Source organism: Podarcis melisellensis (genome assembly GCF_964234715.1).
Source record: "Podarcis melisellensis genome assembly, chromosome: 3".
NCBI lineage: Eukaryota > Metazoa > Chordata > Lepidosauria > Squamata > Lacertidae > Podarcis > Podarcis melisellensis.
The window spans coordinates 55,510,723-56,664,155 of record NC_138530.1 but is presented as its reverse complement, the minus strand read 5'-3'; the positions used below and the strand labels follow the sequence as shown (position 1 = coordinate 56,664,155).

Sequence of the window (1,153,433 nt, the reverse complement as noted above, 5' to 3'; positions counted from 1 at the left end):
CTTTACTTCTCCTTTTAAACATGTAACATTAAGCAACAGTTTGGCTGATAGGTAGGACTGATCTTTTGGGCTAGGCAAGATCATGCTGTCAATTCAGGGTTCAAATTAGGCTTAAATGTGCCTTCTGTACCTTTCTTATGTTGTTTGTTCCATGCTGTTAATTAAGGGATGATTAGGGAAGAGAAATCAAAATGTATGCTACAGATTTATGTAAACAGACAGATTTAAGTGAAAATTTACATGAGCCTCACATGTGAAAATGTTCTGTGGTATCAAAGTGGCTTGCTTAAAATCGTGGTTCAAGCTGATAAGAGTTACAAACTTTTTCTTTCTTTCTTTCTTTCTTTCTTTCTTTCTTTCTTTCTTTCTTTCTTTCTTTCTTTTTCACCAGCCACAGTGTTGATCTGCAGACATTATCAGATTATAATGCTTATCTCCAAACAATGATAATGCTTAACAGGCTGATTTCTACAGATTAAGCTACTATTAAAGGCACAAGAGCCAGTCACTTGATAATACAAATGATCAATAAAGAAGCCACATTTACAAAGTAAATGAATATGATAAAGGTAACTTTTATTACCCTAAACAATGGGTTGTAACTGTTACTTTAATTTCTCATGCTTAAGAAAAAAAAATCAAAAGAGCATTTTTTTCAATGAAAAGTTTCAATGAATAAATTTATCATCAGTTAATTCATTTTTCACCTTGTTGAAGCCAGACAGTTTATCAGTAAACAGATAATAATCTCAAAATCAGATGATTGGACCTTATCTATTTCATTCTGTCACATCCTGAAATCTCAGAGCTGATAACACAACCAATCAATGTATGCCAAGGACTAGTTTGAAATAGAAATTGTCCCGTTGAGAACTCCAAGTGAGAAACTAACTTTGTTATGGTGATCAGACTCAAGAAAGGGTGCAAGCAAGGGTTTGCACATCTGAGAAAGAATATTGTGAATGATTCAGCTGGCCGCCTTTTGCAATGCTACTTTGGTTTCAGACATCAAACCCTTATTTCCAAGGCTCTCCTCCACCTTTGCATGCTGATTAGGCCAGATCTACGCATGCAGCAGAATGAGGTAATAGAGTCCAAAATGGCAGAATGAACACTTCTATACCTCAAAAGTGGGCATACCATTTATTTATTTTTAATTCTCATGTAAGCAGAAACATTCCAGGAAGAGAGATTCTAGCCAAGCCCTCTCCTTGACCCCATGCTCCTAAAAATGGCACGAGAGGCAAAAGTTCAACCAGTGAAACCTTTTGCCTGCAGAAAGATGCAGTGATGGGTAAATTCTAATCCCCCTCAATGTTAAAGCCATAGGAGCCCCACTGGGGAGGTGTACAACTGTGTGTACATTTTGTTTCCATTTTTCTGCAGCTGAAGACAGACAGACAGATTTGAAATCCATCCATCCATCCATCCATCTATCTACTTACCTATTTTTTTTCAGTGTTCAATCCTAAAACAAGTCAGTCCAATCTACCTGAAGGGTACACTATCTATTAATGCAACTCCATTTCCAAAGTCAGATAAAAACCACACACCAAACGAGAGGGTACATTGTACTCAGATGACTTTTCTGGGATCTTGATTATGCTTGTAACAGTCAGCTAGGTTCACATTAACCTGGCAAAGAACTTCACAGCTGCACAAAAACTGCTGGAGAAGCACAAACAAGAAACAAGCACAAATATGAACAGAGTTTCATTCTGCAGAAACATATTCCCTGGTGCTACAGGCAGGCTGCCAGGTCACAACCTAGAAAATGGTTGTGATTCCTTCATAACCCAGGAACCATGGGGAGAGATGCAGGGGTGGCATCCTTCATTCCTAGACCTGTCACCCACCCTCTGTCCTTACCTGCTGTGAGGTAAAATTAAGAGTTCCGATTGCTGCATTGAGGTGCCTGGGGCAGGCCACAAGTGAATAAAAAAAGCTGATCAAGGTTATGTACACATTATCATTTACTCTGTGCTCTCACTGCTACTGATTTAAGCCACAATTCATACACATTGTTACATGCCACCCCAATCTCTGAGCGGTGTGAGATTCCAGTGGTTCCAGGGATGCTTACCAGGCTCTGTGTTTCTTTTTGGACAATGAGGTCCAGTGGAGACTGTGGTGTCTTTATGATATATGGTTTGTTTATACATATATACAACCTGAGCCTGGTGTGGGGGGGTGGGGGTGGGGTGGGGGCTTACAGCTTTAAACTCCAGGAGGGCCTTGTCTCTCCCATGGATTGGTTTGGATTCAAACTTTCAGCCCACATTGTGCTGTGACCCCCTTTTCTCCAACTTGCAAACTGCTTCCCCAAAACGTAACTACCGGTATTTCCGTCTTCCTTACATCAGCCCACTGCAATTCTGAAACTCCCCTTTCCAACTCTGCATTATCTTTGGCTAACTACCAGAGCCCCAGGAGGGGCTCCACCCCTCTGTGTCTGACAGAGAGCCTTTGCCTTGTTGGTGGCTTCCTTGATAGGCCACAGCCCTGTTTTTGTGCCCATCTTTTCAGGCAATTACTTCAACAGGAAACCAGCCCAGTTTATATTTTTAACATGGCTTATATATTAACATGCTGAATTTGATGTCTAGCACCCTGGAATTAAAAGGGGGGACCAGGAACCCCACAAACATATAACATTATGCAGTAGCTTATTGAGAAACACTCCTGCTTGATGTGTTTCCCCTCAAACCAGCTTCCATCCGATTTGAAAATGTACCCTGTGGTTAAGCTGAGGTATGTATATTTCAGCCGTCTCTTGCACATGTGCAGATGGCACCTTCATTGAATAGAAGTTCAGGGGGTGCAGGGGCAGGAAAACAAATCAGGTAATGGTGAATGCAGCAATGTAAAAATGGGACTTGCAATGCAGTGAGAGGAAGTGGTTGTGCTGTGTTTTCAACTCTACAACTCTATGATTCTGTGATTCTATGAATGCTAAATATTTTATTTACAAAGTCTGAATGCTTGTCAAGGATATGACTGAAGTGATGGGATATTAAAGTACATTAGAAGAAGAGACAGAATGTAATGGCAGTAGAGCGTTATGGTGGAGCCTCCCTTCCTAGCCATAGAAAATCCTTCTGGACTTTTCTCAAGATTGGATCAGAAATGGCCACATATATTCCACACCTATTTCCCCTACAAGGCAACAATGAAAACTTAAACGGGAAAAGATCTATTGACTCTCATGACAGCATCTGTATGCATGTCTCTAAACAAGTGTATTTTGTCTCATTTATAAAGATGTGGAAATCTTTTATTTTTATGGGAAGAAGGTGAGAAATCAATAATGCAAAAAGGTTTTAAAAACAGCACAGCCGTGATGGACAATTAAAGTCTCATAGGCTCTGGTAGTATTGATTTTCCTGGTGCCCTTGAGCCCTGCTGTTTTTAAAGAGAAGTGTGTTAACCCTTTGATTTAATGAGCAAATTGGAAGCATCAGTTTTGACACTTGGGCAATGTTTATCACAGGTTTCCTTCCAAGATATTGGGGACTGCCACAACTGCAAGGAGATTAACAGAGCAAATTATATGCGTAATTGCATGGGGAGAAACACTGCCATCATGCCTGTGGTATTTCCACTGAATCCAAAATATTCTCAAACCTGGCAGAATCAAAATGTTTTTTTTTTAAACCACACAAATGACAACCACAGCTCACTGGTCAACAACACCTGCAAGACACTTGGAGCTGTACAGGCAGCCCAACGGGGTCTTGATGATCTGATCACTGCTCCACATACTTCTGTGTCACAACACGCAGAATGATGTCACAGGGAATGTGGCTCTCATACTGCAAAAGGGCCTCCACCTCTGTTTTCTAATATTAAGCTACCATCTAGAAGCCCACTTTCTATCTTCTCCCAGAGCAGGAATACTGTGCTTGCGGCTACTCTGACACATCACCTTGAGACAGAGACAACATGCTTCTTTCTTCAGAAATAAAATTTTTATCCAGATTCTATGCAAATATGCTGATTAAACATATTAATTTAAGTAATTTAGCCAGTTAACATTCATTTGCAGAGCTATTTCTACTCTGCCCACCCCTCCAATTTTGTGGACATGTTAGGAAAAGAGAGGACCCAGCAGAGGGTTATTCACCTTTTTTTGTTTTTGCTGGCCTGCCATTGGAGCATCAGTGGCAGAGGGGAGACAGTGACCGCAGTGAGGTGGTCCATGATCAGACCTCATGCTCCCCCTCACAGATCTGCAAAGCGTTTTCCGAAGGGCCATAACATCACACCCTTAATTGGGCTGCATCCCTATTTTTTGCCATGTTGCTTTTTTTAATACAGTATGTATTCTTTCCACCATCCTTATCTGTTTGTTTAACCTCCCTGAGGACATTTGGTTGCAGTGTGGTGGGATGCATAAGAGGCCTTTGTCTCCATCTTGGCTTAAGAGACAGTTGCTTAGATACAAAATAAAGTGGAGAGGGTTCAGGATCAGAAGCTATGCTGGGGGACCAGATGGGAAACCTCTTTTGACTGACTCGGGCCTGAGGACCCTGGTTGTTGGTCTTCAAAGCCTCTTCCCTGCTGTCTTCCAAATGTGCACTTTGTGGCCACTTCAAAGAAAGAGGGGAAGTGATTTTCCAATCAAGTATTTTTAAAAAACGAGAGTAGCCATGGACAATGCTTAGCAGGAAGAGAATAGAGATGGAGCTGCTGATTTCGAGCCGGAATTGCTTAATCATTTCACAACATATGCTGAAGTGTACCAGAATGTTTATAAAGGCCTCTTATGAGACTTTGGCATCAGCAATGTCACTAGCCAGCAATCATAACTAGGGAATGTTCCCTATTTAAAACAGTACGCTGACATGCATAGGATTGGGCTGTAAGTATTCCAGCTTGTAAGCAGCTGATCAGGACATCCTGTGTTTTTTTTCAGCCAACCACCACCTGTCCTTTGTAAATGGTGGGTTTTACAGTTCTGAGGTGAATAAACATGATGGCTTCTTTTGCTCTGAATGCCTGCCTCTGCTCATCAAAATTAATAGGGAGCTTTAAGCAATCTTATTTCTTAATGCTGCTTCTATATTACTTCTAATTTTCCTAGCAGTATCCTCATTATTAAATGTCATCCTTATTAACAAAGTGTGCTGCTTTATCTGAAACGGTGGTCTTAATGTTTCATCCATTAGAGTCTAATTTTAACAATGACAGAATGATCTCTCTCTCTGTTTCACGGTCTACAACCACAGGCTTTTCATTTTTACCTTGTGGCTGTCTAGTTAGGAGACCAGACTGTCTCGACTCTGTTGTTTCCCTTATGGAATTTTCCATGGACACCAGGCACTTATATCCACTGCAAAGTTGTCCTGAGTCAGCCCCACTGAAATGAATGTGCAGCTCCCATTTGTTTTAGTAGGGCAATTAGAAATGTCTTTTCAGTGGATTCTGCTCTGTGCTAAAAGTACCCATTCAATATCTTGGTAATTCCAAAATGTTACCGGTCCCCATTAACGGCAGAAACAGCCTGTTCAGTGACATAACATCAAAACAGAAGTGTGTGTGTGGTGTGTGCGAGAGAGAGGGCACTTCCTCAGCTAACAGTGATCCCATGGCTAGCACTACAAGGGTGGGAAACTTTTGGGGGGCCAAGAACCACTTCAACCCAAGAAAAATAAGTTCCAATAGTATGTATCTCTCATACTTCCCCCATCCTGATGTGAAAACAAAAGTGAAAGCATAGAATGTTTTGTCAAAAGAATGCTGGAAGTGAGGAGTGGCTGACACAGCAGGGGTCCCAGTTGCTCATTCCGCACCCCCCCCTCTACATTTTATGTGGATCAACCTATTTGAATGAGACATTTACTAGAAAACTCAGTAGAAGGATAATGCTCCCTAGTTACGTTGCTGGTTAATACAAAAGGTGTACTTCGTTTCTTCTCTTTTTAAGTGGGTCTTTTCCTTGTAGGGTATATGTGTTGTATGGTTGTGTTTTTTTCTTAGTTGTTGCCTGCCAAATGCCTTGCTTCATGCCTTGCTCAGGCTGAGGACCACGAGGCCTAGCCTACAGCCCGATGATTAGTAGCTATGATTTTTTATTGATCTCATATGCTAGGGCACTTAGATTTGTTTTGCAACTAGATGGGCTGGATGGAGTTAGGAGTTATGTTATTCACTTTGATTGTTTTGACAATGCTGCTTACTATTTCATAAGCAAATTCTATCCAGTTGCTTTAAATTAAATCATGTAAGTTGCTTTATTTTCAAATATTTTATCTGATTTTGTATTAATTCCTATTAATTCCTTTTTCTCTATAACTTGTATATAAGTTCTATTCCAATTCATAGTTCCAATTCATATCACTTTTTAATAATTTAATATCACCATTGAACTTTGTATATTAATTTTAAAAAGAATGATTTGTTTCAGTCACCATCTGAAGCGATTGTGTTTGTTTTACTGTGTAAGCTTTACTTTCTGTTACATTGTGTTGCTACTGAGGAAGATTATTGGCATGGTGTGGATTGGATCCCCAGATTAACATTTGGTGCTAAAACCTGGGAACTTAATCGGAAGCCAGGAGTTGGAAACCTCAACATGAGTTTAGTTTGTGAGAAAATTTGACTAGTAGCTCTAGCATTTAGAGATATTTGAAGCTGAGCAGCCTCATTATTTCAAAAGTACGTGGACAAACAAAATCCCTTCCCTTTTCATTGGCTTGTTGACGTAATCATATCTAATTTACAGAAATGAGTGTTCCAGGGAAAGGGAAAGCAAAAGAGTGTTGCTGATAAGAGTCAGGGTAGTGTGTTGAGTGACTAATACAATGAAAATTTGTGTACAGTGGTACCTCGGGTTAAGTCCTTAATTCGTTCCAGAGGTCAGTGATGGAGAAGTCAATGGTGTTGCTCATCCTCAAGGTAAAGCTTTGGTAGAATAGATGAACAGTTCCATACTCATACAACTATTTGGTCAGTAGCTGGAGGAACTTCTTCAGATACCTGACCACATGAGCACGCTCTCCTCCTGTGGTTTTTAGCAACGGGTATTCAGGAACATTGGGACGCAGGTGGCGCTGTGGGTTAAAGCCTCAGCGCCTAGGACTTGCCGATCAAAAGGTCGGCGGTTCGAATCCCTGCGGCGGGGTGCGCTCCCGTTGCTCGGTCCCAGCGCCTGCCAACCTAGCAGTTCGAAAGCACCTCCGGGTGCAAGTAGATAAATAGGGACCGCTTACCAGCGGGAAGGTAAACGGCGTTTCCGTGTGCGGCTCTGGCTCGCCAGATGCAGCTTTGTCACACTGGCCACATGACCCGGAAGTGTCTCCGGACAGCGCTGGCCCCTGGCCTCTTAAGTGAGATGGGCGCACAACCCCAGAGTCTGTCAAGACTGGCCCGTACGGGCAGGGGTACCTTTACCTTTACCTTTATTCAGGAACATTACTGCCTCTGACCATGGAGGTGGAGCATAGCTGTTGAAGGTCAGTAGCTATTGACAACTTTCTGCTCCATGAATTTATCCAATACTCCCTTAATGCCTTTTTATATTTTCTGTGGCAGCTCCTAAGCTGTGGAACTCCTTCCGCACAGAGGTTCATCTGATGCCTTCATTGTATAGCTTTCATCATATGCTGAAGACACAGCACTTTCCTCTGGCATTTGACCCCTGAGATCTACTGTATATATGGTAGGGCCCATCTTACTCTTCTAATTGTAAATTGTTTAAACTGATTTTAATCTTGTATTTTTTTATTGTTGAAGGCGGTTAAGAAATCCAATTAATAATAATACACCAGATATCAGTATGACCAGATTCTGGTCATACTTTCTGTTGCATTATCAGTATTTAAAAATAGATTTGACCCTAATCAGATTGGAGATCCAGTTGATCTGACTCTGTCAGCAGTTCAGTACATCTTACTAGAAGCAGTCCAACTAATTTTGCAAGGAATTAGTTGAAAAGAGCTGGAGCTGGTGTTAGAGGACCGGCTCTGTAGCCATAAGGTCTGAGATTCAGTCTCTGCCATCTTCGGTTTATAATATTCTGTCTGAAGGGCTGGGAGATACCTCTTCTTAAGACCTTTGAGAGCTGCTGCCAGTCAGAGTGAATTGCAGTGGGCTAACATGAACCAGCAGGCTGACTCAGTATAAAGCAATGTCATATGTTCAATTAGCTTTTCCCCTTTTCTGCCAAGTGAAAGAATTGGTGGTGTCACCTTTCATTGAAGGCTCTTTCTCCTTTAATAATGCATTATTCACAGGTGTAGTATCATCGTTTACTGTCACTGGGTGCTAAACTCAGAGCAACTGCCGGAAGAAGAAATCACATTTACCCACTCATATTGCAAAGGTTACTACAAATGTATTTGGCAAAAATCTGTCGAGAACACAATAGAGTTCTCAATACTGCAGTTACCAGGGTAAGGGAGATGAGAGACATGGATGAAAAGGTAATGCAGGGTTTGGTTTGGTTTGAGACCCAATTTTATTCCCCAAGTATGTCTCTTAAATGTGTGATAAGAGCACTTTTGAGCATGTGCAGAGTGCTTTCCCCTCATCACAAAGTAACCACATGTCTGGGACTAGTGGGGGCCAAGAATTTCCCAAAAACATGTTTCCAGGTCCAGCCCTGGGATGAATGGAATGGAATATTAATGTCTTTGCACTGTTGTGTTAAAGGAGTGCAGACTGATCGATATTATTAACACCATTTCCAGACATCACCACCACTATTAAGATTGCTATTTATCATTAGTAAAATATTCCCTGTGGCAATTTTCCTGGTATCATGTAGTTGTTTCGTAATTATATTCTACTAAGACATACTAGATTGATCCCTGACTTGAACAGGTCCTCCATTTAGGTTTTGCTGCTAGCTGTTACTTATTGGTGGCAGTTCCTGGAATCTGCTTCAGAAATGGCCATCAAGCCCTGGAATCAATCTCTGTTCCGTATAGATTTATTTATGCACATTTAAGGCCCTCCCCTACAAAAGGCTAAAGCTGTGTGAGAATAAAAAGTGTCATAAAAATCCTCATTAAAACAGGATAAAAGTGTACCAAGCTACAATTACATTTAAAATATAACACCCCCCACTTGTGACCTAACCTTAACCTACAAAATCCAGCTCAAACAGATAGGTCTTACTGGAGATGTTCAGGCTTCGGGCCAGCCAGCACGTTACATTACTATTGTGTTTTATGGCATGTTAGACATGTCTCTTTCTTAACAAAATCTCCTAGAGTGGGATCCTGGTGCTAGGAAGGCTTCTTAAAATACCCTCCTGCCTAATAGAAGCTTTATGGGGTGATTAACTGTAGGGAAAAGGAGGGCATGGAGGGGAGGGCATTTAAATCCCCTCACCCTGTGTCACAATCAGGATTGAGTTTCTGGAGTTGATTTTCGTAAAGGAGATGGCAAACTCACTCTTAAGCACCTTGCACAAAACACACTACAAACATTATTTGTAGCCACTGAGAATGAGTTAGAGGGCCACACACACTGCATATTTTGTCACCACTTTTGTCCAGGGGTGTATATCCTGTGCTCCCAGCAATAGTGGCTATGTACACACCATACATTGAAAGTACACACCCCCACCGCAATCCTGGGAACTGTAGTGAGAGGTCACAGAGCTGCAATTCCCAGAAAACTACAATTCCCTGGTTTCTTTTGGGGGGGGAGGGTATGGGCTTTATTGCGTGTGCAGGACTAGCCAATTGCCCGATGCCATACAGTAAGGTCCAATGTCTCACTATTCCAGTTTAAGCCCAGTGTAACTTCAGTGGTTCCCTATGGTGACTGGTAGTGGCTATCCACATATTAGCCTTCCTAGATTTAGCAATGCAGAGCGTTCTGGTATCCTTAAGCGCTACATCGGATGCAAGTTCCACCAGATGTAGCTTGTGCCATCACTGCTTTTGTTCTCCCAGTATAAATCTCCCTTCCATGTAATTCGTACAGTCCCATTCTACACCTGTTTACTTGAAAACCCCTCTGGGTGTCAGCATTTTAAAGGAATAGGGTGTCTTTGAGAAAGACCCACCTGCATGAACAACTAAACAACTATCTGACTTTTAGAAGACATTTGAAGGCAGCCCTGTTTAGGAAAAATTTTAATGTTTGATGTTTTTATCTTGTTTTTAATATTCTGTTGGGAGCTGCTCAGAAAGCTGGCTGGAGAAACTCAGCCAGATGGGCGGGGTATAAATAATAAAGTATTATTATTATTATGAACAGGTGGGAGGAAATTCAGCAGGCGAACCTTGGGCAAAGCTTCACCTGATGAATTCCAGCCTAGCCACTATGCAGTCACGAAGTGGTAGCCCTAATGAAGCTTGCTTACTTTAAGGCACAAGAGCACTGGCAACGGGGAACGTTGGTAACCCCAAGAAGCGTTCGAGGGGGGCGGTAATCTGCCTGACGTCAGGCGGGCGGCGAGTTGCGCCTTTAAGGCGCTCTCCCCGCCCCGTTTCCAGGCCGCCGGACGCCCCGCCCCTCCTTCCAAGGCTGAACCGGCGGCGAGAGCAGCGCGATTAGAGGCTGCGAGCTGCAGGTGCAGGCAGGGCTGGCAGCGCGCTCTGGCACGGCGGCGTGGCGGGCATAGAGCACCTCGGCGGGCAGCCGTAACAGAGACCCCGGCCAGCCCGAGACCCCCGGAGGATCGGGTCTCCCCGCGCAGCAGGGGCTGAAGCAGACCATGTCGGTGGCGACCGGGGGCAGCGAGCCGGGGCCCGCCGCCACCGGAGGAGGCGGAGGGAACCGCGTTTTCTTCCAGAGCGGCGGCGGCTCATCCCGGGAAGAGTCGGTGGCCCCGTCGGCGGCGGTGGTGCAAGTTCAGCAGCAGCAGCGGCGCCACCAGCAGGGCAAAGTGACGGTCAAATACGATCGCAAGGAGCTGCGGAAAAGGCTCGTGCTGGAGGAGTGGATCGTGGAGCAGCTCGGGCAGCTCTACGGCTGCGAGGTACTCCTGGCTGGGGAACTGATCCCGGGAGGGAAGGAGGGAGCCTTCGGGGTGATCGGGGCCCGGATCCGAAAGGCAGGAGGGAAGGGCGCCCCGTCGAGGCCCCCAGACACACCCCACAGCCCTCCGCGGCTCCCGGCTGGCCGGAGAGCGCCCAGCAAGTAGGAGCCACAAGTACTTTAAATCCGCCCTCCCTGCCTCGGGAAGCGGCATCCTGGCGAGCAGGGAGACGGAGCAACACGCTGCCTCTCCAGCGCCTTCTACAAAACCGCTTTCCTGATTTGATCGCATTTTTTTTTAAATTAACCTGCATGCCATTTTTAATCCTCTCATTTGCATATTGGGGATTCCTTTTCATCACGGTCGTTTTATAAATTGCACCGGAGTGTGAAGATCTCCCTGGCTGAGGAAAACGTCGGGAATGTGTGTGTGAATCTGAATGAAGCCACCTCTAAATGACATTCCCGTGTTCTGTCTCCCCTTCAGCTTCGCCCTCTTAAGGGTGTGGGTGTGAGAGAGAGGGGGGGGGGAAGCTATGCAAGATTCCCATTTCCCACAACCAAATAAAAGGGCACGTTGTTGCCCCTTAAAACAAATCCGTGTCTATTTTGCCATAGGTGTGCTGAGTGGGGGGTTCTGGGGGTTCCTGCATGCGGCGCTTCTCCTCGGGATCATGTGATGCTCATTACCCTCCGCGCTTCTGCCTACAGCGGCTTAGCTCAAATCCTCGGCCGGCAACGCGGAGGAGCGCGCTCACTTCTATGAATGGTTTATTTGCCCCTCTTTCTTGGCTCAAAACCCCACCAGCCCGCCATACCACGTACTGTTGATAATGATATTCATTAGTGTACGCGGAGCTGTCGGTATGCTAACCTCTCAGTGTGATCTCAGATCGCAGGTTTAAAGTGCAAAGAGATGGAAACTGTTTTAATATCTGAGGCCAGCCTTAATTTGTTAGGCTAAGTGGGCTCTCCGCTTTCGGATAATGCGTAAAATGGGGAGGACATCGCAACCAGTGAGTGCTTCTGTCAGGCTTGCATACTAACTAGAGGTCGCATGTTACTAGATGTTTCTGTAACGAGAGGAGCATGGGAGGTGGGGTGGAGTGATTAGATATATTTTTAAATCGTGAGTGTTGCCTACCTTAATCTTGTCTGTAGTCAACTTAGTGCCAGAGAAAAAAAACCAGATCAGTGCCTTTGGGGGTTCATTTCAACGGAGTTGGCAGTCCTTTTCTCCTACAGAGAGTGTTTCATGTTGGAGTTTGGTGGAATGTGTCAAGGCTTGTGCTTGGACATGTTAAATGAGAATGTTGCTTATTCCCTTACTTACATGTTGGGAATTTTCCTGGTGAAAGAACAGTGAGTGACAGTTCAGTATGTATAATGGGGAAAGCAAGAATCAGCTTTCCTGGGGGATGATGAGTTGTCCCTAAGGAAGCCAAGTGCTCATCAGGTTAGCAAATAGTATCTTGCACAATTTATATTTGATTGGAAGAATGAATGCTTGATTTCTAGCAGGACTGAATTGCTTTTGGAATTAGGTTCTTTTGACTTTGCTATGATAGTTAGCTTCTGTTCAAATAGCAAATTGGGGAAAGAGTGGTTGTGTTATTTCCGACTATAAATTTCTTAAAGAATTAAATGAGTAACTATATTACCTTCAGGAGACATCTGAAGGCAGCCCTGTATAGGGAAGCTCTTTAAGGTTTAATGTTTTACTATGTCTTTATATATGCTGGAAGCCACCCAGAGTGGCTGGGGCAACACAGTCATATGGGCGGGGTACAAATAATAAATTATTAGTATTATTACTATAAATAACAGCTGGGAAAGGGGTTATGATTTAGATCAAAACCTTGGTAGTTTGGGAAATGGAGACTTGCAACTCTGCACTATTTTCCCAATGAAAATTATCCCCCACTCTCAAGCTGCTATTTCCCCAGTACCTTGTCAAGGGGGACACAGGTATCATACCTGTAATATTGTCCTATGAAACAAAGAAGCTTGTGGTTGATTGTAATTGGGATTAATGGTTCCAAGGTGGGGCAAAAAAAGCCAAAACTCCTTTCCTCATCCCACCCTGACCCCCATGGTCCAGATTCAATTCTCTTTTCCTCTCCCAAATTTGTGTGCTGTTCAGTTGTTGTTGCTTTCAGCAAGTTCAGAAATTGACTATTTACAGACCTCCCATATCTAGTTCTAGTGATGACCTTGGAAGTCTAGTTGTCATTGAGGTGGCAAACCTGAATCTCTGTTGAAGTATTTCAAACTCAGGGTGAGAGCTCATTGAATGTAACTCCATACAAAAATCCTGTGGAATTAGAAAACTTAAGTTAGGGCAAAGGGTGGTAGCCTAGTCAACTCACTGACATGCTAGTGTTTTCATAGAATCATAGAATCATAGAGTTGGAAGAGACCACAAGAGCCATCGAGTCCAACCCCCTGCCAAGCAGCTTTTGTAGCAGCTTATCTCCCTGCTTCAATGCTCCATGTGCACACACTTAAAGACCCCCCCCCCCATTTTTGTCTCACTGAGGGCCAAAGTGGAGGTAGTCGTGATTGTTCACACATTCAGCATATTAATGGATAAAGGTCTACTTTTGTCACAAAAAGAAGTATGCTGGGAAAGAGACTTGAACTCTTTACACTTTGCCTCGCAATAGTTTCAGGCACTTCCCTGCCTGTTTCACTCTAGTACATGAGGTGCTCTCAAGAATGAGAGCAGTCATTGAATGGGAGAAGGGTAAGACATTGGGGGAGGTTCAGAATTGGACACCTCCCCTCCCTGCTTAATATGTGAATGAATTAAGCAGAAGAGCCTGGTTGGATCAGGCTGAAGGCCCATCTAGTCCAGCATCATGCTCTCACAGAAGCCTGCAGGCAGCACCTGAGGGCAATCCAGTGGTACCTTGGGTTACAGACGCTTCAAGTTACAGACTCCGCTAACCCAGAAATAGTACCTCGGGTTAAGAACTTTGCTTCAGGATGAGAACAGAAATCGTGCAGCAGTGTCAGCAGGAGGCCCCATTAGCTAAAGTGGTGCTTCAGGTTAAGAACACTTTCAGGTTAAGAACAGACCTCCAGAACGAATTAAGTTCTTAACCCAAGGTACCACTTTATTGCTTTGTCTACTTGTTACCCCCCAGCAACCGGCATTCAGAGGCAAGCTGCCTCTAACAGCGGAGGTGGAACATAGCCATTGTGCCCATTGTAACCAATGATGGTCCTCCATTATGGCACTCCACATGTAGCTATTTCTATAGCATCTAGAAATAGGCCAGAAAAAGCATTTGGGATGAATTCTCCTCTGTTTTATGTTCTAATGGCTTCTTGGGCATCTAGCCTAACTGAAAGCTAGTAAAGAATTAAGAACCTGAGGGCAGGCTTCATTAGTTTCTTGCAGCACACATCAAAGGAAAATGTCTAAATATTAATGCAGTGTAGAATATACATCTTCCATTGTTTTAAGTGAAGTGTACTGTCGTAGCTGGAAGAAGCTTTGTCAGTAAATTGTGCCAATTTAGATCTTGTTCTGATGGTTTTGTCTTATTGGGTGGAGCTGCATAGTGCAACACTTGCATAGCTTGTCAGGGGCGTTATTCTATACAGCTATAGTTGAGTTAGGTATGGTGTTCAGTGCTTTGGCAAGACTGGTCAAGGAATCACCTGAAGTCTGCAAGATGTGAACGTGAAATGTTGCCGTGTCGTTGCCTTCTAACTTGAGTGCTTCTGTTCAAAGTGCCAGCCAGCCTCAATGATATGGAAGGTTCAAGTGGGAGAATTCATGTCTTCCTGCCCCACCTTCCACTAAAGACTCTGTGGCTCTTGGGGGAGACATTGAGTGTTGCTCATTCCTCCTTTGATCGTTTTTGGAAAGTGTGTTTAGCCTCTTTAGGTGCATCAAGGCAAGTGGTAATTTTACTGACCGTCCGGGTTATAATAAGAAAAGTAAAATATAAATACAGTGTATAATTAGGGCATAAGCATAATTAATTTCAGAGACAGGAAATGACTTTGGATTCATACATGTGTTAGGTATAATTATTGTAAAATAAATGGTTAATGAAGCTGCAAGTTCTTATGCCTACAGGAAAGCAAATCCTCAGACAGATTGTGATGATTAAATGCTCAAGCCAGAAACTTGTTCTGATTTCTTCTTCTTGCCATTCTCATTGGGGGGGGGGGATTGTAAAAACCTATTCTATTCCAGATAATATTTTCAGCAAGAAAGGTAGCATTAAAGTTGTGCACTTTTAACATGTTGGTGCTTAAATAAGCAAGTTCTTTAATCTGAAAAGTTCATGTGTGTTATTGGCAATAGCACATATTTGAATATTTGGAGCCTCTGAAAGGATGAGGCTAGAAAAGTATGCTAGAAAAACCTTGTTGATACTTGTAAGATCAGCTTGACTAGTCCTCTCATTGTAAAGGTTGCACTTTGATTTCTTGGATCAAAAGTGAATACTATACCAGTGTTTCCCAACCGGTGTTCCGCGGCACACTAGTGTGCCGCGAGACGTTGCCTGGTGTGCCGTGGGAGGGAGGTGGGCGAGTCGGGCGGCGGGAGCGCAAGGCTTGCGGGCGGCAGCCGGCAGCACGGAGCACGGGGCGCCCTTCGGAGGCCACCCCGTGCTCCGCGCTGGTGTTGGCCAGCCTTGCGCACCCGGGGGATCTCCCCCCAGGAGCGCAAGGTTTGCGGGCAGCAGCTGGCAGCGCGGAGCACGGGGCGCCCTTCGGAGGACGCCCCGTGCTCCGCGCTCGTGTTGGCAAGCCTTGCGCACCCGGGGGATCTCCCCCCGAGAGCGCAAGGCTTGCGGGCGGCAGCTGGCAGCGCGGAGCACGGGGCGCCCTTCGGAGGACGCCCCGTGCTCCGCGCTGGTGTCGGCAAGCCTTGCGCACCCGGGGGATCTCCCCCCGAGAGTGCAAGGCTTGCGGGCGGAAGCCGGCAGCACGGAGCACGGGGCGCCCTTTGGAGGACGCCCCGTGCTCCGCGCTGGTGTTGGCCAGCCTTGCGCACCCGGGGGATCTCCCCCCAGGAGCGCAAGGCTTGCGGGCGGCAGCTGGCAGCGCGGAGCACGGGGCGCCCTTCGGAGGACGCCCCGTGCTCCGCGCTCGTGTTGGCAAGCCTTGCGCACCCGGGGGCGCGTGGGGCGCCCTGAAACAGAGGGTTCCCCATGCTGCGGACTGTAGCCTGCCGCCCGACGCGCGGGGCGCCCTGAAGCAGAGCGCCCCTCGCGCCGGGCAGACATGGGCCAGCCCCACAAGCTCGGGGGACAGCGGGGAGGCGCAGCACCGCCATCCCACTGTTCCCCGACCTGGTTTTGGGGGGGGGGGAAATAAAGGGAAAAAAATTTTCCTTTATTTCCCCCCCCCCCCAAAAAAAGTAGGTGCGTCCTATTTCATAATAAAGTAATTATAAAATACTTTCTTTGTGTTTATTTGATGCCTATTAAAGAGAGTTACTTTATATATAGTCAATATAGGCACACAGTTAATTTTTTAAACATTTTCTAATGGTGGTGTGCCTCGAGATTTTTTTCATGAAACAAGTGTGCCTTTGCCCAAAAAAGGTTGGGAAACACTGTACTATACATTTGCTAGAATCTGATCAGCCCCAGGCTTGCATTGCTGGAATTGGTTTGGCCCAGCTCAGCTCCATGCAGGCACTGGCACCCACAGATCATGAGATGGTACATGTGTATAGTCATCTGCACATGGTACACACATGGGAGAATGTGTGAACGGGTGAGCATTCTGGTGTAAGAGTTCGTCACTTTGTCCCAGGTTAAAGGTAAAGGGACCCCTGACCGTTAGGTCCAGTCGTGGCCGACTCTGGGGTTGTGGCGCTCATCTCACTTTATGGGCCGAGGGAGCCGGCGTACATCTTCCGGGTCATGTGGCCAGCATGACTAAGCCACTTCTGGTGAACCAGAGCAGCGCATGGAAACACCGTTTACCTTCCTGCCATGTATTTGCACGTTTGAACTGCTAGCTTGGCAGGAGCAGGGACCGAGCAACGGGAGCTCACCCCGTCGCGGGGATTCGAACCGCCGACCTTCTGATCAGCAAGCCCTAGGCTCTGTGGTTTAACCCACAGCACCACCTGCGTCCCTTTGTCCCAGGTTAAAGGTAAAGGTAAAGGTACCCCTGCCCGTACGGGCCAGTCTTGACAGACTCTGGGGTTGTGCGCCCATCTCACTTAAGAGGCCAGGGGCCAGCGCTGTCCGGAGACACTTCCGGGTCACGTGGCCAGCGTGACATCGCTGCTCTGGCGAGCCAGAGCCGCACACGGAAACGCCGTTTACCTTCCCGCTGGTAAGCGGTCCCTATTTATCTACTTGCACCTGGAGGTGCTTTCGAACTGCTAGGTTGGCAGACGCTGGGACCGAGCAGCGGGAGCGCACCCCGCAGCAGGGATTCAAACCGCCGACCTTTCGATCAGCAAGTCCTAGGCGCTGAGGCTTTAACCCACAGCGCCACCTGTGTCCCTGTCCCAGGTTAGGCAGAACTAAATGTTAAGCTTACAGATCATACCCCATGGTAGCTGGTTTATAACACTGTGAAGGCTTTATTCAGGCATTGGCAAACTCAGCCCTCCAGATGTTTTGGGACTACAACTCCCATCATCCCTAGCTAACAGGACCACAGGTCAGGGATGATGGGAGTTGTACTCCCAAAACATCTGGAGGGCAGAGTTTGCCTATGCCTGGCTTTATCAGATGGAAAATCCATGACGGCCTGTTGTATGATCTGCCTTATCTATACACATCAAAATACTTGTGGTGTTATTTCGGTACTTGAATATCTTTATTGACCTTAAATGCTTTTGGACTTATTTTAGATATAGCTTCCCTGGTATGCCACCTCTCCTAGCTGACTTCAAGGGCAGATGTGGTGGTGGATGCAGATGACTAAGTTTTCATTAGTAACTATGTCCAAAAAAGCCTCAATTGAACTACCTTTTTTGTGGAACTGGACACTTCCACAAAAAAAGAGAAAGCATTATTCAGTGCTGGGAAATTGTATTCAAATCAAAGACCTTTTTGGGCACCAAGGATGCTAGGGTGATGTAGTAAACTGGCTGGACATTATGCAGTGTCTACATTTGGGGGAAGGCTTGTGTGTGCATGAGAGGAGGATAAGGGCTCTTGTGCAAGGATCTAAGCCCACATGGTAGCGATTGTTGAAGACCCTGTGCTGTGCCTCTGCATATTAAGCTTCACTTGCCTATGTTTTTGAGGGACCTCTTCACTTTCTTTCTAGCAACTTCAACAGCATAGAGATGCAGGCCAGTGCTCAACAAGAAGCCAAGTTCACACTGTTCTATAGCTTGTCATAACCCTTGCCTAATGCAGTAGCCTTTGCTCTGATGCGGAGTTGCTGGCTGGATCAGTGGCAGATCTGTGGACTCAGAACAGCAACCTAGGCCCCAACACTGATGGCCAGCCCAATCATTAGTCCAGTGGCACTGGAGGACAACCCAGGTCCCAGCATCATGACCAAGCCTGAGCCCCACAGATCAGGAGCAGTGAAACATGAGACTTCCCACCCCCACAGGTCTGGGGAGTTTGTACTCTCTAAGCATGCATCTCCTGAGGAACCACCCCCCCAAGATCCAGAGGGACCCACATCCCCAAATCACTTTGTCAATTCAGGGAGCACACCTGGATGGACTTCTCAGAAGGGCTCTAAACCAGAGGCAAAGCACTCCTTCTGGTCTCAAGATGCAGACAACAGCTAGTATCTCATAGAAACCACTTGTGGCCACGTTAAAGCAGTTTGCTAGATCAATTGTTCCTGGTGGCCGCATCTGGCCCTATTTGAGAAACGGTGGCTTAGACAAGATAAATGCACTGCATTGCAAAGCAAGGTTGATGACTAATGTTGCGACTGGCTAACTTTGCCCTCCAGAATCTTAAGTGCAGGTCATTCCTCTTAATAGATTGTAGTGGGTCTGTGGATCACTCACGCAACACGGCTCCTAGAAGCTGCAATTTTAATAAGGTTTAGTTTACGACAAAGTAGTTTGCAATAAAGCTTGCAAACAAAGTGATGTTTAAAGCTATAAATATTTTCTGACTTGACTCTTCAGAGAATGGATCATATCTGGAAAGTATTGGGTAAAGACTTTAAAAGCATTCTTTATGGTGCCTGTTACTTTAAAAATCTTGAAACCTGATGTGAGTGAGATGATGATCTATATTTAGAACATAAATAAATCATTATTCAGGGAACCCTTGTCTTTTCTATTTTTAAAGTAATGGATATGGTAAAACAGAAGGAAGTGATTTCAGGATGACTAGTTACTACAGTAAGAATGCAACTTAATTACTACAGGAAAAGGAAAATGTTCAGTTCAGTGTGTATATGCCCCCGTCTGATCAAAAGAATCTTGAAACTTGATGAGGTTCATTTTTAAGCCAAGTCCCAAACACAATAGTGTGTGTGTGTGTGTGTGTGTGTGTGTGTTGAACAGGGTCACAGCAGAATACATATCAGCCTGTTTGTTCCAGGGACTCTAAATGGATTGGCTTGATAGAAAAAAGCAATCTATACTTCATACATTCATCATTGTCTAGCATACTGAGGTGGGATTAATATACAATAAGAGTGTTCATATTGTAGCTAATAAAAGTGGAATATTAAAGCCACTACAGGAGAACTATGTTGCTCAGCCTGCTAGCCAAAGCATCATGGTGAATTATATTTGGGGCACTACTTTGCTGCTCTGGGAGCATTTGGCTCCTTGCTCTGGAGATGATGGTGTGGAAGAAGGGCTCATGGGCAAAGTCTGCCAGTCACTGTTGATAGTATGGAGCTAGAATGGACCAATGATCTGACAGCTATGGCAGCCTCTAAAGGTGCATTTTTACTGCTGCTTTGGAAAGTGACACCACTTGTCACATTTTCCGCTCTGGGCAGCCCATCTCTACCACGATGCCATCCTTTGTGGAACTGTCAAAATGCCACATGAAATATTTCAGGAGAAATATGCTTCTCTGTTTGATTACTCAATTGGGTTGAAATTATGCTTTAATTGCTTTATGTTAAGCTGCTTTTAGGGTGTATTCCTAAGGGCCAAAAAGTGGCACATACAATTTATTTGAAAATAAATAAAAACCTCTTATCCCTGAGGAAATGAACTTGCAGTGGCTGAGAAGATGAGCAGGACACCCACACTTCTATCCAAGATACGTATTATTTTTGTACAGAAGCTCCAATAAGAAGACCTCTGCTGGATCAGACCAGCATTCTGCATTCTCATAGACCAACAAATAATATTGCATGCAGACGTGTATGAAAATAGGAGCTGCTCTGCTCTGGAAAGTGTGCTCATCATCCTGTTAAGTACACAGTCTCCTCTTGAGGAGCAAACTCAGAAGGGCATGTGACAAGTTTTGTCAGTCAGAAGCAGAATTGTTAATTGCAGTATTTATCTCGCCCTTTCTCCAAGGTAGTGTATTCATTTTGTCCTTGCCAAACTGTCCTGTGGGTAAGTTAGGCTGACAGAGCATGACTGTCCCAAGGTTACCTAGTGAGCTTCCTGGCTGACTGGGGATTGCTCAGCAGTCTAACCCCTACCTGCCTGAGCAGTGTGCTGACTGACTGAGCAGCTGGGATATCACAAAGGAATCTCCTACCTCTCTCTGTTGAACAGTCTTGTGGCTTAATTCTAGAAGGGGGGGGGGAGTTGGACACCAGATGATAGTGCAAATAATGCTTTTTGATAAAGGGGAAAAGGCACAGGGGAGAAAGGCAAAACTGACAAGGACATCATCTTTTGGGGTAGAGACAGGCAAGTGTGTCTCTTGAAGCATGAAATAATAATAATAATAATAATAATAATAATAATAATAATAATAATAATAATATATTATTTGTACCCCGCCCATCTGGCTGGGTTTCCCCAGCCACTCTGGGCGGCTTCCAACAAAGACCAAAAATACACTAAAATGTCACACATTAAAAACTTCCCTGAACAGGGCTGCCTTCAGATGTCTTCTGAATGTCAGGTACTGTAGTTGTTTATCTGTTTATTTGGAAGGCGTATTCACAGGGGTAAAAAAAACAAAAACCCACCTGTGTTGACCCCTGTTCTTATGTGCAGTTGTGTATGCTCTACATTTCACACCATGATGTGGGATTTTGGTTTGGCTGGGTGATCTTTGGGATTCTTTCCAACTCCAGAGCTCTGAATTTGTTGATAGTCTTGGTAAAATTGCCCATTTCTTTCCCTTTGTTCGGGAGATTAGCTGATGGCTGTCAATAGCAGGCTTTAGCAGTGACTAAGAAAATAGCCCGGGACTATTTGGAGAAGAGAACCATGTCTGTCTTCCTCCTTTGCCTGGGGGTGTTGTTTTTAACTCTATATGTGAAGACATGGTAGTTTGGGAGAAAGGCAAATGGGAGCTGAGTTGGTTTTGGAAGCGTTTTGAGGTGCTGGTTGTCCCTGATGTGGCGCTGAACATTGGAACATGTGGTAGAGCGTTTTTATCCCATTTATTTGTATATAAGCACAAATATTACACAACACTGCTGGCCTCATTCCACAGTAGACTCAAACTTGAGTAAGAACTACGCTCCTGAAACTTCTCACCACCCAGAAATTGGGGGGCATGTAATAACATGATTAGTTTCTGTTGGATAATTCATTATCTCATGTAGTGCTCTCAAAAATTGTATATCTGTGTTGATGACAATTAACTTGCAGAAATATTGTAAACCCAGTTTACAATAGTGTCTTGGGGCCCCTCCTGATATCCTGTTTAGTGCACATTCATGATGATTTGTGCTTACAGTGCTACTGGAGTCGTTACATGCAGTCCTGCTCTCAGTGCTATTTGCACATGCAAAGGTTTTGGGATAGTCACACTTCTTCGTTTCCATTCTGTGCATATTCTGTAACTTCTACTGAAATCCCATCTCTCTCTATCAGGGCTTTTTTTCCAGCTGGAACTTGCTGGAACTCAGTTCCGGCACCTCTCGGGTGAGCACCATTGCCATTATAAGAGAACAAGGGAGGCCTTCATGGTGAGTCTCGGCACCTCTTTTTCCAGGAAAATAGCAGACCTCTTTATACCACAAATGTTTGCTTTATTTTTATGGCTTCTTTTGTTGCTCTATAGCCCCTCTGAACAGCAGCAATGTGGCTGCACTGTGGAAGTATTGCTGAACAGCTAAAGCAGGATAAATCCAGCACTAATTCTCTGTTATTGTGTCGAGAAAATGTTTCAGGATACACATGTAATAAAACAGGTGGGGAGGGGCCCTTGATTTAAAGACATGATACTGAAGTGGGTAGGGAAATGTTTTGTTCAGGTGTTGGGAATGTTGGGCTCTCCAGGTGTTGCTGAAATACAACTCCCATCAGCTTCAGCAAGCATGACCAATTGCCCGGGTTGATGGGAGTGGGAGTTCAGCAATATTTGGAGGGTCAAAAGTTTCCCACACCTGGTTTTGTTGGGCATGTGCTTCACCCAGCGGCGGAGCAAACCAGTTGGGTGGTGTGGGTGCCCTGCGCCCGGGGGCAGGGCCAGCTGCCTGTGGGGGTGGGGCCAGCCACCTGCAGGGCGGGGCAAGCTGGGCAGGACACTCCGCAGGGCCTCAAGGAGTCTGCCTGCCTCCTCCCACTCAGACACCCTACAGCTGAGGGGGAGGCAGCGGGCGGACTCTTTAGGGCAGCATGGAGCCTGTGGGTGCCAAAGCCACCGCATTACTCCCAGGAGAGACATGTGCAGGAGGCCCCGCGGTGAGTGCTGCCCTGCATTTTGTCACCCCCCCCCACAGTGGTGACACCTGGGGCGGGCCTCCCCCACCACACACCCCTTCCTCTGCCCCTGTCTTCACCCACTACAACGTATTTTCGGAGTCTGTGCCAAAATTGGAGTAATGGGAGGGTCTCCTTGCACCCTCTTGCTAGCAAGAAAAGAATATTTTTTGGTGTACTGTTTCAATACATGAAAAGAGTTTAGTTGCAGAAACTGAAGTGATTCCGAATAGCATATTCTGAGTCAATAGCAGACAAATTGCCATTTGTGCAGATGTGTAGGCTTTTCTTACACCTACATTCAGAATCCAAAAAACTCATGAATTTGACTGGATACTACAGATTCTGTCATTCAACGTTTTGTGCTTGGAGGGCAAAGCTTTTTGTGACCATTCATGTAAGATAAACAAGGAGGCAGCTGTCCAATTCAAAAGTATATGATAGAAAAGTGATTATTGTAAAAAGCATATGAATATTCTTTATCCATTATTTTTGTGTACTTTATCCAATAAGTATTGTATTGAACTGTTCTCAGTTGGCAAGGCAGGGAAGGGGTTAACTAAGCCAACAAACTTAAAGTCCCCTCAGGAGTGGATACTCCTCCCAGTTTCAGGAATTATTTCCTGTCTGCTTCCTCAAAAGTAATGTAAGGACAAGGGAAGCAGTATGAAGGAATGACAGTAATTGTTTTATGGGCTAGTAAGGGTAAAAAAAATGTTATCCATACCTGGTTACCACAGTATGTGAAATGAACAGTTTTTGTTGAGAAACTGTGTCCCATATTAAATCCTATTGACTTGTTTGGAACAAGCGCCTACTCTGAGGATCAAACTGGTTTTTGCAGAACTCCAGGGTTGAGGCTCAGTGGCAGGGCAAGTGCTTTGCATGTAGGTCCCCGATTCAATCCCCAGACTCTGAAAGACTAAAACCCTGGATAGGCACTGGCAGTCAGTGTAGACAATACTGAGCTAGATGGATCAGTGGTCTGCCTCTGTGTAAGGCGGCTTTCTGTCTTCCATCACTTTCTTAGCAGATCATCATGCTGGGTCCTGGGTGTTTTTTTTTGGTGTGCTGCTAAACCAGGAATAGGCAAACTCCAGCCCTCCAGATGTTTGGGACCACAATTCCCATCATCCCTCACCACTGGTCCTGTTAGCTAGGGATGATGGGAGTTGTAGTCCCAAAACAGCTGGAGGGCCGGAGTTTGCCTATGCCTGTGCTAAACTGATGAAAGTCTTCAAGATGACATCTTAATACATATGCTGTGGCAAGATCATGATTAGACAAGCCTTCATTTCCCTGTTCATACAGCATCTGAGGGTGGCTCCAACAGTAAAGCTATGGATACGTATGTAACATCTGGAATTGGTGTCTGCCATGTTAAAAAGCAAGTGAATAGCTCTTTAAGTGAAAACTGCCGAAATCACCTGCAACCAGTCCTTAAGTGGCACTTCATACTGAACAAATTCCTCCAACACTGCTGTTACAGATTGTGGTGAAATCTGCTGAACTAGGTGTAGGTCTACTTCAAGTAGCAAGGTTCTCCAAGTTGACGTCATTCTTCAGACTTGGAAGTGGCTGTCAAAGCTACTTAACCCATGATTAATATTGGATTGAGTTTAAAGCATGTATTTCCTCCTCTGGTATTCGGAGCATGGCATGCAAGAATGAGGCTATGCAAACAGTATAAATGAATGGCTGCAGTTGTTCCCTAGATCAGAGGAGTATTTCAGGCTTGATCAGTCTCTAATGAAATTATAGTATATTGTATATTTTCCATGTTGGGAAAGCTCCTTCATAACACATCATCTTCTTCAGAATACTTGCCCCAGGCTGCAATCCACTCATTCCATTCTTCTCTTCTCTTCTCTTCTCTTCTCTTCTCTTCTCTTCTCTTCTCTTCTCTTCTCTTCTCTTCATGATGACCCTTCACCTGTCAATTGGGGTTACAGTCCAAGTTTGGGGAAATTAAACCTTGGTGGATTATCTTTATTTATGCAAGGCCCATCTTGTACCGGGGTAGAAAATATACATATACTATCCATAGCTAGTCTCATCGGGCTCCTTCTATATATCCATATATCTATATAACTATATCTAAAATTTATTTTTCTGTTTTAAAAAATGTACACACCTAAATAATAAAACATTACATGACTGACAAAAAAAAGGGTCACTAGGAGGGTAAAATACTAAACATATTATTTTACAGTACATAATAATGAGGTGATGACAGTAAACCAGTCCATTGAATTCTTCCATAAATCAACTTGGAAAACACAGAATGATATGCAAGAGGCTACTTTCTGTATGTATAAGAGTAGAGAAGAGGAAAACTTCATGATTACATTCTTGTACTCTCCAGCGATGGGAATCCTCCTCACTGCACAATTGTCGTCCTCGTGGCATAATTTAGCCAGCAGAAGTCCTAAAGCGATTGATAGAAATTACATACAATATATCATCAAATAATGATTAAAACAATTTAATGGAGAACAAATATTCTGCAGTTTGTATTGCAGTTTCATCTTCAGTATTTGGTATGTAATGAACCTGAACCACAAAAATGTGATAATACAGACATTAAGAAATCTAAACATGCAAATACACTCTTTTGGGGAACATGTACACTAAAGTTATTCTCTAACAAGATGCAGTTACCCAGGGTTCTTTTTTCCTTCAGAATGTGGTACAGCGGAGACCGTAGTGTCTTTAGGATATATGGTTTATTTTCACATATATACAACCTGAACATACAACATCAACATCAACAGCCCAAGAGGATCTTGTTCTCCCAAAGCCCCAGCCTTGGATTCAAGCAGAAATCATACATCCCTCTGGCTTTCTCTGACTTCCCAGTCTGCAGCTCCCCCCCCCCCCAGCTTCTAGTGCACATTACTCAACTCTCAGCTCTCAACTCTGCCTTTGTTCTTCTAGCTACCCATGAGTTGAATGAGGGGCCCCTTCCCATTTGTCTTCTCATGCATAGCCCCTTCCTTTGTTCACTTAATGGCCCATTACCTGGCCTATCACCTCACCAGGCATCTATAGGATGAATGAGAAGGGGAGCCAGGCATTCTGCCTACTACTCCCCTGAACTCAAGACAATGTCTTGCTTGCTACTTCTTATAACAAACTAAGGTGTTTTGGTATTACAAATGCTGTGTTAGCATATCTTGAGAGCAAATTTCATTGAAGCTAAAGAGGCTTTCAAGTAAAGGCTTCATGTGATACTGTGAAATGAACATTTTCCTTTCAAGTGTTGTGTCTTCACAGGTTTAATAGTGAATCAACATAGGCTGTATGGCTAGATGTTAATGGCACCCAAGTGTGTGTAAACTCATTTTGTGACCTACTTTAAATCTGGCTTGTAGTGTTTTTCCATCTCCTGGAATTTCATTCATGTTAGCCAATGACTGATGTATTAATATTTATATTTGTCTGCACCTACTTCAGTGAATGCTTCTCACCTGACTTATCTGCTGTGCACTTCAGAATTGAGCTGGTTGCTATGGTTACCTACAGTCCTGGTTCAGAGGCTGCATAAACAGTATGTCGCAGGATTTTTGCAGCATTTAGGGTGGGTTCTCATGTACTAAAATCCTCCCTGAATTTGCAAAATCTAAGTAATTACTGGCCAATGGCCAATACCTGGACATGGTTCTTGAGCAGGTGGTCACAGACCAGATCCAGGCGCTCTTGGAGGAAATTGATTTTCTAGATCCATTTCAGTTGGGGTTTAGGCCCAGTTTTAGCACAGAAAGTGCTTTGATTTCTCAGTAGGATGACCTCTGTTGAGAGAGAGAGAGAGAGAGAGAGAGAGAGAGAGAGAGAGAGAGAGAGAGAGAGACGGGAGAAATGTGTCCCTCTTAATTCTCCTTGACCTCTCAGCAGCTTTCATACCATCAACCATGGTATCCATCTAGAGTTGCTGTCTGACTTAGGGGTGGGTAGAACTGCTTGGCAATGGTTGTGGCCCTACTTTGGATGGTCATTTCCAGAGGGTGATGATTGGGAAGTGCTGTTCAGCTCCATTGAGCCTTCAGTGTGGGGTTTCTCAGGGTTTGATTTTACCCCCCCCCCCCCGTGCTGTTTCACATCTACATGAAAGCACTGAGTGGGGTAATCCAGAGTTTTGGAGTACATGGTCAGCAATATGGTGATGACACACAGCTCTGCTTCTCCTTTACATTGGCAGGTGTGGCCGTGGATGTGCTAGACCTTTGTCTTGCCTCAATAATGGATGGGACGAGAGCCAACAAACTGAGGCTCAGTCAAGATAAGACTAAGGCACTATTTGTGGATGGTCAGACTGGGTGGATGGGAGGTGGCCTGCTCTTGATGGGGTTAAAACCATTGGAATGCTTTGTTACATATATTTAGGCACCAGGCAAAACATTTCTCTTCTCCCAGGCTTTTGACTAATTAAACAATCTACGGCCTTTTAAACCGGAGAGGTATTGTTTTTGTTTGTTCCTGGGTTATGTATCTTGGTGTTTTTATCTTGTATAAAAATTAAATAAATGTACTGAGAAATGCCCAATCTACTGGCTTTTCTTTGTGGTATTTGATAATATACATTGTGTCTGTCATGTAGTGTTGGCAGCAGATCAACGCTGTGTGACAGTATGTAATATTTTGCAACGGTTATCCATGCCTAGCATATTTGGTGATACCACTGATAACAGCAAACAACATTTAGAACTCATTAGCTACTAGATCAATTTCAAGTAAAGCTGTAAATGTTAGTTAGTGTATTGTTTTCAGTTTGTCCTATTGACTTCCATTCTGCTGTAAGAGAACTGCTTGAACTCCCTATTTCTGTTGCAAATATGGGTTTTGATGAAATATTAGTGGTCTAGTAGGAGGCGTTAAGGTCACCTTTGACTTTAAGAAAAATCTGTTACACTTATACAATGTTCTTGTTTTTGTGTGATTCTATAAGGTAGGGTGTGGTAGCCCTTCCCATTGGCTATTTAGACAAAGGCATTTGTAAACATTGCACTCATGGTTAGGCATTTGCAATCAGCCTTTGCTTTTGAATAACTGCTCTTAAAAATCCAGCTTTGGTTTTAGTAGGATGAGCATCTTTGTAGGATCTGGACAAGTATAAACTTAGATCTATGTACTGCAGAAAAGTGAAGTGGGGAGCAAAGATGCTAAATGTATTCCGGTCCTAGGTTGGCAACATAACAGCATTTTTACACACACATCCCTGCCTCACAAACACACCATCTTCCTAAAACTCTAGCTAAAGTAGCACATACAGGTAGAACTGTATTCCATGTTCTCTTCATGCTTTCTTACCATTAGCCTGGTGCTGAGTCTTCTCTGTGCTTGTTCCCTATTTGTGGGAATTCCCTCTCTAGTGAGATGCATTTGTCTCTCTCATTGTTGATTTTCAGAACGAATTTTAAAAACATTCCTGCCTACCTGGGCATTTGAGACTTGAAAGTTGCTGTTCCTGGCAGTGCTGAAAGAATTGGCTGAGAGAATGTGATTGTTTTTAACGATACTAATGTGTTTGCCACCCTGGGCTCCTTTTGGAGAAGGACTGGGAAATAAATTGAATAAATAGTAATATGACATTTAAGGTATTTTACAATGCTCCCCTAACATGCCAAACGAGTCTCATCTGCAATCTGAAGTGAAAATAAAATATGAAAAGGCACAAGCATCTCTGGTGGTGGAACATGGAATAGAACCGCTGTCTTATTTTACCTTACTGGTTTTTTTTTTAAAAAAGATTTTCATAGCACTCTTCATCATATCGAATTTCATGCTGGTGTAGAGTGCAAAACAAATTTTGAACAAAGTCCACATACTTTGATACCTCCATAGATCTCTGGGTCATAGCCAGGGAAGGATACATGCCTGGGGAAGGCTGTGCAAGGTAGTAATTTTTAACCTTTTCAGACTTAGGACCTACCTGTAACCCAAAACATGCATTTGGGAACCCACTTCTTCTTCCTTACTTTTTAAACCCTATATTATGTATGATGTTGGTAATGTTGCTGTTGTTGCTACCGACCTTAGATCAGTCCATGACTCAATCATGAGTCTCAACCCAATACTTGAAAAGCAGTGGTCCAGGGAATATTCAAGTCCATCAAAGTTCAGCTGTGCATTTTAAAATTAAAATTTAAAAAAATGTATGATTAGCAGTGGCATGCAGTGAATTTTTTCACAGGGGAACAGGGAGGGCCACAGGTCGCAGCTTGCGAGGATGATTGTGGGGCGGGGGCAATGATGTCATGCACATGAGCAGCACATGTCCCTAAGCCAGGCAGAAGATTTGTGGGCTTTGGGAAAGAGGTGCCATACCTCTGACAGGATCCTGGAGCCCTCCTGCCTCCTTCCCAAAGGCAGGCAGGCAGGCTTTGGGAAGGTGGTAGGAGGGCTTTTGGACCCTTTAAAGTATCACACCTTCCTCCCAAAGCTTGGGCAGAAGCTTCCTGGACTTTGGGAAGGAGGTGCCAGGGGAACAGTTAGGGGACTAGCTTAGTCCACTGACTGCAGGCCACTGATGGCTAGCATTCTTTCAGGCAGAGAAATCAGGCATCCAGAAAAAGTGCAACCCAATTCCTCTTATGTAAACCTGATTCTAGTGATAGTCAACAAGCGTGAAAGCAGTGTGATGCTTGATGAGCACGCTTGTATTCATTCATTCATTCATTTTTATTACATTGTTTTAACATCTTAATTTTGCTTCATATACTTAGATTTTTGTTTTTGTTTCCCAGCCCCCTTCCCAAACTGGCTATGACATGCGCATTCGCATGCACACGCACACCCCCAATCGCATGTTTGGCAGTTGAGGATTGAAAAAGCACCATGCTCTGAAACATCTTACAAAAGCATGTTTTAACTATATGCAAAGTGCTTGTGAACTGTGTCAGATGTTCCTCCTTTGGAGCCCACCCACCAGGCCCATCGCTTTCTAGGTTGCTTGAAACTCCTCTTTCTTTTTGTGCTAACAACACATACCTGAAACAAAAATAACCTGGTTAAAGCAGACATTTTTTGTACGTAACGATTTCCTGTGTTTCAGAAATAGGCACAGTTACTAGGGAAAGCTGCACAACTACTCAGCCAATTGCAGAGTAGGTCAGGCCAGTTTCTCAATACTGTAGAAAGTTACTTAGAAATTGATATAACTTAGTTTACCTCCAAGGACACATGGACAAAGGCTAACATTTATGAACAACTGACTTTGTTTTCATGCTTCTCAGTGAGAAAGCAAATATGTACAAAAATGGAAAACGAAAAGACGGGAGGAGGCGCCACATAACTCGAAAGGGTGGGGTGCCTCAAAGATGTTCCAGTGATGGCTCAATGATGGTCAAAACTCTTGGGACACTTGGACAACCGATTTAATCCATTCAAAGGAAAGCCAAACTTTTCTTCTACAAAAGTAATTGCCGGGAGATCATTTTGAGTCTAGGAACCTCTCAGAAATTGGATTAGTCCTGCAATGTAAGCAGCTTGTCCCTGAAGGTAAATAACCTACCCATTGGTCCATGAGAAAAAGTAATTCATTTGTTTCTCAAACGATTAGCAAGGATCATTTCCTACTGTTGACCAAATGTTACTAGTCTGAGTAGATATTACTGGGCTAAATGGACTAATAATATGACTTGTTATAGAGCATAGAGAAGGCTCTGTCCTGAGTTGCCACCTCATGGGTCATACACATTGGCACTGTTCATGGCTTTAGTACACCAGTATCAAAACCTTGAATGGTGTGGTAGCTTACAGGGAGTGCAGTGCTTTCAGGGCCAGTGATGTATGCTCCCACCTAGCTACCCCACTCAATAATCTGCAGCTACATTCTTCAGTGGTTGCAGCTTCTGGACTATCTTCAAGGGTAGCTCCATGTTGAGTGCATTGCAGTAGTCCAGTCATGAATTAGAACCTGCTTGAGCTACATTCTTTCATTTGCTCAAATTTGCTCCCTTTGTCAGTAGGAACACTGTAATGTTAAATAGGGTGATGTGTTGAGAGACTAATAACAGCAGTTTTCCATTCTTCTACTGCCTATGTCAGGGGTCAACAAACATTTTCAGCAGGGGGCCGGTCAACTGTCCCTCAGACCTTGTGGGGGGCCAGACTATATTTTGATGGGGGGGGGGAGAACGATTTCCTATGCCCCACAAATAACCCAGAGATGCATTTTAAATAAAAAGGACACATTCTATTCATGTAAAAACATGCTGATTCCTGGACTGTCTGCGGGCTGGATTTAGAAGGCGATTGGGCCGGATCCAGCCCCCGGGCCTTGGTTTGCCTACCCATGGCCTATGCCTACCAAAGGCTAGCCTCCAGAACAGGTGTGAGGAACTGTTGGCCTTCCAGGTGTTGGTGAACTACAACTCCCATCATCCCTGGCCACTGGCCATGCTTGTGGGGACTGATGGGAGTTGTAGCTCAGTAACATTTGGAGGGCCAAATGTTCCCCACATCCACTCTAGAAATTAGACCTGGCTTTCTCTAACCTCATCTGCATTTCAGGGGGTTGGACTAGATGACCCTTGGGTCCCTTCCAACTCTTAAGATTCTGTGATTCTAATTTAATTCAGCTAGGTTCTCATAGCTTCTGCTTTGCAACATAATGTTGCCAGTCCTTCCAGGGAAACAATACGTCTCTAACAGTCGACTTGTTCATTGAGCAATGTACATTTGGAAGATTTAACATTTAAATTGAATTTCCTACGGCACTGCAATACACCACATAGCTTGGTTAAATGTTGACTGGGCACTTAAATTAGTTGGAGTAGAACAGGCAGAAGGTTCCTTGGAGATCAGTTAGCCTCCCATTCATAAGTCTGATGAACATATTAGGAGCATTATGAAGGCTGAAGGTCATACCATTGATCTTATTATAAGCCTTGTCTGTTTTCCCTTTATCTTTTGCATGCATCACTAGCTGCTAATCACCTTGGGTCTGGAGAATGGGCAAGAGATTCTGAGAATTCAGGGTAAAAGATTCAGGGTATTATTCTTCTCGGGGACACAGGTGGCGCTGTGGGTTAAAGCCTCAGCGCCTAGGACTTGCTGATTGAAAGGTCGGCGGTTCGAATCCCTGCTGCGGGGTGCGCTCCTGCTGCTCGGTCCCAGCGCCTGCCAACCTAGCAGTTCGAAAGCACCTCCGGGTGCAAGTAGATAAATAGGGACCGCTTACCAGCGGGAAGGTAAACGGCGTTTCCGTGTGCAGCTCTGGCTCGCCAGAGCAGCGATGTCACACTGGCCATGTGACCCGGAAGTGTCTCCGGACAGCGCTGGCCCCTGGCCTCTTAAGTGAGATGGGCGCACAACCCCAGAGTCTGTCAAGACTGGCCCGTATGGGCAGGGGTACCTTTACCTTTACCTTATTATTCTTCTCAGCTGCATCCTTGAATTGCTAGTAATCAACACAAGTGGATGCAACCACCATTCTCCCCCCCCCACCTTAAGTAAGATGGATCTTTCCATGCTGCAGTTTATGATCAAGTAAACACACAGTCCCCAAAGACCTGAGTGGATTGCTAATGGGAGGATTTTGAATTTTAGCATTGTGCTCAGGACTTTACAGAATGACAGCACAATCAGTGCCTCCTAGTGAAAATCCTCTTATCAGGCTGTCTCAACAGGATTACTCTGCGGTAACTATAAGCTTTGCTTTTGACTTAAATGTTAATAGGGTAATTGTAGTTCTATAATAGAAAAAATGGATTCAATCTCCTTTGTGGTGTAAACCTATTTCTACCTATGCTTCAAATGACAGGCTTAATTACAAGCTGTTAGGCCCTGTCCCTTTCTTCATAGACACATACTAGTAGAAGGCATGGGTCTGTGCATTGCGGCATGTGTGAATCAGGACAGTGTTGTGCTCCACACTTGTTTGTGGTAGGGCCAAATTAGCTTGTCCTGGCTTCTCCCTCTTCTTCCCACCGCCCCCAGTGTGTGTGTGCAAACTACTGAAGAGTTTACACCAATGTTGGAACTGGCATCATTGCTGGCTGTTTTCGACTTTTGCCCTTTTAAAATGGAAGCCAACAATGTAAAAAAACAGCTAAAACCTTAAGACAAAACATGATATTAATGTTCTTCTCTGCAATGTGCAAGAGAGAAATGTATAACATGCTTACATTTTGAATTTAGCTCCTAGCAGCATCTGCTGTTTACTTCCCAGGCAAAGTAATTAATAATGATCAGGCAAGATTTCATGCTGTTGAAAAGCTTGATTTCGTTCAAGAGCCAAACATATTATCTTCTGTGGGTCTTGATAAGCAAGAATTCTGAATCATGTCTAGAAACTTCTTTTTGAATAGTTGGTTAGAACTTAGTGCAATTTTAATAATTACACTTAAGGTTTCAATAGAACAGCTTGAAATGTAAAACTAGTCAAGCGGCTATGTAGCCCATGAAGCTGAATCAGCTTCCTGTTGCCTCTGAGCAGGTGATTTCCTAAATTACATAGAAGGGCAGACTTCTACAGAGCTCAGTTGGTTAGAGTGTGTTGCTGATAATGCCAAGGTTGCAGGTTGGATCCTTGTATGGGACAGCTGCATATCTGGGTTGGACTGGATGAGCCTCAAAGTACCAATGATTTTAATCCTTTGCAAAAAAAAGAGAGTTGTCTCAAAGGTACCGTACAGCCTCTCTGCTTGCAATGTGCTGACTAGCAGCTGAGCCTTGCTTGAGCATCTGTTTGCTGCGAGGGGTTACTCAGCAGAAGCAATTACTGGAGGCAAGCTGTGAGTTCTGTATTTGAGGAAGTTCAGCCTACTCCTATACCAACTATCTGCTATTACCATATGTACATCTTTACAGTCAGCCACATGGTTTTAATTAAGGTCAGGGCACGGAGACCTGTCACTGTGAGTGATTTGGTTTTGCTAGTAGAGAGATGGAGCCCTGGATCTCTAGATAGTTTGGTAACCCATGGAAAAGGAAATTTGTTAGTGAGAGTGGGTGGAGTCACTTAATAACTGCTCTGCCAGGATTCTAGATGGTCCATGTGGTGCCTACTTAGAACATTAGCTGGGGCAGATTCTTAGCTCTGTTTTCATTTGGAAATATGCAGCCAAATTCAGTATGAAGCAAGTCAGCACCTGCATTTCTTCCAGCATTCCAGCCAGAGACTATAAGCTCCTGTTTTGATTGTTGCCTCTTCATTGGTACATGATTGACTGCACTTTGTAAACTGATTAGAATGGGATCTCTAAACATCCTGAGTTAAAAGGAATGTTTCCTCATAGATGAAAATTGGTTCTCAGAAACTACGTTGTTTCTCTATAAGCACATAGCTGTTATGCATTTAGTATCTATGGTATGCTACAGCCATTTCTATATATTCAGGTCTACTCCTTTGCGTGTTGAAACGACTGCCGGTCAACAGATATCAGCAAGGAGTGTACAGGAAGAGGAGTCTGTCCCTAACACATTTTCAGACTGTGCAGAGTGGCCCTGAATGTGTGAAAATGGCTTGCGGATCTGGGTTACGAGACTTAAGAGGCAGGTTAAGGATAAGGTAGACAAGTTAGGCTTTTAGACTTCAGAAATTTAAAGATGCTATTTGTTTGTTGTTAACTTGAAGCGCCAGGTTAATTTCAGTTTAGTCTCGGATTTCGTAACTGGTAATATGGAGGCAGAAATATCCATGTATCCTTTGCCGCTCAAAGCCTTAAATTAGAGGAGGGGCTTTCTGTGCCATACAGGTGAGATCCTTTGTGAATGAGAAGAGGTTGTTGACTTGTGTTCACAAAAATCTGGTCCCTGGGGCTTGGTGCCTTTGTGCCATTGTGAACGGGGACATTTTCTCTCTGCTGTGAATTATTGTATCCTGTGCCTCAGCCTGTTTGCATTGGCCCCAAAATGGTGGTGGGCTGCTCGAGGTGACCTGAGGTGAGATAGTAGGCAGCTACTTGGCTGAGAAGAAGAGGCTCACTTTCCACTTGGGGCTTGCTTAATAAAGCCAGGTCAGCCTATTTGCTAATTGATTCCCGGGGGAGGGGCCATTCCTGACATCAGAACTGCAAGTGCAGCTTATTCTTTTGCCAACCCTTCTGTCATACGGTAACTACTTGCTGAAGTATAAGAAAATGAGACATGCTTAGCTCATTCTTCCATCTTTGATGGAGGCCAGCCAGCTCAGAGGCAACAGGTGCTGTCTGTAATCTGGACAGGCCCCGCGCCTCTTTAAAATTGGAGCCTAACTGAGTTCCCCACAGCAGCACTGGGGCTTCTGGGTCATGCTCTCACTTGAGGTGATAGGCTGGGCAGCCATGTTGGTGTGCATAGTAGCCTGGCTCATTGTCTCATTCTTCCTCCACAGAAAAAGCTAGATTGCCCTCCCTTCCGTCCTGAGAGCCCCCTCATTTCTTGCTAGATTGTTAACGCCACAGAAACTGGTCCCTCTATAGAAGGTGAGGCTCATGGCCTCTCGTTGCGCAATCATGAAGTACCGTATTTTTCGCTCTATAGGACGCACTTTTTCCCCTCCAAAAATGAAGGGGAAATGTGTGTGCATCCTATGGAGCAAATACAGGCTTTCGCTGAAGCTCCCGTCGGGTTCCCAAGGCTTGCGGATAGATGCCCGAAACCCAGGGAGCGCAGCGCCGCACACCCCGGGCTTCGGGCATCTATGGGCAAGCCTTGGGAGCCCAGCGGGAGCTCCCACCGGGCTCCCAAGGCTTGTAGACAGCAGCCTGCAGCCCGAAACCCGGGGAGCGCAGCGCCGCGCACCCCGGGCTTCGGGCATCTATCCGCAAGCCTTGGGAGCCCAGTGGGAGCTCCCGCCAGGCTCCCAAGGCTTGCGGACAGCAGCCTGCAGCCTGAAACCCAGTGAGCGCAACGCCACGCACCCCGGGCTTCGGGCATCTATCTGTAAGCCTTGGGAGCCTGGCGGGAGCTCCCGCCGGGCTCCCAAGGCTTGCGGACAGCAGCCTGCAGCCTGAAACCCGGGGAGCACAGCGCCATGCAGCCCGGGCTTCTGGCATCTATGCACAAGCCTTGGGAACCCGGCGCAAGCCTTGGGAACCTGGTGTATTCTGTTTCCAATGACTGATCTGATTTTTCAGATTCCAGATCAAGGGATGACCTGTGGCCCTCCAGTTGTTGTTGGACTTCAACTTCAGCCAGCATGGCCAATAGTTAGGGACGATGGAAGTCATAGTTTATCAACATCTGGAGGGCTACTGGTTCCCCACCGCTGCATTAGAGTGCTCTCTGCTTTTCAGGGCCAAGTTCATGGTCTCCTATGCCTTCAAGACATTGGAAAATCCTTTTCGCATATTCTGAGTACCGGTATTTGTTACATGTTCTAGTGCACACCACTCATTAGCTTGTCTGATTCACTTTGATAGGCAACTGTTAGAGGCACAGGAGACTTAACACACAAATTTTAGCAAGTGAAGTTTTCCTTATAACCTCACTGTGGAGAATTACTGTAAGACAATTGTTCAAGGCACAGGAGCTATGCCATAAAGAGAGAGGGCAACTCAAGGTCTCTTGTTATGTCTTTCTGTCTGAGAACAATACTACAAATTTGAAAGAAAGGGGCTTTCACTCAGGAAATGAACTGAGGCGATAGGAACTTAAGACTCAGAACTTGATATTTTTTAGATAATGATGTGGATTACTTTAAAATGTTATAAGCTAGCCCTGCTGTGCTTATGGGGTGGGGTCTTGCTGACTTTTTGCCCCAAAGTTCTGTCCTGAAGGCACCACTGTCATCAGTAAGACTCAGTGAACTCAAGCACTCAAGGGCCATTATTTCCTAGGGAATCACTCTGGTGGTAAGGCTTCTTTCTGCCCCTTCTCACTTCACTTCCAATGTTTCATATGCATATTCTGGTTCCCATTGGCATGGGCAAATTCCTTAAGTGCATAGTCCACAGAAAAGAATTTGACCAGGGGGCTGAAGCTGAAAAGCCTTTGTAATATGGTGGGCAACCTGCATTTGGGGAGCTGGAGCACAGCAACCCTAGAGGTGGGCATAACAACGTCATTCTGAATCCTGTTGAGAACTAACAATAGGCATCTTTGTATTGTTGTATATCTTCAGAAGCAGGTTAAATAGGCTTTCATAAAATAGGAAAGGAAATGACAGTCTTTAGACCCACACCTTAGAAATTCATGGTATTTGGCTTAAGGTTTCGTGACACTGGGTTTTCATTTAATACAAGCAAGATCTAATTTAGATAAAAATGGTGTATGTTTGACTCTTGTGTCTCAGCAATAGGATGGAATGTAATCATATTCTGCTGTGTGTTTTTCACTTAGGAGAAAATACCATGTTTTGTAATCAAATGATGGTACTCCAGCTAGTGTCCTTTGGCTCAATACTGAGATTAGTGCCAGTGATATCTGAAACTATTAAATGTGCAGTTTTTCTGTGCATTTTGTTGTAATTAAAGGTAAAGTTGAAGATAAAGCTATATTGATTCATTTTCCATTCAAAGGTTTTTTTTTTTTTAACATTTGAGTTTTCGTTTTAAAACAAAAACAATTCCTCAACACAAAATTTATTCTTTGTAGCTTAGGCAGAAACCTAGCACTATGTTATGACAAACTATGTGTTTTGCACACCTAATGATCTGTGTGGTATTTTGCACAGAAGTGTTTTCCATGTGCAAATTTTGTAACCAGCCACTTCAGTATCCAGAAGCGGTGACCTGGGACTACTACAAAGTTGTTTTCCGCCATGCTGCACCCAATTTCAAAACTGTTTGCTTATGCCATTTGTAAGATCATGCTGAGAATGTTTTGGCAGTGGGCTTATTAGAATAAAAGAGAGGTTTAAGGCAAGATGCAGCTGGGGAAAGCTTTTTAAAAAATCTCTTAATACTTTATTAAAATGAGTTGTGAAGAAGCAGGACTTTCAATCACTTCGGGTTGGATTGTTGTTTGTAAAACTTGGGTTGTAAAATGGTTGCTTTTTGCTTTAAAGGCACTTGAGCATAGGAAAGTCATAAGTTCTTAGGAAGGTTAAAAGCACAATAGGTTGTTTTGCTTAGAAAGGTTTTCACAGGAAGGTCTAGCGTTCATCCCAAGGATGGAATCCATCATAGCACTTACGCAGTTGTGCTGTGAGAGCAAGGATTTCTGCTTGTGAAACAGAACGTTCTCCCCCTGCACATCCCCCAAATCTATTCTAGAAGTTCCCCCAACCCTCTGAAACAGATTTGTGGAGGGTGTGGTAGAAGCAGAAGAGGGGGAAGTCCCACTATGCAAGCGGAAATATTTGCACTTATAGGGCCCATTAGCTGAATGTTGTCCCTTTCAATTAAGGGGAAATGGAAACCGTATTTTTCGGTCCATAAGACACACTTTTTTCCTCTTAAAATCTAAGGGGAAGTGTCTGTGTGTCTTATGGAGCGAATGTGTGGTCCCTGGGGCTGGGGGGGAGGATCCGGGCTTCCCCTGCCAGCCCCGACCTGCTCTTTGGGGCTGGGGAAAACCCGGGCTTCCCCCAGCCCCAACAAGCTCCTGAGCAGCTCTGGGGTAGCCTGCGAAGCCTCCGCTGGGCAGCGGGGAGCCTTCATCCCGCTGCCCTGGGGAGGCTTCGCGCGGCTATCCCTGGCTTTTGCGGGAGGTGGGGGAAGGGACAGAGTGAAGCCTTATGGAGCGAAAAATACGGTAACTAAGACTCCTCTCACCTCATGATTGACTAATGGGATGGGAGAGGAATTTATTTTTTAAATCTGCCCTTATGTGTAGCTACTCAAACTATTCAACTAAATTGTCCTGTTGGTTCCTTGTGCAACTATACTAGTACAGATACAAAAAGTGACTAGATATATTGCTTGGTTGTGATAGAAAAGCCCCAAACATCCCTCAACTTCTTGTGAAGCTTAACTAGTTCAGAGCAGAAAGGTCACTCTTCTGTCAATCACATTCAAAAGCTCTTCATTTCAGTGGCTTTTCTCAGTATTCTGATCCATCTCCCTAGCTTTGTTGGGCACCATAGCGTAAATCCAGCCCTGCACCCCATGCTGCTTTTATTTACTCTCAAGTTGCCATTGATCTATACAAAAGTCTGGTAGGCTCTACAAACAGCCTTCTTTTACACACGCAGGTTGTCATGTTGAATAATCTACCCTGTCACAACTTTATTAGAGCCCTTGTAGCTGTTGGCTCCGCAGGTGAGCAAGCTCTTCAGTGCGTTTCAGCTGTCCTTTGTTATGACTTTGATAGAAGTGGAGGACTGATATTGGTTTGACACTGTCAGGCAGAGAGGTTGAATGAATCATGGAAAAGAGTCAGAGCTCAATGTTAAGTTTAAAGAAACGGGAAGGAAAATGGAAGAGAGATAATCCGGAAGCAAAAAGGGAATGGAAAGGGCCATACTTTCCCCTGCTCCTGACAACCTACCTATCTCATGGCACACATCTCCAAGAGCCATTATGGGCTGAAGCAGGCCAATTCTTCGCCATTTTCCTAAAACAACAACAACCCTACTCTGTCAGTGGGACTGTTTTGCTTCCAAACTGGGGCCATCAAATTGAGCCATCAAAAGGAAAAATTGCTATGAATGCTGAGCCCTATGTGGTACTTGAGCTTTTCATAATTTGTGTTCTATGTGTGTATTTGTGAACAAAGGAACTATTATAAAGTTGTCATGAATCTGCAGAGGTAGCCAACATGGTGTTCTCCAAATAATCTTGAAGTCACAACTCCCATTGCTTCCAGCCAGCATAGCCAATGGTCAGAGATGATGGGGGCTGCAGTTCAGAATATCTAGAAGGCATAGCGTTGGTGACCTCTATGTGGCTTAATATTTAAAGCAAGCCAAATCAGGTAGTGCTGTCCTTGAATGTCTCACTATTTGAGGAAATGAAGAATGAACCACAGAATAGAACCACAAAAGACCATATCTTCTCCAGATGTAAATTATTATTATTATTGAAGTCTATTTTTAACTTGATAGTTTTAGCTTCAGGTTGAAAGTGTAAATGCTCCATTAGGCTTAGGGGAAATAGGCAGATTGAAAGATAGCTATTTCTTGTTCTTCTACTACTTCTTCTTCTTAGTCTCAGACATTCAGAACTTAGTGTTAGTTGATAGACTTTAACATTAGAACCTTAAAAAACATTGCTACTGTCTTTTTGTGATTGATTCTGGACAACTATTTATGGAGCAGTAAAAGATTTGTTTCCTTTCATATTTCTGAGCTCAAATTTCAGATCTGGGTATGTGTAGTCTTAAGTGGCTGGTCTTGGCAGTTTAGTAGAGCTTATTAGCCATCTGTTCTGTCTAGTTCACCACATGGTGAACTTGAACTGAGCCAAAACATGACAGAACAAAATGTAGAAAAGCAACTTGCTCAGGTAATGTGTTTTATTCTGAATTAGATACTCATTTTATATATATATATACCCCCCCCTTCACACCAGTACTTCAGAAGTACTTGAGTGTTGCTGGAAACTTTGCAAGATGTAAAGGACAGTGCAGTGCACTGGGGGAACCAAAATTTCTATATATAGTCAGTGTGGACACCTCTAGTCTGCTTGCCGGCACTAACCCTCTTCTCAATGGGTGGGCACCAGAGCCAATTACAGCCTCTTGACTAGACTTCTCACTGCTGCTGCACCCTGCTGACTTATTAGGGTACTAAGAGCATTACCAGCTGTCCTTGAATTTGTACATTTTCTGTGTGCAAGAACCAACAAATACAAAACTGATGTCACCCACCCCTAAAGGAAGAGACCATATTTTCCCTCCAGGGTTCAGAATTCCTGAAACCCAGTACCTCCAGTCAGAAGGTATTGCCCCCTGAAGTTCCAGAAGTGTTTTTGCTCAGTAAAATTTGAAGTGTATCTGTAAGGTAAAAAGCAGGATGCTTCAGGCTATTTAGAAGTCTCAAATATTGCAAGCAGGCAGCAGTTAAGTGGGCAGTTCATGAGATTGGAGTCACTGAAGACTTCCTAACACATCTGTAGGAGGCAGGCTAAGGAGAAACTGCCCACCCACATCTTCCTAGCAGATCTGGGCCCTTGCTGGAGCTTGTGATTTTTAACTCCTCTCTGGTCCATCTTGTTCTGTACATGTTTCCAAGTCTCTGTTGCAAAGTCTGACAATTCCAGGGGCTTTTGAGGTTGAGAACACTTTTTGATGTGCTCAGATTGATTGATAAAAACTTAATCAAAGAGCTTTCTCAGGGTGGTGCACATAATAAAACACAACTAAAATCCATGAAACTGTTAAACAAGTGTGCATAAAATAATTATCATTAAAACACAGATAAAAGCAGCAAAGCTTTCTAAAGGAATATAAGTAACTGAATGATGTCTGGGTAGTCTTGCTGAAATAAAGTCTCAGCAGGAGTCTAAAACAATGTAGTGATCTCTTGATATTTATAGTGGCGTAGGCAAGCTAGCCTTGGAGCTTCCCAGCCAAAGGCTGCTGCTCTCCCTGGAAACTAACACACAAAATGTTAATAAAGCTTACAGGCTCTGAATCCAGCCTGCCAGCCCACTCCAAGAGAAGTAGCATTCAGAATCACAGGGAGCAGTAGCTAGATGAATTCTGTAAGCTCATAGGCAGGTTAGAATAGGGACTGGTAGGGAAGTAAAAATGAATGACGGTAGCAACAGGGTGGCTTTGAAATCTGTTTAGATTTAGATTCTGGGCTTTATATAGCAGTAGCTAGGAAATTGGGTCACATGAACTGCAAACTCTGAGAAGCTGGAATAACAGAAGCTCGGGAGTCCCAAGTATCGGCAGCTTGGAGAAGTGGGCAACCATTGCATGGTGAGCAGGTGACTTATTGTTTTGACTGTGCAGACTTGAAGATGATCAGCTAAGAAGCAAGCGAAGCATGGCTGTTAAGGCATGATTAGCACACACTGTGACGCACAGACAGCTATTGCGGCTTGGAGTAGATTCACATGTCCACATGTGTACAGTGGATACTCGGGTTGTGAATGTGATCCATGCAGGAAGCACGTTCGCAACCCACAGTGCTGTGTCTGTGCACACACGGGTTGTGATGTGGCGTTTCTGCGCATGCGCAAGGTGCAATTTAGCACTTCTGTGCATGTGCAAGCGCCGAAACCCGGAAGTTCCAGTACTTCCGGGTTTGGCGCGGTGCGCAACCTGAAATTACGCAACCTGAAGTGTCTGTAACCCAAGGTATGACTGTAATCATACCAGGGAGGCACTTCTGCAAGGGGAGGTTAATATGAAAGCAGGCAGAATGTAGTCAGAATTCAATGAGAGCAGCAAGTGTCATGAGCTCCCATTGGCCTCTGGAGTTGATACAGGTTTGTAATTGGTCCTTGCCTGCCTCTAGTTTTCATTACCATAGTTGGCTGTGCAGGTCCATTGGACTGATTTCCCTCTGTAGCCCAAACAAGGCCTTAAAAGTGGTTTGTATAATTAGGGCTGCTTATATAAATAGGAAATGCACCAATGGGACAAATGGCAGTCACTCCATGTACTTTCTTATTCTCTCCACCTGCCCCCCCCCATGGTGCTGAAGCAGAACACTGGCAGTAGAATATCTGATTTCTGATGGAGATGTAGCTTCCCCTGTGAAATGCTTGTTGATTGCATTGTGATGCAAAGAATTTGAAGTTGTGTCGTCGTCCCCCCCATTCATTTTGAGATGGTGACACTGCTGCTATGATACAGCTGGTGTAATTCAAGATGAAGCTGTCACCTTTGTGCCAGAGGCAGAACATCATGGCATGGGGCATGGCAGGCTTTCTGGTGTATGCAGTGCTGTAAGCAAATGAGTGACTTGAGACCTTATTGTGTGTGTATATGTGTGCACATTTTCCTCTATCTGGACCTATTAGATGTTATCTGGAACTTTGCGTATTTGTCTCCATTTACAAGGGTTGCAAATGTATCCTGTTCCATGGAGTCTCCACCAAGCCACAGCATTCAATTATTTCCCCCAAACAATCCAGAACTCAAGTTTTATCCTGCATAATATGTGCAATTGTGGAAGGGGATGTCCTCACTGATAGCTGACTACTGTAAAGGTGCAGATTCTTTAATCTCAAGAGTTTTAAGAGAAGGGAAAAAGTATGCCCTGAATTGCACACTCAACAAATGTATGGAAAACTACTTGGAAGACTTAGAAGATCAGAGTAATAGGATCTGGAAACAAGATCAAATGAGCAAAGAAGCAGACAGTGGGACAATAGTCACCTTTTCAGCTAATTTTTCTTGAGATGGAGAGGGCAGGAGATGGAATAGGCCCAGTGGTTTTCAACCAGTGTTGTGGCACCCTGGGGTGCCTTGAATGATGCTCTGGGGTGCTGCGGGTAGTACCGGCCTCTGTCCCTCTTTCCCTCTCTCCCTCCTCTGATGCTCTCTCGCATCTCTGCCTCCCAAAGACTTGCACAGCTGTTTGTTTCAGCATCTCTGGCTACACGCTCCCCAGGTGAATGATTCCTCTGGGACTGGTCAGGGGGAGCTGGTTGGCAGGAGCTGAGGTGGCCTTGGAATAAGCAAGCAAGCGGGCAAGGGAGCCCAGCTAACCAGTCCGCCAGCCCTTGCTGTTGGGAATGGACAGACTAGAAGAAGAAGAAGAAGAGAAGAAGAGTTTGGATTTGATATCCCGCCTTTCACTCCCCTTCAGGAGTCTCAAAGCGGCTAACATTCTCCTTTCCTTTCCTCCCCCACAACAAACACTCTGTGAGGTGAGTGGGGCTGAGAGACTTCAGAGAAGTGTTGACTGGCCCAAGGTCACCCAGCAGCTGGATGTGGAGGAGCGGGGAAGCAAACCCGGTTCACCAGATTACGAGACTACCGCTCTTAACCACTACACCACAATGGCTCTAGTGGGAGGTCGGGCAGGCAGGCAGGCAGGTACCGCAATAGCTTTTCTTGTGCTAGCTGTGTACAAGGCCTGCCTGGGAGCTGAGTGCCCAGTGTTGCCACACAGGCCCGGCAGTGCCTGCTGCTGCCACTGCTGCCTCCCAATGTAACATGCTGGTCTCACATTCACCTTTGGCCAGTCTCCATTGGGCCACTAAGGCTGGGGGTATCCTCATCCCAGGCCCCTATGGGGAAATGTGAGGAGGCACCTCTTTTGGGGCCAGGAGGGGCAGCTCAGACACCAGGGACAGCAGCACCGGCTGCCCAGAGGACTCCCAAGGAGAAGGGAAAGGAGAGGAGGCTGAGGGAACACTCCACAAGGGTGTTCAGAAAAGGGTGACAAGCTGCCAGCACTGCAGGCAATGGGTGACATAACTGGTCTCCTGAGTCCCACAGGGAAGCTGCAGAAAGAATGTAGTTGGTCAAGGGAGTCATGAACTCAAAAAGTTTGAAAACCTCTAGAGTAGGCAGTGAATGGCGGGAGCAGGAGGGAGAAGCTGCAGTGGCCTGTCTTGATACACGTTTGCTCTCCCTTTATAGCATTTTAAGAGAATCCACTGTAGAAGTCTTGCCCAAGGGCTCCTGGACCTGGAACAAGCACAAATAGCACCAATGGTACACTTTGGGTTACCTACCTCTGTAATTTATGTTGAAGTGTGTACTTGACATCAGTTACTAACACATTTAACTACCATGTCCTACTCTATGTGAAATGGAGGGCTTCTGCCACAGGATATGGAATTTGACAAGTGTATAGTTAAAACACATTGGTTTATATCCAATACTTTTAATGAGTAAATTCATTAAAATTAATAGACATGACTGATTTAGGCTTATATATGTCCATGGTGTAAACCACTGAGCCTAGGGCTTTCCAATCGGAAGGTCAGCAGTTCGAATCCCTGCAATGGGGTGAGCTCCCGTTGCTCAGTTCCAGCTCCTGCTAACCTAGCAGTTCGAAAGCACATCACGTGCAAGTAGATAAATAGGTACCACTCCGGTGGGAAGGTAAACGGTGTTTCCATGCACTGCACTGGTTTCGCCAGAAGCGGCTTAGTCATTCTGGCCATATGGACTGGAAAAACTGTCTGCGGACAAACATCGGTTCCCTTGGCCAGTAAAGCGAGATGAGCGCCACAACCCCAGAGTCATTCACGACTGGACTTAACTGTCAGGGGGCTTTTACCTTTACCTTTAAGCCTATTCTAAGTAGGACTAGCATTGGATGAAAGGGACTGTGTCACTCTGGCTTTAAATGATGATAATGATGATCTTCATCTTCCAAGACGATTTCCCACTATTTAGAGAATTGTGTGTTTCACGTGCTATGTATAAAGAAGTATTTAAGCTTGAAAGAAAGACAGACTAGACTTGTACTGCATGAAGTACAATTTGCCAGCCTTCGCAATCCATGGATAAAAGTATTTTCACATAGGGAAACAGATCTTGCTTTAATGGGTTTGTAATGCAAATGTAAAACCTACAGTGGCCAGAATGTTCACCTGTTTGTGAAATCCAAGTTTGTTGGTTAGCAAAGATTAAATGTTCGCACAGCAGTGGGCAAAGGTGACTGTTTGAAAATGCTCAAAGACTTCAATAATCTACTTGTGTTTTGGCCTGTTGATGCCTATATAAAGCTGCATTGATTGGGGGCAGGTGGTTTTTTTTTTGCATCGTTTTTCTTTTATAGCCTTCAACAGAAGGGGGAAATGCAAAGGTGCAGTGATATCAAAAGGCAACTGTTGCATGTTGGGTGAGGCAAGCACCCTTAATTTGGCCACGAGGAATGCCTTCAGTGATGCAGAAAGGGATAGAAATCTTTGTTTCATTTTGAGGAAATCCTTTGTGCAGGAGGGAGGCTTCCGTAAAAATTGCCCACAGCTGTTCTAGCTCCCTCCTTTCAGCAAATGCATGGGGTCATGTTTTTGCTAGTGTTCCATGGATACAGCTTTTCCCTTCCCTTCTGACTTGCCCTCAGTTGCCCCTTGATGGGGAGATGCCCTAACCCACCAAGGGTTTCTGAGGATAAAATGGGGGGGGGGGCTGTTGTATGCTTCCTCAAGATCCTCAAAGGAAAGATGAGATAGAAATACAATAAATAAACATTGGAGAGTAGCCATTAAGGGTTATTTCGGCAGAAATAGGGCCTTGTTGGTTGACAATACTGTTGGAATTCTGGCCCGTCTTGAGGTATGTGCCTATCTGTTCAGGCACCGGCTGAATTCTTTAGACCTCCCTCCGGCGACTCCCGGCAGGATAAAACATACGCGAGGTCCGTTCCGGCGATTTTCCTCAGGCTGTGAGGAAAACACACCAACTGCTTCTTCTCCTCCCTGCTCCCTGCATGTCCCCAGGGAGGGGAATCAGACACAGACAGTAAACGTATCTACATGTCTTTATTTGTGTCTTTAGCAGTCATACAGTAAACATGTCTGCTCTCTTCAACAGACAGAGAGAAAACTCCAGCTCCACCCATGTACATCCTGTACAGGTCATGTGACAAACCCACTGAGCTAACATCCGGTGCTCAGTACAGAATGGACTGCCCCTTTGTGTCCATGGCAACAGTCACAAACTTCCTGTTTGGCTTTCCAGCCACAAGCAGCAGACTTGGCTGCTATAGCCTTTGCTTGCTGCCGCATTGCTGCTTTAGAATAACATACTCCCCCTAAAGTATCAATGCGTGCAGCGAGCAAAGCGTCATCCAGAGAAGAAAACAAACAGTTGTTATACTTATAACATTCCCCTGTTGTTTCAGTTCCACCCTTGGAACTACCCGCCACTGGTTTTACCAATGTACCTCTCTGGTTGTGTGACTTCCAAGGAATGAGTGCTTCTGCATTACCTTGGTTAGCAACTCTCTGTTGTGCCTTTGTCTCTGACTCAGACACAGCTTCAATCTGACCTTGGTCGTTTACAACAGCAACACATAAGTTAGCAAACTCTTGTGAATACCACTTGGGTGGTACACCCTTCATTGCTCTCTCAGACCTACGTAAGAGGTGCTGCTCTTCTTTGATTTCTGGTTCAGTCTCTGAACTCTCTGGAGAACCAGTACTAAGCTTAATCAGTGGTTCATCCTCCTCTTCTGAGGGTCTAGTCATTATGTGAGATTTCCTCTCAATGACTGTGACAACTGAGCTGTCTGAGCTATTGCTGTCATCATCAGTACTACTGAACTCAATAAGATCAAACTCATCATCATCATCATCAGAATCATCATCACCTGTGGGAAATGTTGGAACAATCACTCTCTCCTGTTCAGGAGCATTCTCTAGAAATTTTGTGAGAATCACCTGACCAGATTCAGACAAAATTACTCTGTAGAGACCCTTTTCATAACCCACAAAAATGCCTCTGGCATTCTTTACTCCACCTGGAGCTTCTGTTCTCACATGAGACCCAAAAACCTTGAAATGGGCAACAGAAGGTTTTCTGTGGAACAGTTTCTCAAAAGGAGAACATCCCAACTCTTTTGAAAACTTTCTCAACCACGTGTAACAGAATGACATTAGCGACTCAGCCCAGTACTCATGTGGCAGATGTGAACTAAGCAATTGCGCTTCCATTCCCTTTTGCAATTCTTTGTTCACCCTAACACAAACACATTTGTTCCAAGCTTGTTCGGAACTAGCAGTTTTGTGTCTTATCCCTTTCTTCTTCAGGAACCTCTGGAACTCCTGTAAAAGAAAAATTGGCTTCTCATCTGTGCAAAGACAATCTATGTCAGCATCATGCATATTTTTAACCTTGTCACAAAACTCTTTAAACCTTTCTAAGGCTTCTTTCGGTCTCTCCAAAAGATAAAGCCAGACAAAACCTGTGAAAGAATCAACACATATTAGGTAATACTTTGCATTGCCTCTAGAGGGTGCTAAAGGACCAATCACATCAGCATACACCCGCTGAAATGCCTTGTTGACCCTCGAGGTCACCTGCTTGGCGTCCTTTTTGGCTACACCTGCAAAAGAGATCATGTTAGAATCACAAGAATTACATTTCATGTAATCACTTTGATCAAAAGTCAACAAATACAGTCCATCTTTCTCTTTGGCAGAAAGATACAACTCTCCATCTTTGTAGATCTCGCAGTTCTGATCATCATAGGACAGTTTTAGTCCCTTCTTGGCAATCTGCGAAATGCTGAGCAGATTATACTTCAACTCTGGAACCAAATAAACATTGTTTATAGTCAAGTTCAGACTTTTAAGATACACAGTCCCAACTCCGGTCGCTTCCAGCTTTTGACCGTTGGCTAGTTGCACCGCGAAGCTTTGCTTCTTAAACGTAGAAAATAGTTCTCTGTGTCCTGTCATGTGAACCGTCGCGCCCGTGTCTAGGACAAAGAAGTTTCCCACCTCTGGTGTGGCTTTTAGCGACATCAAAGCTTTTGCAGTCTTTGCCTTTGGCTTGGTGTGACCTTTGTCTGACGCCTCAGACTTTGCGGAGCTGGCCTTGGCTCCTCTGTTCTGACGTGGCTTCTTACAGTACCGCTGAAGATGCCCAATCTGGTCACAATTGTAGCATCGGACAACGTTTAAAGCTTCAGCGCTTTCTCCAGTAGCAACAGCAGTAGGGGCGTTAGAACTCCGTTCTTGGCTCCCCTTGTCCTTCACTTCCAGGGCGGCAAGTCTGTCATGTTCACAAAGAACCACGGCAAAGACCCTCTCCGACGTGAGATCAGCTGCTGGGAGAGACCCCAGCTGACTGGCAACTGTTTTGTAAGTCCGATTCAGGCTGTTGATCACCATGAAGCAAAACACTTCCTCCTGCAAACGGAAATTGCGTTCCACCATCTGTTGACGCAGAAATTTCATTTCCGTCAGGTGCGCTTGAACATCTCCATGAGGCGCAAGCCTCAGGTTGGTCAGCTTCTCAAAATACAGCAACGCTGAAGAACCTGCATCTCTCTGATGTGTCCTTCTCAGCGTGTCCCAAACATCTTTCGCGTGCAGTAAATCTTGTACGTGGATCAGCTGCGAATCTGACACGCACAGAATTATAGCAGTTCTGGCCTTCACATCCTGTGACTCCCAAGCACGCGTTGGTGCTGCTGGAATGGGATTTTCAATCACCCCAAACAGTCTCTGATTCTGCAGCAGGGCCTTCATCTTAATAGACCAAGAGGCATAATTGTCACTGGTCAGGAGGTCTGGAGTAGGCAGGCCTCCCCCCCTCTTGGCATCCATTTTGAGTCCTTGCATTGACTCTCAAACACAAGCCTCTAAAATCCAATAGCTGGCTTGTTTACACTCTGTGCACCTGGCAGCTCTCAACGCTGGCTGCGTTGGAATTTTCCAAGAGTTCCTTTGGAAGGGCCTAGTCATAACAAAACCTTGTTTTTGCCTCTCCGAGGCAAAAGCCTGACTTGTCCAGCCCTCTCGTGAAACTGGCCTTCGTTGCTAAGCAACAACATTCCTTTTCCTTGAACAGGAAACCACAGGAATGTTTGGAATGCAGAGCTATTGTCTCTCGGAGCTGTTTTTTCCCAAACGTTTCTCCCTCGAAGCAGAGAGTAAATCAATCTGCATTCACACTTCTAAGCCCGAAAATCTCATACCTGGGCTCCGTTGCTTGGCTTTCAGATGCTTCTGGTCAGCTTCTGGCTGCAGAGAATCAGCCCTCTCACCTCAGGCTTCCATGGAGGCCACTCCTTGATGCAGAGGTCGATGAAAACAGCAACCATCCTCTGCTACCACTGTTGGAATTCTGGCCCGTCTTGAGGTATGTGCCTATCTGTTCAGGCACCGGCTGAATTCTTTAGACCTCCCTCCGGCGACTCCCGGCAGGATAAAACATACGCGAGGTCCGTTCCGGCGATTTTCCTCAGGCTGTGAGGAAAACACACCAACTGCTTCTTCTCCTCCCTGCTCCCTGCATGTCCCCAGGGAGGGGAATCAGACACAGACAGTAAACGTATCTACATGTCTTTATTTGTGTCTTTAGCAGTCATACAGTAAACATGTCTGCTCTCTTCAACAGACAGAGAGAAAACTCCAGCTCCACCCATGTACATCCTGTACAGGTCATGTGACAAACCCACTGAGCTAACATCCGGTGCTCAGTACAGAATGGACTGCCCCTTTGTGTCCATGGCAACAGTCACAAACTTCCTGTTTGGCTTTCCAGCCACAAGCAGCAGACTTGGCTGCTATAGCCTTTGCTTGCTGCCGCATTGCTGCTTTAGAATAACAAATACCTCTCCTTGGTTCCCCCTTCTAAAAATGGTCCATTTTAGAGCCAGTTACCTGTCAATCTCCAGCCAGCCTCACTTAGATTCACTTTTACTGAGCTGTGTTTTCAAGCTATGTCCTCCACCATCCTAGATGGGTACCATATGAAGACAGACTCTCTATATGTGGGCAACCACAGGTGGAAGACATCTTGCACTATTTACTATATTGCCCACTATACATTGGACCCAAGAGGCAATTTCTCACCTTACCGTCCGTACAGGAAATATGTTGCTCCCTGGCAGAGAAGGTTCTGTGACTTCTTGGCTTCAGTGATTCATAATGTCGCCCTTTTTGCTTTGGCGGCCAAAAAAACCCAGAAAGAAGACCCTGGACAATATAGCAGTGAAGTGTAAGGGAGATGCAGAGATCTAAATAGAGACTATTATTTGTGGCACGACTCCCCTTTTGCTTGTATTTATTTTTGATTCAGATTTGTCATGGCCAATGGCTAGTACAATCAAGTTATTTGGATTGGATTGGCTGACAATACAAGTTACTTAAAAGGGGACAAGGTTTTTACCCTTTAAAGGATCCACCATTTCTTGCGCTAAATGTAAGTCAGTAGCACCTACATGCCTGAAAGAAACTAGATCCCTTCCAGATCTATTGAGTTATAGCTTAGCATTGCTTCTTGTTGCTTTTGTGCCCCATTTGGAAATGTTGTCCAAGATCATGCTAGCCAAAATCTCTCTCTCTCTCTCTCTCTCTCTCTCTCTCTCTCTCGGAGGGGGGGCGTGTCTAATACCAGCCTGTTTGGGGTTTTTTGAGCTTTTAACAAGCCATTAAAACAGCAGTCTAGCTGCTTGGGCAGATGGGATGCCCAGCTTGCATCATGTTGTTGGATGTTCACTGGTATGATTTACACCAATAAATCATCAAAGAACACACCTTAGCCTAGTTGAAGCTTGCATGTCAGATTTTGTCGGAGATAGAAAGCAGTTGATCAGAGGCATGCCTTGTTGATGAGGGGTTATTTCTGGAAAAGAAAAATATTTTTACAGGCACCGTTTCCCCAACTTATTAGGGATGCAAAGAACCCCGTGCTTCTAAAAATTAAAGCTACTGCAGAAGTCGTGGTGGTCTTTACTAAAGAAATAATTTAAATGAACATTTTCTAAATATTCCATACTTTCCCACTTACCAGATTTGAATGTCACAGTTCATGGGAAGGGATTAAACTTTGATCAAGAGAACAAAAGCTCTTAATAATTTCACCCCATCCTAAATGGTAATCTTTCACCAACTAATTTTTCATTCTTCAAAATCTTTATAAAGCACCCTTTTAAGTTTGGTACTAGGAAATGGTCTAAAAATAACCCTGGTTGTTAACAGGAAAATACTTAATAGTAAATCCAGACATTCATTCACACAGCGACCTAGCTGTGCTTGCTGGTGCCAGCTTGCCCGTGACAAAGTCTTTGAAAGGAGCACACTAATTTGCAACTCCTGTCATAATTGCAGTCATTCGCTGCAGCAAAGTGAAGTAATTCACTTTTCAGCTGTGCTGATCCTCTGCAGTAGTGGTTCTTGTAGCAGGAAAATGTGCATCGTAGCTGAGGTGAAAGCTCTGATCTTTTTCTTCTAGCAGCCACAGGAGTAGCTTGGGACTGGCTGGGATGAGACAAAAGCCTGGATAGCTCAGTTGGTTAGAGTGCGGTCCTAATAGCGCCAAGGTTGCAGGTTTGAGCCCTGTATGGGATAGCGGCATTGCAGAGGGTTGGACTAGATGATCCTCAGGGTCCCTTCCAACTCCACAATTCTAGGATCCTGAGATCTTCTTAAGGGTAGCCAAATTCTGTGTGATTGCTATAAAACTTAAGGAACAAGCTGTGCTATCATAATGATTAAGGCCTTAAATGATAATTTTAGGTTATATGTTAGTGTCTAAGTTTTAATTTATATATTTTTAAACTGTTGCTATATCTGTATTGTCCCTGTTATACCTAATTGCAAATTCAAATGTATCCCTGTCGTGTTTTATGATTCCTTGACATTGTATGTGGGCTGGAACTGGTCTGTGATTGAAATAATAAAATTCATTCTATGATTCTATGAAAAGCTATCTTTGGACAAAGGAAAACACTTAAGCTCCATCTCTGAGCAGACAGGCATATGTGCTCCTTAACAATCAATCCATTTTTCTGTCTACACAGAAAAAGCAAGGTTTTTCCCCCCCATATCAAGTGGCCAAAAGCAAGGTGTGTTTTATATATTCAAAATGTGTGTGGAGAGTGCAAGTTTTCATCCATAAAGTGGGTGGGACGGTGGGGAGTACAGAAACAAGAGGTAATGTAAATTAGAAAAATAAGTTTTATTTAGGCATGAGCAGAGAATCTGTGGTCCTCCATAGGTTGTTTTACTACAGCTGTCCTTCATCCCCCAGATAGCATTGCTAGTGATAACCTGGAGGGCCACAGGTTGACCACCCTTAAGGCTTGGGTCCAAAGTCTTGGATGAAAAGAAGACCACTTCTGCTGGACAACAGGGAAGTTACTAATTTCAGATTCCCCATTGCTCACTGCATCCCTGTCTGTTGCATCACTTTTAGTTCTGGAGTGTCACCTGACTCTTGAGGAATAGCTTTTTGAGGAGCAGCAATGGTAAGGAGTCCAGGAAAGCCCAGTTGTGTGAATGGAACTCTATCCAGATCCAGATCAGAATAATCTCATGTGGGCAGTGATCAGTGGAAAGGTCAACACTTCCTTTGAAGTAGAGGGAAGTGGTAGTTCTCAAATAATGTGGTTTTGCTTTTGCTGGTATGAGTAGGCTCTCTTAAGACAATGATTGGTGTCAGTTGTGCACACTTTTGGTTTTTTATTTCATGTTTTTAAAAATAGGCTTATGCCAAACATCATATGTTAAACTTTGCCATTAAAAGCCTAATTAAAATTCTATAAATGAATCTCTTCCCCCAAAGTGGTATGGGGAGAGCTAATTGGCTATTGTGAAGAAAGGGTATTTCCTTTCAGTTGGATGAATAATCAAAGTAGAGTGGTAAACAGAAGAGACATTTCTTTGCTAAACAAATGTCTATATTTGTGTCTGGATACCATCAGACTTCTAAAAAAAGATGCATGTAATTTAGAAACTGTGTTGTTATGGGAGACTTGTCAGCATGCTGTAGCAGTTGTGGTATAAGCTGTCATTCTGTAGAACAGTTTACAATTGTAAATGGGCCACAGGCAAGCTACTTTTGTTTCCTTATGAGAAGAAGGAATTGCTTCCTATAGCACAGGTTGAGACGATGAAGAAACTAGATATTAATAGTGCTCGGTGCAAAATAATATTTTGATCAACAATTCCTATTTCAATAAGAATATTACATGACAATTTTAGTATATAATAGATAGCTGGCACTGCATGTGGGTCTCCAAATATCCAAAATGCAAATAAATTATTATCTACTGTGTCCCAGATGATGCTCGTCAACAGCTCTCAACATTCCTGACCATTGACCATGCTGGCTGGGCTGGTGGGAGTTGGAACCAAACAACACCTGGCTCTGGTTTTACTCCATAAAATATAAAGTGCCACACTCCTAAGAGGGACCTTTCCCTTGGCTTGGTGAATTGCCTGGTGGCAACTTGAGCTTCTAAGTAACCAGCTCCTGATTAGATTTAAGTAGCTAGCAACTTGGAATAACTACCGTACTTTTTCAACTGGATGCAACTGACTTTTATTGGGAGATGTTCATAAAACTTGTACATTTTATAAAAGTGCAAATGCGTGAGCAAAGGTGATCCAAAAAACATGGCAACATACAACTCAGATGCATGATTGAAATCTGTTAGGCCCCTTTGGGGAAGACCCCTGATTAGAGCTGAAGCCTTGATCAAAGGGTCAAGATGCAGCATTATTTGGTGCTTTCTCAAATAGTATGGGGACACGGGTGGCTCTGTGGTCTAAACCACTGAGCCTCTTGGGCTTGTCAATCAGAAGGTCAGCGGTTCGAATCCCCGCAACGGGGTGAGCTCCCATTGTTTGGGCCCAGCTCCTGCCCACCTAGCAGTTTGAAAGCACGTCAAAGTGCAAGTAGAGAAATAGGTACCGCTTTGGCGGGAAGATAAACGGCGTTTCTATGCGCTGCTCTGGTTTGCCAGAAGCAGCTTAGTCATACTGGCCACATGACCCAGAAGCTGTCTGTGGACAAACGCCAGCTCCCTTGGCCTATAGAGCGAGATGAGCTCCATTGACATAGTTGCTTACTGAGGATACTTTACAAAACTGAAAAAGTACTGTCTCAACAAATCCTCAGATTTAAGAATCCTCTTAACACAATCTGTCAAGAAGTATGGTTTATGTTCCCTCTCCCTGCTTCTAAACAACTTCTACAAACCCCACCACGTGTTTTTCATGCTTTCCTTATGCCTTTAATTTAAGAGAGTTGTGTTTGAAGTAAATTGCTGAGCACTTCAGAGGGAGCAAATTGTAAATATTTCTGGTGGGCTCCAAAGCCCTTGGTCTCAGAATAATTGCAGCCACCTCTTCAATTGCAGGAGCATTCAAAGTAGCCCAAGTGGGACTGAAGTAAAGGAGCTGATTGCAAAAGGGATGGGTGAACTTATACTAGTCTTGGAAAACAGAGTAGTGCCAAAAAGTCTTTATATATATATATATATATATGTAGGTTTTGGTGTCCTCGGGTGTCTTCCCGTGTAAAAGTTGGGGTGTCTAGGCGACGTTTCGACGAGGTCTCACTCGTCATCTTCAGGCTGGTGCTTTCGGCTTCTTGGTACTATATATATATATATATGCTTTCGTAGATTTTCACGGGTACAGGAATGCAGGTTTTGGTGTCCTCGGGTGTCTTCCCGTGTAAAAGTTGGGGTGTCTAGGCGACGTTTCGACGAGGTCTCACTCGTCATCTTCAGGCTGGTGCTTTCGGCTTCTTGTTACTGGAACAGAGCAGGATCTCAGTGTTTGAGTTCCTATAAATACTGTTGAGGGGGTGTGGTGTATAGCCTCCAATGTTCTGGGCAGAGAGGAAGTTCCCAGGCTAGTGTGCCTTTTCTTCTTTTGTTCCTTAATTACTTGAGGGATATCTTGAGTGATTTCTTGAGTGATATCCTGAGTACCACTTAGGTGGGTCATTAGGTGTGGATTAGTTGCTAAAGTCTTTGTGTCTTGACCTCTTGAACTTTGTGAAGAGTTTTTCTGAGAAGATGGCTGTACTGCACTTAGTTGTGCTCTGGCTTGGCTTCGTGTATAGGGGCGAGCTGTGGTTTTGTGGCCTGTGTCAGCCAGATCTGTGTAGGGATTGCAGGGGGGTGCAGCATCCGGAGGTGCCACCATGGTTTGGCTACTGGATGGTGTCTGTAATTTATCTGTGGAGAGGGTCCGGGTTTGGGTCTGGTGTGGTTGATTGGTGATGGCGTTCTGTGTGCCTCTGGATCTGGTGTCAGTTTTTGTGGGGAGGGCTAATTTCCAGATGTCTGGCAAGCGGGATGTGTCGTCACGCTTGTTCATGTTGTGAGGGTGTTTCTCTATCTCGATGGCTTCCATGATTATTCTCTTGTGGTGATGTTCCATGTTAAAGAGCAATTTGGAATCTGCAAAATTAATTTCGTGTCCTGTTTCTTTCATGTGTTGGAAAAGAGAGGAAGTTTTTTCTTCTTTTTTGACGGCATTCTTGTGTTCTGCGATACGTGCATCCCTACACAGATCTGGCTGACACAGGCCACAAAACCACAGCTCGCCCCTATACACGAAGCCAAGCCAGAGCACAACTAAGTGCAGTACAGCCATCTTCTCAGAAAAACTCTTCACAAAGTTCAAGAGGTCAAGACACAAAGACTTTAGCAACTAATCCACACCTAATGACCCACCTAAGTGGTACTCAGGATATCACTCAAGAAATCACTCAAGATATCCCTCAAGTAATTAAGGAACAAAAGAAGAAAAGGCACACTAGCCTGGGAACTTCCTCTCTGCCCAGAACATTGGAGGCTATACACCACACCCCCTCAACAGTATTTATAGGAACTCAAACACTGAGATCCTGCTCTGTTCCAGTAACAAGAAGCCGAAAGCACCAGCCTGAAGATGACGAGTGAGACCTCGTCGAAACGTCGCCTAGACACCCCAACTTTTACACGGGAAGACACCCGAGGACACCAAAACCTGCATATATATATATATATATATATATAAAAGTCATTACCTCCCCTTCATTGATGCTGAGAGGACTACAACAAGAATTACAGTTAATGTCATCTTCTTACCAAACATTTAAGCAAACTAAACAAACCTCCAAACCACCATCAAACTATTTTTGTTGTTGTAAGAGTACTGACTCCTTTTTATAACCCTTTTTTAATGACAGGGCAGATGTCTTGATAGACTAGCATGCTGTCATCTCTCAGATGTAGTCAGTCTTGACATTTTAATTTTTTTAACTGATGAAAACAGAGCTATTGGGGGGAGGCGTACAGATGACAGTTTGTAAATTAAGGGTCTGGTCCAGCTTCTGTTAATGCCTGTTGGGCATATGTGAAGTTTGTCTCAAGGTTGAGTGAAGTGAAATGCCTTGGTAGCAGCTGGGTTGCACCCAAGAGTGACTTTTAGGCAAATAATGTTATGACTTGTTTTGAATCGGTTTAATGACTTCAAAGTCTTTATATCCTCTTTAAATAATAAAAAGCTGCCCATCTGTTGGTGTAGATGAGCTCACACCGACATAAAGGCTGTTTTAAACCGTCTCTTCTTGTACTAAGGGGCAGACCCTGGGGCACACACAGATGTGAAGAAACATGAAGATTCCTCCAGATGCAAGTGTTTGAAGGCTTGTGGGAAATCTTCAGTCACAAAGACTAGAATTGTAGCCTTTTTCTCCACAGTTTACCTTGACTCAGATGTGTGTGTGCATTTAGTTGGCTTTCTTGGATGGTTTTCTTGTAGTTAGCCCTACAGAACAAATATTTACTAATGATTTCTTTTCTGCCTTGAAGTATTCCACAGATTGTCAGTTGTGAAAAGAATTTGGCCACACAAGAGCTCTATCCTTTTGGTGGCTTCCTGGTGTCTAATGAATTACCACCAGGATGCTTTTTCCTGTTTATAATGGTAGGTAGGAGAGGGGAAAGAAAGGAATTGAGTTTGTACCTCCACCCAGCAAACTAATGGTCACACAGCTGAACAAATCTCTCTTTTAGCCCATGTCCCAATTCTTCAGTGAAACCCAACTCTCCTAAATGCCATGTTTATGGCAACTTCCTTCCCACCATGGTCTCTCGTCATAGGGCTGGTATATGCCATCTTCACAACCACAATGTACTCTGATAGCAACACACTCAGATTAGCATTAACAGGCAACACTAATCCTTTAGCTTCAAAGGTGTAAAATTTAATGTCCTAACCAGCTGTTATGACCTCTAATTAGGCTTAAATGCATCCTTTTAGGATCTGAATTCTTGTTCCCAACATTTGATTTAGGAATTATTGCTGATTTTTATTGCTGATTTGAATGTTTTACATAGCTTAATGTTTTTATTGATAATGTTATTGTTTTATTCTCTTTGTAAATCACTTTGAGGATTTATTTTACAATCAAGTGGTATATAAATTTTATGAAGTTTACTATATATTTTGGAAAGTGGTTTCAAAAAAATTCATGGGCAGCCCTGAACACTTCCAGCTAGTATTAAATAAAATAATAAAAATTATGCCGTAGGAATTATCAGAATGGAAAGAAATACATTTTCTCTAAGTTAAGCTGCTCCCATAATGTAGGTGTGAAAAGTGAGATCTTTTGATGAAGGATGGTATGCAAATCTAATAAATAAAATACGGTAAGTAAAATAAAAAGTCACCTTTTTTCTGGAGCTGAAATGAAGCGGGAAAAGGGACATAACCCTCTTTGAATACTTTGCAGGTCTCTCCTTGTCTGCTTCTCTTTACACCTGCAAAACTGCATTATTTTTACCAGGTAATGGTTACATCTAGCTGTGCTGCTCTTGGTTTCTTAAATGGATAAGCAAGATATTTCAGCCTCTACACATTTCAATGTCTTTCTCAAAAAGCCCACCAAGCAGGTGCTTTCACCTCTTGGTCTGTTTCATGCTCCAGTTCACATGGTGGTGTATTAGGGAAGAATTGGGTCTCTGCATGCCACAAGTCTTATTAGGACCAAACCAGCAGGTGGTAGAATGAGGTGTGAATGTATGTGTGCGAGATTGCCATTCAGCTTTTTAACCTGGCTAAAATGAAATTGAATGATATAGTTCTGAACTTCCTCTTTTTCCCAGGAGGAAGAGATGCCCGATGTAGAAATTGACATTGATGACCTTCTTGATGCTGCTAATGAAGAGGAGAGAGCACTCAAATTACAAGTTAGTTTGATTTTACCAACTTGGGACAGCAATTAAGATACATGGGCAACCTATGGTAATTAGTTCTTCACTGTTTGAATCGCAAACCTAGAAAAATTTTCTGTGCAGAGTTATTGGGGTAGGTGTGGAGGCTACTGCTGCAATGTAGAATAGTCTTTTACCTCAATCCCATTCTAGGTATAACTTGGGAGAAATGAAAGATAAACCCTTAATTGTGGAGTAAAGTAATATGAATCCAGGCATTGATTGCAGTAGGCAGAACTTGTTTACCTATTTCCCCTAGACCATGAAATACTGACATGTCTATTCCCCAGCAAATGTGGTGGTTACTCTGAAAGTGTCCAATCCTTAGATGCAAGAAGGATGAAGGAAGACTGCCCTTATTAAAACAACTGATGCTCTTATTTTGTTTCTAGGAAGCGCTTGTAGATTGCTACAAACCCACAGAGGTAAACCAATCTTATACTGTTTTAAATTTAAGAACATGATGATAGTTTAGTGTGTACAAATCAGCTTGTCTTACCCAAATGAATAAACTTGCACAGATAGCCATAATCTAGATCTATGTTAATGGAGTTATTTGAATACTTTGCCATTATACTTTTGACGAGATAGTTGGTTCTCAAGTTGTGTTAAGCCACACTGCCCAATGATCTGCCTCTCTGGTACTCCTCTGCCACGTTTCAAATCCTTATTAACTCAGGTAGCTTCCCATGTGGCTGTGAGGAGCACTGGTGGTCTTCCTGCAACAAACACATGCTGGGCAGACATTGCACACAGATTTAAAATGTGTGTGGATGCTCATCACTGTAGTTGCATGGGGAAGCTGAATAGATATTCCATAAATGTGTGCAGTGTTGGTCTATGTCGACATGTGTTGAAGATCTACATGTTATTTGTTTGTTAAAAGCAACAGTAGTGGACTACTGATGGTCTTCCTGCAACAATCCTCTGTTGCAGTTTCTAAGTACAAATATTTGCATCCATATCACTTGTCCTTTAATCAATCCCTTGTAAGATTAAAGGGTAAGGGGATAAAGGTATATAGCACATAGAATTTTCCTAGTTGTTCCTTGTTAAAGGCAACTGTAAATTGAGCATGAGCCTTTTGTTGAGTGTTATGAAAACTACCACCTGAAAGATTATGACAAACAGAAGAATCAATGTGGAATGAAAAATTAACTGTTGGGGAAGGGCCATAGCTCAGTCATGAAGCTTGTGTTGTGCATCCTTCAGTTTCAGTCCCTGGCATCTCCAGGTAAGGCTGGAAAAATCTCCTGCCTGAATTCCTGGTGAACTGATCAGCGTAGTCAATATTGAGTTAGATGGGTCAGTGGTCCAAATTATTATATAGCAGCTTCCTGTGTTTAGTAACTTGAAAGTGTGTTGTGCAGCTGCACATAGCATCATGGTGATGTGTTTGGGTGTCTTCTGTGTATTGTAAAATAAGGGCATTTGAGACACCAGCTTTTATACTGTGCTAAACAAGCATACTATATATACTTGTCAGGTTGTTCACTGCTTCCATGATTCCTTTGTTGCTTTCTACAACAGAGGGAGAAAGAGAGTCTCTCTCTCTCTCTCTCTCTCTCTCTCTCTCTCTCTCTCTCTCTCTCTCTCTCTCTCCCTCCCTCCCTCCCTCCCTCCCTCCCTCCCTCCCTCCCTCCCTCCTTCCCTCCCTCCTGTAGTTAGTCATCTGTAAGAAATGAATGACACAATGTTTTGATGTGGCTGTCTTATCTTAAAAGTAAGCTTGTTTAGTGGATGCCAGCAGCTAAAAATACTTTTCTGGGCATGTGGCATCAACCTGGGAAAACACATACTTTGCAAGCAGCAGGGAAAATCTCTGACCTTCTGTGTGTATGTGAGCAGATTCAGTCAGACTGAAACAGCCAATCTTTCAAACTATTGGAGTGTTGCAGTAAACTTTATGAACAACTGTACCAGGCACTTGGTGCTGCTGAGAACTGCGTGTGACTTGAGAACTCCTAATGTGAACCCCAGTCACAGCTTGCCAGTGAAAATTCTGGAGATGTGCAGAAGCTACATAAATCTGTTGCCTAGAAAGAGGCACTCTGGCTTTACAAGCCTCTAGGAAATGTTTGGGTATTGTAAATGACTAATGCCTCTGTACTATTAATACACGCGCTGTCCTTTTCCCAGTAAGCAGGCTAGAAATAGAACTCTCTTGAAACTTCACAGCAAAGCAGAGAGTGTTTAGTGATGCAGGTGCCATTCATGTTTGAGCAGGAGATGTATACAGTAGTTTTTTGATTTATTCAGATGGAACTCCAAATGGGGGACATAAGTTGGCTCCTTTAGAAGTCAGTGCTCATGTTTCAAAATGCATCTCCACAGCAGGAATATAAGGAGATAGCTAGAAACTTAGCGAATGTTCTCTGCTGGCAGGTGGGAGGGAAGTGTGTGTGTGTGAACGGGATCAATTTCCCTCTGCCACCATTGTGATTGAGAGAAAGGGAGTGGGGAGGAGGCATTAGGTCTGGGCAAAGTATGCCCTTTGGTTGCACGTAGGGCCAATGGGGTCACTAGGGGAGACGTTCCCCTCTTCTTCCACTGGGTTCCCGCTTGTATAAACTCTTACCGGCAACTGTGCTCAATCTGGATCACTGGGATTTTGAAGGCAGCCTTTTTATAAAACATGCATTCAGGAGTCCATAGCCTAGTCTTGCTTTGAATGTTGTGTTAGAATGAATGCGTGGGTAGGGGTTGCACTTTCTTGGTGATTTTTCTAATGACACGTTTCCCCCAATTCTTTGTTTTTGTAGGATTTTATCAAAGAACTGCTAACTCGGATAAGAGGGATGAGAAAATTGAGCCCTCCTCAGAAGAAGAGTATATAACTGGAAGCAGAGCCCTCTTGAGAGATGTGGCTGCTAAACTGGGACTTTCGATAGATCAACTTCTAGTTTGGTCTTTATGAGCAATTTATTATTACTTTTTGGTTGAGTTCTGACATTTTAATGAATTTGACGACTTCTGTTTTTAAGGCTTTTTTAAAAGTGTCAGTTGTTTTTTTATCATGGATATCAACATTATGGATGCTGCTCAAAGTAGTTGGGGAAACGCCAAATTTAGAGAGACTTCCGCTGTCCCAGACAGTAATCCTACCTGACGAATTCTGTATAGAACTACTAGGGGGTGCTCTTCCTTTGCGACCAGTTGGGTTGTTTCATTAAGTTGTGCACCAGACTCATGGATGTTAAGGTTCTTGTGCTTATGTACATAAATTATCGAGTGAGTGTTACGTTTTGATTCACATGGTTGGAAGGGAAATGTGGTCTAGTTAACAATTTAAACGAAAGTTGTAGCAGATGTGATGTTGGGGGTGGGGGAGGGAGGCAATTTGTTAAAAGTCAATGCTGCCACTGTTTCTAAATGCATTTAAAGCATTGGGGTGAATAGACTCATTCACAAAGCAACATATGAGCAAGCTAGGGGGTTTCAAGGGCTTAATTTTGTAGACTTTGAACTTATTTTATTGACTTTTGATGCTTAGCCAGATCATCTCCTTTCACCTCATGGTCTGTTAGGATTGTGTTAACCTACTGCCTAAGGGTCTGGTGCAACAGCCAGGGAAGGGTTGATGCCATTTGAAGGTTTCCAGATGAGGAAATGCAAGTGAAACCAAACAAAACCATGTAATCTTGGCCCAGTGCAGTTTCTTCCTGCCCTCCCTTCTTGTGACAAGAATATTAGACTGAGTCTCCAACTTTGGCATCAGACTTGATAGGTTGTGTGGGTGGTACTGGTTCTTAGTTGTGAAAGCCGGAATCCCTAACACTTCAGGAAAACATTCTAAATGTTTCACAAGCTACCATCTGCTGGTAGATGCTAGTCTGGCATTTTATATCAAGGGTGCTCTGAACATAATATTATTTTTTAAAAGAAGAAATACATGTTTGTGGACTTTATGTATACTGGCAAGCTTTTTAAAATGTATTTAATTTTGTAATGTTTTATCAATGACTTTATTTACCAGATATTTACTCAAATAAATGCAACAAATTGGGGCTTTGTTTTACGTGTATTTTAACCATTAGCAGAAGTGAAAGGTGTTCTTACTTTGCCAACCTGTTTTGAGTACAGAAGCAACCTGATAAAGTTGTGTTAACTCAAGTCTCCTTACAGCATTCCATTGAAAGAAACTATTGACCAACTTATTTTAAGGCGAAAGACTCCACTGTGCCCAGGAAAAGTGTGAAGAATAGATCTTAATTGCTTTTTAATGTATAGCGTTGCATTTTGCTTCAGATTTAATTTTGAAGATTTAAAAAAATGGCATATGCCTATCACAAAGGAAATATGCTGGTGCGTTTAGTACATTATAAATAGCTTACATGGTCACAATTGACCCACAGGGCAACAAGATGTCATACATTTTAAAGGAATGATTGCTACCTTATGCTGCATGTATTTCTCTATAGTAGTCCTCTTAAAGTGTGCATTGAGGGCCTGGGGTATATGTGCAGCCCCTTATCTTCCATGTTGAGACACCTACATGGTTATGGCTCCTCCACACATCATTTTATTGTGCCTTCATGATGAGTAGTGCTCATGATGGTGTTGGGCCTGTTCTACACGATCCTAATTTCAATACTGCTTATGCCTGCTGACGATTGAGAGCAGTGGTGCTGCTTTCTTTGCAGTCAGTGGATGTTCCATTGCTTCCTGCTGAAATCCTGCGACTCTTTATACCACAAATATCCTGGTTTTTGTCCCACTGCTGTTGTGCTACAGTCAAATAAAATATTTATTGTTGCTGTCAATGACAAGCACCAAGGAAACAAAATAAAAAGCACATAGAACACAGTCTTAAAATGTGGAATAATAGAGTAAAAGACGATAAAATAAAATAAAAGAATGACGTAAATAAGAAGAATAGCATAGAGTGGAATAAATAGGCATCAACAACTTAAAAGATGTAATCATGTCATGAACTCCAAAGAGGAAGATTACAAAGTGGGATCGGTTCACACTGCGAGTGCTAGATGCATTTTGAACCAAAAGGAGTAGAAGGACATGGAATGCATCTGCTCACCCTGCTAGATTTGATAAGAAAGGTTCAATAAAGATTTAAGTTGGATTATGACAAAAGGAAGAGGACATGGATCACTGACTTGACCTGTGTCAAGTCTCGGGGGCACTTGCCTTCATGATAGGGGTTTGTTAATGTATCTTCCTTCCAGGACTTCTGGGGAGAATGCATTTAAATGTGCCAGCATGAAGCCTTGGCAATGCTTTTGGACTGAGTACAGAAAGATAGTTAGTTGATTTGCTGGACTTGGAGTGCTCTGGCAGAGGAACGAGAGAGCCTAAAGAGAATCTATATAGCTGGAGTTTTTTTTTGAGGAAGGCATGTTTCCATACAGACTGAAAGCCATCCTGAATAGTCAACCCTAACCCTACAGCAATAATGTAATGACACTGGGGTAGTATCACAGAACTAATAAAATGGAAAGATGGTCTAGTATAAATCTACCACAAATGTGCTATTATTGCATGAATGACATGTTGCTGAATACATCTACAAAACAAGGCACCACAGTCTGGAGAGGCCCTTAGACAGTTTATAAAACCTGCAGAGTAAAATGAACCTTTATTTTTCAGCACATATTCATTATCTGAACTTGATAATTTCACTAAATCTTAGAATTGGACCCTGAACTGAATGGGATGGGGATGGGGAATTAAATATGGCATTCTCACGGTCTAAAGGGGTTCTTAAAAGTTAAACATATATGCACACACACTTTCCCATATTGGTTGCTTGCAAGCTGAAATTAAAGGGGTGCTAAACACTAAGTGGGACATGGGTGGCGCTGTGGTCTAAATGGTGGCGCTGTGGTCTAAACCACAGAGCCTAGGGCTTGCCGATTAGAAGGTCAGCGGTTTGAATCCCTGCGATGGGGTGAGCTCCCGTTGCTCGGTCCCTGCTCCTTCCAACCTAGCAGTTCGAAAGCACATCAAAGTGCAAGTAGATAAATAGGTACCGCTGTGGCGGGAAGGTAAACGGTGTTTCTGTGCACTGCTCTGGTTTGCCAGAAGCAGCTTAGTCATGCTGGCTACATGACCCGGAAGCTGTCTGTGGACAAACGCCGGCTCCCATGACCTATAGAGCAAGATGAGCGCCACGACCCCAGAGTCATCTGCGACTGGACCCTAACGGTCAGGGGTACCTTTACCTTTTTAAAGACTAAGTATTTTTATTATTTGCAACTCCTAACATGTATGTAGGAGGAGAATTTATTATTATTACAATTAAATATCTCCTTTCTGGATAAAAGGGACATTAAACTACCTAACAACAACAAGAAGTTGCAGGACCTCTGTAACTGAGAACAGGTTTGGTTGCCTCTTCCTTCTGTTCATGTTCAGAACATTGTAGTTCTTTATCACATGAGAGTAAAAGTAGAAGGGCAAAGTTTGGATTACCACCCCCAGGCTCACTTCCAGTCAACCTGTTTTGAATATTATTATTTTCTTGTAGGGAGGTTGTGTAGTGTTGCATCATTCATTATCCCACACTTTCCAGGGTGTTTTCACATATCTTTCCTCACAGCAAAATACCCACGGGGGGGGGGGGGGGGAGTTGGCTTGTTGTGCAAGAGCACCAAGCCAGCTTTCATTGCGTTTGCATTCAATCTGAAAATAGCACCACACTAGGAGCCCACTAAGTCAGTCTGGACTGGAGATATAATCTTCAAAAAGATTCTTACGACTGAACAATGGGTGGAAAGAGGGAAATCTAGTCTCCCCCAGCCCATAGTGATGGCAGCTAAACAAAGTGTCTTAAGTTGCTTTCCGTTTCATTAAATAATTTGGGTCTTTTAAAAATGGAAGCCAGACAGTTAGGCAACCTACTGTAAGTCATGTTCATCATATGAAAATATGACAAATTTTCTTACATCTGAATAATTTGTTAATAAATGTAAAGGGACCCCTGACCATTAGGTCCAGTTGTGACCGACTCTGGGGTTGTGGCCAGAGTATTATACTTAATACTTGGCAGTAAAACAAAAGAAACATTGACAATTAGATAGGGATCTTTTCTTGTTCTTCAACTCTGAAATCGTCACATAGCACAACATAAAGCTTTACCTAAAATGTATTTTTTTAAAAAACACTCCGCAATTTCCTGGAAGTTAACCAAGTTGGTGCTATATGCTCTGAATTGCACAGCAGAGTGGTTGCTGAAAATGGCATCCTTTAAGAAACTCATTTCAGAAAAGATTCCCACCACCCACCCACTAGAAACATGAGAAGCTCTGAGCTAAAAAGCAGTATCTGTTTGCCTTCAGTCTCATGCGTGAGCATAAAACAGTTAGTGTTGTGGCTTGCACTCCTACAGACTACACATGCTGAAAATTCCTTTGTCCCTTTACAATGTATCTGAGAGCGGAACTGAATTTTAAATCATTTCTTGGCTGGTTTTGCTTCTGGGACTGAAGCGGCTGGATTCTTCCCCCCTGAGTAGCGGTGTAACGTCAGTGATCTAACAGAATTACTTCTGATGTTTTTGTAAGATGAGAATTGGACCCATTGAGTTGAGATCTCATTGTGATTCACCTCTTTTATGCTGTGTGGGTGTTCCTCTAGCAATGGAGTGACATTTCAATAGCACACCATGAACTAAAACAGCAAGAAACCAGATCTCCAGCCTAGGCTCTTTAGGTGGGAAAAGTAGCATGAACAGAGTCGTGTTTGGCCACAGTATAATTTCATTTACCTTCAGAAATTGGGAGTGCCATTAAACCTAATCTTTTCCAGGAATGAACGTGCATGCTCTCAAGCCCATTTCTGGCATTTTCTTTTAAAATAGGACTGAGGGAGAAGAGCCAGCAGGAGGGTTTTGAGTACACATTATTGATCTCCACTTGAGATTTTGGCTTGGATGGGTGGGCTTCAGATTGAGGCCAAAGTGATTCTAGCTTTCATACTTCTTCCACTTCAGTCATTGTTTGTATTACACTCTCAAACCCAGGGGAATTAATCAGTGCACAATATGATCAAAATACGGGTTAACTGAGTGTGGATGAGCCCTTAATTCCAGTGTCCTCCCTGCTGAAGAGGTGGGGACTTGTAAAGCCAATAGGCCACTTATATTTTTAATTTTTTTTTACAATCCACCTCTTTTAAGCAGACCCAGAATTTACAAAATGGGGTGATTATTATGAGAATTTCAGACCAAGAGCTATCAAACTATGCTGTGAACCACACTGAGATCTTTGGATGAAGGGTGGTATACAGATTTAATAAATAATAATAACTATAGCATGGCGTTTCCCAGAAAGGTGCTATACATTTGGGAGGTACGATTTCTATGATACGTAAGTTACTTTCATTCCAACAGCAAAAGTTTAGCATTGCAGTCACAAAATCTCCAGTGGTGGCCATCAAATTCGAAAGGAAGCTAGGAGCACCTGGGAGCTTAGGCCTGCAGCAGCTTTCCTCCCTCCTTCCATGGTGGCTGGCTGGTTTTAGAAGAGGTCATAGAATAGATGCTCTGTCCTTCTTCTAATGTCTTGTTTTGCGATTACCGTCCCAGTTGAGATTATTACATGCCCAGCAGGAAGCTGTGCAAGGAAGAGAAGAGACAGAGGGTTGGGAGGTTTGTAAATGAAGGTTGAGGGTTGGACTGAAGGCTAAATTTGGAAAGGGACTTGAGTTGACATTCAAGACAGTGGCTTGAGTCATCTGTGTCCTGGAGATGGGGGTCCCACGTTGATTCTGGCATGCTATATTCTGGCCCCACCATTGTGAGACCAATTTTAGACTGGCAAATGGCATCAGGTGAAGTGTGCAGCTGCTTGCTTGCTTCCAGTCTCAACATACCAGCCTTTTTCTCCTGTTTGAACACGGAGTTAAAATGGTAGGAAATACTGTTTAGCCTTTTACCATAAATACTGCTGTCTGAATTGCCAGTCTTCAAATTGAGGTCTGATGTGTAGTGGCTACAAACGAAATGAAACACAATGCTGCCCGTAGGAGCAGGCAAAATCTGTAGCAATGTCTAATCTATTACTGTTAGAGGGCCTGGCTTGTGTTAAGTGTAGGATTCCATTAGTCTGTGTCTGATTAGGGAGGAAATGGCATTCTTAAACCTTCCACTTTGTGCACTGGCTGTGAAATCAGGGCTGAGTATACTGTTCTTTAAGCAAGTCAAGCTCCTGTGTTGAAATCGTTCTAATTCTTTGCCAGCAACAGCTGGGTTTTGCTACTGTCTATATTTGTATTAAGCACCAAAGAGTCCTGCCATGTTTAATATGAATTTCAACAAGGACCCATGAACCACTTTTTCACTTAATTAAATAGAAGTTAAATCACGTTCAGAGACTGTAAATAGCCTTGCCATTCTCTTGACTTGTGGACAGAAGAATCAATGGAACTTTTCCTTGCTTGGAAACCCTTAAGAATTGGATGCAGGCCTTGTTGAAAGGCATCTTCCAGTTCCTGGTGCTTACAAACTCTTTAAGAGCTGCTCAAGGCAAGATTTATGCTGTTGCTGATCACTTCCTGTTTGTAACTATGCTGTAGAAGACTGGCTTGAAAGCCCATGGAAAGTTCTGTAAGCTTGCAAGATTCATGTCTTAAAATGACAAAAGACCTTCTCCTGGTTGCCATAACAACCGTTTACTGGACCAGTGAATGTGTATAATGCTGCAGTCCTTAAGATGTCATTTTTTAAATCAAGTGCTCTCTCTTTGTCCTCAGCTGTGCTCCTGGCATGGGCTTGAATCAGTTGTATTGACTTGCTTTTTGGCCTTAGAGTCTGTGCAGAGAGCTTAATCCCAACTCTCTCCTCTTTCAGGCTAGGTCTTCTGTTGTTGGGACAAAGAAAAGTTTATGTTGAGAGCAAGCTGATTTGTCTCTTAGATGCATGGAATACTAGATCTTTGTAGAGGTAGAAGATCAATCTAATGGCTTTAACAGAATGGAGCAACGCAGGGCAGTTGCTTTTCAAAAGTTGCAAGAGGAAGATATGGGGGGACACAGGGGTACACATACCCCTAAACATTTTCTGAATCTAAGTTTGGCCTCATTGAGGGGCAGGAAAATGAGAGTACTCCTAAACATCCCCCCCCAGAAAAAAAGCACTGGATATGAGCATGCAGGTTTTGAATCACCCTAACCACTTTGCTGTGGGACGTGGGTGGCGCTGTTGGGACGAAGGTGGTTCGAATTCCTGCGACGGGATGAGCTCCCGTTGCTTGGTCCCTGCTCCTGCCCACCTAACAGTCTGAAAGCACGTCAAAGTGCAAGTAGATAAATAGGTACTGCTCTGGCGGGAAGGTAAACGATGTTTCTGTGCGCTGCTCTGGTTCGCCAGAAGCGGCTTAGTCATGCTGGCTACATGACCCAGAAAAACTGTCTCTGGACAAACGTTGGCTCCCTCGGCCAGTAAAGCAAGATGAGCGCCGCAACCCCAGAGTTGTTCGTGACTGGACTTAACTGTCGGGGGTCCTTTACCTTTTTAACCACTTTGCTGAATTACTCCTTTGTTCCTGTGTCAAGGCTGCAACTGGCAGCCAATTAAGTAAAGGAATGATTTCACTCTCCTGTGTGAAGTTTTTACCAGGATGTTAGACAATAAGCTCATTTCAGAGTGCAGATTTTCAGATCCTTTGAGCAGCTGGGGAGAAAAAAGAAGTTTACAACCTTTAACAGCTTTGAGGGCTTTTTGGCAACAGAGTTTCAAATGGTTAACCTTTCCCCCCCTTGAGCCACAAAATAAGTGGTTCTGTAATTATCAGGGTTACAGAACACACCCTAATCTACATGTGAGCAGAGTGTTTTTTCCATCCCCCTTCCTTTGCTCCCTAACTTTTTATAGTTCTTTCATGTACCAAAAGCTAACCAACCATGTTCGCATTTAACAATATAAAATCTAGTTAGGTTTTTTTAAAAAATAATAATAATAAAGTGACTAACTGAGGACTGCTGAGGACTTTGTACTGTACAGATATTGGGAATAAATAAATTATGTCTTGGTTTAGCTTTCTTCATTGCGTTTGTGTGCTTGAAGTGATGTGGTTTTTATGCTGAAAATGCTGAATTTCTCACCGGGCTGTTTTGCAAGAAAAACAAAAACAAAGATTGAGTTACCACACTGTCCCCTGAGTTCAGTTTCTACACTAAAATATATGATCCCTGCGAGTGCCTGATCTTATTGGTGTACTGACAGAATCACCTGCTTGCAAAGTTTCAAAGGAAATGCCATCAAGGAATACCTTTTAGTTGGATACAATTGGATGTCGGAGCTGAAGAAAGAAGGCTCTTTTTGCATTCCCCAGCCGATTTTTCTCAATCCAGTATTATACGCCTAATTTCATATTATGTTATTGATTTGGGTGATAGGTAGAGTCTAGAAGGAGCAGTGACCCCCCAGGCGGCTTGAGTAGGATTTCTTTCCTGGTCCCTGTTCTGCTACTGGACTTGAGGAAAATTTTAAGAGTGCATTCCTTAAGGATGAAAAAAAAGGCTTCACCTAGCACTAACAGAAACATACTTGCCATGGGTTCAAACAGGTGTATATCACATTCACATTTTGCTCGGGTGGGTACAAGTAATGGTTGTAAATATGAAAACTGGATAAGTACCATTTAATTACATTTAAAAATGCACTATGAATCGTAGACTAAAATTACTACCACTGTTTATTTAGTATATCCTTGCTCTTGCAATAATATGTACCTGTCCAATATTTATCAATACTTGAATGCTCTGTTCTTTTTCCATGTGAATTAAGTCAATACAATTCATAGCAATATTGTACAACCTAACAGCTCTGATAAATTCTGCTGTTGGCACTGTGTGTGTGTGTGTGTGTGTGTGTGTGTGTGTGTGTGTGAGAGAGAGAGAGAGAGAGAGAGAGAGAGAGGGGGAGAATAGTGTAGTGTAATGCATTTCTGAGTGATAAGTGTAGCAAAGGTCTAGAACTATGTAACATTCAGCTGAATGCTGCTTGAACAAAGGACATATGTGAGAGAGATGTACTTGCTGCTGAGGAACCATGTACACAGCAGATGGAAGCAGAAGTGCAGCTTTCTGTATGAAGTCTAAAGGCCTCAAAGGAACTCTTCATGAGGCAGTGTTTGTTTTGTGAAGACAAAAATTGATGTGAATCTAGATGTTGGGGGGGACCCATTTCATCAAAATGTACTATGTGAAACGGCAACTCTGGAGAGAAGAGACTGAATAAAGATATGTTGGGGAACAAAATTGTAAGTGGGTGCAATAAATTGTTTGTTCCATTGGTGGTGTGCTTTGTTTCCATTGCAGCAGAAGAAAACTGTAATTGTGAAGTGCCGCATAAGATTCAGAACTGGTAAAACAGTACTGGCTTAATCCTATTTCCAGCTGGCTGCTTGCTGGATCCTGTCAGATGATTTTTGTCCAGCTGACTGACTTTATTGAAAGCCACACGGTTGTCAAACTAAACCATTCTCTCTCCACCCTCCTTTTTTCTTTTGCAGATAATTCTTTTTAGTGTAAAAGTCAAAACATAAACCGTAAAAATGCAGTGGTGATTATGTGATCATCACAAACATAGCATGCAAGAGAAACTTTGTTTTTTTTTTGTGTGTGTGTTGCAAGTAGCAAAATCCTTCCTGGTGTGCTGCAAAGAGAGAGGCATTCGTGCTTTTGCAGAAAGACTCCCCCACCCCATGATAAAGTTGCTGTACTCAGTGACCAACCCACATGCCAAACAAAATGCCAGAGCAGCCTCAGGGGAGTCCTGTGTTTTACTATGCATGTTTCACATACTGGTGGCTGCTTATGCTATGCATATCAAAAGGCAATTACTCCTCTATGACTCTTGCATTTGACCTTAATGCGGGAGCTCTGATCTGGAGCTTCTCAGTGGAGTCAATCCCAATGGGGCTCACATTTGGTGCCAACTTTGTTTTTGTTGTTTAGCCATTTAGTTGCGTCCGAGTCTTTGTGACCCCATGGACCAGAGCACGCCAGGCACTCCTGTCTTCCACTGCCTCCCGCAGTTTGGTCAAACTCATGCTGGTAGCTTCGAGAACACTATCCAACCATCTCGTCCTCCGTTGTCCCCTTCTCCTTGTGCCCTCCATCATTCCCAACATCAGGGTCTTTTCCAGGGAGTCTTCTCTTCTCATGAGGTGGCCAAAGTATTGGAGCCTCAGCTTCATGATCTGTCCTTCCAGTGAGCACTCAGGGCTGATTTCCTTCAGAATGGATAGGTTTGATCTTCTTGCAGTCCATGGGACTCTCAAGAGTCTCCTCCAGACCGTAAGTCAAAAGAATCCATTCTTCGGCGATCAGCCTTCTTTATGGTCCAGCTCTCACTTCCATACATCACTACTGGAAAAACCATAGCTTTTACTATACGGACCTGTGTTGGCTAGGTGATGTCTCTACTTTTTAAGATGCTGTCTAGGCTCGTCATTGCTTTTCTCCCAAGAAGCAGGCGTCTTTTAATTTCGTGGCTGCTGTCACCATCTGCAGTGATCATGGAGCCCAAGAAAGTAAAATCTCTCACTGCCTCCATTTCTTCCCCTTCTATTTGCCAGGAGGTGATTAAAAAGTGCTAAATGCAATTCCAACCTGCACAGGAGCAATCTGAAGTGCACTCTAACACTCTTTCTTGTTCCTTTGCAGTCACAGATTTACCTGCTCCACACCTGACTTGGGACAGGTGCCTGGAGCTGAAGAAAGCTGTCTTATGTACCAAATTAGAATGCCTGGTGGGCCTAATTATCTCCTGGGCTGGAGTTCCCCATGGCTAGCAAACAACACCCATGCAAAATGGCAGGCATGTTGGTGATCAAGTCTTTATGGAGATCTTGTGGGAGTTTTAGCATTAAGACTTGTGAAGAATATACAAATTTTCCGTTTTGTTACACTTATACCATTGGTCCCCAAATGTGGTGATTTTATCTGGGCAGAAAAGAATGAACTAGTCATGTGAGTAGCTAACATATTGAGGCTACCTAGAATGAGGCAGCATAAAGTTGGCAATGATCTGGAAAAATGAAACACGGCCTCAGGGAAGTTTTGGTTGATTGGCTGCTTTTTGATACCTTCCCTTTCCCAGCTGTCTGCTGCTATTGAGCTAGAACTTCCCTCCTGGCAATAAAGTATTTTTACAAAGTGAACTTTACTCTAGAAACAGTCCTCCAGCCCTGACCATGTGAGATAACCACCTTGGTTATATAAATTGTATCTCTTTCTCCCTCCCCATCATGAAGAAAATATCCTTGATATTCTTTGAATCTATGGCGTCCATTATCAAGTGTGTGTATCTGTGTTAGGAGACTTTGTAGAAGCCTAGAATTGTAGGGTGTGCATATCAATAACAGTTATACAAAAATAAAAAGCTATATATTATATGCAAGGCTATTCACATTATATATATATATATATATATATATATATATATATATATATATATATATATGGTTTTCAAAAATAAGGAAAGAAAAAAGAAAAACTAAAAAGAAATCAGTTGCATCAAAGTATCATACACATTCACATATCAAGATTGCTCTGAATCTCCCGACTTCCCTCCCCCCATCCCATCCATGGGCCCTCTTACTTCTATTTTCATATGCATAACAATACTTCTCCAAAGTTTTCATCGTCCTAAATTATCTGTAATTTCTATTGCATTACAAGTCTATTTAAAATCCTGCTAATGTTTTAACCTGTTTACAATGATTCTGTATATACAGTATAAACATTTCCCATTCTTTTTTAAATTTCTTGTCTTCTTGGTTCCTGAGCTTCCCAGTTAATCTTGCCATTTCGGCATAGTGCATCAACTTGATCTGCCAATCTTTTTTGGTCAGGGCTGTCTCTTCCTTGCATCTCTTGGCTAGCAGCATCTGGGCGGCTGTTGTAGCATACATAAACAGTTTCTTCTTATCTTTTGGAATCTTGGTACCTATAATTCCTAATAAAAAAGCTTCTTTTTTTAAACAAAAATTAGTTTGAACATTTTTTTATTTCATTACATATCATTTCCCAGAATTTTTTTTATTACATTACAGTTCCACCACATGTGATAAAAGGTACCCAGGCTATTCACATTCTTTGGCTTAAAAATCCAAGTTGTCTACATAAAAATACGAGTGTCATAAAGTAACTATAACTGGAAGTTATACTTTATATACTTTAAATTATACTTTAACTTATAGCACCTTGTACACCTTTCTAAATACTTTATGCTTCCCTGGTCCTGCTGCTCCTGCACTACCCAGGACTAAGCTATTGTTTGGCTTAGAGCTACATCTGAACCTGGGCTTGTGGCTTGTCGCCCCCCAGACAAGCCATAAGCAGTAGAATGAAACTAGCCCATGGTGTGTCTGGAAGAAAAGGAGGCATGCTCCCAGATTTGTAGGTAACAGTAAGCCAAACCATGCCTTAGCCCTGGATAGCAGAGCAGCAGCAGGACCAGGCGAGGAGCACTGGTCATGTTCTTCATTCTGAGAACCCACACATTTGCTTGGTTATGCTCAACCATTGTTTGGCTTAGCATTACACGCATGAATAACATTAACAAAATGCATATACTCAACTTCAAAATTGCTATTTGCCACATGTGGATTTGCTACATGTGGATTTTTTGGGGGGGAGGGAATGAATGCTTAGGGGAGAAGTAAGGATAGTGGAGAGGCTATAATGGGTGGGGGATACATGGACAGTGGAGTAATAGCTGAAGGAACAAGGGACCTCCCAGAAAGTTCAGCACCGATGGCTCTGAGCACTTTCTGTGCTAATCCATATTCAAGCATCTCTGCAGGCACGATAGACATTTCTCTCTTAATCTATCAGATTACTTAATAGTCTATTATGCCTCCATCTTGCAATATTTTTAGACTTGCTGTTGGCCCTTTGCCACCCCTTACTTGCATGCTACTCAGGCCCCTTCCATGACAGCTGCCAGGTTTGTCTACATATGTGAGTGGTACAAAGAGTGTACTTGGCACCGAGGGCTGCAAATAAACACAGAAGCTGGGCAGGCTCTGGAAAACTGAACCAGAGAGGCCTACGATCTAAATATAATGCAAAGACAACAGGAAGAGACTGGGCTTGAACATCTGTAGTTGTCCCTCACTTAGAATGGGAGAGCTGAAGTGGCATTATGTTTGGGAACTGAACTATGAAGTATTGTTAGGAAAAGGCAGGTGGTTTGGCTCCAGCCTTGCCACATTCATAATGCAGATTCTTTTGAAGCCAAATGGAGCTGCAGGTAGGGTGGTTGTTTATATATAACCCCAAAAATAGAACAAGGGAGAATAGATTTGCATAAAATAGGTTTATGCTAATTTATATATATTTAGGAGGGAAAAGATTGTGACCAGGTAATCTATGACAGCATCTTAAAAAGCAGAGACATCACCTTGCCAACAAAGGTCTGTATAGTTAAAGCTATGGTTTTCCCAGTGGAAGTGAGAGCTGGACCATAAAGAAGGCTGATTGCCGAAGAATGGATGCTTTTGAATTATGGTGCTGGAGGAGACTCTTGAGAGTCCCATGGACTGCAAGAAGATCAAACCTATCCATTCTTAAGGAAATCAGCCCTGAGTGCTCACTGGAAGGACAGATCATGAAGCTGAGGCTCCAATACTTTGGCCACCTCATGAGAAGAGAAGACTCCCTGGAAAAGACCCTGATGTTGGGAAAGATGGAGGGCACAAGGAGAAGGGGACGACAGAGGACGAGATGGTTGGACAGTGTTCTCGAAGCTACCAGCATGAGTTTGACCAAACTGCGGGAGGCAGTGGAAGACAGGAGTGCCTGGCATGCTCTGGTCCATGGGGTCACAAAGAGTCGGACACGACCAAATGACTAAACAACAACAACAACCTATGTTTGCTCAGTTTGCTTCCCAGATGTCGATGGGGAACTTCAAGGCTCCACAGGCAGCTCTGTTTGGTTTCTTAATTCTTCAGCCGCATGGGAAGTGGATGTTTGCACAGGGCTCTATTCACCCTGCTTGGCTTGTACCAGTCAGTGTTTAAGGTGGGGCAGCTCCTCACAAGAGATGTAGCAGCACTGCATGCATGATTCTATAATATTTGAAGCTACTGGAAATGCATTTTCTTTTCACTTTCTGTAGTCATTGCAGGTGTTATTTAAGGTCCAAAGTCGGCTATTGAGGATCAATAAAATGATCAATGGGAACAAGTGGAAGAAAAAGCAAACTTTGCTAACTGAAAAAGTGATACTATTCTAGAACAAAGTTTCTCAGTTCTTAATGACATTCTTTGGACCTTTTAGAATCATGCATCCTTTTCCAGTCTAAAAATATGCTGACTCTATTTCATTGCAAGGGTGCTAAAAAAATTATTCTGGGGGGTGGGGAAGCTTATGTGCTGGATGAGTGAAATCAAACTAGTGAATAATTATCAGCAGCTGCATTGTGACATGAGCTGAAGCTAAGCAGGTTTGGATTTGTTCAGTTCATGGACATGATGAAAGAAAAATGCCATATAAATATATATTAAAAAGTGTTTTATTGTTGGGTTTTAAATCATTCATTGCCTATATTATGGTACACAACCCTGGAATCTTATTTGATTGAAAGTGGCATAGAAATGTTAAATTAATAATCAATGTGTTATGAAATGCAATGCAATGTGTGACTTAATGGCACAATCCTATATGTGTCTACTCCTAAGGAATTCAGTGGGACTTTCTCCCTATAAAGAGGGTAAAGGATTTCAACCTACCGGTAATTCTCCATATAGACAACAGCTACTCTCAGTAGAGGCTCCTTCCAGCTCGCTCACTCCCAGTGTTGGGTCCCTGAAACATTTGTCCAGCTGGGACCACTTCTAACCTATGTCCCAGGGATGCCATCTCGCCCTCAGGATTGTGGTTGCCTGCCGCCGCACGCAGACATGCAACATCACATGCTCATGCCTGAACGCAGTGCATGTGATATCACCAGGGCTGGATTTAGGTTTGATGAGGCCCTAAGCTACTGAAGGTAATGGGGCACTTTATATGTCCAACTGTCCTTTGTCAACAACAAATTGTCGCTCTTTTTTGTGTTGAATATATGCTATATGAGGGGCCGATTACTTACATCAGGGGTGGCCAACTCCCAAGAGACTGTGAACTACTCATCATGCAACAATGGAGGGCGGGGCCGGATTCTATTTTACCAACGTTAAGGAAAGGGACCCAGCAATCGACTGCAATCTACCAAGACCTCCTGGGGATCTACCAGTAGATCACAATCGACCTGTTGGACATCCCTGACTTACATCATAGGAGCCTACACAACACAAGACACTGTTGCTGTAGGCCTATGTAAGTTTTATTTTATTTGTTTTTATCTTATATTTTGGAAATGTACATCCAGTTTTTTTCCTTTAAAGTTTTTGGGGCCCCCAAGAGAGTGGGGCCCTAAGCCATAGCTTGTTTAGCCTATACGTAAATCTGGCACTGGATGTCACACAGCCAGTGAGGCATCCTTTTTCGGGGGGAGGAACGTGGACTCAGAGGCAGAGAGACTCTGCCTCCACGCCCAAGCCCTACCCTCTAGAAAAGGATGCCTTGCTCGCTGGCTGTGGAGGACAGAGCTGAACTGCTTCTCTCCTGCTGACTTTTTTTCATTGAATTTGTGGGTATCTGACCCCCACAATTATCTTATTGTGGGTGCCCAAGCACCCACAGCCCCCTGGAGTTGACTCCTACACTATGTCCTATTCCCATTTTAAAAAGCAAATGGCAGTGGGTTCTCAGTCACAAGCCTCATGACCCTGAAAAGCACTATATTTGCAAAGGAATGTTCTAAAAATCTAGCCAGCGGCATACAAGAGCCTGAATGGAATGCCATTCCCACAACTGCGCACCACCTAATGAAAGACACAATAACATTCTGCCTTTTTTTGCCATGTACTAATCCCATTTTGGTTGGAGAGATACTACCACTGAACTGCCCTATGCTATGAACTGGCCTGAGTGAAAGCTGCTTAGACATAGAACAAAAATGAATGAAACCTCTCTCCCCCATATCACAATGGTCTGGGTTATTTTTAACTCTTGCAGGAGTGCTGGGCATATAAGGCTAATGCTAACGACAGGAGATGCTTTACATTTCATCCGCCAGCAAGAGAGTTTGGGTTACTGAGCTAAACCGGAATAACAAGCTACTGTGCTAATCCCGCTGTTTCTATTTTAAGATACTAAGTGTATTTGACGATCACTATTATCCTGACCCTGCCTACTAACACCTACATACAACAGCCAACACTGACCTAAGGGCTTCTTCCCATCTCCAGGCGCCAGCCAATTTAAATACGATCACCCAACCACTTTCCCTTCAAAAACAGAAAACACTTGTTCCGCACTAGTTAATGTCACTTTTAAAAATCCTTTGTCATTCTTAACAACTTGTATCCCATGTGTATTTTTCACTGGCCTGGCATCTTCCCTTCCACACTCCAAATATTATCAAAATTCTACCGTTTATTAATTTATAACATTCACCAACTTTAGCAGTTATGGGTGCCCTTACACACCCAAACTCTGTTACCCCAAATCTGTAACTAAATATCTTCTTTATGCATTTGCTGAATATACGATGGTCTCCTGCATTCATGGAACATGCTTTACACAACTGAACGGGGCTAACATTTCCCTTCGGATTTGAAAAAATGTTCCTATCTCCAACATAATGAACTCTCACTACCATAATTCTGCTTGTGGTTATCTTACCTAGCACATTTTTCTGCCTTCCAGACTACAACTCCCATCAGCCCCAGCCAGCACAAGCCTGTCCACAAACTCAAGTCCAAAGAGATCTAGAGAGCACCATGTTGGAGGAAGCTTCCCTAGTGGAAAATTTATGAGATAATATGGCTGCTGCAAAATGTTATCAAATATATTGATGAAACTTCCCAGTTTGAAACTATGGCATACAGCCTAGGAATTTTCTGTGCTTCCTGTGTCAGTAAGAAAGGCTCTGTGGTGAAGGCTATATTTGCTCATCTGTCCTGGTGAAAGCTTAAAGAATTGGAAGTGTCTTGGTTTCTAACAAACTCTAAGGTAACTACAATATGTGGCGCAATTAAAGTCTGCTTTAATATGGAAGCCTCTTGAATAAATGTTCTGTAAAACGGGTCATCCTTCGCTTTTAATGTGAGTTGCTTTTAATGGCCAATGAGTGTCTCTCCAACGTTACGAGTTTATTATAGAAATTAGCTGCATATGTTTATGGGGACTCAAGTACATCAGCTGGAGACAGGTAGTTATGAGCAACTGTTACAAACATTTTTATTGCCCCAGATGCCTCTCTAAGTATCTGTAGCAATAACCAGCCATTTATTAACACAGCTATTAATACCTTTAATGAGTTTTTTTAAGAAAATAATTATTAATACTAATAAAATGTGGCCCATAAAAATAAACCTGAAGAGACATTTATAGAAAATGCAAGCAGTATCTGCCTTTGTCTGCCTTTTTACTGTCAATAAAAAAATGAGCACTCCTAAATTCAGCCTGCAGTTTTTACTTTTATTTCTTCTTTGATACATAATTAAATTACAAAAGGAGCAAAAAGCCTGGTTTTAAAAATAGTCCTGGATCATTGCTGATAAAGTCTCTGCCCTGTATGAGATCAAGGCCCCTCCTTTGAGCTTGACACTACTGGAGACACTGTGCCTCTGTGTGCCAGGTGCTGTATGCAGGAACAGAGTGCTGCCCTAGCTGGGCCTTTGGTCTGATCCAGCAACGCTGACTCAGCAATGCTCTTCTAGTGCCTATGTGGCTATTTAAACCTCATAAGTCCCTTGAGGTGTGAGTGCAAGGGGTTTTGGCCTCAGCTACAAGCCTGGCAGAACCTGGAGGAGATGACTGGAGACATCTGCGGCTTGTTGAAGACACTCCCACCCCGGGAACTTATAAGCAAGTGCTGCCACAGATCACAGCTGATGTAGCAGGCGTGCATACCCTCCAACATTTCTCTGATGAAAATAAGGATGTCCCATTCCATAATGATAATTTTACTACAGTCATACCTCAGTTTACAGACGCTTCAGGTTGCGAGTTTTCGGGTTATGGATGCGCCCAAAGTTGGAAGTACCAGAATGGGTTACTTCCGGGTTTTGGCACTCGCTCATGTGCATAAGCACTAAATTGCGCTTTGCGCATGTGCAGAAGCGCCAAATCGCAACCTGCGCATGCGCAGACACGGGGCTGTGTGTTGTGGATGTTGCAGGTTGCAAACGTGGCTCCCGCACGGATCACGTTCGCAACCTGAGCTTCCACTGTATTTATACCCCTCAAATCTTACTGGGTTGCCCCAGCCACTCTGGGCAGCTTCCAACATATCTAAAAACATAGTAAAATATTGAACATTAAACAAGTTTCCCTCTACAGGATTGCCTTCAGACAGCTCAGAGGTCGGATAACTCCATACCCTCCAACATTTCTCCAATGAAAACAGGGACATCCTAAGGAAAACAGGAACATTCCAGGATCAAATCAGAAACTGGGACAATTTCTCTAAATCAGGGAGGTCCCTGGAAAATAGGGATATTTGGAGGATCTGGGCATGATCTTAGTACAAGTTAACATACAACTCCATCATTATATGCCTAGACAACAATCTAAGCAGGGGTTTTTTCTGAGAAGGAACTCAGGGGAACTGAGGCCCTTACCTTTTAAAAATTAAATAATAATATTTTATTTAGGGGTGGGGGGCGGGAACAGATATACCCTCAATGCCTGAGCCAAAAATCCATCTATATTTATAATCAATATAGTTGTGGCCATTTTTAATCCAGATCATTGCCTGCTTGACTTTATTAATCACATTTTACCTTTAGCCACACCCTCATGGGGGTCAGGGGCGGCATGGTGGCACTGTGACTGGGCCCACAACAAACAAACATTCGTGGTGAGTTCCCTCACCCTTTTTCCAGAAAAAAAGTGCTGAATTTAAACAGAAATTGATTTGATGCATAGCCTTTACAGGATTTTGTATATTTATTAACTAGGTCCTTCTTGCTCAGCTGACAAAAGTTAAGCGAATACCCTCAAACTAAAAATCTTGGGGGGAAATTATTCATGCTTTCACAATCTATTGGGGTAGGTTTTCTTTTTGCCACCATGCAATTTGCCAGATAAATAAATGAATACATGTTTAAGATTTCCAACTCAGCTATAGGAATTCCACTGCTGTTTCATTCCTACTCCCTGCAGCAACATTCATTCTTTGATGTGACTTAGCTGCGAATTTACTGGCTAGTACACACAGTAGTCTGCTCTCTGCCATACGATTTCAAATTGAAAAATTAAAGATGACTAAATTATCCAGTACTTTAATTTCTGAAGAAAATGTTGATAAGAATCCTTTTAAAGCCTTCTTAATACCCTTTCCCCAAGCGGCTGCATGAATTCCAAATATAACTCTTATGCTTTTCCTTCCTTCCGTCATTATTTTCTAATTCTGAAAAGGCTTCCATTTATACTCTTCCCCACCCATACATCATCTTCTTGTCTTATTCTACCCACCCACCCATAATCTTTCTGGTAACATGACAGCAACTTCTATAGCAAGATCACTTCAAATGCTAGAAATATCTTTATCTAAATTGTGCTTTTCTGCTCTAAAATGAAGTATTTCTGTACCTCATTTTTAGGCAGGAACACATTGTATGGAATACGCCAAATTTTAATAATGGATTCTACAAAATATGCTTAAAATAAAAGGAAAGCGGGGTTCTCTCTCCTCCAAATGAAGTAGTGTGTCTGGTCCAAGGACTGTTCATGACCAAAGCAGATGTGGCATTAAATGCATCTTTGCATTTGATATGCAGTTTTTAAAAATATGCAAATAGCACCAGTACTTGTTCATACAGCGCATAGTTAAACAATGGAGTTTGCTCATTTAAGATGTTGTGGTGGCTGCCAACTTGGATGGCTTTAGAAGAGGATTAGACACATTTGTTGAGGATTTTATATTATTATTATTATTATTATTATTATTATTATTATTATTATTATTATTATTTTGTTTTTAATTATTACTTGTAAACGATACTGCCTTTTTTGAAGTGGGGGGAAGTATGTCCTTTCCTTAGTTATAACTTTCCCACCTTTTCAGCTTCTCCAAACACCTCCTGATTTGGGGTAGTTGTGTTTATGGTTGTGCTGTCAGTGTGGCCCTTTTAAACGACTCCTTGTTCCAATTTTTCAAGCGTTGCTGTCTTTGCAGTGGCCCTTCAACTAATGTGTAAATTAATGAACTGACTTGTTGACCAAGTAGCCTTACAGTTTCCAGCAAGATAATAGTTCTTTTGTTTGGCCATCTTCAACAGGGCCTTGTCTCTATACAATTCATTCCATGAATGGAGCCAGCTGTTTTTGTGTTTGTTTGGTTTTTGCTCACGTGGGAGTTATGTCGGCCGTGCCTCCACAGCTTTTTATTTCAGTTTTTTTGTTCTATGAATTATGTGAGCATGCAGAAATATGGGGAAAGCCACCCAAGGCTGCCGATTATGAGCTTAATGGAAAAACACACAGCCACTGACAGGGAAAGAAGGAAGGGAATGCCCTTTATCCCAGAATGCGTAGCAAACCAACTTGCTTATTGGATGAAATTTGATACTTTACTTTGCCTCCAGCATCAGAATTTGGGTGGACCTGCATGTGACAAGTCAGGGCTGCCAATGTGCAGCCCCTTGTGGGCCACAGAATCTCTTGCCCCTCCTCTCACAGAAATTAGAAAGAAGGCTTGACATAGACATTATACTGCAGCCAATAGAAAATGTTATGGTGTATCCTTATTAGGGTGTGTGTAACCTGTTAAGTTGTGGGTGAACATATCAGATGACACAGCGATTCTTCAAACAGCTCTTGTTTATTCGCAGGCCAGAACAAAACTGAACTGAAGGGTTCAGCCAGCCTGCTTATAAATAGCTCCACTACAGTTCAACTGTAACAATTTTCTGTAACTATCCAATCACTGAACGTCACTTTCAATCCCTTATTTGCATATGTGGACCTGAGTGAAAACTATCTACAGTATCCCCCTGCTGGCCCAGGGTGAGAACCTCAGTATATAACATAACCCATGATAATTTTGTTGGTTTGTAAATGTGCCTACCAGTCCAAAAATGTTGGTTGCCTCTGTTATAAGTAGCTCTGACTGAAAATGGAAGCCCAGTTCCATTCTTCCCCTTGGTCACATGTAGAACAATTTAACCATATCCTGGTGTCCTGTGTTTATCACCTTCCTTTCCTTATCATTGACATCTCTGGTTCCAATTTGTAGAAAGTTTCACAAGTTAAAACCAGCACCTTGAATTGTACCTTGGAACAGATTTGAGATCTTTTGGAACAAGAAAAGCCTGTTGAATCTGGATCATGGCCCATCCGAGTCAACATCCTGTTCTCACAGTGGCCAACCAGATGCATGTGAGTAGTCTGCAAACAGGACATGTGCACAACAGCTAACTGATGCCTTATAACTCCTTCCAGTTGAAATTACTACTCGTCTCTGGGATGTGGCTTCATACACACACTCTGGCCTGAATGTGAATTCTTTTAGGCCTCTGTGGCTTCTTGGCTGGTATGCTCCCTCCTTTATTTGGCAGCTGTTGTGGACCTTGATGCTTCAAAGGAACTGGGCTCAGGGAAAACCACTTGTGGGAGTCTGAGTTCAGGCTCTGCAAGTTCACAGTGGTCAACCACACATTCAGTAACTGGCTGTGTTCTTCACACAGTGATATGGTGGACAAAGCATCGGCCAACTCCTCCTCCATCTCCCAGCTTCAGCGATGCTCAAGAATGGAGCCATGACACAAGGCTAAGCCTTCTGATCAGGGTGAATGGTGAAGCTGCTAGTGGATAAGGAGAGTAAATGAAGAGATGGGAAGGAAGATGGGAAGTTCAGATGACATACTGTATGTTAAATGAATATGAACCATCTTAGGGGTGTCCAAACTTTTTTTCAAAGAGGGCCAGATTTGATGAAGTGAACATGTGTGAGGGCCAACCAAACTTGTTAAGATTTTCTTGGGATTTTTTTGGGATGGAAATTGTTGAATTTAAGGAATTAACCCCAAGAAATATACTGCCACGCAGTACCACCAGCATTTAGGTGGTACTGAAAGCCATGGACACAATGAAGTCTCCCAGGGACATCGTATAGAGAAAGCACAGCAGGCAGCCAAGAACCGAACCCTGAGGCATCCCATCTGTAAGAGTTAAGTAAAAGCTTCCCATGTGGAACTGAGTGATTAAACAGGTAGGAAGAAAATAACAGGACGGACTCACAAGAAGCCCAGGGCAATATATATATAGTCCAGCAAAACAAAGTGATCAACTAAGCAGAGGCTTATGGATTCGGCAGTGAGGCAATTGTTGGTGACTTTGGCAAGGTTAGTTTTAGCAGAGTGCTGAAAGATAGGATGCCAGATTAGAAGGGTTCAAGGATAAAGAAGTAAGTAAAGATGGTGGGAATAAGCAGCACACACTCCAGGAGTTTGGCGATAAGAGGAGAAGGGAATGGTTTGCATTTGTTCATGACCCATCACACATCAGAAAGAACTCTCAAATGCTGTGTTGTTGTTTTTAATGAAGGCAGCCACACCTATTCAGCTATGAATCATCAAGTGTTAATGTAGTCCAAGTGGTGTACATGCATTGTCCATATTAGCCCTTACCAATGGATTATATTTCTTCAGGGCTTGCAAGTTCCATTTTTCTTCCCACTTTCTGCAGATGATCATTGATAGTCTGGGTGACTGCTACAAGTTTTCTTCTGCCCAGGGTCAGTCCCTAATTAGAAAATCACTTAAACCCAGTAGCTGCACAGGAAGCTAATTTGTATTGTACTATAAATATAATAATAATATAATGATAATGATAACGATAATTTATTACTTGTACCCTTCCCATCTGGCTGTGTTGCCCCAGCCACTAAGGGCAGGTGTAGAAATGGCTAGAAATGTTTGTTGATAATATGAAAAGTCTTTAAGATATTTTTATGGTGGTGGGGAAGCACAGTATGCTATCTTTTAATTGCAAGGGAGGAACACACAGATTCTGCAGGGAAAACCACAGAAGATTAAGCTAAATATTAAAAAATAACATTTACTTTTAAATCTCTTTGAAGCTGTGCAGCACAAGATACATTTCTCTAAGGACACACAATCAGTAGCTAGTAAACTCTCAGTAATATGCAGCTGAGAATGAACAGTGTCTCTTTTTCTTTTAATGTGATACTTAACCCCCCAAACTTTCTTTTAAACATGACTATGGTAGGGCCAATCCTACCACTAAGTGGAGCAAGGTAGATGGTTTAGGTAACTGATTTTTGGAGGTGGAGGTCATGGAAAGGCTGCAAATTGTTAATTATTCAAGGTATTCATTGTTGAGTTTTTCCTGCCAGGGAAGGGAAGAGGCATTTGTGCCAAAATAACTGTATGTAGAAGGTTGCTGGTCTAATCCAAGGCATCTCCATCAAAGGGTAATGTAAAACAAACCCTGCCTGAGACCTGGAAGTAGAGGCTTCAGATCAGCCTTTCACAACTCTGGGTCCCCAGCTGTTATTGGACTGCAACTCTCACCATCCCTGATGATGAGTATGATCAGCGGTCAGGGATGATGGGAGTTGCAGCCCAACAACATCTGGGGACCCAGAGTTGAGAAAGGCTGATATAAACAGTACTGGTCTAGAGATAGTATAATTATATAATTACACACACAGAGAGAGACACACACACACACTTCCTGTAATATATATATTGCCGCAAGTAATTTTGTTTTGTAACTGCTCTTGCTTGATAGGAGCAGCTGCTAGCCTAATGATGGAGGAAAAATTCAATCCAGTTCGTATTTAAAGGTAAACATAACTAATTCACACTTTCTGAAGCAATACAAGAACTGAAACACAGTCATCCTTCAAAATTGTCACGTCTCTGAATTTTGCAATGCAGTTGTTTAGCCAAGTCATGTGTGCAAAAATGCATATAATGGGGTAAGATGTCCATAAAAATAATAATAAAATAATGAAAATAACATACACAGTACACTGTTTTATAAACCTCTTTGAGATTATATTACAGTCAAGTGGTACATAAATGTTGTGAACTGAATAAATTTATTTTAGTGGAAATTGCTGTGCAAAAATTTGTATATTGGGCAGAATTGCATACCAGCATGTATGTTATAAGGACTTCAAAAAATAAATAAATCATATACGGAGAACTGAACGGAAGATTGGAGAAAGTGAATGAAACCAAATTTGGCTTTAGAGACTAAAGCAAAAAGGTATCTATCTCTGGGCAAAGGCTAGAAAACAAAATTCAAGACCTATCATCATAGTATAAACCTAAACAAATAATTAGGAGCAGGAGCAGCTCTGATGCCAAGATGAGAGGAGCCAGAGTCAGATGTTTAAAAGAGAGGGGCTGTTAGCAGTCATATGTTAGCAGGGTGACAGCTGGAATTGTTCTTGCTGAAGACAGTGCCAATTGTGATGCAAGGCAACATCTACACACACGAAACCCTCCTATTTTTACATATCCTTTCTGTTTTATATGGGCCACCGGCAAGCCTCAGACTGGTAGCCTTCACCTTCATTGATCGTGACTGGATTTGAACCCATAGTTTCCCTACTGAACAGGCATCACCTTGAAATACAAAAACCCTGATATTGTATATTATATTCTAGCAGCCTTTGTTACTTTTCTGGCAATCATCTTTATTTAATAATCCTGCTTCTGTAAACTAACGAATGCTAGAGAAAAGCCTGACTTTGCCTTTGGTCACTGGACTGCACCACAATGCAACACTCGGGAAAACTCCTGTGGAATGGCTTGTTTCTCATTGAGAAAAGGAGTCAGATAATGGACATCATGTATTCTCTCTTCCTGTGTTCAGTCTTCATGCAGCTGAACACTCTCTTCTGCAACGCTGAGTTGTTGGCAATGGCTGTGAAGATGGTTCCTTCTGAGCAAAACCTTTTTCAGTGCCTCTTATCATCAAGAACAAATAGCAACCAGTGCTGAAGCCAAGGTGATTCTGGAATTAATGAGACTTTTAGGGCTGGAATGCCAATGTAAGAGGAGAAATATGTGTAACGTGAGGTTTTCACTAGAAATGACAGCCCCGTTTCAAATTTTCCCCTCCACCTCTGTAACAACCTATTTTTTAAAAAATCTATATGCCATCCTTCAATAAATAAATAAAAAATCAAGTCAGCTTACAAATAAAATATGAGTTTTCTTTTTAATTACATACAAAAGCATAACAAGACATTACAGGAAAACTAGAGAGTGAAAAGGCTTTGGGGCAGGGGTAAGGTCCTTCCCTGGTGCCTGGTGCCTAAAAAAAAATCTGAGTAGATGTCTTGTTAGCTTCCCCAGAGAAAAAAATGAACAAGTGAGGTACCACCACTGTAAAAGAAGACTCTTTTTCCTGTCAGCACTGCCTCACCTCAGAAGGCAACTCGAGGAGGGCCTCCTAAGATGGTCTCATTATATGTTCAGATTCCTATTGGAGAAGGTGGTCCTTCAGGTATTCAATCCTCAAATGTTCTGAGGCTTTAAGGGCAAGTGGGGCCAGATTAAGACATGCTAAGGCCCCTAAATCATGTCAAATTTAAGAGGTCTCATTGCCCAAATCAGACCTCAGCTGCCCCCAGTACTGTTCTACAGCTAATGGACTCCAGACCTAATGAAATATTGGTCCAGTTATTTCTTCACAGGTTTACCTACACAGTGTGATAAATAGCTGTTCAGCCATTATGTATGTTTTTGTCATATCCAAATGATCTCTGTTTTAGAGTCTATTTTCCCTGACTCCTTCATTTCTTTAGCTACGTAATTATATAAAAGCTTAGCCCCCCCTTTTTGGTATTTACAGGCCTCCCATAAGGGAAGCCCTAAACCGTAGCTTACTTAGCTTTTGTGTAAATCTGGCTCTAAAGGCAAGCAGCATATAGTTCTGCTTATTCTATGTCTTGATGTCATTACCTTGTAAGTATCCTTGTCCCCAGTCCACATCCTTGGCTCCTCTAGGAAAGGACAGGGAAACACACACAGCACAGTAATATAAGGCAATGGCATCAATGGGATGGCTTGCTATTACAGAGGGGAAGTGGAGAAGTTATATGTGTCACCATTTTTGGTGACAGTCCCTGATTTTTGCAGTCCTTAGTGGAAGATGTGCTGGTGCAAGGAGGAAAAAAGGTATAAAAAGAGAATTCCTGGATGTCAGGATCCAGGTTTGGGCAAGTACTCTTTGGTTAAAGAATCCCAGCAGAGATTTAAAATCCCCAAATATGCAGCAAAGTAAAGCATGGAACTATAGGCTGCTAGACCATTAAAATATGCCATTCTAAGTTCCTTCCAAAGTTTCCCATTTCCCCTAGCATAGAAAAAGCCCAAAATTCTGGTAAGTTAAAGATGATTTACTTACAAACTCTCCAAAGGTCAGATTCATGTGCTTTTCTATACAGCATTCAGAAAAAGTTGCACAGGCAGTAAAACGTGGCTTAGTTACAGTGGTGAAAGTTCCTAAGTTACATGTATAAGAATACAAGAATGGCTCATAAAAGCCATGCTACTTGAGCTGCAGCAACCAGCTCAGACCTACTCACACATTTAGCTTCTCTGATTGACTGAGGGCTTGATTACCTAGTCATTCCCAAGGTGAGACAAGCCTGGCAGGACAGCTTACTCTATGGTTTTAACCCCTTTATGCATTAATTATACTTAAGCGTGTTGGTTATTTGAGACTGGTTATCCCACAAGGTGGAGCTGCTTTTTCTGCTGATTTAAAAAACTGCCCACCAACAAATATTCATTGCTTCGGAAGAAGTCTGAAGAAGCTAAAATGGAGACTTTGTTTCCGATAGCTGATTTCACAACATGAAACCCAGCATGTCTGGATTTAGGGAAGCCATCAGTGACCAGATTGCCTTTGTGGGGAGAGTTAAGAGGTATTTAGAAGGAAAAGGAACATAAAGAAGAACAGAGAGGTCAGGCTAATATTGCCAATGACTTGGGCTATTTGGCTCTAGTCAAGTGTGAAATGGGAGCTCTGAAGACAGCAGATGCAGCACACACTAGAAATGTGTTCTCTCTTCAAAGTGAAAGCATCCAGAAACAATGTAGTACCCGATTGGGGAGTGGGGAAGGAGGGACCCCCAAGTAGAATCCACAAGCCCCAACTCTTGACTCTCCCCCAATCAAATCCTGCTCCTTAAACACGTTGCAGGATTCCCCAAAAATAGACCATTATGCTCATTGCCTTCAGTAGCATTAAAGCTCTGCTGGATGAAATATAATTGCCTCTGGTCTATTTTGGGGGGGAATCCTGCATTGTGTTTAAGTTTTTACTCTTCTAACTATATGTTGGAGTTCTGCTCTGGATCAATATTGAGTAGAATTTCATGACACTGTAGCCTTCCAAGGGCCAAACTACATGTAGTGTTAAATGCATTTAAGCATCAAACATGGCTATTTTTCCCCCTTTAAATAATAGCAGCTGAAAGCGGGGAGGCAAGAGGAAATTCAGGTTTGAGACCATGGCACATGGGGATGAGGGCTTAATGCTCCCCTGTGGTTCCAATGAACATACTCTCTCCCCAAATTGCTATTAGCCCTAGGAGGGAAGCAACAGAGTCCATGGAAGCTTCCTTCCTGGGACTATTAGCAGCTTGGGGCAAGGGGTGATGTTAATGTAATGTAATGTAATGTAATGTAATGTAATGAAATGAAATAAATAAATAAATAAATAAATAAATAAATAAATGGGATGATGGCATAAGGCAAGCGTGGCAAAATTGTAACCTTCCATACAACATTGGAGTCCATTTCTATCAGCCCCAGCCAGCATGACCAATGGTCAAATAAGATGGAAGCTGGAGCCCAGTAAAATCTGAAGGGCCATGTGTTCTGTATCCTGGCATTAAGGTTCAATTATTACATCCAAAGTATTTTTTTCTTCAGGACTACTGACTTGGACATTAAACAACAACAAGATATACTGCCGCCAAGTGGTACATGATACCCAGTTTGTTGCTGAAGATGAACATTAAGTATGCCCACAACTCTCAGCATTCCTGTATTGCCCATTCTTAAGTTTTACATTAGACAAATATCAATTTTAAGACTTTCCCAGGAGGAAACGGACCTGGAGTCAACTTTATTTGATGTAGAGCACTGAAGACATTTCAGGGAAAGGAGGGGAAATGACAGGAACAATGTATTAAAAACTTATGAGGTGCTAATAAGGTTAAAATTGAAAAAGTGGCAGCAAGATGGCCTCAACTGGAAAGACTGGGAGATATATTTGCCTGTCTGAGAAGTTCTGCTTTTGGCCGGTTACTTAATTAAGGTGCCTTATATAACTTCCTTTACAGAACCTATAATTCACCAACCAGACTGTGTTCAGTAAAGCTGAAAAATATTGAAGATTGCTGCAGGGAGCGTGAGCAGGCAGGCCCACTGAAGCCTATCATTTGGCACTGTCCTAAAATTAAGTTTTTCAGAGCAATAAAATAAAATAGTTAAACAAAATATAGGAAACAGGCATGGAGGTTAATGCTATAAGGATCCCACAGTCCAGAAGAGAGCCTGTATGGTGTATGCTCATAATATTCTTCAAACTTTGGCCCTCATATGTTGTTGAACTTCACTTCACTGACCACTGGCTAAACTATAATCTGGGATGATGGGAGTTGGAATCAAACAACATCAAACAACTCATGGTAATAATAATAATAATAATTTCCTCACCACTCTGGGTGGCTCCCAACAGAATATTAAAAACACAATAAAACATCAGCATGGCTGAAGAACGCTGGTTATGCAAGACCTATCATGTGTTGTTGTTGTTGTTGTTTAGTCATTTAGTCGTGTCCAGCTCTTCGTGACCCCATGGACCAGAGCACCCCAGACCTAGCATAAGAAACTATAATAGGAAAGTATGGGTTCCAGACCTGGGAGAAGAGAGGATTGAAGAAGATTGGAAGAAATTCAAGATTTACCTGCAGAAATATTGTGACTTAGTGGAATGTTAAGAAGGATGCTTGGTTATAAATAATTGGCCATCATTAAAATAGATTAAGAATTGATGACAAGAGAGATTAAGAGAAATAATTAGTAGGAGAATTATTTCATGGTATTTTAGCAAGTGGTTATAGATTTGGAAATAAGATGATAATTTGCTTGATAAAAATGTATTAAAGATGTAAATGGGAGCGGGAGACGTGAGGAAGTTCAAGGATATTATGAAATTTTGTTAAAACAAGGTAATAATATGTGTTGCTATTGTATTCTTTTTCTAAAAATTCTAATAAATATTTATATATATAAAAAAGGAAAGTATGGGTTCCAACTCCTAGCCAGCCATGTGTATTTTTCTACTTGCTGTGTATTAAGCTGGGTGGGCTTGGGGAAGATGGAGAGAGGCCCATTTTAACACACTAACGGACGTCAGCAATCATTTTTATACAGCAAGTGCAGCTGAAGTAGCAGTCATGTGAATATTCCAAGAAGCTGCAGAAAACAATCCCTTGCTGGGTCACCACTGGGTTTTTGCGCTTGTTGTTTTCCAGGCATGAGCCCCCACCCCATCCCACCCCCCCAGAACCACCTGTAGCAGTCACAATGAGAAAAGTAATGCTGATTGAATTCTTTCTTTCCACTGATGATAAACGAGGACTTCTTGCTGAGGCAGGGCTCACACAGTATGTGCTAGAATTTTGCATCCTTAGACATTTGATCTTTCTGTTAATGGATTTTGTAATGGTGTTAGCTCATGCTAATCTTCTTTCAAGATTTCACCTGGCATTATAAAACACCTGCACTGGACTGGGAGACAGAAGTTAAAAAGCTGTGGTGGTGTGACCTAGTTTGTCTCATACGCATCTGGATAGATTCCTAGCCTCTAGTATTTGGGCTTGGCATCACCTTTGGTTCTGCAAGCCTCTACAATCCCTCACGATGAAGAAAGAGGTTTCCCCGAGGCTGAGTGCATTTAAAGCACTCCCCAAATAATCTTGAGAACTGGAGCTGCAATTCTCCTGCTTCAAAGGGGTGCATGCAACCTTATTTTTCAAGGGGTCTCTAGCTTGTTTTAATACCTGTGAGCCTGCATAATCAGAAGAAAAGGAAACAGCAAGAAAGGTAAAAGAATAATGGCTTGTCTCTGTCCTTTATTGTTCAGCACTGATGCTCAGGGACCGTGTGCGGATTCCAGAGACCCCTGCAGGTATTCCACAGTGTCATTTTTTTTTTACACAACAAATGCACAGAATCTAGGGCCTTCCTCCCAGTTAATCTTCTTGTGAGGATATTTCAGTTTTCTAAGTGCTCAAACTGCCCAGTGTTGTTACTGAGATGGAATCTGTGATTCCTCCCTCAGTGCACACCCATAACTAAACAAGGCAACACTGTTGTCAGAACCTCCTACTCCATTGTGACCTTAAGAGTGACAAGCAGCAGAACTCCTTCCTACCATGACTCGGCCCTCACTGCTGGTTCCTTTAAGAGTCAAGGTAGTGTCTGGAAACGGCACCTCTGTGCCTGTGATATCCAAATGCATGGCTGCACTGCCTGTGCTCCTGTTGTCAGCTTGACCTTCACTGAATCATATAAGCACTCCGCAAATGCATGCGGAATAACTGTGCGGAAGAAGATGGGGAGAATGATACCTGCTTAGTGGTGTAGTCAAGTGACTCTGACCCTGTTCTGCCAACACCTGCTGTTCTTGTCCTGTCAGGTCATCTGAAGGCTAGTATATAATATATGTACACAGGCCCTTCCCACATGATTGGGGGTCCTGCATTTTGCAGAGTCCCTGTTATGCATATAAATCTTATGATGTGCTTACAACTCATATGTCTGTAGGTTCTGTTCCAGTCTTTGAATGGCTGTGGGAGGTTGCAGGCATGAGGGAGGAGGAGCAATCTCCTACTGCTGTCTGAAATTATCCAGTTAAGACCTGCTGTTTGTGAGTATTTTAATAGTCAAGGCCTAGGAGAAGAGGAAAGTCTTTGCCTGCTGCTGAACATGTGTGAATACAAGTAGCAGGCAAATCTCTCGGGAGGAGAAGGCCACAAACAGGATCTCCACTCTATGTTGTCAATGTATTCTGGATTTCTACCAGATGTAGCACACTGAGGAGGACCTCCAGTGTGTCAGGGTCCATGGTAGGCTTATTTGAGAAGAAGTGCTTTTGGAAGTACTGAGGTATTGGGACCCCAAGTTGCATAAAGTGTTATTGGTGAAATCAGCACTTTAAATTGGGCCCTGAATCACATTGGAAGCCAGTGCAGCTAGGACAGAATTGACTTTATTTATCTAGTCCCTGTAAACAATCTGGCCATTAAATTCAGACCAGCTGTAGTTTCTTAGCCATCTTCAAAAGCCAGTCTCATGAATTGCACATTGCAGTAATCTAACCATGAGGTTACCAGAGCATAGGCTACTGAATCCAGATTATTCCCATTCAGATAAGGCTACAGACTGGCCACCAGCTGAAGCTAATAGAAGGCACTTGAGCTCCAAGCAACAGCAGTGGACCCACAAGCACTCCCAAATTGCATACCTCATCCTTCATTTGACATTTAGGAAAACAGATCTGGCCAATCAGACAAAGAGAAGGTTAGAGTGACACATCCATTATCTAGAGAAGGAACTTTTTGGTCTCTTTTCAAGCCTTTCATTTTGTTCTCCCAGGAGAAGAAGGTACTGCTGCTCCATTAGGAGGTAGGGTCAAGAATAAGATATGCAGGATTTTAGAATGAGAGGAATTAAAAGTCTTTCTAACAGGTCTTACCTCATACAAAGAAGGAAAAGTGGTTTCCTTCCTTACCCTCACTTTGTGAATATTTTAAGAAATTAAGATGTGCAGTGGGACCAGAGAAAGAGCTGAGGATTTCCATTCCCACTCTGAATGCCAGGGCTACCCATTTATCCACTAAGAAACAATGGAGGGGTAGACTTGGGTGTATCAGAGGTGAAATCTATCCAGGCCTCACTGCTTCTCAAGTCACCAGATCTTCCAAAATTGTTAGACATATTCTTTGATACTAGTTAGGCATCAATTTTGGTTTGTTTGGAATATTGCTCCCCACCTCAGAAGGAAGGAAGGAAGGAAGGAAGGAAGGAAGGAAGGAAGGAAGGAAGGAAAGAAAACCACTACAGGCACCCTTGCAATCAGACAGCAAAACCAGATGTTGGCAAGGGGGCTGTGTGTGTGTTGTGTACAGGCCTACACTACACTTGTGTTTCTCTACTTTCATGGAACTCCAGCAATATAAATAATCTGAAAGCTACCCTCCTCCATGCATGCCGTTATTACACTATGAGAGAAAACGAGAAATACCTCTTCAGATAATAAAAGGAGCTTTGCCAAGAAAGGAGAGAGATTGATTAAATTTTGAAAGGCATTTTGAAGGGCAGATCCCCAAGTCCCTTGTGTGGTCCACATTGGCTAGCATTGATTTAGGATGCTGTCGAGCGACTCCGGTGATGTTCCACTCCAGGCAGCAACATCTCTGGGAGTGTAATGGCTGCAGACTGAATCCTGATCTGATTACAGGAGGGGGCAACTAGCTCTAATGTTCATATCTCAAAACTTTGCCTCAGCATTTTTGAAGAGGAGGAGGAGGAGGTGGCGGTGCCGGCAGAGGGCTGCTGCTCAGCACGACCAAGGTGACCTGCACCTACCACAACATGCACGCACTAATTCAATGTTTTCTAAGAGTACCATGGAAACGGAGGTGGACATTTGACATGAATTCTGCTTTAGGGAATCACAGCATGCTAGTAACAATACAAATAAGAACCCCTTTCTTCTCCATTTTTGCTCTGCGGTATAATTTATCCCTTGACTAGCATGCTGATTGGCCAGAACACCCGGACAGCCAATTCAGTGGAAAATCATTAAGATTAAGTGCAAGTAGTCCTAGCTAAGCACTATTTCAGGCTGGATTTTTCCCTCTCCTTCCAAGCCTTAAAATAGTTTTTGAAAAATGGCTTTGCAGTTCAGCAGAGAAAATTACTCTGCCCGACTGAATTCTTGACTTTCCAACCTTTAACTGTCAAAAAAGAAAAGAAAAAAAAAGTTTGGAAGAGAAATTGAGTGGGTATGTATTGCTATGAATTTGGGAGAGGTAGGTGACATGCCTGAAACCCTTTCTAATTCCAGGATCCAGCATGGATTCAGTTCCTGGAATAGCCAGCCTATCTTCCTGAGGAGGTAATGGCCCTCTAAGTTTGGGTCATTAAGGTAACAAAGGAAGTGGCTCTGTGCCAGGTGACAAATGGGTGCCCTCCCTCCCTCCACCTGCTGGTAGTTAGAAAGAAAAAGGCCAGAGCAGAGTGTTCTGTGTGTGGAAGCTGGAAGCAAGGCAGCAGGCTGGGAAGGCAGAGAGTCAGAGCCATGCCTGATTTAAGCTGGCATCAAAGGCTGTGGCCATTGGAAAAGCAAGAGCCTCTTGAGGTGTTAATGCTGTGCACCCTCCATTGTAGGCTCAGGTTGTATATATGTGCTAATAAACCATATATCCAGGGCTCCCCTGGATATATCCAATGGCTCTCTAAGTTTGGGTCATTAAGGTAACAAAGGAAGTGGCTCTGTGCCAGGTGACAAATGGGTGCCCTCCCTCCCTCCACCTGCTGGTAGTTAGAAAGAAAAAGGCCAGAGCAGAGTGTTCTGTGTGTGGAAGCTGGAAGCAAGGCAGCAGGTTGGGAAGGCAGAGAGTCAGAGCCATGCCTGATTTAAGCTGGCATCAGCCAGCTTAAGCAAGAGCCTCTTGAGGTGTTAATGCTGTGCACCCTCCATTGTAGGCTCAGGTTGTATATATGTGCTAATAAACCATATATCCAGGGCTCCCCCCCCCCCAGCTGGAGCTCACCAGAACTCAGTTCCGGCACCTCTCACGTGGGTGCCATTGCCATTATAAGAGAACAAGGGAGGCGTTCATGGTGAGTTCTAGAATCTATTTTTCTAGAAAAATGGCACTGCATATCATAAAGACACCACAGTCTCTGCTGTACTTCCTTCCAAAGGAAACATGAACCCTTGGTAAGCACTTGGAACCCCCGGAATCTCACACCATTCAGAGACTGGGGTGGCATTATTACTGTATTTTTCGCTCCATAAGACGCACCAGACCACAAGACGCACCTAGTTTTTGGAGGAGGAAAACAAGAAAAAAAATCTGAATCTCAGAAGCCAGAACAGCAAGAGGGATCGCTGCGCAGTGAAAGCAGCGATCCCTCTTGCTGTTCTGGCTTCTGGGATAGCTGCGCAGCCTGCATTCGCTCCATAAGACGCACACACATTTCCCCCTACTTTTTAGGAGGGAAAAAGTGAGTCTTATAGAGCAAAAAATAAGGTAACTGCGGTGAATGCATTTGGCTGTGGTTTTAAGCATCCTTAGGTACTATCCATTTTAGATTCAAGTAGGTAGCTGTATTGATCTGATGTAGTCAATATATATATAAAAATAATTGTCCAGTAGCACCTTAGAGACCATCTAAGGTTGGACTTTAAGGTGCTACTGGACATTTTTTAATTTTTTATATATATTTTGATATGCACATTTTGTAACACAGTAATTCCTAAGATTTCCAAAAAGGAAGAAAAGAATAGAAATAGCACCCATGTAGAAAGCAAAACAGAACAACTAACCAAAAATTGTATACATTACAAAAAAAATTGTTATTGTAGTTATTCAGACCTTAACCTAATACGGTATTTATAAAAATGAATTCCAAATATCATTGAATGAAATACGAAGTGAATTTTAATACACTTCTGTGGGCTACAAAACAGATGCTTTCTCAGGCACACATATGGATCTGGGTACATTTTTTAAAAAATGTGGGAGTCAACTTTCACGTGGATATTAAGTGGCATTTAAGGACTCTATGAGTAGCTTCAAGGTAAACATGTTTTAAGATCCCAGACTAGAACCCTTTCCTGGATGTGTTGGCATATACAATATAAACAGTGAATCTCTGGTCATTTTGAATACTTTTCAGCTGTCAATATAAATTCCCAGAGTGTTCTTGAAGGTTAAAATATCCTTGAGGTTAAAATGGCTGGGAAAAAGTACTCCCAAGTGATATTGTCTTTTAACCATCTTGTAGATTATTCTTAGGTTTTGAATTCCTGCATTGCAAGGGGTTGAACAAGATGACCCTAGGAATCCCTTCCAACACCACAATTCTATGATTCTATGAACAAAATTTTGTAAATCGTTATACTTTCAAGCAAGTGACTGCATTGCCCATCACAAGGAATTGTAGCTGTCCCTTCAGAATTTTGGCCTCAAGTATTTGTTAAATAAACAAAGAATTTTGAGCTTGGACATATTTATGTTACAGTGACAAACAAAACAGATGTGTGTTGTTTTTTTAATAGAGTGACGTTCCATCTTCCACTTACTTCAGCAGCTTTGATGTGGTTTGAAGGATGCTGTAGCTGAGATGCCCCATACATACACACACAATAGTGGTACCTGTGGTTGGGTGGGGCTGTAGAGCAGCCACCCTTCTGACACCCCCAACACTGCTTACCTGGGCAGGTTGGGGGGTAAGGCTGGGGTTGTATGGTTGCACTGAGGGAACCCCAGACTCACTCTAGCATGATGTAATTAGAGAAAGTTTAAAAAGCAACATGGTCAGATCCCAATGTGGCTAATAAAATGGCTTCTCTCTTTTTCCTTTCTCCATTGTTTAGACTTTTGTTAAAGTTTGTGTCCATGTGTATGGTGATTCACATATACATCTATAAACGAAGAGGCTGCAATCCTATGCCCACGTTGCAGGGTGCAGGCCCCACTGAATGTGGTTAGATGTCATTCTGAGTAAACCCACATCGGATTGCACCATGAACAGTATTTCTGTGTTTGTAGATGTTTGCCAGAGGACGTACTTTCAATACATTTGGCAGAAATGTATTACTTGTCAATAATTTGATTTACTTTCAATGCATGTAGCCTGAAGTCATTTGGTAGTTCCACTACCATTTCTCCAGTAAAATATGTAGGTTCAAAACAAATGATTACTCTAATGTAAGTGGCACCATATGCTTGCTGTCATTATCAATTATCTAAAGATAAATATTTAGCTATGATTTTCTCCAAATTGAATTACCCAGAAGTAGATTAGAGTTTGAAATAGCTATATAATTACTGAGCCATTGTTCTTTGCATGGCAGAAAGAAATGAGGAGGTATTTTTAACTTGGAATAAGCAGAAAGCAAAGGGTTAGCTGCAACTCCTGCAAAAACCCATTTCAGAGATCACATTTTCAAGGGGGACAAAACCCCAAACTAACTGCAACACTTCCTTCTGTTTACATGAACAGCCTTATTAAAGCTCGTGCCTTGGTGGGATTGTTAATATGACTTTAGGCAAATAGTACGTTGATCCAGTTTCTAATTAGCTGAAAGAGATTTATATGGTGTCAGATTCATGGCAAGCTATATTTCAGCATTTGGAACAGAATTTGTTTCACCCATGCTAACTTATTTTCTGTTTTGAGTGTGAAATCAAGTTCTTCTTTACACAAAATAAAAAATGACTAAGTAATTTCATGTCCCCTTAGGTACATAATGGTGCATGCCAGAATAGCTTATGTACAATTGCATTTGAATTGCTTGCATAACGGCAGATTCTGGTTTTGCTTTTATTTACCTCATTTCATCTCACACATACTGATTTCTTAAATATATGGCATCATAGAATATAATTCTATGGAGCTGGAAGGACCCTGAGAGCCATCTAGTCCAACCCCCCCCCCCAACGCAGAAATCTCAACACATGGTCCCCCATCCAAATTGAAGCCATACTAGCCTAGCTTAGCTGGGCAAATGTGCTAGCAGTTTTATTGCTGCACCACTAGACAACATGTATATTAGACCATGAATCTGCAAGATGAGCAGCCTCTATATTGTTATCAGCCCTTATGGAAGGTATGCGTAGCCATGTTTAAATGTATCCATATCTAAAAGCTATACAATTATAAGAACTAAGGGCAGCTTCACGTATCATAAAATGCCTAAGTCTGCTTCACACTTTTTCACCAATCATGGGTCCTAAAAGTAGCAAGCCTTTTATTCATGTGCCACCTCCACTGTGTATACCAAGGCCTACGTTAATTTATAAAAATGTTTATATTTTGCTATTCATTTTTAAAAATCACAGTGGTGTACAACAATCATACGTGAAACCATGCAATACGGATCAGATAAAAATGTTAAAATCAGAAATCATGCACCACGATGATAAGGTTATCTGCATAAGCTTGATAGGAAAGAAAAGTTTTCAGCAGGTGTTGAAAAGCTGAATCTCTGTTGGCAGAGTATTCCACAGGGCTGGGCCAGTGACACTAAAGGCTCAGTTTCTTATCGTCAAATGAATCTTGCCAACTTGGGGAATGAATTACCCACTCTTTTTTCATAGTGACTATGGTTGTGTACACACTCCTGATTACTTGCACTCAGTGTGCTCCCACCACTGGTTTGGAAATCTGTGTGGACACAACATTAGCCACTGTCTTGCATCAATCCTGTTGCTTCTTATGGAAGACTGCATTTTGATGCATTCCACACACACTCCAAACCAACTTCAATCCAAACTGAGAAACAGAACAACCTAGCTATGTTTTAAGCCTGTAATGTGTACACATTCCCTAGATCACAAACTAAAAGGCATTCTCATGAAAGTTCTGATTGCAATGGAGATTCTATGCCTACTGTGAGAGGACACAGGTGGGGGTTGCCAAGCTTTGATTTACAACATTCTTGCGCCTGAGCAGAACAGAGCACCCAAGCACTATTGGTGAGATGGATTCTGCTCAAAGGAAATATTGCAACACAGAGTACTGCATGTTCTTGTCTAGTTAGATATCAAGATGCTGAAATTTACATATACATACAATCTTTTACTCTGGATAGACACAGAGTAGTAAGAAATGGTTTTTTGTACCACATAGCTAAGACTGCTTCTCAGGCAGATTTTGGACAGTAAGGACTATTGTGCCCTGAAACGTGGGCCATTATAGGAAAAATGAACTTTTGTAGCCATATTAAGTTATGCATTGTACGGTGGTACCTCAGGTTGCATACACTTCAGGTTACATACGCTTCAGGTTACATACGCTTCAGGTTACAGACTCCGCTAACCCAGAAATAGTACCTCAGGTTAAGAACTTTGCTTCAGGATGAGAACAGAAATTGTGCTCCGGCAGCGTGGTGGCAGCAGGAGGCCCCATTAGCTAAAGTGGTGCTTTAGGTTAAGAACAGTTTCAGGTTAAGAACGGACCTCCGGAACGAATTAAGTACTTAACTGAAGGTACCACTGTACTGAAATGTAAGATATGATTGATGCGCCTGTGTCTTGAAGAAAATCAATGGTTTATAATGTATAGAATCTCTCTCTCTCTCTCTCTCTCTCTCTCTCTGTGTGTGTGTGTGTGTGTGTGTGACTGTGGAGGCCAATTCTGGATCCACACGTCCTTCCACAGTGGGGACATAGGTTTCTGGGCAGGAGTTGATCACAATGAGGATTTGCCAAATGTCCCTTCCTCTTAGCTAGTTTCTCCCTTTCATCCTGAGTTTGTGCTCCTTCAATGTCCATTATGCCTTTGGTAGAGACTATTCACCAACTGGAGCGCTTTCAGGCCAGTGTTTCCCAATTATCCATGCTTCTACTGCATTTTTTTAGATTTGCCTTGAGAGCACCTTCACATCTCTTTTGTTATCCACCAGTATTTCATTTTCCATTCTTAAGTTGGGATAGAGTAGTTGTTTGGAAGATCCTGCTTCCAAGTAAACATGCAATCAATTGTGCTGCAAGGGATGGGTCTGGTCTTGGATGTAACACTGCTTGGAAACTCATTGGCTTGGACTCAAGATGTCTCTCATGACCTCCCACTTCCCCTCTTCCATTGCAATCCTCTCTGCACACTTTCCCAGAGGATCCTCCAACCCACAGGATAAAGTTGCAATCTAGCGTTTGATATGCTTGTATCAAACCATATTTGATGACGCCGTCGTACAACACTAAGCTTAGGAAAAAAATGAATTTGAATTGTTTGCAAGCAAATTTCCCTTCAGTCCCATTATCTATGAATTCCCAAGGCAAACTGATTCTGAAATGCAGTGATAAGCAAATATAAATGATCGTTTTTTTGGGGGGGGGCAGGAATGAGTTAGTTTATCTTGCCAGATGCAGAAGATAATCTTGCATCGATTAACTGTTGCTGGTGGCAGTATTCCAATTGTCAGGCACATTTTGATGGATCACTGCTAGGGGGCAATGGACCGGGATCAGTGCTTGCAATCTTCTGTAAAGATCCAGTGAATACAAGCCCAGGTGATATCTGTGCAATAAGCTGAAACTCTTCCCAGTTGTGACGGCTGAAGGTCCCTACCTTCCCACAATTGCCTAAGCCTTTTCCTTCCCCTGTTCCTTTCCAAGCAATCTTGAGAATACAGTTGGTATTAGTTGTTGTTGCTTTCAGTCTGCAAATGATATGCAGTTTAATGTGTGATGTTTTATTGTGTTTTTAATATTCTGTTGAGAGCCGCCCAGAGTGGCTTGGGAAACCCAAACAAATGGGTGGGGTATAAATAATAAAATCATCATCATCATCATCATCATCATCATCATCATATTACACACACACACCCCATATATGTTGGTAATGTGTAACTGGAAACTGAGATTTCTTCACTTCATCTGAGGATGTTAAATCTTCATGGAAGTGGTATACACGATTGCATTAAATGTTTAGCAGTTTAAGAAAAACATCTAGATAGCTTCATGCTAGCAAGGTAATGCTTTGCTGTGGTACATGGGAAGTACAGCTCTGTGACTTGTGGGGTGAGAGCTCACCATCCCCTTTTTAGGTGAGTGTGTTCGAAGGAAGGTGCAATGTTTTCACACCCTCTAGTGGCTGCCATGAAACATTACAAATGTGTGCTTTTAGGAATTGTGATTAAAAACTGCAGATGTGGAAAGGAGGGGATGCTAAAGAGAGTCAATTTGCTGTACAAGAGATGCTGTTTCACTGTCACGTGGAAAAAGAGACCATCTGCTACTAAGCTAATGAGAACAAAAGCCCTCAGATTACTTCCTTTCTTCACCCTGTTTACTGCTCTGTGATTCTATCATGAAGAATTATCGTGCATTTAACAGGTGAAAATTGGAATGGATAATTGGATTCATAATTTTATGGTTTTTTTGGGAAGGTGGTGGTGGGGAGGCAGAAGATTTTTGGATTCATCATTTGACCCCTCAATTACTTGCCTGCCTTAGCACAGAAATTACTTAACAAAGAAATTCAAGGTTTTCAAAATAACCTGCTAATTTAACTGTGCAATCCATGCTGTCAGGACAAGGTAGGATTGTTACTAAATCCCTTATACTAGCATAGTAAAGGTACCCCTGCCCGTACGGGCCAGTCTTGACAGACTCTAGGGTTGTGCGCCCATCTCACTTAAGAGGCCGAGGGCCAGCGCTGTCCGGAGACACTTCCGGGTCACGTGGCCAGCGTGACAAAGCTGCATCTGGCAAGCCAGCGCAGCACACGGAAACGCCGTTTACCTTCCCACCAGTAAGCCGTCCCTATTTATCTACTTGCACCCGGGGGTGCTTTCAAACTGCTAGGTTTGGCAGGCGCTGGGACCAAGCAACGGGAGCGCACCCCACCGCGGGGATTCAAACCGCTGACCTTTCGATCGGCAAGTCCTAGGCACTGAGGCTTTTACCCACAGTGCCACCCGCGTATACTAGCATAAATCCAGGTTAATGGTGGTGCAGTGGTGTAATGGCCAAAAGCCTTTTTAGTGTAACTTTCCTGAAATATATGGGAAGAAGTGGAAGGGATTGGGGCTCAGTTGGAGTGGATCAGCTGAGCAGCCAGCTAGATTCTGATCATATCTTCCACAATGACAGAAATGTGCCGCCTCTGCCAGTGCACACTTTAAACAGAAAAATAGCCTTTATGACTAATGTGCACCTGTTAAAATTGATGGAAAGGCCCCACCTCCAGCCACAATGGAGGATAGGATGCCAATTAGCTCTGCATCTAAATATGGCACAGCAGCAGCAGCAGCAGCAAATAAGACCCACCCAAGGAACACAGTTCATATATCAAAATACAGAACAGCTGCAGCAGTATGGGCTACCTTATTCCCCTCCTAGATTTAGAAAACAGCACACAAGTAAGACCGTTGTTGAAAGGGCGCATCACACAAATGCAGTGGTCGGATACCCGCAACCTCGTGACTTGGTCCTGTGCATCACTGGCTCTAAGATATTATTACCAGGACCGTCAGTGTCTGAACATGAAGGAGCCTCAGCTTAACAGAAACCTCAGATTGTGTGAACATGGTCTAGGTTTGCTTTTGGGATGCCTAAAAACCTACTTCCCGCCTTGTCTGAAAGGTGCAGTACCTGGCTTGGAAGTGGCATAGGTCTGGGTCAAGGTGTGATAGGACTTCATAACTGGTAGCTCAAAGTGGCCACTTATACCACACACACCCCAAAAAAGGTGGGAGGAAAGGTGAGTCACGTCATCAAAAAAGAGGAGAAAAGAAGACAATAAGATGCATAACATTTGCATATGCTAATTTTTATCTGTTTATGCACATATGCATGCATGTTTAGAGAGAATTACTGCTGCGTTGCTGTCCATGCCCTGCGGCTCTCTGTTGATGGGCAACTTCAAGGCCACTGCTATCCCTCCATTTGGTTCTTCATCTTTAACCTGCACTTGGATATCTTCAAACGGAAGGCTGCTCTCTGAGCCCCTCAAATACAAGAGTGTCTCCGTAAAGCAGAAGACACGGCCACTCCACAGAACAATGAATGAAGCAACCATTCTCTTCTCCTTCTTTCCCCCCTTTAAAAGGAGTAGCAGCAAGCAGGGCTTGAAGAGAGACCTCTGGGAAGCAAGTTTTCTGGGTCTCCTCCTGCTTTTAAGGATTTGAATTTGTTTAATTAACCCAAATGCTCTCTTTGGGAGCAATAAGAAAGACAGAACCTTTGTAAAGCTCCATATATGGCATGTGCTTGCCTCTTAAGGCAAAGCATTATCGAAATCCCTTTGAGTTGGCATTTCTTCATTAACATTAATTTCTGATTCATTCCTAAGGTTAATGTTTAGGGATTAATCATCCAAGGTAAGGCTTTACAAGTGCAAGAACTCACTAGAGCTTAGCAATATGAGTGAAGATTCTCTGAAGAGAGGGGGAGAAAAAGGCAACATACGGTACATGCCCAAATACACACACACACACACACACACGCACACACACACAAACACACAGAGAGAAGAATAGCTGTGGCTTTGAAATGTCGATTCAAATACTGTCTATTGCTGTTCAACCAACCTGTTACAACTGAGTGATTACTCACTTTTCAAGTCTTTTACAAATGCATTCTTAACTGGCTACTTTTATTGTGAAGAAAAAGCAGCCATGGTGCCCTCTTCCAGAAAGTGTTGTTCCTCAACACCAACCCCTCCTTGGCTGCTGTTTGCTGCCCAGATTGCTGTGTGTAGCAACAAGCGCTCTCAAGAGCAAGTCTCTCTCTCTCTCTCTGTGGGGGGTGGGGGGTGGATTTTCAACAAGGACCAGGATCAGCAGCACTTTCTGAATTAGAACCCCATGATTTTTCCCCCTCTTCAAAACAAAAGTGGCCAGTTCAGAATGCTTTTTTAAAAGTATGGAGACAAGGCCACATGCTTTGATGACAGAAAAAGATAAATTGAAGCACACTAAGTAGATAGAGGCAGATACATATTTCTTATGTGGCTGACACATTACATTAAGCCATAGTTAAAATAAGCTGTGGGCCAGTGGGCTGAAATCATAAGCATTTTGCTCCTCCTCTGCTGCTGTGGAAGCAATCCATTGTTTGGCTCATCAAATCATCTAAACCTGGGCTTGCAATTGACTTTCTTCAAACAAACCACAAGGAGAAGCCAAGCATTGTTTTTGATTTACTACTTGTGGTTTGCTTTGAGAAATGTGATATGCGAGCCAGCTCAGTGATGGCACATGCTCCAATCATTGCCTGGAATTTCTAGCAATCCATTAATTTTTGCCTCTGAAACATGAACTACTTCCGCTTCAATTCAATGATCCTCTTCATGGGAAACAGGGGGCTCCTCCAAACAACCTCTTTATTCATACTGATTTGCTTGCACAAAGCTTACTCAGTTCTTGGGATGTACGAATGTGCCTCAGTCTGTTCCAACATTCATTTGCACTTTTATCAGGTATTTTCTGTTCAACCTACAATCCCCAGAGTTCCCTGGGAAGAGGGATTGATTGTTGAAGCACTCTATGAAATGTAGCTTTACCCAACCCAGTACTGGATTTATGTATTTATGAATAAGGTAAACAAGCTATAGCTTAGGGCCCCCTCTCTTGGCGGCCCCCAAAAATTTTTAAGGGAAAAAACTGGATGTACATTTCTAAAATATAAGATAAAAAACAAATAAAATAAATTCTACATACAGCAATGTTTTGTGATGTGTAGGCTCCTATAATGTAAGTAATGGGCCCCGCCTGCTACCCTGCTCCCTAAAATATCACCGGCTTGCTCATTTTTATATATAGGGTGCCTATATTCTGCATGTGCAAATGGCTTTAGATACCTATTAGGTCCATAAATTACCATATAGCATATATTCAACACAAAAAACAGCGACAGTTTGTTGTTGACATATAAAGGGCCCCATTACCTTCTGTAGCTTAGGGCCTCATCAAACCTAAATCCGGCCTTAACCCAACCTCTGTCTTTTTCAGACGAACAATAATTTAGGAACTTTTACCAGTTTGTAACCAAGTAACGCTTTACTGCCTGTGCAACTTTTTCTGCCTGCTGTGTGGAAAAGCATGGAAAAGCATTGCAGGCACAGGTTGTATATATGCGTAAACAAGCCATATATCATGAAGACACCAGTCTCCACTGTGCCTCATTCACAAAAGGAAACCTTGAGGAAGCCCCTAGAACCCCTGCTTGGAGGTTGGGGTGGTGTACAATAATCATCTGCATTTTAAGGGAGATGCTCAGCAATATTTCAAATCATTTGTTTTTGCCTCTTCCTCACTACCAGTCCCCAGAAGGGATCTTTGTTTGAATGTGTGTATGAGAATTTAATTAAACTTAGTCTAGTTTTAATAAATCAGGGCATTGCGGGAGTTTTGTGAGGTTGGAGAGCAATGTAACGCAATCGCTTCAAATAAAGGCTTGGTGTATGCTTTAGTAGAAAATATTAAAGAGTGGGAAAAGACTTACCAAATAAGATTTAATAGGAAAGGGATTTGCAAGCATTATGAGCTGTCTTCACTTTGCTTTGCACTCGAAAATTAAACACCACATTACCTCAGGGAAAGTAACTTTTAAGTTATCTGTGTGAGAAGTACAGTCAGGGACCCTCAACTGACAAAGCCTCTTGGCTCCAGCTGATAAAGCGTCAAGGCGAGTTAAGCAGACGTGCAAATTTGGCAGCAAGGTGAGGAGGCCTGAATGCTCCACTCCAACCCTCATCTCCTTGACACTTAGATCAAGCAGGTTTTTTTGAGAAAACCCAGCTTCTCCATAAAGGAACTTAACCTACAAAACCCCCCAAAAAACAATTATACAGGTAAAATGGCAGCAGGGGAGTGGGAGCTTTCCAGGGTTTTGTACTGTCTCTCGCATAAGTCCCTGAAGGATAGAAGTCATGGCTGTGCCCAAGGTACTGCAGACGGTGGCCATTTTGCACGTGTCCAACTGATGCATGATGGGGCAGGGGCGGGGCATAACAGGAGCACAACAGGGCATAATGGGATGTAACAGGTTTCTGCGCACTCCACCAATGCGTGTGGGAGCCAGGAATGGAACCCACATGCAATATGGTCACCACTTTTATGAGTTCCTGACTATGGGAACAAGTTCATTCCCTTGAGGCCAAGGCAGCAGACCTGGAAAAGCTAAAAAAGGCAGAGAGTTTGGTGGAGAGGTTCCCTTGAAACCTTCAAGGGCATTATAGCTGTGTCCTGTTCCCATGGTGATAGCTCTCCTGTTGTCAGGGAGAATGAGATGAACATGTAAACAGGGACCGTGTGGAAGTAGGCATTGAGAGTGCAAGGACGCAAGATAGCACTTCAGAGAGGCCAGAGCATCACAGGTCAAAACAAGTGCCAAACACACTTGAAGAAAGAGACTGTACACAAGTGTTTATTCACAAATTCTAGAAGCCTCTGAGCCAAGATGGATGAACTTGAGTGCTTGGTCTTAGAATATGACATTGATATACTAGGAAAAACAGAAACCTGGTGGAATGGAGAGAACCATTGAAACATCGCTCTCTCCTTCCCCTGTGCATGGCCTGCACTGTTGCAAATCTGCTCTGGAGCATTGGGGGAAAACCCAGAACAGATTTAGGGTAGGCAGATGTAGGAGATTGGGAGTACATTCCATTGCACACAGAGAAATCCTTGCTCTGATGGAATGTTCTGCTTAGCGCTACATTGAATATAATCCTTTGTGTCTAACTCAATTCAGTTTTTAAATTTCGATATGTCAAAAAGTTGCTGAGCACTCTAACACTGAGTCAATTTTTTTCAGCAAGGTCTAACTAACACTGGGCTAAAATAAATACTTCCAGCCTTTGGAAGGTATCCAGAAACTGCTGAAGGTTGAAGAGCAAGTGATTTGTGTAAACAGTTATGAAAGGTTCCTGGCTGCAGGGAGCCAAGAGAGCTGAACATTGCTCTTTTTCATTCAATGCGCCATTAGTTCCACCCCTTCTGTGCGTTTCAGTCTCGATCTCATCAAATCTCTCACTCTTTTGAAAGGGAAGCATTTGTTGCGTGCGGACTATGGCATTCTCTCCCCTAACTCCCGTCTTTGTAGCAATAATCTGTGTCTTGATTGTAATAATACTGAAAGGAAGCAGGAAGAGCAGCAAAAAAGAGCAGAGCAGAGCCTGCCAGAAGACAGAGTCTCGCCCGTGGGTGGATGAAGACTTAAAAGACAGCACCGATCTGCCTGTGGATGAAGAAGGTATGCAAGAGGAAGAAGGAAAAAGAGAGAATAGTTCAGCATTTGCATGCTGATGTTCCTCTAGTTTGGAAAAAAGAAAGATGTGATTTTTGGTTACTCACAGTTAGGCAATGACAAATCTGCCAGTGTTGATTTCTCTGAGCTTCTCATTTTTCCAGTCTGAAACAGATATGGAAATGTGGATTGTTGAAGTTCCCAGGAAGATTTGTCAGCATTTTTGTGCCCATTCTACTAATATGCTATTTTTGTGTCTGCAGTTTTGCCAAATATATGCATAATTGCAAGCAATTTTCTCTAACATAATGCATTTTTGTTTACTTTCTTCACTAATAGCATGCCTTTGTATGCACAGTCTCCTCTAATAAATGCATTTTTGTACACATTATTTGGCTGGAGAACTGCAACCCACAATTTGGAGAAGTCTGCATTTTGAAGAGCAGCTGCATTTGGGTGCATATATTTATTTCAGGAAGGGTGAATTAGAAAGGTGAAACAAAAATGAATTTGTCCCCCATCCATACCCATGGCTTGGGAGTCACCTGTGGCTCAAGAGCAGTAAAAACACATCTCTTGGGGTGACGGAGAAAATTAGTGAGAGTTCCTAATCGTGTGCATTTCATTTGACATAGTGTTGCCAATGGGGTCCAAGAAAAGGACCCCACAGTGGTAACTGCCGCATCTCTCTCTGTGGGGCCTCCTCTATGGCTGTATAGTGTATGTAGGTATTGATGATTCTGAAAGAGAAAATAAGCAATGGTGATTATATGGGCTGTGAGGAACAAGATTTGTAACAGCAACACTATATGCACCACCAATTGAAAATGATTCTACGTGTCACTGATTAAACCACGTTAAAGAGATTTGCAGGGTTCATGAAAGAGGTTCCAGAGCTAAGTACAGCTTCTGTGTATGTCTAGCCCTGGATGGATTGGGGATTTTCACTTCTTCCTCAACTTAGTGGATAATTTTGCATTAAAGGTAACAGTTCAGTTGCAATCCTATAGTCACTAATCTGGGAGTAAGCCCCACTGAATTCAGCAGGACTTACTTCTGAGCAGCCATGTATAGAATTGCCTTGTAAGTCTGCCTAACATAGACCGTGAGCTTTCTAGATGGAGAGTGTGTCAATTTCATGTGCTATATGGTGTCTGTGACGCTGGTGATCCTAAGTAGATCTTAAATAATTAACAGTGAGTGCCCTAATCCTTTCTAAATAAAAACAAAGGGAAGTGTCCGGTGTGAAATAAGTCTCCATTTTTTATGTCTCACCTAAATCATTCTCTTTTTCTTCCATATCTCCTTTTGCTTTTCACTTCTCAGTCCATGGGCCTAGCCAGGATTTATGTTAGGGGGCAGGCTTTATGTTAAAGGGGGGGAGGCAGAACCTCAGTTAGTTAAGTATTTTTATTGCTTTACTTGATTTAGGGTGGGGCAGCTGCCCCCCTTTGCCCCCCTCCCGGCTATGCCCATGTCTCTGTCTAGGAATTTAAATGATCCAAATAAAAAATGCTGCCCTAAATATCCACCCTCAGATTAGAATACTCTTTATAAGTAGAAGGTAATGGGGAAATCTCCAGTTGTGTGTGCTGTGTAATGAACACACAACTGCAAAACATTCCTGAAGCCCTTTAGCATGGTCTCTCTTCCCACCTCTCTGACACACACACACACACACACACACACACACACACACACACACACACACACACACACACACCACACTCTTTGCTTCTTATCAACAGAACAGTAATTTCTGCTTGAGCTGCACTTGATTAAAGTCCAAGATCGCTGCCAGTCAAGCACCTTTATCTCTAAGGAAATTAAAGCAGCTAAGCTAATACCTCTGTGAGAAAATAGTCTTTTATCCCCATGTTTGCAGTTACAGGGCTCAAAATAACTCAGAACAATACCTTCTGTGCAGTGTTTTTGTGGAGAATAAGGAAAACCATCTTGCTCGGGACAGTTTCTGGTCCTTTTTTGTGCCCACAGCAGGTCCGCCCATGGTGGACAGGTTGTCTGATCTGAGTGCAACAGGGCATCTACACAATATTGTGCTTTAAAGTGGGTTTCATGCCACATGTTAATGTTTCTGACTGAGGACAGAAAGTGGAAGAGAAAGCTTTTTCAAATGAAATGTGTATTTTAGCCAATGAAGGTTTGTAGGAAATCCAAATGTAAAAAATGGGGGGGGGGAGAGAATTAATAACAGATTTGGGTTGGAGGGATGCAAAGTCCAATGTAAGCATTATTTGTAAAAAGAAAAGAAAAATGCTTAACATTTTGCACGTCAACCACGTTAAAAGCTTTGTGGTGGATGAGTCAGACAACCCATATGATGGAAACCTGCAGCCAGCGTAGTCAGAGAAAATAAGCAGCTTCCACAACCAGGATTATGGGATGTATACCATTCATTAGTGACATGGTAGGTTTGTTGTGATTTACTCAAAGTTTTCTATCCGAGCTCTGTAGATTTCTCATAGAGCAGAGGAAGCCTAGGTAGGAACCCAATAAAGGTTACAGCTTAGTATTTTATTTATAAAGTTCCTTTTAAATTAAGCATTAACTCACATTCTGAAAATAGTCCATGTCTGCTTGGAACATACACAAATAAACCTAGTAAAAAGGGGGGGAGGTATAGAAATTATCAATCTATTCATGAGGCTTGATGGCATTCTTCTACAATTATTTTTTAAGAATAATAACAGTAGCAATCTTGATAGTCAATCACCCAGCTTTACAAACACCTTTCTCACTTGATGTCTTACTGGAGATACTGTTGCCAGGACAAAGTCCTCATTGGTGGTTTTGATAGTACAGAGCTGAGGAACCTATGGCTTTCCTGATGTCGCCAACTCCCATAATTAATAATTACTGTCCATCCTGACAGAGGCTGATGGGAGCTGGAGGGAGAGAGCACAAGTTCCCTGTTCCTCCTATGTTGGATCAATGAAGATGTATCATGCGTCTATTGCTGCTTGGAATAACTCAAGATTCAGGAATAGGTTTAAAGCTAGATTAATCCAACACATAGAACTATATACACCATAGTTAACACCAATATATTTCCAGAATGCCCTTAGGATTTGGCTCAGGAGATTCAGGACAATGGAAGGGTGTGTGAGTGAGAGACGTCAGAAACCAATGAAATCGCCTACCTCTAAGCCAGCAGTCCATTATTTTGAGCCCTCTGAACTGCTTGGATGGAGTCTCTAGACTCACTTAATGGAGTGAGGGAAAGGTTAAGAATGCTTCAAAGCAATTTTTGTGATTTTTGACTGCAGCTAAAGAAGACACTCTTTACCACCTTCAGCAGCTCAATGGTTTTTTAAGTGGAAAAGGTGCAGAACATACTGTTTTGGCGTCACAAGTGTCACTGCTGCAGGCCAAATGTTGTTCTCCTGTTTCAAACCTGTGCTCATTTTCTTCTTTTATATTATTATGAGAAAATGCATACTTGAGAGTAAGTAAAGATGAACACAGTGGAACTTTGTACCTGAAGAAGTGTGCATGCACATGAAAGCTTATACCCAGAACAAACTTAGTTGGTCTCTATGGTGCTACTGGACAATTTTTAAATTTTTAAATTTATTTTGACTGCGTCAGACCAACATGGCTACCTACCTGAATGAGTGGGACTTGTTTCCCAAGTAAATATATATAGGACCAAGCTGCACAACTCTGTTTATTGTGGCCATTTCAACTGATAATCACTTTGCAAACCAGAAAATAAGAAATGGAGAGCTTTACACTTCCTTATTGTATCACAACAGGTCCAATTTGAACTTTAGACTAGTCAATATTAGCTACTAGTATTAAATTTGCATTATATGGGACACTCCTTTTCAGAATGGATTTTTAATGTCTTTTAAATAGCTTACACAGTAATGGAGATATCACTCTCATATTTACTGGGTTTGCAAGGGCACTGGAAAGAGTGTTTACAAAGCAGACCAGCTTTCATTGATCTTATAAGGTCGAATTATAACTATCCCACCACAATTTGTGTTATTAGAAAATATAACTCATGGCATGTATTATTAGTAGCATTTTTTATTTGTTCTTCTTCCTGGGACTCCAAAAATCATCACAACTCCCAAGCACTGCTCCTCCCACACAGTGACACAGATTTGTCTCTGCAGAATCTCTACCTAATCTATATTCTTGGTGCAGGGCTACCTGTTACAAAAAAAGATAGAACTGCCAACCAAAATGGCGGGCTCTCTTCTTCTCCTGCTGTAACATGAAGTTAAAGTTGCCTCCATGTCCTTACATCATCATGCTGTGTATTTATACATCTCTGCCATTACTGGTGGGGGCTATGAAATGCACCATTCAATGCCATCAGAATGTGTAGGTTATTTTGCTAGGCATTTTGGAGGTGTAGGGGAGCACTAGAGGCATAGAGGGGCAGGGACTCCATAGAATCATAAGAGTTGGACAGGACCTCATAGGTCATCAAATCTAGTTCTCATCTTGATGCAGTCAACCCAGAGCCAGACGTCCTCAACAGATGGCTTTCCCACCTTCCCCTGCTTGAAGACCTCCTTTTTCATAAGGTGTTCTGCCCAGAGTTCCCTTGCGCTCTTCCAGGGCTGTCTTTGCAATGAGCTGTGCTAGAGATTGTTTTTATCCACAGGAAACGTGTTGACTGACATTACTGGGTTGTTTCTGTTTTTATTATGTATTTTGTGTGTAGTTTTATGCTGTGAACTGCCCTGAGATCTACGGAAATAGGGTGGTATACAAATTTAATCAATCAATCAATCAATAGTGGTTTACATTGATATATATCAGAAAAACATGTTTATTAATTTTCTCGCAGCAAGTTGAGCAAACCTCTTCTGGAAAATAGGTAACCTTCTCCTCTGCTCCCCCCTCCTCTCCCCACTCAGATGATGGTGGTGAATGGCAAGGCTTAGAAGACAACATTGCTCACGTCCCCTTTTCAACTGAGCGATATGCTGAAGAAGACATGGTGAAGAGGTCAAAGGCTTTCTACGAGCTTCTCAATAAGAGACGATCGGTCCGGTTTATAAGTGACGAGCCGGTTCCAAGAGAGGTCATTGACAACGTGATTAAAACAGCAGGTACTATGCTGCCTGAATGGATTCCCAGGGAGTGAGAAAAACGTTGGGCAGACATTCTAGTATCCTATTGGCTTTAATGGTAAATGTGTTCAAGTGATATTATGAAATGATGTCTGCAATAGGAGTCAGCGATGGTAGTGAAGAAGAGGAGGGGGCACCCCTTTGTGTCAAAATTCACAGCTGGCTTCAATATTCCTCCAAGGATCCCCTCCCAGCATTCTAACTGTGTACATGTTTTTTACATTATGCTGGTGTGATGGGAAGCTTTGCATGCCGCCAGGGTAATGTGAGAAACCAAGGACCACACAGGAAGAGACACAGCCCAGAAACACTGGCATTAGATCACTGGCCCTGCAGCTGACCATTGGCTGTGCTGGTTGAGGCACATGGGATCTGGAGTCCAGTAACATCTGAATGGTCACAGGTTCTCCATCCTAGAGTAGATCTAAACATCTCAGGCTGCATTTCAGCACTGGGTTGCAAAGTGTGTTATCAGAATTTGTTTCCTCTCCCCACAGACACCTTCCTTGCTCCCACATTACCCCTCCAATGAAAATCAAATAAATCATGGAATTTGAAGAGCTAGGGTGAGATCTCCTGGGTGTCATAAGGTTTAATTTTCCTTATGTTTTTGTGGCACAGCTTCCTTTAATATGAGCATTTATTTGATTTGATTAAAGGAACATCTCCCAGTGGGGCACACACGGAGCCTTGGACCTTTGTAGTAGTACAAGATGCAGAAATAAAACACAAGATCCGGGAGATCATTGAAGATGAAGAAGAAATAAACTACAAAAAAAGGATGGGGGACAAATGGGTTAATGACCTGAAAAGATTGAGGTACCAATACCAGTGTGATACTGACTGCTCCAGGCAGCTTCTGTGGCTTAAATATGTATTTTATTATGCTTTTTGGAGAAGGCCTGGAATCAAAATGTGTGAGAGACAGGATATTGGACAGGATATTTTAGATATAATTCACTTTTTCATTCACCTGGGGCAAGTGCAGGGGCGAAAGGACATTGATAACCCGGGGTTGCCATACGTCCGGAATTTCCCAGACATAGCCGGGATTAGGCCATCTGTAACAGAAACCTGGTGGAAATCGCTTAAATGTCTGGGAAAATCCAAACATATGGCAACTCATGTCGGAAGTGCAGATTTTGGAGAATTTCCTAATCAAGCAGAGAGTTTTCAAACATGTATCAAGTAACCATATTCCACCCACGTGGATGGCAAGATCCAGAATAAATTCAGATAGAAAGCAGCATGTTGCGGATGAGCATGAATGATTCCAGATTCAGGTAAACTACATTTTGGTGCTACAAATGGGTAAGTGTGCATACATAGCCCTTGTTTCTTAGATAGTGGCATAAAGTCCAAAAGGGTTTGGTATCTTCAGGTGTTCTTCTAAGCTTAGAATATGAGGGAGGGCCAATGGTACAAATGCGCTAGCTGTGCCCCATTGATCATCCATGAGTTGATGAACGGATATCTGATCTGGGGAGCCTCCCTGTACAATGTAGAACCTTCAAAAATCAGAGAGACTCTATTGTGCAGGGAGCCTACATAAGTGAAGTCGACACCCCACTTCAGGCAACATCCATTCAGCTCATAGAGGGTCACAGCAATGGGGCAGGCAGAGGATGCCTGTATCCCACTCACATATGGAATTACTGAATCAGAAAAATACTTGAAGAAGGCTGATGTCAGCATTTGTGAGCCTAAGCCTGATTTCAACAGTGGATTTACTTGCCAGTCACATATATTTTAATGGGACTTATCCATATTTAAGTGGTTATAGGATCACAGCTCCCGTTCAATGTTTTATTTGTATGTGGCTGATTCCTCTTTTATTATTTTCAATAAATAACAGACACTATTGTTTGAAGAACAGCATATATATTTTCTAAAAATTAGTAAGTGCCAGGGATGTTAACTAATCTGAGAGATGGATTTTTAAGAAAAGTTTAGGCTGAAAGTTTCCAGATTAGATTAGGTTTTCAGTAAAGAACTTGGAGAGATTTGCTGCCCTTTAAAAGCAACTCACTTATTTCACTGTTTAAATATGTATTTCTAACACTCCGTTCTTGCTTTCTGAAGCTGAAATAGAAAGCTCAAGGGAACGACTTCTAGCTGGAAAAGGGAACTTTTCTAATTTCATCAGACTTCAGGTTCACTATGTAAATAGCATCAATCCATCACCATGTCTTTATTTTTTATTGAAAATGTTTATATCCCAACTTTCTGTCCATCAAGGCATCCTTGACACCCCCTACGACAGCTAAAAGCAATATGTAACCTGTGGGTGGTCCAGTCCAAGACTCTGACCACACACACATGCTTCTCCATAAATGTCTGGCAGCTTAAACAGATGGAATAAATATATTGTGTGCACCCCAACCCAGCAGTGAGAGACCCCAGAGATTCCAGCACTTACACAGGGTTTGGTTTCTTTGGAATGGATGTCACTGGATATCGTGGTGTATTTAGGATACTGTATATGGTATACTCAGCATACAATCTGAGTATAAGATGGAAGGGCTTGTAGCATTAACACTCCAAAAGATCTTGCTTCCTTGTGACATCCCATTTGTTTTTGTTTTTTGTTTTGCTTTTAATGATATTGATTGTAATAAGGTTACCAGATGTCCCTGTTTCCCAGGGACAGTCCCCAGATTTACAAATCAGTTCCCATACAATATACATTGAAGTTGAAATTGTCCCTGGATTCATTGAAAAAAATCTGGTAAGCTTAGATTAACGCAGGACCTGTATTGCAGATAGAGAAAACTACAACCAACCTACACACATGTTTTAGAAGCAATTAGGACCAAAAATGAGGAGCGACCAGTTGCTAAATATTTTGATTCCGAGAACCACAGACTGCCAGACTTATCAGATTAGAGCAAAGTGTTGTATATAGCCAGGGGAGGAAGGTTAACCAATGCAAATATTTTATGCGGAGCTAAATAACATTTTACAAATATCCTTTTCTAGGACAAACTGGATAAAAGAATACTTGGATGCAGCTCCCTACCTGATTCTTATTTTCAAGCAGGTGTATGGAAGGCTTCCAAATGGGAAAAAGAAAACCCACTACTACAATGAGATCAGTGTGTCTATTGCCTGCGGCATCCTCCTCGCTGCACTCCAGGTATGCTTGCAATTTGGGAAAAAGCAAGAGGTGGATGAAACATAAGAAATGTGCAGCAGGTATTCAAGATAGTAGCCTCTAGGGAAGCCTCTCAGTAACTTGTGTTCTGGGTCACATTGGTTAAGGTGCGGAAGGCAGGGAAGGGCTTAAAAGGAAACAGACCATATTTCCACGTATCCCAGAGCAGGAAAAACACCAGTGGGAGAACCCTAGGGTTATTTCCAGGCCATCTCTCTATTGAGCATTCATCCTGACTTGTTTGCAGAGAGGCTAGATATTGTGGCATCAAGCAATTCCCAATGCTTGTCATTTTCCTGAATGCAAAAGGTCCATGGAGGGGAGTGGCTTTGTTGCACAGGAGCATCAAGTCTAAAGTGTGCAATCTGAATTTGTCAATTTAACAGTCTGGAAGTTCCCTAGGTCTACCACACAGAGAAGCAGATGCTCAGGCACAACCAGTGGCGTAGCGTGGGGGTGCAGGGGGGGCCGGCCGCACCGGGCGCAACATCTGGGGGTTAGGGTTAGGGGGCGCAAATCCACAGGTTAGGGGGCGCAAATCCATGGGTTAGGGGGTGCAAATTATTTGCCTTATCCCGGGTGCTGACAACCCACGCTACGCCACTGGGCACAACTTTTAGGTTAGCATAGGCTGCAGTGAACGTTTGAGCAAAAACACACAGAGAAATACTGTGGTCTGTAACGTAAAGTATACATAAGTATATATTTAGATACAAACCAGAGAAAGCTGAGCATGCCTCAGTCCCACTGGGGCTCCAATGCTAAACATACGTAGGAGCATGGGAAGCTTATGCTGAGTCAGATCCATTTAACTGCACCTAGAACCTCCAACATGCAAAGGACACAACTATCCCTGAGCTACTGTGGCTCTTCTCCATTTATTCCAAAGTAAGTCCTACTAAGCTCTTTGGGCCTGCATTTTGGTAAGCAGGCTTCTTAGAACATCAGCCTCAAGCATTTAACGGTGCTGTTTGTTTCAGTGGGACCCAGCCCCCAGTCTTCAAATAAGGTTATGCACACCATTGCAAATCACATTTGCTTCTCATCCTTCTTTTGTGGAGTTTATAAGAGGGTCACTTCAGCCTTATAACAATCCTTTAAGGTAGACGAGGATCGGAAATAATGACACGGTTGAGGCTGCACAGTAAGCTGAGAGGAATTTAAAAACAACAACACTTAAAAACCCAGCTCTTCTGTGGCTACACCATGTGAGCTCATATGTGGTGAGCTAAAACAGCTGCAAAAGCATGCTGTATGTCCTCACACATAACTTCTGGGTTATGGCTTGATGTTATGAGAGCAGTTTCATGAGCTGCAGAGTTTTACCCCTTACATAAAGGGAAGGGGAACCACCAAAATAACTAATATGTATAGCAAAAAGGAAAAAAGTCTAACAAAATTATTCATTTTTGGGAACATGTAAAGAAGGAAGTTTATAGAGCACAGATAAGGGAGGTGATAGATGCTGTGTTCCTAGAGTGTTCCAGTATTTCCTTTTCTTCTTTAGAATGTGGGTCTGGTGACGGTTACCTCTACACCCCTGAATTGCGGCCCACGCCTAAGGGTGCTGCTTGAGCGTCCAACAAATGAAAAGCTACTCTTGCTGTTACCTGTCGGCTACCCCAGAAAAGATGCTACTGTGCCAGACCTGACACGGAAACCACTGGAAGACATTATGGTGGTTGTATAAGCAAGGAGCACTCAAGGAGACCCTTGAAAATGTGTTGCTGTCGAGAGTTTTCTGCAAATTGTTTGCTTCCTTTGGCCAGTTGCATTGGGCACGTTCAAGCGGGCAGCAGCCTCCTTGACAACTAGCTCGTGTGCATCCAGAATCACATGGAGAATGGGGCACGTGCAAACCTGCTCACATGGAATTCACACAACTGTAAATGGTTGTGTATTTTGCACGTAGCATCCACCACAATCTCAAAAGTGTGGTAAAGTCCAAAGGAATCCACTTCGAGGAGGCAGCAGCATGTCTAAGTCAGTGCATATTCTATACACCTTTTCTGTCTTCTTAGCTATGTTTTATGTCTATCTCTGCAGTTGTTTAGATAGCATCCAAGTTCCAATAATGACAGCAGGTGCACTCGCTAATAACAGTAAGCAATCAGAATTAGTAAAGTGAGTACAGAGTAGTTAATTGATCAGTATTATTGATTACTCCAAGGGCAAATACACAATGGCAGTTCAATGACCTTCATCACTTTAATTTTTACAGTCCCCTGATCTGAATCCCATAATACCTTTTCTTAATATTTTGGTGATTTTGATTTGCATAGAATATGTATGTGTTAGGACAGTCAGCTCCCAGTCTTCAGCAATGCCCTCTGAATATGAATAAGGTTTCTATTGCTCAGTGCATCATCCTCTCTGCTTTTAGCTCTGAAGAGAAAGCTAATATTTACAGAGATAGTTTTCAGTGTCACTCACAGCTTCGTCTGGGAGCATGTGAAATCATCATAGGGAAGGGAGCTTCTGAGCTGAACAGCCATGAAAAAAGCATATATAGCAACATTACCAAATCTGGTGGCCTCCAGATGTTTTGGATTACAACTAACATCAGTCTCAGCCTTTATAGCCAATGGCTAGGGTTGTGGGGGTACTGGTCTAAAACATCTGGAGAGCACCAGGTTGCAGGTGCTTATAGTACATCTAGGATAAGTGAGTTTTAAGTCAGAGCCCAGCAGGTTTATGCAGGATTTAGCTCACCAGCATCTTTCTTTTTGGACAGCTAAATATTGAACATGAATGTATTATTTTGTGCAACCCCACTCCCACTCCCCTTAGTTACAGCACCAGTCATCTGTTTCCTTTTAAGGACAGAATAGCAGTAACGTAAGGCACTTTTCTGCTGCTTGTTGATTAATGAATTAATTAAGCTGGGGTATTGAATCTTTTTAGTGTGAGAGCTACATTCTTTTGTGGGTAACTTTCTGGGACCCAGATGCCAGTGATGGGTTGACCCAAAGCAGGGCACAGGTAGTGCTGTGGTCTAAACCACTGAGCCTCTTGGGCTTGCCAATCAGAAGGTTGGCAGTTCAAACCCAGATGGGCAGGGTATAAATATTATTATTATTATTATTATTATTATTATTATTATTATTATTATTATTATTATTATTATTATTATTCCCTGTGAAGGAGTGAGCTCCTGTTGCTCTATCCCAGCTCCTGCCAACCTAGAAGTGCAAGAACATACCAGTGCAAGTAGATAAATAGATAATGCTGTGGTGGGATGGTAAACAGCGTTTCTATGCGCTCTGGTTTCTGTCATGGTGTTCTGTTGCGCCAGAAGCAGTTTAGTCATGCTGTCCACATCATGCTGTCCACATGACCCAGAAAGCTGTTTCTGGACAAACATCAGCTCCCTTGGTCTGAAGGCGAGATGAGTGCCGCAACCCCATAGTCGCCTTTGACTGGACTTAACCATCCAGGATCCTTTACCTTTTTACCCACCCACCACAGAAATCCACCCACCTACATGATAATAGTAATTAAATACCACTCTTTTCCAATCTGAATGACATCCAAGTAACTATGCATAAGACTGCAACTTTGCAGCCAACTTGTGTTGAAGTCTGACGGTTGCTTGTAGTGTGATGCAACCAGGAGTTTTTCTGAGTGAACAGATGCAATTATATCAACTAATGTTATCAGCTGTGATGGAAATATGTAAATATGCTGGTTGAAGGTATGTTTTTCAGGATTTTGAAGCATAAAACATTTGGAACATTTGGAGCATTTAGAACACATGTGGCTAGATCACAATTGCCATCAAGCCACAGCCTGCAGTGCCAGGTATAAAAATGGAATCACATCTACTTTTAAGGATGGTATGGCAAATGATCCTGTGAACCGCCCTGAATCCTGTGAACCTGCAGGTGTAGGGCAGTATAATAATAATAATAATAATAATAATAATAATAATAATAATAATAATAGTTTCAAAAAAAATATCATAGGTATTTCCTACACCACTGTTGTTTAAAGTTGGCAATACTCAGCCACATGTTATGAATTCAAAGATAGATGTTTTTGCTTTTATACTTCCTCCTAAAATAGTATCTTTGATAAAATGAAACAATCAATATGTAATTATCTTACTTGCGTTAATTAAATCCTTTATGTTGCTTTTCTTTTTTAAAATTATTATTAGGCTGTAACATTAACAACAATAAACAGTTCAAATGTTATGATGGTTGACCATTCTTTGTGTTAGGAAGTAGAGTCTCTCAAATGCTTCAGTTCAGGTTCATCTCTGGGTGTCTGTAATTATAGATCCTCCTGCCAAGCCCCAGAAGTGTTGATGTGATCCACACAACTATAAGGGATAAAGTGCATATACAGTCATATCTCAGGTCACAGGCGCTTCAGGTTGTGTGTTTTCGGGTTGTGCACTGCGCCAAACCCAAAAGTACCGGAACAGGTCACTTCTGGGTTTTGGTGCTCGCGCATGCGCAGAAGCGCTAAATCACGCTTTGCTCATGCGCAGAAGTGCTGAATTGCGACCTGTGTGTGCACAGACATAGCACTGCAGGTTGCGAACGCTGAGGGTTGCGAACGTGCCTCCCGCATGGATCACATCCGCAACCTGAGCGTCCACTGTAATCTTTGGCCAAAAGACAACTATTTTAGGAGGATTTCTGTAAGCAGACTTGAAAAAGAAAATCTCTTCAGACATCACGTTTCTCTGTACAGTGGTACCTCAGGTTAAGTACTTAATTTGTTCCGGAGGTCCGTTCTTAACCTGAAACTGTTCTTAACCTAAAGCACCACTTTAGCTAATGGGGCCTCCTGCTGCCGCTGCGCCACCGGAGTACGATTTCTGTTCTCATCCTGAAGCAAAGTTCTTAACCTGAAGCACTATTTCTGGGTTAGTGGAGTCTGTAACCTGAAGCGTATTTAACCTGAAGTGTATGTAACCTGAGGTACCATTGTAATGGCTTGCTGAACAAGGAAGAATGTGAAAATGCTGCACTAAGGAGAACATTGATTTTAACAACCATCCCAGCACAAATTCTCTAGCCACAATAGCAAGCCCAATGTGAATCCATCGTGATATATAGCAAGATGTAAGTGCCACAGTGATAAATGATTTCCATACCATCAGAGAAATCTCCTGAAGATGCATAAGCCTGTCTGCCATTAAAAATGTAGTCTCTCATTTAAAAAAAAGGAAGAAGCTGCTGTCATGTCAATAATGAAGTATCTGGCACAGTTTAGACACAATGAAATGAGGGCACCAGTAGTTTTGTTAAGGAGAGAGGAGGAATTGCTGCTACCTGCATGTTGTAAACATCTTATATGCATACATATGGTTCCAAAACCAATTTTGAAATCATGACAGGCATAAGGCATAAATAACAGACATCAAATGCTAATTATTTCTGAAGTCTTAATGGAAAAGCTACACTGTTTCTCAGGACTAATCCTAGATATAGTGGCAGACCCTCCAAGGCTCCCTATTTTCCAGGGACAGTCCCGGATTTACAGAAGCCGACCCAGTTTCTGATTAGATCCCGGAATGTCCCTCTTTTCCTTAGGATGTCCCTATTTTCATTGGAGAAACATTGGAGGGTATGGATTCATCCAGCCCCCAAGCCATCTAAGGCAGCCCTGTATGAGGAAGATTGTAATGTTTAATGTTTTATTATGTTTTTCTATATGCCGTTGAAGAGTATGCAGTGGGTGTTTCTGTTTATTTCTTGTGAAAAGTTTATGGAATTTGATGTAACTTTTAAATACTTAAATCACATCGAGACTTATGTGGAAGACAATTTATAAATTTAAACAAGTAAAATAAAATTCGCATCATTTAGTTTATCTTTTTAAATTACAGGCAGGCCATATACTGGACTATAAATGCAACTGTGATGTTATCTCTAGACCACTAGGTGGCACAATTACTCTGCTTGAAATGTGCACTCTTTAACCTAGTTTATGACCTATCAAGTCAAATACAGCCCATCAACTAGGAATTATGACATGCCTGGTGCTTGACAGCCATCCAGGTTTTTTTTTTTTTTTTTTACAATTCCTAGGCAGGCACAAAACAGAAGCTTTATGAAGGTCCTATTGAGGAGGGCACCATAAACAGGTACGCTACTGCTTTCAGCTTGGTAAACCACAAGTTTTACAGGTCTGCTTTAGATAAGCCAAGGCATCGTTTTGCTGTTACTTTTTTTGGACTTTCCTTATTGTTTGGTGGTTTGGCAACAAAGTGAATGTAATTCCAGGAAATCATGCTTAATATTTCCAAGTGAACCACACAGAAATATTTCTATTATAATCCTTTCCTTGTAGTTTATTGTGCAAAAGGAGGGTGTTGACTATCACTTCCTATATGGTTCTTTTATCATTTTGATTGTATGCTATGCTCTCTTGCTTATACTTTTCCATTTGCAAAGTATTCTTATGCTAGAGAATGAGACTTTATATGTGAAGTTGAATCAGCAACCACTTTCACATGGGAGAATTCTTGAACCAGCAGTATTTGTCAGTGGGTGTTACAAATTTACAGTTAGAATGAAATGAGACCTAGACTTTTTACTTCAAATTAAACTCCATTCCTGTAAACCAGACACAGGCAAACTCGGCCCTCCAGATGTTTTGGGACTACAACTCCCATCATCCCTGACCACTGGTCCTGTTAGCTGAGGATGATGGGAGTTGTAGTCCCAAAACATCTGGAGGGCCGAGTTTGCCTATGCCTGCTGTAAACCATGTCTGTCTGAGAAGCAGGCTAACATGAGAAAGACTGATAATAATAATAATAATAATAATAAATTTTATTTATATCCCGCCCTCCCCAGCCGAGGCCGGGCTCAGGGCGGCTAACAACACCAAAATAGTGCGACATTATAAAAACATTATAAAAATTAATTAAAATCAAGATTGATGGCAGCCATAAAGTTTTGTAAAGGTTGCCAGAGGAGGGAGTCAGGCTGCGCCCTAACCAAAGGCCTGGCGGAACAGCTCTGTCTTGCAGGCCCTACGGAAAGATGTCAAGTCCTGCAGGGCCCTTGTCTCTTGTGACAGAGCATTCCACCAGGTTGGAGTCGCAGCCGAAAAGGCCTTGGCTCTAGTTGAGGCCAGCCTAACCTCTCTGTGGCCTGGGACCTTCAAGGTGTTTTTGTTTGAAGACCGTAGGTTCCTCTGTGGGGCATACCAGGAGAGGCGGTCCCGTAGGTACGAGGGTCCTAGGCCGTATAGGGCTTTGAAGGTTAAAACCAGCACCTTAAACCTGATCCTGTACTCCACCGGGAGCCAGTGCAGCTGGTATAGCACCGGATGAATGTGATCTCGCAGCGAAGACCCCGTAAGGAGTCTCGCTGCGGCATTCTGCACCCGCTGGAGTTTTTGGGTCAGTCTCAAGGGCAGCCCCACGTAGAGCGAGTTACAATAATCCAGTCTGGAGGTGACCGTCGCGTGGATCACAGTAGCTAGGTCAGGGCGAGAGAGGTAAGGAGCCAACTGCTTAGCTTGGCGGAGATGAAAAAATGCCGCCTTTGTAATAGCTGCAATCTGCGCCTCCATGGAGAGGGAGGTATCGAAGATTACACCCAAACTCTTAACGGACGGTGCTGGCACTAATTGCACCCCCGCAAGAGATGGGAGCTGCCCCCTCAGTCCCATATCATCCCGTCCCAGCCAGAGGACCTCTGTCTTCGAAGGATTTAACTTCAACCGGCTCCCACGCAACCATCCAGCCACAGCTTCCAAGCATCTGATCAGTGTGTCTGGGGCCGAGTCAGGATGGCCATCCATCAACAGATAGAGTTGGGTGTCATCAGCATACTGATGGCAGCCCAGCCCAAAACTCCTGACAAGCTGGGCGAGGGGGCGCATAAAGATGTTAAAAAGCATCGGGGAGAGAATCGCACCCTGAGGCACTCCACACACCAAGGAGTGGCGCGATGACAATTCCCCCCCAAGCGCCACCCTCTGTCCCCGACCAGAGAGAAACGAGCGCAGCCATTGAAGGACTGTGCCCTGGATCCCCACGTCGGCAAGGCGGTGGTCCAGAAGTTCATGATCGACCATGTCAAAAGCTGCTGACAAATCTAGAAGAATCAGCAGCCCCGACCCGCCTCGATCCAGCTGTCTACGAAGATCATCTGTTAGGGCAACCAGAGCCGTCTCGGTCCCATGGCCAGCGCGGAAGCCGGACTGGAATGGATCCAGAGCCGATGGAATGGATCCAGAGCTGATCTAACTCCCTAATCAGTTTTGAAGTTTGTATTATATTTCTGGCTTGAGCATTTTATCTAACATTTATTTAGGACGAGTTGCATCATTACTGCAAAAGCTGGGCTGCTATTTCAAGGCAGAACTTACTGCTAGAACTCAGCTCCCCCACTTGTTATTAAACATAATTAGCATGCAGGTAACATGAGCTTGGGACACAGGTGGCGCTGTGGGTTAAAGCCTCAGTGCCTAGGACTTGCTGATCGAAAGGTCGGCGGTTCGAATCCCTGCTGCGGGGTGCGCTCCCGCTGCTCGGTCCCAGCGCCTGCCAACCTAGCAGTTCGAAAGCACCTCCGGGTGCAAGTAGATAAATAGGGACCGCTTACCAGCGGGAAGGTAAACGGCGTTTCCGTGTGCAGCTCTGGCTTGCCAGAGCAGCGATGTCACACTGGCCATGTGACCCGGAAGTGTCTCCGGACAGCGCTGGCCCCTGGCCTCTTAAGTGAGATGGGCGCACAACCCCAGAGTCTGTCAAGACTGGCCCGTACGGGCAGGGGTACCTTTACCTTTACCTTAACATGAGCTTTGCAAAGGTGTTAGAACTGAAAAAACAGAGCAGAACAACTGTGAATGCTGGAAAAGGGATTTTACTGAGGGAACCTCTGTCTGATCCAACAGAGCTCTTCTTCTGTTCTTATCCCTCTCCCCAATAAACATATAAAGTGTTCATCATCGGAATATACACACCAATCCCAATCAGACTGCTTTTACAATTGCAGAATATCAATGCATAATTGCTCAGGATACAAGTGAAATTAGCAACACTTAGCAGTCTAGAATGGCAAAGAGAGATTCCAGGTGGTTCCCAAACAGATGTGGAATTCCTGGTCATGTTGTTGACCAACTCCCTGCAGGAAGGAAGTACTTTTTCAAGGTCTGGCCCAGTATTCAATGCCAGCCGCAAGAGAGAAAAAGCAAATGCTAGATGGGTGTTGAAAACAATCAAGTGATGAATTCATTCTTGTATCATTTGCCAGGGCAAGTAATTATGAACAGACCATGTCTAATAAGCACACACTGACAAAACGTATTGCCATAGGTAGAATGATATAAAATGTGGGGTTTTTCCCCAGTTGAGATGAAACAAGAATATGTCCAGGACTGGGTGCTGTTTCCTATGTTACATTTTGTGCACAGAATGCCCTGCAATACCTTTTTGTTCTTACCACCTGGAACAATTGGGTGTCATCAAATTTGGCTACCTCATGGTTCACCCCTGTCATTCACGAGCAAATTTCAAACCACCATTCCTAATAGAGTACCACTCCTTGGGGAAAAACCCCCCAACTTCTTACACCCTTCCATTATGAGAAATGTCCATTTCCCCACCCTCTCTGCTTCTTGTTGTTTAACCAGGTGTTGATCCATAACAGAACCTGTCCTCGTTTCCCATGACTGCTACATTTACTGTGGAGCATTTCCTCTTCTGAAGTAAAATGTGAGGCCACTGAGCTTTATTGTCAATTGTCCACTGGTGTTATCTGTTGAATTGGATTGCAGTGTGGTCCCTGTATCCAAGCGGTGCAACAAGACTTGCATCTTGTAGCAGGTCCAGTACACCACTTAAGATTAAATCTCGTCTGCTCAGTTTAATAACAAATGATACCATCATTTTAAGGATCTAGAAATTTTACAGTGCAGGAATATACACTTAGTCTATGTGAGGGTAATGGACTTACCCATTACTACATTTCCTTCTTTTGATGCCTCCTTGGTTTCATTTTCCATCTCAACACCATCCTGTTATTATATCAGAAGGGCAACAATGCAGCCCCATTACAAAATTACTCTTGGAGTTCAGTGTTGCCATCCGCTGCTGTTTTGTGCAATTTCTATCTTGTTGGACTCTATGTCCTCTTTGATATCCAGAGCAACTTTCTATCGAGTTTGTATCCAGAGACAACCACGTCCAGCAGTTTCCACCAGATTTCCATTCCATTCCACCAGGTTTCCGTTACGCCCACTATAACTATTCTCTTAAACAAAAACAACAAAACCAGAACAAAAACCCAAGCACTTCTGCTTGCTCATCTTGGCTCAGAGACTTCTAGCAACAGCATAAAAAACAAATATACATGTTGTCTCTTCAAAAGTGCCTCTGCAATGCGCATTTTTTTTCCTATGGGGCATTGGCCTCTTTGGATTGTTATCATGTCCCTTTGCATTTTCATTGCCTTATTCTACCTCTTCTGCTTTTGGACAATCATAAGCATTTTCACCCTCATCCATTGGGGATGATTTATCCTGAACAAGACACTCCTCAGCTCCCTTTGGCTTTCACACAGTATGGTGTAGTGAGCCAGTGTGGTGTAGTGGTTAAGAGCAGTGGACTCATAATCTGGTGAACTGGGTTCGCGTCTCCGCTCCTCCACATGCAGCTGCTGGGTGACCTTGGGCTAGTCACACTTCTCTGAAGTCTCTCAGCCCCACTCACCTCACAGAGTGTTTGTTGTGGGGGAGGAAGGGAAAGGAGAATGTTAGCCGCTTTGGGACTCCTTAGGGTAGTGATAAAGCGGGAAATCAAATCCAAACTCTTCTCTTCTTCACCCAGCAGTGAAAGTGGGAGAGAGCCAATGGGAGCAAGGAGGTACGGGGACTGGAGGAGTGAATCATTACCTGCTGCACACCAGGAGTTATCCAGTAGTAAAACCTGCAGGTACAAATACAGAACTGCAGTCACACCAAAACAGCAGTGACTGGTTTTGCCTTTGAAGCACATGCCTTTCCACAGAGAATCCTGGGAAGTGTAGTGTTATCCTTTGCAGAACTACAATTCCCAGCACCCTTAACAAACTACAGCTCCCAGAATCCTATGTGGGAAGCTACTGCAAATCAATGTGCTACTGCAATGTGCTACTGCAAATCAATGATCCTAACAAAAAAACTCTAAAACTGCCCTCAAAATTGTTTGTAGATCTGGATCTTCTTTCTCCATACCTCTAAAACATGGTGTGGAGGAGCTGCCCTCCCAAAATTCCACCCTTGCACACAGTGCTATTTAACTGTAGCAGCCTGAGTTGTCAATATTGTGGCCGTCTGCAGCAGTACATAGTGAGAGGGCTCATTTGAACCCAAACTTTCTAAGTGCAAGCCATCTTACTCAAAGGCTCTACTTCAAATAAATGGTATCTTGTGGACACAGCACAGCTATCAGATCCACAGCTTTCCTGACACCATCCATATGTTTAAGTCACATGGGATCTCAAGGGTGATTCAGAAGCATTTGGATATTTCTTCCAATTGGTGGATTTTATATTATTTGGCATCAGTGAAAAAGGCTGGCGAGGGGAGGTTTTGTGCAATGCCAGCTGCTTGGCAGAGGATGAAACGATGCACAAAATGTTTAATTACTCCCCAGATCCCCAGAGACTGAATGTTCTTGGAGGGTTTTAATCCAAAAGGGGGAGAGGAAAAGTGGAGGGTGGGAGATCAGGGGTGGCCAGAAAACAGCATTTGTTTGGTTTTGGGTTCTTAGGTTTCAGATCAGCCCATTTAATACTGGTAAATTCCTCAACCTTCTGTATGATTTAATGGTTGTCCTTCCTAGTATTTTATGACATCCACCCTCCCCCAAGGAGCCATGCAGTGTGAATAAGGACTATGTCTCCATTTATGCTGATTGGCTGGAAATAGATCCTCTGGGGAAAGGAACGGAGGGGATGCAGATTTATAGAGAACGGAACAAAGAGCAGGTCTGTCTCCTTAACACAAGACACCTCCTGCCTAAGTGTATTTTCCCCACCTCCCAACACACATACCCTTCTCCTGTGTACCATATGGAAAGCTTGTTCTTCATTTCTTACTCCACTACACAGTTTGCCACCCTTATTCTTCCTTATGAGTGGAACCTGTGGGTTGCTGGCTTCCGTCTATTCCAAAGTGCATAAACACAGGGTAAAGTGAAATAAAATAACTGGAGGAATTCAACATCACATTCTGATGATTGTTCCGCCAGCGAAAGCATTTGGGCTTGACACACACACACCCCAGCCAATTCTGGGAATGCAGGGAGCACCATGGGGGAGGTAAGGGAGGAAACCTCCATTGTGCAAGTGGAAGTCATTGTGCAGATCTTCCTCTGAAGGGTTTTATCAGTTGAAGCTTGCCCCTGAAACATTGCTAGTAAAAAACACACACCATGGCTGTCCTCTTCATTGCCTCTGCACAAGCACTGTCCCATGCCATGATTCCAAATGGGTCAAAAATGAACACAGCATCCCAGCACTGGGGGCAAACTTATGTGAAATATACTCGGAGTCCTGTAGTGATTTCATGCTCTTTTTTGCAGCTTGTAAAACGGTGATTGAGTTGCCCTCCAAACCTCAGGCTTTTATATACATTATTTACACAATGAGTCCCATCTGATTGGCTGATTCTGCTTCCCTCCTGGAGCCTGATGGGTCTTTTCCTGCAGGCCAATCAGTTGTTGCATTCTACGATCCTACCAGCCTAATAGGCTGATTAACTTCCTCCTAGAGCCTGGATTGGTCTTTTCCTGCAAGCCAATCAGTTGTTGCATTCTAGGATCCTACTTGCCTATTGTTCTAGGATCTAAGCTTAGTACATAACATTATGCCTGGATTGTTAATAGGAGCCTTTCAGGATAAAGAAAATGGTAACAATTATATTTGTGGTTCGTTTGTTTTTTCCAGACCAGGTAGCTAATTTCTTAGAGCAGTCTTTGCCCCTTTGCTCTGATCTGAGGGGGGGGGGAATAGATTGAGTGGGGGTACTCCTCTGCCTGGCCATGCTGGCCTCCAATGCCCACCACCTGAGCAGAGACAGTAGGATCAGTCCATCAGCAGATACCTTCTACCCTCCAAAGGTGTGGGTTGGTGAGAGTGCCACTGGCAGGATCCTCAAAATGGGGCATTCCAAGGATGGTGAGTGGCTGAGCTGGCTCAGATCCATTGGATCCCAAGTCAACCCCACTGCTGTCAGGTGATGGCATTGAGACAGATATGGGTCCAATGGGAAAAAATAAAATTTATCTTAAAAACCATTGTAAACAGCTAAAATCTGTAGGATTGGAATAACCCCTGTAGTTTAGTGGTGAATTTTGGGCATAATGGAAATGTAAAAGCCTTGGATTATAATACAAGATGCAGGAGGAAATGATTAACAATAGGACCCACAAAGGGGAGGAGGGAAGTCCAAGAGATTCCTTGGAATCTTGTTTTTATGTTGTATGTTCAATATGTGATTGAAAAACTTTAATCTGAAAAAACCAAATAAATAAATAATAAAGATATGGGTCCAAACCGCTGTTCACAGCAGCCCCACCTGATATCAGCTGGTTAGGACTGCTCCCTAAATTCTGTTGTTAAGTTAAAACAAAATGCTTTAAGTACTCAAAACACCTATAAACTAAAAAATCAGATGGAAACATTAATAAAAATCATTTGAGGCATGTTTAATATTTTGCATTACATTTAAGATCAGGGCTTCCCTCACATCGGCAACAGCTTTTCGAAAAATGGATTTAAAACTACAGGCTAAAGAGCAGCCTTTGTATTGCCAAGGCTATGATATCACAATACACTGGTGGCTTTTATGAGTGGGAACCTTAAAAGGGGGACCTGAAAAAGAAAGCGGTGAAGTCATCCAGATACGCGAACTGCTTGCACTTCCACCAATTCAAATCTAGCCAAGTGAAGAACTCTGCAGGTCCTGTTTTAAGAGATGAAAAGAAACAATCTGCTTAACGTTCTGTGTGACTAACGGCATGTTGCCACAACCAATGGGAAGGAAGCTGGTCATTTGGTTCCTGTCAGCTGATTTATGACTAATGTGGAAGTGAGTGACAGCATACATTAAATATAAACAGTTGTACGCCACAGGCGCTGCCAACAGAGACTCTATGGGACAGGAAAAGAGCAGCACACAAAGGCGAACGAGGAACATAGGAAGCTGACTTGTATGGAGCCAGACCAGTGCTGTCCACACACTTGCTGGTAGCAAATCTCCAGGATTACAGCCAGAAGTCTCTCCCAGCCCTATTTAGAGATGCCACAGAACGAAGCTGAGACCTTTTGCATGCAAAGCAGATGGTCTTCCATTGAACTAGGGCCCTTCCTCAATTCAATCTTGTACACGCTTAATTGGGACTAGGTCCCATTGAACTCAATGTCATTCCTTTTGAATAAGCGTGCTTAGATTTGCACTGAAAATAGATATTGCGAGTACATTTTTGTTTGGCTCCTTTCTCCCAGTCAAGTTCCTCTTTCATTGTTGGCTTGGAACATGTATCTAGGTCAGGCTTGCAAACACTTTCCCCTTAGCTGTCTCATCCCTGTAGTGTAGCTCATTGGCAGCGAAGTGGTTAAGACGTATCTGTGGCAACATTAATAATGATACGATGCCAGTATCATGGGACACAGGTGGCACTGTGGTCTAAACCACAGAGCCTAGGGCTTGCCAATCAGAAGGGTGGCGGTTTGAATCCCCGCGACGGGGTGAGCTCCCGTTGCTCGGTCCCAGCTCCTGCCCACCTAGCAGTTTGAAAGCACGTCAAAGTGCAAGGAGATAAATAGCTCCAGTGGGAAGGTAAACAGCGTTTCCGTGCGCTGCTCTGGTTCGCCAGAAGCAGCTTAGTCATGCTGGCTGCATGACCCGGAAGCTGTACGCCAGCTCCCTTGGCCACTAAAGCAAGATGAGCGTCACAACCCCAGAGTCGTCTGCGACTGGACCTAACGGTCAGGGGTCCCTTTACCCTTTACCTTTATGCCAATGTATCAGCCTGTTCTTGACAATGTCATGTCTTCAGGTTTTCACTAATTCATTTCATTCATCTTCACAACAACCCAGTGATTCAGGGGTAGTAAATCACAGTTAAAACAAATGAAATATTAACGTATTTCAGTCAGATGATTTACCCCATCTTGATTTGGAAGTATGACTCTTGTATTTGCTTCTCTGAATGTGCAGGTAAGTAATGAATGAGGAACAGGGTTGACATGAATCCTGCACTCTAGAGGACAGTGTTTGAAGAGTAGCCAGAGAACAGCCCTTTATTTGAAAGGTTGTCTGTTTGGCTTAAAGGGGGGGGGGACCCTGTAAGAATGGATTGCAGATGCCTTGACGTTGCTCATCAACAGCTAGTAGCTGGCCAAAAGACTGGAGAGCACATAGGCAATCTGGTCACAGGCTTCTCCACTATGGTAAAATATATTGAATTTCTATGTAAATTACTGTAATTATTCCTAAATTTCCATATACTGTATACACATAAATCAGCATATGCAAATGCAAATGTGTCTTCTTTTGGGTGTGTATGATTACTTTCATCTTTGGAGTGATGCATAAATGTTTGGATGTCCAGTAGCTATGTGGAATATAACTGAAAATCTTGCATGTTCCGGATCACAATCCATGGTTTAGGTCAGGGGTCAGCAACCTTTTTCAGCCGTGGGCCGGTCCACTGCCCCTCAGACCATGTGGTGGGCCGGACTATATTTTTGAAAAAAAATATGAATGAATTCCTATGCCCCATTAATAACCCAGAAATTCATTTTAAATAAAAGGACACATTCGACTCATGTAAAAACACGCTGATTCCTGGACTGCCCGTGGGCTGGATTGAGGAAGTGATTGGGCACATCTGGCTCCCGGGCCTTAGGTTGCCTACCCCTTGTTTAGGTGATAGCACTTCTGAATTGCTGTTAAGCTGTCTCTTATTACTGCATTGTATATTATAGCAGCCTCTTAGCTGCATCTAAGAACAAAGGCAGTGGATTAAAATTCTCTGACCACTTGCACTGTCAGCTGGTCCCATCCTCATAGGAAAACTTAATAATTAAACTGTGAGTAAAATCACACACAAAAAGTCAAAGTTACTGCTGTACATATAAACTAAGCACATTTGAAGCTATTTTTTCTTGCTGTGAGCATGATATTTCAATGAACAGTAAGCCTTCTAAATGACACCTTAATTTATCTCCAGTTAAAGACACTATTATTTAATTAATAAACTACAGGGAGAACAACCTGGCATTATCTGTTTAAGGGGAGTTTATCTGATGGCTAAAAAAGTTGCTGTCAGAATCAGACAGCTTAACAGGAAGGCGAGTTTGCCTGAACAGAGGATATGGATGACTGGGAGATTTCATCACCTTGTTACTTTATAAAGCCAATGGCCACGTTTAGTGAAGAATGTCATGTCAGGTGCCTGCTTTCCTATTGGCTGTCACAGGACTACAGATAAACCTTTCAGCATGAAGGTAATGAACTAGAAAAGCAAGGACCTCATGCTGTTCCTCCGAATAAAACAGGGCTTGTTAGGTCACAATGGCAGGTCTTCATTTTCAGTCAAGCAATTTGAAATATTTCTTCCTAGAATGCAGTATTATTTCTTAAATTAATGAAGTTTTGAAAACTGCCAAGAAAAGACTGTGTACACACAAACATGGTTGGAAATAGCTGGAATTCTTCACCATCATACGGTATGGCATGCATTTAACATGCAACTTGGATAAAAATGCCAGCAGTCTAAATTTTTCATCTGCTACAGTAGCACTGACCTGGAAATGTAGGGAAATACTATCAAAGTCCTTCTTATGCTTGCAAGTGGCAATTTTCTTGCTTCAGACTATCTGAGACTGCAGTTTTTATAAGCATAACTGATCTCATGAGTACTTACTTCTTACTAATTGCACATAGGACCACACGTGATGGTGATGATGAAGATGATAAGGCACCCTAGTCCATGGTCAGGGAGCCAGACAGCAGCCCATCATAACCTTTGACCTGAATATTCAGCTGCTACCTGGTATTAAGGAAAGGTCGAGGGATGTTGTGGATACTTACTGCCGCTCCACATTGTTCTTTTCTATGAAAGACCTTGTGGCTCCTTCTGCTTCCTACAGCAGTGGGAGGTTTAGAGAAACTCTTCGCTGAAAACAGCTGCTTGGGCCAATTTCACACTTAATCGTGCTTTTATTCAAGCCTGGATGAGCTTGCTGAGGGAGTGGAACGCCTAAGCAGACCCTTTTAAAACCAGCAGTAATATATTTTGCATACTCATTATCCCGGGGATTTCATGAATGTTAGAGAAGCTGAGACTCATTAAGTTCTCTCAGTGGCACAAAAACAGGCCGCAAAGAAGCCATCCAGACAATAAACAACTGAGAGATTCAAGCATATTTTCATAACTCCCAAAGTCGTCTGCCTTTGATACGCATACAACAGATGCTTGAGCAGTCCTGGGCAGCTGATCTGGAAAACAAGAAGCAATTCTCCAGACTGGGCTAGGCAGCTGCTTCAGGCACTTGTCAAGAAGCCACCAATTAAAGATTTTTTTATTTTAATAAAGCATCATTAGCTGGCATTTTAATCTAATGTCCTCCTTGTATTGCAAACTCTAAACGAAGGTGATGTTTTGAACTTCCTAAAGGAAATATATACATTGTTAGATGATTTACAGTTTATTAAACAATTGGTTGAAGGAAATACTATATTTAATATTTTATTTATTATTATTAATAATAATAATAATAATAAATTTTATTTATATCCCGCCCTCCCCAGCCGAAGCCGGGCTCAGGGCGGCTAACAACACTAAAACAGTACAACAAAACAGTATTACAAAACAGAATACTGAATATGTTATTTTGTAGGCCGCCATTCAAGGTTGCCCATCTCAGTATTCCCTATGATGGCAAACACCTTTGAATTAAACAAGCCAATTTTAGTTTGCAGTTGACATTGTAGACTCTTGGAACGCAACCCTGTGCCACAAGGGTCAAGCTACATGTAATGTTGAAAGCACTTTTCGTTACGATGCTTATAACTTGGCCATGGCAAAAGCAGCTGGAGAGAGAAGTGGCCTGGATTGGAGCCATGGCACACAGTAAGGGGAAGTTCCACCTCCCATCAGCTCCAGCCAGCATGGCCAATAGTCAAGAATACAGGGAGCTGTCATTAAACAACATCAGGAGGCTCTCAGGTCCCCCATGTGTGCTCTAGTGCAGTGTTTCCCAACCTTGTGCCTCCAGCTGTTTTTGGACTACAATTCCCATCATCCCTTGCCACTGGTCTTGCTAGTCAGGGATGATGGGAGTTGTAGTTCAAAAACAGCTGGAGGCACAAGGTTGGGAAACACTGCTCTAGTGGGTGTGAGTGGGACTATCTGCTAGGAAAATGTATACCGCGGGAGAGGGAACTCTTTTTTCAGTCTGAGAGCTGCATCGTCTCATGGGAAGCCTTCCAGTGGTGGGTGACATCAGAGGAAAAGGCAAAAGTGCGCACAACAAAGAATGTGACTCTTACACTTCTACAGTCCGCTACATTCCAGCCACTCTCATGCCAGAGGCTTCTGCACTTGTGCATCTTTCCATCCAGGCAAGAAAGAGTTATTAAAGGTACAAGCGCCTTGTCCTCTTTCGTATCTCTCAACCCTATCAAGTAGGTCAGCATTATGACTGCAGATGGAGGGCTGATGATTGACCAAGTCCATTAAGAGATGGGATTTGAAGCAGGGACTTTCTGATTCACAGCTTGGACTCCGAGCCACTCTTCTGTACAGTGGCATAGCAAGGTCAGGTGGTACCCAGTGCAGAAAATTTCTTGTCAACCCCCCATTGATTTTTTTTTCTTTTTGCCTGCAAAAATTGTTTGACTTTATTTCATATTTTTTGGGGGGGAGTTGTTGAGCTTTTTCTGTGGTGATTACGTGCCTTGCGACAAAGAGTCTGCCTGTCGCCCTATGGCTGAGGGGGAGCCAGCGGGTGAGATGTTTTGGCAGCGGGAAGCCTGCGCTCGCCAAAGCCACAGCGTCTCTCACAGACATTGAGTGCCACACAGCATTTTGTCACCCCCCAGGACTGACCGCACCCACTGCACCCACCCTGCTTCTGTACCAACTTTATACAAAATGCGTAAATTTAATCTTGTTGTCAATGTTCTATTCCCTGCCCCCCCCCCGACTTCCTTCTGCTCTTGGCCTTGCATACTTCTGAAAAGATGGATGTGAAATCAGTCAACACTGTATTGGTTCAACATATGTCAAGGATGTGGAAACAGTCAGGGGCTCAAGCAGAGAGAGGGAGGATAGTTGGCAATGCCAGTTGTTAATTGTATTGGGAGCAGTTGGTATACCCTGTTCATATACAATGCAAGTCCTCAAGGCCTCACTCTCTGATTAGTCTCCCCTGCCTTAACCCATTCCGTTCGCAGTAATTTGACTACCAGCGTATTCACTCATTGTGATCAGTTACACAATGGCTTCTCCTTACTTTCTCCCCTCCCTCCATGCTTTTATTCTCCCTTTCTTTCTCCCTTTCTTTCTTTTGAATGGCTGTCACCTTTGTTTGGGGTATCGAGCAGACACAATAGCCGTGAGAGGGCCAGAAAATGGTCTCCTGGTCCAGTTTTGTCTACCGCGACTCTCCAAGCCATTCAGCACTGATATAAATTAGAGGGAGGGGGCAGGACCCAGCAAACACTGTCAGAAGCAGGGAGGAGAGAAAGCATCTGGGCCATCCAATCTGTGCCAAATTCAGAAAAGCAAACCAAGCGTGAATTCAGATGAAAATAATGAATTGTTGGGGGATGGGAAGGAGAGCGGAAGGGAAATGGGATGTCAAAGGTCATTCAACAACTGGGTTGACTGAGGGGTAGGCAGGGTGGAACAACAGTATGGATGATGGAGAGAATTACGTGTTGGGTGTTTTTCTTTTTCTTTTACATAGTTTTGTTGTTAACACCAGTGGTTAAGGGAAGAGAGACTAGGAAACGAGGCTCAAAGACAAATAGTCGAGTATCATTCCATGACTTTTTGAAAGAAAAAGTCAGTAAAAAGATTGAAGGTTCTGAGGAATTTTTTTTGCACATAGCACCAGAAGAACCTTTGTCACTCTCATATGGTTTTGTTGAATGGTGTTGTTTTTGTGCAACCTGATTTTTAAAATCCAATGAACACCGTAACCCATGTAGATTTTACACTCCTACCCACTGCACGTAGGTGGTGGGGAACACTTTCACACCATACATAAAATAGTCTGAATCCTGTGCATGTTCATTTAGAAGTCAGTCACACAATTTTGTGGCTGTCTGGTGAACTTTCATAGCACATATAAACAATCACTTTGGATTTATATTTCACCCAAGTAAGTGTGGCTTCATTTGGTAGAATTCACAAGATACTTATTTTCTGTTGCTTCAACCTTTGGGGTGATGTGCTGCCCCTGTTGCTTTTGTTGGATGTGCCCCTATTTGCCCAGTTCTTGTCCACCATGGTCTTATCACCCTGAACAGCAGTGTGGAGGGAGACGGCAGTGTGGAGGTTTTTGCTGTTGTTACAGCTGTGTTTTGTTTATATCTGCTATATGCTTCCCTTTTGTATTGGTACAGGCATATCAATGTAATATTAAATTAAAATAAGTCAGTCTCACATTAGCATGTGTACGATGACAGCTTATTCCAGCTGGCTTAAACAGTGTTGCACTTTAGATAACCCATATCCAAAATGGACATGACCTATCAGGATAAAGAGTAAAAGAATTGCTGGTCTTACTCCTACCCACCCCACACTTTTGACATGCTTAAAAAGTTCACTTCAAACCAGTCACCACTGATTTCCGGTAATGAACTAACCCAAGCAGATAGGCATCTTGTTGCCTGTCAAGTGTAAATCCCACGTAATGTAGGTCAGGCAAAGAGATCTCCTTGGCCTTAATTAGAGCTGGCAACAAGGAGCCCCTCCATCTGCATTGTTCTCTTCCTCTTTGTTCAGCCATCGAAGGCCTGGGCCAATTGGGAATAGTGTTCCCGCTTGATCACAAAGGTGCCCTGGCTGGAAACTCCGTTCCAATTATTTCATTGCAGTCTGTGTTGTCTCTTGTCTTCATCATTCCAGGGGGCTGAAATCCAATATTCCCAAAGAACACACGGCTTTCATTCTCAACATTTGTGTAAGATTCCATAGCTTAATTCTTGTCTCCAAAGATCATACATGATATGTCTTGGTTAGAGTTGCATAAGAGGAAAAGGGTGAAATATATTTCACAGCAAAGCTCCCGCTTTTCTTCCTCACTTTAATACCTTACATTGCTTCTGGTCCAAATCCTGATGGATTTAACTTGAAACAACCATGTGCTTTGCTCTAATGAGTCCATGGTTAAGAAGTTTGCACACTCTGGTCATGACCCTCTTTCCTGTATGCTTAAGGCCTCTAATACTTCATCTCCTTCAGGGCGCCAAATATTCACCACCTTTCAGCTTTCTCCTAACCCCCTCCCACCAACTTTGGCCACATGTACACCATGTATTTAAAGCTTTTATGGTACCACTTTAAAGAGCCATGGCTTCCTCCAAAGAATTCTGGGAGCTGTAGTTTGTTAAGGGTGCTGAGGCCCCTATTCTCTTCACAGAACTACAGTTTCCAGAGTTCCCTGGGTGGAGGGATTGACTGTTAAGTCACTCTGAGGAATGTAGCTCTGTTAGGGGAATGGAGTCTTCTAACAACTATCAGCATCTTTAACAAACAACAGCTCCCAGAATTCTTTGGGGGAAGCCATGATTGTCCAAAGACATGGTGCTTTAAGTGTATGGTGTGAATGTGCTCTTTGTCTCCACTGTGCTCCTCATTCTCTCCTAGGGATTGCCTTCCAAGCTCTTTCACTCAAGGCACCCAAGTTCACTGTTAGGCCCCTATCAAATTCCTTGGTGTTTTTTGTTGTTGTCATTGCTAACCTTGCGTCTCCCAAGATGCCACAGTTGCCCCACCACCTGCCTTAGCTGTGGCATGCTTTAAGTATTAGATTTACTCAGCCTTGTCACTTCGTTCAGCCTCACTTTTCAGTCTATAAACTAGGAACAACGACCCATTTCACATAGCTATTGTGAGAAGGAAGAGATTAGTATTAAATAAACCCGTGAGCAGATTTTATTTTTAAAAAATTCAAAGCCACAGTCAGCGAGACCATTTCTTAAGTATAACTTATTCTCTGAGGATGTCTGTGGTTTGCATTGCTAACTTTGGAAGCCATGCTGTTATGGAAAAAGGAAAATTGATCTCCACTGGGATTGGCATGGCAGAATTATTCTTAGAGGGCAGTAAGCGACTCTTCCAAGTGTTTGGAATGCAAGCCTTTTACAATCTAGGTTGAACCAAAAATTTTCAGAAAATGATTTTCTGACCATTAAAAAAAATGGCTTCCTGACCTCATCCTCTCCTGAATGATATTTGGTGACATAGCCTCCAGAATTTTGCCACATGAGAATAGGATGGAGAATTTCAGGCAGAACCAGGGTTGGCCCTACAGTGAGGTAGCAGCCCAATGAGGGAAGGCTGTTTTGGAAGACAGAGGTATATGCACCACATAGCCTTTCTGGCTGTGTCCCCTGTGCTGCCCTGCTGCCCTCAGGTGTGATAAAGCACATTGTCCTGACTAGAACTTGGGATACCTCACTCACCCAGAAAGCTCATTGGATGAACCCTTGGGCTATTCACTATCTCTAAGCCTAGGCTGCATTGTAGGGTTGCTGTGAGGATGAAATGGAGGTGGGGAGAATCATGGACACTGCCTTGAGTTCCTTGAAGGAAAGGTGGGATATAAATGTAGAAAATAATAAATACTGTAATGATGAAGTAAGATTCAGCTGACAGTCCAGTTGGCTTTTGTAAATGGAATACGAGGTTGATGTCTTCTTACCCTTCACCTCAGGCAGAAAAAAGATTTGAGTCAGCTTGGTTCACATCTGTGGATTCAGTTTTAATATCATTTAATAATAGTTTTAATATTGTTGAAGGGACAAATGGAGTTGGGTCCTTTTTTAGCCCTCCTTTTTTAGCTCCTTTTTGAGCTGAAATTTTTCAAAAGAGAGGGTTTTTTGGGGGGACCAGTGGTGTAGCATGGGTTGTCAGCACCCGGGGCAAGGCAAGTAATTTGCACCCCATAACCCGTGGATTTGTGCCCCCTAACCCGTGTATTTGTGCCCCTTAACCCGTGGATTTGCGCCCCCTAACCCCCAGATGTTGCGCCCGGTGCGGCTGGCCCCCCCCCGCACTCCCCACGCTACGCCACTGGGGGGGGCGGATGGACTGATGTAGGATCCCACACTCACACTCTAAGGAATATTTGTCACAATACCCCCATTTTGCCACTTCTAATAGTATGGAGAATTTTAGGAGGGCATTTTTGCTCATCTCCAGGACAAACAACCAGCGGCAGAGGAAGCCACTCAGGCGCCTGGGACGGCGTGCCCAGGAGCAGGGTGAGCCGCCCATAGGGACGGGGTGCACTGCGGGGCCTCCGGAGTCTGCCTCCCTCCTCCCACCCAGCCTCGCTACAGCTGGGGGGAGGCAGCGGGTGGACCGTTTGGGCAGTGCAGAGCCTGTGTGAGCCCAAGCCACTGCATCTCTCCCAGGAGAGACATGTGGCTTGGGCACACTGCAGGCCCCGTGATGAGTGCCACCTGGAATTTTGTCACCCCCCTCAGTGGTGGCACCCAGGGCGGCCCACGCCCCCTTCCTCCGCCCCTGCAAACAACTGCTAGTTTGGAGGCTAAAATCCATTGCTTGTCAGAATGTGTACAAAGGAAGTGGAATGACATTTTAAAACTTTTGGGGAACTGAATAGACGATGCAGTGAATCTGGTGCAGCTTGCGTGCTTGCTGTTGGATCCCTATAATATCTGCCCAATATTTACATTTGTACATCAAAGACACTGTACATCTACTGTGACTGAAATTCCTTCTCTAAAGGAAATCTATTCTGTACAAGCTATCCTGGATTTCCCACTGCTTGGGGGAAGAGAGAGCATGAAACTATATGCTCCCTTTTGAAAGGCTATCGGGACTGGGAGAAGTTCCTCTGAAGAGTGAGTTTGCCTTTCCCCTATATTATCCAGAACTGTTCCTGTTTTCCTATTGTTTCCTGAGGCAAAATTAGATTTCTTTTGTCATCCAAATAGATGAAATATTGGGGGAAGATGTGCATTAATGTGGTGCACTTCCTGTCCCACTGCTGCTGCTGTTTTTCTTGCCTCAAAGGCAACCTCAGGATATGCCTTTTCCAGTTCCTCCAGCAATTTCTTCATTCTGATGTCCTTAAACAATTAGTTTGCAGTAGCTGTGAACTCTGCCCCCACCATGCCTGCAACCCACTTGAACAATTGGATTCTGTTTGTTGTTTTCCTTCCTGCAAAGCGTGCAATAAAGCTAATATTAAGGCAAAACCAACTACTAAACAGGTAGACAGTAAAGAAGCAAGGAAAGAGTCCAAGCTATTGAACCAAGTAAAGATTTAGTGTGAGGAATACTGCTAACAGTGATATGCTGTGTGTATATATATATATATATATATATATGCTTTCGTAGATTTTCACGGGTACAGGAATGCAGGTTTTGGTGTCCTCGGGTGTCTTCCCGTGTAAAAGTTGGGGTGTCTAGGCGACGTTTCGACGAGGTCTCACTCGTCATCTTCAGGCTGGTGCTTTCGGCTTCTTGTTACTGGAACAGAGCAGGATCTCAGTGTTTGAGTTCCTATAAATACTGTTGAGGGGGTGTGGTGTATAGCCTCCAATGTTCTGGGCAGAGAGGAAGTTCCCAGGCTAGTGTGCCTTTTCTTCTTTTGTTCCTTAATTACTTGAGGGGTATCTTGAGTGATTTCTTGAGTGATATCCTGAGTACCACTTAGGTGGGTCATTAGGTGTGGATTAGTTGCTAAAGTCTTTGTGTCTTGACCTCTTGAACTTTGTGAAGAGTTTTTCTGAGAAGATGGCTGTACTGCACTTAGTTGTGCTCTGGCTTGGCTTTGTGTATAGGGGCGAGCTGTGGTTTTGTGGCCTGTGTCAGCCAGATCTGTGTAGGGATTGCAGGGGGGTGCAGCATCCGGAGGTGCCACCATGGTTTGGCTACTGGATGGTGTCTGTAATTTATCTGTGGAGAGGGTCTGGGTTTGGGTCTGGTGTGGTTGATTGGTGATGGCGTTCTGTGTGCCTCTGGATCTGGTGTCAGTTTTTGTGGGGAGGGCTAATTTCCAGATGTCTGGCAAGCGGGATGTGTCGTCACGCTTGTTCATGTTGTGAGGGTGTTTCTCTATCTCGATGGCTTCCATGATTATTCTCTTGTGGTGATGTTCCATGTTGAAGAGCAATTTGGAATCTGCAAAATTAATTTCGTGTCCTGTTTCTTTCATGTGTTGGAAAAGAGAGGAAGTTTTTTCTTCTTTTTTGACGGCATTCTTGTGTTCTGCGATACGTGCATTTATTCGTCTGTTTGTTTGTCCAATGTACGTGGCTGGGCAGACTTTGCAGGGTATTTCATAGACCCCTTGGTTTTCCAACTGGATTTTATCCTTGGGGTTTCTGAGGATATTGGCTATTTTTTGGTTGGTGCAAAAGGCTGTTTTGATATTGTGTTTATGGAGGATTTTGCTAATTTTATCTGTAGTGCCCTTGATATAAGGAAGGAGGGCCATGCCATTGTTTTCTTCTGTGTCTTGGTTTTTGGGGGGTGTTTCTTTTTGGATTAGCTTCGTAACCCTGTTTTGCTGGTATCCATTGGCAATTAACACATTTGAGAGATTCTGTAACTCAGTTGTCAAGTGGTCTTTGTCAGCCAGGCGTTTGGTTCTGGAGATGAGAGTCTTGGCTACGGAGTTTATTTGTGCAGGGTGGTGGTGTGATTGTGCATGTAAGTAGCGGTTGGTGTGTGTGTTTTTCCGGTAGATAGTGTGTCCTAGGGAGCCATCAGGTTTTTTGTAGATTAGGACGTCTATGAAATAGACGATTAGGGTCTATGAAATACCCTGCAAAGTCTGCCCAGCCACGTACATTGGACAAACAAACAGACGAATAAATGCACGTATCGCAGAACACAAGAATGCCGTCAAAAAAGAAGAAAAAACTTCCTCTCTTTTCCAACACATGAAAGAAACAGGACACGAAATTAATTTTGCAGATTCCAAATTGCTCTTCAACATGGAACATCACCACAAGAGAATAATCATGGAAGCCATCGAGATAGAGAAACACCCTCACAACATGAACAAGCGTGACGACACATCCCGCTTGCCAGACATCTGGAAATTAGCCCTCCCCACAAAAACTGACACCAGATCCAGAGGCACACAGAACGCCATCACCAATCAACCACACCAGACCCAAACCCAGACCCTCTCCACAGATAAATTACAGACACCATCCAGTAGCCAAACCATGGTGGCACCTCCGGATGCTGCACCCCCCTGCAATCCCTACACAGATCTGGCTGACACAGGCCACAAAACCACAGCTCGCCCCTATACACGAAGCCAAGCCAGAGCACAACTAAGTGCAGTACAGCCATCTTCTCAGAAAAACTCTTCACAAAGTTCAAGAGGTCAAGACACAAAGACTTTAGCAACTAATCCACACCTAATGACCCACCTAAGTGGTACTCAGGATATCACTCAAGAAATCACTCAAGATACCCCTCAAGTAATTAAGGAACAAAAGAAGAAAAGGCACACTAGCCTGGGAACTTCCTCTCTGCCCAGAACATTGGAGGCTATACACCACACCCCCTCAACAGTATTTATAGGAACTCAAACACTGAGATCCTGCTCTGTTCCAGTAACAAGAAGCCGAAAGCACCAGCCTGAAGATGACGAGTGAGACCTCGTCGAAACGTCGCCTAGACACCCCAACTTTTACACGGGAAGACACCCGAGGACACCAAAACCTGCATATATATATATATATATATATATATATATATATATATATATTCTCTAAGTTTTAACAGTCTTTCTAGCTTCTGCAGCAAACCACAGCGGCAGCACATGCATTCGTCTGAAAAATATTATGATTGTCATAGATACTGTACAGCTAATTTATAACATAAGCAAAAATATGTACATCATTGTTCTGGATTGTTCTTGTTTATGTTACTCTTTTTAAAGGGACAAAATTTAAACAATCTGGAGAGGGAGACTACTGCAATGAATTCTATATAGTGCTGTTTCTGAAGAGTGCTCAGAAAATACAGCTAAACCATATGATGGTAGCAAGATTGGCATCTGGCATCAGCCAAATGGGACATGCAGCATCTGCTCTCAGGTAATTGTACCGCTACACCTCTGGGAATAATTTAAAGTGCTGATCTTGACTTTCAAAGCCTTATATCAAAAGGTGCATCTCTTACTCAGTATATCCTCTTGTGCACTGATATCAGCCAGAAAAACTACACAGCATAGTTATCTTGCTGAGGCCATTCTCCATGATGCCACCTCTTCCAGGCAACTTCTTGCATGGAGAGGCCCAACTGGCCAGCATCCTACTTATATTTAGGGCGGATAGTTAGAATAGTGTTGCCTTCTTAGACTACTGCTTAAAACTGTGGTTCAAACTGCTGCATGGGATTGTTTTGGTCCCATGTTGCCATTTAAATTGAGCCTGGAGGTGTAACCGGCTTTTTATTGGTTTTACTGCTATTTTGAATATATTTAGGATAGATACTTTCTTTAGCTCAGAAGTGTGGTAAAAAATAAAGTACGAATAATATTCCATAGCACAATTACGGCAACACTTAACATGTTAATGATCACAAATCACACTGCAATCCAGAAAGCAGAACCCAGATCACAACCCATCTTTTCCCTGTATGCTTTGGCTTAACCCTCATTCTTCAATCCATGAATGAAGATATCATATTTGCTCGCATCCATTCATTATGTTTCTTTGCCTCTAGCTCCTTTGATGGTCTTTTCCCACCTGTTGACTTTTCCATAATGTCTAAATGTAGACTCTAAGCCCCTTGCTTGAGCTTTGCTTCTGTCACTCCATTAGCCTGCCACACACACGGATGGCACCATCTCTGTAAAATTTAAAATGCTTTTAGGTTGGCCCTATCAGATCATTCCGCAAAATTAAACCGTAACCTATCATTTGGCATTGGGAGGATATCTCACAGGAACTGCAGTGCCTGGTTTCCATATTTAGCTCTCGCAGGGCAGTTTTCATAGCAGGAAGCCTAGGTCAGACATATGGCACCTGATCTTAAGGCTTTATCAAATGAGAAGCTAGATGCAGCTGCATTTCCCTACTCAAATTAGAAAAGTTTGAAAGCTCAGCATTTCTCACGGGCTTTGCCTGTTCTATTAATACCATGGCAAGCACAGAACAATAACTATCTATAGTTAGCATCATTAAATTGGAAGTGCTCAGTGGATTGTCTAGTCCATGCTACCATTTGGGCTCGAGTGTTTCTGCTAGAAGGTGAACATGCAGGAGACTAATTATCATTGCAATTTTCATTTTTCAAAGAACATTCCCGTGTACCCCATTCTTTATCATTTCTTTCATTTATATTATGTATGTGTGCATTAAAAATACTAGCCTCTCAAAGTTGTTGGGTGTTTTAAACAGCCAGTGATTCTCCATTTGTTGAATGATCAGAATCTTCATTTCACATTTCCTTACATTTGCTTGCAAGCAGCTAATATATTTTAAAGACTTTATTGTACCTTACCAATTAGGCTCAAAGGGAAGTGAATTGGTTGTGAATGAAGTGTTTTAATAAAGCGATTTTCCATCTTTCTCTCTCTTCGTTGCCCAACCCCCACCTATTGGCCATTAGAAACAGTATTAAGGATCAGAGTTGGACTATTAACTTCTGGGACTAAGGAAAAGTACTACCAGCATTCAAATTGCTCAACAACAGTGAGTCTTCCAGGACTCACAGCCAAGATGGTCTTTCAACCTGATTTAGCAAGGCAATTCTTTCCACTTATTATCTGAAGTATAACATGCTCATATCTAACCACTGCTGTATGCCTGCTATGGTGTTTTTCCCGACAGGCCTTTCTTGCCATGTGGTAGCTGCTTTGGGAGAAGCAGCGCTGAGAAGGCACCTCAAAGTGTCTGCTAAAAACTCAAGTTGCCCATAAGCTATCAAGTCTTCTCCATAGCCAAACCTACCTTGGTTTATGATTTCCAGTTGTATATAATGAGCCAGAGCTTGTTTATATCACAGAAACAATTATCCATGTTATATATTTTTAGTTAAAAAGCCTGCCAGACGAATGGTAAGAAGTATTTCTTAGATAAAGTTTCTTCCTCCCTGCAAATATTTTTAAATGCTGGTTCTACATAAAGGAGTTGACAACACTCCAACTGATAAGTGCATCTGTGTTGTCAAATAGCTTACGATAGGCTTGGCTTGCAAGCTGCTCAGAATTATAGTAATTATGGCTGTGGCGCAGGAGATGCTGTATTCCATCTCTATACCACAGGCTGCATTGTTAATCTGCAACAGTAGGAGAATTACCACTTAATCACAGTACACATAACTGCCTGCTGGCTCAGTCACACAAGTCACAGCATTAACTCCCACCTGTTTTAATCCAATTTCCTTTTTTCTGATTCTTGTTGTATACTGTTGCTCTAGACCAGTGTTTCCCAACCTTGTGCCTCCAGATGTTTTTGGCCTACAACTCCCATCATCCCTAGCTAGCAAGACCAGTGGTCAGGGATGATGGGAATTGTAGTTCAAAAACAGCTGGAGGCACAAGGTTGGGAAACACTGCTCTAGACTGCTAATACACTGAGCACACAAGTAGAAAAAACGTTTGATAAAGTCATCATTAAGAACATAAGAAGAGTCTGCTGGATCAGGCCAATGACCCATCTAGTCCAACATCCTGTTCTCACAGTAGCCTGTTGGAAACCAGCAAGCAGTACTCCTGTTCTTAAACAACCATGAGGTGTAGTCAAGGTTTGTTCTTGGTTTACTGCACATGGTTTGTAAATGGGGAAAACACTTTAGCATTAATTGAAAGTTTGATTTTTTTAAAAAAAATGGTGTCATAAAATGGTGACCACCGCAAGGGTTATAGTGGATGTGCACTGAGCTTCTAATGGCCCCTCCACAGCTATTACATTATGTCCACCAGTATGGACTGAACACAGCAACATGCACACATACAAAATTCCGTATATGCATATTTCATGCTATGTAGTTAGTAATACTTCTGATAGTGTAGAGCATTAATTGCAGTTCCACTTGCGCTTAAAGTGGAAGAGCAACAAGTGAGTCATGCTAGGAGGCACCTGCCTGGAAGGAGCTTGGAAAATATAAAAAGGAAAGAAGGATTTTGTAGTAGTGCCACACATTTATCTTGTGCTAACAGTATGCGAGGAGCAGCAACCTATTTGCAGCAGCTGCAGCTGATCTTTCTCCACAGCTTAACTGTGGAGAGAAGTCGGGGCAGTTGCAGAGTAGAATTTGACACATTTACTTAAGAAATCTGTTATGCACATTGATGTAAGCAGCTGCACACACATTTCTCAAGCCACCTTGTGTAAAATATCCAGTAGGGTTTTTTGGGGTAGTGTGTCAATAGTGTCATGTTAATAGCTAAGAAATAGAGGCATGGATGAGAGGAAACTGTAAAAACCAATCAGATATGGGCAATTTGAACTATTTGATTCAGAAGGAGTGCTTGCATATAATAATTAAGCAGATTTGGTATCATGTTACTTCAGTGAGTGGTTTCAGATTCCACTCAAGTTGCCAGACTATCATTTAGACAGTACACATTTTGGAGAAACTATTTGGAGGGTGGTTTGACTTTATACAAGTAAGCTAATGCAAAACACAATCAACCCAAGTGCTTTCATGTGAGCTCCTGATGAGAGGCCATGACTGCAGAGAACATGTGCCTCCAGCGTGCTGTGGGAGAGGGGGAAAAGGCTCTCTTACTGGAAATTGAGATATTTCCCTGCAGGTTTTGGTTTACTTCGTTGCAGACTGACATGGTGAAAGAATGCTATTTGGCATGGCAGTGCTAAACTATCTCTTTCGGGAAGAGCAATGAAACTTCACTTTGGCTTGATGAAGGCTTACATTAACAATGTAATATTTGCTGTACTATCAGAGCTTAACATTGGCCTTCTTACATTAGGTTGAATAGACGATTTTAAAAACCCACAACAACTTAGGTTATAGAGCCCTTATTTATTCAGTGTGTGTGTGTGCAGGCAATCCTCTTTTTCTGTGGGGGTTACATTCTGGACCCCTGTGCATGTCAGAGTAGTACACATAAGCCCTCCCTGTTCCACACCTTTTCGTGAAATCTTTATGACATTTTGGGGCTACTTCCAGGTTCGGCATCATGTGTGTGCACACAATCATGCAGCATCTGGACATACGTAAATCAGTTGTTGCCTGATAAAGAATTCATATAAACTGGTCATTAGAACAGAACAGAGAGAAGTCACTGTTATCCCATCCATATACTACCTAAAGTCAGCTTTCTTTCTTTCTTTCTTTCTTTCTTTCTTTCTTTCTTTCTTTCTTTCTTTCTTTCTTTCTTTCTTTCTTTCCTTTTTAACAGAAGATGCTCAGACTTCTATGGCAAGTTTTACAGAAAGCATATTCCACAGTGGTGGAGCAGATTTGGGGAACATAGTCTTGAGACGTATTCAATTTAGGAAAACATTCTTAGGTCTATAAATGCAGCAAGAATTTGACTGGGGGTGGGAGTTAGACTTTGCAAGAGTAATTGCAATCATGGCAAACATAACCCCTTAAGCAGGCCCCCCTCAATTGAGCTCCCATCCCACATCCCTCCCACCCTCTGCCTGTTAAACCAGAAACCATGTCCTCTTCTACTACCCTTTATGCATATGTGCCTGTCAAACTAGCAGGGGAGAGAAGGCATAACAAATGTATTTGGGTTTTGTGAGCATACCAGTTATAAAACCCCTCATGGTTTTCTTGGGCACATGAAAGGCATGCTCACTGAGCTTCGATGGATGTGTGGGCCAATCAAGCAGGATAGTGTTTATGCATTACTAATCTGCACCACAGACTTAAAACTGGCTTAATAATCATTCCTTCTTCCTGGGGAACCCTGGGAGTTGTAGCAGTGTGGAAGTGCGGTAGGAGTCTAACATTTGCCACTTATCAATAAGCTACAATCCCTTGGATTCTTTTGCGAGGCCATGATGGTTAAAGTGGTATAAAAACAATGTAAGGTTTATAGCATGAGTATGGCCTTATCTAGGGATGGGAAACCAGTGACCCACCAAATGTTGCTGCACTCCAGCTCCCATCAGCCCCAGCCACTGTAGCCAAAGGTCAGGGATGATAGTAGGAGTCCATCATCATCTGGAGGGCTACAGGTTCTACATCCTTGCTGGCTAGCTTACTTTAAGCTCAAAAGTCAACAGTGTTCTTTCTATTATTTAATAAAAATGCATGCATAAATACAGCAATCTGCTGCTGGCTTCTCTGTCAAGTGATGGCTCTAGTGGCTCTTCTATAATTTCAAACCATTTTCATTATTGGTGGGTGTGCCCTGGAGTCCACTGCAGCAATTATCCTTGATGATTGCACCGACGCCTACTGGTGATGGGAGAGAAGATCTCTTCCAGACATCCTGGCTTACTAAAATGATCCCAGCAAGCCAGTCACGAATCCAACAGATGTTTCAGCTTTCCTCCTTTTTTAGGCCAGAGAAAACTTGATGCATCTTCAAATCCCCATGCCAATTTAACATCCTCTCCTCCTCCTCCTCAAAAAAAAAAATGAAGATTTCCACAACATGTTCATATATGAGAGTAGTCCAGGCTATTAACTGATGCCAATCATGGTGAGGTGATTGCCTCATGCAGCAGAATCCACTGGGGCAGAAGATCCCAATGTCAATCTTTCTCTCCCCCCTCCCTGTTGTTCTTGATGTACATCTTCCCACACCCCTTCTTCCCTGTTCCTATTTTGGGATCTGCCTTGGATGACAAAATGTGTTGGACTAGCTCTGCGTACAGTATTGAAAGCAGAATTGCATGTAACCACCCTGATATCACCATGAGCATGAATAATAATCAATGCCTAATAAAAAGGGATTTGTGTGTGTGGGGGGGTGACCTATAGTTTGGTATCCCTGAGAATCTAGCAGCTCAATTATGCCCACAAAGTCTTGTCCCCGACAACTTTTTGGGCAGAATTAAGCTACTAGATGCAGACAGTTGTCCCTACTAGGCCATATCAAGAAACCCAGCCAAGGCTCAAGGCAGTAGTGGGCAAAGAATGACTGCATTAGAGCAAAGGGAGAAGGAATTCACTCAATCCAGACCAGAGCAGGAAAAATGACAAAGCACCATGCTCCCATCTTCATCCCAGGAAACTGAATATTCTGAATAAGAAAAGCTATGTCCCTGAAGACAAAAACACAACAAAACATTTCTCTCTTATAAAAATAAAAACAAAGTGCAATCCTATGCATATGGGAAGTGGCTATAGTTCAGCAGTAGAGCTCATGCTTTGTATGTAAAAGAAGTGCCAGGTTTTATCCTGGCATCTCCAGATAGGACTGGAGAAAGATTGCTGTATGAAACAGTGGCGAGTCACTGCCAGCCAATGTCAACAATGCTAAACAAAATGAGCCAGCAGTCTGACTTGGTATAAAGCAGCTTTCTGTATTCAGAAGTTGTGTCCACTGGGGCTTACTCTCAGGTAACTGTGCCTAGAAATGCACTGTCAGTGGACAAATGCACTGTCAGATGTTGTTGCCTTCCCCAACTCCCATTGGTTCCAATGGTCAGGGATGACAGGAGCTGTAGTCCAACAAAATGTGGACAGCAATTCATTGGCTACTCTTGGTCTACAACTGAGCCACACAATTATCCAGCCATCTGGCTGCATCTGAGTTCCACTGAACATAATAACCCCATCACGATAGGTGTGGTCTTTGCTCTTTTTTTTGTCAGCATGTTCCTGACCTTTTGGCTTCAGATCTTATTGAAGTCTCAACAGAGAAAGATGAGTAATCCATCTGGATTTTGCATCAAGATTACTTATTTTCATTTGTCTGGAATTCATTCAGAAAAATATCTGAACAATTGTAAACTGGTGTATTTTTGAACCAGCTGAGTGCCAACAGAAATAACCCAGTTGTCCTTTATTTTGAGTTCAGGAAAATATATTTATGGAGATCACATGTTCAATCACATGCATGTACACTTGGCTTCTGAAAGAAAGAGATGGGGGTGTGTTGGTGAGTGTGAGTGTGTTTAAAGACTACATCCTAAATTTAAAAATATGTTGGATGTAAGGAGTGAGCTGCTTTGTAAGTTAAGGAAGTGAAGATATGGAAAACATATTAGATTTCCCTTTCAGAGAGACATATGGCTTTGCAGTTTACTCAGATGTGTGCATCTAATAGCCATTCTTAGTTGGAAGGGAGCGAGCACATGAAGGAAAAGCGGATTGCCAATTACTTTGATGCACAATTTGAATCGTTGTTGCTGCAGTGTCTTAGTTACAAAATAGGTTGTTTGTCTTCTCAGCAAATTGCACTGCGAGTTCCACCTGCTAAAATTCCCTCTTTTGTGCAGTTACTAATGGGAAGTCCTATGTTCTTTTTCATTTGATCAACCCAAGGAAGGCTGAGGAGGAAAGAAAAGGCTGTCCTCTTCTGATTTACGCCCTCCTTAAATGTCCCCAGTCTTGAAAAGCACCACCAAGCTTTTGAACTGGAGCACACCTCTTGGTGTGTGTGCATATGCACATAACAGACACACACACACACACACAGTTTTGTTATAGGTCCCACTTGTTAAATTGTATAAGAAGGGAAAGAGAATAAAATGAAAGCTTCAAGCGTTTGTGCAAAACCTGGAAGCTCAAAAGCCTTTATTTAATTCAAAGCTTCTGTTTAATTCAAACCATATATCATCCAGTTATGGTATAACTGAAAAAAGTATTCCAGGAAAGATTTCTTTCTCTGTCTCATTCCAAGAGACTGTCATAATTTCTGCACACCATGCTGATGAAATATCCCATATATTGTGTACGAATCTGGGTCCTTCATGAAATCTATCCTGAGTGCAAGCTTTGTTCTAAACATGTGGCAGCATGACATTTTTCGCTGGAGTGTAATGTCATAGGGCAAAGGTCCCCTCCGCTGCCAAGCTGCTTTTGGTGTAACTTAGATCATGGGTGGGGAACCTGTGGCCCTCCAGATGTTGCTGAACCACAGTTTCCATCATCACTGGCTGGAGCAGATGAGAATTGAAATCCCACAACATCTGGAGGGCCAGAGATCCTCCTTCACTGTTGTGGGCCACTTTCCTAGTCTTAGCATTTGAAAAGCATTTAAACATAATATGAACAACACAGTGGCCTGATTCACTCTGCACTGTAAGTCGAACTATGGCTTACCAGGACTGTGTGAATGTGCAAGGTGCCAGAAAGAAGCTTGCAGTCAATTTGCTCCTCTCTGTTTAGCTTAGCTTAGCATGGCATGGAAGTAAAAAGGACTGGGAAGGAGCAGAGCATCTACCAGCTCCTCTCTGGGAGCCTGTATGTTTTCATGGTCTTTTTGACTTACTGTGTCATCTGAAGCAGGCTAATATCAAGTGGACCTGTGCTGTGCTACTGCCAAACCACCCCCTTGCTGTTGACTGGACTGACATCAGTGAAATGCAATCGGACACTGACAAAGGCTCACTGTAGAGCCTACCCAGTGGCAGCGAAGGCAGCAAAGAAGGCATATTTGGCTGCCTCCATTGCATCCTCATTGCATCCCCTGCCTCCTTCCAGCAGAGTCTTTCTGGGTAGTGCAGGGCCTTTTTACAGATAGCCAGAAGGAATTGGCAGAACCAGAAGTACACTGTGACCTGTTTGCAAAGCATTTTGAGGATACAAACACTTGCATCCAGTGGGATCTTGACTCCCAGGGTAGGAAAAGGGAATTTCAGCAGGTGTGGCTGGTCACACGAGCTGTACCCACCAAAGTTCCCTTTTCCACACAAAGTAATTAAAAGTGCAGCAGCCTTCTCCTCTTTTGCATCTGACAACCCTAGCACTTGTGTTAATTTCTCATATTGATATATGTACTCAAGTGGCACTTGTCTATATTCTGAAATGTTATATATTTTTAATATCATTTATAACATTATTATATTTTAAGGACAAAAATAGAGAGATCTGGTGGTATGTGCCTGTGAGTTTAGGTGAGTTTAAGACAGAGAGGCAGGAAGGGAGGGTTCTGCACGAGGAAAAAGAGCCATCATAATGGAAGTTTGATGATAAGTTTGTGTTGTTGTTTTTTACTTCCGACTAATAGCAATGCAATATGACTATCTCTCCCTCATCTTCTTTGCGGGACTTTCTGTCTCCTGCATGTTGCCTCAGTAAGAGTCCTTGAGGCAATACTGTGTAAGAACTTTAATTCTAAACTGCAATATGATTACAGAGAGTCAGAGCAAGAATGCTTGGATAAGGAAAATTACAGGTGCCTGCCTTTGCCATGGTGCTTATAAGCAGGTGGTTGAAGAAAAAAATGTGTCAGAACATGTTTGTAGGGGGTGGAGTGAGAAAATGTGGCAGTGTGATGTGGCAGATCTCTGTAATATCCTGGATTAGCTGGGAGTGTGTTGAAACTCCTGTCATTGACCCTGGCATGGCCCCAGGACTGACCTTCTTCCTATTCAAGACATTCCAAACAGCCTCTGCAGTGACTTGGATGAACTCCCTAAAGAGACCCTCTAGTGCAGAGGTCAGCAAACTTTTTCAGCAGGGGGCCAGTCCACTGTCCCTCAGACCTTGTGGGGGCCGGATTATATTTTGAAAAAAATAATGAATGAATTCCTATGCCCCACAAATAACCCAGAGATGCATTTTAAATAAAGATGCATTTTACTCATGTAAAAACATGCTGATTCCCAGAATGTCTGAGGGCCAGATTTAGAAGGCGTTTGGGCCAGATCTGGCCCCCGGGCCTTAGTTTGCCTACCCATGCTCTAGTGTGTAGTCCCTTATTAGTACAAGTCAGAGAGGAACCAAAGAAACACTACTATTGTGTCAGGACCCAGGACCCAAACTTTGAGGCTAATAAGAAGTGTAGGCACCAGAGACACCAAATTCACCAGGGCTCAGGGCAGCTGGAAAAGGCAAAGGTATGGGAAGGGAGTAGTCATAGAGTTGGCAGAAACCAGGTTGTCTAGTCCAGCCACCCACAAATTTGCCTCCTCCCAATTTGGCTGGTGCAATCTAGACCACAGTACTTCAGAAGTACAAAACAATGCAGGAAAGGTATCTCAAAACACCTGTGGCCAACCTGTGGGCCAAGGGCTGCATGTGTCTATTCTCAGTGTGGACTGCAGAACCCAAGGAAGCCATGCTCACTTTCCCCCGCTGCTCAGCTGATCACCCATTAGTTGGGAGGCAGGAAAAAGATTGCTGTTCAGGTAAGCTTCAAACTGAACCAGCAGTACAAGACAGGGCCGGCCCTCCCAAGAGGCAGGGTGAAGCAGCAGCTGCTTCAGGCGGTGGAAGCCAAAGAGGTGGTGCTTCTGCAGGCATCTTGCCAGTCCCTACCACCAGTGGAGAAGTGGCACTGGCAGTGGTGCCAGTTTCCAGCAAGATCTTACAAAAATCTTGCAAGATCTCACCAGAAATCACCACAGCCACTTTGTGAGAATGGTGGCACAACCCAGGTAAGAGATGTGGCACTACGTTGCCACATTCCCATTTCAGCTCAGGTGGAGAACTGGGATGTGCTGCCCCTGTGGTTTCACTGGCGTTGGGTTCACTGGAGTACTGTAGAGATTTGTAACCTGAATTCTCCAGGGATGCCGATGCAGCAGATGCACCATCTCTCATCTTAACCTATGCCATAGGGTTGGTTATATGGATAATAATAATATAATAATAATAATTTATTATTTATACCCTACCCACTCTGGGTGGCTCCCAACAGAATATTAAAAACATGATAAAACAGCAAACATTAAAAAGTTCCCTAAACAGGGTTGCCTTCAGATGTCTTCTAAAAGTCAGATAGTTTTTTATTTCCTTGACATCTGATGGGAGGGCATTCCTCAGTGTGGGCTCCACCACCAAGCAGGCCCTCTGCCTGGTTTCCCGAAACCTCGCTTCTCGCAGTAAGGGAACCGCCAGAAGGCCCTTGGAGTGGAACCTCAGTGTCCGGACTGAATGATGGTGGTGGGGACTCTCCTTCAGGTATGGAGAGGGAGAGAGACATGTAAACCTCTTTGGGCTCCTTGGAGTAAAGGTAGAATATAAAACACAAAAAATAAAATAAAATTGATAGCACCACTGGAATAAGCATAGCAAGGTATCTACAGGGTGGAGTTTGGGGATCTCCCTCTCTGATAAGCCTAGATTTTGGGTCTTTTCAATGAAGGTGAATGTTGGAAGATTAAAGACAGACATTCTTTAATTCTTCTTCACAAGCACATATTTAAACTATGGAACTCACTCCTTCAAGAGGATGCGGTGGCACTGGCCAGCAAGCTGGGTGGCTTCGAAAGAGGAATAGTAGAAAAAATAATGGCGGTTAAGGCTATCAATGTTCTACAATGTCACAACAGCTATGTTCTACATCCACTGTCACAGGAGGTGTGGCACTGAATACCAGTTGCTGGGAACCTCAAGTGGGGAAAGCGCTCTTGCAACCAGGCCCTGCTTGCAGGCTTCCCACAGGAATCTGGTTGGCCACCATGCAAAGAGGGTGCTGGACCAAATTAGGCAAAAGGCCCACCTAGCAGAGCTCTTGTTGTCTTCTTAACCTACTGTCCCAACCCTCAGTAGCAGCTGCTGCAAATCCTCATGTTTCTAGATGTGGCTAAGGAGCAATCCATCCTCAGCCTTGGATGAAAGCTCAGAGACATAGCTAGCAGTCAGAGAGCTATTATGATTTATTTGACACAACTGCACTCATGTGGAAAGCGTTTTATGAGCCTATATCTTATGAGGTAGGTAGGTACCAATTATCCCTGTTTTAAAACATGGTGAATACAGTGGCTTGTCTCAGGCCACCCAGCGAGTCCATGGCCGGGTGGAATGCAAAACCTGGTTTCCTTGGCTCAGCTTCAAGTCTCTGTCAATGCTAAATGACCACATTGCAGTCAGTGCAGTTAGTGGTCTGGACCTTGAGAGACAACTGTAAACTGAGCTGAATTGGGCATCTCTGGGGAAATCTGACCTGTTCCCCTGACATCAAGCTCTAATGTTAAACTAACGGTCCCAGTGTTAGCCGATAAGCTTAGATTATACTGTGATTAGCCTGTTTAGGCTGTAATTTATACTTTCTAAATTGAGCTCAGTAGTGCAGCACGTGCCTTGCATGCAGAGAGGGTCCCAGGTTTAATCACTGGCATTTTCAGTTGGGGGCTGGAAAAGTTGGGGCGTGGATTTGTATCTCTGTGTGTGTGCAGTTACTCTGGAACTGCTGTCAAGTTAGTTCCTCAGGCCATGGAAGGTTCGATCAATTCATTATTCTGCTCTTCCATTCCATGTTTTTCACTGCATCAGTTTCCCTACCTGTGCTTATCTTATTTATTTCATAAAATTTATGCACCACTTGAACAAAACCTCAACAATGAACAGCAACAATTTTAAACAGTAAAAAGGTCGGAATTATCAATAAACTAACAGCAGACTGAAACACACATAACTGTCAGGATAGGCTTCTCTAAACAAAAATTTGTGTTGAGCAGGTGCAGAAAAGAGTACAGGAAAGGCACCTACCTGTTATCAATAGGCAGGGAGTTTCAAAGTGTAGGTGCTGCTACCATGCTAAACGATCAGTATGGAATGGGTATATATGGCACCTGCAAGAGTACCAGTTCCACAGATCGAAACAGTTGAGTGGCCATATATGGAGTAAGGTGATCGAGCAGGTAAACTGGTCCCAAGTTGTTAAGAGCTTCATAGACTTATAGTCACACCTTTAACTTGGCCCAGTAGCAAATTGGCAATCAGTGTCAATCTCTGAGCACAGGTGTTATATGCTGACAAGGTCAGCAATTGTGCTGCAGCATTCTGCACTAACTGCAGCTTCCAGATCAAGCACAAGGGATATTATCAATCTATTAATAAGCAAACTCCTTTAAAGTCCTAATTGGAAATAAAGCTAATGATTGGTTTTTAAATTACTCCAATGTAGCATAAAAATAGAATTTTATTGGTCTTGCATTCCAAAAACATCTAAAAGCTGTTCACAAAGGTGCATTTGTGAAATACTGGGCTCATAACAGAGGAGAGAGCAAAAAAATGCAGAAGTGCCTTGTTGAAATACTGGTCTCATGGTAAATAATAAGAGAGCCCCAATGAACCCCAGTAACCTAATAGGGCTTTTCTTCTCCAAAGGACATAAGAAATCAGTGTTGCAAATTTGCACTACGAGAGTGTTAACTTCTGTGTCAAGAAGATAAAGCCAAACTGGGGCAGATTTAGCCTTAGCATTAGCTCACATTAAATACTTTTTTACAGGTTGGAGGGAAGGAATTCATACTACTGCTTCAACCACTCTGCTTCAAAGCTGGCCCATGAATGTATGAACCGGGGCTACGAAGCAGACTCAGCATAGAAATGAAGGCAGAGTCCTACTAGCCAGTGATAATTTCATAAAGCTGAGTTGTATAAATCTTCCAGTCTCTACTTTTGCTTTCCCCCCACTGCATCCTACATTATTATGAATTAGAAAGTGTTCCATTTTTGTTTTATTGAGTTGTCCAATTAAGGCGTCTGGGGAATATTGCTGGCAATACGTTTACTTCCAGCCTCCCCTGGGAAGTACAATGGGCTACTTTTCTCCTTTCTTAAAATGGTGGAAGCGTACCAGGGCAGCACTTTGAAAATGGTCCTGCTGTAAAAATAGTCGTGCTGAGAGCACAAGAAAAGCTTTGTTTTGCTAATGCACAACAGAGCCAAGAAGCTGATGAGCAACTGAGAAACCACGCAGAGACAGAGATAATTTCTAAAAAAATCTTTACAGCATCTAGCATATGCTTGTGCTTACAACAACATCCATGCATTGCACACATGCAGACACCCATAAACGTTACAAGAGATCATTTAACAGTAAACCCAAAGTCTGGGGAAGACAACTTGCAACTATCCTATGTGTTATTATCAAACAAATCTGCACAGGTTCTTCATAGCAGATCTTTCCAGATTAAGAGAGTTTCCATAATTCCATAATCAGAATCCGTTGTTTTCACACAGAGAACTATTCTGTTTACTGTAGTCCTGACTCTGGCAATGGAGGGCCAGGAATTTGCATCAGTGAAATCAGAGAGTACTTCCAGAAATTCCATTGGTTTTTTGTGTTTAGCACTACTGGATTAAAATATGAGGGCCCTATGCTTTGTCAAACCATATTCTGGGCACCTACAAAACTTCAGGTTGCCAAAGGTCTGCATGATCAAGAAACATGTGAAACTTCCATGGGTGGTGCACTCTGATGGTTGGAACCAACAGCTTGCATCCAGCAATGACAATCTACTGCACACAGGGCAACCTGCACCCTGTGAATCATCTTCACTGTACTACTGGCCATTGTTCTGTATCTAGCAGCCCCAGGAATTGCAGGAGCCAATTGGGGAGAGGGCTTTAGCTCAATGGTGCAGCACATATCCCAAGTTCAGTCCCTGACTACTCCAGGGAAAGAGGGGGAAACTCCAGTCTAAAATCTTGGAGAGCTATTGCAAGTCACTGTAGAGAAGGGAAAGTGAACCTTTGGCCCTCTGTATGTTGTTGGCCATTGTGATGGGACGATGAGCTGCTTGTGCGTAAAATGCAAGTCCCTCAGAGTTTGATCAGGCTTTCAAACCTCTGCCAGTGACGGAGCCCCTCCAGCATGGCTGCGTCAATCACTAGTAGAATCCGAAAGTGGCTGCTTTCGGAAACGTTTCCAACATAAAAGCTCCTTAACGGAAACACGTCGTCTGGCCTCTCGGCGTGACAGTTTCCGTCGAGGTGTGGGTGTCCCTATAGGAGGTCCTGAGACCTCCCCACTGGTTTCGCTTGAAGCGTCTCTGAGCCATCCCTCCGACTCACTTTCCCTTGGAGTTCTTGCTCGCCCTCTACTGGTTCCCTCTTCCGCTGCTACTGCTCTCTCACCCTCAGTGAGCCTTTGCGCCTCCGGCGCTTTAGATGTCAGTTCCCTGACATCCACCTCCCCTCCAGGGCCCCCTTCACCCCCTCCCGTCTCCTCTCCTACTGGCGGTGAGGAGGTAAAACCCTTGAAAGAACCTCCCTCATCTTCCGACGTCGCGAACACTTCCTTCCACTTGTTGCTGTTCCTACTCTCTAGGTACTCTTCGTCATCAGAGTCCACTCCCTCTTCCAACTCCGACTCCGCGAACCCTTCCATTTCCTCTTCCTCATCGGTGGTGCCGAAATACTCCCTCCTAAACCTTGCTATCGGCTGAGGTTTCCTCGGGAACCTTTGATGGAACGTTTCTGTTAAAACCTCGTCATTGACTTCCTGCGCACTTACCCAGGTGTTTTCTGACTCCGGTTCCCCTTCCCACGCCACTAAATACTCCACCTGATTTCCCTTCCACCTGGAATCGAGGATTTCCGCTACATGGTTGCGGCGTTCCCTCTCTTCCAAGGCTGGTCCCCTGACGTGCTCCCCTTCACCTCCTCCCCTGTATGGTGACAGTAACGACCTGTGGAACACTGGGTGCAATTTCATGTGATTGGGTAATCGGAGTTTGAAAGCTACCGGGTTGACCTGCTGAATCACCTCAAAGGGTCCCAATCTTCTGGGCCTCAGTTTCTTACAACCCCCTTTGAACGGCAACCCTTGGGTTGACAACCACACTTGATCCCCCACCCTTATGGTTTCACCTTCCCTTCTGTTCTTGTCTGCCTGCTTCTTATATTGTGCCTTAGCCCTTTCTAAGTTGAGCTGGAGCTGCTGATGGATGGCTTCCATCTCTTCTACAAAATGTTCAGCCGCTGGGACGCTCCATCTCTCCCCTCCTTCCCCTGGAAATGCCCTGGGGTGACACCCGTAATTAGCCAAAAAGGGACTCATCCCTGTGGACACATTCTCCGCATTATTGTAGGCAAATTCTGCCAACGCCAACTTTTCGACCCAATCGTTCTCTCTGTCATTGACATAACACCTAAGATATTGTTGAAGAATGCCATTTGCCCTTTCCGCCTGCCCGTTGGTTTCAGGGTGCCGGGCAGTTGAAAAATTGACTTCCACGTGTAACAAGCTCATGAGCTTCCTCCAGAACCTGGAAGTAAATTGTTTGCCTCGATCTGAGATCACCCTCGAGGGAGCCCCGTGCAACCTAAAGATATGTTCCACAAACAACTTCGCCGTTTCTTCCGCTGTGACTGCATGTGAGCATGCTACAAAGTGGCACATCTTAGTTAACAGGTCTACTACTACCATGATGGCTGTTTTCCCCTTGGACCTTGGCAGATCCGTCATAAAATCTATTGATATCGCTTCCCAAGGCCGTTCTGGTGTGGGTAAAGGTTCTAATAACCCTGCCGGCGCCCTTCTTTCCCCTTTGGCTCGCTGACATTGGTCACACCCTCTTACATACTCCCTTACATCTTCCCTCACCTTAGGCCACCAAAATTCCCTGGTAACCAACCACATGGTCTTGTGTTGCCCAAAATGTCCCGCCGTGGGGCTATCATGCAACTGCTTGAGTACTCTCCCCCTCAATTCACCTTCGGGTATATACAGTGCCCCTTTGTAATACAATGCCCCATTTCTTTCCTCAAAACCTCCGGGGCTCTCGCCCTCCCCCCTGAGACCTCTGAGCTTATCCTGGGCATATTCATCATTTTCCGTTTCCTCCACCAGTTCTCGTTGCCCCACCATCGCCGCCCCACACACCCAGCGGTCCTCCGGGATGACATGTCTCTCTTCGATCACCCCCTCCCCTTCCCAATATTCTGGTTTGCGTGAGAGCGCGTCCGCCCTGACGTTTTCTGGGCCTGGCACATAACAAATCTCAAAGTTAAATTTGGAGAATTCCTGTGCCCATCTCACTTGTCGTTGGTTGAGCACTCGAGCTGTTCTCCAATACTCTAAATTTTTGTGGTCGGTGCACACTTGCACCTTGTGTTGTGCCCCAATTAATAAATGTCTCCACCTCCGGAATGCTTCGTGAATGGCAAGTAGTTCCCTGTCATACACCGTGTAATTCCTCTCGGACTTATTCAGCTTCCGCGAGAAGAAGGCACACGGTCTCCACTCCGACGCACTCCTCCCCGGTTGAAGAAGGACCGCCCCTACCGCCCGGTCGGATGCATCTGTTTCCACTCTCATGGGTTTTCGTAAATCCACATGCAGAAGTTGTTCTTCCGAGGCGAAAGCCCTTTTCAGTTCTTCAAAGGCTCGATCCGCCTCTGCCGTCCAAACAAATTTCTTCTTGCTGCTGAGACAGTCGGTGATGGGCGCCGTCAAGTGGGCAAAGTTCTTGATGAACTTCCGATAAAAGTTCCCAAATCCCAAGAATCTTTGCACGTCCTTCTTGGTCTTCGGTGTCTTCCATTCCAGTACCGCTTGGACCTTGCCTGGATCCATGGCCAATCCCTTGTCTGACAAGCGGTACCCCAGGAATTCCACCTCCTTGGTATGAAACTGGCACTTCTCCAGTTTCACCCACAGCTGGTTGGCTTGCAGCCTGCCCAACACTTCTCGAACGTCCCTCACATGCTGTTCCTCATTTTCCGAATACACCAACACGTCGTCTAAAAAGGCCACACAATTCTTGTAGAGCAAAGGTCCCAGAACGTGGTTTATAAAAGCTTGAAAACACGCGGAGCCCCCTTGTAGACCGAAGGGCATAACGAGGTATTCAAAGGCTCCCAACGGGGTAAACATGGTGGTCTTCCATTCATCTCCCTTCCTTATGCGTATCAGATTGTACGCCCCCCGCAGGTCCAGTTTTGTAAAAATCTTTCCCTTCCTTACTCTGGTCAAAATGTCATCAATTCGGGGCATAGGGAAAGCCAGGGGCTCCGACACTGCATTGAGGGCCCTGAAGTCACACACCAGTCTCGGTTTGTCTGTGTTCTTTTTGTCCACAAAGAACACTGGGCTGCCCCCCACCGCTCGGGACTCTCTGATGAAACCTCGCTTCAAGTTTTTGTCAATGAACTCCCTCAGCTCCTGCATCTCCCTGTCTGACATGGCGTACAGCTTGCCTACTGGGAGTTGGGCCCCTGGGAGTAGGTTGATTTGACAGTCAAAGGGTCTATGCGGTGGCAGTTTGTCTGCTTCCCTTTCGCTGAATACGTTGCTCAGATCTGCGTATTGCGGGGGCACCTTCCCTTTGTCCATCACTTCCATCCCCGCTAGGGTGACTCTGTCTCCTCCCGAAACCTTCCCCTCCTTGCAGTGTTCTAGGCAATGCGCTGACCCAAAGGAGACCACCCTCTGATGCCAGCCCACTAGCGGATCGTGTAGCGCCAGCCAGCTCATCCCCAAAATGATGGGCGCTCCTCCCAGGATGGCCACATTAAACGCTATCTGTTCGGTGTGCCTTGCCACTCTCATTATCATCGGGACAGTCTGTTGGCTAACTTCTCCCCCCAACAGCTCTCTGCCGTCAATCGTAGTCACCTGCAAGGGGTTACTTAAAGGGATAGTCTGTATCTGGTGCTCAGCTGCAAACTCCTTACTCATGAAATTACAGGAGCTGCCTGAATCCAAAAGCGCCTTGACCTTTAGTGGGTGTCCGTTTGGCAGTTCTAGTAACACCTCTATCACTAAAGCGGGTCTGGGGGGTTCTGGCATGGGCACTTTCATTGCTCTTTGGCCTGGCTGCTGTGCCCCAACGGTGGCAGCCAGGCGTTGGCTTTTACTTGCTCCTTGCCTTCCTCTTCCTTTCCCCCAACAGCTCCTGCCATCCCTTGCCATTCCTTTCTTTGTGGGCAAACTCTGGCAAAGTGCCCTGGCTGTTGGCAGAGATAACATCTCTTGGCGCTCTTTCCCTCCTTTTTCCGCCCTTCACTGGGATTTGAAACTGCGCGCGCCCGCGCTGTTCCAACTTCCATCGGCTCTGCCGGCGGGAAAGGTGGCTCTGGAATGTCTGGAATGCGGAACTCCCTCCAACGGTCTCCTTTCCCTTCCCGCTTTTCCATAGCCCTCGCCTCCTGGCGCGCTCCTATGGCCAGCGCAGATTTGGTTAACTGGTCCATAGACTCCGCCCTGGGGCCCCGGGAAAGCTCATCTTTGACGGTTGAAGAAAGCCCCTCTTCGAAAAGCATTTGGATGGGCTCCGCCGATAGGTCCCACCCCAATTTGTGAATCAACATGGTAAATTCAGTCCAGTACTCACGGACAGATCTGCTTCCTTGCTGGCAAGCCATTAACTGCCTTCGCACCACCCCCTGCTCAATATCGCTGGAAAACATCAGGTCCATGGCACGAAAAAACTTCCTCATGTCCTTTAAGATCTCATTATTCGCTGCCATCAGGGGTCTAACCCAATCTTTCGCCCCGGATTCGAGATGGCCAATCACATACGCCACTCGCGATTCCTCATCGGGGAAGTCATCAAACTGCAAGTTTAGAGCGTATTGCATCTCTGTTCTAAAGGCATGATAGTTCCTGGGATCCCCCCCGAATTTCTGCACCAATCCTGGCACCTTTCTGGCGAGCGGGGTGGTTTTCTCCTTTCCCTTTTCTGCATCCTGAGCCCTCCTCTCCTCAAGCCTCGCCGTTTGCAGCGCCAACTGGATCTCCAACGCCCTGTACCTTTCTTCCAGGCTTGGACCTCCTCCAGCTGCTCCTGCTTCCCCGGTTCCGGCTGGATTGCTCATGATGCTTCTCCCTGCACAAGCTGGCTTTCGGAGACTTTCGGATTGCTGTGATGGGACGATGAGCTGCTTGTGCGTAAAATGCAAGTCCCTCAGAGTTTGATCAGGCTTTCAAACCTCTGCCAGTGACGGAGCCCCTCCAGCATGGCTGCGTCAATCACTAGTAGAATCCGAAAGTGGCTGCTTTCGGAAACGTTTCCAACATAAAAGCTCCTTAACGGAAACACGTCGTCTGGCCTCTCGGCGTGACAGTTTCCGTCGAGATGTGGGTGTCCCTATAGGAGGTCCTGAGACCTCCCCACTGGTTTCGCTTGAAGCGTCTCTGAGCCATCCCTCCGACTCACTTTCCCTTGGAGTTCTTGCTCGCCCTCTACTGGTTCCCTCTTCCGCTGCTACTGCTCTCTCACCCTCAGTGAGCCTTTGCGCCTCCGGCGCTTTAGATGTCAGTTCCCTGACAGCCATGCTGGCTGGAGATGATGGCAGGTAGAGTCCAACAACATCTTGAGGGTTCCCCCCATAAATCTGTGACCTCAGTCACCAAAATATGCTTTCCTTTGCCAATGGAAGGCTGGCTCTCTCACACACAGACCTACCTGGTTAGCCCTGTTTATGGACCTCAGGATTTTTCACTGGTGAATTTGAGGGTGCAGTTCTCAAGGTCAGGACTCAGGCCTTCCTTGTGGTCTTATAGTTCCCACCTAGAGTTACCACTCTGTTTAATGGACAGACAGCTAGAAATGTGATGTTGCCTTATCTCTACTAAGTATAGAAGCAAATGTGTTACATAAGATTAGTTTTGAGGATGTGATCAAAGACTCTTTAATTAGAAAAAACAGGAGAAATGTTTTTCAGCTATAAATAAAATGGAAGTATGGAAAAATAAACATTATTTTCCATCACACTGTAGGTTTTGTTCCATTTTGAAAAATAAAACTTTATTTTATGGTTTATTATTGTTCATCTTTTGAATTAGATATATATGGGGGCACCAATATATTTAGGGCCTCTAAATGTCTTAATCTGGCCCTGAGATGCATGCATTTCCCTTTGGAGATTACTTAGGAAATACAAACACAGGATGTATGAAGCAATCATGCTTCTGCTCTACCCGGGGTGCCAACTTGAATAAAATATTGTGGGGTCCCATGTAAGCCCCACTTCGCATAATCGAACACATGATGCGGTGCACACACACCATTTGAATGGCAATGCCCATCAACTTTGGGGTGCCCAACTCTCTCAAACATTTTATGGGGGCAAAGCCCCCACAGCCCCCAAGAGTTGGCTCCTATAGGCTTTACCACTTCTGTAACATCCAAAACTATTAGTACTGGAGACACTTTTGTCTCCCTTCTCATTAGTCCTCTTTTCAAGGGGTGTGGGCTGAAAGCTACTGTGTTTCCAAATTTCTGGATTGGTGTCTTTACACAACAGGACTGTTATCTTTAAATTAATTACAAGGTATAGTTCACCCTTTGCCCTCCAATTCTATTTTCTTGCACTGCCTTGTGACCCCTTGCACTGCCATAGAAGTTCAGCCTAAACTCCTAAATCAATTATATGAAAGGTTTAAAATTCTGCAAAATATAGCATGACGTAATGTAATTTAATATAATGTCTTAGCAAAATATTCATTTAAAAAATGTCCTCGTTATGTGTCTAAGTGTTCATTCAAACACTGCTTTCCAAGACATATGAATGCTAGGCTGGCAAATTTCAATAGTTTCTTATTTCAGTTCTAGTTGGTATATATGATCAATGGCTTGGAGTATAGTCACAGCATCTGTTTTTCCTCTTGTGGTCTGTGCCTCGCTTTACCCTCCGTTGCCACAGACAGAGAGAAATTCAGCTCACATTCACACCTTTTGCCCACCAAGCCCACCCACCTACCTACCGTCCTGAGGAACAGCAACTTTCTGTTCCCCGTGCTGGGAATGCTGTTAATACTTTAAAGATGCAAATCTATGCACACATTGAACTCAATCGGACTTATTTCCAGAAGCATGCCTGAGATTGGATTGTGCCTTTTTCCTACTGCTGGAAACATACCCAGTGTTCCTTTGACGTATGGAAATCTGAGGGAGCCAATAGAAATTAAATCTATGTTCTATATGGAGTATTTCTCTACAGGATAAGAGAAGATTGCCCTCACTGGCAATCTTGTATCTTTCTCAGGTCACTGTGTTTCCCTAGGAAACTGTGAAGTGCACACTCCAGAAATAACAATCCATGTTTTTCTGTGACCACTTATCCTGGACTGAAAAGAAAGTGAATCAAGAGCCCCTGATTATGCCAGGATTTTTACTCCTAACCAACTTTGAATAGAGTTTATGTCAGGTCCTTTTTGTGCAATTTAATCACATTAAAATCTGATATACATAGTAAATAAAGAGTTCTATCCAGCAAATTAATACTCAAGCCGATTTATTTCAGTGGGTCTGCTCTGACTGCAACTAAAGTTGGTCATCACCCAATTTCTATTTTTTAAAGCATTTCACATTAAGGGCATTATTTATATGACCTGCACAGAAATCATAATTTTTACAAAATCTACCTGGCAATGCAATGAAATATAATAGCTGCCAATGGGAGAATATTGCAATTGTATTGTATAAATATTTAGTTTTCAGCAAGTAAAGGAAACGTTTCCTGTTTTTCTTATGCATATCCTGCCATTGCTGTCGTTCCAGAGAGGGTGCAATTCTAAACAGATTGTGGCAGCTCAACTGCTAGCTGGGCCAGGAAGGTACAAACATATATAACGCTGGTCCTGGCCCAATTACTGTGGCTGCCAATTTGTTTCTGGTCCCAGTTTAAAGGTTCAAATTCGGAACTTTAAATCCTTAAATGACTCAGGGACCTCTATAACTAAAGGATTGCCTTTCCCCTTATGAACCAGCTCAGACCCTGAGATCGTCTTCTGAGGCCCTTCTTTGAGTGCCACCTCCTAGGGAATTCCAAAGGATGGGAATGAGGAAGCGGGACCTTTTCTGTAGCAGCTCCCCATCGATGGAATGCTCTCCCAAAGGAGGCTCACTTGTCATCTTTCCACCAAGCAAATATTTTTTTGTTTGTTTCCCAAGCAAATGGGAACCACCAATGATTGGATATTTTTATTCTGATTTTTTTTAAAAAAAAATCTTTAAGTATTTTCAACTGTACTGTATTCTTGTAAATTGTTTCAGAACTGTCTGTTGTGAGAAGTGATTAATAAGTTCAATAAACTAATCAGCCAAGGAAGGTTTGATCTAATCTCTCCCAGTGACCTTCCCCTATCAAGGTCCTCCAGACACCCATGCCCTCTTCCTCTCATTCATTTAACCCTTGTAAGGGGTGTGTGGCATGTCCATGACAGTTTCTCTGCTTTGCAAAAGTAACCTTAGATGCATCCTTATAAATAATAATAATTTATTACTTATACCCCACCCGTCTGGCCGGGCCTCCCCAGTCACTCTGGGAAGCTTCCAACAGGATATTAAAAACACAATAAAACATCAAACATTAAAAACTTCCCTAAACAAGGCTGCCTTCAAATGTCTTCTAAAAGTCAGATAGTTGTTTATTTCCTTGAAATCTGATGGGAGGGCATTCCACAGGGCGGGTGCCACTACTGAGAAGGTCCTCTCCCTGGTTCCCTGTAACCTTGCTTCTCTCAGTGAGGGAACCGCTGGACCTCAGTGTCCTGGCTGAACAATGTGTGTGGAGATGCTCCTTCAGGTATACTGGGCCAAGGCCATTATAAAAAAGCAAATAATATAATTGCTTTAAAATAATGTTATTTTTTCTGGAGCCTCTTGTCTGCAAGTTCCAAAAGGATTACTGTATTTTGCCAAAATAATGTTTGGTTTTTACTGGAGGCTATTACTAAGTTGTCAAGGCAATAGCACACTCCACGAAATTTCTGGTTAAATGATTTTAAAAACATCCCTACCCTTGGCTCATTGAGCAATACACTGGTGTATTGATGAGGGAAGTTCTGCTCCACTTCCTGAGCAATGAAATCCAAAGAGTTCTCCACATGGCTATACATCACCATTTTTTAAATTTAATGGTGAGATACAGCAGGCCCAGAAAAAAGCTTAATTTCACAATCTGAATTGACAAAGAAGCCAATAACCACTTAAATCCACTAGCTGTACGTTAACTGTGCCATCAGTTAACATCAGCTACATAATTTTGTTGAGGTAAATTAGAGTTTATTCAACAAAAACTTTGATCTCCTCTGATGTAGCCAGCCATAGAAAAACAACAGCTTTGCCCCTTCATCATGGTTCATGCCCTGATCATCTCTTGCCTTGACCACTGTAATCTTCTCCTCTCTGAACTATTGTTGCCACACCTTGCTCTCTTCACCTCTATCCACCATTCTGCTGTGAAAACGGCTCACTTCCCTCATCACTCTAATCATGTGACACCCGCTCCTTAGATCTGCACACTAGCTTCCTCCCAGATCCAGCACAACCTCCTTTCCCTTACTTTCAAAGGCCTCAATGGTCTTGCCCATCCTGATACCTCCCTGCCGCTGACCTTCACTCCCCCAGTGCTTAGATATGTGAAGATCTCGTGCTCCCTCAAGTCCTTCTCCTTTTTGCCACTCATGCTTGGAACTGCCTCCCAGACATGAACTCCAGAAGAACCCCTCGTTTTGATTAATGTCTAAAATTATGACACACAGTGGAAGTGACAGGGTCTATATTCTTCCCAGCTGCCATCCACCAGGAGTCACACCAGATTATGATGCAGATCACAATGGTCTTGTGTGACAAAACACTGTGTGTGATTATCATCTGCATGCCCTGGTCCATTAAGAAATGCTGATACAGCCTTGACGAAGGTTCAGAGAATGTAAGCAAAGCACCTGGAAACTGGGAAAGGTCAGGAAGGCAGGTTGTGCATCTCAGAAGTATGATGACTCACCTAGTTTCCCCGCTTGTTCTTTCCACATTCTCAGTTCCTAAGAAGTCTGCAATTTCCTCCTTTCACAGACTTCTTAGAACATCCCTTATAATCACTCTGGGGCACATCAACCAAGCCACCCAAGGGCCTAAATTGTGAAAGGTGTTGAGGGACCAAGTGACATCATCATCAACATTAATAATAAGAATAAGAATAAAAATTAGAATTAAAATTAGAATTTATATACCACCCTATACCTGCAGGTCTCATGGCGGTTCACAGGATAAAATCAGAATATAAAACCACAAAGTACATAACCAAAATAAAAACAACAATCTAGTAACACCCCTCTTGGCTATGATTCAAAACTGCTCCCAGTCTGCAACAATGTTACACACAAAAATTGTCTGGCGACTTCCTTTCTGAAAGACAACAGCATTGTAAATTTATTTTTGTCTTCCACCCATTCAGTATATACCTTGTGCTATGATGCTCTCTAGCAATCCCAATCCCTAGGTTGAGATCAGCAACAAAAAATAGGAGAAATCAGAGACAAAAAGCAGTGTTTGAGATCTTGGGTATTATATCAGATACTACATTACAGCTGGTCAATTTTTTTTTATTCCATGGTTGATTACAGTTGGCATATATTTAAAAGCAATAAAACGTTGTTGTTTTAAAACAACAACAACAACAACGACAACACAAAGATCTCTAGTTTGAGAAGAAAAAATAGAGTATTACTCCTTGGTTCTTGGCTGTTTGAAAATGTGTAACTGTTCAAGAATCTCAAAGCACTGGGTTTAATTTTTTTTAAAACAGCTTCGGGCTATTTCATCTTTAATAGAACAATCCTATAAATGTCTACTAGGAAGAAAGTCTGAATGAAAATGGAACTTAGTCCCAGGCCGCTAGGTATAGGCCTTTAAGGATACTTTCATTCCTAACCAGAAAATTATGCTTGAAAAATCAAGAATACCAAGTCCATGACTGCATGTGTCTCCTGAGAAGTCAGTAAATTGAGGCAAGGGATTGATTCAGTTTATTACTTTTTACTATGGTTATTTCTCATTATGCACATGGTAGTTTAAACCAATTAGGTTAATTATACTGCAACGTTGAAAGGCATAGCTTGCATTACAAAAGCACAATTTCATATTGTTTTCTCTTAATCGTTAAGGCAACCAAGAGAAGACTATAGTTATATACATTCAGGTGTTCCCTTTCAATTACCACATAAACTACCATTAGGATAATTGTCCGAAACCACTATGTGAGTAATCAGTTACCTATGGAGAAAGGTCATTGTGGGGAGCTTGCATTTTTATTCCTTTAAAGTGTACTATTAAACCTGGTCTGTTTCTATGCAAAGTAGTTTTTTAAAGTCCCTCTGGTTTCAGTGAATCAGACTAACCTCAGTACCATCCTGTACATGTCTGCTCAGAGAAGGAAGTCCCATTTTCACTGAAACTTACTTCCACGTAAGTGACTATAGGATTGCAGTCTGAAGTACATCCTTGAAATCTCCTGTTGTAAAGAAGGGGATTTAAAAGCTGCAGTCCCACACATACCTCCTTGGGGGAAAACCCCATTGACTCTGCAAGGCTTACATTCAAGTAAACCTCTGCAGAAAATTGTGCTGAAAAGCAGTTTACTTTGTTTGGGTTGTGCCAGAATTATAGATGAATAACTGGTGGGCAGTTAGTCATTCATGCAAAGGCACTGTTCAAATGTTACATTCAGTGTGTGGCCAAACGTGCAGGCAACTTATCCACATTTATGCAGAAGTTCCGTCTTTTTATCTTTGTTGACAAGGCCTCCTTCCTGACCAAGTTCCCCACTCCTCTTGCCTTCATCACTTTCGGAGCATATAGCTAGTGTTCCTTTCCTACAGAAGGGTTTTGGCTGTGAGGAAACCCTCACTGCTTGGCATGGGACCACGAAGTTTGTCGGAGAGAATATAAGTGTGCACATAGGATTACAGCAGTGATCCTATGTGTGTTTGCTTGAAAACAAGGCCACCTGAATTCAATGAAGCAGGCAATCCTAAAGGATTGTGGCTCTACTTGCACTTCAGGTTCATTAGCTAGTTCCAATTCCTGACACATTTAGCCGGGTGGACACATTTCCAATTTTGGGGAAGGGCAGTAGCTTAGTGGTAGAGAATCTGTTTTGCATGCAGAAGCTCCCAGGTTCAATCCCTGCCATCACCAGGTGGGACCAAGATGAATGTTTCCTATCTGAAAGGAAGAGCCAGTCAGTGTCCAACTCAGTATAAGGCAGCTTCCTATGTTCCCATGGTTGTAGTCAAGCGGGGATTGGGGGGTGGGCAGCTGTCCTCCCTAAATCAAGTAAACCAATAAAATTACTTAACTAACTGAGGTTTTGCCCCCCCACACACATAAATCCTAGCTATGCCATGTCTGTTCCTATTATGTTCACATAGCTGAAGGCTGTACAAATGTGTAACTGATAGTAGGTTGCCCTACACCAGTGTTTCCCAAACTTGGGCCTCCAGCTGTTTTTGGATTACAACTCCCATCATCCCCAGCTGGCAGGACCAGTGGTCATGGATGATGGGAATTATAGTCCATAAGCAAATGGAGACCCAAGTTTGAAAAACACTGCCTTACACTGTTAACTTAAGCATTATTGTTTTAATTTCTATAAAAAGCTCCTTTCTTGGGTTGTGTCTATAATATTCAAGGGGAAAACATTTCTCAACAACAACAAAAAAAACTTGGTTCTGAGGCAGCACATGGCTCAATAACATACGTTAATTTTACTTTTTCTCTCTGGCTCTTATCTGATTCTCCTAATTTTCACTATTTCCCAGCTTCAGAGGGAGAGTTCCCTCATCACTTATGTAGGTGAGGTATGCATATGTATACAACATGCCTACAGGAGGATAACTATGCATGCATATGGCCCTGAAATGGAAAGAGGAAAGGGAAATGAATGGGGAGTGATCGCAGAGGTGAGAAGGCTGGTTTGCAAACTTGCCTTCTCATAGCAGAAGCCCAGTTTGACTATAAAAATTCTTGACTATGTGTGCAACATATTTCCCTGGGGAGGGTATTCGGGGGTATGTGGCCACCCTAGAAAAGGCCCTGTCCCTGGGACTCACCAACCCAACAGATCTTACAGGTATGCAAACCAGAGAAAGGGGCTTCAGAGCAGTGAAGCACTGTTTCCTGGCCCCCGAGTCTCTTCACCCCCCCACTCTCACCCAACCCTTGCTGCAGCCACTATGTCTTCCACCATGTCTTCCACCTTTTCAACATCATAAACCCACTGTGTGTATGTGCCAGAGATATCTGTTTCTAGGACAGTCACTTCAACATAGAAGTATAGCATTTTGTAATAACCTGGGTAGACCAGTAGGATACATTTCAGTGTTTCGCCAAGGTCACCACCTTTATATCCATTGTCATACTGGACAACACAGCAGCTTATAAAAACCCAGCTGTTAGAGTCAGGTAACTTGAATGAAGCACCACTTCAGCAGAGTTGCCTTTTGAGAATAGCTGTGTATTGGAAAAAGTCCGACTTGGCGCTATTGGCCTTGTTATCTAAGGAAAAGGAAACAGGCGGGAGCCTTGACATCTTGCTAGCTGGATCTTGTTTTCTTTCTTACTTACTTACTTACTTGCTTTAAGTATTACCAGCTGGTAATCAAAGATCCTCAGAAGTTTTATAGCAAAAGCCCTCTGCTTTTAAAAATGGAAAACCAATTCTCTGACTCTAGCCAAGCTACATTTACCATGTATAACAAAACCTCCCAAGATAGGCCATGTGGTTCCCTCTAGATGTTGCTGAACTCCAACTCCCTTCAGCCCCAGCCAGCAGGGCCAATGATCGGAGATGCACTCAAACAACATCTGGAGGGCACCAGGTTGGCTATCCTAGTCTAGACAATGTGTTGAACGGCCTCCTTAAAAAGCAATGCATCATTCTTTTCAGAAGTGAACTTTACATCAAAAGGAAAATCAGCCAGCACCAGCTGGATAACAATAGCAGGGATGAGCAGGCAGCTAAGCCTATTACTTAGTTGTCAGGCCTTGATAGTGCAACTGTACTTTTTAAGAAAAGCTTATCCCACCAGTTTAGTTCTACGAATGGAAAGGCTATAGCAGTGATGGGACCTGTAGTACAAAGCACCCAGAGGGCACCAGGTTAGCAAGGGCTGGTGTGATGATTTGTATAAAAAGAAAAGAAAAGATAAAAACCCTACCTGCACTCCAACTGAGTGTACTCATTCAGGAAATTAAATCCCTCCAGCTTATGTGCCGATGGGAATTCAGCCTAAACTGGATCCTGCAGAGCAGAGAAGAAAGCCAGCAGTGGGACAATACTCTTTGCACAAGCAAAGGTGTGGTGATACTGTGGTGGGCATGCCCAGATGTGCCAGGCCTTATTCTGTGTGGGACCTATGTGAGAAGCACATTGCAAAGGTTTAATTTTATCCATTTTCTCTCGCCTCTTTATAAAACTTCAGGTGACAATCTTACACATTAAAAATAATAATACTCGATTCATGTGGTAAGCAACAATTAAGAAAAAACAAAATATCAGGGGGGAAATAATCAGAGCATGAGACCCAACCATAGTATATCTAGCCCAGGGGTTGGGAAACCTGCAATCCTGTCGGGATACAACTTTCATCATCTCCCACCATTGACCACAGGGCCAGCCCATCCATGAAGTAACATGAAGCAACCACTTCAGGTGGCAGGCTCTGCAGGGGCAGCAGGTCCTGATGTAAATTGTTATTCAGGGCCACCCATGAGATGAGGTGACCACCTCAGGTAGCAGGATTCACGAGGCTAGCAGATCCCAATGTTTCCCCCTTGTTCCTCATGTACATCTTCCCTGACCCCTTATGCTCATGGTGGGGAGGGGGTGCATTTTGGGGTCCTCCTCAGCTATCAGAATTGACCACCCTGGCTGGGGTTGATGGGAGTTGTAGCTCATCTGGAAAGCCAAGGTCCCCCATCCCTGCTCTAGTGTCAAAGTTTTTCCCAGATCGGTGAGCTTTATTGTAATATATGCCTCATAACAAGCAATAATAATAATAATTTCAAAACAAACAAATAGGAGAGCACTGCTTTTGTAAGATTAAGAAGGAGGTGCAACACTGGACTTCCTCCAGGAAGTCATTACACAGCCTAAAGCAACATCAAAGAAAGTTCACCTTTGCTCTGGAGCCATTCTAATCTCATGGAACTGGGCCCATTCTTCATGGTTCCAATCTTTTCATCGGCATATTGCTGCCAACCATTCAGTACATGATAGAAACCTGAATACTTGGAGTTATTTCTATTGATAAGGAACTGGGACGCTGCCCTATACTCTTCCATGTAGCTCAACACTGTCTGTGTGGTAGTAGCTCTCAAGTGTTTCAGGCCCACCTATCAATGTGGGGGGTTGAACATGGGATATATGTAAAACACTGAGTTGGAGTCCTCACTCTCCTTGTCTGCTTGTTTGTCCCTAAAGTTCCAGGCACTGTCTTTTTCTTCCCATCCTGCCAGTGGCGTAGCGTGGGTTGTCAGCACCCAGGGCAAGGCAAGTAATTTGCGCCCCCTAACCCGAGTGGGCCAGGTAGGGGCAGAGAGCTGTGAGTGCGAGCGTGCCCCCCCAGATGTTGTGCCTGGTGCGGCCGGCCCCCCCTGCACCCCCACGTTACCCCACTGCATCCTGCTACCTAAATTTAAGTGAAAAGAAACAGGAATGGAACCTGGGTTTTTATGCATGCATGCACTCTACAATTAAGTCCACTCCTCCACTTATTTGGACTATTTGTCCATTAAGCCAAGTTACAGGCAGCAATGTTCTAGTGTAGGGGTCTGCAACCCGCGGCTCCGGAGCCACATGTGGCTCTTTTACACCTTTGCCGTGGCTCCGGGGCAGATACTAGCGAGGGGAGGAGGCGCATTGTGCGCCCCGACATTCCCCACTGTGGCGGGCACTGTACTGGCTGTGACGTCACATGGGGTGGTGTGTGTGTTAGTCACGCACCGTCCCGACGTCACCTTGCCGGTTTTGCGGCTCCCAGTTTTTCCCCCCTTTGGAAACGGGTCCAAGTGGCTCTTTTTGTTTTAAAGGTTGCAGACCCCTGTTCTAGTGTCTATGACAGGTCTTTACATCTAATGGATTGAATCTGGGAACTTCTGCATATAAAGCATGTGTAGGGCCCCTCCCACCTTATTTCTAGAAGCAAAGTACTTTGAGTTTGTCAAGTTGCATGTAAACATAAATTGTAAGCTATGTATACCTGTTTGCCTTCCAAGTTATTATAGCATAAGTACTAAACGCTGTGTATCTAAATCTGTATCTATGTCAATGGTTCAGATATTACCAGTATACAATGAATGAGAACGGTGGCTTCACAAACCTGCTTGACCATCAATCCAACAGAGAAAATAAAGGTACCTCCACATGCCAAGTAGCCAATGTGAGAAATGAAACCATTAGCTCGTGTGCTAGGAACACAGCATGTTGCACAGGTTGATTAGTAATGGTGTTGTCTGTCGGCCAGAGGGTGTTAAAAAAGGACCGAACTTTCTTTCTGTATGCAACAACGGCAGCAAGGATACTCGTAGCTAAGCAATGGAAAACCCAAGATTTACCCACACTGGAAGAATGGCAGATGCAACTGATAGAATATATGGAACTGGCTGAGATGACTGGCAGAATCCGAGACCTGGGAGAGGAGAGGGTTGAAGAAGACTGGAAGAAATTCAAGATTTACCTACAGAAACATTGTAATTTGGTTGAATGTTAAGAAGAATGCTAGATCATAAATAATTTGGCACCATTAAATTAGATGGAGTTATGAAGATAAGCTAGATTTAGGAAAATATAAATTTTTCTTTTTTGGATAACTATCAGATCATATTTAAATTTTCGGGATTTGAACATAGGGTATCTGAAATTAGAGAAGTAACATGAGAAAGTTAGATATGAAGAATGGAAATAAGCTGATAAATTGCTGGAAAAATTTTATTGGGATGAAAGTGGGAGCGGGAGACGTGAGGGAGTCCAAAGGAGCTATGAAACTATGTCAAGATATATGTGATATTGTTTATTTTTGTGCATTGTATTTAAAAAATGTCAATAAATATTTTTTTTAAAAAAAAAAGATTAGTAATGGTGTTGTCTATGCTGCAACTCTGTAAATACAGGGAGGTAGCCTGAATATTCACTGAATAATTCAGCAGACTGAGCAAACCTGCAGAAGAATTTGATGGGTATCATTAAGATTTTGGATAAGTGAATACCTTTTCTGGAGCCAAATTAATGAACTTTTCCATTTAGAGTTAAACCTTCATCGCTACAGCATACGCTGTCCATAAGATTAATAGATGCCAAAGCACACTTAACTGGAAACGGAGTCCACTGAAACTTGTCTTTTTGCCTTAAAAGAGTTAACTAGGAGTATAATAAGCTGCCATGTCCCAAGTCATATCGTTGATCTTTCTAGCTCAGAATTGTTTCTACACTGACCAACACAGGCTGTCCAAGGTTTCAGGCTGGAGACTTTCCTAGGCTTAGCAGGAGATGTATGCAGCACTAATGCTCTAGCACTAATAAGGGCTCTTCCACACTTCTGCTTGTCCTGTATCTAGAAAACACAGGTCCAAGTGGTTTTCTGCTTGACTGGCACTTTCTAGATATGAGTCCCAGTGGTTTTGCCTTTGTCCCACTGCTTTTTCTCTGAAAACCCGCTCTTTAGCGGTAAATCTGAAAAAATGGCAATCTGCGAAAAACTCTATTGACGTTTGGTCCGATTCAGTGCTAAAGATCATGTTACCCCAGGGAAAGGCAGTAGAGCCTACGGTGGTGTGTATCAGCTACAACACATCCCCAACACATACTGCCCTTCCTCATCCTGGAAATAATAGGCTGCACTTGAATACATATGTACCTGGGAGTTAGCCCCATTGAACTCAATGAGACTGACTTATGAGTAGACCTGCAAATTATTGCAGTTCTTCACCACCAACTGATTCAGGCCACTATGCTCCTGGAGCTGAAGCAACATCAAAAATTCACTTTCAGCAGTACTATCAGAAGGGGAGGGGGCATGTGTGGTTATTACCTCCAACCTAAATTAACAATGTAGTTTATATGCTTTAAGAAAAGCATTCAATAAAAAGCTTAGATTAATGGATGTGGCCCAAACATAATGATGGCCTGAGCTCATTAGTGAGCTATTCCATCAGTTTCAATGCTGCTGATTTGTAAACAAGACCTTTGGACAGTGCTTAATTGGTAAAGTTGGCCTGTAAGCCACGTCCTCAAAGGGCTACTTAGTATGTTTTAGTAAAAGGCAGACAATTTCTTTGATGTAGAGTCTGAATCACATTGACGTGGTTAACATGCAGAATGAAAATAACAGATAGAAGATGTCTGATTTCAAACCAAGGAAGCAGAGTATGCAGCCACTGCCGATCAGCTGACTTGCAAATGCAACTCCTGCTTTTGGCAGGAATCAGCTTCACTCAGGACTTGGGAGATCCGAGTGGGACCTCCTGAGCAGAACCATTCCTAGCAGGGCTTGCGTTAACTTACACCTTTAGTTGTCTTCTCACCCAACAATCACCCAACAAGCCACTTCTGTAACTAGTTCCTCACTTCTTCTTTTTAATTATTTTTGAATTGCCGAGTGTTTATTTATTTTTAGTAATATGCACCTCACATTGTTTGTTTTCATCCCTTATTTTCTGCTTGCACTTTTGTGTGTGTGTGTGTGTGTGAGAGAGAGAGAGAGAGAGAGAGAGAGAGTTTGTGCTCCTTTTGTTCACCTCATTTGGATAAGATTTCCATTTTCTAAAGTGCTAATCATGATAATAATAACAATAACAACCACCACCTCAGGAAACATGAGGTATTATAAGTTTTTCATTTCCCCATATATCAAGATTGGTGATACTAGATGCAGGTATTTCTGCTCTTCCTTAGAAGCCTTTAGGTACAGAGAACAGGAGGAAGTAATTTTGCCATCTGAGCACATCTCCAGGGTCACTCCCTCTCCTCCCAATTATCATGTAATCTGCTGAGTCACAAAGGTAGGGAGTTAAGGCTAGAATTAAGGTGATATCACACCCTTGGCACTGAAGGATCTCAATAGTGTATGGAAGCACTTGGTCTCCTTGTCTTTCGGCCATCATCATCAACATAAAAAAACCCCAAAGATCTACAATTTTAAAATCACAAACAGCAGTTGTAACAATCAGACCATGCATGCAGGTCTGTGGAAAATATAGTTCATCCATCCATCAGTTAACCATTCATCATAAGGCAGCCCCTGTATGTCTGTGACTGCAGCAGGACAGCTGAATGCCAGTTAGGAGTCAGTGAATGTAGCATTTTCAATAGTTTTGTTCATATCATTTTTATTGTAAAATTGCTTTGTGGGTATGCCCTTAAGGTCTGGGGCATAAAAAGAAAATACATTTATATATTTGAGCTGTTGTGGTTTCAGAATATATTCATATTTTGCTGTATCAGTAAACATTTAGCTTCAGAGACTTAAGTATGTGAGGTTCCTATGAGTTAGGAAACCTCAGGCCAGGGGCCAAATGAAGCCGACCAGGTCTCTCTCTCTGGACCCCAGGACTCTGCTCAAGTTACATTTCATGCCTAGGCTAGCTCACCCTGATCTGCATCCATCTCAAGTACTTTTGCATGGCTTTGAACAATGAACCTGTGTGGCTCTTTTGCTGTAAGTCTGCCTTTTAGAGGCATGCTTCACCCTACCTCCTCAAGTGGCTTCCATTATAATAAAGTGGAATGCACTCTAGTATTAATGAACCCTCACAACTAAAAGGACAGAGAAATCTTCATACAGTCATGTGAGGGAATCAACCACAAAAACCGACAATGTTCCTATATCTTTATAAGATGTGGAGAGTTGGAATTTGGGCCTCAGCTTATCCTCATGGTTGTTGTTTTTTTAAGCATCTAGGGCTATGTGGCATGTGACCAGTCTAATAAAAATCAAAGCTATAAGGCCACAAGATCTAAGGGGAAAGTCTTTACATTGTGAGCTTAAAAAGCATAAAGGACTTAACACAAGCAGCAAGTATGGTGATTAGCCTTGTGTAATAAGGATTACATAAATAGGCACCCAGTTAAGTCAATGAAACTGAGTGGGCATAAGTGCTTCCAACATGTTTGTAAGTGTTCATGGAGCAAGATTGTACTGTTAGCCAGGAGGAAAAGAACCGTATTTGCTAATGTGAAAAGGCACGATTAATAAATCACAAAAGCTGCCATCAGTAGACAATACCTGCACATACTGAATTAAAACAACTGACAGTCACAGCAGTTCCCCACTAGCTCCAACAGACCAGCTCCGCTGTGACTAACCCTATCCTCAGTCTACACTCAGCCAGCCCCCACTTTCCTACTTGCAACCAGTCTAGAGGGTGGTAGCACTGCCTGTCACTCCCCTTCTTAGGTTCAGTGTTCATAGAACCATGGAATTGTAGAATTAGAAGGGACCCCAAGGGTTATCTAGTCCAACCCCCTGCATTGCAGAACTCTTTTGCCCAACATGGAACTCAAACCTACAACCCTGAGATTAAGAGTCTCATGCTCTACTGACTCAGCAAAGAGAAGGATGGAGACAAAGCTAGAATTATTTGGCTCCACCTATCATTGGCTCTGGGACGCAGGTGGCGCTGTGGGTTAAAGCCTCAGCGCCTAGGGCTTGCCGATCGAAAGGTCGGCGGTTCGAATCCCTGCGGCGGGGTGCGCTCCCGCTGCTCGGTCGCAGCGCCTGCCAACCTAGCAGTTCAAAAGCACCTCCGGGTGCAAGTAGATAAATAGGGACCGCTTACCAGTGGGAAGGTAAACAGTGTTTCCGTGTGCAGCTCTGGCTCGCCAGAGCAGCGATGTCACGCTGGCCACGTGACCCGGAAGTGTCTCCGGACAGCGCTGACCCCTGGCCTCTTAAGTGAGATGGGCGCACAACCCCAGAGTCTATCAAGACTGGCCCGTACGGGCAGGGGTACCTTTACCTTTACCTTTATCATTGGCTCTACTTTTATCTGTTGTTGGATTCCCTGCCTTTGGCCCCACCAATGGGCATCAGCCACCGCTAAATATGCACTCCGTGAAACATGAATGAACTTCAACTAATTCATAGTGGTTGCATGAGATAAACTGATGTTAGTAAAGAATTCAATTTATACTACTAAATGAAGAGATGAATTTGATTAATATACAGTAGATTTAAAATTTGTGCTCATATGTTAACCATATCCTCATCATAAGCTTTTTATTAAAACATCCAAGACTCTAGGCAATTCTGTTTGTATTACAACAGGGTGGTATATATACTTTCATAAATCAAAATAATAAATGAAGGTAAGACTTATATTCATTGCTCTGCCACCACCTGGGATGTGGCCCTCCAGAAAGCTGTCCAGAAGAGAATCTTGCCCTCTGACCAAACTTCCCACCCCTGAAGAAATAGATGGGATAGCAGGATTTTGCCCTTATAAAAAACGATTGGGATTTATCTTTGGGCAGTGCTCTTCAGCATCCGCTTACCAGCCAGAAATTATTCAGCTGGTCTAGTTTCCCCATCCATCTGGCTGGGAAACTACACCTGTTGAATAATTTCTGGCTGTTACACGGAGAAACCCTAATGAGTAAGTGGGGAGGAAAAACTAACAACTTTACTTGAAAAAGAGCTGCTGAGACGGGCAAAGGCTAACAGCGTAATTCCGGAAGCGAGTTACATTGCCTTCAATGGGAGGACTGAAACGCTAGTGTGACTGGGTTGGGGATGGATGTTTAAAGAAAAGAAATGCCTCTGGAAAGAAATATGGAAGCAAAAGTTGTCGGGCTAAATCAAGGGCTCGCTGCGCGTATTAACAGTGGCGGTTTTGTTTTTGTTTTACTTTCTGCGGAGCCTGCGCTTCCCTCTCCTCGTTGGCTTCGCTCCACAGCCAAGTGGTGAACTCCGCGCCCTCCCTCCTCCCTCGAGGGAAACTCCAGCTGCAGCCCCAGGAGAAGCCAGGCCTCCCTCCGCGAGGAGGGGCCGAGCCCTCGAAGGCGAGCGCCGGAGGGACGCCGGAGAGGAGTTTTCCTAGCGGCCTCGCGAGGAACTCCGGCTTGCTTCCTACGCGAGAGAGGGAGGAGGCGGTCGGGGAGGAAAGGAGGCTGAGGCGGCTGCTGCTGCTGCTGCAGTTACTGCCGCCCGCCTCTAAAGCGCGCCCACTCGGGTTCCTCAGCAGTCGCCGGAGCAGCGCACTGAGGTGGGACGAGCCGCTCGGCGCCTCCGAATGAATTAAGGAGCGGGAGCCGCTTTCCCTCCTGCTGCGCCTGGATTTAGCAGCCTCGGCTAGCCGGGCTCCGAAGCGGCAGAGTCGGGGCGACGACCCTCGCGCCTGCTCGGAGCTGCCGCCCGCCACTCCAGTAAGAGCCGCCGCTTTGTTTCACTCCCCTCTCCACGCCCCGGACTTCTCGGAGTGGGCGAGAGAGTCTGGCCAGCTTTCCTTCTTCTTCGGGCTCCCTGCCTCCTTCCCTTTAAATCTCTTTATCGCCGAAACCACCGACCGGCGGGCGGGGGGTAGCAGTGGAAGGTCGCGCGCGGATCTTCGGGCGCCACCTGATTCTCCCTCGTTCGCCCACCCCTCTCTTTTTGGTTAAATGCCCTGCGCGCGAGGTATGCTATATCATGATCGCCCCATTGTTTCCTGACTTGCGGAGACTCTGTATTGTTCCCTCGGCTGCTTTGAAAGGGGAGGAGGGCCTGGAGGGGGGCTCTGTTGGAGAAGGGGGCCGAACATGGATTTACTTGAAGAGTATAGCTGATGGGGGGGCGACTGGGGAAGCCCCTCTTTCTGTATATACCTGAGGTTCCCCCTTCTCTCCTGGGCTTTTCTCTACTGTAGAAGCCTCCGTTCCCTCCACCCTCTTCTCTCTTCTCTTTCCCCCGACAGCAACAGCATCATTCCTTCCTTTAGGTTCCCAGGAACCCTGTGGCTTATCAGCTTGGAAACAGTACATCCCGCTAAAGAGGTGAACGGTAAAAGTCAATCTGCACACGCCCATGTAAAGTGCTCTCAGGTTGCAGGCAGAAACAAAAAGCTGGGGTAGTTCAGAAAGTGCCCATAGTATCCTTATCTGTTGTTACCTGAAAAGACTTGGCAACAGACACTGTACAGCAGCAAAGGAGGAGTGTTTTTAAAGCTCTTGTAACTCTGTGTGTGTGTGTGTGTGTGAGAGAGAGAGAGAGAGAGAGAGAGAGAGAGCGCTGCTCTCCCATTACAGCATACATATTTTCCCTGCATGGAATTGCATTGGCATTGGGCTGTGTGTGTAAATTTATTTTAAACCTGCATCTCTGGCCCTAGAGGTAGCTTGTGTATGCAGTTATGTTCTGAATAATGTGGGGTTTGTTTGGTTTTTGTCCGTCTTGTATCAATCCATTGTGAAGCTTACACTTAGCTACACTGGGTGTCTGAAGTGAGCGTGCATGGCTAAATAGACAGGTGTGCATTCCTGACCTATGACTGCTTACATGGCTGTGCACATCTCACCCAGACACATCTGTATGTTGAATGTTCCATATGAAGTAGCTGTGAAGAGAAAGAACACTGGATGTTTGTAGAGTCAGATCGCTGGGCAAATGTTTTATTTTTGATAACACCTCCCTTTCTCTTTGTTCTTATTGGAACGAGCCTTTTTAAAATATATGGGTATATGCTCAGGTGGCATGGGGGAATAAATACCTGGTGGTTTGCAGCTTTGTTGGATTTCTGACATCTGAGGAGAAAGACTTGCTGCTACTTAAAACAATGCTAGCCCTCTTCTTGAAAGTAACTGCTATTCCAGGTGGCATGTAGACAGATTCTCTGATTTCTTTCTGTTAAGCATGCAGCCAGTGGAAACTTCTCAATAAAAGTGTTTCACTTCTAGTTAAGGGATTTCTCCATACACACTAGAGGATTGTTAGAATAAACTCCACTCAGTTGGTTATTATATCTTCTGATGAACAACACCCATTAATTTGTCTAGACTGCATAAGCTGTTTTCTTCCTCTTGTAACAATTGCTCCTGTTTTTTTCTTTTTCTTAAAAATCTGTTTTATGTGGTATGTGTTCTATACAGAACTCATTTACTTTTTCATAGGACTTGCTATGTGATGTGAGCTATGGACAGTTAATTTGGGAGGGCGCTTTCTTTTGATGACGAAATCACGTAGGAATCCTATTCAGTAGCATATTACAAATACAGTGGTACCTCAGGTTACATACGCTTCAGGTTACGGACTCCGCTAACCCAGAAATAGTGCTTCAGGTTAAGAACTTTGCTTCAGGATGAGAACAGAAATCGTGCTATGGCGGTGCGGCAGGAGGCCCCATTAGCTAAAGTGGTGCTTCAGGTTAAGAACAGTTTCAGGTTAAGAACGGACCTCAGGAACGAATTAAGTACTTAACCTGAGGTACCACTGTAGTCATCTTTGTAACATCTTTGACTCCATAAAAGTGACATCTTGGTTGCGATATTTGTTGTTGCTCTAAAACTGCATCTAAACTTGGTGTTATTGCTCATCTGAAAATGTACGGAAAGTTAATGAAGTGGTTTATCAGTCACTAGTTTATTTAACTAGATCTTCCACCTTCACAACTGGCTCTCTTGGTTCAGTTTGTACTAGGTCATGTGTTCACTAGGATTGCAAACTTTTTAATGAGACAAGCTCTTGAGCTTTTAAACATTAAATGAAGATGCGGAATCGAAATAGCTTTTTTTTTTGTCCTAGAGCTTCACAGATGAGAAAAGCAGATTACGTTGAATTTTTGAGTTTCAAACTGCAGTGGGGATGATATGCTCAGTGGGAGCTAGGAGAGGAGAGGTGTTTTTTAAAAAAGAGAGATTTTGACATGTATCAATGCAGTGCTAAGTAAGCATCCCATCAGTGCAAGGGTAACTTCTTGTGCAACAGGATCCCCCCCCCATCTTCTCCCTCCCTAAATCTGCTCTGGAAGTTAAAGGGGAAGCCCAAAACAGATTTGAAGGGTGCATGGGGGGTGGAGAGGCAAGAAAATCCCCCTGCAGAAGTGGACATCCTTGCACTAATAAGATGCTTACTTTGCATTGCATTGGATCAAAGCCATCGTGTTTTTAGTGAAGTCAATTCTTAGGAAGAGTTATACCAAGAGAGCAAAGTAAGACCATTGGTTCTGTCTTCCCTTGAATTGTGCTGCATTTCAACACTCATAGTTTTATATAGCAGTTCCTGAAACCTGGTACACTTTACAAGTTTTACCTCTCTCATTCTCACAGAACTGTGATACATGTAGATGTCAGTGCTATTCTGTCTCATATAGAGCTACAGGTGGTTTGGGATGCCATGCTGAAGCATGGAAAATGGGAGTCATGAACACACCCACCTTTTGTCCTTCTGGTGAATGCTTATAGGAGGGGTGGTACATGCAAGGCATTGTGTGATACATGGTGCCTACATGCATGACGGCTATGCATCTTAGTGTGGAGATGATGTGCTACTGTGCTGAGCAAGTGCAGTTCAGTATTTAAGTGGGCAAGCAGGAAGGTGGTTGACCTTTGGTACACCTTATGAACTCATTCTGCATCCTTAGACAAACCACTATCTCAGTGTTGGCTCATAATCGTAGTCTAGAAACACCTGGAGGGCTACAGGTTGCCCATACCAAACTGAAAATAAGATACAGCAGCAAAGTACAGCTTGATCTGGGATTCCACTTATTATTTAGAGTTCCACTGAGGTCTGCAGTAACCATAGTTTGCTTGTTTCGGACACAACAGCAAACTATAGTTATGTGAATCAGGAAATGACAGGCAGAATTGGAGTGTACAGGGGAAAGTTGGGAGGAGGAGAGTACACAGGTACAAAGTTTCTTTATGATGAACAATAATGGTTTGGCTTTGATATCTGAACTGGATTAACTTATATGGCTTGTTTTTATCTGAAAAAATTATATTCTGCTAAGTGGTACCTAGAAGATGATGAGCAATTTGGAAAAATGGTATTAATTGTCAAGTGTTCGATATGTCCTTTTAAGTTGCGTTTTTCTAAAAATATTTTTCTGAATCACATAGAACAAAAGTCATTTACCCTTTGGATTATGTCAGAGGCATGACTTGCTTTTTTATCCGGTTTCCTAGCATTAACATTCAAGGCTATTGTGTGACACATGATACTTTTCATGCTATCTCCTACTGAGCTCATAGCAAAGGTGTGATTATAATCTAAGTCTCTCAGGCTACTGACTGTAGCCAATGGATAACATTGTCTCTTCCCACTCACTCCTCATAGCAAAAATGGTATAAATAATTCCTAGTGATGGTCTTGTATACAAACAGCACAATCAGAACGTCTGTTGGATGACAGTTGAGGCACTTAACACAGTCATATAGATACAAATGAGATGACAAAGTATACATACATTTGTAGAAAAAAAAATTAAACTCTAAGCCCTACAGTCAGAAGCTGGAAAGACTAAAGAATTGAGGTGATGATGGAGTGATGCCAACAGATTTCAGTTTAGTTGGCTGAGGTGCTTTTGTTGGAGGCTAAAGCTGTAATTCTAAACTCACTAACCTGGGAGTAAGCCCCATTAAGTTCAATGGAGTTTACTTCCAAATAGGCATGTACAGGATTGCATAGTAAATAATCCTATCTGTGAAGCACAAATTATAAAATGTGGAACTGGAGACCAATAAACCCTCATTCCTGGGTTTCAGCTCATTTTGAATGCAGTGGTACCTCAGGTTACAAACACTTCGGGTTACAGACTCCGCTAACCCGGAAGTAGTACCTTGGGTTAAGAACTTTACCTCAGGATGAGAACAGAAACTGTGTGCCGGCGGCGCAGCGGCAGCAGGAGGCCCCATTAGCTAAGGTGGTACCTCAGGTTAAGAATGGACTACCGAAATGAATTAAGTTTGTAACCAGAGGTGCCAGAGGTATTATTTACAGCATTTCTATTCTGCCATTTAACAAAAAGTATAGTTGAAAGAATGGGAAGAACCAGAGATCTGTTCAAGAAAATTGGAGATATGAAAGGAACATTTTGTTCAAAGATTACCATAATAAAGGACAAAAGTGGTAAGGACCTAACAGAAGCAGAAGACATCAAGAAGAGGTGGCAAGAATACACAGAGGAATTATACCAGAAAGATATGGATGTCTCGTACACCCCAGGTAGTGTGGTTGCTAACCTTGAGCCAGACATCCTGGAGAGAGAAGTCAAATGGGCCTTAGAAAGCACTGCAAATAACAAGGCCAGTGGAAGTGATGGTATTCTAGCTGAACTACTTAAAATTGTAAAAGATGATGCTGTTAAGGTGCTACACTCAATATGCCAGCAAGTTTGGAAAACTCAGCAGTGGCCAGAGGACTGGAGATGATCAGTCTACATCCCAATCCCAAAGAAGGGCAGTGCTAAAGAATGCTCCAACTACTGCACAATTGCGCTCATTTCACATGCTAGCAAAGTTATGCTTAAAATTCTACAAGACAGGCTCAAGCAGTATGTGGACTGAGAACTCCCAGAAGTGCAAGCTGGATTTAGAAGAGGCAGAGGAACCAGAGACCAAATTGCAAACATGTGCTGGATTATGGAGAAAGCTAGAGAGTTCCAGAAAGACATCTACTTCTGCTTCATCGACTATGCAAAAGCCTTTGACTGTGTCGACCACAGCAAACTATGGCAAGCTCTTAAAGAAATGGGAGTGCCTGGTCACCTCATCTGTCTCCTGAGAAATCTCTATGTGGGATAAGAAGCTACAGTTAGAACTGGATATGGAACAACTGATTGGTTCAAAATTGGGAAAGGGGTATGACAAGGCTGTATTTTGTCTCCCTGTTTATTTAACTTATATGCAGAATTCATCATGCGAAAGGCTGGGCTGGATGAATCCCTAGCCGGAATTAAGATTGCTGGAAGAAATATCAACAACCTCAGATATGCAGATGACACAACCTTGATGGCAGAAAGTGAGGAGGAATTAAAGAACCTTTTATTGAGGGTGAAAGAGGAGAGCGCAAAATATGGTCTGAAGCTCAACATCAAAAAATGAAGATCATGGCCACTGGTCCCATCACCTCCTGGCAAATAGAAGGGGAAGAAATGGAGGCAGTGAGAGATTTTACTTTCTTGGGCTTCATGATCACTGCAGATGGTGACAGCAGCCACAAAATTAAGAGACACCTGCTTCTTGGGAGGAAAGCAATGACAAACCTAGACACCATCTTAAAAAGTAGAGACATCACCTTGCCAACAAAGGTCCGTATAGTAAAAGCTATGGTTTTCCCAGTAGTGATGTATGGAAGTGAGAGCTGGACCATAAAGAAGGCTGATCGCTGAAGAATTGATGCTTTTGAATTATGGTGCTGGAGGAGACTCTTGAGAGTCCCATGGACTGCAAGAAGATCAAACCTATCCATTCTTAAGGAAATCAGTCCTGAGTCCTCACTGGAAGGACAGATCCTGAAGCTGAGACTCCAGTACTTTGGCCACCTCATGAGAAGAGAAGACTCCCTGGAAAAGACCCTGATGTTGGGAAAGAAGGAGGGCACAAGGAGAAGGGGACGACAGAGGACGAGATGGTTGGATAGTGTCTTCGAAGCTACAAACATGAGTCTGACCAAACTGTGGGAGGCAGTGGAAGACAGAAGTGCGTGGCGTGCTCTGGTCCATGGGGTCACGAAGAGTCGGACATGACTAAACGACTAAACAACAACAACAAATAGTTGAAACTATAGAGGGTAAAAAGTAGAACTAAGAAATAAAATAAAGCTCAGTTAAAACAGTGTTAGACTAAAACCATCAACAGTGCTATATGAGGATCTGGCCTCAGGTACCAGGCCTGTTGGCAGACCAACTCTTTGTTACAAATATGTCTCCAAATGTGACATGAAGGCTGGCAACATTAACGCCACCAAATGGGGGGGGGGGCAGATGACCTCAGTGCCTAGAGACAGCAGTGACCAGAAGAGGAATGGCCACTGGGAGGAAGCCAGAAAGAAGAAATGCCGTGGTACACCTGCATCAGCACAACCGGACACCTTCATCTGCCTCAGCTGCAACAAAACATGTCTCTCCCATGTTGGACTCGACAGCCAACCACAGGCACTGTGACTCTCCAGCAGTTTGACTTTACCCTCAAATGTGCAGTCCTCCATTGTTTCCTGAGATAGATGGACAGCAGCTCAACTCAATATTTGCAAAGGATTGGAGTGTTAGTTGCTTTCCCATTGACTACTCACAGTTATCCCTCTGCCTGCAGCTTCCATTCCCTTCCCAGCACTGTCCCAATCCCAGGATTATTTTTTGGTGAAAACACAAGGCACTGCAGAGGGGACTTGGAATTGGAAGCAGGAAAGCCCCATTCCTCAGCTATGAACTCTGTTCCATTAGTGGAAGTTAAGATTCAAACGGATGTCTTTCAGTAGCAATAGAGGCCCAGTTGCTCTACTCAGCTTTTCCCGTGAATGCTGTTTTGCTCAGTTTTTATAATAATAATAAACAGAAATATATATTTATAAATGTGATCAAAATAATAATTGAAAAGATAACATTTTAGAATAAAATAGCAGTGTTAGAAGAAGTCTTCATCTAATGCCTTCCTTCCTTTTTCAGAGCGAACAGCCTTTACTGATTAAGGCTTGTGGTTCAAATTTCCACAACTGCTTGTGGTCCTGGCCTCTAGCTAAATTTATAATGGAATCCTGTTTGCTTGTAGTAAAGCTAAATCTGGAAATAGCAGCTATGGGATATATAAGTAATTGTGTTTGGAAAGGCGAAGTATAGGGCTGCCTTTAAACTTTACAATTTACATTTTAATTTTTTTTCCTGACACCCAGTAGTCCTAAATTAATATGGCACCATATGTTCAGTTAGCTTGACTGGTAAAGAAGTACTAGAATATTTTTTACATTGTATGTGTCTTTCTGCGTGTGAATTATATATATTCATATACTATGCCAGCATCTACACATAGCACAAATATTTGTTCTTATGGATGTCTAAACAGATTTTGAAAGCTGGAAGTCTGCATGGAAAATTTAATCTTTGTCTTAGGAGCCAATTCATACAACCACAGTCTGAGTTTATTTTGAGTAACTCCCTTGTTGCCAGCTGAGATTTGAAATGTGAAGGCAGTGAGGCAGCTGTCATGGTGCACTACCTTAAGCATGAATGCCGATTTAACGATAGGATGGCTCCTTTAATCATAATTCACCAAAGAAGCACGATAAGCCAATTATAACCCTAAAACGTGGTTATATGTATTGTCCCTGTGGCCTGATCTTGATACAGTCGGAAAAGGAAAACCGTACTGTAATGGTTATATGGGGTTGCTCGTGCGTAAGTTGCCACCACTCCTGGCTAGGTGGCCTGGTTAAACCTTTCCTGGCTGGATAGCCCCTCACTTTGTGGCTGTTCAGTCGCTGGCAGAATCCGACAGTGGGCGTTTCTTAAACCTTTTCCAACATAAAAGTTGTTTGACGCCCAGTCTCCTCCTACTCTCCCTGCGTGGAAGTCTTCTGCGCTGGGAGGGCGTGGGTAGCGGAGGACCTGTGCTCTCCCTGCTGGTGTCCAGTGAAGAGTCTCTGAGCCTGCTCTCTGCTTCCCCCATTGGCCCCCCTCCATCCCTGGTGTTGCGCTGATTTTCTTCCCCAACAGGAGACCTGCCTCTCTCCCTACTTCGCCCCTCTCCAGCATCGTTGTGGAGCCTCGCCTCCTCCTCTCGTTCCGATGGCAGTTCCCTGACACGTACAGTCCATCTGGAGTGATGCCACATTGGAGTATGATTGGGAATATACGAATGAATATTCCTTGCAAAAGTAGCATACTAGGAAACAAATCTAGTTTACCTTCTTCAGATGTGTTAGTTTACTGTACATTGCTATTTATGTGATGGAATAGTCACGCACAAGTGATTCCACAATTCGGATTTTGGTGGTATAGTCCTTGGAAGGCTATGCCATGCACCTTTTCTGAATGTGTATGCAGTAAGCTAGGGTTGCCATATTTCAAACAGTGAAAACCCAGAGAGAAAAGTTGCATATTCACAAAAAAGAGAGAGGTTTTTGAACTATCGCTAAGAAAATTCACCAAAAATGACATTGGCAGCATGGGTTGTCATATGTCCAGATTTTCCTGGTCATTTTTACAACTTCTGCTTCCAACTGCAGTATTCCAGATATGTCCGGGAAATTATGGACGTATGGCAACCCTAAGTAAGCCCATAACTTATGTGCATTTAACTTGATGTGTGTGGCAATAAAAAAAAAATTAAAAGGGGGGCAGGGTCTCAGGAAAAATGACTTTGGAAATCCCACTCTCCATTGAGCCCAATGGGTTTTGACTGTATACAATTTTGGCTTCAGGTGCCATCCCCAGAACATAACCCTCACATAGGTTGCAGGCCTGCCATATCCATTTGAAGCCTCTGACTTCAGGCAGGAGATTCACTTTGAATCTTCAGGAGAGCCATATAGTATTTTAGAACTATTAAGTTAAAAGTTTAATTCTGATCACTTACCTTTGAAGGCATATGAAAAACGCAGGTTCTGAGATGGATAGGTTGGTTCTCTGTCAATATTGCTAGCATCTTTACACTCATAATTGTATTTTTCTGTTGTGCAGACTGCTTTGAAGTCAACAAGACATATATATAAAGTAATTTAATACATGGCTGTTGCACATGGTTCTGTTTATTTTAATGATGCTTCCAGAGAATCTCAGCCAGACACTGCTGGAAGAAAGTTGGCTTTACTATTTTCTTTCGCTTAGCATGGAGGAACCCTGCTTTTATCTGAGAAGCCCTGACCTGAAAGTTCTAAATAAAACTAAAAATGCATGACATCTCCCTACATGCAGAAGTGGTTTTCAGTATGTGCAACCTGCTAAGTTTTATTGGGCCTTGTGGAGGTTTCCTGAATGCTTTCCAAAAATGGAATTGGGCAAGGGAATTATGGTTTTTGTGGAATCATGACCTATGAAGCTGACTTTTATAGTGAGTCCAAACTCAAGCAGCCACTAGGTCCAATGGAGGACATTTTCTGCCTGGTGCCTAAATATATGTAATGAAGATGCCAGGCAGACCTCCCTTGGGAAAGCCTTCCACAAGTGGAGAACCAGCACAGAAAAGCCTGCTCTCATGTTGCTGCCCTCCAGACCTCTCGTGGAGGAGGCACACGTAGAAGAGTGTTGGATGATGATCACAGGGTCTTGAGGTGGTTCATATGGAGAGTTGTAGTCCTTGGAGTACTACAGCTGTGAGCAGGTTGAGGCTTTATAGATCAAACACAGCACTTTGAATTGGGCCCAGAAACTAATTGGCAGCCAGTGCAATTGGGCCAGGATTGCCACCACATGCTCAAATCATCGCAACCTGGCCACTGAATTCTGCACCAGCTGAAGTTTCTGAACCATCTTAAGAGGCAGCTCCCACATACAGTGCATTGCAGTAATCTAACCTAGAGGTTACCAGAGGATAGACAACAGAAGTTATGCTATCCCTATCCTGATAGGGGCGCAACTGGGCCACCAGCCAAAAGTAATGGAAAGCACTCTGTGCCACCAAGGTGCCACCTGAGCTTCAAGTAACAGCAATGGATCCAGAAGTGCCTTCAAGCTGTGCACCACCCTCTCCTTCAGAGGGAGTGTAACTCCATTAAAGCAGGCAACCTCCCATCCATCTGGTTTAGCGAACTACCCTAAGGTGGAGGATTGAGCTTCAGTTCATTGGCTCTCATCCAGTCCATTACTGAGGCAAGACAATGGTCCAGTACATCCACGTCAACACCTGCATATGTAAAGGAGAAGTAGAGCTGTGTGTCCTCAACAAATTGCTGACCATGGACTCCAAAACTCTGGATGAACTCAGAGGTTTCATGTAGATGTTAAATAACATGAGGAATAAAATCGAATGCTGAGGAACCCCACATTGAAGGTTCCATGGGGCCAAAGAACACTCCCTAAGCATCACCTTCTGGAAATGACCACCCAAGTAAAGTAGAATCACCACAAAGTGCTTCTACCCACCCCTAACCTGGGAAATCCTAGTGTCCCGTTGTAAGCAAAAGCAATATACTTTGCCTTTTGAGCCATGCTTCTCTGGCTTGCTGCAGGGAAAAAGTCATTAATGGAAACCGTTGATAGCTATACCATTAATGGCTGCCATTTTCAAGTAATTCTTATTGCAAATGAATGTAGCTGTATCTTTTGGATATGTCCCTATTTGCCAATTTTAATTCATGACAAAAGCTTCAGTGAATGCATATTTTATTGGTAAACGGGAAGATGATGTTGTACTTCAGAGCTCATTACAGGCTTGCTTCAATTGTTCAATCGAAACCAAATGTTGAAACAGTTTTATATTGGTATACTATAGCCAGAAACTAGATCGGAATGCTGATTTGATATACTGACATCACATCTGTTAGGAGAGGTTTCGGATTCAGGAAGATATTGTAAATTGGCTAGGATTCAGAAAACATATGATGGTTTTTTGGGAGGTCTTGGCTTGATTACTTTTTAGGTCATGAAGGGAGGAAATTATGGCAGTCTGGGATTGAATGACTTCTGATGAAGTTTTTAAAAAATGTACATTCCTTTTGGCAAACATGAAATGTACAGTCCACAGTTTTGGCCCTCATTGCCACAATAGGAGGAGTGCAACATATGCCTTTGATTGAGGATGCGTTAGTGTGAACTCTGTCTTGTGCTTCAACTTGAACTTGCTGTTGGCGTCATGAACACATCCCATTGTTGTAAGCCCCGTTCTTTTCAGTGGGACCTTTAACTCTGGGTCATCTTGGGAACTGGGCTGCTGAACCTTTTGAACACCCTTTTCTTTAGGAAGTAACATGGTTGCTGGCAGCCAAGAAATAAAAGATTTGAATTGCCACATGTTTGACAGTAGAATTTATTTTTTCACATCTCTGGTTCTTTGCGAGTGAAGCATGAGATGCCAAAAGTTCTGCATTGACTACTTGGGACATTACCAGATAACCATTTGCCAACTTATATTTTAAACAGCTCTGTCTCTTGTGTTTAAATTTATTTTTTGTTTATAAGTTCTTTTTTTAAAAAAAGACATCTAGACACTGGTATTGGGCTTCTCTTCCACTTTAAATTCTAGTATTGATCTTCAGCTCCCAGATAATACACACTGCCAGTTCCTGTGATTTCAGATTGACTAATGCCTTTTGGGTAAGTATAGAGCTTACAATTCCAAATTGTAAATGTGAATTATGCTACATGAGTATGCTACATTCTCAGTGGCAGCAAAGCTCATGGAGAAAAGCTGAGGCACAGACGGCCCATTCCATTCAAGGAGGCACCTTGGAGAAGGGAATTTCTAAAGGTCTCAGAAAGTTTTCCTGCTTATTGCAAAAAAGGAAGGAGGACTGTGCATAGATAACTTGCTTGTGTACTTCCCAGAGGCATGGGACCATTGGTGCTGGGTTCACCTTATGCTCTCTTTCTTTCCTGAAGAATTGTCCTTCTTCACTAGATACATGTACAGAGAGTTTTTCCCCCATGTATGAGATTAGAAGTATAAATACTCCAGAAAGTCTTAATAGTGTGTTTCATTGAAATTCTCCCATGGCTTGCTTTTGCTGTAGCGTTGATGGTTTTGGCTAGGTCTTTTTTTTAAAAGAAGTATGAAAGGATGTGTTGTTGCTAGGTGCTGTATAGCTTTCTGGTGAGAGGAAAGAAGAAATACCTAAATACTGTAATTTACTGTTTCCTTCAAAAGAGGAGAATATTTCATGTCATTGGGTGTTTTGAAACCACTTTCCCCCCCACCTTTTTATGGTTTGGGAAGAAGCAAACCATATACAGTGAAAGATCAGTAGAGGCTGTTTATTCTGACAAAGGAATGGCCATGTGGGAATACCTTCCTGGTTTGAAAACCTAGTGATGTGTAGGAAGCCTTTGTAATGTTCCCATCTAGTAAAATGCCTGCAGTATTTTGCCATGCAGGAAATCAATTGCAGCTGGATGCACAAAGTTTCCACTCCAAGTATATGAACACACCTTTTAGTGTTCTACTAAAAACGTTTTTTCTTTATCCAGGGCCTTACCTTGAAAAGTGACTTGGAAGACTGGGGGGGGGGGACACTAGAGTCTTGTTTCTTAAAAGTTGCTGCCTTTGAAAGAAACTATGTTATTTTGGCAATGTGGTATATGGGGTTCAAAATGCATGTGAAGCCTTTCTTTTAAAGGCAGCCCTTTGTGACTAATGAGGACCTCTATATCTACATCTCTCTTGGGATCCTAGTTCAAGTACTGATGCTTCCTGTAGATACTGTGGCCCTAGGAAACAGCTAAATGCAGGAAATAACCATCTCAATGCATTAGGTTGGGCATGTTCAGGCTTTGGGTCTACTTTTTTTTGTACTAGAATCAGTCAGAGCCAAGTGACAAACACTGTGGCTCAGGGACAAATCAAATTCATATTCATATTTACAAGAGTCCCCCTTCTCCTCGGTATTAAATCCCATGAAGCACCACTTTAGCTAATGGGGCCTCCCGCTTCTGCCGCACCGCCACCACACTATTTCTGTTCTCATCCTGAAGCAAAGTTCTTAACCCAAGGTACTATTTCTGGGTTAGCGGAGTCTGTAACCTGAAGCATCTGTAACCTGAAGCGTATGTAACCCGAGGTACCACTGTATAGCAGCATTTCTAGGGAAGCACCTACATTCCATCTTAATCTGTCCTTCATATGACCTTCTTACAGCTATTCCAGTGGAAGACATATGGGCATAAATTGCCTCTTTCCCTCTTATTAGCTGTTCTTACAGTTGGAACCTGTTCTTCAGCAGAAGCTGTAACCAGTGTTAGAAACTGGGACAGAAAAGCTAGGAGCCAAGTGGCTCCTGGGATCTGGATTGTAGGTGCCAAAACAGAATGTCTAGCCACCATTTGTGTGTGCGGGGGGTCATCACTTTTTATTTATTATTTTGATAAGCATGAATTAATATGCAATTTACATTAGAGACACATTTTCCCCCAGAAATTGTTAATACATGTTTAATTTGGTGTTTATAATAAAAATATTGGTATCATACTTCAGTTTTCAAAACACTGTACTCTTTATTGTTAAATTCCTTATCGTATTGTCTATCCTTAACATATACTTCAAGGCTTCAAAGCACATTCATTTCAGTAATTCTTGAGTGTCAGCCAGGTGCAAAAAAATGGCACCTAGACTTTTGGACTTTTCACAAATGGAGAATCTTTAGGTGCAAAATGTGTCTGGCACCCGGCTAATTTCGAACCCTGGCTGTAACTTATTTGCCATTAGGCCTTCTCATGCCTTAAAAATGTGTTGAGAACTAAAATATATGATGGCGTTGCGGGTTCTTTTTAAGTCTGTCATAATGGTTTTAATAATGAAAGTGAGAATTCAACTATGTTTACAGCCTTACTTATAAGCATTTTCATTCCCAGATTTTTGGTGGCGCAGCAGTTAAATTAATGCCTTCCATAACTTACATCTGGTGAGAATTAGTGCAGTCGTACTATCCTTTGGATGAGAAGGATTATCATTGTAATTAATCACACATTTCAAGGAAGTTCTGAAACCTTTTAGCTAGGAGTTCTGCAGAAATAATACACTTAATAATATCCACATCTCTCCAACCACTTTATTTTACTACTGTGTGGTGTAAATTAAATAAATTTACAACTTGTTGTTTTTATGCTAATTATTTGACAGTATTTTACTTTACCATCTAAGGTTGCTGCTGTGTACCTTTAAGCATTATGGGTCCGCAGTTTACATGAGCAAAGTTCAGCTCACAGAAATAATAATAATAATAATAATAATAATAATAATAATAATAATAATAATAATAATTTATTATTTAGGACCCACCCATCTGGCTGGGTCCCCCCAGCCACTCTGGGTGGCTTCCAACAAAACATTAAAATACAATAACCTATTAAACATTAAAAGCTTCCCTAAACAGGGCTGCCTTTAGATGTCTTTTAAAAGTTTGGTAGTTATTTTTCTCTTTGACATCTGGTGGGAGGGTGTTCCACGGAACGGGCGCCACTTCTGAGAAGGCCCTCTGCCTGGTTCCCTGAAACTTGGCTTCTCGCAGTGAGGGAACCGCCAGAAGGCCCTCGGCGCTGGACCTCAGAAAGGGACAAGGAAGTCGTTTTTGCTGATTCCCCTGCAAATCTCTGAAAATCTTCTCCAGAAGATTGAAGGACCCTTTGTAAGAGCATGGGAGGTGGTGCTGGGGACTGCTGGGGAAGAGGGAATTGGTAAAAACTCAGCTTCTTTTCCCCCATACATGAGTAGCAGCTTCTACTGAGTCACAACTTCTTGTAGAAATGAAAGGAGCCCTTCTCTGGATCCAAACCAATATTTGTATTTTGTCAGGAAATGTATTTTAATTACAGCCTGGTTATGGCTGATGGGAACTGTGCTTTCCATATTTATTTATTTACTTTTACTTATAGACTACCCCTTATACAAAACTCCAGAGCAGTAGACATGGGGGAATCCTGAGTTTAACAGCCACACTTTAGAGCTAAATATAATCTTTAAATATAATTCCTGTGCGGAACTTGAAATTAGTAATCTCAGGTTTAACAGACAACTTAGTAGGGAGTCCCATAATGTTTGGGTTGATAGTGTGTGTGTGCGCGCATTGTGCCTTAAGGAGCCTTAGACCACTCCTAACAGATGTGAGTGGACAGTGGAGTTGCACACTTTCACCATATCCAGTACTCCCAGTTTCCTGGTTTAGAGTTTCCTGGTTTCCTGGTCGGGTGCGTCCTATAGAGCGAAAAATATGGTACACACCATAGCTATATTTTTAATAATCCGTTTTCTACTTCTAAACCACTTAGGGAGCCATTTTGGCAAGCAAGTGCTTTACTAATTAGAAGAATAAAATCAGAAAGGCTTAATTAATGACAGTTTCCCATTTCTCTAAACCAGGAAACTATAACCACCAGCTTCAGAACAAACCATGATCTTAAAGCCACAGTTTGAAATTTTAAGATTCTGGTTTGTTTCAAAGTTGGTCACCATAGTCATCTTGTTCAGCAGAAATGGGAAACCACAATTTATTTCTTGTATTATTGAAGCGCATCATGAAGAGAACAGCAAAGTGTTTGGGAGAGTGTTGCTCTCCCGGCTTCAGCAAAAGGAACCCGAAGCCTTCGGAGCACAGTGCGAGTTCGCACTGTGCTCCAAAGGCTTCAGGCAGCTATCCCTGCGAAAGCAACACGAAGCCTCAGCGTGGAGGGAGCGCTCCCTCTGCACTTCAGAGGCTTCACATTGCTATTGCTGAAGCCAAGGACCCTGCCTACGCTCCATAGAACGCACACACATTTCCTCTTAATTTTTGGAGGGGAAAAAGTGCATCCTATAGAGCGAAAAATACGGTATATACAGTGTGTATATTCTGAGAAGGTCAGTATGAATGAGGCCATTGGCTGCACTGGGCCAAAATGGGCCAGAGCTTCATAAGCTGTTGGATTCCTAAACTGAAGTGACCACTGTTGTTGTTGTTTAAAAAAACTATTAGTTCAATATGCTTTTGTAGTAGGGCATAGCTTGACATGCCATAGCCTGACATACTAGTTAAAAAAAAAAGGCAAAATAGACCACACAGGACATGCCAAATATCTGGATTGCAGCCAGCTGCTGAGTACAAACAGAAAGGCCAACACCTTAAGTCTCACTTTATTTCTGTGGGAAATTATTGAAGTTTTGGATAGAGCCGTCCTTCAGAGGTTGGGGAACGGAAAGGAGTCTGACCCAATGGGCTGTCAATTCCAAAGCCCTGCTGGGGCCAGGACAGAATTGGTGTCTATATGTGGCTTTTTCTAGCCCCTTGCCTTTTTGTTGCTGGTTCCTCTTTTAAATGTTGGGTTAATTTTAATTTTTTGTTCCAGTGGCAGGCAAAATAGCCACACCAACTCCAAGGCTGGCATAGCCCCCCATCGCCTATTCCATAAGCATGTTTGGGGGATGAGGGGCCTATGGATTCTGCAGATCCAAAGCGTCCCCTAATCCTCCCTTGTCATTCCCCTGGAACACCCACTTTTTGACCTTAGGACACGAGGCAGATCAGCAACCATGATGGAACTTGAAACCTCTCTAAGGAGGCCTCCAATTATGGTCCACAGCATCCAACAGCTACCTGCTCTTTTGAGGAGTTCAGAATTCCAACCCCTGAGCTGAAATCTATTGCCATGCTCTGAGAACATGCAATGCAGTCACCTTGTTGAAGCTAAGCAGGTCTGGAATCCTGCCATTGTCTGTGTGGGAGACCTTCTGGGAACCCCACGTAGTTGTAGGAAGGCAAGACGGAATTGTACAGCTCCTAACTGTTCTGATCTTACATTTTTGCAGTTAGTATTTTATTGTAGTTGTTCTTCCTTAGTCAGTGTAAAACAGTTTTAAGGGAAAAGATAACTTCGCTAAGACATGGTAGTTGCAGGGAAGCAGATTGCTCTCTTCCTGTGACATTTTCTATTGTCTCCATCTTCTATTTCAAAATGACCAGGGAAATGTGTAAACTTCCTTTTGTATCCAATAGATAGAGATTCTTAATTAGCAACTGCTTGTATTTGCTGACATAAAGGAAATGAATGGACATTTGTGATTATTGCACATCTGTTGTTTTGTGTTAAGTATCCTGTATGTGGGTGAAACTGTCTTCAGTATCCCCCCACCCACACAGCAAAGGTGAAATGGAGGCATATGTTTGCTTTGTTATAACAGTTACAGATATGGCTACAGACATAAATTAATTACTTAACCCCATCCCCATTTCCCTCAAGCTAGTCACAAAATTGTATATTGTATCGTGTGTATCACTGAAAGCATCTTATGAAGTTACAGTTGCATAGTCTGCATTTTTGAGTTGTAGTTCTGCACAGTAATTGTACTCCTCTTTTTTTCAAAAGCCTTTGATGCAGAGTCCTAACAAAGTCTGCTCAGACGTAAATGCTACTTACTCACTGGAAAGTGGGGTAAGGATTACAGCCTAATCCACAACATAAGGGATATTTGTAAATTTGTCGAGATGTGCACTGAGCATGACTTGCTTGCCTTATGTGTAAACTTGCATAAGTTCTTCATTGATTTTTATAATCTTTCTTGCACTTCCTTAACTGAAAATAATCAAATGGAAAGTGGCATCTGTTGGGAAGCATAAAGTTATATCTAAATATTGTTTATGGCGCCAGCCAAACAGTGCAGGTTAAACGAACAAAATTGAGATCTAGCTGGACAAGGGTATCTAACATTCCATTGTGTTCATCTCATCAAGTATACTTTTATTTTTGCTTATTGTGTGTTTATGTTCATGTGCACAAGATAGCTTTCAAAATGAACTTCCTTCAAGTTTTGGATCTTACAAGTTTTCCTGCGCCCTTTGAATGTAGCAGTTTTATGTATGTACAGTGGTACCTCAGGTTAAGTACTTAATTCGTTCCAGATGTCCGTACTTAACCTGAAACTGTTCTTAACCTGAAGCACCACTTTAGCTAATGGGGCTTCCTGCTGCCGCCGCACCACTGGAGCACGATTTCTGTTCTCATCCTGAAGCAAAGTTCTTTTTTTTAAAAAAAAAAAAAGCCAGGCAGCGCCCGCGGATCTCAAACCGCTGGAAGCGATTAGGGGATCTAAGCTAATGCTCTGCTCGATGGGACCGCTGGGCTGAGCTGGCTCCCTGAAGCAAAGTTCTTAACCTGAAGCACTATTTCTGGGTTAGCGGAGTCTAACCTGAAGCGTATGTAACCTGAGGTACCACTGTATAGAAACAGTGTAAACTGCTTTTCGTAGTTTGATTCAGTAACTGCCTGCTCTCTATTAGTAGTAGCAGCATTTTGTGTGCCTTAAGAAGTGAGTTCAATTAAATGTATGAAGCTTTTTAAAAGCAAATTTCTGTAGGACAGGATTAATCTTTTAATAGTGCTTTCTCCTAACTCTCTACCTAATCTAGAGATAGGTTCAGGTAGGTAGCTGAGTTGGTCTGACACAGTAGAAATATATATAAAAAATAAATAAATTGTCCACACACAAAAGCTCATACCAAGAACAAACTTAGTTGGTCTCTAAGGTGCTACTGGACTCATATATGTATATATATATATATGTTATGTGAAACATCTTTCATTTCCATAATGCTGCCTTCCTGCATCTTTGGATATCCACAAATATCCATGGAGTGGTTTGAATTGCCATGCAGATCTGAATATTTCTTGTGCATTCATGTTTTGAGTGTGAGGTCATAGCCACACCAGAGATTTAAAGCACATGGCTTCCCCCAAAGAATCCTGGGAACTGTAGTTTACCTCTCAGAGAGATACAATTCCCAGCATCCTTAACAACAGTTCCCATGATTCTTTGGGGGAAGTCATGTGCTTTAAATCTCTGGTGTGGCTATGACATCACACTCAAAACATGAATGCACAAGAAATATTCAGATCTGCAATTCAAAATGAGTGTGCATTTTTAAATCCTCAAATTGGTGACTGGATCCACAAGTGCTTAAACAAGAACTGATTGACTTTAAAATCATATACTGTTCTGTTCTTGAAGCTCATATAAAAACCATATAGGCTAAGCTTCACTGTGAGATATGGATGTATTGAAAGTGATGTAAATTTTCATTGCATTCCCCACTGAAAAGCATGTGTGTTACAAATTGAAATATAGACTTAGGAGAACCAAGGAGGTGTTCTTTTTTTCTGCAGAAAATGTCTCTTCCTCTTCCCCTTTAAGATCTATCATGTTTCAGTACCCACAAGACCCAGACATTTCATGTTTATCTTCTAGCTCTCTTAATGTTTTTCTGCTGCATTTTCAGGGACACTTTTTCACAAAAACAGGGTATGCACAACTCCAAATCACAGGCAATTATTAGCATCTCTTCCAAACCCTTTGCAGGGTCTTAGATGTGCACCCACAAAGTCCCCCTCACTTCCGATGTCTTTGTTGTTCATTAGAATAGAATAAGCAGAGCTGCTACCTCTACTGAGATGAGTGGGGTAACCTAGAACCTGTACAAGTATAGCAAAGCATATACTGGGCTGCTGATGTAAACAAGTACCAACTAGTACTACTAGAACTACTAGTACTACTAGCTACTGAAATTAATAATGACTTGTTGAGCAGCAGCATTTTATATCTGAATGCCTTAACATCTATGCTTGTACTAGGAAAATGCTTCTTGTCTCTTTTTCTCCTACAAAAGTACATGGAACGATTTCAACATGCATGGAATACTTGGCTTAAATGTTGTGATGTGGATCTTTAAAGTAGAGGAAGTGAAACACGAACCTTTTTAAAAACAGTGACTAAATGTTATTTATCAGCAAAAGTATCGCTTTTGGAGGAGAAGAAACTAAACATCTGGCTTCCCTCTGGAAAAATTATATTTTTCCTTTGACCCTTTGTAAAAATAAATATTTTTCTAATAGTTTTTATTTTGAAGGAGTTGAGCATTCAGCCTAATCAAAGGAATGTCACTATTGCCAAAGCTGTTGTTTGTTTAGGCTTTGTTTTGCTTTTAAGATTGCGGCAGCAACGGCGGAATTTCCACAGAAAAGGCAAACTTCATTTTTTACTTATTTTAATTGTCGGTTTCCAAAACTGCTATTAAATACTGGGCAAAGGAGAGTGTGGCACTATAACACCTGTAAGAATCCTCTAAACATGTATCTCATGGTAAATGATTCACCTCTCTTGCACCTCTGAAGAGTGTGTGTGGAATTTTCTGACCTGTAGAAGGGATGGTTGTTAATCTGACTAGGAATCTCTTTAGCAGAAAGTACTGTACAGTACAAAAGTCAAGAGTGGTTTTATTCCTGAGACATATTACATCTGTTGACCATTTGTGTGGAAAGCTACACCAAAGTGTTCTAGAATAAGGTTACCAGACATCCTCGTTTTCCTGGGGACAGTCCCCGGATTTACAAATCAGTCCCCATACAAAATCCATTGAAGTTGAAAAGTATCCCCGGATTCATTGGAAAAAAATCTGGTAACCTTATAGACATGATTGCAGCAGAGAGCTGTGGTATACCTAACTGGACTTTGAAGATTTGTGACCACAAATTTCTAAGCTGACAGCTGTTGTGAATCAGCTGATGTTCATGCACATAGTAAATACAACAACCATTCACAATTGCATGGAAAATGAGAAATCCCATGGCCAGGATATATGCTCATACCTGTGTTCAGTAGTGGAGAAAGGTGGGGGTGATTGGGGCAGTCTGCCCCGAGTGCCATCCCTGAGGGGGAGTGACATCGCTGCAGGCAGCCCCCCCCCCCGGGACATGCACCGTTGCAGTGCATCCCCTGGGACGCCCGGCGGCGGTGTACCCCCGCAGGCAGCTAGCCCCACCCCTGCGGGCCACTCCGGGTGCTGGAGCAGCTAGCTCTGCCTCTGCCTGCATTGTACCACCTAATGACTTGGGCCATATTTTCTTATACATCTTAGGAGGGTTATAGAATCATTGAATTATAGAGTTGGAAGGGACCATCAGGGTCATCTAGTCCGCCCCCTGCAATGCAGGAATCTTTTGCCCAATGTGGGGCTTGAACCCACGACCCTGAGATTTAGAGTCTCATGCTTTGCATATTCTTATTGGCCCCCTCTGAATTATTTAGTGAATTTCATCAAACTTGATGTGAACTTCAATACAGCATCTTGACTTTGCACTGGGAACTTTGAAAAGCATATGTAGATGCTCCATATGCAAGTTGTGCCTATAAAAATATGCCCCCGAGCTCACTTGTACCACAAGGAGTGCAAAATATTCGTTAAATAACTGAAAGATAGCAAAAACTTTATTTATTTTGCCTTAAAAATGAAAATCTGAAATATTATAATTGTTGCATTTAATGGGTTTGAAATGAGCACGTTCACATTTTTTTGCTTGCCAAGTTTAGGAAATGGATCTTGCTTTTATCTTAGCAGATGATTAAAGACTTCTACATAGGATAAGCTTGGGAAAATGACAGCTTTTGGCTGAATGGCTACCTTCCACATTATAGTTCATCACTGTGGCTCTTAGCAATCTGCAGATTCAGCAGAAAGGCATCCGCAAGCCACAGTTGCAATGGAGACTGAACTCTGTACGTTACGACAGTCTATTTTGCTATCTTCCCTCTAAAGCATGTTGGTATGGATGGAAGCCTGGGCTCTGGCAAAGTCTTGCGGAGTCAACAGAATGTTTTTTTTTTTCTCTCTAGACCTGCAAAGTTATAAAATGTCTGCACAAGTAAAATCATCATCACCATCATAATATAGATAAGACATCGGGAAATGGACAATTACATTATATTCATATTGTGCATGTTGCTAGAAAGTATACTGGGTTCTTTTGCTATTCACTAGTCTGTGAGAAAATTTGAATGAAGTGAGGCCTTTCCTTATTTGTGTTTCCTGGCAACATAATGTGTTCCCACCTCTTGGGTTATAGTGTGTGTGTGTGTGTGTGTGTGTGTGGTGTTCCCCTCACCCAACTGGTTCCTTGGCTCAAGACTGCTGTTCCTGATGACCTAGTTTTAGCTGTACACATGAGTCATCATCTTTAAAGGGGACCTACCCTGAAGTGCGCTGGCAGGAGTACATGGATTGTTTATTAATACAGTATTGCATTACATAATGTGTTCATAGCCCATTGCTTTGTTATATGTAACTTTGTTCAGTTAGACATGGTTAGAAGTATTGCAGTCAAAGAACTTTTATTAGACTACATTTGCCCTGTGTTTTTGTGTAGCACTTGAGGGGAAAAAAATCTCAGACTGCCCATGTGCTGGCAAAGGCCTAAGTACAATATAGGTCCTTTAAAAACGCATCATTTTTTGGTGATGAGGAAGGATTTACAGAATTTGCAGCATGTGGGGCTTTAGAATTTGCTGCTAAAGGGAGACAGGCTAATAGACATAAATGTAACAGTCCATTTCAAATGATTCATGGAAGTGCCTGGTTGCCTTTCCTAACTGTCTGTGGGTGACAAATGTACTTAGTACTGATGAGCTGGCGTCGAACTGGCCGTGTTGATACCAGCCTAAAATTTTTGGGGGCACTTTACTCTTGCTGTGCACATGTCCAACTTCAATTTTTGGGTCACTATTTTTCTTTAACCAGAAACCTGTAGTGTTTCTCCTCTAAGAGAACTGTTTCTTGTAATGATTTGGTTCGAAAGCTGACATGTGCCAGCCAGTGAAGGTGCACAGCAGTCTTCATACTATTTTGAATAAGCTGGTGTAGGGCACTGTGACCTTTCTGGCATCTATCCCCTAAACTCTTTTTGCCCAATAGGCATGACTCATTCTATTCTTTGTATAATGTGGATGCGCACCAGTAACAAAAGTCTGTCTGTCCGTCAGGCCTTGTTTGATTTGCTTTCATTTTATCAGTATCTGTGCAATTATACTGCAGAGAATAGCTGAGGGCATTGTTTCTTGAAATACCTTCTGACTGACACAGGCAGAGCTGGGAATTGTGGTGAGATCAGACTGAACCATTGAGCTTTACCTCCACTTTATTATTTAACAATATGAGGCTGTATCGTGCAGGGTGAGGGGTGTTTTGGGCCTCCAAATGTTTTTGGACTCCAAGTCCCATCTGCTCTAGTCAGCATGGTCAGTGGTTGGGTCAATGATGGAAATTGGGGTCTAAAAACATCTGGAGGGCCTAAGTAACTTACTGGTTTCAGTGTCTGGGTTGTTCACAGCATAATCTTCCAAGATGCATTTCATATTTCTACCTGCAGATCTGCTCCTGGACTGAATGCTATAAGTTCGGCAAACTGAAATTAAACTTTCTGCTTTAGTTCAAAGAAAATAGGTTGTACTGAGTATACATTGTTTGGTAGCACATTAAGTAACCTTGGAAGATTATTAAAAGGCTATTTATGCTGACTTCGTTGGGATAACAAAAGTGTTAACTGCCTTAGGTTGTTAGGTAGAATTAATGAGTCAGCAGCATTGCCACATTGCAATGTTACAATGATTTGCTCGCAAGGTTTAAATAGACTTTTGCTCATGGATAACCATAAGGAATGCCAAGCCAAACATTACCCCATTTCCTCGTTCTCTCCTTGCCAGTACAAATTATAGTTGTAAAATTTTGCCCTTGTGTAAAGTTCAGTTGTTTGTGTGCTGCAGGTCTTAAATTGTCTTCAGAGTGAGTGTTTTTCCGTGTATCAGCATCTCCCAGTAAGCTCCTTTGCATTTAATGTGAGACCTTAAATTGAAACAGCCACTGGAATGGGTCAGGCTGGCTAAACATTCAAATCTTATGCATTTGGACAGCCCACATAATTATTTTTCATGCACTTACATTGGAAACTGTTTTATTCATTACACCCATTATCTGTTGTGGAATATCTTTCCCTCCTATTGATCAGAATGACCCCCTAGGGAAAAGAGTTTAGAACTTTTCCCACTATATTTTGTAGAATCCATTATCTGCTTAGAAAAAAAGAAAAAGCTACCAAAAGTCTACTGTATTGTACTTGTCTGCTACATAATGGTTTGTTTTGCCTTGTCTCTGCAGCCTTTACAGCAGGTGTGACTCACCTGTGGCCCTGCAGATGTTCCTGGGCAAGAACTTCCCTCCCGCCTGACTTTTAGTCATGCTGGTTGATGGGAGTGTGTGTGTGTGTGTGTGTGTGTGTGTGTTCAACAGGCATGTTTTGTTTAAACATTTCTTACGATGAAATCTGTAGAAACATTCAAAAGTGCCTGCAATCTTTTTTTCTGGCAGTTTTCTCATCCTTTCATTCCTTTTGTTTTGCCTTACCGAACATGCTGTGTGATCAGGACTCCCTCTAGTGACAAAGGCTATGTGACTTCATAGGCAGCTTGTCGATAACCGCTCTACAAATCAGCATGTGACGTGATGAACTCAGATTTGATATGGATATTTGTTCGTTTTTGTATATGCATCCATTCTCAATTATCAGTAGACGGGGGACAGGGGGAAGCATATCCTGTGTTACACATAATAGCTATTGTATTTGGTAGTTTAGTCTGAAGAAAATATAGGGATATTAGAGATGTATTTTTAGACAGGGCAGATCCCATTTAGACTGAGAACATAACGAACCATATAACAAAGTACTTTCAGTATAAAATACCAGTGTCTCCATCATTATATGCTAATCATGGTCCCTACTAATTATTTGTGTGTTCATGATAATGGAGGATTCTTTTCTTAACCAGTCAAATCGAGTTAAGAGTTGTTAAGAATATGATGCCTTAACATATGTAATCATGAAAACACAGTTTTGATATTTCTGTGAAGTGCTTGGAATGAAGTAGTTTGGTTTAACAAAGTTCACTGAATTAGTTGAGTGATCTTTGAACTACACCTTGAAGTCCAGGGCCGGTGCATCCCATTTTGACACTTGAGGTGAAATGAGAGGTGCGGCCATGACATGGTGGCGCTCCTGTGCCACGCCGCCTTCACCAAAGCCTCTCTTCCCTAAGTTGTGCAGTAGCGGTACAAAGCAGCTCTAATGGCAGATTCTGACACAGTCTCATGAAATTTTGGCAAGATCTCGCAAAAATTCAGCGGAAATCAGTGCTGATGCCTGCATTACGACTCTAGCTGTGATGGGGCAGGCAGGGTGCTTGCAGTGGTGCCATCTCAGGGAATTCTGCCACCTGCCAGTTTTTTTCAGGGGGTACTCAATGGTATGCAGTACAGGCACCTCTTTTTGTTGTTGTTATACAGTGTGGCACTTACTCTAACAACTTCATGGTGAATACCGGCACCTATTTTTCTAGGAAAAAGCACTGCCTAAGATGTCTGCTTCACTCTGCCTCATGGGTGTGCTGGCCCTGTAGAAGCCATTTCCATAATTGTTGGGTGAACAAAATGCCAATTAAGTCTGTATCAGTGTTGAACTTCTAATAATTTCTCATTCTTCTTCAAGTTCATTCTCTTTCATGTGTGCCCCCCCCCCCCGGTAGACTTTTGGGACCTTAGGCTTAAGGACCACATAAGTTGGGGGAAATAAGCAATTCAAATTCCACTGTTAATGTTTTAATATTTATATTTTCTGCCCTTTAAAATTTAGCACAGCAAAGCAGTATGTCATTCAAAAAGCCACAGTTCAGTTACACAGCCTGCAGTGTAAAAGGAACATTAAAAATCAGGACAGAAGTGCTAGCATTATAACCAGCAAAACTAATGCAACAATGCAGCCCCAAAGTGTGTCTAGCCAATACAATATTAACCAGCACAGCTCATTCTTGTGGTAGCATACAAGCAGGGAAGGTTTTTAAATAAATCACTTCAGTTCTGTTGTGACTGAGTGCTTCTTGTAACATGATGCTTTCATGGCCAAGTAGTGTACTGTTAGCAAAGAAAGATTAATTGAAGTTTGAGCAAATTGCTACTTGACATTGTTTTCACATCTCTCTAAAATTAGGCATGGAAGTTGGCACGGGTGAAGATGATGTTCTAAGGTTTCATGATACTTAATAGGCCACTTAAGTTAAAAAAAACACAAACCCAACGTACTCATTCGGCTTTTCCCATTCTACAGCTAAAAATTCAAAATGATCACTTACCGTACAATGCTATGTGTCTCATTTTGTTCTGTAGGGCTTATTCCCAGAAATGTGTGGAAATAGAAACCTTCCTCTGCGGTTTGGTTGATGAAACAAATAATAATCCATTTTAAGTAATTGAATTTATGAAGTATTTCTGGTTGGTTGGGACTGGGGTGAGGTTTTGTTATTAGCTTGAAGACACCAATTATGTCCTTGTACCAGAGGCAAAACTCTTACTAGTGACTGTCTACTTACAGAAGGAATCTTATCAGTGGAACAGAGAGAAAGGTAATTTTTAATAGTGCAGCACCCTGCTCCCCCCTTAAATTGACTGTGTTTGGGTTCCAGTTGTATGGGCAGTATGAGGACCAGAGAGCTGAAGTTGAATCCCATTAAGTTTGAGACTCAGTGAGCAGGTGGTTCTCTTGTCTCAGGTTTCACTGTCTCTGAGAGAGGAGGTGCATAACTTGGACTTGCTTCAGCTATGCTACTTGAGGACCAGGTGGCCTTGGTGGCTCAGAGTGCCTTTTACCAGCTTCAGGTGGTTCCCAGACAGGGATAGACTGGCCATGGCAGTCCGTGTTCTGAATTGGGTTGTTGCAATGCATTGTAAGTGGGGCCGCCCTTGAAGATGACTCAGAAACAGGGCTGGCCCACACATGAGACAAGGTGAGGTGACCACCTCAGGCAGCAGGATCCACAGGGGCAGCAGATCCTGATATAGATCCAGAAGCTTCAGCTAATGCAGAACGTGGTTGCCAAAATGTTAAGTGGTGTGGCCAGAGAGAATTATGTTAAATTGATCCTGAGGGATATGCACTGACATTTGCTTCTGCTTTATGGTTGTTATCTATGGTCTCATTACTATTTTTGGCCTTATTTTGTACATCACCCTGATATCTGATAAAGCGAGGTTATAATATATTTTCACAGTGAAGCAAATAGTGGGGTAATGGCTGGGATTAAATTATTCTGCTTGGCATTCCTCTGGATGTCTTGAGGTTGATGCTGTGCAAACAAGAACAATTCCTATTGAACTTGGTGGGACTTACTTAGCTGGACAGAGAATGGAGAGGTGTGTGCTTTATTTTTCAAAAATGCTTTTACTGTTTTGACTTGAAGGCCCTAAAGTAGGCATAGGCAAACTCCAGTCCTCCTGATGTTTGGGACTACAATTCCCATCATCCCTAGCCAACAGGACCAGTGGTCAGGGATGATGGGAATTGTAGTCCCAAACATCTGGAGGGCTGGAGTTTGCCTATGCCTGCCCTAAGGGGTTGCCAGATATTTTCATTCATCTTTGATTCACTGGCTAGTGTTCACTAGTAGGACTTCTCTGTTGAATTTTTAAGTTAACTGACCCCCCCAAAGCCCCTTTTTCAATTATATGGGCCTGTGTATTCCTTAAACAAGGATGACTAATCTGTGGAGCTCCTGTTGTTCTTGGGACTCCCACCATTCCCAGCCAGCAGGGCAAGTGGTCAGGCCCTGGGTGGGTGCCCAATGTGGCCAACAGCTGGTGCTGGGACTGGTCAGGGATGATGGGAGTTGTAGTCAGACAATGTCTGGAGGCCTCAGGTTCCCTATTCCTGCTTTAAAGGAAATGTTTCCGCAAACTGCTGGTACTTTACTCAAGCTCAACGACACATGATAGGGTCAGCAAATTCTTTGTGCTCACATATATTAAATTGTTAGCTTTGTTTGCCCTTTTGATGAAGTGTTTTATAGGATGTGTGTGAATTAGCTTGTAACAGTATCCTGAACTTATAGAAAAGTTTTCCCCTGCTGGCTTTGGTATGAGAACAGTTTTCTTTCTTTATGTCCCTCAGGTTTCACTGAATTGGTCTCGGCTGAGATGCCAGATAAAACACCAGAGGGTAAAGAAACCTTATCCAGGAATGAAGGTCGGTATTGTTTTTCTCTTAAGAAAACTTGTTCTTTCATTTTCTCAGAATACATATTGTAGGAAATATAATAGCAATCCTTTTTTGGTGAAACTATCTTCTCAAATGTAGTGTTTCTCTCCTTCCCTGCTTATTTTAAGCATGATTATGTAAAAATGTTTCATTTCTGAAAAGTTAGTTTGTGGTGAGGGAAAGTGAGAGAGATGATTCAAACAATGTTTGTGTGGCTAGGGACATGTTAGGTTCCTGTATGGTGTGTGTTACTTTATGGTGTGTGTGTGTGTGGGTGGGTGGGTGGGTGTGGTATTTGGTGTGTGGGTGTGGGTGGGTGTGGTATTTGGTTTTTATGTGTAATAGCCAATGTTTGGTAAGTACAGTGGTACCTCGGAAGTCAAATGGAATCCATTACGGAAGTCCATTCAACTTCTAAAACGTTCAGAAACCAAGGTGTGGCTTCCGATTGGCTGAAGGAAGCTGCGTAAGCTGTGTCGGATGTTCTGGTTCCAAAGAATGTTCGCAAACCGGAACACTCACTTCTGGGTTTGTGGCATTCGGGAGCCAAAATGTTCAAGGCGCAAGGTGTTCGTCAACCAAGGTACAACTGTGTAAGTCCACTTGCACAGCAAAATTAAACTGACTGCGTAATCTTGTATGTATTGACTTGGAAGTAAGTCCTATTGACTTCTATAGTGGCTACAGGATTGCAGCCTGAACAGTAATAAAGTCACTTGATGCTTCAACATTCACTTCAGATCCATGTTTTGTAAAACTGAACACAATAAATAGCCAAAGCAAAGTAAGGCCTAAGCTCTGCATTTTCCATGTTAATCTGGAGTTTGTTGTTTTGCTTTCTAATTAGGGGGGATGGTAAGATAATTAGAACGTAAGAAGGACCTGCTGGGTCAGGCTAATGGCCCAACTAGTCCTGCCTCCTGTTCTCACAGTGGCCAACCAGAAGCCTATGGGAAACCCACAAGCAGGATCTGAGTAAAGGAACACTCTCTCCTTCTGTGGTTTCCACAACCAGTGTTCAGAAGCATTACTACTGCTAACCATGACTGGTAGTAATGACTTGATCAGCCAGTCCATCTTTTTCCTCAATAAGGCAGTTTGCCTTAGAGTGATATTAACCATTCCCTTGGGTGTTTTATAGCTATTGATGTGCTGTATTGACATTTGTAGGAGCCTGACAAAGTGTTACCCATTAACCTAACTAATTGTTATCTGGTAATGTCAGTCATCTGTTTGGGGTTCTGTGCTGCTATCACTTTTTCTTTTCTGAAGATAGTCAAACAAGGAATTAATTGTGTTTCAGATTTTTATTGGCCCTGCGGACTTTGTCCGTCATGTTAAGTTATAGCTTAGAACTCCGGACAGTGCTTCAGAAATAGAAGAGGATGCTGTTATGATGAGGGAAGAGTCTCTAAAAGCTATTTTTTGTACTCTAGAAAAATGAGCAGTGAAGCTTCATTCTCTTGCAATGCAAGTTGCTTCAATGACATGTGTTGGGATTTAATATTTCAGCACAGAAACTCATCAATATCCAATTAGTTCCCTTGCCTGCTGAATACTGTAAATTCACTAGTTGCTAAGGATTAGCCTGAAAGCAGCCAGTATTTTCCACAGCGTTGGTTTGCTTATCTTGTGTTCTGCTACAGGTTGTAGGATTTAATGAAATTCTTGGTTCGTTTCAGTGTCCCATCAGCCTCAGCCAGCTTCTTCCCACCTAGCTGTGCATAGAAGTGTAGCTCCAATTGTCTTTTAATGTTGTAACTCGCTTTGGGACATTAGGGTGAATTATTATTATTATTATTTAGTGAGGAGAAGACAGTAGCACTTAGCACATGTGTATTGGCACACTTTCCTGAAGTTTAAACAAAGCAAGGTTAAGCATTGCAGCTCTACCATGTCAAAATGCTACCAAAATGTCAAAATGCTACCAGCTGCCACTGCATACACATGTAAACAAACAATAAACAGAAGTGAATGAAAGAAAGTCTTGTGATTACTTTACTAAAAATTGGCAGATAGTTTGTTAATCTTCTCTCCCACCAAGCCCTTTTGGTCAACAAAAATTACCTATAATGTTCTGGTCTACTTTCTTTCACCAAAGCAATGGTGTTTTGTTTTGTTTTGTTTTGTGTGCGCACATGAGGAATATATGGAAACATTATTGAGAGATACAAATACATTAAACAATTTATTTGTGTGTTTCTTAATCACAGCCTTGAAACCCACTCTCTAGTGAACAACTATTATGCTAGTCCATAGTGAAACAGAGAAGTGTGTTAGAACTGCAAGAGTAGATTGTTATGCAGATTGTTAGCCCAGATTGTTCCTAATGTAGTTCCAGTGTTTCTGTTCAGTGATATTTTCCTTTTTAAAATTGTTCGTGACTTTGCGTATGAATGAGAATTGGAGCAATCTGAAATAACTTCTGTTTAAACATGTCACAAGCATCCTGGTTGGCATTAATCCTCATATTAGAAACTTGACCTTCATATATTCAAATCTGTGAGGGCTAGAGCCTTTTTAAAAATGTCCATGAGTTTATCAGCATTTCAACGGAAGCTTGTGGGCTGCATACAAAAACCTTGGGTTTAGGAAGGAATTACTTGCCGCTCAGAAGCTAAAGCTGTATGTTTGCACCTGTAGTGCAAAGGTTATGGAAAATTTGATTACCAAGGTAATTTGGGTAGTCTAAGGTTGGCACAAAATCGAAAATGCTGTGGAATGGAAATCCAATTCTAGGCTGCTACTTATTATCAATTTATGACATAGCTTTTACAAGAAAACCTTTTTGCAGCTTGACCCTCTTTTTAGCTTCTCTTTGAGTAGCAGGCTCTATTACAGCAGGAAATCCTGACCTGCTTTCCTGGTATGGTTTGTCACCAGGCTGTTTCCTTCACAGCTGGCTAGTTTGTGGGATGTAGTAACCTAACAAGGCATTTGTATTCTCCTGGTGAGCCAGATAAGTTTTTCACATTATTTTGAAGACTGCTTCCCCTAGATTTTGTAGGTCATCTGGATAAACCATCATTTTTAGCATCTCTTCCTGGACAGCTGTAGGAGACAAATTTATCCAGACTCTGTATTCCTTTTTTTATCTTCCTTTGTGTGTGTATCCAAATAAAAAGGCTTGGTTCATGATAATTTATAACACAAAGAGATTGCTGCAAATGGAGAATAAAATTCTTGTGTAGATAAAAACTTAAGAGGTCACATTTTAAACTAATAATAATTCAAGTGACAATGCAGAGGATAGTAAATGTGTGTGTTTGGTGATAACTTCTGTCTTCTCTATTGCTTCTGTCGAATTATGTCTATACAGGCTGAGCCAGATGTCTGTACACTGTAAGGAGTAGTAGATTAAGTTGTCACACAGCATCTAACATATTTCCATTTCCCCCCCTGAGTGGGTTGTAATGGGACACTCTGGACCACCGGAGTAGCTAATCTTCCCTGCTCAGCAGGATCCTTTGTCATGAGTAATATTACTACAACCCTCCACACCATCCCCTGAATACAAAAAAAGTCTAAGTCACTCTGGGAGGGGGAGAACACACTGTTAAAAATTGTAGCTCAGGTATGGCTTATATATTCCATTTTGATCTCCTTGGTGCACCAGAGTCCTCTTGTGATACTCCCATAGAAATTCTATCCCACTAGAGTGGCTTACTGTAATTCAGAATCAACAATATCATAAAATATAATAAAAGGCATTGATAAACCATGATTATTTATAGCAGATACTTGAGTAAACGCGTATCTAAATAATAATGTCTTTCCCTACTGCCAAAAGATAGCCTGAGAGGGGACATACAAACTTTATGGAGCAAAATGTCCCACAATATGGATGCAGCCATTAAAACAGCTACATGGCACAAAAAGGACCTCTCCAGATATTAGGGAACAAACAGGGTGGTATAGGTAATCATTCAGCTATCTGAAGGTAATTGCCAAAGTTGTGTCTGGAAGAAATGGCAGTGGGCACAGAGGTTGCAGGTGTCACATGGTCCTATAGATGAGCTTGCTGCTGCATTCTGGATCAAGTGTGTCTTCTAAAGGTTTTTCTAAAGTTGCCCCATTTAGAGCACATAGCACTAATCTGATCTTGATTTAACTCAGGCTCTCTTTCTTCTTAATTGTAGCCAGGTCTGACTCTCTTGGAACTGGCCACTTTTGCCACCAGGTCATCCAGATAGAAAACTGAGTCTAGGAACACTTTCAAACTGCAAACCTGAGTTTTCAAGATGTGTTTATGTGTGTGCATTCTCATTCAAGCCAGGCAGAATTCTTGTTCCAATGCCATCTCCCTCCTGATCAGGAGCATGTGTGTCTTGTGTGGATTCATCTTCAGTTTCTTAGTGCTCATCCAGCTCATTAATTTCTCCAGGTTTCAGTTCAGAACCTCAACAGCTTCCTTTCTATTAGGTTGAAAAGTTTAAAAGTGCTACATGTCACCTGCATATAGATGACAATGAACACCTTGAATTATTCTTCCCGTTCAATGCAGAAGATGTTAAATAACATGGGCCAGAATTTGTCAAGTTTTAAATATGAATGGTGCCGGCAGAGAGACAGACATATTTAACAACTATTCTCTAAATTTGGGCCTCTCTTTCCCTCCAGGTTGTCCAGAGTTGAAGCTCAGAGTTCAAACTTGGGTCTCCAGTTGTCTTTGGACTACAGTTCCCATCATCCATGACCACTGGTCCTGCTGGCTAGGGATGATGGGAGTTGTGCTTCAGAAACAGCTGGAGACCCAAGTTTGGGAAACACTGGTCGAGCATCTTCTAGAGCTGATGTAAAACTTAGTTTTGTTGAAGTGAGTGCATAATGGCCTCTCACTCTTGGAACACTGTCATAACATTTTCAGAGTCCAGATATCAGGGAGAGAGGCCTCCAGAAATTTATTACTATTGTTGCTATTACTTCTAGGGCAGGTAAATGATCAGCTGGGAGGGAACTGGGCAGGGAGAGAGGGTTCCTTCTCTGGATAAATTTACAAACTACACTGAAGAACAACTCATGAGGCAGTCATAAGCATTGCAAGTTGTTATTTTTTTCCAATCTGAAAAGTATTGGCTTTGGTGCTGTTACCCCTCCTTTGGTCTGCTTGTAGAAATTACTCCCACTATACGGTAATTGTAAAGAGGTCATTTTTCAAGCTAATCCATATACATTGCTTAAGAAGAGGCATTTGGGCTGCTATCTTAAAGCCAGTGTTCGAAACTCCCATTGTTCTAGGCGCGTTTTGCGACAAGGAATTTCATTAGCGAGAGCCATTTCTGAGCTCTGGACACAGTACTGCACCTAAGGTTTCAGATTGAAACTGCAGAGTGGAAGAAAAGGAGGACCTTTTTCTGCCTCCCCACTTCCAGCCACTCTCTGAAGACTGGAGAAGAGACCCTCTTTTAAGAATATTAGTGGGGCGGGCAGGGGAAGCATGGCTTTGGCTTTTTTTGCAGTCTTCAGATGAGGACTAGACCATGTGAAAAATGAATATAAGATTTTAGCTGCAGTTCATTCATTTTCTGCTTTGTATCCTTGTTATAAAAAAGTGGGCCTAGACATTCCATTGTTGCGCCCATAACCTATGCTTAAGGTGCCTGTCAGGGAACAGCCATCGGAGCCAGAGGTGGAGGGAAGGCTCCAGAGGGATGCCGGAGAGGGTCCCAGTAGGGAGAGAGGCAGCCCATCTGTTGGGGAAGGAAATCAGCGTAACACCAGTGGTGAAGGGGGGCAGATGGGGGAATCGGAGAGGAGGCTCCAGGACTCTTCACCGGAGACCAGCGGGGAGAGCAGGGGTACTCCGCTGCCCACACCCTCCCTGCGCAGAAGACTTCCACGCAGGGAGAGTAGGAGGAGACTTGGCGTCAAAGAACTTATTTGCTGGAAGAAGTTCACAAAACGCCCACTGACGGATTCTGCCAGCGATTGAGACAGCCACGGGTGAAAGGCTGTCCAGACAGAAAGGGTTCAACCAGGCAACCTAGCCAGGAGTGGCGGCAACTTACGGACGAGCAATCCCTAGAACCATTACAGTGCCATTTAGCTCCTAGCTTTCATATGTCAGTTTCCAACACCGCTTAGAGTATTTGTGAAAGTAAAAAAGACTGTGATAAACAAGTTGAATGTGAAAACCTTGTGGCAGGTATTTTGGGGTTCAGCTGTCTTTGAATGTGCTACAGTTGAAGGAATATCAAAATTATATAGCGTTTAGTGCACCCTACATTAAACCAATTTGTAATTAAAGTATTTATAAATAGAATACAAAACAAATATTTACCTGGGTTTACATCATGAAGTCTTGCTGGTTATGCCCTGGTCAAAACAAAAAAAATTCTTCCAGTAGCACCTTAAAGACCAACTAAGTTAGTTCTTGGTATGAGCTTTCGTGTGCATGCACACTTCTTCAGATACACTGTATCTGAAGATACACCTTAGTGTGCATGCACACGAAAACTCATACCAAGAACTAACTTAGTTGGTCTTTAAGGTGCTACTGGAAGAATTTTTTTTGTTTTGACTATGGCAGACCAACACGGCTACCTATCTGTAACTGGTTATGCCCTGATGCATGAAAGCAAGTGTTGGGCCTTAACCCTTCAAATCTGCTCAAGAAATTGAGTTGGCTGAAAGTAGAAAGTAACACCATCTTCCATAGGTTTGTTGCCAAGTTGGATTACTTGCCATGCATTTGAAGTCCTGAGGAGAATATTAATGACTCTTTTAAAATGGATCTTTAAAAACACAATGGTTACCATGAGTCCCGGTTGGCTGGTGTCCAGCTGGAGTTCAGCATTCCAGTCAGCTGTGATCTAATACTCCTTTTAATTATGCCTGTAAAATTTGAATGGCCTGTGAGTTTTAAGGTGTGTGTGACTTTATAACACACACACACACACACACACACACACACACAAAATGTGTGTGTATTATATGATCTCTGTTGGATGGATGGTGGGACTGAAATATTCAGTGTTCTGAAATATTTATTAGAAATCCCAAACAACATACACCATAAATCATAGTGTGTAATATATAAGCACATTTGGGATCTATAACAAAATGTTGCATTGTGGAGAGGTCTCCTGTAGAAAGTTTCGGTCATCCATGCCTTTTTCCAGGATACTCCTTCCCCTCTTCCCTCCCCCTGGATATCCATTTCGCCTTTCCAGCAGTCTGGCACAGGCAGTATTCCACAGCCGCTAATTGTGCTCAGAAGTTGGGGATGTATTCAGACACAAGCCTATTTGCGTGAGTTTTCCATGAAAGTTAACCCTTCCTTCTTTATCTTGAGCTCAGTTAAAATCCCTCCCTGTGCTAGACTGAAGTGCTTTTGGTGGTTAAGTATTGAGAGAAGTTGCCTGATTTGCTTTATTTTTGGCCTCAAACATAATACGATTTTTTATTTTAAATAGCTGTATGAAAATCCACTCTCTCACCTGCTAAGCAGATCCCTTTGTACTTATTGTAAGAATCAAAGAATTGTAGTGCTGGAATTGACCCTGAGGACCATCTAGTTCTTTGCAATGCAGGAATGTGCAGCTGTCCCACATGGGAATCGAACCTGCGACCTTGGTGTTACTGGCACCATGTTCTAACCAACTGAGCTGTCCAGTATAAATATTAAATAAGGAAAGAGTTTTTAAAGGGGCTTGTTCACAGATACTTACTGCAATCTAGAGTACATTAATATATTTGGAGTTTTATGTACCAGTTGTATTGGGTGCTTGCCTGTTTTTTATAGATGATAATGTTTTTTGGTAGGAGGCATGAATACTTAAATTACTCTGGTGTCACATGCTGATATCAATGCCAGCACACGGGTTTGGCGAATGGATTATTGCTAGTGAAAGGTACTAAATATATGTCAGATGATACATATGTCAAAGTGCAGTGCTAAATACCTTTTTCTAAAAATAGCCATGAATTTACTATGTTGTTTACCCTTCTTAGCAGCAATTTGGATTTGTATATAGGTGGCTAAAAATAGCTGTCACTGATGAAAGCTTCCACGTGTTGTAGATTCTGACTCTCCTCACATGTTTACAGAATTCCTAGGCAGAAGGCACCTCTGAAAAAAATATTGTCTGAGTAGTCTGTAAATGATGTGATAATCTGATTAATACATGTGCTGGTGGCTTGTTTGTTTTTGTTGTGGACATGGGGAGGGAAGCTGTGAGCATCAGTCTGTGAAATACCAACAATAGCATTGTTCTCTTCATTAAACAGCCTTCTAGGAACAAATCTTGTAATGCGCGATGCAGCCCTGAGAGTTTCATTACAGTCAAACCTCGGGTTACAGACTCTTCAGGTTGCGTTTCTTCAGGTTACGGATGTGCTGAAACCTGGAAGTACCGGAACGGGTTACTTCCGGGTTTCGGTGGTCAGGCATGCGCAGAAACACCGAATCGCAACCCACATGTGCACAGACGTGGTGCTGTGGGTTGTGAATGTGCCTCCCGCATGGATCACATTGACAACCTGAGTGTCCACTGTATTGCAGTGAGCTGCCAATTGTTATTCTAAAGATCACCAACTAGATCTGATATTGAACAAATTATTGGAGGCTAAGCATTTTATAGGTTCCCTTAAACAAATCTAAATAACACAGCTCATGTGTTTTCACCTGCTACACATCATGGGTGATTTGGAAATTTGTTATGCAGCTCTGTTGTTTGGAATTCTTTGCTTCAAGTAAGGATTTTTGCTGGATAAAATTGCTACCACATGAAGGTGTTTTTAAAAACAGTTTATTTTGACATCTAGTCAATTCTACCATAGAGAACAATTTTTAAATTGTTGGATGTCCCACTTTCCTCTTTGCCAAGTTTTATATATATACACATGTTTGTAGGGTTTCTTTATTTTCCATTCTGCTTTATTTCTGAGTTGAAAATGTAATGCAAACAAAATGGAAAAGAATTATATAAAAAGGGGTGTTAGCTGCTCAAATAAACACTTGTGTTCATGCAACACAGTACTTTGTTCTCTGATTGTGATTGGCTTATTTTAGGAAGGTTTATCAGAATCTTTTAACCTTTAGCCCAGGGGTATGGAAGCTTCTGCCCTCAGGCCAAAAAGCGCCTTGCTACTGTGTATTCAATTGCATCTCCTTTCTCTGCACAAACTACTAAATTAAAACTAAAGCAGAGATGAAAGTGTCTCGTCAAAGAGGCAGATCTACATTCCTCACATAATGCAAAATAACAATAATAATAATTCTATGCATTTTGCAATTGCATGCAGTTTTTCAGTATGCAATTGCATGTAAATGTTGAAGCTTTAGATAGCTTTAACACAGGACTTGCAATTCATCTTGTGCATTGCTGGTGTTTGCATTCCTTTGCTGAGATTACTGAGTTCATTTTGCGTGGTCAGGACAGATAAAAGTGCTTTTTGTTTTAAAAACATCAGATAAATCAAAAACAGAAGTTGAAACTTCACCGGATTTACTAAGAATTTAATACATTTGTACCTTGGAAGGCCAACAGCTTAGTTCCCGAACGTTTTGGCTCCTGAACATTGCAAACCCTGAAGTGACTGTTCTGGTTTGCAAACTATTTTTGGAAGCCAAACATCCGGCGGGGCTTCCGATTGGCTGCAGGAGCTTCCTGCAGCCAATCAGAAGCCATGCTTTGGTTTTCAAACGTTTTGGAAGTCGAATGGACTTCTGGAACGTATTCTGTTCAACTTCCAAGGTACGACTGTATATGCTTCTGTTTCCCCCTTCCCAACTTTTTTTTCACTGAAAAACGAAAACAAAAAAATGGGGAAATGTTTTCGTATTACCTCATTGAAGCACATCATTGCCTTAAAAAACAACAACTAAGGATTCTTTTAAAATAACAGCAACATTAGCCTTCAGTAGCCTTTTAGTGTCCATATCCTGTAACATGGCGAAATTTAATATTACTGGAAAAAGCCTTTGGTGACTGCCAAAATACTAATTTAGCCCCTTTTTGACAAAGGAAGAAGGAATGTTGTAACATATTTCCTTGTATTAAAAGAAAAACTTTTCAGAAGAAATCTCAAGTGTGTTTTAAATAAATTCTGTCTTTCTCAATTTGAAATCAAGTGGTAACGTTTGAACTTGTTTCATTCCCTTAGCTACACACATGGTAGTTAAATGAATAAATGCCAATTGCTCTGGAAAGAAGACCCCATAAGGCCTGATAAACCCCAAATTTAGAGAGATTACTAGAAGGAAATAGTTGTGTTAAGCTTCACTTTTTTTAATTGGCTCCCTGTGGTTTGAATTAGCTTAAAAGGGGGAGATTGTTGCTTGCTGACAAAGTAGGAAGGCAGCCAGCTTTGATGTTTTATAAGCAATAAAATATTAATAGAAAAGCATATGTTCTTTCTGTGAGATTGGTCAAACAACTAAACTGTTATTTCTTCAGAAAATCAGGCTTGGAGGTATAGTCGCTATTACGTTAACTTTCAAATTGGCAAGCTGATATAGCAAACCATAGAGATGGGAACCTCAGAAAATCTCCATGCTGGATTTCCCCCTCCCCCGCCCAAAAAAAGCTTCAAGGTACATCCAGTGTTTTCTTTAAGTAACTGACAATTGTAAGTCTTAAAATTTACTAGCTTTTTTTTGAAAACCACAACAGCTAATTGTAGTCCTTTTACTTGGGCTTGGGGTTTGTGTGTGTAGGGAATATGTATTCCATTGGTGCAGTTTACTATTGGGATGAGCAGAGTTCTTTTTCTGCCAAACTATATTTGCAGCTCAATTCTCATCCCACTTGGGGGAGAATGAGGAAAATAAAGTAGATGGTGGCATACCTGTAAGACATAGAATCATAGAATAATGCAGACAGATCCTGTACCCATAGTATTAACTACTCATATTCATTTGGAGCTCTCTTTTTTGCAGTAAGGTGTAAACTGGGTCTTACAGCAGAAAAACTGTACAGGAGGTGCTGTATATAGAGAGCACCTAATATTTGTATCCCCCCGCCCGTCCTCTTTTGCACCCATTTGCATGGAGGTACATATAGTTGGTTGCCAATAACATGGCAATAACACGGCAACTTTCCTTGGCATGGCATGGCAACCCATACCCTCCAAGTGCCCCTATTTTCCAGGGAAAGTCCTGGAAGTATGAAAGCCACCCCAGCTTCTGTTCTGATCCCAAAATGTCCCTATTTTCCCCACCGAGCTCAGGGTGGAGAATGAGCTGGTGCTTGTTCTGAGTGATGGCAGCAGTGGCTGTGACACAAACAGGCTCTGAGAAGCAGGCAGAGGGCAGGGACACCCTGGACATGAAGAAAGGAAAAGAGTCTTTACACGCACACACATGCACTTACACACACACACACACACACACACACACTGCTTTCTTTTCTTAAAAAATGTTTAGGCGTACTCTCATTTTCCTACTCATATTGAAATATGAGGCAAAACTTAGATTCACAAAATATTTAGGGGTATGCGTACCCCCAGAAAAAAGTTGTACCTCTCTAAAATTTAGTTATTGGTTTGTTTTTTTCTTTTGGCAAATCTACCAATGAATATAATAAAATTAGGGTTCAGGGGTTTTCAGGATCATGAAGGGTGTTGGTGAAAAGGCCCGTTGGTGTAGTGGTGGTAGAATGCTCTGGCTGAGGGACAAAAAATGAGGGGTCAAGGAGAGACAGTTTGGGAGGGGAGTGAGAAATGTCCCTATTTTCATCTGAGGAATGTTTTGGGGGTATATGATACTGGGCCCAACAATGCATTTAACCTAAACAATGCAGAGGTGTGCCTTAACAGCTGCATACACATAGATCAGGCATAGTCAGCTTCCTGAGACTGGGAGGTGAATGGGATTCTCCCCATGAGACCAGTATTATTGAAGGCTAGATCCCTCAGTCCAGATCCCCTGGACATAACTATGTATCTGTGTTTAAGTTGACATTAACTGCTATGATCCAACTTTTATCTAAAAGTTTGGGACCAGCCCAAGAGGGAAGTAATATTTCAGATTAGGGATAACTGGGAGGCTTCAAGATGGGTCTTCTTTGCTTCTCTTCACGTTATTTCAATATTTGTGACTCAAGGGAAGTATTAGTACGTGTGAACTGGAGGTACTAAATCAAACCTGATAACTGTCCTTTGGAAATCTTCATCTTTTGTTGCTTTTAGTTCCTATGGAGACAGCACAAACAAAAATATTAGCATCTGCTTTCATCTATAACTTGAGGTATAAAGTTCAACTTTTTTTGCTGCATCTTGACTATGCAAGTTGATGCTTATTTTTCAATTGAACTTGCAAATTCTGGCAAGTTTCCTTTATTCTGGAGGCATTTAATTATTGTGTTTGGCGGACTGACTTTGATACATGGAATAAACTAGAATTCCAGTTCAAAGATTCAGAGCTAGAGGTATTTTAGCCATCTGCCAAAAAGCGAAATTATTTGCTGCTTTATATTTCAGCCTTGGGAAATACAATTGTTACAAATATTCATTTAGGGTATTGGTTTCAGTTGTAATAGATATTGCAAGAGTTCTGGCTCCTTTAAAACTCAGACATTGTGCACCGCATCTTGGTTCCTTTGAAATCTTATATCTAAAAGTTAAATGGATATTCTAAAGCCTCAATGAAGAAATTTTACTTAGTCCTATGTAAAACATACCCCCTTTTTTTCTTTCAAGGAGCTCAAAGTGATGAACACAGTTCGCCCCTTCCCCAGTTTTGTCCTCACAACAACCCTGAAGTAGGTACATCTAAGACTCCCTAAGAACATAAGAGCCTGTTGGATTAGGTCAGTGGTCCATCTTGTCCAGCATCCTGTTCTCACAGTGGCCAACCAGTGCACAAGAGCACTCTCCCCTCTCGTGGTTTCCAGAAACTGGCATTCAGAAGCAAACCGCCTCCAGCTGTGCAGGCACAGCATAGCCATCATGCCTAGTACTCATTGATGATCAATGGGCAGCACACAGGGTCAAGAGGTTGTTGTACATCTTATCTGAATGAGCTGAGATATAACTGGCTAAACATGGCCATTCAACAGTCCAGGGATGGGAAACTTGTGGGCCTCCAGATGTTACATACCAGCTCTCATCAGCTTCAGCCAGCATGACCAAGAGTAGGAGCTGGTGGGAGTTGTTGTTCATCAACATCTGGAAAATTACATGCTCCCACCCCTGCAACAAGTAACAGTAAGACTTATCTTTTGATGGTAGTCCTTGTTGGTGATAGTCATGTGTTTAGGCTCCCCAAAGCCTCTTCGTGTTAAGGAAACGGTGCTGTCATCAAGACCAAGCATCTTTTTTGAGGTCACGTCAAGGTTTAAGAAAGGCTCCTGTGACAAGTCATTGAGGAAACCTTGCTGGTAAAGGCTTTTACATCTGATTTATTTTCCTTTTATTCTAATTGCATCTTGCATTCACAAGATTGGACAAAGATTACTCTGAACAGTAAAAGAAAGTACTGTATGAAGGTAGACTATTTGCCTTTGTTGTGTTCTAATACATTTGTCCATCGGTTTAGGTAATGGATTGAAAATTTGAAAGAATAAGTAAACACCAGTTTTAAATCAGCTAAAGTGATAGCTGAATGGCAGTGTGTTGTGTTCTACCTGTTCAGACTAAAGAACCTGAATCTATGGTATGAACCACAATGGGATCAGTCATTTTAATCTCCTAATTGAGTATTTTTAAGAATTGTCTGGTGTCACTCCTCAAACAACAATCCCTCCTGGACTGGATTTGTCATTAATCTTTCATCACAATGTAGCATGTAATGATGCAATATATTTTTATTTGCCAAGGAACTTCCTCCTGTCCTCAGCTTGAAGTTAGTTGATATTTTCAAGTATCATTCCTATTTATTATACCACCCAAATAGCACTGAGTAGAGCTGTTCTGTGTGCTTGCTTTTTACATTTAAGGCCTTGCAAAGTTCAGGTTAAAATAATTACTGAATATATTTGAGAACTGAGGAAAGAAAAATGTGGTGGTCTTAACATTCTAGCACAGGATTGTGCCGGGACATCCACATGATTCTTATCTAAAGTCATCAATTTTTTCTTTCTCAACAAAATAGCCCTGAATGTAATATCCAAACATTTCTCTCTTTTGGTTACTTTTGTAATAATTCTATCAAATATGTTTAGCCTAAACACTGGTGGCTTATTTAGTTTGAATACAGAAATTTTATTTTGTGATTAAAGAAAATAGCATCCCACCCTTCTCTTCCTGGTTTAAGTACACTATTGCGACACTTGCTAAGCTTGGTTAAAACTCAGGTTTGAGGGTATAATTTTAGAGAATCCTATTCCTCTCTATACAGTGGTGCCAACTTGAATAAAATATTGGGGGCCCCAGGTATAATTAATCACAAGATGCAGCACACACACACACGCCATTTGAATGGCAATGCCCATCAACTTAGGGGCGCAGCCCCCTCAAATATTTTATGGAGGGCAATGGGACCTCAGCCCATAGGAGTTGGCTCCTATGGACTAAACCAGGTTGTGAAAATATACTATCTGGTTGTCACAAGTTTTTTTGGCACCCTGGGCAGATTTGGAATTCTGAGATTATGACATAGGCAGCAGTCACCAAACAAAATGTTTTAGACTAAAATTCCCCTCAGCCCCAGTCAATATGGCCAGCAACATTTGGAGATCACCAGGCTGGGCAAGGCTGAGTTAGTCAAACATTTTCTAAAAAGTTACCATTGACTTTGGTTTTTTTGCCACCTATAGGCAACTATTTATCTCCCCACTTTTCCAGCAAATGTAACAAGCAGTTACATTTTATGACCAGTTTACTGAAACTTGGAAACTTTCTTCAAGTCTCAGTGCTGAACTTTAGATTTCATCTATGCACAAGACATTTGTGTTTTACAGGATTTTTTGTTTTTGTTTTTCTTTGACTCGCAAGACATATAGAACATTAAATCACAGCAATTTAATATGTTGGAAACTAACCTAAACTCACATTTCCTAAAACCTTCTACAGAATTCTTTCAGTGTGACAGCAGTTAAGATAAAAGTTAATAGGGAAATTACACAGATAATTTTTCCAAGAAGAATAAAGCTGAGCATCCTAAAATATAGACAGAGCTAAACAATGAAATGCACAACTGTAAAACATATGAAAGGAAAGCTGTTCCACTGTGATTTATATTGTAAAACCATATATTTATTAGGTTTGTGTCTTTCCTTGTTAAGGGAAAGGGGACTTGTTTTATTAGCACAGCATACTTTATTTACATTGTGTATATAAAGGACTGTGGTTAATGTCAGACTGAAACAAGTGGTTGTCCATAAATTGCAATGTATGTAAAATATAAAGATTTCTTTGATGGTTGATGCTGTTGATCTTTGATTATGGAACTTCCCCTTCGTCAGTTCCTGAAACAGGAGAAATGCCTGAGAAAATCTGTTTCTTTAGCTTTATTATCTTCATTCTCTTCCCTTGTTTTACCCATGTTGCTGCTGGCGAGAACATATTTGATATTTGTGTGTGTGTGGTTTTATTTTTAAGAGTAGCCCACATGTTCAAACCTTGCAAGAATACTCAGGTCATAATATTTACTATATTAGAGCTGGGCTAAGTGAATTGTCACATAGACCTCCTTGCATTTCCTTTTTAGAGTTTGCATTGAGTGGAATGCTTTGGAAAGTGGCAGAGGGATATATCAAAGTTTGTCTGGCAGGGCAAAAAGCCCCGAATTAAGTTTAAAATACTAACTGATGCAAAAGAAAGAGGGGGGTTTGCCCTGCCGGACTTAAGGTTATATTATGAGGCAGCAGCCCTCTGCTGGTTGAAAGATTGGATTTTATTAGAGAATACAGATGTCCTAGATCTGGAAGGCTTTAACAATTCGTTAGGATGGCATGCGTATTTGTGGTACGGCAAGGCAAAAACACATGGAATGTTCAAAAACCATATTGTCAGGAAAGCAATCTTTATGGTCTGGATGAAATATAAAGACTTATTGGAAAGTAAAACTCCGAGGTGGTTATCACCAGTGGAGGCCAAGGCGCGGAAAAAACCCAATATGGAGGTCGGCTGGCCGAAATATTGGGAACTAATAGAAAAAATTGATGACAATTGGAGGTTGCGGAGCTTTGAAAATTTAAAAGATAAGGTGCAAGATTGGTTTCATTATGCCCAAATTAACGAGGTTGTTAAGTTAGATAAAAAAACAGGATTCCAGGTGGAAAAATCGAAACTTGAGACAGAGCTGTTAGAATCAAAGACCAAGGTATTATCGAGAATGTATAACTTGCTGCTTAAATGGAACACACAGGATGAGACAGTTAAATCAGCTATGATAAAGTGGGCTCAAGACATTGGTTATAATATCATGTTTGAAGATTGGGAAAGGTTATGGACCACCGGTATGAAATTTACGGCATGTAATGCCTTGAAAGAAAACATCATGAAAATGATATACAGGTGGTACATGACCCCAGTTAAACTTGCTAAGATATACCATTTGTCTGATAACAAGTGTTGGAAGTGTAAGGAAGCTGAAGGAACATTCTTCCACCTTTGGTGGACCTGCCCAAGAGTGAAGGCCTTCTGGGAAATGATCTATAACGAGTTAAAAAAGGTGTTTAAGTACACCTTCTCTAAAAAACCGGAGGCCTTCCTCTTGGGTATTGTGGGCCAAGGGGTGTTAAAGAAGGATAGAACGTTTTTTATGTATGCCACCACGGCAGCAAGAATTTTGATCGCCAAACATTGGAAGACTCAAGATTTGCCCACACTGGAAGAGTGGCAAACGCAACTGATTGACTATATGGAGTTGGCCGAAATGACTGCCAGAATCCGAGATCTGGGAGAAGAAGCAATGGAGGAGGACTGGAAAAAATTTAAGAATTATCTGCAAAAATTTTATAAGCTATATGAACTATAAAATGACACATAATTTGAAATGCTAGCCCCAGCAATGAGTGTGTAACATTTATGAAATTGGATAACATTATTGAAAGAACCCAAGTTTAAATGTTAAAAATGATAATATGTTCTGTTTTTAGAGTAAACGAGCAATAAGGGATTTAAACTTAAACTGCAATTGAAAGTACAAAAGAAATATATGAAACAAGGTTATAATTTGCTGATAAATTTATTGTTAAGAATGCATTGTGCGGGAGATGTGGGGAAGTTCGATAGAAAGTTGAAATAAGTTGTTGAAGGGTTATGAATTTTTTATTTTCTTTTTGTCTATTGCTTGCTTTTTCTTTGCTTCTCTTTTTCTTCTTTTTTCTGTATACGTCTGAAAAAACATAATAAAAATTATTAAAAAAAAAAAAAAAAATAGAGTTTGCATTGAAAGACTGGCGATGGGATGAGGGTTCTTGCTCTTCCTTATTGTAAAGAACGAGAGTGCTGCAGAGCTGCAGGCTTAGAAGAATTTTCCCGGCAGGCTCTTTCCCCCTTTTAAGCTTTCCACTACTTTTTGAGGCCTGCAGTGATGGCTGGATGCCAGCAGTGGTATCAAAAAACTGCAGCTTTAAAAATCAAAACCGGAGGGTGGCTCTTAGCCACTTGTTAATCTTGTGTTGAACATCTTTCAGTGAATAGCCATTTAGGCTGGTTCTTTCGGAGAATTCATTAGCGATCCCGTGGGTGTGCACTGCACTCTCTCTTTCTTTCGTTCTCTCTCTCATCGGCATGTGAATGTGGTGTTGTTTGTTTTTGCCTCACTTTGCAGATGCATTTCTAGGCAGCTGCATCTCTATGTATAAAATGCCCAAGAGCAGCCTTAAGCCAATTTGCAGAATGAACAATTGATTTAATGGAGTGTGGGTAGGCTTACCCATCCAGCCCTGTGAAAAATGAGCTTGTTTGTTGCAGAGGAAGCATCTGTAGGGTAAGCAATTCTTTTCTTGTACTTCCTTTGATTCTTGTTAACTCTCCTCTGTGTCTGTTTTCTCCTCTTATGCATCTTTACACGTACTGTGTTGCGTTTTTATAACTGTGTGTCTTAAGCACGTTTGAAGGGATTTTGCTAAAAAATGAATATAACTGCGTTTTGTGAGCTTCAGCTTTTATGCCTTTTCATAGCCTGCTTTCTTGTGATTGCCAAAAGCCTTCAGTCCTGGGCTTGCTTCCTTGGAAACAAGTCCCATTTAACTTGCATGGATTAGGATGTAAATATATGAAAACAATGTCCTATTGCTTGTAATATTTATAGATTTAAAAAGGTTATAAACACACTGCAGCAGCTTTGTTTTTGCCCTTATTTTGTGTGTGTGTGTGTGTGTGTGTGTGTATGTGTGTGTTATAGAGTCAACAGTCTAAGAAAATAGATAAGGGGTTTGGGGTAACCAAAGCTTAGGAAAGAAACCTGATAATTGTCCAGAAATAAGCATTTCAGTCTTCAGATAATAGCATCTTGGAAGTTTCTTCCAAAGGAGTTAGATATCCTTGGGGATAAATGCAGCCATCTCATAATGACAATTCCTTTTAGTTGAAAACTATGTAAAATATTTTCGGGATGGTATCACTGCTCTTTGGATTGTGCCATTGAATGGAATAGCCCAAGACTACAATCTGATGCAAGGGCAGAGGTGGGGGCTAAACATTCAATTGCTCCCTTTGATCCCACATTTGCTTCTGCACCACCCAGTCTGCAGAAGACAGACGAGTGAGGCTGAATGGCAAGTGACTTGCCCAAGGTTACAAACTTGAGTTCAAGGCATAGCTGTCAATGTTTCCCTTTTTTTAAGGGAAATTCCCTTATTCCAAATAGGATTCCTCGCAAGAAAGGGGAAGAGTTGACAGCAGAGAGAGATCTAAGCTTTCTGAAACTCCCAACCTTCCAAATCAGTTTGCCTTCAACTAACATAGCTGAAAACATTCAAATCTGATTCAGCTCCTCCAACCCCCCTCAGTCAGTTTCAAGAGATGCATGTTCATTCTGCCCATACTTCCAAAAGAGAGAAGCTACCTCTTACCTCCTGCTTAGTGAGGATAGGTGTCCATTTTCCTCTTCCTTTACCTGATGAACTTGGTAAAGAGGAATGAAGGGCAATTGCCCCCCCAAAAAAACTTAGCCTGCCACCATGATACTTTCCTCCACTGTACTTCTCAGTGCAGTTGTCTCAGGACAGACAGAGGTGAACCTTTTTCACACGTTGTTCTGCATCAGCATTAAGGTCTTAGATCCTGACTGTCATCTTGAGGTCAGAATGGCTAATGTCAAAATGATGACTTTGCTTGTTGCCCCCATTTTGGCACACTTAGTGCCCTATAAAAAGGAGATGCCATATGTAAAGGATACAAACCTATGGAAATGCAGGTGTTTATAATTTATATAATTTAAGGTTTTAGGGAAAGCATTTACATTGGTGGTGGCAGTAGTGAGTTTGGTATCACAAAACTACTTATGTTTACAATGTCCCATTAGGGTTAATGTCCTTTACCAATCATATTAAAGGGACATTTGAATTTTTATCAAGCTTTGTATGTATATGGAAAAAATTACTCTGAAATTATCATTTTTAGATGGCAGTACTTATGAATGAAGGTAACAAGAAGCAGATGGAGCACACATTCCATGACAGTTTGTGCTGCTAATAAATTCTGACCAAAGCCAAGGGCTCTGGAATTACAAATTGAGCCATAATCCTTTTGTCTGGTACTTTCCACCATCCTTGCAACTATAATAGGATGCCATTTTTTGCTTCCAGACAAAGCATTCCCCACTAGATGCAAGGTTACAAGAAGATTTTGAATGCTGCATTCCAAACTCTATTGTTAATTAATTAGTGAGTTGTCTCCACTGCTGGTGTGAGTGAAAGGCAGCTTGCAAACCTGATTTTTCCTTTCCTCCCATGTACACCCCCCAATAACACTTTCCAGAGGATATGGGGTCCCTCCTGAACAGGTGGGACTGCAGTGCAAGGCAGAAGGTTCAAAAATTAAGAGAGGGCTCTTGCTTTAGCATAATCTCTGCTACATATATACCTTTTACATACACATCTGGTCAAAATCTCTCTTGCTGTGGATACTCCACACTTTGTGTTTATTTGTTGTGCTGAACAGTTAAAGCAATATACATACAATGTATGTATTCCCTCATTAGTTTGTATAACTAAATGTAACCATTGGATACAGTTACAGGCTTTACTGAACTTGATCTGTGGCTTTGTAGCTGCATTGTCTATATGCAGTCACTGCTTAGCTGGCTTATTTCACTGCCAAAGAGGCAAGCTCTTTTAAAAATAAATGTACAACAGCTAGACTCCTTGTGAACTGCTGCTGGAAATAATGCAAAGCTGAAGTCTGCTGTATAAATGATTCTGTCCTTAATGCACATGTTCATTCTGCTCACTACTCTTGCATTATATTTTTTTTAAAAAAAACCATAATCTTTACCTAGTACCAAAGCAAAAAAGTTGAATTTTGGCAGGTCTGGGACCCAAAGAGACTGTATAAGCAGTTCCAAACATCCAGCTGGCCCTAGATTTGTGTTTCCTAAGCTTAAGTATATGGCATGACAAACTGCTTTAGAAACATAGGGTACTTTAAAGAACAGTTTGTTATATGGCATGAGTTGGGGAGTGGGTGGGCAAAACTATTTCATAGTAAGTAACTCTTTGGATTCTGGCCCAGATATTTTATATATATCATTTGCATAGAGAGAGTTCTAAAAGATAAAAATTTGCATGGAAAACTTGGAGTATGCCAAGCCTAGTCATTCCTTATCCTTTTAAATAAAAAGGAGAATTGAAGCGGGGTGGTAGTGGTTAACAGCTGCTTCCAGAGAAACACTGATTTTCCGCCAAGCATGCCATCTAATAGCTCTTATGAGAGGGTTATGCTTAGTGCAATAATAACCAGTCTAGTGGCCTCCCAGAGACTCGCCATGCTCTGGGGTTCATTCAGTAGTGAATGTGCCGCATTGTTCAGCAATGAAACGTCTGCACAGGCTGAGAGTTACTGGCTTTTTGTTTCCTTTTAAAAGTTGAGAAGTTGCAATTATCTCATTTCTTCAGTGATGTAACCAGAATTAGCATTACTACTTCTAGAAGGAGGCTGATACCAGTGTGAAAACTCTTCGTGCCAGAACGAAGATACGGTATGATACGGTAAATCATCACACAAGACACCACTTCCAGCAGTCTTTGTATGATGATCACAATGTGGCACAACTATACAGTCATACCTCGGGTTACAGACGCTTCAGGTTGCGCGTTTTTGGGTTGTGCATCACGCCGAACCCAGAAGTACCGGAATGGGTTACTTCTGGGTTTCGGCGCAGAAGCGCTAAATAACTCTTTGCGCATGTGCAGAAGCACTGAATTTCCACCCACATGTGCGCAGACGCGGCACTGTGGGTTGCGAACGCTGCAGGTTGTGAACGTGCCTCCCGCATGGATCACGTTCGCAACCCGAGCGCCCACTGTATTTTCTTTAGCTGCTTCAGTTCTATTCTTTCCCGCAAATTGCTCACAATTTATGTTGGTTTCACTGACTACTTTACTCCGTTGATCCTAGTGGCCTAATAATGCAGCATTCTTCGATTGGTAGCAGGCCCTTAGCTTTCATTTGTCCTTTCCAGAGGTGCCACATTCTTGTTCATGTATCCTGGTGCCTGTGCTCTCTGCTATATATTTTTAAAGTCACGGAGTCTTTCTTGTAGGACTTTACTTATAGAAACTGATCAATTAAATGTTCTGCAGTTGGGAGGTAAGTTTAAGAAAAGATTTTGGTGCCTTGCTCTAATCTTAAAGTGAGAGGGTACAGACCCCTCCCTGAGCCTACTACTTCACTCGGGAAGAATAGAAATATTATGAGATCCAATCTGGATATGGTATTTTGCATTTTAAAAAGCAGTTTTATTCTGATTTCATATTACATTGTGCAATGCTAAATCGTAATTGAAAATATTAGGAATGGCCTAGTCCAGGCCTGTCCAACCAGCTGATCGCAGGCTGTCTCTGGTTGATCCTGGTCGATCAACAATTCTGATCTGATCTCTACCTAAGAAAAGCTCAACAACTCTGGTCCCTCCCCTCCCCCTCAAAAAAGCTCTACAACTTTTGTCCTCCCCCCCCCAAAAAAAAGCTCAACAATTCTGGTCAATCAAATGGGTAGATCACTGCCAGTTTATTTATAGTGGGAGTAGAGATCGTAGTCTCTTGGAAGTTGGACACCCCTGGTCTAGTCTACCTCTTGCAGTCAGCTGAAAATGGTAGATTCCTGCTGTGTGTAGCCTGAATTACCCCACTTTGCATCCTGTGTGCAAAGGTAGGGTTTTTCCTGCCCCCTTATTGTCCAGCAAATTATACATTGTTTTTGTACTGTTCATCACACTTAAATTTAGAAGTCTTTACTACAGAACGAACAGTGTTCAACATTCAGTGTCTTTTGCCAAGCAGATAGCCTGGGACACCCCCCTTTTTCTTTTGAAAATGGGTCATTGCATAATTAAAGAGTTGGCCTATATAGGTGACTTGTTTCCATAGCAGCTAAAGGTCAGAAATGTCATTTGGAAGGAGTAACATCAGCATAACACACAGTATGTTATGAATTTAAAAATTCCTCTTTTTTTTGCAAAACTATTTGACATGAAAACTGGTGGGGTATATAAGGTAGCGGAAACCCAAATTTGTGCATAAATGTTGCGTAGTCCTCCCTCATTACAAGCTCCATTTCTGACTTCGCTATCACAGATGACATTTCTGTGCCACCATTAACCCTCTCAGTGTTAAGTTCGAGACAAGAAGGAAAGGCTTTTGAGAACATGCTTGCAATGCAAGATTGAACCTCAGTACTGGTCAGTTTATAAATTAGTTACAAATTGCAATACAGAGGTAAATTTCTGGTTTATTGAGTTAATCCAGGATAGTCCATTACCTCAGATAAGGGAGAAAGAAGCTTTGTGTCTGTTGCTCCTGAATTTAACTCATGCTAATAGATGAATATACCCTGAAAGTTCCTAATTATGCACCCTTCAGTTACAAAATAAAAATAAAAATAGAATCAACAATGTAAAGTGAAAAAGTGTAGTGTTTTATATCTGCGGGGAAATTTCTGATGCCTACCATGCTGTGGCCCTGCTGTGCACACATAATGAGAGCAGCTTGACCTTTCTGTGTGGTCAGTGTTTTGCTGTTACTCATTTGTGTTGGAAACTTTTGTGTGGAAGGCTTTCTTATGCCGACCCATGGGGTAGGGAAAGATCAGGGTGGAATGCAGCAAAGCCCTGTGCCACTTGAATGTATTCATGAACGTTTAGGGCAGTTGCGTTTAAAAATGGCAACTTTGCCAATGCCCCTTAAACTATTTTCGCACAGTTGGCTGCTTTATGCCTAAGACAATAAATACGACAGTTATATTTAAGTCTGTTTGAACTAGACAACTAGTTCATTGTAGATTTTATAGGCATTAGCCTGTTTAACACAGTGCTGTTTGAAACAGCTTGCACTTCTTTAAGCAAGTGGGCAGTCAATGGCAGTGGCGGGGGGGGGGGGACTCCTCTTCCTTACTCCACTGCTGCCAGCCCATTGACTTAAAGGAGAAGTGTGTGCTGCTTCAAACAGCATTTCTGCTAAGGGCTTTAAGCCTCACTTCCCAGCTGATGAGCAAGGAGTAAATCTGGCTGCCTTGGCTGCAGGATCGTTTTCCCTGCTGGAAGCAGTGCCCATCGCCAGTGCAGGATTAAATGCTGCCTTCCCACCTATCAGTTGGCATCACCAGTGACGACTGGCGGGTGTGTTTTTAGGAAATTGCCTTGCGGGTCAATTTTGTCCCATGAGTTGGAGGTTTCTCCACCCCTGATTTAACTAGGAGTCCACCAATTTTCTTGGGAGAAAGCTTTGGGGAGTCAGACTTCGGTTCTTAGTCTCTAGATTCCTAATAATGTAAGAAGCTTGGCTGGACCAGAGCAAAGGTCCATCTAGTTCAGCTTTCCTATCCTGTATTAGCCAACCAGATGCCCGTGGAAAACCCACAAGAAAGACGGAAAGTGCTATAGCAGTCAATCCCAGTGTTCCCTATAGCATGTACCTAGATTATTCTTTCTCTTGCTAGCTTTTGCTCCCCGCTGATGTGAAATATGCTGATATTAGTTATATGGGCAAAGGATAAACTGGAGAGCTAGATTTCTCCAAATCATTCCAAAAAATGTGACGTCTTCATTTTTAGCAGATCAAAAAATCATAGCACAGAGTCCGCCACCTACAAATACCTAGGCTTACCTTACTTTATTTCAAACCTTAGAAAAATAGTATCCTAATATATAAATAATATATTTTACCTGATCAATTAATAAAGCATTGTAAATAACTTATAAACATATATATTATCCAGGAACTTGTCATTCCCAAACATTGTTTGTTGAGACCCGTGTTCTAGAAATTTAATTGTCCAATTTTTTCTGTTTCCTAAGATCCAGCAATGTTACCATATTCCAAATCATTTCATATCTGTGTAGGATTAGGAAAATCTTTACCCTCTGATTATATGCTCTCGTTCTAAGATTTCCTTCTTTCCATATGCTCATCCATCACCTGTGTTAGGACTACCTGGAGGAGCATTTGTAATGTGAGTGGAAGGAGGGTGTATTCTACAAAAACATAACAAGTCGACATCTTTTCCAAATCTTCTCTCAGGGAGTGGGGAATACTTTGGAAATGGAGTTGACCTAAGTGCTAGTGGGTTGAAAAGCTTGTAAGGTAAGGAATTAGGCTGGAGGCAAGGCTTCAAGCCCAACTGTTAATTAAAAGTGCAAACTAATCCAAAGGAGTCAACCAGTTTTGGTTGTCATTGGTAACTGGGCATTACTGGTGGTTGCCACAAACCCTTCACATCCTTTTATTATTCCAAAATGTGCTGAGAAGGGGATTCAGGGAAGGAGTTAGTTTCACTTCATCTGGGTTTTGCTTTGTTTTGAGACAATTCGTTTAGTATTTATCACCATTTTCTGAAAATTCTCAGGGGTGGAAGTTAGCTGTTAAATGCAAGATTCTCCGCCACTTTTGTTCATATGCCTGCAAAACACCCCTGTAGTCATGAATGCCAACTGCACATGTGTTGTACCTTTGCTTTCTAGCTGGAAAGTTGATGCTCAGTTTAACACATACAAACTTATACAGTGGTACCTCGGGTTACATACGCTTCAGGTTACAGACGCTTCGGGTTGCAGACTCCGCTAACCCAGAAATAGTACCCCAGGTTAAAAACTTTGCTTCAGGATGAGAACAGAAATTGTGCTCCGGCGGCACAGCAGTGGTGTGAGGCCCCATTAGCTAAAGTGGTGCTTCAGGTTAAGAGCAGTTTCAGGTTAAGAGCGGACCTCGAGAACAAATTAAGTTCTTAACCTGAGGTGCCACTGTATTAGGGGACGCGGGTGGCACTGTGGGTAAAACCTCAGCGCCTAGGACTTGCCGATCACATGGTCGGCGGTTTGAATCCCCGCGGCGGGGTGCGCTCCCATCGTTCGGTCCCAGCGCCTGCCAACCTAGCAGTTCGAAAGCATCCCCAGGTGCAAGTAGATAAATAGGGACCACTTACTAGCGGGAAGGTAAACGGCGTTTCCGTGTGCTGCGCTGGTGCTGGCTCGCCAGATGCAGCTTTGTCATGCTGGCCACGTGACCCGGAAGTGTCTGCGGACAGCGCTGGCTCCCGGCCTATAGAGTGAGATGAGCGCACAGCCCTAGAGTCTGTCAAGACTGGCCCGTACGGGCAGGGGTACCTTTACCTTTACCTTTTTACCACTGTATTATGAAGTTCGCCAGCATTGCTGCTTAGAAGTAGCAAGGGTCAACCTTGGTGCTTCCAAATGTCTTTAAAGCATTGCACAAGGTGAGTGACTGAGTAGCCAAGAGAGTTCTGTCTACCCTGCCCAGCATGAATAGAACATCCCACACCACCTTTGAATTCACTCTGATGCAAGGATAACTTGTGGGAAGGAAGACATGTCTCTGTGTTGTGAATTCAGGGGCAGGCTAAAGCTGGACTTGAACTGTCATAAAGTTGTGGAGTAATCTTCTTTGGAAGAGGCTAAGTCAGTTGCTTTGTCTTCATGTACAGTTATCTCTGAAGGGCAGTTAATTGAATGGGAAAGTAAGAACAGCAAAGTCTAGGTGACTGGCCATTTAACTGTTTAGCTCATGGATAGGCAAACTAAGGCCCGGGGGCTGGATCCGGCCCAATCGCCTTCTAAATCCAGCCCACGGACGATCCGGCAATCAGCATGTTTTTACATGAGTAGAATGTGTGCTTTTATTTAAAATGCATCTCTGGGTTATTTGTGGGGCATAGGAATTCGTTCATTCCCCCCCCCCCAAAAAAATATAGTCCAGCCCCCCACAAGGTCTGAGGGACAGTGGGCTGGCCATCTGCTGAAAAGGTTTGCTGACCCCTGGTTTAGCTGTTGAAGAGACAAGCTAGTCTTTGGTACAAATTTTAAAATTTAAATAAAAAAGCTTATCTCTTTAGCTACAGAAGTGATAGCTGTGCAGACTTCAAAGAATAGTAGGGTAATAAATGGAACCCAGTGATGGTGGTTTGGGGAAACTGAATTCCACAGAAGGAGGCTTTTGAGCAAGAGGTGAGTGAGGAAGTCTATTGCAGGAAGTCTGGAGGGAGCCCTTCCTCTCTTGCTGTAAGTTGCAGAGGAGGAAAAATCAATTTTGATGAACAGAACCATAATCTAGAGTTTACAAAAATAACAGAAGCATTGTGTAAATAAACCTTTCTAGCATTTCTGTGTTATGATCCTGAGAAAGAAAATAAGGTGACTGACAAACAACAAACTGGAAATAGATCTTATTGGTGGGAATATATTGCACTCCTAGAATTAGCAGTGATGTTGTCAGTCTACTACTAGAAGGATAATGTATTTGCCTCCATAGTGCTTTGGAATATAGTGGAAACATTGCAGATCACAACTGGAATAATTTTGGCTGTAAGGTTGGGTGGGTGGGGGTTTTCAAACAGTGTTCTGTCAAGCATCTTATTAAACTTTTAAGAAAGCATTTTCCGCAAACTGGAATCAATGTATATACAATGTGTATACAAAACTTGGGTTTTTAGCATATCAGCAAGATAAAAGCTTTTGTTTTATATAGAAATCTCTGCAGTATGATGTACAGGTTTAAATAATCATTGCACTGCATTGCAGAGGGTTATTAATACATTGCCCTGCACTTTGGGGAAGAAGTCAGAATGTCCTCTAGAAGATCCTGAGTTGACTGCAGTTCATTTATGGTTTGTTAAGATTCCTGAAGTAGGAAACTTAATGCTTGCAAATCATTAAATTGAGACCACAATATCCCCCTCGGTCATTTATAGTTGATTTGCATTTAGGAAATGTATATGTTTTTGAAAGCATGGTTAATTTTTATGGCAAAGGGGCACTCGGCACCATACATTTCTGAACATTTCAAACAGACAGCTTTTTATTTTTTTTATTTATTATTATTATTATTATTATTATTATTAATATTATTATAGAGACTTGCAGCAATAAACAAAATTGATATCCCATTTGGACAAAATAATATTCTCTTTATAGGATATCCTTTTATAAATGTCCACATCTTCCATTTCTTGCTCTGGCAATTCTATGAATTTTCAGAGGTCGTTACATTGGATAGTAGTAAAAGTAACTTTACTGTAGATTAAAAAGAAAACTTTATTTCGATGTTGCAATAAACCATGTCTATGTGGGAATTCCACATGCTGCCAGTTAAGCTTTTAATGTAAAAACAAAACTACATGAACCGATACTCAGTGCTAAACCTCTGGTCCACAGTGTACCACATGGTAATGGAGATCAGCATAGTGACAGAGTTGCTTGCAGGGTTTAGACCTGCTGAATGAGCACACCTGAGCCCTGACACATACCTTGCAGAAAGATGTCCACAGAACAGTTTGAGACAACGTCCCTTATGTGACCATTGTGCATTGTTTGAAATGTAGTTTTTCAATTTCTCTGAATCATATCTTGTATCAGCTTGAGAGTTTTTAAGGTCAATCGCCTAAACCTGAAGTGATGTCATCAGTCATGAGGCTCTATCAGGATCAGGCATGAATTGGCAGGCTTAGACAGGTGAGGCGGATGAAGGAGAATTGGGGAGGGGTGTTGTAGAAACTGGGGTTGGATGATGGAAGTTATCTTGCGACTGTGGAACAGGAAGCAAGGAATGCTAGCTCTCCCCTATGTCCTTCAGACAGAGAGGAGAGCCTCATAGGAGACTAGAGAACAGTGGCGTAGCGTGGGGGGTGCAGGGGGGGCGGCTGCACCGGGCGCAACATCTGGGGGTAAGGGTTAGGGTGCGCAAATCCACGGGTTAGGGGGCACAAATTACTTGCCTTGCCCCGGGTGCTGACAACCCACGCTACGCCACTGCTAGAGAAGGCCCCAATCAGCTGCTGGCGGGTGGGGGGAATAAAGTAGAAGGCAGCAAAGGTGGATGCAGCCTTGTCACCAAGGGCTGATATAGCTAAGGCAAGATAATAGGGTTTTTAATTTACAAACCAGTATGACATACTCACATTCTCTCAGTACTTAAGGCATAGACAATATGTATGTAGTGCTGTTTGAGTATGCACTTTTGCTTGAAAAACATTTAAAAAACAACAAAAAACATTGCTGGGTCAGACCAAGGTCGAGCATATTATGAAATCTATATGTGATAGTTGGTTTTGTGGGATGGGTTTTAATATATAGGAGAGGCTATATGCAGGTAAAATACTTATATTTACAGTAGAAACAGTCTTAGGCATGTGCCTGAGCTGGAGCAAGCAGAGGGCATGTCTGCCCTCATTGCTGGTCAAAGGAAGGAAGGGGGGAACATGAAATACTTCTTTGTTTCTTCCCACTCCAGAGAGGAGGGGAAATGACTTCATAAAGAGCCCTCTGCCAATTATATTTCTATGGTCTGAGTCTCTGCCTATCCTCAATACACCTCTGTGCTTGTTAGTTCCAAAACTTACTAACTACCGGTAGCAAGAATATGCATTGTTGAATTTGACTGCTATCTCCCATAGGTGTACAGTGGTACCTCAGGTTAAGTACTTAATTCATTCTGGAGGTCCGTTCTTAACCTGAAACTGTTCTTAACCTGAAGACCACTTTAGCTAATGGGGCCTCCCGCTGCTGCCGCACCACTGCTGTGCGATTTCTGTTCTCATCCTGAAGCAAAGTTCTTAACCCGAGGTACTATTTCTGGGTTAGCGGAGTCTGTAACCTGAAGCGTCTGTAACCTGAGGTACCACTGTACCAGAAACCATACAACCCATGATGGTTTGATGAGATCGTTGGAGACCTTTTACATTCAAGATGTGTGCTCCATCTGTGTGCGGTGCAATTATTAGACAGACTAAAATTTGTGAAATTTTGGCCTGGTAGTTTTGATATTACTAACATTTTAGAAGCACCTGATCCAGGTATAACGGGAAGTGCAGAACTGGACTGGACATAATAAGTGCCCTGATACCGTTACTGATACCATTACCTGGCATTGATGTTATTTTGTTGTATGGCTGCATATTATAGTTTGAATTATTTTTTTAAAAAAACAAAACACTAAAAATATTTATAGCGTTTTCTGTTCATGTTTTTATATTCTTTAAAAATTTAAATGCTTCATCGGGTATATGTGTATGCAAACTCCTCTCTGTCCTATATTTTAAAAAAATTTAAGCAAGAATGCATCCTTTTAATTTAAAGGAAATCTTTGATTTCTATTTTTTGCAGTGGTGGCGGAGGGCAGATAAAAAGTTAAAGGCCAAAATATTGCTGTTAAATTTTCAGGGCAGCATCAGCCATTTTTAATATGCCAAAACTGTCTTCACATGTTGGTGCAATTCAGGGGTGTCAATTTACCTATTTCTGTACTTTTAAAACTATTATTCTCCTGCACTAACAGGACATTTGTGATTTTATCTGTCCCAGCTCATATTTTCTTTGCATTTTTCTCAGTGTTGTATAGAGTTAATCACTAGTTGAAGGAAAGCACTCAGAATGTTGGGAGCTGCTCCCTCCCCCACCTAAAGAGACTAGTTAGTGGCGTGTTGCTCAGTGAAGTGTGCATTTAAAGTTACCCACAGTGGTGTCTATTGTCCTGTTCCTGAATTGAATGATGTCATGTTTCATTTAAGGCTCTTAGCCATGCCGACGACTGCATTTGGTGTGGGCAATGAGAAAGTTGTGAATCAGGTTCCTGTGGAGCCTTTTGTGCATTAGGGTTTCGATAGCCGAAAGCTGACTCAGGCAGTATTTCTACCAAAGGAGCTGAATAGGCTAGCGAGACCATCTCATTTTACCTTAGCGCCGGAGCGAGGTGATTTGGGGGAACTGCCGGAGTTGGAGAAAGCATTTATCTTCTATTACACAGGTAGGTTGCAAGTTGTGCGAGGGAGCGTAAGGGAGAGAGAGGGGAGCTTGCCCGTTCACTGCGTAAGGAGCATTGAAGACATTCCACAGTGGTGAGATACCGTCGCAGAGGACTTTCCTTTGGAACAGTGCTTGGGGACTCAAACATGTTGTATGCTATGACAGAAGGCTGTGTGATAGAGCCAGGTAGCTTATTTGAGCTTGGGAAACAAAAGGCAAACTGGTGGGCGACTTTGTAGTTTCCTATGGGCATTTGGGGGCATTTGAAAGGAGCCCATCACTGGCTGCAGGTTTCACAATTCTTGAATGGGCTGTTTAATATTTGTGTAGTGTGCTGAATTTACTTTGTATGCTGTAATGAATACAGTTTTAGTGGCCCTGTTAGAAGACTGTTGAAGATGATTGTGGTTTGTTTGTTTTTTATTACATTGCAGCTAAACTGCCCATGCTGCCTATGCAAAGTGGTGTTTGATGTCATCTATGTTCAGGACAGAGTGCCGTCTCTGTGTGGGAAGTTTCTGTGACAGTAACAGCACCTGTGAGTGTGTGCGCACTGTAAGGTGGACAAGCTCTAGAGCATGCCATCCTTACCTTTCAAATAAAATTTGATTACAACTTTTTACAAGCAACCTTTTTTACTCTTGTGTTGTGCAGCAGCATGACCTTAATTGCTTAAAAGCTCCCTAATTAAATTATTAAGAATGGAAATAGCTCAGATTAACATTTGGAATGAATGATAATTATTTAGTGGTGTAATGCTGATTATGGATAATAATTTTAAAATTAAGTGTTTCAGGGAGGCAACAGCATGAATCGTGTGCTTTAATGTGGGATGCAGATGTTCGCATGTAGTTTCAGCAATTAGTATAAGGAATGCAAATGGGTGTGAAGTCTCAAATGTGGCCCTGTTAGATTTATCAAGCTACATTATTTTGACCTTTGAAATTGTCAGAAATAAGAGCACTTTCAGCAATTGCTGTAAGCATAACCAATGAAAGCATCAGCATCTCCTAAAATGCATAATGAATGGCGAAAACCTGAATATGGCATGCTTGATATCAAAACCTCATGTAAGTTAATATTAGACTATTAACCATGGGAAACTTATTTTTTCATATTTGATCTTGCAACATACAGTTTCTAGTACTAAAGTTACCTGTGAGTGCATTTCCCAGCCTGATATTGTATCACTGTCTCTCTAGTTCACTCTGTGCATTTGTTTGTGTTTAAAGTCTCTTGTTGGCATATCAGCGGTATGTGCCTTCACAGGCAGTAGGCCAGACAGGGTGGGGAGCTTAACTACATTTGTGGAAAGGTATGGGCAAGAAAGGGATCATGTTGCTGAAACACATTTATCTGTGAGTGTTGATAAACATGCAATTAGCCCTCTTTCCATTGCTTAGCTTGCACAAACCAAACCATAGCCCTGTCAGTTGTAGATCTATGAAAGCATATAGAGCTGGCATTCTTCTCCCTGCCCCAGTGCACAATAAAAGGGTGAAAATGGATTTAATGTTTGATAAAAACCTGTTGCCCAAAATGCTGTCGTCTTGTTACCCACCACCACTCCAGTATAATTTTGCCAGATTTACCCCAGTACTTCCTTGCCTCTACAACTGGCAGCCAGTGATATGGAGCAGGGTGGCAGAATTTGGGGAAATGAAATGTTAAGCCTAACCAAATCTTATAAAGTAGGACACTTTGCTTGACACAAACATCCATTTTCTGCAGCAACCACATGTCAAGCACCTTGGGTATTTCCACTGAAGTATGCTTTCTGCAGAGGTACTGTATATACCATAGGATTACAGTGTTTAAAGGGATCTCATAGGTCATAAAATGCAGCATCCCGTTCTTTTGGTCTAACGTTTATTACAATTCTAGATCTCCTTAAAGACCCACATATATTTATAATCGTGACTTTAATCTTTGTAACAAGTGTTGCCTCTATGCATTACCATTCAGCAGCAGACCTGGATATCCACCTGAACTAAAAATTTCAGTGTCACTTACTGCTTTCCTTGGGCCAGGTCTGCCCTACTAAAAGGCCTCTAAGACAGGACAAAAGAAACGGATAATTGCAGTATGCAGAAGGCCCCAGGCTAAATCCCTATCATTTCCAGTTAAATGGTTGGGTTGCAGGTGATGGACTTCTGCCTGTGGCATTGGAAAGATGCTGCCAATCACAACACTGAGCTACTTGACTAAATGGCCTGGGATAAGCAAGTTTCCTTTGCTACTATGACCTTGAGAGTCATCTTATCCAGCCCGCTGCAATGCAGGAATCTCAACTGAATCATGCATGGCCAATAGCCATCCAACCTCTGCTTAAAAACTCCAAGGAAGGAGAGTCATCACCTCTCATTGGAGTCTGTTCGACTGTTGAACATCTCTTACTGTCAGAAAGTTCTTCCTGGTGTTTAGTCGGAATCTCATTTCTTGTAACTTGAATCCATTGGTTCAGGACCTACCCTTCAGAGCTTGCTCCATCCTCTATGTGACAGCACTTTCGATATTTAAAGATGGCTATCAAATTTTCTCCCAGTCTCCTCTTTTCCAGGCTAAACATACCCTATTCCCTCAGCTGTTCCTCATAAGGCTTGGTTTCCAACCTCTTTATCCTCTTGATTCCCATGTTCTGCACACATTCCAGCTTGTCAATATCCTTAAATTGTGGTGCCCAGAACTGGACACAATACTCCAGGTATGGTCTGACCAAGGCAAAATAGAGTGGTACTATTGCTTCCCTTGAGTGGGACACTATATTTCTGTTGTTGCAGCCTAGAATAGCTTTCTCCCACTGCTGCATTACACTGGTGACACATATTAAGCTTTTGGTCTATTAAGACCCCTAGATCCTGTTCACATGTACTACTGGCAAGCCATGTGTCTCCCCCATTATATTTGTGCAGCCTAAGTGTAGAACCTTACATTTGTCCTTATTGAAATTCATTTTGTTAGTTTTGACCCAGTTCTCCAATCTGTTAAGGTCATCTTTAATGCAGCATTGGTTACCCCTCCCAGTTTGGTGTCATCTGCAAGTTCGATGAACATCTCCTCAATACCTGTTAGTCTTAAATTTTTCAGACACAGCTTTGTAATATTCAAATCCCATGAATTTGATTGCAGAGCTTTCATGCTCTTAAACCAGTGATAGGGGACCTGTGACTATCCAGATGTTGCTATATAGTACACCTTCCACCATCCTTGACCATTCGCCATGCCAGCTGATGAGAGCTGGAGTCCAGCAACATCTGCAGGTCTCAGGTTCTCCATTCCTGTCCTAAACCCTGGGTCAAGGTGCTCTAACTTGAAGGTTTTTAAGAGCACAGCAAATTACAACTTAATTAAAGCTAAGTGGTTGTAAAAAACTATCAAGATCTTACATTGCACAATATCTTCCTTTTTGCTTGTATTGCCTTAAATGTGGCCCCTCCTGAGGATTCTTTGCTTCTTTTTCTATAGTTTATATTACTGAACTGTGCGGTGTTGACAAAGTAAACATGACTTACTAGTTCATTCAGGTTATCTGTAAGTGAGACAGCGTATCAATGAAACAGGAAGAAGGACTACAAAGTGATTGAAAGAAACAGGAACTCTTTCTGCCTCAGCTAAGGCAGCTAATCAGGTGTCCTTTGTCACAGATTTTAAGTTATACGTCTTTGTGATAAATTAACGGAAGACTTTCCCAGTTATCTTATTTATCCAGGTTTCAAGCCAGTCTAAATCTGCAGTGTATTTTTATTCTGGTTTTAGGGGTGTTTTTAATGCTGATAACACATATACATATTCTTTATCAGAAACCAAGGAAAATTACTCCTTTTTCAATGAAGCTGCATATACTAATTTTTGTAATAATTTTAGTTCTAATCACAAAAAACATAATATTTTTATTATTTCTTGGGCACAGAGAGAGAGAGAGAGCTGTGCATGAGTGCGATGGTGAGGCTTAATGGAGCATCATATCCACAGCTTCACTGCTAGTACCAGCTAGGGCAGAGTGTGGAGAACAGAGACTGTTCTGCTGTTCCAGCTCCCAGTCTAGTGCAGCAAAGGGACTCAGATCAATTATGTTGCTTGATAGCATATGGGCAGATCCTGTGCTGGCTCATCCCTTCTCTGAAAACACTTCATTTCGGTAGTAGTGTCTTCCCAATTCCTCCAAACCCACTCCAGCATGGTGGATCAGGGTTTTTGCTTACTCGGTTGCAGTAAAAAATGAGAAAGTGTTGCCCGCACCTTAAAGTCTTAACAAATTTATTATTTAAGTACATATATTATTCTTCTTCTCCCTCCCCTTTTAAATTAAAGTATGAAAACCTAATGAATTTGTAATGTCACTGTGAACAGGTTAAGCCATTACTTACACATGTGAAATAGAAGATATGTCCAGTAAATAGTATGCCAAGAGATCTTCAGCTGACTAATTTGAGTGTTCCTTCTTGAAACAAAAGGGGTGGAATATAATCTCATCCACATATATAAAGATAAAACTTGAATCTGAAAGCTCTCCTGTCCGCATACAGTATCAAGAAGGAAAGAGAGAGGAAAAGAGTACAGTGGAAAACATACAAGGAAATTTTACAAACCAGTTTACAATCGTTACTAGCCCACCAAATGTTTCACTAGCTTATTTGCCAACTTATTGAAGCTTCCCTTACCTATAAGGCAGTGGTGTCCAAACTTTTTTCAAAGAGGGCCAGATTTGATAAAATGAAGAGCCCTGAGGGCCAACCAAAGTTCTTGAGGTTTTTAGGATTTTACCCAAGGAAATAAACTGCCACAGGGGCCTGATTAACCGACCAGTGGGCTGCATTCGGCCTGTGAAACGGAATTTGGACATGCCTGCTGTAAGGTATGCTTTCTCAGTACCAGTAATCAGTCAAATGGCTGTTTATATAGGCCTGAAGGAAGTCTCTAGGGAGAGACTGTAGGGAAGCTGGTTTATTATAGCAAATTGGGACTGTGACTGATGATTTCAAACAGCTGTCAAAGGTAAGCAGGTTGGACGTCTCCCATTTTGGGGAGGATACTCAATGATAATGACACTTTATTTAACAAAGGCATTGTTTCTTTTTCCTCCCCTTAAAGATGGCTACCATTTGCCTCTTGCCGTGCCGCCTCCTGTGATGGTAGGCACGACCCCCAAGACACCAGGGGAGAGCCTGCACAGAGAAGACGGACACTTCCACTACTGTGGGATTAAGACCATGGAACTGTCAGACAGTGACCGTCCTGTCAGCTTCAGCTCCACCTCATCTTCTGCATCCTCCAGGGATAGCCACTGTTCCTTTGGCAGCAGAACAACGCTAGTTTCAAACAATCACCTGGGCTTATTCAACCAGGATAAGGAAGCAGGGGCCATAAAGCTAGAGCTGAGCCCGGCCCAGCGATTTTCCAGCAAGGAGCTGAGAAAAAACAACCCTTCAAAGGAGCAGACCTCTGACGGAAGTCTTGGGAGAAGGCCAAGTATGCCACGGAGAGCTGAATCTAAGGAAAGTAGCAGAAACTGTGTCATGTCCTTGATCGCTGAGCCTCCAAGCCCAAAGCTCCTGTACGTTGACAGAGTGGTCCAAGAAATCCTGGAGACAGAGAGGACGTATGTGCAGGATTTAAAAAGTATTATGAAGGTAAGTGGATCACTCTTAAACCCTAATGGGATGGACAATGTGCAAAATAAATCCTCTTGCAAACAATACCAAGAGCATGTGGCATTATTGCAAGTCTTGCACTGAATTGGTATGTTGTGGTGGGCAGCTCAGTCAGCTTTCTGTGGGTGAATAAATGCTCTTGTCAGTTATGATATTGGGGCAGCAGCATAATTCTATTTGTAGAGGTGTCTTCCTGGACAGGCAATATGAATTGCTGGTAGTAGCTCCTGTAGCAGGGTTTTACAAAATCATTCATTGTTTGCTAGATATTTTCTAGCATTGACTGTACCATGTTTTCAAAATCTCTTGAATAGTTTTGCCCTCAACCCATTTCTCTTTGTCATCAGGGTTTATAAACTGCTCCTGTTCATAGAATCTCTCATGAATCTTTACGGTTTCTCTAAAATGGTACTTGGTATTCAGAGCTGTTTTCTTCTACCATCACCCCCAGCAAAGTTGCTGGGATGTGTGCACACACCATGTTTTCCTTATTATGTGGAGCTAGTGAAAGGTGCTCCTACTTTTAGGTGCAGCAGTGGGCCTCCAGCCACAAGGATATCATAAACCTTGAGTGGCCAAGGGAGATGGAATTCCACCAGTGACTGGAAACTTCCTGCCTCTGCTGAGTATTAATACCACACATATCATATCCAGTTCTCTCTATGATCAAACAAATGTGGAATTTGAATGTTCATTTTGGTATAATGTGGAATTCTTGAATGTTTGACCAGCTCTTCCAAATGTTCCCCTATCCATGCTCCTAGGTGAACTATTTTTTATTTATTGCTTTGTCAGTTATGATTCTTTGGCCTCCTGTCCAGTGCAGACACAAATCATAGAGACAAACACATAATCTGGAAATCTTATAATGTGTAGCTTCGGGCAATTCTCTCTGTTAAGTACATCACTAATCCGGAAAAGAAAATACTAGTCTGATGATGACACAAAAAAGCAGACAGCAAGGCAAAAAAGATTATCAAGGTTTGATATACAAAGGCATGTTTTCTTTAAAAAAAATTAATCCCCAGAAACAAGTCTTTTCCTGCACAGTTGCATTAGGTTCTTTAACTGCTGGTTTATAGTAAAAATCAGCTATATGGAAGGCATTTTAAAGGTTCTTAAACAAGAATGAAATAAAACTGCTAAAGCAAGCAATTCTTATGTCCAACATACTTGTCCTGCATAGATCTGACTAGGGTTTAGAAATTTCAATACAGCTGCTAACCCAGTTTTCAAATCTTATTTTCACAATAAAAACAGTGTTTACTAACTTATAGAGCATAAAATAACTGCCAGTTTTTCAGCTGGAAACATGAGCACATGTTAAGAGATAACATTGGTGACCTCCAGTGCTGGATATTGGAGAATTTCTTTTTTAAAAATAATGCTATATTTGGTTTAAGCTGCAATCTTACATTTCCTTCCCGAGTAGCCTTGGGAAGGGGTACAATGCTTCTCTGCCAGTGGAGAGGGAGGCTCACAGGCACTACTATTGCTGGAAGACGCAGCTTTATCCATATTATGGGAAATTCTGCTGGTTGTGATGCCCTTCTGGCAGTGTTGCAGCATGCAGGAGACAAAACATCCTGCAGCAGTTCATCAAGGCTTAGGGCAGCTTAGACATGTTTGAATTACAGGGGGTCTGTATGCTTCAGGGCTCACAATTTGGCTTTGCTCTCTCCTTCCCACTTTAACCTTTCAGTCCCCCTTCTGTCTCTTTTTAAACAGTGGAGAGGCTGCAAAAGGAAAGAGGCACGTGAAGCTTGAATGGGTGACCTTCTGTGTCCTAAACGATATCACCAATTCCTCCCGCAATGTTAGTGCTTCCTGCTAAGATTAATTTATGTGATGGTAGATGCATTTCTTGCTAGCTGCCTACTCAGTAGTGACTCTCAATTCACTCTAAAACTATATTTTCTTGAGATTCTAATGGAAGGTAGGAACATATTTGGCAAAAAGGAAGAGTCATAATTTTAGACCTGGTTTATTACAGATTTCCATGGGAATTAAATACACCTTTTGGTGGTATCCCTTTTCTGCCCCTTCTTATTTTTGAGGAGTAGTTAAGAACTGGAGTAGCAATAAGCATGCTCAGATAGAGACTGAGAAGAACATAGTGTCTCAGGCTTTTGTACATGTGCTGAGATTTTTGAATCGTTCCTCAGTTACTGATGCTGAAGACACCACGTGGCTTTTAAAAGGCCATGTCTGAAAAAACATTGCACTGACTGTTCTTTCTTTCTAGCTGTTAGCTGAGCCCCTGCCGAGGAGTTGTAGTAAATGTGGCATGTGGGTAGTGCCTTACATGGTTGCCAGTATTAACGGCAGTTTCACTACACGATCCCTCTTGTCTTGGGGCTTTCTTCCCTCTGACTTCCTAAAAGAGTACAACTCTGCTCCCCTTTTTTGTATGCTGCCTCATATTTGGGGTCAATTATCGTTCTTAGGAATTTACTTTGTCCATGCAGCATGCTTTATCCCAGAAAGTAGTTTCTAGAGCAAGCAAAAATGCAGGGCAGTGTCTGCCCTGTGGCAATCGGCTTGACTTTGTCAGGAGCAGCTAAAATGTTAGAGGCTTTACCTTTGCTTTGGCCTCCTGGGAAGGCAGTCATGAACATGCTTAGCAGTATGACAAGTGGTATAATCATCTAGTAGCTAATTAGAAGTAAGATGGCATTCTCCGTGGTGTGATTAAAGTATTTCATATCACCTGGAAAAGGAAGGACTGCTATTGTGGCCACGGAATCCTGTCTCCCAGCTCACATTTTCTCTTTGAACGTTTACGCAACTCGAAAGACTAGGTGCACACTTGAATAATTATGCCCTTCGAAGCCACAGGCCCATTACAACATATGCAGAGGTAGGCATTACTGTTTTTCGAGGGCAGTTGAGCCTTAAAAAATATTTGCTGACAAGGTTGTATGAAATCTGTAGGACAGAGAAGCAAACACAGATTGATAGGTATATCCTCTAGCACTGCTAGGCTCAGGTGTTTCATTTGCCCTGTGCTCCATGAATTGTGTGGTGTTGTTTTTAAGACAGCTTAGAAAAATTAAGACGAACCCCATTCATTCTTAACCAAGATTCTGAACTGTTTCAAAACCTGGTTTCAAAATTTGGTGAGCTCATGGCTTAGGGGTGGCTAATCTTATAAGCTTCTGGCAGCTCCCTGTGTTCCTAACCATCCTGGCTGGGGCTGATGGGAGCTGGATCCCAACGACGTTTGGGAGAGCCCCAGGTTAGCAATTTCTCCCATATTCAAGCATTAAAGGGGTGCTATGATGAGGGAGAAAGTGAATGTACTCATTGGCCCCCAGGACACTCTGAGGTGTCTCTGCCACCCAACCAAGCCACCTTCCACATGTTAGAGGGTGAGGGTCTTCAGCAAGGACCCTGCTATACTCATGGGGTACTCCTTTCTCATGCAGGGCTTTAAATACTGTAGGCTCTCCACAGGACACCCTCTGCAATGCAGAGTAGCAGTGACTGAATGGGGCATAACCTGCTAGTGCAAGTCAACCTTGGCCTACCATGTTGTTTCCGCACAGTGATGTCAGCCAATGGGCAGGAGAACAAGGTTTAATCCCACATTGGCTGTATGCCCTTGAAGTGTTAGTGATGATTAACATTGATGACCATATGATTCTTAGACATCATTACAAGTTGTGTTCCAATGAAATGTTACTGCTCAGTCTTCTTCTGTAGCTGTGATTATGTTGGTGTGAATAGGTTGCTGGTCTGGGCATAGGATGCGCTTGGAGTTTTGCTCCAGGTCAAGCACCACTGGGAAGGAGATGGCTGCATCATTCCAGATCTTCTGTGTTTTTTCTGTTTCTGCCTCGGGTGGCAGAAACTCAGCAAAACTGGATCTTTGTCACACACAAACACACCCCGGATGTACACCAATAGTCAAAAGTAACTATGCCAGTTTCTTAATCCTGACCATTGGAGAATATTTCAAAGTTGCCTGTAATAGCTCAAAGCTGATTTCAACAGCTGGGTGGGATGCCACAACACAAATTGGTACGTAATTCTTCAGTAATATAAATGAATGCTCTACAGATCCTCCCTTAATCTTTTTTTATACACCTGCTGAGTGGAAAAGACAGTTTGCTGGCACTCCTAACTGTATTGAGCTATAGAATTGCCCCAGAAGATTAACACTATTGTACTTGCTGCTCTTGTTAGCAATGAATGGATCACTCAACCAAACGGTTGGTTGGCTGACTAGCAAGCACTATTGTGTATGCAAATAAAAATAGATAAAAAGGGTGAGAGTTAATCTGTTTCAGCTTTTGGAAATCTCTGGTTCTTTTATTAGGAAGGAAGGGAAGAGAATGTTAAATGCAATATACAGGACAACTGGTTAGCCGCCCCCCCCCCAAATTATTCCTGTAACAAAATTAAAGGATGCTGCTGCTTTAGAGAAACATAAATAAACAGAGTGTAAGTTTGGTGGCAGTAGTGTTCTAATTATTTTATCTTATTGTAAGCAGGTTGCTGCTTGTATAATTGTCAACTAGCCATTTTGCACGACTGATTTCTTGTTGATAAGCCTGTGCAGGATGTCCCTAGAAGGGTCTCGAATACATCATGGAGACCTGCTTATGAATTACCATTGCAAAATACAAAATCTGACTTCCAACATGTATTGCTCTTGGTTAGTGTAGCTCCCCAGCTTGCCATGGACTGAGCTTCACCCACAGTAGGATACCTTGGCAGGAACGCTTTCCAAAGAGTATCACCATGGGTTAAATTCAAGAGATCTTATCCTTTTCCCCACATATAATTCCTGAGATATGCTATGGTTACGTTATGAGGTATTGTTATGGTTACGTTTTGAACCTTTCAAGTGGATAGGGAAGTGTGGACTGGGTCAAGAAGCATGGTTTTTCTTCTCTGTAGGAAGTACACTATGGCTTAATAGATTTTATAGATGGGATAGCATAGTTTTGCAACATGCAGAGCTATATTTCTTGTTAGAGTAACATGTAATAATGAGGCCAGTGACAAGTGTGACATTAAGGGTTGTTGTGTATTCTAGATGAATTGGTTTTGTGGATTCCCATCACCTCCTTGAATTTACTAAATCACCTTGGAAAGTAGGTGGAAGCGATTCAGTACTGTTCTGTCTTTTTATGATTGAAAGGGTCATCAATACAGTTGTACCTCGTTTTGCGGCTGGGATCCGACTGCAGCCTGGAATAGCATTAAGTTACCAGTAGCTTTTGTTTGCTGCTGCAACACACTGTTGATGCATTTTAAACCTGTGGTCAAATAAGACCCCTAGATCCTTTTCACATGTACAATGGATCCATCCCAGAGCCCGTCCGTAACGTGAAAAGCCCACAACTCAAAGCGCCACATCTGCGCAGGTGTGTGGTGCAATTTGGCGCTTCTGTGCATGAGCGAACGGTGAAACCCAGAAGTAACCCATTCCAGTACTTCTGGGTTGCTGCGGGACGTGAGACGAAAACATGCAACCTGAAGCAGACGCATCATGAGGTACTACTGACAAGCCAGGTGTACCCCATCTTATATTTGTGCAGCTGGTTCTTACTGCCTATGTGTAGAAACTTACATTTGTCCCTATTGAAATTCAATTTGTTAGTTTGGTTATTTCAAGTGTATTTGATTTGAACCCGATTAAGCTGTCCTGATCATGGCTACTGATTTATATTGGTGTGACTGCAGAACCGTTTCAAAAATATCTGTAGTGATAAGCATTATTTTAAGGTTGTTTTTTCTAGCAAAACTAGCCTAGGATAACACTTTATTTGCAAGTATGTGTTGCTTCAGTTCTCTGCCTCCTGACATTAGTATCTCACTAGGAAATGGTCTGCTTTTGGTCTAATAACATGCTTTATTTAAATTTGAAACCGAGGAAAGAGCTAGCTGTATAGAAATAAAGCCTGATCTTTTGTAACCCTGCATATTTTTTCATGGAGCAGGAAAAGGCTTTTAATCTATTGTCTTCCAAAAATGCTTAAACCAAGCCCATTCTTGGACTATTTTATATATGTATAAGTATTGAAAAACAAAGAATTGTTTTTGTTTCTGTTTCTGAGAAAGTGATCAAAATTGCCCATCTATCGCCTCTTGCTAAACCTGTTTCTCAATTCAGGTAAGCACTGTTTATATAGCAAGTGATAAATGTGTTAATAATCTAGTTAATTCCCATATTCTGTTTCTGTGGCTGAAGTGTCTTTGTTGATACAGCTTTGTTGATGTGTGAGACACAGTAATCTTTTAACAGGCTTTCTTCTCAGTGCTATGAATAGTAAATGATCTGATGTCCTCACTATTACATGGCTGAGAAAATAGCATGGGAAAGCCACAGTCCTTTTCTCACATTGATTCTTTTTCTGTATGCCTTATATTATGCTTCCCCACAGTCTATGCCCAAACCTTTCCTACATCTGGGGCTTACACCTATGAACTCAGACATTCCCATGTTTATCATGCTGCTTTGGCTATAGAACAGAGGTCCCTAACCTTTTGATGCCCAGGGAGCATATTTGACAATCTAAGAAACTAAGGAATACCCATTTCAAAACTAGTGATGCTAAGACACTCCCCCTCACACACAGAAAAAAGGGCAAAACACCTATGCTTCCCCCCCAAAATAAATAAAACAAAAAAGATAACATTTCTCCTTTTTCTTCTCCAGAAACAGCAGTGAATGTTTTGCTGTAATTTCAGGGAGACAATAAGACTTGGCTCTGATAGCTTTAATAAAGATTCATAGACCATTCCATTATTACGGTTGCCAGCTATGCGATTAGGGAGTTTCCAGCCTTTTTATTATGGCTTCATATGCTTGCAGCTGCTGTGACATGGTTTGCCGCTGTAGTTTTGGTTGACCTTAAAGGGTCAAAGAATTCTTAAACAGAAAAAAAAACCCAGAATCTTTGTTGCGTAGCTTTGATCATTTTCCTTCAGAGACTCACTGAGAGATCAAGTTTATTTCTAAATGACATTTCTGTTTTCAGGTTGAGTTTGCAGAGCTATTAAATGACCAGGCATAACATGATGCAACGATGCATCTCTGGGGATTAGGTTGTTGTTGTTTTGGTTCCATCTGCTGTATTACACTTAATGATCATGAGAAAGTTGACTTGTTCCTTCTCTTGTCACACTCTTATCACAACTCTCACAACCTACTGCCTGCTAAGAGTTTTCCAACAACTTTTTTTCAGCCCCTGCCAGCTGAAAAAGTGGTTATGACTTGTAGACCCTTCCATGCACATTGCTCACCACCTCTGCATTATATACTCCTTAAGTGCTTTTGCTTGGCTGGAATTTGTCCATGAACTCTGATGAACCGTTTGCTTACTTGGATAGAGAATGGAGAGGGGTGGGTGGGTAGAAACTAGCCTACTGTACGAAGGTAACATTTACATTAAATTCTCTACCTTTTGCCCCTGCCCTGGACCTGCCTACCACTGACATGTGGCCCTCAGCAAATTGTCCAGAAGGGAATGTCATCATCAAACCTTTATTGGCATCACATACAAACATTCAAAATAAATAGGCCAGTGCGATCTTGTCATCATTTCAACAGTACAGTCATTTGCCAAAGGGAAGAAGAGGCGAGCAATCTATTTCACCATTGTGGATCTCCAGCAAGGGCAGGACCCTGTAGCGTACTTCGGCAACAGAAAATCAAATAGAGGAACTTAGCTACTGTCTTGGTGAGCTCCTGGTCTCTCCCCTGTAATAAGAAGCATATAACCTCTGTCTCTGGTTTCCATGTTGGAATACATAGATGGTCTAAAAATTGTTGTCAGAGATCATCATACATTTTACATTTAAGGGCCATGAGTTTCTACCAGGTGGGCATCACATGGGCAGATCCTATTTCCTTCTACCATACCTGCAAACCTACCCCAAAGGAGGTTACAAGGGTTAGAATTGAATCTAGCCAGAGAAAAAGCCCAGAAGGAACTATGGCCCTTGGGCTAAATAAGTTTTCCCTGCCAATAGAGTATAAGTTGCATCTCTCTGCAAAGCACACAGATGTGTGGACCTGTGCACAGGTGTACTATTTAATCCTGTTCCCCAGGCGTACCTGAAAGATGCACAGGGAACCCTTCTAATCAGCTGTTTGGTAGGGAAACATCCAGAGGGCCTCATGAGTAGCTCTGTATCGTGTGATGTGAACTGCAGACTGAGGAAAGGGGATATTGAAGTTCTGTTAGAAGAAATAACACACTCTCCATTAAGCCTTTTGATGCAGTTTTTTTTAATCCATTTCCTGCCCAGTGTTTATTGTGCAATGTAAAGCTTTTATAGTTCTCTGAATATTGTTTTGTAGTGTTATATGGTGACATTATCTTGTGGCTAACAAGATGTCAGAAGTCTGGGGGACAGGAATCAGAATGTAGGTAGACTAGTTCAGTAATTTCACTTACAAATACTTGTCCAAAACTATTGATGGTTGTGCCAAATATCCAACAGATAACTTGACTAGCCTGCTTATAAAGCAATCATCAGGTACTTTGGCAATACAGATATTATGTATTACAATATATTGTTGTTTCATTATGTATCATTGCAATATAGGTATCTGTATTCTCATGATATTTTAGTGTGGTTTAGTCAAAGTAGTGCCCTCCCACTATTGTTGGATTCTAACTCACATTAACATTCACCAGCATCGCCAAGGGACAGACATGATAGGAAAACATCACTTGGATGGACCTCATTCACTACCTCTGCTTTTGTTCTTTTTCACATCAAACATTTGCTCTTACAAAAGCAAATTATGAACCACTTTAAAGTAGTAAGGTTTCTATATACGTTTTTGTCACTTTTTAAAAGCTGGTTACTGTGGGTCTGTAGTTGTTGTTAGGGCAGGCTCAGTTTGTTACATCTCATTCTATTGAACATAAATATGTGTTAGAAATTACAACTGGGAATGAGCTTTTCCTGTTTTGTACTCATTTTTTCCACCCTTTTGACCCAGGTTGCAGAGTGTGTGTGTGTGTGGCGCAATCCTTTCTGCTTCATGAAGCCTCTTAAGTCTCTGCTCCAAGGGAGACTGTGAGTGAAAACAAAAGGTCACACACAGTTTTGGGAAGCCCCCGGGACATTGTTATAATGACTTAATGCACAAACATATTTTAAGAGAACAGATTTAATGATGAGGTCATAAGTTAATGGAGGCTGGGTGGAAAGGAATGTAGAGGTGTAGATCATGTATGCCAGAATGTTTAATGTCATGGAGCTTCCTTGTTGTAAAGCCCCCGGTGTGTAGATATAAAATTGCATTTTGGTTAGGTGATGCTCTTTGGTGCTGGAAGTCAAAACCTGCTTATATGTGGACAGAACTAGTTAAGAACTCATGTTCATCTTTATGTGCTGTTCTTGGTGCTACAATATTTTGTTTTGCTTGTTTGTTTAAACGATCAAATTATTTAGAAAAGTAAACCTATTGTGAACATGCCCAGTGATTTTTCTCAAATACGTTTTCCCTTTGTTTTTATCTGATTCTCTCATGTGGGTTTTGGAATTCAGTTACTATATAACAAGATCCTCATGGTGTAGCTGACATTTCCCAGAATCCCTTGAATTCGGCGCTATGGAATGTTGTGTTGCCATTGGTAAAATGCCATCACACGTTGTCTAAACCCTCAGGCTCAGGATCATGTCAGGGTTTTGTTAACATGGTTCCAGCTGTTCTCACTCTTAGTCTATTGTTTTCCTTTCTCCTGCAGAGTTTCTTTATAAATGTTATGGAAGCACACTAGGCCTTTTGTTGTTGTGTTAAATAGTAGTTTTAATGCTAGTTCACGCAGGTATTTGATTATCATAATATCAGAACGACTTCGAGTTCTAACACCAATGAGAGAGTTTTGGCACTCAAAGTCTCCCGAAGCAGTATTTTTCAATGGAGTCAGTTTCCACACTAAAACCCCACTACCACCATAGATTTAAAACAATATGATGCCACTTTAAACAATCATGGCTTTCCCCAAATAATTATGGGAGCTGTAGTTGGGTATGGGTCCTGAGAGCTGTTAGGAGACTCTTATTCCTCTCTTAGAGCTGTCATTCCCAGAGATCCTCATGAAGAGGAACTGATGGTTAAACCCAGTGCTTCTTTCTGGGGGGACACAGGGGTACTCATACCCCTAAACATTTTGTGAATCTAAGTTTGGTCTCATTGAGGGGCAGTATTTCAATATGAGTAGGAAAATGAGAGTACCCCTAAACATTTTTTTAGGGGGGGGAAAGCATTGGTTAAACCACTCTTGGTACTGCAGTTCTGGAAGGGCCTGTCTGGTAACCTGCAAATCACTGTTTTATAGTAAATCTTCCCCAATTAGTTTATAGCTCTCTTGCTTGTGTGACCTAAAATGTAATCCCCACAACTAAATAGCATGCAGATGAATCTTCTCTGCAATATGTTCCCGAGAACATGCAGTTTCTCATTAGTATACCAGGTGGGGACTGCAGAAGAAGAGAGACCTTGTTCTTTATAAACTGGGAACCAGGACGTTTATATTGCATTGTGTTTGAGAGTTTTAAAAGTGCTTTTTCAATAGCTCTGAAATATGGGAATACTTTTCCAGGTCTCCTCTTATCTCTATGAAGTCCATGTGCTATAGTGATGATACTTTATGTTGTTTTTAAAAGAAACCCTCCTTAATATAGGAAGATGTCATTGACCTTATTGAGTAATTAATGGAGATAATTAAGCTGTCACTGTGGGTGAAATCTGAATATGTTGCAGCTTGAAAAACATGCACAGTCTGAGCAGCAAAGCATTCAGTCTTTGGGTTTATTCCTTTGGTATTGGTGAACAGATAAGTATTGTTATTTTCCATAATGGAAGGACTGTTCAGTGTGGCGCTACTGAAGGGATTAGTGTAATATAAAGTGAAATTGATCTGGAGCAGACTCCTCTTCCACAATTAAAGATAGTTCCATTTACTGAGGAAGAAAAGAGCAGACATGTTTAAGACAACCCTTTTCATTTATTTCATAGGATTACCTTGATTGTATCACTGACCAATCCAAGCTCTCTTTGGGGATGGAGGAACGATCAGCTTTGTTTGGAAACATAAAAGATATCTACCATTTCAACAGGTGAGTAAATATTGGACTTAAATAAAAACATATCTGGGGACCACAAATCCAAGCTTTTGTTCATTCATGCACTCCCCCCAACAGATTAAATATTAAAGTAACACTAAAATAGGGGTGGTTGGTCTTCAGGCCAAAGTCCCCCCAAAGGTATCTGTGCTGTGAAAACAAATGCTAGCACAAGACATGTACGGGACTTGCCAACTGCCATTGGAACAAGTGCCATTGGAATAAGCCCTGCATATGAATGGGTAGGGATTGAGGCATGTTTTTAAAGAGAGGTAGAGCTGGGTATCATCCGCATACTGGTGAACACCCAGCCCAAATCCCCTGAAGATATCTCTCAGTGACTTTGTAGATGTTGAAAAGCGTGAGGGAGAAGATGGAGCCCTGAGGCACCCTACAGGGTCCAGACTCTCATCCTCCAACACCACTTTCTGGACATGGCCTAGGAAGAAGGAGTGGAACCACTGCATAACAGTCCTCTCAGCTTCCAACCCCCGTAAATGAAGGTCAGTCGAAGGCAACCTTCCCTCACTTGGGCAGCAGCCCCAAACAATTTACAGGCAGCAGCCCTGAGCAAGGGAAGACCAATCTGTCAATACCTTCTGGTGAGTTTCTGTACCAGTTCTTTAGGCAGGAAGCTTTTGCTTCAGTCAGAGAGGTCCTCTTCATACTTTTGGGTGTTGTTGGGGTTTTATTTTTATTTATTTATTTGCATTTTCCTGCACTGCTTATTTTCATTGAAGGTAAGAAGAACCCTTCCATTTCTTTTTCTAATTACCTTCTAACTACCTCTAATTAGCTTTTGCAGATGAATGTCGTGGAATCATGGGGATAACAAGCTGAATACCCAGTCATTACTTTATCAGATTTTGTGGTGAAGATAGCATAAAAGTACACATTCCTCCATAGTTGGTTCCCAAAACAGTTCAGTTGTGCACATGCACTTGTTCGCCCACAAATACTACCCTTCTAGTCCAGAGATTAAACATCTGATGATGTAGCTTTGTATTGCAATAGTGCTCCATGTTCATATTTAGCTTATGTAATTAAAGAGCGATGGACTACAGGGTCAAAGATCTAATATGGGCTTTAGTGTAAAGTGCTGCTGGCATAGATAACTGTTATCTTGCATCAAGAGTTGGCAGGCATAGGGTTCTGCCCCTTCTTTTTAAATGTATGCCCCTTTTAAAAACATTTTACGTAGTCATTTCTGCAGACATACAATATTGAACGATTTCTCTACTTTGACCTATTGGCTTCTTGTCAAGAAAAGCCTTTGCTAAGTAGTGCCAGGCAATGCATACAAACATGAAATTTAAATTAAAAGATAAAGACGTGTAAAAGAATGGCCCTCTAAGTGGTTTTGGCTGCTAGACTTTTTACTGCATTTCTCTCTCTTTTTCAGTTTTTGGCAGCCTGACGTTCACTAGGCACGGCACAGACTTGTCAGGGCATTTGAAAAATGACAGTCAGCTTTGGATTATTAATTCTTTGAAGCCACTTGCTATTCTTCATTTGTAAAATTTAACATTCTGCCTGGACCGGGAGAAAATGAGTGATTCCCTCCCTTTACTATTCTGTAATGTCTTGATCCTACAGAGATGCAAGGACCTAATAATATTTTTACAAACAGCCCCCCTCCCCAATACTATGCAACTCTTTCAGGAAAGGGTAATTGTAAGCAGGAACAGGAAGTACAGAGCTGTGGGCACCAAGCACAGGGATTAAATAGGCCATGACTTAAAATAAAGAAATGTGGGAACGAGAACATAGCTAATGAGACAAAGTGTGAAGGGATGCCGGGAACCCACTCAAATGAGATGATCAAGGATAACTAGCCAAGATGCCCCTTGGCACAACTGTACTGACCTTTTAAGCTAATGCCCATTTTCCTCCTCTTGTAAAGAACATACTGTGAGGTAAGTTCCTCACTGGAGTTGCTGGTTGACATTATTTTCACAACCAAAAGCAGCATTCCCCGTCATAAGCTGCTGTGTAGCTGTGTGAATGCTTGCCATTCCCTGTCTCACTGGGATGAATCTGCCATTCATCTCCTAGCCAATATACAGCAACTTTCCCATTGTATGCAACCTGCAACCAATAAGACCTGGGTTGTTTTCACAGTTACCTGGGGAAAAGTTCCCTGAAGTCGGTTGAATGTATTTCTGAGTAACTATGGTTAGGATCACATGCCGAAGGTTAGGCTAAATATGATACACAGAGACTTATGCTTCTTTCTTCCACAGTCAAATCAAAAGAGTTGGGGTGGGGATAAAGCACAACTGTGCGCACTGTGTTAGTCTGTACTAGATGTTGCAAGCCTATGCCTGCTCCGTAGCAACAACCTCACTGATCTCAAAGGGCCTGCTAAGTGAAATGCAAAGAATCAGGTTTGTAACTGTAAGTTCAGTTACTGATGGATGCTTTTGATATTTCCTCCCCAACAGCAGACTAATGAGACTGTGGCAATCCTGATTATCTTTGGTGCCTCTAAATCTGCTGTAAAGCTTATAAACTTACCCTGCTAATTATCCACCCAGTTTTGTTTAAAAATAAGCATGCATCCACTTACAGCAACAATTAATGTCAAAATCTATTTGGCTACCAGCGTGTCAAAAGTTAAAAGAACAGCTCGCACGTGAGAGCCTGCTTATAAACACAACAGGGCAGGGTTGTTTGAGCGTATGGCCTGGTGCAGGAAACCATTTTATACTTTGCTGTCTCTCTTCCACCTTTCCTAAGTAGTGTAAGCAGTGCAATGACTTATGTTTTTTCTCCTCATTGTGATTTGTACATAATTGAGAAGGGAGTAGCAACTGAAGTGGCTAGAGAGAAAATCCTTCCTCAATAGGAGAGAGAGAGATAGGCATGTGGCCCCATAATATACAGCAGCACTATGGGTGCTATGTGCATGGATCACTGTGCTTGTGCATGGAAGGCCTCCCTATTGCTGCTCTTCATGCTCTTCTGCATGTTTGTGTTGCCCCTCCCATTCAAGGTTTTTTTAAGCTACACAATACTCTCTCTGCGTGAAAGAGAGCGACAGAGATGCAGAAAGGTGCATGGTGATGTTTGTAAAAGAGCCACACTATGGAGGTGCAGGGGCGGAGGAAGGGGGTGCGGTGGGTGCGGGTCACCCCGGGTGTCACCACTGAGGGGGGGTGACAAAATGCCAGGCAGCACTCACCATGGGGCCTGCAGTGCGCTCGAGCCACACATCTCTCCTGGGAGAGATGCAGTGGCTTGGGCACCCGCTGGCTCTGTGCTTCCCAAATGGTTGGCCCCAGCTGTAGTGCGGCTGAGTGGGAGGAGGCAGGCAGATTCCGGAGGCCCCGCAGTGTGCCCCACCCTCACCCCACCCCTATGGGTGGCTTGCCCTGCCCCTATGAGCGCGCCGCCTCATGCTCCGCAGCGGCTTCCTCCGCCGCTGCGGAGGTGCGCAAGTTCCATGCTCCCACTTTCTCGTAGTCAGTACAGAAAAGAACTGGCTGTCTTTTAATGAAAGACAGAACTGGTGGTAGAGGCAAGAGTACAAGCAAAATGGTGAAGGCATGTTGGGTAAACGAAGGTAAATGCTGCATAATTTATTGATAGGGTAAGAATAAAGGAAGTGTTAGAATATTAGTAACCCAAATAACTAATGAGGACTTAGCCCTATAGAAAGTCATAATATTAACCAGGCTACTTTATTTCAAATATTATGTCAAGTGCAATGCTTATTTTGATAGCTTGTATATATCAGTGTGTGGTTCTCCATATTTTTATTTTTAAAATGCAATCTTTCTTTCTTTCTTTCTTTCTTTCTTTCTTTCTTTCTTTCTTTCTTTCTTTCTTTCTTTCTTTCTTTCTTTGTCAACTAGTGAACTTCTGCAAGATTTGGAAAACTGTGAAAATGATCCTGTAGCTATAGCAGAATGTTTTGTTTCTAAGGTGAGTAATACTAAGGTGATATTGATCTGAGCTATAGCATATTACAGCCTCTTTGAATATAAAACTCAGGATGATTCAGTCAGTTCCCAAACGTCTGCAACTGAGTTAGCTATGTAGTAAAGTTTTCAAAGTTAAAAGAAATATTTTTTATGGACATTAAAATATATTATTTCCTTCCCTCCCTAAATATTTCTGAACAGATCAAGAACTATGAAAACATTTTGAGACCATTTCCTTTTTCCTCACAGATCACTACCAGGACAGACTTATTGAAATGATTAAGAGCTGTACAATTTTACATCTGTGTCTCAGATCATTACAGCTTTTGCTAAATTCCTGTATATTATTACATTTAAAGGAAGAAAAGCAAATGTGACTCATCTCTTTGGGCTAAAGCTGTATTTATCATCTTTAATATTTTAAATATTTTCCTCTAGAACTGTCATAAAATAGACTGAGAACACATTTGTCAAAAGGATTTTTTTTAAAAAAAAATCCATAGTTGCATGCCGTATTTGTTAGTAATTCAAATTATTGTGGCATGTGACATAATCTCACATTTATTATGAAACTCTGGTATAAGAAACCTTTTTGAGTAAACAGGAAGAAATTAGGTTCCCATATAAAGGACTATCTCTAATGCCCCTCTTCCCCACAACCTTTGAAGTGGTGAGTGGGAATTTCTCTCAAGACATGTGGACTGCTTGTACATTTCTGTTACTGCATATATGGTATCCCATGGTATGAGTAATGAGTTGCCTGAGTGATTTCGTTAACACTTTTTTTTTTTGCAAAGACTGCACGTAATTATCCAGCTCCTATAATTCATATCTGATTATCCAATGTGCCAGCTTTGCAACCTGGCTATGTGGACTGGAAACCACATTCTGCTTCAGAGAATGGTGGATGAAGTCACCAGTATTCTACATGGTGCTATTCTCAGCTGTTTCTTGTATTTGGTGTAGGATTTATTCTTTTACCGTGACTGCTCATGTTTTATATTATGGACGTCGGTGGTGCTGTGGTCTAAACCACTGAGTCTCTTGGGCTTGCCAATCAGAAGGTCCGTGGTTCGAATCCCTGTGATGGAGTGAGCTTCCATTACTCTTTCCCAGCTCCTGCCAACCTAGCAGTTTGAAAGCACACTGCTGCAAGTAGATAATTAGGTACTGTTGTGGTGGGAAGGTAAATGGTGTTTCTGTGCACTTTGGTTTCTGTCACGGTATTCCGTTGTGCCAGAAGCGGTTTAGTCATGCTGGCCACATGATCCAGAAAGCTGTCTGTGGACAAACGCTAGTTCCCTTGGCCTGAAAGTGAGACGAGTACCGCAACCCCATAGTCACCTTTGTCTAGGGTCCTTTAACTTTTATATATATATATATTATGGTAATAGCATTCCATTCCATCTAGGGTGAAATGAGTTCTATGGTTCCTGAACATGCTCCGTAGGTACATAGGGTGATCCTTAGCTGAAGCTGAACAGGTCAAGGTCTGATCAGGACCAAGGTGCAGCTACGTAATTTTAGACCCTGTACTCAATGTCCTTATGGGGTCCTGCTTTACGCTGCCATGTTGCAACATCAGTTGTGAAACACATAGTTAACACTTCTTTTCTTCTTGCCTCCTCCACCTGATTCAGCCATGCCATAGTTTACAAATGCAGCTGGTGATGATGTAGGAGTAGAAAGTAGGAAATGAGGTCAGCAACTCTCAGAGTTTCAGTCTGGCACCTGAGGAAGGTCAGCACGGGTTAGGTTAGAAAGGACAGTCTAGGAACCTTGGAAGTTCTCCTCTCTGTCTGCTTTTCCCCATGCATTCAGTCTTAAATTATACCAAGTTTACTTTCTTGGGTGGTGGTGGGACTTGGCCAGGGCTCTCCTTAAAGGTAAAGGTAAAGGTACCCCTGCCCATACTGGCCAGTCTTGACAGACTCTGGGGTTGTGCGCCCATCTCACTTAAGAGGCCAGGGGCCAGCGCTGTCCGGAGACACTTCCGGGTCACGTGGCCAGCGTGACATCACTGCTCTGGCGAGCCAGAGCCGCACACGGAAACACCGTTTACCTTCTCGCTGGTAAGCGGTCCCTATTTATCTACTTGCACCCGGAGGTGCTTTCGAACTGCTAGGTTGGCAGGCGCTGGGACCGAGCAGCGGGAGCGCACCCCGCCGCAGGGATTCGAACCGCCGACCTTTCGATCGGCAAGTCCTAGGCGCTGAGGCTTTAACCCACAGCGCCACCTGCGTCCCTCTCCTTACTGTGTTGCAAATATACTGACAAATGCCATTTAATTTTGAAACTTGAAGCTCTGCAGCAAAAATGTTTCCAGTTCAGTCTGGATTTTGCTTCAGGTTTCAAGTGACAAATACATTATTGCATTTCAGAAGAATTGTACTTATTTTCTTCAAGTGTGGATATGGTTAGTTTTCTTGGCTTTGTGATTGGAACATCCTTTTTCATTCTTATCAGCTGTGGTTGACTGAGGCATTTGAACTAACAATACTGTGCTTTAAGAGAGGCAGATGTCCAAACTTTTGACTCTGGTACATGGGCTTTATGTCTTTTAGATTCAGAAATAAGAGGACAGTTTTGTCCTTTCAGCTGGTAATCAGAAGGGGAAAGTTTAAGGCAGTTGTGAGCTGACTGCATCTGTTTCACATCTTCCACTCTCCCGTTCACCCCTCTTTTTTATTTTTTTTACAAGAGAGATTTTATTTGTCATGTTAAACTTCACACAGTAGAATCATCTGGAAATATATATGCCTAAAAATAAAATATACACAGATTTCTATGTTTTAAGTACTGCATGATGTTAACACTTTCATGGTCTACAGTATTTATGGCTCTCTGCTGGCCATGTTGCTGAGCTCTTGTTGAACATCAAAGGATCTTGCTACAGATTCAGGAATACATTATCTGTATAGTAATGCAAACTAGAAGTGCAGGTTTGATGGAACTTAGAAGGGTCTCAACATACAGCCTATCCTCCCCCCAACTCATAACATTATGATTTAATAACTATGAAATCTAATCACAGTTATTGTAAGCTAGTCTGCTATTTTCTGCTATTTCATACTTTCTTTTTAAATTCTTATTTACAGTTTGGGTATAATTTTAATATTGAATTCTGCATTTGAGAAGCCATTGGTAGCCCCTGCCCCATTACATGTGATAACTAGAATATGACTGGATTTCACCAGTGAATTACAGACTGTAACGTCTCTGTTGCAGATTGTGGTTTCACTTGATTGCTACTTATTTGTAGGTGAAGGTTTCCGCTATAGCTAGAGTTGTTTTTAAAAGCGTGCGCATGACATAGGCTGTGATGCAAGCTTATTGTGTCTTATGCCAGTGAAGATAGCTGTAAGTCTTCCCATCTTAAATAAAAGATAAAATATCAGCAGAGGCTCAGCTGTAATCTGCCATAATTATTGGGTGGATTGTCACTGGGTTGCATTTTAAGCAGGATAAGGAGTTTTTACTAATCCTAAAAGGAAAAAAGGCAGATAGCTTATGTTTTACCACACACTTATCATGTACCTTATCACAAACTGTGAAACACTACAGAAATCCTTATCACCATCCCCCAATCAAGACAAGACTGAGCAACAGGTGACCATCTTCAAGCATCTGCTGCCCTAAACAAAACAAGGTGTGAACTGGAGGCTCCTGAGTAAAGCAAATAGCATTGATGACAGCCCTTTCCCTTAGCTGTGACGATGACAATGGGCTAGCTGTAACTGCAGTCATCTTATTTGCATGTTACAACTTGCATGTGAATGTATGTTGAAGTTAAAGGTAAAGGTAAAGAACCCCTGACAGTTAAGTTGCGGCGCTCATCTCGCTTTACAGCCCGAGGGAGCTGGTGTTTTTCCGCAGACAGTTTTTCCGGGTCATGTGGCCAACATGACTAAGCCACTTCTGGCAAAATCAGAGCAGCGCACGGAGATGCCGTTTACCTTCCCGCTGGAGCGGTACCTATTTATCTACTTGCAGTTTGATGTGCTTTCGAACTGCTAGGTTGGCAGAAGCAGGGACCAAGCAACGGGAGCTCAACCGGTCGTGGGGATTCAAACCGCCGACCTTCTGATTGGCAAGCCCAAGAGGCTCAGCCCAAGAGGCTCAGTGGTTTAGACCACAGCACCATCCGCACCCCATGTTGGTGCAGAGCAAAATGGTTTGCATGAAATAGATCTTACGAACTGCTGAAATTACAGAATTAGTCTGTTTTTGTTTTGTTCTTTTTGTTTTGTTCTCAAGTCTTCAGGAGCTGCTCCTTGTGTTTGGAACTATGTGAAAAGTGCATTAGGTGCAGAATGGGAAATCCTGTTCCCTATTCCTGAAGATTATACAGGGGGGAAACCCCAAATGGTGGCATTGTATGTACACTTTCAAATAAGCTTCTGTATAGCACCAATACTTGCCTGTAGCAAATAAGAAATGGCTGCAGGGAAACTTGGCACAAGTCAGCTTTGTTGCTTCTTTTTAGATCACACCTTTATTTCATTTAAAAAATAATAAAAGCATCAACAATAAAAACTTACTTAAAAATCAGTTTCCAATCCAATTCACATGCAGACTGGAATAAAGCTAATGAATTACATGCCTATCAATACGGAAGAGTAATTTTTTTCAAAAATTTTTTGTAATATGTTGGGATTTTTTTACTGCTTTCAAATAAGTGTTGGTTTCAGAATTTCTAGGGAGCTGCAATAAAATCAATATACTAAATCAGCTTCCCCCCTTTTCTTTATATTCAGAGTGAAGAGTTCCACATATATACACAGTATTGCACCAATTATCCAAGGTAGGAATACCTTATTTTTGTGTGTGCTCTTTCCCTTTTATCATTTGAAAGGTGGTGAATAGAGAATGTGACCATAATGCTTCAGACTAACATTTAATCCAAACGGTATGCTTTACTGTTTGTGGATTATATTAGTAAGGCAAAGAGGATGAATGCTTCCTTGCCCATTAGAAAATGCAAGCAAGTAATTTTATGCTTATTTTAATTATGTTGCATGGTAATCAGTTATTTTGAAAGCAGGATGCTAAGACTTGTTACTTGTGTGGCATGCATGCACGGCAATCACAAGTTTGTAAACTTCACAGAACACTCCTGTTTATCTTGCACAAGAAATGCATAATGCTTGAAGTTGATCCTAAGCAGGCAGTCACTTGTAGGACCTATCATGCATCCAAAGCTGTGGAATTCTGTATAATATAGGATTAAAATAATAATAATAATAATAATAATAATTCTGAGAGCTTTATTGATTTGTTTTACAGGTCAGTGGCTGTACTTACCGAATGTATGAGGAACAAGTCCCTGGCCAAGTTTTTCAGAGAGAGACAAGAAGCTTTACAACATTCTCTACCTTTAGGATCTTACCTCTTAAAACCTGTTCAGCGGATACTCAAGTATCACCTTCTTTTGCACGTATGTTGTCATTTTAAGTGCCTCCTCTTCAGATAGTCAACAGGAACCTGGCATGGGGTGGCAGTCCAGATCAGCAGTGTGTTTCACACTGGGCCAGCAGCTGCTCTTTATTCAAAAGTAAAGTGCCTAGTTTGAAGGAGGCCTGCTGAAGAGTGCAAATACTATAATGTGTAGCTAGGCTTTTGTGCTGCAGTCAAAAAAACAAGCAAGCACAAACTTTTTGATGAAAGCTCATATGCCAGAAAGAAGTACTGTAACCTAGCCTTCACCCTGACATGCTAGGCTTCTGCAGATGTTGTATTTCCAACCCTTCCTACCCCTGTCTCCATCTTTCTCCCCTCCTGTGCTCATCAAACAGCTTCTTTTCTGATGCTGCAGCTTCTTCAGAAAACATGCAGTACAGACCTATACATATTTTCATAAAAAGAGTGCAGTGCAGTCCTGAAGAGAGCCAGTGTGGTGTAGTGGTTAAGATCGGTAGTCTCGTAATCTGGGGAACCGGGTTCGCGTCTCCGCTCCTCCACATGCAGCTGCTGGGTGACCTTGGGCCAGTCACACTTCTCTGAAGTCTCTCAGCCCCACTCACCTCACAGAGTGTTTGTTGTGGGGGAGGAAGGGAAAGGAGATTGTTAGCCTCTTTGAGACTCCTTAAAGGGAGTGAAAGGCGGGATATCAAATCCAAACTACTACTACTACTACTACTCCTCCTCCTCCTCCTCCTCCTCCTCCTCTTCTTCTGTACATCTTTACATACTGTGCTCATTGGGGCTTTTGCACTAGCTGGTGTGTTTAAAAGTGCAGTTTCAATTCCAGACAAGGGCAGCTGGTGAGGAGGGTGGGCCTGTATGAAGTCATCTAAGCCCAACAAAAAGGTTCCCCCCCCCCTTTTTTGCATGCATGCATGGTGGTAGAGAAAGTACATATCTCTTCCTTTCTTTCCCATGGTTTTAACAATATTTTCAGAAATCTGGTTTCTTTTTAATGGTTATCATGTGCTTTCAATTAGGAGATTATACCCGTAACTACATTTCAGAGTCCAGAAATTTTAATCTGTAGTGTCTGCCTAAGTCTAATGCTCGGATGTAATTATCAAACTGAGGTTCTGTAGCCAAAAGTAGAGGCAAGAAAGCATACTGAATGACTGACTCATTTCTCTTATTGAATGCTAATAAATTCTGCTTTGATAGCTGCTACTATAACACAGCAGAGTAATGCAGTTGCTGTAAGGATGCCTATATTACTTATGGCTCATGAAATCAAACACAGTCCACTAGCCATTTAGGGCAGCCCATCAAAGGCTCAGCAAGCCGCCTATTTTTTGCAGCTTGCTGGAGACTTCAAAAATGGCCAGAATGTCACACACCTGATATGCCACAATACGTATCTGGTGGCCTTGATCAGTCACAAATTGTATGTGCTTGCTGTTAGCAGAGGATATGCCAGTCTCGTCCAACTTTTCTGTCTCCATCCCAGTATAACACAGTGCCTTTACATTATCAGGATCCTGGAATCATGAGGGGTTTGGAAAAAGGGAAAAGAGACATATACAATGGAGGTGGCTATCAGTGGGGAAATGGGGCTGAAGGAAAATCTCTCGAGTGCAGAGTAAGGGGTTCTATGCTGCATATTTTATAGACCAGGGAACTCTGCTGTAGAGACCAAAGAAGTGAACTGCAGTTGGGAGGAGCTAAGTGTCAGATTATTAACTGTAGTTTACCATCAAAACATTTTTGCAGACCTCTAGGAGTTGTAAATAGTTAAATAGTTCCCTCTTCATTGGCTTATTTACTAGGAGATAGAAAACCACCTTGACAAGGACACTGAAGGTTATGATGTGGTTTTAGAAGCCATAGATACGATGCAGAGAGTGGCGTGGCATATTAACGACATGAAGAGGAAACATGAACATGCTGTCAGGCTGCAGGTGGGTTGACAAGTTTTCCATATCAGTAGTTTTTATCTTTCTATCTGGTTTTTGGTTTATATAGATTGGGCACCAGCATTCTAAATGGCTATGGTTTTGCTTTCCTGTGCATGCTAACAATGCTAACATCTTTTCACATATGTGGAATTTGATCTTCCTATATTTTAAAGCATCACACTCAACCATGGCAACTCCCAATTAATATTGTGGGGTGTGTTATCTGTTACCTGTGAAAGTACCTTCAAAGTGTGCTTAAAAGGTTCTTCTGAAATCTGTGTCTGTGGAATGTACAAAAGACACAATTGTGCTTGCAAGCTTTCTTTGGAGAGATCAGAACCCAAATGTAAATCTTCCTTCTCTGTCAGAAGATGAAGTTTTGCTTGTACACCCACCCAGCTTCTTTGCAGTCAGTGATTCATTTGTAGTCTTAAAAACTTGTTCACATGGCTTAAAGGTAAAGGTAAAGGTACCCCTGCCCGTACGGGCCAGTCTTGACAGACTCTGGGGTTGTGCGCCCATCTCACTTAAGAGGCCAGGGGCCAGCGCTGTCCGAAGACACTTCCGGGTCACGTGGCCAGCGTGACGAAGCTGCTCTGGCGAGTCAGCACCAGCGCAGCGCACGGAAACGCCATTTACCTTCCCGCCAGTAAGCGGTCCCTATTTATCTACTTGCACCTGGGGGTGCTTTCGAACTGCTAGGTTGGCAGGCGCTGGGACCGAGCAACGGGAGCGCACCCCGCCGTGGGGATTCGAACCACCGACCTTTCGATTGGCAAGCCCTAGGTGCTGAGGCTTTAACCCACAGTGCCACCCGACTGCCCAAAACATCTCACAAATGCATATTTCCAAGTTGTGGATTGGTTCAGACATCATATTGGACTTCTGCTTATTTGAAGAAATCCTATAGGTGAATCCATTCACATAAGCAATGCAACTCTTAATTTGGGTGATATCTGAGACTCTAATGAATATAATTTAAGTTGCTGTGGTTAACGTTTGTAAGTTTCAGGCATACATCTTGCATTGATAATGTAACTAAAGATACTGCAAGGACTTATGTGAATTCAAAGAGCAACCATATGCAAACTTACAGTAGGTTAACAGGAAGTATACAATTGCAGGCTGGCTGGAAAAGTTGCTAGTACTTTCCACTTCTTGTCTACTTCAGAGACCCTTTGATCACATAAGTTGTTTCTCACATCTTGCACCATTATAAAACACCCTCCCCTTCTTCCTATTCTTTTCCATATAGTGGCCCATCTATCCGTCTAATGTCCAGCCTTATGGCTTGCTAAGAACTCTCTCCTTGTGCCAACCTTCTCTCTTGCATCATCTCTAGGGGACCATGTAAGATAATCAGATAACAGTGCAGTGCAAATTGGCTGCATGTCATAAAATACACATCTGCCAACTCTGACATTTAGAAATAGATTTTTGTTTGCCTATCATATGACAAATGCCTGTATGCTGCAACGTACCGTGAGACAGCTGTAGTATTTCTGTTGATGTAGAACAGGAAAGGCAAACTCTCTGCCTGGGGACCTGATCCACACACATCCATGCAAATGGTCATAAGCTGCATTAGAGTTCTGAAACCACATGGAGGCCTGCTTCCTGGTCTAAGGACCAGTTTTGGTCCACAATTCCTGTGGTGGTCCTGCTGCCATTTCTGCTGCCCTGAGCTCTTCCTGTATGTGTGGTGGTGCAAATATGTGTATGAGGGAGAGCAAATGTGAAATGGTTATGCCCACCTAGGCCACTGCTAGGGTGTGGCCCTTGGAAGGTAGGTCTACAGAGAATGTGGCCCTTGGTTAGTCATCCCTGAGGTAGAAGCAATGCTTTTTCACACTGTTGATTAATAAGAGGAACATGATAGTGGCTTCATTACACAGCACTTGCCATGTGATATTTCCCAACATTGTGTTTTTGATGTGCTTGCTTCATTATCCTACCCTCCTCCCTTTTTTCAGGAGATACAAAGCTTACTCACTAACTGGAAGGGACCGGACCTTGCTAGTTACGGCGAGTTGGTTTTGGAAGGAACATTCCGCATTCAGAGAGCCAAAAATGAGCGCACTCTGTTCCTCTTTGACAAGCTGCTGCTCATTACGAAGAAGAGGGAAGAGACTTTCACCTACAAAGCTCATATCTTGGTAGGTCTGTTTGTACTTGCAGGGGGAGGCTAAGGGAACAAGCAGCCCAAGGGTTGCAAAGGAGAGGAAATGGACTATGTCCAAATGTCCAAAATATAAATACCCATTCTGTGCACAAGATCTTCCTCTGACAAGCCTTTCTCTGTGTTGCAGTGTGGCAATCTCATGCTAGTGGAAGTCATACCAAAGGAGCCTCTGAGCTTTAGTGTCTTCCATTACAAAAATCCCAAGATGCAACATACTGTTCAGGTATTTAAAAGCCATAACATACTGAATGCATTCTGAAACATGTTATTAAGGATATAATTTTCCTGATATGTATCCTGTGTATTGTAACTGAAGTTTGCACCACGTAGATAGTATTCCACTTCCAGGTTTGTGCAGGAAAACCAGGCCCTATTTCCTATGATCTCAATCTATCCAATTGCCGCCTTCCTTTTTGAAGGCAGTAGAATCCCAAATTAATGCGCTCATGCAGTGGGAACATGAACTGCTTTTAATACCCTAAGGGGCAAATTGGACATGCACTTAAAAATGTTGCACCAATGGGGAAATTTTCCTAAGATTGAGAGAGAGAGCAATGGTTTTCATTCTGATCTCTATGGTCTCTCCCCTTCCATCCAGCTGGCTCCATGTTATGATTTGGGCTCCCTGGCCCTGAAGGAAAGAAACAAAAGATGCAACTGCATTCTACCTGTTTAAGTGCATACCTAGTTTGACCCTCAGCTTCTGTTTCATCTTTGCACTTTGAGAATTAGACAAGTAGGGATTTGGAAAATGCATGTGTGCCTGAAACTGATAATAATATTTTGGAAACCCTTTATTTCACTGAATTTTGAACAGTAGGCCTCAATTCTGATCTTAGTTAATTCTTGGAGGAGGAAACCACAGGTCAATTTTAGAAAAGTATAGTGAGGTCAATGAACATTACTGTGACTTGGAAAATAAAATAACTAATGGGATGAGTTTTGTGGGTGAATAGATACAGATATATATAGAAACAGTGCTTGCTTCCCATTCTAGCAGACCTCTTCAGGAACAAGCAACCCAGCCTGCCCTACACCACACAGCATGTTATACTGGTTATGCAGAAGTAATTATTATCCTGCCCAAACCACTAATCTGCACAGGAGCAACATTATAACCTCCTAGAAGGGGAAAGACAAGGAACTAGGGCATGCAGACACACAAGACACTATTACAGCCTGTGGTGTTCAGCTTTGCTGTCTCACCATTTTCATGTTACTTGCCAATTGTGTTAAATAATTAAATTTGGTTTTATAAATTGTTGTCAGCTACCAGACATAGAATAATATTTAGAAATATACTAAAAGCATTTTATTCTGATGGCCATAGAAGGATGTAGTGGAGCCAAGGCATGACTCTCTCAGATGTTGCTGAACTCTTGGGCAGCATGGCTGGAGATGATGGGGATGGCAACAGATTCCCCATCTCTCCCCTATCCCATCCACTGGAAGTCAGAGCCTTCTTCACACTCAACCCTTGACTCTGCTAAATTTATTGTCTGGTGTTACCTACCGTCACTCCTTCATGTCTAGCTATAACTCATTGCATTCTTGCAACTTGTAACAGGCCAAATCACAGCAAGATAAGCGCCTTTGGATTCTTCACTTGAAGAGATTAATTCTTGAAAACCACCCTGCCAAAATCCCAGCTAAGGTAAAATATTAACAACTGCCTTATTTGTTTGTTTGTATTTCGATTGATTGATTGATTGATTGATTGATTGAATTTATATACCACCCTGTATACGGAGGTCTCAGGGCAGTTCACAGAGCAAAATCAAAATACAAAACCACAAAATATATAATCAAAATAGAAACAACAACCCAATAACACCCCCACACATTTTGTTGTTGTTGTTGTTGTTGTTGTTGTTGTTGTTGTTGTTGTTGTTAAAAAGGCATAGGATGTCTAGCAAATCAACCAAAGGCCTGGTTAGAAAAGGAACTTTATTGCTTGGTGCCTTTTTAAGAGTGTGGATATGTTAAAAATAAAATATGTGTATTTTTGTCTTCTGTGATAGATGCATCTGGGTAGCCACATCATGATAACAGCACATGAATTGCATTCCACCAAGTTCACTTGAATCAGGGCAGTTTTGAAACCAATTTTGCCCTTCAGGTTCTAGAAGGTTTGGTGTGGTGGTGCACCAGCCAAGGACCCAGAGTCTGGGGGACTATTGCTGACCTGAGGTGTTAAGCAAGTTTATATAGTTTATGCACAATATTTGTTTTTATTTTTTCAGGCCAAGCAAGCAATTCTTGAAATGGATGCTATCTGTAAGTATATTTGCATATAACTATTCACTTGCATTTTAATTTTTGTTAATTAAAAAACTTGGGAAAATACGTAATAGACAACTGGATGCATTAATCTTAGCTGTCACAATGTTTTCTGGTTCTGGCTCAGAGCTTTTGAATAAGAACGTGGGTGAGACTTTTAGATACTTTCCCTCTTGTACAATTTGTTTCAGTAAGGTAGATACACTAGCCACAAACTCAAACTTCCATGTGTCTAAACTCAAATCTCTAACATGGATCACTGCCTTGTCATGACGAAGGGGCTTGAATAACTCAGTGAAGCTATGAGTTATGCCGTGCAGGGCACCCAAGACAGACAGGTCATAGCCGAGAGTTTAGACTAGATGTGATCCACCTGGAGAAGGAACTGGGAAACCACTCCAGTATTTTGCCAAGAGAACTCCATGGACATAAAAAAGGAGAAACTTTGAGAAGGAAGTGAGAGTTTCCAAGGCATGCTCTGGTTCATGAGGTCACGGAGAGTCGATTATGACTAAGATGACTAAACAACAACTGGTTTTGGCAACAGTGTTGTTCAGTGTGACTCTCTATTTCCCTTAAATAAAAGATTGGCAACCACAAACAGGATCAAAGTTTTCTGCTTATGAAAGTTTTGCCAGCTCATACATCACCTTGTGTTTTGAGATTCTTAATAAGAGCACATTAAATAATTAATGATGAACTATGCTGTCTTTTCAATTCATTTTTAATATCACCCTTCCAAGGGACTGCTATTATGCATGGAGAATGTCTTCTCCAAAATTGTGTGTGGAGTGAAAGACATTTACATAGCTTGTATGTTGCTACCCAAGACATTTCCCAAGCATCCCTCTCAAAGCCATTCACTAATATGAAATAAAGCTGAAAAGTATCCTTGGGAACAATCAGGGGGCATTCTCAAATTGTTCCCAGGTGACTCCAGCCTAGGCATAGGCAAACTCGCCCTCCAGATGTTTTTGGACTACAATTCCCATCACCCCTGACCACTGGTCCTGTTAGCTAGGGGTGATGGGACTTGTAGTCCCAAAACATCTGGAGGGCCGTTTGCCTATGCCTGCTCCAGCCTTTAAAACCAAGCCTGCTTCTCCCTGCATTGTCCTATTCTAGGTTTTGTTTGTGACGAAGCCTTGAGAAATGTAATGCTGCAATCATAAAGTCTTCTCCAAAAGCTCACCTGATGTATGAAGTCATACTTACATATTGTTTCTCTAATTTCTTTATAGATCACCCAGGATTCCATTATAGCCCAGAAGGAGAAATGAAAGCATCGAGTAATTCTAAAGAAGGAATCGCCCCACAGAGGGTGAGAAGGAAGTCAGGTAATAAAATATTTTGTTGTGTGGTTTCCTATAGGAACATTCTTTTACAGTCAAGTCATCCAAAAAGGTCCATATACTTCCTGGTCCGCCACCATCAGAAATGTGGTGAGTTGTGCTGTGCCTTTTCAATAGCAGCACCAAGCCCTGTGGAAGAGGTAGGGAAACTGTGGTCCTCCAGATGTTAGCAAACTACAACACCCATTATTCCTGACCATTGGCCATGCTGGCTGGAGCTGATGGGAGTTGAAGTTCAACAACATCTGGAGGCCACATGTTCTCCATCCCTGGTGTAAGCCCTGTTTTGAGAACTTCTTTGCCTGGACTGACTAACACATATAATTTGGTGTAAAACCGAAGTCCAGGGCAGTCCACTAAGTTTTTCTGGGGTGTTACTGTTTCTCTTTTGGCTGCTGTTGGTTGTAGTTGGGTTTATTTAGGATACTTTTTTATAATATATTTTAAATCAGGAGACAGCATAAACATTTTAAACAAAAGCACATGTGTTCTTCCCGCAGAACCTTCATCCAGAGCCCATAAAATCATAAAGCCAAGTGGTGAGTTACAATGTGTCCTGTATGTGATATTATGCATTAAGTATTACAAATCATATGGCACCTTTAAGTGTTCGATTAAGTCTATGTAAATAAAAAAACAAAACCCTGTTGTCCTGGGAAGGAGTTGTGTTCAGTCTCTTGTCAGGGAAGAAATGTCAGATTTGTTAAATATCTGACACACAAAAATAGCAGCCTTTGAAAACCAGCAGGCAAGGCTTTCAGTTTTGAATGCAGGGGGAGTTTTTCACATGGGATAAATTTATTACAAAAATGTTCAAGCATGCTTGCCTTATCTATTAATAGGACCCATGTTAAACGCAGTACTTTGGTTTATAATTTCCATTTTAATGTCAATAGGTGTTTTAGACTTAAACCTGTTTTTCACAAATGAGGAACATAATTTTTTTACTAAGTGATACTTAGGATTGTTTTGTTTTTTGTTTCCCACTAATAATTTCAGAAATGGACCCAGACACAAAGAAGGTAAGCCATATCATTCTCCCCACCCCCAGTAGCTTGAAAGTGATTTTCGAAAAAGTTAGATTTGAAGTACTGAATACTTCTTATAACTTTAGAACAGTTTGTTTACCCTTTTCCACTTACGATTGTTATCCATGCCTGCCACCTACTGGCTGTCATGGTCTTACCCTTCTTTACCTCCAGTTGTGCACAACTGCAAACAATAAGCTCAGGGTTGGCATACAGCATTTTATACCTGAGGCAGGAAATCTGAATATTCTCCCACCTTTCCAAACCATAACATGCAAACAATCCACCTGGAAGATCTCCTGTTCAGTCGCCATTGAAATGAATAGAGCTATGCAATAACTTGATCAATTATGTGCCATGCGTCAAACATGTCTGTCTCCCGTTTTGCCCCCCTCAATGGTATCCCAGCTCTGTTCCCTGCTGGGTGTCGTGGTAGTGCAGTTTTGAAACATAACAAAGGGTGGGGAAAGAGACCAAAGAGACTAAGTAGTGCTGCCTACCACATACTCTCTTGATTCCTCTAAGCCAGAAATTGGCCACCTATGGTTCTCCAGATGTTCCTGGACTACAGCTCCCAGCATTCTTGACCATTGGCTGTGGCTGATGGGAACAGGAGCCCAACAACATCTGAAAGGCAGCAATATCCCCACTTCTGCACTAAACTCGTGGTCATTTCACTTCCCTTTTAGTGCTCCGTGTTCTGATATTGAGCCACAAACATTTCCTATACATCGGTGTGTCATCTTCAGAAGGATGTGTGTGTCTACTACTGAGAAATAAAAGCTATGTGAGAGATGATTTAAAAAGAGACCAAATACATGATGTAGTAATAATAATTAATAATAATAATTTATTTATATCCCACCCTCCCCAGCCGAAGCTGGGCTCAGAGCGGCTAACAACAGTAAAATAATACAACATTCTAAAATCATTTCATTCTAAAATCAATTCAAATCAAATTAATGGCAACCATTGGGCTAGAGTTCTGTGAGGATTGCCAAAGGAGGGGGGTCAGGCTGTGCCCTGGCCAAAGGCTTGGTGAAACAGCTGTCTTGCAGGCCCTGCAGAAAGATGTCAAGTCCCACAGGGCCCTAGTCTCTTGTGAGAGAGCGTTCCACCAGATTAGAGCCACAGCCGAAAAAGCCCTGGCTCTGGTTGAGGCCAGCCTAACCTCCCTGTGGCCCAGGACCTCCAAGATGTTTTTGTTTGAAGACCATGTGTGGCTTGTGCGTGTGTGCACGTTTATATATGCATTTATTTGCATGTTTATGTAGATGCGTATGTGTATATATATGTGAATGTGCTACACACCCACATCAGAATAGCTGCTGATCTAGCTATAGCTTTAAAATGAGAAGGATGGGACCTGGTGCTTCATATAAATATATATTTTCCTTCCAAGCGGATCAGTATTGAAGGAACCCTGCTATCTCAGGCTGAAGCCCTCCTCAATCCTAGGAAAAAGTTTTCACTGAATCACAAAGGACTGGACTCCAATGAAGTGGCCTATAGTAGCGACCAAGAGGATAACGCCCTCACTGGTGTGATGGATCAGACTGACGCTGACGATGAAGAAGAGACTGAACAGGTAGCCAACTTGCTTTGTGAAATGGAAAGATGAACAGTAGGGTGTGTGTCAGATATGGGTACATAAAGGATGAGAATTACTGGTGCTTGAAGGATTTATTTCTGTTAATTCCAATGTGAACCTACCTGATCCACACTTCCCAGATTGGAAGTGTGTGAATTGGAATGTAATCATTATTTGGATTTTCATTTCCCCAAATTTTGTGATGCAGTTTTCTGTTGTTGTGGTTGTTGTTATTTAAATTGCATTTTTAAATCACGTGTTTAGATAAACACATTTAAAAATGCACACACACACACACACAGAGAGAGAGAGAGAGAGAGAGAGAGAGAGAGAGAGAGAGAGAGAGAGAGAGAGAATTTTCATGCCGGGAGAGAAAAGGGGACATCATCTTCTCTTTGCAGTGCCTTCCTCATACTGAAAAAAAATATTGCATGTGTATATTTATACACAATATACACCACTTGTGTATGTTTGTACAAAATATTTTTACATGATTATTATTTTAAAATAATAATATTATTTTGAAAAATAGTAATAATCCGATACATTTTTTGTGGAAATTTCTAGAGGCCTGTCAGTGCTCAGGCAGCCTTTCTGAGCTTGTAACAAGTCTTGCATATGTTCCTAGCCATTGTACATTTATTTGAGAGGAAAATACCACCACCCAAAACTTCGTGAAATGTAGAATCCTCATGCTTTCAGAGTGATGGCATTACAGCTACCATATCAATCAGAAAGCAATGTCTTCCAGAATACTCTTCCTGGAGCCCACCATCTACCCTGCAACAAGAAAAATATATGACAAAGGTCAAAAACATTTTGTGTTAGCGCACTGCCTTTTGCTGACCTCTGTCAGCTTAGGAGGCCCCACCAGAGAGTCCTTTCCACTGTAATAATGCAGTATCTTGTCGAACATTTGACATTTCTGAGACTTGGCTTTGGCTGAAGGCTTTCTCTGTAAAGGATTATGTGTCATCATACTGTAACCCTTCTGTTTTCTGCAGACCACACAACAAAATTCCCAGCAGAAACCAAAGGGAGGCCGCAAAAGGTTAAACAGTCAAGTTGCTGAAAATTTTGAGAAACGAAGAAGTGTTAATCTCAGTAAATGTGAAATTCAGGTACAGTCTTTATGGAAAAGTGGTTGTATAATTTGTCAGCTTAATGTATTCAGTGGTGTGAAATAAAATGTCTTCTTTTGCAGGCGTTTCAAAGGAGGTTTTAAGGAGGAGCCTTCAAATTTTGCTTTTAAAAAAGCCAGGAAAATAATGCAGTGCACCCCTATCCCTGGTTTCTTGAGAGTAAATCCCGCTGACTGTGTTCAAAGGGACTTACTCATTTGGGCTCCTGGGTCTTCTGAACCATCTGGAGGGGCCTGCAGACAAATGCTTGTGAATGGCTAGGGTACATGAGAGGCAGAATGGATGGTTGATGAATGGAGTATGTGTTTGTGCATGGGGTTTGTGTGAGAGATGAATGGATGATGAAGGGGGGAGAATTAAAGGCAGAAAGAGAAGGAAAAGAGGTGTCCGCACCCACTTTTTGTCTTGGTTCTGTCCAGCACCAATATGTAGCACCCAGCCAGTTTCCCTCAAGGAAATGAGACTCTCAACTTCAGTAAAGGTTGCCCTCCTCGTATATGTGATTACGATTCTGCATGTTTGTTAGATCATAGACTAATAGTGTGCTCTGTTTCAAAACTTCATAGAATGCAAAGGAGCCTGCAAATGAAGCACCTTCCCAGGTCAACGCAAAGCTTTCATTTTCCTGCGGTGGAGGTGGTCATCCATCTCGGCAGTTTGCACCACAAAACAGCTCATTTATGGCGAATATTTTGGGCAGAACAGATGCGGTGAGAAACATCTGGACAGACCACCAGATTCGGCAAGCCCTGTTCCCAAGCAGACGCCCCCCGCAAGAGAACACAGAGGACGAAGATGATTATCAGATGTTTGTACCGTCAGAATCTACATCCAACTTGGTTTCCATTGGCTGTGAAGAGAGAGAGTCTTCAGGCCGCCCTTGCAGCTGGCACGTAGGGCTAGCTCATCAAAGGGACATTTCTAACTCTAACTCTCACAGAATTGTGAGGCGGGCCAGCAGTGCTGGGGAAAGTAAAACTTCTCCTTCTGGTTCAAGATACAGAAAAAATGACCTTGGTCAGAATGCTACTTGGAATGAAATAAAAAGTTCCAGGAGTGACACAGACAATCTGCAGGTGTACCTAGAATCTTCAGAAGAACTGACTATTGATGACATAGATCATGTCTATGACAATATAAGTTTTGAAGATTTGAAACTAATGGGTCTCACTCGTAGGGAAGCGTCTGACCGTGCTCCACAAGGGTCAGCTAGAGACTCGCTTTATGAGGCTCAGGACCAAGACATTGCTTTCAATAAAAGACAGGCACCTCAAAGCAGGACCTCTATTTCTACCAGCAGAAATGAAACTACTCCCAGGAGAGGAACTCCACCTGTAAGCTCTCATGATCTAAGGATCAGTGAGGAAAATATCTATGATACCATAGTCCTCCCAGAGCAATCACTGACAAATTTCAAATGTGATCGCCTTAAGTGTTCCAAAAAGAGGAGTTTTCTGGGTCTGGAAACAGATTTTGCATGCTGTGACCACCTGCGGCAGTTTGTTTCTGAAGAAAGCCTCCATTTCAGTGAAGATGAAAATCCCTATCATTGTGTTCCATTAGATCATGATTATTTGAGCTTAGTGGATAGCTCATCAAACTCTGATTCACATTCTCACAAATCTGCTGCGGACAAGTTATCTGAGGAAGTGGATGAAATATGGAATGACCTGGAGAATTACATCAAGAAGAATGAGGAAAAGACGAGAGACCACGTCCTTGCAGCTTTTCCTGTCTGCAAAGATGACATAGACAACACTCCTACTAGAACTACTTGTGAGTTAAATAAAGATGTGGGATATTCACTCCCCCCTCTCTCACTGCCAGAAACACCTGTTTTCCCAAAAGCTTTGCCCAACAAAGTTGCCAGGTTGAGTGAAGCCAACCTCAAATTCGAGGAGGAAGCATCGCTGTGTAAGGAAACACCATGCAGAGCAAATTCCTTGATGAGTCTCAACAGATCTCCCCTCTCCAATGAGAGAGCTTTTGTCGATAGTCTTTATGAAACTGCCAGTAGTATTCTGTGCAGTGCAAATGCAGAAAGTACTGACAATGAACTGGATGCTGTGGATAAAACAAAGAACCGGGTCTTCACAATGGCAAGACAGTACAGTCAAAAAATTAAGAAGGCAAACCAGCTTTTGAAAGTAAAAAGCCCAGAGCAAGAGCAACTTCTGAGCCGGCAACATAAACCAAGGCACAAGGACTTAGCAGCCATTTTGGAAGAGAAGAAACAAGGAGGCCCAGCCATTGGTATGCTGACAATGTTGTTGTTTTAAACCATTCTTACACTGAATACTTTGAATGCCTTTGGAGGAGGTACACACAGGTAGCTTAGCAGCCCATGCATGTCCCCCTTTACAGAGAAACCCCTAGTTTGTGGATACTGTAGGTGTGGGCCTGGCGGCGGCCAGCATATATAACCCCCCACTCTCCCTCTGTGATCTTAATTGTATAATAGTAAAGGGTAAAGGTAAAGGGGACCCCTGACCATTAGGTCCAGTTGTGGACGACTTTGGGGTTGCAGCGCTCATCTCACTTTATTGGCCAAGGGAGCCAGTGTACAGATTCTATTAGAATCAACAGGACTTATTAAAAAGATGCGTCTTTACTATGCTATAAATGTAATTCTCATGTTGCAGCCTTTTAATAATATGCAATGCAACTTTGTTTTGACCATTGTGTCTTCTGTCACACTTTTCTTTAGGTGCCAGAATTGCTGAATATTCCCAGCTCTACGATCAGATTGTTTTTCGGGAAACCTCACCCCAAAAGACCAGTTCTCAAGACCCATCAAACGTAAGGTATTCTTCACCAGTGTCAACATCTCAGTTAGCTGCGGAATGCTTCAGAGCAGAGGACTGGTTGCACTCAACATACAGTAATGTGGAACTATCAGATTTCTCTCCCTGGTCGGAAGTCTCACACCTGAAGGCCAGAAGCTCCCCTTCGGAAATGAGTGCAAAGCAGAGACAATTGCCAGCGGCCTGTTCAGTGCCTTCCCTTCAGACTCCTCTTCGCCCGCACATTCCTGCACAAAGGTGGAGCGCAATTATAAGTCAGCCTAACAAAGAGAACTTGCACCACAGTCAGGTTTTTAACTCTTTAGGAAGACGCGAAAACAATGCAAAGTCACAGATGTACAGCAGGTCACAATCATCTTCCTCTATTGTGGCCAGCAAGTCTGGGGATTCAATAAATTATCCACATGAAATGGACAAGAAGCAGCTGCATTCAGACAGGAACTTTCTCTCTGAACACTATAAAGAATCTGTGCCAGGCGCCACCCCAGGACTTGCAGCATGTGATGGAGCAAAGCAGAGCCTTGAGAATCGCTCTGAAATGATTCTGCAGGATTCTCAAAAAATTCTTAGAGTTAACAGAAACTTGCTCTCAAATGCACAAATTGCTACCCAGAACTATTTTTCTAACTTCAAAGACACTGATGATGGAGAAGGGGATGATGACGACTATGTTGAAATAAAATCTGAAGATGAGGGCTCCGATTTAGAGAGTTTCTACAACCAAACAAAACTCTCGGATCCAAACATAAATATACATTGCGCCGCTTCAGAAACTTGTAGTGACAAAAATATGCCCCTGGCTCCTGCTAAGGCATCAGACTCTTTCCTGGCCACATGTAGTGATTCAGATAAATTGAATGATTACCTATGGAGGGTACCATCTCCTAATCAGCAGAACATTGTCCAGTCCTTAAGGGAAAAATTTCAGTGTCTTAGCTCAAGCAGCTTTGCTTGATTTTTTTTATTCCTAACATTATGCCTTAATGCTGACAAAGTTATAATAGGGCTGCCTGTACTGGTAGTGTACATTGTAGTGTGTATATTTTAACTATCATATAGTGAGAAATTTAAAGTGACTAGTTTTGCACTGTCAAGTTATTGACTGGCTTTATGTTGCAGGCAGATTTCTGGCTAGCTTTTCCTTGCTTTTCCATTCTTAACAGTGTCCCCTATGCTGAAATCATGGCAATGATTTATGAGAGCCAGTCATGTAGGCCAGAATTCTGATTTTGTTCTAGGAATGGCATTAATGCTGAAAAGCAAGGGGGGGGGGAACTGGCATATTATGTGAAATGTGCAGTGAAATATCAGTGAAAGATAAAGAAAGAGTACTCTCAGGTTTACTTGCTTAAAGGACTGCACATATATTTTCATCAAGTGAGGTATGAAATACTGTGATTGGACTGAAGCTTATTGTTGTATTGTCACTTAACTCCAATAGCGTTAAGATTCCCTCCTTACTTTTCCAAGTAGGTTTGATAAATAAAATGTGCACTTGTTGTACAGACCAAAATGGAATCTGTGGGATCAAGCAGCAAAGCACCTTTCTCCAATTCAAGCCTGCAGGGTAGCTGGAACTCCCTGTTTTGGAAACAATTTCCTGACACTAGTAATTCAAACCTATATATTACTGAACACAAACTAGAGATAGTTCAGGCCCATTTAGCTTAAAGGGATCCCCCTGCCCCATTTGTTTAAGTTGGTATCCTTTTATTTCAATACACTACATTCCTTTTTGTCTCCCTTTTATCACATGAAAGTAGTAAGCAGCCCTAATCAGATGTTTAGTACCCATAAATGCCAAGCATACGAAGGAACACTGAGATAGCACAAGCCGTTATCGCCATCTAAATACCGACACACATGCTGGCCATGTCTTGGCATCCATCTGAATAGGTCCATCTGTATGCAGGTATGGCTCCCTCCACAGAGCTGATTGATAGCTGTTCCTGGGGCAGGAGCTGTTCACTTGCATATCCATGCTCACATAGCCCAACCTTTTAGACTGATGCTTATCACACATGGGCTGGGAGAACATGAAAGGCACCCATGTCTGTACATTCTCAATAATCCCTTCACAGATTTGGTACGAGCAGGTACCAAATACCTGAATAGAGTTGACTCTTACTGTTTATGCTGCTGTGTATTCTGTCGTCTTATTTTTTGCATAGCTTTAGCTTGGAAGCAGTAGTGTTTTTACTTGAAAAAAAAATACGGTGTGCAAACACACAATGTTTAACCAGTTTTCAGATGAAGGACATATAACAGTGATATAAATGAAATTGAAATGCATTTTGCCAAGGATGGGAGTTCTCTCTTTTCCACTTAAAAGCACTCCACTTTGCTCTAGCACAAGGCACAGTAGCCCTCATACATTTTAGAATGTCAACAAGTTGCTTTTACAGGCATTTTTTTGACAAAATCCCACAAGTGATGAGTGTATATTCCATTCTACAAAAATAGATACTGAAAGCTTTGTGGTTTCTGAATTTATCTGAACTTCATGCAACAAATGCTTTTTAATTTTTTAAATACTACTTCAAGAATGTTGGGATTTTATTTCTGGTTTACCACGATCTCAAAATTTCTTATACCAGGCTGTCCCAGTTACATAGAAGAGCTGACTGCAATTCAAGCTATGTCTAGTAAAATAGATTATGACTAATGCAAGTATATATTAAATAAGCAAACTTCAATTTTTATTTAATAAAAATGTAAAATAATGTAAATAACAGTAAAAGAAATTAATTTGAGTGCATTAACAATAGGCACATTTAGGTTCCTTTGTAACGACAGAGAAATTTTGTTAATCTGATAAAATAATGAGATATATGCTCAATGGAACACATAGCTTTGTTAGGAACAAGCAATAATATGTTTGGGGTACTTTCTGCTTTGCTGGCAGAAAAGCAAACAGCTGAATTCACAAGTAGTTGAGCCCTGGAAAATGTTTCCATAAAAACAAGGGCAATACTGGTTTTCAATTCTCAAATGAGCTGCCAACCTTGTATCTAGTTCATGCTTTGTAGGGAGCTTGACTTACGCTGTCTAACATCTTCAGTTGCCATTTCCCCAAAAATACCAGTTAGAAAGAAAAGTACTCCCAACAAAAGAACAGATCTAGATTTTATAAATAACTACAGTTCCTCATGTAAAACTTATGTAGCCAAAATAGCAAAAGAATGCCATTGTTAACCTGGTTTGAACTTGGTAAATGAACAGTTGGAAATACCATGCATCTTTTTTTCCTGAAGACACTAATATATATTCCTTCATATTGTAACACAGAAGGTTAAATTCACTTTGTTGCACAGCCTTCTCAAATGAGCAGAGCAAATTAAATATATAAATTTTCTGCAGCCTCAGGACAATACAAATGTGAATGGAATCAAAAGCAGCTGTTTCTTGGTACACAAAAGGCGAGTTCATTTGAGGGTCTTCTTCAAGACCACCACCCACATTGTAGGTTAGTGGATCCATTTTACCGTCTGAACTCTCCTGAGCACATTACTACATTCATGGCAGTGGGTAGCACAAAAGTGTAATGTGAGGGCACAGTAGGGAAATAGCAGCCATTACTAAAACTGGAACAATAGAGCCAGAGAATTAAGGATGCAGCAGAGGAGTCAATATGACATGTGCTGCAAATTAGATAGGTCATAGCAGACTCATCATATTTTTATTAGTTTAAAGGTGGATTTCTCTTTTCTTTTTAAGAGTCATACCTCTCTTTTGCAACTTTTTGTAAAGAACATTTGAAAGGAGGTTTATAATTTTTAACCATGTAACATTGTTTGTAAAATACTCTGGTTTTAATGTATTTCTGTACTATTTGTTGATAGTGTCAGCATGATTATACTGGACAGGGTTCACAATGAAGTCATTCTGGATGGATTCACACTGCGTATTTCCTAATTTCTGCAAATCATTTGTTAGCATTTTATTCTACTGGTTAGAGACAACCTCTACATTGCACTTTTTTCATGTAAGGAGTCTTTTTTTAAGGAAGATGTAAAAAATGTATGTACATGTAGAATATTCTTCAGTAAAGCTTTTTCTCATTTTGTTATGCTTAAAAGCTGAGTTTAAAGCATGCCAAACCTGAAAATATGTAAGTAATAGCTGCTTGGGGTGGGGGGGGGGAATAAATACTATTTGCAGCAAAATTGAAAAAGAAAATGCAGTCTGTTTTGTTAATTAAATGTTTCACACTGTGCAGTGTACCAAGGGGATTCACCCCTTTGCAACTCTTGCCACTGCCTCCTTTACTTGGCTTTTATCATTTACTGAATCAGCTGGGAAGGGCCAGCATTGGTGAATATATTAATATAAGATACAGATCCAAAACAAAGAGTGTGTTCTAGTATAATGTATTACGGGGGTCACCCAGCTAAAGCCTGTGGGTGCCATGGTGAAGGCCTTCATTGGCACCCTGGGCAGAGGGTCGGGATTTGTGAGCTCTCATTTGGGGGGAAAGGGTAAGTCTTTAGCCCTCCAGGAAGAGGGGTGAAATATGAAGCAAAATATACAGCTATCCTTCTAAGCAATTGCTGTGAAATGAGCCAGCTTAGTAGGTTGCTTCTGCCCCTCGGTATTTTTAGTCAACAAGTGAAGTGAGAGCTGTGATTTGTTGTTCATTTGTTCTGACACCGGGTATTAGCAATCTCTGGGGTCCTGAAGAGCTAGTGTAGAAATATCACTCTGGTTCATAGGCTAGGAGTAGCACAGGTTCTCCCAGAGCAGAAAAATGAACATAGTATCCATGTAGCAGTAGGACACTGAGGAAAGCCTTTCTTCCTACTAATTGGTGCCAAGTGTTGTCCTGGGCCCCCTGTAACCAGTGGTGGGTGGCCACCATTTTAATTTCATTTCCCATAATGCCCCAGAAAAGGCACAACGCAGAGGTACTGTGGGAAAAGCCAGAGTCTGCTGCCAGCTGGGCGAGATGCTCTTCAAATTCAAAGGAGAATTCTGCAAGCAGCAGCAGCAGACGCTGAAGCGGTGGTTGGCAGTTTTAATTACCAAATATTGCTCCTCGTCCCTCTTTTCCCGTTTCCTTTGAAGTAAGGCCAGCTGCTTTCCGTGGGTTTTATTTCCAAGTTAGCAAAGGCTAGCATGCCCCCCCTATGTTCATTATAAGGCCAATGTTTCCAAGTGACGACGTTTGCTCAGGGGAAGCGAGGGCCATGGCACTTGCCCTGGGTCTGCTGAATAGGGCAACCCGCTCGCTCACCACCTGAGGGGAGCTTTGCGGACGAGTCTATGCCCGGAGGTGCAAGCGAGGCGCCGAGGCTTCGCTGGGCCCCCGCCTTTCTCAGGCATTTCTTGGAGCCGGCCACGCTTTGCCCGTCAGGCGCCCCTCCCCGCGCCACGTCCTTTCCCAGAAGCCAACAACTCCGCCTCCCCGCCAGGGAGCCTCGGCAGCAGCAGCAGCAACAGTTTCCCTCGCGTCCTTCCTCTCGCAGCGATGAGGCTCTCTGTCCTCCGTCGCCTGGCGTGGAGACCGGCGACACCGGCTGCAGCCAAGCACGGCGGGAAGAAGGTGGGCTGCGGGGCTCTGCCTCTGCTGCGCCCTGGAAGCGGCTGCCCAGGCGCACTCCTGCTCCCCCGGGGCATCTGCGGCACGTGGGGCCGTCTGGACAAGCAGCGAGGGTCCGGCAGCGGAGGGCTACGGGGCTCGGCGGCCAGGTAAGCGGACGGGTCCCCTTTTGCAGACCGTGGGGGTGGGAAGTGCCTGGTCCCGCCGCCAGCGCTTCTAGTTCGTAGCCGGCACTCGGCCCCTCGCCTCCACGTGGAGAGGAGGGCTCCGCCTCCGGGCTGGCTGTTGTGTCTGATGCAATAACGCAGATGCATTGCGGAGGAGAAGGGGGGGAAGGAGGGAGTGGCGTCTCCGGCAGCCAATCCGCTTCGAAGAAGCGGGAAGCGCGGCTTCTTATTGGCCCCGTGAGGCCTGCTTTCACTCACCCGCTTCCAGAGCTACTAACTCAAATCGGAGTTCATTCAGGTTCATTGGAAGTTGCTTATTTATATCTCTCTCCAGACCCCCACCCACCAATTATATATAGATTCTCTCTCGTGCATCGTCTCTTGAGAAAGACGGATGCCAACAGATGGATAGATAAAAATTAAATAAATCTACATATAAATTGAAATATAATAAATCCCAAAGATGATTTACAACCCAGTGAAAAAGACAATAATAAAATCAAGTGACTGGATCCTGTGAGGGCAGTTGCCGTTTTCAGAGTTGCCACATAGACATGGCTATCCAACCTACTTTGGATTTCTGCCATCGCTGTATGCAGCACTGTCACGGTCTAGGGTTGCAGGGTGGGTGTTAGTGTAAAAGACTCCTTTTCCTTTAAGGCTCACTTAACAGGTAGCAGTTTATCTCTTGGAAGTTTATCTCCATAATTTGTTCTCAGTGGCAGAAGAAGCTTCTTTTGCTAAATGTATATCAGATGATGAAAAAAGTTGGCAGTCCTTGAAATTAAGCCTTTTGTGGAACTTGTGCAGTATAAATGTAAGCATGTTTACTTAGAAGTCAGCCAAACTCGGCTCATTGAAATTTGCTTCCAAGTAATCAAATTAAGACTGGTGGTGTTAAAGGAATAGTGCCTCTCTTGAGTGTGCACTGTGGAATAGCTCTGCAGGGCAGAATCTTCTCAGTTTGCTATGCTAAGGCTGCAGTCCTGTGGTGACTTACTAGGGAGTAAGTTCCACTGAATGCAATGGGACTTTTGAGTAGACAAATACAGGTTTGCACAGAAACACGCTTCTGGCATACAGTGGAACCTCGGGTTGCGAACGTGATCTGTGCGGGAGGCACGTTTGGAACATGTTGCATCTGCGCATGTGCATGACACAATTCAGAGCTTTAGTGCTTCTACGCATGCGCGAGCGCCGAAACCCGGACGTAAGCCATTCTGGTACTTCCGGGTTTCGGCGTGTCCATAACCCGAAAACGCGCAACCCGCAGCGATCACAACCCGAGGTATGACTGTATGTGCAGAAAGAACCTCCTACATTTATCTATAATGTATTGTTAATGAATTTGTGGGTGCCAGAGTTTGTGGGTTGAAGACACCCATAATTCCTGGATTTGATAAATGTTGAAGTTTAATCAATGCTTGGCTGAATTTAGCAGTGTCAAAATACAGGCCAGCCTGATAATGGCTGCTAAGTATGAGTTGTTAACTGAGTACACAGACAGAGAGATAAGCCATCAGCAAAGCGAAGACTATGTGCCAGCCGCAAATGGGTGGAGCCCTGCCCTGAGCTCTGGGAAGTTAGCAGAAGAGAATGCAAGAGCTTTTAGGAGGGAGTTTAGGGATTTCAGTTTGGGATGATGTAATCGGGAGGGGAAAACCTTGTGTCAGTCTGTTAAATGTGGCAAGCAAGGTCAGAGCACAAAGTTTGAATCGGAAGCTGGAGCAATAGAAGAAATGGAGCCGATCTGAAGTTTAATGCTTTAAACCGTTCAAGTTGTATATGTGTGTAAATAAGTCATATATCATAAAAACACCACGGTCTCTGCTGTGCCTCATTGCCAAAGGAAACACAGACCGTGGAGGAGCCCCTGGAGTTCCTGGACTCTCACACTGCTATGAGATTGGGGAAATATGTAACAGTATTGTGTGTATATGTGTATTAGGAGCAGGGCCATGGGTCAATGGTAGAGCATGTGCTTTGCATGCAGAAGGTCCCATATTCAAGCTATGGCTGGGAGAAAAACCTGCTTAAAATCCAAGAGAGCTGCTGCCAGTCAGTATAGACTCTACTGAGCAAGTTGGACCAGTGGTTTGATTGTTCCTAAGAAGGTGCACTTTTGCACATGTGTGTCTCATTCATAAATAACATAGCCTGGGGGTATTTTGTACAGGGAAATCAGTCATTGAAAGCCAACTATACAGTGGTACCTCGGGTTACATACGCTTCAGGTTACATACGCTTTAGGTTACAGACTCCGCTAACCCAGAAATAGTACCTCAGGTTAAGAACTTTGCTTCAGGATGAGAACAGAAATCGTGCTCCGGAGGTGCGGCGGCACCAGGAGGCCCCATCAGCTAAAGTGGTGCTTCAGGTTAAGAACAGACCTCCAGAACAAATTAAGTACGTAACCAGAGGTACCACTGTACAGATATATATTGTATACTAGTGAACCTTGGTATAGAACTAATTACAGGCCAAAACTACAATGGAACCTCGGGTTACATACCATCCTCCTTACAAATGCTTTGGGTAATGACCTCCGCTAACCCGGAAGTAGATGCTCCTGGTAGCAAATTTTGCCCCGGGATGTGAGCAGAAGTCACGCGTCGGCAGTGCAGCAGCCCTATTAGCAAAAGCGCACCTCATGTTATGAACAGTTTTGGGTTAAGAACGGACCTCCAGAATGAATTAAGTTCCTAACCAGAGATACCACTCTAGTGGTCATACAGCTTATCTTTGTAAGCTGCCCTGGTGGCCTTTTTGGCTAAACAGGTAAAAATGTTTTAAATAAATGTTTACTTATAATGTGAATAACATTCAGAAAACAAATACTTTCTGTGTAAATCTGAGGTATCTTCAATGGTACTTACATGGGAGTACGTGTGCTTAGGATTGTAGCCTTTATATCTTAACTGTTGCTGTAGGATTGGAATTTTTTTGGTATTTTGAAGTTTTTAGATATTGCATATTGGCTCACGATATGCTCAAAATGGGCAATTGTCTTTGTGGGTAATCCAGAAAGGTAATCGTGTGCTAGTTGGTGAGATCATGGAAATAAAGTTATATTATATACTAATACAGATCATATTTTTGTTTTTAAAAGTGAAATCATTGAGAGTTCAAGGAAAGCCCTGAATTTACTGCAGAGACAGCATCCTACATTTAAACCAGCACTTGCTGTTGTACAGGTAAAACCCTATAGATGATGATTTCAGAAGTGAAACAACAAACCAGTACTTTATGAAAACAGATCTAGATCTGTGAATAGCCATTTATCTTGCACACCATAACATCTTAACTACAGAACTACTTTAAACCAGATAAATGCATTACTGGGTATATTTGATAGTGTGAGGAACCTTTGGCCTCCAGATGTTGCTAAACTACAAGCCTCATCATTCCCAACATGGCCAGTAGTAGAAGCTGTTGAAACCATATTTCTGCTGGACTTAACTTTTCCATTTCACAGTCTTTAATATTACTTCCCCTAAATAAAAATCGTCTTGTATGATCTTCCTGCTACAGCTTCTGAAAATCTTGGTCACATCCACACCATACATTAGCTCAATTGGTTAGAGTATGGGGCTGATAATGCCAAGGTCGTGGGTTTGATCCCCTTATGGGCTAGCTGCATATTCCTGCATTGCAGGGAGTTAGACTAGATGATCCTCAGGGTCCCTTCTAACTTTGCAATTCTATGAAAGCACTCTTACACTACTTCAGTTATCATGGCTTCCCTGTATTGGATCTTGGGAACTGTAATTTGTTAAGGGTGGTGAGAGTTCTGAGGACAGGGAGGCTCTCTGGCATGCTGAGCTGAAGTTGAGCAGGGAAATTGGTACAAGTGGAATGTCTTATTCTGGGGCTACACTGGATATCAACTCACCCACTCCCAAGTAAGAGGATTGTTCAATATCTAACCTTCAGGTGATATTACCTTTACTTCTCTCAAATATTCATACTTTGCCCTTCCTCAAAGGAGCTCACAGCGGAATACGTGGCCTATCTCATTTTTATCTTTCCAACAACCTGATATGAGATGAATTGGGCTGAGGGTGCAAGAGTAGTCCCAGTTAAAACATTGGTTTCTTACTCAAAGCTGGATTTGATAACTAAATAACTCTTCTGTACAAAGCAACCCACCTATGCAACTTCTTGCAGTAAGGCTGCTGGCATCCTGAAAACATACCAAACACTATAATCCTCTGTACTGCTTCCCAGTACAGTGGTACCTCAGGTTACATATGCTTCAGGTTACATACGCTTCAGGTTGCAGACTCCGCTAACCCAGAAATAGTGCTTCAGGTTAAGAACTTTGCTTCAGGATGAGAACAGAAATCGTGCTCTGGCGGCGTGGCCGCAGCGGGAGGCCCCATTAGCTAAAGTGGTGCTTCAGGTTAAGAACAGTTTCAGGTTAAGAACAGACCTCCAGAACGAATTAAGTACTTAACCCGAGGTACCACTGTACTCTAATTTTCTATGGAGTGCTCTGGGAAGCCAAGCTAGTATGTTTCCATTTGTATCTTGTCAGGGATTGCTTCACTTCTATATGACCACAAGAATGTGCAAGCATCAGGGATAGATGTTTTTAACAACTGGGAATAGGGCTTGCAAAGCCAAGCTACTCAGTGCCAAGAATTTGCCCAAAGGTGCTTGATTGTGCAACATACTCCTGGTAATATTAAGAAACTCAACGTTTCCATTCAGTTCAGTAAATCATATTTCTTACCCAGTTGCAAATTTCTGATCAAGTATTGATTGCAATTTTTTCTTTAGTTGCAAATTGCTTACAGTTTCATTTTCTTTGATACCATTCCTAACTTGTTACAGTTCTCTTTTTCCTTTTCTTTAATCCCTTCAAGGTTGGCAATGATGATTTGGGGCAAGAAATTATCAAAAAAATTGCTGAAGAGGTGAGAGTATGGAAATACTTGTTTCTTCCAAATTAAACTGAGAAATTATTGGGCTTTATAGCAAATATTTTTTCCCATTTTTCTTTTGCAGATTGGCCTGAACATTGTTCATATTTGTCTCCCTCACAACTATACTGAACATGAGGTAATAATTTATGAATTTAGGGCTTCCCCTGATGCAGTAGTGCTGAATGGCTAATTGATTGAATTCAGAAAAAAGCTCATAGAAAAGGGTTGTTGCCTTTCCTACCCCTCCTTTCCCCCAGCAGCTTCCAAAGGCTTTACCTGACGTTTGAGGGTCCTCCTAGATGAGCTGGGCTGGGCTGGACTGTGGTGTGGGAAGGCTTGCTGAAAATTTATGTAGAGGCACCTTCCATGAGAGGATCTCTCACTTTCCTCTTATTCGCTCTGCATCATAGCCCATCACATTCATGAGGCTTAACAAACAACAACAACAACAACAACAACAACAACAATTTATATGTACCCTACCCATCTGACTGGGTTGCTCCAGCCACTTTGGGTAGCTTCCAGCATATATAAAAAAATACCAAAACATTAAGCTTTAAAAAGCTTCCCTATGCAGGCCTGCCTTCAGATATCTTTTAAAGGTTATATAGTTACTCATCATCTTCTTGGGGGTTTGAAGGTCTGACAGGAGAAGAAGGGGCTGCAAAATTCTTCTGCCCACCTCCTTCCAGTGGTGCTTCTTGAAATACAAGCAAAAATATTTATATGTGTGTTTTTCCCCCCAAGCATGCCTATGGTACATGCCTGTAAACTGCCTAATAGTATGATCCAAAGCAAATATCATTGACGTGTCCTGCCTGGGTCTATGCATCTGAGAAATAAGTCCACAAGTTCAGTAGGGTGTAAGTGTGCAGAGGACTACATCCTTGTGAGTAAGTGCACTTAGTTTTGCAACTGAATACCCATAAGAACAGCCCTGCATTTGGGAAGCCTAAAAACAGGACACAATAACAGCAGTCTCTTATTCCTAAGGAATGTTTACTCAGAGGTAACCTAGGAGTAGGGACGCGGGTGGCGCTGTGGGTAAAACCTCAGTGCCTAGGACTTGCCGATCATCAGGTCGGTGGTTCAAATCCCCGTGGCGGGGTGTGCTCCTGTTGCTTAGTCCCAGCGCCTGCCAACCTAGAAGTTCGAAAGCACCCCCGGGTGCAAGTAGATAAATAGGGACCGCTTACTAGCGGGAAGGTAAACGGCGTTTCCTTGTGCTGCGCTGGCTCACCAGATGCAGCTTGTCATGCTGGCCACATGACCCAGAAGTGTCTGCGGACAGCGCTGGCCCCCGGCCTCTTAAGTGAGATGGGCGCACAACCCTAGAGTCGGACACGACTGGCCCGTACGGGCAGGGGGTAACCTAGGAATAAGGCCCATTGTATTCAGTAGAACATATGTCTGAGTAGGCATGAGTTGGAGTCTTGTGGATCACATGTTTAGTCCCGTTGAAGTAGTTAAGGATAGCATGACTCTTTCTAAAAATAACAAAGGAACTCTTCAGTCCTCAGCTCACCCCTGTTAATAATATATTATGTGTTGCATTTGCCTACAGATTTACATTATCTCTGAAAACTTGAGCTGTGTACTGTTGAGGGCTGCCTGCTGTTTGATTGCAGGTTTCTCACCCAGACATTATTTCAATAAGAAATCTGCTATGTTTAGTTACAGTATGTTATATTGCATGGTAAGACCATTGCCAATAGAATATTAATAAGGACGAGCTTTCAATCTGCAGTTATTACAGTATTCCTACCTAAGTAGCTGTCATAAACTACACTTACAATATCAACAGATCTTCTAACAATGGAGAGGAATGTAAAACTTCTACAAAGCTCTTTGAGGCTATCTTGCCTGGTCATCCCACAGTGTCTCATGCTCTGAGAAAGGAGAGACTTTGTGCTGATGGGGGTTTGAGGGTGAGAAGCAGAAGCAGCTAGTGGTGGTTGCAGGAGCTACAAAGAAGGTGGGAGGAGAGGAGGCAGAGTGGGAGGAGGGGAGGTTGCCACCCCTACCAATCCTACCACCTTATCTTGATGTTAGTGTTAGAAACCTACTTCCCCTTCCTAGAGCTGTTCCTAGAGCTGCTTTCATGAGGCACACTGTTCCCACTGACCATGGGGCAAGCTTCTCCTCCATATATTGTTATTAAGTGCAGAAAATTCCACAGAACAAATAGAAGACATTCGCCTTTGTGGTAAAAATAATCTACTTTGTTAAAATTGTATGCCCACATTTTGGAAGTATTACACACCTACATTCTTCCTTGCCATTATGATGTTTTTATATTTGTTGTCTCGTTTTCACTTAATAAATGGCATGTTTCAAAAAATAAATTTGCAGTTGGCCTGTGACCATGTCCTTCCCTTGTGGGTTGTTGCAGGTCCCTTCTAGTTCTGAGAAATACTGTATATCTGTATCTGTGCTGTGATCCCCTACTTGACCAGCTCCCACCCATCTTCAGCCTGTTGTGGTATCTTTAGACTAATATAGTACTGACTCACAACTGTACTGTGGGATGAAGCAGTTAGTATACATTTCATTGATCTGAATGATAGAGCAGGGTTCAAGTGCCCAAAGGTGGACTTTTACAGCAAGACATGATCATAATAGTGAGTGTACTTTTGCTATATTCTTTCAGTTTCTGCAAGCGAAACATCATGTTTGATTCCATTTATCAATGATCCAATTTTCATTATATATTAAAACTCTTAATATTTGAAAATGTCCTTCAAGCTGATGATTTTTAAATCCTGATTTATTAACCTTCTATTGTTTTCTAGGTTATAGATGAAATTGTAAAGCTCAATGAGAATCCTAAAATTCATGGTCTTCTCCTTCGCCTCAGTAAAGAGTCATACACAAGCAAAATACTGAATGCTGTGAAACCAGAGAAAGATGTGAATGGGCAAGTTAAATGCTATTCAGTCTCCAGAAAATGTGGATTCATATGGGCTTGGATTCAGATGTTGCTGCCACCAGTGAAAGGGAAGGGAGAGGACTTGCTGATTCCCCACTCCCCCTGCAGTCAGAAATATTTATTAACTTTGCTTACTTCATTTCATTTTTAATACATTTGTAATAATCTGTATTAAAATGACAAATGACTGAATGTGTGGTTTAAAGTGCATATTTGCATGTCAGTGTATGTCATGGTTAATGGTTTGCAAGTGGGAGCAACAAACCATGATCCTTGGCTTAGCATTACATCCAAACTGGAGATTGTCATTTGTTTTGCACCGAACTACGTTCTGAAGCCAAAGTTAGTTCTTGGCTTGACCATTGTGGTTTGTGGAAGTGAAATAAACCATGATGGCTCAATCCAAATGTAGTGCTAAGCCAAGGATTATGGTTTGCTATGCCTGCTCATTAGCAAGGGGGAGCAAAGTGGGTATAATCTCTGCAGTCATGGTGAACTGTTTATCATTGGGTTACTGTGACATGTGAATGCAGTCAATGAGTATATTTCTCTTAATGTACGAACCAAACCTATATGTTTTCTAGGCCACACCCAGCCCCCTCTGAGGTGCCACCCACCCACCTAGTTTGCAACAGCTGTAAATGCATGCTGACTGTTCTCTTAAAACAAAAGAAAGTGGGTTTTAATTTAATCCTTATCCTAGCCTAGGCATAATTCCCAGTTCCTAATTTTGAAAATAATTTGACAGCAAAATATATACGGCATCCATTAATTTGGCTTTGATAGATAAAGGATTTAATTTAAGTATGTTCCAGTTTGGCCTGACAAATTGTGATCTACTTTCTTGTTTTTAGCCTTTATGGAGTCTAATTGCCTAAGATATTATTCAAAGCTATTATTCATTTCATTTACTTTGAAAAAAATCCAGGAGAACTGACCTGAGTATAAGCAGATATTTAATTTGTAACAGATGAGGAAGTGAGAATTTTATTAACTATTGAGAGGCAAGGGGACAAAGTTTCTGTGGAAGTGATGTTCTGTTTCAAACCAAATTGGTAATGGCAATTCCAAAATATAGTGGAAGCATTTATGCACATTCAGTGGATGCTGCTACAATGCTGCAGAGAGAAAATGGGTTAATAAAGCTATAGTTTTTCATGAGCATGTACTCTAGCTTACACCACCCCATTATAGTTTATGTGTGCTAATGAATGAGCATTTATTTCTATATTTTACATACACATGCTGTCTCTCACATACTCTCTCCCCCCCCCCTATATTTTTAATTGCAGAGTAACAGATTTTAACTTGGCAAGGTTGGTGCATGGAGACATGCATGGATGTGTGATTCCCCCCACTGCTAGTGCTGTGGTCAAGCTTCTGGAAAAACTAGGTACAAGTAATTGTTTGTTATTTAGTATATTCAGCAACAGTGCTTTTTTTTTATCAGCAACAGTGCTTAATATGTTCACATGCTAGTTCAGCCATGCAGTGACTAATCTGGCCAGGTCAGATAATGGTTTCTCCCTCGAAAAACAGTGACTCTGTCATGCAAGGCCATCATAATATGATATGTATATAGACCTACATTAACCTATTAGCAAAGCCTTCTAGTTGCTTTAACTCTGGAAATGCAGAAAAACCATGAAACGTGTAATTAATTGGTCAGAGAATTCAGGTTCCTAAGAATATCTACTTCAGTTGTGGTATTTTAAAGCAGGTTTTGGGGCCTTATGATTGTGAAAATATCCTCACAAGTGTGTGAGCAAAGCCTGGTGAAATTGCAGAAGTAGCACAAGTTGCAGCAAAAGCTTTATAGTGTTCAGTTACTGAGGTGACTGAGATTTCTAGGGATTGCAGTTACTGAAGTGACATTTGCTGGTGTGGTAACACTGCAGTGGGCATTTACTCACATTTTAAAATTTATTTTTTACTTTCTGAATATGGTATGCTAATAACTCATAATGTGTATGCTTATAATAGAAGGTGGAAAGAGAAACTAGGTTTCCTAAAGCCCACCCTCCAGGAAGGAAAGTATTATGTTTTGTCACTGGGATTATGGAATGTTAAAGGAGAGAGTTGATGGAATGACCTCAGATGTCAATTTATGCTGAAAAACTGTGTGAGCGGGAACCAGGAAAAAAGGGCGAGTCCCCGGCCTTGGACTGCTTAAATGGAGCAAGCCACACCCCCTGGTCGACCGGATTGCTCGGCCTAAGGGTGACATGGCCGGGGACTCCCTATGACTCAGGGACTAGCTATGTCCTCCACGCATGGGGCGGGCTCGCAACCAGCCCACAACTTCATTTCCCCAGAAAGGGAAAGGGCTTTGTCGGCTGGGTGTGTAAGCAAAGAAATGTCAGATGCATTTGAGTCTGTGTGGATCTGGATCTAATTAAAACTGGATAGATTAGCAACAGGTGGCGCTGAGGGTTAAACCACAGAGCCTAGGGCTTGCCGATCAGAAGGCCAGCAGTTTGAATCCCCGCGATGGGGAGCGCTCCCATTGTTTGGTCCCAGCTCCTGCCAACCTAGCAGTTTGAAAGCACGAAGTGCAAGTAGATAAATAGGTACCGCTCTGGCATGAAGGTAAACGGCGTTTCCACGCACTTCTGTTTGCCAGAAGCGGCTTAGTCATGCTGGCCACATGACCCGGAAGCTGTACGCCGGCTCCCTCGGCCAGTAAAGCAAGATGAGTGCCGCAATCCCAGAGTTGTCCGCGACTGGACCCAGTGGCGTAGCGTGGGGGGTGCAGGGGGGGCCGGCCACACTGGGCGTAACATCTGGGGGTTAGGGTTAGGGGGCGCAAATCCACGGGTTAGGGGGCTCAAATTACTTGCCTTGCCCCGGGTGCTGACAACCCACGCTACGCCACTGACTCGACCTAATGGTCAGGGGTCCTTTTACCTTTACCTAGATTAGCAACATATGCAAGCTTCTTTAATTTAGCAAGATGCCATCAATGTCTCTGCTACTCAAGCCAAGACTGTCATTCCTTTTATGAATACGTGAAACTTTCTTCTGTCCATTAATCTGTCAGAGTTGATAAAATATCTTTCTGTCCTGCTTACATGATGGTCTTGGTCATCAGAAAAGTTTCTGGAGCATAATGCTGCCCTATTCAAGGTTTTAAAATTGTAACATTTTCCATATGAGAGATTGTTGCGGGGCAGGGGAAGGGGGAAAGCTTCTGTATTAATGTCTGTAGTTCACTTGTTTCCCCAGTGCAGTTTGCTAGCAGTGTAGCTAATTGGAGCAACTGTTATCTTCTTCTATCCAGCACATACTACCCTAGATGGAAAAAAGGTGTTACTTTTGGGAGTTCAAGGACCTTTAGAAGTCTCTTTGCAGTGCCTTCTTCAAAGAAAAGGGGTCATGACTATGAGTTGCATGTGGAAAATGAAGCAGCTTGAGACCATGGTAAATATACCAAATGCTCCATACTCTTTCTCACGTTTACTACTTAGCAAGACCCCAGGTTCATTTATTTTTATATACTCTCTCTCTCTCTCTCTCTCTCTCTCTCTGTGTGTGTGTGTGTGTATGTATATATATATATATATATATATATATTCCAAGAACTTTTGCTCACTAAATAAACTTCACTCATTTAATTTTCTTTGCATTCCTTAGCACAATGACCTGTTTAGTTTCTGTCCTATCCTCTACACATAGTGATATTTAGAACAAGCTTCATGTTCTCTAGCCTTCCCACATACTCTCCTGCCTTTCCTTATAAATATAACTTCTGATCCAGGCAGCACAATAGATTTCTAAGCATGGGCGCTCTCCTCAACCTGCATGTTCAAATTGCTATAAAAGAGGGTTTTTAATATCCAGAGTTAGAGGAGACCCTGTGTTCAGATAAGCATGGGAAAGACAAGTTTGTTGTGTTGCATTCTATTCAGGGTCAGAGGTGGTGGAAGCATGTGAGCCTAAGATCTGCTCTTGATTTCAGTCTGTGTAAAGTCAGGGGAGGAGGGAGGGAGAAATATTGTAACAGGCTTTGGGATAGAAGCACATATTCCCTTTATTCAGAGCCATAGCTACAGGAGCTAGCTGGGATTTTTGCCCCGGGTGAAGCTTCCAGAGGGGTGCCATTGAGGCTTCCGGCCTCTGTTTGTGTGTGTACACAAATGTGTGGGGTGTGTGTGCCAAACTGCGTTGTTGAGCTGGGTGAAATAAAGCCTAATTTTGCCCCTGCTTTATCCTACTGGCAGAATTCTGTTGACCGTGGAACTAATCATAAATGCATAAAAGCCGTTTCTGAAATTTCCCACCATTGCCATGCTCTTTAGAGTGTTTTATATTTAATTTGACTGATTGCTGATGTTTGTTGCTTCGTGTTATTTTGCTGGTATTTCAGTGTGCTCATGTTGAATTATTTATAACTTGACAGCTTGCTCGTCATCTTTATATTCTGTGCTCAAGTTTCCCAAATGTTTCATAGACATTCCCAGAAGGTGGCAGCCAAGTCAAGCCAAGTAAAAAAGTTTTACATGGGAGTTCATCTTTTGGTCTTCGCAGTTCATCTTTTGGATTCAATACTCAAAACGCAAAGTATGTTTTCCCTAAGCAAAGCAGCTGTGATGCTAACACATTTCTCCTTTGGCACAGCACTGTTTTTACAGCTGTTGATGTTACAGCAACATTTTACATGCTTTAAGTGATGGACAGAAGTTAAAAAAGCATAAACTTAATCCACAATGGTAAAACAGCCTCTCTGGCTTTAGACTTTGTCTTATTTTCCCTTACACCATGCAGTTTTATTGATATTTCATTTTTGAATTTTGTGTTCATTTTTGGTGCAACTGCATTAAAAAAAACAGCAATAGTTTGTGCGACTCATATAGAGGAATCCTCATTAATTCAAACTGACCATCCAGGGAATAAATTGCAATCACTCCCATTCTCCTTTATCTTATTATTTTTATTAGGAAAACAACTATTTCTGTCCAAATGCTTTCTCATAATCATAGTAAATTTTCTGAAAAATTCTACAACTTAATTTTGATGAGAAGTCAAAATTCAAGAATCAGGTAGCAGAAAGTCTGTGACTTGCCAATTAATTTTGCAATTTCATCCAGTTTGCTGTTGCCTTAAAATCTACTTGGGAAGTGCACTGCTTGTGTATGTGTTTATATAATATAATCTCTCTCTCTCTCTCTCTCTCTCTCTCTCTCTCTCTCTCTCTCTCTCTCTCACACACACACACACACACACACACACACACACTGTTTCCCCTACAGAATGGAATACTTTTGAATCGGCTCAGTGCCCTCAGATGCTTAAAAACTAGTCAGAATAGATTTCATAAGCCGGAGCTGCATTGTCAAGCAAATAATACCTCCTTGGTTCTTAAAGATAGATTACTTGTTTTCAGGAACAGAGCCATTCTTTTTAAGTACAGTGGTGCCTCCGGTTGCGGACAGGATCCGTGCCGGAGGTCCGGTCGGATCCCGAGGTTTCCGCAACCTGAGGACCGCTTCTGTGCATGCGCGCAGCAAAACCCGATAACAAAGTTCCGGATTTGCCATGTGCACATCCCAAAGTTTACGTAACCATAGGGTTACATAAATGGAGGTACGACTGTATAGTGAAACCTATAGGAGACCCAAAACAATTGGATCACATGAAATCCAAGTACAGTGGTACCTTGGTATTCAAACAGCTTGGCTCCTAGACAAATCGGCTCCTGAATGCCACAAACCCGGAAGTAAGTGTTCCGGTTTCTGAATGTTTTTCAGAAGCTGAACGTTTGATGTGGCTTCCATTTGAGTGCAGGAAGCTCCTGCAGCCAACCAGAAGCCACACCTTGGTTTTCGAAGGGTTTCAGGAGTCGAACAGACTTCCAGAATGGATTAAATTCGAGAACCAAGGTACCACTGTAAACCATTAGAATATAGAAACCATATTGAAGGCAAATGAGAATTATCATCCTATCCTATTAAGAAGTAGTGCTATAAATCTATAAAACAGGTTTTTTTAAAAAAGTATTAGCTACATTGGTCCCACATTGTGAATTGTTCTCCCAAATTGTTCTATAACCTGTGTGAGTTTAGTGCTCTTTAGAATAACAAAGCTTGAGGGCTTACTAGAAGAGTGCCAAGAGTATTTGCGAGCTTCACAAGCTCCAGTACACACACATCGTTCTCAATCCTTTAATAATCGTTCAAGAGTACACTGTCAGATTACAAGCACCATTCCTGTCAGCTGTTTGGTTTTGAAACCAGTTTGCCTCTCAGTCTTCCTTAACAGCAAATATAGTGAGCATTAACCATGACAAACCAGTGCCAAATTTGAGTTGGAAAGCTGTAGTGCTGGAAAAATGGACTGTGTGCTCTTGCAGGGATGAGCAAATGTTAAATCTCTGCTGGCCTCCAAAGATAGAGCATCAGCAAAAAATGCAATGTGAAAATACATATTTGAAAAAGTTTACTTGGCAATTATCCACCTTCAACAAGATTGGATTACCGTGATATCCACCTACCGTGATATCCCCCCACCACAAGGAAAAGCAGCTTTCATTGGGGGGAGTACTTAGGTCAGAGAAACAGTGCAGGAGAAAAGCTTAAAACTCTCCCATTGTTGTGATCAAATTTGGAGGCCCTTGTGACTGCCTTAAAGAAGAAGGGAAACAATGAAAGATTCTATCACAGATCTAATGTGTAATTTGGCCTTGAGATTATTTTGTAGCCATCTATCATTTTATTTTATTTCTCTTCATTTCCTTTGATTTTGGTGGAGTGGACACCCAAGTCATATTTCTTTAACTTACAGATCAACTTGATTTTAGTTATGACCATTTGTCTTGGCACAGCTGCCTTAAGGCTTGCATGGCCTTTAAACAGAGGAGGAGTATTAACCTCCCCCCCCCCCCGAATTCTTACTTGATCAGAGATGGCAAAATACAAAGAGCAACTGTTTATTAAATGCCAATTCATCATAAATGTGTGTTAGATTAAGAAGGGAGACATTTAATAGCAAATGTTTTAGGTGAGATGTGCTTGCCTGTTATCTCTCTTAAAATTTATGTAGAAAACTTGCAGACACTGCACTGTTTGGACAATATTTGCTTTTCAGATACTTCAATCACATAATGCCAGGGAATAGTTATTTTTTTTTTGCTTCCTGAATCAAAAATCAATGATTCATTCAGCTGGCCTTGGGAGGGAGGGGATGATGAACGGGGTTCATGAAGCAAACTGATTTTCAATAATCCTGTTGGTAGAAAAATAACCTTATATGTTTATGAAAAGTATGATGTGATAGCAGGTGATGGCAAAGACTGAGATCCTATAGAGTAGACTCTGCTTTGCTGTTAGATACTGCCTTGTAATAACAATAATTTTCCATGGCATTGAATCATGTGCTCTTACCCTTTTACTAGCAGGGGAAATGCTGTTAATGGCTATTTGACAAACATACATAATGTATTCCTTGTGGAGAGAAAATTAAATTGAAATTATATTCCACCTATAGTCTACATCATTCTTAGCTAACACCTGCCCTTATTGCACCCATTGTTGTGGGCATTCATTTGTCGTCAGAGACAATGGAGTGCACCTTTTGGGGTGAAGTCAAACTATTGCTATAGAAGCACCAAAGTACCCTGCCAAGGCGCAAGCCTGGGCAGTGTGTAAAGAGGTCCTGGGCTGCCCAGACAACATGACCCCCCTCTCGGCTTCGCTGATGTGTTCCAAAAAGGAAAGCAGAGCAATATGTTTGGCACCAGCTGGGCTGCAGGAGTTGCTTGAAGTAAGCATACAAGACTGTTAAAACTCCGAAGCCTGTGAGCACTTTCTGAAGTCCTTTCGCATGCTGCTAGGACCAGTCTCTTCATCTCTTAACTTCTTCAGTGATGCACAACTTAGCACAGTAGTGCAGCTTTTCCTAAGCAACGCTCGAGACTGCTTAGTCAGGACGACGATCAGGAACAAAGATGACGACTAGTAACTTGCTTTGGAGTTTATTATACAGTATACGGCAGTAAACTCACAAGCTATATACAAGTTACTTGTATATACAAGTTACAAGACACAATTTTCATCACTCTCCAAGCACTCCAGAATACTTCTAACTAGCCAAATGATGTCATAGGTCATGCTGCCTTTTTAAGAGACCTCAGCCAATCACCAAGCTGTTACTAGGTCATCTTATCTCCAGGCAAATTTCTCCCGTGCTCTGTCTCCCTAGCCTGTAGTCCAAACACTAATTGCTCACTTGCCAAGCTGCACGTATACTATGAACACCAACATAAATGTGTGTTAGATTAAGAAGGGACTCCACTCCGGATTTGGGTAGGGTTTGCTCCTCAGCCTTTTCTTCTCCTGAAGATATCCTGCAAGGCGGTGGAGGTTTAGGATCAGAGTTTTCCTTCTCCTAGAGGGGCTACCTTTCCAGGTTGATGTGCTCCTTCTGTTCCTCACTTCCCTCTACAGCACATGCGGAAACCACCTTCTTGACCATTGGACTCACTATTGGTCACATCTGCTCAATCCTCCAGAGCCTGTCTTTGTAGGCAGGGGAAGTCCCTAACTCACCAAGAGCTTGAGGCCCATCAGCTACCCTTGCCGGGTTTAGCTGGCCAGTTGGAAGACTTTCCCGGGGTGTGGCCGCTGTCACATGCTGACGGCTTCTAGGAGCCACAGGTGAGTGCAGGGTGGGAGCCAAAAGTGAGGAAACTACCCCAGGAAGAGCACATGTCCCCCACCAGAGGTACTACCCCTCCCCTAACACCCCCTAACACCCCATTAATATCTTAACTATACATTTTTAATTTGATAGTGGGGTGTTCTGGTGTAATTTTGTAGATATTGATTCCAACTCTTCATAAGCAGGGTTTCCAATTGTGTGACATTTGCAGTTACGTTGCATCATTATCATTATATTTTGGCTTAAAGTGCTTGTATTACTGTTATTTTAGGGTTTAGTTTTTTATCTGGGGAATGGGTGGGTCTTCCAAGCCTACATCAATAAAAAATCTAATTGAAATTAGCTTGTGTGCTGCTACAAGCTAAAGTTTCAAAGTATTTGTTGGTGTTAATCTCCCCCAGATTGGGGGAAGAAAATGCCAGCTAGAATGGGTTATGCTTTTGAGAGTGAGTCTTTGGAGATATTCGCCTAAATGATTGTTTCATATGACATTTCTCCATTCTTTGCCGTGTGATTTCAATAATAGTTTCTCAAACCTCATTTTACAACATAACTAGTTAGCCTTGGGAACTATGTGAGCACTTCTCTGCATCTTCAATAGTATTTGGCTGCAATTATAAGTAGCATCTGTTTTGTATTGAGTTCACTGTCTGTTTAGAAACCATATGGTGCATTTGCAAGGAGATGAACTTGATTATTGAATTGGTCTTTCCACCTCCAATTTAGTTTTACATTTAAGTGCACTGGATATACCTTTCTAATTCTTTTAATTTTGAACACATTCACTCTATTTAAATCATACGGGGGAAACAATGTCCCTAGAACAATGACACAATCTGAGTCCCATTGGGACCTTTTCACATCCACTCAAGCATCTGCCAAACAATTTTTTGTCTGGAAGTGGCACATTGCTTGCATTAATTTTGATGAAGGACATACCTTGCCTCAGCACATCTGCAGTGTGGGGAACTGTTGGAGCCATTGCATTGCTACACTGAAAATCTTGCCAGGTGGAAGAGGTGAATAATTTATTCTTGGACTGAACATTTGTTCCCTGTGGAGTGGATTTTGGGAGGCTGTAGGGCCAGGAAGAGGAGGATTCACCTGATCACAATGCTTTAAGCATAGCCTCCACACAGCACGTTAGGTGTCAATCTGACAACACAATCTAGTAAATTTTATTGTTATCTCATGCTTTATTTGTACAACATTTCTCTCCATGCCCATCTCCTAGCTTCATGATGCTGATATGGTGATAGTGGGTAGTGCCAAACCTAAAGAGATTCCAGCTACTTGGATGAAACCTGAGATGACCAGTGTGGATTGTTCACGTGACATTTTATGGGGTGAGTTCCTTTCAAGCTGTGCAGTGTTGAATAGCTAATGTATTTGTGTCCACTCATATTTTTATCCCTTCTTCCACCTTATCCCTATCAGTTTTCAGTTGGTACAGAAAACTTAAATTGTCAGGATCAACTCAGAAATGCAGTCTGTACTGTACCAGTGCAGATTGTGCCTACCAATAACACACATGAATGTTTACCTACATATTTCAGTGTCAGAATGAACATACAGGGGTAAAAAAAGAGGAGTCACAAGATTTTAATAAAAGAAATATGTTTTGTTTACTGCCTGCACAATGTCTGTGTGCCTTGGGGCATATGTTTTTGTAATAGGCTGTCTCCTGGAATAGCCTGGGAAGAACAGCAGAAGCACTCTGCTTATTTATTGTTTTTAAATATATATTTATTGTTTTGGGGGGAAAGTATATGTATTAAATGTGTGCATCTGTATTAAACACATACCTCTGATAGAAAGAATGTGCATAGTTTAATTGCAATGTAGTTATTGATGCACCTATTGCTTTTACCTGACAGAAACCATAGCACCAAAGAATCTGCATGTTTCCTTTCCTTTCCTTTTAATTTTTATATGTATATTAAATTCTTTCTTATTTTATATTTTTAAAAGTTGCCTGGTGTTATTTCATTCTATAAGAATGCCCTGCTTATAGTCTGTAAGACCATAACAGTAAAAATGCTGCTTGGAGTAAAAAGTTACCATTGAACAATTTTGTCATTTCTTTTTGTTGACTCCTGCTTTTTTATTTGATGCTATTTTATATTTTGCTATTTGTTAGTTCCTTGCATGAAAGGTAAGAGCTATAGAAATTATATAGCTGTGATGTGATAAAACCACAGTAACCTCCTTACACTGGTAACTCGTTCACCACATACACCTGAACGTGAACAGTTAATTGTTCCCTTAATTGTCCCCCCCCCCCTTCTATGCAAAGTTGTTAACCCTCCCTGTTGTATTAACTAATTTCATTGTGGCATAAAAGAATTGGACTCACACTGCTCAGAGATTTCTAAAACATTAAGCAGTTTATAAATAGATATATAGATAGAATGACTGACTAAATGATACTGGAAATGATGGTAAAAATATGGAATTATGAATGTTTAGGAGGAAATTAATGGACAGTTCCAGGTCAGCATTATTTGTGCTCAACAAAATGGTTGTCCTGGTGCTTATTCTTTGCTGCTGGGTACCAAGTGGCCATTCCTTTTGGCCGCTGATGCAACTTAGGCATGTATTTTTCCTCTCTGCTTATCTTGGGTTTCAAAAGAGAACTATTTGTCTTTGAATTTCCTTAAGGTTAATTATTGGTTTTGGTATTCAGGTTCACTAATACTGTGCTGTAGTAACTTCATATTCACTGTAGTCACAGTATAATGGAGAAGCTCATTTTCTCAGAGAGCAAGTTATCACAAAGTCAATGTCTTTTTAAAAATCATTTGAAGATTGCAGCATCAGCTGATGCCTGAAAGTGATCTTAATAAAATCAGAATACTGTAGATCATAAATGTAATACATTTGCGCTAGAATGTTGTACAACATCTGGTGTTGTATAGGGGAATATTGACAATGAAAAATGTATTGGAAAAGACTATGAGTTGTTGTTTTTTCATAATGTTTTTCTCAACCTATTGTAAGGGCTTCCAAACATTTTTTGAAACTTTCCATAGCAATGTTGTGTTATGGACCTTCTTTCCTTAGTCAGTGTTAATTTTAGGGATGCACTATGTAAACTCTCTGTCAAACTTCCTAAAAATATTATTAGAAGGAGTGAGGCATATATTACAGCTACTGTGTGCCAGCTGCTTGAGGTAGCTTCATATGCTGGTGATTACTCCTTTTGTTATGTACACATCTTTAGAGACCAAAACCTGGCACGTAGGTACAATTAATTTTGCTTTATATTTGCCATTTGCCTACTTTCAGGATCTTTCGAACTGAAAATACTGAAGGGATTAAAATCCTTACAGTTATTGACAATTTTGCTAATGGTGTCAAGTCATCTTCTCCCTGCATACTTCAAATTGTCTTTCCCGATTAATTTATGTGGTTATTTTCAAAAAAATATTTTGCAGGACAAAATGCGTCTGGCGAACAGTCAGCTAGCAGCAGTGACTCCCCTCTGAGTGAGGATGTAGGTCAGCTGGCAATGGCAATGTGTATGCAGGTTTGTAAGACTATGTACTACCTTTTTGGACCTTGGAGAAAATAAGACAGTCCCACAGGCTCACGAGCAGGAGTTCTTTTTGTACTGTGAATTAATCAATGTGCACATGTGCTAGTAGTATGCATTAGCAATCTATAAGGAAAAATTTGCAAACTGAAAACAGTGGCAAAGTGTGCATGCACAATTACAAAATTAATTTTAGAACCCAGAAGGCAGATGGAGTGTGCCGCGTGGGACACAGGGAACCCATGGAACACAATCCCTAATTAGGCATTTCCCACAACTAAATCACCCTCCTTCATACCTCAAAGTTTATGAAAACAGGAAATGGACTTGAAAAGTGTAAGAAACAGAATATGGGTTTTAAACTGTATATTACAACCTTCCCCCCCCCCTTTCAATTTCGAAAAAGAACTTCGTAAAGATCAGTGAGCAGTGGATACAGACCCAACAGTATAAGAGCTGGAATCTTCGCTGCTTAAAGCTGCAACCCCTTTCGCCCGTTCCCAGGTATGTTTGTATGTATTTAAACTATTTCTATCCCACTTTTCAGCTACATAGACTCATACATTTTGTAGAGATGGAAGGTACCCTGAAGGTCAGCTGGTCCAATTGCCTGCAAATGCAGGAATATTGTAAGCGTGACTTAAGGTATAGATTGAAAATGAATATTAAGTATATGCAATAAAATCACAATAAAATACCCAAGAATTGAAAGTTAAAAATGAAAGCAATGGCAAACTATTTGTAGTGCCTGGGTACAAAGTTAAGAAGCATAAGGCATTGCTTTCAAACAAGCGGTTCAAGTATTAAACTAAGCCCAGTCTTTTCTGACCCCAACGTGGTCAGTTTTGTAAGTTGTTTGCCAACACTATTTATTTATTAAATAGCCAGTGGGTTTTTAAAAATTCATCCCTTCCTCTAAGAAGCTTAGGCTGCCGTTCATCAGGAGTGGCTATGAGGTGGAGTGGAGCTGCCTTCCTGATCCCAGCATCACTAAGGGTGGGATGGAGGCCAAGTCAGAGCTGTGCACACACACCTGTGTGGTGATGGATGAGAGTATTCATAATTTGTCCCACACCTCTAGAGGAGTTGTGCATAAATTGCCTTTATTATTTTTTTGACAAAATAACATTTTAAAGATTTCTCCCTCCCAAAAATTTTAATGTGCCTTAATACTGTGTGTGTGTGTGTGTGTGTGTGTATTTAGGCTGTTTGTTTTGTTTTGTTTAATGTTCTCACAACCAATTTGAGTTCTAGCATTTGAGGCTTCTAACAGAACAGCACGTTTCCAGATGGCAATAGGAAAAAGATTCAATATCTTTAAATTTTCACAGATCCAATAAATGCATTCTCCAGCATGCCAAAACGGGCAGGGAGGAGACAATTTAAAAAAACAAAAACAACCCTTAAATTAGGTCAACGTGTATATTGTGTTATGGGTTAGGTTAAAATACATGTAAACATTTTATAATTTGTAGGATTTCTGTTTGGTTATTGGAACTACATAACTATTTATTTTACACACAAATGAAACATTGGTGGACAGATGGAAGATATAAAGTATGCTCATTCAATAATATGCTGTATTATAGTAAAGCAGATGAGTCATTCATTGAAAAGTGACAAGAAAGCAACATGCAAATTGAAACTGTGAACATCTGTGTTAGGCTCTCTCTGAACTCCGAGTATTAATTAGAGTTATTTCCAAAATATTACTGTAACATCTGCAGGGTTTCCTCCCCAAAATACTCAATAATAAAATTCTTAAAGTAGGTGCAAGCTCTCTGCATATTTGTTGTGCTTCAGTCATGTTCTTGCATGGGGCTCCCATGAGGCACATACCTGCTTGGCTAAACCAACTCTGCAGCATCGGTCCATTTTCACTTCAGTGTATCGGTGCAGAGGATAGTGGGGGCGACTGAATCCTGAAAGAGCACATTGCAGTTATTCTTGAATACATCGACACATTTAACATCTGGTAACACTTGCTGTCTAAAACACTCTGGCAAACATTGCAGACTGCAACAGCTAGGCATAAATACTTGACTTGCAATATATCTACTTCCAAGAGCTTGCCAGTGCATGACGTAACTGCATCTTGCCTCGTGTGAAGAAGTGTGACGGTGACCAAAACAAAGTTACACTGTTGCTGATGCTTTTGTGCTGTCACTCAGTCCTTACCTGGCCCCAGCTGTGCTAAGCAGAAAGCAAGTGGTACCCATGGGGCCTTTCTTCCCATTTTGAATGCCAAGTGTGGAGGCAATTCCAAACCGGGGGGTGGGAGGGAGGGTGCAAAAGCTTAATGCTTCCTTGCCCCCACAATCCCAGTTCAGCTTGCTACAGCTCCTTCTAGCTATGTATATTTTAAAATGAAATATGCCAGGGCTAAATGTATTCATAATATGTTGAGTTTGTCATTGAGGATCCAGGAAGGAAGAGTGCTCAGGGCTTTTCCAACGCACCTTGGCCATCCAGCATTTACCTAGTTTGAGCCCTGCATCAAAGTTGAAGGGATTCAGTGTTGGAAGGTTAACAATTATGATTCCATCTATTGCTACCAGTTCATTGGAATCCTGCTGTTACCAGCACACAGCTTTTTCATGTGAAACATCATATAGCAGTAGCTCATGCTGAGGGCAGGCAGAATGAAAGTGATTGCTGCAAGGGAAGACGGCTTGAGATGATTTTGGAGCAGAGATGGAAAAGCCTCCTAGTGAATCTTTGAAGCTTTTTTCCTCCCAGCAGCATTTACATTTACAGTAGTCCGATGCCTTCTAAAAATGGAAGATTGCCTTGTAATCTTCTGGACAAGCAAAGCTCTTCTTTGTATCCATGTCGAGCACAACTGATACGATTCACATTATCCTGACTACAGTATGCTCTCTATGAAGCTTGACACAGATACAATATCCTTGCCTTGGCTCGTTTTTGCCTTTTGTTGTTCTCCCCACCGCATTTCCCCCTTGTTTGGTTAGGTATCTGCTTTGTATCTGCCCAGTTATACTACCTAATAGGGGAGCAGCAGTTGTGTGTGTGTGTGTGTGTGTGTGTGTGTTAGCATCTCTCTCCCAAGTTCAAATATATGAATCCCTGGGTTTCCCTTTATAAATATCAATCAGCCAAGAGATTTATGCCTAAGGAAATGTGAAAGCATTGTACTGTAGGGGCTTTTCTAAAGAGTAGAATATTATTAAATATATATGTGTGTGTGTGACTCAGTCCCCTTCCTTCCTCAATTCCTTCCTTCCGTCTCTTTCTCTGAGATCTTGTGATGAAGGGCAGTATATAAATTTAATAAATCATTATCATCCTCATCTCTCTCTCTCTCCTCTCTCTCTCTTTTACTCTCTCACACTCTTCCTGTCTCTCTTTCACAGACCCCATAATTGCTACAACTGAATTCTGGCCCTTCATTTACAATTAGTTTTAGCCACCTCTATATATTAAGACATTTCCAAAATAGTAGTATTAATGTTTTATAACTTATTTTACCTCAGGCATATGCACATTTATTTGGAGGAAGCCCCACAGGGCTTACCTTTGAGTAAACATACATGCATAAGATTGCAGTGTAAGTTTGCAGTTAATTAAATCTATATACTGCCCTTCATCGTAGATCTCAGGGTGGTTCACAAAATAAAATGAATGAAAGAGAGGACCATGACATGCCAATAGTAACTCTGTTGTTCTCAGTATTTTTTTGCTGCCATCTGCCTCCTTGCTTATGACCATCTAAGCTGACAGAGATCTCCTGGCTCTAATTTGTTTTCCTTTGCAGTGATATTGAGATTTCCCGAGGACAGAATCCAAAAGCTGTTGATGTCCTTGCTAGGGAGATAGGATTGCTTACAGATGAAATTGAAATCTATGGCCAAACCAAAGCCAAAGTACGTCTGTCCCTGCTGGAAAGGTTAAAAGATCAACCAGATGGAAAATATGTGCTGGTTGCTGGGTAAGAAGTACTTTGTTTCATTTTCTTACTAAACTCTCCCAACTTGCACTTCAACTTATTTAATATGTATTTTCCAGATTTTAAGTCCACAACACTTAAAAATATTCTCCCTCTCTCTCTCCTTGTAGTCCATTTATATTTGCAAAAAAAAAGGGATGGGGATGGGGAACTACTCAAGAAAAAGTATAATTTTTTTTTAGAAGGAATTAAAATAACAATATTTGTTTCCATCTTAAATGCCCTATGTAATTGATAAGCCCTTTGCGAATATACATCAGCACAGGGCTTATTTTATCTCCAATTATTCTGGGGATTAGCAGCAGATGCTATGCAGTTCTGCTTTCAGACTTTCAGTGGAGTATACCAGGTGGTGGTCTTATAAGTTTCACCTTTCTCCATTTTAAGCCATGAATCCACCTATCCTGTCTCACTGCTCTGAATTATGACTGTTCTGCTAAGTAGCTTTAAGTACATTGGGTTCTATCCATTTGAGTCTTGCTTGAAGGCTCTTTCAATCAGTGGAACTTCCATGAACTAAAAATTGGAGTGGAGAAAGAGATGATTTTCACCATTTTTTCCTTCCTCCTATGCTGCGTGAAAAGTACTTTCATTGGTCTGTCCTGAACCTTTCAACATTCAGCTCCAGGTTCCAGTATTATGAGAGAAAAACTTTTACTTATCTTTCTTCTTACCATGTACAGTCTTATATACCACTGTCAAACTGAACAATTTGTAATCATTTGGCTACCTCACTGCTCATCCCTAATTCTAGATAATTTATAAATAAGTTAAAAAGCACAGGCCCCAATACCTATCCTTTGGATCTCCCCTTTTTACAGCCCTCCATCTTCTTCCTGTTCTCTGCTTCCTGTTTTTAAAACAGTTATTCTACCATGTTTATGCTGGCCATTAAAAATACATTTTCCCATAAATATAAATTGATGGTTTCTGATTTTAAATTTTTATGTGTTTCTATTATATATAGATATTACTGTAAACTGCTTTCATGTTTGTTATGTTAAAATGGTAAATAAATAGTTTTATGAATAAAATAAATCTAGGGCAAGTGATTGCAGAATAGGAATAATTTATTTTGCACTGTTTAGTGATGGGGTTAGGAGAGAGATTCTTCTAGGCTTCACTTCTTTAAAAGGTTAAAATATTTTAGGACACTGACTATATGAATTGTAAAAGAAAAACTGCCAAAGGCTAAGTTTAGCTTGCTAGTCCATTTTTAGAAAGGTCCTCTTTCAAATTCAGCCCTTGGCAAATCTGTTTTAAACCAAAGGAAAAGTGAGAGGAATTCAACTTATTTCCATATTCTCCTTTGAAGTGTCCTAATAGATTCAGAATACTATATTAACTACTTTCTAGTCCTCCACTGCCTTACATATCCAGTTTACAAAATGAGAGAATGCCCTTTGAAAGTTTCATTGTTTTTTAATTAAAATATAGTAGAATGTGTGTGTTTTTCCACAGAGAGCAGATGGAGTTTGACAACATTCTATGAGCTCACATTGTCAGATAGCAAAGAATTCAGTAGAAACAATTGTATTTCAGAAAAGGGTTATTTCTTAATAAGTATTCAGGACAGCATGAACTGTGCTCTCACTGTCTGTCTGAAGTAACAGAACATTCAAATAATAGCTCACAAAAAATAGGCTTTCTCATTGACCCTGTTACTCAGTAGGTTACAAGTAGCTCTTGCATACCAGTCAATTTCTCTGTTTGGCCAAATTATGGAATGAGACTACGTGTTCTGCTATGTGGCTACTGATGCAAATAGCCCCATATCTAGCCTCCACTTCTGTCATGTCTCTTAGGACTTACCGTACATTTACACCATGGTGCTTTTTTATATACCTACTCATGTGCCAGTGGAAGGAGAGATTTCTGGACACGTTTCCACAGACATGTGCATTTTAACACTACTTCTGTTTGGGTCCTTGGTGCTGATAGTTCACAAACTGGATCCACAACATCAACAAGCCTCCAGGTTCAAAATCCACGATTGGCTTCTGGCAAACAACATATTTCATGGTACTAGATGGGCTGGAAAAGAAAACTGGTCAGTCCTCTTGGCACCAGTGATCATAGTTAAACGCTTTATGCCTTTGAGAGTTTGTGTTCTGCTGCAGCGTAAGAGAGAATAGACAGAACACATTATTTCATAGCAAATATGGGGGCAAAATACTCAATTATTATTTTTTTGAAAGATGGTAATCTATAAAACAAATATTACAGACTGTATCTCTCACCAGAAGTGATCGTAGCATACAGAGGACAGCTGGACCTTTTGCATAGTTTCGAATGCTGAAGGAAAGATGTTTCTAATTAGAGGTGGATTTCTAGCTAGAGTCTTCAGGAGGTCATGCTATAGGAGTTACCCCTTTTGGCTAGCATATGCATGAATACTTGTATGTCCCTGGGAATGAAAATGTAATCCTTAATGTCACATTCCTTTAATAAACTACTTATTTCACTGCAAGTACTAAAGTATCACAGATTTAAACAGTTAAGTATAGCATATCTTGGCAAGCTTTTCCCTTAGAAACTGAGTGGGAGTGATGTGAATGAAAACGTAATCTTATTTTGTTTTGTTTTTAACTTGAATTTTCTCTGCCTGATGAGAGAGATGCCCCAGATGAATTGTTTGGCCGGTTTTGAAATCTTTCTAGGGTAATTCAAAATCATTAATCATACTTTAACTTTAGGTGTGTGTATATAGGGTGGGTTTTTTTTAAAGACAGAATAGAAATTAACCAAGCATTGATGTATTAGGAGATGGAACAAAATATAGTTTCATATCACCCATATAACTTCATTTTTTATCAGAACTTAGCTGAATTCTCATTCTCGTTAAACCATTGTGATCTCAGTTTACTTTATTGATTCCAGTTGCACCATAATTTCTAGGTATGTTGGTTCAGAATGTGACATACTTACCGTTTCAAGTGTGCATCCCACTATCTTCAAACTGAGCTTGTAGACTTTCAAATTTGAACTCTATCAGAAAAGGATACGATGGTGGTTCTCTTGCCATCAATCTTACTAGAACCATACCTAGTTACATTTTATTTCAATTCATATGGTATTTGTTTAATTGATTCTGTATGATTATCTTTCCCTGTCTGTGATAATTGTTTTAAAAGTTGAAATGTTTTAGGAAAACATACATCTGGATGGTTGTATATCTGATGTTCCTTGATAAAATAGAGCTGCTGTTGAGGGCAAACATGATTAGCAAGTATCTATGTACAACTTGAAATAAGGAATGCAGCTGCACAGCTGTAATTGTAACAATGGGATATAACTACATGGGAGAAATATTCTTTCTACTTTATTGTTGGGAGCAGGGTAGGCCAAATAGTGTTCTTATTCCTTTCTCCTATATAGCATATGAATATACTTCCCCTCTGTTTAAAAACTCCCAAGGGCTCGTGTAGATTTAGGGTTTTGCAAGTATTATTATTTGCACTTTACTAACACGTCTTTATTTATTATTATAACATATTATTCACACTGCTTGTTTTTTGTGGTGGGTTTTTGTACAAAATGTATTCCCCGCCCCCCTTCTCATTCATGCTTGGAGCGGTTAGGAAATAATGGTTCACTTAATAATGGTACACTCGATAAGCCTATTCATTGTATATCCCCTTAAATGTTGAAGAATGAGTTTTCAAGAAAGTTGGAGAGGCTTTGGTCTTGCATGTAAATCTATACCGAATTCAGTGTATGTTCCAGGTATTCAGAACAGTTGCCAAAACAATTTGTTTTCCCCGTTCTTAAGTCAGTTGCTTTAACAGAAGAGGTATTGACATTTGGGTGATATCCAATATCATGCAAGCAGATGCAATAGAACTTCCCCTTCCACTCCTCCCTCCTGTAGCCCTGTGCACCACCCCAAATCTGCTCCAATGGGTTTCCCAACTCTTGAGCAGATTTTGGGAGTACATGAGGGCCCTGGGGGAAGGAAAGGAGGACAAAGTCCCACGGCAGGAGTGGAAGCCTGTTCCACAAGGAGGCTGATACCATGGGATGTCAACCAAAGTTAGTGTAACAGATGTAAATTGCCTGTTTTATAATAGCATCGTTTAGTTGAAATTGATTATACTGTTAATTTTTATTTGGCTTGCATTGGTAGCTTTTCCATACTCATAGTAAAACCGATGTCAGCAGGCCTATTGATTTTATACATTTGATCCTCCCGTGTTGTTAGGATTACACCAACCCCACTTGGAGAAGGAAAGAGCACTGTGACAATTGGCCTCGTTCAGGCTCTGACAGCCCACCTTAAAGTAAATTCCTTTGCCTGTCTGAGGCAGCCTTCTCAAGGACCTACATTTGGTGTTAAAGGTACTCATTCTTTCATATTATACAGTATAATATAGCTACTGGACTGTTTTGGCTAAAGGAAACCTGGTGAAATATTCGTGTGTTTAAGAGTTGTTCTTTTTCTTTGATTTTAAAGGCATGTCCAGAGAGTATGGTGCATAACAATTTTTGTAGACTTTCAAGATATGCACACAGCTTTATCATGTGGGTGATTATCTATTTCATAGATACACAGCTGAGACTGTTTCCACACCGGGGTGTCAATGTGTATGTGGGTAGACTTTTCAGTGTGTACTTTTGTGCATTTTTACCCACACATCCACACTTTCAGTTTGCTGCCTCTGAAATGTATCTCAATATTTCCCATCCATACTTGTGGGCCATGCTTAGTGGAATACTCTTTGTTTTCTGAATCTCATTAGAAACTCAAAATTTTGCATCATTCCATTTCTTCTTTTATGGTTTATTCAAGCCTTCCTTCAGAATAGTTTTACTAATGTAACATAAGCATTTCATTTGCTGCGTAGGTGGAGCAGCAGGGGGCGGATATGCTCAAGTCATCCCAATGGAAGAGGTAAGCTAAAATTTTCTTCACACCATTGAATATGGTCTTTAGCTCCTCTCTTTCTGTTGTCAAAGAGTAAATACATACAGAGACAAATACTCATTTCTTTGAAATCTCTTTAATCAGCAGATTAACTTTCATCCCTTGTGTAATGCCATTAATTTTCTCATACTGTACTTTTTGTCTTGGTTTGAGACACTTTTGCTCAATTGTGTTATGAAATTCATGGGAACATGAGACCAGCCATCCACCCAGCATTCTGTTTCCAATATAAGTTCACACAATCATTTTGAAGTACACAGTATATTATGTCCTTCAGCATTCACATCATAAATAAAAAAGCATGAATATATGAATCAAATTGCAGGTTGCTGCATCCTAGCTAAAACTTATTTTCCAGCTCGTCTTAATTCATCTGTACTTTAGTTGTGTTGGCTATAAACTATCATCCACTGAACTGAGACCCTCTCTCGCCTATTAAATCTCTTCAGCTACAATGATGATGATTTAATCATATTTCCACGACAATTTGAAAGTTGTTCAACTGAACTGTTAATCCCACAAGTGAAAGGGCTTGGATGGGTTTCACCAGCCGGCTCAAAATGAATGTTTTTCTCATTTTTAATTCATCTGTAGTTCAATCTTCACTTAACTGGAGATATTCATGCCATTACTGCAGCAAATAATTTGCTGGCTGCTGCTATAGATGCAAGGATTCTGCATGAAAATACTCAGTCTGATAAGGTAAACCCAACCGTTTTATAATTTCCATCACTAATGTTATCTGATTGTTACTGTGAATACTGCATTTCCTAAAACACAGCAGTTAAAAGCATTTTAAATAATTCATTATTGGCCATTTAATAATTTGTGTATATGTTTTGGTGTAATCCAGTGGATTTAGAGACCTTTTCCACTCAAGGTTCATCTATATACAGAGCCAGCCTTTTTGTCGCAGTTTGGAGCAGAGGTAATTAACATGCTGTCCTCCAGATGTTGCTGGACTCCAACTCCCATCAGCCCTAGCCAGCACGGCCAATGGTTAGAAATGCTGGGAGATGTAGAAATGCAACACCTGGAGGGCAACACACTGGCTACCTCTGTTCTAGACGGACCAAAAACAGCATTTTGGATTCTCAGTGCTGGGCTTTTGAGGTTGCCAGAGAAGAGGTTTAGGTTGCATTCCAAGAGTGTTCCCAAATATATACCCCTTTATATTCTCCTTTATAATGGAAAGGTTGTAATTCACTTCTTGAAGGGAAATGCTGTTCTTGAGGGCATGGCAGTAGTTAAGGGAACTCTCGTCTTCTGTCCCAGAAACTAAGTGTTTAGTCCATACTGATAAGGATCCTAATGAGCAGTGCCATCTGATAATTGCAGAACCTTTGTGGCCTTATGGGAGCCCTTGTTTTTAGATTGTAATATGTATTTACTTCAAAATGTGGTGAGCCAATACTGCCATGCTTGGGGAACCTTGTTGTTCTGCTGAGTGGAGCTCTAAAGTCCTTCCCTAAGGCCAGTAATCCCAAAGGAAGTGCGGCATGGGCTCTGTGTGATGGAATTACTCGCAATATGCAAACCCTCTTTCCTGAGCAGATGAAAGACATTTCGCTGGTTATGATAGTTGTTAATTTTGTATCAATTGCCCTTTAAATGGGAAGAAGAATGTCTCAGAAGCTGTAATGGGTGGAGACCAATTTGGAATAGAATTGGAAAATGCATGCTCAGTTATTAGCAGAATCAGGACTGCACTTTATGATCCTTGATGGGGGACTGGCACTTTGCCTTCTGATTTTCATTATACTGTATGTTCTTTGCAGGCCTTATATAATAGATTGGTTCCATTAGTTCATGGAGAGAGGAAATTTTCAGCCATTCAGCTTGCACGCCTGAAAGTAAGTGGCCTTTTAAACTTTCAGTAATATTTTATGGATTCTTTTAGAAGACCTTGGGTCTCTTAAAAAAATAATGAATTTAAACTGATTTGGCTTATAATAATTAGAGTTTCCTATTTTTTAACTAATAAGGTCAAAAGGTCCCCAAACAAATATAGGTTTAAATGAATCAATCATTTGTCTCCATCTCATAGTGATTTATGTAGTCAGATAGAATTGTGTTGTCTCTGCAGGAAGGCATTATATGATTTCAACTTTATCACATATTCAGTAAGTGAGATTGTCACAGTTTATAGAAAGTGTCTCAGCTTTTAAGTTGCAATCCAGTGTACCTTTATCTGGGGGTAAGGCCTCTTGAACCTAGAGGGGCTTTTCCTGAGTAAACACACATAGGAGTGCACTGCTGGAGTGTGTTGAAAATGTATCCAATTAGACAAACTAGTCAAACTCCCACTAGGCAGCATCTAAGTGACTTTGGTGGTGAGTGAAGCAACCTGGTTGTTTGGAAACTACCTTCTGCCTTCCATCAGCCCCAATGAACTATCTCTGTGCTTTGGAGTCTTTTATGGGTCTGGAGAAACCTGCAAATAGCACTACTTAGGGCGCTTCGAAACTGTGCTTGCAACAGATACCAGTTTCCCCAAAACAGGTGATCATAAGGAAAGTGACCCCAGTCAGTATATGACACCAGTCTGTGTCTCCTGTTATCGCTGGGTGGCAATGGCAATGTAGCCCAATGCTTTTCAAATTCTAAACTGTCATTGACTTTTAAAAAAATGTGTATTTGTACTTTTTTAACTTTCAGTTTCTAAAAATACATGTAACAAACAATCTCCATATAACCCCCACCCCTCAAGAAACATTCCCATGCATGTACAAAGTCAAACATTAAGCAGATTTTATGACACTTTAGAGTTTATTGTAGCAGCTAGGAGTCTTAAAAGTTTGTCCCAGTGTGAGCCATGGTTAGCTGGTTGTAGGGGAATAACATTCACCTTTCCAGTGTGCTGATTAAATATGTAGCATACAGTTTCAAAATATTATTTGGACTTTGCACTCATTAGTGCTCTTCTGGTTGATGCTTTTCTGCTTTTTCCATAAGAGCTATGTTCCATAGTCTATCCCATCATGTCTCTAAAGTTAAAGTTAGTAGCTGTTTTCCAGTATTGTGTTAATGTATTTCTAGTTGCAGACATGAAAAGATTAACAGGTCCTTAAACAGTAAATTCTTATAGCCATCTATAAACAGATTTAATAAACCTAGCCTCAGATCAGGTTGCATACCTGTTCCATAATAAATACCATTTTCCAAAGTAAATGTCCAGGTTTGCATTCCCACCACATATGGAAATATGAACCTAAATGTTGACATCCTCTCCAACAAAAAGGACTTGAATGAGAGCTTAAACTGTGGCATTTTACAGGTGTGTGGTGGCATCTGTGAATTGTTTTAAACTATTTTCTCTCATTTTAGCTGACACTGACTTAAAAGATTTTTCCCTCCAAAGTTTTTGCCAGTCTGCATTATCAATTTCACTGAGTAAATCTGTTTTCCATATAGATTTTAAGGAGATTAGATCCCCTGTCATCACATCACAGATAATCTTGTAGATATTTCAGAGTAAATTTTTGGGTGCGTAGATAGAATTTAAAATTAGTCGTTCAATAGGTTTTAACGCTCTGGTGGCTGGAAACAATATTGTTGGGTTAGAGAGAAATCTATAATTTCGTGTATGAACCATCAATTTGTTTCAAGGTTACCTAATTGTGCTTTTATTTTTACTCCAGTAATAGGTTTTCTTTCCCTACAGAGGTCTCTTATTGTTTGTAGCCCTTTTTGTTTCCAGCTTTTGAATTGTGACTCTCTAGTTCTTACAGAATAAAGGGTAGAAATAGTAAGGCTAATTGGAGATGTTGCTGAGGCCAATAAAGGGTAGAAATAGTAAGGCTAATTGGAGATGTTGCTGAGGCCAATTTTTTGGACCGGAAGGTCTGCTAAAGCAAAGGAATTGAATATATATATTTTAGGATAATAGTTTAAAAGGGTAATGCCTTAGCTCTTTTTTATTAAAAGAGTCCAACTCCAATAATAACAATGAGCCCTGAGATGAGCTTTTCATTATGAAGGAAAAAATTGTATACAAGTAGCATTGTGATATCATAAAAGGTGTCTGAATTCAACTGGAGAGAAATATTCCCTTCAAGCAAACAAGGTCCTGATTGATCAGTATTGGACAGAGAGTAATATCACCTTCAGTTGTATGTGGCTACTTCTGGTCAATAGTTCTTAGGCCTTATGGACAGTTTCACAAGAGAATTAGAAACAAGGTTGCATATAATCTGCTGCACAAAGCTCCTTCACTATGGACTTCAACTAAAAAATATAACTGGATGTCAGCTGGCCTTTGCAGTGATGAGCTGAAACCCAATCTCCATTGAGCTTAGCATTTGTGAGCTGGTCATGTGACCTCTTCAGCACACACCATTGTGGCTTGAATTGGCCACAGCATGTACTGTGGTGGGTTTTAGAACTGAGTAGGTGTTTATGTAGCTTTTTCAAGCAGCAATCTTCCTCATGTATCATTTTTCTTCTTTTTGCTTTCTTTTTCTAGAGGCTGGGAATAACAAAAACGGATCCTGGCTCATTAACAGATGATGAGATTAGCAGATTTGCAAGACTAGACATAGACACATCCACAATAACATGGCAAAGAGGTAGGTGTCAGAATATAAGAGGAGCCTGCTGGATAAAAGCAAAAGTCTATCTAGTGCATATTGTGCCATAGTGGGCCAGATGCTTGTGAAAATATAAACTGAACTAAGTTTTCTTGATAATAGCAGGCACAACTATTATAGGCTATTATTTATGCCCTTGGACTGTTGCCAGAAAAAAACAGATTTCTAAATAAACATGGCCATGATTTTTCTGTATGTTCTTTTTATTTCTAATGTGGAGAATGGAAGAAATATCCCTTGTAGCAAGCTAGAAAATGCCATTGTTTTTTCTTTGGTTTTTCTTTCTTTTAATATCCTGGAATCCCAAAATGTCTTTAAAGCTGTGATTCTAGGAATCCAGATTGTTTGTGCTTTCTGCAAAAGTCCAAAATAAAGGCTGGGGATTTGCCTTCTCCTTGCAGAATACTTGCAGAATAATCTCCTGCAAGAGGCAAAAAGAGCCTAGCCCAAAGGAAGACAAACCACACCCTTTCCTTCCCTGCCATAGGACTTGGTGAAAGGATGGTGTTGGAAGTAGACACCAGCAGCTTGGTAGTCTTTCAGGACCCCCCCCTTGTTGGCTACAACCCACTGCTGTACCTACTGACTATGCCTCCTGGCATCCATACATTCAGCAGGGTAGTGATTCGAAACAATGGAGTTTTAAACAAAATGATTTGGTGATAGTCTGGTTGCAGATAACCTATTTAAACTTTGTTTGTAGGTAGTACCATGCTTTTTTGACCCTTGCCATTGGACATGGACGTTGTCAAATGTATTGTTTTTTAAAAAGTGTCTTCCCTTAAATTTCTACATTTTAAGTAGCAGTAGAAAACCAGCTGCATCTTTTCAACTAGATAAGAATATGCATTTCTTGTAAGCCCCTAACATTTTCCTTTTCATGTTTCTGTTCATACTTTAGTAAGTATGTAGTTGTTTAAATTCTTCAGATTATATACACATTCCCAACATCCCTCATGTCTGTTTTCAAAGCATAATCTGGATTATTCAGATGGTATTTGTCTAATAAACAATATACAGTAAGAGTAATCAGAAGTTGTTTAAATCTTTTGAGATTTTTAAAGCTTTTATATCATGCTCTGAACTGAACATTAATACTTAAAAGTATATTGAACATACTGATTGGGTGTAGAAAATATTATAGACATTCTTGTTTCACATCCTAATTTTCAGTTTTTACAAAGCATCTTTCTGGAAGTATCTTCTGGTCTTACATCCATTTTAGAGTGTTGACAACTTGAAGTAAAGGAGGAGTTTCCTAACAAAAGCCAGAATCGTATTTTGCCAATCAGAAGGAGCAATCTCTGTAGCAGAATGTGTTGTGATAAGGTGACATCACCATTGCTCTAGCCCTACCTGAAAGTTTGCAGCAAACCTGAACCATCATGAGGCTTTCACAATATTCTGCCATGCTGCAGAGCTTCCAGTCTTATAAAGAAGTGTTAGATTTGTTACACAGGAGAAGATGCACACATTTAAAAATAACTGTTTTTATGTATCACATTAACAGGATAAGATGTAGAAATAGTTCCTTCTCTCTTTTTTTCCCCCCTTTCAGTGGTAGATACAAACGATCGATTTCTTAGAAAAATAACAGTTGGACAAGCAAGTACAGAAAAAGGATTTTCTCGTCAGGTAGGTAAAGTTCTGACTGTGTTTGGAGAAGACATTTCTTTTTATCATTAAAAATGTTTCCTTACTAATATATTTTTAATAAATTGTTGAAGAACTGGTTGCTTAATGGTTTTAGATATGAATTAATTTGCAGCTAATCTTGGCTTAGTGTATAGTAGTGATTCTAAAGCAATAGTTTTCATGTAGTTATCAAGTATGGTGATCAACATTGCATTGATGTATGGGGAAAATACATCAATAAATAAATATGTATATTTACTTGCATGTAAGTCCCCCCTGCATCCAAAGGGGATACATGCTAGTAAGTTTCCATAGAAATGTAGTCTAAATCTCATTAAAAAACAGAACAATGTAATATCAATATTTGAGAAGTGTCCTAAAGATTGTAACTCTGCTGATAAGCCAAGTTCATTGTTGTTTTTTCAGGCACACTGTCTTTGTTGTGACATTACTAAACAGTGAGCATTGCATTTGGCAAGCCTACTTCTAAACAGTAGCCATATTTAATATGTTAGATCTAAGCGAAAGTTTACCAGATGGAAAATATAATCTACTTCAAGTATAATGTGGAAGACAGAGGGCAGTTATTCTGGATGAAGTGTCACAAAACAAGCTCAAGTTTTTTTTACGTACACTTCCCTAGAGATCTGAGCAGCTATGGAGGGAGATGACAATGTTGGGTTTAACAGCATGGGCTGAGCCTGAAGAGAACAGCCTTCTCACAGCCTTACAGGATGCCATTTGTCAATCTTTTTAAGAACTTGTCCAGATAAAAGCTGCTTTTGGATAATCAAATTCCAGTTTAATGAGCGGAGGTATGAACAAATCTTGTGAACGTGGATGCAGCTGCTTTGCTCCTCTCTTTGCATGAGCTGGTGGACAAACCAAGAACTCTTCAATTAACTATAACTTTCCAGTCCACCTGAACCAAGTAAATAGTATCAATGGCTTTATTTATTTATTTATTTATTTATTTATTTATTTATTTATAAAAGTATTTATATACCACTAGATCACAAAGCCTATCAGGAAGTGGTTTACAGCATTAAGAAGATTTTTTAAAAACCATACGATAAAAGCATTAAAAGTTTAATACAATTTAAAAGCAGAAAGGTTAAAAATGAAAAACAATAAGCCAGTATTAAGTCTTAACACCCTGTCTTGTTCCAAAGCTGTTAACCTTAGTTTTCAAGTTCACATGAAACTAGTTTGCTGGCTCATGCAAGTGAATGAAGTGGCTATGTGCTCAAGCCACAGAGCTCATCTGTATACAGTCAAACTCGGATGGCGACTATCCATGTTCTTTTATCCATGTTCTGTGCTGATCCTTATCAGCTTTGCCCACTGGTGGTATGCCATCTTCTTTTATTGCTTTCATTTGTAGCCCACCTTTCTTCCGTGGTGGAACTCAAGGTGGCGTTCATCAGATTCCCAGCTATGGATTAGAACTCCAGGTGTCTCTTGTTTCATAAACTTGTACTTTTCTTTTTACAGACTCAGTTTGATATAGCTGTTGCAAGTGAAATCATGGCAATCCTAGCGCTGGCCAGTGGTCTGTCAGATATGAAAGAAAGAATGGGGAAAATTGTCGTTGCTAACGACAAAAAAGGACAACCAGTGACAGCAGAGGATTTGGTATGGATCACCTCAGCATTCTTCTTATTACTTTTGCTTATTGAGACACAATGCAGCTCTTATAAAAATCCACATTCAGGGACAGTGTGTATCTGGGGTGCACCTTATGGCCAGAAGAGTCAAATTTGGTCAAAACTGTGGGTTATTTTCTGTTTCTAACAACTCATCCCACCTATATCGGTGGTTTTCAAAAGGTGGGCAGCAACAGACTGGCAGACGGGCAAAAGTTTTCAGGAAAAGAGAGACTGTTCACCTTCTTCACCTTTGCCAGCAAAATATAGTAGGATTAATTCACTTTAGCAAAGGATTTTTATTAATTCACGTAGAACCAGGGCAGGTTGATAGCTTTCCCACTTGTCCCATCACACCAGCCTGATTCAGGAAGAGCTGCAGCTTTGTTCTAATTATATGTCCCTGTGAGGGGTTAGAGATGTCTTGTTTCGTTCCCCTTTATAATGCTATGTTGGATCAATACTCTAAACTGAGAGAGGAACCTTTTTTCAGCCCCAGAGCCACATTCCCCTCTGGACAATCTTCGGGAGGTCACATTCCAGTAGTGGGAGGGGCCAGAAGCAAAAGTGGACAGAGCAGTTAATTTTTTACAGATGGCTAGTTTATGTATGGGACACGGGTGGCGCTGTGGGTTAAACCACAGAGCCTAGGGCTTGCCGATCAGAAGGTCGGCAGTTCGAATCCTCGTGACAGGGTAAGCTCCCGCTGCTTCTGCCAACCTAGCAGTTTGAAAGCACGTCAAAGTGCAAGTAGATAAGTGCGGGAAGGTAAACGGCGTTTCCGCGCGCTGCTCTGGTTTGCCAGAAGCGGCTCTGTCATACTGGCCCCATGACCTGGATTCTGTACGCCGTCTCCCTCGGCCTATAGCACGAGATGAACGCCGCAACCCCAGAGTTGTCCACGACTGGACCTAATAATCAGGGGTCCCTTTACCTTTAACTTTACCTTTACTAGTTTATGTATATGGTCACACACCACTCTCTGTTCTCCATCAAAGCACGTAAGAGGCAGTGTCAGAGTTCCAGCCAAGCAAAGCAAGACTAGTGAAGGGTGTGGCCTGGAGGAGAGGGTACAGACAGAGATACTTGGAAGGTGAGCATTTGGCCACCCCTGCTGTTAATCACAGACCTTTGCAAAGATAATCAGGTTATATGCATATGACTACATGCCAGCATCTCTGCATGCTCTCCTTGATAAATGGGCTAAGAGAATAGAACAAGTTTAGAAAGTGATGCTTCATGATGCTGTTTCCACTGCTGTTTGTTTTGGGTTTTTTTATTAAGATTGTTTTTAATTTTATCTGTAACCTGCCTTAAGTGTGATTTTATCATAGAAAGGGCAGGATATAAATGTCCAAATAAATAATTATTCAAAAAACATGCCTTACATGCATACATTCCTGAGCCTACAAAAGCAGGTCTGGAGTTTGCAAATTAAACGTTGGGAGTGCAGCTGCAAATAATTTTTTTGTAGAATAGAACAGTGTCCTAAATTTTAGGTTTCAGAAATATTTTAATGTCACTCTGAGTGCCTGCTTCCATTAACACTCAGCGTGGGTTCAAAACGAACCCATTTTTAAAGTTGCTTAACTTTCCCTATATTGAATTGATGTTTTTACAAGTAGCCTTCAATTCATTATTTAATGTTCAACCTAAACTCTAATTCCTCCTCTCTTTCATTTGTTTCATATGTGAATAATGTTTAATATGCCATGCAAATATGCATTTGCTCTTAATTTCAGGGTGCTATACCACATTTTCAGTGTACTGTAATAAAATCTAAAATACACACTAGGAGATGAAAACCAGGTGCTGCAAGGGCTGGAGGTGGGAGGAGGCAGAAAAGAAAAGATAAATTGAATATTTCATAAACTCAGAGGCTCCTTTCACAAGTGTAATGGATTTTTAAAAGCCATCCCCTGTAATTGAACTACAGAATTTGTTGCCAAAATATGGTGCTCATTGAGCAGGGTTCTGAAGACTAGATTGCAATTTGGCTGCGGTATTATCGTAAAATGTTTGATAGACAGATGCCATATCTCCATGGCAAATTAAACTGGCATGCCCAAGATTAGTATTTCAGCAGCCATGAGGAATATTAAATAAATATGTAGCTATTTGTTTAGTAAGGAAGCTTCTCAAATTACTGCATGAGGACTCTTTTTCACATTGAATATACTCATTTTACAAATAGCATACAGGTGAGGATATTGTCTTGGAACCCTAGGCTCCAGTTGTGTTTGTGGTGTCTTTATGTAAGGCATGTTTTAATTCTTTATGGAGTTCTTTCTTTCCTTTTAAAACAACCAGTTCCTAGGAGGTTTTATTTCAAACTTGATCAAGCAAAATATCCAATGAGAGAGTATCTGGATTATCATACCATAAATGTGCATTGAGACAGTTATCAAACAGAATTCAATGTTTAATGGGGGGGCAGTTTCTGAACCTCTGTTCCTCAGTGAAAACAATGTGTTATTAGAGACACTGCATCAACCCCTAAAGAGCAGGAAAATGGGTTAGGAATAGCCACGAGGAAGAAGCTTGGATGTTGACTGCAGCCTTCTTTATCGATAGCAAATTGTCCAGTGCCACCTAATGGAGAACTTGGCTTCCTGGCTGGAACTGTTTGAGTACCTACAGAAAAGGGCATCTACCCTGTGGTTTTAATGTCAGACTCCATCTAGACTATCTCCCTGTTTCCTACAACCAAATGCCTGTGGGAAACCCACAAGCAGAAGGTGATGGCAGTAGCCTTCTCCTGTTCCCCAGCAGCTGGTATTCAGAAGCATACTGAAGACCATACTCTGAACCTGGAGATTGCATTAAACTATGATGACCAGTAGCTATCAGTATCAAGCGGTGTGGCTATGCTGCTCACCTGACATAGCTCTGGCATTACTGCTTACTGGGATGGATTGTCGGAGGGAGGGAGTGGCAAGGTTCGTGCAGTGCAAACACGCCTGATGGATACAATTCAGTGCTCCTTCCAATGCATTTGCACTACACTGACCATGTCTTCTCCTTCTCCTTCTCCTTCTCCTTTCCCATCTCCATCCCAACATACATATGCAGTAGTTCGTCAACCAAATGGAGGTTCAGGTGAGTGGCGCAGCCCCACCACACTTCTCTTTGTGAAAGTGTTGAAAGACTTTTCTTCTGTAAATGTGTCCTCTAAGCAAATGACCACCACCATATATTGTACAATGATCTTGGGGAAGTGGGTGAGGCTAGTAACAATAGTAAGTCATGGCTAGCTAAGAAAGGCAACCTACAATGTGTGAGTCTGTGCCTTAAAACATTTCCATGTTCAGTGTATGTATTACTTTTAAAATTCTGTTGTATTGAATTGTATAACTCAGAAGCTTTGTTACCTCCCATTCAGAATTTATAGTGGTGGAGGTGGCATTTCCAGAACTTTTAGCACCACCCTACATAGAGATAACAATGTTTTTCACAGCTGTGTGTTGGTTTGTGTTTAGCTAAACACTTTGATTTTTAAACCACTTTACTTGAACTTATAAGCTGCAAGTTATAAGCAGTTTTTTCTTCTTTTTTTAGGGAGTAACTGGTGCTTTGGCGGTTTTGATGAAGGATGCAATTAAACCAACACTGATGCAGACATTAGAGGTCAGTCAAATCATCTGTAACCCCAGCCTTTCTCTTCCCTTTTTTAAAAGGACTATATCTAAGTTGCCAAAGTGCTTTTATTTTTTAACATTGAAATTAAACATTTGCTTGTTTATACAGCATGACTCCTCCTTTTCATATTTGATTTGCATGGGCATTTCACAAGGCATGTTGTTAAGAGATGGTTCCCCTCTCCCAAGTCCAAGAACATTTGAATTTCAATTAGCATTACCTGTGCTAGAAATGCAGATCCAAGGAGAGTTCTGCCATTTCTGCTCACCTCCCTTTCAGCACCCCCTTGCCATACCCCACATCGTTTCTGAGATGCTCTCAGGAGCAGCCTGGGAAGAGAGGGGATGGAGGGGAGAGGTAGGAAAGCTCCATTCTGTGATCAGAACTCCACTTACCATTCGTAGGATCCACATGATTGTTAAGAATTGAGGCTGCAATCTATACAAGCTTAAATCCCAGCCCACTCCATGGGAGTTAAGCATACATAAATGCAACAGAGATCACAGCCTCAGCTTTTATAGGAACTGATATGAAGTGTCACCTGTCATAAATAAACAGTAAATAAATGGGATGTCTATTTAAAGAAAACATGGTATCTGTGAAGACATACCCTTTTACCATATTCAAATATATATTCATAGAAAAGATATTGGTGCAACTTCAGAAACAGAAGCATAGGGAATGCTTACTTCTTCTTTTTTTTAATATAATTTTTATTAGGTTTATAATATACAAAATTCAAATTCCAAGTACATGTTTCCATAAATCTAATGGACTCCCCCCATCTTCCGGACACTGCATTCTCTGTAAAACCAAAACCTCAGCAATTTGTTGACTTATTTTAAACATAATAATATATCTTCCATTTTATCGTGATATCTGGTCTCTAAACATTTCAATCCAAATCCATTAATTTTTAGTTTCAACACAATAAAATTATTTCATTACACCACTTCTGTCTTGTTGTGCCTTATTTACCAATTCAAAGATTTACCGATACTGAAGCTATAATTTCCTAGAGAGAAGCATTTTTTAACATTCATACAACTTATAATGCTTTTTCAAATAGTCCTTAAATTTTTCCCAAACTTCCTCCGTTTCTTCTTCTCCCGAGTCTCGAATTCTGCCAGTCATTTCAGCCAGTTCCATATAATCCATCAGCTGCGTCTGCCATTCTTCCAATGTGGGTAGATTTTGTGTCTTCCAGTGCTTTGCCATCAAGATCCTTGCTGCTGTAGTAGCGTACATAAAGAAAGTTCTATCTTTCTTAGCCACCCTCTGGTCTACCATGCCCAGGAGGAAGGCCTCCGGTTTCTTGGGTAAGGTGAGTCTAAGCACCTTTTTTAGTTCATTATGTATCATCTCCCAGAAGGCCTTCACCTTCGGGCAGGTCCACCAGAGGTGTAGAAATGTCCCTTCCTCCTCTTTACATTTCCAACATTTATTGTCAGACAGGTGATATATCTTTGCAAGCTTGACTGGGGTCATGTACCACCGGTATGTCATTTTCATAATATTTTCCTTCAAGGCACTACATGCCGTGAATTTCATTCCGGTGTTCCATAACCTTTCCCAGTCTTCAAACATAATGTTGTGCCCCAAGTCCTGCGCCCGGGAATGCTTACTTCTAAGCATGGCAGTTTTACTTGGAAGCCCCTTGGCTTGCAAAACGACAAGGAAAAAACAGTAGCATTTGTTGGTTTGGATCCAGAGAAACTGTGAGTGCTGCTCTGTTCACAGAAGGAGAGGGATGGCAATTTGGGGTCAATTTCCTGCTTCCTCCTATGACCTTTGAGAATCCAGGAGGAGTGCCAGATTGGCCCCACCAATGCATTTACGCTGCATTGGCCACCCTGCTACATTAGCCTTCCTGGTAAACAACAGTGACCTGCCTACTGGTCACTGTAAACTGCTTTGAGGTTTTTCCTACAATCAAGTGAGGTAAAAAAAAATGGAAAAAATAAATAAATACTGGAAAGCTAGTACAGTGGTGCCCCGCAAGACGAATGCCTCGCAAGACGAAAAACCCGCTAGACGAAAGGGTTTTCCGTTTTTCGATGCGCTTCGCAAGACGAATTTCCCTATGGGCTTGCTTCGCAAGACGAAAACGTCTTGCGAGTCTTGCGATTTTTTTTGCTCCCCCCCCCCTTTTTCTAAGCCGCTAAGCTGCTAATAGCCTTTTAGCCGCTAAGCCGCTAATAGCACTAATCCGCTAAGCCGCTAATAGGGTTGCTTCGCAAGACGAAAAAAACGCTAGATGAAGAGACTCGCGGAACAGATTATTTTCGTCTTGCGAGGCACCACTGCTCATCCCCAACCAGTGAGCCACTTCTGGCTCTGGAAGAGATGGTCTTTGAAGGTGCAGATAGAAGCCTAATAGGAGCCTTATTTGGATTATCAGCCCTTCTACAAATAGAAAGCCACCTTCCATTTGAGAAAGAGCCACTCTGAACCCAAATCATTATATTTTCATTTTGGATCTTTACTTAGAGAGGTTTTGCATAACATATGTGTACTTTAAAACAGAACACATGATTGCCTGGCTGAAAACTTGTTTGAATTATCACATTTCTTGGTTTACAGTTATGTGGTGATTATTATTTTTTACAACCAGTCTTGTCTGAGCCTAATTTTGGTTTGGTTTTATTAGACAACAATTAAGTGGTCAAATAGGATATGTACATGGATGTTTTAACAATATTTCCATAAAAAACTGGGAATCATAGACATCATGATGAAATAGCTGTTAGAAGATATTGCTTAGTAAAGCACTATAACATTATTGTGTTGTTGTACCTCCCTCTTCAGAAAACCCCAACATAATTTATCTGCCTGAGGAAGCCACATCAAATTCTAGCTTGTGTTTGACTATAAACAATTTTTACACTTTGTTATCTTAACAATATTTATATGTTACTGAATAACAAATAAAAAGTACAACTATGAACAATAAAATATGAAGCAGAATTGGTATACAGTGGTACCTCGGGTTACATACGCTTCAGGTTACAGACTCCGCTAACCCAGAAATAGTGCTTTAGGTTAAGAACTTTGCTTCAGGATGAGAAAAGAAATCGTGCTATGGCGGTGCGGCGGCAGCAGGAGGCCCCATTAGCTAAAGTGGTGCTTCAGGTTAAGAACAGTTTCAGGTTAAGAACAGACCTCCAGAACAAATTAAGTACTTAAACTGAGGTACCACTGTAATGGGAGAAGGGGAAATCTCAGTGACACACACACACAAACACAAATCATATGAACTTTAGATTTAACACAAAGTTTAAAGAGCCTGGTAAAATAAAAAGGTCTTCACTTGGTCCTGAAAACACTGAAAAGTAGGCAACAGGTGAATGCATTTTTCATCCCTGGGTGCCCTCACTGAAAAGGCCCTTCCCACCACATCTTACCTGGTGAGAGCATGTGGAGACGGGTCTCTGAGAATGGATAGATAAATGTGGGTGTGTATTATAGCTTTTTAAAAGCTTGAAATGTACCCTTTTCTGTTTCCTGTAAGCCCCTCAGGAAGTATTCAAATACTACTGCTATGCATTTATGGAGCATTGTAAATCTTTCAATGGGTTATAACACTAATCAAATACTGCTCTGCAAGCGAGGACCCAAGCACAGTAATATTCACCATAAGGCTTGGTGTACAAAGCAGCTTGCTGACTGACTGACACCCATAAACTACTGAAATTTATTTCCCTGATAGCAAATGATCAGTGGCAGTTTCTATTAGTTGGAAAAGAATAAATGTATATTGTATTTATTCAGTGATACTGATACTGCCAGGGACTGTTTTTGCTGTTTCTGCCATTGTCCTCCAACTTCAGTTTCAAAGCGCACATAGCAGAATAGCTATCAGATCATTGATACAAAATGCCATCTTTTGGATAACTCCCCCACCCCACCCCGTCTTTATATTACATTCCTTTCCTCACCCCCCTGGCCTCCTAAATTAATGAAAGAAAACTTGTGTTTTCACAGGTGGACTCACCATAGGTTCTCCCTTTCATATGTCTCCTAGAGGAATTTTAGAGCTGTTGAATCAGATAGACATTTATTAGAATCCCATGAATCAAATGCAACTTAAAAAGAGCTACCAGATACACTATTTTTCTTTTAATTACCATGAATACTGAAGTCCTATATGTGTCTACTCAGACACAAGCCCTACTGAGTTCAATAGGGCTTGCTCCTGGGTAAGTGTGGTATAGGATTGCAGCCTCAGTGAAACTGGCCTCAGGAGCCTAAGTTAAAGCAGCTGACTTATGACAATGAATAGTTGGAAGCTGCAGTGCCAGAGCTGACACTTCCCTGTGAAAAGAAGCAATTGGAAAGACGGCATTTTTCAGAGTTCTTTAGTAGGCAGGAATTGCTTCAGCAGCTGGAGTATTACGAGAAAAGGTTTTTAACTAGTAAAGCAGCTACCTGAATGTGGATACCAACTTATTCCCTAAAAGAACCTGGTTCCTGCCATATTTTCTGCATCAGCCCTGGTTAGCATGGCTGCTGGAGGGGCTCTAAAAGCTCTTGGGGCCAAACTAGACATGATGTTTTATCATATAGGTAAATAACAAAAACAGCAATAGCCAGCATTGGGCAGGGAGAAAAGATTAGCTGAATTGGGAGTGTGCCATGGGATGGCATAGGGGATTTAACACTTTGCCTCTGCCACAGTCCCCAGTTGGAATAAGAGGCTTCTATGCCTGCTATAAAGAATGGTTTTGCCTGAGCAAGTAAAGTAGAACTCTAAATATGGATACAAGCTTAATTACTAAAGCCTTATATCTCAGTCTACCTCCTAGAACACCTACTAAACTAAACTATCCTGATAGAAGCAGGATGCACAGCAGCAGAGTTGCTGCTGTGGATACAGTCTTATGGTCCTTGAGGTCTCTCAGAAAGGCTGTTTGTTGTCCTACTGTAGCCCACTTTGTCCTGCTTCACTCCAGACGATAAGCCTCACTGCTCCACAAGAGCAACGTAGACTATAGTACAGTACAATGTAAAAGGTCTTGACTGTTGTTTTCTTCTTGTGCTCTGATTACAGTTCTGCCTTTGCTTTTGATACTTTTAGGGAACCCCAGTTTTTGTGCATGCTGGGCCTTTTGCAAATATTGCTCATGGTAACTCTTCGGTTTTGGCAGACAAAATTGCCCTTAAATTGGTTGGCAAAGAAGGATTTGTAGGTGAGTACAAGCTCTTTTTGTTTTGGAATGTTTACGTGGAGCTGGAGTAGTTTCATTTGAAATTAATGACAAAGTGTTGTTTTAACTCAAGTGATGTGTATCATGTTCATGTAGCATGACTTCAGTGTGTGAGCTCGATACTTTCTTGATCAAAAGGTATTGTTGATTTGGAATTCCATGTTTATACTTGGATCTATTTGCCTGGCTAGATTTCCAGTGAAACCAGAGGCAGGCTAGTGTTCCTGTCTTCTGCCCAGTTTTCACAGTGGGATAATGTTGGTTTTAAAGGGGTGCTTTCAACTCTTTAATAGTGTTCCAAAGCAATGCAGATTGAAAGAGCACTTTTTGTTGAATTCCATTGCTAAAATTATCCTTAGCAGTGAGGATCTCAAAAGTACATTTTTTCTTGAAAAGTGTACCTTTTAGAAGTTTATCAGATTCTAGAAGCAAAATTGGTGATGATCAGAAGCAGTACTGGCTAGGGATGGTGGTGGTGGTGAAATGCAGTCAGAAGGAGCAAGGACCAATGAACCTAAAGTTCTGCAGTGAAATGCCAAAGCAATGTTAAGCCATTACATCTGCACCAGCCCTGGATAGGACCATGATAAAATTTAAATATATGTTAGTTAATATTTAATATCTACAAAGACTAGATAGATAGATAGATAGATAGACAGACAAATATTATGTAAACGGCCAAGTTAAGCAAATGGTTTATAATTAGGTCTGTTTGCAGAATGACATCTTAAACAGAGATACAGCTTGAAATCATTGACTCACGCTATCATCTGAAATAAACAATGATTGTAAGCTGCTGCAAGGAAAAGTGACCAATAAGTTGAATTGAACAACAACAATGTTCATAAGAAGAACAACCTCTACTGAGTGAAGCCATTCATAATAAACAATACAAATAAGTTTTTAAATTCAACTGACACTAATTAGTCAGTCATAAAACGAACAAAAAGTAATATGATTAACAAAGGCAGAGATCAGTCACATGGGAGGAGGGATAGGCCAGTACAGAGAGCTTGTGAATGGTTCTTGTAGCTCAAGAGGGCCACAATATGCAGAAAGAAGTGGCAATTCATGGACTAGCCCACTTCCCTAAAAGGCTCCATTTCAAGACTTTCTGCATGGTCAGTTCTAATACCTCCCCCTTGATTTGAGGCAATTCCCTTCTCCCTCTGCAGCCCTGGATTCAGATAACACATGGTAGGTCCCCCTCCACCCGACCCTCTGGAGAGGCTTTTTAGAGGACACAGGGGACTGTGGAGTGGAAGGAGAAGGGAAAGATATGCTGCCTTCTGATTGTGCAACATTGGATGCAACCTACTTTGTATAACATACACAGTATTCCCAATACACCCTTCCCCCACCCATATAGAAAAATAGGAGTCTTTCTGTGCTTGCACTATCAGATAATGGGAGAAATTTTGGCATGCTTTGTGTGTATTGTAAACCTAAGCAGAAGTAAGCTTTAATAAGTTGTCTGAATAATTTACTTGCTTTATTCTGCAGTGGAAATGCTCATCAGAACAAAACTATTTGCAGTAGCTGCTTAGTGATCTGTGCAGAATGTGCACAGCTGTATTTCAAAAATCCTTGTATATGCTCAAAAGTATTTAAGTTTATATTATATATACTTATCTATGCTCAAAAGTGTATTTATACAAAAGGTTTATAAATCACTGCGTAAAAATAGTGCAGCATATGTGTTTGAAACAAGAAAGAATGATCTGCAATTTTTTTTATAGATTGTAAAATGCTTTGCAGTATTTCTTTGGTGGGAGTTCTTTCTCCAAAAAAGGAAGTAAATGCTTTGCTTTAAACCCCGTTTGGCACCAAAGCACATGTGATGTCTTAATATTTGCATTGTTCAGAGTTCTTTATAGTTGTTTTTGCTTGACTTCATTGAAAAATCACTGTGTGTCGAGTGCTCCAGTGAGTGTTAAATTCAAAAAACCTTGCTATCTTGTGTCATAACATTCGCTCTCTTGCATTTGTAGCTCCATTTCTTTTCATAGTTAAGAAAATGCAGTGCTTACTGAAGCAGTAAAAGTGATCCTTTCCTGTTTTGTGGGTCAAATGTTAAATTAATAATGGTCACGATCCAAAACAAAACAAAAATACACAAAAGCATGCGCGCGCGCGCACACACACACAGAGAAAAGAGATACAAATAAAACTACTGTACTATAAAATCACCAGTAAAATTGTGTAAGCTACAGGGTAAATAACAGCAGCAGATCAGAACTATCCACGGTTGGGAGGGGGTAGATTGTAGTTCCACACAGACAGCTGGGGGGCACCATGGAAAATGTCCTGTCTCATATCACCCTCCTAGCATCCCATTGGGATGAGGCCGCAAGAATGGTCTATCTGTCTGACTTCAAAGGATGTAGTGGACAGTATATTGAAAACCACTATAAAAGTCAAGAGCTTTTGAACTCTTATCTTCTGTTATATAAATACCACTGGTTGTTGTTGTTTTTTAAAAGATATTCAAAGATACACTTTTTACTTTTTAATATTTATTTTCAGTTTACTTTTTAATATTTATGTTCACTTGTGTTTTTAGAAAACTTTGATGTATACTGCTCTGCTGATAATTGAAATATCCTGTTAGACGCCTGCTAACAAACATTGCTCTAGCGCCATCTCTGATTATAATTTATAGACTCCAATATAAGCCATTTCAGCAGATTTTCCCCCACTGTGAAATATAGCTAGCACAGGAAAATTCTTTGTCTCCCACAGGCAAAAAAAATACTAGAGGTCAGTCTCTCTCTCTCTGTTTTTAAGAATTCATAAATCAAATCCAGCAACACTGTCAAAAGTGCTGCTTCTCATAGCTCACTCCTATCAATTCACAAAATAAGGGGGTTCCAATTAGATATGCATGGCAAAAAAGAGTAGTAGCTGTTTCCCCTCCACCTCATTTCTGCAATTTATTTTCTCATAAACAAACCGAACATAAGAAAATCCATGGGTGAATCAACTTATATTATTTGAACAAGGCTAGAATAGCGATACTTTTCAATCGAAAGCCCATGTGGGACAGCTGAGAGGGAGATTTGGAGCTGGAAATGGCAGACTGGGAAAGGAATAGTATCCTTTTCTGCCACTCCTTATGTGCTCCCAAAAAAGTCCCCTCCTAAAGCGGGTTTTCATCTCCCTAAAAGGGCTACTCTTGGGTTACTGTTACACATGTTTGGATGATATCCAATGCTACCAGTCTAGTTGAAGAATGGCATTTGATCTAGTGGGGGCATCCACTAACATTGGATAAGAGGAGGCAATTTTTGCCTCTGCAGCAGCCTGTGTCCCCCTACACCACCTTCCACATTGTTCTGGAGGATTGCTGAACACTCTGGAGCTGGGGGGGGGGGCAGGGGACCGCAATGGGAAGGGGGAATTGGCAAAAGTCACCCCCTCTTCTTTTATGTTAGCTGATGCCTGTGCTAGAGTAAAGGTTTAATTAATATGCACCTCTCTGTATAGCATGTAGTTAGGCCTCCATAATAACTGAGTTTTCATCTCACTCAGAGCTGCCTTTATGGCAGTCGATTGTACTGAATAATTGAGAACCGAAGCCTTTCTATTTGCACCAAGCCTTCTTGGTCAGGCTGTTCATAGTCTTTTTATATGTCAGTGTGATATTAATCTGGGGCTATGTACTGTAATAAAAGTCCTAAGAAATTGCAGTGAACATAATGATCACATTGGGGTGCGGTGGGAGAATAAACAAACACACCATCTCTGCAGAGTGGGCTCTCTCTGTGCAATGGGGGGGGGGGGCGTTCCTGGAACGGGAGGAGAGTCTTCCTCCTCCTTGTTTTATTGTTGGAGAAAAGGCAGGCAGAAAAGGGACACTTTTTACCACTCAGCAGCTTGAAGCTGCCTGCGATTTGAATTAGGGTGCAGCCTTGCGCTGTTGTGATTGATGATTCCGAAACTTGCTGTGTCCTGGATGATTGCACCAAATGATAGAGACATTGATCATTCTGATTCACCACTGCCTTCAGTGGTATGGCATCTGCTGTTATCTCTATGCAGGGCAAGCTGCACTCTCTGAATATACACACCACTTTTCTGTGAGTGAGCAGAGGCTCCTCCTTTAACAACAGTTTGGTACTTGGCAATAGAAGATCTAGGCTTTATGGTGACCCTGGAGTGCAGCCAGCGGAGGGAACTGGATCCAATCAAAAGTGCCCAACACACACTGTGCAGGCCACTGTGCAGGTGGACAGGGCCGTCAAGGTGCTGGGAGTCTGAATGTAGTAGTCAGCACTGAGGAAATGCCTGCCTTTTACGTATGTAAGGCCCATGGTGCTATACCATATGGCATTAGGAAAAGAGAAGAGTCTTTTAGCCACAATGTTTATGTGTTTATCCACAATGATAGGGTGGATTCCATATATGTTCAGAGTCAATCTAGACCTGACATGCAGTCATGGGTATCTTTTCTCAGATTTTTTAAAGGCCAAAAGCAGCTTTAGGAAGATGTACATTGGAGCAGAGAAATGGCTGGCCAGAATGAGCTTAATATTTGCCCATCCTTTCTATTCAAACTCTACCAGCCCCTCTCCAGCTGCTGTTCTCCCCTTGTGTCCTTGAGGAGATTGCTAGCGTATGTTATTCACCTGACAGATAAGTGTACAGAGCTGTCATTTTCTTCTTCTTTGGCAATCACTCGTAGCCAAGTAAGATTGTCTTCCATAAACACGGTTTTAAGAATGAGTCCATAGGTGACTGTGGAGGCCAACTCTGGATCCACACGTCCTTCCACAGTGGGGACATTGGTTTCCGGGTGGGAGTTGATCACGATGTGGATTTGCCAATCGTGCCTTCCTCTTATCACATTTCTCCCTTGCATCCTGAGTTTGAGTGTCTTCAAAGCCCATGACACCTTTGGTAAAGGGTTTTCTCCAACTGGAGCGCTCGCAGGCCAATGTTTCCCAGTTGTCAGTGTTATACTACATTTTTTTAGATTTGCCTTGAGACAGTCTTTAAACCTTTTTTGTTGACCACCAGCATTACACTTTCCATTTTTAAGTTGGGAATAGAGTAGTTGCTTTGGAAGACGATTATCAGGCATCTGCACAACATGACAAGTCCAACAAAGTTGCTGTTGAGGAATCATTGCTTCAACACTGGTGATCTTTGCTTCTTCCAGTTCACTGACATTAGTTTGCCTGTCTTCCCAAGTGATGTGTAAATTTTTTCAGAGACACTGTTGATGGAATCTTTCAAGGAGTTGGCGATGGCGTTTATAAGTGGTCCATGTTTCACAAGCATATAGTAAGGTTGGTAGTATAATAGCTTTGTAAACAAGCATTTTGGTTTCCCTGTGAATGTCCTGGTTCTCAAACACTCTGCACTTCAATCGGGAGAAAGCCGCACTCACAGAGTTCAGGTGATGCTGGATTTTGGCATCAATGTTGGCCCTTGTGGAAAGTTAACTGCCTAGGTAGGAGAAGTGATCAAAATTTTCCAACATTACACCACTGAGTTGGATTTGTGGCGCTGCAGAGGGGTTATTTTGTACTTGTTGGTGCAGCACTTTGGTTTTTTGGATGTTGAGTAATGGGCCAAGCTTTTCGTAAGCTTCTGCAAAGATATTGAGGGTGGTTTGGAGGTCATCCTCTGAGTGTGTGCACACTACGTTGTCATCAGCATACTGAAGCTCTATGACAGAAGTTACAGTAACCTTACTCTTCAACATACTGTGGTTGTGCCTTAGGTGTGTGATATTTGAGTCAGGGAGCCATGGTTCAAATCTCACCTCAGCCACGAACTCACAGAGTAGTCTTTGGTGAGCTCTATCTTTCAACTCTCCCCTCCCCGCCCCCGCACATTTTGAAGATGGAGGTGATAATACCAACAAAATTCACAAGGTTGCTGTAGGAATTACTGGAATGTCAAATGCTTTAAACACTTTAAAAACGTAATATAAAAACTAAATGTTATTTTTATATGGGGCATGTCTTTTTCCTGCTAAACAGACTTGTATTACAATTTTTTTTAAGCCTATAACTGCAGCACCATGAACATCTCACAAATACATAGAAAAAATGAAAGATTTGTGGGATCGTTTGGAATAGTTGGATAGAACTTTGAGCATTACGTTCCGTGAACAGTCATTAAAGGAAGAGATCTTGGGTCACATTGTACAAACAGCCAGTTCATTTACCCTTGCTGTAGTAACATAAATGTGGTGTCCTTTCAGATGAATCATGATATCTCCTGGTTTATTTTGGCAGCTGCTCAGTTTGGTGATTTGCTGCATACAACAAGCACCAGCCAAAATGCCTTGGATCCAGAGGGTTAGAGTTCATGTGCTTCTGTGACTTTGAACTCTTCCTTTCCATGGTTTCCTTGTTGACAGCTGCACCAGGACAAATATGTTTACATCATAGAAGTGGATGGCAGCTAGCAATTCAGAATTTCCATTTCCTTTTGTATTGTTCTGGAATTTGGCCTCCATAATTCCATGTCCTGAAACTTTGCCTAGTGTGCATGTTTCTCTTTAGGGTCTTCCAGTCTATACTCTTTGTTTTGATTTAGATATGTTGATAGTAAATGCTGACTGCAGGAAGGTTACGTTCATTAAAGTTTGCTTCTGTTTACAGGGAATTTTATTGTGGGATAAATTAATTTTCTTGTGACAGTTCCATTTGTAGCCTTGCAAACTGAAACATGTGGTTGCTTTTTGTAGGGCTCCCTGCCATGTCAAAACACTGCTGCATTGAGGGCTAATATGTAGCTGCTTAAATTGCAGTGTAGTGAACATAGTTGCTGCTTTATATTTCTGAAGGCTGAGAAATCCAATCAGCCGTTGACATTCAGGATTCTAAAAAAGAAATAATACATTTCCCAAGAACATTTTGCACTGAGAAAGTGGATGAAATAATCCACAAATGCTGAGTCTCTGGAATGGTTTGAGGTTTTGTTTTTTTTTTATTTCACCAAAATGTAGTATATTCTTTAAAAGTAATAATGGAAAAATTAAAGGCATTTCCCTTAATTTGCCTTTGATTCTTCCTTCTATATATATGTGGCTCAGTCAGGAGGGCATGAGACTCTTAATCTCAGGTTTGTGGGTTCGAACCCCACATTGGGCAAAAGATTCCTGCATGGCAGGGGGCTGGAGTAGATGACCCTCATGGTCCTTACAAACCTATAATACTAGTCTTATAACCATGTTTAATTCTGGACATCTACTTGTTTCCCTAACTTTATTCGTTGAAAAGTTCTCTTCAGATTCAGTAATATTTTAAAAAGAAAAGACAGAACTCTGTTTTGCTGTTAATTCTATTTCCTCACAGCATTTACACTAATAGGATGCCTAAAGTCAGGAGAATAAAATTATTACCTAAAGTGAAAAGACTGAAATATTTAAGTGTTTGGCCAGGGCACAGATTGCATTATTTTAGGACAACTTCATGCTTTACATTTTAAAGTTGTATGCTAGTGGTATTTTAAGTGTATACCTAAAATTTTAAAGTGACAGTGACATACAGGTGCTGAAATGCACATGTACATATACCGTACATATACATACATTCATATACATGATGTATGTATAGACATATATCAGAGAGCTGGGATTGGCCTCTGTTGAGTGTACACTCTTATGAGCAGCTAAAATTGGCTGCTGTGGAATTGCAATGGGTTTCCTTTTCCCCTAGCCTAAGGACTCAGATCAGTTCACAGATACATTCTTTTTTTTAAAAAAATAATTTTTATTAAGGTTTTCCAAATTAAAACAAATAAAATCCAATTCATAAACTTTTTCCAATATCCAGGACTTCCCCTCCCCACCCCCTCTTGTGTTCCAAATCTTCCAAAAAAGCAATAATATTCAACAAATTCTTATTCCCAAAATACACTCATCATCAATAACTCAATTTATCCAAATTTCCATCCCCTAAGGTCGACCTCTTCCCTTCCACGAGTTCCCCCCTTTCAAATATAGTACAGATGAAAATAGAATAAAAACAAACAATAATTTTACAACCTTTGGATTCCAAATTTCCCTCCCCTCTTTCCCTGTTGCGTTCCTCCTATCCCTCCACTTCTAATGTCTTCCTGATGAACCCACATTTCATTAAACCCACATCCCTCTGGTTCTTTACCGGTCTTTTTTTTTAAATTACAGATGTCCAATCATAGAAGGAGTCTATCAAAGGGGGCCCATTTCTTCTATCCAGATTTTTATATCCAGGAGTATAAACTCCAATTTTATATCCATAAGCTTGTCAAATCTGGATATCCCAAATGTTCCCACTCCAGTTCTGTCCAGTTCTTGTTGTTTCCTTGTTCTTGTCAATCACTCTCCTCCTTTTTACTTCCCTGTTCCCTCACAGAAATGTTCTTTTTCCAAAGGCTTCTAGTGTCTCTACAGAGGCTTGTTATTCAGGAGCAAAACATAATCCATTGTTTCCAGTAAAGTATAGGCCTCTGTAGACAAAATAATGTTCCATTTCTGCAGTTTCCCAGGAGATTAAAAGTTCTATCCAACTGTTCAAGTTTCCCGTCGAAAACACATGCAATGTCCCTCAGCTCCTCTAGGTGGATTACAATAACAAAGTTCCCTTCCAGATCACATCCGCCAGTCCAAATAACTTATAAATCCTTATTTGAAACAATTTATCTCCAATTTATAACAAATGTAACCGGCAAAGTCCTCATAACAAAGTCTCAATTTCATTCTTCCGTTTTGACAGCTCTTTGACAGCTGTCAAAACCTCCGTTATTCTTCTCCAGGCATTTTCACGAATCGCTCCAGGGATTCCGGGGGGGTTGCTTTTTAATACGAATTCCACTTTTCTCCTCCAGCTCAATCTTATAAATTTCCCTCGCGAAGTTGCTAGTTCGGCAAGATAAGGTTCCTCTCGATCTTAGTTATCCAGTCCTTTGTTTTGGCTCTTCTACAATTTGGGGGGGGGGCTGACTTCCTTTTTTCCACCTCCCCCGTTCGCTCCAAATTCTAAAAATTTATCCCTCTTTTTAGTCCATATTCCAATTACTCACGGGTTCTTCTTTTGGGTCCAAATTTTCAATAGAAGAAGTCAGCGCTCTCCGCCGGATGGCATGCGGCTGCGCTCGGCAGGGATAGCAGAGGACTCAAAGCACCACGCTCCTCCCCGGCACCCGATCCGTAGCCTTTAAAAAGGCTCCTTCACGAATCGAGAGGGCGCTGACGGTGCCAGCCGAGTCTCCATGTCCACGGCCTCCGTGGCCGTGGTTTTTAAGGGTCCCCGCATCGCCGGTGCGGTAGGACCCAGCCCCTGCCGAGCAGGCTCCCTCCGGAGCTCGGAGGGAGCCCGCCATTCGGCGATGGCGCCGACCCGGAAGTCCCATTCTTTAGCTGACATTGGATATTGTCAGATAAGTCCCTAAGTGTTATGGCTGAGCAAGGATCTGACTCTGGGACTGCTGCTTGTGCCTTCCTGTATGACCTACTGTACAATACTCCCTGGAGTCTTTTGAACTACTGGCTGAATTGCATTAAAGTGTTCTGTGAAAGAAGCTCTAGCAACTGGAGATCTAACCCCTCCTCAATTGCCTGTCCTGCTACTGCTGCCACCTGTTCTAACTCCTGAGAGAAAGCAGCCCAGATAGTCTTGTAGATTGCAAAGAGAAAAATCTAGTGATGAATTCCCATGCTGCCTATCAGGATAAAGTAAATCTGATAACCTCCAGTGGATCTTTGCACAGCATGCAGGTTCTCTTGGCCTAGCTTGTCCCAGTGGCTAATTGTGGGTTTCCAGCAAAATGTATTGCAAATGTATTGTTGTTTGATTCCCATTGGATTAATAGAAGACATATTCATACTTATGTCACTGTTGAACTAGGGATTATCATGACTCTTTCTTGCTCTTTGGCCTCCAGTTGCTCATGTTTTCATTGGCACTCTGATTTACAGGCAGGAAATAATACAAAAGTGATTGTGTTGAATATTTGAGCACAAACAGGTTTCAAAGTCCATGGTTTTGGCACATGGCTTTATCTTCAGAATTACTCTCTGTTTTATTTCCTTTGCAGTTGGTAGCCTTCATCCTAGCAGCTTTTGTACAGCATCCTGCTTCCTTCCTCTCTTGAAAGTTGGAGTGCTGGCACTCCTGGCTTTGTGTTTGTCACACTTGAGTCTTTTAAATAAGAAATTCTATTCACTTCTGAGATAAGCCCTACATCGCCACCACCTCTCCTCCTCTTCCTCCTCTCCTCCCCAAGCCAGATGGGGTCCACAGTATGGTGGCCATGTCCCCAGATACCCCCTTCACATCCACTAGGGTATCTTGTCCCCAGTTTTTAAATGTATTGTTTAAAAATGAGGTTTGGGTGTTGTTACTTGTTTTGGTTTCTTGGTTGCAAAGGGAGTTGCCTCTCCTCTTCCACATGTTCAACTGGGGATTGTCACACACACACCCCGAACCAATGGGGGGCCATGGGGGAAGAGAGTGGTGAAGCCCCGTAATGCAAACAGAAGTCCGTTCACAGATCTTCTGCTGATGGGGCTAGTTAGGTGAATCCTGCCCTTAATTACATATAATTATAGAATTTCCATTAATTATAAGTTTGTTGCAACAGATTGCATGACTATACATTTATTTTAACTCTTTGCCTATCATTTAATTACAGCAATCTCTAAACAGTGTACAGGAGACCTAATACAATGAAACTAAAAATGAAATAAAACTAAAAATCAGAACTCACTTTAAAAGCCTGCTGAAATAAAAGTCTTCAGTAAGCACTGGAAGGTCAACAGGAGGGAGTTCCACAAAATACTGCAATACTGAACATATAACTCCTGGTGGATATGAGATGAGCATCTGAGCCATGGCAGACCACAAACAGTGGCTCAGCTGAAGACCTCAGTGATCAAGTAGAGATCTAAGGGATTAGGAGGCCCTGAGGTCTCCTAGACCCAAATTATAAAAGGGCATTGCAAATTAATAGAAGAACATTTAACTTGACCCAGAAATGTGTGGGCAGGGTAGTGCAAGCTTTTGAGCACCAGAGTTATGTGTTGGCAATAGCCTGTCCCCACCAACAGTCTAGCCTCAGTGTTTTGAACCAGCCGAAAACTCTGAACCAATAGCAGCCCCACATATATGCAAAGCATCTCACCACTCCGAAAAGAGAAGGAAGAAGCCCCTGCACATATGGAGCTCTGTTCGTGTACACTGGGTGTTTAGTGACTGCCAAATTGACTGTCTCATCCCTCTTAACTAACCCCTTTTTCCTAACAGCAACTGAAGCTGGTTTTGGTGCTGATATTGGGATGGAGAAATTCTTCAACATCAAATGCAGAGCTTCTGGCCTGGTTCCCAGTGTGGTTGTGCTTGTTGCTACAGTGCGGGCTTTGAAGATGCATGGAGGTGGGCCAAATGTAAGTTTCTGTACCTATCTCATAAAACAAATGATAAATCTTTAGAACTCCCTAAGCCTGAGAAAGCCCCTTATCATTTGAAATATGTATAAACGCTTTAATTTCAGAATTGCTGGAATAGTTCTCAATGTAAGCTAATTTAACGAAGACTCTCATTTCACTGTCTTTCATCATGTAGATGTGGCATTATCTGTGTTGCTTGTTGGATTAAGATGTATTAAAGAGGATAGCTCTAAAAAGGACTAAAAATTTAGCAAGGAGAATTAGGTCTGTTTGGAATTTTTCTTCTCCCCCACTCTTTCTCTCTCTCTTTTTTTTACACATGAGTACTGGCCTTTGAAATGCCATGGCTAAACTCACAGGGTTACATCCAGATTTACAGCACAGTCCTAACCATGCCTACTAAGAAATAGGTCTTATCAAATTCAGTGGGGCTTACTCCCAGGTAAATGGGGTCACAATTGAGTATTGTCGTGCTTAGAAGCAGACCCAATTAAATCAATGGGCATCCCACTGATTTCACTAAGGTTTCTCTAAGCATGACCAACCACTGTGTCCTCTAGTCTGAACTGCTACCCACTCTGCTCTGTTTCTGCCATTTCTTCAGTCCTGAACTACTAACTAGGGATATCCTCTAGAATCTAGTTACTGTTAAGTACATTTAAGACCAGCTGAATATAATGAAGTGGGGTTACTAAAAATCCCTGGAAATGAAAGTGCTGAGCTTGCCCCCATTTCTTTGTCTTCTTTTGATGCTGATCACAGCAGTACTCAAGGCAGATGTATTACAACCAAATCTCCCTCTCCTGCCTCTCGAGTTCTTGGAGTACTTTCCCTTCCCTTATCCTGTCACCCAAGCATGCAGTCTGGCTTTCATCTACTTTGTCACTTTCCGCCCTCTTTTTCTTAACTTTAATTCCTTGCTAGAGCTGGACTTCCTATCTTTTTCCTGGGCTTTTGCAACCACTTCCCTGCGGGCCATTGCTATTTGTTTGTAAACATTTACTGGTCCCACTTCAACTATCTTAACCTCTGTGCAGAATTTTTGCTTCCAAGATTGTGTGGTTGCTGCTATGATCACATTGTGAGCAATGGCCCACATTCAGCCTGTCCGCAGTTTGCCTTCACATTCACCAGATTCTTGCCTTTGCCTTTCCTGGCTCTTCATCTTCCATGCTCACTCTGGAAGCCTTTGCTCCTAAAGTAGCGGATGCACCATTTCATGTTACACTGAAACTCTCTCACAGAATGCATGTCCTGATTCCACCTTTCAGATTCTTCTGCAAACTACTTTTTCTGCTTAATACTTTGCAAACTCGCTCTCTTACCTACAGCATGAGCCTAACCATGTTTACTCAGAAGTAAAGCCCCATTGATCTCAATGACACCTACTGCTATGTGAGTATGTTTTGGAATACAGTCATAATATTATTTATTAAACTCTTCTCATCATCCAGCTGCAGATACCTGTCAACTGGGTAACAATGACCAGTGCTTTTGCACCCAACCATCCCCAACCCCCAATTGAAGGGGATGTATTTACTTGTCTGAGAACTTAGGTTGAAATAAGACTGCTTCTTTGCAATAGCTGTGTGCAGGCTGAGCACGGCCACTGAAATCTCTAACACTTGTTTCACCTTCTTCGCTTAGCCAAATGAAGCATTCACTGTAAGCAAGGAAAGCACCAAGCCATATAATTCACAAATTAGAATGTAAATAGATTTCCACCCCCTTGAATATTTCTAGCTCACTTCCCTTCCTTAACTTTTCCAGTTGAGGTGTTCTTCATATTTATGCTGGGCTGCTGGTTTTCAGGAACTGGAATCAATTTATTTTGTTAGTGTTGTGCTTTTGGGTTTCCACTCTGAAGAACTGCCAAATTTAGCTTCACAGACTTGAACTTTTAAAATAATTATTTTCAAGCAACAGGGTTGTTCAAGATTTGTCAAGGAATAAGATTTCAAAGTGGGAAGTGGGACAGTGGTTACATTTCCTGACAACTCCTATTCAAGAGGCAAACCCAATAAACCCTGCCCCCAATTGTACCTTTCAGTGAGGTTTTCTAGCAAACCCCTCCCCTCCATAAGCTCCTCCTCTGATTCTCCACTTTCTCACCCTCTCCTTATCATGTTGCCAGCAACATCCAACTCCTCCACCTTTTCTCCCTGGTTATTGCTTCATCCATCCCCCTACTAGAAGCCAACACCAGCTAGCATTCAGGTGGTAGTCTTGGCAAATTAATGGGATAGGATGCTGAGCATTGCCTAAGTCATGTGCTAAAGAGGAGTGTGTAATAATGGTTGTGGTTGTTGGATAGGCTGCAGCTCTCTGCAGCCTTCATCTGGCATTGGGGCATTAGCGGGGAACAATTTCTTATATAGCATGGTAAAAATGACAAGCAATAGGTGGTCCATATTTGTCTCATCATTTTTTTAAAAGAGGTTCACAGTCACCTTAAGTGTCTTAAAATGTGCCTGAAACAGCATGTTATTTGAACATGTTATGGGAGTTTCCAACTGAGATGAATGGTGTGAACACAGGGATGGAGGCTTTTGCAGGGGAAAAGCAGGGGTGCTTAACCCCTACTTGCAGAGTTTCCCCTACAACCTCTCCTCACAGGCCACATTTTCCTCCAGCAGTGGCTGATGCAATGTAACTTCAGTTTCAAAATGGAAGCATGAACATTTTAGTAAAACTTAATGGTTTTATTTTGAGGTCTGCTAAAAATGAACTCGGGGCTCGAATCTGACATTGTTTAGCTAGTGCTGGCTTGAAGAATACTAGATGTTGCCAAATCACACTACAACATCAATAATCTGCTTGTGTAGATACAATAATTAATGAAAGAAGCAATGTGAAATTCTAATATTCCCATTGTTGATACTGTTAAATGCTGACCCTCGCTGCTTTTTAGAAAGGTATCAAAATAAGATTACATGAAGCAACCTCTTTGGACAGGTCTGTTCTATGACCATTGTTTAACTACTTGTTTGTTATCTTAGGTGACAGCTGGTGCCCCTCTTAAGAAAGAATATACAGAGGAGGTAAGATTTAAATCTTTCATTGCCACTTTGTAGGCAGTCAAGGTAACAGAGGAATTAAATTTGACATTTACAAAGACTAGACTCCTGGACGGAGGGGAAGGGTCGTAGCTCAGTGGTAGAGCATCGGCCTTGCAAGCAGAAGGTCCCAGGATCAACCCCCAGCATCTCCAGGCAGAACTGGGGAAGAGTCCCTTCCTGGAATCCCATAGAGTTGCTGCCAATCGGTGTAGACAGTACTGAGAAAGATGGACCAGTGGTATAAGGCAGCTCCCTATATTCCTATTTCTGTTGTTTGTTTGTTTGTTTGTTTAACACTCTTAATTTAGAAAATCCCCAAGTTTTTATATGCCTTTGGCATTTCTGTTGTATTTGTTAGTCACCTAGTTGTGTCTGAACACTCTTGCTGGGCTACGGAAGCGGGATATAAATGATTATAAAAATAGATGTAACCAAATACTTTGCAACAAAAATTCATTTTCCTTCATTATGATAACTGAATGCACAGGACTTCATATATTTTCCATAAGAAAAAGCAAAGTGATTGTCCAGACCTTTCTGTAGCATTAACAAATTGTGCAACAGTGTTTGTGTGTTCCTGTTTCGATGAGCTAATAAATGCACGTTGTTTCTATAACTCTTGCTTAAGAAACAAGGATGCTACAATCTGCAGCTCTTGTGTTTTTATTTGGTTAGTTTCTCCCCCCCAAAACACTTTTTTATTGCTTCATGGTTTTGATGGAAGTAGACTTCCGGCCACAAAGCTCAAAGCTCATGCCACAAATATTCTGACCATAGGTTATGCATATACTGTACTGTAGTTTTACACTGAGTGACTCTGTGACCAGTTTGATAATCCTACACTAACAGCAGGATCTAGAATTCTGGTAGCCCCAAGATCCATCAGGGTTCCCTTAAACAGCAGCACTGGAAGGAGTGTCCCCTGCCTTTGCTGTCTCTCTCGCATATGCACTTCCTAAAGTGTTAACGGTTTCCCACATCCACATTTCAATATCCTCTTTGGCTTCCCTTTCTCAACACATCCTTAAAAAAAATATCTCTTGGTAATCACCTAGTCTTTGTCCTGAAATCCTATGTGCATCTCAAGACTGGAGGGGATGTGTATGTAAAACCTTTTTTGAGGGGTGCTTCCGGAAAAGTTAGAAGCAGCAAGAATCTCATTGTTCTGGTAACATCGTGCACCACCAACAGCCCCATGTGAACTGCAGATGTGGATTCACTCAGCAACCATACCAGTTCTACAAGTAAAGATCTTGAGATCTATGGATTAGCAGTGCCCAAAATTAGTTTCGAATCTCAGACATAATAGGCTTGAAAGATTTTTCAGCAGACTGGATTTCATGATTCTGTCCAGATTTGAGCTTCCTTGAACTAGTCACATGTTGAACAGAGTTTTCTAAGCAGTATGGAATACAGTTAATAAGAACCACAATGCTATGTATTTCTGTTCAGAAGTAGGCGTACTGCATAGGATTGCAACCTTTGGGAGATGAACAGAAATCTCTTTATTTAATCCTGTTTACCATATAAACCCTTTAGGTGGAGCTGTGGGTTAGAACTGGGGAAACTTGGCTGTGGCCTATACAACTTCCAGGAGCTTGTTTTTATTAATCCACAGACATAGTGCATGATAGGCATCATTTTCATGGTTAGTAGGACTGAGTGTCTATTTTTTTGCCATGCTGCTGCCAAATTCCTCTGAGTGTAAGTTGTTTTAACTGATTTTAATACTGCATTATTACATTGTTGCAACCCACCCTGGGGGCTTAGAATGAAGGACAGTTAAGAACTCTTAATATGATGATCTTGAGGAGAAATTCACTGTACCATCTGGCTTTAGTAAAAAAAAAAAAAGCATTGAATGATAAGTGAAAAGTATTTTTATTGCAGTTAAATTTATATCGACTTTTTGTTCTCTGTCCACCAGAATCTCAAGCTGGTATCTGATGGCTGCAGCAACTTACGGAAACAAATTGAAATTGCCCAGCAGTTTGGTGTTCCAGTTGTAGTGGCTCTCAATGTTTTCAGGTAAGACTTGTTTTTTAGAAATCCATGCTGGGTCTTATGGGTCTTTAGAAATCTATTCCCTGGGTCTTCTTTCTTTACCCTTTTTAAAAATGGGGATAACATTTGCCCACCTCCAGACTGTAGGGACCTCACTTGTTCTCCAAGAATTCTCAAAGATTATAGACAGAGGTCCTAAAATTATATCCACAAGCTCCTTTAGTACCCTTGGGCGCAGCAAACCAGGCCCTGGATATTTGAATTCATTTTAAGTTAGCGAGGTATTTCTATGTGTACCTTCCACAGCCTTCCACAGCCACCTCAGTACTTTGTTTTTAGTCTTGCCTGAGTTAAAACTGTGAATAGTGCTAAATTTGTATAGACATTTTGCTTAGATATTTTGTTTAATTCTCTTACCCAGGCACAGGAGAACCTGTGGCCCTACGGATATTGGTGTACTACAACTTCCATCATCCCTGACCATTGGCCATGCTGGCTGTGGCTGATGGGACTTGGAGTCTACCAAAAATATCTATAGGGCTACAGGCTCTCCATCCTGATTCTTATCTGTTGTCCCTAAGTATGGAGAGCCACTTAGTATGGAGAGCCACTTAGCAAATTTGACTGCTAAATAAAGTTGCAAATGAAATGATTGTTTTGTTGGCAGTACGGACTCTCCTGCTGAGATTGATTTAGTCTGTGAGATTGCCAAGCAGTCTGGAGCTTCTGATGCAGTGCCATGCAGTCACTGGTCATATGGGGGCAGAGGAGCTGTGGAATTGGCTCAGGCTGTAAGGAGAGCTACCAATCAGCAGAATAGCTTCAGATATCTCTATGACCTGGAGGTAAGCAAAAGATCCAACCAATTTCTTTGTGGTATGTGCATTTATTTCCACATAGTGGAAGTTGTAGCTGTTCAGTCTGAATCTTCAGGTGTACACATTACTCCTGTTGGGATCATATCTATGTTGGTGGTTTTTGTCAAACTTCTAATTCAAACATGTCCTGTTTCAAGCATTCTTACTCTGCACACTTTGAAAATGATTAGGTTCAAATATATATGATGGAATCCAAATTCTATATGCATTGTTTTGAATTGTGCTCTGTTTTAATATCTAACTCAGGATCTGGCACACATGCAACCCTTTTGATTCATAAGGTAAAAAGGTAAGGTAAAGGACCCCTGGACAGTTAAGTCCGGTCAAAGACAACTCGCTTCAGGCTGAGGGAGCCGGCGTTTGTCCACAGACAGCTTTCTAGGTCATGTGACCAGCATAACTAAACCACTTCTGGTGCAACGGAACACTGTGACAGAAGCCAGAGCACACGGAAACGCCATATACCTTCCTGCTACAGCAGTACCTACTTATCTACTTGCACTGGTATGCTTTCAAACTGTTGGGTTGGCAGAAGCTGGAGCAGAGCAATGGGAGCTCACCCCATCATGCAGATTTGAACCGCCGACCTTCTGATTGGCACACCCAAGAGGCTCAGTGGTTTAGACCACAGTGCCACCCGCGTCCCATTTTAATTCATATGCATCTGCCTAATAGGATATTCCTTAGCTCAAATCTTTAATCTGTCTGGGAGCATCTGATGTTGCAGTATTTGTGAAAGTAAGCTGTCGGGGGTGGGGGGGAGAGAAGGAGAGCTGATGATTGCCTAAGGAGACTAGTGGAAGCCAATCTTTGCTTTTTAAGGAGGAGTGGATATTTAAAATAATAATTAAGAAGTAAGTACATGTTGGACATTTGTTTACTGTTGGATTTCTCCAGATTATTGCCCTTTAAAACAGTCAGTCTTAAATTTAATTCCATTTTATGCAGTTGCTCTCTGTTTCTTCTTCTTCTAAATCCTACCATTTTATACTAGTGAGCGTATAGCACTAGATTTACCAGTGCGTTGTCAGCTGATGTAAGCAAGTTAATTAGCATCAAGATTAGTAATTAAATTTCTGGCATAGTTGGAATGTGGTGTGAAGAAACAAGGGTGCCCTGATTTGAGAGCGTGAGTGAGATGTGAAAAGCCTTACATCGTTTGTCAAGGGGCTGAAATACTAAGAAATAAGGTGAAGCTAAAGATATCCAAATAAATTGTGGGATTGGGAATTACACAAGGGATTTTTGCAAAAATGCAGACAGGCGGCAAGCGGCTTTGAGAAGACCACAGAGAAGTTTGCAATATTAACAGTGTTTGTCTTCACACAAGAACCCATCTAAATGGTTTGACTCTGTGCTGTTTATTATTTCTTTCCCATTGTTAAAGAGAATTGCCCACGAAAGCCATCTGAATTCTGTATGAAGCAATCTGTATTTCACAGGATTTGGGGTTGTTGTTTTTTAGTATCAGCTAGAATACTCCTTGTTCCACCTACTTTTGCCCATGGCCTTGCCCACTACCGCCATGTGGTCGCCCAGAAGGGAACGCTGAAAAAGTTCCCCTACCTTTGCGCTACAAGATTGTAGTGTAAGGTTCCTATTGCTCATAACTTGCGGCCAGCCGAAATCCCATTTGGCTCTCGGAGATTTCTGCTGACTAGAGATGTTTTTGTCAGAACTACATATTTCTCTTCTTAAGAAATCAAAGTACAGAAAACATGACACAAGCCGTCTCTCACCACATCAACTTGGGTGAAGACAGACATAATTAAAAAGAGAGCCTGCAGCATGTCCCTCAGCAATGGAACGAGCCTAGCTTTTTCCTCACTTCACAATTTGATTGACAGATACGCATACCAGTAAATCAAATGCTGGTTCCTCTGTGAGTCTCGCTCTGCCTTCACGCTTCAGGCAGGCACTTTGTTTTTTAAAGGCTGCATGTACATGTATATAGGAACATAGCTGCCTTATATGAAGTCAGATCGTTGGTCTGTCTAGCTCAGTATTGTCCTCATTGACAGGCTGTGGCTCTCCAAAATTTTAGAAAGTGAGCCTTTCCCAGTCCTGTTGACGGTGCCAGACATTGAGCCTGGGACCTTCTGCATACAGAGCAGATGCTCTACCATTGAACTATGGCCCTTCCCCAAATGAGACAGCCTGTTTTTTGCTTTATTAATTTGATAGAAAAAAGTGTAGAACTACTTGGACACCTGCCAATAAGAGTTGTGCACAACCGAGTTCTACAAAGTTGCATAATTATATCCCCCCGTTCAATCCTTGAGAATGTTTATCCTGAACACAGGGAGGCTGCTTCTAAACATGGGTCTCTGCTTCAAAAATATTTCACCTGTTTTATTTATTTCAGTTGATTTAAATTTATATTATTTGAGTTGCTGGAACCTTCCCTAGGACTTTAGGATGAAAGGTGGACAAAAATAATAATAATCTAATACGGTCGTACCTTGAATCTCAAACGCCTTGGATCCCGAACAAATCGGCTCCCGAACAATCGAAACCTGGAAGTGAGTGTTCCAGTTTTTGAACGATTTTCAGTAGCCAAACATCTGGCATGGCTTCCGCAGCTTCTGCAGCCAATCGGAAGCTGCGCCTTGGTTTTCGAATGGTTCCGGGAGTTGAATGGACTCCCAGAACACATTCTGTTCGAGAACCAAGGTACAACTCTAGTAACAAGACTGAAGCAGTTTCAAATACGGTACAGATACAGGGTTTGTAGATCAGGAGCCAAACCCTGATGGACATAAGGATTTCTGACAACCCTGAAATCACTGGGTTGAATGATTTAAACTGCTTTTAGAATGCTTTTTTAAATGTTTGTTGTTATTATTATTCATGAGCCACTTTGCTAATGGAAATGATTCAAGGGGCTTTCCAGACACACTGGAAATACTAAAACCATTTAAATTAAGCACAATCAATAAAAAACAAAAAACACATCTATACAAATAAAAAAAGAGTGGTTTGTAGATGCTGCCCCACTAAATGTGGCCACAAATACTTAAAACCCTTCAAACTTAGGGCCAAAAGCCTGTGGGAAACAGGAAAGTTTTTGCCTGGTCATATTAGTGATATTGGCTCATCCAAGAGAAAGGGTAAGATATAAATTTCATCCATAATCAATAATGGTGTAGATTTGGGAGGAGGACCCCCTTGAACCCTAGAAATTAATAAATGCTAAGATTTTGATCATTTGGGATATGAAGGGAGAATACAAACTGCAGAGGAATTCCTGGGCTAGCCTATGCAAAACAAAGTGGCCAAGCTAGGGCCTTTAAGAAACAACCATCTGTTTTATTTATTTATACACATTTATAGCCCATCCTTCACCACATGGTCCGAGGACTGAATTCTCCTTCCTCTTGCATTGGCTTTGGTACTTGTATTAAGCCATAGTCCCCTGTGACATCCATACCAGGGAATTCTGGCTTGATCTCAGTTAACTAATCATGATATTAAGTCAGCATCTGATGTTGTTGGAATTATAGATACGTGTTTGGCTGTGACCCAAGGATGTCATTTTACGCTTGTGCACTGAGGTTTTGGTCCTTATAGAGCAGGGATAGCCAACATGGTGCTTCCAAATGTTATTGGACTACAACACCTATCACTCCTTGCCATTGGCCATGCTGGTAGAGGCTGATGGGAGTTGTAATCCAACGTCTGGAGGGCACAACATTGGCTACCCCTGTTACAGATGTTGCTCATGCATGGTCACAGTGGGGAGACAAATAAAGCTTCTTTGCTCCTCTTTGCTCCTTCAAATCATATTAATTTGAAGTGTAGGCCACCCTGCTTCTTTCCCCACCCCCTCCAAGGAATCACATCTGTCAGCATGGCACTTGAAAGCATTCATAAATACAGTGAAGTGTACAATACCCCCTAATGTGCGTTTCTTTCAAACAAAATCTGGATGTGCTTTTTGCCTGATCTTTTTTTTTTTAAAAAAGTGATGAGTTTGAAAGCTAGCTTTGTCCCTTTCTTATTCGCACACTCCGCCCATCCCACGTGACAGCATGGCACTTTTAATATTTGTTTTTATTAAATATTTTCCGTTCCTTTCATGTTCTCAAACATGGGGTGGGAAGTGGCTCCATGTTGGGAAGATGAAAACAAATCTCGTATGGCCACAGATGGAGGTGTAGATTCGCATAACAGTTTAAACTTTTAAGTGAACATTTTCTTCCCTACATTAAGCCGCCAATTCTGTCCTACAGCAATCTAGCTAAGGAGGGTGCTTTGAGTTTAGGAATTGCCCTCTGTCATCCACTGAACTTGTGGAATCAAAAGAGAAGGCTGAAATTACAAACAGATTTAGGAAAGGGTAATGGGAACGGAACAAGAAAAAGTAATGAAAGATGAAATGTGCAGAGTCAGCTGCTATTTTAGCACCAAGCCATATTAATCCAAAGCACCTTGAACTATGCATTTTGTCTTGGCTGTATTCCTCACAATAGATTTGAGGAAGATATAGATGGCTTCATTTAGCTGGGGCTTGGTTATTTATTATTTCTCCCAGTCTGTGTAGAAATGAAGAACTGATCCCTAAAGCTCAAGGCTAATATATATATATATATATTTCATTATATATATATATATATATATGCAGGTTTTGGTGTCCTCGGGTGTCTTCCCGTGTAAAAGTTGGGGTGTCTAGGCGACGTTTCGACGAGGTCTCACTCGTCATCTTCAGGCTGGTGCTTTCGGCTTCTTCAGGCTGGTGCTTTCGGCTTCTTGTTACTGGAACAGAGCAGGATCTCAGTGTTTGAGTTCCTATAAATACTGTTGAGGGGGTGTGGTGTATAGCCTCCACACCTAATCCACACCTAATGACCCACCTAAGTGGTACTCAGGATATCACTCAAGAAATCACTCAAGATATCCCTCAAGTAATTAAGGAACAAAAGAAGAAAAGGCACACTAGCCTGGGAACTTCCTCTCTGCCCAGAACATTGGAGGCTATACACCACACCCCCTCAACAGTATTTATAGGAACTCAAACACTGAGATCCTGCTCTGTTCCAGTAACAAGAAGCCGAAAGCACCAGCCTGAAGATGACGAGTGAGACCTCGTCGAAACATCGCCTAGACACCCCAACTTTTACACGGGAAGACACCCGAGGACACCAAAACCTGCATTCCTGTACCCGTGAAAATCTACGAAAGCATATATATATATATATATATATATATATATATATATATATATATATATATATAATGAAAATATTACTAATAACAAATCCAAAGATTTGTTCTCATGATGTTAAAAGATTAAAAACAAAACAGAAGGCTTATTTTAAATCTTTTTAATCACATGACACTGAACACAAGTCGCATTATGAGGTTATTCAGACATTGCTCCCCACACATGCTTCTGCCCACGGTTCCTTGTTTCTGTCTTGCTCCATGGTGTATAAAAGCTGAGACAGAAGATATTTCTGTAGCTGAAAACAATGTCTATTCACTTTGTACACATGGAATGGTATTCAGTTAGGTACTCAGGGTAGACCCACTGATAATAATGGACCTAACTTAGTCATCAATTTCAGTGGGTCTACTCTGAGTAAAAATCGAACACCACCCATGAGAAGAGGAGTGGGAAAGCATGAGTATGTAAAGGAATGTATTTGGGGGGGGGGGACAACATTCAAGCAGCCACTCTGGGTTAACATCTGACAGAGTCTTGTAACATTTGAAAGTGCAAGGTTTCTCTTTCGTACATAATGGGAATAAAAAATATTTCCTCTCTCTTTTTGTGAGTGAAACTGTGAGCAACGCTTTAACTTTAGCTTTGGTATGGCTGAATGTGAGACCAGATAAAATTGCCCCATAGCCCAGGATGAGCTGATCGCCAACTTTCCCTGGGTTTTAGCTAAAGGCGAATTATTAAGGATAAACGTGTCTTCATAGGCACCTCTCCCAGAGTGAATTTTCCCCAAAATAACAAAATTGCAGCTGATATTTTTCAACACGATTTTCATTGTTACTTTACTGATGAATGTGATTTACTGTCACTTTTTGCATCCTAAGTTGTTGCTTAGGATGTAATCAAGGGGTAAATTCTGTACATTGATCCAACAGCTGGCAGTTTTGAATGAGCATATTTCAACACTCTGCATACACATGGGAAGAAACACATGAGTTATACTGTTCTTAAAGTATTAGTCTCAGTCAGGCTACGTGCTTCATAGCAAAACTGGAAGGGATCTGTTGTTCCTCAAAGCAGCACCAGAGCTACTGAGGCATAGGCAAATATGCTTGTAATTTGACCCTCATGGTACCTTGTGTCATGTTCAATATAAGCTTACATTGACAGTTTCGTAGTATAGATTTCACAAAACACTTCCACTGGAAGAAAGGCCCTGGTATTTTGCTACAAATAAATTTATACAACACTTAAAAACCACAGCACAGTTTCCTAAATTAAGGAATTAATAATGAAAAAGTCTGTTATTCTTCTGTCATGTTTCCAACAATACAAAACTTGCATCAAACCACATTGAGATATACTTTTCCGGGACTCTTTAGGCAGCCCTAGTGTATTAAAATATATTCTGTCAGTTTAATTTGTCCAGCTCCTTTGAATGTATACATAGCACTCCTCACATACTGGACATATACTGGCAACTTTATTTTGTCCAATGTAGGGATGAACAGTATAAGTAGTAGCCATTGTGTTACACAGCAAATTCTTATGTAAGCAGCTCTTTGAAACAAGATAGAATACATTCTGCATGGAGAGAATACTATACCTGCGTCCTTTGGGGTGTACAGCTGTTACCTGTCACCATAGTAAATTCTGTATTGCATGTAGATAGCATATTTCTCCTGGGCATCCAGTCTGATAGTATAACACATAATCTGGACCTCACAAAATGTCCCAGGGCAGGGCAGGTACTTTTCTTTTTAGGATACCCATCCACTCACTATAGGATATAAACATCCTGGACTGCAAAGCTTTCATTAATTTCATTCACAACACCATCACCTGTGTAAAGAGTCTGAAAGAGGGAGAACAGGGCACGGCTGGCTGAATCGCTTTCCACCTCTGGGCTGAAGCACACCTGATCCCGATGGTCAGGATACACGTGTTCCATTTTCACCATGAATCTAAAGGGAGCTGTGCCATGTGGTCAATGTCAGATTTAAGCACCACTATACCCAGGTTCAAATTAGGTCGAACTGAACTGAATGCTGCAGGATCCATCAAGAAGTGTCATGTGAAAGACTGACAGTTTTGCATAACATTTTTTGGTTTGTTTTTTTTTTAGTTACCCCAATTGATTTCAGGATACAATGTACTGAATCATAATAAAGGTTTGGTTTTAAAACACACATTTACTATAGCAAAATAGACAGTGGATTTGTCTAGCCATGGAAGTGTCGCAAGACCAGGTCCACCCAACATGAAGTCAATGCTTATTCCAGTTATGAAATATGGCTGCTATATCTTTGTGTTCATCTCTGTGGCTGTTGTGGGCTTGAAAGCTCACAGGGTGATAAAAAGGGGAGCCAAAAAGCAGAGGTGGAGCAAGGTGGGTGCGGACCGCCCCGGGTGTCATCCTGAGGGGGGTGACATTGCCACCGCCCCGGGACGCTCACCGTGGGCAGCGCACACACACACACCCCGGATGCGCATCCCTGGCGCCGCTTGCCACTCCAGGTGCCGGAGCAGTTAGCTCTGCCACTGCTGAAAAGCACTCTTGCCAGCCTGGTTCTGTTTCACTAAAACACTCCTTTTACACTTGCAGAAGAGTCTAAAGCCTTAATCCAGAATTTATAAACTGTTGTAGCTGTACAGCGTCTCACAGTTTTCAGTCACTGGGTACATTCACACATGCTGCTGCTGCTGCTGCCTTTGGGTCAGCTTTGTACAGAAAATGCCTTTTTCTGGTCCACAGCTGCGGTGGGCTTCTGAGGGAAGGCTGAGTATAAAACATTGTAACACGAGTAAATACTGTAAAGGTTCATATTCACAATGGACAGAGAATTCTGTTAGACTGTAATAGAAAGGGTAAGTTTTGTTTTACATTTTTTAGTTGTAAATTGTGCCCAACTGATTACATTTGCTGGAGGTACACATCATAACCTCACTTCCAAATTCTTTGGCTTAAGGCCAAATGAAGAACAGTTTTGTAGCATGTTTCTCTTCAACCAGACCTTTGGTTGGTTAATATTCTATGTCGTTTAAAATGTGTTTGTGTGAGTTGGTGGGGGTGTTATTGGTTTGTTTTGTTCTTGATCTTGTTTTTAAAAAATGTAGTTTGTGTTTTTATTTTGTATTTTTATGTTGTGAGCTGCCTGAGATTTTTGAATGAAGGGCAGTATACAAATTTAATAAAATAATAATAAATAACAATAATGATTCCATGCAGAAATGTCCTGCAGGCCTAACTGAAAGAAACAAGATGTTTGGATGCTTAAATATTTGAATTTAACTCAAAGAGCATGTAAACTTTTTCTTATGGGCAAAGATTGTAAAATATCATAGTCTCCAAGCAGCATAGAGGTAGAGGCATTGTGAAAAGTTTTTGTTGTGTTGGGACTTGATAGTTTATAGTTTTGTTTTAAAACTGGTGGTGCTCACCATCTCTTTAAAAACAAACTGCAAAATGTATTTATGTGGACATTAAATATAAAGCCAATTTTTATCAGCACAGTCTGACTCCAATTACTAGGTCATATGTTCAGTAACATTTTGTTTTGTTTTAAATGAATTGGTCTTGAGTGATGCTAGCAATTTGTACTGATCTGACTGCCTGTTCTGTTCACGTTATTTAATTTGTTGCTCATGCTGTTTACAGTCAGTAGCTGGTGCCACAGAGCTGACTTTTAAGAGTCAGTTCTTTAACTAATCCTTGTTGGACAGGCACTTGTTTAGTTGAGGCTTATAACCTTTCACTGTTTATAAGCTTGGCAAACGTGGCATAATTTGGCCCATTTTTCAGTACAGTGGTACCTCGGGCTGAGAACTTAATTCATTCTGGAGGTCCGTTCTTAACCTGAAACTGTACTTAACCTGAAGCACCACTTTAGCTAACTGGGCCTGGTGCTGCTGGAGCATGATTTCTGTTCTCATCCTGAAGCAAAGCTCTTAACCTGAGGTACTATTTCTGGGTTAGCGGATTCTGTAACCTGAAGCGTATGTAACCTGAAGTGTCTGTAACCTGAGGTAACACTGTAGTGCATACCTGAAGCATGCTAGCATCAGCGACTTGAGCTTTAAGATGTTTTGCACTTCTTCAGTCCTATCTGATTCAGATTTTGCAAGGCTATATAATGGGCTATATAATGTGATTTTGGACCTGTATCTGACCTGTAGCTGAGTTGTCCATCGCCCATTCAGATTTTATTTCTTAACTTGTTCTGCTCTAAATATGTTATCATAGAGATTGGAATCAAATATAATTTAAGCCTAATCACCCTTATGTGACTACTTTTATCAAGAAGATTTTGGCAAATTTCTCATTAAAAAAAAAAAGATTTTGCAGAGTAGACAGTAGAGCAGCAAGGAACTCTGAACTACAAGTAGGAGCTTTCTGAGAAAAGACAGTGGAATGTTTTCTTTCCTTACAACTTTTCGTTCTTGGCTGTATCCAGAGTGCAATCAAAAGTTACATTAATGGGGATGTTTTGCATTTCTTCCCCTTCATTCTCAATGACAGCTGACATGGAGGTATTGTAACAAGAGTCACAATTTTACGATGGCAAACTCTGCCAGCTGGAATACTCTCCTTGGGTCCAGGTTGCCAGGATTTATATCCAAGCTATTCATGAGGTATTATCTCAGACATTCATTATATTGTACTGTACTTGATGGCATCCATGAAAACGCCTGAAATCCAGCATGTGACACCAGCCTATCCAGTTTAACCACAATAAGCACGTAACTTGTGATTCAAAAAATGTCTTGAGGCATGGATTTCATTAAGCACATTTCCTATAGTTACCATGTAAAGAACAAAACTTACAAATGCCAGTTCTAGTTTATTCCCTGAGCTGGTTTTATTTGTGCTACTCATGGCTTGTTGTAGTCTCCACTGACAGATTTTATATTTACAAGTTAGATTTGTAAGGGCTGTCCAGGACCTCCAGACACACTGCCCAGGCGTGGGCACTTTGGTGCTGCTCATGCAGCAAAAACAACACGGGAGGCAGCAGTCACGAGTGACTGGTCTCTGCAGTCACAGCAGGCGCTGTGATTCTCCAGTGGTTTAACTTCATCCCTGGAAGTGCACTCCGTTGTCTTTCAAGAGAGAGATGTGGCAACAACAGATCTGTAAAAGTAGGGGCACTTTTCTGGTGTAGGAAGAAATACAATTATCCCATCTGGGACTGTGCTAAAATACATGGCCTAGAACTGGAGTAAGTAAAGAGCTAGTGGCGGAACAAGGTCAGGTGGTACCCAGTGTGGAAAATTTCTTGTCACCCCCCCATTGATTTTTTTTTTTTTGCCTGCAACAATGGTTTGACTTTATTTCACTTTTTTGGGGAGGGACGAGGAGCCTGCCAGCCACCATACAGCTGAGGGCAAACCATTTCAGCAGCGGGAAGCCGTTGACTGTCACACAGCATTTTGTCGCCCTCCTCGGAGGTGACACCCACCTTGTGATGCCTCTGTAAAGAGCTAATCATTGTAGGAAGGCCCATCTGCCTCCCAGAGGCTGCATGGGGGAAAAGATCCCCCTGGTTGTTGTAGGTACTGTGGCTGGCTGTAGTTTGAGGTTCTAGGCCTCAACTCTATATGGATAGTTGTTTAGTAAGAAGCAATGTGTCCTCTTACTGGGATCCCAAGAACACTTCTGACTCTATTACAACAGTGGTAACAATTACTATATATAGGCTTTTATATGGGGATGCTGGTAAGATCTTTATTGGTAACTGATGAACTAGATTTTGTTGAGCCATATTTGTATCCGGCTATTTAGAAATGCAGGTGATAGTACCTAAAATGACATCAATTGCTTATTTTCAACACAAAAGCAGTGCAATAAGATTATTATCAATAATATATCTTAAGATCTTCAGGTAGACATGGGGTTAAGTATTAGGAGCAGTTTCTTAAACTATATGGATTACAGAGGCTGAGATGAAATAGGGGACACATTTTACAAATATGTTTGTTCAGTAAAATAAGCCTTTTCACTTTTGGTTCCTTCCTGAACCCAATTACCTGCTGCTTCAACATGATTTTGTTTGTTAAAAAAATTGCCCGTGACAGTGTTGTCATTTGACGTGTTAGATTTGACTACTGATTTTTAACTCCTTCGCCCCCAAAGAAACAAACAAAAGTGCTAAAGTGAGAGCTGCCCACAATTAGGGTAGTTAAGCCAGTGTGCAAAAGGTCTGTTTCTGTGAAACATTTTGGGCTTCCCAAAGGTCCCTCTTAGAGCCCAAAGTGTTTACTTCCAAACACTTTGCTCAGCCCTAAAAAAAAATTAGATCAAGTTATTGGATTTAAAAGGGTCAATTTAAAGAATATTCTCAAACCTTGCATCTTTCAGCATACTTGAAAGTAACAACTCTTCCAAGAGACACAATTTCAAGTTCACAAAAGAAAAGGAAAATATTTCTGAGTGAGTTTAATTATCCTCCTCCTCTTAGAGCCAAAAAACATAAGAAGTTAAGTGCATCTTTGCTTCAGAGCAAATTGCATCTGCTAGACTTGTGTGTTCCCTAATGGTATCAGAGCAGGAGTAGAGGAACAATTTAACCCTTTCCCTGCTCTTCTCCTGAGAAAATTCCTCTTCTGAAGCTGGTATTTGGTTTGGGGGAAATTCCTTATTGGCAGCAATGCTGACAATGGTCAATCCATTACCCTCGGCATTGCTGACAGGCCTTGCCAGCGTAGTGACATTCAGCATGTAAAGATAAACGGAGAGGATAGGATGTGAATGAAAAATGAACACAAAGAGGGGGAAATTAAGCAATTTTGTGTTTTTTATTTGAATGCATGTTTGAGGAGGGGGTGGGAATTTCTCTGTTTGTTGAAAGCAATGTGATAATGAGGTTTCTTCTCAAATTGGATAATGATCAGGTTAAGCCCTGTCATTTTACAGGAAAGCAATGAAGCATTATGTTTCTTTGGTACTTTTAATCGAAGGGATCCTGTAAGTGCTTTACAGGCATAAGTGCAGCAATCAAAGCTTGTGCAGCATGAGTTGGTCACAGTTCGATCAATGCACTATTGATTTCAAAGGCATCCTGCTGTAAAATCCCCTCTGCTATGAGGATCAGGCTTTCACTATAGCGTCTCCTTAATCACGAAATGAAATGTAGCTGAGGTAACTGCTGTTACGTGGCCAGGTGGCGGGGAAAGAGGAGCCAAACTTGTGTTAACTCGTAACTGTGTTCAGATTTTTCATTCATCCTTTTATCCTCTTTTCCTGTGTGGGGGGGTATTTATTCTCATTTCTATCCCAGTTCATTTCAAAGTGGTTGACAAACTTGCAATAAAGAGGAAGTACCTATAATAATAAAATACTATATATAGTTAAATATATATGAGTTAAAATTACCTTACACTTGCTTAACCACAGCTGTTGTAAGCCAGTCTAGCTAAGAAGGCCTTACAGGCAGCATTACAAGCAGAGGAGAGTCCTCTCCTTAGAGGGCTGTCCTATCCTAAGTCCATTTTAAAGATGAACCATAAGAAGAAAGACCAGAGGCCTTGAAGTTTTTCACTTGTTCATAAACAATCTGGAGTTAGGGGTGAGTGAGGTGACCAAGTTTGTTGATGGTCCTACATTGTTCAGGGTCATTAAATCAACAAGAGATTGTGAAGAGTTCTAGAAGAACCTCTTCAAACCCAATGAATTGGTAGACAAAATGGCAAATGCAAATCAGTGTAAAGTTATGCATGCCAGGGCAACAAGACTTAAATTCACATATATTCTTAAGGGGTTTGAACTGGTGGAGACTGACCTGGGATGAGACCTTGAGATTGTAGTAGTTAGTTTGATGAAGATGTCACCCCAGTGTGCAGCAGCTTGTGGAAAAAAAGGCAAATTCAGTGCTAGGGATCATTAGAAAACGATTTTCTGGAGTACAGTGGTAACTCTGATTACGAACTTAATTCATTCCGGAGGTCCGTTCTTAACCTGAAACCGTTCTTAACCTGAGGTACCACTTTAGCTAATGGGGCCTCCCGCTGCTGCTGGTGTGCAATTTCTGTCCTCATCCTGAGGTAAAGTTCTTAACCCGAGGTACTACTTCTGGGTTAGTGGGGTCTGTAACCTGAAGTGTTTGTAACCCAAGGTATCACTGTATTAGCATTGAATTATGCACATTTTCTTGGGCAATATAAAATGTTGAAATAATTATCTTGAAATAATTATCAGGAGAGTGTCTTAAGACTCTTGGCAATGTGTGTTAACATTCTGTCATCTTCTTTGTTTCCACAGCTTCCCATTGTTGAAAAAATAAGAATGATAGCACAGAAAATCTATGGAGCAGAGGATATAGAGCTGTCTCCTACAGCACAATCTCAGATAAATCGTTACACTCAGCAGGTAAAAACAATAAAGGTGTATGCTGTGGGATATATTGTAGGGGTCACTCCCCACTGTTTTATAAATTGCGTATACCGTATATTTTTGGGTGATGAATGAGAATTATCCAGTTTGTAGTGAGGGCTTCTAATGTTCTGAGTACAAGAGGTCCAGTTCATACAGTTCACTAGCATGAAAAGCATGTGTGATGCAGCATGTGCATACACATTCACTGGGCCACAAAAAAGTATGCATGGGCCCAAGTTCTTTTTGTACTCCATTAATTTTTACTAGTCATTGAATTTAGCTATATTCATTGAAGAATGTTATTTTGGCACAGGATCTTGGAAGGAGTGTTGTTCCTTCATTACAGTGTACATACAAACTTGGCAGTAATCTGTCCTTTTCATTTGTCATTTGTCAGGGATTTGGAAATCTCCCAATTTGTATGGCAAAAACTCACCTGTCCCTCTCTCACATGCCTGAGAAGAAAGGTGTCCCCACTGGCTTCATCCTGCCGATTAGTGATGTGAGAGCCAGTATTGGAGCTGGTTTCATTTATCCATTGGTGGGAACGGTGAGTAGGGTCCACTTCATTCTCAATCTCTGTCTTAGCTGTTATGTGCTATGAAGATCTTCCTGGGAGCTCTGTGATATAAAGGAGTATAGAAATTCATAAAATATAAATAACAATATGGCACCACCTACCAGAAAGTGCCTTAGCCTGCAAGTTACACCAGTACATTGTAATCTCAACGTATATGGACTAGGATCTAAAGAAGTGTAAAAATTGTTTCACAAACCCAAATGGGCTTTTTGACTTCAAATAGCAGTTACCAGATGCTGCTTTTGAAACTGTATGGAGAGCAATTTCTGATGATGATGATGATGATGATGATGATGATGATGATTTATTCCCGACCCATCTTGCTGGATTTCCCCAGCCACTCTGGGTGGCTTCCAGCGAAATATTAAAATACAATAATTCATCAAAGCTTCCCTAAACAGGGCTGCCTTCAGCTGTCTTCTAAAAAGTCATATAGTTGTTTATTTCTTTGGCATCTAATGGGAGGGCGTTCCACAGGGCGTATAATAATAATTTACCGTATTTCCCAAGGATCAGTTGTAAAGGGAAGAATTCAGCTGGGCCAGCTCACAAGTCTTCCTTGTGGGATCCTGTCCATTTCTTTTAGCTTGAGAAAACTGCTCATGTAAGCTTTTCATCCTTTACAAAACATTTAGCATATATGTTCCCCTTTTAAAGTTTCAGACTGATCTTGTTGCTCTCGTCGATTGATTTATTTTTTATACATTTTAATGATACTGTTCCTTGGCACTGATTATTTCTAATTGGAAGACCTCTTATGTAGCTGTGCTAGAAATGGAACCCAGGCACCAAGCAAAAACGTAAAAAGAGAGTGCTCTGGCGGTGTTATCTCATTATCCCAGAGTACAAGCCGGCTTCCTCACATTAGCAACACATTGGGGAGTGACTGAGAGTATCTGACTTATTGTTCTGCATTACCAGTGAAAGGGAGCAAGGAAGGAAGTGATTCCTGACTAGATGTGTTTTTGGAGTTCAGGAAATTCTGTCATGAGGACTCTCTGGCCTTGGGGGTGTGCTTTCGATGTACACGATCAGGAAACATTCCTTTCACCACAAGCACAGTAAATTGTTAACATTTCCGCAGAGGGAGGTAATCCATAATGTGACTTCAGCCCTTTTGTGCGCTCTTGGGAAATGTGTTCATGTTTCGTGGAATGTTATGAGCAAGTTGAAATGCTGAATTACTACTAAGCCTCACTGAAGTCACAGGGATATGAGCTGGCCAAGTCTAGCCCCTTCCATGCCCATACAATGCACTTTTGGCTGTCAGACCTGCTTTTATAAGCTAGATGTGAGGAGGAACTAATGATATTCTGGTTGGCTGCACATGCATATTCCTGTAATGCATAAATTTAAACCAAGCTATAATCATGGAACTTCCTTTATAATAAACTGTCCTTTATAATAAGCAGTACTTGCTTTACTTCTTCCTGCAGTGGGAATTCCGTGTGCAATGGGGAAGTCCTTTTATGAAAAAAATGTACCAGGCTTTATCAGAGGAAGTAGGCAGTAAAACGGAGGCGAGGTGGCGCTTTAATTAACACTGGCATGACTTTTATCTCTTCTCCCTTTGACCCTGATGGAGGCACTACCATATACTCACAGGTGGACTGTTGAGATCATGGCTTGGCTATAGAGAGAACAGGCAGGAAGCCTTGTTGAGTGTGTTTAGGAAACTGGTGAGGTCATTGGTGAGTTATGTTTGGGTGGAGAATCACTGGATTCTCTAGTGCATGCAAACAGAGTCATCTCCGCCCAAAAGTTATTGCAGCTCTGTATATTCCCACATTTTCTGTTAATCTGCTTTTGTGATGCTGGTGTATTCCATACAGTACTTAAGTATGCAACTTTGGCTTACTCTTGTGACAGCACTCATTAAAAGACAATGCAGGGCTGCATTCTGTATAGGGGCAAGATAAACATTTCACTGTACCAGCTTTTGAAGTCACTCTTATCAAGCCAATTTTACATCTCTAGTTGGGAGAAACCCAGGACAGGTTTTGGGTGTGGAGAGAGAGGGGGAAAGTTCCATTGTGCAAGCCAGAGTGTTTGTGCTAACAGGACAGCTTTGTTGTGTCCAACCCAAATATTTTATCAATAGGGAACCAATAAAATGCATTGCATTAAATTCTTAGTGCAATGAAATATAGCTGCCTAAACTGTACACTGATGTTCCAGCACTTTAATGCTATTCTGGTTTTATAGTGAAAGTACACAAAGCCATAAACTTGTGGGAGCTAAGTAAGTCTGGTCAATGCTTGGATATCTGCCTTTGGTTACCTAATGGAAGAAAGGCAAACTATCAATGTAATTAAAAATTTAAAAATAACTAAATATTAGGAGACTGTTCATTGTACCCTACTTAGTCATGTTTTACTGACAGAAAAGGGGAAGGAATGTTTTTTTTTTAAAAAAAATGGTATTTCAGCTATTTTCTCTTCAAATGTTATCCATTAATGTTTACTGATGCATCAGTTTAGAATAGATTGTTTATTAGCCAAAGTATTAACTATATTTGTTAAAACAGGAGAGCAAATCTGAGCATCTGCTGGTTAAAATGTTTCCTTGTAATAATCTAAGGAACAGAAAAGATTGCACCTTTTTGTTGCAAGTTTACTTAAGGGTTTCTCTGTTAAAAATCTTTCTTTTCAAAGCATGCCACCAAACATCTATATAGTGCAGAATGCAAGGAGGGCCCAGAGGTGACAAAGTCCCTTGCTTACCAGCCATGCAGTTTAAGTGCACGCTCCACTGCCTACACTTTATTGCAAAAGACTGGCTTGGTAGTACACTGTGGATTGAATTCAACATAGCGCTAAGGTGATTGTTCAGTCAGGCAAGCATAATCCAACTGTTCTTGGGGTTCTCCTGACCCTTCACAGCAGATTTGGGAAGTGGGGGGGGGGGGGAAGGGGGGAAGTCCTGCTGTGCTAGGGGGGACTGTTGCGCTGGCTTCTACTAGTGCAATGATTTAGTTGAATATAGCCCTATGTTTTCACTATCGCTTTCTCAGTGTGCAATCTGATCAGATATCTCAACTTGCTTCCATGCTGCTTGGCCCAAAGTTGGTAACTGAGAACACATTGCTATCATGCGTGTATGTGTCATTATTTTCCTCTTGAAAACTCGTCAGCTGAAAAACATGCTCTGAATGACAAGATGTTCGTTTGTGCACTTGATAGAATTGTAAAAATTGAGGGGGAATTCTATAATTGGAGAAGTTGTATAGTTAGTTGTGTTTGGATGTGTGAAAACTTTCTCATAATAACCTTAAGCACTATGGTAAAGTAGGCTTTATTTCAGTATAATTGCATTATAAAGGTCATTTGCACTGAGTCCAATAGGAAAACAGTATTCTCATTTCCTGCTTTACATTCCAGACTACTTTCAGTTGATTCTGACAATTGGTTCTAATTATATAACGTGTTAGGGTAGCATACATGTTTATTATTTAATCGCCATGCGTACTGTACTATTCAGTGCAATATTTTTGCATATGTTGGGCTTTATTATACTGTATTGTTGGAGTAGATGGGAAAAAGTCCCACAGCTAGCTAGCAGCACTTTATAATATAATAACAATGCTTCCCACCCCGTAGCTGTTTTGGCAGCTGGTGGTAGTTTAATTTTGATAAGTTTGACATAAAGAATGGAATGTGTTCATTTTTGGAGGCCAGAAATATCAGAGGGAAAGTTTAAGGGGAAATGAGACAATGACACACTCCAACTTTGGGCATTGAAGTTTTGTTCATTCTCTCCTCCAGAACATTTTAAAATTCTTATTTACTGATATGCAATGTACAACGTCTGTGGCAGCATGGGCTGCTCTGTTACTTGCAGTGCGAAAGCAACTTTGTACCAGAATTGCAGTGGAATTCGTTGACTATCCACAAGAATATGTCTAAATTAGAATGGGAGGAAGCCATCATGAGGAAGTAACAATATAGGCAGGGGAAGCATACTTTTAACATACTTGCCCTTTTAGAAAACCTGGCACCTTCATTATATACCTTTAGGCACTGGGCAAAAACTTCTCCTTTATAACTAGGCCTTTGGCCTTGAACTATCTGTGGCCTTTTAGAAGTGGGTGGGATGATGCTTTTAATGTACCTTTCTTGGTTTTCATGTATCTATGTGAGATTTGGGGGTGGGGGTGGCATTGTTTGCTTGTACGTTGCTTTGGGTTGCCTTGAGCAAGAAAAAACGACTAACAAATGTAGTAGTAGTAATAATAATAATCCGTCCTAATAGACCAGCCTCCACTGGTGTATATACTATTTTGCTATATACTATTTTTCCAGTTACCAATTCTGGCTGAATCATTTCCAAAGCTTCTCATACCCATGAGGTCTGGCTGCTTTATTCTACTGATCATATCTTATTACTTGTTCTCCATTCTCTTACAGCCAGGAAAACTCTCAGCTCACATTCCTTATCTAATCCATTGCTAGAAAGTTTTGGCATGCCTTTGTACTGATGTGAAGGCTTTCCTTTCCTCAGGAGAGTCCCTCTTCTTGCTTTTTTCATTACTAGACAGCCATCTTTGCTCTTATCTAGTTCATTCAGAAAGGAATGCAAGGAGGGAGCATTACAAAGTGGAAAGGGGCTAATTTCCGAGTTTCATGGAACTATCTGAAAAATAAATGCCTGTAGGAAGAAAATAAAATGTTAACCCTGGTTTATCATTTCCCACTTTAATATATAAAAGTGATTCTAATTCTGTTGTGAGGTAAAGTACTAGAACTTGTAGACCGTGGAGCTCCTGCTTCCATGTGGAGGTGCTTTCTGTTTGCACGCCATTGTGCTAGTTGTCTGTCACTATGACTGGACCAGGGCACAAATATACTTGCTTAACTGTTGAACACTTCTCTGTCTTAAGTACCCTAAGCACAACTGCTTTCAGTAGATTAGAGCTTCATCTTTTAGTTTTTTGACTGCTTCTTAAAGAGTGTCAGCAGTTGGGAAAAGTAACCCAGCAGAATGAAGGAAAAAGTATTCTGCTGCGCCTCAAATTTTTTATGAATTCCAGATAAGTTTACAATCATTATGAGATCTCTTCACTTCGTCAGAGTTCACTGATCACCTGGAAACTCTGCTTTCTTACAGTTTGAAGGCAGCTTTTTAGAGGGAAGAAACTGATGACAGAAATGAGGCAACACATAGTCTGATGTATTTTCAAAGATGTTGAGGTGATCTCAGCACACATCTTGGGTAGCTGTTTGAATGAGAATCGGGAAGATCATTTGGTGGCTTTGAAAAGCTGATTGAACTAATGCCATCTTTTGGCTCTGAAACTTGTCCTATTCATCATTTGAACACAAGCGTGATCAAAGCAAAAAGCTCTACTTCAAATCATTTTATATGTAACCATGATCTTCACTTTCATCACAACCAAACCAATTTAGTTCAATAGCAGTTCTTTTGGGGGGAAGTGGAGGGACCCATCTGTTTTAAATATTGATAACTAGATCAGGAATTGAGGGTCAGCACAGTCTATCATCTGCTTACTCCCATAGCTTGGCTCACCAAGTTTAATCTTATGACCATGTTATGACATGCACGGATTACACAACCTCAAAACAATGGGGAGTTTCAGTTTGGTGAAAGAGTAAAACCATTTCTAAATATGTTGGAAGTTGTCAGCACCACTAAGCTTACTCCTTTCCTTTGGATTCCAGACAGGGCATGGAAAGAAGGGAATTGAAGGACAGCAACTTCCTACATTTACCAAACCTACTGTTCACTATTGTTTATCCTATTAGCCACTCCAAGACTACCCATGGCAACAACACTGGTGGCAAATTTGCCACAAGGATAGTGACACGTCTAGATAGGCAGGTTTGAAGCCGCTGCTGCTGTTGATCACTGATCAATCTGTTGTCTTGTGCATTCAGTCTCAACTCATCTCCAGCTGCTGCCTGACAGGTCAGCTCTGCTTCATGTGCAGCGAATGTGTATTTTTGCCAGCTTGCTGCTGTTTCTACTCACTGCCACAATCCTTTTCTCCTTGCTGCAGCCAGACTTACATTTGACCATCCGGCAATGGTTTTTGTAAGACTTTTCACTTCGTTACCCAGAGGGAAAGCGTGAGCAAACAATGCACCACGGAGCAGCCACAGAAGGCTGGCAAAAATCACTGCTGGGTGGATGAATGACAAGTCAATTGAGTCTGTTTGAAGGAAGGAGACTGGGGTGGTGGCAGCTGTTAATACTCTGCTTTGACTAGTCCACTCTCCCCCTCTAGGCAGTAAGAGGGGACGGGGTGTCACATTTTAAGGTTCGCAGAGTGTGTCTTGCTTGAGTGCCCTAGCTTTTCAGGGTTAATTATGACAGTGTATTTGTTGTTTGTCTTTTCCATTTTAATCCCTTAATCTCCAACAAATGACCACTTAATATATATGTGTGTCAGAATGAAAGTTCTAAAGGCTGACACAATCCAGATGACATCCCAATATGGGGTCCGTAAGAATTGTAATGAAGCTGTAGCTGTATTTTACAGTTCTTTCAATGGTGTTTTTTAAAACAAAAAACCCCGCTTACAGTGATTTGGGGGGAGTCTGAAGAGAAGATGTATTTGCAAATGTACTAGAAATGAGGGAGAATGAGTGAGTTGTGCTTATCTTTGCACTGGACGTAGGAAGATGGGCTTCCGAGAAACTCACACTAAAGTACCAGTCATTGCATGCCATTAAATTCAGTGAGTTTCCGTTATTAATACCAGTCTCTTATTCAGCTGATCACATTATTACAGGTATCTGACACAGTTTGTAAAATGTTTTGGGTATCAATCAATCAATCAATCAATCAATCAAACAGATCATTTTATCTATGCTGTGCCTACAGATGTTGGCGTAGAGGCAAACCAGATCACGTTTCCTTCCTTTTTTGAGAGCATAAAGCCAAGAAGGAAGGGAGAGTCTCTGATGTTGGTGAGAGGTAATCAACTGAAAGGCTGGATCTGACCTCAAAAGCAATTTCACCTGGCCCTTTATGACGCTAACATATTTTAATTAATCAATGCTAAAAAGAATCCCCAGTGTTTCACTTGTACAGAAAAGGGAAAGAGCTTTAAGTTGGTGGTAGACCACCGACTTTGCACACAGGTGCCAGAGTCAGTCCACAGCATCTCCAGGTGAGGCAGGGAATATCCCGTCTGATACCCTGAAGAGCTGCTGCCATCAGCGTAGACAATACTAAGTTGGATGGATCCGTGGTTGGACTCAGTATAAGACAGCTTCCTTATATTTCAGTCATACTTTCTTTCCCTACCCTTCAGGGCCTATGCATCTAACCAAATGTTCCTCCACTGCCCGCTTTGCAATCACCATGTGCCTGGGATCCATAAAGAATGTTTTCTGTTGAAGCGTACATTAAACACCCACACAGCTTCCTCACCTTACTGAACAGTAAGTTGGAAACTTAGGTGGCAGGCTAACAGATCCAGGGCGAGAGGCTGGGAGAAGAAGTAGGTCCCCAGCTGGGAGATGGGAGGGTCTAACTCTGCATGCAGATAAATGGCAGGATAAATATGCTATAAATATGGTATATGCCTTATAGGTATCCCCCGCCCCCTTTCTCTCCTTTCTTTTTTCTCTTGTTTTTTATCTTTTGGCTTTTTAATATTCTTGTTCTGTAAACTAGTTTGATTCTTATGTATTTTATGTCAAAAAAAATCAATAAAATTTCATTAAAAATAAAAAGAAACTTAATGGTGTGGCCATTGGAATTTGGTGATTGGAATTTGGAAGCATTTGTTTATCAGGAATATCTCCTTAGAGAAACGAAAGGAAGGAGCTGTAAGTGCATTAGAAATATTTTTTTAAACCCATGCTCTAAAATTATCCAGAATGCAGGAACGCACCTCCTGAAAAGCAAAACAAAGCACAACAGATCAAAGGTGGATTTTAGTTGTGAAAGACTTGAGTCATGAGATACTTGAAGGAGATATAATTGAATGTTTATAACATTTATGTACTAGATCACATTCAGATTTGTCAGTTGATTTTCATTTCCGTGAAATGTCAGATGGTGTTTTTGTGCTCAGTTCTGGTCATGACACTTAAAAAAAAAAAAAGACTAAAGTGGCTTTGGAAGAGAGCAAGGAAAAGGAGGAGGCAATTGGAATGCAAGGCATGCATGCAGATTATGACAACAGGTATGTTTAGGCTAGAAGAAAGAATGTTAAAAGTGAACAACAACCAGAAAACCTAAAATTATGTACAGTGGTGCCTCGCAAGACGAAATTAACCCGTTCCGCGAGTCTCTTCGTCTTGCGGAGCACGGCTATTAGCGGCTTAGCGACTATTAGCGGCTTAGCGGCTATTAATGGCTTAGCGGCTTTAAGAAAAAGGAAACAAACTCACAAGAACTCGCAAGACGTTTCTTCTTGCGAAGCAAGCACATAGGGAAATTCGTCTTGCGGAACGACTCAAAAAACGGAAAACTCTTTCGTCTTACGTGCTTTTCGTCTTGTGAGGCATTCGTCTTGCGAGGTACCACTGTATTAGAAGTACCTAAAGTATTATCTCATTTGGTTCCTTGGTTTGCTCTAAAACCTCTTAATGATGCATTTGTTTGTGTTTGGCCTTTTCAGGATGACTGATGCAGAATGTTAATTCTCTACCGTAATATCATTTTCCTAGCTTGGTAGCCAAATGACCTCCTAACATATTTTAGACTTCCTGCTTTAGCTGTAATTAAGTTTACTTCTCTATCTTTGCGAGTTACTCCTCATGATTTGCTTTTCTGCTTTTTACTGTAGTCAGCAAAGAAAAACAATCAATGTGTCGCATGGCACTGCTAAAGATGTAATCCTTCAGATATAAACAGAATAGAAAAGTAACTCCAGGTAATCTATCTCAGTAACTCAAGTAAGTAGCTAGCTTACATTATACACTGTATAAAACTGATGCCACTACTGCTGCTACTACTAATGATAATAATAAATAGGAGAACAAAAAAATACATATTTAGAAAGAACATGTGTGTGTGTCTTTTAAAAAGTTCAATATATTATTAAATACAGTGTTATTAAAGGAGAAAGAAATGGACAGCTGTACAAATAAATTACATTTTACTAGTTGGCCATTTTAGTCCCTAAATGTTGATTAATCATTTAAATCTGATAAATACCATAAATATGTTTTTTGAAATGCAGCAGGTGCTGCTACAGTAGACTGCCTTTCCGTACACTTTCAGGTATCCAAAGATTGACCTGAGCAATTAATGATCAAGTTGCAGTCTCACATTTTACAAGCTCCCATTGATGCCTTACAGTATCCTCCCTCAAACATACCAATGCGGGATGTGATTTGGAGTGGTTCACAGTGTCAGGGGACTCCTAGTCTTGACTCTGAGATAAGAATAGATATACCATTGATCTGGTACCTGACAGCAGCACCTAGATTCCATGTATGAAATCTAACTTTTGCCATCAAAATTAGTCCTTCTTGATTTGATAGCATTCACTGATTGTCTAGTTTGACAATGTCACTAACTTACGTTTGAATATCTAAATGTTCAGTTCACTAGTACTAGCTGATGCTGTTTTACAATGTGGTTGCCACACCCTATAGTTTTTTGGTTCAGTCTAGTCTGTAAGTCACCAGCGTATTCAGTGTTATGAAAGCAGGTTAGAAGGGACCACAGGGATTATCTATTCCAACTCCCTGCAATTCAGGAATCTTTCACCCACAACCCTGAAATTAAGTCTCATGCTCAACCAACTGAACTATCCCTCAGGTCACAATGTCGCATTAGGATCCTTTTATTCCAACAGGCTTCATGTGTGTGAAGTATTCCAGTAGTACCTGTCAGGGAACTGCCATCAGAGAGAGAGATGGGGGAAAGGCTCCAGGAGAATAGGAGAGACCCTACAGCAGAAGCAGGAACCAGCAGGGGGAGCGCAGGAGTTCCAGCGGAAGGGGAATCGGAGGGAAGGCTCTGGGATACTTCTAGTGAGAATAGTGCAGAGGTATCAAGACCCCCGTTAGCAACTCCCACCCCTCGCCGGAAACTGTCACGCAGAGAGTCATGAAGGCGCATGTCCGTCAAACAGCTTTTATGTTGGAGTAAATTCCGTAGACGCCCACTGTCAGATTCTACCAGCGACTGACGGAGCCATGCTTTGGGGGGTTCCGTTAGTGCCTGGGTTTGGTTGACCAGCCAAACCAGAGAGGGATTAAGCTTTTACGCACAAGCAGCTCATTATCCCATCACAGTACCCTTGGATAAACCCCATTCATTTCTCTCCCATTTACACACTGATGTTGGCTGCCCATGCAATGCAGCCACAAGCAACAATAAGTTGTTTTTACAGCTCAGTTTTCTGTTTTATAAAATCAATATACAGTGGTACCTCGGGTTACATACGTTTCAGGGTACATATGCTTCAGGTTACAGACTCCACTAACCCAAAAGTAGTACCTCGGGTTAAGAACTTTGCTTCAGGATGAGAACAGAAATTGTGCTCCGGCGGCGTGGCAGCAACAGGAGGCCCCATTAGCTAAAGTGGTGCTTCAGGCTAAAAACAGTTTCAGGTTAAGAACGGACCTACAGAACCAGAGGTACCAGTGTACCTCCTCTTCTCTGTTTTGTTAATCTGACATCATTTTTTTAAAGCATAGTTTTGTTCAACCAAGGTTTGGTATTAGCCTGCCTATAGCCTGAGAAATAAACTTGCAGGAGGCAATTTCAACTTTTATTCCTCTCCATGTTAGCATAGCCCCTTTCAGAAGCTGGCTTAATGCTAATAGAGAGAAAGCCATGCCAGTGGATCCTTCCATGTGGCCCAGGTCTCCTGGCTCCCTTGGTGGTGTGAGGAGGTGCCCTGCTACCGCTGTTGCTAAATCACAAAGGTAATGTTGAGAAAGGACTTTAAGTGAGGTCAAAGCAGGAACGCGCGAGAGAATGTGCTTCGTATTTTTTCTACTATACTATTTTCCTCTGATTGAATAAGGTATTCCTTCCATGGGATGCTGCTGTCAAAAGACTAAGTTAGTTAATTTTTATTAGCTTCCATTTAATTGAATTTTGAGAGAGAGCTCTGATTACAAATGCAGTACAGGAAAAACAGAAGAGGAATGCATTACACAGCTATCCAAACAGATATATTAGTTCCAATCTTTCCCCTCCATTGTGCAGGAAATTATAGCTATCTGTTTGGCAAAGGGAGATAAATATACTTATTGGAGCATTAATGTTGACTCAAGGGGGTATGTGAACCGCCCCCCACAAAAGGATGAATATGGATATAGACTTTAGGTTACATGAGTACAAGTTAACCTTTTGTCTTTCAGGAACATGGTAAAAAAGGAAAATAAAAACATACCATTATCTCCATGTTGTTAGCATATAGTAAGAGAAAGTCAAAATGATTTGCTGTTTTACTGTGCTAAGCTGTTTCTGCACAGGTCACACATGTTTGCATTTCAGTAGTGGTTGTTTTAAATATACAGTACCTCAAATGTAAATCAAATTATAGAAAGCTGGATCATGATTATGGGACTGAATCAGCCTTGGTTGCCCTAACGTATGGCCTTTATTGGAATAAGCACAGGGGGGGTGCAACCCTGTTATTGTTCCTTGTTCTCTCACCAGCTTTTGATAATACTGACTGAGCCAACTTAGTGAGATGGGTGTTGGAGACAATTAAGCAGTGGTTCCAATACTATCTTCAGGGTCAGTTTCAGAGAAACTGCCTTTTGCCCGCCTGTCTATGCTGTGAGGTGCCATGATGCCAGGTGTCAGTGGTGGGCTGGATAAGGGCCAGTAAACTGATTCTGAATCCTGGTAAGATGGAGGCACAATGGGTGGGTGCTTCCTGTATCAGGATAATTGGACAACTGCCTGCTTTTGAGGTTTGTAGTCTCTGGGTGCTTCTGGGTCTCCTTTGGCTGATAAGACAGCGACAGCAGTTTCTGGGCCAAGATAGCCTGACCACTGTTGTCCATGTGCTGGCAACCTCTAGGCTGGATTACTACAATGCACTCTAGGTGGGTTGCTGCAGCTGGTGCAAAATGCAGTGACTCAACTGCTCACTGGGGCAGGATATTACCTGCTGTTGAGAAAATTGCATTGACTGACAATTAGCTACTGTTTCTGGTTTATAAAGTCCTTTACAATTTGGGTCCAGGATACCTGAAAGATTGTCTCCCTCCTTTCATACCTACTCAGTCTACTCAGAGGTGTATTCCACACAACGCAGGTATCATAGCTATGGGAATCCCCTGCCCCTGAATATTAGACAGGTACTCTCTCTGTTGTTTCTTCTGTCTACTGAAGTTCTTTTTCTTTCAAAAAAGAAGGCTGAGAACTTTCCCAGTCCGCATGTGTAATGGAATGGTTTTCAAGATATTTTTTAAAAAATATATTTTCATTTTCTAATACACAGAAATAATAATAATTGCCATAAAGGAGAGAGCGTGCACTTCTTACTTGCCACCTTCGGCTCCTCTGGGAGGATAGGATAAAATAGGATAAAAATAATAATTAATAAATGACTAATGTAATGCATTTTTTATTTACTCATTTTGTTGTTGTTGTTGTAGTAGTTGTTGTTGTTATGCCACCCTATACCCGGAGGTCTCAGGGCGGTTCACAGAATTAAATCAAAATATAAAACCACAAAATATATAATCAAAATAAAAACTCAATAACATCCCCCCACACCCACATTTTAAAAGGGCATAGGATGTCAATCAAAACAACCAAAGGCCTGGTTAAAAGGGAACATTTTTGCTTGGCGCTTAAAGGCACCAGGCAAACTTCCCTGGGGAGAGCATTCCACAGACAGGGAGCCACTGAAGAGAAGGTCTGTTCTTGTGTTGCCACCCTCCAGACCTCTTGAGGAGGCGGCACATGAAGAAGGGCCTCAGAAGATGATCTCAGGGTCCAGGTAGGTTCGTATGGAAAGAAGCGGTCCTTGAGGTATTGTGGTCCTGAGCCATTTAAGGCTTTATAGGTCAAAACCAACACTTTGAATTGGGCCCGGAAACTACTTGGTAGCCAGTGCAGTCAGACCAGGATCAGTGTAATATGCTCAAACCATCTTGCTCTGTTGAGCAACCTGGCTGCTGAATTCCACACTAGCTGAAGTTTCCAAACCATCTTCAGAAGCAGCCCTATATATAGTGAATTGTAGTAATCTAACCTTGAGGTTACCAGCAGGGGTGTATAAAGGAGGGGCATCAGGTGCCACCCTGGGGGGGGTGACAAGATGGCCCACTGCCTCCCCCCCCCCAGCTGTAGAGCAGCCGAGGGCACGTGCGCGCCATCCGTACAGGCTGCCGCTCAAGCATCATCCATATGGGCGCCACGTGTGTGCAGCTGGCAATTTGCCCTGCCCCACCGCACCCCGCCCTGGGTGCCAGAGAGGCTTCCTCCACCACTGGTTACCAGAGCATAGATATCAACAGTTCAGCTATCCCTATATAGATAGGGGCGTAGCTGGACCACCAGCTGAAGCTGATGGAAGGCACTCTGGGCCACTGAGGCCACCTAAACAATTCAATGCATAATAAGATGCTCTGTAGCAAATCTCCTTAACAAGAGATTTAGTTTTTAAATGGCTGTTACAGCTGCAAAAGCAGGAAGTGTACAAGGGAAAGGGTTCAGCTTACTCAGTTACTCAACTTACTCAAGCTACTCAGCCTGTGCTGTCCCTTCTATACCGTATGGCTATTTATCAGACTATCTCTTTGGCTCTGCAAAAAGGTGTTGTGCGACAAATCTGTGCAAATCCCAATCTTGACTTTTCCAAGCTGTGCCAATACTACCTTCAACTGTTTTCAGAGCCTGGTTACCTCATGTACAAAACTAACATAAAACACTTTGTGCTAGAAAAAAATACTGGTATATTAAAAATTGTGTATTGTGTTTTAGATCACTGTTACATTTTGCTTTAAATTCGTTTTCTATCTCCTTTAAAACTGGGCTGTTATGCTCTGCCATGCTTCTGGTAACCCCAGAAGACACAGGGGGCAGGGGAAATAAAGGCTTTTAATTATGCTGTAGAGAACCCAGGCACCACTTCAGCTGTGCAGCTGGAACCCTAAACTCTAATAACTAAAGCAGCAAATGTGTGTAACCCAGATGAAAGGAAACCTTGAAATATGTAATTTAGGCTATTATTTACACAGCATGCCGGTTCTGGTATCTTGACCTCACAATAATAGATCACAATTTTTTTCTTGTGCCTTGGAGTACCTGATAAAATGATGGCTCCTACCTTCAGGAGGTATTGCTTTGGCATAGGATTGCAATTACTTTTACTGTCATAATTTATAAACTAATATACAGTCAGTGTTACATTTAGAACTATGGAGTTCTAAATAGGGAGCTTTTCATGGGGAGCTTTCATTAATTTGGAAGGCTCCCCATTTTAGAAGTCGCAAGTTGGAATGTGACCCAAACCGTGGTGGTGTGAAGCTTGTGATTCACCCCTTGAATGTTAAGTCCTTATGACTCACCCCTTGAATGTTAAGTAAACACAATTTCAAAAATCTGAATACCAATTTCAAATGGCACAGAGAAAAGAAGATTGGAGGCAGGAAAATGGCACTCCTCTTGAATCTACCATTTAAAACAACAGCTTCATACTGTTGTGTTCTGATAGATCTGAATATGAACTGAATGTCCTATTTTTATGCTTTGAGTCTCCAGCGAGAATTACCCGGCTTTTATTATTGCTTCATCTGCATATTAGGCTTAGGAATTCAGAGCAACATGTTTGTCTCAAGCAACCCTGTGAGGAAGGCTGAGCTTGGGATACACTATCATGTTCTGCTGGGACTTGGTGCTCACCAGGGAAATGATACAGATTCCCAGAGTCTCTTCCTGTAAAACCAGGCCCTATCAGGACTCTAGCTACTCCCAATGGACTCTTCTGGTTGAGCTTTGTAAGGTGGTGTTTCTGCTGAGAACCAAAGTTATCCGAAGAGTGCCAAGGCTTCCCTTCTAGTGGTTCCACCCTCTTGGGTGAGCTGGGTGCAATCTTTTAAGTAGCTCGTTTTAGTTGCATGCTCCTGCATGGCAGTGGAACAGGAGAAGCTACGGAGGAGTCATCCCCAGAGTGGAGATGCTGGAAGAGCTGTGTCCTCAGGCAAGGATGGGGTAGAAAGGGGTTGCTGCAGGTTCCACCTCCCCACTGAGCAGGGGTTGACTTGTGAGTCATCTGAACCCGAGTATTCCTTCACTATGATGTGGATGCAGGGGACATAACATTAACTGGCTCGTGACCTCACAGGGGTAGTAGGGATTTGAATAATGCCACATTCAAATCCAACATTTTAGCCACCACGCCACACTAACTCTGCTCTTAAATTGACTTTTCCGTTCGAACTGTATTGCAGCATAAGATCTCATGAACTCAGGCCTGCTTCTTCAGATGTGTAAAGTATTATCCTCACTGACTTGATTAGGAGAGGGTTGGAGTATGCAGGGGGTGGGGGATTCTCATACTGACTGACTCGTATTGGCTAGCTGTGGAATAAAATCCATTATATTTGCAACTTTGGAAACTAATAGAGGCTTAAGCTTAAACTTGCTCCTAAGTAACCCCTTCAAGGGCCACATGTTGGAATTCGTAGTCATGTAGCAGGACACTAATTGTAGTAAGGGCATGGATGATCGCTCTTTTAATGATATCTGTGTTTAAGGTAGCAACCATTTCTGCACAGCTATGTTGTACATTTAAGTACAAAAATTTGCAGCAGAAGGTAATGTCAAAATATTATTCTCTCTAATCAAAAGATTGCTCAACATAAGCCACGGCTGGAAATGCTGGCTGGGTTTGAACGTGCATGCTTTGCCAGCAATGTACAAGGAGTTACGTTCTAGGAGAGACTGTGAACTTACTTGGATGCCTTCTGTGGGAAAATACTTTAGTTGGTTGATGGCATCACTTTTCCTTAAATATGCTGAAGAATTTCTTAAACTCTTGAGCTGCTTATTATTTGAGACCCTGTCATGATGGAAAGCTTTAATTTACTTGAGGTCACAGAAGAGGGGGAGTAATAGGAGGCAAGCTGAACTCTAGATGATTCCTGGTTGATTTTGCCTCTGGCTAAACAGTGATGTTGTAGAAAGGTTTCTGTGCCAAAAATGCTTCACCAGAAATTAGCTCCTTTTGATTTAAGAAAAATGGATCCATCATCCTTTGGGTTTGTTTGTTTGAAACCTGAATCAGTTTAACATACATATTTTTAAAAAACAATGTATTAAATATGTTTATTTCGTGGTTCAGTAATACTACCAACCCCAGCTGCGGATGTTTGGGCAAGGTCAGCTAATATGGCACCTTCTCGATGCTGTTGGACTACAGCTACCATTAGCACCAGTCAAGATAGGCAGTGGCCAGGAACAGTGGAAACTGTGGTCCAATATCTGGAAGGTACCATGTTGACTACCTGGTAGTTGGAGAATGAATAAACTAGTATATGACGAGATGTAGCTATAACTGCAAGATGGGTTCTGATAGCTCAGTTGGTAGACTATGAGATTCATAATCTCAGCGCCGTGGGTTCAAGCCCCACGTTGGGTGAAAGATTCCTGCATTGCAGGTGGTTGGACGAGATGATCCTTGTGGTCCCTTCTGTGATTCTAACGTCGTCAGAGCAACGCTGGCTCAGGGGATAGCTTCAGTCACCATGGTATCGAATAGGTAGGGTCAGAGAAAAGCATGTAAGATTGCAGAGTATTGATTTGTTACCCACCCTTCACCTGCAACATTAGAACCAACTTAAAAGCCAGGGTAAAGAGGTACATCTTCAGCATTCATGGGAAACGGCATAATGAAGTTCCCAGACACACCTCTGTGGGGATGGAGTTCTACAACTTAGGGTCTACAGGGAAGGAAGGGCCTTTCAGATATTTTGGGCTGGAGTTCTTTACAGCATGTAAAGAACTTTGCTTCAGGATGAGAACAGAAATCACACGACGGCGGCGCAGCAGCAGCGGGAGGTCCCATTAGCTAAAGTAGTGCTTCAGGTTAAGAACAGTTTCAGGTTAAGAACGGACCTCCGAAATGAATTAAGTACGTAACCAGAGGTACCACTGTATAGCTTATGCCCTACAGGTACATTTAGTGGACTTTTAGAGTTGCAAGCCCAACCTGGTACCAACTGAAATTAGACAAAACGCTACCAAATTGATATTTAGGCAGGTATTGAAGACCTTTTGTTTAAAAAGGCTTTCCCTGGAGTCTGTGTGCCCCAGGGAGGTCACTTCAGTGCTGGTAACACAGTGGTTTCACTTCACCCCCTGAGGCTTACTCCATTGTCTCTCAAGTCAGATGAGTGCCAAAAACTCTTTGGATACCCCTGTAAGAGGAGGGGAGTGCTGTTCCTGTTTAACTGACTGGGGAGCAGAATTTCAGGCATTAACTTGTCTTAGTCACCCAGTAAGTCCACAACTAAGTTGAGATTTCAACAGAGATCTTGGAAGAAGTATGTTCTATACAGTGGCTGGGATTACACAGGCGCTTGTTTCCTCCTTTGGCTGTTCTAGTAAAACAATTTTATTTGGGTGCTTAGCAGAAAACATAGTAAAATAATATTTTATTAGAAAAGCAGTTAGGGGACTAGTGCTAAATATGAACATTTGTATTCAGGAATTGTTACTTCAGGGAACAATTAGTTTGCTTCACATTAACAGGCCTAATAAATGAGTTTTCCTGTCATTAGCGTGTTACTAACAGATGTGCAGTGAAAGATGAAAAGTGTCCCCAACTGTGTTCTAATCCCAGAATTTGGCTCAAAACAGACACTGCTAAATTCTTATACAAACTGCTTAATTTCAAGATGGAGACTCCGATTTCCTACATATAAGCTACTTCTACTTCTTACCCATCCTTCACCATAATGTCCCAGGGCGTGTTATAACAATTTAAAAATATTTTTAAAACATAACAGATTACAATAAAGAGAATAGAGTATATGAAGCATCTCTTAACTTTATTTGGCACAATGTATTTTGTGCTTTTCAAATGTTACTATGCTTGTAAAATTCACCATATTAATGCATAGATGGATTGTGGTGGCTCATGAATCTCACTTGTACCCAGCCTACTACTTGAGAAACATCATAGTAACTATTTATTTAGATATTTACATCTCTTTGTATGAATTTGGTTTTTATAAAGTATCTCTGAACAAATACCTAGATAGGAAGGGTGGGGTTTTGATAGCATCCCCCCCCCCCCCGTATCCATGATTCATGGCTAATCTCGTTCCTGTGCTGATGGTTTTAGTACCTTCTTACCTTTGGCTAAAAAATGTAGTCAAATCCAAGCAGAACTTCAGAAAAGTTCTGCATTATTAATCTCCCCCCACCCCAACTGCTTAAAATTGTGATTAATGGCTTTCATAAACCCATGTATTTGTTTTGAGGTACTAAATGTATACAACGAGATTATGTTTTTAAAGAATTGTTTAGGTATTATCAATTGTTTTGGGAAAGGAATGTTGCCTGAAAGTCTGAAATTATTAGAGTTCTTAAAATCTTGACTCTTTTCCAAGGCAGCCCCATCTTGCCTGCCCCAAGCATCTGTTTTTTCAATCTGAGGTTTTGGGATTTTGTTTTTATATTTTTGTAGGAAAGGGAGCTTTGTGAGGATTGCCTATGACAACCAATTCCATCTTGAATAAAGCTTTAGTATATATGCCCTTTGTTTCTTTGAGCCAAACTATACTACTAAAGCCTAATTAAATTATACCCCTCTCACATAATTTTTCTCCTTTTATTTAAGCATTAACCATTTCCCAGTCGTACTGAGTACAACAAGGAGTGCTGACGTTTATTATGGGAACACGATACCTCAAATCTATTGGGCCATTTTAAGTAACTGATTAAAGTCCCAGGACTATTGGGGGAAAGATGCTTATTTGCAGAGTATGTGTACTGTGCACTTCACTGTGCAGAAGTTGTGGTGCACCTAGTCGTTTGAGAATGTTTCCATTTTTCAAAAGGTAAAATAAAAACCTGCTCTTCTGCTAACTGTGGCTGCAATTTGTTCAATGTAGGTGGGGTTGGCTGAAGCTTCAGAATATCAGGTGGACCTTCTGCGTTCATCAAATTCTTTATTCTTCTCCACAAGTGATTCTGCAACAAAACATTGCAGTGTGTGGAGCTACCCAGGGTTCCAGCTAGCCATATCTTCTTCCAGGATACTTCTTTCTATTCCAGTCATCCTCTCTCCCCTCCCTCCCTCCCATTTCTATGTCTGCCTACAAGTCAGACAGCATCCCATGCCCACTGAGCAACTGTAGTCTCATTGAGCTATTCTTGTGACGCACCCTCCTCCTGTGTTTTCTATTAAAATATTCCCGTACTTTTGCAAAGCTTGGAGTTCTCCCAAGCCTGCTGATACCTTCTTCTTGTGTGTGAATGGTTTCTCCCCTGCACCCCTGTATCAGGAACTACACTTGAAGAATGAGTTTGCTATTGACATACAGGACAGGATTGAGGAACTGGATCCAGCTGACTTCACCAATAATGCCAGGAGCAGTGTTTTCCTTTGCTGGCATGGCTTAATTTTAAACTGCAGGTAAAGGAAGCAAGGTTTGCAACTGCTGGTGGTGACTGGCAGCAACTTCCAACCTGAGACCCTTTGCCTGCACAGTGAGAAATTGAACCATGCTGCTGAAGGAAGCGTTTCCCTGCGGGGGGCTGGCTCTAAGCACCGTTCAACTGACTGGCATTTACAGTCAGCCCTGCTTAGGGAAGATTGGCTGCTCTACAGCGTTCCCGATCTCTATGGGACTGCTGATCAGCGCTAAGAACATGCCTAACTTTGCCAAGGCGCAATCAGCAGAGCACCCTTTAAAGCTTCCAACTATTCCTTTGCAGCCACGTTCTTACCTGTTTTCATTATATGTGTCAACAGGTGTGGAGCAGGTGGCCATGGTTTGTTAGAGAGAGGACTTGGGGGCCAACTAAGGAGCCCTGATACAGGACAATGAATATGTATGAGCAGTGCCTGCAGAAAGCCCTTAACTAGGAACCAAATAAATGGGAGCTCTGCAGTTAAGATTTTTTTAATGATAAATTGCCATTGCTGATTGGAAAGGGGCAACAGTGCTGAGGGAAGGAGGCGATTATTGATCTGTGTAACCCATTTTGCTGAGATGTTGTAAAAGCAAATGTATTGGCTTTGGCTTTGGTTTAGAGATGATTGTGGCACAAAACCTGCACTTTGAAATGCTTTAGACTTTTCATTTAGACACAAAAATCAGAGGGGAAATTTGACAGAATCTTTTATTCTGGAATAACCTAATGAGAAATATTTATTTAACTTCAACTAATAACTAGCAAACAACAAAGTATCATTAGTTTTAACAAAACAATGGCATACTATTAATTTGAGAATTTACTGTAAACATATTAAGCACACTTTTAAGAAAGCATGCTTAAGCTGGCAGCTTCGGTTTTAAGGGAAATTAGCTGCATGGCATCCAAATACAAATTGAAGCACTGCACACATGCTCTAAATGTGTATCTCTGGAGGATCCTAGTGGTGCTCCCACTTTTGCCCAAAAAAGAAATCCTTTATGTTTAGTGAAAGCAGACATTTTATTTTAAGAGATTACGCTTGGCAAGCTGTTCTAAATTGGCAGTGGTTCTCTTTAATTCTGTATTAATCTAGTTTTTAGTAAGGGATTTTGAATTCTGCCAGTGACAGCTTGTGCACTGAGAGAAAGGGTCTTGTTTCCCATCATTATGATCTTAGAATGGAGCTAAAAGACTTTCTTAGCAAATGTATCGTCCCAACCCTATAGGACTGACATAAGGGGAATAAAGGGAAGGAAAACTTGCAGGAAAAATTCGTAAAAAGGAAAGAGAAGTACTTAACCCCCTTAAGCACACATACACACACAGACATAATTTCCTGCAAATGTCTCCCAGGGGACTTGTTTCCTCCAGCTGGGCTACCTTCCTGTTTCAGAGCTTATGGGGATGGGATAAAATGGGGAGGGTATTTGCAGGGGAATCTGGGAAGGGTTAAGCATTCCTCTCATTCAGCATAATTTTAAATGTAGGAACATCTGCAGAATTTGTGTTGAGCCTTCATATAGTTTACTTTTTCTTTTCGCCGACACACAAATTAATCTAAACCATTTTGCACTATCAGGGCCAAAATTAGTTTCAACTAATTATAAAATATTGTACAACATTATTGTTACTTGTGTAATGAGTTAACTTATTATTTATGGAAGGTTATTTCTGTTTACAGAGCAATTGTTTGATGTTGAAAATGCTGTTGTGTGCCTATAACCTCTACGTGTGCATTAAATAACATCTAGGTATTGATAACTCATTTTCAAATGTGTCTTGGCTAGAGGAGCCTAATACAGAATGCAGGCCTCTCCGTTAGTACAGCATTTATCTGAATGTCTTCTTTGTTGTTAACTATCTACATTCCTACTTCCTTTGCCATATTCCTCCTGAAGAATGCACCATTTCCTAAAATTCTGCACCACAGGGTTTCACACAGTATAGCTTTTACTTTGCTTTTCCAAAAGTTCTTGTACACATTTGTAAGCAATCTGAGGCATAAGTGAATCTGTTTAAAGTTTCTGAACCTGATTTAGCAAAAGGGATTGGAGTAACAGATGGCTTGATTCTTTTCATTTCAATGCATGTGAAATTATGAGCCCACGAAGAACAATATGGTCTTTCACTTCATCATGGGTGTATATGCACAGTGTGGTTATCAGCTTACAATTGCAGGACCGTAACTTCTAGTTCATTGTTCCCCTAGATGAGCACAATGCCAGGATTGCCTACAAGGCCTTGCTTCTATGACATTGACCTGGACCCTGAAACGGAACAAGTCAAGGGGTTGTTTTAATAAAAGCACAAAAATAAGGTGAGTGGAAGTTCTTGTTAAGTATGAGTCCCTTTGGTGTTTGACAGTAGTAATGAGCTAAAGAGATTTTTAATGTTTCTTTTCTCACATCTTGTGGCTTTCATCTGTGTCTATTTGGGTATAAATCTTTAATAAGATATATCAAGGCTGTTTCATAGGAAATCACTTATGTTATTTATTTATTTATTTATTTAAATTTGAATGTGATTATGTTTTACTGCTAATAGTTGTATGCTTTGGAACGTCAATCTAAATTCACTAAGTGCTTATCATTTCCTCCAATGCCCCATCAGTTTTGGTACAGTGGATGCTCATGTTGCAAACGTGATCCATGCGGGATGCATGTTCGCAACCCGCAGCGTTCGCAACCCGTGTCTACACATGTGCGGGTTGCAATTTGGCACTTCTGCGCATGCGCAAAGCACAATTTAGCGCTTCTGTGCATGCGTGACCGCCGAAACCCAGAAGTAACTCATTCCGGTACTTCCGGGTTTTGGCAGTTCACAACCTGAAAAAGCGCAGTCTGAAGTGGCTGTAACCCGAGGTATGACTGTAGTTCTCATTTTCACCATGGGGTGGAGGAAGTGGGGAGGAAGAAACAGGATCCAGCGAAGTCCAGCGAACTGCATGACTCTATAAGTTAAGTCTACAGTTGAGAGCAGCTGAGACTTGGTTAGTCAGGGAGGGCCAGAAGAAATCAGCTTGCTGTGTCCCTCACCACATACAGTAAGTATCCCTAGAAGACGGGGAACTAAGGCTGAGGGAGTATGTTCCACCAAGTTAATTTCTGCACTATTGAGATATATATACTGCTCTCTATCCCAACCTTATCTAACCTCTTTGGGGAAGATAGCTCAGTGGTAGAGCTTCGTGTTGTGCTTGAATAAGGCCCAAGGTTTAATATCCCGCATTCCAAGGAGTCAGCTGGGAAGGGGAACCTGGAGAGCCTATCCCATTTCCTGACAGCATCACACAGCTCTTCCTGTCCTTAGTACCTTCACAGATTTCTTTGAGTTAGGCTGATATTCCACTTCATTCACCAGACTTTGAGTTCAGTTTGTGACATCTTGCACATCAGCATTTAAAACATTCTATAATAAGGCAACAATTCAGATACTGGCTAAAGGAAATCTTATAGGTGACATCCAGTTCTTTGTAAACTGGATTTTTTTGTAAACCACTTACAGTTTATGGATGGTTAAGCACCATATAAATGCTGCTAAATAAAAATTAAAAAATAAAACATTATGCTTGGTCCAGCTTCTCTTACAGGAATATCAAAAGCCCTTTTGTGTAACCTTCTGCACCCAGGCTTTATGAAGTGCATTTTGCAATTATACTTTTCGTTCCCATTTCAAGTACAAAAAGTACTGCCTGAATTTTCCAGAGAATAAACAAGTTTATGCCTTCCTTGCAAATGCACCGTGGATTATTTTAAGACTCCAGGGACGTAGTGGCATCCTATTAAAGTCAATTGCAAAACAACCATTGATTTTAACTACTCTGAATTGCACACAAAGTGCTTAAGCGTTTGGAAAGCGGTTAAGATCTCAGCTACTTGGGATCACCCAGTCCTACATTCCTGAAATATGCTTGGACTTTGATGAACACAGGGGGAAAGGAATTCTACAACTATAGAGCCACTGTTCAGACCACATCTCTACAGACATTGTGGTCATAAACTCAGTGTACAGGTAAGCCCTATTCAGACATGATGCTGGCTTATACATGCCTCCATGTGCAAAGGAGCACACACACCCCCAACCCTCATTTTAGACTTGGCCCTCTAACTTGTGGAAGGTGACAGGAAGTGATGCTGGGTGGGAGTGGAGTGTAGTGCACTTGTCCTCACTTATGAGTATGGGTGTATATGCAAGCAGCATACTCAGATAAGACTATAGCAAGCATCAGGTTTAAGAGATGCCAATGGGATGTAAGAGAAGAGGCAGTCGCTCCAACAGCAACTAGGACATGAAGGGTGGATCATAACCAGCACTTTGATCATAAACCCAGAAGGTAATGCTGGAAACATTGGTGCTTTCAGCATTTCTCCTCCCCCCACAAAGTAAAGGATCAGCTTGTGATGATCTGCACCAATGTGAAGCTTGCAGACCATCATAATAGGCACCTCTTCAGAGTGCAGTACTATTTTCAAGCCTTGAAGTTACAAAATGATAGCTAATGCATCTATAGCTGATAAAAGAAACCACTGACACTATGCGCAGAATTGCCAAGGGGGGTGGAAAACACAGTTTTCATGGCCTACAGCTGAAATGAGGAACCTCTGCTTCACGAGTCTCCTAACCCAACCTCTTTCATTTTCCCCAAGCCATATCCCTTCTCCCTCACCTCCTCCTTGCTTGACCTGCAGAGAGCTCACAATGGAGAGAGATGCTCGCTTGGTGATCTCTTCCCTTCTACATTTCTTCGCTGTGCTCCTTTCTCAGAACACAGCAAGGAAGCCAAGCTAGGAAAGGAAACAGTGTGTGTGAATGGGCTTTAGTTTCACCTACTTCAGGCTTTGGCACCACCCACTGCATATGGCCCTCAACCACTTTCCCATGAATGAATACAGTCCTCAGGAGTGAAAAAAAATCTCTACCCTGGCCTGCAGGGTAGTAGCATGTTGGCTGCAGTGAGCTGCTGCATGCCCTTTATTTCTGGCCACACTCACATAACACAACCTCAAATTCCAAGGATCAATGATGTGGAGTATTCCGGTCTCTACAGGAATTTATGGACAGAAAAAATATGTAGAATTGGACCTGGTAATAATGCTTGTAATTATAATTCTCTGTAGCATTGATAATAGTTTAATTAAGTATTCTAATTAAGAAAAAGGCATTCGGAAACTTATTCTGTGTATGAGATTGGAGTAGTTGCACTGACATAAATCTGAAAGATGAGAATAATTTTTTCTTCACTGCTCTAACATACACAGACCTGTAGGATAATACATTAGGGATCTGTCTATATTAGGAGAAAGTACACTACACCATGTAGAACAGTTAAGTGTTTTGCTTTACTTACCCTCCAGGCAAAATAATTCAAGCACAGTAATGTTACAGAGAATTTGCAGTCTGATATCCTTTTTTAAGAGAGAACCAAAAAAAGACATGTTTCTTCAAACAATGAAAAAAGGAATTCTTGAAATACTTAACTTTTTTCCTATTTTCCAGACTTCTGCAGCTTCCATGTTTTCCTGGAGTATGACAAGCATGAATTTGAAGAATGCCTATCATGTATCTCTGCAACAATATTGGAATACACCAAAGCAAATAAATATAATATTTCTTGAAACCCTTCTGTAATAAAAAAACCAAAGCAATTTTTTTTAAAAAAAGCAGTACTAACTAATTTATTGTAAAGTGGCAGTGTTAAGGAATGTTTTTCAAGACATGCTATTGCCTGCATTCTAACTAGTGGGTGTAGGTAGTGGGAAATGATACAGAAATATCTTTTCCACTTTTTAAGATTTTGATTCATTATTTAAGATGCTTTACCTCACTTGGGTCAGCCTAGAAAATCAGCATTAAAAGAATAATGCTGTCTGGTGCAGTTTAATGCATTTTATGGGGTATATATGCAGCTTCTTGAATTCGGCAGCTGTAGCACCAAGCAAAATTATCTGGGAATGTCTGTGCTATCTTTCAGTGTTACCTACTGGGGTTGGGGGGAAGCTAGGGTTTCAAATACAGGATCTCTCTTTTCATAAAATTGCCCAGGAATTTTACAGAAATTGAAAATAAGTGTTGTTGTTTTCCCATGTGGCCAAACAGCTGTGAAATGTTCATAACTTCATGTATCTCACTGTTATTGGTCTTTGCAAATGAGTTCAAGTTTCTGGCTTACTGCTTTGTACTCTCCTCAATATACCAAATGTCAACAAGCTTTCTTTCTTTTTACAGTCAGTAGAAGTAAATCTTTATATGCAGGCCTGCAACTTGCATTTTTTTTAAAAATGTACATAGGTTCAATACAGTATTGGGTTTCTGAAAGAAGCTTTGCCCTTATTTGGATAGTACTTTAACAGAACTGTACTGCATTATAGTGTTAGGTTAACAGGAGGAACCAAAATACTATTGTCTATTGGATGATGTATTTGCTGCTGCTTCTAGTCAGCAGCTGGCACTGTCCGTCAAGTACCCAGTGCTGTGTAAGTAGGGTACCTCTCATTCTCTCTTTCCTACTGGGCCCCCCAAAACCTCTCTTGAGGAACCAGGGACACTTAGGGGGGAAACTGGAAAGTGGAGCAAGGCAGTGCAGTAGAGGGAAGAACTGGAGAATGAGAGCTTGCAAAAGTAGCTTTTGCAAGCTACCTCAGTCAGATTTTAAGCAGTTCTCCCATCCTATTGCAGCACATCCTAGGCCTTTCCTTGGTGATGTGCTTAGGAAGTTGCAGTGAAAAAGAAGGTTTGGGAAGCCTCCTTGCAGGAGCAGACATCTAGCACTGGATTAAATACCACAATACCTTAGTTTGGATGTTACAAATTTGGCGCCCTTTCAGAAATCTAAAATGCATTGACGTGAAGTTTATGCTGACAGACTGTTAATAGAACACACTATTTTGACAGATAATTTGGCCATATTGTTTCTCAAAATCATTTCTCATGACTATTATTGGTGTGAGTGATAGCATGCACAGTATTTCCCTTCCAACATCTATGGCATATTGAAAACAGTTTGATTGCATTAACTCCAGGCAGGCACCGCAGTCTTCCCTTCATTCAGAGGCTTATCAACAATCCATCCCACACAATTGTCTGAAATCTGGCAAACATATGACAAGTGCCCGAAAATAAACTCAATTTTAATCCTCAAAAATTGCATCACTGAGTTTCTGGATACTGGATGTCCATTCATTTTGTCAATTATATGATTTGGTTAGAATAGTGCAATGCTTTTGAAGAAAAATATGGTTCATTTTCTAGACCCCTGTAATACAGAACTGGGTGGAACAGAGAGACTTAATACTAAAAGGTCTAATTGCTTTGCTGGTCATACATTATAAGAAACTGTTTCTACCGTCAGATAAATTTCATGCTGTCAATGATGTGGTAGGCAAATCTACTTGACGATTTGAGGGTATCCTTAGGATGGTGAAAGCATGTTAATAACAGAATGCACAACCCTGTCAAGATAGTCTACTAAATCTTCACCTGTTCCTTCGGAGAACTCTGAGCTTTAAGAGCTACAGAGCAGGATTAAGGGCATCCAAGTTTAAATCTGCTTGAAGAAAATGATAAAACTCCTCCTTCTGTTTACAATGTGGCTGTGTGCAAAGCTTTTGGAAGGAAAGCAACAGAAGTAAAGCACTGTAACAGCAGCTAAGACATAGGACTTGCTCAAAAAGTGCCAATTGGGTTCAAACTGGCACTTTTTGTAGAACTTGTTTCTCCTTTGTCAGTGTGAGATTCTTGAACCTATCAGTCCATATTCCATCCTTTTTCACCTCAATTCCAAGCAATTCCAAGGCTTCTCAGATTGCGTTGCCTAAAGTGTTGAAATCTTAATTTTTTACTTGTGGTTTGAGGAGCATTTTATTATAAGGCAATGTGGTGTGGTGGTGAGAGTTGAATTTCACCCAGGAGACTAGTGCTCAAATCTGCAACTCTCTCTTGAAGCTCACTGGGTATCCTTAGGGCAGTTGCTGTCTCATAACCTAACCAACTTACAGAGTTGTTGTAAAGATAAAATGGTGAGGGGGGGGGAACCATGTACACGACCTTAAGCTCTGAGGAAAAGTGGAATATAAATGTCATAATAAATGCTTTTGCAAACTTGGTGGGAGTTGGTGGATTAAAAGGGGTGAGGCACACCACTTGTTTATCCTAAGAGGCTCTAGAGTTAGGATGTAAGCATCCTACAAAATTAAAATTCTCATGGTTTCATAAACAGAATTCATTAAGAAACCACTTAGAAGTACGAGCACACCATGATGCACTGGTCCAAACACTATCCTTGATTTCCAGATTTTTAATGCAATATCTTTGTTGCCTGGCTGACAGCTATTTCTCCTGGATATGTGTGCTCCACTCCCCACCTTTTAGAAAAATAAGCTGACTTATAGGCAACATAAAGTGGAAAAGCAGACTATCCATTTAGAAACATTTGGTGACAAGAAAATGGCTGTTAGGATGTAGCTGGATAATTGTACATTGTTGGTTTGCAACCAATTTGTTTATGTAACAAATCAGTTACAGTCAAATATTTCTACAAGTGTGGTCAAAATTGCAACTCCCAGATCAGTAATCCAAACTGCAGTGCATTATATATACACATTATTATGTGTGCGAGTTAATGTACATTTGCTGGAGTGTTTTTCATGCAAAAGCTCAAATATTTATTCCCAAAGTAAACCTTTTCATTCAAAAAGTTTAAAGGACATTTGGAAGAAGTTAGCTTGCATAAGCTGTCATACAATAAAGGGCTTGGCAGAAAAAGTAGAATCACTCTGAGAGTTAAAAAGCATGGGGAAAGGGAATCGTGTGCAATATGAGCATAGAACAAAATGTTCATGAATAAAATTTATAGGAACACTCTCTCTCTCTCACTCTATATATATATATATTGCTGTATGCAAACCACAACAATTAGTATTTAATAGTTTCCTTTTGAATTTCGAACTTTTCTACTGCTTTTGCTATGTCTTGCAGACCATTTAAAGTAGACCAAGGGTTCCCAAATTGTGGTCCATGGGAAGCTAGTGGCCCACAAGCTACATTCATGTGGACAATGGCATGTCTGTGAATTTGTGTTTGAAGACAGGAGGTGGTACAGCTGTGCATTAAATATTCATATTGATTTTTAACTGTATTTTTTTGCATTCTATATCTTATATTGTATTTCAGTTTAAATTCTATCCAACTAAGTTCCTCTCAGAGGAACTCTTTGACATGAATGAACTTAGTCATGTCTATCAACTTCATTGGGTCTACTCTGTGTAGGACTAGCACTGGATACGTAAGAAATAAAAGAAGAAGCAATAACATACAAGTTAATAGCCCTACAGCATCTAGCACAGTGTGTTACAATTGCTACAACATGCAGAAAAATCACTGAATGATCCATCAAGATCCTTGGTAATTTTCAAGTGGTTCATGAAGAAAAAGGCTTCGGAACCACTGCAGTAGACCATCTCTGTACAGATCAACTCCCCTAAACAAAAAATCCTAATATAGCAGTTGTTAACTCTGGGATAGGGATCATTAAATCTGAGAGTGAAGTCAAACCGCTGCGCTTCCCGGGGCGCAAGCCTGGGCAATGTGTATGGAGGTCCTGGGCTGCCCAGATGACAAGATGCTCCCCTCTTGGACTCACTGATGTGAAACAAAGGAAAGCAGAGTAATGTGTTTGGCACCAGCTTGGCTACAGGAATTGCTGGAAAGACAAATACAAGGCTCCATCCAACCGCTCAATCCGCCAGAGCCTGTCTATTCCTAACTCACAGAGGAGTACACAGGTGCATAAAATTAGTATAATATAAGGAGGGTGGATACAGGAGTGGTTGCGATCTTTTTCTATATGAAAAGCAGTGTACCAAATGCTTGAATAAAATTAAAAATTGCATAAACGCCCCACCAAAATGGCCAGGCAAGGACACATGAGTTCCCAGAATGTATGACATACTGAGATGGTACAGGAAGAAGCGGGGTGGGGAGTGGAGAGAGAACTGGCCAGCTCAAGCCACTAATATATACAAGCTTTCCACGCATTTTACCTCGTCCTAGTGGAAGATTTTCTGTGGACACAACAGCATGACTGGATCCTACATGTGTGTTACCATGCAAATACCTGTCAAATCTGGTTTTGCAATGAATCAATCTTCAGAATCTTAGAAAGGTGTAAGTCAGACTTCAGAAGCTCAAGATATTCAATTAATCTCTCACTACTTTATTTAAACACCAGTCCAGTTGCATAAATGTACTCCAGCCTCAATTTACAAATGGTTGGCTGCTGATATATATCTCTAAATGTTTCTCTTTCTTCCTGAACCAGACACTGGCATTTGTCAGATACATTTACACATGGGTCATTCTATATGTCTCTGCAGAAACCTTGAAGCTAAGCCAGAACCCTGAAGCTGTCATTAATGCAAAACCAACAAAAATGATAAATTGTTGGTTCACAGATAGCTGTAGCTTAGCAGATGTGGTTATATTTTGCTTAGTAGTTGATTAATATGAAAGAAAGTTAAATTCTTTGTGTGTGTGAATTTGATTTTTTGTTTGCAATTCTTTAGGAAGCACCACAAAGCTAGTAACTTATTTTAAATCACTACAGCTCTTTCGGGAGGAAGAGGGGATTTACTTTTATTGAATAAATAACAAAATTATCCTAAGTATTTATCACACCTCCTAATTCTTTTGTTTAAAAATCTAGATAAACTCATCAGTTACCAGAAAGCCAACCAATTACACACATCTTACCTGAGAAAGGCAGAGAAATCACTGAAAAGTTAACAGCAAATTTTGAAAGCTCACAGGCACATATTCAGTCTTTCTGAAGTTATATTCTATGAAGTACAGTGGTACCTAGGGTTACAGATGCTTAGGGTTACATACACTTCAGGTTACAGACTCTGCTAACCCAGAAATAGTACCTCGGATTAAGAACTTTGCTTCAGGATGAGAACAGAAATCATGCTCCGAAGGCGCAGGGGCTGCGGGAGGCCCCATTAGCTAAAGTGGTGCTTCAGGTTAAGAACAGTTTCAGGTTAAGAACGGACCTCCAGAACCAACTGAGTTATTAACCCAAGGTACCACTGTAGTACTATACATACAAAACAGGTTTGTGCAGATTTATTACCTCAGTGGGGACTAGGTTCTTGAATGCTAGAATATTAGATAAAGCTAAGTGACTTCTGAATGATTTTACTGCAGGAGACCCCTGCCCAAACTGAATTGAATATTCACTCCATTTATACATTTCAACCAGTTGCAGAAATGAAATGCAGTTATAACCCTTGAAGTAGGTGACAGAGGATGCATTCCCCCCCAGTTGTTTTTTACTTTCCTTTTCTAATACACAAAAGGCAATAAAAACAATGAAGAGATCAAAGCAAGAAAGAGAAAGAAGGAAGGATACAAGAAGAGAGCAGTAGTATTCCAAAAACAGCAGCAAAATTCCAGACAGTTGCCCTTCATATTATCCAAGAATGTTTTCCTAAAATAATCTTCTCATAGAAGATTGCCTGCTGCCAATCATGTTCCTTTCTTTACATGTATTCAGTAAACTTTAGAAACGTTGTCCTTCATTTTCAGATTGTGTAGGGTTCTGGTATAGTTTGTGTTTTCCCCCCAATAAAGCAATGGTCTAGATCTGGAGTTACCAATAGTCTTGCTTATCTCCTGAGGCTGACTTGCAGTGTTTGTCACTGGGGCTATGTTCCTAATCCCACTTTACTCAGAAGAAAGCTCTATTGAATTCTATGGGGCTTCCTCCTAAGCGGGATTAGGAACATAGATGGTTAGGCTTTCATTGTCATTTGCTGTGCTCTTAAACAAACATATGTGTCACTACATAAAGTCAATAGTGTCAAAAGGGCTTCCTAACTTTCAAATATGAACACCAAAATTAAGCTCAGCTGGCTGTAGTACAAGTCTGTACATAATGGATAAACATGCCAACATCACCGTGTACCCTATATGTTTACTTAAATGCAGGGATGAATAGCAGGTTTCCCCAAACCACATCATGGTCTATCACTTCAAATGCTGAGTTCTCCCCATTTGAAGCAAACTGTTCTTTTCAGTCTTTCCACCCCTACCTTCTCATTCACTCAGGAATCAGAAAATGCAGGGCACATACTCGTGATACCACACAGCTGATTTATCAAATTGGGAGTCAGACTGGATAAATCTAATTTGGCAACCAAGATTGTTTTCCAGGAAAATCCTATTTTTTGTGCATAAATAAACCCAAGCTTCAGATGATATTATGCAAACAACTGCACTTTGGATCTACTGACCTTTTCTTGCAAGGAATCCTAATCGGAATAAAAGAATTTCCCTTTAAAAAAGGGAAACGTTGACAGCTATGGCCAGGATTTTTGTTGGGGGGCAGGCCTTTTGATGGGGGGGGGCAGAACCTCAGTTTGCTATGTATTTTTTATTGATTGTGGGGGCTGCCCGCCTTGGCAATGCCCATGACATTATTCAAATCATACCATTTTGAAGCAGAAGGCAAAAGCCATGTAATTGCATTCATTAAAAAGGTGCTCTGCCCTCCTGTTCACAAATTTGAGTTTAATTCCTATTTAACTAAAACTTAAGAGAAGCTAAAGATGTGCTTATTGACTGATAGAATATGTAGTAGTTCCACGCAGGTTAGGCAACACGAAGGGCTTGTGAGTAATTATTAACCCTTTCAAAAGGGGGCACATGCAAAACGCTAAGGAAATACATGAAGCTATGAAAGCATACCATAATAAAACAATATGTTGGGTGACGAAAAAATTAGGCAGGTGCCACAATTAAGCAAATCATGTGTATGATTTGTATTAAGGCAGATCTCAATGAGCTCCTGAACAGGTGCCAAGATACGGTGTTGGGACTGATGGCAGAGAAATTGATCCAGTTAAGAGGAGCAACTAGTATTCAGAGTCATACTGTCTCCAGCAAAATCTTCCATGGATTTTTCTTTCAATATGATAGCTACCACTTCATCCAGTAGCAGCTGGTGAGGCTGCATGGGCGCAGAGGCTGTGCTGCATTCTTGCAGTGGCAGACCCAATCCAGTGCTGTGGCCACACCATGTTGAGCTCCCTACTGCTTTGCCCACCCTTTTCCCTCTCTGTAATCAGCACTTAGAACTGTCAGGAGTTCCACTGGTTGCTAGTACTCACTAATGACTGCATCAGGTGGGAACAAATGCCATAGTTTCACAATGTGCTGTGTGAAGAAGTACCTTATTCTGTCTCTCCTGGATCTTCTAACATTCAGCTTCAGTGGACAGCTCTTAGTTCTGCTGTTATGAAAGAGGGAGAAAAACTTTTCGCCATCCTCTTTCTCAACACTGTGCATTTTAAACAACTCTATTGTGTCTCCTCTTACTCACTTTTCCTCAAAACTGAAGAAAACACAAAACCTGGAACCTTTCCTCATAGGAGCGTTGCTCCACTCCCTTGATCATTTTGGTTGCCTTTTTCTGATCATTTTCTCAGCTCTACAATAACTTTTGGAAGTGTGGTGACCAAAACTCTACACAGCATTTCAAAGGTGGCCATACCATGTATAATGACACTATGAAACTGATAGTTTTATTTTCAATCCCTTTCCTAAAGACCCCATATAGCTTGGTACATCATTTTCACAGCTGCCATACACTGCGTCAACTTCTTCAGTGATTCTTTCCTGGTCACTTTCCTGGTCTGTCACTGCCGGTTCAGACATCATGAGTACATATGTGAAATTAGGGTTTTTTGCACCAATATGCATATTTTTCCACTTGCTTACATTGAAATGGGTTTCCCATTTTATTGCCCATTTATTCTTGCTTGCTGCTTCCTATTTCTTAATCAGTAACTGATACATAAGATGACCTTTCTTCTCAAACATTCTAAAAGATAGGACAACATGCAAATCAGCTCTTTTGTTCTCTGTTCTATATATAACTGTAAAGCAGTCTGCCTCCCAGGGTAAAAATGATTTCCTGTATATGAAGAGCTCCTCTGCTAATATAATACTGTGGGCTTTGCATTATTCCTTCAGAGAATCAGCCTTAGACTCAGGTAACAGCGGTGGCAGCAGGAGAGTTCAGATGGCCTGTGCTGATTAATTACAACTGTATACTTAATCTGTAATCAACAGATCAACCAATTAATCACTGACTAATTGATAAATGGCTTCAACTGTAATTTTAACTTAACTCACATTTCCCCACCAATTTGGTAGTAAATAAGAACAAGTCATAACTTTTCCCACAGAACGTTAGATTACTGTATTAATAAATGTAATCCATACATTCTGTTTTCACTCATATATAGAAATCAAAATCAGATGTTTACTTGCTAATAGTTTATAGCTGCAAGATTCTGTGTTGTAGCACTGAGGTTGCAGATGTTTTCCCCGATCCAGCAAGAGGAGTGTGCAACAAATGAAAATTGGACTTGGTTGAATGTTATGGATGCTAGTGTGTATGCAGGTAGGCATTTGAATCACTATCTGAAACCACTATTTGTGCCCAACACAGCTTACTGGAACTGTATTGGTGCCTCTGAGTTTGCATATATTTTATGTATTTGTTTATTACATAAGCACACATTTTTATCCAACCTTAAGGCCTTTATCCAACTTTTATCTTCACAAAAATCTATTTACAATATTTATTGTTTAAGACGGTCACAGTTCCATTAAAAAAAAGTAAAGCTAAAGAATGTTTATTGTAGAATATCTGATGCTGTTAGTTAAAGCTAACTGGATGGCAACCCTGAGTTGAGTTCTGAATACTGAATGCCTAAGTGTTTTCCTGGGAAAAAAGGCCAGGTATTTATGTGGAGAAAATTGGGATAATTATACACACAGTGGTCCCTTGGTTCTCAAACTTAATTCATTCCGGAAGTCCGTTCCAAAACCAAGGCGTACTTTCCCATAGAAAGTAATGCAAAATGGATTAATCTGTTCCAGACTTTAAAAAACAACCCCTAAAACAGCAATTTAAAATGAATTTTACTATCTAACAAGACCATTGATCCACAAAATGAAAGCAATAATCAATGTTCTGCCCTATAAAATAAATAAGACAGTACTGCAGATGATAAAAATGACAATTATTTTTTTTCCTTACCAGCACTGATGATAGTCATTGTTTGGATGGCGGGCTTCTATCCATTTCCGCAATCAATCAATCAATCAATCAATCAAAAAACGAAAACAAGCCACAGACACAAAAATGAAAAAACCACACAAAAACGCAAAAAATAGCAAAAACTAAAGCACTAAATATCACCTCAGAACAGCGCAATCAGAAACAGAAGGCTTTAATTATGATGGGGGCAGGGCTTAAATTTGCTGCTTAAGGGTAAAAGGAAAGGGTGAAAGCCTTCATTACGATGGGGGAGACACTTCAGTTTGCTGCTTAAGGGTAAAAACGGGACAAAGAAAGCCTTATTTATGATGGGGACTTAAATTTGCTGCTTCAGGGTAAAATGAGAGGGGGAAAGCCTTAATTACTATGTGGGGGACTCAAATTTGCTGCGCAACAGTAAAAGCAGCAGCTCAGGAGCACGTTCGGCTTCCGGGGCAAAGTTTGAAAACTGGAACACCTACTTCCGGGTTTGCAGGGTTTGGGTTCCAAGTTCTTTGGGAACTAAGCTGTTGGAAAACTGAGGTACCACTGTAGTAAGCTTCCCTGGACTGACTCAGCCCAATGTAGAAGGTTCTGTTTAGATGTGTCAGATAATTAAAAAACCCCAAATGGTGGATGATTAGCTAAGTCTGCCCTGTGCACATTTATTTGGAAGTAAGTCTCACTAAATTTTTTAATATTTATTAAGACTAGAATCTTAATGTGGTTCATCTTAAGCTTAAACCAAAATTTGATTGAAATCAAAAGAGTAAGATATTTCCATGAGGTCTGGTAACATTCTCCATCAAAGCTTTTTCTTTTAAATTCACATATAGTCACGTATTTAAAAATGCATCTCTCTATGTGAAATGTATTTTTAAACTTGAGAAAAATTCTTTTGAACAGAGGCGTAGTATAAATTATATTTGTCCAGCATAACTGGTTTGTATTCCAGTTGATTAAGCAGTTAAGGAAAACAATTATAGAGATTATAATTTTTTCTAGAAAATATCCTTAATGAACTCCCCTCTGTGCTTTTGTTCAGCAACCTGCAGCATAAAAAATCCAACTCTTAAAGCTAAAAAATAATCAAATATGTGCAGTACGTGACCTGCTTAAACAACAACATTGTTTGAGGAAGCTGAAGGGACACGTCTGTGTTTGCTTTTCCGTTACCACAGTTCAGCAATTTCTTACTAGTCTATCTCCATGTAGAAAAATGCCATATGTGAAGCAACCTATAGTTTTAGAGATCTCCACTCTTCATTTATAAGTAACCAAGAAAGCATGCCCAAACTGAAATAACTGGAAGATCTGAGTATGAAATTAAAAATGAAAGACGTGCATTTCATCATTCATGTATTGAATAGATAAATTTTATGATGCTTTTACTTTAGCTGAGAGAAAAGTATTGTCAAGTAAAAAAATAGCTGCCACCAGGGTTGTGTACTGCCACCTCTAAAAGAGCTTAGGGACAAGGGAGTGTGTTGTGAGCAGCCAAAAAGCCTCCTAAGCGAGGGGAACAGGGAGGGAGATGGCAGGCGTTTCCAGCTCTTTCCCATCTGGGAAATGTGCCCCCCCTTTAACCCCTTCCCTGAATCTCCCCGGAGCAGCTGCAGTGCTAAAACATAATACCGGGATGTATGGGGGTGGGGGAATCCTCAGCGAGCCCCACTGACCACAGGATACACTCCAAAGCAACTACTCTATTCCAAACTTAAAAATGGAAAGCGTAATGCTGGTGGTCAGCAAAAGAGGTTTAAAGACTCTCTCAAGGCAAATCTTTAAAAATGTAGTATAAACAATGGCAATTGGGAAACACTGGCCTGTGAGCTCTCCAGTTGGAAAACAGCCTTTACCAAAGGTGTCCTGGACTTTGAAGATACTCGAACTCAGGATGAAAAGGAGAAGCGAGCTAAGAGGAAAGCATGTTTGGCAAACCCTCACCATGATCAACTCCCGCTCGGAAACCTATGTCCCCACTGTGGAAGGAGGTGTGGATCCAGAATTGGTCTCCACAGTCACTTACAAACTCACTGTTGTGTTCATGGAAGACAATCTTACTTGGCTACAAGTGATTGCCAAAGAAGAAAGAAAGAAGACACTCAAAGAAGGTGTGGAAAGCACAATAAGTGGGGATGTTGCAAGCAGTTGAAGGCAAAGGTGGGGCAGGGGTGAGGGTTGCAAAGAGGGAGGGGGGCCTTAGTCCTCCAGTGGGCAACTGACCTGGGGTTGGGCTCTGCTTCCCAGGGAAGCAGGAAATTGCAATCCAAAGGCAGCGCTGAGGGCATTGCAGAAGTGCCGTGTGGAAATGTGCGTGCAATGGTGCGGCGTTTGTGGGGGAGGGAACCAAAGGAGGATTTGCTTCGGCGAGAGAGTTGAGGGGTAATGAAGGAGAACCCCCCACAGCCCACTTTGCCTCTGTGTGATCTGTGCTGTCTACTTGCACAGTGTGGCCCAAAGTGCTGCAGGATCACCAGTGCAGCACCCCCTTTAAAAACCTCCCATCCCCCCAGTTCAGAACTGAAAGGTGCAGCCTTCTGAGTGGCGTAGGAACATGCAGCCCAGACTGCTCGTGCACACCGTTCTTTTGCACTGTCTACATGTTTAAAGGTAAAGGTACCCCTGACAATTAAGTCCAGTCACAAACAACTCTGGGGTTGTGGCGCTCATCTCGCTTTAAAGGCCGAGGGAGCTGGCGTTTGTCTGCTTCCGCAGACAGTTTTTCCGGGTCATGTGGCGAGCATGACTAAGCCGCTTCTGGCGAAACCGGAGCAGCGCACGGAAACGCCGTTTACCTTCTTGCCGGAGTGGTACCTATTTATCTACTTGCACTGCTTGCTTTCAAACTGCTAGGTTGTCAGGAGCCGGGACCGAGCAACGGGAGCTCACCCCGTCATGGGGATTTGAACCGCCGACCTTTCAATCGGCAAGCCAAAGTGGCACAGTGGTTTAACCCACAGCGCCACCCGCATCCGGCTGTCTACATGTTTAGTAAAATAAAATCACCTGTTACACTTCTGCAGTCACTGCCGATTTGTTGTTGTTGTTGTTGTTTGGGGGGGGGAGTGAGGGTCACTGGTTTGTTAGGTGTGGTGAAGTTTTAGTGGGATGCCAAATGCTGGGGTTCATAGTTAATTATCCTGTGGGAGCGTCTGTATGATCATATTCCTACTTCCATTTGCTCCTCGCCTGAGCACAACATAGCCATTCCCCCGCCGCCAGTGGCTCAAAAGATGGAAGTGTACCTATTTCACTGATGGCTGGAGGTATATGGAATTTCAACAAACCAATTCTGAGGACCTATTCTTTCAAAATCTCAGTGCGTGGGGGATTACTTTGAAGACTGTAATCACAGTACTTAATGTTAGGGCTTCAAACAAAATGTGAGGACTTTTGCACATCAATCCTGCATGCAGCAACAAAAACCCACTTGTGAGGTATAACCCCCACCTGGAAGTGCCCTAGGTGTCTGTAGAATTAATTTACTAATGGCTTCCCTGGTACTCTGTGTCAAGCTTTGAACCAGGTTGCTGCATCTTTTTAGGACATTTTCTGAAAACAACATGCCTGTGTTTTATAATGTGCATGGTCGAGTACAGAGCTATTGGTCAAAAGATCTTCAATTTGTAGTAGCTATCCTGTGCTCTTGGGGGACCTCTTTTTTTTCTTGACCTGCTAGCTTTCAGATCAATAAAGACTGCAAATTCCTTGCCTAAGCAGAGAGTAATATAGGTCTATGCAAGCCTATTGAAGATAAAACAGTTTTTAAGGAGGAACTTTTTTTGATGAGGAATGTTATCTGAAATCAGCTTTTGCTTATCTGCAACAGACAAGTCCAAACAACAATGTTTTTTAAATAGGGGTGAGGGTCAGCCAGGAAAATTTGTTTAGTACCTAGCAGAGAGTAATCTTATGAAGCCTGCACCACAGTTCTTGGAATTCACCTTATTATAGTTTCTACAGATGTGACTTTATCATGCCAGCTTGTGCTCCTCCAATGTTTTGTTTAACGTCTAGGATTATGAAGAATTCTAGCTTGCTTTCTGTTTTGTTACATCTTGGGTGTTCCTGATAAAAAATACTGCTCTGGTGTGTATTTTGCCTTACTTCCTTTGTTACAGCCAAATAATATTTTGACACATATCAGCAGTTCTTAATATGGCTGTGCCAAATTTTCCTCTACAATGGGTTTTTCAAACTTGGGTCTCCAGCTGTTTTTGGACTACAACTCCCATCATCCCTAGCTAGCAGGACCAGTGGCCAGGGATGGTGGGAACTGTAGTCCAAAAACAGTTGGGTACCTGTACAAAAGCGAAACATTGGGAAGTTGAAAAGTATATCCAAAAATACCTCACTTGGCTTTTTTATTCAGAGTTGCTTCCTTCCCTGATCTGCAGCATTGATGTATATTTAAAACAGAAACTTCTTTCTCGGGCAGTCACAACCAAGTAGAGGTCATGTAGCATGGTGATGATGTTACACTGCCATGCAACTATGCAACTAATCAGATTTGGCTGCATCACAATGTCTAAAACCCAATTCAGCTTGTGAGCAGGAAGCACTGCCCTCACTCTGAGTAGACCTCATGATATTGCCAAGTATTCAATCAGATTTGGTTATGTAAGAATGCCACAAAGCCAAACCAGAATGAAGCCCTTCTGAACAAGTGAGCATTTTCACTCTGTGAACAGGTCTTCCCAAATAATCGCTTAAAAGGTCCACTTCACACAGTAATTTTTAAAAATGGAAATCCATTTTTGGTTCAGTTTTAATTTTAACTGGAGATGGGGAAAATTATATATATATATATATATATATATATATATATATATATATATATATATATATAAAAATTGGGATCATATTGTTAAATAACCGTGGCTTATTCTTTACCCTTTGAGTCTGGAGTTGAGTACAGCAGACCTCAGTATTTTCAAACCAGTTACTTCAAGATTCATGCATGAGGACCCATTGGAGTGGGAGTGTACCGTGCCTGTCTTCCTTCTTCAGAAATAAATTTTGAGCAGCTGTTGCTGACTATGAAATAATACCTTTAAGCCTCATAACTTTGGGATGTCCCCCTCAACACTTGAGACAGGAAATTCTACAGAAAGATTCTAAAAACAGTATATTAAAATCTGAAACTATTTTTCATGTATTACAAGTTACAAGGGTGTAATATTCCATGGAAACCATGGAAATGATCCAGGGAAAGTTAAGCAATGTATTTCAATGGCAAAATCAAATGCTCTTCTTTAGAAGTTGGTTCCCAATTTTTATTTGTGCAAAAGTCTGAAACGCATCTCAATCAGAAAACTTAGAAAACAACTAAAGTTTTTTATGTCCCTGAATAAATACCAAAGTAAGCTTTGGTATACCCTGTATCACTAATGACTGGCAGGTTAGGATGGGTGGGGCTCTCCTGACCCCTGTCCCCGGGTCATGCTCCCCACTAACTTGCTCCTTCTTGATAACCAGAGCAACACAGCTCCACCCATTCTACTGCACTGTCTGCTGCTGTTCCATATGATATATCTCCGTGACCAGAGGACTTTCAAATATACAGTGGTACCTCGGGTTACAGATGCTTCAGGTTACAGACTCCGCTAACCCAGAAATAGTACCTTGGGTTAAGAACTTTGCTTCAGGATGAGAACAGAAATCGTGCTCCGGCGGCGTGGCAGCGGGAAGCCCCATTAGCTAAAGTGGTGCTTCAGGTTAAGAACAGTTTCAGGTTAAGAACGGACCTCCAGAACGAATTAAGTTCTTAACCCGAGGTACCACTGTACATTATAATGTTCTCCAGTCACAATCACTGTATCAGATATACAACTGAGGATGCTACTGCTATACGCTGCCTTTAACCCAGAGGGTTGTGCCAAAGTTTACTTTGCAACACTAACTGTGATATGCAGTGTGGTTTCTCTGTCTACCAAAGCGCCTTTCCCTTCGCCTGAAAAAAAGTAAGGATGCAAAAATAAAATGCAGAGAGAGGTCATTATTTTTAATATGTTACTTATTGTTTGCTTTCCTCGCCAGAGTTTTAGCATAAGCCTGAGAAAAGTTTGAATCCTCTCAAAATCTACATCAGTAAACAAGTTTGCAATAATGCTGCTTTTGCATAATACGTTTTACAAATGTGTTCTGCAAAGCCACACAATTTTGTTGTTGTATCCTTTGGTTCCATAGTTATACCACACTGCAGCATGGTAACTTTTCTTTTGCATTCCTTTACTTTAACAGACAAGGCCACAGCAAAAACAAAGGATCAGTGTGTTTACAAAGGGGCAAACAAAATGTCACCTTTTATCCTTGAAGCCTCTTCCCTGCAATAGTTTATCACACTGGTGCTTTCATGTGATTCATTTCTTGACTCACATAGGGCACAATTCACCAGAAGGTTCTCCTGTACAATCCTCAATGAAATGAATGAAAAATGCCTTAAGCAAGCACAGTATATCTCTGTCTTATCCCCAAATTCCCAATAGTCATTCAGCCAAAACATTACATTTCAAGGATCATTCAGCAGTGTTCTACTAGCGGTTGTTGCATTCCTACATCACTGACCCAAGGCCTTCTCACCTTAGTGTTAAATGCTTAGTGTTAAATGTGTCTCCTATACTTTTCTACTTACCAAAGATAAACCTCGACTCTTAACTAAAGAATCAGTTAGTGTGACTGGCTTGTGAGTCTACCATTTGGTTAAAAGGGATTAGTAAAGGTTATCATGATCACTAAATAGTTGCAGACCAAATAATATTATTGTTGATTGCCTGCTTCTAGTAAAAAATAGGATGAGGGAGTCAGAGGTTGTTGCCCATATAGTTACCCTTATTTAAAAAACTGGTAAAACATATAATTTAGTTTAGATGGCTAAGAGCTGTCAATTATTTGATATAGATTCTGTATGAACCTTAGATGCTTGACTTTCTGAAGGTACTTGGAGTCAATCAGTTGTATTTTTACATTGTCACATGCTGTAGGTCCTTATGGTCTATGACGGGTATGATTTTGTTGCTGGTGAAGATTGGGTTATATCCAACCAAGTTCTATTCAGAAGAGACATACTGAAATTTATGGTCATGTCTGTCATTTTCATTGGATCTACTCTGAGTAAGATTAAGATTGGCTACATCATAATAATATTTTTCTTTGTTGATGTGAGGAAGGTCAATTCACTTTAGAACTTAGAAGAGAAGCCCCCAGATGCTTCTGAACCCAACACCCATCAACATCAGCCAACATGGCCAATGGTCAGTGTTAGGGAATTGTAGTTGAGCACCATCTGGAGGATCATGGATTCCCACCCCTCCTTTAGCTGCCCCCTTCCTGTCTACTTAGCATATCATAAATTATTGTCTCAGTTTGGTCTGGGTCTTAGACAAAGTCATACAGCCCAGCTGGTCTGGTGAAGTTATAGAGATAGAGTACAGCTGGAGCAAGTTGTGGTCATGTACTTTCTTCACAGGAAGATGCTCAGTTCACTTTTCCCACGCCACCATTAATATGTTTGGAGCAGATTTACAGTGGCATGAAAAAAGAGGTGCGTGGGTTGCAAGTTGTGTTCCTGGTGAAGTACTCCAGCGACCTTGGAATGCAGCTCAACCTAGCCATTCATCCAAATAGCCCTTTGAATGTTGAGAGTGTGGACTGAGTAACTTACCCTTCCTCTGCTTCTAAACCTCTGTGTGTGTGTGTGTGTGGTTTTGTGATACAATGTTTGCATGAACTATTTTACTTGTTTTACACCTTTTCGTATCCCTTTGTTCACTATATCTGTAACATCCTTTTTTCTTATGAAACAAACACCAAAAAGGCAGTCATTTAATTCTTGGTGCTCATACAAAATTGTAACTTGACCTTTACGTAGCCCATTATGTAAGTTAACACACTGTGGAAGAGGAGTGCAAGAGAAGTTGCTGCCTTTCTCTTCTCCTGACCTGAACCTTAATCCCATACCCTCCAACATTTCTCCTGTGAAAATACGAATGTCCTATTCCATAATAATAATTTTACTATGTATACCCTGCCCTTCGGACTGGGTTGCCCCAACCACTCTGGGAAGCTTCAACATATATAAGAACATAATAAAATATTAAACATCAGGGCTGCCTTCAGATGTCCTGAGGGTTGGATATCTCCAAACCCTCCAATATTTCTCTAATGAAAATAGGGACATCCTAAGGTAAAGCGGGACATTCCAGGATCAAATCAGAAACTGGGATGGCTTCTATAAATCCGGGACTGTCCCTGGAAAATAGGAACCCTTGGAGGGTCTGACATCCTGTATAAAGGTAAAGGTACAAAGGTAAATGACCCCTGGACAGTTAAGTCCAGTCAGAGGTGACTATGGGCTGCAGTGCTCATCTCACTTGAGGCTGAGGGAGCCGGTGTTTGTCCACAGGCAGATTTCTGGGTCATGTGGCCAGCATGATTACAGTAAACTGCTTCTGGCACAACAGAACACCATGATGGAAACCAGAGTGCACAGAAACATTGTTTACCTTTCCGCTGCAGCGGTACCTATTTATTTACTTCACTGGTATGCTTGGGAACTGCTAGGTTGGCAGAAAATACATCCTCTACACCAGTATATTTGGCGGGTGGGAATTAGCTGGTGCTCTGCACCCCCACCCACAGCTGTCAACTTACAGATTTGAAAATAAGGCACCAGCAACCTTGAAAATAAGGCATCAGCAGCCAAAATAAGGGATTTTAGACAACCAACAGCCAAACAAAGCCTCAAGTGGTGGTTCCCACAGCACAGCAACCCAGCAAAGGGGATGCAGCAAGGAAAACCACCGTCACCTCTCCGCTGGGAAGCGCTGAGCAAAGGCAACGCAGCCGATTTGATAGGTACAAAGCATGCAAGCTTCACCCCCCAGTCGTTCTCTCTCCCTCTTTTTTGCCCTTTCCTTTTGGACTTGCCTATATTTGGCGTGCCCGGAAACCGCCTGCCGGGGCTGAATCTCTCTCTCTCTCGCCTCCTGCGTGGCTTTTGTGAGTGACACCAGCTCACATCAAGGAGGGAAAGGCAGGAAGAAAGAGCGTGGGGGGGCGGGCAGCAGGAGCATGAGTGAGCCGCCACGGATTTTCCTCCGTGTGCAAAGAGAGAGGAGAACGAGAGGCCCCCCAGTTCATCCAAACAGGTAATTCAAGAGCAGCTGGCAAGGGGTGGGGAGGGGCGAAGCAAGCCAGCCGTCTTAGACTCCTTATTGGGTGAGCAACACAGCCAAGCAACACACTTGGAGTCGCCCTCCTCCCTGGCTGGCAGGGAGAGGAGCTGATTCCTTTGAAACCTGGGAAATTTAAGGGACATTATCAATCCGGGACAGCAGCGGGAAATGGTGCTGGGATAAGGGAGTTTCCCGCCAAATAAGGGACAGTTGACAGCTATGCCCCCACCCTCCCCAAATGTCCCACCTAACTAAGAAGACTAACTACAGGGCTGAGATTATCCCAAAAAACTATTTCCAGCATCTGGGTTCACCCCTGGAATATGTGCTCTAATAATAAGAGGTGGGTGCATTTAAACATCTGTTGTGTGCCTTTCTGTATCCACTGAGCAGCTATGACCAGCTGTGGAAGTCACAGGGAAGGTTTCCAGCTTAGAGATTTTAATTTCCAGGCACACTTGATACCAGATGTCTTTCATTTTAGTTACATTAAGTGCTGGAAGATACCACAGTATGTAAATGCACAATTTGTGTGAAAGAGATATATCTTTAGGGAGAAGGATCTAGATTGTACAAGGGGGGCAGAGTGCCCCCTCCCAAATCTAGTTCTTATAGTGACTAGAAACAAATGTGTTTTAAGCAATATGAATCTATGCCTTGACTGGTGATCCTCAGTTATCTCAACGGAGGAAACAAATGCAGTTCTACAAAGGACTTTTACGTCAGTGCAGTTTTACCGCATACTTCAGCAGCAGCCAGGAATCTGGAATTTCCCAGAAAAGTTACTTTGGCAGATTGTTTAAAATAAATCCATCCTGGTTTGAAACAGTTTTTGAAAAATGTAATTCAGAAGAATATATTTGATTTGGATAGGTATTTTAATTGCCAGAACAATTTTTCTCATTACACAATAGGAGCCACTGGGTGTTTTACTGACTGAGAAAGCTGTGTTTAATTTAACTTGAAAATCTGAAACTTCAGCTTCTAGTTAGGAATAATGCAGAAAACCACAAGGTCTGATTTTTGTAAACAAATGAACAGAAAGATATCTGTTAACATGCCCACAAAAATAACATACACTAATACTTTGGCCAGAAGTTTGTTTGCTATTATTTTGCAACCCATATCAACTGTTAAGGTTTTGAGCAAAGAAGTTATCTGAATAGGTTTCAGGAAGGATCCTGGGCTAGTGTTGCTAGTATGCCTGCACTCATATGATTTTCCTTTATGTCTCCAGTCTAACATGCTGTCAATCCACACCCAATTTTGATTTAATTCCCTCTATCAAGATTAAGGCACAACATTTCTTTAAAAGCAAACTGTAAAACAGGAAGAATGACAGTAGAGAAAATCAGTACAGTTTTACTGCATACTTCTCTCCTAAGGTGTAGATGCTCCGAAGAGATTTCTGATTACAATTTTTACAGACGAAAACAAAACAGCTGCATGTTTCTTCATTGGATACTTAAGTGTAAGCATATCTTTGAACTCATCTAGTGGCTGATTTTTTAAAGAGTTCATACAGGATTGCTGCATGCCATGTGCAGGTGAGGAGAGAAGTTGACTCCATGCAGAGGATATAATTGCAGCAATAGACCAGTAAAAAATGTAAACAATTTTGCTCCAAGCTGTCAATGCAACAACTTTCAACTAGCTTAAACCTCTGATTCTTCTCTATAGCCTAGATCAGGCTTTTTCAGATTGGTGTCACCCATGGTGGACTACAATTCCTCTCATCCCTGGCTAGCATGACCAATAGTCAGTGCCTATGGATGTTGTAGTCCAAAACATCTGTCCAAAGAAGACTGTTAAATTTTAAGGTTGTTATGTACTAAGCTTGGATCCTAGAACAATAGGCAAGTAGGATCCTAGAATGCAACAGCTGATTGGCTTTCAGGCAAAGACCAATCAGGCTCCAGGAGGAAGTTAATCAGCCTATTAGGCTGGTAGGATCATAGAATGCAACAACTGATTGGCCTGCAGGAAAAGACCCATCAGGCTCCAGGAGGGAAGCAGAATCAGTCAGTCAGACTGGACTCATTGTGTAAATAATGTATATAAAAGCCTGAGGTTTGGGGGGCAGTTCAATCACTGTTTTACAAGCTGCAATAAAGAGCATAAAATCACTACAGGACTCTGGGTATATATCAAAGCTGCTTTAAGGACTCTTGCTTTTTGGTGCAAGAGACCAATTTGCTCCTCTTCTGGAAATCATCTTTTCCTTACCAAAGGCACATGCCAATTAATTAAAGCATTAATTTAAGATTCAAATACGTTTCAATTTCTTCTCTGTAAAGTGCCATGAACGTTTGGTGACCCTAGTTGCATAATCAACACAAAAAGAAAAAAGGACTATAAAGTAATCCTGGAGAATTACTTTGGAGGTCAAACATCAAGCAAAGAACTCCTTTCTCATGCTGTAGCTCTAAATGATTAATATGTTCCTATAGACAGAATGCACTTCCCAATGTATTTTTTTTTTCAAAGTACCAGCATTGAGATGTGGGAAGAATAAGCACTCTTGTGCAAAGTATCAGAAAATCCTTTATTAAAGTAGCCGCATAACTGCTCAGCAGCATGTGTTACCTGGGCATAGTTTACCATATTTGTTGAACAGGAGGGAAGAAGATCGGTATGCACAGCTACATGTTTGATTTCTGAGACTTCTTTGAAATGTATGACTTGGTGAAAAATTACACCAATACAAGTAGGCTCACAAACAGCTAAGGTAGCTGTTTTTACCTGTTTCTTGGAAGTTGCAGAAAAAGACAGTTGTGTTTTGCTTAGCAAAATTCTTCTGTTTGTAAGACCTAATAAAATACCAAAATGTATCTATATTTAGAACAACTGGTGCTTTTCTTTAAGGTTGTATAGCAAATGCTTCTTAAGTACAGTATTGTTGAAATGGAGATCTCAAATTTGGTGGGATTGTCATTTAAATTCAGTTTCCAGGATCCTCATACAGAGTGGCCAGGTTTCTGACTGATTAGGTCAATGCAGATTGGTCTGTCTACTACCTTGAATAATTCCAGCTCACTGTGGGAGAATCTCTTTCCAGACACATCTGCTTTCATAGCTCAGAGATTTGTTGTTAAATGACCCCCATGGAGCCAAAAGCCTTGTGGAGAAGCTGACAAAATGTCTCTCACCTCTTAATCATCTGCATACTCCACAGATTCCTAGCAGAGGACCTGTCTGAAGAATCTTGACTGTTCTTTGTGACAAGATCTGAAACCTTTCAGACCATGGAACTAAAAGACTGCAAGCAGTGGGGCTTCTCTTTAGCTGTTTAGAATCATAGAATTGTAGAGTTGGAAGGAACCACGGGGGTCATATAGTCTAACCCCTCATATGCTACAGATTAGTTTGTTTGTTTGATTTATATCCCCCCCCTCCAAAGAACACAATAGACATATCAATGCAATGATAAAACTTTTTTTTAAAAAATTCTTAAAACAGTTAAGAACATTCTAATCCATTTAAAACATTATCTGAACCACTGATCTCTAGGCTGTCAGGAACAGTGTCTATTAACCATCAAATGCCTGGGTAAACAGGAATGCTTTTAAATTTTCCCATAATGAGGGAGAGCGCACTGCCACTGAAAGGTTCTATCATTGGTCCACCCTCCACACCAGGCAGTATATTTGCACTATTCCCGCCCCTCCACTGTGTTTCCTACATGTCTTAGATGTAAGAGGGAGGAAGGGATTCAATACAGCTATAGCAGGAGCCAGCTTGTGCCGACAGAACAATCTTATTAGCCTAGTGTTGAATTCTATCCAAATGTAATCTTCCTTCCTTCCTTCCACAAAAGCAGGCCTTACCTTAAAAAACAAAAAACCAAGCTATCACTTGTGGAAAACCTGTGTGTCTATCCATTCCGTGGGACAGGGCATTAGGAACACTAGGCTCTGATTTACATAAAATCACACTCTTTGTGCATTTTGCCCAATTCTGTCTACTCTTACTAGCAGAGCATACCCAAGATAATAGGCAGAAATTGCTCTCATCACCTGATCCAGTTCTGGAGAGGCTAGGAACTGAACCTGAGATCCAGCTGCTAAGGATTCTCTTAAAACACAAGACTAGGTACTAGAGTGAATACTGTATGATCTTGAAACCCCCCTAATTAAGCAGAAGGACAAGACAGGAAGCAGTTAGTATTATAAAAAACAGTTTGAGCCATTTATTTAATTTTGTTTGTGAAAACTAATCATGTAATTAATTTGTTAAAACTGCCCTGCAAGTAGGGTTGCCATACATCTGGAATTTATTGGACATATATGGAATACTGTAGCTGCAGGCAGTATCTGGACGGAAATCGGCTATACGTCTGGGAAACTCCGGACATATGGCAGCTTTGAAAAACAACAACCCAGCTTAGGTCAAAGCTAAGAACTTTGCAAAAAAAAAAAAAGCCCTCAAAAACTTTTCTGTCCAGATTTTCACTTTTTGAAATATGGCAACTCTACCTGCCAGTATAATTTCCACTCAAATTTTTAAGGAACTGCTACACACCTCTGCTCTCTCCCAACATTAGCAATATCTTATCTGAAAAAGATGTTTGAACAGAATTTCAGTATAGCAAAGAATGTGAAAATAGCTTCATTGCAAATATGCTTTTGTGGAGACTGCACAATGACTATATTATCACCTATGGTAATAAAATCTAGTTGACCAATGTCAGCAGAACTTCTTTGCAAACGCTGTTGTGTAGCAGGAAACGAACCCTACCCACTTGAAATGAACCCTACCCACTACACAAAGTTTGAGGACACAAAGTTTGCAGAAGGCATAGCAGCAAAGCTAATCTTCCAGGGATTCTTCCTTAAAGAGACAAAGGCATGTCCTTAGGCTGGAATGCTCATAAAGGACCAATTTTGATGTACTGTGCAATCAATTAACAAAATACAGTTGTTGAATTTAGAGAGGGGAAAACAGCAAGCAAATGAAATGTAGATTGAATGGCTGTGTCCCCCCCCCCAACTTAGATTGTGTGTTTGTGTGTGTACATGTCTTTATCTTCTGCAGAAGAACACCTTTAATTTTAACATTGCCTAAGAAAAAAATTAAATTTCTAATGTTTTAAAAACTGTTATAAAATAATTTGCATGGCTGTAGGTTGAAACCAAAGATCTGCCTGTCAAATGAGGTAAACAGAAAATTAATTTCCTACCCTGTTCTCTCCATAGCCTTGCCACAACCCTTTCATGTGCGGGTTTCAGGATCCAATTATAACTTATGTCTTATCAGTTAATATATTTATCTGAAACACAAACTGAACCATAGCCTATGTAGACAAAATACATTATTTAAACAAGTTTCATCCCAGTATTTTTCTGCGTTGTGGATTACCTCTCATGAGATTTATGTGTCATCTTTGTTATCTTCATTATCATTTGTGTGCTGAGGTTCAGAGCCACATATGGTAACTATTTGAGTGTTATTATTGCTTCAGATTACAATTTATAGTGGTCTCACCCAGATGAGAGTTGAATTTAGATTTAAAGGTGCCTGCTTCACAGGGTTGTTGTTTTTGTTTTTACACAATGTCCTCATCCAACATGCACTTTCTCCCCAATTAGTTCAGATATTCCCAATCCGTGGTTAATCCAATGAAGAAAATGGAATACAAAAGTGCATTTTACATAGCTGTGGATGTACTATAGCGCATTGTGGGGGTGACAATTCAATGGGTGCTATCTGTTTCTACCCAGCCTACTTCTATCAGTCCAAAGGAAAGGATGTGGCATGCCGTTCACACTGGTTGTTGGTAAAGGCACTAAAGCAGATGTTTTTTGCTCTTGCACAAAACAGCTGTACTAAAAATAAAATTAATAATATAATTGGCCCTTCAGGAAGAATTGGCAGGAAAAGGAGTGTTTGTTTGCTGGAGCTACATTTGCAGAACATAAATCAACATTTTATAATAGATCAGTTTTGAACTTAACTGCTTTAGCAGAAAACTTCTGTATTATTATTATTTTTTAAAAATACAAACAGGAATCAACAACTAAACATGAATTGAGAGTGAAGGGACATGAGAATGAGAGCATATTAGCAAATCAAAGACCAGTCATTTAATTGCTTTTTATTTTTAAAAGGTTTGCACAGGAGCTACAATAGGAAGTTAAGAGGGATGGGAATGTGGATGAAAGTAGGTGATGAACTAAGCTAAAGACGAGAAGGGAGGGTGCAATTATTTGTCAATTTCACAAGGGGGGAGCTTTTTTGCAGCTTTCCCTAAGGCAAAACAGTTGGGTTACATCATGGGTTATTCAGAAAGCCATCTTCTGCTGAAAGTGGGGAGTGCACCAGGAAACAGAAAGGGGACCTTGACTGGCTTCCAGTTACAGATCCAAGTGTTGTGAAATTAAAAAATATTATTTTTCCCCTGAAAGTTTAAAATATAAGTAAAAATGAAATGTAGGGTTGAATCTTACAACTGAGAGATTTATTATTATTTATTAATTAATATATTTGTTGTAGGATAAAGAAAGGGAAATTCTGAAATGTCTTCCTGATTTAGTGAAAGTAACAGGCATTTCAGGAAAACTGCAATACAGGATAATTTAATAAAGGAAACTTGGGATTCTGAGGCACATCTTCAGAGATTTACGGCGTGGTACGTGCCAGCATCCATGAATAGGAGCCACTGGGAAGCTAATGGGCAATGTATCCTCCTCTTCCTCCTCCTCCTCCTCCTTCTTCGGCGATCACTCGTAGCTTAGTAAGATTGTCTTAAATGAACACGGATTTAACAATGAGTCCGTAAGTGACTGTGGAGGCCAATTCTGGATCCACACGTCCTTCCAGTGGGGACATTGGTTTCCGGGTAGGAATTGATCACGGTGCGGATTTGCCAAGCATGCCTTCCTCTTAGCACATTTCTCCCTTGCGTCCTGAGTTCGAGTGTCTTCAAAGCCCATGACACCTTTGGTAAAGGCTGTTCTCCAACTGGAGCACTCGCAGGCCAGTGTTTCCCAGTTGTCAATGTTTATACTACATTTTTTTTAGATTTGCCTTGAGACAGTCTTTAAACCTCTTTTGTTGACCACTGTGTGTTTGTTCATATGATGTAATGTCCCTAGCCTGGGATGTCATTGTTTGACTGTGTTGCACTTCAGTCTCCTGCCTTGGAAAGCTTTGTTGAATCTCCTTCCTACTGTACTTAAGCAATAAAAAAGTACGTGGCATTGACCTACTTTCACTGTTCCTGAAACCAAGGGGAGTTACAATTTGAAATACTATCTTGTTCAGAACATTAAAGGTAAAGGTAAAGGTACCCCTGCCCGTACGGGCCAGTCTTGACAGACTCTGGGGTTGTGTGCCCATCTCACTTTAGAGGCCAGGGGCCAGCGCTGTCCGGAGACACTTCCGGGTCACGTGGCCAGTGTGACATCGCTGCTCTGGCAAGCCAGAGCTGCACACGGAAATGCCGTTTACCTTCCCGCTAGTAAGCGGTCCCTATTTATCTACTTGCACCCGGGGGTGCTTTCGAACTGCTAGGTTGGCAGGTGCTGGGACTGAGCAACGGGAGCGCACCCCACCGCGGGGATTCGAACCACCGACCTTTCTATCGGCAAGCCCTAGGCGCTGAGGCTTTTACCCACAGCGCCACCTGCGTCCCCGTGTTCAGAACATTATTTTTTAATAAATAAATAAATATACAGTTCATATATGTATATGTTCCGAGTGCATGCACACACTTTAGCATACAACTATTGAAGGGATGGCCCACTCTCAGTGTGGCCCTCAAGTCAAAAAATGTTAGCCACCCATGCTTTATAGGATTGCAGTCTTAGGCTAGCTTTTGTCGCTCAGTACTCTATCTGCAACATGTGATAATAATACTCAGAAAAGTGCTGAGAAGCTTTACTGGGGTACATACATGAAGCATGCTCTAAAATGCTGTATTAGCCTCTATAAATGAAAAATATGATTCTTGTTATTTTTCCTCCTGCTGCCTTTTAACACATGTTCACCCACGTTGCAAGAATCTGATGTCTTTAATTTGATGACCCAGAACAGTCTGGCCTGGGACTAGAAATTTCAGCCATGCAGTAAACAAGCTAAACAGCAGACTAAGTAAAAGCTCTTAAGTTTGCTTATGGCTCAGTTTTGCTAAACAAATTGCTGCATATTAATTGCTGTATACTTGCAAAATTACATATTCTTCCTTGTTTTCATTCCTTGTGCATCAGCTCAGTCTTACCCCTTGTGATGTTCTCTCTGTTACCATTTCCCCCTCATTTATCTCATCTCAGTTGTTCTCTGTTCTTCTTCCCTTTGCTGTTTCGCTCTTTCAAATGCCTATTGTCTTTCTTTGCTGTTCAAGTTCTTGAGTCTTTTAAAATCTATTTCTTCTCAAGTTGATAACTATGCAGATGTCATCTGTCAGCTATGGAATCTTTCACCGAGGTTTTCCTCCTTTTTGTTACACTGGATAAATGCTCTTGCATCCATCAAAATCACTTTCTGCACACTCGTTACTATGAGATAGAGTTTTAAACCACCATTTTCTATTCATAAGCAGGTGATGAAAGAGTAGATTTCTAGAAGTGGGCTTTTAATCCAAGGTAGTGATTACAAGCACAGGACCAACTAGGGAAGGGCAGTGGCTCTTGCATGCAGAAAGTCCCAGGTTCACATTCTGGCATCAGGTTTTATTCATTCATTCATTTATCATATTCTTCTTCTGTCTATCCTGTGATCAAAGCAGCTTACAACAGTGTCTAGAATACTAAAAGTATTGCAGAACATTATGTAGTACGCATGCAGTTCTGCATCAATTATGTCCAATACACCCCCCATCAATTCCTAAAATATTCCTGAAAATAATGTATCTTTAATTTCCTTCTAAGTGCTGCTATGGTTCTGCTGTGATGCATGTTCCATATTATGCTGTTCCACAACCCGGGGCAACCACCAACAAAGCCCTAATTCTTGCTGAGGCTGGTATGGTAAGACTAGAATTTGTACATGTAGGTTTTGGTAATGTTTCATGCCCTGTGGAAATCGCCCTTCTGAACTTTGGCAATTCAGTAAACTTCTTTGTATTTTAGTTTAACCAGACATTTATTCCTAAAGGAACTTTGAGATCTTCATATTGAAGCTCCTATTCAAGAGCAAAATATTGGGTTTTTTTAAATTCCTTGTTCAGTTAGTAGCTTTGTTTCTTTTTTGCAGCTGTTGGATACCTACAGAAAACATGCCTTCCAGCAATCAGTTCTCAACGCATATTAATTGGGCTCAGAGCACAAGGAAATCCGACCCTTCAAAGTACCTGACTGCACATTAGTCTGTTGCTGGGCTTGAAGCCTGGTTTATGGGTAACAAACAATTATAAAAATTAGCATAGAAAAAGAATTCTAGAGATCATGAGAAGATCATATGGTCTTCCACCCTCTGCTTGCAATTAAGACTATTATTGGCTAAGGCTTTTGAATCTGCAGTGTATCTTACAAAACAGAAAAATAAAAGAAGAGTTATTAAAGGAAGATGACCCAATTGTGCAAATCTTAGTGAATATACCATTTGACTTTTGCTTGAAAAACAGATGTATTGTCTGTTTCTGAGAAGTTCAGAAAACACCCCCAGTTCAATAATTTTATCAGACATGAAAGCAGCTCCTAATCAATTTTGATCTTGCTGAGAAATTCAAGTCCAAAAACAGTAAAATAGAAGTTGGCAGGTCAGCCAAGGAAGTATTCTTGCTCATCTACTTTTTCCTGCTTTAACTCTTACCAAGTATCGCTTGACATATGGGCCATTCACTTGGCTTTAAAAATAACAACAGTTGTGAGAGTGCCTTTTAAAACAAAAGTGACTTGTTAAAGAGCACTCACTGGGCTGACCCATTAATGTATTTGCTATTTAAAACTGTTTGTAAAAGGAGTAAGTCTTCTTAGTATTTAAAAGATTAACTCCATGACACTTTTTTATATATATGGAAAAAAAACCTTGATATTTATATAGTGCCACAATGTCGCATAAGCCTTACAGGATTCCAGTGATTACGGTAGTTTGCTCAATGCTAAGTCCTCTCATTCACTGCACTGGCACTTTGAGTGTCCCGTGATATGCCTTTAATTTTGATGTCTCAGATACTACCAATCATCACAACAATCTGGCATACTATTTGTGTACACTGTGGCCTCAGAGAAGTCCAGTTGCCATCAAGTATTCAATTATTTAATAATCAAAAGTATAACATTGATATGCTAAACAACATCTACAAGATATCTGATCTATGATTAATGTTCAGTATCACCATTTTAAATAGTGTGAATATGCAATGTGAGACATCTACTCAGAAGTATGCTCTAGTGATTCCTTGTGTGATTCTCTTGCTATAAAAAAATCTTAGCTTGAATGGGAAGGTCTTGATTTTCTATTAATGACAATAGTTCTAAAAACATGTATACATCTAATTTAAAAAAAAACCCAAACACTTTAAGGATTATTTGTTCACTCCTAATGGAGTGATATATAGTGGGATATATAGTGGTATATAGTGGGACGCGGATGGCGCTGTGGGTTAAACCACAGAGCCTAGGACTTGCCGATCAGAAGGTCGGCGGTTCGAATCCCTGCAATGGGGTGAGCTCCCGTTGCTCGGTCCCAGCTCCTGCCAACCTAGCAGTTCAAAAGCACGTCAAAGTGCAAGTAGATAAATAGGCACCGCTCCAGCGGGAAGGTAAACAGCATTTCCATGCGCTGCTGTGGTTCACCAGAAGCTGATTAGTCCTGCTGGCCACATGACCCGGAAGCTGTATGCCGGCTCCCTCAGCCAATAAAGTGAGATGAGCGCCGCAACCCCAGAGTCTGGACCTAATGGTCAGGGGTCCCTTTACCTTTTTACTAATGGTATACAGTGATCAGAATCAGTTCAATGTTTTTTGTTGCCCTGAGCAGCAAAACTTGCTTCCCTCCTTTCCTTCCATCCACATTTGAATCTTCTTGCTTATTGAGAAGCATTAAATTACCAAGTTTTGCCTATAATCACATTTTTCTTGTTTTTGTTTTAATTTATTTAACAAAACATTCAGGAATCATCTTGAAATCGTTTCGGAGTACAGTAAGCTAAACACATAAAGGTATTAGGATGGCCTTCTGGATGAGACCAAAGACCCATCTAGTCCAACACCCTGAAGCTCACTTTGGCAGCACATATACTATAAACCTATAAAAATACACAGAGGTTAGCATATTTAGCATCCAGCATTCTCCAGCCAGATGCTTTGGGGTATGTAGGACATGAAGGCTTCGTCCCTCCTTCCCTGCTTGTCTCCTAGCCATTTATATTCAAAGACCTACTTCTTCAAATAGACATTTGTACAGAATAGACAGACAGTACGTGGAGAAGCAGACTGCAAAATGCTGAATAAAGGGCAAAAAACTGCATTTCCAGTTGTTTCAATGAGATTGAATGATTGTGCATATAGACTGCTTTTGGTCACACTGTGACCTCAAAGTGGTTTCCAGCATGCAGATAAAATAACATTCCACTTAAAATTCATAAAAGCAGTAAAATACAGCAATGGTTTAATCTGATACTAAGTACAGGCAGCTGAGCAAGGTAAACAAATCTTGTAAAGGCATCTCTCTATGATCAGATCAGAAAGGTAACATTTTCCCAAACCACACCTTCATATCTCTTTATACCCATGAATGGTCCCTAAAGTGTGCAAACAGACAAGAGACAGACAGATGGAGACTGGTTCCAGACTAAATTAGGTACAGTATGTTTTATCCTCATTTAAATCAAAGGGATAAATTGACTAACTTAAGTCACATTGATTTCAGAGGGACTAAAGCATGACTAGTCTGAATCCCTAGTCAGTCTATCTAAACATCTTCCTTGATGTAAACATGTTTTATTATTCTGTCATCAAAGGTTTATTGTTAATACAATCTCGGGTGGCATAGCATAACACTGAGATACAAGGAAGTTGAAAAAGAGAAAGACTACCTTTCCCTCCTACTTCTCTAGCCCACAGAAACCTCTTATTAGATGAGGCAGAAGATCACAATGTGTGGTTAATTTTATCACCCCAAACAGGAAGAAACTTCATTCACAGAAATATCATTATAGCCATGTGATTCTTGGTTGACGGGTAGTATAGAAAACAACAACAACAACAACAACAATGGTGTTAAAGCAGCAAAACTGTGTCTGACAACTAGCCCCCCCCCCCTCCGCCAATGAATTAGTGAGGTAAGGATGATTGTGGCTGACAAACACATAAGTAAAGGTAAAGGGACCACTGACAATTAGGTCCAGTCGTGACTGACTCTAAGGTTGCGGTGCTCATCTCGCTTTATTGGCCGAGGGAGCCGGCGTACAGCTTACGGGTCATGTGGCCAGGATGACTAAGCTGCTTCTGGAGAACCAGAGCAACGCACGGAAACGCTGTTTACCTTCCCGCTGGATCGGTACCTATTTATCTACTTGCACTTTGACGTGCTTTCGAACTGCTAGGTTGGCAGGAGCCGGGACCGAGCAACAGGAGCTCACCCCATCGCGGGGATTCGAACTGCCAACCTTCTGATTAGCAAGTCGTAGGCTCTGTGGTTTAGCCCGCAGTGCCACCCGCGGACAAACACATACCTAGGTGCTAAATGGGGGGTATAGAGGAATTAGAAATATTTCTCTGAATTTGTCTATGGTAAGGGTATTGATTTTACATACCCTGTTATTATTTCTATAGCTATAGGCTCCTCTTAAAAGTGAGCTTCAATTGGACTTTGCCAACATTCTAGTGCATAGTTGTGACAGTTGAAAAACAGCAGTTAAGAATGCAGCAAAACTATCAGTGGGCAGGGGGAAAGAATCTGTTCAAGCAGAGGAGCTTTTATCTTTCCTTGGTGGTATTCCAACAGCTTCACAAGGTTGGGTAAGTGTTTATATATAATGGAGTGTCAACACATTGGTGTTGTATTTCTATTAGGTTTTACCATGTTTCGAAACATTGATCTGGAAGTCTGTTTGGAAGTTTAGTAGCAAGAAACCAACAGCACAAGAATGTATTTGCGTGCTAACGTTTTGGCCATTAGTTTCAGAGCTGCCTTTGGCATTACTTTTTAAGAACAGCAATTGTTGCATAGCATACATTGCATTGGAGTGGGGAACCTGAAACCTTCCAGATGTTACGGTAGTGCAACTCCCATCAGCCCCAGTTATAATGGCCCATGGTCAGGGGCTGATTGGTGCTCTAATCCAGAAATATCAGGAGGGCTACAGGTTCCCCATAGTTACATTTCCTTGGTCTGATCTTAGAAGACAGCAGTGCAGGAAGCCAGTCTGTTAAACACTCTCCCTGTGTCACCGGTTTCTCAGCGGACTAAACCTCAGCAAATGTAATACGTAAGCACCTTTGAACCAGTTGAATATAAAGGCTCCACTACTGTTTAACTGTTGTTATGCCACTTCTCATAGCACATTGGGATGCTTCTTTGTGAGTAGTGCAACTGAACAGTGGTGTAGCCTGGGGGAGTCACAGGGGTGATTGATTGCCCGGGGGGAAATTGTTCGGGGTGCAAAATTTCAACACCCGGTGCTGCCTCAATACAGCTGTGCACTTCCATCACTGTGCTCTGTTAAAAATAGCTTCTCTATTCAAACTGGGAAATGACCTTTCCAGACAACAGAACAACTTTTCTTAATTCTGCAGTTACCATCTTCTGGGTGATGCGGACGCTGTTAGGCAGTTGTGCATGCATACTCCACCCCCCCCCCAGCAGCCCTGGGTGCTGGCAACCCACACTATGCCACTGCAACTGATTGTCACACTGCTTCCCAGCTGTCAGATTGGTTACAACTCTTATCAGCTATTCAGGTACTGTTATGTGTTGGGAACATCACAGGAAAATGAACTCATTTTTAACACATAATTACATTCTTGCAAACACAACTGAAAATAATACATAATCAGGGACTCGAATGCTTTGCGGTTCCTAGCATATGTTTGGAAGGTGCCAGGTTGGTACACAGTCAATTAAGGTAAAGGTAAAGGTACCCCTGCCCGTACGGGCCAGTCTTGACAGACTCTGGGGTTGTGCGCCCATCTCACTCAAGAGGCCAGGGGCCAGCGCTGTCCGAAGACACTTCCGGGTCACGTGGCCAGCGTGACATCGCTGCTCTGGCGAGCCAGAGCTGCACACAGAAATGCCGTTTACCTTCCCGCTGGTAAGCAGTCCCTATTTATCTACTTGCACCCGGAGGTGCTTTCGAACTGCTAGGTTGGCAGGCGCTGGGACCGAGCAGCGGGAGCGCACCCCGCCGCGGGGATTCGAACCGCCGACCTTTTGATCGGCAAGTCCTAGGCGCTGAGGCTTTAACCCACAGCGCATTACTTATGTTATAAATGGTGTTGTTCTCTCACCTTTTGAAAGTCATTATTAGTGCACAAAGAAAATAGGAAGTTAATAAAGAAAGAGACTCAAGGATAAAGTTCTACTAACAGAAATGCATGTAAGGTGGGATAGCCCATGAAAAGAGAAGTCAGTGAATCAAAGATTGGTGAAAACAAAAGTATAGCATACATGAGTACTTAAGGATTAGACATTACAAAGATTTTAAAGAAAACCTTACACATACTCTCCTCCATTAAAAAAAATATATCAATAATTCACTATCCTGTTCTAACTGCCTCAATTATTTAACATGTTGTTTTGAGTAAGACACAGAATAAAAATATTGCCCATTAACCCCTGATTCTAAATACCTTTACTTTGTTTTGCTGGCACGTGCTTCCTAACAGGATTAAGACGGCATATCAGTTATCCAACAAATAACTGTTTTAACACTAAATCATGGCAACCCACCCTGTATCCTCTTCATAATGGTACAATAATAATTTCCTATCCTGAGGAACTGTATTAGCTCTTACAGTGTGAAGAGTGGTGGGAAGCTGATAGTAAAAAATGTATTAGTTGAAATGATTACCTTGGAACAATGAACGTTTGGTCTTACAAACAACTGCAGAAATAAATGTTGAAATGACTCTGTGGTTTAGGAAAAAAGGAATGGGATTAACCCAAAGTAAATAACCATAAGGATTAAAAAACTGTACCATTAATATATAGTTTAAAATGCTTTAAACGTTTATCAGTGAGTCAAGTATTTGTGCTGAAATTTTACTTAAACAGCAATTATGAATTTGTTAGGTACAGTACTTGTATTAAGCCAACTACTGCACCATGGGAAAGGAAGCTGAATTAATTCAGTATCAGGACACACAATCCTATGTTCCTTGTTCTGTTTTGTTCACCACTGTAACTTAACCTGAGCTATTGGAAATAGCATAAAGGACCTGTTTTGCATGAAAAGAAATCTGTATTTATTCTGATGCAGCGTTAGGGGTTGAAGCCTTGCTTTGTTGGCTTCTTTTTTGTCAGCTTTACACTGAACAGAACCTCACTAATCAGATATTAGGAGAACTAACAACACTCTGTAAATACCTTTTGAAATTTGGTGGAAGAAAAATGTGTTGGGGGGGGGGGATTAGATAGGTTCCTCTGCAAAGCTGTAAGTGAAATTGCACCTTTAACTATGGATTTTTACAAATATACCAATGCACATATATTTTACATTTTCACTTAATCATACTCTCAGGATAGTAAACCCCTAATATCAATGGACCTTATTCCATATGTGCTTAGAGTTGCAGGCTCATCTTTGAACAAATACATTCTAGGTTCAGATTCCTTACATAATAAATAACTGTATAACCACTTCCTCAGTCTAGTCTAGTCATGACTATTGCATGGCTTTGAGCAGGTAACTATTAGCATCAGTGCATGTGAATAACACACGGTGTGAGATGCAACCCCACATCTAGCAAAGCATTTCACCTTGGGCTGAGTTTACTACCTCAGACAAAGGAGATGGTGCCCCCCTTTCCATTTTCCTTACGGAAGTTGAGTGAACTTTACTTCAGTAGTACAGCATCTCCCATCACACTGAAGGGGAACAGACTTGCTTAGGGGATCCAGGGACGCTGGGGGTGGCAACACTCAATAGCTCCTGCTTAGGGTGTTATAGGAATTCTAAAGTCTCATATATATATAAATCAGTATTTTCTTACAAGGGGAAGAAAACGAGAGAAGGGCACAGCTTTGTCCTCCAACATTTTGCCACCACTCTCTGTCTCTGGTACCTGCTAACTGAGGTGACCACCTCTCTTTGTCTAATGCTGGGAGTGACCTGTGACTGCAGTCTTTCATTGGAAAACAAAACCCTGACCAAATACATTTTAGTAAAAATGGGTGAGTGGCAGATATTGCTATCACTTTAAGAATATCAAAAGAAAGGTAAGCCGTTCTGTATGCTATGAGAAAATCCAACTATTATGTCCCAGAATCCTGGGAACTGTAGTTTGTTAAGGGTCTTGGGAATTATAGCTCCATGAGAGAGAAACTACAGTTCTCAGTATTCTTTGGGGAAAACTATGTGTGAAATTCTGTACATGTCTACTCAAAACTAGGTCCCACTGAATTCAGTGCATCTTACTCCCATATACACGTGTATTGGATTGCAGGGTATAAAGTGCTAGGACTTTTTAAAATAACTCAAAGTAAACAAAATATCTGTTTTCAATTTTGTTGAAAGACATTTCAGTCATTGCCAATTTAGTATCATCTTATGAAGAAATAAAAAGCCATCAATATTTTATTACATTTCTGCAACGGCACTTTTCTTGTCGATCTCTGGAAAATCTCCAAACATCAAAATACGATACTAGTGATTCAGGTTAGGCCTGTCTCCATGGCTTTGCAATGCTACTGGTTAATGGCAATTATTTTACTGGCAAATCTAGCAGATCTAACGCTATTCCACTTTGCATCCCCCCCAAAAAAAACCCCAGAAGAATAAATTAGACAAGTCACTAACCAGCAGTAGACTATCACATAGATAGCACAGGACAGGGTACCTTCACATCAACCTGAAAACCAGGCTTGTGGGCCTAGATAGGAGTCAGGCCTGAAGGTCTGCCAGTCTCTTCTGTAGTGTTACATTGCCGTTCGAGTTGGCCGCCAATGGCACGGGCCCAGGGACACACAAAAATGATGTCTCTCTACTCTGGCTCGGAGCCCGCCTGCCTGTGTGCCAGGTGAGGCACACAGGCGCCTCAGCTCCCTCCTTAGGTGACCGGCCAAGGGTTCAAGAGACAAGGGCGGCGGCGGCGGCAGCACTGGTACAGCTCCTTGCCAGCAGCACAAAGAAGCCTAGGTACGCCTCTGCACGGAACACTTGCAGAAATAGAAATTGGCCACCTTTGATCTACTCCCATTTTTTCCCTGTGTTTTGCTGCATGGGAAGTGTTGAAATAAGGGACGTTTGGCAATTCTAGTCCCTGGTGATTTATGCTTCGCGTACCACAGTAGGCACGGCCGCCTGCCTTTGCTGGGGTGGGAGGTGGGGAGCACATCAAAAATGCCTCGTCAGCTGAAGGTCACGGAGACGTAATCTGCAGAGCCACTTTCCCTCCAGCTCTCTCGGTAATGGAATTAAGGCCCATTAATCTAGCGCGGTGGCGAGAGCGGGAGGCGACTCTTCCTTAGAAGGGGCACTTAGAAAAGTCCAAGAACTATCTCTGTGGCGGGGAGGGGGCGAAGAAGGCCAGGGGGTGGGCAGCCACCTTGGTCAGAGGTGGCGGGATGTTGTCTCTCTCTCTTTCTCTTCCCCCGCCCCTTCTCGAGTCCAGGTTTGATGCTGCAAGGCGTGTCCGAGGCTCTGCTCATGTGATGGAGCAGGAGGGAGAGGCGGGCGGGAGGACCAGAGAGGAGCTTGTTCTTTCCTCCCCCCAGCTCTCTAAAGGAGTTTGCAGAAAGCTACTGGTTTCCTTCAGTCGCAGCTTGAGCAGAGCGCTGAGCGGCCGAGACTGAGGCGAAGGGCGCAGCTGCCTGGACAGCTTCATTATTGCTCTCCTCTCTTTTATCATTCCTGGGCGGGAAGCGTCGGGTCTGGGCAGCGGAGGTGAGAGACCGGCGTCGCGAAGCAGCCGCTCACCGAAGAGAGCGAAGCCATGGGAGCCGGCAGCTCTGCGGAGCAGCGGAGCCCGCAGGACGGGGCCACTGCAGCAGAGGAGTCCCAGCCCGGCAGCCCTGCGGGAGAAGCGCCCACGGCGGCGGCGGCGGGGGCGGGGGCCGAGCCGGAGCAGCCGGAGGATCCCGCCAAGGTACGAGCCTCGCTGCCATGCTGCGCGCCTGGGAGAGAGCTAGGGGGGCTGGGGTGTGTGTGTTTTGAGGCCGCTCCGCCTCAGTCAACTCAAACTTTAGGGGGGCGCCTAAGCACCTGCGAAGGGGCCGGCGGGCACCTGCCTTCCCTTCGCCCCCCCCCGTCCGCGTCCTCTCCAACCCCCCCCGAAAGGGGTGAAGTTTGGCGGGGTGGGGCGTGGCGGCCGCTCGGCTCGGCTCTCCTGAGGCGGGGAACTGCGCAACCGGCACCTCCGCAGTAATAAACTCCTCTCTTCCCTTTGTCTGTCAGAAGGGCGGCCAAAAAAAGGTACTTGGCGCAGGCGAAGGGCGGATGAGTAGCCGCCGAGGCGCTTCGGGGAGCCCCCAGGCCCCCCAGGAGCGCGGCCTGGCGTCGCCCCCCCCCCGGATCACCTCATGCCCTCTTCCCTGGGCGCTTTGGGGGCGCCCTATTGTATTTGGCTGTTTTGCATCTCGCCTAGTTTAGGCTCCTGTGCGCAAGGTATTGCGGTGAGGGGGGGGGGAGCGAGTTAAGGCAGCCTCCCCTCTTGGTTTCCCTTTTGTGTGTACGTACGGATTGGTGTGAGAAAAGACCCCACCCTATGGCCGGACGGCAGGGAGTGGACTGTGCTGTGCCAGGACTGCAGTCCTGCAGTCAGCCAGGGCTTGGTGGTACCCAGGGCTGCTGCAGTTGTAGCCTCTTTTCTTTCTCAGAGGATGAAAGTGAGAGGTGTGTGTAATCCGAAAGTGAGGGGTGGGAGTAAGAAAACAAACGGGAAACCCAGGACTAGTCCCTTGGTGTTTTCTGCACTGACAAGTGTTTAAAAAACCAGCTCTATCCTGCCCCCTCCTCATATCGATCTGCTTCAAAGTACAGCACGTGTTCAGAATAGACAAGTTATTGAACATTCTTCAGTGTTGCATATTATATGAATAATGTGTATGCATTGGTTGCAGCGAGATACTTGTAAATAAATGCCTGCAGTTTCTAGAACTACAGATATTCCTATAAGTAATAAGCTGTATCCTTAACTAACCAAATAATTTTACTGAATATCCTCATGAAAGTTACACATAGAAATAGCAACAGAGAACTTAGAGAAGCAAAAAAGGCTCTCTTAATAAACATTTTCTGTGCACTTTTTTGAGTTACATTTTGCAATTTTCCAGACAAAATTTCTTGTTTCAGATAAGGATGGTTTCTTGCATTATGCTATTTTCCCACCAGTATTCCAATAAGTATTTTTCTTTACTTTTTAGAAAATAGTCAGGTTTATTAAGCACACTTGATTTAGCTCAATAAAGTTATTTAAAAACAATTTAGATACTTTTTTAAACTCTAGATGGAATATTTCAAGCTTGCTGTTTTCCTAATCTAATGTGTGGGTGTTTCTAAAGCTTGAGAACTGGTTGTGACTTTGTTTTTGTGACCTTGAGTCTCAGATTTTTAACTCCCAGGAAGAATTTTCCATAGCTGCTGTCCTACAGTGTTCACTGTTGAGGGTGGTATTTTCAAAAGTGTTTAAAAAAAGAAGTTAAAATGGAACAAATAGTTTTAATAACTTGAAAGAAATATGTCTTCTGATGACACCTTTCCAAAGTAAAATTTCACAGTGTACGCACAGTTTGTTGCTGTGAGATAATTCAGCTACAGAAATGTAACTGCAGAAATCATGAAATGTGACCAAAGTATCTGACCAAGATGATAAAATAATGCTGGCTTCAAGCTTGAGAAAGAAAAATTCCTGCTAAGAAGGTCAAACCAGCGTCTCTTAAGCTATGTGAAAAAGCATAAATTATTTACTATGTTTCGAATCCTCTTGTACTTTAGGTTCCAGGAAGGGACTTACGCATTTTACCCACGTGATTCCAGTTGTTGGGAGAAAGATAAACCATATGACTATTTTAATATTAGCTGTGCCAGTGTCTAGAAAGAATTAATCAGAAAATGTTTATTCAGAAACATAAATATATTATTTTAAGTAACATCTAGCCAATAATAAAACATTTTAAAATGCAGTTGTTTGCATGACATCTTCTAGACCAGGGATAGGCAACATGGTGCCCTCCAGATATTGTGGACTGTAACTTGCCCTCAGTCCCAGCCAGCATGGCTAGTATGCAGGATGATACGCGTTGTAGTCCAAAACATATCGGGACCATCATTTTGGCTACTCCTGCGCAAGACCACATAAAATCAGTTATACCACACCACCTTAACCTGTTCAAGCACCAAAAAGCATGAGCTGCTAACAAAAGCACTTTATACTGAGTGAAAATAATGGAAAGTTCTGGTTCTTTCTCAAACTCCACTCCCATCCCTTCCATACACTTCTGTCCACTGTTCAGGTCAGTGTCTCCAGCAGAGCTAGGCATGGCCAGGCCTGTTTTCTCAAACCTGTTCTTCTTTCTATTTTTCCAGATGGAGCCTCCAGTAACATTTTCCCACTACCAACCCAGAATAATTGTTTGTGGTTGTTCTGGGGAAAGAGGCTGCACATTTCCTTCTTCACTCCTGGTTATAATACTCATTAGACATTCAGCTGAATCAGACTAAGGGTTCATCTAGATTCCACTGAGTTTTTTTGCAAATGGTAGCTAACCAGATGTTTCTGGGAAGCCCACATGCATAGTACCAAATAAATGGCCCACTCCCATTTTTCTAGTATTGCAGTGGCAAATCAGGCACTCTCTTGATGTCATTGGACTACAGTTCTCATAATCCCTGACCATTGTCCAAGTTGGCCTGAGCTGATGGGAGATGGTATCCCAACAACATCTGAAGGGTCACAGGTTCCTCATCCCTGTTTTTGCAGCTGCTGTTACACAGTCTTTGAACATAACCTTTGATAAACTTATCCTCCATTAATTTGTCTAGCCCTTTTAAAAAGCCATCAAAGCTAGAGGATATCACATCTTGCAGTGATGCATTTCATAAGCTAATTCAATGTTTATGGCTGATTGGAATAATCAGACATACTGCCTATGCTTTCGACATGGGGGACGAAAGGTATTGCTCCCCCCATGGTGACTCTTTTAGTGGTAACCAGGCCACCCAGTGTTGTTGGTGGTTGGAAAACTTTGCCTGCCCTTTAGGGTTGTACCCAAGTGCCACACTTTACCCCTCGCTTTCCAAAGAGAGTGAATGAATGAAAGATAGCCATTAATCTGCATAGAAAAAAAATGCACACATTGGGATAGATAACTGTCCCAAGTCCCTGATTATCATAGTGCCTGTAATGAGAAGCAGGTTTCAATCTAAGCAGTCCCAGTCTGCATTTTTTTTCTTTGTCCAGTAAAGCTCAATGGGAACCTGAGAGGCATAGTAGCAACTAACTACAAAACCCTACCATGGCCTGGATGCTGTTTCTTAGAACATAGGTAAAATTGAGACAAGAGAATTGTCTTTTTGGAACTTCCTTTGGTATATGTGGATTGCAACAAGTATTCTGAGAGTTTGTGATGGCAGTCCCCTGCAGCACACAAAGGAATCATAGAAGTGGTATGCTATGCTTCTACATAACTTTAAGGTACTTAATTAACACCATGTAAGTGATATATACTGGCAGACTACTTTAGAATGTATGCTGGAAATTCCCTATCATACCCCAGGGTATATGCTTCTACCCAATTTTTGATTCATATAAACTTAGCAGGTTGAGTTGCAGTAATTTTGAGCCATTCCTTAGAATGCATATTACATTGCCAGTAGTGAAGGAAATTATTTTGCCTCATGCACTAATGAGAGACCATAACTTTCTAGTGCAGTGGGCCTTGGGCCACTTTTAGGTGACCCTCAGTGCCTCAGGCTGACCGGGGCCTCCCCACTTGCCTACTGTGCCCCATAGCCTTTTAGTTGAACCAATGCCAGCATCAGGAGCGCCTTGCATATTGAGTAAGAGTGCATGGGGTGGAGTGGTATCTGTTGGAGGAGGGGACATCTCTTCTAACAAAGTGTTGGAGGTGTTGAAAACCATTAAAAAGTGAGATTAAAATTTATTCATTATTAATAACCTTAAAGATAAAAATAAATTAGGAATAGAAAGGAAGGGTGTGTGAGAATCTGTTATAGGAGGAAGAATAGAATATAAAATGACCACCAAGGAGGAATGGGAAGATGGCAGGTTATTTTTTTTGGGGGGGGGTATGTGTGAAGGGGATAAGGTAAAAATTGAATGTAAAAGGAAACTGGGCTTCAGTTCTTTCCAGCTATTTCAATATCCTTAAGTGCTGAACTGACTATTCTGGAATAGCTACCTTTCCTGGTTCTAACATAGATTAAAATCCATACTTCATACATTTAAAATTCATATATTACCTACAAGTAGCATTTGGTTAAGGGATAAATATTGTAATTTGTATTAAGTGACTTTAAATATGCATCACGCATTAAATAAAAGGGGATACACATACCCTTTTTCATTTAAAAGTGCACAGAATAAATTCAGGTACTGGACAATAAAAACAGTTTATGTTGGGAGTTGAGCAGGAATTTAGAGAAGTACAGTTGATGACCATTTTGTGCTGGGGGGATCCGTTCTTGGCCCCTGTGTGTTTTAGCGCAGCGTGTATAAGCACGTTCCACTCCACCTTCGTTTCACCCCCTTTTAGTGACTTGTTTAGTGACGTTTCCAGTTTGCTTCCGGGTTTGGCGCCATGCACGATTGTGCATCATTTGGACGCACATTAATCAGTCATTGCCTGCACATGCAGACATACCCCAAATCTACCAGTATTGCTTATCTTTGATTTGTTGAAGTTAGTTTTTTTATAGTGTTATTCTTATTCTGGAAATGTACAGTAAACATTTTATGCTGCAAGCATGTACACATACAGTGATACCTTGGGATGCGAACAGGATCTGTTCCGAAGCCCTATTCTCATCCTGAACAGAACGTAAGACGTGTCTGCGTGCGTGCGGGTCGTGTTTCGCCGCTTCCGCACATGCGCATGACATCATTTTGACCGTCTGTGTGAGCGACAAAACCCGGAAGTAACGCGCTCCGCGGCGACCCAGAAGTAACCAAAAAATACTTATCCTGTGAAGCGTATTTATCCCGAGGTATAACTGTACAGGCAGTTTCCCATTTATGTGGGGCTTATGTTCCGATGCACTGCATGTTTAAATAAAATTGCGTATATTGGGAACACCATTGTGAAAGGCTGCAAACACCCTCTGAACCTCTGGAAACTCTTGAAAAGCCATTCAGAAAACAAAAACTCCACCAAACTCCTCCACAGTTGCTCCCTCCAAACCTCCTTGCTCAAGCTCCAAGTCCCCACAGGCCTCAAAGTTTGGTGCAAAGGCTCCCAGGATTGCATTTGCAAAGGCTCCTGGGATTGCTAGATGTTATTTTCGTGCCATTTTGCCATTTATACGCTCTTTTAGGGCTGTTTTTGCCCCTATTCCTGCCACTTCCTGGTTTGCTATGGTGTGCGCAGTTGTGCATGTCTCAAATGTGCGTAAATGAGGAATTGCTGTAATTAATGACGCATGCATCACTTCTGCTCCTGTACTTCTGTAGCACTGGCAAAAGTTTAATCAGTTCCTCTTTGCAATTACCTACCTCTCCCACCCTGCTAAATCTTTCTCATGTTGTTTAAAACAGTCTAGTTATTGATTTTAAGTATGGTGGGTGATACTCAAAGATCATTGGACTTATTCACTTCAGTGGGACTTCTCTGTGTATGAGTTTGATATCACTCTGAATAGAAATACTTGTATTATCCTGGCTTCAAAATTAAGACCTGCCTTCCAGATTCTTTCACCCTTTTTAATCTAGGAAATGTAGAACTTTTCAGTATAGTAGCACCTCAGATTACGTAACCCCTCTGGTTACGTAAGCTTCAGGATGTGAAAGTGGCAAACCCGGAAGTATTTGACCGGATTTCAGCATGCACAGAAGCGGTTCTCAGGTTGTGGAAACCTCAGGATCTGACCTGACCACTGGGACGGATCCCGTCCACAACCGGAGGTACCACTATACACTGAAACCGTCCTTAATGTGTCTATAGCATCAGTACTTTAGTTACTACAACATAATTTATTGAAAATCCACTAATGTATAAGTTCAAATAGATAGTTCTATGTTTCACTACAAAATATGCAAAGCATTATTTCACAACTTCTGGGAGCATTCTTAGGCCAATGCAAACTAAGAAATAGTTGGCAGGTCAGTTTCAGCATAATACATCACAGTAGTTGAATCTGAATCCCTGGTTCTGTTCCCGTATTTCTCAATCTAAGAGAAGTTTACTTTCAGCTCTTTCTCTTAAAATGATTTATAATGTAAAGCCAGCTGCTTGATGACTTAAGCTCAATAAGCTCATTCACCCATTGATCCTCAAAATACAGCACGTTGAAACAGTGAGCGGTGGTAGAGGACCAGCACATTCTACATTACTGCTGCTGCCTTTCCTGGCCAAAGTTGCAGGAATAAGGTAAAGGGATCCCTGACCGTTAGGTCCAGTCGCGGATGACTCGGGTTGCGGCGCTCATCTCGCTTTAGTGGCCGAGGGAGCTAGCGTACAGCTTCCAGAGCAGCACATGAAAACGCTATTTACCTTCCCACCGGAGTGGTACCTATTTATCTACTTGCACTTTGACCACTTTGATGTGCTTTTGAACTGCTAGGTTGGCAGGAGCAGGGACCGAGCAGCGGGAGCTCATGATTGTATTCAAGGTAGTCACTCCTCGGTAAAACCTATGGTAAATTCTGCACTATTTAGTTACGTGAATCCACCTCACAATAGAGTTCTCTGGAATTTATTCTGACGAAATATATTTACAAGATGCAGTATATCTTTTGAGGGACAGGGTGGATCCTGATATTACTATCAATGATCATGCTATCAACTCTGTCTGAGGAAACTCCACTCCACATATTGAACTTCCCCTGACTTGAGATCTACTGGGAAGGCCCTGCTGGTAGTTCCAGCTTTAAAGGACATCCTGGAGTTTATTACCCACCAAAGGACCTTCACAGAATTAGTATCCTAGTAGTGGTTTGCAGCCACCCTAGGGGCTTGACTGGCACCAGCATGGTTTAGCTTTAGGCACCAACTGAAGATCTGTTGCTTTGCTTTTTAATGTAGAAGGATGTCTGGGTTTCAGGACACTGACAGATTACAGGAAAACAGAACATTGGTGATTTTAATTGTTTTCTTTGTTAATTGCTTTATGTATGAATTGTTACTTGCTCTGGATTTTAGGATGAAGGGTAGGATATAAGGTTTTTAAAAAGAATAAAAATAAAATCTCTTAGTAGATTAAAAGCACAGTCCTATGCATAGAAGTGAGACCTGGTCCTTGTTGATGACTTAAGCTCATTGGGACTTACTTCCAAGTAAGTGTGTATAGTATTGCAGCCTAATACACCAATTGACATGTTTGTCCAGAAGATGACTTTTATATTATATTTTGTGAGACCTTTACATTGTTTTCCAAACTGCAGTAATAATAGGAGAATTAATTATTAATGCTAATGTAACTACTTAGGCTTCCAGGATTCTATTTTTGCGCAGTCAAGTGAACAGCAAGATGGAAGGAAGTAATTTAGCACATTACTTCAGTCTGTCCATTTCCATAGTTTCCATATTTAATCTTCCAATATAGTGTATCAATGTAGCGGAACTAGAGAATAATATCTATATAGTACTTGCAAAGTTTGTGAAACCTGTGACTGTTGGGGTCTAAAAAGTTGCTTTGGCCTGCCAAAGAACTTGGGACTTTTGAAGCGTTGAGGCTTCTTATTTGAACAACAGACTGCAAACCATATCACATTTCCCCTCAGTTTCCCATTGCAGAGATATAACACTTCAATAAGTTTTAAAACAATGGGGAAACCTTTTTTATTGGGTGGGATGGGGAAAAAATAGAGATTGAGTGAGAAATAGCTAATACTTCATTATGAAACTTAAGTTTACTTTGTTACTGAATTTATATGAAGTGTACTATTTGGTGTATTCATGACATCTTGTATGTACGTGTTCTCCAAGCAGTAATTGTAAATATGCCACATGTTATATAGGCGGAGCAGCAAGCTGTTGCATCCTAATGTACCTAACTATAGCTTATTTTTTCTCTTTGGAGAAATAGGTACAAAAAAGGAAATGAAAATAGCAAAAGGAATATTTTATTTTCTATCTTTCTAAATGGTATTTATTTTATTTTATTAAATTTATATACCACCTTTCATCCAATGATCTCAGGGTGGTTCACAATATAAAAATACAGTATAAATACAGGTATATGGAACTCAACATTATCATGCAAAAACAAAAGGGATGTTTTTTATAGAAATACACATTTTTTTCAACCTGGGACCCCACTTCAGAATTTACCTGAAGCAGCACCAGTTAATTTGTTTCACAGGTGAGCATGTGTAGTATGTGCAGTAAACGTGAAGATCTTTGAATGGGGATATTAAGCTTTAGAAGTGTACCATGTACAGGACACGTGAAGAATACATTAGAACAAAGCAGTTCTTCTTCCTGAACCTGGTTGAGAGAATGGGGTAGGAGAATATTATTCCCCAAATACTAAATGGATGAGGGAGGGTCCTCTCACAGGAGGCATTCATTCCATTCATGTCATTATTCTATTCTGTCTGTTTCAGGTTTCTTGTGGTCTCAAAGGGAGCTTACTCCACAGTTTGGGAACCACTGTGTTAGTGAAAGCTTTAGCAAGCACAGGAGCTGAAGTCTTTCATATCAGGACTCTGATTGGTAGATGTTAATGGAAGTTCTTCCTTTTCATTGAGTCATGCAATTTGCAACCTTATCCTAAACATATTATGATTTTCAAGACTACATAGCCAGAGACACAATTGCTCACACAAAGGACTTTTTCTGTTTCCTTTCTAGCAGGTTTATAAATAGTCACCTCTCCTCACAAGGCCAATATATGCCAATAGCCCTGTGAGAAGAAGAGAAAAGGGAAGCAGGCAAAAAACAACATTAGGGTCTACCCTGGCCAGACTGCCCCCCCCCTCAAACTTTACTCTTTATCTTTACCTTGACTGTTTGTCATTTATTGTAATATTTTCAAATTGTAAACCACCTTGCATATTTGGGCAGAATATAAGTACAATAAATAGATAATAAACCTGGGAACCTTAGCAAACAGATTTATTTCCTTAGAAAGCACATATATTTATGCGCACAGCTTGTCAATCATGTTCGCAGAAATTCGCAGAATTTCAGTGCCTTATTTTTCCTCTTGTTCTATATATTGTAAGGGAGATTTAAGCTAAGAACCCAATAAGAGCCCTGCTGAATCAGACTAAAGGCATATCTAGTCCAGCATTCTGTTCCATAGTGCTCAACCAGATTCTCATGCGAAGCCTGCAAGCAGGACATAAGCAGAACAGCGCTGTCCCTATTTTTTATTCAGAAGTATATTGGTGGTAGTACAGTGGTACCTCGGGTTACATACGCTTCAGATTACATACGCTTCAGGTTACAGACTCCGCTAACCCATAAATATTACCTCGGGTTAAGAACTTTGCTTCAGAATGAGAACAGAAATCGTGCTCTGGCAGCGGGAGGCCCCATTAGCTAAAGTGGTGCTTCAGGTTAAGAATAGTTTCAGGTTAGGAACGGACCTCCGGAACAAATTAAGTACTTACCCCAAGGTACCACTGTACACAGCCATCATTACTAGTAAGCTTTATTCGTCAGTAATTTACTTAATTCCGTTTTAAAACTGTCCGAAGTAGTTGCCATCACCACATCTTGTGGGAGTGAATTTCATTGTTCTAACTATGTGCTATGATAGTTGATAATCATTATGTGAATAAATACTTTCCTTTGTCCAGAATCTTCCAGCATTCATGACCTTTTTTTGTGAAAGGGAGAAAAACCTTCAATCTTGCTCACTTCATAATTTTATACATCTCTAACAGATCTCTCTTCCCACCCCAGACTTGTATTTTTTTCTAAGTGGAAAAGCCCCGGTGTTTTCATCACGGGGAAGTTACCCTTGGTTCATTTTGGTTGCTCTTTTCTGCACCTACAGCATATTTTGAGGTTTGGTGACTAGAACTGTACATAGTATTCCAAATATATGTTCACCGTAGATTTGTATAATGGCATTATATTGTCAGTCATTTCACTTTCAGTCTTTTTCGTAATGATCTGTAACGTGGAATTTGTCTTTTTCACAGCTTCAGTAAACTGGATTGACATTTTCATTGAGCCTAGCTACAATGATCTCAAAATCCCCTTCCTGGTCAGTCACTGTCAATTAGGCCATTAAGTGTATATGTGGTTAGGATTCTTTGCTCCTTAGTCAGAGGTTTTCGACTTTGAGTCTACGGATCCCTTGACTAACTGCATTAGTTTTGCAGCACCCCTGTGGGGCTCAGGAGCTCAGTTATGACACCCCTTGCCAGCAAGCTGGCAGCTTCTCACCCTTTTTTGAACACCCTGGTGGAGTATTCCCTCTTCCTCCTCTTCTCTTCTCTCCCCTCTCCTTGAGAGTCTTCTGGGCAGCTGCAGTTGCTGCCCCTGGTCTCTGAGCTGCCTCTCCTGCCCCAAAGAGGGCTGTTGCATCAAACAGCTGTGCAAGCCTTTGGGAGGCAGAGAGGCAAGAGGGCATCAGAGGAGGGAGGGAAGGAAAGAGGGACAGAGGCCAGTGTTGCCCAGGGTGCTACGGCACACTGGTTGAAAACCACTGCCCTAAGTGCATCATTTTACACTTGCTTACATTGACCCACATTTGCAATTTTAATTTCCTTTCACCCAGTTTGCAGAGAAATTTTGGAGTTCTTCTCAATCCATTTTTGTGCTTAACATCCTAAACAATTTGCTGCAGTAAAGAGGGCGAGAAAGCTCCACTGTGCACATGGACAATTGTATATAGGTCACACTGATTCTTCAGAAGATGGTACACTTACAGAAAATCAGGACTAGTTTCATGGACATGAAATGCATAATGTATACCAGCCTCTTTTAAAATAGCAGTGTAAATATTTTCTCTGTAGGACTATAGTGGTTTTTTTTAAAAAAAAATCTGTTGAGTGCGTGTGTTATGTATGTTGGCCAAGTGTAAATTACAGAATTAAAGTGCTTTTATTAACCAACCAGATTTCATTTCAACTGCTGCATAAGCATCAGTGCAGTAAATGGATAGGATTATCTTTGGTTATCAGGAATCCTATTAAGTAGGCTAATGTAATGTAAGCAGGGTTTAGTTAAACCTGAGTTTGTTAATCTATTCTGTGAGTCAGCTTTTGTGTCCTGATTTCTTATGTAGTAAGAAAGGAATGTGTGTGAAATTATAAATATATTTAAAACTCAGTCCCAAGAGCATGGAGTGAATGGACTATTTAAAACAGCGCCCCTGGCATTTCCCTAAAATTCTAGTCAGTCTTCTTTTCCCCCTTTCATTTAAATAGGTAGCAAATCCTGCTTAGAACTATGAACTGAAAAATATTTTTTTAAGATAGTGTATTTGTGACCTGTGCAACAGTTAAGAGTTATACAACTCTTGATTTCTATGTCTATTCAAGTATTGGATATTAAGATAGAGTAAGCAACCTGTGTAACTACTACATCCTTGGCAATGCTTTGGTATGTAGCGTGATGCTGCATAAGAAGTGGGTCTTCCATGCTATCTTCCTCTGTTGCCAGTATGACCTGTCATTACATAAAAAAGGATCTTAATGGTGGAATATACAGTATATTGTACAAGTTGTGGAATCTTCTTGGCCCATCTTCAGAGGTATGAAATATTTAGAAGGCAAATGTTGCCTCCTAGAGATAAGAGACCAAAATGTAGTGTTGCTTATGAAGAGTACCACAGTCCTTTGCAGTCTTTTGTATTTCTACAGGAAAAGGCCTTGCCAAACAAGAACTCTCCTTTTCATTAGGGTGTGCACAGGAATGCAATCCTGAATAATGCAAATTGTGTGAATTGCACTGAAAATATGCAAAATGGTTTTATTTTGATAATGCTGGTGTGTTTTGAATTAATTTTTGAAGCTCCCATTCTGTATGAAGCATTGTGAATATTAAACTCAAGTAGACTATGATATCCATTCCTAAATCTGTTGCCAGTCATCCCTGGACATTTGTAGAACTGCAGCTGATATATAGCCTTTCAGCAATTGAGAAGAATGCTGGGAATGCTTAAACAATCTTGGAAATAGGTCATGGTTTAATAGAACTATACAAAAGTCAATGATGGTTTCTCAAGAAGTTCTTGTGATCCTTGAAGCTTATTATTAATATATACCTGACTAAATTATAACATGAATACAGTGACTGAATCAGTTCATTAAACTTCCACAGACACTGACCATTAATTTGTCAGAAGTTATAGTTATTTCTTAAGGATAGTTTCAAACTATTTTTAATTTTGTATATTAAACCATTTCTTAGCAAAATAAAATTTACCTGGTAGTAAGCCTCGTTAGTACTAAGTCAGACCCCAAAACAGTGTTTCCGTGCACTCTGGCATTCATCGCTGTGTCCCATTGCTCCAGAAGCGGTTTAGTCATGCTGGCCACATGACTCGGAAAGCTGTCTGTGGACAAACACCGGCTTCCTCAGCCTGAAGTGAAATGAGCGCCACACCCCATGGTCGCCTTTGACTGGACTTAATTGTCCAGGGGTCCTTTACCTTTTACCTTTACCAGGTCCCAAATAGCTGGTATGCTAATAATATGAAAGCAATTTGTTGGTTTGCTTTTTCAAAATTGTGAAATAATTAAAGAATCTGGTTTGTAATTGCAGCACACAGAATGCCTGACCATTTTTTTCCTGAGGCATCTCCAGGTAGGACTGGGAGAACCCACTCAGAAATCCAGAAGGGCTTCTGCCAGTCAGAGTAGACAGCACTGATCTAGATGTACGCATGATCTGATTTAATAAAAGGCAGTCCCCATGTTCTTATTTTCTTGCTACAAACCACCTTGTTGCTGTGGTTGCACCTTGGGGGACAAATAGCTGTTTTTGGAAGTTTTTAATAGGGAAATGGATGCAGGTAGGTAGGTTGGGTCCACCTCATAATTCTCATTTACTTCAGTATTTTTCTACATAGGTAAAGGTAAAGGGATCCCTGACCATTAGCTCCAGTCGCGGCTGACTCTGGGGTTGTGGCACTCATCTCGCTTTATTGGCTGAGGGAGCTGACGTACAGCTTCCGGGTCATGTGGCCAGCATGACTAAGCCGCTTTTGGTGAACCAAAGCAGCGCACAAAAACGCCGTTGACCTTCCTGCCAGAGCGGTACCTATTTATCTACTTGCACTTTGGCGTGCTTTCTAACTGCTAGGTTGGCAGGAGCAGGGACCAAGCAACAGGAGCTCACCCCGCCGCGGGGATTTGAACTGCCCACCTGCATCCCTTTTCTACATAAGTACTTAGTGCCAACTGGATCCCAGCTTTCCTTAGCACTCATTTGGATTTCTTGGTTCACTTCAGATCCATTTAGATCAATAGATCCACCAGCAATAGGATTGTTTTAAAGGTTTTCCAGTGCTTACATGGGGGCAGCCATGTATGTATGGGCATTGAAAGTGCATAGTGTCAAGGAGCCCTGTCTGCTAGCTGCTCAGGCTGTGGGTAGCTCATGGCACAATTCTGAAGGGGTTTAAAGTGGGGTGGGGAATTGTAGCACAGAGCAGAGTGACAACACACACAGATGCTTTTCAGTGTAAAGCATTTTTTTAAAAAAGACTTTTAATTAAAAATCTGCTTGTAAATGGGAGAGGATGGCCTTAACGCTGTCCACTTTGAGAACAGGAATGGACCAGACTTTAATGGGTCTGTCCATCCCTAGCTCCAGCCAGCAGGATCAGGAATCAAAAGTCTTAGTCCACAACATGGAGGGCACCAGATTGGCTACCCCTGACATAGTCTCTCTTCCATTTGAAATGTGTAAATCAGAAACAGAGGAAATAAAAGAGTTGTTTGTACCTTGTCCGTGTATATATTTGTATGTGTCTGTGTGTATGTATGCCCAGGATGTTCATTTGTGTGTAGTGGGAAAGATGGCTCATGAAAACCTGTAGCTAGCCTTGGCAGTTGTCTGGTATATAAGCTGCAGATAATGTATGTCGCTGTGGTGTCATTCAGATATAATGCTGGTTCCCAACAAAATAATGGCTTGCAAATGGGGAGGCAACCACATGGATATTGCACTCTCTCTTTCCTTCTTTGGAGAAATTTCTGCGTGGTATCATGGTAAAAGAAGCTAGATTTCTCTGCACCCTATCTTTCTCTTCATATTTTTCTCTTCTCTGGTGTACAGGGAATCCTGGCTTGTATTAAGTCTATGTAACATAAGTCAATGGTGTGGGAGGTGCTACTGCTTTATATTCTTACTCCTTTTGAGGTCATAAAGTAGCAAAAGCGCCTTGCAATCGTATTGTCTGGGAACTAAAAAATCAATACACTATTCAGTCTAGACATTTGTGGACTAAAGGTTAAGTTTCTTCTACTTAGCTAGAAAAGTTATGCAGACTGCAGGCAGTAGGTGCACACCCACCCACACCCACCCACCCGCTGAATTGATGCACACTAACATGACACTGAACTTCTAAAAATACTTGTTTTTATAAAATTAAAAATATAAAAGTACATTGAATAAGGTTAACACTTGAAACTTTATCACTACCATAGCAAAAACAGTGGTTTCTGCTGTGGTTGCTACCCTGTCATTTGTTATTTTAACGCTAGACACAGATGTCCTGGGCTGTCTCATCCCATAAAACATTCTTACTACAGGGAAACCAAGGAATGTGATGCAAGTGTTCTCAGTTCCTAGACCAATAAACGAACGATAGGGTCTTGACTAAGAGGACATCTCTGACTCTGCTCTATCTCTTATCTTGAAAATGGAGGCTTGAATAGCACACCTATGCTGCACGAGGGAAAGGAGATCAGCACTTTTACAGCACACCTAGAGCTTCTCCTGTGCCAGCACTTCAACTAGGGGTCAGATACAGTACATTTTTGGGGATCCTGTGAGAGGGAAAACATATATGACAGCAACAGAATATTTATGTCCATTCTTATGATCTGATGCTTTAGTACCAGGTTTAGTACTAGACTCACATGTTTCATCTTCTAAGATTTCAGTTCTTCGACTATGTATTAGCTACAAACACATTGTTCCGTTTCCTCAGTCCTTCACTATTTACATTACCTATTTAATGACGTTTTTAATGACTTGCCAGAAGCCTCCATGTAATGCACCGATAAATTCTAGGCAGTAGAAATTCTTTGCATTTTTCACTAGCAAGGAAGGAATGCTTCAGGATTAGATTCTCAACAGGTGACGCAAATGCTCAAATTGTCTTGGAACACAGTACCCCACCGCACCTCTCTAGGTTATTGCTAATAGAAGGATTAACTACATTGCATCTGGGTTTTTTTTGGGGGGGGGTGTAGAGTAACTTTTTGTATGTGTCAAATCTATTTAAATATTTTATTTGAGGGGAGTCTAGTCAACAGTGATGGAGTTACTAGTTGCTTCATCTTTTTACTAGTCTTAATAAACAGCAGCAAAATATAAATGTCCAAGATGACTGTAATCTACAGTGTACTTATTGTGAACTGCTTCTCTGTTTATTACGTATGTGCAAATAGCCTGTGCTGATACTCTGTAATACTCCCAAATCATGGTATATTTCCTCTTTGACTCCTGGTAGTGAACAAGTTGCCTGCCTTTACTGTAGAGCTAAGTTGATCAAGGGCTCATGTGTGATCTTTAGTAATGCAAAAGATTCCACCACATGCGCTTCACAAATCACTGAAAGTGGGGGTGAAGAGGGAATGCATGTGCAGAAGTTGCTTTTATCACAGGATTTTGGAGAGCTTCTGTAATAGTCCTCAGTCACATCCCACCCACCCTTGCCAAGGGTACACTTTGATTCTCAAGGTTCTATGTCAAATGAAGTCCAGCTTACCTCAGCAGAACTTTTAATGATAGGACCTATTTGTCTTGTTCAGATTATAAACCAAACCATTGTTCAGATTTCAGTCCCCAGATGTTGCTGGACTACAACTCCCATTGCCATTGACCACTGACTGAGCTGGCTGGAGGTGATGGGAATTCTAGTCCAGCAACATCTGGAGTCTAATGTTGAGGAATGTGTATTGTGAATGATGTGCAGTGAATATTGGTCTTGTATGCTCCCTTTTCTCCTTTGCATGTGATCTTCCACTTTCACTTTTGACTCAGTTTGGCCCTAATGTGTTATAACTAGAATTTGAAAAAATACAATTCCCTAAATGAGGGGAGAAACTTTCATTCTCTTTGTGTACAAAGGATTGGGTGAGCTCATGGTTCACTGTGGCTTGTTCACGATGATCTAAGCCATGGTTTAGATTAGGATCTGAACCAAGTCATTAAGGACTAGAGCGCTTTACAGTAAATATAATTTTGGAAATAAACCAGGAGTGGAAAATGAAATTGTATTTTACTTTAGTAAAGTTGTTCAGATAAAAAGCTGCGGGAATTTGTATTAATTTGGTGACAATTTGTTAAAAATTATTGAAAAGCAATAAAAAATAATTGGTAAAAAAAGAAATTATCTATAGGTTAGGAAGCTTACATTGTGGTCCAAGTAATAAGTGATGATTATTGTGTGCATAGTTAGTTCTTTTTGTTGATGAAGTATAAGATGGGGAAAACTGCAACTGCTGACTATTCAAAAGTTCCATTTTGAATAGGTTGCTTCTCTCTTTTACATTTTGTGTTTCATGCCAGTTGGGATATACACAACTCAAATTCAGTTTACATAATGCTGTATCTTAAAATGGCCCTGCTTAAAGACAATACATTAAGATAGTGGGTGTTCAGTAAATTTATACTTAACACTATGTGCCCTATTAAATCATGGACTTGACTAACATAAGTCTATTTATTTCAATGGGTCTACTCTCAGTATGCAACGCATTGGTTCATTTGAACAGCTCTATTACCAAGACCTATCTTTTCAAAAAATGTAGTTACTTTGGCTGAAAATAGTATAGAAGAGAAGGAAGGAGTACATTTGATAGCAGATCATGGAGTTGGAATTATGAAAGGAGAATTTTATGCTAGCCATTATTCTAACTGCTGGCTGCTGGAAACTTGGGCCTTACCTTCATTTCTGGGTACTCGCTGATAGCAGTGGTTCAGTTTTAGAAGTATTGTGACATACTATAGTTATGCCTTTGAGATCATACATCCTTGAGCACCCTTTGTTCCACTATGCTAACTTAATTGTGTCTATGCTAGTGAGTGAAAATGTTTTTACCGCCTGCCCGCCCCCCCACATATATCCTTGAAATTGTTTCTCATCCACCTTGTTTTAGTCCTACAAAATTGACTATAATAGAAATATGTTTTTCAAAGCTTTTTGAGTCTTTCTCTCTGGAATGCTTATTGGGAATTCTTTGGAAAATAAAGTAACTCAATGATCCAGGATCGTTTTGATGTCTAACGAGAATACTTTACTGTTAAAGAATGTATTGTATTGCCTTTAGGGATTGAATAACTTGACTGTGATTTGCTCTGACATTTGGCAGTTGTATTATGACCACGGCAGTAGTTTCCTTTCTTTCAAATTTTTCCTTAATTGGAAATGGATACACAAGGGAATATTGTGTCTTCTTCCAGCCTTGAACAGTTATGCACTGTAGTAAAGTTCCCAAGGGAAAAACTGTTAATATTGGTTTGAAACTCCCACAGCAGTGTTTTCAGGCAGTACATATGACAGATGATTATACAGTGTTGATAGAAATGTGCTGTTTATCCATATTGATCTCAATTGTGAATAAGGCAACTTCAGTATATGTGCATGTTCTAAAACAAAGTGCTTTGGAAAGTACTTAACTTTTAAAACTGGAATACTTTATTCAGAAATGCTTGCCAAGACTTTACTGAACAAATGATGTCTGTTTTTATCCATGTGTACTGTTGGCACTGAATTCATATGATATGGAACATACTTTTATTTTTAAATATTTATTAAATTTATAGAATACTTCACAGGATAAAGCTGCTGGTGTACAGGGCAAAAAAGGAATAAAAGCAGAAACACAAGCTCTAAAACAGTAAAGCCATCCATATAAACTGAAACCAATGAAACCATTCCATCAGTTACAAAACTGGTATTCCATAAATGACTGGATTACACCTAAGGGAAAGCTTTCCTAAACAAAAATGTTTTTATTAGGCATCTAAACATCATACTAGGTGGCTGTTTGATTTCAGCTGCTAATTAATTTCAGAGAGCTGGAACGGGAACACTAAAAGCGCGAATTCTGGTACAAACGAAAGGCATCTCTGGGGTACATTGTGCATCTGAGGAGGGAGCACTTGCTGGGTATGGATATAGTGGGCAGAGCAGTCCCTTAGATATCCTGGTCCCACATTGTTTAGGACTTTAAAACAGCAGGGCCTTGAACTGTACCTGGTAGCATATTGGCAGCCAGTGCAACTCCTTCAGCAGAGGTGTTATATGGTACTGATGGGAGTACCCCAGTAAATAATCCAGCTGGTGTATTCTGCTCCACCTTTAGTTTTTGAGTTAAGCCCAAGGGAAGCCCTACATAAAGCGCGTCACAGTAATCCAGTCTTGAGGTTACCAATGCCATGATCACAGTGGCCAAGCTATTTTGGTCCAGGTATGACTGTAGCTATCTTACTAACCAAAGCTGCTTTAAAGCATTCCTAGCCACTGAGACCTTATGTGCCTCAGGTGACAAAGATGGATTCAGGAGCCCCCTCCTCCAATTAATATTCCTGTTTCTTCAGAGGGAGTGGAACCCTATTCAAAACAGGTGACTGACTTACGTACCTCCCAAACACAAAAACACTCATTCACTGGGTATATGGATGACACTTTACTTCACATCCCATATTGACTGCTCCTAGTGGCTTCATAATAGATGTTAAATAGCCTTGAGGACAAAATAGTGCCCTGGAACACCCAGTTACATAATTGTCACTCTTTGGAACTGACCCTAAAGGTAACACCGGAACCACCATAAAACAGTGTCCTGGGATGCATCTCACAGAGCTAGTCCAGGACAATACCATGGTTGATGGTATCAAAAGCCATGGAGAGATCAAGCAAAAGAAGCAGTGTTGCACTACCTTTGTCCCTCTCCCAGTAGAGGTCATCCATTGGGGTAGATTGAGTCCTGAAACCAGGTCTCAATAATTCGTTTTGTCCAAGAATGCCAGCAGCTGGTCTGTCACTTAAATCATTTTTGAAACTTATTACCATTAAAAAAATTATCCTCTGTTGATGTCTTATTATATTTCAAAAATATTTTACTAAAATTGGACAAGTAGCAGGTTATTCCCCCCCCCCCCATGTTAAGTGCAACAGGTCCTAAAACAGAATTGGTCAAAGAAAAGTTGTCTTCTTTTTTCAAATATGGAATAATTTATTAACTGGTGGTGATTTTTGACATTAAGGAAATGTATTTGAAGTTTAGGCAATTTTCTTTAAAAAAAATTGTCATGTTTAATCCCCAACCCGTGTACAGGATACATGTGCTTATTGAAGAGACAGTTGAAACATATTCTTGAGACCTTTGTTTCTGTGCAAATGTATATAGAGAAAATATAATGGAAATTTGTTTTTGAAAGAAAGTTGACTTTTTAAAGAGGAATAGGAAGAACTTACAAAAATTGTATACCCCCAATATAATCAAGCAGTATATAAATGTTGTGAAATAGAGAAAAATAAATATATTCAATTCATTCTTTTGAATCTTTTATATGCTGCCTTGTAAATATTTGTTTTCTTAAATACACGGATTGTTTAAAGACATAGTTAAGTCATGGGTTTACAGAACAGCTGAAAATGCTTTCCTTTGTTGAATGTCTAAATACATCCAAATCAATAAACTGTTCCTTGTCTGTGGTTTCTCCTTGTAAGGCTGTTGTCAGTATCCATTTTAGTGGCTTTAGCAGAGGTGAGAATCACAGGGAGCTTGAAGTCAGTTTCCCCTTTGTTTTGTAACTGATGATTAGAATAACACAGATTTAGGACAGGCAAATTATATTTGGAATCTGGTACTGTTATTTACAGTACTTGCAATGAAGCTTTGACCCACACCCTTGCTCTGCAAAGCATTCTCATTTTCTTGTAGACACACAAACATATTTTATAAGGGAACCCCTGCTTTCTGTTTATCTCTCCTCTTTGTATGTGAAGGGTACATGTGGTATTTTTAGCTGACCTTGGAGAAGATGCATAATTAAAAGCCTTCTTAGTAAGCAATTCTGATGTGGCTGAGGCAATGCAGTTCCATTCTTACTGCATTCACATTCTCTGAGGTCCATTCTTGCAGCTAGTCCCCTCCCCATTTTTTTTAGTGCCAAGGTAAACCTAAAAGAAAATAACAGTTGAACAAAACTGGGAAATGTATCTTTTGTTATATTTAGGTGTTATTTAGGAATATTTATTCGTACCTATTAACCAGAATTCTTGAGGTAGCTTGGAAAATATTTAGAACACAATAAATAGATACTAAGGTAGGACAGAGGTGTATATAATCCCCACCCACATGCTTTCCCAGTGTTACCCGAGCACAATGAAAACAGCACTGGAATCCACCCATAGCTATATATTCAGATGTATCAAGGATTATTCTTATGTGGATACATTCTTTAAAGTTATAATTGGATTTATTCTACAAATTCCCATCCATTCCTAAATTAATTCACACACACACAATTTTCATTTTGAGGTTTACAAACAACAAGAAAGAACACATTTAAAATATAAGCATTGAATCCCCTTTGATTTCCCTTCCCCCTTTTGTAGGTCCTTGTGCCGGCATTTTCTCCTGCATTTCCACTATTACTCCAATTTTATCAAGTTTATAAATAATCCATACTTCAGCTTTTAGCTACAAGTGTTATATCAATCCTACTAATTATTTAATCCTACTAAGGATTTTAATTGTTTACAATAGTTTTTTAAGATACAATATATACCGTACTTTCCCCATTTCTTATTAAAATATAAATCTTCCAGGTTCCTAATTCTTCTGGTCAGTTTTGTCATTTCAGCATAACCATCAGTTTTATCTGCCATTCTTCTTTGGTAGGGACTGTCTTTTCTTTCCATCTCTGGGCTAACAAAAGTTCAGGCAGCTTTATATACATTTCCTTAATGTCCAAAATCACCACCAATAATTAAATGATCTCTTCTGGCCACTTGGATTTTCAGCACCGAGAATTCCTAAAAGAAAAGCTTCTGGTTTCTTAGAAAAGGTTATTTTGAACATTTTTTTCAACTCATTATATATCATCTCCTAGAATTCTTTTACTACTTAACATGCTCGCTACATGTGATAAAGGGTGCCCTCTTTTTCTTTACATTTCCAGCATGCATTGATCTTGATTTATACATTTTAGCTAATTTACTGGAGGTTAAATACCAACAGCACACCATTTTCATATTGTTTTCTTTCACAGTATCGCATGCTGTAAACTTTAAATCCTGGTTCTATAACATCTCCCATGCTGCCCATTCTTAAATTAATTCTTTTGCAGAGTTATTTGTTCCAGGCAATAAATTACTTTGTCTGAACATTAGTAAGACTGTCTGCATGCATCTTGATGAAGAAATGTGGCTTTGAGCTCATGCCTATCCCTTGCCCCCCTTGATGTTGATGTCTGGAGGGATTAGGATGGAATATCAGTGTTTCTCTCCTAGCCTCCATGGAAGTTGCAGCTGTGCCTGCAGATCTCCCAAGGGCCCAATCCTTACATCACTCATCTATGCCAGATGGGAGCTGCCATAGCACAAACATGAAAAAACCCACCTCCACCTTGTATCCTGGCCAACACAGCCAGTGGAGTCTAGGGAATGACAGTGTGTCTGCTCCTTCCTGGCCTAACTTTGGATAGCTGTCAGTCATTCTGTTGCTTCCTTTTGCAAAAATGGAGAGATGTCTGAGCATTGCACATGGACTTCTGGTGGCTTTATTGTGTCAACCAGATGCACAAAAAGAGCTTTTAAACTCTGCCTTCCATGTGTTTCAACCATGTGCAGTTTCAACCATCTAGCTTTCAACTACAGTGGTGCCTCGCAAGACGAAAATAATCCGTTCCGCAATTCTCTTCGTCTAGCGGTTTTTTCGTCTTGAGAAGCAAGCCCATTGACAGCTTAGCGGATTAGCGCTACAGCTGTCAAGCGGCTTCCAGCGATCAGCTGTTAAGCGGCTTATCAGCGGAACAGCTGATAAGCGGCTTAGCGGCTTAAGAAAAGGGCAGAAAAAGCGGAAAAAACCCACGGGGAGGGGGATGCAAGTTTTTTTTCGTCTTGCGAAGCAACCCCATAGGGAAATTCGTTTTGCGAAGCGCCTCCAAAACGGAAAACCCTTTCGTCTAGCGGGTTTTTCGTCTTGCAAGGCGTTCGTTTTGCGGGGCACCGCTGTACTTAATGTTGAAATCATACATGTTAAACTCAGGAAAGTTGTGAATTATCTGTAGTGCATAATTTCATTCAGGTTGCAGTTTGTCACAGGTAAAAAGTGGGAGAGACTGCAGAATCATAAATCATATGTTTAGCACTACACACCAATTCTCAAAAACAAGATTAAATAATGTGTTACATTTTAAAATATTTGGCTTATAGAATCATTATTTTTCCTTATGATAAATTAAGTGATGTTTTACCACACCTGTGGTCTAATTACAACAAGGCCTTTCCTAACTAAGAGACATCCTATCAGGAACATTTTGAATGTCAGAAATGAGAATTTAGCATGTTCAGAATACAGCATACCATACAGTAAAACGTTTGCATAGTATTAAGAGTTCATATTTGAGAATATAGTTATAAAAATGAATTATTATGATTATGATTCTTTTATTTGTACCCGGCCATCTGATTGGGTCACCCCAGCCACTCTGGGTGGCTTCCAACATATATAAAAACATAATAAAACATTACACATTAATAAAACTTATAATGGATGGACTATTTCATTTTAAAAGCTATTGAAACAATACTTTTATACCACAGAGTAGGTAGAATTCTGTTGCCCTGCCTGAATCCCAAAGCTGTCATCTATAAATTTACAAAGAAAAGAGAGTGCAATATTATATTGCTTGTTTGACATTAGGTTCACCTGGCAAGTGCTATTCTTTACTAGACAGGAAAGGAAATGTAATATGGGATATTTGAAACATTATAAAAATTGAAGGTAAAACAGTGCTACTCAAGTCCAGCTCTGCAATTCAGTTGGAAATGCATTTTACTAAAAGACAAACTGAAACGATAAAAATATGATTCCTAGTAGATGGGTTGCACATGTGTATGTACTCCTGCTGTTACAGAGGCATTAGCTTGGAAAAAGAAACCAAAACTTGACACCCTCGTTTCCTTGTTCTGCACTAGCTAAACTTGTTAAGAATGTAGAGTGCCAATTTAAAAAGAAAAAATGGGAAAGTTATCAATTCTGGCAGACATGAGTATGAGGTCAACATATCTTTGAACAATGCTAAGAGAAGGGGATTGTATTTTCAGTGCTAAAGCCACCTTGGATTTGTGCTGTGAACAGGAAGGTTGCAGCCGTACTTATTTGTTCCTTTTAAACATAACTCAGGAGTAGAATCAATAGGCAAGAATGAACAACTGAAGAGATCCAGAAAAAAGCATGGCAAGACAAAGGAGTGAGATTCAAGTGTAAGAAACTAGATGACCTGCATTGTTTCCAGTAACTGGCAGGTTCCAACTGAAGCCTGGTACAGTGGTACCTCTGGTTACAAACACCTCGGGTTACAAACACTTCGGGTTACAGACTCCGCTAACCCAGAAGTAGTACCTTGGGTTAAAAACTTTGCTTCAGGATGAGAACAGAAATCGTGCACTGGTGGCTCGGCGGCAGCAGGATGCCCCATTAACTAAAGTGGTACTTCAGGTTAAGAACAGTTTCAGGTTAAGAACGGACCTCTAGAACTAATTAAGTTCGTAACCAGAGGTACAAGTGTATAACATGGTCTCTCAGATCACCTCCAACACCTACTGCAAGTTCTTGAGTCTGCTGTATGAGTCTTTACCCTTGGAGAGGAGTGTTGTTACTTACAAGCAGCTGCTTCCTCAACAGTCACATGATGACATTGGACTCTCAGATGTGCACTCCCATCATCAACCAGCTGCCTGAGCTTGGACTTTCTGGCATTTCTGCTCTCAAGGGTTGGATGTGACTCAACATCTAACTCAGCCAGTGGTTCCTATGCTAGAGGTAAGTCAGGAACCTACCCAGAGGGTCCTTCTAGGGCATTCCTTGGGGGTGGACATTTCAGGGCTAGTGTTGGAGGCTCTGTCACCTGGGTTGAAAATCATGCGAACCAGGTCTTCAGAGGATTTGTTGGCCAATGTTCGGTCAGGGCCTGTCATGATAGGGTTTAACTGCATGCTTGTCCATTTTCAGATGTGGCCAGCCCCAGAGAATTTACTCCAAAGACAATGCAACCATCTGAGTCAAAATGTTTAGCTACCCCTGCTTCCTATGTTTCTAATTGTGCAAGTTTCGTATATTTGTGAATTGGCACTAGATGGCATATAGGAAGTGGTCTCTCCTGATTATTACCATCAAGAGTTTAGGCTATAGTAATAAAGATGGGATAAGGTGCCCTAGTGTTAATTTGTTTCATTATCTTAATACAGAAATGGAATCTGCATATTGCTGTAGAAATATTATTGGGATTATAGATTTATTGCATTTTGTGATATGAAACCTTATTTTTAATACCTTTTTCAAATGATTCCTAGCTTCACTTCCTGCTCACTAGTTCTAAAGTAAACTTTCACATAGTTGCCAGACTCTGAAAAATGCTTCTTAATGCCACAAAAAATAAAGAGTATTTCGAAACACTTATTTTCTTTTCCCCCACCCCAAGCTTCTTTGTGGGTTAACAGTTCTTCAAAAATATTGACAGATTGAAATCTACACATGTACAACTCTGAAATAATGAGTGTCTTGTCCTCCAGCTACTTTGGAGAAAATCCTGATCCCACCAAAATTAAAGTTGTACGTATGTGGATTTCACTCTGTTTTCCTTTCTAAAAGAATCCCTAACAAAGAAGAACTATGCTTTTACCAACGTTCCACAATAATTTTAAAACATTAGATGGTACCAGATTTTCCAATTCTTTGGGATCTATTGAGATCTCTCTCCTTTCTCTTCTCTCTCTCCTCTGATGCTCTCTCATGTCTCTGCCTCCCAAAGGCTTGTGTGGCTGTTGGTGCAGCAGCCCTGGCTACAAGCTCTGCAGGCAAATAGTGCCTCTGGGGCTGGCCAGGGGGTGCTGGTTACCAGGAGCTGATGTGGGCTCAGAGCAAGTAAGTGGACTTAGCCAGCCAGTCCAGGATTCCTTGCTGCTGGGAATGGACGGACAAGTCCCAAGCCCCTGTGGGACAACGTGAGGAGGCACCTCAGGATGGGGCAAGGGGGCAGTTCAGACACCAGGGGCGGCGGCTGCTGCCCAGAGGACTCCCAAGGAGAAGGGAATGGAGAGGAAGCTGAGGGAACACTCCACAAGGGTATTCATAAAAGGGTGGCAAGCTGCCAGCTCTGCAGGCAATGGGTGACATAACTGGGTTCCTGAGTCCCACAGGGGAGCTGCAGAAAGAATGTAGTTGGTCAAGGGAGCTGTAGACCCAAAAGTTTGAAAATCTCTGCCCTAGGTGGTTCCAATGTTTATGAGGACCCCTTTTTAATCTCAAGACCCCCACATGCTGATTGTTTTAATTTTAGGTTCTGTTAATTGACCAAATACATAATCAACATGTATAATGGATACTCCCGCTGCTCCTTTCTTCTTCCCCCAACCTTATTTTTTTTAAAAGCAAGCACCAGCATATGGGGCAAAGGAGATGATTGCCTCTATCTGATAGGCAGCATTTGCCTGAACATGTGGTGATATCTCCACCAGTCCTCCTCACCCATTTTTTCCAGCCTGCAGCTATCCCCAGCACAGGAGGAAGAAAGTGCTTAGTGCTGGCAGACAGAAGCAACCTGAACATGCACCTAAGCGTGCAGGGATAATCCTGCCACAGCTTGCTTTCTTCACCAACTTTCTGTTTAAAAGTAAGCTTCGGTACAGGGCTTCACAGACCTCTTGGGATAATTCTTTGGCCCCCCAGGTTCGGAACCACTACTCTAGATACTAGTTAGAACCAGATCCAAAACTCAGAATCTGATCCAGAGAGAAATCAGCAAATAGCTAAGAGCAAAATGTTGAAACAAAAGCAAGTAAGAGAAATATTGAACTAAAATCAATCATGTCTCTTCGCTTGACTAAATATACTCAGTTCCTCCAGCCTTTCCTCCTAGGACCTGCTTTCCGTAATGTTGACCATACTGTATTCATTGTTCTCTTCTGAACATATTCCAATTTGTTTATATCTTTCTTCAGATGTGGTGTCCGGAACTGGACATGAATACTCTAGATGTGGTTGGACTAGTGCTTAGTTAAGATTAAAGAAAATATACCAGTTTCACTGAGGTTGCTAAATGGGAGGGCAAGCTGGTGGGCCTCTCCCTGTTGCAAGACCAGCTCAATCAGGAAGTAATATGTAGATTTGAGGATCTTAGAATCACTCTTCCAATGCTACTTTGCCTCTACCTGGTTCCTACACACATCCGTGTGTAGGAACCAGATAGAGGCAAAGTAGCATTGGTTTTTATTTGTACATGGGGGTACTTTTATAGCTCTGTTTAGAGTACGTAATGTTTTAATAATATAAATGTTTTAAGTCTTTTTTACCAATTCAGTATATTTTCTTTTAATTGTCAAATAATTCTGTGTACATTGCGGCAGCCTTTGGCTAAGTGCAATAAAACTGACTGACTGACTGACTGACTGACAAATTAGCATTGGAAGAGTAATTTTAAGAGCATGCCCCAATAGTGAAGATTATGTAGAAGTATGTCCCACATTTCTCTTAGGAGGGCTGGAAGAACTAGGCAACATGGAAGGGGGATGCAATTTCAAGTTTGTACTTAACTCTCTTGACTTGCCAAACTGATACACGTTGAGGAATCTTTTTGTGTGCTTTAATATAGTTCTGATAGCACCTCACCTGAAACTTGCATCATCATCATTATTTATACCCCGCCCACCTGGCTGGGTTTCCCCAGCCACTCTGGGTGGCTCCCAACAGAACACTAAAGCAGAATAAAACCTCAAAACATTAAAAACTTCCCTAAACGGCTACATTCAGTTGTCTTCTAAAAGTCAGATAGTTGTTTGTTTCCTTGACATCTGATGCATCATTTTTATTGCTTAACTGCTTAATTTCATTGCTTTTATTTTATGGCAAAATGTTGTTTCACCAGTCTTGGGGGCATCAATTCTATTGCTTTATATCCTACAGAAAAATGGAGACTTCTAGGCAAAGCTGATACTTCAAATCAGTTTACAAGCAAAAGGGTTGGCTGTTCTGGACTTTAAACCATATTAAGGGCATCCCGTGCTCTTTAAAAATATGCTCTGATATATGACAAACTTTTTAAAATTGTATTGGTACTAGATTTTTTTTATTTTGTGGTGACTGAAGCTGCCAAAGAAAAATTAAGACAAAGCATGGGTTTTTTTCCCATGGGGTTAAAACTCTTCCTCGTGTGCTTTATTAGTGCCAGGCATATTAAATGTTACTTTCCCATTGTTTAATTGTGCAAGTTTTGTGGCTGAATCCTAAAAAGATTGAGCATATAACATCCAACATCAACAGCCTTCTGTGTTGAGTGTGATGATTTTATATTTGCAGGACATTCACAAAAGCATGGGTAAGGAACCTTCTGAGATATGTCAGACTAAAAACACCATCCAATAGGCAGATTTTTGCAGATCACCAGGAACTTGGGCCAACAATTTGAGTGCTTGAAAACAATTATCCCCTCTGTAATGAAAACAGTTGCCTGGGTGATCTCACCAGGGTGGTTCAGTGACTGAGCACTCACAAAAGGTAGAGGATGCTCTCTAACTGGTTTTTGGGCCTGCTGATGTGTATATCTGTTGGCTGTATTTAGCTCCTTGAAATCTTTGTAATCTCCACCGGAATAACTATCAATACCCTTGATAACCATACAGTATTTATATATTGTTTCCACTTCTGAGCTAAGGGATTTAGAACTATCTGAAATGCTTGTTAATTTAAAAAAGAAAGAAAATCAGTAACTATTACTGTTTTCATTAACATTGAAAGTTTGTCCACGTAGAACTACAATTGCCTTGTTATTATTTATCAAACTTACTAACCACTTTTTAAGCAAAAGTAAATCAAAGTGACTTACAAGAGGAATCTGAATAGAGACCAATCATTCACATCACTCCTGAACATTTTACTGATGCAGTTGCTCCTAAGAAAGGCAAGGGGAGCTGGATTGTGTCTGTCATATTATTATTATTGTTGTTGTTATATTTATTTATATCTCACCTTTTTCCTGGACCGGGATTCAAGGTGGCTTACACAAATAAAAACAATACACATATAAACATAAAATATAATCATTGATTAAACTGTAATAAAATTTAAACAATATATTAAAACCCAGTAAATAATACCCCCAAACAGTGGATTGGTGTGGTTGCCCTTTTTCTCACTTGAACTATGCACTTGCGCCTGGGTAGCTAATATGGAGATATATTATTCAGGTTGCTCTTTTAGTTCACTATTAAACTAGGATAGTTATTTGGTGTGGATTTAGAATTGGGACTGACCAGCCACCACTGCCAGAGCTTTGAGAGAGCAGGGGGTATTCAACCCTTTCGCCTCTTGCTCTCCCATCTTCTTCTTCCTAATGCCTGCTGCAGCAAGCAAAACTGGCAAGAATGTGAGGAAATGTGTGATTTTGTTTAGATTGGGCTCATTTGATCTTGAAGCACTTCTGTTTTTTTCTTACCAGTAAAATCTTTATAGTGACCGTATGGAGGCTAACTACTTGCTTGCAATGGATTGATTTTTATGGGAAATGGTTGGATTTGATTAGTGTTAGATTTTTTTGGCTCATGCAGAAAGGCTCTCATGTTAGTTTTTTGTTGCTTTTAAAAATAATGTGTGAGTTTGAAGACTCTCACCGTTATTTTGCTCTTTCCATTTCTGCTGAACTGCTTTCAGTCTATAAACTAGGGTGATATAATCAATACTGAAATGGTTACTACAGTGTCACTTAAGGATTTTCAAATCTTACAGGGTATGGTGCAGCTGAGTAATCTATCAACACAGACATTTTAACAGTGTGGAAAAATATTTCAGTATGCCATTTAGTTTAATCAGTTGTTCAGACAGCTGGATCTAGCTTATTTTAGGAATCTGTAGTAGAACTGATGTAGAAGGATTAAGACAAGGAGGCAAAATTAGCACTAATGCATTTGGGCCTGGTATGTGGAATCCTTGGAATGATCCTGGGTCTGGCATGAGGAATGTTGGGAATGATGGTGATTAGAAGTGGAGGAAGACATAGCTATATCTGCCGGATTCTCTGAGAATAATGGGCAAAGCTTGCTACATTCATCAGCATGCTAATACTGAGTTTCTGAATGCTATATTTGAGGAGATGATAAGTTGAGGGGAACAAAGGCGGAATGGAAAGTCAGCAGACATTAGTTTCCCTTCCATTCTTAGAAGGATGCAACCCATTTGAATACAATTCATTGTGTGTTTTAAAGCCAATTGTTTCATCAGTTTTCGCTTTAGAAAATAATAGGGTGGAATCCGCTTGGTGCAAGGTGGAAGATGGCTTTAGGGCCTGCAGGCAGAATAGGCAATAATCCTCTCATCTTCTGTTAACAGATGCCTTCACTACGTTGAAAGCTCTTCTGTGAGCCCAAGAACATCAATTGGGTTCCACCCATAGTTTTTATGTATTGTATGAATATGGAAGGAATAACCCTGGACCTCTGGGCATTTCCAAACTGTTGTTCTTTTGTGGATTACATTCAGTTGCACACTGGCAAACTCAGGTTGTACAATTAAAGTGTATTTGGCAAAAGGAAAAAAAAGAATCAGACTTTTTCCAGTAAAGAAAGTGACAGGAAAACACTTTGGAGAATGTGGGCTAAGTACTTGCATGATGCAGCCTTGTATACCCCCCCCCCCGCATCATGTAACCTGGGATGAATTTTCAAGAAACACGTCATCTGGTAGCAACCTCAAAGCTTTCAGCCATCCTCACCAAAGTCGGTCCCTGTTTTTACTTTTATTTTCTTGTTAAAACAAGTATCCCTATTTTGCCTTTGGGGGATATATCTCATTAGTGTGTGCACATGTACTAGAATTCTTCTCATTCCAGTCCTTGGTCAAGTTTCTAGAACTTGCGTTTTGACTCTAGTGCACATGCATCTAAATGCCAGTGCACTGCTTCCCATAACTGCCTGTCTGGATGGCTGCAAAAAACAGTGTTGAACAGGCTATTGCAGTGTAAACAAACATCAAGCAAAGAACCTTAAGCAATGTGTTCTTTGTGTTGGATGAAAATTTCAGACAGTGATCCTTGGTGTGAAAATAAGTTACCCAAGTACACAAATGTTAAAGAGTACATAGAGGTCAAGTGAGCAGTAAATGAATTGCTGGCTCATGCAGCATGCATTTTTAATGATGTTATGCAAATCCGTGTTTCCCCCATGAAGCTAAGTGAGCGACTTTGGATAAGCCTTTGGTTTTGTTAGGATTAAATATAGTATGACCTCTCCTCAACAAAGGTAGCAGAAAATGTCAATAAATGAATAAATAATATAAAACTGACATAGTGCTATTTCCTGTATTCCTCATTTGCGTGTTCTTAGCTAAGTTTTTGTGCTTCTCAGCCATGTTCCAAAACAATTGCTTTGAATCTGACTGAGTTGAGTCATTCCACATGGAATTGAGTACACTGCTTTAATATAGTTGACATAATTGGATTAAATTGCAGAACAGATCTTTCTGAGAAATGAGGCAGTTAATGTGAGTGCAAAGTAAAATAAGTAGTTGTGAGGTGCTAATGCAGTGGGACAGATTGAATTGACCCACAAAGTTAGTGCTGTGGGAGAATGTACCTTTCCAAAAGAGTCTGTGCATCATTAATCCAAAAATATTTAGAGAAGTAAATATGCTGTCATAACTTTTACTTTGTGATTTTTTTTCCACAGTAAGAAGATAAACAATATATTCTGACAGTTTTTAAAATTTTGCATATAGCTGGCATGTCTATGGTTACAGTTGTATCATTGTAGAGTCGTCATAGATAATGACTTATTGTGTACTTTTGTTTATTTTACCTGGTGCTTTCTTTGAGGAATAGGATCTGTCTTTTTACCTTGTATCATGTAATTCTTTGTATGGCGGTATAGAAGTCAGAGAGACACAAGGAATGTTTATGACACCCATCCCACCATTATCTAAAGCTATCAAGGCCCATATTTGGCCTGGATACCAATAAGGTAAAGAGTATAAATACTAACTGTACATAGTACTTCTCCCAAATTTCATCCTGAGAGTTGACCCCTGATGTTTTATTTTGAGCAAGTTGATCTGTGCTTGATTCTGCTATCCTGTATTTCATACTTTTTAAAGATTTTAGAGATGTCTAGCGTTACAGTTTTGTTAAAAAAATGCAGTTTATGCTGAAATGTGGGTCGACAATATTTTAAAACAGCCTGTAGCACATAATGTATTTTATAAATGATAAAGCACGTTCATCTCTATGAAGAAAATAAGTAATTGTGATTTCCCCCCCCCCCCTCCAGCACAAGGCTTGACTTACAAAAGTTGTTGCTTTCTTTCTTCCTCCAATCTCTCCCTTGGCCTGTGCAGCTTTTACAGAAGAATGGACAGATATCCATTATTAATGGAATTACAGAAGAACAAGTGGAGCTCAGCCTTAAGCCAGAAGAGCTGAAAAAGGAGCAGGGAGAAGCAGTCATAACAGATGGTAAGTAGATGCCTATAATGACATGGAAGATTACCCAGGACTATGGGACACACAAAAGGAAATTGGTACCTTGAGCCCTTTCCTATAGTACAAAACATCACTTTATTAATTTAACACTTTGATCCCAGGTTCCTTAATTGGGGATGCCCTCCCCCAAACAAATGATTGGCATTTCCAGCTTTGATAGTAATGACCACCTGTTGGAGAAGAGCAGGTGCCTGAATAGAGTGGCCCTCACCGCCTGGTCCAATCATAATCAGTAATGTTACAGATTCTTTGTAATAGTAAAGGTTCAATCTAGCTCCACTGCAGGTACTGTACCAACATGCATAGGTTGCCTGTATTGTCCAATATGACTCTGTTTTTCCTGCCTTCACCTAAGTGCTTACATGTGTAGGCTATATAAGGAAAGGAAAGCACATGTGCTCCTCCCATATCCTCATCCAACCTTATTTCTCTGTAAGTAACTGTCAGGAAACTACCATCGGAAGTTCAGGAGGTGGAAGGGCTCACGAAAGGTAGGAGAGACTTAGCAGCAGAAAAGGGAACCAGCAGGGGGAGAGAAGGAGCTCCGAGGGAAAGTGAGTCGGAGGGATGGCTCAGAGACACTTCCAGCGATAACAGTGAGGAGGTTTCAGGACCTCCTATAGGGACACCCACTCCTCACCGTAAACTGTCGCGCCGAGAGTCCAGAAGACGCATGTCCGTTAAGGAGCTTTTATGTTGGAAGAGATTCCGTAAACACCCACTGTCGGATTCTGCCAGCGACTGACGGAGCCATGCTTAAGGGGCTCCGTTATAGACAGAGGTTTGCTGATTTTGCCAAACTCTGAGGGACTAAGTTTTTACGCACAAGCGGCTTATCATCCCATCACAGTAACTAAAAAGGGTTACTTGTGTTCTGGAGCATATACAAGTTGTAGAGCACATGTGCAGAAGTCAAGTTGGGGGCACAATATCCATGCATGGACCTTTCATTTCTTGCAACAGCCCCTGTGTGCAAACCCTTAGAATAAATGGGGCTTTCTGAGCCCGATGGGAATCTTGTGTGTGGTGTTGTATCCAAGGTGAACTGGGTTAAGGCCCAGTGTTTTTGAAATAGTCTATGTTTTCATTCTTCACTCCCTTACTAATAGTTGATATCTCTAGAGAGGCCCCAAACAAACTGTTTGTGTTGCAAAGAAAACATGCAGCAAGTTCATCCTGTTGTTAGAAAGTCCAAATAACTTAAGTTTCTCAATCACTGTGTAAATGTTTTGGTGATTTTATGTTGGTTTAATATACCCAAATTGCTTGCTGAATTTGGAGATACCTCTGAATGTTAGAAACTTTTTCTGCCTGAGCACACCTGCTCCTGCTGCTGAGCCACAGCCTCTTATATGCCTATTTCTAATCTTGTCCATTAATAAAGTCACATTTTTAAAAGGCATATGTCTGCAGTCCTTATAGCTCAGAAATGAAGTTTTATTTATTTTCATTATAGATGGTAGTACAAAATCTCACCAAATTTGTTTCAGCCTCTGTTCTTTATGCCAACCATGTTTGCAACCCATATTATTTATAGTTTTTCCCATCACTACAGTGCCATAACCTGACAATCTTCAGGGTGAAATACTGAAGGGTGAAATACTGAAATACTTGACATACTGATTTTGACTGACCAGCTGCTTTTAAGTGCAGATTTTTAGTTGTTCTAGTGTATTTGACTGATACAAGTACTGATACAAGTTTTCAAAAAGTCACATGAGGATTTAAATAAGTAGTACTAATAGTAGCTTTTGTTTTAATTTATCTGTTTGCTATAAATGGAACAGTATATATGGTTACTGTTGATGTTATAAAGAGCTTTTCATCTTTTCCATTGTTAAGATTGCATTTGTTTTTTCAGAAACCCTTTGATATAGAGGCATAACTTCAAAAACTTTTCATATGCACATTCCCTGCAGTTAAAGCTTATCCAGTTTTGGGCTCATAGGAAATGCTCTGTTACTTCCTTCTTTCTATATACAAAAGCTGCTGTTAAGACAACATATTCACTTTTTACATGTTTGATAATGATTTTGTGTAGACAAAGCTCTCTTAATTCCAGTTGTGAGTCAGGAAGGGGAAATGTACTGGGTAGCCTTATCCACAGTCCAATTAAGCTGATGTTCTTAAAACCAGATTTGTCCTACTGATTAAGACAGCTTTTTAAACAGTTTGATTGGAGAATGTCAGGGATGATGCAGTGTTTATAGTCAAAGTCTGTTATAGTCTGTTTCATGGCCTATTAGAGAGAGAGAGTGCAGTAGGGATAATGGTGGCAATTAGGTTTTTTTTTATTTCATGCAAATTATATACCTTTTGATATTTAAAACATTAAAAAACTAAAACTGAAACAGATTAAAACACATCAGTGTTCTAGATACCCAAATACATTTGTCTAAACACAATTGATTTTAGCAGGCAGCAAGAAAAGTACAGTCATACCTTGGAAGTTGAACGGAATCCGTTCCGGAAGTCCGTTCAACTTTCAAAGCGTTCAAAAACCAAAGTGCAGCTTCTGATTGGCTACAGGAAGCTCCTGCAGCCAATCAGAAGCCCCGTCAGACGTTCGGCTTCCAAAAGAACACTTGAAAACCGGAACAGTCACTTCCAGGTTTTGATTGTTTGGAAGCCAAACCCTTCGAGAACTAGGCTGTTCCAAAACCAAGGTATGACTGTACAGCTATATCAATTGGCAGGGAATTCCAGAGTATTTGCACTGCCGCATTAAAAAAATAAGTTCTTACAAATGTGGAACCGATATTATGTGCCACCTGTAAAAGTGGCAGTTCCGCAGATCAAAGCAATTGAGTGGGCATATATGGGATGAAGTGATCTCACAGGTAAACTGATCCTGAGTTGTTAAGGGCTTTATATAGCAATAGTAACACCTACCTGGCCCAGTAGGCATCTTAGACCTTTTAAGCTTAGGAATTTAGAGTACCATAGACCAGAAGGAATGTTTGGTACCAGAACTCATCAGGTAAGGATTTTAATACCAAAACAAATAAAAGTTGGAGACTACTAATGTTGGTCTTCAGAACAGTAGCATAACTTGCAGTTTTGGGAGCAAAAAACAAGTGCTGAAATATGTGTAAGAGAGTTGAAAATTGAGTATGGACACCAAGCTTGCTGGGTAGCCTTCAACAACAGCATCTTCCTTTGTAAATATGATCGGGGTATAAATGAGGTGAAGACCGTAAAGGGTTGTACACCAAAAAGTCTGTAAGACTTAAAAACTCTTAACAAATCAATATTGTGGATTCAAAAATAATACAGTCTCTTTGATTTAGAGGTGACTGGTTTGTGATGGTGTATGGGGCTGGGCATTTCATTGGAAGGAAAATGTTCACAAGGTAATAGGAGTAGCTGAACTCTTTCTTAAACAAAGCAGGTAAATTCTTCTGCATTCCAGACTAGCTAAATCACTGAAATACAAGAGAGGGCTTACCAATGAGTCAAGGGGCCACTTCTCACATTACTTTTTCCTACAGAAGAACTGGACCTGTTGGTGTGGAAAGTGCAGAAAATGCGTGCCTGCTTTATCTTGAGATTAGCTAGACATATTTCTATTTTACCACTGAGACACATCTGGTTTCCATCAAACATTTGCTTGTCAGATGCTAGTCCTAGCAGAAAATAGGAAGTATTTTTCTGGACATTCTCATATTACAGCCCACATGTTTCTTTTTTGCTCTTTCTGACATACTTTTGACTTCTGGAGGGTCTTGATGAGAATCAGAAATGTCCCTAGTTTACAATCATGGTTTTCAGGGCAAGTGCAAACCATAGTTTCCCAGTTCAGATATAATGTTAAATTGGTTTTCTGTAAACCAAGACATAATTCATTAAGCAGAGCACAGTGGAGAGAGGACTACACAAGCATAATGCTTTCTTCCTTAGTGCATAAATGCTTGAGAGGGGCCCAAAAGATCAAGCTAAAGGCCTATGTAGTCCAGCACTCCATGTCTTCACAGTGAACAACCGGATGCCCACAGGACGTCTGCAAGCAGAACCTGAGCACAACAGCTTTCCCCCGCTCCTGTGATTCTCATCAATGAGTATTCAGTGGCATACTGTCTCCAACCATAGAAAATATAGGGAGAAAGGTAGAAGACATGGAGGTAGAAGGTAGAAAATATAGCCATTGTACCTAGTAGTCATCAATAGCCTTATCTTCCATTAAGTTATCTAATTTTTTAAAAAAGTTATCCAAGTCCGTGGCCATCACTACCACTTGGGAGTTAATTCCATAGTTTTAACTATGTGCTTTGTGAATAAGTACTGTACTTTCTTTTGTCTGTCCTGAGACTTCCAGCCTTCAGCTTCATCCATCTCTCCAAAAGTAGCTGGAAATAGTCAGTGACCACTGAAGGCTTGCTTTTTTTGGAGGGGAATGCCATGGAGAGAGCATAGCTGACTGGCAACCTGAATTTGATCAATCCATGCTGCAATATTTTGTTGCAGCTTCTACTTGTTAATTGTAGTTTTAAATTTGATACATTCACCATGGGAAAAATAGTCATGGCATATGCTGTTGCATCTTGTCAGTCTTGGGTTTGTGTTTTGTTTTTGCTAACGTTAGGGCAAAAGCATGTCACTAGTTTTCAAATTATTCATTGGAATTCTGGGTTAGAGGTTACTGGGATTGTTCAGTGAGAAGAATAGTAATGTTAGATCGTGTCTGAAGGACAACTCATTCGTCATTACTCACCTTCCTCTACAGTGCACACTCTGGGCCAAATGAAATGTAAAACTACCGTAAATGTGTGAGTGTTCATTTTTTTGTCTCCTTATAAATAACAGCCTCTGGAGATAGGTGGGATTGGGATGAAGGTGCAACGGAAGGAGGTTTCAGCCTTTCCCTTCCATTATGGATCCATGTGAGAGAAGCTTTTTTCCTGGGTTTAGTCATCAGGACTATGACTGTGATAGGAATGGCATGGTGAATCCCCTCCGTGCTGACATGATCCTGATATCCCTAAGCTATTTAGGAGAAAACTAGACATGTTAAAGGTATTCACACATTTAACATAATGTTCACACATAATGCTGAACCAAACCATGGTTTATTGCATCCACAGCTATGGATTAAGCAAAACGTTAAACGTGGTTTATTGCATGTGGTTTATTGCATCCACAGCTATGGATTAAGCAAAACGTTAAACGTGTAATTTGCTTGTCTGCAGTCTGACAAATTTCATGCATTTGAACGTTAACGAAAATGTTCCACACTATTTGTATTCCATTGCAATTTGATCCCACTGTGTTCATATCCCCCCATCCTGCACCCCAAATATGTATACGTAATTGCCAATTGAATATAATGTTTCTTGCATCAGATGCAGTGGTTTCCAGTCTATGACATACTATGCCATAATTGCCATAATAATTGCTTTAGCATTTGAGGTGTTACAAGGGAGCCAGTGCTCCTGAAGGTAGGAGTCTATCAATTGATGAAGATGATCATCCAAATGTCATAGACCAAATGGAGCAAACAGCACGCAGACCTAGTGGTGGGAGGAAAAAATCCTTAAATAAGAGACACGGGGGAATGATTAATGGACTTCAATGTCTGTACACTAATGCACAAGGCATGGGAAATAAACAAGATGAGCTTGAGCTCTTGGTACAGCAAACTAAATATGACATAATAGGCATCACTGAAACCTGGTGGGATAAGTCCTGCGATTGGAATGTAATAATGGAGGGATACGATCTATTTCAGAGAAACAGACCAGACAAGAAAGGAGGAGGAGTGGCGTTATATGTCAGGGATGTGTATAACTGTGAAGAGATCCAAGATTTAGAACCTCAAAGCCAAAGTGAGAGCATTTGGGTCAAAATTAAGGGAGAGAAGAATAACAGTGACCTCATTGTGGGAGTTTACTATATATCCCCAAGCCAAACGGAGGACATAGATGATGCCTTCCTGGAACAGATAGCCAAGCATGCAAAAGGAAGGGAGATAGTAGTAATGGGGGACTTCAATTACCCGGATATTTGTTGAATGTCAAACTCAGCCAAGAGCATAAGGTCAAACAGATTCCTCACTGGCCTTGCAGACAACTTCATTGTCCAGAAAGTGGGAGAAGCAACAAGAGGAACAGCCATTTTAGATCTGGTCCTAACCAATGTTGATGACCTGGTTAGTGGGGTAGAAGTGGAAGGATCATTAGGCGCGAGTGATCATGCTCTTCTGAAGTTTACTATACAGCGGAAAGGAGCAGCCAAGCATACTAGGACTCAATTTCTTGACTTTAAGAAAGCCAACTTCATAAAACTTAGGGAAGTGCTGGGTGAGATCCCATGGACAGTAATACTAAAAGGAAAGGGAGTTCATGATGGCTGGGAGTTTGTTAAGAGGGAGATAGTAAAAGCAAAACTTCAGGCAATACCAATGAGACGGAAACATGGAAGGTGCCTAAAGAAGCCAGGGTGGCTATCTAAAGAACTTTTAACTGAGTTAAGATTAAAAAAGGATGTGTACAAAAAATGGAAAAGGGGGGAAACCACCAAAGAGGAATTCAAACAAATAGCCAGCACGTGTAGACACAAAGTCAGAAAAGCTAAAGCACAGAATGAACTCAGGCTTGCTAGAGAGGTTAAAAGCAACAAAAAAGGCTTTTATGGGTATGTTCGTAGCAAAAGGAAGAACAAAGAAACAGTGGGGTCACTCAGAGGAGAAGATGGTGAAATGCAAACAGGGGACACAGAAAGGGCTGAACTCCTCAATGCCTTCTTTGCCTCAGTCTTCTCCGATAAAGAAAACAATGCCCGACCTGAAGAATTTGGAGCAAATGATTCAGCAGAGTTAACACAGCCCAGAATAACTAAGGAGATAGTACAAGAATACTTGGCTAGTTTAGATGTATTCAAGTCTCCAGGGCCAGATGAACTGCATCCAAGAGTATTAAAAGAACTGGCAGATGTGATCTCAGAACCACTGGCAGTCATCTTCGAGAATTCCTGGAGAACAGGCGAAGTCCCGGCAGACTGGAGGAGGGCAAATGTTGTCCCTATTTTCAAAAAGGGGAAAAGAGAGAACCCAAATAATTACCGCCCAGTCAGTCTGACATCAATACCAGGGAAGATTCTGGAGCAGATCATTAAGCAAACAGTCTGTGAGCACCTAGAAAGGAATGCTGTGATCACCAATAGTCAGCATGGATTTCTGAAAAATGAGTCATGTCAGACTAACCTGATCTCGTTTTTTGACAGAATTACAAGCCTGGTAGATGAAGGGAACACAGTGGATGTAGCCTACCTTGATTTCAGCAAAGCATTTGACAAGGTGCGGTGCCCCATGATATTCTTGTAAAGAAGCTGGTAAAATGCGGTCTTGACTATGCTACCACTCAGTGGATTTGTAACTGGCTGACTGACGAAACCCAAAGGGTGCTCATCAATGGTTCCTCTTCATCCTGGCGAAGAGTGACTAGTGGGGTGCCACAGGGTTCTGTCTTGGGCCCGGTCTTATTCAACATCTTTATCAATGACTTGGATGATGGACTCAAGGGCATCCTGATCAAATTTGCAGATGACACCAAACTGGGAGGGGTGGCTAACACCCCAGAGGACAGGATCACACTTCAAAACGACCTTGACAGATTAGAGAACTGGGCCAAAACAAACGATGAATTTTAACAGGGAGAAATGTAAAGTATTGCACTTGGGCAAAAAAAAATGAGAGGCATAAATACAAGATGGGTGACACCTGGCTTGAGAGCAGTGCATGTGAAAAGGATCTAGGAGTCTTGGTTGACCACAAACTTGACATGAGCCAATAGTGTGACGCGGCAGCTAAAAAAGCCAATGCAATTCTGGGCTGCATCAATAGGAGTATAGCATCTAGATCAAGGGAAGTAATAGTGCCACTGTGTTCTGCTCTGTTCAGACCTCACCTGGAGTACTGTGTCCAGTTCTGGGCACCACAGTTCAAGAAGGACACTGACAAACTGGAACGTGTCCAGAGGAGGGCAACCAAAATGGTCAAAGACCTGGAAACGATGCCTTATGAGGAACGGCTAAGGGAGCTGGGCATGTTTAGCCTGGAGAAGAGGAGGTTAAGGGGTGATATGATAGCCATGTTCAAATATATAAAAGGATGTCACATAGAGGGAGAAAGGTTGTTTTCTGCTGCTCCAGAGAAGCAGACACGGAGCAATGGATCCAAACTACAAGAAAGAAGATTCCACCTAAACATTAGGAAGAACTTCCTGACAGTAAGAGCTGTTCGACAGTGGAATTTGCTGCCAAGGAGTGTGGTGGAGTCTCCTTCTTTGGAGGTCTTTAAGCAGAGGCTTGACAACCATATGTCAGGAGTGCTCTGATGGTGTTTCCTGCTTGGCAGGGGGTTGGACTCGATGGCCCTTGTGGTCTCTTCCAACTCTATGATTCTATGAAGGTTGCAAGGTTCTTCACTGAACTTTTAACCATGGCATTGAACTGTATATATGAGATTAAAGTTCCTAGAGGAAAGAGTCTGGTTGCTGGAATATTCTTATTTTGTATATAGAAAGTGGTTCTGGAAATTTTTCTCTTTTCACTTAGTAGGCATGTAGTAAATATGAGAGACAGGTATATTACACACCCTCCTTGATCTAAAGGACTTCCAGTGATCTGCATAAAGCCCTTTGTAACAATAGGGAATGTGGTTTGGTCAGAGGGTGGAGATCTCATTGTTAAATTTAGGAATATAACCTGCCCACTCAGCGAGCAGCTAAGGAGGGGATGGGCCACAGAGAGCTGTCTGTCAAGGACCAGTCTGCTGAAACACAACTTCAGTCTGCCTTTTTCATCAGACACTGAAGGACTGAAACGTGTTTCTGTTAGCTCTGCTTCCCTCCTACCCCCCTCCCTCTGATTGCACTGTGACTTGGAGAAATAAAAACAACGGAGTGTCTTGCTTTGAGGAGAGGAAAATCCAGGTTGCCAAAGGGTAGAGAAAATGCTGGGAACTATCACTCTAACAGGTATGAAATGTTTACATTTTGAATTGTATTGATGGCTCTGTTGACTCTTTGTGATGGTGATTCTATGCAGCAGCACTTTTGTCCAGGACTCAAGTATGTGACACACATATTGGAGCAGTTCTTTATTAAGCCATGTACAGCATAGTCTATACATGTCTACCTGGAAGTAAATCCCATTGAGTTCAGTGGTGCTTATTTCCGGATAAGTGGGCAAAGTATTGCAGCTATAATAACTTTTAAAACTTATAATTTATGTTTAAATAGGAGTGGGAAAGTGTTTTTGGATTAAAATCCTAAAGATGCAGCTCTGTGCACCTAGAAAGCCTGTTGCAGTTACATTTACTGCTGCATAAATATGGTTGAACTCAAGCATCTTTATGTGGTTGAGTTAGGTCAATTTCCCTACATGTTTACGCTTTAAATTAGGAAGTTTAATTTATAGAACAATGTATTTCAAATGCAACAGTATTTCATAGATTACAAAGTACTTTAGGATTAGTGATTTTATATTGGCAGGGGTACTTTATATTCTCTGGTATCTTTTCTACTCACAGAAGCTAAGCTTGCTTGTTTTTGATCTTTCAAATGTCAGAGAATTCTGTACTTATAAGTTTAAAAAAAGTTTCATTTCTCTCCCCCCCCCATTTAGTCTTTAGTCATGTCATTTAATTACCATATTATTTCACTTAATTTACACTGTGAGTTTTCTCTCAGCCATTTGATCCTAGGTTTCATATTTTTTTGCAACCTCCCATGTCTTAAAAGTAAACTTCCTTTTCCTTAATTTCCATTATCCTTGACCCCAGGCACAACCTTTCTACATAAATAATGGAGCAAACATCTGTTTTAACTTCTGAAGTTCAAGTGATCACTGCTCACTTCATCTTATTCATTAAAAAGTGGACTATGTATCTGCTCATAAACATAAAATCATTAAATTGGAGTGAATTAATTAGTGTGCTTGGAGGGAAGCTATAACCCCCTCTGCCCCCAAACTGCTTTACAACTTAATTTTGGAAACAAAGACCTTTGGAAACTCATCAGTATATTGCTGAATGGTTGGGAACAGTTGCTGAAAAACAATACTTAGAAGCGCCAGGGTTTAGACACTTCATTTTATCTTTCCTGGTGAGATGCTTGTTGAAACATTCCATCGTTTATAGAAAAAAAAGAACAGTGATGGTGGACAGTATAGTATATTTATTGCAATATAGGCAATAAATATTTTCAGCTTATGCAAAATGTTTTACTGAGATTTCCCCTCAGTTTTGCCTATTAGTCATTTTTGTTTGATCTTTTCTCATAAACATTAAATAGTACTAGCACCAACAAACAGAACTATGACTTTTTTCTTTTCTTTTACAATATCAGTGCTGTGGAATGTATATGCATCCCATGTGGATAACCGAAAGAAACCAATTCTGTTTTGACTTTACTGTAACTCGTTCAGAATGCTAATGTGTTTATTATGATTCTGGTAGTAAATTGGGACATCTTAAAACTCCATATGTCATATACAGTTATATGCCAAAATGGCTTCTCTTACAGTTGTAAAGTGCTGGTTGAACTGACATCACCACAGAGGTCAGTTCATTTGTTTAATGTAGGTAAAATACATTTTAAAGCTTGCCCTGCATAGCCTTTTCTAATCTCAATGTAACTGTATCCAGCAATTGAATTCCTATAACAAAAAGCCAGCTTATACTTGGAGTGAAGAAGTATGGCAGTTCAAATTCATTCTTAAATTGTTCAGTTGGACCAGCTGTTGTTAGACTCATGACAGTGAGCAATTTTCTTTCCACATTAAATATGTTGTAACACTAGGTACAAAATAGAGCTGTGAATTTTTTAACAGCAGTTGGTTTTAACCAAATATTTCAAGGCAATGATCTGCTCTCAGTTAAACACAATCAGCGACACTGATGGCAGTGGGATTAACTATGAAATAGAGATACTATTCTGGTCTTAGATGTTTAAATATGGAATAAACTTAAGTTTTGTTTTAAAAATTGTTTGGAGACTTTCAGTGGCTAGAGAATTTTGGAACACTAGAGACCCGGGTGTGTATGACATATATCTGATGGATACAGAATGTAGAGAATTCATGGAGAAAATCCAGGGCAGGGCAGCAAATCCCGGGGGGGGGGGGGAGTCAACCAGCTCCAGATGTTGACATGGTTGACTGCAAGCACATGAGGTGTTTCAGATTTAACTATTACAGCCTGAGAAATACTTTCTGTCTTCCAACTACAAGAAATGGTATCTCTCCTTTCTTGTAAGGAGAGAGAGAAGGTGGGGGAAACGGAAAAAGTTTGAAATGTTTGTTAGAAGTAAAATGTATGTGTAACACTTTTTAGGTATTGTGGCAGTAGACACTCACTTGATTCTATTCATGTTGGAATGGATAGTTTATCTTCCTAATCAGGGCATCGCCATAAAACAACTGCTTTAAGGCTCAAGCTAGAGTTTTCCCTAAGAGTAATAAGGAAGTGTTTTCTTTTTACATTGTATGTGAAATGACTGTGAATGTTGGACCTAGATTTCTAACAGCACGTTCTAAGTAAAATAAGCTCTATAGTACCAACCACATCAATATCAACTGTGGGAATAAATGAGTGCCTGTGTATTATACGAAGGGAAGTTGTAGTGAAGAGAGATTGAGTACAAGTACTTGCAACAACTAGTAGCCATAGATGTAATGTGTATTCCCATGACTCATCCAGCCTGTGGAGTGGGGCTGGATGAGTATCATGATTTTGAATGTGCATGTTCTCATTTACACCACCTGCATGCATACCTTGCCAGATCTTCCTGGCTTGATCAGAGGACTAAGAAAAGGGTGCCTTTTACTCTTTGTTCTGCTTCTCATTCAGTGACAGAGAAGGCTTAAATCATTCTAACGCCTCATTAAGGTTTTTTTTAAAAAAGGTAGAGTACAGGAGTGAGAGAATCTCAGCTCCTGGTATTCTGGTTACGTAGAAATCTGAAAAAGTCATGCTGGTGTCTAAAGTATAAATTAAAATTGTGATTACAGTGCTGGAGTTAATCCTTCTTCAAGGTCCTATTTTTCAGATTAAAATCTTCCTCTACCCCAAAGTATTGGGGGCACGGGGGGAGATGAAACTTAACGGAACCTTAAAAAAAAAAGCTAGCTGAAATTTCATTACATGTATACATGTGACATTCAGTTAAGCTGTCTTGTCACTTCTTTTCACACTGCACAATTAAGAACAAAGTCAGTAATGATGACTTCATTGAGTCATTACTGCCATATATAAGTATGAACTGGCATTTCAGAGAAGCAAACCACAAACAGCAGAGTTATACTAAGAGACACTGTTCTCTATGGTTGACAGATAGTTTTGAATGTCTTTAGACCTGAAATCAACATTGTTTACACCATCCCTTTGATGTAACTGCACATAAAGCTATTCTGCAAAGTAATGAGTGCTTTTTACAATAGTGAGCAGCGCTGTTGGGCACTCACAGAATGGAACTATGGAGGAGACTTGATGTAGGACAGGGTGTGGCTAAAGAAGCTTTGGGGTACAATATTTGGATGTTTGGGTGGAGCCACTCCTTGACACACAAAGTAGTTTTCAGCATTTTCAAGTTGATCTGGGGTAAACCTTTCTAGAATTGTAATTAGTACTCTTAAAAGCAGTAATCATACTTTTTCAGTGAATTTTATTTTATTGGCATCATTGCTGTTCATAGGCATCATTGAAAGTTATTTTGTTTTGGCATGCTTTTTCTTATGAATCCATAAGCATAGCATATCTTGAGTTTTAAAAAATACATTGAATGTAGTTATATCCAATCTCGTCTATATTATGCACCTAGTATTTCACATAAACCTTTAGATTTGTATAGTAAAATAGCAATGAAATACTGCCCTCTGCTGTTCATTTTTGTCAACAAATTAATTTTTCTTTTTGAAGATAATTGTTTTGCTTCTGACATGTCAAATGACAATGGAACAATAAGACAGCGCCTGATAAACTTGCAATCATTAATTTCTAAATATTATGGTCTGCTTCACAAGGTACTTTAAATGAGAGTTAAACTAAACTGTGGTTTAAAGCTGCAAACTGTTGTAGTTTTGCTCCTCTGCTGGGAATGTGGCTTGTTTGGAGAAAGCAAGCCACAAACCTTGGTTTGAACATAACACTAAGCCAAACCACGGCTTAGCTCCTAGCAGCATGGTGATAGCTGGAGCAGAGGAGAAGTGAAATGCTTGTCCTTTCAGCAGCATGCACCCACATGCTGTGTGCTAACCTTTAAACCATAGTTGAAAATGGTGTTAGTAGCAAGAGGAATGTGTATCTCAACAGTCAATGCTTTCTGGGACCAATTTGTTTATGTTTAACTTATATTCTGCTTAAATTCATAGAAATTATATCCTTCACTTCCTCCCAAAGGAGTTTAGGGTGGCAAACAACAAGCAATAAAAACACATTAAAAACAATTTGAACACAGATGCAGACTGGGAAAGAACTCGACAAGAAAGGCTTGTAGGAAGAGGAAGGTCTTTAGTAGGCACCAACAAGACAACAGAGATGGGGGGTGGGTCTGTTTAATATTTAAAGAGAATGAATTCAAAAGGGTATGTACCACAGCACTAAAAGCCTAATACCTAAATTGTGCAGAACAGAGCTCAGAATAAAATAGTATTTGCAGGAGGCCTTCTTCACCTGCAGAGTGCAGGGGTCAACTGGATATGTAAGGGGTAAGATGATATTTCGGTATCCTGATTCCAATTTGTATAGGGTTTTATACACTAAAACCAGCACCTTGAACTTAGTCTGGTAGCTAATTTTCCACCATGTAGTCTTCAATGTGGCTTATGATGCGGAATAAAACAACAAAAAATTCAATTAAAAGAACAGCATCAACTAAAACGCATTCCTAATAATAAGATTTTCCAATCCAAATTCTCAAAAGGTCTGGCAGGGTAGATCTTGTCTATACTGAAGTATTAAAAAATTGGTAACAAATTGAAGCTGAACAGTTCTTCAGGTAGAGGGGTGGGGGGTTTTTGGTCTTCAAAGCATTCACCAGAAAGTCTCAAAGTAAAGTTACGGTGCAACTGCATAGATTTCTCACAGAAACATCCTAAATGTGGACACTTTTGTTTTGACAAGCAAACATTCTCAGGCCACTTACTGCAGCTTCATCTCATTGCAATTTTAAGTAAAGCTAAATGCATACAGTGTATCATAGGAACCTAGTGTATGGTTTGAAGGTTGCTAGTGATAGGTGTTTGTGATTAAGCAGGTCCAATTACAGCAGTTCTAGTAGACTTGGATTTCTCCTGCTTTAAAAAGCCTGGGAAACAGGCCCAATACTGTACTTAGCCAAATCTAGTACAATTATATGTAGTCAAGGTTCTTAGGTAACTGGAAATCGTTCAAATTTGAATTGCTTGGCCTGTTGATATGGAAGGTACTGCATTGCAGATAATGACTATAAAATGTTAGTGCTCTCTGAAAGTATGCATACATCTCTTGAGGAATTATTCTGGGGATGGCTGGAGATGGAAGCCATCTGTATGGAAGGGCAAGTTGCCATTGATTATTGCTTTATTATGGTTTGATCATGGTCAGGAAGTGTGCTTAATGTAATGCAAATCAGATCAGATGTGATTTAGTTGTTAGAGGATCTGGAGCATTTTTAATAGAGGGGTACTTTTAAAAGATTCCTTTACAGTAAAAGCAGATAGACAGAATTGTTTTTTCTTTCTTTTGCTATATAATTAACATGTCAGAAAATACTCCTGCTTCTTAATTCAGCAGATGCTTAGGAAGGAGATTCAGGACAGACAAAACTATGGTTCTTCACATACAGTGGTGCCCCGCAAGACGAATGCCTCGCTAAACGAAAAACCCGCAAGACGAAAGGGTTTTCCGATTTTTAGCGGCTTCGCAAGACAGATTTCCCTATGGGCTTGCTTCGCAAGACGAAAGCCCATAGGGAAATCTCCGGGGACAGCGGGGAAGCGCAGCGCGCCTTCTCCTCTGTTCCCAGACCTGTCCTAAGGCTTGCGGTGGGAGGTCCGGGAAAAGAGGACAAGGCGCGAAGGGCTTCTCCTCTGTTCCCGGGGCTTGCGGTGGGAGGAGGGTTTTTCCTCCCCACCGCCAACATTCAGAACAGCATTCTGAATGTTGGCGGTGGGGAGGAAAGCCCTCCTCCCACCGCAAGCCTTCAGGACAGGTCTGGGAACAGAGGGGAAGGTGCGCAGCGCTTCTCCTCTGTTCCCGGACCTGTCTTGAAGACTTGCGGTGGGAGGAAGGTTTTCCTTCCCACCGCCAACATTCAGAAGGCTGTTCTGAAGGCTGGCGGTGGGAAGAAAAGCCCTTCTCCCCCGCCAGCCTTCAGAAGAGTTCCCACCTAGGCTGCGGATAGCAGCCTGCTGCCCGGCGCGAGGGGCGCTCTTAAGCAGAGTGCCCCTCACGCGGGGCAGACATTCGCCGCTTGGGGAGCCCTGCAGAGGGGAGGAATTCTCCGCTGTCCCGGGGCGATTTAAAAGCCCCCGGGAAGGCAGGCAGGGGGGACAAAGACTTTTGCCCCCCGCCAGCCTTCAGAAGAGGTCCTGGACCTCTTCTGAATGCCGGCGGGGGGCAAAGGTCTTTGTCCCCCCTGCCTGCCTTCCCGGGAGAGCGGAGAAACGCAGCGCCGCCAGCATTTTAAGATCGCCCCGGGCAGCGGAGAAGTCTCCGCTGTCCCGGGAAGGCAGGCGGGGGGGAAGCAAAGACTTTCGCCCCCCCCCTCCGCCGGCCTTCAGAAGAGGTCGGGGGACAGACTGTCCCCGGACCTGGTCTGAAGGCGGTTTCCATAGGAACGCATTGATTGATTTTCAATGCATTCCTATGGGAAACCGTGCTTCGCAAGACGAAAAACTCGCAAGACGAAAAGACTTGCGGAACGAATTAATTTACTCTTGCGAGGCACCACTGTAATTCATTTATTTAACATTGTGGCACTTTGCCTGTGGAATTCGCTCCCTCTAGCGATACACCAGATAACTTCATTCATTTTGGGAGTTTTTGTTGACAACTTGGTACATACCTGTTTACCTAGGCATTTGTGCTGTCTTGAGATCAAGTGTTGGGCTTATTTCTGCTGCGCAGTGTATTTTTCATCATCATAATTTTATTTGTATGCTGCCTTTCCATAAATGAAACCATGCTCAAGGTCGCTTACAACATAAAAAGATTTATATAATTACAAACAAAGCAAAAGTAAAACACATCAAAAAGTGCACAACCAAACTGAACAATTTCAACATAAATCATAATGCCTAAAAATAAAGATACAAAAATTAACAGCAATAATAGCAACAAACAAACAAACAAATCCCTAAGCAGTACCTCAGCAGCCTCCTGGAGTCAGTCATTCAGGGCCCCTCCCTCCTAGGCCAGGTGGAAAAAAGGCTTGCAAGGCATGGAGCAGGTCTTCCAGGAATCACAACCAAAATTTATTGTTTGTTTTATAAAATTGATAAACTGCTTGATTGTAAGAAACCTCAATGTGGTTTCTAAAAATATAAAGCAAGAAAAGCCTCTTAACTAATGAAAATAGACTATGGTCTCGGCTGCTGGCTTGACTTAGATGCTATTAAAAATACTATTAAATTTTGGAAGTAGAATGTCAGGTTGGGAACATGGTGTGGCTGCCTTTACATTATCAAAATTCTGAAAGCAAAATATTTGTTTTCTGATGTCCACAATTTATTTAAAATTCTTTTGAAGCCCTAGGTTTTTCCAGTATAAAGCTTCCAACCAAATTTTGAAGTGACTTTATTTCACTTCATTATCTCTCTATATAATTATGTTTTGTTAATTTTATGTATAGATACCCTTAAAATAATGGAATCTATTTTTATCATGCATTTTAAAAGGCATACAGTCATACCTTGGTTCTTGAATGGAATCCATTCTGGAAGTCCATTTGACTTCTGAAAATGTACAAAAACCAAGGCGTAGCTTCTGATTGGCTGCAGGAGCTTCTTGCACTCAATCAGAAGCCGCGTCAGACATTAATAATAATAATAATAATAATAATAATAATAATAATAATAATAATAATAATAATAATTTATTATTTATACCCCGCCCATCTGGCTGGGTTTCCCCAGCCACTCTGGGCGGCTCCCAATCAGTGTTAAAAACAGTACAGCATTACATATTAAAAAATTCCCTGAACAGGGCTGCCTTAAGATGTCTTCTGAATGTCAGGTAATTCTTTATCTCTTTGACATCTGATGGGAGGGCGTTCCATTTGGGTTACAAAAAAGTTTGCAAACCGGAACACTCACTTCTGGGTTTGCGGCGTTCGGGAGCCAAAACTTTTGAGTGGATTATATGGAACTGGATTATATGGATTATATGGAACTGGCCGAAATGACTGGCAGAATCCGAGACCTGGGAGAAGAGGCAGTGGAAGAGGACTGGAAAAAATTTAAGGACTATTTACAAAAACATTATAAGTTATGTGAATGTTGAGAATTTGTTAAGTTTTTAGACAACAAGCTTCAGATTTCAAATTTTTGATATTGCTGAATTTAAGTTCTGATGATGAAATGACTAAAGTCTAGGGTAAAGTTTCTATATTGAGGACTGTTGGAATTGTGAACTAACAATATTTCCCCTAAACCTAATATACAATTGAGGAAAGTACAAAACACAGGAAACAAGGTATTAATTTGCTGTAACTTTATTTTATTGAAAAAGATGCAGGGGATGGAAGATGTGGGGAAGTCCAGTAGATCATGAAAAATTGTTTTGTAAAGTAAGATCTCTTTTTTGCTTATAACCTTTTTCCTTTTCTTTCTGTAAAACTGCCTTTGTTGAATAACTGACGATGTATCTGACCTTGGAAAAAAGCAAATAAAAACATTATTATAAAAAAAAAAACAAAACTTTTGAGTTACAAGGCGTTTGGCAACCAAGGTACGACTGTATATAATGTCCACAATCTTGTACAAAATTGAATATGTTTAAGCTCATTAATTTCAATGCATTTGACTTTTAATAATAGTGCAGTGTATTCCTATATGGGTTTACTTGGAACTAAGTCCCATAGCCTTACTCCCAAGTAAGTGTGCCTGGGATTAGAGGAATAGTGATTATTTCTACTTCTTATGCAATTTAAATAGAATTGTGATAACAGAATGCCTAATTATTTATTGCTTTTAAATGTCTCTTACAGTTGGACAAAGAGAAACTTCAAATGTGATTCTAAAAGAAGAGCCAGCTGAAAATATGGAGACCAGGCCAGCAGAATCACCCGATAAATCTAACATAGATGTGGAACAGAAAGATGCAGAAGATGCTGATCAGCAATTGCCATCAGAAGAAGAAAAAGTGGAAGAGCAGGCAGAACCTAGTGAATCTCCATCAGCAAATGATGTTGGATTTAAAAAAGTTTTTAAGTTCGTTGGATTCAAGTTTACCGTCAGAAAGGAAAAGACTGAAAAAGCAGAACCTGTTCAGTTGCTGAATGTGAAAGCAGATGAGACAGAAGTGCTATCGGAAGGAGCTGGAGATTGTAAAGAAATCAGGCTAGATACAGTGGAGGAGGAAACACAAAGTGAGGTGCCCTACCCTGTAGAAAAGACTGAGCAAGAAACTCAGACTGAGCAGACAAAAGAAGAAATTTCTCCTGAAAAGGTAACAGAAGGTCCTGTTGAAGCAGGAAGCAAGGAGACAGAGATTAAAAGTGATGGTAGCAAGTCTCCAGAGTCTCCAACAAGTCCATTAACTAATGAAACAGCATCACCCCTAAGAAAGTTCTTTACCCAGGGTTGGGCTGGGTTTAGGAAAAGGACAAGTTTCAGGAAACCTAAAGAAGAAGAACAGCAAGCCACTGAGAGAGAAATGCAGGAGCAAGAAAAAGGAGTGATAAAAGAGGAAGCCACTCCTACTGAAGAATCAGAAAAAGAAAAACCCATACCAGAAAAAGAGAAGGCAGAAGTGTCTATAGAAGCCAGTGATGCTATAGTAGAAAGAGAAGAAACAAAAATGATAGATGTCTCAACAGAAACGCATAAGGAGGAAGCTGTTGCTGCCTTTGAACAGCCATCACCACAAATGTCTGCTGAAAGTGTGGACATAGAACCCAGTAAAAGCTTGAATAAAATTGACTTGGAGGAGAACTTGGAACCTGCACAAAAATGTCAAATGGCCCTGGAGCATAGCCCTCTTGCATCATCTGAGAAAAAATCTGAACTAGCAGCTCCTTTGGCAACTGAAGTATTTGAAGAAAAAACAGATCAGTCTGCACCAACTTCTCCAATGCCTATAGAAACACCTGAGGAGCATTTTGAAATAGTTGAAGCCATATCTGAACCGAAGGCTCCTCTGGCAACGGAAAATTTTGATGACAGACCCACAGAGATATGCACTGATGTTAGCACTACTGTGGAGAAGAAAGAACCAAAACCAACTGAAAAATCCAAACTTGTTCTTGAACAGTTCGTTGAAACTGATGTTGAGTTTAAAGGACAAGCCACTGATGAACAGCTAAAAGTCAAAGAAAGCTTGGTTGAGCTAGTAAATGAGCCACTCAAGCAAACTGAACCAAGCAGTGGAGATTCAGCAACAATCAAACCTCTAGAAGTCATTACAAATGAAGTTGAATTACTTTCATCTCAAGAAAGAGCCAAGTTACAAGGCAGCCCCCTAAAAAAGCTTTTTACAAGTTCAAGCTTAAAGAAGTTGTCAGCAAAGAAACATAAAGGAAAAAGAGAAGAAGCTAAGCAAGGGGAAGCAGCAGAACAAGCACAGCAGTTGTCTGATTCTGCAGAAAGTCCAGAAGATCCAAGAGCAGAAAGCTCTGCTTCTTCCCCTGAAGAAACAACAGAATCTGTAGGAAAAGTTACAGATGCAGCACAGACCACTGAAACGGAAGATGGTTCTACTTCAGATATGGAGAGGAAAAGAGACATTGTTACACCTTGGGCATCATTTAAAAAAATGGTGACTCCTAAGAAACGGGTCAGGAGACTTTCTGAAAGTGATAAGGAAGAAGAACTTGAGAAGGCAAAAACTGCTACTCTATCTTCAACTGAAAGTGCACCTTGTGAAGAGCAGGATGATATAAAAGAAAATGTTGAGGAACAGAAATTAGAAAAAAGCATAGATGAGCCCAAGAGAAAGGTTGATACTTCTGTATCATGGGAAGCCTTAATTTGTGTAGGTTCATCTAAGAAAAGAACCAGAAAATCATCAACTTCTGATGAAGAGGTAGGACAAAGACTTGCTCAAGAAGGACAGAAAATAGATGAAAATGGGCCCAATAAAGAAACAGCACCAAGCATGACCATTACTAGCTCACAAGAAAGTGATCAAGGACAAGGAGGTTTTTCACCAGAACAAGCTGGAAGCCCATCTGAAGGTGAGGGAGTTTCAACATGGGAGTCCTTTAAAAGACTAGTAACCCCAAGAAGAAAATCTAAAACAAAAATGGAAGAGAGAAATGAAGAATCTTCCACAGCTCAAAGTTTAGAACATTATACTTCAGATGGAGAGTCTGGAAAAGAAGAATCATGGGTTTCATTTAAAAAACTAATGCCTGGTCGTAGGAAGAAGAAGTCGGATGGAATACCAGAACATGCTCCTGTTCAGGAAGCTGGAGAAGAAATGACTGAAATCCATGAGGACGACTCTGATGTTCCAGCCGTTGTTCCTTTATCAGAGTATGATGCTGCTGAACAAGAGAAGTTTGAAGCTCAAAAGGCAAAACAAGATGATTTAACTAAGAAAACTTCAGACCAGTCAGAAAGTACTTTGATTATTGAGCAGTCCAATGAAGGACTAGTTCATGCAGTTACTGTCACAATGGTAGAAGGAGAGAGAGCAGTTACAAGTATTGAAGAAAGATCACCATCTTGGATATCGGCTGCTGTGACAGAGTCCATTGAACATGCAAAGGAAGATGAAGAGAAACATATTGATCAGATCTCTGAAACTGGAATTGTGGAAGAAATGGTGGTGGTTACTAAAGTCATGCCAGAAATTCAAAAGGAGTTTAGCGGTGACACTCTAACCTCAGAAGCAATCACAGCTAGAGAAGAAACTTCAGGTGTTGAAGAAACAGCTGAAGTATCCTGTGCTGAAGAGACAACGGAAATGGTTTCAGCAGTTTCAAGGCTAACTGAGTCCCCTGATACAACAGAAATAGTAACACCTGTGCAGGAGGTAGAGGAAAGCCAGCAAAACCTAGAAGAACTAAATAAACAAACACAGGAAATTCTGCAAGAAGTTGCTGAAAGAGTTAAATTGTCCAGCGAAGCACAGGAAACAATTCTGCCTGAGAAAATAGAGAAAACAGGGCAAGAAACTACTATCATATTTCAAGAGGCAGAACCACCCTCAAAGGAAGAACCAGAGAAGACAGATATCCAAGTAAGTGAAAGTAGTGAAAGTCAAGATGAAGCTAAAGAAAGTAGTCCGAAGGAAGCGTTGGAGAAGAGTAATGACATTTGTGTAGAGGTGAAGAAAAGCTCGAAAGAAACTGTGAGCTTGGAAAAGACTGATGAGAGTCATGATTCAAAGTTTGAACAAGAAATTGTTCAAGAAATCATTGAAAAACAGACTGCTGAAGAGGAAGGATTTGTCATTATCACAGTAACCCCTGAAGAAGGGCCAGAAGTAAATGTTGTTGGCATGGCAAAGGAAGCCAAAACAAATTTAAAAAATGCAGTTGAAGGTGGGATTACAGATACTGGTCGAGCAGTTGATGAATTGGCAAAAATATCACATGAAGAGAAGCCTCAGTTCTCCCAGAAATTTGAACAAGTGGTGAACACCATACCTGACTTGGAAGCTAAATTAGTAACTGCTGCAGATGAAGTAAAAGCCCCTGTGCAAAAAGAAATAAAAGAAGCTGAGCCTCCCTGTGCTGAAGTTTTTGTGCTTGAGGCACCCATCCAGAGCAAGATAACTGAAGTGCCAGTGCAGAATGCAGTAACTGAAGTCAGTGACTTAGGTATGGCCAAACATGCCACACTTGGAAGCACAGAGAATGTTGTAGTTGAGGCCTGCATCCAGAACAAAGACACAGAGGTTTCTGTGGTAACTGAGACCCACGAACAGAAGGTGGAACCCAAGGGCCAAATGCAGAAATCAGAAACCAATATTTCTATGGTAAATGAGAAACTTGAACCTCTCCATGCTGAGACTGTAGAAAAAGACTTGCCCACAAGAAAGGTGGAAGTGGATGTCCACAAGCAGAATGCAGAGACTGAGACCCATAAGCAGAGTGTAGAAACAGATGGCCATGTCAAAGAGGTGGAAATGAAATTCCTCGAAGAGAGGGTAGAAGCAGAGAAGGCAGAATTAAAGGAGGACTTGGAGCTTCCCACAAAGGCAGAAGCAGTGCCCCCCTCAGAAAAAGAAGTGGAGGAACATATAAAAGAGACAGAAGCACAGATCTCTACAGAAAAGGCACATGCAAAGTTGGAGGCAGATGCCTGCACAGAGAAAGTAGAGGTGAAGGCAGATGTAGAAAAGGTGGAAGTTGAGATTTCCAAAACACAGATGGAAGTGCAGACCTCCACGGACAAGGGGGAATCAGAGGCTCCCTCAGAGATTATGAAAGTGGAGGACCCTATAGAAAAGACAAAAGCTGCAGCAGAAGAATCAAATGCATCTGTTTGTGTGGAGGCCATCACAGTGAAGCCAGATGTGAAGGTGGAAGCAGAGGTGCCTGCAGAGAAGGCAGAAACAGTGGCCTCGTCAGATCAGCCAGATGAAAAGCTAGATATGAAAACTCCTGCAGAGAAGGTGGATATAGGGTCTGCTGTAGAGATTGCCAAGGAAAAGAGTCAAGTGGAGGTTCCTGCAAAGAAGTTGGGTGCAGAGGACTCCGCAAAGAAGGCAAAAGTGGCATCCTCTGTAGAAAAAGCCGAAGGTGAAGAGAAAACAGAAGCCCCCATAGAGAAGGCAGCCATGAAGGCTGGTGTGGAGGTCTTTGCAGAGAAGGAGGATGCAAAAGTGGAAGTGAAATTTCCTTCTGAGAAAGTGCATAAGGAGGTCTTTTCAGAACAGTCAGAAGAAATTATGGAAGCAGAAACCACTGCCACCAAACAGCCAGAAGTAAAAGAGATCCTGAAGAATGTGGAGAATGAGGTCAGTTTCAACTCTGAGGTTGAAGATACTTCAGATTCCCTAGCAACATCCGTTGAGATAATTTATGATAAAGCCCCTGTAATTAGTGACAAGACTGAAGCTCCTGAGCAGAGAGAAACGCAAGATGTTTCCCTTTCCTTAGAATCAAAATGTTTTGATGCAGTTGTTACTGAGGAGCTTTCAAAGAACGAAGTAAAAGATGACTCTCCCCTAGTAAAAACATCAACAGAGCAAGCTGATCAAAATGTAGTGGATGTCATCCAGAAGGATGTAGCTGATGCCAGCCATACCTTGAAATTGGAAGGCACAGAAGGAATTGCGGTTGACGTTCCAGAAAGGAATGAACTGAAGGATGTCACACTTGTAACTACAACTGAAGGATCTGTGCAGAATGAAAAGGAAGATGCACTTACTGTGGAATCAAAGCACACTGAGGCTGAGTTAACAGAGGACAGCACTGTGAAAAGTGAGGCAACTGTGGATTCTTTGAAAAAAGAGGTCGAAAACATAGAGCTAACAACTGAAGCGAAATTCTCAGGAATTGTAGCAACTGAAGCAGTAAAGACCAAAGTTGGAGACACCCTCATCTCGGACTCTGGTGCTTTATCAGATGTCTTCTCAGAAAAGAAAGGAGATAGTTCTGTCACAGAAGGTAGTGAAGCAGGTATAAATGGTGTTTGTGTACAGAGTGAAGTGTGCCCTCGTAAATTGCCCCTGGAAACAGTCCTTCCACTTTCACAATCTGCCACAATTTCAGATAGCTCTGAGAGAAGGCAAGCATTGTCGGAGAAGGTGCTAGTAACAGAAACAGAAAAATCAACAGGGAAAATTGAACTTGCGGATACTGATGCAGTTTGTGCAGCTCCAGTGCAGCAAGAAATGTTCACTGAGCAGCAGGAGGTTATCACCACTGACATTCCTGAAGTACAAAGTCACGGAGTTCATAAATCCTCTGTAACAGTAACAGCTGCAACAGTCGAAGAACAAGTTATTGCAGAGAATGTCACAGTTACGGAAACATTAACTGAAAACCTGCAGTCTCTCCTAGAGGAGCCAAAAGAAACCACATTCAAAACAGTTCAGCAGGTGAGCTTTGTTCAACCAGGACTTGGGGCTCTAGGTCCTGATAAGGATACAGTGTCATGGTCTGGGAAAGCAAATTCAGTGGTAGAGGAGGCAGTTTTAGCAGCAGTAACATGCACCAAAGATGATTTGATCCAGAAGTCTGTATTGAATTCCAGCCCAGAAATGAAGCTTCAGAGATTAGAATCAAGTCAAGAAGGTGAAAAAAAGACACCTCCAGAAAGAAGCCCCTCTTTAACTCATATAGAATTTCAAAAAGATGTGGTTCAATCGGTGACTATAGAGTCACAGAGTACAAAAATTGTGCTGAAAATCATCCAGAATGCTGTTGATACATTGGAGCAAACAGAAGAGTTGCCATCTGTGTCAAAGCAGCAGAGTGAGCCATTTCTACAGGGTGTACATAAATCTGAAATTCAGGAAAGTTTGCAGACTGGTCAGATTCTTCCTGTAAAAGGCAAAGGAGAGAAAAATCTAGAGATCCAACCATCAAATATAATTTTAACTCAGTCCGCAGAGAATCAAGAGGCCTTCACAGTGGCAGAAGAAATGCCTTTTGCTTCTGATAAATCTGAAGATGCTAAAGTGAAACTGATGTTGCAGCCAGATGAACGATCAGGCACTGTGACAACACTAGCACAAGACCCTGAATCTCTGAATGAAATTGTGAAAGAAATTAAGCAAGAGACAGATTTCCAGAAAAAGAATGGTGAACCAAAGCTGCATTCTGCAGGGGATACAGCCACTCCAACAGAGATTCAGAGACCAGCAGTAGAAGATACTGCCTCAGGAGATCTACCCAAAGAGTCACTTGAAGTGGCCCAAGCAAGGCTGACTGATGTAGAAGCTGGGCAGACTGTTCAGATCCAACAGCAGTTTATAGAACAACAAACACCTATGAAAAACAAAGATGACCAGAGCCAATCAACAGGATTCGTGGAGACATACACAGAGAAAGATGTAAATAATCAAGACTACACCATCAGTGAGAGTCCACAGCTAAGCTTAGAGCTCACTGAATCCTGAGGTTTAATGTAAGTACTATTTAAATTCAGAATAATTAACTATTTTCAGTGGCTTTTTAAGCTAGATAATTGAGCTAAATAACTTGCTATCAGAACTACAAATTATGGTCATATATTTCATTGTCAAATGACTTAGAACAGGTTTTCAGTTTCTTGTTTGAGAGACTGTACTTAGTATTTTTTTTAGAAATATCTCTAAGCCGTCTTTTGCATTCAATTGAACTTCAGAATTTAACTTTGTTCCAGCAGTTAACAAGTTTCCCTAATATGCAGGCAAATATGGGACAAAGTTTGACTCCTTGTGCATATGCTTGCCTTCACACGGCCTGGTTAGCGCCTAATGGCACGATGGGAGCTGGGCTGGGAAAGGTGCAAAACAACTGGTTTTCTAAATGTGCACCAGCATGCTGGCTTGCTTGTACTAACCCATTCTTTTTGCCTAGAACTATGTGTGAGCCTGTGAAGATCCATTATTTTGCCATCACTTTCAAAGGATGTTCTTTAAAAGAACAGTGAAACCTAGAGGAGGAGGCCTTCACACAACTTAAAGCCATATACATCTGTGGCTGAATAGGAAATGTTCATTTCTGTAATTACAACAGATGGCTTTATGGCATTGTCCTAGTCTGTTGCCCCCCTGAATGATGCAGCAGGTTAACAGGATATATTCAGAGCAATTTGACTCTCTTACCCCTTTATTAAGGTGGTCTGAAACTCTTCTTACCATAAGGTTCCTGTGAGGCTTAACTGTACCGTTTTAATCGCTACCCAAACTTTTTTTAAATACACTTTTCCCTCTCCCTCTGGATATATCCAGTGACCAGCACCATGTAGTTGCTCCACTCACAATGCTGTTTTAGCTGTCCCCACCTTAAATCTTATCTGCTGTGGCTGGGCTTGTATTTGCTGCTGTGTGTGCTTGCCTCTCCTCCGCCATCCCACCATCCCACACATTGCCTTGTACGCAGGTGGGAGCTGAGTCAGCATCTTCAGGCTGTTCCTGCAGCCAAACCACGTCCTCTCTGGCACAATAATCAGATCCAGTGAGATAGCAGCTAAACCTGTTGGCTGCCTCCCAATAGGTTTCTTAATGTAAAAAGAGGAGTCAACCGCATATTCCTCAGCTGTGCTTAGAGCATACCTATCACAGGCAAACTATCGGACAAATCAAAACACCGATTAAAGCTAATCACTGCTTGCCTGCTTCTTTTGCTTACCGACTACTGCAGGGAAGATGAACCTGTGGTTGTCCAGATGTTATTGGAGTTCAGTTCCTTCAGTTTCAGCCAGCATGGTGAAATACCAAGTAAGGGTTGTACAGTGGTCCGACATTTGGATGGTCACAGGTTCCCCACCGTTGCACCGCTGCATTCTCCTTTTCTTCTGGCAAGGGAAAGTTAACAATTCAGCCTTATACAGGCTTCCTCAAACTCGGCCCTCCAGGTGTTTTTGGCCTACAACTCCCATGATCCCTAGCTAGCAGGACCAGTAGTCAGGGATGATGGGGATTGTAGTCTCAAAACATCTGGAGGGCCGAGTTTGAGGAAGTCTGGCCTTATAGCGGGGTGCTGGAGGCAGGAATAAATTACAGTGGTACCTTGGGTTAAGTACTTAATTCATTCCGGAGGTCCGTTCTTAACCTGAAACTGTTCTTAACCTGAAGCACCACTTTAGCTAATGGGGCCTCCAGCTGCCGCCGCGCTGCCGGAGCACGATTTCTGTTCTCATCCTGAAGCAAAGTTCTTAACCCGAGGTACTATTTCTGGGTTAGCGGAGTCTATAACCTGAAGCGTCTGTAACCCGATGTACCATTGTACGCTGCTTACGTCATGAGATTTTGCTAACTTTTCCAAGCTGAAAAACACACCATTAGCCCCTTTTTAATGCTACCTTAGGTTGGCAAACGGTTAGTCTGTCCTGCCTTTAAGGGCTTATGACTGAGTCATCTCCAGCCTGGGCAGTTTCCCACATAGTGCCACTGTTGCCAGCCGCTGCATAGCAGCATCATGCTTAACTACTGACTGCTTCCATTGATGTGGCATCTAGATTTGGTTCATGATGTGCATAGAAAAAGTCCATTATAATATGATGGTACTGCCATCACTCTGCATAAAAGGCTCGGGCTGCAAGATTTTGTTGATTTTTCTTTACTTTTGTTTCCACAGTTCTGGAAAAGTGTCTTTATATTTGGAGGGACCAGTTCCTGAAGCAGCAGCAGAAGATAATGGATTCTGTTTAATTGGGTTGAAGGTCACTGATTTGGAACAGAGAACAGATGTCTGATGTCATTCTGAGAAATATAGCTGACAATCCTGAGATACCATCAGGAGCTTGAACCGTCATCTTTTACTATTGATTGTCAACACTTGCTCTTCACAATATTCTTTTATATTTTTTTGCTGATGAGTTGGAGTGGGGGGCAGAAAGTGTTAACTTTTGCTGCAATGACATCCATACCTTAACCTGGGAAGGAAGTTGGCATCTTTTAAGCTCCCCATTTTATCAGTGCTTCCAAAACTGGATTGTAATTCTTTGTGTATTTATGTGTATATCTTCAAGCAAAATCCGATTTTAATGTATATTTCCTCCTCTTTATATGTGGAAAGAAAAAGAAAAAGAAAGAAAGAAAGAGAACGAAAGAAAATGATCTCACTTGTCTCACCCGGTAAAGAAACAAAATATGTGACCAATAGGGAAGAATTGTGAGTGAGCTACAGTTGGCCACAGATAGATCAGAATACATTTGCATTGGCTTTCCATGGTGTAGAATGGTGTGAGAACCATGTTCAATGTTGTATTGGGTCTTGATTTGGTACAAGTCATACTCAAAAGGCATAGTTTTGCTTTGGAATAGTTGTGTTACTGGTTTACTAAACAGGACTTTATTTTCCATCACCTTTTATAAGCATAGCACTATGGCATTGTGTATTGAAAATATGTCAGTTACATTCAAATGGAGAGTTAGGTGTACTTAAAAAGAAAGATTTCAGTGTACTTAAGCCTCCCAAAGTCTGCACTGACTTTCACATTTATCGGAGTACAGTTTAATTCTAAGGGAAAGTGGAAAGTCTTTAGAAGCCAGACAAATAAATAGCCCCATCAATGTTTCCTCAGCCTTCCCTTAGTCCATTTAAGAAATTCTCATACCATCATAACTTTAGGCAAATGCTGAACTGGTTTGAAGCTATCAAGAAAAATAAAGATGGTTCAATTTTTAGCATAACATTTAATGCTCTCCTGTTTTTGGAACATCCATGTCATGAAGCAAGACAATTTATTTTCAAAAAGTTTTTGATGAGTAAAGGATTATGTTTGCTCTATATGTGTGTCCCCTCAGTAGGAAAGTATATTTCATTATGCTTGTGTACATTTAGAAAACTCTGATTTCTGAAAAGTGATTTAAACAAAAATTTGGCTTATACTGAGCTTTGTGCTCTTAATTAATAATTTTAAAAGCCCCACAATTTAGGAAACATTGAGCAGGAGTCACTCTTCTGTTTCGTTAATGGAGAATTGCAGAGTTTAGTACTGGTCAGTATAGGTTGTGCATAAAACTGGGCAGGCTTGAAATGCTAAATAATTGAAAGATAATTAAAATATTCAAAGCATCTAGTGTTTGATCTTCTAGACACCAAACATGTCTAGAAAGTCGAGTTATATTGCACTTTGTAGCCTTCGTACCTGTCTCAGCTGTGTCTTGCATGGCTCAGCAGCTTCATTGTCCTACATGTATAGTAATTTATTTGAAAATTATCTAAGTGAGCCAAATAAGACCTTTGGGGAGCTGCACAATGAGTAAAGAAAGAAAAATGTCACTGGTCTAATAGTACCATCTAGTGGTTGCTGTATGCATAATGTAGCTTAGAAATACTTTTAGCTAACAATACTGCCTTTCTTCAAATAGAATATGGAAAGTTGTGAGTTTTTTAAAATTCATCTAACTTACCTGGAACAGCTCTGCTAATAAAATGCAAAATAATAATATGCAATGTTCTCAGTGTATTGGCAAAATTTGCAGTTCTGCGATGAAGTAGCCGATTTATGAAAATTAAAAATGAAACAATGCTTTTTATAAACCCTCTTAAAAGGTATAAAGACAACAGGGTTTCTTTGAACATCAGAAAAGTGAAACACTAATACATCAGTTCGTTTCAAAATATAACTGAAATAATTTTAAATAGCTAGGTGGATAAGAAAGGTGAGTCGCCATTCTTTAAACATGTACGGTATCTACAGCCGTTCTTTCAGTTTCAGTTACTACCTTCGTTGACGAAGATCCACTGGTGTCACAGTGCAAGAAATAACATCATCATTTTGGTATAATCATTGAACCCTTTTGGATTACAGAGTTGCCAAACTGGCAGCCTGGATGATTGTTTAGCTTTCAAATTAGCCCATGAGTTGGGCCAGGAAGTACTGAATAGTAAATTGCGGTGGGTGGGTTCTCCCATCTTTTTACTGGCAGCTATTGAGCAGTGCTGCCAGAACAGATGGCAGCTGCTTGCTAGTAAGCCTCCTCCATCTCTGTCTCTTGATTGCAGCTAGTACACACAGTGTAACAGTGGCAAGGTATTCTCTCTCAACCCACCTCCCTAGGCCCATCAACTGAAGACTCTCCATGTATCTGCTAACTTTTCTCCAAAATGATGGCCTCCCCCCCACCACACAATTATACCACTTTTGTGAGCAGTTTGCTTGTTCAGTTTGGATCAAGTTTGGGATCAATGTGTCTTACATTTGTAAGACATGGTAGGAGAGAATAATCAAAACCAGTAACCCTTTCACTCCTAGTGAGTGCTAGTCCATGAAGCCTCTTTACTAAGCAAAACAGTGAGCTGGTGAATAGCACCGCAGAAATCTGTCTCCCTGAAAAGTAGATGGTGTATGTATGTACACAAGTTAGCACGTGCCTCCTTCTGGACTTAGTGTGATAAAATATGAACTTCTTGATATGAATGAATTTGTAAGAAAGTTTAGTTTATTCAGTGCAAAATGGAAACTTTAAAAAGTATTGAAGGTTAACGCTCAATGGCCTCCAAGAAGAAAAAAAAAGAAATACAGGTAGCCGCTTGTTTGTGGATCAGTTAGATGTATTCCATGTGTGTGTCTACAATGTGTACAAATGTGTAAAACATTCAGTAACATGGTGTGTTCCAAAATTATTTGGGGGAATCTTTGGTTCTCCCCCACCTTAGTGGCAGCTTCCCCAGTTAGAGTATGAATTAGAAAGTTTGTTCTGATTGCCAAATGCTATTTTGATCACTTTCATTGTGTGCTTTACAACAAGTCTGTCAAAGTCATTGTCCCTGAACTTCACATGGCCTACCAGTCATGGGTTTAGTAGATGCTTGATGAACCTTTCATAGCTGAAGGGGACCTTGAAAGAAGTTTATCTCACACCCGGCAGGCCATAAAACAGGGCCTGTGAATTTCACAGCCCTGTTTTACAGTGCTAAGCAAATGGAAAACCCGCTGTGAAATGTAACGTGTGTATGGAAAGCCATTTTGCAGTAGCTGCAACAAGCTAAATAATAATAATAAAACAGTGGCATGGCCTATGTTATCCTGGTTCTAATCTTTATAGCTCTGAGGCTGTTAATAAATATGTAAAGTTATCTAAACATTTAAATAAAACCTAGTAATCACAATGTAAATTACCTGGCTAGAAGTTGGGGAACAAGCGCTTAGTTCTTGCTTGGTTTTTTTAAAAAAAAATACTGATCTAGGGCCTTTCTAAGCAATGCAAAGAACACAAATCACATTACCAATATTTCTGCTTTTAACTGACCCGTCTCCAAAAACCAAAAGCACCAATAGATTTTTCCCATGGTGCAGGGAGCATGTCTCCATACACAGATACTGCTTTGTTACAGTGTATTGCTTTTGGCCTCAGAAATACTCAAGACGAGGCTGCAAACTTTTAGCTTGTGCCACAACTCCAAGCTTTTGCAGTTTCTTCTTAATCCAATGTATTGGATTAACCGATACTTTGATTTTATATGTTGTTTTTAAGGTAGATTTTCATGGACTAAATAAAATACAAACACAATTCATGCTCACTGTGTCCTTTGTCATTCTTATAATTGCTGTTCTTTGTAGTCTCTTTGTCATCATACTGATGGGATTTGTACCTGAGAAGAACAACTTTGAGAACTTCTAGCCAGGAAACTAGCATTCATCTTTCCTGAAAGCTGAGGGGCCCATGAAATAACACCATTACTCCATTGATCCCAAGAAATGGTGGAATGCACCAACTGGGTAAGGGAAAATCAGGCTTTGGCTTGTGACAAGGACCACTTGCAGAAGCATTTTCAGGTGCACATAAAGCTATGGGATTCCCTACTGCTTTAAATGCCAAATTGCAGCCTGGGCATCTCGGAAATACCAAAACCTTTTGGTTTAAGACTAAATTGTGGTTGTAGGGTTTTAGTATCACTTGCTTTTTGCAATCCTAAACAGTTACTCTGAAATTCTCAGTGGAACATGCTTTTATGTACATATATTTAGGGTCAGGTGATTATCTGCATTTTTATTACATAGAAAGAATTCATGATATTGTTGCAAAAACCCTTGCTAAATATACACTGGCAGCAAGCGTTGAAGCAATCCACCATATGATCCACACTAATGCAGCTACAGTAAGATTTTGTGCAGTTGTTTCATTTATGAAAATTGCTACCAATGGAGCATGTTCAGCAATTCTGAAGACTTGCAGAAGAGCATCTGGTGTGTTTGCACTAATTGTGCAATGGTGTAGCAGTTGTAACCCATCCACATTTCTGGACAGTGCAGCAGCTTAGGTTCTTAGAATGTGAACATCTAGAAATGGAAACATTTCTGTTTTGCATTAGTATTGTCTTTATAATATCTGTCCCAATAACATTTGCACTCTATGCAGTTTAGTTCCTCTTTAATTCACTGTCATTCAAATAGCTTGTCGTTCCTAAAGGATTTTGGAGAGCCAAGTCCTTACTGCCTACTAGTACAAAGCAAATATTCAATGAGATTAGATTAATGCAGAATAAATGAAGAATTGGATTTGGCATGCCCATGATATCCTGCCCTTATGCATGCAGACATCTTTTGCAATAGAAACGTATCGCATAACAAACCCTGCTATTTCAACTCAATAGACTTGACGAGATGCTCGGTACAATCTCTGCAAGCTTTATGAACATGCCAAAAGGGCAATTATATTACAATTAGAATAATCATATCACTGAACCTAAAGGTAAACGTACACTGACCCAATCCAGCTAAAATGGTGACTTTAGAGAAAAATTGAGAATGTGGTCAGTCCCTGATCCCAATCCACCCCCCCAAAAGTGTCTCCTCTTAAGTAGCCCATTTGATTTTTAGATCTCACCACCTCCACAAGCTTCACTGTGCCACAAGCTACCCCATTCACCAAGTGCCTTGAACTGCCAACAGGTTTGGGGAGGGAAAAAGGGGGGTTGGGGAAGTCTACAAGTACCTTTCCATGGCTTTTCACTGAATTTAACCCTTAGATAGCAATCATTTGCATCTATCTAGGTGTAAGACCCTTTGAAAGCAGTGGGACTTTGAGGTTTTTTTAAATAGACTTCTAGTCGATCTTTTAGAGTGCATCAAAAAGGGGGGGGGGTTCAAATTAGCCTGTGGAAGGCATTCCAGATATACAGCCGTCATGGTACAAACTTAACTTCTTTCACCAGTGAACCAGAGCAGATTAAAAGGTTAGGTGCCTAGAGGTACAGGTGATCTTTCTAAGTAGCCAGGCCCAAAACTCTTTATAGAGCTGTGAAGGTTAATGCCAGCACTTTATAAGTTAAATGGAGCCTGGAATGTAATAGGCAGCAAGTAATTTGTTCCATTGACTACAGTGAGGCTGTGTGGGTCTGAGTAGATCCTTGCGGTGAACAGCCAACCTGGACCACTTGAAATTGCAGGTGGCAAAACATGTATTTTATTGCGCCACTTTGTAAATTATTTCCTATAAATAGCACAGCAAGGAAGGGGCTCAACTAGCCCCTTATTCCCTGTTGTACCTAAAAGGAGCTTGGTTTAAACATGCAACACATGTCCTTGTAGTCTGAATTGGTATAGCTCACACGTAGGCTAGCTTTGACATTTTCTGGAGTGGGGGTCTGTCAGGAGAGTGAGGCAGTGTGCTTTTTAAATTTCTGGGGTCCAAGCAAATGATAATGGAGTAAAGGGTAGTGGGGACACACTCTGTGTATGGGGCTTCACATGCAGCTTCCTGGACCAGGAATTTTGTTTAAACATGGCGACTACACATTTTTTCTTTGTGGACTCTGAGCTGCAGTCATGAAACCTGATAACTATTTAAGAACATACTTACCTCTAGTCCTTCAACTTTTTAAAGCGAAAGCCTTATAGTTTGATTCTATGCCTTCACACGCTTGATCTGATGCAAGCATAGGCCCATGACAGAACAGTTACATTCTGTGTGTTCCTTTCCAGAGTGGCTGTGCAGTGCAGTAATTTGGGGACATAAGAGGCCCATGATCGCGAATTGCATAGACTTTCCCCTCGCAAACACACACATTTCCCACATCAGTTGTTCCTGCTGCTTTGGCCCCCAACAGCCTCGTGCTGCATGTTGAGTCCATTTCTAAGATCTGCACAGCATATACATATGATCAGCTCACATTCAATCACCTTTGACTTGACAAAAATCAAATTTTATTTTATACCTTTTTTATTCCATAAAATAATGTATAAAAACTTACAAACTGGAAAACATAACTAGACACAAAATAGGATGATACTCAAATAAAACATGTATACAAAAGCAGATTTGTATCTGCCTCTCTCTCCCCCATCAAAACACACACTGCCCCCATTTCTGGTGGAATGCCTGTTTATTGAAACTTTCCCACCAGGACAATTGACCTTTCAATGGACTCCCTCCTCTCAGGTTATTTATACTATTGGAGAATATTATTATATTTATATATTAAAAAGATAAAAATCAGCAACTTGATTTTAAATTTGCATACGGTACTATCCAGAGCAGAAACTTGAATGTACACTGTCCCCTTTGTTTCTTTTTGCACTTTGACTGGTGCCCAAATTGAAGGAACATAAAGAATATATAGCTTTCCACTCAATGTTGCACTGTTACTTAAAAACCAACCATGATACAGTTTCATCATTATACCATTTGCTATGTTACAAGAGGATGCCAGTAGCTAAATATTATTTAAGACCAGATTTCCTTTCCCTTAATTCCTACGTTAATCACATAAACTCAGATTGCTGCTTTGATAAAATAAAAAAGCCACAATGTTTTTCCTTTTTCAGTTACACTATAAAGGCTCAAATCTATTATTCCCACATTTAGCACAGGGCTCACTATGTACAATTCTTCTAATCTCTGATTTCCTTCACGTTTTGGGTGATAGCACTGTTCATCATTATCAATTACTAGTCAGCAGGGTAAAAAAAATGCATACACCCTGTACCAATTCAAATGTAAATATGCTTTTAAAAAGGACCAATTTGTGAGACGTTACAAGCAGTGGCCAGTTTGGAAAGGGTGCATGCACACATTTTACCTGCATTTACCTGAAGTACATACACACACATACATACATTTTTATGCATATAAAACGATTGCCATCACATTATTACTGCTATTTTAGCAAAATCTGGTCCTAAACACATTTATCTGGAAGTTTTAAGTCCCACTGCAGTTAGTGGGGTTGACTACCAAGACACTGAGCTTGGAGTCAAGCCTTAATAATACATTTTTAATGGACATAATGTCAATGAAGTTACCTGGAAACAAACACTTGACAATAATCATGTGGATTAAAATAGTGTTCTTGGTTCATTAAGGGAATTTCCAAGCTTTTGTAAAATGACAACTTTACACAGCTTATAGGTGTGTAACCGTGTGAATTTTGTATCTTCGGTATTCCCTCAAAATGCTATTTGTTGAGAGAAAATATTGTAGTTTAATGAACATGTTTAGTTTCCTTTCTGTCTTCTTCTCACATTGCATCTCACTGCATTCAAGTATATATATATCTAGAAACAGTCTCAGAACTCGCTTAGAGTATGTTACAGATGCATTTTAGCATTATTCACATAGTTAGCTGAGTTACCCTTATACATTTTCTTCTTGGTTAAAATCAATTGTTATAATGTGATACAACACCCTTTATTAATTTTATACTTTTGCTGGAAAAAGGAACAGAGCCAGACTTCCTTCCATGTCAGTGTAGTTATGGTTGTGGGGAGGGGAGGAGGATTGGTTTAGTAAAAATGAGTAAGACAAACTGTTTTCTTAAAAAATAATAATGATATGAGCCTCACAGTCAGTCTAACAACACTGCTTCCTGTTCTTTTTTGATAGAGTCTAAGACCGAATGGTCACTCTCTGTGGTTTCAGCATCCCCACCACCTAGCAAAATGGATCTATCCTCGTCTAGAGTAAAGACAGAGTTCTGACTTTGGCACGAATGTTTGACGACTTCATTAGGCGTGGAGAACGTTTTGTCACACAAGTTGCATTTATAGGGTTTGTTGGTCTGTACCAACATGTTGTCCATTTGGTTGCCTTCCTCAAAAGTACAAAGCTCCAGAGTCTGCTTGTCCACCATGGTGTAGGTGTCCATGCTTTGGTTTAGACATACATGTCGAGCAGCTTGATTGGCCCGGCAGAAGCTTTTGTCACAGGTGCTGCACTTGAAAGGCTTGCCAGTATGAATGTACATGTGCTCCCTCCAGTGGCTTTTCTGAATAAATTTGCGCCCACAAATGGAACACTCGTACTTCCGCCTTTTAACTTCCCTTTCTTGATCTGCTTGCTCCAAGTTGTCTATGTCAGCAATGTCAGAGGGTGGCGGTGTTTCAGCCTGCGGTTGTCCATCAATGATGGGTGAATCCGAGATCTGCTGCAGCTCGCTATCGCTAATCATTCCAGCTTCAGCAACTTCCATAGAATCTTTTTCAGGAGCGTTATTACAAAGAGATAAAGGAACGCTACTTTCCCCGTGCGGGCTTGATGAGAAAGGCACCCCTGTGTGAATCTGGAGATGCTCACGCAAACTACTTCGCAAATTGAATCGCCGACCGCAGAGGTGACAAGCGTAGTATTTGGGGAAGCTTCCGTTCTTTTTCATAATGCTTGGCTTGACGTGCGCAATTGTGAGAGAAGCAGGCTGATCATCTGAGGAGGAGGCTTCCATGTTGTTTTCATCACCTGGAGGAGAAGGATGAGGAGCAGTAGAAACCAGTTCAGGAGACAATGGAGGCTGTAATGGGTCTGAAGTGGACATATTTGTTGGGGGCACTTGAGGCAGCGGTGGTGGTGGTATCTGTGACAGTTGGGTGGCTTCATGCATCTGTTCTTGATTTGCTCTTGATGACTGTGGCCTTGGTCCTCGAACAGGTTTGTCAGTTGTGGCGGCTGCTTTTGTGGAATTTCTTGCCTGGTGATCCGCAATCTGAATACCGTATAATGAAGATGCCAATGGAAAAATCTGCTCCGGGTGTGTAAAGTTTCCTTGACTGGCAAGGCTAGCCTCTTGAATAAGCGGGAACGCATGCAGAAACTTTATTCCTTGCTCCAATCGAACAGGATCTATGAGCTGAGGTGCCATTTTTCCAGTGTACATCAAATGTAAGAGATAGCTGAAAATATCTGGCTGTATGTCAGTTGCCTTCAAACGGACACATTCACTGAAAGAAATTTCAAAACAGTATTAAAGAGGAAGATAAAACGCTTCTGAAGGATTACAATAATCTAAGTATACAACTAAGTGCACAATTTTAAGTATACAAGAATGCAATCCTATACATGTTCATATAAATAAAATAAATCGGTTATCATGGTTTAGGCATTACTTCTACTGCTGCAATATATATGTGTGTGTGTGTGTGTGTGTGTGTGTCTGCAAAATGTGATCTAATTTATTACAGAATATATACCTTCAGGGCAGCAGTTCATGAACTTGATCCACAAACTAGTTAGGAGTGAAATCCACAGGATTAGCACTGTAATCGGGTTAACTGAATTGTGGATGAAGCTGGATGTTTAGTTATTGTGATTTATAAAGCAACTCACATTAGGCTGCCTTAACACTTTCTAATTCCTTCAGACTATTTTACCTTAACTAAATACCATTTTTAAGGTGTATTATTTTATAACTTCTGTACCTGCTTTGATGAACAAACAGCATCTTGAAATAGTTGGAAAAAGAGGCAAGGACAGATTTGTGTGCCTTGAAGTAAACATCACCAATAGCAACTGTACAGTCACACAGGAAACCAAACTCCCGTTGAGCATTGAGCTGCTGCAGAAGAATCAGTCCATGGTTGGCTAAATCCATCTTTTAAATTCTGTAAAGCAAATATACTTGTTTAAAACAATTTCCTCAAACATACTGTTACTGATCTGGGGTAAACAGAATTTGGGAGTAAAAGGGCACCCATAACTGCTAGGGCTAGTGAATTTTAGAAATTAATAAATGGTAAAATTTAGATAATATCTGAAGTATTGAAGGGAACATGCCCAACATTAAGAAATTGCCCTGGGGAAAAGTGCAATCAAGGTGCAATTACCAGACAATGGCCAGTGAGCTCAGGGTATATAGCAGAGTTGGGAGGGGGAGGTTACAGGTGGTGTAATGTCACCTTGCCAACAAAGGTCCATATAGTAAAAGCTATGGTTTTCCCAGTAGTGATGTATGGAAGTGAGAGCTGGACCATCAAGAAGGCTGATCGCCGAAGAATTGATGCTTTTGAATTATGGTGCTGGAGGAGACTCTTGAGAGTCCCATGGACTACAAGATCAAACCTCTCCATTCTTAAGGAAATCAGCCCTGAGTGCTCACTGGAAGGACAGATTGTGAAGCTTTGGCCACCTCATGAGAAGAGAAGACTCCCTGGAAAAGACCCTGATGTTGGGAAAGATGGAGGGCACAAGGAGAAGGGGACGACAGAGGACGAGATGGTTGGATGGTGTTCTCGAAGCTACCAACATGAGTTTGACCAAACTGCGGGAGGCAGTGAAAGACAGTAGTGCCTGGCGTGCTCTGGTTCATGGGGTCACGAAGAGTCGGACACGACTAAACGACTAAACAACAACAATGTCACTAGGGCTGGGCAATATATTGTCCAAAACCAGTTTGAAGTCCATATCATGATACTGGTTTCGTAATTTTTGACCTGACTATGATGTGTGTGTGCGTGTGCAAAAAAAACGATGTGGGGGAAACTGTGAACCCAGCCAGTGCCTCTACAGAGCTCCATCCTTTCATGATGTTAAACGGGTTTATTTACACATACTGTATATACAACCTGGAGCCTACAATGGAGGAAGTTCGCAGCAGCAGCAGCAGCAGCCCAAAACATGTCAGATTATTCCATAGCAGCAACAACAATAAGCTCAGCACCATCTTTTCTCTTCAGCCTATCTTGCACTGCAGGGCACAACATAGCTTGGCAGTTCATTTCTGCTTCCTGATTACATCAGTCCAGCCCTAACCTCATAGCTTCTTTCCTAGCCTCAGCTCTGGTCCCTCCTTTGCTATGCTAAAGCAAATTACCTCAAAGGGACATGGATGGTACTGTGGTCTAAACCACTGAACCTCTTGGGCTTGCTGATCAGAAGGTTGGCACTTCGAATCCCTACAACAGGATGAGCTCCCATTGCTCTGTCGTAGCTCCTACCAACCTAGCAGGTCGAGAACACCAGGGCAAGAAATATATAGATACTGCTGTGGCGGGAAGGTAAACAGTGTTTTCGTGCGCTCTGGTTTCTGGCACAGTGTTCCGTTGAGCCAGAAGCGGTTTGGTCCTGCTGGCCACATGACCCGGAAAGCTGTCCGTTGACAAACACTGGCTCCCTTGGCCTCAACCCTATAGTCGCCTTTGACTGGACTTAACTGCCAAGGGGTCCTTTACTGTTATCTTTTACCTACCTCAAAGGGGATTAACTTTTCACACATCTCTTTTGAGGTTTTGAACTTCAAATGGTCTATGCCCCTCCCCTTCCTTTACCTAAACAAGGAAATTAGTCTTTTCAATCAACACTTGTTGATTGGCTAGCATTACTGACCTGATACACAACTTCAGAAAACTGCCTAATTTAATTAGTGGCTTACCCACAGTAATTATTGATGCTTAGAATAACCACTTCCCACGCACATAATTTGTAACGCAAGCCAAATTAAACACATCAAACCTTAATTAAATGATGGCACTAGCTTGATCTGGATTTTTAGGTTGTCTTGCACCCCAGATTATTAACAATGTCCCGTGGCCAAGTTGCTCACTGGGGCAATGGTTGTAGCTTATTACACCACTCCTTGCCTGACTGTACTGGCTGCCATTTAGTTTCCAGGTCCAATTCAAAGTGCTGATTTTGACCTATAAAGCCATAAATGGCTCAAGACCACAATACCTCAAAGGACTGCCTCTTTCCATATGAACCTACCCGGACCCACAGATTATCTTCTAAGGATCTTCTTCATGTGCCTCCTCCACAAGATGTCCAGAGGGCAGCAACACAAAAGCAGGTCTTTTCTCGCCAGGCAACAACATTCGTCTTCCACCATGCCTTTGGCTATTTAACATCCTATACTCTTTTAAATGTGTTTGTGGAAGGGAAGGGTTTTGTTGTTTTTATGTATGGTTTTTTAAAAATTATATTGTATTTTTATGGTGTGAATCTCAGATCCTTGGATTAAGTGTTATATGCAAATGAGTGCTCACTGGAAAGACAGATCCTGATGCTGAGGCTCCAATACTTTGGCCACCTCGTGAAAAGAGAAGACTCCCTGGAAGACCCTGATGTTGGGAAAGATGGAGGGTACAAGGAGAAGGGGACGACAGAGGACGAGATGGTTGGACAGTGTTCTCGAAGCCACAAACATGAGTCTGACCAAACTGCGGGGGGCAGTGGAAGACAGAAGTGCCTGGCGTGCTCTGGTCCATGGGGTCACGAAGAGTCGGACGCGACTAAACCACTAAACAGCAACAGTGCTACAAAGGAGTCCCAGGGAATCTGGTGATAACTTAAAAGTTAAATATCCCCCTTTAACGGATTTATTTTTCAGTCCAAGATGACCAGGACATTGGGTTTGGGGCACTAAATAAAAAATTGAGGCTCTTGTGGTTGTGCTCCTGGTTCGTCTGCTACTGCGCGCAAACAGAATTTATCGAAATAAAACACTTAAGAGCTTTAAGGCGCCGAATAAAAGTGGCAAATCCCGTCAGCATCCCGGCCAGGAAGGAAGCGGGGGAAAGGAGCATTTTGCAAACTAAGCGGCTGCTCGCTCGGCAAGGAAGCAGACCGTCCGGCTCCTTCTCTAAACAACCCACAAGAGCCAGCGAGACTCCAAGGCGGCGCTCATAGGCGACAGCCGGACGGAGAGAAATCAACAGCAACCAATAGCGGAGGAGCGCCGCAACCTTCCTTTTAGCTCCTCACCCGGCGCTTCCCGCGGTGAATCACCGGGTGCCTGCGCTGACGGCGTTTCCTATTGGCTGCCCGTCGGGGGGCGGGCGGGGGAAAGAGGACAGGCAAAGCCAAGCCGCCGCAGCCATCGCGCGCGCCCCCGGGCTCTCGCAGCCGCAGCTCCGCCTACGCCACGCCCCCTGCCCTCCCTCCCCTCCCCTCGGCGACGCGAGGTCTCCACGTGCGCGTACACGCAGCTCCCGGAGGGGGGCGGGGCGTACGCGAGGACGGACGGCGGCGCGAGGCGACGTAAGCAGCGCGAGCGAGCGAGCTGCGGCGCCTAAGGCGCGCGAGAGACGGGATCCGCCGCTGTCGCCAGGGCCGCCTAGGCTGCTGAAGAGACGCAGACGGAGCCGCCCACCCTCAACCCCCCCGCCCTCCCTCCTTCTCGCTCCCTCCCTCCCCCTCCCTTTCCCGCTCCGCGCGGCTGCCTCAGCGCCCGCCCCTCCCCCCTCTCTAGGCCGGGCTGCTACTGCTGCTGCTGCCGCTGGTGAGAGAAAAAGCGGGGAAGGCCGCTGCGTAGCTCGGCGGCTCCGAGGGAGGGAGGGAGGGAGACCGGAGGGAGCGGGGAAAGCAGGCGCCCAGGGGCCCGAACCGAGCCCAGCTCACGCTGACCCCGCGGGCCAGGGCTGGTGGGAGCAGAAATCACCCCCCCTCGGGTCCTGACCGGGCGACCTTCCCACCCGCCGACCCCCGGGGGGGGCAGCAGCCTCCACCGTCTCGAGGCCGCCGCCGGTTAGTCGCGAAATCCCCCTCAGGTGCTCGGGCCGCCCTTTCCCTCCTTTCGGGTCCCGACCTGGCCTAGCCCAACCGCCAGCACAATGGTGGGCATGGAGCGGGGTGGGGGAGCAGCCGGACGCCTTGGCCTCCTCCGCCGCCGCCGCCGCTTCCCCTCCCTCACTCCCCTCCTCCCCCCGCCGCCCCGATTTACCTTGTGTATGTAGGGGGGGGGGCAGACGGAGCTCACCTGGCTCGCGCTCTCCGGGAGCCCCCGCCGCCGCCTCGGCGCGCGCCCAGCAGCAGCAGAAGCAACAACGGAGTCGGAGGCGGCGGCGGCGGCGGCTTTTCCTGTCCGGTTACGTTAGGGTCACATGACCGAGAGCGGAGCAGAGAGGCTGTGGCGAGGAGCCCCCGCCGGGGAGAGAGGCAGAGAGGAGGGGGAGGGGAGGCGGCGACGAGCGCTGTGGCGGCAACAGCAGCAGGAGCCACCCCTCCCCCCTCGCCTCCTTCCCCGCCCGCCTCGCCTCGCCTTTTCGCGCGCCGCTTCCAGCGAGCAGCAAGCGCAGGCCGCACCGGGCTCGGGGCGGGCGGGCGCTCATTTGCAACGGCGGGGAGAGAGGGAAAAACGAAGCCGGGCCTGTCGGCTGTGGCTGCTTTGGGGTGTAATGCACCGACATAGGCGGCGTACTGGAGCGAGAACTGCATCTTCAAACATTCGCTCCATGCGATGTTCTCTCCCCCGAGCAGTTACAGGAGGGAGGGAATTGCCACGAGGTGGCCAAAACAAAAATAAGATACGCTTATGTGGGGGTAAGAAAGTAAAGGTGCGATGCGAGGAGAGCTACAGCAGCTAGGGTTAATGAGCAATACTATTTTTAACGTGAGGTTTATTTATTTTCAAAGGATTGAATTGGAACTACAATATTTATAATATGCATTTTTAAGTGGCTACTTAAGCCTTGCTTAGAATATCAAATATGCTTACTCTTCAGTGCTTTTTTGTAGGTGTTTATGGAGGGCCAGATAATATGTAATTTTTTGAATGTATCAGCAATCAGCAGTTGTACTGAGAAAAAGGCTTGAAGATGAGAGTTAACCCTTTTTTAAAAAGGGATCCAGTGGTGTCATAAGTAACTGAAAAAGTACTATGCCATAGTTGGCAGTATAGATATATAGGCCACAATCGGTACAAAAATACATGCATTTGGCTTGGCACCTGTTGAAGTGTTTTGATTACATGTGGCTATTGCTTCGATGCTTTGTGGCAATAGTCAAATGTCAGTTCACAACTGGACTGCTGAGACTCTAGTGCAGTTTAAAAAAAAAGAACTTGCTGAGTGGCCTTTTGTGTTTTTAAAAAAGGAGAGAAATCCGAATAACAATAGTGCATATGAGAATTAACCTAATCTATAAATGGCATCATCTGCCCCAAAGTGAATATGCTTCTGCTTGCTAGTGCTTTGAATAATAGGTGTCCTTATATCTGAAGATAGAAAGAAATGGGATTGCAGTAGTAAGTTCTCAATATATAGGATTGCGCTATAATACATACTTATGATATTTTCCCCCAGTCATGTTGGGGCACGGGTCTGGAATACTTAAAAATTGCTGAATTTGCTTTTGTTCCCTGAATTGCTTCCTGTAACAACTTAGTGTGATCTGTAGCTGTGCACTGCCTTTCCTGTTAAGCTTCAAACATCTACAATGCTAGATGTTACAAATATTATGTTGTAATTATATTAAGAGAAAAGGTTGCAGAATATTTTACTTACTAAATTTTAATCAAACCAGGATCTAATAAACTGTTCTGTCTGCATTTATGCATTTACTGGCAGCTTGCTGTTAGAGAAAAAAGTTATTTGTTAGAAAATGTAAGGAGCCCATAGGATTTAAAGCTGAAGATTCTGTTTTGTGTAGTTCTCTTGTGTGTAGCTATTTTTTGTTGGTTCCGGAAAGTTTATGTGGAGTTTAAAAACTTCCATAGGCAAAGGAGTTCTACTAATGTTTGTTATGGAGCCTCAGGCTCCATTGTACATACATGTTTAATACATAATATTTGCATTTCTTTGAGACCACTAGATTTATTATATAAGTTCAATGGATCTGAAAAGGCTTGAAATTAAGTATTTCAGTCAGACTGACTTCGACTGAATTCTGTGGGAATTAAGTCAGTATGACTTAAGTGTGCATAAGGTAGTAGCCTCAGGTCTCATCCTTGTGCCCATACCAGGGCAGTCAAGCTTTACCAAATAGGCCACAAGACTGCTTTGACATGGAAACTGTGGGCCGCACACCCCTTTCCCATAGGCATCTAAGCAAGGAGCCAGGCTTTGGGAAGAAGGTGCAAGGCTTTGACAGGGTCCTATAGTCCTCACACCTCCTTCCCAAAGCCTAGTTAGCACTTCCCAGCTGTGGGAAGGAGGTGTGAGGACTCTAGAACCCTGTCAGAGCATTCATGGCTTCCTCCCAAAGCCTAGCACTTCACTTTACTGGCTTGGGGAAGGCAGTGTGAGGACTGCAGGGGGGGTCCAATGTTGCTGAGGGTCACCCAGAAATGCCTCGAGGGCCACGTGCAGCCCTTAAGATAAGCATTGGATATATTTGTACATCACCTCACCCAACTGGTTCCCGGAGCAATTCAAAACAATTAAACAGTGCAAACCCAGAATAAAATAGGAAAAAGTTAGATTGAATAGAATAAGTAGATAAAAACAAAGATAGTCCAGAGCTTAAAAGGCCTGTGGTAACAAAAAACATCTTTGCCTGATGCTGAAAAGATAAAACAGGCAGGGCAGGTATTCCTGGAAAGGGAATTCTGTAAATGTGGCATCCTCTCTGAAAAGGCTTTCCCTATGGTTGCCATCTACCTCTCATGAAAAGGGGAGGCTTGCTTGCTGACTTAAATAGTTGGCCTGATGGATGTCCTTTAGGAACCCAGTACTCAAAACGGTTTATGGTTTGGGAAATTTGCATCAATACCTTGAATTCTGCTTGGAAACAAACCAGCTGGTGAAGTTTTAAGCCTAATGTTGTAATGCCTGTAGTTTGGTAGCTGTATTCTGTACCATCAGTAGCTATCATGCAAGTCTTCAGATGCAGTTCCACATATAATTCATTATAGTAAAAAATACTGGGTGGTTTATCAGAGTATGGAGAATAGCTAGGCTCTCTCTGTCCAAGCCAGACAATGGCTGGTACAGCGCACTCAGCTAATGAAAGGTACTATGTACCACAAGACACAAGATCCATAAACACACCCAGACTGAATCTTATCCTATAGGGTGGAGTGAAAACCCATCTCCCTGAGCAAATAAACTATCTGTGCCCAGAACCTCTGTTTTGTTAAGATTATTTAGTGCTCATCTAGCCTATCACAGCATTTCAGTGATATACATACGGACTCCAAATCACTTCTGTTTATACCACACAGTAACAAGTCATCACATGTCTTAAAAACAGCTTTTGAATATCAGGTACGTATAAAATTCTAACCCCATCCCCAGTGTTTGAAGGCTGAGCACTTGTAGTTGACTCTGCTGGCATTGAGTCACACGGCTAGTTGTGACGGGTGCTACCCAGGTGGGCAGAAGCTATCTCCAGTAGTAAGCCCTGAAGTGGTAAGCATCACAGGGGTGGGGTACTGGCAGTTTTAGAGCCAAAGCCTTATGCATCCTTGGGCCCCACAGTTGTGCCAGCCTGGAGATGTCATGAAGAATTTCAAGAAACCATTCTCTCCACTTTTCAGCCCGGCTGGCATGAGCCAACAGTGTTTGGGATGTGGTGGTGTATCTACCATGTTTTTCTTCCAGTCCCACTTAAGATTGCTCTGCTAGAGACTTCGCACCTGTCAAACCTTGAGGTATGCTTGTAGTCAGGTGTGCCAACTTGAATAAAATAGGGGGGCCATTACATGGCGCGCACACACCATTTGAATGGCAATGCCCATCAACTTTGCAGAGGTGTGATGCCCTCAAATATTTTATTTGGGGAGGCGAATGGGTCCTCGGTCCCTAGAAGTTGGCTCCTATGCTTCCAGTACTTAAGTGTTCATATGTATTACATATCCAGGTGTTTGAAACAAAACATGAAAGTTTGCCTTCATGCACTGATTGTAGACTTTTTAAAAAAGTTTCAAAAGGTCAGTAAGCTTGTGCAATTTCCACATTAATGTGAAATAAATTAGCAGGACTTTAGTGTATGAGTTCTGCTTTTAACAATTGGTTAATGAGTTTTGAAATGTTAGACTTTGTATGTGTAAGAGCTGCTTTACATCTAATGTATGGAAATGATAAATATGCTGTGGCATGCGATTGGTTGCTGGGTAAAAGCAGTCATAAGACCAAAACATGCCTCACTACTTAAATTAAATGGTATAAAACAATAAAGCCACACATGTAACTTAAGAACAAGACAGAATCTGAGTATTAGTTGTGGTTGTATGATTAATCTGTATGTTTTATTTGGTTTTTTTGTGGGGGGGGGGAAATTGTGCTTAAGACTCATGAAGAAAGGAATCTATATAGCAGTGATCGCGAACCTTTTAGACACCGAGTGCCCAAACTGCAACCCAAAACCCATTTATTTAGCGCAAAGTGCCAATATGGCAATTTAATCTGTATATCTCATTTTTTTCTGTGTGTTTCACGTTTCTTCTTTATGACTGTTGTAATAAATAATTCTTCATAAAAGTCATTGCATTACACTCTTCATTAAATTATCTTTCCATTTATATATAATTTATGGTATAACTCAGTGCTTTTTTTCCTTAAAAAAAATGTTTAGGGGTAGTCTTATTTTGACTCAAGAAAATCACCAGGGGGAAAATACCGTATTTTTCGTCCCATAGGACGCACCTAGTTTTTTTTGGGGGGGGGGGAGATAAAGGGGAAAAAATTTCCTTCCCCCCCCCAAAAAAAAACCAGGTCGGGGAAACCAAACCAGGTCAGGGAACAGCGGTATGGCAGCGCTCCGCCTCCCTGCTGTCCCCCGAGCTTGTGGGGCTGGCGCCGGGGAGAAGTGCGCTTCTCCCCAGCACCAGCCTCCAAACCAGGTCAGGGAACAGCGGTATGGCGGCGCTCCGCCTCCCCACTGTCCCCCAAGCTTGTGGGGCTGCGGATGTCTGCGTGGGGCGCACTGCTTCAGGGCGTCCCGCGCGCCAGACAGCAGGCTGCTATACACAGCCTAGGGAGCCCTGCGGGAACTCCCGCGGGCTCCCCAGGCTTGCTGATAGCTTCCTGAAGCCTGGAGAGCGAGAGGAGTCAGTGCGCACCGACCCCTCTCACTCTCCAAGCTTCAGTGAAAGCCTGTATTCACCCCATAGGACGCATACAGATTTCCCCTTCATTTTTGGAGGGGGAAAATGCATCCTATAAGGCGAAAAATACGGTAAATACAGTTCAAACTGGGAAAAATACTGTTCAAATTGGGAAAAATAAATACAGTGGTACCTCAGTTTTCGAACAACTTAGTTCTTGAACTACTGGGAACCTGAACCTGTTCCAATTTTGGAACTTTTTGGAAGCTGAGGAGCCCCGGCTGCCTTCAGGTGGTGCAGGGACTCTCACATGCAGCTTCCAGGCTGCCTCTACCTTTCCCAACCCCAGCAACTATTCCGCCTGGCTGCCTTCACAGGTTTGCAGGGGATCTGATGCAGTGGGCTCCTTTAAACTACTCCCTTGAGGGGAGCGCAGCCATGAACCCCTCAACGAGCCTGCACCTCCCCAGCTGAGCAGCCCCGATCCAGCTCCTATTCCCATGCAAGCAGCAACGCTGCCTAGCAGAGCAGCCCAATCCCACTCCTACTTGCCTGCAAGCAGGAGTGGAGGCAGGGATCTCTCAGAAGTGGAGCAGGCAGGGTGGGGGGCGACATCCCTTGCCTGCTCGCTTGCCGCCTGGGCTGGGGGCCGCCGGGCTGCATTCAAAATAAAAGCTGAAATTCCAGAAAACCACAAAGCCAACAAACTTGCAACTTGTGAAAAAGCAGCAACACAACAAAATGAAAAAAGCAAACCAACTGTAAATGAATCAAAATCACAAGAAAACAAAACAACACTGACCCTAACCCTAACCCAGTCCTCTCCTCACTCCTCCCCTACCCCTGGCTAGGAAGCTATGGCACTAGGGCTGCAGGCTTTGGATTCGCGTGCGAGCCCTCCCCCACCCCCAGCACGGAAGCTATGGCCCTGCTGGGGTGCGCATGCCCACAGAGAGGGTTCTGAGTGCCCTCTCTGGCATGCGTGCCATAGGTTTGCCACCACTGCTATATAGTCTAGCTGATCACTGCCTGTAAGGTTTGCTGGAAGCACAGTAGTGAGTGTCGGGTGCCTAATAGGACTTCTTTAGCGATCACTAGGATTTAAGGCTGTAGCAGCTACCCATGGAATTGGACAAAATGCTGTTTTTCAAATATCCCAGCTGGACACAATCCTTACATGCACTGAAGGTTTGTATAACTTTAATCTTGCAAATTTTGGATTTATTTTTTTTAATACTTTGTTTGGGGGTGTTAAATATTAGTGATTTTTTTCTTAGTGCTGAGATCAAGTTAGGACTTGCGAGAAACTTTTCTGAAGCACTAAACAGGAATGGGCCTCAGGTACGTAAGAGATCCATGCCCACTCAGATTTGTACAACTTGGGCTCAGTTTACACATTGAGGTGTGAGAGCTTGCTGGTTGCTTACAAGCTATTGGGGATGGGCTCCCTTCTGTCAATTTGCAAGCCCTGAATAGAAGCCCTTTTGGGAACTCGTGTTTTCCACAGCTGGAGCAATAGCCTCCACGCTTGGCTAAGGCAAACAGCTGCTTTAGATCTAAACAACTAGTAGTCCAAGATGATGTGTTACTGAGACATTGGCAGCACCTCTTCCCACTTAACTCCTGCCCCTTCAGGTAGTGATGAGTTGTGAATGCTGGAATAGAGCCTTTGGTTTTAAACAGGCTGAAGGCATCCTTTCACATGCTTGGTTGCTATGTGAACCAGTTTCTGGAGGGATAACCATATTCTGCTGCAGCAAAAATTAGACTTCCTAGCGCCTTTTAAGCCTTAAATTTACTAGGAACAAGCTATATCACTGGTTCATGCAGCCTAGTGGTGTATTCTGCCTAGCAGCTCTGATTGCAAGATAGGTGTTTCCCTGGCCTGCTGTGATCCTTTAAATGGGATTAAACCTTCCACTCTGTTTTGGATGGCAAAAATAAAAAAAATTATATGGCAAGCAAGAAAACCCCCTCAGGGTATTTTCATTTTGTCTGAAATAATTTCCTTTACATACTCAGTTTTCTCAAGTTATTAAAACCTCTAGGTGCTATAGACACACACAGTTCTCAAATCCTCATCTATTTCAAATTCCTCTAGTCTTTTGCAGTATAGGAAGTAAATTTGCTTGTTCTTCAGTACATTGAAATAAAATATGCAGACTCACAAATGGATGTTTTTCCAGAGAGATGATAGAAAAGAGGAATTGTAGCATATGCACCACCCCTGCCACAGTTACCTCACAGGTTTTCATATTTTGTTTGTGGTTCTGGATCTATAGTTCATCTCCGTATATTCGCCATTAAGTAGAATAATTTTCTCTTCCTGTTACTGGTTAATCCATTGCCCCAGCTGCCAAACTAAAACACGTTTAAAACCTGGGAAGAATTTTCCTCCCTTCACACTTGCTGGAATTAAGGAATTTATGGTTGTTATATGAACGCAAACAATACAGTTGTGGACAAAGTTAGTAAAAACACACTTCTTGTAGAAGTCTGGCTTATGGACTTCGTTTAGCTCAGTACAGAATAAAAGACGAGCCTGGATGAGGCTAATGGCCCATCTAGTCCAGCATCTCCACGGTGGCAAACCAGATGCCTGAAGGAAGCCCATCAAGGGGGTCTGATCACAAGTAACCCATGTACTGCAATCAATCTGAAACCAGAATCTCTGTTACTTCAATATGTGAAATAACTATGCTTAATAGTTGCTTAAAAATGCAGTTAGCATTTGATCCGTAATTCAGAAAGTAGATTGTGACCGTAAAGCACTGTTGACAAGGACACATGTTCTGGCACTTGTAAAATACAAATTTGTAATTAAAACCCTGTTATCCCAATTCAGCCCATAAATGATAGAGCTCAACCTTTTGATAAATTGTACTTCAGTGGAGTCTCTGATCTCTCTTTGAAGCACCCCCTTTTAAGAACAGTCAAGTGTCCCATCATTAAGTAAGAAAAGGGATTAGATTCAGGATAATTTGAAGGATATCAAAGCTGCTACCCAGGATGTTAACCCCAAATTTCATCATTCAACTATGCTTATTTCCAGTTCATGTTGCCTTTCAGAAGTGGTTCAGTAACTTGTTCAACCCACTATGAAGCAGTTCAAGATACATTTCGTACAGGTAATCAAATTATTTTGAGTGCTACATGAAGTGTAAAATGAGAATATTTGAATGTTTAAAACCTGTCATTTCCTTGTACTGGTAACACACCCTACAGAAGTTTGGCATTTCACTTGACCAGAAGAAAAACAAGCACACGCTAAGCCTTGTTGGTATGCTGCCAAAAATGGTGCCCTTGTTCTCTCCCTCTCATGTAGCATTTTAGGTACTCTGCATGCAATGAAGCACTATGATGAGTGTTTCCCAGCTCCCTCTTGAAATGTCTGGCTGCCAGTGGTGGTGGGAGAAACTTGTAATAACCTATCAAATCGCAAGTGTACTTGTAACACTACAGCAGGGAGATTTTGCCATGTGAATGCTGTTTTTGGTGGGCGTACTGCTGGAGTGGGCCACCCTCAGTCTGCTTTTGTGTGTTCCCTAGAGCTATCTGACTTATTTTCCTCATACTTGTACTTGTTGTGATGAGGAGAGAAAACACTGAGTGAGAAGAGGAAGAAATATATATTACCACAACCATTTCTTGCATCCACGCACACACAAACACATTCACATTTCCCTACCTCCAAAGTAGTATGTGACACTTGAGGGGGGGAAATTGCCCACTCCTGGTGCACTTCAAAATGCATAAAACCACAAAGTTTGATAACTACTGACTTGGGGGGGGGGAATGATGAAATATTTTATTACTATTAGCTATAATTTGACCACACACTTCCTTTAGGATCCCAGGGCAACAAATAGATAGGCAGTTAAAATCTTGAAGGGATACAAAATAGTATCAGAAAAACAATTTAAAATACATAATTCACAGTACAGACAAGGAATAACATATCAGCCGTTTTCACCCTTCCTCAAAGATCCAGATAAACAAATAGGCCTTTAGCTGTCAACGGAATGATATTTGTGCAGGGAAACTAACTCTTAGGAGAAGATCCATAGGGTGCCACAGTGGAGAAAACCCTATTCCCGTGTTTTCATTTTGACAAAGCCTGTTGGTTGGAGATTTCAAGTAGGACTAAGACATCTGTAAACATTTTGATGAAATTTATGCCTACGCATATATTAGTCCCACTTGAAATCTCCCACAAGCAAACTTGATAACTGTCTGTTGCTCCTTGGAGAAGTAGGTTAAAGTCAATCTGAACTAGCTAGGTGCTTCTGATTGAAGAGACCATATTTAGTGCATCATCTGGATAGAAATTTTGGGGTCATTCCAAATTTGAATATGGTTTATTTAGATCAGGACAGCAAAATAACTACTGTATATACTCGAGTATACGCTGACCTGAATATAAGCCGAGGCACCTAATTTTAGCACAAAAAACTGGGAAAACCTACTGACTTGAGTATAATCCAGCTCACCACACCACAAACCTGGTGGTGGCAGCAGCGGTGGAGGAAGAACAAGAGCCTGAAAGGACTGAGTATAAGCCAAGGGTTTTTTTTTTCAGCATAAAAAATGTGCTGAAAAAGTCAGCTTATACTCGAGTATATATGGTAATCAGAAAGAAACAGTTTGTGCTTGGTGTGGGGAGTTGAGATAAATGCAGGATAACTCACTTTCTGAGTCCTTTTTCCAATTTCCTACAAAATACATTCTCTTTTGTCTATGTCTCTAGAGTTAGAAGAGACAAATGCTCTCTCATCCTCAAAAGAACTTCCTAACTTCCTGGGACAGTTACTGGTTTTTCTGTTTATGGATTCAGTTTCAAGACTCAACCAGTTCATCAGTGTGGGCTCCTACTTCTGGCTCAGGCCAAGAGCCAGTTTATACTTGGCAGTGTAACATGGACATGTTTTTCCTGAGCTGTTCCTACATATGTTGCGGACGGGGGGAAACATGTTTAAATCCTTCCCTATTTAAAAAAACTGCACAAAACAAATTAGCATGTTTGGGAGAAGAGTTCAGCCTATTTTTCTCCCAACACACTTATTCCCCACATACACAGTAGTACAATACTGGAAGCGCTTCCCTCAATTCTGGCAAATGTGTCACAGTTGTGGCAAAATACACACCACACAGTGTGACATAACCCATATAAAAGCCTTATTTTACATGGCACAGACAACTGCATCATTACATAATTTCCTGCTGTACAGCAGATAAAAAAACTGCAAGTGTGGGTACAGCTTTAGTATGCCAGTCTTTGGTTGTCTGCTTTCTAAACAAAGGTACAGTATCTTAAAGAAGGATCAATATACTCCGAACCATGATTTCTTGGAAACAACCCCCAATTCAAGCTTTGGTCTAACTTCAATGAATTCAATTGCTTCGTTAGCAGCAAGTGTCCATACATTTATTATAATACTTGCTGAACTTTTCAGAAGTGTGAAGAATAAAGCTGAAGTCCAGCAAACACAAGGCTGTTGGGATTATCTTCACAAACTTCTCTTATCATTCACAAGTTATCAGAAAAGAACTCTGCCTAGTTCAAACATGACCTGCAAAAGAAATAGAATTTTATTATATTTTTTTCCAAGTGTTTTCATTGGTAATGAAAGTCAACAGCTTCAAACTCTTCCTTACAGTGGTATTTAAAACCACCCTTAAAAACACACACACACCCTAATGCTAACTAATACAAATAGGGCCCCTTACTCCAGCAGAAGCAATCTGTTCAGCAGCTAAAGTGATATTAAGGCAAAGGGATGGTTAACATTTTCATAAGTGACGGAAGATTCTAATGTTGCTCACTCACCCATATAAGCCTGGTGGCTAGAAAGATAAAGAAACAGCACTATTCATGCAAGCAAAGGCCTCTGTAAGTCAGAGGTCGGCAGGTGGGGAGGGGATAGGATGACAGCATAACAGCCCTCTTTCAGACACTGACTTAAAAGGTGAACAGCTCCTTTCATCAGCAGCTACTACTTGAGTTGCTATTCAAAGTCTTTTGCTTTGCTCTCGCACTTGCACCTCAGTGTGTGGAGACTGACTGGGGCTCTGATTTTGCACATAGCAGTTCCTTAACTGGAGGGAACAGTTCTCAGCCACTGCTTGACTTAACAGGTGTAACTGCTGTTGCTTGCCCCCAGAAACCAAATGCATTTGTAGTTTGCGAAATAAAAAGTACACAAATTCCAGTAACACAGGAAGTAATTACGGATCAATATGCATTCTCAACTTAGAAATGCATCATGTGACATAGAAAACAGTGTAGACAATGTAACTTGTGGCTTCCAGGGCATGAATACACTTGGCACTTGAACTACATGCAGGTTACATACCATCCCATGATGGAATTTTGTGATGTGAAGTAGTCCTAGATGACTAATTTTGATTTCTTATTCTTACATATAGGTAAAAATTATACTGGTGCAGTGTGGTGGCCAAGTTGCTTGTTCAAATCGCATTTAATCAAAGTCCCTATTCTGTCAGTTTCAGTTCGGCATTTATGATTTAGGGATAATACTGGCCTACTTTATAGTTCTGTTGCCAGAATCATCAAAATAATGTGTGTGAAGCATTTTGAACACTAGAGAGTGCTATATCTACATAAATTCCTAGAGGATATTTACAAACTTCTCCCCAACTTTCCCGCATCATGTTTAATTAAATTGAAATTGTATCGAGACATGATTCGGTGAACTTGCTAACATTATAGGAAGTGATATACTGATTGTACTCACAAGGAAAGAGCTCAACAAAACTCTTTGTTTCAACAAAGCTGTTAAGTTCATACTAACACTGCACAGCAGCGCATTGTTGCAGACTTACCTCTATGGTGATGAGTATCACTATCATCCACTCTAAACGCAAGGCATGTTTTTCACTCAAATGATTTCTCATCAAATCTGTCAGCTCTGTGCAGTGCTGGAGCTTTTCATTCACCACCTGCAATAGAGGAACTGATACTTCAGAAATCCTTGGGTAAACAACTTGTTCAAGGTATTCTCACCTAAACAGCTTATCCAACTGAATGGGCTTCATGAACATACTGAAGTTTGATGAACTATACCAGAACTGATGTTTCTATCAATGAATGCAGCAGAGCACCCAACACCATAAAGTTAGCATTAGGAGTTTTGACATCTCAGTGTTAGCAGATTTATTAAAGTGGTTTACAAATATAGACCACAATGACTACATCAGCTTGAACTTTGTTCATTAATAGTTACTAAAATTGAAAAGTTTCTAAAGTTTTGGGTTTAAGTAATGGAAGATGAAGGCAAAATCCAACTCAATCCAGTGCAAAGCGCCAACTTGTAAAGGATTCCCATAGTCTTAACTAAACTATAATTTCTCCTCCCCTACATGCATGTGTGCATAAGCATGGGATAGCTGCAAACCATGAAGAATGAATTAGAAATGACTGCATTCCTCTCATATCTCCATCAAACCCTGTCTGTTCAATCAAGTGACAATCAAGCTGGAATGCCCTAACTGTGCAACATATTTTCAAAATAATGCCCCTTTCAAATGCATTTTAGCAAAAAGAGTGCAATTTTGGACTCTTATCACCTGGAGGGCAAAAATCAGCACTTCCCCAAAACTTTGTTTACATAATACAGCGTCAACCTCTCATTAGGCTCCTAGTTCTTACCAATGGAGACCCTTTTTCAAACCAAGTACCAGCCACATAGGAATCAAAGAAACTCACTAATGCAAGACTTGTACGGGCCTGCCAGAGTTTTCACAGGCAGCTATGTAGCCACACCTATCAGCAGGAACAGCAGTTAATAGATTTTCAAAAGATTCATTGTGATAAGAAGATTAATATCCTTTAGGAGAGAAAACCTGGCTTCGTGGGAAGGACTGATCACACTGGGGATGGCATAATAATACAGTGGTACCTTGGGTTACAGACGCTTCAGGTTACAGATGCCGCTAACCCAGAAATAGTACCTCGGGTTAAGAAATTTGCTTCAGGATGAGAACAGAAATCGCGCAGTGGTGGCAGGAGACCCATTAGCTAAAGTGGCACCTCAGGTTAAGAACAGTTTCAGTTTAAGAATGGACCTCCAGAACAAATTAAGTTCTTAACCTGAGGTACCACTATAATGGGGGATGAGCTTGCTATATGAGAAAACTATACTGCAATTAACAAAATTAAATACAATACCAGCAAGCCAGCTCTGAGTAGGAATGGGGGGAAAAAACCTGGGCATATTACCCAAGAGAAAGAGAGAATAAGATTTCCAAATAGCTAGTTCCACCTTGCTAAGAAAGCAAACAGAATACCAGTTTCCTACAGGGATTGGGTTTTTTTTCTTTGTTTAAAATTAATGGCATGAAGCCCCAAACCATGTAATGTTCTGCATGTGCACTGCCCCATGGAAGCCCTTTGCTCCTAGAAAAGCTGCTCCCAAAATTTGGTGGAACCTCTGGAAATGGCCTGTAAAGACTTCACCCTGTGAAGTGGGAAGAATCAACAATCCCGCAGCCAATACTAGGCAAAAGTATCTTCTAACTACACATAATAATATAATAATAATACATTTTATTTATATCCCGCCCTCCCCAGCTGAAGCCGGGCTCAGGGCGGCTAACAACAATAAAATAATACAACATTCTAAAATCATTTCATTATAAAATTAATTCAAATCAAATTGATGGCAACCATTAGGCTAAAGTTCTATGAAGATTGCCAAAGGAGGGAGTCAGGCTGTGCCCTGACCAAAGGCCTGGTGGAACAGCTCTGTCTTGCAGGCCCTGCGGAAAGATGTCAAGTCCCGCAGGGCCCTAGTCTCTTGTGACAGAGTGTTCCACCAGATTGGAGCCACAACCGAAAAAGTGACACGGGTCACTTTGAGTCCATGGCCATATTCTTGCTCATCAACAATGAAATACTTGTACACATCAAGTGCCTTTATTTACTTAAATTTATGTCCTGTCTTTCCTCCAAGAAGCCCAAGGTGGCACACACGACCAAGATGACCAAGAAAACAGAAGAAGAAAATGGAGAAGCATAAAAAGTTTAAGACTTCTTTGAGGTGAACCAATCTGTGAACAATTGACAAAAACTGAAGTTTTTGCTGAGGCAGGAAAGCTGGAATTGTGTGCCTACCTTAACTCTGCGATTAATGCTGAGAAACTGGCAAGTTTTATCATATAACTGTTCAAGATGCTCTCTATCCCAATAGAAATCTGGAGTCATCAGCAGGTCGGAACTCAGATTTATGCGGTGCCTGAGGAAAGGTAGGTAAATACATAGATTCAGAGCAATTATGGGTGGTTCTTCCCTCCTAATTTGAGTTAATAATTCTACCTAGGTGGTTCAGATGTAATGCCAAACCGTGGTTTGACACAAAATGAGTAAGCACTGAAAAACTCAGGCTTGCACAATCCATTTTTCTATCACATGCTACAGCTGCTTCCCTGGCTTGAAGAAGAATAATAATTTTACACTACCAACAAAATGGCAGCCTATGGTGTGCCTCAGACCAGGAAAATATGATTTTATCACAGTGAAAAGGGGTATTCCAGGCTCATTTTTGTGCCATATCATGAAGGCTCTATGAAGGCTATATTGGTCACTCAAAGTGATGATTTCCATATTCCCTCATGGGCTTCTTTGAGAGGAAGGCTGGACTATAAATTTTAAAAGTAAATATTCATTACTTTTAAAAGGTACAAATTTAATTAAGAAATTGGGCGGGATTAACCTAATGAATCCTGTCAGTGGAAGTCCTGCAGAAGGGGTTCCACAACAGGGCTCCCCCCCCATGCCCCCCCATTGGCGCAGGAGAAGCTTCAGAACAGCACATGGGAATTGTTCTGTCTGGCACACTGATACATTTGCACAGCCGGAGCTTTTGGAATAGCAGGACATTGAATTCCACCCATTATTTTTGAACAAACAACTATGTTTGTTACTGAACTGCTTTTTTCCCTTGACTACACTATCCTACCAATAAGATCTGGAAACAACCCTGCTCCCTGGTTAAGACCTGTTCCTGCAGCAGGACTTCTCATGATTAGTACTTCTCAGTGGTATTTCTAAATTCTCATGATTAAAGGATTTAGGGCTTATCTCCCATCTCTAAACAAAAAGAGATTCCCTGCTCTCAGCAGCTGATCTAAGCTTTATTTACCGTTACCCTTCACAAATCATACAGGGATATTACAGACATTCCTAAAACAGGATTTGGGGAAAATACAGAACTTGTCAAGGTTATAACAGACACACTTGCTTATGCTCTTATCACATATGAAGGCTTAAATGGAGCTGCACCGTACACTGTAGCTCTTAAAAACTGTTATAATAAATCCATAACATTATTCAATAAGATTTCCATTCAACTGAAGATTCTAGTTTCATGTTTAATAAACACCAATTAACAGGGTACGTATTTCCAAGTGTTCAGACAATATGGTGCTAACTCGGGTGTGCAGGAAGAGACATGACTGCATTGTGCTCTTCCACTGTATTTAACATTTTTGTTTCTAATCCTTGGTGCCCTAAATCGATCCACCTCTTGCAATTAGTAGACTTGACTTTGGGTGTGAGCTTAGGATATCTTTAAAAAGATTATGCTAGATTTCTATAGGAAGTTTTGCTTCTCAAAAGGGAACCAATAACTGTGTTGGTAGTGAAGGCAGGGTGTAGAAAACGAAGATGGCTGGAAGTGAAGGATCAAAATATATTGTAAACCTCTTCAGGATGCCTTGTGGGAAGCAATTTATAAATGAAATAAATAACAATGAAGTGTCCTGGGAATTAAGTTAAGTTTCCTTGTTTTAATTAAGATACCTCAACGCAAATAATTCTCCAATTTTCTGCATCACATCAGCATGAGAGAGTTTCACCTTCCTCCTTGACTTTAGTATCTGTTAAAAAGATAGTAGTGAGACGTTAAGAGCGAATATATGTTGCAAATAGCTCAATTTAATAATAGTACGTAAGACCAATGAAGTAGTGAATACCTCAGGTATTGACTGGATAGATTCTACAAAATTATCCAGTGATGATTCCCAAATTGCCAGCTTCACTACATTAGGGAAAAGTACAAGAGATTTATTATTCAAGTTCACTACCCTTTAATGTTTTCACAAAACCAAGTCCCTACTTTCAATTACCATATTTTTCCATCTTTAAGACACCCCCAAGTATAAGGACCCCCCCATTTTTGGGGACTCAATTTTAGGAAAACGAGGGGAGATGGCCCAAAGTGGTTGAGCATCTCCCCCTACACAGATGCAGGCAGGAAACACTCCCTGCATCGTTTCCCGCATGCAGCGGCATCAGGGGAAGTTGCACTCTCGCCAGCCATCCGGTTGACGGGAGTGCAACCTCCCCCAATGCCACCGCACGCAGGAAATGACCCAGGGAGCACCCACCATGTGCAGCAGCATCGGGGGAAGTTGCACTCCCGCCAATGAGCTGGCTGGCTGCACGCAGCTTCTCTCCCCCCCCCCCCCCGCAGATGCGGGCAGGAATCACCCCCCAGATTGCTCGCTGCGGCATCGGGGGAAGCCACGCTCCTGCCGACTGGCTGGCTGGCAGCACGCTGCTTCTCTCCCCCCTCAATATGCCACTATCCATGTATTGGGTGACCCCAATTATTTGACATGATTTTTGAGTCAAAAAAGCTCGTCCAATACATGGAAAAATACGGTATATGATGTCTTTGCAAGGAACCTAAAAAAAAGCATGCTTGAGGGCCAAAACAGATGTCAGATAGGAGACTTGCAATCAGACTTCCCAGTTGTTGGGAATTAAAAACAAACTTTAAAACAGCAATGGAGTAGGGATGTCCAGGTTTTATTCTAGAAGTGACAGCAGGTAACAGGTGCTAAACTCTCAATCTAAATCCTCCCCACCACAAATTATTAGCCTTAGGCTACTTCCTGCAAAGCTGAATTACTTTTTGTGGCACTGAACTCCAAAAGTAACTCAAGAAATTGCTTATCATTTGAATTTGATATCAAGAAGGAATTGTCCAAAACAGACATAGCAACACACATTTTAAGGATACTTTATCTGTGTACCTCTGCAATGATCTCTGAAGTTCACTTCAAGTTCTTTGCATCATGCCGAAGTAATACTACTATACATAACTTATCTCTGGTGCACATTCCCAAGCTTTCCTCATACACACATTTTAGGTAACACTTTGAGGGAAAGTTTTTCGCAGCACATGCTACACATCCCAAATTCTGATGCAAAATGCTGCTTAGAAAGCTTGATGCAATATATCACTTACCAGAAAGGCAAAGAGCATTTGAAAAAGCAAACTTCTCTAGAGTAACTTCATCAGGATCTAGTTCCGAATTTATCAGGATTTCTCCTCTATGAAGCTTTGACTGTGCTCTGTAAAGAGCAAGAGGAATACTTTAATTGACCACATGCACCAAAACAGAATATGCCTAGTATGAATCCATAACACATAGGAACTAGCTATACTATACTTTAAAAACAAAAAAACAAATCAGAGCACCTAAGAACATGCTTAGTTCCCGTCACAGATAATGGAAGAAAACTTCAGACTTGTTGAGCTTCTTTTTCAACTCTATTTGTCAAACAAGAAAAGCTCTTCACCTGAACAGGGAGTTTCAAAAGCTGCTTAGCAAGTTATTTGGGATTTATTTTTTTTAAAGGGCCCAGTATATATGCTGGCCGACTGAGGCGACAGAACTCTCAGTGGCCCATTGCAATTCCTTTCTGAGGTCAGTTGCATCCACCATTACTTTCTCTTAAGTTAGTGCAGGTGATTCTTAAGGTTAATTTATCTTGGAATGAGTGTCAGTTGATGCAGACTGAAGATACTGGTTGGATGTGTGCAATCGCTTGCTGATCCATGTCCCTTGTGGCTTATAAAGGGACCAATGAAGTTATTAATACAGTACCTCAGTACGAGAGGCAGCGGTCCCCAGTTCCCTAAAGGTTTTTATTATTATTTAAATAAGAATATTTTTGTGCTCCCTGTCTCAAAGATGGCAATGGCAATACTTTCTTACTTTGCAAAGGAATTGCAAATGCAGCTTTATTACAAAGATTATGGGAGGTCTAAACAAGCTGGCAGAGTAGCATAAATATCTAGCAATGTTTTCAGGAAACAAATATATGCAAGAAGCTACATTGCACAGAAACTAGCACTTGATGACATACAAACACTTACTCTCCTAATCTGTAGTTCATCTCTTCATTTTCCCAGTGAACAAGCGCAACTTCGTATGGCTGAATTTCATGCCTTTCCAGCATTTGCATGATACTCTTCATCTAGAAAAGATCCTGCGTATTAGAATTGCTGACAAATGCTAGGAGGTCATCATATAAACCTGCAGGCTAATAGTCATGGTGCCTTCAGCCAGTTTTGAAATACCATGGAGAGGGAGGGTGGAACTGCACATCACAAGGAAAACAACTCCAGCTTTTCCTTACAATGCAAATACAGGGACAGAGAGAGGCGTACTTACAAGGGAGAACTGACCTAGGAGAGAAGATGCTTCACACTTCCTATCTCTCAATCCCTCCCCCAGAAAATGGTCTCAGGCATAGAGGAATAAACCTTAAAAAGAGGAGGGTGTGTGAAGGAAGGCTAAAATGGTAGGTGTAAGAGGGCTTAAGCATCCCTGCCTCCTACTACTTTCACCTACAAGCAACCTCTGACACCACACTTCTGTTACTTTGCTAGGCGCAGATGTGGGACTCTGTGTTTGCAAAGGCAAAATGCAACTCCTCTCAGAATCTGGCTCTACTTTGCACATGGCCACCATAATATCTTCTGTCTCATCTCATCGATTTCCTACAATTTTCTACACTGACAACATTGTCTTTATTCTCAAATAACAACTTGCAGAAATACATCATTGTGAATAACTTAGTTTTTTTAAAAAATAAAAGCATCAAAAGACATGGGACAAAAACTCCCACTGCCCTTCATATGCATTTTTTTAAAAAAACTGAAAAATTAGACTGTAAAATGTAAAAAGATACATTAATAGCATTTGCTAAATCTACACTTAAATCTAGCCAAACCATTTTATTTTGTGGAACTGCAAAGTCCAATGGAGTTTACCTCATAAAATTTGGCTTCCACTTACTGTTTTTTCTTCAACATTCCAGAACACAACAGATCCTTCCCTGTATGAACAGAATTTCAAGGAGGTGTTAGCAGCACAGATTATGTTTCATGCTTACATGTGTATTTCTTGGCAAGAATAAATACTCTATTCTAGATAAGGATGAAGAAGAATTTAGTTTGTTCCACTTTAAGTGAACTGACATAATTCACACCCAAATCAACACACAATCAAAACAAAATTATACTTTTAAGATTTTAGTGGCAATACTTGGCTCAGAAACATACAGATGCATACACTGAGGGGAAAATACATATTTAAATAATATTTTGTGATTAAAAATTAAGTACATAAATACAATTTTAATGGACTTTTTAGAAACCCAGAATAAGGCAGAAACAGGATGGAATCAGTTTATGACTGTACTGATGTGAAACTGACGCTGACTGAAAATAGACTGTTAATCCTACAGTCCTCAACTCATCCAAAATTTTAAATGTTAGTTATCTGGCTTCAAGTGTGAGCAATTAACCCATTACTATGGTTAATGGTTTGTTTATGAGGGTTCAGAAAATGTTAAATAGCTTTTAAAAACACTTTTAAATGGTTGCAATTATTTATTCTCAAAAAAATATAAAGAGTGCAGAGGCTGCCCATCATATAGTACAATTCTAGACATATCTGGAAAGGCATGAAATTGTCAGTCCTTGCCCCTGTACTCATTGGGAATTACTCTGGAGTTTGTGTATAGCTGATGGCCTTAGGGAAGCGCTGCCTTAGGGAAGTGCTGCCACCCCAGCCTCCTTCATTACAGCAAAGAGGGAGGGGGAAAGATCTGTAGTTGCTTGGGGGTTAAGGCCTTTTGAAGCCCAAGTCCCAGAGTTGCTATCAAGCTAAGCAATAAAACCTATCATTTTGTGTTACAATATTTTTTTTAGTTCACATGCACTTTATTGCTGGGCATTGTTTACCTGAAGAAAAAAATTATTCCAGGATCATATTCTTTCGCTGAGCTTTCTGTACCAATCACCAAAACGTTTGCTGCATCTTGTTTAAAAGAAAGCAGATTTGGAATCATATTCTGAGACACAGAAACAGCGTTTAAAACCTTGTAAAACATTTACCCTACAACCCCACATATAATTATCTGAGCTAAACCCCACTGAGAACTGTGGTGATTACATCTAAGTAAAACTACTGGGTTGCATTGCATGTGTCCATTTAATATACACTCATACCTCGAGTTGAAGTAGCTTCAGGATAAGTATTTTCGGGTTGCGTGCTGCGGTCAAAATGATGTCACACGCATGCGCAGAAGCGGCAAATCGCAACCCACGCACACACGGGTTGCGTTCGCTTCTGGATGCGAACGGGGCTCTGGAACAGATCCCGTTCGCATCCAGAGGTACCACTGTAGTCCTATTTCAGAACCTTTGAAATGTTAAAGGTACCACTTGCTGATGTGGGGAGAGAGAGATTTAGCCTGCTGGAGTCCATAACAGTTCCTGGTACAGTGGTACCTTGGGTTAAGAACTTAGTTCATTCTGGAGGTCTGTTCTTAACCTGAAACTGTTCTTAACTTGAAGCACCACTTTAGCTAATGGGGCCTCCCGCCATCGCTGCACGATTTCTGTTCTCATCCTGAAGCAAAGTTCTTAACCCAAGGTACTATTTCTGGGTTAGCGGAGTCTGCAACCTGAAGCATCTGTAACCTGAAGCATCTGTAACCCGAGGCACCACTGTATACTGAAAACAGAGTTAGGGGTTTGAAGTACTCATACAGCTCCACACCTAAGCCTCAAGCCCTTTAGCACTATATAGCACAGCAGAGGAAGTTTGCAGTACAGCGCTTCCAAAAGCATTACAGAATTCATGCTCTAGGATGGCTGGTGATGTGAATAGTACTTCTATTGCATGCAGAATACACATGGCAACTTTTTCTTTTCACTTGTACATATGTACAAGTGCTATTTTCAGATTAAAGATCTACAGGCATTGATGAAAAGAAATGCTGTCAATATCTGCAAATAAAAGTATGTTCAACAGTGGTATTGTTTTACCCTCTGATCTAGAGTGACAATTTACATTCAATTTAAGAACCAATAAGCCATTATACGAGGCCCTTCCTCAGTTTACTCATGTAATATATATCTCTGAATTACTTTACAATGCTTGCCTACCAAATTGCTCTTATGAATTTAAACAGCTCAGGAAAAATATCAGAAAATATACAAGAAAGTGGAGAGGATTACCACAAAGAACAGGTCATAGGAAAATGTTTTGCAAATGTGCTTCTAAGTACCGTATTTAAAGTGTTTGTCTCATTTCATAGCATTAGAAAGATTAAATAGGTATGTTTTTGGTGCAGTAGCAGCTAAGCCACATTACAGCATGCAATGGAGCATGTTTCTAAATGTATTTCTGTTCAGAAAGTTTTGAAAGAGAATTTTACAAAGGTGATAATCATTGTCCCATAGTTGATATAAACACTGCAGTTTTATTACTAAGAGGAACTATGTTCCATGCATTCAACAGAAGAGTGGCAAACTGTTCAGAGGTCTACCTCTAGGTAATGTTGTTATTTCAACATAGCCATATGACGTCAGATCATGGCATAGGGTACCAAGATTATATTCTTCTGCTGTTGCAAAGGCTGTGCACTGCATCAGATCCTGTGCCAAAGGAACAAAGTTTAGTTTAAGAAAACAATCAAGTGATATATTTAGAGGACATTTATTTGGCTTATTCACCAGCACTGTGATACACTCGACTGTTCTATGACCCCTGGTATCAAAATGCAAATGTCACACAAATACTAGGAGCGCTATCCTAGGATTTTGCTAATAGGTAAAATCACTGTGCTTCACAAATCCTAGAATTAAGATTCAAACTGCAAGCCTTTCATGAATACCATGGTATAAGATTCCACGTGTAAGATATTGCAATAGGCATATTCATTTTGCCTGTTGAACAAGACCCAGAGCAGGCCTTTTGGAAGCATCCTGGAGTTTGCAGGGGTGTAAAAAGATGCAAAAGACTCAAATGCAATATGGCTATGATCCTATACAAACTTAGTTGGGTGCAAGCCCAACAGATTTTGTAGGATTCAATTCCAAATAAATAAAACCAGGCTGCAAGTGAAGTACTTGAGTAAATTACTGCCCAAACGTTTTATCCCCCTTCTTTCTCTCCCCTTAAAAAGGCAGATTATAAAGATTACTCTCATTTTCTGTAACTGGAATAAAGTATTTTTTGGTTAACTTTAGCACTTCATATAATCTAAAGAAATGTGTTACTGACAAGTGTTTTGTTATCTGGTGTGTGTCAAGATTAACACTTGCCCTTGCAAAAAATCCAACATTAACATCCAGCAGGTGGTGCTCTGCATCAAAGAAAGAGACAATTTTGTAACTCCAAATGTTTTTATGTACTATAGTCTGAGTCAGTGCAATCTCTGGCACAAGGTTTTTCCATGTGGCAGCTTTCACTGAAGTAACCTACCCTTTCACCATGTCTGACACTTTGCCCTGTATTTTTGAGATGGAAAAAACCACAGCAACAGAAAAAGGTTCCTGCAAAACATTTATTTGTGTGTAATTAAAAAGGTAAAGGTACCCCTGCCCGTACGGGCCAGTCTTGACAGACTCTGGGGTTGTGCGCCCATCTCACTCAAGAGGCCAGGGGCCAGCGCTGTCCGCAGACACTTCCGGGTCACATGGCCAGTGTGACATCGCTGCTCTGGCGAGCCAGAGCTGCACACGGAAACGCCGTTTACCTTCCCGCTGGTAAGCGGTCCCTATTTATCTACTTGCACCCGGAGGTGCTTTCGAACTGCTAGGTTGGCAGGCGCTGGGACCGAGCAGCGGGAGCGCACCCCGCCGCAGGGATTCGAACCGCCAACCTTTCGATCGGCAAGTCCTAGGCGCTGAGGCTTTAACCCACAGCGCCACCTGCGTCGTTACAACCCCCCAAATGTTTTGGGTGTTTAAAACATCAGTGTTTTCAGAAACCAACCTGCATTTCAGTGACATGGAAACTTAAGAGCATATTCCATACAGCACACGTACACACACACCCCCAACGCTTGTCTCAATGTAATTGACCAGGAGCAGCACTTGGGAGATTGCATCACGAGTTACCCAGAAATTTCACCCTATATAACAATTATGAAAACAAACGATGCTCTTTGGGGGAGGGAGCAAAAAAAGAACCTACCTAAGGCCAGTGCTTTTTTCTGGGGGTACGCATACCTCTAAACATTTTGTAAATCTTTGTACTTTTGTCCATTTACTGTATTTATTTTCCTTGATTTGAACTATAAAATGGTGATTTTCTTGAGTCAAAATGAGAGCACCCCTAAACATTTCTTAAGAAAAAAAGTACTGCCTAAGGCCAAATAAAAGTTGGTAAGCTCTGGGGGAAACATTTTTATAAAAAGATGTTTGATTTGGAAAGAATGGTGGTTTTCTTTTATTTCTGGATGGGGTGTCTGTATTGAGGATACTTGCAAGGGAGATGGGGACAGGTAGTGTAGCTTCTAAATAGGAAAGTACAGGGACTCCAGCCTGGGAGGAAGCCTTCTGTCTGATGAAAGCCCTTCTCTTTCTTTGAGGCAGGAGAGGTTTGGTGGAAAGATAAAAGCCTGTGCTCAGAGTCACTTTTTGCACATTTCAGCTGACTAGTAAAAAATATTGTCAGGTATCAATTCCAGCTACAATTCTCATACCTACTTCACAATGTGGTTCACTGCAGAGGTTTAAAAAAGGAATGGTTTAGACCAGGGGTCAGCAAGGATTATCTTGCCTGGGCCTGTTCGATCGCGTGGAGATCCCTCCGTGAGCCGGATCACGTGTGCGCGATTTTCGGCCGCCGCGTCTGCACAGACACGATTTTCGGCGCTGCAGAAGCAAGTCCCCGTGCCATGCTGACCAGTTTAGCGCAGTGCACGAGCAGGCAGCTTGTGGGCCAGTCAAATGACCTCTGTTGGCTCCTTCCGGCCTATGGGCCTTAGGTTGCTGACCCTTGGTTTAGACTGAGACTAGAAAAGTAACCATAGTTTATTGTTAGTCTACATTGATACCATTGCGAGCCAGTTGGGGTTTCAGAGCTGTGCTCTACAGTGCAGCAGTGGCTAAACTGCTTTGGCCCAAGGGCTGCATTGACGGTCAACCACCCCTCTAAGGGTTATATGCCAGTGCCGTGCATAGATGACATATTCACATTTGTATACACACACTCTATACACACCCCTCACCACACACACACATACACAACGCACATATATACTCTCACTAGACATGATGGTCTCTTGTCTCTCTCTCTGAAATATATGCATTCATACACTCTCACATATAAACACATGCACACACAGGTGCAGTCACATAACCAACATTTCCATGTCTGTCCACTCCAGGTGGCTGAAAACACTGCCTTTTACTTTGCAGAGTAAGCAGTTTTATTTCTCTCCATCCCACTTCAGCGCTGGAATGAAGGTAGGTAGAAATGCTGCCTTCTATTCTTAAAGAGCAGGCAGGGGGTATTTCTGATGTTAGAAGAGCCTTCTGCCTGCTCTTTATTTCTAGAGAGCAGCAAGCCCACTTTACCCATAGATTTCAGAGGGGCTCTCTGTAGCTGCCAGTCAGCCAATCAGTATTTACAGCAAGCCTCTTGGTGCTGAAAGTACATCTTCAAAGGAGGTTGCCAAATCCACCAATCAGTTGATTGCCAGATACAGCTACCTCCTTTCAGATTTAACAGGTACCAATCACCTGATGTCATTATGAGTGGGTGCTCCTTCCCACCTGTCCAAGATGGCCTGCAGGGATTGAGGGAATTAGGAATCCAAATCACCATCCAGATTCAGTTCCCTATCCCTGAAGCAGTTGCTTGCTGAGTATATTTAAATGCCACATCTATTCAAATACTGGTTTTCTTTTCACAATTTAAGCAGGTTCATTTTTGTTCTAGCTAGGGTTTTTATCATGCATTTTAAGTGAATATTATTTTTAATTCACAGAGGGTCTTAAACTGTGCCTAGCAAGCCCCCTCACACCAAAACTGATGCAACATATCTTCAACAGCACTCAAATGCCACCACTAAGGCAGAAATGAAAATAGAAGTAACATGACAAGAGCCATAGGGACTGCAGTAAAAAGAAAACAAAACCTCATCTTTGTGCATGAATGCTTTTCCTTAGACTGCAGTCATCAACACAGCCAAAGTTGAGGAACTGGGTCAAGAAAGAGTTCATGCTTTCATGGGCTGGCCTATCCTGTACTGTTAGGAAGACAGGAGTTTTCTCATTCCTGCATAATACTTGTTATGAAACATTATTCTGGTCTTCATAACCCTTCAGTGTTATAAGTACTACACTTCAAAGTTTTAATACTTTACCTCAGTTTCAGACGGTAGTGGCAGATTAGCTCTAGATGGCTGCTTGGTTCTCGATGCTTTTGGTAGCCTTTTAGCTGGCAAAATATGTTGATTTGGCATAATTTTACTACTTGATAAAACTGAATAATGTCTATTTGGTATATCTGTAAATTTTCTCAAACACTTTGCATTGTGCTTGAAACTTGTGTTTTTAAGAGCACAAAATTGTTCCCTGTGTGGAGGACAAACATGCATACTCAAATAATTCACAGTCTTTGCTGCAGTAGGAACGTTAGCTTGTGGTCTCTGCCATTCCTTGGCTTGCACACAAAGCCTGCTTAAGCAAGATGTTGTTGCCTCTGGAATGCACATACTGATGGATCTACATGCTAATAAAGAATTGCTTGACACCCCTTGAAGATTGTTGCTTGATGCTGAAAGCCCATATTTATGCAAGTGTTGGCAGTTGCTTGTTTTGTGTGAAGATCTAGCCAGGAATCTCAGTAGTTTAGTTGCCATCTTTTCACTGTGTCCTGAATGAGAGAGTTATAGTGCATCAACTTTCTGACAAGGAGCAATATTTATCATTTTATAAAAACAGTTCTGCACTACAGCAAGTCAGTCACATCAATAACAGGCTCGTTCTGCATTCATAGGCTCAGCTTCAAATGAAGCAAGCAAGGAAGACTGCTGCAATACATTTACTTTACCCACCACAGCAACATCATGGCCAAACACAGGGTCAGATCAGAATATTCTCATCAAAATATCTGTTCTCAAACGTATTAAAATTTGGTTAACGGCAAACAGGGAGATGCATCTTTCTTCCTTGTAGAATAGCTTTAACTAGCCAAAGGTAAACAGTGCAGTCTATACTCAACAGAATCTGTGAGCCAGCCAGTGACTAAGACAGTGATAGTTCAGTTTCACAAACAGGGGAGCAGGATAGGCTAATAAATTAGACACACCATACACTGAAACACATTGAATAGCATGGTACTCTGACTGAATAAGGTCAAAATGTATTCCTTAGATCCTAGGTTCTTAGATTGTGGTGTGGCATAGGGCACCTAAAGGAAAATTATTTGTGGATGGCCCTACAGTAGCTGGGGTCCACTAGTGAAGGTTTGGCATTTCAGCCACCTCTGCCTTCAAGTAGATGGCACAACTTAGGTGTGAGGAGATGAAATTATAGTGACAGAAGCTCATATGACACTTTCCACTTCTTCTCATCCCTGCAGGTGAGACTTGGCACTGCTCAATGTACTTTGCTCTGCTCAATGTACAGATGGAGGTTACTGCCATATTATCTAGCTTCAGGCCACATAAACACAGCTTTGTGAAAGAACTAGGCACTCCCCTGCATAAAGATTGTCAGCGCTGAGCTGGGTGGAATGGAATTACGGTAACTGAGAAGCAGAACCCCAGTTCCAAGAGCTTGAGAAGTGCTGCCTTAATGGTCTATCTTGCCTTTGACTGTCACTCACATGATCGTTCCCCCTACAACTGCCGAATGTCTCAACACAGGTCCAATCTTTCCTTCACTGCAGAATTTTCTCCCTCAGGCCAGGCCATTCCTGCACCAATCATATTAGTATTATTTGGATGAGAAAAAGCTGGACTCCGGGGCCCCCAGGAACTACGTGAAACATGGCAAATGACCAGGAATCATGGGAGCCGCAGGGCCTCAGTATCTCCCCAGCCTTGCCCTGAAACCCTCCCTTACAGCGCCCAGGTGACAGGTGAAATGAAAGGTGAACCCCACACCGCTTCCCGCATTCATGTCAGAGCGCCTCCATTCCTCTCACTAACAAGACCGGAAGGTTACGGGGAAGGACTCCGCTGGGAACCATATTGCGAGCGCAAGAGGCGACCCGCCGCAGGTGACCATCGCAGTATCCGATTAGGGCGTTTTAAGCGGGTGCGGGAGGAATGACCCCCCTCCCCTCGCACTCTGCCCCATGCGCGCGCCCCAAACACCATCCAATCAGAGGGAGACCCAGTTCCACGCGCAGGAGCCTTTTACCAACCTGGCCCCGAAGCACGAGGTGGGAGGAGGACCCGCTCTCTCCACGGAGGGCCGGCGGAGCCACAGAGTCAGCCCCGCCCCCTCCGTCTGTGCGGTTGACGCGCGACGTCATATTCCCCGCCCCAGAGCGCCGATGAAGGTCGCCGCCTCCTCCTGAGGAGGCGATTACTCTCAAGGCCTCGCGTTTCGTTTGGCTGTGTATCCCTCCGCCCGCCCTCCTTTACCGAAGGGGCTGGTTTGCTTCAGCGCCCCTCCTCCCTCAGCCCGTTGAGCGAGGGAGCCCAGCCGCCGACCAATGGGAACAGGCGTTGCTTGGGAAAGCGCGCAGCTGCGCCGGGCGGCGCTACCATGAGCAAAATGGCGGCGCCGACGGCAACGCTGCCGCCTCAGCTCGCGGGCAAGTTCAAGGGGTGCGTCCCGTCTCCACCGCTTCTTCGGGGGCTCTGAGAAATTGGTGGGCGAGGGGTGAACCGTTGGCCATTCGCGGGGAGGCTGGAGCTGTAGAGTACCAGGGGACGGGGTAGGGAGCTATGTCCGGGTCTCTTCCCCCCGTCGCTCGGAGAGCCGGGGCGGCTGAAAACGCGGCACACTAGCGAGCCGCTGTTTTCTATGTCTGCTCTTCCTCCTCCGAGCTCGTTCGCTTTGCACGGAAAGCCGGCTTCCAGATTCGGAGCTGCCCCCGCGAATTATTTGCGAGGGTGGCATTTGCGGTCTCAGGGGGGTGTCTGTTCCCCGCGCTTTGAACCACTTCTGGTTGGGAAAGGAAGGTTTCGCAACGGAAGCCAGGAACACAGTGGCCTTTTTCGGCTGTCAGTGGGTGGTTGTGTTCCGCTCCAACCCTCGTGCTTCTAGTACTCAAGTCTTCCCTGCTTCTGCAAGTCACTTGCAAAACCAAGTTTTCTATTACGTCGCAACAAAGCATAAGCCATACGTGTCTCTGAGCCAGAATTAGAAGCGAATTTCCAATTCAGGCTTGAGGCAAAACCAGGAAGTTAAGTAAGAGGAACAGAGCGTATGTGAAGCTAAGTTTGAGATGTCCAAATCATGATTTGAGCAATGTCTTTGACAGAGGACTATTTAATCAATATGTTTGTATTCTCGCGTATTGCATTTTATTTTAACCATGCAGTTTTATTTGACACAAAACCTATGGGCTGCATGCTGCTTGTCATGGGGGGGGGGCGCTGGGGGGTGTTAGTGAGGCCAAAATTTGACACACACCATAACTCTTTGACAGGGCCCTAGTGCCCTGCCTCCTCCTCAAAGCTGGGAAGTGCTAACTAGGCTTTGGGAATGAGGTGTGAGAGCTCTAGGACCCTGTCAGAGCCCTCATGCCTCCTTCCCAAAGCCAAGTACCTCCTTACTTGGCTTTGGGAAGGCAGTGCAAGGGCTGGGGGGGGTGTCAAGATGATCCTTGTGGTCCCTTCCAACTGTACAATTCTATGAAAACCAGTTTTAAAAATATGTTTCTCTACTGTGAAGCCCAGCAATAATACTTGAATTGCCATTGATTAACAAATCATACATTTTCTTACTATTCTAGACGATAATTCAGATGTACTGACATCAGAAACAAGGCATTGTCTTCCCCCTCCTCTTTTTTGAAGAGAGCTAAGTTGTTTTTTTGTTAATAGTAAATTAATAATAATATGGTGCCCATCTGACTGGGTAACTCCAGCTACTCTAGGCGGCTTCCAACAAATTAAATGAATGTTTGAAGACCTAACATTTTGATTTTAAGATAAAGATTTATTTTTTTTATAAATATTTATTAAAGTTTTTTTAAAAAGAAAATACAATAATAATAAACATTATTGCTTTGTTTTAACAAAGTTTCGTGGTATTCTTGAACTCCCTCACGTCTCCCGCTCCCATTTACATCTTTAATAATTTTTGTCAAGCAAATTATCATCTTATTTCCAAATCTATAACCACATGCTTAAATATCAATTATTAATCTATTTTAATGATGGCCAATTATTTATAACCAAGCATCCTTCTTAACATTCCACTAAATCACAATATTTCTGCAGGTAGGTCTTGAATTTCTTCCAATCTTCTTCAATCCTTTCTTCTCCCAGGTCTCGGATTCTGCCAGTCATCTCCGCCAATTGCATATAGTCCATCAGTTGCATCTGCCATTCTTCCAGTGTGGGTAGATCTTGATGATTTTAAGATAAAGATTATTAAAAGTGTTACCCAGAGTCATAAATACCATCCTTTAGATATGAATTAGAATATTTAGCTTATTTTACCAGGTTCTTATTGGTCTGGGACATGGTTTAAGTTGCTGTGTACATACGAAGATGAAGTGTAACTGCAATAATCCATCCTTTATTTTCCATGGTAAACATTTTCCATGGTGAGATGAAAACCACAAAACATTTTTTCTGCAAGTCTGGACACTTGGAAGTAATATTTCTGCTTAATTTTCATATATGGAATCAGTGTATTGCTTAGGACTGCATATCAGTTGGGCAAAATCTTAATGGCTTCAATGATAATGTTTCAGTGTGATAAATACTGTGTTTGCATTGAGATGTGGTCTGGAGGGGTATGAGGTTTAGAAAAAGGCTGTGTTTAGACATCATGATAAACCATAATTTATTGTGTATAAGAATAATAGACCTGGGCTCCTTCCCTCTGCTCTTTCTCCTCCAGAGCCACAAGGCGGTGATGGGAAGCCTTCACTTCTAATTTCAATTTTTTACAGTTTAGCTATTACATCTGAACTGTAAATTGTGGTTAATTTTAAACATGGCATGTTTCAAACAAAGCTTAACCAGTTCATCAAGTTCAAGCAAGAAGATGAGCCGTGGTTAATTGAAAATGGAAGTAAAACTTTCCAAGCTTGTCTTATCTACGACAGGGAGGGAAGGAGTATGCATGCCTGGGAGGAGGCGAGGCTCACTTTGTGAGCCAACATAATTATGGGTTTTCATGATATCTGAACACAGCAGTTTACTCCTGTGTAGAAATTAACTTGAATAAAGTTGCCTGATGGTGATTCTGATGGTGATGGAAGTGGCTATTTACAAAACTAAAACAATATTGCTTTGTTCTTCATAGATCCTTCGCATACAATACAATTAAAGATAGGCTGCCTCTAATCCTGACTAAAGTTATTGATACTCTGCATCGACATAGAAATGAATTCTTTGAAGAACATGGAGAAGTAAGAAATTGCTGCCTTTTATTCTTTCTCTTTCAATACTGTTCTCTTAAAAACCTTAAGCAAATCAAGCTTTGTATAATTATTTCTGCATGCTTAATGAAATATTTTTCTGCTTCCATAAGAACATACAAAGAGCCTTGCTAGCACAAACTAAAGAGCCAGTATCCTCAGTGTATTTGTCACAATTCTCCATTCAAGCCTTTCCAGCTAGTGGCCATCATCACATCTTTTGGCAGTGAATTACATAAATTATTCCTTGTGTGACTTTTCTGTCCTGAATCTGCTGCCATCTGTTTAACCGGATGACCCCAAGTTCTAGAATTCTCTGTCCACTTTTCCAATGCCATGCATAATTTTATAAACCTGTAACGTCTCAGTCACCCTAGGCCCTGAGGCCACAAGTTGCCTACCTATGGACTAAAGCATTTGGTTGTCATGTTTGATACTTGGGTTCTGGACTTGCATTTTTGATTGGAATTCAGTCAAGTTATTGCAACCCTACAATTTATTGAAAAACATAACTTTATGAACAAAACACATTCAGATTGAAAACATTTGTTTATCTCTTCATTTTCTCTTAATTTTAGAAAGGTATTGAATCTGAGAAGAAAGCTATAGCCTATCTCTCCAGGTTACGGAATGAGCTGCAGACAGACAAACCACTGATTGCCTTGACTGATAACCTCCCTGACAGCACTCTCTGGAACCAGTGCTTAGAATATCATCAAAGTTTATCAGATGAACCACCAAGCTGGTTTCAGTCTCCTTGGCTATATACAGAGTGTTATATGTATCGTAGAATTCATGAAGCACTCGCTCAAAAGTAAGCATGTGTGTTGTTTGCTGTTGTATCGTTTCCATCTGTGGGATGGGGAATTGGGGAATAAAGTTCAAGCTTAAGGTAAAACAGAGAAAAGAACTCAATCTTAAGTGCCAGCTGTTTTCCTTTTTTTATTCCTTCTCCTGACTTCTAGTCAGCAACAGAGTGATAGTTGCCTCTTGCATCTGGCACCAAGAGCCAGAGCAACATAGCAGCAGCTTGAGTAAATAGACACCATCCTGTGAAGGACTCCAACAGCCATATCTGGGCTTCGGTTATTTCCTCTGAAACCTGCTATGCGGTACACAGATCAACAGCAGAGTGCCAGTGGAACATCTGAAAACTGGGGAAGGTGAACTTTGTTCCTTCCTAGTGACTCTTGTCTATTTCATGCATTTTTAATATTTTCTAATCCACCTCAAAAGCTAATTTAGTAGGTATAGTATAACTACAAGTTGGAATTTTAGTGTCACTTCTTGCTACAAATTTTGAAGTCCTTGTAATTCTCTTCTTCCTTTGCTTTCTGATTAATGATAGACCTGTAAAGTGATTTGTTCACTTTAGCCTACAGCTTAATTGAATGAAACGAAAACTGTTGGCTTCTTTCTTTTTTGAACCCCACCCATAGAAAAACAGCCATCAAATAAAATAAAAAAATCAGTTGAAAAATACTGTAAAGTTAATGTGTTAAGAATAATTATATTAATTTACGTAACTTATAACCCACTTTCACAGCTTATACAGTGCCTCAGGATATAGTAGTTACCCAAATCTGGAGTACAGATTGCATGTGGAGTCCTATCAGATGACATTGAAATGATGAGGAAAAAATTGTTAACATTATTTTCTCCTGTTCCTGGAAGGATGAAGGAATACCTTGTTTCTTGGGAAGAAAAAAATGTAAAGTTTGTTTCAATTTTGAAACCATTCTGTGTTTCATAATTACAATGTTTATTGTTATATATTATTGCTTGGAATTATTTTTCTATAAAAGGTCATATAAGCTCATTAAAATGTCAAGAAATGTGTGCTTTGCTTATGAATTAATTATTTTAAATAACAAAAAACATTTTATATTGAACAACTTCAGATATTTGATTTATGTACTTCTGTCATTTTATTAGACAGGGGCCATGTGTGTTAGTAAGGGAGGGAAAAAATATGAAATATTCCTGGTATATTTATAACTCAAGCTATTGTTTCCTTCTCATGCATTTGTGTACCACATCCAAACCACTGGTCAGAGTTGGGTAATAGGGAACAACTGCAGCTCAGTAATAGAGCATCTGCTTATCAAGCATAAGCTCCCAGTTTCAATCTCTGGCATTTCCATGTAGGAATGGGAATGTTCTGTATGAAAACCCTGGAGAGCTGCTGCCAATCAGTGTAGACAGTACTGAACTACATTGGACCAATGCAGAAGACAGCTTCTGATTTTATATATTTGTTGCATGTATCTTATTTGGTAAATATGAACTGCAGATTAAACATTCTTGCTTTCTGCTCTTGGCCAAGAAAAGAGAGTAGTGGTGGGAGGGATTGGTGTATTTCTGATGAATGCTGCAAGTATGAAGAGCTGGGGCAGGGAGAATCTGAGAACTTTTGTATTTGTTCTCAAACACCTTTCTAACATTTACATAGTAAAATTAAACCTGTTTGACTAAGGATGGAACTTCGTATTGTTCTTTGTACACTATTGGGAGCTAAGCCATGGTTTGGCTGAGTGTTACATGTTACATTTTGTGTCCTGATTCACACATAACCCTAAGCCAAAACGTGGCTTAACATAAATAAGCAAATGTGCTAGTGCGGTTAGGAAATCACAGGTAGTTCACTCCTCCCGCTGCTGCTACACTACCAAGAGCTAGCACATGGTTTGGCTTAGGGTTATGTGCAAATGTCCTTCTGACCAAGTTACAAGATGAGCTGCAGGCAGACAAGCCACTGGCTGCCTTGAATGACAGCCTCCCTGACACCACTCTGCTTAGAATATCATCAAAAATTATCAGATGGACCACCAAGCTGGTTTCAGTCTCCATGGCTATATACAGAGTGTTATATGTGTCATAGAATTCATGAGGCACTCGCTCAGAAGTAAGTACATAGGTTTATATATCAGATAGTAAGCAGTGGCGAGCATAACACAAGACAATGAGCTGTATAACTAAGGTTTGGAGTGAGACAAACCACAAGCCGAGATTCACAGGTAACACTAAGCCAAACCATGGCTTAGCTCCCAATAGTGGAGCAACAGCAGGACCCAAGAAGGAGTGAAGTGCCCTAGTTTTGCACAAGTATACTTGTTTATGTATATTTAGCAGTGGTTTGGCTTAGCATGAGGCCAGTGACTTTGAGCTGGGCTGTGGAAGCATACAACATAGCACCATGTCACAGGGTAAGCAATTGGCAGGGCGGGGAGCTCAACGTGGATGTGGTCTTCAGTATTTATTAAGGTCAAAAACTAATTACCGGTAATGTTTTCCCCTTTTTCTGTTTAGTCCACTCATCAGTGACTTTGATGTGTTTAAAGAAGAAAAGGTACACAATTTCTTTGAATCTCAACAAGCTATAATTCTAATGAGTACTTATCTGCAAGATATATTGAAAAACGTGGAGAAGCTAGATGAAAATTTATTGAAAAAGGAATTTTTTAAATTGCTTCAGGTAAAACTAGTAATACTTACTGTTTATTTAATGTTGCATATGTTCTATAATTTTTAAGTTTCTTGTTTCAAAGATGGCCTAATGTAAAACAGGAGACGTATCACATTTCTGATAAGAAATGTTGAAAAATTATTCCATGCCAGCAGAATAATTTTAAGAAAGTTGAAATCCTTCAACAACTCATATACTGTTCTCTGCAATGTTGTTTTAAACGGTGAGTAAAATTCTTATATCATTGGCTGCAGTTCTAATATTGGGGCACAGAAACAAGCACATAATTCTTTTTCATGCACATAATTATTTCACAGCTCTGAAATGTTTTTGAGATGTTAATTTCTCTGAAATTTATTTTCTGCTATACCCATGGCTTCCCCTGATTATCTTTCACAAAATAGCATTTACATTCCTTCTGTTTTTCTTCTCTCACTTATAATCTGTTGTCACTTATCCCTCATTGGAACCTGATTTTGGTGTCCTGACAAAGTTATTGATGTGATGCTCATTTGTTGAAAACTAATAAACATTACCTAAACTTGAGACTAAAGTATGATGGATGTAGTTTTTGCTTTTGAATTTAGAAACTTGGGAGTTAGCTGTGCTCCACAGTGTCCATATCCCTATCCTTAACCCTATCGTGATATGGAATAGCTTATGTAAATGGGTGCTGTGTGCATGGTTCCCCAGATTAATCCAACAAAGGTAGTTGATATTTTTAAAGTAAGATTGAAACCCCTCAATCAGTTGTTCAGAAGTAAGGAGATTGATTCAGACGCTCTTCTCTGCTAAACAGCTGACTACTAGGAATCCATCTTTTTCAAGTATGCCATTAAATCTGAATCTAAATATATGTGATAGGTAGTGCAACAAGGCATTACTCAGCTCACAGGGATTGTGTACTTTTTCTTCTTCTTATAGGTTTCACTGTGGGGCAATAAGTGTGACCTTTCACTGTCAGCCGGTGCAGATAGTTCTCAGAAGTCTGACCCATTACAGTCTGTGGAAGAGTTAAAACCTTTTATCTTGGTGGATCACATGGAAAAGCTTTGGTCACTGCTTATAAACAAAAAGAACATGAATAAGCAGACTACTAGACTTGACATAGTCCTGGATAATGCTGGTTTTGAACTTACTGCTGACCTTATACTGGCTGACTTCTTGTTATCCTCCAAATTAGCTACTGAAATTCATTTCCATGGGAAAAGCATCCCATGGTATGTCTCAGATACGACAAGGCGTGACCTGAATTGGACAATTAAGCAAATGCAGGCAGCTAATCACAAGGGGATGTCTAGGTGTGGTGTCTGCTGGGAGGGCTATTTGAAAAATGGCCTTTGGATTTATCATGATCACTTGTTCTGGACCTCGCCGCATGAATATTGTAGGATGGCTCAAGTGGCTCCTGATTTGTACAGTGAATTGCAGAAGTCAAATTTAATTATTTTTAAAGGTGATTTGAACTACAGAAAGTTGATAGCTGATCGGAAGTGGGAATTCACAGTGCCATTCCATCAAGCCTTGAACACTTTTCACCCTGCCCCCCTCTGTAGCGTAAGAACGCTAAAATGTGATATCCAGGTTGGGCTGAAACCTGGGCAAGGTGAACAGCTTACTAATACTGAACCCGATTGGATGATCATTGGGAAATATGGAATAATTCAGTTTGATGCTGCTTCATGATTGATCTGCAAAGTTTAAAGGACAGTGCTGTGCTAAATGCTTTTGTTGGTCAAGGTTGAAAGACCGCTGACTTTCAATGTGCATGTTCTCTTCTACGGGTCTTACTGCTATTTTTAAGGAGGTGTGCAATTGTAAATACTTTTCTGGTATTTATGGTCTTAAAAAATGAAAATGTCATTATTCTTAGATAATTGTAAGTAAAGAATGCTTGACAGAGGAAACACTGAGTGAGAGCAGCTTTAGTAGCTGTGGTTTGTCTGACCTCTATTCTAACATTAACGACAAAATATTGCACTTTGATTTGCTAAAAGTTTTTGCTTTTCTGTAGCTCAAGTCTTACTTTAAAGCTGCCTGAACTTCTCTGGTCAAGATTAGCTTAAATAAATAATTGGATTCAAATGTATTCAATGGATGGACTTGAATTCTTTCTCCAATATAAGAGGTATCAGCATCAGTTGGTGGTAGTTTAAATAAGTAACCTGGCATATAAGGAACACCTTTTACCACTTGTTAGCTATGCTAGCCTTTAAGTAGCACTGTGGGTTAACTACAACTAGAGATGGAAGGCTTTGCCCTGACATGATTATTGGCAATTGGGTGAGACCACATTCCCATTTTCCCCTTCCTGCTTATGCTCAGGCGCTTTGAGGTGGGGTAGGTAGTAATTTCATTAATTGCAGAGGAGGAGATCTAGCAATGGATGAGTGTTGCAGCAGATAGGAGAGGAAAATGTGAGGAAGAAAGGGCCTTCCCTACCCTGCTTAAACATTTGGGAGGCAGTTATATTATTTAGTTGGAAAACGGATGTCACTGGGTTGGATGGCATCTTGTACGCTCTATTTTCTTTTGGACACTGCTCAGGTCTGCGCTCCAGTGATGTCACTTTGGTACTGCTAAGAATATCTAAGAGTGGTTTTTGTCTATTTGGTTGGGCAGTCCATGAAATCACAACAGTGAATTCCCAAGAAAAGAACACACACTACTATAGTCTGCATTTTAAAGAAAGAGACTTGTGAAAGATAGTTTATGGTATAATATGCTTTAGATTATTATAAATTAATCTAGTACTATGGGTTTATGATATAACAAGGTATTCAGGTGCAGTCATCTTACACAATTCTAGATATATTCTGGCTTTTCAATTGTACTTTCAGTTATTGAAACAGTCCCACAATCCCAATAAGCTCTTGTTTTTCCAACACCAGCATCTATCAACGGACCTCCTCAAAGTCATGGTGCAAGGATAGTCAAGCAGCTTTATCTTTTAAGTGTAGAATCAAAATGGATTTTCAACATTCCTTTTAGTACACCCACATTGATGATAAAATTGTGGTGCTGGCAGTACTTTCTTTAGTTGGAGTCCATTAGGATGCATACAATACAAAATTACATGAGAACCTACCGGTAAGTTGGGCTGTCACCTCTATACCTCCCTGCCACTGAGACAGTGGCAAGATCTATTTTCTATTCCTGTAATTATTAAGAATCAGCTAATATTGCCACCTGGTTCTCCAATAACTATCCCAGGTCCAAGGGTCTTCCTTCACCCTTAAAGAAGAGTATGCACCCAGGACCAGTATTTCCTCATCTGTATAGTCTGTCCCTCTTCCTCCAAGTTTGTCTTGCCTAGATTGATCTTAAGCTTTGAGTCTACTGCAGAGCCCAGACTCTTGTTCGGGGATACTGACATGGGATAATGTCATCTGAGACATTAAAGACAAGCAACTCTCCGTCCGTGGTTGCGCTTAAGCCCGTTCCAGGGCCGAAAACAACGTGTGTGTTGGGGGTCACACATCAATTGGAGGTGCACAAAAAGGTAGCTGCCTGTATTTATAATTTAGAAGTGTCTCACTCCTTTGGCTCTGCTGTGACCAGCTCCAGCTTCATCCTCTTCCTCAACTGTCCCCTTAGTGTAGCCATTCCACCAAACTGTCTCAGTGGGTGAGCTGGGAAGCAGAAGGCTCCTTCCATCATCAGTTTTGTTGAAAGCCCAGCTCTATCAGGCACCTCCTACCCATCAATTGTGCCAGCTGGTCATTATAAGAACAACTGTTCTAAGAATTGGCGCCTGAGTTTAATTTTTTCCTTCTCCCTCCCTGTCCCTTCTCCCTTGCGTGTCCCGTTTTGCAAGTCTGCGGTTATAGAATATACACAAGAATCCTAACTACCTTCTGCAGCTTACTTTTTAGGAATAGCTGAAACCTACAGTCGCAACTCCCTCCCCCCCCCCCGGCCCACTTCGCGTCTCTTCGCTCCGCAGCTACTCAGCGCCAAGGATCCGAGGCGGAAACCAGCTGTGCCCGGTCCTAGTGAGGGCGGAAGAGGTTCTCACAGGGGAACCGCCGCAGTCCTGCGACGGGAGCTTTAATCGGAGCTGTCTTCATGCGCGCGCATCTCAGAACGAGACCTGTGACCTTTTTTTCTTTTTCCCGAGGGCGGAGGGAGGAGGCTCCTCCGCTCCTCTACATCAACCCCGCCTCCCGCCCCGCTTCTCTGCCTCCTTACCGAAGGAGCTGCTTCGCTCTGCTCCCTTTCTAAGGCCGCTGCGCGAAGGAACGCAGCCGCCGACCAATGAGAACAGGCGTTGCTTGGAAAAGCGCCTAGCTGCGCCGGGTGGCGTGCCGGGAAGGCGCCGCAGTCAGCAAAATGGCGGCGCCGGTGTCGGCAACTTTGCCGCCTCAGCTCGCGGGCAAGTTCAAGGGGTGCGTCCCGCCGCCGCCGCCGCTTCGTCGGGGCTCTGCGAAATGGGGCTGGGAGAGGGAGCGTGTGTCCAGGTCTCTTCCAGGGTCTTCCTCCCGCTCTTACCAAGACCCTGAGCTCCTGTGCCACGTCTCCTTTTTCGCGCAAGGCTTTAATAAGATTTTATCTTAAATCACTTTTCCATGCTCCTTGACTAGCAAGCGCATCGTAAGCTTTTTCTCCCTCATGGGATAAATCCCACTGTGTTGAACAGGACTTTTGTTATTATATTCCCCCCACCCCCCGACCGGGATTGAAAGCGGCTTGCACAAATGACAACAAGGCGGATGAAATATGAAAAGCTAAAAACTTGCAAAAATTATCTTTAAAAAATAATTAAAGTGCAAGGGAATTAAAACAATAGAAAAACGAATCGTTTTAGAATACAGATAATAAAAACAACTTAGAATATAAGAGTTGGAGGGAGCATGGAGTGACAGTTGGGAAATGACAGTTGGATGAAGGGAATGAAGGGCTCTTCCATACAGCAGTGTGCTGTGCACTCTGTGCTCCTTACCTGAATCCTCACAGCCACATCAAAATGTACCAAGGTATTTCCCTATTTAACGTGAATTTACGGTTTTTATGGAAAATCCAACAGTTTTGGCTTTTTGTTTTTTCACTCCAGAAACTGCTATGTGGAAGTGTCCACATAGGACCTTAATAGTTCTATTCCTGGCCTGATGACTGGTAGGGAGCAAACAGTAGGTAAAGCTAATGACAGGGGGGACCAACTAATCCTACTTTTGTACCCATTTGCATCACTTCCAAACTCCACAAAGAAAGCACTGAGGCTAAGGAAGAGGAAACTGACAACCAGGTCCAGCCCCTGGGCTGGCTATGTTAGAAGGCAGGAGCCAAGACAGGATGATAGGACAGTGCTCTATTTTCCATAACGGGCCAACCAACCCTACTGTGATGTGTGTTTAGGAAGCAGACTATCTATGCAGGGAATGTTTATAACTATGTTTTTAGTTGTATGTTTTAATTTATGCTGCGAGCCACTTTGGGTCCTACACAGGGAGAAAGTTGAGATATTAAAAATATTTAAATCCTAATAAAAGGATACATTACAATACAAACACATTTAGATATTATATAGATAAAATATTTTGTTCTTCATAGATCCTTTGCATACAATACAATTAAAGACAAGCTGCCAGTAATCCTGACTAGAGTTATCAATAATCTGGAGCAAGACAAAAATGAATTCTTTGAAGAACATGGTGAAGTAAGAAATAAGTATATTTGAGCTTTTCTCTCTTGATATTTTATTGGAAATTTTAGGTCTTCCCATACCTTTTGAGAATTGTTTCAAATGCCTAGAGAACATCAGCTTTCATTTGAACTTGTAAAGAGCCATGCTAGATCAGACCAGAGATCTGTCTTATGCTTTATGCTTCTCCAGTAGCAAACTAGATACTATGAAGGGAATAGGCATCTTCCATTGTCTTTCACTATCAACTGGCTTGCAGTAGCATAACTGTTTCTGAACATGGAGGTTCTCTGTAGCCATTGTTACTATTAGATAGTGATAAGACTTTTCTTCCCCATGAATTTGCCATTCCCATTCAAGCCATTTAACTCGTGGCAGTCACATATTATGCACAGCGATATCAATAAAATATGCTTTGTGTGAACAAGCATTTTCTTTTGTCCTGAATCTGCTGCCAGGTATTTTCATTGGCCTTAAGTTTTTAACTTTGAGACCATGCTGGGGGTTCCTACCACAAAATGGTAGGAAACTCCTGAGAAAATGACTTTTTATAGCTATTCTGGTCCTTAAAACACTTTATTTATCAAATAAGATTTTTTTTGTGGGGGGAAAGTAAGTTTTATCAACACACACATTTGATTGAAAATATTTATTTCCTACTTTATTTTAGAAAGGTATTGAAGCAGAGAAGAAAGTTATAGTCCTTCTGACCAAGTTACGAGATGAGCTGCAGGCAGACAAGCCACTGGCTGCCTTGAATGACAGCCTCCCTGACACCACTCTGTGGAACCAGTGCTTAGAATATCATCAAAAATTATCAGATGGACCACCAAGCTGGTTTCAGTCTCCATGGCTATATACAGAGTGTTATATGTATCGTAGAATTCATGAGGCACTTGCTCAGAAGTAAGTACATAGGTTTATATATCAGATAGTAAGCAGTGGCGAGCATAACACATCCATAAAACAACACAAAAATAGTTTGCCAGCAGCAAACTGCATATCACTGGACAGTTGAGCTACTGTATATAGCAGAAAAGTACTGTGTCAACAAGAGTCTCACATGGGCAGCTGAAACAAAGTACCAATGGTGCTTGCTTAATAGTAATAGGCAAGGAGTTTCACAACCTAGGTGCAATCATGCTTAAATGCCTTCTGTCTTGTAGAAGCAACACAAACATGGAACCCTTAACTGCATCTCCAACTTAAAATATCAGATATTTTACAGCTGGAGAGGGGGAGACGGCCTATAGGAAGGTAGTTGAGCAGTTGGGGGAGTGGTGCAGGAAAAACAACTTACTGCTTAACTTAAAGAAAACAAAAGAGATCATTGTGGATTTTAGGAAATGTAAATTGAATATTCAGCCACTTATTATTGAGGGGAAGTGCGTGGAACAGGTCTCAGTGTTTCGTTTTCTGGGAATGGAGTTGAGAGACGACCTAACCTGGGGAGAGAACAGCAAAGTCCTGGTGAAGAGAGCACAGCAGAGGTTATATTTTCTGAGAATCCTCCGGAAAAACAATCTCTCAAAGGACCTGTTGATGGCATTCTACCATTGCACTGTGGAGAACGTACTAACTTATGGTCTGTGCATGTGGTTTGGGAGCTGCACGGCCAGGGAAAAAACAATGCTATCCAGGGTTGTAAAGACTGCAGAGAGAATTATTGGGTGCACTCTTCCCACCTTAGATCAAATCTATGCTGCCAGGTGCCATAAGAAAGCGGCAGAGATAGCACATGATAGTACGCACCCCGGAAATTATCTCTTTCAGCTTCTGCCTTCTGGAAGAAGGTATAGGGTTATAAAGGCCAGGACTAGCCGCCTGAAAAACAGTTTTTACGCTAATGCAATTCTGGTTCTAAACGCAGCATAGGGGGTCTCTGTAGTATAGTGTATTTTAAAATGGGGTTTTAGAATTTTTAGGGGTTTTTGAATGTTTTATGTAGTTTTTATGTAGTTTTATGTAGTTTTATGTAGTTTCGTGGTAGTTTTATGTAGTTTTTATGTAGTTGTATGTAGTTTTTCAATTCATTGTTCTGCAAGGGACAATGACAATAAAGATATCACATCGTATCGTATGGGGAAAGGTGGTCCCTCAAGTCAGCTGATTCCAAGCTGTTTAGGTCTTTATATACTAACAGTAAAACTGTGAATTTGGCCTGGTAGGCTATAGTCAGCCAAGGTAGGTTTTTACAAAACAGGCTTTCCATCAGCAGCAAACAACTCTTATCAAGTGTTGAATGACGCCTTCATCCCAGTGGTTTCCCTTTATCACATACACAGCACAACAACACAATGACCTATCCCCTCCACAAGCAGCATATGAAATATTATGACTAACCTGACCCAAGAACCCTCCTCACACTCACAAACAAACCACCCTGAAACCAACTGAACTCAACCAACCAGGCTCTGGACCCTCTCTTGCAATGCCAATAAAAATTAAATCTACAAATAAAAGCCCTACCCATGTGATGCTGACATGATAACATACACAAACGATATGAAATAGAACAAAATAATGTTATCGTTCCACCTCTCCCCTCTCTTCCCCCACAACCACATTTCTAGAATGACAGTGACTCATACACAATGTAAATGAACTGAAAAAGGCTCTATAAATCAGAAATGGAGATGCTATATGTACTTTCCCCCATTTATTTGTTTTTTGTTTTTTTGTAACACAAGAAAATCTCTCATAAAAACTTTGGAGGAAAAAAAGAGGAAGTGACCACAGTACTCCCTCCTTGAGGACACCAGGTTATACAGAGAACTGTGAGCTACATTCTGAACCTATCCTGTCATAAGAGAGCTTGGACACACTGCTGCAAGCGCTGTGTCCGTGGGTGTAGCCGGGGGGGCGGGCAAATAAATAAATAAAAATACTTAACTAACCTAGGTTCTGCCCCCCCAATAAATCCTCACTACACCCATGACTGTGTCCACATCTTCAGGCCCCATTAGCTGACACTGATCCCACAGCACCATGCTAGACATGACATACTACAGTCTCAGTAGAGACTGCAATGGCTATGGGAGAAAGTTTTTGGCATTTAGTGATGTCAAAGACTAATGTATTATTATGTTTCTATCCCTTCTGTTTAGTCCACCCATCAGTGACTATGATGTATTTAAAAAAGAAAAGGACCATGGTTTCTTTGAATCTCAGGAAGCTATTATTGTTTTAAGCACCTATCTACAAGAGCTGTTGAAAAACATAAAGGGCCTAGATGAAAAATCCCTGAAGGAAGAATTTTTGAAGCTGCTGCAGGTAAAATCTTGTTTAAATAATTTATCTGTTGCACATATTCTGTAATGTTAAAATCCAGTTTAAATATCTAGTTTCAAATATGACCTAATGGAAACCATTAGTGATAATATGTTCAGAAACTATTCAGGCCATCAGAACCATTTTAAGTGAGTTCCTATCTTATAAACCTCCAACTCATCATACACTGTTCTCTGCAATATTGTTGAAAATAGTGACTACTGAGGCCCAGAAACAAGCATGACAAAAGACCTGGAATAATACATGGAACCCCAAATTTGTTTCATGCACATAGTGGATTTAACAACTAAGGCAAAAATATTTTTATGGAGAGTTTCTGGCATTTATTCTCAGTCATACACATACCTTCCTATGATGATTCTTCAGAAAACAGTATATCAATTATTGTCGTTAGCTTGCTTTTTGTTTTTGTAGTTTGCCAAACTATTAATTTATAGGTATTGATCTCTCCTCTGCCAAAACCTGATTAGGGCATGCTGCAAAAAATATTGCTACAGCTTTTACTGTGAGAGAGAAGGTTCAGAAAGTTTCTACAACATTTAAAGGACTCTCCAAAATGAAATAGGGCTACAGGAAGGCACATATATTGGCCATGTTTGATGGGGATGATGGAAGTTAGAAGTCGAACATTGGGAGGGCCACAGGTTCCCCGTCCCTTCTTAGCTAAATCAGGAGTCTGCTTTATACTGAGATATTAATCATATAACCCATCTGCAGAAAACTGCTAATCCCTGGCTTCTAAATGCATAAGCAGAAACTATATTAATTACACTTTGGTCTCAACTTTTCTGTAACATCACTTGTTAAAGGTAAAGGGACCCCTGACCATTAGGTCCAGTCGTGACCGACTCTGGGGTTGCGGTGCTCATCTTGCTTTATTGGCCAAGGGAGCCGGCGTATGGCTCCGGGTCATGTGGCCAGTATGACTAAGCCGCTTCTGGCGAACCAGAGCATCGCACAGAAACGCCATTTACTTTCCCGTTGGAGCGGTACCTATTTATCTACTTGCACTTTGACGTGCTTTTGAACTGCTAGGTTGGTAGGAGCAGGGACCGAGCAATGGGAGCTCACCCCGTTGTGGGGTTTCGAACCGCCGACTTTCTGATTGGCAAGTCCTAAGGTCTGTGGTTTATTCCACAGTGCCACTCGCGTCCCAACATCACTTGTTAGTATTCAATAAAAACCAATTTATTGATTTAGTTATGTTCTTTCACTAACAGGTGTTTCATGCATAACACATTAGAAGGAGGGAGGGAGTGAAGGAAGGAAGAACTGGAGGGTCACATTGGTCCCCTGAGCCTGAGGTTCCCTGGCTTAGTGGATTGGAACTTGACAGAACAGTAAGTGTGTCTTGGCAGAGAAACTCCTACTTCCTAAGCCTGTTCAAGGTCAAAAGAAGTGGATTAATTCTCATTTTTCTTACATTTCTTATTAAATTTTATTAATATTATATTTGCCTCTTGGGAATTAACCCACTGCCTTTTCACATTGGTTTCAATGGAAGTAAAAAGAAATACTCCAATTCTGACCTACTTTCTCCTGTTACAACAAGCAGACCTCTCAGTAGCCCCTTAACTGCAGTCCTCGAAGATGCACTTGGTGTATAGTAGAGCAAGGATCACTTGGCATACAGATTAAGGTGTACTTTTTCCTTCTTTAGGTTTCACTGTGGGGTAATAAGTGTGACCTGTCAATGTCAGCTGGGGCAGATAATTCTCAGAAGTCTGACCCATTACAGTCTGTGGAAGAGTTAAAACCTTTTATCTTGGTGGATCACATGGAAAAGCTTTGGTCACTGCTTATAAACAAAAAGAACATGAATAAGCAGACTACTAGACTTGACATAGTCCTGGATAATGCTGGTTTTGAACTTACTGCTGACCTTATACTGTCTGACTTCTTGTTATCCTCCAAATTAGCTACTGAAATTCATTTCCATGGGAAAAGCATCCCATGGTATGTCTCAGATAGTACAAAGCGTGACCTGAATTGGACTATTAAGCAAATGCAGGCAGCTAATCACAAGGGGATGTCTAGGTGTGGTGTCTGCTGGGAGGGCTATTTGAAAAATGGCCTTTGGATTTATCATGATCACTTGTTCTGGACCTCGCCACATGAATATTGTAGGATGGCTCAAGTGGCTCCTGATTTGTACAGTGAATTGCAGAAGTCAAATTTAATTATTTTTAAAGGTGATTTGAACTACAGAAAGTTGATAGCTGATCGGAAGTGGGAATTCACAGTGCCATTCCATCAAGCCTTAAACACTTTTCACCCTGCCCCCCTCTGTAGCTTAAGAACGCTAAAATGTGATATCCAGGTTGGGCTGAAACCTGGGCAAGGTGAACAGCTTACTAAAACTGAACCTGATTGGATGATCATTGGGAAATATGGAATAATTCAGTTTGATGCTGCTTCGTGATTGGCTTGTGTAAAGCATAGCAGTGTTCATGAACACTGTTTATGATGTTTAAGATTGGAAGCTTTACTGGGGTTCAATATTCATGTTCTTTATTTTCTTCTACAGATCTTAAGAGTTTTAAAGTTGTGTGCAATTGTGAAAGTTTACAAACCCTTTTTTGTTATTCTTAAAGTATCTGAACCATCTTAAAGGCTATCTTTCCTCTATTCTTAAAATATTTTTGGATGGGGTCAAGAAGTGAGTGTTTTAATGGTTTGCCTGCATCTGTCCTCTTACACTGTTTTAGTTATTACAGTGCAGCACTTTGCCTTGTGTTGTATGTTACATTTACAGTTCTTTAGCAGATGCTTTTATAGCTGCTTTGGACAAAATTTAATAAAATAACACATGTAAATAAGCATCTCAATAATTTCTTCAGTATAACAGCTGTATGCATTGGTCGACAGTAGCTTAAAGCAGGAATGAGGAATCTGTGGCCCTTCCCAATGTTCTTGAGACTCCAACTCTTATCAGCCCCAGCCAGTATGGGCAATGTTAATAATTGATTGGAGTTAGACAACCATAGCTTCCCCATCCGTGGATTAAAGAAATAGGAGACGGAGTGTTCTGGATGGTTCTGGATGATAATTAGGATACATTCAAATCCAATTTCAGGCCCATTTTGGGATGGAAACAATGTCTATTTAAGGCAACCTCTCAAAATCACAATAGCTATTTTCCAACAGACGTATACCTTAGTCTGTACCTTAAACTAGAAGATGTTCGTGAAACAAAGTTCAGTTTCTAATAACCTTTATAGGAATATAGAAAGCTGCATTACACTCAGTCAGACCATTGATCCATCTACCTCAATACTGTCTATAGTGACTGGCAGCTGCTGTTCAGATAGAGGCTCTCTCCCAGCCCTACCAGCAGTTGCCAGAGATTGAACCTGGGATCTTCTGCATGCAAAACAGATACTCTACCACTGAGCTACAGCTGTGTCTCGATTTCTCTGATACAATGTTACCAATATGCCTCTTTTTGTAGCCAACACAGTGTTCCACAGATGATTTGGACTACAGCTCCCATCAGCCCCAGTCATCATTGCTAACGGTCAAGGATAACCCATGTTTTCTATGTGTAGAAACCTTTATCCCCACTTTTCAACATGATGGAATGGTAAATCATTAAATCACATGCACAGTCCAAAATGGAACTGTCCAGACATGGGTCCACCAGCTCTTGTACTGTTTGTGAGAACTAGGTCTATTGTACTGTGACAAATAACGACCTTTTGAGGCAATCTACAAACCCTCTTCTCCATATAGCATCATCAATTTGCATAGTACATAATATAACCTCTAATCACATTTTGCATAATATTTAAGCCTCCAGGGACTCTGTGTGCTTCTCCACATCTGTTATTGATTGAGGGTATTTATATTCAATGTTAGTATCCAATCCACCCAAAGTGTTCCACAGATGATTTGGTCATATCTCCCCCTTCCTAATTCTCTGATAGGCTGATTCAAAAATGTTTACATTTCTTTCTTTCTGGTTGTTCCTCGAACTATAGGGCAAGAATCCATGGCCATATGCAGTTATTGTATTTCAGATTGATTAGTGGTGGCAAAAATCAGTGCTTCATTTGCAGTTTGAGAGATGTCTTTTATTTGTAGAAAGGTTTTCAAATTTCTGTGCAAGTGGTGCCAATGCAATGGTCCAGTCACATATTAGGGCTTGGCAAATTCTGTCAGTATAGGAATCTGAGTCTCTATCGACCTCCATAAGTGCTTCCACTTTCCCACCTTTCTGTGGGCAAGTGTTGCCTTTAGACATATCAGTATCTGAGGCTTGTCTGAGCCCTCAGATATTGAGCCTTCAATTTGCTTTTTTAAAAAATAGATCTAAACATGTGGTCTTGCATTTAGATCCTCAAAATCCTTACCATTCCTGGTGTGTAAAAAAAACATTCTATTCCAAAGCCTGTGGTTGTCTTTCAATTAGATTTTTGCCCCATCATATTCAAAGACATAAAATTATGCCACCATTTAGCTTTGGAGCTAGCCGCACACCCATTGTATTTGTTATGCTCAATGTGGCAATTAATATATGCATTAGCCATCACATTCCATCACTACTTTATAGGGACAACACACAATCAAATTAGATGAGATACAAAATGCTAATTAGAAACCACGGCAGCAGCAAGACAACATGATTGTCATCAAGATCACAACATGCAAAGGTGAGGTTTAACTTTAACCCATTTTTTCTTAACCACAAGCCTTATGAAAAAAATGAAGTTATTAGCTGAGCTTTTCTCCTAAGTCTAATAGCTCCGTATGTGTCTGTTTTTCATTAGGATTTTGTTGGAAGATGAAAATATGGAATCTCTCCTTCCTGCATCTTGTGGCCCTGATGAAAATTGTTTATGTGTGTTTGCTATATATTTATATTTAAAATTGATATTGTTTGCAAGAACAAAAACAACTTTTTCTTTGGCCCACAGCAGACACCAGTGGTGTTCAGGGGTACTGAGCACCTGTTGGAGAGCCATACATTCCCTGTACCTGGCAGTTTTTGTACCAGTGTCCCATACACCACCATCATTAGACTACAGTTAAATAATACCATTATAATAATAAATTTCAGGTGTTGGTACAGTGTCTTATTATGCCACCAATGTACATGACACTTTACAGAGTACTGTAGACTGAACAAAGGGTCTCTCTTTGCCAAATAATGTGAATTTTGGCATCAAAAGCCATTTTTATTTGTAGACTTGCTGCTCCTCACAATGCATACAAAATACACATAAAGTATATGGTTTCAGTGTATTACACGTGTTCATCTGTGTATGAGGTCTCATAGTAGTTTACAGGTTTAAGAATTACTGATGCAGCATGGGATAAATACATGCAGAAGTGATAACAACACAAAAAATATATACCGGTACATATTCAGACATGTCAGAAGCCAAGTTACAGTTTCTCTGTTACTGTAGGTTTTGTGCTTAGCAATTGCTAGAATCTTTTATGTTCTCTAGAAATAGAGGCAATTAAATAGAATGCATTTTCAACGTTTTAGTCTGAAAATGCAGTACTGTTCTTAGCTCAAAAGCTTGACTTTCCTGATGATAACATCTCTATTCATGCAATGTAGTGGTAGTAAAAACATACTAATTATATCTGCTCCCCTCCCTCTTTCTGAAAATCTTCTATAAACAAGATTCTACATATGTAACGGGTAGAATGCAAGTTTGTAATAAATCTTGGGTATATGGATATTTGGTAGTCAGCAAAAAAAATTCTAATCTATCTAACATCCTGTCCAAAGTTCTGGCGATTATCATAGACAAGGCAAAGTGGTCCACAAGAAGAACAAAGGCTTTGTTCCCTCCTTTCTCTTTTTATTAATAGGAGAGAGTTCTCCTTTTGGAAAGGAAATTGGCACACTTTAAAAAGCTGGTTAAAATATATCTAAAGAGGGTCATGAAAATCCCACACTCCCACTACTGATAAATAATTAAAAAATGAATAGTGGACTCTAGTGGAAGCTTGCCCAAGTAGAAAACTTAAATTGTTTTCTAAGTTTCCACAAAAGGATTAAAGGCTTATCTGAGATTTTTACTAAGTGTTCTGGATTTTACAAACCTTTACCAGTAGACTTTTATGGGCTGAAATATGATTTCTAAGGCAGATGACCTAGAAGTCTAATGAATTTCATAAGCTGGCCTCAGTTCTAACTAGTTAATTGTAATTGGGAATAGAAGCTGAATTCTTTCGCAGTTGGCACTTTAAGATCCCAATTTTTGGCGTATTAAGTTAAAAGACATGATTTGGGAGGACAAGGTAGGATATCAATCATTAAAATGGTTATTATTTGAAACACTGTTTCATGCCATCAGTTCTCTCCTTACCTACTTAGCAAGGTAAAATAATATGGTTATGTACCAGCCTAATTTTCAGTTTGGATTCAGCAGTTTGTAAAACAGAAAGCCTCCATTCAGTGTATTAGTGGGTTCTCCAATTCAATTCATCCATTTGAGTCCACTTCATTTTCTCTACCTCCTCTCCCCAGACCCCACTTCACTAGCAGGAATTCAAACAACGGGTATACCTTCATACCCCCTTTATAAAAGTAGATGAAATGTGAGGGCACAGTAGCCCCTCCAGAGTGGATAAATTACAGACAAATAAATCCAGAAGTTCCATTGCTGATTAAATACCTTAAAGGATCACTCTCTAATTAATATATATATAAAGAAAGAACTGTATGAAATTTGCAAGAAATAGCGTCCCTTCTGGGGACATTATTCCTGCCAAATTTCAGAAGGATAGTTGCAGTGGCTTTCCTGAAAGGGCAAGGTTCACATTGCGGGGCAGGGCAATCGGTCTGAAAATTGCAGGCATAAGGAAAGGTAAGAAATGTGCCAGATTTCAGGCAAAGAAATCCAGGATCATTTGTGCTAGGTAATTACAAGCTTTATGTGTTAGTCACAGCAGGGGTGGGGAATTTTTTTCAGCCCAAGGGCCACATTCCGTTTTGGGCAACCTTCTGGGGGCCACCAGTTAGAGATGGAGGCAAAAGTGGAGCAATTGATGTGATGTGCCATTATAGCAGTCTCAGTGGCATAGCGTGGGGGGTGCAGGGGGGCCCGGCCACACCGGGTGCAAAATCTGGGGGTTAGGGTTAGGGGGTGCAAATCCATGGGTTAGGGGGCGCAAATCCACGGGTTAGGGGGTGCAAATTACTTGCCTTGCCCCGGGTGCTGACAACCCACGCTACGCCACTGAGCAGTCTTCAGATATCGCTCCCTACTGCTCCAGAGGGCAAAAGAAGAACCAATGGTGGAAACTGCAGAAAGGCAGATTTCAGATAAACATTAGGATAGGGGTAGTTAACCTGTGGCCCTCCAGATGGTGTAGGATTCCAATTTCCATCAGACCCAGCCAGCATTTCCAATAGTTGAGAATTGCAGTCCAACAACATCTGAATGGCCAGCCATCCCTGCACTAGGATAAACTTTCCCAAGGTAGAAATTGTTCAACAATGGAACCGACTACCTAGGGAGAAGTGCTCTCCTTTGCTGGAGGTATTTAAGCAGAGGCTGGCCAGCCGCCTGTCAGCAATATCTGTCGACTATACTGTGGTTGCATCACTGCAGACTGTGCATTTAGCAGAGAATTTGGTTAAAAAACCTTCATGCTTCCTTCTAACTCTATTTTTTTGCTCCCTGGAATACCTATGATGCTGTATCTGCCTTCCTTTTAAAGTGTTTAAGCTTTTAATATATTTGATATGTTTACATTTTTATCATTAAAAAAACAATGAAACAGGAAAACAGGATATAATATTTTAAAACAAAGAATAAAGAAGAGCAGCCATTTGTCGTCAAAGCTCTGAACTTAGGACTGTTTCATACTTAGGTGTACGCTTAAGGTGTACACACTTAAAGTGTGCACGAAACGCATAGAGAATTTGCTAAGAATACAAGATTCTAAAGCGCAACAATACAATGTGTGGAAAAGGCGTTTCAAATATTAACTTGCGTTGTTCTAACTCAACCTGTAAACTGTTGGAAGTCATTAAGCCTCGCCAGCTTTTCTGGTGACACCACCAGCCTAACCTGATACGGAGGGCAATGCTTTCCTTGCCCAGTTCCCAAACATTTGGAGGGGAAGACAAACAAACGTTATTCAGTTGGATAAAATCCAACTTCAAGACCTCTCGCGAGAAGAACTAATCAGCCGTCCCCTCCAATCTACAAGCTCTGCAGTGTGTGCCTGTTTCCCTGGAGACCAGCGTCGCTTAGCAAGATTTGTGCTGAGGACGCGCGCGGTCGATTTCCCGGGTAAAGTTCTGATCGAACGTTGAAAGCCGCGCTGCTCAGGGCTGGCGCGTGGCGGCCCCGGGGGAGCATGAGAAGCAGCAGCAGCAGCAGCAGCTCCCGCGGGGGCTCTGCCTCTGCCAGGCTCATCGATGTGACCAGCAACGCGCCGTTGCTGCTGCCACCTGCCTCGGCGGCAGCCTCGCTCGAAGCGGAGGTATGGACCCCCAGCTCCAGTCCTGAGCTACTGGTGCGCGGCTCAGTGCTTTGGGCAGGCCCCGTTCTCTCAAATATAATATCCAGAGTAGGCACCCCCAAACTCGGCCCTCCAGCTTTTTGGGACTACAACTCCCATCATCCCTAGCTAACACGACCAGTGGTCAGGGATGATGGGAGTTGTAGTCCCAAAACAGCTGGAGGGCCAAGTTTGGGGGTGCCTGATCCAGAGGCAAGGTTTTCTCTTGGTATTGAAAGAGAAATCCTATTAATACATTCCGTTGGTACATGTTGACTATTTACGTGAGTAAATGTGTAACTGTGTGGTTGCCAGCACCGGCCCTTTTCCTAAATTCAACAGGTGAAACTTTGCTCATCACTGAATCTTCGTGGTAGGAAAAGTGGCACCTCCTGAATTTTAATCAGCACACAGCTGTTATAGGCATAGCAGCATCACCAAGAAAAAGACAGAAAGAAAAGGTTTCGACTCCTATCGTGGTACAGTACAAGTTGGGATGTGCTGTAGTTCCCTCTGTGTCGCTGCAGTAGCTCAGATGTGCCCCCTAGCTTGCACTTTGTTTTCCAGTTCTGTTTTTAGACCCTTTATTGATGCCATGGCCGAAGTCCTGTTTTAACTCTGGCCCAGTCTTCAGTGCTGCAAGCCTCTGGTTACGGTGTTTGTCATGTGCCTTGACTATAATTACGCAGGTGACGGTATTCAACCAAGTTACAGTGATAAAAAATGGTCCGCACAGTTAGGCACCAGCTCCCATCAGGTACAACTAGTGTGGCCAGTGGTCAGGGATGATAGAAGTTGTAGTGCAGCCACATCTTGAAGGCCACAGGGTGTTCCTGATCCCTGTTTGCACCAACCTTGAAGGTCCTGCTTCAGCTGCTCCTGGCTAAACAGGCAGCAATTGGAGCAGGGTGTTTGCCGTATCAGAGAACATGTCATCCCCCCACCCCATGAATTTTGCTTGGTGCCTACACTGTCATTTAGATACTAGAAAGCCATTTTAAGTTCCTGGGACAAATGCTGGTTGGGGTTTTTGTTTTTAACGTCCGCTGTTTTTAACGTCCGTTGTTAAATTGTCAACTATTTTATTTATATGATCTTTCTAAAAAAGATGATGAGCTACCTTAAGCATTATCACCAGGAACGTGATATAAATAAAACATTTAAAGCATTGTTAATGCGCACAAATGCGCACTGGAGTTGCAGGTGTTCAACATTCAGAACCTACTGCTGAGTCTTTACAAGTTAGAGACCAGAGCCAAATTGGGATACTCAGATGAAGGATGGTATATAAATATAATAAATAAAAGATAAATACAAACTGCTCACGAATAATAAGGAACAGACTAGAGTGGTACCTCGGGTTACAGGCGCTTCAGGTTACAGACTCTGCTAACCCAGAAATAGTTAAGAACTTTGCTTCAGGATGAGAACAGAAATCGCACGGCAGCGGCATGGCAACAGCGGGAGGCCCCATTAGCTAAAGATTAAGAACAGTTAATCAGGTTAAGAACGGACCTCCAGAACAAATTAAGTTCTAACCCAAGGTACCACTGTATAATTTTACGCTGTATTTTGTAATGCTTGTTGGGTAAATTACTATATAGGAGAATTCTATATCTTTTTAAAAAAAATTCCTTCCAGTAGCACCTTAAAGACCAACTAAGTTAGTTCTTGGTATGAGCTTTTGTGTGCATGCACACTTCTTCAGATACGATATCTGGTATCTGAAGAAGTGTGCATGCACACGAAAGCTCATACCAAGAACTAACTTAGTTGGTCTTTAAGGTGCTACTGGAAGGAATTTTTTTTGTTTTGACTATGGCAGACCAACACGGCTACCTATCTGTAACTGGATCTATATCTTTTTATTTCTCATCAGTATCAAATTGCAAGCATCCTTTTAAAAAAAAATTAAAAAGTGGTTGCCTAGGATTCTGGGCAAAGGTCTTTCCCAAACTTGCTGCTTGAGACCTGTGACTGAAGATGCCAGATGTCTTTCGGTTTTTTTAGAGCAAAACGTGTTCTACAGAAATTCAGAGAGTTAGGCTAAGTACACACTATACAAATAAGCATCTCCCAAGAATCCTGAGTACTGCTGTTTGTTAAGGGTCCTACGGATTGTAGATCTATGAGGGGTAAACTATAGCTCCCAGGATTCTTTGGGGGAGATGTGCTTTTAGTATATGGTGTGTACACAGCCTTAGTTAACATGTTATATTGGACTCAATAATGTGAGCAATGTAACTTGGTTTTGTTTGTAAACTATGAATACAGCTGCTGTAAAGATCTCTTACCACATCCACCCCATCATATAAAGCACTGTTACCACTTTAACAGTCATGGCTTCCTCCAAAGAATGCTGGGAACTGTAGTTTGTTCAAGATGCTGACTGCTGTTAGGAGACCCCTAGTTCCCTATCCCAAAGTGGTTTAACAGTCAATCTTCATGCCTGTGGAACTCTGGGAATTGTAGCTCCATGAAGGAGTTACTCTGTGTATGGTCTCTGTTTTACTAGCTTACATATTACCGGTATGTCACTGATGTGAATGGGTGCCTGAATGTTGTCTCAGTCTTCCGTTTGTGTTCCTCTCTTGTTGGAAGAAACCCACACATCATCAACTTGTCTGACCACTCACTCTGTTCAGTATAACTTGCTTCATTTGTATTTTTCTTGGACAAGAAAGCTAACTACTAGTAAAAGTTTTGGAAGCAGCAGAAGGGAAGGCCCTCCCTAAAAAGAATTGTTCTGTGTCAGTTCTCAAGGTCTGGTAGCAGATCAATCCATTTCATTTGCTGTTTCATTTCATAGAGCACAGCTGCAGTGTGCCTTGTATGGTATAAAGCACTAAAGATTATTGTTTCAATTATACTTAGGTACAGCTTGGTTATTAAAGCTTATCTTTCCTAATTCAAGGACTAAACTGTTTCTTGTAAAATGCTGCAAGAGGGAGTATTTATCCAAGGTTTTCCTCTTTTCAGTTCTTTATCTTTCATCCAACTCAAGGCTTTGATCTAAAGTTCAGAGAAACCCAGGAAGATTGTTGCTCAAGTTTCTCATAGGACCTTTCCAGATGATGGGGCAAAAGACTAAGATTTCATGTGTAGCATTTTATTTGCACTACACTTATACTGCATATAGTTACAACACCTGTAATGTAATACCCAGTCTCCACATAACATATGGAGGCAAGTCACTTTGTGGTTTTCATATGTTCACTTTAACTTATGCTAACCTTTTTCTCTAGAGTCCATAATAATAGTGTATACTGCAAACTCATTGATATTTATAATTAAAATTAGAACTGCAATTGCATCCTCTAAAAAGAAATATCCCACATCATCCAACCACCTTAGGCACTGCACTCCACATATTTGTAGGGTATACCCCTTTTCTTCTCCTGAAGGGGTCCCACAAAGCACTGGGTACTTTTGTAATAACATATTCTCAGTGCACATGTAATGCAAGGCCAGGAACAAAGTGGAAGCATAATCTTGGAATATGGAAGTAGGAAAGTGAAATACCTAAAATGGATGACAGTCATGGAAGTGGATTGTTCTGTTTGTTTGTTTGTTTGTTTGTTTGTTTGTCCGTCTACCCACCTACCCACCCACAGGATTTATAGCTCTCTCTTCATTGATACTAAAACCATGATGGGATACAACATAAATATGAGTTAGTGTGAATGTAAGCACATCAGATTTCCATGGGGAAATTCCTTGTTTGAAAGCACCCTTCATGTCAAGATTCTGGATTGACATTCAGTGTTGTTTTCCTTTATATCCAGATAATTACCAGCAGTCCTGGATTCATAAACATACAACAATTGCAAAATTGAGCATATTGATTTATTGGATCTATTGTTCAGTTACAGCAAAAAAACAAACATCTTTATACATTTTTTATAACAGTAGCAGCCAGACAAAAACAACCAATCCACTTTTTTTTTTGCCAGTGAGCAACTATCTCTGTTCTTTCTTCTTTTTTCAGGCTCCCTTCCTCTACAAAGGCAAGGCCTTTTATAGGATTTGTTATTATTTTATAGTAGATAAATTAAGCTCCTCATCTGCACCTTCTAGTAGCAAGTAACGGTTTCCTATTAAGCCTTTGGCATAACCTCCCCATTGTCAAATTTTAAATTGTTAGCTCTTCAGGACAAGGACCTGTTTTCTTGTACACTGTTGCCACAACATTCCTTATTTATTACATTTTAAACCTACTTTTCCTCTAAGGAGCTCAAGGTGACATTTATGGTTCTCCCCCGTCTTATTTAATCTCAACAATAACCCTATGAGGTAGCTTAGGCTGAGAAACAGTGGCTGGCCCAAGCTCATCCAATGATCTACATAGCTGAATGGGAATTTGAACCCTGGCCTCCCAGTCCCTGGACCAGCACTCTAACCACTACCCCACACTGATTCAATACTGATTATATTCTAAAATCACTAATTATATTCTAAATCCTAAGGGTGTGTTTGTGTGGTTGGCTCCTAGGCTGATGTGATTTTGTAAAGTGTACAAACAATCAACATAAAATAACTCTGTGAGCACCTTATTTTTAGGCATATATGTTTGCTGCATGGAAAGCCCTTGTGTTTAGAAGGTGACATGTAACTTGCATGCAGATCACGTGTGTTTCTTTTGTTGCAGTCAATTGTAGCTACTTAACTTAAAATACATGGCATGAAATGTGTGAATGTCATACATTTTTATTTATTTATTTAACAGAATGTATTTATCAGTTAATTGTCAAAAACTTATCCGTTTACATATGAGGTATCTACATGCAGAGCAGGCTACTTTATTTTTCTGTAGGAAAGTGGCCAACCTATTGGGACAGGGGTGGGATGGGGGTGGGATCCAGGACAAGTGTAACCATCTGCTCACCATTTGGTGCGGTTTTACTTGCATTTATTACCTGTCCATTTCATAAAACTCTTCTCTTCTGTGGGTTGCTTTTGGGATATGCAAGTATAAAACTGGTCAACCTGAAGGTTACTGGTCATCAGTAAGGTAATATTTCCTTTGATGACCCAATTGATCTGTTAGGTTCTGAAACTCTCCATAAAAAACAACTGAGCTTTTGCTGCCAGAAAAGCAATTTGCAAACTCTGTGTATGATGAAAGCAATTTTGCCTGTGGTCATAAATCTGTGCTTTGTAACTTTTGGAATTTCAAAGACACAGCGGGCATCCAAGCAAGACTCTTCTTTTGTTTGCATTTCAGCTGCTTATCATCCAGATTTCGGTAAAAAATAAATCACAGAAATATTTTCTTTTTAAACTTATTTTTATTCTGTATTTCTTTCCCTATCCCCGATTGAACTTTAATTTCCCCATCCCTTCTCTCTCTCTCTCTCTCTCTCTCTCTCTCTCTCTCTCTCTCTCTCTCTCTCTCTCTCTCAATGTTTTTGGTGTGGAGTAATGTGTCTATGAATAACATGTAGGCAAAGCTGTATGCTTTATTTTAAACAGATTGCCAGTAAAGCGTAATCCCATGAAGATGGAGACACTATTAGAGTCCAAAATAAATGAATATATCTGATTTATAGATCCAACCCAGCAGAACATGTCAAGGTCTGTTTTTCCTTACACATAGACTAAAGGGAAACAGAAATATCCAAAAATCACATATCACATTTAAGATGATTATATAAGGTTGACGCAATGGTTGTTGCAAAATGGGGAAAGCTGGTGGGAGTGTTCTCAGCCACATGTTGCAGGGATGCTACCTAGATCTTGCGAGGACAGTTAGTATAATAGATTGGGAGGCATGCTCTGCTTTTGCCTTTGCAACTTTTAAACCACCCATATATGCTAGGCTCCATAAATATCCTGGGTTTGCTGCCTGACTGGAACTGCAAACACAGGAGATGGTTGAGCACCTGGCATGGTGGATGGGATGTGTTAGGCTCTGTAGTTCCGAAGCTATTCTGACACATAGTCTAGGCACATGGATCAGTTCGGAGTGGTTGTTCTCGTCTCTCAGCCGCTTTTACTACAGCATTTCATATGGAAGTAGAGCAGAGGAAACCACTACCTCATTACTTTACCTGGTTTTTGATGCCCAGTCATCCAGCAGTTTAGAACAGAAATGAGCAAAATGTATTTGCTTTGTGCATTTTCCCCAGCTTTATTTTATGCAGCCTGTTTCTTGGATCTCAGTGGATTTACGATTGCTAAAATATTCTCTGATTGATAATTGGAAATTGCAGAGTATGGAGAAAATGAAGGATAAAGTGCGAGACTGGTTACATTACGCTCAGATTAAGGAAATCTTTAAAAGTGACAAAAAGTTAGGATTCCAGGTGGAGAAATCGAAATTGGAAACAGAACTGTTAGAACCCAAGACTAAGGTACTTTCAAGAATGTATAACTTGCTGCTGAAATGGAACACACAAGACGAAATGGTTAAGTCGGCTATGATAAAATGGGCACAGGACATTGGGCATAACATTATGTTTGAGGACTGGGAAAGGTTGTGGACCACTGGGCTGAACTTTACTGCATGTAATGCTTTGAAAGAAAATGTAATGAAAATGATATACAGATGGTACATGACCCCAGTTAAACTTGCCAAAATATACCATTCGTCAGATAATAAATGTTGGAAATGTAAGGAAAATGAAGGAACATTCTACCACCTCTGGTGGACTTGCCCTAGGGTGAAGGCCTTCTGGGAAATGATATATAATGAGCTGAAAAAGGTATTTAAGTATACCTTCACCAAGAAACCAGAGGCCTTCCTCCTGGGCATTGTCGACCAGAAGGTGTTAAAGAAGGATAGAACATTTTTTATGTATGCGACAACAGCAGCAAGGATATTACTTGCTAAGAATTGGAAAACTCAAGATCTACCCACACTGGAAGAATGGCAGATGCAACTGATGGACTATATGCAATTGGCGGAGATGACTGGCAGAATCCGAGACCTGGGAGAAGAAAGGATGGAAGAAGATTGGAAGAAATTTAAGATTTACTTACAAAAATATTGTGATTTAATGGAATGTTAAGAAAGATGCTTGGTTATAAATAATTGGCCATCACTAAAATAGATCAGGAATTGATGACAAGAGAGATTAAGAGAAAACAAATTTGTAGGAGAAATATTTTATTGTAATTAATTAAGCGGTCACAAAATTTGGAAATAAGATGATAATTTGCTTGACAAAAATTTATTAACGATGTAAATGGGAGCGGGAGGCGTGAGGAAGCTCAAGGATGATATGAAACTTTGTTAAAACAAGACAATACTGTTTATTATTATTGTATTTTTTTTTCTTTAAAAAACCTAATAAATATTTATATATATATATAAAAAAAAAAGAAATATGGGACTTCCGGGTCGGCGCCATCGCCGAATGGCGGGCTCCCTCCGAGCTCCGGAGGGAGCCTGCTCGGCAGGGGCTGGGTCCTACCGCACCGGCGATGCGGGGACCCTCAAAAACCACGGCCAGAGTGAGGCCGTGGACATGGAGACTCGGCTGGCACCGTTAGCGCCCTCCCGGCTCGTGAAGGAGCCTTTTTAAAGGCTACGGATCGGGCGCCGGGGAGAAGCGTGGTGCTTTGAGTTCTCTGCTATCCCTGCCGAGCGCAGCCGCATGCCATCCGGCGGAGAGCGCTGACTTCTTCTATTGAAAATCTGGACCTAAAAGAAGAACCCGTGAGTAACTGGATTATGGATTAAAAAAGAGGGATAAATTTTTAAAATCTGGAGCGAACGGGGGAGGTGGAAAAAAGGAAGTCAGCCTACCCCTTAATTGTAGAAGAGCCAAAACAAAGGACTTAACGACTAAGATCGAGCGTATCTTTATCTTCATGAATTAGCAACTTTGCGAGGGAAAATTATAAGACTGTGCTGGAGGAGAAAAGTGGAATTTGTATTAAAAAAAACAACCCCCCCCCCCGGAATCCCTGGAGTGATCCGCGAAACTACCTGGGGAAGAGCATCGGGAGTTTTGACAGCTGCCAAAGGCTGTCAAAACGGAAGAATAAAGCAGGGACTTTGCTTTGAGGACTTTGCCGGTTACATTTGTTTTAAATTGTATATAAATTGTTTCAAATAAGGATTTACAAACTATTTGGATTAATGGATTTGATCTGGAAGGGAACTTAGTTACTGCGATCCACCTAGAGGAGCTGAGTGACATTGCATGTGTTTTTCTCAGGAAACCTGAACAGTTGTAACTCTTAATCTCTTGGGAACTGCAGAAATGGAACATTGTTTTGTCTACAGAGGGCTACAAACTACAGGAAGCAATGGATTCTTTAGTTGGAAAACGAAAGGGACATGACATAATGTTTTGCTTCTGAACAACAAGCCTCTGCAGAAAATAAGAAGGTCATGGAAAAAGAACATTTTTGCGGGAAAACAGGGAAACAGAAGGAGGAGAGAGAATGACAAGAATATGGAAACATCATGAACTGGACAGAATTGGGAACATTTGGGACATCCAGATTTGACAAGCTTATGGAAATTAAATGGGAGTTTTTTACTCCTGGATATAAAAATCTGGATAGAAAAAATGGGCCCCTTTTTGAGACAGACTCCTTCCAAGATTGGACATTTGTAATTAAATATGACTGGCAAACTATTAGAGGGATATGGATTAAGCGGGTAGGAACTTCAGGAAGACATTAGGATGAAGGGATAGAAGGAACACAACAGAGAAAGGGGGGAGGGAAATTTGGAATCCAAAGGTTGTAAAATTATTTTTTATCTTCATATCTTTTTTTCTTTTTTTATAAAATTTTGAAAGGGGGAACTCGTGGAAGGGAAAAAATCGATCTTAGGGGATGGGAATTTGGAAAAATTGGGTTATTGATGTTAAGTGAGTCATGGGATAAAAACTTGTTGAATTTAATTGCTTATTCGGAAGATTTGGAACGCAATTGGGGGCGGGAAGGGGAAGTCCTGGCTTTGGTTTTGGAAGAAAGTGTATGAATTGGATCTAATTTGTTTTTAATTTGGAAAATCTTAATAAAAATTATATTAAAAAAAAAAAAAAAGAAATATGGAAGAGAGATCACTGAGCAGATTCAAAAACTGTACTTTCATATCACTGGGGTGGAGCCCAAGTCATTGGAAGCAAGCTTTATCAAATTATGAGTTAACCAACTGATAACATTTACCCCAGCTAATAAAGTGGTTTGTCTCTGAGTGGCAAAAAAAAAAAATAAAAAATTCTCTGATTACAGTAACCTTTTAATTGTATATGCTTTAGTGACCATCTGTGCAGAAATTCAACAAACAGGCCAACACTGCACGTTTGGGAAAAACTCATTTGTTGGTGAAATAATACAACCTACAAATAACAACTAAAACAGCAGGAGCTGCTTTAAACAAACAAACAAACAAACAAACAAAAATAGTAATGTATAAAAATTTGCCAAGCACCAGAAACAATTTAGGTGCTGTACAATTTCTTAATATACAGCTTTTAAAGGCCTAGGAGCCTTGCTAAACATAATCTAACAGCCATTACCCCCCCATCCCATCCAGTACTGTTTGTTGTGTTTTATAAATGCAACAAAATACAACTTACATGCCAGGTGTACCTTTGTTGTTGTTGTTGTTTAGTCGTTTAGTCGTGTCCGACTCTTCGTGACCCCATGGACCAGAGAACGCCAGGCACCTCTGTCCTCCACTGCCTCCCGCAGTTTGGTCAAACTCATGCTGGTAACCTCGAAAACACTATCCAACCATCTCGTCCTCTGCCGTCCCCTTCTCCTTGTGCCCTCCATCTTTCCCAACATCAGGGTCTTCTCCAGGGAGTCTTCTCTTCTCATGAGGTGGCCAAAGTACTGGAGCCTCAGCTTCACAATCTGTCCTTCCAGTGAGCACTCAGGGTTGATTTCCTTCAGTATGGAGAGGTTTGATCTTCTTGCAGTCCATGGGACTCTCAAGAGTCTCCTCCAGCACCATAATTCAAAAGCATCAATTCTTCGGCGATCAGCCTTCTTTATGGTCCAGCTCTCACTTCCATACATCACTACTGGGAAAACCATAGCTTTAACTATACGAACCTTTGTTGGCAAGGTGATGTCTCTACTTCTCAAGATGCTGTCTAGGCCTGTCATTGCCCTTCTCCCAAGAAGCAGGCGTCTTTTAATTTCGTGGCTGCTGTCACCATCTGCAGTGATCATTGAGCCCAAGAAAGTAAAATCTCTCACTACCTCCATTTCTTCCCCTTCTATTTGCCAGGAGGTGATGGGACCAGTGGCCATGATCTTCGTTTTCTTGATGTTGAGCTTCAGACCATATTTTGCGCTCTCCTCTTTCACCCTCATTAAAAGGTTCTTTAATTCCTCCTCACTTTCTGCCATCAAGGTTGTGTCATCTGCATATCTGAGGTTGTTGATATTTCTTCCAGCAATCTTAATTCCAGCTAGGGATTCATCCAGCCCAGCCTTTCGCATGATGAATTCTGCATATAAGTTAAATAAGCAGGGAGACAAAATACAGCCTTGTCGTACTCCTTTCCCAATTTTGAACCAATCAGTTGTTCCATATCCAGTTCTAACTGTAGCTTCTTGTCCCACATAGAGATTTCTCAGGAGACAGATGAGGTGATCTGGCACTCCCATTTCTTTAGGTAATAAAGACAGGACCTTTTCAGTGATGGCCCCTAATCCCTGGAACTCAGTCACATTAGTTCTGGCCTTCAGAAAGGATTTGAATGGTTCAACTGAGATGATTTTCTTAAGTTTACTGCTGGCTTTTAGACTATGTTATTTGACCTTGTGCTAGTTGGAGAATATACAATAATGGGGGAAAGCAGTGATTGTGACGTAAAAACCTCTCAGATGAGGTGCTTAAAGGAATAATCAACAATATTTAAGCCATAACAATTTGAAACATTAACCCCTTCCTGGGTCTGTGAGCATCATACCATTTGAGTACAGAACATCCTTGTAAATAAGCCCACAAAAGTTACTAGCCTGCACCTTATTTTGTCAACCTAAGAGACTCATAATTTCCATGTTGTCTGGAAAAGACTGAAAGCCTTCTCTTCTGGACTGGAACCAGAATGAAAATGAGGCTTGTTTCTTCCATGCAAGCTAGCAGCAGAGAAAGGGGGTTCCCTTTGTGTGTGGTCATCACAGAAACCAAAATGTTGCAAGGAGCAGCGGAAAGAAGGGAGGAAGAACAGAACAATCTGTCCCTCTTCTGCCATCCCACTCATTTGCCAGCACAGAATTCCTTGTTGCCTACAACAAGTGGACAAATTGCAGAAAAGAAGCCTGAAATAAAAGCACTGGAAGGTTTAGGTTTTTATTTTTCATTCAGTCCAGAGTGTAGACAAATTGAAGCCAAGATACAAGGTGTGTTCAGGCAAACACTGTATCTGTGGGTATTTGGGGAGGTGGGGGCAGAGGCAGGCAGGCAGGCAGGCAGGAATGCTCCATCCCCATGAATATCACCAAGTTAGCTTAGTTCCCAGCCTTCACTGTATTGAGCAGGGAATGTTTACATGGGGCTTCTACTCACATTCTCTTGAACGCAAGTAAAGCCTTCTGAATGGTTAGCTGAAATTAATTTAGATGCCTTTGTCTGATTACTTATACACATAAAGATTAACCCCAGCCTTCCTTAAACCTCAAATCATAGTTGTACTGTTTATCTTTTCTTCATAGCGTTAAATACAATTCTGCTCCAAAAACACATTAGGTTTAATTTTATTCAAATAAACAATGCAACAGTTACCCAGATGTCATGTCAGAAGCGTATTTGGAAGGCATGTATTTGATTGTTCTCAAATCCTTGCTTTTATTTAAGATAATTGGGCTTTGGGGGATAACTGTTGCCAGCTGTTCTCAGACTATAGAAACAACATTCAGGATTCTTGTACAGCAAGAGAAATGTACAAAACTGCAAAATACCACCAACATCCTGAGTACTGTGTCAGCCAAAAAAAATAAAATTACAAACATGTATTCATTTAAAAACTATATTCTACTTTTCCACTTTAATAGAATGTCTACTTTGACCCATGAGGCTGTTTTGACTTAGCCACACACACTGCACACCTGATGTCACCCATTAGGGCAGACAAAGTTGTGGCTGGATCATGGGGTTGCAGGCACTTCTTATCAGCTGATTGGCAATACCTGGAAAGCCTGGGTCAGTGGGGTGTAGTGGGCCATTGTGTAGAGAGCCAGTGTGTAGAGAGCCAGTGTGGTGTAGTGGTTAAGAGCAGTAGTCTCGTAATTTGGTGAACCGGGTTCAATTCCCCGCTCCTCCACATGCAGCTGCTGGGCGACCTTGGGCTAGCCACGCTTCTTTGAAGTCTCTCAGCCTCACTCACCTCACAGAGTGCTTGTTGTGAGGGAGGAAGGGAAAGGAGACTGCTAGCCGCTTTGAGACTCCTTCGGGTAGTGATAAAGCGGGATATCAAATCCAAACTTCTTCTTCTTCTTCTTCTTCTTCTTCTTCTTCTGGGTCACAGCAATTTGCAAGCACCAATTTGCAAGCTGAGTATCCCAATGATCAATAGCCATTATATAGAACAGAGGCCTTTCAACACCACTTCCTGGGTCTATGCCTCCAGAAACCATCATAGCCATCATAATACTTTAGCTGCAAATTCTACTCTGGCAAGGCAATCCAGAATTCTACCATGGCTGATGGCATCGAAAGTCCCTGAGAGGCCCTAGAAAATTAACACGGCAGCACTCCCCCCAGTTGATTTTCTTGCCCAGGTCATGCACCAGATTGGAATGTATCCAGTAATCAGTGTCACCTCAAGCTGTCTTTAAAATTGGTCCTTTGCAATCCTAAGTGAAGCAATGACAGAAAAAGAAAAAGAAAACAAGGAGTTCTTATTCTTTGCCTTTGACCCTGACAATACCATTTTCACTAGGGAGCTCATAATTATTTTCTGTCGGATGTTCCTGTTACTCGAGAGCAGCTGTGCCACTATCGGAATGCAGCAGAAACGGCTCGTAGTGAGTTAGCAGCACTCCTGGTGAAGTATGAATGTTCCCAGGCAGAGGTAAGTTTGGAACTGACATGAAAATGTTTCTTAACCTTTTTGTATCACAAATGTTTCTTGACCCACAGAAAACATCCAGTGAGCTACACTTACCAGATGGTACATGCTGATAAATGCCTCATTTTACAGGTATCCTGGTCATGGTTAGAGTATTTGGCTTGTGCCCAGAGGTTTGTCTCCTCTGAAGTCTCCAAACTTTCTTTTAGGCCTTAGACTACAAACCAGAGGTTTCACTGAGTTCAGTAAGAATGACTGATATTGGACCTTAGTCTTGTTTCCCCTTGGCTTAGCCATCCAGGTCCCATAGCTCACATACTACTTAAATCTTATTGAAGTGAATCAAATGCGAGCAAGATGGCAGAGGAACAGCTGAAGGTGCTTTATACTGTGTCAAAGCATTGGTCCAACTAGCTCAGTATTGTCTACCCTGACTGGCAGCTCCTCTCTGAGCTTTCAGACAAAGGGCATTCCCAGTTTTAAAATGGTTTATTCTGGTTAATAAGACTTTGTATTGGCCATGCCTAACTAACCATTCACAGCACGCAAACTGCAGGCTTCAGGAAGTTGTTCACAGGCAAGAAGCATGAGTGCCATGACATCACTGTGCATGAATAAGCACATGTACTGTACAGTGTTTGCTATATTCACGGCGGTATTCTTCTACAATTGCATGGCCTAAGCACTGAAATTGGCATTTCTCATCCTCTAGTTTTCAGATTTCAGGCTGGTTTTCTAGTTTTAAGGTTGTGAAGGTAGTGGAAGCGACTTTCAAGTGATCATGTGTGGACTGGACCTTCTAAGGACATTTTTTAGGACTGGGCTGCTACCATTAAGTGGAGTGAGGCAATCACCTTAGGTGGCAGATGATGTGGGCAGCAGCAGTCTCCCTGCCCAAGCTGGTCCCAAGTCCCTTGGCCATTCCCTTCTGTTGGAGATTATAACTATGTGTGCCAGAGGCTTATCATACATTCCCTAATGTAGCCTGCTGCCCTCAAGTGCAGTGGAGAACACAATCCCATTGCCAGTGTTGACTCAGCTGCAATTCCAGTCAACTTCTGTCCATGAAATGAGGGTGGCAGTGTGAATCTTCTCCAATACATGGGTAAGCAGTATAATTTGCTTCATCTGTAGGTTAATCTGATGCGTTTCTCCATCAAATTGTAAATGTAGGTCACACATGACAAAATAAGAAAATAATCTGCAGACTTTTTTGCTTTTTTCATATTTTCTGTTTTTAATTAATGGACAGTCCATTAATTACATGTATTAGAATGTGCTTTAATGCATAAACTTTAACGTTGTAGCAAAATCCAGCACATTCAATAGTTGGTTCCTTTGTCTTGTTCTTTTATTATGGGTGTAAGTTTTTGCTTTAAGAGGTATAGTTTACTAGTCTTTTGAATTTAATCAATCAATCAATCAATCAATCACTTAATTACTTTACTGCCCTTCATCCAAATATCACAGGGCTGTTTACAACATGAAAACACAAAACACATTGCATGGTTGCAAAAAGTGAATACATTTGTTGTTGCCAGATCCATTTAATTAACTTTTGAGTGAAAAGTGATTTTCTTTCCTTATTGCATCTTGTTAGCATGTTAAGTATAGTTCCCACGATTTTGAAGTGCAAATGTCACACTTCAGCATATGGTGAACCTGAAGCTTCTCAAGCACCTGTTTCCATAAATTCTGTTAATTCTGTAAATAGCAGTTCCATTATATTTGTTGTGCAGATTAAAGTTTAACTGTAAATCTTGCAGTGGTTCTCTTTATTCCTGTTTAATAATCTGGTTTAAAACCCTCATCCTGAACATGTTTCAACAGATATTTGCAAAATAAAGCAGCATTGACTTTATATTCAGTCAAGCACTTTGGTTCAACTAGTTTGGTGAGAGAGCCACTTTGAGAAGGTCCTGTGGCTGTGAGTGGAAGGCAAACTCCCCGCAAAACCTTCCCCAAGTAGCTAATTTCATTTCTGCAACTCACATTTTGACTCCCTCTTCCCCTATGAGTTTTTAACTGGGAAATTGAGAATTGTTATTTAAGGACTCAAATTGCTGTTCTGTAACCATATCTTAGCTTGAATAACTCATTTTTGATGTGATTTTTTAAAAAATTAAAAATCATTGTTCAGATAATACAGAAAAAGTAATAAGTCAATGAGGCAGGATGGCTTCCATTTATGAGTTCCATGTGATATAAGAATAACAATCTTTGCTAAAATCATCTTCCTTTGTCAGAAGTTTAGGAAGTGGCTAGCGTCATAGTAATTTTAATGAAAGATTTAAATACTGAAATAAGGACACCCCCCCTCCAAAAAAAGTGTGAGAGGAGGCGGAGCCTCACATTGATACTCATACATGGAAGATTTATTATGCTGTGTTGCTTCTCAGAAGCGCTTTTAGGGGCAAGAAGGTGCTATAAAACTAATCTGTAGTAGTATTTCATTTGGGACATGTTTTGCAAAGAAAGTGTGTTTTTGAGAAACTTGGTCTACTTAACATGCCCTGATTGATATAATGGGGTAAAATATTTCTTCCATATGGTACTTTCAAACCAATCCCATGCACATTTACTAAGAAGTGAAAGGCACAGATTTCAGTAGACCTTGCTCTCAAATTCATGTGCATAGGGTTGTATCAGGCTTGTTCTTTTCACGCGCAGTCCACCCTGCTGGTTAAATTTAATACACTGATGCAAGAAATTAAAACAAATTTAAGTGAATAGGCAAATTTAAAACTGTCCTGGGAAGGAAGAAATTCAGTAATTAAAATAATAACTTAATAACAAGTAATTAACTTATGCCCCCCTCTCCTGATACTTGAAAATGGTTAAAATATGCACTGGGTCATATTGAGATTTCCCTTGCATGCCTGTATTTCATGATCCATTTCTGTTTATAGCTTCAAGATCTTAAATCCAAAATAGCCTCTAAAGAAGTATCTGTTCAGGAACTGAAGGCTGACGTTGAAAGCTATAAGGAGAATGATGCTAGGCAATCTTCTCTACTCCTCTCCATGCAAAGCAGACTCCAGGAGATTGAGAAGGAATCTGGAACAATTGCCTTTTCTAAAAAACAAACAGACCTGAAAGCACAGGCCATTCTCCAGGAGAATTTGGAACTGAAAGAGAAAACCAGTGAACTGGAAAGTAAAGTCAGGTAAGGACATCAAACAAACTGACATCTTAACCTAAAATAATTGCCCTAGAGCAGCCTTTCCCAACCTGCTACTCTCCAGATGTTTTGGACCACACTTTGCTGGCTGGAGCCTGTGGAAGTTATATTGGAAAACATCTGGAGGGCACAAAGTTGGGGAAGCACATGTATTTTCCACTGACTTTTTTAGTTTCTGTGGTCAGTTGGAAGATGAGAGCTTGTATGTAAGAGCTAATAGGATTAATAACACGAGCTTTTTGGGTAATTGTTTTAGGAGACTATCATGGGACTTCGTCAGAAACCTTACTGACATCAAGATATGCCACATCCACAGCATTCCCCTGATATATGAAGCTTGTAACTAGATTTTAGTAGCTTGTTGGTTTTATCCTGTTTCTTTGGTGCCTAGAGATAGGGAGGTATGATGTAAAAACCTTTGTAAATGCACTATGGAGTTTGACCTGGACTCCTATAGAGTATAGTTTGTGACCTGATTTCTGATGGAGGGCAGATGTTTTAGAACTGGAATTTTGATTTGGTTTAGTTTAATTACATTTACATCCCACCTTTCCTGCAAGTTGTTCAGGGTGACATCCGTGAAGCCTCCCTGAAGAGAGCATTCCACAAGCAGGGAGCCACTACAGAAAAGGCCCACTCTCATGTTGCCACCTTTCAGGCCTCTTATGGAGTGGGCACATAAAGAAGGGCCTTAGGTGATTAACACAGGGTGCAGGTTAGTTCTTTTGGAGAGAGGCGGTCCTTGAGGTCCTGAGTTGTTTAAGGCTTTATTGGTCGAAGCCAGAAACAATGAGCAGCCAGTGCAGTTGGGCCAGGATCAGTTCAGTATGCTCAGATTGTCTTGTCCCATAGAGCAGCCTGGCTGCTGAATTCTGCACCAGCTGAAGTTTCCACTGTGTTGATGTAAAAATGTTCTTTGTTTTGTGTCCATCATATAAGCTGTTTGTTTTTTTGTTTTATATTTTTTTAGAACCTATTTGAATGAGTCCAAAGAGAGCAAGACCCAAGCCTCTAAGGCCAGCAGGGTGCATAATGAATTCATCACACACCTTTGTAATTTTTTTGACATGAGCATAATAGAGAAAGAAGAGCCACAGGAAATGCTGCTCTCAAAGGTTTGTGTTTTATATAATAATTTGAGACAAAGCCATATTTGTATGTATATCACATCAAACCCAGAGTTCCCATTTTTTACCAAGTCATGTGCAGTTGATTGAAGAGTCTAATGAGAAAGTGTGACATACATACCATCGTAGGGGTTTTGAAGAGGAGAAAGTCTGAAACCACAAATATTCAACAATGGACATGCCAGAGCAGGAAAGCATAATTTGCAAGAAAGGACATGGTTCTGAAAAAAAATGTAGGCATGGATCCAGATTCATATTGGAAGGTCAAGCGCATTTCCTTATCCAGGGCCACAGGCCCAGTTCAAAAAATCCCTTGGAGAATCCCAATCCTGTTTCAAGAGCCCAGCATCAGGTCCAGGCATTCAAAATGGGCAAATTGCTGAACGGGATATCTGGGAAGGGAGATGCAATCCTTAATGACAATAGCAACCCCTTCTTCCCGCCCACGTTGAGGTTGAGGTTACATCTGGAAAACTAGTGGACACATCAAGAAGAGCTTCTCAATTGTTCCCCTCCATCTACCCATGTTTTACATGCCAGGTTGGCATGTTCTTCTCATATTAAATTACAAATAGCTGCTGTTTTACCCTTTAACTGATCTGACGTTTAAAAGCAGCATCTCTGTGATTTGTGGGACCACAGAGTGTTATTGAAACTGAATGACTGACCAGAAAAACCAGCCGTGTCTTCCCCTTACCTGGTGTGTCCACCATCTGCCACCATTCTACTACATACCCCTTATTACCTTAATGATAGCTCTTCCTTTTCCCAGGCATTCACAAGGAGCCTACTATAGCCTGCTAAGCACATTTCCAAGGTAATATAATTCTGATAGCCAAATGAATCCCAAACAATCCTGTCCCCCTAAAACCAAGCCAGCGGTAAAGGTTTCCCAGTGGTTAATATGTATGGTAATAATGAAAGCAGCAAAAGACCTAAGGCTGGAGCAATGCCGCGGAGCACAATCTAGCATTTTATAGGTGGCTGGCCCTAAGCAAGCTCCTTGCAACATTTCTTGACATAAGGCAGGTTCTTCCATATTCACCACCACCACACATTTAACCTTGCTTTGCAGCTCGATGCCCAAGAGGTAGAGAAACTGTCAACCTTGAAAAGGGATGTAATTATGGTAGTAAACCCAGCGAGTGGATATAGCATACCTGATCAAAGCAATGCTTCGTACTTATCCAGAAATGGTTATTCTTTAGGATGTGTGAGATGTGACCCAGTAATGTGTAAATATCTATGTTGTGAGGCCCACAGAATAGCAATAGCGCAGAACTGTAAGGTTGTTTAGGTTATGGCGGAAAGCATTTGTATTACTTGAAAGCGTTTAACTGTGATTGGATCATGGCTTTAGTTTAAAAGAAAATAATTATAATTTGATAAGTGATAGTTTTAAAATGTGCATAAACCAGGGAGGGGGAGGAAAGAGTGTTAAATAACAACTTTTAACTAGCTTCCATGCTTCCAGATCAGTGACATGCATGAAGAAAATAAAGTACTAAAAAGACAGATTACCACACTCCAAGAGACCATGAATGTTCATGACATGGAGTCAAAAGCAAATAGAGAAACCATCATGAGGCTCGTCTCAGAACTGAGCAAAGAACAGAGGCAGGCAGCATCCTGCTGTCAAGACATGGAAAAGTTAAGTAATGTAAGTCTTTTTCATTTTTCTGTTGTGGGGCATGGAGTCTTTATGCAAAGGCTTACAGTACTTTGAAGAGAGCTAGGTGGTCGCTTGTTACAAGTTTGGGGATGGAGAGAGAAGTATATGTGACAAAATGTTTTCTTAAAATCAAACTAGACAAGTGCAAGCATTTTTAATAGACAAATTGCCATATAGGGCTTTAACCTTTTGCACTTCACAATGGTCCCTATCTGAACTTGGAGCCCCATGCCTGATTTCCATGTGGGGAGAAAAAGTCTCATTGATGTGAATGGGAGTTTTTTCCTTAGGAAAGTTGGAATCCTAGAGGGGCTTTAACTCTTAACCCTTGTCCAATCCAGATCAGACCCCCTCACACTGTCCATTTGTTTTTAAAAACTTTGTACTTATGGACACAGACATTTCTTTGTTTTAGCATATACCAACTGCAGGTGTCCCTTATTCTTTGCAGCTTCCGTCTTACAGTGAAAGAGCTGCCAGATGACATTTGAAAATTGATAAGTTTCTAAATTCTCCTGCTAAACAAGCAACTGTAATCAGGGGCAGCTGTTACACTGAAGTAAGCACACACACACACACACACAAACATATGCACAGGTTCCAGATGGGAATCATTATCCTGCCTCTGGTCTCCATCTCTGTATGGGTCATTGAGAAATGGGGTGCCTCGTTTTGATTTTTTTGATTCAGATACAAAAACCCCAAACTGGTTGACTGCAGCTACATAGGACAGCTGTAGCAACTGGATTTTAATCCAGAAGCCATTCAAGAAACCGGTCATGTAATGGTAATAAGGTAAGCAAATGTGGTTGTCTGCACAAAGTTGTAGTGGTTCTCGGTGCAGGAAGAGTTCAAGAGTTACTGAAACAGATGTTCAGGCAAGCATTAGATATGAGAAGGTGAGCAAAGAGAAAAGATCATGAGTCACTCAGCTGATCTGGCTTAAATTAAAGGCTGATTTATCTAATAGATCTTAAATGGGTAAATGCTTTTAAAATGCATCATTAAATGAGTTAATGCTTTTTTAAAAGGAACAATAAACATGTCACATGAATCTTGTTGAAAACACTTCAGGAGTACATCAAAATATAAAGTTAAACTTATGTTTTGTCTGAAAACTTTAATGGTAAACAATGGAACTCAGTCACATTTAACTTGCATAACAACAGGACCTTTGTGGGATATTGGCTTTCCAGAAAACATAGATTCTGTCAAAAGACATGGCACGCATCAGATCACATCTCATCTGAACTCAATACAGTCCCAAAACTTCTATACTGTTGGTGATAGTACTTAGAGGAACAAATACGTTCTTTATTAAGGGATGTGGTCAGTCATACAACTTATGAAATCATGGAACACATTTGATAAATGATTTGGATTGAAGTAAGAACACTGCTTTCGGGGTTAGTGGTCATGGAACTTCCCACATCTCTTATATAGTTATGTCACTCAATTCAAGCCCTTTAAAAATGTTCAGCATAGATGTCACACATGTTTACAGGAACTGTGGTGCACTTAGGAATTGTTGTAAAGGAAGGAATATGGTCCTTTGGAAAGTCTGTTTTGTAAGCATAGACTGCCTGCCAAAACCACAATGGAGAATAAGGCAGTGACTTATCTGTCAAATATTAACATTTGTTTTATTTCATGAGATATTGGAAACATGATCAGATCTTAATATATCAGTTGTTTTGAACACTTGCATTCAAGCCACTCACCTATAAGATCCCACCCTTCATCACACGTGATTTTGGGGCAGGTAAGAACAATTTAAAAAACTATAAAAAATAAGAAAACCATTAAAACAGTCAAGACAGCAACAATGACTTTTTAAAGAATTGAAACTGGGTGAAACTTGATAATGGAACTTGATTCAACATATTTTCTTCCATCTTCAACTGATATTTTCTTGCCTTCATCATGATAAAGGCTAATTGGTGTGTGTGAAACACTGCAGTATAGATTTAAATAAAGACGCCCCCACCCCTTTATCTGGTTTTGTATAATATATTGTCATTGCAAATTTTGGTCTCTTTTTAAAAATACAAGATCATTGTAACAGCTTTGACTAGATGAAGTGTCATGGGAAGAACCTGAAACAAGAATAATAATTTAGGAACAATTTTCATTTGGGCAGAGGGTAGATAGCTGCCATTTAGACCATTTGCCAATGTCACTTTTTCTTTGTTTAAATAAGGGACAAAAATTCAAGTTATAACAAATAATAATTCTGTTTCCTTGGGATTTTTTACCCCAGAGTATCTGAAAACTTTGTCAAGAAGGAACTTGAAGTAATTTATACATCTTCAGTTGTTCCTTCGGACATATACAGTATTTAAAAAACAATCTTTTTATTATACAGAGACCTGTTCCAACCTCAGAGGCGGTACTATCACTCCCCCCTTCCCTTTTACATTGTATTGAATTAATATCTAGTTTCTCTAAAAGCATTTCCAAGGGTCAGATCACATAACTCTATGGAATCTTCCATATAAGAGTGTTATAGAAATTTTTATAATAAATAAATACTGCTTGCAAATGTGCTTGTATAAACACTAATTTGCCATTTCACTTCCGGTTTAATAGCAAGCCATAGTTTGGCATTCCATCCAAGCCAAGCAACCTATGCTTCATGTAAATCACAGTTCACCCACAAAGTAGGATTGTAAATCATAGTTTGAAGTGAGTTTTCATTCCTGATATTTGACAAACTATAGGTTTATAGTATTCAAATGGGCCATTGCACGGACGAAAAGAGACATGGTTTGCAGTAACAATAGTTTTCTAGTTTGGAAGTAAAGTCAAGAAGGACCAGAGTGTTTCTGCTCTTTCAGGTTCACTGTTAAGCTACTGACTCCTGTTAGCTGTGTACTGTGTGTTTACTGTGCTAAATGCACTTAACTGTGGATAATTAATTCACGTCAGAAGCAGAAAAGCTGTGCCACAAACAAATGAACATATTGCTTGTTAGGCAAAGGCTGCTGTCTGAGTTATAATTAATAACGGGTGCTACAAAAATAGTTAACTGAAGTTTGAAATTAGTAAAAGAAAATTTACTTCTTAGCACTGGATAGGCTAGGATTAGAAGGCTGTTCTGAACTAGTAGATCACATTATAACTTGAAAGTGTGGGTCACTTTTTGAGAATTGGTGAATTTTGCTGTAAGGTGCTTTCCTGTAAAGTAGCATGTATACTTTCTTGCCAGTATGTATATCACTGCATGCAGTAAACATGGACGCTAGGATATCTCTGCTTTCCTTGCCTTTTTGAGCATTATGAATATTAGCTCTGAAAACCATAAGGTTGTATCCAGCAGAAAATAGAAGGAATTCATCAGCAGAACTGGGGCGGGAGGCAATTTTTGGCAAATTGTTGTTTCCTCTGAAGCCCCCTGTGCCTCCCCTACATCTGCTAGGGGCACAGGGGTCTGCAGAGAAGAGGGAATAACTAAAAAATTCCTCTTTGCCTGATTGCACTGACACATTCTGTAGTGGATGGAAGCCGTTGGACACTACCCACAAAATGCAGAAGGGACTCTGGGTTCCCCATTTTGATTCTTTCTCCTGGAATGGATGTCTGCCTCTCTTGTTGTTTAGTCGTTTAGTCGTGTCCGACTCTTCATGACCCCATGGACCAGAGCACGCCAGGCACTTCTGTCTTCCACTGTCTCCCGCAGTTTGGTCAGACTCATGTTTGTAGCTTTGAGAACACTGTCCAACCATCTCGTCCTCTGCCGTCCCCTTCTCCTTGTGCCCTCAATCTTTCCCAACACCAGGGTCTTTTCCAGGGAGTCTTCTCTTCTCGTGAGGTGGCCAAAGTATTGGAGCCTCAGCTTCACGATCTGTCCTTCCAGTGAGCACTCAGGGCTAATTTCCTTAAGAATGGATGAATTTGATCTTGCAGTCCATGGGACTCTCAAGAGTCTCCTCCAGCACCATAATTCAAAAGCATCAATTCTTCAGCGATCAGCCTTCTTTATGGTCTAGCTCTCACTTCCATACATCACTACTGGGAAAACCATGGCTTTAATGATACAGACCTTTGTTGGCAAGGTGATGTCTCTGCTTTTTAAGATGCTGTCTAGGTTTGCCATCGCCTTTCTCCCAAGGAGCAGGCATCTTTTAATTTCATGACTGCTGTCACCATCTGCAGTGATCATGGAGCCCAAGAAAGTAAAATCTCTCACTGCCTCCATTTCTTCCCCTTCTATTTGCCAGGAGGTGATGGGCCCAGTGGCCATGATCTTCGTTTTTTTTATGTTGAGCTTCAGACCATATTTTGCGCTCTCGTCTTTCACCCTCATTAAAAGGTTCTTTAATTCCTCCTCACTTTCTGCCATCAAGGTTGTGTTATCTGCATATCTGAGGTTGTTGATATTTCTTCCAGCAATCTTAATTCTGGCTAGGGATTCATCCAGCCCAGCCTTTCGCATGATGAACTCCATATATAAATTAAATAAGCAGGGAGACAAAATACAGCCTTGTCGTACTCCTTTCCCAATTTTGAACCAATCAGTTGTTCCATATCCAGTTCTAACTGTAGCTTCTTGTCCCGCAAGATTTCTCAGGAGACAGATGAGGTGATCAGGCACTCCCATTTCTTTAAGAACTTGCCATAGTTTGCTGTGGTCGACACAGTCAAAGGCTTTTGCATAGTCAATGAAGCAGAAGTAGATGTCTTTCTGGAACTCTCTAGCTTTCTCCATAATCCAACGCATGTTTGCAATTTGGTCTCTGGTTCCTCTGCCCCTTCGAAATCCAGCTTGCATTTCTGGGAGTTCTCGGTCCACATACTGCTTAAGCCTGCCTTGTAGAATTTTAAGCATAAGCTTGCTAGCGTGTGAAATTAGTGCAATTCTGCGGTAGTTGGAGCATTCTTTGGCGCTGCCCTTCTTTGGGATTGGGATGTAGACTGATCATCTCCAATCCTCTGGCCACTGCTGAGTTTTCCAAACTTGCTGGCATATTGAGTGTAGCACCTTAACAGCATCATCTTTTAAAATTTTAAGTAGTTCAGCTGGAATACCATCACTTCCACTGGCCTTATTATTTGCAGTGCTTTCTAAGGCCCATTTGACTTCACTCTCCAGGATGTCTGGCTCAAGGTCAGCAACCACACTACCTGGGGTGTACGAGACATCCATATCTTTCTGGTATAATTCCTCTGTGTATTCTTGCCACCTCTTCTTGATGTCTTCTGCTTCTGTTAGGTCCTTACCACTTTTGTCTTTTATTATGGTAATCTTTGTATGAAATGTCCCTTTCATATCTCCAATTTTCTTGAACAGATCTGCCTCTCTAGTCTCCCTGAAAACCAGAAAATGCCACAGCTTTCTGTTAACTTTCTTCTATAGTTGGGGAAACATTTCCTAATTGTTTGATCTAAATCAGTTTCCCTGTCATCGCTTTTGCTTCTCGTCCCCTCTTAAACCTCCCCACCTCCGTGGTTCTGAGAAACAGTTTTTTGTTGCTTCCTTTCTTGCATCTTTTACAAAACGCTTGAAAATCTTGCTTTTCTCTAGGAGACACACACCAAGCTCCTTCAGTCCTTCCTCTGATGGTGTTTCTTTCAGGCTTCTTATCAGCTGTTCTTCACTTTGAATTCTTTCCTCTCTGGTATACGCTTTGAATCACAGTGCCAAGAACTGTCTGCAGTTCTTCATCAAAGAATGAAACGAATGTAATCTGGAATGTTTGTTTTTCTCTCATTAAATGCAGGATGGCTGCTTGTAATCATCCTGTTTTTCTTCAGAGATTTCAAATGAAGCTGTATCCTAACCAATATCATTGTAATTTGACCTTACCTTTGTCCTTCATTGCCCCAATATGAAAGAGTGCACCACAGATCATAACTTTCTTTTCTGTATGAGCTTTAAATATAGGGAAAAGTCTCTGTGCTCCACATGCACCAACATGTGTGAGGGACGTGGCTGCTTTCTGGGCCTTGCATATGAATAGCAACATTTTCTGTTACTCACAGGAGTGGTTGGAAGAATCTGTCCATTTGTTTCTCTTTGTTTCTAAACGATGTTGTGCTGCACCTGCGATGAGGAAAGAGTGCATTTGTTGAAATAATATTGCAATCTGAAATTGTTTCCTCAATTTTCTGTAATATCAGTAATTTAATTCTTGGCACTGGATTAGATTCCTCCCCACCAAGATCTTTTAAGAAAAGTAGCAGGAAAATTAAATTAAATGGAAGGATGCCAAAATATACAAAGGCAGATTTTGTTGAATGTGACGTCTCCAATTAGAGTAGGTTTGAGTGGTGACAAGTATGCACTTAACACTTCTCATTCTTCTTATAAAGAATCTATTCTTAGAGTTGGGATAATTAGGGAAATAAACTTGACCCTTCAAATCTAGCATTCCACTTCCCATTTGGCATCCAGAACCAGATAAGTCATAAAAAAAAAAACAGAACACCCTTTCAACATGCACTCAGCTGGTTGCCTAATTCTTGTACTTTGCATAGAATAAAAGTATTTCCTATTCCCAGTTGTTAATCAGAAGGTGCATTAAACGTGTAGGATTAATAGCCATAGCTGTTTTTATAGATTGCGTCTAATGTAAACAGTTTGTTTCTGTGTCCACAAGCATCTAATGTTTTTATTGCCAAACTCCCACAGCGTTTCATTAAATATCACCAAAATTTTGCTTTGCCAGTATTTTTTCTCTGAGGCAGTGAGTTTTGGAAGCACATTGTATGAATGAGAACCAAGCACTTTGTGTGTGTGCGTGCACGGGCACTTGCTTAAATTTTAGACTCTCTACCGCAACAGTGTCTCTCCAAAGCATCGTCTGATATGGAGAGTTTGTGATGGGGCAGAGAATCCTCATAAGTATGCAAGAATCTTAAAGGTATTGAAAGTTGGTGTCATCTAGTGATTTATAGGTGGGACTACATCATTTTATGAAATATATACATATACATATTATTATTATTATTATTATTATTATTATTATTATTATTTATTTAATCTAGACTTCTATGAATGGCATAGAGCAGGACAAGCAAGCCCAGGTCCTCATCCCCAAATATTCCCTTCTCCTAGCTTGTGCTGTGCTTTCTTGTCCTATCATGGTTGTTCAAAGGGGAAAGTACGGTGAGCAGTGGGCATGGCCCCTCAACTTCATGTTGATTACCCTGAATGCAGAATCTGCAAACTTTGTGCATTAATATAGAAAAGGAAAATTGGGGCTACAATATGATTGCTGTGGCTTTTATTTAGGATCTGAGCAGCACTACGGCAGCTAAGCAGAGCCTCGAGAGGGAGATCAGAACACTCCAAGAGAGACTGGCTGCAAGTCAAAGGGCTTGGGAAGTCTCGCAGGAGGAAGTGAGCCACCTAAAGAAAGGTTGCCATGAGAAAGAAGAGAACCTGAAAAGAAGCATGGAAGAGGTCAGGGCTGAAAAGCGTCTGCACGATGCATTTAAAGAGCAAATCATCACCCTGCTTGGAAGCAGCCGCATTATAGCCAGTCGATCTGAGGAGGACATTGTAGAAAAAATTCGAGAAATGATCTGCATGGAGGAGAGCAAAAAAACAGTATGTGGCTATCTATTGTGATTGCTTGAGATGCTTGATTTTCTGTAGCTTATTTTCTGTGTGAATTGAAACCTTGCACATGTTGGCTGCCTTGTTCTGCATAGACCCTTTGCAAAACAACAAGAAACAAACAAATCTAAGCCTTTCAGTGTTGGAGTTTAAGCACCACAGCATCTGCCTCATCATCCCGGAAAGTAAGCACGGGTACTTTGCAGACAATCCCAGAGCCCCATATCAGAAGCGTGTCCAAAGCTGATCCAATCCTTTCCCTGACCACAGGTCCACAGAGAATGCATTTTTTGGCAGTAGTACTGCTGCCCTAAACATTTCAATTTGGCCAGCCTGAACATATTTGGCCAGCCTGGGTGTATGGCGCAGATCCTACTTTCCCTGACAATAGAGAGCCTTCCTCTTTTCCATTGCAGGGGAGCTGATCTAAATACAAACAATCTAACTAGGGAGAGGCATAGCTGCAAACAGGCACTCATAGTAGTGGCATGGATGGAGGCTGCCTTCAAAAATAATAGTAGTAAAGAAAAGTCCTCTGGTGGAAAACAATCTATGCACATAAAATTATTTATCCCCTGTGGCCTTTCTGTTGCATGAGAATTTTGATATGTAAACTCATGATGAAAGTATGTGCATGCATGAATTACAGCATTAGATGTTCAGAGCTTTGCCAGATCACAAGGCTTTTGCAGAGTATATTAACCCTGTCAGATTTCAAGTTGCAACAGCATATCCCACCAAAATACTCAATCATTCTCTTTTTTCATCATTATCTTTTTGTTTGATCTCTTAAATTCCCGTTCATTACTGATAAGAATTGGTTCCATAACTGTTGACAAAACTTCCAGAGCCCACTCTTCCCTGTCTTTGAAGACTTCATGTGCGGCATTTTAAATGAAACAGGCAAATTATGGGCAAAATTTTAAGTCTGACAGGTGAGTTATTAGGAATAAAAAAGATCAGTTTCACTTTTTGGAGGCCTGTCCATCTGTATATTGTGCAAGGCTGCTTTTCATTGTTAAAATTTCGCTGAACTGGAACTCAGTGACTGAGCAGAACTGTGTATATTGATGGTATAATTTCCTTTCATTTCAATTTATTGCTAGTGGGAGATCTCAGAGTGAAATCACAAATCAAGTAATAACAGCAATATTGAATTTTATCAACTTTTGCTCCTCCTGTGACTTATTTATTTATTTATTTATTTATTATGGGTCTCCATATTGATTAATCTTTATAGCTGTCACAGCAGAATCCTACTCAGAAGTAAATCCCATTGACTTCAGCCTTGCACTGCAGTGTATACCCACTTACTTGAGAGAAAGAGTCACTGAAATTAATGAAACTTACATCGGAGTAGTATATCATGTGGTGCAGCACCCAAAGTGAATATTTTGCTTATTGTAAGACTTTCAGAGTGGTTTCCAGTTGAAAATGCACTGAGTTAAAATAACAGTATCAGCACCAGTTGTGACTGGTGTTTTATTCAGTCAATCCAGGAAACAACTTAGCTTCCATGTTTTTGCACTAAGGGTGGAGAAGCTTTTCAACTCCAGGGGTGCTGTATATTGGGATATCTGTTGGACACTGCATGTCCACAGAGGCCAGGAGTCAAAAAATGGTGTCGTCCACATCTACCACACCCCTAATACATGCATACACACCCATCAATTCATTCTCTCTCTCTCTCTCTTTCTCTCTCTGGCTTGAAAACCACTTCTGTTGACATTGCAGAGGGAAGTGCAAGCTTTACGGGGAGGCCCTTATACATTGTGTTAGACTTAGGTGGAGGTTACCAGTGCATAGCTATCTATGGCCAAGAAAAGTGCCAGTGGCAAGTTGATTGTGCAAAGCACCAGTGGGGAGTTCACTGAGGAATCTGGCAAATTAGCTGAAGTACCAAGGTGTCTTGAAGGTTGGCTGGCTTGAATAGGCTGCTCCACCGCACTACTCTACCTCCACCTGCCATCATTTTGTGACTGGTGGGCCCTTAGTACTTTCAACTGTCTCAAGTGTGTCCTGGGGCTAGAAAGTTTGAGAACCCCTTATATTTTAAATTGGAAAATGAGCAGATGAAAGAACCCCTGGAGGCAGGAGCGATGGTGGTTGGAGTAGAGCATGTTATTCTTTCAGTGGCGGTGCTATTCCTACTCCATGTCTTGGAGGCTGCTGGTCAGGTGGGGATAACTCTCCATGTAGTAATAGCTTATAAATGTTACCCTTGAGTGGAAAGATCTTTTAGAATTTCAGTGATATCCTCATGGCAAGAATAGCTTTGATAAAAGAGATAAAACTTTGGGACTTGTGGTAGCAGGTGGCTGGGAAGTTAGAGCACCCTTTTTTGGAATGGAGATGGGATTGTTGGGTTTGGTTTTCCAGAAAGATTCTCATGAAATGCTGTGCAAGTAGGCCTGGCAGAAACATTTGGGGCTACCACAGAAAGTAGGGTGCATACTTGTCCATATAGAAATGGCCACTCTCAGTGAAAGCAAAGATGGAAAAGTACTGAGTGGATTTGCTGAAGAAAAGTTAGCCTTCGACAAGCACATAGTACAGATTTGTCCTGCTTACACGGCCCCAGAATGATGTCTGTCAGTAAGGAAGAGTGCACTTCAGCCTCTGGAGAGTTCCTATTTGAAGGTCAGGAACTGAGATAACAGTGTCAGAAAAGACTTGAGCATACTCCAAACTTGTTTTTCCCAGGGAAGTGCTATCAGGTTTTTTGGCTGGAGTGCAGATACACTTATACTTGATCGATCATCTGCTGGCCTCTTCAAAAAAAAGAAAAAAAGAGTGTAAAATCAAATCTAGCACGTAGTGTTTAGGTGCAAGGCTCAATATATATTTTTAAACCCACAGAAATTCTAGGCTTTGCTGTTAAATATGTTATCGAATATTTTTGCCTATATTCCAACAACTCATTGAGACAGGTGAGGTGGTAGAAGTGAGGCTTTGAGGCTCACATTTTAAAATGTCATCTAGTGTGTGGAAGGTTTGGAAATTATGTGCTCCTATATTTTTGAGAAGGTTAAAATAATATACAGTCATACCTTGGGTTAAATATGCTTCAGGTTAAGCGCTTTTGGGTTGCGCTCCGTGGCAACCTGGAAGTAATGGAACACGTTACATCCGGGTTTCGCCACTCACACATGCACAGACTGTCAAAATGATGTCATCCGCGCACACACGCGGGTTGTGTTTGCTTCAGGATGCAAACAGGGATCCATAACGGATCCCGTTAGTATCCAGAGGTACCACTGTAATAATCTTCTTGTGGTATCTCATAATGCCTGCACCCTGGGAGGGTTGTATTATTGTGCTTTAAATGGAGAACAAATAACACCCCACTGCTGCTATCACTTTGTTCACATGAGCCTCAAAGTTTCAATTCTCTCATCATTCCCCACCAAAAAAATTCAATAACCAAATCCATCTTGCTACGTTAGGCTACAGTCAGAGAGCCGATGGGAAGCTGCAAGGATGTTACCCTGCCTGATCTCTGGCCTTCACTAACTCTCAGGAAGCTGGCATATGACTTTTTTCCCTACTGTCCTGTTGACCAAAACTAAAAAGTTACAGCATTAATTTTTAATTGCTTTAACTGAATTTGCTACAAGACTTTTGTCATTTACTTTGTGCCCTTGTTTAGGCTGTTATTTGAAAGAGATTCCTCCATTGCCCTATCTCTTTACATAATGGTCCTAAAGTGTGTGCGGGGGGGGGGAACGACCCACATTCCCTGGTTGGGTGGTGGATTGCCAGGTTTTTCCATCTTTCCATTAGGAACAGCTGGCTTGGTTTGTGCCTTATTATTGCTTGGCTTGATGTTTTCAACTGTGCGGCTCACTTGTTTGCATCTCTTTGTTGCTGTTTGCGTTTCATAGCATTTATATACAACCTTTACCCTGTGTGCCTCAGTCTCGGGTAACACAACTCGTTTGTATTTGAAATGTTGCAATCTTTAAGTGCTGAAGCGGGCAGTGGAAAAGTTGTGCACATAAATGCTTGCAAAATCAGGCCAGCTTGCAAACACGAGGTTTACATCTGCTAATCAGGAACATAATTTAACAATATTTTGAGAATGGAGCTAAAACTGTACAAATAAATACCTAAACCACTACAGAGAAGTACAATTAAATTTAAACCATCTTATTAATGTGGTGAGTGGAATCTAATACTCTTAATTATAAGAGTCTAATGGAAGATTTGTAAAGTTAACAGTTAAAACACATTTTAATCATTTATACGGGCTTGCATAATAGGGCTTAGTCTGCTTTTTTGGCTTTGGCTACCCTGGTTTTAGGTTTTTTGTTTTAAGTCGGCGCAAAATGCATGTCTTAAAAGCATTCCTGTTTTAATGTCAAATATGTTTTTAAAATATATTACGTTGTTCATTCCAAAAGTCAATCTATTGCTGGCCTCATGCCTCAGCTGCTTTCAAGTTCTGCAGTTTAATAGACCACACCCTTGTTCCTGGGTATCTGGCCAGAGCATGGTCTTACTGGCTTCTCACACTATGGCCTGTCATATTTTATTGGTATGTGGTCTACTGGCCCAGGTCTGCCTGCCAATGATGGAATGGGATTTTGTTGTCAGACCAGCCTTTGTTTATTTTCTCTGGCTATTTGTCCAACTTGAAACCTAGTTCATTGTCCAGCTTGCCTGCCACAAACTGTGGTCCAAAGCCTGTTACTCTTCTATCTGTCTCTCATTCCCCACCCCACCCAGCCTTTTGTTTCTGAGAAGGACTTCTGATTTGGAGAAGTCCATGTAGACAGATCCCCATTAGTTAAGTTTTGTATGTGCTTGGCACACTGAATCAGCCTGGCACAATCTATAGCAGGCTTCCTCAAACTCAGCCCTCCAGATGTTTTGAGACTACAATTCCCATCATCCCTACCACTGGGTCTGCTAGCTCATGGGAGTTGTAGGCCAAAAACATCTGGAGGACCAAGTCTGAGGAAGCCTCATCCATAAGCCTCACATGGACTGCAAATTCCAGTGATGGTTCAGTGATGGTTGATTGGCAATATAAGATGTCATCTAACTGTATTACAATCAAGTAATCAAATACATACTTAAGAGCTGGTTGGCAAACAATCTCAGGCTTGAAATAGCTATTTGTTATTTATTCAAATACAGTGTTAAAATGTTAGTTGTCATATGCCTATTTGTTGTGTAATCTATTTCTGAAAGTTTGGCAATGTCTTTCTTGCACCACAGTTTAGTTTCAAGCTCAGTCTCTGACTTTAGTTTGCTTTCTCCTCCCGCCCCCCTTAGATGGTATCCCAGCTTGAAACCCAAATAGCTAAACTGACTGAGGCACTGGAGACTCAGGCTGCATCACACCAGGAAGTTTTGCAGAGGACCAGAAAAGCAGAAAACAAATCTGAGACACTTCACGATCAATTGATGTGTCTGGAAGCGGAGCTGGTATCTGGGGACGTGATACGAGATGCTTTGAAGCTCGAGAAACAAAAAGTAATAGCTTCTATTCATAGTATGTGCACAAGGGTAGCTAGAGAGAGAGCCCCAAATGCAACAGAATTCATGTTCCAATATGCTGGTTCGATCATATTATTATAAACATCTTCTGATGAATAAGTAAGTCTTTCAGTAAACTTGACCATTTCCAGTCATCAGAATAACTCATGTAACTGACCACTGCTGCTCAAGGTTCTTCAACTGTATTATACTGTAGTTGCAGAGTACTGCCAGGAACCCCAAATGATAACTTTTACATTTGCCCAGAGAAAAAGGAGTTAGTTTTGAGTTTCAAAGCTAGCTGAGAAAAGTGGCCGAAGTTTCATGGGGTGCTTGGGAGTTTAGATTAGCACTGCTTGCTGTCTGACTGTTTCCGTACCTACAACCTGCAATATCCTAGTAATGTAAAAGTTGTGCACATTATTAAACCAAGAATCTTAAGGAGTTGGGCCTCTAAATTAGGGATGGGGAACCTGTGGCCCTCCAGATGTTGCTGGACCACAATGTTCACCATCCCTCACCGCTGGTGATGCTGGCTGTGGAGCATCTGGAGAGGTTCCCCATTCCTAATCTAAAGGAAACTGACTATGTAAAGCTCTCCAGAAACTGCCCAGAAGTTGGGAAATGGGAAAATGAAACAATATATTTAATATGAGATTGAAGAGTTACAGGCCTTGTTGTTTGCTTTCTGATTTGCACACATTAAAAATGTGCTATATACATGATTGGTGTGATAGCATAAATGGGAACAACGGGAAAATAAATTCAACTTCTGCGTTTAAAAATTCTGATACGGTAGCTTAATCTAATATGTATCCCTGCAAGCTGTTCTTTCTTTCCTTTTCTTTTTCTTTGCAGAACTGATCTTTCCTGCACATATTGCCTCTTAGCTAATTTGCTTTTATAGGTCATGTTATGCAGCCTCCTTCCAGCTAACCTTGGCCCCAGTTTCAAAACCACCTACTGTGAGAAACACATATTTAGGACATGTTGCTTTTTAAATGACTTTCCTGGTGTTGAGAGAGAACTGTCTGCAGGAGGTCATTTTCTCATATGAATCAGGGGAGTGACAGCTTGGTCAAAATCCAACATTTTTTTCCACCTGCTAGATGATTCTGTGACTGTGGCTCTGGGAGGGAATGGGTCATTCAACTGGATGTTTGCTGAAGTAATATGACCCTGGTGGCTGAGTGTTTGGGGGAAGGCATGCTGATAAAAATCAGTATGGAATTCAGGGGAAGTTAGTGCTAGATCATCCGGTACACTTATTAAAGAAAAGTGGCTATGTTTATGTGACTGCTAACTAGTCCAATGAAACGTAAGAAACATTATTGAACCTACCCTGTGGTGTGAAGATGGCAATGAAGCAGTTTTTCTCCACCACCATTGCATGTCCACAATGTCATCCAGCATAGCCTTTCTGAGTGGTTCAGGGGCTTTTGCTGCCTGGCCCAGTGAGAAGATATGGAAGAACTGTAGCTCAGAGGTATGACATCTGCTTTCCATGCAGAAGGTCCCTGGTTCAATGCCTAACATCTCCAAATAGGACTGGGAACATCCATGAGGTGAAACCCTGGAGAACTGCTGCCAGCTCAGAACTGCTGAGCTAGATGGACCAATAGTCTGTCTTGATATAAAGTCTTTCTATAGCCAAGCAGACCCTGTTTTGTGCACACGAACCCTGCCTGAATTCCACCAGTTATGTATAGAAATAATTACCTTATCAAAGCACCTACTAGGGAAAAAGAAAGCACTTTCCCTATTTGAATGTATTTTTGTTGCCTCTTTTCATTTATTTCTGCATTTCTTCCCATTCTCTGAAGTATCTTAAATTCCTGGATCAACTTTCTGAAAGGATGAATCTTGACAGAATGGCAGCGGATATTGGATTTGATATGAGGTTGGATGCAGTATTGGCTCGTGCAGACCAATTGATCAAACTGGAAGGAGACATGTTAACTGAGAATAAGATCATGGCTCGCAATCTACAAAGAAAGGTAGGAAAAGTGGAGCAAGATTTGAGAATACCACCTTTCAAAACATAATAAAGTGCAGTGCCTGATTATTTAGACCTGCATGGGGTAGTTACTCTAGCAGTTAGTGTCAGATCAGTATCAGGGAGATTTGTTGTGAGTATAAAAATTGGGGAGAGTGACAAACATGTATGCTGCCTTGAGCTTTTTGGCAAAATCCTCCCCATCACTTTTGACAGACCTTTGAGCAGAAGCAAAAGAGAGAAATCTGGGAGAGAAGTTACAGTTCTTAGAGATTCCGGGTAGTGGGAACATCATTACTAGGACCATGTATGAGAAAAAATATGGTTTCCTCTATGAGTAGTCTATGGGGTCAGTCATCTCTTTTGTAGTGTCCAGGTAAGAATTCTTCATCACTACACAGTGTCATTCCCAATGGCTTTAGTGACCCCATTTCTCAACCACACAACAGCCATTCTGTTGGGTGATTTGCTGCCTAGATGCAGCTTAGTTTTAAAAGCAATCTCCATTCCCCGAGAAGAACAGAAAGATGCAAACCCTTAGACAACATCCTAAAACAGTAACCCATTCCACTCAGTCACCCAAATCTCCACTGTCCCAAGTCAGTGTCCACCTCCTGCTGATCTTTGGCGGCATTCCTTGTCTGCCCTTCAAAGATCCCACTAACATCTGCAAAAAATGTTAACATTCATATGTTTTCTGCAGGTGGCAAATAAATAAATATTCACCATTACATTTCACGATGAAGTGTGATTTTGTGACGTGTGTATGTGTGTTCACTACTTTTTAACTTTTCAATGTAGTTGAGAACTCAAAAAGAGCAGCTTGACAGCAAAGAGCTACACATGAAACTTTTGCGTCAGAAGATAGCACAGCTAGAAGAAGAGAAGCAAGTGCGCACAGCCCTGGCTGTGGAAAGAGATGATGCCAACCTGATGGTCAGAAAGCTACAAAAAAAGGTGGACAGATTACAGAATGAACTTGTCTTAGCAAGAGAAACAAATACAGACCTGAAAGCTAAACTGGCTGACACCAACGAACTGAAGGTGGGGGAATATGATACCTATCTCTTTTAAGCCATGCTCAAAAGGTGTACAAATGCCAGTGGATAGTTTAAATTTTACATATGCGTATCCAAAACTGTTCAACTCATGCTGAGTATTGTGCAAAATAGAGTAATTTAGAAATGCTGAGAAATTTGTGTTCATCAGAATCTTGGACTTCTGCTTAATGTCTTAGTAGCTAATAACACAAGCCTATGCAAGTTACTCAGCACCACTTGTTTCTGGGTAAATGTAGGCAAGGGCCTTGGCAGTAGAGCACACACCCTGTGTAAAAATTCCCCGGATTAATTGCTGGCTTCTCCCCCTCTCCGCATCTGATTACTCCAAAGCATACATTTTCAGCCCCACATTAAGGGGAGTGGAGTTTAACTTTCCCTTCACACCATTTTCTAATCGAACCACCCCCACCCAGCCAAAGCTGCAATTTATTCCAGGGGTGGGGGGATATACAATGTCTTATTCAACAAGGCAAATAGGCATCTGGGGTAGCAGGATTTAGATCAATAAAACAGCGCGAGGGCATGCAGAAGGTTAACCACACCATCCTCTGCACCCCAGCAATCAAAACTGGCTGCTTTTACATAAAAAATGTAAACCTCAAGAGATCTCAGCAGGGATCTCTCACATCTTATGTAGTTTAGCTTTATACCCCCTTGCGCTAGATAGCCTACTGTTTACACCCCTCCTGAGGCAACTCTGGAATTTGTTCACAGATCAGGACACTGGAGCAGGACAGAACCATAGAAGATCTAAGCAAGTCCCAAGATAAACTGGAAAAGATGAAGGCAAAGGCTGAGAAGCAGCTGACCTCTGTCAAATCAGAGTTGCATGATGTAGAGCGTGAAGCAAAGGAAGATAAAGAGAAGGCCAAAAGCAGACTGGAATCTGTTACCAGTGAACTGGGAACACTTAAATCTACTCTACAGGCAGTGATGAAAAGAGAGAAACAGGTATGTAACAATATGACTGACAAGCATCTCTTGGCATTTAGCAACTTGGTTTCTGAAGCAATTTCGGGTGTGTGCTTCAAATGTCATATTCCTTTTTGTTGGTGTGAGTTTAAAAAATACTCTTTAGTTTGCAAAAAGTTAAACTCCATAAGTGAAAGAAGACTTCTTTTTTTACTAGTGTATTATTTATGCCATTTCAAGGTTGTTGTTGTTTAGTTGTTTAGTCGTGTCCGACTCTTCGTAACCCCATGGACCAGAGCACGCCAGGCACTCCTGTCTTCCACTGCCTCCCGCAGTTTGATCAAACTCATGTTAGTAGCTTTGAGATCACTGTCCAACCATCTCGTCCTCTGTTGCCCCTTCTCCTTGTGCCCTCAATCTTTCCCAACATCAGGGTCTTTTCCTGGGAGGTGGCCAAAGTATTGGAGCCTCAGCTTCAGGATCTGTCCTTCCAGTGAGCACTCAGGGCTGATTTCCTTTAGTATGGATAGGTTTGATCTTCTTGCAGTCCATGGGACTCTCAAGAGTCTCCTCCAGCACCATAATTCAAAAGCATCAATTCTTCGGCAATCAGCCTTTTTTAAGGTTCAGCTCTCACTTCAATACATCACTACATTTCAAGGTAAAGGGACCCCTGACTGTTAGGTCCAGTTCAAGTCCGTTAAGGTAGCCAGTGTCAAAAAGAATTTACCAGTCCAACTCTTTTTGCCCTATCTCTCACACTCAAAAGCACACTGAGCTGTGGAGATCACAAATTTGTGGGGTGGATGCTGTATAATGTTTTAAGGGCTTCTGTATATAAAATACATAATTGCCACCCTACTTCCAAACTTCATTGAGTCAGTATATTGGTAATTATACTGATGGCACTGGCTAAAAATATAAAAGCACTGACTACTCTTTATGGGTTTACGTGTAAAAAGGATTTTTCAATAGAACTCTCAGGGGACTAGTTGGCAATCAGGCATGATAGTGATCAGTGTACTGGCTGTGTTGGTTCCATGTGAAACAAATAAGCATTCACTTCTTCCTGTTCTTCAGCCAGAGCTATTTATTTCCCCAGCTAATACTGCTCTCACAATCATTCCACCTCAAATGGTCTCAGAGTAGATGTAAGCACCTCACCTTTCTTCCCTCCAAGCTCTCCACAGCTTGTTGGACTCCAGCTCCCTTCAGTCCTGACCTTTGGCCACGTTGGGTGGGGCTGATGGGAGTTGGAGTCCAGTGACAATTGAAGGGGTTCCAGGGTAGCCTCTTCTGCTTTGCTCTGAAGAAGCCTCTTCTCAGGGCCCACAAAATATTGGACAGACCTTCCTTACACCTTCACAGCCAGAGGGCTTCTGCATTTTATACAAAAGCTTTGAGATTAAACTGCTCACACAGTATAGCAAAGCACTCATAGACTAGAAGTGGTTGCCCTTTTCCATGAATAAAAGTAGTTGATTTATAGAAAACACTTCATTTGATAATAGCACTTCTCTTGGGCAGATTTCTGACAGCTTGTCTTTAGTCTCAAAACAAGGATAATGCAATCTGTTGCATCAAATGCCACCTATTCTAATAACACCAGATTAAAGAGCACAAACAATTATAAGCATTTGGAAAAAGACCTTTTTGGACACAATGAACCACAAAGATCTGAATATATTTTGACATTGATTCAAGTCATGCAATGAAGTGTATAATATTTAATGTGTGGTTGCAGTATAAAATAAACAGAACTTCAGATTCTTCCTCAACTGCTTTGACTAAAAGTTATTGAATTTTCAAGTTGGATATTTTGCAGAAGACAATCGCTTCCAGCTTTTTTCCTGCAACTGAGCAGGAAAGGAAACCTAAGCTGAATATTTATCCATCCATCTTTCTTTCTTTCTTTCTTTCTGACTACTCAATACTTTTCATGGAGGTGGTAAACCCTGAAGCAGGGTTTTATCATTTCAGATAAAATCCAAGGACTCATATGACTGACTGTTCTTTCATACAAAATAAATAAATAAAATCCTTTCTGCACAGAAAGCTAGAGGTCAAGGAACTAGCCTTATTGAGTCATGCTAGATTTCCACATGCATTTGTTTCCTGTGCAGATGTGCATTTCTGCTGAGGTGAGCTCTCCCACACTGGACATCTGCAGGCAGAGGCTAGACAGCCACCTGTTGGGTATACTCTAGTTCTGGGTTTCCTGCATCATTCAGGCATTTAGACTAGATGGGTTTTACAAGTCGCTCTGCAACTTTTTATTGTTTTATGTGAGTACCTATATGCTTGAAGTGGTTCGCCAGAAGCGGCTTAGTCATGCTGGCCACATGTACGCTGGCTCCCTCGGCCAGTAAAGCGAGATGAGCGCCGCAACCCCAGAATCGGCCACAACTGGACCTAATGGTCAGGGGTCCCTTTACCTTTTTATAATTTATTTTAATTTATAATCTTTATTCAGTATTATGTAACAAAGAGAGCCACTGCATCACACCCAACAGACAGACATGCATATACACCACCCATCCACACACACACATGTCCCATCCACACAAAGAGAGAGAGAGAGAGAGAGAGAGAGAGAGAGAGAGAGAGAGAGAGACAGCAAAGGGAGGATGAGGGGGAAAAGTCAAGGGCCATTGCTGTAGCCTCCAAGTCTGGCAAACCACCTTGGACGGTGATACTCAAGTACATTGTTAAACACGATTGGCTCTGGCTCCACCCACTTCTGGCTTTGATCTCACTCACCATCCGCATGAGGCATCTTCTAATAAATACTCCCACCCAAGGGAGTATAACCATCAACAGAGAAAAGATTCCCCATCCTTGCAAAGAGTCCCTGCCAAATTTTAACACCCCGCTTTGGTTTTTTGGAAAGGAGATTTAAAGCTTTTTAGTGACATTGGGCTCGTTTCTTGGTGTGATTTTATACTAGAAAGGCAATAATTTTATTTTTCATAGTTTGCATTCTATGCATTTTATAAATTATTGTAAGCTTTCTTTTTTATGATGATAATCATTGTTTTCATTAAAATTTCTATGGCTATCTATCTATAAAATTCTCTGCAAAACTAAGCATTATACATTAGAAATGCAAAATATAATAACTAAAACAACCCCCCCAAATAAAAATAGCAATATAAAACCTCTCTCCTACCACAGACAGAACAAAACAATTTGGAGCTCATCATAAAGCCAAAGGAAGAGAACAACTTCTTTATAGTGGCACTCTTGTTGCAGAGATATTGCATGTTCCCAGCATAGAATCATAGAATTATGCAGCTGGTTATTCCTGCCTAAGTGCAGAAGCTCATATCTGTCCATGTTAAAATTGGTTTTGATAGTTTTGGCCCAGTTCTCCAATTTGTTAAGGTCACCTTGAATCCTAATTCTGTCTTCGGATAGAACCGTGCGGTACTTTCTAGGGTATACTGTGATGACAAGTGCTGGAGATGTAATGGTCAATGTGCAAATTGTACACACACACACACACACACACATATGCTGTCCAGTAAATCAGACATGTTGGTTTACCATTCAAAATTATTATTTTAGAAAAGACTGGATATTTATTATTAAATTACACAAAAATATTGTTACTGAATTATCTACAAGATACAGTATGAGAGTTAGACCTGGAAATAGGTTCAAATCTTTTAAAAAATGACCAAAGTGTGGAAAGCATCATCATTTTTAGCTTGGCTTGAGAGGATTTGGAACATAATAATAGTAATCAATTTTACGTGTTATATAAGAGAAAAAAGACAATAAATTAAATTTATAGAACTTTGTCCAGCACTTACCTATTATGTTTTGCAATGATAAGACTGAGGACAATATATAACCCATAGAATTTATTTACATTCTTATAATTTTGTAATATGCTCTTGGTTATATTCATTTACATTCATTTAAATTTTCGTTATGCAATGTGTTATTTTTTGTTAGGATTAATATTGAAAACAAAAGCCTTTTCAGACAAACAAAGCAATAGCAATAGAAATAGAAATAGCAATAAAACAGCAGCATAAAACATTCAAACTTAAATTGGTATAAACCCCCAAGCATCTTAAAAGGGCAGCAAACAAGCAAAATCATCTTCCTCTGGCCCCAAAATAACAACAGACACCAGGAACACTCCCTGCATTCCTTGGCAGGGTGCCTCACCCCAAAGGCTCTCTGCCTGCCCACCACCCACCTTAAAATAAATGGCATGAGAATTGAAGAAGATCTTCAGATGCTTATGGCATGGACAGATTGGTATGGGAGGAGGAGACATGAGATATAATTTAATCTCTCTCCCCCCCCCCCCTTTTGTTTTTACAGCTGGCGGACTTCAGAGAAGTCGTCTCCCGAATGCTGGGTCTCAATATTGCCACCATGGCTCTTCCCGACTATGAAATAATTACTCGTCTAGAGGGGCTGACCCATTCCCATCCACATCACTTTGTTCCCTGTGTCTGCTTCAAAGATATGTCGGTGAGGCAAGATGGATCATTGCAGCTTCTCCACTGAACACATTCCCTTTGCAACAGTAATGAGGACTGAGTAGAATTCCTGTCCTGGTGGTCCTCTTCTCTTTGCTAGTATAAATGTTCCAGGATTTGACACTGAATGTTGGTGATAAAATCGTAGAGGGCCTACAGTGAGAGTGCTTTTTTTAAAAAATGTAAATGTCTGTAATACGTTTCAGAAGATCGATCAACACCCATGAAGTTCAATAGCCATGAAGTATCTTAATAAACAGCATTCTGTTACAGCTGAACATCTTATGCACTGGATATCAAAAATGGAAAGAACATTATTACCGTTGTCATCCATTAGTGAGACCTTGCTCATGGACACTGCCTGAGCCCAATTTTGATCAGTTCATCTGCTGCAGGTCACCCCACCACAGAGGGTCTCCTTATTTTAGGGGCCATAGAAGTTCCTTTCCACCAACCCTGTACCATGAGTCCTTCTTGGGATCCAAGTTAATGTGTCAATGCACTTGTTTTGCAAAATGAAAGATAAGAGTATTCCACAAGTCATTAATGTTCTTTTGGCTGGGCACAATACAGTGGTACCTCGGGTTAAGTACTTAATTCGTTCCGGAGGTCCGTTCTTAACCTGAAGCACCACTTTAGCTAATGGGGCCTCCTGCTACTGCCGTGTGGCTGGAGCATGATTTCTGTTCTTATCCTGAAGCAAAGTTCTTAACCCGAGGTATTATTTCTGGGTTAGCGGAGTCTGTAACCTGAAGCGTATGTAACCTGAAGCGTATGTAACCCGAGGTACCACTGTAATCAGTTCAGCACTTTCACACCAAGGCATCCCAGTTTGCATTCTTTCCAGTCTTTTTTTTTTATAGCTGTTCTCCACTACAGTGCTTTTGGTTTTTTTCTACTCAAGCTGCCACATTACAACTGTCTTTAGTTAACAGATGAAGAACATCCTAAAAACTGTGCCAAAGATTTTTAAATTTTTTTAAGAGAGCTGTTCAACAGGATTTTTGATTCCCCTCTTACGTATCACTCATTTATATTTCTTACGACAGGTTACCAGTTTTAAAAATTGAGAGCAAATGGGAATAACATGACAGATTAGTTGCAGCTGTGGAATTCCTTGGACAAAAAATAGAACAAAAAAGGATGAATCCAAGAGCTCCACCTCATTCAACTATTAATGCTTACAAGAAATGCTGCAAAAGAACACTCTGTTGCACTGTTCACAGATGGACACAGATGTGCAAGTTACAATCCCAGCCCCACTTTATGCAACCCCTGCTGCTTTCTGAAGCTGCCCAATTCTGCCTTCCCATTAGAATTTCTCTTTCCCATTTCTTCTTTTCCCTTTCTTACCCCTCCAGTTTGTGTGCATATAGTACAGTAAAGTCAGAAAAGAGTTACTTTCACTTGCTTTCCAGAACAGCAGCTGTTCTACAGTACTGAAAATGAATAAATCTGTATTTGACAATAACACCATCAAATCTAGTGGGACTTTTGTCTGAGTAGACCTGCATAAAATTTGGGAGTTTAAAAATTTGAGGTAGTCATGGCGAAAATTGAAACGGGGCATTATTTGTTCTGGATTAGTTAATCTGGAACACTTTTCTGTCTGGCGCCACCCATAAATAGTTCTAGTTTTGCTGCCATGTAGCCACAGACAGATGATGCCAGGTTTTTTTTGTCCGGCTCTGTTACAGAACTTTGATGATGATGCTCCATATTCTTAAGATTTACCACCTCTTCCATAATGCATAGTTGAAAAAGCAAAAAAGAAATGGAATAGAACCATTTAAGTACTCTATGATGAATCTGTTTTGCATTAAGTAATACCTAATTAACACCATGTGGTTCTAATTTGTTTTCAGTAATTGACCTAGCAATTTTAAGTTTCGGTGCCACTTAGATGTTGGTGCAGCAGTTTAGACATTTACCAAGTCAGCTGTTTTATTATGGTTTCTTGGCCTTCATGTATTCAGATGTGACTGGCTGTGAAACTGGGAAAGAGAACAGAGGGGGATGCAGCTTTTTTTGCTTTGAGTCCTGGAGGACCTGCGTCCTGCTTTACAGGCCTTTCCCACCTGGCCTGGAAGGTTCTGCTGCTGTTTTTATTGCCCTGTTTAAAGTGTTTTGAATTGTTTTTAACTGCTTTTAACGTGTGTGCTTTAAAATTTTGGGGTTTTGTTGTTTTTAAATGAAGGGACGTAGGATGTACCTGGGAGAGAGGAGCTAGGGAGAGCAGGGACCACCCTAATCTCAGTGGTTCTTGACAAGGAGAGGTATGGAAGCACAAGCCGGAGAAGGGGCATATGGCAAAAAGCAATTAGTGACTGTGCCATATGCTAGCCCTTCCTCCAGCCTGGGGAATTGTGGTTGTCTATCAGCCAGCCCTTGAATCTGTGGCTGTTGCTGCTGAATGCCAGGTTGGTTCTGAGTTAAGCCTCCCTCATCCATGATCTGATTATGAATGAGGAGGCCGAACTGGTCTGTATCACTGAGACCTGGGTAGGTGAGCAGGATGGAGTTGGTCTCATCCAGCTGTGCCCACCTCGGTACTCGGTGCAGCATCAGGGCAGAGGAGGGTCGGAGAGGAGGAGTTGCTGTAGACTGTAGAAATTCCATTTCTTTGTCCAATTGGGGAGTGATTTAGAGTGTGCAATTGCGACAGATTAGAGATTCTGCTGGTTTACCACCCACCTCCCTGCCCAGCGGTCTCCCTGCTTGAGCTGGCAGAACTGTTCTCAGAAGCGGTGTTGAGGACTCCTAGACTGCTAGCTTTAGGAGGCTTTAACATCCATATTGAGGTGACTGACTCTGGGGTGACTCATAGCTGCCATGACAACAGTGGGGCGGTCTCAACATGTCACCGGCCCAACACATATGGCAGACCACACTCTGGAACTTGTTTTCTCAACTGGGAAGGAAGAGGGTGGTCTGAAAGTGGGGGATATTGACGTCAGTCCCTTGTCATGATCAGATCACTTCATGTTGAGATTTAGGCTTTCAGCACATTTCCCCCTCTACAGAGGTGGGGGACCCATGAGGATGGTCCATCCTCAGAGGCTGATGGATCCAATGAGATTCCAGATAGTTCTGGGGGTTTTCCAGCTGATACGACTTGCGCTGCTGTCGAAACCTTGTCTGACCTCTGGAACATCTGAATGGTTCAGGCCGTTGACATGATTGCCCCATTGTGCCCTCTCCTGCTTCATGGAACCTGCTTGGCTCCCTGGTGTACTCCAGAGCTTAGAGTGAGGAAACAAACAATTGAACGCTGGTGAGGTGTCATCACCATGTCTGCCTAGTGGGAGTGAATTGAATCCTCATTGTGCCAACTGGCAGAGCTTTTCCAGGTAGTGCAAGACTTCTTAAGAGTCTAGCCAAAAGGAAGTGGCAGAACCGCTATGACTTGTATGCAAAGCATTTTGAGGATAAAATCGCTTGAATCCACTGGGATCTTGACTCTGCTGTTACAGCAGATGAATATCAAAGAGTGTCCAGAGCACTTTCTAGTCTGGTTGTGTTGGATGAGTTTCAGTTAGTAAGGCTCAAGGATGTGGACAAACGTGCTTGGATCTGTCAGGGTTCACTTGTGCTCAGGACCCTTGCCCTTTTAGAACCCAAACCAATGGATTCAAGTCAGAAGAGATGAGATTCTGTTTAAACATCAGTAAGAGTTTTTTGACAGGGAAGAGTTGTTTGACAGTGGAACAGACTCTCCTTCCTTGGAGGTTTTTAAGCAGAATAGAATAGAATAACAGAACTGAATTACAGAAACTTTATTGGGCAAGGTTCTTGAGCAGGTGGTCGCGGACCATATCTAGGAGCTCTTGAAGGAAACTAATTTTCTAGATCTATTTCAATCTGGGTTTAGGGCCAGTTTTGGCACAAAAACTGCTGTGGTCACTCTGTATGATAATAATTTTGTGACTCCTCTCATCTTCTCATGCAGTTTCTCATGTCCCTTCTGAATCTACCCTAGAGGGTTGGGCAGTTTGCGGAGAGTGGGTACTGTAGGGAGAGGGATTGTCAGAAATTGCCTTTTCTGTTCTGCTGTCTGTGAGTGGATCGGATACCAGCTGCTAAGTATATATTTAGTAGCTTTTCAAAACTTTCATAACTCAAGCTCCTAGTTCTTTCTTTCTTTTTCATAAAAACACACAGAGACACCTGGCTGTAATTTAATCAATGGAAACTGAAAGTGCACTCTGAGTTGTATTGGAGAACATTTGTAGAAAGGTGATCTATAAACCTTTTAAATAAATACCCTTCCAGCTGTGTAGCACACACTCTTGACTATACTCAGAAGTAAATCTGTTGATTTCATTGAACCTGCTTTCTAGCTAATGTGCCTTTGGCTTCAATCCTATGCAGTACACAATTACCTGAGAGTAAGTCCACTGAGATACCTGCTTTTTCCAATTAAATGTTCATAGGATTGCACATGCTTGAAATGCTTGAAAATACAAACTTGCAGAGGGCAGAAGGGAAGCAGGGGGTGGGGAATTGACCCCGATTATTTGGTAATGATAATTGGGGGATCAACCCCAATTATTTGGTAATGATAAAAAGAACAATTCTGTGTGTATGGATCCATAAACACAGGCAGTTGGGAAAGATTTTGTATTCATGCACTGTAACTCAAAGACATAATAATCTGTGGCTACAACTCGGGAATAAAGAAGTTTTAATATTGACAATATTTGCTTTGCTTCTGTGCTCGTTTAGTCAAAGCAAATAAAAATAAGTCCAATGTGAACAAAGTTCAGAGGGGTTATTGAACTATGCAATTAGTGTCTGCTGAAAGCAAAACTTAATCATCTTCTGAATTTTTAATGAGGAAATTTTACAGGGCAAATTTATATTATTTAAATCTAAATTTTTGTTTTTGATAATATCACACACAGCTAGCTGTCTTAATCTAGATATACTAAGAGCTTCCACAAAAATAGAAACTGTATATTTAGAAAGTAACGCACCATAAAATCTTATCCAATAATTTGTGGGTTTGGAAGAGAGAATACAGAATGAACCAACTGGACTTTGTCAGAATTAAGACCTAAAAAATTCATGCTACTTCTATGACATATATTACTTATCATCATAAATGTATAGCAATTAGTTTCCAGCTACTGAGGATTCTTCTAGGTGGTGGGTTAATATGACATGGATTGTTGAAGTAGTACAAATGGTGTGGTGGTGTAGAGAAATTCAGGTTTCCTGGATGGAGATTTTCAGGATTGTAGATCACCCAACAAAGGAAAGTGACCCCTACCCCATGACCTTACTGTCAACTTGTTGAGCGAGAGGCTAAGGATTTGTGTCATAAAAATCTTACCATGTACCTGTTGACAGCAGCCCATATGACAGCGTCTAGGAACTGGAGGAATAGATTGAAGAATAGTTCAACAGAATACAGCAAATTGCCCTAACAGAAAAGCTGAAAGCAGAAATGACAGTTCAGAGAATACAAAAATCAAGGGACACATTTCACGAAGCTTCATTTGGCATGTGCAAATAGGCGAGGACCTGGAATAACTCTGCCAGACAGTGCAGAGAGCATTTATAGGTTAAAGTACATGGTGATTCTTTGCAAACTATTCCTATAAATACTTGCTTCATGCTCTTGGGGGAGGGGGAGGGAAAGGGGCATGTTGTAGTTGCTTAGGTTGTTTCAGAAAATATACCATATATGAAACATCATAACAGGTGGTTGTTGTTTTTTTAACATACTGGATTTTCCCTTAAAAGAATAAATTCAGATTAAAAGACAAAAGAAATAGATTGCCATCTGATGACAATATCATGTGACTGCTGCAAGAAAACTTCCATGAATGAGGAACATTGATCACCACAATAAGCACCATCTGCAAACACCGTGAATCTATTTTAATTTGGTTAAGCTTTGGACTGTAGTCTCTAGTGATCACTATTTGAATTGACAGAAATATCATTGCTATAGATTTACAGTAGGAAGTTTCTGTTTTACTGTTTGCTTTTAAACAACTGTTCTGATCAGTATGTTAAAATAAATCTTTGGAGGTTTACTGCTGCCTCTGCTTGTCTTTTATTTAACCTCATTTCACTTGGCTGGCATTACAATATGCTACAAATATTTAGCTAGTAAAAATTATAGTAGCCATGTACATGGTTTGTGTGCATATAAAATAGATCTGTTTTGAGTCTACTTCATGCTGAGAAACATTTGTCAATTTTATGTTTGTAGAAATATAAGGAATCCTATAAAATCACAAGCAACATTTACGGTATATGATTCCCACAGTCCCAAGGAGGGCATTATATTGGAGCATGCAATATTTAGACCTATTGGGGCTGGGGAGGACAGCTTGGCATCAACTTGAAATTAATTAGATAAATTAATAGTACATGCCTAACCATGTCTACTCAGAAGTAAGTCCTAAGTCAGTGGTGCTTACTTACACCCTGGTAAGTTGGTTTAAGATTGCAGTCTAAATGCATTGTAACTCAGTTCTTTGCCTTGTTTACTCAGAAGTAAATTCCATTATATTAAGTGGTCCTATGTTAAATGTGCATACAATTGCAGTCTTAGCTTCCAGCATTAATAAAGACTTAATCAGATCAGAAAATTTAGAACCAATTCTTCACACATCACCAATCCTTCACACATCACCCCCTGCCCCATAGCTCAGTAGGTGAGCACATACTTTTCTTGAAAAGGGTCCCACATTCAATCTGCTGCATCTCTTTTGGAAGCAGAGCTGAAAGGACCAGTGTATATTTGTTTTCAAAATAAATAATAAATGAAACAAATGAGCTCCATTTTAGTTATAAAAACAAATGGGGATCAAATGAATTAGTTCCAAATGAAAATACATTTGCTCTTTTTAAAATTTGTTTCACCCATTTCAGTTGAAGCAGCCTTACAAGGGGAGAGGAAGAGAACAGGCTGTGCCTGTGCACCTTTTGAAATGGAAAAAGCCCACCCCCATTTTATAGGCAATCTGACAGAGATGTGGCAGATCTGATGCCTTGAAGGAGTAGTTGGGTGTCTAAACATTAGAGGCCGCTAAAGTTGCAGGCAGCCGAAGACTGTCTGGATCACACACTGAAATAACTGGAAGCCAACGCAAATGCTAGTTCTGCATCAGACATGAAACAAATGTAATTGTAGTAAATGAGTAAGAAATTAAGTGAAACTTTATTAAATAAACACTTGGAATTAATAACTAAACAACAAAAAAGAGTTCACACCTAGATGTCACTGTGCTATATGGACAAATGATCTGGCTCAATTTAAGATAGGAGCCCTATTCCAGCAATCTTGCCCTAAGAGACAACAAGGGGCTATAGGGGTATACATTTAGCCAAGCCCACTAAGGCTGCGTGATGACTCTTGGCTCCTAGCATGATCCAAGTGAACTTCTGAAGGAGGAAGTACACTGGTTTCATAGGCTCAATATTGGTATCAGTGTTCTGGATTGGTATAAAACAGTTTTCAGGTGTTCAATCTTGGCCTGGGAGGATTGTGGATATTACTGGGCTTCACAGATTACAAGCTTTAAAGTGTGCACCTTAAAAAGTGAAGTGAATGTAACACGTTGCTGCTTGAAAGGAGGGACATTCTCCTGTAGGAGGAAGGAGGGGGAGATGCTGTTTGGGTCGCCTCTGCCCATCTCCCTACTGGCAGGCAGCAAAATATTTTTATAGAATACACGTGAGGCTAAGACAAGCCCATTTCCAATTCCACTTCCTAACAGCCCCACCGCAGGTGGCTTTGCCGGCTGCTCTAGGCAAAAGAGAAAAGGCGGGAACGCCATTTTGAAATGGACTTTCTTCTTCCTTTGTCTCTTTCTTGCTGGCTCCTCTTTCTGCTCCCTTCCACAATTCCTGCCAGGTTTCCACTCTCTCCTTTCCCTTCTCCTGGCGTCCATTTAATGGCCTTCCCACCCCACACCGGGCCTACAGTCTTGGGAGGCTTTCTGTGTGGGGTGGGCAGCCTCGGGAAAGGGCTTCAGTGCAGTCTTTCCTCAGAGCCGTTTGAGAGATGGATCTCTCTGCAGGGGGACCCGGAGTCTCCCTGAATCCAGCAGCAGCAGCGAGTCCCCCAGCCACGGAGGTTGTGAGGGACCAGCAGCTCCTGTTTGCTTGGCCTGGCACAGGCTCTGGGCCTACCTGCAGGCCCCAGCCCCACTCCACTTGCCACAGGCCTATCAGGGCCCCCTCACCTGGAGAAGGAACTTATCACGGTATGTATCAATGTTTGCTTCTCCCTGGTTTGGTTGCGTCTCCCTGTCAAGGGTACTTGAATTTGTTGGCACAAGTTGTATGAAATGACTTTGGAGCAAGGGGGATGCAAATGGTGACTTTAAGTCAGCCACAGACAGCGTTGTTAATGGTTAGGGGAGATGGGCGCTGTAGTCCACAGCATCTCGATGCCATTTGAGTCAGAGAGTAGATGGGCCAACAAGTATCTTCAGGGGACTTTAGCACGCAATATTATTGTTGTTATTAAATTTATTATTATTATTTTGTTTTTTTGGGCCACGGATGACTTAAAGTGAATACTACAGGAGACCAAAAAATCAATATAAACAAATCATATGTAGTCTATGGCAGTGTTTCCCAACCTTGAGTCTCCAGCTGTTTTCGGACTACAATCCCCATCATCCCTGACCACTGGTCTTGCCAGCTAGGGATGATGGGTGCTGTAGTCGAAAAACAGGTGGAGACCCAACATTGGGAAGCAGTGGTCTATGGTAAAGCAGTAAAAGTGTGGACTCGCTAAATGAATGTATTAACATCAATGCAAAATATTGAAGGGGTAACCTTACTTGCAAAGAGATCTGGCTTTAAGCTGCTCTAGATTTTGAACCTCAAAGGATAGCTGTTTTTCACCCAGAAGGTACTAGGAATGGGAGGAGTCCTAATTGCTGGTAATTAACAGGCAGCCGCTGCAAATCCTATACAGAAGTCATATTTTTTCTTATGCAAAACATTAATTATTGGGTTTTATCAGCACAAACAATGTTCAGCAAAGGCTTTCAAACTGCAGAAAACAAACAGCAGGCAAAAGAAAAAATGTCAGATTTCGTTGTCAGCTTTAAAGGTCACTGGATGATTCATAGGACAAGGGAAGACCACTGCTGCATATTGCCTTTCAAAAAATGTCAGGCATACATATCTCCAAACTATTTGCCTGTCACAGTTGACCAAGGAGGAGTAGTCAGGTCCCAAAAAACCAATTACCAATGATGGACCTGGACAGCAGTTCCATTCTTCACGCCCACAATGCTGTGATGTCTCTTTTGATGAAGGGCTTCTGGATGGAAAGTAGTAAAAGAATTACCATATCTTGCCTGCTTCATGGTAGAATGGTAGCATTCAACCATGCTACCATCTCTACAGTGTGAGCAGGGACAGAGCAGGGACTACTATATGCTGCTATCTGGTAACTTTGCATGCACTGTGTGGTAGAATGTCATGGGCAGTGATGGATTCCTAAGGCACCATGACTGGATCAGCCTTTTGGCCCTTGGCCTATTTGGATATGAGAGAAAATGTAGGGTATTCGTGGCAAATTTTCTAACAGCATGTTCTTGCTAAAAAATGTCTACCCCAAAACAAGTCCTTGTGAATCAAAGCACATGTATCTCACAGAGATATATTTTCTTAATAGGACCTGAACCAAAGCTCTGGTGGAGCTTCACACATCCAGGACTCCCCTGTTGCATGTGGGAACTCCCACATGTGAAGTGGAATTCCTCATAGGATGTATATAGCATTACCCGAGTCAGTGAAAAGAACAAAGCAGCCTATGTGTAGGTGGAGTTTTAGGTGCACCTAAAACCCACACGTGTTCATTGAGACCCCTGGATCATAGTACTGTAGTCAATAACTGTTACGTCTTCTATCACCTTATTGTCTATAAGGAGAGGGGAAATGCAGCCACTGATGTTCCAGGTTGAAGGATTCATGATTCTGCTTTTGTTTAGTAAAAAAAGGACAATATATAAAGAATATGGGTAGATTTAAATTTCAGAAGTAATTCTTTATAAATTGTGCATGCCTCATGTGCTTTACCCAAGCAACAGAGGTTATTTTGAGTTTGCCCAGTGAACTTGGTTTACTGTTCCCATGTGAAATTCTTGCTAAAGTAATTTTATTTCAGTCCATTTGGAAATATATTTGAATATTCAATATTTTAGGGAATAATGGTGATGACAGAAGAGTCTGTCTATCTGTTTATCTATCGCGCGTGTGTGTGTGTGTGTGTAGGAGAATCTAGACACACACAAATACACTGTGTGTCTGAGACTACCTATATGTTTAATTCAATTCCACTGACTTTTCTAGAAGTACAAACAGCACACAAGGCATAATTATATATGGATCAGTTAATTTCCACAGAGTTAATGTAGCATGAAATGCATTGTTCATGGCTGGTACAATTCCAGCAGTGGATATAGATTGTATCTTTTGTAAGTGATTATAGGGATATTTCAATTTATGTCCTGCCCTGTAGGTGTGGGTAAGAAATTGAACATACAGTGCTTTACTTTCTTTCTGTCTCCACCACCAATGGCTAGGGTGAGAGCTGGGTAAAGGGTGGAGCATGGGAACAGATGGGAAATAGGAAACTCTGAAAGGGTGGCAGGTGCAAGAGTGGGGCAAAGGGCTTTTCTTCACCATTTGTACCCCATTTCTTTCACTCCACCCTGTATGTTTGTGCAGCTCCCACTTGCTGATCTGTACTTCCGTTTCTCTGAACTGTGTCCAGTGTCTTTGAAATAAAATATTCCTAGTCAGCTTTGCAAAATGGTATGGCTTGAATCTAAACTGCTCTTCCATAAGTGGCAGGCATTTCTCAAATTCTGTTGATTCTGCCTCAAACTGCAGGCCCCACAACAACATTGCATGCCACTCCAGGTATGGATTTTTGGAGTAGAAGAAGAGTAACTATTGGCTGTAGTGAGAAGGGGTGGGCAGGAAAGCACAAGACTTCCATTTGCACTTATTTGGATTCTTCTGTATAAGCCTTAAAGGCTTTAGAATGACTTTGCTGACAGAGTAAAAGCCAAGCTAATTATCTCTAGAGCACTTCAGAATCTAATTTTTCAGAAGTACCAGCTTGGGATTTTTAATTTTAAACCTATGATTTATGAGCTGGTGGCTGTTACACTGAAGTGCTTACACTTGATTAAAAGTGTCTTTATCGAAAATGATCAATCTGTTTCTTATGCACTTCAAAAACTATTTCTCCCAAATGGCATTATATTCATTCTAGTTTATCTAAAAAAGGCTTTCCCAGCCTTGGGATCCCAGATATTATTGGGCTACAGCTCCCATCATCCCTGACCGTTGGCCATGGTTGCTAGGGGTGATAGTGGTCAAGGAGCGTGTGTTTCATATGGATCCTTTGTAATGCTGTAATTATTTATGTTTCTGTTTTTAAATGTAAGACCTTTGGGTAACGTGCAACTAATAAGTCAAATAAATAAATTATCCAACAATATCTTGGGACCCCAGGCTGATCTTTCCTGTTTCAGAGATTAGAAGAATGAGAAATTTAGTTCTTTTCAGAGGGGCATACAAACCATGGTTCTATATAGCCCAGAACTTGTTCCAGTGTATGAACTGAAAGCGCATTAGGCCCCCACCTTGCTTGAAGTTAAACAATGCTTACAAGGGTATTAATAAACTACCAATCCGTAAAAATAAATATATATAAAGGCAGTCTACACCAAAATACAATCAAATCGGTACATCAAAATTGCGGGTGCCTGCCGGACATCAGTAGGAACAGTGTTCCAAAATGCAGATGCCACTGCACTGAAATGCAAGCGAAACAACTGCAAGGCGGCTGCAGGACAGTCAAGATGATGATTGCAGCAATCTGTTTGGTGTGTAAGGGTCTTTCAGGTGACCTGGTCCTAGGCCAGCTAGGCGGTTGTTGCTGTTGTTACTGGTTTTTTTTTGTAGCTTTTTTTTGTATCCTATGATTTTTGAGGAGACTGTTCAATTTAGTTGTGTAGCTTTTGATGATTTGTTTATTGTTTATGACTACTTTTGTTATGTTTGTTATATATATTTGTAAGCCACCTTGAGCATGGTTTTATCTTTGAAAAAGTGGCATACAAATAAAATGATTGATTGATTCACAGCCTTTAAGAAGCCCTTTGAAGTTTAAAAAAACTTTTACCGCACTCAGATCAGCTGTACTTAATTTGTTATTAATGAACTATCTTTTTTCTTTCTTCTTTGGCGATCACTTGTAGCTAAGGAAGATTGTCTTCCATGAATATAGTCTTAACAGTGAGTCCGTAAGTGACTGGAGGCCAATTCTAGATCTGCACATCCTTCCATAGTGGGGACATAGGTTTCTGGGTGGGAGTTGATCACGGTGAGGGTTGGCCAAACCTGCCTTCCTCTTAGCTTGTTTCTTCCTTTTGTTCTGAGTTTGTGCTTTTTCAAAGTTCATGACGCCTTTGGTAGAGGCTATTTTCCAATAGGAGTGCTTGCAGGCCAGTGATTCCCAGTTGTTGGTGTTTACATTTTATTTTTAAAGATTTGCCTTGAGAGTGTCTTTAGACCGCTTTTGCTGTTCACTGGCATTACACTTACCATTCTTATTGGGAATGGCATTACACTTACCATTCTTATTGGGAATAGAGTAGTTGCTTTGGAAAATGACAATCAGGCATCTGAACAACATGACCAGTTGGTCATGTAATGAACTTGTGGTATATGTCTGTAAAATGTACAGCATTAAGACTAGACTGGGAAAGCAGATAATGATTCTAAATCAGAGATACAGGAAAAGGAAGAGCAATTTTACTGGGTCATTCATTTTTTTGGGAATGATCTGCTACGCTAACTAGTTGCTGGTACTGTACAAATAAAACAAATGGTTCAGATTGGGCCAACCTAATGCTTGGAGATCTCTGTGTCTGATTTTAAAACAACAGGTTGAGTCTGGTACAAGTGGCTCTGTAGGAGGTTTTCTTCAAAGGTTTGTGATATTTCTAAGAACAAATAGAGTTAGCTGTGTGTGTGTGTGTGTGTGTGTGTGTGTGTCAGATTTTAGCATCCTATTTCTAAAAAAATAAAATACCAGCTGTTGGAAATAAGTTACCCGGTATTTTATTCCCTCCCCCCTTTGCTCTTTAATATTGTATCTGCCAGATATGTAACTCTTAACAATGCACAATAGCAACAGAATAGAAAAGGAGAGTGGGCTTTTCATTGAGATGCAGCAATATTTTGTCTGTGTGTTTACATATTTTGAGTATAATACAGTTAATATATAGTAACATTTTTCATTTTATATACAGTAGCATGTTACAAGAAACTTAACATGAAAAATAAATGTGAGCTTATATAGCATTCTTACAGTTCTTACAACATTCTAAGTTGCAGTCGCATTTGATCCATTTGATCTGTCTTAAAGGGGGAATAGTTTATCTGGGTTTAGGAAATCATGGTGTGTGAGTTGAAAATACTCAACATGCACATCTATGCAGATTTAGAAATGGATGCTAGGGTAATAGCATGTTGTTATTCCTGTCTATAGTCTGCTTTTGATGTCTGTAATTCCGTGAATTATTGTTGATCATCTTAAGTTGAAAGTCTAAGAGATCCGAGTATGATCAAAAGCTGATATGATAGAATACATATATAGGATTTGATGTACTAGTTACCTGGAGATCTAAACAGAGGTGGTACTGTATGTCTGTTGATGTACTTAAGGGTAACATGTCTCTTTGTACCAGGGCATTCTCTAAACAATAAAGCAGGCAAGAAGTTAAATCACTTCTTAATATGTTATTTGTCCATCTCAGACGGGAGAAATGAGGCTGTATTGTCATATTGTGATAGTTACAATCATTGTCTCCATGTCATTAAAAACAGTAATAACTTTTGCGTTTTGTATGCCATGTTTGAAAGAATAAGAAAACAAACAAGCATCACGAGTAGCAATGATAATTCCTAAAATATTGTCCATCCACTCCCCACTCCAGGGCACCAGAGTGCATATATTTTTCTTAAACAGAATGACATACCAGTGCGCTATCAGATGCCAATCAGATAAAGGTCAGCTATTGCACTCCCAAATAAGCCAGAACATGAAGGGAATAAGTCATTTGGACACATCTGTGACTTAAAAAGAAAGGAATGTGGTAGGAAAATGCCTAACATCAGCTATAATGCCTAATACATTATATATTTAATAAGTGTAAATTTGCATCAAACAGAATCAGGGACATTTGAGAGTTTTTTCACCACTGTTCCACCCCCCCCCCCTTTGTAAAAACAGGTAAAAGCAAAGGGACATGAAACCAAAAAGAGTTAGAGACTATCATAACGGCAGAACACACTCAATCTTTTTCATTTCAATGGGTTTGTGTTGGATAATATTAATAATAAGAACAATCTATGGCATTTTAAACTTTGTGGGGGTGTTTTTGTTTGTTATTATAGTATTGTATATCAGATGAGGTATAGAAATTTAATTAATGATCATGTAATTGATGACCATGATAATAAAGTTGTAATCCCTACAAGCCTCTAGGGAGAAAATGAGATGTTGCCCCAGCAGGCCTTGGGTGGATTGTAAATATTTAACCAAATGCATTAAAGTTCTGCAATGTGACTGGCAAAAAGCACATGGATATCAGCACCTCTGTCTTGATGAAGAAATATTTGATTATTTCTAAATATCTGTCTACATTTATTTCACAATTATTTGGGAAATGATATTTATGCAGATTGGCAATATCTTTCCTAATTATTTTATCATTACAAAATACTTTTATAAGCTTGTTTCAGCTGCAATGCTATGTCATGCACTTCTGTTGAGTACCCTTTTGCCTAGTTAACTGGCAAAGATCTGATTTATGAAGAGAATAAATCGCTAGATCACAAACACTTCCCTTTTATATGTCTTATATCCCAGTTTTATGTTGGCGTATAAAAGAACTTTATTTTGCCACTTTAGTATGATTCATATGATCAGTTTTCTCACAGTATGATAATATTTATGGAATAACTTCATACTGGGATAATCACAGAATCCAGATCGCAAGGATAGGTCTACAGTTCCTTTCTCATGCACCGGAAACCAGAATTCAGTTGCTCTTGCTGATGCCATGGTGGGCAGCAATGTTAGTTCGTTGTAGCAATAAAACCACCCACCACCAAAGAATCTCATGGATCAAGTTTCTAATGTTTACTGACACTGGATGATAATTGCTAAAATTCAAAATGCGTACATGAGTCAATGCAAATCATATATGCAAATATCTAATTTATGCATATAAGACATGAGGACCAAATGAGGTGTACAAAAAGATAAAACGCAAACATACTTCAAAGCATACAAAAGTTGCAATACTTGTCTAAACATGAATGCTTTTAGCAGGTGCCGAAGAGTGCAGTGAAGACGCCTGCTTAATCTCAAGAGGCAGGGAGTTCCAAAGTGCATGTGCTTCCACACTAAATGATCACGTTCTTCCAAATGCAGATATTTTTTCTGGTCCATTGGCTGTAATAAATTGAAGGGACGATTAGTTGAGAGACACAAGAGCCTGCCAGTTTGATTGGGGGAACAGGAGATGAGCTGTGGAAGTGGCTGCTTAACACTTTTTCTTTCTACTGTTCCTAGACTCCAATCACCCTCCTCTAGCTGCTGAAAATACCTTTCTCTTTTAAAGTGGTGACAATGTGTGCCTCCCGACACACAGTGATTCAGTCACATACCAGAATGTTAGGTTTGTGCATTTAAAGAGGATTAAGGCACTCTCTATCATCCTAGACCAACAAGTGCAATGAACCCCCCCCCCACCGCCCCATTTGGAAAGTGACGAGGAAATACAATGAAAATGTGAGACAACTAAAAGGAAGATCTGTCTAGATCAATCTTGCCCTAGATTACTTCAAAGTACATTATGCCAGCCTGCAGCCTGAGTATCTCAACCTCAGGGCCCAGCTGCAAACAAGATTCAAGGCTGGAGGCTATAGAGTCTCCAACAGAGGACTCAGACAAGTAGCCATGTTAGGTTCAGGGCTTGGAGCCTGCTGCTGAAGAACCACTGAGTCCACAGAGCATGAGGCTGACGATCAGGAACTCCCAGAAAAACCTCCCTTATAGCATCAAAGGCATGAGGCTCCCCAGCCACCTTCCCCTAAGAAATCAAAGGTCTCCCACAGTACGTCACCTGTCTAGCAGCCTTGGAAGTACACTAGGTGAGACATGACACCAGTCAAGCTTGCAAAAGTATATCATTTGCCTGATAATAAATGTTGGAAATGCAAGGAAACTGAGGGAACATTCTTTCATCTCTGGTGGACGTGCCCAAAGGTCAAGGCTTTCTGGGAAATGATCTATAATGAACTGAAAAAGGTATTTAAGTATACCTTCCTTAAGAAACCAGAGGCCTTCCTCTTGGGCATTGTCGGCCAGATGGTGCCAAAGAAGGATAGAACTTTTTTTTATGTATTCAACAACAGGAGCAAGAATACTTATCGCAAAGTACTCGAAGACACAAGATTTGCCCACTCTGGAAGAATGGCAGATGCAATTGATAGACTACATGGAATTGGCAGAAATGACTGGCAGAATCCGAGACACGGGAGAAGAGCAAATGGAAGAAGATTGGAAGAAATTTAAAGACTATCTGCAAAAACATTGTAAAATATTTGAATGTTGAAGCGATGCAGGATATAAAGATAATGTGGCATTAGTGACATAGTAGAAAGGAATATGTAAAAATGCTTTATGAGAAATAAGGTTATAGAAGAAGATCTAAAAAAAAGGTCAGGCATTGCTGAATATGATGGTGTAAAAAGGGAACACAGAAAAAGGAGATGTGAGGAAGTCAGGAAAGAAGGATATGAAAATAATGGAAACTGGATATATATGATTTTTTCTTTTCTTTTTTTATTCTCTTAGGTTTACTCTTTTTTTGTTTTTTATGTTGTTTGCTGTATTTTTCGGTTTTTGATTGATTGATTGTGATGGTGTTTTTGTTTTTCTTTTTCTTTTAGTCTTTTTTAATTTTGGCTTTGAATGTGAGGTTTGTTGTATTGTTTGAAAATCGCAATAAATATCTTTTTTTAAAAAAAGCAAGTACACTAGGTGAGAAACTATAAATGGAGGAGTACCCATCTTCAGGCCAGAAGACTTGCATTTTAAGAATCTGAAAATTATCGACAACAGAGTGGAGCCTGGAAGAAGTGGAGGTGGGAGACTTAAAAAACTTAGTCTGCACTCAACGTTTGCTGGGGTGAGTTGTTCACTCAGAGCAATCAAGGGTCCAACAATACCTGCCTTCTCTGTGGGATCTGGCATCAGACCACAACCTGACAGTGGGTAAGGATGGGCAATGGAAGACAGTGGTTGTGTCTTTGTGGGAAGGACCCATTTCAGTCTTTCCAATGCAACCAGAGGCATTAAGTTAACTCTTAGGTCTGCCCAGGTGCCCCTCTGCTTCCCAGCCATCTCCTACTTGGCTGGGAGGGGAGCAGAGATGCCAGGATGCTTTCTTCCACCACCATCACAATGGGCACAAAGAGGAGAATCCTGTGTACAGTGGTACCTTGGGTTACATACGCTCCAGGTTACATACGCTTCAGGTTACAGACTCTGCTAACCCAGAAATAGTGCTTCAGGTTAAGAACTTTGCTTCAGGATGAGAACAGAAATCGTGCTCCGGCAGCGCGGTGGCAAGAGGCCCCATTAGCTAAAGTGGTGTTTCAGGTTAACAGTTTCAGGTTAAGAATGGACCTCTGGAACGAATTAAGTACTTAACCCGAGGTACCACTGTAATCAGGAGCTCATGTTCTTGTCCGGCTTCCTGATTCGTGTGTTCTTTAAGACTGCCATGACACTTGGTATGTTCACCTTCCATTGCTCTCCTCTATCCGTTTAACTTTGGATTCTATACACATGTGAGTTGAATTGGTGTGAAATCTATGGGAGTGTCTGATTTGGTCAAGGTGTGGCCTGGTCAGTGTGACTAGGGCATAACATTTTAACACATAATTACTTCTCTGCTTGGTGATCCTGTTTTAGTTTCAGGTCTTGCCATGTGATGCTCATGTGTTTGATTTAAGACTGGCAATACCACAACTCTTGATGCAACACTGGCACATCTTTTCCTCTGAGATATGGCTTTCACTGGCTCTTCTTTTCTTTTGGTGCCAGCTTAAAACATGCCTATTTATTCTAACATTTGGAAATGGTTAGCTTGGGAATTTTATAGATGATTCTCTGTAGTTTTGTGATTGATGTTAACTGATTTTATCTGCTTTTATGTTTTGTTTAATAGATTTGTTGTTTTAAATAATTCTTTATTGCTTCACCCTGAGATCCCATGACAAAGGGTAGGTTATAAATATGTTAAATATTTATAATATAAATATACATATTTTAAATCATACTCACTTTTGCTGAATCCCACTCATAACGTTTGGGGTTTGCTAAGCAGACTTCAGAATCATCCTTCAAGAGTGGACCAGTTGATCTAGAACCGCAGAACTGGATTCATTTCTGCTTTCAATTCTAGACACCAAAATCTATGACAATTATCAAGGGTTTGGTGGAATACTGCTCTTTTGAGCCTGCTCAGGACAGTTGGTACTCTGCTCTTGTACTAAACTATAGAGCAGAGTGGTCCAACACATGGCCTGAAGGCCGCATGTGGCCCTTGAGGCCTTTTTTGGCAGCCCTCAGCAACATTTGACACCGACCGCCTCCCCAGCCCTTGTACTGCTCTCCCAAAGCCAAGTAATGAGGTGCTAGGCTTTTGAAGGCAGTGTGAGGGCTCTGAAAGGGTCCCAGAGTCCTCCTGCCTCCTTCCCAAAGCCTAGTTAGCACATTACCAGCTTTGGGAAGAAGATGGGAGGGCTCTAAGACCCTTTTCGTAGCCTTGTACCTCATTCCCAAAGCCCAGCACTTCACTTAGCTGGCTTTGGGAAGACAGCATGAGGGCTGCAAGAAAGTGTTAAATTTTAGCCTTGCTGTCCTGTGCGACAAGTCAGTGTACAGCCTGCTGGTTCCATGTCGAAGTACTCTTGTGGTCCACTTGGTATGAAAAGTTGGACTGCCCTGCTATAGGGTGTCCAACAGCTAGTACAGTTTCTATCCAATATATGCTCCTGATTTGATCATTGTGTCAAGTACTTGATTGTTGTAAAGTGAATAATCTCTAAATGTTGGAAATGTAAAGAAAATGAAGGTACATTTTTTCACCTTTGGTGGACGTGCCCATGGATTAAGGCTTTCTGGGAAATGATTTATAATGAAATGAAAAAGGTATTTAAATATACCTTCTTGAAGAAACCAGAGGCCTTTCTCCTGGGCATGGTCGGCCAAATGGTGCCAAAGAAGGATAGAACTTTCTTTATGCATGCTACAACAGCAGCAAGAATACTTATTGCAAAGTATTGGAAGACACAAGATTTACCCACTCTGGAAGAATGGCAGATGAAGGTGATGGACTATATGGGATTGGCAGAAATGACTGGCAGAATCCAAGACCAGGGAGAAGAGTCGGCGGAAGAAGAATGGAAGAAATTTAAAGACTATCTACAGAAATATTGTAAAATTAATGAATGTTAGAATGATGTTGGATAGAAATTAAGTGGTTTCCAGCTGTAATGCTTTAAGGGAATATGAGAAACAGGCTCAGAAACAGGTTAAAACTTAATGGCAAGGATTTGCTGAACTAACAATTTGAATTGGAATACAAAAAAGGGAGGTATGAGGAGGTCCGGGAAACATGTTAAAGGAAAATGAGAAATGGAAAACTTGCATGTTTCTTTTTTTTTAAATTATTTTTACTTTTGTATTTTTGTTTTTATTTTTTATTTTATTTTTACCTTGATTGTATTATTATTAAAAACCTTAATAAATATTCTATAAAAAAAGAAAAGAAAAGAAAAATAAAGTGAATAATCTCACTCTGATGTAGCCCAGCTTTTTTTTTGTTTCCAAAATATTTACCACAATATTCTCAGTGATTTTGGAAATATTTTCAACAACCCAACTAGGGTGTCTCATGATTAATACGTTAGTACTTCTGCTGAAGTTCACTTGTTGGACAGCAGCAGTGCTGTTATCACTCTTAAAAATTATATCTTCTCTTCACTCAGAGCTGATTACAGCAACAGTAGTCAATATTGTGCTCTCTATATGGTATTAGGCTACAACTCCCATCAACTCTGTCGGTAATGCTGGGTGGGGCTAATGGAGGTTGTAGTCAGACAACATCTGGAGAGCTCCATGTTGGGTATCTCAGTTCAGGTGTAGGTTGCTCAGTCAGATCTCTTACAGCTTAATAGTACTTTTATGTATATTTCTGTTTTGACTACAACTGGAATATATTACCTTGAGTTCTAGACAGAGATTAAATAGAGATATAGCAGATTAAATAAACAGTAGACAAGGAGATGAATTCTTTATAGGCATATCACGATGCTTTAAAAATAAAATGCAGGCTTTATATTGTGGGACTGATCCAGTGTTATGAAATAGGGATAGAGATACCTCTATTAAGTGCTTTTTCTGGGGGGACTCAGGGGTACACATACCCCTAAATATTTTGTGAATTATTGTACTTTTGTCCATTTACTGTATTTATTTCCCCCGATTTGAATTATTAAATGGTGATTTTTCTGGAGTCAAAATGAGAGTACCCCTAAACATTTTTAAAGAAAAAAAGCATGGCCTCTATGCATAATATAGCAGAAAGCAGTCTTTCCGTAGCAGGAAGACAGCAAGATGGACTGTATCAAGCAATTCTACGAAACTATAAAAGCTGGAATGAACACAAGAAATGTCAGGGACAGGACACAGCTAAGCCCTGAATAAGCTGGTTTCAGCTTTCAGTTCTGGAGTTGGGTAGAAATTTAAAGGGGAAGCTATAAATCAAACTCCTGGGATGTAGCCTATTTAGTCATTATTAGAATGAGCCACCATTGTGTATATTTGGCATGTAGCAATAGAAAGACATTAAAATTATGTATGTCGATAATCAAAATTTCATGTCAAGAAAGATGGATTCTCTGTATGAATTAATCATTTATGCTGCTTCAGTTAGTCACAGGGAGAGGCAGAGGGCTGTGGCTGCTGGTAATGAATAGGCTTTTTTCTAGCTTTAAAAAACTGATTAGATTTTATTCACACACTTTGCAGCCCATCTTGGCAACTTTAAGTGTCAGAAATTTTATTTTAAATATAAACAACATTATTCAGGGCTGACTTCTGTACCCAGTACAATCTTCTTGTGCTTGAGTGGTGATGCTGTGCAGAATACAAGCAACTCTCCCATCCGTAGAAACCATCCTTGGGCTCAGCATGCAAAAAGAGAGCAGGAAATAATAGTGGCATTCTAAGCCACATCAAAGGAGTATCCCCTCCCCACACCAGAATGCTGTGAAAATGACTGATTCAAGGATGCTAAACATCAATTGTCATCTAGGATGTGTGGCAAAACAGTAGCTGTTAGGATTAACCAGAGCAAACCTGAATTAGGAATTGAGACTGATCAGTTGATTAGCAATGGGGATTAGGGAATTAGTGGATTAGGGAAAAATACAAAGTGGATTAGAAAAAACATCGAGGATATCAGTGTAATCTGCAGTCTAATCCTAGGCTGAGAGTGCCTCAGATGAGGCAGATGAGGTACATCCTCTTGATTTAATTTAAATACTTTTATTATTTAATTTGGGGATTGAAAAAAACTTCAAACCTTAGAAGCACATGAAAAAAACTTTTTTTGAGGCAATTGTTCTTGCATGGTGGGGAATCTTGGGAGCCGTAGTTTGTTCAGTGTTGTTAGGAGACCTGTTTTCCCCCTCAGAGAGCATACAGGTTAACATTTACAGACATCCTTTCTCCTGCAGCCACCTGCACCCATCAAGAAGCTTCTCTGGATGGCAGGGGGCTCTCCTGAATAAGGTTTTGTTGTTTAGTCATTTAGTTGTGTCCGACTCTTCGTGACCCCATGGACCAGAGCACGCCAGGCACACCTGTCTTCCACTGCCTCCCGCAGTTTCCTCAAACTCATGCTGGTAGCTTTGAGAACACTATCCAACCATCTCGTCCTCTGTCGTCCCCTTCTCCTTGTGCCCTCCATCTTTGCCAACATCAGGGTCTTTTCCAGGGAGTCTTCTGTTCTCATGAGGTGGCCAAAGTATTGGAGCCTCAGCTTCAGGATCTGTCCTTCCAGTGAGCACTCAGGGCTGATTTTCTTAAGAATGGATAGGTTTGATCTTCTTGCAGTCCATGGGACTCTCAAGAGTCTCCTCCAGCACCATAGTTCAAAAGCATCAATTCTTCAGTAGGTTGGGGCATTGTGGACTGCTGCCAAAATCAGAATTGGATCCTAACATAAATTGAAATAAGGAAGTTCACAGAAAGTGGGTTTCTCCTCCCGTACAGCCCCCACCTGTGTTGTTCAGGAAGAGCCTTTAAGCAGCTGGAGAAGCTTGCAGAGGGAAGGAGGGGACAGGGTACTTTCTTTAAGTTTTTTATTTAAAGGCAGTTATAAACTGCTAAATATTTCGAAATCTTAGCAACTTGGAATTCAAGCCATTACTTTTAGAAATTGTATCTAAAGGAGTTTTTTTGTGTTTTACAGTATGGATTTATGGATAGCTTGTTCAGTTCTTGCTTGGCATAGAATCATAGAATCATAAGGGACAACACAGATCATCTAGCCCAACCCCCTGCAATGCAGGATTTCTTTTCCCAACGTGGGGCTTGAACCCATGGCCCTGGGATTAAGAGTCTCATGCTCTGCCAACTGAGCTATCCCAGAGCTGTAATAACTTATTTTTATAAATCTGCCCCACATGGTAAAATAATGACACCCCAATTTTTTTTTGAAAGAAAACATTGTACACTGAAGACAGCTATAAGTTAAGTACACTGAAATATAGATTTCTTATGAAAAGTAGTTTCCCATTAAGGTACTACAAGCTGACTGTGAAAGTTAAAGCAGAAATTTGTGAAGAAATTGCAAGCTGGTTTTTTTTTAAGTCCTCCTTTTCCTTGTGTATTTCTGGATGTAGACTATAAATATTAAAAATATGTTATTTATATATTAATAAATAACATTTATTTATATTATATTTATTACTATAATATGCATTTATATTATATGAGATTATTATTTTATTATTTTATTTTATTACTCCTGAATGACTTACATCTGTAGAGAGCCAGTGTGGTATAGTGGTTAAGAGCGGTAGTCTCGTAATCTGGGGAACCGGGTTTGCGTCTCTTCTCCTCCACATGCAGCTGCTGGGTGACCTTGGGCCAGTCACACTTCTCTGAAGTCTCTCAGCCCCACTCACCTCACAGAGTGTCTGTTGTGGGGGAGGAAGGGAAAGGAGATTGTTAGCCGCTTTGAGACTCCTTAAAGGGAGTGAAAGGCAGGATATCAAATCCAAACTACTACTACTATTCTTCTTCTTCTTCTTCTTCTTCTTCTTCTTCTTCTTCTTCTTCTACTACTACTACTACTACTACTACTACTAGTGTATTACTCAAGAGCTTTCACATAAGTAGTCCATGAGCGGGAAAGAAGCTATGGTGTTACAAATCTATTAGTATTAACATATATAAATGAAACCCATGAATTAAATAAAAGTATATGAAATGAATTGGGAGACTTGTCTAATGAATTCATAAAAGCCCTGGAGTCTAATACACATATTCCCTGGGGATAGTAGATTAAGTCAGATCCATTATTTATTTATTTCATAAAATTTATACACCACTTGATTGTAGAAAACCTCAAGATGGTTTACAATAAAATCAAGAAAAAATCACAACCATACTTTAAAACACACAGAAGTCAAAATACTAAAACAGATTAAAATTATCTCATGATGGGGTCACCAACCTGGTGCCCCCAAAGGCCTCTGAATAGAGGCACCAGACTCAGCTGTCTTGTTTTAAAGCAATTTCTGTTAAAGGAGCTAGCCTGACCACTCCTACCTGTCGCTTTTAGCCAACAAGCAAAGTCAGAGCTGTGGACACCAGGCAATAGTAATCCTTAGCATCTAAACAGGGCTGAATTTATAAAGGTGTAATTGGAGTGATTGCACCAGAGCCCATGCTAGGATATGCTGCAGACTCTGAGCTTTCATTTCAAAAAAACAAAACTCACCTTCTTATCTAAAAGCAGTACTGTGCAGACAACCTTTTAAGCTGGGATCACTAACCCAGAGCAGGTGGAGAGACAATAAAAATGCTTCCTCCAGCTGTGCAGCACAGACCACTTGGTGGAGTTGGAAGGGCCCACCCTCTTGCCACTCTGGTTGGCTGTATTAACTCCACCTCTCCTTTCCAGAGGGAAGGACTTCCCCAAGCAGTTGTGGGACAAATATGGAAAGAAAAGGGTAGGATAAGTCAACCTCTTTAGGTTTTTGGAGGGTGCATGGACTGAGGGAAAGGTTGAGACTGTTTCACCTCCTTTGCTTTGGCTTCCCATAGAAATACTTTTTGAGAAGGTGGGGGAGAGATTGTTCCCAAGTGGTTTTAATGTGAGACAGTGCAGAGACTTTATCATAATCAAAACATTTTCCCCAAGTGTTCCCAATTTTTTTGGGGGGGCACCCACTTTTGGGGGGCACCCATTTCAGAGACATTCGTATTATCATTACTTTTTCCTCCTGTCTGGCCCACAGCAGGGATTGTTCCCAACTTTTTTTAGGAGCACAGTGTGAAGGCAGAAACATTATTATTGTCTCATACATTCCCAATTTTGACCATAGTCACATTTATTTAGGTGAAAAATTAGGGTCCCCACAAAGGATTGCACACAGGACCCCTCAGAACATTAACCCACCACCAACAGTCTTATATAATCTTATCTGGAAGCCATGCAGCAGACAGTATTATAGCACATAACAATTCAAACATTTGCAGACGACTAAAAGTGTCTATGACTGCGCAATTAGACCACAGGGTTTAATCCATTTAATTTACATTTATTAACCCACCTCAGCATTTTTCATATAGAGAAGCTAATATTTTGTCTTGTTTTAAAATTCATTTTTCACCATATATCTCCTTTAAATTAGGTAAGCAACTTGTTAGTTTGTTTTCTGTCTCACAGGATCTGTTTGTGCCCAAGGGAAACTTAAACAGCTGTGTTCCAGGCAGAAATGGGAAGATCATGTGACAGATGGGAAGGGCTTAGGAACCAGTAGGAAACTAATCCCTTTCAGGGCCACTTCAGGCAAATATCATACTACTCAGCAGTAGGTGAGTGGAGGGTAATGACGGGCCAATAAACTATCTTCTGCTTCCAAGGGCTAGGTGAAAATGCATACAGCTTTAACTTACCTTTGCCAATGTTTTGAGCTTGTGGCCCCATTCTAATGAATAACTAGCAGCATGCATTTCCTGCCTACTCCTTAACTAATGCATTTTTAAGAAGCCCAACTTTTTTTGTTGTAGAGGGGGGAATTTCTACCTTCTCCACAATTTATAACATAGGAAAAGAAATTCATTTGGACCATCTTAGCATTTTCCTGGCAAATTAATAGCACTATATCCTGTCATATATCTCTCAGCCTTGATGGTAAGTTAAAAAACAAAACTATAAAGTGCAGAGAGAGAAGCGGAGAAAACAGGATTCACAGGCTCTTTGGGTATTTGATAGATTTCCCAACCTCTAGCATATGGTGGTGCTAGTACTTTATTTTTCAGCCAGCCAGTCAGCCAGCATGATTATTCATTTTACAGTTCTATCAGCCTCATAGTTACTGCCAGAAAGAGAATCTCATCATAGCTGAAAATACAAGCACACATGCAGCAGAAACCACTCAATGGGAAAGACATTTTAATGTCTCTTGCTCCAGCTTTTGTCTCAGAATGAGAAGATTGGCTGCAACTCAGATGATCCTGTCAAAGTAGGTGACTATCTTACTTTCTTGAATGTTTGTGGTATTGGCTTTTTTTTAAAGACGGCTATAAGTTAAGTACACACCTAGGAGTTATGTGTGTGATGTGGGATATAGTTACTCATTTTCCCGTAGCAGTGAATGCATTCAATGATTGCATTCCCACCCCCCTGAATAGTGGCTGAGGACGGTGTTGCTATCTGGAATCTGTGTCTCCGGCTGTGGAAAACTGACATCTGGAGCAGTAATTACTGGGGATGTAGGGGGGGAAAAATAAGTGCTTCCTTTTTCACAGAGCAGGAATAACAGTCTGTCTTCAGCACTCTGGGTGAAAAAATGTTTTTAGAACTCACTTGGTTGAAGTGTCATATTGTAAGGATACCTGCAGGGAACCACATGGATCTTTCCATTCAGTTATTTATGAATGAAGCCAGAAGCAATTATGCGACTTCGGGCTTCAAAGGCTGTTTTAACTTTGTGTGTGTGGCATGTGTATGTGTAAAGGTAACGTTAAGAACATCACCCTCTACGCAATTCTGCAGCAAGATGAACTTTCAGCTGCAAAGCAAATTAATTCACCTTTCAGTTTAGCTGGCATTAAATACAGCAGATGTTTTAGAGTGAAAAATGTACCATGTAAGCAGACCACTGTCTAGGCAGACAGGACAATTCAAGCTTCTTTCACCTGCAAGCTCTAAATTCAGGCTGAGCGTGATCAGTGCAGCGCTGTGGGATTGGCTCTTAGTTGCTTGGCTGCCAAAATTCAAATGACTCCCACAGCGAGAGCTTCAGGGTCTACAGGTCAAGTTGGGAGTGAAGTTCTTTGTGCAATATCACTTGGAAGAACGGTGTGTTCTCAACTGTACAGAAAGCATTGAAATGTCGGAGTGGATGCCCTATCCCCACTCCCCAATTTATCTTAATTCGTGAAAGAATTATGTCTAATATTAAATATAAAAGAGAATGTGTAGGCATATACGCATGGGGCACATGTAAAATACTAACAGTGTAATTCTAACTATCCCCTGTCAGAAATCCTATTGCAGTCAGTAGGGCACAGATAAGTGGAGTGCAGGGGTCGGGAGAGAATTAAAGCCAAAAATTAATTCAGTCAATTCATATCATAACACAAGCAGAGTTCACAACAGAGGAAAAACAGTCACAAACAAAAGGGGAAGAGAGGTTGCTTCTTTACATGCTTTTTGGAGGTAGGATTGAGGTGGCAGTCCTGTGCCCTTACCGGGGAGCAATGCCCATAGAATTCAGTAGGACTTCCTTCTGACTTACTGTGGTTAGGAATGTGCTGCAAGACAGGCAACAAAGAGAAGGCGAGGGTTTAAGCAAATGGATCAGTACTACCTGTATTTTAAAATCCCCCTTTGTAAGTTTGTGGGGGGAAATACAGAACTGATATTTCTGTTTACCTAATGGAGCATTTTATCCCTCTTTTGTATCCTTTTCTCAAATGGCACCAGGTGAGTTCTCTCATCTTGAGTTAACTTGGCCACCTATATCATTCCGCAAAGCGGCAAAGGTGATTTCCCCATGATGTTTGGTAGGCAAACTGTAAACCTGTGGGCTCAGCATCTTCTTAGAACGCAGAGGAAAAGGTAGTGGTCAACTTGGACAGGACGCTTCCTGAAAACCTTTGGTCACACTTTTAAGACTAACAAGTAACAGAATAATTACACTCACTCTGTATTAAGACTTATGCATTAGCTTTTTGATAAATGGGGGTGGGGGGAGACATTTTTTCAACAACATAGCAATTCCTATTTTTCAACATCTCCATGAAATGGATTATGTATCCTTGCTGCAGCCTTACACCAGGTGACACCACTTGTCTACTTAATCCAGTGTTGTCTACTCCAGCAGGAGTTTCCCATGGTCTCAGATATTTCCCATCATCTGATTCTTTTAACTGAATATGCCGGAAACTGAACCTGGGATCATCTGCATGCAAAACAAGTGGTCTGCCAGTACCACTGAGATATGGGCCCTCCCCACCAAGGAACTTTGCTTTAACATTGTATACTTGCACTGCTAGATGGCTCTAATTTGAGAATTTAGATGTGTTGCTTCAGCACTTGGGATCCCTGTGGTCCAAATGTACCCAGTACAACAGCTTACATTGATTTTCCCTCCAAGCTACACACCTAACTGGGGCTTATGTGAAAGCAGCACAAGCTTGTGCAGCCAACATGACTGGGTGTGTGTGTGTGTGTGTGTGTGGTTCTTCTCTTTTTCCTGGTTGGTTACTAGACCTGCCAAGGCTTCATTACCCTGTTACTGGTGTTCTGTGTTGAATTAATTGCATTTTGTTTTAATTGGCTGTAGTAATACAGTTACCACTACTAATTCTCATTTGCTATTACTCCATGGTGTGGGTGCACCTCTGCTAGCTACTCTTAAAGTGGTGCCAATCTGCCACATATATACATTATTTCTTGCCAAAGAAATAAAACAAGACAAATGCCTAAATGAGGCATAACAAAAGTAGGAATCCATTCTACTATCCTGTCAGGAAATATGCAGATACCACCTAGCCAGGAATACCATTTTATGTAACATAGGTTGCAATCCTATACCCACTTAGCTGGGACAAACCTCACTGGACACAATCTGAATAGACATGCATATGACCTATCTAATTGAAATGGGATTCTGTTTTAGCCACGCCAAGTTTATTTTCCTCTCACTGATCTTTGAATTGAATATCCATACAAGTTACATACATTCATACATTTCAGGCCATCTCTGCATTCTGAGTTTTTGCTTCATCCCCAACCAGCCCATGACCTGGAGACGCAGCTGTGCAGCTTTTATTGAGAAGCTGCCTACATGTCCAGCAGAACTGCATGGAGCTGTACTCCTTTAGATTGCTGGCGGTAGATCATGTGTTTAAATGCTTCCTGGATTTCATTTCTTGCACAAAGAAATCTAGTTTGTGGGGACTAAGACTGTAGCACCATTTCTTCTATCTAAAGGACATTTTTTAAATGACTCCTATTAAAAACACAGGTGGTGCTGTGGCACAGAGCCTAGGACTTGCCGATCAGAAGGTTGGCGGTTCGAATCCCCATGACGGGGTGCGCTCCCGTTGCTCGGTCTCTGCTTCTGCCAACCTAGCAGTTCGAAAGCACGCCTAAGTGCAAGTAGATAAATAGGTACTTCTCCGGCGGGAAGGTAAACAGCGTTTCCGTGCGCTGCTCTGGTTCGCCAGAAGAGGCTTAGTCATGCTGGCCACATGACCCGGAAGCTGTACGCCGGCTCCCTTGGCCAATAAAGCAAGATGAGTGCCGCAACCCCAGAGTTGGTCACAACTGGACCTAATGGTCAGGGGTCCCTTTACCTTATTAAAAACATACTTTACCTCAGTATAGTCTGAAGTGATGTAGTTCCACAAAAAACACATGAGCTTACCTGTAGTTTGAAGGTTAGCAAATTTCTCTCAGTCTGATTTAGAAACAGTGCCTTTAAACATGCCTTTAAACTTTTCAGATCTGAATTGGTATTTCAGGCTTTCCCAAATAGTATTCTGGACATATGATTCAGAGATGACTTCACACCGTGAACTGAGCCCTCTGATGACCTTGAACTATTAATCCTCTCCACTCTTCCTACTGAATGCAGCTTTGTGCTCCTTATTTAAAGCAAGAGGTCGTGGCCACAAGACCCAACCCATAGCAGGAAGGCTGCTTTTGTTGCAGAAGTTCTCTGCAGCATCCATGTGCATATCACATGTGTTCATTGGAGCTAGTAAAGTCTGGTATTTTGGGGGTATATTACCGTATTTTTCTGTGTATAAGATGCCCCCATGTATAAGGCGACCCTTATTTTTTAAAGCCCAAAATTAAGAAATTAAGTTGTTTAGCTTTGGCGGGGTGGGGTGGGGTGGGGGAGGTCACTTCCACCAATCGCTCACTCGCCTGCCCGCCACTGCTGATCGCTTGGCACAGCCGATTGCACACCTCGCCGCAGCCGCCAATTGTCTGCCCACTCACCGCCATCAACAGCCCACCCACTTGCCGCAGCCAGCAATCGCCCGCCCATCACCTGCCCGCCTCACCACAGCCACCAATCACCCGCCCAATCGCTGCTGCCATACTTTAATTGTTTTCCTCATTTTTGCAATTTGTGTCAACATTTTATAAATCACAAGTTTATTTAGGTTCTAATGAGGCATTTCTCCTAAAGTCTTGAAAACAAAGAATACCAAATAGTGAAGAGATGCCTTGGTACTGATGGTAGAGCATGGCTTGCATTCAACTCACCTTGTATGCCAGTGGAAGCCAGCACAAAGGCTCTTTCTAACACAATGGATCTTTCCTCCCAGGCACCCCCATGTCTCCCATTCCACTCCGGAGGGTCAGGCGAATCTACAAAACCCAGTTGGAGGAGAGGGGAGATTTGGCAAACAGAAATGCTTGTGATGATGGAGTGATCAGAAGACTGTTTCATTTAATTTCTCCCCATACTATTAACAAGTTAACCATATTGTTACACAGTATAAACAGATGTACTGGGTTGTAGGAACTAATGGAGGTTAGGAAGCTACACTCGATTTATAGCTCTCCTATCAGACTGAGATGAGAAGGCAGTCCAGGTGATGTAGAGTTTCTCATAAGAAAAGGGCATGTTTGTTTAGGAATGTTTGAACAATTGGCGCAACTATCAATACAGTTTGGAGAAGGCATGGAAACCTAATCCCTAGTATTGGTGAACAGACTATTGTGGGTGTCTATAGTTGCAGATGCTGTGGACTTTGACTTAGGGTCAGAATGGGTCCTTAACTTTGTGTCTTGCCTCTCAGTGTAAGAAAACAAACCAAGGTATTTGTCACTGCATAAATTTGAGAATGTTAAAAGCATGAAAGAGAGGCTAATGCCACGAGCCCCACAGTATTGTTAGGATCAGGCTTAGGCTGGCAGACTGATGCAGGAGATGAAGAAGAAACAGAAGAGGGGGCTGAATGGGGGGGACCTACTTTGAAAGGGGGGATCTCCGCTTTCAACCCTGATGCCAGGTGGTTAGGAAACCCTGATGCCAGGTGGTTTTTGCAACAGTGGAGGCTGAAGAGGGCTTTGATCAGCTGAGGGGGTACGTCTGAACAGGAGGTGGTAGTGATTGAACAGGAGTCTGAACAGGAGGGCGCGGGTCTTGGCACATAGTACCAGGCACTGTCTTTGCAGATGGGAGCAGACCCGCCAGCTCTGACAGAGCACATGTTTGTAAGCTTAGCATTCCTGTGAGGCAAGAGTCTAATGAGCAAGCATGCTGTGCCTCATCCCCAAAAGCTGGTGGGAAGGGTGGGGAAGCTGTTGGGTCATCTTTGTCACTTCCGTACAGTTCTGTATTTCTTGTCTTGCTCTTGAAGTCCTGAAGTGACTCCAGCGTACAGTGTCTGCTGTTGAGCCTGTACCATCTTCCTTATTTACAAGTAAGAGCCTGTGTGTGTGTGTGTGTGTGTGTGTGTGTGTGTGTGTGTGTTGGGTGGGAGCCCGGATAGGCCTGCTGTATCTTTGTGGTTTGCCCTTTGCTGATGTGGTGTTGCTGTTGCTTCTGAATTTGTGGGAAGCCCATTACACTGTCAGCATTGCCAATTCTCCTGTTTAATGCAAAAGAAATTTGGGTGCATTTTCTCTTGCTGCTGCTCATATTGGGCACAGTTCTGATTCAGTGCCACGGAAATATGGAGTTGTTGGCATCTGTTTCTCACTCAAGAGACAATGGAGTGTGGCTCCAGTGGTGAAGTCAAACCATTAAATATTCACAGCGCCTGCTGTGGGGGGAAGCTTTCTTAACTGTGCCCGTTAACTGAAATCTGACATGAGCAAAGACCTCCCTGGTCCAGTTTAAACTACAGCAGATGATCAGGGCAAATTGGTGGGCTTGGAGAGATGAGCAAGAGCACAGGTTTCAGTGAGGAAGATGCTAGGCTTCACAAGCTGCTCAAGAAACATGACTTCCCACACTCAGCGCCTGCTCCAAACAGCTGTGAGCCTGTCTTGCATGCTAAGGGCAAAATCATCCCCATAGTAAATGGTTTTCCCAGGTCATAAAAAGGACTTAACAACCACTAATGTATAAATATAAGCCACAATTCTGATGTTGGCTACGTGTGGAATTAAAGCAGTGGTAGGGGAACCCTTTTTGGAGCAGGGGCCACATTCCATTCTAGGCAGTCTCCTAGAAGTCACATGCCAGTGGTGGGCAGGGCCAGAGGTACAAGGAGGTGGAGCAACAAAGTCAGATAAAATACCTGCATAATAAGCTAGTTTTACACACCCTCCTCTATACCCCTCTAGGCAAGCAAGTTCAACATTCCAGCCAGGCAACACTCAAGCAAGTTGTAAAGCAGGAACAGTGAGAGTTGTGGGCTGGAGAGAGGGGATGTGGCTGAGGAGGGGTGTGTGACTTGAGGACAGTCCTGAAGACCAGACAGAGAACATGGAAGGTCACAGGTTCTCTACCACTGGACAGAACATTTATTGATTAGTAAATGTTCTGAATTCCTTTTCCTGACTCAAAACCACCAGTATTGAAGGTTTTCTTGGTAATAAATTAAACGTGTACACTTTTAGTCTGTAGTTACAAGCATTCAGTGAAATGGCATAACAGAAACTGAGAGAACTTTATGGAAAAGGATACAGAAAAGTTAATTATAATATAAATCATATATAGAAACCTCATTTGGCAAATAACATTCCATTTTATATTTTCTTAATCTGGCAGGAGAGGGAAGCTCTGTTTTCTTAATAAGGGCAAATCTCAAAGATTTTCAAGCCAGCAATGAGCAAATCATTCTTGGCAAATATATTCTTGGGTGGTGTATACAATGGATGAACCCTGATCCTCAGGACACTGAGATTCAGTATGTCTCCTCCAAAAGGAGAAATCTGTGATTTAAGCCCTGGAAAGTTCAGACCCAGTTGGAATATACATCTTCTTTAGCTGAGTCAACACAGAGGTAGTAAAGAGTTCAAGAGCTTCTTAAAATGCAATTGCAGATGATAAAAATACAGACTTCATCTGCAAACTATAAATGGAAGAGTTTGGGACATTTTAATGAAGATCTCCTTTTATCCCACCAGATATATCAAAATCTACTACTGTGAGCAACTTACTCATAGGAAGATTCACCATAAATCTTTGAGAGAGAATTTTCAGTCAAGGTTTGGGGAGTAAGACATAAGGAAGATAAGGATGAAAAAGACCCATAACTCAGTGGCAGAGCATGTGATCTGAATGCAAGTGAGCACTAATTTGTCTCCTAAAGGTCATCTAAGGGACCTTGAGATCCAGGAAAGTTATTTTCCCACCACACTCCCAGTACTGGACTGTAGATGGATTGCTGGTTTGGCTCCAGATAAGGCATGTACTCGTATTTTAAACCAGTAGTCTCTTAATAACAACCTAGACAGGAGGAACTCTTATTAGAGATATATACCACCAATGAAGGTACTAGTGCAGCTGGTTCAGGTACAGCCTAATTTCTCTCTTCAGCAATGTACCTTTCATATTTAGATGGTTGGATTCAATCCTAAAGCTATACTGAGATGTTTATTAATAACCCTCTGCCATGTGAGATGAATCCATAATGAAGGAAAATGTGATTTAAGTGACTTTACACCATCGCATTCCTTTCTGGAAGCAAGGACAAACTATTCCAAAATATTCTTATGATGTGCTTTGCAGATGTGGAATTTTGTGGTTACAAAGAGCATTAAGAAATTATTTGTGAATTAGCACTCTAACTAGTCTTCTAAAAAGACAGGCCTCGTGGGCTTATCCAGGAGTAGATGTGCTAGTGGTTGAAGGACTCTGCCCAGACTCTTGGAAAAGACTTGTTTCTGATCAGCAGATCTTATGCAGCCCTTCATCAGGAACAGACCCACACATTGCACAAAACACCACTGAGGAATATCCCTTTAATAAAATACTTAGTTTCCTACAGTGAAACCCAGTGTTGGAACACTAATAAGCATTGGGTTTTGTGCAAACAGAACTAGCAGTTCCCAGAACTATATCCTTATGGGGCAGATGATGCAGAACAGAAACAATTTTACACCATCTAAGCTACAACATAATGAGGCTAGAGTCATTGAATTGAAACTGAATAAGTGCCTTTGACTTCAGTCAGTGTTCATCAGTTTCTTCACCCTAACTGATTCAGGGCTGAAGACCTAATTCAGTTTTGACTGGTACTGGTAACACAAAAGCCTGAAGGGTACAATTTTAAAAGAAAAAAATCAATGTTGCATGGTAAATAGAATCAGATGGACCAACAACTATGAAATTACACAGTTCATTTCCAGGTAAATGGTGGATTGCTTTTCCAACTTAATATTTAGTTCTTTTTATTGGGCATTTGAAACATGCCACAGAGTGCGTGCAGAGTAGACCACACAGATGGAAACACTGAAGAGACGCAAAAATATATTTGCATGGTTTAATAACAAAACTCCTCTAGCATACATCTTACATAGTGTTTATAATCATCACCCATCCATTCACCAGGGAGGCAGAGTAAGGTACATACAGCACATTATATACCATTCACAATTGCTGACACAGCTAATTACAGCAACTTATCAGCTCCCATTGCTTGGTCCCTTCTCCTGCCAACCTAGCAGCTCGAAAGTGCAAGTAGATAAATAGGTACCGCTCTGGCGGGAAGGTAAACGGCATTTCCGTTGTTGGTTGTTTTGCAGATTAGTTGTGCTGCAGAAGGCGTGCTGGGGAGACCACACATTACAAGGAATGCAGAAGTAACTTTTGCTAGGTTTTAATAACAAAAACAAAAACTCATTTTACATTAATTATAATATATCAATAACCACCAATGACCTAACCACCAACCCATCCAACAGGGTACTGAGAGAGCTAGGTGCTGCTCTTTATATACTATACCCAACAGCTTATATACTATACCACAACTTAACAGCACCTACTATACTTCTTCACAGCTGTAAAACTAGGTCACATTATTTGCTCTGGCCCTTAAAGAAATACACATCTTGTGGAACAATAATGAACCTTCAAATTTAAAGACACCATTCAATATCCGTGTGCTGCTCTGGTTTGCCAGAAGCCGCTTAGTCATGTTGGCCACATGACCTGGAAGCTGTACGCTGGCTCCCTCGGCCAATAAAGCGAGATGAGCACCACAACCCCAGAGTAGTGTGGGACTGGACCTAATGGTCAGGGGTCCCTTTACCTTTATCAGCTAATTACAGTGACTTATCAGCACCTGCTACACAGCTGTAAAAACTAGGTCAGGATATGCCTCCTGGCTTTTAAAGTGGTACACACAATAATGAACAATAACAATAATGAACCCTAACATTTAAACAAACTATTCAACACTTTTTTGTCCATTGCCTTATCAAAGGTCTTAAGCAACTGGAAACTTTCTTTTATACCCAGTATATTATCATACTATTGTTCCTAGATAACATTGACTGATTCATTTTAACATTGACTAACTCATCTTATTCTTTGCAACTGTCTTCGTTTTTGTGATTTGTAGATTGTGAGTTGACTATTAGTCACCTCTTAATCAGACTTCTGGGGCTCCTTTTACTCTTATTCCATAGGTCAACTCACTTGTTGTTTTTGTGTTTATTGTTTTTGAACTTCATCCAGCATGTCAATATCTTTCTGGCAGTGTTGAGCTTGAGCCTGGAATGTCATGTGAAAGTACAAAGGCAACAACCAGTTCATTTATTACCTTGTTTGCCTCTTTCCCTTGGCCAACTCTTCCCTTCCTTTCACTAGAGATGCTGTTGCTGCCACAAACCATCCCAGTCCATATCCCTAAAACTACATATTTGAAAAGCAGACAACCAAGAAAATGTGTCTCTTCCCAAATAGACCTGTGAGATCACTACAGTCATCAGATGATGCTTTGCTGACAGTGTTATGATCTGCAGAAATCCATCCAGCAAGAGCATGGTAGCATGCACTTTGTGGAATGAACTTCCCTGTGCAATGTGACAGGCACGCATGGTGCCTTGTTTCAATAACCTATCTTTTTGCACAGGCATTCTCAGATCATTGATGCCAACTTTTAACTGACCTCCAAGGTCTCATGTGGATATTCTAGAGTGATGGAGTTCTAGAGTATGGGGAACATCACTGAAAAGGAATTCTCTTTTGGTATTGCACCATGACCTCCCCCCAGAGTCAACACACACGATAATAAAATACATCAGAATGATTTTTGCAAATGTAACTGATATTGGAGGGAGAATGCACCAATTTTTTAAAAAAGAAAGATGCAGATGATGACGACCACACATGGTCTTGAACTTACTATTGGAGAAATTAAATCAAGAGAGAAATTATTCCATATCATTTCCGTTTCAGCTGTTGCCCAGTATAATGTGTGTGAAGCACTGAATTTTTAAAAAAGCACTATATGAATGCTAAAAACTATTATGATCATAAAGAGGTGTAGTTCTAGGTACCCTTTTTTGATCCTTACCACAAAATCATGATTCCATCCCAGTGATGATTTCATAATAAATACGCAGGTAATTGGTTCTGCCTACATGATTGCAAACTTTTAAAAAGCAACACTGTAACCAACATAAAAGCTGCTTCCATGGTGTTCTGTCATACTTAAAACACCATTGAACTAAGCCTATGTGATACTGATGATAGTACATCGTATTCATATAGCCCTTCATTTATTATTTTTATTTATAATACAGAGAGTGCTTAAAGCACATTATGGGAAGTGCTTCCCATAATCTCAGCAATTGCTTGCAACCCTGTTGCACAGCAGGCCACTACTATCTCCATAATGCAAATGGATGGTGGCTAAGGCTTTGAGGCAGTCACCTACCTATGGCTATCTAGTAAGTTGACAGGGGACGTGTCTTAGCAAGCCTCCTTGGTAGACGGGTGTTTCACGTACAAATGTTCTAGTCTTGTGGATTTTTGGAAATGGCACGTCATAAAATGGTGTGTTTTTTTACTGAATATATGATCAAAATGTACACATGTAATACTGCAATAGCTCAGAATATGCACTTATAACATGGCGATGTAGAAAATATGAGATACACACATATACAGACACACGTTTCTTCAGTTTTGGTTAATTAGTTAATAATTCTAACCATGACCAAACTAGCATACATATAACATAAACTCAACAAGCAAACGAAGAGGAGGCGATAGTATGGAGTTTTGGAGGAAATACATGCTCAGCACTCTAGTCTGATCTTGCTCTCTGGCCTCGCATTGTAAACTTGGCCTCAGTAACATACAGCTGGTATGAACTTAGTGAAAGGCTAAGTTAGGGAAGAGCCAAAATACAGTACATGTCTAAGCACAGTCACATGCAAACTCAGAGATGGGAAGAAGGAGCAGATTTCTAGGGAAAGGACCTCTAGAAGGTAGGATTGAGAGTAAAAGTTGCCTTTCCCAGCCCCGATTGAAAATAAAATAGCAAGCAATGAAAAACACTGTGGAATTTCAAAAGACGTGCATCAGGAGGCTGGGTTTTTTACTGCAGCTTTCTTATACAGTCTTCAGAAATTATTCCATTAAACTGTTATGGGTGGTATTTAACTCAAAAGTTCCAGCTCACCTGTGAAAATTGCATGAGACTGAAATAGTGACTTTTCAGACTCATCATTTCAACTCTAAGAAATTTTGCGTGGAAAAATAGCCATGGATTAAGCAATTGAATAGTGTTTTGGTGGTTTTTTTTGTACAGAAAACTGCTGTTAGCAAGTAGACCTCTTAGTGTATACAGTCGCTCAAGCTTCACAACTTAAAAGCATTTAACTGCAGAAAGATTATTGTTGCCAGCAAAGGAGAGATAAAATCAAGGAGATTTTGTTGTACATGCTTTCTCTTGAAAGTTTTGCCCTAGCAAAGCTTTAATTATGAGAGCTGCAGATGTACTTTATACTTAATTAAATGTTCTTTTTTGTGCTATGTTATACATGTATAAGGTGGGTAAATTAGGGTGAAATCTTACTTAAGAATTTCTCCATGACTGCATATAGAATCAAGCTATCATTCAACAAAGCCCAAAATTTGCAAGTAAAATAATTATGACCTCTTCTTACAGGGGCAAATATAAATAAGTCTTCTCTCAGACAAGTATTGATTTACATCGAATAAGACTATTATTCTGGCCTGCCACTGCTCAGCCAAAATGGATCTCTATTTCATGCCTTGGTTCGCCATTTGAATAACAAGATGCTGGGTCAGATAAGCCTTTGGTCTGATCCCGTATGGCTTTTAATATCCTTTTAAAACATACATTTGCAACAAAAATAGAAAGTGTGGGAAATCATAATAAATAAAGTAAAGGTGAGAATGAGGAACCGTGATCACATCCTCCATCCTGCATAGCAATGAAACAGTTTATAAAAGAGGCTGACATAGCTTGTGGTGAAGGGGTTCTCTAAAACTACATTTGAGACTTAATTCCACCAGCTTGGTTAGAGAGACTGTATCACAGTAAGGTAATTGTACACTAATAGCATCCCTGTTCTGTCTCTTTGGCCCAACACCACAAAAATCCTTCAAACCCAATCTCAGTATGATTTCTTTACGGATGACAACCCACCCCCTCACTCTGTCCCTCTGAACTTGGCTAGTGCTGCATCAAGTACCCAAGTGGACACAGCTGGTTTTGCTCAGGCCATCTACCCATGTTTCAGTTGTACATGCCAAATTGGCCCCCCAGCCACTGTCAAATGAATGGTGGATGTTAATGTTAATGGTTGGCAGACCTCTCATTTAGCAACACCACCACCTGACCAGAGTCAGCCGGCCAGCACCCTCTGATTCTGAAATATCCTTGAGGGAGGCTACAGACGAGGGTAATTCTCCCAACCTACCCCACCCCACCATTGCATATCCACTACTTGTGAATATTGAGAGTAGCCCTACCTTCTTAAACTTTGGCTGAATTGTGCCCATTGTATCTACAGTTGTACCTTGGCTCCTGAACGCCTTGGGAATCAAATGTTCCGGCTCCCAAACGATCAAAAACCAGAAGTGAGTGTTCTGGTTTTTGAACAATTTTTTGGAAGCCGAATGTCTGGCACAGCTTTCACTATTGTTTCCGCCGTGCCTGCGCAATCGAAAACCGATCGGAAGCCGCACCTTGGTTTCTGAACATTTTGGAAGTCAAACGGACTTCTGCAACAAATTCTATTCAACTTCTGAGGTACGACTGTATAGTGTAGATCAATGTTCAGATAACTAATATGCAAAATTAAACTAGATAACTCTCCAGATCTGTATTTAATGCCCATTCTGTTTCACAACACACTTGTCTTTGAATCCATTGCTATTGATAGTATCTAATAGGTTGAGGATATTGCTCTTGGCTACTGTCATATAGTAAAAATTAAAGAATGATCAGCAGAAAATTTTACTGCCTTTTAAACAAAAATACTCAGTAATAGGGATTTGCTATTCACAACAATGTGGAAATAATTATATCCTATCATTAAAGAGAGCTGATATGTTTCAATATGTATGTGTGGTAAGTGAACATGGAACAGCTAGTCAATCTTGTTCTACTGTTTGGGGATAGATTTAGAATTCCCTATTCTCATCCTAAATGAAAATAAAAGTAATGTCTTTAATGAATTTGAAGAAAGTTTCCTTTTGAATTGAGTGTGGCCAGTTATCTAGCTTAAGTGTGACAAGATCCTATTGTGAATGGTTCCTTGGCAGACAAGTAACATTGCATATCACAAGGAGGAAATGCCAAAGCATTTTTGGCTGGTACAAGCAGAAAATGGGGCCAAATAGATGCTTCAGTGAGAATAACACTAAGGCCAGTTCACACAACCTTTTTAATGTCGTGAGGTATGGGTGAAATGATTATTCTCTGAGAGTGGCATGGGACTGGCAGCCCTCATGTTACTGCAGTAACATAATAATCTGTCTTGAATTCATGCAACATAGTGCCTGAGTGGTAAAGGCACCTGGAGTAATTTTGCATATTTTAATTCTATTCATCGGTTATGAAATCAAATGGAAAGCTCCATTGCAGAAGAGCATATCCTTCCCTCTGCATATATCCCACTGAGTGCTATCCTCCTGAAACTGAAACTCCTGAAACTCCTTTGCACTGTGTCCAATGGGACTTACTAATAAGTATGTTTTGGACTGCATTTAAGAGAGTGAAAGGCAATTATTGATGGTACTGGGCACACCATTTTTACAGGATCTATGGATCACAAAAATAAGCTCAACGTGATACAGGTTGAGATTATGAACATCCTTCCAAAAACTTCTGTTATGGTGTTAGCTTGCCATTTGACTTGTATCAAAGGACATTAAAAAACCCCTTTAATTATGTTTCATAAATGTGAGGATGCAGTAGGTTTGTTCAGAAGAAACTTGAATAATCACTGGGGTAAAATATAAATTAGGATGCCCAAACCTTTTCTTGAGAAAAGTGCATTAATCTACCTTCATGATGTTAATATATTTTGCAGAATCTCCAAAAGTTCACTGGGAAGAAGATGATTTTTCTGAGTTCTATGATTCAGAAATAACCTTGAAATTAATGGTGTCTCTAACTTGGTAGCTACCTGAATTTAACTTGATTGAATGTCAGAGTAGGTTGGGATTCTTTCAGTTTTACCTCATGTCTGTTCTCATGTTTTAATCTGCAGCAATCCTTTGAATTAAATAATACAAAGGCAAGGCAGGCATGTGCAATAGCTTTGTAAATGATCTCAATATAAAACAATTAACTATTAAAAGAGTAGACAAAGATACAGCTGTCTTGTCATTTAGTAAAAAAACCCATTGACTGAGGCATGAAAGCTTTTAACCAAGAAATAAATATTTTTTTCAATGAAGGACCTAATGATTGACATAAAATTGTCAAAGCAAAGTTTTAATAATGGCTGCTTACCCAGTCCTGGGGTAGGTGGCAGTTGTGACCTGTTGCGACCTAACCCCTGGGAGCAATGCTGGGCTGGACAACTGGCAGTTGGGAAATCCCCGTGCTGGCCTTGGAGTAGGGCAGGAGTTCCTGCCAGTCCCAGTTTTGAATTCCAGCCAATCATGCCAGTCCATGGTGGGGCAGGGCTCAGGAGTGAACCAGTGTGGAGCAGGCTCCACCACAGTCCACCCTCTGGATTTAAAAGACTGGCTGCCCTGACTTTGGGACTGCGGTCAGCCAAAGAGCACATCTCCCCATCCCTCCCTCCCTTTCACCCTTTGGGACCGTTTCTTCTTCTAAGTTATGTGATGAATGGCCTTGCTCTGGTTCTTTAATGGTTGCCGTATCCAGAGCTGGGACGGAATTTGCCTGCAAATAGATACGCCCTGTTTGCTGGCTTTGCCCTCCACATAGCAATGGTCACAACTTTAGCTGACGTAGGCACTGGGGTGGAATTCTTCCTTCAGCGGTATGGGAGGGCCATCCATGTAGACCTGCATCTTGTGATGGACCCATTAATCCCATGATCAACCTTTCATGCCTCAGCCTTCCACCAGGATGCTGGGAGGGATACATACCCAATGCCTAAACCAAATCCTACATATATCTGGAATATCTGGAATTGTGCCCAATTTCAAATCCCAGAACATTGTTCTTGTCTCATTTGTCCACCTTCCTAGACTAGGACTAGCTCCTGGGAAAGGGGTCGCTGCAAGTGGGATTGCAACATGTACTCTTGGAAACGGTGAAGCATTTGTTGTTGTTTAGTTGTTTAGTCATGTCCGACTTACATATTTCTGAAATGAGTTTGCTTCTAGGCTATTCTTGTTTTGGAGCCCCAATTTGGCCCAGTAGGCCTTGTAAAAGTTCCTAATACACAAACAACAATTTGCAGAGGAGAGGGGGGGGGGGAAACCTTAACTCAAATTTAACAGGACTTTTAAAAACAAATTTCCCAAGTTCAATGGTTGAGAGGTTTTAACACTGGATGCCCTTACTTCAGTGGAAGAAAACTGAACTTTTCTCTACAGACTTTACAGGCCAATGTAGCTCATGTGTATTATATGTTTTAAAGTTCATTTCTCTCCTCGGCATTCTGCTGCTTCAGTCTCCCTCTGCTGAGGCTTTTCTATTTTAGTTCACAAGGTCCCGTGACCCTGTCAGCCAATAACAGAACAACAGAAGCAATGGAAACTTCTTTCTGAAATAAAAGTAAGTCAAAATAACTCAGCTTTTTCACGTTCTGCTCTTCCTCAGAATCACTTTTGTTTACTGCTGTTTTTATTTTCAGCATGTTAAACACAACTCATGGTGCCCAGGGGAGTAATTAAAAAGTTTCTTCAAACTGTGTTTTCATAACGTCACTTTTATTTATGGTGTGTCTTCGGTATATTGCAGTGTGACTGATCCTTCAAAAGAGCAACCAAATTGAAGGAATGCCTGTCAGAAGCTGAATAACTTGCACATAAATGCAGATTTCATCCTTATTTTTCTAAAACTGGTCCAGTAATTCAACAGTTACTATTCAGTGAGGATTTGTGTGCCAGGTCTCTCCCCAGTTTTCTCTCTGACCCATTCAGGAGCAAGGAACGAAAGTATTATTTAAAAAGTCACATGTTCTAGCCATGACAAATTGCACATAAAACAGCAGTTTTTAAGCTGTTATCATGGATTGCAGTACTATTAATCTTAAGTGGTTTCAAGATTTTAACCTGAATTAAATAGTTAGCACACTTAAGAAAATATTAAATAAGTAAAATGAAAATGAATCCAGCAGGATTTGGGATGACATAACTTTTATGTTCATGGGATTCATTTGTATCCAGGATGAACATAAAATGTGCATACTGTACAGGAAACAGTGAATGTATACAACATATCTGGAATTAGGGCTACATCTTCAGATTAGAGGTGTTGTCTTTTACTAAAATATTCTATAAATATTTTAGTGACAAATACCCCAGTGTATTAAGAACGAGCCTTTGTGAAGTGCTATGTTTGTTTCCCTGAGTAATATGTGGTAGTTAACTCCCCCCCCCCCCCCCGTAATAGGACAGAAACTGTGATATTGGATTGGCATCTCTGTGTGAAAACAGAAAGCTTTCCAAGTTACACAGATTTCTACTCTTAGATAGTAATAAGATATGGTCCAGTTTTAGCCATATAAAGAGAGTGATTTTTTAAAAAAGAACTATGTGGCAATTTAATAATTTAAGGTCAATGCCATCTTAATCACATAACATTTAGCAGATGTTACTAGTAATTAACTGAATCATTGTGTATTTAAAGTAACACATAAAATATTGTTTTTCAGTTGACCTGTTTCTTTTATTAAAAATAGCACTATAGTTTAAACCCATAGACCATAATTATCTTACAGATTTAAACTGTAGTAATTCCCTCCTCCCTGGGAATTGCAGTTCTACCAGAAGTGATTACAATTAAAGTGGTGTGTGTGTGTGTGTGTGTGTGTGTGTGTGTGTGTACAATCCGTGCATCAATACAGGATCACAACTTCAGAAGAACCTAAGAAGTTGCCTTGTACCGAGTTAGACCATTGATACATCTGGCTAAGTATAGTGTACAAACTAAACGTAATGTTAATTGTATGGATGCAGTTAATGCGCATATGTTAAAATATGTAAATAGCAGCCATGGGAAATCAGAGCAGCCTATCTGGGGATTGGGTGGGGACAGGGGGAGCTTCTCAGTGGTCAGAGGATTTAGTGCATTATGCACCAAGAACCACTCCCCTGTCAATGCCTTTAGAAATGTCAAGCAGAACACAGAGACAGAGCTTCATGAAAAATTAGATAGAGAATAACAAACTTTGATACAGTATAATATAGAATATTATAATCTCAAGTTTTAAAATATTTTCATTATTCTACCTAAACGTAGCATCTAGAGCATTGTGCAAAACAACCTAATATCCAGTATGTGCATCCATGATACTGGAAATGATCTCCAGAACCCCAAATCACATTTTGTTTTAGCGTATAGCTTATTGTGATTTTTTTTTAAATGAACTTGACTAAGTCTGCTGGTAACCATATTCCCAGATATTTCGATATTTTTTATAACCAAGGAATTTTTAAAATAGCTTTTGGAAGATGTTTTGTTCTCATTGAAATGCTGTGTTGAGGAGTGCTAGACTTCAAATTGGTAGCCAGTATAGTTGAGCTAGGACAGGAGTAGGGAATGGGTGACTATCGATTTCAGTTTCTCTCAGTTTCTCATTTTCCCAGTCTTAAAGTTCATTTCAGCATTGCGCACTAACCACAGTTTTTGAACCATCTTCATAGGCTGCCCAGCATAGGAGATTACTAGATGGATGACTCTGCCCAAATACCAACCAAATTCCAAACCCAGCTCTGTTCTCTTTTGGTGGAGAACTGTTTGGCTGTCCCCTCATATAATAAAATAAGAACAAAATAAGTGAAAAAATAATGAGAAGAGAAGGAGTGACACTTTCTTCATTAGCAGACTTTCAAAGTCATACCAGTGCATGAAAGGTGGTCATAAGACTAAGAACTTACAGTTTGCAAATCCGTAGGCAGAAGGAACAGAGTTAGCAGTAATGTGTCAGAACCATAATATTGATATCCTAGAATACAAATAGGAGGGGTTTTTTTTTAAATGTTAATAAGTTCGATCAATAAAGCCTCTGACTTTTTAATCCACTTTCTAGCTCCCTCTGAAGTGATGAAAGGCAGTCAGGTAGCAAGATATGTGCTGTAAGAATAGCTTGATTTTAACTATTCCCCCATGCAGTGCCTGTAACCCAGACCCAGCAGGCATGTAACTTGCAAAAACCAAAAACTGAATCTGTTCTGAAACAGATAATTATTTTCATTATTCAATCTGAGTGAAATTCATGCATGAAGTTAGTTATGCTTTTGAGCCTTTTTTTATTCTCAAGTAAAGACAAAGAGGCCTTTATAGTTTCATATTTGTGTGCTTTGAAAGAAGAAAGAACATATTCATATAGAAAATAATCAGACGTGATTGCTGAAAAAAGCAGATATAAACTTTAAATTTTTAATCTTACTAAAACTAATTCTATGTTGAAGTACCATGCAAGTTCCAAACAAGCAATTTACCTTCCTCTTTCTATCACTTGCCTTTTCCAGTGCTGACAGCAGTATACAACATAAAAACAACTACAAAGTCACCCAGTAAATTAACAATAATACAAAGTTAACAAGTAGGGTTCCACAATACTGTCCAACTAAGTAGCCAAAAATCTTCAAACAGAGGGCCTTACAGAACAGCCTGAAGCTCAGGTAGATGGGAGGAGCCTCCCTAGCTCAAATGTTCTTCAATAACACCAGGGCAACCTGATGCATCACTCACATGTAGGGCATGGATTGAAGGAGGACCATGCTTTCAGCTCCACCCCCGACTTGGGTTGGGGAGTTGATTTTCAAACAACTGCACATTGAGCACAGTTGTCTGCATGAGAATCATTTAACTCATTGTCTTGTTAGCTTAATTTAAAATAGATTTTGCTGGGATGAAAAGCAGAAGAACACTGAGTAAGACTAATAAAACTTTGAAGGGAAATAATAGGTTCCTAGGGATCTGTAACAAAACCGCTACATTCTGACAGAATCGTAAATCATCTAGAAAGCAGGAAGATAATGAGGGAATGTGTAAATCTTCAGATGAAACCTGTTACTGAAGTATGTTATAAGTGAGAGTAAAAGTTGAAGACTTAGTAGCATAGCTGCCAGCTGTCAGTGATACCTCAGCGTTGTAAATGGAGATGCTAGGAAAAATGCTTAGTGGTGTAGTTGCCAGTGTGGTTGCACATGAAACTAAGTAAGGCGCACTGTAAAAGGAATCATATCCGTTTTTGTCTGTGGAATTTGTGTGCAATTTATTTTTGGTGGATAAATGAGTTCATTTCCTCACTTAACTGTACAGTAACACTAGCTTCAATCTATGTCTGGTTATGAAAAGCTATACAGATTCTATATAATAAAGGAGAAAGAAGAGCCTTGCTTCAGACCTGAGTAAATTGCTCCAGAAGAAAAGCTTCTTTTCCCCTTAAAAAAGCATAGAGCCCCAGGAGAGCTTAGCTTTAGTGCTGAAGAGAAGGCACACTCACTGACTGCTTCAGATGAGTGGCTCACAACACTGTCCAGTATACTTTGGACAGTACACTTTGACTATAGCTCTTTTATGACCCACATTTTGTGACCACATCTTAAGCATTGCTAAAATACTTTGCTGAAATAGAGTTATGGCACTACCAACACCACCATACTTTAATGTTACTTTCTGTATTATGGTGCTATAGTGCTAGAATGCTCATTTTAAAAGAAAATTAACTTTCCAGTTACCACCATTTTAGCAGCATGGATAATGATGGTTAAAAAGATTTCTATTTTCTGTAAAAATTATGTTATAGCATGCATGCATGCATGCATGCATGCAAACATATATTTGTATGCCACCTTTCCATGGTTAAAACCATGTTCAAGGAGGCTGACGACATGTAAAAAAAACCACGATTACAAACAACAAAAATAGTCATAAACCATCAATAAAACATCAAAAGTAAACAAATGGAACAATTTCCACATAAATCATAATAAGATATAAAATAAAGATACAAAAAGTTAATATCAATAACAGCAACAACCCACCCTCAGCGAAACCCTCTAAACAATACCCCAGCCCAAGGGTCTGTTCTGTAAACACCCCCCCAGGCCAGGTGAAAAAAGGACTGCCAGGCAGGTAACAGCTCTTCAAGGACTCACAGCCAAGATGGTCTTGACTTATAGCCAGCATGGTTGTGTTATAGCACTATACCTTCCTTTCATTAAAATGTAAATAGCTGGAAAAGCATTTTAGCAATAACTAAAAGATCACTTCATTAAAAAGGAGGTTGTCTTAAAAATGGTACCTGCCCCAGAGTACCAAAGTCAGACTTCTGCCACCTGAGGGGGAATTTTTTTTAAAAGAACCACAAGGAAAAAACCAAGATGACAATGACTGCATGATGACATTGTGTGGATGCCATGTAAAAAGTGAGTGAAAAGCACCTAATGTGGAGCAGTCTCTGTTCTTGTAAATATGGTTTTTAAGCAGGGAATTGCTTGTGGGAAGCAAGTTGTTGTTGTTTAGTCGTTTAGTTGTGACCCCATGGACCAGAGCACGCCAGGCACTCCTGTCTTCCACTGCCTCCCGCAGTGGGAAGCAAGTATCGTTGTAATAATTGCCTATATATATCAGCAGCACCTTTATGATTATATATTGCCTTTTTTCACTTTATGTTAACAAACAAATCTAAAAATGTTGCAAAACTGTTCTAGTTTCCTTGCATGACTCACTGAAGCTAAGGCAATGGAAGCCCACAACAAATATGTATTACCGCCTTTGAATTCCTTCTGGAGTAGTTTTATAGATTTGGCCAGAGATTAAAGAGAGTTAGAAAAAGGTACAAGTTATGCCACAGGCAATGATGGCTGACGCTATCACCTTTCTCTATCTCTATCATTCTGCCCCAAGTCTTTGTGTCAGTCTATTTAGTTTATTTCTTTACTACATCTGGTACGTTGTCTTAAGTCAGGTCCAGTTGGAAGTCTATTTCTTTCTCAATCCATTTTCCCAGAATCTGGGGTACAGTACTGGCTTCTCTCATGGGTTTTTGAGGACGAATGAAATAACGGTGCTACAGTATGCTGGAAATAAAGTTGCAGAAGTTTGGATAATGATGAGACATTTAGACGAGAGTTATGCTAACTCTCATGGTAATTACCACTTAATAGGAATCAATTGCTGGAAGTAAGAACTGGAATGCAAAATTTTGAATTTGCTCACATAACATAGTAACAGAATATCACAATTGTAGCTGTGGCTGAGACTATGAACTGTTGACATGTATGTTGCCTTGCCTGTTTACCTTGCTCCGAGATGGTCTTGAGTTTACTTTTTATGTTGTTGCAATTCTGTGGTTTTTAAAGTCTAATTTGTAGGGGCAACTTTCAGTTGCTGAGGTCCAGGTTTGTATGCTTGACCTTGTCCATCATTGTTCATCAAATTCTAACAAAGTGATTGTCTGGTTGGATCCAGGAAATGAGAGTGGGACCAGTTTCTTTTAATGGAGACAGTGATTTGGCCTCTGATGAAAAACCTAACCTGGATCCAGAAGAGGTTAGCAATAGACCGGTATCTAACCTTCCTTGATAGTAGTTGCTGAAGGGTGGTTGTTGGGCAACTCTATATACTTTTGGACAAAGCTGATTTCTAGATTCTTTTTAATTTGGAGTAGGTTTTGGAACTGAAACTGCCTTGAACAACCAGCAGAATGGCATGTATTGAGGGAAAGGCAGGGAGAGTGTGGCCTTGTTAATTTTCTTAGACTTCTTAGTGGCCTTTGATACTGCTGATCATGTTGGGCAGGCTTTCTGAGTTGTGATTGGTGGCACTGCTTTGTAGTGGTTCACTTTTAATTGGAGACTAACCCCTTGAAGATTCTATTTCTGGGTCCCATCTTTCCCCCTCATGATGTTTAACATCTATATGAAACAAATGGGTGGAATCATCTGAACATACGAGACTCAATCTGTACCAGTGTTTCTCAAACAGTGGGCTCAGACCCATCGCTAGGCCTTGGGCCACGTTCTGGTAGAGCTCAGTGCCACAGCCTCTCCAGCGCTTCCTAACTTGCCTGCCCCCCACGCTATGTGTGATGGGCAAAGGTGGTCAGTTTACAAATGAGTTCAGTAGAGTAGGCATTACAGTACATTCCTCCTCTGAGGTAAAAGGGCCAGAAAAGATAAAAGATGAATAGCTATCATCATTATCATCAACAAATAAATTGGAAATAGAATAGATGAGTGTAAGAGAAGAAAATTATTATAGGAGGAAGCAGTAGTGGCTGGTGGGGCTGCATTGCTCCTGGCTTACTGGGAGGGAACTATCCCAGTTGAGCTCACAATAAGATGAGGTAATATGAATAACCAATAGCATCCCTTATATTCCTAAAGTTGTTGGCTCTGGCTACAAATAGCCAACGAAGTCTCATCTGTTTACTCTAGCTTGGCACCTCAGTCTGAGTAACTTGTTGGTTATGAACACGATGGTTAACTCCTACACTGACGAGTTAGTCAGTCACTACTAATGATATTGTGTTGAACAAGAGGTCTGACAAAATGATTTTTCAGTAGCTTGTCACTTTCAGCTCAGTAGATCCATGACTAGACAGACATAAGAGAAAATTTTAGAAAATTTTCAAGCGGCTTTAGGAAAAAAGACGAAAACGTCTTGCGAAGCAAGCCCATAGGGAAATTTGTCTTGCGAAGCGACGCAAAAACCGAAAAACCCTTTCGTCTTGCGCGTTTTTCGTTTTGCGAGGCATTCATCTTGCGGGGCACCACTGTATCAACCAAGCAACGCCCTTCGCCAAATATGACAGGTTTTGACACAGTTTTCCTTCTTAGATCAGATCTGCTACATAAGTTGATATTGTGATCTACCATGGGAGGGGTGTCTCTTTAAATGGAGCTTATAAATGCTTTAAAAAAAATAATGAAATAAATAAATAAATAAATAAATAAATAAATAAATAAAATGGATGGATGGATTAATACAAAAAACAGTGAGCTTATGTTCTATTTTGGAGGATATAATTAACAAAGAAACAAAGAGGTAATAGCAGCTTTCTTTCTTCTAATGGTAGCTGTGTTGTTTAGGTAGCAATAAAATTTTTAATAGAATTTAACTTCCATTTAACTGCATAATATAGGCTTGAGAATTCCTGGCACCTCCTGGGCTGGTTCCCCTCCCTGATAGGGGCCTCTTCCCCTTGCCACTCTCATAAATAGCCAGTCACCAGCCCTCTGCTTCTGGGCAGAAGGAGAAAGCTATGCAAGTGGAGACTATTAATCTGTTCCCTTGCTTTTGTCACTCTTAATAAGCTAGACATGAGCGGGTGAACAGGCAAGGGAAGAATAAGAATAGGGCTAGACGTCTGACAGTTGGAGTATGAGCCTCAGTCCTGTGATGTCAATGCCATACCCTCCAACCGTTATAACAGGACATTCCTGAAATTACAGAAGCCATCCCAGCTTCTGATTTGATCCTGGAGTGTCCCAGGGATGCGCTGGCCCTTGCAGTGGTGCCGTGCTCTTGCAAGAGTCAGCTAACTCGTGTAAGCCGCACTCTGGTGTAAGCCAGCTGACTCGCCTCCTGATTTTCATCAAGGGAATGTTGGAGGGTATTCAACTCCTGATACTGGGTCTACATCTACATACAGTGGTACCTACGGTTATGAACTTAATCCATTCCAGAGGTCCGTTCGTAACCAGAAACCACTTGTAACATGAGGCACACTTCTGCTAATGGCACCTCCTGCTGTTGCCGCGCCACCAGAGTGCGATCTCTGCTCGCATCCCGGGGCAAAGTTCGCAACAAGGGGCATCTACTTCTGGGTTAGCGGAGCACGTAACCCGAAGAATTTGTAAGGGGGACAGTTCGCAACACGAGGTACCACTGTATTTTGCCAAGTGATGTGCAACCTATGCAGTCCTATGCATGTTTTCTCAGAAGTTCCTCTTCATCCAATGGGGAATACTCTCAAGTAATTAAGAATGGGTTTTTCTCCCATTCCTCCTTTGCCTCCGTCCTCCAGCTGTTGTGGATGATCAAGGGACCCATTGGTGCAGCAATAATGTGCTGCTGAGGTCTCTTTCTCTTTCTCTTTCTCCTTCTCCTTCTCTCTCTCTCTCTCTCTCTCTCTCTCTCTCTCTCTCTCTCTCTCTCTCTCTCTCTCTCTTTCTCTCCTCCAGTGGAACAGTCCCCAGTGGATCTCAGTTGCTCTCCTTCATGGAAGGATAAGTCTGGATCTACCCCATATAATTGATAACTATTTTTCTGCACTGCCATGCGGCTCACAAGTATTGCTTAAGAAACAGCAACTAATAAAATACACTAAAAGAAAAGCATCAGAATGACAGTAGCAATAGCTAATGGAGCTGTTCTCAGCATTTTCCCACAAATGAAAAAGCAAGGCCTTTCCACAATTTGGGTGTCCCAGCTCACAAGGCCTTATTTCTCATACCCACCCCCCAATCCCCAAGTCTGTGGCCAGAGAGAATGCTCTCAAAGGGAAAGCAATGTTCTTGGGCACATTCACATTGAAAGGATTTGCACAAAATGCCCCCCTCCTGCCAGTTTTGCTGTTTTAATCAATTCCATTTCCTTTTGGAGGTTGTCAGGTCATTGTATGTGCTTTCTAATAACTGTATGTCTGAATAGTCATACTATATGTAATTAATCCTTGTAAATTGGCAATAGTTTTGTCAATGTGAGCCAGAAATGACTTTCAGACTGTTGTCTGAACTCAACGTTTTCTAGGGGTTTGGGCAGAATAGTTCACACTTTGTCCTGTTGCGCTTTCAAATACAGTGGTACCTTGGTTTAAGAACAGTCCTGTTTAGAATTTGGTTTACGAACTCTGCAAAACCAGAAGTAGCATCCCGATTTGTGAACTTTACCTCAGTCTATGAATGGAATCTGAACAGTGGAATGGCACTGGTGGTGGGAGGTCTCATTAGGGAAAGCGCACCTCAGTTTAAGAACAGTTTCGGTTTAAGAACGCACTTCCGGAATGGATTAAGTTCGTAATCCGAGGTACCACCGTATGAAATGTGAAAAACTGGGAATGGAAACGAAGTAGGCAGCTGTGATGTTATTGTTGCAAAGCTCAGAAAGGCTTCGATGCAAGTCTCTTTTTATTTTAATCTGAATGTTTGTGGTTGGGAGTGGTTGAGATAAATGACTTGGGGCTCATCTTGAGGCTTAGGGCAGTGTTTCTGAAGTAATTATTTATTATATTAATTTGGCTTTCCCAAAAGTATAATAAATCCCAGAAAGTACTTTGCAGTATGTTTATCTTTACGCAGTGCCAAGCCATGTTCTTATCCTCATAAGAAACCATTCTATTTGTGTTTGAGTTTGCAAATTCTGACCTGAAGCAAAATTACCCTTTTCAATAGGAAATGAAGACATGCTCCCTCTACTTCAGGATGAGAAGTAAAATACAGTTTCATGGCCTGGGCAAGAACATTAAAAGCAATATCCTGGCCAACAGTTTGCTTACTCAGTATATTGCTCTTTTCCTAATTCACCAAACTGGATTATTTTTCGTTCAGAACTGCTGTGTCATGTTGCTATGTTCTATGCCAGTCATACTGAATTTCAAGGAGGTGTCTGTGCATACAGTAATACACCTATATATAGATTTTAAAACATCAGGAAATTAGCAACACTACAATCAATTTTTATTATTTTGTTAACACCTCATTTTCTTAAGCAGCCTTCCTGTCAACAATGAATTCCTTGTGGAACTGTTCATGGTCATTCTCACAGCAGCAGGGTAGACACTTCTAAAGGGAAAGCTCTACTTCTAATTAACAACGCTTGAAGGGTTTGATTTCTGCAAATTCCTGTGTAAGCTATCCTGATTTGCAGCTCCTTAACTAAGGTGTGGATTAGAACATAATTATCTTTATGATTTCACCCTTCTCCAGATATTGTGATACGGTTCTTGGCTCAGAAAACATACAAAAATGTGTTAAATTGAGTAGTTTAGGAAATTGTTCAGAAATGCATATGTTGAGATAAAAATACATATTCAAATACTATTTTGTGATAAAGTTGGATTTATATGTAGATGTTTTTAAAGAATCCAGAACAAACTTAGGAGTGATCACGTGAAAAATTTACACAGACTGGAGATGGATCTGCTCATTTTCAATTCTTTTTGCAATGATGCTAGGTACAATTAAAAATAATACTTTTAGATATAATAATTTTTTGAGCTTTTTTTCTTTATAACATGAAGGGCATACTTATGTATGATGCCTTTAAAAAAAGTGGCTTTTACCAGTTTTATGAAATGACAAAATGTGTAAGGTTTTGTTAAAAATAGCATATAAACGATTATTCTAGCTATAACGGGCTTCCTTTTCTTCAACTAAGAGTTATAAAACCAGGGAATATTAAAGAAGATTCTAGCTATCATTTTTAAAAGTAGAACTACATATTATGGGAGACACAAAGCTGCAGACAAAAATGATGAGCTTGTGCCAAGTTATTCTCTTCCGTAATGTGGGAAACATGTGAATATTTGTAGAGAGAGAATTTGGGCCAAAAGTGAAATGAAATGAAATGAAATGTGGCAGGACTCAGTGTTGGCCTGGACACATCCAATAACCAAAATAACAAAAAACTAGACAAAGCAAATGGCCAAGGCAGTGCTTTTTGTCTTGGAATACAAATTACAGCATGCCATTGGTCAGTTCACAGTTGACTGTGCGCCTTAAGTGATAGTTTTTGCAAAGTAATCAAGGGTTCAAGCATTCCAACAAGACAGTGGGCAAATTCTAGGCATCTTGAGTAAAAAAAAAAAATATGTTGGATATTGGACAAGCTGAAATGATGATGATATAAGGAACCTCTAATGACCTGTATGAAATAGGTTTGTGGAATCAGTCCATTTTGAAGTTCAGAGGATGAAATCTTGCCAAATGCCCCATTATTGTAAAAATAGCCATAATAGTATGAAGGTTTCCTCCCTCAATAGCAAGAGTTCTTACGATGATCTGCTGGCTCTTATGGAACAGTGCAGTTACATTTTTAAATGTTTCCCCTATGACTACAAGTTTGGAGCATTTGTTTTTAATGCGAGTTGAAATGAATACAGTAGATAACACAAGATCACTCTTACTGTTTTTAAAATGGGGTCATCATCCATTTCAAATAGACGAGGCAAATCAGGTTTTATCCTTCAGGAAACACAAAAATCTCAAGGGCCTGATGACTGCACCCATTTAAAATTGTACTTGAGAGCTGTGAATGAGGGACATTGTTAAGTAAATGTAACCACTGCTTTCTGTATGACATGCTTTTAAATATTTTTAAATACAACCATTGTATTTTCCCTAGTAAAATATTTTAATAGTGTAAAAGCTAGAGACATGTGAACCTAAGTCCTGTGAGAAATTTCACCATGATTTATCTATTATTTTTTAAAAAGATCATCAGAAATACCAGTGGCTTAAGTGATTTCTGCCTTATTCCTTCAGTTATTGTTAAGGAGATTATTAGCTTGATTCTGCCTCTCAAAATATCCATGGCCATATTAGAAATGTGAATGTTTTAACATTTCAAATTCTAAGAACCAGATATAAAATAGAAACCATCCTGTCTGTGCTTTGTGTGCCACAGAAATGTCAAATACAAGCCAAAAAGATATGGGTCTAAAAGGGAAATGTGCCATTCAGAATTGTGACCCAGCAACCCAGCAAAAGAAGTGAGAATGTGAAGCTGAAATGGCATTAGGAAGCATAACATATGCTGATTTGATATTATCTTTATAATTTTACCTGTAAATCTGTTAATCTAGGGCAGAGGTGGGGGACTCAGGGACCAAATGTGGCCTTCCCGTCGTCTTTGTGGCCCTCAGAAGTCTTCCCAATCCACATATCATCTCAGGCCACACCCCTTCTTGGTCCTACATTATACTTGGAGTGTTTTTGCCTGACTTTCCACTATGACATGAACCATGGAACAAACCATAAAACAGGCAGACAGCGCAATCCCTTCCTGAGCCAACCAGCAGGGTTTAATTTGGTCTCACATCTCACTCCAACACCTTTCTATCTCCATGCCTTAGTAAAGTGGCTGGCATTGGCTTTCACACAAACACTGCTAGGACACTTTAAAAATTAAGTAACGAAGCAGTTTTAAATAACTGAACTGAAACAACAGTGAATTTTGTCTCCAAATGGTTGCGATAATGACAAAAGAGTGTTTGTCCTTCTGAGCCAAGAGAAGTTTGGCAATTTACAGTAAGTTATCTCATCTGCATTCTAGCCTTTAATTTGATCACGTGGTTTGTCACCATGAGAAGAATTTTCCAGACTAGATATTTTCTTCAGAAGCAGTACTGCAAAATGACATGTTATTTCTTACCGATTGAGTGGATCGCATCTCTTATGTGGTAGATCAACAGTGCCACTCCAAGGATAATGGCAGTTGACAGGGACTATAATACTGATTTAGAATTAGTGCACAAATAAAGGGATTCTTGCTTTGGGCAATATTACTAAGTAAACTGAATAGAAGGAAAACCTGATGTTGGAAAGGGCAAATGGGAGTTACACAGCTTGTAGTTTTACTTTTTTTCTATTTGCTGTGATCTGTTATTATGGTGTTATGTTGCAAAGTTTTTATTTCTGGGAACAAAAACAGTGCCACAGGCAACAAAGAGGCTGCTATGTATCCAAGCATCCAAATAGCCCTTGAAGGGAAAATGGGAATTTCAAATAGCCAACCAATTAGTTTTTTTCTTGTTTGGTAATCTAAATCTCCTGAAATAACCAAATGTGTTTCTTTTTTGACGTAAGTACCCTTTACAAACTACAGTCATACCTCTAGTTGCGTTCAGGTTGTGGATTTTCGGGTTGTGAATGCGGCAAACCGCACGCACAGAAGCATTCTGCATGCTTCGTGCATGCGCAGGAGCACTCTATTGCATCATGCGCAGAAGTGTTGCTCTACTTACGGACTTTTCGGGGTGCAAATGGCACCCTGGAATGGATCGCGTCCATAAGTAGAGGTACCACTGTATAGTATTAGAAGTTTCTTCTAAATTGTTCGACCTTGCCAGATTTTTTCCCGGAGATTAACCTTACAATAAAGTTTCTCAATACGCTTGAGATGCCAGCCTTACATCCCCAGGGAAATTCCCAGGTAAAACTTGTGCACTTGTCATCCTATATTGATCTTCTAAGAGAGCCCTATTGATTTCAGGAAAGTATACATAGGATCGCAACCTTGATGTGTTTAATGTTGGAGACATTCAACCACAAGGCAATTATTACTGCCATATGTATGTGTTATACATTTGATTACACCTAAGCTGACTGGATGGCAATAAGAGTAATTTTCCATTAGCTAAATTTAGAAGACTCAACACTCATAAAGTTAAGCAACTGGTGTATGTGTTACTATGAGTCTGTAGCCTTGATAACATCAGAAAGAAAAGGTAACACTGAAAATTGCTTTCCATTGCTATAAATACTCCTGGAAACGGACCTTGAGCAGTGATGATTCTGCAAGGTTGATTTCCTGTGCCTGTGTCTTTAGGGCAAGGAAGTTTTGTTTACAATTACAAATCTTTTTAAAAGTTATTTAAATAGATTGAATATCAATGTTCTTTTGTGCCCATCAAATACGTGCTTTTCCCACTTTGCTAGTTTCTGAGTCCCACAAAATGTATTTGGGTTAACTCACCAGAAAATTGAGCCAGAAGAGGTGAGCTTTTGGGCTCCAGGGTTAGCAAAGAATTAGATTAGTACCTATCTAATATCCCTCTGTGGATTGCTACAGAGTGTGATCTGCAGCCGCAGGCTGTGTGGTAGTATGTAAGGTAAAGGTAAAGGACCCCAGGAAGGTTAAGTCCAATCAAAGGCAACTGTGGGGTTGTGGTACTCATCTCACTTTCAGGCCGAGGGCTTACCCTCACTTTCAGGCTGTGTTTGTCCACAGACAACTTTCCGGATCATGTGGCCAGCATGACTAAACTGCTTCTGGCACAGCAGAATACCGTGACAGAAACTAGAGCACACAGAAACGCCATTTACCCTCCCGCCGCGGCGGTACCTATTTATCTACTTACACAGGCATGCTTTCGAACTGCTAGGTTGGCAGGAGCTGGGACAGAGCAATTGGAGATCACTCTGTCACAGGGATTTGAACTGCCGACCTTCTGATTAGCAAGCCCAAGAGTCTCAGTGGTTTAGACCACAGCGCCATCCGTCTCCCATACATACTGCGTAGTGGTATGTATGAGTTAGTAAACCCTTTGGTAATGGATGAGATCAAGTGTGCTCCATTGGGTAGTGTTTAGAATTTAGGTGTCGAGTAGTCAAATTCAGATGACCTCCTCAATGCTTCACCACAGCTTCATTTCTTCATTTCTAAAATGACATAATTGGCCTTGCTCTCAAGAGATGTGGCAGAGAATGATAAGCATTGCAAATCATTTTGCACATGAGCAAAATGTTAGGAAAATGATTAATATCAACTCCTCTTCTTTAGCAGATTTTGGGCAACTAGGAAATGAAAAGTACAGACCGAATGTAAGAAAAGTAGGAAAATGCTGTTCTGCGTTGTCAGGATTTTCATTGCCTCTTGCTCAGTTACTGTCTCATATACTTGAAGTGATGAACAGTTCTCCTTTCTTTCTTCACCAGATCATTGATGCTAACTCCTACTTTATAACAGCTGCAAGCATTCTGTGCCTGCTTTTTTAATATAAAAAGTAGAGAACCTATCTAAAAAGCCCAGCTAGCTCCAACATGCTGTTCAAGGCTTTTTGTGAGGGACTAAAAGAAATAATCTTCCTTTCCTCCTGAAAAAGATGTTATATTTCACTTCCAAAACAAAACCCACTCCTGTAAATTGCCAGCTGAGTTCATGGGGTATTACTTCTAGGGAAAAAAACATCCAAGAGGAAAAGAAGTGTGTGCAACTGTTGGTTTGAGCAGCTAGGAAAAGCAAAATGGGTTTTCTTTCTTTTCTTTTTACAACAGAAATTTTTAATTAAACTGCCAATGCTTTAAACAAATGGCTCAGTGATAAAACTACTTACTCCTTTTCCATTACTTGTTTAATTTACATGGTGCTCTGTGGATTTTTGCTTCACAGAATGAAATGGACATATACAGGCTAAATCAATATTTCATGTGGCATTCTGGCATCAGCTACTTCTTAAGCAAAACATAAAGTAGTCCCTGGCCAAAGATGCTGTTTAACTGTGTGGCAAACATCAGCTGGAAAATTACAGAATTTGGCCTCCAGCAGGGATATCCAGTACATCCTGAATCCTGCTAATCCCAAACTTACTTTAGAAAGAAAGTTTATAGTTCTCTTACTTGGGTAAAGGCAACATAAGCTGACAAATGTGTATTTCTACTGAATTTTAGGCTTTGCAGGGTGGTCCTGGAAGTCTCTGTATAGAAGCAATTCAGTATGTAAAAAGTGGGTGTTTTTAAGAGGTGAAATAAATGAAATGATACGTGTTGTGCACATGTGATAAAGAGACTTCAACCAGGGACATTGCTAAGTATGTAAAGGACTGAGGCAGAGGCGCATGACACAGTAAGAAGTTAGGGATTATAGATCAAACGTTGCTTACCTCTCAACCATTTTTAGTTCAAAACATGACCCTAGCCTTTGATCAGATTATTAGGCTCTCAATATGTCACAGACTTGGGGAAGACTGTTGCTTTGTGATATCACACAGCTAATAAGCGCAAGAGACAGGTCTGCTTACCCCCTTTGGGGGTGTGGCAGTGTTGCAGGAGCCATTGCCTCCCCCCCCCCCCCGATGTTGGAGAGTTGGGACGCAAGGGGCTATCCTGAGCCGGAGATTCGGCTCCGCTCTCTTCTCTTTGGCAGTCACTCGTAGCCAAGTAAGATTGCCTTCCATGAACATGGTCTTAACAGTGAATCCGTAAGGGACTGTGGAGGCCAGGTCTGGATCCACACGTCCTTCCACAGTGGGGACAAAGATTTCTGGGTGGGAGTTGATCATAGTGAGGGTTTGCCAAACGTGCCTTCATCTTAGCATGTATCTCCCTTTTGTCCTGAGTTCTAGCATCTTAAAAGTCGATGACACCTTTGGTAAAGACTGTTCTCCAGTTGGAGCATTCTCAGGCCAGTGTTTCCCAGTTGTTAGTGTTTATATTACTTTTTTTTTTAGATTTGTCTTTAAATCTCTTTTGTTGACCACCGGCATTGCACTTTCCATTTTTAAGTTTGGAGTAGAGTAGTTGCTTTGGAAGGCAATCATCAGGCATCCGCACAACATGACCAGTCCTACGAAGTACCTGAAGGATTCATTGGCAATAAAAGTTGGGGTCCTGGCTAGATCCAATTGGTGCTCTGTGTCTGCCACAGAGCCTTTATGAGAGCTTTGGCCTGTTCGTATCCCATGCTGAGTAGAAACCTGGAGAGATGTTAGTTGCCACAGCCATTTTCTATGTGGTTTGAAAATCATCATTCATAGTTAGTGGGGGAAGGCCAAGGGGAAAATAAAGATAGTCTGTTGGCATTCCTAAAGTCTGCTGGGATCTCCTCTCTTTTCCATAATTTTTAATGAGCTTGTGTTGTGTAAGTTCAATTCCTCCCACTTTGAAGACTTCGGCAGGTATCCCACCAGGTCTGCTGGCTTTGTTGTTTTTCATTTGGTTAATAGCTGTACACAACTCTCCCAGATTTGGAGAATACAGCAAGCTCATCTCTAATTTGTTTTTGTGGAATTTGTGAGAGGACCTCAGCAGCTACAGGGGAGTTGTGGTTAAGGAGATGCTGGTAATGTTCTTTCCAGTGCAATGCAATAGCTTCTTTGTCTTTTAGAAGTTTGGTACCGTCTGTGGAGTGTAGGGGCATATGCCATGATTTATTGGCCCATAGAGCCAGCTCCACATCAGCCTGCTGAATTGGCCAATGACAGGCAGGCTCAGAGGCCAGGGCATACTCTGGGGGTGGGCTTGATGGAGCAATCAGGCTTCCCTCAGGTCTGCTCCCAGGGGATTTAAAACTATCCATGCTGACCTCCGATACCCAGCTCTCCTTTCTTGGATCAATCCACCCACCCACTCTTATTATTATTGCATTTCACATACTGATTTGGCTTTGCTATGGTAACAGTGGTCACCATATTAGCAGGGCCAGGTAGGAATTTGCCTATCAGGCAAATTGGTTATGGCCTGGAGTTTTTGCCTACCTCATAGCAATCATTACAACTTGGGCAGTTTAGGCATTGGGTAACCTTAGTCTTGGATGGGGGGGATTGTATCCTTTTCTTCCCCTCCATAAATAGGGTATCCTGATAAAGGGATCCAGGAAGGAGTTGCTTCTGTCCATATGCACAGATGGGGGCTTGGGCCTCAGCATTCCTCTAGGCGGCGATCCCTGTAGGGATCCCCCTATTTGATGTAAGACATAGGAATCACCACTGCCGGGTTGACCCTTGATGTCATTTCTGGCAGGCATTTCCATTTCTTAATATTTAATGGAGTTATCTGTTTAAATCCTTCAATCTTAAACCAGAACACACCATGTTTCACAGCTTAACCGCCTTTAATGTTTGTACCTGAACATGTTCTACCCTGACTTCTGTAATGCTGTTTATTTAATCTATGAGGCAATAGATAAAAATGAAATTCCACTGTCAGCCAATTTATGGGTTGTTGATTTGAGAATTTCTATTAGTCCACAGTAAGATTGTGTATGTGTGTAAAAAAAAAATACCAGGCGTGGGGTGATTGTGCAAAGCTCTAATTCTCTTGAGTCTGCATTTCCCTCTGAATATTTTTTCTTTCCAGGATATTCTTTTTTAATTTGAGAATAAAGATTAAACATTTTCAGGAGAAAACTATTCATACTATGATATGACAAATATTGGTCTCCTGCTGTGATCAGCACTCCATATAATCTGGGCTGAAATACAACATTTTGAACAATATGAAAGGAAATCAATGTGTCATTCATTCTGAAAAATAATAAAACTTCTGCAATGCCTCAATATTTTATTTTCCCTTAAGCATAAGCATATTTGTTATAGTAAAACAGTGAAGAAACAGGAGCATCAACAAACAACAGAAATGATTTGGGGGTTTTTTTCATTGGAGGCAATTGCACAGGCCATCTGTTGAATTTAAACTGGTCCCCGTCTCACTTCTAGTGCCTAAATGATTTAGCGGTTTAATTTGCTTGTTTTGTGAAAAATTCCCTTTTTGGCAGGCAAATATGCCACCATAGATTTGTGAAAGTGGCTGAAATTATAATGAAAGTATTCTTCAACCTTGGCTCCCAAGTAGTTGTTGGCATCCTCAGACAAGTCATCCAATGATCAGGAATAATGGGAGTTGTAGTATAAAATATGGGGAACCAGCCTACATCACTACAGGTCTCAAACTGTAGTGACTAAAGGAAAACTGCTTACAGCATGAGTCATTAATCCCCCCCCCCAAAAAATCTATGGGTAGAATTGTTTTTTGGGGGGTTATTAATCAAATTCATAAACTCTGCTGCTTTTCACAATTTAGTCAAATCACTCATTCATTTATCTCGGGGGACAATAGAGGCATGCATCTTGGGGTGAGGTCAAACTGTTGGAAGGTTGCAGCATCTGCTGTGGCTGTAGAGAAGAACTTTATTGACCAGGGGCTGCCCTGCTTAAGGTGGGCAGTAGCTGACCAATGAGGCATGATGGCTTTTTAAAAACAGTAGCTAAGGAAGCTTTCACAAAACGGGGCCCAGCACCCCCTAATTCAAGTACCTCAATCAAAACATGTCTCTTAAAACTACAGAGCCATGCTACTTAGTGTTTCAGTGGGATAACACAAGGCCAATGAGCATGTTACGTAAAATCAAAATCAGAACTTGTGGCCCTTCAGAATATGGTTGGACTCCAAATCCCATCATCCCTGATCATAGGCCATGCTAACTGGGGCTGATGTGAGTTGGAATCCAACAACTTTTGGAGGTTTATGGGTTCACCATCCCTGTATTTATCTAGCTGCTGTGCTGTGCCTGGTCAAATGTTCTGATTTTATGGTTAATTTTAACATGTATGATCTTTTCATCTTTTTAATAGCTTCATTGCATACCACTTAGAAACCATGGTTTTAAGCAGTATATAAATTGTTGAAATAAATACATTAAAAATAGCAATAGGGAAGGAAGGAAGGAAGGAAGGAAGGAAGGAAGGAAGGAAGGAAGGAAGGAAGATTTTAGGTGAGGGAAACAGCGCAGCACCCAATCCAGATGGCTTTTTCTTCATAACAGAAGTGGCTATCTTAATCACACTTTTCAAAATGTGTGTTTAATGTAATGTGTTGTTTGGCCCATAGCATGATGCTTTCTGCTAGCTGAAGGATGCAGTAGAAAATTCATTAGAGGAATTAATTAGGGTTGTATCCACCAGAGTTCTCATTATTGCAAGGACTTCCACTTCACAATGGGATGAGTTTTCCTGCATGCACCCTGCACCCCCATCTGCTCCAGGGGGTTGGGGGAACCCCTAGAACATTTTTTTTAGGGGGGGCATAGGGACATGCAGGGAGAGGGAGATGAAATTCCATTGCACAGGCAGAAGTCATTCAGGTGACTTTGTTGGATGCATGTTTGGTATGGCTACAATGCATGGTATAGTTGCATTATTTTGTGTCCTTTGAACCAAGAATATCCACTTGGATGCAATAAAGTAATAGAATTGTCAGAGGTGGGGGAGGGTCCAGTAGGCCATCTAGTCCAATATCCTGCTAAATGTTGGGTTATCCAGAGTTAGATGACTCCCAGCACACATCTGCCCAGCCTCTGCTTGAAGATCTCCAGTGCTGGAGAGCACACCACCCATCTACTGGTTCCATTGTCAAACTGCTCGAAACTTCTAGAGGTTTCTCCTAATAGAATTTATTCTCAAATAAGTATTCATGGAATTGTGATCTTTCATGGTTGGTAATGAGGGCATGCACCATCTGTTCCATCAACTAAAAGAATCCTTTCACCTGAATCCTTTTTGCCCTTTACAGACGTGGTACAGTTGCCATGCAAAGCTTCTACACTGCAGATGTAATGTACAGAGCAGTTGGTCATGATGACGGTCATCATCACTGAAGGAGGCCATGTTTACACTCGATATTGCCAGTGACATCTGATGTGGTGTAGAAATGAGAGCTAACACATTATGGATGAAAATGGTTCCATGTAGAGTCTATTTCAAGTAGTCTGCACATGGCAATAATAATATGTATCCAAAACCAAGTGTGATGGTGAGATTGTTGCTATTCTGCAAATAGTTCACATTTAATACAAATACAAAATTCAAACAATTGAACACAACTTTCAAAAAATGAATGCAACAAAATCCTACCAAGGGTAGGCATCCTCCAAATGTCAGAGGTAGCAGGAGCAACTCCTCTATACAGAGCTGTCAGGCAGGGTGTGGGAAGGACAGGATAAGTGGGAAACCTTTCCCCCCCATACTAAACCTTTGTTTTATCCCCACAGTGGCAAGATGCTTTAGCTCCAGCTTAGGTACTGTAAAACTGTCCACACCACATGTCCTCATGGATAAAACAGCATGGAGCAATTAACAATCCAACCTGATATGAATTCTGTGGATAGTCTGTGTGTGTAAGGATAGACAAATTGGTCTATTTCTAGTCTGCATCACTTTCAAATTTTCATCACCATTTTGTTCTGCTTCTACAAATAAAAAAATCTGCAAATTACATCTCCACAAATATTCATGCTGAGATTTGTATTTATACCATGTTGTTCTCTCAAAATATGCATTTTAAAATATAGATACATTTTTGGAGCCAGTAACAGTCCACATGAGGAAATTTGGGTAACTAAATATGGCTGAGGGATGCCACTCAGATCAGAATATGTTAAGATTAGCAGAGATAAAGCATTGCTATTTGTGGGTTGAGAACAGATTTATTAGTATTTTAACCATCTATATCCCTCTGATATACTACTTTAGGGTTGTTGCTAGTGTCCCTCCCTTCCCACTGCAGTTAATGGGAAGGAATTAACAATGCCATCTTCAAGACAGGTGTAGATTTAGGTCTTTGTTGGGGGTTCTGGGAATGAGGAGGCATATCATCCTGTAGATACATGGTCTCCCCTGACACTCCCCATTTACAGCTCCACTGCTGGTAACACAGCAACAATAGCAGAGCCTTTTTTCTGCTGTACTGAGGTGTGTGCCAAATCCCTCTCTTCACTTGTGGACCTCCCTCTCCACCAGCAGAGGGGGAAATCTGTTTTTCTATATTTTAGGAATATTTCTTCCTTACTTCCCTGTATAATTTGATTTTAAAAGTCATTTTAAAAATACCTGATTTGAAATTAAAATTATTTATTAACTTTTAAGGCATTTGTTACCTAAAAGGGATATCACGTAATTGTAACTACAGCGCCATTTTTGGTCTTCTTCCGTCTTCATGGCATGATCCCAACCAGTCAGTTACCATGTAGTGCACCTAATAATGTTTTGGCATTATTGAGCAAATCAGACTGCAACCAACAAAGTCACTGAATCTAAAAACTCTCCCATTGACTTTGAATTGGGAGAAAAGAAAGAGAAGAAATGAGTCCCTATGTTTCAGGCAACTAGTTGATGTTGACTTGCTGTGCTACTGGTTTCATTTTCTGCCCATGTTATTGTGCTAAGATTCGTTTCTTTTTTACCTGTTTACTTGCACCCTTGCACTTTTGTACCCCTTCATAAAGGTGCTGAGTTGAGCATCCCAAAAGAATAAACATGTTTTATGGGAATTACAAAGTATGGAGTCATTTAAGTTAAGCACAAGTAATTGTTAGCAAGCTTTTCTGTTACACATTTTGATCCAAGTTGTGGCTACTGGCAGTAGAGCCATTTCCTCTTTCTCTCGTTTGGGAGGAGCAAGAGTGTAACTGCAGATAAATAGTAACATCCATAATAATTCATCAGTGCACATACAGCTTTTAAAACCTAAGAAGAATGCTACCAAGACAAATGGAGTAGAGCTGTCAGACATCATAAAATAGCATTGTAGACAATTTTTTCTAGACTTCTTTTTTATGTTTTTACTAGTCCTGCCCGCCTGCCTGCTCATATGTATTTTAGTCATTTGTGGTCTGTGAGGAAAAAAAAAAAAAGAATGGAAAAGAGCTAATTTTGTGCAGCTTCTCTCCGTGGTTGCCTCCAGATGATTCTGAATTCTTAGAAGCATCCATGGAAAAAAATCTCTAAAAAGCCTGAATTTAAAGTAATACCTATTTTTAAAGGCAAAAGGTACTACATAATCAAATAAATACTGATTTATTCCTCTGTGTTGAACTTGGATGATAAGGAAAAAACCCCTCTGATTTCTTTAAAACAAAGTCTCAGCCATATTTATTTACATAGGAAGAGCCTACTGGATCAGACTAAAGACCCATCTAGTTCCACAGTGAGAAGTGCCTCACGAGGAGGACATGAGAGCAATAGCAAGCTCTTGTTAACAACAACAGAAACAACAACAACAACAGCAACTTATTCCTTATACCCCACCCACCTTGCCGGGCCTCCCCAGCCACTCTGGGTGGCTCCCAACAGAATATTAAAAACACGAGAACATTAAAACATTAAATACTTCCCTAAACAGGGCTGCCTTCAGATGTCTTCTAAAAGACAGATAGTTGTTTACCTCTTTGACATCTGATGGGAGGGCGTTCCACAGGGCGGGCGCCACTACCGAGAAGGCCCTCTGCCTGGTTCCCTGTAACCTCACTTCTCTCAGTGAGGAAATTGCCAGAAGGCCCTCGGTGCTGGTCCACAGGAACTTCTTTTATACCACATCTGTCTTCATAAGCCCTTAAACATGGCTACCTGCTGGACCCTTAGACTCTTCTTAGACAAATCAGTCTTCTTTACAATATCATTGTCATTCCCATGGCAAAGGTGTTATAAAGGATGTTTTTATTTTGTTTTCTTTTGGTTAATTCTGAGTGCTATTGTAGTAACTTTTTCTGTGAAAGTTGCAATCTAGCACTCAGTGAACTGTTTTTCAGCGTTCAGGAAGATGAAGCTAATTACCCCTAAAAACATAAAACATGCCACATATATTTATATCAAATACTTCAGTCCTGACGAAACCAAATTTAGCAACGAAGAACAAAATTACAGTAACAGAACACAAAAAAGGAGGGGGGAGATTATGAAAAGATGATTTATAAATAAACTTTTCCTCAGTACATTTAGTAGGTGCACATCTTTAACTCTTTTCTTAATAAGTGATCTTCATAAAAAAAGGTCTTCCAAAATTGCCCATACCATTGTAAATTCAATACAGTTTTAGAAGATACTGTGTTTACTGCTATTTGCTGCTCTTAACATGGATGCTGCAACTTACTGATTTCCTTTGTGAACAATTGCTTTAAAATAACCAAGGAAGATACTTTTGAGTATTTAGGGTGGGTATGTGGCTGGTTATAGCTTTAGTCTGAGCAAGTATTTCTTATCAGAATGGTTGTACTTGGCAGCAAGATCAAAATATATATAACATACCTGCTCCAAAAGTGTGGCACCGCCAGTACCTGTCCCTCAAAAAGTTATAAATTCTCCCTAGATTTATTGGCGTTAATTACCATCTGAACTGAATTTTGTGGAAACTTCCCTTACGATTATATGAGATAATGTGTTAAACATTTTTATATGTTATTAAATAGTCAGTTCAAATATTTTCTAGTAATTGGTCTCCTGTAACACCTTCGGAACCTCACAATATAGAGAACCTAGAACCTGCTGATACCACCCTAGTCTCTCACTTGAGGCATGCTTTTATGGAGCTTCCTCAGCCTTCTCACACCATTGTACCCAAAAGCACTCAGTCAGTTGGACTGCACATACCTAGGTCAAGGTTGCAGTAGGTTTAGTTTGGTGAGTTTCTCAGGGATCAAAAGGATGACAAATGGGACACCCTTCCACTCACTCTTCTTTCTCTGGCCTATACACCTCTCCTCTTCCAGCTGCTTTAACACTTGATTCTGCTGATTGAATAAACTGGCCTTTTGAAGGCATTTGGAGTTGGAATTTTCAAATGACTTTGTGGCTTGCTTTTCACAAGTCGTTCAGATGCTTCATTTATGTCAATTTGCCATCATCGCCAATAACAGCTTTGTAGCCTTTACAGCAAGAGGCTGGATGTGAGTCATAGGACTGTCTGTATTCCATGCAAAGATGCTTCAAAACAGAGTTTACAGAAAATATAATATTCCAGATTAGGTTGAAGGTGTAATGAATCCGCTGTTGTCACAGTTCAGGAATATGTACCCCCTTCCCTCCAAAAGAAAAAAGCTACAAGAAAGCATTCAGGAGTATTCATCTCAGGTAGGAATCATAAATCTTTCTTGCTTCACTGATTCTTTCAACGGCTTATGATCTTCACAAATTCTACCCTCATTTATTTTGTTTGCTTTTCAGCCTGTGGAATTGTTGGCAGGTATTCTGGTACGTTGGCTTGCCCCCATGAAGGGGATTGGTAAGCCATAATTTTCGTTTTCATTAAAGTTTCCTTTCACATAGGGGACAAGGTTGGGCAAAGGACATCTTGTGCACAGTGAAGCAGCATTCGCTTTCTTTATGATTTAGCTTCTTCATACTTAAGGGCAAAGTCCTTCCAAGTACATCAGATGTATTTTCTCCACTTCAAGTGGAAAATGGATTTTATAGCAGTTACTCCTGCTAACTTATTGCTTGATGATATTTCAGAAAATGTTAAAATTATGAGCCAAATCTATCTTTTCCTATTGCATACTACACAGCAGCACCCCTCCACCAGTAGTTTTTGACTGGAAAAACTTAAGAGGGTTTTTGTTTGCAGTCAAGTCAATGGAGCAACCGATGGCATGGGTCATGTGTGGCATCCCCATCACTGATTCCCCCGCTCTTCCTCATACCTCTTACCTAAATTTACTGAAGCTGTGCTTCTTGATTCTTCATGGTCCCCATCTTGTTTTCTGCTGCCTCTTACACCCTCTTCTGTGCCTCAGTGGCCGCTTCAAAATTGCTGCATTCCACATTTGGGGGACTATGCAGCATAGTGGGTCTTTGTAATAGTAATAATAATAGTAATAATAATAATAATAATAATAATTTATTTATACCCCACCCACCCAGCTGGGCTTCCCCAGCCTCTCTGGCCACAGGCACACAAATTTACTTATTTTACATTTCTATCCCACCTTTTTACATTTCTATCCTCCAAGGATCTTAAGAGAGAATACATAGTTCTCTCCCTCCCCATTTTATCTCCACAAGAGCCCTGTGATGTGTAGACTAGTCTGAGCAGCAATGACAAACCAAATATTATCTAGTGAGCTTTATGGCAGAGTGAGGATTTGAATGCTGGTCTTGCAGGCCCTAGTCCAACACTTTAACCACTATACTGCACTGTGATACAAAGTGGAAGGTGTGACTTGTCAGTATGAATGCAACATGCCAGCTATATATTGCACGCTTCTGGATGCATAACAATCAATGCTGGTTTTTTGCTGCTGGCCTGAGATAAGAAGTAGTATATGTGCGTGTGCGCGCACACACACACTTTTTTCCCCTTGGAAAAAATGAAATTTAGCAGAAGGAAGAATAAGCATTTTTCAAACATCAGACATGAGAGTTACTGTGTAGCAAAATCTTATTACTTGCTAGAATCTTAGAAATTGAGAGATAACAAGAAATATTTAAGTTTTATTGAAGATGCATGCCTTTTAAAATTCAGAAATATCTTTCTTTTCAGAGCTGCAGAACATACATTGTCCTCAGAATGGTATCTAATTTCTTACTGAATGACATCCTGGGAAAGGAACATGTATATTATCAAGAGAAGGACGGTGGGCACTCTGATAGCTTTAAAAAATTGATTACTCTAAGTCAGAATTTCATTCCTGGTTATTATCCTTGGTAGCATCACTGTCTGTAAGACTGCAAATCCAGCGACTAAGCAAGTTCAGCACGGTCTACCAGACATATATTGTGATCTACAGGATGCTCACCCCCTTTTTACATCCCTGTCTGAAATGAGGATTGTTCCCACACAACCTTTTACCTTTGCTCTCCATCCCTCCCCATGCATCTCAAAGAGAGGTTGTCTATGAGAAACTATTGTTTCCACTGCTTGAGCAAGAAAGTGGCTCACACAGAAGGTGCTGGCCACTTAAAGATGCTGCTGGACTTCTTACCCATATGGGAAACCAAGTGGCATTTTTCAAGGATGGGAAATTGGCCCCAGCATTTCCAGAATCTCATAACCTTTAAAGCCCTATACGGCCTAGGACCCTCGTACCTACGGGACCGCCTCTCCTGGTATGCCCCACAGAGAAACCTACGGTCTGCAAATAATAACATCCTCAAGGTTCCAGGCCTCAGAGAGGTTAGGCTGGCCTCAACTAGAGCCAGGGCCTTCTCGGCTGCGGCTCCAATCTGGTGGAACGCTCTGTCACAAGAGACTAGGGCCCTGCGGGACCTGACATCTTTCCGCAGGGCCTGCAAGACAGAGTTGTTCCACCAGGCCTTTGTTCAGGGCGCAGCCTGACTCCCTCCTCTGGCAACCTGCACAGAATTTTGCTTAATCGGTTGCCATCAATTTGATTTTAATTAATTTTTATAATGAAATATTTTTAGAATGTGTGATTATTTGACTGTTTGATTATTTGATTGTTGTTAGCCGCCCTGAGCCTGGCTTCGGCTGGGGAGGGTGGGATATAAATAAAATTTATTATTATTATTATTATTATTATTATTATTATTATTATCATCATCATCTTGATTTTAGCTGCCAAACAGCCCCAACCCCTAAGGGATGTGCCTGTTAATCTCTCAAATAATTCAGGTCACTTCCAAACTATTGCCGTTTTAGGGTGGTTTTCTGGCCAAATCCAGGTATCACAGTTAAAATCTGCATTAGTATTTGCACAGTCTTAGGGATGCTGTAGTGCAGTTAAATAAATAAGGTTGGGCCTAGTTAACCCAACAACATGCATTGGCTCATTATTCTAGATTTGGTTGCAAATATAGCCTACTGGGGTCTTCATGAATCTATTTCACAGATTTAAATAAATGGTAATGTCACAGCGCTGTTAGACTAGATGTTGAAGTCAAAGAGTTGTTAGACTAGTTGAGACTATTTTGGAAATTACCTTGAGGCAGAAGGTGCTGTAGTTGTATAAAGTGGTATTACTTCTTATTTAATGAAAACTGGGTGGAGATTTCATAGAGCTTGAAGGGAGAGTGTGGGATTCCTAGTGAGAAAGGATAGTCCAACATGAATGATGAGCTGACTTGCAAAGGAAAAACTAGTGATTAATGCTTGACTGTGTTTGGGCAGAATAGCCCATTAATAGCAGGTACCATAGCAAATAACATGTAAATATCTTTTGTACCAGATGTGTAAATAAATTATGTGTGGCATTGTGCTATCTTCTGGAGAAACCATTCCATCAGTCTATTTTCTAAAAACCAATGTCCGTTAAAGTAATTTATTTTCAATCAGTGCTCTGAAAACACTGTCCTTATTCATTGCATAGCTGGAAACATCAGCAAAGTTAGTCGTTTCTATTTTGCTGATGCATTTATTTCTATGCACACAGCTTATGCTAAAGTAGGACATCCAGCACTTTCCAGGCTGGATGCTTTCCTTCCCATCCGCTCTATATCTGCCTTCCAGTGCCCCCCCCCCCCCACTCTCATGACTTTAAATATAGTCAGTGCTTTTTTCTGAGGTATTCAAGGGTACGCAGTACAGACACCCAAAGGTTCAAAGTGTGACACTTACTGTAGCAACAAGGTGAGTGCTGGCACCTTTTTCTTTTAAAAAAGCACTGAATGTAGTCAACATGCATTACAAACTCCACTGGAGAAAACTGTGGTGGGAGAGGAGATTTTAGAGCAGGGAAGGTTTGATAGGAAAAGTGTTTTGCAACTCCACCCCAACTGCATTGCCACTTCCTTTCACCCTGACTGGGCAACTGTGACATGGTGTGTGTAATAAGTAGTTTGGTAGCCAGGCATGCCATTTGCCCTTGTGTTACTGATTCTCAGCCTTTAGATTACTAGTGGTCTTTTTCATTCAAATAATTCTTTAAAGAAATATAAAACACAATTCATTATTGGTAATCATATCTTGCTTTGAAACTGCCTAGAAAACACACAAGGAATTTTGATAACTGGGGGTATTAGAACATCTGTGTTACTGCTAATTACGATTGGTCATACTTCAGTGGCAAATTAAGTCTCTTATGAAAATTTTCTGAAATGCAACTGAATTACGTGAAGAAATCCTTAATGTAGAATCCACTTGCTTACAAAGATTTATGTCTCACATTAGTATTAAAGCTAAACAACTAGTTTGTAATTTATGCAGTAGTTTGAGTGTATTTTCCATTTCTTAAAAAGGAGGGGAAAGTTTGGCCAAAAAAAAGCATGCAGAATAGAAGAATTTGGCTCTTTGGTGGAAAAAAAACCCAATGGTTTTGGTTTGGGATAAATTAAGTGGATTTAAACCTTTTAGTTTTTGCATACATATAGTGGTTTTAAAATAATCTATAGCACAACATTTGCAATTATGGCTAACCTCATACTGTATTAACTTTTTTGTGGCTGAACTGTTACAAAATCAGTGTGGTTTCTAGAATATCCTCCCAAATCCAGCTGTTTCAAAGTACTAATGTTGATAACCATGAATTGCTTCCCCAGCCATGGGCTCTTATTTACAAAATTATAGCATCTGGATGTCTCCTAGGATTTCCTATTTTCATTATTTTGCTGGTGGATATTTGTTTTTACCAAGAATAGAAATTATGCATCCCCAACACATACCAAATAACATTATAGTTTCAGTTCTTTGACTAGTTTCGGGCATGAACTGCAAGTGTGCTCTGCCGCTCTAAGACAGCCTTGCTGAGTTCTGGCAAAGCCCTTACATACTTAGGTGCTAGAGACCATGCAGTACGCAGGCTGTGCAAAAGCCCTGCTTTGCAGCTGTCCTAGCGGCTCTGACAAGTCCATTTGGAATCTTCCCTTTCAGATTTCTTTAAAATGTGTCATATGGCTCACAGTGTCTTGTGAAGAAGACTGTAAGATTTATTTTGAAAGGTGACCTTTTAAAAAGAAATAGCTAAAATAATCAGTACAATACTAAGTGCTGATTGAAAAACAACTACAAACCCTACAGGGAAATGCCAGTCATTTATTACTTTGCCCCCAAAGATTACTGTTGTATTTCACCAAGCATGTGTTCTACTACTCCATCACCCTAATCATGTGGCAACCCTATGATTATCATTATGAAGAAGTGCATTTGTTATCATGAATATGCCACATGACACAGTGGAAACTAAGGAAAAGGGCAGATGAGGCAGGGATAGTGAGCCTGTGGCCCCCCAGAAGTTGGAGAAGTACATGCCATGCTGGCAGGGGATAGAAAGAATTACGACAGTACAGTGGTACCTCTGGCTATGTACTTAATTTGTTCCGAAGGTCCGTTCTTAACGTGAAACTGTTCTTAACCTGAAGCATCACTTTAGCTAATGGGACCTTCCGCTGCCGCTGTGCCACTGCAGCACGATTTCTGTTCTCATCCTGAAGCAAAGTTCTTATCCTGAGGTACTAATTCTGGGTTAGCGGAGTCTGTAACCTGAAGCGTATGTAACCCGAGGCACCACTGTATGCCTCTGAATGCAAGCTGCAGGGAATCACAAATAGGGAGAGTGCTAATGTGTCCATGCCTTCCTTACAGGCTTCCCATAGAGATCTGGATGGCCACTGTGAGAACAGGATGCTGGACTATATTGGCCTTTGGACTGATCCTGCAGGGCTCTTATTATGTACTTATGCACTACCAGGCCAGGATAGCACAGATTGCAGGATAGCACAATTAGCACAGATGTTTGATTTGAGAAGTGTCAGTTTCTACTTCAGCTCTTATGCAAACGTAGTTTAATATTTAGGATAGTACAGTCTTAATTGATGGGCAGAATCTTGAAAAGGAGTGCTGCATAGCAGTAATTTCACTGGCTTTTTCTGCATTCTCAGAAACTGAATTGAATATAGTATCTATGACAGCATTGATGATTTGGAACTTCGCCTTTGAGAAATAATTATTTGAACTGAAATAGGCAAGGATATAAATCAGCAGAAAAGAGATAAGACACCTGGCCTTGACAGATAACTTCAAAACTGTTCAAAACCCTGGAAGATTATAGCAAGCTATATTTACATAATGGTCTGATTTTGAGGCATGGCTAGGTAAAAGGGTGTGTATGATACGAAATAAAAGGGAACCTTATTGTCTCAGGCTGAAGGAAGAGAACAATACTCATCCCTCCTCAAACAGGTCTTTTGTACTATCATTATGGCATTAGATGAAAAATATACGGATAGGGGGTTGCTCCAAATTCAGGTGGTACATGATCTGATGGCCAAGCCACACATTACAGGATGTGGCAAAAAGGAGTGCAAGAGCATGCACAATTCTGCTCATCAGCAAGTAATAATAATGATTACATGATACAATTTCACAATATGTGAGGGAGCCTGATTAATTGATTGAAAAGCTTGGGGATGTTATCATTGAATAATCATTTTGACTTGTAAAAATGCTAATTGTGACTAGAAAATTGGTGTCTTGTCTAGATGGCCTAGAGTTCCACATTTCCAATTCAATAATGTACTACTTTAATTGTGTAGACTTGCAACAGAGGTCGCCAACATGCAGCTGTGATTGCTAGTAGCTCCTATGGTGCCTGCAAAAATCTCAGTAAATTTCCCGTAAAAAAAAATCTGAGTGTACAAAAAGACTGTCTAGCTCAGCATCTCCTTCATTGAATGCAGCCCCTTAAATATGCCCACATTTCATTGCGTTCCCAGATAGGACACCCACCTTCGCATGTATTCTGAACAGAGGGAAGGTGTAAGGAACTGCTGTATGTTATTTTCTCCATTGACAAGGCAGCCATGAGGAAGTATGCCTGCACTATTTTGTGGCCTTGTGTTTTCCTTGTCTTTGAAATGTGGCAACCATTTTGTGGTATATCTCATCCCCATGACAGTCATTTTGTAACAGGTATGCACAACCCTTTTTTCAAAATTCCAAACATGCCCATTGGTCCCTAAAGCTTGATGGCCCCTTATTTACAGCAATGCTTGCTGTGTCATATAAATGAAATAAAGTTTTCTATGATTTTGGAGCTATACACTAACTTCTAGATCAAGAATATGAAACAACCATGGTGAATCCACAATTTTAACCAACCCTTCACTTACCGGTATATGCTGAGGTCTGGGCAGAAATCTCTAAAATTCTGTTTGCGTTGTGAGAGAAGCATCAATTAGTGTCAATGGAAATTTCTCTACTAATGCAGACAGCAGATGTTTGGGTGGTGGATGGAGAGGGAATTTTATTTGACCATAGCAGGTGCAAAAGCATTAAAATCTCCCTTCCCTCCATGCATAAGCTCTGACTACTAGGAGCCAAGACAATTTCAGCCTCCAATTATTTTTTTTAGGGTGTTGGAGCCCTTCAATGTTCAGAGGAAGTCTTGTGTTGTTGCATTGGGCTCTCCTGATTGTCTGGCGCCTCTGCCTCCATAGTCCCAATCTTATTCAAGTCTAGGCAATGGCTGTTTTCTGTTAAAATAGAAATATGTGATGTTAAATAAATTTGTCTAATGTGGCATGTTGTTTGCTCATCTGCTTGGAATAGTAAAGGCAGACAGTGAAGTATTCTAAAAATACTTACCCCTGAAAAATCTCTCCACAACTCATTCTGGAAATAACATTCTAAGGCAAACAATTTCATTTCACTTGAAATCATATCCCACACACACTACAAAGGCTCAGCTAACAATTATGTATCAGAACCATTCACATTCCTTTACAATAAAGAAAAAGAAACACAGGCCACATGAAAAGCAACAAGTATCTTGCCATATCTACCAAGAGATGATCCACATATGACAGAATGAAGTAGATAGCTGAGGAAGTACAATATAAGCTTGAACTGTACTACTTCATATTGCAGGCGTGGGAGTGGGGTGTAATCTTTTTGAATACTCTGCAATGTAAAAAATATATCAATCCTAATTTTTTTGCACAAAGATAGTGGTATGGTTATATAAGATTAGTTCTTTATTGGATATGAGTTATGATTTGTTTTGGAAGAGGTTGTATGATGTGTCAAGTAATTGATAACCCATATTTCCCTATCATTTTATTTATTGCATAAAGTTAATTTTTAAAGTTGTTTTAAGAGTATGCGGCCTACTTTAATTGCATAGCCTGAATTTGCTGGTGTATGATTGAATCATACCCACAAAACAGTGGCAGTCTGGAAGTGCCTTAATATATCAGAGAGACTGTAGCCCTCTCCCTGAGCTGCTGCCTAACATTGAAGAGATTTTGATTTGAGGGAACATTTAAAAACTGTAGTTTCAGTTCAGTTTGGTGTGGTGCAGTCCAGAATGCTACCGGATCAGTCTGTGCACCTTCTTTTGTACAACTTGTATAAAGCAGAAGTTTTAAAATAATGAATCTCACTTACAGTTGTGCATTGTTAGATTTATAGAGAGAACTTTTATCAGCCTTTTAATTGTATATTTACACCAATTCTGGTGGGCCTGTTAGTTTAATTATTAAGATTATTGCATGGCTACTTTTAACAAAGCATCATCACTAAGCTGGTTGGCTCTTTTTGAGTGTATATATAGCAAAGGAATGGATTCAGGCTTGGTCATGCTTAGAATAGACTCATTGAAATCAATGGGACTTAAGTTAGTCGTGGTTAACAAGACTTGTCTATTTCAATGGGTCTGCTACAATCATGAATAGGCTTGGCTCCAACCCAAAAATATTACAGGGAACATTGGCCTGTTTTTGTTTTTTATATCAGCTATCTCTTTTCAAAATGATTGTATTAAAAATGACTGCATCTAAGGAGCAGAGAGTTTATTTTTGAGATGTTAACACAGAACATTGAAATGTAGGATTGGAAAAATGTTCTAAGGTTACAGAAGCATACTCACCAATAGGATGGACTTTATAGTGCATGACTGCAATTCATCCTTCATACATTGAAATCTCGCCCCCCACCCCTGAAATTTCATTAGAGATAATGGAATCTGTTGGTCTTGTATCTTTATATGGCTAGTTACAGATAGCTAGAAACATAATAGAGTGAATTGAGTGCATTTTTAAAAATTGGAATATACTTTAGAAGTCATGATGATGCAGTTTCAGGGCCTGGTATCTCCTATATGAAATTAACATTTCTAGGAAAAACTGCATCAAGAGATAGCATTTGAGAGGTGGGCCACTTTGAAAGATTAAGGATTTTATGTAACCTTCAAAATACAGTGTATATAATATTTTGGGCAATTATCCTTTCACTGCATTATTATCCTTTCGCTGCTGTTATTATTAGGTTTTCTCCTTGTGTTAATGTTTGTGTGTGTGTATCCCCCAGCCTGCTTCTTATTTGCATCCCACTGTGTCCGTCCCCCCCCCCCCATGGTTATATTACGGCATATTTAATATAATCTATAAAGATGTTGAGGGTCTCTGTTAAGACATGCAAAATACAGTTTGAAAGTTGGCTTTATTAACAGGCAGCAGCTGCCATTCAATTCATATCTCTGTCTTTTTTTCTATGCACCTTTTTTAGCGGGTTAAATTACTTACAGATTTCAGTTGAAAAAGACTGCATACATCAAACTCCTAGATATTCTCAGATGTTTTTACTATAGGTTTGATTAACCATGTCTCAGATTAGAACTAGTATGTGATCTGAGGCTAGTAGAGTAGAGATGTAGGACCTGTGGTGCCCTAGATCTTCTGGAGGGTATGAACACAAAGCATTTCCTACTTATTATGTGTGATTCCTGATGGTTGTCATAGTCAGAACTGACCTACTGAAATGGACTTAAATCTTTTGATTTCACTGGATATGATTACTCCGAGTATGATTGAGTTAGATATCACCCTGAATTTATAAATTGCTTCATCACTGAAAGAAAGCAGTGCATAAGGCAATGCACAATAAACCCCATTAAGAATACAGATATATACTGTTGTCCCAAGCATGGTATGTCTAGTTGCATATATTTTCCATTAGATTATGAACACTTATATAACCCTCGAATGAAATATATACTTATGGGTTAGAAATGGCTCCTACAAGAAACATCTGGAACAAGGGCTCAGATCCCAGATGTGGCAATAGAGTTATGAGGAGGCCATCCAGCTGACTTGTGCTGGCCTGAGGACTAGAAATTCAATATGCCGGTGCATCTAAATTTTAATATACAGTCTATTAGGAACCAACCAAACTGTTAGTCATCCCAAATGCTTCAAATAAAAAATGTCAAAAGTCCTAAAAGAAATTATGTCTTGTCATGAATACATTATATATATTTATTATTTACGTTAAATATGAAAGTATATTAGGCATATAAATCCCCATAGACAAAGTTTACTATAACCTCAAACTGCTGCAAATGTCCCTTATGCTTTCCAAAACAAATAAAACTTATTCAAGTGTTGAGCTTTAGCCTACCTGTTCTTGCATATCTGCCCAAAATAGCCAATAGTGCAATCCTACACACATCTACTTGGCAGTAGAGTCAATGGGGTTTATACTCCTGGGTAGGAGTATATAGGATTGCAGCCTGAGCCTATGAATACCTTAGAAACAACAGATACAAAACTGTCAAACGTATAGGTCCTATGTTATAGGCAGTCTTAAATGCTCCAAAGCAAGTTAGATAGTAAACACATGCTTTCTTATCCTTAGACATGAGATTGATTCATCTGCTTACACTACATCAAAGTTATGTTGACTGTCAACATAATAGCTGAGCAGTGCAACACAGCAGTAAGTCCTACTTTGCAGAGTTGCAGACGACTTGCAACTACTGTACATATATTCTATGCCAAGATCATACTGAAATAGAACAGAGCTTTTTAATACTAGTTTCTATTTCAATACATTGTTTTCTTTTAAGATGTAGGATCATATCACTAGAAAATGATGCTAGTAATTGCCAATGCCAAACTCTGTCTGGTGGTCCTGAGTAGTTTTCAGCCATGTCAAGTGGGCCCTGGGGGCAGAAGATTTTAGGAGCCTTGGGGGGGGGGCTGGCTCATCCATACAATGTCTATTATATGTGTCCAAAACAAGGTTTCTGGTCTAAATTTGTCTAGCCTCAGTTTCAAGCCACTTCAGTGCATTGTGCCCTTTTTACTTCAAGAGAGGCATAATGTATCAATAGTGCACCTTGCATAATATCTGTTACGCCATAGAAAATCGTGCCTTTGGCCAAGTTGATGTATTTTGAATCGTTGAATCGTTGTGTTTGTCAAGGAAAGAATAAATACATAGCTATCTTTAATGTTAGCTTCATTAACACTTAGTACTACCATAGAGAGTTTACTGCCCAAGAACAATCCAGACTATTGACCACTCCAGTGTATTTCTGGAGTGACACCATTTGGTTTGCCAGAAAACAATGCAAACAAGCGAACAAGCAAAGAAACCAAGATTGTTGAAATAATGAATAACCCTGATTTCCTACCCCGCCCCGCCCCCGCCCACGGCACTGAACTGTGTTCTTTGATCTTTTCTGTTCTGAGTGTTGAAACATCTGCCAAGAAAAAACAACTTTTGCTGAAACACCAAAGTCCCGTTTGTTCCACTCCAGAGATGAAAATGCATTTCTCTCTTTACACAGCAGCTGAGATGCAACATGAAAGCATTAAGGCTCAACGAACCAGTGGCTTTTCCTGCTGTTGGTTTTACTAGCCCCTTTGTTGGTGTGAATATTGGATGGAGTTTTACTTCTGCTTTGATTTGTGCTTGCAGAAGCTGTTGTTCCATAACCATAAAGCTGATTCCAAATGTCCGTATTTTGCAGTGCTTAATACCTGAGCAGTTTGCATGCAACCTTTCCAACATTGATATTTGGCGTTCATTCTTCAGTCTCCTAATGGTGGAGCGAGCTTGAAGCCGCCACTCTCTAGCAATTCCAATGCGGCCAAAATTGCTGTCTCTGCACTACTATTAGCCATGTGGGGGACAGCAATTTTGAGCATATGTAGATTTGTGGTGGAGGGCCAGGTTAAAGCCTTCATTCCCCAGGTATCCCAATATCAATATCATTGTCCCTGGCACCCAGTGATCTTTTCCATGTTGCCCACTTAATGGCTGATCAGCCTGGCAGTCAGGAAGAGTGCACAGGGCTCCCTGAATCTTGGAGCCCTGAATGAAGAACAGCTGAGGGACGCATGTAACCCATGGACTGACGATTATCCACACCTATCCTAGGGTACAAGCCTGATTCCACATTAGTCAAGCCACACTTTGTCTAGACAAAGAACAAACCCTGATGTGTATATTGTTGGGAGAGGGCCCTTATTTGCTCATTTCTACTGTAGGGCATCCTGACCTTGGCACTGTATTTTTTTGGCAAACAAAATCCTGCAGTAGTGAAGCTTGCTTGACAAGGGCACATGAAATTCTTCTTTTCTTGTATCAAAATCACATTTGTGGTGAAGCACTCCCTACTCAGTAATTAAAGCAAGAAGTATGGTGAATAATGCTCAATATTCTCCTCAACATAACAGTACAAATGAGTTCAAATAACTAAATGCTTCTCAGCAATAATTCAGTCTTCCAAACACTAATTCTTGGCAATTTCTGCAAATTAAACAACTGTGATCGTCTGCAATGCAAATGCTACTGGAGCCATTATTGCTCTGGAGAAGGCTTAATGTCTTCCTGGATTTCTACAATGCTAATGGATTAATGTAAAACGTTCCCCTAGACTCACTGCATAGGGTGCTTTTGCAGGCTACGAGGGTAAGCCTCAGGTCAGAATGCCTGTCTTCCCATAACAAAATAAGTTCTCAGGTCAATTCAGCCCTTCTTCTATTGATCTTTGCCAGGGGTTTATCTATCAGACACAAATCTCCTTGGGTTTCCTAAATTATGGAGACCAGACTCATGCCTGAAACTGATAGAGAGATGTGCAACTATTCTAAAGCCGCTTCCATATGCTTTGGGATTATTTTCTAATCCTTTCCTTCTGTTCTTAAATTAACCATATAATTTGTACCATATTGGATAAATCCTTTAAGCTATCTCCTCAGATTCACCAGCTGTATTTTGTACATAAGACAAAGAAAAGCTCAGTTGCAAAAAAAATACTAGTTTCATACAGCAGGTTGCTATTCATACAAGCTAGACTTGAAAAGTAGAATCACAGGTTTAATCCACATTCGTATGTGAATGCCGACAAATCCAGATGCATGTTGTAAATGTCTGAAAGTAGGCATTTAACCATCAGTGGAAATCACATTTAAGTGACTGTCAACTTTCACATGGGAACATATTCACAGCATTTGTGTTTAACATCAAACAGGACTTTGGGCAGGAAACTTACATCAAGTATGGTATGTTTTATGCCAGTTCCTTTGCTTGCTTCCGCGAGAATCTAGTTATGTTATCAAGCTATTTTTGAATGGATGTCATTTCTACTTGGGTACTCTCATTGGGTGGGCTATGCCCCCAAAGGAGATCTATGTATGTGTGTTTATCAGTTACAGTTTGTGGTGTAGGCATGACTTGATAAGATTACATTTATGGACAACTTTGGTGGGGTGGTTCTCCAAGCTTCAGCTTTAGCTAATATTAGGTACTCCATAGTGCACTGCGATGTAGATGGGGAGTAGCTTTATCAGAGCAAGTGGCAGTGCAAAATTGCAGACGTAGGAGCCTGATCCAGAATGGGACCACTGGAGGAAGCAAAGGGATTTTCAGAAAATTCCACCCCTAATGCAGAGTTGTGATTTATGGTCATGGTAACCAATTTGTTACAATTGTATTTGATTGGAGCTGTCATCTCGATGCAGGATGAATGAGAAAAGCTGTCATTCGTTCACCAGTGACAATTTCCTGTAAGTGGAAACTTTTTTTCTACTTGAAATACTGGCAGCAGAGATTACAACAGTGTCTATACTAAAAAAAAAAAGTTGAAGGCCTATTAGACTAAGACAGTAGGATGTAAGAGACTCGATCTTTACTAGTTTTAACACATGCAGTGGAGCCAATTTTATTCCAGTGGGCCATTGGCTCTCCTTAGTCATGTAATGGTGTTTTAATGCTTGACTGTACTGTTTCTGTTGTGTTGGTAATTTGTTATTTTCTATTATATTAGTGCATTGATGATATCGTTCACATTTTGCAAGCTTCTCTGTGTAGCTTTTGAAAGAAGCGTCGGGTATAAAATACAATTAAATAAATATGTGGTGGTGACTCTAATGCTTATGCCATCATATTCCACATACACAGTTACAAAAAGCAAGGACTGCATCCTCTGTGGCAAGAGCTGTGGTCACCTGTCTATTACCTTTCAGGCATGGGTCAGCCTGAAAGGGAAGAACTGGGGGCTCACTGATCCATCCTTTCTAGTTGCTGGTTCAGTCCTTTTTTGAGTGTGGCACCTTTTTCTGTCACCTTACAGTATGTAGAATTGCAGCTAACAAGGAAAAAATGGGGGCCCATATGGAATGCACTCTCATTCCTTCCTTAGCAGGTGCAGCCAGCAACCTTCCTTTGCAGCCATAGCTTGAATTCAAGCTATGAATGCAAAGGGAAGAAAAGGCAAATTGGGAACACATTTCTAATTCTTGCTTTCACGTGGAATCATCTGATGCCATATGATTGACAGGTGGGCCACAACTCTTGCCACAGAGGATGCAGTCTACCTGTCAAAATGACCCACAAGAGTGTGTGTGTTTTGGATCCATCCCACCAGCCAGATCCAGTTTCCAATCCCTAATCTATGTGATTGCATGACTGAAGGACATCCTGCTTAATATGTGAGAAAGTCATCCCACTTCCAAGTGGGATGGTGTTGCAGTCAGATCACATGTCCTCTACAAACAGCGGGGGCTGGCGAAGCCCCGTGTCATGGCCCTTGACAGGTTAATCCAGTCAGCCGGGGAGGCGTGGCTTACCCCTTTTAAACCGCAGCACAGCAAGGGGATCTCCCTCTTGTTAGATTGGATGAAGCAATATATTTATCTGGAAGGCTAGAAAAATGGGGCGAGGTTAGTGAATAATGTTTCTCTCTCATTTAATTTCCCAGTGTAAATCCTTCTCCCTCCATCTGTTGTTTGACCTGCTAGGTAGACAAAGAAATACAGATACTGTCTTGTGTCTGTATTGTTCTCCAGCACAGCAAATAGCAAACAATTGCAGCTCTAGTTCAATTCCTCTCCATCTGATCTATTTGGGCGCTCCTGATTTTTTTAAAAAAGTCAAAACAATAAAAACGTTAGCAAGCCAGAACTTCCAGTCATGGATCTTTTGCATAACTTGAACTTTGGCCCTAAAACGATATTTGGACTAGGGACTGTCCTCCCAACTGTGGCAGATTTCAAAAAGCACCCAAAATATGAAAAGTAGGCAATATAATATACTTAGTGCTTATAATAATAACATGACTTTTGGGTGGCATTTCTTTCCACATATCTGTTTCTTGAGCTGCTGTAGTTCATATGTTTTTTTAACACCATGTTGTGAATGTTCATGTTGTGTTTCTTGTGGTGGTTGTCTTGTATCTTCCAGCTCTTTTAAAAGACAATGTCTACAGCATGGAATGCAGACACAATCTGGAACCACTCAAACTTGATTTCAAATTACTATGGTGGAGTTTCTTCTAGAGTTCTGGCTCTCTGCTTGTGGTTTTGCCTCCCAGCAATGCTTGAATGTGGACAAACTGCCGGCCCAGTTTCTGTCTTGTCTTTGCTAGTAAGCTTATTTCCTCTTTCTGATGGAATAGGTTCTACAGTTTTCCATTGTAAAGTTGTTAATCCTCTCATCCTGCTGTGGTTTCACATGAAGTTTTACCCAACAAATATAGTGATAGCTAAAGCTCAGTGTGGATTTCAGCTCTATGATGGCCAACTTTTTGTGATCATGTTCTCATACAAAAGTTTTTGAAAACCCAAGACTAAATCTGACAGCAAACTGGCAAACAGATATTGCTCTTCTGTCATTTTTAGTTAAAGAAAAACAAACCTTGTACAGTCTTAAGCTTCATATATGTGTGTAAGAGAAAGAGAAGTCCTTCTCACTTGATCAAAGAGCTATAGATCTGTCAGTTTTCATCTGTTTATTAGTACTTTAATTTCAAATTTTCAGATCCTTTTCTACCCACATAGGCTGACGTCTGTGATGGAGAATACTGTGCAGGGATCATAGGGAAGAGCCTATGTAAACAGAGCATGCTCCTTGAGACAAAATAAGGTATTGCAGTACATAGTAGGATATGGGTATCTAGTAAGATTGCTCACCTAGCTTAGCAGCCCCAAAGAACAAATCACCAAAAAGCTTTCAGAGGTCCTGAAATACAACTAGTGTTACCATATTCATACACCTGAACCCTGAATGCACCATTTCTCTTCACTTGGGAACTTGGAATGACAGTGATAAATGAAAGGGAAATAAACAGACCATGTATTCCAGAAATATGATCATGTTTCCTCAAGATTTATGAATTATGTAGAAAACAAAGAATTATGTAGAAAACAAAGACATAGAGTAGACCCACGGAAATAATTGAGACTTGAGCTAGTCTTTTTGAAATCTTAAACCCCCAAAGCTTTTGAATTTTTTGTGGGTTTTTTTTGTGGGGGGGCTGTATATTGCAATGACGGTGGCTTACTCACCTGCACCCGTTTTACAACCCCTTGTCTGAGACAGCCTTTTATTATTTAAAATTGTCAACAATTGTCTCTTCACTGAGTTCAAGTGCATAGATCCTTAATGTTTACTCACATGATTTATGTTCTGGATCTTTATCATCCTAATGGCTGTAGGGTGAATAGAGTCAAATGAGGACAGGACTCCAATATATTTAGTAGTGTAGAGGTTGGAATTTATAAAATTGAAGCTGGAATATTACAACAAGCTGGCAAAAGGAATCGCCTCTTTGCCATTTTACTGGAAAAAAGAAGACTTTATACAATCAGTTGTAGTAATTGTTCAGTTTTCTGGTTTAGCACTGCTTTGTTTCAGGTGTTAATGTAGCAGAAAGATAATGTATAAATTATACTTAGGAAAATTAAGAAAACATCAAAACAGAGGAATGTGAATTGTATAATTTATTTTCCCAAGCGATTATGATCTTTGAGTTTAAAGGCCCAAATAATCTAAAAAGTCAAGCACACACGTAAAATAATGAACTTAGATGAACTAGACACTGTTCATCGTTCAGCCCCCAAAAGAACTTAATTCAAACTGAGTGAATGGGCAATAAAATTGCAAATGCAATTCAGTGTAAACAAATATTAAAGTGTAGGAGCAAAAAAATCTCTTTTCCACATATACACTCATGGAGTTTGAACTGGTGGTGACTGACCAGGAATGGGACCTATGGGTTGTAGTGCATAGCTCGGTGAATTGCCAATATTCCCAGAACCATACAACAGGCATGAACTTCTACCTAACACTGTTCTCCACTCCATTCTAGTTTGTCAACAACTTTCTTGGAAAGAGCCCAGAAGTGGTTCAAATGTGGCTTTGGTTACAGTTTTAGTACAGTACACAGTGCCTTCAAGAAAGGACATAGTTGCCATGGCTTGCCCAGTCTGGCTTGTATTAAAACACAGCAAGTATAAAATGCTCAATAATGCTTTTAGGCTTCCTCTATCATGGACTGGCATCTAGATGTTCTGCCTTCTCCCACAAGTTCTGTACCTGCATTCTCTGCCTTGTTCAACAGATTCTGGATTCCACATTCTCTACCAGAGGCTCTTAGGTATAATTTTCAGAAAACACCACTTGAGGAGAAAATGAACCCTTGGAAGCACTACAATTCTGAAAATAATAGCCACATAATCAAATACATCTTCTGCAGAGTATAAACTTAAAGCCATTACTCAGCAAGATGGCTTTGAAAATAATTGCTGTAATTCTGATGACAAGGAAACTAGACCAGCACAGGGGGATCAGTTTACTCTGCTAGCCTTGTAGGGCTCAGCTACCAGGCTTGGTTTACTTCACCCAGTTGTGCTACTATTTGATGACACATTTTGGGCAAGTGCTAGTTGGAAAGGAATACTTGCTGGCTTGGTGTATCCTCACATTTGGTCAGGCCTGCCCGGCTCATTTTGGGTACCATCTAATCACCCTCCCAGCAGTGCAGTTCATTACACATCTGCCTGCTTTGCCTCTTCCTGCTTTGCCTTGGGTAGCAACATTCAGTTTTTGAGCAGAATCTGAATGAGGTATTGGGGGCTTTCTTATGATGGTCATAGGTCCTACATTACAGAGTGCAATTTTCTATTTAAAGAGCTTTCAGGGGAGAATCCTCTACTGAAGGAGGCTCTTATGTGGTACAAGTCTAATTTCAAGATAATTATATGAAGGGAGAGCAGAGACCTTGAAGTTGTCCATCAACAGCACCTGGTAGATGACTGAGAAGACACAGAAGTCACTTGGTCGCAGTCTTCCCCACTATGATGAGATGTATTTTGTTTCTATTTAGATTATAGACATTATTTATAAATTTGTATTTATTCCCATAAATTAGCATATGCAAATGCCATAGAAGCTTGTGTCATTGTGGGTGGCGGGGGTGGGGGTGGGTGGATGCCTAAGCGGCCACATGAGACCCTCTGTCATTGTTACTCTCCATGGAGTTTTTTCTGTATCCCAGGACGGAGGAACAGTGACCATTCATTAGTAGCCAGCTGCCCTGAGCCAGCCACTTACTGGACTTAAACTGTCTTCCTGAATTATACACTGTCCTAGTTGCGCCTGCACAGTACAAACCACAATCCTCTTTGCCTAGGGAGTCAGATGACCCCAAAGAACTAATCTACTTGTGTAATCAGTAATTATAGATTTAATATTGTCTCCAGTTATGATAGTTAGAGCTAAGATTCCACTGTTTAGCTTATTCTTGTGGTTACTTTCCTTTTCCTATGTAGTGTGTATGCTTCTTATTCTGGGCCTATATATTAAATAAACAAGAATTTAACAGTGGCAATGAGAAAAAACCCCAGGTATGCCATCCTGTGGAAAAACTGGGGAATTTAATTCAGAAACAGAAGAATGGCAGCAATATGTTGACATACTGGGCCACTATTTCCTTGCTAATGTAATCACTGAGGTGACAAACAAAAGGCAGCATTTCTCAGTGCTTGTGAATGTTCAACTTACTCCCTTTTAAGAAGCTTGTTAAAACCACAAAAGCCAGAGGATAAAAGTTTGGCAGAGTTGCAAAAGATCTTGTCTGACCACGATATTCCAAGGCCAAGTATAATTGTGAAACGTTTCAAATTCCATAATAGGAGGTTGAAGGAAGGTGAATCTGTATCAGAGTATATAGCTCATCTCTAAAAACTTACTGAACCCTGTTCTTCTGGAAATCTGGAGGGAACGTTGAGAGACAGATATGTGTGTGGAATTAGTCATGGAAAAAATAAAAAGCAATTACTGGATGATAGGGATCAGACCTATGATAAAGATGGCAACTACCATGGAAGCAACGGTGACAAATGTACAGGATTTGCATCTTGACAACAGAGAAACTCAATATAAGTCTATAAGTCAAGTCTGCAGCCCACAGCAGATGTTTAGAGATCTGGAAAGGTGCTTTTGTTGAGGAGGAATGCTGTCAGCCTATGTTGGTAAACATTGAATGTCCCAATGCTATAAATTCATAAAACCTAGGCATTTAGGAAGAAATCGTGAAGGAGGTTGTCTGGTTCCACAACCAAGTCAGTCCAAGAGAGAGACAAGAAAACAAAAAGCTTATTATTTACAGAAGGAGAGGGGAGAGGAGGCAGATTAGAAGATCCGCTTGGTTTACTGTGTAATAGAAAAAAAAGGAGACTTATACTGTAACTGTGCAGTTCAGTAATCAACCAGTAGGCATGGAAATACTGTAGAGTCAGGGGCTTCTGTTACAGTTGTCAACGAAGAGAGTTACCAACAATGTAAAGGAGGCCTGAGTCCATTGGCCAAGAGAATAATGAAACTAAGGACTTACACTGGCAGAAATCTCCCAGTCCTAGGATCAATAAGTGTTCAGTCACATACAAAGGTCAAGATAAAGTCTTAAAGGCTTTAGTAGAAAAGGAAGAAAGGCCAAACTTTGCTTGGTTGAACATGGCTGAAGTAAAGTTGAGGTATAGAAATTGTCAGACCTCTCGAGATCCACCCTAAAATATTTCAAGAAGGAGTAGGTACAGTAAGAGGAATAAAAGCCAAGATTTATACCAGTAGGGCAGCCAGCCAAAGTACTGTAAAACCAGAGCAGTGCCCTGTGCTCTCACAGGGAGAACTGAAACAGAACCGGGTAGATTGGAATAAGAAGTCATAATCAAATTTATAAAGTAGACATTTACATCATTCCAAGAACTTAGTACTTGCTCGTGTTGCTTGGAGAAGGCCTCCATTTTAAAAGTAGGACATGTCCCAGGCTTACCAGCAGATGGAACTTGAGGACTGCAAGAAATTCAAGTGTAACAGGTTGCCCTATGGAGTTTCATCAGCCTGAGATATATTCCAAAGGGCCATGAAAAAGCTCCCAAAGGACATCCTGGAAGTTGTGGTGATGATTGATTACATTCTCCTCATCACATGCAAAAGAAGATCAGGACCATCTTACAACACCCAAGACAGTATTTGCTAAAACCATCCTCTTTTGAAGATTGCCCTATGCAAATCACTGGGTTTTTAGAACATCTGGATCTGTCCCCTGTAGAGGCATTCCAGATCAGAATGTAGACTCAGCAGACTCCTGTACTATCTAGGGTAATCCATTACATCTTACAGGGGCCGCAACAGAATCCAGGAATGAATTCTGGGCAATGAATATAGAACTGAGCATATATTATCTCTGCATCTTGTGGGTCATGCGGGTGGTGTTACCATGACAAAAACAGCAAAGGGTTCTGAGAGGTTTACATGAGGTGCCTGCCAAGAATTTTCTGGATGAAAGCTGTAGCTCGTAGTGATGTCTAGTAGCTTGGAAAGAGTTGTTAAGCACTGTTCCCAATGTCAGCTGCATCAAGAAACTCCAGCACAGACCCCCTTGCACCAGAAGAACCTACACTTTGGAACTCCCTGCCTACTGAGATCAAGTAGGTGTCTACACGGTATTCTTTTAGAACCTGCTAAGAACATTCTTGTTTAGACAAGCCTACCCAGATGCTTGGACGCGGGTGGCACTATGGGTTAAACCACAGAGCCTAGGACTTGCCGATCAGAAGGTCGACGGTTCGAATCCCCATGACAGGGTGAGCTCCCGTTGCTCGGTCCCTGCTCCTGCCAACGTAGCAGTTCGAAAGCACGTCAGAGTACAAGTAAATAAATAGGTACCGCTCCGGCAGGAAGGTAAACAGAATTTCTATGCGCTGCTCTGGTTCGCCAGAAGCGGCTTAGTCATGCTGGCCACATGACCTGGAAGCTGTATGCCGGCTCCCTTGGCCAATAAAGCGAGATGAGCACCGCAACCCCAGAGTCGGTCACGACTAGACCTAATGGTCAGGGGTCCCTTTACCTTTACCCAGATGCTTAGGAAGTTGAAGTAATTCTAATCTGCTTTAGTATTTTAACTTTTGAATGATTTAATGTATTGTTGTGATTTTTTCCTTGATTTTATTGTTTTATCATTTTGTAAACCGCTTTGAGGTTTTCTACAATCAAGTGGTGTATAGATTTTATGAAATAAATAACAAGTAATTTTGCATTTAGACTATGCTGGCCCCTATTTTAGGGAAGATGATTTTTTCACAGAGGCTCATTCAAAATGTGGAGAATGTTTTGGCCCTCCAGATGTTGCTGAACTACATTTCCCATCATCCTTCACCATTGGGCATTCAAACATCCTGTCCCCCAGCTTCAAATGACCTTGTTGAAAGAGCAGAAAGGGATTTTAAAGAAGTACAAGACAATGCCACAAATCATCATAGAATTCTGGACCTGGTTGTTCAGGGCTGTTCATAAAAACTGTTCATAAAAGTCAGAGACACCAGTGACAGACAGATGACTCTAGAGGAGATGCCCACTCCTGAGGAGAAGTGTGAGCCAGTGAGAGAGCAAAGAGCTCTTATGTTATTTTAAGGACTGTGTCTGAGTTGTAAAGTAAGGGTGGAGCAATGTTGTAATTAGTTATAATAGTTAAATATTGTCTCTTAGTTATTATGCCTTGGAGCTGAGACTCCACCCTTTACTTCTTCTGAAATTACTTTACCTTTCCTATGTAGTTGTATATTAGCTTCTTGTTCTGTGCCTACTATGTGATTAACCTTGATTTCTGTTAAATAAATAATTTAACTGTTGTATCGCTGAATGATGAGACCACCAGAGCTGGTCCCCCCTCCATCTGGGTCATTTACTAAGTGAGGTTACCAGGGCCTTCAGCATGACTTCACCATCAGTCTTCAGCCTGCCTGACTACAGCTTCCCTCCATCCCGACTGCTTGTAGTTCAAAACTTCTAATTCCTTGTAGGTGAGTTGGCAAGAGGAGAAGAGATGGCGAGGTCCTTTGCATTGGGCTGGGTTGTACCCCACACATAGTGCAAACAGAATGGGCTCTTTGTTGGATTCAGGTGCCAATCACAAAGACTGGCTTTTAAAAATACTTGTCATCCAATGGATATCTGATGGTGTACAACAGCCATAAAATTATTCAAAGTGCAAATACAATAAAATTACTTCCTAGTAATTTACAGACTGAGAGGAAACAAAAGGCTATAGAAACCAAAAGCAGACTGAGGTGATATAATTGTTTAAAATTCCATGCCAAATAAAAATGTCTTAAGTAGGGATACATAATAATTCATAAACATGCTGATTTTTTTTTTAAAAAAAGGGTTTTCCTAATTAATATGCAAATTGGAGCATAGGGACTCATTGGATTTCACACTTCTCTGAATTTTGCAATGTAGTTCTCAGCTTTAGAAGTGTATACAAAAATGTGTATAGGGAGGGGATGCATACCAAAATGAGTATTTTGGGACAAAATGCTTACAAAAATACAATTTAAGGAAGTGTATACAATTTAAACACAGCTTTTGTGTGGTTTAAAAGAACAATTTGCAGAAAACAAAACAGAATGGAAACAAAACAAAACTGAATAGATGTGAAACTGACAACAAACATGCCAGGCAAGCTTTTGCTATAATGATACCTGGTGACTGACAGATGGGTTTATTTATTTATTCATTTTATTTTATATTTCTACAATTTATATACCGCTTAATTACAATGGTCTCTAAGCAGTGTACAAGGAATACAATCTAATGAAAATAAATATTAGTTAAAACAATTAAATCAGAGTCTGATGGATTGAGCGGATGAAATCAATAGGGGGTTCAACGGTCAAGAAGGCGATTTCTGTATGTGCTGTAGAGGAAATTGAGAGGCAGATGGGATTAACAACCTGGGAAGGTATCCCATCTAGGAGAAAGAAGCTCTGATCCTAAGCCTTCTGTCTTGTGGGATATATTTGGGAGAAGAGAAGGCAAGAAGAAACCCTACACAAATCCCGAGTGGAGTCCCTAAGATGGTTGGGTGGCACCTTGTATGCCTCCTTCTAGCAACTCTCGGAGCCAAGCATGTGTCAAACATATGACTCTGCTTTCTTTTGGACCACATCAGTGAGGCCAAGAGGAGGGTGTCATTCTCTGGGCAGCCTAGGACCTCCATACACTTCCTAGGCTTGTACACTATGGAAGGTCACTTCAGTACTGGTAACACAGAAGTTTGACACTCCCCCCCCCCAACTGCCTGGAGGCACACTCCATTGTTTCTTGAGACAGAAAGATACCAGCAGTAGTTGCCAGAAATTCAACTGGGACCTCAACTGGAAAGGAGTTACATAAAATTGGACCTACAATACTGAACACACTGCTCCTGGTGAATATGAGCTGTGTATCTGAGCCATGGGAGACTACTAACTGACTCCCCCCAATGACCTCAAATAAATACAAGAAGCCTGAAGCTGGCCCAGTAGTACATGAGCAGCTAGTGAAAACATTTCAGCACAGAAGTAGGGTGCTGGTAGCAGTCTGTCCCCACCAACAGTTTAGCCTATGATGTTTACACTAGCTGTAGTGTCTGAACCAGACATAGAGCATATTGCAGTCATTGAGTCTTGAGGTTGCCAATGCATGAATCACCATCTATCCTTGTCCCACCCACCTGTCAAAATTGGCCCCTTGGGGGATGGAATGTCCAAACAGGATTGAACTCCCCAGAGGAGCACCCCTACAGGGTTCAGAGGAACTCACTAGTGCTCTCAAACTAGGCAGGGTTGTACTCCGTATGCATCAGCATATGGAGTTCACTCTTGCTTTCTAAAGGTTGGCCAATCCAGCTGCATCTTTACCTCCCCCCACACCTGGTGTGACATCTGATGTCAAGTGAGAGGCAGGTGGCTGTGGTATGGGAAAATGCCCTCATGGGCCAAATGGAAAAGCCTAGTTGGCGGGTGGTAATCCCAATGTAATCCAGCTACATTTCCAGAACAAGGGTAAATGTTGCCAGGCTATCTCTGCCCTGAAACAGCCAAAGCTAACCAGTTGGTCAAAGCTAGTAGAAGGCACTCTGTTGCACCAAGTCTACCTGATCCTCATGTGACATTGTCAAACCAAGGAGCACCTCCATGCTACATACCTGCTACTTCTAGGAGACTGCTTATCCAGAAGCAGAAGAATTCTAATCCGCCAGACCTGAGAGCCACCTTCCCATATATTTAGAATTCAGTTTTGGTTTATTGACCCTCATCCTGTCAAGGTAGATCTTAAGAGGTCTTCTCCTTCTGTTGAATGTGCTTTGGATCACTTCCTTGAGTTTTCTGGAACTCATGTTCTGCAGACGCCATAATGTGCTGCACCCTATTAGCATACAGTGGTGCCTCGCAAGACGAAATTAATCTGTTCCGCGAGTCTCTTCGTCTTGCGGTTTTTTCGTCTTGCAAAGCACGGCTATTAGTGGCTTAGCGGCTATTAACGGCTTAGCGGCTTTAAGAAAAAGAAAAAAAACTCTCAAGAACTCGCAAGACGTTTCGTCTTGCGAAGCAAGCCCATAGAGAAATTCGTCTAGCGAAGTGACGCAGAAACCGAAAAACCCTTTCGTCTTGCGCGTTTTTCGTTTTGCGAGGCATTTGTCTTGTGGGGCACCACTGTACTTTAGTTTGGATTACGTGGCATAATTTGTGAGAGGTTGAACTTGTGGGTTCCTGTCTCGGGAATGGGATCCTAGTTTGGATGTCTAGTTTAGATTCCGCCTTTCCCCTTAAACTCAGCAAGTTCAATTTAATGTTGAAATTATGATTCAGGTATGTTAACATTGTCAGGGAATTGTGTACAGTAATTACATTTGTCTGCAATCTCCAAACTACCCTCTGCTGTAGCATTTTCCCCCAACCTCAAAATAATGTGGTATAAATTCCATTTAAACATGTTCATTACCCTTTGTGTTTGTAGCTCTTATTTCATTGGACCCCTGGTTTGGAAAATATAATAATGCTAGATTAAATGTATGGCTGCACAAATAAACTTCTTGTATGCATTAGCCAGCTTTAAACTTACAACCCAACACTACTACATTCACATATTTCAGTAGATATACGAACGGAGTTACATTGGTGTCTTATGAAAATTGCAAACACATGTGTGTTCAGAGAGAGAGATTCACACACACACACACACACACACACACACACACACACAGAGAGAGACACACACACACTTTCACTTGTGCTCTGGGGCATATATGCATGCATGTTTGTGGAGTTTTTGTAGGATCTGTCTGTATCCTCAGGTATGTGCATCTTTCTTTCCTTCTTGTGCAGTTCAGGCATATTTACAACAACCATAATTCCTCACCAGATTTCTGCCATCTATTAAAGCTAGTAGGGGCACATATGAATGTGAATATCTATTAAAACTAGCAGATTAAGATCCAAAGAGATTCAAGATATCTTTAATCGTCTTCAGATATGATTGCTGTAAATGGTACCTGTATATTACAAGGTAGCATTCTGTAAAATGTACAATTTTGTTATTCACTGCAAACACAACTTATGTAATTATGCACCTTGTTACTCATTTGTAACAAAGTCCTTTTTCATAATTTGTGATAAAATTGTTTCAAAACTATTCTTTTTGTTATAGAGGCAAATTTGTGTATTCACTCATATCTCTACATGTTATTTGTTGTATATGCTAAAAATGTTTAAAACAATCTATCATTTGTATCAGCGTTTGTAATCTGAATAACAAATAAGCATTTAAGTATGGAATTGCATTCATACATTCACTTGGCTATCTATGTTTCAGTTTCACAAAAGGTTTTGTTTGTTTTTTAACCAGCGGAGCATAGATAGCTGTGAAGCTATCTATTTGAAAAATTTAATGGCTTCTTTGTTTCTACAAAGTTAAAAATCATGAGATTGCAAAATAAATTATTCTGAAGTCTGTTTTGTCTTAAATTTCTTTTTATTTGAATATGTTAAAATGATCCCTTTAGATATTTGCAAAGCTCTGCTTTTTATAGATTGGTCTCAATGTTAAATTGAAGATAAAAAAAACCTAGACTTTTGGTTGTTGTTGCTAGATTTATTAGCTCTTTGTTTTCCATGCAGCTAACGTGGTTAAATGTCAAGAGGCTACATGTTTAAACAATGACTGATTTCACTATATATTTTTATTTGATTTCGCAATTCAAAGGAAAGAAGCACGCTGATAAGCACAATGGCAGCATAACTGCAGGTTTAACTTTTCTTTCTTTTCTTTCTTTCTTAAAAAAAAAAAATGCTTTCTGCTACTAAATACCAGGAATCATGATAATTGCACTAGACATGTTTGTGTGCCTTTTCTCTGACTTAGATACAGAACACTCTTTGATTTTTGGAATATGAAAGTCTGTGGCTGGCTGCACACGAGCCAGCAAGTGTGCCTTCACAAAAACACACTTTACCGTGCCACATCTCAGCTACACTGTAGTCCTACCCAGGGTCATTACAGTATACACTTTCCATATTTCTAACAAACATGAAAATGAACAGGAGAGGAAGTAGATAAAGAAAGAATAACTGAAGCCTGGTAGGGGTATACAACATGAACAGACGAGGCTCCGTGCTAGCCTTTGGAATACTTAAAAGCCCCTGCCCATTTGCTCCTCAATGCCTGCCTTTGATTATCAGAGCCATATAAAGAGAAAACTTAAACAACTAGTACATTGAAACAATGATTTGGTATAAATCCAGAGTTAATTGTTTTTCAAGTGATGTTTAAACCAATGCCAGTGCAAGGCAAAAGTATCTGGCCTATTGCCAGCACTGTTGTAAAGCATATTAGCTCAGATGAGAAGTACTTCAAGTTAGAGTCAGAGAGTGAGAGAGAGCAGGAGCGACACGGTTCCCTGTGCTTAGACTCTGCTCAGTTATATCCTCCTCCTTGCTGGGACTAGCTGGATACATGCATACTCAGATCTGTTAGCCAGAAAACATGGGTTTTGCCCTATTTCAAGCTGATTTCTGCTCTTTTTTCAGGTGGATTGCCAGCTGCTGATTTTTCTTCTAACACCCTACCAAGATATAGCACCCTCTCTGCCACTAACAATGACCATGACCCTTCACACAAAAACCTCCAGTGTCGCTTTACTGCACCAGATACAAGGCAATGAACTAGAGCCTCTCAGCAGACCTCAGCTGAAGATTCCTCTGGAGCGGCCGATTAGTGAAATGTATGTGGACAGCAGCAAAACTGGAGTTTTCAACTACCCAGAAGGTGCCGCTTATGATTTTTCCACTACTGCTCCAGTGTACAGCTCACCCAGCCTCAGTTATGCCCCTACGACAGAGTCATTTGGGTCCAGCAACTTGGGAGGATTTCATTCTTTGAATAATGTTCCTCCGAGCCCTGTTGTGTTCTTACAGACGGCACCTCAACTTTCACCTTTCATTCATCACCCCAGCCAGCAGGTACCTTACTACCTTGAGAACGAACCGAACAGCTTTGCAATGAGAGAAGCAGCCCCAACAGCCTTCTACAGGTAAGTCATGCCACTGATTTATTTGAAAAAGAGCAGGTGTATAAAACAGTGTTTAAAGCAGGGAGGGAGAGCGAGAGAGAGAAGCGTAATTTCTTTCTTTCTGGGGAGTTATGCCATCAGAATTGTTGAGTCACCGCTGAATTATTCGACTCGGCGATAGTGTGGTGTAAATCAAAATGTCTGTTGTGATGTTTGGGTAATTGTTGCTGTGTACGCTAGAAGCGAAATGCATATGAAAAACAAGTTGGGCTGCCTTGGGGAGGGAAAACAACCCTGAAGCCCAAAATAGTGAGCTAGGACAGGACATAACGAAACGCTAGCAAATTCAGATGGAAGAGCAGCTATAATGCAAGAGTTTTTTGAATTATACCAATCTGTTCCTTCTATACGTTTACATGTTTGAACGTTAAGTCTGTGGATAGAAAGATTTTTCCACGTCTGCCCTTACTCTGCATCAATTGACTTTTATATGAAGTGTTCAGAAAATTAGAGGCTTGCCCTTCCAAATAATTGTGATTAACTTAAAGATGGTTCTTCAGTCATAAAGAAGCTTTTAGAAAGTGCACCTAAGGCCACGGAGGGGAAATAAGGTAGTCCTAACAATACTTGTGTGCGCACACTCAGTCAATGGTGTGTTTTAAAAGATCGGCTTCTCAGATGTTTTTTCTCTGTAACTTGTAGTACACTAAGAGAAGTATCAGAGCTGATAAGATTTTTTTAAAAAAAAAAATCCTTCCCTTTCGGAGAATGAGGGGGAGTAGCATACACTGGCGCTTTAATAGGCCTGCATCTATAAAGAGATTTTAGGGCTCTTTGAACTTGCTGGGGGAATGTGGCTGGTACAATGGTGACAGAAATCATAAAAGCATGAAACAGAAAGTATTGCTTAACTCTCCCACCAACTATACAATTTATTGTGTTGACTTTCTTTGAATCAAGTACAACTTGCACGCACATGCATCATGAGTAATGAAACCAGAGAGGGACTGAAACACCACTTATTATTATTATTGCAAATAATACTCTAAGATGCACCTCTTCTGCATTTGTGATCACATTTGGGGATCTGTTCCAAGAATATTGGGAGCATAATTCTGTAAAATAGTTTGCTGCATTGACGTGAATCTATGTTAATCAATGTGCTCTCTGCTCTACTTGAGATTTCCTTGCTGGTTCCTAGAAATCCAAGGATGCCTGAGCAGCAAACAGACTGTAAAACCAGAAGTAATAATTCATGCAATATTTATAATTTGTTATCTGCCATACTTACACCTTCAAACACAGAACCTATTGCTGGATTTTAGCCATGGCATGTGTTTTGGTTATGTATTGCCACAGAAGCCCAAAGTCACGCGCCAAAGTCTTGCTGAGCCTGTTTTAAACACACAAACACACATGTTCCATGAGACATAAAAACAGATAACTTTGAACTGTTGGGGGAAAGTGCTGTTTAGTTACAACAGTGCAAAAGAGATTAGAACAAGTGCACAACCAACATGGAACCACTGTGGGCTCCTTTAGAAGAAGGGGCAGGATGGAAATTTAATGATAAATAGATAAAAAGAAGGAAATGGAACATAAATTGACCTAGCAGGTTCCTAATACATTCCTCTAGTGGAGATTAAAAAGGCCACCCACTAGGCCGACTAGGGCATGAGATGCTGCTGAGTATGCAACCTGCCACATATCAGCATGAAGAATGTGCTGTCTGGAAGATGTTGGTCGCCTAAACTGGAAAATAACAACTTTATACTAAATTCAGGTAGGTAGCCGTGTTGGTCTGACGCAGTCGAAATACATAAAAAATTGTCCAGTAGCACCTTAGAGACCAACTAAGTTTGTTCTGGGTATAAGCTTTCATGTGCATGCACACTTCTTCAGATATATACTTCTTCAGGTGTACACTTCTTCAGATATACATTTCTGAAGAAGTGTGCATGCACATGAAAGCTTATACCCAGAACAAACTTAGCTGGTCTCTAAGGTGCTACTGGACAATTTTTTATTTATTTTGAGCTTTATACTAAGCCACAGAATAGTGACAACAAAAGTAGTTCTTGAGGAATAGCCATGCATTACACAACTATACACAAAGTTATTTGCAATTGATTTCTCTTGGTGTTTTGTGAAAGCTCCAATGATTATGATTCCATTTAGACAAAATCATTTTCATAGTACTTCATATATATATATATATATATATATATATATATATATATATATATATATATATAGACAGAGAGAGAGAGAGAGAGAGAGAAATAGAGATATTGCTAAAAACTCAGACATAAAGACTACAGGGTTTTTTTCAGTCATGGAGTGAATGAAGCTGCCACACAGCTCCTGCTTTCTGTGTTTACTATATTGCTTAACATGACTTCAGTAGAATTAGATAATGGTTCACTAAGGCTAGTATGGTTTGGCTTCTTTAGCCTCTGTTCCACTAGACTTGAGAGAAAATAAAATATTTAATTTTCAACTGTGTTATCTTGTAGAGTTCATGGTGGAATATAATTTTTCATTGTGGCCTTAAGGTGGCATTTAAGTTACGATGGAACATTTAATTTTTCTATGGATTGCCCAAATGAGGTGATATCAGCATTCAAAAAAGAATTGGAGGTATATTTTGGCTAGTGTTATTCTTCTTTCTCTTTAGACTTTTCGGAGGAGCTGTATTCTGGAAAATACAGTGTGTTTGGTAGTATGCCTTTCTTTTTGTCCAAAAACCTTTCAAGCATTTTACACTCTTTTTTTCACTGTGTTTTAAAAATAAAATGTTACTTCTACTTTTAAAATATTGCTCTATTGCAAAATTTTATTACTGTGCTTTAACAGACACTGTAATAGTAGAAATACTCTTCACTTGATATTATAAAAATAGCATTTTAAAAGATTAGTAGCCGCATCTATATACACTTTAAATTTTAATGCATGTTGAAATTCTACATATGCTTACTCAGAATTTGGTCCCGTTGAGTTGCGTAAACATTACTGATACGGAAGAATGCATAGGCTTGCAGCCTCTTCATATTTTAAACACACTGTTTAAAAACTCCCTATAATTTTTTCAGCTATAAATGATCAAAAATATTGAATTAAATTTTTAATTGCTTAAAAGAATTGCTTATGGTATTTAAGTTTGTGGTTAGGTCTCTTACAAGTTAACAAACCGTCAGTGGTCTGGACTCTTTTCGTATATTTTTCTAACACTACAATGTAGATTTATTTCCATTTGTGACTCAGCCCGCAAGTAAGTCTTACTGAACCACTTAGTTTATCAGTGGCTGTAAATATGTAAACAATTGAGTGAGACTTCTGAGTAGGCATGCATAGGTTTGTATTGCTACTCTCTAGTGTTTAAGATGTTATAATGTTCAAGACGTTAACTATGCTTACTTGGAAGTAAGTTCCATTAGTTTTAATGGAAGAATTCTTTAGATTGCAGCGTTATATGCTAAATTCTCATACAGTTTCAATCTCCTTACTAAAAGCATCCCCCTAGGAATATTTTTTTTTACATAAAAAAAATCTGTACACAGGGAGTTGAAGCTAAGATACTGTAACTTTTAGCTAGTTAAGGACTGAGTTGGCACTTGAAATTGTTGTTTGACTGAGCCCTGCATGGCAGGCACTGAGTAACAAAGCAGGCAATTTAGCATTGCGTAGAGCTGTAAAGAAGATGATTTCAGTTGCCACCACTTAGCCCTAAACAGCACTAGAAGTTTACTATGGTAACTGAATGCTCACGAATGACCGCGGAAGGAAAGGTTAGAGTAAATTCATTCATTCTTTCATACTAAAAGCACTGTTTGTGGCAAATACATTTTTAGTTTTATTACTGGGATGCCTTTTGGTACGCATTGCGATAAGCTCATCAGCCGTTTCCAGCCTGGCATTCTGAACTGCAACCCCCATTATTTATGCTGGTAAAGCTGATAGGAATTGGAGCCTTAAGACATCTGAAGGGCATTCAGTTGGGCAGGACTGGGATATAGCCTTGTGAAAAATGAGGGTACAGTTCTTGCAAATATGATTTTACAACATGTCCCAGCTGTAGATATATAATAATCTGATTTACATATTTGCCTGATGTGTGTGCCATGTGCAAAGGGAACATCTGATGTATTGCCACCCTCCTGAAATTTTTCTGTGAGCAGAAATTGCTTCTTTGAAGCTTGCAATTACATCTTTGCTCTGATAATTGGCAAGGATGGTGTTGATCAATATAGTTGAATGTTGCTTTTAAAGTTTCCCTGTGTTTAGAGTACTAGAAACGGTTCTGCTGAAGTTTGTTCCTGGCTGCAGCAAAGCAAAGAGTAGTCTGGCTTCCACGAGGGCATGGCTTTCCTCCCCTGCTTGCACAATCTGAATGAAAGTGGAGGAAGAAGCAATAAGAATAAACTATTTTCAGTTCAGATAATGGGCGCTTTCATTGACATGCTTCATTTTATTTCCAATTAGAATCCCCCTTCTCTCCTCATTCTTGTCAGTGCCATTATAGCTCATTGTTATTGTAAAGACTGAGGACTGGTGTTACTCTTTGAACTTTACATTCAGGAGAGCAGGCACAGAAATACAGAGCATTCATGGCCAATAGCTTTCCTCTGCTAGGGTCCTCACCTCACCTCTGCCACTCGGTAGCTTTCCATTGCTCCCTGATCCCTGGAACTCATGGGTGCTATTGTATGTCACCCCAATGTTCAAGCAGTGCGAGATTCCAGGGATTCCAGGTCCTTTCCCTGGGTTCGTGTTTCCTTTTGGACAATGAGGCAGAGTGGAGACTGTGGTGTCTTTATGATATATGGTTTATTTACACACCTATACAACCTGACCCTACAGTGGAGGGGTTCACAGCATTAACACACCAAAAGGGTCTTGTTTCTCCCATAGCCACAGCCTTGGATTCAAACAGACATTAGACATTGCTCTGTCTCTCTCTACTCCCAGCTTGCTTCTTTACATCTGGCCCACGTCACTACAACTTTCAACTCTTACATTTGTCTTTTTCTAACTACCAGCCCCACCCATTTGTCGCCTCACACAGATCCGTTTCCTTTGTTTCCCCATCACCCAGGCAATCACCTCACCAGGAAGCTAGCCTGGCTTATATTCTAACACTTGCAGGATCCAGGGGTTAGATGGGTCTCTGCATACAACCTACTTCCTCTACCCAACACAAACAAGTGTCTGCTCCACATCTCCCCACGTTTGGACTGGCAGACTACTTGTCTGCCCTATACTGCTGCTAGTGGTATTTTTAGCTGATTGCCCAAACCTTTCTTTACATCCAGTGTCTATCCTTTCAACGATGCGCTTGCAACTCTCTCTGAGCAGCATGAGGAGCATGTTAGAGATGGGGGCGAAGTAGAGAAGACCTTCTTTTGTAATCCAGCAGAATTGCGACTGGAAAGCTCAGCGTGACTGAATGTGCTCATGCTGTTAAAGCAGCCCAAATGCTTCTGTATCCGGCTGAGCTAAATAGCCACTTATAAAAACCCTTCAGTGCTCACAGTAACAGGTTAGAATAACTTCTCTGCCTATTTATGCATTGCCAGATTGAGAAGAGTCTGATATAGAAGTTACATCTTCTGGCCTGGGTGTTGACCTTGATCTCAGCTGGCAATTATTAAAATCCTTGTTGCCTTGCACTCTAATGTCACCTTTAAGCCTTTGCTAGCCATCTGTCAAACAATACACAAGTTTTTCACACTACACTGTTGAGTCCTTGCACACTGATTGAGTCCACTGGTATAGGCAGTCTGTAGCTGATACCCCAGCTGAAAAAAGTAACAGAAGATATTATTACTAATTAATTATCATTGCTCAGGGGAAGAAGAAAGCTATTATTATGGATCCACTTTACTAGAAGCAGTGAAAAGAGTGGGTACACTGTGTGCTCTCTGGTGGCTCTCTTACAGTTGTAGTGTAGCGTGTCAACACCGGTTAAACTGCTAGTGAAATAATGAAAAAATGAAGCATGCTATTTATGTGTTTTAGAATATATTCAGTTCTGTTTTGGAAATTATTTGCTTTGGGCGCTATAAACTGGTAGAAGATTAATAGTTGGCTTATCATCTGTTTTTAAAAGCATTTTTTTTATTCTTATGAACATGATCCAGTTTCTTCCAGTGAAACTAATTAGACTGACGTGTGCTTAACCTTAGTCAGATTGTAGTCTAATTGTTTAAATTTCAACTGTTTTGCATAAACAGATCTCAATATATATGCTTTTTTGAGGATGTGGGATTATTTTGTTAAGTTACATTTTATGAAATATACTACGAAACATGGATACTTCCCCCCACCCATTACTAATAAAAAGATAAAAGTATGCCAGTTTGTGAGACATGTATAGGCTAACAAGGCTGGCTCTAGTACTTGGCAGAGAGAGATGGGCACCTTGGGTGGCAGAACTGGTGGTATAGGACAGAGCTGTTTGCCATACAGCATGTCTTGCACCCCCTAAGCCTGCCAGCTATCTGCAGGAATGGTGGAGAGAGTGGTCCCATCGCCAGTATTGAAATCAGGTTTATGTGCTAGTTTGTCTACGTTCTGCACATAGAAGACGGACGCCATCTTCCTCAGGCAGCAGGACTGTGTTGGTGGTGTACACCAGAGGTGGGACCAGAGGGGGGGAGGGGGCAAGTGGCCCCCCAAATAAGGAGCTGACCCCTCGCTTGCCCCCCTCTCTACATTCCTTTCATTATCATATGATGTAGAAATATATTTTGCCGCTTCTACTTTGTCGACCACTCCTGGTGCCGCCTCTGGTGTGCACTGCCATTAATAGCATCCATTTGGCTGAAGCAGTGCAGCCTGTTTTCCTTGGAATGTGACTTTTCACAGCTCTTATACAATGAATTTTAAGTATGATGGGCAAAATTTATATAGCTAGCTGGAATATTTTTTGCTCTCTCTCTCTGTCTCAAAATAGAGTTAAGGTAGCATAATAGCTGTGACTGAGCTGTACATCTGTGAACCAAATCAGTGGTTCAACTCTCACTTCTTGCACATTTCAAAGGGAAACTCCAGTGTGAAACTGATGAAGTGCAACTTATCAGAAAACTAAATGGGTTCTTGTACCACTTTAGGTGTTGATTTAATCCGCAATGTTAGTTGATTGTGTGATCACCAGTTACTGCTGTTGTGAACCTACTGGAAATTGAGAAAGGTGCTGCCTTTTAGTCTCAGGCCTCCTTCCTGCATTGGCAATATGCAAATAACAACATTGACCGATTTTAAAGGATTGTTGTAGGAATTACTGAATGATGTCTGTAAAACACTACACAGATGCTTATTATTCATAATAACACATTTTGCAAAGGCTGACCTATAGAAGGGCTACACATGCTCAGTATTAGCACTGGAACCATTTTTTATTATTATTTAATGGAAGTCTCTGTCTTCTTTTCCTTTGCAAGTTGTCAATGGGACATGCAAATGACATTAGTGTAGACAGAATGTGGCCATTCATGCACTGTAAGAAAGGAAGAAATGCCAAAAGCAAGGACAAAAGAGGACACAGGGTTGCATTAAATTTGTACAGTATATGATAATGTGTATGTAATTAGAAATAATTACTGGAATTTAAAGACAAATATCATACCTCTCACTATAGTTGGGAAGACTGTGGCAAGGTGACCTTGTGTGCCTGTTCAGTTTTTTTCTAGATGCTAACTCCTGATAATCTTCAAGGCCCTTCTTACATTCTTTTTCTTTAAACTAGGCACAGACAAGACAAAGAGAACTATCCTTTGTAAAGTGAGACATGTGGTCACCCTACATTACTGTTCAGTCCAAGCAGTGTGGTTTGGTCAAGGATATGAATCCATTGTTCAACTATGCTTTCTGATATAGGTCATCTTCCTAGTTTATCACATGCTGGGAATATAGTAAGCTCTCAAATTATTCACACTTAACTTGTGCACATTCAGCTTTACTTGCTTGCAAAAATAAAATAAAATTAAAAAGGGGTCTGACAGGAGGCGAGGAGTGTGCGGGAAAAAAGACTTTGGCAATCCCACCTGCCATTGAACCCAATGTATTTTGACTACATGCAATTTTGGCTTTAGGCACAATCCCTGGAACGTAACCCCCATGTTAGTTGCGGGTGTACTGTATAAAGTTCTGCTTCATTCCAGGAAGGACACATACTAATTGGTAGTTAAACACATCCAACAATCACAGTGCATAGGCCCTGAAGGGAAGTGGAAAGAGTCGCCACTTAATGATAAGTGATTCCTGTGACAGACCCACAGGAATAAAACAGCAGATTTATTTCCTGAATGTCTCTAGAAAATCCAAAAGGGAAAACCTCTGAGCTTTCCAGACTGAACAAGGTTTTTTTGCAGGTTGCCTTGATATCATGCTTAGAACTTTTTAGAGTCCAAATCTATTCTGATTGTGTGTTTGCACTTTATGTGTTTTAGTTAAGACCTATAAACACCAATTACTTCCTATTATAGTAAAGACTAAAGTAGCAGTCTTCAAAGTAAGTAACTACTACATTTATTATTGTTGTCGTTCTTGTTTCAATTTGTATGCCGCTTTCCCACAAATCAAATCAATGCAATAACCGTCAACATGCCAATTCAGTTCAAAACATAATACAGCAATCCAAATAAATAATTCATTTTGATAGTCTGGATATTATAACATTTTAGATTTATTATAAAATGAACTATCAATCGTACCAATTGATACCAGTTAGTTTTTAAAAATCAGAATCAGATACGACAAATATTTCCAGTGCAATCAGATATTAAGAGTGAAATAACCAGCAATCAAGTACATTGTGGTACTAACAAATAAAGCACACATTTTTATAGGGGTTAAGAACTGAAGTGCACACAGCTCCTAGCAGCTTTATAATTTACTACAAAGTGCACAAAAATCACCTTTCATTAATCCTCACAGGAAGCCACTCTTCTTTCGACAATTGATGGCTTCAATGACCTCTTTCAGTCTGGCCTCTCATCCAGACTCCCATTAAAGCCATCAGATAACCACAGAAACTAAGAGTATATTTACTTAATGTCAGCACTGAATTAGGTTACTGAGTGTCCATACAGCGGTGCACAGAAATCCGTTAAGAACAGTTATTCAGCAATACACACACTTTACCAAACGTGTCTAATGGAGAAGTCAGAAAAGATTATCTATACACAGACATGTTCCTGTATCTTTCCCCCATCTTATGTCTGACTGTTGCCACTGTCCCCTTTTTTCTAGACTAGGGATACCAATATGGCCAGTGATCAGGCATTATGGGAATTACAGTTCAACAATCTCTGGAGGGCACAGTGTTGGCATAGTTTTTTTTCTTAGTGGCACAGTAAACAGGTTTGGGTTGAAGTTTCTGTCCTGAAGCCAAGTGGTGGGCAGACAGGTCATATAATGTCCAAAAGCAGCCTAGAGAGGGCCAGCTTAGTTGACCTGTGTCTTGAAGTGGCTCATAACCCAGGCCACAAACCTGTCCAAACTTCTCCCTGGAGACTGATGCAGGATACACACCCAGTGTCTGAGCCAAAGCTTACCCACATCTGTAATCAATAAAGTTGTGGCCATTTTTTAATCCCAACGTTGTATCCCACCTGTGCTCATGTTTCTGCCCTCAGAGGGTGGATCTGCAGTTAGCCTACTATACAAAGATAAAATTTACATTCATTGCTCCCCCACTGAAATGTGGCCCCTGAACTGTTGCCCAGAATGGAATGTGACCCTCGCCTTAAAAAATGGCCCCTCTGTCCCTGACCTAATAGACCAATACAGTACAGCACAGTACTTGCTTCACCCAAGTTCAAAGAAGCCACAGAGGCTATTTATTTTTGCCGTTTTGATTTTGCAATATTAAGGGTAGCTGCACTTGCCAGGATGTGATATGGATAGTCTACTTTTCACATGTATGTTATTAGAATTTATATCTTCCGAGCCCTGATAAGTTTACGGGACACTTGCAGCTCTCTTTCCAGGGCCTCTTCACACCATAGCAAGTTCTTTGGTGCAGTGACTTAACACTGGGCAGATTGGCAACAGTATATTTGTTTCTTCTTCTGTCTTGGCAAGAAGATGCCCACCTGCTGTCTATAATTTGCTTTTTTATTATGGACTGTTTTATAATATCCATAAAACTTAATAGTATGACTAGCAGCATTGGTATAGTTATGAAAGAGAGCATTCCTATATCTGACTCAGCAGGAAATCATTAAATGATGGGAAAATTACAGGGTGGGGGTAAAATCAATTTGGTTTATTTTTAAATGAAGAATGGACAGAATTTGCTTTTCATTAATGCTGCGATCCTTTTTAATAGCATGCTGAAAGACATTATATGTTACTCATTCATAAAGTTTAAGAGACTTAAGCAAACTGAAAACTGTTCTAGGTTGGCTACATTAGACCAGTTATCTGCTATAAAAGAATTATGAAATTTATTAGACAGAAGAATCAGAAAAAATACTACTGCATCAATGGGAAACTGTCTATAAATCTAGATTTTCCTAAATGTCAGGTTTTGTTGCAGTTACTTAAATGGACATGCCATTCAAGCTTATTTGAATAATTCTGCATATTATGAACTTGATATATTTGTAGGTATATGAAATACCTATAAAATACAGTAAGAAGCCTATGGAAAAACAATGGCAGCAGTTATCTTAAACTTGAAGTTAAAGGCAAAATATCCAGCAACTTTCATAACACTAGCTTGGACCTAGTGTGTATAAGTTTGTATATTTTTTTAGGTATATGCCATCCTACTAACTTCTTGACTGCTATATTCAGTAACAGCTGAAAAGTGGCAGTTGCAGAGAATTATGTACACGGAATTATGATCATGTACCAAATGTTGTTTACTGGTTTCCATTAGTCTTCTTCATAAATGTCCAATCAGAGTAGTTCGTGACAATCAAAAGCATGCTTGCTTGTGGTCTTCTCAGAGACATGTAATGTGGTACAGACAACTTCATGTGGGTCCTCATTCACAAACTGAAAAACCATAATGTGATTTTTCCAAGTTAAGGAAGAGAAGGCTGGGCCAAAATGAATGAAATCAATGTCAAAAGGGACAAATGTAAGGTTCTGTACTTAGGCAGGTGTATAATGAGAACATCCTTTCAGGCAGGTACAGTATAACCAGCTGCACCAATATAATATGGGGAACTGACACATCACTGTTCTATTTATTTATCTACATACATACATACATACATACATACATACATATTGCCCTTCGCCTGAAGATCACAGGGCGGTTCACAAAATGGAAACATAAAATGCATAATAAAGCAAAAGCAAAAGCAAACCAATAATGCTCCCCTCCCCAGCCAAATGCCTATCTGAAGAGAAACATTTTCACCTGGTGCCTAAAGATATGTAATGAAGGTTCCAGGCAAGCCTTCTTGAGGAGAGCAATCCACAAACAGGGAGCTACCTCAGAAAAGGCCCGTTCCTATGTTGCCACCTTCTGGACCTCTTGTGGGGGAGGCACAAAGAAGGTCATCAGATATGATTGCAGGGTCCAGGTCGGTTCATATGAGGAGAGGGCGATCCTTGAGGTATTCTGGTCCTAAGCCATTTAAGACTCTATAGGTCACAACCAACACTTTGAATTGAGCATGGAAACTAATTGGCAGCCAGTGCAGTCGGGCCAGGATTGGTGTAATATGCCCAAATCATCATGTGCTAGTGAGCAATCTGGCCATTAACAGTGCTTCAGTCTTATCTGGGTCGAACTTCAGTTTGTTGGCTCTCATCCAGTCCATTACTGAGGCAAAACATTGGTTCAGCACATCACTGCCACACATGCAGTTTTAAAGAGCTGTGTGTCTTCAGCATATTGCTTCAGAACCTCTGAATAACCTTACACAGTGGTTTCATGTTACTTCTGTTTCATCATTTTTAGTGATGGCATCCTACTAACATTACCAGTGCTCATCATTCACAGGTGAGACAAGAACAGTCTGCAGATGGGACAAGTTTGGCTATGATGGCTATTCTCACTGTCTTATTTCCTGTGGTGTTTTCCAACTGTGGCCTCCTCACTTTCTGTTTTCTGGGCACACTTCTGGTGAGCATGAAGGAGGCATCTTTTAATTTCTCACCACACACTCCTCCACTAGCAATTTAAGAGCAGTATAGTATTGTGATGATGGTGATGATAATTATTATATAAAATGATAATAGTTGAAAAAGAGGCAGAAATAGAAATATCGAGACTGCTCATATAAGCAAAGAGAGACTAGTAGAGATAGCAGTATGGCAACAGAAATGGTGTGGTTTAATTTTTTTGGCAGTTCTGCAAGTAATAAGCCATTATGTAAGCCACCTAGAAGAATGAAAGTATAACTGAGTATACTATATGTGGAATTCTGAGGAAATGAGATTCAGACAGACAGACAAAATGCAACTCATACACTAGCTTTTCAGTTCAAAATGTACTGGTTTCACATAGAATGGGAAAGTAATGTATCAATATTGGAGCTGCGGGAAATGCCTAGCCCTAGTTTTTCCTGCATTTATGAGCCAGCAGGAGTTCATTCAACATTTCTGTGGCATTCAACAGACCACAGAAGCATTTCAACAACTGCCTGTTTCAGGGCCAAACTAGATGTGACATACAGTCCTATCTCTCTGCCAACAGGCTGTTTGTTTATTTGAAAAGAAGCCTCAGAGGCTGAGACTGGGAGTGGAACGAGTAGCAGGCTTCATTAGCCCTTTGCCCTGTGCCCGTTTGTCCTGTGGAGAAAAGATGTAAAGTCCAAAACCAAATTCATGCAGTGTTTTGTTTGGGTTTTGCATTGATTCCTTCTTGTTTCACTTCACTCTGTTTTTGTTTGATGTACTTTGTAAATTCATAGGACGTGAATCCTTGCTGAACAGGACTATTATTAGTTAAAGTATTGTTAGGAGTTTGTAGTGGGTATATACTCTGGGTTCCTTCTAGGCCTGTGTAGAATCTAGTAGAAGAGCTGCTGAACTGGTCAGGCAAGTTTTCTTTGGGAGATAATGGCTTTAGTGGCCAGTTAGGTACAGTGATTTAACAGACCCAAAGAGTGTTCTTCCTTTTGTGTGATTACTGTTTCGCAATTCCACAGTAATTCTACCACAGCCATCTAAATCATACAGGGGGGTCTCCATGGGTGGAAATGGCTCCCTGCTTCAGACTTTTGCCCTGGAACTCATGGTGGGCTCTAGCGTAAAAGAGTGATGCTCCTGAGAGGACAGGACTTGGCAGCCGTCCCCTGTGCATGTTTGAATGTCTCTACAAATAGAGACTTTGGGGAGAATGCCTCAGTTTTCTAGTCAGTTAGCTGCAGCCCAGTTATTTTATCTTCAGTCAACCCACATCTCTCTCTCTCCCCAATACAAACTGCAGCCAATTCCAGACTGTATCTCTGCCCTTTTCTGTTAGCTGGAAGGTATCAATTTCCTAAGCTCTGGTGGGAATTATGATCCTAAAATTGGAAGTTTCCCAGCAATCAGAGGAACATTAGTTAGCAATAAAACATCAACTGAACATACTAGACTATTATAAAACCATCAACCTACCAAAGCATGGTACATGATGTTTCTATATTTAATTATTTAAAGGTAGAGGTAAAAAGCAATACTGGAAAACTGAGTTCAGTCAGTCAGTTTTATTGCAAATAGCCAAAGGCTGCCGCAATGTACACAGGATCATTCAACAATTAAAAGAAAATATACTGGATTAATACAAAAGACTTAAAACATTTATATTATCAAGACATTACCTTGTTTAGAGTTTAGAGCTATAAAAGTACCTTAATATACAGGTTAAGACATTAAACAATGAAATTTATAGGCCAAAATTGGAAAACTGAGTTAACAACCAACCTTCTACCTGTATAGTTGGGAACTATCATTAGCTGAGTTCCTTAATAACTGTGAGCTCCTCCAGACTGGTGGTTTTCTGTATGTGTATTCTGCAATATGTCTTTGATTTATAAGGACTTAAACAATTCAGGACCACAGTACCTCAAGGACTGCCTCTCTCCATATAAACCAACCCAGACTCTGTGATCATCATCTGAAACCCTTCTTAATGTGCCTCCTCCATGTTCAGAAGATGGCAACATGGAAATGGGCCTTTTCAGTAGTGGTTCACTTTCTGTGGAATGTTCTCCCCAGGGAGGTTTGTCTGGTGCCTTCATTGTACATATTTAGGTGCCAGGCGAAAATGTTCCTCTTCAATCAGGCCTTATTAACAGTCTATGTCCTTTTAAATCTGTGTACAGGAGGGGGGGGGTTATTGTTTTGTTCTTGTTTTTGTTTTTATTATATACTTAATGGTTTTAGTCTGCATTTTATGCTGTGATCTGCCCCGAGATGTTAGATGAAGGAAGGTATACAAAATTAATTGATTGATTGATTGATTGATTGTGTTAGTGGTGGATTTATACTGAACTGTCCACACATCATTTTTCTCTGTTAGTTCTTTTATGCTTCCCTATATATTGTGATTTTAAAATGGATAGTGTAATTTGTAGATTTGGGAGCTATGCATGTATGCACAAACATACCAACCCAGGGTTCTGATGTGATCCAGGAAGCACATGACCCAGCCCCAATCTCTTTTTTTCTTTTTCTTTTTTTGGAGCAGGGAGCTAATGTTCAATTAGGGTAAATATGGCTCACACCTTATGAACCCTCATGCTTAGTTTGGCAGTGATAAGAGGCACCCAAACCTATACTACCACACTTTCCCGGTGTCTGGGCATTTACTGCATTTCAAAAGGAGTTGTGTGCACATACAGATGTTTTCCAGCAGAGTTGAAGTTATGCTCCTGCCCATATAGTGTTCCTCTTATGTTGAAGAACTCTGCCTGTGTGCATGTATAGAACACCTTCCAATGTGGAGGCAACAGGGGAATGTGGCGATGGCAGGCAGAGCAATAATGTGCAATACTGTGACTTCCTGTGCACATTCTTTCAATGTGCAGAGGGGTTTATGTGAGCCCTCCTAAGAGCAGAGGCATAAGATGGTGGCAAGGCCATTATGGGCTTTGAAAGTAAGGATAAATACTTTCATGACATCAATTGTTCCTCAGTCCACGTTACTAATTCCTACACATACAATTAGATAGCTGGACAATTCAAAGAGATTAACTGGCTTTCCCAAGGTCCTTATTAATTTGATGTCTCTTTGTCCTTGTAAAGACAATATCAGTGATTTGAGCTCCAAACTTTCTGCGTGAATACTTTCCAAGTCTTTTCTATTATTTTCTCCTAAAGGTTTGGCCAAATCTTGCATTATCGTTCTATGCATTTAACTTATTTGCCAGTTTCCACTTTTACATAATCACTGTGTCTGTTGTTGCAAAAGCACTTCGTAAAGATGTCTCTTTGCTTTATGAAACATTTGATTGTGTCCAAATTGTCTATTAGAAACCTTTTTTGTGTCAGCACGGAATCTACATCCAATATTGTATTAATTCACTTCAGATGACAGGCCAATCCCACAGTAAATGATTAATTCAACTCTGTAAATGTCAGCACTGGTCGTTTGGTTTAAGGTTTCAGTGATTTGTGAGCCTCAGTCCAGGCTTAAAAAAATTTGGCAAGTTTGCAGCACTTTAGAAAGGGCAGAGGTTGCTTGTAAAAGTGTGAGGTCAGTGGTTTTACACCCCCCCGATAAGTGTCCATTTTCTTGATATAAATCTTTAATAAGATTATGATGTATGAATGCTTTAGGCCAGGCATAGGCAAACTCAGCCCTCCTGATGTTTTGGGACTACAACTCCCATCATCCCTAGCTAACAGGACCAGTGGTCAGGGATGATGGGAATTGTAATCCCAAAACATCTGGAAGGCCAAGTTTGCCTATGCCTGCTTTAGGCTGCAATCATGCATATTGACCTGAGCTTGCAGAGCACGGTGGGACTTATTTATGAGTAAACATGAATCAATTATGTTGCTAGTTAATGAATGTTAATTCTGACTCTGTTGCAGAAGGCGAATACTTTGGTTTAGAGTCCACTCAGTTCACTTCAGGTAGTTGTTCTACTACGTTGTGCAACTGTTTGTTTCCCAGGACTCAGAATTAACTTTCTTCCTGCAGTTTGTTGATCTTCATAGGGATAACTCTATCTTCCAGGGTAAATAATAAGTTACATCTATTCAAACATATCAAGTCTGCAAACTCACTCTGTGTCCTGGGTGTCAGAATGGAATCCTGCAGCAGACCTTGAATCGGGGACTTGAAGGTTGTCAGTCAGGGATTCCACCAGCTCTTCAGGGTACTTCAGGGACAGTTTGTTCACTGGTGCAAGGAACTAGGAGGCTGGCTCTTTCTAGCTATGGGTTGTTTTCATCTTGCTGCATCTCTCATTTTCAATTGCCCCATCCTCAAGTGTACAGTTAAAGGGGCAGATGAATTGTCAGTTTTGTCAATTAGAATTTTGGCAATGAATTGCCATTTCTCTGTTTCTCATTCCTAGTGTTAAACCAAACAACCATATCAATTGGTTGTTGTTTGTTTGTTTGTTTGTTGTTATTTAGACTTGTTAGCATTTTAAGTGTGCATTTCTCCTACTATTCATGTATGGGTATGCACTTTCCCCTAATATACACATTGTTTTGCAAACAGTTTCCCCTAATTGATTGTCAGTTCATTTTCAGGCCCTCACATTGGTGTTCAAAGCTATAAACAACTTAGACTATAAATATCTGAAAGGAGAGCTCCACCCCCCTCTACTTGCAGAATGATGCTGGTGTCATTGAGTGCCCTGCTCTGCCCACCAAAAGTGCAGGTGTGTGGAGGTACCACTGGCAGGATTCTCACTGGTGGTTGCTTATGAAGCGTCCCCAAATAGGACATTCTGGGGGTGGAAGTAGTAGAGTCTAGGATACATGGACTCCTGTGCTGGCCACACTGCTGCCAATTTGGGCCAAACTGCTATGCCATGCCATGCCAAGCAGAGTTTTGTTTGTCCTAGATGCAGCTGTGACTATGCTGCTCCATCATACCTGCTGCTGCCTAGCCAGTCAGGATTCCTCTACTCACTGTATGAAATCCTTTTGGAATGTTACACTGTAAATAAGATAAGGTAATAGAAAGCACAAATTGTTTCACTTCCTCTTCCTGCTTTTCAGTAATGCTTGGAAGTATAATAGAATCATAGAATTGTAGAGTTGGAAGGGATCCCGAGGGTCATCTAGTCCAAGCTCACGCAGTGAAGGAATCATTCCATTATCAGCCAGGATTCTAGAATTATAATTGGCCTTTAAAGGAGATGCCCTCACCTCATTCAAACCACACTACTCTGATATCTGCCTTCCATTGGGTATCATGGGCTGTGCTGGATGGATGATTAAAACAGAGCCTGCACAGTTGCAGCTCCCATGTCCTCCCTACCCTCTTAAATTCACTACATCAGTAAGCATCTTGACTGCAGTTGCATCTTTCGTGCCCCTTGGAAGCAACAGGTGGTCCTGGGGCCCCAGAAGCTTCTCAGTCTGAAGCTGGAGGGCACGCTACATTTTATTGTCCCTCATCCTCAACAGGTAGTTCTTGTTGCTTTAATGTCATCCTTTGCCTTACACCATGTCCTCATTTTATTTTGTTATTAGAAGAACCCTCTCCCACTCCCTGCCGAACTTGACTAAAATGAAACAAAAAAAATTCCTTCCAGTAGCACCTTAAAGACCAACTAAGTTAGTTCTTGGTATGAGCTTTCGTGAGCATGCACACTTCTTCAGATACACAGAAGGAAGGAATTTTTTTTGTTTTGACTATGGCAGACCAACACGGCTACCTATCTGTAACTTGACTAAAATGAATTTGGGAAAAACACTGATATATTTCTACTTTTTGACATCTGGGACCCACAGCCTTCAGTTGCTTTCCAGTGCCTTGTTTGGTCACAATAACTGTAGGCAAAGGAACTTGCTAGACCACTGAACGCTTCAAGGGATACAGGGAGCTACTGAAGCTTAAGTCAAAAGGGAATACGGTACTGAATACATCTGAACCACAGATTGTAAGCTTTGTTTGGTTTTGGTTTTCTGATTCATGCGCAGACCTTTTTGGTTCGTGTCTGCAACAATTAAGTCTAGGAATGGTGTTTGGTTTTATTGCTTGTCAAGAGTACAAAAAACATTAATGTTTCTTAACAGGGAAGCCTGCGGCTCAAACTAGCAGCTGTCTGCTAGTTGGAGCCACAGGCAAACTAGCAGCTGTCACTTGTTTTTGCGAAAATTATCTGTAATTTTGTCACCCCAGTGTTAGATTACTACAGTACACTCCACAAGTGGCTTAAGCCTTGAAACTATACCAAAGAATGCCTTTGGTGGCAAATAAATTTGTTCATTATTAAATGGTGTTCTGTGCTAGTAAACCAGAAACAAATTGCATCTATTTTTCATTTTCTGCACCAGCTGGAAACCAGTTACTGGATGACATTCAAGCTGTTGGTTAGACTGATAAAACTGTTTATGGTGTCCTTGCTGGTTATTAAAGCAACTGGTGCCCATCTTTTTAGTAACACAAGGCGAAGGTTACCCAAAAAGCCTCAAGTTACAAGCATAGGATGTTTTTGCACTTATAAATGGGCTATTGTGTCTACACATGGAAGTATGTAATTGGGAATAGTCAGCTTATCAAATACCAGTCCTGTGAACTGCAAGTGTTTTTCTGTTAAATGCTTTTGGAGCTTCTATTATAAAAGAGAAATAATACTATATCACCCTTTGAAAAGTTGTATGGGTGATCATTCTGACAAAATATTCACATTTATGCATTGGCAGGAATCATTCTGAAGCCTGTACTTCAAATGACCTTTTGTGGGTGACCGACACAAGAAAAGGCACTGCAATGATAGTTATTTTAGAGATGGATTTCATGAGCATTGTTTGTGCCTAGGATTTCAAATGTTCTGCTCTTGTAACCATTTATGTGCTGTTTTTGCAAAGAGAAAGATTTGCTATGCAAATAAAGTGAAAGTAAGGGAATAGAGGAAGTGTAGAAAGACTGAAAATGGGAAGAAAAATCAATGGAAAATGAAGGAAACCGATTGAAGGGCTGGTTTGAGGTTAATGAGTAAACAGTACAGGAAGTGAAAGTGAATGCTACAGATGGATAGGAAGAATGCTTAAGGGCATTTATCTCGCTGGATGAACATTGTGTCTACTTCTGATTATTTCAGATTCCCTAAGCCTCCAGGCTAGCTGCTCTCTGAGGGTTATCTGTTCTTGGCAGACTTAAAAGAAGAGTTTTAGCACCTGAAAAAAATGGATTGACGGTTTTCTTTAGACAAAGAGATATTTGTGGTACACCCAGTTCTCACTTGCTGTTCCATATGCTTGGAACTACCTCATGTGTGATGGCACCTCTTTTATTTCATTGCAGTCCCTCCTCAAAACTCGTTTTCCCTGAAGCCTTCAGCATATCCCCACTAGGTCCCATGCCCTACTTCATTGAGAGCCTTTTTCCAGACCAAGTGCCGTATTCCCTTTGGGCCAGCCTTCTAGGATGGGAGGGCACATGCCAGGGGCAAAAGTGGGTGATGCAACAGAAGCAAGTTTTATCTTTGTACAGTAGGCTAGTTTCTTTACCCTTACACTTCACTCTTTCATCCATCTAGGCAACCAAGAAGCATTACGAGGGTTAAACCGGGCAAGAACGCTCAAGGAGAGTGCAAAGCAGAGCTGATGAGGTGTGTGGCTCAGGAAGGGGTGTGGCCGTGGGAGAGTCCTGAGAGTTGCATCCCCACTGCCTCAGTCTCACGCCACATTCTGTCCCAAATAAAAACGAATGCTTAAAGTGGCAACAATAAACAAACAAAAATCTGAATGAAAGGGAATTCCCCCACCCCCTTTAAATGTAATCTTTAAAGGTAATTTCCAGAGGGGCATTTTTGACCCACTGTTGAAATGTCAAAGAAAGGTCTAGGCCAAGTGTTTCTTTTTTTAAAAAATAAATTTTTATTAATTTTCAATACATCACACTCATACACATTTTATCTGACTTTAACAAAATTCAATTTTTGGTCTTCCTTCGGCTTCTCTGGTAAGTGTTTCTGTCATGAGAGCCAGTGTGGTGTAGTGGTTAAGAGTGGTAGTCTTGTAATCTGGGGAACCGGGTTCGCGTCTCCGCTCCTCCACATGCAGCTGCTGGGTGACCTTGGGCCAGTCATGCTTCTTTGAAGTCTCTCAGCCCCACTCACCTCACAGAGTGTTTGTTGTGGGGGAGGAAGGGAAAGGAGATTGTTAGCCGCTTTGAGACTCCTGAAGGGGAGTGAAAGGCGGGATATCAAATCCATACTCTTCTTCTTCTTCCTCTTCTAGCACTATTTTATAGTCCTACATTGAAACAAAGTCACTTAAAGGTGCATCTTTTATTCACATAAATGGGAAAATTTACTTTTAATAGAGTGACTTTGAAAACTCATACATTGTAGCAGGTGTGGGGAACCTCTGGTCCATGCTTGCTGGGGCTGAGTTGTTTAACATTTTGAAGGCCAAAGGTTCCCCACCCCTGCATTGTAGGTGCACGCGCTCTCCCCCCCCCCCGTGTGTGTAATATCCTGCACGAAACCTGGAGCTGTCCTATAGCATTTTTGTGGTACTGGGCGTAGCTTCTTTCAACAAGATTGCATTGTGCTTGCATGGGAAGTTCTCTTTAATAATCAGCAGCAAGAAAATATAGAAAAGAAATCAAGGTCCACTCATATTTTACCAAAACAGCACTTGATTCTAAGATCTACATTCTAAGAAATGCAATTGCTGCTGGGGTGTGACCTACTAGACAAGTTAAATAATACCTTTTCAAAACAAATGATTGTGGGTGCATGGATTAAATCGAGGCTTTGCTCTAATTAACCTATTGCTCTTCTCAGCTATTTACTCAATCTTTAAATGGATGAATACATTTATGCATTTTTTTCTGGGATGAAAAATGAAGTGGGTGCAAAGAAGCAAATCCACCAAAATGCTAATGCAAATTACAGACTTTAAATAATTAAATAAAATAGTTGTTGCATATTCAAGAGCATGGTGCATAGTCTGGCATCTTTTGCTTTTAATTTGGTGTAGACTGCTCCACTTCCCCACTGGCATCTATTGAGAGACAGAGGGCTCAACAGAATAATTTGGTAAAATAGTACCGAAATACAGAGGCATATCCCAGAGCTATTAGGCATCATAGTTCCAGTTTTCATTACTCTTTCTTACTTGTAACATTTAGGGCTTATCCACACTTACCTTTCTTCTGTGCATTAAAGCTCCATGTCGGAGTGCCAATTTTTTTGCTCCAGAGCTTTCCCCATGAAAACCCGCTCTTTAGAGCTGAATCGGGAGCAAATGGCAATCCACAAAAAACCTGAATAGTAGGATACTGGAGGCACTGAAGCGTTTCCATTAAGCTCCAATATCATGGGCTAGAAAACTCAACTGAAATATGTTTCCCACATTTCTGTACATGATATCGGCTTTAAAGAGCTCAGGAGTCACAGTTCAAATGTTCAGGAACCAAACAAGACATTCAGGACTAGGCAGAAGCAACTAAGATGTCCCAACAGTTTCCATGACCTACCAACCAAGCTATTAAAGGCAAGGTGTGGTGTGCTCACTTTTAGGACTCACTTCTTTGTGAGAATGTCAGGATTGCAAAGGAGCACTCTCCTGGGGCATATGAGTCTGCTCCTATCTGCAGAGGAAGCTCCTAGTTTTGTTCAGGCTGATGAGCAGATCCCGCCGCCACCTGCAGCTGCCCACAGATCTCCCCAGCTGCCACTGCTCTGCTGGGAGATCAGGGTGGGAGGAACTAGCATCCATACTCTCTCTTCTGAAGTGGCTAGAGTCAAAAGACACTGGAGACTTCCCTTTCCCCCCTGATTCCCACCTATCAGCCCGCCCTTGACAGTTTCTTCCTCTGGAATTGGAGCCTGCCAACCCAATCCCAACAGAATTATGAGGCTCATGACACATTTGTTGCATGAGCCTATCTTACACTCATGCAGTGTTGGTTATCACCAAATACTCTGTCACACAATACATCATTAATTTGTGGAATTGATGTCCACTGGGTGGATTGATGATGATAGGTCTCTCCCACTTCTTAGCCATGATTTCAAAAATATGGGATTTCATTGCCTAGAGGAAGTATGACACTTGAGTGTCAGTTGCTGGGAGACAAGAGCAGGGGGGAGCTATTGTGATCATGCGTCTCTTGTGGCAGGGGCAGATTATGGTACTATGACGCCTTGAGCAAGGCCAAACTTTGGTATTCCCAGTCCAGCCCTCATGACATGCCAGCCTTTAGGAAGGAGATATGAGTGCTCTGGCAGGGTCCTAGAGCCCTCTCATCTCCTTCCCAGAGCTGGAAAGCACTAACTAGCCTTTCAGAAGGAAGCAAGAAGACTCTAGGACCCTGTCAGAGTTTTCATGCTTCCTTCCTGTAGCCAGGCAAGTGCTTGCTGAGCACCCTCTCTGCTTGATGCCCAGTGTGGGGAAACTACCCTAAACCTCCTTCTGCTTGTGGGTAGAGAAAGCATATTTTGAACGGGGAAAGCTTAAAATGCAAATTACCACCACTACAAACAAACAAACAAACAAACAAACAAACAAACAAACAAACACCTGGGCCAATATTAATTGTGTATTGGACTTGCATGCTGCCCAGCTTTTCTTGAAAACTCCAATCTTGCTTACTCAAAGCAAGTAAAAACTCTCTCTGCGTGTGGTTGGTTGAATGTTACCAACTTTGGGCTTCCCAGAAGCATCTGTTTGGCAACTAGGAAATGGGATCTTGGGCTAGATAGATGCTTGGCTAGGATGAAGATCCTGGTGGCCCTTCAACTTGTCACAATGGCTAGTGGTCAAAGATGATGGGAGCTGTAGTCAAACAGCATCAAGAGACCCACTAGTTCTCCACTTCTTCACTCTGATCCAGCAGAGCTGCTATTGTCCCCCAAGCAGTCTGGTTTAGCTTAATCCTGGGAAGAATTGCTTTAAAATTTTGGAGAACAGTCAGTACATTTAGCCATCACAGTTCAATCTGAATCCACTGCTTTCTTTTAGGTTAATATTCTTCTACAGCTAAAACAGTTGCTGTAGAAAATCAACATATCAGTAAAAATATATTTTGGTGCAAAATGGCAAAAGTTGATAAAGTGCAATCCTTCTTGCTCTTTTTAGGAAACACAAGTTTTTAGGAAACACAAGCACAAAAAGTGGCTCTATGAAATAGCTGAGCTACCACTACCTGAGTGCCTAGCAGTGGTCCTACTTCTTGTAAACACTAGGATGCTGCCATAACATTTGCATCTGGGAAAGTCTTCCCATACCACATGTTGAAGCAGTCAGGCTACTTACTGCACTACTGAACATGTTATATCCAGCAAATAAAGAAGTAGTGCAGTGGGTAGAAGCAGGCTGCAACATGTGAATGTGGAGTACAGAAAGCTTTCCTTGAAGCAGCCAATTTGGCCGCAATGCTGTGACTCTGTAGGGAAGCAACAGCTAGATATTTCTGCAGCATCCTGGGGAAGGGAAAGTTGCTCCATACAGTTACCAAAGAGTTGCTCTGTTACTTTTCTCAGGACAAGGTGCTGGTCTAATTTTTGAATTGGATGTCAACACCTAATGAATTTGATATTTTATCTTAAATAATTGCCAAACATTATTATCTTGGTAAATCAAACAGGTAATTATGAGGTGTGTGACAACATCATCAAAGTCAATGAGCTCTTTCAATGTTCGTTTTACAGGCCAGGCTCAGATAACAGGCGTCATGGTGGCAGAGAGCGAATGGTCAGTGGCAACGAAAAGGGAAGCTTGTCCATGGAATCCACCAAGGAGACCCGCTACTGCGCAGTGTGCAATGACTATGCTTCAGGTTACCATTATGGCGTATGGTCCTGCGAGGGATGCAAAGCCTTCTTCAAGAGAAGTATTCAAGGTAATAACATTGTTGCTACTTAGCAAATACATGACTTGTTGTAATCAAATAATTATGCAATGTATCAGAGAAAAGACTGTACAGTGGACGCTTGAGTTGTGAATGTGATCCGTGCGGGAGGCACATTCGCAACCCGCAGTGCTGCCTCTGTGCACGTGCGGGTTGCAATTTGGTGCTTCTGTGCATGTGCAAAGTGTGATTTAGCACTTCTGTGCATGTGCGACCACCGAAACCCAGAAGTATCCCATTCTGGTACTTCCAGGTTTCGGCGCATCCGTAACCCAAAAAACCCCGCAACCTGAAGCATCTGTAACCCGAGGTATGACTGTACCTGTAAAATTGTGAAAATAAGCTTTGTAAATTATAAGCTTGATAATGCTAAGCTACATTTCAGGAGCTAAATTGCATTTGAAGCCCAGAACAAAAATAAAGAAAAAAGTGGGGTGGGGGTGGACACCCCCAGCATGTTCACCATCAGATGATTTTGATTTGTTTGGTACACATATGACATGCCTGCTGGATCAGGCCAATGGCCCATCTAGTCCGGAATCCAGTTCTCACAGTGGCCAGTTAGATGCCTGTGGGCAGCCCGTTTGGAGAGATCTCTTTTTGTTTTAGCCACCTTGAACAATTTGGTATCATCAGCAAACTAGGTTACCTCACTTCTTACCCCCAACTCTAAATCATTTAAAAGCAAGTTAAAAAGCACAGATTCCCATATTGAGCAGGGAACATCACCTTCTGCACCCGTCCATTGGGAGAACTGCCCATTTGTTGCTACTGTCTGCTAAGCTTATTCAGGAGTCTTTGGTGAGGTCAGAATCTTTGGTGAGGTCAGAATCTTTTTGAAAGCCTAATTACAAAATGTCAAATGGATCACCTTTATCTATATGCTTGCTGAAACTTTCAAATAGATTACTGAGACAGGGCTTCCCCTTGCAGAAGACATGCTGATTCTGCTTCAGGAAGACTTGTAGTTGGTAATTTTATTTTACAATGCTTTCCAACAGTTTTCCTGGAACAGATGTTAAGCTGAGTGGCCTGTAGTTTCCAGGACCTCCCCACCCCCCACCCCAATTCCCATGTATTCAGCAGTGCTCCTTCATCACACTCTGCTTGGTTCAAGAACATTTTTCTGGCTATTGTGATAAAAACACACTTTTGTGATAAAAAAAACAACAGGCACATACAAACAAGGAAAATTGAATGGAACCAAGACCCTGTTATAGTACTTTACAGTTCTGGAACCCACCCCTCTCAAAAAAATAAATAAATGCATACGCCTGGAAAACTATCTCTCATAAGATCTTACTACGGCTGTAGTAGAACTGTGCGTGTTTATAATTTATGCAGCATTCTTTAGGGTATGGAGTGCAATGTAGTTCTTATGTCATTTGTTCACACAACTATGTGATTTTGAGGAGTGTGGGGGAGGGACTGCCAAAATGAAGGACTAGTTGTAGGAGGCCTAGAGAATGATTGCAGAGTATATGGTTCATTTTCAATGGGCTTATTATCTACAAAGTCTTAAACACCTCGAACCTTGAGAATTATCCCAACTGAAAGTCACTATGACAAAGGCAGGTGCACAGAGAGACAGAGAGAGAGAGCCTTGGTGGTTGCTGAACAAATGTTAAGCTTTTTCTCACCAAACACTTACAATAATTGGGGTTAGGGACAAGTAAAATGTTATATTGTAAGCCACATTTTATCATTTCTGTATTTATTCAAAAGCATCTTCTGAGATTTCAGTGAAAGTATAGCAGGCATGGGAGAGAGGCTCCTTAACTGTTTCTGTCTTCTTCATCGAGCTGCTTTTCAACCTGCAAATGGAAGATGTGTCAGAAAAATAGCCAGAAGGCAAGGAACAGAGCTAAAAACTTGGATTCTCATTTAAGAGAATAAAATGTTGGAGGAAGAAATACATACATGTGTCTGCATGCAATATACAGACTGGCCCTTAAGGTCTGAACACAGTTCTATGGTGGTATATGTTAAGGAAGGAAAACCCTGTAATGGCATGATTTTAAATGATTTCAAATCATTCTGCTGGCATTGTGTTAGCAAGTTAGTTGAAGTGATTGCTCAATCAGTGAGCAGGGGAGGGGAAAGCATGCACATGCAAATCCAACTGGAAAATAGGTTCACCTGAGTGGGTCCATTCCCTTTTTAAATAAGGAGAGATGAACATGTGGGGGTGGAAGTCGACAGTAGAGAAAAGGTAAAGGCCCAAGGGCATAACAAGCTGCACCCACTCCTGACTCAACATCTGCAGGGGCCGCTGCCAAATCCTGGAGATAATGTAACATTTGACAGAACATATTTGTGCTGTAAAGAGAAGCGGCATAATTTAATTCTACTTTAGCTTGGACAGCTCTTAGCATTATTACACTGGGGTTCTACACTGAGTCAAGTAAAAAAAAAACCTAGCTTACACTGGTGCAACTCAGAGCACACACAGAACATACAAAAGCCAATCAACCTTTTTCGGATCCCTTCAGTCAACTTTAAAGAGCACAGCTAAAAATACCACAAAAGAGCTTAAAGCATTTAATATTTAATAATCGGTGTTATAAAATACAGTTGCTTTTTGGTACAGTTTAGAAACTGCAAAGTATGAGCTCACTGCAACAGGTTCTCACATGTGTTAGCCTCAAGAATCCTGCTTGCTTGATATTGAGGAATCTTCTTCTGGATAAGCCCTATAAAATTGTTGACATCCGTCAGTCTCGGGCGACAATGGAAGAGTGCGTTTTTGAGGTGAAGTCAGACTGTTGAAGAGTTACAGCACCTGCTATGGCTGTAGAGACCAAAACTGGAGAGACATGTTTTGTTGCAGTTGAGCAGATGAAGGCATCTGGTTGTGCTGTTGCAGATGCACCATGGCGTTTCTTCTGTCTGTGCTCCCCCAGCTGTCATTCCTCCTCTGGTCACAGCCTTCAGTATGCTACATTATGCCTGTTTGTATCTCCAGTGCATGCTCATGCTCATATATCACCATATCTACACATGTAAGTTGGGCCTGCAATAAAATATTTTAGAGTATTATCTCCCTAAGAGGAGTGGTCATTGTAAGTGCTGCTCAGATGTCTTTAGGGGCAGGTTCAATGAGTGCACCACTACTCTTGGCTCTCATTGAAATTACGCGAGGGAAAACACCTGAGTAGGGCTTGTTTTACTATTTTCAGCAGACATGCTACAATTCTGCATCTTAGACTGCTCTCAACCATAGATTTGGAGTCGTGTGTTTGCCTCTGTGTGGAGAACTGAGCAAGGCTGCACATCATGGCCTCACTCCTTATATTGCATATCACACCACTCCCAAAGAAGCTGCAATAATCAGGACAGTTGATCACATTGTGATCCTGACCACATGGAGTTCCTATTCGTGAGTAGTTGCTGACTTGTAACTACCTCTTTGTAGATGGCCACATTCAGTGTGTGGATGTTGGGTAGAGCAGGCAAGTGCAAATAATGCAAATGTCTGCCTGATTTATTTATGTTTTTAATTCTCCATGTACCTCTCTCTGTGAGCTTAACCATCAGTATTTTGTAAATTTACAGGTTCCTGTCAGATAGTTTTATGGTTTTTGTGTGTGTATGTTTTATAGCCTAACATTTAAGTATGCCTGAGTACCTAATATATGTAGAAAGCACTATATTATTTTTGGATGATCCCATTTCACTTAGAAATTGATAGGCATTTGACCACTGAAGGTCACTAACAGAAGGAATTCTTTTTTTAAAAAAAGGTAAAAGTAAAAATCCAGGTGTTAGAAATTGTTAAGACAATACATGCCTGGTTCTGCAATGCTCCTCACAATAATATACACTGGTTTGATTCATCTTGAAGCTACAGAGACAGTAGGAGTAGCCCTTGCACCTGCATGCTCTTCCACACTAATTAGAAATTAGGTTGAAGGTTCATTAACCGCCATTCTGATCTCCAAATATAAAAAAATTAAACTAAAATGGAGAGAGAGGTATTCACCATTTACTGACAGTAAGTGCTTCAAAAGAGGTCAGTGACTTTTTCTGCTAGAAACTAAACCTCCTCTTATTCTAAGTTTGAGGGTTGGAATAAAGTGCTTGTTTTATTGCTCTTTCTCTCTCTCTCTCTCCCCTCTCTGTGTGTTGTTTGTACAGTAGTTCACATGCTGTCTATTTGCAATGGCTTTTAAGTACACCTTGTTACTTACATTACTTCAGAATGCTTGAGATTAGTTGGTGTAGCAAACATAGCTGTCAACATTTCCCTTTTTTAAAGGGGGGAAACCTGCTGTTGACTTCTATTGGCAGAGCTTGAGATGCAAGATTGATCTGCTCCTACCCAGCCTCACTTTGGATTGTTGATTTACTTTATGTTGATTTACAGGCTTTCATTTACTTTCATGTTGATTTACTTTAGCCTCTAGTTCTACCAGACCAACACAAAACTCACACTCCTCCTTCCTATCTTTTTGTGAGGCTGCCATTCAGTCTTAGGTGCTGAAGTGGCTTCAGCTAGCCTTGCTGCTAGCCTCTCACAAACACAAAGGTATTACTAAACTTTCATAATCTTCCCCTGCCAGCAAATCTCCATGCTCTGCCGAGAAGCATCCTTATCCACGATCAGTGCTTAACTTGAGGATAAGATTATTTGTGTATTTTTTCACCCTTTTTGCTAATTATTGCTCTGGATAGCTAACTATACAACTTTTTTCTTAGTCTAAGAGCACCATTTCTGTTTCTCCTTACTCCACTGCATTTCTCTGAAGTGTGTTTGGCAGTGGCTTCAGTTGCTATCTCCATGGAGGAGCCTAGAACACAAAAGCACTCAAGTACTAGTTTATCACTCAGTTTAATCTCCTCTCCATAAAAGTTACTTGAGAGGGGAAAGGGGAAATATCATAAATATCATTTGAACAATGGCTCTTGACTACTGCTGATGTTGTTGTAGTATAAATAGTTATGTAGCTGTAGTTTCTCTCACTCTGAGCCACATGGAAAAATAAAATCGCATTTGTGGTTGGAGTGCACTGAGGAAAAAGTACTTTCAAAACCGTACAGGATTTTGCAGCATGAAACTATATCTATCTATATATATTGCATTTTTTTGTCTCATGACATAAAAAAACATTCACGTTGTCAAAACAAAAAGCTTTCTATTCTGTAATGACAACGTAGGAGCCCATTTTATAGTAAATTTTATATTCTGACTGGAACAGTAGACTTCAGCCATCTGCTGAAAAGGGGTACTATTTCAGCATGTTCTGTCTCAGAATGTATTTTTGTTGCCATTTTGTACATTAGATCCCAAAGATACTTAAACACATTTACCCTTCTTTTTGGATTGGATACAGATGTCCCACTTCAGTGAACATAAAAATATTATGCACTTGGATCTGATTATAGAGCAGGAGATACAATAAGCCAACGCTTAGGAAGCCTAGGTTTGTCAGCTTGCATAACCAGCACAGCTGTCCAGCGTGCTAGAAAGCCAGCCTGGATCCACACAACACCAACCACACCCTTTCCTCATTCAGCTTCTTCCCAGAGCCCTTAGGCAAGGAGAAGCCAATCTGTAGTTTTCCAGTTGTTGGACTACAACTCCCATCATCATTAACCATTGCCATGTGGCGGATGAGAGTTGCAGTCCAACATCGGTTGCCCATCCCTGCTGTTTTCTTACCTTGTCAGTCTGTGTTGCATGGGTGTGTATGTGTGTAGTGCCTAAATTAGGATCCAGTAGATGTGACACCACTTCCTCATGCAGCTCTTTTCCCAGCCAGTCTTCTCTGATTAGCTAATGAAGCCACACACAGTTTTCCAACTCCTGCTGTACCTAATGGTTGAACAAAGAACATATTCAGCCCTGTCTTTCTGTGCTTGTTCATAATAGCAGATACACAGGATGAAACTTTGCAGCTAACCCAATAAATTCTTCCAGTATATTTTCTCATGCATCTGATAAACCTTTCTCAGGCATCACTAATTCACTTGTCAGCCTGAATTTGTGTTGCCCATTCTACAAATCAACAACAACATTTTAAAAATCAAAACAAATTAGAGAATAGCATATAGGATCAGTCACAGGTGACTCTAATAAGGGCTCATCCTTGCTGTCACTCAACTTGTATTTTTATAGTTTTAATTCCCCTGGATCTGAGAGCTTTTCTTGTTGTTCTGCAGCTGTGCCTTATGAAAACCCAATCTTCCCACTGAATTGGATCTTAGATGTGTGAAGGGAGCCATTTTTAAATAGTATACATTCTAGTCAATATAGGATGCTAAACGTAAAGATCAATTTGTCAGTTATGAACTAGGAACATTTAAAGTTGGCTTTTGGCTCCATACTGCACTATTAAACAGAAGAAGTATATTTTCACCAGCCAATTTCTTTGTCATCTCATGAATATAAGAGGATATATATTTATTAGAAATCCCCCTGTAGAATATTCTCCCAAGTATGTGTTCATAGGAGTGCAGTCATAGATCCCATTGTAAATAAAATAGTCAAATTTAACTCCTTTTTTAATCAATGGAACATAAGCTAGCCCTGATTAACTTTCCCCATTGATTTCAATGGGGTCCAGCAGGAGTTAACTTTTTACTTAACACAATTTGTATACTAATTCTCAAAACCTCTAAGTGGTTTACATAAACATCTTCATCTCCTTTTGTTTAATCTTCACCTGCTTTTTCTTTTGAGCCCCATATCTTAATGGGATGATAATCTTTTTTGCCTGTCATTGAGAACAGATGTATTTTTCAAAAGTATTCTGAAACTTAAGGAGAGAATTGCATACAATATTTGGGTTACTAATGGATTGCCATCTTGAATCCATTTGCTGTTGCAATCCTTTTTTTCCTTTTTGATGAAAAGCTGACCTTTCGATATTAAAAAAAAACCCCATTTGTATGTTGGTGTCTGATAAGTTATTTGGCATATTTGGCATTCTCCCAAATTTTGTTTAAGATTCCTTTTGTTTGCCACATGGAATATGTAGCAGTTAATAGAAGCTCAGTTTCTAGTGCATGTGGGTCATCAGTATTTTTTCAGTGTTATCTCCAAATCAGCCTCTTACACAGAGATGAAAGAACCCTACGTGCAACCACAACTTTGTTTGGCCAAGACCTGTTCAGCTTAAAATCAGTTGCTTCACCTGAGATTGAGCTGTGTGTACTGCTTATGACATTCCCATTTCTTGACCCAAGCCAAGAGTTCAGAATGCTCTGACCTAAGCAGAAGCCCACCCCAGGACTTACTGTAGGCAGGCAGGGGGGGGGATTCTAGAAGGAAGGAACATAAGTCTGCATGTAGCTAAAAGAAGGAAGGAACTCTGAAGTAAGCCTACCAGGCATAGGCTGAGCCCAAATTCTTATTTTTAAGGGTCTCAGACCTCTGAACCCAGTATAGCCTACCTTCATACATTTTTGAGTTTGAATCGTTACAATTCTTATCTTTAGTTAATTTATGTTATCTTTAAGGCTTTTGCTAGCAAGTTTGCTTACTGGGGTCATGTTTTCATCTTGAAAACGGTTTGCGACATTTCAAGTCTTTCGATTGACGCAGATTAAATGATATTGCAACTTCTGAAAATGTAGTATAAATAACTGAAACAACTACATTTTTGTGGAAATAATTACACTGATACGTCTCATAAGCCCTTCCATTAGAATAATCCCTTTCACTCAGAAGACATTGAACACAGAAGCTTTGACAGTTTCACACCAGACGTTCCACGAGACATTTTAATTAACAAATATGTCATTGAGAATTGCTGACTATGTTTGCATTTAATTTACAAGAGCTGATTGATATGCATGTCTGTTCACTCCCCTCCAATATTCAGTGGAAATAAGAAAATAGCTGACTTGTTCTGAGAAGCACACTCAGTTACTTCTTATACCATCCGTAATTTAACTTTTCATCATGCTTTCTAATACTGAACTAGGTTTTCCTGAGGCAAAAACAGGGGAAACAAGTTAGCTATGGGGAAACCCTGAGTCTTGCAGGAGTGTGTGTGTGTGTGTGTGTGTGTGTACGTGTACATCTTATTGATGCTTGTGACAGAACCTCAAGGATAGCCACATCCTCCTCAGGACCAGCTCTGTCTGGAAATCTCCTCCTGCTCTTCCGGGCTTGGAAGAACCCAGTGCTTTTTTCAGGGGGTACTTAAGGGTACACAGGACTGACATCTTTTTTGTTAAAGAGTTAAAGACTTACTGTAACCACTTCATGGTGAGTACCATCACCTATTTTCCTAGAAATGTTCCTCAATAGCACCAAGCTTAAAGGCAAGGTAAAGTCTGCTCCTCCAGCAGCACTCAGACTCCAAGAACTTTTCAGATCATGAATGTATTCCCTTGCAATGCTGCCAGAAGATGGGCAGGCCAGGGAGCACACATACTATTGGCTCCCAGTAGGCCTAAGAGGACTCTGGCACTTGACATGTTATATAATGTGTTTGCCTTGGGTGACTTGGCAGAAAGGCAGTATAGAAACTCCAGAAACAAATGAATACATAAAATCATATTTTTAAAAAGGAGAATAAGTTCCTATAGGGAAGGCTCCAACCTATAATAAAATAAGATCCCTGCTGGAAGAGGCCAAAGACCCATGCAGCCCAGCATCCTGACCTCTCAAGCAAAACATGAGCACAGCAGCATGCTCCCCAAGGCAACACCTCCCCAAACCCAAGAAAATAAATGCCCATGCTTCTTTTATCTCTCTGCTACAAACGTAATTCAAAATCCTTTGCAACATTTGGTTGCAGGCCCCTACTTGTATTAGTTGAAACCTAAATACCAGGCTAATAAGTGCAATGTAAAATTTAAAGGGGAAAGTTTCAAAGGGCAATTATAGTGGGAGACAGGAATTCATTAACAAGTTTGATTGCATTTCCTATAGTTTATTTAAGAACTGTGTGTGTGTTCCTCATATTTTAAAGAGTAAGTTTCCTTCCATTTGGTTGTATATTGTATTAAGATGTGTTTAGTTCTTTGTTGCTTACTCTTAATCTTTGGTGCTCACCTTGTTAAATGCCGTGTTTCCTTGGGCTGGGCTGATTAAATAAAATATACTGATCTTTCTTTCTGCTAAGCAAGCATTTCTGGACAAATGCCTTAATCCAGCTGTTGTGGTTGTGCACATAAAGCCTCTAAAGAAAAGCCATTAGCACTCCCAGAAACTATTTGGAAGAAGTAAGGGTATTGGATTTTATCTCTATCCATGCCCTCTTCCTTGCAAAACACCTGATTTGTGTGATTACTGCAAGCACCCATAGCAGCTTTTTACATATTACTATTATTATTTACTTTATTAAATTTTGAATCATCTTCCACATAAGTCTCAAGCCAATTTACAGAAAAACAACTAGAAGTTGCTTTGAAAACAATAAAGATGGGTTTATAAACAATATAAAATAAACACCTAAGGCAAATGCATTTTTAAGCTAACTGAAAAAGGTTGTTAAAACAAATATGTTTTCAGTTGTTTTGGGAAAGTACAAATAGAATCCCAACAGAGATTCTGTTCCGAAAACAGGGCCTGCCACACTGGAAGTCTCTAAAATGCAACTGAGCATGCTCAAAAATGCAAGTTAGCATGGTCAGCTGCAGCAATGGAAGTATGTGCCCTTTTACTGCCCACAGTTGAAATCATACTTCACAGCACTAGAATACAAGGGAGGTCTAAATAGTGAACAAAGAATCAGACACTATGAATGTGTGATTTAACACCCAAAAGAGTTAGAAAGCCTGTGTCTAGAAATCACACATTTTTGTATGGTTTGAAAAATCTACATTGGAACTGAACTGAAGATACCCAGAGCTCCAAAGCAGAGAACATGCTCAATTTCTCGCCCTCTAGTCAATACCACGACTGCTGTCAAAAGAAACATGAGCAGAAGTTATGGGGTCCCACTTCACTGATAATATGTAGGTGCGTATAATGTGGCAGAAATATAAAAGGAAACTCCCAAACTAAGGCCCTCCAAGATGGCCAAAGGAAGGGTGAGATGTGTCCTTGTATTTCTACTTTTATTTGGGAAATGTCTTTAGATATATCCTAGATCTAAAAACAGTGCGTTCAATTTATTAGTAATTCTGACCCCTACATCAAAGACAGATAGATATGGGATTAATTTACTACATTATTGTCCTCTGCATATCAACAATTACAACAGTTGCCACAGTAAGTTTGAAACCTCCCAGAAGTCAATCATTTGGACTCCAGTTTTGCAATACTATTCATGTTTCCTTAAAAATGAAATAATTCTGTTTCCCAGTTTGTTTATATTTAGAATTTTACAGCAATATCTAACACATGTTGAAATTATGATTATTACAAATGAATTATGCTAAGTCAAATGAAGTAAATCCAGGTTCCAGCATATCTAGCATAGTATTGGCATATATTTCATTTAATGATATATTTGTTCAGCAAAAAGCCAACTTGAGTGTTTATTTGGGGGATGTAAAAATTATTGTGAGTTTGTAAGTGGGATGAGGTCAGCTCTAAAGCTTCCATAATTTATTATTTGGTGTATGTAAAAGAATTTGGGTGTAAAGGTTGTTGTGAGTTTGAAAGCATGACGAAGTCGGTTATAAAGGTTCCATTATAATAAGTGCAAGTTATAATTATGCTTGTAGAGGCACAAGGTGAGAGAGAGCAATATAAAAGATTGGCTTGATGAAAAGAATTTAGTGAAGTGAGTGAATGAGAGAAAGCTCTGTTAGTTTATTTCAGCATAGCTGGAAGCTTTAAATTTATTAATTTTGTGTCGCTGTTATATTAAGGTTTGTTTTGGTTTGATTCCTATCCAAATCTGTTCTAAAGCAGTATGGCTGGAGTAAAGCAGTATGCTTAGTTGGGACAGAGCACACAGAAGCTATGCATCATTGCCACCATTTGCTATAATCTGTTATGTTACTGTAAGAAGGGAATTAAAATGTTTCTTTTATAAAGGCATATGAGTACACAAAAGCTTCTATCTTATAAAGCAGTGAGTCATTGAGAGGCGTTCCCCTGCCTCTTGCTGCTCCTGCAATGGAGAAGGGCATGAGGTTCTACAAGAAACGTTTTTCAAAGTTCCCTGCCCACCTGGTGGCAAAGCTGGACAAGGGAATGCCTCTCACCGACCCAGTGAGCGGGGAGGCATTCCACAGAGCTTTGCTGCTGGTCCCTTTCTGCCACTGGGGTGGGGGAGACCAGCGGAAAACCTGGGCAGTAGAACGTTGTGCCTCCCTGCTGCTGCTGAAGCCTCCCTTACCTGAATTGCTTCTGTGGTGGTAGGGCAGTGGGGACACTCGTGGGAGTGCCACCTCCTCAATTTCCACCACCTGAGGCAGTTGTCTCACCCTGCATCATGGATGGGCTGGCTCTGCTCTGAGAGAAGGAGGGGAAAACAGTCACACTTGCAGTCAGAAGCCCCAGCTTAGATTCTTCCACCAAAACACAGCTCAGCTGATGGACAGTTGCATAGCTGCTGGCAATTCATATTTCCTCCCACCCTCCAATGCAAGTAGTTGAAAAGAAAATGTGATGTTATTGTGTTAGTATTTACACACACACACACACACACACACACACACACACACACACACACTTTATTTGTTGCTGTTTGCATAGGATTTCACACGAGGAGATGTTGTTCAACAGCGTTCACATATCTCTCCACAATATGTTGCCTGGGCCTGAGACCTAAGAGGTTTGCCTTTCAGAACAGAGTGACAAAGTTGTGCCCTCCAGTTGTTGTGGATTCCAGCCTCAGCCCAGATGGCAAATGGTAGAAGTGATGGGAGTTGTAGCCCAAAAACATATGGAGTTGGTCACCATGACTTAGATCTAAAAAGAGAAAGTTGTTCACACAACAGATCACTCTCATGTTCAACACCCCCTGCAACCTCTTACACTCACAAAGCAACATCACCACTGTGGTTGGTCAAGAGCCCCTCCTTGATGTGTTATGTTGCGAGAGGCTGCAGTGGGAGAACAGAATTGTCAAGAATTGGGTGGCGATGCACATGATGCTCCTGCTCACACAAGCTGCCTCTTCCCAGTTGTTCATGATTCTCTCTCCCACTGACATGGCTCATATTATATGGGGAGATTTTTCGGGGGCCGAGAGGCTTCAGGTAGAAGGAAGGGGTAAGCAGCCCTCTCCTTGTGCAACCTTTCTTAGTGCAGATGTTGTGCCCTCCAGTCTATCATAAGTTGAAAGCTGCCCTATGTTACTGGTTGACTTTATATAATAAATATAGTAAGTTAGAAAGAAAGCAAATAAGTGCACAGTGCAAAGTTCTGCAGAGTTCCATTGCACAATGATACCTCATGTAACCTTTGCCATTAATTACATTTCTGCAAGCTTCTTTATTCATGATGCTTACATTGTTTTAATTAAAACTCTAATGCAGGGGAGCCTAATCCCCAGTTTGGGGGCCTTATCTTTCACTACCCCAGCAGCAATATTTTTGGGTTGTATAAAACACCACCAATTCTGGTGGCAGTGACAAAAAGAAAAGAAAAAAGCTGATAGAATGCTAGGGTGATTTGAGGGCAACACGCTGATGGGGATGCAAATGAGCCCCAGAATGATAATTTGATGAGAGGAGGGGGGTTGGTAATGATGAAAAGGGAGAAGGGTATAACTCCCTTCCATAGCTCATCTGCACAAATCAGCTGAGGAGAGCAGACTGTGACTTTATGTCTGTCCGCAAGTCTTCCTGTATGTATGTGTGTGCAAGAGTGTGGGGCGGCCACATCTACTTTTGGCCACATCCACCACTGGTCAAGTCCCTGGATGCTCCTAGAAGGGTTGGCAAAGGGTGAATCTTACCCTCAAGCCAAAACAGTCTAGCCAGGGTCAGTGCAGTACATGCAAATCTCCATTAATTTCATTCTTGGGGTACCAGCTATTTCTCTGCGAACCTTTTATAGGTAAAGGTACCCCTGCCCATACGGGCCAGTCTTGCCAGACTCTAGAGTTGTGCGCTCATCTCACTCTATAGGCCGAGAGCCAGTGCTGTCCGCAGACCCTTCCAGGTCACGACAAGCTGCATCTGGCGAGCCAGCGCACCACACGGAACGCTGTTTACCTTCCCGCTGGTAAGCGGTCCTTATTTATCTACTTGCACCCGAAGGTGCTTTCGAACTGCTAGGTTGGCAGGCGCTGGGACTGAACGACGGAAGCGCACCCCGCCGCGGGGATTCGAACCGCCAAACATGTGATCGGCAAGTCCTAGGCGCTGAGGTTTTACCCACAGCGCCACCCGCATCCCATATTTTAGGCATTTCTGCCCATTTTTTTGCATGCAGGGTATTTGATAGTGGTGGTATCAAATGTATCACTTGCAGTTTTTAGAAAAAGCAAATACTTTTTCCACATGGCTCTGCAGCTACATAACTTATTTTTTCATCCTGAAAGATGTGTTCCCCAAAATGCTCATTGTCTCATGGGTGATAACAGGGAGATGGTGGTGAGTGATTGATTTTGTTTTTTATTCTAGTACAGCTGTTGGTTTGATCACATGCCAAGCACTAAAAAACAATTGTGATTTATCAGATGGAGAGAGTAATGGAAGATAGCATAGCTGTATGCCACACTTTTCATAGATTGGAATCTGCACAGTTGATCGGTTCAGCCATTTAGCGGGGGTGTAGAAATAGGATGTCATGTGTAAGTGTCATCTGGAAAAGGAATACTCCCTTTTTATTATCTGTCTGAAATGGGAAAAGATATACACTGAGGGAACAAAAGAATCATAAGACTCTTAATGGATCTCTCTGGAAAGATTATATACCTAAATCTAAATATCTACATGTTTTTTAAAAAAACGAATTGGCGTTATTGCTGATACCACAGAACAGGCTGCCTCAACCTCGGCCCTCCAGATGGGACTACAATTCCCATTATCCCTGACCACTGGTCTTGCTAGCTAGGGATCATGGGCGTTGTAGGCCAAAAACATATGGAGGGCCAAGGTTGAGAAAGCCTGCCACAGAACATAAAGTTGATGAAATCAAAGCAGATTGTGAAGAATTCAGAAATACCTCTCCAAGCTGAAAGGGCAACAAATGGCAAATGATATACAGTGAAAGTAAATGTAAATTGGTACACCTCTCATATGTGGTGTGAAATACTGATTATAATCTAGAAAAGTGATATTGGGGCTGGGTGATATTGGGGCAAGGACTGGACAAAAATACTGTTGCACGCCCCCTCAGTCTCCAAGTGGTATGAGATTCCGGGAGTTCCAGGCACTTACCCAGGGTTCATATTTCTTTTTGGAAATGAGGCATAGTGGAGACTGTGATGTCTTTATGATAATATGGTTTATTTACATATATACCTATGCACATATGTACACATATCTACAACCTGAACCTGTGATGGAGAGGTTCACAGCATCTGACCCCAACTAGGGTCTTGTTTCTCCCTTAGCCATGCCCTTGGGTGCAAACAAAACTAAAACTTTGCTGTGTTATTTTCTCCAGCTTGTTGCTTTACTTTTAGGTCACTTCACTGCAAACTCTCAACTCTAACCTCAGTCTTTGTTGTTCTAACTATCTCTGAGTTGAGAGAGGGACTCTATGCATTCATCATCTTGCACAAAGCCCCCTTTCCTTTGTTCTCTTAATGGCCCATCACCCAGGCTATCACCTCAACACAGGAAGCTCGACTGGCTTATATTTCAACACTTGCTGGATCCAGGGGTTAGAAGGATCTTGCTTCCTTCCTTCTCACCCCTCCAAGCTCATAACACCACAGTCAAAATAACTGGAGACTCATGAGTGTTAGGAGACAGTGGATTCTATTGATGGAACTAGGAATACAATATGTCATAACAGATGAAAACATGTGTGAAATAAATTACAATAAAAACACATGTGAGATGGACTCATTGTAGCAAAAACAAAAAACCCTCAGAATGAACTGAAAATGTAGAATTCCCTTTTGAAACTGAATCGTAGATGGTGTATTGTTGATGAGATCCCCGGATTATATCTTGTTTCATTACTTCATGAAATCCACTTAGAAATGAGGACTTTCTAATGGTTGGCAGATGAAAATAACCCTCTGGCTTCCTATGTATCTCTTCCAAAATGTATTGTCTTGCTAGAAGCATGAATACATATGGTATATTTCATATACATGGAATGAAATGCTTTCTACTTCCTTCCAGCTGCCCCTGGCATCAGAAATGACAAATTTCATATGGATAGGACAGCCCCCACCCTCATTTTAGAGACAATGTAGTAGAGAGAACTACTAGTTTTGGTGCCTTTAAACAGGTAGTAGACACGTTCATGAAACAAAAAAAATTCCTTCCAGTAGCACCTTAAAGACCAACTAAGTTAATTCTTGGTATGAGGTTTCGTGTGCATGCACACTTCTTCAGATACACGAAAGCTCATACCAAGAACTAACTTAGTTGGTCTTTAAGGTGCTACTGGAAGGAATTTTTTTTGTTTTGACTATGGCAGACCAACACGGCTACCTACAGTGGTGCCTCGCAAGACGAAATTAATTCGTTCCGCAAGTCTCTTCGTCTTGCGAGTTTTTCGTCTTGCGATGCACGGTTTTCCATAGGAATGCATTGAAAATCAATTAATGCGTTCCTATGGAAACCGCCTTCCCCCGACCTCTTCTGGCGGGGGGCATTTTAAAATCACCCGGGACAGCGGAGGACTTCTCCGCTGTCCGGGGCGATTTAAAAGCCCCTGGGAAGGCAGGCAGGGGGGACAAAGACTTTTGCCCCCCGCCTGCCTTCAGAAGAGGTCTAGGACAGGCTTCGCGGACCTCTCCGCAAGCAGCGGGAGCGCTCCTTGCGGAGAGTTGCCAGCGCGCCCAGGCTTCGCGGCCCCGCCGCCCGGCTTCGGAACATCGTTCCGATGCCGGGCGGCGGGGGGAGGCTTTCCCGCCCCGCCGCCGGGCTTCGGGACATCGTTCCGATGCCGGGCGGCGGGGGGAGGCTTTCTCGCCCCGCCGCCCGGCTTCGGGACGATGCCCCGATGCCGGGCGGCGGGGGAAGGCTTTCCCGCCCCGCCGCCCAGCTTCGGGACATCGTTCCGATGCCGGGCGGCGGGGGGAGGCTTTCCCGCCCCGCCGCCCGGCTTCGGGACATCGTTCCGAAGCCGGGCGGCGGGGGGAGGCTTTCTCGCCCCGCTGCCCAGCATCGGGACGATGCCCCGAAGCCGGGAGGCGGGGGGAGGCTTTCCCGCCCCGCCGCCCGGCTTCGGGACATCGTTCCGATGCCGGGCGGTGGGGGGAGGCTTTCTCGCCCCGCCGCCCAGCATCGGGACGATGCCCCGAAGCTGGGCGGCGGGGCGGGAAAGACTCCCCCCGCCGCCCGGCATCGGAACGATGTCCCGAAGCCCGGCGGCGGGGCGGGAAAGCCTCCCCCCGCCGCCCGGCATCGGAACGATGTTCCGAAGCCGGGCGGCGGGGCCGCGAAGCCTGGGCGCGCTGGCAACTCTCCGCAAGGAGCGCTCCCGCTGCTTGCGGAGAGGTCCGCGAAGCCTGTCCTAGACCTCTTCTGAAGGCAGGCGGGGGGCAAAAGTCTTTGTCCCCCCTGCCTGCCTTCCCAGGGGCTTTTAAATCGCCCCGGACAGCGGAGAAGTCCTCCGCTGTCCCGGGCAATTTTAAAATGCCCCCCGCCAGAAGAGGTCGGGGGAAGGCGGTTTCCATAGGAACGCATTAATTGATTTTCAATGCATTCCTATGGAAAACCGTGCATCGCAAGACGAAAAACTCGCAAGACGAAGAGACTTGCGGAACGAATTAATTTCGTCTTGCGAGGCACCACTGTACTTCGTCTGATCCAGCAAGGCAATTATTAAATTGTTGTGACCATGTGATAATAGACTTGCCCAGCCTCCAGATAGGATGTAAATGGAGAGTGAGACTTAGAAGAGTGATTGAAGTCAGCTTTGTCAGAATTGCCAAGACTTATCAACTGAGATACAAATGCACTAGGTCTGTAATTCGAAACACACACTTACTGCACAGTAAGTCCCCTTGAGCTCAGTGGGACTGACTTCTGAGTAAATATGCTTGCTATGTCTACTTTAGGCACACCAAATTATTTAAAATTATTTATATAAGCCATAGCTCTGGTCAGTATCATTTGCTTGTCAATTTTGGGTGCTGTACAACTTTCACTCATACAGTGTTAATCCTGACATGTTCTGCTTTTCATAATATAAGATAAAATACTTACAGTATTGCTTTTTATTGAGACTTTGTTCGATATTTATTTTGATAGAAACTTTTTTGTTTTGCTTTGGATTTCAGGGAGGGGGTGTCCCCACTCATCTCCATAAACAGTAAATGCTTACTATTGGTATTTTATTATTTTGAGTTTTGAGTAAAATACCCAAAGCTAGTTGTTAATGAGTATTCACTAAATCTTTAATCCTAACCCACTTCACTGGAAGTAAGCCCCATTCAATTCAGAAGAGCTTACTTCTGAGTGGATGTTTGGTTGTACATTTTGTCTACTGTGTCTCTTATTTAGCAATGGCAATTAAGTTTAGCAACTTAATACTTAAAGAAAATTTTTTATACAACAAAGCCATGTACAGTGGTACCTCGGGTTACAGACGCTTCAGGTTACAGACTCCGCTAACCCAGAAATAGTATCACTGGTTAAGAACTTTGCTTCAGGATGAGAACAGAAATTGTGCGGTGGCAGCACGGCAGCAGGCCCCATTAGCTAAAGTGGTCTTCAGGTTAAGAACAGTTTCAGGTTAAGAACGGACCTCCAGAACGAATTCAGTTCTTAAACCGAGGTACCACTGTAATAGCTTTTGGCCAGTATGAGCAACAGAATATATTTACTGGTCACACAGAATAAAGCTTTAGCTTAAAGTCAGGAGCTTTCCTTTCATTTGTAGCTATGCTTTGATTACTACGACTTCTCATCTCAAATCAATCTGTCTCAGGTATCCTGTTCTGTTCAATCACATTTAAGGTCAACTATTTGTGTCTTTGACATCCTGCAAAATTGTATAACAAATCTGATGCTAGACATAAGACTAGACATATGATAGCTCTAAGTCCTTTATGTGGAAACGAGGTTTTATTGTGACCAGTGGGATTTATTTTTGTAATCTAGAGTTTCATGTACACAGGACATTCTGATTATGAGAAAAAGTGCTTCAGACATACTCTGACATTTCCTAATCTATATAGTGGTCGTTGCCTTATGAAAGAGAATAGAAGCATGTGTGTTGCAGAGGATGTGACTCCATTCCCTGGGTTTTAGGTGTTTTATGCTTAAAGGTAAAGGTAAAGGGACCCCTGACCATTAGGTCCAGTTGTGGCGGACTCTGGGGTTGCGGCGCTCATCTCGCTTTATTGGTCAAGGGAGCCAGCGTACAGCTTCGGGGTCATGTGGTCAGCATGACTAAGCCGCTTCTGGTGAACCAGAGCAGCGCACAGAAACACTGTTTACCTTCCCACCGGAGTGGACCGAGCAACGGGAGCTCACCCCGTTGCGGGGATTTGAACCGCTGACCTTCTGATTGGCAGGCCCTAGGCTCTGTGGTTTCACCCACAGCGCTACCCGCGTCCCTGTTTTATGATTAGTAATTCTTATTTAAAAAATTTAAAACTGCCTTGGGTGCCTTGGCAAAAAGTTGGTATATAAATCTAATAAATAAATATAATAGCTGTTAGGAAGAATATTATATAATAACTGGAGTAGTAAACTGTGACGTTCTTACTGTAAACAATTATATAGGTATAAGTACCAGAGATCAGGGATGCGGGTGGCGCTGTGGGCTAAACCACAGAGCCTAGGACTTGCTGATCAGAAGGTTGGTGGTTCGAATCCCCGCGATGGGGTGAGCTCCCGTTGCTTGGTCCCTGCTCCTGCCAACCTAGCAGTTCGAAAGCACGTCAAAGTTCCTGTGATGCTTCTGTAGGGTGTTTAACCTGTGTGGCTACAAGATGAAAACCCACAAATTTCTCCGCACGGGGACTATAGAATTGCTCCCCAAACTTTGTTTATGATAGTATGTGGCATATGAATTGGTAGTGAAATTTAGTGACTGCTGCAATTTTAAATTAATTATACCACATAAAGTCATGCTCAGAGTAGACCCACTGAAACTAATGGATTTAAATTGCAGCAAAGTTACTAAAACAGTAGGTGATATCCAACTAGCTCACACTCAAAATAGACCCATTGGTTTCAGCTGTCTACTGTAAGTATGACTAACACAGAATAGTCAGTCTTTATTTTCTATGGACTCTAATGTAGTAAATATATTTTGATACAGTACAAACTGAGGAAGTAAAATGTCAAGACATTTCTAATTCCTTAGGTGACTAGTTTATAAATAAAATAGTTCTGAACAATACTATTTTAGGTGTTACGTGGTCTGTCACTAAATCACGTAGTGTCTTCTGCTTAATAGGAGGAATTTTATTTATTTTGTTTATTTAGTACAAGTCAACAGACTTGTTCTTGGTATAATCTGATAGTAGCTTCTTAAAAAAACACACAACTTACCTTTGCTAACATATGATGAATGATAGAGGACTGGGTCTGATGAGACCAAGGCCTCCAACAAGCTCACTTTCAGATCCCTGACCTGAATGAAGAACAAACAGTTCTGTCATAAAATTGTTTCATTGTGTGCTGTACCTTGTCCTGTTTAACTGTGTGTAGAAGGAGGACTGGCTAGGATCAGCTCTGTATTTTCAATCCACATCAAGGCTTCAGTACCATAGGATTTTTGTTTTTATTTCAAATAGGAAATACAAAATTCTCAAGGGAACACTAGTACACATCCAGTATACACATGATGAAAGCTATGCTCCTTTGTTAGATCAAGAAGTAGGTCAAGAGCAAGTGACAGGAGTTTATTTTATGTATTTATCTGATGCATATCTACCTTGCTTTTCAGGACAGGCCACCTTACAGAAAAATATATAAAAACTCAAAAGACAGCACTACTATAAAATAAGATTTCAAATATAAAAATCAGCAGCAGTTTCATTTCCCCCCAGCACAATTTGATACAAAATACCGTCTGCCGCAGTTAAATGTTTTTCCAGCACGACAAATTAAACACAGACTGGGTTGTTGTTTTTAAATAGAAAACTTTTCAACTTCAAAGCAATGATAAGGTCTTCTGTGGGGAGAGAAATGTGGGGCCACCATTGAAAAGGCAGTGCCCCTCATGCCAAGCAACCAGCAAGAAATGTAAAGTAAAACATTATAGAAGCTTATGAAAGCATTGTGTTTTAGGGGCACCTGTGAAAATTGTCACTTTAATGTCCTTTCCCTATGATTTTTACAGGTCACAATGATTACATGTGTCCTGCTACTAACCAGTGCACTATTGACAAGAACAGGAGGAAAAGTTGCCAGGCTTGCAGGCTCCGAAAATGTTATGAAGTTGGAATGATGAAAGGTGGTATGTATGCAACCATGTACAAATGTTTCTTAATTAATTCATCTCCATTGTATAATACACAGTTCTTAAGGAGAGTGGCAATTAATTTTATGAAGTTGAAGTTTTAAAGAGAAAACAAAGGACTAGGATTTTAGAATTCATTTACTTCTATAAATCATGGTCAAGACTACTAATGAATATCCTAGACAGGAACTGAAGTGCAAGAAGCAGAGATGAACAAATCTTAGTTTCTCAATTTTAAGTTTGCACTTAAAAAAAGTAATCACAACAATTAATTAGCTTGTTAGTGTACATTTCTTCTAGTATACACATTCTTATGCAATCTTACCTAATGTACTTATTTTTCAAGGAATATTCCTAATAGCAATGCATATTTTTGTGTTATTTTCACTAATATATGAATTAATATGCATTTGCCCTCTTAAAATCCACATGGGGGGGGCAGATCTGCACCGCAAAATTTAGAGAGGCGCAAATTTCAAAGGATTTCCAAAGCTGCATTCAGTTTGTGCATTGTTTCAGGAAGAGCAAAATAGGAAGTTCTATATTGAAATGTGATCAGAACTAAATTTATTCTGCAATTCTGTGCTGAAGGCTGCAATCTACTTTAGATGGACAAGTGTTCTTGATCAAAAGCAGTTTCAAAAGAATAGTCATGAATGAAATGGAAATTAGTATGGACTCCTGGCCAGTTCATACAATCTTTTGAATTTTAGTTGAACTGTGGCAGATAGCAGCTGGCTATTTGTATTGAATGGAAATTTGTTTGTGTGCAGAAATAATTGAGTTGACTGAATACTCAACTGCTGAGCTGCAACATGTCCGTTCTGACAAAAAATGGGTCATTAGGGCAGTAAAATACTAAGCACATTATTTTACAGTACATAATGAGGTGATTACAGTAAACCAGTTCACTGAATTTTTGAATCAATCAACTTGGAAAACACAGGAATGAGCTAATGAGAAGTACCTGCTTATCTGCACCGTATTGCAATATATGTTGTAGGTATTTCTCATCCATATGTTGTTTCATTTGCATATTTAATAAAATATCACACAGTAAACATTATATATATATTTGCAATAGCTTTTCCATTATGGCTGGTTGCCAGACTATATTATACGAGTGATCAATATTCATTAATTGCAAGGTTTTCCAGGTTCTGGCTAGTACCATTCTAGGTACCAGGTACATAAATAGGTTAGTACTTAATTGGTCAATATATAAACTACATAAATTAAGTAAGCCTTACTTAGCATTAGCCTTTCCTTGCTTCTGTTTCCCAGTATTATATTTTTTTGTATTTTTGTAATATTTCCCCCTAAAAGGATGCACCTAATAGCAAAACATCACACAGAGCCATCCTAACTGGGCGTGTGAGGAGTACAGTAGAGGATGACCCACTATTTTCTAAAGCTCTACCACCTTACACCAGCCAGGGCAGGAGGTGGGAGGGAAACTTTGTTAGAAAATAAAATAAATTTCTAAGACATTCCTTTTAGAGAGTTTGGCTAGTCTTGATTGATTAGCTGTTGCTTCATAATGATTATATTGATGCAAATGTGAAGAATTTTACTCCCCTCTGTTATGCTTCAGAACAGTTTACTGGCATATCGGACCTCATCTTGATCTTGTCGCTTGTTTTCAATTATACTCTGATGACAATTTATTATACGCCAAAGGAAAAGCAAATGATTATTAAAGGAATTCTCAGAACCAAAGAGGAAATAATTTTTAAATGCATCATCTGGAATCATTCCAAGAATTCTAATTTGCCTTGCAATTATCTTGAATGCAACATTATACTGTACTAAAAATAGTACTTGGTGAATGAGGAAGAAAAATACTCAAGCTGTAGGAAACTATTTGTTTTGTACCTGAAGTGAATGTCTATATTTTCAAAACATACTGTCCTGTACTAATGTAAAAATGTACAGTTATTAGTACTTGTGTATTTAAAGAACCAATTAACTAAAAGGACACTGCCAAAATACTTATAGTTCAGAAGTCTTTTCATGCTCTGTAAATACAAAGAGTGTGCTGGTTGTTTAAACATACATCATAATACTGCCTGTATCCTATTACTACATCAGAAGTGCTATTTACACCTAACACACACCAAATATGCAGCTGGATGATAAATCACACCTATCCTTTCTGCTCCTAATTATGTCATTGCTGTCCTCACTCTGCTTGACTCAAGCTACTCTTTTCAAATCAGAAGAGCAGACTATCTCAACATTTATTAGGTATTAAAAGAGCTTTGGAAGGGCCATACCTCAGTGCTATTATAAAGATTGTCCAGATGGATAGTCCAGTTCTTCTATTCATCTTAAAACCTTGCAGAGAGACCATGCTTCTTGGATATGAAGGCTCACTTGGGATATCAGGCCTACTGATACGTGCAAAGCAGCGATATAACAAGGACAACCATCTTCCTCCAACAATATGTATTGGGCAGCAAGAGAAAAGCAGATACTGGCATGTAATGGATTATTCTTTCGTCACAGTCTTTTTACACCTTAACTTCCAAAATAAATTGAGCACCCTTATGTCTTGTACATGAAGAACATACTTGTGCATGAAGGAGACGCTGGAGTTGCTCACCTGCTGATGTCCATTGGGTGACATTGTGCAATCAAGTAGCCAACCCATCTTCAAAGTGGTTGTTCAACAGGAGTTAATTTCACACACACCCCAACACATATATCCCACCTTTCTATGGAAGGTGCCTTACAAATAAAAATATAAATCACAAAATTCAAATAAGCAGCAATAAGGTGCTCTAAGGGAAGCCGATGAGGAACCTAGTGGTACATTGGAATAGTCACTTCTGCTCTTCTTACATTGTTCCAAGAAAAAAGAAAGAAAGATCAAGGGATGTTCCTCCCGGTTAGCCAGGAAAAAACAGATCTGTGCAGGCAAAAAAGATATGCTTGATTGTGATGGGTTGGAGGGGGGAGTAGCACAGTTTCTGGCAAACAATGTATTCTTATATTTATGTTTCCACACAAATAGAACATATCCATTTATGTTCCAGCATCACAAACAGAGAATCCCTTTTCATATCCTGTTGGAATCTCATAATTTTTGGCAACATGTAAATTTCAAATACAGTGGTACCTTGGTTTGCATACATTTTGGATTACAAACCTGGAAGTGTGTGTCCTGGTTTGCAACTTTTTTTTTTATAACCCTTTTTTGTGATTACAAACAAATTTTTTCTGGAGGCCCCATTGGTGAAAATGTGCCTTGGGTTACAACCTGTTTTGGTTTACAAACGGACCTCCGGAACAGATTATGGTTGTAAACCAAGGTACCACTGTACAGTATTGCTTGTAATAAGATTATGCCACATGGGCAATTCCAGTTAACATTGGCAGGAACAAATAGTGACATTTAATCTCTAGTATAAGGAAGTAAAGAGAAAGTGCTATTTTGATTTGTTAAAGTATGTGATGAGTCATATAGCGTGTGTGTGTTGTTTCACAGCCTTTAGCAGAGCCTTGTAAAGTGATCCCTAAAAGATTAGTTTTCTCTAGTCTTGATAAGCAGCTGATTCTTGTCCAAGAATTCTGCTACTCAGCATCAGTTTTGTTTTGTGCCTTCACTTCTGAATAAGGACCATAGTTCACAAATTATGAATTAATTTCTTGCTGTTTTTCTGCCTTTTCTTTCTGAGGAATAGAAACATGACTAACAAGAGGTTTCACCTGTGATACTTTGGTCACTGAATTGTTATCCTTTGTCCCTGCACTCACAATGCCTAGTTATGCACCTCCCCTATTTACATTTTCATCAGTTTTATCATTATCATCCCAAGGGCATTGCCGTGTGGGTGTGTGGGTGGCAAAAAGGTGCTACTTTTTAAGAAGTTTGTTGCAACCACAAATACCAGAGCATAGAAGTTTGGCAGGGTTACAAAAAATCTTGATTGACCGCTGCATTCCAAGGCCAAGTATAACAGGAACATTTCAAATTATGTAATGGGGGGGGGGGAGAGAGCTGAATCTATCAATATAGAGCTAATCTCAAAAAGTTTACAGAACCCTTCTTTTGGAAATGTTCTGGAGGATATGCTGAGAGACAGATTTGTGTGTGGAGTTGGTGATGTTGTAATTCAAGAGCAATTACTAGCTGATTGGAAGGCTTGCATCTATTGGGCAAGACAAGAGTGAAAATAAGGATTTTGACTATTGAAAAGGCACCAACCACACAAAATACTTAAACAAAACCTTGTGCTACTGAGCAGACAGACAAAGGGAGGCTTTCCAGGAGAAGGCTGAACACTGCAGACATGTCACTCCATTTTGACCCCAGTTAGTTTTGTCCTGTGATGCTTTATCTTGTAGACCAGGGACAATTCTGTCCCATAAAATAGATCCAGCAGCAGAAGAATGGCCAATTGGTTATGCCTCCAGGGCACATTGGAAAAGGAAAGTCTAGCAATCGTATTTGGCTTAAAGAAGTTTTACCACAGCCTGCATGGGAAGCCTTTCGCCATCAAAGCAGGCCACAAACCATTGGTGGGGCTGTTTGCAGAGAAGATTGATGACAGTGTTGGGCATTGATCTTAGCAGCTTATGAATTCAAGATCCTCTACAAGGCAGGCAGTCAGCATGGCAACATGAGTTGGATGAGACCTCTGCGAAGACATTCCTGATCAGAATGTGGAATTAACAGTATGCTATACTGTTATGGAGGGCCAAGACAGTATCAAGAAGCATAATGTTGGCCGTTCTGGACAAAGGGTATAGACATGAGCCTAGATGGTGGCTGCATCTTGTAGGGCATGGGAGTGGTGGTTTTCCCCACAAGGGCAGGAGAATGTGCCAAGGGAATTACATAAGGCACACCCTGGATTTTTCTGGATGAAAGCTGCAGCTCATAGCTATGTCTGGACCTGATGGCCACACTTTGAAAGAGTGGTTAAGCCTTGTCACCTACCTCAACAGTCTCTAGACAAGGCCCGCTTGCACCAATGGGAATGGTCAGGGCAGTCTTGGTTTCATTTGCATCTGAACTATGCTGACCGCTGTTTAAGGGAGATTTTTTTTGGGGGGGGGGATCCTCACAGATGCTTGTTTAAAGTGGTTGGAAGTGCACTCTGAGTGTCCTGAACCTACCTGGCAGCCAGTCAGTATGTCAAGTCCAAAGTCTGAGGGTCAAGTCACACAAGCAAAGTCCAAAGGTCAGGAAACATAGTCCAGGGTCAATCCAAGTAGCCAGGTCCAGCAGTCAGATAACAATCCAGAGTCAAGCACTGTCCTGTAGAGGTCCAGTGGCATCCAAGCCAAGAGCCATCAACATGGGCCATTGAGCAGACACAGCACCTCAGCTCTGCTTCCCTTTTATATGTTGCATGCTACTTGCAGCATCTGTGCTTGATGAGGCATGTGACCCTCACCTGTTCCAAGCCTACTCCAGCTGAGGAATCACACCTTTCCTCCCAGAGCTAGCAAGCCCCACCTGGGCTCAGGAGCTGGGCTGTGGGCCCTTGCCTGCCTTAGCCTCCTAGAGTGCCACTCCTGCTGCTCCCTATACCTCAGGGCCCACCATGTTCATGGAGACAGGGGCCTCTCTGGCACTGGTGGTGGGTCCTGCTGCTCTGGTTCCTGTGCATTGACCTTTGTCCCCTCACCATCCTCCATCACCCTGTGAGTACTTCCTTCCCCATCCCCTGCTCACCTCAGTGTGTCCCAATCCCAGCTACCCTTCCCCAGGATCCTCTTCCTCTTCCCCACCGTTCTACCAGTTCATGACAATGAGCTCCACAGCTTTAGAAGCAAACCGTAACAAATTTTGACAGGTTTTTGTTGTTGTTGTTGTCCTGGATGGTCTGCTATTAGTAGTGAGGGCACAGTAAAATAGAGTGTGTGATCACAGCCACATCTCAGGCAGATGCTAAGCAATAAGGAATAATGCAACTCTGCAGCAGTAACTGGAATCTGCCTTCAGGCATACATTTCAGAGCACATAATGTAGGAGAGCTCTAGATAGAGGCTGGGCGGTTTGTAAGAGTGGCTAGCAACATAGAAGGGTTGTGTTTATTCACTCAGGTTGAGTCTAGATAGGTGAATTAGCCTTACAATGCAGGCTCCTGGGAGACAGCGGATCTCATAACTGTTGCCATTCACTCTGCTTAATCTCTTTGCTCCTTCAGGAGGCTGCTAGGTTCAGGTGAAATGTTTGTATGATTAAACAATTATCTTTTATCTCACCAATTTAGAAAGTGGTGCAAACCTCAGCAGGTAAATAGCTTAAAACGCCACACTAAGCTATGTGATGTGACAGTAAGAATAAAATAAAATGTTCTCTTGAAAATAAATAAATTAAATAATTGTATTAGTGTTGTGTAAACATTTAGACTACCCTTTTAGACTGAGAGCCCACCATATGCATTGCCTGTTTCATTGTCACCTGCTTCTTTGTATGCCACTTGCACAGAAGATTATGCTCAAAAGGACCTATGAGTTAATCAAATGTGCAATATTTGTCCAGGCCTTCCAAAATTATTAATAATGACAATAATAACAACAATTTAGATTAGGAAAGGCAGGCTTTAGAATGAGATAAATCAGTTTCTAAACCAGGAGATAAATGAAGAAAAAATTGTTTCTTCGTCTCAGGGTTGTGGGTTTGAGCACCATCTTGGGCAAAAAGATTCCTGCATTGCAGGGGGTTGGACTAAATGACCTTCCAATACTACAATTATATGATTCTAACATGTTGCTATAATTTTGCGAAAAAATATGCAGTGGTACCTCTGGTTACGTACTTAATTCGTTCCAGAGGTCCGTTCTTAACCTGAAACACCACTTTAGCTAATGGCGCCTGCTGCTGCCGCACGATTTCTGTTCTTATCCTGAAGCAAAGTTCTTAACCCGAGGTACTATTTCTGGGTTAGCGGAGTCTGTAACCTGAAGCGTCTGTAACCCGAGGTACCACTGTATAAACCCATAGCAAAGATTTTTATGTATTCTATATTTTAAAAGTATATTTGAACTACAACAGAAAGAAAATATGCATATTAGGCACAAATTCAATAATTAAATAATTGTTCTAATTGTTTTAAAATCCCAGCAGTTTAAAGTAGCAGCAGAAATTAACCCCAAAAAGTAAGAAAAGACAAAAATAGACATGCTAGAAGGCAAGCATAAAATTCATGAAAACATCATCACATATTAAATAAAACTAGTAAAATAAGCTCATCTAAATTAATTAAGGATGACTTTGCTAAAGTTATTAATTGGACTCAGTTTTTCCAAATTTATATTATATTGACAGTGTGAGCCTGTATATCCATTGAGATAAATGGGGCTGTATCCCAGAGTTTATATTATATTGGAACCTGGTTATAGGATTGGTACCTGTACTGAGTAGACATATACATAGGGTTGTACTGGTAGATGTGAGTTTTAGGACACAGTTTCACAAAGGCTGGAATTCTAAACACACACTGACAATTGTGTAAGTACCATTGAACCCAATGTGACTTGTGCCAGAGTAGACATGATAGAATCGCACTGCAAAGGATGAGGTAGTAGTTGCAACTGAAATACTGCATTAATAACTTCAGTAATAGTTTTCTCAAAATATACTGCTGTAGCACATTGCATTGCATGGGTATAAACCTGGCATTGGAGCTTGACAGTGCCAACACTTTCCTGCCCCATAACTGTAATATAAAAGATTGAACGCTGACATTTATTATCTCTTGGGCCAAATGCCTCACAATAACTTTCACATAAAGTGTACTGTGGGCGGCTACTGGAAAAAAAACCAAAACATCTATTTCATTGTGTTGTGGCATGTTTGCTTGCTGCCTTCCACCTCCCACTGGGAATCCCAGCCAGATGGGTAGAGTATTAATAAAAGTATTACTACTACTACTATTATCATCATCATCATTATTATTATCACTACTACTACTACTACTACTACTACCACTACTACTTTGACTGACCTAGCATAGACACTTGTAGATTGGCTCTTGTTTTAATCCTGCAGCTGGCTTCTACAGAGGATTACATGTGCAGAACAAAGGTAGCATATGTCCAGTGTCCTTCAGAACACAGAATAGCAAAATTTATCAATTTGTAAAGTGTGAGTGACAGGTAGTCATCCCATTTAGCGTACACAGGAAACAGTACTGCGCATGCTGCCTTCTGTAACCTAATATTGTCTTCAGTCCCATCCATGTCAAACATGAACAAAAATGAAAATACATACTGTGCTACCTGATATTTTAGGTAGTATAGAGGGCATGGTAGTTTGGGGAAATAGTTTTCGAGGGAAAAAAAAGATATATCCCATGGTGCCTCAGCCAAAATATTCCGCTTCAGGCACAAACACACATAGAGTAGCAATATTTGGATCAATGCACAAACACAGCTGGAGGGAGGGAAATTTAAGATTGAGGCTTCTTACAAATGGTTTCCTTGTGTGCTTTATGCTCTAAACAGTACAATGGAAAGTTGATTTATAAGCCTGTGTCACATTGACTGGCTTGTGCCAGACCAGACAATTTGAGATCAAATTGATGGCTGAAAGATTCTTTTAGAAGGCTGCAGTTGGTAATTTTTATATTCCCCTCCCCCATGACTTATATATTTGTCCACTTGACATATATAGAGGATAGGAAGAAAATATCTTACATTTTTGCAAGAAAGTACTTGTGTTCTGCACCACCTAGAATCCAGACAAGTGCAAGCGTAACAGATTGTGAATCTTACTTTGGATTTCCCCATTAGGTTTTTTACTAGATGTTTGGGGAGTAGGGCTACAGGTACAAATATTAGATTACTCTATGCAGGCAATAATTGAAACGTGAAATTTGAGGTGTCAGTAATACATTATGTTGCCTTATTCTACAATATAAGATTTGTCGAGACCAGATCTTTATGTAGATATATTAAATATGGGAGGGACTATAACTCAGAACATCTGCAAGAACAGTACAGCCAATGGAAATTCCAGATTCCACAGAGCCAAGTAAGTTTTGTGCCACCTAGTGACTAAACTGTATAAGAACACTGTCCACAAACACTGGGTTCCTCTTAACTTTTATTGTTAGTAGATCCATTGAAATCAATCAACATGTCTATGTTAGGTCCATTACTTTTAGTAGGTCTCAGTAAAACCCATCATTTGCTTGGCCCCTCTTCAGCTGGGGGGGGGGCTTCCATTAGTCAAGGGCAGATGCTATGATGCAGGAGGGTCTGGGACTATATCCTATTCTCCAAGAGAATAAAAGGGTGCCTATTGGAAGCAGAACTCAATGCTGTCACATTGTAAGCTGCTTTCAGAACTAAAAAGCCATTTCCCTTCCCTGGAAAAATGGAGTTGCGGGCTGGACACGATCCTGCCCCATGCACAGGGGTGTAGCTAGCCCCTGCGTCTTAGGGAGTCCCCCCCGGCACCCTAGGCTGACCAGTCCGGTTGGTTAGGGGGTGTGACACACAGCATTTAAACTGCCCACATGCGGGAACTCGCTCCTTTTTTCTGGTTCCTGCTCGCGCAGTTCTCCCTCCCTCCCTCCCTCCCTTAGATTAGGCTCTTAATCCTTTGACCTTGCTATGGACCTCGGTTGGTCGCCTGTTGAAGGGGCCTGGTAGGAATTGTTTCCACTTGACAAATTGGCACCAGCCATTTGGTTTTCTCGCCTACCTTGTAGCAAATTGTCACAGCTTTGTAAGGTTTGGCAGTTAGGCATTGGAGTATTCGGTTGGAGGTGAGGGGAGGTAGTGGCCATCACCTACTCCTCCTATTTCAAAGGTATTCCGTTAAAGGAATCTGGGGGGGCATGGCCCCATCCAAAGCCCAGGCGGGGGCTAGGGCCATGGCACGACCCCTATCGGTGACCCTGGGGGAGTTCCTATTCAATTTGCATCACAGGGCTCCCCCTACTGGTGGTTAACCCTTCTGAGACTTCCTGAAGGCGGGCAGGAGTCAGATATAGTTGGTTCGGTTCCAATGCCTAAGCCAATAATACTCACATTCTGTAACCAATAAAGTTGTGACATTTTCAGCTCAGCCCATTAACCAAAATTTTGGTGTCAAGTGTCCTTATTCCAACATAGGAGGAGGGTTTGGGGCCTTGCCACGCAATGAGTTTTTCAGAGTTCTTGTCCACTGCTTCCAGGCACCCTTCATAATATCACCTCAGAGGGCTTTCCTGATCTGAGGGGTACCTTGATAATAGAACTGAGCATGATTCTCCCACTCCTCATGTTCCTTTTAACCTTGCCAATGCCAACAACTTCAAATGAATCTGAGGGAACTGTTTTTGTATTGCTGCCAGGTGCAGGCACTCAGTTGAGATTCCTGCATTGCAGGGAGTTGGACTAGATTTCCCCTCAGGGTCCTTTCCAACTCTATAATTCTATGACTTTATGAGGGAAAAAAAGTGAGCATGGAAATAAGGAAGATTATTTATTGCCTCTACACTGACTGGCAGGAGCTCTTCCGGGGTTTCATACAAGAGTGTATTGCAGCCCTGCCAGGAGATGCCAAGGACAGAACTGGGACTGGCTGCATGCCTTTGCTACACATTGTGTGGCAGTGAAGAAGATATAGCACCACTGCACTGTAAGTGGTACAGATGACTGAGCGAATCTCTGATGGATTTCCACGTGAATTTATTTCCACTTGCTGCCTATATTAGACCTCTGTCATTTATCAAAGCTCTCACAGGTCTATAAGATAAAGTGACCCACTAAAATAATGTCATTCATTCATTCATTCATTCATTCATTCATTGAGTACCTGTTCTTCACCAAAAAGTCTCATGTTTTAGCCATATTTTGCTTGTATTTGTTTTTAAATTGTGTATGTGTTTCCCACCCTGGGCTCCATCAGGAGGAAAGGCAGGGTGTAAATTCAATAAATAATAGTAATAATAACAGTGCAAACATTCAACTAAAATAGTAATACATAGCTGGACAATTATATTGATTGAATGAAGTTCTGAAGCAGGAATTAAATAATTTGGGATTTTTCAGCATGTGGTAAATGCCTGTCACTTGAAAAATCTATCGAGTGAAAATTTTCACTTGAACAAGATAGCTGTCTGAAAGGATCTTTTCTTTATGAGTCCTGCAGCTGTCTCCTAAATGTTAGACGGAAACCTGTAATAGAAGATATCTTCCCCACACCTATCTCTGCTCTTAGTATAAGAGAAAATGTGGCAGCTGGTCACATCTCCGTTCACCCTTGTCTTCTCATGGCTTTATACAGATCTTATTTTCTTCAAATAACCCTTTTCTTTTTTGGCACCAAGTATATAATAAATATACTTGGAAAGTTTCTGATAAATACAGAGGTATAGTCTTCAGAAACTTTTATTATTTATTTATGTAGCATGGTCAGTATGCAAGTTGCCTTACACAGCATAAAAGGGCAGATTCCCTTCCTTGTTGTCATTCATTTCTACATATTCAAAATTAGGCTGCTCTTGCATCCACTAAATACGATTTTTCATGGGTTAATTGTGCTAGGAATATGATGTAAACACAAAAAGTATCAGGTGTAATGACAATTATTATACAACAAACCAACAACACCAAAAACTGGCTTATGAATATAAAAGGTCAATTTTACTAGAATAGGTATATAACCTCATAAACCTACTAAACAATAAGCAAACTAAAGTGCAGTCTGCATAACCAAGTCTGGAGATACTCATAAACACAGAATGAATTAATGTCTCTCTCTTTACTGTACTGGTTGTGTATGCAGTAAGTATTACATTACACAACTGGAGCAAACAAATTGTTCTTCAAATAGCCATTCACTGGATGCACAAAGCCACATATGTAGGAGCGGTAGCGAGAAAGCGTTCTTCAAATAGTCATTTGCTGGAAGCGCTAGGCGATATATGTATGTGCGGTTGCAGGAAAACAACTCCTCACTACTCCCATGGTGAAAATGGTACAAATAGCCAAAGGAACCAAATAGAGACCTGTTCTCTGCATATTATCCAGGTTTCGCAGCAAGCTTCATTAGTCAATAGTGCTAAATAATACAAAATGGCATTCCTGTTACAATAAATGAAAGACCATAAAATATCTGCAATACCATCTTATGTTGTGTCTTACTTAATCACTCAACACGGTTCGCTCAAGACAAAAGATCATACGAAATGCTCACAGTCACAGTGAATATGGTAACAAACATTTAAATACATTACAGGTGCATGGAATCAATCATCACATTTGTACATTGTTAAAGGTACAGTAATGCTTCTCTGTTACTGCTAAACAAACAAAGGCACAAAAATTAATTTATATATAACATCCAAGGTCAAATTCGGTATTCAAACCTTTAGGAAACAAGATTCCTAATTGAAATATTAATTTGTACTCTTTTTGTAACAAGGCTCTTCGTACATCAACAGATCTAAAGGGTAGCTTTTTAAAAGTCCACAGAATGAAAAAACTCAGGTCATTTTCAGTGTGAGCCTCTTGCTGGAAATGCTGGACTAACTGGGCGTCTAGACAAGCATTGCGTATTTTGGACCTGTGCTCAGAAATTCTGCTCCTGGTTGCACGAATAGTACTACCTACATGTAGAATATGATCCCTGGAGGCATCTTTTCTATCTGTTCAGAAAGAACTCACTTTTTTTGTTATTGTCCCTATCTCCATTTCCGTATTTATTTTTTCTTTTCAGTGAGGCAATTTTCTCTTTTATGGACAATTTTCAATTGAGAGCATTTTAGTGGGCACTTAAGTGTTTTTTTGTTTTGTTTTGTTTTTGCTTGAGAGCAGGTGATTTAACTTTAAATGTGAATGGTTTTGGCTAGGTATGGCTTCTGCTGTAACAAAGCTCAGGTTGTTATATCAGTTCTACAGTTGCCTTGTTGCAGAACACAGAACGCTGTTGGCTTGAATGGAAAGTAAAATGGAACAAACCCAATGAGCAAAGGATATGATTGGAGGAAGGGGGTAGCACAAATGGCATGCTGTTGTTATTTTTTTTAGATGAATGATCAGGGGTGATGGGAAGAGTTGGAGTGTGACTTCTTCCCCAACTCTAGCCAAGCTTTTAAAGCAAAGCATTTGTTTTATACTGGGCAAATAGTTGCTTCTGTGCCATTCATCCAATAGCTTTAATCACAGAAGATGAAGATTTAAATATTTTAAGAGTAGCAAAATTACCATCTGTAACATTTGTTTATTTTTATTTTGGACTTTTTATTTTCTGTGATGAGCTTTTGTAACATTTTTATTGTCGTAGTTAAAATTTGTATCTACTTACAGAAAACAAATAATGTATTGTTTGTGAGTTTTGAATAATTCTGAATCGATTCAGTTCATTTTCTGGTTTTTCTTTTCTTTTTTATTGTATTTTGAATTCCAGTGCTGTGTTTTTGTATAGGAGTCATATATGAACCTTCTAGCTTCATAGTCAGCTAAGTTCTAACATAGCTCTTAGGCTTTGGTTAACACTTAGCTCCAAAAGTGACTCATTCAAATGGTAGCCTTGTAGGACCCCGCCCCCCTTTAGGAATGTGTGTCTTGTCTGCTGCTCATGTTATATTCCTTTTTTTGTATTGGGTACTCATGATAAAATTTGATAAGCAAAAAAAAAATGGAGGCATTCAAGGTTTTTTTCCCCCAAAGAGAAAAGTGCACTCACTCCCTTTTTCTTCAAGAGAATTAATAATGATCTCTTCTTGTTTCTTCTCCTTCTATGGGATAAGAGCTAGTAAGAAAAAAAACCTATAAATCTCTTATGAGCAGTGATGCATCTACAGATTTAAAAAAACCTTTGTCTCTGTAGGTCAGAACATTTCTAGCTGCTGATGTAAGAAAGACAGAATGCATAAAATTAATCTTTTTAAAATTCTCAGTTCTGGTGCCCAAAGCTGTCTTGAGAAAATTTCTATCAAGTGGATAAGTATTTGCAGCTTGTTGTTTGGAAGAATATTCCTTATACTGTAAGGAATAGTTGGTTTTCTTGTCAGAGATGAGTAATTAGATGCTGGTTCCCAAAATACTGGCTGATACATGTCATCTACTTGATTCCCACCTGAAGAACACAGATACTGCAACCTAGAGCTTTTGACTGCTTATGCAACTTGGACTAAAATATTTGCTTAGCTTTCACCAAATTAGTTTTTTTAGGCTGCAATAATATTGCCCCTGGGACGGTGCCTAAGGCATCATAGGATACCTCACACCCCTCTCCAATTTTGAGGGAAATCCAATGTCACGTTTACCCTCTGCATGGGCCTTGCCCTTTCAGCATCAGAGCACCAACATCGGTAGACCAAAAGAGATGTGTGTGAGTGTTGAGACAGTTTGGGGGGGGTGTCTGTCGAGGAACATTGGAAGACTTTTGATCCAAATGTTTTCATGATTTCCTAGTCGCCCAACACAACCCCAAACCAGGGAGAATTTTAATTTTAGTCCCTGGATTTAATCTTAATGGGCCCTTTAGAGGGCAATATATAGTATCTCAGTTGGGAAGCGCATAACTAACATTTTTCTTCCATTTCTCTCCCCCCCCTCCCCTGCTTAATAACTGCATCTACATTCCTGTTAAGTTAGTGCAAAAAACCCCCAACACAGTTTGCCAATTTTGTTAAAAAAGGAGTAAATATTCTGAGTACAGTAGTACCTCGGTTTTTGAATATAATTCATTCTGGAAGACCGTTCGACTTCCAAAATGTTTGAAAACCAAAGCATTTACTTCCAAGTTTTCGGCATTCAAAAACCGAAACGTTCGACTTCCGAGATGTTCAAAAACCAAGGTTCCACTGTATATGGAGTTTCACACCAAGTTTCAAGGATGGTGTGGCAGTCAAGAGCCAGCCTTGATGAGCCTTGCCAAGCCCATTCCACCCAGGTGCTGACACTAGGCTTGTTGCCACTGCCACCACCATCTGCCTCTTTCTGCCTGTGGCTCCATTGACTCTAGCTGCACCACTGATTAGATGAATAAATTGGCATTGGAGAGAATTGGCCCCGGAGTTCAGAACTTCATAATAACATCAGGTTCTGCATATGCAGGCTTTCTAACTCAGTTCAAAAGAGAAGATTGCCCATTTGTCCATCCCTTTGTGTGCAGAACAGCTTCGTCCATTTAAATGTTAAATCATGGTTTAATTCTCTATTGATGTGATTCCACAAGCCTGAGCAAAGTGTCAGGCTCACACGTTCCCTTCTTTTGCCCCCAGTCTACTACTTGGCCAGCTTTTCATCAAGCAATGATTAGTTTTAAAAGACACCTTCATAATCCATGGTTTGAAGTTGGTTTGTTTAGAAACTAACAGTGTTTGTTGTAAACCACGATCTCTGGTTCATACATAATGTTAAGATGAGATCCTTTGGAAGTGAAAGTAAAACACAACAGAAGTTATCCTGACCGTGCAATAAGAGGGGACGGGGAGCTAGGGAACCTTCAAACATGACATTTTGCTCTGGCTCATGGAGCTCATTCATACAAGAAATAGCTTAGCATTTCTTGTAAACTAGGCCAATAGCCATGACAAATCTATAAAAGTTGTATTTTAGCTCTTGGAGTTCTAAGATAGCCCACAAATGTTTAAACACATAAACAAGAAGTCATACATGCACATCTGCACTTTGTTTTTAAACAGTCACATGATTCTTCAGAGTAAAGACACATGCAATTAGTAACTGACATAATGCAGGATACAGTCAATTTACAAGGCAAATAACTATGTGAAAATTCTTGCCCTTCGTTCATATGCTTGCCTATTCTATTTTCATAGACCAAACCAGTATCATATTAATTGTGAGCCGTGTGGCAGAATTCAAGAAGCTTCTGATTGAGTTGTCCCTATTAGTTTGCTAGTTAGATTTGTCGGATGGTAAAGTTTTGCCACAAGTTTTGCTGTTTCTGATGATAGGCTTCTTCAGGCATGTTGTCTTTAAAATAAAGGATCAGGTGGCAAGTGTGGATTTGCAGAACCTCTTTACCTGGAAACAATTATTTGAAGAGTTGGAAAGTTGACAACGTGCATAAATTGCAATTAAATAATCCAACCTTCTTAGGTATTTCTTTCTTTTTAAATTCATTCAATTACATGTCACTCAATACATAGAGATATTCACAATGTAGAACAGTTCTTTCCAACCTTAGAAGACATTTTTCCCAGAAGAGATATAGGTGGAAGCAGCACCACAAACTTCAAGCCTCATTGTCAGATTTAAACTGAAGCCTTTAAGTCAAGATTTATTGGCTTGGGATTGATTAAATTATTAGAGTGTTTTGTACAGAGTGAAGTCAATGCTTAAACAGAGACGTCCACCCACACCTTGCCTTTTATGTGGTAATTACAGTTTCCCAGGTGGCAGACCGTTTGTTTGAAACTTCCATCAAGCAGTGGCTCTTTATATCCTTTTCTTTTTCATCGCATTGGTACATTGCTAGTAGTATGCCAAACATTTCTTCTGCAGTTTTCCTTGGCTATTCTGCATCAATTAATGTGAAAACAAATTACATTCAAGAATGATGAAAGGCAAAGGAATCTTTTGGTGAAATTTTGGTGGAGTTTTTGTTGTTGTTGCATTTCTCTTCATTTGTTAGATTTTCAAGTAAAAATAAATAAATAAATAAATAAATAAAAAAGAAAAATAAGGGAGAAGGAAAAAATAAAAGACAATAAAATAAAGAAAATAATGATGATGATGTATAAACAATACTACTACTATTAAAAATTATTTCCCATTCATTCACAGTGTAGCTTAGTGCATAGCATGGCTTACCTAGGGCATAAAATTGGATTCATTGGCATTTGCATAATTCCCAGCCTGGCTATTGAATAGTGCTGTGTTCAAAAAAGAGGGAATTATATTAACTGAATTTTTATATTCCCTCTAGGAATTCGGAAGGACCGCAGAGGAGGCCGTATAATGAAGCACAAACGCCAAAAAGAGGAACAAGACAACAAGAATTCAGGGATTGTTGCCGAGAGAAGGAGCCCAAATCTCTGGCCAAGTCCTTTGATGATCAAGCATAACAAAAAGAACAGTCCAGCCCTGTCCCTGACTGCAGATCAGATGGTCAGTGCCTTACTAGAGGCTGAACCACCTGTTGTCTATTCAGAATATGACCCTGGCAGGCCTTTCAATGAAGCTTCTATGATGACACTGTTGACCAACCTGGCTGACAGAGAACTGGTGCATATGATCAACTGGGCCAAAAGAGTTCCAGGTAAGAATATTAGTAAAGGATGTTTGAACAGCTGTTCATACCTCAAGACAAACTGTTGACTAGATTCTGCTTATGCAAATGTGTCTGAAAGTTTGGGGAAACATTACTTCTTTTCTCCGTTCACCCACACAATTATCTCACTATATAGTAGTAGCATGAAATGCTCATAGTAGCATGAAATGTTCGTTCCCACATCTTCAGGCTAAATTTGGGCTATTCTATCTTAACTAAAAGTGATTTAAGGTCTATAAAAAGGTACCATATTGCAAAGCCCAAAGTATTGATTTATACAACTGATGTGCAGCAGAATGTGCAAAACTAAGGAATGGCTGGAACTGAATAACACTTGGTTTATCACTGTAGGCCAACACTGTCCTCGTATAATCAAATAACACCTGAGCTTTCAGCCACTAGCCAAGAACTAGATATGATCTATCCCTGTGCACAATTTCATTTTTTTATTTTTCCAGTTTTTTCCAGCCTTGTTCTCTCAAGATGTTTTCAACCACAGTTTCCATCACCTGTGCTAACTGGAAATAATGGGAGTTGGAATACATACAACTTCCTTATGGCTTATAGAACAATAAAACAATGATAAAGCCACAATTAACATGATATCAAACAATTAAGAACACATCTGCATAAAATGTAAAAACAGACTATTCTGTTCAAAGACTGTCAGTAGATGCATGCTTCTGAAGAAAGTCTGGATCGTTAACAAAAATATGAAAAGTACGTAGAGATTTAGCTGAAATAGTAATTGTATCTATTATGAGGTTTTGTGGGTCACCAAGGGCCAAACTAGATGTGATTTTGATGTTGCATGGTGAATTCATTTATTTAAAATCTAAATAGCTGACATGCTGCCCCCCCCTCCCCCAAAGCCAGAGTGGGACCGAGGTGTGGGAAAGGGAGCTTTAACTCTTTGCCCCCACTTTGGTCCTGATTGGAATATCCACCCCAATTTACCTGCTTTTCAAATTGGGAAGGAAACCCTTGCAAGGCACCAGGGAGAGCATGCCTCTGACTGTGCATGGCTGGTGCAGGAAGGGACCCAATTTGAATCTGCAGTGCAGCAGATTCTCCCGTTCCACATTGACTATGTAAGCTTTTTCCTTAATCTGCTCTGTAACTCCAAACTGTGTGAAGCAAAAAACATCATGTCAAGTTTAGACCTGTGTGCATGTTCACACAAAAGAAAGTTCTGTTGAACTCCTAAATAATGATTGCAAGCAAAGAGACTTGCTTGTAAGTAAACAGGGATGAAATTGTACAGTAAGTGATAATTATATTTTTACTGTCCTGAATCAATCATAAGCTATAAAATGGAATGCTACTGTAGGCCACATCCATTATCCTGGTGATACTACAACCATTAACTGTGCAAAATGTCACCCCTCACTTAATATGTAAGGTAGGCAGGCATGCTTAATGTGATGGTTAGTTAGCTGACAATTGTGGTTAGACACTGAGGTAACAGACCTAGTAGCTAATAGTACAGATACTGGGAAAGGCAGGGTTGATATTTTTTTCTTTTTTAATAAGGTTGAAGTGGTTGGCATTGCTTTTAGTGGGCTTGGTTAATGATTTACACCCAGTACAGTAGCTGCATTATTTAATGATCCTAAAATGGTACATTGGGCATGCAGGCTTTGAAGTTTCAAGATGATTCATAGTGCTATGGTTATTTTGTGGTTTCCTGAAGCTTAAAAGATAAATACTTGGCACTGCATTTTTGTTTTAATGCCACTGAAGTTGCTGGCTTTCTTAAGGCATTGTTTTCTCATTTGACCTTAAAAGACTGTTTGTGAAATTAGGAACACTCTGTGAAGGACCAACAATAGCCACGTTTCTTCTTCTTCTTCTTCTTCTTCTTCTTCTTCTTCTTCTTCTTCTTCTTCTTCTTCTCCTCCTCCTCCTCCTCCTCCTCCTCCTCCTCCTCCTCCTCTCTCTCTCTCTCTCTCTCTCCCCCTCCCTCCCCCTCTCCCTTACACCAAAATTCTTGGTTAATTTTGTGAAATTTATTTTCACAAATAGAAAATAAGAGATAATCCACACCATTCAAGTGTAATTATCTTCCATATACTGCTGAAAATATTATTGTTTGAAATTTAATCAGTCTCCCAAGTTCTGACCCAAGTGTGTAATTGCTTCTGTGCATGTCCAGACGCTGGAAATTGCGCCTGTGCAGAAGTGATTTTTGGCGTCTGGACATGCACAGATGTGATTTCCAGTATCTGCGCATGCGCACACACAATTTCCGGCACCCCTCGATGAGTCCCTGTGTCGCGCTGGGGGGGGGGGACTCGCCAAGTGGGCAGCTTGGTTCAGGGTGGCTTGTGGGCCAGTATCCAGCCCATGGGCCGCACGTTGCCGCCCCCAGGTCTACACCACCTACAGAGGGAGATGGCAAAGCATGTATTGCAGCTACAGTTTTAAGACTTCTCTTATTTCAGCTTCTCTGCTCTCTCTTAGCCTTCCTTCTGTCCTGGGATGCTCTTAAACCTGGAACTCTCCAGGACAAATCATGGTCTCTAAAGAACTGACAGATAAACATTGGGGTAGTTTAGTTATTTCAGGGTGCAACACTAAATAAACACTGTTTTTTGTGTGAAGGTGTTTTCCCTTCTCCAATTCATGTTTAACCTTTATTCTCATGTTCTGCATTTTTCTTTCTCATATTCCAATGCTTATGTATCTCTCTCCATTATGACAATTTCATTTGTGGTCTACATTTTACATTTCTTCTCAGTACTGTTCCCCCCCGCCCCCTGTATTGAAAATATTGAGTCTAGGATTCATTCACATTGGGGTGGCTGAGCTGTGACCCTCCAAATGTTGCTAGACTCCACTCATTTGCCCTCAGACAGTGTAGCCAGTAGTCAGGGATGATGGTGGTGGTTTGTTTATTTATTTACATGCTGCCCACCTGACTGGGTTGCCCCAGCTACTCTTGGCAGCTTCCAACAAATGTCTGTACCAACATTTGACCAATGAGGAATTTGTCAGCAAATAGCAGAAAACCATGGCTAAAAAGCCACCTCTATTGGTCTCTCCCCCCCCCCCCCTCAACTGTATTACCTGGGTTATGAAGGCGCCCAAAAGGTTTTAAAGCAAAGACTATGGGACAATGCACACAGTGACTTGCGATCTCGGTCACACGTAGTCTGTAGTCCGCTGGCAGCAGGAGTTCAATATGGGTATGTCTTTGAGTTAACATATTACATCAAAAACCTGACAGTACCTAACTATCAAAGGCTTTTCACCAAAGCCAGACTGAATGTCTTCCCCTCTGCAGTGCTGGATGGTAGGTTGAGAGGAGTTCCCTACCAGGACAGACTTTGCTCGTGTGCTCAAGACATCGATTCCATAGATCATATTTTGTTACATTGTGCAAAGTATGAGCAGGCCAGGGCGGAACTGATACTACCCTTGCTGGTGCCTTTCCCAGGAAAGTCAGAGGCTCACTATGTCAGGTTCCTACTGGAAGACCAGACAAAAGCTAGAACGTTGGCAGTGGCAAAGTTTTTATCAGTGGTTGCAAGAACAAACGAGCCCTATATTCCAAACAAAGTGCTTGATTAACCTGGAGGTAGGCTGTATGAACTCTATATTGATTTGTAATGTTTTGTTGGGTCTCTGGACCGTAATAAAGATTGAAGTTGATTAAAACATCAAACACAGTAAAATGTCTAACATTAAAAATTTACGTATACAGGACAGGGCTGCCTTCAGATTTCTTCTAAAAGTCAGATAGCTGTTGATTTTCCTTTGTAGGTAGTTGTAATCAAACAACATCTGGAGGGCCACAGTTTATAGTCACTGCTGCCTTGTATCTTTAGTTTTTCTGCTGTTCTGAGATTCATTTATTGTAGGAGCCGCCAACCTTTTTGGGCCCATAGGCACATTTACAAGCAGGAGAAATTGCTATGAGCACCACACATTCCACAACTAAGCACATACCATATCCTGTTATGTTGGCCGCAACAGAATGCTCATGCATTCATATTTGGGACCCGCCTTCTAATTCTGGGGTGCCAGACATTGAATTTAGCATTTTAAAAATATAAACCATGTTAAAATATAAGCCAGGATGGCTTCCAGATGAGGTAATTGCCTGGAGAGATGAACCATTAAAAGAGCACAAAGAAATGGGTGATGCCCCATTAAGAAGGCTATTTACAGAGAAACTGTGGGCAGACAGCAAATGGAGAAAACCCCTCCATGGGGTTAGAAATAAGAAGAAAAGGCAAGAGTTTTCAGGTTGTATATATGTGTAAATAAACCATATACAGTGGTACCTCGGGTTAAGTACTTAATTCGTTCTGGAGGTCTGTTATTAACCTGAAACTGTTCTTAACCTGAAGCACCACTTTAGCTAATGGGGTCTCCCGCTGCCGCCGCACAATTTCTGTTCTCATCCTGAAGCAAAGTTCTTAACCCGAGGTACTATTTCTGGGTTAGCGGAGTCTGTAACCTGAAGCGTATGTAACCCGAGGTACCACTGTATCATAAAGACACCACGGACTTCACTGCACCTCCTGGTCCAAAAGGACACACAGACCTTCTCCAGTCTTCAGAGACTGGCTGGAGGTGAGGAGGCAGAAAAACGTCCTCCTTTTTTCCCAGCAGTGTTAGTTTTAATCTGAAATCTCAGGCTCAGTACTGCGCCCAGAGCTCAGAAACTGCTCACATTAATGAAATTCCCTGTCACAAAACGCACCTGGAACAATTGGAGTTTCAGACGCTGGTAACAATATATTGTTTAAACACTGAACTGTATCAGTATTTACCAATGAGACTGGTGAGAAATAAAGCCATTTGAAGGGTGTAGAAGAAAGAGAGAACAGGAAACATCAGCCACTGTAGGCAGAGTCCATTTATATTGTAAAGTAAGACAAGGTGGAATTGCTGATGCATTTAATGAGACCATAGTGAAAGGAACATTTGGGCACAGTGAGAGGCTATGTACCTGAGAAGTATTTATGTTTGTACAAATACACTGAATTTATTTCTGGCCAAAATAAGCAGTGAAAGTGTAAGCAGAATTACTGCTTTCTGTCAACATCCTCCAATTGTACAGGCTGGGGCTGTGAAATACTGAGTTAATATCTAACTTGCAGAAGCAGTTTCAGCACACATGAAGATAAATTTACTGTCTTTTCAGTCAAAGTTGCATACTCACTCTAGCTTTCCCACTGTCTAGGAAGTTGTAGTCTACGTTTACATCTACTTGGGTTTTCAAAGACTTGTTTTGAGGCATTTCACTCCACCATGGTGCTATTTAAAATAAATTCAAAATAGGTAACAGTACTTACTACTTGGACCAACATCTCTAAGTATAAATATGTGCAGTGTTTTGTGTTACACAGAATTCCTCTACCCAATAAATCCCCTATCAACTGAATGCTTGCACAACTACAAGTGATCCTAATAAGAGATAGCAGATTATCTATGTTTTACCCAGGCAACATACTCCAAGACCAGCTCCTTCAGGGCCAAATGGTTTAACAAAGGTGTGACCTAGAACGGCTAAGGATACTTCTTACTGATGGGAGTCATGCCTACCCTGGTTAGCTTACCCTTGTATGAAACAGATGATGAATGCATGAAGCAAACTCCTCCTGTCCTTGTGGGATCTCCCTCTGTTGTCCTTGGGGGGGGGGGGGAGAATCTAAATCATTCAGGAATCCTCCACAAGTAGAGTAGGGCTCCCCCACTTCAGACCTTTCCTCTCAAATTCATGGAGAGGGACTGGAAAAGGGACAGCGGACGAGGGTGGGGAGCGGTTAGGCAGCTCTTTTACCCTCACAGATTGTTTCACCCTATATGAAAGCCTGAAGTGTGTGAGTGTATTTGTAACTTTGGATGCTCCTGAGGAGTGTAATGGCACTCGCCAATTTAGAATGGGAAATAGAATACCTCTTCTAAAGTGGTTGTGAATTTATTGGAAACACATTATTAATAATTTGGAAGGTCATTTATGAATTTGATTTGAAGATAAAATATAATAGCATTCCTAGTTATCTGTTCCACAACTCTTCACTGTTATTTGTACAACTGTGCACTGGGTGGACAATATTTACTGCCATATGGAAGTGGGAGGGAAGGTGCAGGATATCATGAGGTTACCTAGGCAGATGTAACAGTGATGAAAAGGAGGAAATAGAGTGCCATTTCAGTGGAAAACAAGCATTTAAGATTTGAACCTTATCCTGCAATATGCCAGTGTTCAGTGCTTCAGTTCCTGTATATTTTTCATGCAAAACATTGTATCTCATTAAAGAGATACAGATCATCTTACAATAGGACAGAAGGCATTGTAATGAACTTTAATGAGAGACGTTAATGTTTTGCTTCTCTTAAATAAGATAATGCATTTGTTTGGGTGACAAAATATGCAAATTATTTGTAGAGCTTTCTGGAGGAATAAGGATTTTCTCTCTCTCTCTGAATGTTTCACTAAAACGCTAATTATCTGGAAGTCTTTCTTTAAAAACAACAGAAGCTATGAAATATCCTCAAACACAGTAGGATGGAAAGTCTGACTATGTAGATTTAAGTGTTTGTTTCCTTGAAAGTAAGTCATGCTGTGTCCAGTTGGATATGCTTCCAGTTAATTTCACATAGAATTGCATCTTTCGTTTTAGCTTTCTGTTGGCTCAATTTTATAAGACACGCACAACAGCTCATTAGATTGGGCAGTAGACTCATAAAGACTGACTACTGGGAAGAGATGCTCTCCTGCTATTTTCCCTTTTCTCCGACACTCCTGTCAGAGGCATTTAATGAGGCATTGGCTTAAGTAAGAATGAGGAAGGCCTTTTTCCATTCCTCTCAAGCACCTGGTTGTTTAATGTCCTATAGACATCTCTGAACTATAGGAATCAAAGGCTATGGATCCTCAGGACATAGACTTACAGAGTGTAGCCTTAATGTATGTACACATGGACATTAATGAGCACGATGTACCACTGCACCAGGTCTCCTTTGCTATTCTGCATATTAGTTGCAATCACATTAAAACAGCTTCCTACCATATCTCAGCCATATAATTGAGTTTCCTATTTGAAGACACCATAAAAGATGCATTGAGGTTAGTACATTTCCAAACCTGGGTCTGTTAGAGCTCAGCCTAACACTCAGTTTGACAGGCGACCATCAGTTACTGTGGTATATGACCACAACGCTAGCCAGCAGTGAGGGGTCCTTCCCATATAAATATGACACCTTTGAGGGACAGGCCGTTGCTCACTGAATGAACACATGCAACATTTCTACTTACCAATTCCAGGCCTTGCATTCAAAATGCCTACCTCCTGCCTCTAGTCCGCTTCCTTCTCTAGCTTGAACCTGCTCTAGCTTGCTGTAGCCCCAAGTTACTCCACTCCCATCCCCACATCCTGCAGTCTCCCTGCGGCATGGAACTTGCTCCTGGAATGGATTTTTAACCCCTGATTGCTTGCTTACTAATTATCTTTCTCAGATCTCTACATTACCCTGGTACCAAGGGTATCTTTTACTGGAAGCTCTATTGTTTCACTGAGGAGTTACTGTCAACCAATTTCCTTGCCAGTCTGCTCCCTTCTTTACTTTATGTGACAGTGCTCCACCACACTTGATAAAGATGGTGCTTTAGGTATGGTGCAGGCCTATTCTACTTCACCAGAGCAACATTGCAGGATGGCACTGTACACCACAGAGTTTGACACTTGGATGTTGCAGCAATACTTAATTTCCATACAAAAGACTTACTGACTGGCACAGAGAACCATGCTGCTCTTTGTTTAGATGTAGATTTACAAAATTGTTATTTTTTTTTTAAGAAATAAGTGATCTTATGGCCTCATATGAGAACATTTCATTGACTTTAAAAAAAAATCTGTTTCCTGGTGGATTAATTTTGTCTCTTAACTATTTACATTCTCTAAATTTCATGTCACTTGTTGCATTTTATGTTATTTCAGAACATTCTATTACTCTTTTTCTCAGAAATCATCCTTTTGCCACTACATTCCAGCCACAGAGTAAACCACTTGTTTGTTTTGCTTCTTTCTGGATTTGTCCATAAATGAACTTGAAAGCCTCACGCCATCTCCTTTCATTTGGAGTTTGTACTCTGCATGCAGCTGAACTCAGGTTAAGTACAGAAATCAGAAGAAGGGTTTTTTCTCTCTCAAACTCCTGACACTGATCCCAGGCAGATTGCCCTGAAAGGCTCAACACATGCAATAGTTAAGGCCAAACTAGATGCACGGATGTAAGTGCATATCTTTAATATTTTAATTCACTTATTATCAATTGCTTTTTCATGTAAATTACTTGTTGAGAAAAGTAGAAAACAAATTAGGCTGCAATTCTAGCCCCTTTACTGGGAGGTTAGCCCCACTGCATTCAATAAGACTTACTTCCAAGTAGATATGGCTAGAATTCCATATTATGTTTTGTGGGTTGCATCCAACTAAGTTATACTCAGAGTAGATCCATTAATGTGATGTCTATTCACTTCAATGGGTCTACTCTGAGTATGACTAATGTTGAATATAACCCTTTGTGGACATTGCGGGGGGGGGGGCAGATGATCATCTCCCCCCATCCCCACCCTTAAACAAGTAGGAGGGACAACCCACCTGCAAAGTCCCTTTTGGCCAAGGTCCACTTTTACCTGCACGACATCTGATGTCATATATGACTTCAAGTGTGGGGCAGGTGAGCATGGCTTGCCAGAAACACCCTCATAGGCCAAATTGGGAGGCCTGATAGACTGGACTAGGCCTCAGGATATAGGTTCTCCACCGCTGGTATGCATTACTTAGAATATGTTGACAGTGCCTATCATTTCAGTATGTATGTTCTTATGTTATATATGTTTAATAGTTTGATTACTTTTGCATTTGAGGCAAAAATATTAGTTAAAAGTACAGTCGTACCTTGGTTTTTGAACAGCTTAGTTTCCGAATGTTTTGGCTCCCAAACGCCACAAACCCAGAAGTGACTGTTCTCATTTGCAAACTATTTTCGGAAGCCAAACGTCTGGGGCTTCCATGGCTTCTGATTGACTGCAGGAGCTGCGCTTTGGTTTTCAAAAGTTTTGGAAGTCGAATAGACTTCCAGAACAGATTCTGTTTGACTTCCAAGGTACAACTGTACTGGTATTAACTGTGACAAATGTGAAGGGATAGATCAGGCATAGGCCAACTTGGCCCTCAAGATGTTTTTGGACTATAACTCCCATGATCCCTAGCTAACAGGACCAGTGGTCAGGGAAGATGGGAACTGTAGTCCCAAAACATATGGAGGGCCGCGTTTGCCTACAGTTGGTAGATGATAGATAGATAGATAGATAGATAGATAGATAGACAGACAGACAGACAGACAGACGGATAGATATCAATATATTATCCAACCAGAGGAACTGTTTTCATGCACATAATTCAATGATCATTTAGCCTGCCATAATTTCTTTGAGAAATTTGGCTGCTTGAGATTTGGCAGGCACATGTACTTTCAGTGTATCTCATTATTTAACAAAGAAGCAGTTCTCAGTTGAAAGAGCTCAAACTTGTTAGGTGAGTGATGTGTTTTCTGGGAACATGCTGCTCATTAACTGGTTATGATTCTCCAGAAAGCCAAGTGAATACAAATGGTCAGCTGCATTCCAACTTCAAAATCTCCCCATAATATATTCCTTTGAGCTCTCAGATTGTGACACTCCCACACAGCAGTTAAAAGTATTCATGCTATTGCAGTTGTCAAGGGAAATTGTTATAATTTATTTTGCTGCCCCCTTTCTCCTTTCCTTTATGTCTTGCACATAGCCCTGGAGGGGACAGATGGGAGAAGCAGGACTCTGTTTAGCTTTATGATAAATTTATGATAAATTTGCTTTCCCAAGCAAAACCAGGCACATCATCCAAATAATGGGTGGGAGATTTGATATTTTAATAAAGATTGCAATGAGATTCTCTTGAAAAAATAATATTCTTACCCTTACATACTAATGTTTTAGAGGCTTAAATTCACCTAAGTGGATTCTGCTTTCAGTGCTGCAGGCAAGGCAATGAAATTAGTTCTAGAATGTAGAAATGGAAGGAAGTACATCTATGCCTGCGAGTACATTCACCTGCCCATTTCCCCATGAACAAGCTGTTGGAATTCTTCAAACCTGAGCTATATGGAGACATCAAAATGGGTGCAGGTGCCTCTTCCAAAGACCAATTCTGTTTTCTAATGACTTAAAAGAATTACCAGTATCAGAAGAAGTATGCATGCACATGAAAGCTCATACCAATAACAAACTTAGTTGGTCTCTAAGGTGCTACTGGAAGGATTTTTTATTATTATTTAGTTCTGAAGATATAGTTCATTTATTTGGTACAGCACAGTATGTTCTCAGCAGCTTCTATTTGTAGATGAAGCACTGTCAGATTCAAGTTCATTTTAGATTTAGCAGATTCTGTTCTCCGTAGCCTTTTCTTGAAGGAATCCGTTTCTGTGTTTGTTTAATATGTTGGCATGCCAGATATGATTGCTGATCATCTCAAAGATAAGAACATTCCCTATTTTAAAAAGAGAGAAACTCACTGAAATGCTGTCTTCAGTTTGTTTTCCCCATTATTTTAGGCTGGGTTTAAATTTCACATTAAAGCTTAGTTAAAAAGAAACTATGGCTTCATGTGAACAAGGACTGCAGTGTGCTCATGCACACTGCTCATCAATCTCTACATTAATCCTCCCCTGCTCCTACTGTTGTCTCAACAGGGAGGACCTAAACCTGAGGCTGACTTTATATCATATGTGAACCAGTGCTTGTTTTGCTTCAAGCAAACCCCGAGCAGAAGCTGAGCTTTGTTTCTGGCTTACTTCTTATAGTTTGTTTGAAGAAACAAATCACAATTTGTTCCTAGTGTGGCAACATCTGTTCATTCTTGTTAAACCTTTGTTCATTTTACACTATGGGTTAACGTGTTGGATGAACCAGTGCTTACTCAAACCATTGTCACTGGCTTAAACTAGGAATCAAAATTTTAAATTCCTAATATGAGCAAATGTTACTGATTTTCTACTTTCCTTTTCTTAATGCACATGTATTTTAAAGTGAAATATGGCCTCCTGTTAGTTTGAAAGTAGGATTCCTCCATCTCTCAGAGCCTTAACCATAGAGGAATACAGGAATGAGAGCATAAACTGTCAGGAACCCTATTCGGACATGGAGCATCACATTTGTGTGTGTGTGTGTGTGTGTGTGTGTGTGTGTGTGTTTGTGTCCATTTAGTTAGTAGTGAGGACTGGGATTGGCTACCTCTACTATAAATACAGCAACCAGATACTTGGCCCTTGCTTGGTAAACAATGTGCTTCCATACATGCAGGGCAAAGTAGCTAGGATAGCAACCAGATACTTGGCCCTTGCCTGGGAAACAATGTGCTTCCATACATGAAGGCCAAAGTAGCTTGGATAGCAGCCGATCTTGTGTGAAGCATTAACTCCAACACCAAATCTCAGTAAAGCAGTAAGAGGGAGGGTACCACATGAGTTTGAGGAAATGAATTAAATCCCCCTCCTACCATGCTGTATTGTTTTTAACACTGATTAAATTATTATTATTATTATTACCATGTTTCCCCTTCAAAACCACTTCTTAAATCTGTTTTGCTCTTAGTATTATTGCAAACATGGAACCCCACTATCTGGTTTATGAAGTAGTAGTTTAAAAACAGCAGGGCTAAAAGAAGCCCTCACTGGATCCTACCACCTTGGGATATTTTCAGCCAAGTTCCATTATTCCATTTTTGGGTCAAGTGTATAATATGCATCCCTGATAACACGTGCAACAGTACACAAAAATGCAAACATGTTACCAAAACAGGTGAAGTTTTCAAGATGTTGGGGCAGAAGTCACAGTTTGTCACAGGGGTATTGCTTTGTACACCAAGTATGGGGGGAGGGGAGCAATCAAGCATGCCCCTGGGTTAAAAATAAAGGTTTGCATTTATTGCAAAATAAAGTAATAATACTAATACTAATAATTTATTACTTATATCCTGCCCATCTGGCTGAGTTTTCCCAGCCTGGTGCCCAGCAGTGCTCTAGTCCCTGTGAAGCTACCTGTGGCACCCCTGAGCAAGTGCCCCAAGACTCTGAACTATCTGTCTGTCTGTCTGTCTGTCTGTCTGTCTGTTAGTATCTAGCCCTCCTAGAAAGGTATGGAGCAAAAAGTGTAGGTACCTTCTTAGTGATTTCTGTGGTGTGCATTTGGCTACTGACATGCATTCAGTTGTGACCACTTTGTTGTTTTTAGCAGCAATAGCATCTGAGGGTGGGGAAGTGTTCTCCATAACGAGGACCAGCAAGATATAGCTGACTTCCCATAGTAAGCGTAAGATTGTTAGGGCTGGTTGTCTCTCTCATTTTATGTTGTGCCATACTCCTTGTGGTAGCCATTTTGTCTTATGCCATGCCCTTCTATGGCAACTGTTTTGTGACTGGTGCCCCCAGCACTCCCAAAATTTGAAATGTGCCTACTGCTGGGTTAGTATATGCCAAAGTTTCACAGAGACCACCTGGCCTGGCCCAACAACTTAATCACTTAATTCAGTGGTGGAGGAGAGCAAGAGAAGAAGATAGATGGAGGTGGGGAAATTTGTTCTTGGCATATAAAGAGAAGAGAGGGTGGCAGAGATTGAGCAGGCTGCAGTGTAAGCTTAAGCACAATAGGGAAGATAGAAATGTATAGGCAATGAGTTTGGGCCACTTGTGGGTGAGTGTACTTTCAGACAGACTTTCAAACAGAATATGCAAAGGTCTTTGGTTGGAAGAAAGATATGGAGTAAGCGCTGTCATGCATGGCGCTGCTGCCCTCACACATTCAAACTGAACACCTGAATAGCACTTAAGGTGCTAAGTATTGCATTCATTACTATTTTGCCATGAGCAAAATAGCTACCGTATTTTTCGCCTTATAGGACACACTTTTTCCCCTCCAAAAATGAAGGGGAAATGTGTGTGCGTCCTATGGGGCGAATGCAGGCTTTCGCTGAAGCCTGGAGAGCAAGAGGGGTTGATGCGCACCGACCCCTCTTGCTCTCCAGGCTTCGCGGACCTCTCTGCAAGCAGCGAGAGCGCTCCCGCTGTTTGCGGAGAGTTGCCTACATGCCGAAGCCTGCGCGCGCTGAGATCAGCGCGTCCAGGCTTCGCGGACCTCTCCGCAAGCAGCGGGAGCCAGCGCTGGGCTCCCACGGCTTGCAGAGAGCTGCCTGTTTGGGGGCTGGGGTCGGGGGAAGCTCGGGCCTCCCCCGCCTCAGCCCCGCGCCTGGGGGGGAAATATTTCCCCCCCTTTATTTCCCCCCAAAAAAACTAGGTGCGCCTTATGGGACGGTGTGTCCTATAGGGCGAAAAATACGGTATTTTCATTGCTTCAAAGAAGCAATGAAAGAAAATAGGTCATTCATGAATCATGCTTCTTTTTCATCTTCTGATGTGTTGTGTACTAACAGATCTCTCCTGTGGCATGCTATCTGAACTCCAGAAGCTATCTGGAATCTCAATTTTCACATTACATCAGAAACAGAAGTTACTGTCAGGCTTCTTCTATCAGGATGCTCCAGTTTAGTCTTAAGACGCAGTAGGTATTACATAATTTTTACCCCTCTAATTTGTTTCTTTAATATAGTAGCTATGCCCAGAAAAGCCTTATCTGGGTTAATTGACACTTCAGCCTTTAAGTGTTGTCAACATTGAAGGAGGATCAAGCCCAGTTACAGGCTTCGCCCACCTCAATCCCATGAGCTACACCTGCTGCATCTCACTTCCTCTTCAGAGCCAAAGAACCTACCTCAGGACAGGTGGTGGTAGAAGCCAGGGGTGGCAAAAGCAGCTGCTCCCAGGGTTCTAGGAGAAGTGCCCCCCATCAGGAACTGGTGGTAGGACAAGTGGGGGGAAATGCTTGACTACAGTTCCCACTGTCCTGCTCCACTGCCCATACTCACTAGGACTGATGGGAGTTGAGGTTCAGCAACATCCAGAGGGCCAAGGGTTCCCCACTCCTGTATGCTGTGTGAAGCATGGGACAGTCTTAACTGCACCATGACTGAATTCCTAAGTCTCTGAATCATGTGAGGGCCCATGGCCCTCCATGAATAGAGGTTAACAACATCTAAAGAGGACTTAGGTCTATCTGATATGTGTTGTTGTTGTTGTGCTCCCTTTATTTATACTGACAGGACATTTGATGAATGTTCTGGGAAAAGAGGCTTCTCTTTTTGGTCTGTGTGTCCTGTTGCAGCTTCCAAAATATCACAGAACCAAAAGTGCTCCCTTGAGAGCCAACACAGCCAGTTCTCATGAAGTAGCAGGCAGCCATTATTTAGCTGTCTCCTGCCAGTGAGGGAGTTCAGTAGCTGCTGTTTTTTATGGTTGGTATACACGCTCGATAAGATAATGGTAATGGGATGGAAGACTTTGCTCAAATATTGTTTTATTACTATCTACAAAAATAAACACTTCATAGGTCTTGTAACATTTCTCTGGCAAGGAACTGCACATAACCTTGTCTTCTAGTAATTGTATCACTTAATGTGATAAGACATTGTGTTCTTCAAAGAAGCCCCTGAAAACTCTTATAGTTAAAACTGTACACCCACTCCATAAAGACAACAGAGGAGAGTGAGATCTGGAGTTCAAGCTGATTAATACAGAAAGCAACAATAGGTTTAGATTACAGGGGTGTCCAAACTTTTTAAAAAGAGGGCCAGATTTGATGACGTGAAGGGCCATGAGGGCCGACCAAAGTTGCTGACCTTTTTTTGGATTGAAGTTGTAGTAAATACAGGGAACAAAGCAGTAAACACTATCCTATCAAGTGATGTGCTCTGAGGACTGCCACTCTTCCAATATAAAGCACGAAATCTCAATAACCCCTAATGGATAGGAACCTATTGAAAATGCACGATTGTTTGCACATCAACAGTGAAAAGCATTGTTTCATTTCCATCTGCTTGGAAACACTGGATATGCAGGCTGGTTCCTGTATGAGGTGATTCCCATTTATGATCATCTCTGGGATATGTGAGGCTGCTGCTGGGATCATGACCAGGCTCAGATGGAGGCAGCTTCTGAGCTAGCACTTGTATAGCTACTTGAATGCTACCTCAAATTTAAACTGGGACAGCTGCCACAGGACCTACATAAGCTGACTAGAAAACGTTATGCCTACACCAAGAAGCCTTGGGGCTGGCTGGTATTGCCTCTAGTGCATGCTGGATCTAGTGCATACTTACTACAAGTATGAAGAAGAAGAAAAATAATAAATCAAGTTGCACAACTAAAAATTGTCCAAAGCAACTGGAGAATATTTTTATTCAGTTTATTTCCCTGTAGAAAGTTATGTTGCCTTTGTTCCTTGACTTTAAATGAACTGATTGAATAACCAACCATTTAATCATTTTAAGTGATTCCATAACTCAAACAGAGCATGCATGCATGCATGTGTGTGTGTGTATCATGTATGCCCTACAGATGGAATATTGCAAGTGCTAGCTGAAGGAACAAGTTTGACCAGTTTAGATAAAACATTAGACATGTCCTTTAAAGTAAAAGGCATAATGCAACATTGACATTTTTATGGCCATCTCTATAATTATAATTGTAAATATTAACTGCAATTTCCCTTTAAAAGGTTTTTTCTGACTTGTATATAGTAAAGCCCATAACCGCAAATATAAAACAACCTTTTAAAATAATTTACACCAGATGCTAGTTTCTCTGACCACATCTCTCCTAATGCATGCTACCAGCTAATTGGGCTTAAAGGGGTAAATTTACAAATTATGGTTCAGTTTTAGGTGGGATGCAACATCTATGCAGAAAGGACCACTTTGGAGCAATTGGCTAAAGGGGAATATAGTCCTTTACATCCATTTACTATATGAGATAAGGACTATGCCTCAAAAGGCAGTTTACAGTATTTAATGTCTGGTCTATTTTTACAGAAGGAGGAACTGGCTTATTTTTTTGTTTTGTTTCATTTTATTTCTGAAAAATGCATACAGTTGATCCTTGTCAAGGGAAGTTTTGCCATCTTTAATCAAGATCTGGTTGGAAATATTTAACAAATCTCTGCAGATCTATGCAATGCAAAGCCCAATCCAGCCCAAGTTGAGCACTTTTTAAGCCCCATTGGTTTTAGTGAGAGATTTTAATATATGCTTACATCTCCACTATTGAAATTAACGAAGTTTTTTAAAAAATGAAATTAATTGATTTTGGCAAGATTCTAGACATATATTTTGGCATCTTGCTTGTGTTGTGCTTTATGTTTTAGGGCACCAACCTCATACTTCAGCCTATTCACTCAAAGTGGAAAGGTCTTTGTTTTAATGACCCTGAACATTTCAGCAAACTTGGCCACCTCACTGCTCACTCCTAACTCTACATGGTTCATGAACAGGTTCCAATACCAATCTTTGTGAGACGCCACTTTCTACATCTTTTGGAGAACTTCCCACTTATTCCTACTCTCTGTTTCCTGCTACTTAACCAACTCCTGATCCACAAGAAGACTTCTCTTATTCTATGACTACTCCTATTATTCCATGACTGTCAAGCTTAATGAAGTTAGTTTAGCAACATAAGAATAGCCTGCTGGATCAGACAAATGGCCCATCTAGTCCAGCATCCTAGTCTCACAGTGGGCAACTAGATGCCAGAACGTGAGCACAAGAGCACTTTCCCCTCTTGTGGTTTCTAGCAGCTGGTATTCTGAAGCATTGCTGCTTCCAAATTTGGAGGTAGTGCCTAAGTATAATGACTAGCAGCCCTTTGTCTTACCCTCTTTTAAAGCCATTCAAATTGGTGGCCATCACCCCCTCCGGGGGACGGGGTTCCAGAGTTTGACTGTATGCTCCATAAAGAAGTATTTTTATTTTATCTGTTCAAAATTTCCCATTATTCAGCTTCATTGGATGTCCACACGCAAGCTGCTAATAAGCTCTGGGCATACATACTGCTTCCTCTCCATCTCCATTGACCCCTCCAGTAGGGAAAATTATAACCAGGACCTTCATCAATATTTTGAATGATGGTTTAGCAAGCTAGAAAGGGCTGCCTGACACATGCCAATGTGGATGAATCAAGTTCATATGCATAAATTTGATAGCACATAGGTGTATTCTGTTCTTATACTTCTGTTTCTGATTTGCTGCCAACTCTTTGCAACGTATAGCCCATCTGAATCAACACCCATGTTATTCTTCTTTTCCACATTTGACAGGTGAAAGCACTTGTAGTGTAGGCAGCAGATGAACACAAGCTGGGATTTGCCAAATGGTAACTTACTGTGGTAGGAGTGTAAGCATGTAGGGCAGCCACTTGTCTATAACTGTTGCTCATAGACAAAAGTTTCCCTCCACCCACTCACTCTTCTGCTTCCCTGGATTTCTGGTAAAGAAGTAAACTTTCCCTTCCTCCTTAGGCAGGTGCCACATATGACCCAAAGAGTATTTACTTTTCTTTCATTATGAAACAGCAAGTCATAAAGCTGTACGCTCTTTTTCTTCCTATAAAGGGAGAATAAAATACCATGGGGATGAAAAGCTTTCAATATGCAGATAACATCAAGCTATATTTCTCCTTTTCCCTGCTTGTGCTATTCACTAAATAACATACACATAGTAAAACTGTCAACAGCACTTTTATCTCTTAAACAACCAACAGCTGGCTTAAACTTCATGCATGCAAAAACTAAAGTGATGTTGCTCAGATGGAGGAAGGTTTAGCCAAGAAACCCTTTTGCCTCCTCATCCTTTACTGCTGTTTTTCAAAAAATGGTTTTTCTAAGTCTCCATGAGAGGGTTGGGGACTAGCCAGTTTTTCATTCCCCCATGGAAAATCATTTGGGGACTACATTCCAGTGGTGGCAGGTTGAGAGGTAAAAAGTGGGAGCAATGGATGCAACTCCATTGATTTACAAGGAGCAATATGCAATATTCATTGAAAATACGTTTGTACAGAAGGCTTTTACACTCTCCCCTGTCTCCATTATTCATCCAGCCACGCAAGAGACATTATCATAGTTAGCTTTCCCCTCATTAACCACAGGCTGTAACCAAGATTTGTTCTCATCCAAGCTGGTTAAGCTATGTCTTCACGAACCTAGCTTTTGGTTAGTGAGGAGAGAACTTAACCAGGAATCCCAGTTCAAATGATATACTAAGGCAAACCTTGACTCATTGTGGCACAGCAGTGGAAAGCACCAAGGAGCAGCAATGTGGCTGCAAGCTCCTCTTGGTGAGCTTGAATGTTCACCCAGTCTCTGTAAGCCATAGTTTGGCTTACGGTGTAGTGCAAACCCGGTCAATGTATTGGAAACTTGGATCCAGAGAAGTGATGCATGTGTATGTACTGAGTAATTTGCAGACAGAGAATATGAAACACAACTCTAATTAAAGGCAGGCACCTGTAACTGAAACAGGTAAGCTATCAGCTTGAGATCAGTGCATGGGTGGTTGTACATACAAACAAAACTCTTATTTGTTGTTTTTAAAACAGTGATTTCCACTACCAAAGTGTCAAGCTGTTTTTGAGACTGAACATTGGCTTGTCACTTCGGCAGCGGGAAATACTGCACCAAAAACAATGGATGAAATGCTGGCTGTGCATGTACCTGAGCTATGTGTGTGACTATTACAGTTCTTTGTATCGTGGCCGAAATCAGTAGAGGCAAAGCATATTTTGTGAAAAGAAAGTCCTACCAAGCAACACACAGGTAGACATTGGCTATAATCCACAATAGCAGCACTTGCATTTTGACAGGGAACATTTATGTGTCATTTATGAAGTTGCTTATGAACCATTTGGACTAAAGTGAATAAGCAATAGGGGGAAAGGCTGTTGTTATATAATCTGGTGTTTTCCCTATATAAATGTGGTCTTGATTATGTTCCTGTTGACTAGACCGAAGCTTGAAATGTAGCCATGGTTCTGGAGTGCCAAAAGTTTGGCATTTCAATGTGAAATAAACACAATTTTAAAGAAAAAGTTGCTTGCTTGACTGAGCTGTCAGTGCCAGTGATCCTTTTTCAGAGACTGCAATGCCGTGCTGAGATGCAAAGTATAGTTTGTTGCAGAGGCTGTATATTCATGGCCTTGAGCCCTAAGGATACTCTAGGTTCCCTTTCTGAATTTTCAGTTTTCATTTAAAAAATGCAAATCTCTGGCCCTTTACTTCTGGAGCTATAAAAAAGTGTAGAGGTAGAGCTTTATCAAGTTGCTCAATGAATAAAGCAAATTTGCTCCTGGCAGACTCACAGATAAGTTATTTTGTTTAAGTTTATGCAGAGTAACTTATCCTACCCTCTGAGTTCCCACATAAAATTAGGAAGCATTTTTTGCCATGATTTCAAACTCTGTACTAGAATTAATGTGGAAGCAGGAACAGAACTCTGGATCATATTATATTTATCTTCATGTTTGCAAAGTTGTATTGAGGCGTTTCCAATTGGGATGATTTCAGAAGACGACCTGTTTTAAAATCTAATATAGTTGTTCAGAAAGAGATCACCCAATTAGTAGTTAAAAACATCTAGCTACTATGCTGGATTTAAAGATTACCTTGCGCTGGGGGGGGGGGAAAGGTTGCATGCTCCTGCGTTCCCCTAAACTTTATTATGAGTTCTTCTGTCCTTATAGCAAATGATAAAGCAGATAGCTTCAATGTAAAACACTTGTTTGATTCCTGTGTAAATCTTTAACTTAATTTGTAGTGTTCTACAGTGGCTTTAATGCATTCAAAGAAAATGTCAGTTTATATTTAAACACTAAAAAGTTTAAAAGACAACACTCCACTCCACTGTGTCAAATGCTTTCTTGATGTCAGCTCCTTCCTTCTTTGTAATGATTCCTTTATGTTGAGAGCTCAGTGCCTCTTCATTACAATCAAAACCAAGAACAGCTAGGCCAGAAATTCCACAGCATCACCAACTTGGGGGTGGCACTAGCCTGACCATAGCCTCAACCATTCTTAAGCTGCTGCAACTTCAAGAAAGGAATGGGGTGCAAGCAGTGGAATAGAAATACAGTAAAGGCACCTGGCTAATATTAATGGGCAGGGAGTTCTAAAGAGTAGGTGCAACCACACTAAATGATCTATTCCTGTGTTTAGTTACACCTATCTATTTCTATTAACTGGAATAGCCTTAAAGATCTCAGATTCTATCATGTTTGGGGAATAAGATTGATACAGTTTTTAAATAAAATAAAATAATTCAAAATTAATTCAAATTAATTCATCATACCTTAAATCGAAACTGGAAGGATTTCCCTTCCTTTTCCAATAATTTATTGGTCTTTTTTTCTTTAGAGAGAGAGAATGGTTGTTCTACAAAAGTAAAATGTTAGCAGTTTCTCATCAGTATTGATTTGCTCTGACTTTTTCCTGAATGAATCTAATTCTGCCTAAATATTTGGCTCTGAATTTTCTTAGTACAGGATGTGGAATCTTTTTCAATGTGAGGTCCATATTCCCTGCTGGGCAGTCTTCTCAAGGTGTGGTGGGTGTTGCAAAGTGGGTGTGGCCAGACACACACTACTGCCTACCCTCCATCCTGGCAAGAAGGAGGCATTATCACAGGACGCATTCCAGTGGGTCCAATCACTAGAGGGCACAGAGCAAGTGGTGGCTTAGGGGGCATGGGGTGAGCAGAGTCCTAAGGGAGGGTGCATGGAGGTTGTATTTGGTCCCCAGGCTTGTGGTTTCCCACCCTTGTTTTAGTACAACATTTTTACTTTTGTAATTATTTATTTGATTTGAACCTGAAAAAAGTATTTCCTATTTTGAGAATTCTAAGACCACCAGAGTACACAACAGAAGTTTCCATTTGCTGTTTCAAGGTTTTTGATAAACAATCTAAAAATGAAACAGAGGACTCATGCATTCTCTTTGTCAGTACACCACATTACTCACACCAGCAGAACTAACACACCTGGGGTTTTTTTCTGCTTCCCAGTATATTGGGGAACCTCCAACTACATTAGTTTTGCTCTGACAACAGGTTTCTTTCTTTGCTGATGAAGTGGAATGCACTCCGTATCATATGGCCCTTCAGCCAGCCTTCTGCTAGTAAGATTGCTACATTAATTTCATTTTTTTTCTATTTTGGTAATTTATGGTTAAAATTATTTTATTATTTAATTTCTAAAATCACTACAAAATAACTTCACTGATCATATTATTTTATTTCAAAATTTAAGGAGAGGCAAAGTTCTCCTAGGCATTCAATTAAGTTGTTGCCTTCTGCTTTTTCTTTTAAACATATTGGTTTAATATTATTACTGCTACTTCTGTTGTCACATTCTTTGACATGATCTTCCATAGGTTAAACTTTACTTTCAGTGCTTAATTAGGATGCCAGTAAATACTTTAACAAATATATGTATTTCTTCAAGGTTTTTTCTGTTTTTACTGATAATTTTTTGTTTTCTTTTTGTAAACTGCTTTGAAGTGTAACTGCAACATAAATCTTGTGAAATAAATAAATAAAATAAATGTATCTCAAACAATGAAAGAGCAAAAAGAATATATCAAAATTGATATATAAGTTAAAACAATAGATTGCATAGTTTCTAGCTCCAAGCAACCAACTGTGCAATACTTCCCCCAGTTCCAACAGAAGAACACACAGTTCCCAGGTGCAAGAGAACACAGAGTTCCCAGCTCTAATCAGAACACACAGTTCCCAAATCAAAGCAACCAGTTGCAGAATTTTGGGCTTAGGCAATCAATTGCAAATTTCCCAATAAACAGTCAGGTAAGAAAAAAAAAGCTCTCCTTAATTGTACAAATCCACAATAAACAGGTGTAGCAAATACTTGGTTGACTTGGTTATCTTCTAATTCAGACACATCAGACACAGCCTAAGTTTATGTGTAATTATCAAATTATTTATCAAACAGAATAGCTAAGTTGTTATGCTAGACAAGAGTATACCCCCCGACACAAAACTTTAGTTGTTAATTGCTGCTTTTGATGCAAATATTATTCCTCTATGATCCAAATCCTAAAAAATCTTGGTAGGATTATTCTTTTAAGCACTTCTCAAAACAATTCAACCTGTGGTCAGGGACCAAGAAGTAAAATAATCTGTCTTCTCAATACATATCCCATGCTAGTTATTGTTACTGAGATATATAGTTCCTAAAATAGACTAATTACACAGCTTCACCAGACAAAAGTAACTCAAGCAGCATACATAATTCCTTTTAAGAATTCATAGACAGAGTTCTCCACATCCTCTCCTGTGAGCAATCTCCAGAGTATATTCTGGTGATTGTCAAGCTGTGGTCTCGGCCACTAAAATTCAAGATGCCAGAAATGACTTGGCAGGCAGTAGGCATTCCACCAACGGTCTCAGTTACTCTTTTAGCACCCAAAGGTGATAGGACAGACCAAGGTTGCAGTCGGGGGGGGGGCAGATGTTCAGAGTTGGATCTATATTTTTGTGTGGAGGGAGGGGTGGCTGGAGGATTAGCCAGCTTTTCACCCATTATCTAAATTAAATTCATTCTGATTGGAAGAGTAATCTCATAAAATAAAAAGTGTGAGGTGCCTTTGTTTGTTTGTATTTATCCTGGGTGGTATGAACAAGAATTCCAGGTGAAGCAATCAATGTACTCACCCTGGCTATGGGCTAGGGTGCAAAACAGACTGGAAATACACGTTTTAGTATGCTGGTTTCAAAGATGTGTTTTAAAAATGTAGCCAGAAGGTTCTACATTGCAAAAGGAGTGTAAATTCATTGCAGAATATTGAGGTCTGAAATGTGAAAGGACTTAGAATTAAAATAGTCAAGGATTCCATATAATATTTTCTTTATCATCTGTTGATGGACTATCTATGCTCCAAGTGTCAACACCCTTGCTTAAGTTGAGGGAAGATTGGGAGTACCATGTAGCATAATCATGCCACGAAACATGCATGGAGCCTTGGTATGGAAGGTTAGCAGTGTGTGATTTATAGTGCATGAAGATTCCAAATGTGTAGCTTAAGAAGGAAAGCCAAAGATTTTTTACCACAGTAGTAGTGATTTTTATATTCTGAGTTTTCAAGACCACAGAAAATCAACAACTTGTCAAATTGCTATTATGCATTTTAAACAACTGTATTGATATTCCAATAGCAAACACAAGGGGGAAAGAAAGAATATTATTATTAAAAAAGTTAGCTATGATTCAGTCTTTCTGATCTGAACTGGTCCAGGGAGCTCTAATACCCCCCCCCCCAAATTATTCCAATATGTATACTTGCATTTAAAGAAAGGTTTTGTTGTCATGTTTGTGTTCCACACTTCATTTGAGGTTGTAAGGGCAGCATGCCTGAGATTATCTTGTTTTTCTATCACAATTCTGTGAAACAGGTTAAGGTAAGGGATAGTAGCAGCATTTTCTAGGGAACTCTGTGCCAAGCAGGGTTAGGTCTCTTACACCCAGACCCCACCACTGTATCACACCAGCTACTGTTTTCACATTGCCACATACTGGTCTTCATTTTCTTCTTTAGGGTTTGTGGATTTATCACTCCATGATCAGGTCCATCTCCTGGAATGTGCCTGGCTCGAGATACTGATGATTGGCTTAGTGTGGCGGTCCATGGAGCATCCAGGAAAGCTATTGTTTGCCCCTAACCTGCTGCTGGACAGGTCAGTCCACATGTTCTTTGTTTGTTTATTTCTGTTATTTACTGTTGTAACTGTCTTGCTATGCAATATTATTAGTATCAGCCTGACCTGCTACCATGCCATTCATACCAAATGCCAGTCGCAGAAGAGGACAAGCCTAAAACTGGAACACTAACAGTATTGTATCTATACATTTACACAATGAAGCCTGGAGTCAGGATGCAGATCAATACTAGCAACAAATGCCACTTAACTGATTTCATGCTATGTGTGTATTTGCTGAACCATATTTCAAGAGTATTACAATGAGAGAGATGAGCTTAGTAGTTTCTCCAGAATGATATTTATTTGTTTATTGCATTTATATCCCATTCTTTCCCCAATATAGAACTCAGGGCAGCATACATGTTGTTTCCCTGTCTCTTCTAAACAAAGTTAGTCACTTAAACATAGGACTTGCTTCTAGTTAAGCTAACATCTGGCAGGTTCTGAGATTTTCCTGCAATTTTGGCAAATACTTTCAAACAAATAACTGTGAAAAGTGCTGAGAGAGAAGCGACCGTTTGGGGATCAATATTTCTTTTATCTATGAATTTGAAAAAAGCAGCAACAGTAGAAATGAACCAATAGTCCAAATAGCCTGTTTTTCTTTTTTAAAATAGGCTAAAGATTGCTATTCCATTCTTAGAGGCTGAGGGTGGTTCTTTGCAGCACACAAATATTTCCTTTAGAATTGAGCCAGAGACCTGGTTTCTGCCATTATTGCAGCAGCCAGAGAAACAGGATGGGAAAATATTGTTGTCAATCAAGTGCTGTTGTTGGTGTTTATGTTGGTGTTTGAAATATTCCCCTGACCTTTTATTAAATCACAGTTAAAACTGTTTTAGCTTTACCATTTGATATTTCATAGTTATTCCTCAATTCACCTTGGAACTTGAAATGGTAAGCTGGAATGGAGACAGTGTGGACAGCAGACATCCTACATATTCATTCTTGAGTAATGCAAGGGGTAGCAAAATCAAACCCCTGCTTTCTTTATTGGTGTTCCTTTATTATTAAGATTTAAATGAAAAAGTAATAACCCCTCATCCTTGCAGAGAAAACGTTTCATTAGTTTTTGCAGTGCCAACGCATATAGTAAGAACGCATACTCCAGTGGAAAGTTAGGTAGAATTGGACTTTTTTTAAAAAAACGATAACTATTTCAGTTTTTCCTGTCTCTTTTTTGGATTAGGTACCATTTCTATTATCAAACAATGTTCAAAAGAATGAGGAATTGAATACTAGCAGTTCACAGACAGTGCACTTTCAAAACATCCCTTAAAGGGGATTCTATTCACAGTACATTGCAAAAATCCAAATGAAATGTTACCATTGAATGGATAACTGTGGCCAGGAGGAGCTGAAGTGGTGCAGGAGCCTAAGCTGATGAATGGAACTTTACAGAGTAAATATAAAATAACAACAAAAATAGCAAATAAAATAAGAACAGCAGCAGAGAAAACAAGACAAAAGATAAAAGGTTAAGGAACAGAGTGGCTAGATGCAAAAGAGGGCATAGTAGAGGGAATTTCAACAGGTGTAGTTTGTCATGCAAAAGAACAGGCATGCTTTTCTTTTTCACCTGCCTACCCTGTTGAACCTTTTTCAGCTGCTTTCAAAACTTATGATAAAGGTCCCTGCAAATGATTTTTCAATGGCTATAGTCATGAAGTGCAGAAGCATTTTCACCAGGCTAGTTCAGATAAAATTTTAGATGCTGAGAATTCAGTGTTTTCAACACATCAAATAATTGCCAGCAGAAGTCAGGAAGAAATTCCCTTGCTTCATAAAAAGGCAGTAAATGAGCAGAAAGCTCCCCCCCTTTCCTTTTAAGTCACTGCATAAAGACATTTTCAGATGCCGGATATAAGACTTAACAGAGTCTTAGCCACTATTTTTATTATAATTTCTGGGTTGGAATTACTACACAAATTCCACTGAACAGCAGAATAATGTGTGGTCTTTAAGAGTACAATCCTGTTTATGTTTATTCTGAAGTTCATTTTATTAAGTTCAATGGGATTTACTAAGTCACTTCTGTTGCACAATTTTACTGCTTAAATTGTCAAAGGAACTTCTCTGGGAGATGTTTATTAAATAGATATCTTTACTGCTTTTCAATCCTGCAATACACAATAAATATCAATAGTTATCAGGATAAACAACTCAGTAACTAAGGGCACCAGGGACTGGTACTAAAGTTCAGGGAAATCCTGGGTAAACAGAACATAAGATGACCCTGCTGGGTCTTGCCACTGGCTCATCTAGTCCAGCATCCTGACCTCATAGCGGCCAACCAGATGCCAGATGCCTGCAGCACTTGAGTGTAACAGTACCTGAGCGCAGCTGTGCTCTGCCCATTTGCAATTCCCAGCAGCTGGTATTCAGAAGCATACCCACTCTGACAGTGAAGGTGGAACATGTCCATCATGGCTTGTATTGTTGATAGCCTTTATCCTCCATGATAAATCCAACATTCAGCTTCATTGGATGCCTACGTGTTATGGTGTTACGAGAGAAGGTGCAAACGTTTGCTCTACCCTTTTCTCCATATCTGCCATGCATAGTTTTATAAATTTCTATTACTTCACCTCTTACTCTTCTTTTCTCTAAACTAAAAAAATCCCAAATGCCTTCCTCAAAGGAAAGGAGCTCCATCCCCTTGATTATGTTAATTGCCCTTTTCTGAAGCTTTGCCAACTCTGCTATATCCTTTTTGAAGTGAGGCGACCAGAACTGTACACAGTATTCCAAATGCATAAAATCACCATGTCAAGCAAGTCATTAAAATATAGAAATGAATATTTCCGTTTCCAAGAATGAATAATGCTTATAAGGCTGCGATCCAACACACACTTAGCCCTATTAAACTTAAGGGACATCTGAATGGACATGTCTGAATAGACATGTACATGATTGTGTTGTGAAATAATTAGCTTCACTTCTACATACCTGTTTTTGTTGTACTTCACTCTCCAAATAGCTTGAACTACTGAGACCTAATTCGCACTGCTAAATTCCACTTTTCAAAAGTATATGCAGGTATATGAGGACATAGACAAATTGCAACATGGAACAGGCTACACATACAGTAATCTAGCAGTCATTTTTGTGATTGCAGCTGCTGGGGAAAGTGGAAGCAGTTATAGAGATGGCTGCTAGATCATCATATTTGTGCCAGCCTTTCTTTAGAGTGGATATGCACCCTATATTACAGAGGCCAGTCATTTGATGGAAGGGCTGTCAGAGGATAGTAATCTATTGGAAGGCATCAGCTATTGTGGTGGAGCAGCTGCAAATGTTCCTGAATGACATATATCTGCTTTAATTGGGGACTGAATCAGTCTTGGTGGCCCTGAACAATGGCCTTTATCAAGAGGTGGATGGGGGAATGTGCCCTCTTACTTGTAGTTTTCAGTGGCATTTGATACTATTGACCACAGTATTCAGAGAGCAGAATTGAGAGAATGTACCTCCCCCTTTGGCACTTGTAATAGTTCCCACAGGACACTATTTTGTCTCTAGTACTATTTGGGAGCAGTCATTAGGAGTTTTGGGGCATGGTGTTATCAGTATGCTGAAGACACACAGCTCTATTTCTCCATAACACCTGAATCGGGAGAGGTTGAGTATTCTGGATGAAGAACAGTGGACTTAAGCTATTATCTTGGGAAGACAGAAGCTTTGAGGGTATGTGGCTCCATATCTGGAAGATAGACCAATTGCTTGTTCTGGATGGGGCTGCACTCCATAAGAAGGAGCAGGTACGTAACTTGGGGTATTCCTTGATATATAATTGTCATTAGAGGCCAAAATGATCTCTGTGGCTAGAAGTGTCTTTTGCCATTTTCAGCTCAGATGCCATCTACTGTGTATTTGGATTGGAATAGCATGGCCACTGTACTGGTGACCTTGAGAGTGGATTATTACATTGTGTTCTGTGTATATTTACTAATGAGACTTTATGTATGGGATGGAATTGTGGTGTATGTTGGCGAGTCATGTTGTGTTACCTGTCCATGTGTGAATTTGTGTGAATGTGTGCGAAAGAGAGGATGGTGGTAAAGTGAGTTGTATTAGTAAGGCCAGAACAGTACAGTGGTGCCCCGCAAGACGAATGCCTCGCAAGACGAAAAACCCGCAAGACGAAAGGGTTTTTCGGTTTTTGCGACGCTTCGCTAGACGATTTTCCCTATGGGCTTGCATCACAAGACGAAAGCCCATAGGGAAATCTCGGGGACCGCTTTTAAAATGCTGGCGGTGGGGAGCAAAGCCTTTCGCCCCCGCCGGCCTTCCTGGACCTCTTCTGAAGTCCGGAGGGGGGGGGGAAAGGCTTTGCTCCCCACCGCCAGCATTTAAAAGAGGTCCGGGATAGCAGGGAAGCGCTTCCCGCTATCCCGGACGGCTTTTGAAGGCAGGCGGGGGGAGCAAAGACTTTCGCCCCCCGCCAGCCTTCAGAAGAGGTCGGGGGACAGACTGTCCCTGGACCTGGTCTGAAGGCGGTTTCCATAGGAACGCATTGATTTTTAATGCATTCCTATGGGAAACCGTGCTTCGCAAGACGAAAAACTCGCAAGACGAAAAGACTTGCGGAACGAATTAATTTCGCCTTGCGAGGCACCACTGTATAAGATATGACATTGAGGTCCACCAGATCTGGGCTGGGATATGAGCTCCAGAGTCTCAAACTGCTCAGCTCAAAGAAAACCTAGTAGCCTTTAGGAACTATTGTTTTCCCAAAGGCTACTGGCAATTAGCGTAGACCTTGGTAAAGCCATTAAGACGTTATGTTCTGGAATGATACTATTCAGCCTTCCTGCTGGGAGTAAAGCAAGACGCTTACAATAAGCTACCTGAAACTCCAGCCCTGACAGTGGTTGGAAAGGCCAGTAGTTCCAAAATCAAAGCCTCTTGGGAAAGGTACCTTCAATGGGCAATGGTGTCTTCTGCATCCCCTTCTCACCAACACCATTTTCTGGACTAAAGTGAGTGGCAAATGAATGGTGCAGAGGAGGAGCTGGCTGTGGGCCTCCAGGTGATACTGACCATTGACACAGGCCTTGGGACACACTTTCATCCTTCCCATGCCTTCTGACTAGTGCACCACTGCCATCACTAGCCACATCAGAAGTGTTTATAAGGAAGGGGTTACTCGGAGATCAAGGATGGGTAGATGGGAGAGAGTGTAAAGGAATGCAGAGGGCTCAAGTTTCGTTTTTATACTGAATTCAGGCTGTCTCAGAAATAAATCAAGCTATCTCCCATTTCTTATGAGTTCATTCCTCAACACAGTCCAGATAAAATCCTATAATGCAAAAGACCTCACAATTTACTCTCCCCCCACACACTTCTGATACAGTGATAGATTATGCAGCCAGAGGATAAACTGCCATCTAGACTCCTTTAACCATTTGATAAGACTACCTTTCCTGTCAACTGGGTCTCTTATGTGTAAAACTAAATAGTAGGCATTTTGTTGTTCTATAATCACAGACAAAATAGAGCAGTTAGTTAAACCTGGTGCTATGGATTTATATTCACATCCACTATGAAAACAAAGGTGGCACATGGATAGAGTTTTAGCTTTGAATTTGGGAGATCAGTAACAAATGATAGTTTAGTTGTTAGCTTTTGCTACACCATTAATTTCTCCTAGCACAAGCTGAAGCATATTTGCTCATATGTAAGTTTGCCAGATGCTGGTAGACGTTCTTGATAAGGATGCGGCTCCATTTGAATGATTGTTTAGGGGCCAGGGAATTGTCTGCTCTGCCGGTTGGTCTGGAGAGAGGGTTGACTCCTCCCTCTGGAAAGGAGGCAAGAGGCTTCAGTGAACCCTGCTTGGTCCTTCCAGTAGGAGGTGTCATCCCCATCAGGAATGTTCTCCAGCAGCATATTCAAACAGAAATTTATGGTAAGACAAATTTCTGTTTTCTACTGAATTCAATGACAATTATACTCTAGTAAAGGTTACATATAGGGATGCGGGTGGCACTGTGGTCTAAACCACTGAGCCTCTTGGGCTTGCCAATCAGAAGGTCGCGGTTCAAATCCCCGCGATGGGGTGAGCTCCTGTTGCTCGGTCCCAGCACCTGCCAACCTAGCAGTTCGAAAGCACTCCAAAAAGTGCAAGTAGATAAATAGGTACCACTCCAGCGGGAAGGTAAATGGCGTTTCCATGCGTTGCTCTGGTTTCGGTGTTCTGTTGCGCCAGAAGCGGCTTAGTCATGCTGGCCACATGACCCAGGAAAAAATGTCTCTGGACAAACGCAAGCTCCCTCAGGCTGTAAAGTGAGATGAGCACTGCAACCCCAGAGTCGTCTGCAACTGGACTTAACTGTCAGGAGTCCTTTACTTTTTTAAAGGTTGCATAGGATTTTAGTGTCAGACTCTGTTTCCTTTTGTGATGCTGAAAACTCTATGGCACAACGTTAATGTGGGAGATAGAGTTATTATATGCATTTATGAAGCTCCTCATATCTGAACAAAAACAATAATCCAGACTATTACTTCTTAATGTGCGAATCAAGATAAAACCACACACTACTATGTAGAGACGAGTGAATATCAATTTGTTGCTCATTTTTTCAATCTTTGTTCTCCACATTTTCTCATCAGTTTGGTATTTTTAAAAAGTCCTTCTGAAAATTCACCAGCATTTTAATGCAATTTTTTTCTATGTTTTTGTATGCATTTTTGCTTAAAATGCTCATTTTTGCAAAACAGTTTCTTCTAATGTGATGCATTTTGGTGTGTTATTTTCACTAATATATGCATTTGTGTGCATGGCTCACCCTGGTGTGTACATTTTTATAAACATTACTTTGCTGGAAAACTGCACCGCAAAATTCAGAGAAGTGTGAATTTCAAAAGGTGACTTATGTTTTGGTTTGCATATTAGAAAGTGCAAATTAGGTAGATTCATTTTTAAATGCAAACTCAATCAATCTTCTTCCCTATCTCTACAGCTAGAGTCATTCTAATATTACTTCATAGCTGAGTCTTACTCTATGGTAGAGAAAAAATAAGCATAAAACATTAGAACTGATATTAGAGGAGGGGGGATTTTGGTACTTCTCACATTAACACAGAGATGAAACAGGATCTCTATCCTTCGAATAATATTGTGCAGCTATTTCTTTGCTATTTCTAGAACAAGCTACAACCAGAGAACTCAAATAGAAACCTTTTACCAGTGCCTCAGCAGAGGAAACCACTTCCAAAAGGATGATTTACTTTACAGACTGGACTCAGTCTTTGAAAAATGTTCTTTGCTTGAAGTGCTGACTGCATATTTGGATATTCGCTTAGAAGGCTAAGCAGCAGTCGTAAATAATTGCTTTTAATCATCCCTTCTTGGAAGCAGACTCTTGGTAAAACCTTTCCAACCACACACTTAAAATACTTCCATTTACTTTTATATAACAAAAAGTCTCAGGGCACCAAACTGGGCAAAATTTCCACCTCTCTGAGCATGTGACAAAGGGATTTGCCATCCCACAGTGGTTACTTTGTCTGCATTCACTTTGCTTGACAAGTTTGGTAGGCATGTATGCATATATATGAGAGGCCAGGAACCTCAAGCCTGGGTTCAAAAGTGACCCTCTATGCCTTTCCATCTGGTCAGTAGGACTCTCCCCAGGCCCCACTGCTCACTGGGCATCCCAAGTATTTTTTGCTAGGTGAATGAATGGAGAATGGGGTGAATGAGAGTGTGTGTTAAAAGTAGCCCACTGATCAAAGGGAAAATTCACTTTGTGCTCTGTGCACTTTTACCTCTGTCCTCCTACACTGCTGGCATGTGGCCCTTGAAAGATTGCCCAGAAGGGAATGTGACCCTCAGGCTAAGCATGTTTACCCCAATCCTGTAGCTCAGGGGTGTCCAAACCTTTTTCAAAGAGGATTGAAGTTGTTGAGCTTCTTTTAGGATTTTACCCCTTTACCCCACAGGGGCTGGATTAAACCCCCCCCCCACCGGATTAGGCCCCTGGGACGGACTTTGGACATGCCTGCTGTAGATGTTCAGAAGGCACGAGATCCCCTTCAGCCATTGTGCTGCACAGAATTAGAATTGTGCACGCCCTGTCATTGTGCTGTCCATGCGGAGGGAGGGAGGGCTCAAGAGAGAAGCCTGCTGTAGGTTTGCAGATAGAGCTCCACATGTGTGTGTTGAGCAGACTCTCCTTGTCAGTTCTCCTCACAAGGCATGGTGTGTGTGAGGGGGAGTCATCCATAAATTTCATGCAATGTAATTCATCATAATTGCACCCAGGACCTTGTGTCCATGACCAAATGGCACTGATGAAGGAATATCTTCAGAAATGTATTGATTCAAGTCATATGAAGTAATGCTATCAATAAAATTTTCTGGGGTTTGTGGTTGGATGTATTACTCAAGTGTACTCATCCACTTTTATACTTCTGTTCTTAGCTAATTTTTCTTATTAAGATTTTATTGGGGAATAAGATTTTCATATTAAGATTTTATGGCTTAGATCATAGGGCAGTGTCGGAAGATGCTTCAGGTGGGTGGGACCCATAGCTGTCTGTTTATATAATGATTGTTGCCAAGCCAAAATCCACACAGGTGTTTCTGAAGCAGGATTGAACAGTCAACAGCTGGCAATTAAAACAAAACGACTGAATTATATTGGAACATATAAATCCCTCTGTCTCCCCTTCTTCCCACCCCATTACACTGGTAGCTGTAGTTCTTTTTTAAGTGACTGTTAATCTTAACGCTTTATCCCAGCTAATCAGTCAATATGACAATTTCAGTCTTTTTGCAAGCCAAATGCAACCTTCTGCCATGTGCAGTACATTCACTAGCATGTTCTTAGCTATTAGGTAGCTCAAGTCATGTACTGTAAGAATAGTATTTATGTGCAGAATGGAAGGAATCTCTAATTGATCATAAAAATGTAGTCACTGTTATTTGTATAGATGGAGGCTTCAATTATGTTATTATTAGTGGCTTTCCTGCTGGCACATATACAATTGCAATATATTTATGGAACGGTCAGCCCCTATCTATCCTCTATCATCTATCTATCAATCATTTAACTCAATTTAGCAGACACCCTATAGCAACTGCTCTTGGTTGCATGCAGAAATAATTGCAGCTCAAAATCACAATTCCTCATATATCAAAAATTCAATACAGCAGCACTTAGAAAACAATTGGAGAAAGATCACATTATTGCAAGCTTGAATTAATACAAATCTCGGAAATATTTGAGAATACAGTATTGGATCCTGCTCTTTGGCATGGACTGAACTTCTTTGCCTTTTTGCCTAACCCATATTACAGTGTTATGAGTTAGAACAAAAATGAAATTTCCAGCCTAGCGGCAGCAATTCAAACTCAATTAACTCAGTGGGTGTGAAGGAATTCAGGTAGAAAGACTTCTCTCAGATTTTCAGGTCACACAATTTCCCTCCTGTATATACTACCCTTTTGGCAACGAATGAAATTATTATAAAACATACAGCCTCCTAGAGATATTTAAATAAAACAGGCATTTTCTGTAGTTTTCAGGTAGTATTGAATTTAAAACCAAAGGCCCAGTTTTTAAAAGATGCAGTGCCTTATGGATGCTCATTACTTATACTAAACACCATATTAAAAACATGCAAAAATATTCCTATTTTCCCAGGCCTTTGGCTAATTAAACAATCTATGGCTTTTTAAACTGAGTTTCTGTTTTAGTTTGTTACTATGTTGTGTATTTTTGTGCCCTGTGATCTTCAGATGAAGGACAGTACAGAAATTTAATAACTAAAAAGATAATTCAGGCTGTAATTATATACCCAATGAACTCAGTTCCTGAGAAAATCTGTATAGGAACCCACTGTTAAATGGTTTTTTTTTTTAATTATATACTTTTATGACTTACTAGAATAAAAGCTTATTGGCATCCTGTTTATGATCTCTTTCCCAAGAATTAAATGTTTGAAAGAAAATCACGCATTTAGGTCAGGCTGTGTTATTTGATATGGGTAACAACCCATATTTTATTTGACAACTAGATTATAGCATCTGGATAATGTCTGATGAAGAAATAAGCTGCTTTCCAAGTGATGAGAGGAAAGAATGATTCTGAAGTTTGTGTATATAGCGTGTATTACTTTCCTTGGTTTCTATGGATTGTATTTAGTACTTTACCCTTAAAAGTAAGTGATTGCATGCAATTGAAGTGGTTTAGGATTTAGTGCTCCTTCAGTTTTATGCAGCTATAATAGTAGCACTTCCTGCACTTCTAGGACTCCAGCCACTACAAATATTCTTCATCTGGTAGGCCCTCATCACTGGTTGCCTGTGGCTTGTTGATTCCCTTCACTTGTACAGATCTATTGTCTTTCTTGGACCAATTTCCATCTCTGACCCTTGGGCCCCAATTGGTTTTCTCTCCAGCTCACATGTTCTACACTCAGATTCAGTTGATATCTCAACTCTCCCTTTTGAGTGCTAATCACACAGACACACACGTGCATAACTCAGATTCTGTTCTTTTCTTGCAGGAATCAAGGAAAATGTGTTGAAGGTTTTTTGGAAATATTTGACATGCTGCTGGCCACATCTTCCCGCTTTCGAATGATGAATGTCCAGGGGGAAGAATTTGTGTGCCTTAAATCCATTGTCCTACTCAATTCTGGTAAGTGAGATATGCTTGTTAAGGGGTCAGCTCTAATTTCAAATGCAGTGTTGCTACTTTTTCTGTTCTTGTTGCCATACAGTTATAAGTAAAAAGTAAAAAGTAAACTGTGTGTGTGTGTGTGTGTTTGTGTTTAAATTGTGGGGCATCATAGTTATCCTAACTGAAGGGAGTAATAGTATTAATCTAACCATGTGTTATAATCTCAGTACTGCTTGCCAATCCATGCCTGCTCTTTAAACTGGACATGCTAATTACAATTACATTCACACAGTTAGCATCTATATTTGGCCGACAGACACCAGCACCACAATACCTGATGTATACCGTGGTAAAGGGCAAAATGAATAGGAAAATTAGGTGGATGGGAAGGTAAAAGGAGAGTGGGTTGGAGGGGAGAGAAGAAGAAAAGAGTGATGGGTATGTGCATGTGCTGTATGAGAGAGAGGAAAGAAGGTGTCTTCCATTTGCCACATCCCCTCCACTGTGTCTAATTGAATAGGTTGGGCAAGGGATGTAAAATTTGTTCCTTCTCCATTCAGTCATATTTGTGTAATGCGTGGCATGTAGGGGGGGGAACGTATGTGCCCATGTGTATGTATGTATGTGTGTGAGGTGTGTGTCTGTGTATGTACAAGTTTGTGCCCAGTAGAGTTGATGAGAGTGCACCCCTCTCCCACCAACACTACAAATTTTAATGGACCCACATTTGTGCTAAAGTTGTTCAGGCAGTAACAAGGAGCTTAATGCTAGCATGCAGCACAATAATTGAATTTCAGAGCTGCAAGCAAACCCTACCCCCTTTTTGGGGGGGGGTTTACATATGCGATTGGAAGCTTGTTCCAGCGTTAATCAGCATGTACAGTAAGATAAAGTTTGTTAACATCGATAAAATTTCAAAAAAAATTGATATATAAACTTCCCTCCAGATATTCCCCAGTTGATGTGGTAATAATCCATTTTTTCTATTGCATCTTCTTATAAGATACTGTTTGGGCAGCTGCCCAGGTTCAATAGATATTTGAAAGGCTCTGGACAGTGTGAGATTGCTAATCCACCCTCCCAGCATTTTGGAGATCCACAGGGAAGCCAAAGAAATAAGCAAGCAGTGCAGAAAAGTATTTCCTAGGGTTCACAAAAGCTCGAGGCAAGGCCCCAATAACATGCGTCAGATACATGCATACCTTGAACTGTTGCATGACCTACAGGTAAAATCACTGCTTTGGGCATTGCACCAGAAAATGGGACACAGCACTGCTTTGCAAAGCTCCTGTGATTTCAATAGTGTTGGCTTTACTTGTCTTTGATACAAAGACTTGAATGGACAAGTGAATGGGAAGTTTCATATCCCCTGCATCTACCAGCATCCCCAAATGTTTTCAGAGGGTTTGGGGGGAGCTCCAGAACAATGTGAGATGATAAAGGTGGAATAGCTTCAAATCAGGGAAGAGGCCAGATCCTCTATATAGGCTTCTGAGGCTGTGAGTGCAAACAGCTTGGGGGGGGGGGGAGAGATGAAGCTACCCTTTTGTAAACTTACTTCTGTTTCCTTATCTTTGAATGCAAGCCAGTATTTCTATAAATGTAGTTTTGGCGTTTGCCATTTGTTCCACAATATCGCATTCCTGAATCGTGTTCAATTTGTTGCCCATTTTGATCACCAACTCCTCCTCAGTTCGGACAGATAACAGGCCACACATCCCTCATATTATTTGAGGCTTTGATTCTAGTTTCTTATGATGCTGTAGCTTGTTACAGATTTTTTCTTGAATCTCATGTTATTCCTATTAGCTATTCTCTGAGGGTTGAATTGCAGGACAAGCTGCTGTAGTCAAAGCAACAGACAGCACAAATTATTGTGGCATCAGCATTCTGAACAGAATATGCAGGAGCTTCATTTTGATGTAAAAAAAGCCACAATTAATATACACAAGGTATTATAGCAATTCTAGTTGTAGCTGAGGACAACAGAGCAATGCTGTTGGGCAGCAGAGCAAAAACCAGTTTGGGTTTTCTGAGGATTGCTGTTTGCTCCAATCGAGTGGGTTTTTGCGGGGAAAACTCCAGAGCAAAAAAGGGTGCTTGGGCACATGGGCGTAGCCAGGGGGGTCAGGGGTCAACTGCCCCCCTAAATAAATAAAAATCAATAAAAATACAAATCTGAGGTTCTTCCCCCCTAACAAAAGCCTACCCCCCCAAAAAAAATCTTGGCTATGCCCATGCTTGGACACAGAGCTTTAAAGCGTGGACCATGCCTGGAGAGAGTAGATGAAAGGTAAGTGTATAAGCCCCATCACTGGGAAGGAGAGGAGATGGGTGTCATTTGGTGGGTCACAAGTTATGCTTTATTTTTTTTATGAGCATTCAGCTGCATGCAGGAGCAATTAACATTGGCCTAAAGTGAAAGTAGTGTTTTCACCCTCCCCTTCTGTTTGTGTTTGCAGTTGCAAAATATAGGACATTGACACCAATTTGTGAAATTTTATCCAGATATTTGGACAGCAGCGTGTCTCTTGCTGCAAGGACAGAAGCAGCATTTCATCAGCTTAGTAACAAAATGGAATCTGCCCCTAGATTCGCTGTGGAAGAAATGAAATTAACCCTTCAACTTACAAAACAAAGTTGTATTTTTGGGAAACAAACAAGCAAGCAAAAAAATATTACAGCCATGCACTCTGTGGAGTGCAGTAGTGTAGCACTGTATTCTGGGGCCCCAAACCAAAGAAAATTAGTCACACTTTCTTGAATGCCCTGGAAACATTGACACTGCAACCCTTGGCTCTTACAATGAGTACATATTTTTACTCAGAAGTTTTCTCACTGAATATAATGAATTTAAAATCCAGTTCATTAAACTTATTATTTTACAATAGCGCATGAATGTAAAACTGCAGTCTCAGATTTGTTGCAGCTAACCTGTCCTGTGGATTTTCATGTGATTTAAGCATAATGAACTTCCTAAGGATTTGAGAGTTTGACACCAAACTTTGAGACCCATAACCAGTTTTCCTGAGTTTAACTGAAGACCATGGGTTATATATATAGTCTATTTAATTGGATGGGGAAACTAGTATAAACTCAGCACTTAGGCATTGTCAGTTTGGCTACAAAACTACTCATATATTGTGAAATAGTGCAAATGACTTTAATAGGAAACTTCTGGAATTAATGTGTTGTGGCTTGCAGTCCAAGCAGCCCAGCTGCAAAGTTTGAAGCAGACTGCCAGAATGCTGATGATATGATAAAGGGATGAGGAGCATGTGGCAATGTGACTGTCTGTCTTATATCTAGCAATCAAAGTTTACATTCACTTTTCTTGCCCCTTTTTTGGTGTGTATGGTGAGGATGAAAGGCTTGTTTCCATAATTACCATCTCAGAGGGAAGGTTAAGACCAAAGGTTAGTTCCAGTCTTCCTTCTGAGATAAGTTTTAATATGAGACCCTCTTTCATAGGAGCTGGGGTGTGTGGAGGCCAGATCTTTACACAGAATACTAAATTCATGTGTGAAAACTTTGTGTCACCTTTATTGAATATTACTGAATATTTGAAACTTCCCTAAAGGTTATGATTTCTAATGGAAGTTCCACACCTATTTTTCTTTTTGATTGACCAGCTATTCATGCTTCAGTCAGAGAAAATCAGATAGAGATAATCAGTTGATACCTCAGTTGGAGCCAAAGTGGAACAGTACTGTAAATTTACATTGGTTCTATGCCATTTTGTGGATTTGAGAATTTCAGTCTGCTGTGGTGCTGAGCTTCAATTATTTGTTAAAAGTGCTTAATATGTCCTCTTTATTCATAGAACACAACTTGAGTCTGTTGTGGTTTGTTCTCGGTCCTGTGTCTGTTTAGTTCATTACTTTGCCTTGCCTTATCTGTGCTTTAACAAAATACAATAAATTTAATCTTTTAAAAGGAAAAAAGGACTAAAAATCCTAGGTAAGAGTGTTTACCACCTACATTTGTAGTGTGGATATATATGTTGTCATTGAACAAAGTTCACATATTAGAATCCTGCTGCCACTTCACTTTTCTCTCTCTCTTGCCTTCTTCCATAGGTATCTACACATTTCTTTCCAGCAGCTTAAAATCACTGGAGGAAAAAGACCATATCCATCGCGTTCTTGATAAAATCACAGACACCTTGATACATCTGATGGCCAAATCAGGCCTCTCTCTGCAGCAGCAGCATAGGCGACTGGCTCAGCTCCTCCTCATCCTTTCCCACATTAGGCATATGAGGTGAGTTGCACTAGTGAATGCTAACTTGTAAACAAAGCAGACATCATAATATAATATGCTACAGGGAGTGTCAAAAATGTTCTTTTCCCTTCACCATAAGGACAAGTACTTCTGCAGACAAGGTTGTCCACTCTGAAATTATTTAATTAACCTCCATCACCTCTAAACTTGAGAAGTCTGGAGGGTGGCAACACGAGAACGGGCCTTTTCTGCAGTGACTCCCCATCTGTGCAATGCTCTCCCCAGGGAAGTTCACCTGGCGCCTTCATGATACACCTTTAGGCGCCAGGCAAAAACATTCCTTTTTAACCAGGCCTTAGGATGTCAATCAAATCAACCCAATATCCTTTTAAAATTGTGTGTGTGTGTGTTATTGGGTTGTTGTTGCTTTTTTGTAGATTTATATTTTGATTTTATTCTGTGAACCACCCTGAGACCTGCAGTTATAGGGTGGTATATAAATTCAATAAATGTCGCATTTGTGAAAAACAATTACAATAGACTCTTTCATGTGGTTCATAGTCTAATAGAACCACCTTCACCATTGGGGTCTGGTAAGGACCGCAAGATCTCCTGCAACAGTTTTGCAGATAAAATCAATCAAATTTGGAAAGAGGTAGAGTCCACCGTGGTAGCAGGGCCGGAGCGGGGGAGTGCCAGTGCCCTGCCTAGATGAGTTATATGGGGTCAGTTTCAACCTGCTACCCCCAAGGATGTGGACAGTCTGCTTGGACAAGTAAAACCGACCACCTGTCTCCTTGATCCTTGCCCATTCTGGCTCATAAAAATGAGCCAGACAGGGCTGGGCAATGGGCTCTGTGGTGAATGCTTCCCTCTGTGAGGGAGTCTTTCTGGACTCCCTTGAAGAAGTGGTTATTAAACCGCTTCTTAAAAAACCATTTTTCAACCTGGTCACCTCGGCCGATTATCATACAGTCTCAAATATTCCAATCTTGGGCAAGATGATTGAGTGGGTGGTCACTGAACAACTTTAAGCATCTCTAGAGGATGTGGAACATTTGGACCCCTTCCAGTCAGAGTTCAGGCCTGAAACCACCTTGGTCATGCTGGTCAATAATCTCCAGCAGGCTAGGGACAGAGGGGAAAACTGTTCCCTAGTTTTGCTGGATCTCTCAGCAGCTTTTGATACCATCATAGTATCCATCTGGATCATCTAGGAGGTTTGGGAGCTGGAGGCACTGTTATGTAGTGGTTCTGCTCCCTCCTAGTCGTGTGTACAGAAAATGGTGTTGGGGGATGAGTGTTTGGACCTGCGGGTTCTCACTTGTGGGGTGCCTCAAGGTTCCATCCTCTCCCCCATCCTTTTTAACTTCTATATGAAGCCGCTGGTAGAGATCATCAGGGGGATTTGGCTCAGTGTCCACCAGTATGTGGACAATACCCAGCTCTACCTCTCATTTAAATTGAAACCAATGAAGGTGATGAATGTCCTTTGTGAGTTTCTTGGAGACAGTTGGAGGAATAGGTGACGGTTAACTGATTGAGGTTGAATCCTGACAAAACAGAAGTACTGTTTGTGGGGGACAGGGGGCGAGCAGGTGTGGGGGATCCTGAATGGGTAACTGTGCCCCTAAAAGACCAGGTACACAGCCCCAGGGTCATTTTGGACTCACAGCTGCCCATGGAGGTGTCCAGGGCAGCTGTCTACCAGGTCCATCTGGTACACAGGCTGAGACCATAACTGCCTGTACACTGTCTTCCCAGAGTGATACACTTGGACTATTGCAATGTGCTCTATGTGCGGCTACCTTTGAAAGTGACTTGGAACTACCATTAACCCAGAATGCAGCTGCTAGACTGGTGACTAGGAACAGCTGCCAGGGCTATATAACACAAGTCCTAAAAGATCTACATTGATTTATGCTCGGAAACGTACTGGGAGCCAAAGTGTTGGTGTTGACTTTTAAATCCCTAAGTGGCTTTGGTCCTGTATACCTGAAGGAGTGTCTCCATTCCCATCATTCAGCTTGGACACTGAGGTCAAGCTCTGAGGGCCTTCTGGAGGTTCCCTCATTGCAAGAAGTGAGCATATAGGGAAGCAGGCAGAGGGCCTTCTCAGTAGTGGCACCCGCCTATGAAACTCCATCCCATTAGATGTCAAAGAGATAAATTATTATATAACTTTTAAGGCAGTGCTGCATCAGGAAGCTTTTAATGTGTGATGTTCTGTTGCAGTTTTGTATATTTTGTTGGAAGCTGCCCAGAGCGGCTGGGGCAACCCAGTCAGATGGGAGGGGTACAAGTACCATATTTTTTGCTCTGTAAGACTCACTTTTTCCCTCCTAAAAAGTAAGGGGAAATGTGTGCGCGTCTTATGGGGTGAATGCAGGCTGCGCAGCTATCCCAGAAGCCAGAACAGCAAGAGGGATTGCTGCTTTCACTGTGCAGCGATCCCACTTGCTGTTCTGGCTTCTGAGATTCAGAATATTTTTTTTCTTGTTTTCCTTCTCCAAAAACTAGGTGCGTCTTGTGGTCTGGTGCGTCTTATAGAGCGAAAAATACGGTAAATAACAATAATAACAAGAATTCATTAAAACAATGGAAAGTCAGATAACCTAATGTTTCTACACATGTGACAACACATACTGGTATGCCTTCTAGGTTTAGGTTTTTTTAAGGAAGAAGCAAATTGTGACTCTTATTAGTAAAAGATATATAGTAAATTTCCAGGACAGGAATGAGAAGAGAGAACCTCTAATTGTGCACTAAAGTATAATTTATTCAGGCCACTGTGTTTAGATCACACTCTTCATCAGAGGCAGTATAAAACAATCTTTGTTATTTCCAGCGTCAATCGTACTCCAAGGAGGCCAGTTAAAATTATTGGACATTATTAACTTAGGTCCCATGTCAATGGGTATACTCTGAGTAGCCCTTGGCTACAGACCTCTGTATTTTGGACATGTTCTGTTACAAAGCGATTCATGTCATTAAGATAAAGCGCATTGGACTGAATGCATTAAATTTTAGTACACCTCAGACATTCTCTTTTCTCATTCCTGTCTTCCATCCTTTTTTCCACTTTCCCTGACAGGTCACAATACATGGCTGGAAGGCTGTGTTTGGGGCCTTATGGTGAAGGGCTGGTAAGAAATCTTATAAAGAAATAAAATAAATAATAAGTTATGTGTGGGGTATATTATAAATTGTACATCTCTACTGAAACATGATACTGTAGTGGTGTTTTAAAATGAGGGCAGGGAAGGAAAGGGGCCTATGAGGGAAGAGTCAGGATCTGTGGACAGGCCCAGAGCCACTAGCACCACCAAATTCTTACCATAAAATGGAGTGCTTTTAAAGAGTAGTTCAGAATTCATAAACATTTAAGGAATATGTCAAGTTGCACTATTGTTCCTTCTTTCTTAGAGGGTGTAACCTAACTGGTAGCAGCTCTCCATAGTTTCAGACAAGTCACAGTCAAAAGTTCTACTGGAAAACACAGAGGGATTGAACCAAGGCCCCTATGCACATAAAGCAGGGTAGCCAATGTGGTTCCCTCTCTTGAGACTACAGCTCCCATCATGCCAGATCCTTGGTTACACTGGCTGGGACTGATGGTTGTAGTCCAACAATAACTGGAGGCCACCATATTGGCTATCGCTGGGGTAAAGCATGCACCTTTTCACTGAACTCGAGTCCTTTTTCAATGTTACTGAGTTTTCACCACTGTGCAACATGACAGCAGTAGAACAATCTTAGAATGTCAGTCACAATAGCATTACTATGAGGACAAATGTATTGCCTATCTCTCTAAGGAATTGCAACATTTCTGAGACAAAGATCTGCAGCATCTGGATATGCCCTAAAAATGTTGCAGAGTCTCGTGAAGAGACTTAAGACATGTTGGTCTCGGAAGCAAAAAGAAAAAGAAATGAATTCAACCCCTGAATAGTATCACCACCACCATCGTGTCAATTGGTGGCACTTCTCAGGGTATTCCAAAGTTGGATTCCCCTACTTTGTCCTGTGGTAGATCCATGCCTGGAAGTATGATTTCTCTGCATGATAACATCTTGTTTTATTTCTATGTGAATCTGCAGCAATAAAGGAATGGAGCACCTCTACAACATGAAGTGCAAGAATGTGGTCCCTCTTTATGATTTGTTGCTGGAAATGCTAGATGCCCACCGTTTGCATGCCCCTGCAGCAAAAAAAACACCGCCACGTGAAGATGAGGCCATGAACCAGTTAGCAACCACATCCACTGCAATGCATTCCTTACCACCTTGCCGTGTGAACAAAAAGGAAGATGCAAAGGAGCCAGAAACCAAATGAGAGCCTACATTTCAAATAGCCTACAGCTTTCTGATTATCCCATTAAAAAACTACCTACTTCAGGCTTAGCTGAACTGGTACCATGTGTAAGCACTCCAATACTCAACAATCACCAGTGATTCCCAAAGCATTGCTTGATGATATTGTTAGTGGAATGTATAATTTTGGACATAATATGGGGAGTCAGAAACAATTATCTCTGCTTAATATAAACATAACACAATCATGAGGATTCCTGAGGTATTTTTGCTGGTATCAGACTGAAAATTTGGGTGACCTTTCTCTTTGAAATCAACTGAGCAAAGATCCCAGCTGAGTTTGAGTAGGTGATGTTTACATTTGATGTTCATTGGCTCTTTGATAAATGTAAGAACCCTATTGCCCCCCAGCACACCCACGTACACACAAAATGATGGCGAACTACTCAGATTTTGTTAGACTCCAGTCTCATTCATATTTCAAGAAAAACCAACAGGATTTAGAATATCACCATTCAGGCTTTTTTATTGTTATTTCAGGGACGTAATCTATACACAGCTAAACAAAAACTTTAGACCACGTGAACAGATGACTTCAGCAACAAATCCTTCAATTAACTTGTTATGAGTGACAAAGAAGTGCTAGGTTGCAGTGGCACCCATAATGGGCTTGGTACAGCATTACAGAGCTTACGCTGGTAGAGATGGAACAGGTAGTTTTATGCAGAGCTATTTTTCTAGAAAAAGAAGTGCCGGAACTCACCACGAATACCTCCCTCATTCTTTTAGAATGGCAATGGCGCCCACCTGAAAGGTGCCAGAACCCTTCTGAGATGTGCCAGAACCAAGTTCCAGTGAGTTCCAGCTGGGAAAAGAAGCCCTGGTTTTATGATCATAAAAAGAATTCTTAGATGGGTAGCTACAGGCACAATCCAGCACATGGGCCTACTAATTTCTGCAATGTGTTTGGAATGAAAGGGTTGTACAAAAGTACTGTGCAGAAGTATATCCTTCCCACAGTTGTCTGGGAGTCAACCCTGCATTAACAATTATAGCAGAAGTTTTTTATATATTGGCCTTTGACCAGAAAGGCAATTAATGCATTTTATAAATAAGCAGAAGAATCAAAATGGTTCAGTTTAGACACTACCTGATACATTATAGTATGAGATGGCAAAATCTGACTGATCATGTTTTGTTGGTGCTGCCAGGAAGATACCACACTAGAATGGGAGCTTCCCTTTGTATGTTGCCATTTTGTACTGCAACTGAACAGCTTGCTGCTGCATACTTAGGGGTAGCAGCACTCTCACTTGTATGAATGGCATTGAATTTGGTCTCAAAGAAGAAGCTTGTATCCTTACAATTGCTGGGAAACAGAACAATTGTATCTATTGCATACTATCAATACTGCACAAGAGGGGTCTTTGGGTTCTACATAGGTATAGAAGTGAGTCTTCATGTTTGTGACTGGATGCTCCCCAGTGTACAAAATAGCTCTGTGTTGAGTAACTACTGGCAAAGAGGAGGGAGGTGATGTGAGTAAAGACAATTTGTGTTGCACTGCAGCCAAGGTCACTTTCTGCCATTGGCCCAGGCACATACTGGCCCCAACTAATGATGATGAGCACACACACCTGGGGGCAGAACGTAACCAAATCTGCAGGTGATCATCATGAGCTGCTTTTGTGGTATATATTGTTGCGCTCTTGCCTCTACCCAAAATCTATAAAAAGCAGTACAAGCACTAATGTTGTGAATAGTTTTCATCTCGTCTTAATTTTGCAAAATGCGCTCACCAATGCCTAGATTTTGAGCTTTATTTCTGGTGGCCTTGCTTTTTATTAATGTAATGAAGTATTTGTCTTTCTGCATTCAAAATGTACAACAAAACAACAAAAATGGTTCTGCTTTGAAACTTCCCCAAAGCTGTTGGGGACTACAAAGTGCCTTGTCAGAAACTGACACATTTTCAAGTGATAACTGCTTTCTTGTGTATTGCATAGCATGAAGTATAAGCAAGAAGTCAAAATGTGTGTAGGACAACATTTAAAATAATCAGCAAAGTTTATCCATTTGTATCCCAGTGCTTATAACACCCAATACATATATTTTGTACCCTTTTTTCTAGGGGGTATTTTTAGCTATTTTCCCAATCCTCTGTTTCTTTGTGGGCACAGAGCTTTATGTGTGTACAGAACTCCTGTGCTTGCAAGGACTTATCCATTAACATCAGTGAAAATGGCACAAAGGACAGCCAGGGGCTTTCCCTCCATTATAGTGAATAGGGAACAATTGTCAGGCACAAGAGCTCTGTGGTTGCATTGGATAACAGAGATGTTGAACTCTGGATGGAAGGTAATGTGTACAACACAAATTAACCATCATTGATCTAAATACACAGCTGCTTTCTTGGTTCTCCTACTTAATAGCCACTTGTGTAAATTACTTAAGTAGATCTGAACTAATTTTTGTAATTTATAGACATCAGTTTTGATAAAGACCATGGAAATAATTGCTTTGGCTTCAGAAAGAAGCAAACAAAAACAAGACAAGCTACAAAGAAGCTGTGGGTGAGGGAGGGGAAATGTCAGTTTGCAACCAGAATTTGTGGTTTTAAATCTCTAGTTTTAATGCCAACATACCTGTGGCAGGTTTAGCTTGGGAGTCCAAGGGGGGAATGTGTTACTTTCTATTAAATCTGTTTAACTTTGCAGGGGTGGGGTGGTTAGTTGTTACTATTGTTAGATTGTTGAAAGCATTGTTTTATCATTATTATTGAAAGCACCTTAAACGATGTAATGTGTGTGTTTGTATGCATATTATATACACACATGCAGAGCTCACCTAACAGACAACTGAATGTAACTGTTGTATTAACCCAGTCAACCGACTAAAATACAAAAATCACCATATGTTGTTATTATACTTTTCAGCTATCCTCTCATATGCAATCATTTGTGCCTAAGGCTTAGCGATTGTTAGAAATCACTATTTCATATCAATTTTTATATTTACATTAGCCAAGACAGCACTAATTTAGCCTTGTACCTGAACACGATGAGGAACTATCCTTTAATGAAGGAAGGACATTCAAGGCAGCTAATTACGTTTCTTACCAAAATACTACTAATGATGGATATGAAAGATACCAAATATGGCAAGGATTGGTTCTTCTTTTTAAACCGAACGGTTGATACTGCACTTAAATTTAAAGACCAAAACATAAAACGCCCTGGAGATATAGAAAATGTAATCTTGCTACATGCCAAATCATTGTAATACAGTATGTTGGATTAACTTGCCTTATCTAATGTCAATTAACAGGCTCACTGGAAATACACAGGAATGGAAAAGCCTTGAGTGGTGATATTTGTCTCTTTTCATTATTTCTTTTTTTGGTAAGGGCAATTTTTGTAGCCAAGTATGAAAGCCATTCTTGTATTTAATGGTATTGTGGACTCTTGCTCAGGCAAACCTCCTCCTGCAGATAATCAGCCTCACCCAGTCATCGTTTTCTGTGTGGCAGGGTTATGGTTTTCTGTATGCTCATGCCATCTGAAATGCCCCTACTACAGACAGAAAACAATGAGATTGTTCTGTCTCCTGCATGAAAAAAAAATCAAATCTGTAAGAGATAGTGCTGCGTAACAGTAATTGTCTTTTTAAAAAATCCTTCCAGTAGCAATTTAGAGACCAACTAAGTTTGTTATTGGTATGAGCTATCGTGTGCATGCATACTTCTTCAGACATGGTGGTTTCTAAGGTGCTACTGGAAGGATTTTTTTTTTTTTGTTTCAACTATGGCAGACCAGAACGGCTACCTACCTGTAACGAGTAATTATCTTATCTGTTTGGATGACTTGCCATCAGAACAGGCACAATTTAGTGAACTTGAACTGTGAACAACCAATCTGATCTGCCAGATTGTCTAGCCACATCCTAACACAAAGGTGAATCTCTACCTGCATCTTAATGCAAGAGTGAGTGCATAACAACATCACAGTATTGTGTTCAGTACTAATTATTGATGTGCCGCACAAAATTGCCCGTTTTTTTTGTGTAATCTCTCACATTACTTACTATACTGTTAGCCTCATGATAATATTCTGTGACAGAAAACAATGCAAGTGGCCGGATTTTTCCTTGATGGTTTTCCATTAGCCTATTGCCATTTAAAAAGTTGTCCTTCTGTACATAATTATCAACCTAAACTTGCCCATTGGAAAATTAGCTATGCCCTGATCCGGCTTTCATCGTGTCTTACAACCAAGTCCTAAGTGGGGAAGCACATTCCCATCCACCTCAAAAAACACATCTAGTTAGTTTTAAGGAGCCTAGATAAGCATCTTCATTAGCATTTGCTGTACACATGGAATCCTGCTTACACAGCTTTTATTTGCTGGATTGTGGTGCTAGTACTTGCCATACAATTTGGTATGGACTTGAGCCTTCATTTTACAGACATGTTCTCAGTGCTACTGCTTTTAAAATGCAAAGCTAAAAGCCAACTTTTAAGTACACAAACTTTTGAAGATGCAAATGCTCTGCAGGGTAAGTCAAATTAATTGTTTGCTCTACATTACACCAATTTCTGAAAGCTTTTTTTCTAATGTATCTTACTGTGGCTTTGTGAAGTGAGTCTTCAGAACTGAAGTGACTGCTGAGTCAAGACTTGATCTTAATGCAGTGTTTTAAGCTATCTGTCCTAGTACATAAAACATTGTTGGAGTGGAATTGTGACATAAATCTTGGGGTACCAAAAATTTTCTTTTACATGAAAAGCCTTCTCTTTATAGATGCATTCTCTAGTTTTAATTCAAATATGGATGTGTTACTGTCTGGAATATTGTTCTGTATGTGATCATTGCCTTTTGACGGGCACTTCAACTTTGCACTGTTCTAAAGAGATTTTTGTAAAGAATCTACTTTTTTGCATTCAAATGTGCCTAAACTTATATGCTGCCATGCTGCAAGCCTGTATTTTAGTAGGAATGTTGTCCTGCTGTGCACCTTTTTCTAAAAAAAAAACAAACAAAAACAAAAAACAAGCAGTGTACTCAATCTTGAAGTGCCCATCTAAGAATGGCAGAAGGATGCTAGTCAGAGAATAAACTCAACAAGCCACTTTATGCCACCTTATTGTATATATTTTTAAAATGAAGCTTTTTGTGCACTACAATATCCTTTCATTGTAAAGCTTTCCCTTTATTATGAGGCTCATGGGCCATAATGTATTTGTTGAATTATTCTGCTCTTTTGCTGATGCATGTAATGGTATAATTGATGTCCCTGTTTTGTTAGAATATTGCTTTGTTAAATGAAAGAAAAGTTTAAAAAGGGTAAACTTCCTTTTTTTGCACTTTCAAAAAATGTTACAAGCAGCTTCAGAAAAAAAATCAGCAGGATATCTGATCTGTCAAGATTTTCTCAGCTTTGATGTCAAAATAAAACAATGAACCACAGCACATTCTAGTTTGTGTATTACTAAAATATATTACTCTGGGTACAGTTCTCAATAATGACTGGTTACATTTCCCACTCATTTAGCTTTAGTAAAAAAACAAAACACAATTCTTTGGTTTTGAAAACAAGTGAAGGTTAAAACTTCTGTACAATACAAAAGTAAACGCACAAACAACAAAAACTGATTTTTTTACATTAGTTTTAACCTTCACATGAGGATCTGAAAAACAGATTCATCCATTTAAAAACAAATCATGCAACCTTGGGCTTGTCCCCCCACCCTGAAAAATGATTTGATTCTACATAATAAAAATCCTCCTTCCACTTTTATGCTAAACTCCCAGAATACAACTGTTAAATAGATGAAATGGTACTGTGCAAGAATAATCAATTTCAAGTTTAAGGGACCTTGAAAAGAATTTTTTTTTACACGAACCCTGATGTCCATTAACCAGAGCTTACTTCCAAATACTAATCCCCGTGTATGTGTAGCAGCTGTATTCTGTGAACTAAAAATGGGGGAAACTTGCATATGCAGGTACATATACAGTATACTGCAGATCAAAGATCTAATACAAAACACTATCTAGTCAGCAGAGCTTCCCAAATAAATGGTGAATGGCATCCAATAAATACTCCTACTTTACAGATAAGAAATGAATACAAGGCCAGGCATGGCAAATGATTTTATTTTTTTTCCAAGTTTACTTATTATCATTAAGCTATTGCGTGCCATAAACTTTTGCCAATTTACTTGCAAATCTCTCACATAGCAATCAGTAGATCTTTATATTGTTCTCCACTCCCATTTTAAAGAAATCCTTGTGTGATAGTGAATTGGGACCCACTTGAACAATATTAGGTGTCTCATAAGGGCTGGATCGTACAAGCACTTGATTAACCAACATTTGATGAAATGCAGGTGAATGTACGAACTGAGACTTTTGAACAACATTTGGTGTATTAAAAAAACTTTAAAAGGAAAAGCCCTAAATGGGCAGAGGGACCTCGAACACCAGTGAGCATGCTTGGTGGTTACAGAAAGTGGGATGGGGAGTGGGGGTGTTTGAAAACACTCTGAAAACCTTGAGCAGGGAATGAAATTGTGTAACCTGTATCAGGACATAGCTGGGTGGCTGGGACCCTAAACAAGAGCACTCCACAATGCAGCATATTGTTGTAGAAAGCACATCAAAGTGCAAGTAGATAAACAGGTATCGCTCTGGAAGGAAGGTAAATGGCGTTTCTGTGCGCGGCTCTGGTTTGCCAGAAGCAGCTTAGTCATGCTGGCCACATGACCCGGAAGCTGTACGCTGGCTCCCTCGGCCAATAAAGAGAGATGAGTGCTGCAACCCCAGAGTCGTCCGTGACTGGACCTAATGGTCGGGGTCCCTTTTACCTTTACACTTGATGAACCTGCAAGGACCCAAGGTAAATTATTCCCAAGTCAATGATTGGGTATGGGGTGAAGACTGGTTCATAGGTTGGTTTTTAAAAGTTCAAGAATCATTATCCATAGCAGTTGCCTGCTATACCGAGTGATAATTACTGTTTTCATCAAGAGAGGTTTCTTCCCCTCTGGGGAAAAAGGACGTGATGGAGATTCTGCTAAATTGTTGGTATATGTTATCATAGTGCTGCTGTAACATCACTACAAATTGAATAATATATTGCACCAGTATCGGTGGTAGTCCAAGACAGATTGGGGAGCCCTGGGCAAGAGAGTCATGAGGCGCCCCTTAAAGGTATGAAAGCAAGTCAGGCATAAAATATCACTTAGTTATATATATGAAGCTGCAATGCAATATGGAATTATGTATCATAATACATTCATTGTGGTCACTTTTTATTACAGGAGTGGAGAATATTACCGGTACTTTATATGTTGTAACAAAACTACACTGAAAACAATTAAAGCAACAATAAGCAAGCCATTATTTCCACATGTGATGCTCTTAAATACCATAAACAGAAAGAGCAAACACACACACAAAGCATACTGTGTGAAATCCACATAGGCAGGTCATGTGGTGAACTGGTGATATCCAGTACACTGATAAAGAACAGTATTATGATTTAAGGTTTAATTCTCTAGTGCCCTATTAAATGAAATTAACGTTTCCAAACCTTCTGGGATGATAAGTCCTAAATGAAAACACTGTAATCCAAGCCTCACCCAATTTTATGTTCAACTGAAATAAGTGTTGAATCTTACTAGTTATTCTTGCAACACAGATGAGCACAGATTGATTGGCTTATTTTTCTGCAGAGGGGCAGGGAGCAATTTCAACATTTTGAGTTCTAGTGAGTATCAACAACCACCTCTTTAACCCAACCAACAACTCTGTTGAATCCACGTCTCCCTCAAAGTGCAAAGATACACTTTTCAAGGTCATCGTCTCCCATTTTAGTCAAAGATTTAGCATCAAATATGAATCCATTATTTGTCCTTAAACTGCACCATTTTGTTCGATCTGTGATCTACATGAACAAGATGGCTGCTGCCTCCTTGTGATGTCCTGGTCAACTGGGTATGAGCGTGAGGACATCTCTCAGCCAAGGAACTACTACTGATGTGGATGGCTTTGGGCTAAGGGAGAAAAGGTCATCTGCCTGTGCTTTTGTAGGGAAACACTTGCATGCTTGCCATGCTGCTCAACACAAAGTAGCCTGAGTGACTGACTGACTATAAAGGAGGCAGGCAGGCTTTTGTACTTGGTTAGAGTGTGGGGCCGCAGATGGTTGTCCCAGCCAACACTTGCAGTAAGCTGTTGCTGCACCTTGTCATAGCTGCCAACTTTTCCCTTTTCTTGCGAGGAATCCTATTTGGAATAAGGGAATTTCCCTTAAAAAAAGGGAAATGTTGACAGCTATGCACCTTGTATTCCACAAAGATACAGGGGAAAGACTTCCTCAGTGCCTGCGTGTGAAGATCTGAAGGGAGAGCCTAACCAGATTCAGCTGCTACATCCCACAATACATTAAAAACTCTCTTATAACACTCTTAACAGTCTTTGCTTCCCCTAAAGTATCCTCCTGGGAACTACAGCTTGTCTTGGATACAAAAATGGATTGACAGTTCAATGAGGCCAATCTGGTTGACAGCCCAGCTGTGCCCCTATATGGGCAGGAATAGCCTAACTTCTGCTGTCTATGCTCTGGTAACCTCTAGATTAGATTACCTAGCTGGTGCAGAATTTAACGCCCAAGTTGCAAAACGATTTGAGCATGTAACACCAGTCCTGGCCCGACTGCCCTGACTGCCAGGTCCACCTGGCACCTTGCTTACATATCTTCAGCCGCCAAGCAGAAACATTCCTCTTCTCCCAGGCCTTTTGCTAATTAAACAATTTATGGCCTTTTAAACTGTGTGTTTGAGAGAGAGGGGTTTTTTGTTTGTTTGTTACTATGGTATGTATTTTTGCATTTTTATGTTGCAAACTGCCCTGTGAGCCTTGGGTGAAGGGTGGTATAGAAATTTAAGAACTAAATATACAAATAACAAATAAATGAAAAAGAGCCTAAACCCTATACCTTTTAAAGTCACACTCCAGGATAAGATAAACAGGACTAAAGAACGTAGGTGGAAATAAAGTAAACTGAAGAGGTTTTTCCATAGCAACAGATAATCCATAAACATACTGTGGCTGCCTCAATAGTTTTTAATAATAATATTGCCAATACAAAAATTTATCTTTATAATATGTGCTGGATCTATCACATTATCCTCTGAAAGTCTTCTTTGGAGATTTCTGTTTGACTTCAGTGCCTCATGCCTTTCCACTCATTTACAAGTTCACTACTTTCAAAATTAACTTCCTGACCAGCGTCATAAAGGTTTCTGCCTTTCTGGAAGTGTAGAGACAGCTTGCTGAAAGTGTAAAATTACTTGCTAACTACAGCCCACTCACATTGCTTTTTCTATGGGCCTTTAGACCCCCATCGACTCCACTTTAGAGCGGTGTCTTGCTGACATGTCAACAGATGATTGTTCAGCTGTCAGAGATTGGGGGCTTGACAAATTTGCAGGCAGTCCATATATTACATTAGTTCAAGGCAGGTACTGTATATATCTTCTGGCACTGAACACCCACTCTTCACTAAAGCTCTCCTTCATTCTATTCCAAAGTCTCCATCAGGAGGCAACTTAATTTACACTTTCTCCATTCCCTTTGTCAGATTTTGTGGCCTTCATGAAATTTCTTTTCGCAAAGCTGAATTCAAGCACCACTGAAAATGCAGCACATCACATCTTCTGTCTTAGTCAATGTTCTTTTCTCTTTTCAACACGTAAAGTCATAGAAGTTGGTGGCCACTACTACACCTTGGGCGGCAAACCACACAGGTCATCTACGTGCTGTGTTTAGAAGTATTTCTACCTATTAAACGATTCAAAAGAGCCTATTTATATAAACTATTTTAGCAGCAGTCTGTTAAGCCACCTTCAAAGTCTGATGGGTTAAGCAAGTAATTTGACAAATGGAATGGGTCTTTGTCCAAGAAAGAATGTGCACAATTAATGATTTTCCCCAGAACAATAACCCTTGCTTATTAACTGCAGCAATAATGTAGTCTTACACTCATTGTGAGCATCTGGTTTTCTCTGTTTTGTAGTTCTTTAAAAATATACTTGAAAAACACTCTCTCTCTCTCTCTGTGCGTGCGCATGCGCGTGCAGAGACAAAGGTTGACCACAGTTTAGTGTAGAATTCATTTACACAGACACAACTACTGCAGCTCATTAAACACTCTACAAAACACCTGGAGAGTTGGACTCACAGCAAAGGCAGCATTCACTCAGATACACAGCCCCCCCATACACTATACAGGCTTTTACATAGGTGTGGCCAGCACAACAGGGCTGTAGAACCAGCCTCCTGGAAGCAGCGTTGTTGCTGATGACTGGGGCAGGGTGGCAGCAATTATGGAGATGTGTGGCTATCTTGGCGGGAGGGCCAGATTGGTTATATGGGTGGGTTGGCACCATCCTGACTTTGCCACCAACCTGGCCCAAACTTCCCAGGATGTGGAAGCTGTTACGCTGGCAACTGACACCTGTGAGTTATTATTGTGATTGTTATGGTTATATGTACTTCTTATTACTATGTATTACCTGTCCTTCACCCCAGGGTTCCAGGGCAGGTTACAACATTAAAGTACAATATTGAAAACTGTTCTAAACAATTTACAATTGCAAAAATAAGGTGGGTCCTAAAGAGGTTCGTCTTCAACGTTCATTGGAAGCTGCATAATGAAGTTGCCAGTTGCACCTCTGTGGGGAGGGAGCCCTCAAAACTTAAATACTTCTACAGAGAATGGCTTTTGACAGGCCACCACCACTTCCAAGGGTCAAGGTGCTACCAAGGCACTACTAAGAGAGTCCCCTGCCAATCTTAGTACCCACACTTGTATTCTCCTGTTCTGGAGGGTAGGACTCGGACCAATTGCCTCAAGCAACAAGAAAAGGGATTCCGACCAAACATCAGAAAAAACTTTCTGACTGTAAGAGTTGTTTTACAGTGGAATGGTTTCCCTCAGGAGGTTGTGGACTCTCCTTCCTTGGAGGCTTGTAAGCAGAAGTTGGGTGACCATCTGTCATGGATGCTCTAGCTGAGATTCCTTCATTGCAGAGGGTTGGACTAGATCAGTGTTTCCCAACCTTTTTTGGGCAAAGGCACACTTGTTTCATGAAAAAAATCTCGAGGCACACCACCATTAGAAAATGTTTAAAAAATTAACTCTGTGCCTATATTGACTATATATAAAGTAGCTCTCTTTAATAGGAATCAAATAAACACAAAGAAAGTATTTTATAATTACTTTATTATGAAATAGTAAGTAAACGGAAATATGAAAAATTATAAAATACTTTATTCAGTGCGCAACCTGGGCCTGTTTGGCTGAACACAAAGCTGATATTCTGGCTGGAATCGAAGAAAGACACACACGTAGCTCTTCGTCAACAGCTCTCAGTCTCTCTCTGTATTTAGTTTTTATAGCAAATGAAGGAAGAGTAAGCAGGCTGGGGTGGGTTAAGTAAGGGCTGAAAGTGCCTAGATGAAGTGGGGGAAGCTAGAGAGGAGGTACATTCTGACGTTTGAGGATAGACTAGGTTCTTTATGTGAATGATAGGTGAGTTATTTGACAGATCGAACTGAGAGCAAGGTGTGGCTTGTGTAGCTGGGGTGGACATGAATGTTTGGGGTGCAAACCCCAGGCCGGCCAGGTCCGAGGGGGGGCAGGGAGAGACGGGCCTGCCTGCCTCTGCCTGCGCTGTGGTGTGTTTTGCCCCGACCAACGGACGGACCGACCTGCCAGCTGTCTCCCCAGTAGCAGCGCGGACTGGAGCTCCGTCATTCTCCCTGCCGGTGCCCGGGGAGGGGAGTGTGGGGCAGCCGCTGTGGAAACGATGACGTGCTCCTCCTCCTCCTCCTCTTGCTGGGCCAGAGCCAGCTGGCTAGCGCTCGCCCCTCCTCGCTCGAGCCGACCCCACCGCCGGGGGCCTTCCCGTCCTCTCAGCGGCGCCGCCTCACGTCCCTCGTCCGGGGGTTGGGAGGGGGCTGGGGGGGAGGAAGGGGGCGAGGGGGAGCAGCCGCCGCCGCTCCTGAGGAGATTCTGAGGCGGTGGCGGGCGATGCGTGGCAGAAGAGGAGGGGTCCCGCCAGCCCCGCGTTTCTCTCTCTCTCTCCCTCACGGAAACCTTCCCCTCAGCTTCTGCCGCTTTTTCTCTTCTTTCCCTCTTCCTTTTTTTTTTAAAAAAAATGTAAAATCTTTCCTTTCTCTCTTTTCCAGCCCTCCCTCCCCTCTTCAAGGAATTTCACTGCACTCGGGCGCCGCGGCGCGCAGGCGCACTGCTCGCTCCTCTTTCCGCGCAGGCGCCTTCTCTTGCTCTTTCGCCTCCTTTTCTTTCTCTCTCGATGGTCCGCCTACAAAGGAGCGAGGGAGGCGCCCGCCATGTTTGGATTTGCATCCAGCAGGAGATGCCGCCGCCGCCCCGCCTCTTGCCGCCCGACTCGCCCACCTCCCTCCCACGGCACACCAGGCAACGTCTCGCGGCACACTAGTGTGCCGCGGAACACCGGTTGGGAAACACTGGACTAGATGACCCTTCGGGTCTCTCCCAACTCTACAATTCTATTATTCAAAGAGGATCCATAGGAACAAAGCCAGTCTTTCAGATATCTGGGGCCTAAATTGTTCGTGACTTTTAACGCTAACATGAGCACCTTGAAATAGCAACCAAATAATTATATTTCCAGGACCTACCCTACTTTCTATGAGGGCCACTCCATTTCTTTTACGGGATTCTTTCCCACAGTAGTAGATATGATGGTCATCCAAACTGAATTCGACAGAGGACAAGATGGTTGGACAGTGTTCTCGAAGCTACCAGCATGAGTTTGACAAAACTGCAGGAGGCAGTGGAAGACAGGAATGCCTGGTGTGCTCTGGTCCATGGGGTCACAAAGAGTCGGACACGACTAAACAACAACAACAACACCCTACTTTCTTGACTGCAGTTAGTTTTAAACTGATTTTGATGTTGCATTTTAAAATTGCTGTAACCCGCAGTGGGACCTTAAAGGTGAAGGGTAGGTACAAAAAAAGAAAATCAAATAAGTACTAGGGCACTATTCAACTAAGTTTTACTTAAAGTAGACCCATTAAGAACATAAGAACAGCCCTGCTGCAACAGACAGACTTGTTGTGCACCTAGTCCAGTATCCTGTTCTCATGATAGCCAACTAGATGCTCACGGGAAGGGCTTAACATAGACCTGTTCATGCATTTCACTGAGTAAAACCTAGTGGACTAGGTAAAGGTAAAGGGACCCCTGACCAGTCGTGACCGACTCTGGGGTTGCGGCGCTCATCTTGCTTTATTGGCCGAGGGAGCCGGCCTACAGCTTCCGGGTCATGTGGCCAGCATGACTAAGCTGCTTCTGGCGAACCAGAGCAGTGCACGGAAACACCGTTTACCTTCCTGCCAGAGTGGTACCTATTTATCTACTTGCACTTTGACGTGCTTTCGAACTGCTAGGTGGGCAGGACAGAGCAGGGACCGAGCAACGGGAGCTCACCCCGTTGCGGGGATTCGAACCACCAACCTTCTGATCGGTAAGTCCTAGGCTCTGTGGTTTAACCCACAATACCACCTGCGTCCTTCTACTACCCCTAATAAATATTATATATAATAAATAATAAATAATATAATCCCACAAAAATGTAATCGATTTTGACACAAGATTTGATTTTTTTCAAATCAACACAACACAAAAACCTGACCTGATGAAGAGAAACGGATGCCATTTCCTGATTCAGCTGTGCAAAAATACCCTAAATCAGTTGTAGAAATCTAGACAACATTCAAAAAGTAAAAAATTGTTGCCCAGTGATAAGTTGTGCCATTACCAAGAAGCTGATTTTGTAGCACACCCCATGGAACTGTCCCAGTAAGCAGCAGTGATGCTCTTGCCAGGAGACCAGCTTCACAATGCAACCTAGCCAGCTGTTACTGCTTCTACACCACAGAAAGCTGCTGGGGTATCCTGCTTTACTAATGGCAGTCTTCTAATTGAAATAGTTGTCCAACTGGAGGTCTGTCCACTTGAAGTCCAGCTTAAAGATAAAGAATCATAAGGAGAACAGGGATCTTTGAAGGTGCTGACCAACAGTCTGCACCTGGACAGCAGACAGAGAATGAGCACAGGTCACTTGGTTGCACTCTTCCGAATGCAGTGCTAAGCGGGCTATGCATGTGATAAAAAAGGTCAATCCATGCAATGGAACCTCCCCCGATCTCTTCTGTGTGCCCCCAAACCCGTTCTTGGGTTTCCTTCAGTCCTGTGGAGGTGCAGGGTGTTAAGGTTGGGATGGGTGAGGTCTCATTGTGTGAGCGGACCTCATTTTGTGAATGCAACAACTTAGTTGGATCCCACCCTAAGTCTTATAGTAATTATATTTAAGTACGTATCTATACATATAAATTATCTTAAGCAAATTAAAATGTGTGAGTGACCCCTTGAAGTTGCAAATGTATGGGCATTGCTTCATTGTCTATTTTATTTTACTCATGATTAGAGACATATTTCGAAGACAGGAGTGCCTGGCGTGCTCTGGTCCGTGGGGTCACGAAGAGTCGGACACGACTAAACGACTAAACAACAAAGAGACATATTTCAGTGCTTTGTGTTGCTTACTCTTCTTTCCTGGCATTCTTACTGACTCACCAAACAAAATGACAATACATGCTCTCCATCTCCTCTCTAGATATTTTATCTACCTGTAAATCTCCAATGCCTTTAAGATGAGTCTCATGGTCAACAGTACGTGCTCTTTTCTTTTCAAAACAAGCACATTGTTAAGAAATGGGTTTGGTTTCCTATATTCTAGGCCACTTCTAACAGAAAAAAAAAAATCATTGTTGTGAGTGCTACCCAAATGTGAATTGATCAGCATTTTATGCCTCACAAGCTGTTGTTGTATGTGAGCCTGTCTACATGGCAACTGCAAACACTACCAGTTTGGCCCCATAGCAAGCAGCCAGATGGATGTCTGGAAAAAGGCTAGCACATTAACCCACAGAGTGGGATAGCAGTAAAGGGACACTGCTTGTCCTATACAGTAGATGCCTTCTACCTATCTCTTGCTCCCCTGCACTTCATGGAGCTAACAGGCTGCGGCCTTCTTGCATACAACACCAACTGGGCTTCATGCATGCATCCAGTTCTACAAGTAAGCACCATTCAGATGAGTTCTAGGACACACCAGCATTAGTTTAACAACGCAGTTTCCTACCAGGTTAAATCCCACCCATCTTTTGTGCTGCACTTCTCTGACCCCAAAGTAGAGTTGTGACTCATCACTCATCCCATCTGGTATCTATCACATTCTTCATTGGTGTTCATAAGCGAAACATAGTGGTGTTTACATCTCTTTGCTTCAAATAAAATAACATATTAAAACAACACAGAACACTCTTAATCATTCTCTTTAACATTTCTTTCTACTCTGAAGAACAGACATTTCATATAATTCAGATTTTATCTGCTATTTTTAAGTCATGACGGAGCTTTTCCTCTAACCATGTGGTTATTTATTTATTTATTGGATCTCTCTGAAACAAGTTTATACAGAAATGCTTCTTAGCAATTCAAGCAGATTGTATTCACTGGGCTATTTTCATTTTTAAGATTAAGGTTAAGGGACCCCTGACCATTAGGTCCAGTTGTGGCCAACTCTGGGGTTGCGGCGCTCATCTCGCTTTATTGGCCGAGGGAGCCGGCGTACAGCTGGTCATGTGGCCAGTAAGACTAAGCCGCTTCTGGCGAACCAGAGCAGTGCACGGAAAGGCGTTTACCTTCCCATCAGAGCGGTACCTATTTATCTACTTGCACTTTGACCTGCTTTCGAACTGCTAGGTTGGCAGGAGCAGGGACCAAACAACGGGAGCTCACCCCGTTGCAGGGATTTGAACCGCCAACCTTCTGATCGGCAAGTCCTAGGCTCTTTGGTAAAATTAATATAATGTAAGTATGAGAAGAGGACATTTTTTTAAGTACTTAAAAATATTATTATTGCAATCTTTAATTTTTTCAGACCCAGAACCTACTAACAGCCAGTGATTTTTTTCTGGAGAGACGAAGGGGGACGCATACACCTAAACATTTTGTGAATCTAAGTTTAGCCTCACTGAGGGGCAGTATTTCAATATGAGTAGGAAAATGAGAGTACCCCTAAACATTTTTTAAGGAAAAAAGCACTGCTTACAGCAGACTACAAAATAACTACAACTTTTATTTTCTTTAAACATATTTTTAAATCTTTGCCTTGGACTGAAAAGATGAGAGCAATAGCAAGAAATCTGTACTTCTAATTGTTGCATAGAAATGATAATTTATTTGGGGGCATTTCCTGCTATTCAATGAGAATCTCAGAGGGGCTAGATAGTTTCATTTCCCCTCAAACGCACAATGTACATGACATACTGAATGCAAACAAACCATGAAAAAGAATCTCTGAATTGAAAGTGGAGACACTATTTGTACTTTTTGTTTGTTTTGTTTATTTGTTACACAAGAAAATCTTTAATAAAAACTAATTTTTAAGAATAAATAAACTACTGAAACCTTTCGTTGTTGCTGTTGTTGCTGCTGCTGCTGCTGCTGCTGCTTTTGCAGCTGGTCATCCCCACTGTGGGTGAATCTACACTCATGTTTCATAACATTAGGAAAGGGTTAAGAAAACGTTTAAAAATGTAAGGGTCATACTACGCTTAGTTCAGGATTTTAATAATGTGTTATTGAAATGTGACAGCAGAGGGCGTTGCAAAGGTACTAGCTATCTTAAACGGGGTAGACTTTGTGGAAACGTAATGAAAGGGGCAGAGGAACCAGAGACCAAATTGCAAACATGCGCTGGATTATGGAGAAAGCTAGAGAGTTCCAGAAAAACATCTACTTCTGCTTCATCGACTATGCAAAAGCCTTTGACTGTGTCGACCACAACAAACTATGGCAAGTTCTGCCTGATCACCTCATCTGTCTCCTGAGAAATCTCTATGTGGGAAAAGAAGCTACAGTTAGAACTGGATATGGAACAACTGATTGGTTCAAAATTGGGAAAGAAGTACGACAAGGCTGTATATTGTCTCCCTGTTTATTTAACTTATATGCAGAATTCATCATGTGAAAGGCTGGGCTGGGTGAATCCCTAGCCGGAATTAAGATTGCCGGAATTAAGATTGCCGGAAGAAATAGCAACAACCTCAGATATGCAGATGACACAACCTTGATGGCAGAAAGTGAGGAGGAATTAAAGAACCTTTTAATGAGGGTGAAAGAGGAGAGCACAAAATATGGTCTGAAGCTCAACATAAAAAAAAACGAAGATCATGGCCACTGGACCCATCACCTCCTGGCAAATAGAAGGGGAAGAAATGGAGGCAGTGAGAGATTTTACTTTCTTGGGTTCCATGATCACTGCAGATGGTGACAGCAGTCACAAAATTAAAAGACGCCTGCTTCTTGGGAGAAAAGCAATGACAAACCTAGACAGCTTCTTAAAAAGAAGAGACATCACCTTCTCGACAGAGGTCCGTATAGTTAAAGCTATGGTTTTCCCAGTGGTGATGTAGGGAAGTGAGAGCTGGACCATAAAGAAGGCTGATTGCCGAAGAATTGATGCTTTTGAATTATGGTGCTAGAGGAGACTCTTGAGAGTCCCATGGACTGCAAGAAGATCAAATGCATCCATTCTTAAGGAAATCTGTCCTGAGTGCTCACTGGAAGGACAGATCGTGAAGCTGAGGCTCCAATACTTTGGCCACCTCATGAGAAGAGAAGACTCCCTGGAAAAGACCCTGATGTTGGGAAAGATGGAGGGCACAAGGAGAAGGGGACAACAGAGGTCAAGATAGTTGGACAGTGTTCTCGAAGCTACAAACATGAGTTTGACCAAGCTGCGGGAGGCAGTGGAAGACAGGAGTGCCTGACGTGCTCTGGTCCATGGGGTCACGAAGAGTCGGACACAACTTAACAACTAAACAACAACAACGAAAGAGAAACTAAATGGGACTGACATTTTAGAACGATATTTCTAATATCGTTCTAATAACGTTTTAAAGGTGTGTGTGTAGATCCAGCCTCTCTCTCTTTTGTTCTGTTAAAAGAACAGCCCTTAAGCATAAAAAGGAGGCCATTAAAAAGGAAAAAGGGGTGGCCCATCCAATGAAGCTGGATTCAGGGCAAACAAAAGTGCACACAGTGCACATTTTAACTGTGGAATTAGCTCCCACAAGAAATAGTGACCACAGGCTAGGATGGATTTAAGAGGATTAGACAAATAAGGCTATCAACACCTACTAGCCACAACGACTTTGTTTCACTTCCACTGTAAGAGGCAGTATGACGTATGACTCTGAATACAATTTGCTGGGAATCACAAGTGGGGAGTGTGCTGGGGCACTCAGATCCAACTTTTGGGCCTACTATTTCTTATGTTAAAACCTACACTTATGCACTCTACATAAATAATGTTATGAGTTGCCGGGGGGAGGGTAATATTCTTTGAATATACAGGTTAGTTTCCTGGTGAGGTGATTGCCTGATGGGCCATTAAGGAGAACACAGGACAGGGCTCTGTGAGAGATAGCCAATGGGTGGGGTGGTTAGAAGGACAAAGGCAGAGTTGAGAGCAGAGTGTTGGATATGAGCTAGAAGCAAAGCAGCAATATGGGAAGAGAGAGATGTTTGATTTCTGTTTGAATCCAAGGCTGTGGCTATGGAGGAAGGAAGGCAGGCCCTCTTGGGGCATTAATGTTGTGAAGCCCTCCATCATAGGCTCAGACTGAGTATATACCGGTAAGTTGTTTAGACTGGAGCCCCTGGAATCTTGCACCAGAGACTGAGGTGGCATGCAACAGTAATATTAACTAAAACTATGACTATTCTTGTTAATATTTTTGTCTCCATTGATCAGTGTGTATTACCAGCATTTGCTGGTGGAAAATTCTGTATGTTTACATCTTGCTCCTGTACATTCCTACTGACAAATAAATCTCCCCTTGTCCAATCAGACTTGCTTCTAAATCACAATAAATCTATCTTAATAATTTAAGTTTCCTTGCTTTAACTCAGCTCACCCTGAAACAAAATCAGGCATGTGTAATGCATACTCATTTAGAGGTATAATTAATTTTGTTTTATAGCATTAGTATCTGTTGCCTGTGTTGAAAGATAATGACGAAAATACCAGACGTTGTGGAGCTATAAGATGGGAGATTTAGCCCTTTGGCTGCTATCTCTGGCCTATCATGATCCCAGGGACAACCCTGGTTAGTTCACCCATTTCACAATGTGCAGACACTCTCTGAGGTTATTTTTAACACTCCTGAACAATAATTTTCAGACTAGCACTTAACTCAGGATAGCTGCCACCACATAGTAGCTGTCTCTGGCACAAAGGTTACTGTGGAACCAGGGAAGAAGAACTGATTTAAGACTATGGGCTCTTTTCATACTTACTTCAACAAGACAGTTCCACCATACTCTAATTACCAAAAATTTAGGCATTGGAATTGTGTGTTCAAACAGTGCCAATTCTCTTTTTACTTGTTGTTTTGTGATATATTTTAGCATAAAGGAACTACCTACATTACCCATAATGGGCTTCATGTTTCCTGGCTTGGAGTAACACACACATTTATCATTGATGTTGACTGCTCTTTTGTTCAAACATTGCTGTTGAGAAACTTGTACTTAAAAAATATATATTTTTTAAAGTGTGCATGCCCATGCAAATACCTGCATGCATGCCCCCTGGGGATCTCAGGTTTCTGGAGCTTAGGGAGGGGCAGGGAAATACTAATCGAGGAGAAAGGCAAGAACACACAGCACAAATACAACCTGCCAAGCACCACCCACCAGTGTGGCCAGGAAACACTGAAAACGATTTCAGAAGCATTAAACTGAAAGTGCTCATTTGCACCTGAAGGTGCACACAACTGCGCACCTGGAAACAATGACCGGCATACACATTAATGCCCTAGAGTGGACACAGCCCAGGGACGTTAAGTATCTGGCCTGATCACACACAGTACTCAGACCAGAGCTGCAATCCTAATACACACTTAGCTGGCAGCAAGCCCCATCAAAGCCAGTGGGATTTACTTCTAAGTAAACATATACAGAATTGTGCTGCACATTCAGGTTCTTTCTTGATCAGGGCTTAGGGAAGCTTCTGGTCCCCAATCCTGGATAACACTTGGGCCATTGCAACAGCAGTGGTGGGCATGCATGGTATGTTGTGGCACTTGTGTAGTACTGATATACAACACTGAATGGTGCCCATCATATATTCTCACTGCCTTTCAGTTTCATTAGCTCAGTATATCATTTTTATAAGACACAGAGTCAATATCAAATGAAATTCAGGCATACCAACCAGATACACAACCCATGAGATAGCATCCAACTTCTCAGAGAATGAAGTGGCATTCTGCCACCAGAGATTGAGCAATAACTGCCTGTGACTTCCTTAGTATATGACGGTGTGATTTGTTTGGTTAATTCGGAGAGTGAACAAGATTCTGGCATGAACATATGGTATTCAGTTTCATAGAGGAACAGGCTCTGAGTGCCACTTGAGATTGTACATATGACTGATACCAAGCAGAAGACAGACATGACATTTATGAGCATCATAATTCTCCTGTTTTAATAGCTCAAAAACAAGTTCTTTCAAGACAGAGTCAACAGTTTACCAACATCCAGGTAAATTAAATTAATTGCTCCAACTTTTAATAATGAAATAATCTGATAAGACAACAACCATGGTCTGAACTGAGTTGCTTTTGATGGATTTGAGTAATTCCTACTTGTCCTTCTTTCAAAATATTTCAGACTATGTCTACATTGTTGTTGTTTTTTAAAAAGTATATATTCCATATAAGTAATTTCCAGGGTATTTTCCTATGTATATATTTCAAATATTGAAGATGACATAAATTTTCACCTGGGTGATTATTACTCTTTTATTGTAGGAATTAAAAATTATGTGGGCATGTGTCTTATTACAGATGGGTGAGCTATTTACTTTCAGGCATTTATGCTGAATTATACTACTAGTGGGTACACTGACAGTGGTAGTAGATCTCTGCTCAGTGAATTTTCTGCAGCATAGTGAGAAACTCCCCAGAAGATAAGGCCCCTCTCTAGTGTTACAATTAAAATGCATCCTGTATCCTCAGATATTATTTCAGTAAACTGTCAACCACAATAAGCCCAAAGCATTAGGTCCAGCTTGTATATTTGGAAACCTAGTATATTAATGTTTATTAGAGAAATTTAAGTTTAGGAGAAATTTAAGCTTATGATATTCACATATTATGCTTTATAAAACATGTATCAAATCTCTTTACTATATTCTATTCTTTCATTATTATTGAAGCTGTGTTATTATTATTGAAGCTGCGATCCAGTTAGAAGTTTAACTTTTGCATGAAGCAGCCTTGAAGTTTTAGCAACTTCTCAAGAACAACAGATAAGCTTTAGTAGTTGCTTGGAAACAACATTCCAGAGGCGTTTGTTTGTGTGTGAATGGATTTTGCTTACAGTAGATAAGAAATAGGTTTGGCCTAGCAGATGAGCAGTGCCACCAATATGCGCTTTTGCTCTTTACTATGCTACAGACTTTGGACCTACACAAAACTGAGGCTATTCCCATGCATGTGAAGAGGACAATGGTGAGACAAACTTGGTTTTTGACTATGCTGTATTCACAACCAATTGCATTCTAGATCTTGTAGGATAGGACTATGCTTCACTATTCCATGTGTATATACAGTAAAGGCAGTTCTGCCCCAGTGCCAATTGGGAAAAGGCAATTTGGATGTAGAAGCCGAGGCAGAGAAACCAATTGCAGAGAAGGTCTAGAGAAGGCATGGCCAAACTCGGCCCTCCAGATGTTTTGGGACTACAATTCCCATCATCCATGACCACTGGTCCTGTTAACTAGGGATGGTGGCAGTTGTAGTCCCAAAACATATGGAGGGCCGAGTTTGGCCATGCCTGGTCTAGAGCAACTAAGAAGACTAAGACGACCAATTGGGGAAAGGATTACAATTCACAAAAATGGATTACGATACAGGGAAGACTTAAACAACAGAAATCCAAGTATATGTGTCTGCAGCATTCATCTCTCTCTCCCCCCCCCCCCATTTTTACTTGTCACAGTCCCAGTCTTTGGCAGGGGAGTAGGGGTGTGTGTGTGTGTGTGTGTGTACCCCATCCTTTGTACCCCATGAAATAGGGTTAGTGTGCTAAGGAAAGTTATACATTCACTACACTCTTCAGCCACCTGTTTCTAGGACTTTTCAGAAGGAAAAGTCCCAACTGTGTAATATTGATTTCAAAGAATAAAGCTTTGAAGCTTCATTTTTTGTCTTATTTGGAAGTGCCAAGGATTGAACATATGTCCTGCATAGAAAGCAGGTGCTTTAACACTGAGCTGGTTCTGTCTAGAAGTAGCTAACACTGACTAGCATGAGCTTTTCAAGATCTCTGGGTTTTTTCCTAGTCCTGCTGTGCTGACCCTTTTTAAACGGAGATAGCCAACAGTAAATCTGAACCATTTTCTATGCAAAGCATATACTCAACCACTAAGCTGTGGGCTCTCTCATCAGTTTCTTTCCTTTCTCCTTATTTAAATTCAACACACGGCAAGCATTATCTACTGCAGCATTAAATGCTACTAAAATGTTGACATTTTGGATGCAACTCTCAGGAAATTTAGTAAAATATAAATTAAGCGAAACACACAATCACAACAATGCTGGAAATTAAGTGGATACTATAAAGATAAATTTACTGAGTACAATTGAAGGGCTGGGATGAATTAGCATATTCTAATTATCTTCCCTGTGCTCCTGTAGACTCTGCAACTATTCAGCTTATATACACCAGCCTTGCAAAAAATTAACAAGGGATAACCCCACCACCACCACCTGCCCCAATACACATTTACACCTACTTCACTCCCCAATTTCCTTTTCTCCTTTCTTCTGTTACTGGCCCTGCCCCCAAAACTGAAGTTTAGGACTCAGAGCTCCAATGTATTTCCCAAGTTTATCCCCAAAGGTCAAGCAGGAGACAATGGCAAAATGGTGCTTTTGTCAATTGTCAATATCCTCATGCACATTGTAAATTCAGCCTGCACTCTGCAAGCATAGATAGCACATTTCTAGCTGCTGACACGCAGGTGTGTGACAGGGCAATGGAACTACCACAACCCCACATTATACAGCCCACCTGTGGCTATTCTGCCCTGTAAATGTTAACTATTTGGTTAAGAATGACCCCCCTCAGACTTCGAGTAATTGAGGGGGGGCTGTATGTAGTTTTCTAACTATTAGCTGACTCCTGTTGAAGTTTCACTTCATGTGCCATTTTTTGAGGCAGGTATATAGACACATTTTTTTGTTCAGGCTTTTTTTTTTTAAGTAATCCCAGGTGTCTTGGCCTACAGGTGCTTCAAATTTCAGCTTCCTGGGCTGTGAGGAAATTCCCTCACCTTTTGAAGAAACACGTTTGGCAACATACAAGCAGAAACATACAAGACTCCCTTTTTCATAATCGTTCTGGTCACCAGGGTAACTTGTGGAACTTGTGAGCTAAATTTCAGCTTGTTGAATTAATTGGAAGTATTATTCACCATTATGAGTGAGGCCTAAGAATCCTTAGTATAATATCAAATTATGTTAATCAACCACATTTTCAAATACTGTAAGTATCTGCTCATTCCAAGCAGGAAAATGACGCTTCACCCTGACCACAGTGCTCTAAACAACTGAAAAGCAGAAATTACGTACCTCAGGGAGAAGCACTTCTTCAAAAATCACTGCCCAGTTTCTTCCACCTTTGTTTCCTTGCAGGCTGTTTATTTGTGTGCTCACCTTCTAGCATCTTCTATGCTTTGCTGAGCTCCTGAACTCCACAGTGAATATTGCAAGCTACACAGAGGAGGAAAACCATGGCAGGTGGCAATGAAGGGAAGCAATTGAGTTTGCCTTCCAGCTGCAGCTCCACTCCACCACCTCAAAACAACACTGAGAGAGGAAGTGATCACATACAAGCAGGAAGCAGCACACGTTTTTGCTTGGTGAGAGGGCAGAATTTGGTGGTGAGGGACTTAAGGAAGTTTAAAACTTGCAGGGATATTTTGGGATAAACTAAACAGAAACCAGCATTTTTCTGTTTGTGACTCTAACCACAGCTGCCTCCCCCCCCCATTGTGTTATTGCTATCACAGCTGTGCCGTTACCATTTCCCTGGTTTACTTATAGTTTTGGAAATAACCTGTATGCTCAATGTGTGTGTAAAATCACAGGCCGCACATTTCAGTAGAACAGTTGTTTACACTACCAGTAAAACATTTTAGGAGAGAAATATGAATTTATATGGTGCTGGTTTTCTTTTAGCCTCTTCCCCCAAACACCTTTGTATCTTGCTAGATTTAGATATGTTAACAAGCCTATTCTGGCATTTTCTCCCACAAGGTTATGATTGCAGGAAGGGGGGAGACTGGGCTCATGCTCCCTGGCTCCAACCCTTTTATCACATCTGTGTTTGCCAGGCCACACACCTCTCATGCATTGCTAGGATAATCCAGCACCTATAATGTGAGGAGTCTATTTTTTTTTTAATATAATTTTTATTAGGTTTATAATATACGAAATTCAAATTCCAAGTACATGTTTCCATAAATCTAATGGACTCCCCCCATCTTCCGGACACTGCATTCTCTGTAAAACCAAAACCTCAGCAATTTGTTGACTTATTTTAAACATAATAATATATCTTCCATTTTATCGTGATATCTGGTCTCTATAATGTGAGGAGTCTATATCCTTACAGCAGACTGCCTGCAGAAAAAGTTACCCTTACAATACTGTATATGCAAAGACTAGATGATGAAAATGCAACTGTGATCACCACTCTGCTATGCAAGGGAGCTAGCACACATGCAAGGAAGTGTTGCTGGCCCACCCTCAAGATTTATGGTTGGAGATTGCAAAATCTTTATTAAATTACTTGTTATAATCTCCTTGCTGCCAGATCCACAGATCTTTGCCATCTCCTGCTGCCTTGATCCTAGGCATGTCCCATGCTGCCAATTAGTTTTCATGTTAAAGGCCTTGTAGTTAACATATAAAGCCCAGAACAACTTGGGACCGGGATACCTGAAAGACTGTCTGCCCTTATATAGATCAGGACGGCTACACTACTAGAGTATCATTAGGCAGAGATGTGAAAACAGGTATTTCACCCTCCGCCTGGTGGACGCACACCCCACCCCTAGTCATATTTGGGCCCCCACAAGGCTTCATGTTGCTTTGTTACTGTGTTGTTTATGTACTTTCCTGATCTTATACTTCCCCCCTACCTCTATGTTTCTTTAGGGCTCTTCCATAGGAGGAGAGACACTGATTGGGTCAAATCCCCCCCCCTTTGAGTGGAGGAGTGCTACACAAATACATTGGTTAAGTGCACACTGCTTCTTGACATTATGGGTAAAGGGGTGGCTAAGCCACACAGCCCTATGACTCTGCTTCATGCATTTCATGCACTCTTTTAATGTATGTGTGGGGAGGAACTGGTGCCCATCTTTTAACATTCCTCAAAATTCTACAAAGAACAAAAATGCCTTACATGAACTATGTGTCATGAAAACAGAGGTGTTTTTGTCAACAGTTTAACCAGCTGTGCATACGATTTCCCTTTTGTTGAAAGGAGAGAATGATGATGCTCTGCAGAGCTATAAATTAGTGTGTAAGCCTATGCCTTGGCTCTACTAGAGAGCAGTATCTGAATAAATATACAACTGCATATTCATCTACCTATTTCCCTTTGCCTCCCACAACAACTTCCCATGAAAGATTAAGTTCTCCTCATATAATCTGAATTCCAGTTTTGGCTGATTAATGCCAATAGACGTGTACAAGTGTATGCAAATTGTGGCTTGTGGCCGACTGGAGAGCCATGGGCCAGGAACAGCAGAAGATGAATGTAATTCTATTGCCATGAGTGTTAAAGAAACTATAGAGAAAACTGAACAGAAGCTGAAATAGAGTTTGCACTGCAGACTTCCTTCTAGTATGAAGTCTTAATATTGTCTGGCTGTAAAAAGTTCAGCTCTAATCACACTCTGAGGGATAGATCAGTTTTATTCCTTCATGGCTTCCCACACAGCATTGATAATTCTTTGGTGACGAGCCAAGAAATATGCTGGAGATTTCTAGCTTTGTTGAGCACAACAATTCACAGCCTGTCCTAGGGAATGACTGTCAAGCCCATCTTCAGCATAGATCAATCTTGAAAGCAGTTATGGTGCAACCTCCTCCTGAAGAGGCCACCCCTGTAAACTGAGGTATTATGAACCATTGCCATGTTGCTAATGTCCCTTTCTTGGGCAAGTTGAAAAAGTGATGGCTAAGGAACTGCAAATGTTATTGGATGGAATGTTTTAACTAGATCTATCTATGTCTGACTTCAGGTCTGGGTAAGGCATCAAAACAGCCATGTAGGAACAGGTACGTAGCTTGGGGGTTCTCCTAGACGCAAAGTTGCCACAAGAGGCTTAGGGGGCCTCAGTGAAAAGGAGTGCCTATGCCTAGCTCTGGCTAGGTCATTCAGTATGACTGTAATCCTTACTCTAATAGCCTGAATTGCTGCAATGCAGTCTATATGGGGCTAACCTTGATGACAGTCTGCCAATGAGCTACTATGTCCAATTCAAGACATTGATACTGATGTACAAAGCCTTAAATGACCTACTTAAAGGAGCACATCCTTTGGTACTTACCGATATGCTCTGAGGTCAGCAGGAGAGACCCTGCTCTATATCCTGTCAATGATGATATTCTGAGACATTCAATGACAGCACCCTGAATGTGGAACTTTCTCTCCAAGACAGTTGAGTCTACCCTGAAGCCTCAACAACGCTCCCCGCCCCCGAGAACCTGTGTTTGGCTGGAATCACAGACGGGCCATTAGAAGCAGACACAACCATTGGGGAAGGAAATTAGCCCCCCCCCCTTCAGCCGCACAGAAACGGGCGCCCAATCCCCTGCCCCCACCCACTGGGAGGAGAGGCAAGTAGTTCTTGCCAGGAAATTTAGGCCACAAATTGGCTCTGCAATTTAATAGTCCATTTTAGATGCTTAAATTATATAGATATATATTGAGCATCACACAGTTGTGAAAGTATTTCCTCATGTAGATAGCCCTTATGAATTAGACCATTCTTTTAATTCAACACTTTTCCTATAGACCAGAATATCTGGAAAACTATTCATAACTGTGCTTGCCCTGTATATTTCTAAATAGATTCCCATGGCCTTAATAATGTATTTGGGTGTGTGTGTGTGTGTGCGCACACGCGTGCATAATATAGTGAGAGAAAGAGACTGAGAAATTTGGCCTTGACATTTTGCTTATATATTGCTCCAAAATAATTTTTAAAAAGCACATAGACAAAAATTTCATGGTTTTCTATAACAAGAAATCAATACAACAAAACTAGTTTTAGCAAACTGTACATACATAAATATGTTTCTTTTTTAATACTTAACATTCATGATTTTTGTTCATAAAGCCTTCCATGATTTATTTATTACATCCATTACTTTTTTTAACTATAAAAAGTGCTGTTCTGATTTACAGCTTGTGCATCCAAAGCGAAGGTTAGAACATCATGCTCCACCCAAAACCCCACAAAAAATGGGGAAATAATACATGGCCTTGCAATCTCCTTAAAATTTATGTTACAATAGTCTCTAGAATCTCTTTAGCAGAGTTTGGTTTTTAATGATTCTATGAGTGTGTGTATACTTGTAAAATACCAATAATGCAGATAATGAAAGTTTGAGTAATAGATCTTTATGAGCTGCACATGGGAAATATCTTCTTTCAGACTGAAGTCCTTGTCTATGCATAGTACAGGGCACTGGCCCAAATTATAAAAGTGACTGAGAAGTCCAGAATATTGGCAAAAAAGGAAAAATATTCTATCACTTATTTCATAGCTTTTTCAGTGCCAGAGATGTGAGTTTTAAACAATGCTACTCACATAGTGCATGACTCATTTTGGTACTGATACATATTTAACTTAGTGCCAAGTTGACTTATTTTTGTGTCCAAGGAGGTCACAGGAGAACTACTCTGCAGTGGATGTACCTGCATTTGATACAAGCTTCTCTGTCGTCTTTCCAGCTGCTTCATAAAGGTGGTGGGCCATTAGTATACCTTAGCATGGGGTGAAAGGAGCGTGCAAAGTTATTGGAGAGGGCGCAGCTATAGTCTTCCTCCGTCATTGGCACCAGGCAGGCAAGACCAATTAAGAACAGCAAGAGGAGCTGAAGTGGGAGAGCGGCTCGGAGGACCCTGAGGAAGAAGCATTGCTGCTGCTGCCGCCGCCGAACTGGCTGAACCTCAGAATGGGAGGAATCTAAGCCATCTCTTGTGCACCTAAAGAGACAATCCAATACAGAAATAAACCAATGCATTACTGTGAAATGACACCCAGGCCAAGATGCTGCCTGAAATATCCATGAGATTTTCATGATTTAGAGATTCCAAATGCATTTTACATTAAAGTGGACGTTTTCTAGTTACTCGAAAAGACTACTTGGGTATTAGAAATCCCATACATAACTATTTAAAGTAGTATGCTACCCTCTCTCCCAAATGTAACACCACTACATCAGTCACCCATCAGATATATCAGTCACGATCCATGCTACTGATCAACAATATTTCTTAAGGAGTGTAGCCCAAGTATTTCCCCCCCAAAGGATTTTAGATTGCACAGTACAGTGTAGCTCATTTTGCACTGAATCAGCAATTAAAACCAAATGTGGAACTTCAGATGTACCATTCCTCTTTTGAGTATAATTTACTACCCTGGAAAAAAGAATGCAGTACAAATTAACAGAAAGACTGTTGCTTGTCCTAACAAGGATTCTTTTTATTTCAGCCAGGAAATAATATCCACCCTTCTGCCTTGTGATTAATCAAAGCAACTGCATCTCCAGTTGCTAACACTGCAAGGATGATGAGGGTAGGGCTGGGGAGAAAGTCTTTTGTTGCCACTGGACAAATTATGGGCACATATCTTCCCACCCTTCAAAATCCTCAAGTAAACCAGGAAGTTCTGTTGGCTACTTTTAGTTGACTAATGGAGACCTGAACGTTCAAAGCTAATAAATGATTAACTGTTTGAGATGAGAGAGCTGACAAGAGGTCCAAGATCAAAAACAAAAGGTGGCAGATTATTTACAGGCACATCACTGAAACTAGGATGGAAAGCTGCTTAGTCTGTTATTAAGTATGCAGCCTTCTATTATGAATGCATCAAAACGATATGGCACATTTAACAGCATCAGAGCATTCTATATTAAAGTTCAATTAGACCCAGCCTTCGAGCATCTGACAATGCCAGCTTGAGGAGTTAATGGGCTTAGGTATAGACAAAGGGAACAGGTAGTGCTGCCCAACTGCCATCTTAGGCTGCACAGCCTTTAACTGTGGCTATTTTCTCACATGGCTTTTACTTACTCCGCAGCCTTATGTGCACTGTATGTGTCCAGGATTGTGCCTGCTGGCCCAGTGTCTACATACTGGAGGTGGCATTTGGGACAGGCATGCACATATAACCTATCATAGCTCTGTTTGTGCAATAATAGAACAGACCCCATGTACAGACATCACCTCCAACAGTATAAAGGCGCAGTGAGGAATTGAGATCAGGAAGCACAATCCTGGTTCTCCCACTAGCCCCAAAACTGCACTGTATGTGGAATTACCATCTGCATTCTATCCTTCCCCCCAGCATCGAACAATAACACCATCTTCCAAAATGCTTAAGCTCTTGAACCACTTGGCATTCTGCTGCCCTTAAGCCTTGTCTATAAAAGAAGGCAATACGAAATATTTCTTGGGGGGGGGGGGAGTTAAGTCCATTCCAAAACAATTTTTTCTCCTACCTCTCTGTGGTTGTGATAAGGCTGGTATATCCTGTTGATGTGGCCCCTGCATTTGTTCAGGATGCAGAGTGGAGAGAACTGGGTTCAGATTCTGCTGTAGTGATGAGACTCATAGAATTGTATAGTTGGAAGGGACCCAGAGTGTCATCTAGTCCAACCCCTGCAATGCAGGAATTTTGGGTCTGACCTGATCTCTTAGCCTAATGTATCTCTAAGGGTTAAAATTGCATAAACTTGAGAGGACAAAACAGTAGAACCCATGTTTGCCAACCCAAGACACTTGGGGAAAGGGCAAAATAAAAAGGTTATTAAAAATGCAAGCCATTTTTACATAGGCTGAAAATCCTGTTGACAATTTTTAGATAAAACTTAATTTAGGTTGGGACTGCATTTTGGAGCTTATAAAGCTTGTTTCTCCCTTGAGGCAGGGTTTATAAATGTTCAAAGTTCCTTTCTGAGTCCTAATTCAACAGACTTCATAAGCCTACCCAAAAATAAGCATGGCATATGATTAAAACATTGGTCTTTCTTCAGCTACTGGCCTTTTTTCATCTGAATTTAAATTTGTATCACCTTTTCCGGTATTTTTTTTTTTTAAATAGACCTCTCCAATTCATCTAGTTCAGCTACTTATTATTTTGCTTCTCTTTTTACATTTGTTTCTAAATTGCTTGATGGTGTGCTCTTAGATTTTTAGAAATTATCTGACTCTATTTCCCCCCCTTTTTGTTATTTTAACTTTTGTTTCCTGATCTATCATGCAATAGAAACTGCTTTGCTTTCCTTAATCTTTTTTCTTTTTGTTCTTACTCTTAATTTGTATTCAGTTTTTGATATTGCTTTATTTAAAGCACTGTCTATTTCTCCCTTTTGGATATCATATTGGTTTTCAGGGTTCTGCTTTTTTCCATGTCTTTATAGACACATTTTCATGTTCCTGTTCTAGGTATAGTGGTTGAAATACAATCCCCGAGTTAACTTCCATGCTGTTCTGAAGGGTCCCTACCTGTCTGGAACACATTTTGTGGGTGCAGGGTCTGGCAAGGTACTTAAAAGCATATGAAAGCCTTTGATCTTATTTATGGGATTCATAGCCAGATTACACTTGGTTAACTCTCTCCTTTTTTAATGACTGTCACCAACTTGTTTAAGCTAGCCTTTTTGGGAAAGGCACTATGGCTTTAATTTCTTCTTTGCTTTGTTCAATCATTTTATAGTTTTTTGTTGTTGTGTATATTAGATTATAAAACCTGGGCAGGGCATGTTTGCCTTTTTGTTCTGTACACAGCCTAGATATTTAGACACTATTAATTATTTGTTTCTTTATTTCATGTGGTCAGAGATTTACAAAGCCCTTGACAAACTGTCTGGCGTTTATGTTTTTCATAGACTTATTAAATAGAGCTGTAAAGCTCCAAGACACTTGAGAACACTTCTGGGTTGTTGCACTTTTCCATGGAACTGTCACACATATGGGTAGATGTCAGTATGTGACTTCGGGGCCATATGGTTGGCACCTTCATAACCCATTGTGAAGTGGGCACTTTGTGATAAATACCAATGGCTAATTGGTGCTCTTGCACAACAAATGTTGCTTTCGGCAACAACAAACACACACGCCTGGACTTCTTGCATCAAGAAAAGTGTTGGGAAATTACAATGGAAAGTGCACCAGTGGTGATGCCATATACCTTCCACATAAATTTTGAGAAAACAAATCAGGATGATTGCTCATTATACACTTCATCTGGAAGTGGACCCCGTCATATAGCTCAAATCCCAACACCACAAACAAATCAGCTCATGCCAGATTCTAATGCACCACAAAAACACTGTTGCTAAAGCTGCCTTTAAGATAATAGTTACTTTACTACACACATTAGTTCAAAAGGGGGGGCAGGGAGGCCCTCTACCCCATACTACCCCATGCATATTTCTCTAAGAGAAGCATACACATCCATTATAACAATGTACAATTTACATCCATATACAAAGGACAAGGAATTATATGTCTGAAATACTGTAATTACTAAGAGTGCTCCAGAATTATCAGGAAGAGAGCACCATTATGCACATCCTAGGTTTTTTAATGCTTTAAGAGAGGCATCAAAATGATGGTCATAGATTTCCAGTTTCTAGGGAACCAATTTTGAAAGGCCAATTTTTAGCATATTTTTATATGTAACCAGAAGAATTTATACACTAATGGGTCCATTAATAATTATTGAGCTGTGGTTACTGAAATCATAGGGCTGGCAGAGGTGAGTCTATTGAGATCAAAACAAGCCTTTGGGGATAAGTCAGACTCCGTATAAGGCAGCTTCATATTCATGCAGCACCTACCCTGGAACACCTTTGTTAATTGCATATATTTGTAATCTACCAAAGCTGTGTATTAAATTTCTTTCTTTTTCGCAAAATGTTGCATTCACTCATTAGATATGCAATATTATTGTGCAGTTCAGTAGGAGTAACACTTGATCTGACACTTTATAAAGGTTTTTTAAATCAATCATCACTAGTAATAGCTGTGCTGATTTTGCCTATCACTAAGGTCTCATTCGTAGTTTCTTCATCTGAAGTAGATTGAGACACAATGTTGCACATGGCTGAACGAGGGCATTTGGAGTCATGGACAAAGCTACAACTAACAATTGTGCATAAAAATGATTTCTGATCACAAAACATTTGTTCTGCTCATATACCCACTGCCTTGGTTCCTGTGAAAGCCAAGACGAATCTTCAAGTCTGGATTATTATTGGGAATGAAAAGTGAGGTAGAAGAATGCAGCACTTGATTAATGGGTTCCGAGACTACAGACTGAATCACTGGCGCCAAGACCTTTTAGGGATCCTATAGGGTAAACACTTCGGAGAAAAGGACACAATTACTCTAATCTCTAACATTTTTATCTCATAAAATATCTATATTGACTCAAGCCTATGGCTGCAATCCAGTGATACAGCTCTGCTTGAAAAGGTCTCTCAACTGTTGGCTATGGCAGGAAAAATCTCTGAATATGTGTGCAGCTCCATCTGCCACTGCTGGCAATACCAAGTCTCATGAATAGTTTTGGATATTGATATACATCATTGGGGTATTTTTGTGCTAATTACTGATGGCATGGGGGAGAATATCCATTCCTTTATGCAACATTTCATTTGTTTATTTTGATTTTATCTTGACAAAACCCAATGTCCTGGAGTAGATATCTATCTATCTATCTATCTATCTATCTATCTATCTATGGCATAAAGCAGCATCTAAGTGCTGTTTAACCTGAAGTTCTAGTAAGCTATATCAGACCCTGCTGAGCTATGCAAATGTGCTAGCAATTTTATTGCTGCACCACATACAATGGTACCTTGGGTTACAGACGCTTCAGGTTACAGACTCCGCTAACCCAGAAATATTACCTCGGGTTAAGAACTTTGCTTCAGGTTGAGAATAGAAACCGTGCGGCGGCAGCAGGAGGCAACATTAGCTAAAGTTTCAGGTTAAGAACAGTTTCAGGTTAAGAATGGACCTCCAGAACGAATTAAGTTCTTAACCCAAGGTACCACGGTATATGCATTGTTCCCTGCCAACATAGGTGTTTTGCACCACCCAAAACACACCAATGTGAGAAAGCCAGGGTCCATAGGAAGGGCTGAACCGTAGGTAATGCGTAGTTTGACAGTACCTGTCCTTTGGTCTGATGCAGCTTCTTCCAGATGAGTTTGCATTTAAAACCACTGCCCTTTTAAATTTGCAACAGCAAAATTCTACAGGTTAAATACCTTGGTCTCCTTTTATGTGTCTAGTCTCCCAAGGATTGCTGATCCAGTGCAAGATCAAACACAAGGTACTCAGATCAGAGGCAGGCCAGATTATTAAAAGAACACAGTGACAGCTTGTACTTCTTTATCAGTCAAAACCACATTACACATCAACTGCAACCTGTCTGGCTTCCATGCTTGATTAACTTCCTTATTCAGTAGAAAACTCATTTGTATTCCGTGCTTGACTGAATGACAAATTGTCTATTGTGTTGTTCTGCTAAGAGATGTGTTAATAAACAGTGCTGGAGAAAGATGCATAGATGCCACAGTTAGAACATAGGCAAGCTCTAAAGCTGCAAAGTGGTGGTGAAGCGCATGCTGAGCCAGTGGCTGGCTCTTTCAATGCCAGAACGTTCTAAAAAGGAGGCGTGTGCAGGTGTGTGTGTGGAGGAAGAGGGAAGGGGAAAGTTGTTGTACACAGCAAGCCCTACCGGTACAATCTTCCCAAATGCAACTTCATTTCACAGACTGGTCAGAAAAAGCAATGCTTTGTTCAGTAAGCAGTCTTTCCCTCCTTTGTGTGAAAAACAAGGTCCTGTCTCATACGGATTGGAAACAAATAGTTTTTCCTTAAGTTTCTTTCTTGACAAAAAATAACAACAGGCAACTAAGAGGTAGTTCCAGATATTTTATGCATTTAAGCAAAATTTTGGAAAACTCTGAAATGTGTTCTACTTCATGTGTCACATGACCTCTGGGATTTGAATTCATTTTTGTTTATGAGGGCAAGACCGAGATATGAGGGTGGGTAAAATTGGAATAGCCAAAAAGCCCAGAGACATATTTTTGTTTTGTTTTAATCAAAGCTACCAACACATTTTTGCTTTAATGATGAAGTCTTCCACCCCCTTTTTTCTCTTTTTCTTTTATATAGATGGAATTTAGAGTTATTTTGTATTAGATTATTTTGTATTGTTCTGGGCTCCATAAAGCAACCAAGTAGTTTTCCAGAATACCTTCCTCTAATATATTTTTGAGTTTCAACCAATTGATTTTGACACTGCAAAGTGGATGGGCACTTTTTGTGGAGCACTGAATACATTTCCTCTTTCAGTCACTTGATGCTTGTCACAATTCAAAAGGCACAAGCTGTGCATGGGTGTAAAACTTTAAGGGACTATAAATGACATGTGGCAAGAAGCGGATAGTGGATTAGCATTAGCATTCCTTCTCCCCTCCTATTCATTTCACAATGGCGTTTTGCTGAGAAAAATGTGGTTTGCGAAGGAATGATCACCCGGTGTTGAGTGCCCTTGATTTATCTTGTGATTGATTTATTCTATGCTTGTTTGACTGGCTGATTTATTGTATAAAATGTATTTCTGTTGCATGCTTCCCATACTTTTAGATTCAAGGGGTCCAAATAAAATAAGGTACAATCCAGGAAATGCTAGGCATGCCATCCCCACTGAAATGAATTGGAACATGACATTTAGGTGCACATTTTAGCTCCATTGATATCAATGGGACCCAAGCCTTTCTAACTTTTAGTGGGTTTCACTGCAAGGGATGGCAGACAGTAGTACTGTTGTTGGTGTGAGCTACATTTTCAGGGTATGTTCATTTCTGTATCTCTCTCAATCTCTATCTGCATTGTCATGTTCCTGTTATTAAAAACAACAACAGATGTCAACATTGGACAGGGACGTAGAATATAAATGTGCATTTTCTGGAGCTCTGTTTCAGGCCAGACAAAGAAGGAAGGGGCAAGAAGGTAGAGTGAATTGTTGATTGGTAAAAAGGTCACACACAGACACACACACATGTATATATCTATAGATACACAAATATATCACACTGACAATGACAGAATGCAGAAGCACTGTTAGCTGCAGAGAAGACAGGTTGCTGGACACAAGGTGAAAGCTGGAAGCTACAGCTATTAACTCTACTCTCAAGTGCTGGCACAAAGAGGGGGTGTGCTGCTCTCATAATGCCCGGTGTCTGCAAGCACCTTACTAAGGTTAGTATATTGCATCTGCAAGGAAGTTGTCTCACAGTGGAGAAAAAAAGATGTGCTGCTGCCAAATCTTCATTTTCAGCGTTAGCTCAGGTTTTGGATTGTGCCTGGGATCATTCAATATGAAAACCCGCAAACTGAACAAAACTTTACAAACTTGAAAATAAAGCAGGTAAATCTTAAGAGGATTTTTTTCATTTTCAGATTTGCGGGTTTTGTGAATTCTGATATACTGTATTGGTCTAATACCTGCCATAACTTAACATCTAGAAACAAAGAGGATGATAAAAGTCTTTGCCATGGACCTAAGCATAGATCTGCCAGTAGTTTCTTAGTGGCAAAATGATGGATGCGATGCATACATCCATTTAATCAAAGGCATCTAAATAATTTAAATGTAGGTTGAAGTTCATTGGAAGCAAAAGCAGAATACTATTGAGTGCTTGTAGTGTAATATTTTGTCTTAGTGTAATTTGATACTTGTAGGAGAAAGCCTACACTTAAACTGCTTGATGTCTTTTTTCATCAGATTAAATGTGCACAGTTACATATCATGGACAGTTTCCATCATCCTCTTGAAGTTCTAGATCAGAGTGCAGAAACCAGGAGAATAAGGTACCTGCTGTGTGGACTGCTGACAGAGGGTCCAGGCTGTGAGACATTACATTTGCCTCGTGGCTGTTTGCAATGAACAGGGGTAAAGAAAGAAGAATGTTCAGTCCAGGCAAATAAAGGCAAGCTACTGATGAAAAACAAATTAAAAAGTGCAGCAAAGGAAACACAAAATCAAATGAAGTTACTAATTTCCATGAATCAAGGAAACTGGCTTTTCTTTTGTGCTCCTAGTTGAATATGAATCTGAACGTACAACATGAACTTAAAATGACACTGTAGTCAATAAAACAATACAAAGAAAGTGCAGTGTATTAAAAAAAGAAACTTACGGTTAAATGCCTCAAGCAATTTGCTGTATTAATTCATATCTATTCAAAAGTTACACTTTTGTTTGCTGATGCTTCAAAAATATATTCTGTTTTTGATAATAGTAATTATTATTTTAAGAAAATGTTTCCTTGTTTTGCATCAGTTATCTTTAGGGTCAGTAACTCTGCTTTCAGTATCACACTAACATCATTTGGCTTTTCATTGTTAATACATTTTGGGACAAGTCAAAAGTTAACCCAGTCAATGTAGATGTTGCTACTAGCACAACACATAGCGCAAATCAGCTACATCAGATGGACTCTCTATACTACCAGCAAGAATTTCAAAGAGTTACTGGCAGTAGTGTGAAGGTGAGATATGTGATGTGGGCAAACTGCATGGTATGCCCTGTGGTACTTGCAATGTCTTTGGCTGCAGAAACTCACAGGGAAATCATTTCAGCTGACCTCCATGTGATTGTAATAAAGTGTAGACCCTCCTTGCAGTCTTAGTCTCTTCTTATGTGTTGTTAGTTAATCATTATAGCAGCAATAGAAAGGTATATGGGTTGGATCCAGACCTGTCTCTGTGTAAATGGAAGTGGAGGCACCTCAGCTCTCTGTGACAACTTTACAGGGGACAGTGGAGACTGTGAAGGGAGGAAGAACTGGAGAAAATCACTGCACCGTCCACTTCCTCCAGTGCTAGTGGAATTCCACTGAATGCAGCTCTGGACCCATTAATATTTGGAATATTAATCCAGGCTTTTTTTTTTACAAAAAAATCTCAAATTTTCATTTCTATTTGAAAAAGTTAAAGCTAATTTTAAAGATATACCTTAGGGAAACAATCTGTATCATACTGTACTCCAGAGAAGGTGATGATAAAAAGAAAAAATGTCTACTTGCTATGATAAGCTGCTATTTCTACTCATATCCATAAGCTAACCATGATATATATAACTTATATTTTAGAAATGTTGAAAGATAAAAATGAAAGTAAAGACCCAGGAAAAAAAACTGCCATGATTTTTGTGTATCTTCCCCTTGAAAAGCCAGTGTTCCTTTACATTCTCAAACTAGGATCTAAACGAAACTAGTGAATGTATTGAAATCAATTTTAAGAGGCCGTAAGGTTCATAAAGACAGAACTCAGATTTTTTTTTATAAGAGAGCAAATGAAAATTGATAGTTTTCTAAAAGCTAAGGAAAGCTGAATAATACTTAAATTAAAACGAACAAAAAGAATGAAAACCAAGTTCCCTACAGGACTCAAAGTGAAGAGTAGTACATTATGTGGCTCACAGACTGGCTTTGTACTATATTCCAGTGGCACAAAAGGAAAATGCAAGTAGGTGGAAGGGCGTGTGTGGTGGGTAGTATCAGGAATAAAAGAAAACAAATTATTATTCACACAAAACTTTGGCATATGCATGCCTGGAATAGTATTGCTTTTACTCCTTCAGCAAGCCAGGGAGTGTGTTGCATTGGAAAAAACAACTTGCTTTCTCTGTTTGCTAAGAAATCAGCAGCATACCAAAGAAACAAGTTTTCATTGCATTGCCAACACCACCACAAAACAAAGAGCAACAGTTGGAATAATTTTGGCTGGGCTTTTGGGTGACACCCAGTGGTATCTGCCCACTTGCATAAAATCCACTTGGACAATGTAAATTCTGGTTTCTCCAGCCCCCTGTGTGCCCCCCCAAATCTGCTCTAAAGTGTTCCTAACCCTCTTACTCGAGCAGATTTTGGGGGGTCTTCAGGGAGATTCAGGGAGGAAGAAAGCAAGGAGAAATCCAGGTTTCATGAGCTGATTATCAATTGAACTATGATGGATCTCACCCTTTGACCTTCATTGCAAAGGACAAGGAAGACAAAGCTGCTCATTTTCCACACTCAAGAAGAGCAATGTGTATGGTGAATTTTATGAATATAAAATTGTTTTCTTGAATCCCTGGGACTTCCCTACAACATTATCTTATCACTAATACTGATAGCTTAGCAGCTTCTGTTGTTGTGTTTTGTAAGTGGCCCTACAATGTAACAGTATTCATCGGGTGATCTTAGAAATTGGATTTTTGATCAGGATGCCAACCAAGACAAAGCATCCATCATTGCAGCTCGCTACTCTACTTAGTACCCCCCCAAGTTAAGGCAAATCACTCGAGGCCCCATTACCTTGAGACTCTGACTTTGCCACAACTACACAGGGCCTTTGTAGAACTAAGATTTCAACAGATGCCCTCAGCATTTTTAGAGGGGAGATAGTCATACCTCATGTTGCGTAACCTACAGGTTACAGAATCTTTGGGCTACGGCTGCAGCAAACCCCAAAGCGCTCTGCGGCGGTGTGTGCGTGCGCAGAAGCAGTCCTCTGGTTACAGAATTTTCAGGATTCAGATCCTGTTCAGAACCGGAGGTACCACTGTACTGGGGAATTTCCCATACAGATTGCAAATGTATACATGGATGCTATCAGGTAGAGGACATCACACACTACCTGCTGACTTGCCCCCTGTATACAATGCCCACAGGAAAATTTATATCGCCAATTCTTAATTGGCTTCCAGCTTGATCCACACAGGAAGTGACAGTTGAACTCCTAGCAGATAAACATCTATATATTACACACCAGGTAGCCAAATTTGCACTGACAGCCAATAAGCTTTGTTCTAGCTATGTGAATGTACTCCAATCTTAAGTCTTAATGTCGTAAATTTATTTTTATGTTGTAAACTACTACAGGTTACGTGTAAAATTTTAGGTGAAAGTTTCCTTTTATTCTCTGTTGTCCATTGTAAACGCCTTTGACTATATACAATAAAAATATTTGATTGACTAACATGTCGTGAGGCACCTACCACACTTTGAGTCCTGGTTTTACTATATATAGCATTTTATAATCCTGATTTCATGCAGGGAAGGAGATGCAGCAAAGTTTAGGGAGGCAGTGTTTTGTTGGAGGGAGAGCTCTTCTGGGTTGGTGCCTTTTTCTTGCCTATGAGGAGGAGGAAGATGGTGTGGACCTGTCACCTGGCTACAGCTACCCGGAGCTTCTACCCAAGAGCTAGCAGAAGGTATCTGGTGGGACATTACCGTTCTCTGTCTGCTTGGAGTACTCCTTCCCGATACTGGACTGAGGGATCCTGAAGTGTCCAGCTCATCAGCGGATGACCAGGAGGACAGATCCTAAGGTTCAGAATCAGTGGAGATTAGAAGGGGGGAAACACTATATATAAACTTGGTTCACAAAAAAGGACAAAAAATGCAGACCAACAATTTGAAACGAAGTTGCTACAGGTTATGCAACACAGTTTGTGAAGACAAGCATACAAGTATTCTACCTTGCCTTGGGCAGGGAAATGTTATTTCTGGCCAAGTCAAGCCCAAGAAAACAGTTGCTCTTTAATGTGTGTAGTGTGGTTTTTTTAAAGTAATAGGTGGTGTGTACACAATAAAAATTCCCACTTGAATTGCAGATTTTTTTTCCTACACAGAGATATATACTAGTCAGACTGAAAACCCATCATATTATTTGTACACTGTGGTATATTTTATTAGTAAGGGGGAATAACAGAGGGACTACTTGCAATGGAAAGTATTCAAATCACTCTTTCACTACTGAGGCAGGTGTATAGTGTTTTTATTCATTTGTCAGCTACAGGCTGGAAGTGTTGTAGCTATATTTTTTAAAAATATACAGTATTTTGCAAAAGATTGTCAGATTTGGATCGTAGCAGAGCAGCAAAATATACTTTTAGCGAATACGTATTTGAGATGGAAAAGACATTCTGTCCCCTATCAAAAAACAAAGGGCTGGTGTAATTTGCAGATGGACCACTAATACATTGCATTGGCAACAATGCTTTTGCTTTTTAACTAACTGGATCCCCCCAGAAACAGTAACTTCAGATTAAAGGGTGTGTGTGTGTGATCTAAGCATTTTGATGCCAACAATGCCATGTGTGCACTGCAAAAAACTTGCATGAATGATGTCACAATAAACATCTGTCTGGAAGCAACCTAGCAGTGAACAGCCACAATGACTAGTAGATTTGCCGTGGCAGAATGACTTACCAGCTGACTGCTTGAAACATCTAGGATTTTCTCCAGCTCCTTAATGTGATGTGAAACTTCTTTAAGGAGCATTTTGAGTCTGTTTCCAATCACATGGACCTTCTCTTTGGCTTCTAGACAATCCTTGCCTTCAGCATTGACTAGCAGTTGGCAGGACATGTCTTGAAGAGATGCCACCTTCAGCTGAGATTCTAGCAGTTCGCGCCTTATTTGCTGTCAGGAAGGGGGGCAATCAGATGCAGTTTGTTGCTTTGAATGAGTCAAAATGTGATTCAAATATTTTTTTCTGATCTTAAAACTCAGGAACAGGGACCAATAAAACTAAACTACCATACACTTGGTAGTACCTGTGGGACACAGGTGGCGCTGTGGGTTAAAGCCTCAGCGCCTAGGACTTGCTGATCGAAAGGTCGGCGGTTCGAATCCCTGCTGCGGGGTGCGCTCCCGCTGCTCGGTCCCAGCGCCTGCCAACCTAGCAGTTCGAAAGCACCTCCGGGTGCAAGTAGATAAATAGGGACCGCTTACCAGTGGGAAGGTAAACAGCGTTTCCGTGTGCAGCTCTGGCTCGCCAGAGCAGCGATGTCACACTGGCCATGTGACCCGGAAGTGTCTCCGGACAGCTCTGGCCCCTGGCCTCTTAAGTGAGATGGGCGCACAACCCCAGAGTCTGTCAAGACTGGCCCGTACGGGCAGGGGTACCTTTACCTTTACCTTTACCATACACTTGAAAAGAGATATCCAAATTCAAAAGAGAGGGAAAATGATTGGCATTTTATTCTAAAAGCATGTCTGAACTGCACACTATTTTGTAAGTTCTGCATTTGCTGTAAATATGTCATTATTTCAGGGTTCCCACTGCAGAGAAAAATGTTTTAAAAACAGATTGATGGCTTTCTATACCAAATCAAGAAGATATTAGCATTCCTGGTAGTCAATACCAGGAATATGCATTCTCAATTGGCACCAAAGGATCACAATATGTGTTCCAGATACTAGTTTCCATGTTCTTTTTTAATCTCTGAATTATTGTTCCTTTAGAGAAAGGTACTGTACCATTAGTAGCCTGTGATGATCCTGCAGAGTGTCTGAATCCAGATTTGGGTTGATAGGGACAATCTCATTTTTCCTCCTGTCAATGTTCTCCAGCCACAGCAACAAACCGTGGCTCATCTCATGGAAATCCTAGAAGTGATAGATGGAAGTTTAATGCCAAATGTGTTTTTTTGTGTTGCCCAGAACTCCATTCAAATTTTACATTATCTGATCCTCCAAAAAATGAGTTGTGAGCATACATCCTTCTTCCCGCTCCCTGGTCCCACTTGACTTAACAGAACACTTCTAGGTTTGTCAAATCACATTTTTTTGTGATGTCAGAACTGGCAAACTGGTTTGAGTGATCCCTGTAAACTTGACTTGAACCAGTTTGCAGTTCTGCTTTGGAGTGATTGCTCTGGTTCAGTAGTCACAACAAACCAGAGAGCATTGTATTAAGCAGGCGTATGAGAGGGAAACAAAGCAATTCTGCACAACTTGATCTTCCAAACCACATTTGGATTGGTGAAAATTATGTATGAACAACATGTTAAGTGCAGTATGAAACATATGTAATGCTGTTCTGTGTAACAAGGCCTTGATGTATTTAATGCGCTGAACAGGAAGTAGCTACTAATATTACATCCTTGTTTGAATCACTTTTCATAGGAACAAAATCCTACATATGGTATAAGGCCTGTCACCGTAACAATATGCCAAAAACATCAATATAGAAAATGTGCAAGGCAGTTTTCAGGAAGCAATTTAGGAAATGTGCAACAGATTTTACCTAATGCACCAAAATCTTTTAATAATTAGGCTTCTGGGCTTCAAAAATACTTGCTTTTTATGCTCTTGTCTAAAATGTCTCTGTGATATATTCAAGGCAGGGTAAGATGGTGTGCACACATTAAAGTAACTCATTTAAGAAAATGAATGTAATTGGTGCAACATCTAATCCAAGAGTCGAAGGGGAATGATTTTGCATAGACCAGAACAGACCTGACATTGCATTAGAGCATTCTGCAGTGAACAGCGCCATTCTTCTAGCATACTACAGACATGATCCCAGCGCATATTCATCTGAGACAACCGTTCCTGCAGTTTCTTGTTTTCCTCACTGTCAGACTGCATGAATTCTGAGCTGCAAAGGTTGATGGACAAAATGATGGCTTTGCGGTTATCAACGGCCTTCTGTAGCTCCTTGGGGAATGAAGAGAGACGGGAGTAAGCTTTTTTTTACAGGAAACATGCTCGAGAATTCAAGAAGAAACAAGTTCCACTATCTCTCTTAAAGTTTCATAACTTAAAAGACAGTTACTGTGTCTTTATTTTTAAGTGATACATCTGGCTTCTGACTAGTAAGAACCCATTTTTTATAAATGTCTCCGATTTTATGTTTGCAGTAGAATTCAGAACAAACTAATAAAATATTTAAAGACCTAAAGCCTTATGGCATGGTTGAATTTGATGGGGGTTAAAACCACAAGAGCTGGCTCTTTTTTCATACTCCAGACTGTATACATAACCTACTTTCAGACTGTTGCTATTTTTGGAGTGTGGGGGATTCAATTACACACTGGCAAATTCAGATCTCACAATTATAGTGGATTCAGAGGTCTTGTGCAAGAAATCTGCGCAGTGGCATAGCGTGGGTTGTCAGCACCCGGGGCAAGGCAAGTAATTTGCACCCCCTAACCCATGGATTTGCGCCCCCTAACCTGTGGATTTGCGCCCCCTAACCCTAACCCCCCGATGTTGCGCCCGGTGCGGCCAGCACCCCCTGCACCCCCCACGCTACGCCACTGAATCTACGTACCCCCAAAAATGACTTTTTGAGGGAAGTGAATGGAAATTGCACTGGAACGTGTGGGATAGTAGTAGTTTTGATGCAATGTCATCTAGTCTCTCATCAAACAAATGAGGATAAATGCTCATTAAATAGACATCTTCTAGCTTTCCCTTAAACAAATTAGGATCAATGCTCAATAAGCATGTCATCTGAAAGCAAGTATTTAAATATTTTGGGGGGAATTCAATGTTGTGCTATGGCAATTGTTCCACCAGCATAAACATTTCTGTTTACTATGCGGAATGATTCCCCTCCCCACACTGTTCTGGAGTCTCTCCTGATTCCCCCAAATGAGTTTGGGGTGTGGGGTTTGAGAAGGGGGAAAGCCCAACTGTAGTAGTGGAAGTCACTGTGGGCTAGCTAGTGGGAGTTGTTAGCTGAATCTGCCCCATTCTGACACAAACTTAAAAAAAGAAAAAAGTGTGAATATTGTACCTCACAATGTCAAAAAGCTGAGACAGATAGTGGGCTGTGTCCTGGACTAGTCTAATTTAGAACAAACTTCTCAATTTCGCATCAAAGAGGGAATTACCTTTCTCTAGAGCAAATGAATTGATGTCATCATTTGGCTTAGCTGAAGTACTGCAGCCTTAGTTTATGAGGCTTTAATTCAGGCCCAAAGGAAATATTAATGCCACATTCATGTAAGGAAATTGTCCTCTGGATCTTCTGGAAACAGCTATGGGCCCACCCGGATGAAGTATCCCATACACACATCAAGATACACTGTTAAACCCATTCATGCCTAGAGTGTAGGCATTAGTCCCTGTCTGACTATAGGACAAATTCCAAAAGAAAAAAAGAATATTAACCAAAAGGAAGTCTGATGTTGACCATACTGTGCACTGGTAAACAAGCAGAGTTCTTTGCTTGGTTCTCTCAAAACGCCATAGATTTAGCTGATCTGAGTTGGCAGCCTGATGCCTTCACTACATTATAGTGTAAAGAATTCTTTGTCTGGTTGCCCTCCCCTTGGCCTGCCTCTTAAGAGCAAAATCTTCGGCCAACCATCGTAACCATCTGCCACTGTGAGTGTCTTTGGAGGAAGATGTAGGATATGAAGAGAAGGAATGAATAAATAAATAAATAATAAAATGAATATAAACACTGGCATACTGTGTAACTTAAAGAAGAAGAAGAAAACTCCAATGAAATTGACTATCATAGTCGTTCATTTCCAGTCCGTTAGTATATGAAGAAATGCAGGGTCTAGAAACTGGCAGTGCTTTTTCAATAGGAGCTGAAATGGCACTTCACAAAAATAAAGCATATTAGAAAATCAACAGAAAAGAAGACCAGGAAGTAGAACGTACTTTCAGTTTTTTAATCCGTAGCTCAATGGTTTGTATATCCGTGCTGAGATCAAGGCAACACAGTTGTTCCAACTCTTCTTCAGTTTCTCCAAGCCAAACCCAGATGCTGTTTAGGTCAGAACTAAATTGCTGCCATTGCTGAAGATTCTGTTTCATCCTCAGTTCTTTACTTAAGGCCTGGGCCTGGATTAACTCCCACCGATCAATCACACCTAAAGGGAAAAAGATCTCTCTGTAAGAGCAACTTCCTTCCTGACTCCCCCCTGCCCCCCAATATTCCATCACACGTTAGCATGATCAAGAAACAGAATCTAGGGTGAAGGTGTGCAGACAAAGGCAAGTAAAATTCTGGGGTGACCAGGGACCCTTAGGTTCCATACCAGTAGTAACTCCTGAGGACACTCATGTAAGTGAATGCCTGCCATCCAGTCTTAGAATGAAAAGTAATGCACAGAACTTGGGGATTCCCTGGACCAGATACCACTGACAGGGGCATCATGGGGGAAGGAATGTGTACAGAGCTCACAGAGAGACATTCAGAGTCCCTTCTAGTTAAGGCTGAGCAAGGTTCTAGTGGTACTGATGGTACAGAGGTTTTCTGAAAGCCTAACTTTGGCCTAACTTAGTTGCTGTGTGTTTTGAAATCCTCATGGCTATTTATTTTCTCCCTAGATTTAATAATCTGAGGGCAGGAAGCAGGAATGCCAGCTTGGCCCCACAACCCTGGGTGCCTGGGGCCGTGAGTTCCATGTAGTGCGCATGGCCCTGGCACTGAAATTTGTGAGTGCCCGGCCCCTTCATGAGGAATTTTGTGGGTGCCCAGTCACCCAGGGAGTTGGGACCTAGGGAAGGAAGCGTTTCCCTCACTCTGAAATTGCTTCAGAAATATGGCACACATCGATACATACTGCACCCATTATAGTGGACATTTTGTTAGGAAACATATAGATTCTGTATTTACTCTTTACTCTGTTAATTGGTAAAGTAATAGGCCAAACAATTCTCACAGAAGGAGTTGTGCTGATTAATTTACCACAGCATCCAAAAACTGCTCTAATCATTATCATGACATGCTAAATTAACTAATGAAAGGGATGAATACTATGCTGTTTTCATTAAGGGCTATAACGAAGCTTTGCACAAGCAAATCAGTCTGAGAATTTCCCACCAGATTCAATTAACTGTGACACTCACTCCCCTGGCTCCATCATTACAAAAAGTTCCAGATTCCAAGGCAAAATCTTAAAACAAAAACAAAAACCCATTTCTAATTTCAGTTTGAGATGCATGCTCCTTTTTAATTGCATGATTGCTCTGACAGAAATCGATACAGCCTTCCTCTCATCTTGGCGACTGCTACTTACCTAGACCTCCAGTAGCACTTCAAGCCTTATATTGGATCAGTCTATGTCAATTTGTATTAAATATGGAGCTTTGCTCTCTTCATCCATAACCTAAAAACCACATCCCCAATAAGCATTACAGTAAGCCTGCAACTTATGTGGGGGTTACATTCATGCCTAAAATGAAAATCATTTATAGTCAAAACCAGTGCTTTTTTCCTATAGTGGTACTCAAGGGCACACAGTACCGGCACCTTTTCTTCTAGAAGAAAGGCATTTACTGTATTAACTTCATGCTGAGTACCAGGACCTATTTTTCTAGAAGAAAAGCACTGGGACTCAAAACCCATTGGTGTTGAATGGCTGGTGGGATTGCCAAAGTCAGAACCCTGTCCTCAGAACCCTGCCCCCTTTCTGCCCATAACTTGTTTGTTTGTTTGTTTGTTTGTTTTGCCATGCACATGAAGCTAAAGGTGCACAAGTAAAATGCGTGTAAGTTGCAGGCTTACTGTATTCCAGTTTGTTCACAAATTCAGTTTCAGTTAGCTCACTTCCATCCACTGCTCAACATAAGCCAAGAGGGAAGCAGCACAAAGATTCTGAGATATACTATTAAAAAATAATAATCTATAACAACATTTAACATTTGCTGGGAACATAGATTAACTAGGTGGCATACAGGAAAAGCAGCAGTGCAAGCTCATGTACTGGTGAGAGCCAGTATGGTGTAGTGGTTAAGAGCGGCAGACTTGTAATCTGGGGAACCGGGTTCGCATCTCCGCTACTCCACATGCAGCTGCTGGCTGACCTTGGGCTAGTCAGACTTCTCTGAAGTCTCTCAGCCCCACTCACCTCACAGAGTGTTTGTTGTGGGGGAGGAAGGGAAAGGAGAATGTTAGCCGCTTTGAGACTCCTTCGGGTAGTGATAAAGTGGGATATCAAATCCAAACTCTTACTCACAGAAAGCCTCACTGACCTCAGTGGGACTTACTCCCCAGCTAAGTGTGCATAGAGGAGTCTATCCTAAGAGCTTCAAGGAAAATACTTGATTAAAACTAGAGCTAAGAAAACTCAGGCACTTCCAAAGTCTTATAAAGACCCATAAAGTCATTTCGTACAATTCATTAAATTTAAAATAGACAGTGTGTCACCCTGATACAAGTCTTAAAATAAAATCATTAGGAAATTATTTGCATCAGCCTCTTGAATCTCTCTCGCTCAGAATGAGTGGAACAACTTAAGCCAACTTCCATAAATACTGTCTCAAGAATGGACTTAGCATTGGATAAGAGCCCCAGAAAACTGTTGTCATCCTGATGTACCAATGATAATGTGTGTCCCATGATCAAAAAGGGAACAAAAGATTCCAAAAGATTGTGCAATCCCCTGCTAATCTCTTGGTAAAGACCATTAACCAAAGCTGCCACTGCAGTCTCAGTGCTGCTCCAAAATCAATTGTAAAGAATAATTTAAAAAAAAAACAGCTGTTACCCAGATGTGCAAGCAGTACCATGTGCTTCTATGGGTCAATGCTGCATGTCATTATCACTTGTTCTCCTCACATTGCAAGTTCAGTTCTGAATATTACTTACCGGCTGTTTGTGTCTCCGTGCTGTTCAGGTTAATAAATCCAGACAGCTTTTCCTCTTCCTCTTTCAGTTTGTGCTCAAGTCTTCTTACTGAATCTATGCTCCCACTGCATTCGCCCAGAAGTTTCATCTGTTCGAAAAAGAGAGAAACCACTTCTCATTCTTCATGACCATGCTGGAGAAACAACAGAACTAAGAGCAAAATCCTAGGAAGTAAGTCCCACTGAGTTCAATGGGGCTTACAGTCAGGTAAGAATGGGATTACATCTTAAGATTCTAACTACAAAACAATTTGCATCCTAGTTCTTAATACAAGTCATTCCATGATGTGATAGATAGAACTCCACTGTCTTAATGGTTTGAAAACTTTGTATGGCTATCCCCCTTTTTTTAATGGCAATTAAACACAAGAAAGAGAGAGATTATGGGTTAACAGAAATGTTTTTGCTACTGCTGAAATTTCAGATATTTAACTAAGAAACTAATGCAGAGTATAAAGATGAAGGAGCTAAAACTGAGATCACAGTTTGCTTTTAACAGGCACTTCAGGAATCACTGTTAATGTTTTATTTAGTGAGATGTGAGTTGTTGCTGGGCAAGCACTAAATCTATAGTAATTCACCAGATTGGGATCTAAAAACCCTTGGACAAAACCCCACTTAAGATGTACATCCAGTGCAATTTTATTTTTCCACTTAACAGCATTGCAAAGGGTTGGACTAGATGGCTCTCATGGCCTCTTCCAACACCACCATTCTAGGATTCTATGCATCATAAACTGCTTTTGAGAGATCAGTTTCAAAAGAGGTTTTCTCTTGTGACCTGGTGGTGGTGGCAGCTGTCCAATAGTCCCCTGCACAAGCAGGACTAGTTGTATGGCTCACTGTATCCTTGCCCACCTGTCCAGATCACAGTTCACCATGTCACACAAATCTTCAAAATGTTGGTGTGTGTGATTTATTAATTTATTGCTTTTTTCAAAAGTTACAAGTTCTATTATTCCCTGCCTGTGTCTGCTTTCCATTGCAGCTCCTGACCGCTGGAATGCTCTTCCTCTTGTCATTTTGGCATTCAAGAAATCTGAGGATGAATCTCTTCACTCCCAGCTCCTTTCCCTTCTCTCCCCCGCCCCCAGTATTATCCTGTTTTTAATTATTTTTCAAGCCTTTCTTGTCTTTGGATTTAGCTTTAGGTGCTGTGTGAATAATAATAACTTTTGGAAACACTTAAAATGTGTGGCACACATGTACCCCCCAAAAAAAAACCCAGAAGGAAAAAAGCTTCAGGAGAACTCCACAAACAGCCCCATCATAGCACAGAATGCTGAGAGACTGAGAGGGTGTGGGAGAAACCCTGAGATAGAGAAATAGAACAGAGTGGTAGAACAGGAGGAAAGACGAAATGTATATGGAAGAAACAACACCATCATTGTCTGGGTAGATGACTTCCTGGTTTACACTAAGAAGTTATTTTTCAGTGTCTCTAGGGAGGGAAGAAAAAGTTGCCCAATGATATCAGTGTAGAACCGAAAACATTTAATGCACCTAAACCAGGTGCGAGTGAGTTCAAACTCTAAAGACAAGAAAGAACTCCTGCCAGTTCTCAGTTTTTATTTTATGTGAGACATTTAAGAAACAACCCTGGTAAGGAAAATTCCAAAACAAAGCAGTTCACTGTCCCTAAATTGTTAGCTTAAAGTAGCTATTCCTGGAAAAGAGTGACTTATAACAGCCCAGAAGTGTATCTCTCACACTATGAGCCAGACTCTAGGTGATTTACTGTGTTGTCCAGAGGTATTAAATCCATATTGCAAGCTGGGCTGAAGCTGAGAGTAGGTTACAACAATTCTGCAGTGTTTTCTATTGCTTTCTCCGCCCCCGCCCCCCATTCAGATTGGGCTGACAAAAATCCCACAGTACAATTCATTTTTATATCTATTGCAAGTAGAAGTGATAGGCTGGCAGACTGGTTTTCCTGTGGTGTAGCACATTGCTAATATTGCAATCCAGAGGTGGGATTACTTAAATTTACTCAGTCCAAATCAACCACTTAATTGCTAGGTAAAACCTCATGCTCCATTGACTTGCATGCACAGTGGCTGCTGTTAAGTGAAGTGTAGTGTAGTGTAGTGTGTGGTGTAGTGGTTAAGAGCAGTAGACTCATAATCTGGTGAACTGGGTTCGCTTCCCTGCTCCTCCACATGCAGCTGCTGGGTGACCTTGGGCTAGTCACACTACTCTGAAGTCTCTCAGCCCCACTCACCTCACAGAGGTGCAACAACTAAAAGGAATAATAAATTTTGCATTTGATGGAAGGAACTCTATATCTGATGCTAACTTTACCCCCCCCCCCAAAAAAACCCTCTCAGCAACTGGCTCAGGTAAGACACACTCTACGAATAGCAACAATACGAATAGCAATGAATAGCAATTTTATGTCCAGCCACCAGGAGGGCTAAGCTCACAGTACTTACATAGCCTTTGTAGCTAGAATCTAGTTCCGGCCCTGTTGGTGTTTTACTGCGGATTATGTTCTCTGTTTGCTGTATTTGGAAACGGCTGGTGTCTAAGGCCTTGTCAAGCTGTCGGATGTGTGTTTCTAAGGAACATGGTTCTCCTGTAGAAAATATAGACAGATAGATGTTACCAAACTGAAATGTCTCAGTGAGTAGGAGAAAACACTGAAGGTGGTGCTACGAGGTTTGAAAGCATGACAAAGAGTTAACTACAATAGCATGCAGGTGACAATTAGATTTGTAACTATTATACAAACATATCTGCAACTATGTTGGTTAGTGTGTGTACTGAGAAATGAGTATTTTTTAAGCAGGACATATCAGGAAAATTCAATTCCTCAAAACAATTCTAGAAGACTAAGCACTCTGCACTCGTTTCATTGTATCCTCAGACATTTTGCAGTACTGTACAGTGGTACTTCATGTTACATAACCTCCAGGTTACGGAATCTTCGGGTTATGGCCACACCGCTCGTGCATACACAGAAGCGCTCTGCATGCTGCATGTGTGCGCAGAAGCGCTCTATCATGCCGCGTGGATTTTTTGGTGTGTGCATGGCACCCTGAAACGAATTAAATCCGTAACCAGAGGTACCACTGTATTTGTGCTAAGCAGGCAACTGGTAAGAGCCTAGAAACTGCTGCACTCCCCACACATCCTGTATAAATGCTGGGGAATTTTATAGTCTCAGTATGCACATACACATTTACTTTAAAGTAAGTCCCTCTGATGTGGGTGGCACTGTGGGTTAAACCACAGAGCCTAGGGCTTACCGATCAGAAGGTCGGTGGTTCGAATCCCCGCAACGGGGTCAGCTCCCGTTGCTTGGTCCCTGCTCCTGCCAACCTAGCAGTTCGAAGGCACGTCAAAGTGCAAGTAGATAAATAGGCACCGCGTTTCCGTGCGCTGCTCTGGTTTGCCAGAAGCGGCTTAGTCATGCTGGCCACATGACCCGGAAACTGTACGCCAGTTCCCTTGACCAATAAAGCGAGATGAGCGCCACAACCCCAGAGTCGTCCACGACTGGACGTAACGGTCAGGGGTGCCTTTACCTTTACCTAAGTCCCTCTGAATTCAAAAGGGCTAACTTTTGAGTAGATGTGTATAGCGTTGTACAAATAAATAAGGTTTTCCTAGATTTTCCTGAAAACTTGAAAATATTTGTAATGCACTGAGCATTACTGCTAATTTTCTGGTATGGCAAGAAGGCATTATGCTAAAACTCATGGAAATCTGGAAGAACATGGCCTTGAACAGTAAATTAAACTGTAAAGCAGTGAAGTGACCATAGGACAAATCTTTTGCTATGGAAAATGACTTAAAGACTTCTCCATTAAAGCCATTTCAGAGTGCCTTATTTCTTCTTCAGAAATATTGGACAATAGCCTTTATCTTACTAATATTGTGATATTTCAAACTGTGCAAGAGGGTTAGAGAATATAGAATCAGAAAGGGAGATGTTATCCTATTTTCACATCCTCTTCTCCCAACCCTCCCAAGCTGATTCATTCTGGGGGGCGGGGGTGGAATGTTAGTGATAATGTACTTCAGATTTGTTTAAGGAAGATGTAAGACAGAGGCTCTGGCTTTTGAGAAGTGTGTTATCCTAAATATCCTTTTACTCTCTCAAAACACTGTGATTCTATGATTTCTATCTCCCACCTCTCCCCAGGAAGAACAAGTTACATAGATGACCTATTTCCCCCTCAATTCATAGGCTATGCAACAGGAATATTAATACCATTATTTTAAGCAGAATACTAAATATATAAGCAAATATCCTTATTTTCTATCAACATGCTGGCACTGATGTGTGAAGAAGAGTGGCTGGGATAAGTAGTGACTAAGAAAGCAGATATGCCAAGTAAGAAGGCAGTGTTATTGGTGGTTTAGGTCTGGCAATCTTTATGATATCTGTTGCCTACCATAGACATTTCTAAGAGCATTTTCAGTAAGTTTTATATAGGCCTCAGGGCTCCCAGGGATCACTATATCTGGAAAAATAAAACACAACCCAAAATGACTGCTTATCAACCATTATTTCAGTCTCCTTTGCGTCAGGCACTGAATCTCCCAAAAGGAGAGTAAACCACCAGTTCTACTGCTTTTGAGACATTAACTGAAATTAATCTTTGTGTATTCTCCAAAAATGGTTCAAGGATCCAAATGAAACAGGCAACAATGAGAAACCCAAATGTGCAATTACATGATGAGAGACCAGAACTGTGTATTTCAGTAGGACCAAACATGCAACCCCCATCTTGTTGTACTTCTGATAATGAAGCCTCATGAACAGAAGCGTATTCTGTGACTTTAATCTGTTTTTATTTATTTATTATAACCCTGGGACCTACTGGTGAACAACATCTGGGAACAGTGTACTTGCTGGGTAAGCTAGGCTTTTAATATGTCCTTGCAGGGATGTCTTTGTAATTCCCAGCTAAATCTTAGTTTTTGTATTGTTAGGCGTATGTATTTCAAAGAAACAAGCATAACTGAATACACATGCTTCCTGTTTGACATGGAAACCAGTGTTTTGTAACTATGTATTGGACCAGGACACAAAAATATAAATCAGGCTTAGGTTTGTGGCAGCTGTGCATGTTATGCTCACTTTTGGGAGTCTCATAAAATTCCATAGTACTATGGAAACACTCACAGGATCAAGTTGACACCATCCTTTTACCTTTGCTGCACTGTCCCACAGAAACTGTCTTATTAAAATATTCTGCATGATTGTTATTTTCTAGGACCAGCATGGTCACACAGCTAAGCATGTTTAACCCATGAGTCTTAAGAGTCAAAACGGCACTGCTAAATTCCCACTAATGTCAACTCCTGTCTTACCTAAACAAGGGGTGTGCCTGATCCTTTTTGAACATGGCACCCATGAGTTTGACACCATAGACTTTTAGCTGTGTGCTAGGCAAGGCAGTGTGAGGTTGTTTTTCACACATCATTGTGGTGGCTTGGAATACAGCAGCTGGCATTGCAGAAGCATTCCCTTTACTAGTTCAACACATGGGGGCTAATTAAAAACAAAATTCATCAAAGTTCATGAGACTAGGCCCTGAACCACAATGACTTCAAGCCCAGCTATTAACTAAACTCAAAGTTTTCCAGAAAAAATTGCCTTCTGTGACTGCTATGACTAATAGGGTAGCGCCAGCTAATCTATTCGTTCTGAAAAAATCTCTTCCAGTTCCTTCTCTGACAGTCTATGAAAATTTCCTAAAAAGCAACCATATGTCAGAGCTGTTCATGTAACCGGCAACTTCACGCCAAGAACTAGGCCAATAAAGGTCAGCTGACTTAGAAATGTCCCTGCAGAGCTGTATGAAGGGATTAGAGATGGGTGAGTGATTATACCTGCTAGGCTTGCTGCTCCTCTGAGATAAAACTCTTTGTCTTCTTGCCCCTCCACTTCTTCAGAATGCAGTGCTCTCGAAACGGCCGTCTCCAGGTCCCGGCTCAGGTCATAGTCATGATCCCATTCCAAGGGGATGGAATCTACACTAGCAGGAGTGTCACGTCCTGACCTTTCACTTCGGAGAGGCTGGGGAAGAGACAGTGAGAGGTTGGAGGAAGGGTGTGGGGAGAGGACACTGTCTGCAGATTTGTCATGCCAGTGTATGTCAGAAAGATCTCCCGATTCATCCAGATCCACTTCGCGATCAGAGAGGTCATGCTCATCATCTGTGAGCTAGAAGGAAACATTAAAGAGTCAATTAATAGTCTTCTCAATGGATCAGTGCTAGCTCTAGCTAGGTCAATAAGATAAAAGTGTCATTGTGTAACATTCAAACTCACAACATTCTCATTATGCTTCTTTCTTTTCTGGTTTTATGGGTGTGTTGTTGTTTTTAAAACTCCCATATAACACTAATAAAAAAACCTAAAAATAAGCATGTCTTGTATGTTTAGTGCTCATCTCTATGGCTGCCTATCAGGTAATTGTCTCTGTTAGATAACATCTCCTTCCAGCCAGGAAATTTACTGCATTATCTCGGAAATGAGCCAAAATAGTCATGCATTTGGACCAGTACTAGGTCCTTTTCTTTCATCTTCTGAAAACAGCAGTCTGATTTCCAGATATTTCTTATGTACTTCTCTTTTGCATTTTCAGCCTGGAAACTTAAATGAATAATGATGCCTCTCTAGATTTAGAAGTGTACCTTTCTGCATAGAAACAAAATAATGGTCCAGTGGGATCCACTGTGCAGTCCATTATGGATTGTGTAGCTCTGATCTTGCAAATTTCATGCTTATGCATTCACAAAGCTTTAAATTTACCATACTGAATGTCCTACCTCTGTAAGGCTTTCAACAATTGCTTATGGTGGAAAAAAAAACTTACCGGGAGGCGGATTAGTTTTTTATGATACCGTTCAACTCGGCCAAAGACCTCCTGGCAGTATCGCTGAAGCTCATCAAGCTCTTCTTCAATGACAGCTGCATCCAGAGGCTCACTTTTTTCTATCAGCTGCTCACCCTGGGCAATGATCTGTTCAATTTTGTTGTTGTTCAATGATATCTCCTGCTGAAAGGCCTGCATAGCATAGTTATAATGAAATTTTAAGGGGTGTGTGTGAAATGTTTCTAGTAAATATATTAATTAAAAGATCATTATAACACCTGTTATTTAAATACAGATATTTCAAGACAGTTAAGATAACCATTAAACTAGTTCATTTACTGAAAATGTTGTATCTATAAAACATTTATATTACGGAGAGTATCTAGATCAGTCTTCTGTAGCCTAGTGCTCTCCAGATCTCTCGGGACTTCAACTCCCATCAGCCCCCGCCAGCACTGGCTAGGAATAATGGAAGTGGTAATTCCAAACATCTGGGGAGCACCAGGTTGCTGAAGCCTGGTATACAACAAGCACACAGCTGACCAGGCAGTTGATTATCCCATAGGTAAACAGAATAGAAGGAAGAACACACAGATTCTCAAGCCATACTCTTGCATTGTCAAACCGCTTAAGAAGCCAATCAACAAAGATAATGTATATTGTATTCTATTTTATATTGTTATTATACACCACCTGGAAATAACACATAAAGATCCTGCATTCCTAATCTGTTATGTTAGTTGGTGACAATTTCAGTTTATTTAAGTTCTTTCAGACTCAGGTGCATACCAAGGTTTTAAAATATTTAAACAGTTATCAGTATAAACAAAATATATGTGTTTTTTGAGGCACCATCTACAACACAGTTGTTCAGTCGTGGTGCCTTCAGCAATAGCCCAAATGATATAATTTGTGGGCAAGTTCAGACAGAAGACTGATGTGATCCTATCTACTGTCAGGAGCCTATATTCAGTTCTTTCACCACACAGACCTGATTCCTGGAACAAAAGTATCCTTAGTTGTTTTACACTGCAGAGCTAATGGAAAAAAGGCACACAGGTGGAAAGTCAACTTGACTTCAAAACAAAACAAAACATGCCACTAGTATCACAGGAACCTAGACATTTGGCAGAAGACTTGAATCCAGGAACTCCTGAGTATGGGGAACCACAACTGCCACCAAGAGAAGCAATGACGATGGACCCTTAATCTACTAGCTCCATCTACTGTTTCCCACTGTGATGTGGAAGGGAAGGGCTGTGGCTCAGTGGCAGAACACATACTTTACAAAAGGTCCAGATTCAATCCCAAGGAATCTCTGTGTAGGGATGGAAATATTCACTGTCTGAAAGCCTTCAGAGCTGTTGCCAGTCAGTATGGATAATACTGCACTAGATGGACCAATAGCCTGATTCAGCTTCCATCTAATAATAATACCATCTAATAATACCATCTTAATAATAATAATAATAATAATAATAATAATAATAATAATAATAATAATAGCAGCTTCCATCTAAGAATCTTTAGTTAGGACAAATCTTTAGTTAGGACAAAACCGAAATGTCCCCTCAGCTCAAAAATGTTCACTTGTACAAAGGGACCTTCTCCTCTCTATTCCCTTGTGTGCACCTTGTCCCCTCCCCATATCTGCCGTGGAGGGTTGAGGGTAAATCCAGTACAGATTTAGGGAGCACGCTGGGGAAGTAGTGCTCTTGGGCAAGTGGAAATCCTTGCACTGATGAAAGGCTTACTTGGTGCTACTTTAGATACAACCCAGTGACTTGTGCTGGGCATTTCTCCATCTCTTCTCTAAATATGGGTAAAGAAAAGCAACTCGTGAACAAACAATTAAACTTTCAGATGTCATCTGTTTGCTTTTGCTTGCCAGGACTGATTTACTTGGTGTGGGCTGAGAATCCCACTTAGTACTTTCCTTTCCATTTTCATGTTTATGAAACTTGCTCCGAATAAACCTTTTAAATAATGTGTAAAGTGCTTATTGGGTTTTTTTGTTGTGTTGTGTTCCTGTGTGCCTATAGGTTGCATTTCTATACCTTGAGCTGCTTTATCTTGGCCTGAACATCACACTCTGAGAAATGTTCAATGTTGGTTAACTGTAGATCCATCTCTGTAAGCCATACTAGAATGCTGTCGCGTGCCGTCTCAAACTCCTCACGCTGACCAATGAAATGCTAAAAAAGGAAATAAACCTAATTTAAATGCTTATAGCCTTCAACTTTATCAAACATAACTTAACAGAACCACCACATCAGTTAATAAAACTGCAATGTTCTCAACAGCAACTCCCCCCTTCCCCTGATCCAAAAATATACCACCATAAGGAATGAACTACGAATGGAGAAATACTTTAAGCCTGCGGAGGATGGAGGTCACTCGCTTTTGTAAATTGTCCCATCTCTGGTTTCCTTCATGGACCATCTGCTTGAGGCTGCAAGCAGAGTCAGTGCGGTTCTCTCGGGCCAAGCGGCGGTACTGCTTGTTAATCAGTTCCAGCTGAGTCAGGCTTTCATGAACTTGTCGCTGAAAAGCCTACAAGAATAGCAGCAACAAAAGAGCCTATTAGAGCACTGGCCTCTGTAAATCATGGTTTGTATTTTCCTTGTCCTTGACTTTGGCAACAGTACCACAGAAGAGAAGAGATCTTTGTAGATGGAAATTACTATCAAGGATATTACATGCAACAGTACCAAGGATATTTCTTGGCAACAGTACCACAGAAGAGAAGAGATCTTTGTAGATGGAAATTACTATCAAGGATATTACATGCATGTATGAAGGGGTAATTTAAGAAGTGACTTTTGATTGGTGCTACAATATTCTACTAAGAATAAATCAATTCAGTTTTCCCTTAAGTGAATCCAGAGCTACACAACACATGTGATACTGGGATGTCACTGGATGAGACCAAAAGCACATCTGGTGCTGCATCCTGTTTTCACAGTGGCCAATAAGATGCCTATGGGAAGCCTGCAAGCAGGACCGAAGTACATCAGTCTCTCCATTTGTGAGTCTCATATGATCAAAACCTTTTTCGTTATGGGAATTCAAGGACTTAGGATGTTGGGCAGTAATAATTTGTGATCCTACAAAACATCCTCTTGGAAAACAAAGTAGATGGTGTGTGTGTGAGAATGTGTGTGTTTGGGTGTGCTAAATCAACATTGGGAGTGGGAATGAATTTTCCATTACAACAAATTGGCTAAAGATCCTAGTCATAATTTTTCCATTGTCCTGTAGCTTGGTGTTTTTCCTTGAGTTATTAAAACTTTTGAAGCAGCAAAAGTCCCCACAGGATTCTTCCCATAAATTAACAACTCAGGTTAAATGTCAATACGTGGAAAGTAAAAACGTGGATAGGTAAGAAAGAACGAAGAGAAAAGAAGAGAAGAGAGTTTTCAAATGCAATGGAAATGGTAATCAGAGGAACAAAACATGTGTTAAGATCAGCAAAGTATCTCTCTTACAGAAACAAAATGCACCTGTCTCTAAATGTATCACAAATACATTTTATAACAGGCAGCCCTTATGTCTAGTGAATCACAGTTGCCATGTAATCTGTTAGTAACTTTTGTTCAAAGGATAGACAGCTGCACATGCTTTCAAGCTCTCTGTGCTGTATTAACAAGAACATGTTTCTAAACTGACTTTAGCAACATCGTTTACAGTGAAGTTCAAAAAATATCTTCTCAGAATTAAGTCACACAGTCACACAAATGAATTAAGTCATTTAGACTTGTTCCTAGGTGAATGTGTTTAAGCCTGAAGCCCCAGTCGCCGGTTAATGGCAATGGCATGAGTGAGAACCGTCACATCAGCTAAGCTAGAATTTTAGAATCCTCATCCTGATAATCAACCAAAAGCACCATTAAGGACATAATCAGAGAAACTCAAGATCAATCTTGATAACAATTTAGGTTCTTGGTACATACAAACTCTACAGAAAAGACCAATGTATGCTTTTTTAAAACCTTGTAGTGTGACAATTCACAAACAAGGAGAGGGTCCTGTGCCTTTAAGAAACTATATATAGAAGGTGGCATTTCAGAAAGTGATGCTGTTCCTCTTCTACACAATTGTTACAGGAATCTCACCCTCTTTTGCCTTTTGTCACCTTAAATCCTTATTCTGTGACAGAATATAGAAATAGTGAATGAAAGAAAAGTTCCAAAGCCAGCTAGAAATATTTTTGGAGCTTTTCAGTGAACAGTGGATTTTTATTCAACAGTAGTTATACAATTCAGCATGCAGGAAGGGGAAAGTGATTTGAAACAGTCGGAATAAAAGGAGATGAGACAAAAATTACAGGACACTAGCTTCAAGACGAAATCAAGCCAGTTTTAATAAGAAAGGCTAATAAAATATACTTGGTTGAGTTTCAGTAGAAATCATTAAATATATGAATCTTCAGTGAGTTAGGGGCAAAGGAAATGAGTAAGAAGAAAAGTTTGAAGAACATTTTTCTTCAGAGAAATTGATTACTCATCCTGCAAACCAAATAATGCATATGAGTGTTTGCATGATGAAGTTCTACTTGGAAGAGCCTGGCAATAGTTTGCAAATGAAATTAAAGAGAAAAGAAAGGATGGTGGGAAATTACCAAGTTTTTAAAAATCAATAACTTGTGTAAAATTGGATGGTAAGGAATGTATTGAACAGTTCTCTACACTGTACAATCAGAAAACTCATAGTGTTCACATGAAATATTTTCAGTCCCCTAAATCATGCCAATTAGAGCCAGTTAGCTGCTTCCTGGTTCAGGCAAAGCTTGCTTGCATTGAAATTGGCAAACTATGGTTTGCATATGCTCACCAAACCAGATTTAAAACCTATATTTTGAAGCTGTTTTCCAATACTGGTATGAATGTTAAAGATTACCTATGGTTTGCCTGAATTAAGCAGTAACTAAAGACTCTTGAGGGCCTGAAGTAAAGACAAAATCCCATTCCTTCAAAGGATGATTTGGAGATTTGGAAACAATGGCTGCATTCACACATGTTGCTAACTCACTATTTAGCATTCATGCATGAGCCTTGTGCCCACTCCTCTTGCCACTTTTCTCAAGGATGAGACTAGAAGGTTTTGCTTCCAATTTTCAACTGACCATGGATACTTGTTAGGCTGGAACCATCGACTGTGGTTGGTGTTGAAATACAGTTTAAGAAAACAGGCCAGTATTAACCAGATTTGAAGCTAACTTGTTTACTTAACCCAGAGTTAACACTAACTAGTTTGTCTGGTTTAAGACTTAAGAATTAACTACAGTGAGTTAAAAACAGAAGGGAAAACATCCTATTGCCTTCTTGTAGCTGTGCTAAAGGAGAAGGGTTGGGTGGGCAGAAGAAACTGAGGCCTATAGCATTATGTAAAGAGTGAGCTTTCTTTGTCTCTAGCCAATTATTTCTCATGAGATGGCTGCAAAAGTATTAATCATTCTATATTAATAAAGAACTTCCCTATCAAGTAACATGTTCTCTGACAGGGCAAGAATACGCTCACTGCTGTAATAGGATCAAAAGGTAATATATTTCAAATGTAACAAGTCACCTCAAATTTCTTTAGTTCTTCCTTAGCAACCGTGTACAGTACGCCAGAAGAACTAGGGAAAGCAGCTGTTCTTTCAGAAATTTTTAGCCAATCTTCAAAGCGAGAATAATCATCCAGGAACTTTTGCCATAGTCTCCATGTCTCTTCAATCCTGAAGCAGAAAATGAAAAATGAGGATAGGCTGTGATTCACTTTAATGATTTTTCAACTTCTCATTTACTTCACCAGCTGCAACAGGGAAATCATACTGCAAACTTAAGCATGCCCAAGCAAACAACAGTTGTACTGAACAATAAGTGGTTCTTAACCAAAGCTTGACAGTAAGTTTGATTAACAAGCAATGAAAATCGTTGGCTGAGCTGGAGCAAGACAGCTGTGGGCTGTTGATTTTTCTCTTTATACATGGCAAATTCTCATTTGGAATTCATATAAAAATTGTAAGATGTTTATAATAAGGGTACAGTAAACCAAGTGCTGAGCAGAATAGGTCCAGAAATGCAATCTTGCTTTTACAAACTACAGCTGCTCTCTGATGATTTCTGAGCACAAAAAGAAACTTTCTCTCTGTGTTAAATTCTCTGTAGTTACCCAATGTTGAATTTAAGGGACAAAACATCCTGGAGGCTTCCTTTCACTAGCACATGAATTGGTATGTCCATCATGCAGTATAGCAAATTACTAATCATACAGGGACGCACAGCATTAAATTGTAAATCATCAATGGAAATAAAATGGTCATCGAGATAAACTTATCAATGGGTTTAAAAAAACAATAACCAACACCCCAAAGCATTCACTGCGATGTTGGAAACTACCTTATATAGAGATCACCCATCTAGCTCAGCGTTGTCTACACTACCTGGCAATGGCTTTCTGGGGTTTTAGAGAAGCCCTGAATGGATATACTAGAGATTGAACCTGAGATCTTTTGCATGCAAAACATATGTTTTTAGGATGTGCAGCAGTGACAGACTCCTTGAACTATATATGCACAATCAGATTGCTTGAACTATATGCACACAACTCTATGGGCCCATCTGTTGAGATCCAGCCCAAAGATTTGGGCCAAGATTCGGCAGCGGGTACTCTGCTGAATACAGAACTGACAAGGTTTCATCCATTCTAAGATATACTGAGGATCATCTGAGGACTCTCTGGGTCGAGCGCTTACTTGAGTCGCCTTTCCATTGACATAGCACAGATGTTCCGCCACCTTCGGTCCAGGTTCCGTGTGGCCTGCTGGATGGAGTCACATTCTGTTTCAGTGGCACAAGCGTCACAGTCATGGAGCAGAACTTCACAAAGGTTGAGGACAGATGCAACTCCAGTGCTATGTTTCTCTATGTCCCTTTGCAGCTCCTATAGGTCAACAGATGAGCTTGTAAACATCTTAGACAAAAGAGGAGGCAAGCTTAAAAAAAATATGCAGCAGAACCAAGCAAGGCAAACTTGGAACAGAAATGGATGAAAGCAGCCTATTTGGCAATTGATTACAAAAAAGCCATTCTGTGATGAGTGGTTATCAACTTGTCCAACAGTTTTTGACTCAGATTCTAAGTGCATGTACTGAAAAGTAAGGTCCACTGAAATAGTGACATTTAGGGAGGAGAGGGAAGCAGTCAGTCACCACACCTACCCACCTGTGTTCTTCTAAAGTAAAAGTAAAGCAAAGCCTTTTGTACTAGCTATATTAGCACAAATATTTTTGCTTAAAAAAAGAAGGAAAACGTTATGCTGATAACATTGATATACATATTATGGATTACACAAAGTAAGCACTCATTTCTTTCAATTTAATATTGAGTATATCTAGGAGCAGTTCTTTGAACCCTGAAAATCCTCTTAAACCTCTCTGCTTAATTATGACATAACAATCCTTATATAATCAAATGAATTGAATTTCTGAGTAACTTCTCTTTCAGGTGTCAGACAACTGAGTGGCACTTCAAAGCACCCAAAGTGCTTCCCTGCAACGACTTGATTTGAAAACTAAAATTGTCTTTGTTTAGCCTTTATCATCACTTCTCTATCATTAACCAGCTGGGAACTTATTGTGGTAAGACTTTATACAAACCTTAAAGTCTGGAATTAAAGGGAGTTATGTTAAACTAAGTTTTACAATATTTAATATGCCAGCAAAGGCAAGTAGCTTAATTTTAATCACTAGTGAACATTTTTGATCAACAAATATTGATTTTTGTTTTTCAAATCAGAGCCTAATGGATCTAGAAAATTATCTGGATAACAATTCACAAAACAGTGCAAGTGTGCATCTTCTTTTAACTTCAACAGGAGTTGCCTCAGACAAGAATTACTGATGTGAACAATGGTGAGTAAAACTGGTGCCTTCTGGGTTGTATCTGCTATGCTGTGCCATATATACATCTTTCATGGTCTCATATGATCCCTGTTTGGAGGAATATGGATAAATATAACTATATTATTTTAAATACAGGCTAATGTAAAATACAGGATGGTATGTGTTCCTCAAGGGCCAGCTTTGGCTGGAAACAATTCAACAGATAAAAAGGTTCGTGTGAGGTGCATGTGTGGTATACAGTACATGGTGATATCTGCAGTACGAAAGGAAATCATTAAATGGATGGATGGATGGGTGGGTCATATGGCAATGGAATCATCCTCATAAAAGAAGTTAACCCTAAGCATGTGATTCAACAGTTTACAGTATCCCTTCTGGACTAAACTTGAACAGTACAACAATAATTCTCAGATTACCCAAAATTTCTAAATCCTGAGAAGATTGGAAGAAATTTAAAGACTATCTGCAAAAACATTGCAAATTATTTGAATGTTAAAGTGATGCAGGATATAAAGATAGTGCGGCATTAGTGACATAGTTGAAAGGAATATGTAAAGATGTTTTATGAGCAATAAGTAAAGAAATATGGCAAAATTAATCAGTGTTAAAATGATTGGGGTTTAGAAGATAAGTGGTCAGTAGCGGAATGGTTAATTTAAAAGAAAATAAGCAATATTAAAATTAATCAAAATAGTGGAAGGATTTGCTGAAAACAAATTAGAATTTGGAATACGGAAAGGGGAGGTGTGAGTAAGTCAGGAAAGTAAGCTACAAGAAATTAAGATTTGGACTTTTATACTTTTTCTGTTTTTTATGTTTTATATTATGTTTTGTCTGTTATTGTGTTGTTTTGTGTTGTTACGATAAAAATTTGTTGAAACTTTAATAATTTATTTTTTTTTAAAAAAGAAAATTTCTAAATCCTGGAATTATTCTTGTGAAGCAAGAATAGCTATAACTATGGGACAAGTTTCCAGTGAGAAGATGTCACTTGGTTTGAAGTTCCAGTAACATTTCACACTCCTTCCTTGACAACATTTTGCCTTGTTTACATTTCTCCAAAACGTTTAGTTTCCTCCTATGTTTCAAACTACAGTATGACCTTTCTTCTCTTCCATTCCTTGAATATTGCGTTTGTGTGTGTGTCTAACAGGAAATATAACACCAGGAACAATGCTCTAAGTAGTAATATAAACATGTTTTCATGGAAGACAATCTTACTCGGCCATGAGTGAACGTCAAAGAAAGAAAGAAGCTCAGAGTAGGGCACTGAAATTAACAACTAAGTTAGGTCCATTAGCTTCAGCTCTGTACCCTTTGACTGTGGGGTACAAATTCAACCCATTTTAGATACACTGCTACGCCAGAGTATAATTGTGAATAAATGGTACCTAGTTTTACTTTGAATATATTAGTACTAGTGTCTGGGCAAAGCTGCAGAGTCACTAGCTTGCAGGATTTGCAAGATATATGCATCTGGGGTAAAGAATGACCCCCACAGAAAATATATTAATGGTTCAATCCTTTTTCTGGGGCCTTCTCAGAAATAAGTCTCACTGAGTTCAGTGAAATTTAGTTCACAGTATTAGAGAGTATTATATTTTCCATATTTAAAGCTTTTTTTCTTATTTTTTGTGCATGTGCACATACAGTATTCTTGTGATCTTTTCCAAATGAAAAACATCTGCATAAGCAAGATGTGACTAGATATTAACCAGGTAATGTAATTTTGTGCCCATATGTACCTGTATGCCCCAGTCAAAATCTACATCATACATTTCATTGTAGCCAGTCTATGGCCTTTAAACCCCGAGGCTGCAATCCTATGTACACTTACCTGAAAGTGAGGCCCATTTAACTTTCTAGGTAGGATTTCACTATTAATCTTAGCCCTGTGGCATGTTTCCTGAAGACACATGCTTTGGAGAAGCAGAAAGACTGGAAAAGTTCCAATATAGTGAGTTCTATCAAGAAGACACCATGGGTGGAATTCAACATCATGCCAAGGCGATCATTCTAGCAGCCCAAGCACTTCTGCTTGCAAGATGGAACGATCTGCCCTCTCCCCGCCAGCCCATGCTGGCTTTTTTTGGAGGGGGGGTTAACTATGCAAAATGCAACATCTCCTGGACTAATCAAATTTTGAATTCCTCTGAATTTTGCAGTTCTTTAATTAAAGAAAATACTCAAAACACTGCATTTAACTTTAGGACAAAATACATTTAGAAATTTTGTGATATAGCTATATCTATGTATCTATCTAATCCAAATGCACATTTTTGTTTGGATACTTTCTTAAAGCTGCAGATTGATGTAGAAACACAGACTTATGAATGGTCATATACAAAACTGATGTGGACCCAAAATAGACTAATCCATCCATTCCAGTGTAAAGGTAATGAGTAAATTTGTGCTCAGCCTTTTCACTTTAGACACTGTAAAAGCTACAGCTGGGTCTTGCCAAAAGTAGCTTTTCAGTTGTAGTGAGAGAGCTATGATTCTTTGACTCCTATATGGATTTTTTTTTTCTGATAGCCATTCACACTTTTGTTACACTGAAATTGGAGGATAATAATTCAGAAGAATAGGATTCCCGAGCTGTTTATTTGGAAGCATCGCAGTGCACAACTTTCCTGGATCAATCTCCAGTAGCAAAATTTACAACTGCTTGTCCCATTTGCAAAATGAAGCAACACTCCACCAATTTGTATTGCCTTCATGCATCTTTTTAGATACAATTCAGGTTTTTAAAGTGATTAAAGAGCTGTGCCTCTAAGAGACTAACCCATTCTCTTGCTATCCTGATGAATCTTTACAAGTGTTACTGCCAGGTCCACTGGCTTGGCCGCAAGATAGTGGTTGCCCAGGGCCGCTTGCGTGTGTGCGTCTGACGTCAGCATGCCTGTGGTGCACACGTCTGATTTCAGCACACCCACTGTGGGCAGGGCACATTTTTGAGAGGGGATGCAAATAGGTACCCCCCCCCCCAGACTCCCTCAGTGGAACCCGGCTCTGGCGCATAGCTAGAGCTCCACTCTGCGGTCAAGTCTGAAGAGAGGCGGCAATGTTGCTGCCCCTCTCCTGCACTGGGCTGGTCATGCCAGCTCCCTCATTCCCAGCCTCTGCTCTGCTTTGCTCTGCTCCTGGGTCAGGTCTGCCTTGGGAGACAGAGAGAGGAAGGAATGTCACAGCAGCATTGCCTGTCCTCTCCTCAGCTGGGCAGTGCACCTGGCCGGTCTGGGTGCAGTGGGCTCCCTTGGGGGTGTGCTAAGCAGGAGCATATCGGGCGCACCCCCCCAGCTTGTGCTGCCCCACGTAAAAAAAGTGTGGGTGCCCTGAACCACACTGGGTGCCTATGGTGACTGCATCTTGCTTACTTGCAGAAAGGACTGCTAACATTAGTTGTCTATGTATGTTAGCAGTGTGATGTGGGGAAAAACAGGATAAAAGGTATGATTCTTCTTCCAGGATTGGGGGTGGGGGTTTCCTTTTAAGTATCAAGAGTAACAACTGCACATCCCCTGAATGCATTAACACATCAAGAAGATCAAACCTATCCATTCTTAAGGAAATCAGCCCTGAGTGCTCACTGGAAGGACAGATCGTGAAGCTGAGGCTCCAATACTTTGGCCACCTCATGAGAAGAGAAGACTCCCTGGAAAAGACCCTGATGTTGGGAAAGATTGAGGGCACAAGGAGAAGGGGACAACAGAGGATGAGATGGTTGGACAGTGTTCTCGAAGCTACCAGCATGAATTTAACCAAACTATGGGAGGCAGTGGAAGACAGGAGTGCCTGGCGTGCTCTGGTCCATGGGGTCATGAAGAGTTGGATACGACTAAACAGCAAATGTGTCATATATACACTGCAAAATACAACCATTCTTTGTGGCTGCCTGATACTATAGAACTACTTTCTTATAAATATTGGGAGCCATATTGTAATAAAACTTCTCTTTGGGTGGTATATGGAGACCGGAAATGTTTCTTATGTAAAATATTATAACAACCAGCAGCAAGCACTTAGAATGGGGTATGCCAAAAATTATTTTAAAAACAAGAAGAAAACCTTGTGATTAAGTAAATGTATGGAAAGAAAATGGCGAGTTGAGATCTCTGAAGGGCATTTTTAGGACTACAGATTCATATAACCAATAAACAATACAATGAATGCTCAACATCTTAACAATGGCTCAGGTTTTTCCCCTCTTCATTCTTCTTGTTCTGTGTTCATGGCTCTGCAGGTTATGCACAAACTTGAAAGTTAAACATTATTTCTGTATAGCTCATGCAACTCTGCATGCAAAGGAATTAAAGCACAGGTTTAAAAACAGCCAATGATGAACATATATTTTGGTATCCCCAAATATGGAGAGTCTCAGGCATTTATAATGCTTGCAATGTACAAACACAGAAGGCTTCCTCCAAGTCTATGGCAGTAAACAGTGCCTTGCAATCCACTCCAAAACTCCCACACAATGAAAAGCTAATTACAGCAGAAGCTGACATTCTGGACATAACATCACAGTGCCTTACCTCATTTGGTAGGGTCAGTGAGCAGTTCCGTGTTGACAGCAGAAGACTTTATCAGAGTAATGCTATAAGCATCACCTGCCATGAAATTTAAGGGCATCTTCCTCTCACTGCCCTCTTGCAATATTGAGCTGGATACAGCAGGCCCAAGCCTGTACCACACTTGGATCACTCTCACCTTTGTGCAATGGGGAGTGTGGGTGTTTCATGATTTTTTTTGTTCTTCTACCTCAGATTTTTGTTTTACCTGCTGCTCATTTAGTTTCCTTTGAATCTCCTCGGAATCACAGGTTTCATAGACAATGGGCTTGGACAATTCTGACTCAATGTGGGCAAGCCAAGATCTCAAGATGCTCATGTTCTTATCCAACTGCTGGACTGCCACCAAGGTCTCCTTCAGCTTCTTCATCCTGCAGGATCACAGACAAGATCATGAGTATGCTACTTAATACTCTGCATTGTTAAACAGCATATTTATTCTCGTAATTTTCTGTACAGACGTAGTTGGGCTTTTACATCTCTTAGGTACAAATATTATAAACAAGGGCCTATACTGTACTTTTAACAAAATGTATCTTATTTCATGACCACATCTTGATACAGAAGGCACTGCCAAGTAGGAAAACATTTTTGTGAGATTACTATACCAGTACATAGAAAAATCTGAAACTTATCTCTACAAACCCTATTTCTGAAGTCTTAGACTCTACAGCTCAGTTCTCAGAACACACTGGAAGTACTAAACACAACAACAAAATGCTTTCAGATGTAAGAGTGAATTGTAGCATTATTTTTTACTGTAGCACTACTCTTTTTACAGTAGCAGTAGTTCTTTCACGATGCAGTGCTGTTAAGAGAAAGAAAAGACTTATTGGTACCCATTTTGGTCCAAGTAGTGTTTGCCGTTGATAATAGTCACCATAACTGTTATATTGATTAGCAAAGAAATGAGCTATTATTCAGAATTTTTCAGGTTATTTTTTCTTAGTGCAACAACTGTGTAGTTGTTATGGGGAATCCAGACCTCTTTAATCAGTGCATAACTTTTCATGTGGGGCGATCGCATTTTTCCCCAACCCAAGATTGCACAATTTTTTTGCCAACATTTTGATCTCTAACAACATAATTGATGCAGAACAGTGTATTGTCTTTTGTGGTTAAGCTATATCCACAACGAACTGTTGGCTCAGCTCAAACAAAAGCTGAATATAAAACAGAAAAAAACTTGGCCCTAAAAATCTTTGGGCCAATTTATTTTGCTTATTTTTTTCTTCCCTGTACAATTAAGTACTTCTTTACTCCCACATACCGGATTGCATAGAAAACAGGTGTGGGCTTTCAGCACTTATACTTCTCCACAGGACCTTCCACATGATGGAAAGGATCATGTGGAGAAAAGAAGTGTCTGGTTCACATATTCAAACAGCCATTTGTCAACTTCAGTAGGAACAGATTTACTAATCTGCAGGGGCCTTTACTGAAACTTTGTTAGAAGAACATTGGTGTGTAACAAGAAAATTAATAATTCTGTTTGGCTGCTTTTGGAACGTAACTTTCATAAGCAACTAAATACAAATTAATTTTGTTTTCCAAGGGCTACCACATGTTATATTAAATTGTATTTTTTTCTCATTCAAATTTAAATTTAAAACAATATATTTCTTATAATATACACTCTAAAACACACACACAAATAAAAGAAGTGCTTTATAAATTTTTCTCCAAAATCCCGGTAGTGGCTGAGTGTTCTATAAACTGCTATTCTCACAACATAAATGTGATAGTCAACTGAAGGCTAAATGATTTTGAAAGAAATACTATATACATTTAGAAAACCAAGTACTATTTGTCACAATGACATACAAAATGCGCCCAAAGTATTTACTTTGATTTTACAACTTTCATTTTCTTCATGGCAGCAAATCTATCAAATATTTCTAAAGCAAAATATGTTACATACAATTTCACCCCTATTAGCCTTGAAAAAGACTAGCAAGGAAAATTAGTGAAGGCAGATGAAGCAATTATTTTCAAAACAAGAAAAATAATGAACAAACTTATGGATGATTTACACGGATCCCCCATCCCCATGGGAAATAATTTCCCTTTAATTAACAGATTCCTAATAAAAGATATGCCAGAGTGTTTTTACACTGTTCAATTACAGGGCGCAGAAGGGTGCTACCTTCCTTAGCAGCTGTTTTAGAAGAAAAAGGTAGACCCCCCCAATAATTGATCACAAGGTGTGGTGCATGAACACTATTTGAATGGGAATGCTCATTAACTTTGGGGGCAACCCCCTCAAATATTTTATTGGGGGGGGGCAAAAGGACCTCAGCCCCTAGGAATTGGCTCCTGTGTTTAGATGGCTATAGCAGGCATAATTTGGTTTAAAATGGTTGTGGTGGGGAGAGTACCCAGAAGATATGATTTCACTGAAGGCTCTCGCACCCCTGCCCCAATGTGAGCCTTGGATATTGCCCTCTAAATATAACATATTCCAAAAAGTATATGCAATAGTTGCCTTTTCAGACACAAAGTGCTGGAATAGGTGCCAGTCTGTCAGGAGAGAGCAGCCTAAACCAAAATGTACATAGGTCCACTCTGTGCATGTACATCTTTTAAAATCTTTAGCTTGACAGGTCCCAATCTGATTGTTATGTATTGAAGTCCTCACCCTGGCCACCAGGAGTATTGTGTATGTAGTTTTCACTCTGGTCCACATCAGTTATTTTAGGCGGGAAACCCTGGGTTGTTGTTGCTACATTGTTGACAGCCGGCTGCCTATAAAAGCAGGCCGGCTGAGCTGTTTGCTGTTCAGTTTCTATTCCAGCTTACAAAATAAAGAGCTGCTTTGGAGAAATCGCTGTGTCGTCTGCCCTGTCTACCCACTATTTAACACTGATCTCCAAGCATTGTTTTCCCATCATGCCTGAACACCCTAGGGCTGCTGCTGCACAGTCGCATGGAAAGGGTGTGGCTTACCTACTACGCTCACAGATGGTCTCAATTAAAAAGCAAAGCGGTAGAAAAGTCGCAATCATGCATTCCCACCCTATAGTTGTGAAGCATTCACAGTGCAAATTCGCACAATTGCAGGTGGAGCTAAAAGCACTGTACCTTGAAATAAAAATAAAGTGATGCCAGAGGAGAAAAAGACTCACTTAGATCTATAGAGGGATTAAAAAAAGGCACAATTTCCTGCTTGCTGGTTGGTTAATATATGAAACAGCAATACCGAAAAAGATTAAAAGTAAAAATAAGATAATAAATGAAGGTATTGAGACTAATTGCGGCATTTTCCTTATGTCTATATTGGGGGGGGGGGCAGGGAAAGCAAACACCTGGGTGCTCTTCTAGACATTTTTGTAGGTTTTTCTGGCAACATACCAGGCAGCTTTCCATCTCTGCCTGAAGGAAAGTGTGAATTAAATAAACACTTTTTAGTTTTAAACACCAGCAACTGAACCAAAACCTCACGTTGTAAACCTGCTTTAAACTTAGGTAAGCTTAGAATCAAAGCCTGAGGGATATATCCACACGCTTTGGGTTTGGAGAAGATTAAGTAGAAATCATGACAGAGCTATCAATAGCTTTTCATTCATCAAATGGCAAATCCCCTGACTAAGCCTAGCAACATAATTTGTGCTTCAAACCACATGGAAAATAAACATGTGTCCATGGGCTTACTCCAGCCGTTTTGCTCTCTGGCTTGAATCAGGGCTTATAGGATTTGTTTGCATGCATGTTATCTAGGAAACACAGTTGTGTGGGAACATGGACACATACTAACTCAAATAGATGTGCAGGAAAATGTCATGAAAGACAATGAAACGAATGTAGTTCTTGTTGTGTGTATGTGAGAGACAGAGCACAGCTGCAGACAGAGAAGCCTTTATCTCCTTTGAGGTAAATATGCAGCAGTATCCTTGGGAGTCAGTGTTCTGGGAAAACCTGCAGCGATTCTGGAAATCCCTAGGCATGCTGCTTTAAGAAGCTTGGTCTAAGTCCTTTCTCTTGCTTCAGACAGCTCATGTTCAAAATAGCAGCTTGAAATCATCACATGATAGGTTTAAACAAGGTTATATACATTTAGCAAGCCTGATACACAAGTACAGTAAGTCCCCTGTGAGTTGCTGTACATTCCTTACAGCCCACATCTTAACCATTTGACCTTGCTCACTTTCTAATCTAATTGTCCAGGGTCATTATTCTTCATTAACAAATATCTGTAACTTTAAAAGTAACTTTATATTTGCATTACACTAACTAGTTTAAATCCTAAGTAATCTGGCATTTTTATATCATTTTAAGAATGCATGTGTGGGGAATTTTTTTGGTACCATTAAACGCTATGATATTTCTTTTTAGACGAATACATGTCTTGAAGTATTTTTATACTGAACATGCATTGACTATTATTCAAGTGCACTATATTGTATCATGAAGTCATATAATCATGATTAGGCCAGACAGCTGGCTTCTAATAATAACTTGTAATGGTTTTTTAAATTTTAAAAAAAGAAGTGTAAGGTTCTTTCAGATTTCCCCCCAGCTTTATTTCAATTCTACAAGGTATAACTATACAGATCTTAAGATCTTTAGAAAAAAAGCAAGTTGGATTCAGATAATATATCTAGAACTTAAAGCACTGAAGAAGAAGAAAATAAATATGTTTCCTAGTGACTGAGAAGGCTGTATTGCAGCTCTGATACAGGTTCTTATAATGACATTCTCTTAGGAAATAAGTAACATATAAAATGCTATATATAGATTGCTGGTAATATTTAGTGTGTCTTTGGTGGTTTAAGATAAATTCAGAATGCTGATAGCAAGGATCAGAGCGTATATCCTGCTTGAAATACTTCTGTAAAACCAGTCTCCGCGCCACCCCTTTTCTGTGCCTCCTTTACAGCACATGGAAGACTGTGAAGTCAAATGCATTTTCTGCTATGGCTCATGTGTAGTTTGTGATCCTGCATTTAACTGGCAGTAAAACTAGGTGTACAGTTTCACTGAGCAAGTCACTCGGATGAGCAGGGTGGTTGTTTCCAGTTCATTTTGCTCATTCCAGAACTGCAAACATTTGTGCTTTATAAAATGTAAGGATCTGTTTATCAGCGCTCAGCTCCCATTTAGTCACCTACTCAACATGGAAAAGGTCTAAAATAGGAAAACAAACACATAAAAGAAAAAAAAAAATGAATCAAAATGTTCACATGCCTTGTCACATCGCAATTGCAATCAGGGAGGTCTGAATCCACACTGCGGTCATCTGCCATCTTCACGGTCCATAAATCCACCAACACCAGCATTAAGCTTTCCAGCACAAAATTTAAGAACATTCAGTCCAAAATCTTCTCAAGAGTGTGCCACACAGAGCACCATGTGCACACACAAAACGCTCACACTCCCAACAAATGTTAGTAACTCACTGCCTGATAATATGAGCCCAAGCAGTGACAAGTGGTCATGTTTCTAAATAAAACTTACATTCATCAACATGTGCCAGGGTGATCTCCTGGAATGTAGGCCACGAATGGGGGAGGGAAGGGGGGGGGGAGACTCCACTGCAGACTCTGAACAGTTGTAGACTCAACTGTCCAGGAGAAAATGTGCCCGGTTACTGTAAACAAAGCAGAGGTTTGTGTGTTTCTTTCCTTGTTTTGATGGGTAATATTGGGGTGATTTCTTTTTATAAGAGACAGAATTCCTACTGGACTATAAGAGGCAAGGGATTAAAAAAACGAAGAGAGTAAGGAAAAGAGAAAAAGTTTAAGTTCACAATAAGTTTAAGATGACTACAGCTTGAGTAAAGATACAAAAGAAATTGGCACTGAGCACGTTCCTTGTTTAATGATTTTATGCACTACCCCTCCGAATGAATATCAATAAACTTGGGCACAAACCAGCCACAGTGAAGCAAGTCCCATTGGTATTAATGAGAGGCACACAAGCACACGTGTAACACTTATACTGACAGCAAGGGAATTTAAAATGTGTTTTAAAATGATAGACATGGACACCCTATTTTGTGGGGGAGGGAAATCATAGTCAATTTATTTATTTTTACTGAATGTATTTTTATCTACCCAATCAACCAAATGGATTACAAGGTGGTTTTAGAAATACTATATTCCTTTGAATTGGGAAATAAGTTTGAAATGTTAAAATAGCTGGTTCTTATTGATTGATTCCTGTGATATCAACGAAAGAAGTTTTAAAACGAAAAGTGAATGATTTATAGGGGTGCTGTGTGGAAGAGCAGATCACCTGGTATGGTGGAGCTGAAGCAACAGCCTCCTGGCAGCGATGTTGCTGCTGTTTACCTGAAGGGGGGCAGTGTTGAGGTTGAGGCTATGCAGATTCACCAACAGGAGCACCTGAATGGAGCATTGAAGACAATATTGGGCTGTAATAGTGATCTGACTCCATATAAGGCAGGTTCCTATGTTCCATCCACTGCCTTCTTTGCTTTTCACTTTGCTTAGCCAAAGGTGAGCACTTCTGCATTCAGGGCAGGAGAGGAAAATGGGAGATAGGAATTGAGTGGGTGTCTCTCAAGTGCTTTTGGGGGGGGGAACCTTCCACCTCTTTTGGGATGGAGAGTTGTACATTCACAGCCAGAATTTGTGTGTGTGCAGACCATATTATTAATAAGGAAAAATTCAATGTTAGCAATTGCAACGAAAGGGATTGAAAATAAAATTTACTATGAGGTATTGTTTATTTTTATACACCACCTTTCATCACCTAGAATCCCAATATTCAGAGTCAGTGAGCTGATCCAGTTTCAGTAGCCAATATTGTATTGGGTTTTATCCTCCACAAATGGAAGTCTCTTTGATCCAGCAATGGATTCAATCTTGGGTCTGGGGAGGGAGGCACTTTTTGCTGACCCTGCAGCTGACTCCTGCAGCTCCCTGTGCCATCTCCCACCCTGTTCCAAAGGGGTTGCTAATCCTCTGAAACAGACTTCCTCAACCTTGGCCCTCCAGATGTTTTTGGCCTACAACTCCCATGATCCCTAGCTAGCAGGACCAGCGGTCAGGGATGCTGGGAATTGTAGTCTCAAAACATTTGGAGGGCTGAGGTTGAGGAAGCCTGCTCTGGAACATATCAGAGGATCATGGGGGCTGCAATGGACCTAGGCCTTTATTCAGCAGAGGGGCACTAATGAAACCATCTGATGTCAGTACAGGCAATGACCATTTTGAATGTGTCCAAAGTAGATGAGACTGTGCATGCACGCATTGCTGCAATCTGGTAGGGACTGCAAAGGGATAGAGCAGGCTCACACATGCTCTGTAAACATGCACAGGGGTCAGGAACACAACCCCTGTGCAAAACGGTCATTGCTGGTACAGAATAAACATTCAATGCTTGCCACCTTGGCCTCTTTGAGAGGGAAGGCAGGATGCAAATTAAATAAATATTTGATTTCAATATTGTTGATTGAAATGTTGTAGACACTTCTGGTTGCTCGCGGAGAGGCCATATTGTTTCTGTAGTAGACTTTTTATTATAAGAATGTATAAAGGTTTTGAATCTAAAAGTCCTTCATGCCTACTAGTTGAGTGTTAACTGGGGGAAGGAGTGTTACAGATTAAAGGTGGAAGTGTAGCTCACATGGCAATCTTTTTCAAATGACAGGCATCCCTTGCTGTGCATGCAGCCCCACTTAAAGCGACAGCATCCTTTTGGGTCACACATTCCTATTTGAAGTAGCTGTAACAAAGTGAAATTAACCACCTAGTTACACAAGTACATACAAACATCACCATCTGCTTATATTAAGAGCAAACTTAAATAAATTGTTTTCACTTTTCATCTGGGTCTTTGAGCTACACATTGTCCTAAACTTAACCAAAGCTATTATTGGAAGTTAAACTGAGAAAGAAGATGAAGGATATTGAGATACGCGGTGGCAACCGTAACAAAGGGTTAAGATGAACAAGTCACATTTAAAATCAAAGGAGAAATGTTGTTATCCACCTGGGAATATCCGTAAAGGGGCAGTATGATACTAATCTCCATAGGCAGGTGTACTGCTATATACATACAGGTAATCAAGGAAAGAGGAGACAGATGAAATAACCTGATGGGAATCAAAAACAGATATTGTAACACAGGCATGGGAAAGTTTTCTGAGCCCAAGGACCACAACACCCTCATGCCAGTGGTAGGAACGTCTGGAGGCAAAAGTGAGTGGAGCAACAGATGTGACTTTCACCTTGTGCAGTAGACTACATCCAAGCCATGAGAAAGCAGAACACAGAAACACACTTCTCTACCCAGGCAAACAAGAGGCCTTATCACAGTCCAAGGACACATTCCAGACCAGGCAAAATAATTTGAGGAAGGCTGGTGAAGGGCCTGGGAAGAGTCTCAAAGGCCAGATAAGGAGGTCTGGGCGGCTTTGTTCAGCCCCCGAGTCTGAGGTTCCTTGCCCCTGCTCAAAAAGGTGAGGGGGAAGGGAATCAAAATAACCCACTTGTTGTACTGCAACAGGTTCCTTATAAGGTCGGGTTAGATGGCAAGGATGAGTGTAGAGAAAATATTATTGAACGGTTGCATGATAAAGGTTTGCAAAGTTGCGTGGGATATTGAGAACGTGTTCAAAGAGATACAATCCCTCTCTCATAGCACTAGGAGTGGAGACCACACAAAGAAACTGGCAGCAGCTTCAAAATAAACAAAGGAAAGCATCTAATTACTGCCACAAGATCTGGCAACAGGACTCTAAAGCTTAGGGTCTTACTACATGTTGCAATGATTATGCGATTAGCAATTATGCCAAGGATTCTAAAAAGAAAATACAAGGCACCTCAGAGTGGTTGGGAGGATGGGTAATAGCCAGTGCTAGGTGGGGCTTACGTCTTCCCTCCCCAGCTGCAATTCCCCACCACCCCCACCAATTTGCCCTCTAGCATGTTAGAAGTGAAAAAGACCAATTGCTGTGTATATTTGGAGAGACATACGTTGCAGTGCCTCTAACCATCTCCTCCCTCCCCACCCCAGATGTAGAAACCCACTACATTGTTGAACTTAGACTCCTTACATAGCTTTGAAATGGAATTTTAAAAATATATACATGGTACAAAAAAAAAAAAGAACCTCTGGGTCCATAGATGGTTGTTTAGGGCAAACTGCCCAGTGGCACAGAGATTTAGGCTGGCTTAGAGAGTTTCCTAAAAAGTTCCATGAGACAAAATAACCTGGTTTTAATGTGGGGCATATCTGAGAAAGACAAGATATGCTTTATACATCTAAATAGGATTAGCTCCACTCCAGAGGAGCCTCTGTGTCTTTGCTTTTTCTTCTAGGCATGAAAGGCTATCATTCATTCTCATGAGGAGACATAAAGCCTGTACTTGGGGCAACAAGCAGCAGTGATCCCAAAGATCCAATGGATCCAGATACCCTTGCGCTCCAACCAGCTGGCAGGCACTTCAGAGCTACTCAGGAGGAGGGAGAAGCACATGGAAACACCTGCTTTGATCAGGGCCTGGCTGAGAGCCAGGAAGCAGGGGAGCCTCCAGTGCCTGCATAAGCTCCCAGTCTGAGCTGCTTCACTGATGAGGCAACAGCTTTCATCTAAATTCCAGCCTCCTTGACCTGGGGAAATGGACAGTAAAAGTGCAATGGCCTGACAAAATGGTGCAGCCACCATTGAGGACTTCATGAAAGCAGATCAGTGTTCTACGAACTGCTGAACTGTGATGACACAGTTGAAATTGAGCAAAACATTTGGGAGGTTTGAGAGGAAGCAGCAGAACCCAAACAGCTTCACTGAAGCAACTCATTTAGTTAAATTACAAATACATTAGAAAGCATTCTAAGCAGGATAGTGTGTGTGTGTGTGTGTGTGTGTGTGTGTGTGTGTGTGTGTAAAAATGGCCTTTGGACTTATTGAGTGGCCAACTACTGCTCTTTATAGGATTTATAAATTTGGAGACACTGTTCTGCAGACCATTTGTACAAAATAAACAAAAATGGTTTCAGAATGCATGTACAACTCTAGGTCTGCTGTTTTCTATAAAACCACATCCTGAGGAGCCAAACAGGTGTTGTAAGAAATACCACTTCCTGTTATAATGAGACTAATGTTTCTGTGTTGGCATTTGCTTTGAAAAATCCAAACCTTTACAGGAGAGTAAATTGTGTAAAAATAGTCACAATGGCTAGAGTAGACTTTACCAACCAGTTGCCCTCTAAAAGTTTTGGACAAACTCCCATCATTATTGTCTGTTGGATAGCTCAGCTGGTTAGAGTGTGGTGCTGACAATGCCAAGGTTGCAGGTTTGATCCCCGTATGGGACAGCTGCATATTCCTGCATTGCAGGGGGTTGGACTAGATGATCCTCAGGGTCCCTTCCAACTCAACAATTCTATGATTCTATGATCCCTGCCTGTTGGCCATGCTGACTGGGGCTGATGGGCATAGGAATCCAAAACATGTGGAGGGCACCAGTTTGAGGAAGGCTGGCTACACCTTACAGAGTTTCGCACAGCATAGGGCAAGGAATTAGAGCAATGACAGCCAGACTGCTGACTCTAGCTGCATACACACTTTTCATTCTAGAATCAATGAAGACTCAGTACTTGTTTTTTTTCCTATGCAGTCATACACACAACCTAAATCTAGTGTGGAGTAATGGTTAAAGGTAAAGGTACCCCTGCCCAAAGGCCAGTCATGTCCAACTCTAGGGTTGTGCGCACATCTCACTCTATAGGCCGGGGGCCAGCGCTCTCCGGAGACACTTCCGGGTCACGTGGCCAGCGTGACGAAGCTGCTCTGGCGAGCCGGCACCAGAGCAGCACACAGAAACGCCATTTACCTTCCCGCTAGAAAGCGGTACCTATTTATCTACTTGCACTTTATGGGTGCTTTTGAACTGCTAGGTGGGCAGGAGCTGGGACCGAAAGACGGGAGCTCACTCCGCCGCGGGGATTTGAACCGCCAACCATGCGATCGGCAAGCCCTAGGCGCTGAGGTTTTACCCACAGCGCCACCCGTGTAATGGTTAGAGTGTTGGAATAAGACCTGGGAGAGCAGGGCTCCAATCCCCACTCGGCCATGAAATTCCCTGGGTGACCTTGGGCCTGTCACTGTCACCATCTCTTAGCCTATCCTACCTCACAAGATTGTTGTGAGGATGAAATGGGGAAGAGAAGAACCGTGTACACTACCTTGAGATCCTTGGAATATAAAGGTAGTATAGAAATGCAATAATCAAATAAAAAATAGATATATTGTTTTGTCTCTAAAAGCACTTCTTGAGAAACTGGTTTCATTTTGAAAATAAACGCTCATTGCAGATTGATTCTGCACTGTCTTGTCTTATGTACATTTTTTTTTACCCACAAAAAAAATGGGGGGGGGCAGGGGTTGTTACATAAGAGCCCCAGATGCACTTCAATTATGTAACCTAAATTTGCAGGTATACAGTTGAATCATACCTGCAAAAAAGCCACAGCCTGAAAGCAGCCTAGATACCCTTACAATATATGCAATTATAGGTTGAGCGCCAGTATCAAATTTCAAAACAAACACAAGACATTATATGTCAGGTACAATGGATCATGAAGAATAAATGCCAAGAAAGAAGGACAGTAAGTAAGAAGGATGATGGTTGGTTAAGGTAAAGCTTCAACTTCGTGTTTAGCCTGCTGTGATGATAATCAACACAAGCACCATCTATTTTACCTGGCTGCAATGAGATCCAGAAGATGCTGCCATCTGTCATTGACCTTGCCAAGTTTGTACTCAATCTCCAAAGCTTTGCTTTCATGGCTTGCTTTAGCAAGTCGCTCTCCCATTTGCTGGAGCTGGACTTTATTCTCTTGAGCGACCGCAATTTCATCTTGATAATCCTGGATGACAGAGGGATTGAGAGAGAGATCATAAAGCTTATTCATAACACCCTCCAGCTGAAGACTATAATAAAACAAGTACTTTGGAATGCTTGTTTCAACACAGCCTTGCAGAACATTTAAATCATACAGTAGCTAAAAAAAATGTTCCTTCCTATTGCTTACCTAGCAGCAATGACATAATGACACAATAAGAATGAAATACAAACACAAATTATTACACTAGATTATTTCCAAGTGCTTACCTAGCTTAATGTAACTGTCTAAACTGAGAATGTTTGAAGAAAGGTCTACAAAAGAAATTCAGAAGCACTGTACCTTTTTGAGTTTTTCTATCATTTCTTCAATGAGGATATCTCCATTCTGGGAAACTTTACTCTCCATTTGTGTCAACCATTCACAGAGCTCCTTGTTCTTCTCACTGAAGACTGCCCACTCATTCAGTCTCTCACTCACTTGCTGCCGTCTCAAGGAAACCTTTAAAATGTGTAAAAGGGAAATAAATAAATAAATCACACTGTGACAAAAACAGAGTCCTTGAGCTGCCGTACAGGTGTTTCTGCACTGAAGAGAGAAGTGCAGACAAAACCTTTCACGACTCCTTTAACAGCTTAATGATCATGGTTAATCTCAGGATACTTCTGGATCAAATCCCATTTAAGTCGGGAAGGCATCTTCAAATACTGGAGGTCACACAAAGATGAACTGTAGTCTTCAGTATTATGCACAGACTCTGTTCTACTGTCCTAGGTGTGCTGAGGTAAGGACATCCCCATATAAGCTGAAAGGGTGTCCTAAAACCTTCCTACAAGTCAATATTTCTGTGTGGCAGCAGCAAGGCCTTGGTACTCCCTGTTTATTGACATTAGGCAGGCACCCTTGCTATACTGTTTTAGATGCCTGCTAAAATAAAATAAAATGATTTCAGCAATCCAACCCAGATACATAATTTAGTTATGTATACATGGGTATTATTTTACATTTGCTGATTGTTTTATGTACACTGCTTGGAGATTGTTTTAATTAACTGGTTTATATTTTTTCTTCACACACACACACACACACACACACACACACACACACACACACATACATAAAAATAAATAAATATAGGAGGCCAGTCTAGGTTTGCCTTGAGTTAACATGAAACAGAGAGTTGCTATTTGAATTCATACTTTAGATTTGGGGGGGGGGGAGGACAAAAATTATCTTAACATTTGGCATGTGAGGAAGACTTCATCATGAAATGAGACCTGAGGCAAACTTTAAGTTACTGCAGATCTAGTCTAAAATACTTTTACTGCTCACACTAATAATTTAAACTGTATTTGCCCAACAGGCATTTTAAAAATAAAAGCCATGCAAGTAAATTGGCAACTCAATCCATAAATATGGCCACTATTGGCACCAGATTATATACAAGTAATATGCCCACAAGCCACAAGTCCCATGGATTTGCTTGTCCTTTTCTAGCCAACATACCTAAAGACATGAAGGATGACATCAAAAAAGCAATAAGCAGTAAATCTTGGGGAGATAGTACAGCAGGAAAATAATAGGTGTCTGGTTTAACAAGATGACCCCTGCGTATGAAATCATAAGTACTCTGTTTTGATCTTAAAATGTAGACTAAATGAAGATTAGGAAGATTCAAGAAGATCTTGAGAGAAAATGCCCTGCTATTTTTCAAGACAATTGTATGACTACAATCTAACGGCATCCTACTTACTGCAGCTGTTTCATCTTTTCTATAAGTGCAGCTCCTTCTGAGTTTACATAAGCTTCTCCACTGAGGAAGTGAACACTTCATAAAATGACTGCAGCAGGCCCCCGGTTTTGTGTATTTTAAGCGGAGATGAAATGATACCCCATTTCCTTTTGCGGTTCTCCACACACTAGCATTAGCAAAAGTGTGGTTCTAGCAACCTTGCTTGTAAATTCTCCTCTAGCACACAGTATAACCATCAGATGGCAAAAGGCTGGTAAGTCTAAGTTTGTAGCATGTCAATCCTTACTTTTTCTAATTGAATGAATAAAGTTAGGGGCTTCCTGGGCTGATGCAACTGTCTGTAACTTCTTACTGGTTCTCATATTGCACTGGAAGTTGCTTACTGGTTTAAGAGGGTTTGTTATTATTATTTTTAAATGATGCTGTTTTCTACTCAAAATTGAAACTAATCCTACAATTGTTCTGCATGCTGTTCATGCATTCAGACCTTTCTATAACAAAAGCAGTATCATATGGAAGCCCCATTTGGATTCCCCGTCCCCAATTTATACATTTATTTTTGAACAATTTCAATAGACAAAACAATACAAAACAAAACAATACAATACAAAACAGAACTACAGATACACAAACACAAAGAAAGGGAACGGGTGGGGAGCAGGCACATGTAGCTGGGATTCAATCTCAAGTAAAGTCTACTGTCTATTCACAGAAGTCCATACAAAGAGTCCCAACAGAGCTCCATTTGTCTCTAAGACAACCCCATAAGATTTTCAGCCAATGGGACTATGTCTCTTTATTACACATATACATACCAACTTTTATTCAAGCAGCTCCTGGAGCTATATCAAGGCTGCTCAAGAGAACTTCCTTTTTGAGCAGGAAATTCTAACCCAAATTTCCCACATCTAAACCCAACACTCCATATGTTACACCACACTGGTTCTCTGCTCTGACCTAAAGGTTTGGTGCAACCTAATGGTGAACGCCCCCCCTCCCATTCCCCCTCCATGACTTATACCACTTTACCTGGTGACACAGCTCTTCCCATTGTCTGTGCAGTAGTTCAATGCGCTCATTGAGAACTGATATATCGTCTGCACTGATAAAAGAGGACAGAGTCTCCTTCAGCAGAGCTAGGTGGGCAAGATCATCTGTCCACCCCTCAGCAGCACTCTCTAGCTCCTGGATTGGAAGAAGAAATTCTATGAGGCATTGGAATATTTGAGAAATACACATTTATTATTTGCTTTTGGTGATTCTGTGCAGTACTATAGAAGAGAAAACCTTTTCTAACATTAAATCACTATAATTAAATAAAAATAGTTATCAAAAGCTTCCTATCATAAATAATAGCAACAAAAAACAAGTATCTGGGTTCTGGTTCTTTGGCTCAATTCAAACATTCTGGCTTTGAAACATCCTTCCCCCAGCGCAGTTGATCTGATCAAACCTGGAGCCCTTCTATAGGCCTGATTTTAAGCAAAACTTGAGATGTTGGGACATCTGATCAACCCCCCCCCCCCCACACACATCTGGTTTGACTCTGTGGCCCAGTAGTATAAGCTAGCCTGCCTCATTTTCTGAACAATGGCTGCTGCAGCCACTTTTATGCCATTGCAGCTATATAGCATCTCCTTTGGGCCAGAGTCCCTTATGCAGGAGTGTTTTTACCTTACAACGAATCTGTTCTGTGTGGAGTTCATCATGATGGTCTGGCAGTGGCTGGGAGAGCTTCTTCTTGAAGGATTTTAACTTTTCCAGAGAATCTGCTATGCCTTTTTCACATTTCTCCCAGTCCTGAAGGGTGAGGGTGTGGGGAAAGACAATACGAATGTAATTTTCAGAATCCGGGCAAGGAAAGAATACAGAGAATATGCAAAAAGAAAAGAAAAGTGATGCAATTGGCCAATGATTCCCTCAAAGTTACTCCAAGTGTTTTAACTAGTTTGCACATAATCATGTAAAGTAGAGATGAGATCTTGTTCTCGTTATATAAAGCAGGGCTGGGGGGACATGGGTCCCTCTAGTTGTTGCTGGACTCCAACTCTCACCCACCTCATCCAACATGAGCAGGGATGATTGGAGTTGTAGTGCAGCAACACCTGGAAAGCCACAGGTCCCCCACCCCTGATATGAGAAGGCAGTTATGAACAGAGACATGGACAGAGCTGGGGTCAGTGACTTTGTCTTTCTAACAGAGGCATAATAAAACAGCATTATTTGAAGTGGTGAATTCATTAAGTAAACTTACTTTTAACAAGAATGTAAGCTGTTTCTTCTGTTCCTCAAGTTTGAGGCTAGCCAATTTCCAGCACTCCTGGATTTCTGAAAGTTCAGACTGTAGGGATGTTTCTGTCTCACCATCAGCACAGAGTAATAGCTGCTTCCCTCCTTCCACTGTTAAGATGTAGCTTCCTTGCTGGCGAAGGAGAACCTTTTCTTTAAGCTGTGAAGACCAATGACATTCTTCTAGCATCATTCTGTTTCCCCCCACAATACATTCTTTGATGGATCAGAACTATTCTAAATCCTAAACTATTATAAGTACTCTTATTCTTTTTATCCAAAGAAGATTTTTTTTTTGCAATAGTTACCTGTCTTATGTCAAAGAAAGAACTAGTAGTATCTACAATAAAGAGGCACCTACCAACAATTTCATTTGCTGTTCCTCAGGGCATGGAAGAAAGGGGGAAAATAACCTATTTTCTCTTTCCTCTCTCTTTTCTGCTCTCCCTTCTCTTTTTTTTATGAATCCTTTTCATTTTTCTCTGTATCTTTTCCAAAATAACTCCCTTCCCCCTCTATCTTTTATCCCTCTACACACATGCCTCCTACTACTGGGAGGCCACCCCATATATTGAAAATCATAGTTAAAAAATGTGTTACCAAAATATGTGCAAAACCTTTTTTTTAAAAAATTACATTTCACTCTTCCTTAGAATGCTCAGCAATTTACATTGGTCTCCCAGTTTCTCTCATACAGCACTTACAAAATACAGCAGGCATCCCCAACCTGCGGCCCTCCAGATGTTTTGGCCTACAACTCCCATGATCCCTAGCTAACAGGACCAGTGGTCAGGGATGATGGGAATTCTAGTCCAAAACATCTGGAGGGCCAAAGGTCAGGGATGCCTGAAATACAGGAATGCTGTAGCATCAGCTACCCTTCGGAAATAGAATCTGATGCCTTCCTTCCCTTTTCCCATATTCAGTTTCAGAACTTTAGAGCTATTATCCTTTTCTTTTACTGTTTATCAGCACAACTGCAGGAGTGACTCCTTTCATTGTCTTCTTTTATCCCAGTTACTACAAACTCCCAATACTTCATACCTATCTACACTATGAATCTATATATAAGATTTGAACTCGGATGGTAAGCATTAAGGTTCAAGGACTCCCTAAAGAGGTACACCAAAGAAGTGCACCTGGAACAAGCCATTCACAGCAAATCTGGGGAATAAGCAGCAATTAGGTATGGCTAATGGGGAATCAGCCAGATCCTGGGCTGATATTTTTGATGACATCCTTTGTATGTATTTTATACCAATTGTGGCTACAACTGATGAATGTATTCACTTTTTACTTACAGCAAAAATTGCACTTAATTCCAGTTTTATAACTTTAAGGGCCTGCCAAGGTTTACCATGAAGACAGAAGTGCCTGGCGTGCTCTGGTCCATGGGGTCATGAAGAGTCGGACACAACTAAACGACTAAACAACAAGGTTTACCTGCATTTCATCCAGCAATGCTCTAGCCTGCTGCAGTGGTATAGGAACATTGCCCAGTCCAGTTGCTGTCTGACCAGACACTTCCACCAGCCACTTGCGCAATTTCTCTGCCATCTCTCTGTAGCGTTGCCATTGGCGAATCTGACTGTCAATTATGCCCCGCCTCTGCTGGGCTCTGCGAATCACCCCTTGCCACTGATTACTGAGGAGGGCCAGTTTCAGATTAAACTCATCCCTATAAGAAGAAAGGACACAAAATGAAGGATTTTGATATCTGTCATTCAGCCAAACAGCACCAAGAGACCTTCCAAAAACTGTAGGGTCTGTGAACATGATAGGCTTTAATTTAACAAAAAACTGGTTGATGTCTGAGCTCCAATTCTAAGGTCTTATTACCGTACTTCTGGTGTGATCAGAGGAGCTAAAGCCAAGGCAGCTGGAATAGTCAGTACCTTTGTCTCTAAGGTTTCATTGTGATACCACAAGGTATCTGCAAATTTCTTTGAAAGAATCAATGAGGGCAGATGAGGAGCAAACAAAAACAAAGTTCAAGGATAAGATTAAAAAGACCGCAAAATTCCACCAGGCTTCTGATATGTCCTGTATACATATATTCCATTTTATTGCTAGACATGGCAATTTAGTCATCTTGGCTTAAGCATTTATCAGCATATAAACACTTGTATGTTTGGTCTAGACCAGAGTATTTCTATGAGAACATTTTTCCTGAAGTGCATTTTCCTCAACACTGTAGGGATGAAAGCACCCCTGTGGTTGTTCTTTAGGTTCACTCTGCTCCACCTTCCTTCTGAATGAAGGTTAAGAATGTCAAAAGTAATTTTTGAAATCAACACATGCAAAGTTTGCCACAGCTAGCAGTTCCTCCTGGTCACTTCTGATTTTCCCATCTGAGTAACTGACACGAACAATCACCTAAGTACATTGATAAAGCACAAGCTGAAAAAGAGTGTTTTGATGAAATTTATTCCTTTTTGTGCTGCTTGGCAATGCACACAACTGCTTGTACATATCAGTAAGATGGAGGAAAAAGAGGGATAAACAAAAGTTGGTCAGACTGTGATCTCTTACAAAGTTCAGTTTTTAAAAAGCACAATAATGAACTGAAGAAAAATAATGGCATAGCACTACTTCAGAAAGAAAAGCAGCATTCAAGAAGAACTTTTGTTGCCTAATATTTTTCCCCAGATGCCCAAGAAGCTTAAACCCAGCATTTACATCTCCCACATCTTCCAACTTCACCTTCATTAGAGAGTCAACTGGACTTTTGAAAAGGGAGTCCAAAAGGATGCTAAAGGAGGAAGAAAATTATTTGTAACTGTCTTCACTGTGGAAGATTTATTTTGTTTTATTTCTTATTCACCCTTTACCATAAGGTTCCATGGAAGCTTACAACAATAAAATATACCATTTCAGATCACTGTGCCTGAACTAACTTTTTCCAGGAGAGGAATACAAGGAACTGTGGCCAACAGTGGTATCAAGAGAAAAGGTCCTAGGTGTTACTGACAGACTACTAGATAAACAATGGTAACACACAGGGCCCAGCTGACATCCTTAAGAAAGCAACTTCCTTATGAGGAAAGGTTACACCAATGGGAGCTTTTCAGTTGAGTAAGGAGGAATATAAAATAATTAAATTATGTATGGTGTGGAGAAAATGGACCCCCCCCAAAGCTTTTCTCCCTCTTTCACACCACTAGAACCTGGGATCACCCAATATAGCTCAATGCTGGAAGTCAGGATAGACAAAAGGAAGTACTTCTTCATGAATAATTAAACTTTTGGAATTTCCTACTAGAGAAGATAGTGATGGCCACAAAACTGGACAGTGTTAAAAGAGGATTAGACCATGTCATGAAGGATAAGTCTGTCAATGGCTACTAGTTATCATGGGGATGTACTACCTTCCAGTTGGAAGTAGTATGTCTCTACAGACTAGCTGCTGGGAATCCCAAGTGCAAAGAGTGTTAATGTGCTCAGACTCTGCTTGGGGGCATTCTGCAGGCCATGGAGGCTGGATTTTGGTCTAATCCAGAAGGCTCTTCTAGTATTCTAGTTGTAAAGGTAATAAGAAAGTTCTTCTAGGAAAAGGCAGGGGGGAGCCTATTTTCCCTGGCAATTTGTGTTAGCACAAATAATGATTGGAAGGAAAAATGAAATGCTCTCACTAGGGATACTGCAATAATCTGAATACAGTGGTACCCCGCAAGACGAACGCCTCGCGAGACGAAAAACTCGCAAAACGAAAGGTTTTCTCGTTTTCGAGTTGCCTCGCAAGACGAATTTCCCTATGGGCTTGCTTCGCAAAACGAAGCTTGCCCCGGGGACAGCGGGTCTTCTCTTTTGAAGCAAGGGGCGGCGGGGAGATCGCTTCTCCCCACCGCCCCTTGCTTCAAAAGAGGTCCGGGGGCAGCTCTTCCCGCTGCCCCCGGACCTCTTTTGAAGCAAGCGGCTGCGGGGAGATCGCGTCTCTCCGCAGCCGCTTGCTTCAAAAGAGATCCCGGACCTCTTTTGAAGCAAGCGGCTGCGGGGAGATCGCGTCTCTCCGCAGCCGCTTGCTTCAAAAGAGATCCCGGACCTCTTTTGAAGCAAGCGGCTGTGGGGAGATCGCGTCTCTCCGCAGCCGCTTGCTTCAAAAGAGATCCCGGACCTCTTTTGAAGCAAGCGGCTGCGGGGAGATCGCGTCTCTCCGCAGCCGCTTGCTTCAAAAGAGATCCCGGACCTCTTTTGAAGCAAGCGGCTGCGGGGAGATCGCGATCAAAAGAGATCCCGGACACCTGCCCCAGCCGCTGGGCTTCGTAGCGCTGCTGCGAAGCCGGGCGGGGGGCGGGAACACCTGCCCCAGCCACCCCGCTTCGGAACGCTGCTCCGAAGCGGGGTGGGGGGGCGGGAACACCTGCCCCAGCCGCCGGGCTTCGTAGCGCTGCTGCGAAGCCGGGCGGGGGGCGGGAACACCTGCCCCAGCCACCCCGCTTCGGAACGCTGCTCCGAAGCGGGGTGGGGGGGCGGGAACACCTGCCCCAGCCGCCGGGCTTCGTAGCGCTGCTGCGAAGCCGGGCGGGGGGCGGGAACACCTGCCCCAGCCACCCCGCTTCGGAACGCTGCTCCGAAGCGGGGTGGGGGGGCGGGAACACCTGCCCCAGCCACCCCGCTTCGGAACGCTGCTCCGAAGCGGGGTGGGGGGGCGGGAACACCTGCCCCAGCCGCCGGGCTTCGTAGCGCTGCTGCGAAGCCCGCGCCCCCCAGCCTTCAGAAGAGGTCCGGGGACAGACTGTCCCCGGACCTGGTCTGAAGGCGGTTTCCCTAGGAACGCATTAATTGATTTTCAATGCATTCCTATGGGAAACCGTGCATCGCAAGACGAAAAAACCGCAAGACGAAGAGACTTGCGGAACGAATTAATTTCGTCTTGCGAGGCACCACTGTATTGTATTTGCTGGTGTGGACAATTTCCCAGGCTATTCTTCTGAATGAACTATCCAATTTAACTTTCATTTGAAGAAGAACACAATTGGCAGCTGGATGTCCAAATGGTTGTACAAGAAAGCAGTGGAAACAAATCAACAACAAAACCCTTCAGCCCACCCACCAGCTGGCTGTGGAAGCTTCTGTGCAGCAAAACAGAATGGAAATTGTGGTGTAGCTGGAATTAGTGTGTACACATTTGTGTGTGCAAAATGCCAGCAGTCCTGTGCTGACCTACTGCTAACTGAGCAACTGCTTTTTCAGAGGAAAAAACACAGAGGCATGTGTTCAGAAAATCCAACAAATTTTGCACTTTATGTGGTTGACACTTTGAACAGAACAGAGAACAGAGAAAAATTCTGCAGAATTATAAAGAGTCAAGTTCTGCACATTCTTACCTGTCATCCACCTGTCCTTGCTCAAGAAGGTGCTGACCATCCATGATGATGGAATGTAAAATCTGCTGCCGACTAAACATCTCTGCTTGGAATAGCTAGCGTGTTGGAAGTTTAAAAAAATAAGAAAAAGGGGAAAAAATCAAATAAGCTTAAGGACACTGAAACATTTGGCTCCAAAACAATTTTTCCACTTAGCTGAATTCTAAGAATACTGACTTTTTTAATAGACTGCTCTAAACAAACAAAGTAACTGGTTATTGGTACCAATTGACCTAAGTACAGTTTCCCAAAGCCTGGATGACTCGTTAAGTAATCAGGATCAAAGTGTCTGGGGTTGTTTTTTTTGTGTGGTTTTCAGGTTATTTGGTCTATGCCATGAAAATTGAGAGCACCAAATTTTTAATCCTGTTTTTATATTAATGATAGTATGTTGCTTTCTATGATGTATAAGAAACACATTTCAAGTAGTGTTTGCTAGAGATTTTCCTTTTGCTTGTTTAATTTTTTGTTGCACAACAGGGAGAAGAAACTTCATTTTAAAGGGAAAAACCCTGGAAGCATACTGTATTCTAAACACAAACAAACACATTGTTTTTTCAACTTTTAAGATAGCATGGCTGAGCATTCCTCGTTATGTTTACAGCCTGTTCCCTAGAGACCTCTGGTGGCAATAACCTCCACTGTTAGCTTTCCACAATGGAAGACTTAAAAAATGGAGACAGAAGAATCACATTACAGGCGAAGGAATATGCAACGATATATTAGCATGTTTAGCCTGATAGATTTTTTAAAAAATGGCCAAGGGCTTCAGTTACTGACCTACTGAGGCATTATTTCTCTCCCACCCACTTTAAAAATAAATATCCCAGGATCCTGCATATGAATAACCACAGATCTGCCAGTTCAGTCTATGACCTTTCAACAGTGAGGACAACAGGAGACAACAACCCAACTCCCAATGTCACCCTGTGGAAAAAATAACACTCAGACAGAGCCATCTATTTAACTGAAGTTTTTATATATACTCAAAACCAGATCTCCTATAGATGATATAAGGATTTGAAGGAAGTAATGTACCCCATAATATATTTACCCTTAACAACTTGGGACCAGTTTATCTAAGAGATCGCCTTACCCCACATGTGCCCACTCGACTGCTACAATGGGTAGAATTGGCTAACTACAGGTACCATATAATACCCATTTGCCTTTCTAAGTCCTCAATCATTTAGTGTGGCAGCTCCTGCACTTTGGAACTCCCTGTCTGCTGAGATCAAGCCGGCCCCTTCACTGTGCTCTTTTTGGCACCTGCTAAAAACATTAATGTTTAGACAAGCCTAGTCAGATGGTTAAACACTTGAAGTAATTTGTAATATGTTTCAGCATTTTAACTTTTGTGTGTCTTAAAGTATGGTTGTGAATTTTTCTTGATTTTATTGTTTTATCTTTTTGTACTCAGCTTTGAGTTTGATTTTACAAGCAAATAGTACATAAATTTTATGAAATATAGCTAGATGATAGATAAATAGATAGATGATAGATAACACCTGCCTGTTTGCTAATGGATGAGGAATGGACTGAGCAAATCAAACTATGGAAACCATTTGACAAAGTAAGACTTCAAATAAATTTACACCTGACTCAAGTACCCTCTGCTAGTTGTAGAACTCAGACTAAGCACTCTCTACAATCATCTTGCACAGTACATTGTGCAGAAATTCTTTTTCATCATCATTATTATTGATTAAATGTATATATACCACCCTTCATATCTGTAGATCCTAGGGTGGTTCACACGCAGCAGTTGCTACGGCTGATACCAATGGACTTCCAGCTCACATATAACACAGTTAATCGGAATGAGTGAAGAAGGTGTACAGAAGATGACAAAACTTAACACTGGAACAACGAATGCTTATGGATGCAGTGGTTGCAATCTACAAGCCACTGATCAATCCAGCCACAGATTGGATTGTCAGTTTGCTCATTCTTTCATTACAACTTGCCTCGTGCGCCCTCTGCTGTTCCAAAAGAAGTTGGTAGTTTCCTGAAATCTCAGCAGCCAATTTCTGTTCCGTCTGAACCAAGAATTCCATCCAAGTCTCACATTTTTCTAGGAAGGTCTGTTGCTGCAGCATGAAGGATTGCAGCTTACTGCAAGGATAAAAGAGTGATTCAGTAACACCTCAGAGCTTGCTAAAACAAATCTACCGCAGTTCTTAAGGGAGCCATTTCACTTCACTTTGGCCTAAATGAGATTATTTATTTATTCATCCTGGGTATTTTTTAAAAAGAAAAAGTACGCACATAAAAATTAATTTAAAACAACTACCACAGTAAATAAACACACACATTTCTGCTTGCCTATTTCATTAGTTTGAATGTTAGAAGAATATGTTTTCCCCACTTAAAACGTGCCTTTAGTTCATAAACAAAAACCCACAGCTACCTTCATTTTGGAAGAACTGATTTAGCAAAGCAACCTCCGTTTCATTAAATGAAGTGATTAGCTCATTGTTGCTATTTCAGAAAATTCACTAGTAAGTACAGGAGATTGTGAAGCTGAGGCTCCAGTACTTTGGCCACCTCATGAGAAGAGAAGACTCCCTGGAGAAGACCCTGATGTTGGGAAAGATGGAGGGCACAAGGAGAAGGGGGCGACAGAGGACGAGATGGTTGGATAGTGTTTTCAAGGCTACCAGCATGAGTTTGACCAAACTGCGGGAGGCAGTAGAGGACAGAGGTGCCTGGCGTTCTCTGGTCCATGGGGTCACGAAGAGTCGGACACGACTAAACGACTAAACAACAACAACAGGAGATTACTGTCAGGTAAGTGGGTACAGGAGGGCAATTTCAGGAATGAGTCTTCTCAAGCTTCTCACAGGTACTAACGCTGTGTGCACACACACATGGGGTTGTGCCCCTGCTCACTTCAAGCAGGGCCCCAAAGTTGGCAGGCAGAGGAACTAGTTGAGCTGGGGCAGGGGCAGGAGGGCTGCTGCAGCCTGCTGCGGCTACCCCCTCCAAGGTTTGCTTGAACTGCCCATCCACAACCTTTCATTTGTGCTGAAATGTGTTGTCATGCTGTAGTTTGCAGCAGCACCTGTTGGCAACCAAACTGCAGCTCGAGAACACATTTTTATAGAAACAAGCAGAACTAGCTTTCCCAGCCTCGTACCCTCCAGATACTATGGATTATAAAAAGCACCAGCCAGCACAGTTGTGGTCCAAAAATATCTATAACGTACCAGGTTAGGGAAGACTAATGGAGATTATTCTGCTTTCAGGAACACAAGTGAATCAATCAAACTTTTAATTTCTCCCAGTCTTATGAAACTATAGAATAAGTTTAAAAACCAAGCCTGGAAGCATCAAATTTATTTAACCGTGCTACATTAGGCCTCCATTCAGTCCAAGTTAAAACTTTGGTCCTTTGTAAGTTGTCCCACCTGAATCTTTCTGTGGTTTGTGACGAAATGATGGACCAATGCCTATTTAGATTTTGCATCCTTTTGATTTCTTTATCATTCAGGGGTAGTCTATATCCCAGCTCATTCAGACGATCCATATCTGGTGCCATGCTGCTGAATTTTAACATCTGGCGCTGTATAGTGACAGGGAACAAAGAAGTAATCAGAGCATATGGGCTAGGATGCTGATCATCAGAGAACCAGAATGAACATACATATCAGTGCTTTTATAGCTATTCATGTAAGATGCCTTTCATATATTAGCACAATTTTAGATTTTAGACACATCCATTACAACAATAAAACATATTCAGTTTAAATCCTTATGTTCTGCTGGAAAACAACAACTCACAGTTTACTTTATTGGGGAAAAGGTTCCCTGAAGTGTTTGTTCTCATTAAACATACTTTAGTATCAGACAAATTTCGCAAGTAAAAAAAAAGCCACGCTTCTGTCCTAACTCACTTTAAGCTCTTCCATTCTATTCCGTATTGTGGACAGATCAGATGAACTACTTGGGTCTTGTTCTTTTAGCACTTCTTCAGCTTGCTTTATCCAATCCTCTAGTCCTCCTAGGCTCTTGGAAAATGTCTGGTAATCCTGAACCCCAGCCTTGGATTAGAAAAAAAGGAAAGGAAAGGTCATAAATTATGAAATGTGGGTTTCTTTTGACTAATTGTCTACCAGTAACAGCGTATGTTAGCAGATCTTGCAGCTTGGGTGAATTAGAATGTAATAATCACAGTTTCTGGTGCTCAAAGGCATTATTCATGCAGGAACTATTTATAAGAAAAGTAGAGAAAGAGAGAGAGAAAGAAAGAGAGAGAGAGAGAGAGAGAGAGAGAGAGAGAGAGAGAGAGAGAGAGAGAGAGGGAAAGAAACAGCAGATATCTTGTCTCAACAAGTTGGGAGAGAACAAGAAACTAAATGGCTCAGCTTTTAGAGGTGGAGTTAACTTATACAGAGAGCTATAAGCAAGTACTGGCTGGATTGCTAGATAAACATGGACTTCTTATTGGCTCTTTTTTTACATGTCTCCTCATGCCCTCCTACCCTGATATTTTACCAACTGTGAGAATCTATATACTACCCTTTTCTTGTTTTTTTCTTCTTATTTGTTTTGTTTCCTATTTCATGCATAATTAATTAAAACTTTTTTAAAAAAATGCAGCAACTTATGAGCTACATACATTGCACAAAGACTTCTCCTCCTTTTCCACAGACATCTGTCCTATTGCCATGGGGCAACTCATCCATAATGTGACCATTTTAGTCACAATAAGAGCAAAATGCTAAATAAAGACCAAATATCATTGTCTGGGTGTCATTCATTGAAGACACAGTTGCTGATGAAAACTTTCAGACCAGTCATTCAATATGGTGACTACTATTAAAACAATGTGACAATAATGCTATTCTGCAAAAGCTGGTTTCATTTGCAGAAGTGATAATTACTATTATCATGTCCTAAACAAGGCAGTACGACAATCCCAACTTAAAAATAATAATAGTAATAATTTTATGCCATCCATCTGACTGGGTTGCTCCAGCCATTCTGGGTGGCTCCCAATAAAGTATTAAAATCACAGCAAAACATCAACTTAAAAACTTACATGAATTATGTGAGCAATGGAAGGTACTGGGAAAGAAGGAGCTGTAAGTGTGTGGTAAGGTCTTCCTACCTGTAGTATAGATTGCTGCCTGCTCAGAGCCTGTTCTAAGGATGATAAATTCTGGTTGAGAGAGACTTGGCCATACTGGAGAGCTGCCGCTGCAGAGGAGTCCACCTGTTGCTTCAGCTGTTCCCCCAGTTCATGCAGAACAAACAGAGAATCCTCCACTGTCTTCATGCCTTTAAGCAAGTCCTGCAGAGATTGTGATACTTAAAAACAGCATACAAGTATCTTCTGTGGGGTGATTTTTCATAGTGCAAAGTATTATTGAACTTAGAATATGTTGACATGGACCTCAACATAACTGTTATAGCTGTGCTAGCTCTCCTGGAAGAAAATGGTATTGACCATCTTGGCTGTGAGTCCAAGTGACCTGCTCCTTGCCTTGCAGGCAAGCATTTATGTATTCATTCATTCATTCATTTTATACACACACACACACACACACACACACACACTTATATGCCACCTTTATCTTCCAAGGAGCTCAAGATGGTGTACACAGTTCTCCTCCTCTCCATTTTACACACACACACAAACACACACACACACACACACTTATATGCCACCTTTATCTTCCAAGGAGCTCAAGATGGTGTACACAGTTCTCCTCCTCTCCATTTTACCATCAGAACAACCCTGTGAGGTAGCTTAAACTATGTGATGATGACTGGCCCAAGTTCACCCAGTGAGCTTCATGGCTGCATGGGGATTTGAAAACCTATTCACTGGATGGTGCAGCCATCACCAACAGGGAAGGCAATACCACAGTCCCAGGACTATGAAGATGTAGCAATCAAAAGAACCTGGGTTCAGGGGTAAGGTGGCAATAAGCAACCTTATCTCATCCTCCCAATTTGCTATTTGGGGGAATGCCTTAGGGTCTCAGGGCAAATTTGGTGTGGGGAAATGTTTTGGAAAAGCTGATCTCCCTGGTCTATGAGTGGCAATGGTCTGAGTGGAGGATCAGGGACTGGAGCCTGGGAGAAGAATGAGTATGGTAAAGGTGTATTGGAAGAGAAGGGAAACACTTCATCTGTTCCCTTGTCAGTATTCAGCTAGTTTTTAAGAATCCTTGCGTATTTAACATTAGGGACCTTGCTGCAAAAAGAGTATGGACTAATGGCACAGCCTTCAGTTTACTGAACTTACGTTGCAATCATGAATCCAAGCAGCAATTTCATCATCAGCAATGTCCTTGCTAGTTGCAGCCTTCAGAAGTTCATTTGTTCGGTCCTCATACTGCTGAACTGTGGAGCAGCACTGTGTGTAATAGTTTTTGTACTTTTGCCAGAGCTGAAGCAGACCCTTACTGGAATGCAGATGCTCTGCAATTTCTTCTAGAAGGTTGTTCCACCTAGTGATTATAACCAATGGATTGTGAGATAGAGGATCTCACAGAGGGAAAACAAAATAGACTATGGAAGAACATTTGAGTACATCTTCATCTTGGGTTTCAAAACTTCTGCATGAATAAGATGGCAATTTGGCTATTATCACAAAAACAATTTGAAAAAAGGAACACCAAGTATGTTGGCTAATGGTCTTTGAAGCCAATCTTCATAACCCTATGATGACCTTTGTTTTGTTTCAGAAAAAAGTAATTAAAAAAAGAGACATGTAGGGGTGTGGGTGTTAAAGAAACCCTTCATTTGAAAACTACATGTGGAGAAAAGAACCAAAAACATTATGTAGAATGAAGTGGTAGGCCAATGAGGTATAATTCTGGACACTATATTGCAGATAGAAGGACCTGTGAATGTTTACTCACATTAAAAAGACAAACATGTAGTAAACTAGCAGATCAGAATTAAAATCTGATCACAATCTTCTCCCATGGGGTACTCTTAACTCACACGACTTCCAAGGGGCTTTATTGGAAATGTGTGTGTGTTTGAAACCATAATTTAACTGGATTTGGGTGTCTGCTTTGAAGCTTCTGGCTTATACTGGAACTATTTAACATTTCAAATGGTATCAGAAAATTATTTTTGTTTTGCCTGTTTTATACAGATGACTTGAACAGCCTAGAGTTATACTGGCTCAGAGAGAAATGGATTTTCATTACAGAGCTGGGAGGATTAAGGTAAAACTACTTGAGGAACCTGCAAGCTTGTTTTGCCCCTCCCACCCTTCAGGTACCTATTTGGGATTACGTTTAAAAAAACATTTGGTTTCTTACCTCAAGTTCATTTCTTTCAAAGTGTTATTAAGTACTTCTGTGACAGGTGGGTGGCATTCTTTCAATAACTGATTGGTCACTGATCCAAATTTCTGTAAGCTATGGTCTTGCTTTTCCAATTCATCCTGCAAGTTCTTTAAAAAGGAGGCGAGAGATTAAAGTGGAAAGAAATGTGCAATTGCAACCAGGAAGGAAGACATGGAATAATAAATCACTATGTTACTTATTCACAGGCAGGAGTTACCCATTCGAATTCCAGTTGACGTGACTCCAGAGAGACCACGTCGGAAGAAGAGGAGTGGGCCTCTGTAGAGACCTCCAGTGCCACTGCTGTCAGACAGTTGAACAGCCTGAAACACATTGCCTGCCCACAACAGCCTCACACACTCCACCTCAATCCTAGACTTTCCCGCTTCTCCCCAGGAGCAAAGGTGGCATTGGGCCTAGCAACAAGTCCAGAGCCAATGATAATGCTCTTTCCAAGCAGTCAGAGGAATTCACTACAAGGTCTACTCAGGAGGAGAAGCACAGGAGCATATGTACAGTGGGACCCAGCAGATAACCAGAAAGGGGTAGGAGCCACATAAGAGGATATAAACCTCCCAGTGTCTTGTGGGTTGCCTATCAAGCCCACAGCTGCATAACCAAGCCCAGCTTGCTCCAGCTCTGAGTTCACCTGTCGTCCTTCTCCAACCTGGTTTGCCCTCCTCCCAGGTATGGGGAGCTGATGATTCCCCTATGCATCTGATTATAGGTATGTCTGACTTCACCTTTTATGGATCCCCTGTTTTTTACTTTTTACCTACTGAACTTCCAGCACCAACTGAAGATTTTTTTTTATTATTCCAGTAGGCATTTTAATTGCAGTTTGATTTTAAAGTTTTAAATTTTCTTTTCAGAGTCACATCTGGCAACCTGTTGGCAGGAACTAAAATGGTGCTAAGAGGTGTTGAAATCCTAAAGCACCACTGAATAAAGAACACTGTAGAACAAGTTTGCCATGTTTTAAGCGCAGTTTTAAAAGGCTTCAATTGGCAATAATTTGCTTCCCTGCAAAGTTTGGAAAATTCCCCGACTTTCCTAAATACACTAAAGGCTTTGATGCTCATGTCCTTACCTGGAGGTTATCAACTTGAACCTTCACTGCTTCCAGGGAACCTGTAAGGAGATGAAAGCGAGATAGCGAGTATCTGGCTTCCATCAGGTAACTATTCAGCTCTTCATAAGCTGCTTTATAAGAGTTCCACTGATCAAGGACAGACTGCAGCAATATTTTCAGCTGGCCAACCTGACAGAAAAAGAAACAGAACCAAACAATAAGTAAAAAAGTAAAGTATAAATGCCATTTGCTGCCGGTTTAAATCATTCTGAAGACAAGGTTACTATTTCAGATTTTATTATTTTCTCTGGTCTAATATTGACACACACACCCGTCCCCTGCAGCCACCAGACCACCTATCATGCTGAAATGGAGCAGATTTTCAGGAGGCAGAGGGGTCTGCAGTGGGGAGGAAGAATTGCCATGGGTCACCTCTTCCTCATCATGGAAAAACTGGATCCAGCCAATAGCCTATGTATTCTTTAGTGTTGTAAGATGAGTTGCAATCCAAACAGAGTAAAATGTTTAAAAAGCTCTACATAAATTCTACACAAGTGAATCAAATTCCTTGGCTAAACTGCAGCAACACATGCACAAATTCCCATCGGCTGCTCCTTGAGCTAAAATTCCTCTCTTCATAAATGCAGCCATACTTGCTTACCATGTGGTCCAAATTTGCCCAAGAATGGTTTAGTTTCTGAAGTGTGTTCATGACAACAACAGAAACTTCTTCTTTTTTATTCTGTATCAAGGAAAGGCCACACTGTTCCACTTTCTCAACTTCCTTTTCCTTAGCTTTTATTTGCTGTTCAAGTTCCTGAAAGAAATACAAATGACCATGGTTTTGTTTTAGGTTTTCAACTTTCTCAAACGTCGAAAGCCTTAACGTCGAAAGTTCCCGATAAACAGTGAAAGATCTGGTGGAGAATTTGCAAAGCTCTCTAATGCAATGGATCCGCCATAAATAATGATTCACATATTGCCATTTCAATTATTTTTAGTTAAAACAGTAGGCTGTATCAAATGCTGTATGGACTTACCTTTCCGCTCCTCCTCCCCACACCTCCCAAATCCACTCCAGAGAGTCTCCCAACCCACTGGAGTTACAGGGAAGAGGAAAGAAACAGTAAGTTCCATCACACAAGTGGAACAGTAGCATTGGATACCGCCCTGTGTTTATTCAGAATCACCACATTCTGAATATGATTCTGAATGTCACTTAGATTGCTCATGGCCCATAACTAGAAATCACAAGAAGACTTGTGCATAGTCTTTCGTAAGGTTATATATTACCTATATTTGCTGTTAAAATATAAAGTTACAATTAAATAAAATTACGATTGCAACATTTTTGACAAGTTGTTCCAGTTCTGTTTTCTCAGTATAAAACACTTTTTTTCCTATTTCCTGGCAGACCAATGCTTCACTCTTCATTTTGGAATGGTTTAATGGTTAACATATTCTCTTTTAGATTTACACTGAGGTCTACAACAAAATGTTCAAATAAATAAATAAAATTTAAACTGGCCTGAGATCAAAGGAAAGAAAAAATGCACCAAATGCCAAAAATACTGGAAGAGAAATACTTTCATCTTTCCAATCTCATAACTCAATTAAAGTGTCGTGCTTGTTTCTGATTTACTGCAGAGATTTTCCTAAACTATTTAAGAAAATTTGAATGCTATCTATCAGCAGTTAATATAGGAATTGCAACATTTGCATTGCATTACATTGCTCTAATGGGTAGTGCTAAGAGTAGACCCATTAAAATCAGAAGACTTAAGGCTAACTTATGCTGATTGATTTCAATGAATTTAAAGGTAAAGGTAAAGGTACCCCTGCCCGTGCGGGCCAGTCTTGACAGACTCTGGGGTTGTGTGCCCATCTCACTCAAGAGGCCAGGGGCCAGCGCTGTCCGAAGACACTTCCGGGTCACATGGCCAGTGTGACATTGCTGCTCTGGCGAGCCAGAGCTGCACACGGAAACGCCGTTTACCTTCCCGCTGGTAAGCGGTCCCTATTTATCTACTTGCACCCGGAGGTGCTTTCGAACTGCTAGGTTGGCAGGCGCTGGGACCGAGCAGCAGGAGCGCACCCCGCCGCAGGGATTCGAACCGCCGACCTTTCGATCAGCAAGTCCTAGGCGCTGAGGCTTTAACCCACAGCGCCACCTGCGTCCCTTTTCAATGAATTTACTCTGAGTATAACTAAGTTGAATATCACTCATGTCTAAAGACTTAGGGAAATGATTCCTTTGGGTTTTTAGCAGACAAATTCCTGCCAAAATATGGCCTGGTTTGTGTGACGCGCTAAGCCAAGCTGTGGCTTAGGAAGCTTGCAGCTAGTTTGCTCCTCTTGTCCTTTTTGCTACCATGCCACTTTAAGCCAAGTTAAAGTTTGGCTTACTATGCCATCTGAATCATGACTCATGGTTAAGCTCTCTCCTCGCTGAACCAAGAACAAACCTTGGTTTGTGGGTGTCTCTATCGTGCATTGTCACATAAAGACAATAAATTGGATGAGGTTCTAGATGTTTACCACAAAACATCTGGGTGCTAAATTATACTTTGTGGTTATCACATTGCCTAGCAAAAGAAGGATGCGGCCATAGAAAGCTAGGCACATCTAAATTTAGAACATAGGAGCAGCTTAACGTAAGGCCCACTTAGTCCACCATCCTGCTTCCACTTTGGCCAACCAGATGCAGAGTACGGTGCTGAATTTTCCTGTGGTCCATGAAAGTTGTCATTTGCAGAGAGACTGGGAAATGTTTGCAAACTCCACTCTTTAATGTGTTTTTGGCACCTATCTGCAGCCATGGTTTAGAAGGTACAAGGGAACACAATGTCAGACAGTGGGCCAAAGTTTTCAATGGACATCCCACTGCAAGTATTGTAGTGTGAAAAAGAGAAAGAAAACAAATACATCTGCATTGAAATGCAGATCTAAATTCAACAGCGCAATCCACCCACCCTGTTTCAAGCAAGCATTAATGTAGTGTCACAATTTTATTTATTTAACACCTCATGTCAAAAACAAATTCTTAGTGGTTGTGATTGATCAAAGGCTTACTTATACAGGATGACAAGCAACCTATTGGGTTAAAATAATGAGAACAGTAGAATCATCATTATCATGTTAATGAAAAAAAGGTATCACCCCTCATTTTTTAATAGGTGCCATTTTGATAATTAAGGTAGACCAACATGATCTGAAATGTTATATTTTAAAAACAAATTTGCTATTTGTCAAGTCAAAATTTCTTTAAAAAGACTCAAGGCTAGATTTTCTGTTCATCTAGGCTACCAGATGACCAAAAATATACCCCCCCCAAATGTTTCCCTTCATTTCAAAAATCAAAGAGAATAATTGAAATTCCTGAATACCACCCGGTTCCTGATACTGTGATGTAAGTTTTTAGCCAGCCACTTAAAATAGAAATATCTTAATGTTTTAATATAAAATCTGGTCCTTGAGAGAATTGTTTAGTTTTCAAAGTATAGAAAATATTCACCTCAGTCTGGTGGCACATATGAGAAGTTCTGGAAAGGTCTACAGGATTCAGGGTGGTCTTGAATTTAGGTCAGAGCTAAATAATGGGACAGCTTATCAACATAAGAGAGTGATCCAGACAGTGTACTGCCATATTGAATTACACCGACAGAGCCAAGCTAGGATCTGGAATCTAGGTCAGGGCTAAGGAATGAAATATCTTTATCAACATTAAGGGGGTGATTCCAATGATCTACTGCCATATTGAGTTATAGCTAGAAAGTGAAAACAGAACAAATATGTCACAGATTATGCTTGAGACACAATAGAGACATGGCCACATAAAATTGAGGGATGGAAAGGAGCAAGGGGTGTCAGGGCCAAGCAAGACCCAGCCTGCTGAAAGTAGTGATGGGCCTGATGGAGGCCAGTAAACTGAAGATGAATCCTGGTTAGGCAGAGATGCTGTGAATGGGTGGTTGCCATGTTTGGGAATTAGGTATCTGGAAGAGGTTTCAACCTCCTCCTTTCAATGCAAAGGGAACAGGTTCTTAGTCTGGGACTGCTTCTGGATTCCAACCTGGATTCTAAGCACAGCTGTTCCTGGACCAGGATAGCCTGGCTTCAGCTGACCATGTCCTAGTGACATCAGGCTAGGATTACTGTAATGTCTTCCAGGTGTGTTTTCCCTTGAAGACAGCCCAGAAACTGCAGCTAGTGCATAATGCAGCTACCCGGTAGATCCAATGGGCCAATGTGCCACAGGTTCTGAAAGCACTCCACTGGCTGTCAGTTACTGGGTACAATTCAATGCAATGGTACCAGCATACAAATTTCTAGATGGCTTGGCACCCAAATACCTAAAATAATGCTTCCTCAAATATTTGCAGGGGAAGCTCTGTTGGAGGTGCTGCCCACCTGGCACTGACCTGTGTGACAGAGCCTTCTCAGCCGTGGTTGCCTGTTTGTGGAATATCCTCCCTGGTGAGGCACCCGTCTCCCTCATTATTAACACTGAGGAGAAACTTTAAAACAGTCCTGTTTACAGAAGCATTTGGTGGCTGAAAAATACTGTTCTTGGCAACCCTGCAATTATTAGCTGTGAGACTACATGACTCTTTAAATGCTTTCGTTTTATTTTTAATTTTATTGTATATGACAATTTTTGTGTTTGCTACCCTGGGCTCCTTTGAGAGGAAGGTTAGGACAGAAATGCAGTAATTTAACAATCACCACCACAGCAATACCTGACAGTCTTTCAAGGCATTCTGGACTGAAGCCTGATCTCCAATTTTCTGTTGTTCCTTCAGTCTCTTCTCCTGAGTTTCAAACCACATCTTCAGGGATTGAACACTGTCTTCATATTCTATCCAAGATTCCAGAAAACCTTCTAACAACTGAATCTGAAAAAGATATGCAGATATTTTAAATAATGTAATTCACAGAGTTGAGGTAACTACTTCTTTCAGTGGAAAGTACTTTTGTATTAGTTCAAGCTTTCTTAGAACATAGCATTGTTCTGAGAGCATTGTAGGGCAGCAAACCTCAGGGCAGTCAAGTCACCACTTTAATAAACAGTAACAGTAAGAAAAAGACTTGTCTGCCTCTTACATAAGGACAAATTCTTAGAATTTGCCTGCCCCAAAGGTTGGAGTGCATTTTCACCTCCCCCCCCCGCAAAGAATCCTGCTATGAAAATTGCTGGGACAAATACTTTGGTCCAGTACTAGCTCTCACACGTAAATAATGGAATTCAGAATATGTCTTTCCCTCTGATTAATAAGCAATTTATACTCTTGCCATTCTCTGTAAATTTGGTGGGCTTATTTCCTTACCTTTTCTGTTATCAGGCCCTGCAGGACCTGCCAACGCCTATTCATTACTCCAAGTTGTTCTGCAAAATCAGTCTTGTCACTGCGTTTACTCTCCACATCCTGACTGCTAATTTGAAGTACTGATTGGTTAACAAAGTCTACAGTTAACTGCTTACAGTTGACATCAATCTTGAAACCCTAGTGAAAAAGAGAAAGAATGGAAACTATCAGACATTACTTTACAGAAAGAAGAAATGAATGCTAGTAATATCATGCTTTGCCAAAAACCCATAAAAATATAAAGCTCTAAGTAATGTATTTTGGAAGGCTAATAATAGAGACAGTGTCACTATGACCCCAAACAGCTAAAGCAATTGTTAAGATACTGGCCTGGTTTGGCTCCTCATGTTAAACCATAGTTTAACTATGGTGCTCCTGGTCACAACAGGAGCAAATAAAATGCAAGCTTCTTATGCTGACTAAGCCCAGGCTTGTGGTTTGTGGTTTGCCAAACAAACACTGCTCATTTGCATTTAATTAAACATTAGCTGTGGCTGAACATGATGTGCAAACACAGTCATTGAATTTTGGGACAGGTTGAAAACCCACCACTGAAAATAAAAAAAATTTGGGTAGTAGGCAACTAACCTGTTCTTTCAGCACAAGTATTTATGTTTACACAATGGAAATTCCTCTCCTCTCCCCACAAACATCCTGTGCCCTCTATAAATGTGCTCTGGAGGGTTGCGAACCTCTGGAACAGATTTAGGGACTGCTTGTGTGGGGAGAAGGGAAGGTGTCATTGTGCAAGTGTAAATCCTTGCACTGACAGAACAAGTTAGTTGCATGCTGCCCTCTGTGTGCTGATTTTCAAAAGCAGGCCCTATTACAGAGGCCCGGGAAGTAGTACAAGACTGCAGACAATGCATTTAATTTTCATTTAGGAAAGAATACTTTTGTTTCAAACTAGTCTAATATTGGATCTGGTATACTAAAACCAGTAATGTCTTTACAAAAACTGATTTTAGTACCACTGGAAGTGTTTAGAATTGATAAAGCCATGTTATTTGGAAAGACAAAAGTTGTTATTTTAATTCAGTCATTCACATCCTAACTCATAAGTATACTAAAATTTTGTTATCTTATCTTTGGGCTGATATTCCTACTTTCCAAGTCTCCTGTACCACTTACCTTATATTTCTGAAGATAGTCTTGAATAACTTTGTGTCCTACTACATTTTTAAAGTTTTCCTCATCCTCAGAAATGACATTTTCCATCAATGAAATCCAACTCATGACTTCCACGATGGCATGACGAGAAGGAAGCTTGTCCATTTGGAGCTGCAAGAAATAAAAAAAAAATACATAGTTATGAAACCCAAATAATAAAATCCATGAAAGAATGGCTCATTCTAGAAATATGCGATAAAACATTATTTTTATTATGTTCCATGACACATGTAGACATGTGTAACAAATATCTAAGTTTTTGACAACATTATTTGGCATACTGAAAGAAATAGGGTAATCCTGCTTGACAGATTTGTAGTTTAGATAGGTTATCACCTTTTGAATATTTTGAAACTTGGCAACATCTTTACTGAAATCTGGTGCCTATTACTGAATGCATTATACAAATGAGACTTCGTCAGTTATACTAGTGCTGGGGTTTTTTCCTGAATATTTTCCTCCTGCAAGCGTACTGAACTTTTCTGCTTCAGGCTGTGATCCAAAGTATATTTATTTGGAAATGTCCTATGGAAATCAATGTAACTTTCTTACAAGTAAATACGCTAGAATCCTCACAGCATGGGGAGTTCATCAAAGATGTCAGTCAATTTGTGGAGTGGCTTTCATGGCGAAGTAGGATCTTCTTGCAGGACGAAGTAGGATCTTCTTGCAGGATCTTGGGGGAGCCTGGCCTCTTACACGGCTGGTGAAATCTTGGGGTGGGGCAGTGACTGATTTCAGCAGGTCTTTTCCAAATAAATATGCTTTGGATCACTGCCTGTGGCAAAAACGTCAGTACACTTCTAGCAACAGAAGATTCAGAAGAAACGGCACCAACTGACAGACCCAGAGATTTAGTATAAAGGTCATACTTATTATATAATAGTATGACCTGCAGTCAAGTCAACCAGATTATGAAAGTGATGGCAGGTGGACTCTGGGCAAGACAGGTAGGGGTGCTTCCCTCTGTTTCTCTGAGCATGTTCACTCTAGCAGGCCTCCGTTTCCCAAAATTCTTCATCCTTAGCTAGGGGGATGAGGGGGATGATCTAGTCCAACATTTGTCAAGGCCCCAAAGAGCAACCTATGAAGCCGGTCAGCAATGGAAGTTGTTTGGAAAGTTCTCTTCCCTCAAGGATGCTTCAGGGTACTTATTCTCATTCTTAAAATCCACTTACCTGCCCGCAATAAATGTCAATCAAACAAAAATAGCAGCAAGTCAAAAAATAAAACCACACCTCTAACAGCCAATTAGAATTCCATAAAGTATGGCAAAGAAAGGAGTCCAACACGCTAATCAAATACAACCTCACAAAATTCCCACTCAGTTAAACTGCCCCCCAAAGGGGACTAGCTGCTTTCTAACCAGATCTCTCCCCCCCCCCCCAGTGCCAGCACACCAGGGAATTTTTTTAGTGTCAATGCAGGCATTTAAGGATGGTCAAACCCAAAGCAACGTTCCTATAGCAATTGTGGGCTGCTGTTTCTAGCCCAAGTAATCACAAAATCTCCCAGACAGAACCCAACATGGTTCATGGACCCAACAAGGGATTTGCAAACAGTCACATATATTGAGCTGTGCTGAGGGGCAAGGCATAGAAATGAGTTCAACAGAGGCATTTGCCTAGCAGGCTTTATAAGGTAGTGATACTGAATGAAACCAGTGTTAATGCATATGCAATTTTGTTGGGGGTATGATTTATATCCCTATAAATCCACTTACTGAAACGCAACTCTAATAACATCTGGAAGCCTCACGGATTTGTTAGCCATACTTTCACGTAAATGTGCCCTGGATCACTTGCAAACATAATGAATTCAGATGTAACGCTGAGCATCTACCATACCTGATGCAGTTTTTCTTGCACTATAGGAATCTGTGTGAGTAGCTCTGTCCACTGGTTGTCAATCTGAGACAATCCTGCCCTCAAAGCTGCAGTATCCACTTTCTTCAGTCGCAGGAGTTGGTTTCCAGTACTCAGAACAGTGGATTTCTGTGATGACTTAGCATCAACTTCTTTAGAAAATTCCTGGAAAGATTGGCATTTGGTATAACTAGTTGCGACAAAAATGCTTAGCGACAAAAATGTTGCCAATCTGCACTATGTGTGAAAATAACTTTAAATGTATTGTGCCCCAGGTGAACTCATGAATGTCATTCAAGGGCGGCGGGGGGGGGGGGGGGGATGGTCAAAAGTGAGGATAATGTGAGTTATATATGGCCCATATACTGGATGATGTTTTCCCCAGCTTGCTTGCTACGGAAACCAATAAGAAGTTGAAAGGCGTGGGCCCACCACAGCATATCATTAATGCACTTTTCCACAAGGCCCATTATAAGCTGCAGATCCTGCCCAATGCCCTCCCACCACCAAAAAGGGAGAAGTGAAAACCTCACAACCCCCAGACCAATGGTGGTTTGTGAGGAAAATTCCTTTCCAGGTCTGTTAATCAGTAACCAATTTCTGTCCACAGCAAGAACAATTTTAGCACAGTGTGGTGGATGGAGGAGTCTGCAATGGCAATGCAGAAGTCACAGCCCAGACTTGAACCTCCAGTAACTTTTCCCTCTGGTCCATGCCGTAGGCCCCACCTCCACAAAGTCTACCAAGGTTTTTTGACTGGCTCCCTGGATGAGCCAAGCCAGCATCTAGTGTGATGGTGCTAAATGGGGAAGCCAGCCTACTTCCAAAGGCTCACCAAACAAGGAGCACCTCAGGGACCTGACATGTAATGGCAGCAAGTCAAGAATGATTTTTTTCACTGTGAAAAGTACAAAAGTATAATAAGGTAGTAAGAATCCCAGAGCAGTAAGTCTCTTTAGCTTGTGAGGAAGATAGCAGCTTTGCACAAACAGTCTTTTAACTACAATGTTCTTTGATTAAGTAGAAAAACTAATCAAAACAATACATTGTAAAGTGGGGTCTTGGTTAGGATGATGTTATGATAGCAGGATCTCCCAAAACACAGAGCTGGCAAGGATACTTATTGCATCTTACCAAAAATGCATTCAAGTGATCTCTGACTGATTCCAGTTCTTGAGGGACTGTAACCGATTGCTGGGTCCAGAACTCCAGACGATCCATTGCTGACTGGAGCCAATGAATCAGCTCAGCTGACTCACTTTGATATCTATTAGGCAGACAAAGGACAGGCACATTTCACACCTTACTTCAAATATTGCCACCTTTCCCTAGAGCCACCTCAAACACTGTTTATGAAGGTCTCCCAACCCTCTGCAGCAACTTTTCAGGGGCTTAAGGAGAAAAGAACTGACAAACTCTGCCATCTGCCCCTTTCCACCCTTGTTCAATGTGATTAACACTACCTTGTCCAGTGTTTAAGTATAGTTTCCAGTCTATGCAGCTCCTTGGTGACCTTGCTGGTATTATTTAACCATTGCTCCCCTAGTTGGTTTAGCTGAGTTTCCAATTCTGAACAGGTGACGGAGAACAGTAGTCTTTTCCCATCATCCAGTATTTGGTAAAGCTTGGGCTGGTATTCAGTAAGGCTAGATTTCAGATGCTGCCATCGCAATGAGAGAAAAGAGGCATCATCAACAACATCTTTATTACCTGCCTTTTCCCAGCAGGTCCCACAGCGGGTTATGACAATTGAAAATCAAAATAGAAAACAATTGAAACAGATTGTAATCACAGAAATAGGGTAGGCTCTGAAAACACACATCTGAAGTGTCAAAGGCCAAAGCACAGAGGTGCATCTTCAGCATTCACAGAAAAACTGTATAGTGAAGAAGCCAGTTGCACCATTGTGGGAAGGCAATTTCACAACTTAGGGGCTACCACAAAGAATGCCCTCTCCTAGGCCACCCCTACCCACAAAATTCTGAGACAGGTGGAACTACCAAAAGGACCCCCTCCACTCCATGTTGATCTTCCCAGCCTCTTCCTCTTCAAATTCATTATGAAACCTAGCAAATACTTCCGTGGTAATTAAATTTTTGGCTGTTTTTACATTTTACTAAAAGATACCAAAGAAACGGAACATTGGGAGATTTAGGACTAATGGATGTAATTATTCACACAGCACACAGTCAAACTATGAATCTCGCTCCTCCAGGAGGCAGTGATGGCCACCAACTTGAATGACTTTAAAAGAGGATTAGACAAATTCATGGAGGAGAGGGCTTTCAATGGCTACTAGCCAATGGCTATGTTCTGTCTACACGTCTTCCAAATGCCAGTTGCTGGAAACCATGGGAAAGGGAATTGCTCTTGTGCTCATCTTCTGCTCCCTGCTTGGCCACTGTGAAAACAGGGTGCTGGAGCGGATGGGCCACTGGCCTAATTCAGAAGGCATGTGTTTTGCGTATCTATTGTGTAATGTAAAAACTAAATTGTCCAGAACGTCTATTTGATTTTAAAACAATTCTCTTTCACTCCCTGTTCTCCAATAGCATAATTTAGATATGCACACAAATGTTATATACGAGACGCAAATAATGTACTCAGTCTTAGTGTCATGTGTGGTAGTAATCATTGCAACTTGTGGTTGGAAGACTCACTGGGCTGGATCCTTAGTGGGAATGAGCAGAGGAAGACCCTCCACTCCATGTTGTGTGTGTGGGGAGGGACTAGCGGGGGGTTACTGGATGTGGTTCATGCTGCAAGTGGAACATAATACTGGTCATTCCCAACTACGTATCAAATAGCAGACGGGCTGGTTGATCACTGGATGCATGCCCAATGCCAATCCGAAACTTTCTCTTACATGTAATCAATAAAGTTTTGTCTTAATTTGAACGCAACATAGAATAGAAACCTCAGTCATGCAAACAGCAATCATCTGAGATAAAGCGATAGATGCTTTGTAAATTTTTTTTGATAACAAATCAATATTTAAACTGTGGAAACCATCAAAATTACCTGGTAAAGTGCAATCCGATCTGCAAGCCTCTCCTCAGATTCCTCTACCAGACCCACACTAGGAATGCTAGTTTCAACCGTCTCCAGCTGCCGTGTAAGATCCTGATAATCTTTTTGCAGATGCGTCCAAGTCTATAAAGGACATGCACATGTTAAAAGCTGAACCAGTGTCTCGGTGATTTCCAAACGCATTATCAAAAGAAAAGTACAATTCTCATTTGGATGCTAAACCATTGTTTAGTGCAACACCACAGAGAGAAATCTTCTCCTGGACTCACTCTCTTCACTTCCTTCCATATGGCTAAGGACGATTTTGCTTTCCTTCAACAATTTTATAGCTAACTATGACAAGCACTCATAGACAGCATTTGAATTACCATAACCCAGCTTATTAAGCCCCTTGGCTCCTTCTCTGCTCCTCTCTTTGCACAGACATGGTGGGGGGGGGGCAGGAAGCCGTTGTTAACCATAGCTTTCTGTTATGTGCAAACTAGGAACTACTGAGTGAAATGCACTTGATATATCCACATTTTAAGGCAATAAAAAAGGAAGTTCTTACCTCTAAAATATATTCTAGCTCCACACCCCTCTTGTGAGCCTGTTTTAATACAGCAGAGGCTTGTGCCATCAGATCTCCATGGAACTGAGTTTCCTTCACAAGAGCAAAGCTGCTAATCTTCCTGAAAAGTGTTTCCGTCAGAATTACGTGTGACTCCAGTCCCTGGAAATATTCCTGAAAAATGATATACCCCATCCAAGTATTATTATTTGTATCCATCTAGACTAAACAGTATGTTCCTGTGCACGTTTACTCAGATATAAGTACTATTGGACTCCATATTACTTACTCCCAGGTAAGTGTATAAAGGACAGCAGCATATATTTATTATTTTTTAATAAATTATACCAATGTGATGCAAACTTTAGATTTACCTAGATGATTAAACCATGGGCTGTCCACACAGATTAGCCATCATTTCTTTTTAGTGCAACTTCTAGCAGAACAGATACTGGTGCAGGATTTGTACATAATTTTTTATGTGTGGAAATTAATCCTTGCTTTATAAGCTAGCATTTTGTATTTATATTATTTCCTTTATAAGGATGCTAATAATCAATTATGGGTTTCCCATAGACATTTGGTTGACCACTGTGAGAACTGGATGATAAACTAGATGAGACTTCAGCCTAATTCACCAGAGCTCTTCTTGTGTGTTTATGGTCATCTAGTACAACCTCCTGAAATGCAGGAAAGCCTTTTCAACAGCATCCCTCCAGGTAGTCAATACATTTCCGTTCCTACTATTGCAACAATATAACATGGCAATATATAAAGAACCAGAAAACAGAATCTATCATTTTTTACCACTATTTATTTTCAAATTATTCCATGTGTCATTAAATCATAAGAGATCTCTTTCCAGAAATGAAGAACAGAAAAATTAAAAGCAACTACAACAACAGAATGACACTAATGGAAAAACAAGATATTTGCAATAAATTAAGAATTACATATTTTTACCTTGTGCTTGTCCAGAAGATTTTGGACTTCCTCTTTAGAGGAAACTATCATTTTCTGGTCAACTGACATCTTTTCTTTGCCAGTTTCAATTAGGTCAGCCAAATCCTGCAACGCTTGCTCATACTGACCCTTAAGTGCCAGATTTTGGTTTAGCCCACTGCGCCGGGATCCTATGACCATTATCAACTCATCATACATATCCTGACATAGGAGAAAAGAAGCATAAATGTTTTTCCTTGGAATCACAGAGAAAACTCATGCAAATATTAAACACTGAAGATCAAGTCAATCCATTTTGCCAGTATGGTGTTTCAATGATAATCTGGGTCAAGAATTTATAAGGAATATATTTCATTTACTTATTTCAAGTATTTATATTCCATCTTTTACTAAGATTTCAGTAAATTCAAATTCAAAAAGTAAAATAACAACAAATTAGATTTCTTGGAGACAAAATTTTAAATGCTGTATTTCAGATGTAGTCAGTGTGGTGCAACCCCATCATCTCTGAACATTGGTCACCAAGTTGGGGCTGACCAGAGTTGTAGTCCAACAACATTTGGAGTGCACCATATTAGCTCTCCTGCCACAGAGGCATCCCTGCCTTCAGTCTCAGTTGTAGATGTTGTTCTGGGAATTGTGACTGGACTGCACTGGGGGGAGTTGTGTCCTGTTTTTTCCTGGGTGCCTTATAATGAAGTCAGCAAACTCATAAAAAATATTCTAATGGAGTCACTGAGCTGGGAATTAACTTGTCTGAAAATCCAAAAGAGCTTTAAAAAAACAACCAGCCATCAAAATTCTGACTGATTTCAACAGTGTATTCTGTATGAAAACCATGGGCGAGAGGCCACAGCTCAGTGATAGAGCACTATTTGCATGCAGAATATTATGATTTCATTTCCTATCACCTCTAGTTAAAAGTTATTGGGAGTCATATATGGGAAAGTGCTCTGCCTGAGACTCTTGGGAGTAATTTGCAGTCAAGTGTTGGCAATACAAGGTTAAGCCATTATTCCTTGTGTCAGGCACTCTTTATATTCTACTGTCACTGGCTTTCTGCCATTCAGTGACTGCAAAATATATTTATTCATTGATGTAAAGAGACAACTAAACCCTCACAGAATATGTTATAATGTTATTAAGCAGCAGGTAAAGAATTTGAATGATCTGAAACAGAAAATCAGAAGATGTTGAAAAATGGAATCCATGGGCTCCAACTCTGTAGGGCTTAGCTGTCTTCAGCCCCTCCCCCCCAAGTCTGTTGGGATGGGGCTGAGCCCCCACAATCCTGAAGGGCTGGGCCGCACAAAGATGGCAGACCATGGCAGGCATTGTGGCAGCCGGCCTCACAGCAGTGGCTTCCTCCCAACGCATGTCACGTGTGCGCAATGGCCCCTCCCAATGTTGATTTATGTTAATATTACCTATAAATAATAATTACTTGTTACTTACAAATAATTTAGTACTAACCATTTTTCAAGAACAATGTCACAAAGTTCTTAATAATAGGTTATGTACCTGAAGTTTTGTTAGCTCTTGCATGGAAGATTGGTCAATCTGCAGTTTATCCCCACGTTTCTTTAACTCACTGATTGCTGCATCTAATTCTTTCAGTCCATCTTCTGCTTGTTGAATAGCCTATATAAGAAAGAATTATAACACTGAGCCTCCAGTGTCACAACAACAGTGATGCATGATGTCAGAGACAGCAACTCAACAAATGTGTTAAGGCTGTTCAGCAAAGTTTTTTACTTTTAGGTTAGATAATATATATTTCCCCTCTCCATGGTTTGTAACAGAAAGAGGGCAGTACCTGCATTTGTTCTGTTTCAGGACGTTCAATTGCTTCAGCTAGTTTCTGCAGGGCTATATACTTGTTATCTGCCAGTGATGTGAACATCAGTTTCAGGTCATTCTGTCAGTGAAGAAAATTTTATGTGAGATTTTCTATTCAGCCCAAGGAAAAGTTCTCTGGAACTCAAAAGCTAACTCACTGCTTTGTGATCTTTTATTGTTTCTATGATGTCCCTGTTCAGAAAAAAAAATCTGAAAGGGGAAAAAATCATTAAGAAGTTAAGGGAAACTTTACCTGAAAACTCAGAATATGCTGGAGTCTCTCTTTCATCTGATGACATCTTTGGTTTACCAGTGTCTCCATTAATATTAGTCTCCTTAGCAAACAATCCAAGGTGTCTTCTATAACATCTCGATTGTCAGCATTGTCAGGAAATATGTGAGAAAACAAATTCTTGTTCTTATCCATTTTTTCTGTCATCTCCTTGATATCTTTAGCCAGAGCCTGGAGTATATGTGAATAAAACCAAACAACACTTGAAAATATACTCTCCGAAATATTGGACCAATCATGATGATGATGATGATGATGAAAGAGAGAATATAATACCAAAGTATTATATTCCTATGTCTTCAAAACTTGTTCCATGATAGGGTAAGATCATATATGCAAAATGTAGGTATCTTCATTCAGAACACAGTTAACCAGATACAGTCATTTCAGCTATGTAGGGCAGTTCTCAGGCTGTAATCTAATGCACACTTATCTGGAAGCAAATCCTGTTGAAAATAGTGGACTTAGTTTTGAATAATCATGCTTATAATTGCACTTAATGTGCAGGCAGGAACACCAACGCATATGCAGATTCCATTTATGTACAAAAGTCTCACTAGTCATATTAGTGAAAGAATCCCTACACAGATTGCTTCACCCAAGATACACATGTAGAGTTCTGTATAAATACTCCATTGTATTTTCCTTTCCAAGCTGTCTGTTGATTTCTGAAATATTACAGCATATGCCTAGAATAAATATACAGCAACAGAATTTTCTGAAAATCCTCTCAGTCTTATTGAGCACCTACAGAGTCACTGGCAGTCTAAGGCTGTGTGCACAACTAATGGCTTAAAATACAGCTAGATCATTCTATTTCTCAATTTGGACCATAGCTGCTTTGGGGGGAAATGGATAAAAATGCAGTATTTCAGAAGAATCAACAGAAGAGATACAGGATTGATATGGATTGTGGCTAACGTCCACTTCCCAAACCAGCAGAGGGAGTACACTAGATGCAGAATAAATGGGAATGTGTACATAGCCTAAAGTAGGAAACAGAAATACTTTTGTTTACAACAGTTCATGTTGGCACCTCTGCCGCCCCCCAAAATTGGATTGCCTGTTGCCTCTTATGTGCACATATTCACACTTCTTTTGATGTATGTATGTACTGCAGTAGTCTTGGTGTATGCATGTAAGCATGGTTTTGCAATTGGGCAAATGTTCTAACCCCTTTTTGTGTACACTCCAGAAAGAAGAAGTGCAGCACTATCTCTCAGTACCGCCCCTCCTCCCGATGTACATAGTAATGTACATAAATGGTGGGTAACACAGATGTGAAACATAGAGACACCATTGGTAGAGGTTAACACTTCTTCACGAGAACAATTTTGTCTCTACTGAACTACAACAGACTTGTCAAATGCAACCTATTTTATTTATCCCAGTGGGGCACACTAAGAATGATGCCCACTGCTACATAGCTCAACTTTTCTACTTGCATATTCTCCACCACCATGGGCGCACACAGGTTGGCTCCATAGGTTTCAGGGTTTGGATCTAACTGCACTTGAGGTGTCTTTACCTGTGATGTGGACATCACGTATTTTTTAGCAGCTCAGCAGAGGAGCAAATGAACCTTGCAATTGCTCTTCTACCTAACAATATCACATTTAAAACTATAGTCATAGCTGTATAGTCTTGTGTTTCAATAAATTAAAAAGTACAACATTAAGCTGGCACTTTTTTCTTGATGAAGGCCTCCCCACTTCCTCGGTACTAGCTCCAACGTTAATGCATCTGTCTTACTGTTGTGATGGAGGGGAGCTTCTCAGTGTTCCACCACTGGGGGAAATTCATTATGCAGTGGCACAAGATAAAACCTTTTCCGTGGTGGTTCTTCTAATGTGGCTGGAGCCATCACTATTTATGTTTCATCACCAGGTAAAAAAACCATCTCTCTTCAACCAAGCCTTTATAGGGAACAACCCCTGATTAGTGTATACGATTGCACAGTATATTTTATCTGGTATTTTAAGTCATTGAATTGGTTTTATTGCTTGTCTTTTAACTGTGTTTTGTTATGTTTCATGCCCTGGGATCATTAATTAATGAAAAGTGAGAGAGATATTTAAATAATAAATAAATAAGATGGCAATTTTAGGACCACTTACTTCCTGGTTATAAAGACAAGCTTCTGTCACTTCGGGCAACAGGGCGGTGGCAACAAACAAGTGCTCTTCAACACCATCTAGCCAGGAAGAGGTGGCTGAAACACCACTGTACAACTTCTGCTCAAAGTGCAGGCTCTCCTTGTCCACACCTCCAGGCTGAATAAGGCACCACAAAAGAGAGAGGCAGGTCCATTAGTATAGTAATATATATTGCACTTTACCAAAAAAGTGAACATAATCAAATATCCTACCTGGGAAGAAGCATCTTCAAAAGCCTCATTCAAACCAACCAATAAAGATGCAGCTGATGGTTTATCTTGAGACTGCCCTTCTTGTTTGTACATTGGCATGCCAGATATAAGTCGGTTTGGTCTGCTGTAGAGCTGTGAAGGAAGGAAAAGGTAATGATTACAATTTTCAGGCATGACAAAAATGTAAATGAATATAATGATTTTATTATCCTTATTCAGTTAGTAGGGCTTTGATTTAAACAGCTCCTTTTTTCAATTTACATCCTGAGAAAAAGACATTACTGGGTTGTAGATTTTACCATTTTCTTTTTCTGTAAAGAGTGCTGAAAACAACAGTTTTGAAAGAAAACCTACTGGCTGCTCTTGTTCTTGTTCCAGAGCATTCTGCAGCAGCTTGTGCTTAATGCTGAATTCTTGATGGAGGCTTTCCCACTTCATTTTCATTTGATCTTCAGCTGACGGTTTTTCTCCCTCTAAACCTAGTTCCTCTGTTAATACATCAGGCTTCCTGTTGATGGAAAAGACAAATATGAATTAGCAATACTGAAACTGCAATATTTCTGGAAAGACTGTTACTCTACTGTACTTATGTATACTCTCCTCATCAAAATACTTTTCACACCTGATATGAAGGGTTAGTCATGAAAGTTAATGTAAACCACTGAGATTTTGCAAGTTAAAAGCTGACGCAAGTGGAGGTGACTTGCACCCAGTGACTGTGTATGAATTCCTGCCTGGCTGTGATGCTGGTGGCGGTCTCCTACACTTCTAGAACACTTTAATTGGGCTGTATTAAGGATTTCCTAGAAATCGGAAGTACTCATAGTATTTATGCACTAAAACCAGGAAGCCTCATGACTGCTGAAATCAGTAACATTTCAGATTGATGGGTATGATTTTTGAGGCACTGAATTAAGGAAGCATTTAATTCTTTACAAATGTAACCTTCCAAAGTTTTTAAAATTACATACAACAAATATTAATTAAATTTGTATTAAGTATAAGAATAAACTTTAGGTACCTTTCATAAGAAATCTGCAAGTTGTGCATTATGAGTTAGTGTGTCTCTTTCTAACAAAGCCTTGTGGTGGCAGGCTTTGTTTGACCCTCTGCTTATCTTACCTGGAGATTATATATATATATACACCCGAGGACACCAAAACCTGCATTCCTGTACCCGTGAAAATCTACGAAAGCATATATATATATATATATATGATGTTTAGACTACAGTGGTACCTCTGGATACGAACAGGATCCGTTCCGGCTTCCTGTTCGCATCCTGAGGCAAACGTAACCCACGTCTGTGCGTGAGCAGGTCACGATTCGCTGCTTCCGCGCATGACATCATTTTGACTGTCTGGGCATGCGTGAGCGGCGAAACTCAGAAGTAACGTGTTCCGTTACTTCCGGGTCGCCACGGAGCGCAACCCAAAAGCGCTCAACCTGAAGCATATTTAAACTGTGGTATGACTGTAATTAGGTAAAAACTAGCCAGCAGTTGTCAAAATCTTGAATAAATTCTGAGAATCTTATTTTAAATGTAAACTGTTTTTCAGATTTCATTTACAATAAAACACAAATAACACACAAAGGTATGAGCACACACTGGCATGATCAATCAATACAAAGCTATTGAACAAGAATAAAATGCATCAAGCCACACCTAAAATGAGAGTTTTCTGAAGTAGATTGCTGTGTTAGAATTTCCTCTCCACGACTTGCCACGGAGCGAAGTAGGTTCTTCTGCTCTGCTAGCTCTTTCTCTAGCTCCTAAAAAGAATCAAGCACAATTGGCTGAACAGCATCCTGTTTACTATTTAGGAATACTAAATACAGTACAACTGCTAGAATGCATTTTAGGCATACAGGAAAATGAAAATAACCAAGATTTCAGATAAGACTAGCCATAGTTATAATGCTTCCTTGCATCTTCATTCCTCCACAAACAAAGGGCTATCCTTAAATTGAGCTGAAACATAGTTTACTCATCCCTTAAACAAACACAGAAGGGTCAAAGTGCATGTGATGGGAACAACCAGTGAACACAACTCCCAAAGACCACAAGGGGTCACAGTTCCCTTCATGAAGGGGTGTTGTGCTATTACAGTGGTACCTCGGGTTACATACGCTTTAGGTTACAAACTCCGCTAACCCAGAAATATTACCTCGGGTTAAGAACTTTGCTTCAGGATGAGAACAGAAATCGCACGGCGGCGGTGTGAGGCCCCATTAGCTAAAGTGGTGCTTCAGGTTAAGAACAGTTTCAGGTTAAGAACGGACCTTCGGAACGAATTAAGTACATAACCAGAGGTACCACTGCAATGGGAAGTGGGGCTGTACTGCTGGCCCTGCTCCCAAAGTTGCACATCTCTCCTGCTAGCAGGGGGCCCACATCCACAAACAGAATGTAGACATCTGCAAATGTGAAGTATACACAATTCAAATGAATGTTTCACTGCATTTAAACAGGTTTAGGATTTGTAGTAACTAAGCACACTCACTTTTTGTCTCTGCAGGCTGCTCTGCTGCTGTTGTGAACGGGTTGTCCGTGCCTGAAGCAGCCATTCTTGGACACTGGGGCTCTGAGAAGTGGCTAGATCTGGCTCACACTCCTCCTTTTCCTGTATAGCACCCTGCTTTAAATGAATGAATGAATGAATGAGAGGGCGGGAGGAGGAATACAAGCGGAATATGAATTTAGGGAGATAGGATTGTCATTCTCAGGTCTGGATTTGGAGTCTCCTACTTCTTCGAGAGATTAATAATAATAATAATAATAAGTCCTGCTTTAATGTGATTCTGGTACTGTAAGGAAAGCTTATGTGGCCTTCCATCTGAACAGCATCTGAACAGCATCTCAACTGTGATCTGAGAAACTTAAATGTTCACTAACTGGTTTCTGAATACTGCTGATGTTAAGTGTCTACTTTGTGCCATTTAGATTCCAATTTGATTGTGTCACTCTCTTCAGCACATTTTCCCTTTACTATTCTCCAGAGCTATGTATAGCTGCAGATTACAGAAAAGCTACTGCTTGAGCTCTTCAAGGTCAATATTCCAGGCAACATGTGTTTGCCGTACCTTAATGTAGAACAGTTTTGGGGTTAAGAAAAAGCTCCCATACATTTTAATTTTCAGTTTCATCTGCCATGTGATTAATGACACAGGTATGCTATCCTGCTTCTGGATTAGTGATCAGATGGGTTTGCCATTTCTCAAGTACTGCTCAAGTCTCTGGTCACTAATCCCCAGAGAATTCCTTATGCCCTTAACATGCAAAGAAGAATTATACGTAAGTAGGGAATCACATGCTTACAAAGAGGTTTTGGTTTGTTATGACATCAAGTAGCGAGATAACATTCAAATGGATCAGGGAGGAAGTTGTCCCTTTCTGTGGTTTACTAAAGGCTATGAACGAGCTGCTCTTTCAGCAAGTTCATATAAAAAAAAGTTGGCTTCACCATCTTCAAATACTGCTCCAGAGAATGTTGTATGGATACGTACAGCGGGAAAACTGAATCTCAGAGGTAGATAATAATACTTTAAAAACTTGTGTGTAATTCTTAATACACTAAGTTAGCCTAACAAATATTTTAGCTGAATATTAGGGTCCTGATCCAAAGAGCTACAGGGTAGGTTCTGGTCAAGCATAGGAATTGCCTCCACTCTACCCCACCCCCAAGGCTCACTGCTGCTTCCACATCACATGAAGCCGATGGCAGCATTAGAAATATACCCTAATGTGAGAAAACGCTGCCAGGAAAAAATGAGGATGCACACATGTATGTTGGTGCATGTGAGTAAAGGATTCTTTGGGGGGAATTACAGCCAGAGTTATCATGAAATAAAAGGCATAGAACTTTTAATGTCAAATTTGTCTCTCACACTCTAAAATAAAGGCATGTACCTTAACCCAGTGAAATAACTTTGCACTGGAAATAGTCTTCTGCTTACAGGCGTCATACGCAAAATGATGGTGCACAATTGTTGTTTTTTAAAAGCACTTGCCTCTTTCTCCTGTCTAGGAGATATCTGAATGAACTGATCTAAATTAATAACTAAGCTTGCAACATTTTTTAAAGTGCCTTGGGGGCACAGGGCAAGGGACAGACAAGGCTCCAAACCCCAATCTCTGAACACAAACAAATATAGGCTCCAATTCAAGCAATTTCCAATTGAACAATGGCAAAGAAGACGACAAAGACAGGGAGCAGGCTTTAATAAATTTAGCTCTCCCTAAAGGTGATAAGGAAATTAAACTGTAACTTGTCGGGTCAATTCTAACTGACTGGCATTTAATTACTGCTAGGTGTATAATAACGACAGCCTCTTCTTTTTCAAATTTCCCCCAACCCACAGAAGGAAAAAATGCAAACCCAAACCCTCCCCCTTAAAGCCAATTAGGAAGAGCTCCTTACTTGGATGATGATCTGCTTGTCGTGGAGGACTCTCTGCAACTCCAAAAGACTTCCCTTTAGGGTTCGGAGCTTTATTGCCAGCTGCTCTGCCTCGTCCTTGGTATGAGCTTTTCCTTCCATGAGAAGGTTTTCGTTATGGACAGACAGCTCAGACAAAGCCACTACCTTCTGCTCAATTTCCACAAGCATGTTCTGAAGCAGCAGAAACAAGGAGGCAAATTCATACATCTTGCAGCATCCGCAAGGGCCTACCTCATCCTCATCCAAGCTAAGAGCAAGGCAGATTTGCATTGTTGCTCCACAGAGTTTTCCACAGAGCCTTCACAAATGTGCTTCCAATATTCTGCATTTCCTAAAGCTCTGACTTTTATTTTTACTTGCAAGAAACATCCAAAACACAAGAGTCTGCATTGTCTGAAAGCAAAGGCTTTTTCATAGCACAGACATTTGTTTGCATTTCAGTGATATTTAGATGCTTAAATGCTCTTCTAGTTTTTTACTGCATCAATATGTCAGAACCTATGACCCCAAGTTAATGGCAATTAGCAGATTATGGTTGCTCTCTTCTCCTCCTTTTGCCACTTCTGCCTGTTGTATGCAGGGAGATCCCTTTTTCTGTGCTCATCTCCCTTCCCTCCTCTCATTGCTCTGATTGCATTGATAAGCTTCTCTGCTTACTGTGGATCTTTCTGATTGGTGCATGAATGGCCCTAAGATCCTCCACATAATCTTCTTTAGTCTAGAAAGAGACTTATCTCTCTCTAGTGACAAATCTCTGGCATGTTTATTTTGAAATGCAGGTAAGTACTTCCACAGCATACCAAAACTGGGACAATATTCTGACAACAAGTTTAAAGACTTTGATTTAATTGCCCTCAGCAATTTAATCTGATGACAATTAAGTCAGAAGGAGGAAATGTAGAAACTTAAGGATAGTTTTAAAATGGCAAACCAATCTATTTAATTCCCATTTTTAAAATCTTTATTGTCAAAATTGTCATTCTCAATAGGCTTCCGTGTCTGTGGGAGTGTTGATATTAGCTCAGATTTGAGGTGCATATGGTAGATTGGCTTCCCTAAAAATGTGGAGTTTTAGATAGGATCAAACACATGAATCAAAAACAGTTTTAGGGGGCATTAAAGAATATAAGCATGTTGCTACCTAATTTCATTAAGTTCTTAACGGACTCATATCTCATGTTCACTTGTTTAAATCCCAATCTGTGATATATACCTAACAACAAGCCAGGGTTCTGAAAGGGGAGCACACAAGTTGAAAGCTTTGCTCAAGTTTGTTCCATGGTTTAGCATTCTATGAAAACACAGTCAGAGATTAACTCCAGTTTGTTTAAAATTTAAGGTGATTGTGATAATTAATTTATTAATTGCCTTCTACAAAATCATCATCATAAAAACAGAAAAAACAGTTTAAAAAGCAAACAAAAAGGAGATACACTTAAAACTGAATTTCCAATCTTTCCTGTGGTGAAAGTAGAGAAGGAGAAAGGAGAGGGAGCATGGGAGTTCACAGCTCACTTCTGTTCACTCATGTAACACTAGACCATCATTTAGGGAAGAAATGGGATACCTGTGGCCTTCCAGATGCTATTGAATCCAGTTCCCATCAGCCAAGGAAGCCAGTGATCAGGAATGGTGAGAGTCGTAGTCCAACAACATTTTGAGAGTCACAGGTCCCCAAATAATGCATTAACCCACTTAGAAGTTTTACTATAATTAAGCAGTAAGCAAATTTTGTTATAAACAAACAAACAACTCATAGTTTAGTGCTATGTCTGAAATGAGCAACTCAGTCCTTGAGTGTGATCTCATTTAAACAAGTGAGCATGAGACATGAGTCTGTTATGAACTTTAAAAGCTTTGAGAATTCTGGAACACTTTTATTTCTGCATACTGCTTGGATAACCAAGTAATATTATTTGTTGATTTCTTTAAAAATGAATAGGGAACACTTCTTTGCTCTATTTGAAAAAGTAGGCCCAAAGCACAAGATTTTCTATTCAAAAGTTCCAGTGATTAAAACATTAGGACCGTATCTAATTTGCAAGCCGCATAAACTAGTTCTGAATGTCATCTGTCTATTTAACCAACACTTGGTTTAGACACTGCTCATTCCACCTTCCAGATGTGGAAAGGTTTTGAGAGATGTGCAGGTGCTACATGCACTGTAAATGCAAAAAGCCAATTTTCAATGCACTGCTCAAAACATGAGTATGAGTACTAGGCATGTGAGGAGTCCTAATTAAAAAATACACAAGAAAGCCCTATAAGTGCATCAGAAGTAATATTTAGAAATGATGGTTGCTATTTCACCTGACAGTCAACCAGCTGAGAATCCATATCCATGGGTTCCTCAACAGTAACCGATGAGGTGTCCAGTGTAGCTTTTTTATTCAGGAGCCAGTGGTCAAGTTCATCCGCTTCAGTGCGATATCTTTGCAGAGCTTGCTCCTGCCGCTGTTCTTCCAGTTGCTCGTTGAGTTTCTCCTAGTAATTAGATGTGGCCATTATTTGCAATTCTTTCGAGTTCGAAGGAACAAAAATAGATGGGTTGGGTCCACACTTAAACTCAATGGAGTACTGCTCAAGTTCAAGGAAAGGGGCAGATGGCAGAGTTTGCAAGTTCTTTTCTCCTCAAGCCCCTGAGAAGTTGCTGCAGAGGGCTGGGAGATCTTCGTAAACAGTGTTTGAGGTGGCACTGGGGAAAGGGGGCAGATCAGCTAAAATCATCACCTCATTCCCTTTCTTCAGGGGAAGCCGGCACTGTATCCTAATGTGTCGAGGGACAAGTTTTGATTCATAGAAATCTAATATATGTGAATAGTGGTGTAATAATTTTATAACAGAAAGTGGCTTGCTGAGAGGAGAAAGGAAGCACTCTATATAAATCTACAGCAGATTATCATATGTACTCATTTAAGGTGAGTTCAGGTAAGGGTGAACTAAGAATTTGACTACATTTTTTCTTAACACCGTGATGTGTGCTGAGCAGCTTAACATTAAAAAAATGGAAATTAAAGGAATAATTTAAGAAATGACTGAGGGAATAAAGAAGAGATGTGGAAGGCAGCTTAGTGTAAAAGGAGAATCAAATAGTTGGAAACATGGCCAGAGACTCAAAAAACAGTGCAAAGGGAATCTTACCTATTTTGTTCATCTTATAGATCCACACAAGGATCTAATATGATGGATTAGTTCACACATGCATGCACATAAATAAAGTTCCTACTACTGTATGTGTTTAAACAGCACTCAGTGATATGCAGCTGAATGCATGAATAGGCTCTACTGAGAAGCACTGGTGCCATGTCAGGTAACATGCAAGTTCTGCGGCCCTCGTGAAGTGATAAACATGTTACAGGAGCAAACGAAATGTAGGGACACTTGGAAATACTTGAAAGACCATGGAAGGTCCTACTGATTGAAATTTGTTAGGATGAAAACTTCCTTTCAGTATCTTTGTACCTCAAGCAGCTGCCGTTTCCCCGAAGCTTTCATCTTAATGGTGGCCATCCTCTCTGCTAAGACTGTAAGCGTAGATTGTAGAGCCAACTGGTCGGCAGCATCTGTATCTAGTGGTTCAGACACCAGCTCATCTGCTAATGAAGTTTGTAGCTCACTAATTTCATCCTGAAGCATTAGGATCTCATCCATCAAAGCCTAGTTGTTGTTGTTTTCAAAAAATCACAAGATTAAATTTGGTTGAGTGAGTGGGAAACACACAACTAGAAAATACAGAGTTTCAACATATTTTCAGGGCAGACAGTACAACTGTGCCAGGAATTTGGATTTTAAGACTATAGACCTGTAAGTGAACAAGAAGCAAACAATTTATCTTGCCATTCATTTATTTTTACCTGATGTTCAGCCATTTGGCTCTCTGGACTCTTCCCAACACCCAGGCTTTCATTTAATTTCACCTCAATGGCTTCCATTTTTGTGGATGTAGACTGGAGGGAGTCTTGGTACTTCTGCTGGCGTTCAAGGGCCTCATAGAGGGTACGTTGCTTTTCACTAATCTACAAGTAAAGTAAACCAAGACTAGATATTCAACTCTTTAAAAAACCCAAAGAACACTTCTTTATTCAATAAAGAGAAACTGGCATTGATATACCACATGAGAACAAAAACAAACAATATATGGAGCATAATATACAGAACATCATAAAAACCCCAGTAGGAAAGGGAAGGAAGCAAAGTTATACATAATAAGTTAGAAACACCCATGGAAGCAGGGAGTGGAAGATAATTTTCCTGCCCTCTCTTCCTCTCAGCAGCCCCTCCCCCTGCCCCCTCTCACAGGGATCTGATAGGGTAGCTGTGATGCAGGAAGCTGAGAGTGTCGAAGAAATAGAAATGTTTGCCCATAGAAGAGAGAATTATGTCTGAAATTTTATCTATTATAATTACAAATCACATCCTTATGCTTTAATTTCCCTATACAGTGGTACCTTGGTTTAAGAACAGCTTAGTTTATTAACAACTTGGATTAAGAAGGCTGCAAACCCGGAAGTAGGTGTTTTGGTTTGTGAACTTTGCCTTGTAACAAGAACATGTTCTGCTTCCTGTTGAGTGTATTCACTTTGTAAATTGAGTCCCCCGCTGCTATGGGAAAGCATGACTTGGTTTAAGAATGCTTTGGTTTAAGAACGGACTTCTGGAATGGATTAAGTTCATAAACCAAGGTACCACTTTAGTTGGAGCTTTGTATGATCTCTGATGCAGTTTGGCTGCTGTGGACATAGTGATACAAAGCTTTGCACAAATGTGTTTGTGTTTTACACATGAATTTGCATAAGGTTTCTGGGATAAGCAGTTGAGTCCACACTGCTGCCATTCAATATGTAACGGGCATTATCTCCATGTGCTGGCATGGCTGTCTGCACTGAAAAAGCCTACGCGGGAGCTAAGAGAGAGTCAATTGTTGATTATACTGTTTTTATGCTGCCCTTCAATCATTTTCCTGGAGCAGTTTACAAGAATGAAACATAGGGTGGTATCCAGCTGGTGCATCCCAAGTTCATCCCAAGAATAATGTGTTGTGGTGTGTCGAAGAGCTAGGTGTGGCCATCGCCTATGCCTTCAGTTTTTGGGAATTCCGTTAAAGGAATCTGGCGGTCGTGTATTCTGTCCGTTGCCTGCTTGGCGGGAGGCCATGGCACGACCCTCGGTGACATCAGGGGAGAGCCTATAGTAGGATCATCAACAGGCTCCACCTACTGGTGAATAAACCCACTTGCTTGAGAGATCCAATGCCTAAGCCAATACCTTTTCACTGCTGTAATCAATAAAGTTGTGGCCTTTCCTTGCCCATTAACCTTATATAACGTGTCTTTGTGTATTCTTTCCACATTGCGGGGGTCGGGTCCTCGAACCACAACAGAACTTTCCTCCTCCTCTTCTTGAGCACACCCCACAAAATCTCTAAATCTGCTCCTCAGTGCTGAGGCAATGCCTAAAACAGATTTAGGGGTCCATGTGGAGATGGAGAGAGGGCAAGTACCACTGTGCAAGTGGAAATCCTTGTGCTGGCAGGTCACATTCACTGAATACTACTCACAATAAACTTAAAGGTCACAGGATTATATAAGCAGTCTACAGCAGTAAACGAGATCTACAAGCCTTTGGAAAATTCTGGTGCTGAAAAATAACAGTTGGGTGGCAAGCAAACCTCTCTAAGGAGAGCATTCTGCTACTGGGACACCACCACCAGGGCAACTCTGTTTGGTAATTGCCTACCTCACCTCATAAAAAGGTACTCACCTGAAGACAGGTAGTCCTTCAAGTACCCTGGGAGCCACTGCAGTTGGCACAGCGCAGTTGTGATATTATCAGAATACCCAGTCCAAGGTGGAAATCTAGCAGCCACATTGTTAAATTATCTGAAGTCAGAGCTTCAATAATGGAAGCTAATTGTATCTGGCCTCACTACTTAAAAATAATGTGTGCCTTCAGAGGTATACTTGATGAACATATTCAAAACCTTCAAACTTTCTGCATAGAAACTTCCTTACAGCTAAAATGCCACCACACAAGTTAGTTCTCTCCCCCCCCTCTTTTGTCATGCATATATTTGCAAACAATCCACTCTGACACAATCACCTAAACCACACACAAAATTATAGTAACGCCTCTCCTTTTCCTCCTTGCACCAAGAGACTTACCACATTCTTCAGTGTTTCCCAAGAACGTTGTAAATCATCCAGCTTAGCACTAGTGGCAGACTCTAACCCTGGCTCAGAAGATTCCTGAGTGGATGAGGGGCTGGGCTGAATCTTTGAAGCTTCTGTCTGCAACTGTTCAGCAGATAAGGCTTGGTAATAAGCAATGTCCTACGAGCATGAAGCACAATACAGCAGTTTCAAAAGACATAACACACTCTTGAAAATGTCAGTTTATTCTTGTTTACTGTTGTTGCTCTGCACAGCTTATATTTATGGCTTATCTTCTACAATCATTATTTGTATGTATTGTTGTTTTTATCTTTTGTTTTTAAGTAAAATTCCTAAGAAAACACCCATAGCTCTGCTCACAAGCCATAGCTCTGTGCGCTTTAATATACATTGTTAGTCCTATGATGAATCCTTCTAATGATGGTCCCTCCATTTAGCAACCAATATACCGTATTTTTCGCTCTCTTGGACGCACCGGACCACAAGACGCACCTAGTTTTTAGAGGAGGAATTCAAGAGGGGAAAAAATGTATCCCAGGTTTTCCCCCCAGCCCCAAAGAGCAAAGAAGCCAAGGCAGTGAACGCGATCCATCCCGCTCACTGCCTCAGCTTCCTCTTTAGCCTTGCGAAGCATCTCTAGCAGGGGGAGGCTGCACAAGGCTAAAGAAGTCAAGGGCAGCGAGCGCGGTCCATCCCGGCCGGGGAAAAGCCGCAAAGCTTGTGTGTAGCTCTTGGGGGCTTTTTCTGCCTGTCTCCCCTGCATAGGATGCACAGACTTTCCCCCTTAGTTTTTAAGAGGGGAAAACTGCATCCTATGGAGCAAAAAATACGGTAGGCAGCAAGTGGCTGCAGAGCCTCCTTCCTTGATTCTGCTACTAGGAAGGTAAGAGTGCTGTGTGGATCAACCATCACACCCCTACTACAACTCTCAACATTAGGCAAAATAAAAAGACAAAGGTGCTGCTACTTACTCATTGCTACAGTGACTGTCCTCTTTGATCTGACAAACTTGCATTTTTAACTCACTCAAACTCTAGGTTGGCCCAATGTATATTTCTTACTTAATTTCCCATGTTACAAAATACATTGCAAAAAAATACAAGGTTCTTGTATTTTACATTTGCAATGCCACTAAACTTTACAAAATCAATGGCTCCTTATCTCACTTCCTACATTTGCTTTGCTTATTATTTTAACCTATCAATTTCCTTGTTGAATCACAATAGTGGTGAGTTTTGCTTTTGTTTAGAACAAGAAGTACTTGCTACTAGCTTACAATAATTAGGTAATGAATAAATTGTTCTTGCTCCGTTCCCATTCTTTACTAGTGAAGGAAGGATCAGTTTAAAATGTATTTATCCATGGGAAATGGTTTTCTGACCTGATCAAGCTACACCCGAATTGAACCTTCTGTTGAATTGAGCACTTGCTTACAACTCAAGCATTTTATTTCTAAGAAAAGCTCCAACAAATTATATACTGGCACCCCCCCCCCCCCGTAGAATTAATTACATAAATATCTCATATGAAAGAGTCAAGCCTTGTGCTATACCTTACTTCTGCAATATTATGTTATAATACATAACTATGTATATAATGCTGTATTGTGTTTTTAATATTTGGTTGGCAGCCACCCAGAGTGGCTGGGGAAACCCAGCCAGATAGGTGGGGTATAAATAATAAATTATTATTATATTATTATTTTTACAGTATATGCGGCATTCTGTGTATCTGTTTATGTGCTGGTTATTTTAGGAAACTTGCAATATATAACTGCATACTATGATATGCATAAAATGCATATAATAACCATATAGTAATTACGGTATGTAATGATGCATATAACATGTGAGGAACTCTATCTATCTATCTATCTATCTATGAGGGAATATGCAAGAAAAGCACATTATTTTTCATCGAGATCAAGGAGTGAAACAGGGAGAAGAAAATATCTGATTGGATAAGCTTGACATCAAGGTGTGGTTTTTTTAAACCCTGAATCTGTATTTTTATTCATTGCATTATACCATTAAATACCAAACAGCTTCAGCTCATTAATTAACAAAGATACCCACAGTGTCAATTTGATACAGCTATGCACGGTAATTACTGAAAAGAGAGCTCATGTTGAAAATAAAGCAATGCAATGAAAACAATTTAATTCACATTTACAAAAGTCACTATCAATAACGAAATAATATTAGAACTAAGGAAGATCTTTGCAACTACCTAGTAGCAGAAAACTTGCAGATAGACAAAGGGACAATAAAAGTTGTGTTTTGTCAGGATCTTCTGTAATACTGAAAATCTTGTGCATGCTCCCATTCTTTTATCCATATCTCCAGTATCAGAGAATTGTAGAGCTGGAAGGGAACCCAAGGATCATCTAGTCCAACCCCCTCCAATGGGTAAAGGACCCCCTGACGGTTAAGTCCAGTCAAATGCGACTATGGGGTCATATGGCCAGCATGACTAAACCGCTACTGGAGCAATGGGACACCGTGACGAGTGCCAGAGCGCACAGAAACGCCGTTTACCTTTTTGTCACAGCGGTACCTATTTATCTACTTGCACTGGCATGCTTTCGAACTGCTAGGTTGGCAGGAGCTGGGACAGAGCAACGGGAGCTCACCCCGTCACAGGGATTCAAATGCCAACCTTCTGATCGGCAAGTCCTAGGCTCAGTGGTTTAGACCACAGTGCCACCCACTCCCTTAACACCCTGCAATGCAGGAATCTCAACATGTGGTCCCTTATCCAATCTGAACCCATGCTTGACCCTGCCTAGCATTTCAAATGTGCTAGCAGTTTTAATGCTGCACCGTATTTATCTATTATATACATTTTAAAGAACAGCATGTAGTTTCACTTTAAATAATAATATTAAAACGAAAGCTTCATTTTTTTGCCCTGAGAAAACACTTCCAAGTTAACTGACAGGACAAATAAGGAACTGCACACTGAGGACCACACATATTTGCAGACATCACAATTGAATGAAAGGCAACGGGGAGATACCTGGTTAACAGAAGCATCTGTATTAGCCACAGGTGAAGGAGAGCGACAGGCAGGTGGAGAAGAAATCTCACTGTTGGTTCCCTCTTCCCCAGACTCCTCAGTAACAGGTGACAGAAGTGTGTGACAGCGACCAGCAGTCATCTACCACGGGAAATGCAATCCCAAATAACAAGAAGATCATTCAGTCACCACAAGGATGATTTTTATTTAATGCAATCATATGCATAGAGTTCCAAACAGGCCATAGTTTAAGAGCCCCTGTACCTTTAATAATTGTGTGTGAGAATTTTATTTGGCAGGCACAGTTTTCCTCACCCTACTATGAGAAAATGTTCCTGCCCAAGTTCTCTCTTTTGAATAGCTATTAGACCTAGAAGCCCTGTCCTCCCTGGCATCTGATACATACCAACGAAAACAGTATTAATAATGTAGACAAAGAATAAAAGTTTATTTACTCTAGTTCTGGAGTATTTGAGTGATAGCATTTTGGAGAACATATTTAACCTTATCCACATACACCATAGTTGTAGGAGATATCACTGGAAAATATGGGAACATTCAGCTAGGGAAACATGTACCTTTCTACTAGATAAAATATATTTGAGGAATGTTACAGAAGAAAAGCAGATCCACATGTAAAGATACTGAAAGCAATAAACACATACAACTTAATAGTAAAGCATCTCCTATGGATTCTTTATTCCAGCAATGTTTCAACTGCTATCCAGTGTACTTAAAAATAAAAAAGTTCCATGCATATGCAAAATAATCATATCAATTTCCCCCTCTCCCAGTTCTTCACTTAGGTATACCAAGGGAGGATAATGCACAAAACAGAAAATAGTAGTAATAATAATAACCTCTTGGGAGTACAAAGTGAAGCTATATTTTGTTATTTTATAAATGTGATTTTATTTGGTGGTTCCGAGGAATTATCCATGTTTAAAAAGCTGAATTGCCAAAAGCCACACTCATACACACCCAAGGATAACAGTAATTGCTGGTTTGTAAAACTGAATAACCACAGCTGCATAAATATGAGCTCTAGTGCATTCTAAGCAGCAACACCCAGACATCTCATGAAGACAAAGAAACAACATGGACTGTAGCAATTTTTTGCATAATAGTGTCAGAACCAGTATTGTACATGACTAGTGGCCCCAGGAAACAGACAAATTATACATTTATTGCTTACCATTACTACAGAGGGGTGAGCTGAGTGCGCTGAGAGGAGTTCTTCTGAATCCAGCTCCTCCATTCCTTCTGAAAGTCCTTCCACTTCTGTTACTGTTAGAAGCATAGTGGCGTGCTTGGCTTTCATTGTTAGCATCTTGCACTTGGAATTCAGAGATGCTATTTGCTCCTGGTAGCCTTTGATCTTCTGTGCCAGCTCCTGAGGAAACATTTTCTTCCTTGAGAATCATATGCAGCATGTAGAGGCCGTAAGAAGGAGCAGCAATTCTGCTTCCGTTAGAGAAAGACCGGCTTGCTTGTCTAAGGTCAGCCAATAAAATCACAGCTCTGTGTTTCAGAAGCCCTACCTCAGCAGCAGCAGTGGCCGAACAGCAGGATGTTGATTGTGGAAAACAAACATGTCAGGCTGCATCGCGCTACATACACACAGAGAAAGGCAGAGCTAAACCACTGAACAGAAAGCTATGCAGTGAAAATGGAAAGCACCGTGGAAAATCTTTCCTGCCTGTCACTGACAGAAGGGGTGTCTGGTAAACTCACATTATCATTTCTGAGGATAAGCAAATTCTGCATTAAATCCTGCTGAAAACAAGAGGGGAAATTCTCTCGTCTGCCTCGTGGGATACTAAAATAAGCTGAAAGTCCCCAGATAAGGCATGCCAAGGAAATGAGGTCATGCAATGACTTGAAGTTTTAAAAAAAACATGCAGCATTCATTTCTGGCCAGACTGAATACAATGAACAGAGAAGTTAATGCACAAGGCTGTCATGGATTAACAAACACTGTGGCTTTCTTCTTGCTTTGTTCTAAAATGCTGGGAGCTGTGATAAACTAGTAGCTTGCACTTGGCATTTTAATATCACTCTGCAAGGTATTTATTTTCTTTTAACTGTGTGTTTAGAGTCACAGCTTGGACTGGGTCCAAATTGTATTCCTGAATAAATTAGCTAATTTTGTACTAATGCACCAGTTGAACCCTCTCTGCAGCAGCAAAATTACATACTTAAGATTACACACTATTGATTGCTGTATCAGTCTAGTTTTGTAGATTATGTATATCACCATGGCACAAGAATGTAGCTAAGGCATTAGATCAGCTAAATATTTCCAGTCAGGTTTGTAAGAAATGTGTATGAGGGGACAGCACTGGTTTCTGAGGGCAAAGGCACAGCACTTTGAAAGGGGCAACAATTAGCTGATATCTGACTTTTGTAAACCCCTGAGCTTTTGCAAGGGCTGAAAATCATGGCAGTGTTTGCAAAGGCACAGGGCTTTGAAATTGCAGGCAGCTGATTGTTTGCACGTGTAAATATCTGTGTCTTTGCCTGTACAGTTTGATTTCAAACTGTGTTGGCAAAAGAAAACAGGTTACCTGGTGCTATATTTGACATCAGGTGATTGACAGAAGTAAAGAAAGAATGGAGTAATACTTAGAGGGAAAACATGACCATTTTAAACAGCAGATGTTTAAAGCAGCAATAGAGAATCACTGAGCGGGGGAAAGTGGCTGATTTAAACAATGGCAGATGTTTGAATAGAGAAAGCAGGGGTTGACACTTCAGGATGAGCAGCAGTTTGATACACAGTTTGACCACAGCAAGAAAGAGTTTAGAAAGACTCTGCTATATTAGCTTTTGGGTGTTAGCTTCTGTGTTGTACCCATCTCTGCTGTTTCTCCTTGTTAAGACTGGTTTGTTTGCTTTTAAATGCCATCAATGTCTTTCCATCACTACTTTTAAGGCACATGCTCTTCCTTTTTATGATTATTTATTTATTTATTTATTTATTTATTTATTTATATATATATAAAACCATTTCTATGATGCAATGTCATAAAATTTCAGGGCAATGTGCAACACCACAAAACACAGTGAAACACAATATAAATAATCATTAAAATGGTTGGCTAATTAAACAGCATAAAAGCCTTCAAGAGATACCTGGAAGTCAAAAGCGAGGAACCTGTCACATCAATGTGGTCCACAGCATGTGATTGTTTACACTAAATGCCTACCCGCTAGTTGAGATCTCTGTAACACAAGGGACAACTAAGAGAACTCCTCGCTAATCTGAGTGAATAAGCTGGTATGCAAACGTGCAGGTATTCTGGATCCAAATTATTCTTAAATCAGATGTGGACTGGACAGACCTCAAACAGAGAACACCTGAAAAACAGAGGACTATCCTCTGACAGGCCTTCAAAATAGAGGACTGTCTTATTTAAAGTAGGACACATGGTCAACCCTAACTATTTTTTCCCTTTCAAAAGAGCATTTTTGATTTCATATGATGTTTGCTTAGTTTTTAGTCCTCAAAAAAAGCAGGACGATTGTGAGATTGTTTTCAAAAGTATTCAGTTGGAACAAAGTGATCTCATGCCGTTGGTCCGAAACATGTTTTTACAGTCTGACAGCTCAGAGCAAATGAATTAAGTATAAGAGAAACTCCTGCAAAGCTTAACCTGAATGAATGCCTAAGGGCTGGAGTAATTTCACAGTGAGATAGCCAGTATCATGAAACCAGTCACTCAGGTTTTTAATGGATCTTTTTTTCCACCTGTGAGACAAGGATTCAATGCAGAATGCTTAACAGCCTGTGCATCTTTGCCTCCCAACAGGATGTGGTGATTATTGCCTTGTTTTTGCATATTCACTTCTTGCATGAATAAATCAGCAATGGAATTAAGCCAAAGGGTGGCTGATAGGAATGAGATCCAAACAGGAATAGACAGAGGTATGTGACTCATATGAAATGATAATGAAGCATGGGATAGCACAGCTGGGTTCAGGCACCAAAGCCAAAATCAGATACCAGGAAGTATATTCCATTTCTGCTTTGAGGTTTTTAGCCAATTAACTCATTTATTACTGATTAACATTTGCTGGTGTTGGGGAAGGTCAGGAAGGAGTGGGCAGTGGCGGGTTGCCACACAGCAGAGGATGAGAAGCAAGAGGAGGCAACTGGCATGCTCCTTGTAGGCCACATCTGCTGCCCCAAGGCAACTGCCTCACTGGTGGACCAGCCCTGTGGCTTGGGAGGAGCATACAAGAGAAGGTTTATATGTTGGTTCTCATGCTGCTGTTTTAATGGTATGTCATTACTAGCCACCATAGGTCTCCGATGCACAAAAGCTGTGATATAAGTGTTTGATTTTATTTTTACTTTGTAACAAGGCGAGAGGATCTGTTTTCTCCTTGAAGACATGTACTTCGTTAAATTTAAGAAAAATAAGTGTATGTCTTAATTGTCTTAATTGTTCAACACAAACCATATTCAAGAGACTCAGATCTTGCAATATTAAACTTTACACTTCACACCTATGAAGAAGAAGAAGAGTTTGAATTTGCTAACCTGCCTTTCACTCCCTTTAAGGAATCTCAAAGTGGCTAACATTCTCCTTTCTCTTCCTCCCCCACAACAAACACTCTGTGAGGTGAGTGGGGCTGAGAGACTTCAGAGAAGTGCGACTAGCCCAAGGTCACCCAGCAGCTGCATGTGGAGGAGCGGAGACGCGAACCCGGTTCCCCAGATTACGAGACTACCGCTCTTAACCACTACACCCCACATCCAAGTCCAATGGCATATTTGGACAAGCTACATCCAAGTCCAGTTTTGCTTCTGTGCAATGACTTTTAAGATTTTTAAATGACTGCCAGCTATTGCCTACAGACACTGGGATATACCTCCCAATGCTGCATATATAAGTTGTACAGTTGGCAGTGCATCCATATAAAATGGGAGTGGGAGGGATTGGAAAGCCCCTTTGATATAGTCTCTTCAATGAGAAATAGCTACTGTTGTGGAGAGGAAGCAGCAAAAAAGGGGGTTGATAAATATTTTTATTCCTCTCCAGTCTGAGTCAGAAGAGACAAAAATGCCAGGGTCTGGTATGTCTGCAAGAGTTCCCATTCTGGAAAATGGGAAAGGAAATGGAAATTTAAGTTTCAGGAAGTGCAAATGAGTTACAGATTAATCTTAGGTACATTACCTCATGGCATGAAATCTGGGCTTGCAATTCTTGAATGTTGCTTGTTGATATGGGCTTGTCCTGGATCTCACGATGAGCTCTCTCTATTAGTTGCTGTAAATGTTTCATCTCTTGTTCATATTGCTCATACTGTACTACTGCTTCCTAGAGAGGAAATATGCCGGGGCCAGGGGGAATACAGTGAAAGCACACCAGAAAATAAAACACCTATTGTGTACATGTGTGTATCATTCTCTTTAGAACTATAAATGCTATAAAAAGCTAGATATTTGTAGTGCAAGTAAGACACCATTAACATTTTTACTACTAGATACTTTTTTTAAACTTACACACTTTAAATCTGACTTACAAAGTAATTAATTTGTTCCAAATGTTTGTTGCAGGGTTATAACATAATTACTGGGGGATGGGATGCAGATCACTGATAAACCAGAGGTCTAAATTTCATTCCAGGTTGTTTATCATGTGAAAAACGAGTGGTTCAGTATTTTTAGTTAATAGAGAGATAATGCACACTTTCTTTTGAGTAATATAGGCAACAACCATTTTAGGCACATCCAATTGACGTGCGATTGCCAGTGTGCAGATCCTTTTGGACTGGGAAGAGGGCAGAATCATAGCTGTCAACTTTCAGATTTGAAAATAAGGGATCAGCAGCCTCGAAAATAAGGGATCAGCAGCCTCACCTGTCCTGGGGACAGTCTACGGGATATCTAACAATCTGGGATAGCAGCGGGAAGCAGCGGGAAACGGTGCTGGAATAAGGGAATTTCCCGCAAAAAAAGAGAAGGTTGACAGCTATGGGCAGAATGGGGGCGTGATGGGGGCAGGGCACACTTATGTGTGTTCAGCTGACACGTGTTAGAGGCCAGGAATGGAACCTCTGCACAAAATGGTGGCCGCCTGTATATATCTGTATGTAAATGTTCTTAAACTAGCAACGATTCTAGAAATTCAAAACAAATTTTTCTTTGTTAAGAAAGCTCTTAAGAAAAAATGACATTTACTCCAAACTGTGATATTGCCACCTCTTTTCACATTCAATTTATACTTGCCTGCATTATGTTGTACTGCTGAATAGCAGTGTGCTGTAGATGGCTAGCATCCTCCTGCAGCCTGAGGGCAGTGTGACATATTGGTAGCATGGTGACCACTTCTTCAGGAATCCGCAAAGCACTCTGGCAGATCTGTACTGCATGAACCTTTGGCTTCAGTGACTCCATTTCAGAAAGCAGATGCTAGAAACAACATGAGTGCGATTAAAAAACACAACTTCTCATGCCTCCATTGACCTCAATAGCCTTTTACTAAAGTGAGCTCAACAAAAATCTCAGAATGTGTGCTAAATGATTTATTGGTAGGACATGTTGAAAAACATTCTCTACTACATTTTCACACTTTAGAAAATCAGTTATATGAGGTAATGTGTATAACAACAACTAAAAGCATCAGCACAAAATTGCCATCTACAGCTGAAAATATTTAATATTACCTTTTGGATTTGACTGAGCTATGCAGGAAAAGAATCTAAGCAATTTATATTTAGAGAAGTTCTTGGGGTTGATTGTTTTGTCTTTTTAAAATATAACAACCAAATATATTTAGCTATTCAGTGGGTGATTTCAGTTCAACTGGAGGACATACAACAGTATCATGAAACACTGTTTTCTCAAATGTCTGTTTTTATAACACCGTAACAAAATCAGTGGTATCAATAATGAAACAGGATTTGTCCTTAGGAAGACACTAACAGTGGATGCTAGAGAAGAATAAATTCATAGGCCAAGTAATTTCTATGTTCTGAATGGACCATTTTTTGCAAGTACTATTGTTCAAATAATTTAACATTTCCTACACCTACAAAAATAGAAGTAGAGTGCATAAAATGGGTTTCCATCCCACCTCAAAGCAGGCCCCAAACAGAACTTAGTCACTTCAGTCGATGTAAATAAATTTCCATCTAAAGTAATACTTTGCTGCTCTCCTTTCACAAAAATTATCTTATAATCAGTCTAACCTGTCGGTGAGAAAGTTGTTCTTTCAGACTCAAACGGCTGATCTCTGAAGATGTCAGAGTTGCTTGGGCTTGTTCTAAAGCTGTTTGAAGAGCCTTTACCTCAGTTTCAAATTTCTTCATATCCTGGGGGAAAAAAGTACAGAAAAACTAGGAAAAACACAAACCACATTAAACTTGCATTAAGATACATAAGTCAGTGGTGTTATTTTAAGTGATCTCCAAGCCTCTGGAAAATGGAATACATATCATATGCATTCTCTGGCATATTATAGTTTCTCATCTTCTACAGGCAGTGACCATTTCACATTGGGTTCTGTTCCCGGTCCCCGCACACTTCAGCACAACATGCATAAGTGTTCTCTTCCCCCATTCCCAAAGGACCTGCATGTCAGCAATTGCACATCAATTGGACACACCGGAAACTGTTGCCTCCTGTACAACCTTCCATCTATTTCAATGTGGCTTGCATAGGAGAACTGTCCTGGGCATTGTGCCCTAGAAATGCAGTATATTTATTTATTTAGGTTCCTAAGTATATTATGTGTTTAAAGCAGGGTGTCCTACAAAAAGTTAAGATTAGAATAAAACATATACTGTATTGCCCTGAATATAAGCTGCACCTTTAAAAGTCAAGGCTTATTTATGGGTGTGGCCCACCTCCTGGCTCTAATGCCCTGAACTTGGTGTCCAGCTCCCCAAGCCGGCGATGGCATTCAATTCTGAGCTCACTACACACCCGCCTCCTGATACTACAGCTTCCCAGCACTACCTCCCCAAGCCAGTGTTGGGAGAGACTTGGAAGTGGCAGGTGGACTGCGCACCATTACCCCATGCTCTCTGGCTGCTTCCTGGGAGGGGGGGGAGCCACGCTACTTTGCCAGCAGCCTTCCCCCCAGCAGCTTGGGGGAGGCTTGGGAGACACGGCCAGGATGGGCGCCGTTGTCCCACACCCCGACGGCCCTTGTGAGCAGCTGTTTCAGCAGCAATACCGTAAGGTCATGAAGATAAGCCACACTTTAACTTTTCACAATCGGAATTTTGAAAAAAAAAAGGTGTGGCTTATATCTGGGCCAATACGGTAAGATTACAACAAACATTACTAAGGAATAATCACAACAAGATGTTTTATATTAGCCTTGTGCAGTCATAAAGCAGACCTGCAACTGTCAGCTAGATATGAAGGGCAGTCTGAATACCTTGGCTGCATCCTGAACATTTTGCAGCCGCTGTTTGATCACTTGCTGCAACTCCTCAGTCTGCCGCCCAAGCTCTGACACTTGCTGAGACATCCCTTTGGTTGAATACACACTCGCGAGATAGTCTATCTTCTCAGTCATGGCTTCAAGGTCTCCGTGGATCTCACCAGATTCTTCAAGCATGGCCTAGGTGGGAGTAGTGACAGAATTTGTTTCAATATTCAGATTATGATTTTAAAAATGATAGGCTAAAGTTTACGTTCAACCATATTGTGCCAGCACTCAGACTTCATAATGTTATCCCCCCCATCATATGTTTGAATAGTGGCTTGCCTCAGACCTCAGAATGAAGGCATAAGACATCACAAGGATTTTACTAAGAGATACAGGTATCTAAGAACTCCTCTCTGACTCCTGCCAGAATTCAGGAGGCACCCACTGGGGAAGATCAAGCAGGTGTCTAGAAACTGTCATTTATACAGCTGCTGTCAGGTGTGCGTGCAGGAGCCAGGCCCTGTGACCAACAGGACTCTGCAGAACTGGAGCCTTCCTAAGGCACGGCCATACAGGTGAGGCCGATTGGTAACTCAGATCACCTGGTGGCAAGAGCTGGGAAGGGATACAAGGTCAGCATTTTCCCTTTGGCTCTTTGCCACAGCAACACGTTCCCTGCCTTGCTGTGTTTGACTCCTTGCTTCCTGACCCTCAGACCCTTGGCTTCTTGACTTCTTGCTCTCTGATCCTCGGACTCTTGGCTTTCTGACTCCTGGCTTCTGGACTCCCATTCCTGCTCCCACCCCACCATCTTGTCCCTGGTCCCAACGTCCCCAGCTGGGACTTCAATTGCCCGTGAACCGGACCTTGACAGCTGCCTCACTGCATTTATGGTCTATCATCATCCACTCCCCTGAACAGATACCAAAGGGAACTCTTCCTAGGCCTATTACTCCACCAGAATTGTCCAGGTAAGAGAACAACATAGAGTTCCTAGTGGATGAAGCATTCACACACACACACACACGCCCCAATAACCTATGGAGAACTATTGTACCAAGTCTCCATCTTAACAATATGAAGTGGGCAGCTGAAAATTTCTGGTATTTCTAACACTATGTAGTAAATTATGAGAACCAACTAAGCAGCAGTTTCATTAAGCCATGAAATTAATGGAAAACTTATTACATGATGACTATCTGCAGTACTTGAAGCATGAAGTATAAAGTAGTTGTCTTACTTCTATAGGGTTGCTAGACTGAGACAGGAAAATTTAGCACTCATTCCACTAGTGATGAGCTATTCATCCACACCAATAATTTATGGTGCCAGGAGTAGACTGTATTAGTCTGGACAGGGCCTTGTGTGCCTCACACAATTCTATTATAAAACATCCTCTGATGCAATATTGAAGGTACAAAAACTCCATCTCAGCATGTGATTGGAGACACCCAAATACACTTTGTACAAAAACAACAACAACCCTAATTAGTACATAAGCCTGTGTGTCAATCTGTCAAAACCAAAGAAAGAAAGAAATGCTTACTGGCAACAAATGGGAGGCAGGGTACTTTCTTATGCCAATGTCATTACTTAGTACGATAAAAACATTTTCATTTGAGCATCAGTGGGGCAGGAACGCATGTTGTTTGATCTGCTACTTTAACTTATTTTTATATATAATATTTGTGTAGACCTGGCTTCCAGCATTATATATCATGTATATATTCTGATATTACATATCAGAAAACAGCACAGGCTTCATAATTTTCATTTGATAACACAATGGTATTATAGTTCAGAGGTAGCAACTATCTTTGGTGCAACAATTTGTGTCTTCATCTATTATCTGAAAATGTTTTTGCTATAATCACCTGATGAGTCAAAAATTGATCACGAAGCTGAGTGGCAGAATTCCATGTAATGCTACCATGTGTTAGGATTTTAGCTTTTTCAATCCATTTCAATATGAATTCTAGCATCTCATTATATTCTTCTAAGTGAGAAATGGCCTGAAAAGACAAGTAAAATCTACTTCAATAAATCCAAAGTACAGTCTTGTGTACAAAAATACTTTTGGTTTCTGAAATGTTGTCACTTTACTTACCTAGCGATTTTCATTACTTCCATTCTTCTAGTTTCTTAACATTTACATTTCTCAATTACTGTTCTAATGTGCTGATTGCATTAAAATTGGTACATTTGCCATATGCCTATTATGCCTACTTCTTACGCAGATGAAGCTATTTTGAAAATTCTAGAATTAGAATGTATTGATGTCAAGGTGTGGGAGTATCACTGCATACATACTAAGAACAATTTGGCTCTATCATAAATGACAGCACTGCGTGCTTCCCTGATCTACAACACCTCTTCCTCTGTTGACTTAACTATGTTTTATGAGTACTTGCACCGACTACAAGCAAAGGACCAATCCCTTTTAAGGGCGAGCAATATATTGCCCTACACAGAAATATATCAGGCAGTTGTTTATATTTCCAAGATACTTTTCTGGACATCTAGTATATTGAACAATTAGGATTATTTAAACCACATTTAGGATTATTTTAAACCACTAGAAACTACTGTTTGTCACTCAGTAATATTAGCATGCAATATATCACATCGGCAGTTGGTATAAGCTCATGGAAGACAAGATTTCACAGAGTAACAGCAAAAACGTTTCCCCTGGCTGAGGGCCTCTAGTGGATAAAAGTGAGTCATAAGGGCTTTATGTCACTTTCTGCCTTACTGTACTTTCTGAAAAGCCCTTTGAACTTACTGGATTTTAAGAGGCCTACTAAGACTGGCATCCTATGCATATTTACCAGAGTAGGCATCAAAGAAAAAAAAAAGAGGGAGGGGGGTTTACTTCTGAACAGACAGATTGTGTTATAAAGCTGTTTTTTTTAAAAAAAGTCTAAAAATATTTAAAAATCTTAAAGACATTAACATCTAAAGATAAACATAATTTCCACTTTCATCCCTTCTACCATGTTGTCACAGTAATGTGTATTCTGCACTTTAAGAACAAAATCAAAATTCATGCCAAGAAAATTTGAACTCTGCAATATGACCCAAAGATACAAACTAAAAATACTTGCATATTTTTGCACAATTTTTCCTGTATTCTGGTTTTGCTAGTTATTGTTTCGTGGCAAGGAACTATGCAAGGAGCTGGCAGCCTCAACTTAACCTACTGGAAATTTCACTTTGGTTTCTCAAATTTCCAGCAGACAAAGTCTATCTTCACAGTTTAGAGGGCAGGAGACTTTGGGTGGGGGGTGGGGGAAAATAAACAAACGTGGAATTCCCTGGAAACTGAATTCTGTGCACAGTACCATGTTCTATGTACTCTCATGGAATTGTGGTGTATTAAGAGCCTTTCAGCCTATCCTGCTATTATCTGTTTCAACCGTACTTGAACATCTCAACAATATTTGAAATTGTATTAAGTTAACGTAATACTATACCTGACTCAGCTTTGATGCCCTGTACTCAGCCTGTCTAATAGTTTGCTGGTGGAGAGCAGTCAGTTGGCTTATCTTGCCAGCCAGGTGCTTAGCCAGCTGAGGATTCTGCTCTGCAAAGTCCTGGACAGCTGCATCGAGTTCCATCAGCTTTATGTTGCAGCTGTCCAATTCTTCACCCAGTAGCTGGAGGGAGAAGAAACTGCATTACTTGCCAAAAAAATGGAAAAGACTGAATGAAAGAGAGAAAAGTGGGCAGATTGTTTCCTTTCAAAGTCTTGTGAGTACTGTTACACCATTTTCAGCAAATTTTTTTTTTGTACGGAATGGGAAGGATGTGCAGATTTCTCAACTATAGCTTCCAGCTCAGTTTCTTTGGAGTAGCTGGTAATTTTCCTCCCACACATGCAAAAGGAGTTGTTATTGTTATACTAAGCACTAAGGTAAGAGTATGAAAACACACACACACATACACACAGAGAGAGAGAGAGAGATCATTGACCATACCATGGAGTCATACATCTAAAAGTGAGAAGTTCCCAATCCTATATATGGTCAGCCCAACAATTTGTAGGATTAGACGTATATAGTATGCACAATGAGACACAAATGGGGGATTTAGATAGCTCTACATTTTCTCTATTCATTTAGAAGTAAGAAACATTGACATCTCTCTTTTTAAAGAATGGCATAAAGACAATCATATTGATCACATTTGCACAGAAGGATATGCCATAATTTTGACTTATTGTGGTTTAGCATGAACAAGTAGCATGCTACTGCAATTACTCTCATTTTGTTCCTCCTTTGGTGGGAGTAATGTTTGGCTGCAATATCCAAACAATGGATCAAGTTTGTTGCTCCTTAACCAGCCATATTGCTAGCCAACCTTAAGCCTTGAGTACAGTGGTACCTCAGTTTAAGAACAGTCTGTTTTAAGAATGATTTGGTTTACAAACTCCGCAACACCGGAAGTAGTGTCCTGGTTTGCAAACTTTACCTCCATCTAAGAACAGAAGCTGAATGGTGGAAGGGCACCGGCGGCGGGAGGCCTCATTAGGGAAAGCGCACCGCAGTTTAGGAATGGTTTTGGTTTAAGAACGAACTTCTGGAACGGATTAAATTCGTAAACTGAGGTACCACTGTATTTGGTTTACTCATTGTTATTTGTTAGGGAGTAATGAGCTTTAGATATAAAGGGGGAATCAAGCTTCCTGGTTTATCCCACTCATGCCTGGGGAGAAGCAAAGTGGAATCAACTAGGCAGTGTGCATCAGCATGCAGCTCATTTGCATTAAAACATGATAAGCCAGAAAGTTTGGCTTATCCTTATGTGTGAAGATGGCAAATTCTCAAGCCATCTTTTGCTTTCACACTTGCAAAAATGACTAGCATCAACTAATGATTTCTATGTGTGAATAAATGATCACAGATCATCAGAGAGCAGAGACATCAATCGTTTGCAGGATCCTCAAAGAAAAGCTTTTCATTAAACTTTCAGCTGCTCCATCAGCTCACAAGAAATAATTTGATACACACACATACATGAACCAGCCATTAGTCAGATGCAGTCTTAAAAGCTTTCACGTAGGATACCAAAGGGTGATATCTCCCCACTTTCATTATAATCCTTCTCTCTCCATGCTCCAGGCTCCATAACACAGTACAGGGGAAGTCCAAATTGTGTCCTCTACATGTTGTTGAATTCTAGCTCCCACCAGCCTCAGCCAGCACGGCCAATGGGACTTTGAGTTCAACATCTTGAGGGCACTAAGTTGGCTATCCCTGATATAGATTTATTTATTTTTGGTAAATATTTGATTCTACAAGATTATTAAATAGGGAGTGATTCTGTACAAAGTAGAATCTTATTTACCCTTTGATCCATTTTAGCTTGTGTTATGTTATTTGTCTTCTCCTTCAGTTTAAATAGAATTGAATCGAGCTCTTTTGCAATCCCTTGAATCTTTTGATCAAATTCTTGATTCAATGCTTTGCTCTGCTGTACTTCTTTTTCTTTGGCTTGAATCTGCCAAAAAACCAAAGTTAAAAAAGAGCAACTAAACATGCTGGTTTACTATACATCAATTATAGAAAATCAGCGTGACCACAAAATTGTATGTTTATGTATGTAGTCTTGCATTTCCTTAGACAAATACAATAAACTTGTGGCAACTTAATAGAGTCTAACAGTAATTTTTTACACAAACTTTTGCAGCCAAGTATCTCTCCAATAGAAAACTGGGACAAGAACATGCTTCTGCCTTGCTGTGTGTAAGTGAATAGGGCTCAGCTGACTTCTTCACTCCTTCTGTCTCCCCAGCTGGCCTCTTGGCCAAATGTGTGTGCGCACTAAGTAAATTGCATTCAGATCCCTTGAAAAGAAGGCAGAGTTAGATGTATATATGGAAAGCCCAGATAGGCTCCTGCTGCAAGAAATGGTTGCTGTACAGTAGTGCCGAGGACCAACCAAGGTGGGATAGGGAAAAATGCTTTAATGCTCTCTACCAAGACCCATTTCTATATCCACAGCTGTATGGGGGGAGGAATTACACCCATTTTGTGGGGTTGGGATTGTACATGTGCATGTGTGGTTTCACTTATCATTCTGCTATTACATGACTCCATTTACAGAATCAATAGTATTCACTTCAAGTATTTTACCTGTTCATGTATATTTACAAGTGCCAATCCGACTTCTGCTAACTGAAGAGAAAGCTCTGAAGGTAAAATGGTATAAAGTCCCAAATATTTGTTCTGCTGTTGTTCAGCCATTTTCTCGACAGCCTGGCGGTGAATAGTTGCTTCATTGAGGAGAGACTAACAGGAAAGAGAAAATATTGCCAAAAGAGTGGAGAAAAGTGATAGGTTTTAGAGCTTCACATTTCATATGGTTACAAAATAATGAGTGTTCTTTGAAATTTGACTCCAATATGTCAAATCTCACCCACCTCAGTGTGTCTATTTTGACAACAGAGATAATCTAAGATAATGCTGAACCCTTTTGTATGCCCACAGCAAGCAACCTTGACCTGGATACTTCTGCATCACTGGAGTCCTGTTACTTCCAGAACAATGATAATGAGGGAGACCAGCTCAGTGAGCAGTGTCTTAATCTTCCTCACATGATATTTCTTGGGAAGTAGGATAGTAAGAACCCCAAATGACTGCACTTCTTTTAGCCTGTTGCCAATATTGCTTCCTCTCTAGTATCCTCTGAGTGATGGATCTTTGGAAACGTCATCAACCTCAGGCATCCTGCTTTTGCACACATCAGTCATAGCGGCATTTGGCAACCATCCAGCCACAGCACACACATCAGAAACACAGCTTTAACTGAGTCTTTGAATAGGATTCACCTAATGTGTCCCATCAGCAGAAGCCCTGCACACTTACAATGGGGATTTCCCCCTGCAACCCCCCCATTGGCTTAGTGGATGGGTGAGAGAATCTCCAGAACAGTGCTTTTGCGGCAAAGAGAAGGGCATATTTTCCATCTGGAAGGCTGAAATGCTTACACTGACTGAACGATCAACTTAGCACAATGCTGAATTCCTCTTTAACTTTGTCCAAAGCAGAGCCTCACTGCAGGAGTATTTCATTCCAGGTCACCCTGCTCTCTGAACCAGCTGGCCACCCTTTGACTTGATTACAGTTTGTACTGTGCCTTGTCAACAAATCTTGATGCTGTACTATTCTTGTGTGCTTTTTCACTAACACATGGTCTGCAAAACTTTGCAATCCATCCACTGCCTTATATCTATTTCTGGCAGTGGCTTCCATGTTGGATTCAGTCACAATTATGAAACCAGAAATATGGGAGACAAATGCAAAGAACTTGTTCTGATTTAATCATAAAGCTGGTTTCGAGTTGTTACTCGAATGCTATAAGCATTTAAGTAACATTTGTTTTGCACTGTAAATGGAGATAATTTAAAAGGTACAGCAGCCTGCTCTGCCCCCATTTTTTTTAATGAGACACTTGACAAATATTGCATTACATAATCCATTGTATGTATGATCAGAACACTGTAATAGGTAAATTTTGGGATTCCCTTTATTGGAAGTTTAAAAAAAAATGGAAAGGAATCTGTGAGAAATACTTTAGCTATAGGATTTCACTAAATCAGTGGTGTTCATGCTCCATATCCTAAAGGAATCCTCTTAAAACTGAATTTTCTCATGTCTGTCTGCTATGGAACCTCAGTTTGCTGCAAAGAATCGTGTGGTACATTCTAAAATTTGCACAGGGCACCACAACCAATCTCTACAGAAATACCCAAATCTACAGAAACACACTGGCACTCTATACAAGTCTGACATACCTGCAATTCCTCAAGCTGGGGATCTATCTCAATTGTAGGATTTAATAAATATTCTCTGGCTTCCTGAATCCAAGACTTCACTTTATTAATCTCTTTTTCAACTTCTTCACGCTCTTTAAGTTCTTGTTTAACCACTTTCCCACTTCTTTTCACCTTTTGTTGCATGCTTAAAAATACAAACGTTTTAAAGATTTGAGTAGCAAACTTCTCCATACATTTGTCAAAACCTTGGAGTACATTAGTGGACACATTCTACTATTTATCAAATTTGTCATTTATATTTTAAATGGAACATAAATGTTATAATTATGGCTGTTATAATTAATTAAATCAGCAAGTTTAAGTTACCTATCCTATGCTGATGGAAACCAATACTGTGTACTTGTACAGTTTAAACTGTTATATTCAACAGTGAGAAATTCACAGAATATATACAATTATGGATCATAGCCAATATTTACAGTTTAAAATAGCTTTTTCTTACTTCTGGCATCTGTCTTGCATTGCTTTGATTTCTTGCATGATAGGCATTTGCTCTTGGGAACCAGAGGCTATTTCTATGTCCCGGAGCATGCTAAAAGCCTGTTGCTTCAGCAGACCCAGAGATGACAATTGTTGTTCAAGTTCCACAATGAAATTACTGTGATAATCCAGAAGATCCACAAGTTCATTCTTTGAGGCCTTTTCTACTGAACTTTCTGGTAAGCGATCTTGCAACTGATCAAGAGTTTCTGTTGCTTTTTTCATCTAAAGATGAGATTTTAGAAAACCACACACAATAAACAACATTTCCTTAAACTTGTCAGTCATAATAATTTACAAACATTTTAAAGGCTCTGAATTGCTTCCCCATATATTTTACAATTGTTTATAATTAAGCTTTCACATAATAGTAATATATTTTAAAATGGTTTGCTACTCACAATTGTACTTCTGTAATTAGGTTATAGTATGTTTGATTTTGTTAATAACATGCGTACTAAAACGTTTCTTGTAAGCACCACTGGACACAAACTTAAGATCTAAGTAGCACTGCTATCTCAATGCTTCCTAGCTTGCTCTGCAGCTGATAATACTCCCTCCCACCTGTTCCCAGTTCATCGGGAGCTGCAGCTGTGGCCCTGTGTGGCTGTGGGAAAAAAGGCAGGAGGCTTCAGGGAGCTTCTGCCCAGGAAGAAGTACTTCACAGAGTGTCAAGGGTGGAGTCTCAGGTGCTGCAGCATGGGCATAGCCAAGGGGGGGGGGCAGCCCCATCAAATAAAACAATAGAAATACTTAACTAACTGACCAATCCCATCGGTCCTGCCCCCCTAACAAAAATCCTGGCTATGCCCATGTGTTGCAGGGAGCCAGTCAGTTTCATTGCTGAGCTCCCAAGGGGAAGAGCTTCTGGGGTGGACCAGAGAGAAGACCACCGGAGTCTAGTCCACTCCAGGAGCATAAAAGGAGGACCCGCCTGGCCTTCTCCATCCCTTTCACTGATCTTCCCGTGCATTTGTGCTCTCTTTCAGATTGCTGGTTCTTTCCTACTTCCCTATGGCAGAAGAGGCATTGTGCTGGATTCTTAGAAGGCGAAGGAGAGGGGCACCCTAATCAAGCACACAGGAGATCCCCTTAAAGGGTACTGGAAGGCAGATTTCTGTCTTGATGGCACCCCTCACCAGTGGCCAAAGGAGGTTTGCCATCATTAGCTCATGCTGTGATGAGCCTCAGCAATTGTCAACCCCTGCTGTTGAAATATAGCTCATCAATCTGTAGGTAGGCTGGTTGAACACGTGGGTACCCGCCCAATGCCTACATCAAACCTGTTATGTAATCAATAAGTTGTGATCTATTTATCCAACTTAGATTGTGTTCGTCATATTTTATTGCTTGTTCCCGCACCACACACAGCTACCCTGTGCGTGGGTCAGCAATGTTGATTAGCTTGCTTCATCACATCACTGTAAGATATGCAGTTGATCCAATGAGAAATTCTTCATTTTCAGGGAAACCCATCTTCTTAAGTGGTATTTATTTCCATGTATATGTAAAATATTCTTTTCCTATAACTCTTCATTTTAATATTCAAATGTTGACATTACAAATGCAAAATATACTTGCACAGAATGACTAATAGTGAATAAGAGATACCAAATAACCTTGATCCTTATACCTTATTGTTAAATACATTCCATTTCTGCATTGATTCTTCCAAAATCCTCTCCTGGTCTTGGGCAACACTTCGAAGCCTTGTCCACCGCTGCCAAACGGTTGTCATGGACCTACTTATGGTTGCCTTGCTGGCATCGTTGCCTATTTTCTCTAGGCGGCATGCCTTCTCCTCCAGTGATGTGACCTTCCCATGAAAAGAGTTCACTACAGACACCAGTGACTGAGGAAGCAAAGAGAATGATTTTTTTGTATCTTAAGAAAATAATTAAATTTTTTTTTAGCATATCTTATGCGTCATTAAGTGTGTAGCATAGCTGAAACAGATTGTGTTAAATTAAGGTCTGTGGTTTCAGTGGAGAAAATATGACCCGACATAATTCAGAAGCTTTACCTTATGTGATATTAATTTTTCTTCTGCTTCAAGACTGGAAGTTGCTTTAGCTACAGAAAATTCAGATAATTTCTTCTCAGATTCATTCATCAGGTCAATAACTTGCTGCCTTGCCGCTTGATACTCCTGCCACTCAGAAGCACAACTTGAAAAGAAATCAAACAATAGAACTTATTTCTGAGTAGGAAATGGCATGTATAGTTATTTAAAATCAATGGCAATTAAAACCCGCAGTGCTTAGCTTTGGCTGGATTGCACTGTAAATGTTTTATAAAATAACCATTTATCCTCCCATTTCCCAACAGCTGCCTTTCTGAAAAGAGGACAGCAACTATCTTGTCATTTTGTGCGACAACCATCTGCTAGACATATTATCTGACATTTCAAAAACTGAAAATGTACCTTTGCAGTTGTACTTTCTGGGCTTCTGCTTCTTGTCCTGATTCCACGCCTTTCTCTTCTAAAGCCTTCACGTTCTGCTCCAGCTCCTCTTTTCCTGTGACTTGAATAAAGGGCTCCATGTCGGCCACAAGGGTCCGCAGTTCTCCCAAATGCACACGGAATTGCTTTTCAGTGCTAAAAAAATCTATATGGTTCTTTAGATTTTCCTCCGAGTTCTCCATATCGAGGCCATTTCGTGCCAACTGTAGCAATTCCTGGGCGTCTTCAAGCCAGTCACTAGCAGTCTGGGAAACCTGGTAGTATCTTTGGCACAGGCTATATAATTTATTCAATTTATCCTGAAAACAAACAAATTAAAATGACATATATAGTCATTAAGAAAAAACACCACTTATATAACATATATAAGTAGGGAGGCTGTGATAACCAGCAGGTTTGATTTAACACAGTTCTGCTAAAATCAACAGCGATGTTGAATCCACCTTCTGTCCAATCTATCTGGAAACTGTACTGGAGTTTAAGAGCAGTGATGACTAATGCAAAATACATGCCTTGTTGAATACAACAGATAACACCTGCATTTGGAAGTGCATTCAAGTGTACATATATATAATCTGTACTCCTAAAAGTGTTACTAGAGACACTGAAGGGTTTCTATTAAGTTCCAAGATCATGGAGTGGGAAACTCAATCAAAATAAAGGGACAGGGTTCCCACATTCCTGCACAAAATATCTGCATTAGAATTGTCTCACTATTGCTCATTATTTTATGCGACAGATTTCCCCTCTTCCACAAACTCTATTAAAGGGAGCTTCTCTTAGTAAAAGCCACTGATGATGCCCAAGAAGCAAAGTTATGATCCTACAGCATATTTACCATGGAGCAAATCCTACATGCCTCATGTTTATGGCCAGACTATTGTGTTGTTTAGTCGTTTAGTCGTGTCCGACTCTTCGTGACCCCATGGACCAGAGAACGCCAGGCACCTGGCGTTAGTAGACTATTAGTAGAGTGCATTATGCTCATGTCCACAGCATGAGGCAGATCAGACTAAAAGGAGAGAGTAAGTCTCTATGCAGGGATGGATTAATCTATTGCTGGATTTTTAAAATTAATGGCCACAAATTGCTCAGCTGAGCGCTCATTTTCTTGGGATTTTTAATATACTTCACCTAACAGAACAACTGTGCAACAAGGCAGGCTGGATGCCTTAACTCTTAAGTATAGAAGCAGATGTGCTATGTAAAATTAGTTCTAATCAAAGACTGCAATTTTAAAAGTAGGAGAATTTTTTTTCAAATGTAAATAAAGTGAAGGTATTCAAAAATAAACATTACTTCCCATCTTACCGTAGATTTTGTTTCATTTTGAAAAATACAAATTTCATTTTATGGTTTATTGTCATTTCTATTTTAAATTAGATACATACTTGGGCACCAAAATCTTTTAAGTGATTAGGGCCTTGCCTCTATGGTCTCAGGAGCTGTGGACTAAAAAACCTTTGGTGTATAATAACAACTTTTGGTTTTTTAAAAAATTGGCACTTACATTGCCTATGCTGTTTAAGGTTCTGTTGGCCAGGTTCTCTGGTAATCCTAAACCAGGAGAGTAAGCACCTGGAACAAAAACACAGCCACTTTGCTCCTCCTCTGATTCTACTGCTCTAGCCAGATCTAAGCCATGGTTTGTCTTGCTCCAGAAAAACCATGAGATATACCCAAAGTTTGATGTTCTGAGTAGAAGCACCATGAGTCCACATTCAGATATGATGCTAAGCCAAGCCATGTCTTATATGGGGATAGCACAGCAGAAGTATGAGCAGGACAAGAGCAAAGTGGCTGCTTTTTTTGCTTCAAATCATAATGATGATGATTTATTTATACTATTGCCCACCCTGGGTGGCTTCCAACAAAATATTAAAATACAATAATTCATCAAATATTAAAAGCTTCCCTAAACAGGACTGCCCACATCCTTGCTTGTTCACGCATCACCATAGTTTGGCTAAGAATTAGGAGGAAACTGAGCCAATAACAGCCATACTAACAGCATGAAATCTAAAATTGGCTTCAGCAGGTTAACCCTGGTTATTATGCCATACTGATCATTCTAATACAAATCTTTAATTCCTCGTCTTCTTAATGTTGGAAAAAAATTAAAGGAATGCAAGATTCACTGACCTGCCGCTTGTGTATTGCTTCTTTCACTTCACCATCAAGTTCAGAGAGTTCAGCAAGACTATTTTCCAAGTCAGCAGGTATCAGTTCTTTGGCCTTTGTGTACTTCTCCTTTTCTTTACTGCTTAGCGCTCCCATTATCCTTAGGCTGGACTGAACTTCTTCCTGCTGAATCTGAACTTTACGAATCTCTTCCTGGATAATGTTCAGCTTTAATTCAATACTCAGTTGATCATTCAGTTCTGCCTTAACGTGCCTCAGCCAATCAAGGGAGCGACAGATTTCAGTTTGGAAATCTATGCTTTGCACCAGTCTGTTTTCACACTCTATTACAGTATCACCAATGGCAGTTTGCAACGTCTTCAGCATCTCCTGCCAAGTTCGCACCTGATGATTTGCTCCTTCATGCACAGATGGGTCAAGTTGGGAGGAAAGCATCTCAAGATGTTCAGCTATGCGTTTCAAAAGGATCCCAGCATCCTGCAGACTGCCAGCCAAGGAATGGTACATTTTCAGTTTTTCCTCTGCTGGGAGTGTTTGTTCATTAACTTTTGCTTGCTCTTCTTTTACAGAATTTAGCTGCATCTCAAGTTGCTTACACATTTCTTCATGTTCTTGATATGCTTCTATCATATCTTCCAACTGGTTTACTTTCTGTTCTATTTGCCTTTTTAGTTTGTGATACAAGGTGGTAAGCAGTAGCATCTCCTCTGGCAGCCATGGTTGCCCAGTGCTCCGAAATGCTTCCTTCTTCTGGTTCAATTCATCAACAGCAGCACCAAGGTTTATGACTTCAGCCAGGATGCTTCTGTAATCTTGCTGGAGTGACACAGCTTCTTTGGCTAAGAGGGTAAAAGGGGCCTTATGTAGGCTCACTAGTTGATCTTCCAATTCAGACAGAGCCTTTGTTGTCAATTCAATTAATGATGCATATTCATTACGGGCCAAGATTGCTTCTTGGACTTTACAGAATTTGTCCTTAGCCAGAGCAACAATCACACTGAATTGTTGAGGCAAGGCATTCAGCTTTTCATCAAGATAAGAACGATCCATTTCATTGAGTGATGGTAAGATTTCCTGGCCATCCCTTTGCAATGTCAACAGAAGATTTTCATATTCAGAGCACTGCTCAAGAATTTGATGATACTTTGCTAATTGGGAATAAAGTTCAGAATTGCTGTTCATTAAATTGATCTCTGGGAATGAAACAATATCAGACTGCTTAAGCCAGTGGCATAATTTATCCAAATCTTCCTTGAAATATTTTCTAGAAACCATATGTTTTTCCAGGTCTATTAGTCGTTGGCTACATTTTTGCAAAATAGTGTCATACATGTTTTGTAGCTCTTGCAGTTTCTCTAACACTTCAGTCTTCTCTTGCTCTGTTGTTTCCTTCATTAATGTCCTCCCTTGAGACCACAGGGCAGATATTTCACTCTGGTAGGCCTTAAGGCTGGCTTGTGTACTCTTGCAAACCCGGATCTGTTTGCTTACATCTTCTGGTAGCAAACAAATATGCTCATAGAACATTACCTTTTTCTCATGTTGTTGAATATGATTCATTGCTTGAAAGGCTGCCAGGAGGAATTGAGTCCTTTCAGATAATGCCTTATTCAGGTGCTTTCTCCTCTGACCAACCAAATCGCTAAGGCAATCCACGTGATTTTCAGCATCTGATAGGCATTTCTGGAGCACCTGTCTCTCATTAAGCCCCAAATTAGTCATCACCCTACTGGCATCCTTTGTAAGTGCTTTCAAAACAAGTTGTTTGGCTTCCACTTCACTGCAAATGGTGAGATGATCCATGAGGAAGTTCTGAGCCAGCTCAGGTGGTGGACTGTGCTTGAGAGCTTCAGAGATGCTAGGTTGCTGCTCTTCTGCCCATTCCATTAATTCCTGAAGTTTAGTCTGCACCATACTCAGCTCTTCTAATGTGGTGACAGACAGTTGAATTTTCCTCTTGATAAGGTCCTCTAGCTGGATCCAGCGCTGCTCAAAGTGTCCCGTCTGCTCTTTTACTAACTCTCTGTCATCCAGATTTAGATGTTCTGTTATTTTCTGCTTCTGATCCTTCAAGTCTTCAAGAGCAAATCGTCTCTCCTGCAGAGCCAATGCTAGCTTTTTCAAAGCCTCTAGATGGGTAGTGGTACTTTCAGCATCAGATCTGTTAAAAACAAGTAAATTAAGACAACAACTCAATATAAACAATAGCACAGGCATTGGGTGGGGGGAAGAGGTGTTCAAGCAATGTGAAAATCTGAAGCATTCTTTTCATTCCCTAAGGGCATTAGAGATTTAAAAATCATATGTAAAGCAATCATTGCAAAACACACTGCCACTGCAAAGTTCTGTATAGCTGGAGATGCCACTAGAGTGCATAGGTCTTTGCCTCCAAATATGAACCCCAAGATAAGCATTGCAGTCCCCCATGTTCTTCTGTTGGGTTATAGACCAAATATGTCATCTCCTCTCATCCATCCAGTCACCCACCCATCAATCTACCTGCTCACCTTGGCACCTGCTTAGCCTGCTGCTTCTCTGGCAATGGTGGGAGGAAGAAATGCTCCTCCTCCCTTGCTCTACCTGGCTCTGCTACAGCAGCAAGACAAGTGCAGATACCACTCTGAATTGTAGTTGTGGGGACTAGAACTTTATAAATAGGTGGAAGGTGGGCTGGAGAGAGGAAGATTGAAGAGATGCAGATGAAGATATTTTTAATATATATCTCAAAAAGGCTTCAAAAGGTCATGCTTTTCTGAGAGTTCTCTATGAAACCTTGTAAAAACTGAACTTACAAGGTGAGCTTGAAGAGGAGTTCAGCCATCTAATTACACTATACTTTCAATCATTTCAGCAAACCTTTGAGGCATACTGTTAACTTAAAAGCATCTACACACACTTCCAGCTCTTCAATCTAAAATATGCCAATATCTCCTATGACTGTAACATTGCCCTAACCCTATTGTGTCCACAAGCATTGCAAGCATGTGTTTAAACTTGCTCACTCTTGACTTGCTCATTCTCTTCTTCCATTTTCATAGTTGATCCTGAAGAGGAGAGGGACTTATGGAGGCATTATTAATAAGTAAATAAATAAAAACTCAGGTAGGGGGACATGAGTGTAAAGGCTGTAGGAGGGCTGATGCTCAGTACTAGAGCACATGCTTTGCATGAATGAAGTCCTAGGCCCAATCTTTATCGTATTCAGTGAAAAAGATCCTAGGGTAGCAGGCCTAGCAAAAGTCTTTATCTAAGCCCTTGGAGAGCTACTTCCAATTAGCACAGACAATACTGAACTAAATGGACCAAAAGAGCTCAATATAGTCAAATTTTCTATTCATTACAATTTGCCTTTTAGAGGAAAACCCTACCAATGTGGCTTCCAAAAGTACAAGACCAACATTTACAACAGAATAGATTTAAAACCAGAAAAGCATAATGGCAATTCCAAATATTCATGTGAGTATAGTTCTGAAAAGTGGTCACCTTAGCAATGTCTGTATCAAAGAAGTGTTACAGATTTTCTTGACTCAACCCACAAGTCCCTACCTTGCCAAGTTGTCCCATTCTTGTGTAAACTTTTCCAAAAAGACTTCTACTACGTTTAGGCGGTCATGATAGTCCTTTGTCCTCTGAAGATCTTCCTCCCTGTGTAGGAGCACATTACTTGTTTGAAGGCAAAGATCCAACCAATGGTTGCTCAAGCGTCCTACTTCCTTGTGCTCTGGTGACTCCTGTCCTTGGGTTAGTTTGCTCACCTTTTCAGTCACAGCTGTCAAAGCTGTCTGTTTAGACTGCAGCTTCTGACTGAACTCCTGTATGAGGAGATACAAAAAGGAAAATGGTAATGAATTAACAACCTGAGAACTAAATGAGAATGTATAATGCATTCTATTTAGGCTGTATCACAAAAAATTATAGACAGATCATTATTCTTCTGTTTCATGAGATGTCAAGATTTCTGTTTTGACAATTCATGGGGAACAAAGAAGTAAGAGCTTTTTCGAATGGCAAATCTTCCTTCCAGATTCAGAAAGAAAGTTGACAAAGGATCCACCAGCCCCCTTTCCCTCTTCCTTACACCCTTAGAAGGAAAACTGTCTCTTCCTTGTCCTGTTTTCTGTATAATGTCCCATGAAGAAGGAAATTGAGCCTTAGGTTGGAAAGCCTTAGGTAGAAATTCCAATACAGTGGTACCTCGGGTTAAGTACTTAATTCATTCCAGAGGTCCGTTCTTAACCTGAAACTGTTCTTAACCTGAAGCACCACTTTAGCTAATGGGGGCCTCCTGCTGCTGCCGGAGCACAATTTCTGTTCTCAGCCTGAAGCAAAGTTCTTAACCCGAGGTACTATTTCTGGGTTAGTGGAGTCTGTAACCTGAAACGTATGTAACCTGAGGTACCACTGTAGCTCCTTTTTAGAGGCAAACTATACGCTATATGCAAATATATGCAACAAGACTACCGACAGTCTTTTTCTTTAAAATAAGCTGCTCCGGTGAGGGTTTGTGGTATCCAGACCCTCTTTCCCTGCTTAGTGTTTCTTTGCTCCAAAATACTCCTTGAGCAGCTTTCCCACTGGATTCTCACAGAGCAGAGCAAACACAGCTTTGGAATCTCATGGGTAGAGAAGCTACTTAAGGTAATTGATTTGGAGCAGGGAAGAAGTGAGGAAAATGTTATGCACTCTCTTCCCATCAATTCTCTGTTCTAAATGGCCCTTCCCTGAGGCTACTTATCTTTTTTTAAAAAACAATGACTCTTGCTCTTTAAAAATGTAGGATTAAATTTACTACAGTTTTCCATTATGGGTTACATACAGCAAATTCCATGTTAGAAATATGTGCAGAGGAGCTATATAGTCACATAAGCTAGCTCTGTCCTTCAGCACTGCTGTGTCCCATCATCTTACTCTTCCAATGAACGTCCACTTCATGTTGATCAGAAAGGGTTCCCCTGGATACAGATGATTTGGGTCTCTCTTCAAATGTAGGAGCTGTGAGAACTTTTTCTGATCAATATGAACTGGTTGTTTATAAGTGACAGCAGCATATGGCAAAGGTAGCAGGCAGGACCGGTCCATGCCGTCCCACAGCTTCCTTCATGTTATGTGGAGTGGATCACGTGTACTCCCTTAATGTACTTTTATCAACCTGGCATTTTGAGATAACCTGGAGAATGTTTTACCCCTGCGTAAGCGCAGAATGTATTTTGAAAACTCGGCCACTACCTACTTCTCTAAAATAACTAATCAATTTCAGAGGAAAATGTCTTTATTTTGCCAGCTGAAGGTAGTTGTCTACCAAACCTAAGTGGCCTATATCAGTTTCCTGGATTATGGTTGATTTTTCAGAAATGAAGTCAACTGTATAACTCAAAAGGGCATTCATCTTCCAGCTCTAACATACCGTGGCATAAACACATAAAGTGCAACTCCTGCCCACATTCTTTCTGCATACCTGCACTTCTTCCGGAGAAATATATAACAGTCAAACAGTGTCAAGTATATGCAAACATAAAAATAAAAATAAATCACCTGTTAGCTACAGATTTCTCTTTTATTTGAATGGAAGCTGCCCCTTACCTTCACCTGCAACACCATATTCTGAGCAATGTTTATTTCCAGCTCTGCCCCTCGCCTCTTCATATTCTGCAGTTGCTGATCTGCATCCTGAAAACATATCCAAAGCTCTGCCTTCATTTGCTTTATTTCCTCCCAGCCCTGAGCAAGGTACTGTGAGTTCATTATCCGATCTTCAATCTGAAAAATATGTGGGAGGGTAGCAGGAACATTTTAATGCAATTCTTTATGGGCTGCCTTAAGATGTACACTACCTCTCTTTATGTAGGGCAGACTCTTGCGATAGATTTACAGCAGGGGGTGGGGATGGGCCACAGAGATAGAGGATAAAGGAAGCTTGCATAAGTCTCTAGGATCCAGAATGACTTAACCCTGTGAAATTTCAAAACCAATATGACCATAGCATGGGAACACTCCACTCATTAAATAAGTTATTAAAATTAAGGATAGAAATAGACAACACTGACTGAACTTTAAAGTTTCTCTTTGCATCTTTTACCTCTCTTTCTAGAGGCTTTGAAAACATTGTCAGCAGTACCGGTTTGTTTGGACTATAGTTTATAGATGGCCTGGATTTGTATTATTTTGCTTTCTGGGAAGAAGAGTCAATCTGAATGTTTACAGGTGGTACAGGTCATTGCTGAACAGTTTTTGTGTATAATTTATTTGTCAACAATAAATATTCTATTTACTATGAGCAAAATTTCTTACTATGAAAATATCATTCAGAACATTTTTTAAAAACAACAACCCAATTTGTTTGCACTGTATAAATGCATGTGCATAAATGAATGCATTTGTTATACTTTAAAGTTAATATGGCTGCTCTGTCATAGGACAGAGAATTTAATGAAATGGAAAAGTCAATGTATCCGTTAGGATTCCTACTCCTAATGTGCAACTGCAATTGCAGTTTTGTTGCATGGGGGATTTCAGCCTCAGAAAATATTAGAATCTTTTATGTAGCAGCAATGAAGAAAGCTTAAATATGCAAACTCACTCTGAAATGCTGCAATACTCTGCAGTTATATAAAGGCCTGACTTCTTAAAATAATACTGATATATGTTAAACATTGCTAGTCTATTTATTTACCTGCTATAAAGATATACCACTTATTGTTTTCTAGGTATTACGGCATCAGTTGGTATGCTATTGATGCATATCTTTCAGATGCAAATTGAAATAGCTTCTTCAAACTGCTATTACCTAATATGACCCTTGTGACACAGTAAGACAACTGCACCTCTAAGAAGGATTAGAGGAGGTCTGCCACAGTTTATCCCATACCGTTTGCTTTGTCAGCTGGATGTCTGTTGCTGTATTTTTCACTGTGCTGTCTGATAAATCACACATAGAGCACAAAAGATCCAAATAGGTGCTTGCTTGCTCCTGCAGGGCTCTGAAATGCTTAACCTAAAAAGAATAAGAAAAGTTTTTCATGAGAACATATTTTCACATTTCACCAAGAAAGCTTTCTTTTATACAATAGTCTGATGAACTGAAAACAGGAGAGAATCATCATGGTTATTTTTGTTACAAACTATTCAGAAAGGTGTATAAATAATAAATAACAAAGATGCAACACATCAACCAAGCATGCAATTATCCATCCACTCGTCATCTTGTTTCACTATATTAATGCATGCTAATATGTAAGTTTATATTTAACATTTCTCCAAAAAACAAAATATCTGTTAGGCTACTTGAGATCTGACTGAAAGCTATATCCAGACAAACTGACTTCATAAAACAAAAACAGGACAAGATTCTGGTTCTTGGAGAATTAACAATAAGGGATTGGCTGTCTAGACCAACTAATTACTGTCCATCTGAACAGATTCATCACTGTCTGGCTTCTAATTTCTTAATCCAGCCTAGTCTTAATAATATTACAACTTCAAGTAGCAGCTTTTCAAGGGCATGCTCTGCAACGGAATATACTACTTAATTTTTTTAAGTAGCGTTACAATTCGGGGGTGATAAATCTTATTGAGGACACAGCTAGAATTCCTCATTCTGGATCCAACATGCTGAACACTAACATAAGATTTTCCAATGGCTCAAGATACGTTTGAGAAATCTGGAGAATAATAAGTAGATATAGGATTGTATCTTAAAGCGGCTCCAAAATACACATTTGGACTTGTTCATTTTGACTTTAAAGTCTTTAGGGACTTTTTGCATAGAGATGCAAAGTATATCTTTTGAACACTAAAAACATTTATTTGAAATTCATGCCGCAATGATACAGAAAGGCGTTACCAAACAATTTCTGCTGGAGATAGCCAAACGTGTTGAACAGCATTTGGAATACAGGGTACAGTTTTGGGTACAGTTCTGGCTTCCTCAACTCAACCTGGGAGGATTAAAGGACCTGGGGGAGGATAGCATCAAAGCATGCCCCTAGCTCAGGTGGGGGCCCTGCCTGGCCAGAACCCCTGCCCCAGTTGCCAAGTGCGATCCTGGATGCTTAGCCCACACCAGGGTCCTGCACAACTCAACTCTGTTTATTTATGCACACATTTGGATTCAGCCATTTTGGTAAATACTCTATTTTGATCAAATGTTTCAATATGGACTGTTCTTACCTGCTTAACAGCATCTGCCATGCTGAAAGGTGGACGAGGATTTGGCTTTAGCTCTGGCCGAACAGCAGAGAGCCAAACTTTACATTGCTGAAGTGTGTCTTGATGGTTAACATGTTTCTGGAGTTCGTGCTCCAAACTCTGGTACACCTACAAAAAAAAAGCATGAATAAGTTGCCTAATATTTCTGATGTCATTATTGAAGATAAAACTATTCCCAAGTTGACAGGCTGGCAGTAAACTGCTAATTTTACATATAAAACACCTAAAAACTTTTTGCTAATTGGCCATATGGAAATGCTGCAAATAAGTAAAGAGATCTAAGACTCCTAACATACATATAATCTATATTAGCAATATAGATATTACTGTAGTTTTCCAAAATGAGTTTCTAACGACCTGTGTTCCAAAATGAATTTCCAATTCAACTCTTAGATGAGATGTCTTCCATTTTCCTCCATCTGTAATTATGTTCAGTTTTCAATTCTTCAGATACCCATTTTGTACCCTATTTGCTAGTATTTTGCAATATATTGTATTTTTTGTATTGCATCTAGTAGATGATATATTACAATGATATCTACTAAACATACATGAATAGGGACTTACCCTCTGAGTTGTGCTACATATAGCTGAATAGCTATCCCTTGTTCCCTGCAGCTGAGTTTCTATATTTTGCTTAAATTTTGCTTGGAGATGCTCTGCACACTCATTTATTAAGTCATCTCCCTTGCTTTTAAGGCTGTTCAGGCGATCTTCAAATCCAGCAATCTCTTCCATCATTGCCTAAGAAAGCAGCATTCAAAACACCACAACATATCACAGAAAATGTTTACAGCATTTAATAGTCACCATTCAAAGGGGGGCAGACTAGGACAAAAGTAGTTGAGCTGCCTCATCCTACACTGTGCCAGGCTCAAGCTATTAGGACAGAAAAATACTTTGTGCGCCTCCTTCCATGAGCTGTTATATATATATATATAAATAATTTAAAAAATAAAGTAAAAGGCTATTTCCCCACTGGAAACAATGGGAGGGAAAGGGTAGGAATAAATTTACTGATGCTCAGAAGCATGATTAAATATCTCCCCAGTTTCAGAGCATGTCAGGTGGCCAGCATCACTCTGCATCTTTTGGATCCAGGCAACAATCCAAAATGCCCCCATCATGCATCCTTTTAGGACATACAAATGTCACAACTCTAATGTCACTTGGGGTGACAGTCGTTTGAGGGACCAGTGTCTTCAGAGAGCAAGGCTCCAACATTGAATCGGTCTCTCTGACATCAGAGCTCTGTCTCTGAAGTCTCATAGGTAGAGCCAATCTCATCTAGGGGCCCTGGGAAACCCTCATTTCAGTATCCCAATCAATCTGATCACGTCTCATGTGCCTTTAAAGTAAACATGAACTTATGACTTGCTTTTCTGTAAGATGAACTTTTACCATACTTATATCTTATATATGACCTTTTGAAATATGATTCACCTCATGAGGCCCACTACAACATACGAAAAAGGGGATTTGTTGATGCTCATTTAGACCTACCTTGTGGTTGGCTAAATGTTGTGTTATAATTTCTAGATTACTGTTCTCCATAAGGTCAGGAGTAACCAGCCTGCTAGACATCTGTAACAACCACTTTTCCACTTCTTGTAAGTCAGTGTTATATTCTTCATGCTGTTTCACTTTCACCTCCAAAATTGCAACATGAGCCTGCATGATCATAGAAACCAGTTACATTTCAAAGAGAGTTCCAAATAATGCCCGCCCCTCAAAATACCGATTGTAAAAGCATGAAAATACATGTTTAACTTCTTATGAAAAAGTTTCATTTTTTGCCAGAACTTGTTTGTAATTACACCTGTGCCCTGGGAGAGGGGTGTATGCTCCTTTTCACAACACTGTTCTCGGCTCTTCACATGCATTGTTTCCCCAGGCTGCCTCAGTACCTATTTTCCCCTTCTGCTCTTTTTGAGTGATCACAGTCCATACAAAGTATATTTTATGATAAAGGTAAAGGGACCCCTGACCATTAGGTCCAGTTGTGACCAACTCTGGGGTTGCGGTGCTCATCTCGCTTTATTGGCTGAGGGGCACCTTCCGGGTCATGTGGTCAGCATGACTAAGCCGCTTCTGGCAAACCAGAGCAGCACACGGAAATGCCTTTTACCTTCCCACCAGAGCGGTACCTATTTATCTACTTGCACTTTGACGTGCTTTCAAACTGCTAGGTTGGCAGGAGCAGGGACTGAGCAACAGGAGCTCACCCTGTCGCGGGGATTCGAACCACCGACCTTCTGATTGGCAAGTCCTAGGCTCTGTGGTTTAACCCACCGTGCCACCTGCGTCCCTATATTTTATGATACACTGGAATAAAAGAAATGCTTTAAAAATCTAATCTAAAAAGAAAGAAGAGCAAAGAGAATGTTGATGTTTTGAAATGTGCTTGTAAATCTGTACTGTGGTGTGCAATTTGCAGCTCTTTGCAAAAAACCAGAGTGTTGTGCTGTGGATCTCTTTCTATTGGCCCAGTGCTTGGAAATTTCCACTTTAAAAGAGGTGATCTGCAGCATGATGCACTAATTGACTAGAGAACAAGAGGAACAACAAACATGTTAATCTTTATTTGTGTGCCACCCCACCTGCAAAAATTACTAGTCTAGTCACCTACTTCCCACACCCAACAGGAAAGCTCTGCAAATTTAATAACATTTTGTTAGTGTAGGTTATTTGTGGCCTGCTGTCACCAGGACATGAAGAGGCCTTACTGCAGGCAGCCTATGTTTCAAGCCTAAATTCACCTGTAGAAATAATTATTACAATCTTGCAGAAAACATGGCTTATATAGGGCCATGGTTTGTATTCCATGTGGCATAAAGGCCAACATTTCACCAGCACAAGGATTTTCCTTGCACACGCAAACCTTACTTCCCTTCCTGCCCCCCCAATCTGTTCCAGGAGTTCTCTCAACCTTCCAAAGCAAATTTGGGGATGGCATGGGATGTGTACAGGCAATGAACATGGGAACACCCATTGCAGTTATGAGAATCCTTGTGCTGGCTTCTCCTAGTGCACTGGGTTAGCTGAATAAGACCCCGAGTATTTTACCTTTGCTGTGCTGCAGAGCTCCTGGTATTCTGTTTGAAGTTTCTGAATGTTCTCTGCCAAATTGACATCACACACTAGCTCAAGAAGGCATTTTCCTTTTTCTGTCACAGATTTTATTGAAGGCTCATGGGAAAACACTGTCTGTTGAATTGACTAAGATGAAAAATAAAGTTAAACTGTGCTTCAAAACGAATACAGGATTTATATATAATACACAACACACAGAGTATCATTATTTTCTTGTGTTGAGAAAGAACCCATTTAAAAATGTGATGCGAAGTCATCCTTAAAATATGAGAGACTCAGAAGCAAGTTACATTTTCTGGCTTAAGACTTCACTCATTTTGTAGCTCACAATATTTATTTACCTTATATTTGGATAGCTGTGCCTTTTTCTCATATAATTCCATTTTGGGCTCCACCGTGGTATGTAGTACAATCTGATACTCTGACAGCCACTGAGTCTGTACTTTGTACTTATCTAAGAATTCCTTTGTCAGGTGGAGACATTTCTCTAAGGTTGTGTGTTCTTTCCTGATAGAGCTGGTCATCTCATCAAGTTGCTCCACACAACCATTGATCTCTTTCTTTAGCTGTTCCCCTTCATTTGCCTCCATGTACTTAATAGCTTTCTCTCCTTTTTCACGTGCTGATTTCAGTAAATTATGACCCACATCCAGGTCACTCATGAGATCCTGTAAGAAGAAAAATGGACAGTATATATTTTGGCCTGCGACTGAAGGGTAAATTACTTCTGCAGATTCAGTTTTATTCCTACTGCTGAGCATCAGCTGCTTGGTGAATACATTTTTATTTAATCAGTTGTTCTGAGTGAGCTTTGTCTTCTGTTATGGTCAATTGTAACTGATTTAAGCTTTCTTATATTTTGCAACCTCATTATGTACTGCTGGTAAAATATGTGTTGTTTTAAATTGCTGTACCAGTGTCATATGAAAACTATACCTCAAGCTTCTGCATTTTCTTCTCCATTGCTGCTTTATCTACAACATCAGACTTCGTCACAACATCTCTGAATTTCCTAAGAGTAGCTCCAAACCATTCCTTGTAAGCAGCGAAGCACACTTCAGATTCATCCATACTTCGAATTTCATCTTCAAGGAATTTTATTTGCTCCTGCAAGCAAATTTTAAACAGGTCTCAATACTGACTATTTATCCATTTCTTGTATCTCTTTCCATTTCTTGCATCTCTTTTAGTAACTACAGAATACACTGTTTATAAATAAAACATAGACCAGAAGAGGCACTTACTTTCTCCCAGTACGTTTCCGAATACAATTCAAAATGTTGGTGCTGACCTTTAAAGCCCTAAACGGCCTCGGTCCCGTATACCTGAAGGAGTGTCTCCACCCCCATCATTCAGTCCGGACCCTGAGGTCCTGTGCCGAGGGCCTTCTGGTGGTTCCCTCACTGCGAGAAGTGAGGTTACAGGGAACCGGGCAGAGGGCCTTCTTGGTAGTGGCGCTTGCCCTGCGGAACGCCCTCCCAACAGATGTCAAGGCAATAAGCAACTATCTTACTTATAAAAGACACCTGAAGGCAGCCCTGTTTAGGGAAGTATTTAATGTTTAATGCTGTATTGTGTTTTTAATACTTGGTTGGGAGCCACCCAGAGTGGCTGGGGAAACTCAGCCAGATGGGTGGGATATAAATAATAAATTATTGTTATTTTTTATTATTATTATTATTATTATTATTATTATTATTATTATTATTATTTCTACTACTACTATATCATTCCTGCCACACACACATAAATACCAAGCTTATTGGTCTACTTCAAGTGCCTACAGGAAAACATAATATAAGCTTCCTTCATTCTTTATTTCCATGTGTTGAAGGAGCAGCAAGACTACACTGCTGGTCCTGCCTCTATTATCATCCCTATCCTCATATGGATATATCAGCAAGGAAAAGCTATATCTAGAAGATAGAATGGGACTGGAAGCAGACCATTAAAATTGGTGGCAGCTTTAAAATTAAATGGACTGAAGGACTCGTAAACTGATGTTAGGACTGTGTATATGTGAACCAGTTGGCCTGATGGAAAAAAACATGTTACTTTTCAGTTAACAGTGAATAACACTCCCCCCCCCTCTCTACATATAGTCTACTTCTTTTTTCATTGTTATAACTCACCAGTACTTGAAGAACTAGAGCTTGATACTGAGAGGCAAGGTAGGTTGCTTGCCTTCCCATCCTGCTAGAAGTATGACTCTCCTCCAGAATTTGCTGGGCTAACAATCCAACTTCTTCAACTTCATCTTTATAGACTGTTATCTCCTCGTGCCATTTCTGTGGAAAAGAAAAATATTCATTTTATAATATTACAGAAGTGACAAAAATATGGTTTAGGAACTATTAAAATGAAAACAGAAGAATGGAACCTCTCTTTGCGTGGACAGGCGGAGTCCCCAGATCCCGAGCGGTCCCCCCCATCATGTGGAATAACGACTCAAGACAGTGTGCTATGGGATTAAACTGGTCACAACTTTATTAAATTTCAAATGTGGGTAGACCTTGGCTCAGGCATTGGGCGTTCTCCCTCCCCAGTCCCCAGCCGGGGACCTAGGGAGCATCAGGGTTATCCAGTGTGTGGGGGGGATGGGCCGGCTCTGGGGAACATATGTTCAAGCAGAGATAGCCGCCCCCATTACGCCGCCGCCGCAGGGGAGAGCAATGACGACCTTTCGGCGTACGATCAAAGCCTCCCTTCAGAAACCCCTTTAACGGGGAACCCTGGTATCGCTGCCACAAAGAGGAAGATGGACTAAATGATTCCGCCCAAGGCCTGATACTACCAAAGTTGTGACGTTTTGCTACGGGAAAGGTGAAACCTGCCAATGCAAGGAAATTCCTTTCTGGCCCTTTAACAGCGACCTTGATGTAGCAGCGCCCGCATACCTGTGAAGAAAAGTTAACCTGCAAAACCTGTGAAGAAAAGTTAACCTGCAGAATAAGACATTAACTGAGGGTGGGTAGGGTGGGAGAAGCTCTGGAGCCAAGTGAGGATTCCCAGGTAAGATCCTCCCTCTATTGTGTGGGCAGGTAATCCCTCCCCTACCTGGCCTGGTCTCCTTGGCAACGCTTCCCCCAGGTGGGATTGGACAACTGACTGAGGTAGGCGGAGACCTCCAGGTATCCCACCTGAGGGAAGGCAAGCCAAGCCTATGCTGATGGAGCCGCTCCAGATCTAGGGGCTGCGAACGTCCATGCAAAGGGCGCCCCCCGTTTTAAGTGGGGAACGGTCATTATGAAATAAACAATTATAAGCATGGCATTTTAAACATAGAGCACTTATGCTATATTATTTTTGTGCAATAGAAAAAGAACACTGAAAAAATGAAGCCCAATCCTAAACACTGATTCAGATTAATGTTCCACTACTGGGTGACATACAAGACTATGTGGATGTGCTTTGTTTGCCGATTTATATTTATGTGTACTGAATTTCTATTCAACTACCAATTACATATCCTACACAAAGACGTACACACTTAATCTTCTTCCTCACATGATCATAGATTGTTCAGCTGACTCAGTCACACACACACACAGATGGGTCACAGATCCCATTATTTTGCACCTGCACATACATTTACACAACTCATTTTCACATGGAGCCAAATCACTGATAAGCACTGTTTAATATCTTCTGTACTCTTCTGCACCGGCAACACATAACCAGTCTATCACTAAGCTCCAATCTATCTCTGTATCCCAACTAAAAGTACACAATCAATCCCAGCAAGTACCTCCACAAGGAAAGCCCTTACAGTATACAAAGGCCACCACCTCCCTTATATTTATCCTGAACTCAATGGTAGAGCAACTAGGGAGAGCAACTTGGGGAGTGGGTGGCGCTGTGGTCTAAACCACTGTGCCTCTTGGGTTTGCTGATCGGAAGGTCAGCGGTTCAAATCCTCTCAACAGGGTTTGCTCCTGTTGTTCTTTCCCAGCTTCTGCCAACCTAAAAGTTTGAAAGGATGCCAGTGCAAGTAGATAAATAGGTACCGCAACGGTGGGAAGGGAAATGGCATTTCCATGTACTCTAGTTTCTGTCATGGTGTTCAGCCTGAAGTGAGATGAGCACTGCAACCCCATAGTCGCCTTTGACTGGACTTAACCATCCAGGGGTTCTTTACCTTTACTTTTTTACTTAGTAGGCCAGAACAAGCTGAGTATTCTTATTCCAGCCAGGATTCACTAATATGTTCCATGGTACTTTATTATTTCATCTATTTTTATAATGGTCCACCAGAGAAAGATACGCACATCGTTCACACATTGCAATAATACTGGTGACCTGTGTTCAGACTGGAAACATTTGCATTTACATTTATCCAAGAAATACCAAATAGTTGGCACAGGTAGAAATAAATGCCCAACTTTCAGATGTACAAACTTACTTACTATGTCAGCACCTGGAACAAATTAGTTAGTAAGAACAAATTAGTTAGAACAAATTAGTTAGAACAAATTAGTTGGCAGGACTGATGCAAATTAGCAGGCTGCACATTCTAAATGTAAATCCAGGCCATTATAAATTACCATCATCATATAACTTAATCACCTTCATTTGTTGTAGCTGCATTTCCTTTGTGGCTCTGTTAGACTGCCGCCCATTTCTGATGTTAACTTTCTCCTCCAGAGTTTTGAGCCACTCATCCACCTTCAGAAATTTGTCCTCCATCAGCCTCAGTCTGCTTAGGGTAGTGTTTAGTTGCATCCTGACCTCAGAAAGCTTGTGTTGATATACTGTCCAGTCTTGACGTACAGACTCTAGTACTCTGTCTTCCAATTGGGGTATACCCCATGGGATTACTTCTTCCCTGACATGGAGTGCTGCATTAAGCAAGGCCTGTCCCTCAGCACAATGCATCTGTAATTCCTGAAAATGCAGAAAGATTAGCATTAATCATTCCATAATTCCGTACTGAGATTCTGTATTACTGTATAAGCCCCTACATTCAGCTGGCATATATTTGAGACTGCATAAGTGCATTTCAAAGTTCTCACAGACATCAGTTTACAATGAACAGATTATCATATAAAATTTCATAATATTTGCAACCAACACGCATCATTGCCTGTAATACAGTGGTACCTCGGGTTAGGAACTTAATTCGTTCTGGAGGTCCGTTCTTAACCTGAAACTGTTCTTAACCTGAGGTACCACTTTAGCTAATGGGGCCTCCTGCTGCCGCCGCCGCGCAATTTCTGTTCTCATCCTAAAGCAAAGTTCTTAACCCAAGGTACTATTTCTGGGTTAGGGGAGTCTGTAACCTGAAGCGTCTGTAACCTGAGGGACCACTGTAATGAACTTTGGTGGTTGGATACCTATCAATGTGGAAGCAAAATGGGGGTACCCAAAAATAAAATAGAGATTATAACATTCTCCTTATGAATATAGAAGCATATCAGTTTGTAAATAAAAAGAAAAGTATTTTTTAAACTACACTCAGATACCGCCATCAAACAGCCTGATGAGGATCAACAAACCTCCTTGATGTACAGTGTGTTTTGAAGTGTCAGATAAAAAAGAGAGAGAGCAAACAAGAAAAAAGGAAACTTGGGACAAGAACAGTTACGTTCCAGTAAGAACAGAAAATTGGCACACTCAAGGTTCCAATAATTTATAGGGATGCATGAGGATAGAGAAGATGCATGTGGTGAGGTTTCAAACTCCCCTCCCCACATTATACAAGGACATTTCAGGAGAAAGGAAGGAAAAGAAACACACACACACACACACACACACACACGCAAGCTAGCTAGCTATAATAACCCCCCATACATGGTTGGCAGCCTGCTGCAAACTCGAGCTCTCTGGTGCTGTATATCACAGCAGGGAAAGGCCTTAGTAGGATGGTTAAGAAGAATTTCTGTTTGCTTCTTCCTCTCGAATGCCCCCCTCCCTCAAACCCTAAACAAGAACACAAGGTTCCAGGTTGGCTAATGCCCTGAACAGCAGCACTGTTCTTAGGGTATGGGGATACACTGCAGAAGTTACATTTTTTGTGCCACTTGTACTAAATGTTCTTATAAGGCCAATACATATATAAAACTCTACCTGGAGCTTTCCAAGTGTTGCTTCATGTCTCTCTGCATCGCCTTCAAGATGTGACAAGCAGTTGAGTTTGTCCTGTTCTTTTTCTAGCCATGCTTCAAAGGCCTTCAAGTTTATTTGGTACTCTTCATGCAAGCGGACCATTTCTTCAGCTTTAGTTATTGCCTCCTGTTGTTAGAAATAGCTCATTAGTGTTGAAGAGAGAAAGCTTCCTTGACACAGACCAAATATGTAGCGTGGCCTTCTTCAAACAGATGCCCTCCAAATGTCTTCAATGGCCAATGGTCAGTGAAGATAGTCATTCAAACAAATGAAGGACACCAGACGCGGAAAGCTAGTGCAATGTATAATAAAATAATAATATCTGATTTCTCTAACTTGCCTGGCACCTTAAATGGAAGATTACTTTGAATACTTAGGAAAGATATAACTGGGGAACTGATAAAACTAAACACAGCTTTTGCATGTAATTTGATTTACTCGTAAATTAACTGGCATCAAAACTCAACAGTAATTTAAGGTTATCAGTTAAATTAAGCACACAAATTCCAGAATTCCACGAGCAAAGACACAAGAAAAGCTTTGCACACTTTCTTTAAATAACTCTACAAAATGAAAAAAGCCATAGAATTGTCAAGAGAAGCAATACCGTTATCCTGTCTTTGAGAAACTGGTATCTCTCTCGAAGGTCCTGAAGTTCAAGCTGAGTTACATAATGTTCAGTCATGCCCATGCCTTTAATTTCAATTGTCTCTAGCAGTGTGCTGTGACTAAACACTTCTTCCTTAAGTAACTGTTAAACAAAAATAGTGTTAACAACCTGATTAGAAATGTTTAGAAACGACAGTTGCTTCCATAATTTATCAAATATGAATTAAGTATGAAGGTAACAAGAAGTATAATAGAGTTATGCAGCAGTTAATTAAGCAATATCAAAAGCACAATTTTTATAAATTAAATACATTTTTAGAGTAATTAAGTTTTAATCAAGAACATAGGATGGGCATATCCTGTATGTACATGCATAACCAGTGTACACATCAGAGTCTTATTCCCCCCCAATAGCAGCCATCTCACATTAAAGAAAAATTGCTTGACATAGTTTAGAAGTAGTTTATAATGTGTCATGAGAATGCTACTGCTGTAAGAAGAATGTAGAGTTCTTGGCTGCATGTGTGGACGCTGCTACAATTTTTCTAAGAACAGGCTTTTCACAAACCTTAGATTTGCTGAGTGCAGAATTTTTCTCCCTAAGTTCAGCACACTGCCTTTCTGAAGCATTCATGATTGCTTCTATTTTATCCATCCAGCTAGTAAACTGCCGAACATCATCTTGATAACTTGTCCATTTAGAGAGTGCTCCTTCCAGCTGGCTGAAATGTCAATGAATATATGCACACACATTTAAGAAGTTGAAAGAGGCCCATTTATTCATATTTTTTCAAACATGGGCATTCAAGTACACAATGTATGCTTATAGTTTTATATATGTAGCAGCTGGAGAGCAGGCAGTTATTTTTGAACTGCCAGCACTGGCTTTGCTGTGAACTGCCTTGAGACTTCCAGGGTATAGGGCAGTATATAAATTCTAATCATCATCATCATCAACATTCTCATTCTGCTCTTCAGCAGAGCAGCTTACAAATGTCAGTGCCCTAAGACTTATAATCTAAAATACACAACACAAAAGGGAAAGGAATTTGGAGGAAGAGGATGACAGCAAACTCATGCATTGCTTTTAGTTGTGGTAGAAATCTAACATGGACTGTTTGGTCCAGCTGATTTATGGACAGGTTCTCATTCTTGTCTTGTTGGAAAGGAAAAAATATATATGAAGTGATTATGGAATGCTAGAAATCTTTGCACTCCCGTTAAGTCATGTTTTCATCTCCGCCAAGCTAAGCAGTTGGCCCCTTATCTCTCTCGCCCTGACCTAGCCACTGTGATCCATGCGACGGTCACCTCCAGACTGGATTATTGTAACTCGCTCTACGTGGGGCTGCCCTTGAGACTGACACAGAAACTCCAGCGGGTGCAGAATGCCGTGGCGAGACTCCTTATGGGGTCTTCGCTGCAAGATCACATTCATCCGGTACTATACCAGCTGCACTGGCTCCCGGTGGAGTACAGGATCAGGTTTAAGGTGCTGGTTTTAACCTTTAAAGCCCTATACGGCCTAGGACCCTCGTACCTACGGGACCGCCTCTCCTGGTATGCCCCACAGAGAAACCTACGGTCTGCAAATAATAACATCCTCAAGGTCCCAGGCCTCAGAGAGGTTAGGCTGGCCTCAACTAGAGCCAGGGTCTTCTCGGCTGCGGCTCCAATCTGGTGGAATGCTCTGTCACAAGAGACTAGGGCCCTGCAGGACCTGACATCTTTCCGCAGGGCCTGCAAGACAGTTGTTCCACCAGGCCTTTGGTCAGGGCGCAGCCTGACTCCCTCCTCTGGCAACCTGCACAGAATTTTGCTTAATCGGTTGCCATCAATTTGATTTTAATTAATTAATTAATTAATTTTTATAATGATATATTTTTAGAATGTGTGATTATTTGACTGTTTGATTATTTGACTGTTGTTAGCCGTCCTGAGCCCGGCTTCGGCTGGGGAGGGCGGGATATAAATAAAATGAATTATTATTATTATTGTTATTATTATTATACTAGCTCTTTATGAAACTAATTAATGAATAAGGGACAAATTATGGTAGGTGTGATCCTTGATATTCAAATAATGACCAATTCTCTCTTTTTTAAAAATTCATTCACTATATCATTTAAACTGGAATACTCATAAAATTTACTAGGAAATAAAGCTCACAGAATTCACTATAATGTACTTCTGAGCAAACTTGTTTAGATTTGATAGCTGAGAAATTTCCCATGTCTAGTAATCCCCCAGAGTCTTAAATGGTTTTGAACTTCTATTGTTTTCCAGTTTGCATCTGATATCTTGGGTTTATTGTTTTAAAAAGAGAAATTAGAATAACTGAATGCAAAATTTCTGAAAGTGGAAAGTATGGATTCAGCTTATGAATATAGACTACACCTGCCCAAAATAGGCCAGGTTCGAAAGGAACACTCGGGAAATGTCTGTGGGAAAATGACACACTGATAGTTTACAAATTTAATTAAGCATATATCTAAAGGATTTAAAATGCAGTTGTTGTGGGTGGTATCCAACAAAGCACTTCTGCTAGTGCAAAGATTTCTGCTTCTGCAGTGAAACTTCCCTACCCATTCCTCTTCCCATGCACTCCTAAAATCTGGTCCAGAGAGTTTCACTGCAAAGCCAAAAGTCCTTGTAGAACTACTTCATTTGATACCAACCAGTATGTCCAACTGCATATAAGTTCCTTTTCAACACCCTCACTCCTTTTACCTTTTACATTGGATACAAGCAGACAAAAGGGAAGCCCATGTGTCTTTAAGTGTTCTCAGCTGTTGTTCAATGACTGGCACTCCTTCTACTGAAGTATTTTGCAAAACGGAGTCTCCTCTTGTAAGCACCATTTTCATTTGGATTTCTTTCTCCTGTTTCACTGACAGTAGTCCCTGTAAAACAAAAAGATTCTGTTTCCATCCTTATCATTATGCTGTACTCCTTCCACAAAATTTAATTGCAAATCACCAAATTTAATTGCAAAATGAAGTGTTCCACAGCACTACCATAGTTTCAGAAAAAATGTCACAAAGGTAGAAGTAACAGTCTGTTTTTTCCATTAGAAAAAATGATAGAGAGTCCTTTCCTGCTGTTTTTAGAACTGAGCCCTCACACTTGTTGCAATCCTACACATAGAGCCAAAATACCTGATGTATGCAAGCAAGTGCAATTGTGACAGATGACCTATTTTTTCTAATGAAAAGATGTTTAAGGAGGAAGCAAGTAGAGAATTGGAAGATGCATTTAACCATTTCCCCACTAGTTTTCTTGGGGAACTCTCATTCACTTACCTCCAGCTTTGCCATTCTACTGTCCAGGGCATTTTTGTCTGCTGTGAGATGGCAGTAAGATTCTAGCATCTGAATTGCATCTGCCATCCAGTCCTGAAGCTCTTTCAGATCATGAGAGAACTGCTGGTGCTCTGCTACAATTCTGTCCATTCTGGATACCTTTTCCTTAAATTCATACAGATGTTAACATTACCAACCATTCAGATAATCTATCATTCCACTAGAGTTGAAAAAAATCAGAAAGGGAAATCTCAGAAAACTAAAGTCAGGATTAGCCACGGGCCAGAAAGTTAGATCGATGAACTGTCCAAATTTCTTTGCCTTTGAGATCCCCGTCTGTTCCAGCTTTGTGTCTTTACATAATGGGTGTGTACAGCACATGTATAATATGTACTCGTACCCTATGACTGAAATACATACATTTCCTGTTGCATTTAAACTGTACATGTGGTCCAACATTATAGCTATTCATAGGTCTCCATCGCATGTGCAAAACATTTTTAAAAGGGCATTTATACTTTCCATGCATTATGTGTTTTTGTTAATTATGTGGGGCATTTGGTTGAAAGGCAATCTCCTGAGTAACCCTTTGGGAGCCTATGCTACTACATGAGCACTGCATGGGCCCCCAAATGAATCAGAGGTATTGTTAGGCAATACCACTGATCACCATGAATCAAAAAGCCCACAATGTTTATTTCCTTCAAAATAACATGAAAAGAACAACTGGTCTTATGTGAAATGTAGTTTTGAGACTGGGGTATCGTATCCAATGGAATTGAATGGGTGTTCACCCTGTCATGAGACAGGGTGAACACCCATTCAATTCTATTGAATACGACAGCAAACGAACTACAACAGGAACAGCCTCTAAAAAAAAACTAACTCCCCTCCCCCTGTAATTATTTATGATGTTAAGTGGACCTGTTTCAATTTTCCTTAAATGCACTACTGCTGGGTGTGATGGTTTCTCCTTCAACAACCTTTTGGCGATATCCTACACTGGCTAAAACACTATACCAGTTGCAGTACAGCATTGGCCTGACTATGTCTTCTTGCATCTAGAAATCCTGCATCAACTTATATGCTTTATACTACAATTTATGCCCACTCTTATAAGTATTGCTGAACATTTTTATCACTATCTCTGTTAACATCACCAGCACAAGGACATAGGGGACTTCATACAAAGAGAATTGTTTACAGTATTTCAGGACACAAGCTTTCATTTTTTTGTTAGAAGTGTTGCATAAAAGCACACAGGGTGAAAGCGCATTACCTTTGTTACATTGCTCAGAGCAAAATATTGAGAAGATAGCTGAGATACTCTGTGCATGAAGCTTTTGCTGGCAGCTTGTTCTTCCCAAAGCTGCTGAGCTTTTTCTTTTAGCCTGTCGAGCTGAGGTTCATGGCACCTTATTTCCTCAAGGACAGACTGTAAAGCATAAGCATGTTTCTGTTAAGTGTGGGTGCAATAAAGCAAACCACAAAGAAGGCAAGCAGCAAGGAAATTAAAAGGACAGCCATCTGCAAAGATCTGTTATGAGACATAGGCATAAAGGACCGTTCCAGATGATCAGTTCATAGAGCAAGGAATGTGAAATTGTTACCTATTTGTTCTCGGTGTGTGTTCATATGGGGAGAATCTCTCTACAACGTAGTGCCTCTGTTGCTCAGTAATTGAATCCCAATTTTCTGTCTGTGGGGAGGTGCATTAATGCCCCACCACTCCTCACTACCACCTCAATGTGGTTGCATGTTTCACTGACACCATCAGAATGTCTGTGATGTCATTCTTGTGCCAATCCATACTTAATGAGTGGGAGAAAAATCCTGCATAAGCCAAAAGTTCCTGGGTCTAAAACTCAACTTTGTTTGGCTATTGTTTGTTTGTTAATGTGCAGAACTCGAGCATTTTCTTGCCCTTACTATATTTTGTGAACTTTTACACATCCACATCTCCTACATTGGAAGGATAATGTGACCCTCTTCACAGCACACCTCTCTATCTTCAATCTAGAAGTGTATAATAAAGCAGGGCTTTATTATTATTATACTGGCCTCGGTCCAGTATATCTGAAGGAGCGTCTCCTCCCCCACCGTTCTGCCTGGACACTGAGGTCCAGCTCCGAGGGCCTTCTGGCGGTTCCCTCACTGCGAGAGGCCAAGTTACAGGGAACCAGGCAGAGGGCCTTCTTGGTAGTGGCGCCCGCCCTGTGGAACGCCCTCCCATCAGATGTCAAAGCGATAAACATCTACCTGACATTCAGAAGACATCTGAAGGCAGCCCTGTTCAGGGAAGTTTTTAATATGTGACATTTTAGTGTATCTTTCATCTTTGTTGGAAGCCGCCCAGAGTGGCTGGGGAAACCTAGCCAGATGGGCGGGGTACAAATAATAAATAATTATTATTATTATTATTATTATTATTATTATTATTATTATTATTATTATTATTTTATTAGAATATTTTACATGGAATTAGTATTTTTCAGACTATCTTATAAAGGATAAAATGCTATCAGGCTATACCTTGAACTGATAATCTGAATCAGCCTTTGTTTAAGATAAGGCAACAAAGCACGACATCAAGACCTACTGTAACCACAAACATGCATATACATGGAAGGCCTGAAGCCCATATATCATCATCACCTGTAGTTTCTGCTGTTCTCTCCTTTTAGCTGGAAGGTCATGCAGCCGATTGCTGCTATCATGCACCATCATCTTGGTTTCATTTAGCCAGTCTTGAAGAGGTTCAGCACTGGTTTCAAAGTCTTTCATCTGGATCTTTAGGTTCTAGGAAAATATGGAAAAAAGTTTGGCCTTCCAACACATGTAATGAAATATTTAATGCAAAACAGACAAGATGAAGTACTGTTGGGGAACGGCTCTTCTGACATTCAAATTTTTGCTTGTTTTCCAAAGGATCAGCCACATTCAGTTTGGGGCTATTAGAGTCAGCACTGCCATTGGATGCTCAGATAGCATGAAGCATTTTTCACCAGCTTAGGCTGGTGCACCAACTGCAGACCTTGAAGTTAGTTAAAAAATATGAGGGTTAGACTGCTAACTGGTACAGGGCATTTGAAACACATCTTGCCAGTCTTAAAACGGACTCCTAGTCCATTTCCAAGCACATTTCAAAGTGTTGGTGTTTAAACCTTAAAGTCCCAAGGGCTTTGGATCTGGGGGATCATGCAGATCACATTGTTCTGTATGAAGCTGCCTCAGAGACTTTCCTTTAGAATTTTTTTTTTTTTAAATGCATGTATATCCCACCAACATGGATTTAAAAGTAATGCATACTTGCTTTGACTGGGGTCATCTTTGTACTGCTAGTATTTTGTGGGAGGAATTCAAGTGCAAATTGTGCAACTGAAGTGAATTAAACCACTCTGTCACACTAAAACAACAAATAAACTAAAAAGGGGGGAGGGTTATTAAGAAAAGTGTTGGGGAAAAGTCTGGGATGAACTGATGAGCAGGTAGATACCTGAAAACCACACAAACAACTTAGGATAAATGTTCATTGTTGGAAAATGTCCCTACAAACAACTCAGAATGAATGTTCAATAAAGAACAGAAATAGTCTAACTTGCACATATGCTTTGTTCAAGCAGAGCAGAATGATCAATCAAGAAACAGGTTATCTGGAGGAGCCCTGGAAATCATATAGTACTCATCAATTTTAATTTAATTTACTGATCCATTTAAAAACATTTCAAGCCATTTCATGAAAAGCGGATAAACTATTCTATAAATTCTGAAGCAATTCACAATAGGTTACACAAATAAGAAAGCCTTCATGATAAAATACAGCAGTACATTAAAACATCAGTAGTTCTAGTTAGCATAGCATTAAGCATGACTATCCTTAAAGGAAAATAGAAGACTGATGTTTCTAATTAATCTGCTTATTTGCAATTGGTCACAATTACCTCCAAAGAAGTTTCCTTCTGGTGCAGGGTGGAGATAAATTTTTTCCAGTCTTCCTTAGCTGTAGCAACTTTAGCTTGGATAGATTTAGCTTTCTCTTTTGGCAAAATAGAACTTAATAATTCTCCTTTAGACACTACCATGTTTAATTTATGTTGGCCTTTTTCAGTTTCAGATAAGAATTCCTAAATCAAGAGATGGTCTTATATAACTATACAGCTTGCAAGAAATAAATATAAATATAGCATTATTCAAACAAATTAAAAAGGCAAGAGACTGATTGCTTGTTCAATCACTTGTCCCTAAAATTCTACTCAAGTGAAGACTCTGCCTCAGCTCACCCCCAGATCTGTTTTTACTTAGCACAACTGAAATGAGGAGATTGTACACCAAACCTGAAATATATAACTCATGTTCTAATTAATTAATAATGAAGGATTTCCCTCCCTTTTTTGCTAAACAGACAAGCTACTCTTCACTAACTTATAACTTTATCTTCAATTTGCTTCAGCTGTCTGTCATAAAGTTCCCTTTGGTCTTGATTTCCCTAATGTGCAATTGTCCTCTGGAAATCAACAGGAAAAATATCTTCCATTTCAGATGCCTGGGGTTGCATTTTGTTTTTTACAAACAAATGACCTTTTATTTAGATATATACTAAGGAAACTTGAACCTCATATTATCCCAAGAGTTCTGGCAGACAATACTAAGTAGGAACGAAGTGTAATTTCAGGTTCCACTACATTCTCCCCGTTATCAGGTGTATGTGAGTTTTATAAACATACTGCAAACCCCAAAGGACATATAAAACTCTTCTTCTCTTACTGTGTTTTTAATTATATTTATATTTATAGATTGCTTAAACACACACAAAGCATTTAGTAGCATTATTCATGGATACACCTCTCTCTCTCTCTCTCACCTTCTCACCCTCTCTCTCTCTCTCTCTCTCTCTCTCTCTCTCTCTCACACACACACACACACACACACACACACTGCGTTACCCAAATCTTATAAATTAACCTAAAAAAACAAAATGTTTCCTGCAGGGTAGTAAATTTCTTTTCCAACTGTGTTTAAGCACTGTTAAAAATTAACTTTATGCTAAGACCCTCAGAGCAGGTTATGGTTTCAGTTCCAAATTCCTTTGATACAAATGCAACAGGCAACATTATTCAGGCATAAAATGTTGTTTAAGTGGATTTTGGAAATGCTGGAACAGCTTATCAGAATAGCTTATTAGAATTTACCTGTATTTTCTGGATATTGGCCGCAACTTCACTGACATTTTGAGGCACATCAAAACATTTAGCAGTAGTGATTTTTGAATTGACCAGCCATTGTTGGAAGTCTCTGAATACTGTCCTGAATCTCTGCTGCAAGGCTTGCTCTTTACTTTGGCAACCCTTTGAAGCTTGTAGGCAAAGACTTCAGAGTCCCATGTTAGTCAAATGAAAATGTAGATTGGGATTATGTTAGACAAAATGAGGGAGATATTTAATCCAGTACAATACAATACAATACAATACACCAAATTAACATAAACATGTGTTACACAACAAAATACTGTAGTACTGCTGTGAGAAACATAAATAACATCTGCATTGAATCTGTTATCTCTAAGTGAGGAATGATCTAATTCTTAATGCTTTTGCAAGATTTTAATTAAAAAGCTAACATTCAAAGAACATTACGGTTAAGTCACACAACACAGACATGCACAGATTTTTGGTTGTTTGTTCTATAAAGTGAAACTCACCTGTTATATTCCTTAATTAACTGTGATACCTTGGAAGAATAGGTACTCAAATCTTTGGAAAACCGACAAAGGTCATTCAGCTGCATTTTTATATCATCGTTCATATGTTCTGCCTTGGTTAGAGCACTCAATGTTTCCTAGTTGAAACAAAACAATACTAGTAAAATATATGCATTTGCATACATGGAATTATCCCTTCTTCGTGAAATGGATACATTGGCCTGATCAAAAGTCAAAGTGGGATATGTATGGGTTTCATGCACCCACAAACAGCCACTGTGCTCTCCATTTGCTCCTCCCTTTACAATAGATAGGGAAACAAACCAGGAAGCTGTACCTAACTAGAGCTTCCTGTTACATGCGCCCAGGAACTATGGTTAGACCTGCAAATCAGTGAGATTCCAAAGCCAACAACCATAGCTTGGATCCAGACTTCGGGAGTGATCATAAAACAACTTATTAAACTGAGTAACTTTTTTGTTCCCACTATGAGAGGGCTTAGTGCAAGATCTGAAATGCTGCTATGGAGTTTGATGTATATAAGTAACAGCTCTGACTTTACAAATACTGGAGGGAAAAACCATGCTTGTGGCTGGTGTGTGTGTGCAAAAAAACTTGATTTGGATCATTCAAGAGGAGAGGCAAAGTGGGATGTAAGTATTCTAAACTAATTTACTTTTGACACTTTCTTGAAGCCAATTACACTCTCCAAAAGTCTGTTCCAGGTGGTTGGGAAAATCTCTAGAGCAGGGTGTTGCATTCAGAGGGAAAGGGGGAATTAGCCAAAATTGCCTTCTTTTCCTTCCCACCATGCACTGATGAAAAAACCTTCAGTGGACAGAAGGAGCCCTTCCATTCACGGATGGTTAAGTTTTGATTCAAGTTCAAATTAAAATACGGATTTCTCCTATCATGATGGTCCATGATTATTATTCTTGATCCAAAATTATACAAAACTATCAAGGCAGCTGGTTGTAAAGACCAGCAAGAAATTTGGTGAAAAACACTTAACCCAAGGCCAGCAGGACTACTGGTTACCTAAACCCCTTGAAACAGCCCATGGCGATTACTGCGGTGAGGGCTGAGAGAGTTAAACAGAAAACAGTACTCAAAGCTTCTGTGTCCTATTTCTGCCTCTGCTCAGAGGCCCCAGTTTCAGTGCCACGAGGACTGAGTAATGAAATGCAACACGTGTGTATGCAGAAAGCCATGAAATCACTACACTTAGTTTCCACACAAAAATACCCTTCTACAGTTTGCTGTGTAGCTGGTTTTAGTGCTTTCAAAGTTAACTTACATGATTTAGTTCTAAAAGTGCATTCCAAAGTTTCCAGTTTAGCAACAATTGCTTATTACACTCTCTTTGTACAAGCGGTTTCCTCCCAGGCTTTCGCAGCAGAAAAAGAAAAGAGCAGAAAGAGCTAAAACGGAAACAAAATGGTTTTACCTTTTCTCGGTGCCAGCATTCCACCAGCTCTTTGTCTGTCTGCTTACTATCCAGAGGGGTCAGCGTTTCAGACCAGGTTGCGAGGAGTGTGCTGAAGCGCTGCAGGGCCTCTTCCAGATGAGAAGCTTGCATGGTGAATTCCTGCTCTGACCGGGCCATCTGAGTGTCCAGCTCCTGCAAACTGTTTCGGGTTTGGAATGCAGTCTCTTCCCACTGCTTCCAGTCGGAGTGAAGGGCCTGCATTTCGGTCTCTATGTCCTTGCACCCCTGAACAGTTGTGTTCTTTTTCACCGCTGGAGCCAGCGTCTGAACTCTGTTTAGGCGGCCCTCACCAGTCTGTCTGGAATCTATCAGCTCCTGCAATGGAATATCGCCATGGCAACTGAAATGGCTGTGATCCACTTCAGCTGGATAACGGCATGCTTACTACAAAACGACACACAGCATTCTGCAGAAGAGCTACACTGACTGCTCCACGTTCACAAACAGTTTCACCAAATATATATATTTTCTGAACAGTGCCGAGCCTGTGCTAAAATGTAAGTGAAAGGTTAAAATAACAAAGCAGGAAAAAGAAAGGGAAAAGCTGTGCACAAAGTTGCAACATTAGCACCAAGTTACAGAGTTTCAGAATCTAAAGTCCTCATATTTTCCTAGAAAACGAAGTTTGGATTGATTAAAATTAACATGGCATGTGGTCTATTTTATATGATACAGATTGTTGTATATTCTGGACAGTCTTGAACTGAGCTGCAAGGTCAGACGCAGCAATTGGAAATATAGAAACATTCTAGGAGAAAAAGCACCCACAACCCGTGTTTTGTTTTGGGTATGATAACTTAAGGATGGTGTTATCCTCAAATTACCAAGTGGCCAGTTGCCATGTGGTATATGCACTTGTTCCATTATTTCACGATTTCTGATTCTTCATCTTCTTGTTATTACAGTCGTACCTCGGAAGTCAAACAGAATCTGTTCCGGAAGTCTGTTCGACTTCTGAAACATTCAACTTCCAAAGCGCAGCTTCTGATTGGCTGCAGGAAGCTCCTGCAGCCAATCGGAAGCCACTGAAGCCCTGTTGAACGTTCAGCTTCCAAAAGAACGTTCAAAAACCGGAACACTCACTTCTGGTTTTCGATTGTTCGGGAGCGGGAACGTTTGACTCCAAAGGTGTTTGGGAGCCGAGGTATGATTGTATTAACTAATCTTATATAGCCAGTCATCAGCATAAAATCCCTGACTGACTTACTGGGCAAAGAATAAAATACATTATTACAAATACAAAGTGACAGTTTAAAAGACCAACAAAAATAAAACACAGCATAAAACGTTAATGTTTTAGCATACAGAAATACAGTCAGGTAGCAGCTCAATAAATAAAACACAGCTTACACAATGAGAAGCCAAGTTTGTTTAAAATGTTACCTGTTTAAAAAAACTGGATATATATATAGAAAAGCCTTCAACTACTTATGCTGTGTATAATTTTGATTAATTTTAAATAGCTGCAGTTCAGCAGTAGAGCTCTTAACATAATTTGAAGTAGCAGCTAAGCTCTCAGCTGAATTTGTAATATATAATAGTGTTTTCTTTTCTTAATGCTTATTTTACCATGTCTTGACTGATATTTGCTAAAGTTAATAGGTTAATAAGCTACTGCAGTAGTTTCTCACATTAATTTTGGCCAGTTTTTTCTGTATGGCTGATGAATCCCCTGACGCATCTGACCAGCGGTGAAGCTCTTCTTTTGCGGAATTAAGCCAGTCGGTGAATTCATGAACTGCATCGAGGTATAGTAGATGGTCCTTAACAATATCTTCCACTTTCTTCATTTTTTCCTATAAGTGAAAAGGAGGTTGTGTTCAATGCGGTGTTTACAGAATAACAATGCAACGAGTTAGTTTTGCCAGAGGACCTATTTTTGCCTAGTTTCTACCCAAGAAAACAGACCTCCCCAACATCTCATCCCTCTACCTCCTGGAAAGCCTCAGTGATGCTGTGAAGTCAGGTAAGTGCCCCTGCCCTGCCGATCTACTGGTCTGATGTAGGCAAACAAGTCATCTTCAAACCATGGTTTATGATCCTATTTGTTTTCTTAATTACCTATCAGAATTAACCACAGTGCTGGGTGTGGGCATACTACTAAACCATGCTTGACTGAAAATGAATGTGAAAGCTTCCAATCTTCCCCTTGCAGTTGTGCCAGAAGAAGAGAGGAGGACACACAAGCATGGACTTGTGTATATAACAATAAACCACAGTTTAGTTCTAACTGAATCAGATCACTGTGAGTATAAATTATGTGAATGCTGGCAATGTATATTGTTTCAATAATATGGTTCTCTATAGTGGTAGAGTATGACTAGCCTTCAAGATGTTGTTGTACTCTAATTCTCAGCAGCCCCAGTCAATATGGCTAATAGAGATGATGGGAGTTGTAGTCCACTGAATTTTTGAAGGCACCACACTGGCTACCCCAATACAGGGCCTCTTTGCTCTAGCTACACACATGATGAAATATTCTTATAACTGCAGCAATATGTTTTACTCCAAAGGAATATACATGATGAGTCACACATATCTTATGACTGAATCGTTCCCTTGCATCCCAAGACAGCAGAACTGTTTGATTCTTTCAGGATTTGCTTATCCAATAAGCAATGTCAGATAATGAACCATAGTTCCTCCTGCACTCACTGCACTGAACTCTTGCTTGAAGCCACAGAGCAGACAAGATAAACATCTACTTAATTTTTTGTTTGCTTTCTTGAGTATTGTATTGCATAGACTCTACGTTTTACCAGTTACAAAATATTTATTCTTTACTATATTTCCAATAACTTTCTGTCAGTATTTGCCTATTCTGTCAATATTTGCCTGTCCTTTCATGATAAATAGAACCAATTGTATTGGAATGATCCAGACTCAAATCTTAGTTCCTCCTGAGTTCTCTGACAGTTTTTAAGCATCTCATGGTCAGCATAGTGCAAACGATGCCTGTCCCTCTCGCTTTCCTTCTCGGTGTGTTACAGTGACTCAGTTGGATGGAAGTTAGATGAGTGGCCCAGCTGCAACATGGTGTCCACTGCTGATGCTGCTCAGCTACTCCAAAGAAGTTTAAAGCATTTAAGCACAGCATCTTGGATTAATATACTTCCATCTATGTGGGATAGCATACATCATATTTACCTTGACTACTGTTGCAATGTCGCTGAACTGGATTTTCAGTTCCTCTTGAGCAGCTTCTCTGAAAGAATCATCCTCTGTTTTCTCATACAGTTCTCTGGCTTTACCCATGAGCTGGTGCAAGTCTTTAGAATGGTTTTCCACTTCTGCAACAATAGTCTGGAAATGGTCCAGCAGGGAGAATTTCTCTTTCAAGCCATTCTGAGGCTCCAAAGGCTGCTCCACTTTGTGGTCTACTGACTCCAGCCACTGGTCTAGCTGACTTTTCCTCTCCAGATATTCATCCCACTGATGAATCACAGACTCGAGCAAGCTTGCAGTAAAGAAATACACAGTGCATTTAAAATCTTACACCATTTAAGAGAATGAACTAGATTTAGGGCTGCTGTAAAACACTTCCTGCCAATTCAGCCCCCACCCTACCCCAAATCACAGGTGGCAAGTGGGAAAGAAAATGTTGTTATTATTGAGGAGTGAGGGGGAAATAATCGAAATGATTTGGGGGCGGAGAAGGTTACATGTCTCTTACTTAACCTTTTTCATGAACAGTTGTTTGTTTCCTTCTCATACCACCCCCTCCTTATTCTTGAAAAGGACATGTTTTACACAGAAGACGGGCCAGTAGCCATCACAGCCATGCCCCTAAGGCACTCTGCTCAGAACTGGCTAGCTGGTTTTGGCTGGCCCTTCTCTCCCATAGCAACCTGCCAGGCTCCCATTCCTCAATGTTCTGGAGTGCCTCATTGACCTTCCAGAGATACTTTGTCAGGGTGCAGGCAGATGCACGATCAAGGAGGGGACCAGAAATTTTTCTTTCATGAACTTCCTTCCTTTCACTTATCTTAGAATCCAAATCAATGCAAACCAGTCCTAAGCGAATTAATTAATCAATCACCAAGTAAGATGAACTCTCAATGAAGAAAATTACCAAACAATGACCACAAGTATATGTAGAAAGCGAAATAACTTACCTTTGACAACTCAGTGAGGTATTGATAATGCTGCTCCAGAGATCTTTTAATGTTTTCAGTTGGGTCTGTATCGCTTTCTGCCCTTCCTCATTGCTACTTTTAAGGGCTTGTTCACCTTTGCCAATGGCCATATTTAACTTGACCTCTCCCTCACCTTTCATTAAAAGGATCTCCTAGGAAGCAAAAGGACAGTAAAGCTTCAATAGTTTACCCACAAGAAGAATGCCACCCATCAAGTTTTGAAACAAAGACTGTATCATATGTGACATTAGAAAGGATTATCTGTGTAGGTTTTTCTATGGACAATACTGAATTCTAGATTCCTCTTAGCAAGCCCTTTCAGGATTATTATAGAATTACAATAATAGTTCAGCCTGATCCAGCTTTTAAAGTGTTGTCACAACTAGCACTAAAAATGAAATAATATATTGGGTACCCTTGGCCAGTAAGCCACAGAAACGAATGGATAGGTTCAGGTTTTGAAAGCAAGGGGAATTTTGTCTCTTAGAGTGGAGGAGTAATTCTGATTACCATTTGGCCTGCTTGAGGGATGGTGATGATAATGATGCTTTAAAAGGTAAAGGGACCCCTGACCATTAGGTCCAGTCGTGGCCGACTGTGGGGTTGCAGCGCTCATCCTGCTTTATTGGCCGAGGGAGTCGGCGTACAGCTTCCGGGTCAAGTGGCCAGCATGACTAACCCGCTTCTGGCGAACCAGAAAAGCGCACGGAAACACCGCTTACCTTCCCGCCAGAGCGGTACCTATTTATCTGCTTGCACTTTGACGTGCTTTCAAACTGCTAGGTTGACAGGAGCAGGGACCGAGCAGTGGGAGCTCACCCCGTCCCAAAGATTCAAACTGCCGACCTTCTGATCGGCAAGTCCTAGGCACTGTGGTTTACCCCACAGTGCCACCCGTGTCCCAATGATGCTTTGGTTGCCTGTTATTACTCATGGTGGATCCTTTTTTAAAAAAAATGGTGGCTGTTATTTTAGTTTTTAATTTTAGTGTTCACTTCATGGTCACTTGTGTTTTGGTTTAACAGCTGAATATTATTCTTTTCAAAAGTGACACATAAGGTTACAAGCAAGGAAATAAGGACAATCCTGTATTTTCAGCAACCCATTTTTGTCTTTGATCTCTGTTAACTAGAGATTGAGTTTTATCTGGATTTAGGAAGCATATAAGAATAAGCATTTGAAACGTTTGCCACCTGGGTGCCTCACATGCTTTGGACAACAACTCCCATCAGCCCCCACCAACACAAGTGCTGGTAATTGTCACAAAAACTTCTGGAGGGCACCCAGCAAGCAGTTCTGATACAAACAGTTCCACGATTTTGTTACTTCACCTGTATTTGCATGAGGCGTTTCTCCAACACGACTTTGCTCCCAATGGTGCCCTCTGCAGAGGCCAGTTTTTCTTGCACATCTTTCACCCAGGTCCACATACCCTGCAGAGCTTCTTCTAATGCTTGGTGTTCCTGGAGAGCCACCTGAGAGGTCTTCAGCTTTTCCTTCACTACTCTGATTAGGTTATGGTAAGCAGAGAAATGCTGAGAAGCCAGACGGACTTCCTTCCCAGTACTATATCCTTTCTCATTTAAAACCTGTGACTTCTGGGTCAGTTTATCAAAGGATTCTCTAAACAAAAACGGAGAAGAAAGCTTATGGAGTTACACATATCTATGTGTGATATGAAAAACTATGGACAATGTTCATTATTGCAATATAGTTCCAATATGAATGGTAAAAGATTCACATAAGGGTACATGAACAAAACTGTAATCATAATATAATAGTGGGCTCCATAGTCACATTCCACACTGAATCCTTAGTCCTTAATAAGAATTTGGTTGTTAAGGGGACTGAGACTTGCTAGATTGTTGATGTATTTATGTGCCACGACTCACTTATGGCAACGGAATAAAACCTGTATGGTGGATATGAGAAACGGTTCCCTGAACCGATTGCATATTGCAGTATATGCAAACTTCCCTTAACTACTAAGCTATCTTGAATAAAAAAGTTCAGCACTAGACCCATATGCATATCTCACTTGTTTCTTGATTTCAGCACATTTTTTATTTGTCACTGTGCTGGTAAAAATACACATTAAGCAACCTATTTAGGATCGTGTAGGCATTATTATTTAATAGAGCAGGCAAGAAGATAGGCTATTTAGGTAAAGTTTGTTTTGTACCTGGCCACCAGCAGCTCTTCTAGGAATGCTTCCACTTTCTGCACCTCATTTTTCTTATCAGAAATATTCTGTTTGCTCTCACCCAAAGCTTCTGTGCTTATCCTTTCCTCCATTTCATGGAGCCACAAACTCCAGCTCTTGCACAGATCCTCAAAGCTGTGAACAAAACAAAAGCAGAAGTATGCAACTGTTGCTAGATAAAGAGAGAATTCACCTGCTATTACACAAACTGAGAAAGAAATTTGCCTAGATACCAGTTTTACTTTAATGCCTAGTGCATGAGAGCTGCACACAAACTATTTTTGTTCAGTGACGAGTAACCTAAAAATACTCAACAAGGATCTAAATATGTCAAGCAAAACCGTGGGAATTACAGAGAGAATGGAGCTTTCAAAAATGTAAAAGTGGCACAGCTTAATTTTTTATCACAGTCTATGTGGAACTGAAGGCAATGGAAGGATTGTTTCTCCACAGCCTGGCTCATACATTCACCCCTCATGTGACTACAATATATGCTGTATGCATGTGGAGCATACATACATTAAAGCCTAGAGCAGGTTCCCACTTTCAGAGACCACCCCTTGCAACGTGTGGATGGGGAGGGTGGAGTTAGGGCTGATGAGGAAACAATAGGCCAGCAGGGGTAGAGCTAGTGAAAATTGTCCCACTCTCCACCTTACACAAATGTAATTGTATGAGGGGTGCATGCCCAAATATGGTTATACAGGAAATATAAATGTCAAATAAGCCTATTTTGGTTGTTCTATTTTCCCTCCCCTTTCACTCTCTCTCTCTCACACACACACATATTGAGGACAGGATTCACCTAATGAGTCCCATCAACAGAAGGTTTCCTTTTGCACAACAGGGCTTCTCCCTGCTCCCTTAGTGCCCATAAAGCTGGCTCTGGGGTCAAGGAGAACTCTTGGGACAGCACACAGGGGCAAGAAAAGGGGGGATCATTCTGTCTGGTGAACCAAAATGCTTGCCCTGATGAAATGATCAACTTAGCACGATGCTGAATTCCTCCTTTAGGGTTGTAACCTCTTTCCACAGATACTAGGCATCTCCATTTACACATCTAGTTGAAGCAGGAGAAAATGCAGACATAGATTGTTTGGTCCATTCTCTCCCCAGTTGTGCTGTTTTTTGGCCCCATAATCTGCTGGCCTGTGTGACATCCTGGAGACGTGCTCTCCACCAAAGATGAAGGGAGTCAGGCAAATAACGAAGGAGTAGGCAAATCCACAGCCCCTTTTATCCTGCTTCAACTGGAGATTTGAAGTGTCCAATGGTCAGCAATCCTACCCATATCTCCATTTTAACTGTACAAACTAGAAAGAATGACTGTTTGCTATGAGCACATGAATAAAAGTATTCAAAACTGGACTTGTTGCTAATGTTATGTAAGCTAGAGGACTGAGACCACAAACATTCCTCCCTGTAAAGGAAATGTTTTGACATGGTTACCAACAATTTCACAATGTTAAGCTATATGCCACTGTTTTCTTTTTGTCAAGCAAATCCACTTTTAGGAGAGGCCAAAGTCCAGTGGTCAAGCACGTGCTTTGTGTGCATAAGTTGCCAGGCCCAATCCAGTTAAAAAGCTCTGGGGCTGCATGGCTGGGAGAGTCACTGTTGGTCAGAATAGGTAGACCAAGACCACAAGGCAGATTTATATGGATATTTTATACACTGCATCACATGCACAAATGAATAAAACAACCTACCTTCCCAGCTCCGCAATGCATTCTTCCAGAGCTTGTTTATCTTTCAAGCACTGTTTAAAGAATCCCTCAAAGTCCTGATGAGCTTTATTTATCTGTTCCTGGATGCTATTCACAGATGATTTAGGTAGGAAAGCACACAGGTGTTCTCCTTCCTGGGAAGCTGCCCCCAGCTTGCTCCTTCCTTCCTCAACGGAATCCAACACTTTCTGAGTGGAACAAACACAGAATTTTACTTGGGAAAGTGGGTAGAGGAAGGAAAAAGAAAATGGAAATGAAGATCGGTTAAAGCATGAATGTTAAGAGCAATTGTTTAGAAAGCCAAGACTATCTATACATAAAGATTAGTTGGCACAGACTTCCTTTGAATGTACCACTTCAGATGGTAGACAGAAGCTTTGAATGTTACTCCTTGTTTAGAAAACAAATACAAAGTTCTTGTGTATAGAAGACCAACTAGCAAAAAAATTCTAATCTGCAAGTTTTGTATGGAAAGAGAAAGTTTGGTATGAACCAACATTCGGCAATCCACCTTACACTTGCATAGTAGGATCCAGGTATGCAGACAACCATGGTAAATGCTGTTTTGAGGAACCATCTTTATCATCCTTGGCAAGTAAAGGGAGGGAGGGAGGGTGGTGGGGATGGGTTTTGGTGGGAGCAGGTTGCAAGGAGCTCTCTAATATCCACAGTAATCCAGAAGAAATCACTGGAAACACAAAGGGCCTGGTAGCATCATCAGTTAAGACTGGGTAAAATTTAAAGTCAGATTAATGTTGGTACATTCAGTGAGCATTTCCCATGGGCTTCTCCATAGCTGCAATTGGTGGTATGCGTATTATTTCATGCCATAGATACATACAACATGTCACCCTGCCTACAATGTTTTTGGGAAAGAAGCTATTTGTGACCATTAACATGCTAGCAGTATCCTGTCTTCAGTGAGTTCTTCTGTACCGGTTATCTTTGCGCCTTCACCAAGGTATTTTTATCAGAGTTTTTGCCGGTGGTAATGGGGATGAGCATGCATGTTGAGCGCTCACAAAACTCACAAGGCTTTGTGAGTGCTTAAAGGGTACACCTGCATGACCCAGTAGACTTGAAAACCAAACAATGTGTTGTTTGGTCATCCATGGTAACGGTACCTGCAGTTCATGGAGTTTTGCTTCAATGGCTTTACTATCTCCAGATGTAATACTTAAGTCTTTTACAGCAGTCTTCAGGTTAGAATACCAGCTTTGAAATCCACACATAGATTCTGAAAAAAACAAGAAGGGATAGATATAAAACATTATTATATTATACAAAGATGCTGATATTCTGTGCTCAGAATTCATCAAGAATACTCTGTTTTAATTATTATTTTCCACTACTGACTTGTATACTGTAATCACCGCCACTAGAACAATGGCATAGATTTCAGTTCAGTAATGGAACACTGAATATTCTTCTCTATGACAGACCACTTTGGTGTTAGCAAAAACAAGGAAGCCTGCAAAACAGCAGTGGCAGTTTAATAGAATTAGAAAACAGAAATAACAGCTGAGTTATTTTGGTGAATACTGACTAGGACTCTCTGTTTTGAATAGTGAGTATATTAAGACAGTTTATGCAAAAACCCAGCTACTTGGAAAGGTAAGTAAAACAAGTTTTTGGCAACTTGAGTTTTAGGAAAGGCTATGCATAAAAATGAGTTAGTGATGTTAATGGAAACGTTTCACCAACCAAAGCTGGCATGATTCATCTCAAGCAATTTCATACATTCCTGTGGCTCACATATTAACAACCATGACGACTCACGGAAGAAGTGTTTTTCCAGGGACTCTTGCATGGAAGTCTGTGTTTTCAAACATAACTGGTTCACAGCCTCATACTTCTTTATCAATGATGTGACAGTGCCCCCAAGAGTCTCCAGCTCCACAGATGGATATTTGCGACACAGGCTGTTAAGTGTTTCCTGAGTGGAATCAAAGTTGCTCTGCTGCTGCTGCAGGTCCTTTTGTATTTTCTGGGAGAAAATTTGTAACATCAAATAGAGAACATTATGTTTACTTAAATCTATCATGAACGCATACATACCATCTTACTTATTTATATCTATTCCCTACTTGGAATTGGAAGGGACCCCTGAGGGTCATCTAGTCCACCCCCCTGCAATGCAAGAATATGCAGCAGTCTCTTAAAGGGGTTGAACCTGCAACCTTAGAGAGGGAAATATCAGCCATCAAAATAGAAAAGAAATCAATTTTTAATTATTCTACTAACTGTTTTACCTCTGTATGAAGTACATTGAAACTATACACCATTGTCCCTAATTTTGGGACACTTCCTCATGTATCAGTTGAACTGAAGTTTCTTGAAATGTATGTGCAGCCCTATTTACATTTTTTCTAGACATAGAATCTAAGCCTTAGACCCTGGAAATACCTTTGGTTCCTTGCCATTATATAGCTTCCAATATCTTTGCTAGAAGTTTCTACCATGCCTAACAAAGCAGGAAATTTCTCCACTCTGGACCATATGATAACTACTGTATAGTGATAACTTTTCACATTTTGACTTGGAAATAGATGGCTGATTTCTAGGGGGAAAGTGAGGGGGCAGGGGGAAGGAACAGCTTGCTTGTTTTCTTCAGTGCTTTTTTTCTTTAAAAAAATGTTTAGGGGTACTCTCATTTTGACTCAAGAAAATCACCATTTTATACTGTACTTCAAATCGGGGAAAATAAATACAGTAAATGGACAAAAGTACAAAGATTCACAAAATGTTTAGGGGTATGCGTACCACTGCATACCTCCCCAAAAAAGCACTGGTTTTCCTGATAGTCCTAAACCAAAACATGATAAATGCACTATATTAAGTTAGTTTAAAATCTCATCCATTTCCTGTAATTGGCGTTAAACAGTGAGATATCTGGGATGAAGTCTTTTGTGTGTCTCTGAGCTAAAGGTGCCATGAAACCAGGGCCGGCCCACACATGAGACAAGGTAAGGCAGCTGCCTCAAGCAGCAGAACCTAGACAGGTGGAAGATCCGGCCTCCAAGGAGCATGCTGGCAGTGGCTGTGAAGGTGGTGGTGGTGGGCAGCTGCTGCAACATGCTCCTTGGAACCCTGATGTGCCGCCTCCCACCACTGCCACCTCATCTGTGGTGAGCAGGTGCAGAGTGTAACCAATGGCAGGATGCCTATGTAGTGACAAGGAGGGTTATGGGGATGGGGGAGGGCTGGCACAGGCATGCTGAGACTCTGGTCACTACTGGAATGTAAACAAAACACTGCTAAGAGGGATCAGGAGGTGGCCAGAGCCGAGCAGAGCCAGGAGCCATCAAATCTGATACACTGTCCTCTCTCTCCTGCTGGTTGGGGGGGCACCTCTGCCCCACCTCACAAGTCAACATCATGAACTTGGTTGTTAGAGTGGTGAGGCCGATGCTGGCCAACTGCTAACTTCACTAACTTCAACTTCAATATGCTTCCCTCGCCTTGCATGCTGTCCTAGTTGGTGAAGAGAAGCAAAAACACAACGAATGGCTAAAGGAGATGGAAGCTGGGGGGGGGGGCTGGGGGGATATGAACATATTTATGAAAGGCAAGAAAGCAAACTGGTTCTGGGGAGCTCTCTACTTCCCACAAGTTCGATTTTCTGCCTTCTGTAAAAGGTAAAGGTAAAAATCTGCCTTCTACCACAAGGTGATGCCAAAGCCTCACTAATGCCCTTCTACAGTGACGTAAGAATGGATATGGAATTCTGATGAACCATAAAGCTCTAAATACTTTATTGTTTTTGTAATACTCACCTTGACTGTGCTTAGACCTGACAGATCCTGGCTATGAGCACAGCTTAGGAGTGATTCTTCCATTTTGGTGAGCCACTTTTCCATCTGATTAACAAAGTTATGCAACTGCATCTTCTGAGAACTGAAATCTTTTAGTGTTTCTTTTGCTATCTCAGACATTTCTTTAGCGTGCACCAGTTTTTTCCTTAAATCTGCTTCTAAAAACTAAAACAAAAACAAGCAGATTCATTAATGCAAATTCTCCCTGTCATAATCATAAAACAACTGAAAATAATTATTATCCCACTTCTGTGGTACCATTTGTTAAATAAGAAAACATAAGGTCCTTTAATGAATCAACAATATAAACATTAAATCCCACAAGTGGCAGCTACAAAAATAATAATGTTGCAGTATAGCCTTTCACCCTAAGAGGAGTCCTCTTGATCAGGGCTCCAGCTAGCCTTAAACAGAAGCTTACAGAGGTGTTCAATGGGGAGGGGGGGCAGAGCTGATACCTTCTCTCCAGCTGCCTGTACCTAACTTTAGCATTTTAGTCTTATAAAGGTGGTCCCATTTTGCTTTCAAGCTGGCCCTTGACCACCTGCCTTCATTATTAAAAGGAATAATCTTATTGTGGCTGTTCTTTCATACAATCTTCAGCCTAGCAACAGGAATTTCACAATAAGGCCATCTGATCTTTCTTCTATGATAGAATCAGGACCAGTCACTAAGTTACATGATGGATTTTTAAACACCAAGAGCCAAATATAGACTCCCTCTCATCTATGTATATAGTCTTGTAACAGGAACATTTAACAAAGATTAGAGCTATTAAATCAAATCAAACTTCATAGAAGCCTGAGACTGAAGGAGTGTGAAAGTCTGTTTGGGCTCCTAAAGGACCTTAAAGAACAAGCTGCAATGGGCTACAATATCTTACCTGAAGATTTGGAGGGACTTCTTCTGCATTTACTAATTCTTTAAGCTCAGATATTTTTGAACTGATCTGTTCCACGTTCTGTTCTTTATTTATAATTTGAGACTGTAAAAGAGCACATGAGGAAAAATGGCTTTAGTTTAATATCTCCATCCCAACAACACCCTAAGTCAGAGGTTTTCAACCTTTTTGAGTCCACAGCTCCCTTAACCAACTACATTCTTTCTGTGGCTCCCCTGTGGGACTCAGGAGCCCAGTTGTGTCATCCCTTGCCTGTAGAGCTAGCAGCCTCTCACCCTTTTTCAAAACCCCTCCCTTGTGGAGTGTTCCCTCAGCCTCCTCTCCTTGGGAGTCCTCCAGGCAGCCTCTGCTGCGGCCTCTGGTCTCTGTGCTTACCCCCACCCCCCACCCCAAAGAGAGGTGCCTGCAAGAGGCACCATTCGCCTGCAGAGCTTATAGCCAGGGCTGCTGCAATAAACAGTTGTGCAAGCCTTGGGGAGGCAAAGACATCAGAGGAGGGAGGGAAGGACAGAGGGACAGAGGCCAGTGTTGCTCATGGCACCCCTGACCGTCATTCAAGGCACCCCAGGGTGCCATGGCACACTGGTTGAAAACCACTGCCCTAAGTGCATTCTTTCCATATAAGTGAACAGCTGCCATTCATTCCTATTGGGAAAAGTAACTTGGGTCACGGTGTCAGGAGGGCGTGCAGGAACCAGGCCTGTGACCAGTAGGGCTTCACAGGACTGGGGTCTTCCTAAGTTTGTTCTGGAGAGGCAAGGCGCGGCTGCACAGGTGAAGCCGCTTGGTAACTCACTGCACCTGGTGGCAAGAGCCGGGAAGGAATATAAGGGATATAAGGTCAGCATTTCCCTTTGGCTCTTCGCCACAGCAACACGATTCCTGCCTTGCTGCGTTTGGCTTCTTGCTTCCTGATCCTCGGACCTCGGCTTCCTGATTCCCTGCTTCTCGACCCTCGGACCCTCGACTTTGTGACTCCTTGCTTCCTGACCCTTGGACCCCTGGTTTCTGGACTCTTGTTCCTGCTCCCACCCCGCCATCTTGCCCCCGGTCCCAATGTCCTCAGCCGGGACTTAGATCGCCCGTAGACTGGACCATGACACACGGTGAAGCTAAAACTTCACTTCTGACCCCCACTGAAAGATAAATACTGTGGGAATTTGCCATATGTCCTTTTTCCATAGTGCCAAAGCGTCCTCAGTTTACAGAATCTCCCTCAACAGAATCTCCTTGTAGCTCAAGATACATGACGTAGTGGTCAGTGCAACAGCATTGCTCACCTAGCTTTCCAATGCCAACCATTACTGAGAAGAAAAGGGAAACCAGCAAGGCAACAAGGAGTTCAGTGCAAGCATGGTGGGAGCCTCTGATGGAATTTGTGACTGCAACCACATTTTGTTGATCTCCCTGCTGCCTTGTCCCTACCCCTCTGTCTCTGGATAACTGGCAGTGACCCTTGGCATTGGAAGCCAGATGAGCCAACCACTATTGGATATAGGCACAGGATCTAGATAAAGGTAGATGCATCATTCTTAGTACTCCTGACTTTTTCAATTCTGCTGGGAATTCTTCCAAAAGCATTCAACACCTGTAAATTGTGTGTATTCATCGGATGTGTATTTGTTGCCTGTTAACAATTTAACGGTACCTGGCATTCTTCCAGGAAAGCCTCGGTTCCCTGGCAGCTGGCCAGGTTGCTGACAATGCCATTCATCTGTGAGATGGAGTTGTTGCACCACCCATCCACATCATCACCAACTGCCAGGACATCTTCCCACAGTGACACACTGACACTCAGCCTATCTATGCTATCGTCAAGCTTCTCTGAAACCTGTTATGCAATGAAGAAAGCAATTAGGGATATTGCCCGATTAAATAAATCTTTATTGATTATTCTAGTAAGTTTAAGTCAATTAATTGCTTAACTAATTGCTTAGTTCTGCTGACCCACCTGTCATTCTAGCACAGCTCACATTGATTGCCAAGACAGACTGAGAACATCCTCCTGACTATGCCATCTGTATACTGAGTGACAAAGGTGCCAGATTCTTTGTTGTTCTTACAAGATCCAAGTGTGTTTTCGAGGACCCCTGCTTAGTCACTGGGAAAAGGGAAGACCTTCCTCAAGGGTTCAAATTTATCCTCATGCCAGAAACAGGAATTTATTTTAAAGAACTTGCAGCCTTGCTCAGGAACCTTTGTCCAGTTGCATTATCTTCACTCCCTAGTTGCATCAAATTATAGTGAATTTCTACCCAACCCTCTTCCTTCTCTAGTCATCACCACTAACCAGAAGCACACAGAGGAGCAGCAACCCTAACAAAAGGTAACCTTTGTGCTTCTTATTCCTCCTTGATCTGCACAGAGTGAGAGTAAAAAGCCAAGCTGCCTCTGTGGCACTGGATCTGGGGGCCTGGTGTTAACTAGTGCTATAATCAATGCCTCATTCTCCTCCTGAATTTCAAGGCTGACTGCATTACATAATGCACTGTGTGTGAATATATTGGTGTGCTTTTCTCCTTAAGAATAAGAGCTGTGTGGGGCACAATCAGGATTGGAACCATTACATGTAGGGAGGGGGCTTAACACTTTCCCTGATGAAAGCTTTCCCTTCTGAAGTAGTTATTTCCTGCCAGGAGAAAAGACGCACTTTGAGAAATCAAATTCACATTTCCTTCCATTTTATATAAATATAGTGTACTTAATAAACTGTTCGGCTGAGACTGCAGAGATCCGGGTTCAGACCCCAACTAGGCCAAGAAATTTACTGGGTGACAAGGAGCCAGTTCCTGTTTCTCAAGTCAAACTACACACACACAGGATTGTTGAGAACTGTATGGGAAAACTCTGCATATGCTGCACTGTGCTTCTTGGAGAAATGATGCAATGCAATTCTGATAATTAATAAAAAAAATCTTTCAAGGTGTCATGAATTCTTCATGGTTATGTGTAATACACACCAAGCTCTGATTATATATAACCCTTCATTCCCATGATTGGACTCACACTTCAGTTATTCACATTTTGAGCATCTGCACATGCGCGAGTGGCGAAACCCGAAAGTAACCCTTTCCGGTACTTCCGGGTCACCGCGGGACACAACCTGAAAACGCTCAACCTGAAGCAAACGCAACACGAGGTATGACTGTATACTGCTTACATCCAGCCATTTGTCCACAGTGCTGTCCATGTCAACTTTTACTAGCATGGGATCACAGTTGGGAATCTTTTTCAGTTCTGCTAGCAAGTGTTTTCCTTTGTTAGTGAAGGCATCCAATTCCCTCTGTCTGTCATTCAACTCATTTCTGGCTGCTTCATGCTGTGAACAGAAACATTCGCTTGTTACAAAAATCTGTAAACAGATTCACCAGCCATTCTGCCTAATCACCTTTACACGTTACATTTTAAACTTTCCATCATGACCAACTTAGGCACCATTGATTTCAAGCAACTACTTTTATTTTGAAAAGGTCAATCTAGAGTTTTGCAATAAAGTTACTTACGCATTGTAGGTAAAGCAATGCACATATGTTTTACATTGCAGATACAGATCACAGTCAAGCAACTGCAACCAAACCCTACTGTTTCACTTGCAAATGTCTGCTATGCATTACATTACGTGACATAGGATTACCTTCTCATGTAGCAGCTCATTGCATAAAAGAATCTATCCTCAAAAGTGAAGAATCGGCAGATGACTATAATCCTGCTAAAACGATTCACTAAATAATTACTACCTTTTTTTTAGGATGAAAGTATTTTAATTTACCTTTGATAAAGCCCATCTAACATCTTCCTGGTCCTTCAACATGCCTTTTGTCATTGTAACATTGCTAGCAACCTCTATGGCTTTGCTTACTGTGGATTTCAGGCTCTGATATTCTCTTATCAGGTCAACAAGGACACAACACTGCTCCTGCCTATGATGTGAGGAAAAAAATGTGATGACACGTATACTTTGTCTACTGTGCGCCCAGAGTATGATTGATCATGCAGAATTTCCTGTTGCCTTGTAGTTCCCTTCCCATGATATGCAGCAGCAGATATGAGGACATGCACTTTGATACAAAAGTCCAAGTAGAAAATGGAGGTACGTACATAAAGCAGCCAATAAAGCTGTTTTGCTCCTTTGAGCAGCCCTGTTCAAATGCTTGTGAACAGAACTAAATAGCCTGCAATTTTGCTTGCAGCAGTATGCTCACCTTGACCACATAAAGTGGAACTGCCACTCTTGCCCTTCTCCTTGGTCTAGAAACCCGCATTTGGGTTTCTAGGGGAAGGTAGCAATAGTGACCTCTGGCACAGAAACTTACAATGCAATAGTGACCTCTTCCAGAACCTTGGTAGTGTGTATGTTCCTGATTGGAACTATCAGTACCAGAATCTAATAGGGGTGGAATAAAAACCTCCACGACTTTCTCCTGCTCCAAAGGTAAATTTTTGAACTAAGGGGAAGGGAGAGATAGGAGGTGCTTTGTGAGTGACTTTAAGCCTCTATGGGCATTCAAATGCTAGCAGAGCATTTGCCACCATTCAGCTGGAGTTTTTGCAAAAGCTTGACCCTCTTCAGAACAACTTGAAGGAGGATACTTACACCTACAACTCTAGCAGCGTGTATTAAGTCAATACAACATATTTATAAAAACCTTCAATGTTTAAATATTGCAATTAATTAAATACCTACTTTTCTTGAATAAGTTTCTTAGTATCCTCCCAGGTGACTTCCAAACAATTAATCTCCTTGTCAACTGCTTGAGCACGGGTTATATCTTTTTGGGCAATTTGCTTTGCTCTGCTCATCAGCCATTTTAGTTCATGCTGGTGAGAATTCAGTTCATCATCCAACTGATTAAAAATCCTTAATCTGTAAATCAACATTTATTACGTATTGTTAATTTGTTTTTAGGTTTCTTCATTAATAAATAAATATAACATCACCAAACAAAACAACAGACAAACAAAGCTACACCTCTGCAAACAGACAAAAATATAATATAATATTTGGTTAAGCATCACAATAACATTCTATAGCAACTGTGATTATATGAATCAAATTGTAGTACAATATATATTCTAAGAGAGAGAGCCAAAGTGGTGTTTTTGTCTTCATTAAATTTTTGTATTTATCCCATACTCTATACAATTTTTTCCCTAATTATGTGATTTGTAAATCCTTTGTGTACTTTCACATTTTCATACCACAAATATTATCTTGAAGTTCTAAATCTAAGATATGTGAATTCTCCAATATCATCCATTCCTTTAACCAACAAAGACATGATGCTTCATAATATAATCTCATATCTGGCAGGGAGAAACCTCCTCTCTCTTTTGCCTCTATCAATATTTTATTCTTGGTTTTTCCCCTTACCAGATTTATTTAGAATTATCTTTTTTGCCATACATTGAAACAATCTGTCTTGCCAATCACTGGAATTGATTGAAACAAAAATAACATTATTGGCAATACATTCATTTTTATAGTCGACACTCTACCTAACAGTGAAAGTTTCATTCTGTCCCAAAATTGCAAATTTCTTTTAATATCTTCCCAGGTTTTAAAATAATTATCTTTATACAGATTTATATTATTTGCTGTTAACCATATACCTAGCTACTTAGGAAGGTTAACACCAACCCCATTCCTGATAGACAGTGTACTTGCAAATATTTTCTGAAATTTAGTCTATTTTTGTCCAATGTACGGTAAGTTCTATTATTGTAACTGTTTTCCATACAAATGCCTTCACATCTTAAATTTTATATCCCATTCCATACAAATATGTATGTCTTAAGCATTTGGCATATAAAGTATCTATTGTTTTGACAATTAACCTTATTACTTTCATCAAGAAAAAGGATGAAGGGCTAAAACTAACAACTCCACCCCACCATCAACCTCAACCTAGACCAGTACCATCATATAATGGAAACCTACTTACGGCTACACATACTTACATGCTTTGAGCTTCCACTCAGAATATAGCACAAGATCCATTGCCTTAAAATCGAGCCCTATTGATACAATAATGTCTGTTCCAATTCTTTTGACTAAGACCCACAACTTACAGATTTATAAATCAGGTCAATGAGACCAGACAGCAAAAAAATAAAAAAATAAAAATGCTTTTTTGACTCAATACACAATCTTAGTAAGTGAAATGAGTTAAGAACCAGTTGAGAAAGTTATCCTCACGTGATGCATGCATTCCTTTTTGTTTTACCTTTGCTGAACTTCTTGAAGGCTTGGTTCATTCAGTCCTTCCTTGTCAGCCCTTTCTTCGATATCTTCAATGCTTTTTAAGAGCTGTTCTTTGCGTTCCATGACAGACCTGTGCAGAGCTCCCAGGGCTTCTGCTTCACTCTGTTTCGTTCCCAGCAAAGACTGGATGGACTCTAATTCTATGCAGATATTGTCGGCGATACTCCTGCAGGAGATTCTTTGCTCAGAGCTTCCATGTTTTAAATGATATTGTGCTTTAGTAAGGGATGTATCTAAACTGGCTGCTGTAGATTCCAGTTTGCTGACATCTTGAATAACCTCACTCAATTCCTTCTCCAGAACTTCGGATTTAGACTTGTCCATGTTTCCAGTAGTTTCTACCATCTGCCTCAAATGGTGAAGAACTTGTGATGCAGCAGTATGAAGCTCTAAGAAGGCCTTCAGGTGGGGCAAAACATCTTGCCTGCGGCTAATTACCTGACTGGCCTCCTGATAGAGCTGGAGACAGTCTTCAGCCTTCTTCTGGAACACACTGTGATCTTCTGGCCGACTGAAAGAGCACAGCTTTTCAACATGACTCTTCAGACTCTGTAGTTCTTTGAACTTTCCTTCCACTTCCATTCTGTGTTCCTGTTAAGATGAAGGTAGGGAATAAAAAGTGTTAAAATGCAAAAGGAAAACACCTCTTCTTGGCATATGCCTTGCTTGGCACTGCCAGCAAATTTGATGTTATAGTCATTTGTTGTTACTAAATTTCTGCTCATTTCCTCCCCCCCAAAAAAATTCTGTACAACTTTTATTACAGGCAGCCTGCCATTTACGAGCTTTCAATATGTGCACAACCATGTATACACACATCATACTAGACCCAGAAGTGACCCAGAAATGTGATAAAGATGTCACTGAATTTACCTTATTGTGACATACAGCAGGCTGTTGATCAGCTGTATTTATTTCAGATGTAGCATGTAGTTTACCAAGAAATTGCTTAATCCAGTCAGAAAAACTGAGGAGTAGCTCATCGTACTGTCTATGCTCAGCAACAACAGACTGGAGGAAATTTATCCTGGAAGATGTTGAAAGTAACATTTTCATTTTTATCTTGACTTGGTCAGAATTTTTTTTTAGTTAAGGATGCAATAAAAGAATGTTACATATTCAATTATGTAAGTAATGTACAGCACAATCCTCCATGTGGGAATAAAAAACACAGCTGTGGGAAATAATAATGATAAACAGGTACAGCTAATCAAACACAAATTTTGCATGGCTCATCCCTGCAGGGGCACAGACAAATAGGAGAGCTGACACAGTGAATAGAGAGATGTATCACTCGAAAGGAAAACAATCTCATAACCTCTTCTCTTTCAGAGTGCATTCTCAAATAAACTTTTGTTGGGGAGCTGACCAAGTGAATGATCCCCACATTGAGGTTGTATAAAGCAGTTCCTATCACCTACTCTGTTGCTCAAAGTAGACATTGTCTTGAACTTCAGAGCTGAATGTCTTCCATGCAGAAAACAGAAAAATGCCAGTGATTGTACATATGGGTTTCTTGGATTGTTGTACTCTCCACTTTAGTCCCCATCAAACAACATAGCCCAGTGTGTGATTTCCATTACATTCGTCACATTAACTTGTGGCATTCTGCATTCTGACAGTGATCAGCATCTGTTTGCGAGTAAAGTGCTGCTATTTAAACAGAAACACAAACCTTTTGTTAATTATCTGAGGTAGAGTTTTCCATCTTCTATCTAAGTCTTCCAAGTCTTTTTTAAGCGTTTTCACACTTTCGCTGGAACTTGTTTTAAATAGTGATTCATTTAACTCCAATAGGCTGGTATACAATGAAGCATAGGATGCAATATCAGATTGCAAATCCTGAGAAACAAATATATATATATATCTTAGTGTCAACCCTTTAATATGTAAATATTATAATTATAACTTTGAACCAAACACATCTAGAGAAAGTTAAATTGTAAGTGACTTAATTTTGCAGTATTTAACGAGGCATTGCAATTGACTGAATTTATTATGCAAGTCTCAGTTCTCATTGCTGAATGTTGTCCTGAATTAGTTTCCTTAAAACAATACTGGAAATGTATAAAGAAAATTCTAACAACAAAATTCAAATTAAAATATAATTATTTTAGATTTAGAAAAAGTAAAAACAAAACAAAACACCAAAAATATCTAGAAATCAATGATAGCAAATAGAAACAACAAACATTAGTTTGAGAGCAATGTGAAACCATGTTTACTGAAATCCTCAGGGTGGCTTGAAACAAAGGGTGCCATTGCTAGGATTGATTTTTAACTGCTGTGAGGCCTCCTACACGTTTGGCAACTGTAAGAAATCTGGTTTGCCAAAAGCATGACAACACAGAGCTGAAATATATTACAGAATTTGGTTCCATGTTGTTTTCCCCAACATGCAAGTATATGTTACAGATAGGTAGCTGTGTTGGTCTGCCATAGTCAAAACAAAAAAAAAAAAAAATTCCTTCCAGTAGCATCTTAAAGACCAACTAAGTTAATTCTTGGTATGAGCTTTCGTGTGCATGCACACTTCTTCAGATACACTGAAACAGAAGTTACCAGATAGCTGTTTTACTACAAAGGAATTTCAGAAATAGACTAGAAAGAGAAGCTGCTGAATTGCAACTTATCACCAAACTTAAAACCATGGAGACACCTGGTCTGAACAAAGACCTTGGATTCTTATCTCATTATACATGACAAAGCCATTTTTCACCTTCTCACCCCTTGCTTTTTCCTGTAAGACCTATTGCAGTCATTAAGAGTCGTCAACAGGCTCATCACAGCTATCTGCCAATCACCCATTCCCACCACCCTTCTGAGTAATACCCCTCCCCACCTTCTCACTATATAGAAGGGTCTGGTAACTTCTGTTTCAGTGTATCTGAAGATGTGTGCATGCACACGAAAGCTCATACCAAGAATTAACTTAGTTGGTCTTTAAGGTGCTACTGGAAGGAAATTTTTTTTGTTATGAAAGTATATGTCATTGCAATTTGGATGAAAAGTAGTCAGAAAAGGATATTGAGTTTTGAATGGTGGTGACATTTGATATAAAATGTTGCATTTGATATTTTATGTGTGTAGATTATCTGTTGAATTCATTTACTAAGCACAGGGTCACCAATGTTTTTGAATCCATGAGCATATTTGCAAACAGAGAAACTGTTGTAGGCATCATGTATGTTACTGAGGCAAGGTGTACACAACGTGTGGCTACTAACCCAAACACCTCTTTTGGTGGTCCCACATAGGCAGTCAAACAAGAGGTTTGTGAGAACCTGTTGGGTTGTATTCAGCCTGATGGACCAGCAATTGTGTTCGCTTCAGGCATTCCAGAAACTGGGTAAATCAGTACCTAATCTTTGTCAGCACAAAGATTACTGCTAGTGCAATGGGACTTCCACCCCTCTGAATTCACCCCATGTCCTCCTCAAACCTGCTCTGGATGGTTGGGGGACCCCATAACAGATATAGTATGTGTATGTATTCTGTTGCACAAGCAGAAATCCTTGCATTACGGAATTGCTTGCTTAGCACTATGTTGAATACAACCCTATGTCTTGAGCTCATTTCAGTGAGCAGATTTTAAAATTATGCCTTAAGCTTAGCTCCTTTCAAGCATTCAGTGGAAAGCTGCCACGAGTTGCAGGTCTACACATTGTTTTGCAAAACAATAATAGCATGTAATTATTTCCCAGTATAACCTACAAGAACAATGCAAGCAACCTATGCCAACCCACAAAACTTACTTGGACTAACTGCAGCTCACTTTCCACTTTGACTCTGTCGGCAGAAACATGTTGCTCTGAAGGTCTGGCTGCAGCTTCACACCTTTCTAGCCAAATCGTGAAGGCGGAGAGCTCCTTCTCCTGTCTACCAGAACACAGCCAATAAAATAAAATAAAAATAAATCTCATCAGTTCAAGTCCCACGAAACCAAAAGCTGGGAGACAGCTGCAGATATATTTTCTGCCTGCTTATCACACAGTGATTTTCTCACCTCTGCCACTGTGCTAGGTGAACCTCTAGTGAGGCCTGTCTATCTTTAGCTTGTCTCAAAACCATTTCATGTCTTTGCTGAAGCATCAAAACATCCTGGGCGGCTTTTTCTTTATTCATGATCTTGCGAGAACCAGATGACAGAGAAGCCAATGTTTGGTTCATTTTTTCCAGAACTTGACAAAGATCCTTATTTAATTCAACACAACAAAAGAGAAGACAATTACCAACCCTGTGGCCCTCACATAGTCTTGCACATAGCTAAAAAGAAGTAGAACTAATTATGTCATGGCTTTATTTAACTCATACTCAAAGGCAGTAGAAGAAGAATTGATGCTTTTGAATTATGGTGCTGGAAGAGACTCTTGAGAGTCCTGTGGACTGCAAGAAGATCAAACCTATCCAATCTGACGGAAATCAGCCCTGAGTGCTCACTGGAAGGACAGATCGTGAAGCTGAGGCTCCAATACTTTGGCTACCTCATGAGAAGAGAAGACTCCCTGGAAAAGACCCTGATGTTGGGAAAGATGGAGGGCACAAGGAGAAGGGGACGACAGAGGACAAGATTGGACAGTGTTCTCAAAGCTACCAGTCATGAGTTTGACTAAACTGCGGGAGGCAGTGGAAGACAGAAGTGCCTGGCATGCTCTGGTCCATGGGGGTCACGAAGAGTCGGACACGACTAAACGACTAAACAACAAGTGCAGTAATTCCAGAAGGTGTTCAGGCTTGGCTGGTTGTATAACTGCTCAACCCAGGCTGATACTTAGAGGTTACAAGGCTTTATTGATGGTGGCACCAAAACATGCAAAACTATCTGTAGTAACACCACTATGCTGTGGACAAAAGGCAACTGCTGTCATATTTTATTTTTTCTGGAAGGCTGAATTGGGGGAATGCTTCCCTACAACACTTATAGCTTTCTGATTAGCCTTCTTAAGACTGTCTTAGGGCAGTAGTGTTACTGGGTGGAACTGAAATAATATCATTTTTAGCTAACTTTCCCCCACCTGTTCTGTTAGTCCTGTTGACCACCCCTGCTCACGCTTGTTTAAAACAAATGGGGCTTCTCTCTTGCCCCCACAACACCAAGATTGCTGATTGCAGAAGTAATGTTCAACCAAGATTATTTCAGTTGGGTGAATGTTGGCTACAGCCAGTACAAATACCTCTTCCATGCTAAACATGAAACTAGGTAACAAACTTTATATATATTTACCGTAACATTATGAAGGGCCTTGTAAGTCTCTGCTGAGGAACAGCATGAAGTATCAGTCTCTGCCAGTTTTCCTTCATATCTGCACAGCTCCTCTTGGGCCTGAACCAGAGAAATTAAGAAAAAGTACTAAAGATTTACAAAGTTACAAATATCTACACATCTATGCATGCTTATTTGGTAGGAAATCCCACCGGTACCCCCACTCCAGTTAATTCTGCTCAAGGTAGAAAGCTCTGGGCTGCAGCCAACTAAGTTCTACTCAGAGTAGACACATTGAAATTAATGGACCTACGTTAGTCATGTCAGTTAATTCCAACAGATGTACTCTGTTGAGTAGGCCTAGCATTGCATCCAACTCTTTGGAGGAAAACCTTACACCCGTAACTGGACTAGGTCCAGCTGAAGTTGGTGGGGCTTACTTCTGAGTAGACATAGAGAGTGTTACACTCCATCAGTGTTTCCCAACCTTGGGCCTCCAGATGTTTTTGGTCTACAACTCCCATCATTCCTAGCTAGCAAGACCAGTGGTCAGGGATGATGGGAATTGTAGTTCAAAAACAGCTGGAGGCCCAAGGTTGGGAAACACTGCACTCCATATCCCCAACAAGAATGGATAATTTAAAAAATATGGTGACACTTTCTGTTCTGCAGGCACATCAGTCTAGTTCATCTTGGTTTTAGTCTAGTTTTAGCATTACATTACCCGCAGAGGATTGCAACTCATGCATACAAAATACCCCATTAATTCAAGTGTGTACAACAGAAAGTATTTCTTTCAAGTGCACTTTTTGAGGTCTTCCCTGACATTACATTTAATGGCCACTCTCTTTTGAATGACAGAACAAGTTTACGTTGTCTACCTTTGCAAAGTTTTCTTCAAATTTTTGCTGTACTGATGCCTTTCCAGTTACTGATCCTTCCAGATGCTGTGTACGGTCCCGGAGTTCTTCCCAATACCTTCTGATCTGTGTCAACTTGGCTTTGATATGTGCTGATTCTCCAGATGTAAGATATTGAGAAAATGACTGAGCATCCTTTTCTAAGCTTGGGATTTCATTTTCCTTGTCGTCTATTTCTTTAATAATGACCTAAAATGCAAATAAATTTGTACGTAAAGAATCTATAGCATGTGTTTATTGCTTTCCTGCGAGCCATACACATATATAGGAGATAGTTACATTTGTTCTTGGGCGACTTCACACATTGCAGCCACCACATGAAACCAAATTAAATAGTTCCAGATAGCAGCTGCAGATGGATGGTGAATGATTCACAAATGCACGGGACTCTCTCTATGGAGAGCAAGCGGCACTCCATTGCAAATAGTTATATTGCTTTGTAGCAGGAAATACAGTGAAAGACAATTAAAGTTTTAACATGATCAGCATATTACAAACTCAGTAGTTAATTTGTTAATGGCAATATTGTGCTATGGTATATGTATGTAATATACAGTACTTTTTTCTATAAAAAATGTTTAGTCTCATTTTCCTACTCATATTGAAAAACTGCTCCTCAATGAGGCCAAACTTAGATTCTCAAAATGTTTAGGGGTATGTGTACCCCTGAGTCCCCCCCCCCCAGAAAAAAAGCGCTGGGCATATATCACAGCACTGCATTATCAGTAACTATTTAACTATTTGATTTTTAATATGCAGATCACGTTAAACAATAATGGACTTTTACTAGTTTTTCTGCTAGAAAACATTGTGCCTCCCCCATAGTAAGTCAGAAAAATTATTAAGTCATTCTTTAAGATGATTCCATGACAATTCACCAGATTTAAGTTTCCAGGTATGCATTTGGAATTAATCAAATTATAACAGGCTATCGTTTGTCAGTATTTTCACATGTCCTGTGGGAAACACTCTGACTGCTATTGTAGCCAAAACATTTCATCTTTCTGTAAAGCAGGTACCTGTTATATAATCTTACTCCCACACTCATCTTCTAACATGCAGCAATAAATGGAGAGTGTGGGTGGCTTTGGACTCCTGCCTACCAACCATTATTGTGAGAATAACTATTGGCGTTTCTCCTGGTTTATGCGCCTAGCCAGGCTAACATGAAATTATCCATTTATCCTCTTTCACCTAGTGATTCTGAGAAGCCGAAGGGATTGTGGGCATTTTGCTATGGGCTTATTTTGTTCCACAGAAAAACAATCCAGGTTACTGTGTCTATGTGTGTGTGTGTGTGTGTGTGTGTGTGTGTGATCATAGAGTTGGAAGGGACCCTGAGGACCATCTAGTCCAACCCGCTGGAATGCAGGAATATGCAGCTGCCCCTTACGGGGATCGAACCAGCAACCTTTTCATTATTAGCACTACACTCTAACCAACTGAGCTAACCTCAAGGCAGGCTTAAAAAGATCTAAGTTTAGTTCTCTAACCACAGGGTGCTATGATTTTGTGAGGGGAATACTGCTCTCAAACATAACTCTCACAGTGCCTCCAAATTACAGTTCTTGGGATTTTCTGGAGGAAGCCATGACAGTTAAAATGGTATAAAATCAATTTAAAACAAAAGGCAATGACAATAGGTGCACAAGAGATGTATATATAACATGTCTTTCTCTTCTAGGAGTTCACATTGCAATTAAATATAGTGTTCTTTAAAAAGGCTTCTTGAATTACTGTTAATGCCCAAAAGCCTTTGAAGGAAAACTCACTTCATCAGAGGAATTATGAAAATATAACAAACAGTGTGGTTTGGATGCTAACTTCCACTCATGGAAGAGTGGAGGGAGATTTTCTCACACTATTCCCTTTTCAGCACCCTGAACTCTCCAAAATCCGGTCATCGGTAACCCTTAAGAAATGATGTGGGTGGCTCGCTCCCACATCATGCTTACCAAGAAGCATTTTATGCTCTAAACCTTTATATCTAAAAGCATGTTTTATTGTATTAAAATGCAATAAAACATAACTTTGATATGATAATAGTGTGCTGTTTATATATTACTGTATTGTTTAATATGAACCACATTATATTATGCAAAGCAGAATAAATCTTCACAAATATACATTTCTTGTGTACTTATTGTACTTGCTTTTTATTTTTATTTTGGCTTTTCTTAAAAAAAACTATATTGCCTTATAAACGTGCATATGTCCACGGTTGTCAGCTTATGGTGATAATTGCTGTTGTCCCCTCCAAAGCAGAAAAGGTGAAATCCAGTTCTATAGTAGAACCGAGCACAGATGCACATACCCTACGTGTGCTACCTTTTCATATATACTGAATGGAAGAGGCCAATCCTTTCTCATTTACATTGTTGTGTATTATAAAGAGGAAAGTTACATTTGAGACATGCATATGCCCTTCACAATTGACGCAAGGTGCAAATATGTTATACTTTGGCATTTGTAATCCAGAACAAGAGCAGGATGTCAGGTAAAATCACTGCCTGGATCTCCAGTTGGCCCTCCTTATGCTGCTAACCAATATTTGTCTCAGATTCTTGCAGTTAGAATGGTGTTAATGACGATCAAACAGAACCACCTTACTAGAGGAGAATTATTTACATATCTGTCTCCCCAAATGCATTATCAATACCACAGTTTAGCACATGCAACAAGAAGCAACAAACAAGCTGACTAAACCAAGTGAACGAAGTCACATGTTTATATACACCCTTATTCTAGGAATGTGACCTAGAAGAACAGCAGTAAGTTTGAACCTGAAGTTTAGGCATCCACTTAACTAGTTTCATTATTTCTGGATATATTTCCTCATTCAATTTTGTGTGTTTATATTTCTCTTTTAAGGCATTTTTCTCAAAATATCTCAAAATTTAGTAATATTTACTTATCTTCTGTAATTCAGCTGAAAATATATAAAGGATACACGAGCTCATATAGGCACACAGACAAGAACAAACATATATATACTAGCACACAATCACTGTGTTCACTTTTTATGTTACACACACCTTTGCTAACTCAATGCCATCCAGATGTTTTAGATTCCCATCAACCCCAGTCAGCATGGCAATGCACATTGCATGAAAGCATAAATGGCCCAAAAGTCCCCACTTCACTAGGCTACATTGTACTGGCAACAACAAAGCATAATCCCTAGCATGTCATGTCAGCTGACCCTGAGCTTGTGGTTGTTTCCCCCCAACCATGAGCAGCAAGCCATTAACAAATCTTGGTTACCACACATAGTTTGTTCAGAGAGAAACAAGCCCAGACTTGTGGTTTGCTGCTTCTGGTACAGCCAAGGAGAAGAGTGCAGGAGAAGTGAAGCAGGGACTTTGGAAAAGTGTGCCTTGACATGCTGCTCATTTGCATGAAACAATAATTAAATTATGGTTTAACATGACATGCAAGCTGGGCCATTAACACACACCAACATGAACCAAAACATCACCACCACAAAACAGTATTTGCAAAAGACGTAATATGTGAGTTGTAATTTAAATTGGAATATTGTATATTATCCAAATATTTTGGTTTGGAAAAAATATTTCCCATGAAATCTATTCCTTAACAAATAAAAACAGATAACATAAAACTGCAGTACATACATTTTTGTAGTAATTAGGATAATTTGCTACTGTAAGTTTTAAAGAGTATCCCTCCCCATTGTTTTAAGACATGGTGGATATTCTCATTTCCAGATTTAAGTATAGAAATTTAATGACACTTTTCTACAGCTTATGTTCTGATTTCAGAAAGTTTTATCAAATATGTATTTCAGAATACAGAAAAAAGAGCAATGGGCTGCTTTTAAAATGCCTTCTGATAGAATGAAATGGAGCCACAGTACAAGCTAAGAAACTTGCCTAAGATTTATTTATTTATTTGGCTCAGATCTTCTGCTATTCATGAATCAGGAGCACTTAAGCACCACTGATTTTCAAGAAACTTAAAAGGACTTGAGTAGAGTAGACCTCAAGCTGTCAGCTTGAAACTCTAAGCAAAAATGCTCAATGGAAGAAAAATAAAAATAAAAATGATATTTTCATTTCTGGGACACATTAACCCCAGAATCCATTGAGAATGGTGAATTTCACCAGACCTGACACCACATATAAGACATTGTGGAGGGAGTAGCTTGCACTTCTATTCCCCCATGGTGCAAAAGTGGTCATCAAGCACTGACATGCTTCACTGTTTACTCTTATGATGCTAGTAAATCCTTGGTTGCAAGTGTTGTTGCTTTTAAATCTAGGAACCACCATCCTACAAAAGATTATCAGTTCTAGCCATCTGTTGGGTGGGGGGATTCCAATCACATAATAAAGGCATAGCTTTCAGCTGAATTATTTGCCACTGAGAAAAAGAGAGAGTTGAAAATATGTTTGTGTGTTTGTGCATTTGCAACAAAATGGCATAGAAATAAAAACAATCCTCTGAAATGGGCAACTTTTTCTTGTTCACAATCAAGGAGCACTTGAAGATACTATGTGCATCTGATATTTTATTAATGTACCAGGAAAAAGAGAACAGAACCTAGCATATGACAAAAAGAATTCAAAGTATGTAGCAAAGGTTTGAGTATAGAAGCCGCTGAGCCCAGTAGTTGCTTTATTATTTCAGCATTATTTGAGAAACAAGATACACAAAAATCATAAATTATCTACTATACTGGAATAAATTACTGTAGCCACTGGCTGCAATACATAGCACGATATAAAACATTATACACTCTGTGAAAATATACCATGAGGATATTTTGCAGGTAAAGAATATTAATGGAAAATATATCTATATATTCACACCATTATATGTTTTCCTATTACATAAACTAAAAGGTCTGAGTGTAAATTCAACTCTATGGGGGGGCCACACCTCCTGCAAAACCTTCCTCCTTGGTATCTTTGTCTCAAAATGTGATACATTCTTTTTTACATCTTTGCAGCTGTGAAATCAGATAAAAGCATTTTCCTCTCTTTTGAGGCTTTCTAGAGGAGAAGAGAGAAAGCAGTATTTTAATGCTAAATATAATGCGAACCAATCACCTTGACTTGGCTGATTTGCATATCCAAGGACGATGTTGTTTCCAAGGTATCCAGCTCTTTTTCTTTTTCAGTGATCCAGATGGACAAAGCTTCAAAATTTTTGCCAAAATGATCCCATTTGTTTTTCACCATTTCCATGGTTTTAATACTAAAATCAACCATATTTAGTAGAAAAAATTAACAGTTTGTTACTGTTGAACTATGCCCATTTTCTTACATCTCTAGTTTGCTGAAAATGCTTACATAATAGCATGCCTTTTTTATTAATTTTTTAAAAGTATATTTCATATGTCGGTTTACAGGTTTTATAAAAGTTATAGCACCTCAGGAGTCTGCCCTTATATTACCTCAGTAGTGTGGGAGTTGAGGGACGCGGGTGGCGCTGTGGGTTAAACCACAGAGCCTAGGACTTGCCGATCAGAAGGTTGGTGGTTTGAATCCCCGCGACGGGGTGAGCTCCCGTTGCTTGGTCCCTGCTCCTGCCAACCTAGCAGTTCAAACGCACGTCAAAGTGCAAGTAGATAAATAGGTACCACTCCGGCGGGAAGGTAAACGGCGTTTCCGTGCGCTGCTCTGGTTTGCCAGAAGCGGCTTAGTCATGCTGGCCACATGACCCGGAAGCTGTACGCCAGCTCCCTTGGCCAATAAAGCGAGATGAGCGCCGCAACCCCAGAGTCAGTCACGGCTGGACCTAATGGTCAGGGGTCCTTTAGTGTGGGAGTTGCTTTGCTACTCCTCTCTCCTGAAAAGTTGTGTGAATTAGCATAACTTCTCATGTGTGATTTTAAGACATATAGCAAGAGCAGTCTGGCAAGAAGCTACCCTGTAGCACCTACAACATTGCCAAGAGATCCTAAGAATGATTTTTTAAAAAATAGGTTTATTATAATTAGGGACTGTTAGCCATTTAAAAATTTGGAACCTATGAACGCCACTCAGAGTCATTCAAATTAACTGAAGTTCTGAGGAGATGTGACTTACCATGAAACAAAGACAAAATGTAGAGAAGAGGTTTTTGAACATGTGCATATTTCTGCATATTCCTACCTACCTACTCTGCACCTTGGTATTCAATGCAGCATTGCAGCTATTTAGTGCATGTACCTATTTCATACTCACACAGTTGCAGCAGATCTGCCTTGGCACCCTTAGGATATTAGCTTTCCATTCTTCCCCTCCCTTAAAAAACATTTCTGGATTAAGGCTTTGGAGTAAATCTTGGAGAGCATGTGTACAATAGCTGATGAAATCTCAGACAACTCAGAGCTACTGAGCAAGGCCTTGAAATGGCTCCTGTTCACTGTTCAAGAGTTCATGGTGATTCTTAGTACATTACTTTTCCATAGTAATGTAGTTCCCTCAATCTCTATTGTGCATTTCCTTTGTTCCACTTCTGTTCATTCATAGCTACTATTTTACCACTCCCTCCCACCACCAGGTGTGTAACATGCTTCATTAAGAGCATCCCTGTGTGATTGTGCTCATGCCACAACTGTTGTAGAAGAGAGGGAGAATGCTTCTCAACAAATAATGCTTGATGTGTAGTAGCCTAAAACCCACTCTATTAACTTTTGTTGTTGTTGTTGTTGTGCTGGATTTCCTTTCTGGGCAAATTTCAAACTTGCAAAACCCATCAATTCCAAAGGAATATAACTGGCTTTACAACTGATGGCGTATATTTTCTATCTTATTTAGGAAGACAAGTCTGTTGTTAGCTGAACTGAGACAAATTGGGCACAAGGAGCAGGGCAATCTGTGAGGCTGCAAAGAATGAATGTGCATTACGAATCATATAGCTATACACATAAACCATACATTAGGGTAAGTACATATCTGAGGAAGTCAAACAGTCAGTTGAAGATGCATGCATATTTTTCAACTTAATTATGATTGTCTTGCACCTGGATCAATTACATTACATCTGTTAAAACATGCACTGAAAAACAGCATCTCACTGGAAGCAATAAAAAGGCACTAGAAGTCTTCTGAAGGAAGCTTTTCTACTTGTGGGAAAGAAAGAATAAAGACCACTAAAAATTACATATCTGGTGTTAGGAGAAAGAGAAAAGAGCAATATGGAAAGAAAGAAGCCACTCACAACACAACAAATAGCATATGAAATTGCATTCTCCATGATTACTTCTGGGGCAATATTGTCTTACTAAAATGCAGCTCCTCTCTAAAGGTAGTGAAAATTAACCATGAAGTAGGTAAACAAATTTACATAGATTTATTCAGCAGAAAAAAGGGAAGGTATAATGAGAGGCCAAATGCAAAAAAATGACATTTATTTCATTGTACCTGCATCACTGAACACTGTTCATTCTGAAAAGTAATGTTCCAGAGAACAGAACACTGGACTTAGATAAGAAGTAATGTGGCTTAAATCTCTGTGCAGGCATGGAATCAATGGTTGCCTTGAACAACTCACTAACTTTCAGCCTCAGGTTCTTGCCTATGAAATGGGAATATTAGTGAACTCTCCCACAAAGGCGTTGTGAGGATGAATCAATCTTTAAAACTCTTTTGGGACTATATGATGCCATGGATGCATTGATTTGTAGAATTTTCCAAATGAACTAGGATCTCAACAGAACCGGGCAGCACTTCTTGGGAGCAGCTCCTTGGGCTGTGGCACTGCAAATATATGCATCAGCCCTGAAAGGCAGCAACAGCAATATATTTAAGTTTTTGGTTCATTTGTATGAATAAATCTTTGGAGCAATGTGTGGACATCAAAGTGAATGTGTGAATTGGCAAGTGACCGCTGATATTTTGATTTTTGTTAACAATAATGTGAGTTGTAACATGGTTGCACCTTTAGGCCTTTTAAGAATGTTGATGGCTTATTCAAAAGCCCTGCTGGAATTAATAGGTGGTTTACATATTACGGCTGCAAATCATTTTAATTGTCTCGTGCAGTAGTGTAAAAGTTGCTATATGCGTAACAGCCATAACATGTTAACTGGTCCTAATATTTTCAAAACTGGACCATTAGGCCAGATCCAACTTAAGGCAGGAAATAGAACTTTGAGCTGAAAGTCCACTGTAATGAAGCATCATTTTTAGCAACAAGAAAAAGAACTGGGTTTTAACTTCAGTGAGGAAAAAGGCACATTTTTATATTCTCGTACACACAGATTGGGAAAATATGAAGAAAAATACTTTAAAAACTAGGCATACGTTTCTTCTAAAGGCTTCAGGCACTTTAGGATATGGCACTATTCATTTATCCTTGCCTGAGTCAAATAATTTACTATGTGTGTTACTGAAGTGTATTATATTACTTCAGTTCTGTGCTCAATTAACAGCGCTTAGTTACATTAAAATTAATTGGCTTGAACATGCATAATTGGATTTATAATTGCAGCTTAGCATGGCAGTCCTAAGGTCACTTGCATGGAATTGAGTCCCACTGATAAATGAGTATCTGCTTCTTAGTACAATGCATCGAGGGACAAGTTACTATTTTCTGTATTGGTTAGTCATAATAGTTGTTTATACTCTTTCAGTACTACATGGTAATTTCTGCTGTATGACAAACTGAGGTTTACAAAGCCAGTTGTGAATAAACACCGCATTTTGATAAGACAACAAAATGTACAATTCTTGTGTCAGGAAGGAAATAATACTATGACTGTTTAAGAACATACTCTTCTTCAAGTGAAGCTTCCATTTTTTTAACTTGTTCCCGGACCGACTTTGCTTGCTGTTGAAGGGTTTGCTTCTTCTTCTCACCAAGCTGTATTGCAAAAGACTTCTTGACAAGAGTCTCAGCCTCCATGGCCATGGCTACTGTCTGCTTAGAAAGTGCCTGTAAAGAGGTGTGGAGTTATGAACAGAATATATTTGTGGGAAGAGTCTAGAAATACGTTATTAGCAACTGGTCAAGCAGTGATCATTATTCATCTTGAGTGGATACCTTTGTAAAAAAAAAAGAACTCCCAGAACACCGCTTCATAAAATTACTACTGCAGTGGTACCTGGGGTTACATACGTGTCAGGTTACATACGCTTCAGGTTACAGACTCCGCTAACCTAGAAATAGTGCTTCAGGTTAAGAACTTTGCTTCAGGATGAGAACAGAAATCGTGCGGCAGTGGCACAGTGGCAGCGGGAGGCCCCATTAGCTAAAGTGGTGCTTCAGGTTAAGAACAGTTTCAGGTTAAGAACGGACCTCCGGAACGAATTAAGTACTTAACCCGAGGTACCACTGTACAAGTATCTCTGGTTTAGATGAGGAATACCCCCAAAGAACAGATTACAAAATAGTATAGTATATAAATAGGTTTTTGAAAGGAACTAATAATAATGGATTGTTATTATTTATTTCCATTATGAATCACTTCCTATGAAGTAATTCAAAATGATTTCATAATACAGGGTGGCCCAAGAGTAGGTATACTTTTAAAAACAAACAAACAACAAATATTTTTCTTTCCAGATACTGTGAATGATGAGAACTTGAGTCAAGAACAAAGAAAATGGATTCTAAAGCAGTATACCTACTTTTTAGCCACCCTGTACAATGAAACATATCTAAAGCAATGGCATATATAAAAACGGTTCTTGGCTGATATGTAATGGGAGGCAATTCCAAAGGGCAGGTGTTGCCACACTAAAGACTCGATTCCAACATCATGCAGAATATATCTTCGGATAAGAGGGTATCTATAGGATGCCCTCTCCTGCAGAGCACCGTGATCAGTTGGGTATGTAAGTGATGAGGTAAGATGCTCTTTTAGGTATCTTGGTCCTAAGTTGTGTAGGGATTTATACATCAGCACCAGAATTGGAGGTGGTAGCCTCTCTTGTTCCAATATTCTTAACTACTAAGGCCACAATTCAGTCCCACTGCCAATGCAGCAGCCACCATGCCAAAGATTGCCAAAAGTGCACAGGGCCTGTTTTCCACTACCTGAAATCCTGCCCGACTGATAGATTACTAACTTGAATGGATAAGCAGGGAGAAGGGAATATAGGAATTGGCACAGTCTGTTCTGCTGCATTCTGTGCCCCACTGTAGAAAGAGAGTGAAACCAGGGCTCTACTGAACCTATGGGAATTGTTTATAATGGATGCTATGCCCAGGCTGACCAATATTGTGATGTGTGTGTTTTTTTCTTGAAAAATATACTACAGCACATTTTCAAGGATGTTGCCCAAGGCAAAAACAAGGAAATAAAATAAGATATATATCCTCAGTATAATAGCAAAAGAACCAATTATGACTGTAAAATTCCAAGTACAGCAACATACATACCTTTGTCTTTTCTAGTTCTGATGACAAACTCTCTAAGCTGCTAAAGCTTAAGATGCGTTCAAGAGCAGAGCTTGCATGACTAAGGTACTTTACAACCGTTTCTTTGTCCCTTTCAAACTGTTCCCATGTGCTTACAGTGAGCTACAAGAAAGAAAAAGAAGTAAAAGAAAAAGTTTGCCTGCAATTTACTAGCAATATTGTCAAAGTTGATAATGACCTGGTTTGAAATATTAATTTTGTCTAGCTCAAATGATAATGAGTCAAACACCATTTCCCCCGATAGGTTCTTCTCCAGTTCAGAATGCAAAACAAGATTCTGAGCATGCAAAATCAGCCTATTTTAGCACTTCTTCTATTTTTTTGCTCATACTCCATAGACACTAATCACAGCTCAGACACAGCTATGCAAAAGCCCTGCAAAAGCTTGCTTTTAGGGCTCTAGAAAACCCTCAGCGTCTGAGCCACTGGCACAAGAAAGTTCCCAAGCCTTGAGAACAAGGGAGCTGTGTAATCACTGAGTTTGTCTCAGCAAGAATCATGATCTGCATGAATTGATGCTTAGGCAAAATCTCTTTATACACACTCTGTAAGCCACCCCCCCAACCCATGAAACTGTTAGGAGCTCTACCTTAGCACAGTTTTAACGTAAGTCCCATGACCCAGAAGAAGGTATATAGAGTATATAAAAGGAATATGCTTAATCTTCAGCTCATGCCAACAAGGAACTTTCCTAGTGCTTTGTCAGAGAAGCTCAAGGTTTGCATAACTGCCTTGCTCTGACACTTGGGAGCTTTCCTGAGTTATGCCCTGTGCCAACTGCTCACATACTGTACAGCTCCCTGGAGCTGGAATGTCTGCAGACAAGTGCAAGGTGGAGATGCTGGTGTTTCACTAGCAGAAAAAATGGCCAATTTTAACAAGAAAATGTATTACATTGTTCAAACTCAAAACAAAACAACTAAATATAGAGCAATTAAATCATAAGCAAGGAGACTGTTTTTGTTTCTCTGTGGAGTTACATGAATAACACACTGACCTGCAATTGATCTTCACGTTTATCCATAGATTGCTGCATGTTTTCTAACATACTCTCCAACTTCCATAGGTCTTCTTGCACAGTGGGTGACAGACCACCTTCAATCTGTAGCTGCTTACCTCGGGCCATTTGCTGTTGCACATCTTGCCTCTTTTCATGGAGCCTCTTTGTCTTTTGCTGGGAGAAAACATCAGTAAGGGCTGAAGCAGATGTAGACATACTGATTCCCTCACTACAGAAATAGCCACATAGCTGTGTATATACAAGTGGCAGTGAAAGAGGTGACTATAAAAGTGCTTACTAACGAAACAAGTGAAGGTTCAAATATGGGCTATTGTCCTACCTGGTGATACCGAAGGAGTTGCTGAGCCTGTAATAAGCTTTCAACCTCTAAGATTTTATCAGCTTCTGCCTGAGCTTCTTTTGAATTTGTGATCAGTTCTTCCAGATTAACTTTCACCTCTTCTGTGTGCTGGACGCAATCACCTACAGCACTCAACATTTTCTCAATCTATTGTTAGGAGAAATATTAAAACTCCGTGAAGCAGTTCAGTGTCAAGAATCAATACTTTCAATTAGGGGTGAGGAATCTTTGGCCCTCCAGATGTTGCTGAACTACTTTTACCATTACTGGCCAGTGAACATTTCTGCTGGGCCTGATGGGAGTTGTAGTTCAGCAACGTCTGCAGGGCCAAAGGTTATCCACTCCTGCTTTTAATGATTCAAAAAAACAAACAAACAAAAAAAACACAACCCCTGAATTTTGCCAACTATTATATTTATTATGTCTAAGTTTTTACTTTTGTGACCACAGCGCACTGCAAAGTAGGTATGCGTAGATTCCCTCCATTAACCATTTGGTTAATGGTTTCTGAATTCGCTCTGTCTCACTTTTCCTGTTTCCAGTTCAGCTTCAGAAATTTTTTTAATGAATTGCAGAAGTGTCATCATTCAATGACTTTCTCCTCCATACTAGTACATATTTTATATATGAAGTAGCAAACCCATCTTCCAAGTGGGATCCTTATGTAATCATAATGGTATCATTAATGAACAGAGGAAGGGATTAGCAGGCTCAGGGGAAACCCCAAGGATATTTAGGGAGAATAAAAAATAAATATGTGTCTGAACCCCTCCCCCCAAAGCCCAGTGAGGGCTAAGCCTTCTCAAGCTGCATACACAAAATACATTTAAAGCACCCATTTCAAAGAACCCTGGGAACTACAGTTTAGCCTTCACAAAGTTACAGTTCCCATAATTTGGGTGTGTGTGTGCTTCAAGTGTACGATAGTTCATATGCAACCTCAGAGGCTGCATCTTGGGATCTCATGCACCAGTTCAGTCCATATGAGTAACGGCATTCTTTCAGATAGCCAGGTCTCAAGCTGTTTTGGAATTTATAAGTCAGCCGACAAAAACACCCCAACAACAACAACTTACACTTGGCTCAGTATCAACTTGGCAGCCAATGCTGCTCTTTGAGCAATGATATCACCTATTCACAGAAGATGTTAAACTAGCACTGGGAAAGGACAGACCTCTTTGGTCAAGATAGTCAGCCAATACAACACGTGGAAACTGACCCTGTATAAAGGAGCCAAACTACTCTAACACAGTGCCCCTTACTCCCAATTCGCAGAGTTGGTCCCGTACAATACCATGTTATCAAGAGCTGCAGAGGGCCACACTCCCCAATTTCTCTCCTGATAAAGGTCATACACAAGGGCAACCAAGGCTGATTCATTCCTGAATCAACAGTGTATGAGTCCAAATAATCCATTTCCTCCAATAGTGTCTGAAGCTGCACAGCTATCACCTTCTCTAGCACCTTTCCCCAAAAGAGTGGAATGTACAAGGAATAGTTCTCACAAGCCTCCAGGACCAGCACGCTTTATTTTGAAAGCAGCCATACTACCACCTCTTTCAGAGCATCACCCCTTCAAGTTCATCACACCCTAAATCCAACCAACCTCTCACCTCAGACTCACTCAAATCAATCATGATGGGCAAGGGTAGAGAGGGCATATAAGTACAATGAAGTGATACTATACCTCTATCAACAAGGCTAAGAGGCTCTTAAAGTCACTTGAAAGTCTGGAAAGCTCATCCTCTTGCTTTTTTACTTCATTCTCTGAAGAAACTTCAGACAGGGCAGCGAGCCTAGATTTTAACCAGCTGATAGCTTCTCCTTGCTTGCAAGTTTCTTGCTGAATTTCCTGAAATATAATTAATACAGAAATTAGAAACACAAACAAACAGTTTAGTCAACAGTTGTGGGTTGCCCCACTACTTGATTCTGTTTACCGAGGAAGTGCCAGTTCTCTTACATTCCACTGTTTATATAACCTTGTTTATATTTACTATAAAGTTAAAGATAAAGTACCCCTGGACGGTTAAGTCCAGTCAAAGGCGACTATGGATTTGTGGCACTCATCTCACTTTCAGGCCGAGGGAGCCGACGTTTGTCCACAGCCAGCTTTCCGGGTCATGTGGCCAGCATGACTAAACCACTTCTGGTGCAATGGAACACCATGACAGAAACCAGAGCGCACAGAAATGCCATTCACCTTCCTGCCACAGCGGTATCTATTTATCTACTTGCACTGACGTGCTTTTGAACTACTAGGTTGTCAGGAGCTGTGACAGATCAACAGGAGCTCACCCCGTCATGGGGATTCGAACTGCTGACCTTCCGATCAGCAAGCCCAAGAGGCTCAGTGGTTTATACCACAATTCAGTGCTCTAAAATGCCAAAAGCAGAAGAGAGCTTATTTGCACTTTCAGTTTCTACCATCTGAACTCATCTTGCTAGTACTACAAGCAAAAACATCTATCTTATTTTCAGTAATTCTAAATATACCTCTATTGATGTTTTAAAGTGATTATATTTAGTGGTATCACTGGCACCATGCTTAATCTTCTTGAGCTGGGCTTCCCTTGACGAAATCCAGCTTTCCAATTCAGAAAATCTGAAACATAACCACATAAACAACCAACAGCCAATAAGGAAACAGCAATAGTCATTTATATAAATCTTAATGAAACTAAAAGAATAGAGTTTTGAACTTACTACACCTCAAAAGGCTTCTGACTGTTTAGAAGGGAAATTGCCTCTGTTAAATGTTTTCAATGATGGAACATTTAAAGCTGGTGAATATACTTTGGAAACATCCTGATCCTTCTTCTTTAATGCAGAGCCTGTACTTCTCTTAGGTATACCTTTATATTCTGTGTTACTGTATATATGTAAGATTGGAAAAATTTCCTCTACTCCAGAGGAGTATTGTTGTATATTAGAGGTTATCATCTGGGGCCCTAGGACTCTAAAAGCCCTATGTAAAAGTTCAGTTTAGGACCTCTAAGGAAGGGAGGGAGAGGGAAAGGGAGAGAAGGAAGAGGTCAGGCAAAAGAGAGAAATAGAAGGGAAGCCTATGAAGTTTTGGATCCAGCCCTGCCTACTGTGGGACTACAGCTGCCCACATATTACTCCTACAGGAGTGAAGCTCGAGAAAGAAAAAAAGGTTGCCCTCTCAATAGTTGTATATTTACTTGGGCGTAACAAAATGATGAGCAGGAGTGCTTTTCTAATAATCTCCACCAAGGTTTTATTACGTCTTTACCATTGTCAGACAAAAAGTACCTGTCCTTGTAGTCTTTCCATTTATCTGGGTGATCCATTAGCTTCATGTAGGTGCTGGCAACCAGGGATTTAAGTTCACTGAGGCTTTTCTGGCTACTTTGTGATATTGTCCTAAGTGGATCCGATTCAGGCAGTTTCAAGCACAATTCATTAATCAGATGCAATCTTTTCTCACATAGCTGCAAGGAGCCTTTCTCGCCAAAGAACAACTGAAGGCAGAAAAGGAAAATGATTGCCTACTCCACTGATATATTTGATGTAATATACCTTCCATTACAGGTATTTGCACGTCTATGGAAGATAAAACTGACACATGAAGTTATAAAACCTAAAGCTCAGGTCACAGTCAATAATAATTTAAAGTCTGAGAAGTTAAGGCTGAAATCCGAAGCACACTCACTCTGTGTTTCTGGCAGTATTTTGAGCCCAGTTCACATGACAAACTTACATGCTGTTGATTCTGAATGACTGCTTTTTCACATAAATAAACTCACACATAACCTCATAGTTTCTCACATATGTATTTAAAATCTTGCAGGTACATTTCAGTTTTAAAAAAGACAGTGCATTTGTGAGAAGACACACACCTTCTCTCCAGCTTGTGCCACCATTGCAAGGAATCCAGCCCTCAAACTGCCACAACTGGTGTTGTTTTTTATACATTATTTCTCTCTCTCTTCATGAGTATTACAATTACTGTTGAGATTCTATATATCAAGTGTGACTGTTTAAAGTACCTAATGGGCAGCCCTCCCCATGTGATCACTGTTGACCTGGCACTAGTAATTTTGATTAATTTTTTATCATCACTGAACTATACAAGTACCCTTGGATCAAAATCCAAGTTGGAGAATCCTATCCATTTGACTGTGGAAGTTAAAATCATATAGGGTTTATTTCAACACAAGCATATCTTGAACAGGAATGTAAGGATCATGTTGCTTATCTTCTGAAGCACATTGTGTAGTTCATAATTCTCATGGAATTGTACAAGCACATATGCACAATTTCTACATGTACCCATCTAACTGCTTTTCAGGCTTACCTTGTGCTCTCTAATTATCTTCTCACTGCTCTCCTTGGACACCAGCTCTTGCTCTCGAGCTAGTTCAGCATGACATTCTTGCACTGTTGCTTGAAATTTGTTCTTTTCCACTTGTATCTTCAAGCGAAGTAAATGGTATGGGGCTTCTGACTGGGCATCCTGCACTCCATAAACGGTGGGAGAGGTAAGAGGAAGCTAACATGATACTCATTTCCATTATTTTATAATATGATGTTAATATTTTTTAAAATATTGTTTGAGCTGCACAATGTAAGTAAATATAAACACATGGGGATTTCTAATTTTGCCTGTTCAAGAAAAGCTGAGAAGAAAATTTGTACAAAGAGACCACCCACGGAGACCAAGTGGAACCATGCTTACTTAAATCTGGAAATACTAACCTTCCATTGCTTATGTAACTTCCTAACAGCTTCCTGGAGAGCACGTTGTTCTTGCTCAGGAAGGATATCAGTAAGCTCATCGCAAGCTTTCAGGAAAGCATTTAGCACCCTCTGGTCCAACTGACTGAAAAAATCCTGATGTTGAAAAATAATAGTACATAGTGATAACGTTACTGCTTTGCTAGGGGAAACACACAACTGGTGACAAAATCTCAGACTAAAGGAGGAAGGTGGTATTGCTGTTGGGCCTGCTTTTATGAATGGCATCTGAGCCCATATTGTCCAAACTACCAGAAAAGCATGGCCAATACAAATACTTCATATCACTAGGAACTTAGGACATGTGGGTATTTTGGTGTTGCGGTGGTAATATCGATAACGATAACGATAATGATAAATTATTACAAATGATGAAGTAGTAGCCACATCAGGAAACAAGGTTCCATATCACCACTTTCCTCTAAATCTTTATTGGCAGGAAACAGAGCTGCACCTAGTACATAATTTATATTACTAAGTTCCATATAAAATGTCCCTTGTGCTGCTCACTCCCTGTCCGGCTACACAAACCCCAAACATTACTCAGAATGGGAGGCCAGTTTTTATTTCTCACATAGCTACTCATGGGAATTCTCTTTCAAGCTATGGGGAAAAGGTGTGGGTGGGCAGCTATATGCAAGTACACACCGACTTTCTGTTCTGAGTAACAGATGGTACACTGTGATTTGTGCACATCCACAAAGGTGTGAGGTTATTTTCGTCCTCTCCCCACAGGCAGAAATTTGCCTGCAGCAGGAAAAGGTCAATCATATCCTAACTTACAGGTTTGGAGTAGGTTAATTCTCAATTTCACTAAAATCAGCATTTTCAGAAATTATATCCTGTCACATACAAAGATGTAAATACTTGCTTTATTGTGATTCCTAAATATACATTGCTATCAGCTGAATAGGATCATGTTGAAAATAAGAGTTTATACTCACGGTATGTTTTCTGAGAAGTTCTTCAGGTCTGCCTTTTTCCTTTAGGCAACGATGTGCTATCTGTAGAACATTTTCTAATTCTGTTCTGGATTCCTCAAACTGCTTCATCAAATGACTGTTTGCCTCCACATTTTTCTTCCAGTCACTTGTCTTCTTGACCATATTCTTTGTAAATGAAAACAGAAAGAGATAACAATAACTCTAGGGGTGGTATGCAACAAAGTTTTACTCAGAATAGACCCACTGAAAAAAATACGAACTGAAATGAATGAAGTTATCTCCATTAATTTAAATAGGTCTACTTTAAGTAAAACTTAGTTGCATATCACCCTAGTTTTCATGATTATGTTATTCTACTCCAAATGGAACAAAACAAAATGATGAACATTTCCGTGTTTCCTTTTTAGAATTTCTTTAATAAGAAGCTTTGAAAGAATCTGACTTCTGTGAGGGTGGGTTAGATTTAGTCTGCTTTAATATGCAATGGCCTGAAAACCAGACATTTTCAGAGCTATAATGCTTAAATCATCAATTGGAAATCAAACAAGGCAAAATCAGATACGACCCACAATTTGTCTGAAATCTGCTACAGTATATTGCTAACACGCCAATATCTAAAAAGTAATAGTTCTGAAAACTTAGTTTAAACTGGCTGTGCCTCCTAAGTCCCCAGACCTTCTCTTTCTTTCCATTACAATCACTTGCAATACCTGAAACCGCCTCCATTTCACATTGCAGTTACTAGGACCAGCACATTGTGAAAGGTAGAACCAGAAACATTGAGAGAGGAGGAGGAATATTTCTCCCTGTCCTCTCAAGCCAGTGGTGTACTGCTTAGTGGCCCTTGTGGAAAAAATGCTTCCCCAAAGGCCACTGGACATGCACAGCATGTCTCCCTTTCTCTCATCATGAAGGAGCCACTGCTATTTGCCCCAGTAAGTACAGTTCAAGGAGGAAAGGGTTTTGGTGGCCAGGGGTTAAAGCAAAAGCTTAGGCACCTCTCCTCCACTGGACCACCATTCCAAATTTTCATCTCCTGAAGCAGCTTGCCTTTGAAAAAAAAAATGCATGTCACATGTTGCTAGGTTCTCCGGCTGCTTCCTTCTCTACTCTTGTCATCTAACCTGCATTTTTATTTCTACAGCATAATTTGGCAAGGGTTTTCCCAAAATTTATCAGACTCAGATAATTTCAGGAAAATCTTCTTTGTGTAATCACAGAACCGAAAGGTAACTCGGAGGCTCCCTAGTTCAACCTCTCAACTAAATGCAGAATCAGCGATGCAGGATGCAGCTAAAGCATCTCCTAACGGAGAGATGCCCAGCCTCTGATTTCACACCTGAAGCTGCCTTATTTGACGTTATCTGGGTGGCTCTGGCTTTCTTCTCAGACATTTGAGATGAAGGCTCAGCTCTTTCATGCTGGGAGTGCTGCAGAATGGACCAACCTCCTCTCACAACAAATTACCTGAAAAGCAGATTGTATTTCTACGACTTTCTTTTGAAGCACCGAAAGATTGAAGTGGTGCAACACCTTACTTGAAGTCACAAACTTCACAATGGTCTGACTGTTTCTCTCAATTAGTGATATGTCTTTCTTGCAATTTTCTTGATAAGCTACTAGATCCTAAAAGAAAATGAAAAATGAAAACAAAATTAAAAGTGTTTTTACAGTAAGGAAAACTAGTCAAAATAACACCAGTCCCAAACTGATACATCCATGTGGTATGTCCACATTTATCCTTAAAATACAGTAGTATCATTTCACAAAAATTAGATGTTATTTATTATTTTGAAAATGTTTTTTAGAGGTTGTAGTCCTGTGTGAGGTTTATGTGTACTGCAGCCCCAATGTTTTCAAATAGCTCTTGAGCATTTGCAATGAAACAGGATTGCTCATGCATTGGCCTTTTAATGTAAATTTTAGTTGTTGAAATATTGTAACAGAAGATTCATTGATACTCATTAAATGCTTCAAGGCTATTTTCCTATGTAAATATGTTACATTTATGACAAACCCGTATTGTGGGCTTATTAGCATTCAGAAAGCAATTTCTGTGTCATATGGAAAATTCAACTGTAACATTAGTTATGCATGTCTCAGCAGGTGACTAAGGCTGCAGTTTTAAAAGCACCTTGTATATAACTGAGCCCCAGTAAAATCTAGTGGGGGGCTACCTTTGAGTGAATATACTTGGGATCAGGATTTAAGTTACTCATACGCATGTTCCTCCGTCTCTATCATTGCATTCCCCGGAAGATAAAGAGGCACATCAAAGCAAAAAATAAAAGGCACTCAGCAAGTAGATCCATTAAATTTTAATGATTATTGTTTAAAACATCACAAAAAGTAAGGTGGTGCCTTAAGTGTTTTAGAAAGTACCATTATTATATTTTTTTAAAGCAAAGATCAGCAGCCTGGAATAATCTGGAAGGTATGGTTTAATTATGATTTCTCCAAAGCTGAATTATCTCCTGAAGCAGAGCCTGTAGTAGAGGGAACTTGCTTACCAGACAATTTTAATGTCATAGTCCTTTGATTCCTTACAAAGATTTACTAAAGTATTCCTTCTAATGATAGCAGATGAGATTCCTGGGTTCTAATAGAAGTGAGTGATAGCTGCATAGGTCAAAGAGCTGCATATTGCCTTAATAAGGATAGATTCACAATGCTGTATGCAGTGAGGCCTTTTTTCATGTTCACTTAGAAGAATAACATTATTTTTTTCATTGATGCACAGGGTTGCTGCCTAAGCTTGCAAAGGTGACTTCTGCTTTCAACACTCTGCACTCAACACACTGTTTATGATAACGTGTAGATGCATGGCAGCTTTCCACTGCCATGCAGGTCCCAGATATTTTGGAGTAGTGAGAAATATTAGCCTTCATGAATGCAAAAATGAATGTCTGCTCCCCAAGGTCTCTGGTTAAGAGATCTTTCCTGGCTCTGCTATCTGAGATGCTAGGGATTGCACATGCTATACCACTGAGCCAGGCCCCATTCTTCAACCATATGTTGAAGTCAATGGAGAAATTTCACTGACAAACTGGGTCAGCGGCAACCATATAAGGTGAGCTTCAGTTCAATGCAATCTAAAGTGACTTTTGTGTTGCCTAGAGTGGAATATCGGGTGCATTCTTACAGAGCTGAAACAGGAGCAAAATATCAATCTTTTTAGTATACTGTTAACTGAATCTCCTCTTTGAGCATTCATGGAAGAAATACCTGATGTTGCTGTTTAAAAACATCGGCAGGCTGGACTTCAGGGTCTAGGACAGAAATAATTTCATTGACTTTCTCAAGAGATTCATAAAAATTTGTAATTTGCTTCTCCAATTCTTCCAGGTGAGGAAGCAGCTGCTGAGATTCATAGAGCACAACCGGACAGGTACCATCTACCTGAGAAATATATATATTCACATTATTGTATATCGTGCATTTTTAAAGTAAAATGGGCCTTATAATGCATCTTTATTCCCTTAGCACCAACATAAAAGGTTTAAAATAGTATCAGGTTCCTATAATATTATTCACTTTATTTTGACTTTAATATGTAGTTATTAAATTAGAACATCTGTGTGGGTGAGACGTCATTCTACTGTCTTATACTCCACATCAGCTTCTCTCTCCCACACATTTCTCTGTCCTGCCCTTTTAGCTTCATCTTACCTGCCATCCTTGCCTGAATTCCTCTTTGATAGGGCAAGTAATATTGCAACCCTACAGGCACCCATCTGGGAGAAAGTCCCACTGAATTCTCCAAGGCTTACTTCCAAGTTGGCATGGACATCAGTCCTAGCCTTATATCTAAGCCTTAGAACATCTTCAACAGTTGCTTGAATACCTTGCCAAGCTGTCCTTTGATTCCTGACATAGTTGCAAGCATTTCATTGACTTCTTCTGGTGGAAGTTCCTTGGTAACAAGTTGTGCTGTCCTTGTAACCATCTTGTACTGAGATTCCATCACAGGCACTTTCTGTTTAATATCCTGCAACCAATAGTTCAGCAGTAACTATGTATGTAGGTATGCACTTTCTCTTTGCACAGTGACTGTCCGGTTAGTTGTAGGTGCAAGATCTACTCTGAGTAAAACTTAATACTACCCCTAGTCCACCATTATAATGACTACACTACACCAGCTCTTCCTGGTTCTCATGTAAGCAAGGGAACATGAAATGAAAAGTGTAATATTTGCAAGGGAAGAAAGTACCTGAAAACCAGAACATATAAACTGATGCACCAGCTAAATAAGGCTCTGCCCTAGAGGATGCACTCTCCCATAAACCCTGGGTACAATAGGCAGGACAGGACAGAAGACAAGGAAATAACAGTTGGGTAAACTAAACTCAGTCCCCCAACACTCTGGACCAGCGTGGGAGGCAGTGTTGGGAGCTGAAGGGGAAGAAAAAAGTCACCTTGCTCTCTCCATTGGACTCAACCCTGAATGTTTAAAGAATGTTCTCTGCTGGAAGAAAAAGAAACTTGCCTCTATTTCTTGAACAAACATTTTCATATTTAGAAAGGACACTTCTAAAGGAACACGGAATTTCCTCTTTGCTTGATCAGTGAAAGCAGACAAGGCAGCTACACCATCCAAATATTCTTTTCTCATTCTGTCTAATTCATCAGCCCGAGCGTACTATGAAAGCAGATAAAACACAGGGTCAATAGAACACTGACTGGTTCAGGAGCAAATGCTTGCATTTCATTCAGTATTATTTTTAGAACTCTGTGAAGTGATATTTTCGCATTGAAAATAGCATTAAGTAACATGCACATCATTACAGTGGCATAGGAAGGGGGTGCGGTGGGTGCAGCCCACCCCGGGTGTCATCACTGAGGGGGGTGTTCAGTCAACAAACGCGACAAAATGTGGCTGAACTCGACGCTGTTTAGTGGAGAGTGTATGGATAAGGAGTCAGTATAGTATGTTCTGCATCTAAGGTCAGAGGAAGTATGCCAGAATTGGCCAGAATTGCACTGGCGGTGCCACAGGGCTTTTCCCCCTCCCACCCCGTCAGTGGGGGAGCCTATGCCTGTGCCGCTGCCCCCTGAACTCACTCAGTCTCAGGCATCGCCCTTAATGGCAGAGGCAGACAAGAGGGGAAAGCAAGCCGTTCCACCAGTGCTTGGGAGCTGTGCGGAGCCGCTTGCTTCTTCGCTGCCATGGACTCTGTATCTCTTAAGCACCTACACTCAGGTATTCATGGGTTTCTTGTCGTGAGTAATGGGCTGTGTTTTTGAAGTTGCGAACAAATCTACATGGTGACCCTTTCCTCCTTCTCTTTCGCTCTCTCTGTGCCCCCTTCCACCTTTCCACATATCCCTGCTTAACTGTTTCCTGCCTTGCTTTAAATCCTTTCTCACGTGGAAAGACACCTTGGAGAAGTGATTTTGCCCTTTCAGCTTCTTTTTGTGTCAATGGGTAACAACTATGGAACAAAAACCACCAAGGACATACTTGTTTGACTTGCATAAATAACTCTCTCCATCGTCCATTCAGCAACAGCAGCTGTTGTTTTAAATCTCTGGAAATGGTCTCATCACATGTTTCGATTAGAAAATTGCCAGCATCATTCATAGCAGTGTGCTGCTGAATCCACTGTGGTAAATGCCGGAAGAAATCCTAAGAAGAACACAACTAGCAATGAATTATGAAAATGCAAACATAAAAACCTCATACCACTTATTAAAGCATCATTTGGTTTCCTCCTTTTACAACTAGTCTGACAATGTCTGTTTTATGCATGTTGTAAAAAACAAAAAACTTTTGGTACCTATTCGTTATGGGGGCAGGTAGTCATCATTAAGACTACCCAAATGAAGATTTGAGACACTGAGGTGCAACCTTGCTTTATTTACAGTTCATGCTTCAACAAATGCACTTGCCTTGATAAGAATAAATAGGTAACCTTCTTCCAAACTTTGAAGATACAAATGTGAACAAGAGCAGCTGTAAGATGATCCCAACCTCTTCAACTTCATACTGGGGAGAAAATCTGAGGACTGTGTGGCCAAAGCACTCAAAGAACCTCGGAGGCTGTGTAGGACTAAACTGGCAAAAAAAGCCACCAAAATATTTACCGGCCCTGCCTTCTAAAGGGAAGCATGGGGGCACCTATGCAGAAACTGTACATATCAGAAATTCCATGTGTGTAAGGAGATCCCAGACCAGGCTGATCTTTGAAGACACTATGCATGATAGCCTTCAGCAAACTATGATAATAAATGATTTCTACTACCTATTTCTGTTCATATTCTGAGCCTTGGCTTTTTTCAAAGCTAATCCTCTGATCACTCTTGCTGGAGGACCTGAGCATATAGTGGCTTCACTACTGTTGGTGCTACATCTAGGTGTATGTGTCTCCTCTTTCCATCTCCTCTCTCTGGGAGACAATGCCAGACCTGTCTCTACCTCTGAATCTTCCTGCCCTGCAGGGGTGCCAACTTGAATAAATTTTTTGCGGGGAGGGGCAGGTAAGCAATTACATGACATGGCACTTTTGAATGGCAATACTCATCAACTTTGGGGGGCACTGGCCCCCTCAAATATTTTATTGGGGGACCTGAAGGGACCTTGGCCCCTAGGAGTTGTCTCCTGTGCTGCCCTGTAACATCTAGCCTGCCCCCTTTCCAATAGTTGACCAAATCTATTGTAGCTAATTATTTGTTTTGTTAGCAAATGATGCTGGTCCACATGTGTCCAGTGCTGTTGTGCTTAACGTTCTTTGGATCAGGGTCCCTGTTAAACAATGGCAAAGAGCACACACAGCCACTATAGCATTTATCAAAGAATGTTCCTTACCTTTTTGGCATGTTCAGATTGATTCAGCATTTTTTCGGCATCTTCTAGCCAGGCTTGCAGACTGGCCACGGTGCTGCTATATCGGTCCCAATTAGCAATGACTTCTTCTAACAGCTTCTCACACTTCTCACCTCTACTGACAAGTGCCTCCACTGTGTTGTTGTCTCATTCATGAATCTCATAACACTCTCTATCTCTTCGGCTGAAATACAGTACTGGAGTTTAACATAAATCTTGACCCAACTGAAATGAGTATTCCCAAAGCTGCAACTTTTTAATCCATTAATTGGTAGATTAACCAATTCTAAAACTTTTTGATTGGCTCCAAACTGTGCCCTGGTTAACTGGGCAGTAGCATTTGCTTTTGTTTTCAATATTTAACCCGGTACGGATGAAAACGGCATATGGTGAGCAGCATCTTTAAAGAAGTATCCCTCCTTCTCCCTAATGCAGGGGGGAATAGAATGTTGCTTCAAATATTATGTCTGCTACAACCAGTGCTTTTTTTCTAGAAAAAGAGGTGCCGGAACTCACCATGAACGCCTACCTTGTTCTCTTATAATGGCAATGGGGCCCCACCTGAGAGGTGTTGGAACTAAGTTCCAGTGAGTTCCAGCTGGAAAAAAAACCCTGGCTACAACACACATGCACTCACAATCTCACACAGAGTGTGCTTTTCACTTCAAGCTATCGCCTTAGGTCATATGTAAATTTATTTAATATTGCCACCCTAATGGCTTAAAAATGTGAGCTGGCATCGTTAATTCACCCCATCCCCATGAAGTTAAAGGAGGGATTTTTTAAAAAAATGGAAATGGCTTTTGGGGGGGGGAGGCAGGAGAGAATAATCCACCTCTCTCCACCCATCTCCATAGGGAATTCTCTTGTTTGTATTTATAGAACATTCCCTAGTGCTCAGTTAATTGCTACAATAACTGTACAAGGTCAGTAGTATTATACCCCCAGCCTTACTGCAGGTGTTGTACTGGGCTATATGTTATTATTTATCCTAAAGCCTAGTTCTTATACAATGGAAATACATGACCAAGAAAAAGGGTCTTTGCTATATCAATGCAATCTTAAGAATTCAAACACTTTGTACAAACAATAAAATATGTAAGGAATATCACAGTGTGTCTGTTCATTTCTTATACAATGCTGGCCTATGGATTCATAGAAATCTGTTGATCAAACAAGGAAGCACAAAGCCACATCAATTTCTCTGTACTAAGGTAGAACATGTGGATGATACAGGTGCCTGAAATCAACAATGATACACCCATTAAATTACTAGCTGTTACCTATAATGTTGTCAAGGGACTCCTGTGTTTTGCTTAGGGATTGCTTGCTTCCATATGCTTCAGTGCAAAACTAGAGAATGCCTACTGTGTTATTGCCAAGAATATTGCTTTGAATTTTCTTCATCTAGTTGATCTTCTAGTTGTTAATTTGTACACTGAACTCTAATTTTGTCATGTTCCAAATTGCTTAGCAACAGTTCAGCTTGATCATACAGCAAAAATGGAATCCAGAAGCACTTTAATCTAATGCCAAACAAATATATTGTTACTTACATGAGCCATTAGCTCTGGCATACATCTCAGCTGCCTTTTTCAAGATTTGGTAAGTAACTTCATACTGCTCAAAAATTTGTTATTTTCTATAACAGACTGAAAAGGAAAGAGAGAGATATAATGCAAATGATATTGCTACAATTTATGGGGAAATAAACATTTACCTACATTTTCATGTATGTAAAGAGTTTTGTCTGATTTCATCTTTCTCTATTGGTTTATAAAATGAAATGTGGAAATGCTTCTGAACATTAATAAACTTTACACCATCATCGAAAAGTGCATTACTTTGTAAAATATTAAAAGAGGATTTCAATAATCATTGAGCACAAATTATTAGTTATTGAAAGGTGTCACAATTAGGGATTGGGATGTCATTCAGATTAAATGAATGACTGAATTAGACTGGTCTGTCTAATTCAGAGTATAATTTTTAAAGTAAATTTCTATTTTACATTTTAGAATATGTACTTAAACAACCTTAAAATATCAATGACTTCCCTTCCTCTCCTCTCATTTTGCACAACATAAATCCCTTCATATTTTATATAAACTAATTCAGTACTGTCTATAGTAATGTGCAGAGCAGATCTGGGGATGGGACGAGAGTAGCTAGTGCTAATCGTTGCATTGGCACAAAAATGTTTGTTGAATACTGCCCCATATCTATTCAAATGTCCTACTGAATTTGATGGATCTTACTTCAAAGTTAAGCGGGTTTTGGCTTGCACAGAAATGAATGGAGAAAAGAGAATACTGGGGAGATGGCGGCCTGTCTGCAACTACAAAATGCAACTTGACTTTACTAGTAAGCTCTTCTAGTGTCAACCTGTTAACTTCACGTGTTAGCAACTGTAAATGATACAGACTAGGACTCAGCTACACAGCTGCAAATAAAACGTTTTAAATGTGTTGTAAAGTGTAACATACAAATGCGACACCAGATGCAAAGTTCAATGTATTTTTCAAAACATTTAAAAATAAAGCATTTTACCAGCGTTTTTTATATGTGTATAGATTCCACTAGGTCATTCTCCTCCCACCTCAAACAGTCCATAGATAATTAAAACAAGGGGACCCTTCAGCAAGATGTTGCAGTGCTTGTAACTGCTTCAGTCTAGCACCTTGCACCCCAACCCGGCTGACAGCTCCACTCAACAGTCTCGTGCTCCAACAGAAGGTCAGCATTCTGAAAGGGCTGTGGGGGGTATGGGTATATTGTGCCCAATCCGAGCTGTATTAAATTATTTTATTTCTCCATTAATTAATATGGATGGCTCTCTCCCCCATTCATGGGGTCATTTGAAAATAGCTTCTTGTAAAACAGGAAGTGACCTTTTCTGATAATGAGATGGTTCTTCCTACCACATATATATACATTTCTCCACACCCCTGTTCCAATTATTCCATTCTATTCCAACCTCTAACTCAGCTGTCAGTTTTCCCCACCTCCTTCCAGTCTTTTAATGTACTGTGCCATCATGTTATTTTAGGGGACCACCCCTTACGTTTCCACCCCCAGAAGTTTTTTTCCTAAAAATTGTGCATATCTCAAGGATATTCCCTAATCTACCCAGAGTTTTCTCTTGTATGTGGGATGGTGCAGGACACTCCTCTATTCAGTAATGTAGGTAATAATGGAGAGTTCTGGCACAACAGACATATCTGCAGTCAGTATAGCATGTATAGATTCCATCACTATCCTTTTTTTTAGCATAGACATGTTTCAGTTTTGCAAATGGATTACTGACATTAGCAACCTCATCAGATTCTGGAATATATAAAATAACAAAATGGACTTATTCATTTTATGTAAAAAAGTTATGCAGGCTTAATAAATAGGTTTAAAAAGAGAGCTATTATCTCACTTATTTGGTTTTCCATTTCACTTCAAAATGCATGTCTACTATCCAAGTGATTATTGGCTAACTAGGCTATTGTCTTAATTATAAACAGAAAAGTTCATTGAGGCCATGAGAATAGTTGGTATGAGCTGAAGATTAGTTGTCCCACTGCTATGACTGAGGGCACTCTCCATTTTGCTTTGAATTAAGATTGTAGCAGAAGCTGCTTTTAACACATATATGTAAGTTTGAGGCATAGAAGGCTTTCCCACCGCTTTTAAAAATGGAAGCTATAATGATCAGATTCTGTAAAAGCAACCAAGCAACAAAATTTGCACCACTGCTATCTCAGCCATAGAGACTTGTTGGTCTTGCAATCTTTAGGAAGACTTGGGATGCAGTGATCAATACACCACCCTAGTCTACACCATGGTTGTCAGCTGGGACTTGGGGCTGCTCTATTAGTTATACTTAGTTCCCATTGAAACCAGTGGAACTCAATCATAAATAGATCGTTCCAATGAATTCAATGGAACCTAAGTAACTTAGTCCAGATCCAACACTATGTGTGGAACAGCTTTATAGTGATATACTATATCAATATATTATATTGATTAGATTATATTGAATATATTATATTGATATATTCTGTGCATCAAAAATACAAACTTGCCTCATACTGGCCAGAACATTGGTCCATCTAGCTCAGTATTACCTACTGATTGGCTTTCTAGGATTTCAGCCAGTAGCCTTTACCAAGTTCACCTGGCAATGGCAGGGTTTGAACCCAGCACATTCTGCAGGCAAAATGAAATTCTGTAACTGAGTCAATTCCATTGTAACACAAAACTGCAGGTTCTTAAGTAAAATGCTAAGAAAGCTGAACATGAATGCTTTGTGACTACTTAGGAGGGAACAGTTCATTTCCAGAGGATTGACAGTTGCCTAGTAAAAAGAGCATATATTAAGAACATGGGCGATGTGGCACAGTGTGTGCCTTGACTCATCACAATGTGGGAGGCTTCACCTCCACTCATTCTGTAACTCCTTTCTGTGGAAAATATGTTAGCCTAGAAGAAGAAGGAAGCTTTTTCTTTCCAAAAAGGAAGAAAGATTGCCATCATACAGACCATGCAGCTGTGGGTGTTATCCAGCTGGTGTTATCCATCAGCAGGAAAGGGAGTGAGGCAATTTTATTTGCCCTGAACGCTCCCCAAAAATCTGTTCTGGAAGATTGGGTAGGCCCCCAGAGCAGCTTTCAAGGGGTATGGGGATTGCATGGGAGAAGAGGAATTGCCAAAGGTTGATTCTCTGCTCATTCCGCTGAAGGATATGCTCTGCCAATGGAGGGGCACCATTTTGATACAATGCTGTAAGATCTATTTATTTTTGCATTCTTGGTTTATATATTTCATTTACGTTTCAAAGTTGCATTAAAAAATGAATCAAGATAAGCTTACAATATAGTTTTGAAGAAGTAGTTCAACCGACTCCCTTCTTCCATATTTGATAATCCATGATTTTAATTTTGATTCTGCAAGGACCAAGAGTGATAGCAGACGGTATTTCAGTTCCAAGAATTCCATTTTCAGCAGATGGAGCTCAGATGTAGAGGCAACAAATTCAAACCTAGACATGAATCACACTATAGTTAACATTCAATTTGCAGAAAATTACATTTTCAAGCTGCAAATGCAAAGCCTAAAGGCATATTTAATTTTACATTGTTGTTATTTTGTATATTGCTAATTAGTAGCAAACTAATGACTATGTTTATTAAGTGAAGAAAATGTGACTTACTGCTCTGTACTAAACATGCTTACATCAAAGTACATTTCATTTAATTCAACAGCTTGCTTTTTAGTAAATATATTTAAGACTGTAGTCTAAATGCTTTTCACTGTCAAGTGATCCTTTTGCTACTTCTCCCATAAATATGTTCAAGGTGTTGTTACATAACATATTTCCTAACGTTCACTGACAACAACCACTATATATATATATAGAGAGAGAGAGATCAAAATCCACAGCTTATTTAATTTTAAGCTTTTATCAGTAATAGCCAGAAAAGGCTTTGCAAGATGTTTACAACAACAACTTGTTGTTTCCATAGACAGTAAAAGCCCACTGGAAACCTAAGAGGCACCGACTTTAACTGAAAATAATGTAAATCAAACAGATCCTTTTATCATTGCAGCATTTAAGAATGAAATATGACTTACCTCTCTGCCATATCATCTAGCTGTTCTGGTGGAACAGGGACTCCATTGACAAATCGAGCTCTGTGGATCTCCTGGAATGTCCTTTTGTAACCATCTACATTTTTAAGCACATCCTAAATTGGATATTTTTTTAAAGGAAAAGAGAAGGCAAAAAAGGTTCACTGTAGGCAATTTTAATAAGTACAATTTTTGAAATCTGCACTGATGACTCAGTGTATGAGAGCATTTGATCACGCTGCTACATTTATATGCGAGGTAAAGCATTTACAGCAGCAAAAGCTTCTACAGAAGGAAAGTGCCTTGTGAGATACTGAGCCAAAGCTGTGCTTAATAATTCTGGCACATTTGAAAACAGGCAATAGAGGCACTGCCTAAAGCACTTACAGCTTGAAGGGAACATGTTGCATAAGGTATCTATCTACCAATCTATCATTTGTTGAGATAAAAATCAACAGTTGGCAGCTGTTAACATTTCATGTCTATAATTTTCCACCTCTATCCCAACACTGCACATTTACTGCACTGCTCAAAGCACCTGAACAAATTCATTCCCCTCTTAAAACCTACAGATTTAGATCCATCAAGTATGTTATGTATTCAATGCACAGTGAACTTTGGCACATGAAATAAGACTGATCAATAAGTATTGTCTGTGTTAGAAACATGGGAAGCCGCTAACCCATGCTGATAAATACAAATCAGTATAAGCCTAATAATAACTCTTCTCTGTAGTATCTAAGCAACAGTACTTCAAAGGTTTAAGGGAGATTACATATTAAAATGAATTACTAGTAATCATCACTTAAGAAATATCCAGAATGAAAAGATGCTACATGTATCTGTCCTTGGGCTGCCTGAGTGTGGAGGATTTATTGATGCATAGCCCTTATGTAAACTGACTAGCATAAGGTTGATATAGGTAAATAAGTAAGCCAACTTCAATTTTTTCACTTGTCATTCTTGTGACAAAATTACTTCAAAATACTGCTTTTCACAGCCCTTAACTTGAAAGACAACAAAGCATCCAAGTAGATTTACAACAATAAGGAATCAGAATGGGCTGCTGCCCACAACCACCTGACAGGTGCTGCTGCTACTGCCAACAGCTCTGCCACGTCTGCCTATTGTGGCACAATGGCTACTGAACTGATGCTTCATAGCTGCTTTTTAGTTTACATACTCACTGTGTATAAACATCTAACACAGCTACAGTGGTACCTCGGGTTAAGAATTTAATTTGTTCTGGAGGTCCGTTCTTAACCTGAAACTGTTCTTAACCTGAGATACCACTTTAGCTAATGGGCCTCCCACTGCGGCCACACCACCGCCGCACGATTTCTGTTCTCATCCTGAAGCAAAGTTCTTAACCCGAGGTACTATTTCTGGGTTAGTGGAATCTGTAACCTGAAGCATCCGTAACCTGAGGTACCACTGTACTTGTACAACTGTACAATGCACTGGGCTGTGTACAGTGTACTCACGATTAGCTCTCTCACAACAAAGTACTAATAAAGACAGGAACAAGAAACAGAACACAGCTGCAAATTAAATGCAAACCTAATCCAAAAAACTAGAGCCTAAATCAGTATAAGGGCAGTAGTACTGCCCAAGTAACCAGTAAAACTTTTAAAAAAAGGTAAGGGACTCCTGACAGTTAAGCCCAGTCACGAACAACTCTGGGGTTGCGGCGCTCATCTCACTTTACTGGCCAAGGGAGCTGACATTTGTCCGCAAACAGTTTTTCCGGGTCATGTGGCCAGCATGACTATGTGGCTTCTGGCGAAACCAGAGGAGCACACAGACACGCCGTTTACCTTCCCGCTGGAGTGGTACCTATTTATCTCCTTGCACTTTGACGTACTTTCAAACTGCTAGGTTGGCAGGAGCTGGGACCAAGCAACAGGAGCTTCCAATCGGCAAGCCCTAGGCTCAGTGGTTTAGACCATAGCGCCACCCACGTCCCTTAGTAAGACTTAGATGAAGACAAAACACAAATTAATTTTATCTTATCTTATCCTATTGTCTTATTTTATTTTATTGAATAAGTACGGGCCTGAAATTGAGATATCAGGATGGATTTCAATGTCACACTATGGTGAATGTCCCATCAGCACAAGCAGTGCAGCTTGTCAGGTAGAATGATCCCCCCTCTCCTCCCCCTGTTCTGGGCCTTCTCCAACTCCCTGTGGGCCAATTTCAGGGATGTCAGTGACATAGTGGAAGAGATGCGTGAAAGGAGCTTGCTGACGGTACTCATTAGGTGAATCCAACCCTGAGCGTCTGTTGCGCGCTAGGCAAACTGACATGAGGTGACGATGAAACTGAACATTGGCTTGTGGAACATAAAAACAATTGCAGCAGAACAAAAAATGCCAGATGAATGTGCAAATGAATATTGAAAAGGACTGAGGCATGTTCGTACATCCCTAGGTAGAGAGCAATTCTTGAAACATGCAACATTTGAAGACAACAAAAACAACAAAATGTAATGCATTACAAGTGCCTGAATGACATTTTCAAGGAGCTACAGCTGCTGATAAAGAAGCATTCTAAACACTATAAAGTTGCAGAGATAATAATTTTGGGAAGTATTTATAATTGTAAAACATTTCTTTAAAAACGTGATCCATCAACTGAAAGTTATGAAATTTAAATGAAACACTTTGAGGAGGTGGATAGCTCAGTTGGTTAGTGCTGACAATGCCAAGGTTGCAGGTTTGATCCCCCTAAGGGACAGCTGCATATTCCTGCATTGCAGGGGGTTGGACTAGATGATCCTCAGGGTCCCTGCCAATTCTATGATTCTATGAGGTAAAGCTTGCAATCAGAAGCATTAAACATAATTTGAGAATTATACATTCCCTTCTGGCTTGCCCTAAACTGCATGCGGGCAGCATACATGCAAAGTACCAGTCATTATTTGCAACTGGAGGGCTCTGGATATTTCCTATATAGGCCCAAGTCATTCCTCTCCTTCCCAGATGCTCCTATCTACAAGCTGCTCATGGTCACAGTCAGCCAGGCAGGCAACATTAAGCCCTATGCTGATAGCTTCCTAACACATGCAATGATGTACATTTAAATAAATTTAAGGCAGGAATCCGCCAAGTCCCACTGAACTCAACTGGGCATTCTTCTGAATAGACATGTATAGGATTTCATTGTTAGTCACATTAGTACAGTTAAAGTAGTCTATTAAAATCATTGGGCAGACATCCTCCAATCTCTAATTTGGAATGGGACCTATTAAGCTAGATTGATTTAGAGGGCATCCACCAGATGCCCCAAATTAATCTGATTTTAAGAAGGACACATTTAATCCCATGTCTAAATTCCCCATTTCAGATCTTCCCATCGCAATTCAGCATGAGAAAACCAATTAACTAAATATTGCCTTATGTCATAACAAAGAAGAAATTTTTCTTACAACTTTGCAAAGAGATGCTGCACATTTTAATAACAAAACGAATAAGAAAATAAATCATTAAGATCAAACAATTAGAAGACCTTTGTAGAAAGCCCGCTTAAAATTGCATAGGAGTAAATAATGGCATTTATTTAATATCACTAATATTGTTTCAATACCAAAGAGAAATGGGGTGCGCTTTTTTAAATTAAAACATATTTCATCGGGTTGAATGGAACCAGCCTTCACTTCCCACAAATCGAAGGGATTCTTCTGTCAACAGATCCAGCAAAGGAATCCCAGTGGCAGAACAGGGGAGGAGGCAATTTTCACTGAATATTCCCTCCGCCAGGAGCCTGCCATAGCCCCGCAAAATATGCAGCTTGCTTCTGGACTCTGCAGGCCTCCCTTTCTGTTTTGACTGGTGTCCCATTCTGCATTTTGGCTTTTTCATCAAGGTCAGGAATGATCTCTGCTCTCACAGAAACCATATTCCAGCTGCTGCCCTTTCTTCTTAAATGCTCTTGACATGGCGCCATTCTGGGGTGAAATAACAGTGGTTAAAGCTCCACTGTCAAGCCCCTCCCCTCTATCAAAAAGGCAGAAAGAAGTTAAGAAACTACCACTTGGTTGGGAGGTGGTTTCCAAAACATTTGGAAACTTATTCCTCCTTGAAATTGCCCTATTTTTTGCCCACTTATGCTTGTGTTCCTTAGTTTGTGCTTAAGCACTTAAGATATACATTTATTAATAGGGATATAAACAAAGCAAGTGAATGGATGAAGTTAGAGGGAACAGAGAAAGCTGGCCAAGTGTTCATTTAACCTAGGCTGCTAACATATCGCTCATGAAAGCAATGTTTCATTCAGGATTCTCTTTTTATTTCAAAGAATGTAGCAAAACTAGCATAACATATTTGGGCCTCCATTTAGAAAACATGATAGCAAAAGCTGAAAACAGTAAAGGAAATGCACACCTTTCTTTTTTTAAAGTAGGATCTTTTTTCTCTTATCGTGAAGAATACCAATCTATTTCAGCCTCCTTCTTTTTACTTAGTTTTTGACAAAAGAACCTAATGCTGCTCATGTTATCAAAATATCATCCTACACTGTGTTTTAGCAAAATGTGATAGTTTTAATATAACCGCTATGAAGAATCACACTACAAACCTTTTGCTGTCCAAGCTTTCTGTTTATGATGTTTGCTGTTTCCTCATGAGCTTGTTGACTGATGATTTCTTCTGTAAGAGAAGCCTCTGCACGATGAAGCCAGGCTCCAATAGTACCCAGGGGAGCAGGGAGAGATTTATCAAGGTGCAGGTGCCATTCAAATATCTGGAAATACAAACATTAAGACTGTTAGTAGCATCAGTGTGTATAGTCTGGGGGTATTATTTAGGGATGTGGGGGGATGTAATGTATTTGATTCAAAAACCCCAGATACACATGAAAATATTGATAAATAATGATGTTGTGAACACAATGCTAACCATATGGTTTGGCTCCTCCACAACAAGCAGAGGTGTAAGTATATTAAAAAATTCTTTATGGATAAGCTGACAGTTGCATTAAACTGAGATTTCAGACAAGTGGCTAGTGTTGCCATACAATAACAAAATTTTCAGGAAAAATATATATAAAGCAATCTAGTAAGAAACTTGAAGTACCTATACCATGATACACACCACTCTGCTTCTATCAGCATTTCCAGTTCCTGAAATGTACCATCTTTCCTTCTGCACGAAAACTTCTATACCTGTTATGTACTAAACTTGGATCCTAGAACAATAGGCTGGTAGGATCCTAGAATGCAACAATCTGATTGGCCTGCAGGAGCAGCCCAATCAGGCCCCAGGAGGAAGTCAATCAGCCTACTAGGAAGGTAGGATCCTAGAATGCAACACTTTGGAATATGGCCAGTGACTGTGCCTTTTTGTGTATGGGCTGTAAGCAGTAGTGAGCAATGGACATGGACATTGCTATGTCTTCTAAACAGTATAGTTGCATAGCTGCCTAGTAGCTACCTGTGGGGAACACAGAGTAGATTTTAGGGCCACAGAAGGGAGGAAAATACTGGTGTGTGTGTGTGTGTGTGTGTAAGAGAGAGAGAGAGAGAGAGAGAGAGAGAGAGAGAGAGAGAATGAATGAATATCTCTTATTCAGGTGAGATTTTCACTAAATGGTGGTGCTGTCCAGTAAGGGGTAGGAATTCCCACCTGCCCCACTTACCTGGTTGATTGCCACTCAACCTAGGATGGGGAACATCAGGCCAAGGAAGACTATGCATGAGAGAGAATTTTGGCTCATGCTGGAAGCTTGGGACACAGAGACTTGTCTTGCTTTGTGCTAAACCCAGTGCTATGGCTTGGGAACCTTATTGGGAGGCAAGACTTGTGGAGTGTTGATGCTATGAGCCTCTTCATTCTATGCTCAGATTGTATAGGTGTGCAAATAAAACTATATATCCTAAAGAGACCACAGACTCCATTTACCTTCATTCTAAGAAAGCAAACCCAGTGTAAGTGGTGGTACCCCTGGAGTATCTCACTGCTCAGAGACTGGGATGTGTGCAACAATATTTTTTGAAAACTTACCCGGGAAGTAACTCTGTCCCATGCTTGCTTCACCAGAGCTTGATCAAGAGACAGTTTGCCGTCTTTCCTTAGAGACTGTATTGCAGATTCAATCTGTTTCCTCTTTATTTCATACTGTACTCTGAAATGTTTAAAGGACTGCAAGGGAAACAAGAGAGCAAGGATAAAAGAAATATTGGCAAAAGAGCAAAATAAGTTCCTCCCAAGCCAAAATAGAAAAGCAGACATAAGACATGGCAAGGACTCAATATTCTTCTGACCCATATAGGACGGGAAGCAGAACACGCAAGAAATTAATGAGATGAGGGATAGCTCAGTCAGTAGAGCATGAGCCTCTTAATCTCAGGGTCACGGGCTTGATCCCCATCTTGGGTGAAAGATCCCTGCAAGTAGGGGGTTGGACTAGATGACCCTCATGGTCCCTTCCAAATCTACAAATCTGTGATCTGTAATACTGGACAAACCATGCATTTGTAACAGCGTCCACTGCTAATCAAATCGTCTCTGTCATTCTTACTGCCTCTGGAAAGCTATTTGAGTTATCTGGAGGAAGCAGGGGTACGTGGACAGCACCACCACCAAGCACCCTTGTGCATCTGTTATGATACCAGCATTCTGGGGCCCCATAGATCACCTTTTCCCAGTCTGAAAGCTCTAAGCAGAAGCTAGCTTCTGGGCTAAATTTAAAGTGCTGGTTTGGACCTATTGTGCTAGACAAAAGCATTTACTTTCAGCCAGGCTTTAACTTGGAAAGTTTTAGATACTGTGCCCTCCTTTAGAGGGTGGGATGTATTATGCTACCTTTTATGTATATGAACATTTTTAGCTTTTGTTCTGCTTTAGCTTTAAATCAGTTTTGTAATCAGATAGTAATAATGATGATGATGATGATGATGATGATGATGATGATGATAGGACTTTGGCTCAGCTGCCTGCCTGCTTGAAGCACTGTTACTGCCTCCAAGCACAGCAACGTCTATAAACAGAAGAAGAGATCCACTACAGGGCTCTCTGCCAAGGAGCACCTCAAACCTGAAACCAGTCCTGCAGAGACAGGGTTGAGAGCTCGTTCTACATTGAAGGTGCTATAGTACATTTGGAGGCCTCCAGTTCTTCACAGTTCTTTGATTATATATTTGAAGTGTGCTTTTGCACTATGCTGGCTAAATCTGAAACTAATCTTGGAGTTTTGGTCACATATGTGGTGGGATTAGATCACATGTAAACTTGAGTATGTGTGTCTGTCCACCTGCCGTATGAAAGGCTTTCTTCATTTTTAACTAAGTCTGAAATACCCTCTTCTCCCCCCAACAAACTCACATCAAGGGAGCATTGTGAAAGTTTGGCTAGCGTAAGTTAACCACATGCATAACACTTGCTTCAAGGAATCACTATTTTTTAAAATCAAATGTTTAATTTTGCAACAGAAAACTCTCCCCATTCTTACCTGGTACTTCTCCTGCAAGCTTGCTTCCACCATTTGTGCTCTTGTCAAGTCTCTTTCAAATTGTTCTACCCATATTTTCAGGTCTCTTAGCATTAGTCTGTCCTCTCTCTGTGACAGGTAAAAATAAATAGGCCAAATGAAAACCACATCTTGTTTAAGATGTAAGACTGTGTGTGCTATAAATTGTGTTATCATGCAAAACCAGTTTCACATTTTCCAAGTATGTATACAGCTTTTGCTCTAATTTTATGTTGTGAACTGCCCTGAGATCTACAGATATGGGGTGGCATACAAATAATTTAGTTGTTTCCTCATAGCATATGTGTCCAGGACAGCTGTCTACCAGCTCCATCTGGTACGCAGGCTGAAACCCTACCTATCCACAGAATGTCTCGCCAGAGTGGTGCAGTAGTCTCCCGCTTGGACTACTGCAATGCGCTCTACATGGGGCTACCTTTGAAGGTGGATCCAGAAACTGCAATTAATCCAGAATGCAGCAGCTAGACTGGTGACTGGGAGTGGCTGCCGAGACCATAGAACACTTGTCCTGAAAGACCTACATTGGCTCCCAGTACGTTTCCAAGCACTATTCAAAGTGTTGGTGCTGACCTTTAAAGCCCTAAATGGCCTTCGTCCAGTATACCTGAAGGAGCATCTCCACACCCATTGTTCAGCCTGGACACTGAGGTCCAGCACCAAGGGCCATCTGGCAGTTCCCTCACTGAGAGAAGTGAGGTTATAGGGAACCAGGGAGAGGGCCTTCTTGGTAGTGGCGCCCGCCCTGTAGATGGCCCTCCCACCAGATGTCAAGGAAATAAACAACTATCTGACTTTTAGAAGACATATGAAGGCAACCCTGTTTAGGGAAGTTTTGAACCTTGAGTTTTTAAAAATCCTGTTGGAAGCTGCCCAGAGTGGCTGGGGAGGCCAAGCCAGATGGGCAGGGTATTATTAATAATAATGATAATGGCGTATCTTCATGTTTGGGCATTCTCAAAAGTCATGTGATATTGTGTAAGTCATTTGCTTTCACCTTGATGCAGCACCATTGAGTCAGATTACAGGAGCCCTATTCTGGTATTCAGACCTCATGAGACACTCACTGCACTGCAATGCACTGCACTCAGTGTCCCCACCCAAGGAACAGAAAAAGCTGCCTTACACTGAGCCAGACTATTGGTACTTCTAGGTCAGTATTATCTGCACTGACTGGCAGTGATTTGCCAGGGTTACAGGCAGGGGCCATTCTAGATGTGACTGGTTTGAACCTGGAACCTTCTGCATGCAAAGCAGATTCTCTACCACTGAACTACACTCTTTCCTCTTATGGCAGACTCTCTCTCTCACACACAGAGTGGCAGGACACTTAAGGATGTGACAGCAGGGGTGGGGATAGTGAAGAGTGTTCTGCTCTTCCCCTCATTTGATTACTACCATGTGCAGCATGAACACTCAAATAGGGATATTGCAATGGGACTCTAGGGGACTGCATGGCCATGAAAGCAAACTTGAGACTGGGGATTGGGAACCCGTTGCCCTTCAGATGATTTTGAACTCCAACTTCCATCAGCCCCAGACACATGACCAATTGATAGATGGAACTGATGTTCCTGTGAGAGATTGCAGTCAAACATAACTAGCAAGCACAGTGCTAGTTAGTGCATGAAGGGATTAAGACCGGAGTTGATTCCTATGCTCAGTTAGGTCATGCCCCCTCTCCTCTGGAGAGGAAGCGAAGCTTATTTCATCTTCCTTCCTTCCTTCCTTCCTTCCTTCCTTCCTTCCTTCCTTCCTTCCTTCCTTCCTTCCTATCTCTCTTGCTGTATCATGTAACCAACTAAGGAGGATGTCTGTAACCTTGCTTCTGAGTTTACAGCACATGTTTGGAATTATATTCTATATTTTGCCTGTATTATCCTTGCTGCTGCATGGAACAGTGGAGGATTGAGACATTAAATCTGTAAGTAAAACATTTTTAACTTACGTAACTTTGTGTGGTCTGCTCATTGCAAGAGGGGCAGAAAGAGGTCAGCTGCTGTGTGCAACTGAATTGGGTAAAAAGGTTTAACAACCTATATTCCTAACACCATACTGCTGTTTAACAAATTGAACTCAATCTAAGCAAATATTTGAATTTATATCTTCAACAGATTGAGGTGTTATTGAAACAGAACTGTATCATTAAAAAAAAACTCATTTGCTATTTGGCACCTAGGGAAATGTTTAAGCAGGAACAAATGCATTAATCTAAAAGAAGAGAAATGATGCAACATAGACACATCTATGAAGTAGCGCAGGTACTTGTGGTGCACAATGTGGCATTTGCTGGCCTATCTTTTTTCTGGGAATCAGGTTATTTGATGTCACCCATGGCTGCTTCCAACTTCAGCATGTTACATACCTTGTTACACAATAACAAGGTGGTATTCAAAAAAAGGGCGGGAGGAGCACAACAATACAGTTACAATTCGGAGTAAAATAGCAGCCACTAGGTTAACAGAAAGAAAGCAGCTAGTATTAAAAGAAGTCAGCTAGTATTAGTCACCAAGAAAGGCCTCAGAAAATAAATGGGTTTTCAGCAAGTGTTGAAATTGTAGGACGAGCTGGTGATCAAAGTGATGGGGTAGGATTATTTATTAATCTATGTATTGCTTCATGGCAGAATAGGTTTCTAAGTGGCTTACAAAAAATAAAAACACATAAAGCCATTAAACTAGATCTATAGTTAAAATATACCATAAAACAGTACATACAGCAATTAAAAGATAGGACACCAAGGACAGGAAATCAGGGGGATACCTGTGTAAACAAGTATGTGTTCAAAAGCCAGCAGACTGCCAATACAGATGGTGCCTCTTATAGTGCTATTAGTACCACCTGCCTCCATATTACTGCAAGTTGAAAATGGTCATGCCATGGCAAGCCTAATCAGGTTCCATTTGTTGTCATTTTACTTGTGTTGAGGCAGGCCTCATTCTATCCTACGTCTTTGTAACTGATGTAATTGAAGCTAATGTGATCTGAAACCATCCATTGCCTTTTTCCTTTCCACTTTGAGCACTATGAGTAACTTTTTTGCACCCACTCACACTCACCCCATAACATTAAAGGAGAGCCAGCAGTGTAGCAGTTAGCATATTGGGCTTTGATAATGGAAAGTTGGATTCCTATCTCTACACCACTACAAAACTACTGGGTATCACTGGGGCAATCACCATTTCATCCTAACCTAACCTTTTGATTATCAAAGAAAGTGGAAAATAGTTCTCATGGAATATGGGAACTCTTTGGAAGAAGAGCAGGATTAAAATGTTATAACTTTTTAACAGTTATTTCCTTACAAATATGTATATACAAATTTACCATATGCTTGAACATCAGGATGTGGAGTAACATTGTTTTGGAAAATAAAGTCATTTCTCATGGTGATATCCAACTAGGAGACCTACTAAACTTAATGAATCCAACTAGGAGACCTACTAAACTTAGGTAAAGGTAAAGGGACCCCTGACCATTAGGTCCAGTCGTGACCGATTCTGGGGTTGCGGCGCTCATCTCGCTTTATTGGCTGAGGGAGCCGGTGTACAGCTTCCGGGTCATGTGGCCAGCATGACTAAGCCGCTTCTGGCGAGCCAGAGCAGCACATGGAAATGCTGTTTACGTTCTACTTGCACTTTGTTTTTTTTTATAGAATATTTATTAAAGTTTTTAATAATAATACAATAAAGAAAAAACGGAAAAAAAGAATAAAAAATAGTAACAAAAATACAGAAGTAAAAATAATTAAAAAGAAAAAAATAAAACATGCAGATTTCCATTTCTCATTTTCCTTTAACATGTTTCCCGGACCTCCTCATACCTCCCTTTTTTGTATTCCAATTCAAATTGTTAGTTCAGCAAATCCTTGCCGTTAAGTTTTAACCTGTTTCTAAGCCTATTTCTCATATTATCTACTTGCACTTTGACGTGCTTTTGAACTGCTAAGTTACTACAGCAGTAAGTTCTGAGCATGACTAATGTTGGCCATCACCATGTAAAAATAAAAAAGCCAACTTAACAGGATTTGACTCTCAAAATGTTGTGTTTTAGCTTTGTATAAAGAAAAGTGAATAGCTTTCTGAAGATTTGCTGAATATTCTATAGAGCATCACTATTAAAATGCAAAGAACAAACTAGACACAATGCTGCAAAAGTGCAAACACATCTCCAGACCAGACATCCTTTCCCCTCTTCATTTTTCTGATAAAAGCAGATGCAGACATTGTGGGTGGCATTTGGTTCAGAGCCACGGGAGAAGGGAGGTTTACCCCTTTCCCACTGTGCTGATCCCTTGATGCGAATTGTCCTTTCAAAGCAAGTTTTCCGCTGCTGCCTAACAGCGACTCTGTCAAGGGCAACAACACAGGGGGAAAGGCTCCAACCTCTGTCCCATGACTGCTGTTTTTGGAGTGGTAGTGTGAAAGGTGCAAGAGGTAAGAACATAAGGAGAACTCTGCTGGATCAGGCCAAAGGCCCACCTACTACAACACTCTGTTGTCACAGCCAACAACCAGATGCCCATGAGAAGTCCTCTCACAGGAAGCAGGCAATTAGTCTGATACGTTTACACATCTCCAGAGTCCAAATAGAAATATTATTTCAAGTTGAGCGAGCAGAGTATATGCTATGCTTGCACAAGGTCTGAGGTTCCTGGTGAGGTAATGGCCTATGTATGGTTCATTAAGGTCACAAAGGAAGTGGTTCTGTGCCAGGCAGAAAATGGGTGGGCCCTCCTCCCTCAACTGTCTGGTAGTTAGAAAGACAAAGGCCAGAGTTAAGAGTTTGTGTTATGTGAGCCAGAAGCTGGAAGCAAGCTGGGAAGCCAGAAAGACAGAGCCATGCATGATTTCTGCTGGAATCCAAGGCTGTGGCTATGAAAGATGCAAGGCCCTTTTGGGGTGTTAATGCTGTGAACCCCTTCATTGTTGACTCAGGTTGTATATATGTGTAAATAAACCTTATATCATAAAGACTCCACAGTCTCCACTATATCACATTCCAAAGGAAACACAGACCCAGGGTAAGTACCTGGAATCCCTGGAACTTCACACTGCTCAAAAATTGGGTGGCATGACAAAATATGTATATTAATCTATCCACTAAGATATGGAACAAGTCAGATGTGCATCCAATTGTATGGATATTGTTCTACTTTTCATTTTTAAATTATTGTTAGTGACCTGGCTGTTTTAAATCTGTGGGGTTTTTTATTTCACAATGTTGTTTTATGCTCTTTCAGTTTAATTACTTTATTTTATTGTTGATTATTCTTTTCGTGTTGTGAGCCACTTCAAAAGTTAACCTGGCAAAAGAGACTAGTGTACAGAAGCAAGTTTTTGCATGCAGATTCTGCATCCCTTATTTGGCCACATTTTCACATCTAGCAGCTGCCTCTGAATGCAATACTTTCCTGATACTGGACCAAGACTGGCTGCAAAGTGTTGAACGTTTGACTTTTGTTGACAAGAGCTGGTTGTCAGCTTTGTCAGCACCTGGGGACTATTGAAATGTTCCTTACACAGTTTTCCCTTGAAGAGTATTTTGTTATTATTTGCTATATTAAACTGGCTAGTATATGTAACTTTAGATGACATAGAAAGTATGTTATAAAATGTTTAATTAACCATCTGTTATATAAGGATGATCAGTTAAATATAGTGTCTAAAGAGAAAAGGTGAAGACACCCCCCAAAAAACATGGGATAAAATAGTTAATATCTAGCAATGCCAACTATAGGTTTCTGATGATCAAGTGGCTTACATACATAATGATAAATAATAATAAACTAGTGAGTCAGTTTAATTCACCATGTTTAAACCTTACCTTGTATTTAGGTTTAGAAATAACAAAAGATGAAATTGCTTGAAGTGGCTTCTAGCGATATGAAGAAAAATGGATAGCGGGAGCAGAGAAAGGCAAATAAATAAATAAACACAGAAAAAAGAAAGAAAGAAAGAAAGAAGAGAGAAGTACATTGAAAAATGTATGTACATTATTCTTCAATGCACAGGAAGTTGCTAAATCTTCAGGTCCAGACCTCTTGGAAGAGGGAAGACTTTGAGTCTTGGCTCCTTGTTGATCAAATATTATAACTTATCTCTACAGTTCCCAACTGTAAATATGTTTCTCAGTAGCCGTAAAGCAGATGAGAGGTGGGCACAAAGTTCTAGGGAGAAATAGGCTCCTGAGACATGAGATGCCTTCCCTTCTAGGCAAGACAAGACAAGACAAGACAAGACAAGACAAGGGTAGACTGAATGTCCCTAGTACTGGACCCTCACTATGTTTGGATTTACACCAAATTCGTGTGTGTGGTTGCACCTTTGCTAACCTCATCCTAACACAATTTTGGAAGTAGGGAGAGCACTGTTTAGTTCTTATGCTTTAAGGCACATGGGAATACCAATGATAAACAATTTTACAGGTAGAAATGGTTAAGTACCAATCAGCACGACTCTTTGAGACTTCACATGAGTAGGCATACCAACTAACAGAAAATCTCTGAACATATTTTTACTGTATCTCCTAGTGTAATTGCATGAAAGAAACATTTGTTCTCTGTGAAAACTAATGAACTGCTAGCCAATGAAAACTGAAGTAAAATAGTGATCACACAAAATAATATGAAAACGTTAGATTAAAAGCATTAAGTAGCATCTGTGGGACAAAACAGTACAACAGAGGCACATAAAGTCAGACAGTCACAAGTGATTTTTGTAATCACTTCATGATAAAATTCATGTGACGAGTAATCTAGTGAATAGGTCTATCATGCTACCATCACTTCATGTGAGTATCCATCTTAATTACTGGCCTTGTAGCAGGAGATCCAGCAAATTACTTAACTGCTATAAACACTTATTTCTGGGATAGTAATTTCCCCTTGTATTGTGTATTCCCCTTTCTTCTCAACACTTAAGTTTAATGGCACTCAATGAATGAGTCTTTAATTTTTTTAAAAAAATCAAATTAAAAAATGTTTAATATCTTTTAAAAAGAAACAATATGTCTGTTCTGATAATTTTTCAATTCCTGTTTTTTTCATATTATGAGATGGAGAAAGAGAACCCAGCCTTATAGTGCATGGGTGGCCAACCTGCAAACCTGATAAGCCACAAGTAGCACTAAGAGCAAGATCATTTGACACAGCTGGGCAGAAACAGCAGAGGTCTTCTGTCTGGCTGTTCCATAGGGAGGGCTGCACTTCTGTTTGCTGCTCTAGCATGGTGTAGCCTACATGCTTTTGGGGTCAGTGGACAGAGTTGCTTCTAGATCAGGCTTCATCAACCTCGGCCCTCCAGATGTTTTTGAGACTACAATTCCCATCATCCCTGACCACGGGTCCTGCTAGCTAGAGATCATGGGAGTTGTAGGCCAAAAAACATCTGGAGGGCTGAGGTTGAGGAAGCCTATTCTAGATGAAAAACCAAAAAAGCTGGTGGGGGAGAGATTTACACTTCTATTGTATTTTCTCTAGTTCCCATGTAAGGTGCAACACACAAGAAAAGGGCAATAAGGGGGCCGTGATCATAGTAACCTCCCTTCTTTTCCACTTTGCCTGCTTACTGCTTTCTCTGCCTAACACCAATGGGGAGAAGTCAGCTGCTACACCACTATCTCCAGGGTTATTCTCACCATCCAAACCACCAGTTATAGTTTCTTTCACTGGAAGGAACGAAGGCAAAGAACACAATGGTGTTCCCAGGTGGGGCGCCAAGTTGGAGGCATCTGGTGGAGAGAGTGGCGCTATGCACCTGGTCTCTCATTATCAACATTTCTGAACTTACCAGGAAGGGGAGTTGCATAGGTCCAGCAGCCAGTGGCGTAGCGTGGGTTGTCAGCACCCGGGGCAAGGCAAGTAATTTGTGCCCCCTAACCCGTGGATTTGCGCTCCCTAACCCGTGGATTTGTGCCCCCTAACCCCCAGATGTTGCGCCCGGTGCGGCTGGCCCCCCTGCACCCCCCCACACTACGCCACTGCCAGCAGCAGAACCAATCTGCTGATCCAGCTGCAACCTCCCCGCCACCATAACCCTCTCACTCCCAGTAAGTGCAGGGATGCCACTGATGGGAGACAAAGTGAGTGGCACAAGACCCTTCCAGCTGCCTCTGTGCCAAATAGAAAACGCAATAAGCTCTGAGAAGAGGGGAGTATGCACAGAGTCTGATAGACACACACAAAAACACCCTGATAGACAAGGATTTTCCTGGGAGAAGCCTGGTGAAATTGGCAATCCTTGTACCAGGTTTCTCCATAGGCGGCACTGATAGGGAAACTCCTTGTTAGTGTGCATGCATGCATTCATGAGTGGGTATATATGCACATATATGTGGCAAAAGGGGGCAAGGTGAGCTTTGCTAGTGCTGCAGAAACAGAAAAATATGTGACCACCAACCATATCACAAACCACTGCTCCACACTAAATGAGACAACAGTGCTATATTCTGTGTTATGCCTGAATGCACTGCACTGCAACTACAGACAAATCAGCACTGGAAGAAAGATGAGATGACAACAGGGAAAACACAGAAACCCAAAGGAAATGCAATTTTCCTGCTGATTTTCAGCAAAAACTGAGTGACTTATTTTATCAATAATTTGTATCAATACATATTTGTCTAGTAAGTAATCTCCATTTCCTATTAAAAAAGCTGGAGGCACAATACATTCTGAATTTTATAGTCTTGTACTTTTGATAAAAGGCCTCCATTGTCTACATAGAGGACATGACAGTGTATTTTAAAAGGCAGTTGCCAAGGCTCAAATACTAAGATAGAGAGCTGTACTATAGGACTGCAATGGACCCTGCCTCCAATGAATTTAGCAACACTGATTCAGCCAATAATTGCACCAGACTAGCCCCAGCTCCTACTTTTTGCATCTAGTGAAATCAATGCCCCAGCTGCCCCTGAAGTCCTTTAGCAAATAATTCTTCTTAGAAGCACGTGAAAGCTATACTATGAACTGCTTCCCTAGATATGGCACTGATCTACCAAGATGTAAATAACAATGTTACTTTTCTCTTGTTATTTATATCCTGAGGGGGCATAAATATTTAAATATATATGTGAGCTGCAAAGAAAACGCTTTGCATTATCCCTTTACACTGAATGATTCACCGTCACTACTGAGGGCTGGGCTGGAAAGGACAGAAAGTCTGCACCCTTCAGCCACAGAACTCATGGATTATTGCTGAGAAGCACCAGATGCATTTTCTCTGTCCTGCTGCTGGTGAGAAGCTGAACAGATTGTCTCAGTAGTGGCACTACTAGCCCTTGCCAAACAAAAGATGGTATGATCAGGATGAAAAGCCAAATGAAAGATTGTTTGCTGACAAAATATACTACAGTTAGGCCAGTCCAACAGGAAAGAAATACAGAGCAGAAACAGATTTTCTAAAGTCAACAATCCAAGTGAATTAGAAAGGACAGATGAATGTGTATCCCCACGTAAATTATTTGCACTGTAATAATTTATACATTCTTTACTTATATATTGTTCCTTACATTGCAATCCTACACACACTTAGGGAGGAGTAAACACCATTGAGCTAGATTAGACTTACTTCTGAGTAAAACTGCACAGGATTGGGCTGCATATAGCTTAACAGTTGATAGGAAACAAAACTTATGGAAAGCAGTTATTGCAATTATATCCATAAAGCCAAGTTGAAAAGTTTATTTATCAAAAGGTACTTCTGATGCTGCTTGAGATGAGAAAGCAATTCAAGTCCACTGCCCCTTCTCTTTCTATTGCAAACATTTATTCCCCCCTAAATTGTACTTAATCATCTTCCCTCAACAGCTCTCAACTCAAACTATTCCTAGCTTCTTTAGACGACCCCTATTGTGCTTTGACAAACAGAGAGAATACAGAATCTGTGTCTATGTAAAATATTGTCCGCATTGCACATATTGTGTAAAAGTTGTGCAGTCTGTGTAAAATAGAATTAAGAACATACTTCTGTCTCCTGTGCATCACTGGCTGCATTATGAGGATCTGGGAGGTGTTTCAGGAATTGTGCTACATAGGTCATCACTGATTTCTCATCTGGCTTATCCACATCCACATCTGAAAAGAATGAGGAAGACAGTAAATTAACACAAAGCTGAACTGTATAAAATGTTGGGACATACACTGCCCTCAGTCATGCAAAATTAAAATATCACACAAACACACACAAGTATTTTAAAAAGAACTCCCTCCCAAAAACAAAACTAAAATGAGGCTCGGGTTACAGTTCAACAGTGGTTAAATTCAATTATATGATACCTTCAGGATCAAGAAGTCTTGGAATTCCTAATTCTGACTCTGCAATTGTAAATGCCTCTTCCAAATTTTCCTTGTTAGATCTTGTTTTCAACCTCTCCAAGTCCACTAGTTCTGGACGGATGGCATGAATAACTGAATGAAAGGCAACACCACTCCTCCAGCTTCGTCCGAAATCCTTGACTTCAATTCCAGCTTGCCTTCACAACAAGAAGAAATTACTTTGTAACAACCTGTTCTGACCCCCAACCTTTATCTTCACTTATATCATTAACCTGGGTTTGGGTTACAATTTTTTGCAATGCCTGGAACAGAACTTACTTTTCAGTTGAATTAACCATAGATGCTGTTCCTGATTTTACATAAAACACCCCAGTCTTTCTTTTCAACTCGTATTCATGCAAGCTCTCATTTATGTATGACTAAATAAGTGTGGGGGCAGACTGAATGATGGACCCCAGCAGACTTTGTTAATTCTGCCTATAAAACAGTTAACTTCTAGATAATAGCCTCGAAATCCACAACACTAATGGGGAAGTTGGGAGAGTTCTTTACAAGGCAGAAGAATAAACAAGAAAGGGAACAGAGAGCATGCACTGCAGTTGTCCTTGAAAAACTGAAGGATTGGTGTCTGTGTCATACATACTATGTTTCCATCAGTATATTCCAGAACAGTATTTGTCCTCTGTTGCAATGACATGATATTGCTGTCTCCTGCTCAGTTTCATTTCATTATTTATTGCAGAGTTATCTAATTTATCAAGGTCATATCCTATCCTGGTTATATACACAGAAGGTGGTGAAGAAGCTGCAAGCAACATAAAGCCACACTCTGCACTGGTGAAACTATCTAGAAAAACACACATTCTCTCTTGGCCAATCCATTCTGGCTGTTAGATAGCAACTGTCCAAACTGACTAGATGGATAGTACACCAGCACTGCCATAATTACAGGCAGTTGAACTGTAGGTTGTTCAAGCTATTCAAAGCAGACACAAATTGGTTAATAGTCTGATTACATATGTTATATGTTAAGAGATTCAAACAGCTGAAAGCTGTTGCTACACACTGCTCCAGTTGCTTGCTTTCATCTAAGTTTCTCTGTCTTGTCATCTTCCTCTGATGCCTTCTATATCCCACACTCTTCTGGCTTCAGTTAAGACTAAACAAATGCAGTGCCACAAACTGTAGGCCAAAGGTTTCTTTCCATTGTGTTCTAAAAGCTTAAAGTTGAAGATACAGAAACACACATATTTTTCTTTATGTGCAAATATGAAATTAAAGTTGGTATTATGAAATTACTTAGATGTTTACAAAGAGAATGTTATATTCAATCACTGGCCAAGTTGTGAGGATACATTGGCAAAGTGAAGGAAAATTCAATTAGTGAAGTAAGGTACAAAATATGATAGCACTGAATTGCTCTGCTCATGATTTCAAGCTGGGAAAAGAATTTTAAGTGTTTTGACAATGTATTGCCTCTTACAGCCATTCTGACAGAAGACAATTTCCTTTTCAATTTTTATTGATCTCTCTGGCACAAACCTTCTTAATTTGCAGGTGCCATAAATTATTACTACATTATTTAGCTAATATCAATCTAAAGATTACTCACTTTGCTGCTGTGTACTGCACCCATTTGAGCAAAGCCTTCTTTGCATTCCCTTGGACTTTGGTGACCACTTTGTGCTTGGATGGTGGACTGGCTGTCTCAGAACTGACAACACTGTCCACAGATGAGGTACTATTGGAGAGTGACTGGAGCTGAGGGAGATTGCTTGTAAGCTCCTCAATCTGTTTGTGGAATAAAGTTGGTTAAGTGTAATGGAAACAGTCAATTTACAAAAAGCCTATTTCCTTCTGCAGATCAGATCGTCTAGAACTGGTCAGTGGATCTCATAAAAAAAGACCACACCAAAAATAGCTGGGCAAGATCAAATGAAAAGGTAAAGGTAAAGGTACCCCTGCCCGTACGGGCCAGTCTTGCCAGACTCTGGGGTTGTGCGCCCATCTCACTCAAGAGGCCAGGGGCCAGCGCTGTCCGGAGACACTTCCGGGTCACGTGGCCAGCGTGACATCGCTGCTCTGGCGAGCCAGAGCCGCACACGGAAACGCTGTTTACCTTCCCGCTGGTAAGCGGTCCCTATTTATCTACTTGCACCCAGAGGTGCTTTCGAACTGCTAGGTTGGCAGGCGCTGGGACCGAGCAGCGGGAGCGCACCCCGCAGCAGGGATTCGAACCGCCGACCTTTCGATCGGCAAGTCCTAGGCGCTGAGGCTTTAACCCACAGCGCCACCTGCGTCCCATAAGATCAAATGAACTCTTAGCCAAACTCTAAATTTTAGGACATGCCTCAAAAAATGTAGGGCAGATCACACTTAGGAGAGCATTGGTCATACTTTGGCCAAGTTATGGCTCATATGCTATTTATGTGTAATATACAAAATATAGAGCCCACATATACATCCTTTACACACAGTACTAATGCACTCACAAATGCCATTCCACATGATAGTGGAATGGCATTTTTAGTAGCCGTAAACATGTCTGAGGTGTTCATAGGAGTAGGCAGCACTGTGAACTAGACCTATGTCTGGAGCATTTTCACAGATGTTTCACATCTGGGCTACTTTTCCTTCCCCCCCCCAAACCTGAGTTTCTCAAGGTAACATAGGTTGAAGGTGTTTGTCCTATGATAGCATCTCTAAATAGAGGCAAGGTTAATGTCACTGCAACTCCATTCTGCCCACTGAATCAATGGGTGGGCAGAAAAAGCCAACGAAAAATTCCTGCCAGCAGAATCCTGCAGAAAACTCCAAAAGAAGGTGGAAACTGTCTGAACCAGCCAGGTTCCACTGGATCCCTAGCAGCCCCATGACATTAAATTTAATTTGGGCTCAATTGCTGCACCAGCTCCAGGCTGGCACAGTGATTTGCCTTTCAGCCTGGCTGGCATGAGTGGTTGGGCTGTGGAAATAGTCTCATTGCTTTGTTAATGTCTGCTGCTGCCCAGTCAGGGCTTGCATTTCAATGAAACATACTCTTCTGCTTTGTACTTCCTATAAGGCCTAAAGGAAGGGAAGACTGCATAATGCATTGCTCCTGTTCCTTTTCCAACTATATACCATAAATCATGCAGATCTGATTTGCTAAGTTGTGGCCATTAATTTGGAAAGGATTCAAACTTATTTGTACAGGACTTTATTTCAATTAATTTTCTTTAGGGCTATAGCCAAAGTTTCTTGGCTTTCACATATAACCTTTGATGGGAATTGTATCCATTCCATATTGTAGTATCTATTATTAGTTTTTATTTATTATTTTATTATTTAGTTATTATTAAATTTATATCCTCTCCTTCCTTCCAAAGAACCCAGGGCTACATTTACATATATAAAGGTAAAGGGACCCCTGACCATTAGGTCCAGTCGTGACCGACTCTGGGGTTGCGGCGCACATCTCGCTTTATTGGTCAAGGGAGCCGGCGTTTGTCCGCAGACAGCTTGTGGGTCATGTGGCCAGCATGACTAAGCCGCTTCTGGCAAACCAGAGCAGCACACAGAAACGCCGTTTACCTTCCCGCTGGTGCGGTACCTATTTATCTACTTGCACTTTGTGCAGGAGCTGGAACTGAAGAACAGGAGCTCACCCCGTCACGGGGATTCGAACCGTAGACCTTCTGACCTAGGCTCTGTGGTTTAACCCACAGCGCCACCCGCGTCCCATTTGCAAATATAGTCACATGCAAACTAGGGGTGCTAGTTTAAGTTTGGAACTGATACTGGATAACAGGATCAAGTATTTTTAAAATATGTACAATTTGAACAACAATGACCAGTGAAAAGGGAAAAGGGAAAGCCACATTATAGCAATTACTATAGGTCCTTCTTCTGATCTAGGTCTTCAAAATAGTAAAAGAACAAAAAAAAAAAAAAACCACAACCAAATCCCTGTCAGATCTCTTTATTGTTCCAATAGCATCCTTAATGAAGAGTCTCCTAGATGGAGTTTAAATCTACCGCCTAAGGGCCAAAATACACGTTATATTTACTAAAGTCATTTGTATATAAAAAAGCTGTGGGCAATGCATTTTTGGTTGGAGCAGAAAGCAGCATAGGGAAATTTTAACCCTTTGTTCCAACTGCTCTAAATGTCCCCATTCCACGTACCGCAAATTCTTAGGAGCTAATTTACTTCTCATGATACACGAGCAGTTCTGCCACAGTACATTAGTGCCCCTTGACAAACCATTTTGGAATTATTGCTATAACTATTGTAGGCTTATCTCATACATTAAACAAACAACAACTGTACCTGAAAATACAAAATTATAGTCCACACCAGCCCAAGCACAATAGAAGGTCTACCATCAGCAATGTCAGTTGAATTAATGTTGACAAGCTTAATCTGTTTTAGGGAAAGAAAGGCACACTATTATCACCCACAACAGAAAGCCACAGTAACGGAGTGATCTTTATAGCAATGTGGATTTTTTTTGGGAAAAGTGAATCTTAATAAGCATAGTCTATAGTATTTTTGAGAAAGAGAACGTATAAAATAATAACAGAAATGAAGTATAAAATTATGCATGTACTTTTGAATTTAAGATTCAATTGTCCTCAATATACACAGATGTAACAGGAAAGCTTGCCCTGTTGTGAATGCACTGCAAATATGCCTTTATAGCTGAACTGGCATTAGCGGCAGGGTGCTTTGTTTATTTCCCCCAGCTCAAACAGAAGGACAAGGCAATGTGACAAAGAGAACAAGTGAGCATGGATGGTCAAAAGCATGACTGATCAGGCCAATGCCCACCCTGTTCTCAGAGTGGCCAATCCAATGCCTATGTAAAGCCCCCTCCCCCCACCCACCCACTGAACCCCTGAAACTGATTCTGGGGGAAATCAGGAGAACCCTCAGAACAGTGCGCAGGAGAGGAAGGTTCCATCTGAACAAGCAGGACATTCGTTATAGTGCAATGTTAAATTCTGTACGTAAAATATTTAGTAATGTGGCTAACAGCAGATGGAAAAGCTGTACTATTTAGGCTGCAATCCTGAACTCATTTACCCAGGAGTAAACTCCATCGAACACAGCTGCATTTCTAAGTTAACATGCTTAGAATTGTGCAACTCATTTTACTGACACTCATTTTATTCAATTGACTCATTTATATGGTTTAATGTTTCATAAAATTATTGTACCAACCGGTGATCCTCTGTACACAGACTAGCATGAAAAACAAAACAACATATATTTACAATGAATTATCTGAATAATGAATAGGACACAGAGATGAGAGAAGACAAAAAATACCATGTTGCCATATACAGAAATCAGTGAATACTATAAAGAACCTGACATGCTTATTCCATGTTCTTTTGTTATTTCTATATCTCACATGGTTCCTAGGAGGCCACCTATCCAGGCACTGATCAGACCCAGACTTGCTTAACTTCAGCAAGATGGCAGCTTCACATGCCTTCAGACTAGATGATCCTCAGGGTACCTTCCAATTCTATGATTTTATGAAATATTATTAGCTAATATATTTGTATTCAGTTTCAGAATTCTATAATTCTTATTTTCTCTCCTTGACCTTTTCCATTTCACATGTTTCTTTAAAAAATCTTGTTAGAGAAACAGATTAAATGGAAAAGTCAACCAAGATAAGGCAGTGGCAGCAATAACAGCAAAATTTATAGGAGCTGCTTTTAGAATTAGGACTGATGGAGTGCACTCTGAATGACTATAGTTCATACACAAATTGCAACAGCAGATGCAAACATCTAGCTATCTATGGGACTTACCCGCCGTCCTTCCAGGAACTTAAGGGCTGTGCCAATGTTGGCTACTCCATGAATTCTCTTCAGCTTTCGGCCTTGTTCACAGGGCTTTTAAAAAGTACAAATAACAAGGACAATTAAGTACCACAATGGCCTGACAATAAGATCCTAAACACACTCCTCTTGAAAGGAAACTCGGTGAATTCTATCAAGATTTGCTTCCAAGAAAATGTGCTGATTTCCCCTCCTAAAGTCAATATTCTGATTTTTTTAAACAACAACAACATTGACCTTTTAAAGTCCTTCTTATTTTTTTTCTGACTCAGCATTGGCTCCCTACTTCCAGTTATGCATGCAAACCAACTACATATAACTCAATCACTGTAAGGTAATAAAGACACTTTATTCCCAGAACAAGCAACTGGCCAGCCACAGATTCCAAATGTGGTAAAACACAAAGCCATTTTATTTTATTTTGTTCTTAATACCTGTTTCTGACAGCAGAAACTTGGAAGAGAAGAAATGGTTCTGGAACTAGCCTTAAATATACCTCTTTAATGTCTCACAGTCCATACAGTAACTACACTTTAATCAAAATAATCTGTCTCTGCCTTTCAATGTGAATGTGGTGAAACACACTCCAGAGCATTTTGTTAAAATTCTACCACAAGAGGGAGAATTTCCTTATCAAAACAGGAGAGACCATGATCAAATGTGCAATTTAAACAAGTAAAAAATAAGAAGGGCCGTGAGAGTCATATGCCTCAAAAAAGATGCTTAGAAGCAAATTTCACTCAGAACATTGTATGTCACTCTACTAAATGGTCTGCAGTCTATGACTAACTTTATAATAAAATTATTTAATTTGCTGAAATCATGTTTCATATTTTATATAGAATGAGTATTCACAGGTTTCATACAAGTGCTTGAGGAATTAGCTCAGGACATTGTCACATACTACTGCCTCTCAGCTGCTTCCCTGCATCCCAGCTGAAGGTATACTGGGCCTTGGCCCAGTATATCTGAAGGAGCGTCTCCACCCCCATCGTTCTGCCCGGACGCTGAGCTCCAGCGTTGAGAGCCTTCTGGCGGTTCCCTCATTGCGAGAAGCAAAGCTACAGGGAACCAGGCAGAGGGCCTTCTTGGTAGTGGTGCCTGCCCTGTGGAATGCCCTCCCATCAGATGTCAAAGAGATAAACAACTACCTGACATTCAGAATACATCTTAAGGCAGCCCTGTTCAGGGAAGTTTTTAATGTGTGACATCTTAGTGTATTTTTGTCTTTGTGGAAGCCGCCCAGAGTGGCTGGGGAAACCCAGCCAGATGGGCAGGGTACAAATAATAAATTATTATTATTATAGTATGACAAAGTTGTCAGTGAGATGCACATAACTGAAAGGTTCTTCATTTTGGTGCAAACAGCTCCTTGTGAATTGCTACTGCAGACCAGCACTGGCACTTCTAATTGTGTACTCTGAATACCTGCCATAGCCTGCCTCTGCCCTAATTTGCTCTGGGTTTTAGAAGCTCAGCTTGCCTGAGATGCTGGAACAGATTTCTATTTTCTATTTTCTAAACTGTCTGTTGATGAAACCTGCTTTTGATCAAGCTTCTCTAGTTGTGCTTGGTTTTCCCTGGGAAATCCTTGCCTGGCACCCGACCCTGAACCTAATTATCTAAATATCTATCTGTGTATCTGAAGAAGTGTGCATGCACACGAAAGCTCATACCAAGAACTAACTTAGTTGGTCTTTAAGGTGCTACTGGAAGGAATTTTTTTTGTTTTGACTATGGCAGACCAACACGGCTACCTATCTGTATCTAAATATAGATATAATACGCAACCTAAACATCACTTGCTGCCCACTGGACTAGCTCTTTCTGAAACCACCCACTGATTGGACCTGATCCTGCCAGGACTGCTGGTTAATATATCAATCAGAAATTGGAGACTCCATAAAGTTTGTACACATTACTTATTGAGTGGCACGGTGTGTGTGTGTGAATCTTGGCATTTCTATGCCTAAAAAATGGTCACATATCTGGAGCTACACTAACATAGCATATTAATAATGATGATGCAAATTAAAAATACATTATAAATAGGAAAATACTTGCCAGTTTCTGTCCTGAGAGAACCTCCAAAAGGGATATCAATACTATTCCATCTTTGATGTCTTCAAACAGATCATTGACCACCATGGGAGGATTGCGCTGGGAGGAAAAGAAGTGGAAAGAATTATTGAGTTATGCATTGTTTCCCTGCCACAGATTCAGCATCTCTATCCTACTCCCTGCTGCTGGCCGTTCTATTTACATTTTGAAGATGTCTTGTAAGGGTGGTATAATATATTCAGTGGTGTATTGGAGAAGAAATGAAGAGGAGCACAGCTCCAGAATGATGTGGGTTTTTGTTTTTTTACAGACCAGCAGTAATAAAAGTCATTTATCAGCATAAAAAGGTAACCGGTGGCCCCTCCATGATCTGCAAACAAAGCTTTAAAATCTCACAATAGTTTGTGACAGGTTAATGCAGAGGAAGTCAAAGGATGTGGAAAATAATCAAACAGAAGCTGAACCATTGTAGAATGGTGACTTTACCCCCATTCTATTGCCTTGAAAATGATGACTATGGACTTGTTATGAAGAAACTACCCATCCAAACTATTTATAGGAATATGCACATGCAAGCGAGCTTGCTCTGTTTATAGCTGGGAATGGTTATTCTGCTTGATGAAGCAGAATAACCCAAAGACTTGCAGAGCCTTTCACTGAAAGAAGGGATTGCATCATTCTTATATTTTTAAAAGCCTTGTAAGGAGATACAGGATCTACCCCTCGAGGTGTTCTGCAAACAGAACACAAAGCAACATGTTTTTGATATAGCATCGGATTTTCTTTTTGTTGTGGCATATTTTTCTGATTCTTAGGCAGGGTAAACTGGTTAAGTTTCATAAAGGTAAGAGAAGGCATGACAGCAGAAGCAGTAAGGCTGATAATATCATTCTTCTAGCTCATAACTGTTGCAGATATTTACGATATTTGCTGTCTGCTTTACTCTCAAATCTCAGCGGTGATGTTGACAAATGTCAAACTATTACCGTATGTACACGTACTGTATCTTTTTCTCTCCAATTTTCAAAGAAGCCAAATGCTTTTAACTTACACAAGCACTTGACTCTGTTCATGTAATGCCATCTGAATATATAAATCTTTGTGTGTTCTCTAGCTGCTTGGTGGATAATAGAACAGCATTGTCATAAATCTTAAGATGCCTACTTTATTGCATGCAGTCTGTGCTTATGAAAATGTGTGCCTGTACAGCACACACAAGTCTCCTGTGCTGCTCCTACAGATTAAAAGTAGATGACTGGAGGCCTCATAAAGAGTATTTCTCCACAGGATGCTAAGACAGCATAACTGGGCATAGCACTCCTATTCTGCAATAGGTTCACAAAGCAGAAAATATTATATCTTACGGCTGGATCTTTTGTTACAGGAGTCACATTGTTTGCTGATACCTGCTGGTTTTGTCTCTTACTGGTCTGTTATAGTTCAATCATATTTAGTAGTGGCTAACCATATAGTTATTCACCATATCAATGTCTCTCCTCAGCAAAGGAAGGCTAACACTAGTATGTGAAATAACTCAGGATGGGTCAAAAATAGCTTCCCGTTTCCACCAGTCCATTTGTCCCCCATGAAAATGATGGGATTGTTATTTGTAGCTTTCATGAGGCAGAATAGATTTTCCCCAAAATTTTGAAAAGGGGTGGGTGGTTTGGTCACACTTACCTTTCTGATGTTGGTGAGGTGCCCAAGGGTCTTCCTTCAACCTACTTTTTTATTTTTTTAAAAATGGGCTCCTGATTATACAGAAAGTCTGATTTCCTATGGGCCAGGCAGGAGTACATGGTTCCCAGGGAAAGCAGAGCACGTTAAAACACTCTCCCTGCTTCGGTGGGAAGGGGGAGACTAGTATGACTATGCCCATGGGATCTATGCTACGTCATGATGCAGGTAGTGTGTTTCTTGCCTAGCCCCAAGAAAATGCAGCCTTGCCCTAGGGTTTCAATGCTTTTTGTTAAGGTTGAAGAAGCAGGGTGGTGAAACTTTGACCACCTCATAAAGCAGCGGTTCTCAACCTGTGGGTCCCCAGATGTTGTTGGACTACAACTCCCATCATCCCTGAGCTCTGGCCTTGCTAGCTAGGGGTGATGGGAATTGTAGTCCAACAACATCTGGGGACCCACAGGTTGAGAAAAGCTGTCATAAAGTTAGGTAACCTAATTATGTCCAAACTTCCTACCCTGGAAATTTGAGGAAAACTTTCACCCCTTCGTATTTTGCAACACTTCTCCCACAAATGGCAGAAAACAGATGACCTGGAATTTGAACACAGTCCTAGAAATAACTATCTAGTTGGCTCATTCCACATGTTCTGACGCTGCTCTGGCAGTGTAGAAAGCAAACAGAGAAAGAATGAAACCACCCTGATCCTGTAATGCAAGAACTGACTCTAAAATGGTTTCATTCAGTATTGTTTATAGGAAATACTCTCCATGAAATATGAAAAAAACCCCATTTTCTCATATAAAGCCATTAATAAACATTAAACGACCTTATTTGAGCAATTTTTTCCCCATCTTGTATGTGAATAATTAATAATGAATGTGATAGCTAGAAAGAAGAAAATTGATATGGCCAATTTCTTAGTGGACAAGCTGTCAATATATTCTATAATAATACTACTAGACTATCATGTAAACTGTTTTGATTTTAATAGAAAAATGCTAGTACACAACAGAAGGCAGAAGTTAGCAACGTTGGTTCACTGTGTGAAAACAAAAATGAACTTAGCACACAGTCACACACACATGCTACCTACTAATACAGTTGTACCTTGGATCCTGAACACCCTGGAACTCGGACATTTTGGCTCCCGAACACTGCAAACTCGGAAGTGATTGTTCTGGTTTGCAAACTATTTTTAGAACCTGAATGCCTGCCGCAGCACCCCTCCCAATTGACTGCAAGAGCTTCCTGCAGCCAATCAGAAGCTGTGCTTTGGTTTCTGAACGTTTTAGAAGTTGAACGGACTTCCGGAATGGATTCCATTTGTCTTCCAAGGTACGACTGCAGTTAAATCACAAAGCTATTTATACAGTACAAATAATACTGATTTAAGTTGGTGAACGTGCCAGTAAATCAAGACAGTCTAGCTTTATGAAATTTGCAAGCACAAATGCAAAACAGATTGTGTGACACAAGGTTTACAACAACTGTGGAAGAGTAATATAAGTTTTATGATAGATCTCTGATACAGTAGACCAAATGTGGGCACCTCCAGTGTCCCAGGCCTCCCCATTTGATCTACTAGGCCATTCGGCCAAGCCACATCCACCTTCCATATCCCTGTTATATATGAGGTCAGATGCAGGATAGCTAAAAACCTAGCTGGGCAGGGGTGTCTGCAAACCCCATTCAGAGTTCTCCACAAGGCAGCACATTACAAGTGGCTATGCAAGACCTGACCATTAGCTGATTGTCACATCTTGGGGGAAGGGGGTTTGAGGTTAGTTATGAGGAGAAGAGGAAGGGGAGTTGAGGGGAACTCTAAGGAGTGGGAAGAGAGGAACTGGGGCAAGCTGTAAGGGGAGAGGGCTGGTCAGGTGTAAAGGGATGGGGGTTGACAGAGGGTGGGGGGTAGGCAAGTTGGCAAGAAATGCTTGCAGGGGAAGCAGCCCCTGCTCCAAAAATAAAAGTGCACTAGTGTCATAGTATTTTAGATCATAACTAAACTTCGTACAATAGCAGCACATATGGTTTGAGGTTTTGATCTCAGCAGGTCTGATATTTACGAGGGTGTGTGAGCATGCAACTCTGCTGTTAAGGAGCCATCATCACAAGTAATTTTGTGAACACAGTAGGAGGCATATGAATTAAGTGGAAGCATTTTTAAAAGGTCAGCACGTTGGCTTTCCCCACACTGCTTATTCGCTGAAATGCGTAAACTCAGACGTGATTACTAATTAAGCATATGGGTTGTGATGGCTTTGGCAATGGTGATTCTGCCTAATGAAAGTGCTCAATTGCACACTCGTAAACAGATACTCAAGCAATGGGCATGATGTAGAAAAACTCCAGCTCTCCTATTTATTTTAATTGGAGAGATTTAAGCACATTTGTACTCCACCTTTTTTTTTTTTACTACTATGTGCTATCCACAGAAAAGATATGCCCTGTTGTCCTCAGTTTCATTAAAGACATTTTTACCTAGCCATCAGATAGCTTTTTAAGCTCTTGTTTCATCCCTATGTATCAGGAACTCTATTTCTGAGACCTCTAGGCTCAAGGTATACATTTTACTTAAAATTAAGTATCACTGAAAGTAGTCAGGATTTTTCCGGGGTAAACATAGCCTTACAGCTGATTCTGTGCGTGTTTATGTGTAAAGTTCCAATAATCTCAGTGGTAATTATTAAATTTGCATAGGATTACACAGTGACCAATCAGATGCCTAGAGGAAGCCAGCAAGCAGGATCTGAGCACATCAACACTTGTTTCCAACAACTGGCATTCAGAGTTTTACTGCCTCTGACAGTGGAGGTAAAACATAGCCATCATGACAAGGAGTCATTGACGGCCATATCTGCCATGAATTGTCTACTCCTTTCTTAGCCATTCATGTTGGTGGCCATCACTATTTCTTGTGGAAATGTTCAACTATGTGCTTGGTTGATCTAAGATTGCAGTCTTAGTGGTTTCTATTTGCTATAGAGAGGAAATAACTGGGCCTTTCCATAGGGTACTTGAGCTAGGGATTCTTTTTCCTGGGGAGAGATCAGGAACAAGCCTCAGGTTCATGTGCTCCTGCTCTTAACTTTCCAGTTCTCCTGCTCTGACTCCAGTGGGAACATAACAAATTAATCAGGATACCCCAGGTTTTGAAACATAGGATCCATCTAGAGCCCTGGGATAACTTTTAGAATGTGAGTTTTATCCCAATAAGATCAAAGAAATAAAAAGTTTAAATGAACACAGGATCTTGAACTTCATCTGTTCTTCCCTTACTAGATGAGGAAAGAAAGCAATAGGGAACACACAAGCTCAAAGCCAGCTATTCCTAATATTTCCTTGAGGTTGCAGAGCTGGGAGGATAGCCTCTGAAAATGCCCACAGATATTTTTCAAGAAGTGAAGCCAGAACCTAAAATATTTCTTTGGAAGAATGTATGAAATTGGGATTTTCCTGTCACAATGCCAATTACAACACGATGGGGGTGGGGGGATGGGATGTAAGTTTAACTTGCTTCTAATAATGTACACCATAATCCCCCCCCCAACATTATCCACTCATATTTGGAAACTGAGGCTGGAAAACTGAACTGGAAAAATATTGAGCCATTCCTTTCAAAAGCAACTGTAGTGAAGTAGTGCAGTAACATTTTCATTTCAATACACAATACTGTCACAAATCTTTGATGTGAAGTTAATCCAAATCAAGCATAGATAAATAATGTATTTAAAAGTAATCCCTCTCACACACACATATATTTAGAAATGTAGTCAAAACATTTACAAGGCTAACTTGCCAAGGTTGTCAGTATGAAACTTAGGGTAGTTTTTAGGAATTTGAAATAGAAGCCCTTAGAAGTATAAGTACATCCAATTCTTCAATTTCCCTTTTATTTCCTCCCCAGCATTATACAGGAAACACAAGTTTCTACTGATAATACCTAGCAGCCTCTATTGCCGTACATAGTTTCCACATAGAAGAGTTTTTGGACTTTAAATCATTGCAGTTATGGAAAACTGTATCCGCTTTCCTTCCCTCAAAGCCTCAAACAAATTGGATACAACTACAGAAGCATTCCTAACCCTCTGGGAGGAACAGGTCTGAACAGAGAGGCAAAGCCATGGTTGCATCTAAAGCCCTGCCACTCATGTGGGCTGAGGCCGAACTTGCAGAAGTAGTTACACCCACTGAGTCCATTGCCAATCATTGGACAAGCAGAACCTTGTTTGGCCCTGCTCTGCCCCCTTCTTACCCTAGAAACACCCCATTTGTGGAGCTTCCACTAGCTTCCACCAGTGGTAGCTTCCACCTGGTCCATCCTTTCAGTGGGTGTAGTAGGGATCTCCCCTGCCAGTGAAGAGCAACTAAACCAAGCTGAGCCTGGTGGTGATTGTGGGAAAATTTCGCCACATCTAAATCTCCTTTAGTGTGGTGGGTTTGCTCTGCTGTTTAGGGATTGCTGGCTGTTCAGGGAAGTTTTTAATGACTGATGTTTTAATGCATTTTTAATCTTTTGTTGGAAGCTGCCCAGAGTGGCTGGGGAAACCCAGCTAGATGGGTGGTGTATAAATATTAAATAATAATAACAATCTGCTAGTTTTACTGTAGGTGGTAGGAAAAATCAGAAAAATGTATTACCTTGGCCAGATGAGTGTTGATCCATTTTGTGAAAGTCCTCTTTTGCACTGACTCCTGCTCATCTAAAAAAGGAATAAAGAGACCATTATGTTGCACTGGTATTATAGTCAGCCTTGTTCTGGCAGTAAAAGCATATATGCCCAGTTCAGATTTTTTAGGACCCAGTTTTAAAATAAAAACCAGCATACTCATCTGACAAGATGAAGAAAGCAATATATTTAAAGCTTTAGAAAATGGAGGACAACATGTAGAGTGGTACAAAACATACATTATTTGCATCATGTTATGTTTATATATTGATGTCTATTGTCTTTATAAATTGAATGCAGCTCTAAATAGTAACAAAATAAAAATTAATCTGAACAGGCATGTGTGCTAGATGGATTTTAAAAATGCATTTGATACACTGTACAGCAAGGGTGAAATCTAATCAACAGAACTTTATGGTTTCTAATTCTGGGTATTAACCCTGCTGCATTAAATTACTGCATTAATTTTAACGCAGGCAGGGAGTAGTGATAACAAATGGTGCCTGATCTGGTAAAATTGGCAATGGACCACCAGAAGATTTCAATGAACAAAAACAGCTCTCATCTACGCATATCTGTATGTATTCACAGATTTCTCTGTTAGTCATACCAAACTATGTAAACTTCTACAAAGTTTGCAAGCTCATCTGCCTTACACACCAACCTGATTACATGCATCCTTTAAGAACAAAACATACTAGCTTTCAGCTTCCTGATCACTTGCTATAGATAATAAGGCATGCGATTAATTATTTGCAAGACTATCGCATTAAGTATTTGTAAAGTTAATAAAATTCGTAATGAAACTAGAATGTGATGATTTTCCTTTAGGTGCTTATATAACCATATTGAGTGTAATTACAGAATTATGGCGATTGTCACATTGTATCATAGCAAGCCCCTCCCCTTTCCCCACTGCCCTGTCTTACTTCAAGATTCCTTAAGTATAATTGCCATGAATGCAACCTGGGAGCGGAGGACAGCTCAGTCGGTAGAGCATGAGACTCTTAATTCAGGGTCATGGGTTCAAGCCACACATTGGGCGTAATATTCCTGCATTGCAGGGGTTTGGGCTAGATAATCCTTGTGGTCTCAACTCCCTTCCAAGGCAATGGTACCCAAAATGATTTATTAATTGATTAATTGATTAATTATTAATTCCATCTGCCGTATTCAGTTATACACCATGTCACAAATGCTCTGGAATGATACGGTAACGCAACTTTTGAATTCATTTATTTTTTAAAAAAACATAAAATATAAATATATAAATAAATATAAATAAATGTTTAGATCCTGTCAACTCATATAAATTAACAAGGTGGTGTGCCACAATATATACTAACACATATATTGTATTGGGCTTCCGCTGCTGGAGTGGCTGATTCACCCTGCCCCATGGTTTGGCAAGGCTTGATATCAGTGTTTTGTCCATTTGGATTTGTGAATCAAACTGTTATGTATAAATTAAAATATGTGGCTTCCATTCACCTCCATTTGTTTGTTTCAACAAAAACAACCCCTTTAGAATATATTAAGCATGTCAAATTACATTTCCAAGGGATTTTGTGGGGGGAGCAAAATAGATTCACTTTCCTCCACAATCCTTTAGGAGGGGGCTTGTCTCTTGCTTCTTAATTATTTTAAGCCAAGTGATGTGCATTCTTGCTTGTACATTTTCAATACATTATCAGTTAAGGTCCTTCTCTTGTTAAGGCACTCAAAACATACCACAGTTCTGGAGAATCCTGTGGACTCTGGACAAGATAATTTCTAATTCTCATACCTCAGATTACAGGCAGTTTCTAACTATTGGGTGGAAAGGAAGTGCTGTAAAAGTTGAAGACCTTGATTTAAAACAAATAAACAAACAACAAAAACATAGCTGCTGATTTTACATAGCCTTTTTATCTTTTAAAACATGAGAATTCGTTCCCACGAATTTGTTTCATTGGCTTTGGTACTCTGAAAACTGCCCCAAAACAAGACGCATAAAGGCTTTTGCCAAGTAAGCCTTCAGAATTATTTCTAGGCATTTCCATAGCAACTCTTTTGCACAGGCATCTCCACCATTGTTCTCATTCTCACAGCTTCTCTTCTGCACATGTGCCCTGGTTTTCACATAGTTTTCAGCAGAGGGAGCAATCACTTTATATCAGTGTGATAATTATATATATAAAATCAGAGTATAATGAATGTATGCAGTGTGGATTTTTAGGATTGTAACGGCAGGTTGCAGTCTTGATCCTGATGTGTTATGCATACTTTAACATGGAATGGAGGAACAAGGGTAAAAGTTTATCGTGGTGTTGAAATGATTAGTTTGGTAATTAATGTGGAAGTGATTAATCTGGCAAAACTGTCTGTGCAACAAAAATACAATATCAAGTACAAAAATGTGTTGGGTAGTTAAAGGTTGGTTGTGGCTTATATAACTTCTGTCTGGTGTGTTAAACAAATTTGGAATAGTTTAATAGCAAATGAGTGTGGTTTTTAATGAGCAGCAAGTTTTATAAAGCTTTCAAGGATCTAGCTCAACCTGCAGCCTAACTTAACTAACTCCCTCCTTCATCCCTCCACTGCAGGTATACTGAGATAGAGGAGCTTTCTTCTTGGTGAACTCAGTCAAAGACTAGTCTTCCTTCTGTCTATGAGCCCTCACAGCTGTCAGGTTAATGTGCCAAAAACGTGCTTCACATTGCCTCAATCATAAATAACTAAAATATGGATGGACTCTTCCATAAATGTTTGGGTATTTGTGTTTTAATGATTTGCTTGTTTATTCATATACTAACTAACTAACTAACTAACTAACTAACTAAGGACTAACTTAGTTCAAGACTTTTGGATTCATTTCTTATTTCATTTCAGCAATTCTGAAATCAAGCCAGGCTTCCATGTATCACAATACATATATACATAGCCTAAGGCTCAGAACTGCCAGAGCTTTACCCCAATTAATACTCTGAAACAGTCTCTGAAGTGGATGAATTCTTAAAGCAATTGAAGCAGGCTTCCTATTTTCTTGAAATGCTGTATTTAATAAGCTCACCAGTTTTTGTTATCCTGCCTCAACAAAACCCTGTAATTATTTTGAGACAATTAGTACCAATTACAACTAATTTAAGAAAACAGCTCATTCGTTTGAAAAATGTATGGTTCGACCAATAGCATGGTGCCATCCTGAAGGCTGCTAGGCTAAGTATATATCACAATACATGGCAGCCTAGCTTGATTTTGCTCACGCTTCAGCCAGTCCCATTACCTTCTGACAGTGGAGAATAGAAACTAATAGGCATTAAAAATAACATACTGAAACAGCAGAGGCTTAGCAAAGTGCAGGGCCATTTTTCTTATATTCACCTTTGAAAACCCCTACATTAAAGAAAAATTCTGATAGAGTGCATGAAATAGCAATGGTTCCTCATTTTATGGGTCTTTCATGAAATTGCAAAGAACCTGTTTCCAAATCAGAGTGATAGCATACATAGGATAGGATAGCAAATGCATGTTATGCCACTTTCAATGGAAAATCATAAACCACAGTCATAATGCAAAGAAGGCACCAAGGCACCAAATAATAATTTGCAAGACACAGTAGCATTTCTTTATAATGGTAAACATTTTAGCTTTATTGAGATTTATTTATTACTTTAGTTAGCTTAACTAAGCTTAACTATCTGTAGTTAGCTTAACTAAGCTTAACTAACTGCAGTTAGCTTAACTAAGTTTAACTAATTGTGCTTTTATCTTGTAATTTTATCTTGTGAATCACCCTCAGATCTTTTGATGAAGGATGGTGTATAAATCCAATTAATAATAATAACAATAATAATAATAGCTATAACAATGAATAGACCAATCAGGCTATGCCACTGCAAGAAATGAACAGTTACACAGAGTATGAGCCAAGTACTCAGAGGATATGGGAATAGCTTAAGAGGTTTTTGTAAAATCCTAAGGCTTTTATACCAGTGGTTAAGTCATCTTTAAAAGTAATTTTTTTAGTCCTTGCACATTAATTAGAAAGTGTGCAGGCAATCATGGTTAATGGATATTCTCAGTAAAACAAGTTACTTTACATAGCATTTGCTGACCCACAGATATGAATGCCAGAATCATAAATAGTGTCTAGTTGCAAAATTGCTTCTTGGATATGTTCCTGCATAAATGCTCCAACATTTGGCATGATCTTGCCTTAGTTGAATATACATATATTAAATCAGCCTAATCATTATGGAAATAAGAGCCTCCTCACACTGAACTCAGGCACATTAACCAAGCCAAGATTGTGGGAAGTACTGCAGTAGCAATATCACAGTGCATACTGACTTCTGTTATAGCAGGTGGTATGTACTGTTTCATCACAGCAATGTGAAAAAGGATGCATTAATAAAACCAGTTATCTCTCCGTTGTGACACGATGTCTGCAGATAGGAAAATTTGTGTGTCTCATTTCACCCACAAAATGAAGAGGATGTGGCACAGGTAACCAAAGAAACTGGTCACTAGACAAAACCAAAGATAATCATAGCTTAGAATGCATTCCAGATGCCCAGCAACTAGGACAAAGACGAAATACCGTACATTGTTGTTGAAACTGGTGAAATCTATAAAGAAACTTACTTAAAACTGAGGTCTACTGCACTGGCAATCCTCCTTCTTGCTACATTGTGTAGTATTTCTTTTTTAATTCAGTGAAACAACCACTTATCAGAAGTGTACTGGTCAGCTTGAGTAATAGTGACAGGCTCTATCCCTTATTATAGTATTGGATTTCAGCTCATCACATTTGTGTAACACTGCTGTGCATTTGGTCAGCTTAATCACGATGAGTGTTCAGGGGCCAGATGAAAGCATGTTAATGGCTTTTAACACCTGCGGATGCTTTTCCAAATGAGCAATTCACCCAAGAGGATAGGGTCACAGTCAAGAGCTCTATATTTGTGTACAACAGAGAAACAGCCAGCAGTTGCAAGTTTTGAATTTGGAAAATAAAAAACTGAGTTTTATAGTGGGAATTAGCCAAACCAAAGTTCAGCTTTCAAAAAGGAAGGCTGCACCAGGTGATGTTTAGAAATCTGATGCCATATCAGCAACTTTCCTCCCTGCTGCAGGAATGCCTATTTACTTCCAGAATGTCAAATTTGTAAACAATCTTTACAAACAAGATGATCATCACAAAAATAAATAAATGATGCACTAATGTTATTTCATTTGAAGGAGAGAGAAAAAAGAATGAAGAACTTCTCATTGCAAGGCTGAAGCAAGCAACAAACAAAACATTTTGAGCAATTGGCTTTCTACTATGTCTCCTTTGTGGGTCACTCCCTTTTTCAAGTACAGTAGCCTTGGTATCTCCCTCCCTTCCTCCTCCCTTTCTTAAGGCAAGCTATTATTTGAGTATTATTTTAATTCACATGGGAAAGTACCCTTTCTCATTGTCCATGTTAGAAAACCAAATAGTGTCTCATAAACAAGCATGCCCAGACAAGTTTTTCTGGACACAGTGCCATAGTACGCAGAGCTCAGGCATTTTATTCCTCTACTACATTGTATGACCGATTTCCCTCACAGCTTTGTAAGCTCTTTGCATAGTTTCCTTTCCTATTAGCTTTTACTTCTTTGGAATACACGATATATTTAATCTGCCATAATATATGTATTTTCCCTTGAAAGATAAGAGGTGTCTGAAATCATATGCAAAATGCATATGCAAATCATATGCAAAATGTATATGCAAAATGCACAAAAGGTTACCACAGGAACCTTCTTCAAAAGTCAATGAAAATGCAGTGGCACCTTAATAACTAATTTATTAGATAAGAACAGAGGAATCTTCCTTATACTAAGTCAAACCATTGGGTCCACCTAGCTCAGCATTGTCTATACCAACATATAGCAGCTCTATAGGGTTTCAAAGTGGGCCAGTAGTTACTGAGGGAGGGGCTTGGTTAATGTGTATGTGGTAAGAAAGCCATGGCACCAGTTTGAGATTGCTGGCTGATATCTCAATCAGGGTTGATCCTGGCAAATGGATAGCACCCATTGACACAAATCTAATGGGGTAATCCTACCAGGATTCCATTCAGGGATGTTCTATGGCCTGTCAGCTCCTAGCTGGGCTTTCGGATCCACTCAACCCGGAGGTTTAGACTAAGGACCTGACCTCATGCCTTTTTTCACCAAAAGTGGTTACAATTGCTATGAGGAAGGCAAAAACCCCAGACAGGCCCAATATGTCTACTGGCAAATTCCTTCCTGGTCTGGAATTCCTTCCTTCCTGGCGACTGAATACGGCGACTGAGCAGTTTCACAACAAGGTCATATATGTGCACTACCTGCTTACCACTGGGCATGGCCACAATATGCAGGGTGGGTGGGAAAACCAATTCCAACTGCACTGCCAGGTACCAGCATAACCGGCTTTTATGCCCCACAAGCAGACTCGACTGAAAACTGGTTCAGCCAGGTCTGCCAACAAGGCATTGCCCAACTCTCTGGGCCTCTGGCAAATTTAAATTTAAAATTATTGGCGGGATATCCCCACAGCCAGGTGAGGTCAGTCCTGATGTCACCTGACCACATGGGCTAACTACCACTGCCCCTCAGCTCCCTGGCAGTTGTACTGGGCCACAGTGGCCGCTACCATTGGAATTACAGTATATTGCTTTTTCATAAGCAGGGGTAAGTTCCAGACATGTTCCAGAAATAAAGGGGGCATAGAGAGGAGAAAACGGAATTGGGCCCTCTTTCTTCACACTGCATCCATGCATTGAGATTGAAGTCCTTTCTCATTTAGTTTCTCTATATGTGTACACGCACACACATACAATGGCTCTGGTTGAACTAGCCTAGTCTGTCCTCCTTGCTTGCATGTTACCCTCCTTTCTCCAGAATGGCTGCAAGGAGGAGGTCAGGAGCTTTAGCTTCTATGTTAGATTAATCTCAGTTTAGCTTGTCATCTGAACTCTAAACTGTCCCCAAGAAGCAATCTCACAGTCCTTAATATAGGCATAACAAATTATTACAATATGACATATTCGTCCTGTGGCAAGTCATATTTTAAGTAAGAGTAATGCAGCATGACAGTAGGCCTAATAATGCTTTGAAGATGGAATGCTTTAACATATATAGTACAATCATATAAACTGGGTACACACTCCCAGTTGCTCTGCATCCAGTTCTCTCCCATCACTGGTGTAGGACATGGGCTAGTTTTTGGGTGTAAAAATGGTGTCAGGGAGGAATTTTGCTGGGGAAACCTGGATGTACAATGATGCAATGGAAAAAAGCAGCGAAAACAGCTTTGAAAGTTAAAAATCACCTTCGGGAGAGGTTCCCAATAAAAGCTCAACAATTTTGGGGTGAGTTTCTTAAAAAAGCTCAACAACTTTGTGGGTGTCAGGAATTTTACTTTTTGCTGGGAGCAGAGTATGAGACACTTAATCTCAGGGTCGTGGGTTCAAGCACCACTTTGGGAAATAAATAAAATAAAATAATAAAATAAAATAATAAAATAATAAAATAATAAAAATAAAATAAAATAAAATAAAATAATAAAATAAATAAAATAAAATAAAATAATAAAATAAAATAAAATAAAGCAATTCTTGCATTGCAGGAGGCTGGACTATATGACCCTTGTGGTCCCTTTCATAGAATTGTATTCTATGAAAATGGCTTTACATGATCAGGGATCCTGCATAATTGAGGAGCATCTGGTTTATTCTATTTTCAGCCATTATAAAGATTTGTCATTGCTGAGTCTCTTGCACAGATACACAAGACTGCCAAATCATATATAAAATCTGATCGTCCGCCCCCTTAGTAGTAACAGTTTAAGAAATAAGTGTTTAAAATGCTACATTTTAAGTGCCTCTGGTTTTTAAAAACAATTAGACTAGTACTTCAGTTTTGGGGAAACTACACATGGAGGGTCATAATAAATTCTGAGAGGGAGAAACTAATTACCTATATACTAATCTCTACCAGGGAACCTGCATCAATCTGGCTTCTTGTCATCTTTGCTTTTTAGGAAGCATTCTGGTATTGCTGCTAAACCTGGAAAGCTTGTCAGTTTGGTGATGCACATATGGTGCACTGAATAAATGAGCTATGATTAATTTTCAAGCAGTTAAATGACAAACACACTCCATCTGCAGAGGAAAACAAAATGAAGTTGTCCTTGATTCTTTGTTTTTGGCCTGCCTTTTTATTTATGGACAGATCAGTATGTGCATCCAAAGAAAAACTGATTGGTGTGGGCATGTGAGCTGTGACTTTCCTTCCTACAAATAACTGCAAGATACATTGACAGTTGTTTTTTGTGACAGCAAAGCCCAGCATAAAGTATTGTGGTAGATATTGGCAAAAAGAATTCAAGAGGTCAAAAACATAAAGCACAAAAATGTCCAGCATGTAATGAAAGTGACCTAAGGTATTAATAAATTTTAAGAAGAGAATGTGGAGTTATTGACAAGAGGTTATTCCACTATAAGCTACTATATGTCAGTTGCTTCATAAAGCTAGACAATCTCAAGTTATATTTTCGATTTTAATTCTTTTTGAATGTTTTAAACACTTGTTTTAACTGTTTTGCTGATAATTTTATTGTTTTATTCTTTACATAAACTGCTTCAAGGTTTTATTGCAATCAATAAATGTTGTAGAAATGTTGTGAAATGAAATAAAATAAGCCAAAGCCCCTTAAACTAAAGTACTAAAGCACGTGTTTATTCAGAAATATCTGCTTCATTAATAAATGTGATGAATTGCAATCATAGTTAGATCTCCCTGCATCATACTTTAATATTATTTAGACAGACGTCTACCCATTCTCCCAGCTAATATCATGGCCACAGCAGCTGCCTGCACCAGATGAGAATGAGGGAAAATAAACATTTGACATTACTGTAACAACTAGGGCAGGAGTGTGGAATTTCAGTCCTAAGGACCAAATATGGTTCTCTATGCCCCCAGATTCCTCTATCCCTGGGACCATGCCCCCTCAAGCCACAGCCACCCACACTCTCTTTGACTGCTTTTGCCTGGCTAAGATGTACCCTTTCGTTGTTATTATGTCTCTTGCTTCCCTGGTGACTGAAGGTGCATGTGTGTAGAAGTCTCTGTATTTTTAAAGGCGAAATGTATAGCGGCAAGAGTCATCTCCACTGATTAGCCCGCTTTTGTCGCTGATTCTACCCACTATTGTCATGCGGTCCCCAAAAGGGAATGTGAGTCTTTTAAACATTTGATTTTAAAATTAGGTGTCTTTTACTTTTCATTTTAACCAGTGCAGACTGTTCATTGAAATTACAGAAACAAGAAAATAAATTGAAATATCAGATGTTTAGGTAGAGTCAGGATTAGTTCATATGATAAATTTTTATGAAAGTGTGTTTAATCAGAACGCAATCTGTCAAAAAGAGCTAATGTTTCAGGTATATTATAGGAAGATGCATACAAGTCACAGTAGAAGTAATCATTATTTGACAAGGCACTCTCTTCCACCAAAAATACACTAAAACATGTCTGAAACACTCATTTATCATGGTAGTTATATTTTCTACCCTGATTTCATTTTTGGAACACTGATGATGGGTGGAGGGCTGTGGAAACCAGAAACATGACTATGACTTCATCTGTTCCTGGTAAAACAAAACAATTAGACCTCCTACACTGTGAGTGTTAATGATGTCAGATTGTTTTTATAGTGTGCCTTAAGCCGAATTCACCTTAAAGGGGGGGGAGTAAAACATGTGTTGTATCTTACAATTCCAAACAGCACTTCTAATACAAACAAACCACATTTTAAAGATTTGTGAATTCTGCCTAATTTAGTTGTGCTTCACATATAACTGGAATTTCCACCCCTATTCATTTTATTGTTTTAGTTCTTCCTGGGGTTTTGGCTGGCATTTATAGTTTTGTAAGTCACCATGATATATATATATTTAAAAATATGATGATTCATAAAAACACACAGTTGTAGGGAAATAAATGTTTAACTCAACCAAGTGTTTATAATGCAAAGGGTACAATACACTGCATAGGCCAGCGATTTCAAGTCACCACACCACCCCTCCTTTTTCCCTTCTTTAGAGACAAAAAACATTTCTCCCCCTCCTATGTATTTTCAGTAGTGTACCCACAGCTGTGAAACTCTGGTCACTACTATTCTTCCTCCCCAGCATGATTCATAACAGCCAGATCTCCACTGCTGCTGCCACACTGCACCACTGAAGCCAACAGCTCAAAAAAAGAAAAAGAAAAAAATGGAAGGGGGAGTTGCAGGGGGTTGACAAAGGAGACTTAATTTGCACTTTCACTTACATTTCATTTTGGAGTTACAACCTTCCCCCCGCCAAAGCTCACACCCCACTCCCAAATTCAGCTGAAACTCTGAAGCAAAATGATAGCTGAGTTGGTAAAGCATGAGATTCTTGAACGTGAGGCTCAAGCCCCACACTGGGCAAAAGATTCCTGCATTGCGGGCACTTGGACTAGATGACCCTCGTGATCCCTTCCAACTCTACAATAAACTCCAGAGGTTTTTCTCACTTGCCTAAGCTCCCATCCAGAAAACCTGGGAAGCAATTTTGATTTGGTGATGTCACATTACTCACACATCAGTAGTGCATCATATCAATATCTACACCAATAAAATAAATGAAAGAGTACATTAGAAATAATAATTTCTTCCTGTTGCCCCAGGTCCACTATGTTTCTATCAAGTGAGCAACTGCAGTAATCTAGGTGGTAACTCAGCGACACGGCAATAAAAACGCAGATCAGCCAATCTGAAACACACTTGAGAGCACAGACCAGGATTCCAGCCTTGAAGTTTTTAACAAAAGCCTATTCTTCTGTATTAAATAGACAGCTCCATTTGAGCTATCCTGCCTCTGCTCTCTTCTTTCTGCATGTAATATCAAAAGACTTTCTCACAACTAACTTTCTGCAGAAGGCCCTCATGAGTAATACAATTTCTGCTCTAAGTCGCTGTATTTCTTCATTTAGTACCTAGGGAAAAAAAAGACATTCACGTACACTATGAGTAGCTATTTCTGGCTACGTCAGAGTCAACTACCTACTTGGGACCAACTGCCAATCCTCTTCTTTCCTCGGAGACTTCCAGCCGGTACCTGATTTTGCTTATTTTCCTCTTCCCTCTCCATTTCTTTTAAGTTGTATTTCTTAGATTGTAAGCCATTATTATAAACTGTAAACACTCCAAGTGCCTTAAAAGACATAAGGTATTTAAATATATAATGCATACTTTCCCCCAAATTAGCCCATGTTTCATTTCGGTACTTCGTACAGCCCAATGCAATTCTGTTATAAAAATTACATATTTTAGTCATTCCAGATCTCCCTTTTTGTCCTGGATGTGGTATAGTATACAGACAATAACTTTTATTGTAACATGAAACAAACAATTATGCAACAAAATGCAATCTTAGGAAATGTTGGCTGACTACTTAGTTAAACTTTTTTTCCTTTTACAGATTTACAATATGTCTGTTAGTACATCCAAGACAAAAACCTTCTAGGTTTTCCATTACTGGAAATTTCCTTGCTGAGTAGTCAGATTTAATAGCAGGCATAATTAATTACCTCTGGAAAAGCGGGAAGAAAAATTACAGTATTTAATTTTATGTTCTGTTAAGTATAGGGAGCTAGGAGCCAATGTAAACCTAAAGTGTCTAATGCAGAAAGCAGTTCAGCTTCATATCATTTTCTCCAGCAGTCATACTGCTTGCCTCTACCCATTCCTTGTTGTGCAGACAGTGTGTGGGATTCAAAGCTACTGGAAATGGGCTGTGTTTTAAAGAAGGATTATAGACCCACTAAGACCACCTGCAATTTTGTAAAATAAGGAACATGAAAATAGTAATCTACTTGTGGTCTTGAGACAATAAGCTTCTCACATAAAGCTGTCATGATGGATTGTCCCTCCTTGGCTTATTTAGCTGCAGTTCAGAGTATACAGCTGAATTATTGGGGTAGACACAGCGCTGGAACACCTTTTATTGTTACTCAACCTGTTTGTTAAATGTGACTGCCATGGCCTTAGGCTATTACGCAATAAACACAAAACAAAACAAAAGGGTGAGGCAGGGAAGCCCAACCCCCACTAGTCCTTGCGGACTCAGACCACACACACACACATTTGGCTGAGTCCCAAATAAAAGACACCACACTATTGAATGGGATCAAATCAGGCCACAACTTTTGACTACAGATGAAGAGGTCCAGCATAGGCAATGGGCAATCATTTATTTCTGGCCCACTTGCTGGAAATGACATCAAGGCATAGCTGTCAAGTGTCCCTTATTTGAAGGGACAGTCCCTTATTCCAGCGCCATGTCCTGCTGCTGTCCCTTATTGATAGATGTCCCTTAAATGATGTCCCTTAAATTTCAAGGGAAGCAGCTCCTCTCCCTCCCTCCCTGCCGGCCAGGGAGGAGAGAGGCTCCAACTGTGTTGCTTGGCTGTGTTGCTCACCCAATAAGAAGTCTAAGAATGACTGGGGGGTGGACCTTGCATGCCTTGTGTGTGGCTAGTTAATGCAAGCTGAGGGGGGTTTTGAATGCTGGACGCCATTTTGTTGCATGTGCTGCAGCAAACTTTGCAGTGCAAAGCCAGGCCAGGGAGCCATCTTAAGTTGAGGCTGCATAGGCCTTGTGGTGCATGTGATTCAGATTCTATTCAGTTGAACCTCTGGTTACAAAGTTGGTTGGACAGTGTTCTCGAAGCTACCCAGCATGAGTTTGACCAGACGGCAGGAGGACAGGAGTGCCTGGAACAGGTGAGGCTGCAGGTCCCTTATTTTGGCTGCTGGTCCCTTATTTTCAAGGCTGTTGGTCCCTTATTTTCAAATCTGTAAGTTGACAGCTATGCATCAAGGGTTAACCTGGCAGCGGGGATTCCTATGATTTACATCAAATAGGAGGATCCTGAAATCCAGGCCCCCTCCAGGGCATATGGACATAAGCAACTCTTTCATGGATCCCTTTCATGGGATATCCTATTACTGGAGGGGTAGGTGAGGGGACAACCCCGAGGCAGGGAAGCCCAGCCCTGCTAGGCGTTATCAGGGGTCTGTCCCTGCCCCAGTTTTAACCCCTACAACATTTTGTCCCCTACAACATTTTTGTCCCCTACAGCATCAAAGCTAATGCTGCCATTGGTTCCTTGAGGGCAGGATATGGCAACAGGAAAACATATTCATGACAGTTGAGCTTTCTCACAATAAAACTTTTCCTGAACTTCGCATTTTGAAGAAAGCAAATGCACACATTTCTAAAAAGATACAACACATTATTTCCCAAAAAAAATTTTGGGGGTGTAATTGTTTTTGTTTGTTACTATGTCGTAAATTCTTGTGTTATATTGTGAACTGCCCTGTGATTCTCAGCTGAAGGGTAGAACAGAAATGTAATAAATCATATTAATAAAAATAAAATGTAGATAATAATAAAATGTAATTATTGAACTTCAGCCCAATTTACCCCATTCACAGAAAGGAATTATATGTATTCTGGATTTTCAGTTTAGTGTGTTAGTGCCTTTTACTGATGGAAAAGGCAGTAACGTTTCATAATCTGTATCCATTCAACAGAGCCAGGACCATTTTGATTTTTCCATTACAGTACTCTACAGACCCTTGCAAACTTTATAGTAGGCATAATTACCACTCAAAAAATGAAATAATATAGTATTCCTTTCATTTTATGCTGTAGTAAGTATAGTGGGCTATGAGCTTATCACAACCTGAAGTGGTTAATACATAACATAATATAGTTTATTCATTCCAGCATTAATATAGTGCCACTTGTTTCTTACCATGATGATAACAGAATTCCCTCTTGTGTGGCTATAATATTTACTGTATTTGCTAGAACATAGCAATTTACATGAATGAAGTTAGATTATAATATATCTCTCTTTGATTACTGGAGTTAAATATCAATTTTGAGTGAGGGTTGCAAAACATAAATAGATTTTAAAGTTTAAGGCAGTCGCGGTTTACTTCCATTAATTATTTCTTATGTTCTTCAAAGCTTTGATAGTCTACTGGTATGATAAATGTAGAGAATGTAATCACTGGCCTGCATGATACAAGTACCAAGATAAATTTGTGAGTCTACTCACAAATGAATTATTTTATAACATGCAATATATATTTTCACCAAGCAATACCAACCTCCTCCCCACCAACCACCAAAGCTGCTTATAGCTGGCTCTAGTGGCAGCCAGCCACTTCAAGTCTGCCTAATTACTGCAAGGGAGAAATTCAGAAAGCAGCTGGGCATCACACAATGTTCAAGTATGCAACAGAATTATAAAAGGTCACATCTGCAGTAGATTATTTTCAACTGCACCATACTTTATACTGAGATTTTGTGATTTGCGAATGCTGGTTACAGTTCAATTTATACATGAGGTTCTGTGAAAATAAGCATACTAAAGGTACCCATGCAACTGCTAAAAATTAAGCATTTCCCATCTCAAGTTTGTCATCTATGAACTTTTTCCTCTTCCTCTTTCTGGCTTCAGAGTTTTATTATCCACGTCATTATTTGGATGAAGACGACTGTTTATCTCTGCAGAACTGGCAGCATAATATCTATGCTTATCTCATATTTTAGTGTGAAAAATTAAAATGTCAGCCAAACACTACAACAGGGATGGGGAACCTCTGGCTCTCCAGAAGCTGTTGGACAAATTCCTTCACCCCCAGTTAGTCTATTGAACAGCATTGCTACTGAGTGGAGATGCTGAAGCCCAGCAACACCTGGAGGGCCACTATCTCCAGATAGCTATGAAAGCTATCTTAGATAAGACCAGACTGTTGGTCATTTTAGTTCAGTATTGGCTCCATTGACTAGCTAGCTATTGCTGTCCATGGTCTCAAACATGGATCTTCTCTAGCACTTCCCAAAGATGGCAGGGACTGAACCAGGGTTCTTCTGCATACAAAACATGTACTCTATCATGAACTATGACCCATCACCAGGTCCTCCATCTGTACACTACATTTTGCTTTTTACTCTGAAAATCTTCAAAAAATCAGTAAACAAAATGTCAACATACTTGAGGAAAGAGGTGGCACTTCAAGCTATCATACTGTGCAGAGAACTAAGCTCTGTGCTTTCAAAATAGCACCAGTTAATATCTAACATTACTTTCACGTCTTCAAACCAGTTCACAATCTGTAAGGCACTGTCCTTCTACCCCGTGGCTGCAGCTCTTCCTGGAAATTGTAATTAGGATTGCAGCCTTTTCCAAATTGCAGGGTGATGATGATGGCAATTGTTGTTATGACATGTGCACAACTGAACACCAACAGAATGAAGAAAAATGGTTTACTACTGGAAGCCTTGTGTTGTTTAACAGTAAAGGGGGTGGTGAGGTTGTAATGAGCTAGAAAGTTTATTCAGTGAAAGGAAACTAAGGGTGCATTCCAAACCCAAGATCCACTGGGATGAGCCAAGGCTGGGGTAACTCCTCAAGAAGGAGTGGGCCCCAATTCCAAACTCTGTCATATGATCTAGTAACCCAGCATACGTTGGTAAAATGGGTGATATAAGTCAAAATCAATTTTAAAGTCCTATTCTTGCTCTGCCAGGCTTGGGCTGGTTCAGTTGGCAGTAACCCACTCCTGAATGGAGTTTAGAATAGGGGTAAGTTACACCAGTATAAATGATGCTGGCTTCCTACAGTTTAGATTGCTCTGCCTTCTCTATAAAGTGTAATTAGCATTGAAATCTTCTTAACACAGCAGCAGCTATGTTTATGACTCCAGGTCCAACATTGGAGAGATGTCCAATGTTTGCTGATGTTCCCAAAATGTTGGCTGAAGCATCAAGAGTCTCATTGCTACAAACATTCCCCATCCCATAAACCTTGTGTTGCTTATTTAGAAAATAGGAGTGGAAGTAGGTACAGTATTCTAAAGGGGGACAGCATTGCTCATATGGTCTATAGCTTTGGATCCATCTTCTAAATTAGAGATGCCAGCAAAATCATTCTGAGCCGAACTCAGATATGAACTAAAGCACCTCTTAGAAGCCATTTTCAAATTGGATTAAAATATGAGTTGGAGAAGAATTTCCAGCTTCCCCCTTGCCCACCCTTGCTGTTCCAAAATGCCCTGAATTGCCAGCCTCCTCACATACTTCATTTCCCCTAACTTATCTAATAAATAAATAAATAAACTTAGTTGGTCTTTAAGGTGCTACTGGAAAGAATTTTTTTTGTTTTATCTAATAAATGGCAGCAGTGGGAGCAACAGCAGAGGACAGAAGGAGGAAGCAGATTATCTCTTCCCTTCTTAATCTATTGCTCTGCAATGCACTATGATGCTCTCTTCAGCAGCCCTCATGAGAAGTACTTCTCCCATGATCCCCTGGTGTGGCAGAGCCACAAAGACCTTGTCTCCTCTCCCTTCACATCAGTTTTGCTGCTTCTACTGCTGCTCACAAATAAGTGAAAGGAAGAAAGGGTGTGATCTGGGGTTGGCAAGAGGAGTGTCTGGGGATGGTGGAGGTTGGTGGGGGAATTTTTCCAAGCCCCTCTGGGTTATTGCCTTGGAAAAGTGCAAGTGTTTCCAATTTTAGAGAATTCTTTCTGATGTAATGCAAGCAGAGCTTTGGAGACCTCTACTCTAGATCCATTTTTAAACATGGGAGTTCTGATGGGAAACTTCGAAGCACCTGGCAATGAGATTATTATAACAATTATTTTCATAGTCTTCTGAGAATACCTTTCCGTTCTGACAACTTACTGTTCATTTTATAGCTTACGCCTTTGCCACAAGTTACTCATGGTGTGAAATCAACCCCAAGGAAACTCTGTGATGAATTGATTTTGGCAGTATAAACCTCTTATTCTGCATGGGTTTCCAACTGCCTTTTATCTCTGGTCTTGTATGTCTTACAGTTCCAAAGGTATGGCATTCTTGATTTACACAGTGTGACATCAGAGTAACATCAGTGTTTCCCTCAAGTAATTTAATGCAGGTTCTCTAGCAAATTGTATGCATTTTTAAATTTAAGTTGTTAGCTAATATCTAGATACTGTACAGCGTTCAACAGTTCAAAATATATAGCAGGTTGCTGCTGCATATGTTTGTAAGCTGACAATTAGAAATGTTTCCCACCACTGTCTTACAAAGCTGTGACTGTTGTAGACGAAACCCATCAATTTGTAGGAGAAATTCAAATATTCATTAATATAAAATAACAAAAATGGTTTGTAAGAGGAGGAAAGGGTGATGTTCTAATTTCCATCCTGACTTCCTGCTTCAAACAAATCAGTTTGCCATGACACTGGAATCAATAAAAATGTGGTTGCAAAAACATTTCTGGTATGAAGGCCAACCATGATTTAGCAAATCAGGAACAAAGCGAAGTAATCAAAGTATATGGTAACAGGAGGTAAAGAGAGAACAACGTGTGGAGCACACATGTACAGGACTCATTCACAATGGCCAGGTTATGGTTTGGATATTAAATCTGAATAAAGCTTGTGGCTGATATGGTTTTTGTTTGCCCAGATTTAGATCATGCTACTTGCGACTTGTAGTCAATTACGTGCTTCTTTTGCAGCAACAGGAGTTTCTTCATTCTTATTAATCTCATCATAATTTGCTCTGATTCCGAGTCCCATTTTAATTAACATCAGAAACTTTTCTTTCTATATATGTGATCCTCCTTCATGGCAATATTTTAAAAGTACAACCTCCTGTAGATTCTATAAGCAGCTTCTTAAGATAAAATCTTGACGCACAGAAAACCTTCCCGCCTTCATACAAGTCTCCTATTATTATTCCTTAAAATCTCTTCTTTGTTCTCTAAGTACAGAAATTTCACTGTTATGCTATTCTGGTTTACTTTTGTGAGGTTTGTGATGGTCTATCCATCTTGATTTTTCTTAGAATTCCATTCCAAGAGTCATTTTCAATTACTCAGTGAGAAATTATTCATATTTGCTCTTTTTCAACTCTTTCCTGAATAACAGGTTATACTTACAAGTGTTACTTCCAATGCTCTTTATTAAATTACAGTCCAGTTTTCTGAGTTCCGTTCTGCTTTTCATTGTGTCATCTTTGTGGATCTCAGATTCTACTGTATGCAACTTCTAAATAAGATCAACTGTAGTTTTTTTTAAGTAACATGGTTAAGGTAGAGACCCCACAATTGACTTCCATCTTAAAATCTACTCCATGATCTTTTCTCAGGTGTAGCATCTTCAGTGGCATAAGCGAGGCAAGCAGAGTTTTATATGGAAGTCTAGTGCCAACCTCTGATCTCATCAGATACATCACTTCCCTGTCTGTCAACATCTTAGTCAAGGTAAGCTCTAAAGGCTAAGAGTGATGGAGTTGTATGTGGACCACCCAAACACCACATACACAGGGGTGAGTTGAAATCTATTCAGCCATGAAGTTTTTTTAGTGGCTTGGTGCAAATAACTGCCTTTCAATATAATCTGCCACAAAGAATTGTTGAGAGGATAAATAAGAGATAAGCCCATGTCTGTTGGCCTGGATTTTTAAAGAGGAAACATGCAAATCAAGGTTCAAAATGTATATGCACATATTAGAATTCAGCTGCCAACTTCCATGGGCTCAGTAGTGCATATTTAGTTTTTCATTTATTGGCTGCTTTGGCTCAGATCAGCTTTGCCTCTCAGCTGTCTAATGATCTTATTTCAAATATTGCTGTTGGCTAATTTGCCTAGGCAATAGGTATAGATGACATTTATTAAAGAAAGCACATACTGTACATGCTTAAGGCAACTACAACAAAAACCTTCTTCGAGAGAAGGAATACTTCACAGAAATATGTAACAAATCAATTTTTTCTAGTATGCTTTTGTTAGAACTTTTTGTAATTTGAAGTATTTGAAGTATTTGATTTCCTACCCACATTTTACAAAAGTTTATGCAGAACTTTCAATTTTCAAAACAAACACTTTGAAAATGGTAAGTTTTGTACACAATATGTGATAGGTATTATTTATTATTGTAAGATATGCAAATACTTCTCTCTTACTATATTTTAGTAGCACCTCTAACCTTTGCAGCACTCAGTCAAGGCTGATAGGTCCAGCTCTCTGTAAATCAGAACTATAAGCACAAATGTGGATGAGCATAAGTGGTAGAAGTACCAAAGTAAAAATGCAAAAAATTTTTTTATTACATATTATGAAACATGCAATTTCCCCCCTACTTGGCAATAACCACAATGTGAATGCATGCGAGGTGGAATGATACACATATGACATCTGTTTGCTGTATGTTTAGATAATGCATGACAATGGCTTTCTTTTCAACTCCATGCAGAAGAGCAAACCCACGCTGGATTCAACTTGGTCATAGTATTTTAACACTTGTATCACTGTTTAAGATAAGGTAGGTAGCCGTGTTGGTCTGACATAGTCGAAATAAAAAAATAAAAATTAGTCCAGTAGTACCTTAGAGACCAACTAAGTTTGTTCTAGGTATAAGCATGCACACTTCTTCAGATACATTGTATGTCTTAGTTGGTCTCTAAGGTGCCACAGGACTATTTTTTTATTATTATTATTGTTTAGGATAAGTTTAAGATACGCATAACAATCTTGTAAGTCCCCCCTCCCTTTCTCCTTCTTTTGTCCTATAATTCTTTTTATTTTAAATAAAGAATATATTTTTAAAAACTTGTGTGTCAGAGCTAAAAGCAAACTGCTAGCAGATATTGAAAAAAGAAAAACCTGGCCTAATTCTTCAAAACTCAAAAAATGAAACAAAGTATTGTTCCACGTTGTTATGAGATTGGTGGTTGAACTAGATGACTCCAACATCCCTTCTAAGCCTGTGATCAGGAGCATTTGGTGATGAGAGGTGCTGCTATGCAGCTGGCCTTCCAGCAACAGAGCCACTACTGCTTCCCAGGAGGAAGAGGGGGGAAACAGCAGGGAAGTTGGCACTGCGTGGATGCATTGGTGGAGCCAATTTGGTGTCCCCACCAATGCAGCTGCACCACAAGGCTCTCCCTGCTGCCTTGTCCCTCCACTTCTTCACTCAATAACCAACAGCATCTCTGCTGCCAGGAGTGTGGAGTTCTGCCTCTGTCACCAACCACACCTGTCTATGATACTTGTGGAGTCTAACGGTAGGGTCGGTGAAACCAGTCAAACCAGAATGACTAGCAGGACTGTCAGAGATTGTCTTAGTGGTTTAGCAGACCCACCTAGCACCTTACCTTGCCATGCCCTCTAGCTGGAGTCTTCTGAAAGAAGAGACTTTTGGGAAGAGAACTGTCTGTACCCCCTTCCTCCTCCCAGCTGTAGAATGTGCTAAGAGAGAAGTTTGAATAATTGGAGTAGAGAGACAAACTGAGTTGAAAATAATACAAGGACACAGAAGGCCAAGTTGCGCACTGTAAGGATCTGTGCTGCAAGTGGTTCCCTTAAATATCTGATGGGGAGAGTGAATTTGGGACATCTATTTGAGTTAAGCGGCATCTTCACCTATGCTCCACCTGTATAGGTGTGTGTGTATGTGTGTAACAAAACACCAGTAAGCCTCCTGTGATCTGACCCTAGTTACACCCCGCCCCTGGAGTTTTCACTTCTTTGGGAAGTGGGCCATGCATAAAAGTATATTAAATTTAGATTTGAAATGCTTTAAGGGACAATCATGTATTCCTTAGCTGCCTGGATAAGAACTGCTCTTGGGGGATGAATGATCTCAATCTGTCTACTTTGCTATGATTACTATAACTCTGGTTTGGCTTCATTGTTTCTCAAGGTGCAGGTGTGTGGTGGAAAAATTTATAACAGAAAAAAGAATGCTGATATAGTTGTTTATTTAGTACATTCTTCCCTAGCCTAGATACAGAACATCTGGAAGGAGTCATAATGATGGAAACTATTGGGTTGCCCCAAAATCCATCAAAGCCCTTATTCGCAAATATTTTCTATATCAGACAAAGTGCACATAAGATCCTGCCGCCATTTCTATCTCTTCTCCATTGCCTTTCTGTTCTGTTGAGAATTCTCTATATGGCACTTGAGACAGTCACCCATTCTGTTTTGGAATTACGCGGAAAACAATGATTGTTCTGAAATGAATGTGAAAACTTTGGTCATGTGATATTGAGCCATGTGATTCTTGAGCTGGTGGCTGCTTCAGGGACAAAGTAGGCATGAGCTATATTCTTAAAGAACTGCAGTCTCAGCCTATAGCTTTCCATTACTAGGCTATTGTGAACATTAAATAGGATGACCTATGTCTATTTCCCCAAGATCTTTTAAGGAAGAACAACATGCAAATGTGACACATAAAATGACCTAACATGTTTCAATTTTTTTGAGATTGATAGGTTTTTCCTTGTGCAAAGGAGTGGACAAGATAATCTTAAGGATCCTATCAACTATTTAATTCTAGGCCAACCTCTCTAGGGAGAGCTTTCCACAAATGGAAGCCACTGCAGAATAGGCCCGTTCTCGTCTTCCCACTCTCTAGACCTTTTCTGAAGGAAACACATGAAGAAGGGCCTCAGATGATGCTCCCAGGGTCTGGGTAGGTTCATCTGGAGAGAAGTGACCCTTGATGTATTGCAGTCACAAGCCATTTGAGGCTTTATAGGTAAAAACTAGAACTTTGAATTGTGCCCTGAAACTAATTGGCAGCCAGTGCAGTTGGGCCAGGATCAGAATAATATGTTCAAACTGCCTTGCCCCAGTGAACAACCTGGTCGCTGAATTCTGCACCACCTGAAGATGGGAAGAAACATTTTTGGTTGTCTTGGTAGATGACCTATACCATGAATGGAGCAGAGTACCAAATCTACAGACAGCATCTTTTTTTTGCTGTGAAACCAGCAGGAGTTAATAGTACAGATAACTGAATTTACTTTGCAAATTTAAGCAGATATGATTATAACAGTAGAATGGGCATGTTAAAACAACCATGTAGGTTGGGCAGATCTGTTTTATCCAGAGTCCTGCCAGGGATGGCAAAATTGCAGGTCATGATACATAATTAGTGGCTTGTGTCTGGGCTGATAGGGTACAAGTTGTGCAGACCTGACATAGCATTTTCAAGTCTACAGGGATATTTATAATTCCCTCATCACTTATGTTTGACATCTACTGAAACTCTTAATTCATAAAGGCCAGAAAGAGTCTGCAGTGCAGATTGTCTGCTCATCCATAATGCAGGACCACAGCCTAAAAAAAGAACTGTACTCAAGCTCGGCAGAGGTGAAATATTTATTTAACTCCTGTTTGATCTTGCAGCAGAAACTAGATGCTGACAATACAAAGGAAACCCTCTTTATTTTAGAGCAAGGAAATGAGCGAACAGGTTAGAAAACTGTGGGTGCACTAACATAAATGTCCATGTGCCAGTTTATTGTCTTCCCCACCCTCCCTTCTTCTCAAGCATCATCAGTTATATAAATGAGTCATCAGCAGTTTGAGAACTTTCCAAAATAATGATGAAAACTGAAAATGCACTCATGTAGTGCTTCAAGCAAAAGTTACTGATGGGATAAAAGGTCTATCCAAGTGGGGCACAATGGAGCCATAATTCCAGGGACGTAAAATACTGATAAGTCCATATTGAGGGCCCACATAAAAATTCAGAAAGGCAACTCAGCTAACACAACTCAGGTTCTGTTAGGTGCAGTAAAAGGTTACCTGATGACCAGTGATGGGAAAGTTCAAGAAATGTGGTGAGAAAAAAAGCAGAGGTCAGGTTTAAGATAATAAAAGCAAGGAAGTGGTTAGTACCACGGAGAGCTCCAAGTGATAGTGGGGCTGGAAGCAAGACAAGCTGAATACAGTCATTGTTCCAATGACAAGCAAGCTCCAACTGAGCCTTAGATACAAATGCACATACAGTATATTAATTCCCTGATCTTAAGCCAATGTAGCCAACTGGCCAGTTTTGAAAAAGGAGCTAGCTTTTCAAGCTTTGGGCTCATTGCTAGATACGATATCTATATTTATTAAACCCTACATTAGCTTTGGGTAGTATTCTACTAATATGTTCTCTCAACACAAAAATATTCAGCTTCTGCAATGGGACTTCGCTCCTCTCTTCTGCCCACATGGCCTGGCACCTTCCCAAATCTGTACCAGAGGGTTGGGGAAACTCCCAAAACAGATTTAGGGGGCATGTGGAGGGAGCAGAGAGGGGGAAGCTTCCACTGTGCAAATCCTTGTGCTGATGGAACTGCCTTAGTGCAATTGAACAGAGTATTTTCCACGTGTTCCACCCTATAACCAGAGACATGAGATTCTCCCCCTGTCCCAATGACTGGAATCTGATTTTGTTTGTTTAGTTGAATTCAACTGCAATCCAAATCTGCTTTAAAGCAGGCTGGGAGGGGGGTTGGTGTCCTTCCACTTACTTCTGCCAGCTCAGCAAATCTCCCACTGGTATATCCCCAAAAGTAGAACCTGGCACAGCCCTGAAATGGGGCATTCTTGAAAGTGAGGTGGGTCTGAGCATTGGCATTGGGCCCAATCAGTTTGTTCTGCCTGCCTCACCATCATTTCCCATTGCTGCCACTGTGAATGGCCAGGCAGCAGATGTCATGGCAGTGGTTAATGTGGTTTCAGATGGAATAAGATTTGGGGTTTTTTTTTGCTATGGTTTTCATTTACTTTTTTACTTTAAATCATCTACCATTTATATTCTATTTTTTGCTTTAAAAACAAAGCCGCTTACCAAACAGCAATACAAACACAATAAACCCAAACACTAAAATTAGACAATTGCATAATTAAAATAACTACAACTATGAGCAGCAAGATAGTAAACAATAGAAGACATCTTAATTAAGCACATCATGCTGCTGTCAAAAATGATAGCTCTTTTCTTCATGAATAAAACAGTCACCTTTCCTCTTCTATGAACTAATTAGCATACAGTATGTACAGTCTATTTTATTTACCAAAAATATTTTAATGGATTCTTTTTTAGAGAGTGATCCCAGGGTGGGGTAGATTAAATACTGTAAATTAAAATGAAACGAGTCCCAACTACAGTCGTCAAATAAGCAGATGAAAAGGAGCAGATAAAACCACAGTGAAACCAGTAGCAAAAACAATATCAACCCCCCCCATAAAGCCCTACTGGAATAAGTCATCTGAAGTTGGCACCAGAAACTCAGCCTTACTGCCAATCATACTTCAAGGGAAAGAGCATTCCATAATTTGGATTCCCCCACAGCACCCTTTTCTTAGTTGCCACATGCCATATTTCTATTGAATGTGGATCAAGTAGGAGAGCTTTAGCTGCTGCTTTTAACACAAAGGTAGATGGACACAGAGGGAGATGATGCTTCAAATATATAAGTTCCCACATTTTTTTTTACAATTTTATAAGTTATTACTAGTACCTTGAATCTGGCTTGGTAGCAAATTGGCAGTCTGTACAATCCTCTCAGTATTGGTGTAAGATAATTCTGAGGAGCTGAAGTTCTCAGCTATCTAGCTGCTGCATTTTTCACTAGCAACAGCTTCTGAACAATCCTCCACATACATTATGGTATTAAACATGGAAGGTTATCAGTGTATGGGTCACAGTGGCCAAGATGTCCCTCTCCAGGAGCAGCCAGAGTTGGTGAACCAGCTGAAGCTTGAGAGAGGCACTACTTGCCGCTAAAGCTATTTGTGCTCCAGGAACAATACAATCCTAGATCAAGTTGTATCCCTAGACTAGGTAAAGGTAAAGGTACCCCTGCCCGTATGGGCCAGTCTTGACAGACTCTGGGGTTGTGCGCCCATCTCACTTAAGAGGCCAGGGGCCAGCGCTGTCCGGAGACACTTCCGGGTCACGTGGCCAGCGTGACAAAGCTGCATCTGGCGAACCAGAGCCGCACACGGAAACGCCGTTTACCTTCCCGCTGGTAAGCGGTCCCTATTTATCTACTTGCACCCAGAGGTGCTTTCGAACTGCTAGGTTGGCAGGCGCTGGGACCGAGCAGCGGGAGCGCACCCCGCCGCAGGGATTCGAACCGCCGACCTTTTGATCGGCAAGTCCTAGGTGCTGAGGCTTTAACCCACAGCGCCACCTGCGTCCCCATATCCCTAGACTACAAACCTGTTTTTTCAGAGCAAGTCATGTACCTAATTCCAGTATCTGGAAACCACCAACCCACATGATCAGCATCTTGCTGGTATTCAGCTTCATTCTATTGGTTCTCATCTATTCCATCATGTTCAGACATTGGTCCAGAGCCCGCACAGCTTCTCCAGATGCAGATGACAAGGAGAAACAGACATTGGTGTTGTCTGCATATTGATAACACCACACACCAAATCCCCTGATTGCTTCTCCCAGCAACTTCATACAGACATAAAGCAACCAGAGAAGACAGGATGAAACCTTGTGGGACTCCACAGCAGAACCACCACAGGGCCAAGCCACAGTCCCCAAATGCCACATTCTGAAACCAGTCCTACAGAAAGCAGCAGAGCCACCACAAGACAATGGGTCCAACCCCCAACCCACAGTCAGTCCAATAAGGTACCATGTCAGGTGGTATCAAAAGCCACCATGAGGTCAGCAAAAATAGCACACTCTCCCTGCTAAGGTCATCCATTAGAGTAACCAAGGCTACTTCAGCCCAAAACCCAGCCTTTGCCCATACTGAAATGAGCCAAGTTATCTCAGTCCCCCCCCCCCCGAGTGTTACTTTCCATCTGTATACAAAGATGGCTATTGCCACTTGTACATGAGCAAATTGATGGGTAAAGGGTAGTTTCACAAGAGGTGCATGGAATGGCTGATTAGAGAGCAGTGTCTGGGTCAATAAACCACTGTATACATTTTCATATGCTTTTAAATACCTTTAGCTATACAGGACCAGAAACGTTATTATCATAAGCATTTTATTGTTAGGAAGTGGCAATAAAAGTAATTGTTCTGGACATAAATGAATCCAACAGTACATATCCCATATATCTCAACAGGACTTGTCCAAAATTTCCCAGTGGTGTTGCCTTATGCTTTCAAGAGCCTAACACACAGGCACACAACTCTGTGTTCCACTAGACTTCAGTAATATCTGAAGAAGTTAATAGAGCAAAGCTCAGCTGTTCTCTGTCAAGTTGCTTACCTTGGAGTCTCTGCATCACACCAGCAATATCACGAGGTGTTCTTGCTACTAGTCTTGAGGTGGCCATTGTTACTGTGTAGCAAAAATTCTGCTGTTTTTCCACTTTAAGATGTAAGAATTTGATTACTTCTTTTTGCAAAACATCATGAGTTGTAGCACGGCATGCCTTACTAAGTCACTGCAGCTCTTCAGTCAATACAAGTGCAGCTCTCAGAAATGGCGGTGCTTTAGGAATGCTCTCTTTCAGGAGACCTGAAGTCTGAAAAGACAGAAAAATGCAAGAGTGGGCTTCAGAGAACACAGTTTTGGTATAAAAATACTTCACTATACTGTCACTAGCTAATACATTCAAAAATCTGGGTGCCTTAGCTGTCCCAGGTGACTAATGACCTAATTCTATGAGCCACTGCATTGGAAAAGTAGCACAAGGGCTGCTGCACCAGAGGAACACTAAAAATTGTGGGCTGCTGCTGGTTTCCCCCTCAACCTTCAGTACAGCAGCATTGCCACATAAAAGACAAGACTATGTGGCTGGGAAATGGCTTAGGTGGCAAAGAAGGAATGGGGGAAACATGAGTTCATGCAGACCATCTTATGGGCATTTCATCTACTATGGATTCAGCTTTGTACAAATTTACATTCCTGTGTATATATACCCATATATACACATTCCTGTGTATATATACACATATCTTTCAACCTAGTTAATGGACAGTTTCCTTTGAAAGGAGTGAGTGCCATGCTTTGATGGTTTCAGAACACAACACTACACTCTCTGTAGTTAAGCACGTAAGTGCAACCATTGTGGTGCACAGTATTTACTCGCAATGCTACCGTACCTCTTCTCATAGCCAAGACAGAAAGCAGGACTAGCTGGAGTGTATAAAAACAAATAACTACCTGCTGATGGTGGAAGAAAGTAATATAGAAGCCTGTCTCACAAAAGGCCTCAGTAAGTAAAAAGGATAGGCGGAACTGAGAGGAGCAAGTATGGGAAGAGATCGCTGAGTTAGCTTATCATAGGCAGCAAAGCAGCATTTGAAACATTGTTCTAGATGCGTTTTGCCCATAGATTGTCTAGCCAGAGTGGTGCATGCTCTAGTTAGTGGTACCTCGGTTTACGAACTGCATCCGTTCCGGAAGTCCGTTCTTAAACCAAAGCTGTTCTTAAACCAAGGCACGCTTTTCCTAATAAGGCCTCCTGCCACTGGTACCCTTCCATTTGTAGACCAAGGTAAAAGTTCACTAACTGGAACACTTCCGGTTTTGCGGAGTTCATATACCAAATAGTTCGTAAACAGAGCTGTTCTTAAACTGAGGTACCACTGTATTTCCCGCTTGGACTACTGCAATGCGCTCTACGTGGGGCTACCTTTGAAGGTGACCCAGAAACTGCAACTAATCCAGAATGTGGCAGCTAGACTGATGACTGGGAGTGACCACCAAGACCATATAACACTGGTCCTGAAAGACCTACATTGGCTCCCAGTACGTTTCTGAGCACAATTCAAAGTGTTGGTGCTGACCTTTAAAGCCCTAAATGGCCTTGGCCCAGTGTACCTGAAGGAGTGTCTCCAACCCCATTGTTCAGCCCGGACACTGAGGTCCAGCGCTGAGGGACTTTGGTGGTTCCTTCACTGTGAGAACTGAGGTTACAGGGAACCAGGCAGAGGGCCTTCTCGGTGGTGGCACCCGCCCTGTGGAATGCCCTCCCATCAGATGTCAAGGAAATAAACAACTATCTGACATCTCAAGGCAGCCCTGTTTAAGGAAATTTTTAATGTTTGAAATTTTATTCTGTTTATAATTCTGTTGGGAGCTGCCCAGAGTAACTGGGGAAACCCAGGCAGTTGGGCAGGGTATAAATAAATTATTAGTATTATTAGTATTATTTCTATTAGTAGTATTAGTCTTAATGTGAGCAGTTTCTGAGCTTTGGGAGCAGTACTGCACCTAAGATTTCAGATTAAAACTGCCACTGCTGGAGTGAAAGGAGGACATTTTTCTGCCTCCCCACTTCCAGCCACTCTCTTAGGACTGGAGAAGAGACCCTCTTAAAAATATTAGGGGGCCGGGCAGGGGATGGATGGCTTTGGGTTTGTTTGTTTGTTTGTTTGGTTGGTTAGTTGGTTTTTTTTGCAGTCTTCAGATGAGCACTAGACCATGTGAAAAATGAGTAAGATCTTAGCTGCAGCTCATTCATTTTCAGCTTTGTATTCTTGTTATTCAAAAAGTGCACCTAGACATTCTGTTGCAGTGCTCATAACCTAGGTTTAAGGTGCCATATAGCTCCTAGCTTTCATATCTCAGTTTTTAACACCGCAGCAAAGGGACAAGTGAGGCAGAAATACAGAATGTGGCCCTCAGAACACAATGGACCAGAATTGTCAGATCACACAGCTCCATCCCAGATTTCTCTTTCTCCAACACCTCCAAACATTTCCTGTCCTCATATGCCAGAGAACAGCATCCGTCTCTGCATTCTCCTCAAAAAGGGGGCAAATTTGAAAAACCAAATGGGGCATAAAGTATCTATACACTCAACACATTCTAATGAAACATGTACTCAAACATTTAAAAATAGCAACATACTTGCACTGACAGTACAATTTTATATAGTCTTACTTAAAACTAAATCCACTGAGTTCAATGGAGCATACTCACAGGAAACTGCATATACAATTTCAGCCTGAAAAAGGCTTGTCTTCAAATTACATGGCTTTATTAATTGTCTGTGCCACTGCCTAGACTTCTTCGTTTCCTCACCAGATTTTCACACTGTACTTATATTCAGCAGTTTATTCTGTTTTACCTATGACTTCCACACAAAGCTGTTTTTTGCAGCAACAGTGCAGTTGTAACTGCACATGGGGGAAATATTGTGGTGTGGTAGGACAGTGTACTAGTAGTAGGATAATGCCAGAAGTATTTTCCTTGATTTCCACAGGCAATCATTTATGCCTGAAGGCATAGGATTTATTTACTCTCTTAATATCATCTTACTTTTCAGTGCGGCAAATTTTAAGTGTTCTTCTGTAATATTATGCAATATAAAACATTTCTGTCCTCTAACAGCACATCATTTATTTAAAAATCAGGAAGTACACACACACACACACACACACCAGCATTGATTAAAGACTGTAAGTGAATCAAGCCAGTCATTTATAATAGCATAGATTATCAACCATGAACGCTAGGTATCATGGGATTCAAAATACATTTAACAAGCTTAGCATAGAGCTGTTTATACTGTTGCTATAACAGGAGCACCTCTTATTGTGGTATATTTATTTATCTATCCTTAAAAAAAGAGAAAATTTGTTTAGTATTCCCTCTCACTTATAAGGGAGCTTATAAGAAATGAACCTTAAAATTCAAAGGTTAAGATCATGCCCCATGGCCAGATTTCAAACAGAATCCCTGGAAAAAAATTGCCTTTTCCTATTCAGATACACAGCACACACTATATGTAGTCAAGGTTTGTTACAACAATCCAGTTTTCTCTTCCTTTAAACTTCTTTCTTCTTCTCATCATCACACTGGGGTCCTTTCTGTCATTTGGTTTGTCTCAATAGGCATGCAAGCTCTGACCAGCAAATGTTTCACCTATCTGTGGCAAACTGATGCACAACAAAATGGCTCTTGTATGGCATCCCTGGTGGAAGGAGAAATGAAAGATGCAATGGCTCAGTTCAGATGGCCCTGTTCAGATGATCATATCTCAGCTTATTAAATCAAGATACACATGAGTCTTTTGGTTCTATAGTTACCAGCTTTAGAAGAAGCCAGGATATATATCTTGGCTTGTTCTGAAGGTGGCAACCATAGTTTCCCAATTCAGACAAGACAAACTATGGTTAATTAGAGACTTCCTGGTTTAAACGTAAGTTTCACCAAGGGGCTGCATGCAGAGGCAATTGACTTGTGCATATCTGTTTATGATTTTCTAAATGTGGCCAAAGATGGATGAGATGAAGTGGTATTTTATTGAAAAGTACTACTCTGTGTGCAGTGTGCACTTCCTTTTACGAAGTGTAGGTTAGCAAAAATTATAATGACTGTCGGGATGCTTATAGATATAAATACATTTAGTCTATTGAACCAGAATGTTCTGAAATAAGGTACATTTAACAGTCATCCATCCCCAAAGGAATGGTAGCTTCGCTTCGCTGAAAGAGTCTGGAAGTGCTTTGTTGTAAGTGGAGGCCACTAGGCAGGCTACAGACAAAACAGACAAAGCCATTAGAAAAGGAATATGCGGAAGAGGAAGCCTGTGATAAAAGGGAAATTTCATGAAAATAGGAATGCTTCTCACTATCAGGGAGCTATGCATTCATTCACATCTACCCACTCTTTGCTCTTTTTCCAAACAAGTTCAGCATGCCTTATATATGGTTCATTAAAAAACATCTGAGCGTAAGAAGGGCCTGCTGGATCAGGCCAATGACCATCTAGCCCAGCATCCTGTTCTCACAGCATTCAGCCAGATGCTTGTGGGAAGCCAACAAACAGGACCAGAGAACAAGAGTCCTCTCCGCTTCTGCACTTTCCAGCAACTGGTATTCAGAAACTTTACTACCTCTGCTATCCGACTGGTGGTCTTCCACTCAGGCAGTGTATAGAGCTCTGCAAGTATAAAACGTGACTTTGCACTATTTTCTAGACTGGAAGGATGGATACACCTGTAGAACACATACCCTGACTAGGATCATGTGTACAAACAACATTTGAAAGGGACAGCTACCTGTATGTTACTCTGTCACAACAACCATTACAATAATTATTGCAACACCTTAAAGACTAGAGCTTTTAGTGCATGCTTGATATGCATTTTATGTATCAATAAAATGGTCTAAACACCAGATCATTGGATGACAAGATGCAAAGATGACAATACTGACATAACTTGATAAATATGGGCTATTACAATGGTATGCTGCATTTATGCAAGCTATATCCTAATACATAAGAGCTAAGTAGTATATTAATTGTTGAAATACATAAATGTAACTTTCATTATCTGATTAAAATATGAATTAAATTGGTTTTATTTTAATGCATGCAAAATTATTATTTCTTTAAACTCTCAGTGTCAAAGGGATTACTATGTATTAGTTATTTCAAGTTATATGGAGACAATATATTAGAACCAGTATTAGGAAACACTTTACAGATTTTGAATATAAATTAAAATTAACATCTACCACTTATTTTGTTTACATTAGAATGGCTTGTTTACACAAACTGTTGAATACCATTTTTTTTATAGCTTTATTACCCAAGTGTGGTAAGCCTTTAAGCAACAGGTAGCCAATTAATTATCTTTCTAAATGTAAAGCGAGACTCCAAGCTATATTGTATTTGTGGTAAATGTTACACTTCTTTGTGTAGGGTGGAAAACTAGACTTGTCTAAACAAAGGGAAATTAAGCTGCAACAGATGGGCAGAGAAAGAGCATTAACAGAAGAGGAGACAACATCAACAGTATGCCCACTTCAGCAATCTTAGACATTCAGCAGAATTACCACAGAATATTAAGACTGCATTCTTGTCTTTTTTTTTTTAAAAAAAAAAACACAACACACCTGTTGGTATGATTCAAAAGATAGTTGTTTTTACACTGAAAAAATATACATCAAGATGGACAGCTGTGAATGAAGTATGAGTAGTCAAACGGCTGAGGTTCCCTGAAATAAATACATAACTGGGGTTCTCTTCTTTCAAATTTATTGCAATCTCATCAAACACTTATATGTCATTCATATTGCACCATGTGTGCCTTTTGCCTTTTAAAACTTGCTTTTTGTACGTTCATTAAGAAATAATTAATTGTGCCCCTAAGAATCCAGTTTCAGTTACAGTACTTTCCTCCCAAAAAGCTGACATATGACTTGAGATCAAATTGCCATAAAGGTATTGCTGATTCTTTCTTTTTTTAACATAAAAGGTCAATGGTATGGAAACTGAAGTGTTTTAGGGCCTGTTCCCATCATGTATTCATCCAGGGCCAACCCTGTATTTATAGGGTGAGGGGAGGTAGAAGTATATAGAGGAAGCAATTGTGTGACTTGTGGTTGTCAATGTTGTCACTGATGTTTTATATGCAGTTCCATTTTAAAGTACTGTCTTCATCCTGGAAGCTGTTGTTATTGCATGTAGAGTGTTCACACAGATGCCCCTAGCTCACACAACCACTTTTACTGCTCATTTATGAGCCCTCCTTACAAAAGACCACAAGGAGATAGAGGAGAGGTCTGCATGACACGATAACGACAAATGTGGGAAGGTCTTCAAAGATAATGATTCCCGAATAACATGGCATGTTTTCCATACAAATGCATCTAATTAATAATATCAATGTGTGATCCTAGGCAACCCATTCCTCTTCATCTGCTTTTAACTGCAGAAGGACAAAATAAGGACTTGCACCACCACACCTAAAGGCATAATTCTATGCCTGACAAGTGGGGTTGAGATAATCTACTTTACTCTCTAAAATTTGAACTCTACTTGGATACCATACAGTTAGCACTTACTACAGGAAACCCTAGCTTAGGATTGTACAAGTCTTTTTTTAAATCCCCAAAAGCCAAAAAACACCATCAGCGATCTACAATGGCATCTGCCACATTGTACAGTGTATTGTGTGCTTTGTGTGCAATTGCTTCATCTACAGATGCTGTTGAACTGCTCACACTGTGCAGATGTGTTGACCTGGAATCATGGCCAGAGCCAGTTCTAAGGTCAAATCAGTAACATAAACATTGGCATTGCATTGTGAGGAGATGACCTTACACCTTCTTATTCTGGGACTGCCAAGTTATAAAATCAGGGCATTAGAACTTATCTTGCTTTCCCTTGGGCATACTTTACATTACATACCTTTAGTCATGGTAACAGCTTCAACTTCCACATATAAATACAAACAAATACTATACAGTGGTACCTCAGGTTACAGATGCTTCAGGTTACAGACTCCACTAACCCAGAAATAGTACCTCGGGTTAAGAACTTTGCTTCAGGATGAGAACAGAAATCGTGCTCCGGCGGTGCGGTGGCACCAGGAGGCCCCATTAGCTAAAGTGGTGCTTCAGGTTAAGAACAGTTTCAGGTTAAGAACGGACCTCCAGAACGAATTAAGTACTTAACCACTGTATAAGATTCACTTCCTACTGTCATGCAATACTGGAACTTGCCTGCATTCTCAACATGCCTCTAAAACATTAAGACAAATTTCTGAGAACCAGAAATATCTGGTTATAATGGCAATACAAAAAGTCTTGTGACAAATTGAGTAATTAGTTTATTGTGGAATGAACTTTCAGAAGGGGAGGGAGAAGGCTATGCACTAGCTGTATGGAAATGAAAACAAAAAAATTGAGCAGATTGTTAACAACAGGAATAGGGGACCTGTGGCCCTCTAGAAGTTGTTGGCTATGTTGACTGGGGATTATAGGAGTCAGAGTCCAACAACTTCTGGAGTGCAACAGGTTCTCCACGTGGGCTTAAAGTTGCAGAAGGTTCAATAGTGGTTTTAATGTTTTGTGATGATTTTATATTGCTATACACAGCTCTGATATTGCATGAGGTGTGTGTGTGTGTGTGTGTGTGTGTGTGTGTGTGATGTGCTCCTATTCCCCAATCCTAACCATGATAATTCATCAGAAAATCAGATTGAGTTCAGTGTGATTTAACTCTGACTAAGAAAGTGCAGTGTGATCCTGTACATGTTTACTCAGAAGTAAGCTCAATTAAATTCAATGGCATATACTCTCAATTTGCATGGGTCTGCAGAGATAAGGCACTCCTGCCACTGGCAGCCTACTTCTGGAAAGGAGTGCAGCATTTGAAAGATGATCAAGGCACAAATATATACTGTAGTCATTAAGTCTGGCAGGTCTTGCAGTGCTATTAAGATAATATAAAGTGACACTTCATTTTTTGTACTACTGAGGGTAGGGGGTGTCTTGAGGTATAGATGTACTGCAGAATTATGGTGACATTTCCCTTCCTACCTCTCAAAACAGAAAGAAAATATTTTCTTTTCCTGGATACTTGTGTCCATATCATCAAGTGATGTAATTCACACTGGCTTTATGAAAGTTAGCAGAGCCCAGTAGAACAGGAAGTCTGTTTATGGAACAGGAGGGGGGAACATTTGGTCTTTCACATTTATAATTCAGCTTCAATAAGCCAAGCTACGCATTATAATTTTTAAACCTATTGTTTACAAACCATTAAGTAAACTTTTTGTTTGAAATACAACATATGCTCCCTCTACAGCTTTCTGAATCACATGATACTTGGACAGTCCAAAGATTAAGGTCCATCCTGTTCATAATAAGTAACAAACAGTAGAATCGTTAGTCACTAAATTAAAAAAAAAGTTTATGGAAGTTGAGAATCAGAGTCAGCCTCATCACAAATGAAAAGGAAGGAAGAAAACAAGTTCTGCATACTAGTTTATACTATTCTTCTTGAGGTTAGCTCAGTGAGTCTCAAACCTCATTGAAGGGGGTGGATGGGACAATGGGAGAAAATATATGTTAAGCTGCAGGGAAGGTTCTAGAGGTAGATGGCATCAATCAAGCCCTATGTAGAATAAATCCTCCCACCAATGAGGTGATTTCAGGTGGTCACCTCCCTTTCTGCTCCATTATTCCAAAGTGACTTCAGCATAAAACATTCCTAAAGAGCTGCATTGTTCATATTTTTTTTCCACATGACTTGAGATGGGAGTCAGAGTTAACCTGTCATACTGTTAGTGCAGGTTTACTTCTTCAATTCATTGACCCTTCAACTCAGTAACAGCCCCTGTACTCACAAGTGTGTGCAGATACCATTGCATTCTCAACCACAGACAGAGTTATTGATGCTGGATTGGGGAGCTACAGTAGGTAATGTAAGTTTTAAGAACTGGAGAAAACTAGGTTAGATGCTTCCACTTTTGATCCAAAACATTGTGTGCTAGGTCAAAAATGTATCATGCATCCCTGAAGATAATATGTATCTGCTTTCATAAAATGACTGCCCCAAGACTATTACAAAATTGAAGCTATTGTATATAACAAATAAAAGCTCATAAAGTAAGGAGGGGCACATTTATAGTGAAATACATTTCCTTTAAGTTTCTAGTATGCCATTTATGAATTAAGCTAAGCATCCTGATCCTGCACATGCTTTAAGTTCAATGACAGTTGTTTCCTTGTAAAGCCACAATCCTACGTGGTAGCTACACATCTATTGAGTAGCTGATCCCTGGTTTCAGTGAAACTATCACTAAGTAAACATGTAAACAACCAGACCAGCTGCAAATACGCCCATGACTCCAGCCTTGCCCCTCAATGTCATGCATGTTTACTCATAAGTAAGTCACTGTGTTCAAAGGGATTTTCCCACAAAGAAGTAGATGAAGCATTGCGACCTTGATTAATGCTCTTGTTGATTCATGATCAAATCAAAGTTCAGAACAGATTTGTTTCCTCTAAAATGGTTTTTTTAACCCCCCCCCCCCGAAAAACTATAATTTTTATTTATGCAGTTATTTGTTAGGATCAAATGCTAAAATACACCTGTTCCTCTGTTGGAAATAAAATACATAATTCATTATTTGCAAATTGGGCCAGGATTAGTACACACACAGAGCTTTTAAAAAGTGTTTGTGGGAGGGGAGGTTATTGTTTTGACTATTTATTTATGCTTTTATCTTGTGTTTTTATTTCGTGAACTGCCCTGAGATCTTTCGATGAAGCGTGGTATATAAATCAAATGAATGAATAACATAATACAATGCTTTTAGTTCTGCTCAGACAGCAGTCTTGGGGTTTGACCCTTGGTGTCCCTGCCAACACTACAATTCTATGACTTGATGATTCTATGAATCTCAGCACCCTGTAGGTGTCCGAGGCCATATGGACAAAAAATATAGTCACACAAGCACACACAGGAAGGCTGTTGATTCCTTGGTATTAGCATGAACTGCTTTGTGTGCAAAGCTGGTTACTAGTGTTACAATCAGTAAGTAGCACAACAACAAATTACAAGGTTAGAGCAGCCCAGCGGATAAAAAGTACCAGCCCACAAAATGTTTCATGAGGTGCCTTGACCAGAAAGAGCTGTAAATCATGGAGCAACTGACTACCTCCTAGGCTGAGCTAATCCACCAACAGAATCTCCAGTGCTGGCATATTACCGACTAACGGAATGTTCCGTGTGAAATGAACTGGCTGCTAAATGTTTCTGCTTGAAGTTGTACATATAGCAGATTAGTCCAGCTGTAGTCATGGGTTATTGGTTGCACTTCTTTTGCACATATGAAGCAAAACTATTCTTCAGCTCTCAAACAGAAAGAAAGAAATGCAAGAGTAAACAGGCACCAAAAAAAGTGAGTCATCACTTCCAAGGCAAAAGTTATTTTGCTTTCAGTTACATGAGCTGAATATAAACCATCAGTGTGACAGGTATATCCTGCTTACCGCTTGCAAATATTGCCCACCCTGCCACCCCTCCCCAGTCAGCAGTCCACGTTGTATTTTCTTGGAGAAATATCCATAATCAGGTTTTGGACTGTTTTTCCGCCCTAATAAATAATAATAATAATAAATACTTGATTTTAGATCTGGCTCAGTCGCCCACAAAACTGAGAACAAATCAAGAAAACGATTTTTGCCCCCAATTTGCTTTGGCTGGCCCTAGTCTCCGGCTTCATCGCCTGCGAGTCGCATGATGCGGAGATCTAGATCTGAAGGCGCCCTTCCAGCTGCCCAATCCCCAAGGCGGCAGCAATGCTGTCCCTTGTACCTGCCCTGCCCCAGCCTGCCTCCTCGACGGACATGACAGCGCAGAAAGCAGAAGCATCCCCCCTGCGCCGGCGACGAGGGACGCGAGAGCCCGCCAACACCGGCTTGTGGGTTTTGTACCTCCTTCACGCTCCCCGTCCGGGACTCTTCGCAGCTGCTGCTGCTGCTCCCCCTTGGCCAGCGCTCCCTGCTCGGCCCCTGCGAGCCACCCTCTGCGGACGACACCCGAACCGCTGCCTCTCTCCCGAATCCCAGAGCTCCGGAGCTGCCAGACGCCTCGGGCTGCTGGCTCCCTGGTTACCGCGGGCAACAATCCCACCCCAGCGACAGGCGTATACACACGCACTGCTGCACCTAGCAGCAGCCGCGGCCGAGAAAGCTCCGCCTCTTCTCTCCCCGCCACCCCTCGCTTCTGCAAAGCGCGCGGAGCTTCTCCTCAGCCACAGGCGCGGGGGTTTTCTCTGCGCGCGTGAGGGATGGGAAGGCAAGCAGGTGCGTGCGCGTCTACTGGGACGACGAGAGAGAGAGGGAGGGGAAGCTGACTCGGGCTGCTGCGTTTTGCTCCCCCCTCCCACTCCGCAGAAGGATGCTGCGCGAGGCTAGCTGTGTGCGCGCGCGCGCGGCACTACTCAATCTGAGGGAGCCACGCAGCGCGCCCGGCTAGCCCGCCATCCCGAGAACGAGGGCGCGCGCCTGTCCTGCTGCGGCGCCGGAGCAGCAGCTGCGAGAGTGTTTGTTGTCAGTGGCGCGTGTGGCCGCGGGTGTCGCTCTCCCGCTTCCCACCCTGGGCAAAAGGACAGGAGGAAGGGCTCCTTCCAGCTCCCTCTTCGTCTCTTTACACGCACACACGCACGCGGGGTTGAGGCACCCAACAGCAGCCGGCCGAGCGCCTTCTGCCAAAGCCGAGCTACGGCTCTCGGAGCGGGTGGCTGGTGCGCGCGCGCGCAGTGGACAGACTCTGGTCTTTCTGCATGGGAGGCCCGCCATTTTTTTCAAGGGCAGATTCCCTCACGTGATGCCCCAACTAGATGCGAGAAAGCGAAGGGAGGCAGGAGCGGCGCCTCGAAACAGCCCAGCGGCGGCGCTTTTCGCGCAGTTGATGCGCGGCGATGGGGTCTTTTCACCTGCAACTGGCATTTCTAGGTCGATACTTAGTACAGAAATTGTGTTAAGGGCACCGTAAGGTCATGCGATGTTCATAAGCAACAACCCTCAGCTATTCGTTGTCCTCTTAACATGGAAGCCTTTGAGGGTCTGCTTGACATTGAAGCCACTTGAGCCATTGCTCGTCAGCTGGAAGTGGACATAGGTCTGTCTCTGTAGAACCACGTGGCACTTGAAATAACGTTATTGGGACATGATAGGCTATGGTCACACTCCAGTTTCCTGTGGTTTGCTGGGTTTCCAGTGCGGAGTTGACACATGGACATAAGAAGGGCCTGCTGGATCAGGCCCATGGCCAGTCTGTTCCAGCACCCTGTTGTCACAGTGGCCAACCAGATGCCTGGGAAACCAGCAAGCAGGATTTGAGCAAAAGGGCTCCCTCACTTCCAGTGGTTTCCAACTGTTCAGAAGTGTTTTTAATCTGTGTTTACACAACATTATTCAAAATGCATATGTATCCTGTACTTTGTTATGAAATGCTACTGCTCAATGCATTGCTTCTCAAACCAGCTTCACACCAGATGGAATTCATTCCTAATTCTCTAGCTATAGAGTGAAGACATCCCTGCCCATCAGTGCCCCCTGTGTGTACACAAACACAAATGAGGCCATGCTGATATGAACAGCTATGGTGGGAAGAGATGTGAAACACACCATACAGAAACAATTTCCCTGCGCTCCAAGGTGGTCATGGGAACACATGCATAGGAAGCTTCCACTGGTCCATCTATTACCATATTTTTCTTCCTACTCCCTGTTCCTTAACCAGTCACTGATTGCCCTGAACCCCTGGCCTACCTGGCATTGTCAAGTCCAGGGCTCAGTCCACACAAACAAAGTTCAAACGTCAGGAAACACAGTCCAGGGTTAATCCAAGTAGCCAAGTCTGAAGTCCAGCAGTCAGGATACAGTCCAGAGTAAAAGCTGAAGCACAGTGCCATAGAGAGCCAGGAGCACACACATCAAGGTCCCTCAATATGGGCAGCTGAGCAGACACAGCAACTCAGCTCCACTTCCCTTTTGTACTTTGCATGCTGATTGCAGCATCTGGGCTTGATGAGGCATGTGACCTTCACTGGTTCCAAGCCTACTCCAGATGAGGAATCACAGGCTTCCTGCCAGAGCTAGCAAGCTCCACCTGGCCAGTTAGTGAGCTGTCCTGTGGGCCCTTGCCTGCCTCAGCCTCCTAGAGCGCCACTCCTGCTGCTCCCTTTGCCTCAGAGCCTGCCATGTTCGTGGGGACAGGGCCCCTTTGCCCGGATGCTCTAGTTCTTGTGCGTTGTCCTCTGTCCCCTCGCCATCCTCTGTCACCCTGTGAGTACTTCCTTCTCCAGCCCCTGCTTGCCCCAGTGTGTCCCAGTCCCAGCTACACCCCTCACCGGGATCCTCTTCCCTGTCATCCAGCCAGTTTGTGACACTGATCCATAAAAGTACAGGTACTCTCATCTCAGGGCTGCTAAGCTTGCTTGCTAAGAAGCCTTTGATGAAGGACTTTATTCAAGCATCTCTGTTACATAAGAATAAATACTTCAGATGTTCTAACAATCAGTGAGTGGTAGTTTTGTTTATTGTTTCTAAGTTCTGTCTTAAAATATCCCTATGTGATGGGTTTTTGATGCTATTTTCCCCAATTTATTTAAATTTAATTGATTAAAAGTAAAATTAATCAAATAAAATGATTTGAACAAATATTTTTGTTTTATGTCTTTATTTTTCTAATATTTTAAATTACATTTTCTGTTTTATAATTTCAAATAAACATTTTATAAACTTTAAATATCCAATGACTTCCCTTCTTCTCTTTCTGTGGTTTATTTTATATATTTTACTATAACCATTCAAATCAATTTTCCGCTTTTATATCCATCAAAAATTATTTACTCTGTTGAATTTATCTTAATGCTGCCGGCGTTTTCAGCTGTACAGTTATTTTCCATATACTCAAAATATGTCTTATTGGCCAATATTTAAAAAAGCAGCTGCTCAAAGTGAACTAATTTACAATATGTTGCAGTAAGATATTGTTACATATATATAGGGCAAAGGTGCAAATCCTTCTAATAACAGAAGTGGAGCAAAAAATGTACAGTTATTACAAAGCTTGGAAGTTATCTAAGTGTTAAAGAAGGCAGAATCTTAATATATTTAGACAGAATTTGGCAATGTGTATTGTTATAACAAAGTAAGTTCTTCATAAGATAATACAATGTGTACCAAATTATTACTTTTAATTTGTGAACGATAAGACTGATTTAACCAGTTAACTGTCCAGGTGGTGTCCAGTGGGTTTCATCTCAATTTTGTTTCCCTTGCCTGTTCACCATTCCCCTACTACTTAGGGGAGTCTTCAGATTGAACACCAGTCATGAACATGACCTGCTTATGTTAATAATACTGTTTTTTCTTTCTTTATCTCCATAATGTATTACTTGGCAAGTCAAATCTTCAGAACTCAGTAGACACAATATGCCTATTTTTTGTCTAGTATGTGCATTATGTTGATCTGCCTTTTCACTTGTGCACTCTGCTAATTTAATATGATCATTTTCGGCTTCTGCTCACAGTCTAGCAATCAACTGAGCACTGCAGAAAGAAAGCTGCAGTATAAAGAGAGGTAAGTGACAGGAAGACATCTAAGTAAGAGCTAAAAATATAACATTAGCCTATTTTCTCTGACTCCTGTTTATAACTTGGAGCCAAGAAAAATGTTGTGGTTTTTGCATGAACACTAGTTATTGCTTATTGGTATTTGTCATCTTTTGCTATTTCTGACATCGAACCCGCTTAATTCAGTGGGGTTTACTCTACAATTAGGGCGCATAGGATTTTAGCCATTTTCTGCACTATGTACAGGTGCATTTGAACTATGGCTCAAGTGAGATGGTGTGCATGCTCACGTCTATGTTTTTAGAGTTTTCCCAACATTTCCCCCACTTTTCACCCTTAAATGAGCAGCTTCTAAGCAGTTTTAGAGGAAAGACAACAGTGATATGGGGATGAAGCAAGATACATTTTTCAGATTCCTGTGAACCAGCATGCATTGGAACAAAAAATAAAAATTAAGCTCCTAGATGTCTGCATCAGATTTTTTTTTTGGATCCTGGGTGATTTTGCACTTGTAAATTTTCAGTCTCTCCAATAGAACCTAATGCACAGCTGCTCACTGAATCTTTTTTAAGTTGATGGCATAATATAAATACTACAACTCCCTCCATCCAACTTATAGATAGCTGCGTTTTTCAGCACACAGAGTACAAGGAATACTGATTACTAAAAATAAAGCCAGAAAATAGGACATTAAAAAAGCAGTGACTGAATTCTAGTTATGCTATAGAAATGTATTTATCATAAGAAGTGAAGATTAGTTGAGATAGAAGAAGGCAGGTAGAACACAGAGTAGATAGGATGGAGTCATATGGCTGTGTGCAATTTACATATCTGAATTATCCTGGGATTGGGAGGGAAGGGGTATGTTGCATTTCTGTGCTGGGGACAAGCTACACGTGTCTCAGAATGGAGATATATGGAAGTTTCTCTATCCAATACTTCCATCCAGCTAGAATGCTGCTTGCAGAATTGAACCATGATTAGGGACAAAGAAAGCTGCCTTATACTGAGTCCATCTAGCTTAGTATTCCCTACAGTGATTGGCAGAGGGTCTCCAGGATTTCAGTCTCTCCCAACCGTACCTAGAAATGCAAGGGATGGAAGTGGAGACCTTCTGGATGCAAAGAAGATGCTCTACCACTGAGCTACAGTCCTTTCAGAAATGCCATGGGAATTCTGTATTTGCCACAAGCAAGAGAGCGTTAGTTGCTCCTCTGCATTGTTGAAATTGGTGGGGAAAGGTGTTTTTGTCTTAATCAGTGCTGGATTTACGTATAAGCTAAAGCTTAGGGCCCCACTACCCCCTCCCCCAAATATACTTCTTAATTGTGTTTCAATATTAATATACGTCTTAATTGTATTTCAGTTCAACAATTACTTCGATAAAATACTTATTTTGTTATGTGCAAATGGCTTTAGATACCTATTAGGTCCATAAACTACCATATAGCGTATATTCAACAGAAAAAACAGTGACAATTTGTTGTTGACAAAGGACAGCTGGACATATAAAAGGCCCCATTACTTTCAGTAGCTTAGGGCCTCATCAAACCTAAATCTGGCCCTGCTTAACAACAAACTTTAGGTATGGAGAGAAATCAGTGAGATGAAAGTTGTAATAAATAGAAACAAATATATAAAATAAATATAGGTAAAGATAAATAGATAAATAGATAAAAGACCCCATGATGGTTAAATCCAGTCAAAGGCGACTGTGGGGTGCGGCAGTCATCTCTCTTTAGCCCGAGGGAACTGTCCGCAGACCACTTCCTGGCTAATGTGGCCAGCATGATTAAACCGCTTCTGGCACAATGGAACACCATGACAGAAACCAGAGCACATGGAAATGTTGTTTACCTTCCCGCCACAATGGTACCTATTTATCTACTTGCACTGGTATCCTTTCAAACTGCTAGGTTGGCAGAAGCTGGGAAAGAGCAATGGGAGCTCACCCAATCACACGGAATCAAACTGCCTATCTTCCGATCAGCAAGCCCAAGAGGCTCAGTGGTTTAGACCACAGCGCCACCCACGTCCCTAAAATAAATATAAGTGGCTGTCATAAAGGTACTGAAAGCTCCCAAGGACAGTGTACATATTTATGCATTAAATCCATTTCAGCCTAGCACTAATCCAAATTAAAGTAGAAATACAGGAAATCTCATACTGTTATCACTATTTAACAACCCCCCCCCCCAAATAGGACAAGACTCCTGTGAAGCATTAGCCACTTAACAATGTTTTTTAAAAATATATATAAGAAAGACCGTATTACCAGTACCTGTTCTTGTGTGTCTTACGTTGTTTGATTGCACTGAGGAAGATGGCAGAAAAGGAAGTGGTTGGTTTCATAGTTGCCTCTGTTTCCTTTTAAAGACACATTCTCAATCTTACTAGGTAAATATCTCATAACATTTCTTCTTCAGAAAAAAGAGAGATTCAGAATGGTTATGCAGCAAATTGTTTTGCTTATTAGGGAGACGTTACACACTAAGAAGGAGAGGTCTCATACCTCAAAAGTAAGGGTTCTTCTTAAATTAAGAAATGTTGGGGCTTATGTGTATTTGTAGATTATTCCTTTAGCAATCTAATCTTAATCTTAGGCCTAGTTGTAGTCTAGCTGTGGTTATTCCCTATTACCTACTCAAAAGCATTACTTTATTACCTCTTAGCTTTCAGAAGATAAGAGAGAGCATCACCATTACTCCCACAACTGGTTTTCAGTGATTCATCTGCCTTCTGAGGCACTGAAAGTCAGCTGTGAGACTGGTGATGATGCTCTCCCTTACCTTATGGGAATCAGTATGATAAATGAATGTCAAGGATGCTATGAGATGTCTAGGGGGAAAAGGGGACCAAAGAAAAGTGCACCAGAGCTATGACTCTCATAGAAGATGCTCCAAGAAATGAGAAAAGTGTGAAATTGAATGCAAGCAGGAGGGCAGAAGCCTGCATTCTCACTGTGCTGTGTTTCTGAAAATACCCTAAGCACTGTATACAAGTACATGCCGCTAAGTACAAAGGCTGCTTGCAACATCTTAGATTTCAGCTATGCAGTACAGGTGTAAGTTTTTCTTCTCTGCAAAGTAACCCAGCCACTTCTGTTGCTGTTTGTACTGCATCTTCACCTGAACAGTTGCTTTAAAGGAAGCCCTCACATGCTGAGGTATTCAGAAACCTGATCTTCCCCAGGGCCTTATGCACAGATGCAGGAACGGGACTATACAGTGATGATGCGGGCAATATATTCAGTACAGGGGCAACCTTAATAAGTCTGCAGATTATTGCAAGTCAAAATGGAATATCTTTTAAAAAATCACAGGGAGAAGCTTTCATTTCCAGAGTGGGACAGTGGCTGGCTCTGGAATGTTCATGAACACTCTAGCCACTCACCCACAGAATGCTGACAAACAGTAAAGGTAAAGGTAAAGGTACCCCTGCCTGTACGGGCCAGTCTTGACAGACTCTGGGGTTGTGCGCCCATCTCACTTAAAAGGCCAGGGGCCAGCGCTGTCCGGAGACACTTCCGGGTCACGTGGCCAGCGTGACAAAGCTGCATCTGGCGAGCCAGAGCCGCACACGGAAACGCCGTTTACCTTCCCGCTGGTAAGCGGTCCCTATTTATCTACTTGCACCCGGAGGTGCTTTCGAACTGCTAGGTTGGCAGGCGCTGGGACCGAGCAGCGGGAGCGCACCCCGCCGCAGGGATTCGAACCGCCGACCTTTCGATCGGCAAGTCCTAGGCGCTGAGGCTTTAACCCACAGCGCCACCTGCGTCCCTTGACAAACAGTAAGCTTTCTTTAAAAATAAAATAAAAAATAGTAGCCCTAGAAAGAAAGAAATGAAATAAAATGAGCAGATACCCTTCTAAGTTATTTCTGTGAAAAGAGCCAACCTGGCTGTTCCTATCTGTCAGTCTTTTTAGCCAATGAGTGAAGTCAAACCTGTGATTGAGAAGTAAGTTGTTTGGAACCAGGCAATAGGAATCTATGGGATTCTAAAGAGCTGCTGTTTTCCCCTACTTTTTCTGCTCCTGTCTAATTTACTGCTCCTTGAAATCTCCATACTTTGCACTTCATTTTCACATAGCAACTGGGAAACAGCTTTCCTGTGGCAGGTTTGTCTGAGATCAAGGTGAAAAGTAAGAATGCATTTTGCATTTTTTTTTTTTAAATATGTCAGGTGAAAATTCTCCTGTCATTTCAGATGAAGGCTTTAATCCTACACACATGCACATGCACCAGGTAAATTGAACACCTTGTTGCTTATTTTTGACTAAGCATGTTTTGTGCTTTTATTAATAGACAAATAGCAGGGAAAGTCAGTAGCTAAAAATAAGTTATTGCATAATGGCTAATTTGTTACACTTATATAAAAGGTAGTCACATACCACCACCTTCTGGACAGCAGCATTTTTTCCCTTATATTTCTACAGGAATCATATACTGTATAGCAAAGCTGTGAACTGTGGAATCACGCCAATGAGCTTTCCATGACATTTAATTTCAAGAAAATGTACTTTTAAGAACTTCTAGAACCTCAGCAATATTGTTATAGTGCTAGCCAGCCATTTGCTTTGTTCAATAAATTACTTGCCTGTGGGCTAAATGTTTCACTAAGCTTTTGGGAGTTAATTGTTAGATTATCATCTGAGAGTTGGAGATCTCTCCCTGTTGTTTTCAAGGAGATAACTTGTTATTACCATACTGTTAAGTCAGGGATGGGGAATCCGTGGTTGTCCTGATGTTTTCAGCCTCAGCCAGTTTGAAAATAAAACTGTTTTTTAATGGCATTTGGGGTTTAATCCCAGTACTGGTTTTTAGTGCTTGATTTGCCACTGGTATCTGTCATTATTACTATTTATTTATTTTATATACCCCCTTTCATCTCAGAGAAGCCCACTAATTACTAAAGACAGCAATACCAGCTTTATCACACCAGCAGGAGGCAGCCTCCTTGTTGCATTGATTAACAGAGTTTGGGGGCTAGACTTTTGAGAGTTGGTGCTTAATGGCTGAGCTGACACTGACTCCAGTTGGAGGCTTGTTAATCTATACTGTTAATCTATAGTCCAGTGTCTTTGTATTTGGGAGTTTGTGGGTGCCTGTAGTGGGATGAGTGAGGAGTGAAGGAGGGCTTTCGGTCCCCCAGTTGCAATCAACAACTTCGGCTCATTCTCCCCGCAAAACGCTCAACAAGTTTGATGACGCTTTCCCAAAAAAAGCTCAACAACTCTGGTCAATGCAGTAGATCACTGGCAGTTTTTTTTTTTTATAGTGGGAGTAGATCGCAGACTCTTGGAATTTGGACGTGCCTGGTCTAGGGGAATACTAAGCATTCTAAGAGATGTACATGCAGCCTGCCATTTGCACACATTCAGTATGTGCATGGCCGTGCATATACACATTGGGCCGAACCTGGAAGTGACCAAAAATGCCACAAAAAGGAGCAGAATGGGGCGGGGTGGGGAAAGGGTAAGGGGCAAAAGAAGATGTATGTTTTTTCCACTGAAAAATCAATGGAATACATGTGGTTTCACTGGTGCACATGGTGCCTCGGAATATAACACCCATGTAAATGGGAGTTCTCTGTAGTTAGGGATATTATTAATAGCCAGAACTGCCCTTATCTGGGGTGGGATAGGAAGTAGTAAGAATACTTTATAACAGAATAATTGTCACTAATCAATAGCTGAGAATAGTGTACTTTTGATGTGCTTGTCATTTGATGTGCCTTACAAAGCTTCCTATCCAAATCCAGTCAGGGAATTATCCCAAACCAATCCTCCTTTTTATTTTGTTTTTTGTTTTGTTGTTATTTTCCATAGTTTCCACTGGTAGGGACTCTGTGGAAGGGCATAATGGGTAGAGAGACATTTTATGGAGCCTCTGTGATACATACAATTATATGAGCTCTCCTTCTACACCACCAATTTTAATGGTAGGTTTTAAAAAATAAATTATTCATTCCCACATCGTATGTAAGACTTGATTTTTCCAGAGAACTCTAAAAGCCAGAAATCTGCCATTGATTTGCTCATTAAAAGTTTGTTACACATTTTTTTACCTCACCTTTTGATGTTGACAGGTCCTTTTGAGCATACATAAGTATCTCTGTGCTTTTTATCTCTTAGATATCTTAGTGCCTCAGTGGGGCAACATATTTGCCTTTGTTTTGTCAAATGTCAAGAGTATAAAAAGGCAGCATGAGCCCCTGAGAAAGAAATTTACAAGCCAGATTCAAAATGGGCATGACGACATTTCAAAGACAAAATGCTTATTTACCACAGTACAGCAGTGGCTCATACAGTGGTTTGCTGGATAGCTTCAAGCTTCTGCTGTGAAGCACTGTTGTATGGTAAAAGGAGAACTTACACTCTTACCACTTGAAGTCACGTGATGGTGACAAAGGCTATGGGGCTCTGCACAGACATGTGGCTACTGTGTGAGAGCAGGGCCCAATGCAGGCCATGACACCTGCAGCCTGTGCTGGCTAGTTATGCTTGCATGTGCTGAGGTAGCAGCCCCTATGCCTCTGCTGCCTCTTTGTGATACCCTGTGAGAGGATTTGCCAGAGGTCTTCATTGTGTGAAACGGCATTTCTTTTGGTGGTTTGGAATGGCCAGCATTCCTTCCTGGTAATGCTGCTGACAAAAGCAGTTTGAGAAGTGCAACTTTTGTCCCAGCAGTACCCCTCCCTATGCATTCCTGCAGATTATTTCACTGAATGCTGGGAGTAAGATGCCTGGTCTGAACAGCACCACTCCCAGCTCAAGAAATGGTGCTGAACAAGACCGTCTCTTACACCTCACACTGGGAGTCTTGGGATGGGCCAGGCAGAGAATGGATGTGGCACACAGGCTGCAAGTTATCCAAACACGTCTAAAGCCAAGAAGGAAGGAAGTGATTCATTTGACACTGCCTTTTGGCTTGATTGCATGATGGGAGAAGCCGAGGGCAGGATGGAAGCCACAAGGGTTTTTGCTTGGGAAGCAGTGCTACCTCCAGGTCAAAACCAGCACATATGAAGCCCAATAATATTGTGTCTGCGTAAATTGACAGTGTGTCCCAAAGGCTTCTACAATCATATATAGTGGTACCTCAGGTTACATACGCTTCAGTTTACATACGCTTCAGGTTACAGACTCCGCTAACCCAGAAATAGTACCTCAGGTTAAGAACTTTGCTTTAGGATGGCAATGCGGCGGCAGCGGAAGGCCCCATTAGCTAAAGTGGTGCTTCAGGTTAAGAACAGTTTCAGGTTAAGAACGGACCTCCGGAACAAACTAAGTACTTAACCTGAGGTACCACTGTACAAATATTTGCATCATTAAATTTTATCCTGGGGGGGTGCTCAGGGATTTCTGTTAAAAAATGTAAAGGGACCTCTGACCATTAGGTCCAGTCGTGACCGACTCTGGGATTGCAGCGTTCATCTCCTTTATTGGCCGAGGGAGCCGGCATTCAGCTTCCGGGTCATGTGGCCAGCATGACTAAGCTGCTTCTGGAGAACCAGAGCAGTGCACAGAAACGCCGTTTACCTTCCTGCCGGAGCAGTACCTATTTATCTACAGTACTTGCACTTTGACATGCTTTCGAACTGCTAGGTTGGCAGGAGCAGGGACCGTGCAATGGGAGCTCACCCCGTCGCGGGGATTCGAACCGCCGACCTTCTGATCAACAAGCCCTAGGCTCTGTGGTTTAACCCACAGTGCCACCTGCGTTACATAGGCCAAAAATAGTGAGTGGAAGCATTTCTGATTCTGTATGGTTTATTTGACTTCTACCATGCCAAAACGATGGACTCTGTGTTATTGCAGATTGGATTCCTCTTAGCCATGCTACTTCAGAGCTGCAGAAATAGTTTTGGTTACTGCTGTCCACTACTGTTTTTCTCAACTGCTTTTCTACACATTTCCATTATTATTATACATGTTCATATAGCTGTTTTTTAATAGCTGCAGAGGAGGCGGAAGTGGGTGGCATTTTTGGTTTTGCCTCTGAATGCAAAACACCCTGGGCTTGCCTTGATGGCAGGGGATGCAGGGTTGAGGCCAGCAAATATGTGGTGTTTTTCCGCTCATTCTGGCCTCTAACTAATGTGGAGATCTGCAGGTTTTTTAAATAAAAAAATGCATGGAATGGACAATCCATATCAATGCTAGCAAAAGGTGGGCTTCACCTCTTTCAATGAATATACCAGGCTCCCTATTCAGAGAAGTGGGGCAGTGATCAGGAAGCAGGTCTGGGCATCCAGCAGAAACAAAAGTCAACACCTATTCTCCCTTCTGCCCTTTTCCTTACGTGCTGGGAAACAACAAGAGTCAAGGGTTAGCTTTGTTGCTTCTGGGGAATTGAGGAGGTATGCTGATCAGACCTGAATCTCCCATTCTGTTTTCTTGTTTACAGTAAGAAAGAAGCAAGAATTAGAATGGAAGTCTGGGTATTTCCTTTTCTTTAGGGAACAGTGTCAAAAATGATTCTAAAATAATATTGGAAGTTGTACTCTTCATTTTCAGCATTTGTTATACTGCCTATTAGCAATAAGTTCTGTAGAAGGCGTTTAAATGTTCTTTAAAGCCATTAATATTTATTTAAAGCAACAGCCGCAATAACATGAACATAAAAAACCCAAACATCAATTCAAACAACATTAGATTAAAGCAGAACAAAATTAGTAGTGCCCAAGGTCTAAAAAGGACTGGATGTGTTTTTTAAAACAAACAAACAAACAGAACAGAACATACTGAGGCAAAGTGAGCTGCCAAAATGATCAGGGCATAGGCATCAGCTGAACCTCTCTGGGGAGAGCATCCCACAACTGGAACGGCACCACCAAAATGGCACCCACTCACATCACCTCATTTGGTGATGGTGCCCAGAGAAAGGGCCTATGAAGATTATCTTTGGGTCCAGGGTGGAATATATGGGAGGATCCTATCTTTGGAGCTTTAATGGTTAGTACCAGCAGTTTATCCTGGGCTGAGAAACAACAAAACACCTTTCTGAAAAGTGCAACACCACACCAAGTTTAGAGATGTCCAGTCATGAATTCCTAACATACAAACGAGTCGCCCATGTGTGTGCTTTTGCATAGTTAGGAATGCAGTGTGAGGCTCTCTGTGCACAGAAATGCTGGAAAAGGAAAAGTAACTCTCCTCTTTATTTTAGGGATGAGTTTGATCCAATAAAAAGCAGAACACAGGGGGATGAAGTATTGTTCTTGAATTATTCACTGCCTAGCCGAGGAAATGACGAGAAGGAAATCGTCCCCCTGTCTCAGGAACCATGTGGCAATCTAAGATAAGGCAAACAGTTGCTAATTTGAGTATAAAAGCAGGAAATGTGATACACTGATTTCCTTTCATGCAAACAGAACAATCTGAGGGAATATGTAAGGGCGTTCTTTTCCAAGTCAAATTTCTAATATACACCAAGTGTTCCACTGTGGATACAATATTTTCATTATTTTGACAATTTTGAATACCATGGATGCCAACAACACCAGTCCTGACAACTTATTGCCGAGTAATTTCTGGGGTAAGTACATATCAGTATGTGACTTATAATTATTTTCATTTTTATATTCTCTCTGAATTCTGTCTCTGTGATACAATTATGTTGTCCGTTAGATGATGTCTTTCTAGCGTGTTCATTATACACTTTTGTTATAATATTTTACAGTATATTTTACAACAGGCATATCTGCAAAGATGGTAAACCCTAATATTATGCTATCCCATTTTCCCTGCCAAGTTTCATTGAATGTGTTCAACATTTTAACAACCATGAGAAAAACTATACACTATTTATTATTGTTTTGCTTTCTGAGGAAAGAATCAGCCAATTATTAAGAAAACTTTGTTGAGAGGTTTGACTAAGGATTTTTGATCATTACAACGCTAAGTTCAGAATTACTACCAGCCCTGGTTACATTTTTCAATACTATAAAGAAGTTTTGTGTGTGTGTGTGTGTGTATTTGCTTGGTTTTGTAGACTGGGGCAAGTTTTTCCACATTCCTGGGCTTACTGGCATCCTCATTACTATTATTCTACTAGATCAACATAGAACATCAATTTCTTTTTCAAACCCCAGGATATGGAAAAAGCACAGCCCCTCCCCTGTGGCAATAGCATCAGGCATTCCAGCTACTTTAGCATGAACTGTGAAACGGGAACAGCCTGCCCTGTTTTCTCTTGACATAAGTCTATTTAAGTGTCCAGTGAGATGATGTCAAGAAACATGGACAGTGTGCTTCCACCATAAACTGTTAAATGATGCTCCCATCCCACAGAGACATTTGTTTGGGGCCCTTATCTTTGTGAATTTCTCACTTCTATGGTGGCTGCCTCCTTGAGGATAGTGCTTCCCTGATGCAGATTTTCCTTCATTTTGGGAGAGGAGCCCCCCATCCCCAGCATCACATATCCTTCAGGGATCTGGACAGGCCAGATTTAGGTTTGATGAGGCCCTAAGTTACTGAAGTTAATGGGGCCCTTTATATGTCCAGCTGTCCTTTGTCAACAACAAATTGCAGCTGGTTTTGTGTGTTAAATATATGCTATATGGCAGTCATGTCCAACCAGTCGATCATGATTTACTGGTCTATCACGGGGTGTCTGTGGTCAATCGCAGTCGATCTGGTGATCCTGATCGATCCCCCCCCCAAAAAAACTCCTCAAAGAAAGCTCAACAACTTTGGTCAATCCAATGGTAGATCACTGCCAGTATTTTTATAGTGGGAGTAGATTGTAGTCTCTTGGGAGTTGGACATGCCTGTTTTATAGAAATTTATGGACCTAATAGGTATCTAAAGCAATTTGCATGCTGTCAGGTGCTGGCGGTGGTTGCTCGTGAGTAACCAGGCAGGACTCCATCCTATCTTTTACAGGTTTTATTGGTGCAAACTATTTACAGTGCAGAACCACTGTCCGCCTTAGTCACTTGCAGATTCTGGGAGTGGCCCCTTCCAGCTTCTCCCCCCACACAAGAACTTAGACATCCTAAATCTCCGCCTCCCCTCCTTACGTTTCATCCCTCTGTGCAGGCTGGGTGATGGAAACGGCATGTCTGCTTCCTGGATAGCTGGGCTTGGGCTCTCAGTAGCATCTTTGAGCCCTCCCCTTGCTTGGCTGCCCCCTCCCCCACCCCTGCTCCACTGGAGGTGTGGCTTTCACCACCATTGGAAGAGGCACTGATCCTGAGAAGTGTCGGAAGCTCTCTGTATCCCCCCTGGCTCCCTCCTCTGTTCTGATGGCAGTTCCCTGACACATATGCAGAATGTAGGCACCCTATACAGTGGTACCTTGGTTTACAACCATAATCTGTTCTGGAGGTCTGTTTGTAAACCAAAACAGGTTGTAACCCAAGGCACGCTTTCACCAATGGGGCCTCCCCCCACCAAAAATGGGTCGTAATCCAAAAAAAGGTTGCAAACTGGCTCACACAGTTCCGGATTTGATGTGTTTGTAATCCAAAATGTATGCAAACTAAGACATATGCCAACCAAGGTACCACTGTACATAGAAATGAGCAAACCAGTGATATTTTAGGGAGCAGGCTAGCAGGCAGGGATATTTACATCATAGGAGCCTACACAACACAAAACACTGTTGCTGTATGTAGGTTTTATTTTATTTGTTTTTTTATCTTATATTTTATAAATGTACATCATTTTTTTTCTTTAATTTTTGGGAGGGCCCCCAAGAGAGTGGGGCCCTAAGCTAAAGCTTGCTTAGCTTATACGTAAACCCAGCACTGGATCTGGAGCAGTTTGAGAACTACTGTCCTAAAGGCATGGGGGTTTTGAGATCAGAGGTATCAACAGCAACTGTGATTACCCTAGGTTTGAGGAGGAACATAGATTCAGTCAGTATGATACCCAGAGAGGCATAGAACCCAAACTTTTAGAGAGTTGGACTAGGACCTGGGAGACAAGGGTTCAAATCTGCACTTGGCCATGAAATCCACTGGGTGACTTTGAGCCTGTCTCTGTCCGTCAGCCCAACCTACCTCACGGGGTTGCTGTGCATATAAAATGGAGAGTGGGAAAATGTGTTTGCAGAGGTGGATTTAGGGGAGCGCAACTAGTTTGCCTGGACTGGGCACTGAGTCAAGAGGGGAATGCCACAACAAGAGAAGGAAGGTGAGAGGAAGGGGTGGGGAACTAATTTTGGCATTGCACAGGGAATCACTGAAATTTGAAAGCCCCAAGTCCTTCACTGGTGTATGCACTTCTCTCTATTCTGCATTCAAGATATTCTGGACTAGGGTAGAGGCTTGTTGGAAGTAGAGCCACACACCCTTTCTGGCAACACTTTGGAAAATACCATGAGGGACTCTCTGCTGAGGGTCTGTAGGGAAGGAGGCAGTCTTGCAGATATTTGGGACCTAAATCAGTTTTGGGGCTTGAGCTAACCCTTAATTTCCCTGGGAACAAAACATGCATCTAGGACCTTTAAAGAGGGATGAACTCAGTAACGGAGTGATAGAGTTCAGAGCAATTTACCCACCTGAACAATTAGGAGTTTTGTCAACTTCTAAAGGGTAAAGTATAGGGACGTGGGTGGTGCTGTGGGTTAAACCACAGAGCCTAGGACTTGCCGATCAGAAGCTTGGCGGTTCAAATCCCCGCGATGGGGTGAGCTCCTGTTGCTCGGTCCCTGCTCTTGCCAACCTAGCAGTTCGAAAGCACGTCAAAGTGCAAGTAGATAAATAGGTACCACTCCGGCGGGAAGGTAAACTGTGTATCCGTGTGCTGCTCTGGTTCGCCAGAAGCAGCTTAGTCATGCTGGCCACATGACCTGGAAGCTGTACGCTGGCTCCCTCAGCCAATAAAGCGAGATGAGCGCCGCAACACAGATTCCATCATTTTCCTCCATGTAGTGGGAGGAATACTGTGCCAAATTCATTCTACTAATAAAAGAAATCCACCCGTCATTCACATTGCTACTGAAACCAGCATATTGTAAATGTGCTGGAAATATTTGTTCACATATGGCAGGAAAAGGAAGTTGGAGTTCAGTGTATAATGTTAAAATAAACAAATGCACAGCCTTTCTTCTCAGCTACATCTTTCCCAGTCACAAAGCCAAAGTTTTGTTGACCAAATTTTTAATGCATTCTGCAAATGTTACAGGATATTTTGCTGATTGCAATGTCTGTTGAATTTCCGTTTTTTGTAAGGAACACCTGAAGCAACTTGGCTCCACATCAGGCATCAGGCTTGCCAACTTTGCAAAAGCCATGCTGATTGGTGGGTAACCAACAACTGCAGGAAACTGAAATGTCCACCTCATATAATTTTGAATATGAGCAAAAGTCATAAATCAAGCCCCACCTAGGTCTGGGTGATGTTATTGTCCCCTCTTACTGTCTAATTGCCTTCTGGAATCGTAATTATTATTATTATCTGCTATATTGCATATGACCACTTATTCTGTATGGGGGGGATAAGAAAGGGTAACATTACAGAAATGGCTTATGACCACTTCAGTACTATAGAAACATCGGTAATAAAGGTAGGTAACTACCTCATGACATAATTAGCTTATTTTAAAAATAATTCTGCTGTAATGATTCAGGTTTCAAATGGTTAAGTGCCTTATTTTGAGTATCTACTGAAACTCTAAGAAAGTAGCTTTTCATCTCTGACAATTTAAGTAACAGCGGTTTACTGACAACATTTATCTTAATCTTCTTCCATCATGGAGCTCAATGTGTTTTTTCTTGTACAGTTGTGGTAGAAGTGTTTTCAAGTGCTGTGAATATTCAATTATGCTTGTGATTTCGCATGTAGCTGGGAAAGAGGGATGCCATGTTTATGCACTGGGCTAGCTGTAGTGTAGTCCAACCCAGGAATTACAGGAGGAAGACAAGGGGAAAAGCAAGTTCAGGGAACAAGATTACCATTCTGCATCTGCACGTAACTGTTAAGCAGGCAAGTGAGGAACTGTAAAATAAGTCTGCCCATTTAATCAACAGCCTGAGGAGTTCAGGATCTCAGACATTTCCCTGAATTGTCAGACCTTGACCTGCTTAGCTTCAGCAGGGTGGCTGCACGAGCCCTTAGACCCAGCAGCGGAGGAAGCCGCTTGGGCTCCTATGGGCGGTGCGCCCAGGGGAGGGGCAAGCCTCCCATAGGGGCAGTGTAGGGTGCACCGTGGGGCCTCCAGAGTCTGCCTGCCTCCTCCCACTCAGTTGCCCTATAGCTGGAGGGGAGGCAGCGGGCGGACCATTTGGGCAGTGCGGAGCCTGCGCGCGCCCAAGCCACCATGTCTCTCCCAGAAGAGATGTGTGGCTCGGGTGTGCTGCAGGCCCTGCAGTGAGTGCTGCCTGGCATTTTGTCACCCCCCCCAGTGGTGACACCCGGGTTGGACCGCACCCACCGCACCCCCTTCCTCCGCCCCTGCTTAGACCATTTCCTGGGACCTACCATGTCTTTCTGTACCTAACACCATAGCAGAGCAGCAAAATATATAGTAGTCAGTTTCTTGTACCTTTAATACTTTTTTAGGACGGGGAATTTAGCTTGCCATGTTACAGAGCTGCAGCAGCATAAGAAGAAGGAGAGAGTACCTTCTGAAACCTCCCCATGGGAGTTCAAATGATTGGAGCATTGCCATTAACTGTGGACCCAAAACATGCAGTACTTATCTGGCCAGCCAGTTTTTGTGGCTCTGAGAGCAGCGTGGTGTGCGGGAATCACAGGGCAAGTTTTTAATGGCAACAATTAGCATCAGCTAATATCAAGCTGTTGCTGAAAGGCACAGGAAAGAAACTGGTCACAAACACTTTTCCTGGTGCAAAGTTGACATTTGGTAGTAATGATTGTGGTGGATTACCATGGGGAAGTATATTTTGGAAATAATACATATCACCTTCCTACAACAGCTGTAAACTGAACTAAAGAAATATATCAACACATACCATCCAAGCCTAGATATGAAAAAGAAATGAGCAGAAATTCAAATATATCCAGAAGAACCAAAGAGAAATTTACAGTCAGAGTCATAAATGCCTTCTTTATTGAGATTGCCAATTTGGTTTCAACAGTTTTTGTAGCTACTTTCACAAGGAAACCTTTTGAAATGAATTGTTATGTAAGAGTGGTCATGTAAGGGTTCAAAATCCTACTAAATGTGTTAAATTTTTGGTAATATTCCCCCCCCCCCCACATATTCTCTTTTTAATGGCTGTGTGGACTGGCAGAGGTGGGGGAGTGTTGGGTTGTGAAACTGATATATTTATGTAGTTTTCCAGCAGAGGGCAATATACTTACACTATATGGATATATTGATCATTCTAAGGAAAAATTGCAGAGTCTGTTGTTGTTGTTATAAAAAGACACAACAATATTATTTTGGTTTTATTTTCTGCAACAGGATGGCTAGCTTACTCTCTGCCACACTTTCTGATCTAGAGATGTGGGAAATCGCACTCCTGATAAATTTTGCCACACTTATTCACATGATTTAGCTTTCCTGGAAATTCTTCACATCAAAGGCAAAATTTATTTACCTCAACTGTTAACTGAAGGCATGTTTTAAATGGCAATATTGTTCTTCTAACTGAAGGGCTTGTTCAGCAGAACAGTCTACTTTCTTACGGAGTACAAACTTGATGTGTGGGGGGAATGCCACTGTGCAATTGGACACATTCTCAAAGGAAGGACTGATTTTTATTTATTTCATATTTTATGTATTTCATACAATTTATTTACCACTTGATTACAGAAAAAGCCACAAAGCATTTTTTAAATTGCTTTAAAAAAAGATTAGCCATTACAAAACAAATGAAGGCAAATTTTCTACTTAAACAAGGACAGAGATACATTCAAAATAATATAGTTTGTGAATACAGAAGTTTGTGAACACACTGACCTTATTTTCTTAATTGATAAATAATGTGAAAACTGACCACTAAAGTTATGCAAAATGGAAGTGATAAATCTTGTACTCTGTTTGGTCTATCTCAGTCAGCAGTCTTGAACACACTTCAAAAGTCCATTTGATTTTGGACTTACAGCTCAGTCAACATGCTTAGGATTGCATTGTATATGAGAAGTACAAGCTCCATTGATGCACAAAATAAAGCTTTTATCCTCCCACACATTTTAGTAGAGTTGTTGTATTTTTTTTCATTGGAATAGATGGCCCTCAGGGTCCGTTCCAACTCTACAATTATATGATTCCCTGAAATATTCACCCCATTTTACTTCTTTTGTTTTAGATCATATGATCATAGCATTTTCCGTTTCTATGGTCATTGGACTTGTGATCGGAGGCGTAATCTGGGCTTTGCTGGCTTGCCTGTCTAGTCGCAGAGCCAGTGCTCATATTTCCCAGTGGAGCACCTCGTCCTCCAGCCGGCGTCCCAGAGCTTCTCGTGGATCTTCTGCCAGCAGGCCAGGATTTTATCGCAACAGCAGCTGCGAACGCCGCAGTAACCTCAGCTTGGCTAGCCTGACCTTCCAAAGGCAAGCTTCCTTGGAGCAGGCCAACTCCTTCCCAAGGAAATCAAGCTTCCGAGCCTCAACGTTTCATCCCTTCCTGCAGAGCCCCCCGCTTCCTGTAGAAACGGAGAGTCAGCTGATTACGCTGGTACCAGCAACCACCACCACCACCACCACACTTACTGGGACCACCACCAACAGCCTATCTCGTCCCGAGTTCCACTGGTCCAATAATAGTCTTCGTGTCTCCAACGCAACACAAACACCACCTCCTGCTTACGACTCTATCATAAAGGCTTTCCCAGACTCTTGACTCCAATTCTTGGGGATGAATGTATATAGAAAGAATCTCAGTTGTATGATTTTCTGTGGGCTCTATGAAGACACCTATGAAGTCTACCATTGCAAGGATCTGCAGTGCGGAGACCCAAGTGATAGTTCTGCGCCCCTCTATGATAGGCATTTGCTGGAGTGAAACCCTGATGTCTCTTTCGGCGACAAAGACCTCTCTTGTGCTATTATTCACAATGGTATGCAACATCACTGTGTGTTTATATTTGCATTGTAACCATTGCCTTTAGTTTAGATGCAGACTTCATCTAGTCTAACAAATTGACTCATTTCTGAGGACACAGAATGTAAAAATAGTTATCTTTGTGAATATCCTCCAGTTAACCTAAAACACAGTGATGAAACTGCTGTTTTTCTTTTCTTTTCTTTTCTTTTCTTTTCTTTTGTCAAAGCATTTTCCTCTGGGCATTTTGATATACAAAGTAAGTAAATAAATCCTACCACTTGTTCATCAGTTGGCCATAAAGGTAAAGGGACCCCTGACCATTAGGCCCAGTCGTGACCGACTCTGGGGTTGTGGTGCTCATCTTGCTTTATTGGCTGAGGGAGCCGGCGTACAGTTTCCGGGTCATGTGGCCAGCAGTTGGCCATAGTGCCATGTGATTACAAGATTTACATGATTTTTAAAAATAGATGTAAATAGCTTAGTATTCGTATTATATTTCTGTGGGCTAAGATCCTCGATTTATGTTTTAAGATCTTTCTAATTGGAACCATTGTCTGATTAAGGCTGCTAGCTTCACATGCTTTCTTAGGAGTAAGTCTCACTGAATTCAGAAAGCTAAACATCAGGGTAGATATAAGAAAAATCTCCTAGAGAAGGGGTTCCCAAACTGTGGTCTGCAAGCTTCATTCAGGTGCTCTGTGGAGTGTCTCTGCAGAACCCTTCCAATTTGAGTTCTATCGAATTCTGTGGAATTCAAAATGCGATAGAGTAAAATGCAATATCAGAAATAAAAGAAACAATCAAAACACAATCAAAAATTGTACAGCACATTACATTTGCGACAACAGGCAGGGAAATATAATTCCCAACAATTTCCAAGTGGTCCATGGGGTGGGGGTGGGGAATGGGAACCACTGCCCTAAAGCTAAATAAAAAATGTGTGCAACAATGTCGATGTTAACCCCAGGATGAGGGGATTCCTGAGTCAATCCCTCCAATAAGCCTCCTAAGCATGAAATAAAAGAGTTGTGCAAAGGAGAAGTATGTCAGTCATGCTTTTGCTTTCCCTGTGATGAGTCTTGGTGCTTTTATTGGGATGTTGCCATCAAATCACATAATGTTAAATTTTGAGCTGATTTCAATGCATTCCAATGCTTGCAGGCTGTCAAAGTTTTCAGTTTGGCAATAATCATGCCTTGGATTAACCTCATTGTCTATGATACTGCCACTGATATTATTAGTGTACTTACTGTTATTATTAGTGTACCTAGAAATATATCACAGCAATGAAAAATCCCTGAGCCTTTAATTCTGCTTCCATTGCCTGCTGAGATCAATACAATTGCTGTTCAGAAGAGAATAAGATTTCCTCCAGAATGCATAGCTAAGTTGTTCAGTCTGTGTTTTCGATGATAATGGAAAAGCTCTTTAAATAAATGTTTTTTTTTTGTTTTTTTTTAGTATTTACTTCTGGAAATGTTGCAAATGATCTGTATATAGCTTATATAAGGTATTATCCCATGTATAGCATTAGTTTTCATAAGGAATTTATACTGTGTTTTCCTGCTATAATTTACACAGGAGGCACAAAGGAATGTTTTGTGTGTTCAGGTCAGCGAATCTGAAATATGAATCCTGTGGTTTGTGGTCAGTTGCTTGATGGTATATATTTAAAGACTAGAGAAATCTCTTTTTTATCGGCATGTTGGAAATGTTGGGATTTAAATAAAGTCATAAATATTGCTCTATGTTATATTTTTGGTTATTTTAAGAAATATTCCAATTTATACCTGAAATGAGTTTTCTCCCTGACTGAATGCTATCAGATTTGTACCCTTGAAAACCTGACTACAACAAAGCACTGATTCTTTATTTATGTTGTAGTTGAGAACTTGGAGAACGATAAAGAAAATTCCCCAGTAGGACCTCTTTTCTGCTCTTTAGCACCATTGATACTGACAAGCTATTTGTGCAAATTACCTTGATTAATTCTTCTCCTCCTTGGCAGGAAGGCCCTATGGCAAGTGAGCTACCTGTTCCCATCCCTACCTGTCTCTATTTCTTTTGACTTGTTAGGACGGAAGAGACTGCTCTTATTTTTTTATTATTTAATACATGTTAAGCTGTAGAAAGAACAGACTTGGTACCCACAGGCATTCACCAGGGGGCGGAGGTGGTGCTCCAAGTACAGAGCCCTCCCTGGGGTTTCTGGATAAAGTTATTTTTCTTTCCCATCATTTTCTGTCCCTGGAAGGTGTGTTCTTTGGGCTTGAAAAAAGTTTTCTGTTGTTTTCTACTTTCTGCATGCTTCACTTTTAAAGTACAGTGGTACGTTGGTACTCAAATGACTTGGCTCCCAAGAAAATCGGCTCCTGAACGCCACAAACCCAGAAGTGAGTGTTCTGGTTTGTGAACATTTTTCGGAAGCTGAACGTCCAGCACGGCTTCTGCAGCTTCCAATTGAGTGCAGGAAGTTCTGCAGCCAATCGGAAGCAGCACCTTGGTTTTTGAACCATTTTGAGAGTTGAATGGACTCCTGGAATGGATTAAGTTCAAGAACCAAGGTACCACTGTATCCCTTCCTTCCAAATCTGTACTGCTCCCCTGGCTACTTTATCCCTTCTACTTTCTCCTCCACTTTATGCCAAGGAGGAATAGGGCCCCCCTCCCCAGATGTGAAGCTGCATGGAGATGTGGGTCAGCTGTGTCAAACCTCTGGCAAGTTCCAACTGCAGCTAGCTGGGTACAATCTTCCCAACTACAAGGAGAGTCATTATATTCTATTTAAATTATAGCAATTATAACTAATTTTGCACAAGTATGTATAAATTAACATTTGCATATTTTTGGCGAATCCATGTCATATTTTGTGGGGGGGTGTTTTCCCTTTTCTTGCTGTTTAGTCGTGCCCGACTCTTTGTGACCCCCTGGACCAGAGCATGCCAGGCAATTCTGTCTTCCACTGCCTCCCGCAGTCTGCTCAAACTCATGCTGGTAGCTTCGAGAACAGTATCCATCCATCTCGTCCTCTGTCGTCCCCTTCTCCTTGTGCCCTCCATCTCCCCCAACATCAGGGTCTTTTCTGGGGAGTCTTCTCTTCTCATGAGGTGGCCAAAGTATTGGAGTCTCAGCTTTCTTTCTTAGTGAGGGTCTTTCCCACAAAATTACTAGGGCTTCAATAGAAGCAGGTATAGGGCCTCTGGAAATGAACTAGATTCAGTCTCTGGGGTGGACCATCCTAATTGTTCCCCCAGGTCTGCAGTGAGGAAACACATCTCCATATCTAATCCAACCCCTTTTCACACCATTGGCACAAAGGACTTCTTAATCTATGTACTGAATTCTAATAGCTTATTTTAAAAGCTGGATTGTTTTTGGGGGGTCCCCTTTGGGGCCTGGAAGCAAAGGCAACAATTTTCTTTTTTTAAAAGAGGGAGTAAAGAGTGATGCAATAATTTTCTTCTGAATGAAAGCTGAAGTCACTCTCTTGTACATGCATCTTTCAAGCCTTGTGTACAATTGGCCAGAACTATGGGGCTTCCTTCAAGTAGAGAAGTAGTCCTTCTCAAGCCTACTAGTCACTGCTAACAGGACTTGATCCTATCATTCCTATTTTCCTTGCCTTACAAGTCAACATACAGGGGGGTGCAGAGCAAGTGACCAATAAGCCAGGTTTCGGACATATGCAGGATGCCATCCTTAACCTATTCTGTCTCCCATGGATGTAACTTTCATAACAGGTGTAAACATGAGTAGATTCTCCCCTCCTATGAGACAAGATTGACTCAGGGAAGCCATGTTCCTGTGGATTTACGCAAAGCTCAGGCTATGTGAATCAGGGATCTTGGCAAGGTTAGTGAAAAGAGCTGATATTTTGGAAACGTGGTGACATTTAGGGCTGATCCTGCACTTGATCCAACTGAGTTCAGCGTGGGGCTTCCGTCAAAGTAAGTGTGCCTAGATTGTCAACTTTAGAATCAAGTAGTTTTGTTTGTAGCCATTTGTGAGTTTTATTTGAATTTTAGTGTTTTGCTTATTTTAAATGAGAACTGACCAGCTCTTGGGGGGTTTTATGCATTTTAGGCATTGATACCTGGCCACTGTTCTGAAATAACTGACAAATGAGTTTGAGGTATAGCTTATTAGCTCCCCAAACTTTCCTATGTAAAGTTTGATGTTGACTATTCTCCAGATATTCTCTGCCTAGTGAAAGCTTGCTAGCTAAGTAAATTCTTCTTTGCCAAATCTCAGCACCACAATGGAGACAGAGATCACCCCTCCCCTTCTCATCAGTTGATTGACCTGATGACTTGGGAGAGGTGTTGTTTATCAGCTACACCACAGAATCTGATAGATGAAATCAGACTTCTATCTGAGACAGCATGAAGAGAAGGATTCCAAACTGCCCCAAGAAAAGTGATCTGGAAATGTAACCACACTGTCTCCCGTACATATTCAAAACCCAAGGTTTAGTGCAAATGGCACAGATTGGCTTAAAGCCACATGTCCTTGGCACCATCCTGGCCAGCATTTTTGCAGGTCTAGTTCACTAATGGCCTGGTCTGATGTTATCTGGGAGCCACAGGAGGAACTGCAAGAATGCTTCCTCCAGTTTTAATGGGGCAATAGCAGGAACATTCACTCTGGGAGCCACAGGAGGAACTGCAAGACAACTTCCTCCAGTTTTAATGGGGCAATAGCAGGAACATTCATTCCTGCTAGGGCACGTTGTTCTAAAGGCTTCTGGTCCGTGGGGTCACGAAGAGTCGGACACGACTAAACGACTAAACAACAAAGTATACATAAACATACTTGTCTCACATGATTGTTCATTGTGCTGGGGTAAGAATGTCCCCCACCATTGCCTCTCTGTCACCACTGTTCCCGTCATCAATGCATTGTGGTGGGATCGTCTGATGAGGGGAGTCTGTCCTGCATGCATAGGCTCCCCTGTAAATTAGCACCTTGAGGAATCGGACTTAAGCTTGAAGCCAGTTCTTCTGTCCAGAAATGCACCATTTTTTTAAAAGGTAAAGGTACCCCTGCCCGTTCGGGCCAGTCTTGCCAGACTCTAGGGTTGTGCGCTAATCTCACTCTATAGGCCGGGAGCCAGCGCTGTCCGCAGACACTTCTGGGTCACGTGGCCAGCGTGACAAGCTGCATCTGGTGAGCCAGCGCAGCACACGGAATGCCGTTTACCTTCCCGCTAGTAAGCGGTCCCTATTTATCTACTTGCACCCGGAGGTGTTTTCGAACTGCTAGGTTGGCAGGTGCTGGGACCGAACGGCAGGAGCACACCCCGCCGCGGGGATTCGAACCGCCAACCATGCGATCGGCAAGTCCTAGGCGCTGAGGTTTCACCCACAGCGCCGCCCGCGTCCCTCATTATTTTTTTACAACTCCATAAAACATGCATTAAATCTGCCTTAATTCTATTTTAGCTCCAAGACAATGCATAGAATCATAGAACTGTAGAGCTGCATGTTTTGGACAAATGTTTTACTAATGCTGTGTAGAATTAAGTACCATTTTAATATTGTCTTTCAGGTTCACACCAATAAGCATTTTTGGAATGTTTTCTAATGCCCATGTCCATTCTACTTCGATGATTGTTAACCCAGTATTTGCTAAATCCCATTCCCATTTCCTTTTATATGAAGGGTGGAGAGATTCTTTTGTATATATTGAGAGTGTTATTACTTTGCTTTTATCATTTCACTTGAATGCTGATTCCTGGTGTTAAAACAGCACCCTTGCAAGGTTTCTTCAGTAAGGGCCAAGCAGAATCCATATCCTCTGATGCCTGTTTGCACTTTTCACATTTCCCTGTTTCCTAAACAGAAGCCTGGTGACCTATCTCATAATGATCATTTGCATTCTGTGAAAGAAGATGAATGATTCCAGCCGTATCTGTTGGAATGTTGACCTTTCATTGGTAAAGACTTTCAACTCTGCTGTTCAGACACAGACAACTGCTCCTACTTCATGAAATCAAATTTTTAAAGTTCGCAAGCAAATCACCACATGTTTTGAGTCATCTCAGTATCTGTTTTTAAGTGTAAAACGAAAACTGTATTTACTGGAAATGTCTGCTCAGACTTGTAATGACACATGCCAGATCCCTGGCCTATAGATTACTTTATGAGATTAGAAGATGCTAGTGATGCAAATCAGTTTCTAGAGAAATGAAAGAAACAGGAATGGGAAACGTATCTCTGGCATAGCATGTCCAAAGGAAACAAAATTAACACAGCTGATGCATCTCATACAAAAGGCAGCACCCCCATCATTGACTTGATAACACCATTTTTAACCAATGGCTGATAACTGAACCGCTATCAAATTTTGGACTGCAAGCCCTGATATGACTAAAAATTTTGTAAGCTTGCAACTAAAGTGTCACCTGGTTGCTGATTAAGGATCTTGCCTTTTCGGTGGTGGTAGGTTGATTCTTCCATTGTTATTTGCAAAAATCTGAAACCTATTTGAAAAAAGGGAACCAACTCAACCACTTTTTTTCTTTCAAAAATGGATGACTTAGGGTCAATTTGTACATTGCTTTTATGAAGTGTGTAGATGTGGGTGCAAACATGATTATACAAGGAATAATTCCAACTAACATTTCATCCAGTCCTGCTTAGTAATGGCAGAAAGTGAGTTGAGGCAGTGTCTGACAGACAATATTTGTGATTATTCCAAAGTTTTGAAGGGAAACTCATACCACCATGTGCATGGCACATGCACACACAGAGTTTTTAAACAGGGCCATTGAACAGTTAGTAAATATAGTTCAATTGGTTGAAAGCAAAACAAAACCCCATTGTAGGACTAGCTGGGATTCCAAAGCAAAATGACTATGTAAAATGCCATTTGGTTCAAGAGCAAATGAACTGTCCTTAAATGCATGCAGGAATGTATTTATGTGATATTAAAAGGAACCCCAAACAGAGAAAACTTTGACAACTATAGTCCTTTACATTGTTTCCACATGCCTTGAAAAAGTGTCATTTCTAGCAAAAGAATTGATCTGAAAAATTTATTGGTTTGCTTTATTTGAATAGCTCTCAGACAATTGTTTGCTAATATGGAGACACTATTTTTCCTTTCTGTAATCCCATGCTGCATACTACCCAGAGACACAAGGAGCTATTTTACAATTTTGTCCATAGCTGGTTCCTGGGAATTAGATCGAAGGCCTGCTTAAAGTCTATAAAGGCGACGTGGAGGGCTTTTAGGCCATTGCCAGCGTACTTGGTGGCCAAGTGATTTAGGATTAAGATTTGGTCTGTTGTTGATCTTCCGGGGCGAAAACCCGCCTGTTCCTCTGCGATGATATTGTTGCTTTCCATCCAGGTCGTTAATTTGTTAAGTAGAAATCTTGAATAGATCTTCCCGATAACATTTAGCAGGCTAATTGGTCTAAAATTGGCTGGGTCTGTGCCAATTAACACAATCAGTGCCGAGTTCCAGCTTGGAGGAAATTGTGCTGTTTTGTTTATATAAGTAAAAAGAGCTGCTAGGGGTGGACACCACCAATCCTTATTGGCTTTAATAACATCTATGGAGATAAGATCGTCTCCGGGTGCCTTGCCCACCTCAAATTGGCCTATAAATGTTTCCACTTCAGAGCAGGTAACAGGATCCCACTCAGGCAAGGGGGCCAAGTCTAACCTTCCTCCGCTGGCAGCGTGAGCTGCATATAAATCGGAGAAGAAGCTTTCCCAGGTGTCAGCTGAAATTTGAGGTTCTATCCTTGACAACGGTCTACCCAGGTAATGAGAAATTTGGTGCCAAAAGGAGGAGGGATTTCTATTTTCTGCAGCTTTTAGAAGGTTCTTCCAATCATTTCTTTCTGCCGCAAGCTTCTTTTCCTTTAATAGTGCTTTATACCTTCTCTTGAGGTTCATAAGGTGACTGCTAGGTGCGGGGTCATTTGATGCCCTATATGCCAAGAATTCATTATATAGGTTGTTCTTGAAGTGTCTACATTCCTTGTCAAACCACTTTTTATGAGAGAAATGGTTACTATTCATTACCGGGGCCTTAGCCAACGAAGGTTTTAGCAGTTCTACTAAATTGTCATATATTGGCAGTGGCTCAACTGCCTGGATAAGGGAGTCCTTTGTCTCTTGCAGTTGGTCCGACCAAAGGAGTTCATTTATCCGTTGAGCCATATTGTCGGTCCATTTTAAGGCAGTGGGCCTCATCTGAAGCTGGTTATTTGTAATAGGCATGCAGGAATAGGTAGCCAATTCTCCATCCAGGGTCAGAGAGAGTTCTAATGGAAAATGGTCACTTTCCAGCCTCGTTACCACCCTAAAGTTGGAAATTTTGGGAATTAGGTCTACTGATGTCCAAATAAAGTCTATGGTAGAGGCTCGGGAGCCTGACCAGAAAGTAAATTCGGCAGGGTAATCAGAACTGAGAGCTCCATTTAGGAGGTGAAAATTAAGAGCCATCAAAGTTTGTCTACATTTAAAACCTGCGTATGTAGCAACACTGTCTTTAAAGTTCCTGGGTAAAAGGTCTGAGGTTAAAATGGGTAGTGAGGGATATTTATTATATTTAGCAAATAATGATTTATCAGAGTGAGACAATCGACCGTTGAAATCTCCTGCAACTAGGAAGGTGGCTTCAGGATATTTCTCTAGGAGAGTTTCAAGAGTCAGTTGAATTCCCCTCCATCTTTGGTCCACCAGGTTTTTCTTATAGGTTGGATGCAAATAAACATTAATCACCACAAACACTTCCTCCGCTGTTTGTAGCTTTACACCCAGCATGGATGACGACTGGATGTCGATTTGTTCTACCTGCAGATTTAAGGCCAAAGAAACTAAGGTAGCCAACCCACCTTGTGGTCTACCAGGTGATAGTGGATTCTGTTGTGCATTCAGGTAGAAGCCCTTATACCCTGATAAGGAGAAGCCCTCACAAGCCCAGGTCTCTTGCAGCAAAAGAATACGACTGCCTTTTATGTAGGCGACAAAGGATGGATCCATCAGCTTAGGTTTAATGCCAGCTACATTCCAGGATAAGAAAGTAAGTAATCTCCTGGTCTCCCCTTCGAGTCATGCTGGGCCTTGCGGAACCAGCACGGCAGAATCCACCTGGGAATGCATGCGGCGAGGGGGGGGGGCAATAGGCTGGAAGAAGGAAGTAATTGTAGCTTGCTTACAAGTGCAGGGAGCTTTTTGGTTTTAAAGGAGAGCAGCACTCTCTGCCTCTGAGGTCTGCTGCTAATATGCTCAGTATGCTTCAGGTCAATAGAGCTAGGGATTACCCTCAGAAGCTCCGCTAGGTGTCTCCTTATATCACTCTTATACTGCTAGTTTATCACCTTGCCTCTAAAGGGGCAAACCATTAGGCAGATTTTGGTAGCTTGCAGCAGCAGTTTGTGAAGTGGTGCAAAGTGTTGTTCCTTCTTATTTTGCTCACTTTGCTCACTTTTCTGATTGCCAGCAGCTTGAGGAATTATACAGGAGGTATGAGGTAAAACAGGTGCTCTGGGCATTTGTATGGGCTTCAGCTCAGGTGGTACATCAGGGGAAGTGTCTTTACCTGCTAGGGATACAAGCAAAATAATCTTCTCCAAGGATCCTCGGATGTCTTTTATGTATTTAAAGATATAGTCCACCGTTTTAGCAACTAGGTCTAGAGTAGTCGAGTGTTCAAATAGTATCTCATCAATGCAGCTTTCACGGGCTCTAGTGCAGTCATTCAAGTGGATACCAGCATTACCCTTGCTTGAAGGTTTAGTAGGCAGGTTATCAAAAGGCTCTCTCACAATGGTCTCCTCACCATTCATCTCTGCTAGCACTGTGAAAGAGTTTGAAACTGGAACATTAAAAATATCCTTTGTACCTTCAGATTCACTAATTTTTGTTTGTTTAGCAAGAGGCAGGCATCTCAGTTCCTCTGTGTCGTCTAAATCTCTGGAATCTCTGGTACGTTTCCCAGTTCCTCTCCCACAAGCAGGGCTGTATAATTGCTTAGTCATTTCTCTCTTCATGCAGCCGCCCCAGTTTCAAGGTCAATGGTTGTCTCCCCGATAGAAAGAGGCGTCCTCCTACTTACTAATTTAAAACTAAAACTAAAAACTAAAGTTAAAAGTTAATAGGTTTCTATACTCATTAAAACAGTCTTAAAAGATAAATTGGGGAGCTCACACTCACGCTGACTAAGTGCCGTTCGCCATCTTGATTCTCCTTCGCTCATTTGCTATTGTTTCTTTCTTTTATGCTGTTTTGTGTGTGACATCTCAGGTATTAGAGAAATTTTCCCTGACAGGGACTCGGGGGACTTAGAGCAAGAAAGTCTTCACCTGCTCCTGGAAGGATGAGAAAGCGGGAGTCAGTCTAACTTCTCCAGGGAAGGAGTTCCAAAGTCTGGGAGCAGCCACCAAAAAGGCCCTTTTTCCCACATCCCTATCAAGCGTCCCTGAGGGTGGTGGGAACAAGAGAAGGGCCTCCTCCAAAGATCTTAAACCCTGGGCAGGTTCATATGAGGGAACATGTTCTTTCAGATAGCTTGGACCTAGCAAAAGAACATAAGGAGAGTGGCCAAGCAGATTGCATTGGGAAGGCCACAAGCAGGATATGAGGGCCACAGCCGGAATACTGCTTCCAATTCTGGAGGTAGTATAGTTATCATTTACTAGCAGCAATTGATAACCCTTATCTTCCATAAATTGATTTAGCTTCCTTTTAAAACCATGTAGCTTAATGGCCATCACCATATATTGTAGAGGTTTTTTTAATAATATTTTTTATTAATTTTTCATTAATAACAATTCAATATAGACCACATTAATACAATACCAAATCATAATTCAATTTAAAAAGCCAATTGTCAGATTCCAAATTAAATATTTTGGTTGACTTCCCATGTTCTGATTTTAGGAGATTTTTAGGAGATGTCGATTCCTTGTTCCCACTCCAATCTGCTTATTTAATCCAAAATATACAGTTCCGATGTTGATCCTTTATTTTAACAGCCACTGATGTGTTGACTTTTGTTTGTATTTAATTGTTCCATATCCTTTAATTTGCAAGAGGAGTTAATATCTGGTAACTTTCTGTGTGCCTTTTTTTATGTTCGACCTTCCTTTCTTGTTGCAATCAATCATTTTTGGCATTTCCCCCCTACTCCAAAGACTCAATTTTACTGCATAGTTACCTTTCACCATCATGCTTTACTTAAAACCTAAAGTGGTCTGATGTCTGACCATTACTCCAGGTAGACTTCCAGCGTTTTCTTTGAATACTTTCCCATCCAATAACAAGGTGATATCTCACCAATACCATAATAAATCAAAGTTAGAGTCCTCTGTAGGAGGGTATTGCCACAGAACATCCCAATATTTTCCACACAGTTCCATTCTTTCAATTAATCCATAAGCATTATAAAGTTCTTGTTGATTCCCTCCATTAATAATTGCTATCCATTAATAATTACAATCCATTAGTAGCTAACCTTTTTTTCTTCTGTGAAGAGCTGCCAAATCATAAAACAGCATAGTGAATATATAAAGACAAAACAAAGGCTTCTCTCCACCACATACCAATCCAATTACAACGAAAATCTTTTCCAGATCAAGACCTTGGCACTCGGTGGCTGATTCATTTAGCAGGTTAACTCTCCTTTTTCCAGAACACGCCAGTTTCTTAAGTCCAAATTCTGATATATCTTAAAAAACAGGAGAATCTCCACTCACGGTGACCACGTTGGAGAGTTTCTGATGTGTGCAGACGCTATGCACTCAGCGTCCCCTCCCCCCTACATTCTGTAGGAGTGGAGGCAGGTACCAGACAATCTGCGAGTGAAAGCTCTGCCCCCCGACTTGTGTGTGTGTGTGGGGGGCTTGCAAGGATAATTACTCTCAAGTTATCCTTAATTGGCTGCATGCCTGGGATCTGCTATCGTGGGAACCGTGGTTCACCATGGCGGCAAAAACTGGAAGCCCTATTGTGGAGGTTTTAACTATCTAGTATGTTAAGAAATATTTTCTGACTTTTCCAATATTCAACTTCATTGGGAGGTCCCAAGTTCTAGTATTTTGAAAGAAGAAGGGTGAAAGCATTGCTTTCTGTGCACGTGTTCCACACTATCAATGATTTTATATACTTCTTTCATTGCCCTCTTACTAAAAGGTCCTATACATTATAACCTCCCCAGAATTACTCTGAATCTCATCCAGGTACAAATCGCTTTTAGTCATTTCACAGGGAACACATCAAACACACACATTTTTATATCCTTCAACTCCTAATCCTTCATGTCATAACGTGCATTTAAACATGTTTACTAGGATCACAAGAAGAGATATAAATAGCTGCTGTCTTTCCTGCTAGAGTCTGGATATAACATTGATCTGCAGATTGATTTAAATGGCACTCTCAACGTAACAGGTGCAAAAAAGGGGAGATTTGGAAACAACAGCTCTACAGGATGGGTGGAAGCTTGACGCAAATTCAACAACTCATATATCACCGATGTAAGACCTTTCAAGGTTAATGACTTTGGCATGGATCACTCAAGTCTGGGCAGACAAATACATTTCAAGCCCAGGAAAGCAATAGCAAGAATCATAAAACTATAGTATCAGAGGATAACCCACTGATAACTTTTTCTCAACCAGTGAGACGGCTTAATAGTGAATCCCATGATTTTATTTCCATTTCATTGCTGATTGGTGTTTTACTGGGCGCTCAGCCAAGGGGGTCGCCAGGAGGCGTGAGGCCCTGACAGGGTCCTCGAGTCCTCCTTCCTCCTTCCCCAAAGCCTAGTTAGCACTTTCCCAGCTTTGAGAATGAGATGGGAGGGCTCTAGGACCCTGCCAGAGCCTCACACCTCCTTCCCAAAGCACTGTGCCTTCCTTAACCGCCTTTGGGAAGGCAGCACGAGGGCTGTGGGGAGGCATAATTTTTTGGCCTTGCGCAGGGCACTGTATTACCCAAGTCCACCACTGTTTAACTTAAACATGACCTGAGATTCTCTACCTTGAACCTTGCTTGACTTTGGTAGGAGCCTGATACTGGCCTCATCTCAGGAAATACTTCATACCTTGGAAAAGTCAACACATGCAATTCAAGTTGCTAGCAAAGTCTATTCAAAGTGGCAAAGAGATGGCCACTTCAGTTAACTGCTCACTGTCCCAAGTCATTCACCCTTTTGTTAAGCAGAACACACACAGAGTGAGAAACTAATGGGATGACCAAGTTTTAGCCATTTCTCACTAGGATGGTCGAGGTGAGAAAGGGGTAGGCCACTGTTCATTTTAAATCCCCTCCCTTTCCTACTAGAAAGAATGTTATTTTAAAAACCCCAGATTCCCAGTAGGCAGTTGGCTCTGCTAATAGGCAGCTATCTCTGCCAGCCGCAACAGGACAGAACTTACACAGTGCTCCCCAAGACTCAGCACACTTCCACGTCACTTTAAGAACAGGTATACTTTCCTTCCTCCCCCTTTCCACTTCTAGCTAGGGTTTATGGCAAAATTGTCATGTCTACATTCCTGTAGGGAATCCATCACTCTTCAGATGTTGCAGGAGTTGCTGCTTGCTTAAACTGCAGTTTTTGCAATTTAAATAGTCACTTTTATTTCATGTAATCATAGAATCATAAAGATGTAATGTTGGAAGGGATCCTGAGGATCATCTAGTCCAACTCCCTGCAATGCAGGAATATGCAGCTGGCCCATATGTGAGAGCTTCTTGGGGACATAGGGTTAACAGTAAAACACATACTCATAAACAAGTGTGCATTATAACTTCAGCAGAAGATCCTAAACCTCTCAGCAGTGTGTATATACACATACATGAGTGCTGGTTGTGCACATGTGAATCCAGGTACACTCTTGTAAGAAGACCATGGGCTGCAAATCAAGGCTTAGTTTCAGGAATCAGTGTTTCCTCCCTTTTTATTTCTTCATATAAAGCTGTTACACTACACTTCTATTCACTCTCCCACTCCATTCTATCCTGTGAATAACCCTGTGAAGTTTTTTGGGTTGAGAATGAGGGACTGAGCCAAGGTCACATAGTCAGCTTTATGACTGAGTGGGTTTTCCTGTTGCATGTACAGTGAGGCAGACTATTAGTGCTTCTAGATAGGGGTTTATTTAATATTGCAGGTGAGTATTTGGGTATCTCAAACGGGTTAAAAATAATAATCTTAAATACGCATTAGATTTTCCTGTAAAGGATAAATCCAGATTAAACGGGGAAGTGGGACTATAAAGTGCTGGCATTTTGATGCAGACAACACCATGTGGACGATTAAAAAAAACCTGCATGAATGAGCAGCAAGCATCTCAGCACAGGGTTTGCAAGCACGCTATATTTAATTCAAAACATGTTTCCTTCATAAACTGTGGTCTGGTGGGCTTATGAAAGGATCTGTTTTGTGTTGGTGTTGATGTTAGTAGGGCAAGACAAAAAATTGTTTCAGATAAGGGGAAGGAGTAGTCAGCTGATAAATATCACCTTGTGATAAGTAAGATTTCACAGGAGAACAGGAACGTAGCATCTTGCCAGAGATTTGAGAAAATGGATCAAGATTCTTTCGCATTTAAACTAGAAATGTTTTAACGGCCATCAACCCTAATAAAAAGTGTTATGGGAAGCCAAAATTAGATTAGGAAGTTATTTCTTTTCACCGCAAGGTGGTGCTCTCATGCCATGTTGAACCACCATGTTCTCAAGCCACAAAACTCTGAACTCCGTTTTGTGGTTGCTATAGTAGGCCTGTGACTTTTCTCAGAATAAAGAATTGAATTGTATGGTGTCTACTTAAAGCAGAACATGTGACTATCACTTTTAAATATATGTTCCCTGAGCCACCTCCAAATACCCAGAGCTATTCAGATTGATGCTCTCTTACAACCTTTCCTTCTCTTTGCTGTTTCATGTCTTCTTTCCCAGTGAGCAGGAAGTGCAGATTTACTAAGAAGAATCTAGTCATTTTTCCTTATATTTATTCTAAAACAAACGAACAAAGAAAGAAACAAACAAACAAACAAGTACTCTGCATTCAAGCCCATTCCAGACACTTGATGTTTCTCACTAAAACGAATGGGAGGTACTGATGTACACCATGTTTAGATGTTTGCTACCACTCAACAGAAAGAGTCTTTTAATCTACCAATGGATGTCATTAAGCCATAACGCTAGATCAGTAGCCCCCTTCCCATTCAAAGCAGTGTGCACCAACCAGAGGATCAGATACCCCCCCCCCCAAATCAGCTGCTGGAAACACAGAATCGTATAAGAGTTGATCCTTCCATGCCCTGTTTGCAGCCTTCTAGGCCACTGTGGGAAACAGCATGCCGGATTGGATGTTTTGAGCCAGCAGGCCTCATCTCATGTTCTCACAAGAACTGCAGAAGAGCACTGCTTTGCTCTTACACTGTTTCCATTCACTTCAGTAGGTGGCAGTACTTTGAAGCTGCAAAAGGTGCAGAATTCAGTGGCCGAATGGCTGACAGGGACAAGATGGGTCTGAACACCTAATGGGACACCTGACATCACTGCATTGGCTACCAGTTAGTTTCCAGGCCCAGTTCGAAGTGCTGGTTTTGGCCGGCAAAGCCTTTTGAGGCTCAGGACCTCAATACTTCAAGGCCTGCTTCTCCCCACACACCCGCCAAGGGTCTAGGAAAAAATGGGACAGCCCATTTTTCCACACAATATCATGGTGGCCATTGTCAGTGCTGCGATCTCATGCACTCTTGCCCCACACACTTGCCCCCCCCCAGCGTTTTTTCCAGGGTCGCAATATTGTGTGGTGCCTCAAAACGCACCCCCCAAAAAGAGCTCTTGGGAGGGTGAGATTGTGGCATGGGTCATGTGACTTGGGAGTGCATCCCAGAAAACACACACCTCGGTTTTTTATCTGAAAAAGTTGGATGAAATGACAAGAGCCAACCTGGACCCTGAATTCTTCAGCCAAGGCCCTGTGTGTCCCCCACTGAGGGAGGTGCAGAGGGAGGAGACACAAGTATGGGCCTTCTCGGTGGTGGCTCCTCATTAATGGAATACTTTCCCCAGGGAGGCTTACCTGGAACCATCACCATCTATTTTTAGACAACAGGCAAAAACATTCTTATTCACCCAAACTTAATTTGTGTGCTTATTTTTAATGGGGTTGGGTTGCTTCTGCTCTTTTATATACATTAATGGTGCATTTTAGATTGTTTTAATGCTTGTTTTTAATATTCATTTTTGTAAGTTGCTTTGAGTTCAGCTTTCTAAAAAAAAGGAGAGACTAGTGTTTATAATAAATAACTGAACTTTGCTAAGGACTATGTACCTTGTTTGAGTCCTCCTATTTCAGCACCCTTTCCTATCCTCCTGCTCACTTTCTATATCCTACTTGCAAAGTCAAATATTAGGAAACTTAATGAAGAACCGGGTGACCACAAGAAACCGATGGCCTGGCCTGCCATCTCAGGCCATGACTGTTTGTTTCCCAGCCAGTTACAGAGGAAGAAGGGGAACAAACTTCCTGGAATCAGTCCTTTCCAGGAACTCTGGTTTAAGTCACTGCTGTCATCCCAGAAAACAAATCCAGACAATTTCTTTTTGGGGTTAATTCATTTAATTTTTATGTAAGTGAATTAGAAAATGTGATTAAGGATTACTGAATATTCACCATCAGGTTTGCCTAAACTCGCAAATACATGAAACAGGGGAGAGATGGGAAGTTTATTAGAAGGAAGAGGAAATGGTAATATCTTCCACATTTATTGGGTTTGGGGGCTAGGAGTCTTATGTGATTTACTTTTGAGCAAGTCAACTTAAATTTCAGTGGCATTTGCTCATGAGCAGATGGGTTATGATTTGGAAATCTCAGGATAAAGATCAGGAGAAATTACTTGGTTTAAGAGTGAGAAGAAACAGCTCCATTCAGTGGAAATTAAACATTGTTTCTATTAATGCTCAAATGTTCTATGGAACCAATGGAACTTTAATTTTGGCTGTATCATGCCTCGTACATAATCCACAACTGACCAAGTGATGGTTGTTTGCTGCAATCTTTCCACTTTCCTGCCCTTTGGATGGGTGTTACATAAGAAACATTAAAAGAAAAATGCCTGCGGACAAACTCTTAGGATTATCCAACCCTTGGCACAGCCTTAAACCTACAAAACAGCTAACAGAGCCTCATTTGAATGTCTTCTACCTCCTCCCACATTTGATCCTTCCATTGTATACCATCTAGCCTGATTAAAATTACTGGGAAGTTTAACAGGCAGATAGTGATATTTTGGTTGGCCCAATAACGTTATTGCCCTAATATGAATTTTGGATTATTTCTTACAGGTCAACATGGCTATCTTTACTTTTTGAAACTTTATGCTATTTATATACCTCTCATTGTCCCCACTGAGCCTCGGATTCAGAGCAGGAGTGGGAGACTTTGGAGGACAAGGACTCAGATGGAGAGATGAGACTATGCAGCCAAGCCCATTTGGCTAACATCCCCTCTAGATGCACCTAATCTTGGACTCTTGAGCCTTGGTTGTTTCTCTTGGACTGGAATTCTAGTTGCTACTCCTCTGCCTTGTTAAAGCACCTAGTCTGGTATTTGCTTTTTCCTAGCCACTTGGTCTGTGCTATTAGACTGCTATAATGAAAGTTTGTAAAAAAAAACTTTTTAAAGGCACATGTCTGCAGCTGTTTAAAAATGTCTGGATTGCCAAGGCACACAAAGTGCTTCGGAAGTCTGTGCTTTGACTTTGTCCCACCATCGAACCTTGCCTTGCCGGAGCCCTCCAATGCACCCCACCTCTCTAATTGGGATTAGTACAAATCTTTGTACAAAATATTCTTTGCAGAAGAAACCTGTTGCCTATGCTTAATGCATAAATCATGTGTAAGCCTACAAAATGTGGTGGGAATTGTGCTGGTCCCGGGGGGAAGGTACTGTTACCGTAGTCAGAGTTCACAAGATGTGAGGCGAGGTCCAAAACAGGGAGCCGGGCAGGGAACAGGAACACTGGAAGGTCCGAAGCTGGGAGCCGGGCGGGAACAGAAACGCTGGAAGGTCAGAAGCAGGAAGCCGGGCGAGGAACAGGAACACTGGAGGTTCAGGTCTAGGTCCGGGTAAGAGCAGGTACTCAACAACGACATTGCTCCTGCAACCTGGGACCGGGCTGACTGACCTTTATCTTCTTTAAGGCCAGGGGCGGTCCTGGCCCCCAGGAGCCCCGCCTCCCCTGGCCTTAAGGCGATCACTCCTCCTGGGAGCAACCAGTTCCCTTCGCCTCTCTGCCCTAAGCCTCTGCAGTTCAGGAGAGGCCGAAGGGTTACTGGGCCCCGGGGGAGGCTCACCTGTAGACACTGAGTCCTCAAGCACCTCTGGGGCCAGAATGGTTTCACCTGGTGCCTGCTCCTGAGGATCTGACACAGGTGCAGGCTCCTCAGAATCTAGGCCTTGCCCCAGTTCAGCCGGCCCTGGAGGCGGAGACTCCTGTGCAGGCTGGGATTCCTCTGGTTCAGCCTCTGAATCGGAATCCCAGGCCATCACAGGAATATAAAGACAGAGAATGCAGCAGGAGTGGTCAGTGCGGTGGTTTGGGGTTCCAGAGGCATCCACCTGACAGTGGCATCGCTGCCGCTTACCAAGACTGTGGGGGAGGGTGGCCCTGGCAAGGCTGGGGCTGCATGGGTGCTCCTGCTGGTGTGCCTTCAGAGCCCCAATCTTGCTGCTTATGGGTTGGAAACTTCAATCCCCTGCCCCACTGCAGTGACCGCTCCTGGAATGTACATATTAGTTTTGGCTGGCCCTTGAATACTTTTTCTGCATATCTCCAAATTCTGCATTTTCAAGTGACGTAAGATCTGTGTGTCACAGCTTAATAAACACTTCAACCTAAAATTGGGTAATTGCTTTAATTTTAATTTTATATACTGTGATCTTTTTATGTGAACCTCTTTGAGACTTCCGGGTATAGGGAGGTATAGAAGAAGAAGAAGAAGAAGAAGAAGAAGAAGAAGAAGAAGAAGAAGAAGAAGAAGAAGAAGAAGAAGCAGCAGCAGCCAGATGTTATTGGACTCCAACTCCCATTAGCTTAAGCAGTCAAGAAAAATGGGTTTTAGGCACTACAGGATGAAAGCCATTCCCTCTGATCCCATAGTACTGATCCTTAAACAGTTGTTTATCATCACCTATTTACTAATTTCCCATTTCAAGACCACCCATCAACTGAAGTCCTCTGGATGGTTTACCAAATGCGATAAAATATGTGAATGCAATGCATAAAACTCAGAGTTTGGAATAAATGTCTTCCTAAAACAACATATAAAGTGGCCAACATAAAATGAACATATTGATATGAAATTATATACATAATATTATAAAATGAAAATATATTAATGGAAAGCTAATATATTATTGGGGATGACCGTGGCTACTGAATGGTTGAGAAAAAGCACTTTGTACTTGGTCAGAGACCTGTGATGCCTGGCCAGCTTGCATACTGAGAGAAATAAAATTAAAACAACAGTTCCACCAATGTAATGAAAGCAAACCTGGGGGGTGAGTATACACCTGTCTTCTAAAATTTGCTATTACAGAAACTGTTTCTTTCACTGTGCAAATGGTGATCAACCTGGAAGGCATAAACCTAGCTGTAGGAAATGTTAAAAATTTATGGGTGGGGGCCACAGGTGCCAACTCCCTGGGGCCCTGGGTGCCTAAGCACCTACAAATTCCCCATGAAGGGGCTGGGCATCCACAAATTTTGATGCCAGGGCCATGCATGCTGCATGGCACCCACAGCGCCAGGCACTCACAGTAGTGGGGCCAAGTTGGCACCCCTGGTGAGGATAAACCTCTAGGACAGATAGTCTGTTCTCTACATGCCTGCTGGGAAACTGTCCTGCTGAACAGATATCTTTCAATTATGCTTATATTTCATATGTTACAAGCCACAGCCTTTGGAAGAGGATCTGAGGTGTGGCTCTGTCGAGCCCTCATTCAGATCATAGAATCATAGAGTTGGAAGAGACCACAAGGGCCATCGAGTCCAACCCCCTGCCAAGCAGGAAACACCATCAGAGCACTCCTGACATATGGTTGTCAAGCCTCTGCTTAAAGACCTCCAAAGAAGGAGACTCCACCACACTCCTTGGCAGCAAATTCCACTGTCGAACAGCTCTTACTGTTACTAATGTTACTAATGAAGTAACATTTTTTGAGTCCAAGGCTGGGAATTTCATTGAAACCTAATAGGTCTATCTGGGGGGAATTTTTCACTTTACGAGTCGTTTCTCTTTTTCAGCACCAAGAATTGGCCTCATGTTCTATGTGTCTTTCCCTTTACAATAAATAATGTTTAACCAGCTAATTCTGGGGAATCAGTGATACAAACAAACTAGAGAGTTAAATGTCAGCCATTATTTGGTTTAGTTTATGGGTACAAGTTTTGACTAATGCTTTATTAGCTGGGATTGCTGGAATGGGCAAACACGTTGGGTAAAATGAAAGAGAGAGAGCAGCGGATGGCGAGTAGTCCTGTCTTTGAAAAAAAAGGGTATTGAAAAGAAAGGATATCTGGCAGAGTGAAGAAATAGGAATATATGAAAAGTAAAATATTAAAAAGGAACATCCTAGGTATTATCTGCTCCAGTGTAGAAATGTAGGAAATTCTACTAAGCAAAGCACTTAGGTTTGCTCTCTGTGTAATATGAAAATAACCTTTAGTATAGCCTGATGTCAATATGTTAAAATCAAACATACACAGTACTGAAACTTAGTTGTTCTTTGATTGGAGAATTTAGAAGTCAAAGACGTAGTCGTATGTCTTGAAATTGATATCAGGATCTTCTGATATTTCTTGCTCATCTTCCAAAGACATGTCAGGGAGCTCTGGCTTGGCAATTTCCCTGAAATTAAAAGAATTGGGGAGAGAGGAGACCCACTATGGGTAACTATGACTTAATGCTCTGGGTTTCTGTTTTATAAGTCCCATCTTCCTGAAAGCAGGATTTGTGTCTTAAAAGCTGCATTCTTTGCCCAGTCCAGTGTTACTCATGTTAAGTCATTCATCAATATAGCAATAAATCAATTTAAACAGAGAGGAGGCGGGAGGGGGGGGGCTTCCCATGAATTAAATATGAACTTCCTTTGTCTCACAGCATCCTGGACAAAACAATCACAGACATTTCCATTCATCCCCTTGGGAGTGTGACGTCTCCAACGTAACGTGATTGCTCTTTTTGAAGCGGAAAAGTGGTCCTGTGTATATAAACCCTATAAGATGAGGCTGCTTGAAAGGCTGCACTGAGTGCACTGAAGGGGGAGAGAGGCATTCGCCCAGGAAGGAGAGCTGCTGAAACTTCAGACCGGCAGTTCGAGGGAGCAGAAACGGACAGGCACTTTCCTTGGCACATTCCTGCTCAGCACCTGAGGAAGAAACTTGTGGAACGGCCAAGGAGCTGCCGAGGGAATTCAGCACTTCGGAAAGCTCCTAGTGTCACCTGCCTTTGAGGTTCCTCTTCCGGCTTTGTAAGTAAAAGTTTTAGGAGTTTCCCTTTGTGGTGCTGGTAGATTTCAGTTCAGAGAAATACCAGACTAATGTTTGTTTGTGGCAAAAGAAATAGGGCTAAAAAGTTTCTGTGCACAGACTGGAAGCAAATCTGATCGAGAGATAATTCTTCTTTTGATGCCTTTACTGATTAATCTCCCAGATAACTGAAGTTGTTTCCTTTGGCCTCAGGAAAAATAATCAGTATTTCAGATCCGCTCCTGCTTTTGATCTTACTTCCGGCTGTTATGCTTATGGGAGTCCCTGCTCACTACTCTTTTTCTATTTTATTATCATAATTTTGTTTCTCTTTCTGCTTCTGCTTCCCCCATATCCAGATTTCTAGAGTGTGAATTGTGTTGCACATGACCTTTCCTCTGAAATTGTCCACTTCAATTTCGCTGGCATTTCATATGGATTTTATTCTTAGCAACATTCTTGGTATCTGATGGAGGGAATGCGGCTCCCCCCTGCCACATGGGGGGGGGGGCTTCTGTGTGCAGTTGCTACTGTAAAACAATGAAAAGAGATGCCTTTGCATGAGAATGAATGAATTATCGTTACAGCCATGTGAAATCCCTTTCCAGCTCATTAGTGCCTTGTCTCTAGTTCCAAAGCCCTTAAAGTGGAAGTTCTGGACCTGTTCCCAGTGAATTTCAATGGTATCGCCGAGTAACTGCTCCTGGGTTGCAAACAGCATTTATTTACTATCTTGATTCAAAGCTGTAAAGAGGAACTGCACTGTTTGTCTTCAGCTGCGGTCCTGCGCACAGTTATCTGGCAGTGACTCTGATTGAGCAAAGTGGGACTTACTTATGAGTAAAAATGCTTGCTCTGTACATTTCATAAATTGTATGATTTTATATGCTGAATTATATACACGGTGCATTTTCAGTTGTTAAAACAGTAAAATACATTTAGGCTCAATAAGAAAGTAAGTCAGGTGGCAGACATATCAAAGTTATATGGTCATATTTTAATACCAGACACAGGAAAATCACTATGAAAATCAAACTGATTTAAATTAACATTTTGACCCCAATATACTATTAACAAGGTGATTTCTTCTGTCAGTCTGTGTACCTATCTCCTTCTCTCTCTGCCGCCTTGCATGTCAACCCTCTGACTTTTTTTTAAGTTAAGCTTCGCCGAAAGCTTCTAGGTAACTTATACTGTGTATCTCACCAAAATAAGCACTTTTAATGCATGAAGACGTTGATCTGTCAAGGCAGCAAAGAATCATAGAACTGTAGACCTAGATGGTCATCTAGTCCAACCCCCTGCAACAAATGGTTGTTGTGATTCATCTTCTCATTCATACAAGAATCATCCATGCCTTTGCTACCAACTGCACATTACTTATCTCACAAGGAATCTGTCATAAGAAACTTATTTGCCTCTCTCAACCTTCTTGTTCAAGGACAATTCCTTAACATCAGGAATCCAAATGATTTTGCCCAATGAATAATATTTTAAATTAATATAATTTTTTAATATTTTGAAATGTGCCCTACAGTGGTCTTCCTTTGCCTATTCAGAATTACCAATTTCATGTTTATTAGGCCACCCTTTGCCATGTCTTTTTGTTTATGCAAAATTTGGGCATTGACAACAAGAGGTTAACATTTTTTAAAATTATCTTTGTCCAGGTAGGTCCACAGAAATGGAACATGGAAGTGGCCCCCAGCTTCTCCTCTCCTTTGCTCTCCTCTATGTTCTCTGCACTCAAGCACTCGCTTTACCTCCTCTGGGAACATACTCTGCTATGAGGTAAGGGTTGCTCCAGCTAAGCCTACCTAGAGAACAGCATGATTTGCAAATCCAACAGGAGATGCAGATGTCACAAAACTGTAACAAAAAAACCCCAAACCCTCCAGTTTGAAATGCTCTACTGCTGCTTACCTTGCAATGGCCAACCTGAATGTGCTTAGGAAAATTTGAAATATCATTTTACTTGGACTAGCCAAAAGGAAACTGAGCACTTTTTTTTGAAAACTTAACTTTGGGCATAGCTTGACTGGATATTTCATGTATGCTTTTATGCCTTTTGTTACTGACTCTCACTGTTTCATGCGTAAGAGGCTAGAAATAGCTAACTAGTTCAATACGAGTGGACAGGAAGAAATGAGGACATATTTACTTGGCAGTAACTTTGATAGATGTTAGTCCAAAATGTTCATCAAATTATTCAGTTCAGTGCCCTTGAAAAATCATTGAGATTCCTTGCATGCAATGGAAGTGCATCTGCAACCTTGTAATACCTAGCCAAAGAGTGAAAATACGATGGCCTCTCTTTACCATTTGCTTTATCTGTTTTACTTCCATTCCATCCTTTTATCACAGCCTTCTCCAACAGAGAGCTCTCCAGATGTTCTTGGACTACAGCTCCCATCCTCCCTGACCACTGGCCATGCCGGCTGGGGCTGATGGAGTCTGAAACATCTGGAAAGCCCCATGTTAGAGAAGGTTGTTTCATCAGAATTTCAGCATTAGTTATTACTGTGTTGAAATTGCTGTTGTAAGCTTGGTGTGTTCTAGGATCCATGCCCAGAGCAGCTGGGATACAGTAAATCATCATAATCCTCCTCCTCCTCCTCCTCCTCAAGGGCCTGACATTTAGCTTCCAAGGGTCCTCTCCTTATGAAAGGATGCAGGTATACACACACACACAGCAAGAAGTGGGGACAGAGGAAAAACAGTCAGGTGTATTTCAAAGCAATCTGTCCCAGGGATAAAAGATAGCTCTTTAATAAGCATTTGACATAGACGTGGATATTCTTAAAACCACACATGCTTACTGCCCGGTTACATATTAAAACTCAGAGAAAAAATGTTTAGTTAATAAAACCAAGAGGCATGTTGCCTGAACACTATCTACATATTCCAGCCACAACAGGAGAATCTTTAGAAACTAACTAGAAGATTCATCCATTCCATCTTCGTTCAAAAGCAGTCAAGAGTCCTATTCATACAATATAATAAACTCACCTATAAGTGAGGTGGGATCACACTGGCAGATCCAGCACCCCAACCTACATACGCTCAACTGAAGATCTAAAAGTTAAACAGAGAGCCAAAATAAAACTTTGTTTTATAGCAGACAACAAGACCTTGTGTATATCAAGCAAAGTCTGTCCTAAGCCTCCTGACTGCTCTTCTGCCAGGAAACATAAAACCTCTAGCTTTAGTTCAGCTTCCATTACTACAAATGTTTAATATGGACTATTATATGGAAGAAGAATATAATTCCAGATCAACATGTCCACAATTATTGGTTGCATTCATACTCTTAATGGCGGTTATCATGAGCTGCTTGAGTATTAGCACTCAACAGTCTAGGTGCTAGCCTAGTTTAGCGGTCATTAGCAGTGAATGCCAGCCAACTAAATGTTCAGCTTCAGGAGTACATTTATGCTCTAATAGCTTGTTAATAGGAACAGAAGGGGCACGGCAAGATGAAAGGCGTTCTTGTTGAATTGTGCTTTTGAGAACGGCACTAGTTTGTCAGAAACAATTTGGGTCTTTCAAAAGAGGATCCAGATATTCTTGTGTTTACCATTAGATCATGATTAGGACTGACAGAATGGAATTCCATACAAAGAGACAGCCAGGTTGAAGTGAAACATAGGTAATATTCAGCAAGTGATTTTCCATCACAACTACCTTGGTATTTAGTCTGTGATAAAAGGAACATATTACTCAGGGTTGGGGAACCTGTTGCTCCCCGGATGGTATTCAACTACAACTCGCATCATGCCTGACCTCTGCCTATGCTGACCTGGGCTGATAAAATTTTTGAGTCCAATAACTTATGAAAGACTATCGGTTTCTCATATAGGACTTAAAATATTTTTCTCAATCCTGTACTTGAAACAGACATCTTATAGAACATAATCGTAAGCTCAGATGTCAAATCAACGCAAAACCGTCATTACAAAGGACTTTATAGCATGTCTATGTATTCAACACATTAGAAAATTCAGAACTGAAGCAGTTCTAGAATCAAAGGGCTGGAAGAATCTTAAAGTGGGAATCATGGATTATATGTTTGCTATAAGTAGCACTCAGTATTGTCCATGGATCTTACCTCAGAAAGAATTTTATGTTGAAGAATCCTTAGGAGAAAAATGGCTTTTATTAAAGCCTTTTCTAAGAAAATTTGGGAAAACAAGTGCTGGGGGTTATTTCCACCTCTTACCAACCCCCAGGAGCTTCAAGATCCCATTGTAGATTTTAAGTGAGCATTAAATCTCCCCCAACTCAAGTTTTTTTAGCAGAAACATGACTTTCAACATCATATCAGAACTAGGACGCTCTATTAGTTTTAGAATTTACGCTGGTTATTGGGAAGGGTGATTGTTGAGAGTGAGGGAGGGTGAATGTGTCGAGGTGGTGGTTGACTGAGGAATTTTGGTGGGGACTGAGTTGAATGGATCTTGATTTATCTGCTTTATATGCAATATTATTTAATTTTGGTGTTTAATTTCCTTTGTAAACTGCTTTATGATCGATTCTGATAAAAAGTGGTATACAAATACTTGAAATGAAAAGATAGAAGCAGGAAGGAATATGGAACTATTCATCTCAAGCCTGAGATGGTTGTCAGTTTCACAGAAAAAGGTTAGCAGATATTCAAACAACAATCTTTCTGATCTTAGTTTTTTCTTACTTCCTGTATATATCTGATTGGGTCACATATTCAGTCCTGAATAGTTCAGTATGATTACCCTGTGGTTAATACTTGGCATGCTATGAATCACTTTGTCCAACCATTGTTTCGAAACATCTATTATAATTAAATTGTTTTATTGATTTGTAGTTTGAGATTATCATTCATTTGAGATTATCTATTGACTACAGTTGTCAAATCAGCCCTGGGAAGCCAAATGTTTGGCCAATTCAGACACAAATCAGTGATGTTTGAAGGTTCCCCAAACTTGTCAGGTAAATTATTCAAAGAGACTGCTGGCTGGGGGTTTGATTTTATGAAGAACAGCATCAGCAAACTAAGGAGGCTTCTCGTTTACATTTGTGTATTCGTACAAGGAAATATTATTTTACTTACAGAAAGCCCTTGGGGGCTCTGTAAGATCCTTTAAAGAAATGGAATTTCTTCAATTGGATAAGATTGTTGGAGCTTGATAACAGGGTGGTCAGGTGAAATGGAGGACAGAACTTCGACACTTTTAATAGTGTAGAAGAGGGAAATTTGGCAGAAACAGCTTATTATGTGCTAGAATTCCCACCTCTACACAACTGTTAATGGTATAGGAATCCTGTCTTCTTTTTTACCTGGTCACCATACTTAAACCACGGCATTTGACTTTTGCATAGTGTTCTAATTTCTCTTGTCCTGCTCCCATCATCACGTTTGAGGTTTATCAATATAACACCACAGGGACTGCCATGTGCATGCATTTATACAATAAGTTAAATTACAGACCGAAGCTGGAATGCTATAAACATGCACCTGGGAGTTGGTTCATTTGTGGTCAATAGGACTTACTTCTCAGCAGACATGAATAGGATTGCACTATAAAAATCTCCTTTTTGCACTGAAACTCCCTTAGGTCATTTACTATGGTTGTGATCAACTGAAGTTAACTATTTTGAAGTCCCCTTGATTTGAATGGGAGAGCTCAGTGTACCTAAATCTCTCCCATTGGCAGGACTATGTTTTCTGTATTATCTTATCAGCACATAATGAAATCATTCTGCATGTATAACTGTTCATTGTGAAGTCTGTACTGAAATAATTGAAAGAGTAGGGACATCTGCATGATATGGACACAGTTTCAAAATATCTGCAATTGTGACTAATATTCTTCGTTGTCATAATGAATGACAATAATGATTTCATTTATGAATTGCTTACTATAGGCGTCTTATAGTAATAGTCAATCTTAACCTGGGAGGCGGTTGTAAGAATTCTCTAGCATCTTCAAACATTGTTTTATTTTCCTCTTCTTCACTAGATTAGGAAACAGAATGCCATTTGATGGGGCAAGTGAATCTGATCATTCTCAAGGTTCATTAAAATCTGAGGCTGACATTTTGCAAACTACACTACCTGAGAATGACAAGTTCTATTATGATGTGTACAGAGCTATGGATAGGTAAGGCATTTTTTTTTAAATAATCATTGCAAATCTGAATACTGAACTGCTTGTAATTTCACTGAAGCTTTCTGACCATTCCTCTCTCCCTCTTTCATGGCCTTTAAGCTATGTTTGCATTACTAGAATTATGTGTTTAGAATTGTAAGGATCCACATATCTTTAGCTGCAGTAACTATATGGTTGTCTGTACATTAGCTGTAAATATGAAACTATATACAATCTTGAGAATGTAGGTCACAGCTTTTTACTGTAGGACTTTCAATTGCAGGAACACAAGACATGCCGATGGACTCTTCACAAGCGGCTACAGCAAACTTTTGGGTCAAATTTCGGCAAGAAAATATTTGGAATCGCTTATAGGAAAAAGAGTTGGGTTAGTAACTATTCCTCCCAGTAACTATTCCTCCCAGACTCAGCTGGTTTCCCCTACATTCCTCTTAAATACCCACATTCCACTATGTTTGAATTCAAACACTGATCATACGATCCTCATGTGTTTGTATTTTGTTGGCATCTATCTTGGGAGAAAATGGAGGAGTGCTGCTTTGGGGGTGAAGCTGAACGGCTGGAGAGTTACAGTGCCTGCTGTGGCTGTAGAGATTGATGTGGGAGAGACATGTTTTGTTGCATCTGGTTGTGCTGCTGCAGTTGCACCATGATGTTTCTTCTCTCTGTGCTCCTTCCAGCACTCATTTCTCCTCTGGTCACTGCTAGCAGGCCACTCTCAGTGTCTCCAGTGTTCTGAAAGTGAAATCTGAAAGCCAAGTTTTTAAAGTTGGATATCCATAATTGGAACAAGCTTATCCATAACTGGTATAAGCAGTATGCCAAAGATGGTGGGAGGGATGTAGTCTTAGCTTTGCTTGCATAACATCCCTGTTCAGTTCCTGATATCTCCTGTTGAAGAGTCAAAGAATCATAGAGTTGGAAGGGATCCCAAGGGTCATCTAGTCCAATGCAGGAATCTCAGCTAAAGCATCCTTGACAGATAGCAAAGAGACTGCTAGCTGGGAGAGCTACTGACAGTCAAAAGTATAAAGGCAACTCCATTTCATATTATGCTGTATTTTATCCACCAAGCATTTGTCACTGCTTGTTTTGCTTGAAATCAATGAGAGATCCATGCTTATTTTGCACTGATTTCAGTGGGGTTTTCAAGCATGCTTAACAGTGCAGGACAGAACTCAAAGGTGTCTTTTCAATATTTATTACCACCAGATTTGAATTCTTTCCAGAGTAAATTTGGTTTAGTCAACTAAGTTTTACTCAGAGTAATCCATTATAATTATTTTAGTGTATTTTTGGTTTCTATGGAAGCCGCCCAGAGTGGCTGGGGAAACCCAGCCAGATGGGCAGGGTACAAATAATAAATTATTATTATTATTATTATTATTATTAATGCCCATGGCTAACTTTGTCCCATTGATTTCAGTTGGTCTATTCTGAGCAAACAATAGATGAAAACAACTGTAAGAGACAGTTACAATGCAATTCTATATATGCCTACTTAGAAGTAAAACCCATTGAGTCTAGTGGGGCTTGCTCCCAGGTAAGTCCATATAGAATAGCAATCTTCCACAGACATTTTAAGACCAGTGAAGGGAACCTTTGGCCCTCTAAATATTAACCATGGGGCTGGTGGGATTTGTAGTTCGGCAAAGGTTCCCCACACCTGAATTAAGAGCATGGTCAAGAAATGAGGTCATTGTATTAATGTAGTAAAAGAAAAGTGAGAATAGACTTTCTATCGGTTACTTAGCTTTCAAGAAATACAACCTGTGGGTTTTGAAATTCTTGCATTTTGATTGGCTCCTGTATTAATTGCAAGTCTCTTTTATGTTCAAGAAATAACACTCCCCTTGATGAACAGACACCGCCAGTCAAACGCCATTCAGATGCTGTCTTTACTGACAACTACAGTCGCTTTCGAAAGCAGATGGCTGTGAAGAAATATTTGAACTCTGTTTTAACTGGGAAAAGAAGGTAGGAAGAAAGAGTGCACAAAAGACAGGTGGTTTTTTGTTTTTTTTTAGAAGTCTCCAGCAGTGACGAGCTATTAACGCAATCTTCCTTTTAACATATAGAAAAGTGCAAGCGACGTTGTATCACAGCGGCTTTCTTCTGAGGACAATTTATAACAAAAATAGCTTGAAAGAACAAAGATTGTGTACAGAAAGAAAGGGCATCACGATCCAGCCATATTTTTCCATGCTTTCTATAGAAGGCATGATTTAACTAAGAATGTGAGAACTAACCCGCTTGTTCTCAAGCAGCAATTACATAATTATTAACTAAAACGTTCAGCATTATGCCTTGAGGTAAACTGATTTATATAAAAGTGCTATACATTGTTTTGTATAATAAAGCTAGACAGGTTGAATCATTTTAATAAAGGCTAATGATGCAATAAAATGCAACAAAGGAGAAAGTTTCTAAGATGAATTCCAAGAAGAAGTAAATTAAACTAAATCTAAGCTTCTGCTCTGCCACAGTCAGGAAGAGCTAAACCCAGCCAGCCTTCGGGATGAAACGGAATTGCTTGACCCTGCCTTCTCTGAAAACTATGATGATGTCACTGTAGATGACCTTGAGCTTCTGAATCACCTCCCATTGGTAAGTCTGAACATCTTCCCAACCAGAGTAACCATCTTACGTTTATTATGTGCATAGTTCATATGTGCCACCAGGGTTTTACAGAAAATTGCTCTTAATGACATGATTCCCGTATGACATTTCTGTGGGAATCACATCACAGGAAGATAATTGCATGGATTAAATAACGATAATATCTGTGAAGTATTTCTAATGAAAATGAGTGGTTTGATAGTGTTAATTCACCTGGCTCACTTGGGTTTTCTCAGATTGTGTGTGCTAAGGCATGAAACCCAAACTGACTTGTTTAATTAGGGTGAATAGTACTGTGTCTCTGAGGATAACTACACTGGCATTTCTTTTAATTAAAACAAAAATAAGTCCACCCACACCTTTCCTCATAGCTTTCATGGCCTTCTGATTAGTTGAAATCTAAGTCGCTTCTGAATCTGACCATCTAGTTAGTGGGTAAACATAAAAAGATTCTTGGCCAGAAGTCTGGTTCGTATTCATATTAGTGACACTCACTTTGTGGGTTGCTATTTACTAAGGCTGCAGTATGAACACAAGTTACCTGGGAGAAAGCCCCATTGAATTCAAAGGAAGTTATTTCTGTGTAGACATGGGTAAGATTGCAGCCTAAGTGGGTCAAAAGAGGCACTGTGGGAAGGACGTTGACTTCTTATATCAGTGAGTACCGAGGATAATATGGGTAGATGGCATGCAATCAGTGTCAAACATAAAATGATTTTTACACTTATTAGAGTTTGAATTTACTGAAGTGAAGTTTTTTTCTGAAGGAGGCCTGTGAAACATAACTTGAGAGAAATTATGCATTTATTTAAACCATGCATCCCCATCCATCAACAGGAGTGGTCCATTTCAGGATGCCACTAAGTGTGCTCAGTCTCACTAGACTGTACTTTGGGGTTTTGCCCCCTTTGTTTTTTGTTTAAAAGAAATAACCCCCACTCCTTTGTTCTTCTGCATAACTCTAAGCATCCTGCTACTTCTCTCTTGTTTCTACTTTGGCTCCAGTCCTATTGGGCACTCAACCATCTGCATTTGCTATTAGAGGAAATGATGTGTCTTGTCATTCTTATCTTATTTTGCCATTGAGATGCTTAAAGACAAGCCCCTATATCTTGCAGCTCCTATTTGGGCAGTTAAATGACATTATTGGCCATGCCATGAGGATGATTTGATTTACCATGACATTTTCCCAAGGAGGACTGCATTTGTACAAGTTTATTGTATACTGGCTAACAGCCCAACAACATGAGCCACTGTTGAACAACCAGGGATGGGAAAGCTGTGGCCCACCAGATGATGTCAGACTACAAGCCCTTTCATCCCTGACCACTGGTGCTGGTGGGAGTGGGATTAGCAACATCTGGAGGTGCCACAGGTTTATCACCTCTTATACAAAGCCCACAGCATTGGAAGAGAGAGCCTTGTCTCTGGCTCCAGATCTTTCCTCAAAGCAAATGCAACCATTAGTGATGCTTGCAAAGAATATGAGGCCCCTGGATTGAATAGCCCTGATAGAAATACTAGAGGTTTGGACTTCTGTCCTTAACCAGGCAATGGACAAGCAATTTCATTAAGTTGCTTTCCAAGACTTAGCCTGAGCGCTTGCCCTGGCTTCACTTTCATCTCCAGATCATACAACCGATTCTGTAGGCCAGCAATAGGGAACATTTAGCCCACCTGATGTTTGTGGAACTACAACTCCCACCAGACCCAGCAAGCATGGTCAATGACCACGGATGATGGGAGTTGTAGTTCAGCAATATCTAGAAAACCAAAGGCTGCCCACAGCTGCCACAGACACAGTAGGAGAATAACCACAGGTTAAGGTCCAGTTCCAGCTAGAGTCTTGGCACTGACAAGACAGAAGTCACTGTGTTTGCATATGGCTGCCACCTGAGCCACACCAGCCCCAAACATCATTTTGCTGCCTGAAATGATAGACAAAACTGCACTCCTGTTCCCACCCATTCCACCAGTTGACTTGTACTTCAACAATGATGATGCGATAGCTTTTTTGCTACACCTGTGGGTGGCCTGCTAGCTTGAGGAGCATAGAGCACACACAGCTCTGTTCTTCAAGAGAAGGGAATGCTCTGAGGGCTCAGCATAAGTGTCAATTGTATACCATCAGAAGCATTGCAATAGAAATCATGGTTCATTTGATTTCTTTACCTATACTGCAATCCTATACATCTACTCAAAAGTAAGTCCCAAAGAATTCAATGGGACTTACTCCCAGGTAAGTAGGCAAAAGACTGAGTGAGTCACTCAGACCCATTTCTAGCATATGCATTGAGAACCTTTTTAAAATTCAGGATTACTGTACAATCTTTTAATAAGTGTTACCATCATTTTCTAAATTAATGTTTCTAAAGTACGTGTTATTTTTCTCTCTCCCTAGAATGTCTGAAGACAACTCCGTAAAAAGAAAAAATCCTGCAAAAAATCCTAAAGATGAGATCAAACTATTTTTTTGAGTTTCTCATAGTATTTCAAGAGATGATTTCCGTATTTAAACCAAAACAGATATATTGTGAAGTGGAAATTGTGATATTTTTGTTTCTTATATAATAAAAATGGATGTTTACACTGTAAATATTACTTTAGAGTGATCTACCTAAAGCTGTACATATGTATGCTAGTTTTAACTCACAACAAATCCTATGATCTCTTATGCTGTAAATCTGTTATTTTGATAACTGCATTTCAAAGAAAGACAAGCAACGCACAGGACAGAAAGTACATTAAACTGCTGCTTATGGCTGCATATACAAAATCACTGTATGCTGATTAATTGCTCCTTTGCACTTAAACTACTATCTTGAACTCATGAACTGGATGGGCAGAGAGTGAGCTTTCTCACTTTTCAGTGCAGTGATGGGGATACGGCATGACTCCAAATGAATTAACTATATTCAAACTGCTGCTTCACTTTACTTAGAATTGCCTAAGATGAAACTGGAGAGGAATATGTTGAAGAACTCTTCTAAAGCAAAATGTTGGTAGGAATTTAGGAGTGGTGGTGGTGAAATATTTTTCATGCACCCCTAAGGTGCCATTGAACCCTCCTCTCCCTGCCAGCAAGATTCCAGACAATCTGGAGGGGTCTCCTAAAGCAAAATACCTGTAGGAATTTTGAGGACACTGAGAAGAATCTCAGCCAGACATTTTTAAAACTCCCCACCCCCAGGATTAGTAAATGCCCCCCTCCCCTCCAAATGTAGATAAACCTTTGTGAAAGACTACCAATTAAAGTAAAAGGGCACAACACTGGATGGATTTTTTCATAGGAGACTGCATCATTGGTGCAAATTCAGATTATTTTCATAGCCAACCAAGCAAACTAAAGTCAGATATATATCCTGTATATTTATAGGTATCTTTTCCCATTTAATGATATAGCTACTGGGCTATCAGAATCAATGTAATCCCACAATTGCCAAAGGTGAACACTTCCCCTTGATTTGTTAAAATCATTGATTTGTGCTAAAATCATGGATGCTCGTGCACACACACACACACACACACACATACATATGTAGGACTGGAGACACTTTACTATTTTCCCCCAAAATGAATGTAACCGATGAAATATGCAGACAATAAAGACATTTTATTATCACTGCAAATATCATTGGTTTGATTCAGTGCTGCAATAAACTGAGGAGTTGTTAGGTGATAGACATCACCCTAACTCTGTTATTTCACGGAGCAAGAGAACAGGGGTCAATACAAAGTAAAAGGAGTAGCACTGTTCAAAGCAAGCTCACACCTTGCATTAACTGAACTTCTGCAATGCCTGAAATAGTTTCAGTACAACAGAATGGTCTAGACAAGAGCTGCTCCTACCATTAGGCAATGTGAGGCAGTGGCCTCAGGTGGTGTATTACTTTGTCTTTACTATCAGTTTTGTAAGCTCCCTTGTACACATTCACTCTGCAGCTGTGGATGGGGGGCAGCACTACAAGTGCAAGCCCCACCCGCAAGGTCCCTGTGTGTGTCACCCTGTGTGCTGAGTCCCCAACCATCTCCACGTTAAGCGAGGAAGCAAGCAATGATCTCTGCTATAACAACTGTAGGAGTGTTACAAGAGTGTTCCTATTTTGCTCTGTGAAATTGTGGCGTACATATGCCCAACATGAAAGAGGGGTGCCACAAAAAGCAGAGGTGGAATAAATGGCACTCACATAGAATATTTGGTTCTCCAAAACAGTATGAGAAACTCAGCAGCTGCCTTGGCATACTCCAAGGAAAATCATTTGATTTGATTGAATATGAGAAAGCTGCTTTTCCAACAACTAAGCTGATGTGAAAGAAGCTCACAGCGTTAACAAATATGAACAACACTTCCTAATTCAAAATAAATATACAATAAAAGTATAATTAAAATAATGAATGCGGTGAAAAAAAGAAAAGTAAAGTAAAATAGCACAAAACACCAGTCGTAAGAACATAAGAAGAGCCTGCTGGATCAGGACCATCTTGTCCAGCATCCTGTTGCCACAGTGGCCAACCAGATGCTTGTGGGAAACCCAGAAGCTCAAGAGCTCTCTCCCCTCCTGTGGTTTCCACCAACTGGTATTGGGAAGCATTACTGCCGCCAACTGTGGAGGCAGAGCACAGCCACTGTGGCTAGTAGCTTTCAATATAACTGTCCTCAATGAATTTCTCTAACCTTTTAAAGCCATCACTGCTTCCTGTAGGAAATTAATCAGTCCCACTGGATATAGTTTAGGAATGCCAATTAGCCATGTGCCAAGAAATGGGGGGTGGATCCAGTAAGACATCTCTATCTCTCACCTAAGGTGTACAGTGGTACCTCGGGTTACAGGCGCTTCAGGTTACAGACTCTGCTAACCCAGAAATAGTACCTTGGATTAAGAACTTTGCTTCAGGATGAGAACAGAAATCGTGCTCCGAAGGCGCAGGGGCAGCGGGAAGCCCCATTAGCTAAAGTGGTGCTTCAGGTTAAGAACAGTTTCAGGTTAAGAACGGACCTCCGGAACGAATTACTGTACACACACCCCTCCCCTCTCTCACCCAGAAGAGGGGGCAGGCTCCACCAACAGGGTCTTGCCCGTGGGTAGAATATGTTGTGGGGCAGGGGCAGGGGTGGAAGCTTTGTTTTCATAAATTTGGCCATGGGGGAGATCCCGTTTTTCTCTGCCATAGCATTCATCACATTTCCTCAGGGTCAAGATGTGTGCAAGTTTGAGAGCATTACAAACAGAACATCCCAGAGACTAGAATGCAATCACACAACTGCAGTAATTAGATTGCAGCACCCATCATCGGTGACCATATTAGCTACCCAAACTTCAAGGATGTCAGAACATCTGCTTTTGAGAGAGAAATTCAGCATCAAACTGCATGTTACACATGAACGCGTGTAAGGAAATCCCAGTTGTCCAGCTCCCATTTGAAGCAGCATCTACAGGTTGCCATTTGAAACAGAGAACCAGAAAAGCATAGGGAATGCTTAAGCTTTACCCACCTGCTCTTTTCTGCTGCAACTCCCACAAGCCCCTTTGTCCCTCTATCTACAAAGTTTGGAAAAATAATGTGTAGAGGAAAGGTCAGTACTCTTGACTCATTGGAGAGAGTAAGAAAGTAGCCCACTGGGGTTTAACTGCATGTGATTTGTTTGTATTGTGCATTCGGTGTAACCACCACATGTATCTCTGTAACCACCACCCAGAAGTTCTTTCAAGCAACTGATGCTGAATATGAAATTGAATAGATCTGCACCTAAGAACATAAGAAGTCCAGTATTCTGTTCTCAGAGCTGTCAACCAGATGTCTTTGGGGCCCAAGTGCAACAGTGCTGCCCCCATTTGTGATTCCAGCGATTGGTCTTCAGTAGCAACCTGGCCACTGAGGAGAAGCTAGCATTGCACACCTTCTCCAGTCATTCCCAGCATGCATCTAAGACACCCTGCACTGCAGCATGAGCCTAGCCATCTCTACAGGATGATTTAGTGATGGATTTCTTGCAACAAGCAATGGGTTGGGCTAGGCAGCCTATAAGACCCCTTCCAACTGTGTCCTTCTGATGTCAACTGTGCTCACTCGAAGACAAGTGTGTGCAGGCAGCAATCCAAACCACACTTATTGAACAGTCAGTGTCACTGATACCAGTGGGACCTGCTTCCAAATAAACATGGCTAAGACTGAGATGCACATTTTGTGGCAGTCCATTGTTATGAAAAGGAAATCTCATGCTCATCACTTGTAGCATTTGTTATCTATGGCAAAGCTCACATTTGGGTGTGAAGAACACATTTCACAAGGTCAACCAGCTGACATTTTCTTAATGTCACCAGACTGATTGGTGTTCCTAAAGCTTAGGGCAGGACCCTAGAGGGTCAGATATAAAGGGAATCTCAGATTTTTAGAGCAGGAATTGGCTTAACGTAAGTTGAAGTGCAATATGGCTAACATAGGCAAATGAATTATGGTTAGAAGCTGGGAAGCAATAAGATAGATGCAGTAGATGTTAGAATATTTTGTAAGAATGGGAAAAACTAGATCTGCACTGGATGGTGGAGTTATTTTTCCAGAAAACTGGCACAAGCACACTGTAGGAAGTGGCGTTCTCATTTACAAACATTCTCTGCCTTGTTTCCAAGCAATTCCCCAGCTTGAATTAGTTTGGTTTACTGACTTCTGCAGCACACTGACCTTTTCATGGGATAAGCCCAGCTTCTGTGGAGCCAGCATGTGTGGTCTCTGGAGACATGACTTACTCAAATAGCCACAGATTACATTCAACTGGAAAAAGCCCAGAACCCAGTTTCCTATGGAACCTCAAAAAATAAATCACTTGCCTATCTGAAAAGCCTGTTCAAGGTTGAAGCAGAGAAGCTGAAATATTGTTTTCACCTAAATCATCTTTAAAGTCTGAGTCACCCTATCTTTGAATTCTAAATGTAACAACAGCTGCCGATCCAGGCTTTATACCATATTCTACCACTCTGATGGCTGATTCCCATAGCCTTTTTATGCATGCATTGATTGATATAACTCACTTTTCAATTCCCCCCCCCAGGGCATTCTGAGTCACAGGCAGGACACATTTCATCATTCCCAAGACTGATAGTAGAACTTATATTTGGGCATACTTCTATAAGTCAATAAAGGCCTTCAGAGTCTTTACATTTGACTCTGAGGCATTGATCACCCCAGCCTAAAAAAATTAACAAGATCCCATAACTAGCAGTATGAAACCAATACATTGACACTACCAGCAACCTTAATAAAAATAATCTTAGTCAGAAGCCAATTGAAACAGATGGGTCTCCAATGCCTTTCTGAATGCCGGCACTGATACAGCCTTCTCTTAGGAAGATGTTCCCAAGCCTAGGGAGTTGACATGTGGAGTTTCTGCATCATTTGGGGTGTGGCTCCTTCTAGGTCAGATACTTTTGCTGCATCTCTTGTATTGGAGCAACTGGATAGTCTAACTGCATCCATGAAAAAGATAGCACAGAATTATGTGCCTTCGACAGAGGCTTTCAGGGTGTGAGAAGCTGTCTTACACTGAGTCAAATTATTTGCCTATATTGTCTAAGCTGGCTGGCAATGCTTTCAGACAGGAAGGTGTTTTCCAGTCCCAACTGAAGGTGCTGGGGATTGAACCTGGATCATCTGCAGGCAAACTGGGTGCTCTACTAGGGTTGCCATATTTCAAAAAGTAAAAACCAGAATCACCAAATTTGTTGAGCTTTTTAAACACAAACCCCAAAGTTTTTTTAAAAAGATATTTATTAGAATTTTCAATATTAATACAACAAAAATCAAAAATAAAAAATAAAAAATAACAAAAATACAAAAATAAAAATAATTAAAAACACACAAATTTTCCATAACTTATTTTCCTTTAACTTACTTCCCAGACCTCCTCATACCTCCATTTTTTGTATTCCAATTCAAATTGTTAGTTCAGCAAATCCTTATCAATAAGCTTTAACCTAGTTCTAAACCTTTTTTCCATATTCTCTTAAAACATTACAGCTGGAAACCACTTAATTTCTATCCGACATCATTCTAACATTCATTGATTTTGCAATATTTCTGTAAATAGTCTTTGAATTTCTTCCAATCTTCTTCCGCCGACTCTTCTCCCTGGTCTCGGATTCTGCCAGTCATTTCTGCCAATCCCATATAGTCCATCACCTTCATCTGCCATTCTTCCAGAGTGGGTAGATCCTGTATCTTCCAGTACTTTGCAATAAGTATTCTTGTTGCTGTTGTAGCATACATAAAGAAAGTTCTATCCTTCTTTGGCACCAATTGGCCGACCATGCCCAGGAGAAAGGCCTCTGGTTTCTTCAGGAAGGTATATTTAAATACCTTTTTCATTTCATTATATATCATTTCCCAGAAAGTCTTAATCCTTGGGCACGTCCACCAAAGGTGAAAGAATGTACCTTCATTTTCTTTACATTTCCAACATTTGTTATCGGGCAAATGATAAATTTTTGCAAGCTTGACTGGGGTCATGTACCACCTGTAAATCATTTTCATAATATTCTCTCTTAAGACATTACATGCCGTAAACTTCATACCTGTGGTCCATAACTGTTCCCAGTCAGCAAACATAATGTTATGTCCAACGTCTTGTGCCCATTTAATCATAGTAGATTTGACCGTTTCATCCTGAGTGTTCCATTTCAGCAGCAAGTTATACAGACAAACCCCAAAGTTGTAGAGAATTTTTTTTTTTTTTTACAAAAATGCCCCAAAACCACGTGATTTTTCAATTGACTTGCCTAAGATCCAGGACAAAACGCCGCCTTTCGGAAATCCCCCTGGATGTCAATTCTACCTTTGCAATCCAGACGTATGGCAGCCCTATGCTCTACAAACTGTGTGCTATGGGCAAATGTAAATAAAAGAATAATGAATCAATCCTCTGTAGATGGCTTCACAGGAGCCCAATTCTTTAATTACATTACATTCATCACAATAATTAATCACCGAAGGCATTTTAGAGCACTTTTCCTGTGACACACTACTGTGCCTTGCTGTTACACTTAGGAGAATATGGTGTGTGTGTTTTATTTGCAAGGCCCGATACCACCAGAATCTACTTCTAAATGGATGATGAAATTAATTATTGTATAAAGTGCCTAAATTTTTCTAGGTACAATGACCTGGCTATCACCACTTTCTCTTTCTTTCTAGACACTTCTTAACCAGATACTGACAAAGTAGATTGAGAGAGAGGAAGCCAGCATATAATGCTTCTGAATAGATAGACAGACAGACAGACAGACTGCAGTTGAAGTCTAGCCAAAGCATAGTGCTGGTCACCATTGGTGAGAGGGTGATGGTAGAGCCAAAGGATTTTCAAAAGGATTACCTACTGGATTATTAGCTTGCAGCTGTGCAGGCATAAAGAAATCCAACTGAAAGCGCAGCTTGGAAGATTACTCTGTGATTCATTCTGCACTTGAAAGAGGTGAGGGGGCCACAAGTACTTACCCTAATTCTTTCTACCTTAGAAATGGAGCCAACTTTTGAAAGAGACTGGGGTCAAGACAGTGGAATTACCCATAGCAGGCACTACAATGCTAGTCTTTAAATATATTTTCTTCCAAGTGTAATCAATTCAAAGAGCTCATTTTTCTAGGCTTTAATATGGTAGAACAGTGTTTACACGTTACTTATATTTCAAAGAGTGCTCCTCACACGAGATAATTAGGCTGCCTTTCGAGAGCAGAACATACAGAACATCACGTAAGAAGGTCAGAGCAGCTTTTCCTTTTGTATGGGGGTTGTTTGTATTTTTTAAACCCACTCTTTTTCTTTCAGAAGGACCTCATTAAGAACAGCCTATGGGCACTTAAAAATATGAAAGAACAATACTGAATGTTTCTCTGTCTGTGGAATTGCTCAAGACCTACATTAGCTCCCAGTATGTTTCCATACGGCGGCTGTTGTTTCCGTGACTTGTGAGTGAAGGATGGCTGAGGTAGTTTCCCCCATTCTTCTTTCCTGTCCTTTTAAAATACTTTGACAAAGAACAGCCTTTACTATGTGCCTTCTCTGCCCCATTGCTTTGATAGGGGGAGAGAGGAGGTGGTGCAGTGCTTCTCCCCCTGTGTGTATTTTAATACCTGAGTAGCACTGCTCCCTTTTCTCGCCCCTCAGCTGTGTGTGTGTATTTCCCTCTTCTTTTATAGGCCAGCTTCCAATGTGGGGCTTTGATATATTCCATCCCCCTCTCCCCATATCACAGTTGTCTCTGAGAAGGTCCAATAGCTGCTATTATTATTATTCCTATGACTTTTAAATACCGTCTTTCTTCCAAAGAGCTCTCAAGGTGGTGCGTTTATTCCTCCCTCCCCCGCCGCCCATTTTACCTTCACAACAGCCCTGTGAGGTTGGTTAGGCTAGAAGATAGTGAGTAGGCCAAGGTCACCTAGTGAGGGTGATTGCTGAGTGGTGATTTGAACTCTGGTCTCCTGAGTCTAGTCATATATATCTTTAATTTGGGAAGCCATGCTGCATTATAGTAGCACTGCAAATTCAGACTAATAGCTTTTCCATAGAAAGGCTCCTTTACAATCCTTCATACAGAGCTCCATATGAAGCACTGTGGTGTGGGAGTATTCGCTGGCATTTTTGAGCACTATATATACATCTGCTTAATACATAAATGAATTGCAGCTGAATTACTGTAAGTGCCTTTTTTTTGAGAAATTGAATTTTAACTGGTTTAAAAGAGTATTTGTTTAAGAGGGCAGCCTTTTGTCTACTGCTCTGTCCTTTCTGGTCATAAAACTGTTTTGTATAGATGAGTTGTTCTCTCCTTTTTTTGGTTTGATATGTTGGGATGGAAATGTTTGGGATGGAAATGTTTATCTGGAGTGATTCCCTGCCCCCCCCGCAAGATCTTTGGAAATTACAGGAAATGATTGATTATACCCCAGCCCCTGACTTGTTTGTATGTATGAAAACATTTTAGAGAAGCAAACAGAAACTGCCAAAACTGAGAATTATTTAATAATAATAATAATAATAATAATAATAATAATAATAATAATAATATCTTTATTGTCAATGTACAACCTGTGTACATGGAAATTAACCGAACCTCCCCCCACCAAACACTCAATCTGATTGCACTCTATGTGCTTGTCGTACAACACACCAACCCCGAAAGTCAGTTGCACTATATTTCTGTTCAGCAGCCTACAGCCCATGGATAGAAACTGTTTTTTAGCCTGTTTGTACAACTGTTTATACTTCTATATCTCCTGCCTGAGGGAAAAAGATTAAAGAGGTGCTGGCCAGGGTGTGAATCGTCCCTGAGAATTTTTCTCGCTCTCCTAAGGCAAATAGGCAACGATCCCTTGCGGTGTCTAGCGGGCTCAGGGGACAGCCCATGATACCATGTGCTGTGTTCACCACCCTCTGTAAAGACTTTCTGTCCATGGCTGTACCACACTGTGATACAATATAAGAGGACACTTTCTATTGTTGACCAGTAGAAGGACGTCATCAATTGTTGTTTAACATTGTTCTTTCGCAAGACCCTGAGAAAATGGAGTCTCTGTTTGGCCTTCCTAACAACCTGAGTTATATTGTTTTTCCAAATGAGGTCTTCACTAAGGTAAACAACCTGGAATTTAAAGGAAGCAACTCTCTCCACACTTTCTCAGTATTTTGTACTCTGGGTGGAAGATACCAGTCTCTGATACTATTCATAAAATCTGCCTATCATTGCATCGCCAGTGCTCCCCCCCCAAGGGGGTACTCAAGGGTACCACTTACAGTTGGCTCTGTATTGCATGCAGTGTTCGAAATTTGCCAGGTGCCAGTTGCATTTTGCACCTAGCTATCAGTCACTTGCAACCAAGTGAAGGTGTCCAGGTTCAGGATGGTGCCTGATATCTCCACTATCTGGAGGTGCATGCCTGGGGACAGTGTTAGAAGCTAAGATATGAAAGCTAGGAACTAAATGGCACCTTAAGCCTAGGTTATGGGTGTAAAAATGGAACATCTAGGTGTGCTTTTTAATAACAAGAATACAAATCTGAAGATGAATGAACTGCAGCTAAAATATTGTGTTCATTTTTCACATGATCTAGCTTTTCCTCTGTCCACCCCTCTAATATTCTTAAGAAGGTTTCTTCTCCAGTCTTCAGAGAGTAGCTGGAAGTTGGGAGGCAAAAGAAGGTCCTCTTTTCCTTCCACTCTGCACTTTTAATCTGAAATCTTAGATGCCCAGAGCTCAGAAACTGCTCACGCTAATGAAATTCCCTGTCACAGAATGTGCTTAAAACAATGGGAGTTTCAAACACTGCCTGGGGATCCTTGGAACATTACTGTTTCCACACACCAACAACACACCCTGTAGAATTCTATTCATTATATTTTATCTGTGCAATCAGAATGAATTTCAAGAACCAAAAAAGTCATATTGAAAAATATGGTCCCAAAATGGCAACTAGGCATTCCATTTTGGTGACTGTAACCCTGGTTTAAGAAGCCATTTGACGCCTACCTTATATATCTGAGTTTCTAACACTGATAGCATGTGGGTTCCATCCTTCCTTCCTCTTAAGCTAACAGAAACCTTTGCAGGATTTATGAGGTTCCTTTGCTAGCTTGCAGCATTTGGAATGCAATGTATCTGTGTGTTTTCTTTGTGATCTTTCATCAGCCCCAGTTGCTTATCTTCTTTGATGTAATTAGTAAGTTTTTCAAGGCTTGATTTTCCTTTCCTCCCACTTGGGAAAATATAGGAGTCCCCAGAGTGTGACCTTTGGCTTTTTGTGTGACGGCAAAACAAGAATTTATTCAAGCTAAGAGCTATACCAGCATTATCATTCACAAACTTCACACATTCAGCGTATTCCCCAGGATCCTCACGGACTCTTTCCCCCTTGCAAGTTTTTTTAAGAGGATGCAAGTGAAGTTTGTTTCTAGTATAGCATAGTTTAATTTAGCTTTTTTTCTTTGCTCTGCATTAGTAACTTTTATCGTAAGAGAGCATTTCAGTTAT

At 41.1% G+C, this 1,153,433-nt stretch overlaps 12 protein-coding genes, 6 long non-coding RNA genes and 1 pseudogene across 46 annotated transcripts; 14 read left to right on the top strand and 5 right to left on the bottom strand.

The window, feature by feature from the left end:
- The first annotated feature begins 10,482 nt into the window (after positions 1-10,482).
- On the top strand, positions 10,483-62,113 carry PPP1R14C (protein phosphatase 1 regulatory inhibitor subunit 14C). The gene is made up of 4 exons (XM_081905251.1): positions 10,483-10,936; positions 57,999-58,082; positions 58,499-58,531; positions 60,869-62,113. Exons 1-4 carry the CDS (start codon positions 10,673-10,675, stop codon positions 60,941-60,943), a joined length of 456 nt encoding a protein of 151 aa, XP_081761377.1. The 5' UTR covers positions 10,483-10,672; the 3' UTR covers positions 60,944-62,113.
- Positions 62,114-106,863: 44,750 nt separating this feature from the next.
- Positions 106,864-119,591, top strand: IYD (iodotyrosine deiodinase). The gene is made up of 5 exons (XM_081905232.1): positions 106,864-107,133; positions 112,026-112,220; positions 112,901-113,060; positions 115,221-115,377; positions 116,903-119,591. Exons 1-5 carry the CDS (start codon positions 106,950-106,952, stop codon positions 117,083-117,085), a joined length of 879 nt encoding a protein of 292 aa, XP_081761358.1. The 5' UTR covers positions 106,864-106,949; the 3' UTR covers positions 117,086-119,591.
- A 59,672-nt stretch (positions 119,592-179,263) lies between these two features.
- Positions 179,264-281,154, top strand: PLEKHG1 (pleckstrin homology and RhoGEF domain containing G1). 3 transcript variants are annotated; one of them, XM_081905122.1, is made up of 19 exons: positions 179,264-179,518; positions 207,493-207,567; positions 242,975-243,513; positions 254,528-254,628; positions 258,492-258,561; positions 263,318-263,364; positions 263,847-263,997; positions 265,790-265,921; positions 267,892-268,074; positions 268,228-268,323; positions 269,668-269,754; positions 270,344-270,377; positions 271,622-271,717; positions 272,233-272,271; positions 272,732-272,754; positions 274,163-274,348; positions 275,356-275,472; positions 276,060-277,746; positions 278,201-281,154. In XM_081905122.1, the coding sequence occupies exons 2-19, from the start codon at positions 207,519-207,521 to the stop codon at positions 279,250-279,252; spliced, it is 4,689 nt and encodes a 1,562-aa protein (XP_081761248.1). In that variant the 5' UTR covers positions 179,264-179,518; positions 207,493-207,518; the 3' UTR covers positions 279,253-281,154. The 3 variants fall into 3 exon arrangements, with proteins under 3 accessions (XP_081761248.1, XP_081761249.1, XP_081761250.1); XM_081905123.1 differs by lacking the exon at positions 179,264-179,518 and adding an exon at positions 180,114-180,131; XM_081905124.1 differs by lacking the exons at positions 179,264-179,518; positions 207,493-207,567 and adding an exon at positions 225,154-225,400.
- Positions 281,155-283,747: 2,593 nt separating this feature from the next.
- MTHFD1L (methylenetetrahydrofolate dehydrogenase (NADP+ dependent) 1 like) lies at positions 283,748-386,918 on the top strand. Its single transcript, XM_081905151.1, has 28 exons — positions 283,748-283,985; positions 287,113-287,197; positions 288,872-288,922; positions 289,014-289,067; positions 291,724-291,848; positions 293,153-293,253; positions 295,141-295,280; positions 301,750-301,861; positions 303,953-304,044; positions 304,457-304,554; positions 307,826-307,999; positions 312,219-312,355; positions 312,862-312,908; positions 313,536-313,643; positions 314,720-314,794; positions 317,407-317,509; positions 319,089-319,165; positions 320,660-320,800; positions 324,370-324,438; positions 329,528-329,639; positions 340,901-341,040; positions 344,043-344,084; positions 346,030-346,130; positions 346,774-346,951; positions 360,406-360,513; positions 360,917-361,069; positions 382,857-382,964; positions 386,144-386,918. The coding sequence occupies exons 1-27, from the start codon at positions 283,765-283,767 to the stop codon at positions 382,944-382,946; spliced, it is 2,934 nt and encodes a 977-aa protein (XP_081761277.1). The 5' UTR covers positions 283,748-283,764; the 3' UTR covers positions 382,947-382,964; positions 386,144-386,918.
- LOC309366548 lies at positions 358,947-386,214 on the bottom strand. 4 transcript variants are annotated; one of them, XR_014166749.1, is made up of 7 exons: positions 386,126-386,214; positions 385,314-385,431; positions 382,818-382,914; positions 365,566-365,746; positions 360,956-361,140; positions 359,923-359,990; positions 358,996-359,469 (listed from the first exon to the last, which is right to left on the bottom strand). It is a non-coding gene; the product is annotated as an uncharacterized lncRNA (long non-coding RNA). The 4 variants fall into 4 exon arrangements; XR_014166750.1 differs by lacking the exon at positions 386,126-386,214 and having other exon boundaries at positions 358,947-359,469; positions 385,314-386,118; XR_014166751.1 differs by lacking the exon at positions 386,126-386,214 and having other exon boundaries at positions 358,947-359,469; positions 359,927-359,990; positions 385,314-386,118.
- A 35,917-nt stretch (positions 386,919-422,835) lies between the features above and the next one.
- Positions 422,836-480,297, top strand: AKAP12 (A-kinase anchoring protein 12). Of its 3 annotated transcripts, XM_081905111.1 has the most exons (4): positions 422,836-423,117; positions 454,900-455,017; positions 473,227-478,152; positions 478,183-480,283. In XM_081905111.1, the coding sequence occupies exons 1-4, from the start codon at positions 422,965-422,967 to the stop codon at positions 480,255-480,257; spliced, it is 7,272 nt and encodes a 2,423-aa protein (XP_081761237.1). In that variant the 5' UTR covers positions 422,836-422,964; the 3' UTR covers positions 480,258-480,283. The 3 variants fall into 3 exon arrangements, with proteins under 3 accessions (XP_081761237.1, XP_081761236.1, XP_081761238.1); XM_081905110.1 differs by having other exon boundaries at positions 422,837-423,117; positions 473,227-480,283; XM_081905112.1 differs by lacking the exons at positions 422,836-423,117; positions 454,900-455,017 and adding an exon at positions 463,882-464,016 and having other exon boundaries at positions 473,227-480,297.
- Positions 480,298-488,939: 8,642 nt separating this feature from the next.
- On the bottom strand, positions 488,940-499,743 carry ZBTB2 (zinc finger and BTB domain containing 2). 2 transcript variants are annotated; one of them, XM_081905185.1, is made up of 3 exons: positions 496,660-499,743; positions 492,425-492,607; positions 488,940-491,947 (listed from the first exon to the last, which is right to left on the bottom strand). In XM_081905185.1, the coding sequence occupies exons 2-3, from the start codon at positions 492,595-492,597 to the stop codon at positions 490,582-490,584; spliced, it is 1,539 nt and encodes a 512-aa protein (XP_081761311.1). In that variant the 5' UTR covers positions 492,598-492,607; positions 496,660-499,743; the 3' UTR covers positions 488,940-490,581. The 2 variants fall into 2 exon arrangements, with proteins under 2 accessions (XP_081761311.1, XP_081761310.1); XM_081905184.1 differs by having other exon boundaries at positions 496,696-499,743.
- A 2,841-nt stretch (positions 499,744-502,584) lies between these two features.
- LOC309366566 lies at positions 502,585-510,829 on the top strand. Its single transcript, XR_014166790.1, has 4 exons — positions 502,585-502,890; positions 502,980-503,043; positions 504,755-504,830; positions 510,675-510,829. It is a non-coding gene; the product is annotated as an uncharacterized lncRNA (long non-coding RNA).
- RMND1 (required for meiotic nuclear division 1 homolog) lies at positions 507,061-524,333 on the bottom strand. Of its 3 annotated transcripts, none has more exons than XM_081905195.1 (13): positions 524,197-524,333; positions 523,654-523,743; positions 522,188-522,699; positions 518,357-518,465; positions 516,765-516,840; positions 515,815-515,854; positions 514,890-514,990; positions 513,975-514,081; positions 512,695-512,759; positions 512,522-512,598; positions 510,836-510,956; positions 508,546-508,662; positions 507,061-507,272 (listed from the first exon to the last, which is right to left on the bottom strand). In XM_081905195.1, the coding sequence occupies exons 3-13, from the start codon at positions 522,683-522,685 to the stop codon at positions 507,240-507,242; spliced, it is 1,344 nt and encodes a 447-aa protein (XP_081761321.1). In that variant the 5' UTR covers positions 522,686-522,699; positions 523,654-523,743; positions 524,197-524,333; the 3' UTR covers positions 507,061-507,239. The 3 variants fall into 3 exon arrangements, with proteins under 3 accessions (XP_081761321.1, XP_081761323.1, XP_081761322.1); XM_081905197.1 differs by having other exon boundaries at positions 522,188-522,261; XM_081905196.1 differs by lacking the exon at positions 523,654-523,743 and having other exon boundaries at positions 524,197-524,325.
- Positions 508,669-509,918, top strand: LOC309366572. Its single transcript, XR_014166796.1, has 3 exons — positions 508,669-509,573; positions 509,616-509,757; positions 509,794-509,918. It is a non-coding gene; the product is annotated as an uncharacterized lncRNA (long non-coding RNA).
- A 120-nt stretch (positions 524,334-524,453) lies between the features above and the next one.
- LOC309366517 (damage-control phosphatase ARMT1-like) lies at positions 524,454-532,934 on the top strand. 2 transcript variants are annotated; one of them, XM_081905198.1, is made up of 5 exons: positions 524,454-524,605; positions 527,265-527,370; positions 527,958-528,193; positions 530,689-530,854; positions 531,770-532,934. In XM_081905198.1, the coding sequence occupies exons 1-5, from the start codon at positions 524,544-524,546 to the stop codon at positions 532,529-532,531; spliced, it is 1,332 nt and encodes a 443-aa protein (XP_081761324.1). In that variant the 5' UTR covers positions 524,454-524,543; the 3' UTR covers positions 532,532-532,934. The 2 variants fall into 2 exon arrangements, with proteins under 2 accessions (XP_081761324.1, XP_081761325.1); XM_081905199.1 differs by having other exon boundaries at positions 524,576-524,592.
- On the top strand, positions 530,105-594,775 carry CCDC170 (coiled-coil domain containing 170). 4 transcript variants are annotated; one of them, XM_081905152.1, is made up of 15 exons: positions 535,047-535,233; positions 536,396-536,501; positions 537,157-537,392; positions 539,594-539,759; positions 561,110-561,241; positions 564,148-564,404; positions 565,390-565,534; positions 567,021-567,206; positions 574,453-574,770; positions 580,060-580,260; positions 582,087-582,260; positions 583,061-583,303; positions 584,035-584,271; positions 588,571-589,306; positions 589,534-594,775. In XM_081905152.1, exons 1-14 carry the CDS (start codon positions 535,178-535,180, stop codon positions 588,757-588,759), a joined length of 2,646 nt encoding a protein of 881 aa, XP_081761278.1. In that variant the 5' UTR covers positions 535,047-535,177; the 3' UTR covers positions 588,760-589,306; positions 589,534-594,775. The 4 variants fall into 4 exon arrangements, with proteins under 4 accessions (XP_081761279.1, XP_081761278.1, XP_081761280.1 ...); XM_081905154.1 differs by lacking the exon at positions 574,453-574,770; XM_081905153.1 differs by lacking the exons at positions 535,047-535,233; positions 536,396-536,501; positions 537,157-537,392 and adding an exon at positions 530,105-530,284.
- Positions 541,022-542,596, top strand: LOC309366532 (damage-control phosphatase ARMT1 pseudogene; annotated as a pseudogene). Its single transcript, XR_014173455.1, has 2 exons — positions 541,022-541,117; positions 541,438-542,596. The product of XR_014173455.1 is annotated as a damage-control phosphatase ARMT1 pseudogene (transcript).
- A 1,167-nt stretch (positions 594,776-595,942) lies between the features above and the next one.
- ESR1 (estrogen receptor 1) lies at positions 595,943-791,023 on the top strand. 9 transcript variants are annotated; one of them, XM_081905166.1, is made up of 11 exons: positions 595,944-596,956; positions 614,479-614,636; positions 682,760-683,262; positions 702,864-702,935; positions 706,989-707,179; positions 727,476-727,592; positions 744,448-744,780; positions 768,332-768,470; positions 779,013-779,146; positions 783,208-783,391; positions 787,453-791,023. In XM_081905166.1, the coding sequence occupies exons 3-11, from the start codon at positions 682,829-682,831 to the stop codon at positions 787,685-787,687; spliced, it is 1,839 nt and encodes a 612-aa protein (XP_081761292.1). In that variant the 5' UTR covers positions 595,944-596,956; positions 614,479-614,636; positions 682,760-682,828; the 3' UTR covers positions 787,688-791,023. The 9 variants fall into 9 exon arrangements, with proteins under 9 accessions (XP_081761294.1, XP_081761292.1, XP_081761293.1 ...); XM_081905167.1 differs by lacking the exon at positions 595,944-596,956 and adding an exon at positions 630,715-630,780 and having other exon boundaries at positions 613,947-614,636; XM_081905168.1 differs by lacking the exon at positions 614,479-614,636 and having other exon boundaries at positions 595,943-596,956.
- LOC309366555 lies at positions 708,674-811,624 on the bottom strand. 5 transcript variants are annotated; one of them, XR_014166773.1, is made up of 7 exons: positions 811,497-811,566; positions 750,363-750,433; positions 749,966-750,060; positions 718,435-718,550; positions 712,851-713,003; positions 709,328-709,507; positions 708,674-709,002 (listed from the first exon to the last, which is right to left on the bottom strand). It is a non-coding gene; the product is annotated as an uncharacterized lncRNA (long non-coding RNA). The 5 variants fall into 5 exon arrangements; XR_014166772.1 differs by lacking the exon at positions 750,363-750,433 and having other exon boundaries at positions 811,497-811,591; XR_014166769.1 differs by lacking the exons at positions 749,966-750,060; positions 750,363-750,433 and having other exon boundaries at positions 811,497-811,624.
- A 60-nt stretch (positions 811,625-811,684) lies between these two features.
- Positions 811,685-824,079, top strand: LOC309366557. Its single transcript, XR_014166775.1, has 3 exons — positions 811,685-811,786; positions 813,087-813,166; positions 823,982-824,079. It is a non-coding gene; the product is annotated as an uncharacterized lncRNA (long non-coding RNA).
- Positions 815,102-1,089,758, bottom strand: SYNE1 (spectrin repeat containing nuclear envelope protein 1). Its single transcript, XM_081905258.1, is given in 149 exon segments — positions 815,102-816,153; positions 824,072-824,130; positions 827,475-827,567; positions 828,456-828,668; positions 829,509-829,637; positions 830,490-830,690; positions 832,653-832,864; positions 835,588-835,714; positions 838,058-838,200; positions 840,026-840,094; positions 841,470-841,803; positions 842,458-842,649; positions 844,515-844,652; positions 844,828-845,010; positions 848,026-848,176; positions 849,197-849,384; positions 855,125-855,287; positions 866,588-866,754; positions 867,073-867,231; positions 869,513-869,668; positions 870,158-870,283; positions 870,738-870,932; positions 872,216-872,450; positions 876,100-876,194; positions 878,106-878,253; positions 879,549-879,703; positions 880,035-880,181; positions 881,252-881,434; positions 882,395-882,599; positions 883,425-883,558; positions 884,542-884,712; positions 885,185-885,340; positions 889,263-889,418; positions 889,851-890,027; positions 891,021-891,170; positions 892,907-893,089; positions 894,059-894,191; positions 894,388-894,584; positions 895,946-896,077; positions 896,505-896,678; positions 897,468-897,668; positions 898,989-899,108; positions 899,284-899,385; positions 899,560-899,769; positions 901,716-901,871; positions 901,967-902,098; positions 902,321-902,474; positions 903,633-903,739; positions 904,471-904,602; positions 906,388-906,579; positions 908,719-908,892; positions 909,871-910,065; positions 910,263-910,424; positions 912,570-912,737; positions 915,597-915,737; positions 916,792-916,989; positions 920,780-920,919; positions 921,831-922,017; positions 922,797-922,919; positions 923,993-924,178; positions 925,861-925,998; positions 927,460-927,642; positions 929,333-929,485; positions 930,121-930,276; positions 931,782-931,947; positions 932,266-932,528; positions 933,937-934,155; positions 934,327-934,471; positions 934,729-935,066; positions 936,910-939,070; positions 940,456-940,721; positions 942,490-942,666; positions 943,775-943,900; positions 945,076-945,222; positions 945,682-945,858; positions 946,618-946,785; positions 948,181-948,333; positions 948,549-948,875; positions 949,144-949,314; positions 950,340-950,495; positions 952,774-953,091; positions 954,274-954,438; positions 954,920-955,063; positions 955,490-955,643; positions 957,652-957,824; positions 958,224-958,388; positions 959,503-959,658; positions 960,879-961,022; positions 962,165-962,347; positions 963,413-963,590; positions 963,922-964,058; positions 965,369-965,725; positions 967,042-967,206; positions 968,558-968,867; positions 969,526-969,698; positions 970,878-971,169; positions 971,729-971,884; positions 973,459-973,664; positions 974,601-974,713; positions 975,256-975,463; positions 977,253-977,456; positions 978,175-978,276; positions 979,841-980,023; positions 981,353-981,511; positions 981,962-982,112; positions 982,877-983,056; positions 984,417-985,045; positions 985,328-985,481; positions 986,130-986,296; positions 988,210-988,333; positions 988,461-988,648; positions 989,679-989,777; positions 990,539-990,766; positions 995,650-995,797; positions 999,303-999,463; positions 1,000,913-1,001,053; positions 1,001,949-1,002,125; positions 1,002,292-1,002,459; positions 1,004,000-1,004,164; positions 1,004,809-1,004,917; positions 1,005,589-1,005,797; positions 1,006,634-1,006,792; positions 1,007,035-1,007,169; positions 1,008,018-1,008,182; positions 1,009,485-1,009,643; positions 1,011,243-1,011,416; positions 1,011,862-1,012,005; positions 1,012,504-1,012,656; positions 1,013,479-1,013,643; positions 1,014,823-1,014,935; positions 1,014,938-1,015,024; positions 1,016,397-1,016,471; positions 1,016,474-1,016,492; positions 1,019,701-1,019,869; positions 1,020,463-1,020,575; positions 1,025,038-1,025,202; positions 1,026,462-1,026,599; positions 1,027,909-1,028,016; positions 1,033,771-1,033,821; positions 1,037,910-1,038,019; positions 1,038,221-1,038,417; positions 1,039,833-1,040,011; positions 1,042,533-1,042,625; positions 1,043,427-1,043,447; positions 1,044,029-1,044,112; positions 1,046,123-1,046,218; positions 1,052,441-1,052,502; positions 1,078,602-1,078,860; positions 1,089,524-1,089,758. Coding segments are annotated over 148 exon segments (26,493 nt in total). The 5' UTR covers positions 1,078,669-1,078,860; positions 1,089,524-1,089,758; the 3' UTR covers positions 815,102-815,903.
- Positions 965,732-970,866, top strand: LOC309366569. Its single transcript, XR_014166793.1, has 3 exons — positions 965,732-965,907; positions 967,057-967,158; positions 970,679-970,866. It is a non-coding gene; the product is annotated as an uncharacterized lncRNA (long non-coding RNA).
- Positions 1,089,759-1,102,526: 12,768 nt separating the features above from the next.
- MYCT1 (MYC target 1) lies at positions 1,102,527-1,143,194 on the top strand. Of its 2 annotated transcripts, XM_081904752.1 has the most exons (8): positions 1,102,549-1,102,714; positions 1,131,286-1,131,655; positions 1,133,324-1,133,444; positions 1,137,650-1,137,790; positions 1,138,062-1,138,166; positions 1,139,639-1,139,776; positions 1,140,286-1,140,406; positions 1,142,820-1,143,194. In XM_081904752.1, exons 3-8 carry the CDS (start codon positions 1,133,338-1,133,340, stop codon positions 1,142,826-1,142,828), a joined length of 621 nt encoding a protein of 206 aa, XP_081760878.1. In that variant the 5' UTR covers positions 1,102,549-1,102,714; positions 1,131,286-1,131,655; positions 1,133,324-1,133,337; the 3' UTR covers positions 1,142,829-1,143,194. The 2 variants fall into 2 exon arrangements, with proteins under 2 accessions (XP_081760879.1, XP_081760878.1); XM_081904753.1 differs by lacking the exons at positions 1,131,286-1,131,655; positions 1,133,324-1,133,444; positions 1,137,650-1,137,790; ... (2 more) ...; positions 1,140,286-1,140,406; positions 1,142,820-1,143,194 and adding an exon at positions 1,109,406-1,111,893 and having other exon boundaries at positions 1,102,527-1,102,714.
- Positions 1,143,195-1,153,433: the final 10,239 nt, after the last annotated feature.

Bases quoted from the DNA above. Each gene is read 5' to 3' on its own strand.
- PPP1R14C (XM_081905251.1), top strand. From the start codon at position 10,673: ATGTCGGTGGCGACCGGGGGCAGCGAGCCGGGGCCCGCCGCCACCGGA. The intron at 58,083-58,498 runs GTTAGTTTGATT...TTTTGTTTCTAG, and splicing joins AGAGAGCACTCAAATTACAA to GAAGCGCTTGTAGATTGCTA. The intron at 58,532-60,868 runs GTAAACCAATCT...TTGTTTTTGTAG, and splicing joins ATTGCTACAAACCCACAGAG to GATTTTATCAAAGAACTGCT.
- IYD (XM_081905232.1), top strand. From the start codon at position 106,950: ATGGCATTCTCTCCCCTAACTCCCGTCTTTGTAGCAATAATCTGTGTC. The intron at 107,134-112,025 runs GTATGCAAGAGG...CTCCCCACTCAG, and splicing joins TCTGCCTGTGGATGAAGAAG to ATGATGGTGGTGAATGGCAA. The intron at 113,061-115,220 runs GTACCAATACCA...ATCCTTTTCTAG, and splicing joins AATGACCTGAAAAGATTGAG to GACAAACTGGATAAAAGAAT.
- PLEKHG1 (XM_081905122.1), top strand. From the start codon at position 207,519: ATGCCAGATAAAACACCAGAGGGTAAAGAAACCTTATCCAGGAATGAA. The intron at 263,998-265,789 runs GTATGTTGTCAT...CTTATTTACTAG, and splicing joins AGTATCACCTTCTTTTGCAC to GAGATAGAAAACCACCTTGA. The intron at 268,075-268,227 runs GTAGGTCTGTTT...TCTGTGTTGCAG, and splicing joins CCTACAAAGCTCATATCTTG to TGTGGCAATCTCATGCTAGT.
- MTHFD1L (XM_081905151.1), top strand. From the start codon at position 283,765: ATGAGGCTCTCTGTCCTCCGTCGCCTGGCGTGGAGACCGGCGACACCG. The intron at 304,045-304,456 runs GTTTGTAAGACT...ATTTCGAAAAAG, and splicing joins CAATGGCAATGTGTATGCAG to AACTTCGTAAAGATCAGTGA. The intron at 312,909-313,535 runs GTAAGCTAAAAT...ATTCATCTGTAG, and splicing joins AAGTCATCCCAATGGAAGAG to TTCAATCTTCACTTAACTGG.
- AKAP12 (XM_081905110.1), top strand. From the start codon at position 422,965: ATGGGAGCCGGCAGCTCTGCGGAGCAGCGGAGCCCGCAGGACGGGGCC. The intron at 423,118-454,899 runs GTACGAGCCTCG...TGGCCTGTGCAG, and splicing joins AGCCGGAGGATCCCGCCAAG to CTTTTACAGAAGAATGGACA. The intron at 455,018-473,226 runs GTAAGTAGATGC...TGTCTCTTACAG, and splicing joins AGAAGCAGTCATAACAGATG to TTGGACAAAGAGAAACTTCA.
- ZBTB2 (XM_081905185.1), bottom strand. From the start codon at position 492,597: ATGGATTTAGCCAACCATGGACTGATTCTTCTGCAGCAGCTCAATGCT. The intron at 491,948-492,424 runs GTACAGAAGTTA...AATTTCTTTCAG, and splicing joins CTGTTTGTTCATCAAAGCAG to TGAATGTGTCCGTTTGAAGG.
- RMND1 (XM_081905195.1), bottom strand. From the start codon at position 522,685: ATGGCAACTAAACTACTGAGATTCCTGGCTAGATCTTCACACAAAACA. The intron at 514,991-515,814 runs GTAAGTGGAAGC...GATCTTTTCTAG, and splicing joins GGAATGTTGAAGAAAAAACA to ATGAAGAGTATCATGCAAAT. The intron at 507,273-508,545 runs GTAAGTCTGCAA...TTTCTTTTGCAG, and splicing joins TGATACTCATCACCATAGAG to GTCATGTTTGAACTAGGCAG.
- LOC309366517 (XM_081905198.1), top strand. From the start codon at position 524,544: ATGAGCAAAATGGCGGCGCCGACGGCAACGCTGCCGCCTCAGCTCGCG. The intron at 524,606-527,264 runs GTGCGTCCCGTC...TGTTCTTCATAG, and splicing joins CTCGCGGGCAAGTTCAAGGG to ATCCTTCGCATACAATACAA. The intron at 528,194-530,688 runs GTAAGCATGTGT...TTTTCTGTTTAG, and splicing joins CATGAAGCACTCGCTCAAAA to TCCACTCATCAGTGACTTTG.
- CCDC170 (XM_081905152.1), top strand. From the start codon at position 535,178: ATGGCGGCGCCGGTGTCGGCAACTTTGCCGCCTCAGCTCGCGGGCAAG. The intron at 561,242-564,147 runs GTAAGTTTGGAA...TTCTGTTTATAG, and splicing joins ATGAATGTTCCCAGGCAGAG to CTTCAAGATCTTAAATCCAA. The intron at 584,272-588,570 runs GTATGTAACAAT...TTGTTTTTACAG, and splicing joins TGATGAAAAGAGAGAAACAG to CTGGCGGACTTCAGAGAAGT.
- ESR1 (XM_081905164.1), top strand. From the start codon at position 655,430: ATGAATCCGCTGTTGTCACAGTTCAGGAATATGTACCCCCTTCCCTCC. The intron at 702,936-706,988 runs GTGTGTGGCTCA...TTCGTTTTACAG, and splicing joins TGCAAAGCAGAGCTGATGAG to GCCAGGCTCAGATAACAGGC. The intron at 783,392-787,452 runs GTGAGTTGCACT...GTGAATCTGCAG, and splicing joins TCCCACATTAGGCATATGAG to CAATAAAGGAATGGAGCACC.
- MYCT1 (XM_081904752.1), top strand. From the start codon at position 1,133,338: ATGGAACATGGAAGTGGCCCCCAGCTTCTCCTCTCCTTTGCTCTCCTC. The intron at 1,138,167-1,139,638 runs GTTAGTAACTAT...TTTATGTTCAAG, and splicing joins CTTATAGGAAAAAGAGTTGG to AAATAACACTCCCCTTGATG. The intron at 1,139,777-1,140,285 runs GTAGGAAGAAAG...GCTCTGCCACAG, and splicing joins GTTTTAACTGGGAAAAGAAG to TCAGGAAGAGCTAAACCCAG.